The following is a 1,153,433-nucleotide window of genomic DNA, read 5'->3' on the forward strand; positions in this document are numbered from 1 at the left end:
TTGGATACTTTAATAAAGAAGTTTACAGGACAGCAATTATCAATTTCAGGAAAAACTTTTGTAACTGTTGCAATAATTTTCCATGATGGACCTACTGTTACTTCTGGACATTACACAGTTTATCTTAAATGTGAAAAAGGCTGGACACTGTGTAATGATTCCCAATTGATTTTCAAGCAACGTTTGCCTTTTTATTTAGCAAATTCCTATCTAATCTTCCTGAAACCTAAATTTTAGACAGATTTGGCAAGATCTCGACAAAATAATTTTACCATTTTACTGGATTACCATTGCAATTTTATAGAAAAAAGATTTTTTAAATTATCATTTGGCCTAATGGAAAGATAACCAATTGTAATGTGGACTTTTTTAATTTTAAATGAAACTTTGAAAAACCAATAATTTAGAGATAATCGGTAACATCTGCACAATTTAAATTTTGGAATGTTATTGGACTGCCATTGGAAATTTTTTCAAAAAAGATTTTAAAAATTACTATTTGGCCATGCGGAAAAGTAACCAATTCTATTGTGGACTTAATAAATTATTCAAAAAATGTTCGTGAACCAAAATGTTACAGAGAATCGGTGAGATCTGGACAAATTAAACTTTAGAATTTTATTGGATTACCGTTTGAAATTTATTCCCAAAAAAAATTTAAAATTACTATTTTGCCTAAAGGAAATGGAATCAGATGTATTTTGGAGTTATTTGAGATATAATATTGTGATTATACTTCTGAAACAAACATATCAGACGGTATTTTAAAGAAATAACTATTGGTATTAGATGATATTTTTTTAGAATATTATGCATTTCTATAATGTTAAGTTTAAGTAAAAAGAGATTCTGGGCTTTTTTATTACAATCTTTGTGATTGTTATTTTTTTTTGCCCGCTGTAAAATGATGAATGCAATTGCTTTCACAATTTATAGTGAAATGCAATATATTCTGAAAACAGCAAAAATAAGGCAAAAATATTTTTGGGAAAAAAATGTAAATATGTGTACTGTATTATAAATTGTTTTAAAAATATTAATACTTTTTTCTTTTTTTTCAGATTGATATAGAAAATTTTCGAAAACTAGAACCATTTTTAAAACTATTTTTAAAAAAAACAAATGAATAAATATTTTTTTGAGTGAGTATGGTAAGTCAATAATAATAATTGTAGTCTCTCAAGGACCTTGTAATGTGATAATTGATTTTTAGTGTTTTTTTTAAAAAATAAAAAAAAGTACGCGCACCGTACGCGTACGGTAAAAAAAAAAAAAATGTTTTTAAAAACATATGTAAAAAAAAGATGAAAGATAAGGTTGGCTCTTAAAAGAACCGTTGTGTTCATGCAGGGACAGAGGAAAGAAAGCATGGAAAAATTAGTCTCTGTGACAAGTGTGCTGATCTATTTTGTTGTTCACTAGGGAAACACTGGTCTCCCTATGACAAATTAGATCATGACAAGAGGCACATCGAATATCAACCCTCAGAAAACGAGGGTTAATTTCCAGAGGGCCAGCAGAAGGAGATGCTCCCCCCACAGATGAAGGGCTCACCTGACCTGCAGAAGAAGGAGTCAGCCCTGCAGATGACGGTCCAGGCTGAGCTGCTGTGGATGTACTTGCTTGTCTTTCTGAAGAGTTACCTCCAAAAAGATGATCATGTGTCCTTCTGTGTACATCCTGGAGGTGTCTCTTCATGGTGTGATTCCCAAAGGAATACTTCCTGTCAGGATTACCTCTAGAAAGTACACGCTGACACAGCCTGCAAGTTACTAAGGGTGCATTCACCTTTTGCTGGCCTTCAGGAAAAGTAAAATAATCCCATACATAAGAGGGCTTTTGTTTCCTCGATCTCTGCCTCAAGACAGTGCTGCTAGTGCTAGCCTCACTCTCAGAAGAGCTCTGCTGGTCTGCCATCGTATCCCAAAGACAAACCAGCTCCTTCTCCCAAGGGATCACAAGCAGAAATGAGGGGAATGGGTGTGGTGTAGGAGAGTTCTAGAACTGAAAGTAGTTTCAACCAATCAAAAGTTGTGTTTCATGATCACATGACCTACCGTACGCTTACGGTACGCTTACGGTACGCTTACGGCAAAAGTGCGCATGCGCGTAAAAAAGACACACGCTTGCGCGCATGCGCATAACAGTCACTACCCGACACTTCCGCGTAACGTGCGCGTGTAGCGTACACGCATACGCGTCCCACGCGGAGGACGCGCGGCTACGCAAATTGCGTAACTATACGCAAACAGCGTAGATAAATTACGGACGTTGCGTAAACCGTACGCTTACCGTAAGCTTACGGTACGCGTACTAAAAAAAAATTTAAAAAAAAGGGAAAAATGTATTGCTAATAAAATTTAACATGTTTATTTTATAAAATATATTAAAAAAAACATATTATAGAATTTTAAAAATTTAACCATAGTCTTTAAAAAAGGATAGAAAATTACAATAAAAATATGTTTAAAAAAATAGAAGAAAAAAAACAAAATTAGCATTTAAAAAACCTTGCAAATTCACTGAAAAAACCATGGGTTTCACACACGTTATAGTTAGGACTTAGCATTTAAAAAACCTTAGAAATTCAGTGAAAAAACCATAGGTTTCACACACGTTATAGTTAGGAATTAGCATTTAAAAAACCTTAGAAATTCAGTGAAAAAAACCATAGGTTTCACAGATGTTATAGTTAACTGGACATTTTACTCGTAAAAAACCATTGAAATTGCCCCGTTATAGTTAGTTCAGCTAACTATAACTCGCGCGCCCGCAATGCACTGCTGATGACGTCACATATTACATCACTCATGACATGGTCAGTGACATCACTCATGACATCACTGATGACATCTCAAATGACATCACTGATGACATCACTGATGACATCATCCAGTGAATGTGTGTTTTTCTGAAAATTAAATATGTTTTATATATGTATATCTCAAGGTCGATGGAAGAATAAATGGGTATATAAGTGTCTAAATGGATGAATTGTTTTTGAAAAATTGATTGTATTACTGACTGATTAAGTGTATCTTAGTGAATACATGGCTTAGTGAGTAATGTTTAAATATGTAAATATCTGTATCAGTCTCTCACTTTGTGTATAAGTGGCTGCATGGGTTGGTGTGTAGCTACATGAGTGTCTAAATAGGTTATTAGTTGGTTTTTTGAGTATCAGTATGAGTGTGAGTGTCTGGTTCGGTGAGGGGTATTACGTAGTGCATGGGTGCATGAATGAGTGACTCATTGTTTGTATGTGTTGAAGACAGCATGTGTGCAGGACTGTATGGGTGGATGAGTGTATGTATGGGTGTGTTAGTGAGTGAATGACTGTCTCAATAGTGTCTTTATGTGTAACTACATATGTTTTAAACTAGTATATGTGACTATTGGTGTATATATGTGAGTATATGTGAGAGTGAGAGATTGAAAGAGTTCCTGTATGAATAAGTATGTGTTTCTATAAGTGATTGTTTAAAAGACTAAGTGTGTGTAAGTTTCCGTAGAAGTAAGTGTGGTGGTGTGTGTATAACTGTATATGCAAGTAAATGTATGTTTGATTCTTTATTAGCATGACTAACTTTATGTGTGAGTACCTCTATGGATGAGTGGCATTGTGTAACAGGATGTATACGTGTATGAGTACATATGATGAGTGAGTACATGTATGAGTGACTGTATAGGACTGTTGGTGAATGAGTGGATGTGTATTTGGATCTTAGAATTACTGTATAGGTTGTTGTAACTGGTATTGGTATGTCCATTGTTTTTAAAATTTTAATTTCTATTTTTGATTGTGTGTATCAAAGGTTATATTAGGGGAAGAGGAGGTCTGCCACTCTATCACAAGGATGATGTCATCAGTGATGTCATCAGTGATGTCATTTGAGATGTCATCAGTGATGTCATGAGTGATGTCACTGACCATGTCATGAGTGATGTAATATGTGACGTCATCAGCAGTGCATTGCGGGCGCGCAAGTTATAGTTAGCTGAACTAACTATAACGGGGCAATTTCAATGGTTTTTTACGAGTAAAATGTCCAGTTAACTATAACATGTGTGAAACCTATGGTTTTTTTCACAGAATTTCTAAGGTTTTTTAAATGCTAATTCCTAACTATAACGTGTGTGAAACCTATGGTTTTTTCACTGAATATATATTTATATATACATATATATATATATATATATATATATATATATATATACTGAAAAAAACAGAGGTTACAGGGACGTTATAGTTTGTTGGACATTTCACTCATAAAAAAACTGAGAAATTCGGCCATTATAGTTAGTTCAGCTAACTATAACCCGCACCCCCGCAATGCACTGCTGATGATGTCACATATTACATCATTCATGACATTGTCAGTGACATCAGTGATGACATCACTGATGACATCTCAAATAACATCACCAATGACATCACTGATGACATCATCCAGTGACTGTGTTTTTCTGAAAAGTTTAAATATGTTTTAAGGTGTATTGAATAATGAGTGGGTGTATAAGTGTGTGAATGGATGATTTAGTAGGTGCGTCACTGACTGTATAAGTGAGTGATTAAATGTGTCTTACTGAATGCATGGGTTAGTGACTGATACAGACATTCACACAGTTTAGTTTCTCAGTTGGTGTGTAAGCAGTTGCATGGGTTGGTGAGTAGCTAAATGAGGGTCTATATGGGTTATTGATTGGTTGTCTGAGTAGCTGTACGGGTGCCTGAGTATCTGTGTGGGTGGGTGGGGGTGTGTGACTGTGCATAGATGTGTGAGTGGGTAATTCACTGGGTGTATGCGTTCAAGAGTGCATCTGTGAAGGGCTGTATGGGTGGGTGAGTATGTGTATGGGTGTGTTGGTAAGTGAATGGATGCCTCAGTGGTACATGTGTGAGTAACTGCATATGTGAAGGCAGTATATGTGAGTATTGGAGTATATAAATGACTATATGTGAGAGTGAGTGATTGTGAGAGTGGCAGTATGGATGAGTGTGTGTTTGTATTAGTTATTATATAGGAGTTTAAGAATGTGTTAGTATATGTTTGAACAAGTGAGGTGGTGTGTGTATAACTGTATAGGTGAGTAAATGGGAGTGTGATGGATTCTTTGCATGACTGACTAGGTGTGTGAGTAACTGTATGGATGAGTGCGGTATATAAGTGCATATGATAGTGCTGTATTGATGAGTGACTGCATGTATGAGTGACTGTATAGGTGAATAAGTGTATGTGTGTATGTGTAGACCTAGGAATCAGTGAGTGGGTATGTAGTAAGTGGTATTGGTGTGTGTATAGTTTCGAAAATGTTAGTCCTTATTTTAGAGCGGGTGTATTGAAGGTTATATTAGGTTGTAAGGAAGTGCTTCTGATTATCACAAGGATTATGTTATCAGTAATGTCATCAGTGATGTCATTTGAGATGTGATCAGTGATGTCATCAGTGATGTCACTGACCATGTCATGAATGATGTAATATGTGACATCATCAGCAGTGCATTGCGGGGGCACAAGTTATAGTTAGCTGAACTAACTATAACGGACGAATTTCTCTGGTTTTGTACAAGTGAAATGTCCAACTAACTATAACGTCCGTGAAACCTCAGTTTTTTCAGTGAATTTCTAAGGTTTTTTAAATGCCAATTTTTAACTATAACGTCCCTTAAACCTATGGTTTTTTCAGTGAATTTAAAATGTTTTTAAATGCCAATTTCTAACTATAACATCCCTGAAACCTATGTTTTTTTCTGTGATTTTCAAAGGATTTTTAAATGCTAATTTCTAACTATAACGTCCCTGAAACCTATGTTTTTTTCATTGAATTTCAAAGGTTTTTTAAATGCTAATTTCTAACTATAACGTCCCTGAAACCTACGGTTTTTTCAGTGAATTTCAAAAGTTTTTTAAATGCTTATTTCTAACTATGCCTACAGAGTTAGGACATGTACAGAAAGAGGAAGAAAGGTGCAGAAAGAAGCAAGAAATTTGCAGAAAGAGGCTACAGAAGTCCAGAAAGATGAAGAAAAGTACAGAAAGAAGCAAGAGATATGCAGAAAGAACCAAAAGCGGTGCAGAAAGAGACCTTGTTGCAAAGTCATCCTGTGCCCCCAAATTCTTGCTGACTGGTACTGGTGGTAACTGACACTGACTAACCATGCCCAGAGCCAGTGCTATGCAGAAAGACACTTAGAATACAGTGAAAACACCTACATACACTAGGTTACACTATGGGTTGGGGTACCCCTGTGATTGGCATGAGCTCTCCTGTAAGGCCCTAGTACATAACAGGGCAGGGGGATTAAAACTACCTCTAAGTCAGAGGTGCAGAAAGAGTAAACAGAAGTGCAGGAAGAAGAAACAGATGTACAGAAAGAGGCATGAGTGGTGCAAAAAGAGGGAAGAGAGGTGTAGAAAGAGGCAAGAGAGTTGCACAAAGAGGGAAGAGGGGTTAAGAAAGAAGAAGGAAAGGTACAGAAAGCAGCAACAGAGGTGCAGAAAGAGGCAAGAGATCTGAATAAAAAAGCAACAGAGGTGCTGAAAGAGGCTAGTGAGGTGCCGAAAGATGCAAGAGAGGTGCAGAAAGAAGGAAGAGAAGGTATTGGTTATCCATTCACCATTATGACTCCCCTGACCCCCTGGTTTTACTCGCATCCATCTGTCCTGCCTTTCCCTTGTTGGTATCCGCTCTCCATTTCACCCATCTGTCCCTACTCCCACACTGCCTCCTGCGGTTCTTTCAGAAGTCCGTCCCCTCTCCACTCACTGGTCCTCTGCTCACCTTTTCACCCATCTCTCCGCAGTAGTCCGGGCTCCTATTTTCATCCCTGCTGTCCTTCACATCTGCCGGTTACCCCTCCTTCAATAGTCCCTGCTCTCAATTTCATGCTCCTTCCACCACCTTCGGTCATTGCTCTCTTTTAATCAGGTGGTCCCTCCCGGGCACCACTCCAGGCTCTTCCTTTCATCCTTTTGCCTCTCTAGGCTCTATTTCTTTGTTAACTATCTGTCGCAGCCTCACAGATTTGCCTCTTCTTTCCTCTTCACCCGTCTCCTCTCCCTCATAGTAACTGCTCCCCATTTGACCCGTATTCTCACTCTCTTGTCTCCTCCTGTTGTCCTTTTTATCAGTCCAAAATGTATCTCTTGCTCATTAGTCTCTGATCTCCTTTTATCCATGTGCCCCTCCCTCTCTCTTATTAGTCCCTCGTCTCTTTCCATTATCTGCCCTACTAGTTCGTCCTCTCATTTCGCCAGTCAACCACTTTCCACTCACACATCCCTGCTCTGCCTCCCGCCTCCCGCCTGTTGCCTCTCCCTCATTAGGCCCTGCTCTCTTCAAACACGTCTCTCCCTAACCCCCTCGCTGGTTCGTGCCAGTCAGTCTTCTCTAGGGTGAGTGGTCCCTGCTTGCTCCCCTTTTCATCCACCTATCTACTCTCCCCTCACTAGTCCCTGCTCTCCTCTTCACCCCATCCTCTCCTGCTCACTAGCATCGGTGAACCACCCCCTGTCTGCCACTCTCTCCCCTCACCGGTATTTGTTATCCATTCACCATTCTGATGCTCCGACCCCCTTGTTTTACTCGCGTCCGTCTGTCCTGCCTCTTCCTCATTTGTATCCGCTCTCCATTTCACCTGTCTGTCCCCGCTCCCACCTGCCTCCTGCGCTTCTTTCAGACGTCCATTCCCTCTCCACTCACTGGTCCTCTGCTTACCTTTTCACCCGTCTCTCCCCAATAGTCTGGGCTCCTCTTTTCATCCCTGCTGTCCTTTACACCTGCCCGTTACCCCTCCCTCAATAGTCCCTGCTCTCAATTTCATGCTCCTTCCACCACCTTCGGTCATTGCTCTCTTTAAATCATCCAGTCCACTCCCGGGCACCACTCCCGGCTCTTCCTTTCATCCTTTTGCCTCTGTAGGCTCTATTTCTTCATTAACTATCAGTCGCAGCCTCACAGATTTGCCTCTTGTTTCCGCTTCACCCGTCCCCTCTCCCTCATTAGTATCTTCTCCCTCCACCCAAAGCCCACGCCCTGAAGGGGAAAATACCAGTCTTCGCATCTATCCAATGCCTTTGCTCAAGTATACTTTGCTTTGGAGCATCAGAACTGAACGTTGAACCCGCCATCGCCTGAGAAACACTTGAGACCCTTAAGTGCAGGTATGATGTAATTTGAGGCTCTCTTTAGTGAAGTCAGAAAACTTAAACTTGAATGCCAGCTTTTGCCCAATAAACCCAGTTGTGTGTTCTTCGACAAATTTCTTCCGCGCCCTCGAGCCCCTTATCTGCCATAGGAGCTTAATGGCGCCACTTTGAAGCATCATTGCCGGGCCCAATATATACAAAAATTATCCCTCAGTAAAGTTATCCCGCATCGTGGCTAACATTGAGTGCGCCTAATGAGACCTCCAGGTCCAATGCCTGCTCAACTCATGTCCAACAGGATGGAACAGGGAGGCAGGTGAGTGGGTGTGCGCAGTCCTAAACTCCCTCGGATGGGACAGCCAGCCAGCCAGCCAGCTCTTTGGAAATATACACTCTTGCCTTTCAGTGAGCTCACCACAGAAAATGGGTGCAATGGAAAAATCACTGTTGCCGGGGAGGGGGTACTGTACTCAGTTATGTCTGGACTCTACCCTCCCCTACCTAGTGCCTTGGTGCATTTTCATCCCTCTACCTTCAAGCGCCCTGAAGTAACCAAAGGATGTGTTGCACTTTATAAAGATTCTTAATGAATACATCAAATCTCCTCCAGGCGCTGCTTAACATTTCTGTGATCAATTGATCACTTATCACCAGGGGCCCTGTGTGTAACCATCCCTGGGACCACAGAAGCTGCTGCTTTGCTTCTATAAATCATAGGCATTTTTACTTGCTTTGTTAGTGCCTGGAGTTGAATCCCGCAGTGCGTGTGCTTTGAGGCCGAATTTAAACACTACAAGTGTAAACACACATGATACATGCCAGGGCAATAGGCCCAACATACAATGCACACAAAACACAGACCCATCCTGTGGGGGACGGGACGAAAAAAAGGATTTGTGTCCATTTAGATACGATTGTGATAATATGTTTTAAGGCAGAAGGCCTTTGCTCAGCTGCGCTGCCAATGTGGCGGAGTGGGTCTTGTCCGGCGAGCTTCCCTGCTCACTGCGGCGGCTCTGGAGTGGTGGGAAAGGCAGCCATAAGTTTCCCATTGTCCTTGGAGATCGCTGACGGCCGCGACAAAAGCACACTTTCTTCTCTGCCTCTACTCGGGGCTGCTGCTCCTCCTGCTCCCACCGCCCCAGCTTCACTGTGCTTAGTGCTGGCCAGAGTTGCAGTGCGGGTGGTGCAGGATAGCAGGCACCAGAGGAGGGGACCAGGGAAGAGCCTCAGAGGAAATCCCAGGCACCTGTCACCTGCTGTGATAAAAACACTTCAGGAAATAAGCCCCTCAGATGTATAAAAGTATCGGTTCCCACCCAGTTTGAAAAACCAAATGTGAACTTTCTCAGACTGGAATTTTTAATCCTTATTTGTTAGTCACTAGATGGCTGTCAACAGTTCCTGGGTGGAACTGTGGGCAGCCAATCAGATCTCATGATGAGATGTGTGGTTAGGCACCGTCCAGATATCGAAAGTTTTTTATTTTTGAATTTCTCAGCAACTGCTAAATGGATTTACATCATTTAAAAAAAGGGCTCTTTCTGAACCAAGACCTACCTTTTTGCCAAATTTAGTGTAATTCCGTTCAGCAGTTCGGGCTGTAGTTTGTCTAAAGTTTCCTATGGAAATTAACATGGGGAAAACGTGTTTTAGGACCCCCCTTTTTTCTCAGCCCTCGCTTGACGAATCACCCTGAAACTTTCACGACAGGAGCTGACTGGAGTGGGCCACTAGTTTTGAAAATTACATGAAGATTCGACAAACGACGCCAATATATATATATATATATATATATATATATATATATATATATATATATATATATATATATACACTGAAAAAAACATAGGTTTTCGGGAAAGTTATAGTTAGTTGGACATTTCACTCGTACAAAACCAGAGAAATTCCCCGTTATAGTTAGTTCAGCTAACTATAGCTCGCGCCCCCGCAATGCACTGCTGATGATGTCACATATTACAACATTACATCACTCTTGACATGGTCAATGACATCACTGATGACATCTCAAATGACATCACTGATGACATCATCCAGTGACTGTGTGTTTCTGTAAAGTTTAAATATGTTTAATATATATAGGGAAAGGCGTATTGAAGAATGAGTGTGTGTATAAGTGTCTGAATGGATGATTTAGTAGGAGCGTGACTGACTCTATAAGTGAGTGATTAAACGTATCTAACTGAATGCATGGGTTAGTGACTAAACTATGTGAATGTCTGTATCCATCTGTCTGTTGGTGTGTAAGCGGCTGCATGGGTTTGTGAATAGCTACATGAGTATCTATTTGGGTTAAAGATTGGTTGTCTGAGTATCTGTATGGGTACCTGAGTGTTTGTGTGGGTGGGGTGTGTGTGACTCTGTGCATAGATGTGCGAGTGGATGATTCACTGGATGCATGGTTTCAAGAGTGCATCTGTGATGGACTGTATGGTTAAGTGAGTGTGTGTATGGGTGTGTTAGTGAGTCAATGTATATCTCAGTGGTACATGTGTGAGTAACTACATATGTGAAAGGCAGTATATATGTGTGTTGGAGTATATAAATGGCTATAAGTGAGAGTGTGTAATTGTGAGAGTGACTTTATGGACGAGTGATTGCTTTTATCAGTGATTGTATAAGAATGTAAGAATGTGCTAGTATTTGTATGAGTAAGTGAGCTGCTGTACGCTTAACTGTATAGGTGAGTAAATGGCAGTGTGATTAATTATTTGCATGACTGACTAGGTGTGTGAGTACCTCTATGGATGTGTGGCGATGTGTGAGTATCTATATAGGTGTATGAGTGCATTTGATAGTCCTGTACTGAGTGGCCATAAGTATGAGTGAATGTACGGATGAGTGAGTAGATGTGTGTGTAAACCTAAGAATAAGTGAGTGGGTATGTAGTTATTGGTGTTGGAGTGTCTATGGTTTTGAGAATGACAGTCTGTAATTTAAAATGGGTGTATCTAAGGTTATATTAGGGTGTGAGAAGATGCATCAAATTATCACGTGGATGATGTCATCAGTGATGTCATTTGAGATGTCATCAGTGATGTCATCAGTGATGTCACTGACCATGTCAAGAGTGATGTAATATGTGACGTCATCAGCAGTGCATTGCGGGGGCGCAAGTTATAGTTAGCCGAACTAACTATAACTGGGGAATTTCTCTGGTTTTGTATGAGCGAAATGTCCACCTAACCATAACTTTCCCTAAAACCTATTGTTTTTTCAGTGAATTTCTAAGGATTTTTAAATGCTAATTTATAACTATAACGTGCCTGAAACCTATGGATTGTTCAGTGAATTTCAAAGGTTTTTTAAATGCTAATTTCTAACTATAACGTGCCTGAAACCTATGTTTTTTTCAGTGAATTTCAAAGGTTTTTCAAGTGCTAGTTTCTAACTATGCCTACAGAGGTAGGACATGTAAAGAAAGAAGAAAAACCGCAAAGAAAGAGGCAAAAGAAATGCAAAAAGAAGCAACAGAAGTCCACAAAGACGAAGAAAAGTGCAGGAAGAAGAAATGTGCAAGAAGAACCAACAGAGGAGCAGAAAGTCCTCCTGTGCCCACAACTTTTTCAGACGGGTACTGGTGGTAACTGACTCTGACTAACCAGGCCTAGAGCAAGTGCGATTGTAAAAGACACTTAGAATACAGTGAAAACACCTACATACACTAGGGAACAATATGCGTTGGGGTACCCTTGTGATTAACATGACCTTCTCTGTAAGACCCTAGTAAATAATAGGGCAGGGGGATTAGAACTACCTCTTAAAACACGCCACTGGGCACATTTGCACACTGGTGAAGGGGGGGCCTGAGATTACATGTGTGCAAACACGCCCTGTGGCCATTTTAAGTTAGGGGAAAAAGTCCCCTTGAATCCTGAGGGTCTCAGAGGTCCAACTAGCTCACCAGGTACCTCCAGTAAGTGCGACAGAGCTGCAGGGCAGAGAGGTGTAAAAAGGGGCATGGCTGGACCACCTCTCTGCAACGCAGCACAGTGGCGCTTACTGGAAGCACCTGGTGGGCTACTTGGCCCCCAGGGGCCCTCAGGATTTAAGGGGAATTAATTCCCCAATCTAAAACACGCCACAGGGCGTGTTTGCACACGTCCCCTCAGGCCCCATTCCCTCCCTTCACCACTGTGTAAACACGCCCTGTGGCAGTTTTAAGTTGGGTGATTAAGTCCCCTTGAATCCTGAGGGTCCCTGGGCTCCAACTAGCCCACTAGGTACCTCCAGTAAGCGCCACAGAGCTGCGCTGCACAGAGGTGTAAAAAGGGGCATGGCCTGGACCACCTCTCTGCAACGCAGGCCTGTGGCGCTTACTAGAGGTACCTGGTGGCCTAGTTGGCCCCCAGGGGTCCTCAGTATTAAAGGGGACTTAATTCCCCAATTTAAAATGCGCCACAGGACGTGTTTGCACACATGTCACCTCAGGCCCCGCCCCTCCCTTCACCATTGTGCAAAGGCGCCCCGTGGCACGTTTTCAGTTGGGGGATTAAGTCCCCTTGAATCCTGAAAGTCCCTGGGTCCAACTAGTCCACCATGTGCCTTCAGTAAGCACCACAGATCTGCGTTGCAGAGAGGTGGTCTGAGGCCATGCCCCATTTTACACCTCTCTGCAATGCACCTCTGTGGCACTTACTGGACATACCTGGTGGGTTAGTTGGCCCCCAGGGACCCTCAGGATTCAAGGGGACTTAATTCCCCAACTTAAAATGCGCAACAGGGCGCGTTTCCACACTTGTGACATCAGGCCATGACCCCTCCCTGCACCACTGCGCAAACGCACTCCCCTGGTGCATTGTAAATTGGGGGATTAAGTCCCCTTGAGTCCTGAGGGTCCCCGGGGGCCAACTAGTCCACCACTTACTGCCAGTAAGGGCAACAGAGCTGCGTTGCAGAGTGGTGTAAAAAAGGGGAATGGCCTGGGCCACCTCTCTGCAACGTAGTGCTGTGGCGCTTACTGGAGGTAAGTGATGGGCTAGTTGGCCCCCAGGGACCCTCAGGATTGAATAGGAATTAATTCCCCAACTTAAAACGCGCCACAGGGTGTGTTTGCACACGTCACCTCAGGCCCCGCCCCCTCCCTTCATCACTGTGCAAACACACCCTGTGGCGCGTTTTGAGTTGGGGGATAAAGTTCCCTTGAATCCTGAGGGTCCCTGGGGTCCAACTATCCCACAAGGTACCTCCATTAAGCACCACAGAGCTGCATTGCAGAGAGGTGTAAAAATGGGCGTGGCCTCTGAACACCTCTCTGCTACGCAGCTCCCTGACACATACAGTATCCAAGGGGAATTAATTCCTCAACTTACAACTCGCCAGGGGGCGCATTTGCACTGTGGTGAAGGGAGGGGGCGGGGCCTGAGGTGACATGTGTGCAAACACGCCCTGTGGCGCGTTTTAAGTTGGGGAATTAATTAGCCCACCAGGTACCTCCAAACACCACTCCTGTTGATGGCGGAGTGGTGTTTGCAGGCTCCTCCTTCCGAAAAATAACTTTTCCTCAAGGCGCATTATCGGCATGCGTCCCACTTGGGTTTTAATTTTTCGGACTACCTGTCCTATGATGCAGTAGGGTTCATTTCCTGTTCCACTGAAATAAAAGAGGGTATTTTGAGTAGACCATTTGTATGCCGTTTTGTTCCCTGAAAGATTCATGATGAAGGGTTAACACCCGAAACGTGTCGTATCAGCGGGTTGGTGGGGGCGCAGCTGGTGATCACCACAAGCCTTGCAAGGCATATGAACTTACCTACCTGAGAGTGCCGGCCATGAACTTTTTCTGTCTATATATATATATATATATATATATATTATCTACTGGCGGTCGCCAGTAGATAGTTATAGTTAGGACCCTGTTTCCATAGGAAATCCGCAACATTCTATTTTGAATAACTTTGGCGCCGGTCAACGAATCCTCGCGAAATTTTCAAAATAGGTGGGGCGTTGAGCTCCGCTCCTACCCTGAAAGTCTCGGGGGGATTCGTCAAGCGGGGGCTGAGATAAAAGGGGGGTCCCAAAACGCGTTTTTCCCATGCATTTTTCCATAGGACCTTTAGACAGAGCTACAGCCCGAACGGCTGAACAGAATTTAATGAAATTTGGCAGAGAGGTAGTCCTCAGGTCAAGGAAGTGCCTTTTGTAGGTTTGGTGTAAATCTGTTCAGTAGATTCTGAGAAAATAGCCTTTAAATCAATATATATATCTGAGCCAGCTTACGGTGCGCTTAAGGTGCGCTTACCGTACGCGAACGGTGACGTGCGCGAGCGCGATTCTGATTGGCCGTTAGATCTTAGTAAACATTCGAATCGGTCGAAACCAGGAAGCGGCGGCCGCCATTTTCTCTCTCGCACTCTGACAGGGGGTTGAAAAACAAAGTGCAAAAACATGTAAAGGGGCTGTTTAGACAGCTCCCAAGCACCTAGCCATGTCGAGGGAGTCCCCAACGATGCCCCAAGTGAAAAAAGGCAATTTTAATTTTTTCAAAAATTTCGCCGATTACGCTTTCCGTACGCGTATGGTAATAAATAATAAAAAAATATATATATATATCCACATTCTCCCCACCCCGTGTACAAATGGTGCCTGCAGGGCACCTTTTGTGCATGGCTTATTACAGCAGAACAAAACATATATTTTACCTGTCACAACGATGCTCATCATATGTCCTCCAAGTGCGCACGGTGCGCGAAGCGCATCGTGCGTTCATGGCCCATCTCGCGCACGGAACGAACTGCGTTAAGTGGGCGCACACGCCACAAATGGCGTAAAGTAACTTAGCATTTAAAAAACCGTACAAATTCACTGAAAAAACCATAGGTTTCACACACGTTATAGTTAGGAATTAGCATTTAAAAAACCTTGCAAATTCACTGAAAAAACCATAGGTTTCACACATGTTATAGTTAGCTGGACATTTTACTGATAAAAAACCAATGAAATTCCCCCGTTATAGTTACTGTAGGCAACTATAACTCCCGCGACCGTAATCCTCTGCTGATGACATATGTGTCTTTATGAAAAAAAAATATTTGTAATATATGTATAGCTAAAATGTAATGGAAGAAGACATGGGCAAATAAGTGTCTAAATACAGTATTAGCATCAGCAGAGGATTACGGTCGCGTGAGTTATAGTTGCCTACAGTAACTATAACGGGGGAATTTCATTGGTTTTTTATCAGTAAAATGTCCAGCTAACTATAACATGTGTGAAACCTATGGTTTTTTCAGTGAATTTGCAAGGTTTTTTAAATGCTAATTCCTAACTATAACGTGTGTGAAACCTATGGTTTTTTCAGTGAATATATATATATATATATAAAAAAGTTCAGGGAACAAGAAAAACGCACACTCGGAGGTTCTGCTCGTATTCTTTACTGAGCTATCGTTACGCGTTTCGACACAGCAGTGTCTTGGTCACACGATATCAACAAAGTTTTCAAACAAACATATAAGCACACAAAAATAGAAGAGGTACTACCATTTCCTGTGAATTACATATTACAACTGGTCGCCATTTTGGAATGGGTTCGAAGCTCGATCTGATAACGAGATACATGCGTGTTGGTGAGTTAATGAACCAACAGATCTATACAGAACATGATGTAAAACAAAATGTATCAAAGTATTTGTGCATACATGATTGCATATATCACAAGTAGTGTCCTAAGGTCTAAGTTGCTCAAAATACGATATAATTGAATTTGCCAATCTTTATCGATTCCAACACCCATGCTGCCAGACCAAAGCTGTAACAGCTGTACATTCTGGTACAGAAACAAATGCCAGTCGGACTAGTGCCATGAAACGTACGTGCACGTGGGTGTCGTGTGGGCATGATCAGAGATTCTGGAGCTATCCAGGCTCTATACCAATTAATGGTGAAATTACAGAATGACTAACCGACTAGTGCAGCGTCATTTACTCTGCATACTAGTGATGCAAAAGGGTGTCAAGTGAACTTCCCCAGTCGCGGTGCTTGATGATGTTTAAAGAGGACTAGTGCCTATTCTCAAGCAGCTCTATACCAGAATACAGCCTAATAACCAGGTCGAGGTTGGAGACAGTAGTACTCATATCCAAAAGCTATAAGGTGCTGCGAGTGAGGGAAACGGCAGTGTTGGCAGTCCCATAAGTCTATATGTGTAAGGATATTGTAATAGTATTGTGCAAACAAAAGATACAGAACAGTGGATAACGCAAGTGCAGTTCTTATCTTATTGGGCGTGTTGTGGCATCTGCGTGAAGAAAAGGGTAGGGAACCGGTGCAGTATCCATAAGACGTGAGTGGTCCCTTCCTTTCCTCCTAGGAAAATTGAAAGAACAAAAACAAAAAACAAATTACTGATAGCCCAATTTTGCATATATACATATTTACACAATTCGCGTTACACTCTCAACAGTCTAAAATTATTCTGGTCGCCAATATTTAACATGAAGAGTTACAGCACAGACACGGCAAACAAGGACAAGTAAAGATAGGCACACAAATTCAGTCAGCATGTAGGTGCGTTGCCAGTTCCTCATCAAGATTATGCCCTCCCGGGAACTTGGTCTCTAATTCCATAATCCATTTGGATTCCCTTTTCCTGAGGGCTAGCTCTCTGTTTCCCCCTCTTCTTGACATGTTGACCTGTTCTATGGCAAAATACTTGAGAAGAGACTGGTTGGATTGGTGCTTGTCTTGGAAATGTCGTGCAATCGGATAGTTGTGATCTAAGTTCGAGATGGCTCTAAGGTGTTCCAATATTCGCTTTTTAACCATGCATGTGGTACTCCCGACATACCGGAGTTTGCACGGACATTCCAAAATATACACAACAAAATTGGTGCTACACGTGAGGAACTGTGTTATGATTTTCTTCTGACCTAATTGTGTAGTCTCAAATTCTTTCATCATGTGACTGAATTTGCATGCCTTGCAATGGCCACATGGATAGAAACCTTTCAAATTGAATGGGTTCCTATTGGGGTTTTCCGTGATGTCTCCTCTAACTAGGGTATCCTTCAAGTTTCTCCCTCTCTTGTAGGTAATCAGGGGTCTGTCACTGATGTTATTGCCAATTATAGAATCTGCTTTCAAGATTCTCCAATTCTTGGTCAGGATTTTTTGTACATATTTAGATTCCTGATTAAATGTGGTTATAATCCTAACCGGTGTTTCCTCCTGGTCATCCGAGGCAGAGTACTCGAGGGCTTGAGATCTACTGATATGTCTGATCTTGTCCTTGGCCTTCGTGAGTACCCATTCAGGGTACCCGCGTTCTCGGAATCTACCTACCATGATGTTCTGTTCTTGCTGGAAATCGTCATCAGTGCTACAATTCCTCCTTGCTCTGAGTAGCTCCCCAAATGGAATACTCCATTTTAGTGGTTCAGGGTGGGCACTGTGGGCATGTAGCAGGCTATTGCCGGAAGTTTCCTTCCGGTGCAAGCTTGATACCATCCTGCCGTTCTGGATTGTGATAAGAGTATCAAGGAATTCAATTCTGTTGTCACTTATACTGGAAGTAAGCTGTATGTTGTAATTGTTGTTGTTCAACCTATCTATGAATTCCCTGGCTTCTTCTTCACTGCCCTTCCAAATGACGAACAAGTCGTCAATGTATCTCAACCATACTACAAGTATTTTGCCATAGAACAGGTCAACATGTCAAGAAGAGGGGGAAACAGAGAGCTAGCCCTCAGGAAAAGGGAATCCAAATGGATTATGGAATTAGAGACCAAGTTCCCGGGAGGGCATAATCTTGATGAGGAACTGGCAACGCACCTACATGCTGACTGAATTTGTGTGCCTATCTTTACTTGTCCTTGTTTGCCATGTCTGTGCTGTAACTCTTCATGTTAAATATTGGCGACCAGAATAATTTTAGACTGTTGAGAGTGTAACGCGAATTGTGTAAATATGTATATATGCAAAATTGGGCTATCAGTAATTTGTTTTTTGTTTTTGTTCTTTCAATTTTCCTAGGAGGAAAGGAAGGGACCACTCACGTCTTATGGATACTGCACCGGTTCCCTACCCTTTTCTTCACGCAGATGCCACAACACGCCCAATAAGATAAGAACTGCACTTGCGTTATCCACTGTTCTGTATCTTTTGTTTGCACAATACTATTACAATATCCTTACACATATAGACTTATGGGACTGCCAACACTGCCGTTTCCTTCACTCGCAGCACCTTATAGCTTTTGGATATGAGTACTACTGTCTCCAACCTCGACCTGGTTATTAGGCTGTATTCTGGTATAGAGCTGCTTGAGAATAGGCACTAGTCCTCTTTAAACATCATCAAGCACCGCGACTGGGGAAGTTCACTTGACACCCTTTTGCATCACTAGTATGCAGAGTAAATGACGCTGCACTAGTCGGTTAGTCATTCTGTAATTTCACCATTAATTGGTATAGAGCCTGGATAGCTCCAGAATCTCTGATCATGCCCACACGACACCCACGTGCACGTACGTTTCATGGCACTAGTCCGACTGGCATTTGTTTCTGTACCAGAATGTACAGCTGTTACAGCTTTGGTCTGGCAGCATGGGTGTTGGAATCGATAAAGATTGGCAAATTCAATTATATCGTATTTTGAGCAACTTAGACCTTAGGACACTACTTGTGATATATGCAATCATGTATGCACAAATACTTTGATACATTTTGTTTTACATCATGTTCTGTATAGATCTGTTGGTTCATTAACTCACCAACACGCATGTATCTCGTTATCAGATCGAGCTTCGAACCCATTCCAAAATGGCGACCAGTTGTAATATGTAATTCACAGGAAATGGTAGTACCTCTTCTATTTTTGTGTGCTTATATGTTTGTTTGAAAACTTTGTTGATATCGTGTGACCAAGACACTGCTGTGTCGAAACGCGTAACGATAGCTCAGTAAAGAATACGAGCAGAACCTCCGAGTGTGCGTTTTTCTTGTTCCCTGAACTTTGTTGGATTTTCCGGCCGTAGGTTCGCCGGACAACGCACCACCTGACAAGGGTTTTCATCCCGGAAGGACCTGACGGTGTTTGTTTATATATATATATATATATATATATATATGTATATATATATAGATATATATATATTACCTACTGGCGGTCGCCAGTAGGTAGTTATAGTTAGGACCCCTTTTCCATAGGAAATCCGCAACATTCTATTTTGAATAACTTTGGCGCCGGTTGATGAATCCTCGCGAATTTCTCAAAATAGGTGGGGCGCTACGCTCCGCTCTTACCCTGAAAGTCTCGGGGGGATACGTCAAGCGGGGGCCGAGATAAAAGGGGGGTCCCAAAACGCGTTTTTCCCATGCATTTTTCCATAGGACCTTTAGAACGAGCTACAGCCCGAACGGCTGAACAGAATTACTAGAAATTTGGCAGAGAGGTAGTCCCTATGTCAAGGAAGTGCCTTTTGTAGGTCTGGTGTAAATCTGTTCAGTAGTTCCTGAGAAAATAGCATTTAAATCAATATATATATGTGGGCGGAGCCTAACCACACATCTCATCCTGAGATCTGATTGGCTGTCAGCACTTCATCCAAGAAGTGTTGGCAGCCATCTTGGGACCAATATACATGATAGCACCTCATTAAAAAGCATTGCAGTTAATAGAAGATTTTAAGACTTTAGTTACATTATAAATCATTTGTTGATGGTACCATACTCATTTTAGGAATTGTGGTATGTTCTAAGGTGATTTCACCATGTGAAAAAGCCTTCTGCTGCGATATCATGATTGAGAGAAAAATATTTTCTCATGCTTTTACCACAGAGGTTTGGAAGGTGATCTATAAGCTAAACTGAGAGCTTATTTTCTGTAAATTCACATTATCTTTCTCAGTCATGTGAGAATGAAGTCTGACATTCTCAGTAAAACATGTACATCCAACAAGGGCAGAGACTGTCAGTTGATTCCTTTGTGTTCTACTGCAGCTTTCCAGAGTGTTCCAAAGAACTACTAGAGCGCTAACCGTCCTACTTATGATAAATGTATGGCACACCTGAAGCCATCTTGCTTGGATTAAAGTGGTAACTCTTAAAACATTTAATTTAAAAAGGAACAAAATGAGGGGGTTCATTTTTCCATAAAAAGTATGATTAGTGCTGCAGAAAGAAAAATTAGGGCACATTTTGAGTGACTTCTCAAATCCTGGCATGCAGACTGAAACATGCACTTTCAATACCAGCAGCAGTTTTCCCTGGTGAGCAGTAGCTTTACTACAGTGATCTAATGAGCAAAAAGAGTGCTAACATTCTGATTTTATGGCAAATGTGTGACACATTTGAATGCCTTCTTGATGGAATCAAAGTAAAAAACTGAAAGTATTTCCTACTGAGGAGACTGCAGTAAATGAGGAAATTAGGAAACTTCATAACAAATAAGTCTCCCAAGATGGCCACCAGAGACAAAAGAGCCCAAATGTAGCCCAAATATCACCCAGATGTAGCCCAAGTATAGCCCAATGATAGAATGTCCAAGAATGTTCTTAAAAACAACTAGAGCACTTACTGTCTTCATTATGACAAAAGTATGGCACACCTGAAGCCATCTTGATTGGAATAAACTGGTAACACTTAAAACATTTAATTTAAAAAGGAACACAATGAGGGGGTTCATTTTGCCATAGAAATTATGATTAATGCTGAAGAAAGAAAATGAGGGCACATTTTGAGTGACTTCTCAAATCCTCTTCTATTTCATTAAAAAATTCTGACATGCAGACTGAAACATGCACTTTTAATACCAGGAGCAGACTTCCATGGTGAACAGTAGTTTTACTACAGTGATCTAATGAGCAACTAGAGTGCTAACATTCAGAATTCATGGCTAATGTGTGACATATCTGAATACCTTCATGATGGAATCAAAGTAAAAAACTGAAAGCATTTCCGACTGAGGAGACTGCAGTACATGAGGAAATTAGGAAACTTCATAACAAATAAATCTCCCAAGATGGCCACCGGAGACAAAAGAGCCCAAATGTAGCCCAAAATCACCCAGATATAGCCCAAATATAGCCCAATGACAGAAGTGTGCAAAACACTTATTATTTTGTGTTTTTGCAGTGTTATATAGTGCAGACTTGTCAGGTATTGGAGTGCTTTACATGAGCATTGGTTACATCACACAAGAACAAATTAATTTTGGTTGTAAACATGGGGAGACTAAGTGATTTGACCAGAATCACAGAATGTCGAGCTGAAGCAGAAACTTCAACCTGGTTCCCCAGTTGCAAAGTCTGCAGTTCTGGAAGTAACACCACATCCTCTCCCCTAAGTGCAACATTTAATCAAGTTGTCAACTAGATAAAAAAACATAAAGATAACAAATAATTTAAAAGTGCTTTGTCGCTATTTGAAAACTCAGAAAATATGTCCTTATTTTAGTCTTTTAGAGCACTAACCATAATTTTGATGCCAATAAGACCCTCTCATATATGTAATTTCTAAAGGAATGCTCTAGGTATTACAGTTTTGATTACATCAAGATGATGTCAGGCGTTCCACACTTTTGTAATAAATATAGAATGTTAGCAATCTAGTTGTTCATTAGGATACTGTTGAGAGGCAGAGGCCAGGGGCACGGACTCTGAAAATTGAAGGCAGGTAGGAGGGTGCAAAGGCAACAATTTAACCACACTGAGCAGGCAGGAAGGGCCGTGGAAGCACAACAGACTATGGAGGGCAGTGGAAAGTGGGGCAGGGGCAACAAACCAACAATACAGGACTTGCAAGAGAGGCTGTTGGAGGGAAGATCTATTACGGGTCAAGGAAGCTAGGGGCGGTCCCCAGAGCCCCGGGAGCCACCACAGAACTGAGCAGGAGAGTGAGTCAGGGACAAAAGGGGCACCTTAATTTGAGCCGGGGTGCCTAGGAACGCTTGCTCCAAAAATGAAGAAAACAGACATATGAGACATGGAATTGGAGGCAGAATACAATGGCAGTTTAATGAGAAGATGCAACTTCAAAGAAACCGCAGAATAGAGACATAAAGTACAAAATACAGAATCCAGATAATCATACAGCTGTCATGATATTCTCTGTATCTCAATTAATGGACTGACAGAGAGAGAGAGAAAACACATCTATAAATGCATCATGAGAAACAAGTTACACCAAGGAAAATGTTACCTAGGGACACTCACATTTACTCTTAGAGCAAGCATTCCTGCAATTACAATACAACATCTTTTAAATGCAAAAGTAAAGAGAACAATGGTTAAACATAACATGACATTTCATATAGGTAAAATAGAATAAGATACTTCAAGCAAAGCAGAGCAAGACATTTTAAGCAAAGGAAGACAAGAGCTCCCAGTTCTTGGGGAAAACCTGCACAGCCTGTTAACCTACATACAGACGGCGAGGTTGTCCGTCGATATCTGTGGGTGCTCCCTTTTTATATCATTTTATGGGCTCCTTTGCACGCTACATCTACCTACGTATGCTACCCAAAAGCTTCGTCTGCAGATTTTACCAGACATTTCGTCATTTACCCACTTAATGCTGACAATGGACTGGGTGAAAAGGTCAGTCTCTCAGGCCAATCGCTTATCGTAAGTTCCATAGAGCAAGCAGAAAATAATGGGTATTGTACAGGAATTCAATATATTCATGTATAAAATCTCCTCAGTTCTCCTAACTTGACGCTCTGCGGTTGCCACTTCCTTAAAAGCGGGAAACCTGCCCAGGAAGCAAGTACCAGTCCAGGATGCAGCCTACTGTATGTCGACAGCTTCAGGGGGATGTTGAACTTTGATACCGAGCACGGAGCACTCGGGTAGGGTGGGGGCTACTAGTTTGGAGCAGAAGGCCTCGCAGACCTGCCTTCAGACTGCTATACACTAAAATTGCAGAGCTATGGTCAATTTAACAAAGAGGCCTACATATTGAATAGAAGGGCCTACACAGGGGTTTTATGCTGGCTGAGTGGTAAGGATGTCTCAGGATAATTATATAGCAACACAGGACCCGCTGGTCAATTTAATACGGCCTACAAATGCGGCTGGCAGGGCAAGGACAAGGGTCTCATACTTCAGGTGTGGACAGAACGGGCCAGGGGCCCCCTGTGATACAAAATCTACCCTCCTTCAAGGCTGTGGCAATGTAATAGACCATTGTGGGCAGAAGGAAGAGGCAATGGTAGTACAACCATACATGCCAACAGACCCGATTCAGCCAGGAAACGTCCAATGTTTTTAAGCTCAAATGGGCTTTATTTGATCTGTCTCCTGTCTACAATATCCTCTTTTTCAATGTAACTCAAAGGGGAAAATCAATACCCCAGTTTTTTTTCAAAATCTCCCTCTTACCAAGTTCAAAATGTTCGCAAGTATGGTACATTGGATCATGGAAGGAAATGGGATAGGGACATGGACTTGGATAACAGAGGACAGGAGAGACATGGAGAGGTGCACCAAACTGACCCTGCAGGGCAGGCATCAGGGTTTGCAGCAGCACAATACACCACACAGGGCATGCAGGACGGGAGTGCAGCACAACAATCCATAGAAAGCAAGAGGGAGGGGACAGGACCATGCACATGGACAACAGAGAACAGAGGGGCAAGAGGCAATGGTAGCTAGCTGACCATAATGGACAGACAGGAGAGAAGGCTGCAGCATAACAGACCATAAAGGGCAGGAGGGACGGATCAGGGGCATTACAATGGAACAGACAAGCCAGGAGGGAGGGAGTAGGGGTCTGCACATGTAAACAGAGGGCTGGGGGCAAGGGGGCAGGGCAGGAGCAGCAAGATGGCCATGGAGGTCAGGCAGGATGGGCACTAGAAGCAAGACACAACATGAAGAGCAACAGTGAGACTGTGATGGCATACACACAGACCATGGAGGGAAGGTGGGAGGGGGTCAGGGGCAGCTAACTGACCACACAGGGAAGGTGGGAGGGGCCATGGCAGCACAAAAGACCATGCATGGCAAGTGGGAGGGTTAGTGGCAGCACAATGGCTATGATGGGCAAGAAGGAGGGTGCAGGGGCATGCACAAAGGACGATGGAGGATAGAAGGGAGGGTCAGGACCTGTGCACAGACAAGAAAGTTCAGGGGAAGGGGCCTCACAACAGACCACACGGGGCAGGCAGGAGGAGCAGTTGCAGCACAACAGACCAGGGAGGGCAGAAGGGTGTGGCAGTACAATGGACCATGTAGGACAGGAGGAAGAGGATAGAGGCATGGCATGTGGACAGGCAGGGTGGAGGTGGCAGGGACAGGTTACAGTCATCTGACAATGCTAGGCAGGTGGGAGGGGAGTGGCAGCTCAACAGAACACTCAGAGTAGATAGGAGTGGCAGGTCCATGGGACATGGTGGGCAAAAAGGATGGAGCAGGGGCATGCACAAAGACATCGGAGGGCAGGGGGAAGGAGAATAGGGGCAGCAAGCTAAGCACAGAGTTTAAGCAGGAGGTCAATGATGGGGCATAGAATTGGGCAATGGAGGGCAGGAGGAGTGGACTGGTACATCATACTAAATTGAGGGCAGTGGCAGCACATCAGACCATGCATGGCAGGAGGGAGGAGGCTAGTCCATGGATTCACACAACAGAGGATAGGGAGGAGGGGGACGGGGCAGCAAGCTAACTGTTCAGAGAAGGCGGGTATTAGAAACTTTATTGTTTTTAAAACATTTTGTCTGTGCAAACTACTTAAAATATGAACAAGTATGCAGCATAATCTCACTTTTATTCAGGAAGAAGAAGACGTTAGTGACTGTGACTCCGGGCTCACTTGGCAAAAACACCCCCTGACCCTCCACCCCCTATCGCAAAATGTAATGCCCGTGAAAAGGGTAGGTGAACACAGTGTTATATAGAACATAGTCCTGAGAGCACGATTGAAAATGAAAACTAGATATAGTGTATGGTATAAACTATGCACCAAAAAGTGTGATATAAGATGAACCAGGCGTGAAATATAATATGCAATACATTGTGCGCAATGACAGATTCATTGGAGAGCGCGAGATAGCACAGGCACTAGCGCGTGCTATGCGATATGCGCCTTGGAGTGTAATATGCACAGGGCAGTGTTGTGTAACCTAACTAGTCTCTAAAGTTGTAATATAAAATATGTGCTGGGGAGTGTAACTTTGCATATGCACTGTGACAAAGATATGGATCCCAAATTGTAATATGTATGGCATAGCACTGTGCGTTATAACATAGGCATCGAGGAAGGCACGTTAGATGGGGCAATATAACCCGTGCGAAGACAAGTGTGGCATGACATTTTCACGGGGTGGTGTTACAGTGCACATGGGCTAGAGAGTGTCATAGCATATGCACTAGCTAGTGGAATACAATACAGAGGTGTGTGGCACTCGGCAGGCAATGGTGGGTGTAACACAGCATTGGGCTCTGTCAGGAGCGCGCTGTGACTCGCAAGTGATGTTCGTCCCCTTTCCAGAGAGTAAAATAAAAAGTATTACACATCCGGCAGTGGATGTGTGTTTTATTAACTGTGAGGGGGGTTTCTTGCATAGTTTTGGTCGAATTTTTGTCGAATCCCCTTTGAATGGCTTGGTGTGCATGTGTATTAAATGTGCCCGTCAAAAGCTACCCATGTTTGTATAAATAAACGACAAGGGTGTCTACCGGGATTAGGCACGGTAGAGCATCAGACATGTCAGAGCTTCACTAGTGGTGTAAATACATTCCACGTGGATTAATTGCATGCATAGTCGCCTTTTAATGAATATCACGCAAATCGTCATGGTGATAGGTACGTACGGTTTGTCCAGCATGTCCTAGGCGTGTCTATAAATATATATTTTTTTAAAATAATAAAAAACAGTGGCCGGCCCTGGGGATTGGGGTCAAAAAAATATAATTAGGAGACAGGCCCTGGGGGATGGGGTCATCAGGGCCAATAAATTAGAATAAGAAGGGGAACCACACAGCCCCCCTTCTTAAAAAAATAAAATAAATAAAAGACTGGCATCGTGCCGGAGGCCATGCCCCCTCCATGCAGCACTCTGCAAACGCGCCCCCAACAGGCATCTCCAGTATGCGCCAGGGAGCTGCGCTGCAGACAGGTGTTCTGAGGCCAAGCCCCTTTTTACACCTCTCTGCAACGCAGCTCTGTGGCGCTTACTGGAGGTACCTAGTGGTCTAGTGTGACCCTAGGGACCCTTAGGATTCAAGGGGACTTAATCTCTCAACTTAGAACAGCCACAGGGCGCGTTTACACAGTGGTGAAGGGAGGGGACGGGGCCTGAGGTGACGTGTGCAAACACGCACCATGGCACGTTTTAAATTGGGGATATAATTTCCCTTCAATACTGAGGGCCCCTGGGGGCTAACTAGCCCACCAAGTGCTTCCAGTAAGCGCCACTGAGCTGCATTGCAGAGAGGTGGTCCAGGCCGTGCCACTTTTTACACCTCTCTGCAACGCAGCTCTGTGGCACTTACTGGAGGTACCTAGTGGGCTAGTTGGACCCTAGGGACCCTCAGGACTCAAATGAACTTAATCTCCCAACTAAAAACGGACACAGGGCGTGTTTACACAATGGTGAAAGGAGGGGACGGGGCCTGAGTTAACGTGTGCAAAAACGCCCTGTGGCCTGTTTTAAGAGGTAGTTTTAATCCCCATGCCCTATTATATACTAGGGGCTTATAGAGGAGGTAAGGCTAATCACAGGGGGACCCCAACGCATAATGTTCCCTAGTGTATGTAGGTGTTTTCACTGTATTCTAAGTGTCTTTTAACATAGCACTGGCTCTAGGACTGGTTAGTCAGACTCAGTTACCACCAGTATCCGTCTGAAAAAGTTGAGGGTACAGGATGATTTTGCAACAAGGCTTCTTTCTGCTCTTCTTTTTGTTCTTTCTGCACGTTATCCTTCTTCCTGCACTTATCTTCGTATTTGAGGACTTCTGTTGCTTCTTTCTGCACTTCTTTTGTTTCTTTCTGTGCATTTTTTCTTCTTTCTTCACATGTCCTATCTCTGTAGGTATAGTTAGAAATTAGCATTTAAAAAACCTTTGAAATTAACAGAAAAAACCATAGGTTTCAGGCACGTTATAGTTAGGAATTAGCATTTAAAAAACCTCAGAAATTCACTGAAAAAACCATAGGTTTCAGGGGTGTTATAGTTAGCTGGACTTTTCACTTGTACAAAACCATTGAAATTCCCCCGTTATAGTTAGTTCAGCTAACTATAACTCGCGCGCCCGCAATGCACTGCTGATGACGTCACATATTACATCACTCAGGACATGGTCAGTGACATCACTCATGACATCACTGATGACATCTCAAATGACATCACTGATGACATCACTGATGACATCATCCTTGTGATAGAGTGGCAGACCTCCTCTCACCCTAATATAACCTTTGATACACACATTCAAAAATAGAGACTAAAATTTTCAAAACAATGGACATACCAATACCAGTTACAACAACCTCTTCAGTAATTCTAAGATCCACATACACATCCACTCATTCACCAACTGTCCAATACAGTCACTCATACATGTACTCACTCATCATAGGTACTCATACACCTATACATCCTGTTACACAATGCCACTCATCCATAGAGTTACTCACACACATAGTCACTCATGCTAATAAAGAATCAAACATACATTTACTTGCATATACAGTTATACACACACCACCACACTTACTTCTACGGAAACTTACACATACTTAGTCTTTTAAACAATCACTTATAGAAACACATACTTATTCATACAGGAACTCTTTCAATCTCTCACTCTCACATATACTCACATATATACACCAATAGTCACATATACTAGTTTAAAACATATGTAGTTACTCATAAAGACACTATTGAGACAGTCATTCACTCACTAACACACCCATATCCACCCATACAGTCCTGCACACATACTGTGTTCAACACATACCAACAGTGAGTCACTCATTCATGCACCTATGCACTACGTAATACCCCCACCGAACCATGCAGACACTCAGACTGATACTCAAAAAACCAACTAATAACCTATATAGACACCCATGTAGCTACTCACCAACCCATGCAGCCACTTATACACAAAGTGAGAGACTGATACAGATATTTACATATTTAAACATTACTCACTAAGCCATGTATTCACTATGATACACTTAATCAGTCAGTTACACAATCAATTTTTCAAAAACAAATCATCCATTTAGACACTTATATACCCATTTATTCTTCCATCGACCTTGAGATATACATATATAAAACATATTTAATTTTCAGAATAACACACATTCACTGGATGATGTCATCAGTGATGTCATCAGTGATGTCATTTGAGATGTCATCAGTGATGTCATGAGTGATGTCACTGACCATGTCATGAGTGATGTAATATGTGACGTCATCAGCAGTGCATTGCGGGCGCGCGAGTTATAGTTAGCTGAACTAACTATAACGGGGGAATTTCAATGGTTTTGTACAAGTGAAAAGTCCAGCTAACTATAACACCCCTGAAACCTATGGTTTTTTCAGTGAATATATACATGCAAGACATTTATAGAGGAGATGGTGTGCACTTCAATGATGAAGGGAACAGAGTCTTCCTCTTGAACCTTAGACTCTGCATCGGTACTTACTTGTAGGTACCACTAAAAAAATGACTTCATAAACACAACAGCTCTTTTTAGAGCTCCCTAATATCTAAACTCTTAAATCTGCTTTTCATTTATTTATTTTTATTTTTTTTACCGTACACTTACCGTAAGCTTACCGTACGCGTACCCCGCGATTTTTTTTAAAATCAATAAATGTTTTTTTTGTACTTTTCTGTCCTTCTTTGACCCCCTTACAAATGTTAGGGGGTCTGTAACTCTCCTCATTGCCCCCTTTCCTTGTTTTCACTCTTTTTTTTCAGAGTGAAATACACAAAATGGCGGCCGCCGCTTCCTGGTTTCGGCCGATTAGAATGTTTACTAAGATCTAAGAGCCAATCAGAATCGCGCTCGCGCACGCCACCGTACGCTTACCGTAAGCGTACGGTAAGCGTACCGTAAGCGGGCTCAGATATATATATTGATTTAAAGGCTATTTTCTCAGAATCTACTGAACAGATTTACACCAAACCTACAAAAGGCACTTCCTTGACCTAGGGACTACCTCTCTGCCAAATTTTGAGTAATTCTGTTCAGCCGTTCGGGCTGTAGCTCGTTCTAAAGGTCCTATGGAAAAATGCATGGGAAAAACGTGTTTTGGGACCCCCCTTTTATCTCAGCCCCCGCTTGACGGATCCCCCCGAGACTTTCAGGGTAGGAGCGGAGCGTAGCGCCCCACCTATTTTGAGAAATTCGCGAGGATTCGTCGACCGGCGCCAAAGTTATTCAAAATAGAATGTTGAGGTTTTCCTATGGAAACGTGGTCCTAACTATAACTACCTACTGGCGACCGCCAGTAGGTAATTATCTACTGGCGGTCGCCAGTAGATAGTTATAGTTAGGACCGTGTTTCCATAGGAAATCTCAAAATTCTATTTTGAATAACTTTAGCGCCGGTTGACGAATCCTCGCAAAATTTTCAAAACTAGTGGGGTGCTCCGCTCAGCTCCTACCCTGAAAGTCTCGGGGGGATTCGGCAAGCGGGGGCCAAGAAAAAAGGGGGGTCCCAAAACACGTTTTCCCCATGCATTTTCCCATAGGACCTTTAGTCGAAGGTACAGCCCGAACGGCTGAACAGAATTACTTGAAATTTGGCAAAGAGGTAGTCCTCAGGTCAGGGATGTGCCTTTTGCATATATGGAGTCAATCTGTTCAGTAGTTCCTGAGAAAATTGCAGTTAAAGTACATAAATATCTATAGCCGCGCACCGTGCGCGCACCCTAACGTGCGCGAGCGTAATTCTGATTGGTGGTTACATGTCAGTCAATGTTCGAATCGGTCAAAATCAGGAAGTGTCGGCCGCCATTTAGTTTGTTTTGAGTGTGAGAGTGAAAAAGGAAGGTGGCGAACGTGAAAAGGGGGTAGGGTAGAGAGTTCCTGACACCCTAGCCTTTGTCAGGGGGTCCCTGAAGGACCCCGAAGGCAGAAAAAAACATTTTAATGTGACCCCCAAAAACATTTTTAAGATGTAGTTTATTGTAAAATAAATATATAAAAAATATAATAATAAATACATAACTTAGCATTTAAAAAACCGTACAAATTCACTGAAAAAACCTTAGGTTTCACACACGTGATAGTTAGGAATTAGCATTTAAAAAACCTTGCAAATTCACTTAAAAAACCATAGGTTTCACACATGTTATAGTTAGGTGGACATTTCACTCGTAAAAAAACAATGAAATTCCCCCGTTATAGTTAGTTGAGATAACTATAACTCACGCGACCGCCACTCTATCCCAAGGATGATGTCATCAGTGATGTCATGAGTGATGCCACTGACCATGTCATGAGTGATGTAATATGTGAGGTCATGAGCAGAGGACTGCGGGCGCGCGAGTTATAGTTATCTCAACTAACTATAACGGGGAATTTCATTGGTTTTTTACGAGTGAAATGTCCACCTAACTATAACATGTGTGAAACCTATGGTTTTTTAAATGAATTTGCATATATATATATATATATATATATATATATATATATATATATATATATATATATATATATATATATATATCACAAAGAGCTGCTCCTCCCTTTTCTATTTGTTTTCAGCAAAGCAGACGCGGACCACCAAGTATGTGCTTTAAGCTGATGATTTATTGTCGGCCATAACGCGTTTCGGTCCTTAATCACATGACAACGCTGCTACGAATTTGTGGTAAATCATAGACATGGAAGATTCATTTGGTATGGTATTGTTTGAACATATTAAGGCATGTATTTCAGATCAAAAACAAATTCTTACTGTAATAATGTTGCTTTGTCATGTGGAATAAATACATTAAACAAAAATTGTTATATTGTTAAAAGGGTAAAGCTTATAAATACATTTCAAAAAATGAATTCAATAAATATATAAATATTTGCAGTATAAAAGGCATTTACGGTTGCATCATTCTGTCGATAAAAAACATAACTAAGGTCAATCCTTTGTATGTATTCCTGCAATCATATTATAGCTTAAATGCTTCCATAAGGTTCTTTCCATTTGATCTGTTCGTTCACCACAAGGTTTGTCAGGTCTATTTTTTATCTAAATAAAGTGCTCGTGCTTCTAACTATAGGGATTATAGTCTTCTATCTAATCACCCCCATCGCACCGCATTTTGTGTCTAAAATTGCTAAAACCTAAGTGCTTTAAATATAGTGCAAGTCTTTAAAAAACCAGGATGGTCTATGGTTAAGGTAAGCCAGCAGCCTCATTACATGTTATTAGCCATGATATATATGATCATGTTCCTTTTCATCTTTGTAACTGAGTTAATCCATATGCCTAAGAATGCTAAAGTGTATAAATATATAGATGTATGCTGATATGTTCGGTCTTAGGTCAAAACATGAATCTCTAAATGTATAAGTAGATCACAAGTCTAAAATCAAGGCATATAAAAGGTTCTAAAAACAATGCCGTGCGAATGAGAGTGGGTGGAATATACATTCTCTCATCATAAACAGGTATAAAGATTCTCTGTGCTGTTTAAGCCTCCAGGGGCCTTGCTATCCATGTTTAAAATGTATCTTGTCTCCAGTTTTCTAAGTCGGCCTTCCCTGTTACCTCCTCTTTTGGTGTTACTTATGGCATCAATGACATAGTAAGAGAAGTCTTTAAGATTGTTTTCATGTACTTCTCAAAAATGCATGGCAACATGATAGGTGGGATCACAATTATTTATCACTCAAATGTGTTGCAAAATCCTCTTGTTCACCGGTAATTTGGTGCTCTCTACATATTTAAGATTACAAGCACGTTCTAACACATAGATGGTGTATTCAGTTTTGGCAATGGAGCGGTTTGATCATTTTAACTTCTTTATCACTGAAGGTAGTAGAATACGTTTTCTTATTTCTGCCATACAGACATGCTTTACACGTCCTGCATTTGGTGAACCCATTGGGTTGCATCAGCCACTTGGCTGTGGCTGTTGATTCAGGACTACTGGAGACAAGACTATTGTACATGGAAGGAGCTCTCCTATATGTTATACTTCATTTCGGGGGTAGCTCCAATCCGATCACTGGGTCATTTTTGACCGTTGGCCAATTTCGCTGCATGATTTTCTTAATTGACTTTTCTTGTATGGTTTGTTAGAATACCCTCTGGATAATAATCTTTTTTTTTTCTTTCTTGTTGGGCTTTATTCAAGTCTCTGGGGTTGCTGCAAATTCTCTTAAGGCGCAGCATTTCCCCGTAAGGAATACTCTGAATTAGGTGTCTGGGGTGAAAGCTTGAAAAATGGAGAACTGAATTGCCAGCAGTTTCCTTTCTATATAAGCTAGTTTCTAATCTATTTTTATTGGGGTATATTTCAACATCAAGGACATTTATACTGGAGGTACTGATGGTAGCTGTGAAGCTAAGGTTGATGTTATTTTTGTTGATATCAGACACAAACTTCAAAGCTTCTCTTTGTGTACCCACCCACACAATGAACAAATCATGTATATATCTGTAAAATTCTTTTACATTTTTGTTCATGTATTGCTTCTGAGTGTCTATGAGGACCGGATCCTCCCACCAGCCCATGAATAAAAATGCATAGCTGGCACCCATCGCAAATCCTCGCATCTGTTGATAATAGGTCTTATCAAACATGAATATATTATTATACAGGCAAAAGCTTATCATGGTCACTAGCAACACATTGGGGCCGATTTATGAGATTTTGCCGTAGGAAAGCGCAGCAGGCCTTCCTGCTGCGCTTCCCTACGGCAAAAGAAAAGGGCAGGGATGCGCCGTATCTATAAAATGCGGCGCATTCCTGTCCTTTTCCCCAGCGCCGGCGCACAATGGGCTGCCTGCGCCAACGCAGGCACCTCTGCACCATGGTGCAAGGGTGCCTGCATTGCGGAGATGAATATTTTTGTACAGGAAGGGAAACCTTTCTGTACAAAAATAATCACAAGAGGTTTGTCCTCTTTGTATGGGTGCTGCAGAATGCAGCACACATGAACAAAGGAAAAACGAGGAGAAATAAAGATATTTCTCCCCGTTGCGCCTCCCTTACGCCTCCCCTGGGGAGGCGAATCTTTTGGCGCTGCCTCGGATTTACGATTTCTCGTAAATCTGGGGCAGTGTCGAAAGGCCATGGGTGTTGCTGGGAACGCCCCCAGCAACACCCATTGCACTGTGTTAAAGGGACTGATATTTATGAGGCAGCATTAAGCCAAAAAAAGTGGCTCAGTGCTGCCTGATAAATATCACGCAGGCTTCTGCGCCACGGAACGTCACATTAAGTGACGTTCCGATGGCGCAACGGGCCTCATAAATCTGCCCCATAGTATTGGGGCAAGGTCGCCTTTATTTTTTCCCAGAAAAAAATCAATTGCACGTATTCCATCTTTATGATTGATGCAAGTATATAAGGAAAACACATCCAAAGTTAAAAGCATATAGTTACTGTTCCATCTAAAGTCTTTCAATTTGGAGATAAAATCACTTGTGTTGAACCCAATCTTGTAAAGAATAGTCAATATATTTAGATGCATTTTCTAATAGGCTCAATTGTGCCAAAATGATTGGCCTTCCGGGAGGTTTCAGAGCATTCTTGTGGATTTTTGGGATAAAATAAATGTTGGGAACTGTTGTGTGATCTCTCCTAATGAACTGATATTCGTCCATAGTTAAAAGTCCCGCGCTTTTCCAAGCCACCAATTTTCCATAAAAGTCATTAGACATTTCCCTTAAGGCCAATGCATTGCTAATCCTGTAGCATGCTCTATCGTTCAACTGAGACATAGCCTCCCACAGCACCACGTTACCTCCTTTATCCAAGTTTCTAATGACAATGTTTTTGTCTTTTTGCAGTTTGTTTATAAGCGAGTAATATTGCTTATTTCTGTTATTTGTTTTCCGTTTGATGTTTAAAGTTTTGTGATTCATTTTTTTTATTTTATTGACAACACTGTCACTAAAAATATCTATGCCATCCTTTGGAGATATAGGGGTAAAGGTAGACTTTTTTTTTAACGGTGTCTTTTTCATGAAAGTTCTAAGAGTTTGAGATATTTCAGGGTTGAGTGTAGACGATGTTTCTTGACTGTTAGTGCATTCATGTTCTTGTTGCAACTCCCTTAGAGTCTCCAGGAGAGATAGTTCAGCCTTGGAGGCTAATTTCAAAGAGCTGTCTGAATCCATTTCAATCTGAGTGTTGGTGTCTGCTTTTGATTTCAGATTCTGTAATGCATGATATTTTTGAAGTTTCAATTTACGGACAAATTTATATATGTCCATTCTCGTGTTGGCATAGTCAAAATTAGATTCTGTACAGTAAGACAGTCCAAGGGCCAAGATTTGTTTTTCATCTTTATTCGGAACAGTTTCTGGAAAATTGATTACTGTTTTTTCTATTTCATCATCCTTGTTTATCTGCATCTTCCACAAACCCTCCCTCGTTTTTTGATGTTCATGGCTGGCCTGTCTTCTGGATTTTTGCCTCTGCCAGCGCCGGTATATACATATATCTATATATTACCTACTGGAGGTCACCAGTAGGTAATTAGAGTTAGGATCTAGTTTCCATAGGAAATTGTTTTTTTAATCTGCCAATATCTTTGGTGCTGTTTGATGAATCTTTGTGACATTTTCAAAAATAATGGCGCACTGGTGGTGGGGCAATGAGGTCTCCTTGTGTCCTGATGACCTCAGGACTTAAGTGGACTTCATCCCCCAAGCAGCAGTGCACCAGGAGGTGCGTTTGCAGAGTGGTGTAAAAAGGGGGCATGGCCGCTGACTATCTCTCAGCAAACCAGCTTTGTGGGGCTTTTTGGAGGTAACAGGAGGACTAGTTGGGCCCCCAGGAACACTCAAGAGGCAAGGGGACTTCATCCCCCAACCAAGAGCGTACCAGCAGGCGTGTTTGCAGAGTGGTGGAGAAAGAGGGCATGGCCTGCGGCCACCTCTTAGCAATCCCATGGTGTGGGGCTGACTGGAGGTAACAGGTAGGCTAGTTGGGCCCTTAGGACCCCCAGCAGCGAAGGGGACTTCATATCCCAACAAAGAGCACACCAGGAAACGTGTTTTCAGAGTGGTGCGCAAAGGGGGCATGCCTGCTATCAGAACTTAGCAATCCAGCTGTGTGGGACTTACTGGAGGTAATACGAGGGGTAGTTGGCCCTCAAGGACGTCCTTGGGGGACAAGAAGCCCTCCTTGTACCTCGAGAAAGTCCTACACAGCAGATTTCCTGAGTACAGCCCCCTTTTTCCACCACTCTGCAAACGTGACTGCTAGTTAAACAAGCATTTGCAGTGCAATAGGTCTCACATTTGCGGTGATTACAATTTTTTAGGGAGTGGAGTGGATGTATGTTGTGTGTATTGGATATATGTGGATAGAAAGTATGTGGTATTTAGTGTATAGGAATTATGTGGAGTGGGATTATGTGTTATGGAGAGTAATTATGTGGTATGGTGGTCTGTGTTGTGGAGTGGGCACCGCAGGTTTTGTCTTCCTCATTTCCATCGAAGCTAAACTATAAACTCAATGAGACAGAAAAAAGAAGCAACCACAGAGGAGCACTTCTGGACCTAGTTACAGGTCTGAGCAGGGCCACTGGAATTATGCAACTGTTCGGCTGGGCCGATTTTAGCATAATTGTACATTTCTAGCTCAAGCGGCTCAAACATTACCAAAAATGCAGCAGCACGTGTTACAGCATAGTGGAAGCCCTTCACATAGCTGGAATGGTCACCTGTTGCTAAATGTGGGTTTTAAATTGGTACTAATGGTGTGCAAACCTCTCTTGCTTCTTTCTGCGCCACTCTTGCCTCTTTCTGCATGTCTCTTGCTTCTTTCTGTACCTTTCTTCCTCTTTCAGCACCCCTTGCCTCTGTCTGCACCACTCTTGCCTCTTTTTGTAGCTCTCTTGTGTCTTTCTGTACCTCTCTTGCTTCTTTCTGCACCTCTCTTGCCTTTTTCAGCATTTCTTCCTCATTCTGTACTTCCCTTGCCTCTTTCTGCATTTCTCTTGCTTCACTCTGCATCTCTCTTGCCTCTTTCTGCACCTCTCCTGCCTCTTTCTGCTCCTTACTCTCTTCCTCTTTCTGAGCCTTTCTTCCTTTTTCTGTACCCTTCTTTCTCTTTCTGCACCTCTCTTGCTTCTTTCTGCATTTCTCTAGCTTCTTTCAGCACTTCTCTTGCTTCTTTCTGCACCTTTCTTCCTCATTCTGTACTTCCCTTGCCTCTTTCTGCATTTCTCTTGCTTCACTCTGCACCTCTCTTGCCTCTTTCTGCACCTCTCCTGCCTCTTTCTGCTCCTTACTCTCTTCCTCTTTCTGAGCCTTTCTTCCTTTTTCTGTACCCTTCTTTCTCTTTCTGCACCTCTCTTGCTTCTTTCTGCATTTCTCTAGCTTCTTTTCTGCACCTCTCTTGCCTTTTTCTGCACCTTTCTTGCCTGTTTCTGCATCTCTCTTCATTCTGCACTTCTCTTGCCTCTTTCTGAGTTTCCCTTGCTTCTTTCTGTACGTCTCTTGCCTCTTTCTGCACCCCTCTTGCCTCTTTCTGCATCTCTCTTGCTTCTTTCTGCACTTCTCTTGCCTTTTTCTGTACCTCTCTTCCTCTTTCTGCCCTTTTTGTTCTTCTTTCTGCACCTTTCTTCCTCTTTCCGCACTTTTCATGCCTCTTTACAGGAACGTTATAGTTAGGAATTAGCATTTAAAAGAACCTTAAAAGTTCACTGGAAAAAACAGAGGTTTCAGGGACGTTGTAGTAAGGCTGACATTTCACTCATACAAAACCAGAGAAATTCAGCCGTTATAGTTAGCTGAGCTTACTATAACTCACAGCCCCGGAATGCATTGCTGATGACGTCACATATTACATCACTCATGACATGATACAAATTACTATTTTCACTCCAGTGAGTGCAACAGTAGGGAAAGTGTTGATAGCATAGGGGTAAAAATTACTATTCCCACTCCAGTGAGTGTAACAGTATGGAAAGTGTTGGATAGCATAGGGGGAAAATTACTATTTCCCTTCCAGTGAGTGCAACAGTGGGGAAAGTGTTGGATAGTGTAGGGGTAAAAATTACTATTGCCAACTACCCCTAAACCCATACCCATCCTAAACTTAAAATTCTCCATTACTTACCTTATAATGCATTGTGATGACATGCATTGTAATGGTATGCATTGTAATGGTATGCGTTGTAATGACATACGTTGTAATGGCATGTGTTATAATGGCATGCAATGTAAAGGCACTTGCGTTGTGAAAGTTGCGTTGTAAAGGCATTGTGATGTAAAGACTGCCTCCTGTTCAAGCCCCACCAGCTGACTCCCATCAGCTGGTGAAGGCAGCACTTGGGGACAACATAAGGGAGGTGTCCACAAGGGAGACGTGCTTCGCGTTCTGTCACGGACCCCAGCCAACCTTCCCTTGCAACCTCCATTAGCTTGTGAGCCACTTGCAAACTATTCTATTTTCCTGTTGGCTGCTTGCATCAGGACGTCTGGTCGGTATTATGGTCCTGTTGGAGTGTGGGCCCACTGGTTGGCTCCTATTTCTTCTTGCGCAAAATGTGTTCTGGGACATCACCATGACTGTTGTTCCTCTTGGCTAAGCGCTTTGGGTCTCTTTCCCTCTACTTCCCTTAGGTCATACTTTAGTCCTGATTTGGCCAAGAGCATTGATGTGGTTCAGACTGAGATGTTGCTTTTCTTCCTATTTAAGGGTACCCTTTCTTCTTTGGGGTTAGGATTGCAGGATGCCGTAATCCGCTGTTCAATTTTTGCTATTTGGCCTGCCCAATGCTTCTACCTGATTTGGTCAATTTTGATTAGTTCAGTAGGACTTAAGTGTCATTTTCCTCACAATTATCGCTCAGTGCTCTGCTGTTCCTGACTATGGGCAGCCTGCCGTAGAGTTTTTTTCCTGTGGAAAGTTTGGTGTTTTCCTGGTCCTAAGTGCTTCCACTACTGGGTCTGTTCACAGTTGGTCAGCGGCTGCTTTGCTCAGTTCGTGTGGCCTCACATGGTTTACTTTGGCTTCTTGGGCTTTCTTTGTTCCTGGCATCCAGTTGATCTGGGCTTCACTAGTTTCTGTCAGTATTCTTGTAAGCCTTGTTGCTTGGCGTCTTGTTTGTAACTGTGTGTCTGCATCCTGAGCCCTTCTAGTTACTGTCTATGATTTCCTTTGAGTACCTGTGCATATAAAAGGTTGTCCAGCTGTTGACTGTGTTGTTGCTTTCTGCTGTTTGGCCTGCCCAATGCTTCTACCTGATTTGGTCAATGTTGCTTGGTTCAGTAGGACTTAAGTGTTATTTTCCTCACAATTATCGCTCAGTGCTCTGCTGTTCCTGACTATGGGCAGCCTGCCATCAAGTTTTTTTCCTGTGGAAAGTTTGGTGTTTTCCTGGTCCTAAGTGCTTCCACTACTGGGTCTGTTCACAGTTGGTCAGCAGCTGCTTTGCTCAGTCTGTGTGGCCTCACATGGTTTACTTTGGCTTCTTGGGCTTTCTCTGTTCCTGGCATCCAGTTGATCTGGGTTTCACTAGTGAGCCTTGTTGCTTGGCGTCTTGTTTGTAACTGTGTGTCTGCATCCTGAGCCCTTCTAGTTACTGTTTATGATTTCCTTTGAGTACCTGTGCCTATAGAAGGTTGTCCAGCTGTTGACTGTGTTGTTGCTTTCTGCTGTGCCTGCTGTGGGTGGCTCTTGTGTTGGTTCAGCTGCCCTCTTGTTTCTTGGACATTGTGAGGGGCCACTAGAATACCCTGATAAAAGCCCCACCGATTTACCTCATTTCTCGTCGTCTTTTCCAGATTCCGACAGCCCGGCAGGTCCTGGAAGAGACAAGGACCACAGTCAAAATACTAAAGAAGGACTACCCTTCTTTCGTACAGGTGGAGTGGAAGGACGACCTGACAAGGAGCCAAGGAACTCGACAGGAAGGAGGAGAAAAGGAAACCCTCAGAGACAGGACGGACATCAGAGAAAGGGGGAGAAACCAGGAAAACCCAGAAGATGCTGAAAAGAAGTAGTATCAAGGTGAGTCACTGGAGAACTCAGAAGACACCAGAGAAACCTACCTGTGCGAGTCCACAGAGGAAGAAGCTGAACTCGATGGGAGTCTGGAGGAGTGGAGCAAATAGTGGTGGTCACCCACGGCGGACACGCACAAGCTCCTGAGTTGCAGCAGAGGCAGTACATAACACAGAAGGGGGGTGGAATTGGTACACAGGAGGTCAGGGATGTGTTGGACATTTGTTTTTGTTCTATTCGGTTATTGTTTGTCGTTGTGCTTCATTAGCTCAGGCAAAAAAGTAGCCACCTCCCGATAAACCATAGATAGGCTCAGGCTCACTTAAAATGGAGGCCCAAGTCTCATCTTTAACATTGGCATGTACTTTTTGTTCACAGTGGGGGTTATGCCTATGAAAGAAAAGAGGGTGCGCCTCTCGCATAACCAAGTAGAGCATTATGATAAATGTTCCAGACATCCCTAGGAAGGGATAGAGGTATTTTCTCAAGTCTTGTACTAAAACACAGTCACCTCCTGGTGTGTTCTAATAAAGCAAAAAACAAAAAAAGGAGAAGAAAGCACAACTGCAGGGACCTTCTAATCAGGAAGAGTCCTGTCTTTTATTTTATCCTCTTTCTCTTGTGGCCCATTAATAATATTTTTTTCCCTTTTCTTATTATTCCCTCTTTCTCACCCGGGTTTAGTGAAGGTATGCGGTAAAGGTATCTATCCTTACACCTTTGTGGGAAGACATACAAACTTACCATCTCTTTTTTCTTCTTTTCACCTTCGAGCCGCCAAGGGTCCCCCCTCCGGGATAAAGCAGAAGATCTGGAAGAGACAAAGAAGAAGGAAGAAATTATAGATGACCTTACTGAATAAATATTCACCTATACTTGACCTGTGAATAAACTCACACCAATATTAGGAAACACATGCAGCCTCTTCGCTTCTTTTTCCGCCCGTCCCTCCCACAGTCGTGTTGTGTCCAATTCTAACCTTTGTGGCTTAGGTTTGTTGCCCATTTGTGCATGCACGCTTTGTGGGGGTTCATTTCTCCTGGCTATTTAGTTTGACTTCCCTGGTGGTCCACCTGGGTTATGAGACTTCAAAGGGCTCATTCTGTGCTTGCAGTGTTGCCTTCGTGCATCCCTGGTTTTCAGAGTTCTTTCCAAAGGTCCATCAATGTGTGATCCAGTTCTTCTGGCAGTTCTCTGCTCTTCTGAGAAGTTGAGGGGTTTGATAATAATGCAAGCACCCAAGAGTAAGGAATCTGATGAGGATGACAGATTTGTGGTAGTGCCCAGATTACTTACCTATGTTTCTCCTACTGTCATGCTTGGGATTGCACAGATAAAGTAAGTGTCGTTGTGCCCTTTTCATATCACATGGGGTAGAGATTACTTTTAAATAATAAAATAGGTAACATATTTAGATCTTAAAGGAAGTATTTATTTTTCTTTGGGAAGCTAATTATACCTGTCTCCCAATTAAGCCATTCAGCTATCAGGACAGATGTTGTGCTTTTGATACTGCAAAGACTTCTTCAGTAAAAATCTAAGCAGCTCCAATTACAAGTGGAAGACTGAACAGAACCACTATTCATGCTTATTAGGTCTGGATTGACAGTGCAGCTGTCTGCTAGACATAGTTGCCCAGAGGAATATTAGTGCATATTTTGAATGGTAATAACACTAAAGACGATTATTATTTGACCCTGATGTGTGAAAATCATATGCGGAAAAGGAGATGTAACACCCACCCAGACTTAACACACATGGCATTTAATTGTGTGCTAACTCCAAGTTCAGGAAGATCATTTTTTCTGTGTGTTGAAATATTGCATATGGAACAGTTCCTGCTGCCAGTTCACTACCCGTGGTAAAACCACACATGGTAAAACTGGGAACAAGATTCTATTTAATCTTGAAAACTAGTGCAACTACTACCGAAAAGTTCCACATGCTGAGAGCAGGTAGTAAACTAAATAACATGTAGAAATAAATGGTAACATGACAAATACTAAGGTTTCATCAATTTCTTATTGGTGACCTATCCACACGAAGGTAGGTGTATGCCCCTTTGGTGGGTTCAACCAACAATGTTTCTAAATCCGTTTTTATGGGATGAAGCATGCCACAATAAATTCCGGGCGGGCCAACCTCTCCAAATACATTTGGATAACTATTAAATAAAAAAAGGAAACACTAAAGGTTCCCCTTCATTAATTAAATGTAAGCATTTGCAGTGTAAATATCTAAATTGTAGAGAGAATATGCTTAGAATGATTTCCTCACTCCCAATTGGTGAATTCAAAGGATGAATGTTAAAGCATGTTTAAATTGTTTGAAATCAAGAAATAAATCGATAAAGCATATAAAAATGTATGATTCCAAGTTTGGAATAAAGATTTTACCTACACTATTTTTTAAACTCTAAATAGTATCCTCCCTCATGCGTATTGATATATAAATAGCCCTCTGAAACTTCCACACCTCACACTTCGAACTAACTCCATGTTGGCAGTTGTCATGCTAAACTGCTATGCATATCCAGGTTCTGCTGATGAGTCTTTATCGACAGGAGGAGGTAGCAGCTCAATCTCATGTCAGTGATAAAAACAAAATCACAGAAGGAGGCAGCCAGGACTAATCAGGATGTGATTAAATCCCTTCAATATGACCTCAGACTAAATTCTCACAACATGTAAGCTGGATATAAATTCGATACTGTACTTGTTGAATGTCATTGAAAATTCCCTGTGTTGGACTTGACCGTCTCTGCAGGGTCATCCACAAACATTTTTCCGCCTTCACTCTCCTGTTTTCTGATCCCTTGTTTGTTGGCTTTGAAGACTCTGTACACTTTGTGACTGCTAATCAGTGCTAAAAGAGCTTGTGCTCTCTCCTTTAAACATGGCAGAACTGTCTTACACCCAATTGGCATATTTAATTTACTAGTAAAGTGGTACTACATGTACCCAGGACCTGTAAATTAAATGCTACTAGTGATTACTCTACGGATTGCTGGGCTGAAGTCTTGATCTAGGCAATCAGATTCTGCCCTGAGAAGCTGGATTAATTCCCGTCATCTGCTCCCCTAAGGAATCCAACCGGACGGTGGATTTCACCTCTTTATATTCTAATAAGGACTCCAAGTGGTACCTCACACCACTTCTACTGTTATGCTGTCCATCCTTTGTCCTGAAGAAGACCCACTGTGACTCCATCACAATCACGCACATTCCTGGGTTGAAACATCAACGTATCCTGACAATCCATACCCTATGTACTCCAACCCACGCAAAATAACAGAATTTACAGGAGGCTGACTGGAGATTTATGTGTTTAGTGATGGATGTCTATTGATTCTAATATTTTATATACTGTTTTGTATAGCACTGTCTATATTACCTTCACTATAAACATCCTGTCACTTTTAGCTCACTTATTCACTTATAAGTCAACTTTTCTTCTTTCCAACTATGAATCTGTTCTCGTGACACCCTCACGTTTGTGTAAACAAACTTGGAAAAAACAGAAAAAGAAGAAGAGTACAATATGCTAATTTTGAGTTACTTCATCCTTGTGTGTTTCCTTTTTAAATTTCTGTACATTTAACGATGGAAGCGTAAGAAATTTTGCACCCGACGGAACCAGCTGTAGTATATGCACTAGTGGGCCTGGAGCACTTATTGTGCCATCCACTTAAGTCGATTTTTCAAACATATCTCAGGTCTGGCATTGTAGCCTTTGTATGCAGTATTAAACTGCAATTTCGACCTGTTTCACCAGGCCTAAATCTTACTTTTTAATACATAGAAGTCACCCCAAGGTTAAGCCCTGGACAACCAATAGGACAGGGTGTAGTGTATTTCAAAAGTGAGACGTACTTTTAAATTTTTCATGTCTTTGAAGTTTAAAACTTACAAATTTGTTTTTTTACTGCTGCAAGGACTGTCCCTCCCTTAGAATAACATTGGATTACCTTATTACCTATAATGAGTGATAACTTTCAATTTGGAGCAAGTAGGAATGTCGAGTCTGGTCTAAAGAATTGTAATTTAAAACCCTCTTTAATGGTAAAGTTGGATTTTAAGTCATGTTTGTGAAAATGCAACTTCCAGAAAGCTGGCATTTTCTTGTCCCAACAATTTGGTGCCTGCAGCCTGTATCCAGGGTCACATGACTAGGTGTAGCTGACAGTTGGTATTTGTGTATTACTCCCACACAGTGAGACAAAGGAGAAATAGGTGTTGGCAGGCTGTACTCTCTCTGTCTGGGTAGGGGTGGATCTGCCACATACCACACTTGTACATCACTTGGGGCCAAATGTACGACCCTAAATTGCATGTGCAAATGGGTTAGCGACCCATTTTTGCATGCAAAAACGAATAGGGCCTTGTACAGTTCCTATTTAGCAAGTCACAATCTTTTTGCGACTCGCTACATAGGAATTGCGTCTCTCTATTAGGAAGGGGCTTTTCAACGGTGTCCCTTACTAATAGAAACTCTCTACCCCATGTATGAATGTTTTGCAACCGCAATTGCGGTCGCAAAACCCTCACAATTTACCACCCTTTTCAAGAGGGTGATAATCCAATCGCAAATGGGAAGGGGTCCTCCTTTTCAAATGCAAGGTAAAATATATTTTAGGGTCAGGCAGTGGTCCCAGGGACAACTTCCTGCCCTTAATTGCATCCCACTTTCCTTTAAGGAAAATGGACTTCATTTTTTTTTTAAAACAGCTTTATTTAAAAGCAGTCCCAGACATTGAGGTCTGCTTAGCCCAGCAGGTCACCATCCCTGGGAGGGCCAGCCATTCCTAATGGGGTTGCAAATTGAGAGTGCCTCATCAATATTGATGAGGCATGCAATTTGCTACCCTATTGGGATTCGCAAACAGTGTCACAGACAATGTTGAACATGGCATTTTGCGACTCGCAAATTGAGACTCGCAATCTGCGAGTCGCAAATTGTCATGGTCGTACATCTGGCCCAAAGACTCTGACTCTGCACACTCACAAAGGATTTCACACTTGTCTTTTGTGTCTGCAGATAATCTGGGGCCAGGGCAAGGAGATTACAAATACCTTTGGGGATGCATCTTGAGCAAAGGACCACCAAAGTGGCTCCAAGGGTAGTTGATTGACCTCCTGATCAGAGCCTCGGGGACAGAAAAGGCTCCAACCATCTTGAACCCTGCACCTGCCTGCTGTGAGTCTTGCTCCCAAGGGGTGCCACCCTGCACCCTTGGAAGTAGGACTGCATGTGGTCTGTCAGCCAAGTTGTGGTCTCTTGGGCAGAGCTGATGCAACACGATGCATCTCTTTGCAGTTCCGCATTGACATCACAGCTGTACGGTGCATCCCAGACGCAGTACCTCACAGCTCCTCGGAACTGCTGCTGCATGATGCAGCCTCGATGCAGGGCCTCAATTCACAACCCCTCAGCTACTTGGAACTGGTGCTGTGCGATGCATCCTCAATGCAGAACCTCCCATCACAGACCCCAGCTCATCAGAACTGCCGCTGTGCGACACATTGTCAGCGAATTATCTCACAACACTCGACAACCAGGGTTTAAGGTACTTTGTTCAGCTGGCCTAATTTGTTCCCTGCATCTGGCCTGCACTCCATCGTGGTTGACCTAAAGTTGTGACTTTGTCCTGTCCTTTGACCAGTTAACTACAGTCGACGTTTTGCTCTTCATCGTACTGTTTTTACTTCCATTTTTAAAATAGCATACCTCCTGTTCTACTGATTGGATTATTGTCATTTTGGTGTTAAATAATGTATTTAATTTTACGCTGTTTCTCTAAATTGGTGTGTAATGTTTCTTGTGATGTATTTTCATGTTATTACTGTTTGTTCTGATAAATACTTTACACATTGCCTCTAAGTTAAGCCTGACTGCTTTTTTTGCCTAGCTAAGGATTAAGCACAGGTTAATTTGGGGGTAGCTTGTGTTTTACCCTGACAAGAACTGTGGTTGCTGCTTGAAATGGACTTCACCCCCCTCAACCTTTAACCCAATTTCCTACACCCTGGAACCTCATATAAGCATAAGGACTGCTATACCATCTCTGACAAATTACTGCTAGTACTGCAACAGCTAGTTTCCAGGCACCAGTGAGCACTTTGCATGCTATTTCACAGAACACATTTTCAAAGCTTTTGATGCAGGTATTACCAGCCTTACTAAACTTGGTGGCCCAATATATTACATTTCTACAGGATCCAGAGACAGCCACTGCTAAGAGTAAATGTTTTGCAATTAGAGAGTTTCTTAATGTAATTGGTGCATTGGACTGTGCCCACATAGCAATAATAGCCCCACAAGCCAATTAACTGATATTCTGTAATGGGAAACAACAGCACACAATAAGTATGCAAATGATGTGTGATGCAGAGCTCATCATCACACATTGCTGTGCCCATTACCCAGGATTAACACACGGTTCTGGTACTCAGAACTAGTATAATTCCTATAGCAATAGAGATGGCATCCTGAAGGAACATGGCTTTTTGGTATGGAAATATAATGCATTTTGGGAATTGAAGTTCTAATACTTTGATAAAATAACAATTATTTGGTTATTAATATTCATTTTTATCAATTGTATTTATATATACGTAGGTGACTCAGGGTATCCATTGAGAATTTGGTTAATAACACCCTTGCTTTAACCTTTAACAAATACAGAAGCAAAAAGGACAAGCACTGAAGAGCATACCTTTGGCCTTCTAAACTTATATTTCAGATGTTTTCATGGGACTAGTGGTTCGTTGAAATGTGCACCTGCAAAGGGTCATAAAATGACAATGGCCTGCTATCGTCTGCATAACATCTCCCAAAGCAGATTAATTCCTAGGCCTGAAGGACATGATGAAATTTCAGGTTCCCATAATAAGGAGAAAGATTATAAAAAACAATATGGACAATATCATTTAGACGTTAATGCAACTGGAATTATGGATGATACCATTTAGAATTACTTTTGTTAAGAATGAAAGACAAATTATTTTTAAACAAAATAGAAAATATTTTTTAAATCTTTCTTTTTGTCACCCTTTTTAAGGTTTTGTGAAACTATTATTTGAAAAGTTAATTTAACAGTATGTAAACATACACAATCTACAGTTATAAAATAAAACAATGTTATGAATAATAAAGTAAATGGAGAGTCTATGAAAAAATATACCTAAGTATATCGAATGTATTTTTTTTAAATCCTTTTTTTTGTCGTCATATTTTTTCCAGATGTGGTTCATTTCCTCTATGTATTTATGCACAATATGAAATTCTGCACCTGCGCCTGATTGGAGGAAACTGTTGGAGAAGATGGGAAGCAGCGGATGAAGCGATAGGTGGAGAAGGTGCATTGCTGCTTTGCTCTGTGTCCTTCGTTTGGTGAGGAAGCAGAGGCAGACAACAAGATTCCAGTCCTCCATTCACACTGCTGTTGGACTAGATGGCAGGGACCTTAGACAGCTGATTCAGGCCTAACTGCAGTCGCATATCCCTGAATGTGCTTGGCTCTTACACATTTACTGAGCACAGCTTCTCACTGCAGTAGCATTCTGTTAAAACCACACCTGCTTGCCTTGTTAGCCTACATTTACCCTTATATCACACTTCATTTGGATCCTGCAGAGCTCGATCATGCTCTTGTAGTTGAATGGCCATAGATTCTTGCAATGACTCCCTGGTAGCTGGCAAGACACCCAAAATTGGCAGAGGGACAACATCAGAGTTTGCAATAAGGCCTCTACCACTCTGCAAAGCCTGAAGCCTCTATCCTTTCAACTATGCCCGCCAACACCATCAGAGTGGTGGAACTCTGGTTTATCCTCATGACTAGTATTGTCTTCAACCCCATCCTCTGATTTCAATGGCTCCTGTTGTGGGGAATCATCCTCATGTTCAAACATTTGCCCAGCATCCTGGCTCTTAGTCATTGTTGCATTTGTTGATGCAGCTGGTGTTAAAATAGTGCCAGAAGAGGTGGTGACTGTAACTGTGACAGCAGTAGTTATTATAAAATAATGGACCCCTTCATCTGTTCTATGCATATCTGTGGATGTCGTTGCTGGTGTAGGAACTGCGATCACTCAAATTTCCTTTCTTTTTCCGATTGGCCTCTTTCCTGACTGTCTGACTTTGGTGGAAGGTGCATCTCTTACGTTTTCCTCCTGTGCAGTAGTTACTGCATAATTGTTGGAAAATGGCCCTCTCTGAACCTTGTTTTTGATGTCTTTAGGACTCTGGAGCATTTTACCACGACTGACCAGTGCTAAAGTGCATTTTCTCTCTATTCTAAACATGGTATAATTGGTTTACACCTGTTTGGCATATTTACTTTACTTGTAAGTCCCCTGTAAAGTGGTATTCCACATACCCAGGGACTGTACTGCAAATGCTGCTAGTGGACATGCAGCACTGATTGTGTCACCCACAGAAGAAGCCTTTCAAACCTGCCTCAGGCCTGTCACTGCAGTGCCTGTGTGTGTAGTTAACTGCCACTTCCACTTGTCATGTAAATCCACTTGCCAAGCCTTAAACTCCCCTTTTAATAAGTCGCTCCTAAGGTAGTTCCTAAGTAACCCTTAGTGCAGGGTGCTATGTAAGTAAACGGTAAGACATGTACCTTTATGTTTTGCATGTCCTGGTAGTGACAAACAACCTATTTCATTTTTCAATACTTTGAGGCCTACCCTCTTATAGGCCAGCATTGGGGATTCCTTAATATACTTTTAAGCTGTAATTCCTGAGCAGAGAGGAGGAGCTTTTTCTTGTTTGATGTGGTTGGAATGGTAAGGATAAAAACTCCTCACTGGTGATGTTGGATTTATCCTCACTGCTTTAGAAATGCCACTTTTAGAAAGTGGGCGTTTCTCTGTACTTACTGCTCTTTGTGCCTGACAGCCTGTCTCCAAACAGGTCTGGGGGTGGGTAACAGCTACACCTTGTGCATTCCCTCTAGACAGCCACAAACACAGGAAGGTGAGGCTCATCTGTATTATGAGCACTCATCTCCATTCATCTGCATTTTGATGGGTCTTTCTGGAGAGGTGGAATAAGAGGCACTTCAACAGGTAGTTTCCTGTCCACACACAAAGCACTGATTTACCCCTCAGGGTTAACCTTGCAAACAGGATTGGGTTCAAAGGACTCCTTGTGCACTTCAGAGAGTTCCTTTTAAGTCACCCCTACATCAAAGGCAGTTTTGGGTATAAGTACTGGGTCTCTGACCCCCTAAAATCAGACACTTATAGATCTTGAACTGAACCTCTGTAAGAACCTCTGTGCTGCTTAAGAGACTCAACTGAACTGCTCTTCCGGAAGGACTGCTTATCTGCTTGTTGCCTTACTGCCTGCTGCTCCCTGACTCTGCTGGAAGAACTCTGCCTTCCCTCCAAGTAATCACCAAGGGCTTGTTTGCTTGCCTCCTGTTTTCTGAAGTCTCAGTGACACAAAGAACTTCCTACAATCTGCTGGTGCTGCTGGACTCTGCCGTCTGTGAGTCCTACACTTTTTTGAGGTGCTCCCTCCTAGCTCTGGGACTCAGAAGTGGGTTCTGCAGCTGTTTTCATAAAAAAAGATGCATTGCATCGACTGTGTGAGAAATTCCGTTGCATTTCCCTTCACCACTGACGTTGCCGATCGACAGAGGTTCCACAACCTGTGCGGTTCTGCAATAACGATCTGCGCGGCTCGATGATGACGCATTACATTCACTTCAACGGAGCTCATAGACGACGCAGGACCCCCCTCTGAGATGGTCGGCGACAATGCAGTAGACTCACAATGTCGACCAAAGCTCCATCTGAGGTTTTCTTCAGCAGGACCTGTCTGGGTCCGGTAGCCGGCTTGCTGTCGATCGCGGTTCGCCTGGACTTTGGATTTGCACCAATCCATCGCAACCTCAAGTAACCATTTGAAATGTCATATCTCGACTTATAATGATTGGAATTTTGTTGTTTTGGTCTGATTTTGATCAGATAAATATTCTCTATTTTTCTAATCCTGTGTAGAGTATTTTTGTGGCGTATTAATTGTATTACTGTGTGTTGCATAAACACTTTACACATTGCCTTTTTAGAAATGCCTGACTGCCCCGCGCCAAGCTACCAGAGGGTGAGCACAGGTTATCGTTTAGTGCGAATCTAGTTTGCCCTGACTAGAGTGGTGGTTCCTGCCTGTCATGGGTGCATACCTCAGGCAACCAGGTATCCCATTTTTAACAATAATTATTTTATTTGTGTTAGAAATATCTAGTATTGTCATAGAAATTTTAAATATTCCAATTCTTGAATTGTCCTTTATTGTTTATCTTCAAACATTATTAAATAATTGCTTTGTTAGTCCATGCCTTAACCTATCTATCCCTTCCTTACCCTAATAATACCTAACATTTAAATTCGTTCAAACCACACATAAGTGAAAACATACTTGAAAGGTCATTTTTACATGTTTATAAAACACTGCCTGCCTTTATGACTTGGTAATTATATTACTAGAAACTTAAACAATTATGAGAGGGCAAGATGGCGTGTGATTGACTGCAGTGATCCTACCGTCTCCCCTGAATGGATCGATGCTGTGGTCAGCGGCTAGTTGGACTGCCGAACCAGAGGACGGACGCGGCGAGCTGGGTGGTGGACGCTCTGCTATTGCTGCTGCTAATTGATTAGTGTCTCAATGTGACGTGCTCCTGCCGCAGGGTAGCGAAAGGCAAGCCCTGCAAGTGGTGCCGTCGGGCACATTGAAAGCTTATGGCGGTGAGGGAAAGCAAAACGGTTAAGACCGAGCTGTGGGTTCCACAGGAGGTGGTCCCGTTCCACCGGTGACTTCCAACATGAGCGGAGCTAATGGGAGCTCCATAGAGACGAAACATGGGCAGAGGAAGGAGAGAGCCCGGGATTAAAAAGCCAGCAGGGAAACCGGAAAAGCAGGTGGAGGAGGACCCAGCACAGCCCTCACTAACGGCTATGTTCACCAATATTTCTGCAGCAGAGACCGCAAGTAAGATCCAAGTACTTTCCCAAACACTTACCTCACCCGGGGCAGAGGAGAGTTTGTCCTGCAAGGGGGTAGGGGTCAAAGAACCTGGGAAGTTCCTACAAAATCTAGTTCCCTCCCAGAAATGTTGCCACTCTGCACAGAGAGCCTAGAGGAAGGGATAAATGAAATAGGGGATCAAAAGCTGCTGGAGGCAGAGGCGGCCAAAGAGCCAACACCAAGTGAAACACGGACCAAAAGCAGGGAGAATTTAGAGCGCAAAAAATTTGAGAGCCTGGTAAAAGATGCCCCCCCCAAATGTGGTGCGGCAGGGTAGAGGGGAACTATAGCCTGATGGAATAGGGGAGCATTTTTTCTCCTTAACCGATGAGTCAGATCCCTCCGGGAAGGAAGGTACATCCACCATCAGTGAGGGGTTCTTGGAGTCAGACAGCTCCTCCTCAGGAGACCAGCTGTGAACAACCCAGAGGAAGAATAGCGCTGGGGTAAGTAAAAGGAAAGACAGACAGAAATGGCATGGCAAACAGTTGAAATGGGAGTATTCGGATACACAGCCTGTGCAGCAGGCGGAAGGGCCAAAAGAGGGCCCAAGCGAACTGGTAGGGATGGAAAGAACCGTCGCTGGCCACGATATTCCAATCAATTCAGCAAATGCAAGAAGAAGTGCGGGCAGATGGGCGTAAAGCTAGAGTGGCAAATAAAAAAGTGCAAGATGGAATTCGGAAGATAAATAGGAAATGCGAGGACATTGTGGAAAGATTATTGTTAGTTGAGAAGTGGACAGAGACTCTCGAGGTGGAAATTGAGACACTGAAGGAGCAGAATACCGCTCAAGGGAGAGCTCTATCAGATGTCATGCTCAAGCTTGAAGAACAGGAAAACAGACAGCGGAGAAATAACTTGTGCTTTTTAGGGGTACCGGAGGAGGTGGAAGGCAGCAATCCTAGATTATACATTGTCAACTTGCTGAAGAACACCTTCCCCGAACAAATGAAGCTGGATTGGGACAGCGAGATCCAACGTGCCCACCGGGTACCCCTAATGATAAAGAAACAACCCCAAGAACGACCAAGGGCTTTTTTGGTATTTTTGGGAAATTTCCTGTTGCGACAACTTGTGTATGACCAAGCCCGACCTAACTCTCCTAAATCACATGATGGGGTCTCTTTTTTTGTTAAGTCGGACTTTGCCCACTCAACTGTCGAACGGCGGTGGAGGTTAAGGCAGTTAATAATACCATTTCAAAAAGTAGGGGCAGAGCTTTTATTACAAAACCCGGCCCGACTGGAAGTTTAATATAAAGGAAATTCTCATGTGTTTGTTTCTGAGATTTTAGCACAGGGTTTTCTGAATGAAATAGCCAGAAAGGAAAAAGGAGGTGAAACCTTGAAGATATGAGGGGGAATAACTTGTGAGGCTAAACTGGAAAATAATGCGAAAAGTTGCTAAGAATATGGTTTTGTGATATCTAAGCGTGGTTTGCGAAGTTCGCGCTACTTCGCACTACGCAAACTGCACGTAGCACAGTGCGAACACGCGTAGCGTAGTGTTGCGTAGTGCTGCGGTCATTTTTTGCTTGCTCGCGGTCCTCAACGTCAAGTTGGCGACCGCAAGCAAGCAAAATGACATCCTGGCGAGACTTTTTCCTTGTTCGCGATCAGCAACATCAAGTTGGCGATGGCGAGCATGGAAAATAAACCTCCTGGCGAGATTCCCAACGCGAGGAGGTCAGGTTTCTCATTGCGAGTGGTCGCGTATGCTCGCGACCGCTCGCGATGAGAAACTACCAGTTCGCGTTGAGAAAGCTGCCGCTCGAGTAAAAATCTACTCGAGCAGCAGAAAACTACAGCTCGCACTGTGCAAGATGCCATTTTCAATGATTGCACATTGCCGGTTGCTTGTCCGCACTGTGCAATCATTGAAAACGACATCTGGCACAGTGCGAACAAGGTACTACGCAGTCCGCGAAGTGCTACGCGTAGCTCTCGTAGTGCGAACTGCACTTTGCGTAGCTTCGCGAAGTGCTACTTCGCGAACTACGCCCAGGGTTAGTGATATCACAGGTGGATGATGGGGCAGTTTATTAGACGCACATCATTCAGGCTATGCCTGATTGCCTAGGTATTTGGGGGGGTGGGGAGAGGGTAGAGGGGGCGAGGGGTGGAACTATTGAGGGGGGTAAACAGGGGTGGTTTGGAGTGGGTTCTGGATATGGGAAGCTACACTGGGACAGTATGGTGGACACAGATGAAACAAATCATTTCTCAATGTGGCGTAAAGCTAAAAAAAACACAAACATCAGTAAGTTAAGGATTGCAATGATTAATATATGTGGTCTGAATTACATAAAAAAGAGGCAAATAGTATCTCAAATATTTGGGATATAGTGTAATAGGAGCAACAACTCAAGGCACACGTACTCCGGGGGTAGCAATTTTGGCCCGCAACAAAGCTATCCATTTTTCCTCAGCTAAAGTCAACACATCTGGGCTCTGGGTTATCGTTAGCTGTAGTGCCCCTGGTTCTCCTAAGTTTACTCTATGTTCCCTCCACGGAAGCAACGTGGATGATCCCACCCTATTGGGATGGTTGTCGAATGAATTATCTCACTAGCAATTGCCTATAGTGGTGTGTGGGGATTTTAATATTAATCTAGTCAGCGCTGGGATCTAGGGGAACTATATATAGGCGAGAAACCTAAAGTTTATCAAGCTTTGTATAATATATGTCAAGAGCATGGATTATGTGATGTCTGGGCGACATTAAGGCCTAAGGATCAAAGTTTTACGTACTATACGGTGCCTGATCAGAAGCATGCGAGGCTAGATTATTTTTTGTCTCGCACGCGATTAGCCAGAAAAGTGCAATTGAAAAGGCCCCCAGATACCTTTCAGATTGACTATAACCCACTGATACTTGAGGTACATGTAGGGAGTGATCAGGGGAAATCCTTCTCTTTATGGACATTCGAAAGAGCACTATTGGTGGATGAAGTCTATGTGGAGTACAAGAAGAAATGGATTCCGGAATTTCTAGGTAGGAATCTTGGATCTGCCTCTCATGGCACAGTTTGGGATACACTAAAAACAGGGATCCGGGGGGAAACAATGCAATATGCAATAAGGAAAAATAAATATGAAAAGGTGGAACTTCACTCTCTGCAAATCAGTTTGGCTCAGGTGGAAGGCAATTTAATTAAGGCCATTCAACAGAAGGAAAGTATAGAGGATGCTTGCCTAGGGGTTGCAATAAACAAAGCTGCAATAGGGGAGAAATTATTGAAAAAAGCTGTTGGCAAAGCAACCGTGCATCGTGAGGAGATGTACTAGTGCAGCAAAAGGGTTGGTCATCTTTTTGCGGTTAGGACAAGGCAAGAAGTTACTAAAAATGAAATCAAGGCAATAAGAGATCCTATGGCAGGTTTGAGGTCAGATGTAAGTGAAATCCGAGCTGCTTTCTGTAATTTATACACAGACTTCTGACTTTATACACAGAAGATCGAGGGGGAGACAGAAGGAAGAATGGATAGAGAAGTATCTGGAACAGCCTGCTGAGGTGCTCTTGTCAAGAAAAGAGAGGGACCTCCTAGATCAACCATTAGTATGGAATGAGATTGCAACTGCCCTTGCTAGCTTTCCGAAAGAGAAAGCGACGAGAGCGGATTTGATGCCAACTGAATTTTATAAAGTCTTTCAAGAACAACTGAAAATAATTATGGAGATCTTGTTTTTACAAATTACAGACGGGATGAACCCACCAGCCTCTTGGGCTATGGCAAAGATTATTATCTTTCCAAAGAAAAACAAACCTAGCGAGGAGTTAGGATGTTATCGGCCAATAACTCTTATCAATGGGGATGTGAAGATTTATTCCAAAACTCTAGCCTCTCGCTTGTCACTAGTGATCCACAAAATTGTTTCCCAGAGCCAACATGTCTTTATCCCAGGGAGAGGTACCATAGAGCATATCAGGAAGATCATCACGCTGTTTGACGTGAAGCAAGTGGCAGGAGACCCTATGGCCCCAATTTTTTTAGACGCCGAAAGGCTTTTGATAGGGTCTCCTGGCAGTTTCTTTGGGCCTCTATGCAATGGAAAGAGATAGGGGTACAGTTTATTCATGCAGTGAAAGCCCTGTATAAAGATCCAGAGGCTAGAGTTTGGGTTAATGGGGGTTTGACTGAATCATTTAAAATAACAAGAGGTACGCGCCACGAGTGCCCTTGCTCCCGGTAATTGTTGGCTATTTATATAGACCCATTTTTGAAATACTTGGAGAATTCAGCAGATATCCCCTCACTATTTGAAACTGAGCATACAGAAAAGGTGTTGGCTTATGCTGACGATGTAACGCTAGTCACTTCACAATCCGAGATGGTGATGATAGCAATGGAAAAGGAAGCCCAAAGATTCGGCTCAGTGTCTGGATATGCCCTGAATAGGGATAAAACACAAATAGAAGTTAATGAATTTGACCAAGTATGGATAATAGAGTCATCAAAAAGACCACATATTTGGGGGTGGTGATAACTGCCGAAATCAACGAGTTAGTTAAAGAAAATTTGGAGCTGTGTGCTGGTGAAATGAAAAAGCGGTACAAAAGGGGGTGGTGATGGACGGAGCATCAGAACCAATCAAACACTCACACCCAGTCAACAGATCTGGGTTTGATCCATCACCGTTCTTAAGCCCACTCTGCCACCCCAGTTCAGATATGGCCATATGCAAATCAGTCTGACCCTGTGCCTCATGGGAACAGTCCAGCCCGAACTGCCAAGCCATGCCTTTTATTTATGTTTTAAAAACAAAAACAAAAATTAAAAAGGCATTGTCATTTGCAATGTCAATAGCTCAAACTCGCGTAAATGCGAGACCTATTGCATTGCAAATGCTTGTGTATAATTCTCTCTCTCTTCTTTGGATAAAGGTATGCTGAGGAAAAATAAGGTTTTCTCCTAAAAAATGAGTGCCGGTGAGTGCCACCAGCAACCACCGGTTCACATTTACCGGTGTGTGTGTGGTGTCAGTGTTATGCCGTTATGTGTGCTGCGAAATGCACGCATGCGTTGTGGTTGTGTTAACTATTGTGTTAGGATTATTTTGGATATAGAAATGCGTTTAAGCGTTGAGCGTGATTCCTTATGCCAACTAAGGTGCACTCATATGCAGAAATGTGTGATTGTTGAAGTTTGTGTGCGTTTCTTGTGCGTGCTTGTGAGGCTGTAAGAAAATAAAACTTTATTAAAGATAATAAAAACCCTAATGTGTATCCGTGCTTTGCGGCGAATTGCTATACCGGTTGTGTTTGTGTATTTAGAGCAGACGATTGTCACGCCATCATAAACACCTTTTAATAACTGTGTGTGTGTGTGTGTGTGTGTGTGTGTAGGTGGCTCTGTGGGTGGCTCTATTTGTGTGTGGGTTGCTCTATTTGAGTGGCTCTGTGTGATTGGCTCTGTGTGTGTGGGTGGCTTTGTGTGTGTGGCTCTGTGTGTGGGTGCAAATGCAATAGGTCTCGCATTTGAGAATGATTAAGCTATTGACATTGTAAATAACAATGCCGTTTCTTTATATGTTTTAAAAACAAAAACATAAACAAAAATAAGGTCATGAGCAATGCCAATAGCTCTAACTTTAACAATGCCGAGACCATTGCATTGTAAATGCTTGTTTTATAATATCGCAGTACCTTTTGGGAAGTTGAAAAGCACAAAGGTGTTGTCAGAATAGCTAGTTTCTAAGAGTCTGAGCTGCTAGATTGAGGTTACTCGGCAGAGAATGTCCCTTAAGTCAAAAAGTGCCTCAGCACTTTCTGTCCATTACTTCAATGCATTGTGTCCGTGTTATTAAGATGAGAAATAGCATTCATTTTTACGACAGTGCCATTAAGTCGCACAGCAGCAACCGGTATTGTCAAAAGCACAGCTTTTCAAACCTTTCTACAAAAGGCCTGGGGATGCATTCAATCTAGGCCTTTCTTTTGCACTGGGAGCAATCTAAAAACATTTCTTTGATCCATAAAATGGGCCCAAGAAATGGAACTCTTTGAAGGAGAGTGCACATGTGTCTGCAAAAGAGGCGTCTGCAAAGACTCTCTCTCAGGATTGCTCTAGTTTTGTAAATGTAGGCCCATTTTTATTCAGCTGAACGTACTGCAAGCACAGCGTGTAAACGTCTAAGAACAAATTCAACATTCAGCTGCCAACAAAAGTTAGACGAATATTAAGACGAAATTCAAGCCTAATGACGATGCAATTAAACATTTTTATTGTAAATTACCTACATAAGAATATTCAGGGGCGAGTGATTTGTATTTTAAAGAGTTCTTTTAGATAAATTGCACGATTTTTGCAGAATCAAACTCGAAATTATGACATGTATTATTGACTCAAAATCTGTGGGGCAGATATACAAGCCCCTTGCACCACTAGTGCGCCACTTGACGCACCGCGAGCGCATTTCTCTGCCCCATATGTACAAGGCCACGAAAAGCCACCCTTCGTGACTTTTCCTATCCTTGTAAAGACGCCCCCTTTCATACCCAACACTTTGCATGAAAGGGGCATTCCATGGGTGTTGCTGGGTTGGGTTGCCGCGCTGCAGCACTTTCTTGTAAATCTGCCCCTAACTGTTTACGCTTTTTAATTGTTTCCATGTCAATGTGATGATCATGAAATGAAGCCATTAAAAATAAATAACGTGGTTGCCATTATACAATTATCAGAACAATAATAATGAAAGAAAATTACTAGCAAGCAATATGACTTTGGATACTGCTTTCAGTTAATGATTTAAGTTCCATTTTTGTTTTCTAACCTCAGACCATGCATCCAAAACGTACTTTCTGTATCCTAGCGGATTACACGTGCTGTTGTTCGATTGTACCACACTACATGTGCTTGTTCTTAGCCAGTACATCAGAGTCGAGAGTGTGTCCCAATGCCCTAACCTCCAAGAGGAAGGATTGCTCCCGAATTGATTTGTTTTCAGACAAGTAAAATGTCAATATGATGAAATGTTATTGAATCCCCTCACCTCTTACTGAAAATCATACCAACTAGAAGACAAGAGGATGGAAGAAATTTCGAATGGAAGAAACTTGAAAAAGAAATTGATGCAGAGGAAATGGAATTGACCGCTCAAACTCAGACTGGGCTTGCTTATTCTTAAACTGAAGGATCTGGTAGGATTGAGTTTTGCCATGCATTGCCAACTCTGGGATATCTTTTTTAACCAGGCAATGCAAAGCTCTGGCACAAAAGGGAAGCCAGTGTAAAAGTCAACTGTCTATCGCGTTTGGAAACACACAAAAACAGGTATACACTAATTTTGCACCCGGAGGAGCAAATACTCATGTTACTGTCCTCAGGAGTCATGAGAAGTGCCCTCCTTCATCTCTTGAGCCTCATGCGTCTCGAAGATGGACGACGGAAGCTGGCGGGCTGTGGCATATGCCTCCCTCTCCAGTGGCTCACATCTGATATTTGGGTTTGTAGGGTCTGGTCAACCGTGTAAGAAGGATTTATTTATGTTCTGTGTCTTCCAAAATGAAGATCTTCTGTTTTTGCACACTCTCAGGCCAGTGCAGATTGGTAAAAGCCAGTGATGTTATCTCTGTTTGAGAAGACTGTTCTGCAAAATCTTCCAGAGACCCCGACTGGTACACACCCAAAAGTTCCATGTGAGCGCAGTCAGTCAAACGCTCCAGACTTGGGCCAGGCATTCCAGGTTCATCTTGTCTTTCCTTCTGTGCTGCCATACATTCTTTAGTCATCCTCTCAGGCTCACTAACAATGGTTGTCCAGAGGTTTGCAATCATAGATGCACTACAGAAACATCGTTGTGTATCTCAACATAGTCAACCTGAAAAGCTCCTTTAGTAATGGTTCTAAAATACCATGTTGGTATCCCAAATACTGTACTCCAAGAAGCAGAAATGCTCCAGGAAAGTACTGTGCAAAAGAACATGACCCTCAGAGTACTCTGCTATGGAACAATGTTCCTTTCAATACTGGGCTTACCTGATGCCCATATGTTACTTGGTAACAGAACCTGGCTACAGTATATTGTGTGATAGTTAAAAACTCTTTCCACTTGCCGATTCAAATAAAGACAATTTTGTATTTTGTTTGCTAGCACATATGTCAGCTGCCTTTGCTTGTTACCTGGTGGCATTAAATTAGCAGTGGCACATTCTGTGAAGTGCTATTAAGGTGTTGTTTAGATGCTGCTTATGTCTACAAAGGCTCTGATAAAAAGGAATGTTTTGCATTGTGAGCTAATTATGTGTGATTCTTTATTTTGGTATAAAAAAATGCAGCTTTAGTTTTATTAATACCCAGATTGACTAATACCTCTATTCTTGATAATACCAGGCTAACTCCAAAAGCTCCAAGTGTCTCAGAGCTATGCCCATTATGAGTCAAGTAAAAAAAATTGGGGATAATACATTGACCTTACTTAGTAACTCCAATGTTTGCTTTTGACAATACACAGACTCAACCAGGACTCATTAAAAATAGAGAAAGCTTCAGATAATAACGCATACTCACACGACTTTAGTTCAATAACGTATCCAAATTCATACACCCTGTCTTTAAGATAGTAAAATCCTTTCAAAGTGCTGATGTTCATTATACTTAAAGGCATCTAGAGACATTCTTATGTAATATCTAGAATTACTCAGACCTTGTAGTTTTTGTTACTGAGATTCTCTATCCTTAGAGCTCTGATCTTGATAAAAATAATCCACTTGGTGCTATGCTAGTACTATCACCCATACTTTCTTGGACGTTTTCTTTTCTTAGCATAAACTTATACCTAAAGAAACCTGGAATATCCCTAAATCTCCTTCCGCAAATAGGCAGCCACTAAGAGGTTTGATCTTGATTATATACAGAGGCTCAAAGAGCAAGTTTTGAGGTTATGGCCTGCTGTAACCAGTTGGTAGTGAGACCAGTGTCAACCCACTTCTATTGTATCACACAAATCTAATGGATAGCAATGTGGACATAAACTTTGCCATACATAGGTCTCAATGAGTAGAGTCTAAATGTATCAAAACCCCCACTAAGTTGTGGTTGCCAATTGTCTACAAAGGAAGAAATGAGCCTAGCCTGTCCTTTGCCAACTAAAGGAGTGTATGGTTTATGGTTTACAAGTATACTTATCCATATATGACTACCAAAATGCAGACTTCTAATTAGTACTTGATTACTACTCCTGCTGTTCAGGACTTTGAATATTCAAGAGTAAAATATCAATACCAAAGCTGAAAGTAATCAATCAATCAATCAATCATTTGTAGAGCGCACTACATACCAGAGAGGGTCTCAAGGGGTTGGGGGGGGGGCGCTACTGGTCAAACAGCCAGGTCTTGAGTAGCCTCCTGAAGGTCAGCAGGTCTTGGGTCTGTTGTAGGATCAGTGGGAGGGTGTTCCAGGTCTTGGTGGCGAGGTGGGAGAAGGATCTCCCGCCGGTGGTTGTTCTTCAGATGCGAGGGACGGTGGCAAGTGTGAGGTCGGCGGAGCGGAGCTGGCGGTTGGGAATGTAGAAGGAAAGTCGTCTGTTGAGGTAGGCTGGGCCGGTATTGTGGAGTGCCTTGTGTGCATGGATGAGGAGCTTGAAGGATATCCTCTGGTTGACGGGGAGCCAGTGCAGGTTTCTCAGGTGGGGGGTGATGTGGCTGTGGCGAGGTACGTCGAGGATCATTCGTGCAGATGCGTTTTGGATGCATTGCAGTTGTTTGATGAGCTTGGTTGGGGCTCGCGTGTGGAGGGCGTTTCCGTAGTCGAGTCTGCTGCTGACAAGGGCCTGGGTGACTGTTCTTCTTGTGTCTGTCGGGATCCACCTGTGCAGAGCATGCGGAGGGTATTGAAGCAGGAGGAGGAGACGGCGTTGACTTGCTTGGTCATGGAGAGCGTTGAGTCGAGGATGATTCCCAGGTTGCGTGCATGGTCGGTGGGTGTTGGGGCTGCCCCCAGTGCTGTTGGCCACCAGGAGTCATCCCAGGCTGAAGGGCTGGAGCCGAGGATGAGGACCTCCGTCTTGTCTGTGTTCAACTTCAGTCGGCTGATCTTCCAGTAGGCGACGGCCTTCATTCCTTCATGGAGGTTGGATTTGGTAGTGATGGGGTCCTTGGTGAGGGAGAGGATCAGTTGAGTGTCGTCGGCGTAGGAGATTATGTTGAGGTCGTGCTGTTGGGCGACGTGTGCGACCGGGGCCATGTAGATGTTGATCAGTGTCTGGCTGAGGGAAGATCCTGGGGTATGCCGCAGATGATCTTGGAGGCTTCGGATCGGAATGGGGGGAGGCGGACGCTCTGGGTTCTGCCAGAGAGGAAGGAGGTGGTCCATTCCAGAGCCTTGTCTCGGATACCTACGGCGTGGAGGCGTGCGCGTAGTGTGTGGTGGCAGACAGTGTCGAAGGCGGCCGAGAGGTCCAAGAGGATGAGGGCCACGGTCTCACCGTTGTCCAGCAGGGTCCTGATGTCGTCGGTGGCGGCGATGAGGGCAGTCTCGGTGCTGTGGTTGCTGCGGAACCCTGACTGGGAAGGGTCCAGGATTCTGTTTTCTTTGAGGTATCGGGTTAGCTGTCTGTTGATGATCTTCTCGATGACCTTGGCCGGGAACGGAAACAGAGGGATGAGTCGGAAGTTCTGGTAACAAAGCTTTAAATGTCTTGTATGTCATAAGATACACTGTCTTGTGAGTGTGAATGTGGGTAACTGTCAAATACTGTCAGGCCTCGAGCACCACAACCACATTTTTACCTGCTCTTAATTTCAGGCAGTGGAAGGACGTTCCAAGACTCCCTATTCAAGGAAATCCCTCACTGTTTTTAACAGCGCTGAGGGTTGATCCCGAATGTTTATATGAGATCAGTATTATGAATGGGTTACCCAGTGACGTAACATAAGCCCCTGCAGCCCCTGCAGTGCAGTGGGCCCGAGCTCCAGGGGCTTCTTTAGCCAAAGTGGTAGGTAGCGGGACGGAGAAGGGTTGGCCTCCATGTACTGTGCAGGTGGGCCCCCTCAAGTTTTGTAACCCCACTGGGTCACCCTTGCTGCCGATAAATTGACTCCACTCATAACAAGAATTGTAAATCAGCCAGTGCCTTGTTCTCTCCAAACCCAGTAGCCCTCAAATCATCACTACATGCAGCGACTGTTTTTGCATTGGAATTATGATTACATTACTAGGAGAACTAAATCAAACCTATAAAAGAGAAATCATAAAAGCCAAGGACAGCTATTATGCCAAGAAAGTTTCCAGTGCTCTGAATGTTTTGGCTACAGTTTTTTCAGTCATTAAGGGACTCGTGAACCTCACTTCGGTGTCACTTTACTGCTCAGAGGAGCTTTGTCATTTTATTGCACATTGATTTGAGGAAAAAACATAAGATAATTCCATCAGTCATTCATGAATCTAGCAGCCCTACCACTGGATGTATGCAAGCTCTTCAACAAGAACCTAAGGTCTTTCTAACACATTTCTGTGGTGAATGATTGTTGGTGAGTTAAGGGTACAGTTTTCCAGTAGTAAGGCCCCAGGTCCTCTGGCCGATACTTGGTACCCTTCAATTCAATACAAAACTGACCGTCCCCAGTCCAGAATGCGCTTGTGCAGTAGTAAACACTTCCCTACTGTCAAGGGCGATTACTGAAATGCACATGTTTACGACCTCTGAGAAGAAACCCTCCATTGACCCCGACAAGTTAGCAATTGTCGATCTATGTGGCACATTAACCAGGGAAGAGGTGTGGCGCAGTGGCCAGGGCGACTGACTCTGGAATCTGGGGATCACGGTTCGATCGCCGGTGGCAGATTAGCCCAGCACCATTTGACTCTGGGTAATAGCTTGCTTAATCTTCGTGATGGCCTCCAGTGCCTAGAGACCCTTAAGGGTGATTGTTCACGCTTTACAAATGTGAATTAATAACCTAACATCTTAATGCTGCTAGAAAAAGCAGGCTTTCAGCAAATTAACAGTATTTTTTAAGAGTAGCCAGATTTCACATCCTGCCCAGATAGGCTTTCAGGCAGGCCACACACAGCACAGAGTTAACTGCACTGCCTGCATTGGACGATGTTCACCACTCTGCTGGTTTGAAGAGATCAGCTGCGCTAATTCCTCTCGGTTTATCCGCAGTGTTTGACTCAGTGGAACATTACATTTTGATTACAAGATTAGGTGATCTAGTTATAAGCAGTGGCTAATTTGGGCTGGTGGTTGTTGGTGTCTGCCAACTGCATTTATTTTTGTGGACCAGCACTTTTTTTCAGGCATTTCCCGAGAGCAAGATATAGTGGCGGCTGGTGATATTTGAAAGTGGTGTGGTGTAAAATGAATGTTGTACTGCACCGCAACGAGCAAGCGTAGTGAGCAAGCTAGAACTACCCACAGCGGGTTCGGCAGGGGATTCTTCCCCGAGAATTTATTTTAAAAAGAGTGGACAAATTGTGGATTTTCAAGCAAATTTGAGAAAGCACCTCTCTCTCACCAGTCTATATTGTCCATTTGTCTATCCTTCCAAACTCTCTCAGTTGCCACTTTCTAGTCTGTCTTTCTATTATAGGTCTCTTTCTCTCTTCTGTCGCCCACACTCACTCTGAGCTGTCTCCCACCAGCCTGCAATTTTCATACACCTATCTCACTGGCCACCTTTAGTTCTCACCATCTTACTTGTTTTCTCCTTTTATTTTCCTGTCTCCTTCCTGCATGTCTCTTTTGCTACCCCTCTCACCTTTGTTATGCATATCTCTATCACAACTGTCTTCTGTCTCTCCCAGCTCTGTATTCTCTTTCTCTCTCATACACATGTGCACACGCACCTTCTCACATTTCTTTGTAGTGCACTCTTTCTCCCTTCCATTCTTTCAGCTTTCCCTGGTGCTCTCTTTCTCCTGCCTCTTTTAAGGGTGGGCGTAGTTCACAAAGTAGCACTTCGCGAAGCTACGCAAAGTGAAGTTCGCACTACGCGAGCTACGCGTAGCACTTCGCGAACTGCGTAGTAACATGTTCGCACTGTGCAAGATGTTGTTTTCAATGATTGCACAGTGCGGACAAGCAACCGGCACTGTGCAATCATTGAAAATGACATCTTGCACAGTGCGAGCTGTAGTTTTCTGCTGTTCGAGTAGATTTTTACTGGAGGGCAGCTTTCTCACCGCGAACTGGTAGTTTCTCATCGCGAGCGGTCGCGAGCATACGCGACCTCTCGCAATGAGAAACCTGACCTCCTCGCGTTGGGAATCTCGCCGGGAGGTTTATTTTCCATGCTCGCGATCGCCAACTTGATGTTGCTGATCGCGAACAAGGAAAAAGTCTCGCCGGGATGTCATTTTGCTTGCTCGCGGTCGCCAACTTGACGTTGAGGACCGCGAGCAAGCAAAAAATGACCGCAGCACTACGCAACACTACGCTACACATGTTCGCACTGTGCTACGTGCAGTTCGCGTAGTGCGAAGTAGCGCGAACTTCGCAAACTACGCGAGCGTAGCGTAGTGCTTCGCCCAGGCCTACTATATTTCCCTTTCCCTCCAGCTAGAAAAAAAAATTATGCCTTTTCCGAACGTGTTACTTTTTTTCTAATGTTTTTTTCATGCCTTCATGCACGATGAAATGTAATCTTAGGGGCACCTCTCAAAGGAGCCACAGGTTACAAACGGTTTGACATGGCTGCATTTGTTTAACTGAGTGTGGTTTATATAAGTACGTTCCCTGCAGGCGACAGAAAGCAAACAACGCTCAGCGAGCCCTGTTTAATTTCTTCTCCTTGCACTGCATTTGCTACCTGTGAGGCCAGGTATCACAAAGGCAGTGCCAGAGGTCGCCAGGTGCACTCCAGGGGTCGCAGTTGCGACCACTAAATGACGTCCATGTTCTTATGTTTCCAGTACTACTAAAACTAAGTCAAGCACGGGCCTTGCGAGGAATGCGGTTATAAACTTGTAGTGCATATGCTGGAGCAGAGTTTTCTGTTGAAAATTTATCGAGTTTTAAGCTCCAGTTTCGTCTATATGTTAAGATTTTAAAACACTAATTAGTAACAATTAATTAATAGTTTGTTTTGTCTGGACTAACCAATATCACTAACGAGAGAAACTACACGTGGGATGCATTTATGTTGCTTAATAATAGTGTGCGGTTGATTCACAAATGCTAGTTGTTTTGTGTTTTGTGCGTTTAAAATAACGTGTACTAATGCTTTATTGTGCTGCAGAGGGCTAGATAAGTACATACACATAAGGGTATTAGAGGGGTTTAACACTGTACAATCATTATGATGTGGTAACGTTGTTTTTGTCTCTTTTAATTAAGATGGTCCGTTTTGGCCTAGATAAAGATGGCTGCCTTTTACAGCCTGCGCTCGAGTGATCGAATTTTGATGAGAGGCCTTGCTGAACATGGTCGAGAGTCACCTGACCACAGCCTTTGCCTGGTTTAAAAGTTTTCCGTGAGGACAGCAGCTCCGGGAATGGGTCCAATTGCCCTTGGACAAGGATAAAGTCACAATGAACAATGACAATGCTGCGGTGGCTCTGCTAAGATATCAAGGAAGAGCGTTTTCGAAAGAAACATTTGCAAACTCGAGTTTCCTTCTTCCGTCTTTTTATTTTTGTGATTTTTCCTGAGCAGAGATTTTCTAAATGTATCTAAAGACTTCCTTTCCTGCTCGCTCTGCTAAGTGGCTCAACGGATATCTAACATTTGTTTGTTACTTCTGTTCGCAACATATACTATAAGTATGTTAGACTAGAGAGGGTCCATGTTCGTTCGCTGGTTCATTCTTTCATCGCGTTTGGACGTTTCCTATGCTGAGGACGGCGGCTCGAGAGACTTTACCGAGAGACCTGTCCTGTCCCATTTAGCTAGAATAGGTAACTATGAGAATAACGATTTTGCTAATGATTGACTTTACTTTTGAATTAATTTTAGATAAACAAGCTCTTGTTTGAATTACAGTGTCGGGTGTTTATTCTTTGTCATTTATTGAGTTTCAAATGTATTTTTCATGTTCAAAATCATACCTCAAGGCAATGTCATTATGGTCGCATTGACCTCATTGTAGATGCAGATTGGTCTAGATTTTCTCTCCTATATTCAGTGTGGATAGAGTAATAGCGTGAATTTAGTGATATGGGCCCTAGCGTATGATGTGTGACTGTGTGTGTGACTGTAGATTTACTCTGTCCGTGGAAGCAGGGAGAATTTATATGCGCCGGTCTGCAGCAGTTTCCTGGTAGCAGTATGATGGTTTGATCATTGTCTTGATCTGATTAGATTGCTTGTACATAGGCTTTTTGATTTATTGATTAATGATTGATGTTGGTATATGTACTAATACTATATGTTGAGGTCGTCGTGTTGAGTTCTATGTAGTGTGTGCGGCTTCTGGTACTTGGGAGCTGGTGACGGTTCCGTAGTAGGGCAGAGGGAAGTGAGTGCTGCTCTCGGGAAAAACGGGATTGTTGGCCCTGTACGTATGCGGGGAAAAACGTGTGACAATTGAAGTTGCGCGTCCCATTGTCTGGGTTCGGAATCAGTGACATCGTCGTGTGTTACTATTAGGGACATATTTCCGGTATAAAAGGAGTGCGTATGGTAGCGAAGGTTATCTGTGAAACTCTGGTTTTAAGTCCCAGGGATCCGTAAGGTTCGCCGTTAAAGCTTATCGCTGGAGTAGTAATAGGTATTCTCTAAGCTTGTTTGAAGGACTGGGCAGAGGTAAGCTGCTTGGTTAACGTGTGTTATAATTCTGTAGCGGGACAGACTGTTCGCTGTTCTCGGGAAAGGCAGGATTCTGTGTACATGTGCTACATTTTCTGGTGTGAAAGTGCGTGAATGTATGAGCATTTAGTTGATTGTAAGACTCTTTGGAGCAGTCCTAGAGGAAACAATTAATAAATGCATGTTAGAAGGGCAGAGTAGAGGGATGTGCTACTGTGTCAACGAAAGTAATAATTCCGTGGTAGAGCAGAGGTAAGCGCTGTTCTAGAAGAGAAGCGGGATTCTTGTGAGAAAGAATTTCCTTTACTATTCTGTGGTTAGCGAAGCAGACAATGGAGATGTTTATATGTTGTAACTAATAGATTTTGTAGAATCTGAAACGAAGTCTACTGAGAAGACTTTGTAAAGGAGGGGTAGACGAGTGACAAAAGTCAGGAGCAGAAGCGACTGCAGCGACTGCTGACGTCATTCAGACCGTGCTGTGATTGGATAGTGACTCAGAATAGTGCTCGCGCTAGGATTGGTGCGTTGGTGTGAGCCGCGCAGGGATTGGAAGGAGTACAGAGTGACGTGGACGCTCCAGGATTGGTGCGTTGGTGTGAGTCGCGCTGTTATTGGGTAGAGATTCGCAACTGTACGGAAAGGACTAGAGAATATTGGTAAACGTTAAGATGTATTACCAACCGGAGGAAAGGAAGAAAAAATCTTTGTTCGGTAAAATAAAAAGGTGGTTCGACAAAGATAAAAGTGTGATAACTAGAGAAGGTGAATTGCTACCTCCGACGAGAACTCCTGCATCCTTCATGGTTGCGAAATATGGGTATCATACCTGTATATGGTTGGATAATTGGGCTAAGTCTACTAAAGAAGATGGTGTCTTAGCATTCCCGGAACATGGTTCATTTAATCTGGCCGTGTTGGGAAATTTACGAGAGAAGATGATGTGTCTAGAGCCTAGACCAAGGCCGACACAGTTTGAGGCGTTGGTGGAATGGGAAGATGAGGTGCATGAGCGAGAAAAGCAGAGGAGTGGAGGCAATTATAGGTCCTTTTTTGGAAGAAAATATGATCGTGAAACTCATCATGATCGAATGTGGAGATGGCGAGATGCTAGTATGTCAGAGGGATTATATCCTATGAGGACTGTTGATGAAGTGGAAGGGAGGAAAGGTGTAGAAAAGGTGCCTGATACAGAAGTGAGAAGGTACGGAGTTACTGATTATGAGGACGAGGTTTTGGATGACATGATTTACAAGAGACCACCTCCGTATAGACCAGAACCAGAAGAGAGTACGCCAGTTTCTACTCCGATAAGAGATACTTTGAGAATTGTTAAAACTGAGGTTGTGACACCTGATCTGAAAAGTGGTAGCTCTTTCACGGAAAGGGAGAGAGAGAGAGAGCGAGAGAAAGAGAATTGAGTTAGTGACGAGAAAACAAGAGAATTAGCCAGAACGACATCTGAGCTGACTGAGAAAATTAGAGAGCTGACGAAAAATCTTGAAGCAGTTACAGTGCCTGTAACTATTGGTCTGGTTGTGCCCATTTTTGATAAACAAAGAATGGGTGAAAATAATTTGACAGTTCCTTATGTTGGAAATGATTTGGTTGGTACTTGTACTTTGGAGGAATCAAGAGTGAGAACAGGAGGAAATGATTCAAGGCAGTCGAGACATGACACATGTAGTGGAGGATTAGATGTGCAGCCTAATACAGGATTGAATACTGGTTGTTTGGGAGGAACAATTTTGGAACCACAGAGGATGACAGAACAAGTGGGTGCAGTGAAAAAGTCTACTGAAATAACAGCTGAAGATTTGAATGATTGGTTGAAAGTTCTTCAAAAGAAGGATAAAGATTCACAGGCAATTGATGTAGCCAGGTTGCGCATGGAATTGGAGGAGCTTATTGCAGGGACAATTTCTACAGACATACTAAAAAACCATCATGATGGAGAATTGTTATTTATGTGCAAGAGCATCACCTGGAGGGCTAAGAATACACATGAAAGGTTAAGAGCAATAGCGAGTGAACAGGGAGTTGACATGGATAAGGTAAAAGCTTTGCAGAAGCCTTACAGGGTGGATTTCTCTGATAAAGATATTGAAAATCTAAATGGTGCTGGCAGAACAGGGCAGATTAAGGAAATGATTGCATTGTTGCGAAAATGGGGTGATGTAGAAAAGTGGAAGGATAGGTGGTACAAGAAAAGGGAAGATTCAGTGGACAGGACTTACTCAGCTTTTCCTGTGAGAGAAAAGGAGAAAACAGTGGATGCCTATCCTATGAGAGAGATTCCTGGAGGAGGATATGTACATGTTCCATGGACTAGACAGGATATTTTATCATTTACGAATGATTTTCCTCGACTGAGAGAAAAGCCCGTCGAGTGGTATAGGCAGGTAGACAGGTTTGTGAAATTGTCAAAGGTGCTGTGGATTGACCTGAATAGTCTGTTTGATATAATTGTTCCAGCAGACTTGTGGGCTGAGTGTAAAATAGTTGTAGATTGGCCTGCTAAAGAGTATCCAAGAGATCCGAAAACAGGAGCACCAGATTCAGAGGTCATGAGGAAATATGATCAGGTAATTGTATTCCTGAAAAATAAAGTACCCCAAAAGAGACAGACTGGGTTAAGATAGATCGAACACATCAGGAAACAAAAGAATCAGTTCATGCTTTTTACGAAAGGCTGATACTGGCTTTTAAACAGTTCAGTGGAGATGAACACCTGGGTGATAAAGATTTGAGTCATTTTGTTTACAGGTTTGTATATGGCCTGAGACCTGAAATAAGTGAAAGGATACGTGAGCATACAGTTGACTGGCTGAGTAAAAAGATTGATGAAATCTTGAGACATGCAAAATACTTCAGTGATGAGATTGAGGCAAAACAGAGAAAGCTGAAAGAGAAAGCAATGTGGGCACAGGTGAAAGTTGCTGAAAGACAAGAAGCACAGTTGATGGAACAGGCGAATAATCCAGGAATTAGACCAAGATATGCGGGAAAAGGAAAGGGTAATTTAGAGGAGGCTAAAAAGAAATTCCCTTGTCACAACTGTGGACAATTGGGGCATTGGAGATCCGAGTGTACCAATCCACCATTAGTGAGTAATGAAAGTAAACCCTTAAATCAACAGGTGCAGAACGAGGGGTGTAATCAACAGCAGCAACAGCAGAAGGTTGTCAGACAGCAGAGTCAAGAGCCAAAACCGCCCTTGCCGCAGAATAGAGGGTCCCAAAAGTATAACCAGGACTAAGGATTCTACAATGATGAGCAGGTAAACAAACCGAGACGTTCTAACCTGGTACAGCAGTACTGGTTAAAGAATGAGGGGAGTGAGTCTGAAGGGGACTATTGACGGTGCCGAAGAGAGGAGGAAGAGTGCATACTTGGTGCAACTCTAGAAATAGACCAGGCAGGACCATTTGTAGATGGGAAAATAAATGGGGAGAGTGTTACTTTTTTTGTAGACACAGGAACGACGAGATCAACTGACAGGTCAGCAGATATTAGAAATCTTCCTCTCTCGGACGAAGCAATCCAAGTAGTTGGTGTAGCAAATACACAGATTAAGACTCGTCTTACCGAACCAGTAAGGGTAAGAATAGGGAAATTTTCAGATATGCACAGATTTGTTGTCTGTGACACCAGTCCAGTGAACTTGTTAGGTAGGGACCTATTGTGCAAAATGAACTGTACAATTTTTTGTACTCCGGATGGAATAGCTTTTGAGACACCAGATGAGGATGTTTTGTACCGGATGACTCTAGATAATAGAGAGAGTGAAATTGTTGGTACATATGCTGTGTTTAATCCGGACGATTTGCCTCAGGAGTTGAGACACACAGTGAAAACAGCTGTTTGGGATTTTACTGGAGAAGATGTGGGATTGATGAATAATGTAGATCCAGTGAAGATTTCAGTGAAAGTGGGAATCACTTACCCTAATATCCCACAGTACAGATTGACACCAGAAATAATTGAGGGAATAACTCCTATAATTGACAAGATGATTCAACAGGGTGTTTTGAGAGAGTTACTGAGTAGCCCGTGTAATTCACCGATAATGGGGTTGAAGAAACCTAATGGAAAGTTCAGGATTGTACAGGATTTGAGAAAAGTTAACAAAATTGTGGTGGCATGTTGTCCCATTGTGCCAAATCCTTCAGTGATTTTGTATCAGATTCCTCATGATGCTGAGTGGTACACAGTGATTGATTTGTGTCATGCTTTCTTTTCAATTCCATTGCATCATGACAGCCAGCCGATTTTTGCATTCCGGTTTGGCCAGCGTATTTTAGCATGGTGTCGTATCCCACAGGGGTATACAGAGAGTCCTTCGATATTCAATCAGTTGTTGAAAAGGTCATTGGAGAGTTTGATCATGCCTGAAAGCTCAGTGCTAGTGCAGTATATTGATGACTTACTTGTGGCATCAAAGACACGTGAAGCTTGTGAAGTAGATACCATAGCTTTACTGAATCATCTGGCAGATGGAGGGTTAAAGGTATCTCCAGCCAAATTGCAATTTTGCAAAAAAGAGGTGCATTATCTTGGACACAATATTGGAAAGGGTCTGAGAAAGGTGACCGATGACAGGATCAAAATTATCAGAGGAATGAGAGCCCCGATGACCCAGAGAGAAGTGAGGATGTTTCTGGGGATGGTGGGTTATTGTCGTCAGTGGATAAGTAATTTCTCTCTGATAGCAAAGCCACTGATTAAGTTGACCAAAAGTGAAGTGAGAGACCCATTGGAACTGGATGGGGAACAAATGGCAGCATTTGAAGAGTTGAAGAGCAGAATGTGTGAAGCCCCTGCTTTGGGAAAACGAGACTATGAGAAAGAGTTTGAGTTGTATTGCAGTGAGAGAAATGGGTGTTCACTTTCAGTGTTAATTCAGAAGCACGGACAACTGAGAAGGCCGATTGCGTACTTCTCATCGACACTTGACCCCGTAGCTGTGGGTTTGCCAGGGTGCCTGAAAGCAGTAGCTGCTACATGCAGAAGCTTGGAACAGAGTGAGGGTATTATAATGGGATATCCTGTAAGGGTGTTCGTACCTCATGATGTGGCAATTCTTTTGACAAGAAGCAGGACTCAGTACATGTCACATAGTCGGCTGACTAAATATGAGAAAATCATTCTGGGAGCATCAAATGTGACTCTCGAGAGATGTGTGAATGTGAATCCAGCAACGTTGTTAACAGATGCTGACAATGTGAATGTTGGAGATGATGTTGATCATGATTGTTTGGATGTGCTTGACTATTGCACGAAACCAAGACCGGACATAAGAGATTTACCGTTACCTGAGAGTGATCATGTGCTGTTTGTGGATGGATCGTGTCTGGGAACTGATGATGGTGTGCTGAGTGCAGCATATGCAGTGTGCAAGGTTTCAGAAGTTATGGAAGCTTCGCCTTTGAAAGGAGTGAGATCTGCACAAGTGGCTGAATTGGTGGCATTGACAAAAGCTTGCAAAATTGGGAAAAATCGAAGAGTGACTGTGATGACTGATAGTCAGTACGGATTTGGAGTCGTTCATGACTTTGGCCAGCTTTGGCTACAGAGAGGTTTCTTGACGTCGAGTGGGACTCCAATAAAGAATGCTGAAGTGATTGGGAAATTGCTGGAGGCGATACAGCTGCCTAAAGAGTTAGCAGTTGTGAAGTGTGCTGCTCATGGACAAGGAGATGATTTTGTTACTCTTGGTAATAGATTTGCCAATGACATAGCACAATATTGTGCCAAAAACAATCATTCGATTAATAGGGCATGAGAAAGGGAAATGTCTTTTTGTTCTGTGATGTTCACTAATGTCCTAGAAACGTGGGATGAAGTGAAACAGTTGCAGGATGAGGCAGGAGATGAAGAAATGAGAGATTGGATCAAGGCAGGTTGTGCCCCAAGAGAAACAGATCATGTTTGGATCTACAGAGATGATAGACCAGTCATGCCTAACTCAATGTTATCGACAATGGCGAGAATGTATCATGGCCAGGGACATTTGGGAAGGGATGCGATGATCAGGTCTTTTAAGCAGACTTGGTACAATGCAAAGTTCAGGTTGATTGCAGAGAGCATCTGTCAAAGATGTTTGATTTGTCTGCAGTTCAATACTGGGAAAAAGACAGTGGTGAGTCTAGGAACGATAGGCAGAGAAGGAGGTCCTTTCACAAGAATGCAAATAGATTTCATTGAAATGCCCCAAGTGAACAAATTGAGGTATGTTCTAGTGGTAGTCTGTTTGTTCTCAAGATGGGTGGAGGCCTATCCAACTAGGAGAAATGATGGAATAACAGTTGCAAAGTTACTGTTAAGGGAGTTGATTCCTAGGTACGGGTTCCCAGTGACAATTGAGTCTGATAGAGGTGGACACTTCTATAATGAGCTCATGGGTTTAATTTGTGAAGCATTGAGCATACAGCAGAAGCTACATTGTGCCTACAGACCAGAGGCTTCTGGTGTTGTGGAGCAGATGAATGGCACAGTAAAGAACCAAATTGGTAAGATGTGTTTAGCCACTGGAATGAAATGGCCTGATGTCTTGCCTCTAATGCTGATGACCATTAGGTCTATTCCAGATAGAACCACAGGTTTGAGTCCGCACGAAATCTTAATGGGACGTGCCATGAGACATGCATTTGTGCCTGTCAACAAGTTGATGACAATAACTGATGACATGATTTTGGATTACTGTAAAGGCCTGGCTGACGCAGTTCATTCTGTGTTTCACCAGGTTGGAGGAGACGCTACCACACTTGAGAAGAAGCAAGCCCATGATCTGAGTCCAGGGGACTGGGTGAGGATTAAGGTGCACAGGAGAAGAAATTGCTTGGTTCCAAGGTGGGGAAGGCCGAGACAAGTCATTCTCACTACGACAACTGCAGTAAAGTGTGCCGGTGTGAAAAACTGGGTGCATGCGAGTCATACTCTGAGAGTTCCAAATCCAAAGGATGGGACTGGTAAGGAGTATTTTGAAGAGTCAGATTCCAGTGATGATGCGGAAACTGAACCAGTGAGAAGGGGGAGAAATCTTGAAAGAGGTGAAGGTGAAAAAGAGTTGAATGATCCTTTCCCCTTTCCAAGAGAGGCTTCAAGAGAAACATTGAGAGTTTCAGAGGAGAGATCAGATTCTGTAAGAGTGCCTGAAGTTCCAACAAGCAGTAGAAGAGAAAGGAGCAATTCCACAGAGATTACACCTGAATCAGATGAAGAGGTTGAGAATCCACTTGAGATTACACCTGAAGAAGCAGGGTCAGTAGAAGATAGAGAGGGACAGATTGCGGAAGACCCCCGAGGAGGTGTAGGGAACATTCCTGATAAGCAAGGTGAAGGGACAAATAGACAGCAAGAAGATTGCGTGTCGGAGACCCGAGGAGGGACAGAATTAGGGAAATCTCAATCGGTGGTGGAAAAGACTGTGGAGCAAAAGAAAATTGTTGAAGAATGAGAGGCAAATGAGACAGAATCAGATGAGAGTGAAAGTGAGAAATCAGAGGGTCGAGTTCTGAGAAAGAGAACTTGGATCGGAGAAAGAAATAATAAAGAAGTGAGACCAAAAAGGGTTGTAAGAGGAGATCTTTGGCCCAACAGAATAAAGAGACTGAGGTACACACTGACACAAGCAAATTCATCGAAAGCTGAACAAGTGAACGAGGTGTCTAGCCAGAATCAAGCAAAGGGTGAAAAACAAAAGGTTTCAAAAGAACCAGAGGAGATCAAGAGAATCAGAAAACCTAACCAGAAGTATAGGTCACTGGAATGGACGTATGTGGCACTGTCTGAAGGTGAAGAGGCAGAGAGTCAAGGAAATCCAGAGGGGACCGTACGAAAAGTGGTTGAGGAGAAAACTGTTGGAATTCTAAAAGTTATCCTGACTGACATTGGAGAAGAATCAGATGCACTGGATGTTGTTGATGATCTAATACAGTTTGATGTTGCTGAAGAAGAAGTGAAAAGTGATGTTAATCCAAATTGAGTGAACTAAAGGAGTCACTTGGAGAAGAGTGAAAAGAGAAAATCTGAAATTAGCTGTGTGAAATAATCTAGAGTTCTAAAAACTCAGTAGTGGAGTAGAAGAGGCTAAGTCAAAAGACACTGCCAAAGTAGTAATATGGCTAACACAGAGAATAATCAAAGTAGATGTGCCTTTTTGAAAAGATGGTGTAAAATGTGCTGCTGCTATACTGGATTATTAATGCTATTATGGGGAGTCTTAGCTTTATTAGTTACTTTTAGAGTTACAATAGACGCTTTAGGAATACATACTGAAAATGTGACCAATGTAGAGAAGAGTTCACAAAAAGTAGTTCCAACTAGAATTAGTAACACTTATGTGCATAAGGATAGGTCAATTAATGATTTTTCTAGTAATGTTTTTTCAAAGTTTTTGTATGAATACGTAAAGACAATGGAAGTTAGGGATTGCTACGTCTGTATGCAATTACCTGCATCCGTTTCAGAGGGTGTTACTTATCACCATTTACCAGCTACATATGGAATTTCATGTAGTGTGCTAAGTAGTGTTTTTTATTTGTTAGGGAAAATAGATTATGAGATGTCTAACAAAGATAACATTTTTGGGCAATTGCCTATGGACAAAAAGCTGAATCCGGCTAAAGAAGCTAACATTTTTGGTGAGATTTTTATTGAGAAAGAAGAATTAACTTTAGATTACATTTTTAGAAACAATTAAACTTGCAGTCTGAAAGAGGAGGAGAAAGCTTTCCTAAACATGGTAGAGGAAAGGAGAAAGAGCATACATGAAAAGGCAGGGAAATATAAAGTGAGTGAGACAATTTGGGACATTGAGATGGGAAAGGAGTTGAGAAATGGAGCTAGTCCAACTTTGGCTTTAGATGCACCACAGAAGGGTAAGCTATGCATTACCAGGAAGAAATCCCAATATGATACATATTTTGTTGGGACTAGTGAGTGTCATGATACTTATTTTATTACAACAGGATGGGGTTTTAAAGGTGGTGAAGATCCAGTTTTCCCAGGAGTGTATTATGTTTGTGGGAACAAGGCTTATTACAAGTTGCCTGACCATTGGTATGGCACATGTTATGTGGGCCTTGTCTTTCCAAAGATTTTTCATATAGATAAAATAGAAGATGTAGAACACATTAATTTACTAACACGTTTTAAGAGAGAAACTTGGTTATGTTATGTTATGTTATGTTATGTTATTTATTCATTTCTATAGCGCACGGCTACTCAAAAAGAGTGTCCCGGCACTTTAATGGAGAAAGAGATAATACTGCAACATAAAAAACATAACACCAAATAGAACTAACAGAAGAATGGGCCAAAGATTCACGGAGAACCAGCTACTGAGAAAACAACCAGGTTTTAAGGCCTTTCCTAAAAGCTAATAGGCTGCTGGCTCCCCGCAGGGCCAGTGGTAAAGAGTTCCACAGCTGAGAAGCCAGCAATCCAAACGAGCGGCCTCCGAGGCGCGCTTTCTTGACCCGGGGGACGACAGCAAAATGCAGGGCTTCCGACCTCAGAGACCTGGTTGGATGGTAAAAAAACAGTCTCTTTTGGAGGTACTTGGCTCCCTCCTTGTGAAGAGCTTTATAGGCCAAGGTCAGCGCCTTAAAAGCGATCCTCTTACGAATAGGAAGCCAGTGTAAAGTTGCCAGCAGGCCCGAGGCCCTGGATCGCCTGCTAAGGCCAAAGATTGCCCTTGCAGCGGCATTCTGTACCACTTGAAGCCGCTGCAACAAGTACTCTGGAAGGCCCAGGTAGAGAGCGTTGGAATAATCCAACCTGGACCCAATCAGAGCCTGGACAGTCAGCGTCCTGTGTTCCATGGATAACAGAGGAAGAAACCTCCGCAGCATCCTGAGGACGCCAAAGCAAATGCCCGACACCCCCAGGATCTGGGATTTCAAGGTAAGCCTGTTATCCATCTTCACCCCCAGATTCTTAGCAACCTGAGAGGAACAGGACGGAGGGAACATATCCCGTGGCCACCAGGCCTGCCAGTCTGGTTCTGTATCACACCCAAAGAAAAGTACTTCGGACTTGTCGGAATTGCACTTAAGGCTGTTTAGATGGAACCAATGAAAAACAGCCCCAAGGCAATCCCGAATGCTCTCCCCATCAAAGTCGCCTCCTCTCTTACAAGAGAAGAGGAGCTGGGTGTCGTCCGCATAGGATACGATCTGGGCACCATGCGACTCCACCAACGCCGCCAATGGGGTCATAATGATGTTAAAGAGGGTCGGGCTTAAAATAGAGCCCTGAGGGACCCCGACTCCCAGAGGCGGCATCACGGCGGAATCCGGCGGGGCCCAGATCGACTGCCGGCGGCCGGCTAGAAAAGAAGAAAACCAGTCGAACACCGTCCCCCGCAGGCCTATCTCGAAAAGTCTAGCGAGAAGACCAACATGGGGAACGGTGTCGAATGCCGCCGACAGATCTAACATCACCAGCATGACTTTGCCCCCGGAGTCCAGAACCCCTTTAATGGTTTCCGAGACCTCCAGGAGCGCAGTCTCAGTACTGTGATGGGGACGAAAGCCCGATTGGGTGGCGTGCAGGATCCCATTAGATTCAACAAAGTTGGAAAGCACGCCATGGACGTGCTTTTCCAGCATCTTCGTAAGGGCCGGCAGCAAAGAGATGGGCCTATAATTAACCGGGGCCTTCGGATCCAAACCAGATTTTTTGAGCAATGGAATCACCATCGCCTGCTTCCAGGACTGCGGGACGACACCAAGCCTCAGTGAAAGATTTAAAAGCGGATTGGCCAACGGGTTGATCACCTCCGCCACTTTCGCCAAAAATTTAGCAGGGCATGGGTCAAGAGGAGAACCCGATTTTAAATTGCCCATAAGAGCCAGGGAGTCCGGAGCAGAGATGGAGGGAAACACACTCAACGTCGCCCCTGGCCCGGCCTGTGGCAGTATGGTGATGTCAAGTTCAGCCTGGCCGGCAGACACTGGTGCAAGGAATGACTCCTGAATGCGTAGGATCTTGCTCGTAAAAAAATCTGCAAGGTCCGTGGCCCAGGTACCAGATGGTTTTTGGTCCGAGGCGTTAGACCAAGAGGAGGTGAATTCTCTCACAATAGAGAAAATCTCTTTGCAAGAGTTTGAAGCCGCATCGATTCTCCTGGCTAAATAAGCTTTTTTTCCTAAACGGATGTCCCGGTGGTAAGCCTTAACCACCGTTTTGTATGCCAACTTGGCAACAGTGTCATAATGTGCCCGCCAGGCTCTTTCGGCTACCTTGCACTGCTGCCGCGTAGCCGACAGTGCAGCGGTAAACCAAGGCGCAGAGACCCGTTTTGGTGTCGAGCGTGATGTTACTTCCGGGGCAAGATCATTGAGCCTATCCAGTAGCCAATCATGCAAGGTCTGCGGATCCCTGTCTAGATCACCTGAAAGAAGACAGGGATGGGCCTCAGCTGCCTGGGCCAGCATCTCCAGGGTAACGCAATGGAGAGGCCTATAGACACGACCCTGATGATGTACCGGAATAGCCGCAGATTTAACTATGCCCTTGATCACAAATTTTGCAAGGAAGTGGTCAGACCATAAGACAGGAGTGATCTCAATACCCTCGAGAGGCACAGACGAAAAGACCTGATCGAGGGTATGCCCCTTCTCATGCGTAGGCTCCTGAAAATAGGGAATGAGCCCCAGCGGGGTCAGTGCCTCCGAAAGTTTGGCGGCCGCCGGGTCGGATGAATCATCCATCCGGAAGTTGAAATCGCCAGCCACGATGAAATGTTCGGCTTTCAGGGCCAGCTCCACCAGCACCATATCCAGATCTTCAAAAAAGGTGCCGGGGGAGCCAGGCGGTCTATAAACAAGCAATCCCTTAAAGGATTGGTGGGGGGACAGAGTGATAGAAAAGGCTAGGCTTTCCGAGCCACGAATGTCAATAGCTGGCAGGATCTCGCAAGGAGTTCCTTTCCGGACCACTAGCGCTACTCCGCCTCCCCTACCCATGGCTCTATCCTTTCTGAAGATGTTATATTCGGGCGGGATTGCCAGGACGACATCAGGGTTAGAGAAGTCGCCCCACCATGTCTCAGTGAGCATGAGACATAGTGGTTTATCTACATCCAGAAGCTCATAGATGTCCTGCGCATGTTTGCAGGCTGACCTGGTGTTCAGTAGCATACACCCGAAGCCCATACTAGAGCCATTGGTGCTCGGCCGTGAGAAGAGCGAGCGGGTCGGGCGCCAGCCACAAGCCGGGCAGCGGGTTTTCCCATGATAACGGCCCGGGAATACTGTACGACAACCATTGCCGAGAGGACGGAATGAGCGAAGATCGCCAGAGGAATAGCGCAGAAGAGACCCCGGGGAAATCATCCCTGATGGTAGAGTCCCACCCGCCGCTCCGCCCGCTTCCGGGACGCTGACGGGCAGGACTCTGGCTTGACTCCGGCGAGAGTCCGGCGCTCCCGCTGCGCGTCACCGCTGCGCGCAGGAGGCGAGCTTTAAGTAGGGCTCACCTGTGTTACAAAAGAGCGCTAGAGCGCTCCCACAAGTGGCACACTCGCTCCACACTACCCCCAAGATGGCGCCCAGCACCAGACACGAAGGCTAAAAAGAAAGTGACATAGCTCCGCGAAAAGCGCGGTGGGGGGCCCAATTTAGAGTGCAAGTGAGAAGGCACACAAAGAAGAATCTAAAAACAAGGTAAATACAATTTAAAAAGCAAAATGCAAAAGCAATTGTTTAAAAGTTACAGCAGCGCTGATAGTGTAAATTTCAGCAGAATAGCGCGCGTGCGTGCTACTCCCTCTCTCCAGGTCGAGCTACTACCTAGCTCGCCTTAAGTAGGGCTCACCTGTGTTACAAAAGAGCGCTAGAGCGCTCCCACAAGTGGCACACTCGCTCCACACTACCCCCAAGATGGCGCCCAGCACCAGACACGAAGGCTAAAAAGAAAGTGACATAGCTCCGCGAAAAGCGCGGTGGGGGGCCCAATTTAGAGTGCAAGTGAGAAGGCACACAAAGAAGAATCTAAAAACAAGGTAAATACAATTTAAAAAGCAAAATGCAAAGGCAATTGTTTAAAAGTTACAGCAGCGCTGATAGTGTAAATTTCAGCAGAATAGCGCGCGTGCGTGCTACTCCCTCTCTCCAGGTCGAGCTACTACCTAGCTCGCCTTAAGTAGGGCTCACCTGTGTTACAAAAGAGCGCTAGAGCGCTCCCACAAGTGGCACACTCGCTCCACACTACCCCCAAGATGGCGCCCAGCACCAGACACGAAGGCTAAAAAGAAAGTGACATAGCTCCGCGAAAAGCGCGGTGGGGGGCCCAATTTAGAGTGCAAGTGAGAAGGCACACAAAGAAGAATCTAAAAACAAGGTAAATACAATTTAAAAAGCAAAATGCAAAAGCAATTGTTTAAAAGTTACAGCAGCGCTGATAGTGTAAATTTCAGCAGAATAGCGCGCGTGCGTGCTACTCCCTCTCTCCAGGTCGAGCTACTACCTAGCTCGCCTTAAGTAGGGCTCACCTGTGTTACAAAAGAGCGCTAGAGCGCTCCCACAAGTGGCACACTCGCTCCACACTACCCCCAAGATGGCGCCCAGCACCAGACACGAAGGCTAAAAAGAAAGTGACATAGCTCCGCGAAAAGCGCGGTGGGGGGCCCAATTTAGAGTGCAAGTGAGAAGGCACACAAAGAAGAATCTAAAAACAAGGTAAATACAATTTAAAAAGCAAAATGCAAAAGCAATTGTTTAAAAGTTACAGCAGCGCTGATAGTGTAAATTTCAGCAGAATAGCGCGCGTGCGTGCTACTCCCTCTCTCCAGATAGTGGGTGACATTTTTGGTGCTTTAACCCCTTCAGCGCTGCGCGGATTCCCCCGCGGTGCTGAAGGGTTCGAGCGCGGGCGGGGCCATGACGGAACGGTTCCGTCATGAGCACAGCTCAACCGATGCTCATGACGGAATCGTTCCGTCATGAGCATGGAAGGGGTTAATTCCAGCAGTGGGAATTTCTTTGAATGCATATGGGATTCGGAAACTGTCAACAGTGGTGGATCGTTTATCGACAAGTACCGCTGGAGGGTTTCTCTTGGTGAATACGGAAATAATTGCCGTACGAGCCATGTCTATGCAAAATCGACTTGCCCTTGATATTCTTTTGGCTAACGAGGGTGGAGTTTGTGGAATGCTGAAAGTTCAACATTGTTGCACTTACATTCCTGACGAAAGCAGAGACCTAAAGGTCTATATTAAAAATATTACTGATTTACATGAAGAATTAATACCACTTGAAGCTGAAAGTGTTTGGACTAAAATAGCTAATAAGATAGTTGCTGTTAAGAGTTTTATTGCTAAAATAGGTAGTACCATTATTGGTAAAATATTGTTTCCTTTGACATGCATAATTGTTGCTTTTTTGATATTAAGATTGGGGTGTTTGTGTTGTAAAAACAGGGGAGGGAAAAAGAGAATAATTAGAAGTAATGCTGAAAAGAAACAAAAGAGGTCAAGGAGAGACCCACAAGAAGTATAATTAGAAGAGTTGAGGGAGAGTGTGTACTTGGAGTCAAGGAGGGATGATGTGAGAGAATCTGGTGTTTAATGTTGTGTCATAAAGACATTTTCAATTTCTCCTAAAAATTGGGACTAAATTTTTCTTTTTTGGGTGGTTTTTGTGGTGATAAGATATCACCAAAGGGGGGATTGCTGGAGCAGAGTTTTCTGTTGAAAATTTATCCAGTTTTAAGCTCCAGTTTCGTCTATATGTTAAGATTTTAAAACACTAATTAGTAACAATTAATTAATAGTTTGTTTTGTCTGGACTAACCAATATCACTAACGAGAGAAACTACACGTGGGATGCATTTATGTTGCATAATAATAGTGTGCGGTTTATTCACAAATGCTAGTTGTTTTGTGTTTTGTGCGTTTAAAATAACGTGTACTAATGCTTTATTGTGCTGCAGAGGGCTAGATAAGTACATACACATAAGGGTATTAGAGGGGTTTAACACTGTACAATCATTATGATGTGGTAACGTTGTTTTTGTCTCTTTTAATTAAGATGGTCCGTTTTGGCCTAGATAAAGATGGCTGCCTTTTACAGCCTGCGCTCGAGTGATCGAATTTTGATGAGAGGCCTTGCTGAACATGGTCGAGAGTCACCTGACCACAGCCTTTGCCTGGTTTAAAAGTTTTCCGTGAGGACAGCAGCTCCGGGAACGGGTCCAATTGCCCTTGGACAAGGATAAAGTCACAATGAACAATGACAATGCTGCGGTGGCTCTGCTAAGATATCAAGGAAGAGCGTTTTCGAAAGAAACATTTGCAAACTCGAGTTTCCTTCTTCCGTCTTTTTATTTTTGTGATTTTTCCTGAGCAGAGATTTTCTAAATGTATCTAAAGACTTCCTTTCCTGCTCGCTCTGCTCAGTGGCTCAACGGATATCTAACATTTGTTTGTTACTTCTGTTTGCAACATATACTATAAGTATGTTAGACTAGAGAGGGTCCATGTTCGTTCGCTGGTTCATTCTTTCATCGCGTTTGGACGTTTCCTATGCTGAGGACGGCGGCTCGAGAGACTTTACCGAGAGACCTGTCCTGTCCCATTTAGCTAGAATAGGTAACTATGAGAATAACGATTTTGCTAATGATTGACTTTACTTTTGAATTAATTTTAGATAAACAAGCTCTTGTTTGAATTACAGTGTCGGGTGTTTATTCTTTGTCATTTATTGAGTTTCAAATGTATTTTTCATGTTCAAAATCATAACTCAAGGCAATGTCATTATGGTCGCATTGACCTCATTGTAGATGCAGATTGGTCTAGATTTTCTCTCCTATATTCAGTGTCGATAGAGTAATAGCGTGAATTTAGTGATATGGGCCCTAGCGTATGATGTGTGACTGCGTGTGTGACTGTAGATTTTCTCTGTCCGTGGAAGCAGGGAGAATTTATATGCGCCGATCTGCAGCACATACACATTTGAAGGTTTCGTTACACAATGCAGCTTGATGTATATATCACTTTGCCGAGTAAGTAGATGTGATCAAACGAGAGCTTGAGGGGTTGTTTTTATCTGTGAAGCGCTAGCACAAAGAAAGACCGCCCACCTGCAGTCGATTTAGTTTCCAGCAAGACGGGACGGGGTTTCCGTGTTGTGTCGTAAAGTGGTATTACTGCTTTTCTATAAAAAGTTTAAAAAGGTACAACAGGGCCCGTGAGTGCTTTATTAAACGGTACATAGCTGTTTTAATTACAAGGGAACAAAGTGGTGCCCTTCATTTTTCATGTCCTCTACTGGTTATATGGGCTTTCATATCACTCCCGTTGCAGCTGTCACACAAGATTTACAATACTTATGAGGGAATTAAACAAACAAATTAGTGCAAATACAGCACCTGCAAAAGACGACTCTATCGGATCAAGTGCTGAGAAGGGCGAACATGAAGACAACCTTTTTCACAAATAGAGTTCCAGGGAGTCCCTCATAACTCTTCACTTGTGCACAGTCGCGGCTCTCATCGCAGTATTCATTGGGGGAGGGGTCGCACTGGGGTGGGGGCCCGGGTAATTAAAATACAAATTAAAAAAAGAAAGAAAACTTACCTGACCGACGGTCCGCGCCGCCTCTGCTGGGCCCTTGGCGCCTTCACTGGAGTGGCAACCCCTCAGCCAATACTGGCGCTGCTCCAGCAGCGCCAGGATTGGCTTAGAGCAGGGTTACTCGCTGCCCATTAGGAGACCGAGGGTTGAGCCTTTGATCAACCCTCGCTCTCCTAATGGGCATGCACCAGCCAGAGCAGACACTAGTGCGCATGACTGACTGGGCACGGCGGAAAAATTCACCGACCTTCACCAGTCATGCGCCCTTGTGGTGCTGCCTGCCCCTGGTCTGACAATGCATCATGCATGTCAGTCAACATGACGCCGGACCGCCCACCCCCTTCAGACTCTGAAGGGGTGGGCAGTCCGATGTCATGCTGACTGACATTATTGTCAGTTCTCCCTCGGCGTCTCTGAACTTAAGTAAACTGAGTCCGTTTACTTAAGTTCACAGACACCGAGGGAGCTGCGGGCGCGGGCAGCTTGTGGGACAACGCCCCAGCACCCTAATGGATGCACCGCCACTGACAAGAGATGGAAAACACACAAAACAGAAAGCCCGCTGTGTTGTGTTTCTTCTTTGTGATAAAAAGAGTTTTAAAAAAACAAATCAGATGGAGGAAGAGAAATGCAGGAAAAAAGGTGACAAAGGGAGAAATTCAGAACCTGCGAGAGCAAGAGATAGGGGTGCGGAATGTTTGGTAATGGATTAAAGGGGCATGATGTGTATCTAAAACTACCAGCATTGGTATTCAGGTGTGACTTTGAATTGCACTGGCCGTGGGCTTCTGGGTACAGAGCTTCGGGCACTGGCACTTTTTCTTTTACAAATTAAGCTCAGGTTAGAAGGGGTCAAGCACTCCACTAGCTCAGCAACTTTCTGACAAATCATACTTATAAGAATTATCTTCCCCTATTCTATTAGTCAACTAGAAAGTGCACAGTGTGGTCGCCCCAGAGCTCCATTCTTTCACCCCTGCAGTTAAAAATGTATATAACACCTCTTACTTCCTTGATTGGCTCCTGCTGTTTAGGAAAGTTCCTACATGCTGGCCATTCTCTGATTATGGTGCAGATCTCTTGATCTTCTACCCAGCTACAAGACTGTTAACCAAAAATATTCAATTGGATGGTGGTGAACCATTTGAAATTAAATGCAGGCAGAACAGACATAATATAACCCTTTATTCTTTCACCATTCTGGAATTTTCATTTATGGTCAGAAGAATGGGGCCAATGACCACCAGTAAAAAACTTCGGTCTAAAAACTCGGCAGTCAGCAATAATTTTGAAATGCTTTGTGTAGCTTCAGTTTTTTGTTCGTTGTATCTCGAAGATTACAGATTCTGAATGCTTTTGTATCATCAACGCTGGACTACTGCATCTCAATTTAACTTGGTCTTCCTTTTCATCAGCTAAATAGATTGCTGTCAGTTCACAAGTGGGCAGCCAGAATTGCTCTAGGTATTCATTCTAAAGGCCATATGTTAGCACTATTCTCTCTCCATTGACTTCTGTAAGAAAGGGGGTCATCTTTATAGTAGTGTACCTAGTCCTCCTTTACACTCCTCTTCCTTCTATCAAATCAATCAAATGATCTTTATTCGGATATATAAGAGACATCCATAAAAGTACATAAAAATTATTCCATATATTCTTATACAAAGTGCAAAGTCAAAATGTAAATGTGCAAAGGATACATCTAAGACTAACGGGCCAGGTTCGGTTTGTTCACGTCAGAAGCTCAATAAATACGTCTTTAAAATCCATAAAAAGAACATCCCAATGAATAATTTAAAAAGTTAAAATATATGTTCAACACATATTGTCGTACGCCTAAAATGCAAAAATGCAACATACAATAATATACAAGCCGTTATACAGAAATCTAAAATAATAGACAATATTCAAATCGTGTTCATTGAGGCACGGGAGCGGACAGCAGTTCGAAGAAAATGACTGACTCTATAAATAACATCTTCATTGCTTAGTGTCTGCAAGGTTCTAAAGGCCTCTTTAAAATCTGTCAGTGCATTGGTTTTAAAGTAAGGGATGAGAAAATTTTTGGTATATTTTTTATAGAAGCCACAAAATAATGTAAAATGCATCAAACTTTGCTTGCCACCTTGGTTGCATGGACAGGGTAAGTCTTTTAAGTTATGGGAATAACCCAGGGGGAAACAAAGTAGATTTACCACGCTCCCATCCCTAAATCTAAACAACAGGCTCCTGTCCCATCTGCCCAATACCTTACACAAATAACCTTGGGGTTTGATTGATGGCCTAATACAATGTTCTTGTATGTGTAGGTACCCAAGGATGGCTGGCTTTCTAAATTCGATATTTTCTCTATTTATTCGGTATAGGTCGAATAAGGCCCTTTTCACTATAAGCTTGTGTGATGAATTTATTGTGTCAGGTGCTGAAAAAAGATGCCCCATTTCAATGCTTTCTAGGCTCGCCTGTACCGCTTTGAGCCAAGGGATGCAATTTACCCGCTCACATTTTAAACAATCAGAGATTATATCGCGGGTCAATGAGGCGGCTTGGTTACGCCAAATTTTTAGCCAGAATGGAGCGGGTCTTGATTTTATAAAATCCTCTATATAGGGGAGGTTCAATTCTCTGTGGCATATGTATGACGGGGCCGAGAAGACTCCCCCCAGTACCTTCCTACAGAACTTATTTTCTTCTACCTGAAGATTGGTGCAGCTCGAGTAACCCCACACCTCGGCGCCATACGTGCCTGTAGGGACGCACTGGGTTTTATAGATTTGTAGTAAAGATAAAGTGACCTCAGCGTGCCTTGGTTGGCGTAAAGTGATTAAGGAATTAATAGCTTTACCCAATTTGTTCCTCCCTCTGGCAACATGTGGTTGCCAGGATCCAAAGTCAGAAAACAACAGGCCCAAATAAGGGAAAGTGCAAGTGCTGTCTAGGGTATTATTCCCTGCCATTATATGTCGGATTTTGTGTTTCTTTGGCCCGCAGGACATTATATAGGATTTTTTAAAATTTGTGCATAAGTCCAGGTCGGCCATAAAAGAAACAAAGCCTGAAATTAAAGTGCGAAGTGCATTAGGAGTACGGCCTATGAGTACCGCGTCGTCGGCATAAAGGAGTACAGGTAAAGGATTGCCGTTGACGAGCGGAACATCAGTGGTTAGTTTATTTATTAATGAACTTAATTCATTTATATATAAGATAAAAAGTAGGGGAGCCAGGACGCAACCCTGTCTGACACCCCTACCAATTAAAATCTCGTCCGAAACCTCACCATCATTATTGATGCGAACACGGGCCTTTAGGTCTCTGTGCAGATAAGCCAAGAATTGGACCAGAGATTCATCTAGACCATAGCTCAGCAAGGCAATCCATAGGCGAGATCGGTTGACAAAGTCGAAAGCAGAGCTTAAATCCATAAAACCTAGGTAAAGTGGGGATTTTTTAGCTCTGATGTATTTATCTAAGACTAGGTTTAGGTTCAAGCACTGCTCAACCGTCCCTACGTTATTTCTAAAGCCTAGCTGGCAAGGGTGTAAAATTTTGTTTTCCTCGGCCCAGGTGCTGATCTTATTAAAAATGACCCTGCCCAAAATCTTCAATGTATTGTCAATCAGTGATATTGGGCGATAACAGCCAGGGTCGAGTCTGTCACCTTTTTTAAAAATAGGGACGATTGTACTATTTGACCAGGTATCAGGCAATGAGGTAATGGACAAGTTATTAAAAACATTACACAGTAATGGGGACCATAGGTCGGGCTCTGATTTTATTAAATCGATGGATACTCCATCAGGCCCGGGCGCCTTATTTCCTGCGCTCTGAGAAATTGCATCCTCCACTTCTGTTATTAAAATATGTGGAAACTTAAAAGGTTGACGATTTTCGGTGGGAGGGGTCGATGACAGGTAAATATTAGTGAAGTGCTTCACCCATACGTCCCCTGTTATGCTACAATTTGTGGGGGTGATATTGGAACCAAACGTTTTTAGGTTTTTAACCTCTTTCCAAAACCCAGCAGCATCCCTAGTTGCTGCGGTGCGTACGAGTGATTCCCAGTGAGTTTTTAGTAGCTCTTCAGATCGCCTTTTTAAAGTACGTTTGTAACTGATCCTCAGGGACCTCACCAATATTTGATTGGGTGGATCGATTTTTAGGGCAGCTCTCAAATCTCTTTTTGCTCTAGAACAGGAGTTATCGAACCATCTAGGGGTAGTATCAAAGTTGATTTTAGCTGGCTTAGATATCTCCTTTTTTATGGTCCTGCACAGCTCCGTGAATGCTTCAATGATCGCATGATCTGGGCCTTCAAAAGATAAACAAGTAAGAACTAATCTTGGTTCAGATTTGATAACTCGGGCTAACACCCCCTTATTGTCAATCCCCTTCCAGACCACCCTAAGTTTGTCTGTGGATGCAACTAGGTTTTTTGCCCCAATTTCTATCCGGTTCACCCTCTTAAGGGGAAGTTTCAAAGTGGATAGGATTGGGTAATGGTCACTATGTACAGACCTAACTACTTTGGCCTCTAATAAAAGGTCCACAAGTGCGGAGGTCACAAATACATAATCAATTGTGGATGCACTCCCATGCCCGACGTAAGTGACCGCGGGACGTTTATTTTCCATAATGTTGGCTTTTTCCATGACATTAATTAGGTCCCTTGTGGCCAGATGGTTAGATAATTCTATGCCTCTTTTACAAGGAGGGTTTTGTCGGTGAATGTGTGCATTAAAATCTCCTCCTACACATATCCCGTCGAGTTTCCCAAATTTATGTCCCTCTAAAATATCGTCGATAAAATTAAACAGCCTTATAAAATTCATATTGGGATGTGTTTTAAAATCGTTGTTGTAAAAATGTATTAAACATATTCTAATGCTACTGATGTAGAGCAAAGCCTGGAAATTCCTGTCGTGTGTTGCCAATGGTTCGATTTTAATGTCTGCGCCTAGTTTAACCCATATGGATAGTCCCCCACTTGGTCTACCTAACGCAGGAATTAGTGCGGTTTGGTTAAAACAGTGGTATCCATCAAAAAACAAAGGAGTGGTACACCAGGTTTCCTGAAACATCAGGATATCAGTTTTAGAGACCCAGTCCACCCAATCCCCATTTGTTACTTTAGTACTTAAACCTGCTATATTCCAGCTCAGGATTGTCAAGTTATTGATAGATATTACCGAGGGGGAGACATAACACCTGTCCGTGGCCGCCTTAGGTGCATTAGCAGTCATTTTAATTGGGTCCAAGGACAGATCCCCTACTGGGTCAAGTATGTTAGATTGATTTCTACCCAGTGGGTCAAAGGGAATAGTTGATGGTCAGTCCAGAGTGTCCAAGTCAGACAGTGCACTGTATCTATTGTGTAAGGGAAGAGGTAATGAAGAAGGGCTAGGTAATCTATGATGCGGTCTGTAAAAATAGCCCAGTTGCAGAGAAGTTATGTCGCTCGGAAGGGGAAAGCGCATGTTAGTACAGCCAAGGATATATTTAACTGTAGAAGGATTTCTAAAGTTGATGACAATACAGTCCCCTTCAATATTCTTGGGTGATGGCCCGACCCAACTCACCCGTCTAGTGGTTATGATTTCTCTCATAATGTTGGGGCCTACTCCTTTGTGTTTACATAGCCAGTCTGTGCATTTGTTATTTAATTGCATCCATGACTCGCTCTGCCCCTCTCTTAGCTGTGGTACGCCTGCCAAAATTATCACATAGGGGCAGGCGTCGGGGGGCAGATGAAGAACAGGCCCAAAATGCGTTGTTGGCCTGATAGTGAGTGTATGGCCCTTATCTAATCCAGTGGGAGCAGAAGCCTTCCCCCCAGTGGATAGCAGGGTTGGGGCATCGTTTGGCATATTACTAGCCTGACTAATGTGGCGTGTTGGATTTACATTCCTCCCTGAAGATGACATAGTGGGAGCATCATTTGTCATATTACTGGCCTGACTGGTGTATAGTGTTGATTCTATAGCTTTGTTAACACCTCTGGGTATGATGATGCTAGGGGTGGTCGTTTTATTAGGAGCATTTTGTTTTTCAGTCAGAGTGCCCCTATTTGCAGCTTCTAGATCTTTAATGAAGCGCTCACCCCTTGTTAAGTCAAGGCTAATAGCCCCCTTCCTTTTTGCATCCTCGTTTTTGATCATAGTTTCAATATACGATCTAGTCTTTTAAAAACATTATTAAACTGTTTGATCATTTGAGATTCTAGCTGTTTAAAAATGGTGTCCACAATGGTTTCCATAAAATTAGCATTTGGCTTATTGAGTGTGGAACTTTCACTCACTGGGTCAGTCTGTGTGCAAATACAGTTTGTACCGTCTCTGGGGGGGGTAGTATTCAACAATCCTTCGGCCAAGTGTACGAGTTCAGTCCTGGCATTACTACCCTCTGTTGTTTTTTGTTTCCCTCTGGTCCACATGCTCTGTGGTGTGGGCTGATCCTTGTTGCATGTGGTTGGTTTCCTTCTATTAGTTGACTGTTTAATAGGCCCTTTTTTCCTTGTCCCACCAGTGGGTTTGGTTTTTGAAGGTGCCTGGGAAATAGGGACATATTCAGTGACGTCAAGCTGAGAATCAAGGATGATAGTGTCGCCCTCCTCCTCTGGGGTAGTAGTAGGTGGATGACACATGTTGGGCTTGGTAACTGTCACAGTTGGAGATAGGGGTAGGGTGTGTTCTGTACTAAAATCCCCGGGCTCCGAGTGTGTACGTAAAAGGCCCAATGACATCCGTCTCTCAGTGCTCGCGATTTCATTAGCGACCATATTAAATGCATTATCCAGCATGCTTTCTAACGATGAAGGAATGGTGGGGTGTGCCATTAATGATTTGCTGGTTTGATTTACAGGGCACTTCCCGCTAATTGGCATTTTTTCGTTTCTCTCACCTGATAATCCCTGTGTAGGCAGCTTAGATGGGTGGCCCGCCCGACCACTGTTGACCTCTGAGGGCCTCAGAGGGCCCGCCCTTTGCCCGGGCTTCTCCCGCGGGTGCGACTCGCGGGTGCGAGGGGCGTTCCGTGCCTTAAGGCGCCTCCTGGCGCTCGTGCGGCGTCACTTCCGCCGCCGGGGCACCTGGGTACTGTAGTTCCCCCGAGCGTCGGTGCGCGAGCGCTGGCCGTTTCCCTCACGGCTGGAGAGCTGGAGAGCTGGAGGGCTGGAGCACCACTGCTGGGCAAACTGGACACGCTGGCCGTTCCCCTCACGGCTTGAAAGTAAGTCCCCGAGGAGCTCAGGGCGCTCCGTGCCTTAAGGCGCCTCCTGGCGCTCGTGCGGCGTCACTTCCGCCGCCGGGGCACCTGGGTACTGTAGTTCCCCCGAGCGTCGGTGCGCGATCGCTGGCCGTTTCCCTCACGGCTGGAGAGCTGGAGAGCTGGAGGGCTGGAGCACCACTGCTGGGCAAACTGGACACGCTGGCCGTTCCCCTCACGGCTTGAAAGTAAGTCCCCGAGGAGCTCAGGGCGCTCCGTGCCTTAAGGCGCCTCCTGGCGCTCGTGCGGCGTCACTTCCGCCGCCGGGGCACCTGGGTACTGTAGTTCCCCCGAGCGTCGGTGCGCGAGCGCTGGCCGTTTCCCTCACGGCTGGAGAGCTGGAGAGCTGGAGGGCTGGAGCACCACTGCTGGGCAAACTGGACACGCTGGCCGTTCCCCTCACGGCTTGAAAGTAAGTCCCCGAGGAGCTCAGGGCGCTCCGTGCCTTAAGGCGCCTCCTGGCGCTCGTGCGGCGTCACTTCCGCCGCCGGGGCACCTGGGTACTGTAGTTCCCCCGAGCGTCGGTGCGCGAGCGCTGGCCGTTTCCCTCACGGCTGGAGAGCTGGAGAGCTGGAGGGCTGGAGCACCACTGCTGGGCAAACTGGACACGCTGGCCGTTCCCCTCACGGCTTGAAAGTAAGTCCTCTTCCTTCTAATTTTCTAATACTATTTTGTTTTTACTAAAAGTCTCCTCTATGTGAGTGCTTGAAACAAAGAGAAAAGCCTCCCCAGATCTTCTGTGCACCCAGCAGAGTCAACACACTCAAACTGAAATATATTTTGGGGTCTAGTTGTCTCTGGGAGGTTTAATATGGCTCCTTGGTGGCAAGAACTGATCTTTGGTATGATGCCCTTGTCTTCCTGCAGACATCACCAGAAATATATACAAATTTGGCAGCCCCAGTGCCTTCTGGGGGGTGCTGTTAACTTCTGGGTTGCTTTTTCTTAAGCATGCCTGTGCACTTCAAGTTTGTTTTCACATGGGTACCCAGGTCCTAAATGGAGCCCCCCCACCTCACTTACGTTGTGTGACACCAGAGAGTACCACAACCCCTATATTTCTACAGACTCCCTGCCGCCAAACAGAACTCATGTGGTGCCACATGAACTAGCTTTGTACTCCTCCAGCTCATGGTTAGGAATTGGGGTTGGTCTGTGACCCCCTCCTGTGGACAGGAGCAGGGAAGGCATACCCAGTGCTTCTGAGGCCCAGGCTCTCTGCGTGAGCTTAAGAGAGGTGACAGGGATAAAGAGCTTCATGCTCCTGAATTGTTTTTTCTTGGTATTCCCTCGGGTGAGAATAATGTTCTGTTCTGCTGAGTCCATACTCCCTTCCCCCACACCCCAAGGCCCCGGGATATCCCTCACTGACGGACTTGAAAGAAAGCTGTTTTGACCCAGGGACTGACTGGGCAACTACACCACAAGCGGACTGAACAAAGGTAGATTTCTTTGAACCTGTTGGGCTTTTTTTGAGGGATTTCTACATTTTGCTCCCAGTCACCAGGAGTATGCATTTAAGATTGCCTGGCCTCTACATGTTTATAACAGCCATGAGCTGATTTTTGACTGCTCCCCTTCTGATAAGGGGGAGCTCAGGGCCTGACCTCCTGCCTTTTGAGCTCCTTACAGTCTGTTTTCAGCCTCCTTCCAGCTTTGGGGAGCTGCAGAGAGACCAGGACTCATGCTTCTGTTCGAACTGCTGGTAATCTCCATGGCCTAGTGTCCTCGGCAGGTGTACCTTGTGGTCTTCAAGGTAGGTTACACTCCCTGGCTGCACTACCCAGGCTTCATGGTCTCTGGACCACTCGCAGAGCTCTGTGTCCAGCAGGAGCCAACGGGTACCGCTTCAAGGCTGACCCTCGCAAGTCCAGTCCAGAGAAGTTCCAGGGCAACCCTCTTCTCCAGAGTCACCAGCAAAACCAGCCGCTAATGTCCTCAATAGGTCAATAGGCCCTAGAGATAACTCCCAGTACCTGGATGGCAGCAGGTGAAAGAAATCCTCTAATGAACAGGAGTTTAACTTCTTCTAATCAGGCCTTCTTCTTCTGCCAGCCCCCCACTCCTCCCTCCATTTCCCATCCCAAATAGTTCCCAAAAGTCACTCACTTTTGAAGGGCTTCTTAAGTTTTTAAGTTGGGGTGGAAACTTCCATACAGTGGTGGGCACTTCTGTTCATTCCAAAGATGACACATCATCAGTCTACCACTATCCCATGCCTCCAGAAAAGCATCTTGCAACTTTCCAGTTTGGAAACTCCAATTGATCAATGATCACAGCTCTCTTGAGGGCTTTTAGTCTACTACCAAATGCCACGTTCAAACTGTTTTTTTCCACTAAAACGTCAATCTTTCCAGAGGGTCCCTAGGGAGAAGGAGGTCTGGCTGTTCCACTGTTGCTCCACCTGGAAAGGCATGTCCAGGCTCGTCAGGCAGTGTGAATGCAAATTCCTTATGAAGATTCTGGCCTTACCTTCTTCTTCTCCCAGGAACAGGCTTAACCACCGCTGGATGGCCCTATTGTCTGAAGAAGGCTTTCAACACCTTTTTGGCCAGAATTGCAATTAAATTGAACCAACGGGGTAGTTCAAAGACCAGATATAACTAAGGGCTGAGTTAGAAAATATGATCAAACTGATAATGAAATGCAAATATGGCCAAAATAATATTATATTTCTATTGGAGACCTGGTTTACCTGGAGAAACACCTTTTAATTTTCATGTCTAAGGCCTGTCATTGCAGCCTGTGTACAGTTTTAAGCTGCCAATTCAACCCATGTCTGTGTCTGCAAATTTTAAAATAAATAATATAAATCAAATGTCCTTATCTTGTGCTTTGTTGCATCATAGTTTTTAAAAATAATTAATTTGACAATGTGATGATCTCCAGTTGAGTGTTTCCTGAACTGCAGACAGCCGTTCTGCATTGCAAAACATTGATGACATTTATACTTTGCCTACTATATCTCTGAGTCTGCTACCTCTGGATTATTTATAATTTTCATTTTCCTACCCCTCTGGGAAGCCAGCATTATATGGTGATACTAACAGAGTGAAGGTATCTGTACATTGATGTACAAGATGTCCATGGGAAAAATGGTCTAGTGCTATGGCAGTGAGGAATGAATGCTTATTTATGAAAGAAGGCAAACACAGGTAGATAATGGCCTGTTCTGTATGTACCTATTAATTTCTGTTTTAGGTCTCACCTCAAACACCCAAACCCAATGGTGACTCCACTGTCTCCAAGACCACACTCTGGACAACTGCACTTACACGACGAACCACAACACCCAAACGTCACGACCACAGCAATTGATCTCAGTGAGGAAAGGGTGGGTGCAGACACTAGGGGGCAGATCTACAAGAAAGTGCAGCAGCGCGGCACTGCAAGCCCTTTGGCTGCACCACGCTGCAGCATTTAGAGCACAGGAATGCAACATATTTACAATGATATGTCGCATTCCTGTGCTCTCCCCTGCTCTGGCGCACAAACAGCTACCAGGCGCCGACGCAGGCACCCTTGCACCATAGTGCAAGGACGCCTGCGTCATGGGGAGATTCTTTTTGTACAGGAAGGGGCACCTTCCTGCATGAAAACAATCACTACAGGCATTTTCCTCTTTCAATGTGTGCTGTAAAATGCAGCATGCATTGAAAGAGGAAAAAAACAGGGAGAAATGAAAACATTTCTCCTCGTTGAGCCTGATTACAGAGTGGCGTAGCATACTGACGCATTTCCAGGTTTACGATTCCTCGTAAATCTGGAAATGTGGCTGGTTCCATGGGCGTTGCGTGGGAACACCCACAGCAACAACCATGGAACGCCCCTTTCACGCAAAGTGCTGCGTGTAAAGGGGCCATATTTACAAGGACAGGAAAAGCCACGCAGGCTGACTTTTCCTGTCCTTGTAAATATGGGACAGAGAAATGCGCTGCCAGTGTGTCACAAAAAGTGGCGTACTGGCAGCGCGAGGAGCTTGTAAATCTGCCCCTAGGCGTTCCAGTTAGAGAAGAACTAACAAATGCCAGAGATTACAGAGAGGTAATATAGTGTTCCCAATGGCCTATTTGGATTCATATCGCCCCTGCGGACCAAACAGTGTGGGCTCTCAGGTGAGCATCCATTGCTGATACCTTGACAACCATATACCCAGACAAGCAAGGGGAGATGACAGGACATTGAGATTACGTAGATATGAATCACATTACATAATAAACATTTTACACAGTCACACCCCTGCGAATGAATTCGGGATAGGTTCAACCCTGTTGAATGCACAGAGTAAGTTCAATCAGCTCTCGAAAACAAGAGGTTGTCCTAGCAATTAGGATTTAGATAGTCTCTGTGCTTCCTTGCCTTGGCCACCTTTCATTAGCCGTTCGGCTCGGTTCTGGTCACCTTGTCCTTACTTACATTTTCCCTTTGCTTGATTTCAGGAGGCCGAGCGGCGAGTGAAGGAACTCCGATGCGGGATTTCAGGAGGCCAAGCGGTGTCTGTGACAAGGAGTGACGGCGTCCGTGATGAAGAACTGCAGCGGTCGGAGAAGAGGAACCCCTGCTGGGAAGAGTCAGGCGCGGCGCGGCACAGCTGCAGGCCAGAACTTGGGCAGCGCGTGAGAGACGCGATGCCAACCAGGGAAGCTCTCAAGGTGAAGCGCCTTCTAGAAACAGGGCGTGTCTTAAATACCAGCGCCACGCCCTACAACACCCTTCGTCTGAGGTCTTGCAAGGTCTCGGCGAAGTGTGTGTATGGCAACAGGTGTTTCGTGAATGTGGGAGATTGCGATCATGGGTGCATATAGTAAAAAGCACAATAAACATAAAGGAGCTGAGATACTGCAATCATGGGTGCATTTCATAGAATCAAAAGTAGAAGTGCATGTAATCAAAAGTACAATAAATCCAAAAGATGCACACTGACAATCAACATGCAAAGAGTCAATGTGTGAACAGGAGCATAGTGAAACACACACAAGAAGATTTACAAGGTAGGCATTGGTGCACGGGTCAAGGGAGTATGTCCCTTAAGAGCCTGGGCTGCAAAAACCATGACAGTCCCCCCGCAAAATACACCCTGACACCGTGAGTATGGGTCTGGGTTTATCCAGGTATCGTACATGAAAAGAGCATAACAAACGGAGTGCATGTTGGAGATGTGTTAATGGTTCCCAATGTCGTTCAACCTTTCCAATCCACTAAATAATATAGCTTGCTACACATTATTTTAGAGTCAATGTGGGCACACAACTCATATTTCTGTTCTCCATCAATTTCTATGAGCTGTGGAGATGAAGTTCTGCGGGATGATAGGGTCTTACTAACTAAACTTTAAACACTGAGGGTCCGATTCCGATCTCGTTGGGAAAGTCCTCTGTCCTAATCGGATCTGGAGGGTTTTCAGACCGAGCCGTGCCCCTGGAGTCTGACCGAGCGAGTACGATGCAGCCGTCGCTCAAACTCCCATAGAAGTCAATGGGAGCCAGTCGTACAACTCGTACACGGACTGCCATTGACTGAATGGGTACGTTGCAAACCAGGGCGCCCCCTGAAGTGTGTACGCGTTGGTGCCATCTGCACCGTACATACATGTGTAGGAGGTCCTTTGGGTCTCCCCCTGTGACCGATTCGTAAGGCTACAGGTGAAGGGGGTCCACCGCTTCCTGGAGCGTTTATGAGTTGGAGGCTCCGAATCAATCCGGCTGTCCGAATCGTGCATCGTACTGGCTCGGTCGGGAATCGCCTCCATTGCACAGCACGGTTTGCTTATGGACGAGACGTACGGAGCCGTTCGGACCCAGAAACGAGTCGGTCGTCGATTTCGCGTTCCTCGCATCGTACTTGCTCGCTCGTACAGTTGTATGAGTCAGTCGGTAAACACACATACTGTACGGCTTGTACTTTTTCCTGCCGGATCGCGTTCGGAGCCCTTCCGAGCGAGATCGGAATCGGCCCCTGAGTGTATTCTGTGTGTGTCTGGAAGTGTTAACCGCACTGCGAGAGGATATATTACTGTGTTAATGTTGAAAGGGCCTATAACCCGGGGAAGGAAATAATTTTTTCCCTTGAGCCTTAGATGTGTGGTAGAGAGCCAAACCTGATCACCTACTGTGTATTGTGGTTCTACAGTATGCTGGCGGTTCACAAACCTTTCCTTCGTCTCTTTGGTTTGGGCCCAGTGAAACTGGGCTTGCTGCAAAGTTGTAAATGTGTGTGGAAGTCTTGGACGGTGTTAAACCTAGCCCTTTTGACAGGTTTATCCCCAAACGTTTTGCATTTTGCCTCCTATTTGTCTGACCCTGTTTTCGTTGGCTATAGGATTCTAAGCATTTTACCACTGCTGATCATTGCTAAAGTGCATATCCAACTGTGTAAATTGTGACAACGATTGGTTATCCATGATTGTCCTATTAAATTCACTGGTATGTCCCTAGTAAAGTGCACAGTGTGTGCTAGGTCCTGTCAATCAAATGCTACTAGTGGGCTGCAGCACTGGTTGTGCCACCCACATGAGTACCCCTGTAAATGTGTCTCAGACCTACCACTGTAGTGTCTGCGCGCACAGTTCTAAACTGCCATGTTTCCCTGGCAAGTACACTCACTTGTCGGGCCAAAATCTTCCCTTTCCTCACATGTAAGGCACCCCTAAGGTAGGCCCAAGGTAACCCCATGAGCAAGGTGTAGTGTATGTGAAAGGTAGGACATGTGCTGTGTGTGTGACATATCCTGGGAGTGGAATGCTGTGTATTTCGTTTTTCACTGTTGAAAGGCCCATAGGCTTATCATTGGGGTCACAGTGTAAAATGTTTACATGTGTAACTTGCAATAGGGACAGGATTGGAAAATGGAGTTTAGGCTCTCTGAACGCAGAATTTATTAATACACATTTTGGTGAAGGTGGTTTTTAAATACTGCGTTTGAAAATGGCACTTTTAGAAAGTGGTGAAGGAAACAGCTGGCGTGCACTCGAATTAAATCAAATTATCCATTACACATTGTAATCGTGAATAGATTAAAGCTTGGTGTGCTATTCCTGAGGTGGTTCCACCCTCCCACCGAATTCAAAGTGAAAAGAAAACTGGAGCAAACTGACCCAGACAGGAATTGCACTACCTTTAGTACTCAATAGTGAGTATAAAACATGTTATACATTACTGGTGAAAAGTTTAAGAAAGCTATACACAATATAGAAATGATGTTTATCAATGTTTGTTCAACTACTCATACATAAGGCGGGATAATCAAAAAGGGGAGCAAAACTTTCAACTGAAGTAATGTTTTAATCACAAAACTTCCAGGGGCTCAATAAATTCAAAACAATACAGAACAATCCATGGTGTGTATCAAAAGACTGTGCCGAAGCTTGAACTTGAGATGCGTTCCCAATGCATTTCGGGTGAATGTATCACCCTTCTTCAGGGGTATCTACAATCAAAAAAATGTCATTTATTTATTCTTTATACATGTCATTCTGATAGGAACATAGAGAGTTAGCGTGGAGATAAACTAAAGAAAGGAGGGGCTTAGTACCACAGGGGGATTAAGAATACTGTGATGTAGGTGAGTTAACAGGATACAAGCTAGTACACAGTGAAATAGAAATCTAGAGAAGGAAGTATAGCCTTACAGCTAGAAGCACAGGAAACTAAACAACTGAGAATCACCACGATGTGTAATTATCCCGACACCATAGAAATTGAAAAAACCTGTTCTACCTCAAAAACAATGAGAGGATGTCGATCTGAGCAGTCAGACGGTTTAAAATGATCAAACCTGCTGGTAGAGTGAACAAAAAAAGACGAGAAAAATGAATTTCTAATGTTTAACAAGTTTACCAAACAAGCTGTCAGTCTTATCTAACTGAAATGACTCACCAAACGTCGTAAGACGCTGTGAAACTCAAGTAGTGGAGAAGTCAAACGCACTTGGAAATTCTAATCGAGAATGCCGTGTTATGCCAAAGAAGTTAGAGGCTCAAACAATATAAGCCCGGGTGTTCGGCAAAATAACGACTATCAACTGTGGCTTTGCCTGAAAACGGAAATGAATATACCGACTAAGTAAATCTAAATCGGGTCACGAAACAAAGTGCTGGCAGTCTAATGGTCCAAGTATCAAAAGTGTTACCTTTGTTCGTCGATAGGTAATGGAAGCGTACATTCCAAGTGCTCATAAGGGCGCAAAGGACATCCCGCTATTTAAATAGTTGATCCACCGGAACGGGCTAACCCGAACTGGTGTTGTAAACAAAAAGGAAGGACCAGTGTTTAAGGCTAAACAAAAAATGCGGCCATCTTGTAACGGTAAACGCTACTTGTATCTACTGAAAAAATGACGAAATGACAGGATGATTCCCAGGTTGCGTGCGCGCTCCGTGGGGAAGGAGGGCTTCCGAGGGCGGGGGCCACCAGGTGTCGTTCCAGGCGTCAGGGTTTGGGCCCATGAAGAGTACTTCCATTTTGTTGGTGTTTAGTTGTAGGCAGCTGTTTTACATCCATTTGGTGACGGCTTCCATGCCTTCTCGAAAGTTGTGTCGGGCGGTGTTGGGTTCGTTGGATAGGAAAAGGATGATTTGGGTGTCGTCTGCGTATGACACAATGTTGAGTCCATAGGTTCTGACGATGGGGGCGAGCAGAGCCATGTAGACGTTGAAGAGCGTAGGGTTGAGGGAGGACCCCTAGGGGACTCCGCAGGTGGTAGGTGTAGGGTCCGAGAGGAAAGGGGGGAGTCTGACCCGCTGCGTTCTGCCGGAGAGGAAGGAGCGGATCCAGTCGAGGGCCTTGTCTTGGATCCCTGCGTCGTGGAGTCTGCGTATTAGGGTGCAGTGAGAGACTGTGTTGAACGCTGCTGAGTGGTTGAGGAGGATGGGGACTGCTGTTTCTCCTTTGTCCAGTAAGGTACGGATGTCGTCTGTTGCGGCGAGGAGGGCGGTTTCTGTACTGTGGTCTTTCTAAAGTCGGATTGGGAGGAGCCGAGGATGTTGTATCAGCATCTGATGTTTGAGTCACAGGAACTGGAATGTGCATTCACTCTAGACAGTCACTGGGGTGTTGAGGTGTGCCCTGTCTTGCCTGGGTGACTCATCACTGGCCTGAATAGACCTGGTTTGCATTTAGAGTGGTGGGAGGAGTTTTGCTTGCACCTGAATAGGCTGTATCTCCTTTATCACAATACTGTCTCCGCTCACTGTGGTCATGCAGCACTATGGAGGACAGGACTGGTTTGGACTGGGTTCAGAGACCCTTACAGAAAATAGAACAATGGCAATTTGGCGTATAAGTATTTCACCTAAAAACCCAGGACTTTAGATTATTTCCAGCAACAAGAGGGCCCTGCCAAAAAGAAGAGTGGAAGGACTGTGTGAGGAGCGCTGCTTTTTCTGAGTGAGGGGTGGGTTGGCTTGCAGTTGCTGCTTCTGTCTGTGGTGGAGGGAAAGGACTGACTTTTTGCCCTGCTGTGGTATCCCGCTTGGGAAGGAAATCTCCAAGGGCTTGTGTGTGCTTGTGTCTTTTTGGGTACCTCAGGGAGATAAAAGACTTCAACTGATCCTTGCTGCATCCCAAAGTAACCTGCCTGAAAGAGCAGCTTGAGGAGCGCTGCCCTTGCTGTCTAAGCGGTGGGATGGCCTACAGTTGCTGCTCCTGCAGGAGAAGGACTGGTCTGTTCTTCACCTTTTTGATCTATGGCGTAAAGGAAAAGTGCAGGCTGAGCCCTTTATGCTATTCTTATAGCGTTTGTGTAGAGCGCCGGACTTGTAGATCCCACCTGAGGATGTTTTTCGAGAATTAACAAGTGCGTGGTGAGCACTTTATTTCTCTGTGCTTCCACTTTAAGGAAGAATCTCCCTGCACGTTGCTCCTTGAGATCTAAGGGAGCATTCGTTATGCTGGACATTCTGGGCTGAGCCCCCACCCCTTTGTATGCAGCGCCCGAGGGAGATCTACATGTGCCAGTGCAGCCGCTAGTCAGCGAGACCTGTGCAATGGGAGCGAGCATTGCTTGGATACCGGCGCGGTCACCCAGCAACACTCCAGGAAGTCAAAGAGGACGCGAGTCCTCCATGGACAACCAGTTGCCAGCACTGCCGAAGGAGAGAGAAGGGAGTGTCGTGCCACCAGGAAATGCCGGACGTGGCCACACCAATGGACAGGGTCAGCCCGCTTGAGGCAGTGGGAGGGGTCAGCTGGCTACCAAGACGCGAAAGGAGTAGCTGCACCCAGTACTGCCATCGGCGGGGATGGCCCGATGGGGTCTCCCTGTGTGATATATGGTAAAGGAGGAAAAAAGGCTGTATTTAGCTCAACAGCTGCTCTGCTCAGTCGCAGGCAGCTGCCGTGGTAGTTACACACTTTGAGGGCATTCTTTTGGCATTCCATACACGCAGGAGATGGGCCCACCCCTCCTTACCAGTAAATGCCTTGGGGGCATTTCCGTGTATCTCCCTGCCTCCCCTGTGTCTGCAGCAGCTTCCCCGCACATTCGCGGGTAGCTGCACTTCACACAGTGTCCATATGGGGAGGACCGAGGGAGTTCTCCCATCCTCCTGAAGTGTGCGCACCCTCCCTTTGCGACATAGGGGAAGGGAGTGCCACAGGGTGGCAATTGCCTCCCCAGTCCAGAGGGGCCTTAGTTGAAACCTTCGGGAGTGCCAGATAATAGTGTTGTAGGAGTGCAGTGACACTGCACACTACCAGTCATGGGGATGTCTGGCAATTTAGGTATTCTGATCTGAACCTCAAAACTGCCGGATTTGCTTTAGTGCCCTAAATGTAATGCCAGTTGAAACGTGTTCCTATTCTTGGAACTACCTATTATGTATCATGATAATGTTTTCCTGAATGGTTCGTTTATGACAGATGCACTCTAGGCGTAGTTACATTGGTGGCTCTCACGGTGAGGTTGGGTATAATGTTTTCAAGTGATTTATGTGCAGTGCAACTTACATGTATTTTACTTCAGTGCACTACATGTGAAATTATGATGACCATTGCCTAGTGGCACAGTGATTATTGATTTATGAGATTGTGGTCTAATATGCTTTACATACTACAAAGTAATTTATGGACTATGTGTCATACATAATACAGTGATATTTTTAAATAACCTTGGGTGGAGTCTCTTTTTGGTGTGTGTCTAATGTGTCACGGGTGTGTGTGTGTGTGTTGTGCAAACGCTTTATACATTGCCTCTGGGATAAACCTGACTGCTCTGCCAAGATACCAAGTGGGTGAGCAGGGGCTATCTTGGGTGTGTAACTCCCTTACCCTGACTAGAATGGTGGGGTTTGCCTGGCGTAGGTGTAGACCCTAGCCAACCAGAAACCCCATTTCTAACACAGTGGAAACATTGGATAAAATAGGTTCGTCCCATGGAATAGCCTTCAGGTGATAACCTTGAACACGGTAAAAGAGAGACATTCCTAAGGATGCATGTTCACTGTTGTTGTATATAATTCTATTGCTCACTACATGTCAGGCCACTCCTTGTTGTAGTTTGTCAACAAGCAGCGTGGATATTGCTCCAATATTTGATTTGTCCTCTCTGTCAAACCATCAGCTTGATGGGGGTAACTTGAAGACAGGTCCACCTCCATGTCTAATAACTTACACAAGGCTCTCCTGTAATGGGAGACAAATTGGGTTCACAATCAGAAATGAGAGTGGAGGGTAGGCCATGGAGGTGTGCCACTTTAGTCAAGAAGACAGAGGTGAACTCAGGAGCCGTGGGCATCTTCTTGAGAGGTCCAGAGTTGGCCATTCTAGCACTGCCAGTATAGTTGTTGGTAATTCTACTATATCGTCAAGGGATGCAGTATGTCAGGGTTGTGGTGAGATTGGTACGGGATGCAGAAGCATGCTGGGTCCCTTGTGTGGAACTTCATTGTGGGTAAAAATCGCACAAGTCTCTACGTATGTTGGTATGCCATTGAGAATCGAGGGTCACTAAAAGTGATGTTAGGTTAGCTGATAGGTTTTCTGGATGCCTGGATGGGCAGCGAGTGGGGTGTCATGGCTAAGCTTCAAGGCTGCACGCTGGGCTAGGAATGAAAAACTGGATTTGCTAGGAATAAGGAAGTCCTTTGTGGAAAGTTAGAGCTGGGTACAAGTGTAACCATTGTTCTTGGGTTTTTGATTGTATTTCGGTTTTCACGTCATTTAGAAAAATGGTGGTACAAATGCTTGCTTCAAAGCATTCAGGTGGGAGAATTTGTTGAGACGTATCAGTTTAGACACTTGACTCTTCTTCACCAACGCGAGAGAGGGCATCTGCCTTGGAATTGTTTTTTACTTCTCGATAGGTCATAACAAAATTATAGTCATTGAAGAACATTGTCCACTGTAATTGTAGTGCAGATAGAGCTCTCACAGATTGTTGATATTGATGGTGAGTATAAATTGTAATAGGATGTCTGGCCCCTTGCAAGTAGTGTTGTCATTCTCCAAATACAGCATTGATAGCCAACAACTCCCTATCTGTAATTGGACAGTTTCTTTCTGCTGGTAATAATTAGCATGAACAATATGCAATGGGATGCATTTGGCCTGGTTCACTGTGTCTTTGGGAAAGTATACCTTCAATGGCAAATTGTGACACATCTGATTTTACTATGAATGGATGAGCTGGGTCTGGGTGTCTTAAAATCGGTGCTGTTGTGAATGCATATTTTAAGAGCCTGGGCTGCAAAAACCATGACAATGGTCAACGGCAAAAGACCTGAGCTTCGTCCAATCGCTAATGTGACATTCTTTAAAATGTTTGGCAGTATTATAATTCAAGTCCTGTTATTGATTGCCCTAATATGTTTCATGATCCTTTTCTTCACTGGGAACACTGCACTCCCCATGTATAACTTTGGACATGGACATTTGATACAATAGATAGTGAATTCTGTGTTACAGGTTGTGTATTTCTTTGCCTGAAGTTGTCTACCTGTATTAGGATTTAAGAATTCACTAGTCATTTTACTGTACTTGTATGCCCTACAGTGTTTACACTGGAAGAACCCCACCTTTGATGTTAACCAATTTGGTGAGCATGTAGGTGGTAAATTATTATGTACCAATAAATTCCTTAATGACAAATTAAATCTGTACGATATGTATGGGTTTATGTTGCATATTTTATTTAGCACAGGGTCCATCTTCAATATTGTCCACAGGTTGGAAAGGATCTTGTGCAGCTCCAGTGACTGAATGTAGTATTTGTTTATAAGTATCTTCCATACTACAATTACATTTAACTCTAAATATTTCCCCATAGGGGATAGCTGCTCCACATGAGTGGCGGCTCCTCCACAATGGTGGAGAACGTCACCCCACTACCTGACTCAGGGCCAGAAAATGTAAAATAAAACCATGCTCTTGCATCGTTTTATTTTACATTTGCCGGCTCTGCCAGCGGTGTTGGGAAGGAGGCTTAGGCATGGGAGGAGGGAGAAGGAGTGCTACATGCACTCCACTCCCTAAGTGCGCATACGTGTTTTGGCCGGCTGTCTCAGGCTGACCAAAACACACATGCACACTTAGGGTTTCTCCAGCCCAGCTGCATTGAGCAGCCGGGCTAGAGAAACCCCTCAGACTCCCCGGTCTGAGCAGAGCGTTTTCCCTGCCTGCTCAGACCAATCCCCACGCTGCTCTGAACGGGGATTGGCCGAAGTCGAGTCCCAGGGGCTGATAGGACCCAGGAAGAGGAGAGCTGGCAAGCCTGACGCCGGAGGTGGCAAACTTGACCCTGGAGGCGGCCGGCCGCAGCAGCAAAAGGGAAGTTTTATATATTTTTTAAATATGGTAATGCTGCCTCCCGTATGACGCCTCCTGTGCGATGACACCCACCCACTCTACCACCCTTTGTTTATTGTGGCCTTCGCTGTTATAAATGATGCTGTATGTTGAGGGGAAAATTAAGTTCCTTGGTGTCTCTTTCCTATAGAACATAGTCCGTATTTTGGTTGTCTCTGATGTACAATTTCATATCCAAAAATACTGATGTGGTGCAACTAGCTGTCATTGTGAATTTCAGTTTAGGATAATTAGTATTCATGTTATCAATAAAGATCCTTAAATCTGCATCCAGACCCTTCCAAATAAACAAAAGGTCAGATTCAACCATACAATAATGTCATCAGTATATCCAGACATGGCTTCAGCCCAGACTGACTGCTCCTCCCTCCAGCGCTTGAATAGATGTATGTAACTGGTGGTGAACCAGCTGCCTATCACCGTCCCCTGGATTTGTTTATAGGACTAGTTCTCAAATCTAAAGATGTTCTCAGTTAGATAAATCTCCAACATTTCTAACAACAGGAGTGTGTGTTGAAAACAAATGATACTTCTTGCTCTAAAATAATGCCTGCATGCCCATATACCATCATTGTGCCAAATACTGGTGTATAAGGCATTCAGATCCATTGTGACTAAGATGTACCTCTTATCCCAGGTGATATCCTGTAATCTCCTAATTAAATATTTAGTATCTCTAATACATGCATGTAAATCCATAACAAAGGGAAAGAGGGAGAAATCAAGATAGTCTGAAGTATGTCCTAAAAGACCAACCTTTGCTTATATTATGGTACTCAATAGGGTATTACTTATCCTTACGGACCTTAGATGAGAGGTATAATGTGGGAGTTGGTGTATCATCCCTCAAATAGCCATACTCACCCCATGAGAGTAAATACTTATCTCTCCACTCACTTAGTTTTTCATAAGATTTAACTCTCAAATCAATACAATATTGTTTAGACACCTTTCATTGCTCTCTCCAATTGTTAAGTTGTATCATTGTCTCTTCTACATATTTATTTCTAGACAACATGACTACATGTTCCCCTTATCTGAGGGATTAATGATGTTTTTGTCATTATGTCAACAGCCTTTCTCTGCTCTTCCATGAGGTTACATATTCTGTCGCACTGTTTACTCCTGAGAGTCTGCTATTCCTTGTTACCCAATTCACAAAATACATCAATGTTATCTGTAGCATATTGGGGAACACATTTAGATTTTGGTCTAAAAGGTGTTTCCAGTAAAGTATCTGTCCTAATCCCACAGTCCGCCACTGCCTGAACAGCGGCGACTGCTCCACTTGGGCAGAGGAGTGGGCACAGCAAAAGTGAAAAATAACATGGTAAGAAAGTGACTATATTACCATTTCATTTTCTTCTCTGCCAGCTGCTGGAGCTGAGTATTAGGGCATTGCAGGGCGGGAACATTGCGTCAGTGCAGACTGGGAGCAGGGAGAAGTGGTGCCTGACTACACAAGTTTAAACTGTGCATGTCACTTTAGCCGGATGTCTTGCGATGGCCAGCCTGACATGCACAGTTTAAACTTCTCCAGCCTGGGCTTTTATATAGTCGGTGGATAGACAGCTCAGGCCCCTAGTAACACAATGAGCAGTAATCCAGTCCACTCCAACCAATCCCAGTGCTGCTTTCATGCTGGGTAACAGCATGAAAGCAGCTTTGTTATTAGTTAGGGGTCTTGGCTCTGGGGAGGTCATGGGGCAATGCTCGGAGCCGAAGGAGTCCAGCCACAAAAACTGAAATGGAGGAGGCACTAAAAATGCAGTGACATCTAAGCACTCGCCCGATTAAATAAACAGAGCAGCTTCACTGATTGCCACTAACAGATCACAGCCTGCAGTGGCACAGCTCTGCATGCTCAAGGTGCTAGAATCTGGTGAGCATGGACATTTTGCTGGTGATCTGCCTAATTTCCCTGGTTATGTTCTTGAGGAGCTTTCTCCGGGGTCTCATCATACCTCTGGCCATCAAACTCTCTGAGGTAAGCCCATTCTTTCAACTTGCGCATATTTGTAAGTAGTTCTTACATAGCCCGAACCTGGCCAGAAGGTAGCTAAGTTCTGTAGAGGGCCTTAGCAAAGATACAATGTGACGTCACATTGAATTGTGATCTGTTCGTCTTCCTACCAACAGATGCATGAGTTTTCTCTTGCCTATTCAAGATGCTAAATGCTTGCAGTGTGAGGAAATTCTGCCGCTTTTGGCTCGATACTCATTTGCTAGAGCTAGCATTGGGGGGTAGCCGCAGGCAAGTGGCTGAATGAGAGCACTTCAATCCATCAACCTGCAATTTAGCTGAAGTGCTAATACATTTCTGGCCCATCAGAAAGGCTTGAAAGCAGTGCACGGCGCACTAATGTGCTTGAAGGGAGCATCCTTGTCTCTCCTTCAGCATCTCAATCTAGTCGGCCACATGTTGTGAAGACAGTTTCTCTTCTTGGAAACAGAAGAACAGATCTAAAAATAAAAAGATAAGATTCCACTGTGAATGACATCATTGTTTGTAGCAGTCATCAAAATGTATGTGTCGGGGAGAGTAAGCATATCGCTGTTTGTTCGCCTTACCACTTTAAAATGTCACCAGCCACCACTGTTCCTGAACATTCCCCAAAATTTTTAAGACATTCAAAGCCTCGGCATTTTTGTTATTATCATGTGCTAAGTAAAATAGTGTGTTCAGGGCATACACATCGGAGATCAGGAAATTAGATGTGCAAACTTGTTTCAGATCTCTATTGCAAGATGGATTTTTACTTTCTTTTAACTTGTGAAACTTGTATAACTTCAATGTCTTACGGAATTTAAAAGCATTCATCTGACTTTTACTGTGCAAAAAGTTAATTTCAAACTCAGTACCTGCATCTCTGGTTCTGTCAAAGTTCTTTCAGAAAGATTGATGATGGTATTCTTTGTATGTTTATGGTTCATTGTTTCTTTTTTCCCCTTCCCCATGTTTCCATGGGTCTTGGTTCTCTTCCTCCTGTGCCTGTGGCCTTTTTGGTTGTGATTTTATTTTGCCCTTTTCCTTATTTCTGTCCTTTGCTTTGGCCATTTTTAGGTCGAGCATTAGAGACCTCTTGTATATACTTTAGTATATACTTTAGTATATATATTTTAGTATAAAATTTAGTATATTCTTATATGTGTATGTAGTCAGTCAGTCAAACCACTTTATTCGGTTAATTAAAACCATACAAGTAAAATTCTAATAACCCAGTACACCATAAAAACATTTAAAAACCAAATCACGTCATGTGAGCAAAAAAAAAAAGAATCAAAATTACAAAATCAATTTCATGGGCACATAAAAATCCCGATAGCCAATAGCACATATATAGACAAAAGGACTACCACATTAGGGTTATTTTCAAGAAAGGCGTAAAAAAGGAAAACAATGATCATATGTATATAGTTTATTGCGTTTATCATAGGGTACCTTTTTTGTCTGAGACAAACGGCTGCTACTAAGAAACTTGCATTATTAAATGTCTTCCATGGATCAATCAACATTTGTGTATGTACTTTGCGGGCTCTGGAGATCAGCCCTTGGACTTGTCTGCTTCCGCATAGGGACTCTATTTTTCAGTTCAACTGCCTCTATTTACCTGTCTTGATAGAAAACGACCAGCAGAGGTCAGTAAAATACCAGAATTACTTTCTGCGGAGGGACTTTCTATTTTTTTATTATTCAGGCAACTGCCTCTATTTAACTTTCTTGATAGAAAACGACCAGCAGATGTCAGTAAAATACCAGAATCACTTTAGCATTTTCTAGATTGCAGTCCAACGAAATTGTCTTCCATAAGCACCCGTAGACAATAATATTTTTTCAAATCTTTTATTTTCAGTGATGTTACCACAGAAGGCCTTGCTTTTATATTAAAAACAGAGCTTTGAACTATTCCATTTCCCGCTGAAAGGCAATATTTCTCTCCATGTGTTCCCAAACCTGGCGTGTCACGCAGTAAGGTGGTTACTTTCCCTTTATGTTAAAGAACAGTAGATGTTTCAGCACACAGGCTAATGTGCTGCATAGCTTAATACATAAAAGGTCCCAAAGGCGAGACCGATTGCATTGGAAATGCTTGTTTCATTTGAATCTCCTGTTTTTTCTTCAGTAGTTCATATTTTTCTAGAAAAGTAAACCTTTTGCTTTGTTTCACAATCTCTTCCTTGTCTGCGGAGTCTAGCGCAGAGATTTTGATCCTTCATCATTTCATCTCTGCTGTTATCAAAAAGTTTTGTAAATGTCAAAATTCTTCCCATGTCATAATCCTTGTTCAAGGGACAGGGACTTGGCAGGGGCCCGTGCTCTGCTGGAGATGTTCGGCTCTATGTCAGGGCTCAAGGTGAGTTGGCAAAAGTCTAGACTTTTCCAGGTCAGGACACAGAGACCTAGCATGACTGCAATGGGAGCCTAATTGTCTGCCATATGTGGGAGCTCACATTTACCATACCTGGCCAGATTTATATGAGGGCAACATAGGGAGGGCCTTATGAGGACTGCGGGTGGCTATGGACTTTTGGCAGACCCTCCCACTCTCGGTGGCTAACACAATTGCGCTCCTTACAATGGCGGCGTTCTACCGCCTGCTGTCCTATTTTAACGCGCTCCCACTGTGGATCCCGTCGGCCTTTTTCAGGGATCTGGACTCCCAGATTCGGACCTTTAACTGGGGCTCAGGGCGACGCAGGGTAGCCCTCACAACAATGCAATGACCTACAGCTGCAAGTGGGTTGGTGGCCCCGGATTTTGAGACTTATTGCATAGCAGCTCAGCTGTGATGGCTAATACAAAAAATAGCGCTAGACCGACGACAGGCGGAGGCAGCTAGACAGACCAAATCACCGCTACATGATCTGCTGCAGGTGTTTCTCAGAGTGGGCAGACCAGCAGGAAAGGACCCCCAAGAACTTAAAGAACGGGGCAGATGCTGGGACTGGAGTCTGCAGAGAATGGGAGTGAGGGTTCCATACTCACCAGATATCCCCCTGGATATGGAAAGAGCACTCCCACATGGAAGTAACTGGCGAGGGCTTGGAGGCTTGGATAGAATGTGGGGCAACAAAAATGGGTGACCTCTAAAGGGATACTGAGCTATTACCGTTCGAGGAGTTTCGAGTGGAGGTGGCTACCCCTGGGACTTTTCTTATTGCTCAGAACTCTCACGGCAGCAATTCACAAGCACTGGCGGACAGGAACCACAGAACCCCCAACACTAACCCTGTGCAGGTAACTCCGCTTCACCAGCGGAGTTTGCGGAGATTTGCCTACTCCGCTCTCCATGGCGAATGCGGAGATGGGAAAAACACTGCCTCTGTGGCGGAGCGGAGTTAGCTGCTCTCTCCGCCCTTCCAAATACTTTAAAAATAATAAAAATAAGGCACTTACCTGTGTTTCGGCCGCTCTCCTTCCTGCTCCTCTCGCGTCCTTTTCCATAAAATAAACACCACGTTGTACATCTTGCAAGTGCACGTGCGCACGTGCAAAACATACAACATAGTGTTTTTTTATAAAAAAGAAGGACGCGAGGCGGCGAGGAGCAGGAAAGAGAGCGGCCAGGCTGGGGAGGCAGAAGAAACACAGGTAAGTGCCTTCTTTTTATTATTTTGAAAGCATTTGAGGGGGGGCGGGTGGGAGCGGAGCGAAGCTATGCATAGCTCCACAGAGTTTTTTTCAAACTCCGGGTGCTACGCGGAGAGGCACTACACCAGCTCCGCCCACCACTACCCAACACAACAAAGCTGTTATTATATGGCCTCACAGTGGGCACCATTAAAGCAGTGTCCTGCTTGGACAGTGCGCTTCACACAGACGGACTGCGCCCACTGGAGACACTGCAACTCCAATGGGAAGGGGACTTGGGCACACCAATCCTAGTGAAGGACTGGGACAATATATTAGCTGGAATACCAAAGGTATCTAGAAATGCACGCTTCAAATTGATAAATTACTATGTCCTTCATAGGGCCTACCTGACCCCCGAATGCATAAGCAGATATAGAAGAGGTAGCTTGCCCACGCTGTAGTGAAGGACGAGCACACATTTTGCACATGTTCTGAGACTGCCCCCACCTGCACGAGTTTTGGGAAGGAGTATTACAAACAACAGGCAAGGTAGTTGATAGGGAGCTCCCCTTTTCTCCTGCCCATTGCCAGCCGGGGTGGTTCCCCCACACAGCAAAAAACAAAGTCACTAGCAGATTCAAAGACCTAGCATTCGTACTAGCAAAGCGTGAAATAACCAGAAACTGTAAAGCAAGGGGAAGCCCCAGACTATGCATCTGGAAGAAAGAAAGAAAGAACTCCAGAAGTGGGTGGGTTGTGAGGGGCGAATACTGATGCAGGAAGCTAATTGGGGGTTGTGAAAAATAGAGTTAGCCAGAGCCTGGGAGAACCTTGTACATGATCTGATGCACCCGGAACTAAAGACCCCAGATGAGGAGAGGAAAGATTTGTTAGGAGGGCTCGACACAGATATGCTAGCAATAACCAGCCTATCCAAATGACTCCTATCTAGATGAGACCCAGAAAACTAATTAATTCAGCTTGCATCACACTGAACTGCAGAAATGTAATGATATGATGTAATAGAAAGACCAATAAAATCTGTTTTAAAAAAACAATCATAGTCCTTTTTGTCCCTGATATATTTCCTTTGTTTTTGTGCTTTAATTTCCATCTCATACTTTTGCATCCTGTCATTAATAATCTGTAACTGTTGTTTGAGCTGTGATGGATCGCCTTCATCCTTCAATTTTCCATTAGTTTCCTTATTTGTAATGTTAGTTTTGCATGTTCCTGCCATGTTTATTTTATTTATAAAGAGAACGTGCTTCTGGAACAAGAAACCAAGTTTTCGGCCCATTGTTCTAACATTTTAAGGTTAGGTCTCTTAAATGTTTGGATAGTAGAAATTCTAAGTCCTCTTCGAACCCGCCCACATCAAGATACACCATTTCATTTCTACAAGTCTTTCCCACAGGGACAGTTTTTCTTTAGTGTTCATACATGATGTGTTCACCTTGGCACTGTCCACAACTACATCTCCTCCATCATTTGTTTCATGGAGAATTCAGGCAGTTCACTCTGACCCTCGGAGTAATCTCCCTTCAAAATTGTGTGTATCCATGCTATCAGTATTTAAAAATCACGTGCCACTAAGCTTATCAATAAGATGGTGATCCTCTGCCGATTACGTGCAGTTCTAAAACAGGTCATATGACAGGAAACAGTCACTCAGCTTCAGTCTTCTGACTTCTGTATGTGATGCTCTAAATCACCTTCACTTGCCTTCTACCTCAACAAAAAATACTCAACTGGTGGTTATCATATAGGCTGTGATGTAATGTACGTTTTCAGTGATGTCATCAATGGATGTAATTTGAAATGTCATAACTAATGTAATACATTTTGTCATTTAACATGTGTTACACTGCGGGGTTGAATTTATAGTTAGCTCAGTAAACTATGACTGGTGAATTTCAGTGATTGTTTAAAAAATGAGATTTTATATTATGAAACTTAGGTGGATGAACGTTTTTATGAAAGCTTTGTGAAGATTTGTCAAACGATGTCAAAGGTATTAGCAAAGCAAACATAAGGAGATTATGGATGGAGCGCTGAATCCTTTCAGATGCTCACTCCCAGTCACATATCTGGGTTGAATCCATTATTGTTCTTTAGCTTACTTCGCCACCCCAGTTCAGATCAAGCCATATGGAAATCAGTCTTGACCCTGTTCCTTATGGGAACAGTCGAGTCCAAACTGCCAAGCAAGGTCTTCCCTGGACTGCAAACAAGCATCTTGGGACTGGTTTCAGGGTAACACCTCTCATCAGCCAGGCTAGCTTGAATCCAGTGACAAAGTGAGCAGTGGATTCAACCCAGATCTGTGACTGGGGGTGAATGTCTGAAAAGTTTCAGCGCTCCATCCATCATCTCATTGTGTTTGCAAAGGTGTTAGCAAAACAAAAAACGCTCTTCCTATGGAAATGCTGATCTTACCATTACTACATAGTGGCACTTAATAAGGTTTAGCACTGTGGAAAACAAAAAAAAGTAATGATTAAATAAAGTTAATTATAAGCAAATGCATCTTTATGTGTACATAAGTTAATGTGTACATGCCAATATATATTATACATTATGCTTTCCTTAGACTTTGAAAGTGTGGAGTGGGGTGTTGCTCGGTCCAAACAGAGCCTAGTGTGGCATGCCAGGGAGGGTGTCAGGAGCACTGGGAGTGGAATGGATGTCAAGTCAAACATATTAAAATAAACTATTCTACGTTGAGGGGATATCACCAAGGGTAGTAACAGGCAGCGTCAGGAACACTAATGAGCAGGTTTAGGTTGATTGGTAGGAAGTGGGGCAGACAGAAGGACGATCTCAATGGTGGTGAGGTTCCTCCATGGTGGTATTGTCTGTGTATCCCTTACATCACTTGAATTTCTCCTCTCTTTTAATTTCTCCTTGCTTTAATCATTGTTTACCTGACTTTTTCAAACTATTCTCCCATTAAAATTTTTATAGTGTTCAATCTGTGCCAATAATTGTCCTAACTTTATGCTCCTCACCAGATTAGCTCCATTAATGTTGCATGATATAGGCAATTTGTGTAAGACAAATTTAAAGAACTGCAGGCCACATGCATCAACATAAGGAATTGCGATTACTAAACAGTGATTTGTATGGAATCGCTATTTAGGAATCGCAATTCCTTATGCATGTAGGGTTTGCAAAATAAATTGCAATTCCTACACATTACCTGATATGCAAATCACTATTAGGTAATGCCACTCCATTATTGGCCCATAGGAATGAATTGGAATGCATTCGCAAATTGCAATTACCAAATTGGTAATCGCAAATTGCAAATTTAATTCCAAGGGTGCCAGGGGGCCTAAGGCCCCCCTGATGCACTTCCCCAAAGATAAGTGTGCACATGTGGTGCACACACATGCCCTAAGGGCATGTGTGTGCACCACATGTCACTTTGAAAAAAATTCACTTTTTTTGTGTGCAGTTTTTAAAGAATTAGCAAATTAACATCAACTTGAAGTTGATGGTAATTAGCGTTTCCTAAATGCAAAGTAGCATTTAGGAAAGGCTTGATGCACCTCAAATAGGGAATCGCAATTTGCGATTCCCTAAATGCATTCACAATTTGGTAATCGCAATAAATTGCAATTACCTATATTGCTAATGCAAAAAGGTACATGCATTGGAAAAGGCCTTTTTTCGGTTGCAAACGGGCCGATTCTGCTAATCGGCCCATTTGAGACCAGAAAAAAGCTTGATGTATCTGGCCCTACATTTATTTTATGGAATATATATACGTTTGCGGTCTAGTCATTGTTTTTAAACATGTTAAGTGTCTGTTAAAAGAAACTGTCACACAATGAAATCATTTTTTTCAACGTTTATATATTTTTACCTACCATTTAAGCTCAAAACATTTTTTAGGTTCTTGTGGTGAATTCTTTTTTCAAAGTACTACAAATAATGATTATGTCAATAATGTGCAAGTCACAGGACACAGACCGACATAAAAACAATTCCAGTGGCCCTAGAGGACCAGCAATGGCATTTGTCTGACTTATTATAAAAAAAGTCTTGTAATGGGGTTTGGGAGAATTTGTGTTACTGGTTGAGGAGGGTGAAACCCTACTCAAGCAACAACCACAATCCTTATCAGGGTGAGACAAGAGCAAAACTCAAATTAACCTGTGCTCATCCCTCTGGCAATGTGTGATGTATTTATGCAGCATTCCAAACAGTAATAAAGTGAAAACATAACACAAGAAAAACACCACACCAATTTAAAAAAACTAGCAAAATGTGTTATATAAATCAAGGCCAAAATGACAAAAATCCAATCAGTAGAACCAGATATATGCAATTTTAAAGATTTAAGTGAAAGTAGCTCCAAAAAGCCCAAAGCACCACATGCAGCTATCAAACATGAACTAGTAACCTGTTCCCATTTTGAAGTTACAGCTTATTAAACGTAATAAGGTAACTCCAATGTTATCCTATGGGAAAGGTAGGCCGTGCAGTAGTGAAAAAAGAGTTTTTTGCTACCAGGACATGTAAAACTTAAATGTACATGTCCACCTTTTAAATAAACTGCACCTTGCTTTCTGGGCTTTCCAGGGCACCCTTGGGTTGACTTATATGTATTAAAAAGGACATTTTGGGCTTAGCAAAAGGTTTATTTGCCAGGATGAAATGGCAGTTTAAAAGAGCACACATAGGTTGCGATGTACGATCTGGGACATGTTTTTAGGGCCACTCAAGTGGGTGGCACAATCAGTGCTGCAGTCCCACTAGACTGACTGGGGGTGAGTGTCTGAAAAGTTTCAGCGCACCGTCCATCATCTCCTTGTGTTTGATTTGTTCGCCCTAAGTTGGCAGGGTATGCCCAGACGTGGGTCCCTTGTTCACTTTGCCACTGGATTCAAGCTCGCCTGGCTGATGAGGGCTGTTAGCCCGAAACCGGTCCCAAGATGCTTGTTTCCAGTCCAGTGAAGACATGGCTTGGCAGTTTGGGCTGGACTGTTCCCGGCACAGGGTCAAGACTGATTTGCATATAGCTGTGTCAGAACTGGGGTGGCGAAGTGAGTTCAAGAACGATGATGGATTCATCCCAGATCTGTGACTGAGGGTGAGTGTCTGAAAAGTCCAGGGCTCCGTCCATCATCTCCTTGTGTTTGGCAATCCCTACTAGTAGCATGAAATTTCCAGGCCCTTGGCACAGGTAGTGCCACTTTACGAAGGGCTTACAAGTAAATTAAATATGCCAATTGGGTATAAGCCTATTCTAAGGAGAAGACGAAAGCCCTTTAGCACTGGTTAGCAATGATAAAGAGTGCAGAGTCCTAATGCCAACAAACTGGGTTCAGAAAACAGGAGGGTGGAGGCAAAACGTTTGCGGATGACCCTACAGTAAGGGCAAAGTCCAACAGGACTCTACAATTTAGTTTTTTTTCTTCTTTCCTCTAACAAGATCCTGCTGTTCCCATTGGGTGTAAAGCTCAGTGTTCCACCAGTACCCCCAAAAGGAGAATGGACATCAGCAGAGGATGTATGATGTTACAACGCATACTTTTACAACGCATGCACTTACAACGCAATTTTTACAACGGAACATCCACTACAATGCATTCCATTACATCGCATGACACTACAACGCATTTTAAAAAACTACCTTTACAACGCATTCCATTACATCGCATACTACCTTTACAACGCATACCATTACAACGCATAATGTTACATTGCATTTAAGGTAAGTATTGGATAGTATAGGGGTAAAAATTACTATTCTTACTCCAGGGGGTGCAACAGTAGGGTAAGTGTTGGATAGTATAGGGGTAAAAATGACTATTCTTACTCCAGGGGGTGCAACAGTAGGGTAAGTGTTGGATAGTATAGGGGTAAAAATGACTATTCTAACTCCAGGGGGTGCAACAGTAGGGTAAGTGTTGGATAGTATAGGGGTACAAATTACTATTCTAACTCCAGGGGGTGCAACAGTAGGGTAAGTGTTGGATAGTATAGGGGTAAAAATTACTATTCTAACTCCAGGGGGTGCAACAGTAGGGTAAGTGTTGGATAGTATAGGGGTAAAAATTACTATTCTAACTCCAGGGGGTGCAACAGTAGGGTAAGTGTTGGATAGTATAGGGGTAAAAATTACTATTCTAACTCCAGGGGGTGCAACAGTAGGGTAAGTGTTGGATAGTATAGGGGTAAAAATTAATATTCTAACTCCAATGGTATGCATTGTAATGGTATGCGTTGTAATGCCTGCGTTGTAGTGACATGCGATGTAGTGTCTGCGTTGTCATGGTATGCGTTGTAATGGTATGCGTTGTAGTGACATGTGTTGTAAAGGATGTTCCGTTGTAATGCCTGCGTTGTAAGTGTAGTGCGATGTAATAGTTGCGTTGTAAAGATTGTTTCCCTCAGCAGAAGGTAGCATCTCAGCTGTGTCTCTAGTAGAGATGATCACAGTGGCTGGTAATACTTTAGGAGGAAGGGGTATCAACATCAACTGCATTTCTGTCTTCCAGGGCCCAGCTGGTGCAAACGAGGGCAAGGAACCATTGCCCCAGATACCACGTGTGTCCAAGTGGTTTTTCTCACACTGCAGCCACCACCATTCTGTCCTTACCCATAGCTCCTCCACAGTAGAGACTTTAGCTTTTGGAGGGGTGTTTTCAGGAGGAGGTGGGGTGAGTTTGTTGTGGGTGGTGTGCATGGGAGCAGTTGGGCAATGGGTAGGTTAGTTTAGTATAGTTTAGGTTTTTTGATTTTTAAGGGAGTTAGGGATAAGGGTGGCTGTGTTGTAAGTGGGTATGTTTATAATTTTTTAAAATAAACACTTTTGTCCCTTTTTCTACTTATAGATTTCTATTTTAATTTATTAATATGGTTATTATTAGTTGTATCATTGGTTGCATTTTTACATCTTCCATAATCTAGGATGCTCCACCGACCTACCCTCAGAGGTAACACCGAGCCCACAATTTGGCCCATAACAAAGACATTTTCAACACTCATTATCCAGTAGTCTACTGTCTGCCTAGCTTGATTTCCCTTACCACCATACTAACCCCAATTCAGGCCTCTAGTCCATCCTCGTGCAAATGAAAAGATAGGTCTGACTTGAAACCTTCCATTTTGGAAACAATGCCTCCAGAAATCCCTCTCCTTCCTCTTAAAAAAAGACAAGATATCAATCACTAATATTGTGGCCAGCTTCCCATTGTAGAAAGTGACATTTTCATAGGTTCAGTGGTACAGCAGCTCCTTGCAGGACATAAACTCGATTGTGGGTTCCTGTGGCTGTTTTCTTTATGAGGCTACCTCCACAAGTGAACTACAAGTAACAGGTAAGCTTCCTGGACACTTTAGGGTGACTTGACCCTCTATTTCCTGTCCCATGCCTAGGTTGTGGCAGGTGATGACTGCACACTATGAGAAACAGCCACAGGGCTAATTCTCATAAAGGCATCAACTTTCTCACCATCACCTGATTCTATGTATCAGTTCAACAGCTTTTCCACTCTCATCAGCAGCTATCTAAGAAGCTTTTCCCACATGATTGTGTGTTTATTTCTTAGATGGGCCAGTTGGCCTACGGTACATTTATGTCCACCTAGTTAGCAGCAAAGTGAGCATTCTGGGAAGAGCTTCTCAGCAGCTGGTGTAAAGAAGTCCTAAATTGGCGAGTAGAGCTTTCTTATCAAGATAATTCCTAAAAACAGTGTTGGAGCCAGACATGTTTTCTTTATCTTTATCTACGGTGTGTTGTGAATGTGGTAGGGGCACTGGTAGTTGCTGCAGGCTTTTCTACGTTTGGAAAAGATAGAAATAGGTGATGTTGGTGGTACTGCATGACTCAGAGCATGCTGAATAAAGGTGATTTGTAATTAGTCTGTGACATTCTCGACACAAACAATCTCTGGTTCATCAGCTACCTCGTTTCCAAGGCTTTCAGGAAATTTCCATTTTCCATGTCTCTAATGGCAGGGTACCATCCATGCTAAGATCCTCAGAAAGGGGGTTTGAAGAAGATGGAGTGAGTGCTTTTGAATAAGATTATGAAGGTGATATTTCTAACTAGCTGCTCTCAGCCATTACTGCAGTCACTTTAGTGAGGAGAGATATCGGCATTGATTTGGGTCGGTTTGGTGCCATTGTTGATGCAGGGGTTAGCCTTCTCCCAGTCTCTTCCTGCTTAGAGGAAGGTGTACGAGGTAGACCATGTTGCTAGAAAAAGATGAGGTCTTGATGTCAGTTGTGACAACAGACCTCTTCTTCTCACTGGCCACTTTCTTGGCAGAAACCTCCTTCTTTGAAGCCTTCTTTATTTCTTGTATAGATCAGCAGCATGAGCAGAAGCACTTAGCAGAGAGGTCTCTGGACTCCATGTCACCTGATTCAGACTTTTCTGCAGTTAAGTCGGTGTTTGCTTGTGCACCTTCAGCTAATAAAAATTAGCCAGAAGAGAATGAGTCTTTTCATTTCTTGTGAATATAATACAAGTCATAAACATAACTATTATAAAAATTGATTAAAATAATAAAAACAATAATTGTTGTCCCTACAGGGCCCATCGGGCAACAGTAGAATGCAGGGGATGCAGGCATGAATCGATTAAATCCAAAACAACTGCGTATTACTAGCTCCTACAATCAACCAGATGCACAAATAAATATATCAGGAAAAATATATTAGGACAAAATAAAAAATGAAAAAAATGGTAAGGGATTTTATATCAATACGCCTAGGAAATGGCTTTTAAAAGTGGACTAAAAGGATTAACAGTCAAAAAATTGTGGTGGCCTATCAAATATCCAGAAAAGAAGATACGACGAATAAAGAAAAAATAGCCACTTAATTGTATAATGTCAAGCATTACACGTAATTTTCGCAACATGAAATTTCAGAAAATATGTCAAATTAGGGTGGTGTCATGAGAATTATTCCAGGGCCTAGTTGCCTCCCACGGAAGACACCCACTTCCCGTCAAAAATTTGGAGTGCCTCTTACACCCCAAAAAAAATCCCCCCAAAACTGCAGTAAAAGATCAAAACCTCTGTATCCAGCAGTGATCTCCAGCACCTCACTCTTCAGACTTTAAAGGAAAACCACTTATTCACAAATATACTTCTTGCCTTTGTGACCCACAACTTTCCAGTGTAGTGGATTATAGCATAAATGTCAAACAGTGTTAGCTCCTTCTTGATGACCCAAAGGGTCATCCTTGCACTCAGTGTCTTGGTGCTGGTCAGGAAATAATAACATTCGGGCAACCCCACATATTTCCTTTTTTTGTCAAACTGCTTCTCTTAGAAGTAAGTAGTAAAATACGTTTTTAAGACTATAGTCTATTAAGTAGTGAAATATTATTTCATTTACATTAAAAATGAAAATCACATAAAATATCTTATTACCCCAAACACCTGATGCATCAAAAACAGCATGTCGTTGGAGTACCTTATGGCATCCATCCTGACCTTTATCCCATCTTTAATAGGATCAGATTTTAAAAGTAGTCACCTTGACTGGGAAGAGGCTGTGGCTTAGCGGCTAGGGCGGCCGACTTTGAAACTGGGGAACCTAGGTTCAAGTCTGACCGGAGACTCAAACATCCTGTGATTCTGGGCAAATCGCCCTATCTCCCAGTGCCTAAAAGTGAATGTGTCGCTCTGTAATGCAACTGTTGCTCATGTAAAGCGCTCTGACACCCTCGGGTCGAGTTCACGCTATATAAAACTGAAAAACAAATATATATACAATCCATCAATGCATGTTCTTCACAACAGCATACCATAACTTCCATCTCCCTGTAGGACACCTTTCACTTCAGCTTGATAAGTATGAAGTGGGTTTAGCCCTATTTGAAATTTCAATAATACCATTCTCATTAAGAGGTTAGGTAACTCTGAAAGATATGGGTATACATTTATATCCTGCCAGGAGTCTTTTGGATAAAAGGTAGAGCTTTTTGAAGCCATGTAACTAAGATCTCTAAGTCTGGATTCCATAGAGTTTCTTTCATTTAATTCCTTTTTAGAAAATATTAGGGCTCTTCAATCTTAAAATAATTGATAATAAAAGATTTGGTTATCTGATGAAGGTCTTCTCTTATATGTCTTGCCCATCTTAATTCACTCTGGCATATTTCCTTGGTGCAAAGGTTCAACACTTTTAATTTAAGAGATATTACCTGTTTATTCCAGAACCGTATACTGAGGTCCCTCGTTGTTCTGTTCCACCATTTCAAGTTGACTTTTATTCTTATGGTTTGAAACATAGCACGTAAGAGAAGACCGAGGAGGTTTTTCCTGCTTCTCTCTAGATGTATTCTCTTAGATCTGCTGACTGCAAAACCAGCATTGCTGTCTCCTTTGTCTTTCATCAAAGGACAACTTCTCAATGTGTTCCTATCAAAACAAAGCAGCAGCAGCGCTCGGTATATTCTTACTCGCCCGCCAGAGTATGCCGAACACCCTCCATTTCATGAAGGTCACCTTCAGAGAGCACACGGAGGTGCCTGGGATTCTTATTTGGGCGCCTTTCTTCTTTAAAATGTCCACTTTGACGTCCAGCTGTATCACACTATGCACTGCACAGCCCTTGAACTCTAGTCTCTACCAATTATCTCTTGACAGAGTTCGGAGATGCTTTACCTCTGTCAAGTACGTCGACGTAGGTGCCTGCCCTCTTTGGCATCGGCTCAAATCTTGCCACTCTCCACCATCAAGCTCTACGTTTTAGTTTGAAGAAAATGAACTGTTTTTGACATTTCTATTTAGATAATCAGTTCTTTGTGGAGTTGATTGCATCAAACATGTCTCTCTTCCTTCAAAAACGTGCCTGGCCTGGTGCAGAATCCCGATGGCCCATGTGAGACATAGGGCCTGAGGCAGAAAAACATGCTCCTCCGGATCCACTGAACGGTGTCCCGCCATAGTCGCCATTTTTCGTGTTACTTAGAATTCCAAATAAGCAAAATAGAAAAGTAAAAAAGGCTGATCGAGTTCTTCCCACTTCACTTTCACTGCGGTTCACACTAATTTATCTTTAAGCTACAGACATCTGCACCAGAGCAGATTCCACTTCTTGAATTTGTAAGTATTTATGCAACTTGCCTTTAACAATTGTGGATGTTTTCAGTATGGTTCGTGGGTGCAGAGGGTGTGAAACCAAAACTTCTTTTAATGACTATCACATATATTTTGTTCTATGATTTGTTTTTTTTAGCGCAGATGCTTCTGAGCACTTTCTCAAAGCCCCCATAAGCGTTACACCATTGAATCGTACTGAAAAATGAGACAGTTTCGAGATTCCCAAAATAACAACTTGCTTGTTAAAATTAAACCAAGGGCCCGATTAGGATGGCGGGCGGAGGCACCATCGCGGTGCTGGCGGAAAATGCCATTTTCCGCATGCCAGCAGCAGTCCTCACGCGCGCCATATTAATATGGTCAAACATAGCCCATTTCCCGTCTGCCGCGGTGCGATGAGAACCGCCATAAAAGTGCGCCCGCCACTGCGGCGGTGGGAGCCAATATAGACCCACCACCATGCAGAATGCCACCCTGGTGGGGACAGGAACACATGCACAAGTGTACCCACCCATGTCCTACCTGTCACCAAATCACACCTCCGCATCCAGGTCACCCACCAACCGCGATATCAATCCAATGTCCCGATCACGTCACCGCAGCGGTGAAGACGTGGGAAAACATGCCCAAAATGTAGAAGGCAGGGCCAGTACCAGGCATCGGCAGTGCAAACAAATCATAGGGACACACTCCACCCTCCACACACTAGGCCCCCCACACCCATTAAGGGACATGCTATGTGCCCCTTCTGTGCTCCCCTATGCACAATAACCAGCCAGGTGAACCCACACCCTGCACCTAACACCAAACAACCAGGGAGACAGTCCCAGCAGGTGGGGCTGCAGTGGAACACACAGTACAGAAGCTCAGGGCCAGGGCAACCCTCCCACCGCACCTACACTACACTCATGTCAAGTAAACAGAGTCCAAGCACAAAATGAACACACACTGAATATGAAGAATCACTCAATTGGACACACAGCCTGTCAGTCACACAGACACACCCCACACTGACACACAGCCACATACACAGACCAGATGTCAGCAGCAATGTAGGACAACATATGGGCAAGACCAAAGTGAGGTGGACACTAATGGAAAGCCAAGGAGCTAGCCACAAAGCATGTGTATATCCCATGCAAGAAAAGGAACATATCACAACACCCTTAGGCCATCAAATCACACATGGCTGGCACAGTGAGTGAAATTAAACCACAGTTACCTCTGTGCAACAACTCAGGGAGTCAGCAAGGCAACCCATGCATAGGCACAGGGATGATAGGAAGTCTCTGAAGTCAAACAGTGATCAGCCACACATCTGTATCCAACAACTTGACAGGTGTATGTCATCAGCACAACACACACGGCCCATTGACACACTCCATGACTGTCATACACAAGTTGTATTCTTCACACATACCCCTCCCCCACCCACCTCACACCTGCAACACTTAACACCAGTGTCAAACTCACAGAATGGTGCCAATAATGTCCAGTGAATACACTGACAAACAATCACAATCCCTGGGGGGCCTCCACAAACATTCCACACACACACTCGGAGATGCCTGAACCAATGCTGGCACAAAAACAACAGCCAAACACAAAACTCACTAACAACACACACAGAAGTACAACAAGCATGTGCAGTAAAACAGTGGAAAGGCAATGGGAGCCCAGACAGAACAGGAGTACACAACATCATCACTCAGGAACAATGCACAGACAACATACCCCAACACAAGCAAGACGTACATCATCTCAAAACAATCATGGACACAAACTGGGAGCAGTTGGCCAATAAGAAAACACAGACATACATACCACCCCACCCATCAAGTCAACATGGTGTCAAAGTGTACCACATGCTTGCACATGCGCAATCCTGACAAGTGACAGGTCAAATATAAGAGGAGAAAACCCCAAGGATGCACCCAAAACAAGCCCAGGAACAAGAATAGCCCTAAGTGCATGTGACAGACACACAAGTAATGCACACTACACTTGCAACACACATCTGAATGTATCACAATGCGCAAACAACTCACACACAATGACATGCAAATAGAACATCACACATAGACCATCTGTCAGCTGCAAGAGACAACACAGGCCAAACACTGCACACATCCACATCAAACACAGAACAGATGCAAATGCCAATCCATCACATTGCAAACACAGCTGCACATCAGGGGGTGCACACCAGGCAAGGACAAGACAATATACACTCACAGCACTGCATGCACAACAAGCAGTGTAAGCACACCAAACATACCAGTTCCAAAATACATGAGTGCCACACCATGAACAGCCACAACACAAATCACCATAGCACAAAGACAACATCACACTCAGGAAGGGAAGAAGTACCTCAGCAAACACATATACAGCTCATCCATCACCCACAGATGCACAAGTCAGGGACACCCAGGTGAAAACAACATGACCAGAGGACTCTGCAGCACAAACAGTTGAACTGCATGAGCAACCATGATTGCAAAACAGTACAAGAAATTCACATATAACCAATTGGGAAACTGTCCTGAGTGCAACATTGGTCCTGTGCACAGATCAGCACCACAAAGCATAGTGTAACAAATAAAGTGGTGGGAAGGCACACACACTGGCAAACCCAAGAGGACAGCTGACATGAGAGTGAAGTGGTGTTTACGTCAGTAGTGGACATGTCTGGAGTGCACCATACACAAATAGATAGAGTGTTCACTCAAAATGGGCATCAGAAGCACAGATAGTGGATGTTATAACTCCACATCCCACATGCCATACTGGAGCAAAAAATGCCTCAAGTGACAGCAATGCATGAGAAAACACACGCACAATGTCAGTGTGGCTGATCAGGTCTGCACAGTGAGCACAAACAGTAACAAGACACATGGCTTATCAACAAAACACAACACTGACTTACCAGTCACACACTCTGCATACTCACGATTGGCACCAGCAACAAGTAGCTGTCCCCCAGAAGTGAAAGGACACACCAACACACCGCACAGTGCACAACCTACAACTCCCACATGTGCCCACAAACACAAGCACAGGGTTGACAATTCAAACAAAGAGGCACTCAGATCCTAGGTCATACATTTATGCAGTTGGCTTTGCAGGGGCACACACACATCAACACTACTGACAAAGTTACCCCTTCACACTTCATGACCACTCAAGTGCACACATTCAAATGTACCAATGTGACTAGGAAGACAGGCCATCACAAGATGACCATACATCAACACTGCTGTTCACACATCAAGAAAGATCACACAGACTTGATGGACCCTGGCCAGCCCGCATGTAATCATGTGGATAGAATTCTCCTCTGTGCTGGTAGTGCATCCTAACATGACATGTGTACAATTTAGCAAATCTGACCATAGAATGCTTAGGATAACAGTAGATCATCACAAACAACCATCATTGCACCCTCAAGCCTCAGAGTCAAAAAGAACTGAAGAGCCTGTCACCTCTGCAAAGCCCAGAAAAAGTCAAAACAGCCATTGGCAATGTTTAACCCCTTCAGTGCCCGCCCCTTTCCCCGCCCTGTGCCGGCCGTTGTATTAGCGGGCGGGGTCTATGACGAGCTGGACTCGTCATGGGCACAGCGCCACCGCGGCCCATGACGAGTCCAGCTCGTCATGGGCACTGAAGGGGTTAAGTGGCATACAGAGAATGTGTCACATTAAAGCATACCTACATGAAAACCCTTTATTTAGCAAGGACACTGACAAAGCAGACAACAGGAGTAACTGTCTTTATCCACATATTACATAGACATCAAAAGAGGACAAGAGCAAGACCAGTGGCCAGTGCAAAGTGCAGAGTAGGTACATGAGAGGCTGCACAGGGAACGGGCAAACACAGCAAGGAACATCAAGGCCAGTCCAAAGTGCAGAGTAGGTACATGAGAGACTACACAGGGAATGGGCAAACACAGCAAGGAACACCAAGGCCAGTAGCCAGTCCAAAGTGCAGAGTAGGTACATGAGAGGCTGCACAGGAAATGGGCAAACACAGCAAGGAACATCATGGCCAGTGGCCAGTCCAGAGTGCAGAGTAGGTACATGAGAGGCTGCACAGGGAATGGCAAACATAGCAAGGAATATCAAGGCCAGTGGCCAGTCCAGAGTGCAGAGTAGGTACATGAGAGGCTACAAAGGGAATGGGCAAACACAGCAAGGAACATCAAGGTCAGTGGCCAGTCCAGAGTGCAGAAGGTACATGAGAGGCTGCACAGGGACTGGGCAAACACAGCAAGGAACATCAAGGCCAGTGGCCAGTCCAGAGTAGGTACATGAGTGACTGCACAGGGAATGGGCAAACACAGCAAGCAACATCAAGGCCAGTGGCCAGTCCAGAGTGCAGAGTAGGTACATGAGGCTGCACAGGGAATGGGCAAATACAGCAAGGAATATCAAGGCCAGTGGCCAGTCCAGAGTGCAGAGTAGGTACATGTGTGCATTAGATCCTGCACAGGGAAAGAGTGAGACTGTACCCTGCTATGATCAGCAACACAGTTAGGGGGATGACAAAGGGCAGTCCAGGCACCCCTGTGGGAGAGACAGGTGTATGAGGGGGGACTTTGACTAAGACTTGGCTGTCAGTCGGACTGGGAGGTGGCTGAGTGTCGATTCATGGCCAGTTGGAGGACTGGACCGCTGAGAGAGGGGTGCCTTTCCACTTCTTGGAGAGTCTAAATGGAGGTTTGTTCTTGGAAGGAGTGGTAGGTGTTGCTGTCAGGCCCGGTTCCACAGGATTCAGTCGTGTAGATTAAAGTGTCCACCTCCTGATATTACCAAGTCCCCGAATATTTAACTAGACAGGGCCTTCGAATTATCAGGCGAGGGAAGGGAAAGGGAAGGGACAGCGGGGAAAGGGAAACCTGAAACGACAAAGACAACAGAGTCAATACAGGAACTTCTAACTACTCTACACCCTTCTTGCTATTGATGCAATGCCTCTACCTGTAAAAGGATGGCCGGAGTCCTGGGGTCTATTCCTGCACGCACCTGGAAGCATACACCTGGAAGGATAGAACACACAAGCATCACCACATGATTAACCTTCCTTCCATAACAAACGATATATCTTTCCTCTCCCTCTACAATACATCACTATTACCCTTCCCCGAGATGAGGCCGGGGTTGATGGGCATCCAAGGACCAGCAGTAGCCTCTTTCTCTGAATAAGGTTAACTCCACCTCTGCTCAGAGACTTCAAAGACCAGGGGAAACAATTCACCAGCAATCCATGGCAGTGTTCAATAGTTAGCACAATGTCGCTAAGTAAACAGGTTAATAATCCAGAGTTTCTAGGCACCTCACACAAGTTTCAGTCTTGAGGAGCGAAAGCAAAAACAACGAAGACAAGTAAAATAATGCGGGATCGCGAGGGCGCTTGGTAATACGCGGTTGTGACCACTGCTGTATTCCGCCCTATCCTAATATTCAAATATCAGTCTCCTGTTGTGAGCACAAGATCTGAGCGTGGCAGTGCTCGGAAGGAGATCGCTTCCGTGACCAGTTGCTAGCGCTGAGAGATTGGGCTGAGCAGCCCCTTAGGAATATAAGGCTGTACCTTACGTGGACACGGCCACCGAATGTCTCGCAGACTCGCCGTCTGCTCTAGGATACGGGACCCGCGGTTGAAATCACCGCCGAATCCCTCAAAGGAATCTTCTCCGTGCATCGGGGGTCGGGATAAGGAGCCTCCGAAGTCTCTCCCCAATCCGGCAACTTCGGATGTCGTATTCCTCTCGCAGCCGCGAGAGTTCCTGGAGTCGTTAATTACGCACAACGTCTCGCGCGCCTCTGGCGCTTAAATCCCTTTCCTCAGGACTCGGCCTTCTGGGACATGTAGTCTGCTAACATTTTGGAAGGCGCAACGGAGGTATGTCTGACAGTTGCAGCCACAACAGGCAAACTCTTCACCAAAGCTGCACCAGGTGCAGCGGGTGGCCCTCCCTCTGGGGACCTGATGGATCCGGAGGTACGCTTGGCCTGGCCTTGCCTTTTCTCCCCCATCACCTGTTGAACTGGAGAACCCCCTACACTGACCACCTTCCCCTGCTTCACTGGGCTCGGGATGGGAGTTGAGGTTGTGGGTGAATCTGCCTTAGCGGGCTTTTCTGTGGACCCTTAGCAGGCACCAGATTCACAGCAGGAACGGAAACTGACTGTTTTTCTTTGCGAGATGCTTTAGGGACAGGAGAGTCCTTGGCTAGGGATGCCTCTGAGGCATGTGAGCCTGGGGCCTGCTTCTTGGCTTTATGCCCCTGAGTGTCACCTGAAGGGCTTTTGACTTTGCACTCTGGGGTGGCTTTGGTTTTTTGGCGGGATGGTGTCTGCGCTCTGGCCCGCTTGGGCTGTTGCTGTTGTGTGCTGCGTGTGCTGTATCTTGACCCTGCAGTCTGTGGTGTTTGATCACTATCGTCAGATGTAGTAACTGGCAGGGGGGTGGCCAAAGGGACTGGATCTGGACTCTGAGACTGTGCCAGCGGAATGGCTGCCATCACTGCAGAGGACAAAGACTGGACAGTCCTGTGTAGCCCACCCACGTCTGAATGAATGCCCTCCGTGAAAGCAACTACCTGTGCCAACTTTTTGTCGTGGTCTAGGAAGGCATTGATGAGAGTTGTCTGGCCCACACACAGCTGCCGCAAAAGGTCCACAGACTCAACACTGATGGCAGCAGGGGAGACAGGGGCAGGGGCAGCGGTGCCTGGGGTGAAGGGCACTCTTCCCTTCTTAGTGGTGCGAACACGGGCAGCACTAGTGGAAGTAGCTGGGAGGGTGGGCACTGGACGCTGTGTGGTGGAAGAGGAGCCAGAGTTCCCGCTCCCTGTGCCTGCCAACATAGATGTGTCACAGCTGGCGTCAGATGACATTGAGGTTGGTGTCTCTGGCTGTGATTTCTCAGCCAAACTCCTGTCCCCCCTGCAAGGTGCTGGTCACATCAGTGTCACTGTGCTCGTGTGTAGCAATCGTGCTTGATGTCTCACCACTGGTGTCCGTCCACAGTCCTTCTTTTCCCACGGTAGATGCTGCAAGAGACAGAGACGTAGGGTCAGTTCAGAGGCATTAAGCCAAACATCATATACAAGCAAAGCACTGAACAAGATGATGACATCCCCATGTTGCACACGACCCTGTGCAGTAACATTGTGCGACCTCAATTCCAAATTCAAATTTTGCGTGTGATCATGCAAACTTGGCATAAGTGACCCATGTGATAACTACACAGCCAAATAGCCTGCCGGTGGCTCCGTGTAACCAGACACACAGATCCCTCTGAGCACACTTAGGGCCCTGAGGGGGGGAAATGTACCTCCCAGCATGTTGCCACTGTCACATCTGGAGGCTGCAGAAGTGGACAACACAGATGCAGACTCCAACATATCAGTCCACAATGGCCATGAGCTCATGCCATCCACTATGTCGTACTTTGGGTCACAACTACAGTTGCACATTGGTGTCAGATGTGTAGTCCTCACAATTCTGATGTCAGGCAATGCACACATTGATGAAAGCACACTCAGATGAGGTACACTGCCGTACCCTTCCATGGGATGTCCCTGACCACCACAATTTAGACGATATCAGAAGGCCACAACTCAGAATGCAATGTCAAAGGGCATTACTCCAATGACATGATAAAGTACAGGTAGGGAAAATTAATAGCAGCTGTACTCAACACAGAGGCCACTTACAAGCCATTGCATCACACTACCAACATCACAGAGCCTAGCACTGGCCCCGGCTTGGAACACATGCAGCCACTCACAACCAAAGTCACCCTTCCCAGAATACTCACCCCCAGCTTGCTGTTGATGCTCCTTCAAACGTGCGTCCAGCTCAGGCTTTGTCACTGCTAAGATGCGGGCCACTAGTGGTGTCATGCTCCTTCGTGCCAACCTGCCAGTTAGAGCGAGCAGCCCCAGCGCCGTCTCTGCCACGCTTTTGCTCACCTGGCAGATGTCATCCCACCTCTTGTGCCAGTGTGTGCTCTGTCGGTTGGAGACACCCAGAGCCCACACCTTGCATGCAATGGCCCTCCACATGGCCTTACGCTGGTGGACTTTGAGCTGCAGGCATGGGAGACAAGAGGGGGAAAAATCAGTGGCACAGTATTATGAACCACTATCTCTCAGTACAGAAGCATGATACTAACTCAGCACAACTTCACAGATATGTCTTGCAGAGACAATACAGCATCTCACATAGTACATAAGCATGGGAGAATCATATGAAAATGCATGCAGGTATAAGGCTGGACACAGTACCTGCCCATCTCATACACATGCAGGATGCCAGCACAAAAAGCTGTGTGTAGGCTGCCCACATCTACTATCCAGTTTGTGGGTGTGCAAGACATACATTACATAGGGAATTATGTTTCGGGGCAGACTCACTGTGTCCAGCACTGCGCAGCACTCAATGTCCTTGCCCTGTGAATCGAATGGCTCACTGAGTCATGGAGGTCACATTTATGGACCTTACAATCTCACACCCTTTTCACAAGGCCTGTTGTGTGCAATCTACAGGGATCAGATGGCTCTTTGATGGATAGTCTAGCAGACAACCCATATGTTTCACTCTGGACATTCAGTGATGTGTCCTTGTCAGATTGGGCAGTGACTGTGCAGGCCAGGTGGGCTCACACCGAGGTCTAACGTGGGGCATCAGAAATGTCACACGAAGTGACAAGTTGAGAGCGTAAACAGTGCCTACACATGCGAGTCAGTACACATGCTGGTGGAAATGGAAGGGGCTCTGTACAGAAGCACGACAATCTTCTGTGTCATAGGTGAATTACCACCAAGAGTGTCACCCTCTGACATGTAAGTCCTGAGCATAGTGCTGACCTATACATGATGTAAATTTTGAGACAGACACACTTCCATCAGTACCCTCTGGATGTAAACCCTTGGTAAAGCCCCAGATGAGCCTGTGATGAACATCCGGGACCCACACATCCATTCACACAGGCAATTTCTGTCCTCACTCCTGCATAACTGACTTGCTGCGTCACTGTATGGCTGACAAAACAATACATGTCCCTCCAATTTTGATGTGCAGGCAGAGAAACGTGTAAAATAGGCTTAAAAACCCTGTCCCTTGGGGACAGCATGCTAGGCAGTATATGACACCAACCCACACTCTCAGGAACATACTGAAGCAGATCAACATCATGTGTGCACTCCCTGCACTCTCCCTTCCACCGTGAAACACTTACCATGACATATGGAGCACCATACAGCCTCGCATACTGTGTGAGCACCTCGTCCTCCAGGACCTCCAGCTCCTCAGTGGTGAAGGGACAGGCCTGGATCTTCTCAGTCCTTGCCATCACTTGGCCCAGGAGACAGGAGCAGCAGCAGTTAGTGGTGAGAGGTGTCAGGCAGCAGGCTCTGGAGACAGGAGCAGCAGCAGTTGGTGGTGAGGGGTGTCAGGCAGCAGGCTTTGGAGACAGGAGTAGCAGCTGTTTGTGGTGAGGGGTATCAGGCAGCAGGCTCTGGAGACAGGAGCAGCAGCAATTGGTGGTGAGGTGTGTCAGGCAGCAGGCTCTGGAAGCAGTGGAAATGTGAGGCTCTCTCCCACACATATATAGTCCCCAGGGGTAGTTTCAGTGGTTCTCGGCTGCTGCAATTGATGTTCCAGGTCAGCTTTTTTCAAATGCATCCAATGACCGGCCCTGCGGTGGCGGAGCACGCCTATGCGATTTTCAAAATTGCATTAGGCTACCGCGATTGCGGTTCCCATTGGCTGTATTTGCTTTGACATTGGTGGTGATACACCACAGGGGCCAGGTGGTCGCTGCCGCGATTGTGCTTCTTCCAATTGCATCCAATGACTGGCCCGTGGTGGCAGAGCACGCCTACTGAGATTTTCAAAATTTCATTAGGCTACCGCGATTGCGGTTCCCATTGGCTGTAATGGCTTTGGCATTGGCGGTGACACACCGCTGGGGCCAGGCTGGGGCCAGGCAATCGCTACCGCGATATGGATGCCATACATTGGTGCCAGTGACCGTGATTTGTGTTGCAGATCACTTTGACAGCACCTATGGACACATCATGTTGTGTGAGTGGCCATTGGCCAGTTCTCAATAGTGCACAGCAGACACATGATTCATGGCACAAGATTGTGCACTCAATGCCAATGTAACATTTACCCCACTGCTGACTACACATGCCATGTTGTTGTATATGTTTGAAAAAATTGGCATGTACTACCTCACATGTCACTTGTGATATTGCTGAGCATGTACACAGAACAGTGTTGTGATGGACTCTCCAATGGGTACACATGTCAATGTGTGAAAGGGCCGAGCAACTCACAGTGATGAATGTCTTACTACATAATGTGCATATTTGACTGTCAACTTGTCTTGGCTCATGCACATACTTTTTACGCACAGACTGGGCTCATTGTGTGGTTGATGTGTGCCCTCTTCGACTTACGCATGAAGGTGTGGCAGGTACAACAGCTAGGAAGGAGACAGTATGTTGGACCCGGCCTCGTGGCGTGGTCTTAACCCTCTTGGATTGTGCTCGTCCCCCGCACCGGCCTACACGGGCCGCCCTCTCAGGCCGCCAGGGACCCCTCCTCCCTTCGAGGCACCCTTTGGATTGTACCCGTTTTCCTACACCCGCCTCAGCGGCCCCCTTTTCCAGGCCGCACAGGGACCCCTCATCCCTTCGGGGTCCCCCCCATGCTTGCTCCACACACCAGCCCACGCAGCCCAGCTCCCTCCGGCCTCGGCCCCAGCGAAGCCCCGACATCGAGGCACCAAGATCTGGCCAGGGGGCACCGCATGGCCACTTCACCACTCCCGGAGGAGGAGAGTTTCGATGGGACCCCCACCGTCCCTCAACACCTAGGTGCGATCGTCCTCCGGCCTCCCCGGGCCTGGCGCCTCTCCCGCTGGGCGTCTGGCCTCTCCCAGCCCGGCCTCTCCGCCCCCCAGTCGCAAGGGTCCGGACATCAATGGGCTCCAGACCTATATCTGGGGCAACCCCGCAATGGGACAGTAGTTGTATCCCGGAGTCAAGAGCCCTGCTGATGGAATCGCGGCTGACCCTACGGAGAAGAACTCTTGCTTGACACTATACCACGAGCCCTGCTGACTGCGTCGCGGCTCCACTTTATTGAGACAAGGAACCTCACGGAACATCGGGGCCCTGCTGACGCTGTCGCGGCCCAACCTCGCTGAAACCTCCCCCAGAGCCCTGGTGACGTCGTCGCGGCTCGAGCTGAACTGAAACACCTTAAGAGCCCTGCTGACCTAGTCGCGGCTCCAGCTCCACAAACTGATCGCCAGAGCCCTGCTGACGCCGTCGCGGCTCGACCCCTCCGAGACCCCGAGTCCCTCCAGCTTGAGGATCAAGAACTGGGCCTAAGGTACCCTCGTACCCAGCTGCTACTAAAGACTGTCCCGCTACCCCGTCCCTACCAAAGACTTTGAGACTCTTGCGGATCCCTCGATCCCCCCTTGTATATATCGATAACCGTAACTTCCTAAATGCTGATAAAGAATTGCTCGTCTTGATAAACATCCTCGAGTCCTGTGTGGTGGTGTTACTGTGCTAGTACGGCATAGGAGAAGGACCTCTCCTAGGAGGCTTCTCAGCAGCGCTCGGCTACTTCCTACTGTGTGGGGGCCCCCCTGGGTGGTCTCTCTGACTCCCCCGAGGTCCGCCTTCCAACATTTGGTGGCCAGCGACGGGATCCGAGCCGAACGCAGATCGTACAAGCAAGTAACCCACTCGCTATCCATCCAGACGAACAGAGACCATGAGCAACCAGGAAACCACCGCGACCATGGAGTTCCAACCAGAACGATTGGAAGAGTACACGCACAAAGAGTTAAAACAGTTCTGCAAGGACAAGGGCATTGCGACCACCGGCCTAGGTACCAAGGAAGAGATGCAGAAAGCCCTGAGAACCTGGATAGAGTCCGAGGCGGGTCCCTCCCAGAGTGAAGGTCCCCTGCCCCTGAATGCAGCCACGCCACCGGCACCGACCCCAGCGAACGGAACGGAGGGAGAAACAGCCTGGAAACCGGCCTCTCCGCGGAAGAAATATGAGAGCGGGAGAAGGTCCGGACCCATGAGCTAGAGCTCGCACGACTTCGGCTGGATGGCGAACTCCTGCTGGCCGAAAAGAAATTGGCCATGGAACAGCTACGGCTACAAGAGGAGATAGAGGAGAAGAAGCGGCATCGAGAGCTGGAGGAGAAAAGGCTGACCCTCGAACACGAGCGGGGCCTCAAAGAACTCGAGCTCAAGGCCCAGAAGGGGGAGACCGGCACCCCCAGCAATAGAGACGCTCTGCCGCCCACCGAAGCCAAGGTCCATATTCCCAAAGATGTCGTCAAGGAGTACTATAAAAATGACGACATCCAGCAGTGGTTTAAGGCGTACGAGGTGGCCATGACCTCCCATCGGGTACCCCGGAAGGATTGGAGTGCCGGCCTATGGGGTCGGTTCCTTAGCGAGGGCTGAGACACCCTACTCCAGCTCCTGGAAGAGGTGATGACCTCGTACGACCATATGAAGGAGGCCCTGCTCACCCGCTATGGACTAACCGCGGAAATGTACCGCCAGCGTTTCAGAGACTGCACGAAAATCCCCGGTACCACGTGGATAGAGTATGTTGACTTTTTCAGCAGGGCCCTAGAAGGTTGGATCAAGGGGAGCAAGGTCACCACCTACCGGCAGCTGGTCGACCTCATTATTTGGGAACACCTCTCCAACAACTGCTTCGTGGAGCTAAGACAACACCTCCTCGACAGCAAGCTGACCGAGCCGCGGAAGCTCGCCGCCGAGGCCGATCGATGGGTCAACACCCGAGTCCCCCGGAGCTCGATGGGGGAGTACCAGCGAAACCGCACCGGACCCTCCCGCCAGCGCGGCGGGGGAGGAGGGTCGAACAAGAATCGGGACATCCCAGCCGGGCCGCCCCGGAGTCCGCCTCGGGGGCCGCCTCAGCAACACACCTCCCCGAACCTAGCCCGAAGAGGGACGACGCCAGCCAAAACCGGACCCCGGCCCACGATAACCTGCTACGGCTGCCAACAAACAGGACACTATGCCAGCGACCCTGCCTGCCCCATGAACCGACGAAGTGGGACCAGCGGGCCCCCGCCCCGACAACTAGCGGCTGCCGCCCTGGGAGAAGGGGAGGAAGAACCCCTCGACGGAGGGTCCACTGAGTGGGAGCCGGCGGCCATGTCCCTGGTCTGCCTGGGCAGCCGAGAAATGGTGCCCCGAACACCCATCCCGAGCAACACCCAGAAGTACCAACAGTGGGTCACTATCAATGGACGACGGGCCGAAGCCCTCCGTGACACCGGAGCCAGTGTCACCGCTGTCCGCTGCCACCTGGTGGCCCCCCAACAGATCCTGCCGAATGTGCTATGCCCCGTCCGGACGGCCGACAACAGCGAGAGCATGTGCCAGATGGCCCAGATTCCCTTCGAATGGGGAGGGGTGACGGGCATGCTGAAGGTGACTGTCCGCGACGACGCTCCGGTGGACTGCCTCCTGGGGAACGACCTCGAGAGTACCCCCTGGGCTCAAGTGGAGCAGCGAGAGCATCTCCGAATGCTAGGACTACCCGAATGGGCCTACGCCACCACCCGGTCCATGGCCGCCGACACCGTCGAGCCCGAGGGGCCCGTGCCACCACCTGCCTCCAGCGAGGAAGTAGCGGACACCGATGCCAGATCCACGGTGCCCCCCCCCCCCCGGACGAGATCGCCTCTCTCGGCACACTCCCGGAGCCTGCCCAATGGCGCCACGACGGGGGCCCCACCAGAGAACAGTTCTTGCGGGAACAGAAGACCTGCCCCTCCCTTGAGGGAGTCCGGCAGCAAGCGGCCTCGCAGGTCAACGGTGACCAGACCGGAACCCACTGGGTCTATTGGGCTGAAGGACTACTGTACAGCGAGCAGAAGATTGAAGAACTGAGGGCCAGTCGAGTGCTGGTGGTCCCCCTCCGATTCCGGGAGTTCCTCCTTAACCTGGCACATGATGTGCCCCTCGCCGGGCACCTGGGGCAGGACAAAACATACAGCCGCCTGGTGACCCACTTCTACTGGCCCCGGATGCGGAGGGACGTGGACAACCACTGCCGGTCCTGCCAGACCTGCCAAGCCAGCGGCAAGACGGGGGGATGGGTCAAAGCCCCTCTCCAGCCCTTCCCAGCAGTCAACACCCCGTTCGAACGGATCGGAATAGACATCGTAGGGCCCCTGGACCCCTGGACCGCCCTGGGTCACCGCTTCATCCTGGTCCTCGTGGACCACGCAACCAGGTACCCTGAGGCCATCCCGCTTCGAACTGTGACAGCCCCCGTAGTGGGCCGGGCCTTAATGGGGATCTTCTCGAGAGTGGGGTTCCCCCGAGAAGTGGTGAGCAACCGAGGTACGAACTTCATCTCTAAATACATGCGGTCCCTGTGGCAGCAGTGCGGGGTCACGTACAAGTTCACCACCCCATACCCCCCTCAGGGGAACGGACTGGTCGAGCGGTTCAACAGAACCTTAAAAGGCATGATCAAGGGCCTGGAGGAACCCCTACGGCGGAGATGGGATGTCCTGCTGCCGTGCCTCCTGTTTGCCTATCGGTAGGTCCCGCAGAAGTCCCTGGGGTTCAGCCCTTTCGAATTGTTGTACTGGCATCCAGTCCGAGGACCCCTCAGCCTGGTCAAGGAGGGCTAGGAGACGAAGCCCCGAGATGCCCATCCTCTTCCCCGGGCCAACGAGCTCATCGACCGCTTAGGGGCAGCCCGCTACCTGAGCACTTTTGACCTCACCGCCGGGTACTGGCAGATCCAGCTCACCCCCGGTGCCCAAGAGAGATCCGCTTTCTCCACCCCTGATGGGCACTACCACTTTCGGGTGATGCCCTTCGGCACGAAGAACGCCCCGGCCACCTTCCAGGGACTAGTGAACAAGGTCCTGGCCGGGCTAGAGGCCTTCAGCGCGGCTTATTTAGATGACATTGCCGTATACAGCAGCCACTGGGCTGAGCACCTGGGGCACCTCAAAGCAGTCCCGGCCGCCCTCCAAGGGGCCGGGCTCACGATCAAGGCCAGCAAATGCCAGATAGGCCAAGGATCGGTGACCTATCTGGGCCATCAAGTAGGGAGCGGTCAGGTGGCTCCCCGCCAACCGGAAGTTGATGCCATCCAGGTGTGGGAACCCCCCACCACCCAGACAGCTGTCCGGGCCTTCCTGGGCCTCACCGGGTACTACCGGCGATTCATCAGAGACTATGGGAGCATTGTCGGCCCCCTCACAGAGCTCACGTCAAAAAAGCAGCCCAAGAAGGTACACTGGACCCCCCGCTGCCAGACAGCCTTCGAGACTCTCAAAACGGCGATGTGCACTGCCCCCATGCTACAGGCCCCTGACTACAGCAAGGAGTTCGTGGTGCAGACGGACGCCTCCGAATATGGAATTGGGGCCGTCCTGCCCCAGGTAGATTCGGAGGGACTAAACAGACCCGTGGCCTTCATCAGCCGACGGCTGCTGCCCCGGGAGCAGCGGTGGAGCACCCTCGAGCGGGAAGCCTTCGCTGTAGTGTGGGCCCTCAAAAAGCTCCGGCCCTATCTCTTCGGCACCCACTTCCGGGTCCAGACCGACCACCGGCCCTTGCGGTGGTTAATGCAAATGAGGGGCGAGAACCCCAAGCTGCTGCGATGGTCCATCTCGCTGCAAGGGATGGACTTCTCTGTTGAACACCGGCCCGGCAATGACCACGCCAACGCCGACGGCCTGTCCCGCTTCTTCCGCCTCGACGAGGAGAACCCCCAAGGAAATGGGGGACTCTCCCTGCCTTCGGCTGGGGGGGACGCCTGTTGGACCCGGCCTCGTGGCGTGGTCTTAACCCTCTTGGATTGTGTTCGTCCCCCGCACCGGCCTACACGGGCCACCCTCTCAGGCCGCCAGGGACCCCTCCTCCCTTCGAGGCCCCCTTTGGATAGTACCCGTTTTCCTACACCCGCCTCAGCGGCCCCCTTTTCCAGGCCGCACAGGGACCCCTCATCCCTTCGGGGTCCCCCCCATGCTTGCTCCACGCACCAGCCCACGCAGCCCGGCTCCCTCCGGCCTCGGCTCCAGCGAAGCCCCGACATCGAGGCACCAAGATCTGGCCAGGGGGCACCGCATGGCCACTTCACCACTCCCGGAGGAGGAGAGTTACGATGGGACCCCCACCGTCCCTCAACACCTAGGTGCGATCGTCCTCCGGCCTCCCCGGGCCTGGCGCCTCTCCCGCTGGGCGTCTGGCCTCTCCCAGCCCGGCCTCTCTGCCCCCCAGGCCCAAGGGTCCGGACATCAAAGGGCTCCAGACCTATATCTGGGGCAACCCCGCAATGGGACAGTAGTTGTATCCCGGAGTCAAGAGCCCTGCTGATGGAATCGCGGCTGACCCTACGGAGAAGAACTCTTGCTTGACACTATACCACGAGCCCTGCTGACTGCGTCGCGGCTCCACCTTATTGAGACAAGGAACCTCACGGAACATCGAGGCCCTGCTGACGCTGTCGCGGCCCAACCTCGCTGAAACCTCCCCCAGAGCCCTGCTGACGTCGTCGCGGCTCGAGCTGAACTGAAACACCTTAAGAGCCCTGCTGACCTAGTCGCGGCTCCAGCTCCACAAACTGATCGCCAGAGCCCTGCTGACGCCGTCGCGGCTTGACCCCTCCGAGACCCCGAGTCCCTCCAGCTTGAGGATCAAGAACTGGGCCTAAGGTACCCTCGTACCCAGCTGCTACTAAAGACTGTCCCGCTACCCCGTCCCTACCAAAGACTTTGAGACTCTTGCGGATCCCTCGATCCCCCCTTGTATATATCGATAACCGTAACTTCCTAAATGCTGATAAAGAATTGCTCGTCTTGATAAACATCCTCGAGTCCTGTGTGGTGGTGTTACTGTGCTAGTACGGCATAGGAGAAGGACCTCTCCTAGGAGGCTTCTCAGCAGCGCTTGGCTACTTCGTACTGTTTGGGGGCCCCCCTGGGTGGTCTCTCTGACTCCCCCGAGGTCCGCCTTCCAACACAGTAGTGTTGCTGTTTCACATATCTGCTGTATGAACTACACTCAGGGCTGCTCATGCTAGATGTGGCCATATCCCTTTGGGCATTCACATAGTCGGATATTGTTTTGGAGGTGCTAGCTGTGTGAAAAGTGGACAGGTGTGCGGATGGTGTAGCTGAAGGTGTCCCTACATGTAAGTTGTGCTGTAAGCTGAATTGTGATGCTAGTCATTGTAGGCGTTGTGTCTGTCAAAACATAAGATGTCGGACACATCTCCTGGTTGATTGCATTGACATGTGTCCGCTTTCATCTCACCTAGGAGGAGACCAAATGTGCATCGTCCCTTCACAGTGCTGGCAGACATGGAGGATGAGGAGGTCATACGGAAATTCCATCTGGATCGACCCACCCTACAAGACCTATGTGCTATGTTGGAGCCCCACATGCTGCCTCGCAGGACATATCCGAGTGCTTTCACACCAACGTCTAAGGTGATGGCGGTCCTGCATTTTTTCGCTTCTGGATCATTCCAATACACGGTGTCCAGCGCAAGTGGGATGTCGCAATCTGTGTTCAGCATGGTGCTATGTGATGTCCTGTCTGCTATGATGACCTACAAGGACAGATATATCCATTTCCCCAGGAGGCATGAATTGGCGGCTGTGAAGGGAGATTTTTATCTACTGGGGCACATCCCCAATGTTGTTGGTGCCATTGAGTGCACACATGTTGGCCTGGTTCCACCACAGGCACATGAGCACATCTACAGGAACAGGAAGCATTTCCATTCCATCAATGTGCAAGTGGTGTGCCAGGCGGATATGACCATCTCACATGTCTGTGCCAAATTCCCTGGCTCGGCCCATGACTCGTACATCATGCATAGCAGCATTGTGCCACAGCTGATGGATAATCTGATTCCTGAGCATGCATGGATTGTGGGTGAGTACGAAGAGTCAGGTAGCGTGCTGTGTGTGTGACATGCTGTCCTCTGCCACTGTTACATTACAAAGTTGCTTGGTGTATCTCCCACCTAGGTGATTCTGCATATCCCAACCGTCCTTGGTTGCTGAGCCCACTGTGGAATCCCAGGACCCCGGGTGAAGTCTGCTACAATCGTACCCATGGGAGGACATGTCGTGTGATGGAGCGCACTTTCGGTCTCCTGAAGTCAAGTTTCTGCCGCCTGGACAAGACCGGAGGTGCACTGATGTACTCGCCCAAAAAGGTGTGTCAGATTGTAGTTACATGCTGCATGCTCCACAACCTGGCCTTGCACAAGGAGATCCTCCTGCTCCTAGAAGCTGATGAGCAGCCAAGGCCCCTGCCTCCAAACCAACCAATGTCCAGTGACGTAGATAGTGGAGAGGAGGAAGGTGTCAACTTGCCTCAACAGGTCATCTACCGCTACTTCACTTGAAGGTGAGTGACAATGTACAACGGAGCCATTGTCTGCTGATGTCATTGTTGGTGATAAGGTGTATGTGAGCTTCGTGACTGCAGCCTGTTGTTGACTCAGTGCTGGGTGCCGATGTTCCTGGGTCAGGGTAGTTTTGCACAGATACAGGATGTTCAGGTCGGTACTGTTGCTCATCGTAATGTGTGCAGATCGGAGTACCCTGATGGCAAGTGTTGCGTGATGGCTGTGATGCCACCACCTGACTAGTGAATATTGTTCTGTTGTGTTTTCCTAGGTCCCTTCAGCCTCTCCTTGCCTACGAACAATCCGTACTCAAGGTACATTGTAATCATGGTGAAGACTGCACATCCTGTAATAAACACAGAGCAGACACAACGACATGTGTGTGTGTAAGGAGTGTTTATTTAAAATGAGTACATGTGACAGGGGAGTGAATATTTACGAAAAGGTGAATAGTGAAGCAATGAGTTGTCAGTGATGGTAGATGAGACAATCGAGTAGTCACCACATTGATGTGGTGACCCAGTCCAACAGACGGATGCCATTAACAAGGCAGTGTTGGGAAGGACAGTCAACAAAGTCAATGCAATAGTGAAGAGGGTTGCCATCATGGCTGGCTCCTTGACTGGCGTTTGACAGGTGCTTTGCCACGGGTATCTCCCTCGGATTTCTTTGGATGGCCCCTTGGTCGTTTTGTAGGCGGGGCCTCTGCTGCGGGCCAGTGGGGTCTGGGGAGTCCCTCCTCTCCGTGCCCGCAGGGGAGGACGTGGAACTGTCATCCTGCTGGACAACGGAGGGAGGTGGAGGTGTTAGTTGTGCCGCAGGCCTGTCCCTCAGAACCGCCACTAGATGGCCCAAGAGGTCCACAATTTGGCCAATGCGGATGTCGATGGACCTCAGCAACAGGCGGAGCTCACATGAATCTTCCTCAGCCTGGCCCATTTGTCCCTGGGACCGTTCATAGGCCCCAAGGACTCCGTTGATGTTGTCCAGGGCTTTGGTCCCTGTGTCCTGTTGGCTTCCACTCCCCCTTGCCCTCCCACCTGCCCTGCAGTCAGGGAACTGTTGCCTCACCTCTGTAGGCACCTGCCTCCTCTTCCTGCCCTCCTCAGTTGGTGGGGTGGGGTGGTCATCCTCTGGGGCAGGTAGAGTGTTGCAGGCAGCACTGGTGGTGGTGGTGGTGGAGGCCGCACAAGTCATTCCAGCAGGGGTAAGCGTAGTTATTGTTGGTGCTGCTGAGGTGGTGGGGGGACAGTGGGGTCCTGGGACCTGTTGCGCCCTGGCACACCAGATGAGCCGGCTTCGAGCTCTGTGTCCTCAAGATCCAGGGAGTCCTCATCCGAGAGTCCAGGGGGTGGAGATTGGGGCTGCAGGTTGATGTTGTCGTCCTCTGCAGTCAGTTGTTGGTCACCTGTGGGACAGAGGGGAAATGGTCATTGACGTACACCCCTCAAGCTTAGTGGTCGATGTATCTTATTTACTGGTTATGCAACACACATTTAACGATTTCACATATTGTATGTCTGCATAGTGATGTGCATCATGACATGATTTGGAGAAACATACATTAAATTTCCATGGTGTGACATGTCGATGGATACCATGCTTCACGTGTAGATTCTGTGATTATGAGGACATGTTGTCATCTGACAACTGGCGGCAATACAACTTGATGTGAGGCATCTTTGCTGATTACTCTGCCTGGCAGGCGTTACATATGCACATGTATTAGGCATTGTCATCTCATGCATACCTTTGTCATGTCCTGGGCTTATATTTATTGGTTCGACAGACCATGCTCGGTTTGTTTTCATATGATCCTTCAAGCTCAGCCCCCATGTAACTTACAGATAGCATTCAGTGCTGTGCATGTTTCTGCCCCGATTTGCTTTGAGATGGGATTTGTTGAGTCACACTTCTGTTTCTGTGACAGTTACATACGCTTAGCTGTCTGTACACTGTAAGTGGCAATTGTATCTGTGTACATTTTGGTGGGATGTGAGGGCTGGTGTTGTCATTTGTCTCCATGCTTTTTGAGAGGAATGGCAGGGTGCATGCACTATCTACTTACCTTTTCTGTTGTCACATTTGGGTGGATTTTGTGACACATCTCTCTGGGTGTGTGGTTGAGTGCTCCAGCCTGCACAGGGGTGGGACAAGAGAGCATAAGATGGCTACCTACCTGTTAGTTTGAAGTGAACAATGCAATGGCTGCCACATGCATCTGGGTGGGTGGGGAGTGCTCCATTCTGCTCAGGGGTGGAACAAGGGGGACTGTTTGGAGTTGTAGTGCTGGCCTCCCGCATATACACCCCCCTCCCTGTTAAGATGGGTACCTACCTGTTAGGTGAAGGTGAACAATGCAATGGCTGCCTCATGCTTCTGGGTGGGTGGGAGTGCTCCATCTTGCTAAGCTGGGGAACAAGGGTGCATGGTGGGAGTAGTAGTGCAGGCCTCCAAACCCCAAACAGCCCTCCCTGGGAAGATGGCTACCTACCTGTTAGATGAAGGTGAACAATGCAATGGCTGCCACATGCTGTTGGGTGGGTGGGACGTGCTCCATCGTGCTAAGCTGGGGAACAAGGGGGCATGGTGGGAGTAGTATTGCAGGTCTCCCACCCCCACGCAGCACAACCTGGGAAGATGGCTACCTACTTGTTAGATGAGGGTGAACAATGCAATGGCTGCCACATGCTTCTGGGTGGGAGGGAGTGTTCCATCCTGCTCAGGGGTGGGACAAGGGGGACTGTTGGGAGTTGTAGTAATGGCCTCCCACCACCCCTCCCTGTTAAGATGGCTGCCTACCAGTTAGGTGAAGGTGGACAATACAATGACTGCCACATGCTTCTGGGTGGGTGGGGAGTGTTCCATCTTTCTAAGCTGGGGATCAAGGGGGCATGGTGGGAGTAGGATTGCAGGCCTCCCACCCCCAAACAGCACAACCTGGGAAGATGGCTACCTACCTTTTAGATGAGGGTGAACAATGCAATGGCTGCCACATGCTTCTGGTTGGGAGGGAGTGCTCCATCTTGCTCAGGGGCAGGACAAGGAGGGCTGTTGGGAGTTGTAGTGCAGGCCTCCCACCCCCAGACAGCCCTCCCTGTGAAGATGGCTACCTACCTGTACGTTTGGTTGGTGTACTACAATGTCTGCCACATGCCTCTGGGTGGGGGGAGTGCCACATCCTGTTCAGGGGTGGGACAGGGGTGCCTGGTGGGAGTAGTAGTGTAAGCCTCCCACCCTCAGACAGCCCTCCCTGTGCAGATGGCTACCTACCTGTTAGTTTGATGAGGGCAATGTAATGGCTGGGTGGGAGGGAGTGCTCCATCCGGCTCAGGGGTGAGACAGGGGGCCTGGTGGGAGTTGTAGTGCTGGCTGCCTGTACACATACAACCCTAGGAATGTAGCTGACTACCTTTGGGAGAATCAGATACATCTGTGAGACCTGTGTTGGGTATGGTGGTGCAGATGAATGGGATTGGGCCTAGGAGGTGTACCTTTGGAGTTGTGTAAGACAGTACATGGCAGTGTAATGGTATACATTTGTTTGTACTTACCAGCCTGCACTCCCCCGGCTATTCCTGTGAGACTCTCTGGATGCAGTATGGCAAGCACCTTCTCCTCCCATTCAATGAATGTTTTTGGTGGGATGGGAGGGCCACCGCCAGTCCTCTGAGCCAGCTCACGGTTCTTGTTCTTCTTTTCTTTCACAACCCTGTTCAGGTCATGCCACCGCTTCATGATTTCATTTCTGGAGCACGGGGTGGTCCCTACTGCATTGACCTTGTCAATTATCCTTGCCCACATTTGTGCTCTTGTGGCTAATGGTGTCTGTTGGACCAGGGTACCAAACACTCGTGGTTCTACTCTGATGTTCTCATCTACCATGACTGACAACTCACTCTCTGTGAATTTGGGCATTTTCTGTGGTGCCATGGTGTGTGATGTGCTAATGTGTTAAGGTGCAGTTGTGAGGGTGGTGGGGGTGGTGTAGGTGGTGTGTGTGTGTGTGCTGTTGTGCAGGTGAGATGTGTGGTGTTTTGCCTATCCAATGTGCTGCAGGGTTTGGTTCCTTCAGTGCTGGAGTAGTGCAAAGGATTATGGTCAGGGAAGGGGCTGGTTTTATACTCAGCTATGTGGGTGTGTCAAAAGGAGTATTGCTGTCAGATGCGTTATGTGGGTTGTCCTGGGGTTTGTATTTTTGAAGTTGCCATGGGGGTGTGTCATTGGGATGGATTTCCACCTGCTCTGCCCGCTACAGGCGGTATTTGGCGGCCTTGTTCCACCACGGTCGGATTGTTTAGGCGGTTGATCCTAATCGGACCAATGGTTTTCCTGCGGGACCGGCGGACGGTTGATTTCAGCTACCATGGCGGTCGGGGAGATTTATCGACCGCCATCTTAATGGACCCCCAAGTGTTCAATCATTTTGACATAACTGTAATTTATGAAACTTGAATTTTGATACAGAGCACATTTAAATTAAATTGCATTTATGAAGTGCTTACTACCCCTGATGAGGCGCTGAAGCACTTTACAGCGAGTAGCACAGTACCTGGCAGCCCAAAGTTAGTGGTCAGTTCATTAGTGATTGGGGTTGGTTTTGCATGCTCATTCCATGCATTTACGCCAGTTTCTGTGTGGTAAGTTAAGGACACAGATGTGATCATTAAAAGGGACTATGTGAGAAGCAATTGGTTGCAGGAATTAATAAGATAGTATGGTTTACAAAAACAGTTTAAGGATAGGCATGAGATTTAGAGTAACTTGTATACAGAAGAGGCAGGCAGAGGGCACAAGTGAAAAAGTGGTGCACTTAAAAATATAAGGATTGGAAGCAAGTAAATGTTTGATTGAATGTCAATTTTTCATGCAGGATTTTATGCAATATAGTAACAAATAATGTTTGCATGCAATTAGTGGATGTAAACCTGTTGAAAAGAAACGCTTTAAAATTTGCTCCTAGGAAATGTAGGTTAAACAGTCTTTCTAGAGGCACTTAAGAAGATACACAGATACATACAACAGTGAAAAGGAAGGCCAGTGCTTGTTTAGGCCCCTTTACTGTCAAGTACTGCGACGAATATACACATTCCGTTACCTCTAGTTACAACGAGAAAACATTTCCCCGCTTCTGGGCTAGTAATTGTGTTTTTCTGCTGTCAAGTATAACTTCCGATAGTGGGTTTAGGTAACTCTCCAGAGAATATATACTAGGCTGGTTTACGATGTATATACATGTTTGTAGTTTCTGCTAAGTGCACTGTATTCCTCACAAATAAAAAATAGTTTTACATGTACTATTAGCATGTAATGAATGTATGATGAGTATTTAAGAGTTTTCAAAAGCATGGTTGCATTTTATTTTGAATTGTTCTATTGTATTTTACCTAGATTGTGCATTCTGTATTGTACTATATACACATCTCTACATTGTACATAGTTTATTATTTCTTTCAAGTACTATAACATATACTTTAATTGTACTGTGTGCAATTTTATTTGCCTATTTTGCATAAATGCTTATTGCCTTTCATAACTCTCTCTATCTACCATTGTGCATTTCTCTTCAGTGTGAATAGTACTATATCCGTGTTGGCATGTTTAAAACTGCTACCCCAGGAACTATTTTTGCATCAGTTTTGCAGATGGATTCCTTTGTTCTCATAACAGGAATTTAATCTTGTAGGATTATAAATCTAAAAAAAGATCAGTCTATCAAATGCTGCTTGACATGGGCCTACTAAGAGATATTTTCAAATTTACAAATGCCAGTTGGGATATGTACTAACAAGTGCACCATGCAAATTCGTATTCTACACACAAATCATAACACGCACGCAAAAAATTACTTCAAAAGAAAAATGGTTTATTCAATTCAATTCAATTCAATAAAAACTTTGTTTCGGTCAGTATGACCTTAAAAGTGCAAATGACAATACATACAGATTTTTTCAGAGCTTAAAAAAAAATAAAAGGACGTTGAAATAAAAAGACAGTTGATTAAACAGGAGTAGGCATAACTTGCCACACATATTTGTCGATAGAGATTGCCTAACACAGTTTTAGGATGTCCTCTAATCAGTTTACTTCACCAGAAAAAATTATCGCTTCGAGTATGGCAGTGGATTGGTCAGGACAGGAGGCAGTGCTCACATTTGAAAGTGCATAGCGCGAAATGAATAAATAATTTAAAAGATCAATTTATCCTAAAACAGGGTCTCAGATTCTACATAAAAAGGATTTAACTAAAACAGTTATGGGCATTATATGTGGCAAATGTTTGTAAAAAAAGTATTGCCTGCCATAATTCTGAGATGCCCTCATTTTGGGTTATTTCACCAAGAAATAATCACATCTAGTATGACAATAAATAAATCAGGGCGGAAAACAGTACTGGCATTTAAAAGTGCATAATGCATAGTAAATAAATAGTTAAAACTAATGATTAATTCAGAAGTCAGTTTCTCCAGAGGCGTGGTATCAAACACTGAATACGTAACTCAGGTACAGCTAGTCATTAGAGAATAGGGCCTAGGTGCAGAATGGGTCCATAGATGCGTACTTTTTACAGATGGCCGGTAGTATAGGGGGGTCCTAAGAAGAAACCTCATTTCCTTTGTGCAGAGCCATGGTCTGTACTATTTAAGATAATTTTAAAAGTGCTTTGCGGGTATACCACATGGAAAAAAGGAATCCTGCTACTGAGTATACTATTGGGATGCTACAGTCATGTTTCAGAATCCTGAAGGCCTCAGAGCAGCTGCTGGTTTCCAAGTTTCTGCAAATCTGTACCAACCAGCGCTTTCTTGCCTTATGATATATGGGGCAACTAAAAAACACGTGAAGGACTGTCTCCGCGGGGCAGTCGCATGCCAGGCATTTCAAAGCTTGCAGACCCCCCCATTTGTGTGTAAAAGAGCGAAGAGGCAGGGACCCATATCTAAATTGTAAAAAAAACTTTCTTGTAGCTGCCGGCTAGACATCATCCAAGGTCGGCTCAAAGCTATATCTATCTTTAATTTCTACAAAAGGTCAACTTGCCTATTAGGGGGTTACGGTGGAGCTGTGCTAGATTGAACTCCCTGTAGTGGACCTTTAATGATTTCCTTGAAAGTGAGGAGCAGGCGAGCTCCGGGTCGCCGCAGAGATCATCCCGCCCCAAACTAGGTGTCATGTGCTGTATGTACGCAAGCCACTGGAGCTTACCCGCCCCCCGTAGATTCATCACCTCTTTTAGTTCCTCCCTGTATACTGCAAGTTCTGGAGTGACCCACAGACCCCGCCAATATAAAAGAGGTCTGAGATTAGATTCTTCGGCGATTGCCCTTACACCCAGATCTAATCGGAGCGGGGTGAGAGGGGTGCTCTGTGGGAGGTTAAACAACTGTCTAAGAAAGTTGTTTTCTATCCAGGTGAGGCTCTCAGAGCTACAATGGCCCCATAATTCAGCACCATATAACGCCCCTCCCCTTGCTTGAACCGTATATATTTCAATCGCAGGGCTCACCGGTTTGTGGCTGGACTTGCGGAAAACCTTCATTAGGCCGCCTGACGATTGTGCCAATTTCAGAGTTGATTTTTTAATTTGCGCCCCCCAATCCATCGTCTCTGTAATGGTGATGCCGAGATAATCGAAAGAGGAAACTCTCTCGAGGGGTATACCGTTTAAAGTAGGATTTGCTCGGGTACTTTTAGTGATGTTAAATGCCATACATTTGGTTTTCTGTAGATTAATTTCTAGTCCTCTGTCATTACAGAACGCTTCAAATTTATTGAGTACCCTCTGGATCCCCATAGGTGATTTGGAGACTAATAAGGTATCGTCGGCAAACATCATTGCAGAGATTTTGCGTGATGCCAACTTAGGGGCATCAAGATCTTTCTCTGCAAGCAGAAAGTTTACTAGACCATCAATATAGACGCTAAAAAGAGTGGGGGCAAGCACACAACCCTGTCGAACGCCACGGTTTATCGGGATGGGAGCTGTTAGCTTTCCCTCCTTGCCAAACCTGATTTGGGCATAATTGTCCTTGTGGAGCCGCTTTATAACTTGGGATAGGTATGGTGGAACCTCCATCTCATGAAGAACTGCCCACAGCTTTTCTCTAGGGACCAAATCAAAAGCTGACTTCAGGTCTACAAATATTAAGTAGAGGCTGCCACCCTCCAAACATACGGTCTTCCAGTGTAATATTTGTAGCCTGAGGATTTGGGCCAGTGTGGACATTTGTTCTCGAAACCCTGCCTGTAGGGGGGTGAATATCTTTTGTTCCTCCATCCAGCTATGCAGCCTAAGCAGCAACACCCGCGCAAAAAGTTTTTGCTTAATGTTAATGAGGCTAATTGGCCTATAATTGGTTGGCAGCAACGGTGAGCCCTTTTTATGGATGGGGATTATTTCGGCCCCAGCCCAACTGGCAGGGATCTTCATGCCTTGGAGTATGGCGTTAAATAACACCCAGAGGTATGGTGCCCATATAGTCGGTTCGCTACAAAATAAATCCCCAGGGATCTCATCTAATCCAGGGGCTTTGCCTGGAGCTATTTTAGAAAGAGCACCGCTAATCTCATTTACAGTTATACAGGGGATTTCACCATCGTTATCATTGGAGAGCTCTGTTCGGGTCGAATGATCAGCCCCACAGAGCATCCCTTAGTTGCCCCTTCTTCCAGTGTCTCTCCCCTTGAGTAAAAGGCCTCAAAGTGATCCCGTCAGACCTCTGCATACAGATTCGGCTCTATTGGTGGTTTGGCACCAGAACTACCTATGTTAACAGTTTTCCAGAGGGTCCTCATGTCCCTAGAACCTAGGGAACTTCTCAAAGTGTCCCACTTATCAGATTCCCACCCTTTTTTTGGCCTCGGTAACTGCGGCCTTATAGGCCGTTCTTGATGATTTGATCAGGGGACGGTCATTGGCCTTAATAGACAGTACAAAGGTTCTTTTGGATTTGCGGCAATGCTTGTTATGCCACGTATGGGGATCTTCCGGTTTGGCCTGTTGATTTTTTAGGGGAAAAAAAAGTCTAATGTGACTTCTCCTAGTTTGACATGGTTTGTGGCGGCCATCTGGGGATTGATTCTATCCCCATTGAGGGAAATTGAGTTAGATGCAGTCAGAAGCACCGGAATCATAGCTTCATAAAGGGCGCTAAGTTTGGCTTGTGACTGACTGATATCCGACCAGCGTACTCTTCTCCTGCAGTTTGAGGGTGTCCGTCTATCATCGATGGGGTTATGAGTACTTGTGACACTCCTAGGGTTAAGCTCATTGAGTTCAAGTACTAGGGCATTGTGGTCACTATAGAACTGTGATATAACTTTAAAATTGATTATCCTGTGCCAGGATTTAGAGTCAATTAAAATATAATCCAATAAAGAACCTCAATCGTTTCTATGGAAGATATTATTGCAGGAAGTGTCAGACGGTGTTCTACCGTTGCAAGCTCTTAAGGAGTGATTCAGGACAAGTCAGTTCATCTGCATCACCGGAGGGTACCATTTTTTAATCGGCGGACACCTAGTCTCCGGGATAGCCCAATATTTGTCCTCATCGTAAAGGCTATCATAGTGCATTTCCTCAAGTGGCTCGAACTGACAATTATAATCCCCTCCTAGAATCACCATATGTTCATCTGCAATGGTGGCTAAAAAAATAGTTAGATCTTCCAATGTTTTTGACTCCTTACCCTGGCTGACTGGTCTAGAGTACACGTTTAGAAGCACCATAGAGATCTTTGAAGAGAAATACAGAATGACACACAAGATATCATTAGAAGATGTGTCAATCTGTTTGGCCATACAGCCTAGATGTACTCCCACCCATATACTAAGCCCTCCCGATGGTCTCCCTTTTCCCCCTGTTGTTGCAGGGATGCTAAAAGTGGCAAAGCCCAGTTTTGAAACATCCCCTCTGGCCCACGTCTCCTGAAACATGCAGATCTCATGTTGATCAATGAAAAGGCCCCAATTGGGGTCCCCTATCTTACTATTCAGACCCGCTATGTTCCAAGAAATGACCCTTGTCTTTGGGCAATTAGGGCAATAGGCTTTATTAGCCACTGTGGGGGTTAGTTGTGGTAGGTCCTTGTTTGGTCGATGTTTTCCTTCAAATCAGTCTCTCGGGTTAGTGGAGATTTTTGGTTGCCAGTCGGCACCATATCACAGCCGTCGGGGTTTGAGCCTGGGGAGCCGCTCATGCACCCGCAAGGTTCTCCTTCCTCACACGGCATGCAGGGTCCTGTTGAAAAAGCCCTTGCTCTAGTTATCAGTGGCGGGGGCCAGGGTTGGGTTTTGATATTTGGGGCCCCTGAACTTCAAGTCAATCTACGCCTTCCAGACTACTGTACCTATTTGCTAAAGGGATGTTAAAAGTAGGTTGCCTTGGCCAATACTGAACAGGGAGAGTTAGCTCGCAAATATTAGCATCACCTCTCCAGTCCCGCCCGTTGTACCTTGTATCTTGGTGGACCCTATTAGGGGAATACAAATGACCCAGTGGGAGAACTTGGATATTACCTAATTGTCTCCCATCGTCTCTATTTAAGACTTCTCGGACCTAAAAAGGGTTTCTAAAATTGATCACTATACAATCTCCATGTAAATCCTTAGGTAGCCTGCCTATCCAACCTACTCTGCGTGTGGTTAAAATCTCTCCCACCTGATCATACCTAAAGTGCCTGTAATTAGCAAGCCAGCGTACACATTTGTTCTTGAGTTCCTCATGAGTTTCATGTTGATCCCTTCTAAGTTCTGGTGTACCTGCAAGGATTAAAACATAAGGGGTTGATGCAGGTGGAAGGTTAATGACTGATGGAGGGAGGTTATCCTTTGTGGCTTCTATGGGTGTAAAGGCATCCGCCTCTGCCTGTTGTCTATTTGATTGCCACTGTCTTCGAGGTTGTTGAAATAATGATGGACAGTTGGCTTACTTATGTGTGGTAGCAGGTGGCCTCGTGTTGCTATATCTAGTAGAAACCGCAGGTTGCTGTCTCTCACTCAGTACTTGTAACAGGAGGTGCTCGCGGATTATAGGATCTGGGATAGTCACTGGAATATTTGTGGTAATCTGATCACCTGTTCTAACTTCAGGATCTACATTACTGAGTGTTGCCCCCCTAGTGTTTAACCAGTCATTAAAAAGTGAAGTCAACCTGTCAACCCTTTCTAGAAGTGGTGTAAGTTCAACCTTAACTATGTCCCTCATTTGGATCTGCAAGTCCACCACTAGCTTTGTGACCCACACAGGCTGTTCCTTTATTCCTTCTGTGCTATCAACTAAATCTCCCGACCCCGACTTCCCACTTTCTGGTGTCTCTCCTGTGGACTTCTTTTTTCTTGCTGCCAGTTTAGCTTTTGGCTTAGGTTTCCCTTTTTTACCTGGTTGAGTGGGTATATCTGGCCTAGTTTGGTCAGTGTTGGTTACATCAACTATTGGTGTTCGATCCCTAGGAGAATCAGTTATCGACACCCCTGAGATTTTTTAGATATTGGGGTCGATCGATGGGGTTTCTAAATTTGGGGTCAGGGACCGACGTCTCTCTGTCCTCTCAATTTCAGTAGCCACAGCTCCTAAAGCCTTTTCCAACATCCTATCAATGGAGGTCGGTTTGGTATTAGGTTTAGACATAGGTGGGGCCTGTTTCTTTTCAGCACAGATTCGTCTTCCCATTCTGAAGTATCACTAAGTTATTCTAAGTGGACATTGGCGTTGATAAAGGGCTCAAATTAAGAGTGGGTACTGGTGGTAGATGTTAATAATGCCTACTGCAAGACACCATAAAAATAAACAGCTAGCACACAAAACCACCGTGGAGTGTTACCTATAAAGGGGGAGCTCTATCTAGGACCTACACACTAGAGGAAGAAGGAAAGAAGGAATAATAATAAGACTCAGGAAGGAATCAAACATGCGCGTGCACAAAGTAGATACAAACTACCAAGTCCAGATTTGTTAGCAAGTGGTCATTTGGGATGTAAACTACGACTGAGATACAAACTTCAAGGTGGGGCAAGGTTCAAGGGATGCCTGCGGGTTAGCAGCGCTCAGAAAGCACAGAAACAGTACCTTGGTCGTTGTTCCCAATAATATCCCGGGACTTGGAAGATAAGGGGGTGGCCCAGCCCAGCCTCCTCTGGGATCTGACGGGCAAGGACGGGCATGCCCTGGCCCGGGCCTTGCCCGGGTGCCGCCCACGCACGTCCCGCGCTACGGGGGGCGCTCGACCTATTTGCAGTGCCTCCGGGCGCAAGCTGGTGCGTCAGAGGTGCGTCTCGGATTGCAGGGGGCTGCTGGGAATTGCAGTCTTCTTCCTTGCACTGGCCGTTTCCCTCACAGCGTGCAGGAGAGCACCCAGCTGTTCCCCTCACGGCGCCCAATGGCAGAGATGCTGGCCGTTCCCCTCACGGCACCCGATGGCAGTGAAGGAGGTAGGTTTCATGCGTCCCACGCTGCGGGGGGCGCTCAACCTATTTGTAGCGCCTCCGGGCAAAAGCTGGTGCATCAGAGGTGCGCCTCGGATTACAGGGGGCTTCTGGGAAATGCAGTCTTCTTCCTTGTGCTAGCCATTTCCCTCACAGCGTGCAGGAGAGCACCCAGCTGTTCCCCTCACGGCACTCGATGGCAGAGATGCTGGCCGTTTCCCTCACGGCACCCGATGGCAGTGAAGGAGGTAGGTTTTGTGCGTGCTTTATTAATAAAGGTAAGTTACACTTGTGACGAAGTTACACGTGCAACTTTACTCTTACCCTTTCAAATAAATATACTACTTTTAGTTATTAACATAATTCAAGCGTAATGTTACTTAAATGTGGAGACTTGTACATCTGCACTGCTTAAAACTGAATTTGGTGCCACATATATGAGTGTGAGTTATTTTTGCCAAAAGGAGACAGTAATAAGTCCAGCACCACACATGGCCAACTACTGATACTGCGACACTCTCCCATGGAAAATAATGGCGGTAGAGATTTAAATTAAAACACTGCAGGAAATAATGGTAAATTAAATGATTGAAACTCGTGTAAAATATAAACAAATACAATTGAATGTTAAAATATCTAATAATTATACATATTTATTTAAGTATAAAAAATGAATAAGTTTTAATAAAAAAATTAATGACATTCATTTTTTAAATAAAATATAACTAAATCACTTTAAATAAATGTTCTACATTCATTTAAATATTTATTACAGCATGATAAAAAAACAGAATAACTTTAGGTGATAATTTATTTCTTTATATAAATGTCAGAAAAATAATTGTCATTTAATTCAATATATTTAAATTAAATATTTTATTCAAAATTAGATTAATAGTAGATTAACAATATAGTAGCTTTTGTTTTCTTTCATTCTCTATTTAAAATAACTATACAAAATAACTTTACAAAAATATTTAACATAAAATGATGTGTACTAGCTGTTTCCAAGTGTAATAAACCTATCTATTTTTCTTCATATGTTACCATACTTCCCAATCCTTCCCGACTGTGGAGCCTCCCTATGGTAATGTGTAGGAAGAAGTAAAAAAAAGTAAAACAAAATTACCAAACAAAATAGAAAAAATATTTTATGTTAAATAGTAATGTCAATTTTTTTTTATATATGTATTTTAAATGTAGCTCAAAAGGGAAAACAATACTAGAGCACAATCAACTTAATTTGTAATTAAATCTTTAAATATATTACATTTAGTTATTTTTCAGAAGTTTACATTCAAAAAAGGTAATTTACATCTAAAGTAAAAACATGTATTTTTATTTTGCATTAATAATTATTGAAATGAATGTATAGAATTAATCAAAAGTATTTTAATGATATTTCAATAAAAATTAATTTGACAAATATTTGTACATTTAAAAAAGTTTTTAACATATGTTATAATCAAATAATATGTATAAGATTTTTCTTAACTTTAAATTATATTCATTTTTTTAAACTATTTTAAATAATGTTTTTTTGTATTTTTACCTACAGGGTTTTATTTTAACTCCCTAAATCTGCTATGTTCTAGTAGATTGTGTTGCAGTACCAGTTTTTGGCCATACATGTTGCTGACGTACTGTAGCTGTGAGCTGGAGTACTTACTATTGTCTTGGGTCCTTTTGTGGCTATAGTAACTTTGGAAGTGTAGTTTGAGAATAGCAACAGGTTACTCTTTTGTGGTTAGGTGCACATCCCACAATAAACCCCTACCTTTATCTCCCTAAATCCCTCTTTACTCCTTCATAATCCCCTTAACTTTAGTCAAATGCCGTCTTTATTTTCTAGCTACTCCCCTCTTTCTCTCCCTCATTTACTACTAAAAAGTATACTTACATATGCGGAGACTCATCGTTAGGGGCCTGGATCTCTGCACATAAAAAGGTAGTAGAGGTGGAACCTCCACACTTACGTTTGTGGATAGCATTTTGTAGCATGCTATCTTCATATAGCTAGCTGCTTGAATGACTCCTGACTTCAAGGGGAAGATTTGTAGGGTACGTCAAGTGTTGAAGTGCCATTGGTACATTGCCGCCTGTTGTTGAACTACCTCCGGAGCTTCCTCCAGTTACCTGCTTTACCTTTTGAGTGTGTCCTTACTGTTTTGTCTCTTTTCAATGATAGACAGGAATCTTGCAAGATGGCAGTTTAGCTGTACATCCTCGCCAGCAAAATACACTTTCACTGCCTGCCTGCATGTTTGCATTCCTTTGAAGTTAAAGAGGAGCTTTAACAGTATTCTGTGTTCACTCATCAGTTCCTTACATAAACATAGCAAATGGATGGATAATGTCTTCTCTTTCCTCCCCGGCAGCTGAATGTTGATGAGGGGCACTTCCATGATAGTAGATGGAACACTTATGGTAGAATGCCGAGTCGGTACCATAGGTACTTTTCCTTAGTGATTTTAGTGAAGCTGGTGCCTAGGTAATGCTGAGGAGCTGCCTTAGTGTAACTATGCAGGGTAAACCACCCTACCTGTGAGTATTGATATTTCCTCTACCAAGGAGACTCTTTTTAAGGTTTTATTAACAAGCTTTTTAAAGCTGTCATGTGACCCTGAGGTCTACCATAGTCCCCGTAGGCCTAATTGGTCTATTGAATCTTGCAATTGGGCCCTTGCTGCGCTTTTCTCCTTGGTCAACAGTTTGATCCATAAGTGAGCATTTAGTGACCATGGCTCTGCTCTCTTGATCTAATGCCAGCATTTGATTTAAGGTCCTCGGTGGGCCAGCCCTTGTCTCTGCATACTGAGTTCTAGTCTTATTTGAGTTGGCGACATGTACTTGGGAAGGTTGAAGATCGTTCATAGTTCACCTGTTATTATACTATCTAGTATAGCTGTGTCTTTCTCCCTCTTAGACTCGCTTCCATTGGTAACTATTGGGATACGTTTTGCCTGTATCACTTGGACCAATGGAGAGAGACTTGGTCCAACAATTTTATTCATTTTTTAGGGCCACTGCTATTGCTGTGCCTCTCCTCTTCAGTGCTCCCTTGTGGGCAGTGAATGAGCCTTTACTGCTCATTATGACGCCTAGATATTTATATTCCTGGATGGTTTTAAACTGTTGTTTTGCAAGGTACCAGTGATGTACTCCCCTTTTGCCTTTCGTTGGTTCAAGTGCAGTACTTTTGACTTGTCCAGATTTATGCACAGGCCGTTTTCAACTGAATAACTTTGAGTTGCATCTCATAAGTGATGAAGATATACTGTCGTTCGGCTAATAAGTACTATATCGTCGACATATCATACAAAGAGGGGAGCCCCTTAACATAGTTGGAGGAAGTGTGAAGAAGAAGGGACCCTGATGCATATCCTGTGGTCCTGTCCTAAGCCTAAACATTTCTGGAACTTGGTTCTGAGATTACAGGCTTGGATCTATCCATGTGCCCAAAAGTGGGACTGCTGGGCTAACCGTCCTCTGACAACTACCCTTTATATGACCAACAACGTTGACCATTCTACGTGTCAAAAAATACGACCCTTACCATTTTGGGAAAACGGACTCTCACATCGGAACATACATAGATCGAAAAACTTTGGTGGTCCTCGGCATGGAAACTCTCTCATAAACAGCGAGCAGTGAGAAAAAATATTTTGCAAAGCAATGGAAATACCTCCTTGCTTTCTTCTATAGGAAACTCTCATGCCCCGAAAGACTCAGGGTGCTCAGGATTCTTAACAAGACTCAACTTGATAAATACTAGCCTTCAGTGGTTACTAGAACACGGGGACACCCACTCACAGAGTCTGACAAATCTTAGTACATATTCAAGGCAACAAATGATTATGGTAGTCGGAGTCTGTGGTGGTAGTAGGGAGGGAGGGGAGTGAATAGACGGATGGGGTAATAGATAGTAGGGGGGAGAAAGGGGAGTTTTTGAAGTTTGGTAAGTTTTGTACTTCTTCAATTGTTATTGATCTAATGTGAAAATATTGTTAAATGGCAATACAAATGTAATCAAATGTATACAGGATTTTACTGATTTCAGTCTAGGAAATAAAACTTCTTGTGTACCACATTCAAGCTAGCAGAGCTCCAAACTTATGCCTTGGAGCCGCAATTTTCTTTTTCTATGTTTTTGAAGCTGCTGACCCTTGAATTGGTTCTCTTGGATTAAATATGAGAAGTATCAGAAAATGCTTGCTTGACCTCTAAATGCAGGTCCCACTTCAGGTTGACTATGTTCATTAACATGAGGTTTCGGGTATCAAGTGTCACAATAACAGTACCCGCCTACACACTTCTGGTTTACCTTGTTCTTTTTGATCACATTCTTCTTTTTCATGAGGACTGGGTTAACAAGTACTACAATAACAGTGCTCCCATACCCACCTGGAGCTTTTTTTCACCTGCTATCAGACAACAAGTATGCATCACAACATTCTTGTATTCTGTAAATTTCATACCTATAGCAATTTGCGGGGATTCCCAACAGAATATTTTTGCTACCCTCCTCCTTTACTTAAAGATCTCAATTTTGCCTTCCAGCAAGATCATCGCTCCAGTCACTCTTCATTTGAAGTTTAAAAATCTCCAGAACCCCTCATCAGTACTATCCTCTTGAATTGCCATCCTTTTTTCCACTGCTGAGGCAGCTTTTTCCATGTCCCCATCTGTATTGTAATATTCTAAAGCACCTCCTGCATCACCTTCTGTTTCTTGAGTAACTTATAGTTACTGTGTCCAAAGCCCCATAGTCATCAGCACCTCAATGCTTATGTAAAGGAGCAAAAATTAAAACATGTTTTTCAGCTTTGATTGCATTACCACCATTTATTCAGCTAACCTAAGTCTTGCATTCACTCAGTGGACACTTATTCAGATATGTGGCAGTGAAATCTGCTCCTTCTGGTAAGTTCAATGCTGTGGCTGGCTCCTCCTCCTCCTTCACCTTTCTCAATGGATCTCTGTTCCCTCAATAGAGACACAGCAGATGGTGTACGGTTTCCTTAGACAGAGCCAGGGGTGAGGGGGCAAAAACATGATGGTCTACCCAACATTAAAATAGAATCGTGAGCCATCACTTTGGCAGACAGGGTACTCATATATACAAAACAAATTGGAGAGAAAAGGGAATGATCCAAAAAAGGAGGGAGATACTCCTAATCCCCTTGAAGATAATTTAGAAAAACACAAAAAGGAGTAAATCCAGAAGACTGGTCAGAGTCTCCGAAATACTGGGAAACACACGCACAGTACGAAAAACATTCTTTTCTTTAAAAGACCCCTCACTCACCAACCTAGTTGGTGACATGCTTCATCATAGGGGTCCCACCCGAACAGCCGAATGCCGTCCAGGTGTGCTACAACACCTGATTACAGTGGAGCTGGTAGTTTTTCGTAGTGCAAGTGAGTGAATAGTGAATTTAAAAATGGGCCAGATGTCCTCACTAAAAAATTTTTATTCTGGAGCAACTGGTCAATGTTAAAAACGTTAATGAGATACCTTGATTGGTTAAATTGACCACTGGAATCTAAAAGTGAAATGAAGTGCTAAAAAGTGCAAAAAGACGGTCTACATGTTTCAACCTATGTGATGGTATTACTTAGGTTTTCGTCAGGACCAGGTTTAGTAACCCGGGCGGTGTACATACGCTAAGATGTACCCTACCCTTGATCACAGAGACCTAACCATTTACTCACGGTCAGGTCCTGTCATCCCATTTGAAGACATGAAGAAATCTGTAAAAGTTAAACACAAAATTACAAGCACACGCAATGCTACGTGTGTAATACAGTGTTTTCAATGTTGAAAATGCTCCTTGCGTTCCCAGTGGTATGCAACAAGAACATACATATCCAAAGGAATACCCCTTAATTGCAGCAGTAGAACCAATAGCCAAAATAACTACTGGAGATTTGATTATGACACATTCATAATCGTAGGATTCAATAAGCGTAAATACGCTATTGAAATGCAAATGCATTGAGTTAATTCACAGGGAATGATTAGTGCCAGTGAAAAACTCATGTCACCCGACTCTCATCCATCATTCAAAGTGGGTGAATAGCTCTCAAACATAATCATGAGTGCGTGCCTAATTAAGCATGCATGCTAATGATCTCAGCGTAAGAAAGTGCAAATGAACACGAGGGGGAAATAGGGAGAGCTTACAACAAGACGCGTAATAGCGTGCCTCATAGAAGTCAGGGTCGTGGTGGCAGCTCAGGAAACACGATCTGCAGAAAAATGTCATGGGACAGAACGAGGTGAGAGGGACCGCGCACATCGAGGAAACTACACGATGTTATCCATGTGGCCACACAGAAATAACACTGAAATAAGTACTTACTAAGTGGAGCTGGTCACCGGCATCTGCGCCTACCCTAAGCGACCCGCACCGACTCCCCGAGGAATGCCGAGTCCCTGCGTCTATGCGGGTAAAGTACTTCCTGGTGACGGGACGGCGGGGGCATGGTGACGCGGGTCACGTGATCGACGTGCCTCGATGGTAATCCGTGGTCGGCATGGTGATGTGGTGTCAACACCGATCGTGCTTTATTAACATGCAACACAGACGAGCGAGTAGCAATGGTGGATGACGCTCGTGCGGTCAGCTGGATATAGAAATGCCGGGGCAATGTAACTGGAAATCTAATCCTAAAAGAAAGGGAATACTGGAGCGCTGACAAGGGAAAGGCGCACCAAAGGGCGCACTGTATCAATACAGAGGTGAAAAAAGTGCCTGATCCCGAGAGTGTAAATACCTCTAAATATATTGTCATCCATACAGTGATTCACATGAAATCGAACCATGGTTCACATTAAATCAAACAGTAGCACATAGTCATCATAATATATCCTCAATCACGGAGAGAGTAGTTACTATGTCTCAAACCAGTAAGCGCTACCAACATAAAGAAAGAAACACCAGGCATGGAGTGGTACCTTAAGACTATACAAATAGATATGCCCAGATGACGGACAACCAATTCACCAAAAAACCTCTGAAGGAATAACATGCCTCTGGATAAATAGAAACATGATCAGGTTATTTAGGAAGGACTGTATTCCACGGGATATTATCATTCAACCCATTTTTATGGGTGGATAATCTGTAAATCCATCTTTGTTCCTTCTCAAACAGACGTTCTTGGATCTTTGCGCCTGTTTTGATCTGTTTGATAACAGTCCATTTCATATCATTGGTGGTATGATTACACTCAAGGAAATGTTCAGTTAATTTTGTTGTGATCCTTTTACACCTTATTGTACTGCGGTGTTCACAAATTCTTTGCTTCACCTTTCTACAGGTCATCCCTATATATTTCAAATTGCAAGGGCATTCTATCAAATAGACCACATTAGTACCGTTGCAATTCGTGTGGGTCCGCTGGTTCCACGTTTTGTCTGGTTCCAAAGCCAGCGTTTTTGTGTTTTGAGTCAGGTGGCACACGCTGCAGTTGCCGCATTGATAGTGTCCCACTCCGTTTGGTAAACCCCAAGCATTGGTTACCGTTGGAGTACCTACTTGTGGGCAGGTCTTTGGGCGTGTATTCACTAAGGCATCCTTCAAACTTCTTGCTTTCTTAAAGGAGAACAGGTGTTTCTCCCAATGTAAATTACCAGTATTGATGATGGACCAATGTTTGTTGATTGATTTTGTCTTAAGGTTAGACGCTGTGTTATAGGTGGTTACACATGTTAATGGTATTTCATCATCCCTCTGTATTTTAGCCTCAAGGAGGGCTTCTCTGGGTTGGTTGCATGCTCTCTTTTGGCACTTATCAAGTATTTTTTTCAGATAGCCTCTGTTGGAAAGTTTATTAGTCAAGGTCCTTGCTTGATCACGATAGTCTGTGATTTTACTGCAGTTACGGCGCAGTCTCAGGTACTGTCCATACAGAAGATTTTCCCTCAGGGGTCTAGGATGGAAACTCTCAAATCTAAGAAGATTGTTTCTCGCACTTGGTTTATGATGAGTGCTAGTCTCCAAACGGCCATTTTCTTTGGTGATCTCCAAATCCAAAAATACTAGGGTATTGGGATCCATCGTGTGAGTAAATCTCAGATTTTGATCACAAGTATTAATCCATGTGCAGAATTCAGTTAGAGTCTCATGGGATCCCTGCCAGATGACCAGGACGTCATCGATATATCTTCTCCAGAAAACGATGTTGGAAAAGTACGGGTTCAATGTGTCCAGTATAAATTGTTTTTCGAAATCAAAGACATAGAGCCCTGCCACACTAGGGGCGAAGGTGCTCCCCATCGAAGTACCTCCTATTTGGAGGAAGAGTGTTCCCTCGTACTCAAAATAGTTCCTCTTCAAGGCCAGTCTTGCACAATCCAGGATGAAAGCTTTTGTTGTACTATAGGTCCAGGAGGTTTCATCCAATGCTGTCTTCAGTACTCTCAGGGTGTCATCCTGTGGGATGTTTGTGTAAAGGCTTTCGATATCCAAGGACACTAGGATGGTATTTTCATCCACTGTGATGTCTTCAAGTAGTTTGATCAGACTTTTAGTATCCTGTAGATAGGTAGAGGTGTTTTGTACCAAAGTTTTGAAGAAGAAATCATAAAAACGTGATAAAGGTTCCAGTAGGGAGCCTATACCCGACACAATGGGTCTTCCAGGCGGTGGAGTCTTGTTCTTGTGCATTTTAGGTAGAATATAAAAATATGGGATCTTCCCCTCATTGGAACTAAGGAAGACAGCTTCTTGTTTGGAAATAGAGCCCCTAGTTTCTGCATTATCCACTAATGATTTTATTTCCTGTTTAAGATCATTAGTGGGGTCAGTTTGTAAGACTTGATAGCTTTTCTTGTCAGAAAGTAGTCTCTGGCATTCGGCATGGTAGGACACTTTATCCTGGATCACTATTCCCCCACCTTTATCCGCTTGTTTTATTACAATGGTATTACAAGTTTTCAGATTATCCAAGGCAGAGGTTTCCTCCTTGCTCAAATTTTGAAATGCTTGTTTAGGGACTATATTTTCAATGTCATTGAAAACAGCCTGTTCAAAAGTGGCAATCTCCACTGGGATCATATTTGGTGGTGGGGTAAAAGTGGATTTTAGGCGTAATCCGGTTTCGTTGGAATCCTCCGCCGCAGGTTCTCCTTGTTTATCAAAAAACGCCTTTAGTCGCAATTTTCTGAAGAAACCTGCCAATTCACAGTGTAGTTGGAACTTGTCCAGACGTGCAGTTGGGACGAAACCCAAACCTTTATTAAGGACCTTCTCCTCCATCGTTGACAACGGTCTAGTTGAGAGGTTAGTGACTAGACTCTGCTGTTGCTCGTTCCTGCTTGGGGTTCCTTTGTTTTGTTTCGTGTGTGGTTGCCCACTGCGTCCTCTTCTTCCCAGTGTACTTGATTGAAGGTCTTCCTTCTTCCCCTTCCCCTCCTGCCCCTGCCTAAAAAAGGCGGTCTGAAGGCGTTTGGGGAAAACATTGGTTGTGGGAATGGTGCTTGCGGAAATGGTGGTTGCCATCCATACATCGGATACGGTTGTTGTGGATTAAAAGGGCCTTGGAATCCAGAGGGTGGATGTGTGCCATATACCGGCCAACTATTCTGTATTACTGTAACCCCCATTTCTCTATGGGAGCTTGTGCTGCGGCCGGTTTCCGACCGCCACACAAACTCCCATAGAGAAATGGGAGTTTGCAACCGCACCAAGTGGGGCTGTATCGTAATTGCAGTTTCGGACCACCGACCTGAGGTCTGTCGTTTCCGAAACCGCAAAGATGCCAGTCGGAGGCAACTGGGACTGACATTATATAATCAGGCCCCATGTCTTGTTTTTTTATCACAAAATTTGATATCCTCTTTCCATTGTAAACCTGAAGTAACCTTGTTTGAGTTCTCTTTTGTAGCATTGCCCCAGCTTTACCAATCAGCACCAAGCTGGCCAAACGTGAAGTCTACAGAGAAAGCAGATGCATCTATGTAAGATAGTGGACTGAAGAAATTGAGTCATGATTGTATGCATTTCATTAAAACTGTTATTCTTTGCCCTAATGAGGTTTATTAGTGTTTTCCAATTGAGAGTCAGTTGGTTTTTTATGCAATCTCATTTTAAAGACTGAGGTCCTGATTCACTACGGTAAACTTACACTTTAGTGTACATTTACAATTGTTTACAAGTAGTATCTTTATGACTGCAAAGTCTCCACACATAAAACGATAGGACTGGACTATCTCTTTATGTGCGGCTACTCTGCAGGTTTAAAGATACTTCTCGTAAAATGCCTTTGCGAATAGCAGCAAAATATTGTAAACTTACACAAAAGTGTAAGTCGACCTTTGCACGCAGGCACCGATACAGTGTTTATTTAAATACGACCCACTCATAATGAGGGCCTAGATATATGACTTCAATTTCTACTCCTGAGATTTTGAAAACTGCTTCTTTCACTATTTTATTCAGACTAATATTTTCAAAATGATTGTCTTTGTTGTTAGTGATTTTTAAAAATAAAAAAATGCATACTTCTCTTTTAAATAATCAATTTCTAGCAATATTTGCAATATATACTTCATAGCTTAGGGGCTCATTATGTGTCTCACATGAAAACCAATGCAGTGATGCAACAGCCGTAAATACCAATAGTGTGGGGTATAGTACGGTATTACAGCACCATTCTGAGTTCCAGCTCTCAGAATAAGGATTAATCATGGAACTCACTGTTTAAGCACCCAGGGCCATGTGTACTAACTTTATGAAATGTGATTTCCTAGCTGCGATACTTACTGAATCACAATTAGGAAAGCGCAATTCTTAATGTATGCAACTTTTAATTTTAAAATAGCAATTTCTAGTGGGTCGTAAATCAACCTACCTTATGAATATTGATGAGGTAGGTCACAATTTGCATCCCTTCTAAGAAATGATGGCCTACTGAGTTCAGCAGACCAACATGTCTGCGATCAGTTTTGAATAAAGCAATCTTTATTTTTTTTCAAATACAGCGAAAAAGGAATACTTTAAAAAAAAATGAAAAGTTTAAGTTTCATTTTGTAAGACCAGCCTATCCGTAAAAAATATTTTGTGAATTGGGCCTTTTGCGACCTCAAAAATGCTTTGTATATTTGGTCCTTATTTATAAAAGTTTTTGCCAATTCGGAGCACTTTTCCCTAGATAAATTCTGTCTACTTTTTTTTTATTAATGGTCACCGGTAATCTAAAAAAACATAGGTCATAACGCAGGACCTATTCACGTGTGAAATGCTTCCTATAATTATCTGATCGTTAAAATTATACCATTTTATTGCCCTCATACTGGCTTCTCGATCTTTTCAATAAAGTGAAAAGTTCTAGTTAACTGTCCTAGAAATAAGACTTGTGTATTTACTGCTGTGTGCACATAATACAGACGTGTGAATATACGTTTAAAATGGGTAAATACATAAAAATGTGGAGCAGGCCATGTTCTTTCTCCCCACGCTGTCATTCTTCTCCTGATGGCCCGCCTAATACTTGGGCTGCCTGCTGAGTGCTACAATTTAAAAAGAAAGTGTCTTTTTAGACCCCAGGCTGCTTCCATTTCCTTTCTGCTGAACGTTTTAACGAGGCACATAGTACAAGCCAGAGTAAGCACTTCTTAATGAGTCACAAGTGTGTTGCCTGGCAATTGATAATGAAGGCGAGCTCTTATTCAGAAATTGCAACACTATAGGTATAACTAGACTTACATATCATATGCAGAGATATCTATTTGTTGAACTCGTATAAAATGAATAGAGGAAAGTGCCAGTTGCCTTGTCTTTCTAATCCCTGCAAATGAAGTAAGTACAGAAAAAAAGCAATAAAAAGTAAATATGGCTTCCGGCGTGGCTTGGCGCTGACAGCGATGGCTGCCTAACGCGACAGCTCCGCCGTAGCCGGGGCCCTAAACCCCCGTAAAATCCTTCAAGATCCGGCTGCGCGGGGCTAGAGCGGTGCTTCCAGCGTCGGACGGGGCACAGAAACGGGAAACCCCAGAAAAGGCCGCCGACTGCAAGCACGAAGCCCGGGAGAGCCGGGGAGGCGCGGAGTCGATGAGTGGCAGCGCCCAGGGAGATTACATGCGGGGAATCACGCGAGGGCCCGGCTGAGGATCGCGAGAGGCCGTGCAGAGTGCCGGTGTCGGGAGGCTCTCTCGGGCCTCCCCCACCCCCTCGATGCCTCAGGCGAGGTGGGCGCTTGATTGCACCACAACGGATGATCCTGTATAATACCCTGATGGCTGGCGGACTGTGAGTACGTAGTGAATATACTGTGCAGGGGTCCCGCTGTCGGCGTGTGGTGAAGCTGACCATCCAAGAGCTGTGTGGGGTGCCTGGAGCTGCCCTTGCGGTGCCGAGGAGGTGAGGGGACCGTGAGGAGGTCCGGAGAGGTGCGTGCCCGCGGTGTACCTGTCTTGGTGCCCCGGACTGGGCCTGCGTGGCTCAACTCATAACTGACGAGAACCCGACCAGAGGGCACCACGGCCAGGAGAGTTGGGGCCTTTTGAGGCAATCACTGCTAGATCTGGAGACGGCGCGAGAGCGGATACCGGGTGCCCGGGGACTGCACCCCTCCAGGGGGGGACCTGCGGGGCACAACGCACGGGCCTGGATGCACGCGTGCGGAAGGCGCAGACCTATGGAGCCAGGGAGACTCGAATAAACGGGCCAACGAGTCAAGACGCATAGCACCACTTCCATGGGTAACATTGATCACAACCGCGTCTAGGGTAGAAGTCGTGCCAAATAATGACACGCGTAGGGACACCTACATTCAGAGTGCTAAACACCCCTCGCGCCTGGACCTGCACCGGGGGAAGGCTGGTGCGGACCGCTGGAGGCGCAGAGACAGCGGACGCGCTGCAACTATGCGACCCAAAAATGGCGCCGTGGTGCAGTCCAACAAGCTCGACAAATACGCCATTCCCAAGTCGGCGACGCAGCCCGACGACGCGCAGGGAGAATCGCAGGGGGAGTCCGAGCCGTCTCTGCAGTCCATCATGGCGGCCATCAAGGGGCTGGGTACCACCCTTGAAACAAAAATGGACAAAATGTCAATTGAAATGAACCTAATGAGGGCCGACATGACCAAAACTACAGAGCGGGTCAAAGAGACCGAGATAAATGTTACTGACCTCCAGACAACCACGAAACGATTGGAGGAGAGAATAAACGCCTTGACTCACCAACACCGCCAGATGGCGATGAAGCTCGAGGACCAAGAAGGGAGGGCCCGGCACAGCAACGTTCGAGTGGTGGGTGTCCCGGAGGGAATGGAGGGACCGAGCGTTGACCTCTTCCTGGAGGACCTCATCCTCAATCACCTCAGGCCTGCCAGACTATCATCGTTCTTCACGGTGGAAAGGGCGCATAGAGCGCCGGTCCCCAAACCAAGGCCAGGAGCGCCTCCCAGAACTATCATCGCAAAGATCCTGAACTATAGAGACCGGGATGCCATTTTGCAGGCAGCAAGGACCCGGGGAGACGTTAAGTTAGAAAACGCGACTATACGGTTCTTCCCAGACTTCACGTTGAAGGTGCAACAGGAACGGCGTTCTTTCGAAGGGGTGAAAGCAGCCTTGCGACAGCACGGGATCAAATACATGATGTTCTTCCCAGCGAAATAAAAAATCCTTGCGGATGGGAAGTCACTTTTCTTCACCGACCCCCAGGAGGTCGATAACTGGCTGGAAGGGAAGTCGGACCAGAGGAAGGGATCCAAAGCCACTGTGAACCGCAAAGAACCAGAACATCGTGAGGAAGCGACTACGGGAGAACTTGTTGATCAGGAACAACGTGCTGGGCGCGCATGGAGATCGAGGTCCAGCAGCCCGGGCCGTGCGCCAAGATAACGGAACCGGGAGGAGCAGAACTTCTGTGACCCCGCCAGAGACAGCTGGCATAAAACCGTAATGTATAATCTGGGAGGCACTGGCTCAAAGGGTGGGGGAACCTTGGCCCGCCGGTTTATGTACAGAGCATATACCTTGGTGCTGCACTCTGGGGATGCTTGGGGGGGCTCGTGGTCACGCCTAGGACTCATTTAATCTGTCAGGGGGTGAGGTGCCTCACGTACTATTACAACCGATTGCACCCGGGAGCGGAGGAGCCGCTCTGGTACCCATGACTGGTATCTATGCTACTGCGAAATGGGGATGACGGCCTTGGGCGGCTGGGGTCGGCCATTAACCACTGCCCCAGGACACAGTTGTTCACCCTTTGGGGCGATAGGCACTCTGCTGGTTGGGTATGTGGGTAGTTTGGAACCTACTTGGCAGGGTAGCAGGGAGGGGGGGTTGGGTGTCGGATTTATTCTGTTTGCTGTTGGGAAAGGGTGGGCGGTAGGCGGTGGGCGGTGGGGGGAGTGGGAGGAGGGGGGAGTTCTTATTTGTCATGCAAATTCAGAGTGTTCGTACGACTGATGGTAGGCAGGATACATGAATGGCTCGGGATGAGCTCCTTTCAGAACAGTCATGCACTGGGATAAAAGTCTTAAACTTATAAGTTGGAATGTCAACGGGTTGGGGGACAAAATTAAAAGAAGTATTGTGCTGCAGCACCTTAAACAACACTCCCCAGACGTTGCACTACTGCAAGAAACACACCTAATAGGTAACACATGTAGAGCACTCGATAGGTGGGGCTACAAACTGGTCGCACATGCGGGGTTCACTACCGGGTCTCGGGGAGTAGGGGTCCTGGTATGCCGCAACTTCCCCTTCGAGATTCAGCGAACCTGGGCAGATCCACTTGGACGCTTTGTAGCGGTCGCGGGGAGATGGGAGGGACGTCCGCTTGTGCTGGTGGCGGTATACATCCCGCCTGGCTTACAAGTCCAATCATATAGAGACCTTGGCGCCTTTCTACTTGGGCTCCCAGAGGGACGCCTGGTGATTGGGAGCGACTTCAACGCCGTCCTTTCGGGAGCATTGGACAGGCACCCACCCAGGGACATAGTACCAGGGCAGCGGTGGCTCCCTACATTCCTTGACGCCTTCGGCTTTGTAGATCGCTGGAGAAAACGTCATCCGAATAGTAAAGAATACACATTCTTGTCTGGAGCCCATAATACGCTCTCGAGAATTGACTATATCCTATCCCCAGAACAGGCGGACATGCTCACAACAGACATCAGGCACTTGCCTAGAGGAATCTCTGATCATTCACCAATATAGGTCCACCTTACCATTGGGGACAAAAGTGTTGGGGGTATACAACCTATCAATCCATGGTATCTGAAAGGTCCAGAAACTAGAGCAGCACTGTGCAAGGTCATCGAACAATATTTCCTCGACAACGAGGGCACCGTGGATTCCCCGGCTACCTTGTGGGAGGCATTTAAGACAGTGCTCAGGGGTCAAGCTTTCTCAGTGGTCGCAGGTAGACGGAAAGAAAAAGAAATCAGCTGAGAGAGGTCGAATGTGAAATCGCTAGACTAGAAGAGAGAGGGGGGAGCGGACTAGATGACGACCTCACCCACCAATTGCAGTTGAGAGCGGCAGAGTACAAATCAATAGCCACAGACGCGGCCCAATCTTTGGCGCGTGACAGGGATGGCCGCATATATGATCAGGGTGATAAAGCGGGTAAGCTTATAGCCTGGCTAGATAAAAAAGAGAAGGCACAGAGGGTTGTCCCCGAGCTTAAGAGTGCATCGGGACACATCCTCACTGAACCACATGACATAGCTAGGGAATTGAATTCGCTATGCATTTTGAGAGGGTGTACCGGTGGGACTCCGAGTTCACGGAGAGCGACTCGTCTGCATTTTTGGCAGACATTAAGCTGCCCGCTCTCTCTGAACACGATCGCGAAATGATGGAGGAGGACCTCACTACAGAAGAACTGGCGAAGGCAATAGGGGATCTGAAAGCAGGCAAAGCACTAGGGCCCAACGGCCTCCCTATTGAACTGTATAAAATCAAGCCAGATAAAATAGTGCCCCATTTAAAAGCTATGTTCCATGATAGTAAGAAGATCGGTAAGCTGCCAAGGGATCAGCGTATAGCAACATTAGTCACCATTCCCAAGCCTGGGAGGCCTCGAGACGAATGTACCTCATATAGACCAATATCCCTTCTAAACGCAGAGCCTAAAATATTGGCTAAGTTACTAGCTAACAGGCTCCGACTTATCATAACTAAATTAGTGCACCCGGACCAATCGGGATTTATGCCCCATCGGAATACAGCCCTTAATCTACGGCGCCTTCACGGAGTTCTGGGGCGCTGCCCCGGAATTCAGGAGGATGCAGTGGTGGTCTCGTTAGACGCCACCATGGCATTTGACACCTTAGAATGGGCATACCTCTTTGCAGTGCTTCAGAAGATGGGCTTCGGGCCCGGCTTCATAGGGTGGATCCGCCTTCTATATGCAGACCCGTTGGCACAAGTAGCGGTCAATAATAAGAGGTCGGAGGTGTTCGCCCTGGGCAGGGGTACCAGACAGGGGTGTCCTCTTTCGCCGCTGTTATTTGCCCTCTCCCTGGAGCCGCTTGCGGCATGGATCCGGAGTGATGTCTCTATCCGCGGGCTGTGCTGGACTGAGGGGTGGGAGGATAGAATTTCGTTATACGCTGATGATATCCTTCTTTACCTATCTTCCCCTGCGCGTTCATTGAGGGTGGTGCTAGACATCTTTGCCAGTTTCGGACGAAACTCGGGTTTCCGAATTAACTGGAGCAAATCGACGGTTTATGTGCTCCATGGGGCCGACATTTCCCTTCCTAGGGACTGCACGATACAGGTTGCGGCTGATGGCTTTCGATATCTAGGCGTATATATAACCGCTGATGCCAGAGCGAGATACGAGAAGAATTTGATCCCTCCCCTGCAAAGGCTACGAAGGGATGTTGCAGTCTGGAAAAAGCTCCCCTTGTCCTTACTCGGGAGGGCAGCATTGTTAAAAATGATGGCATTGCCTAGATTCTTATATGCCCTCCAGAATTATCCGGATGAGGTACCCTGAGCATTCTTTCTGGAGGTCGAGTCCCTGCAGAGAGATTTGCTATGGAACGGTAGACCACAGATGGCACTCGGTAAACTCACGCTCGGCTGGTACGATGGGGGTATCGCCCTGCCTGACATCAAGAAGTACTACTGGGCGGCACATTTGGCTGTAATCAACCAATGCCAATACGGTAATGGGGATGACCCGGCATACGGTATGGATAGGTGGTTACTGCCTGGGGGTGATTTCACAAGAGCACTTTATTCCAAACCGACCAGGTTCACACTTACAGGACCCACGAAACACTCTGTGCTGCTGTGGTACGCAGTCACCAAAGCGTTGGGATGGGCTAATAGGCTGACTATGGCCACCCCCTATGGGATACTGAACAGCTGGGAACTTTGGGGCGCACAAAAGGTTTTGACAAATGGGACCTAATAGGTATCTCGCACATACGGGACCTCTGGGGGAGGGAGGGAGTGATACCCTTCCTGACATTACAACAGACATATGAAATGGCTGAATCAGAGCGCTTTCGATATTTCCAGATTAAACACTCCCTGCAGGCAAATATCCCAGTTGGTACGGAGCTGCCTGAGTCATCCCCACTAGAGGACCGGCTGCTTGATGGGCACCTACCGGAAAAATGTATATCCCTCACGTATAAAAAACTCATTCATCACACCCCTGATCCCCTCACTACACTTCGAGAGAAATGGGTAAGGGATGGCCTCGAAATGGATGATGAGGAATGGCAGGAGGCACTCTCATCACCAAAGCAAGTGGCCATATCGGCTAAACTCAAACTAGTCCAACTCAAGATCCTGCACAGGGCTTACCTCTCAGAGAAGCAATTAAGACTTATGGGCAGAAGCGTAGACGGGCAGTGTAGGAGACGGTGTGGGATGGAAGGCAGGTTCCTGCACATTCTCTGGGAATGCTCAAAAATTCAAGACTACTGGAAAAAAATCCTGCAATGTATGAGCACGATTTGGGGAATCCCTCTTATGCCCGAGGCCAAGAGATACCTGCTGAATATCTGGGAGCCCACGTATCTGGATGTAAAGGGAAGGATATGGGCCACCTTGGGGCAGATGATTGCTAAGCGTAATATAGCGCAGGCATGGGGAGCCACCGAAACTGAAGAAGTGGAAGGAGGACATGGACTGGTGTATGTTGAGGGAGAAGACAGTGTATGTGGCCCGGGGGTGCCCCAAAAAATGGATGGCTATATGGTCTAGATGGAATATGTATCGGGGAGGACTGTGCGAACCCCCAAATGTCCCAACGCCTGAAGAACACTGTATGATATAATTACCATTGTGTGCCGGTAATGTTGCATGACATAAAGAACAGCACTGTATTGCTGCCTTTACAAATTGATAACTAATATGATGTACGACACATGATAATGTAACACATGACTTTGTTGTTTACGTTTAATAAACAGAATATATAAAAAAAAAAGTAAATATGGATAAACACAGACAGAAATGTCAAAAAATGAATGCACAAAAACTGGAGTCCACACATTATCTGCTTTCATCACTAGTAGCATTTATGGCACTATTGAAAATTCAGCAAAAAATAATTCTTAATTAATAATCATACACTGTTGAAAGTGCTTACTTCTGCGTGGTCACCCCCACCTTTCTTTTTTGGACTGGGACAGCTGGTTTGTAGACTCTTTGCACTGGGACCATGTTAACCAGGCTCCAGTGCATGTTCTCCGACCCATAAAACATATCGAAATAAACTAACATCATAATTGCCCTTTTATCTTTCATATAAAGCTAAAGTATATAGTGTCTAACTTACATATATGCAAAAAAGAACAATTGATGGAGAAAACGCAGAACAATGTCATACATTCACCCCAATACAGAGATCTGGGCCTAAATCCATCTTTTTTTTGCTCACCATGCCATTCCAGTTTGAAGCCAGCCATATGCAAATCAGTCTTGACCCTGTGCCCAATGGGAACAGTCTAGCCCGAACTGCCAGGTCAGGTCCTCCCTGGACTGGAAACAAGCATCCTGGGACCTGTTTTGGGGTTTCACCCCTCATCAGCCAGGATAGCTTGACTCCAGTGGCATGAACAGCACAGGACCCAAGTCTGGGCATACCCGTCACTTTTCGCCCTAAGTGGGATGGGTATGGCCCAAGGGAAACAGCATTTACAATGCTGTTTCCACAACACATGGCCTTACAAAGTGGTCATTACAACAACTGCATTGTTACCACGGGTGCCATTACATCGCAAGTCGTAATAACGACTTGCTGTAGGGGGCGTGCAACACCAGGGAATGTGTTGGATATTGAATCCAACACCTTCCCTGCTGTTGCACGAACTGGAGTAGGAATAGTAATTAATACTATTCCTAAGTCCAGCATGCCCCCAACAGCAAGTCGTTGTTACGACTTGCGATGTAATGGCACGCATGGTTACAACGCGGTCGTTGTAACGACTGCGTTGTAAAGCCATGCATGGTGAATGTATGCGTAGTAACATCATACATTCAAAACCGGTCCCAGGATGCTTGTTTCCGGTCCAGGGAGGACCTGGCTTGGCAGTACAGTCTGGATTGTTCCCATGAGGCACAGGGTCAAGACTAATTTGTGTATGGCTGGGTCCAAACTGGGGTGGCATAGTGAGCAAAAGAACAATGAATTTAATCCAGATCTCCTGACTGGGGGAGAATGTTTGAATCATTCAGCATTCTGTCCATCATTTGTTGCAGTTACACAAACTTATATCTATTGCATGGAAAGTAGAATTTCGCCTATGGACTACAGCACTACTATGCCATCTACTAGTTTGACAAAAAAAACATGTTACCAGACTGCCACTGCAGCCTGGCTGCTGCAGTTGTATAACTGCAACCTAACCTGTCAAAATAAACACTTTTGACAGAAGAAAACCTTGCTTTTAAAAATTTGTGTCACCTCCAAATAGGGGCTTATTCCTGCTATTTCCAAGGAGAAAACAGTTGGATCAAAGTTTGTGAAAGTCCACAAACGTACAAGTTTGTGGGGGTTTACAATCCTACAGGGCTATCTAACCACAACTTGTTCTTCCTACTTTACACCCCTTGAACAGAATTTACTACAGCAAACCTTTGCCAGAGCTGCACACAGTAATGCTATTCTTTGCTGGTCCACTTGGCTGGTGTCTGGTTCAGCGCGCTCTTGGATAAAGCTCGTTGTCCTACTTTATATTCAGGGCTTCGCCTACAAGTAAATAATCTTCATTTTAACTCTGTACCATCTCACACAATTAAATGTTCCAATATATCAAATGCAAGCAGACATACTTTTAACAATGTTCAGAACTGCCAACTATTGCTCTTGCCAAGACCTTTTAAGCGCTCTGATTCATTGATTGCAGTAATTTGTTACTGTGAAAGCATTCAGCAATGCATTAATAATGTGTATTCAACAGGAGCAGATACAAATTATTATTCTATGCTGTAGATAATATCTGGGTGCTGCATGTTCAGTAAATAACCATATGACAACACTAGCTGAGGAGGATCAACATCTCTGGGGAGTTTTGGGTTGAAAGAGTATTCAGTTTCCATAAATGCAAACAATTTGAAAAATATAGTACAATAACATTAACAACAGATCCTGATGAAAAGTAAAATCGTTTATTTTCACAATAGAAAAATAAAAGTAGAATGTATGAAGAGCTGTACATACAGCTTGGCTCTGTCTTCAAGTTTCATCACCATGATTCTGCACTCAACCTGTATAGGACTTTGACAAAATGGAATCCTTTAGGAGAGGACATGGAGCAGACAGTAAAGCAGTAGAGGGATCTAGATGACTAAGGACACAGAACAAGCCGCAATGTGCTGTTGGTTTCTGTACTGACATGCCAGTTCGACTGAGGACCGGTTGCAATGGATACTCGACAGCCCATAGCATCGAGTTTGAAATGAATGGAACAAAAAGCTGATTCCAGCCCTCTTAATAAACTATTTGCTGCACCAGATAATATAACTGAAGTCAATTTCAATAGTGCTGCTGTAGAACAAGGCGGTTGACTTACAACCAGTGGATCCATGAACTTCGGAACAGGAAATGATAAGCATTTGAGCAGTGTGGGACACTGCATGATTTCCAACATCGTTCCCATCACGGAGACCTGAAAATGTCCTATGGGCCCCAGCGAATCCCACTTGCTCCTCTTAAAACTCAATAAGGCAAAGCATTGATTATTTTAAATTAAACCCTGTTGATACTGAAAAACCCCTTACATGGTTACGGATATGCAACCCTTCCCTGAGTGCGCACCTGCAGCAATATCTGCATCCCTGGTACTAATTTTGTCTCAGGGATTTTGGTCTTGCATAGATCATGAGAAGTGCCCCCAAAGAGTTACCCTTGGATAGTGAAGGACTACTGCCTTTTACCTGGGGTGAAGTAGCATGAACGCGGTGGCAGCAGCATACCCTTTTTAAGTTATAAAGATCAAAAGAGTAAACAGGCCTTCTTACATGTGCCACTCGAGTGAGGCCTACATGCCCACTCGTGTACAATTCCACTGCTGCGTTCTCAGCTCAGCCTAGGCCTACATCAGTTTAGATGTAGCACTGCAGTGTGTGCGTGTTTTACATGTGTGCACAGTGATGTTTGTGTACTGTGGGTGGTTCAATATAGGGAAGACTGTACATGTGTCTTGCATGTGCACACTGAGATGTATGTGTACAGTGAGTGGTGCAATACAAGGAAGTCAGCGAGCGTGTCTGCGTGTGTACACTGTTCTGTATGTGTGCCAGTAAGGGTTGTGATTCATGGGAGCCTGCGCACAGGAATGTATGTGTGCCTATGAGTAGCACAATACATGAAAACCTGTGGGTTCCATACTAGAAGCACAGGATCCTTTGTAGAGGCATGTGGAAGTGGAGGAGCTCCTCAGACAGATTTATGGATTGCTACATTGCTGATATTTGGGTGGGACATTCACTGGAGAGAGGAAGAGCCAGAATCTTTGGTACACTTCAAAAGAGCTCTTTGATTCTGAAAGAGGTCATTGGTCAGAGGGTCCTGGGCACATCTCAGGAAGGAAATGTGACTGGTAAGAGGATAATAGAGAGTATGGCTAGTACTAATTGGTAACCTTTTCTTAGGCGTATGTCAGTGAGGCTGATATTCACTTATGATCTTCAAGTCCCTTATAGGGCCTGTGTTTTGGGGCTACCTATAAAAGAGTCGATCTTACTGTGACAGACTACTTCCTAGGTGAGACGACTGGACAGAGTAATGGGCCCTTCAAAGGATGCAGCCACCTACCAGAACTTCAAAAAGTGAGACATTAAATCACATTTGTGTCGGAAATTAAACATATAAAGGGGAGCTTGGAACTGTACCTAGATGTGGAGAAGCTCAGCAAGAGTTCTGCTTTGTATTACCAGGACTAGGGACCATGGTCAGCCTGTCTCCCAGCTTGATGAGGAGCTATCACCCAGGGAGCTCAAGACCACCTACCCTGGACCCTGGACAACCAGTGTCTTCCTTCCTGCTGAGATCAGAGGAAACCTGTGAAGAGGAAGGAGTGCACCTGGAGAGAACAAGGTCACGTGGAGGATCATGGCAAGTGGATCCCAACCTGGAGGTGTGATGATTGCTGTTACACCGGTCAGGCCATCCACCTGTATGATTAGTCAGGGCGATTACCCCATATCCTAGAGGGGGCTGTCATGAATGCACTGATTAAGCTGTTGTTCATGTGCTGCCAAGAGGTGGTGGCCCTGTGTACCAAGGAGGGGGATCAGTGAAGGGCAAGGGTCATCACCCTGGTTGAAGGGAGAAGACTGTCACTGGGACCACTGTGGGATCACGACCATCTATGGGTGTTGATCATTTGCCCAGGAAAGAACTACCACTACCTGCCAGTGGAATTTGAAGAGCACTTCATTTGAGGATAACCGGCTGCTTTGACAGCTGTGTCAAGGCTGTAGCTTGACGCTGGCACTGGTTCCATCCACTGTGATACCAGAGTGTTGAATGCTCCCAGTGTCTTCTATCCAGAAACACCCATGGGAGTGGCAAAGACCAAAGCACCCTGGGGGACTTGCCCTCCATCATAGTGCTACGGGGCTGAAACACTTTGGCTTTTATAAAGCTATTGTTGGATTTCTAAGTCTCGGACTCATAGTAGGGCCTAATCTGAATATTGCCTATAGGGAATAACCGTGACTAGAAGACAGGAAAGTGGGAATGAGAACAGTGCCTGGACAATGCTGGAGTGCCGGCCTTAAGACTAGTATGTGCATCATTTGTGTAAGTCATATTTCACTTAATACTAATTTTACCATAAAAGCTAGTATCTGGTAGGGCATTGATGTGTTGGGGTTGCTGGGTGCATTTTGAGTCTTGTGCTTGTGTACACTTTGTGCCTACTCAACGCCTTCCCTCCCTGAGAAGTCTCGGATTGCTCAACAATTGAGAGTCAAGTGCTGAAGGGGTACTTCACTCAGTTGCTCAGGACCCATAATCGGTTTGGCCCTGTGACAGCAGGAGTAAAGGCCCTCAACCCCACGGTTGGACCCATTAACTCCTACTTGCCCCATGGCGCATTGAAAGGGCGTCTGATACACATGTTCTGGAATTTTAAAGGTAAAAGTGCTTCTTAGAAACAATGTATGTCACAGAGGTGGGAAAAAGACAGAGCTGTGGCAAAAAAGAACCTGGCATGGCCTAGGCTTTCCCAGGAATGTGTTAGTCAAATTCCAACCTGTTGACAATGTATTTTCTCATCTGGTCTGACTCTATGCACATCAAGTTTGACTTGTTGGTGGGTTGGTGTGCATTCTATTGTTCACAAATAAAAGTCAAGATAAGTCCTTATTAGAGATTGAGGAAAAATAGATAATGGCATTTTAGTCCCACCCCAGTAGATGACTACGCCACATGTCACTATTTACGGAATATGGATACTCCATGTAATACCTACTGTGATTGAATCAGTTCTCAATTAAACTCAGACATCTGCTCTGGATTTTTTTTAAACCTCATCTTTAGACCTAAGGTGACACTAAAGTTTTAAAAACAAGTTGGTTAATGAAAACGGATGATTGACTAGTTGAATGCTAGTGGAGAGAGTACTACTAATCTTATCTCAGGTTAACCTGTAAACAAGAAGGTGTCTGCTGGGGCACAAATGCATGTGATCAGAGTAATATTGAGGAAGTTAGCAATAGATGGAAAAATCTTTAGAGTAGCTCTGAGCCACTTAGTTGTTCCAAGGTCAGAGCTAGCTGCCTTTGTTTGATAAAACGTGCAGGTTACTTACACAGAGGTATTCTCGTTGGGTATTGTGGTAAACGGTGCCAGTACTGGTGACCCAAAATAATTATATACAATATATATTATTAAACTCAAAGGAGGGCCCAATTGTGGGGATCACAGTGTGCCTGCACTGTTGCTTATGTGGCATTTTCCAGGACTCTGGGGTCAAGACCTCGAGTCCTGTAATGGTAGCTGCAACATTTTCTTTAGTGTTGCTGCTAGCCAATCAGGTAATTCAGTACCAGCACCAATACCTGGATACTGAAATGAGTGATGGGAAATAAAGCTCACTCAGCCAACCAGAATGACCTACTATTTATATTTACTGAGGGATAACCCTTTCCAGCACAACCCAAGCTCCTCTTTAAGCTCTAAATTCTAACAAATGGTTTAACAAATTTACACTAAATCACAAAAATCATGCTTTAGCAGTGAAGTTCTAACTTTTTTACCAAATTTAGGGTAATTTTATTCCGCCATTTTTCCTATATCAAAGAGAAAATCTTCGTATGGAAATTAACATTGGAAATCACACTTTTGGGAGACCCCTTTTTCTTTGCCCCTACTTGACGGATTGGCACAAAACCTTCAATGAAAGAGCCGAAGTGGATGATCTTTTTTATGGAAAGTTTCATGCAGATTAATCTGTGCCATGCCCAGAAAAACTAATGAGGCCAAAAAACACATGCTATTTATAGCAATTTTACTAATAAGCATACATTCGTGCATGTGTTACAAAAGTGCAAAGGTCAAATTTCTGTGCAGTAATATAAATTTTAAAAAAAGTTTAAAATGTCACAATTGGCATGTAACAATTACTTTATGCATGAAAAAACTCTTCTAATACTTCTGTAATGAGAAAAAAAGATACAAATTATTAATACCCAATATAGAGAACTGGAGATATGGAATAAAAAGTAAAATTAAAGTGCACAGCACTAGTCACTGTTCGCTGTCAACTGAGCTCTAGGCATGAGTTCAGGCTGACTGAAATGGAGTGGAGGTCGGACGCACAAAGCAGGTCATTCCGTTCTGGTGAAAGATTTTACCTTCTTACTTACTGTCTGAAATGGAAATCCTCCAATGGGGTAAGGTTGCAAGTTGTGTCATATGAACCCTTTGGATGTGGTTCTACTAAAAACATTGCTTTTGGCAGGAAAATCTCTGAGCAGGGAAATCCAAATTTTACACCTGCTGACGTCCTCTCATCCTTCGGATACTTTTCATGCCTTCTTCCAGTCTAGATTTCTTCCTTCAGACTTAGGGGTTCATTAGGATGGCGGGAGGACTCCAGTCCGCCCGCCACCCTAGCGGTGCTGGGAACAGCCACCAGTGGTGCGGCAGTCCTGCACCGCCAATTAGGATGTGACCGCCACCCTGGTGGTCGCATCCCACATATATTGCATTGTGGCGGGCGATGCTGTAAGCAGCACCCGCCACAATGAAATATATGCATGTTGTGCATTGGCATGCACAACGTGACAGGCACCTTGTGTATGCCAATGTTGGGGGGTACCACGTGTATCCCCCAAGTGCATTCCCCCACCACCCCAACCCCCGGGGGCCCACAACGGGACCCCAAAGTAAACACAACATGCCTTTCCATGGCGGAGTCTCCGCCATGGAAAGGCATTAAACCGCCACCAGTGTAATATGGATGCAGGCAACGCCACCATATTGCAAGCCTTTTCCATCCAGTAGGCAATCGTGACGATTGCCTAACGGCGGACGGTCTTTCCGTCCATCGTGGTACCCCCCGCCATGCTAATGTGGCGGGGGTAAAGGGACGTCTGGCGGGGTGTTTTGGCGGGTGGATCGACACCGCCGGTAGGGCAGTGGTGATCCGCCCGCCATCCTAATAGACCCCGTAGTCTCTGTCTTGAAGCTTAAAATTCTTAAGTGTGTCAGTAATGTTTTATCCAATGAAGTCCTCTCAAAATTCAATACATTTGCCACTAGGACTTTCTGAAGCTCTAGAGGTCTTGTGTGTTCTCATATTTTTGAATTCCCATTTTTTCATACTTTCTGGAGCATGTCCTCTTGAGCTCTTCTAACGCTCCTAGACATCAGAGACACTCGTTCTAGTAGAGGCTAACAATAGGATCCAGTCCAGGCCAAGTTGCAACTTATCAGCTGTTCATTCCTTGCAGATTGTTGTGTCCCTGAACTCTCACAGGAGGTGATCCAGCTGACCCTTGAATACGATCTATGAGTCCTGGATAAAAGAAGAAGCAGGTCCAGTCCCTGAGGTCTCCCAACTGATCACAGACAGCAGTTGATACAGTCCTCTTCTCTTCTTTCACTAGTCCAAAGAGTGCTTTAATGAGCTAGAAGGGAGGTGCCACATTTGCAGAAATCACCAGCCCATGGCTTTGGGAAACTCCTGGGCACTCCCTAAACAATGGGTAAAAGTTTCACTGGGGTAACCCCTGCATCTTTTGCAGAACATCCTGTTTGGGTAACTTTGCAGTAAAGCAACAAAGTGCATTATTTTTGGGATAAATCCACCTGGTTGAAGCCTTTTCACCAGAGGAGTCTGGAGGTACCGTCAGCGGTGTGTAGGGAAATGAGCAGTCCCCTCCTACTCTTCAAAAACACCAAACTGGAGCTGTGACCACCCCCCCCCCAAGATAGTGCGTGGATGGCTACTCTGTGATCTGATATCAAAATGCCTCTCTTTCCCAGGTCTTGCTTTAAACTTACGTACTAATGGCTAGTTCTCACTCAGGTCCCTTCAGGTAATTACATCCCTGGACCATCCTGTTCTGCCCTTCCAGTGAGAGGATGAATCACATTCCTCACACCGAGACCTTCCTTCTAAAAGGACAAAGCCAATGTTTCTCTTCTGGGGGACCTCAGAATGGGGAAGGCACAGACAGGGGGCAGCTACTGGCATGCTAATTCTAATTGCCTGCCTGAAGCTCCAGTAGGCTAAAGTCTAACTTGGTAAAGGTTACTTTTCCCGTATAATTATTAATATTCTACCTTCGCCATGCAATTGGATTGTTCTATAACTTACCCAAAACCGAAGTTAGTAAAAATTGTATTTTAATTACTCTTGAATTTTTCTCTTGGCATCAACTACAGCAAGTCTAACTTGGTAAAGGTTACTTTTCCTGTATAATTAACAATATTCCAACTTCGTCATTCAATTGGATTTATCTATAACTTACCCAAAACTGAAGTTAGTAAAAATCGTATTTTAATTTCTCTTGAATTTTTCTCTTGGCATCAACTACAGCCCTTTTACAGTAAAAGTAGCTTTCCCAGACTACTCAGTCTGGGAGCATGTCAACATAAAATTCTTACATCTTTCACTTTTGAATACTAGACAAACATCCCAGTGGGCTACAAAGCCTGCTTAGGGGTTATTTATTTTATATTTAAAGGAGGGTTTTTTCCTGCCAAAAATGGTTATCCTGACAGGTTCAGCTGCAGGTTTAAAAGCTGTAGCACTCAGACTATACTTGTAGGCCTGAAGCCATTTTGTTCCTGGTTAGCCTAGTGGGTGGCAAAATTGGTACTGCAGTCCACAGGTAGCATTTATCTTTCCATTCGGTTGATGTATTTTTCTGCACCATATACTATGGCCTTACTGGAAAGATAAATATGCCAATTAGCAGTTAGCCAATTTCCATTTTTAGCAGTCAGAGCACATATACTGGAAACTGAAGAGAAATACCCCAGTATGCAGAGTAGTGATCATGCAAAAAGAGGGATTTTCTCAAGTGATCATTGCTGAGGGAGCAAAAAAGCATCATGACTCAACAGAGGCTCCGAATATTGTGTGTCAAGGCCCCTCCCGACACTCAACATAGTAACAAAAGGCATATGACAATGTGCACATCTGTGTATATTAATAAAAGCATAGTAGTATATAGTATAAATCATAGTATACATTATAGTAAAATCAAAAGTCTTGCCAGCCCTAAAATGGAACAAAAGCCGCCTTTTGGTATACGATGAAAAATAAATAGTTGAGTCGTGTAAAAAACATGTGTTGGCACATATAATCTGTCTCTTACCAGCTTAGGGATAAATTCTAGGGGGTCTTGGATATGTCCACAAAGAAAGCGGTATTTTCAAGTTTTTGTATAAGCATCCAATGTTTCTAAGGGAAGCATTTTTAACACAACAATGGTTGTAACAAAATATTACATCCACACTCTCTAATTTTCTGCATTAAACTCACAACTATGGAGTTTCCACCACGTCTTTAAATAATATTCACACCATCAAAATTAGTGAAACGTTTATTAATGAATAATAATGAAATGTTACCTTTAATACTGTTCAACATTACTCAGAAAACAAGAGTCAAATAGGTTTAACAAGCATTGGCAATGCCAATAGGTCAGGCTTTAAAGGAATGTTGTCTGGTGATGTAGATAGCATGGAAATGTATTTGTATTTGTGAGGAATCAAAGAACTGTAGAATAATATTGGTGTAGGTTAAAAGGATAGGTGAAAGTTGCACTGTCAAGCCAGACCTAAACATCCATGTAATGACTGCCCTGCTCCCATTTGTGCTGCTGCCAGAGAAAAAACACCATAAATTATCTAGTTATCTAAGACACTTCAATAGCATTACAATGCCATGTCATGTAAGTAAATAGTTTATTGTATGTAGTTAATTAAAACCATTACAAAAAGATCATCAAAATGTCAATAAAATCACTATCAGCAATTATGTTTAAAATAGGAAAATCAGATCAAACATTTTTGTCCATAAAATCACATCAGCAATTGTGTTTAAAAAGAGGGACAGGGAAAAGAAAAGGATTTGTCCAATTCCAGAGGTTCAGAATTCATCGTAATTAAACAGTGTTGATCGATAAACAGGTTGTTGCTCAAATATTGGCTGCTTTTGTCCCTTTTCTAAAGTCTTGTGTAAGTTGGTGTGTAGTGCCAGTTTTGCTGAACTGCCACATCGTGGCTGGAATAATAAGTTAAAATGCAATCCTACGATGCAGGGCGTCTCTCATTGCAGATCTCCTTGCGGCTGTTGTGTGCGAAAAGTACCAATATGCATGAATCCTTGACTATACTGCTGTAGTCATGAGCAAAAAATGCAGGTATAAACTGAATGTTACAAGACCTCAAATTCCTAAGCGATATCATGTGCGTTGTATGCTTTAAAGCCAGGTAATTTTTGCAATGATCGCGGTCTGCTATCTCATGTTTTTAAGATCATGCACAAATAACTAGTATTCATTTGCTTATGGTTCAGAAAGACACGTGCGTGCTGGCGCTATGTGTTTGATTTAGATAATAGTGCGCTAACTTTCTGCAGGAATTTGGCTGCCCTACATGAGGTCTGAAGAGATTTGCCGCTCAATAGATGCATGATGGCCGGTCGTCATGATCTAACTTGTGAAGTACAGAGTGCTTGAAGTATGTATTGCCGTCTCAGATTATTCACAGCTGAGCAGATGCACACTAGATGGATGAGCGACTCTTCTGCTTGGCCACAAAGTCTACAATGCCATGTCATGTGTGTGCCCTTGAATGTTTATGCCCTAGCAGCTGGACAAATAAACAAAATGATCACCGGTGTGTGGAGGGAAAGCAGTTTTTGTGGAAGCGCACAACTTCTGCCCAATCAAAACCTGTAGTCCTGGCTCCCAACTTGTGGGCGAAGCCATAGCCACTCATATAATTGTCTGGCGACAGCTGCACAGTCAAGCCAGACCATAAAAAGCATCTCACAGGCAAAAGGATATCTAATGCCGTCAGAAAAGAAATGACATCACACTGTCCATATCTATAGCATTCTGGTAGCGGTCCCTCCAAGGCACTGTCAATATCTCCACTTGCTCAAAAGCCTGGTGTTTTCTGCATTTTCAAGCAGTGCCTTTGTCACGAGAGGACTTGGGGGCATGTTAACAAGCCAGGCGATAAAATTATCGCCGCTTTAGCGGCAGAAAACTGTCGCTAAAACGGCGATAATGGGCTTGATAATATGCTCTATGGAATTCCAATTGAAACTCATATCGCCGTTTTAGCGGCAGTTTTCTGCCGCTAAAGCGGCGATAATTTTATCACCTGGCTTGTTAATATGCCCCTAAAAGAGTTAGAAGCGCTTGAATATCCATTTTTAGTTTGTACTATTGTATATGTTTAAAACTATTTTTATACTCTTGGGTTACAGTGTATGATGCAATATACATTAATGTTTTGCTATTTTATTAGCACAATCTTTTAAAATCTTGGCAAGCCCCAGAACATGAAATACAGCGTCTCGGTGTTAGCAACTTCATAAGTATCCAGTGGCTTAATCACAAGTGTTTTGTGGCATGTATATGTAGATTGCCCTCTTGAACGTTATGCCAATATACTAGCATCACAATTATTAACTCTGGTTCCGAAATTGAAGAACAGTGTATCTTTTTTTATTTTTATTTTTTGTTTTGTTTCCAGTGTCCGGACATCTCTGAAGGACAGTAGGCGTTTTACAAGAAACATGTAGTCTAACATAGAATGTGCCAATAATAGCCTTATAAAAAGGGAGGAACACCTAGAGGAATTAGTTAATGAGGTATTTATTCGAAGAGATGTGTTTTTAGTCCTTCATGAAAGGCCTGTTCAGTCTGAAGGGGTCAGGGAACAGAATGCTATGTTCTTTGTGCAAGGCTTGAAAATAATTGTTTTGATTTTTTGTCCTTTTTTGGATTCAGGGATTTCTATTTCTTATATTATGCTGAGTTGTAGTTTGTCCATCAAATAGGAAGATAGTCCATTTGTACTCTGTGGTGGGTTTTACCTGGAGTCTTGAAGTCGATCCTTGCTTCAAGGGGAAGACAGTGATATTGTTTTAGGATGGGAATTATATGGTCTGACTGTGACTCCTGTGACAAGCCAGGCAGAGATATGTGGCATATAGCTCTGAGCCAAGCAGTAGAGGGTGTAGGAAGGCCTGCTAGAACCACATTTCCTCCATCTAGATGTGTGAAAACAAGTACCTGCACAGTGTTTCTGAATCCCAAGTGTGGGATTGACTGTGTTAGTTTTTAACATTATCAAGATGTCTTGTGCCCAGGTGTCATATCTAGAAAAATTATTTGGAACCTTTGGCATCCTATTTGATCAATGGGTAATGGGAGGGCTCTAACAGCACTGCACGCATCTGAGGCTTTTGATACTAAGTCCCAGTATTGCGTTAGTGCCATTTTTGAAAAGTTTGGATGTTGGACCTCATTACCTGATTACTGTAAAATGGACCAATATCCCCACACAAAAAGTTACAGATACCGGGAGAGCTGTGATTCTGGCAGAGTGGAAGTTACTGTGTATACATGATGTAACGTGACCAAACCTAGAGAAACGTGGAACCAAAAAGACATCAGGAATATCACACATGGTTCCTGCATTAATTCCTATTTTACCCTAGAGTTACACTTGAAAGATTTTGGCTACCTTTGGCAGCCAGAACATACAAGTGAACATCCCTGCATTCATGGACTACTGCAGATCTCATAATCCCAACGGGGTCATGGCATTCATTACAAACCCCTTAGAATTAGCATGTGACTCCAAAAGATAAACGGTAAACAAATGTTTATTGTTTTAGTTAATTAAAACCATAAAAATGTGTCCCCTATATAAAAAGGATCGACCATAAAATTGTTTATTTTCCTTAAAACTATAAAAACTTAACATTCTCAGTCAATAATGTTCAAGTATATACAATAGTGTGTAATATACAATTAATGGGTTCTAAACATTCATTATTCCATGTTCCATTGTATAATCAAAAGGTTACATTCCAGATATAATTCTAAATTGACAAATGATCTCTCTCAAGTTCCGTTCAACCTTGAATTTTATGCATTTCAGGGCAATAGCTAGATGTTCAGTTTTTAATGCCCGCTCGTGTGAGTTAAGGAACTTTATCAATCGACAGTTCATTAGGGCATCAGTCGGATCCAGAACTGCTATTACAGCAGATCTACAGGTCCTTATTCTTCTGGTGTTCATTGCATTCCTCAAAAAAGTGACTTGTGCTTTTAGAAGTTTGGGACATACACAGACTAAGTGGATGAGGTCCTCTTTATGTGACTCCTAAAGAGAATGAGGATCTTAGTAGTAGGTAAAGTAGTTGCACCATAAAGTTATACTTGGAGCGGACGGTGAGCATTGCATTGATGTTCTGTAGGACTGGATCACATAAGAATATACCACTTGTGAGAGCTGCTATTCTTCCCCCAGGGTTTAGTATTTGTTTTGGAACAGCCGCCAAATTCTATCCACAGGCATCCACGCCTATCTGAGGGGAAACATCCATTACAACGCAGTCTTTACATCACACTGCTTTCACAACGCAACTGTTACAATGCAACTGCCTTTACATCGCATGCCATTACAACACATGCCAGCACAATGCATTATAAGGTAAGTAATGGAGATTTTTTAGTTTTCGGGTGGGTATGGGTTTTGTGGTATATGAGGATAGTACTTTTTACCCCTACACTAACCAACACTTTCACTACTGTTGCACTCACTGGAGTGGGTATAGAAATTTGTACCCCTACACTATCCAACACTTACCCTACTGTTGCACTCACTGGAGTGGGAATAGTAATTTTGACCCCTACACTATCCAACAGTTACCCTACTGTTGCCCTAAAAGTATTATGCATTGTCATTGTATGCGTTGTAATGGTATGTGTTGTAATGGAATGCGTTCTAACGGTAGTTTTTAAAAATGCGTTGTAATGGCATGCGTAGTAAAATCATGCGATGTAATGGTAGTTGTGATGTAAATACAGCATTGTAAAAGCATGCATTGTAAATGTTTGCTTTGTATTCTCATATATTCATCTGAGGTGAGAGTAGGGTTAAGGTATTCTTCCTACAAAGAGAGTACATTCTGTCTTCATGCGTGGTCAGTGATGGTCCAACAATAAAATATTCACCTTGCCTACGTGCACTAAAGTTTGCATGGGTGCTTGCTTGGTGCTGTGCAATTTCCCACTGCCCCAATGGACCTTTTTAATATTAATCAGTACATTGTAAGATTGCTTAGCATCCCTTCGTATTCCAGGAATTTACAATATGTATATGTGAGAATAAAGCAAAAACAACAATTGATGGACAGAATGCAGAACAATGTCATACATTCACCCCAGTACAGAGATCTGGGCCTAAATCCATCGTTTTTTTGCTCACCATGCCATTCCAGTTTGAACCCAGCCATATGCAAATCAGTCTTGACCCTGTGCCTCATGGGAACAGTCCAACCCGAACTGCCAAGCCAGGTCCTCCCTGGACTGGAAACAAGCATTCTAGGACCGGTTTCGGGGTTTCACCCCTCTTCAGCCAGGATAGCTTGATTCCAGTGGCATGGAGAGCACGGGACTCACGTCTGAGCATACCCGTCCCACTCGGGGTGACAAATGCAAAAACAACAATTGATGTACAGAATGCAGAACAATGTCATACATTCACCCCAGTACAGAGATCTGGGCCTAAATCCATCGTTTTTTTGCTCACCATGCCATTCCAGTTTGAACCCAGCCATATGCAAATCAGTCTTGACCCTGTGCCTCATGGGAACAGTCCAACCCGAACTGCCAAGCCAGGTCCTCCCTGGACTGGAAACAAGCATTCTAGGACCGGTTTCGGGGTTTCACCCCTCTTCAGCCAGGATAGCTTGATTCCAGTTGCATGGAGAGCACGGGACTCACGTCTGAGCATACCCGTCCCACTCGGGGTGACAAATGCAAAAACAACAATTGATGGACAGAATGCAGAACAATGTCATGCATTCACCCCAGTACAGAGATCTGGGCCTAAATCCATCGTTTTTTTGCTCACCATGCCATTCCAGTTTGAACCCAGCCATGTGCAAATCAGTCTTGACCCTGTGCCTCATGGGAACAGTCCAGCCCGAACTGCCAAGCCAGGTCCTCCCTGGACTGGAAACAAGCATTCTAGGACCGGTTTCGGGGTTTCACCCCTCTTCAGCCAGGATAGCTTGATTCCAGTGGCATGGAGAGCACGGGACTCACGTCTGAGCATACCCGTCCCACTCGGGGTGACAAATGCAAAAACAACAATTGATGGACAGAATGCAGAACTATGTCATACATTCACCCCAGTACAGAGATCTGGGCCTAAATCCATCGTTTTTTTGCTCACCATGCCATTCCAGTTTGAACCCAGCCATATGCAAATCAGTCTTGACCCTGTGCCTCATGGGAACAGACCAGCCCGAACTGCCAAGCCAGGTCCTCCCTGGACTGGAAACAAGCATTCTAGGACCGGTTTCGGGGTTTCACCCCTCTTCAGCCAGGATAACTTGATTCCAGTGGCATGGAGAGCACGGGACTCACGTCTGAGCATACCCGTCCCACTCGGGGTGACAAATGCAAAAACAACAATTGATGGACAGAATGCAGAACAATGTCATACATTCACCCCAGTACAGAGATCTGGGCCTAAATCCATCGTTTTTTTGCTCACCATGCCATTCCAGTTTGAACCCAGCCATATGCAAATCAGTCTTGACCCTGTGCCTCATGGGAACAGTCCAGCCCGAACTGCCTAGCCAGGTCCTCCCTGGACTGGAAACAAGCATTCTAGGACCGGTTTCGGGGTTTCACCCCTCTTCAGCCAGGATAGCTTGAGTCCAGTGGCATGGAGAGCACGGGACTCACGTCTGAGCATACCCGTCCCACTCGGGGTGACAAATGCAAAAACAACAATTGATGGACAGAATGCAGAACAATGTCATGCATTCACCCCAGTACAGAGATCTGGGCCTAAATCCATCGTTTTTTTGCTCACCATGCCATTCCAGTTTGAACCCAGCCATATGCAAATCAGTTTTGACCCTGTGCCTCATGGGAACAGTCCAGCCCGAACTGCCAAGCCAGGTCCTCCCTGGACTGGAAACAAGCATTCTAGGACCGGTTTCGGGGTTTCACCCCTCTTCAGCCAGGATAGCTTGATTCCAGTGGCATGGAGAGCACGGGACTCACGTCTGAGCATACCCGTCCCACTCGGGGTGACAAATGCAAAAACAACAATTGATGGACAGAATGCAGAACAATGTCATACATTCACCCCAGTACAGAGATCTGGGCCTAAATCCATCGTTTTTTTGCTCACCATGCCATTCCAGTTTGAACCCAGCCATATGCAAATCAGTCTTGACCCTGTGCCTCATGGGAACAGTCCAGCCCGAACTGCCAAGCCAGGTCCTCCCTGGACTGGAAACAAGCATTCTAGGACCGGTTTCGGGGTTTCACCCCTCTTCAGCCAGGATAGCTTGATTCCAGTGGCATGGAGAGCACGGGACTCACGTCTGAGCATACCCGTCCCACTCGGGGTGACAAATGCAAAAACAACAATTGATGGACAGAATGCAGAACAATGTCATACATTCACCCCAGTACAGAGATCTGGGCCTAAATCCATCGTTTTTTTGCTCACCATGCCATTCCAGTTTGAACCCAGCTATATGCAAATCAGTCTTGACCCTGTGCCTCATGGGAACAGTCCAGCCTGAACTGCCAAGCCAGGTCCTCCCTGGACTGGAAACAAGCATTCTAGGACCGGTTTCGGGGTTTCACCCCTCTTCAGCCAGGATAGCTTGATTCCAGTGGCATGGAGAGCACGGGACTCACGTCTGAGCATACCCGTCCCACTCGGGGTGACAAATGCAAAAACAACAATTGATGGACAGAATGCAGAACAATGTCATACATTCACCCCAGTACAGAGATCTGGGCCTAAATCCATCGTTTTTTTGCTCACCATGCCATTCCAGTTTGAACCCAGCCATATGCAAATCAGTCTTGACCCTGTGCCTCATGGGAACAGTCCAGCCCGAACTGCCAAGCCAGGTCCTCCCTGGACTGGAAACAAGCATTCTAGGACCGGTTTCGGGGTTTCACCCCTCTTCAGCCAGGATAGCTTGATTCCAGTGGCATGTAGAGCACGCATGCTAATACAGATTTAAAAAGGTAGTATGTGTATTGCTTTTACATTAAACACAAATATATAACTTAATGGCAACTTTTCAACACACCATTGTTTAGAACGGCATTACTTTCCAGAAGCTTAAGCTAGCAGAAGTGAAGCATCAGCAGGGCAGGAGGGGCACTCTGCTATATTGTGAAATATACCTGCCTTTGGAAAATGGGGGTAGAAGGCAGCCATGTGTAGCCTGAATGCCACTACGGCTGTACCTGGCCAGTGTGTACACTGCCACAGTATCTGCTGATCAATGAAGAAAACTCCCATTGAAAAAGGCGTGCCTCCCAGTTTTTCCAAAATGGCCTGAATCTGTAGCTGCTGATGCAAGAAGCTGACATGGGCTCATAGAAAATGAGAGTCGTGGATGACATTCTACTCAGTACTCAGTGGCGGTGCCATGCAATATACCCCTGAGAATAGCGGGAAAATGATAGGCACCCGTTCCATGCTGCACAATATAGCAATAAAAAAGGGACTACCCACAGTTCTTCAAGACTCAATCTGCTGACGCAGAACCCAATCCAACACCATATCAAGGGCATCAGGCAGAAGATCACGACATGCAAACATCATAAATTATTAATTTGAAGATACTTATGTGAGTAGAACGGACAAAGCAACTGGTCTTATGGGTTATCTTCTATTTTCATGCATTTATATAAATAATAATTGTGCCATATGACAATCATGTCATATTTGCAGTAACATAAAGAACATTGCTTACATATTTTATATAGTAATAAGTAAACCAATTCAACTCAGTAAAAAAGTTTTTCAGTACTTTCTTTCTTCTCAGCCTCTTCTGGCCATTTCCGATGTTGCACCGCCAGCAGCTCCCGACCCATTACCATCTGAACTATGGCTTCAAGAACGCCATTCTCTGACTACTTCACTCACAGACACACTGCTAAGGATTGAAGTATTTTCCTTTCTGGATCCCAGTTGGATCCTACTCACCGTTTGCCTGTTCGGCAGATTTTCTAAAACTGTATTTACCTGCACAAGGCCACAGGCAACATCTCCATTATTGGCTCTCATCTGTTATGTTATGTTATTTATATTTTTATAGCGCACAGCTGCCCCAGCAAAGGGGCGTCCTGGCGCTTTGACAGACACTATAACATAACACACAATAAAAGAAAAGGAAATTAAACAAACACGGGAAACAGGAAAGTTTTAATCGCCTGCCTGAAGGCGAGCAGGTCTTCAAGAGCTCGGATGTGTACCGGAAGCGAGTTCCATAAACCTGCCGCGAGCACCCTAAAGGAGCGGCCACCCATACTGCTCAATTTAAAGCGTGGACAGACAGCCAGATGAAGCCCCTCCGATCTCAAGGATCTCAAAGGAATATAGGGCGTGAGTAGGTTGGCAAGTGCCAGCGGCGAAGAAGATTTCAAAATTTTAAAGGTCAGGCACAGCGCTTTGAACTGGATTCGCTGTCTGACCGGGAGCCAATGTAAGGCCGTGATGGTACCAGACACTGAGCAATGTCTAGGGAGGCCCACTATGGCCCGTGCCGCGGCATTTTGTACCCTTTGGAGCCTAGAGGCCTCCGCTTGATTCACCCCTAACAGCAGTGAACTGCCGTAGTCCAGCCGAGATAGTATAGAGGCCTGGACCACAAGCTGTCTGGTAGGGGGATCAAAGTACTTTAAAACCGGCCTTATTCCCCGCAGAATGCCATAGCACGTGGCAGCCACCTTCTTGGTGTGGTCCCTGAAAGTGAGCGCAGAGTCCAACCAGATGCCTAAATTTCTCACTCCAGAAGCTGGAATGGGAGTGACACCCAACTCTGATGGCCACCACTGGTTACCCCATAGCTCAGCGTGCTTCCCTAGTACCAACACCTCTGTTTTGGTGGCATTCAACTGAAGGCAGTTGGTGCGAAGCCAGCTTGCTACTGCCATCAGACCCGCTCGGAATCTGGGGGCCTCCACCTCAGGGTCTCCACTAAGTGTCACCGCTAGCTGTGTGTCGTCCGCATATGAGGCCATCGTAAGACCCCACTGTTTGACAACACCAGCCAGCGGTTTCACATAGAGGTTGAACATAGTAGGGCTCAACGAGGATCCCTGTGGTACCCCCAGCTCCAGGGGATAAGTGGCGGATTGGCCAGGTGGTATAGCCACTTTAAAGGATCGATCCGATAAAAAAGACCGAAACCACTGGAGAGCGAGATCAGTCACTCCCGCCTCCTGTAAGCGTTGGATCAGTATATGGTGGGACACAGTATCGAAGGCAGCGCTTAGATCTAATAGTAAAAGCGCTGCAGTACGACCTGAGTCCAGTACCTGGCGAAGATGTTCCGTGATGTAGAGTAATGCCGTCTCGGTACTGTGTCCCGACCGGAAGCCGTTCTGACTGGGATCCAATATCTGGTTGCGAGCCAGATGCTCAGACAGAACAGAGTTGACGTGGGCTTCTGTTACTTTGGCAATCCAAGGCAACAGGGATATGGGTCGATAATTTTCTGGCAACCGGGGGTCAGAGTTGGCTTTTTTTAGTATAGGAGTAACCACTGCCTGTTTCCATGCCGTGGGTACCGTTCCGTTGGACAATGACATATTGATAAGATTCAATATGGGGTCACGGCACAGTGGGGAAAGTGTGTTGATAAAGGCTGGCTTTAACGGGTCCGAGGGAGAACCTGACTTGACCCTGAGGCTAAGCCTGTCAAAGGTCTCAATAGTCAGTTCAGGTAGCATAGCAAGGGTCTCATATCCCATCGTATCGGGGACAATAACCTCTCGGTTCTGGTGGAGTGTGTCAAAACCTTGGTAGATTTTTTTCACTTTCTCCACAAAAAAGGAGGCCAGCTTATCACAATGGGAGTCTGTGCAAATCACCTCTGAAGTGGATCTGTTTTTCATAAGGTCCTTCAGTACCTTAAAGATCAGTTTTGATGGGTTGGGGCTGGTAGCAAATTCTTGAGCGTAAAATGCGGCTCGTGTTCTGCAAATAGCTCTATGGTAGAACTTCAGCTCAGTAAAGTACCGAGTTTTCAGAGCAGGGTCATAGGATCTTCTCCATTCCCTCTCTGTTTTTCGGCAAGCTTTTTTCAGTTCTGCGAGTGACTCATTATACCAAGGACTAGGTGTTTTTGTCCGGCCTTTCGACCACCGTAGAGGTATGAGAGAGTCCAGGGCATCGGTGATCCAAGCGCAGAACTGTTGGTAACCTTGTTCCACATTAATAAAGGTGCTCAGAGGTTTCTGTTCCAGTATGCTATAAAACTCTTCAAGCCTAAGCTTGTGCCAAAGCCTTTTTAGAATAGGTCTGTCCACAGCTATAAAAGGCTTATCGTGGACCGGACAAAAGGCTTCTACCAGCAGATGATCAGTCCACCCCATCAGCCTCGGATCTGACAACCTCACCCCATCAAGTGTGGAAAAGAAGGGGTCCAAAATATGGCCCCCTGAGTGGGTTGGAAGGGTGACGAGCTGAGTGAGTTGAAGAGCTTCAAGGTTCGCCAGCAGAGTGCTCACAGTAGTGGATGACCCATTATCAAAATGGATGTTGAGGTCCTCCACGATGTTGAAATTGGCACAACCGAGTGCTATAGGACTGACCATATCGGCCAGTGCGGACCTGAAGACAGAATCATTGCCGGGAGGACGGTAAATGAGCATACCACTGAAAGTGAATTGATGGAAAAAAGCGACTTTGAAAATAGCACTTTCACATGCAGGTAGTCCCGACGGTTTCCATTCAGCTGGAAAACAGGATTTGACTGCCATAGCAATACCATCTCAACTTTCTGTTTCAGAGTGCACCTAGATAATGTAGTAGTGGTATAGGCAGGGTGCTTCACAGATCCCGCAAATGCTGTAGATGCCTTTCTGAAAGAGTTCTTGATTGAATCAAACTTGACGTTAGGGCAGTGGCTGCCGAAAGATCCCGTGGTGTGTCACCCGGTGATCTTAGGCCTTCTTCAATTGTATTCGTTATATTAAATTTTGATAACCTTCATGAATTGATTTTTCAGAGGCCCCAATTATTTACTAATGCTTTCATTACTTTATATTGTATGCACTGGATATTTAACACACACATATATAGTTTAAAAGTTTAAATAATTTTATTAGTTTTCCATCATTTTCTATAGGGTGTTATTTCAAGTCTGTGTCTCCATTATTTCCTTTGCTAATTTGTTGCAGTACCTGTAAGTGTCCATGCATGATGATGAGCTGGAATATATTTTAAACGTTTTGGGTCCTTTCCAGCTGTAGTTTGTGAATAACAATAGGCTTACTCTTTTGCCGTGGGTGTTTGTATTTGCATGTTCTACGGTAAGCCCCATCTTACCCCTCCCTGTCAGTTCTCACCAGGTGGGATTCCGCAAGCCCGTATGAACACTGATGATCTGGAGTTCTGGAGCCACCACTACCTTCATGCAGCAAGATCAGGCAGTCACGCGCATGTATGACGATGTTTTCTTTTTATTTCTTCTGCCATCCTGATAAGTTGGGTCTGGGTCATCAGACGCGGGCGATTATTCTTTGGCTGCAGGTGGACTTGCTGTGAATGGAGGCCTGGTCTTGTAAGGGTGCACATTGCACCACTCTGTTTTCTCTCGAGCTAGCGGCTCGTAAACTGTGTTGTAATCTGCGTGGTCATGGTTTACATAAGAGCTGGTTGGACGTCCCTCATTTTTCCTCTGTTGGCAAGTTTCTCCATAAACTCATGCGGAGGGCAAAGTTAGTGCAAGCTAAGTTCTGCATGAGCGTATTCACATCTTCCCTGATTGTGGTGCTTCCACGTTTGGAGTACATGCAGGGAAGAGGTGGCGAGGGTTGTTGTCTCTCGTCTTTAAAAAACACTGTCTGCACTGGTGAACGCTCCTTGGTCCTGGAGTGTTATGGACCGTGGGTCCAATTTGTTAAAGCCGGCTCATGATGGGCTGGGATTACAGTTTCAGGGAGTGCTTCAACTTCCTCTAAACACTGGTGACTGTTGTGAATCCTACTACAATCATTTCAATGCTTTGATCGAACTTTGGATGTTGTCCTCCTATCCTGTGTGCACTCCACATGTTGAAGGAATGTTCATCATTGTTTGGAAGTATATTGCCTACATAATGGAAATGCTATGAGTGGAATAGCATGTTTATTTTCATCTAGGAAAGTTAAAGGATAATACCTACAAAGCCAGCAACTTATTCATTCACATTTTTAAATATTAACAGCATTTAAGTATTCCTTTATTTAGGCGAGGTGAATATACCCAAGTTACAATAGCAAACAAAGAAGAATGTTGCACCCTGAAACAACATGTAAACAGAATATTGTGGAGAATCAATATAAAATAATATCAGTGATCAAAATATATGTATTTAATAAGCAAGATGCTAACATGGAATCAAGGATAGGGATCTAGACTCAAATCAGCACAAGAATACCACATGAATATTAACAAATGTGCCTTTCCCAAACCCAATTTTAGGAAGGGATTAACATAGATAAAGAAATAAATCTTACAATTAGTTGTGCTCCTCTCCTTCGGTATGTAGCCTTTACCCGATGGTCTTTACCATGCAAGTAAGAATATATAATCAGTGTTTACTTTTACCCCACTTCCTTCACCACGCTGTGCTTTACTTTGCAGGTAAGTGTACAAATATGTTCCAAATAACATTATTTTTTATGTTTATTAAGAAAAAATGGTAAAGGTGTGGGTCGAGGTAAAGGGTTTCTTAGGGTTCAAAGGTGGGGAGAGGTAATGGAAAGTAAGGGGTTTTTAGGCTCAGGTGTCACACCAAGGGACACTCACCTGAATTCCCAGGTCTTCTGTGGAAGGGAAGAACTTCCACCACTTCTCCCTGAGGTTAACATTTAGCATCGGAGGAGATGACTGCTACCAATGACTAACCCTGCGGGTAAAGGCGAATGGGTGGAGATAGAAATCGAAAGAGAGAGGGCAATGGTTCTGATGTACCTGGAACTCCAGTGGAAAGAATGACTGGTGTGTGTTGATCCATTTGAGCAGGACCGTTCAAGTGATAGTGGTAAGGTGCACTCCTTATACTCTGAGAGATACTCTGTGACAAAAGAACACACTCACTTTGAGCAATCATACATGAATGCTTTACAATCAGCTTAAACCTGTTTTTCTCAACCCTGGTCTTCAGTTATTTTTGCCTTACCTTCACAATCCCTATACCCACTTGCAGAGACCACTATCAGGTTTACCCTTCTACTCTCCATAACGTAACATTTGACTTGGGCGAAAAATAGCTTTTTTTTAAAAAAAGATTCCAATAGAGGGTTTTTAGGTGCAAATCCCTGAGAAAATATCAAACAATAATTACTAAAAGAAATCAGAGTTCATTTGGGGGTCCTTTGAACCCTTACTCCTGCCCTAAACCATAAACGTGTATTTTTTGTTTCTTCTGATGAGAACAATCCTGTTAACTGTTCTTTTATGTTGTGTTACTTCACAGAACTCACACAATTTGTCCTTTTTTGTTTTCTTCTGCCATTATAGCCCAATATACACATGGAGAGTGCTGCCTTCCAATCAGAAGACAGTTCCCGGCAGAGGCCCTTAAGTAGTCAGCAGTTGTTGTACAAACAAAAATAAATACCAGACACTTGAGAGCAGGAGCAAGAGGCCTTTATTTGATTACTCAGCAGTGCCTGTTGTTTTAACCAAAATCATCATCATTAAACAGATTTGTTTACAGTGCACAGAAACTAAAGTGCATGGCATACATTTTAAATTAAACACTCAACAGAGCACACAAAATAAAAAACACAGCAGAGTGCATGGCACCTGCCTAATGGGAAATTAGTGTTGACAATGGGGAACAAACAGCACAGGCAAACTGGGGTATGACATCAGATGTGGGTAGAGTTGAAGTAAAGTAAGGGTTTTTAAGGGTTCAGGGGTGGGTAGAGTAAGAGGGGGTTAGGAAAGATGTTTGGAGGTTGCCCCAAAACAGAAAACAGGGTGGTTTGGGGGGTCAGCCCCTTCAAAAACACACACACACTCTACATAAGCACATATTGGACATACAGACAGACAGACAGACAGCTAGACAGACAGACAGACAGACAGATAGATGATAGATAGATAGATAGATAGATAGATAGATAGATAGATAGATAGATAGATAGATAGATAGATAGAGATAGATAGATAGATAGATAGATAGATAGATAGATAGATAGATAGATAGATAGATAGATAGATAGATAGATAGATAGATAGATAGATAGATAGATAGATAGATAGATAGATAGATAGATAGATAGATAGATAGATAGATAGATAGATAGATAGATAGATAGATAGATAGATAGATAGATAGATAGATAGATAGATAGAGCAGACTTTACAATGGTGTTTAGAGGCATGAGTTGTAAAACCATGTTTGTTATTTCAACACACGGTGAAGGTCAACGTGTTGTAATGCCCACTCGCTAAAGGCATGCAAGATAAAGATCCAAGTTATAATGTCTGATATTCCTCTCTTTCAGATGTGATGTATGCCAGTGAATATGTTGTGACCGTGTGATATATTTAAAGGCAATATACCATTCTACAGAGTCGACATTACTGTATCAACTTCACAGGCTTTATTAAGAGCATCAACCGATAATTCTAGTAAATCCCACCAATTCCCTGCATATTCAAGAATCAGATGTCAGCAAATTCAGCAATTAATTGAAGGTGACTGCACCTCTGTAGGAAACCTGTAATGCAATGGTCACTGAACTGTGCCAAACTGATATCACTGCCACCACAAAATCATCAATCTTTCTTTCCAGCATGGGCTAGGCCCTCAGCCACTGAAATACACCATTATTATTTCACTTTTATAGAAGTCAGATGCAGACTTAGAAGTACTTGGAGAATTTACCAAGCCCAAATATTTTAAGCAAGATGTATGTGATATTTGTACAGTGCAAGTCTACCCAAAAGATGGCTGAGTGGTAGTCAATGCTAAAATCAGGCATACGGACAAGAAATGATTGGAGAAATAGCTGTCTTCTGAAAGAAGAGTTGAAATGTTACCTTGTTGCTCTTGAAAGAGGTATGTCTTCAGTTCTTTCCTAAATGTTACCAATATGTGGTTAAAGCACAACACCTCCATTAAAACACCACTACATCCTGGGTGACATTAGATGGGGGTTCCATTCAGGTCAAGAGACAGAGATTACAATCAACAATATGTAAGAAAAACCACGCCCTGCCGTGGATCATGGTCAGGCCTAGTCTCTTATCCTCCATGATCACTGCGTGGTACTTGATGCAGTTGAGCATAGTATAATTTTGGGCTGAGAATGACGATTCTCCAATTATTATGCAGAGAGAATCTTGATTTCATTAAAGACATACGGAGGCTAGCATTATGCAAATACTTTTATTTGCTGCCCAAACAAGCAGCTCTTTAAAGAATGTTATTACATCATAGAAGAAAGAACATTAGCAACATAACAAGTATGCAGTCCTGGTTACGATCATCCTCTTGGGCTGCGATGACACAGCAACATGAACTTGAGACTCCAGAAAATCCGGTTAGTCTTTGGTATCTAAGAGGAAGCAAAGAGATTGAATCGTAATAAAAGGAATAAATCCCTAGGTAAATCTTGTACAAAAAAGTAATATTCTTAATATCAAATGCATAAATATTAATCAACCCAAACCTCTCGGGGAGAGGTGGGTGGGATAATGCTAGCCTCCGTATGTCTTTAATGAAATCAAGATTCTCTCTGCATAATAATTGGAGAATCGTCATTCCATTACAAGACCGGAGGCTATCATTATGCATGTTTAAAGCCATGTAGAGCTACACTGCTAACATGCTCTATTTGTCTCAAGTAAAACTGAGAGAAAGTACTTGCGTTAGACCAATCTGCTGCTTTAAGTATTTCGGGTAGGGAACCTCCTCCGCAAAATACTTTGCTAGCCATAGCGCCTCTGGAAGAGTGAGCTCCGAATCTAGACAGATCTCCTCCAGCTTCCTGCATGATAGAGTGGATCCACCTAGATAGGGTAGCTGACGAGACAGCTTTAGAAGGTTTGACATATGATAAAAGAAGTTGTTCAGAACCAGCAGGTCTGAAAGTAGAAATTTTATTTTCATAGCATTTCATACAATTAACAACACATAGTTTTTCGCATTCCTGAAAGGTAGGATAGAAGATGGATTCAGACATAGTTTTCGTTCTTTTCCAAATATCAAAATGAACGCCTTCAGAGGAGTAAAATCTACCAGAAACCTCTAATGCTCTAATATCGGATACCCTTCTAAAGGAAATCAGACATAAAAGAGTAGCTAGTTTCATAGATAATCTCTTAAGGGATAGAGAATTATTGGTAGGCCATGAGATGAAAAGATTAAAAATAAGGTTAACATCCCAAAGGGATTGATTATGGGCCTTGGGAGGTCTCCTTAGACGCATGCCCTTCATAACTCTTTTGATAAGAGAGTTGCTACCAATTGCAAGGTTGTTAATAAGAGAATTACCAGATGAAATTGCTGATCTATAACAATTGATGGTTCTAAAGGAGAGACCTAGGTCGAAAAGATAAGCAAGGTAATTAGCTACATGTTGGAGAGAGCACTGAACGGGATCCAGATCCCTTTCCAGGCACCAACTAGACCATTTTCTCCAAATGCCTTTGTATCCTTTCCTGGTTCCTGGAGCCCATGAGTCTTCCAGTAAGCTTTTAGCTTCTCCCGAAAGGTCAGGATATCTTCCTGAATTCCTGATATCCTCCAAACAAGAAGGTTCATCTTCCCTTCCAGAACTAAAGGATGTTCTTCTCCGTCTGGGCCTAAGAGTAAGCTCAAGGATGAAGGAATTAGCCGAGGAAAGTCCACCGCCAATTCCATTACTCCGGGAAACCAAACCTGTGATTTCCAAAAAGGTGTTATCAGGATGATTGAGCAAGGTTCGAGTCTGACCTTCCACAAAAGTCTCTGAATCATTGAAAAGGGGGGAAAGGCGTAAGCTCTGATCCCACTCCAAACTTGGACAAAGGCATCTATTCCCGAAGCAAGTGGGTCTGGCCTCCAACTGAAGTACCTCTCCACTTGGTGGGTTAATCTGCTGGCAAACAGGTCTAATTGGATTGGGCCCCAAAGTTTCTGGATCATAGAGAATATCTCGGGACTCAATTTCCAATCGCTCGAATCATGGAGGAAGCGAGAATTCCAGTCTGCCCTCAAATGTTCTGATCCGGGAATAAATTCCGCTCTCAATGTTATTTTCTGATTCCAACAAAAATACCAAATTCGTTTGGCAATATCTGAGAGATTTTTCGATCTCTCTCCACCAAGGCGATTTATATAAGAGACAGCTGAGAAGTTGTCCAAGCGGATTAGGGTATTTGAGTTTTTTAGGTGTTGTTTGAAGCTCATAAGAGCATTCAGAGTTGCTAACATTTCTAGAGAGTTTATGTGGAGAGATTGTTCTTCTAAGGACCATCTCCCTTCAGTCTCTAGATTGTTTAGGCGAGAACCCCAACTGCGGTTGCTCGCATCCGATTCTAGAGTAAAATCTGGAACATTCCCAAAAATAGCTTTCCCGTTCCAGGATTGGAGATTTTTCAACCACCAATGAAGATCTTCCTTCGCGTCTTCCGAAAGAGGTAGGGAGTCCTCGTACCAAAGGCCTTTTTTAAGGCCCAGTGCTTTTAGTCTTTGTAGACCCCTGTAGTGAAGAGGACCCGGAGAGATAGCTTGGATGGAGGATGAGAGGAGTCCTAGAACTCTGGCTAGATCTTTTAAACGAATATGATCTTTGGAAAGGGTAAGGGAAACCTGTTTTTTTATTTTGGTAACCTTCTTGTGAGGAAGGATTAGGTTTAATTTGATAGTATTCACATTGAAACCTAGGAATTCTAATTCTTGTGATGGGGTCAGAATAGATTTTTCCAAATGTATAATGAATCCCAGATCTCAAAGCAGATCCATGGTCATTTTTAAATGTTTCGAAATTTCTAATTTCTCTTGGGACATGATGAGGATATCGTCTAGATAGATTACTAAACGGATTCCTCTCTCTCTGAGGTGGCTGACTACAGGGCGAAGCACCTTGGTGAAACACCAAGGGGCTGAAGAAAGTCCGAAGGGAAGACATTGGAATTCGAAGAGAGTTCCTTTCCAAGTAAATCGGAGGTATTTGCGAAAATCCTCGTGCATAGGGATGGTAAAATAAGCATCCTTCAGATCCAACTTTACCAGCCAATCCCTTGATTGTAAGATATCTCTCAGAAGGTGGATACCTTCCATTTTGAAATGTCTGTAAGTTAGAAATTGGTTTAAGCATTTTAAGTTTATGACGGGACGCCAACCCTTGCCCTTCTTTTTTACAAGGAAAATAGTACTTAGAAAACTGTTTGACATCTCTGAAAGAGGAATCTTTATAATTGCTCCTTTGTCTAACATTTGGCGAATCTCTGATTCTATTAAATTTGAATTCTCCTTGTCTAGAGTAATTTCTTTTGGAAACTTTTTTTGAAATGGTTCTACAAAAAAGTCTATTTTGAACCCGGTCACAGTTTCTAGAACCCATGGGTCTTTGGTGATTCGATATCAGTTTTGTACAAAATGTTTCAGTCTTCCTGCTATTTGGGAAGAGAAAGAGGGACTTTGACTTACCTTGGAAGGATTGGTTTGAGAAACTTGATCTTCCACCACGGCCTCTTGAACCCCTTCCTCTTTGGGGGTAGAAGTTGGTTCGTAAGCCTCTCTAGGGGCGAGTCTCTCTTGATTCATGAGGGTAGAATTGGGACCTGTAGTAGCCACGGCTGGCAGGTTGTCCCCTTCTGCTAGCCCTTCCAAAAAGTGGTCGTCCACCAAAGACTCTACGAATATTAGATTGTGCTCTGCTAAAGGCATTAAAGGTGGCTACATATTTTCCCAAGGATTTTACAAAATTGTCCCCGAATAGTAAGCCTTTTGCGTCACACATGTCTTCTTTATATGAGAGGTCAGCGAGTTTAGGATTCATTCTTAGAAGAACTGCTTTCCTACATTCGGTAATCAGGTTGGCGTTGGCGTTGCCAATAAGACATATAGCGCGTTGCGCCCAGCCTCGTAGAAGATCAGAATTAATGGAGGTGTTGTTAGATCTTGCTTGCTCAGTCATATCCAGTCATATCCAGAATTTTGGACATTGGACCCATAACGTCAAGAAGCTTGTCTTGAGCTTGTTTCAAGCATTTTTCAATTCCCTTTCTAGGGTCTCTTCCTGATTTAAAAAGGAAGGTGATCAAATCCGGGTCGAGATTAGGTGTGCTACAGATCTTATCCTCAGTGGAGGGTCTTGGACATTCATTTCGCAATAAATTGCGTGTATTTGTATCAAGAGGTTTTCTGACCCATTTTGATATTTTCCAACGTGGTCCATAGGCCACCATTCAGTGCTTCGAGGGTGAAGAATGGTAGTAGGATTGAACATCTCTTCCCCGCGGGGATATTTAACATTGAGGGAGGATGTTGAGGCTTGGTCTAAGTCCTCATCAAGGTTTTCAAATGTATCCTTGGGGTCGAAAACAAATTCGTCCAAGTCTTCGTAGTCTGTTATATGATTATAATAATCATTATAATAATCGTTTGTCCCGTAAAGGGTACCGCTTTCTATAATGCCGCTATGGGCACCCATTCTCTCTGCCCCAAGGAATTGGGGTCTATCTATTGTGTCGCTATGGGCACCATAATCTCTTGTAGCGTGAGAGCTACCACATCTCATTGCATTGTTAGATGCTTCTGAAGTATGTTTCCTTTTTTGGGAAACTTTGCCCTTCTTTAGAGTCCCAGAGGTGGAGGGCGATTCCCCATCTGAGAGGGAGAAGTATATCTCCTCAGGAGGGGAGGACCTTTTCCTTTTGTAAAGGGCAGCATCCACTGCTTCTTTTATTGAAGATTTTAACTCTTTATCAATAAACCTCTTAAGGTTGTCGTCTAGAGTTTCCTTAGGGGGGATTTGTGAGACGTTTAGGTCAGAATCCATAGAAAGTTAGTGAGTAAATGATTTAATTAAATGAAAATCCCCTAATTTCAATACCAAAAGGTATATGTATATATAAAACTGAGTGAATTAATTATATTCAAGTAAGTTTAGGGTAGCTTACCCAGACTATTGAGGATTAGCTTGATTTATGCGAAGAAAAGCAGTAAAGCGATTCTCTATTTCATTAAATGAACTTTTTGGCTTAATTTAGATAAAGGCTGAAATTCTAGAATGCCACTAGATGGCAGTATTGTTAAATCCTCACTATATGGCAGTATTGTTAAATCCTCCCCGTCCTGTAAACTCGTGATCGACGGCTCCGAAAAAGCTTCCGTTACACTCGACAGTTTGTGAGTGGAGTGTAACTATGGAAACCGGAAGCGGATGAGTCCAGAAGTAGCGAGAGGGAGACGCGCTGTGGGGAAGACGTGCTCCCGTGCGTATTAGCTTGAGGGAGAAGACGCGCTTCGTAGAAAAATCAGCGCGAGAGAAAGTCGCTGTGAGGAGGATGCGCTCTCGTGTCTCGTTGATGTTACGAGACGCGGGGAAGCGCATTGTTTGAAATTCAGAGAAGCCCCAACGAACGGTGAGAGGGCTTAAGGCATATTAAATATACAGTTCGTCATCATTTGAGTAAATTAGGCTAAGCGTGATGAAACTAGTCCCCGCTGCAGCGTTTAGGTAGGGGAGAGAGTTCACGACAGTTAGGGTGAACAATAAAGGATAAAAAATCAATAAGGGGTGAACCACCATAAATTGGCAGGTAATGTTGAAAAAAACAACGTTATTTAGTAAATCTGAGGTCTATATGACTATACATGTGGCATATCAATCCAACTATATAAAGGCATATCATCCAACTCTATGTATACAATCCAAACAATATATCAAAAGTTCAAATATTGTCAAGAGATAGACACATTACATATCATAAGGATAGGAAGAAAGATGTTACTTAGCTGTGTCAGGGCAGCGAACAAAAGAGGATGATCGTAACCACGACTGCATACTTGTTATGTTGCTAATGTTCTTTCTTCTATGATATAATAACATTCTTTAAAGGGGTGCATGTTTGGGCAGCAAATAAAAGTATTTGCATAATGCTAGCCTCCGGTCTTGTAATGAAATTATTTAACTTTGGTATTGACTAAGCTGTAATCAAGTGCTTTTCTTTATTCCTAGGCAAAGGTTTTCACTGGGCTAACCTGGCCTCCCTCCTACCACATTTGATCATCACCTGTAGTTTCCTGGAAGATTCTCCACTCTCTTGAATTCTTTTTAACATCTTCATGATCACAGTTCCAAATATGTATAAGAGCTGTAACATAGGATTCCACACATACAAGTGACGAACCCCAAATTCAAATCAAAGTCCTCAACAATCCTGGCAACTAGTCAAGTGACAGAATGTCTTCACAGACACCAAAATGTAATGTATTAATATTGGCTATGTAGCAATTCTTACAAACCCAACATTTGAATTCTTTGTCATTGTGATCCACATTCCCTTCCATTCAACTAGACTCTTTTTTTGGGCTCAAAAACAACTATCTATCAAAATGTTTGAAGACTGGGCATTGTGCTTGACTTCATTCTCTCAATGATCCCTCATTGAGAATTATCACTATCATCATCTTCATTTTTTTTTTTTATTAAAAGCATAAAAGTACAGATAGAATTTTTGACATATAAAATATCTTCATATCACCATAGTGCTGGACATAATCAAATCGTAGGAGTAGAATAAAAATAAAAACTTATCAAACTTCATTCGATACAATTGTGAGATCCTCAACAATATTACACCAAACAGTACACATTCACAACAATACATAGGTGTAAAATCAGTACTTGTTGCAAAGCTTTAAAGTGCTTAAAATATAGTTCCAAATGGCATATAAAATGTCTGGGGTACCCAAATGTCATTTTTTCTTTCTTTGTTTTGGCTCTGAAGAGCCATAAAAGTACACAATTTCAGAATACATTTAAAAAAGGAAATAAATAGAAATAATAGAATAAAAAACATGATAAGTACATATCATTCTCAGGAATAAAGAAACAAATCGTTAGCAGCCAACATTCCTGAGTGAAATGGAGAAACAAAAGTTATAAAAACCCTGTGTAAAAACATGGTTAAGATCACAAAGTTTGCACTCAATAAAAGGAAACACACAAAAATGCATTGTTATTCTACTAGTATCACAAATGGGCAACCGCTAACAAAAGCCAAAAATAAGCTCTCAGCGGGCCCTCTGTGCTATCCGGGAAATCTGAATTTGGATTTCCCTTGTATCACTAGGTTTTACTGGTGAATTCACAGTCCAAAGAGATAATAAGCGTTTAAACAAAATAGTTTTAGTACTGTACTGGTCACAGCTCTAAAAGGCACTTACCCCAACAACCTTTTGTCTAGTATACCAGATTGAGTGTAGAAATGAAGAAACTGAATTTGCAACACTGGGCCTAACATCTGTCTTACAAATTCTTAAAGCTAAAAGTTTGTTCTTTAAGTTGAGAAGACGGCAAAGAGGGATGATCCAATGTCTGAGCTGCTAAACATATTCTGTACAAAAGAATGAAATGTGTTCCTCGTTTTCAATTACCAGGCATCCCATAGGGCATAAATTGTTGTTGAGCATGGCAGAGTTTTTATTCCATGTACTAGTAAAGGCAGCCAGCTGGAGTGTTCCTCGTCTGAGTTTAGTAAACAGCGATCTCACCAATGGGACACTCACATAATCCAAAAAATCTTCAAAGCAGGTATCACACTTGGAAAATAAATAAAGTTCAGACAAACTACCCACTGGTACAAGGGAAATTCTATTGGAAACACAATGTTCCAGTAGCATGATTTAACTATTTCCCTGGCATTCTTGGGCACGGAGAAAGGATTCTGCCAATATTCAGAAAGGCCAAGTTTTAACAGCTAAGATTTAGTACCCAAATCATCAAGGTAGGCCAGAGACTGTTCATGAGAACTTGCTCCCAATGTTGAAAGCAAAGGGCGAAGAAACTGCCTTCTCTGTGTGATATAAAAATAACAAAATAAAATAACTTGCTTAGTGCATTACTGTGCAAGACCATCACAGGGACAAGGAGAAAGAGATGGGAACCAAGTACCTTGCTCTGGGACAGCTACCAAAAAATGCAAAGTTTAAAGGTGAAGCCTTGTCAATAAAAAGTGTTGCCTTTCATTGAGAATTATCTGTCAGTAAGGTTCCAGCCGAAGAGAGAAAGGGCGGGGGAGTTCTCTAGCTCTAATACTACTGTTCACCTTCCCAGACCTGATTTACATGGTTACAAAAAAATCTTTGAATTCGGCTAGATGAGACACCTTCAAGACATTCTGGGTTGGAGAAAAGTTCTGGAACACCCATTTTTGTGAAGCTAAATTTAATAAGTTTTAGCCAAGTAATTTCTAGAGAACTTTCCAGGACCAAGCAATTACTCTGAATTTGCCTACAGAGTGGGCTTCAAGAGTTTTCCAAATCTTAAGCCAAAGTAACAATGGTTACCGTTTTAAATGGTCTTCCAGATTACTCAAGCCCAGTTTTTCATGGCAAAATGAAGCAGGGGTAGATTGTGGGACAGCCAGAAGCCTTCTTAAAAATGCATTCTCGATTATTTGAAAGGGGTTCACTATTGGAATAACCCCAGACACCAACACCACATAAAACAATAGAAACTTGTGTTTTTAAACACACACAGCAATTCTCCTAATGGCTTACACTCCTATCTTTTTGAAAATCTTAAAAACAGCATCAATTGACCAGTAAAATTGAAGAGCTCTAATATTGAACAGAAATTTCCAGGTAAAATCAACATCCACAGGAACGCCTAAGTATCTGAAATGTGGAGTTTTAAAAATGTCAGTACCCCCTAATAAAAATGTCTTTGTTTTGGCTAACTCTGGGACGTATTTCATTCTGAATGATTTAGTGAGTCTTGTCTTAAGTCCCAAATTTCCAATAAAACTATTAGAGGCATTAAGTACAATTTGGAGTCAGTGGCAGTCCTGGCTATGAGCACCACATCATCTGTGTTGGTTAAGAGTCGAGGGACATATCAAGAAGCAACCTTCAGCAAGTCCCTCCGCACACCACACAGATGAGCCTCAAGACCATTTATATGGATTAAAAAGAGAAAGGGGGCCAAGACACAGCTTTGTCTTACCCCAGCTTGAGAGGGAAATTTATCTGTGAGCACTCCACCTCTACAAAATTTTACCTTGGCTGTGGTATTCACATGGAGCCTGCAGAGCAGGTTGATAATAGCACTATTAATCCTTAAACCAACTACAATGGGCCACAATTTAGTTCAGTCTACTGTGTCGAAATCATAGGTTAGGTCCATAAAAGCAAGATAGACACAGCCCTTTTTTTACCTTGGTATATTTTTGAACAATCAGGGACAGATTCAGGGATTTGTTCTAGATATCCCACGCTGGGCCGAAACCTGAATTGGACATCCAAGAGTGCTCGGGACTCCAGCGCCCAATCCTCTACATTGGCCAGAATCATCCTACCCAGAATCCTTACAGTACTGTCCAGCAGGGAAATCGGGTGAAAGCAGTGGGGTTGACTATTGCTCCCCTTTATGATAATAGGGACAATGACAGCAACCGGCCAGGTTTTCACTATGGGTCCCACAATGGTGCTTCTTATCTTGTACATGATCAGTGGTGCCCAAAATTTCAGTAATGATTTATAGGTATATAGATGAATTCTATCAGATCCTGGGTTTTATCCAAAGAGCCAAATTTAATGGCCAGGGTAATATCGAATACTTCAATTGTTTGGCTTAGAGCAATGGCAGCATTCAGATAGCAAGGTGCCACAATGTCTGCCTGAATACCAGTAGACTGGGCCCCTGAACCAAATATTTTTCAAAAAGATGCCACCCAATCATTAGCTGGTATCAATGACTCTAGTCTAGGCAATTCATCTCCCAATAAACGAGGTGAATTAACAACCTGCCAAAAGGCTCGAGAACCATTCAAGGAGGTAATAGAGGCCCATCTTCCTCTTGTAAGGCCCCTCAAGCCCCCTCTGGGCTGCTGGCAGAATCTGAACAGCACAGACACAGCCCAAATTGGCCTCCTTGCTGACCAGAAAAGAGACCAACAGCTGCAGCTCAGATACCGGCCCATCGCCAGGGTCGGATTGGTAAGGCGGGCACTCGGGCAATGGCCGATGAGCCGGTGTCGAAGTTCCAGCTGTAGGCTGCTTTTTTGGCAACCTGGTGGTACGATTTGGGCTGTCTGGTGTGTTCAGATATCACCAGCGGCCCAGTGGGGCCGAGTGGCCTTTCTGGAGGCAGATGGGAATCCATTACCTCCCTTTTATCAATGGGCAGAGGTGTCACTCCCTTTCTCTGGCTGTGCCGGCCCATTAGTGTATGCATATTGAGCGGGGGAAAGGGGCCTGAGCAGACGTGACCTCACTTGATTTCAGCTGTTTATAAAACTGTGCAGAAGCAGTGTTTGAGAAAAGGCAATATGCAAATGTGGGCCACTTTTTTTTAGCGTGCCCGGGCAGATTTCTAATACCAATCCAACCCTGCCCATCCCCAAGTGCCCTCCTTACCAACCCAAACCTGTATATAACTACTAATGCTTTTTTTTCAGACACACGAATGCAGACCCATCATGAAACAGGACACAAGACAGATGTGTACACGTTAGTCCAGCACCATGGCCGCCTCTTCATTTTAGGCTTTAATATTCCGCCAGGATGAGCGCGCCAGCATCAGTCACAGCCGTCTGAGTCTTCCGACAGAACAGTCAATCTGCTGTGATGACTTATTCTCTTTTGTTTCTAAAGATACACCTTACCCTTCACTTGAATCAGACGGTCTGTGTATTAACATATCCTCACAGTAATGTGCCCCTTGGGGTTACATCCCTGCTCGGTGTGATTTCCGAGCTGACATCTACCGTCATCTACTTTCATTCATAATTTTGAATTCGTTTTCTTTTGCCTCTAATTGCTCCTGTCAAGTTATCACGGATTTCACAAGGATTTTCAGCTTAATGTGAGTCAAGGCTGTGATACATTGTTATCCAGAGACGTTTAAATTGTCCCAATTTTCGCTAGACTCGCTCGATGAGAAACATTTTGTTATAATCAAAACGACTTACCGACCCCGAAAAATTCCTAATAAAGTGGTATACCAGAATGTATTCTATGTAATGTAGGTTTATCCCAATTGTAAAATGTAGCACTGGTAGTGAACTTTCTCCTCGGACTACACTTTAAAAATGTTAGTGCAAAACACTTCTTCTGTGAAGCCTCTTCTACAATTGTTATATTAAGTCTGGCCTAGAGAAAGCTTTATCAGACTTCCAAACCTCATGTAATTGCATAACCAATACCCCCAAAAAATATATACATGTATACATATATACACACATAGACACTTTGGGGGATTGTTGCCAACTTTTCACGTAGCGCACTGCAGCAGCCACAAATGCTGCGCTGCGCTGCATGAAAAGGAGCACGCCCTATTTACTACAATAAGGCACTCTCCTCCCCTCTCACTAGAGCCGGCGCTGAAATCAGCTGCAGTGCGCTACGGAGACACCTTTGTGCCATGGTGTAAGGGTGTCTCCGTGAGTCTAGCATAGGTTTTGTTCTGGAAGGGAACCCTTCCAGTACAATATACTATGCTGAGACTCACTTCAAACCTTTCCCCTCTTTGTATGCCTGCTGTACAGTGCACCACACATGCAAAGTCGGAGAAGGAAGGAGAAATTAAAGCATTTCTCCGTCCTTCCGCCTACTTTCAAAGGGTTCAGTTTTCTCATGCTAAACCCTGTTTACTTTGTTTAGTAAATTGGGTTTAGGTGAGAAACCTTGTATGGTTGCATGGGAATGCCCATGGCCACCCTTGGTATGCCCCCAAGGTGCGTAGAAATGCTAAGCAGCGCTATGTCCTGCTTTGAATTACTTCTCCGTTATTTCCAGCACTAAATAAGTTTAGGGCTGGAAAATAAATTGAGAAAAAAAGATTTTGCGCTGACGTAAACGGGGTGCAAAATCTTAGTAAAGCTCCCCCATTGTGTTATTCCTCTTTATCCAGTGGTCTGTTCAGATGCCATGCACCTTTTGCTTCCATCTACTTCATAATGTGTCAATTTCCACTTCAGCCATTTTCTCTTTTAGGCTGCGGATGCCGGTATTTTGCTTGATCACCTGCACAGTCACCAAAAAAGAACTGGACTGCAGTGCTAGGACTAGTGGTCCAGTTATTTTCTTTTTTTCTTTTTCTTTTTTCTTTCCATTGTGTTTAAACAATGTTTTCAGGTTGCAGTCATTCAAAACCAACTTGACATTCTCCCTGCAACATTCAACTTATTTTCAGATCTGTAATGAAACAAAAATGGGTTTCTATACATGTTCTAATTATTCCTGCAGCTTTGGAAGCAAAGGCGCTGTCCAATAACAATTGTATTTATTTTAATTTTAATTGTTTATTGTAAGCATATGGACTCTGTGTATAGGCGACAGAATGCTTTCCTTATTTTTTTCATAAGATTGCAATAATTTGCTTTCCAGTTACCATCTACTGACTTTTCCTACGCTTACTTTTAAAAAAATAAAATCAGACACGGCACTTTGCATACTAACATTTATCCCCGTCCTCGGATATTGGCATTAGCTTAGTCCTGTATTTTATTCCAATGCTTTTAACTGCACAAGAACTCACTAAATGCAAAATGTCCAGCACCACTAACTACAATGATGCCAGAGGGCTACACATATTTTTCCTTTTATCTGAACAAATATTTTGACATATCAGGGTAGCCATTTACTGTTGTTAAGTGATCCAGCTACAGCTCCAATGACATCCTGCTGTCGCAAGACCTCTGCGACTCCTTGGCCGCCTTCTTCCACTGCAAGATCACAGACATCCACAACAGCTTCAACACCCAGACACCGACGACAGACGCGGACACCTCCCCCACCGACTCAACGCCCACCAAACACACCGACCTCCTGCTCTCCTGGAACAAAGTCAACGATGAAGGCACCATCAAAATCATGAACACCATCCACTTCAGCTCACCTTCCTACCCCTGCCCCCACTGCATCTTCAACAAAGCAAACTCCATCATCGCACCCCACCTCCGGAAGATCATCAACAGCTCCTTCGAGACCGCTACCTTCCTGGAGAGCTAGAAACACACCGAGATCAACGTCCTACTCAGGAAACCCAAGGTGGACCCAGAGGACCTCAAGAACTTTCGACCCATCTCCCTGCTCCAGTTCCCGGTAAAAGTCATTGAGAAGACCGCCAACAGACAACTGACACACTTCCTTGAAGAGAACAACATCCTGGACTCTTACTAATCCGGTTTCTGAAGCAATCACAGCACCTAAACCACCCTCATCGCCGCTACCGACAACATAAGGGCCCTGCTGGACAACGGCGAAACCGCGGCCCTCATCCTCCTGGACCTCTCCGCCGCCTTCGACACCGTCTGCCACCACATCCTGCGCACACGCCTCCATGACGCAGGGATCCGCGACAAAACCCTGAACTGGCAGAACCCAGATAGTCCGCCTCCCCCCATTCCTATCTGAAGCCCCAACGATCACCTGCGGCGTACCCCAAGGATCCTCCCTCAGTCGGACCCTTTTCAACATCTACATGGCACCTCTCGCCAACATCGTCCGAGCGCACCTCCTCAACATCATCTCGTACGCCGACTACACCAAGCTGATCCTCTCCCACACCAAGGACCCGGCCACCGCCAAATCCAACCTCCTCAAGGAGATGAAGGCGGTCGCAGAGTGGATGAAGACCAGCCACCTGAAACTGAAAGATGGAGGCCCTCATCCTCGGCTCCACCCCCTCCACATGGGATGACTCCTGGTGGCCGGCCTTGCTGGGAACTGCCCCTACACCCATCAACCACGCTCGCAACCTGGGGTTCATCCTGGACTCAACGCTCTCTATGACCCAGCAAGTCAATGCTGTCTCCTCCTCCTGCTTTAACACCCTCTGTATGCTCTGCAAGATCTACAGATAGATCCCCAGCGAAACCAGAAGGATGGTTACCCAAGCCCTCTTCAGCAGCAGGCTGGACTACGGCAATGCCCTATATGCGGGAACCACGGCCAAACTCCAGAAAAGACTTCAACGCATACAAAACGTCTCCGCATGCCTCATCCTTGGAATCCCTCGCCACAGCCACATCACCGCCCACCTGACAGACCTGCACTGGCTTTCAGTCAACAAGAGGATCACCTTCAAACTCCTCACCCACGCTCACAAGGCACTCCACAACGCCGGACAAGCATACCTCAACGAACGACTCACCTTCTACACCCCAAACCGCCAGCTTCGCTCCACTGACCTCACCCTCGCCACCGTCCCACATATCCGCCGAATGACCTACGGCGGCAGATTATTCTTCCACCTCGCCGCCAAGACATGGAACACCCTCCCCACCCACCTGCGACAGACACAGGACCTGCTGACCTTCAGGAGACTTCTCGAGACCTGGCTTTTCGATCAGTAGCTGCTTCTTCTTCCCCCTCCCCTCTAGCGCCTTGAGACCCTCAGGGGTGAGTAGCACGCTCTACAAATGATTGATTGATTTATTGATTGATTAGCTTTGTTTGATCATCACAACTTGCTAGCCTTTATGCCACCAGGTTTCATCACTGTAGTTATTTTTGCATCCACATGTTTCAAAATCCTGTTAAGAATATAACACAATCAACCTCACTAACAGTAGGTGTAACTATGACGGGTGTCATATCTTTGAACTTTGTAAGTTTAACATGAAAAGCAGGTATGCTATCTACATCATAGCTGCTAGCCTATAATGACTATCATCAAAACCTCCTATTATGCTGAAGCCTTTCCTGATTTGCGAATATTATCAGAATTGAATGAAAAATTAAGTAAACTTCAGAGTAGATTTTGCTTCTTTAGTTAGCAAGAGGCATGGAGTCAATTTCTTTAAAAAAACTCTCACCAACCACTGACCATAATAAAACAGTGTGAGGTAACTGAAATGTGTCTAACCTTTATATAAATGGCTAATCCCACATCGATTTAATGTTATATTAAGCTGCTTACTGTTATGTAAAACCATGTGTTTCTGAGTCCTGCAACTTCAAAGCAGTATTAGATCACAATTACCTCCAAAGCATCAATTTCCATATAATTGACTATAGAGAATTTGTTGCTGTTGGTTTAGGGGAATATTCTTAAAAAAATAATCAACATCTTGAATGTGGTCCTTAATACACCACATGTATGTACAGTGCCAATTTTAACCTTTAATCAGATTTAATTAGATTCCATTTTACATCTAATTATACCTGCTGCCATAGAAATGACCAAAAGGTTCCTCTTCAAGGCAGATGTCCTGAATAAGGGATGCCGGCCAGGAACCCCACATACTAGGCATAAAGTTACAACCTTAAGGCCTTGTACACAGAATACCTTTGTTATTAGGAAATACATCACATTAACCCCCAGGAAGCGGGTATAATTACAGAACAGATAAAGCATAATTAATGCAAATTTGTGGAGGAAAATGTACAAAAATAAACATATTTTATTCTCATACATACAAATAACATTTATGTATGTCACATGGGAAAAAGAAGCCAACACATAAAACAATCACAAGATCCCATGTATATAATACATAGAACAATTGTGATACAAAGTCTGCTATCTAGACAATAGTATCCTACTCGAGGTAGACAGGAATGTTCGAGTAGAGGATGTTGTAGCGTTACGTGTTGGGCCCTATAAACTATTTTATTTAATTATTTTTCTCCTACCCCTAATTAACCTCAGCTACCATACCAAATCGCTTATATCCTCTGATGGATCTTGTTCTGTGCTGAAAGGGACTGTAATACTCTTTTTTTTTTTTTTTAATTTTTTTTTATTGATTTTCACAGCAGCAAGTAAAAGTTGATCAGACACATTATTGTCCCTTTAGTTATACGAAAACATAAATACAACATAACAGGAAAATCAATTTAAGTACAAATTATACTTTAGCATTGTAACCAATCATAAATAGGAGCCCAGAGTTTAGAGCCAAAGTTCCTCTTTTTTGTCCCCTTTAAACGATAAACAGCATTCTCCAGTTGATACATGTTTAGCAATTTAATTTGCCATTGAGAAAATGAAGGGGGATCTGCATCGAGCCAGTGCGAAGTGACACAGTATCTAAAAATAGACATTGATATGAACAGGAATCCCTCTTCAGCACGTGTGAAAGGCCGAGCTGTATTAAATTGAATGCCAAGTATTACAAGATCAGCAGATAATACTAGGGGAATATTCATTATTTTGTTTAAAAACAATTGAACTTCAGATTTAAATTGGGATAGTTTAGGACATAAAAAGAACATGTGAATAGAGTTTGCACCTATACATCCACAGCGATTACATTTATCTCCAGTATTCCCTTTCCATTTTAGTAACTTGGCAGGAGTATAATATAAGTCAAAGGTGCTCATAAAGCTCTGGCTCTTTAGCGATCCATTAATTAATACTTGATTGGACAGTACCAAGGTATCCAATACGTCTATATTTTCAATATCCATCTCTTTTTGCCATTTTATATTATAAGATACAAGATTATCTTCTAAGCCTTTAATCATTGCTTTATATATCACCCCAATTTTCTTTTGTTTCAGACAACATTCTAATACCTCATGTTTCTTAATTTTGTTAGAGTTCACTAAATTCTTTGAGTTTAGGAAACTACGTATTTGAAGGTATTTGAAAAAATCTGATTTGGGTAAATTATACAAATGTTGAAGATGAGAAAATGTTGCAAATTGTTCATTAGGAAAAAAATCCCCAATTTGACGAATATTACAATTTTTCCAACGCTGCATAACACAATCAGAAAAAAATGGTGGCAACGATGGATTATCAAATAAAGGTGTGTAAAAATTAAAGTTACTATCTAGATGAAGTCTACGTTTGCACATTTTCCATAATTGGAAGACTGTAACCATTACCTTGAACCTTGTTTTCTTATAGTAACTTGGTTCTAGAAAACGGACCAGACATCTTTGTGCTTGACTACCAAGAATCATTGTATAAATTGAGGGATATAAGAAATCATCCAAGATTATCTCCTCAAAAATTAAACTACTCATTAGTCTAAGTGATATCGCCATATAGTATAAGCGAAAATTAGGGATTCCCCAGCCACCTCGAAGCGAGGGTAAAGTACAGCTAAGTAAAGACTTCCTTGCCCTTTTATATCCCCATAGAAATCTAGAAATTATCCTATCTAATTTAATAAAAAAACTGGATGGAAAAAGTAATGGTATAGTCCGGAAAAAATAAAGAAATTTGGGAAGGAAAAGCATCTTAACAACATTAGCACGACCATACAAAGAGAGATGTAGATTATCTAGCCTCTCGAGGGACCTATTCGTAGCAGCAAGTACTGGATCAAGATTAAGCCCAACAATGTCTTCTACTTTAGGTGACAAAATCACACCCAAATACAAAGCCGTCTTCGATAATAGTAAACCAGTTGGCGCATCAGCGGTAGAGTGAATCATCTGTGTTTTTGAGATATTTAATTTATAACCAGAGTAAGATCCGAATTCACTAGCTATTTCAACAATCTTGGGAAAAGCTCGATTAATGTCTGAGGTCACTATAGCAACATCGTCGGCATATGCCAAGATTTTATACTCAATTTGGTGGATCGTCACCGGGGAAATATTGTCATCAGGCAGAATTTTTTGTAAATATGGTTCTATATATAATGCAAATAACAAGGGGGAACATGGGCATCCCTGCCTTGTCCCCCTCGTTATTGTAAATGTTGTTGAAATGTCCGAAGCAATTCGTATGCTCGCCTTAGGGTCAATATATAGGGCTTTCAAAACTGTTATATATCTGCTTGGAAATCGCTTCCAGGCTAGGACAGACCAGAGAAATCCCCAGTCGACCCTATCGAACGCTTTTTCAGCGTCCAATAGTGCCACACCGACTGGGGATCTCGAGGCCTGAGCCCAGTCTAGAAGGGTAATAATTCTTCTTACATGATCCGTTGTATCTCTATTTTTAATAAAACCATGTTGGGTTTTTACAACTAAATTAGGCATAAAATCTTTCAGTCGGTTTGCTAATATCTTAGAAAAGATCTTGCTGTCGCAGGTTAGTAGAGAAATTGGTCTATACGACCCCAAATCCAGAACGTCTTTACCTTTTTTTTTAAATACAACAATGGTTGCTAGTGACCATGAAGGAGGAGGTCTACCTGCCAAAGCTTCTTGAAAGACTTTTAATAATTCGAGTTTTAAAATGTTACGAAAGGTACGATAGAATTCTAAAGGGATATGATCCGGGCCCATCGCTTTACCGATAGCCAAACCCAATATCGATTCCTCTACCTCTTCCCATGTTATAGGGGCAGATAATGTTTTACCTTGTTCGCTAGTGAGGGAGGAGGGACTATCTAGATTTGAAAAGTAATTAAACACATCATTCCTTATACTGGTACCGTCATTTGATTTATTATATAAGGATTGGTAAAAATCCCGGAATGCCCCTAATATGCCTACAGTAGACTCCTGAATTACACCATCTTGGTCTTTTATTTTGAGAATTTCCGTGATGGCAACTTTTTGTTTCAGCCTTTGAGCTAAGGTCCTTCCCGTCTGCTCACTTAATTCATAGCAGTCTTTTTTAAATAGTTTGTATTTTATCGCTACTTGTTCAGCCAGGAAAGAATAAACAGTCGAACGCTCCACAGCTACAGATTTCTGAGCTTCTTGAATGCAAATACCATTTCTAATACAAGAAGCTAAGTTTACTTCTGCAGAAGTAATTTTATCCAAAGCAACCATAAATTCAGCTTGTTTTTTCTTTAAGCGATGTTGTGAGAAGCTCAGAGTCTCACCTCTAATGACCGATTTGAAGGTATCCCAAACTACCTGTATCGATGCAGATCCATTATTATTAACAAAAAAATCTTTGATAATCCCATCCATATGGGATAGGTAATCCTGATCTAACAATAGGTTTCTCTGAAAAGACCATTGTCTCTTATTATGATGTTCAGAAGAAGGAATTGAGAGCTTTAAAACAATAGGATTATGATCAGAAATCATTTGTGGTAAAACCTCTATGCTTAAGTCATCAAAAACCTTAGGAGAGATAAAGAAATAGTCTAAGCGGACAAATTTACGATGCGGTGCAGAATAATAAGTAAAGCCTGGTTCTGTTGGTCTAAGTTTGTTCCAAACATCAATCAAGCCGTTCCCCAAGACTAAATTCCTAAGGGCCCTATAAGATTGAACCTTCCGTCCTTGATGGCACCTAATATCTCTTATGTTACAGTTTGCTCCAATGTTGATATTAAAGTCACCACATATAATTAAGGGTTGATTCCAATTTGCTAGTTCACAATTAATAAGATTAAAGACTTCTTTATCATCTAGGTTAGGACCATATAATGAACAAACTGTCATTTCTACTTTATCTATAAAAATCTGTGCAATTCCCCATCTGCCCCATTTGTCACCTAGCGTTTTACTACACTTCCCAATCCCTTGTTTTATCAAAATAGCTGTTCCTCTTGTAGTTCCCATTTGTCTAGAACAAACTAAAAGCTCAAGACCTAGTCTTTTTAACAAATCCCTCTTGGCCCAAGAAATGTGTGTCTCTTGAAGACAAAGAACATCAATATTCAGTAGGTGAATCAAATAACGTAAGACCCCGATCTTCCTATAGTCATTCAAGCCGTTAATATTTAACGAGCAAATTTTTAACTTTCTCCCCATATTGTATTCTTACAAAATATTTATAAGAACATTTCTGCTCATGAAATTTATTTTTTTGTACATTTCTGACATCTAGGTCAACCTTTCTTGCTGCTTTACACCCCAAACCCCACCACCGAAGCCCCCCCCCACCCCCCGGTACAAGACCTTAGGCCCCCCCCCCTCCCCCCCCCCACCTTATGAGACCCAGGAACTCTCAGCTCCTGCTAGAAGAGGCACTGCGTTCACCGAGCTCCGCGTCAGTTAAACAAAGGAAAAAAAAAAACAAAAAAAAAAGAAAGGAAAAAGGAGAAACATCAAAAGTACTGTTCTCTAAGAGAATAAATGATCACATTAAGTCTTCATTAGGTGAAACAAATAAGCACTTATGCTAGAATAAGAGAGCTTTAGATTGGATTAGAGAGTATCTAAATATTCTTTCGCTTTGATCTCTGAAAAAAAAAATTTTGTTTGTCCTTTCCAGACAGTCTTTAGTTTGGCCGGGTTCTGCAGGTAGACAAGGGCTCCCTTTTTCTGGAACTCTGAGATTAACTGCCTTAAATGCCACCGCTGGGTCACAGTCGCCTGACAAAAGTCCGGTCGAACAAAAAAAGAACATCCTTTGGCAGTTACTTTTTTATCTGGTCTAGCTCGAGTTGAAATATCTTCTCTCGCCAGAAAATTATTAAAGCTGACCAGGATTGCACGAGGATACTCAGCTTCACCCTGCCGTGGCTTCCTAATAGAAAAAGGGAAACGATGAGCTCTTTGGATCTATTTTGACCAGTCCCACTCAGTTAGATCCGGAAAGGCCTCATTTAAAAGTCCAATCACAAACTGTCTGGCGTCGTTTCCCTCTTTCTTTTCTGGAATTCCAAGAAAACGCAGATTATTCCTACGGGCCTGATTTCCAAGATCTGACAGTTTATAGGAAAGGTCATCCTTAAGACATTTAACAAGTTCAAGTTCTTGCTTCTGAGATTTCATCTCTTCTTCTAATACTAAGATACGGGCCTCTGCTTCTGTCACTCTGTCCGCTGTTTCAGAAGAAAGTTTAATTGCACGGCGAACCGTATTTTTTAATTTTATACAGGAAGCCTGAGTGCGCAGGTTTTCTAATTTAGTCTCTGCGCGATGAGCCATCATAGTGTCATAAATGGTTGACAGTGTCATTTCAGGGGGTGTTTCCGTCAAAGAGTTCATATCTGTAGTAGAATCGGACCTCTCTGTGCAAATAGCCCCAGTCTGACCAGTTTCACCGAAAGAAGCAGGAGCAGGAACAGTATTCTCAGCTTTTTTTTGACTATTAGACGCGAGATTAAGAGTGCTCCTCTTCTTTCGTTTCTTCAGAGTAGCCATACTATCATTGGGTGAGATTAAGAAAGATTGGCCAGCATCTTCATCTTCATCATCATCTTCTCCTTCACCCGAGGGACTGTTTTCTTCCATGTTCCCCACCCAATCTCTTCTCCCACTTAAACTTTCATCGGATGAATGATCTGAGAGAGAGTAAAAATTTTCCAGTGCCTCTTGAGTCTTGGCGCTTTCCAAAACGTAGTTAGCTTTTGTGGCAGCAAGGGACTCACTGGACGTAATATCCTGCAATACATCCTGCAGTACATCGGCTTGTCTTCCATCTGTCATGAGACTCTGAACGTCCTGGCCCCTAGGATTCAAGCTTATCGCTATTGTGTCTGTAGCATCAGCAAAACTGCCACCTAAAGCAACATTGTCTCCATTCAAAACTTGAGCCTCTGTAGTAGCAATAGTTGAGGATGCTGTAGCAGTATGCTTTGGTACTTTTTTATCAAAAAAGCCATGAAATGATAAAGCATTTTGTTTTGAAGAACACTGAGGTACCAATATAGATGTGTTTATACTGGTAAGATCTACCGGAACATTAACCACGTCGTCATTACTGGCCATAAGTTCGTGTGTTTTCATAGGTGAGGGGTCGGTTGCAGCATTTTTAGCTAAGGGCAGTTTCTCATTCACAGACGGTTTTACCTTTACGCTGCGTGTCTGGACTTTCGTTTGCTGCTTCTGTGTTTTCTGCGGCATTCTCCCACCTCCTTGTAGAGCGTTGCTCCTGCTCTCTCTCACTCGGTACACCAGAAACCGGCTTCCCGCTACGAATCCTAAAAAACGCCACAGGATAAAGCGTTCGCGGGTCCGGAGCACCTCTAGAATGTCAAGCAGCATCCGTTGCAGCAGAGTCCGACACCAGCCGAGCAACCAACAAACTCCGTAATGGAGCGCCTGGACCGGACACGCCGCCGATATCCACAGCCTCTAGAACCGCTGAAAGTCACCACAGACTGAGAACTCGCCGATTGAAATTCCTTTGCTATGGTTGATAGTCGCGTAAGTACTCTCGTTCTCAGAGATGAAATTTTCGTCGAAAATCAGACCTCCGTCAGCATAATCTCTCCTTTTTCCTCAAAGACGCGGAGCTGGGGAAAGGAGCTGCTTACACAGCCCGCATCGCATCCGCCATCTTGTCTCCGTGGGACTGTAATACTCAGAGGATGAAAAATTATTATATGAAGACATGGAGTAAGATAATTGTAAACATTCAATCTTGGGTGTGACCTCCCAAGTAATCCCACCTCTAGTTCAGTTATCCACCAAATCAAATTGTGTAATGAAACAGAATCAGCAGAGTAATTTATCTTAAATTGTTTTTCTATTTAGATTCGAATAATTAGCGTACAATCTAGAATTTAAAATAGATCGGATTTAATAAGCATTTGCAAGCCCTGCGAAATCCAGATATGAAGCAACTATCTTCCTTATCAGAAGGATATTTTATCCTAAGGAAAGTGAATTAGTAGGGAAATCAGATGTGTCTCATACAAACCCTATTAGGAGAGTTCCATAAATTCCAAATGACCAGTTCCAGTTCATGGACAGAATCGTCTGCCTCTGTCCGCACTGCAGCATCAATGCCACCGCTGGTCTGACACTCACCTTTCAGCCAAAAAGGTTCCACTAGGCTAGCATACCAGCTGGCAGCAAATCACAGTATTTCATTATAGTTTGCCTTGTTTCTGGAAGTCCCATCTAGGCAAGATGGGTAGCCAAGTGCTGGCACCCCTTAGTTCAAAATGTAGCCAATTATACTCCATTGATTCTAGGTTTACACCCCTTGACATCAACAAATTTGGCAGACCACTCTGTCTCTTTGGTTGCTCACGATAGGATGAGATGATGTAGTAGGAAAAAGTATACATATCCAGAAGAATTAAGCAATCCATTGCTCACCATTTTCTTAGAGGCACTATAGTTTAGTCATTCAATTAGTTGTTGCATTTAGAAAGTAGGCGATGTCATGCTTTCATGCCTTGTCTGTCCATTCTCAAGCTTTTGCTCTAGGAAGTAACATTTTTGTTAAAACACAAGTGGTAACTTTATGAAAGGTTCCCATAAGCTTCAGACTATTCAGTTCATAAGTTCATACTAGGAAAGAAAGCAAAGTTTGTGGCCTTCATGAAATACAGCTCATACAGGATGAAATTGTGCTAAAATGTGAATCTTGCATTACATAGAATAGTGCATTATTTCTCCAACTCAGCGTATTAATATCACTTCGATATAAATTGCAATTAATTCATGTAAGTATAGGGTACTAACAAAATTATTAATATACCACCATCTTTTCCGATATAGTTTTGTAAGTCTCCTTTGCACTTAATATGTTATTACAGTATACAGTATTTAAAGACTGCTAAAATGTACGAAATGCAATCATAACATAACCTCGTATAGCACCTATTGTTTTTGTGAATATCGATGCTCATGTGTATACATTCTAATATTCTATCAGTTTTGTAACACATGAAGCATTTTATTCTCACACAGAAGTTTTCTCTGTTATTGTTCATTTATCACGTTTATCTAAGCATAAGAAAACATGCCTCTAAACTGTCAGATTTCCCATCTACTTATTGACTGTTATGTGTTATCAGAAAACTATTTCTAACATTCTACATGCTTTTATGGTGCAGTATCTAAATCAGAACTTCATTGAATGTAGTTTTGATGTGTAAACCTTAATACGCAGCATTTTGTCTTCATGTAAAAATTGTGTCACAAACCATTTCATTGTAAAATCATCAAAAATAGTTGGAAGGTCACATCTCCTCTCTATCAAGGAGTTTCATGTTTTGGTGATAGCAAAAACCATTGTAAACATTTTGGTATCACTGTGTAAATCAAGCACAAGACCCTCCTCACAAGATAAAGCTTTTCTTGATTCAGTATGGTCCCCACTGCTATAATCAGAGAAAATATAGAAATTATAACTTTACCAGGCAGCACAATTATAATTACTTATAGATAATATAGTTGTTATTAAGATATAAAATGTAATTCATGGAGGGCCTTGAAACATTTGCAAGGGAGTCAATCAGCTCATTGCGAGGCATCTCGCAGAAAAGAACATCAAACTAATAGAAAAAGGGTTCTCCACATGTATAAGAACTAATAAGATGAGGGAGGTACACCACTAACATTGACTAGACAGCCATCAATCAGAGTGATAGAAAGGAAACACTGATATGTGAACCCCCAAAGGAAAACATCATAAGAAAAAAGGAAATATATCTTTGCTTAACTTTCCATCCAATTATCATTCAGCATGCCTCAAAATGCTTATGTCTAATAAACGAACCAGCTTATGAACTGCCCCTGGAACAGCCAGTGTTTTTCTGATTGATCTCTATTTCACTCGAACAGGTAGTGCAGTTGTGCTGCTTGAAATTAGTGCTGAACATTGGGTACACGCAGGCCTCCCGCGTTCCTGGTTTGATATCTCAAGTCCCTTTGCATTCAGGGTCTATTACTCATCAAGACAAATTGATTCATTTCTTTTTGCAATGTGGACATCGTCCCTTTCTGAGGTGTCACTGGTAGCTTCTGGAATATATATAGGACTCTAGGTAAGGCAGTAATTTTAAGAAGAGCGACTCATCCAAGGTGGTGTTTCCAACAAGCTAAATCTGCCCTGATTCGGCAGAGGTAGTTCAGTGTAACGGTCTGGTGGACTGAGGTGGCAATTTGAATTCCTAGGTACGGGATAGACATGTGTGCCCCTTGCATTGGGTATCAAGCCTTAGGTTAGGCCATTATCGGCGGGTGAATCAATAGGTTGAGAGCCTAGAATTTACTGACATTGACTCAGAATCCTGCTTTAGAGCCAAAAGCAGTCAGTTCATCTAGAAAAGAGGGTGGGGCCGTACTAGGATTAGCTAATGAAACAAAAACGCAATTGGTGTATAAATTAATAGTGTGCTGTTCCTCACCAAAGGCAATTCTAGAGGTCTCAGGATTATCACGGACTCGCTGAACCATGACCTCCATGTAAAGAGTAAACAGAAGGAGTGGCAAAGGGCACCCCTGTCTTGTGCCTCTGCTAATGGGGAAGGGTGCAGACGTTAAGCCGTTGACACTTACTGTTGCCATAGGGGAGCTGTAGTAGCTTGAAAGCCACGCTCCAAAACAGTTGCTGAATCCAACGTGGGAGAGGGTAATTTCCAAATATGGCCAGTGTACTCCATCGAACGCCTTGTCGGCGTCGATCGTTAGCAACAGGATCTCCCTGTGCAAGTGAGTAGCTTTGTCTATTAGTTGTAGTATGCATTTTGTGTTGTCACAGCATTGCCTTTGGGGGATATACCTAGCTTGGTTTGGGCTAATGATGCCAGGCATCTGAGGGCCTGGTCTCATTGCTAGTAAGTATTTTGGTAAAAAACTTAATATACACATTTAAAAGAGATATTGGATGGTATGAGCTGCAGTGCTGTTTATCCTTCCCAGGTTTCAAGATAACCACAATGGCCACCGTCAACAGTGAGGAGGGGATGGATCCCGGTCTCAAGAATGAGTAAAGAACCTAGTGAGGATAGGGGCCAAAACTTGGCAGAAAGTTTTATAAAAGAATGCAGGGAATCCGTCAAGTCCTGAAGACTTTAAGGGTTTTTGACAAGCCACTGCAGAGATGACCTCTTCCAGCTTAATAGGGGAGTCATATGAAGCCACTTGTGCTGGGGAGAGTTGCTTAAAAAATAGACTAACTGTTAAAATCCAGAAAGGGATTTTTAAGGCATGATTCTTAATTCTTATAACCTACTCTAGTCAGATCTGTACGTGCCAAGGGCAGCGCCTAGACACCCTTGGGTATTTGTCGCGCTTTATAAATTCATCATCATCATCATCCTCATTGAGTTGTATTTACTCCATGCAAATATGAGGCGGGCATTGCGCATCAAGGTCTTGCCTCGTATAAAGCTCCTTATAAAATCTAGCTCTTCACTACAATTAGCTGCCCATAGGGAAGGAAAGCCTGTCAGCTGTTGTTTGGCCCTTTATTTATTAGCTAGTAAGCACCCGCACTTGTATCCCCCTGCATAGAAGGAATGTTTTAATTGGAGTGCTGCGTATTCATCCCTATCTAAGTTTATACCCGCAAGTTGAGTTTGTGCAGATTATAGGTTGCGCCATAACCTCGGGCCCACGTTCGGCAATGTACACGTTCTAGTTCCTTCACCTGGCTGACCTGCCAATTCCTTTTCTCTTTGCAGATCTTATTATCCGCCGTCAAAATAGCAATGAACTCTCTCTGTATAACAGCCTTCAGGGGTCCCTGAGTGTGGAGACGGTAGACTCAGGAGTGTTGTTGAATTCTAGGGAAGATTTGAATTGCTCATTCAACCTGTGATACAACCTCGGGGCACTGCAGTAGGTTCTCCAGCAGTCTCCAGTCTCCACGCTTTTATGGGGCACTCTATTGGGGGAATTCTAATATGAGCCTTACTGCATCATGGTCAGATAAGGCTGCTGGGTCTATGTCAGATGCTACTGTGAGAGTGTGTACATCTCTCGTCCCTAGAAAGTAGTCAAGTAGTGTGTATGTTTTGTGTGCATGTGATAAAAAGGTATATTTGAGTGCCTGTGGTTGAAATTCTCTCCAAAGGTCACGCAACCCCACCTCACACAACCATTCAACTCCTCCCTTGGACAGGGCCCCCTGTTGGACCACAGTGGTGGATAATCCTATCTTTATCGGTATATAATATGAAGTAAAGGTCCACACCAAGGAGCACTCGCCGTTCCAGAAAAGACATTAAGTCCGATACGGCGGTGTGCAGGAATTGTTCCTTTCCTTCATTGGGGGTGTAAATCGAGCCCACTATGAGGGGTTGGTGCCCAATAAACATGGTGTATGCAAGGAGTCTATCCTTTATTTCTGCCACCTTAGAACCCACCCTGCCCTTAAAAAATGTGAAAATTAGTATAGCCACTCCCACCATTTTAGTGGGTGTGGAGGAAAAGAACTGTTGAGGGAAAGTGCGGGATCAGAGTCGTTACCAGTCTCTAACCAGCAGATGGGTTTAATGGAGTAAGCATATGTCAGCCCCAGAATGTTCAAGTTATGACAATACTGCTCAGTGTTTGATCAGGTTTTTGAGGCCCTTCACATTCAACGTGAGGACTTTAATCTGTTGTTGAGTTATTTATGGGTGTCGGATAGTAGGACTAAGCGATATGAACATGGCCTTGTTACAACCCTCCCCCGGCCATCCCCTATCCCAAGGCCCCAGCTTGAGTATGTCTATTCCATCATCTGCCATTATCAAAGATGAGTACTTTTCCCCAAAAAACAAAACCAACAAAATACAAAAACATGGGAACAGCAAAATCTAGTCCGGAACTGTCAGAACAGGTGCACAGTTCTCCAGAAAATTATGGTAGAGGATTAGTATTGTGGTCCGCAGACCCCCCCCCAGATCAACCCCGCCAACCGCCCAGCCAAATTTTCAATAAGTAGTAGTTGCAATGCCCATTTAGTTCACGTGTTGTCAGTTTTTAGTCTGGCCCTGGTCAGTGATTCCAGCATGGCTTGTCATTCGATTGCGATCATGGCTGTCCCAGGTTTCAACTCCCCAGGGGCTGGCTTAAGTCTTTGCCATCGAGGACACCTGCAGGATTGTTGCTGTGATGATTCTACCTCGTGAGCTCCACTAGTAGAATCATCTATGCCAAGTATCTGGCAGGTCTCCCCTAGCGAATGAAGCTGATAGAGCTTGCTGTCGAGACGTATGATCAGTCAAAAAGGCTGGCCCAGGAGTAAGAGACTTCCATGTTCCATAGGTGAGAAGTCATTGGGCGTAATTCACACTGCTTCTGCAGAGTTTTCATAGCTAAGTCTTGATAAAGCATCGGCATGTGCCCCCTAAAGGTCACTGGGTGTTTTTCGTGTGCCTTTCGCAACATATTCTCTTTTAACTGGAAACCGTGAATACAGGTTAGAATGTCGACAAGTCTCCGCAGGCCAACCCTGTGTACTCGGTCCATTTTGATCCCTAGAACTGGCAGTGCTTCCAACATGGGGAGGAAGAGATCTCTGAGATAGAGGGCAAGATCCGTATCTTCTGCAGATGATGACGTTCCCTTGATGCATATGTTATTACGCCTAAACCTGTTTTCCAGGTCCTCCGCATGAGCCTGCAAATCAATCTGCTGTTGCCGTAGGCGGATTATCTCCTGCTGTAAATGTTCTACTTCTTAATCATGATTATGTTCCTGCTTTTCGATAGCTGAGACCCTCTCTCTGATTGTGTCCACATCACGTCTGATTTCTTTGATGTCTTGGAGAGATCTTGATTGACCACCTGAAGAGCCTCTTGCAAAGAAGAGAACAGGGCCTCCAGGAAGGAACGAGTGACAGGCTCTTCACCGCTGTCAATATTCTGTAGTTGACCGGTGATGACCGTCATCAGGCGGGACCCTAGCAGGGGTCCTAAGGGACCTGGTCAGCATCCCTTTTAGGTTCTGGTCCTTCTTCATCCATCGTCGGAGCCGATGTCATGGCCCCTGATGGCAAATTTAGATCCCTTCACCTCTTTTGACAGGGCCACTGTCTACAGCAAGGAAAGCGCGTATCACAGCAAACAATATGGGGGGAAACAGGAGGCATTCCAAGTGTGCTGGGGGTTCTTGGATAAGACCACTAGGGCCTGTGGTTGTACATTCTCCAGATCTTTCATGTGCCTAATATCTCTTTATATCTGGAAACAAAGCTGGTGTCTCCAATGTTGGGCCCTGCAGCCACCGTTGTGCCGAATTAGCTCACTAGTCCTGTTGTAGGAGAGACTGACGCCCTGTGGTCTCCAGTGGAAGAAAGGCCAGTTGGTCTATTTGCAAGATGAGGACAGCCAAGTTCTGGGCACCCAGAATGTAAAAGAGGGGGGCCCATTGCAGTCTCAGTCTGGGGCTCACCATTGTGCCCATCACAAGCCTCCTCTTTAAATCAGCAATAGGCTGCCCCCGCCATCCGGTGAGGTGAACAGCATCTCAACTCAGGGGGGACCGGTCCAACGCCGCCCTTCACCTGCATGGGTCTCAGTCCCCAGCCCCCAGCTCCTGGCTGGGTATCCTTTCTATGATGTTGAGTGCTCGCCGTGGGGGGGGGACGTTGTTCTAGGTGTACTGCCAGGGAATGCTGCAAAGGTATCCCCCCTACTCGGGGAGATGCCAGCTAGGGCCACTGTCCCTGCCATTGTGCTAGTAGCAAATGAGGGAGTTTCTCCGCTCTCGGGCGGCCATCAGTGGATAGTCCAGGTGTCAGCTGGTCCCCTCCGCTGCTCAGCAGTGCCAGCCTCCAACAACCACAGGCCCAAGGAGCACAATGAGGCAGCAATCGAAGACACCAAACCACACAGGTTGCTTGGGAGCTAAGCCCCCCACTACAGGTGTCTCCAACTCGTGTCTAGTTACTCACTGTGATCCCCTCATTCAGGACCGGGCCGCTCTGCTTCTCCAGCTGCAAGGTCCTCCTGAACTAGTGCATTCAGCTCCCAGCATGTGGTGCGGGCATCGGCAGTAGCTGCCACACTGCTCTGGAGCCCGCTGCGCCTGTGTAACCCAAAGCGGGCCCCAGCTGCAGAAGTCTCCTTCTCAGTCAGTTGTTATCAGCTCCTGGGCATGGGGCCAGCCTCTTGCTGCAAGCAGGACCACCATCGGAGCAGCACAGCTTTGGTCTCCCACGGTGATTCACAGGATGTAGGCCCGGTGGTACCACCTCACTGGCAGTGGGAACCACCCCGACCACAGTTGTAGCAGGGGCTGGTGCTCACAGTCTCTGTGTGTGTGCACAAGGGGTTGGGAGGGCCACCGCAGCCTCAGGTGACCCCCCAGGTCCACTGTGCTCTTTCAGCCAATGTGCACCGCCTCTCATGCACCTGGGTTCTCACCGCAGACCTCAGTTGCCGTTAGCAGGTATTCATGTCCAGTGCTAGGTGCCCCCCCATCTGCACCTCACAGGGGACTTAGCAGTGGTCTCAATGTGACATTTGGACCTTTGGAAATGTCTTAGGCCAGCGGCGGGGACGGAGAGACAGGGAGGCCAGTCCTACTTGTCCACCATCTTGGCCACGGCAGAGGAGATTCTTTATAAGCTATGACCAACTAGTCACATAAATAGCAAACTATATTAATTGCAAACATGAGTTTTTCAAGGCTGAGATCAACATTGTTTTTAAATGCCAAATTTTCAAAGCAAGTGTTTAACCTCATTTGACTCAGTGCCCAAAAGTGGCTACAAATACAAGTTTATTTAACGATTGCTTTTCCCTTACTTGAAGAAGAGAGATGTGAATGTTGTACTACCACAATTTCATTGTCTTTTAAGCCAATCTAAATGAGTAGGCAAATGACACTAGCTTCTGTGTGAGAATTGATGCTTCACAAAAATGATCCTCCTTTTTTGTGCAATCAAATTGTATGAGCAGAAATTGGCCAAAAATATTATCAAACAAAGTGTGCATATGATGCCTATTGTACTTTAAAAGAGTATTGCTATCTTAGAAACCCTAGACAGGGCACCCGGTAAGCCTGCTTAAAGTAATACCGCTTTAAAATGCTCCATGACTGGCACCGACAAAAATCTTTCCCCATGCAAACTGCTGGAGGTGTGCAGACGCCCGCTTCAATCTCCCTCACATACTCTGTGAGTGCTCCTCAATCAGCTCCTCCGGGACCTATGTTGGGGATACCTTGGGAGCGTCCATGCCACTACACCTCTCCCTCACTCCCAATGTAATCCTTCTTCATGGCACCGTAAATTCTCCAGACCTTTCCCGCCAGCAGCGATTTGTATACTTCATCATTGCAGGTCACAGATACCACCATCCCAAGAGGATTGGACAGTGGTAATGATCCAAACTGCGTCACATGAACGCGTTATTTACAATCTGCAGGACCAAGCAGAAATATCCATGCAGACATGGGCCCCTTCCCTCAGATATAATCCCTAAGAGCAGACCTCTGAAATTGGAGACACCATCCCCATTCCCCCATTGTATTCCTGCCTGAGCCCCGAGGTCAATATGCTATATGCTATATGTTTTATGTTTTTGAGCAGAGTGAACACTTCTCAACGTACCCCTGGGAGACACGGTGTGTTCCCCCCCAGCCTGCCAGTCGCATCTTGCCGCCCCCACGCACCTCACCCTTTTTCTCTTCTCTTTCTTTCTCTTTTTCCTCCCCATGACTATCTCCCCTTCCACTACCATCCACTCCTTTCCTTCTCCCTCCCACACCTCTCCCTGCACCCATGCAGCCTACCTCTTCCCCCATCCAGTCCCACTTCCCATACCAACTACTAGCCGCACTTGCCCCTCCCCCCCACCCTTTGGTCTTCACCCCTTCCCCCGACACGCAGGTATGTGGATCTCCTCAACATGGGGACCTACCGACGCAATTCCCGTCATCCTCGATGCATTCTAGTGGGGACTTCTTCCTTTCTCTCTCGGTGACGGAATACGAAATTCAATAGCCTGATACCAAGGGGTCCCCTCCCTTTCGCTACTGCGCGTTTCCCCTGGACCATGTTGTTCACCCCTTCCGTACCCTCCCCCACAGTGACAGGTTACCCGAATTCCCCCCCTCTGAGTGGGCTTTGAGGCCAAAGGCTCCTTAACACTCGGTGCATAGGGATATACGCAGCACTGGGATAACTGGCTATATTAGTTCTATATGTAATGTGCTTCCTCCCTGTTTCCTTACTCCCATCTTTCGTGACATTGTATTGCTTAATGTTTCCATATTTAGTCCAGAACTGTGCATAGGCTGTATGTTTCTGATTCAATAAAAAAAAATTGTGACACAAAAAAAAAGAGCATTGCTATCAGTGGGTTTTCTGGACAAGCCACTTTACAGGCACCTGTATCTGCTACAACCCACAAACCCAATACATCGATTCTAGTCTTGCATGTTGAAGGTTGAACTATAGATCTTTACTTTGAGAACACAGCCATATATGAAATTGACAGAGTGTTTTTAATAATCCATGCCAAATCAGATACATCATCAATATAACAAATCCATTTTGAATTATGGTGGCTATATACGGTTCTACCTTTAAGAGTTAAATCTGCAATAAATGGTACAGCTGTCTTGTTAATAGAAAAAATCTGAAGTAATTGTCATTGAATTGTTTGTGCATAGTTTATAATAAAAGATGTGGATGTGCTCTCATTTAAAGTATCATTTCAAGGACTACTAATGCCTCAGATTGTGGATCTTTCTATGTCTATTGTCGCTAGCCAGGTAGTGTATTCATTCAAAGCAACACCCTTGGCAGTTTTAATCACTTATGTGTTGTCACGAATAAAATAATTAGTGATTGTTAGAGAGATTTTAATGATAGAGTCAACATAATTTGCTAACAGTTCTAGTACAAAAGGTCCTCCAGCAAAAATTATTCTCCCGAGATGTTTTGCTTCCTGTTTATAGAACTTTGGTAGAAGATAAAATGCTGGTATTTTAAAATTGGGCTTGTTGGGGAAATAATATGTTTTTCACTTAACCACTCCTCATCTAAAGCATGCTAGGAGAGTGCCTGAGTACATATTCTGATTCCTCCAGTGAGGTCATATGACAACTTACAAAATAATTACCTCTTATTCAGTTGCCTCAAAGCCTCAGGTTTATAATATCTTATCTTATTTTAATTTCCCAGGGCACACTGATAACCACTGCTAAAGTGCATGTGCTCTCTGCTCAAAACATGGTAACATTGGTTTATCCACAATTGGCATATTTAATTTACTTATAAGTCCCTAGTAATGTACATTTTATAAGTGTAATTTGCGATGGGGAAGAGATTAGACACCCAATGTTGGTGTCTCTGGAATCACAATTTAAAATCCAAACTTTTGGTGAAGTTGTATTTTAAATTGCAATTCTGAATATGCCACTTTTATGAAGCTGGCAATTTCTTACTTTAGCCATTCGGTGCCTTCTGCCTCTCTCTGAATGGTGCCTGATTTTGTGGTGGGAGATGACATTGAATGAAGGTTTGAGGCTTACGAGATTGTCCTGCTGATGCACAAGACCTCTGAGGGGATTGGGGGCTAGTCTGTGGATGATATTCCTAGTGACGGGAGGGATACCCTACTGGACCTAGATGTGGGTGACAGGATGAAGTATCGCCCCATGAAAGAAACCCTGATAAGGAAGTTTCGTTTGACTCTAGATAAGTACAGGCAGACATTATGGGACAGTCAGAAGCTATCCCAACAGACCTGTGTGGATTGTGTTGATTCCTTTTGCAAGGCACTGGATGGTTGTGTGAAGGGCAGTGAGGTAAAGGATTAACAGGGGATGCATAAACTGATTGCAAAAGAGCACATGTTCAGTCTTTTGTTCCCAGTTCTGCCCCAACACCTTGGTGACAGTAAACTCTCTGACCTCAGTGAGCTTGCTAAGGAGGCAGACCGCTGGGTCAGCACCAGCGTCAACAGGAAGGTATCTGGGGGGATCACTACAAGGATGGGCAGGGTCATTACCAGAAGAACGTGGAGTGGGATAAAAACAAAAGCAAGGAGTTCTCTAAAGGGCCCCAAAAAAGTTCTTTCAGTCAGAACTCCCATCTCCCTACTGGAGAGAAAAATAAATGGAACCCTGACAGTAGGTCTGCAGGTGAGGCACCCCTAAAGTCTTTGAGGAATGACACTTCAAGGGAGATGCTAAGTGTCCCAAGTGGGCACGGCCACTACCAGTGGGCAGTCACTGGGGCTGACTATTGTCGTACTTGGGGAGCAGATTTTACCAGATAGTTTGGGGTATAGAGTAGAGGTTACCCTTCTGTCCCTGGGTGACGGAGAGATGGCTCAGAGAACCCACATGTCTAGCAATACTAGGAAGTACAGGCAGTGGATTGCAATTAATAGGCAGAGGGGGGAGGATCTGAGAGACACTGGAGCCAACATGACAAACATCCAGTGTTATCTGGTGTCTTCAGAGAGCGTAGTCTCTAATGTGTTCCATCAGGTTGTTGCAGCTGACAACCGTGAGTGCGACTACCCAGTTCTTAATGGTTGGCCCTCTATGTAGGTAGAAGATTTGCTGTGGAAGAAATGTCTTATACCATCCTGCCGCTTTGCACATTACAGAACATCCTTCCTGCTGAGTTACATAAACCTTATATCACCTATAATTAAGGATGTTGTAAAACCTGGTTCTGCTAAACTAGTACTATCAGTGTAAGAGTTTGTTTTAGCTCACATATGCCTACATCTGCATATTGGAGTGCAGTTGAATTGCTTTTGGGATTATATGATGTGGTGTGGCTGATTTTAAAATTTATTAAATATGATTATTTGCTGAAACTACCAAGGACTTCCCTATAAAATCTTCCCTCCATCTCTCCTGCTCTAAAACATCTGAACTAGCTTCTTCCATTTTACTCACATTTATATCATTATGAGAAAGCACAAAAAAGGGATACTGCTGTGAACAGTTGTTCAACCATTTTGCATTGCTTGCAACTATTATGCTTTTCTTGCCCTTGGTTTAATAAATCTTGCCTCCATCTCCCCTTTGAAGTGTGAGAAACTGTGTAAGTGTGCAGAGAACTTTTTCTATCTTTGGGCCACACCCGGTATGAGTTCAGATCAGAATACTTTATTCGACTCAAAAAGAGCAATTGAAGTTTGCATACATACATTATCATGAAAAACAAATAAGCATAAAAACAGTAAAATGCAAATTAATAGAAATACCTAGTATTTACTACAAATCTTGAAAACAGTAAAAAGGTCATTTAAAACTTCATATATGATATCTGTAGTTCCCTTGGAGAGCAAATAAACCATCGCCATTTCATAAGCTCTAATCCCTGATGCTAACAATAATGGCCAGATGAACTGCCTCTTCTGGGGAATATAAAATGTACAAAATAAAATAAAGTGATTAGTGCTTTGACATGAGAGACTATCACAAGGATAAACAGGAAGTGAAGAAAACCATGTGCTCTGGGTAATAAATGCAGCCAGAAAATATACAGTTTTTAGACAGAGCCTGGTCAGCAGAAACGCTTGCCTTTCATTCAAGTTTATTTGCAAATAAAGGGCAGGTTGTATTTGTGGCTGAGGAAAAAAAGCTCTGATTGTTCAGTGGTATTACACACTGCACTTGGCCGCTCAAGGCTTTGATAGAAAAGTAATTTGATTGTAGTAGGTGAGACATTTCTCAATGTATCAGGATTTGTGCAATACCTGAGACCCTCTTCTTAGCAAAACACGTTTTGATGCATCTTAGCCAGGGTATGTCTAAGCAGTTATCCAATTTCATACAGCCAGCTAATGTTGTTTTACAAAACTCAGCCTCTGGGTTACTCCAAATTCTTACCCAGAGCAATAGTGGCTGCAGTGTAATGTAATCTTTTAAAAAACTCAGTCCAACTTCCTCGTGACAGAAAGAGGCAGAGGAACTCTGGGGCACTGCAAGAAGTCTCCTTATGAACGTGTTTTCTGCTACTTGGAGTGAGTTACAATTTACATATGCCCGGTATGAGTTATCTGCACCTGTCAAGGGGAGAAGAACATTTTAACCACAGCCTTATGTGAATATAAGCTGGCACCAACTGCCTGGGTGCTGGCTATGCTTTCTGATATGTCAGGTATAAATAATGGGAAATTGTATAGCTTTAAATATTTAGCAAAAGACTTTAAATAACATGAGATGGCTGCGTCCAGCAAAGCTTGTTCAAAGTGCCTGGCTTCACATTTCTCAGTTCGAACTTGCAATAAACTGTCTCCACAACTGTGATTGTTTTGCTGTCTTTCATTTGCAGTACTAGATTTTGAGAATTCACAAACTGGGGCCTCGTCGGCGATCCATCAAGCCAATGCAGACGGACATGAGTGTCGCAGTCAAAGGGGTCAGTTGAGGAACCGACTGACCTCAAAGTATGTACCTGCATAGAGGATTGCTTTTCCAGCTGTCGCAGTCTGAGGAGATCACTGGCGCCCTGAGACACAAGGTTGACTTAGCTGGATCCTTCATAACCATGAGACACATATAATTGTCGAGACCTGGTGATATGTATGATTACCAATTGTATGATGAATGAAATTTGATAGATGTCTCCTAATGTAATATAATGATGTCTCACTAGCTAGAAGCGTGATAAGTAGTATTGTTGTTATTACAATAGATCCCTTGTACCGCAGTGATACAAAAGGTTCACTAATATTGTTTACATGGGTAATTGTGCAATTAAAGATATGGATGAGGCTTAGCCCTGCCCACTGGAGGGCATCCCTGTGTGGAAAATTATGGCAATACAAGGAATGAAAACTGATGATTTTGTGCAAATTGCATGAGTGTCCACATAAGGATGCAAAGTTAAAGTTGCTAGTAGATGGGACAATAAATTGGTCTATTTATAAGAGTGTATGTATGAATTGGGAAAGAAGAAAATATGACTTTTACAATTTTATGTTTTTAACAAATGGGAAAATATGCTAGACAGAAACATACTAAAGAAATATTAAAGACCGAAAGACCTAAGGATAGGGCATATGATGATGTTAAATGGAGGGGATGTTTGCAGTACAGAAAGTGACATCTACTGCTAATTTGTAGGAGGAGGACAAAATGGTCGAGGATTTATTAGAACGTGGAGGCTGGGGTAGACCACCTCCATATCAGCACAAAGAGAGTGACAAGCATATGCAGAAAGACAAGGAAAGTGATGAGGAGTATGATTCTGGGGATTTATCGGTGGAGGAGATATGGCAACTGACTGAGTTTACCATCAGGGTGCAGGACTGCACAACCAGAGAGGAAGATATTGTATTTCCAAATGACATTAGCCCCACCATGGTGCATCAGGCCGTGAGCATGTTGAACAATGTTTTGTGGAGGGAATGGAAAGCAATTAGAATCAAATTTCCAAATGAAGTCAAATACCCTCTCGCCCTGTCCCCAGATCATAAAGAATTAGGTGTGGGCATAGTTTTAACACCGGAATTGAAGAATTTACAGGCTGACAATGGTTTTTATATCTCATTTTTGTTTATCAAGATATTAATAACACAACAAGGGAAGGGGAGGGGACGATTCCACAAATGGCTGGCTTGAGAGAAGTACCGAGGTTTGATGCGACCAAAACTCTATAATAAGTCAGAATTACTGTTCTTTTCCAAAGATTACCCAGATATTAGTGAAAACCATGAGGAGTGGTATTCTAGGATGGAGAAGATATTGAGGACTGTAGAGTTGACATTCGATGATATTGAACACATGTTTTGTGAATTTTACCCCCAATATATGGTATAAGTGTAGATATGAGGAGAATACTGACCCTGAACTAAATTGGAAAGATATACAACATGAGAAGAATACTAGAGATCCAGAAATGGGCAAAGTACATCAAATCATATCAGGCTAACCCACAAACTTACTGATAAGGATCCAACAAATAGCACCCCAAAAAAGATTGAATTTGCTGAAATGTAATATTTACAAGCAGGGAAAAGACGAGAATGTCTCCACTTTCTTTTCTAGATTACAAACAATTTTTGCAGCTCATAGTGGCATGGAAGTATCAGATGTGGGAGTTCAGCAGGCATTATCAAGCTGGCTTGTAAATGGTTTGCAGGATGAGATCAACAAGTGAATCCATATGTATGAGCCCGCCTAGGGAGTTCAGCCCCTTACTGATTATTGAAGTTCTGATCATTGCACAATATTATGGAGATAAGCAGGCCCAGGAGGAAGCATCTAAAGATAAAAACTGAAAGAATTGAAGAGTGAGGTATTATTACAATTGCAAATGGGAGGAGGTGAACTCACCTCATATCATAGTTACAGGGTGGAGGATGAGGATATTCAGCGCCCCCGATAGGTGTCAAGGTTTCGCATCGATAGTGGATGCCCCCACTGCGAGTTTCCCAAGCATTTTGTATGAAAAGGCTTGCATTTACAGGGTAGTCAGAGGGGTAGGTCAGAAGAGAGGCGATGACCACAAATGGGAGCAGGAAATGGCACAAATAGACGCTTCTAATCATACCAGATTGCTCACATGACATCTTTGATGACACAGGTAATTATTTTGATAAGAAATAGATGGTCGATGTTCCATTACTATACAAGAACTTTGTTTAATAGAGGAGCCCGAGAGGGGATGGTGAAATGGTGACTATTCCAAAAGATACCAATGTGCCATACATTGAGGCTACCGTGTGAGGTGAAAGAGTACAATTCTTGGTAGATCCTGCAGCTACCAATTCCTCTATCTCAGATAGATTGATCCCACATGCACCCCTCATAGGAAAGTACAACACATCTGTGGGATTCTCAAATGTCACCATAAAGAGTCCTGTTTCTGCACCTTTAGCTTATACTATAGGGCCCATTACATACAAATAATGCTTTGTATTAACTGACAAATGCCCATTAACTTTATTAGGGATAGGTCTATTGAAGAAATTGCATGCTAACATTAAATGTACATGTAGGAAATTGCCCCTTTTTGGCATGCTTACCCCCACTTTTTGCCTGGTATTCAATGCAATTTTGAGATAAAGTGCACTGGCTTTCTGCTCTCCAGGTCCCTAGTACCAGATCTCTTTACCAAAAACTGGACAATTGTTCCCACAATCTGCAATACCATTGGCACCCCTTTAAGTCCCTAGTAAATGGTAACCCAGGTACCAGGGGCAAACGGTACTAAAGAGGGTCCCTAAGGGCTGTAACATGTACTATGCCAGCCCAAGGGACCCCTCACCTAACTCATGCAGACTGCAATTGCAGGCTGTGTGTCTTGGTGCAGACAAAAGTGAAAAACTGACATGGCACACATCCCTGTGTGCCATGCCTGCAGGCTCTGCATGCACTAAAAGCAAGTCACCTCTACAGCAGGCCTTACAGCCCTAAGGCAGGGAGCACTATGCTACATGTATGGACATATCTGCATGAGCAGATATGCCCCTGTGCTGGCCAGTTCAATTACTGTCAGTGCAAGAGACCAGGAAAGCCATTTTAATGCCATATGCTGGACACTGGTAAAATCGAGTTCCCCATCTACATGATTGCTTCATTGAAATCAAAGATGTTTGGTATCAAATATCTTGTATTAATAAACCCACACTGAAACCAGTGATAGATGTATTAATACATGCACCCAGAGGGCACCTTAGAGGTGCCTTCTGGAAACCTACCAACTACCAGTGTGCTGGCTGACTGGGTCTGAACAACCTATACCACATATGAGTTTCTAACCCCCACGTGTGAGGGCCCATGCTCTTAGGAGGTCAGGAACAAAGCCTGCTCCGGCGTTTTACACCCCCTATAGAAGGATGACCTGTAAATTAGTATTCCAAGTCAGAGAGCTTCAAAGAGCCCGCCGCCTTTGGTATACAAATCTGGCTACCCTCAGAGGTAATGCCATCACTCCCCCTGGCCAGAGTCCATTTGGCACCTGGACAGGTGGGAAAATTAGTACTCGGAGAGGCGTGTTCACCCTCAGGCAAGTTCCACCCCCTATGGTGGGCTACCTGATGTGGACACAAAATTGGAGTGTTCCATATTTATGATGGCATGATTAGGAACTCTGGGACAGGGTTATGTCAACTTCCCACAGGAAGTCATCATATAGTGTACGTAATGACCCCAGGTGTAAGTAGCCCATTGGCTCCTACCCTACACTCCCCTAAATCAAATTTTTAGCGGAGGCCTTGACACCAGGAAATCAGATCCTGCCAACCTGAAAAAAGAAGACGGACACTGAAGAGTCGCAAAGCAGGAACAGTAGACCAGAAACTGACTTGGCATCAACCCTGCCAACCTGCCTGCTGTCCTCGACAATTGCACCAAAGATGACTCTTCCTTCAGCAGCCTGTGCGTCCAAAAGCCTGGGAGGACTGCCAGCCTTCACCCAAGACCCAGGAATACCCGGGGAGTAGCAGAACTGCTCCCCCGCATCCTACAAGCACTCAATAAGAGCTGCGAGGACTGCCAAAAAACGACACACTGGAAACGACCACTGCACCCGTGCCCCCTAGCCTGAGCTGAAGTGGGCCAACGGTGCCAGCATTGTCCCTAGACCCTCCAGATCTGAAGCCCACCTTGGGTTTGCCTACGGTGGACTTCCCAACGTCATCTGCAGCCTCTTTGTGCCGGCCCCCTCTACTGCGAGTGTCTCTGGTGACAAAAACACGATGCCTCAGGACACCTCCCATCGGCCGCCCTGGCCTGAGGAGAAGAGGACCAAAGGTGTCTCCACGTTCCTGAGCATCGTCAGACCTGAGCCCCCTTGTTGGTTCCATTGGCCTGATCCCACAGTCCCAGCTTACAGCCTCTTTTTGACCAGACCTATCTCCATTGACTTCAACGGGGCACCTAACATTGTATTGCACCTCTGCACCCGGCTGCACCAGTGCTGCTGGAGGGGACTTGTTGGTCAAAGTAAAGTACCTGTATGCAGTATAAGTTTTTCCCCATAGGATAACATTACAGTTCCAGAAATTGCACTAAGGATCTAATTTAGTTTGTCACAAACGTGACAGAGATCCGGTCCTCCGTATTACGATCCAATTATATCCTATGGAGATGGTAATACGGCGAACAGGATATCCATCACGTTTGTGATTAAATATTCCATCCGCCCAAATTTAAATAAGGACCCTAATTGTCGACTTTTTAAAACTGTAAATATTTCTACTCAAAACGTACTTGTGATAATCTAGGTGCCTACATTTATATATAGATACATGACATGTTTATAAATTGGTGTTGATCTCTTTATTGGTCATGTGTATAATTTATTGGCTGTGTGCATGCAACAGATGTCTAACATTCCTCTCTGATAAGCCTAAGGTTGCCCGACCACACTACCCCCTAAGAGAGCACCTTGGTATTGATAGAGCAAGCCCATGTCCACTTAATAAGCGATACCTAGAGTCTTTGCACATTATACCTCTTTTAGGTACACTGTATTAAGAGCCACCTTCCAACAGTACCGCTGATGGTTCTAGTCAGAATGTTCAGTAAACACACTTCCCCAGCAGGCATATGTAACAAGAAAAAAGGCTGCGGTGTCGGATTGGTTGTACAACAGGGTGAAACAAAAGAGCATGATCGCCAGCACCTCTGAAGATGCATGTATTAAAGATACTGTGAATATATTGAAATTTCTACCATAAAATGGACATAAGGTTTCCACTGATGAATTACAATTTGTTCAACAGGAGATTGCCTTTTTGGTAAACCTCCTGTTGAAAGGGCCGAGATGTCAGGACCCTCAGAGAATACAAAGAATACTGCAACTAAAATGTCCATAAACACCACCACAGGTGTGTGCTTTTCTAGGAATAGCAGGATATTGCAGACAATATATTCCAATCGTTTCACTAATATCTAAGCCCTTGTTACAACTGACCACAAAAGATACTCCAATAGCATTGCCTTGGTCAGAAGTTCATCAGCACATTTTTGAGACAGTCAAACAGGCCCTTTGAAATGCCCTGGCATTAGGCATGCCTGATTATACAATGGACTTCCATTTATTTGAGCATGAACAGAATGGGTGTGCCTCGGGGGTCCTCACACAGTATCATTGAGACAAGAAGAGACTATCAGCATATTTTTCTATGACACTCGGTGCAGTCGCTAAGGAATTGCCATCCTGCCTGCGCTGTTGCAGTGACCGCCACAGCTTTAAAGCAAGCCATGATTTCGACATTGGGACATCCTGTCCATCTACATGTGCCACATTCTGTAGACCACCTATTAAATAGGACGTAGACACAACAACTGAGTAATGCAAGGCTAACGCATTATGAACTATGTTTATTTTGCCCACATGTCACAATACACAGTTGTAACACACTCAGTAACCCTACTGCCAATCTCTGCAGGAAAGGACACTAGCATGATTGTCTACTACTAACAGAGAAACACACCAAGGGCCATATAGATTTGCAGGATACTGCCATGGAACAAAGAAATGGAAATCTATGGGTGGATGGTTCATGTTCTAAGTTAAAAGAGGGCACCACAATTTCAGCATGTGCCATAACAACACTCCAGACAATGGTAAACGAAAATGAAGGTTGACAGAATTATCTGCCCAAACAGAAGAACTGATAGATCTCACAAGAACTTGTGAATTGAGTACGGGTCTGACTGTTAATATTCATACTGATAGCCAGTACTCTTTTTATGTGTCCCACAACTTTGGGAAATCGTGGGCCCAAAGAGGATTTCTCATGTCTCAAGGAACAAAAATTCAACATGGGTAATTAATTGTAGGCCTTTTTAATGCATTGTCTCTACCAGTTAAAGTTGCTATTGTGACATGCAATGCCCACTCGAAAATAGAGGATCATGTAGATAATAGAAACGCATTTGCAGACACAGTGCAAAGGAAACAGCACAGAATATTTAATCATTGACATATGTGATTAGGTCAAATGTGCAATTAGAAATTAAAGGACATTATAAAAATATGATTTTAGTGAGAGGGGTACAGCCAGTTTACAAAAACAAGCTATACCAGAAGAATTGCAGAGAAGGAAGGAAAAAGGTATATGGGTAAGTGGATGCTGGAAAGACAAAACAAGTACCAGACATATGTTACCAGGCAGGTTGTTATACCCTATGACTTTGGTGATGCATGAACCCTCACATATAGGGTGAGATGGCACAGTGAAAAGCATGAGACTGTTTTGGGAAAACAACAATATAAGGAAAATGGAGGACAGAATTTGTAAAAACTGCATGATATGTGCTCAACATATAGTGAGAAGGGGAATACCAACATCAGCAGGACATTTTGCACCAGCGGGAGCACCGTTTGAGCACTTCCAGATGGAATTTGTTGAACAACAACCAACTAATAGGTGCAGGTATATTTTAACTGTGGTGTGCCTTTTCAGCAAATGGATTGAGGGCTATCCAAAGAAAAATAATGATGCAGAGACTACGGAAAAATGTTTATTGAAAGAATATCAAAGAATCATGGGAGAATGGCATCCCAGAAGCAGCTTGGGTTGGACACGTAACAGAGTTATACACCGATAATCAGGCTGCTCTGCTGGTAATCAGCCAGCCCATGATAATGGGCTATACACAAATCCCCTCTATTTATGTTCCTATCGGGTAGCCAGCCACCTGGCTGCCGAACAGAGTAAATTTAGGGAATGAACTATCATCTCAATGAAACGAGGTCCAGTGTGTGGCAGCTGAAGAAATAAGAAGCGAGAAGGTTGAAAGCAGCATCAAGCATAAGAGAAATAATGGTTCTCTTGGTCCTAATGGTCTACCTGCGAGTTTGTTTAAATGTGCCCCTGATAACTGGACAGGGCTACTGACTCCACTTTTCTACTGTGTTTTCCTAATGTAAACAGTCCCCGAAGCCTCGAGAGGGTCCATGCTCTGCCCTACATACAAAAAGAGGTACCGGTTAGTGGCCTCAAATTATCAACTAATCGCGCTTCTTGATATGGAGGCCAAAGCATATGCCCATACCCTGTTGGAGCAGCTAGAGGTGGATCCAAGAGCAACAAATATTAAAGTTGTTTCAATCCGGCTTCAGGGCCGGTGCGTCAACCATGGATAACATCATCACATTATCCTTTCTGGGGAACCAAGTTGTGCAAAATAACAGATTACATCTCTTTTGTTGCTTTATTCATTACAGTGTGGCAACTGACAGGGTTGATAGGGCTACCCTATGGAAGAAGTTAGATGCATGGGGCATACCGCCTATCCTGCTAAGAGCTATAATCTCACTGTACCCAAGGACATGGGTCCAAGTCGAAACTGGGTCTTGTAGGTAAACCGAAATATAGGAACAAATTGCGGCCTAAAGCAGGGTTGTGTATTGGTGCCCTTGCTTTTTAATCTCTACACAACCAATGTAGGGAAAACATTGGAGTCCAGCTGTCTTAACCCTCCTAAGCTTGGAACCACCAAGCTGCAAAAATTTACTATGCGTATTACATAGTGATTATGGATCACACCAAAAGTGGCTTTCAGGAGGAATTTATTGCTCTGAATACATTCAACCTGGCCAGTCACCTCCAGGTAAACAAGAATAAAACAAAAATCCTAATATTTGGAAAATTTAGGAATAAAAATAACATCTCCTGGTGGCCGTGCTGCATATAATCAGCACAACAAGAAAGTATAACTATCTAGGCTTGCGATTCAGCAAAAATAGTACATCATTGGCCCAGAAAAATGCTATTTAAAAAAAGGTACTGCAATTACGTATAGGATCGGTCAACTGACTCAGAGGCCCCAATATTGATGATAATGAAGGCTAGATTTCTACCAGCCTTACAGTATGGCCATCATGCCTACGCAGGTGCCCTAGATTCTGCCTTGGAACAATCCCACTGGAGAGCATACAAGAAAATCTTTCAACAACTGTGATACGCTCACCACTCTTGGTTAAGGCTGGAACTGGGACTTCTGATATAAATACTAGATTGTCAAGCCTCCCTCCTTAAATATTATATCAGGATCAGGTAGGCCCAGACTACATCACTAAAAGGCCTTCAGAAAGTAATATTTGAGAGTCCAGGTAACCCTTGGTTCAATCAAGTAAGAAAAGTAGTTTGAGGAAACAGCCCAACTGGAAAAAAAGCAACCAACCAGCAATTATTGGTGACCTCAACGGTACAAGATCTGTTATCTTTAGGCAACTCACCACTGGCACAGTCTCTAAACAGCTCTTACCTTGTAGGGAAACTGCAACTGTATTTTCCAGGAAACCCACCGGCAGATATTGTATATGCGACTGCCAGCACTACCAGTAAGAGATTTTAATCTTGTTTGGGCTTGCCATGGACACAAAAGGGACTGTAGGTTATGTTTTTACTCATATGTATCATACTTCCATTTGCTTTGCTGTGGCCCTTCTCTAAAACATCAGAAGAGGGCATTAATTAGATCAGTCTGCCTGGTCCTTGGGGTCTGAACGTGCCAAGAAGCATCTACAATTTGTTTTAAAAACACCGCAACTTGATACTAGCGAGATGTGCAAAATACATCAATACACTCAGGCAGCGGATCTCCTCATACACTGTAAGTGATCACATGCATTTTGGAAAACGAGTCAACAAGGACCAATATAGTTGTGTACCCTTGACTAGGGGGTAGGTCTACAATTAGATCTAATGACACAGTGTGCCAAGGATAGGGGGCGTTGGGCATAGTTTGCAATAACCCCTGTGGAGCCTGTCTTTTTTGTTTCCCCTTTATGCATAATTCACAGGTCGAAACATACTGTCCCACACGAGCCGCCATGTCAGGCCACCAAAAATGTCTTTTCACCAAATTCAAGGTCTTTTTAATGCCCCTGTGACCCTCTAATTGATCGTCGTGACAAACTTTCAGAGCCTTTTCTTGCAAGTCTTCAGTGGGAAGATATAAAGTTCTGTCCCAGTACGGAAGACCATCCTTAATGGTCTTTCTGGCATCTTCACCAACCCATTTCTCTAGCTCCTTTACTGGACAATGTTCACGAATTTCCTTGGCGAAGTCTTCCAAATGGATAGCTCCAACGATTTTATCCAAAGGAATGATAGGCTCCTTAGGAGGAATTCTCACATCGTCAGATGTATTAATTCTTGATAGAGCATCGGCCTTCCCGTTTTTCATTCCTGGTTTGTACATAATCACAAAATCTAATTCTGAAAAATACAGAGACCACCTTAGTTGTCGAGGACTGAGGGTTTTTGCCGACTTTAAAAATTGTAGATTCCGATGGTCTGGAAACACGGTCACACAATGTTTTGCGCCCAACAAATAATGTCACCAATCCTGAAAATCCTCTCTCACTGCTAGTAGTTCTTTATCAGCTTTGGAATAATTGAACTCTGGTCCCGATAGTTTCCGGGATCGATAGGCCACTGGATGTAGTGGACCGGTTTGTTTGTTTCTCTGAGACAGAATTCCTCCAGTCGCAAAATCTGAGGCATCTGTTTCAACAAAAAAAGCCTGCTCAGGGTCTGGATGCATCAAAATTGGAGTGGGACAAAGGCTCTCTTTAGACACTGAAATGACTATTCTGCTTCTTCAGGCCACTCAAATTTCTTCCCTTTCTTTAACAGCTGAGTGATAGGGGCAAACTTAGCAGAAAAATCAGGGATGAATCTTCGATAAAAATTGGCAAAGCCAATAAAGCTTGGAATTTCTTTCACATTTATTGGGGAGGGCCACTCCTGGATAACTTGTACCTTCGATGGATTCATTGAGACACCTTCAGCTGATAAAATGAACCTAGTTGGTCAGCATGAAATGAGCATTAATCTTTGTAGAATGGCTCTCACATGTTTGACATGGTCTTCCATGCAGTTTGAAAAAATCAAAATGTCATCTATATAGACAACTGCTACCTGATCCAGGAACTCCCGAAGAACGTCATTAACCAGATGCTGGAAGGCTGCTGCTGCGTTGCTCAACCCACATGGCATCACCTGCTATTCAAAAAGGCCATACTTAGTCCGAAAGGCAGTTTTCCATTCATAGCCTTCGGCGACTCTCACCAGGTTATAGGCCCCTCTTAAGTCGAGCTTAGTAAACACCTTGGCACCTTTGACTTGATCCAAAAGCTGTGATATTAGTGGTAGAGGATACCTATTCTTAATAGTTACCAAATGTAATGCTCTGTAATCAATACAGGTGCGAAGACTGCCATCTTTCTTAGGTCTAAAGAATAGAGGCGACAACACCGGAGATTGGAGAGGGTCTGATAAACCCAATTTTCAGATATTCATCTATGTATTCTTTCAGATAAGCATTTTCAGCTTCCGTTAGGGCGTAAATGCGACTGCATGGTACCGTGGCCCCTGGTTCCAACTCAATTTTACAGTCGTATTCTTGATGTGGGGGAAGTTTTTCAGCTTTCCTTTTTCAAAAGCACTGGCCAGATCTTGATATTCCTTTGGGATTTCTTTTACCTCCATGACAAATATTCAATTGGTAAGTTGAGCCAATACTGTGGCAGGTGACTCTTCCATCTTTTGATTTGAATTAAAAAAAACAATTCTTCTTGCACTGTTCAGAGGTCATCTATACTGTTCTTCTCTCCCAGTCTATTTTTGAGTTGTGTTCGGACAACCAAGGTAACTCCAGAATTAGCTGAAATTGGGGGGCATCGATTAGATTGAATCTTAAGAACTCACGATGGCCCTGCAATCCAACCAGCTCCAGGGTTTCCGTCTCTTCTGTTATAGGACCGGAGGTGAGATTGATGCCGTCCACAGCTCTGACCACTTCACAATGTTTCTTCTTGATCGCTTGAATTCCCATTTCTTTTGCGTATTTCAAATCACAAAAATTGCCTGTGGCACCAGAGTCAATCATGACAGATACACCTTTAACTTCCTTGGACCCACACCTGGCAGTAAACAATATTATTAAATGCGGGGCAGCAGACTGCAAGGTGTTGACTAATTGTTGTGGATCCGGAGTTGCCTCACCAATTTCTCCCACCATGGCAACTCCCTCTACTGGTGGGATTTGTCTTTTAAGCCAAAGTTGGTCTTGGGTTTTTTGGGGCAATCTTTCACGAAGTGGCCATTAGAACCACAATACATACACAGATTGTTTGGTTGTCTTTTCTCACATTCTTCCTTTGAAAGAGGACCTTGGATAGATCCAATCTGCATTGGTTCCTCCCTGGTTCATCCGACTTATTACAGTCCGACTTAGTTCGATCTTACCGGGGCACAAAGGTACAAAATTCTTTCTTATTTTCAGATCTTCTTTCAAATAGACGATGATCTATATGAAGGACCAAATCTATAAGTTCAGAAATTTCCTGCGGTCTCTTAGGTATTTGGGCAAGGGCATCCTTTAACTCATCTTCAAGGCTACGGTAAAATATAGCAGAGTGTTTGCACTCAGGCCACTCCGTTTCTATGATTAGTTTGTTAAACTGAGCAATGTAGGATACAAGGTCTCGGTTTCCTTGTTTAAGGTTCAACAGTTCATTATCTGTGGCTTGATTCGCAGTCCTTCTATCACAAATCCTCAAAAACTCTTTTTTTAAAAGCTCTAAGTTGTACAAGGCAGGGTCATTGCGAGATATTAAGGGCATGGACCACGCCGCAGCATCACCACTCATATAGGACAGTACGAATGCAACCTTTGCCTGATCTTCCTTAAACACTACTGATCTGCATGGAAAGTGTAAGGAGCACCGGGTAAGAAATATCTTAGCCTTATGTGGATCCCCACTAAATCTGAGGCCACTGAATGTATTACCTGGGTAGCAACCTCAGCCGCTGAACTACGGTTTGTTTCTGATCCTGGCAACGGAGAAGATCCAGCCAAGAATTCCTCCATTCTTTGTCTAATTTGATGAGTCTCTTGTTGAGACCTCTTAACCTCCTCCCTTAAACGTCTATTCTCCTCTGCTGACTGTGTTAACTGATTTTGAAACCCATCTAAGACTCCCGCTAGGGCCTTAAGGTCTAGACCTTCTGCCATCTCGGCTCAGGTGGAAAATGGCGGTACTTCAATCTGTCAGATACCAAGACCAAATCCACAGGAGCCGATGATGGTCCCAACGCCCACCACCTCAACCGCCACCCGAAAAGACTTTCAGGGTTGCTGCTAAAGCAGGGGGGAAAGGGGAAGTGGAAAAAAGAGAGAGACAGCCTTTGTGGTGTGAACTAGAGTCCTCTCTAGTTTCAGGGCCAATGGATTTGATGTGTTCTAGAACTGCATCTGTAAAGGGAGGCAAAAATTATGAACATACAATTCCTTCCTGATTCTAACTCTTATGACCCAAACACTCTGATAATTACCCTCTGGGCCCTAGACTATTGCGCCTCTCTCGTATTAGTATAAGTTGTCATGAACTTACTTTCATTTCAGCATCTGTAACATATAAGGTCTTATTAACTACCTATAAACTCAACCTAACTGTTGTATTTGATTAATAATACACAACCTTTACCTTTCTATCTGACAACTCAATGCTCATTTACTTTGTAGACAGTATTGGACAATTAATGCTCACTTGTCATTTCGTTTATTCAATGGTAAATTCCAATTGTTATCTCGCTTCTTCTACCAGATTTTCACAAACGTTTCTTGCAGTCAAATTGGTTAATGGGTAAATTGCGCGGTACTTAATGTTTCTAAAATAAACTTCCTCAATACGGCTTACCGCTAGTCATGAACTCTTTGGAGCAGTTAATATTGACACTGAAAGTTGAGTCATGAAGGGAGAAGCCCAACGCTTTACCTCAATTGCGTTTTGCCTGAGACACTCGAACTCTAACTCAAACCTAAACTAAGACGCTACTTGCATCGGTGAAACTCGTTTCCTCACAGAATACACCATGCGCAGTGGAAAACGCTCCGTCTTCCACAGAATTTCAGTTGAAGTGTGCAGTTCCTTCTTGGAACATGCACATTGGCTCTCTCCCGGTCGCGTGTTAAAAAGACACTAGACCGCGAACCTGAGTTTGAACGCGTTTCGCCAGTGGCGGCCATTTTCATGTGAGAGTCTTTTAATGTTCTTATACACTGTCTTACAATGGGTTTTGTGACTAAGTGTCTTTTTTCCCATCGTGGGTACCAGGTTATGTTTCTCATATGTTGGTTCTTTTTCTTGGTCATACCTATTATTAATCGAGTTACTTCTACTGTAGTCTTGACACCCAGGTTGTTTTGTGATAGGTAATTTTGATGTCTCCATAATATGTTTTGGGCCCTTGCCTGTCGCGGGTACCTGGCCCTCCCACACAAGTGAGGTACCATTTTTATCAGGAGACCTAGAGTAATGCTGGGCGGTAGGATATTTGTGTCAGCCTTGTGATTCCACAACATTCCCACACAGAAGTTTGAGAGAAATTTGATTTTTTTCAGCTAAATTTAAGGTTTGCAGGGAATTCTGGGTAGGAAAAGTTTGGGGGAGCCACGCAAGTTTTGTCTCCCTGGACTCCCTATGGTGTCTAGTTTTCAGAAATATGGGGGCTTGGTAGGTTTTCTTAGATGGCCGCAGTGCCCAGGAATACAAAATTGTACCCCTCCGCTATCCAACACTTATCCTACAGTTGCATTATTTGGAGTGGGAATAGTAATTTTTACCACTCCGCTATCCAATACTTTCCCTAACATTGTACTCACTGCAGTGGGAATAGTAATTTTTGCCCCACTGCTATCCAACACTTTTCCTATAGTTGCACTCTTTGGAGTGGGAATAGTAATTTTGACCCTTTTGCTATCCAACATTTTCCCTACTGTTGCACCAACTGGAGTTGGAATAGTAAATGTACTTCCTCCGCTATCTAACACTTACCCTACTTTTGCACTCACTGGAGTGGGAATAGTATTTTTTATCCCTCTGCTATCCAATACTTTCCCTACTGTTGCACTCACTGGAGTTGGAATCGTAAATTTAATTCCTCCGCTATCCAAAACTGTTGCTACTGTTGCACTCTTTGGAGTGGGAATAGTAATTTTTTCCCCTCCACTATCCAACATTTTCCCTATTGTTGCTATCATTGAAGTCTGAATAGTAATTTTTACTACTCTGCTGTCCAACATTTTCCCTACTGTTGCACGCACTGGAGTTAGAATAGTAAATTTAATTCCTCCGCTATCCAACACTTACCCTACTTTTGCACTCACTAGAGTGGGAATAGTAATTTTTACCCCTCCCCTATCCAACACTTCCCTTCTGTTGCACTCTTTGAAATGGGAATAGTAATTTTTACCGCTCCGCTGTCCAACACTTTCCCTACTGCTGCACTCTTCGGAGTGGGAATAGTAATTTTTTCCCCTTCGCTATCCAACACTTACCCTACTTTTGCGCTCTTTGGAGTGGAAATAGTAATGTTTACCCCTCCGCTATCCAGCATTTTTCCTACTGTTGAACTCACTGGAGTTTGAATAGTAAATTTTATTCTTTTGCCATCCAACAATTTCCCTAATGTTGCACTTAATGTATAGGGAAATGTTAGTTTATTTTCTTTTAATAGTTTAATGTTTTAATTTATTATAGAATGATTTTTCTTTATTTTAAAATTTTTATATATATATATATATATATATATATATATATATATATATATATATATATATATATATATATATATATATATATATATATTAAAGCTTGTCAATTCTTTCTCAAACATCGCAGAGCAGAATACCTTGAACACACTCTAATGCTTATGGAGAGGATAGATATAGAGCTACTTGTATTTAGAGTAGAGGGCAATCATATTCCAGTATGGACAGGAGCGTTAGTATATCATCCACCGGGAGGCAGTAAGAAAGAGTTTTGCATATTTTAAGCGCTACCAAATTCCTCTTAGTCGGGGATTTTAATCATCATTTAGAAAATCTTTCCAATGCAGAGTCAGCCAGCCTAGTGGCAGCTATGGAGTCACTTGACCTATCATCTAGAGTTGATAGCCCTACTCATTGTGCTGGTCATATGCTTGATACCATATTTTCAAATATTCTTGAGCTAGTGGTCGAACCACCTCAAATCTTAGGTTGGACAGATCACTCGGCACTTAGTTTTACCTTGTTGTCCCCTAATTTAACTGCCTGCAGGCAAGGTCACATTGATCGCCGCAGGCCCTGGAAAAGGGTAACTGCTGCCGCCTTCAGCCAGGCATATAAGGCTCCTTTATTTAGCCTGGGTGAAGATTGCGACGCTCCTCTGGGAAGGTTGGAGGATGCAATTACAGGAGCTTTGGATGCTATAGCACCATTCAGAAGGGTAAGAGTGCAGGTTAGAGCAGCCCCTGGTACTCAGATTTCCTCAAGAGGGAAAAAGCTACATGTAGGGTCATGGAAAATAAATGAGCAGCATGAACAACTATATCGAAAGATGCATAGAGCCTACCTTAATAGCTGCAATATAGCCAGAAGAACATACTTGGGCTCCCGTATCATTGAGGCAAAGAACTTGTCGAAGGAGCTATTTAAGATTTTGAAGGAATTTACTAGTCCCTAGGCCAATAATCCACTGCCGCCGCCCACCCAGGAGCGTTGTGAAGATTTAGCCACCTATTTTACGCATAAAATTGATGTAATCTATTGCTCTTTTACAGGAGTGGAGCTATATCCTCCTGGAACTTCTTTACTGGAATCTCTAGATCTTCCCAGGCTAGAGCATTTCCCCCGTGTTACTAGTGAACAAGTGGGCTCGCTACTAAGGCTGGTGAAATCAGGATCTCCTTTAGATCCTGTACCACCGACCATCATGTCAGAGCTTAGCACGGTCCTAGCTGTTGCGTTGGCAGAGGTCTATAATATTTCATTAGACACTGCCACGTACCCAAGGAAGTGGAAAAGCGCACATATTAAACCATTGCTTAAAAAGGCGCTAGTGGATCCGACTGACCCTCAAAACTATAGGCCGATTTTGTTCCTCTCTTGCTGCTCGAAGGTAATTGAGTCATTGGTAAATCAGCATTTGTCTCGTTACCTGGAACATAATAACCTTGTGGATTCTTCCCAGTCCGGGTTCCGCACCTCGCATAGCACTGAAGCTGCTTTGCTGGAGGTTACGGATACAATAAGGATGACATTGGACAGGGGGACTCCAGTGATTTTGGTCCTTCTTGATCTGTCAGCAGCCTTTGACACCATCTCTCAAAGGATCCTGTTGGACAGACTGTGGGGGATTGGTGTCAGAGACCTGGCCTTTAAGTGGATACAAAGCTATCTTTCAGAGCGCACTCAGAGCGTTCAGTTGGGTACCTTTGTGTCACAAACCTCATTGGTGGACAGGGGAGTCCCACAGGGATCTATCCTGAGTCCTACCCTGTTTAATGTGTATGTGGTTCCTTTGGCAGAAATCATCAGAAGCTGTGGGTTTGAGACCATCTCGTATGCCGATGACACCCAGCTGATTGTCTCCATTGGGGATGACATTGTATCCACTCAATTAAAATTTAAAAGCTGCAGGTCTAGCATCGCAACTTGGATGAGGAAGAACTTCCTACAGCTTAACTCAGCTAAAACGGAGATACTGTTGTTTGGGAAGGCCGAGGAGATCTGGTCCTCCGATTGGTGGCCGCCTGAGCTGGGAGAGGCACCCGCCCCCAAAAAATGGGCCAAGAATCTTGGCATCAGGATCAATAACAAGTTATCCATGGAGGAACACGGGAAGACTTTGTCAGGGACCTGTTTTGGAATTATGAGGATGCTAAGGAAGATCTTTCCTAGGATCCCACTCTCGGCTAGAACCTCCCTTATCCAGTCACTCTTGGTTAGCCGACTGGATTATGGCAACGCCTTGCTTGTCGAATAAGGGAAGATTTATTATCCAGACTACAGGTGGTGCAGAATACGGCAGCTCATCTTGCCCTTAATAAGCCGGTCCTTACTCCCTCTGCTCCCCTCTTGAGCCAACTTCATTGGCTTCCCATTAGGAAACAAGCTACATTTAAGATGCTATGTGTGGTCTTCAAGGCCTTACAGGGGAAGGGCCCTGCCTACCTTAACAAGAAAATTACCTTATATAATCCTATGCGGCAACTAAGATCTAGTAATCGTAATTTTCTGTGCCTTCATAGAACTAAAATGGGGGGCCGTGCCTTTTCGTATCTGGCCCCCAGTCACTGGAATTCTCTACCAGAAAATATCCGATCTTGCACCAAGATATCTTGTTTTAAGAAACTTCTGAAGATGTGGCTGTTCTAAGAGACTTTGACTATGAGTGCTCATTTCTTTAAGAGCCGAGAGATCCCTGTGGGAATGATTCATTTGCGCTATATAAGTGAGTAAAATAAATAAAATAAAATAAATAAAGAGAAAGTTTTTCTGTTTGAGAGAGAACATTTCAAACAACTCCAAGGAACTTCCATGGGCACCTGCTTCGCCCCCAGCTATGCCAACCTTATGGTGGGCTGGTGGGAGAAGCAGGTGCTCTGGAACGACCAAACCGAACATTGGATATACAATGTTTCCACATGGCTAAGGTAAATAGACGACATTTTCTTTGTATGGAAGGGGTCTGAAATTGAACTCAACCAATTTATTGACTTTCTGAACATCAATAATGTGAATCTTAGATTTACTAGGCATTATAGTCAGAAATCCATTGACTTTTTGGACCTCAACCTCAGTGTGGATGAAGGCAGAATCAATACCGCACTGTTTAGAAAGGAAACAGCAGGGAATTCCATCCTCCACGCTGCCAGCTCCCATCCATCCAGCTTTAGGTGGGAGATTCCTTACAGCGAGTTTCTCAGGGCCAACCACCTCCTATGAAACCACGAAACAGGAAATGAAATCTAGATTTAAAGAGAGAGGATATTCCAGGAAAGCCATCTCCCAAGCAGAGAAGCGAGTACAAAAGAAGCCCAGAGATGAGATCCATAGCAAAACACCAGAGGAGAGGTCCCCTCAAGCTGAGAACAAGAGTCCAGTGAGGTTCATCACTAAATACTTCAATCAATCACACCAGATACACAGTATTCTTAGAAACAGGTGGGACATACTCAGACAGGATCCCATCCTCAGAAATGAAACCAATACGACCCCTAATCACATATATGAGATGCCCATCTCTGAAAGACATGCTCACACATAGTCACCTCCAACCTAAGGAAAACAGTTGGCTCAAGCAAGTAAAAGGATTCCACAAACGTGGGAAATGTAAGGCATGTAAGAATAGCAATAACATATCTGAGATTACCCTTAATAGAACTAAAACTCTCACATGTAGTATGGACTTTGTGGTCTACGCCATTGTATGCCCCTGTAATCTCTGGTATATAGGGTCTACCACATTCCCCATCAAAAAACGTATTTTAGAACTTTAGCGTGCCATCGCCAATCAAGACCATAGCTACAGCACAGCAAGGCATTTTTCCAGGGAGCACAGTTCAGATTGGACTAAAGCTCAATACTTCAGCCTTGACACAGTCACCCTCAATCCGAGGGGAGGCAATCATATTGCGGCTCTTCGGAGACTTGAGTCACGTCTGATCCTTCTAGCAGGCACCAAGTACCCTGATGGTTTGACTCCCCCCTTCAGATTGCTCACTTACCCTTAGTGTACATGTTCACGTTTACCCCGCAATCAGACGCAATATTTACGATTTTGAATTGTATATACTGTTATTGTCATAAGTTCTTTTATATCCTGTTAATATATTCCCCTTTGTTTCCTCACAAAGTACTGTTATTTGATTATGTCCGACTTGCAATAATTACATTGCTAATTCTCTGTATCTTGTTGACTTTACAGAATTATGCTGCTAAACCACCTTGATCTGCACCTTGATAATAATCATTATGAGCACTGGAGTATGACGGACCTCCGATCTAGCTTCTAAGTCACCTCTTGGGGTAGTACCCCCCATATTTTCATCACATCTGACCAAGGTTGAACATTAGCCACGAGGCATTTTCCTCTAGACAGAAGTGAGATTAGAAATTTGGGCACTGGTCCCGTGATTTTTTGCCTTCGAACCGACCTACAACGAGAGTGCACTACTTTCTCACTTAACAGTAATTCCTGGAGTTGACAATTTTTCCTTCCACAAAATCAAATATCAATGCTATTTCGCTGTCATTATTACTGCAAAGTGGTGGAATGAATTTGCAAATATACATTTTTTTCATTTTGAACCAAGACAGCTGCATCTGTTTTCTTAAAACTTTTTGATTATTCACTGTTGTCACAAGTATTTTGTTTATGTCTATGTGCACATAGCTTTAAAAACATTCAACATGGAGACGGTGGTCATGTGACCAAGACCACGGACGTGGTCGAAACGCGTTGTCCTTACCTGCTGTACCGTGAATAAAACTGCTACAGCTGACCGACTGGGCTTGTGTAATTTTTTCTCTGAAAATCACTTGCTTTTGGAATATATATTATATATATCGCCAGTAGGTAGATATAGTTAGGACCTATTTTCCATAGGAAATCCGCAACATTCTATTTGGAATAACTTTGGCGCCAATGGACGAATCTTCGCGAAATTTTCAAAACTTTTGGCCAGCTCCGGTCCGCCACTATCCTGAAAGTTTCACGGTGATTCATCAAGCGGGGGACGAGAAAAAAGGGGGTCCCAAAACGCGTTTTCCCCATGCAATTTCCAAAGGAACCTTTAGCCGCGGCTACAGCCCGAACTGCTGAACGGAATTACACCAAATTTGGCAAAGATGTAGTCCTTAGTTCAGACTCATGCCTTTTGCTTAAATGGTGTAAATCCGTTCAGTAGTTCCAGAGAAAATGACAGTTAAAAGTACATATATATCTATGGCCTCGGAGGATCCGCGCACCCTCCCGATCACGAGCTGAATTTTAATTGGCTGCCAACACTCTGAATCAGGAAGTGTTGGCAGCCATCTTGTGCATCGGTAGAACTGAGGCACAAGAAATCCACAAAAAAAGTAGCAAAACGGGAAAAGGGGGCAGGGTAGAAACACCCTGACCCCCTAGGACTGCTCAGGGGGTCCCGCAAGGACCCCTAAGGCCCCAAAAAATTATTATTATTTTTTTTAAACGGGAGGATGCGCATCCTGCCGATAGAAAAAAAAATCAGTGTAGGCTCCCGCACTAAATATGCTAATTTGCCCTCGGAGGGCCAAATCCAGGGGGCATAATGAAACAAGCATCGGCATACAAATAGAACATGGTGACCAGTACAGGGTTGTTTGCTCTCCCCCATGCCCCAGTGACACACTCAGGAGTGAGACCCTCAGTAATGACACACCCAGTAATGACACACCCTGTAGTGATACATCCAGGAGTGATAACCTCAGGAGAGACACACAGGACTGACAAACTTAAGAGTGACACGCCCAGGAGTGAAACGCTCTGGAGTTTAAGTACAGGGGACCCTTTCCCTGCAGGCTAGACTCAATAAGATGTGGCCTAACAGCTAGAGCGTACGAACTCGAAGCTTGGTAGCCAGGTTCGAGTCTCTACGGCTCAACCTCTTGTGATTCTGGGCAAATCACTTCATCTCCCCGCGCCTAAAAAAACAGGGATGAGCCCGTCTGGAACAGCTGGTGCTCGTGTAAAGCGCCATGATACCTCCGGGTCGAGTTCGAGCTGTATAAAACTGCAAGACAAAAAACACGGCTCTATGGATCTTACACGCCCTCACACATGCACTCACTGTCACGTGCCTCAGAGGTACTCTCGTGCTCATGGGGGATGCACTGTCTCCCCTCCATAAGTGCCTCTCTCCCCCAGAAGATTCACGCACTTCCTGCTGGTTGGTGAAGAGTGAGACACAAGCTCTCACGTGACAAGGTTGGGGTATAGCGCCCACCAAGCGCCTCTCGGGTTTAAACAAGCATCGGCACACAAATAGAACATGGTGACCAGTACGGGGTTGATTGCTCTCCCCCACGCCCCAGTGACACACACAGGAGTGACACCCTCAGTAATGACACACCCAGTAGTGATACATCCAGGAGTGATAGCCTCAGGAGAGACACACAGGACTGACAAACTTAAGAGTGACACGCCCAGGAGTGCAATGCAAAAAAAAAAAAAGAAACGGCCCGGGGGATGGGGTCCCCGGGGCCATAAGTGGCCACAGGAGGGGGGCAAGGCAGCCCCCCTCCAAAATACAATTTTTTTAAAAAGGGCCATGCCCCGGGGGATGGGGTCTCGGGGAAATTTATGGCCACGGGAGGGGGGCCATGCGGCCCCCTTCCTGATTTTTTTTTTAAACAAATTGGGGGCAGGACCTGGGGGATGGGGTCCCCAGGGCCAATAAATTAGAAAAAGAAGGGGGGCTACGCTTCTAAAAAAAAAAAAACGGGATCGGGCCAGAGGCCACACCCCCTCCTTGCACCACTCTGCAAACGCGCCCCCCTGGTGCGTTTGCAGAGGGGGAACTAATTCCCCTTGAATACTGGGGGTCCTTGGGTGCCAACTAGCCCACCAGAAACCTCCAGTATGCACCAGGGGGCTGCGTTGCAGAGAGGTGTAATGAGGCCACGCCCCTTTTTACACCTCTCTGCAACGCAGCTCCGTGGCGCGTTTTAAGTTGGGGAATTAACTCCTCTTCAATCCAGAGGTCCCCTTGGAGCCAACTAGCCCACCAGGTACCTTCAGTAAGCACAGCCATGGTAGCCCTTCAATCTAGAACAGATATAGTCATAAAACCAGCGGATAACGGTGGAGCTACGGTCATTCAAAGTACCAATGCATACAGAACGGCCTGTCTGAATCTCCTGGCAGATACAAGATATTATAGGAAGATCAACAGGGACCCGACACAACGGATCAAAACCACCATCATGGCACTCACAGCAGACGCACTCACCAGAGAGTGGATCACTAAAAAAGAGTATGCCTTCTTGAACCAGGAGGATCCTAGAACTCCGCTATTTTACACGATCCCAAAGATACATAAAGGAAAGATTCCTCCGCCGGGCAGACCAATTGTTTCAGGCATTGGGTCGGTTCTAGAACCACTATCTAAATACACAGATTAGTTTCTACGGCCCCTGGTGAAGAACATCAAGTCGTATGTCCAAGATACCAAACATCTCTTTAACCTTCTAACACAGGTGGAGTACAATCCAGAGGACAATCTCCTGGTATGTCTGGACGTGGAAGCACTATACACGAATATACCCCAGACAGAAAGTACCAGAGTGGTGGAAGAAATTCTAAAAGACCAGGAATGGCTGTGGGGAGCACCAATTGTGTGGGTGATTACTCTCATACATATGGCCCTCACGGAAAACTTCTTCATCTATGAAGACCAACTATATCTACAAGTACACGGTACTTCAATGGGCAGCACATTCGCCCCAAGTCTAGCATGTCTGTATGTGGGTTATTTTGAAGACCAACATATATGGACACAGAATCCTTTTAGTGAAAACATCTGTAAATGGTACAGATATATTGACGATGTTCTGATGATTTGGAAGGGAGACATGACGAGTCTTAACAATTTTGAGATTTGGATCAATTCTCTAAACCCACACCTTCATTTTACAATGAATGTACACAAAGAGAGTATCTCCTTTCTGGATGTCACACTTACAGCAAAAGAAGGTACACTGGAGAGTTCACTGTATACTAAACCTACAGATAGGAACAGCCTACTAAGATTTGATAGTGCTCACCCACGTTCCTTAAGAGAGAATCTCCCAGTAGGTCAGTTCCTGAGGATACGCAGAAACTGCTCCAATCTTCAGAGGTATAAAAGAGAGGCAGCCATTCTCACAAACAAACTTAAAGAAAAGAAGTACCCTATCAAAATCATAGAAAGAGCAAATAAAAGAGCACGTAATACTCCTCATGAGGCCCTTTTAGAGACACATATGAAAGAACAGCCGGACCAACTAATATGTGTCACTACATACAACTCTTCGTCTAATGACTTAAAGAAGATAATAAATAAAAAATGGCCCATACTAACATCTAATAGACTATCATTTGAAAAACCAATGTTCTCATTTAAGAAAAATTCAAGTCTAAGAGATGCTCTGGTACACACCAATACCTTTACACCGAGATCCACTAATCAGATGACATTATGGGGAATGCCGTCGGTTATGGGACACTACCCTTGCGGATCATGCGTGGCTTGCCCCTTCACAGAACATACTAAAACATTGGAACTAGGCCTGCAGTCACTGAGGGAACAAATATCACACACCAATTGCAATTCTGAGTCAGTAATTTATATGATCAAGTGCCCATGTAACATGATGTACATCGGGATGACTAGCCGCAAAGTGAAAGTTTGCATCAGCGAACATAGAAGTACCATACGTAGAGCAGTGACAGCTACTAGACTCACAGCACATTATCATGAAAAGAACCACAAAGACACAGAGATCAAATGGACTGCATTGGAAAAGATCAAGAATACGGGTAATCAACAGAAAAAACTTTTAGAGCGAGAGCAACGATGGGTGTATCGTTTAAAGACCCATGAGAAGGGCCTTAACGATTGTATACCATGGAACCAACTAAATAGGTAAATAGATTATTCACCCGTCATTACTCTATTTCAAGTACCCGTGTTGTGACTGTATACCAAGAAGACACATAATGAGAATCCTTAATAGCATTTGAGTACTATGTCTGGGCATGACCTTCCCTATTATAAAATTTATGCAAACATCTGCCAATGGGGCCCCATGGAATTTACACTCCGTGAACAACTCAATAGTTCCACCCAGTAAATCCTACATGACAGGTATTTTCGACGCGCAATCACTCGCTGTGATGTTTTCTTTACAATTACACACCATAAGCAGTTCAGAAATGGACTGCCTCACAATGCGCGCTATCAATGTTTTATTTGACATAAAAATTAATTTGTTATTTCACTCCAATAATCCGTCCCAGTTGGGACTAAATAGTTTAGTCAGTAGCCACATCAAGACTCTTTCTAAATGAAACTAACCTAAACACATTTGGTGTATTTTCTCCAATCGCGGCATTTCTGATGTAGAAGACCACATTTCCCATGGTTCTTCGAACCATTGGGACTACTTGTCGATGTCACCTACCACGGGTTATGTAGAACCTATCCCATGTGAGCCACACAAACACACAAACGAGTTTCCTTTTTTCACTCCAGTATTTCGTCTTAGTTGGGATCAAATATTTAATTCAATAGCCGCATTAAGACTCCCTCTAAATGAGATTGATTTAAGTTTTATTTGGTGTATTTTTTCCAATCGCGGCATTTCGAATGTTAAAACCACACTTCCCATGGATTTTCGTACCACTGGGACTACATTTTGACGTCACTGACCACGGGTCAGGTAGAACCAATCCCGTAACAGTCACACTAACACAGAAGTATAAGGTAACCGATCCACGATACAACGGCGCAAAAGGCCGGAGATCGGGACCGAATAGGTTGAGTGGCGGGGCAGGACTCTTGATGAAGTAAGTGGGGAGAGCATTGTGACCAACCTGAGATACGGGCATATTTAATCTTTACCGAGATGAAAACCAGCACACCCATGATTACTTTCTCGCCATGCTGCCACCCCCAATATTCCTCCTCTCCTTTTCTTTTCCTTTCTTTACGTTCGGGGTACCCCGCTGACAAGGTTTGACTATAGAGCTACCCCCATTAGCCCAATGATCTCCTGAGGAACGGATCTCATCCGAAGTCCGGGTAAGAGAGGATGCATGGATGCACTATGGAGAATAACGATGCACAAGTGCATTAAGGATGTTTTTAATAATCACGCATGGTTCCAGTTACTATGTTATTTCACAGAAACGGGATGAGTGTTGTGTGAAAGCGGGATATATGAGAGTTTTTTACATTGATAGTATTCCCTAACTGGCATGAAGAAGCAGTTAGGATGCGAGCAAAATCGCCACCGCACAATACATCTGTCACTTTGATTAATTGTGTACAGATACAGTTACGAGTGGCACATGTTTGGACACATTCGAGCACCACTATGTCATAGAATTACTTGGCACTTTTTGGTGTCGTTCTTTGTCCTTAGCACATTATGGGACACTTCACCTTGCAATATCCATGAGAAAAACCTACAAGTATAAGATGTTTGTTTGTTGTCCATGTTTTTCTCTTACAGATGGAACACTACGCGTGACGGATTAATCTATCAGTCATCTGCGCAAGGATCAGCTACTCTGCCCTTGCCCCAAAAACAGAATAGGGAATTTCCTTTCTGCTGTCCAGGGAGGCCACTCTTGCCCTGAAGAAAGTCCTGGACCTTCACGGCCGCATACGGACTGAAACATGTTGGCACTAGGGTCCTAGGACCATAATACTCCTATTAAGACCCCATTTTAACAATTTTATTAACCCAGACAAACCCAATAATAAAGGGAAACTGGGGATCTGCCTGACGTTTTTTATTATTTAGCCCCCCATGGCCTACAATATCTTCAAAGAGCTCCCAACATTGTGGTTGAGCCCACCCCGACTTTTAGGCGTCGGGGTGACCCGATGATGAAGCATGACACCACTAGGGTGTGTGAGGGTACCTGAATCAAAAGGAATTGCTTCCTTGCTCACCTATTGGTGAAGTTAAAATTTCCCTCACCAGATACTTCGCATCATTTCACTGACGTGTTTTGATACCGACCACTGGCTGGCCAGTTGGAGTAAAACTATTTGTGTATTTGATTATATAGGGAGGTGTTACTCTGACTCAGAATCCTCTCCACCCTCTAGGCAATGAAAAAAATTTTCAATAGCCTTTTGTATACTAACCTCCAGTAAGCGCCACGGAGCTGCATTTCAGAGTGTTGTAAAAAGGGGCGTGGCCTCTGAACACCTCACTGCAACGCACCACCCTGGCGCCTACTGGAGGTACCTGGTGGGCTAGTTGGCCCCGGGAGACCGCAGGATTGAAGAAGAATTAATTCCCCAACTTAAAACGCCACAGGGCGTGTTTACACACGTCACCTCAGGCCCCGCCCCCTTCCTTCACCATTGTACAAATATTCCTCTAAAATCAGCCGAACTACGAATTCCGATTTACTCACCTGTTATCACGAGGGAACCCAGTGCTGCATCTTTTAGCCCAGCACTGACCCTGAAAAGTAATTCTAAGTGTACTTACCAGCAACTTGTATTTCCTTCTATAGGAATCCATTGTGTGGTTTTCAACAGAAAATTTTCTAAGTGTTGATTTTTGAAACGTACAAATATTCCTCTAAAATCAGCCGAACTACGAATTCCGATTTACTCAACTGTTATCAGGAGAGAACCTAGTGCTGCATCATTTAGCCCAGCACTGACCCTGAAAAGTAATTCTAAGCGTACTTACCAGTAACTTGTATTTCCTTCCATAGGAATCCATTGTGTGGTTTTCAGCAGAAAAGTTTCCAAGTGTCTATTTTCACAAACTAAAAATATTCCTAAAAAATCATCTGTATGACTTAAACACATTCTTTCAACTGTTTACAGGAGATGCACCAGTGCTGGATCCAGGATCCACCACTGAGCAAGAAAAACTAACGATAACACTACTTACCTGCTAAGTGAATTTTCTGCCATAGGATAACATTGGTGATAGTATGTGAAAAAATTTGTCAACTTTTAAAATACAATAATATTCCCTAAAAATCACTACTGTAACCAAAATGCTTTTACTCAACTATTTACAGGAGATGTCCAAGGACTGAATCTAGGATCCAGTCCTGTGGTTAGAAAAGTAATCCATAAAGTAACTAATTGCATTTGACTAGAAATTCACATTGAGCTCAATGTTGCATTGTGTTTGAAATTGTGTTGACCATTGCAACAACTGTAATTACTGTACATAAAATTCTATTGCCTATTTGCAAAGTATTTAAACTAATGTAATTCATTCTGAGAAAGTATATTTTGTATTTTAATGTATAATGTAATTAAAAAAATAAAATATCTAAAAAAAAATAGTTTAAAAAATGTAGTAAATCAGTATCAAGAAAATCAGTATAAAAATTAATATATTAAAAATTGTCATTTACAAAACCTTTGAAATTCACTGAAAAAACCATAGGTTTCAGGCCTGATATAGTTAGGAACCAGAATTTAAAAAACCTTTCATATTCACTGAAAAAAACATAGGTTTCAGGCCTGATATAGTTAGCAATTAGCATTTAAAAAACCTTAGAAATTCACTGAAAAAAACATAGGTTTTAGGGGTGTTATAGTTAGCTGGACATTTCACTCGTACAAAACCATTGAAATTCCTCTGATATAATTAGTTGTACTAGCTACATCTCGCGCGCCTGCAATCCACTGCTGATGATGTCACATATTACATCATTCATGACATGGTCAGTGACATCACTGATGACATCTCAAATGACATCACTGATGTAAGTAAATATATGTACATGTATCAATTATTATGTTTGTGTATTTATATTTTTTAAATTATGTTTATTTGTTATATTTAGTTAAAATGTACATTAAATGTAATTTATTTAGTTGAAAATATTATTAGTATTTAATATATATTATTTTATTTTATATATATTTTTAAATCGATATTTTTTTCATATATATTGTTTACCTCGATATTTTGGAGTCAATAATTTTGTACTTACCTGTCGATATATTTTTCTCGATATTTAGAACATCGATGTTTGTGACATCGATATTCTATCAGTGAACCACCAGACATACAGGATTCACCTTTCACAGTTTTTTTTTGTAATAATCACTAAACTATTCCTGTATGAAAATAATGTGTTTTCTTTGATTAGAAAAAATAAACGTGAGACCCATGACCCTACTCCTCAGCCTCCAACTTTTTATGTCTAGTTTGACAGCTCAGCTGTCACCTGACCTTATGTTATCAACAGAAAAGAAGCATTCAGAAGCATGACAGAGAAAGGGGCTTTGACTTTTCCTATATGTTGATTTCCAAGAGTAAAGTGATTGGGCAGTCTTTTGCTTCCTTTGAAAAAGAGTGCCTCTGTTGCACTTTTTTGTTTTGTGGGGAAGCTTATGCTAAATACAGCAGAGCTGAGTTGGTTAGTGCCAAGTCAATTATCAAGGCTATGGGCATGATCTGTGTATGGATTTAAAGTTACAACAAAGGTAGTAGGCCTGGCATCATTATTGCAAAAAGCCTATGTTAAAGCCAATACGCTTTTAAGAGGGGATGGTTAGTGCACAGTGTGAAAGCTAGTAAAGTGTTTTTTGTTGGAGGAAATATCGCAGATTATGATAGTAGACAAGGATTTTGGTCTCTCTCAGACAAACCCTGAGGCTAAAAGATTTACACTGTGATAATATTTGTTAGGCATTTTTACCAGGTCTGTATTTTTTGCCAATATTTTTGTAATGTTGTATATATTTGTATTTTATGCCTCTTTGCCAGATGGTTGCAGTGTGGGAAAGTTTATGTTCAAAACAGAAGACCTGAGTTGCTTATGATGATAAACCAACAATAAAGGATATAGGCTTGATTGCTTCACTGTGAAAAGCTATTTGTGATGCCATAGAAATTATCCCAGTGAAGTTCATATGTTATAGGCCTGGTTTATTTAGTATAAAAATCATCTGTTAAGGCCCATAGGCCTTTAAGGGTGAATGGTTATTACACCGTACAATTATCTGTACACTGGCCTTTTGCTACATGGAATCTCACAGATTACCATAGTAGGCAAAGTTTTTAGTAGTTAGCAACCCTAACTGACAAAACCTGGGGTAGAAGATTTTCGATGTGATAATCCTTTTAACCCCTTCTGTGCCCATGACGAGATAGTCTCGTCATGGAGCGCGGTTGCGCTGTGCCCATGACGAGACTATCTCGTCATGGACCCCGCCCGCTAATGAAAGGGCCGGCACAGGAGGGGGAAAGGGCGGGGCACTCAAGGGGTTAACCTCTGGTAGAAGTGGTTGTGCCAGTTGTAGTTTAGTCATCATCATCATCATAAAAACGTTATTTCGGCAGTCATATGCCATAAAAACATCATAAGAAACATGACTAAAAGATACATAATTTCATCAAGTAATTACAGTTAATTAAAACAGAACTTTAAAAAAAACAAATAATACAATATAGTCAATAATGAAGCCGCACCCTTGCCCCCCAATTACAACCATACTAATACGTGAATTGACTGACTCATAGTGTTCATGGGCAGTCATTTTTTTGTATCAAAGCCTTGAGAATCGCCCTTCGAATGTGCCACATATTGAATAAAAAACGTGAGATGGAATAGACGATAGGCAGTTGCAAGTTTGTTTTGAATATCCTATATGCTTCGGAGCTGCGGCGAGTCCCCAGATTTCTACATAGTTGGAGTAGCCAATGGGCTCTAGCCTTTCTATACCCCTTGCAAAAACATAGCACATGGGTAGTTGCAGGCCGGGCAAACCCTATTTGTAGTCCCCTCCCAATTTTGTGTAAAGGTGCGTAGCGGCAAGGCTCCATGCCTAAACTGGACGTACAGTTTTTTTAGCAAGTAAAGGCTGAATATCATCCAGAACCAGTTCCAGGTTATACCTATTTTTTATGGCCAAGAATTCCACTGTTAGGCGGCTGGCAGTTGATTTTTGTTCAAGCTCGAGGAGCTTGCCCGCCCTATAGCTCTCCATCAGAAACTTCCTTGGTAATGATAAAGATGTGTCCTCTGCCTTATTCCATAGGTCACCCATCCCCAGACCCTCACAAGTATTCTTAGTATTGGTCAGCCAAGTTATCCTCCCCGCGCCACGCATGCCCATGACATCAATTAATTCTTCTCTGTAGGCGGCTAGCTCCGGGGTACTCCAAAGTCGACGCCAATAGAGAAGGGGCCTAAGGGCCACCTCTTCCGAAATCGGCCTAACCCCAAGATCTAAAGGCCCGAGGTCTTCCCATTTTTGGGCTTCCCAGTGGTTTTTAGCTTTAATTATAATACTTTTATAAGTGGCTCTAGCTAACTTAGTTTTAGCACTATCGCAATTTTTAATGGCAGATATTAGTTGAGTTTTGGCTGCACGGCAGCTAGCATTGAACCATTTGTATTTATGCATTTTGGAAGCTCTCTGGGTTTTATTTTGGAAAAAGAAGGTGGCCAAATTATCAACAAAAGCTGATGATTTTGTGAGATTTTATGGAGGGAATTTGATGTTCCCAAATCCTCTGTTATTCGAGAAAGGGTTAAAAGATGGGGAACTATTTGGTGGTAAAGTTTGGCCCTTTTATCTTGGGATTGAGAAAACTCAGCCCAACGAACTCTTCTCCCACCATTAGTTTGTATCAGGCTTTGCACTCGTAAATGGGAAACAACCTGGGGCACAGCAACACATGGTGATACCAATTCTAGTATAAGAGCGTCGTGGTCGCTGTCATGTCGCGGAATAATTTTAAAATCGAGCACCTTGTGCCAGGACCGCATATCCAGCAACATATAATCGATAATTGAGGTGTGGGCTGGTCTATTATAGGTGTGGTTTCCTGGGCTGTCTGATCTAGTGCGACCATTACATGCTCTTAGTGAAAAGTTCAAGGTAAGGGCCTGGATCTGAAGCACTAATGGGGTCCATGCCTTTGCTGGTGGGATATTAGGTTCGGGGATTGACCAATATTGGTCCTCCTCCTTGAATTGGTCCCCGTAAAAACCAGCAAGCGGTTCGAATTGTCAGTTAAAATCACTGCCAATAATTATACCCCATTGCGTTGGAAAGTTTACAGGTAGGGTATTAAGTTGTTCTAGAGTATTGGACTCCTGACCACGGGGAGTTGGAAGGGAATAAAGATTTATGAGCAGGATATTTTGTTTTAGGTGAGTTGATAAAAGTACACAGAGAATATCACAGGAAGAACTCTCTATAAGTTTAGCCTTACAACCTAGATGGACTCCTACCCATGTTGACAGTCCACCTGAGGGTCTACCTCTCCCACCGGATGTCGCTAGAGTGTTAAAAACTGCAAACCCCTCTCTATTCAAGTCCTCTCTGGACCATGTTTCCTGGAACATGCAGATATCGTGCTGGTTTATGAAGAGACCCCAATTGGGGTTCTCCAGTTTAGATGTTAATCCAGCTATGTTCCAGGAAAGTATTTTCAAGGATGGGGTATGCCCTGCGGCAGGATATGTAGGAGGTTTAGAGATTATGCTGTCTAGAGCGGGTTCGGCTATTATGTTGGAATGCATACCAGCAGAAGGATTCTCTTTATTCATTAAACCTTCATCCTCCTGAATCTATGTATCCTTGGGTCGATTTCTCAGCCCAGTCTCAATAGGTTGCGCTATTGCCTTAGGGGATGTTCGAGGGTCGCCCCAAGCGATGATCCCATTTGTCTTTGTGATACATATACAGGGTTGGACTTTAACTTGTGGAGGGGCTACCGGTTTCATTAGTTAATCAACTGCCTCAAGGGGACTGAACCTATTGTTCACCAGAATGTTGAATAATAATGGAGTTGTTTGTGCCTGTATGGGTATAAGAGGTTGGATGTTCTGAGTCAATACGTGCTTCAAGTAATAAGCTTCTCTACCCTTTTGTGGGGGTTGGTGCGAGGGGTAGAAATAACCCTGAGGCAATAATTTGACAGAGCTCCCAGATCTAACAAAGGGGTGGTCTAAGAGATAATTGACGATCCCCCTACTCCTGAAGTTAATGATAACACAGTTACCAGGAATGTCATTGGGTCTCCAACCTACCCATCCCACCCTGCGAGTCATAATAATATTGTTTGTATCTCTATTCAGGAACTGCTTCTTACTAGTTAGCCAATGAATACATTTGTTTTTCAGCTCGTAATGGGTTTCCCTTATACCCTGTTTTAGTTCCGGGACACCAGTCAGAATGACAACATAGGGAATTGAAGCTGGGGGTAGGTTTATACATGGGAGGTTTGACATAACCTGATGGTATCCCCCTCTTGCCAGCCTGTATGTCTGCCCCCAATACCAGTGGTTGGGCTTTCTAAAGGCCCTACCACCCCTTCTTCCTTCAGTACTCCTTGACCGGGGTCTAGATCCTGCATGGTGCAACCTTTATTTGCCCCGTCCAAATTACGCTGCAGCCTTCCCTCCTTCTCCTGATTAGATTGTATTGTTTCATTGGAGGTAGTAGTATTGGCTTCTCTTTGCGGGAGATGGGCTCTTAATTGTGGTGATACGTTGGATGGTACCTTTTCTTTAAGAATTACCTCAGCTCTATTGGCCCGGCATTCTACTAATTTTGCAAGACTGTCAAGTCGATCCCCTAGAATTTTCAATTAATCTTTTACAATAGTCCTGATTTGAACCTGCAAGTCTACAATCAAGTCCATGATCCACGCTGGCTGGTCTGGATCTCCAATCTTTGTAGGGCTATTACCCTTGCTACTTACAAGAGTCGGGGACACTAGAGCAGCAGTTTTTCTTTTTTTGGGCCCTCTTGATGTAATGGGTTTTGCTTTCCCCATTTTTGGGCGGGCCCCTCCTAGATGGATATCATCCGACCTGCATTCTACGGCATTTCCTATGTCGCTTAATACTGGTTCCTGAGCCATTGCGGGGGGTGAATCAGTTGCATCGAGGGGGCTTAATGGTACAGCAAGATTAGGTGTAAGTGAAAGTCGCCTTCCCGTTAATTCTATCTCATTTGCAACTACATCAATGACTCTCTGTAACATGAGGTCTATGGATGTCTGTTTAACTGAAGAGTCCGGCTGTGCGGGGGCAACATTCGACTTTCCCGCCCTCACTCACCTACCCATGATCTCAGTTTAATCACCAAATGGTGCTGAACTGAGGGCCTTAAATCACTGACCTTGTTAAGGATCACAGGAACAGTCCTAATCTTGATCCAGGAATTGGGGGGGTAGCCCAGCCCCCACCGGCCTCTGACGGGCGCGGACGGGCCCGCCGTTGGCCCGCACGTGTCCCGCGCCACGGGAGCCCCCGTGAATCTTTATGGGTGCCTCCTGGCGCTCGGATGATGTTGGCAGGAGCGCGACTGCGCTAAGGACCCTGGGAGCGGTAGTCTCCCTCACGGCAAAGCACTGTGTCCGGTCCAGTCTTGTCCTTGCCCCCAAGCAGCGACTCAGCGGGAAACGGGAAAATTATAAAATGGGCATCCCGCGCCGCGGGAGCCCCCGTGAATCTTTATGGGTGCCCCCTGGCGCTCGGATGACGTTGGCAGGAGCGTGACGGCGCTAAGGTCCCTGGGAGCGGTAGTCTCCCTCAAGGCAAAGCACTGTGTCTGGTCCGGTCTTGTCCTTGCCCCCAAGCAGCGACTCAGCGGAAAACGGGCAAATTATAAAATGTAGTTTAGTATACATTTATGACTGTATGCCTGGTAGTTGCCTTGTGGGAAAGCTAATCTTCAAAGTGGAACTGGGTTGGGTATGGTGATTAGCCAATAATAAAGGGGATAGGCCTGCGCTGGTTCTCTTGGAAAAGTTGTTTTAGATGTCATAGGACTAAACTATTTATTATCAGAAAGACAGTAAGCCTGATCTATTTACTGTGAAAAACAAATATTAAAGCAATGCATTTTTGATGGTGGGGTGTTATCACACTGTGTTAAAGAAGGTGGACACATATTTTGCTACATAGAATCTCACAGCTTACCACACGAGACAAGAGGTTTGGTGTTAGTCACCTCCCTCTGGCAAACCATTGGGGTTGACAATGTGCAATGTGATAATCATTGTTGGGTTCTTTTGAAAAGGACAGCATATTGTTTCATCAGCAGTAACATTGTGCATATCTGTTATTTTCTAACTGTTTTGCTGATGGTTGCTAGTTGATGCACAATACAGTAGGCCAAAGTAGCTATGGTGACAACCCATTGAGAGCGGTTAAAGGCTGTACTGGTTAGTTGGGGAAAGAATCTGGTCTTTTATGGAGAGTTAAGATTAAAGGTAGCAGGCTTGGCTTGTTTACTATGAAATGCATATGTTAATGCCAATACGTCTTAGTTGAGGATTGGTACTGCAGAGTATAAAAGCTAGCAGAAAGATATATATTTTGTTAGATGGAATCTCACTTATCTCCAAGTACTCAAGGGCTTTCGGGTTGATTATCCCATTTGGCAAAACGTGGTCAAAAATATTTGCACTGTGATAATTCTTAATAAATTCTCTTAGGAGGACCTTAAACGTTTAGTTTTCTGCTGGGATCTTGGAATAAAAGCAAACCAATTAAAGATCTTTGAATAATTGCATACCTATGCATGGAGGTGCTGTGGACCAGCATTCTTCATCTTGTTTGTTCAAGCGTCCTTTTCGCTCAGATTCTATCATGATAGCATGCCCCATGAGGGCAATGGGCCCACCAATTACTCCATTGCCCTATGAGTGATGTCATTTTTGCTGATAACTTGTACACTTCTGCCTGGAAATCAGTGCCACAGCTGGTGGTTTAATTTTCCATGTTCTCTTTTCTATATGTCGGTATTCATCTGTTCCCTTTTCCTCTGTAATAGCAGTTCCCCAGACAATGACACCACAGGGGCACTCACTTTTAGTTTATTTCCTCTGCTCTCATCACTACTTTTCAATCTGTATATAGAACCCCTGGCAGAGGCAATCAGATGATACCAATCCATGCTACCTTTTAAACATAATGGCTCCGATATCAAGGTTGGCCTGTATGCAGATTATTTAATATTATATATAACCAATCCAGAGAACGCAATCCTCAAATTTGGACAAAATACAGCAAGATTTGGGGAGGTATCCGGCTAATAAATAAGGAGAAAACAGAGGAGATGGCCTGGCCAAAAGTGATCCCCGTTTTCCAACTTAAACATCTGAATAGAAATCTAGTGGTTCAAATTATGCATAGCTTAGAAGAGCTCCATGGTAAAGACTTTGCTAAAGTGTGTAAGGAGATAGATGGTCTACTGAGAAGGTGGGGAAGCTTGCCACTTGGTATTTATGGAAGGGTCAATATCATCACGATGATGGTACTGCAGAAAGTGACCACCACCTTAATACCATTCCTTTGATATTCTCAACTAAGCAGATTGGAAGGTTACAGAGCAAGATATTGATCTTTATATTGGCATATAGGGGGCGCTAGGATTGCTTGGAAAAAGCTAAGGGGTCTGTTAAAACAGGGAGGGCTTGCTCTACCAGACTTTCAGAAATACTGCTATACTTTCCAAGTAAAAAATGTATGCTCCCTGGCAAACTCCCCAGATAGTACCCAATGGTGATTGTTTTACACTGCTATGCTCATGGATTTAGGAGCAGAAATGTTTCTATATAAATATGGCAACCCCAGGTTCTTCAAGCAAGTTTGCCTGAAGATCCTTCAAACTGCACTTAAAATCTGTGTCTCTGTCAGGAAGCTGAGGGGCTACAATACTACTCAAATCTGGCCCCAATTTGGGACTCACCAGGTAACCTGGAATGCCTAAAAGATGGTCTCAGCCATCCACTGCAGAGGGCAGGATTCAAAACATGATGGTGAGCCCTTGATTTCCTGGCTAGAGCTCTCTGTGCAAACAGGATGGGAGGTAACAAAGTTTAAGTTCTTCCAGCTGTGCTCCAGGTTGTTAGCACAGGGCATGACCAAGGGGGAAAGTGAGAGCCCAAAGTCCTCCTTCAGAAGAACAAAGAGATCAAAATAGAAGTATCTCTATGGTATTGGGATATGGTTGCAGCCGAGGACATGGCAAAAATTAAGCCTCGCCAGATCTGAAAGAAGGACTTGCCAGAGTTTGCATTTTAAGACTTATGGCAAGTATCTTTTATCCTTCTTTTCAAAACAGCAAAGCCGGCATCTGTAAAGCAAAACCAGCTCTTCAAGCTCCATAGGGCCTACTGGAACCCCCCCCCCCTCAGGGTGGCTAGAATTACAAGAGGATTGTCAAGATGTAAGAGATGCAACACGCTGGGAGCATATGGCAAACATATGTTTATGAAGTGGCAAGAGTTAGCTCTCTTTTGGAGTGAGGTCAGTGTGGCTCCGAGTGAAATTCTGGGCGCACAAGTGAAGCTCAGCCACTCTCTAATTTTCTTGGGGATAGACCCAGCCCCAAACACATGGAATAAATGGCAAAAGGGACTCCTCTTTCTCCTAATATTAATAGCAAGAAGAGACATTTGTAAAAAAAATTATCTTGTCTGAACCACCACTAAGCAGAGATTACGTTAACATGGCTAGGTATATTAGTGAGTCCAACATAGCATGTGACAAGGGGGATGCTGAGAGAAGGTGGCATCCATTTACTGCATGTCAAAATAGAGACTCATTGGTCCAATGATTACCGCACAGCTCTGCTGAGTGAACCATATGATTCGCTAGACGAAATCTAATCAGCCAAATAATGCAGCCAGTATCCACGCACTGGAAACAGCATTTGGAATCTCCTTCTCCTTTACAGTTGCATGGATATTCTGATGGAGGAATGTGGACCAAAAAAAACCAACTACTCAGTACATACATAAACATGCACATTTTTCACATTGGTGTTATACATTCACTTTGTTTTATTACTGTGTGTTGGGCTCGCACATGTATTCCCATCGTTTGATATATGACAAAATATGCCAATACTTTATAATGTGTTCCTGCCTGTTGTCTGACAACATTATATGCATAGTATAATGTGAAAGTTTAAAGGGTTTTGTGCAATTATTTTTTAATAAACAGTTAATTCAATTGCATTGGTTTTCACAGCATAAGAGGGAGGATCACCGTCTTTGTGTACGAATCTCTAGTGCCCCTGGCCCTTTTTCCCACTAAACAAGGGCCCAACCCCACTCTTGCTGTGATGCAGCAGTGGACACAAACATTTATATAGGGCTGGATCATCCGAGCAGGCATCTAGGCATTTTCTGGGGCTGGGATCTAGGATTTGCTGTAAGGCTAGATGGCATGTTCATCAAAATCTGAAAGTACCGTAGAGGATCACCTGCCCAGTAGTCACAGGTTGCTACACAGCAGCTAGCCACACACATTCTCTGTCCATACATAAAGTTGTCCGGGCAGTGATGCAAAGGTCACCAGCACATTGACACATTATGCACTTCCAATGGAGAGGTTATATTTTTAGGCAGATGTGGTATGGGGGCTGCTTGCTTCTGCTTGCCAATACCTGTAGAAAAAGCTTGAATAAACAGAACACGAGACACATATGAGACTTGCTGTCTACCCACACATCTTGGGCTGTCTTTGTTTCTGGTTCCCAGCACGACCTTTCCCTTTGTTGCAGTCACTTCCCCAGCACAGACCAGCACAGTAGCCTGATTACTTGCCATTGTTTGTAGACAGGATGGCAATGGTACTTTAAGGAGTGTAAGGGCTTTGATATGAGTTTTGACTGTCTCTAGTGAGATATGAGACGAGTGGGGGCATGCTGAATAAGGGTAACTTCACCGGAGGACATGTATAAAATAGCTTAGTAGTGGTTCTTCACATGCTGAAGCAACACCATTGAATGCAGCAGTTTCCACATGTTCCTGTATATGTAAAGCACCATTGTTTAGCTATTGAGATGATATTCTGGGCCATATTATCAAGAACGGCGATAACATTTTCTCTGGTTTAGCGGCAGGAAACTGCCGCTAAAGCGGCGATAAGGGGCTTGATTATATGCCCTTGTGAATTCCAATAGAAGTCCAGGTTTGATGTCCTTCACACCAGAACCTGGGCTTCTGTTGGAATTCACAAGGGCCTATTATCAAGCCGCTTTTCGCCGCTTTAGCGTCAGTTTCCTGCCGGTAAACCGGCGATAATGTTATCGCCGTTCTTGATAATATGGCCCTCTATCGTTTGATTACTGGCTCCCAGTCTGAAGCTTCCCTCCTCTTTGTGTTGCCACCATAGTAGTAGTTCCATTGTGCTTCGAAACTTCTTCTTTGACTCTTGTCAGACTGATGCTTTCTTTAATCTGATGGTGAGATTAAACCTGCAGTTATGTTACCCCTTTGCTAGCTTTCACGGAGGCATCATAATTTAGGCAATACTTGGAGGAGGAACTTATCCTTATCAGGTTGAGTCACACAATGCATTACTGGAACAAGGCTTTTTACCTCCAGTTTTAGCAACAATGGGTGAAATGGGGAAAAACATGGTCAATTCTCTGGTGCAATTACAGTAAACATTTTAATAGTGGTTCTAGGACACAATCTTTGGATTGGTCTAAGGACATTGTACTGCATTGTGTTGTGGTTAAATTGCCTCAACATAGGAGTTTTCTTTATAAGATTGAAATAAATGCCAATTATATTTCTGTTTACAGAAAATTGGATGTTCACATAAAACCGCTATTTGTGCTCATTCCTAGTGATGCCCAGAGAGGTGCACTAAGCAGGCGATTGGTGCTCAAAACAACATCACAGTGACCGGGGACTGTAAAAGAAGATCCTAATTGAGGATAAGGAAATAGAAGTTAGAAATATTTAGAACCATCTTACACTTTCAGGAAGGGCGGTGTAAGTCGCTCACCAGCCTCACAATGGTATTCAATAACCAACATTCGCTTTGTTTTGTTGTTTCGCCAATACCAGTCATGCATTACAGTTTAAAGTTCTAACACAGACTGTGAGAAACCTATATAAGTCTATTTTATGGCTGAAGTCCCTACAAAGTTAGAGCAAGCATGTTCACTTTTTAAAAATGAGACATCATTTTTTAAGAAATATTTATTTTTTTACACATAAAATTTCTGTCAATTGTCAATAAATCAATAAAGATCACAGTCTAGGAAATGATATTGTGTTTGCACCTCTGATAGAAGATCCAAAGTTTCATCTCATACATTCAACAATATAACTTCCCCAACAGAGTCATTTATTATCAGAAGAAGAACGATGAATTAGTTTATGGGATTCAGGTCTCCTCGAGGTCTGAGAGCAGGAATTGTCCCTTTCTGAAGAGAACCCATTGACAAATGGAGGTTAGATATGGAGCCTGCTGATGAGTTGCTCCTCGAGATCCTCTCGTGGGTGGTTTTTACTGGGAAAAAAAGAGAAGGAGAGGAATTAATTTGAGCAGATGCTAAAGAACATATATGTTTAGCAACAAAAGCAACAAAAGTAAGGCAAGTGTCTCAAGGTATTGGGCACAGCAATTGGTCAGACTATTGTCATTGCTCGACAGAAATGCAGAAATTATTGATTTTTAATGTATTTTATAGGTGATTCAAAGAAGAAAACTACACCAAAATTATATATTTCTGCGCATCAAAAACATATAAAGAGTTAATCCAGAATTATAAAGGAGATCATGTCATTTTTCGAATTTGTGGCTTGTTTAGAATCTTTAGAATAAATAAAGACACATCTCTGCAACAATCACATCTGCAAACTTTGGATTAAATTTGACGTTTCAGAAATCAGTCTTATTCTGGCAGTCCTCGTCTATAAATAAAAAATTGCTTCATTGCTCACTAAATACTTAAAGAACAATTGTTCCAATCTAAACTAGTGCAGACCAAAGAGGAAAAGGTATTTTGCACATGATTTTACTTTTAAAGAGAATTTGCGTATGTGAAAATTACTTTGAATGTGTATTTATTAACTTGCAAACATGCATGTTTCATTTACTGGCCAAAGAGGTATGCCAGGCACAGATTCCTCATCCAAATAAATGTGTTCTAATGTCTGCATGAGGCCCTACCACGATCCGATGATCTCTGAAAATCTACAAGTTATTTTATGAACTGCACATAGCAAAGCTTGGAAACACAGGCAACTACTCCTCTGTGTTTCTGACCTTTGTAGATAGGTGACAGTGTGCTTTATAAATTGTTAAAATAAATAAATGTATGCGCAAAATCGTAAAAAATAAAAGTGTGCACGCGGTCGGCATCTGCAAAACGCAAAAAAATTGCATTAAGGATACACCTATTTCACCTCGCTAACGCAGATATGATCAGGAAAAGGCCTTCTGCATGGCAAGTTGCAAATCTTTGTTGGTGTTGCATAGCCGCACTCATGAAATGCTTGCGCGGTTTAGTGCAGTTTTCGATTGTTACGTTGCTGTGTATTTGTATTGACCAGTGTTCGCGACATGTACAGACCCTTTCAGCAAAAAGTGACCATCCATTGGAGGAGGTAGAAATTGGTTCTCTAGTTGGCAGAGATATGCCCCCTATCCAAGTAGGGATCAAAATCTTAGTCAGGATAAGTCAGATACACAACCTAAATTAATTTGTGCTTACTCTCTGGTAGCTCGGTACAGAGCAGTCAGGCTTAACTTAAGAGGCAATGTGTAAAGTATTTGTGCAACACTTTGAATACAGAAACATAGTGAAAACACTACAAAAAGACTCGACTTTGGTTCAGACAAATAGAGAATATGTATCTGAGTAAAGCAAGACAAAAACAACAAAAATCAAATAAGTAGAACCTGACATAGGAATTTTGAAAAGATAAACTGCAGTATAGTGTTTAAAACCCATTATCGCTTAAGGGTTACTTGAGGTCGTGCTAGACCGAGGTAAATCCAAAGTTTCAGGGTAAATGGCAATGGAGGACAGGCCAGCTACAGAACCCACACAGGGTCCGCTTGGATGGAACAAGCGTCATTGTCTAAGACTCAATGCATCGGTTCCAATTCACGCAATTGAGTTGATGTGTCAGTCTACACAGAATGCACAAAGCAGAGCTGTCACTCAACCCAGACGTGTATTCAGAGACAGGCAGAGGCACAGAATGGTTAAAGTAAGAAAATGCCAACTTTCTAAAAGTGGCATTTTCAGACTTATAATTTAAAATCCAACTTCACCATAATTTGTGATTTTATATTGTGAATTCAGAGACACCAAAATCCAAATTTCTATCTTGTCCCAATTGGAAATTACTCTTAAAATATGTTTTAAAGCAATCCCAATGTTAACCTATGGAATAGATAGGTCTAGCAGTAGTGGCAAAGAAATTTGGCAGTTTTCACTACCAGGACATGGTAAACTTACAAGTACATGTCTTACCTTTTAAAAACACTGCACCCTTCCCAAAGGGCTGCCTAGGGCCAACCTTAGGGGTGACATATAGAATAATAGGGAAGGTTCGGGTGTGGCAAGTTAACTTGCCAGGTCGAAATGGCAGTTTAAAACTGCAGTGACAGGCCTGAGACATGTGTAAAGGGCAACTGAAGTGGGTGGCACAATCAGTGATGCGGGTCCACCAGTAGCATTTAATTTGCATGCCCGGGACACATATAGTGCACTTAACTAGGGACGTATAAGTAAATTAAATATGCCAGTTGTGGATATGCCAATCTTACCATGTGTTGAGTACAGAGCACATGCACTTTAGCACTGTTTAGCAGTGGTAAAGTGCCAGTAATCATAAAGCCAGTAAAAATGAAGTCAGCAAAATAGGAGGTCAGAAGGTAAAATGTCAGGGGAACCACACCAAGGATGCCAGGTCTAATACCGTTCAACACCTTCAGGACTCTCATGGACCACAATGCATGATAGAGTCATGGCTCTGTTAATTTGCACAGAAAACCAAGCTGAAACTGCGAGGACACCACATGCTCCCAATCTCTGACTGCTGAACCATCAACTTGTCTGTGGGTCTTACTCATGGATTGGGGACCTATGGGTTCTGAAACAGAGGCCCTATATTTGTGAAGTGTATTTTGTTCCTCACAAACAGAGGGCCACAGTTTTAGAACTAGAACCCTAAATATTGTGCACTAATGTTTTGTTAAACCTGAATTCACATGTACAAACCAACTATGAACTTGTCATTATGTAGTAGGATAATGTTTACAGGCAGAACGGAAATAGAGGCTTTGGCATTTTAAATCAATCTACATGTAAGCACACTTTAGCTGTTTTATTTAAATAGTACTTCAAATATGATAAAGTTGACAGCTGAAAATCTGCAAAAGCCCCCTTACTGCAAACAGACCTTTACATAGATAGCTACCTCAGCAGTCACCCTTTATAGAAACTCTTACCACTCCTTTTCACACATGCACTCATAACCATAAGGGCATCCCCATATGTCAGCCTCCTTTATGTGAGTACATTGACATGGCAGTTACCCCTGCTCATAAAGACAGAGCCCCCACACAAGCAGTACCTCATGCAAACAGCCTTCTTGCAACACCACCAAGCCTCAAAGTAACATCCCTACTCATAGACGCATTCTACTACAGAAGTGACATTTCCCTGAAGGCAGCCCCTCATATGGAAAGCCTCCTCACATAGGACCATATGTACAAAGGTTTTGCAACTCTGTAAGTACTCACAAACTGGTTACCGGTTGCAAATATCCTGGTTTTGTATGTAAGAAAATCATTTGCATGCGTTTTATTTAGCGATGTAAATGATTACCATTCTGTATTCTCCCGTCCCGCAACAGAGATTCATTAATAAGAAATCTATAATAGCAAATCACTATTCTTATGTTTAGCACATCTGCAAACATTGAATAGTCACAAAACCACCATTTGGCACATACAAATTATCACCAACTCGACTGGTGGTAACTGTGTGGAAAGAAAAGCTGTCCCAGAATGCATCTGCAATTTCCAAAATGGTTCCTCTGTAGGTGACGGCAAGTAAAAGCCTATTCTGGCTGGTATGCAAAGAAGGAGAAGAGGACAGGATTTTCAGGCTGAGGATTACACTATTTGACCAAACTGAAGTAGAGATATATGTAAAGTACAGGCTAATTAGCACTGTTATCCTCGAGCTCATAGCTGATTTAAAGCCTCAGCTTGAGACAAAGACCTTCTGCAGTAATTCCATTCCCACCTATTTGCAGGCATTATGTAGTTTGCATCTCTTCGACTCTTGTAGCTAGTTTTATTGTTGCAGCTGGTGGTTTGTCAATCAATTAATCAATCAGAACTTGTAGAGTGTGCTATTCACCCCGAGGAGTATCCAGGCACTTACGTGAGGTTGAGTTACTCAAACAGCCAAGTGTTGAGTCTACTCCTCAGAGTGTTTTATTCACACATTTCTAGATGTTAATGCACATTCAATCCTATATATATTTAGCCAGAAATGCACAGAACCTGCACAGAACCAAAATAAACTTTTATAGGATTTTCAATTTTTCTCATGCTATTGGCTGCACGGATGGTACACATGCTCCTATATGCCCATCATCTGGCCTTGAGTATTTATTCTGTAATCACACAACATTCCCTTAACATCCAAGTGCTGTGTGATGCCAAAAATGTAATTACAGATGTTGTTGCCAGATTTCCAGGTAGTACCCATGAGTCTTTTATCTTCAGGCTCGTGGCATATATGAAAGGCTACAAAGAGGAGATTTTGATGGTGGATATTTATTGGGTAAATACACATTGATATTTTTCACATATACCTTAAATGTGACTTTAGTCTCATAGATAAATATGTTTTGTTTCTTTGTAGGTGATAGTGTGTACGCTTTATGCCTCTGGATAATGTCACCATATCTGTCCCCCACTTCTGCAAATGAACATAGTTACAATGGACATAAGCATCATTGAACGTATTTTTGGACTACTAAAAAGTTGCCTCAGATCTTTGCATAAGAGTGGTGGTGCCCTACAATATTCACCTAAGACAAGTTGCTAAATTGTAACAACAAGTACTATTATGCACAATATAGCTACAAAAAAAGGTTTGCTTATAAGTGTCAGATTCTGACTCTGATGAGGCAGAAGAAAACATTCTACTACATCCTACACATGACAAAAACCGAGCAGGAGAAGGGCGATTGAGACGTGCACATATAGCTAATCATTATTTTTCATAGGACGCAGTAAAAATATTTAATATGACATTAATAATTTCCAAGCAGCATTGTTGGTTGTACAATTAAATATACCTTTATTTTTAGGTGAGATAATGTATATCTGAAATAATGCTTTTCTTTTCAGACAGTTGTTTATAAAAGTAGAAAGATGTAATTGTTTTGTAACGAAAGTAAAACATTCTATTTAAGATTTTCTTTTGTTGTGAGTAGATGTCTTTGGTTCTGCATTTACCCCAGCACCACTACGACTCCTGCTTCGATGCAGATTTTGATTGTCTGTGGCTGAGATGCTGTTCACACTGGATTGGTCCTAACATTCTCCCACTTCAATTTGTGTGCCTCAAGCAACATGTGTTTTTGCATGGTTTTCTTAGCATTAGTGACTTGTATGAGTCCTCTTGTGACATTTGCACTGGAGTGCCCCATGTCCACTTGTAAACTCACTGTGCAGCACGATAAGATGGTTGTGACTTGTGCTAGTCAATTGATTTCACGTGTTAAGCTATCAATACAGGATGAGATATGGTGCTCCTTACGTCTGTGCTTTATGTTTTCCTGATGTAATTCCATACATAATGTTGTGATTGCATCAGTCACTTTTGGGGGAAATTGTCATTCACCAATAGCTGAATGCTGGCTAGGGTATTAGATACAGTGTGTAACCCAGTAGGCATGTTTCTATCCAGTGTTATTTGATTTTTGTTCATTAATTTGATTTACTTCTGTTGCAGGCACTAAACATTTAGCATTGACGTTTCTCACCCTCCAAAGATTTTGTGTATTTTCTGCACTTATCACATTTGCACCAGGGGACTGTGATTGACTGTTTAAAGGACGATAAGTGCCAATACGATTTCTTTCTCACAGTTGTCAAAGCCTCACTACAGGCTCTTGTGTAATCGATGGTGCAATGTCCTCTCTCCCTTCTTCTGGTGTGTCTCTATGCTCTGTGGCTGCAGGACTCGCATGTGCATCATGTGTTGGACTGCCTAGCTTCCACTATCATTGGGGTCATCTACATGGATATGTAAATCTTCTGGAATATCCCCTTCTGAATGGTCACTTTCTTGAGGATGTTTTTCTATTTAAAAATGAATTGGGAATACTTTAGTGCTTTATAATTGGTTGTACTTTCACTCTGTTTCTTACTTGTTTCCTCATTTTCTTTTGGCATTCTATTTGTAACTGTTAACACTAAATCTCCCATAATGCACTTTGGAAGTTCATGGACACCTATTTTTGTAAATACCATAGGCCCGGTTCACAAAGGTAAAGTGAGACGAAAGTCTAACTTTATGACTTTTGGTATTCACTAAGGGCGTTCACTACTCGTAAATGCCCGTAATGCCCTTTATGAATACCGAAAGTCGCCCTTTATGACTTTCAGTATTTACAAAGGGCATTTACGAGTAGTAAATGCCCTTTGTGAATACCGAAAGTCGTGAAGTACACTTTTGACTCATTTTACCTTTGTGAATCGAGCTCTATATTGTGAACTTTAGGCTTCGGAATTGACTACATTGGTATTGGTTCTCAATATGTCTAATTGTCTAACTTACATCTGTAATATATCATGTTTTGTATTACAATTCAATATTTAACATACCCTTTGAGGTTCCTTGAAGGTCAGAGATGTAAATTGATTCAAATCCACTGACAGATTCTGGCTCCAGTGTGGTTGGCACTAACTCCTCAGTGGCAGTTGATTGGAGGGCAATGGGGTGACTCCCCTGTTCCTCTTACCTCACATAGATGGCTTGCCACCTTGCCCTTGGTACTCGAGCTGAGATCATAACAACTCCTTCATATGTCCTCTGTGATCTCTTGGTCAATCCTACTGCATTGTTTTTTTCCTGCATTCCCTTTCAGAACTTCTTTTTCTGGGATTGAAGCACTCTTATGGATGGCTTCCTAAAAAGTTGGCCATGGTGCCCAACACACTCTTCTATAAGGTTTTCCAGTTCTTTCTCTGAGAACTTAATTTTCTTTTTCTGCTCCCAGCATCCTTGTCATTTTCTGTTCGTGATATTTTGCAGTCCAAAGAGGGTGGATCGCAAACACACTGTCTGATTAGTACTGGATTTTCCTATGGTACTTCTGCACCAAAATTCTCCAGTTTTTAACACAGGGCTTCGTCCTGGTTCTGATGTCATCACTGTATGATATTTGCAACTCCATTCACTATTTAGGAAATCACTAATTGTGATTTGATAAACACCGACTAAGTAAAGAAATGCTATTTTTTAGCAATTTAATTCTTACATACCGATTAGCGATTGCCACACTGAGATTGGCAATGCTGTTCTGTAAATTGATACATATGCCCCACAGACACTTATTCTCATGAATATAATGTGCTCACAGACGTTTTGGCACGAAACAATTTATATGGTCTGTCCCTTCAGACATCCCTCCTCATACAGATATGTCTCCTCAAAAAAATAAGTTCTTTACACATGAACATGCCTCTTTACTCAGAAACCATTCCTCATAAAGACAATGCCTTCTCACAGACAATCGCCTTATGTAAAAATGTATCCTCCTACAAACATCATTTAGCACATAGGTACTCTCCCCTGTATACATTCACCCCTATCCAAACAAACTTATCTTATCACATAAAAGACCCGGCTCATATCCTACTTGGAAAACAAATCCCATTCCCACGGCTAACAGCTCATAATATACACTTGTGACAAAGATCACACCCACACACTCAGCCAGAGAAAAGATACTCCAATGAAATGAAGACCTCTGGTAGTCACACCAATCAGTTCCTGCAGGATCACCACTGAGTAGTAACAATTTATTGTGGGGGGGCACTATGCTATGCACAAAGCAGCCTTTATGGACTCCCTCTCCCTCCAACAAGATATTCAACGAATAAAGTGCAGGCCAATTAATTAAGTAATTTGATTTGTATAATTTTTCCTATTTCCTATTTCTATGTGATTTATTGGCATGCTACTTTAGTGCCTATGTGGCAAGTAAATATTAGTGTGCTTTGGTAACGTAGTAACTGACCTAATCTTTCATTAATGATGTTGGTATGTTTTTTGAACTGTCATGCAACAGAAATATACATAAATAAGATTACAATTACACAAAGTGAAAAATAAAAAAAATATATATATTTTGATGACTAATATCAATGCAGTTTGATAATTCCTCAATATTTTTAATTTCTTATATCATTTAGAAGAAATAACATTTACAATGAAAAGCTAAACATTCTGAAAAATAGAAGCTATCAGAAAACTCATATAAAACATCCTATAAATACATGCAATATCTAAAAATATAAGGATTAAAAAATTGAAATCCAGCTAAATGTTCAAAAGAAAGGTATAGAGAAGTTCAGAATGCCTATTATGTAAAGAAAAGTAAAGCAAAATGAGTGAAAGAAAGTGGATGCACAGAATATTTGTGCAAATAGTTGAACAAAATTCCTAACATATCAACAGTCATTCGATAACTATAAAGAAAGAATTCATTGTAGTGAGTCAATGCTGTAAAATAAAAAAGGAACAAAAATGATGTAAAGGAATTTATCTATAAGAAGTACAATATGATTAAAAAGCTAAATTATCTAGGAGGTTCAGGCATCCCTTCAATGGACAGCCTATGCAAACTGTAAAATATAGTAGTAGTATTTAGATAAACAGTCACAGAAGAACAAATATGCTTCTCTCCTAATGGCGAATGAGATAGGTGACACATATGCACTAATAAGACTGTGGTTATGACACATTTCATGCCACCATGCCAGAAAATATATATTTTCAGAAGTATTCTAATCTTTTCTGATTTGATGTAAGATTTTTTAACCACATCCTATTCCAAACATGGATTGACCATTTAACACATAGGGGCTGATTACAATGTCGCTCGTAAAGCCTCGGGCCGCAGGTCGGCGGTTTTAATTCCGACTGACTGATTATAATACAGCTGGTCAGAATTGAAACTGGACAGTCATTCCAGCTGGATTTCGATGGGCTCATGGAGTCTGTTGGCCCGTTGGAAGCCGGATCGTAATCCGTATGGGTGGCGTTTTAGGCCATCCTGATTACGATGCACGATTTCTGACAGGGTTTCCATGCTGGGCTTTCCGACATGGGAAACTTGTAGGAAAGCTTGTTTGGGGCCCCTATCAGGACCCCTTCTGTTTGCGGCCACTGGTTAGAGGCTGAGGGGGCACCTATGGTGCCCCCGTGTTGATCCCTGCATATTTTGGTAGGCACCTCAGGGGTGCAGGGATTAACACAATTTCCCATTTCCCTATGGGAGCTTGTGTTACGGCTTGTTTACGGGCATAACACAAGCTCCCATAGGGAAATGTGAGTGTGCAAACACATCATGTGTGGTCGCATCGTAATTAGGCGGTCAGGACTGCTGCCCGGAGGTCGTTCGGTTCCGATTCCACGGTGGAGTCGATCGGAGGCAACTCTGATCGATATTATAATGAGCCCCATAGACCCTTTTGCCATTGCAATTCTGCATTTGCTTTTTGCTAGGCATTGTTAGAGATGTATTAGGTTTATATAGAATAGAAGCTTTTGGGTGAAAAAGTAAGGTTTGAAAGAACTTATTATTAGACATGCTATCTAGAGTTTCAAACAATTGTGTGGCTGGGTGGATAACTTGAGACAAGAATTAATCAAATTAGGGACCATGCGAATATTGATTTGAACTCATATGGTCACAGTTTTCATCCATTCCTGTTGCAGCTGATATGCCCAGTCAAATTGGTGGGAGCACTGGGTGGTAGGATTTTTGTGGATTCCCCCAGATTTCAGAACTTGCCCTCACAGAAATCTGAGGAATATTAGTTATTTTAGCCAAGGATCCTGAGATCCACACACGTCACACCACCTCACCTCACCTCACCTGGGTGTCTAGCTTTCAGGAATGTCTAGGTTTAGAAGTTTTCCCTGGATGACAGTCGAATCCAGGCCTAAGTACCACAGCTACCCACATCGCCAATATGAGTCAATTTTCATGGCAAATATTTGATTTCTCCACATTTTGCTTTGGATCCTATATTTTTATGAGCTAAAATCCCAGCCACACAAATGAGGTAATCATTTTAGCCAAAGAAGTCTTGGAATGCTGAGTGGTAGGAATTTTGTGGGTCCTTGCTGATTCAAGAACCTTCCCTCAAGGTCTTGAAAAGAAAATGCATTGATGTACCCATGGGTTGAGGTTTACAGGGCACTCTGGGTAAGAGAGCCTCATGGGATCCATGCAAGTCATACTACCCTGGACTCTCTCAGGTGTCTAGTTTTCAGGAATGCCTAGGTTTAGCAGGTATCCTTGGTTGCCAGGCACGCCCAGGCCCAAATGTTCCAAATATCCACATCACTAAAATTTGTCAATATTAATGAAGACAGTTTGATGTCTCCTTTTTGAGTTTTGGGACCTTTTCTGTTGAGACTGATAGACCTAGCAATGCAAGTCAGGTACCATTTTTATCATGAGAGGTGTGGGAATACAGAGCTTCGTAATTACCAATTACATTTTCTCCTCATAGTTGGCTTCTAAATATAAACCAGTGTGCATGATTAATTACAATTATTCAAATTGCCCTCAGAATAACATGATAATTCACATAAAAAAAAATGTTTCCTTCACACCCATTGTTCATTCATTAGATTTAGCAGTATAAATTGCAGCATAGTCAGTACACCTTGAAATGTAATTATTAACTGCAGCTAAGTTGTTGGCTCTGGGTATCCCTTGGTTTTAGACAGCCAATAAACACAATACATCCCTGCAAGCAGAAGAGTGTGACAGACGTAATGGTATATTACTTTTGTAAATAGCCCATCAGGACAAAAAATTATGGATGAAAACGTCATAAATTGCTATTTTCTAGAAGGGTGAGCAAAATTCACATAATTTGTTTTTGAGCAATTATGTGAAATTTCAACAAAATTACGTGTGATTACTTGAGAAATGCAAACCAGCCATTGGGTGCTAAATTTTAATTTTAGCATAGAATCTACCCTTTCACTGAAAGAAGTGGATACAACAAATGCACAGTGAACAAAAGCTGCTCACATTCTTTTGCTCCTGTGCCTTCATAGGTAATTTATTTTTACTATGAAAAGAGAGTTCAGAGTAAATGTTTACAGTGAATGGTGTGTAACTACACAAAGTGGTGTAATGGCATAATTTTGGGAATTTTGTGTAACAAGCGTAATGCTAGATAACCACAATTATGCAAATTAGAGCAGCATAATTAAAACAATTCTCATGACTCTTTGTTTTCTCCCTAGTATTTATTATTTTTAATCATAACAAGTAGATTTCTTTAGAAAACCACGAGCGATCTATAACACTGACCTATTGGTGAATGCAAAATGTTGTCTGCTTTCTGGAAATGTATAGCTTTTTGGGATTATCAATGGGTTTCACACCTAATTCCACTACAAACTGTAACTGCATAGAACCCTGAATAAAATTGGAAAAATCGACTACCACTCACAAAAACACAAAAACTCATTAAAAAAATGTTTTTACACAATTCTGCATGTTTCTGGAAAGCTGGGAAGATAGTGATCTTAGCACAGAAAACTATTTGTTGATACCATTTATAGAAAAAAAAACACTTTCTTGCAGAGCAGTTTTTACTAATTTTTCCCCAAAAACAACAACCCAATTTTGCTATATTTGAGCTATTTTCTAGACTTCGTCCATAGGAATCCACACACAAAAGGGTGTCTTGAGAATCCCCGACATGCAAGAGAAAAGATCTAGATACCTTTTCAGAAAAACAGGGGCTATAAAAGCTTAAGCGTGAAGTGCCCCAGCTATCAAAAAAAGGGCAAAGCACTGGAAGCGGAAGTCTCAGCAGGCGTTGAAAAATGACTACTATAGAGGATGGGAGACATCTCAATTTAAAAAGACATACAGTGGCAGTATCATTTAGTTTTTTGCACAACTAACAACCACTAGTTTCTGTGACGCCCATTGCCTGCAATGGTGCATGTTTTCAGAACAGTGAAGAAAAGTCACTTTTCTGTGCCACAAGAATCTAACTTTTTCACCCCATGCTGTGTCTTATCTACAAAATCATTTACAAACCTGAATAATGTAAATCATAGCATTTTCCAATTTTTACTATGTTGTAACAAACATAAAAAGTAAGTAAAACATTACCTTAGCATAAAATGTTGTAAGGAGTTTCTCTTTCAAGAATGTGGTTTCAGTACTCTCAAAGTAAAAGTGGAAGTTCTATCGCCAGGAACTCTGTGTAGTATGATGTTCTCTCTGTCTTTTCTAAGGTAAACAAAGAGAAAGTACTACAACTCCCAGCATGTCTCTTAATATCACTCTTCCATAAACAACATTTTATCCTCAATGGTTTATATATAAAGTGCAGAATATGAACAAGAAACTTATCTGCAAAATTGTGTTCATTTTTTAAACATTTCAATCACAGTGAAATTTCAAAGTTACAAATGCTCACATATGGTGTTGTTAAGACGCAAACCTAAAGCGAAACCATTTCTTTATCATTAACAGACTAAACTGGACTCCACAAAAAATTGCTGAGTTTGCTTTGCCACCCACCCCCAGGTGTAGAGAGAGTGGACTTTTAAAAGCTAATGATAGACATATCTTCTTTTTGTCCTCAGGATTAAAGCGATCTGAACTGATATCGAGACCATTTTAAACGATATTTTAAGGGTAAGAATAGCTTTAAATTCTTTATTAGTGCTATTAGAAGTGGACAAGACCTCATGTAGCCTATTGAGTAGGGAGCGAAGAGGCCTCATGTTATACTTGATACTTATAGCGAGGAAGGAAATCTGTAAACGGTGGATCAACCCATCACCTCCAAATGTTGCAGAATGGATCAAAGTGGTTAATTGGACTTGGCGTACCGACATGGGGGCATATTATCAAGGATGGCTTAAAAATAATCGCCGGTTTAGTGGCAGAAAACTGCCGCTAAAGCGGTGATAATGGGCTTGATAATATGCCCTTGATAATTCCAATAGAAGTCCATGTTCTGATGTGAACATGGGCTTCTATTGGAAATCTCCAAGGCATATTAACATTTAGCTTTAGCGGCAGTTTTCTGCCTATAAACCGGCGATAATTTTAACGCCGTCCTTGATAATATGCCCCTCGGAATGTAAGATAGGATGGCCTCCTGGGATATGGGCGGATTTTTCTAGGTGGTGTGGAATTTAGGAAAGAACCTCAGATAGAACAATGAGCTCCTTCGATTACACCGAGGCACCGCTCCAGGTGACGCTTGGGTCTCTCAGAGCAGTGGAGCCAAGTGCGAATGCAACAGACCGTGAGGTGCACGGATACAGTGGTCCAAAATTCGTAGACGCTATGGTGATATGATGACAAAAAAGAAAAATTATGCTCACATATAGTACTGCAAACTTCAAAAAATAAATTGATGCAAAAACTATATTTAAGTGAAGAAAACTAAAGTTTCAACTGTTTAACTGTGAAAAATGATCTGCGTGTGATAACTTGTGTGATAGCAATTCTTAATGGTTGTGATATATGAAAAATGACAACGATACTACAATACTAAGGGCCATATTCTCAAGGAAGTTGCGGAGAGAAGCATTATAGGAGCATTACAAAGAATACAATTGAGTAATCAAAAGAAAACACACACCCATACCAGGGTAGCCATTCAGCACAACCTCCACCCACCTTTAAGAAAAGTCCTCTCTTGTTTCCCTTACACCAAGCTTTGAAGCGTTTGACATCTACCAACCAGACTCAACCGGAGCCCCATCTTTAAACAGGTATGTATGGTTCCCACAAATTTGAACCCCACAAAAATGTACCCTTTATCTGAGTATGCCACACCCTAATTTGCACATAAACTGAGCACCTGGGAATCCATCTTTAACATTTCACCCACAATCCTGCACCCACCACCTTAAACCATACCCAGAGAGAGTAATCTTGTGGCAGGGAATGACCAAAGTATGTGGCAAAGTTGACTAAATTATGCACTAAGAAGAGTAAAATTAAGTGGCATAATGTGGGACATTTTGACAGTTCGTGCCAGTAATATTTATTAATTTGCCTTTTTACAAGTTATGCACTTTGGGCAGAGGTTTCTCCTCAATTACTATCAGTTTAAAGATAAAATACAGCAATCAGCAACTGAAAAGTGATCAGTTAACCATTGCAAACAGAATACCACAGCATGCAGAACATGTGGCAGAGTTTTTTGTAATTTTTAATCTACAAATCTTGCAAGAAAGTGATGGATTATGCAGCAAGTGCGGAAAAGACAATGGCCGCAGAGTCACACAATTCCAGTGGACCTGACCATGCCCTGTTTTAGGGTGCGCCTTTCGAAAGTATACCCACATGCAAAGCTCCCTGTCACCATCACTGGCGTTACAAAGCTTAAAAAATGACATCCGCATTATTACCACCCAAACAGAACATACAGAAAGTTCATACATCTGCTTCCTTAAATGAGTCTGTGTTACTCCTATGCGAACAATCTCCTCACAGAAGTCTTTGACCTCATCTCGACACGAGATAAACCTTCTGTACCTCATATAAAAAATAGTTAACACTTTCCTCCCAGTAGAAACCCTCTATGCAATCAAACTCTTAATTGTGACAAAAGAACTACTATACAGGAGGAATTTATTAACTTAAAATTATTTATTGTTAAGCTCTGTTCGGTTTCTCGATTTCAGAAAGAACTTTTTGTAACCACAATTTTGGAATGCATGAAACAAACAACATATAAACATCTCCTAAAAACTTACACAAGGTGAGTATGGCTATCAGTGGCATAGAGAATTCCCACTACTTCAGCAGCTACAGTGAGGGATGCCTCTGAGTCCAAAGGCCCAGCAGGGTCATACTAAAATTCAAATTTCTTCTTTATGGACATCCTTCTGTCTGCACACATACGCTCAACAGTATCACCTCATGGAAATGCCATGATGGAGCAGAAAGGTAAGGGCTAATGGCTTGATCGGGGGCTAAGAACGCACGACTATAGTGGCAGGAAAACAGACATTATGATTATTAGGGAGGAAGGAGTGAAAGAGGCTAGTAGACAGAGCAAAGGTGTGATGGAAATAAAAAGCAGAAAAGATAATAAGGGAAAAAGAGAGAAACAGAGAAAGATAGAAAGGGGAAATGGAGGGTGAAAGGTATAGGGGGAATAAGGAAAGGCACAACGAAAGAACAAAAGAAAGAGGCAACAAAGTAAAGAAAAAAAAGAAAACATAAAAAAGGGGGACGGAAGGAGGTAATAAGTATAGAATAAAAGGTAGGATATGGGTAGAGAATCCCCTAACTGTTCTACTATGTTTTTAAAAAAAATATTTCATGAGTGCGCTTTCAAAAACACATGACATACCTATTACTTTGCGGAAAAGCCTTTAAAATGTGTGATGTAAAATGCACATATCACCAATTATTTAAATCTACTCGCTCTCAACAGTCCGCACCTCAACACTTCAAAGGACGATAAACCTTGCTCCTTCTCCGAATCAGTTTTTTTGAGATATGGATTGAAGTGAGGGGGCATAGGGGACCCCGAATTAAAAATACATAGAGGAACTTGAAAACAATCAAACTTACGTTCCTGCGAAGTGCTTCTGAAAGTAATACCATTCAAAAAGTAATTCTTGGGTTTCGAATTAGAAGTTTACGAAGCATGCCACCAAGGTCGGTGGCTTAGGGCTAGCTTTCTGTTTTTTAGGGGACACCGCGTGACTCAGATTCCAAGGCTAGCCACGATTTGAAAATAGTAAAATACTTTACCTTTCTTGTCTGTTACACTCATTATAAATACCATAGTATCCCTCAATATAAATACATCCTCTCAGTGTCCTGGACATTCAGTCTAATCACGGCAATGCCCGCTAGTAACAACGACAGCTGGTATATATTTTCACCACTACATCTTTTGTTTACTCACCTGTGACCAGGTAGCGATGGAACAAGGTGGCCCGCTCACCTGCCTTACTTTACCCATCATTTTTTGATTATTTATGAACCTTTGACATTGATAGTTTTTGATTGGCAAACATATTTGGTTGTAGTGAGACAACGTAAGAATAGTGAGAAATGAGAGGTTAATAAAAGGTAGGTTTGACATGGAAATTAAGGTGTAGAAAGAAGAACAACCTGCAATAATGTAATATAGCCAGTAGCGGCTGCTAACAGATGGGGTGGTAGGGCAGGGGGGAGATAAATTAAATTGAAAAAAAGGACTTACCTGAAATGGACAGAGGGTCGCCGCCTCTCTTCCGTCCTCATCCTCTTCATTCTTCCTCTCCAAGCTAGCAGCAGGAAGCACCCGGGCACACAGGCTCCCCTGAGCCAATCACAATGCTGCAATATAGCATTGCGATTGGTCTGAGTGTTGTGGTTTGGCGCTCAGACGGGACCAGGGGGCCTGTGTATGTTACCCACCAGTCTGTGTAATGCAGCCTGGTGGGAAACATGCAAAGTGTGCATTAACTGTTTGGTCTGCCCAAGAGTGCCAATCAAACAGTTCATACACCTTTAGGGAGTGCACACCACTCCTCCCCCTGCTCTGGCCAGCCCAACCCTGCCACTGGCTCCAATAGGTAAAATAAAATGATAATAATACTTTTTTATTTTTCCTTTTGAGCAGTGGGCGACGCTCCTCCGCCTTAGCGGAGGAGCTGCGACTGAATGTAGCTATGGGGCTGGGGAGTCCTCATATACATTGAGCATAATAAATAACTGCTAGACCTGTCAGCCTTAGAGTGGTCTTCCCTTAAACTTTTTGCCTCCCTCCTCCATTTTAGCTGATTTTGTTTTCACTGGACTTAGGATTCTGCTCCCTTTGCCACTGCTAACCAGTGCTAAAGTGTGTGTGCTCACTTCTTAAAACATGGTAACATTGGCTTATACCCGATTGGTATATTTAATTCACTTATCCGTCCCTAGTAAAGTGGTATTACTTGTACCCAGGGCCTGTAAATGAAATGCCCTGGTAGTAAAAATCTCTTAAATTCGTTTTTCACTACTACAAGGCCTTTCTCTCCCATAGGATACCATGGATGAACCTTATTAAATTCAATAAGCTGTTATTTCCAAATGGGAGCAGGCAACCAGTTCATGTTTGGTGTCTTTGGAATTGTAATGAATAATCCTCTCTCATGGGAAAGTTAGATTTTAGATTACATTTTTGACAATGCCGCTTTTAGAAAGTTAGAAGGTAGAGGTGCCTACAAGGTATTTATTATAATTTAACAATTATTATACAAAGAAACTATATCTTAGTCAAGGTGACATCTAATGGCAACCACTGAAAACAATTTTCTCAAACTAAATTCACAGAAAGGTTTAAGTAAAACAATTACAACAACCGGGTGTATCAAAAAAAGGTAATTCAAATGATTTGATTTTTATCGTTTTAGTCTGGTTTTATTTATTAAAAATTACTCTACTTTTCCAAAACTGCTGTTGAATCCTTTTATGATAAGGTTTCACTGTGTTACTGTTTAAGGTGTTGCACGAATACTTTACACATTGCATCTGAGTTAGGCCTGACTTGTCAGGGTTGGCCAATTGGTGACGCAATCTCCTCCTAACCATCTACTTATTAGGATTAGATCAAAGAGAAGGCCTCATTACCCAAATGGAAAGTGCCATCACTCCATCTCTGTGAAACTCCTGTTGGTGCTTTTCAAGATGATTCACAGCCCTCAGTTTTCGAGATCCAAGATGGTAGCTGCCGCTAATGGTCCTGATGGCTGTCGGTCTGGTGTTTTCCCACCCAGATGAGTGGTGCTGCCTTTGCGCTCGCGCTCTACACACTAAGCGCACTTCAAATGCATTTTTTTGTGGCGATTCTTGTTTCACCCATGTCTTTTGACTGAAATCCTTCTGGAGATTAGTGTTTTCTGGCAATATCTTGTCAGTCACTCGAGTCCCTTCATGCACTTGCGCTTTTGGTGCATTTCCTTGTGTTTCCAGTAGTGGCAGTGAGTTATACTTTCTGTCACAGTTATTTTTGTGAGTACTTCTGGAAAACTCATTTTCATACTTGTGAAGCTCCAGTGTGACTGAGAAGATGTTCAAGTAAGTCTCCTCGCTTTCTAATACTTCAGAGACTGCAAGTAATTTAATTCCTTCCTGTTAGCTGACTACCTGTGAGGAGTTTAATGGTAACCCTTTTGAAAAGAGACTTATGAACTGCCTGTAGTTTGTGTCCTACGAAATTCTGGAGATACGTGCTTATCAATCCTTTCAGCTTCTGACTGCGACCAAGGATACATATCTACTAAACTTTGTGAAAATTCTCTGTAGATATAAATATATATACTTATTTGTACTTACCACCAAAAGACTTCACGTTCTTGCATCAGATTAAAGAGAAAGAATTCTAACTGTCAATTTTGAGAACTTCATTCTAATTCTATTCATTTCATTAATTAACTAAGAGAGCAGCTAGACCACTGAGAATAACAGGTAATTAGGTAGCCTTTTGAAGGTTCAGAGAAATGTAATATTTTGTGATGTAAAAGTAGTTTAGCAGTTTCTTGTGTTGCAGGTGTCCTAGAAGACGTTCGCTTGGAACCATTGAGGAAGAGGCACATCAGTGGCAGTCTCTCTTGTCTTCCCAATCCCCTTTCCCCCTCTTTACTGTTAGCAAGCTGTTATTAGGTCGCTGGCAGCGGAGTTGGGGATTGTGGAAACATTCTGCTGCTCCTGTGGAAACTAGAGTTCAGGTGCGTGGTACTGGCATGATGAGTCTGTTCAAAGCTACTCAATGGTTGAGCACTGGTTAATTCAGAGATTTCTTGTTTCTTTACGATGAGAAGAATTGTAGTTGCTGCTTGAGTAGGGTTCCATCCCCTCAACCAGTAATCCAATTCCTTACAATAACTAACACATAATTGATTTAGTTCTACACTGCCTAAAGCCATTATACAATAGTATGCATCATCATTTATTACATTATTGCCCCTACATATAGTCCTCACTAGCAGCGGAATCTTTTGACTTTCTCAGGAACTTTTTCAGCAGAGATATTTCAGCAGCATGAATAAGGCAAGTTTGTGGTCCTTAATCATTTCTACCACAGTCAGTGAATGTAGCAATTGTAACATTGAATATGCCAGCTATCAGGCTGTTTGCTCCATGGCAGGAGATTGATGGTTTAAACTGCAATATTTATAACAGTTGGCCTCATGCCATTTATATTCCCAGGACTGAAATTAGGCACTTTTTCTCTATTTTTCCGTGCTATCCTACCCTCCCCAAAAGTATAGGGTGGCTATTTTGAGGGGAATTATCTTTATATTTTATATTTAGAAGCTACATTTTGGACAAAACAGCCATTCTGGCTGTTCTCTTTCTAAAGCAAGAGTTTCTTGGGTTACGCTACTTTAAGAAATTGGGGTATTAGTTGAAGGGGGCGAGAGAACCAGCCTCAAATAATAACAACAATCCTTGTCAGGGTAAACCACAAACAGTCACTAAATAAACCTGTGCTTAAAACCACGGTAGCTTGACGCAAAGCAGTAAGGCTTAAAAGAGAGGCAATGTGTAAACTTTTAATGCAATACTCAAACAGTAATAACGTGAAAACACAAAACAATAAAATTCACAAACCAATTTAGAATAATAGAGTTAGAGGAAATTTTTATAAATAAAATTACACCAAAATAACAAAAGTCCAGTAAGTAGAACTGGAGATATGAATTTGTAAAGTTTGAATTAAAAATAGCCCGAAAAAGGACAAAGCACCAACCGCGGTTACATTGTCGTCCCTCACTGGGTCAAAGTTAAGAGTTAAGGCTGACTGCAATGGAGTGTTTATAAGGCATAGGGTGAGTCAGTTCATCTCATTGCAAAGTTTACCTCAGGACTTAGATATTTTTCTGGAGGAAACTGATTGTCGATGAGTCGTCGGTGGGACAGGCTGGAAGTTCCATCCAAAGCAGGACTCGAAGACTGTGGGTAGCTGAAGAATATGGTCCTGGTGTGGTCATTAACGAAGGTGGTAAAGCTTCAAGTGTGCAAAGTACACAGTCTGTGCACAGGAAGGCCGTAACATTGGCTAGTTGCTGCTAGAGTCATTCTCGATAAAACTATTCTGGAAGTCAGGTCCCTTGCAGTTGAATCCAACCGGTGATTTGATGTCGGTGGGTTTAGCTCGACGGCAGTCCCTGTCTCTCACCATTTCTCTGGATGAAGAGTTTGTAAGTCGCAGCTTTTGCAGTGTAAATAGGAATAGAACACTCTCACACCAGCCAGGGGTCCAGGACCTGAGGGGGACCAAATAGGAGTTCGGAACAACTCCAGCAGAAACGAGCAGAATGGTTTAGGGCAGGTCCAGTTGGAACTGGTCAACTGAACAGTCGCGGAGGGAGAAGCCTCTGGAATCTTGTTGTATCCCTGTACCACAAACAGGTAGTCAGCTAACTGACTGTTCGAGTCAATTCAGGAGTCCTGGGTTCACGCCAAGCAGGTTTAGTCTCATACAGCAGGGCAGTCCTTCTTCTGATCCGCACAGGTCCAGAAGTGTTCTGAGGGGAGGTCTGTTTGGTCCACTTTTAAGCCCAGTGCCAGTCTATGGGTGGAGGACCAGAGCGCCTGTGCAGGTAAGAGCGTTGTGGTGGGAGCCGATAGTTGACAAGGGAAAATTACATATATATTTAATTTTTCCTCGTCGTTTTCTGTCGACTCCCTCCCCATGCCTCCCTAACGCTTCTACCTGCATGGGCCACTCCTGATGGAGGACAAGCCATTGTCTACCCTTAAACCGCGTATAGTCAATCCCGCTTCCCACACTGGGTTTGGTGGCCGCCTGACTAGAGGGCCAAAAGGCAGGCAGGCCCAGGCGTGAGTTGCCCCTGCCAGCGACAGTGTAGGCTTACTTTGAAGTCAGGAAGGGGATGGGAAAGCCCCTAGGCTATCTGTGGAAGATCAGGAAGTGGCTGAGTAAATGCCTCAGGCCACCCTGGTTAGGGGAGGAGCACCTCTCCCCACACCAAGGCTCTTTGTCCACTGCCTCAGAGCAATACACATATCACTCCATGGGAGCCATCAGGAGTCAGATGACACTGGACACTAGCAAAAAGGCACATTTGGCTTAGACAGGAATTATTTCAAAAATAGTTATATAGGGATGATGCATCAAAAAAATGTTTTGCGATTCCCTACTTGCGAATCTTTGCGATTCACAATTAGGGAATCGCAAAACAGTATGTATGAAAGTGTGCAGTACACTTTCTGCGATTCCTTAGGGGTCGCACATGGCCTTCATCATGAATATTAATGAGGTAGGTTGCAATTTGCGACCCCCTAGGAATCGCAAAAATCACAGGCCTGCTGAGATCTGAGGTCTGTGATTGCTTTTAAATAAAGCAATCATTTTTTTTTGTAAATCAGCCCGTTTTCCTTAAAGGAAAACGAGATGCTTTACAAAAATAAAAATGAAAAGTTTTCTTTTGTTTTTTAAGAGCAGGCAATGGTCTGTGGGACCACTGCCTTCTCTTTAAAATGTTTTTACAAACATTCACAGGGGACCCCTTCCCATTTCCAAATGTCTTACCACCTACTTGAAGTAGGTGGTAATATGCGAATGTTTTGCAACTGTATTCACGGTGACAAAACATTCATGCATACAGTTAGTATTCGCTATTTGGAAGGGACGCCCTAAACACGCCTCTTCCAAATAGCAAATCGCAACCCCATTTTGCGGTTTGGTAACAGGTTACCGAATCGCAAAATTGGGTTTGAAAGCATTTTTTGCGACCGCAAACGAGCCGATTCTGCGAATCGCCCCATTTACGAGGAGAAAAATGTTTGATGCATCTGGCCCATAAAATCCAATTTTAACAATAAGTTGGATTTTAAATTACTATACAAATGAGCCCTTGGATAATTTTTCTAGTTATCCTTAAACTGAAGTTAAGCATTAAAAGGTGTTATAATGTAACCCAGTGCTTTTCTATCGGAGTGCCAGGTTTGTCACAGTGAAATATGACTTTGGAGGGTTTTCACTGTCAAGACATGTAAAACTGTAATTATGCAGGTTCTGCTTTTTAAACACCATGCACTCTGTCCTACCTTAGGGGTGACATAGAAAATGGAAGACATGTTTTACAATGCTACTTTAGTGGGTGGAAAATTGAGTGGATCAGCCCACTTGCAGTATTTAATAGTCCCTACATACATGTGCCATACACTTATAAGTACAATAAATGTGTCAATTAGATAAATTCCAATAATTTGATCATCTTTAAAAGGGACAGCATAAGCACTTTAACCCTTCTAACCAATGCTAAAGTGCAGAGTCCAATGGAGAAAAAAAAACTGGTTCAGCAACAGAAGGCAAAAATCTGGTGCGACCCTTCAAAAAGTGCACATTTCCAGTACCTATCTATGGGTAATCTCTGGCACAGATCATCATTTCTCTGCTTCCCAGTGCCTGTCCATGGTCTTCAATATTTCTCTAGCCAGTAGATTGGGGCTGTATCTTCCTGAGTTCTAAATCAGCATCCACGCCAAACATGACTCTTGAATTGCTGTAGAAAAATGCAAGCATGAACTATTAGCTAACATTGGCGCTAAGCCACTCCTAATGATTTGTGGTATTTAACCTGGAGCAATAACTCTGGGTGAAATGAAAACTTTCACAAGTCTGAGTCTCTGGGCCTGGAATTATCTGAGCTGCGAAATCCAGAACCTATATGTCTGGGCCCAAAAACACCAAACCAATCTGTTGTAATGCAGGGGCTGCGAGCAGTATACCAGTCCTGCCCCACCTGACCCCTGCTGCGGTATGGAGGGAACGAAGAGTGTTCTTCCTGGAGAGAAACTAACTTGCCCTACACCCCTGCCCCCACCCACCCGATCACCCCAGTTCCCAAAATGCCCTCTGAATGACTTTCCACCTGCTCAGAGCAGGTAGATGGCAGTTTCCTTCCCCTAGCATCAGGGAAAACTGGCTGCAAAAGTACCTGATAGTGCCGGGTCAGAGCAGTTATTCCCAATCTCCTTATTGTCACAGAAACTGACTTTTACGTTTCCACTAAACATGCTGACTTATAAAAGATTTGGGGGCATATTATCAAGCACGACGTTAAAATTATCGTAGCTTTAGCGGCAGAAAACTGCCGCTAAAGCGGCGATAATGGGCTTGATAATATGCCGCAGAGAATTCCAATAGAAGCCCATGTTGACACCAGAACATGGGCTTCTATGGGAATTCTCAAGGGCATATTATCAGGCCCATTATCGCCGCTTTAGCAGCACATTTTTGCAGCTAAAGTGGCAATAATTTTAACGCCGTTTCTTGATAATATGCCCCTATATAGCTGAGGACCCTATGAGAAACTTTTTGCCTGTTGTGACACTCTGTCTTACTTCTGTGACTGCGAAAAGTATTAATAGCTGGGAATTCAAGATCTATTTTGATAATGTACAAATTGCCTCCATTTAAAATTCATCTATCCGCTTTTTGCTTTATCTCAATAGAATATAACTCAAAAGCACTTTTGTTTTGTAAAATACCATTATTATTATCATCTATATCCACAATTTCAATGTTTTACAAAATAGTGGACTTTGAATCGCTAAATTACATATAGCTACAATTAAAATTAATAAGATGTTTAAAAATAATTCAGTGAGGACAACGCCATATGTAGCAAACTTAAATAACCTGGTAGTCGATTACAAAGCAAACTCAATGCAGTTTTATTGGTAGCCAAGCAAACATTGGCAAAGCCAACTGATTGCTGCTCTTATAAAAATGTAACTATCAGCGTTACCAATATTTTTTTAGCAGGTGCTTACGAAAAGTGTGCCTCAAGACACATGTGCAGACAATGTTGCAATGGGCTTTTCAATTAAACCCATTCTAAAGCAGCCATTGATCTCCACATATGCCTCAGGACAAATGTAGAAACTTGCATTATAATGTGTTCGTATGCATGCGTCATCAAAAATGGTGGCCATTTTTAATTTACTGTTTTAAATTGGTGGATGTTCATGTTACAATGGTAAATTGAAATGTAAAAAAAAAAAGAGAAAAAGGTATACGCTAGCGGAAAAACGTATATGAGCCCCTCAGCACATTGCAATTAAACATTTTAAATAAAATATTTTAAACTGAGATCATGGGTGATGAGAAAGAGAACATGTCTGTTAAGGAAGGTGAATTAAGAATCAGGAGAGAGAGATACATCAAATGCTCACTGTAATATAGGCGCCCCTTAAGTCTGCAATGAAAACATACAACTTATCCAAAACTAATACTAAGACTTAAATGCTCCAGGGCGACACAAGCAAGAGCAACCAGGAAAGCCATTGAATCAAGAGCAGACAATTGAAATAGACAACAAAGCCATCCAAAGAGGAGCAAGATGCTTATCCAGAGCAGGCTCCAAGCATGTTATGTTTTGAAAACAACAGGTCTGTCAGTAGCCAAGGCCTAAAAACAACAAGTAATACACCTGAGGACCATATCAATGCAAAGATACCATCACAAACATATCTGTTTGTGAGTGGGCAGAGAAATCTAACAAAAACTGCACTCCATCTGCTGGCTGGCATGGTTGAATGGGCCATTGTGTCTGTTCCATATTCAGGCAACATAGTTCCAACACCAGCGGCGCATGTAGTGATAGGGCAACTGTGGCCCATCTGTAGACGAGAATCTTAGACACCCTCCTCTGTGAATGAGGTTCCTACAAACACCCCCCTGACTGAAACCGGCATGATGCTTACCATAGTGAGAATGGTGAGAAACATGTCTCCTCTGGCGAAGTAATTCCAGGAGGAATTATACTGCTACCAGAAATATGGGCAATTCTTATTAGATGGGGCCTGCTCCATACGAATGAAATCCTCTGGCATGGAGTGCCCTCTGTGAAGTGCTTTGTTGCATCATATATACTCGATGAGGTATAATTTACCACCCAGTGAGTAGTGAGCGTCAAGAAGGATTAGGATGGATTTGGACAATACATCAGAGCGAGTTGTATATTTTAAAAGGCAGCATATTCTGTCATAAGACTGAACATGTTAAACCCATGATATGTGTGTTTTTCTTGTGCTTTACCTCATCAGTGGTTCAGTATCGATATGTTTCGGAACACCTGCCTTCTGTTCAATGGCTGAGCCATTTTCCCAATCCTGGGATTGCTATGTAACTTTGAGGCGCCGTAACCTTTTTTTGAATCCTAAAAACATCTGGATTTCTAAAAAAGTTGAACCCTTGCTGGAACTAAACATAGAAGAAGTGAGTTGCTTTAACCAGAATGTCAAATAAGTACGTTTAGATGAATAAATCAATGGCTTCTACGATCATTGTGCCTGGTCACCAATTTGAAAACCTGCCTTGTCTGTGTAGTTTGAGCATATCCAGTCTGGATTCACAAAATGGCGTAGCCATAACTGATATTCTTACAACTCGTTTTAGCAAACTGGCAAGTTGTGTTCATGTGGAAATCCACTAAAGAACTGCGTGACGTTATTTGGAAAACGTGAAAAGTGATTTTATTAAATACAAGTCCTGTAAGAGGTCATGGGAACAAACATCCCATGATGCAGGGAAGTTGAAATGTACCTTATGATGAAAAGTTTAGCACTGTGCGGAAAAATTCATGAAATTAATGACCATTCTTTATTGGTTCCAAAGTACACGATGTGAAACTCTTCGAAATAAACGAACTTCCTAAACCCTCAATAGAGAAGGTCAACAGATCCCATAAGGAATATCGGGGCATATCATCAACGAGGCGATAAAAAATTATCGCCGCATTTGCGTCCGTTTTCGGACGAAAAGCGGCGATAATTTTATCGCCTAATCAGCAAGGTCACGCTATCGCGTGAAACCTTGCATTAGCGCCTGTTTACTGAACGCCCAGTTCTAATGAGATGCAAAGTGGGTGTTCCTGCCCTGACAAAACTGGAGAAATGTCGCTAAGCGACATTTCTCCAATTATCAATGGGCACGCTAGCCTGCAGAGCGACAAGCAAAGTAGCGATAACCTTTGTTATCGCTACTTTCCTTACGCCTGCTTCAAGACTGACTTAGCCATGATATCCTATGTAAGGTGGATATCATGGCTAAGTATGCCTTGCCCTATCATCAAGCTATCCCCAAACTTTGTGAGATTATCGCTGGATTTCCAGCGATAATCTCACATTTGGCAGTTAGCGCTTGGAATTTTATCACTTTTGAGATAAGCGTTGCTAATAGCACGCTATCTCAGCGATAAAATTCCACGTTACCCGGCGATAATTATCCTAGCCCTAAATGCGATTAGCGATAATTATCACCGGTCCTTGATGATATGCCCCATTATCCTTGTTTGAGAAATTCCTGGGCTCATTTGCTGCCTTGACAATAGCACTTGCAAAGCTTTTTGGGACATTGCATTGCATGCATTTGCCCTTCCTGCTTAGGAAGCAGAACTTGCTGTGTGTTGAGAATAATGCAGAGTGCAAAGTAACCTATCCGCTCTTTGAGGCCGGATCCTAGAATAATTGTGCCTGATGCGAGAATGCCCTCTTAACAAAGTGTACTTTCTGCACATTCCTAGGTCCGAAGAACATTCGAAAAACAAAGGCTTGACTGAGTAGATGGAATTGAAAATTTTGGTGGCCGAAGTTCTTCGGATAATCCGATATAAATCTATTACAGAGGCATTATCTACTTAAAAGACGTACATTTAAAAGAATTGCAGTATTTATTTTTGAAACCAGATTAAAACTCTCCAGACTAATCAATTTTTCATAATAAATTGTAACAGACGCAGCTCCATAGATGCAGCCTTGAAACAATATTAAAAGGAAAGTTTGGTTGTGGGAGAGGAGATTAAACAATTGTTAGAAATGGGGGTCTCTATTTGACAGAGGTAGATACCTTTGTCGAAATAGGGACCCTTGCTTCTAGTCAGGGTATGGGGGATACACACTTTAGATAACCCCTGCTCACCCCCTAGGCAGCTTGGCATGAGCAGATAGGCTTATTCCAAAGGCAATGTGTAAAGTATTTGTACTCAAAACACAAAGTAAGACAGTGTTCACACCACAAATGGACACCACACCTGTTTAGGAAAAATAAAGTATCTTTATCTAAACTCAACAAGATTAAAATGCCAAAACTTCAACATACATGTAATAAGAATATGACTTTTCAAAGGTTTCAAGTAACTGGGTCAATAGAAAACTATGGATGCGTGATTCTAGACAAAGTACATGTAGATGCACCAAAATTCATAAGGCCTAACAGCCGCAGAGATGGGAAGCACCAAGAAACAAAGAGATGCATCAGTTCCTGAGTCCTTGGGGAAGCAATGCAACAGTTCAGCTGCACGCAGGAGAAGTGATGCGTCAAATCTGGACTGTAGAGGGAAGTGATGCGTCTACTCCAAGGCGGTTCTGGTCCGTAGGTTATGCGTCGGGAAAACTTTCCTCACAGGTGCGATGCATGGATATCTAGAATGCGTTGGCGATCAATGCGTGGCGGCAAGCAGCAATTTCTTCAGCCGTGCTCCCTTGATGCATCAGTTCTTACAGCCGCATCAAGGTCTGCATTGGCTCGGCAGCGGCGCGCGAAGCGGGGAGATTCTTCACACATGCAGTGCTGCGTCAGGAAAAACAGCCGTAAGAAGAGCGATTTGTCAATTTCTTCAGTTCTTTGGGTTTTTCCCAGCACCTAACAGCAGGAACAACCTCCAGAGGCCCACAACTGGAATAGGCATACCCTGGCACATCAGAACTCTCAGCAGCAGGTTCAGGGGAGCTGGGGGTGAAGTCTTTGTGTCCCTGAGACTTTAGAACAGGAGGCCAGCACACACAGGCCCTTGGAGATCTTTTTCAAGCAGGTTTAAAGGAAAGTTCCAATCTGTGTCCTCTCCTTGGCAGAAACAGCAACTGTAGGCCGACCCCACACAGCACACGGCCAAGGGGCAGTACTCCTCACGATTCTTCATCTCTTTTCCTTGGCAAAGGTTCCTTGTGAGTCCAGAAGTGATCTAAATTTCTGGGGTTTAAAGTCCACTACTTCTACCCCATTTTTTCTTTGTTCTCTTTGTACAAGGGTCTCCGAGCCCAGTACAAACCAGTTTTGTCCTCACTGGTGCAGTATGACCACAGAGGGTGGAGGCAGGATTGTGCAAGGGAGACAGGCCCTATTCAGGTGAAAGGAAATCTCCTCTTACTACTCTAAATGCAGCCAAGTTCCATTAAGCTCAGCTCTGAGTCATCCAGGAAGGGCCAGGCACACCTCAACCCCCCCAGTGGCTGTCTATAGTGAATGAACATCCCCAGCCACTGTCACTCCAAAACCAAAGAGTCAATCCACAAACAGGCAGAGGTACACAGAATGGTTAAACAAGAAAATTTCTACTTTCTACAAGTGGCATTTTCAAACACACAATTTAAAAACCATCTTTACTAAAATATGTGTTATTAAATTCTGATTTAAGAGAGCCTAAACTTTACTTCTCTATCTTGACCCAATGGGAAGTTATACTTGTAAGATGTTACAAAGTATCTCCCATTCTATCCTATGGGGTAGATAGCCTTTCAATAGTGAAACACGAAATAGCCAGTATTTCACTATCAGGGCATGTCACACACACCAGTACAAGTCATACCTTTCACATACACTGCACCCTGCCCATGGGGGTACCCTGGGGCCTACCACAGGGTTGTTTTCAAAGTAAGAAAAGGGAAGGTTAGGGCCTGGCAAGTGGGTGCACTCGCTCAGCCGACATGGCAGTTTAAAACTGCATGCAGACACTGCAGTGGCAGGTCTGAGATATATTTTCAGGGCTACTCATGTGGATGGAGCAATCAGTGTTGAATGCCCACTAGTAGGATTTGATATACAGGCCCTGGCACACTCAGTGCTCTTTACTAGGGACTTACCAGTAAATCAAATTTGCCAATCATGGGGTACCAATTGTGATAACAATTTAAACAGAGGGCATACGCACTTTATCACTGATTGGCAGCTATAAAGTGCCCAGAGTCCTATGGCCAACAACAAAAGGTCAGGAAAAAATAGGAGGAAGAAGCAAAAAGTTTGGGGATAACCCAGCAGAAAGGACCAAGTCCAACAACAATCCTATAGATATGTTTAATTGTGTACTGCACAGTGGATCCTAACACCTCAAAAGTAGTAGGTTATATTGTATCCAGGCATGCGTTGCCAGTTGCATCTTCATATGTTGGGCCAGATATGCTCTTCTTTATATTTACGCTTTACAGAGTGAAATATTGGTGTTATTTCTTGCCCTAACTCCACTGCGCCAAATGTACCTATGGTCTTGTGTAAATGACTTCTGTAGTAGGAATACAGCCAACAGTGTCTAGTGAGAGATATGTGCTTGATGTACACCTGCCAGCACAAATTATGAATTGCAGATGCCAATACAGAAGTAAGCTAATTGTGCCAGGAAACCTCAGATATGCCCTCTTTGCATTAATTAGTGAGAAGTTGGCATACATTTTAATGAGGTACAAGAATCAACTTACTTTGATAAAAGCAACAGGGCTGCACAATGCTGCAATTTGCACCACTTCTTGCCTTGTATGGTTCCATGCAAACCTTTAGTAAATATGTGCTGTAGGATAGCAGAATGCACATGTCAGTGTTTGCTAATTAGATAAGAGCAAATGGGATCCTGCCAGTATTTACACAGAATCTTTGCTAAGATCAAAAATAGGATTCAGAAAAAGAGACGTACCATGCTGCATGGAAAAACCTGATATTCCTGCACTGAGGCAGTGGCGGCTCCTCACTTAAGGCAGAGGAGCGTCACCCCACTGCTTTCAGCAGTGCAAAACAGGAAAAATAAAATGATAATACCACAATGTTATTATCCTTTTATTTTTTTCCCGCTGAGGCTGTTTTTTGGGGCCAGGCGGGGCTAGGCTGCTCATTGAGCAGGGAAAGGAGTGGTTGGGGTACTTTGTAAGTGCGCATGACGGTTTGACCGGCCGTCTTGGCCCAGCAAAACACTAATGCACGCTTTGCATGTTCTCCACCAGCCTGGGTGGAAAAAATGCATAGGCTGAGTCACCATCTCAGTGCCCAAGAGTACCCATCCAAGCATATTTTAAAGACTGTAACCCCCTATTCCAATTTCATGCTAAATATAGATTATTTTATACTTTTGATGTATGAAAACCGACAAAGGTCAGACAAGTCTCTTAAGAGTGATCCAAATAATTATATATTTTCATCAGAAACTGGCAGCTGCAGGTGATCTTAGTGATAACTGGTCTGCCCTGACAAAGAGTGATGTTAAGAAAGGTATAGAGCAAGAAAGACTTGGGCACTGAGATAAAAAAAGGGAAGAGAATATAAAAGACATTGATGGAAGAAAGAGGCACTGAAAGTAAGAATAAACAGCCAGAGGAAGAAGGGCACTGAAGGAAACAAGCATTTTCAATGCACTAGGTCTCGCCAATTGCTATTAGCATTGTAAATGATAATGCTTTTATTTATGTGTTTTTTAAAGCAACACATATGAAAGACATTGTCATTTCTAATGCTAATAGCTAAAACTCTTGCAAATGCGAGACTACTTTAATGGTGGCTGCGCCCCTTTCTTTAGACGCTGCTCACTGTATTCAGGTTACAGTGAGCAGCGTGTAAAAACATTAAAGTTAAAGGGCCAATGGGGCGATTTTACACTAAGTGTAACAATAAATAAATAAACAAAGCTCTTGTAGCGCGGTTGCAAAAGTGAAAGAGATTGCGCAGTAAATTAAATAATGAAATAAGGGCAGCCGCTATAGTTAAAGCGGGCCACGCTGGAAATTAAAAAATACATGGCTAATAATGTAAAAGGTGGCGGTATGCTGCGAAGTCGTGGGTGGAATAGGGAAGATCATTTAAGAAAATAGTGCTCACCGACTAGATAAAGCACACCGTGTAACACCTGATCAGAAGTATGGGGACAGTCCACGGTCAGTATGAGTGAGAGGCTATTGATCAGTAGTAAAGAGATGTCCCTCGATAAACAGGAATAGAAAAACTCTGCTAAAAGCCTCCCATATTTGGTATGATAGGCATTTGCTCACTCCTACTGGGTGGCAGTCTTGATGTAGCTAGAGGACGACAGCACTATGGAAGAAGCAGTGCAACATGCATGGTGGCACAAGACACTTGTGCTGTTCTCTCAACAGATGTAAGCCTGTCCTGGGGCAACGGAGTACCTCTTAATAATGTCAGCCCGCTTCAATTTGATGGCCCAGGCACCGCAGGAACTTTTGACATGTTTGCATGCAGGACCATGCAATCTCTGCAATTGCGCTGCATTTTCTACTTAACTGTGTAGTTGCTGCCTTTGCCACATTCCTAAATCAAATTGGCACTAGGAGTAAAACGCAAGTCCTGGCTGCCTGCTTTAGCTAACAGCTTACCTCTCACCTCTTAACTATTGGCTGTATTGAGGTCAAGTTCATGCCCTGATGATATTGATAATATAACCGCTGGACTGGAAGTATCAGGTATTGTATGCACCAGAAGCCAAGCCTCCGCATATTTAAATATATTTCAAACAGCGCACAAAGAATGATTCTGTGTTTCTCACAAACACGGTTTGTTCATGGTCTTCTCGGTCTTAGTTTCTTCATGGCAGGACTTCTGAAGAGTTCCAAATGTTTTATGTCTATTTTGAGGTTTGATGCCCTGAAATTTAAAGTTCTACTTCCTTAGTAGAGTCCAATACTAATATTTTGGGTTGTCTCTTGTTGCAAAAAGTAACACGCAGGAATGCCGTTAACATGCCCACAAAGTAGACCCAAAAGAAATAAGTTTTAAACAAAAAAGGATGAGATGTGCCTTTTCATTGTACGAAGTGCTTAGAGGTAGACTTCCTTTCTGCATCCTGCAATGCAGTTTATGTTTTAAACAATCTTTTACTGGAGAAGGTAAATAGGCCAGTTCTTCAAATGGTCTTCCAGTGCTCAAGTGAAAGTCAAAATCAGCTGCGGGTGAACAACATTCTGATAAGGATTTACGGAAAGTGCGTAGTTTTCTTCCTTATAAACCTATGTATTTCATACAGCATCTGAATTCCTTTTGTATTAAAGTTTCAAAATAGCGGATTGGATCATATAATATATCTAATTTTTTTTCCTAAACATTTCAAGCATGGGGGCCATAGTCCTCGTCTGTGTGCCTTACCTCTCGTGCACCGGTTTGTAAAGGAGACAGTAAGCAGTACTAACAAGGTACGCAACTGTCACTCATGTACCATCATGGCTCTGGTTCCGACAGGAAAACCCAGCCACCAGCCCTAGTCAAAAGTCAATATTGGCTTTTGGAGCTTTCTGGATGGACAGATCATGGTAGTGATAGTGGACTCGCACACAAAGTTCCCAGTGGTAGAGGTGGTATCGTCTATAGCATTTTTCCACATCAGGCTAGTCCTGAAGAAAATGTTTGCAATGATGGGCCTTCCTGACAAAGTGAAGTCGGACAACAGGCCACCCTTCCAGGGACATGACATTAAAGAATAATTAGAGTCTCTGGTGATTCACCACTGGAAAATCACCCTGCAGTGGCCTCAGGCTAAAGGGGAGGCAGAGAGATTAATGAGAACACTCAACCAGGCTCTGAAGATTTGGCTGGAACTCGGCGAGGATGCTGAATGCTGCCTGCACAAGTTCCTATGGGCGTACCGGCAAACCCCTCACAGCACGATCAACTGGGATTCTGCAAATCTACTGTTTAGGAAGCCAACACAGGATAGCATCCTGGCTGACACTGAGTGGCAACTGGCAGATATAGATGTTGAAGCTACACAATCACTGAGAAGAGCCACCAATGACAAGGCCAGTCAGTGTCGCCGGGCTCTACAAATCAGAGCATCGGTTCTCATGAAGGACAGACATCCTGGGTGGAAGTTTTGAACCCCTTACAAGGCTGAATCATGGGAAGTGATTAAGATCAACCGAACCATGGTCACAGTGCAAGGAGGTGATCACCAGAAACATCTCATGGTTAAAACAGGTGGCAGCTTCCATAGACCGCTCGGAAAATGCTGCTGAAGAGAATGCTGAAGCCGAGGAAGAGTATCCCCTGACCCCCACCTTCCAGCGGAGGTGGAAAACTCAACAAGCATCTGAAAGGGCAAGCACTAGAAATACCCCCACGCCACCCTCACATGGACACATGCAACTAAAAAGGTCCCTGGCTTGCTGGGCATGGGGCTGATAACATCTCCCGGAGCCTGAAGTATGGTCTTCAGCCACACCTGATCCCCAGTCAGAGATTGAAAGACTTTATGAGTCTGGCTCAATTGTCCAGATTTTCTTTCATGCAAGAACATTTGAAAAGATGGGAGAGATGTAGAGTGCCACCTTGCCTCTGCACTACAAAGTATGAATTTCCTCACGCAGAGGGCCGGGCTCGGTCTGAGATGATAATAAATGGTCCCTCTGGGCCATTGCCAATAATACAACCACAATGTGTGTGTATATTCTGTTGGGGTTCCTGTGTGGTGAGGCCAAACCACATGCCCAACACCTAACCGGCCTGATACAGATGGAATCCGGCGCTGCTCCGCAAAACATACATAAACAAACACTAAGCTCCTGTACCGGCATCATGTGGATTTGTAGCCTATTGTTTTCCTGGCACCGGTTGCAGTTCTTTGGCCCCAGCAGTATCTCCAAAAAGGTACATTTCACAGAAAATGATATCTTGTTAAAGTGATTTCCATTTATGAGCATATTTGCTAGAGGTTGAATGTGGTTTAGGAGTAAAGCAACCTCCTATCAGACAAGTACTGTTATTTTAAAACTGCTTTTCCTCTATTATGTTCTCTCATTAAAGGATACGGATAACAGCATCAAATTCTAAAACAAAAGTCAAACTTTGTGCAACGCTTTTCTTTGACTTTAATGTTGTAGACACTTGACATTTGGGTCCCACTGATATTATGTCTAGTGGCACTATCTAAGCCTTTGGGGTTTAGTGAAGCGTTCAATGTAAGAAGGGCTGGCCCTAGATCAGATTAACCGGGACAGTGTCCTGGGCGGATAGAAAATTTGGTGTTTGTTGTGGGGGCAGGGTGTCATTGCAGTGTGACGGTCGGAGGTGTGAGGAAGATGTGAGGAGGGCATGGGGTTGGTTGTTGGGGTGCTAACAATTATGCTTAGGTACATTAAGGGGCGATTACAAAATCTTCAACGGGGCCAGATTGGGACCAAGTGGACTGGACGAGCTGCTTCTTGCATGACATTAAGTCACACAACTCCCTGCTGCGCCCAGATCACCCATGCCCAAGGCCGGCCCTAAATCTAAAATGAGTGTGTTAAATAGACCGGGACCCATAGTTACTGAGTCGCAGCACTTCTGATTCGACTCCTCAACTCCTCTCACCATAAACTGACAGATCAACACCATTTCATCCACATGCTTCAACACCCTTGGCATACTCTGCAAGACCTTCAAATGGTTGAAAGCTAAGGGGGATGAATGGGGTAATCAGGCGCACAATCATACGTAGTGCTCGAAGGGTAAGGATGTAAACCCAGCATCCTCAAACCATTCAAACGTTAACCTGTGCCCCAAGCACATACACCAATAGTGTCCCAAAAGAAGTAAAGTAATAGTCGTCAGATCGTTGTCCTCTTTTCACCAAGTCTTCACTTTATTTTGGGATATAAATCAGCCTCACACCAGCCAACACATGTTTCGTCTTCAGGTGAAGTCACCCTATGGCTTCTTCATAAACAGACAGAGCCAGACGGGAGGCAGATCCTTCTTCTCCATCGCAGTCCAAACCTAGAACGAACTCCCCCTCAGCATCAGACAAATCCCTACTCTGCAAACCTTCAGAAAAGACCTCAAGACCCGACTCTTCAGATGACCTCGGAGATGCTCGAAACCCCCCTCACACCAGCGCTTTGAGACCCTCACGGGTGAGTAGTAAGCTCTACAAACCCCTGATTGATTCTCCCCTCCCCCTCACTCCCCAGTAACATCTTCCACTTGGTCAACGTGAGGACCGGTGCACTGAGGTGCAGGTGCCACCCTCATGCTAATACCTAATATTGCAGGAAAGGTGCTGATCCGCTGCTGGTGGACTACCAATAAAATGTACATGCCTACTACTGACAACGAGAGTTAACGTGTGAGTGCAACCAAAGAGAAACAGAACTGAATCCTTGCACAGTGAGGAATAGTTACTTGTATACTGATATTGCTACGATGTCCTAGCCTACGGCTGAGAAAACACTGCGACTATTAAAGTCATTTTAAAATTGCATTACAAACAGTATGTGTCATTCAAATTGTCTCCATTTTGCTGTACAGTGTCACTCATAAGTACACTAAACACATGTAAATGTCACATGAACTATCTGAAAACTTGGCAGCTATACTATGAGTTGTCAACCTCGCCAGAAAAGTCAAGGATTTCTGCTGTGGGCAATTTCCGCATTACAAACTCAATATGCACCAGGACTGTGTGTTCGAGGCGCCTACTGTTCCGCTTATACCTGAGGTAGTACTGTTCCTGGTAAAGTCTAGAACAGGCCGGCGCTGCTGTCCCGGAAGACGGGCCGGCACTCTCTGCCACCGTCCTTAATCTCCAAATGTTTCTTTGAAGCGGCGGTCTGAGAAACAAACTCACGTGACAGGGGAGAATGGGCGGGGACCATCTTATCACGTGACGGGGGAGAATCGGAAGGAACCTCATTGTTGTGAGCCACGGTGGTAGAGAAAGGGGAGGGGAAAGAAAGTGACAGAGATGACATTTAAGAGGCGGTGTCAATGACGTCAATCGTAATGACATACATTACTGACGACGTGGATAATAGGCTTGGGCTGAGAAATACCAATTTATCTCGTAGCGCCCATGTTGGAATGGGAAGGGTGTCCAATTCCTACTTAGAGGTTGTTTCATCGATTTACAAAATGCAGAAAGCCACACTAATAATTTCCGTAAAATATGTTAAGCTAAACTTTTAAGGCGTGTATTGTGTAATTTATCGGATACCGTTTTTTTCAAAGACACAATCTGCTGTACATGAAAAGCCAGGACTCTAGTAGCCTGGCAGCGCTAAAGGGTAAGAGCACTAGGCCAGCTCTCGTTCTATCAGTAGAACTACACGATTTGACACGCAGCTGCTGGAGTGTGCCATCCACGGCGTGCTGAGGCACCCAGAGATGACGTCACAAGCCCTGCTTCTGCTTGGGCATTTGCAGGCTGCGTGTATAGAAAGCCGTCTGTTTCAACATCATCTGCCTGCGACACGGTGTGTACTGGCACACCGGTTCTTTCTGAGGCTCTGAGAGTGTGTGAAAGGGGCTCAGGAGGCTGTTACTACCATGAGCCGCAGCTACAATGATGAGCTCCAGTATCTGGACAAGATCCACAAGAACTGCTGGAGGATCAAAAAGGGCTTTGTGCCTAACATGAAGGTACCAGGATAGCCTAAAATCGCATTCGCTCCCACACACAGCCCAACAAGAACATATTGGGCACGCTGTTACAAGGCATTATTTTTGCTACGCATGCCAATGTAGGTTGCGGTACCAGGGTAGTGTAAGCCTAATCACACTCTGCTGTGGGTTTCCTGACAGTTAAATTTGGCAGTCCTCCACACATATTGCCTCCTACTTGCCGGTTATCATTTTGTATATTGTGTGGCGTCCATGTTTTCGGCGTACCTGTGTGTGTCGTATAAAAGTCCGATTTGTGCCATTTAATCGCTGGTTGAACAAAACATTAAGGATATAGTAATTGTACTGAAAAAGCTTTAAAACATCTGCACTGCACTGGTCCAGGTGCCTATGCCTACTCACTTTTCTATGTAGATTTTTAATTAATTACTATCATTGCTGGACAGTAATAGTCACTCGCAGAAACAAGAAGTGGCCGCCATTGCTGATCGGCAGTGTCCCCCGAGTGGTGTGTGGGGCTGTATATAACATAAGTGGCTGCCACTGCTGAAGCGGTGCCGGGCTGCTTAATAAAACAAGTGTTTGGTGTGCACATCACCAGGAACTGTAAACGAGGTGTGTGCGCCCGCATTAGGCAGCCGGGGATGAGGTGAGGGGGTCGCCAGCGGCGGAGTGTGTGCGCACGCGTGTGTCTGTGCGTGTGCGTCTGCGCGTCTCAGAAGCGCGTCCACAGACCCCGATCGCTGCGCGTGCCCTGGTCTATCTCCCTTGGGAGCAAACACAGCAACAATAAGTCTCGTTGGCGGCAGCGCTTCGCGCTTCAACGCCAGCGAGACCTAAAAATGGGCATAGAAAAAAGGAACCAAAAACCTGAAAGCACCACTTTTGACTGAGGGCCACTCCCACAGAGATTTTGCTTTCTTTGCCCTTTCAAATTTGTGTAAAGGAAGCCTAGAATGTATGAAATGACTTAGAAAGACAAAATAAGCACTGAGAGACAAAGAAGGAGAAGGTCTGCAAAAATGAAGAGATGCAGACACAGCATAGATAACCCCTCCACACGGACCACTCTCAATCAATGAGAAACATATGTTTCTGTTGGTTGGAAGTATTGGCCGCAGTTTGTTAAGCATTTGATACAAAGCATGAGCCCCCAACGTGTTATATTGGCATAAACCATTTTGTGGCAAGCATTTCATAAATCACTTCTGACAGTTGGCAACAGCTGGTAATTTTTATCATTCATAATGAGGCCTTAAATCATTTAATGTATCATATTGTGTCATAGCCAGTCAGTCATAAATCATCATGCCTTAGATCATTCTGACGGTTTGGGAGGAAATGAAGTCTCTGAGCTGGTGTTATCACTTTGTGTGGTGGGGTACTCCTCTTACCCTTTGTATTCTTACCTCGCTACGTTAGACCGTTTGATGTGTCCTGCCCTCTGGTGGACGTAGGCTGCAAGTGCTGCTTCGCATACCCCCTCACTGACTCTCTTTACCTGCCATAAGGCATCTCAAGGAAAGCAGCATGATCTGCCACTCTGCTGTGTTCAGAGAGACCTATACATCATCCTTATGTTCATCTCCTTTGACCGCCTTGCCTTCACTACCACATTAGCTGCTTTCTTGCTAGCCCATTAGCTGTGGGTGAGTGGGAGGGTATTCACTCGATGTGCTGCCCAGCCTCCCTGCTGCATAGATGGCGACTTGGCTACGGCAGCCTCATTTTAAACCCTCAAAACCCCCTCAGTGGTAATTAAAGAAAACCCTGGCTGCCCATTGGCCGTTTGGTGCTCATGCCATTTGTTTCTGGTGCCCTTGCAACCCCCACCTTCCCCCCTCACCTGGGGGTGCAACATCCAGTCAACTGTACATTCGCGCCCTTCCAGGTCAGCGATCCTTTGGCAGAGCCTTGTCAGGGTTTCCGCTCTGGCCCCTTCATGCCCCCTGCGGGAGTGGGCCTTCACCTTATACCCCACACATGCGCCACTCCCAATCAATGAAACACATACATTTGTGTAGTTTGAAATTATCGGCCACAGTTTATTAAGAATTTGATTTAAAGCATGAGCCTCCAACACACTTTATTGGTTGCCATAAACCATTTGTGACAGGTATATCATAAAGCACGTCTGATAGTTTACGGCATTTGGACATTTATAACACTGATAAACAAGCCATAAATCATTTAATATATCATATTGTTTCATAGCTTGTCAGTCATACATCATCATGCTATAAATCATACGGACAGTTTGGGAGGAAATGGAGCCTTTCATCTGGTGGTATTGTTTTGTGTGTTGGGTACTCATTTCACCCTTTGTAAACTTAACTCGCTAACTTTGACCATTTGCTGTGTCCTGCCCTCCGGCAGTCCTTGGCTGTGAGTGACGTTTAGGGTAGCCCCCTCACTGACTGTCTTACCCTGCCATAAGACATCCACGGATAAGCAGCCTGTTCTACCACCCCACCATGTTAGTTGTGGCGTATCCATCCTTTCATGCTCATATCTATTGACCGCCACGCTGTCCGTGGGCTTAAATCTGAGGGCCACTTCCACCAAAAAATTTGGTCACTTCACCTGCAGCCTGCTGACCTTATAGCTGCCATAAGTTGGCCCAAAACACCTCTGCCCCTTCTTCAGAGAGGTGCACCCTATCACCACTAAAGTATTCTGGCCGTCTTAGATTGATCAGGCCTTGACTACGCATTCACGGCAGGCCAAGCCATTTGATATCCATCTGGCGTGGGTGCACACACTTTGACACCCCTCCCCAACTCCATCAGTCCTGGATCCTGCTGATGAAAAGGTGGCTGACCAGTCATACCTTCCTGCGCTCAGTACCTGCTTGAGGTAAACGCAGATTCAGGCACCGCACCTCGCCCCCTCCAGTGCGTATTGCTTCAGTGTAGTGGTTGTGACCTGGGGGACATGCTTTACTTTGGGGCAGAGTAGTGTATCCTCATGTAGCCTTTGTATGTATTTGAGAACCATCTGCCTACCACCTTGATACCTCCAGCCGAGACCCCGGGTAGCAGAAGTCGCCTCCCCTCTGCGGAATGAATGTGTTCCCGAAATGGGCTGCTGGGAGGCCTGCCTTGGTCAGTGCCTTCTTCAGTCCCACCCTGAACTGGAATTTGCTCAAGCATTCCCTGTTGCTATGCTTAAAAAGACCCCCCTCTCCCCCTAGCCACAGTGCCCAGTACATCCTGAGAAAACACACTGGGCATAGGTAGGGGTAGGAAAGGCAGAGCAGTCACACTTTCACCCCTTTTGCCACCTGGTCGGTTTTGGACCTCCTCAGCAGCACCTCCACCTGCCCTGTGCCTTGCTGTATGGGCCTGCCCTGCAAGCAGGCTTCACCCACTTCTTACCTTGATGGGGTCACTAATTCACCGACCCTGAAAGCCCCAAAGAATGCCAAGGCGAATGCTGACTTAAGCAGTGTGGCCCCCAAGCTGTCAGTACATACCAAATCAAGTTCCCCCACCAGCTGTGCCTGCGTGTAGAACTCATTGGGGGCTTTGTATCCTGTGCAGGCTCCTTCAACCTATGCCACCCTTTCATCGCTGCCTTAATGTAGTGTAAGCTGGTGGGGTCCTCTCCGGTGGCAAGCTTCCTGAAGGGCGCAATTGCTGCCCAGGATTTTGACTTCCCCTACTCAAATGGCCATTTTATGAATTGTTCAGCTTCCCGCACTGCTGTTTTATGATTTTGAAATGTGGGCAGTCCTGTCACCCTTCCAACTGTCTCTGTGCATGTCTGGCTAATTTAGCAATAACTGCCTTAGATATGGTTCTATGTAAAGAGCAAATAGTAGGAGGGAGAGTGGACACCCCTGGTGTGTACCTCTGTGTATTTTGAATAAAGGAGAGGAATGTCCTCCCAATAAATCTTTGACCATAGGATTTTTATTTAAAGTCTGCACTAGAGATATGAACCGACTCCCTAGCCCAAAAACTCCCATAGTCACCCATAATCAATCCCAGACAACACGGTCAAAGGCCTCCTCGGCATCTAACATGATCATAAAGATCCAGTCTTTGGCTTTTCCTGCTACATGAAGCACAGCTTTTGCAGTATTGGTATAGCTAGTTGTATCTCTGCCGGGGACAAACCCATGCTGTTGATCTTAAACCAGGATATGCAGAAAGAGAGCCAATCACGTTGCCAGAATTTTAGAAAAAAACCTTGGCATCTGCATTTATTAGTGGAATAGGATGGCAAGAGCCCCTTTCCTTTGGTGGCTTACCTTTTTTGAGAAAACTATGATATTAGTTAGCCCCCAGGAAACAGGAGTGTCACCTCCATCACCCAAACACACAAACAAATCAAGAAATTCTGGCCTTAAGATGTCAATAAATACTTTATAAAATATGAGCTGGATTGCGTCCTCCCCTGCAGCTTTCCCTGACGGCAAAGCCCAGATTGCCAATTCGATTTCCCCTATATTAATGTCCCAATTTTATACAATTTCATGCTGGGGATCAAGCCGAGGTAAGCAACATCTCTGTAGGCGATCTAAGGTATTAGTGCAGTCATAACTATCCGACTTACTATAAATTCCTTGATAGAAAGATATAAACTGATCGGCTAAAATCTGAGGTTGAGTATATACCACCCCATCATCGCCCTTAATTGGACTAATACCACCTCTGGGCCGCTTATCTGTAATCTGATGTGCAAGAATGCGTCCAACTTTCTCGCTATTATTCCTATTGAAGCATTTTATTCTTATGATAACTAGCAGCCACATTTTCCCTTAAGCCAAGATTGGGCATAAGCCGCTCTCAATCAACCTATGAAAAATAAGCTGCTCGTATGGATCTTTAGTGAGTATTGATTGTGCGTGTTTCAATTCTAGTTTCAAACACTCCTGCCGGCTTCAGCTAATGTCCTCCTGCATAGGTCTATTTTTCTTTAAAACAAACTGAAGCATCACTCCACTAATGTGAGCTTTCATTCTGTCCCAGATAACTGCAGCTGGGGTGGAGTCTTTATTAATTCATAAAAATTCTCCAAGTAAGCCTCTAAGATGTACTCAGTATTCTAAATCAGTGAGAAAATGGCAAGGTAATGTAAATGGGCACCGACTGTGGGGCCTGTATTGATAGAATTACAGGGTTATGGTCTGATGTAACCTTAGGACATACCTCGATGTCTGCACCACCAGTATCTGCTCCTTAATAAAAATAATGTTGATACATGAATACTGCTCATGCGGAGAAGAGTAGTAAGTATTGCCTGGTATCAAAGGGAAAAGTGTTCTCCACACAGCAAATAAGCCGTGCAACCGCATTATTCCAGAATAGAGGCATGTGTCTTAGACATCCGTGTATGTGCCCAATGACTAGTGGAGTCTATACCATAATCAATTACAAAATTGATATCTCCCATAATAATTTAAAACAGCTGAACAGTCCAGCAGCTCCATTTTAATAAGTCAAACATATCTGCCTCGTTTGAGTTCGGACCACAAACAATACAGATAGTGTATATCTTCCTTTGAATTACTAACTGCCTTATGGCCCTTCTCCTCCTATAATCAACTAGAGTTCTAAGTCTCCAAATTCCTAGATTTCATTATGGCCACCTCACGTAGTGAAGCTCTCTGGGAAGTGCAAATGAGAATTGCATAGCCAAGCTGTCTAAGCGACAGACGACATTCATATGCAAGATGTGTTTCAGTTATTTCTAATATGTGCGGTTTGTAAACCATTAGTTCTACCCAAATATACTGCCGCTTTCTAGGTCGATTTAGTCCAGCAATATTCCAGTACATACATTTCATTTTAAACATTGTAGTAATATGAATTTTACGAGGCCGTCCTTGTTCTATTTCCACCCTATCTCCCTTTCTGAATTGTTGCCACATATTTGTAAACTGAACCGAAAATATTCTGACTCCTGTATCCCACCCTGGGCCTACACCCCAAAAAACATTCTAAGTTGTTAAAAACAAAACCCTCACCAGAAACCCTAGACCTCCTGACACCAACCCTTCCCACCCCATCTCTGAGAAAAAGGATCATCCAGCCCCCTTTGCTGTAATTAGAATGACAGCCCTATGGGACTACATCCCCCATACGGCCCCCAGCCCGACAACCGCCCGCTCGATCAGGCACTAAGGGCCTCCTACGATGTGGGTCATAAAGCATTCCGACCGACTGCTTGTTGGAATCAGTTCCGACCAACTCGGGTTCGGAGAGTCCGACCCGCTGATTACAATGTTTACGAACACCGTTCAGTCGGACTCCCATTGACTTCAATGGGAGCCTGTGTTCCGACCGACAACATAGGCTCTCAGTAAAAAATGGGGTGGTTGCAGAAAACCTTGCACCCTGTTGCAGGCACCCCATGGTACATGCCACACTGTGCATGGTTGTAAAGAGGGGTTCCATGGGTACCCTCACGGGCCCCAACCGGATGCCTCTGGGTGAAAGGGGGCCTGCTACCAGCCTCCAAATTCAGTTTGTGGCAGCTGTTACATGTCAGATAGCCTGATTCGGAAAGGCTGTCTGAATCCAATATTGTAATACGTCAGTCGTAAACGCAGTCCATAGACCTGTACGATTCGGCTCAGACCGACTCGGAGTCTCCGAATGCTGGTCCGAACCGATTACCTTCTATCTCAATCGGTCGGTCAGACTCAGGTTAGGAAAATCTGGATGCCGGTCGGAGTGTTTCCGACCAACATCTTAATGAGGCCCTAAGTGTTGCACCCCCTCTCAGGTCCTCTTACCCCAAATATAAGTGGCTGTGAATGAAGAAAAGAAAAAAAGGGGGAGAAGAGATATGACTTTTAGTAATCATTCAGCTGTAGAGCAATTTAAATTAGCCATCAGGATCGAGCCAATTCAGGAATGCAAAGATGCTCCTAGCCATTGGCTAAGAGCCTGCAATGCCTCAAGTTCTGAGTGAAAAAACTGTGAGTGGCCATCCTTAATAACCTTAAAGCGCTGGTTCCTGTGGGAAGACCTGTGCACAAGTCCGATGAAACAAATATAGAAACAGAGTCAACTGATTTAGACATTGTGGTGCGGGCTTTAAAAAAATTGCCTGCCTAAAAAGAAAATTGCCAACAAAGATGAGCATTGGGCGAGGGTGCAAAGACTTTGATTGTTGTGCAGGAAAGTTGGGCAGATGTGAAGTAATGTTGTGGCACCCTACATTTGGAGCAAATGTGGCTACATTTGACTTTTTTCCATTCCCACTCAAAAATCTTTTTATAAAGGCGAGACAGTTGAGATCTTGCTCGACCTGAGAGTGATGACACCAGAGGAATGTCCAGCTGGAAGGAGAAGCTACCTGACTCCACTGCAAGGATTGACCAAAGGACTTTGACTCCAGCTGGCACCCCGGGAGCAGGCAGTGTTTCTCTGAGGCCAGTGGTTTAGACCTCTTCTTTCTTTAGAGGGACAGTATAGGATTGGACCTGCATGGGGTGACCTTGGAAGGCTCCCCAGGATGTTTTTTGGACTGGTCCTGCAGCTGATTGACCTCCATCAGGAGTCGGGGCTACTAACTTCACTTCCAACACACAGGTATCCTGCAAATGCTCACACCCATTGGGCCTGGAGAGTGTGGCAGAGATGGTATTCAGTTGATGGGCTCTGGGGAGGCTGTTGAGGAAGCTCCAGGTGAAGGTAGAGGCTAGGAGTTCAGGCAGAGGACAGATCGAGTCTTAGGAGCAGGAAACCAAGCTCCAAGAGGCAAAGTAAAGTTTGGAGGCTGGAAAGCCTGAAGAGAATGCTCCTGTGAAAACAGTTGGCTACCAGGAGCAAAACAGCACAAAGGATGTTATAATTGGCCAAACAGGTCAGCAGGAAACAGCTTGTGGATCCTGGTCAACTGGGAAGACTGGTCTGGAAAGTGAACAAATCCCCCTGCGGAGGGCCAAGCCCCGGTGGTTGGCACAACCTTCATTATTATTTTTAATGTGTAGGGGGCGTTCATGGGGCCCCCTTCCCAGAACCAGCCTTTGCCATGGGCACCCATTCAAAACACTGTGCTGGGGATCCCCATCACCCAAGGACAGAAAAGGGCTTTGCAGTCAATATGGTGTTTCACCCACCCTCTAGCATGTGTCTGTGGAAGTGGCTGCACCTCACACTAAGCCTCCTGTCTGCAACCAGCATAGGAGAGTAGCACTCTGGATCTTGCTTCCACCCATGCTGATACCAGCAAGTGAGAGAACAGAAGATGGAGTCGGCACCCGTCGCACCCACTGAAAGAGAGTTGCATGCACATGGGGAGCTGGCAGGAGCTGTAGAAGCCTATGGACTTATTTGCAGCCCCAACGGAATGTGTACCATGGTGCCCCAGCAGGCACAGTTACCAGGAAGGGGAGCACCCCATAAGCTCCTGTGGCGTGACCAGCTGCAAGAAGTCGTAGCATAAAGGGCCTGGGGAGGGCTAAACAATGTGCTTATTGTTCCTTATGGTGCCTCAGAAGAGGCAGTGGCACCACCAACAGCTAAAGATTTCCTGGAGCCTTGCAGAAAAGCAGCAACCCCCTCAAGAACCTCCCATAGTTTTACCCAGACTTTTGCCCTACGCCTCTCAGGTTTATTGATGTCCCCGGCAGGCTTTTTGTATTGATTCAAGTACTCCTGCAGCTAGTGCTGTTGCACATAGGCTCCGGAAGAGCATAGAAAAACATCAATAGAACGCCACGCCACGCACTAGTAGAAAGCTAGTATGATAAACTTGCCTTCATTATTTTTTCCTTGTCTTCTCTCTATTATATTATGTAAAAAAGACAAGTTGACTGGACTGTTTGTTGAAACATCTTTCCCAATCATTCCCTCTGGTTAGTTAATTTGATTTGATCTATAGTTAGTAGATGACCTCTCAAACAATTAGCTAGCTTTGCTGCTGTTTGCTAAATGCCCCATATGCCTGTTATTTTCTGATGATCCCATGGTCTCTCACCACCAGGCACACCCTAGTTGTTTCAAAAAGAAGGCAGTCATAATGCAGTATTCTTATTCCAGTTAGCTAAACACTAAAGACTGACAATAATTCTGAAATTAGTGTGAGGAATACACCTAGGTTGAAGGGCTACCTGAAGTCCACCGCTCTCGCAACCGACCTTTCTTATAGATTTGATGAATCTTTTACACATGTCGATCTTTCTGATTTCTGAGATTCACAGGCTAAATCTTCACTTTAGTCATCCAATTAACTTAATGCAAGAACAATGACCAGCACTCCATGTTATAAGCATGGCAGGGTAAATTGTTCTTCCATCTGGTCAGCAGCACTGATCATGGAAATGGATTTCTGTGCAAAAACCCACCAGAATCAGGCTGACCACAGAAAGCCAAATGGCAAAAGCAGTCAATCTAAAGGTATTAGAAATATTGATGGTGACAAAGTGCACCAGTAATCGCCACTGAACTCTGGCTGCATGGTTTACAAATGTAAAAGCTATTTTCTGATTAGAACTGTATGTGCTTATTGATAGGAGTCATTTGCAATTGGAACGAAAAAGCTGCAATATGTACAACTATTTTTATGGCCTAGACCTCAACTTCATTAAAAAAAAGCGATTGCTGTCTCATATTGTGTTTTTATCTTTTTTAATGTCATCGCACACAGCAAAACGTGTACTGTTTATTTTCTATGGACATGTTGTTCTCAAACTCTTTGCCAGAAGTTCTTCATGGCTCTTCAAGCTCGCACACTGTTCTGCTTTTCTTTATGATTTTTGTCATTGTTTGTGTAACCAATTTGTTCTGACACCTCTAATGTCATTAGATCAGAGGTGTTATAATAATTATTCATGTTAGGGGATTGTGCTAGGATGGTGGTATTATATGAAATATGATTGGTTGTTAAATAGATACTTTTGCTCAGACAATGCTGGCTGCAGTTTCATTACTTCCTATGAGGAAATAGGCTATAAAAAACGCTCAGTTTGAGGGTGACCCAGGTCTTTTGGGGTCTCGACTAGTGATGTTGTCCAATTCTCTGTTGATTTGCTACTTAATTGGGCTTAATCTATTTTCCAGAATTTTCTCATTGCTGCAACCTATTTAAACTCTGACAGCCTTCATGGCAATTGATTTCTATGTCCTTTGACTTGACTGATTTATTGACATTGCTATATTTTTCCTTTCTGTACTACACTTCAAAATTTTCATAACACTTCACAGTTTTTCTAAACTACTGATTTCAAACTCCCTTTTTGAGTCCATTCTTTCGTATTGATTGTACTTTTAAATGCTGTTTGAATCTTATCACTACAGACATATTGGTGCTATGTAAAGCGCTCCGATACCCAGTTCGGGTCAAGTTCGCGCTATATAAAACTCTGTAAAATAAAATAATAAAAATCTGTTCTAGAGAACAGCATCGTTCCTGACCCCGCATATGGGCTCTATGTGGGCGCTACATTTATCATACAGATTATCTAAGTTATAGCGCCAACACAAATAAGAGCGCTCATGCTTCGAGACAATGCCGCCAGCTGCATTTATCAGCTGCAATGAGGGGACGCGCTGCATGCAGCAATAAAATGCTTAAAAAGGGTAAAATAAGCAAAGTTTACTCAGTGAGTGGTTTCTGGCAACCTGGGTGTTCACCTGTTCTCATTACTTTGTTCTCTCATGTGTGTAGATCACTAACAATGCACACTCTTTGTTTCTACAGCAATGTGTGTTTTCTAATTGGTCCCACGGTGAGGGCTCTTTAACTCTGCTTCCAATTGTTTTGAATTTGAATGTTCTCATTTAGAGTATTCAGGATCCTTTGTTCTTTCCCAAAGAAACGTGTGTTTGGCAAATGTGTGTAGGCCACTTAATTGTTCAATATTTGCAGTTAAGCAGGTCTCCTAAATTGGTGATCAGGTGCATAAGCATTGGTGTCCACAGAATGAAGAGCATGCCTGTTTTTTTGCAGGGTCTTTAAACTTAAGCTATGACTAAAAACTGTGGCATAACGAAACTTGAGGGGACCCCCCCTGCAAGCTACATGGAGGGGCCTCCCTCCGGACTCAATCAGGAGCTCTCAGGCCAGGGTACTGTGCTGAGGGGGCCCCCTGCACCGCTGGGGCTGCAGGGGCCTATGTTACACTACTGTCTTGAGAGTGACTTTCAACGTATTCCCCAGCAGCATTAATGAAGATGGGACTTGAAGGCTAGGACATACACTTGATAGAAAAAGTCACAGAAAAGTTGCAGTATGCTTAGCATATGTAGCTGAAAAATGTGGACTGTCTGAAGTCAAGCTCATACAACAATCCTGATTGCAGTGAATATAAACCATCATTCTGTCTCACTTTGCGCCAATATATTTTTACCTTTCCTTCTCTTAATCCTGCTTTTTCCTGGGTCGAACTGGAAACCAAAAGCAGCACTGGCAAATTTTGTCAGACCAGCCCCTATAATGCACAAAGCAAGGAAGTCCTACTGATGCAAGAGGGATTGGTGGTTTCTCACCCAAGAGATGGCAAAATGTTGTATTTTAAAATGTAGTTTTCATGATATATTCAAATAGCTTAACTTTTAAGTCATAGTAAATGGTGACAGCAGTGCTGATTCTCATCATTAAGATCTGTTTAATCAGAAGATCTGCTATTCTGACTGACACCTGTATGAGCTGAGTCACCTGAAGGATATCACCTGTCTAAAATCTGCACCTGTAAGTTGCATAACTTGAGGGCTAGGTGTATTGTCTCAACATTTTAAGTCAGCATGACCCAAGAGATAACTCTGCTTTCTAAGCACAAACTTTTAGCACTTGTTTTACTTAAAGGCCTCTGCTTCATAAGGCCTCTGCAACTTCTACAGGTCTGAGCAAAAACCCATTCCTGATGCAGTTCTGCACAGTTAGAAGTATCTGGTTCATTCAAGAACCTCTGTACATTACCCAGTAAACACCTGGGGCTATGTAAATGTATCACACCTACACAACAGAAGACTTGTAAAGACTACTAGTCCTACAAAGTTCTGCACATACATTTCAGAACAAAACAGACTTCAGAATAGACAGCATAAACGTTACTAGCATCAGGGTTAAGCAAATAGGGTCAGGTTGCTTGGATAATGAATGCAAACATGCCTGTTACCTGTCATGGTGGGATATAGGTGCCCTAATGAAAATATCACCCTCTTGCTGAGCCTTATCAAGTCTGCACTCTTTGAGAGACAAAGAAAGGGTTTGCTTTGTATATAATAAAGACAAAGACACCAGCCACGTGCAGAATAACATAGGCACACATTTTTAACAAACTTCAAGATAAAACAGATGTCAACAGTCTCTCTCAGAGGGTGGAGTCTCAGATATTTGAGGAAAACCTTACTTTTAATTAGACTCCATTACCTCATTGACTTAGTTTAAGGGTCACCCTTGGGAATGGTCCCTCTCAAATTTGAGCTCTTTGTCTAGTGCTTTCTGCAAAATAAAATGTCTGCAAGTGCTTAACGATTTTTAAAGTAAATTAAACATCCTGAAATCGTCCTAGATCGCCCTAGATAAACCCACAACACCCCCTAACTCAGAGAACTCCACTCGTTCCCTGTACAGAAAAGATGCCAGTTTAAGCTTCTCACCCATGCATACAAAACTTGAACTACCACCTGAATTTCCACCAGACACCTCCACTCCTTGTCCCTTTCTCTAACCCTCACCCTCTGCATCTGATGTTGCAGATGTGGAGTTCGCTCCTTCTCCTATATAGCAGGTAAAACATAGAATGAGCTGCCCTTTCATCTATTGACCTCCCCATTCCATCTAGAGTTTCGAAAGTCCCTGAAGACCTGGCTATTCGGCTAATCAACTAGACCCTGCCAGCACCTGGATGCCCTCACGGATGCCAAGTAGTGCTTTAGAATTCTACTGATTGACTGACTAAGAAAAAAAAATAGACTGAGATCTTGAGACAGTGCACACGCAGTTAGCTAAGCAGTTTCACACTAAACCATAGAAGTACCTTAGACATTCAAGGCCCGATTCACAAAGTTAGACTAACTTTCTTTTTTGTGAAAGTTTGCAATTGTTTACTATTCACAAACGTATGCTACGAGAAGTATCTCTACGAGTGCAGAGTCTCATCACATAATTAGATTAGATTCTCCTTTGTGAACCAGACCCTGGATTCAAGCTAGCCTGGCTAAAGATGGCTGTTAGCCCAAAACCGTTCCCAGGATGCTTGTTTCCGGTCCAGGGAATATATGGCTTGGCAGTTCGGGCTGGACTGTTCCCATGAGGCACCGGGTCAAGACTGATTTGCATATAGCTGTGTCTGAACTGGGGTGGCAAAGTGGGCTAAAAAATAATGATGGATTCAACCCAGATCTGTGACTGGGGATGAGTGTTTGAAAAGTTTCAGCACTCTGTCCAGTATCTCCTTGCGTTTGCTTTGTTCGCCCTAAGTTGGCAGGGTAGCCCAGACATGGGTCCCTTGCTCACTTTGCCACTGGATTCAAGCTAGCCTGACTGAAGAGGGCTGTTAGCCCAAAACAGGTCCCAGGATGCTTGTTTCCGGTCCAGGGAAGACATGGCTTGGCAGTTTGGGCTGGACTGTTCCATGAGGCACAGGGTCCAGACTGATTTGCATATCACTGTGTCTGAACTGGGGTGGCAAAGTGAGATAAAGAATGATGATGGATTCAACCCAGATCTGTGACTGGGGGTGAGTGTTTGAACAGTTTCAGCACTCAGCCCATTAACTCCTTGTGTTTGAATAATGCAAGGTAGGCAAACATCCTCAATAACCAGCTCCTGAAGAGTCAAAACAAACAGCAAGCCACTGTGTGTTTATGCTGTTCCAGCTCCAGACAGTGCTCAAGAAGTCAGAGTGGCATATCAAGTGACTCATTGACACTAAAGCAAACTAGGAAAATGGACCCATTCACTCAGTTTCAGAACTAAAAACAGCCTGGGCTGCAGTGTGCCCCTCCCATTTCTGGACCCCGGGTGCTACTATACTATTGATAGGTGAGCCCTTTATAAGCTGTCAGGTGGTCAAACAGCAAATGAAGACCTAAGAAGTCCCCATCCAGAGATTTGAATGGCACAGAGGTCCTCCAAGGTTGTAGGAGTGCTATTGTATTTAAGGCCCTGTGGGAGAAGGTGCATCCCTTCCCTACAAGGTCGGCATGCAGTATACAGGGATTCAACAGCACCCCACCCATTTCAGCCCAGCCCCCAGACCAAGACTGTGGCCCCCTAATCCTGATAGCAGCCATCCCTGCCAATGTGCAAACACAGGGGCACACCGACAACCAACTGGAGATGGAAAAAGAGTGGAGGCTTGCTGCTGGTAGTCACAGTAGTGGTCTGCCCAGTACTAACACCACGCCACGCTTCCTGCCTTCTGAGGACATGCTTGGCGCCCAATAGGGCCAATCCTACTCCATTTTCTTCTGAATCCCTTATGTAGGCCCTACATCAATTTATCTCACCGTCAAACCCTGATTCTGTACCATACTCTGCTGCATTGTAACTAGCTTTTGGCTCCATTTGTCCCTTTCGTATTTAGTGACCTGGGGATAGCTAACAGCTGCAGAAATGGTTAGCTTCAGAGACTAAGGGGCCTATCCACAAAGGTAGACTTACATGTAAGTAAATCTGTATTTGTAAATTTACTCTTACACTTTTGAGTAATTTTACTAATTTGGGCTATTCACCATTTTCATGGATAAAGTTGCTAAAAAGTGTACACTTACATTGCCCCCCTTTTGAAACTGGAGTGGAGTTAGTAAAAACATCAAATACAAATGAAAAGTTACTAGCCCTATAAGCGACTTGGCTGAGACATCTGCAAACGGGGTGATGATCTTCATATTGCAAAGGATAGGGAAGAGTTAAAAAGTGTAAATATTTTTTTAGGTTAAATATTAAAGTTAATTTCTTGTATATATTTATTTTATGTTTTGGATAATGTAATAAAATGTTACAGCATTAGGAACTTATTTTAAATTAACAATTGTTTTTGAATGCAGCAACTTAAAATAAAGTTATTTTTCTGAAGTTCAATTAAAAAAATTCACAACTAAAGTAAGAAATAATATTTGTATGTATTTCAAATTAATAACAAGCAAGTATAGAATTTACAGTATTATTTTATTTTAAATTAATATTAATAGTACATACATTTTTTAATTTTTAAATGGTTAGTAATATATTTTAACATTTTATAATACTTGTGTTTGATTTTTGACACAATAATAAATACTAAATAAAATCAATCTATATTGCTTAATGTATTTTTGCATTAGTTCCTACAAGGTTTTATTTTAAGTCCCTACTTCTATTATTTTCAATGAGAGGTAGTTGCAGTAACTGTGAGTGGCCGTGGGTAGTGCCGGACATACTCAAGCTCTCCTGCGGAAGTACATTTACAAATGTTTTTGAGCCTCTTGGCTCTAGAAATTATAAAAGGGCACGTTGGCAATAGGAAGGGATTTACTCTTTTGTGGGTGGGTACATGTCCCTCCTTAATAACCTCCCTTACGCCCTCCTTGCACATTCCTTAACCCCTCCTCTTTTATAGTGAGTATTCCACATTTTCCATCCACTCCTCCCTGTCCCTCCTGCATTTACTACTAAAACGTATATTGATGTGTGTGGAGATTTTCGCACAAAAAAGACCGTAGCGGTGGAGGTGTAGGTGTAAGTAACCATGTGATTGCATTTTGTCATATGTTAGTAGGACTAATGTAGTGCTATTACACTTACTACAAAATGCAGTTACAGAATAGGCCCCTAAATAGTTAAAAATCCCATTTGATTATTTTGGCATCTACTTATGGCAAATATATTGGTGGAAAATAATTTATTGAAATATACTAAATGGTAGCTCGTCATAAAACAGTGGAGATCACAGTGTATCATAAGGTTTTTTTACCTGTTACCCTGCCCATTAAATGCAGTATTTGTTGCCCTTTCCATACTGTAATGGTTTGAAAGGATGCAATTTGAATGCTCAAAAAGGCCTGTATATTTGTTATATTAGTTTAAAGGAAGTGTTTGTCCTACTCCGTATCTGTTGCTTGAGATTTTGACCTTTGTGAGTAGCAACTGATCATGCTCGATCAAGGAAGATGATGGTGATCTACTGAGCTGCTCCAAATGCCTGTTATAGCCCTTACATGCAGACAATTTATTGCATCATAAGGAACAAAAGTGAAGGGTGTAACAGTAAAAGAAAGAGCAGAATATCTACTAAATGTGTATGATTTCACTGATATGCTTTATGTTCTGCATGCTGCGAAAGGTTACACCCTTTAGCACTACAGTGGTCATAGAACATTTGTAATAAATGTACCTCACTGAATACCTTCCAGTATGAAAAGTGTATAGCAAACTGTCACATTCATTGAATTATGCCACTACAGAGCATCTGCAGATTGAAGCCTGAGCAACACTGGTAGGGATTTGCCTGGACCGATGGTTGTCAAAGTACTGTGTTACTTTGTCTGGGTTACCTGTTGCATTGTGCAGAAATGGCTGACAAGGGTCACAACTGGAGGTGGTGTGGAATATGTACATAGTGGAGAATGTAGGGAGGAGCATTGGATTGACTTTGACAGGCTGAAAGCACACCCACTAGCTCTGAAGGTGAGCTGGCGGTCCCAGGGGAGTGCTTAATTCCTTACAGCCAGGGTCACGAAATTGGGAGGAGGCCTGGCATTGGAAGCTGTAGAGATGATGAGGCTGACCTCACCATATTGGAATGGCTTCTCCATCAAGTCTTCCAAAATGCATATTTCATATTGCCTGAATTTGAATCTGAGGGTTGGAAATGGGATTCTCGGTGTGTCAGGGAAGGATTAGAAGGGAAACAAGCTATGTCAAGTGGCAGTGAGACTAACTGAATTGACTAGCCTATGTTGCCCATATTTTCTGATTTGGACTGTGATGAGTGCCATGTGACTCTATGGCATGCCAGGTTTCTATCCTCAATGGTGGTGGTTGCCAAGGTAAGTCCCTTATTGTCTCCTTCCATTCTTCTACAGAGAATTCATGGCTTACCTCAAGAGAAGATGAAGGGTCAGCAACTCAAATCCTTTCGCAAGAATTCTTGCAGAGAGGTACCAGGAGCTCTGAAAACTGTAGGGCAAGATTCCCCTGCTGCATTATTTGAAAGTAAAGTGATATCAGAATGATGGGTGGCTTTAAAATTACTGACCTTTTCTTGGATATAATAACCTAGTATTGCAGTGAGGCCCAGCTATTCAGTTTCATGTCTATGATCTGGGGTCAAGTATTAGGATTAACTCTTTCAAAGACTGTATCAAAAAAGAAATTGAAGGGGGGAGGGAGTCCTCACATCAACAGTAGCATCATGTTGGATTTGTTGTGCTTTTGTAATTTTCTCTTAATGCATTTTTGTCATTTTGGGGTCATTGAATTTATCCAAATGTACTCCTTATTCTAAATTGGTTTGAGATATTTCTTGTGTTGTGTTTTCAGTTTATTACTGTTTGTGTGCTGCATAAATACCTTTCACATTGCTCCAAATTAAGCCTGTCTGCTCTATGCCATAGGTACCAAGTGGTAGAGCTAAGGTTTATTTAGTGACTTTAGTGAATAATCCTGACAAGGTTTGTGGTTATTATTTGAGGTGGGTACTCACCCTCCTCAACTAATACCACCATTTTTTTACAAATACCATACACAAATGAATATACATACAATCTCAGTTCCTGTAACGTTGTGCAACTAAGCGTTAGCTCTGACAATTTTGGCAGAAGTTATTTTACACCATGTTTTCTTACAAGATTTTACACAGCTTGGCAAATTAGAGAGAATTTTGTGCAAACATTTTTTGCCAGTTCCAAATCAAGATAAAGAGAACAATTTGTAGAGTTTGTCAGTTTTGTTTAAGAAAACAAAAAGACAGAATTTGAAAGGGGTCAGCAGACTCCAAGGTCTACCTCAAGGTGGAACCAGGTTGGTCACATCTGCATGCACGATGCAAGACAGAAATATGATTAAACTTTTTCTCTTAACAGAATTATTGAAGGACACTGGGGAGATATTTACAAAAAATGCCAGGGCGCGGTGTTACGTCAAATTGGCAGTGCGGTGTCACACCAAATTGGCGCTGCCAATTTGGAATAACACCGCTCTCTGACATGTTCTTGTAAATATCCCACCTGGTGTCAGAATGCAGCACACTTAGGAAGAGCAAAACACAAGTAGAAATTATTAATGTGTCCTCCTATTGGCATTCTAAGACCGGGTATTTCCTTGCCTTAGTTTTTGGCACTGTCCCAGCCTTTTAAATATGAGGCAGCATCAAAAAGCAATGGGTGTTGCAGTGGATCGCTCACTGCAACACCCATTGCCCGTCCCTTTGTCGCAGCAGACTGCGGCGAAAAAGGGCATATTTACATGGTGGTTTTAAGCCACGTTAAGTGACTTAGCGCCACTTTGTAAGTATGGGGAATGGTGCAACGCTACCAGACAGTCAGAAAAAGTGATTCTCCAGTGGCATTAAGGGCATTTAAATATGCCCCAATGTGTTTGAAGTAACGGCTGTACACACTATATAATGCCTTTTGCCATGAAATGGTGACTCAGGCGAGTTCAGTATTTAAACGCTTCCAAGATTGAGGGGATATAATTTCAACATTTGATACTACTTTAAAAACTGCAGTGTACAAGCACTCGAACGAGGCACATGGACAACACCAGTACTGAATGAAAATAATTGCTAAAACAGAAAAAAATTCCTTTGCTCTTGAAATTTCTTTGGTTAACATTTTATGATAAATAACATACCTCGGCTGTGTTTTATGCTTCCAAAGAAACGAAACGCTTTTAGCTACTTCATCATCATCATCATCAATCCACTTTAATCGATTACTTAAAATCATAAAAGTACAAGACAACATCTACATTCATATACAAATACAAATACAATAAATAACACTGTTAAGCTCATCATAAAAACATTCATAAAAATTATTTCATTGCTCGCAAAGCTAAAGTGCATTAAAAAGCATGGACACAGAAGGAGTACCGAGCCATAAAAATCATATAGTATCTACTCAAACGAAAAGTTTCTATTGGCTATGATTCTACCCCTCAACCTAACTGCGGCCACTAGAAAAGACGCTATACAAAAAGTTTCCCAGGTATTGGTTAACATTTGTAAATAGAGTAAGGCAGGTTTGGCCTGAAGAAAGCCCTACTTACATAATAAGGGAACCAAAAACTTCTTCCGGATCGTAGAGTAGTGTTTACAAAACAGTAAAAAATGTAGAGTATCTTGAATAGAGCGGTTGTCACAGGAACATAATCCTGCATCCTCAGGTTTAGACCAAATCGGATAGTCCCCCAGGATAAAATGTATTAGATTAAATCGGAATCTAGTCAGGAGCCAACGATGAAATGGTTTAGTAACTATAAGCAGGTAGGGTTCTATTATCAAGGTTGTTTTTATTAGAGAATGAGCCCTTACTAATCGTTTTTGTAGCTCATTCCCTTCCCTTTCCATCATCATCATTTTTGTAAAATTACTTTTCACCCATTTCAGGTCATCCTTCCTAATGTTTTCTGGGAGATCATATAGCTCCTGGCGAACCAGTTTAGAGAACATAGATTTGACATAAACCAACCACTTGATATTACTCACTCTATCCAATTTAACACAATCCCGAAGTATCTCTTGATTGAGAGTTAAATCTGGATTAGGCCACACTCTGAGCCAGCAAAGTAACGGCGCCAAGCTCAGAGTATCAGATAAAAATCCCAATCCTAATTCCTGGTGCAGAGAAAAATTAGGGGTAGAATGCGGTAGTGAAAGGAGTTTCCGCAGAAAACTTTGATTTTGTAGCTCTACGGCCTGTTGACAGAACATGCGATTTACCAATGTTAACAATCAGGTCCAGGGACAACATAAACTCTCCAAATGCATCTAGTAGACGCTGTAAACCTACCGCCGTTCTAGCCAGTAGTACAGCGTCGTCTGCATATAGGAGAACTGGAACTAAAGTGTCGCCTGCCCGCGGAATGTCCAAGCTCGCTTTAACCAAAGTTTTGTCCAGGGCATTAATGTATAAGGTAAAAAGCAGGGGTGCCATAATGCACCCCTGTTGAACCCCTCTACTGGATTTCAAGGGTTTGGAACACCTACCATCCTGGGACAACCTAATTGAAGCGGTAAGATCACGATGAAGATCTACTAAAAAATAGACCAACGGCGGATCCAGACCCATATCTAACAAAATAGACCACAGCTTCGACCTGTTAACCAGGTCGAAAGCTGAGGTCAGGTCCATAAATGCCAACTTCAGCGTACCCTCCTTAGCCATAGTATATTTTCCTATTAGCATAAAAAGGTTCAGGCATTGATCCATGGTACCTCGGCCTTTACGAAATCCATATTGTAGGTTACTTATAATATTATTATCGTCAGCCCAAACTGTGATCTTGCCTGATATAACTTTGCCTAATACTTTAACAACCGAATCAATCAAGGATATGGGTCTGTAGCACCTTGGTTCACTCCGTTGACCCTTTTTAAAGACCGGAATAATTGTTGAGTGACACCAAGATGGAGGAGGCCCAATCAAAGCCACAGCATTAAAAACATTAACCAAAATCTTTGCCCAGAAACTGGGGCTATGCTTATAAATATCCACTGGGACATGATCTGGTCCTGGTGCTTTGTTACTTGATGTATCTTTTATGGCCTTTTCTATATCCTCGACATCAAAAGTAAGCGGAGGTAAACCTTGTTGCGAAAAGTTATTAGACACTAGATCACAGGGATCATAAGAACCGTAGATCCCTTCAAAATGGTTCAACCATTGGGCTTCCGTAACATTATTGTCCTGGCTGATGTTATCCAAACCTGTAAAAAGGGGAGTATTGACAATGGACCAAAACTTGGCACTATCTTTTAAAACATTGACAGATAGGAGGGCATCCCAGGCTTCTGCTTTAATTTCTGATTTTCGCCTATGGATCGCAAGCTTATAAAGTTTCCTTCGACTCGCTATCAAGGGCCTGTCTTGCGGAGAAGTTTTTAAAGCTAAGATTAAAGCACGATGTGCTTGCGAGCAATTTTCGTCAAACCATTTTTCTTTCAATTGCACATACCCTTTGGATTTGGTAATCAAATCTGTAGCAATCTGAGAACAGATACCCACAAAAGCTTCCAATGTAACGACCTCTGAAATTGAGGGGTCGCTACATACTGTTATAAGGTCCCTAGTGTTCATACATAAATCATTAAAAAATAGAGTAGGCAACACTTTGGACCACTTAAGTCTCCTGTCTTGATCGCGAGTTACCAAGTTATTAGGACCAAGTGTTGCCTCTCCCAATTCTAAGAACCCACAATTACAAGCCAATTCCAAAAAAACAGGATTATGATCGCTAAAAGGTGAGGATATGGCATTGTAATAGATAACCTTATCAAGCAAATTATGAGACAAGTAGATATAATCAATAATTTTCTCGCTTTTTTTAAATGTATAATAACGATCAGTGGAATTAGCAAAAGAGGGTTCAAAAATATCTATTTCAGTCAAAAAGCTCTCCAAGGCAACACCTCGAGGGGAATGCTCGAAGTGCGGGGTCACTGAATTAATATAAACCAAATTATCAGATATATGACAAAAATGGTCACATAAATGAGTGTTAAAATCCCCTAAAAGTAATATATAACAGATAGTCGATTGATCTCTCCTGTATTCAACTAAAAAATCATTCAGTTTATTCAAGTGCTGATTAGTTACTATACTGTCACTTGAATTATAAAAATTAATCAGTAACAATTTAAAATTATTTGGGCGACTTACGACTAAAACCAGTAAATTGGCCGAATCAACCTCTAATCTTGATAGTGAGCCTTTAAGGTTATGGGACAAAAGGAACATCAAACCTCCCTTCGCTCTACCAGCCTTAGATGGACATGCCGGTAGGGAGAAAGAACTATACCCATCTATACAAAAACCGTCCCCCTTATCCCATGTTTCCTGTAGGGCGATTATTAGGGGTGGGCGGAATTTGCGAAATTAACTTTCGCAAATTATCGCGAAAATGTTTAAAATTATCGCAAACAAGCGGAAATATCGCGAAGATGCGGAAGTTTTTTTCCGGCATGTTCGTGAGATTTTCTGCATGGTTGCGGGTCGCCAACTTACCCATGTGGTTGCTTGCGGGCGCGGCCATCTTGTTTTGAGTTGTCTCGCGGTGCATGATCGCGAGAAGAAAGACGTGATTGCGCGACGCATGACGTCACTGCGGGCGCGAACTGTCACAAGACAGCGCAAATGGCTAAAAACAATACAACATCTCATGGAGAACGCGACCGGATCAAGAAAACTTGTCGGCGAACACAGGGATTCAGGTAAGGCGATCGCGCGCGCGCGAGAATGTATTATTTTACAGCGCGAGCAAGAAACAAATTATCGCCAAGCTGCGGAAACCGGAATTTTTGACATTTTTACGCTCTCCGCGGAACGCGAAAATGTCAAATTATCGCAATTTCCGCGAACGGAATGGAATTTTCGCCCAGGCCTAGCGATTATATCATATTGTTTTATGGTATTCAGCCATAGAGTATCGGTTTTCTTTGAATTGAGGCCGGCAATATTCCAGGTAATTATTTTGCAGTTTCGGGTGAAATCTTCACTACTCTCAACTAGGTCTTGGACCACAGGGATCAAATCTGCTCTAGGCACCCCTGACCCCGGTGGTCAATCATTCTGATCCATCTGGGTTAGTGGAAAAAAACTATTAGATGTCAACAGCCCTTTATCCATGGGAGTGGGCAATAAAGATGGATATTGTACTGGTAATGTTACGGCCTTATTCTCCCTTCCATTAAATGACCTACTGACTCGATCATGGGAGATAAACCTACCCGCTTGGGGAGGGTTGATAAGGTCATACATTCTCCTAGGGGGGGGGATAAAAGAACCCCAACGGCACAGCTCTGATATCCCCACCAAAATGGTCCGTTACATTCCAAAGCATTCTACCAGGTGTTTTGTGATCATTAAAATTAACTATAATACAATCCCCAGGAACACATTTGGGACCATTACCCACCCAACCGACTTGCCTAGCCATAATAATATTAGCAGAAATCCCAACAGGGCCAGAAGAATGACGCTCGCACCAATGCTTGGTCTTTCTCAATAGGGCAGCTGTGGGTTCGACATCGTCAGCTGTTAGAGGAGGAACCCCTACTAAAACTACAACCAGAGGAGTGGCTTCTGGTGGTAGATTAATTGTGCATGTGTTAGGAGACAGTGTTTTCCCTGGCGGCACTACATTCTTGTTCCATAAAACGTTCTTGCTGCCCAGAGTACAATCAATACCGTTCTTGTCACCAGCCAAAAGAAGTCCATCACCAGCTTCTCGTGGATTAGAATCTAAATGACTGGCTACCGCCTCTAAATTTGGATTAACCCTAGATAAAGAAAGATTCATTTGTGAGGGCATATCAGCAGGATCAACCTTAGAACCGGGATTCAACACTGGATTTAACCGTCCACTATTCAATAAAAGACATTTTGCATCGGATTTAAAAGAGTCAATCATAGAATCCAAGCGATCACATTTTCTCCTCAGGTCCGCCACACACGTATTCATAGTGTCAATGACATCCTTAGCAACGTTAGTCAGTATGGCATCAAACCGCGACGAGAAAATCTCTTCCACCAGGTTCCGTAGCGCCAATTGTATATTATCATCCAACCCAGAAACAGGCTTTGGTATACTTGCTTTGGGCCCCCTTTGTTTTTTACTGTTTTTTTTTACTGCAGCCCGTGACCCCTGTGACTTATAATCCTGACATTTAGACATATTTACCGCCTCAATAACAGGAACTTCCAATAATAAGTCCCGTTCCCCCATGGCAGTTCCAGCAATCTCCGGGAGTACAGTGGCAATGTTTGGGCCATTAGTCACGATCACCTCAGGATCCAGGGGTATAGATGACATTTGAACAGGTAACAGGTCTTCAGACTCTCTCGAGGTTATGCCCAGTTCCCTTTCGGCAACCTCAATTTCATTATTCAAAACCCCCACAGCTGTAGTCAAATAGGAGATGATAGAAGTGGATTTGCGGGGTACTTTAGCATTAGAAACCCCCTGTACCTGATTTCCAGCCAGCTTCCTCTTACCCATTTTACTGGTGATAGGGACGTGGCCCAGCCCAGCCTCCTTCTGGCTCCGATGGGCCTGCCCTTGGCCCGGGCTTCGCCCGGGCACCGCCCGGGCACGCCCGTGTGCGTCCCGCGCTGCGGTATGCCCTCGCTGCTTTTGAGGGCTCCAGGCGCCGTTTCTGTGACGCGGATGCTGTGCGCGATGTTGCGGCGTCTGGGAAATGAAGTTCTTAATGTGCAGGTATGCCATTCACATCACGGCTCAGTAAGGGACAGAACAGCCGTTCCCCTCACGGCAACGTTGTATCAGGGATCTGCCTGACCACCAATACTGCCACTATCAAGTTTGTAAGCTACTTCTGAAGCCCTCCTATAGAATGACCAGAACATGCAAGAAGTGTGCATTTAAGTATCAAATTGAACCAGATAATAGTGATCTGTTGCTATCACATTTGTAAAACACTATGACTGCATTATAAAAATAACAATGCATAATATAGTGGAAACTGTAGGCCATATTTTCGAACCCTGTGTCATATTTGTGTTACTTTTGTAACTCAAACCCAACGCAAATTGTCAAGATGGAATTTAATATCCAACGTAAAGTTAGATTTGTGCTGGATAATATCTCAAAGTAACATGAAGTTGCTCAGAGCGCTGCCATGCATTAGTTTGCATCAAGGGAGCATAACATGGGTGGTGCATGGACATTTCCATTTGATGCAAATCCCTGTCTACAAAAAATTGTTACTTGTGCCAAAATCCTTCTTCTTGAGGCTGGTGCAGCGAGGAGAAATGTTTTAGTTTTTCCTCTTTATTCCTACTTTGCATGTGTGCTACATTGTATAGCAAACTTACAAAGTGAGAAAAGCCTTAAAGCATAGTTTTTGTACCGGAAGCAACCCCTTTCAATTATAAATCTATTCTTTAGGAAACTCAAGACACCCTACCACTATGGAGCAACTGGTCTGCGTTGGCGTATGGCATCCAAAAGTATACCAGCGGAGGGAGAGAAGGGAACAGTGCCACATCTTAATTGATATGGCTTTGTTCTGCTCTCTTCCTCTTATACCACGCAATGTAGTTGTATTCCCTTGTGTGACTTCCTAGTAAATCTGGCCTTCAGTACGTGTTTACTACCCGCATGGAGCTTGTGGTAACTCCTCCCAAATAACTGAATAAAAACTGAGGGATCTAAATTTTACCAAGTCATCCCTTGTGTTGCGCATACACTGACACAGAGCATATTGCAACATGTGGTAAAATAATTATCCCCAATTAGTGATATTACTGCTTATTTATCATGCCACTCTAAAGGAGGAGGGTAGTGTTAGAATGCTGCAATACCTTGCTGTTACCGCACCTCGTTAGACAACAACCTTGCAAAAGGTCCACACCCACTGCTGGTTTTTGAAGGTGGTGGGCACAGGCACACATTTCATGTGTCCTGGACTTATTTTTCCTTATTAAACTTTGACCCAGGAAGAGAAAAACAGAAAAGACAAAAAAACAGCAACACAGGTAGAAGGCAGGAATGAAAAAGTACCTGTAAGCGCTAGATAAGGACATAGGAAGTGTAGGGTGGTGGAAGACAGAGGAATGAGGTGGAATCCAGATTAGGCAACCTTGAAATGGGGTGACCTTAGCAGCACAGGTGACGAGGTTCTAAGAAAAACATTGCCCCCTGCAATTACTTTCTTACTAATTAAGCACCTGTCGACATCACACTTGTTGTCACCAGCCAGGTCTTACACAAGTGTACCACGAACTTGGTCAATGAATTTTCAAGGTTCTACATTGTGGCAATGTTTCACATACATTTTGTTTGTTTCCCCGAAAATCCCCTTTCAAGTAAAAAAAAAACATTGATAACTGTACAACTTGTACTTGATGAACCTAATCATGCAATAGTGTGGAATGGATATAGTATAATAGAAGGGAAGTAACCTTACAGAATGTACTCTGGCCTCTCTGCAAGCTTCAGTGCCTCGTGCATCCCAGCAGCCGATAATTTCCGGTTGATATTCCTGTATCTACATTGTAACAGATTACGGTAGGTCGTCCTCAGGTCCCGGTTGAAGAAGGCGTATATAAAAGGGTTTATAAGAGAGTTGGCGTATCCCAACCATAAAAAAGTTCTCTCCATCCACAAGGGAATACAGCTACATTCAGTGCCACAGATAAATGGTCTTGCAGTTGAAAGTATGAAAAACGGAAGCCAGCACACTGTAAAGGCACCAACAACAATACCAAGAGTCGTGGCAGCTTTTTGTTCCCTTTTGAAGATGGAAATGTTTTTCCTATCATTTCTTAGGAGCTTTGAGAGATTTGTGCATTCTTCTGATTCTTTGTGTAGTTTTACCACTCCGTTCACCGACTCCATTCCTTCGTTTTCTTCGTGCTTTGGGAATCCAGCAAATTTGTGTTTGGCTGCACTCCTCTTGGCTGCCTTGTAAATTCTATAGTACATGAAGAGCATCACAGACATTGGGATGTAAAATGCAACAGCTGTAGAATAAATGGTGTAGCCAAAATCTTGACTAATGAGGCAAACTTTGTCATCGTTGACATTTTGGGCCCATCCAAAGAGAGGTGGCAAAGTGATGGAAGCAGAGAGAAGCCAAACACAGAGGATCATTTTGGCCATACACTTCCCATTCTGCCTCACAGGATATGTCAGGGGTCTTGTAATCCCAAGGTATCTATAAAAGGAAAGGAAAATTAGCACTGTTCAGATGTGTTTATTTGACACAATTAATGCAAATAAATTAGAGAATTAAAAGTCTAGTGCAAATTATGGCTTCATGACATATCCTCTATATTCAAAATGTTACATTATGAACTTAAACAACTTTAGTTCTCTAAATACAGAGAGCCTTGCCAAATCTATGAAACCAGCTGACATAAACAGAGGATGTTACACACTAAATATGCTTACTAGAGGCAGTTGTGTAAATGCCAATGAATAGCTGTATGGAAATTGTTCAGCAGGTGTTATCGTCTATTTCCCCTCCTTTTGCCCCATGCCCCACAATTGCCTACCAAATGAACCAGTGGTGGCCCTTAACATGTAGAGCGAGTTGGGCAGGCAAATACACATACACAAACACACATGCACACCCTCTTTCACACATACACACAAATACATTCAGCACATATACACGCACACACCCATTCACGTCATGCATGCACAAATACATATAAATTCATAAATACACACATGCAGACATCAAACATTGAGCAAAAATCTCACCAGGTAGCCGCAGTAATCTTGGGTGGCGAGAGGGAAGCCTTGATGGTTCCTGGAGGATTGGGACTGCTGCCATCTGTCATTGACTGACCTTCTTATGGGTTGGCCAATGAGAGGAGGCAGCAGTACCTTACTGATCACAGAGTGGGATGTGGTTAGTGAGACTACTGACCTCATCCCAGTCTGTGGCGAGCATCACTGATGCGCACTCAGCCATGGACATTTCAGGGCTTAAAACTGAAGCGCAGAGGTCCGGGTCTATCAGTGAGGCTCCCCCTCGTCATGAGGAGGAGGCTCATAGAAGACTTTGCCTGGCTGAGGTGGTCACGCCCACCGGGTTAAAAAATCTTCAGCTCAGCAAATTTCAGTTCAGGCAGCCAGGTTTCTGCGCATTTAGCACATGTGCAGTGCCTGGCTGCCTGACTCCCACAAGAAGAGTGTCTTTCAGGCTGAACTTTGTTCAGTCTGACAGACACTCTTTACGCATCAGAAAGAGTTGGACGCACAGGGCCCCTCCACCCTTAACAACAGGCTGCTCCCAAAATCAACAATTTATGCATTAATATGTGTGTAAATATTCTCATTGCCTCACAGTCCACATTCACATCCCTGCTTCTTCCAGTGTCAAGGCACAATTGGGTGTAGGTATGTACTTAAAATTAATTGTAACAGAATATGCATAGATGTATAGAGTGAATCAGTATTTTACATATGTCAGGAATATCCCCCAGGCATGCAATTGCTCACGGAAGTGAGGAGCTCCTCTGTTATTTTTTTACGGTGCGTGCCTAACCCGATACAGAGTAATACTCGGCTATCAAGCAATCACGTCCGCCTAGTGAGTGGTAAAGTCAATCCACAGTGGCTCACTGCAATGAGCCACCATGGCAATTGAGCAGCAGCAACAAGGAGGTAATGTACTATTTCCATGAGAACCTAGGATTGGGCATTTTTCCACTCTTCAAGCAACAGTGAGTAGCTGGGGCTCACTGTACTACAGCCAAACAGTGGATAACTGATTTTTCTTTTTTAAGCAAATTTTATTGGGTTTTTAGAAGTTAACACAGTACATATGCTTACTTCATCAGTTGCTTATTGCACATAAACATACATTACATTGTACCGTGTTTGCATCCTATACTGGTATTATGCTTAGTTCAATAATAGGTGCAGTAACATTGATGGCATATATCATTCAGGTCTGGAAAGAGAATACGCCTTGCTCTGGCAGCAAATTAATCTATTATCCATTGTACATAATTACCCATGCTATCACATTATGGGGAGTCGGCTCATGTGGTAGAATTCTCGGAGCATTACTGGTTTTATACACCCGTGTGTAATACATGCTTTTTGTCATTCCCAACTTGTGAACATAAAGCAAGACCTCAAAAGTAGTTACCATTCCTCAAGCCATCTATCATCAATGAAACATTGGGCAGGTCCAGAGCTTTGAAGGACTCTGGTATTGGGTCAGTGGATCTGCAGCAAAATATATTCTTTTTAAAATATGTGCAGTTTTCCGTACTTGTTTTTCTTGCCCCCGGGTGGGCTATGTCCTGTGGGGATTAATAAATATTAATATGAGGGAGGTGGGTACACAGGGACCCTCTCCCCAGTACTATTTCGACCCAGGGGACACCGTCCCCCAGCCGATATTGAGAAGGGGTGGTGCGGCTGCGTGCCCTGCTCCCCAGGATGATTCTGACCTCAGGCCCTCTTACCCCAGGCCCATCCTTATTATGATTGTGAGGGGGCACGTGGCCCTCTCCCTGACCGATTTTGGTTCCGGAAACCCTATCTCCCATGGCCTGGCCTGAGTACCAAAGAGGAGGGGGCCACACGGCCCCACCTCCTGGAGCCAATAAAGTCCCTGGGAACCCTATCCCCCAGGGCTGGCTCCTGCTATATTCCAGGGTGCCCACCTTCAGGATATAGCAGTTTCCCTGCCAGGGAAACCTGTGTTTTCTCTCACTTGGTGGTAGCAATTTAAAATCTCCTTCCAAGTGACAGCAACACAAAGTCCGCTCCCAGCTGGCGGGAATTTTAAAAATGCTCCTGCCAGCTGTGAGTGGGCTTCAGATCTGATTCCCTGCCCGCAGTGATTTAGGCACGGAAACAGATCTGAATATTTCTCCCACCAGCAGGGAGTAGCATTTTTAGCTGCTCCCTGCAGGCTAGTGTAATGCAGGCTCTCACTGGATGCAGTGAACTGGCTGGGGTGGCAGGGACATTTTGAGTCCCCCATGGCCCCAAGGAGGATATGGTGGGTGCCCTGAATGGGCAGCATGGCACCCACCCTTTGATGGCCGTGCCAGGGGGAATGGGGTCACCAGGGCCAAAATTGGCCCAGAAAAGGGTGCACATGGCCCCCTCCCCCTTTATTAATTGGCCTGTCCCTGGATGAAAGTGGCCAAGGGAGGGGGCTAGGTGCCCCTGTTCCTATTAACAATATGGCTGGGCCCTGGGAGATGGGGAACCCTGGGCCGAAATCCACCGGGAGATGGGTTTTGTTTTCCACATAATTACAGTGGTGGGCCCAGGGGGATGGGGTCCTGGGGACCAAAAAACAGCCCAGGGGCACATGTAACCCCCTCCACTAAACAAAATGCACAGTATCCTGGGGGATGGGGTTTACAGGGCCAAAATCAGCCATGGGAGGGAGACCCTTGCACCCCCCCCCCCACAAAATGTTCCAGGTTCCCTGGTAGGCAGGTTAGTGTTTAAAATCTGAACAGAACTATAATGTCCCTGTAACCTTTGTTTTTTTTTGTGAATACACACACTTATATCTATTCATATATCTCTATATATTTCTCTTTCTCTATATATATTTCCAGTTCCCGCACCCATTTCCAGTTCTTCCCAGCAGATTTCAATGTGAATCCTTTTCTCCAGGTCCCCCCTGCACAGGAGCTTCTTGACCCTGACGAATATGACCCCGTCTTCTGCGAAAGGCAGGTAAGTGCTTTGGTAAAATATACCCATTACTGGGATGGCCCACATATGGGTCAGACACCGGCAATGGCTGGAATTTCTCCACATATATTGTGCATATATGTGTACACACAGGCATCAATATAAGTGGAAATACATTGCCCACTGCCGAAAAACCACCGCCGGCCCCTAAAGTTAATAAGACGGTCAGAAGTCCACCGGCACAGTGGTCTCCTAGCAGTCGTGGACACGGTCCTTTGGCAGTCGGACCACCAAATTCCGAATAAGGCCAAAAGTTGGAGATTTGCCAAGGTAGAGGTGCTCTTTAGGAGTGCCTGTAGAAGACATATTGACTTTCGTAGGAACATCCTTCATCATAGATCTCTATTGAACACACTGATAATGCACTCTTTATCTGTTATTGGGTTAGACATCGCAATAACATTGGAGATAGCAGTATATTTAAACAGGCATTGGCAAAGTCAATAGGTCTCATCTATTGTGACCTATTGCCTTGACCAATGGTTTCTAGCCATGTTGCCAAGCATCTGGGATGCTGCACAGTTTTGCTAAAGTCAAATGCAAAAATCCTTTGATGAGGCCAAGCTCTTCATTTTGTTGTTGCTCGCACCAACAAAATAACACATGCAGTTTTTGATCTTTTTTCCAAGTTTGATCGTTAACTAAAAGGAAATTAAAACAAGCAAAAACTTTTCTTTTTTTACAGCAGATGAAGTTACAGAAACCACTCAGGAGGGTGAGGATCAAACAGCAAAGCAATAAAGGAGGTGACACAAAAGTAACAGGGAGGGCGAAAGGGGATGCGAAAGCAACAGTGGGGTGGGTGGGAGCAAACCTTCATGGGGTTTGGGGTGAAGCATCACAGAGAGCGCAGGTAGGGAAAGCACTTGAAAGAAGCACACAGGTGAGTGCAAGGGGGAGTGGGGGAAGCAGTAGGGCAACAGAGAGCAACACAGAGTGCAGGGGGAGAGACGTACATGAAGGAGATGCTCAAAAACATGTGCACCCTAATTGAATGCTTCACACAAATGAAAAAAGTAGTGCTTAAAAGGCAAGCTGTGGAAGCAGCGATACCATCCAATCAAAGAGATTGTAAGGTGGCAATGCTCCATGGGAGGGACAAACACGGGATTGACAAGCTGGGACAGCAGCAGGCAAATGAGTGACAAAGAAAGCCAACCAATGATAAGCAATGGGCTGGCTTCAAGGACTTGATGTTCTTGGTAAGCCACAATATGCCTCACAATAAAAAGCGTATGCGCTCTCTAGTGGGCTAGACATATAAAGAAACTGACATTTATATGTTTGGTACCACAAAATGCACCATTTTGAAAATTAAAAACGTTTCAGTACAGCTAACATATGAAGTACAAGATTCCTTTATAGTTTGCCTTAATGTTTGAAATAAAGGGGTAGATATCATTTAGAAGATTCCATCGACACACTTCACCGGGTTCACACTTACACCCACAGTGAGGCACATTCACCAAGGGCCAAAAGCAGTTTAATAATTGCATTACTGATACACTGCTTTAAGTCACGAATGCTTCATGGGGAAGGGAAGTGGTGAAAACTAGTCATCCAACGCTTAAGTTAATGCGCAACGGCACTGAGATATGATTACGATAGTCTTTCATAAGGAAGTAATTAAAATGTCCGTGTTTATTATAGTGTAATTATGGCATGCTTCATTTAGAGCTTAGAGCAATTCAAATGTAATCGTCCATCTAATAAAAAGATTTAGCACAAATAATTTAACATAGATTCTTTACAAAACAAATGTTCATGCTAGAGGTGTGAAGCAACTCCCTAATCTATTTACTTCTCTTTTAAGAGTCACCGCCGCATTTATGAAAGGGTTTTTTTTATTTGTTGCTTGACGTTTTGCTTATTTCTGCATATCAAGTATTTGCCAATTTTGCTATTAAGCACATAAATATATGCGCCATTGCCCTTCGCGCTCTGTGCCTGGCAATGATTCACATGCTTAATCACCTGTTCATTTGTGGTTCATTTCAGCTTCACTTCCACAGCTGCTGCTTTTACATGCAATAAATTGCAGTTGAAGATTTTGTCACGTGCTGGTTTCTAACTTCATCTTATTTTTCTTAAAAAGCATGCTGTTTAATTGTTTTCATTAACCTGTGAATTGGATATGGTTGCATTCACATCCAAAGGCGAATTAAAGGGTTGTTCTTCCTTGCAGAATACCTGAAGTTAGTGAAGCCTGACTTCTATATGGTCTGTTCTATAGCAGTTGGCAATAATTACTTCTTCTCCCAAAGAATGTGGGAATCTTTTCTTTGATCAAATTACTAAAAACATTGTGAAGTATTTTTCGAAATGTCAATGCTGATTCCATAAGCAACGCCCTTTTTGTCTCTTTGCAAATCTCAAATAGGCCTTTCTTTTTGTGTTTTGTGCTATTGATGGTCAAGAGCCCCACTGCCCTTCTCTAATCAAGCCACTGGATGAGTAGTTATGTTATGTTATGTTAGGAAAACTTATACAGCGCACGGTTACCCTGAGGTGTCCTGGCGCTTGCTGCAGTCCTCCCGCCTTTCATAGGTTGCTACCAGTAGTAACGGCATACCCACCGATGCCAAAGACAGCTTGTGTCACTTGAAGAGGCGGTGGTGATCACATATATTTGGGGAACCCCAAAGCTCAGTTGTCCCCAATGGGACTTAAAAGGACCATAACACCCTGACCAGCCTTCTAATCTCCACAACAGCCTATACAGCAAAATTTGATTGTCTATAGTATTGTGAGCAGCTGCAGCCGACAGGTTTAATGATACCAAGAATGAAGGCTGCCTTCAGGATCTTGCATAAAGAAGATATTCCCCAATGTCATACTGTTCCACACCTGTCTCTGGCCAAACAAATGCTGAAACCTTCACATTGAGAAATTCCTGGGAGAACGGTATGATTGTGCTGTTTTTTAACAGTGTGTGTTGGTTGTGCCTTATAGCCATCATCTCTATGATGGTGCCTCAATAAAAAAGAAAAAATGGCTTCCATACTTCAGTAGTGCGGCAATTTTTTGCTGGTGAAGATGCTTTGAACGAGACAGCTCTTTATGTGGTAATTGCATCAAATACAACTTCACGAGTCAACAATCGTTCATGTTTTGTGGTTGCGGAATTGAAAGGTATCAACATAAGAGTAATTTGGCTGATGTACCCTGAAACTTATCTCAAATGTCTCCTTCCAAGATTTTTGAGACAACAGGCAGGTACAAAATTGACCTTCCACATGCAGATGCCACCCCTTTCAAATAGGAGGATAACAACAGATGTTTTATGTAGCACTCGCATAAACAGGAATTGTTCAAAATGCCACAGTCCTGTGATGCCAATGATGGAGGACTTTCGTTGGAAAGAGAAAGGCGTAACAAGATTGTACTCACAATGACTACTGAAGAGAGATAAACATAAAACCAATCTTGTTTCCATCTGGTGCATTTTGATTTTTGTGCTCTGCCCCGCATCTGAGTTTGGTTCAATCCTACTGCTGACATCCACAATTTTCTCTTTGGAAAAACTGGCTCAGCATGCCTCCGCGTTTTATGACAAGGAGACAATTGTGTTGTCAAAGTTAAGTGAGCAAGTTTTTCAAAGGCCTAAACAATTCAGATGTGCTCTGCTTAGTTTGATGTATTTCACTGGAGTAGCACTTATTTCCTTTTTCTTCTTAATTACGTTCAGAAGCATGAATACATTTCCTTTAATGTTTGTCACAGAGATCCTCTTGAAGAAACTCATAATATCTGACACGACTCTTAAAACTTTAAACATTACCAAGGAACATGCTGGACATGAAAGAGCAAATACATGCGCTTTCTAAACACAGACAATAGGATAAAAAGAAATGTTGTCTCATAAATTCGGTTACTGGTTGACTGGGTGTGAGCCCTGGTCAAGCAGCAACCACAAACCTAGTCAGGGTAAGGCACAAGCAAATCCCAGATTAACCCGTGCTCAACCCTCAGTAGCTCAGCACAGTGCAGTCAGGCTTAATTTAGAGCCCATGTGTAAAGTATTTGTGCATAACTTCAAAGTGAAAAACAGTGAAAACACAACACAAAAAGGATCCCACACCAGGTGAGAAAGATAGAGCCTAATGTAATAAACAAAAAGACCACACCAAAAAAACTCCAATCAGTAGATCCGTAGTTATGAACTTTTAAAGAATTAACGACAATATAGTGCCTAAAAACATAAAACGCCAACCGCAGCTATCTGGTTGCTCTGGGCTGTGTCAAAGTAAAAAATTCAGGCCAACTGTGATTGAAGGCGAGTGGAACTACAGTCCCCGGTTAGTTCTGCTGAAGGTTTACCTTCTCAAGATTTGTGCCATGGGTCCCATTCGCATTGGAGAGGGAGCAAGAAGACCATTGCTGGTTGATGTGGCATTCGGCACAGGTTGTACATCGCGGAAGTGCGGATGGGCTGCAGCCTCGCGCTGGCAGTCCTCCATGATGATCGATGCTTGCTGTGTGAAGAGATGAGCTGGATGTGGCTCGTGCCAAGTTTCAGTGCGAGCAGCACAGTTCCGGTGCAAATGTGCCCGTTCGTTGTCCCAAAGAACCCAAAAGTTTTATTTAAGACTCAGATGAGCCACTCAAAAGGCTAGATCCTGATGGGCATCCCTTGGTGGTCAGGAACACGCTGTAGACAGGCCCAGGAGCTGTAGGGGAGCCTGAGGCTCAGGTTAGGAGGCAAGCAGATTAGTCCTTTAAGTCACTCTGGGGTCCTGTGTTCAAGATGTGTTGCTGGTCCAGTCCTTTCTCCCCAGGCAAGAGGGCAACATGCAGTAGGTATGCAGTCCAGCAAATTGACAGTCCATTCAGTAGCACAGCAGTCTTACTTCCTGGCAGAGGATCCACAGGTCCAGAAGTGTACTGAAGAGGTGGTGTCTGAGGTTCTTCATTTATACACAGGTGTGCCTTTGAAGTGGGGAGAAGCTTTTAGAGGCACACCTTTGAAGTGCAAAGATGCCCTGCTTTCACAGCCCTGTCTATAGACTAACTACAGGGTGTATGCAACCCTTTTTGTGTGGAGACCGGACAAAGTCCATTCAGTGATGGCCCTAACAGTCACACCTAAGCTCCCATTGTGTGAGGCTGTCCAGGACCTATACACAAAGCCCCCCTCCAACTGCACCCAGTCATGTGACCAGAGACAGGCTGCAGGCAGCAAATGGTTGAGTCAAGAAAATGGTAACCTTGTGAAAGTGTCATTTTCAGAATTGTAATTTAAATTCTGACTTTTTCCAAAGTTAGAATTTTAAATTAGGATTCCAGAGACACAAATCTTGAAGGGGTTATCTCTTCCTGTTTGGAAATTGCACCTATAAAATGTAATAAGGCAACTCCAATGTTATCCTATGGGTGATATAGGCCTTGTAATAGTGAAAAACTAATTTAAGAGTGTTTTATTACCACAACATGTAAAACCTAAAAGCACCTGTCCAACCTTTGAAATACCCTACACCCTAACCTTGGGGCTGTCTAGGGCCTACCTTAGGGGTGACTTATATGTATTAAAAGTAAGGTTTGGGTCAGGTAAAATATTTATTTTGCCAGGTAGAAAATGCAGTGTAAACTGCACACACAGGCTCAGCAATTGCAGGTCTGAAACATGTTTAAAGGCTAGTTAAGTGGGTGGCAAAATCAGTGCTGTGGCCCACTAGTAGCATTTAATTTACATGCCCAGGGCTCATTTAGTGCACTCTACTAGCAATTTATAAGTGAATTAAATGTACCAATTGGGTGTAAGCCAAGTCTACCATGTTTTAAGGAGAGAGCACAAGCACTTTAGTACTGGTTAGCAGTAGTAAATTAGACATATATCCTAAAGCCAACAAATACTTATTCAGCAAAAAAGGGAGGAGGAAGGCAAAATGTTGGGGAAGACTGCAGAAAGGGCCATTTCCAACATCATCAAATTCAAAACAAAATTATTTAGGATCAGTATTTAATTCAAGATGCAAATCTACCTACAGGATAATAGACGGAAGTAAGTAATATGATTTAAAGTAATGTGTATATGAAGATACATTAGCTCTTTTCTTGGCATCCACTGTATCAACAAAAGCAGTAATTTATCAAATATTTATTGGGTAACAATGTTGCTATGAATACCATTATGTTGTCCTCGTTGCTTTTAATAAATCTTGGTTAAGATGCCTCTAGAGCTTAGATCATCAAGTTATGTTTTGATCTGAGATTTATTTTCATTGTAAATTCCTCTATCTCAGAATGTCTATAGGATGCAGCTTTTAGCATTCCAAAACTTATGAAAGGACGTACGCCTGTTAAGCGCTGGGAACATTGTTAGCACAACAAATGCTTATTGCCCCTGGATTTATGGTACGCTAAAAAAGAGCAAATGCAATAATATGTCTATAAAAATGCAAAAATTTTAGAGACCTTAAAATGTGCTTCATGCAGCGAAAACATTTTGTGATTAGTCTCTGCAAAGGATGAGCAACCAATCATGTACACTCAAGAATTACTTTAATTTAAGTTTCATTGGAGCTGTAAAATTAAGTTGGCCTTTGGGAACACATATGTATGTGTTCTTGCCTGAAATGTAGAATTTCTGGGCAGAGATGACAGAACACACCTCGTGCTTCAGAAACATATTATATGGATACCTATTTGTTCACAGTATATCCCTTTTTGCCATTAGCAAATATTCTGGTCTGCCCTTCAAAATGCCACCTGATTAGAGTCTGGTGTAATGTTTACTCCATAAATTCAGAAGTAATTGACAGCCAATGGAGTCTTGTGAAGTTGTGCTTTGTTTGACAAATAAAGGGCGGAACATTCTTTCTCTACAGGACGAAGTGTTAAATAAAGGATCCATCAAACTCAGTTGCAATCTTTGATAAGAACAGCAGCTTCATTTATTATACTGAACCCTTTTTGAGCTATTTCTACACTGACTTTTTTAAAGGGCCAATTTCTACAAGCGACCCCACATTTCAAGAAACTTGACCATTATGATGCTAGGTTCTTGTACATTGTACTACCTGTGATTTGCAAAACATAAACTCTTGATATAAATATTGCCGATTTGAAGCATTCATTCACCAGAATGGTATCTTGGCTCCTGAACAAAATGAATGATAAATTATTGAGTTTGGTAAAAAGCCCCAGGTAGGGTTTACCAGCATGCATTTCGAGAACATTGATTCAATTTTGGATTCCTACTATATTATTCTTCTACTTTTTCCCGAATTTATGTAGGTTTATGCCCAATTAGAAAAGTTTAAAAGTGGAGATGGGATATTGCAAATCCTCTGCGCATCAAACCCTGACCTGAAATTGCGTACTGATTTCCTTGCAATAAACATTTGGATGCTGTGTTATTTCTAAAGGTGAATTGGACTGCCACATTTGCAACACCCCATGGAATCTTGGTACAGTGCACTAGCAAGCACTGATTTAATGTTTTTTCTTACTGGAGTGACCTATTATCTCCCATACAATAAGCTCATTAGATTCCTCCTGCTCATCTAAATTTATACCATGAACTTTATTAAACACTGACCAAAGTGCTTCAGGTCAAGTTTGAGGCGCTCTGCAAAAGGTGCAGAAGTACAGAGTACATTGCCATATGGAAGGATAATAAATGTCTGCAAGCGCAACACCGAACTCAGATCTACAATATAGTTTCTCTCTACAGCAATCTAACGCTTTCCGTGGGGATAAATACACAGTCACCAGAGATGAGTGGGCAATCAGTACAATCATATCAGATAAGCTGTTGGAGCCGGGTATTAAAGTCATTGCATCAACCTTTGGGATTCCCCAGTGACTCCTTTGTGCAGCTATAACTATTGATATGCCTTCTCACACATAGTCAGTAGTGCTGGAACAATTTTCAGGGTGGGTGGTTGCTGCTATCAGTATTACATCACTGAAGTCATTAGGAATAGTGAAAAATCCAAGCGTCATACAAAGAATAAGAGTAGCAAATGTATTCAGCAGGAGAGTGGTAAGGTGTAATATGTAGCTGGTGGTGCTTTTAGGAGAATATTGTTGCAAATATATTACTAAAGCATTGTAGTGCAGTGTAATTTCCAGTCAGCACTTTTTCCATTGAAATGAACACTAAATTTGCTCAGACATACAGTTTTGATCTGATAAAAGAGCACAACTGATAATGTGTGGAAATCGAGTTTCAGGAAATGAGTATGGGGCTGATTACAATAGCGGGCAGTAGGACCACCGCCAGCTATCACGGTGGTCAGGAGACCGCCTGAAAGGCTTGGGGAAGTCAAACCACCGTATTACGATGCGACTGCCGGGCTGGTGGTCGCAAAGTGCTCCTTTACATGGTGGCTTGTACTGCGGCCCAGGAAAAGAACTGCAGCACAAGCAGCAGTGTAAAGGAGCACTTCATGCACATCCATGCATCTTGTACCATGCACCATGTGGTGCATGGCACACAGTGCATGGAGGTGAGTAGGGGCACTAAAAGTGCCCCCTAGACCCCTTTATACGGGCTCATGATGGACAGGCCCTGTTTGGAGCCACCAAAATCCATTTCTGACAGCCTTTTCATGGGAGTCTTTCCAACATGAAAAGGCTGTTGGAAAGGGATATTGTATTCCCGATGGTGGTGCCTGACTCAGCACAGCCCCCATTCATGATTGTGATTCCGACCACCACCCTGTCAGGATCTGATGATCATGTTGTAGCTGGCGGTCTTCCCTACGATGGCTTGGGATCTGATGGCCTGCATCGAATTTTGGCAGTTGGACCGAAGGCCTGTTGACAGTCAGACCACCACAGATGGCCTGTCAGTGTGTGGTCTGACTGGCATCATAGTCAGGGCCTATGTCTTGATTTATTTTGATCCTATTAAAATCTTTGTTTCCAACACACTTCAGAATTACACTAAAAATGTGTTTCATTTGAGCATTCCGAAGTTGCTGATATAGTATACAGTTCATTTACAGACAGTTCAATTCTATTATGAATTAGAAGAATTAAATTTACTATAACCATGCCCGATAATTTAGTTTACAAAATCATCTTGCTTTACAGTTAGAAAAAAGTGAACACCAATCTTAATTTCAAAAGAATAAACAGGCATTTGCCACAAATCATTGCTTGACATTTGACTTCTGTATTTGAAGCACAGGAAATGTTACCAGATAGAAACAAAATGTAAAGGCATCTTTATTTATCATTCACACTCCGAACACCATGATTAATTTGGGGTGATGCCACCCCTTCGGTACCCCTCCTTCCAGGGCCTATGCACCTAGTTCGTGATCATTAGAACACATTAACACAAACAATAGTTTATTCTTTTATTGACATGCTAAAATTGCACTGAACTAAAGCCTGATTTCTGACCTGAGGTACAAACACTTCCGAAGTAAGATGATAATGGATCTCTTGCCTACAACTGAACCCTACTAATGGGGATAACGGTAAACATATAGATTTGGTGCTCCCTTTTTTAAAGTGGCCCTATGTGCCCTTGTCTTAGTGTCTCTTTTTTCTCATTCAACCATCGCACTCTGCAGTAACTACAGGTAGCATTTACAAAACGTTGAAATAAATAAATATAAATAAATAACATACATATATAAAACTGGCATTCGATAAAAAATTAAATAATCCTAGACATTAAGAAATATAATTTGGGTAAAAATATTTACATAGGGAAAACAAATTTGAGCACATCTATTTAAAAGCTCTGCACTAAAAAGAACAGTTAACTGCCTTGGATCAGGATATTCTCAGTAAACCATTCATAATAATGAGAAGTACACTGAACGTGGATCACATTTTATGGGGAAACCTCTCGGAGGTAAAATGTGCTTGAGGCAAACTATTGAAAGAAATGTATTAAACAGCATGTAGAGAAATTAAAAACATAACAAGTAGCAATTCCCGGGCCAAAATATTAGCCTACCCTATTGTGAAACCGGTCTAGAGCAATTAGTTGATTTATTTAAATTAAACAAAATATAATTGATTAAACACGTATGAGCAGTTACATAATTGAAACATAGTTTGATCGAAGTAGTTTACAAAGCAGCTGTAAAAACATACTTTGGCATACTTATTGACATTATGACATTATGATCATAATGGTGAAACAGATCCTGGAGGTGTGACACAGTATACAATAAACAAAGAGCAAGAAAATAGGTTAGTTCAGTGATACTCAAAGAACGGCCCAGGGGCCGCACGAGGCCCTCCTGACCTTTACATGTGGCCCTCTCGGCGCACTCGACTCAGCACTAACACTTATTTAAAGGTTAATTGCAGTTAGGGAAAGGAAGTAACTAGGGCCTTAACATTAGGAATACCTTCATTTTAAAGACAACCACTAGATATACATGCTTTGCCTACTCTACACCCACTTTACACCCCCTGCTGACATCAGTGCGGCCCTTGGTCACACCATAGACCAAACTTTGTGTCCCCCAGGAAAATGTTTGTGAGTACCCATGGGTTAGGTTAAAAGTTACAACAAGTATAAAAAACCTTTGGGCGCAGACTTATTTAGAAATCAATGGAAAGAAACAGAAGAAAATGAGGGTTTCAGGGTCAAACTGTTTTTTTCACCTCTTCATGGAACTTACGGCCACCTATACCCTGTATGGTTCCATCCATATCAGTGGGTGATCATCAAATAACACAGTCATAGAAATTGCCATTTAATCAATATAAAATATTTTGTGTGGTGTTTTTTGGGTAACCATCTAATAACAAAAATGAATTACACAATCTAGAAAATTGTGGTAAACTGAGACATTTCTTTGTTCTGCCCATCTATCAATTTTCAACTATTGCAATGTCATTGGCACTGTCCATAAAAGTAGACTTCATCTGAATTATGAAAACTGTACCAGTGCATTATATCAGTTTCAGCAACAATCTCTAAGAGTCTTATGGGTGTTAAAATAATACAACCTCACTAATGAGGCCTAATAAACCTGAAACCTCACACGGTTTGCTCGTGGTCTCATCTCAAGGGGACCTGGCAGTTTGAGACTGCCTCTTTCCATGAGGTGCAGTGTTTGTACTGGTTTGCATTAGGTGGGCCTCTGTCTCGAGTGGCAGAGTGGGCAAAAAGCATGATTTGAAATGCTAACCAGGGGGATTGAAAATGATTTAGGACCTGATTATGACTACACCACGGTGGGGGTGCAGGCACCGCCGCACCAGTGGTCCGACAGCACTATTATGAGTTGGGTGGTCGGACTGCCATGGGACTGCTGCTACCGCTAGGGATCCGTAGTCCCTGGCAGTCTTGCAGCAGACTGAGGCCCAGAATATACTGGCGGTGCAGCTGCAGCACCACCAAGCATATTACAAGTTTACTCACTGCCACAGTTTTCATGGCGGTGAGACCACCAGTAAAAAAGGTGGCAGTGAGGAAACTGAGGGGGCCCTACAGGGCCCCCGCTGCCTCAGGGCCATGGGGTGCATGCAGGGGGGCACATGGTGTGTCCCCTGACTGCGTGCACACCCAGTTCCTGCACAGCATGGATTTTACAGTCCATGCAGTGCAGGAACTTGCTTTGGCATTCCTGTTGTGGTGCCTTTCTAAGTCTCACCACCTTGGACCGCTAAAGCGCCACTTGCCAGACCAGGACAAAATTTCAAATCTGGCGGGCAGTGTCAGTGCAGCTTCGGCAGTGGTGCAGCGGGGTGCTGACATGACAGCCAGCTGCCACACTGCCAAAGTAGTAATCAGGCCCTTAGACTATTTCCAAGCAGTCATCCCTTTACCGTTTGAGGTATAGTCTAGAAGGCTTTTGAGATCAAATCAATAAGCATAGCATAAATTTATAGCTTTTCATTACTAATGTCTTACAACTTATCAAAGATCAATTAGCATTTTATGAGAATAAGAATACAGTGGTTTCTGCTCTGACGGAAGATTTTAGATAGTTCTCTTCCAAACGTAGAACCAGCGTTGACATATGTACTGAATTCACAGTTATTTAATCATTGTTACAACAATCTTAACCACATATAAGGATATACAACCAGGTGCTCCATAGAGTGCCCCAGTGATAGTGCTTAGTGACAAAGGTGACAAGAAATGCACTACATGGTAGTTGTATTGGCAGAATTCAGAATATCATTCGAGCTCAGGTTTGACAACTAAATACTATGTTAATACAGTTAACATATGGGTACGTCGAAGTTTCGACCCCCTGTAATGTGATTCACAAGAGGCTTCTTCGTCAAAACGCAATGAGGCACTATCTCTCAAACAATTAGTTTGAGCACAGGTCTAAATCCATCCGAATCTGATTTGCATGTGCAACACAATAATTACTTTGGGCCTCTTTAGAAGATTTTAACGCAGGGCAGCAAAGTAAGTCACTTCGCTGCGTTGCCCTGCATCAAAAGAGAAGGGCAGAAACGCTCCATATCGCACATTCCTTTCCTATTTCATGCGCTGGCACACAAATGGCTGCCTTGTGCCAACGCAGGCACCCTTGCACCATGGTGCAAAGGTGTCCACATTGTTGGAATTATTGTTTTTGTGCAGGAAGGGACAACTTCCTGCACAAAAACAATAAATAGAGGCGTTTTCCCCATTGCATGTACAAATAGGAAAAAACAAGGAGAAAAAAAGTTATTTCTCCTCCTTACACCACCTTTGCGGAGGAACACGTTTTTGACGCATTCCCTGATTTACGTGATGTTGTAAATCTGGGAATGTGTTAAAATCCATTGCTGTTGTGTGGGAACACCAACCGCAAAGTCCATTGCTCGCCTTACTGATGCAGGTTGAGGCAACGCAGCAACTTGCGCTGCAATGCCTTACACCATATCTACGAGGCCATGAAAAGTCATGCAGGGTGGCTTTGCATGGCCTCGTAAGTATGATTGAGAGGCCTGCGCCACCTGAGTATCATTAAAAGTGACGTTCCGGAGGTGCAGGCGTTTTGTAAATGAGGCCCTTTGTGTTTAAACGTTGGAGCACCATTCCAGATGCCAATAACTCTGAACTTAGTACAATTGCGACAGTCTAGAAAATAAATCCAAATCCAACTTCTACCAGGAAGTCATATAACAATTTTTAAATGTAGAGAAAGTCTTAATTATTTAGCTAAAAACAAAATTAACAAGGAGACAATCTACTTGGTACTGTGAAATGCATTATTGTGCAGTGTGATGATTTAAACTTAAGTATCCAGATGGCTAATCTTGCAGATTGTGAGTGTGTTCCATTCGTGAGGAGGAAGAACAAGTCCAGATCTGCAAGAAGAACAAGTCCAGACCTTCCATCAACACCGACCAGCTCTCAACCTATTTCAAAAGCAACACAAATATTTAATCTGAAATCCTGAAAAAATTATTGGCCATATTTGTTGGAGGGTACGAAGGTAGAAAGGTAGGCACCATGCCTTTGTCCAAGTCAATTGGAAGGAGTAGTAAGTGGAAGAACAATAGCTGACACAGTGCATTATCATTAATTCAACTTCCAGTGCAGTGAAATGGGTGGAAAAAAATGATTTAACCTAGTTTCAGCGCAGGCACTAAAAAGTACATTTTAATAAAGTTACTTTTACACTACTGTTACTAAAAATCTGATTTCACCATTAAACTCAATTTTTAATACTAAGTGGAAAATACATTTGGTAGGGAAAATCCTAGCAAAATGAATCAAAGATATAATCTAAAGATTTAAATAATACCTAGGAATAGGTGTGTATCATTTAGCTAACCTACACAGTTAAATCCAATTGTGGTCTTTTAGAAACTGTGAGGGCACACTATTCCTAATATGATTTGGGTCATGTTTTAAATATATTAAGTACCATGCTCTGTGGGATTACAGGGCACACATTAGCGAGTCTTATGAAATGTATAAATATAGGTTTCCCTACATGGCAAAGCTGTTCTTTTTCACAATATGTCAACGCAGTGCTTTTAAACTGTGCTCTGGCAGAGCACAGTGGTACTCCTGGAAGCCCTGTATTTTTGTCTCATATGGATAGTGTAATTACATGGTGCAGACACATGACAGTTAATTTCCATTTCATTGGTGCATTATATTTGACATTTAGAATGACCTTACAGGAAAGTGAAATAAACTAATTAGGTAAATGTAAAGCAACATAATTCTTTAGGTGGGAAAGTGCAGGTACTACATTACTGTGTAGCAGGGTTATGGCATGCAGTCCTAAAGCTATGCAAGGCAGGAGACATTGGGTGGAGGGGGCATGACAATAATGACATCCTTTTTACAAGTACCTATTAACAAATCTACCCTTTGAACCACTAGATCTCATGGATTTTTCTGTTTCATTAGAGGGTCTGTGATGAGTTTGATTCAGACTTTTTTTTTCATGTTTTGTTTCTTTGAAATATTGCTGTTAGAAATGGGGGTCTCTAGTTGGTAATGGTAATGGTAATGGTTTGCACCTTTGTCCAAATAGCAGCCCTTCCGTCTAGTCAGGATAAGGGTGATACACTCCTAACATAACCCCTGCTCACCCCCTTGGTAGCTTGGCACAAGCAGTCAGGCTTATCTCAGAGGCAGTGTGTGAAGCATTTGAACATAAGTTAACCAAAAGTAATACAGTGAAAACACTACAAAAGGACACCACACCAGTTTTAGAAAGATAACCAATATTTATCTGTGCAAACAAGACCAAAACGATACAAGACCAACATTCAGTAAAAAAAATAGCCACTTTGCAAGTATGACTTAAAAATGCAGTTCCTTGAAGTCTGCATCTCCGTCCAGTGCTACCATGGTGGTGAAAACAAAAGAATCCAACAGTTCCAGCCAACCGCATCAGTGCAGACCAGTGTTAGTGTAAACAGACTCGTAAACAGTAACTTTGGTTCCGTCCGAGCACGTCAGTGCGGGCTGGTCGTGGCAACCGTCGGGGTTGAGATGTGAAGCGTAGCAGTGCGGCATGCAGTGCCCTCAAGTTGCGGTTCAGGCAGTGGCTCGGTGATGGTCATCCTTCGGTGTCTGGGAGACCAGGACTGCGGTGCGGAGTGAGGTGGTGCTCGTGGCAGTGCTGACAGGTCGTGGTGCAAGTGACAGTGCCAGTTGATGGGAGCTGGTGTCAATTGGCCCAGACTGCGGTATGAGACGGGGTGGTGCATCGTGTGACTTACGAACGGTGCCCCCAAACCGTGGTCCGTCATGGGTGTTGAGGTCAGTGGGCAGCAACCTCATCGGTAAGACCAGGAGACAGAGTGAAGCAAGGCATTGCCCACAGGTTGCTGTTTTAAGCAGCGGTTCGGTGGTGGCAGCAGCCGTCGTCATTGGTGAGACCAGGGTTGCGGTGCAAGGTGTGGCGGTGCCTTCAGCAGTGCCTTCAGGACATGGAGCCCACAGCAGTGTCGGTGACAGTGTTGGCTGCTTTCCCCCTCTGTGGCAACTGAAACTCATGGTTCCAGAGGTGGTACCCAGAGATAAGTGAAGTCTTTGCTGTCCCTGAAAACTTTGTGAACAGGAGGCAAGCTCTATTTCAAGCCCTTGGAGATACTGAGCACAAGTAAAGAAAGTTCAATCCAGTGCTTCAGTAAAAGCACTGCCCAAGACAGAAGCAGCAACTGCAGGCCACCCCAACATAGCAACAACACTACAGCATAGCAGTACTTCTCCTAGCAGTTCTCCCAGCTCTTCTTCTTCGCAGGTTCCTTGATTACAGCAAGTTCTAACATTCTGGGCTCTGGGCCCCAATATTTATACTGCATTTCTCTTTGTTCTCTGGCCCAGAGAGTGCCTGTGTTTAGTCCAAACCAGTTTGGTCCTTTCTGACCCAGCTTCCCTGGCAGGAGGTGGAGACAGCATTGTCCAAGGCAGACAAGGCCCATTCAGGTGCAAAGAAATCTTCTCCCGCTACTCTAAATGCAGCCAAGGTCTATTCAGCCCAGTCTTACTCATCCAGGAAAGGCAGTACACTCCTTGACCCCCAAGTGGCTGTCTGAGAGAATTTTCACACAGAGAATAAAAAAATCATCTTTACTAAAAGATGCATTTCTACATTCTGACTTCAGGCATACTAAACTCCATTTTGCTATCTTGTCCCAATGGGAAGATATACTTGTAAGATGTTTCAAAGTATTCCCCATTCTATCCTATGGGACGGATAGCCTTTAAATAGTGAAAAACGAATTACACTGTATTTCACTATCAGGACATGTAACACATATGTCCTACCTTTCAATTACACTGCACCCTGCCCATAGGGGTATCTAAGGCCTACCTTAGGGGTGACTCACATTTAATAAAAGGGAAGGTTAGGGCTTGGCAAGTGGGTGCACTTACCATGTCAACATGGTAGTATAAACTGCATGCAGACACTGCAGTGGCTGGTCTGACAACCCTTTGAAAGACTGCTTGTGTGGGTGGCACAATCAGTGCTGCAAGCCCACTAGCAGCATTTGATTTACACGCCCTAGCAGTCTCAGTGCACTTTACTAGGGAGTTACCAGTAAATCAAATATGCCAATTATGGAAACACCAATCCATAATATAATTTATAATAGGAGCACTTGCACTTTAACACTGAACAGCAGTGCGCAGAGACACTAAACTAGCAAAAATAGAGTCAAAACCAGGATGTCAGAAACCAAAAAGAAAGGGGAAACACATCAAAAGATGCCAGGTCTAAAAATTGCCTAAAAGTGGCCAAGTGTATGTGTCTCCAAAGGTAATACAACCTGGCTTTGCAAACTGACTGAAATATCCTATGTTCTCATGGCATATTAAGGGCCACTGTTGCCTGTTTGCACAAAATTACAAGAAAATAAAAATATGTTAACCCATTTAAACTAATTTATTAGTTGCAGAATTGGCATCGCACACTCTGCTCCCATGCCCCCTTCTTGCCTGCTAGGTCTGCTACATAGGTTTGTTGACCTGGTTTTCATTCTCTTTAAACATCGACTGGTGCCTGCTCCACCTGACATTCAGTGCCGGCTTAGTGACCTGTTAACATGGACTCGCGCCAAAGCACAGGTTCCTCACTGGCTCCGCATGAGGGAGTTGTCTTGTACTGAGGTGAGTGCCGGGAGACCTTGCTCCTTAACGTTGAGGCCAAAAATGGCATGCGTTCTACTTGAGTCCGCCCTCTAGAGCACTCCATTTGAATTACACATATATTTGCTGAGACGCACATTTTCTGTTCATTGCTCAGACACTGAGGCCTTCAGGGCGCTGCACTCTGGGTATTCTTTGTTTTTCCACCTCCTCACGCCACCTTTATCATGCCAGCTGATCAACCTACCCCTCCCTTTCTTACCATTGACACTTGCCTTAACCTCCAAGCAGATCGAAATGACTCATGAGCATGTTTTCTTTGTTCTCTTCCTTTCACTTAATGTACTTCGGTCTATTTTTTCTCCTAACTGTTTTGGGTGCGTGAATGCAATCAAGCATGTTGTTTGACGAGTACATATCACTTATGCTGAAAATCTCTGCACTGTTGAGGATTTAATGATGATGTTGCAACTGTACTGATTTTTCACTTGTTCTCCAAAACTCAATAAGCACTTTTACAAAAAAATTATTATATTAACATGCATAAATATACAACAGAGATCTCATCATAAAAATCTACCTGGTGTGATCTGAATTGTAGGAACAACATTTTGCATTTAATGATTGTGTTTATCTTCAGGCTTTCCTGTCACATCTTAATTTGCTTTTGAATTCTCAGAAACATACATTTCCACTCCATAATTAAAGCATCCTCTTAAATTTCGCAGGCAAAATAAAATAGGGCATTTGCTCTGAAATAATTAAATCTCTATATAAATAAGAAACGTTCATCATGTCTGCCCATATTTGCTGTACCAGTACTCAAAGAGCCCATGAAATCGTTTTTGAGCATGACACTGTAATTACATTTGTGACATATATTCATGTACAAGACCTTTGCATAACCACCCTACTGAATAAATCATGCTGAAAAGAAACCTTTTCATCTAAAGTAGTTCGTTTTTATGTATAGAGTATACAATCTCAGAAAAAGAAGCAAACTGGAAGCCTATAGAAAAGTCAGACACCGAAGAGGTGTATGCCTGTGAGTGGACTTATCCAGTGTCAATCTAGAAATAAAACAATGGAATGCTGAACAGTAGTTTGATTTTGAAGTGAATGTTACCATTAAAATTAACAAATTGCTTCTAGGCACAAGTTGGGGGATACATTTCCTTGCTCTAAATATGTGTAAGTTGCATACGGTGTGGACCACCATTACCCAGCTCATTCATTTATCAAATTTCATAAAGAAATCGAAATGCCTCCTTTAAAAAAAAAAAAATCTCTCTTAAGGCACTACAAACTATCAATGGATGGATAGACAGACAGACAGACAGACAGACAGACAGACAGACAGACAGACAGACAGACAGATAGATAGATAGATAGATAGATAGATAGATAGATAGATAGATAGATAGATAGATAGATAGATAGATAGATAGATAGATAGATAGATAGATAGATAGATAGATAGATAGATAGATAGATAGATAGATACTCAAGAGAGAGCAAATATTGAAAAAGGAGGTACATAGATGTTATGTTATTGGGAATTTGTAGAGCGGGCGGCTACTCCAGGGAGTGTCTCGGCGCTGTCTCAACCCCTTGACAGAGCAGTGTGAACACTTAAGGAGGGGGACCCCAACGAGGCAATAGAGGGCCGGACCAACGGGGTAAGGAAGTCAAAATGAATCAAAAACAGAATCAGAATCAGGCCCTCGTAAGAATAAAAAGGGCCTAAGGTTTAGGTCCCAGATTCAAACAACACTAATAGGGAGCTGAAACCACACTAGGAGATACATCAAACATGAAACGAACAACAAAGAGTTCAACATGTTGGCTTGATACAAAAAATAAATTTTAAGTTTATTTAGTTATTTTTTTTGTTTGTAAATACACATAGTATAAATAAACTGTTTTTATATATTTTGTTTGGTAAAAAACATTTTTTTTAGTTCAATTGGGTGATATGAAAAGCGACAATACATAGTATTGGTGTATAAAACAGTGACATGTCCCACTCAGCATTCAACACATACATACCCACAATCATTCATCACAACTCAAGAACAATAGAACAAAACAGGTAATGAAATTCGAACAAGAACAAATGTATCGTACAAATGAATAACAAAAAGGAAACATATCAGGGGTGCGAACGCCAGATGAAATGAGGACAGATGGACGTTACAGGTGTCAAGAGTGTAAGCGCCAACGCGCGTTTCGGTGAATGACCCGAGCAGGGGTCACACCTTCATCAGGGCGCCAAGAGATAAGTGGAGGGGGACATGTAGAATACCTAAATTTAATCAAAGAAAAAAATTAAAATAAAGCTAACATGTATAAAATCAACTAATGACATCTTTTTGAATTGACATTCTAGTTATCAGATACAGTTTATACCTAGTGGGGATCAGCTCCAACATAGTGTACATGGATGAACATAATACTTTCTTTTCTATAGTAAATCAGGGGTCCAAAAGGTACCCAAATCAAGAGCAGTGCACAGGCAGTACCTCTAATCAAACATACAACAATCCTTTCACACGTACAAAAGTAAATATCTAGTAACAACAAAGTAGAAATAAAGTGAGAACCTCAAGAGAGAGCACAACTAAACCAGGCTGGTTCCAAAATGCAAAATTAAATGATATCAGTAGAAGCAATACATAAGATAGGACGGAGACTGCCTTACGTAATTCGGAGGGGACGTGCCCTTAGTAGTTTATTTTAAGGGGTACATCAATCAATTCACCCTTTGCCCATCCCGGCGCCCTCACATCCGGTCAATCTTACTCCGTCTTGTCCTCTACCACATATTTCCCCCTCCAACATGGCCGCGCCGCTTCCTCGTATCACTGTACCTTCTTGAGTTAGTCCCTTTTCATTCTCTACTCGCATTCGCAGCTTCTGTCCCCCTATTGGTGCACAACCCTCGCGTCACTGCTTAAAGCTGACCAGTTTCACCCTTTGAAACTGATCCCGGACGTACGCCGTACCGGACCATGTCTAATGGATGGACTCGTGCAGAACGCACCTGTAAGTACCTTGCATCCTACTTTTGCCGCATTTACCGGTACCGCTTACTTTTCGATCTCCCCACCCGATAGTATCTTGGACTGTGTATTTCCCTTGCTAAACCCCCTCCTTGCACTTATAGTTATCCCAAAGTATCGCTCTCACCCTACGCACACCCAGTCTCTCCTTCCAGCAGGACGCCCTAAGCTTTGCTTGTCAATTAGTTGCCTTACTCTGTTTCCCTGCCTCACGCTCACCCTGCTTCCTCCTCTTCCCCCAGCAGGACGCCCTAAGCTCTGCTCGTCTATCTGTTGCCTTACTCTGTTCCCCTGCCTTACGCTCACCCTGCTTCCTCCCCAGCACGTAAACCTTTTGGATACTAGCAGTCCGTACTGCGTTCATCCCGCATTACCTATTTTCGATTCATTGACCGCTGCGGGGCTTCGTAGAAGACGCTGATTTTCAACACCTGTCTCCTCGACGCGTATCTGCCACAGGTTGGTAGTAACTTATGTTTTCCCTGGTTGTTCATTAGAAAGTCCCCTTTCTCCTTTTTTGATTATCCTTACCCAGTTCCTGTACATTCCTTCCTCAGACTTTTTAGTCCCATTTAGCAATTTTACATTCATTTTTTGCAGGCCAGCAATTATTTCCTCTGGAAGCTTTAGCCCAAGGCTGCCATCTCTACATTTTTGAAATTATCGCTTGTATGGCCATACAAACTCCCTATTCTCCAAGCACTTCCTACGGTAGGTCAGCTGCTCTGTATTTCCCGCTCAATCTGTCTATCCCTCTGTACTACCTTGTAACACCGAGTTTTTCCCTTTAAACATTCCTGACTTGTTTTCTGTCCCTCCCAGACTACCTGGTCCTGCGAAAAGCGATTTAATGGTGGAACTAGTTCCAATGATTGATGTACCCCTTAAAATAAACTACTAAGGGCACGTCCCCTCCGAATTACGTAAGGCAGTCTCCGTCCTATCTTATGTATTGCTTCTACTGATATCATTTAATTTTGCATTTTGGAACCAGCCTGGTTTAGTTGTGCTCTCTCTTGAGGTTCTCACTTTATTTCTACTTTGTTGTTACTAGATATTTACTTTTGTACGTGTGAAAGGATTGTTGTATGTTTGATTAGAGGTACTGCCTGTGCACTGCTCTTGATTTGGGTACCTTTTGGACCCCTGATTTACTATAGAAAAGAAAGTATTATGTTCATCCATGTACACTATGTTGGAGCTGATCCCCACTAGGTATAAACTGTATCTGATAACTAGAATGTCAATTCAAAAAGATGTCATTAGTTGATTTTATACATGTTAGCTTTATTTTAATTTTTTTCTTTGATTAAATTTAGGTATTCTACATGTCCCCCTCCACTTATCTCTTGGCGCCCTGATGAAGGTGTGACCCCTGCTCGGGTCATTCACCGAAACGCGCGTTGGCGCTTACACTCTTGACACCTGTAACGTCCATCTGTCCTCATTTCATCTGGCGTTCGCACCCCTGATATGTTTCCTTTTTGTTATTTATTTGTACGATACATTTGTTCTTGTTCGAATTTCATTACCTGTTTTGTTCTATTGTTCTTGAGTTGTGATGAATGATTGTGGGTATGTATGTGTTGAATGCTGAGTGGGACATGTCACTGTTTTATACACCAATACTATGTATTGTCGCTTTTCATATCACCCAATTGCACTAAAAAAAATGTTTTTTACCAAACAAAATATATAAAAACAGTTTATTTATACTATGTGTATTTACAAACAAAAAAAATAACTAAATAAACTTAAAATTTATTTTTTGTATCAAGCCAACATGTTGAACTCTTTGTTGTTCGTTTCATGTTTGATGTATCTCCTAGTGTGGTTTCAGCTCCCTATTAGTGTTGTTTGAATCTGGGACCTAAACCTTAGGCCCTTTTTATTCTTACGAGGGCCTGATTCTGTTTTTGATTCATTTAGAGCAGTGTGAACACAACAGCAGGCGCCTCCTCTACTGTTGGAAGACCCAGGTTTTCAAAAGTCGCCTAAAACTAAGGAGATCCTGCACCTGTCTCAGGGAAGGAGGCATGCTGTTCCATAGCTTTGTGGCTGCTACTGTAAAGGAGCAACCCCCCTTACGTGCCCGAAAGAACTTCGGCATGACCGTCAGGTGCTGGGTCGAAGACCGCAGAGTTCTGGAAGGAATATAGGGCTGAATTTTATTCCTGATGTAGGGAGCTCCAATGTTGTTAAAAGCCTTGAAGGCTAGCACCATGGCTTTAAAGATAACCCTTTTTTCACTGAGAGCCAATGCAGGGACTTTAGGCATACACACACACACACACACACAACCACACACCCACACACACACACACACACACACACACACACATATTATATATATATATATATACATACATACACACACACCTCTATAAATATACATATATGTATAGTATGTACAGTTTGTGTATATATATGTATTCAATGAAAAAACCAAAGGTTTCACACATGTTATAGTTAGCTGGACATTTCACTCGTAAAAAACCAATGAAATTCCCCCGTTATAGTTAGTTCAGCTAACTATAACTCGCGCGCCCGCAATGCACTGCTGATGACGTCACATATTACATCACTCATGACATGGTCAGTGACATCACTCATGACATCACTGATGACATCTCAAATGACATCACTGATGACATCACTGATGACATCATCCAGTGAATGTGTGTGTTTCTGAAAATTAAATATGTTTTATATATGTATATCTCAAGGTCGATGGAAGAATAAATGGGTATATAAGTGTCTAAATGGATGATTTGTTTTTGAAAAATTGATTGTGTAACTGACTGATTAAGTGTATCATAGTGAATACATGGCTTAGTGAGTAATGTTTAAATATGTAAATATCTGTATCAGTCTCTCACTTTGTGTATAAGTGGCTGCATGGGTTGGTGAGTAGCTACATGGGTGTCTATATAGGTTATTAGTTGGTTTTATGAGTATCAGTCTGAGTGTCTGCATGGTTCGGTGGGGGTATTACGTAGTGCATAGGTGCATGAATGAATGACTCACTCTTTGTATGTGTTGAAGACAGCATGTGTGCAGGACTCTATGGGTGGATGAGTGAGTGTATGGGTGTGTTAGTGAGTGAATGACTGTCTCAATAGTGTCTTTATGAGTAACTACATATGTTTTAAACTAGTATATGTGACTATTGGTGTATATAAGCGAGTATATGTGAGAGTGAGAGATTGAAAGAGTTCCTGTATGAATAAGTATGTGTTTCTATAAGTGATTGTTTAAAAGACTAAGTATGTGTAAGTTTCCGTAGAAGTAAGTGTGGTGGTGTGTGCATAACTGTATATGCAAGTAAATGTATGTTTGATTCTTTTTTAGCATGAGTGACTATGTGTGTGAGTACCTCTATGGATGAGTGGCATTGTGTAACAGGATGTATAGGTGTATGAGTACATATGATGAGTGAGTACATGTATGAGTGACTGTATAGGACTGTTGGTGAATGAGTGGATGTGTATGTGGATCTTAGAATTACTGTATAGGTTGTTGTAACTGGTATTGGTATGTCCATTGTTTTTAAAATTTTAATTTCTATTTTTGAATGTGTGTATCAAAGGTTATATTAGGGGAAGAGGAGGTCTGCCACTCTATCACAAGGATGATGTCATCAGTGATGTCATTTGAGATGTCATCAGTGATGTCATGAGTGATGTCACTGACCATGTCATGAGTGATGTAATATGTGACGTCATCAGCAGTGCATTGCGGGCGCGCGAGTTATAGTTAGCTGAACTAACTATAACGGGGGAATTTCATTGGTTTTTTACGAGTGAAATGTCCAGCTAACTATAACATGTGTGAAACCTTTGGTTTTTTCATTGAATTTCTAAGGTTTTTTAAATGCTAATTCCTAACTATAACGTGTGTGAAACCCATGGTTTTTTCAGTGAATTTGCAAGGTTTTTTAAATGCTAATTCCTAACTATAACGTGTGTGAAACCCATGGTTTTTTCAGTGAATTTGCAAGGTTTTTTAAATGCTAATTTTTTTTTTTTTCTTCTATTTTTTTAAACATACTTTTATTTTAATTTTCTATCCTTTTTTAAAGACTATGGTTAAATTTTTAAAATTCTATAATATGTTTTTTTTAATATATTTTATAAAATAAACATGTAAAATTTATTTGCAATACATTTTTTGTTTCTTTTTTTTTTTTTTTTTTTAGTACGCTTACCGTAAGCTCACGGTAAGCGTACGGTTTACGCAACGTCCGTAATTTATCTACGCTGTTTGCGTATATTTACGCAATTTGCGTAGCCGCGCGTACTCTGCGTGGGACGTGTACGCGTGTACGCTACACGCGCACGTTACGCGAAAGTGTCGGGGAGTGACTGTTAAGCGCATGCGCGCAAGCGTGTGTCTTTTTTACGCGCATGCGTACTTTTTCCGTAAGCGTACCGTAAGCGTACCGTAAGCGTACGGTAGGTCATGTGATCATGAAACACAACTTTTGATTGGTTGAAACTACTTTCAGTTCTAGAACTCTCCTACACCACACCCATTCCCCTCATTTCTGCTTGTGATCCCTTAGGAGAAGGAGCTGGGTTGTCTTTGTGATACGATGGCAGAACAGCAGAGCCCTTCTGAGAGTGAGGCTAGCACTAGCAGCACTACCTTGAGGCAGAGAGCGAGGAAACAAAAGACCTCTTATGTATGGGATTATTTTACTTTTCCTGAAGGCCAGCAAAAGGTAAATGCACCCTTAGTAACTTGTAAGCTGTGTAAGCGTGTACTTTCAAGAGGTAATCCTGACAGGAAGTATTCCTTTGGGAATCATACCATGATGAGACACCTCAAGGATGTACACAGAAGGACACATGCTCGACTTACTGGAGGTAACCCTTCAGTAAGTCAACCAAGCACATCCACAGCAGCTCAGCCTGGACCATCATCTGCAGGGCCGAGTCCTTCTTCTGCAGGTCAGGTGAGCCCTTCATCTGTGGGGGAGCATCTCCTTTTGCTGGCCCTCTGGAAATTAACCCTCGATTTCTGAGGGTTGATATTCGATGCGCCTCTTGTCATGATCTAATTTGTCATAGGGAGACCAGTGTTTCCCTAGTGAACAACAAAATAGATCAGCACACTTGTCGCAGAGACTAATTTTCCCAATCTTTCTTTCCTCTGTCCCTGCATGAACACAACGGCTCTTTTAAGAGCCAACCTAATCTTTCATCTTTTTTTTATATATGTTTTTAAAAACGTTTTTTTTTTTTTTTTTACCGTACGCGTACGGTGCGCGTAATTATTATTTTTTTTTTAAAAAAAAAACACTAAAAATCAATTATCACATTACAAGGTCCTTGAGAGACTACAATTAAAAACTGAAAATGTGATTGTAGAGAAGTAGAAAAAAAGGAACCATGATACTATTGACTTACCATACCCGCTCAAAAAAATATTTATTCATTTGTTTTTTTTAAAAATTGCTTTAAAAATGGTTCTAGGTTTTGAAAATTTTCTATATCAATCTGAAAAAAAAGAAAAAAGTATTAATATTTTTTAAAACATTTTATAATACAGTACACATATTTACATATTTATCAAAAAATAATTTTTGCCTTATTTTTGCTGTTTTCAGAATATATTGCATTTCACTATAAATTGTGAAAGCAATTGCATTCATCATTTAACAGCGGGCAAAAAAAAAATAACAATCTCAAAGATTGTATTAAAAAAGCCCAGAATCTCTTTTTACTTAAACTTAACAATATAGAAATGCATAATATTCTAAAAAATATCATCTAATATCAATACTTATTTCTTTAAAATACCGTCTGATATTTTTGTTTCAGAAGTATAATCACAATATTATATCTCAAATAACTCCACAATACATCTGGTTCCATTTTCTTTAGGCCAAATAGTAATTTTAAAATTCTTTTTTGATTAAATTTCCAATGGTAATCCAATAAAATTCTAAAGTTTAATTTGTACAGATCTCACCGATTCTCTGTAACATATTGGTTCCCGAAAGATTTATTAATAATTTATTAAGTCCACAATAGAATTGGTTACCTTTCCGCATGGCCAAATAGTAATTTAAAAAATTTTTTTGAAAAAATTTCCAATGGCACTCCAATAACATTCCAAAATTTAAATTGTGCAGATGTTACCGATTTTCTCTAAATTTTTGGTTTTCGAAAGTTTCATTAAAAATTAAAAAAGTCCACATTACAATTGGTTATCTTTCCATTAGGCCAAATGATAATTTAAAAAATCTTTATTTTTGAAAATTCCAATGGTAATCCAATAAAATGGTAAAATTGTTTTGTCCAGATCTTGCCAAGTCTCTCTAAAATTTAGGTTTCAGGAAGATTAGATAGGAATTTGCTAAATCAAAAGGCAAACGTTGCTTAAAAACCAATTGGGAATCATTACACAGTGTCCAGCCTTTTTCACATTTAAGATAAACTGTGTAATGTCCAGAAGTAACAGTAGGTCCTTCATGGAAAATTATTGCAACAGTTACAAAAGTTTTTCCTGAAATTGATAATTGCTGTCCTGTAAACTTCTTTATTAAAGTATCCAATTTTGAACCATCAGCTCTACATCGTTGCATCATTAAAATTACATACTGTCCGTATTCCTTTAAAATTAACGTTGAAAACATGTCAGATTGACACTCACCGCATTGCATGCTATGATTAGCATCTTTAACTAATTTAGCAAAAGTGACTGTTTTACTCTCTGGCAATGTCAAATAAATAAACCTTTCATTATCAACATTAGAGCCACATATATTCTAACAGTTTTCACAACTATGTTCCCATTTATAAGAGAGACCAAATAAATTATCAATTGCAACTTCTTCTTCTTCCAGTACCTGAAGAAAAAACATCAAAAATTTGTGTGCTTCTTGCTGTTCATTTTGAGAAAACTGTGTTCGTCCTGAACATACATCTAAAAGTTTTCTAATTTCAGTAGCACTTTCTATTTTAGTTTTATCAATACTCAGCTTTTCAAAAAGGAGACTCAGCTCAGAACAGAATCTTTTTCCCTGATTTACTATTATCTGCTCTTGCAAACTTTCCAGATAAAATGCAACATTCAGCACTACATTAGCGTAGCAGTTGACATCAGAGCTATTTTCAAAATGACATCCTACAACCTGTTCTTCTTTTTCCTTACTCTTTTTGCTTGCAATTACATCACTCCTCTTTTTTTTCCTCCTCTCTACATCTTCATTACAGATATTCTCATTTCTCCTTTTACGAGAAACTACACGTTTCTCCAACACAGGATACTGACCTAAATGAGGAGCATAGCTTCTTCTTAATCTATTAAACTCCTTTACACAATTTGTATCAGCACTAACTTTTGAGTCATCAAAGTCTATCATGAATAAACCTGATGATGTTTTCACTCGTGACAAAGCAACATATGCCATACCTTCTTTGAACACAGTTGAACCAATGTTCACAAATGCACAATCTACAGTCAATCCTTGAGACTTGTGAATAGTTACAGCATATGCTAGCGAAAACGGAAACTGCTTCCTACGTACATATAAGTCTTTCACAAGCATGAAACGAACTGTACAACGACAAATGTCTTTAACTTCTTCTATCTGATCAAATTTTATTTTTAAACATTCAATTCCATCTTTTTTCTGATAATTAATAAAACCCACAACTCTTCCCATAGCTCCATTAACTAAACCTTTTTCAACATCCAAATTTCTCCTTAAAAATACTCTACAGTTCATGCAAACATATAGATTTTTTTCTAATCCAGCTGTTTTGGAAATGTTCTTCTCTAGTGAATCCAATTTATTTTTCAGTGTGCCTGTTAATGTGACAGTAATTCTTCCATCCTCAATTTTGTCCACTGCTTCCAATTTCCTGATCTCTTCCTTTTCCAATTTCAAAAGCTCCTCATTGAATATTGAGCATTCACGTAGAGTTGGCATTAAGCAGATGACACTTTTGTTTTCTGCAATGTTCTTGTATATCTTCTCTGCAACTATTTCTTCCTTTGGAAATAAATTATGTAGCAGCCGACTCTGTAATGCTTTTTTGCCAACTTCAGTGAGTAGTCCAATTCTGATATCTTTCAGAATACTTCCATATTCTTCATCGCTTGCTTGCCTCATATTAGTAGTAAGTTCCTTGTACTCAAAGAAGGACCAAATATTTGTATTTCCGATGCTTCCCAATGACTTCTTCGTGTCTTCATGTGTGACAGTATTAAACACTGGTTGTCCTTTAACTGGAGTAAGTTGCAAAAGATCTCCAAAAACTATGACGTGTTTTCCACCAAATAACATGTCATAGTCTGTCTTCAGAATTTGCTGCATTCTTAAATGCACAAAGGCAAGCATTAAGTTTGAAACCATGCTCACCTCATCAATAATGAGAACTTGCATCTTCTTCAATACTCTTGAAACTTCCAAGGATGCTTCTCCAGTTAGCTTGTTGTATTGTATTTTGTTCTCATGCTCCACTGGTAACATTAGCAAACGATGTAAAGTGATTCCTTTTATGTTATATGCTGCTAACCCAGTTGGAGCAGTAACCACACAAGACAAAGTAGAATCCGTTTTTTGCTGTAGGTAGCTTCTGATGACTTTAATTAGGAAACTTTTTCCAGTTCCAGCTTGTCCGCTTACATACATCCTGATTGGATGAAATGATGTGCATGAGCACTCTTTTTTTTCATGTAGAAATCCGTGATCAATTTTGTTTCTGATCTCTTCATAAATTTGTTGCTGCTCTTCATTCAGTTGTCTTTCCAAATTTTGTAAGTCTATAAATTCTTCTTGAGCTTGATTCATAGCCGTTTCCACTTCATTCATGGCTATTGATGCTTCATTTTCAACGATTGGTTGTCCTAGGGGATCTTGACTGAGTGTTCCTGAACTTTGGCTGTCCTGAGAACTGTCTCTAGCTATTTCTGCTGCAATTGTAGTTTCCTGTTCAATTTCTTCATTTAACATTTGCAGATAACTTGAGAATGTACTGCATTGTATGCTGTCTTTGCAAGCATTAAAAGAATCTTCATAGCTTTGAAATTCTCCCAGTAGTTCATCCTCTGTACGCCATGGTTTAAACAACTGTAAAAGAGCCAAGTAGTAAAATTCCTTCTTGTCAGTAGTGTCGCAACTCAGCTTCCTGTGATTTATCAAACTTCCTTTTGTTTGCTTCACCAAACATCCTTCCTCACCAATGACTTTATATTTTCCATTGTTGATGTCTTCTGCGGCTTTCCGTGAATAAATGTAGTTCTGCAGCACTTCATAGAGACACATGTTCTCCAGATGTTGACTTCTCTTGGGATAATATGTGTCCAACATGTTTGATTTCAAAATATCTGTACTTTCTGGGTCATTCTCGGCCAAATATTCAATTTCTCCAACAGATTTCAGTACCCGATTTCTCATTGCTGCAAGGCCTAAACTTGCCCAAATTATTCTTCTTGATTTCGAGTAGAGACTTGCAGAAGATAACCTATCTGAACATTCGTAGGATCCAATTTCTCGATGCGATAACATCTTCAAACTGAAACTGTACAGCTTCTTACTGACAGTCTTCTCGTGAGAAATCTCTTCCCACATTTCCTTCAATTCTGTTTTTTCTGATTTCGTAATGTAAGACATTACATATCGAGCAACAGCAATGGAATTGTCAGCTACATACTGTATATCCATGTTAGCGTTCCACATGGATAAAATGACTGGGTTGTTGTTAGGTGATTTTCTTGTGATAGTATGTCTCACAGCTGACATAAAACTGTTGACTCTTCCTTTTGAAAGAACAGGTCTAGGAAATCCAAATCGACATTTAGTGTAGTATTTATCTTTGCTCTTGTATTTCCGTCGACAGTATTTTCCACACCGATGACTTTGGAAACGTAAAACTTGCTCCTTTAACTTTTTCTCTTCTGTGCTTTTTGGTATAGCACATGTTGCATATTCTTCAATGTAAGATAACACTGCTTCATCAGTATCTGTTCCAAACTTTGGGGCATCCTTGATCCACAACAGCATATGAATATGAGGAGCACCTCTTGCCTGGTACTCTTTTCTCCAAAAGAAATCTACTACTTCTCCAAGAGGTGGATTTTTTTTATTGCAGATGAAGGACATCATAGCCTCAAATCTATGATTGAAATATCTGCAAACATTAACCGGATCCAATGAGCACAGTTCTCCTGCTGTCTTGTATTCGAGGTTTTTAATGTTTGAATTTGCCTCTCGTAGAAAATCCAGTAAATCATCCCAATCGTACTCAGCACAGCTTAGGGTAACGAACCATGTTGGTGTTCCTAAATTCCGTAACATGCATTTTAATTCACCATGGCGTCGGTACCAATATTCATTTGTCCCACGCTGACAAGCCATCAGATTGATCAGTTGTGTTTCCAAATGATCATCTCGGTGCTGCACTTTCTCCATAAAATCCTTAGCAGACACATTTTGTAAATGTACTCCACTTTTTAAAATGTGATTTACTGCATAAGACAGTGCAGACAAATCACTTTCAAATAAAAGATGGAACAAATAAGGAATACTTTGTCGAAATCTGGGATCTTCAGCATATAGTCTTGTAGTCCGATACTCAGAAGCTGGAATCTGTTCCGGACGTTCATCGTATCGTCCTCCTTTTCCTTTAGGAAACAGCTGGGGAAAACATCGAGCTTCCAAGCTCTCCTCCCATACACTCACGGGAGTTCCTTTTGCTTTCTTCATCTGAAAGAGATCAATATTGTCTCCCATAACTTCTTTTGAATGAAGAGGATGTATGCTAAAATTTTCATAAATTTCTTCTTCCTTTGACTTGTCCACTTTTTCAATTTGTCCAGTTGGTGTTTCTGTGTCTTCTTGTAAATCTTCTTCTTCTTCTTCTTCTATATAAATTGATTCATACCATTTGTTATTCCTTTTCAAATACAAATTTGCTCTTTGTACTTTCCGCACATCTACCAGCTCCTGCCAAATCTTCTTATTCTTTGTAGGTACACCATTAACCAGAATAATTAATGGTTCAGTTTCCAAAGTATCCGCATCAATAGTTTCCATATTTTTTTTCAAATCCAAGGGCAAATACACCACTCTACCTTTTAAACCTCTCAGTAAATCTGAAGGAGGTAATTTACCAGTTTTGGGCTCCATACGTACTATGGTCTGGAACGGATGAACACATTGAATGAGTATAGACTCATATGTATTTAATTCAGAAAGTTCAGCAGGAATAGCATCCAATTCTAAATTATTATGTACAGCTCTGGGCGGCATTCTATTTTCCTCTAACTTGTTGTAACAGTATTTACAAATACGCTGATCTTCACCCAAATCAAAACAATTTTCAAGAAATATATATGTGGCAAAATCCTTCCACTTATAATTATCTTCATTTTCACTCTTTCTGTAGAGATCAACATTCCTAGTTTGTTTTCTATAATGAGTTCTGCGGCAACAAATACAAGTAAAATTTGGTCTTTCATTAGAGATTATTGCAAATTTTGTTATGTGATCATTAAATGTGTTACTTACAGAGGGTTCTACATTCTCTTCCACTTCTTCCTCATTTACTGTGTCCTTCTCTGCACTGTTTTGTTCAGGACCAAAGTAACAAAACTGAATTTCATCAACAACCTTCTCTACATCTGATACCGTTCCTCGGAACAGAGCCCTATTCAATTCATTTAACTTTATTGCTGGACTTTTAGCAAAATACAACCGTCTCACAAACTTTCTCATTTCAGTATGATGAACAGCCAGCATCCTAAAATGATGGAAAACACTATTACACACTTTTCTAGATAGACAAGCCAGAGAATGACCCTGCAAACCAGTATTCTCTCTCACTCTGCATGGATCCAGACTTTGAAGCACCTTAATCTTCTGTTTTATACTTTTTTTACTATATTCTCTTAGAAACTCACGAAATTTGTCAATAGATTCCTGACGCACAGTGCAAATACTACTACAATTCCAAGTGTACACTGGGGCTTTAGGACGTCTCCCCATAGCCTCATCCGCCATCACTTGTACCTCATCTCTTGGAACCATTATCTCCTTCTCCATTATGCAACCATTTTTCACTTCGTAAGCACGACCTCTGGTGTCAACTGCATGCAGCAAACTATTACTTTGAAAATAGCTCTCTTCATTAAAAAAAGGTTCACTACTTGAACTATGCATCCACTTTCCTAAAAACACTTTACAAAAGTTTGTTCTGTTCACTATTCTTTTCCTTTTGCTATGTGATTTCAGTACATTAACCATTTTGTCTAATGTACGCATCCTATTCAAAATTAAAATGAATAGTTTCCTTTTAAAATTCTAATGCCTTTGCTGCAATGGCTTCAATTTCTTTTTTTCTTTTATAAAACTTAGCCTTTTGCTTATATTTCTTCACATCCTTTATCAAATTGGACATAACTCTTCTCTGAAACATTTTTCTACGTATCTCTTTAAACGCTGTTTTTCTGTTTATGTAAATCTTTTCAGTTGCAGAAGGTATATTTGCATTAACTAAATTCTCAATTTTTTCCTGTCCTTTTCTTTTCAAAACATTCTTTCCAGTACAGACATTTTGTACATTTTTCCTTTTTTTGAATATGTTTTTTAGAAATTGTTTTGTCTGCTTACCAGAAGATTTTTTCTTTTTCCCAACATGAGCATCTTCTACTAACTTTGGTCCTCCAGTTGTCTTCAAATATAGGTTTTTTTTGTGGGTTTTTTTAACTCTGGATTTTGTAGGCATCTTACATTTTGTTCACTGCTCTTCAGCAATACCTGAAAAAAACTAAAAAAAAAATCCTTTATTTTATTTAAATATATTACTACATTTCTTTTCACAATAGTCACAAAACGAAATTTCTTTGCCAATTTGAAAGCACACTTACTGCTCTTTTTTTTTGGCAAGTGATAATCACTTTTACAGACTGACACATTATGAATCCACTTTTCAGATTTTTTAAAAAGCCCATGTCCAGACTGCTTTTTCAGACCACCACCATGTGTATCCTGGGTGACTGCCTACACTCCAGCAAGGGCAACCAGCCTTAGTGATGCTGAATGTATTTGCATTACAGACTGAAACCTCAAACCCCACTCGCTTGTAAATACTGTGCATGATTCTACATGGAAAGCAGCTGGGTGTGTGCTAAGAGTCTGCTTCTGCACCAAAAAATGGCTCCCCCTTTTTCCTACTAATGCAACTGTGAAATCACCAGAGCAAAACGCAATAAATCTCTGCCTGTAATTCCTATTTGCACACAGAGTCATGTTTTCACATTAGTCACAAAACGAAATTTCTTTGCCAATTTGAAAGCACACTTACTGCTCTTTTTTTTTGGCAAGTGATAATCACTTTTACAGACTGACACATTATGAATCCACTTTTCAGATTTTTTAAAAAGCCCATGTCCAGACTGCTTTTTCAGACCACCACCATGTGTAACCTGGGTGACTGCCTACATACCAGCAAGGGCAACCAGCCTTAGTGATGCTGAATGTATTTGCATTACAGACTGAAACCTCAAACCCCACTCGCTTGTAAATACTGTGCATGATTCTACATGGAAAGCAGCTGGGTGTGTGCTAAGAGTCTGCTTCTGCACCAAAAAATGGCTCCCCCTTTTTCCTACTAATGCAACTGTGAAATCATCAGAGCAAAACGCAATAAATCTCTGCCTGTAATTCCTATTTGCACACAGAGTCATGTTTTCACATTAGTCACAAAACGAAATTTCTTTGCCAATTTGAAAGCACACTTACTGCTCTTTTTTTTTGGCAAGTGATAATCACTTTTACAGACTGACACATTATGAATCCACTTTTCAGATTTTTTAAAAAGCCCATGTCCAGACTGCTTTTTCAGACCACCACCATGTGTATCCTGGGTGACTGCCTACACTCCAGCAAGGGCAACCAGCCTTAGTGATGCTGAATGTATTTGCATTACAGACTGAAACCTCAAACTCCACTCGCTTGTAAATACTGTGCATGATTCTACATTGAAAGCAGCTGGGTGTGTGCTAAGAGTCTGCTTCTGCACCAAAAAATCGCTCCCCCTTTTTCCTACTAATGCAACTGTGAAATCACCAGAGCAAAACGCAATAAATCTCTGCCTGTAATTCCTATTTGCACACAGAGTCATGTTTTCACATTAGTCACAAAACGAAATTTCTTTGCCAATTTGAAAGCACACTTACTGCTCTTTTTTTTTGGCAAGTGATAATCACTTTTACAGACTGACACATTATGAATCCACTTTTCAGATTTTTTAAAAAGCCCATGTCCAGACTGCTTTTTCAGACCACCACCATGTGTATCCTGGGTGACTGCCTACACTCCAGCAAGGGCAACCAGCCTTAGTGATGCTGAATGTATTTGCATTACAGACTGAAACCTCAAACCCCACTCGCTTGTAAATACTGTGCATGATTCTACATGGAAAGCAGCTGGGTGTGTGCTAAGAGTCTGCTTCTGCACCAAAAAATGGCTCCCCCTTTTTCCTACTAATGCAACTGTGAAATCACCAGAGCAAAACGCAATAAATCTCTGCCTGTAATTCCTATTTGCACACAGAGTCATGTTTTCACATTAGTCACAAAACGAAATTTCTTTGCCAATTTGAAAGCACACTTACTGCTCTTTTTTTTTGGCAAGTGATAATCACTTTTACAGACTGACACATTATGAATCCACTTTTCAGATTTTTTAAAAAGCCCATGTCCAGACTGCTTTTTCAGACCACCACCATGTGTATCCTGGGTGACTGCCTACATACCAGCAAGGGCAACCAGCCTTAGTGATGCTGAATGTATTTGCATTACAGACTGAAACCTCAAACCCCACTCGCTTGTAAATACTGTGCATGATTCTACATGGAAAGCAGCTGGGTGTGTGCTAAGAGTCTGCTTCTGCACCAAAAAATCGCTCCCCCTTTTTCCTACTAATGCAAATATAAAATTACCAGAGTTGTACACAATAAATCTCTGCCTATATTTCCCAACATGTGTAACCTGGGTGACTGCCTACATTCCAGCAAGGGCAACCAGCCTTAGTGATGCTGAATGTATTTGCATTACTGAGTCCAACCTCAAACCCTTAAACTATTCTTTTTTTATACCAATACACCTTAATTTATCGTGAAAACATAGTCCATATTATTTTACATGTTCCTCACATTTAAATTTCTCCCAAAACAGAAAATAATAAACACAACTTCAACAAAAAGAATTACATTTCTATTATTCATTTCTTAATTTACCATATACATCTCCTCTCAAACTCTAAACTCACCTTTAAAATTAGTTAGTTGTGAACGAAATGTGGCACTCAAACAGCAGATTATCAGAGCCAGGATCTCTGTTCTCCACACCTCTCTCCTCTCAGCAGAACCAGATAATGGCAAAGTTTCCCTCTATTTTTCCACACATATACATGTAAGTTTCAAATCTCAGTGCTTCCCCCTTTTTTTCAAATGTAATCACACATTTCTATTGGTTGAAAACCAACCCTTTTCCAAAAGTACCCTTCCCCCAACTTGACTTCTGCCTAGTACCCTTCCCCCAACTTGACTTCTGCCTGCTACCATAGCAACAGCTCATGGAACTCTGCTGTGTGGAGTTAGGTCAGAAGTTCGCCAAACAATGTTTCAATTCCACAGAGCAAGAGTGCTTGACTTTTCAAACCTTACAGCAAATCCATAGTACTGTTCTTTGGTAACACATTTTTCTGTACCAATACAAAACATGCTTCTATAAATTTACACATACAGCCTAGTTTTTAGTGTAGAATGGTATGAAACAGCCAATCAGTTCTTTTTTTTTTATAAAAAAACATGTATGCCTCCATTTCCAAACTGTCTTTCATTTCTTTTTACCATTCTACTGAATTACACCTCCTGAGTGCATCCAGATCTCCTTTGAAGATGTTCACAGTGTGGATTGTAGGACACAGCTATGTCTTCTGGAGTGAAAAGTTTGCAGAGAAAACAGGTATTGTGAGAGACCTTGCTTTGCCAAATGTAGACATTAAATGGATTGGTCAGAGAGGGTTAAAGTGGCACCAATTGATGCCATTGGTGAAATCCTTCATGCAAATCCAACACCCTGACCTCATAATAGTGCACTGTGGTGGCAATGACCTAGGCACTTTGACTGGGGTAGGTCTGGAAATGCTTATGAAGGACACCTTTGCACAACTGTTTTCACTTTTCCCTAAAACTGCCTTTGTGTTTTCCAACATATGCCAAAGGCAAAAATGGAACTGGTCCAATCATTTCTGTCCGCAGATTGACAAAGCAAGAAAGCACGTCAACAAATCTGTTTCTGCTTTCCTCCGTGATTATGGTATGGGTTCCATTTACCACAACAACTTGCGTTACGACATGCAAGACATTTATAGAGGAGATGGTGTGCACTTCAATGATGAAGGGAACAGAGTCTTCCTCTTGAACCTTAGACTCTGCATCGGTACTTACTTGTAGGTACCACTAAAAAATAACTTCATAAACACAACGGCTCTTTTTAGAGCCCCCTAATATCTAAACTCTTAAATCTGCATTTCATTTATTTTTTTTTATTTTTTTGTTACCGTACGCTTACCGTACGTGTACCCCGTGATTTTTTTAAAATCAATAAATGTTTTCTTTGTACTTTTCTGTCCTTCTTTGACCCCCTCACAAATGTAAGGGGGTCTGTAACTCTCCTCCTTGCCCCCTTTTCTTGCTATCACTCTTTTTTTTCTGAGTGAAACACACGAAATGGCGGCCGCCGCTTCCTGGTTTCGGCCGATTCTAATGTTTACTAAGATCTAAGAGCCAATCAGAATCGCGCTCGCGCACGCCACCGTACGCGTACGGTAAGTGTACCGTAAGCGTACCGTAAGCTGGCTCAGATATATATATTGATTTAAAGGCTATTTTCTCAGAATCTACTGAACAGATTTACACCAAACCTACAAAAGGCACTTCCTTGACCTGAGGACTACCTCTCTGCCAAATTTCTAGTAATTCTGTTCAGCCGTTCGGGCTGTAGCCCTGTCTAAAGGTCCTATGGAAAAATGCATGGGAAAAACGCGTTTTGGGACCCCCCTTTTATCTCAGCCCCCGCTTGACGAATCCCCCTGAGACTTTCTTGGTAGGAGCGGAGCGTAGCGCCCCACCTATTTTGAGAAATTCGCGAGGATTCGTCGACCGGCACCAAAGTTATTCAAAATAGAATGTTGCGGATTTCCTATGGAAACGTGGTCCTAACTATAACTACCTACTGGCGACCGCCAGTAGGTAATATATAAATATATATATATATATATATATATATGCAATATATATACATACAATATATATATATATACATAGACGTCATAGAACATGTCATGAGTGATGTCATATATGAGATCGCAAGCAGTGCATGGTGGGTCACAAGTTATAGTGAGTGCTGCTAACTATAAAGTGAATTTCGCTGGTGTTTTTATATATATATATGCCAAGGTGTATTGAAGAATGAGTGGGTGTATAAGTGTGTGGATGGAGGATTTTGTAGGTGCGTGACTGATTGTATAAGTGAGTGATTAAACATGTCTTGACTGAATGCATGGGTTAGTGACTAAACTGTGTGAATGTCTGGATCAGTCTGTCTGATGTTGTGTAAGCTGCTTCATGGGTTGGTCAGTAGCTACATTAGTGTCTATATGGGCTATTGATTGGTTGCCTGAGTATTTGCATGGGTGCCTGAGCGTGTGTGTGGGTGGGTGGGAGTAGTGTGCATAGATGTGGGAGTGGTTGAGTCACTGGGTGTATGGGTTCAAGAGTGCATGTGAAAACAGCTGTATGGGTGGGTGAGTGTGTGTATGGGTGTGTTGGTGAGAGAATGGATGTCTCAGTGGTACATGTCCAAGTAACTACATATGTAAAAGACAGTGTATGTGAGAGTTGGAGTATATAAATGACTAAATGTGAGAGTCAGTGATTGTGAGAGTGGCTGTATGGATGAGTGTGTACTTGTATCAGTGATTGTATAAGAGAGTAAGTATGCATTTGTTTCTGTTTGAATAAGTGTTGTGGTGTGTGTATAACTGTATAGGTCAGTAAATGGAAGTGTGATTCTTTGCATGACAGACTAGCTGTGTGAGTAACTCCATGGCTGAGTGGTGGTGTGTGAGTGTCTGTATAGGTGTGTCAGTGCTTATGATAGCGTTGTATTGATGAGTGACTGCATATATGAGTGACTTTATGGGTGAATGAGTGAATGAGTGTGTAGACCTAGAAATCAGTGAGTGTGTATGTAGTAACTTGTATTGGTGTGTCGATGGTTTTGAAAATGGTAGTCTGTATTTTACAGTGGGTGTATCAAAGGTTATATTAGACTGTTAGGAGGTGCATCAGATATTCACGAGGATGATGTCATCAGTGATGTCATTTGAGATATCATCAGTGATGTCATCACTGATGTCATCGACCATGTCATGAATGATGTAATATGTGACTTCATCAGAAGTGCATTGCGGGTGCGCGAGTTATAGTTAGCTGAACTAACTATAATGGGGAAATTTCTATGGTTTTGTACGGGAGAAATGTCCAACTAACTATAATCTCCCAGAAACCTATGGTTTTTCAGTGAATTTCTAAGGTTTTTTAAATGCTAATTTCTAACTATAACGTGCCTGAAACCTATGTTTTTTTAGTGAATTTCAATGGTTTTTTAAATGCTAATTTCTAACTATAACGTCCCTGAAACCTGTGGTTTTTTCAGTGAATTTCAAAGGTTTTTTAAATGCTAATTTCTAACTATAACATACCAGTTGTGTTTCCAGAGTTGTGGATAAAGGTGAGCGTGAACTCAGAAACACCTCTTAGCAATCCCACTGTGTGGTATTTACTGGAGGTAACAGGAGGAGTAGTTAGCCACCAATGTCAACCTTGGGGGCCAACTATCCCTTTTATTACCATCAGTAAGTACCACACAGCAAGATCGCTAACTTCTTACATCAGACCCCGCCCCCTCCCTGCACCACTGTGCAAATGTGCCCCCTAGCACATTGTAAGTTGGGTATTACGTCCCCTTGAATCCTCAGGGTCCCTGGGGTCCAACTAGCCCACCAGGTATCTCCAGTAAGTGCCACAGAGCTGCGTTGCAAAGAGGTGTTAAAAGGGGCATGGCATCAGACCACCTCTCTGTAATGCAGCTCTGTGGTGCTTACTGGAGGTACCTGGTGGGCTAGTTGGCCCCCAGGGACCCTCAGGATTGAAGGGGACTTAATCCCCAATTTACAATGTGCCAGGGGGTGCATTTGCACACTTGCTATATCAGGCCCTGACCCCTCCCTGCACCTCTGTGCAAACCGCCCCCTGGCGCGTTGTAAATTGGGGGATTAATTCCCCTTGAGTCCTGAGGGTCCCTGGGGGCCAACTAGCCCACCAGGTACCTCCAGTAAGCGCCACAGAGCTGCGTTGCCGAGAGGTGTAAAAATGGGCATGGCCTCTGAACACCTCTCTGCAACAGAGCTCTGTGGCGCATACTGGAGGTACCTGGTGGCTAGTTGGCCCCCAGGGACCCTCAGTGTTCAAGGGAAATTAATTCCCCAACTTACAACGCGCCAGGGGGCGCATTTGCTGAGTGCTGTAGTGAGGGGGAGGGGCCTCCACCACAATGCTGGCTTTTTTATTTTGTATATTATTTTACAAGGGGGGCTGTGTGGCCCCCCTTCTTTTACATTAATTGAGTCCCTGTGGACCCCATCCTCCAGGACCGGCTCTTTTGAAAAAAAAAAAATTAAACGGAAAAGGGGCTGCGTGGCCCCCCTTCTGAGGCCAATTTCGGCCCCGGGGACCTCATCCCCTGGGGCGTGGCCACATTTGTATTTATTTTTTAAAGGACGGGTAATGCGTGGCCCCCCTCCTTAGGCCTCTAGTGGCCCCGGGGACACCATCCCCCGGGGCTGTGCCTCTTTATTTCTGTATTTTTTATATTTTTCAGTTTTGAAGGGGGGCCGCGTGGCCCCCCTCATGTGCAACTTCTGGCCCCTGGGACGCCATCCCCCGGGGCCAGCTCTTTCCATTGGGGACCATTGGGGGAGCTCCAATGCCTCCACCGTCCCGCCGGCTCCCCGCCTCCTGCTGAGCCGGCATTGGTTTTCCACAAGGGGAGCTGCTAACATGCAGCTCTCCCTGTGGAAAAGCAATCTGCTTTGGATTTTGGAAGCGAGAGCAGGAAACCTGCACTCGCTGCCAAAATCCAAACCAGTGTTTGCTAAGACAGGGCGGGAGCCGCACGGCTCCTGCCCTGTCATAGCAAACAGCAGTGTCCCGGGGGTGGGCACCCCGGGACACTGCAGGAGCCGGCCCTGGGGGGTGGCGGTCCCCAGGGCCTTCGAGGGCTCCAGGAGGGGGGCTGCACAGCCCCCTCCCAACGTGTTTGAAGTCCCGGGGAGGTGGTGGTCCCTGGGGTTTGGGGGTCCATAACTGACCCCCAAATTTAAATATACAGTGCCCTGGGGAGGTGGTGGTCCCCGGGGCGTGTGGGGGTTTGTGCCCTTCCCACACATTTTATTTTATTTTTAAACTGAGCCCAGGGGAAGTGGTTGTCCCTGGGGCTGTGTGGCCCACTTGCCCCCCTCGTTAAATTTGAAAAGCCCCAGGGACATGGTGGTCCCCGGGGTGGGTGTGGGGGATCGATTCCGCCCACACATTTTTTTTAATTAAATAAAGAGCCCAGGGGAGGTGGTGGTCCCCAGGGCTGCGAGGGGTGGCTGCGTACTCCCCGCAACTCATAAATGAAGCCCCGGGGAGGTGGCAGTCCCCGGGGCAGTGTGTGCGGGATTGGGACCCCGCATGCATTTTTTTCAGTGCCCCCGGGACCTGGCCCACCCGGGGGATTAAATACAAGAAGCGCGGGAGTCTGTGCTTCATTTTTTTTTATTTTCTCAGCCGGATTCATGACCCCAGCACGAATTCTGCCAATTGTTTTAAAAAAATAAAAATTTTGGCCCTGGGGGTCCTTGTGGGACCCCCTGGGCATGCCTAGGGGGTCAGGGTGTTTCTACCCTGCCCATTTCTCTTGTTTTTTCATTGTGTTTCACTGTTTTCTTGTGACTCAGTTCTACCGAGTCACAAAATGGCTGCCAACACTTCCTGGTTTGGAGTGTTGGCAGCCAATCACAGTGAAGCTCGTGCTCGGGAGGGTTCGCGAACCCATCGCGGCCATAGATATCGAAACTTTTACTTTTTCTAATTTCTCAGGAACTACGGAATGGATTTAGACCATTTAACAAAAAGGACTTTTTCTGAACCAAGGGCTACCTTTTTGCCAAATTTTGTGGAATTCTGTTCAGCAGTTCGGGCTGTAGCTTTATCTAAAATTTCCTATGGAAAATAACATGGGGAAAACGCGTTTTGGGACCCCCTTTTTTCTCGGCCCTCACTTGGCGAATCACCCCGAAACTTTCAAGACAGGAGCTGAACGGAGCAGGCCATTAGTTTCGAAAATTTTGTGAACATTCATCAACAGGCGCCAAAGTTATTAGGAAAACAAAAAACGCTTTTCCTATGGAAACTAGTTCCAAACTTTAACTACCTACTGGCGACCGCCAGTAGGTTATAAATATATATATATATATATATATATATATATATATATATATATATATATATATATATATATATATATTAACATCCTGATCATCTCTTCAACAAACAGGCACCAACTCCGTGAGTAATTTTGACACAGAAGACGATTTATTCCAAAACTCGGTCAGACACATTTCGGCGGCAAAACCGCCTTGTTCACTGCATAATCAATTCTGTCAGTGTCAACCATAAAAGTACCGCCACCATTTACCCTTGGTTGCCATGGTAATCAAACATTTTCATAGACATTGAAGTTTCACCGTGGTTATAGTGCATAAACTTAGATACAGCATGGAAAAGGTATATACATACACAGATAGCCTGAACATAATCAGCTGACATTTGTGATCCATTGCTGAAAATAATATGAGTTAAGCTGGTCACTCAACTAATAAAAAAGGGATACCGAAAAAAAGAACATAAACAGACATATGTCTGCACTAGTGTTTCCTAGCTGCCAAGGTGAACGTGACATCATATGGAGGGTAGGTCTGATATCAACCACAGAAGTAAACATAATATCGGTCGTGTGTGTGTAATGTCCCTTCCTCTAGTCACAAAATTAAGGAACTATCCTACATGCCTCCTGCACCCATATTAGGAGACCCATAAAATGGCAAATGCTGCATGTATATATATATACATACATATTATCTACTGGCGGTCGCCAGTAGATAGTTATAGTTAGGATCGTGTTTCCATAGGAAATCCGCAACATTCTATTTGGAATAACTTTGGCGCCGATTGACGAATCCTCGCGAAATTTTCAAAATAGGTGGGGTGCTCCGCTCCTTCCCTGAAAGTCTCGGGGGGATTCGTCAAGCGGGGGCTGAGAAAAAGGGGGGGTCCCAAAACGTGTTTTCCCCATGCATTTTTCCATAGGACCTTTAGTCCAAGCTACAGCCCGAACGGCTGAACAGAATTACTTGAAATTTGGCAGAGAGGTAGTCCTCAGTTCAGGGATGTGCGTTTTGCAGGTCTGGTGTAAATCTGTTCATTAGTTCCTGAGAAAATTGCAGTTAAAAGCATATATATATCTATAAGCGTGCACCGTGCGCGTACGGTAAGCATACGTACGCGCACGGTAAGCATACCGTACGCGCACGGTGACGTGCGCGAGCGCAATTCTGATTGGTTGTTAGATGTCAGTAAACATTCGAATCGGTCGAAATCAGGAAGTGTCGGCCGCCATTTTGTCTCTCGCAGTCTGAGGCAATGAAAAACAAAGGGGGAAAACGTGAGAAGGGGGCAGGATGGACAGGTCCTGACCCCCTAGCCTTTGTCAGGGGGTCACTGAAGGACCCCCAAGGGTAAAAAAAAAATATTTTTTTTTGCGAAAAATCGAGGGGTGCGCGCACCGTACGCGCACGGCACGAACAACGCATCGTGGGCGCACGGTGAAAAACCTGAAAAAATGAAAATATTAATAAATACACAGCATTTAAAAAAACGTACAAATTCACTTAAAAAACCATAGGTTTCACACACGTTATAGTTAGGAATTAGCATTTAAAAAACCTTGCAAATTCACTTAAAAAACCATAGGTTTCACACATGTTATAGTTAGCTGGACATTTCACTCGTGAAAAACCATTGAAATTCCCCAGTTATAGTTAGTGCAGGCAACTATAACTCACGCGACCGCAATCCTCTGCTGATGACGTCAGATATTACATCACTGTATTTAGACACTTATTTACCCATGTCTTCTTCCATTAATTTTTAGCTATACATATATTACAAATATTTTTTTTTCAGAAAGACACATATGTCATCAGTGATGTAATATCTGACGTCATCAGCAGAGGATGCGGTCGCGTGAGTTATAGTTGCCTGCACTAACTATAACGGGGGAATTTCAATGGTTTTTCACAAGTGAAATGTCCAGCTAACTATAACATGTGTGAAACCTCTGGTTTTTTAAGTGAATTTGCAAGGTTTTTTAAATGCTAATTCCTAACTATAACATGTGGGAAACCTATGGTTTTTTAAGTGAATTATATATATATATATATATATATATATATATATATATATATATATATATATATATATATATATATATATATATATATTCACTTAAAAAACCATAGGTTTCACACAGGTTATAGTTAGGTGGACATTTCACTCGTAAAAAACCAATGAAATTCCCCCGTTATAGTTGGGTCAGATAACTATAACTCGCGCGCCCGCAATCCAGTGCTCATGACATGGTCAGTGGCATCACTCCTGACATCACTGATGACATCATCCTTGTGATAGAGTGGCGGTCGAGCGAGTTATAGTTATCTGACCTAACTATAACGGGGGAATTTCATTGGTTTTTTACGAGTGAAATGTCCACCTAACTATAACCTGTGTGAAACCTATGGTTTTTTAAGTGAATTTGCAAGGTTTTTTAAATGCTAATTCCTAACTATAACGTGTGTGAAACCTATGGTTTTTTAAGTGAATTTGTACGGTTTTTTAAATGCTAAGTTACGTATATATTTTTTTTTTTAAGGTTTTTCACTGTGCGTGCACCGTGCGCGCACCCCGCGATTTAAAAAAAAAAAAATTAAATGATTTTTCACCCTTCAGGGTCCTTTAGGGACCCCCTGACAAAGGCTAGGGGGTCAGGAACTCTCTACCCTGCCCCCTTTTCACGTTCGCCACCACTCTTTTTCACTCTCGCACCCACAACAAACAAAATGGCGTCCGACACTTCCTGATTTCGACTGATTCGAACGTTGACTGACATGTAACCACCAATCAGAATTACGCTCGCGCACGTTAGGGTGCGCGCACCGTGCGCGCACGGTGTGCGACTATAGATATTTATGTGGTTTAACTGCAATTTTCTCAGGAAATACTGAACAGATTTACTCCATACATCCTGAGGACTACCTCTCTGCCAAATTTCAAGTAATTCTGTTCAGCCGTTCGGGCTGTACCTTCGACTAAAGGTCCTATGGGAAAATGCATGGGGAAAACGCATTTTGGGACCCCCTTTTTTCTCGGCCCCCGCTTGACGAATCACCCCATTATTTTTGAAAATTTCGCGAGGATTCGTCAACCGGCGCCAAAGTTATTCAAAATAGAATTTTCAGATTTCCTATGGAAACACGGTCCTAAATATAACTATCTACTGGCGACCGCCAGTAGATAATCTGGCGACCGCCAGTAGGTAGTTATAGTTAGAACCTAGTTTCCATAGGAAAAGCATTTTTTGATTTGCTAATAACTTTTGCGTCGTTTGACAATCTTCCCGAAATTAAAAAAAAAAAAGTCTATCCAGGTCAGCTCCTATCCTCAAAGTTTTGGGGTGATTCGTGAAGCAGGGGGTGTGAAAAAAGGGGGTCCCAAAACACGTTTTCCCCATGTTAATTTCCACAGGAAATTTTGGAACGAGCTACAGCCCGAACTGCTGAATGGAATTACACCAAATTTAACAAAAAGGTAGAGCTTGGTTCAGAAAGCGACCTTTTATTCAAATGGTGTAAATCTGTTCAGTAGTTGCTGAGCAATTAAAAAAAAAGAGTCAAAAAATCAATTTCCCATAGGAAACTTTGGGCAAGGCTACAGCTGAAACTACTGAACAGAATTACCCCAAATTTGGCAAAAAGGTACGGCTTGGCTCAGAAAGTGGCCTTTTTAAAAATGCTGTAAATCCGTTCAGTAGTTCCTGAGAAATTCAAAAATTAAAAATATCGATATCTAGAGGCGCAGTGGATCTGCGCACCCTCCCGACCATGAGCTTTATTCTAATTGGCTGTCAACATTCCAAACCAGGAAGTGTTGGCAGCCATCTTGTGACTTGGTAGAAGTGAGTCAGAAGAAAACAGAATAACAAACACGCAAAAAAAGAAAAGGGGGCAGGGTAGAAACACCCTGACCCCCTATGCCTGCTTAGGGGGGTCCCACAAGGACCTCCAGGGCCAAAAAAAGCATTTTTTATGTTTTTTTTAAACGGCAAAAGTCACAGAGGATCCACGGATCCTGCCCTGTAAATAAAAAAAATGAAGCGCGGACTCCTGCGCTTTGTTATTATTTAGCCCCCGGGTGGGCCAAGCCCCGGGGGCATGCCATATTGTAATTGCGGGGGCCCAGAGGGGCCCCTGCAGCCCTGGGAACCGCCACCCCCGGGGCTTTCCTTAAATATTTGTGGGGGCACGCGGCCCCCCGCAGCCCCAGGGACCGCCACCCCCGGGGCTTGTTTTTTTAATGTGTGGGGCCTCCAAGGCACCCCCCAGCCCCGGGGACCGCCACCCCCGGGGCTTTTCTTAAATATTTGCGGTTGCACATTGCCCCCCCACAGCCCCGGGGACCGCCACCCCCCGGGGCTTGTTTTTTCTTAAAAAAATAACCTGTGTGGGGGGCTTGAGCCCCCCACATGCCCCGGGGACCGCCACCTCCCCGGGGCACTAAGTATGTAAATGTGGGGGTCCGTAATGGACCCCTGAGCCCCAGGGACCACCACCTCCCCAGGGCTATGCAAATGTTTGGAGGGGGGCCGCACAGTCCCCTCCTGGAGCCCTTGATGGTCCTGGGGACCGCCACCCCCCAGGGCCGGCTCCTGCAGTGTCCCGGGGTGCCCACCCCCGGGACACTGCTGTTTGCAATGAAAGGGCAGGAGCCGTGCGGCTCCTCCCCTATAATTGCAAACTGCTTTGCTTCATTGAAGCGAGAGCAGGGAAACCTACTCTCGCTTCAATGAAGCAAAGCAGAATTGCTTTTCCACACGGGGAGCTGCATGTCAGCAGCTCCCCATGTGGAAAAGCAATGCCGGCTCCTGCAGGACGCGGGGAGCTGGCTGGACCGTGGGGGCATTGGGGCTCCTTCCACGGTCCCCAACTGATAGGGCCTGCCCCAGGGGACGGTGTCCCTGAGGCTAGAAATGGCCTGGGAGGGGGGCCACGTGGCCCCCCCTCCCCAAAATGACACCAAAAAATAAATAAAAAATAAAGGCTGGCCCCGGGGGATGGGGTCCCCGGGGCTAATAGAGGCCTCAGGAGGGGTGGAACGCAGCCCCCTCCATAAAAAAACAAAAATATATGTGACCATGCCCCGAGGGATGGGGTCGCCGGGGCCGTAATTGGCCACGGGAGGGGGCCCACGCGGCCCCCTTCCCATTCATATATATATATTTTTTTTAAAAGGGGTCAGGCCCTGGGGGATGGGGTCCCCTGGGCCCAAAAAAGGAAAAATAAGTCTTTTTTTAAAAGACCGCGATCTTGCCGGAGGCCCCGCCCCCTCCCAGCAACACTCTGCAAATGCACCCTGTGACGTGTTTTAAATTGGGGAATTAATTCCCCTTTAATACTGGGGGTCCCTGGGGGCCAACTAGCCCACCAGGTACCTCCAGTAAGCACCACAGGGCTGTGTTGCAGAGAGGTGGTCCAGGCCACGCCCCTTTTCACACCTCTCTGCAATGCAGCTCTGTGGCGCTTACTGGAGGTACCTGGTGGGCTAGTTGGACCCCAGGGACCTTAATCCCCCAACTTAAAACGTGTCACGGGGCGCGTTTGCACAGTAGTGAAGGGAGGGGGCGGGGCCTGAGGTGACATGTGTGCAAACACGCCCTGTGGCGCGTTTTAAGTTGGGGAATTAATTCCTTTTCAAACCTGAGGGTCCCTGGGGGCCGACTAGCCTACCAGGTACCTCCAGTAAGCGCCACTGCGCTGCATTGCAGAGAGGTGGTCCAGGCCACGCCCCTTTTTACACCTCTCTGCAATGCAGCTCTGTGGCGCTTACTGGAGGTACCTGGTGGGCTAGTTGGACCCCAGGGTCCCTCAGGATTGAAAAGGAATTAATTTGGATAAATCCCTAGTCCATACCATACACTACAGGTACAATTACGGACCACGAAATAATGTCAGCAGTGACCTTGTGTGCATGATTTTTTTTTATCTGCTTGACCTTCTTGAAATTTTCATGATTTGTAAAAAAAATTTCACATTTTTTGATATTCATGAATCCTTCTTGAACTGTTCCGATACGTACTTTATGGGACAGCGGCAACTTCACAAAACCAGCTTGATTTTTTCAAACTCTTAAAATATGCAGACATATTAAAATGTAGATTTGAAGAAAATAGTTTACTAATAATATGTATTAACTTATGTAGTAATAAGAAATTTAATGCTATACATATATTTTAATATATATTTTGGTTTTCACTGTGGAAATAGTCAGACGAATTATGCCCATGGATAGACAAACAGTATCAGACTATAGGAGGTAGCCCATAAACCACAGGGAGACTGGGGCAATAATTGGTAACATACAACAGTATCTCGAAGTATCATTCAACGTACAAGTACATGTGGCACAGTTAATTGCATTGGATTGAATCCGAAGGAGGAGAAAGCCAGGGAGACATTTTTCTTATGAAGGTGATTTGTATTTCAATCAAAGAACATGCTGGACATCTTGATATTCATATGTACAGGCACATGAGGCAATAGCACTGTGTTACATTAAATGACATGTAACCATAAAGATACTGTGCACAAGTGCTTGTGAGGTTTGAGTGACGGCGCAAGTGACACATGATGTGGTATATACAGAGATTTGCAGTGGGCGCAACAAGGCATGTGAAGTTAAAACAATTTCTTTACATTTGGAATACCCAAACAGTAATTGTTACAAAGTTGTACTGATTTGAATAGGGTATTCGTTTGGTGAAAGCTCCAAGATTTTCCCTGCGGGAGTCGACGGCGTTTCGGCAGGTAGATGTGTTAGGCCATCATCAGGACCAGGTAACGTGATATTTGATATGCAGTGCTGGGGATAAAAGGATACATGTATTCCTTTATACGCAGAGGTTAGTGGACCAAGACGGACAGAAACAGTAGTGAGGGGAAGGTTTAAATTTCAAGCCCACAATGACGGAGAGAAAACATATAAGGAGCGCTAAAACAATTAAACAATTACCGCATGCCTAGGCTCATAGAAAGGGAGGAAAAAGGGTGATCAAAGGGTGCCTGGATACAAGCAGTATATGAGCAGTGGTAGACTTACTAAACATTCGTGGTTGGGCTCGATATGGTGGGGCACTCGATGTCCCAAGCAAACGGCTGAACGAGTCAGGTGAGCAGTGACAAATCAATCAGTAGCAAGAGAGCTCCAAAGTGTTGCCTAAAGATAGGAATATGGAAAGTATCAAGAGACTGTACAGGGCCTGTTCAGGTACGGTATGAGGCGTGAGGGGGTCAGAACCCGTGTCTCACAAAGTAACTGAGGTGTGAAGGGTTGCGGTGGGTGGGAGCCTGGTGCTGGCTGGAGTCTGTGGGGCTGAAGAGTATGATGGTGTGAGGCGTGGTGGCCGGATTACAGGGAGGCAGCGTGTGTGGGTAACTCATTGCCTTATTTCGAAGGTCATTTGCGAATTACTCACACAGGCTGCCCCACATTACTGCTCTCCCCATTGGTTTGCACAACAGCTGTACAGACCACACGGCTCGGTACACACCGCGTCCCAGCTCCTCCCTGCATACATTTCAGTTTGGCTCCCACTCTGACCCCACAGACTCCAGCCAGCACCAGGGTAGAGGGTGAGAAGTTCAATTATTATAATTATTAGTTATTTATTATTATTTGATTAATTTGTCAATAATTATGTGTCACGATACCCCCGCCATCATAAAATCGCTGGGGTATTTTACTTTAATATGGCATAACAGTCGGTGGTGGTGATAGTTACGCCATCATAATGAGCCCCATAGTATGGTATTTTAATAATATTCATAATATTTGTTTTGATTGATAATATTTATTTTAAAATGTAATATTTATGTTATTTTTCATTTTTTGTTAACATTTAGACATTACATTTTTATATTTAGAATTTTATATTTTTGCGTATTTAAAAGAGTTGTCAAAATATGCTATTTGTTTGAAGGGAAGTACCCTCTCTGTACTGTAGCACTGAATGGAGTTCAATTCTTTCCCTAATGCTGCAAAGACTGGAGTGGAAATAGTAATATAACCCTTCCTGAGTCCAATGCTTTCCCTAATGTTGCACACACTGGAGTGGAACTAGTAAATGTAACCCCTCCTGAATCCAACGCTTTACCTACTGTTGCACTGACTGGAATGGGAACAGTACATTTTACCCTCCTGTGTCCAATGCTTTCCCTACCGTTTCACCTATTGAAGTGGGAATAGTAAATTAAACCCCTCCCAAATCCACCGCTTCCCTACTGTTGCACAAACTGGAGTGGCAATAGTAAATTTTACCCCTCCTGAGTCCAATGCTTTCCTTACTGTTGCACAGACTGGAGTCGGATTAGTGAATTTTAACCCTCCTGAGTCCGGTGCTTTCCTTACTGTTGCACAGACTGGAGTCGGAATAGTGAATTTTACCCCTCCTGAGTCCAGTGCTTTCCCTACTGTTGCACAGACTGGAGTGGGGATAGTAAATTATATCCCTCCTGAATCCAATGCTTTCCTTACTGTTGCACCAACTGGAGTGGGAATAGTATATTTATAATTATGATAGTTTAATCGTTTTTTAGTATTATTTAAATCTGTATGATTATGTGCTTTTGTATTTAATTTCATATATATATATTTTTGTTGTTGTAAAAACTGATTTTTATTTATTGTTTACTTTTTTATGTATCATTACATTTGGAATATTTTGAATTGTTTTGCAGTTTATTTGTTACATTCATTATTTATTTGTATGTGTATTTAAATATATATATATATATATTTACATTTATAGTTGCTTTATTGGTATATTTAAAACACATTAGAGAGTTAAAATATAGATTATAATGAATATGTTTTTAATATTTTATACACATTCACATATATGTGCATTTCTTTAATTATGTATGTATTTATATATATATCTTTAAATATTATTTAAACATATTTAATTTACATTATATTAATGTTATATGTTGCAATATTTAATATATACTGTTTTTAACTCAATATCTGAAAAAACTATTTTTGCATATATTTTTTAAGTATTAGTGTAAAATGATATTTGTTTTGATATTTTAGTACTTACCATTATGGGGCTCATTACGATATCGGACACCGACTCGGAATCAGGACCAACCAAAATGTGGTCAGCAGTTCCAACAGCCAGATTACGATGCAACCGAACACTGTTCAGTCAGAGTCCCGTTGTTCCCCATGGGAGCTCGAGTTCTGCCGACAACCGGCCTTAATACAGGCTCCTATGGGGAAATGGGGTGTGTGTTGAAAACCCTGCCCCCTGTTGCAGGCACCCTACGGTGCTTGCCACACAGTGCAGGGTTTTACAGGGGAGTCCCTAAGGCACCCCCTCGGCCATCCACCCTTGGCCTCGGGGCCAAGGGGACCCTGCCAGGGCCCCCCAAAGTCACTTTCCGACAGCATTTCTGTGTCTGACAGGCTGACGCGGAAAGGCTGTTGGAAATCGACATCGTAACCCCGAGGGTGGAAACGCTGTCCGTTGGGGTGTTTGATGCAATTCCGACCAACACAAATTTTCCGCGAGTCCCTCGGAACTGATTCGTAAAGACCGCACGCCTTACCATTTGACAGGGAACATCGTAATCGGGCAGTTTAAATGTAAACCGACTGATTCGAGGAGATTCTGACTGTCGGGAGGAGGTTTTCCACCCGAAATCGTAATGAGCCCTTATATGTATAGAAAAACAATATTTTTGGATTTGATATTTTTGACACGATATTTCTGTACCATAATATTTTTGGTTTCGTTGTTGTGTCAGAGAAACAGAGTTTCATCACAGGAAAAGATTGACACCCCATCTCATCCTTGGTTAAGGCCAGGGTAGATTATATACAGGAAGAGAAAGCTTATTTATGAGCCCTTGCATCACTTTTGCACCATTGGTGCGTCACTTTTTGTGACGCACCAGTGGCGTAAAAAATGTGCCTTGTTGCACCATATTTACAAAGTGACACATCTAGGTAGATGCGTCACTTTGTAAACCCCTGCGCCACATTATACCTGCGCCAGGTATAATCTATGCAGGAGGGGCGTTCCGAAGCAAGAAAGGGTCATAGAAGTGACGCATTGAAATCTATAAGATTTCACTGCGCTACATCTAGGATGCAAATTCGTCAATATTTAACGCCTGCCTCATGGCAGGCATAAGACTGACGCAGGCACATTTTACATGGGACGTGCCCATGTGTAATGACCCATTGCTAGAGTTGCATCACTTTTGTGACACACTCCAGCAATGCGTCATTTTTGCGCCACAGATACGTCAGAAATACTGTATCTGTACTCCTTCAGACATGATGCGTCATACTGTAATTATGTCGCATCATTGGTGTCGCAAGGAGGGCGCAATGAAAAGTGATGCATCGCTGCTTTCTCGCAGTGATGCATCACATTTCATAAATGAGGGCCACAGTCTTTAGGCAAGGCTGGATAGAGCATAAAACTGAGGGCTTGCAACCCTCTGTGGTCCCTGTGCAAGCATGGTGGATAAATGCTGAGAGAATAGAGCCTACCCGAGCCCTTGGGAAAGGCAGGAGCAGATTTAACCTGGGGGGCAAGGGGAATGAACATAATCCTCACCAAAAACAACATTTACTCATGCATCAATCACAACACTATATCTAAACCAACACAACTAAGTACCACAAAAGTTTGAAAAACACACATACAGCTTTATTAGCCTTCTATAAACATTAATGCATTTAAAATTTCATATACATAAAACACGATTGCACAAACATAACATGTGCAAAACAAGATGAAGAACTTCCAAGACCTACCAATTTGTCTTTTACAATTGGAGCTTTCCAACTTTTCATGTCACTGGATCTCTATGAGTACATTCAATAAGATATAGATATCGTCTGTGCACTGTAGGTCATGCTTTCAAATTCTGTTGATGTGTTTCAGTGGCACCAACGTATACACACCATATAAACACCTTTAATACTTTAATAAAAAAAAGCTTTTTTATTGGTATAGATATATTGTAAAGGACAAAATGTGATATTTTGATCAGGATATGTTCAGGTATTTTATGTGATATGTTGTTCATACCTTTATGTTTTTCAGACTGTATTGCCCCAGCTTCATGAAACAATTATCATTCCAGTTAACTGGCAGTATTATTAAACTAGTAGCTTGAAAAGCATTCCCTTGACTTATTTCTGCTTAGACAATAAAACATCAGCAATGATGCCCTCTCCTAACTTCAAGATTGCCTTAAGAAAGAGAAGGTCAGTCAGATATATTTGGTCTGAATTATCTTAATGTACGTCCCAAATTGACGATCTAGGGGACACTAGAAAAGCACATTGTTGAGGGTGCCTATCTCTGAGGCACCTAATGGGCAGAAGCTGAAAGCTTGAACACAGTTCTATTGGTCACCTGCCAGTACATGGCTTACTCTCCCAATCCATGTAATTTCTGCAGCAAGCATCGCTTTAAACAGATGCTCATGTTATAAATGAGAAATCGATGGAAGGCCCTGGACGACTTTTAGCATGCGTGACTATTAGTGAATTTAATGAATGGTACATGGGTCAGACTTCTCTCTTTTTGCAAAAACACAATTTCACTTTCAAGAAGGGTTGATAATCACTTGGGTTAAAAGAGGTACTCTTCGAAGGTAGGAGCTTACTGACACCCCAATCCCAGACGCACAGCTAAATCCTTGATACATAAACAGCGATGCCATAGGTTTGTCCGTATTTCTCCAATTTATTGACCCATGTAATCCAACACTTTCACAATTTCTAAAAGGCCCGAAATGCATTGGGTTAGAAAGAGCAACTATTGTGGATAATTAACGTACACTTCTAGCTTCAGATTAGGGCCTGGATTGGCATGTCTGCTGCTTTTAGAAATACAGTGAAAGCGGTAACGTCTCTCATGTGATAAGAGAACAAGAAATGAAATTGTGAACGTGTTGGACTACATGGATCAATAAATTGGAGAAATACGGACAAACCTATGGCATCGCTGTTTATGTATTAAGGATTTAGCTGTGCGTCTGGGATTGGGGTGTCAGTACTCTCCTACCTTCGAAGTGTTGCACAAGCGCGTAACCCTGGACAGACTACGCACCCAGACGTGCACGCGATAAAAGAAAAACGGTGAAATACTCCTCAGAAATAAGTCGGAAAAAGTAAGACAAGGTGTGCACTCTGTTACTTCTTTGTTTAAAAGAGTTACTTCCCAATTCAGCCTTCTCACTCAAGACAATTTCAAAGGGAATCTATTGTTAGTGCACGTTTGAGCTTTTTTCACAATATATTAAGTTTATTAAATTACCTGTGTCATGTTATATTAGTGCAGAGTGAACGTTGTGCTTGTGTGGGTGAGTGTTGAGCGTGCTTGGGTGCAGAGTGAGGGATGTGCCTATGTGAGTGCAGTATGAGGAGTATGTAGGAGTGCAGGGTGGGAGATGAGCCTATGTGAGTATAATGTGCATGCTAAGCGGTCTATCTGTGCAACTGCAGGAGAATGCTTTTATGAGTGTAGGGAGAGTTATACCTGTGTGAATCATTGTTATGTTTGTATCAGTTCAGGGTGAAAGGTGAGCCTATGGGTGTAGGATGCCAAAGTAAAAAATGTATTTATTGCTTCTTATTACTTAAAATCATTGCAATTAAATAATTTGCGAGGAACGCACTAGAGCCCAATCATATAGAAATAGAAATCATGTTAGTCACAGGGTGCCTCATGACTGATATATAGAAGTGCATAATACATTAAAGACCTGAAAAACCCTAAGAATAAAACAGATCTAATATCTTCTACAATGGCCTGCAGTGCCATTTTCTTTAAAGGTCAACACTACTTACAATAGGTAGGTGTGTTCCTAAATTACTAGTTCCGTAATCAAAGCAAAAAACTATTGACTAAGCAGGATTTTTTGGTCATTCACTGCATGTTTTACCCAATGTCCATAAACCTAATGACTGCTCAAGTAATTGCATGACCTTCCACCTAAACGGAGCCAGTGCCTTTTTTTAAAAACGTGTTCCAACTATAGTCTTTTAAAATGTGTAGGAAAATTCCCTTTTTTCATGATCGCATCCATTTTTTTGTGAACTGATGTTGCAGTTTTTTTTATTCTGTGCACTGGGACTCTGCTAACCAGGCCCCAATGCACGCACTCTGAACCCTAAAACATATCAAAATTGGCTACTCTTGTAATTGGCATATTAACCTTATCACTTAGTCCCCAGTATATTGTACAGAGTATAACTAGAACCTGTAAGTTAAATGTCACTAGCGGACTGCAGCTCCTATTGTGCCATCCAATACAGTGACACGCATGTCCTTACAGTGAAAATCCCCAAAAGCAATTTTCACTGCAGCGAGGCAGTCTGTTCCACAGAAAAACACTAGGATGCAATATTACATTTAATTTTGCTGTCTATGCTTAAGAAACACCTAGAAATTTCATTCTTGGACTCTATGTAATATTTATTCAAAAAACTATTCACTGATAAAGTTGTATTTTAAAAAAATGTCAGGAAAAGGTGTTTTTAGAAAGTCAACCTTTCCCTACCTAAACACTCTGGGGGTTAATTTACATTAGCCACAAGCAGCAGACCTATGTGAGATTAGCCCTGAGTGAGATGTGAAAACTGCTCCTGGAGCAGGAAACAAAGGTTTGGGTGTGGGGAGGCAAGTCTGTTCCTCTGGCAGGATGGCCATTTGGGCAGTACCTAGGAACTTAATTATCTACAACGAGACAGCCCATGCCACAGGCAAATGTTATCTGACACCTGGATCAGGCCTTTCTTTTTTCTGGTTGTCAAAAAAGGGGGGAAATAGACGTTTAGAAGTTAGGTTCACCCTCCATCTTGTACATAGATCATAAACAACCTGAACGTTCAGGTAAAAAGAACTTAACCTGGGGGTGTCAGAAAAACAATTGGATTCCGAAAATCACCCAAAACAAGGAAGAAAGGGGCAAAACTTTTCCTTTCTTGAGTCCCCTCACTCACCAGGGTTTCCCCACGGTGACATGCTTCATCATTGGGGTCCTCTCAGTCCTCTACGGGCTGAGGCGTGCTGCAACTTGCGGATTACGTAGGAGCACTCAAAACAAATTATGTGTAGTGCAAGTGTAGAGATATGGAGTGGGACAAGATAAATTAAAATAATCAACTAGTGGGCCAAATATATTTTATTCTTGCTCCTAGCTAATTGGTTAAAAACGAGGTGATATGCTAAAAGCCCTAACTATAATGGATAGGTGTGCTTAGCATATGGTCAACTAGTTTCGAGCTTCCCCAGCTCTTCTTCAGGACTACACTGGGACCAGCCCAGTGCAAAAACCACTCCTAGTAGACCTAATTACGGTGAAACAAGTGAAAATGCTGCGACTAATAAGCATGCGCTACAAATAATACATACGTAAGTATACGTCTGGCAATGTCTGTAGGGTATAAAAACACATATATTAAAGGAACAAAAAGATAATATGCAATGTAAATAGAATCAATAGTGATCACACTATACACCAGTGTTGGTACACTCTTTTTTTCTTTTTTCTATTGTGCCGCTATGTGGTTATCCAACAAAATACATTCTTCATGCAGGCGCTGTGCTACAAGGTGAGTAAAAAAGTCTATGAATGCACACAATGCACATAAAACAAACATGCGTCTGACACAACATAAAACACATAAGAGACTGACATATGTATGACATTACATACATCTTAGGAAGCAACACTGTGCCTCATGGTCAACGGAGGGGGTGTGGAGATCTCGTACACCAAAAGAGATGGTACAAGTAGTCGTTAATAGAGTGGAGCTCCGTATTCTTAGCAGACCTTAAGCGGGAAAGAAAACGGAAAAAAGTACGATCTCCGTGGTTAAGGAGGACATGCTGGACTTCCCCGAGGGGGCTACCCACTTACTTGTACGTTGAAAACCACACTCTGGTACACCTACTAGAGCCCAAGCCTCACGGACCGCATAGTGTGTGGTTCCGGGCGAGGTGCTTGTTATCTACGAGCATTTCCGCATGAAAAGCAAGAAAGGTCTTCCCGGTGGAGGTCCTTTCCGTGGTGGCCATGTTGGGAAAGCGAAAAATTATGAGTTGGTAAAGTAACTAAATGTTCATTTGAACATTGATAGTTATAACGAATCGTTAATAGTTCAATAGATAACGGGAGGGCTGATAATAAAGAATAAAGTATAAAAGTTTGCCAAACATACTGGATGACAAAACGTTGACTCGAAGAATGTGGCCATGATGGAACAGGGTGAATAGGACTGATGTTCCTGCTTACACTGGGAGTGTAAAATATCTAGGGAGATAATCATGAAATACGCCTCCCGTGTAGAAGTTGATAGGGAAAAAATGAGTTAATGTATGTAACCATGATATTATTACAGGCCGGTTTGGTAAAATATTCCAGGGAGATGGACAAACAACCGAGAAAAAACCTTTCAATAAAGTTACATGATTCAGGGAATGAAAAAAAGGCGGTGGCTGCAAAAAATGGTATACATTAAAATTTTGTATATATCAGCCCTAGTTTGAAGTAAAATGTCCCCATGGTATGTCATCGTTGAGACCATTGATGTCTGACCGTAGCTTGAAAACCCAACGTTGCTCTTTTTCATGCAGTTTTGTTTCAATGTTGGGGTGGTTGTCAACATGTTCAAGAATGACCCAGCTGAAGTCATTGGGTTTGTGTTGTTGTTCCAGGAAGTGCGTGGTCATTTTTGTGTTATTACGTTTACACCTAAAATTGCTTCGGTGTTCTGTCATTCTTGTGTTCACCTTTCTTGTGGTCATCCCCACATAATGGAGGTTGCACACGCAGGTGATAAGGTATATCACCCCTGTCGTATTGCAATTGGTGAACGATCGAAGGTTCCATGTTATGCCATTGTTATAGGTGACAGTTTTGGTTGCACTTGTTAGGTGACACACGCTACCGCATGGGTAATGGCCTTCAGGTAATGGGTGTAGCAAGCGTACAGGTCCTACAGTCTTCGTAGGGTTAGGCCTGGTGTGTACCAGATAGTTTCTCAAGTTTTTTGCTTTTCTGTGACTGAACATAGGTTTTTGTAAATCCAGACCTCCACTATTCAGGATACGCCAATGTTTTTTTATTATTAGGAAGTACTCTTTCAAAACGATTGGGCATACCACACGCCCAGACATGTGGTCCTTGAATGCTGTCGCCTAGCTCTGACCGAAAATTTCTTCCAATTCAACGACTCTCTGTATAAACAAACGCACGGTACCATCATGGGAAGCACCTTTGCGCCGAGCGTAGCTGGGCTCTATGTACATCACCTAGAACGACACAAGATCCTCCACAATAACAATCCGCACATCGACAAGATCAAATTATGGAAAAGATACATCGATGGTGTGTTTTTGATTTGGGAACGTGACGAGGCTGGTTTTGAGTTTTTCCTACTTTGGCTCAATCAACAAGACCCATCTTTGAAATTTACCTTCACCATGAGTAGGTCAAATCTGGTTTTTCTTGACCTCAACATAACAGCGCACGAAGGTCATCTGATTACCACTACACACTTCAAACCTACGGCAAGAAACTGCCTCTTAGTATATGACAGTTTCCATCCAAGAAGTCTGAAAGACAATCTCCCCTTCGGACAATTTTTGCGCCTAAGACGCAATTGTACCACACGACATGATTACAACATCCAAGCAAAGGATCTATCAGAGAAACTTGTGCGACGACAATACCCTCAACATCTAGTGTCTAAGGCACAAAAAAGAGCTTCCAACAATAACCGAGAAGCCCTCTTAGAACACAAACCTGAGGATACAGAAAAGAATCAGAAAAGACAAATCTGTATCACTACCTTCAACATTGCATCAGACCAAGTAACAAAAATAATAAAAAAACATTGGCGTATCCTGAATAGTGGAGGTCTGGATTTACAAAAACCTATGTTCAGTCACAGAAAAGCAAAAAACTTGAGAAACTATCTGGTACACACCAGGCCTAACCCTACGAAGACTGTAGGACCTGTATGCTTGCTACACCCATTACCTGAAGGCCATTACCCATGCGGTAACTGTAGCGTGTGTCACCTAACAAGTGCAACCAAAATTGTCACCTATAACAATGGCATAACATGGAACCTTCGATCGTTCACCAATTGCAATACGACCGGGGTGATATACCTTATCACCTGCGTGTGCAACCTCCATTATGTGGGGATGACCACAAGAAAGGTGAACACAAGAATGACAGAACACCGAAGCAATTTTAGGTGTAAACGTAATAACACAAAAATGACCACGCACTTCCTGGAACAACAACACACACCCAATGACTTCAGCTGGGTCATTCTTGAACATGTTGACAACCACCCCAACACTGAAACAAAACTGCATGAAAAAGAGCAACGCTGGGTTTTCAAGCTACGGTCAGACATCAATGGTCTCAACAATGACATACCATGGGGACATTTTACTTCAAACTAGGGCTGATATATACAAAATTTTAATGTATACCATTTTTTGCAGCCACCGCCTTTTTTTCATTCCCTGAATCATGTAACTTTATTGAAAGGTTTTTTCTCGGTTGTTTGTCCATCTCCCTGGAATATTTTACCAAACCGGCCTGTAATAATATCATGGTTACATACATTAACTCATTTTTTCCCTATCAACTTCTACACGGGAGGCGTATTTCATGATTATCTCCCTAGATATTTTACACTCCCAGTGTAAGCAGGAACATCAGTCCTATTCACCCTGTTCCATCATGGCCACATTGTTCGAGTCAACGTTTTGTCATCCAGTATGTTTGGCAAACTTTTATACTTTATTCTTTATCATCAGCCCTCCCGTTATCTATTGAACTATTAACGATTCGTTATAACTATCAATGTTTAAATGAACATTTAGTTACTTTACCAAGTCATAATTTTTTCCTTTCCCAACATGGCCACCACGGAAAGGACCTCCACCGGAAAGTCCTTTCTTGCTTTCCATGCGGAAATGCTCGTAGATAACAAGCACCTCGCCCGGAACCACACAGTATGCTGTCAGTGAGGCTTGGCCTCTAGTAGGTGTACCAGAGTGTGGTTTTCAACGAACAAGTAAGTGGTTAGCCCCCTCGGGGAAGTCCAGCACGTCCTCCTTAACCACGGAGCTCGTACTTTTTTCCGTTTTCTTTCCCGCTTAAGGTCTGCTAAGAATACGGAGCTCCACTCTATTAACGACTACTTGTACCATCTCTTTAGGTGTACGAGATCTCCACACCCCCTCCGTTGACCATGAGGCACAGTGTTGCTTCCTAAGATGTATGTAATGTCATACATATGTCAGTCTCTTATGTGTTTTATGTTGTGTCAGACGCATGTTTGTTTTATGTGCATTGTGTGCATTCATAGACTTTTTTACTCACCTTGTAGCACAGCGCCTGCATGAAGAATGTATTTTCTTGGATAACCACATAGCGGCACAATAGAAAAAAGAGAAAAAGTGTGTACCAACACTGGTGTATAGTGTGATCACTATTGATTCTATTTACATTGCATATTATCTTTTTGTTCCTTTAATATATGTGTTTTTATACCCTACAGACATTGCCAGACGTATACTTACGTATGTATTATTTGTAACGCATGCTTATTAGTCGCAGCGTTTTCACTTGTTTCACCGTAATTAGGTCTACTAGGAGTGGTTTTTGCACTGGGCTGGTCCCAGTGTAGTCCTGAAGAAGAGCTGGGGAAGCTCGAAACTAGTTGACCATATGCTAAGCACACCTATCCATTATAGTTAGGGCTTTTAGCATATCACCCCGTTTTTAACCAATTAGCTAGGAGCAAGAATAAAATATATTTGGCCCACTAGTTGATTATTTTAATTTATCTTGTCCCACTCCATATCACTACACTTGCACTACACATAATTTGTTTTGAGTGCTCCTACGTAATCCGCAAGTTGCAGCACGCCTCAGCCCGTAGAGGACTGAGAGGACCCCAATGATGAAGCATGTCACCGTGGGGAAACCCTGGTGAGTGAGGGGACCCAAGAAAGGAAAAGTTTTGCCCCTTTCTTCCTTGTTTTGGGTGATTTTCGGAATCCAATTGTTTTTCTGACACCCCCAGGTTAGGTTCTTTTTACCTGAACGTTCAGGTTGTTTATGACCTTTCTTTTTTTCTCCCAGGCAGGTTCCAATCACTGTGGGAAGGAAGCTGCCCCAGAACTGGTTTGAAGTGACCAAAGAGGAGTTGCTCGTTTCCCTGGCCATACCACTGCAGTGGACATACGGACTTTGCACAAGGGGAGAAGGGTTTCACTATCATGGATTGAGGCATAAGGGCACTGTAGGGTTGTTTGCAGTAGGGAACGCAGTAACTGCTGCAAAAGTGCATGGGATTACTCTGGGAAAATGGTCCCTATTGGTTAGCAAGGGGTCTTGACCCACCCCAACCCTGGGGCTCCTGCCATACATAAACGCGTCAACCCTGGTCACTCTGTCAAGGACACTCTAGAACTGTGGAACAAGAGAAGAAGGACTGCACCCGCTATTTGAGACCTGCGAGGAGACCTGAAGGGCTGGACCTGCTCCAGCTTGTACCTAGAACAAAGAAGTGGACCCCAATGGTCAGTTGGCTGGCCTCCTGGTAATCTACATGGACAGAAAAAGCTGCAAGAAACCCCTTTTCTTGAAGAGGCAAATAAGGGTGTTGCAGTATGTGTCATAATGTGCATTATGTACAACTGCACCCTAGTGGAAATATGTCAATACAGTTGTTTGGCAGACAGATGAATGGAGTTCTGTGGAAACCTATGCGTTTAACCATGGGACCTTACAACTCCACCCATTTCACTCTAGGGACGGGGCACATGGCCAGCTCCAAAACACTTGGGAGCATCAGGATACTTCGATGCATATCCTTTAACAACATGTAAGATTAGGATATCTAGGGAAACATTGCATTCTTTACCTTCATTTCCGGGTTGGAATTATCACCAGTACTAAGGTATGTGCTTCTAATCTCAGTGATTACCGGTACCACGTATTGAGACCCATTGTGTCACATTATACTTACTCATATCCCTCTCCACTTGTAGGGATTCTAATATTGACGGAACAGGTATCGTATTTCTTCCTGATACCTATATGGCTGTTTTTTCACCGGGTAGCACGGTTTTATGTATATATTTTTAAGGCCACAGAGTTTGGCAGCATGGGGGACACAATGTCTTTTGACATAAACAAGCAGCCAGGATCATATCGAAATTCTAAACTACTGATATGAGCATGAGGCAATATAAAAGTATGCCAACTATGAATTACAACTACCTGCATTCACCCTGCTCTTATTTGTATATTCTCTTCACCATGCAACGTACCGAATTCCCTCATTCTGCTATAGTTCTCTCTTGTATATATTGATGTTTGTAACCTTCTGCAACATGCACGCAAGTGTTTCCACAGAACTCCATTTATCTGTCTGTCAAACAACTGTATAGACATATTTCAACTAGGGTGCCCTTGTACATAATGCACAATATGACACATACTACAGCGCCCTTATTTGTATATTCTCATAGCCCTGAAGAAGTTGCGGATTCATCCTTGTGAGCGATGAACCTCATCTTGGCTAGGATTGAAAGACTGAGATACTTAACTACACCATGCCAGAGAACTAAGAAAATAAAGTGATATGAAACACAGAAGAAGACGATCTGTTGTATTTTACACTGTATTTTTGTTTATGGTTTCAGTGTGTGCATGGGTTTACAGGTTTAATTTGTTCATGGTAATCTGACCACATTTTAGGGAATTGGGTGGGCTTTACCTGCCCCAGTACACCGCACCTGTTTTCATTTGACCGCAAAAAATACATGCGGACCTCCTTGAGTGCCACTCACCTATAACTCACCACCTAACATACAGTAAACCCTTTTCTTGGAGAGCCAAGCCAGTTCCAACAGGTCCCGCCCTGGATCCTGCTGGTGGCTTCTGCTGGGGTGAGTTTTGAACTCCTACTCTAAGAGCCTGAATTTGAGTTTGGCAGATGGGTTACTCCATCACCACCGTGTTGGTTATCTTATCTGCCTTATTAAAAATATTATATTCTATGGCATTTGTAATACAGCAGACGGAATATCCGTCATATTTGTAATTGAGTAACGCAACCATCAAACTCTAAATCAGGCCCTAGGTCCACATCGACTGGGTCTAACCTGGGTGGTGTAGCTGACCCACACTCGCAGAGCCAGCTTTAGTGCTGGTGGCACCTGTTGTGACAATCTTATTTGGTCCCCCTCATGTTCCCCCTTCTCCATGGATTCCCTCACTGCCATCCTCTAAGAGCACCCTTCGTCTCTCCATAACCTCTCCCTCTCATACATTTCATTTCATAGTACTACTCATACCAGTGTAGGGTGTCAGAGCACTTTACATCACACACATATTACTCAGAGACAATGAATAATATGTGTGTAAGTCAAGCTATAGGAAATGTTACATAAAACAATGAGGATTACAAGGTGTAGGAATCACATCATCCATACTAGTAGGCAGTACATTTTTAGAGTGTTTGGTCTGAAGAAGCACAAACCCAGGATTTAAAATGTGCAACAGTGGTTGGGATTGGTTTTATAAATGTATTTCTACCCAAATAAACACTTTTTACCTACATTACGATAATGAAACACTGAGGAAAAAACATAATATTCTAACTTATACCATGCAGTTTGCACGCAGCTCTTTGATAACAGTTCATGGGTCACAGTGCTCTATTATCATAGTGACTTATGAACTGCAAGTAACAAAAGGATCTATGTGACAAAACTGAGCTATCCACATAAAATACAGTTTTGTGTTATGCATGGTACATGTTCTTTGCAGCAGGCCTATTAACCCTGCGCTACTTTATGATAAGTCAAAACTGCCACTAAACAAACTCTGAATTCTATTCAGCAGGATAATTAATCACCAGAGTTATCTTGACAATTATATTGTTGACTGAAAGCTGCTGGGCACAAAAGTAACTCTGCAACAGGTGCTTTAAACATACGAGTTATTTCTAAACACAGCGTCTCCAACCCCACCCCAAGCTCAAAGCCAGGTGCGACTTCACTGATCACACCACACTAAAGCTAGCCCCGCCTTCTCCATCATGGATAGCCTCAAAATCCCACCTAGATCCTGGTCTTCTGAGACAAGTTGACCTCGGTTGGTGCTTAACGCTTTTTGACGCTATTTTTATATAAATTGTTAAGAATGAATATCCCCTTGTTGGATTTGTGCAATTTTTGTTCTGTTTTGTTAATTACATTACTCTCTATTTTTCTAAATTGCAATTGGGTCTTTATTTTGTTGTGTTTTCAGCTTTTTAAGAATTTTAGTACTGCTTAATGCTTTATACATTTCCTTAAGTTAAGCCTATCTGGACTGTGCCATAGCTATCAGTGGTTGAGCTCAGGTTTAACCTACTGAAACTTTGACTGGATTTAACAAGGTAGTGACTTTATTATTTATGGTGGAATCCCATTCATCCCATCTAATAATCCAATTTCTCATGAAATACACATAATGTGACTTAAGGATTCCTTTCTGTATTTACACAACTTACACTTCCTTTGTCCTCTCAGTGCTGGGTCGCATATTCTCCATAGGCCAGCTATTAGTGAGACGAAAAAAAACAGACTTAGGAATTTATAAGGGTGTGCAAAATTCTCATAATTTGCTTCCATGAAATTATGTGAAATTTCTGCAAAAGTGTGAGTAATTGCACGAAATGTAAATCCATGGCCAAGAAAAATGCCCTAAGCAACTCCAAACAGAATATAATTGTGCATTGTGTTCACCAGATTTCTTTTTACTCAAATCTGAATGATCCATATCAAAGCTTTCAAAGCGAGACCTGCAGGGTAGTTTTAAAGCCTGCAAATGGGAATACAACATCCTACAACGCAGCTGCACCCAGGCTGGCCAATGTCTTCTGGAATTAGTTGAACGAGGGTTTCAAACATTAGTGGCTGAAGGTTGTAGCCAGTTCATACAACACCAACAAGCGAGATCTGAACTACTCTACTGCTAAAGCCTTTCAAAAACTGACTTCCTGAGGGAATTATTGACAAGTCAAATTGAACTTAAGGCGCAACTGAGTGCAGGATGAAGCATGGTAAAGCCAGACTTAGTGGCATTGGTGATGCTCGTTTAATTTTATTGGACATTCATCTGCCCTGTAAGTGGGCTCACAGAGAACGCGAATACAAGTGTTTTTCTTAAATAAGTTAAGAAAAAAATAAACTGTGACAAGTAAGGGACGTGTTTCCTCTGAAGTGAAATATGCAGTTCCACAATATTTGTACCATGTGATCCATGGAAAACGATGTTTGACTGATGGAAAAACATGTTCAATACGATGCAGCATCAGTCCACTAATTAAAATAGTTAATCCTACCCGGTTAAATGCCATCCAAGGCTACTACATCCCCAGCATTCTTTGCCATTTTGTCCATCTCCTTAATGCCATATAGAAGCAATATCTACCCAATAATTCTGGATAACAGGCACTCCAATGTATTGAATAGTATTTCAAAACACTTTGCACTTGTTATTTTAGGAGAAATTCATGTAGAAAAAAAAAAAAAAATAAGGGTGTCTTTTTCCAGGTTGGTGAGTTAAATTAGTGTGGTTTTCAGGAACAGCAGCACTAAGCCTGGATTTGTCAATGCAAAAGCCGAATACCCTAATAATTAGTTTAAAGCATACGTGAGAAATATTGTAAACAAATAATTGATAGAACTGTCTATATGCAGGTCTACCTACATTCATGTTTTATAAATCCACAGGCCTGACATTTTATTAGACAAAGGGACTGATGTACGAAATTTCCATTTGCAACATGTGATCGTAAATTGAGCACTGAGATAGTTCATACATTGCGACTCCCTATTATTGAATGCCATCACTGGAATTGTGGTCTACTGAGATCAACATACCACAATGTCTTAGATCTCATTTTAAAGAAAGTCACTGTTTTTTTAAAAATGCAGCCTGTTTTCCTTAAAGGAAACTGGTCTGCATTCAAAAAGAAAAGAACTTTGTTTGTTTGTTTGAGAACTGGCAGTGGTTTTGTGGACAAACAGTTTTTTCACAATCACAGTGGAAAGGGAAAGGGAAAGGATACCAAGGGAGCACCATCCCATTTGCGAATGGATTAACACCTTATTTGAGATGTCGGTAAAATGACAATGTTTAGTGAGTGGATTTCAGAAGCAAAATATTGATACATCCCAAAACGAATTTCTAAACATGCCCTTTCCAATTAGAGATTCGGTATGGGTTTATAAAGCCATTTTGCAATTTAGTAACTCTTACAGAATAGCAAAATGGCTTTTGCACATAGCAAATAGCCATTTTTTGCCCACAGACACTATGGGCCCGATTCACAAAGGTAACGTAAGATGAAAGTCTAATTTTACGACTTTCAGTATTCACAAAGGGCATTTACAAGTAGAAATTTTAGGTCCTGAAGAAAGCCCTACGACCCGCTAGGGGCACCTAGAGGGGCTGAAACATATCGACCAATTAAATTCGACTACGAAAGTGCAGTGGACTCATAAATAGTCTACCCTGCACACACCTCACTCCTTTTAGATAGTCTTCGCATACACCTATAGAATAAAATTGTATTTTAGGAAGTATGACGATCACCTTTTAACCAAGCACCTCACTTCACCCATCATTTATCACTGATCACTACTGCGAAAACCAGTGGTTCCCTCCAGGTGGAGGAAGCATACAAAAAAGAGACCCGATGATGATGCTGTCACGTAAGCGGAGAATCAAGATAAACCTCTACACGACCTGCTTACGTGAACGAGGTTTTTTTAAGTACTTTCATTAGTACTGACGGATAATACACAGCGGACCCTGGCTGCAGGTACAAGTGATTCATTCCCCCTTTATTGTAACTGAACTAAAGGAAGCTGAAGGGATCATAGCTCCTTCTACCTGTCCCCCCTCCTTGATTAAAATAGCCTTACAGGAGCTTCCAGTGCTGTGCTTTTGAACAGTGAGTGCGTTAACCTGCCCCTTTTCCCATCCTCTCTATGAGCTTCCAGGGGTGGGTAACGGAACATTTAATGCCATCGAGTGTCCTCGTAGAAAAGGCACAGGATGCCATCAGGGGGTGGTGGGAGTTCGGTTACGCACCTTGTCTCCATTCCCTCATTAATAAACAAATACATGGCCACAATGTACTGTGTCCTGGATTCACATTACTACTCTGTGGCTGGGCCTTGGCCAGTCAGACTCTGAACACTCGTTTAGCTTGTCTGGATTTCCATATGGCTAGTTGAATTTAAGTGGTGCTAGTCTGGCTAGAGTTTCCATTATACAACTGGAGGTTGTCTTTGTACTTTTATAATTTATTGCTGCTTTACTAGTAAGCAAGGACAAAGTAGCAGCAGGTTTTACTTCCAAAAGCGCTAAATAAAACAATTGTGCATTAGTCACCAAATACCATGGATAAGATGAATCAAGATGTGGAAACAGCCATCTCAAAGTAAGGAGCCATCCATACTTTGATTAATAATGTTCAGACTAAGATTGAGCTATCCCTAATATCATTATCCACCCCGTGAGAATAACAAATATGGACATTACACACCAGAGGATCTATCAGATTCTGAATGAGTGCCTCAAAAATCATTGGTGCTGCTGCCTGTGGTTTTTATGGACAAAAAAGAGCATAACAAGTACATTTATGTTCACGTCTAAATAGATTTTACATAGCAATAAGTGATTATTGCAGTGAATGAAACAGCCGCATATAGGAATGAGTTAACATCCATATTTACAAAGTGTACCACAATTTTTCATCTCATTCCTTCAAAATAATATCAAAAACAAACCCTCAACTTAGCAACACCCAAAAGGCCTAATGGTCTTCTGACTGGTCATGTCCTCTTCAGCCAACAGCCAATGACAGTCAATGGTCTTTCCTCATGGCCTTCTACAGTAGAATACATGTGGTGAACAAAAAAGCACAACGCTAACTTCATGTTCTGTTCTGTTGACAGGAAAAGGGAGGAGGGTAGACCCATTTGCGGACCGTAATTTTAACTCTGAAATCATATCTTCTTTGGAAACTTCTCACCATTGCATTCTTTTCTCCATTGCAAATATCTACAAGCAGCATCTAGGCCGAGAAATCCCAATAATCTCACATACATCTGTCTTGCCGATACCAAACCGTAATAAATTGAACATGACCATTCTGCAGTGCTCCAACGATTGACCTTGAAACATGTAGTCTATGTTCATGCTTTCTCACAGAGACATGGCTGGACCACGCTTCCACAGCCAGAAACCCCCCCACAACTTATCAGTCAATCAAGCATAATAAGAAGTGGCATTGAATTCATCCGTAAATTGATGAAGCTGTGCACTAAGAAGCAAAAAAGATAACTTCTGCACTTTCATATTGCAAACCTACTCCTTTTTCAATCAGAAAAGGAGAATAGCACATTCCACCTCATATGTATCCCTGCAGGAGCACGCTCCAACTTCAGCTGCTAAACTCTCTGACCTCATCTGACTGATGCACCCACCAACTACTCCAACATCTTTCTCACAGCTTGAGTCTTCCAAGAGATCCTTCCAACAAGATCATTGAGAAACTTTTCATGTAAACCATACCATTCCATCCACAAGTGCCATTGGACAGCATCAACTATGAAAACATTTTTCTATACCCTTTGGCTCATTCCTTCACAAAGGCCTTCTGATTGACTCAACCAACTATTCCAGTGCTTCAAACCCTTCTCCATCAATTCTCTATAATACCTGAGAGACTGCAACACTGTCTATTACACTTGACTTCTGATGTTACAATACCTACTGCCAGAGCCAGCAGCTAGGATACGAAGCATAATCACACCTGCAGTTTAAACAAGGAAAATTGAACTCGCTTTTCCTCCTTCTGATATCTCTTTCTGTAAAGAAAAAGTGATTAGCAGAAGGGAGATAAGATATGAACGGCAATTTGATTATTTTTTCCACGCTTTAGGTCATAACAGGAAAGATAGAATTTCTGCAGGTTTCCATACATTCTGAGAGACAGAATGAGGCCAATGTAAGTTAATATTTTAAGAAAATGCTAATATCTTTCTAAAAACACTAATTGTTTTGTTATGTTTAATTTCACACTAAAGATTCTGCTTTCATTCTTCTTGTTTGCTATGAACATGAAAGAGCAAGAAACCAAGGATTTAAGGGGCTGATTAGGATGGCGGGCGGATTTTCGTCCTCCCGCCACCCGATCGGAAAAAGGACCGCCTGACAGGATGTCGGCAGTCCCGGCAGGCATTACGATGCTACTGCCACCACGGCGGTCGTAATGCCCATACTTTGCATTGTGGAAGGTACTGCTGGCTGCAGCACTCTCCACAATCCAAAATAGGGACAAGTGACATATCCCTGCACTATGTGTCAGGCACCATGCGGAGCCTGACACATGGTGCAGGGATATGTAGGGGACACCGTAGATGCCCCCCAGTACCCCTATCGGAGTGCCAAGGGGGAAGGGGGTCCTCTTACAAATCCCCAATATCCCTTTCCTCCTACCTTTTTATGGTGGTTCACCTTCATGAAAGGTTCGGCGGAAAGGAACATCGTAATGCCTATGGCACCGCTGCCATTGTAGGCATTACTCGGCCTCTGCCACACCAGCGGGCTAAAGGAGTCCATTGGATGCGTGGCGCTCAGTCTTGCTGATTTAAGCTATCCTGGCTGATGAGGGGTGAAACCCTGAAACCGGTCCTAGGATGCTTGTTTCCGGTCCAGAGAGCACCTGGCTTGGCAGTTCGGGCTGGACTGTTCCCATGAGGCACAGGGTCAAGACTGATTTGCATATGGCCAGGTCTATACTAGGTTGGCATGGTGAGCAAAAGAATTATGAATTTAAACCAGATCTCTTGACTGGGGGTGAATGTTTTGATTTGTTCTGCATTCCATCAATTGTGTGTCTTTTGCTTCCTCGCCCTATGTGCGCCCAGTATGTCCAGACATGAGTCCTGGGCTCACTGTGCCACTGGATGCAAGCTATCCTGGCTGATGAGGGGTGAAACCCCGAAACCGGTCCTAGGAGGCTTGTTTCTGGTCCAGGGAGGACCTGGCTTTGCATTTTGGGCTGGACTGTTCCCATGAGGCACAGGGTCAAGACTGATTTGCATATGGCCAGGTCTAAACTGGGGTGGCATGGTGAGCAAAAGAATGATGGATTTAACCCAGATCTCTTGACTGGGGTACATGTTTTAATTTGTTCTGCATTCCATCCACCAATTGTGTGTCTTTTGCTTCCTCACCCTAAGTGCGCCGGGTATGCCCAGACGTGGGTCCCGGGCTCACTGTGCCACAGGATTTAAGCTATCCTGGCTGATAAGGGGTAAAACCCTGAAACCGTGAGTAAAAGAATGATGGATTTAACCCAGTTCTCTTGACTGGGGGTGAATGTTTTGATTTGTTCTGCATTCCGTCCATCAATTTTGTGTCTTTTGCAATACTTTGCATTGCGGCAGGTGCTGCTGGCTGCAGCACTCACCACAATCCAAAATAGGGACACCCGATATATCCCTGCACTACATGGCAGGCACAATGTGCTGCCTGCCACATGGTGCAGGGATATGTAGGGGGTACCATAGGTGCCCCCCAGTGCCCATATCTGAGTGCCAATGGGGAAGGGGGTCCCGCTATGGGTCCCCAATTTCCTTTTCCGTCTGCCTTTTCATGGCGGTTCACCTCCATGAAAGGTTCGGCGGAAAGGAACATCGTAATGCCAATGGTACCACCGCCATTGTAGGCATTAACCCGCCTCCGCCGCACTAGCGGGCTCAAGGAGCCCGTCAGATGCGTGGCGCTCGGTCTTGCTGACCGCCAACAAACCGCCCTCCATCCTATTGTGGCGGGCGGGAAACTTCCTTTGGATGGAGGTGAGACTGCCTCCGAAGGGCTGTCGTTGGTGGTCTCACTGCCATCCTACTCAGCCCCCAAGTGATTTGGGGGAAGGTTGATTGTGTGGCCATGTATTATAAGCAATAACATACAATCTTCCATATATCAAAAGATATTGCAAGTCACCTCTGAGTTTTATGACCTTATGAAGGAACTCTGCCTTCGGCCTCGTTCCTCTATATGGTCATGGAGCTCCTTGGCAACTTGAAATTTCCCTATAAGTTATGGTAGGTGATACTTTGCCTTCTATGTGTCATGATCTGAAATTCCCCACAACCATCTCAGACCCCACTAATGCTGTAAAAGCCTAGTTTGATTTAATCAGTTACACACTACAAACCGAACCAAAGTAAATAAAAATGCTCTCTAGCGGACACGAGACATTATTCTGGGAAAGAGGAGGCTATTTTTGTAGTTTGTCATAGTGTGAACCTAGCTCAAGGGCATTAAGGTGCTTTATAAAACAACCAGACCATGTTATAATTTTTTTGCACAGGGAGCTTCAGTGATTTGCCAGAATCACTGAACATTGAGACGAGGCCTGGATTCCAACCTGGCTCACTATGTCCATAGGTCGGAACCTTAAATGTTATACCCTCACGTTAAGTTATTAAAGGTATATTACAATGCCAGGAGTTTAAACACTAATATCATGATCTTAATAGTTATTGTACGTCAATTTGTTATTCACTCACAGCTTATCAGTCTTATTGTATTCATTGCCTATCTACTATTCTCAAGGTGTATCTCGCTCCTCTTCAAGATCTTACACCATCTCCGCCCTTTCACAGAGTACTGCTACCGCCAAACATTATAAAAGGCATATTCTGTAGGTTGACGTGTCGCTCTATTGTTTAGTGGTTCATCTGCTGTACATGCAGCCTGGTACAACTCTGACCTTTCAGTTACACAGTTATCATTCGCTACAGTTAGTGTGCCCGTACATAACCCATACAAAATCACCAAGTCAATCCCAGAAATATTTGAATAAGACTTTCTTGTATTACTACACAATCAAACTAAAGAACAAAAGTGTGCAGAAAGTGTAATCAAGATAGTACCTCGAATGTAATTCAGCCGGTAACCGGTAATCTTTTCTTTCTATAATGGTGGACCTTCTTACCCATCCACATGGAAAGCCCTTTGAGTTTCTCCGTGGATCCTTTGCCATGATTCTAACAACACTCAAGTACCCACTCAAGTGATTTTAGTTGCATTGCCGCAGCCAAAAGTCTTGCATTAGGTTTTGATGTATACATGACTGCGGATATACAGCCAAAAGCATGGCATAATAACACAAGAATTTCATTAACACAAGTGTACATCTAATTTATCAAAGCTCTCTGCTTTATCTTTAACCCTGGACAAGGAAAACAATAACCAAAAGATGGACGGGAGATCTATAAAGGAAAGTGTGGTATTGGGGATCCACCCTGTGATACTAAGACATGGAAGCAACCAATCACAAACACTGAGACATGAAGACATTCACCGTCAAGTGGTAAGGACACAAGCACTGTGTGGCAGGAAGACATATACACTGCCTCAAAGAGAGCGAACTTCTAACACTATGGGGCACTGATAAACGTACACTGACACTGAGACGGTAAGTCCCTGGTAGTGGAAAGAGCAACAATAGTCGATAATAGAACGTAAAGACTATACAGCCCTATTTGACTCTGGGAGACACCCCAAACCACGAGGATCATTCCATCAGATATTCCACAGCACATAACAGGGACTGAGGGGGACAAGGAGGAATGGTACTGTAAGATACCAGAGTCAATTCACATGAAAAGCATAGGCAAGGGGACACAAAGTCATTGTACCCACAGACCTGACTCAGATCTGAAAACATTCCCTCCTCTGAGAGGAAACATGCTCTCCAGAAGCCCCACGACAATACGACGCTGCAGCAGTGGTAGAAGAAAGCTCCATAAAAACAAAGGAACATAAGGATCAATTATTCTGTTTTTTAACGCTGATTTTTAAACTGATAACATGATACTCGGCGAGAGAACCAATATTCTGGAACTTTACTGGTTGTAGGTCATATACCTGGGCTGTATCAGAGCTAATTTAAATGAGAACATACCACAAGTCGTCTATTAGGGGCTCTTTAAAGACTCAACTGACAATGAGGAAATGCATAATTTGTCTCTTTTTGGGATGCACAGGCAATATGAAACATCTATTGCATCATGCAAGAGTATGCTGAACTATGCTGATTCTAAACATTGCAGCCATTATATACAAGGTGGCAGCACTAGAAAGGGGAGCTCAAGAACGTTTCAGGTGCATCCATTAGAAGCCATTTTCAAATTGGGTCAGTTTGAAAATCACTGCCTGCTTTCCTTGAATACTAAATGGAGTTTAGAAATGCATGCTAATGTTAAAGCAAAATTGAAGCTAGAAAATATACATTGCTTCGAATTAAAATGCATAGATCTCAAATTTCCACATCATGCTTTTAATGCAAAACTATTTATGCGCTTTGAAATGTTTTCATATACACGCACCAGAAACTGCCTTTCTATTTTTTTTGTAATTTGCGTTTACTAAAAAAAAAATACTGGCGAAAATGAAACAGGTAGGAACCAGGCAACCATGAAACCTGTCCCAGAAATATAAATGAGGTCACCCGTAAAGAAATATAGAGCTCACCTCTAATATGGTAATTTTCACTTGTTGAATAACTAAACGAACATATTGGTAAGTGTCATAAATGTCATAATTGCACTGTCAGCAACGATAGTAAGCAAATATAAGAAATATTATCATTGAAAGATTGAAACAGGATGTGTTATGGAAATCGTATCATTGAAGCACTCTTTTATTCCATTAACAGAGTGCCCCCCCCCCCTTTTCTTGTTTTATATTTTTTGGCCTTCTGGAATTTGTCTGTCTGGATTTTTTAAGCCGCAGGTGCCCTGTTTAAGCTGCATGCCCTTGTTGACCAAGTGTGCTCAAAGTCTGCAGGAGTGACCTAATGACCAACAGATCCTCTTTGATTAACTATGGTTAATGAAAAAATACTATTGACTCAGCCCATTATAAAGCTATAGTAAAAGCACAGGACACTCTGGCCAAGATTGATCATAGTACTGTGTTGCCTTTGCATTACTTTGTCCTTAGAAGGTGTTCCATGGGTGTTCCCATGCATCCACCCATGGGTTTTGGTGCATTTTCAGGTTTAAATAGACTAGTAAACCTGGGAATGTGTCAAAATCCTACGCCTTCCAAGGAGAGTATGACGAGAAACATATTTATTCGTCCCAATTGTTTCTTCTTTCTAAGACTGCTGCATTCTGGAGCACACATAGAAAGAGGACAACGTCTCAGAGGATTGTTTTTGTGCAGAAAGTTGTCCCTTTCTGCACAAAAGCAATCCTGCCTGCAATACAGGCACCCTTGCATCATTGCGCAAGGGTGCCGGCGTCGGCGCTAGGCAGCAGACTGTTCGCCTATTCAGGCAGAGAGCTGGATGCATCATGGATTGGTAAACATGGGGAATTCCTGCCCTCTCCCTTTCACGCAGTGCAGCAAGTTAGCCTTCTGTGTGGCATGAAAGATCAATCAATCTGGCCCTTCGTCATTGTCCAATTGTGGAGCGGAACTATTTTTCCTACAGTTCAAAGTAAATGTCACAGAGTCTGGAAGAAGGACTGGCGTGAAATTTGTGCTGAAAAACTTACATCTCATAAGGATATTAAAATTAATGAACTCTTACATTGTATGTCAGGAACGGATGTAGCAATTGATATCACAGACTAATCCTTATTATTTTTCGGTCCAAATAAATCATATATGCAATCCAGTATGAGCGATCTATTCCATACGACATGACGTACTGTCTGTCTGGTCCAACCTATGTAATTTAATGAGGTATTAACTTTTGTGACTCGAAGGTTCACACCTCTTACCACAACATGGCAAGCCTTCCCAAGCCAACTGCATGCTTGAATCTTCAATTGGACAATCAATCAATCAATATGAACTTTATTCGGATAAAAACAACATATCCATAAAAGTGCAGTTAAAAAACATTATTTACAATTGGACATAGAAGAAATTAGTCCAAAATCATAGAATTACGAAAACGTACAGCCATTTTTAAAAAGGATCCAACTCGGAAACATAATTCATCATTATCAATTGCAAGCATCAACTCATAGGCTATTTTATAATCAGTTACGCATCGGGATTTAAAGTACGGAATCAGAAATTTTTTCGTGAGCGGTAAATAAAAGGAACAAAAGAATGAGAAATGTAACATTGATTGTTTCAGATTGTGGGTACATGGACAGGGGGTGTGATCAAGGTTCAAAGAATAGCCAGTTGGAAAAGACAGTAAGTATTTCACGGTGTCGGTCCTTAGCCTGAAAAATAGACCCCGTTCCCAACAGCCAACAGGTTTTAAGAGATATGTAGGCATTACTGTGGATACATGCTCTATTCGCATATATCTAGCAACGGAGGTTTTATTACGTTCAGCTGCTAGCCTAGTTTCTTTATACGATGCATAGAGTAGTTTTTCCACAGTTTTAATGCTTGGAGGGTTGTGGGCTAAAGGGTTTATAAAAAGGTGTTCCAAATTCAGGCTAATTAAGCTTTTGTGGACTCCGGCCAACCATGATATGACCAGCCCTCTGTCACATTTTAAACAATCCAGGATAATTTCCCTAGTCAGTTGTGCCGCCGGGTTTTTCCAAATCCTAAACCAGAATAATGTCGGGCGTGCCTTAATAAAATCCTCTATATAGGATAAGTGAAGCTCGCCGTGGCAAGCATATGTAGATGAGGAAAATGGGGCACCCAATATTTTGTGACAAAACCTGTTCTCTTCTCGTTGGATAGGTGAGCTGGCAGTGTTCCCCCATACCTCTGCGCCGTACGTAACGGTTGGAATGCATTGTTGTCTGTAAATTTTGACAATAGCAGGCACTACCTCTATGTTTTTGGGTTTGGGTAGCCTGAGAATTGTATTAATGGAATTAATAAATTGCCTATTACAATGGGCAATGTGATCATTCCACAAACCGTTAGATGCAAAAACCTGGCCCAGATACGGAAAAGTGCTGGTGCTAGACAATCTGGTAGAGTTAGATACAATAGAAAGGTTAAAATACTTCTTAGTCCCACATGACATTAAAAATGATTTCTTAAAATTAGTACACAGATCTAATGTTGCCATAAATTCCACAAAACCGTTGACCAAAGCTCTCAGGGCATTAGGGGTACGCCCTATTAGCACAGCATCATCTGCATAAAGCAGCGCGGGGATTTTATTCCCGTCGATGCTAGGGACGTCCTCAGTTAGGGGCAGTAGAGATTTAGATAGGTCATTGATGTATAAAATGAATAGGAGGGGGGCCAAGACACAGCCCTGTCTGACCCCCCTACCAATTTCAATTGGCTTAGAGACCTCACCGTTCCTTCCAATGCGAACCCTGGCTTTCAGGTCTCTGTGTATATATGCTAAAAAGGAGACTAATGAGTCGTCAAGGCCGAGAATTAAAAGGGTTTTCCACAGCTGGGATCTGTTTACAAAATCAAAGGCTGAGGTAAGGTCCATGAATGCCAGATACATTGGTGTTTTCTTAGCTACGGTGTATTTACTGACAATCAGGTGAAGATTCAGGCATTGTTCAACAGTGCCGACCCTACTCCTAAAACCCAATTGAGACCGATGCAGGACCTTGTTATCCTCAGCCCATGAATTAATTCTGTTAAATAACACCCGTCCCAGGATTTTTAGGGTGTTATCAATCAATGAGATTGGCCTATAACAGCTCGGTTTGGATCGGTCTCCTTTCTTAAAAATTGGGACAATAGTGCTAACTGACCAAGTGTCTGGGATAGATGAGTTGGTGAGATTGTTAAAAACATTCGTAAGAAGTGGCGCCCAAAAATCAGGTTTACTTTTAATAAGGTCGATAGGGAGACCGTCTGGTCCGGGGGCTTTGCCCCCCAGGCTTTGAGTTATTGCTTCTTCGACCTCATATAGTTCAATCGATATCCCACCAGTGTATATGTATTCTTTTTTGGGATTATTTGAAATTGGGGCAGCATAAATCTTACTAAAATGATCTTCCCAAGATTCACTCATAATGTTACATGCAATTGGTGTGGGGATATTACCCATAGATTTCATATCCTTAACTGCCTTCCAAAAATTCTTGCTGTTTTTTAACACATTAGCCTGCACAAGATTTGCCCAGTTGTTATTAGTAAGCTCTTCCTTTCTGCGTTTTATAACTTTTTTATAGTTTGCCCTGAGTGATGATATAGCGGACGCCACTCTGGGTTTGCTTACAAGGGCCTTTCTTAATGCTCTATTAGCCGCAGAGCATTCAGCATTAAACCAACCAAGCTCATAATTCGGCTCCCTTATTGGTTTAGACAGTATATTTTTAATGCCAGAGCATAGCCCTGAAAAGGCGTTAACTACCTTTATATTATAAAGGCAGGGCGTTAAACAAATGTCCACCAGATTTGAGTGGTGTTTAATCATTTTTTCAAATAAAGTGTTGTTGTCAATATTGCGCCAAACTACTCTGAGTTTGTCATTTGATGCCACCAGATCACGTGCACCGAGCGCAAAATCATGCGCAGGGCGACGTGAAAAGCTTAGAGTAGTACTAATCGGATTATGGTCGCTTTGCATAGTTTGAATCACCTCTGCCTTTAACACATAACTTTCTAAAGAGGCGGTTACAAATATATAGTCAATAATAGAAGTGGAGCCTCTGCTTCTATAGGTAGGAATTGCGCTACTGTCAGGGGAGGAGGGATCGGCAATCTGCATAACATTCCGGAAATTATGGGAACTTAAAAGATTCACTAGTTGTTCCCCTCGTTGACTCAGAGGAACTTGTGTGTCAAGTCGAATAGCAGAAAAAATGTCTTTGTGAATCTTAACATTAAAATCACCGCCCAAACATATACCCATAATTTGGTCATCGCACGTACTAGATTGTAATTGTAAAACAAAATTAAACAGAGATGAAAAGTTCATATTGGGCACAGTTTTAAAATCATCATTGTAAAAATTTATCAAATAAATTGAAACTCCCCTAGTATAAAGAACTGCATGAAATTTGTCGCTGTTCGTAGGTATAATTCTGAAACGACCACCTGCCTTAATATTAATCCAAATTGACAGACCTCCAGCAGGTCTGCCTGATGTGGGGATGGGGGACAAGATATTAAAACATTCAAACCCCTCCATATACAAATCCTGGGTTGCCCAAGTCTCCTGGAACATAACAACATCCTGCTGATTAATTAATGCTTGCCAATCCACTAAATTTAGCTTGGATGACAAACCAGCTATATTCCAACTTAAGATTTTAAGTGTCTGATTATTTTCCCTGGTGTCTAATATATCCAATATGGGAGCATGGGGACTATCTTGGGTTGGTACTAGGATTGTAGCGTTAGTTCTTGGAGCATTCACTGACTGAGTACGCAGTCAATCTTGACAGTCCAAGCCCGACAACGGGGTAAATCTGTTATTAGTTGTAGTGTAATCATGTATATTACGGGGTGGCACTTCAAATACAGGTTTATAGAAATAACCTAGAGGTAGGGCCCAGATATTAGTATCTTGACCCATCTGTTCCATCTGGGGTGTCAAAATAGTTTTAGCCACTGATTGTCGTCGAAAATTGATGATAATGCAGTCACCATCGATATCTTTGGGTGAAGTCCCCAACCAGCCTACTCGTCGTACCATAATTATGTTCCCGATCAATGAGGGCCTGAATCTCTTATGTTTGGTAAGCCAATCCACGCACTTGCAGCGTAGTTGCTCCCAGGACTCAAACTGATCTTCTCTTAAGGGGGGAACACCTGCTAAAATTACGACGTATGGGCATGCCTCAGGGGGCAGGTTTAACACCTCCTTGTTGCCCACAAGATTAGTTGTTGGCTTTGGGTTAGTATCGGCCTCTTGTATGGTTTTATTTATTTGGTTTATGGGTACATTTATGGTGTGTGACTTGTTATTTGATACATTACCATCTGAAATTTCAATAACACGGTCCAAAGGGCTATTGGCATCCCTAATATTTCTCACATCAAGACAGGTGCGAATCTTATTACAAGTCACGCAATTACTAGGTCCCGGAATTGGATTGGGTGTCGCTTCAGTATTTGGCTGGGGAATACATTTACTATATGAGAGAATATTAGCATTTCGCCCGCCAATTTCGGCACGGTCACATGTATAGGCAACTGCTTGAGGTACCACGTTCGGAGGCTGTGATACCGGATTAGGAAATTGAACAAGCAGCAGGCCGTTAATACGGTCTTGTAAAGAGGAGAGGAAATTATCGAGAACTGGCTTAATATGATCTGTAATAACAGTTACTAGATAACTAGTATCAATTACTCTGTTTTCAAAATCATTGTCAGTAGTGGAAAAAGGGCGACTATTGTCTGTTTGTGTTCCAACCGTACGGGAGATCATATCAACCAGAGAAATGTCCTCAGATATTTGTTTAGTGGATGGGTGAAACCATGAGGTTAGGGTCGAGCGTGTAGAGCAGGGTCGGCTAGGTTGTTTTCTCTTCACGCTTGCAATCTCTCCGACTTTCCTTTTGCGTTTGGCCCCCGTAGTAGATGTCGGTACGTTTCTAGCATCTGGGTTTGCAGGAGTGACCTAATGACCAACAGATCCTCTTTGATTAACTATGGTTAATGAAAAAATACTATTGACTCAGCCCATTATAAAGCTATAGTAAAAGCACAGGACACTCTGGCCAAGATTGATCATAGTACTGTGTTGCCTTTGCATTACTTTGTCCTTAGAAGGTGTTCCATGGGTGTTCCCATGCATCCACCCATGGGTTTTGGTGCATTTTCAGGTTTAAATAGACTAGTAAACCTGGGAATGTGTCAAAATCCTACGTCTTCCAAGGAGAGTATGACGAGAAACATATTTATTCGTCCCAATTGTTTCTTCTTTCTAAGACTGCTGCATTCTGGAGCACACATAGAAAGAGGACAACGTCTCAGAGGATTGTTTTTGTGCAGAAAGTTGTCCCTTTCTGCACAAAAACAATCCTGCCTGCAATACAGGCACCCTTGCATCATTGCGCAAGGGTGCCGGCGTCTGCGCTAGGCAGCAGACTGTTCGCCTATTCAGGCAGAGAGCTGGAATGCATCATGGATTGGTAAACATGGGGAATTCCTGCCCTCTCCCTTTCACGCAGTGCAGCAAGTTAGCCTTCTGTGTTGCATGAAAGATCAATCAATCTGGCCCTTCGTCATTGTCCAATTGTGGAGCGGAACTATTTTTCCTACAGTTCAAAGTAAATGTCACAGAGTCTGGAAGAAGGACTGGCGTGAAATTTGTGCTGAAAAACTTACATCTCATAAGGATATTAAAATTAATGAACTCTTACATTGTATGTCAGGAACGGATGTAGCAATTGATATCACAGACTAATCCTTATTATTTTTCGGTCCAAATAAATCATATATGCAATCCAGTATGAGCGATCTATTCCATACGACATGACGTACTGTCTGTCTGGTCCAACCTATGTAATTTAATGAGGTATTAACTTTTGTGACTCGAAGGTTCACACCTCTTACCACAACATGGCAAGCCTTCCCAAGCCAACTGCATGCTTGAATCTTCAATTGGACAAGAGATGGTTTTATTTGCTGGAAGGTGGGAGGTAGGAGTACACATGTGGCTCCTTAGCTACAAGTCCATTCTTCAATGTTTGTTTCTCACCTGTAGAGGTCTCTGTGTAAATTAAAATGCTCCAAACACACTCCAGGAGCAGGACCTACATTAAAGTGTAGAAAGATGTGCATAGTTGACATAATGTTTCCAAAAAATTGCATGTTACTGCTCCTTTTAAACTACACCCTAAAAGCAGCATGGAAGAAAATGGAGGAGAAATGCTTTCCTGCCTGATGTGCTCAAATAATTCCTCAATGCCTCCCAAAGTATTACTGAATCACCTGACTCTATCCCGCTTGAATCATTTCCATTTAGGGCCTCACTTAAAGAACTGGGATAGGAAGTCTCTGGACTAGGACCAGAGAGATATCTGGATCACGTCTTTTGGGGACAACTGTTTATCTGAAGGATGAACTTGCGTCTAGGTGTGACTAGGTTGCGGGACCTAGTTAAATGGGGTCTGCTGGGGACACCATAAGGCAAAACTAATTTAGAGGACCTTCAACCTTGTGACCAGTCTAAATGACAGCAGACTGCACAAAATTAAAATATTACATATTTGTTTTGTAGGACATTTGAATGAGTTTTGGAACAAAAACTCTGTATACAGGTAAAAGAAGATTAGAATGGTGCAGAAGCATGCAACTGGCCAGCCATAAACATTTCATATATCCACTGGTTGAGCTCACAGATTTTCTTTTCTTGCAGCCTGTACCTCTGTCCAGTTGCACTGCTTCGAGCTCCAAACAACCACTCCATCTGAATAAATGGCTATATCTGATCCAAATAAGAGGGCCTGCTGTTCAATTCCGCTTGGCCTCCTTGTCCAACTTGGAGCTTTTACCAATCAACAACGATTGTTCACCGGGTTCTGAGGTCAATATTTCTGACCTGCTTTCTACAATTGCCTGCATGTAGTTGCCAGGTTGGTCCTACTTGACCTTTCTTATTCCAAGAACTGCCAAGGGGAAAATCTTGACCAGGTAAAACTCCAACTTCATTTCAAGTTCTTTAAGTCGCGGGTCAGCCAATTGAAATGCAAATGTCCTACTTGAACATAGTTTGCTGTTCTCCATTGACTTTCAACACAAACCAACACCTTTTTTACTTGATTTCAAACTGACATTTATCTTGTTTGCATGACCTTTGAACTTAGTCTCTTCATTTTTGTTGATCTTTCCTTAGCGCTTATTTCTGCTTTTAATTAAACTTGACATTGCCTTTTAGTGCTCAGACCACACTATCAAAGTAAGCCAAGTGTATTCTCACGGAGACTGCTGTCATTGAGGCAGTTGTGGACCTCAGACCCTGCTTATCAAGGATGGTACCTCTCTTTCCTAAGATCTGCCAATGGATTGCCCTTCAGGCAGCTTTTCCCTGTGCTCACTTTACTAAATATTGTTTTTACCAAAATGCTTGTGTGCCCTACTGGCCTAAAGTTTGCTCTGTAGCACATCTACGTAAAGTATGTGCGCGTGCACAGATAGCACTCTGCATGTTCAAGGTATAAAGGGGAAAGTGTTCTATTTTTAACATACTTGAACAGTGTTTTGTTGTTTTTGTCACTCAGACAAACATAAATCCTAGCATTCCAGCCAAGGTAATGTTGTTTTGAATCCCGTGTGTTTTGAAATACAAATACCTAGCCTTTTGTAGGGACAGTACTAATATAATATTCACACATAATAACATATGCCAAAACCTCTGGTTTTATTGCAGTTTCCTTTTGCTGATAGATATCAACATCAGGGCGAATAGGGAAAATAGAAAATCACATATGCTCTCTTTTTGTGAACCCAAAAATCTATTGGCCAGCCAGAAGACCTTGCAGTATGAGTTTTTTTTTGCTTCCTATATATGTAATTTCCGAAGGGTTATTTTTACTCTCCTGTCCTGTTGATACAATAAGATCCCTATTCTTATTCCATATGTCTGACATGTCTTAGGATGTCAGACACTTACAGGTTTTCAAAAGGTTTAGGACCTCCACATGGATTTACATTGACATCAGGGGTGAGACACAGTGGACAAATATCTCAGAAAGACTGTATTTCTACCAGGCGGCAATACTTTTTAGGAACCTCCCATGTGGCTCCTGGGCTCTGGCACCCCCTATGGTGCCGTGCAGAGGTACCCTTCCTTCGGTACCCATTTGCTTCTAGATCGCCCTGTAACTCTGCCTGCAACGAAAAAAGAACAACATTACAACATTCTATGCCTCCCCCGCTGCTTCCATGCCGGGTAAGCGGTAGGGTGGGAGACGGCGTGTCCAGGGCGCGAAAAGAGGAAGGTAAGAGGGTGGGGGAGGCCTATATACCCCCCCCGTTCCTCGCACCCCGGACGTGACGCGCCCTGCGCGCCACAGCCACTGGCTGCAGAGAGGGGGGACTCCTTCCCGAAGGGCCCCCTAGTAGAAGGGGGGTGGGCTTGTGCCTTGCTGGCACTAGAGGCCCACCCTTCTAGGGCACCCTGCAAGTGTCAGGGCAGCCGCATAACGCCAGCAGGAGGCAACAGTCCCCACCCCCCCACAGTAGCATGCATGTTTGTGCGCATAAATAAAACACACCACACAAATTTTTGTTTGAGTAAGAAACTGCTGCAGGTTTATTACATACACCGTTATGTAAAATGGTGGGTTATCTTATGGGCGATCCAAAGGCAGGCAACAAACTGGACCGCCTGCCCGCCTGATGAGCCAAGCAGCACTGGGGCGAACCCCGTCTGTGCTGCCCCTTCGGTGATCCTCTTCCCGGATCATGGTCCCTTATTACTCATGCCCCTTTCAGGGCGGAGCGTAGCAAGGCAAGCCTCGGTTGTTCAGGTCCACAACTGCCCGAAGGACTAACGGGGCACCAACATGGTTTTCCAGGAACCTCCCATGAGGCTCCTGGGCTCTGGCACCCCCTATGGTGCCGCACGGAGGTACCCTTCTTTCGGTACCCATTTGCTTCCAGATCGCCCTGTAACTCCGCCACAGCTCTGGAGGTGGCCGCCGTCGCCGCCAGGGCTCCCCACCAAAATAGCTATAGTCTTGCCCGCTAGATCGTCTGTCTAGAGCCTCCTGCAAATCTAGATGAAAGGACATCCCACTGGATATCGATGCCCCATCTATCTCCCAATGGCCCTAGACGTTAGCTTGGGTCAGCTAGTGTCTGATGAAACAAACGCCCTATGCCTGTGAAGTTGTGCCAAGCACTAAACACCTCACGCCGCCAGGGTCCACTGTGTCACCTGACTCAGCCCCGTCCAGCACAGGGTGGGACAGTTTCAGGCACCTTGGCACACGATGCCCACCTATTTGCAGATCACACTGGATGCCGCCCTTCAGGCACCGTGTGTGACTGGACACATGTGTCTCCGATCTCTGGGACAGCACTCGCTTGTTAGGGGACTGTTCCTACCGCAGTAGTCAACTAGGCTATTAGGGCTGGAAGGATTATACTTAACCTAGGCACCGCCCCTTTACTCGCTAAATCAATGCGCCCATGGAGGTCCCTAACGGCATATGAACCTTGCGCACGGCTGCACCCAGCGCAGCCCTGCATCCCCTATTCTTTATAGGAATTTCGACCGCTCAGTTCCCTCTAGGAAGTTCCCGAGGCATACCCGCTTAGAGAATCTGCTGATTCGAAACAGGGCACAATGTCTGTAATCTAGTGCCTAACCTTAGATGTGGGAGATGCCACACACCGCCTAGGTCATGGGGATCTAGGAATTTCGACCGCTCAGCTCCCTCTGGGAAGTTCCCCAGGCATACCCGCTTAGAGGATCTGCAGATTCGATATGGAGCGCACTGTCTGAAATCTAGTGCCTAACCTTAGATGTGGGAGATGCCACACACCGCCTAGGTCATAGGGATCTAAAGGAGCACATCATATCATCCGGGCGTACCTCTAAGTGGGACTGGCTCCACCCAGCTGTAACGCCAGAGACACACCTCTTAAACTTCTTACTCGTTATGCCACTTGGCGCCCTTCTGGTTGCAGCTTTGTGTATTTGTAGAGCGCGCCTGCCCCCGGGGCACGGTGGCGCTGCTAGCCAGTGTGTGCTATCCCCTCGCCGATACTTATCTCTCCTAACTGCCTTTACTTGGAGTGAGGCGTTGCTAGATGCTACCCCAGGACTGAAGACTTAATGCTCCAACCCACTTGGACCACAGACCTGGGGGCAACCCCAGTGCTGACCCTGCCTTACATGTTACATCTACCCCAGCGCTTGACTATCCATGTGTTAGGGACCCCAATCCCCAAAGATGCCCCATCTATTGTCTTGTTCTAGCCCGCAGAAGGATAACCCGGGGGGGGCAGACTAGTCTGCGGAACCAGGGGGGAAAGTTGTGTGCAAATATCTGCCCTTTCCTGAATTTTGGGACGCCAAAAAGTCGATAGTACCCTGTCGCCGATTGGCACTACGCAGAGTTTGCCAAACTTTTCCGCGCCACAGCACACTCGTGCTGACACCAACCACCACCCGCCTGCTGCCCAGGTTGACGCGCGGGTGAATAATGCAGCCCTTGGCTGCAGGGGACTGCCCACCCAGTGTACATGGGACCTGATTCTATATGGTGCCCGCAGGTGTTCCCCATGAAGGCCCTCGTAGCCAAATGTATGATGCAGTCCCAGTATTTCCCAGTGCCTCTCTATGCGTTGAAATTATTGAGTAAGTGTAAAATTATACTTTCCCACCATTGGGCTGTTAACCGGTGGCAAAGGCAGGCTGTTGTTTTGTGGCTTCTGGCCTTGCCTCCGGATAAATACTACAAACCCCAGTACCTTATTACATGCCAGTACCCTTGGCTTTAACAATGCTAGTTAATGTAAAAGATAACTTGAAGCCAACATTTTTGGCTTCCCTGCGTAGCATATTGAGAATGTTTCCATGCTGAACTGGTGGGACTGTCACCCTAACGTGTTGAACATTCATTAAATGTCTCCCTCCGATGAACAGCAAGCTCAACCGCAAATGGGACCATTACACTCATCAACTTCCGCAACAGCCAGACAGGTCACCTGCACGTAAGCCAGGTGCCGAAAGCAGAAAGCGCGAGTCCTTTGGGAACGGAATAGTGGCGCACAATCCCCACGTTGGAGACAAAATTTACCTAGTTGTACTGCGAGAGAGTCACATGCGAGACCACATAACTATTCTTTGCCAAAACAGGGCCTGTCCGTAACTTTTGTCTATATTGGGACAGAGAATGAACCAAGATAATATCCCTGATCAGGTCAGTGCTGTCATAAACGCTACCTCTGGCATATTCATCATACTTCCCATATGTGGCTGGCACCGCACTCTCCCCCTGTGCCATGTGATCTTGGCCCACCTTGGTGTGAGCAGAGCCCCGTGAAGTATACTTGGGTGCTAGGCCGGTAATAACAAGTGTTAGGAGAGAAAGATGAAACCCTGCTTGCCGAGCCCCGGCCAAAACCGACAACCATTTTACCCGTTGTCAACAGTAGCACATACATCAATAAGACATTGACAAGGGCCACATGCCTAACTCCTGGTGGCCAAAGGACCTTGTTGGCCAAGCAGCGAAATCTTCGCTCAATGCAATAATACAAAACAGACTTCTCACGGCGCATGCCACCCAGGCGCCAGATAGGACACAGAGGTTTACACCGAACATCCCGACTCCAAAGGAAAGGCACCACAAACCCAACCCTCTGCGCAAGTCACCATGAAAGCTAATTAACTGAAGACCAGTGACCGGGGTAACTCCTCAGGAATTAATACTCGCAGCTGGAGTCATGGGACATTACACGTTTAGGATACCAGAGCCTGTCCAAGTGATCCCTTAATATCCTTCTAGGATGCTTTAAACCTATAAAGCATAAGGCTGCATAACCACCTTTGCAATTGCCCACATTAGTAACAAGTCCCTAGGTTGTAGGTTAGCCACCCACCGGTCAGCCAACTCCATGTGTTTTGCAAAGAACACAGTCCCTGCACAAGTTGGTGCCCACCAAAAACTAGTTTCTTTTTGATCCTCTCAACCTGTGGGAGCAAAACTAGCATCAATGGTCACACTACCGACCCACAATGCTCTAATTACCGACCCCTGTATGCCACCTGCAAAGCTTCACCATGCGCTGCCTGGGCCAAGTGTTCCACACTTCAACGTCACTAAAAGGGGTTTCTTATGATCAGAGCCGGACCTCCTGTATGCTAAGTGGAGGAGTGGCCTATTATTTCCGAATAATAGTGAGCTGCTGCTGTGTGACCGTGTTGTAAACACGTCACCATCCCTGAATATTGGATGGAAACTCATTAGAAATTGGAAGAGTGTGTCCGTGCACTGTCAGTAACGTACCCAGGTGGGCGTAAAAGCTGGACTGTATCAAGTACAACGCTGCTCCAAACAGGGGCCCCCAGAGTTTTCTACCAGAGGCGGCTGCTACTATGACCGCATGTGCTGTGGTGCACGAGTAGGCACTCCTGACCTAAAACCTACAAATTGCCGTGTTAGCGCGCCAGAGCCCCCCACGCATCCTGAAGAAGACAGTGCATTGCCAGCAGGGAGAAGGTGGTAATCAATCAATGTGCCCCCCGGCAGCCTCAGGTACGTCTGTGTTTCCCCAGCCGCCCAAAACATTTGCTGTGATACGATAACTAGACATCAAAAGCCCCTCAGAAGCAGTTACCGCAAAACTTTCTCTCCTCCATACGAGGGTAAGGGTATGGCTAACCCGTGCAAGCAAAATTCTGTGCAGTGCAGTGGTGTCGCACGCCAGGTGTGCTGCTGTTTCTGCCCTTGCATTCCAATTATATTGATAAAGCCAGAAAGGCAACCTGCACATGTCAGGCTTCTTGGCTTTGTCACAGGTTGTTGGTCGCCTGAGGTAGATACTCAGCACTGGGCTTGTGTCTGATATTGAAAGCCTTTTTTTATTTATTTTTATATATATATTGCCCAAGTGACTGCCTTATGTCGATTGGCCAGTGCAAAGCTGCAGCAACAAACGGTCCCTGGCTGGAACCATAAAATTCCTGCATGTTATTGGTAGCATGTATCCACTGTGTGGTAGCTCAGCCTTTCAGGTGGGCAGCTGGGTCATTGGATCTCTGCATGCCCTCTGGGCTGGACTAAGAATATTTGTTTATTTGATTTCTTTATAGAGTTTATATAGCACGAACTACAACCAGAGACGTCGGGTAACCGAGCGCTTGCATGAGCACCAGTTCCGTAACCTGAGGACCCTACATATAGTAAGGCACGGGGAGGTAAAGTGATTTGCCATGGTTCCAAGATGTTGCGCATCGTTGCCGAGACTACAAATTGGGTGCTAGATTTTCACCCCAAACAGTGTGAGTATTCTATCCTGTCATCCTAGGCACATCCCCTTGGCCTCAGGTGACAGAGACCCTCCCGGGAACTTCCCTAGACCCTTGTCGGCCCGCTGCAGCTCGATGTGCAACTATATGCCTGCACACACCACCATCGGCCAAACCTAGCTCCAACCGTGCCAGGCACAAGACGCTGTGAGCGTGGCTTGTGCAGCAGGCAGTCAGAATTCAATGCATAGTGAGTTGATCGATGCCTGTTGGTGTTGACATCTCTAAAATGGATAGCGCCCTTGTGGCAGGCAGTCCGGGTGCCAGTGGTGGGAAACCGAGGCGGTGCCGCGCACCCGGACCCCCGTTAAGTTGTAACCAGGTGAACTTGCTGCTGGGTATAACATTAGTGGGCCGTGAATGAATCTTTGTTTTGGCCCCACACGCCTATGATCCCCAGTGATGGCAGGCCCTGCCAATGCACCACCAGGTGCAGGACCCTGCACCAACACCTAAACGCTTGGCTTTAACTGCCCTTATCTGACACGATGATTGCAAGGACTGGACCTGCACACATATCCTCCCAACGCATGACATAGCACCTGGGCACGGGACAATGTGATTTGCCCGGGAGCACCGATGGTATTGTCGTGCTAACGTGCAAGCCACGTTACACTGCACAATCGGGCACCGGAGTCAGTATGCCCAACAGCACCGTACGGCCTAGGAGCGCTATCAGTGCCCTGCTTCCAATTCACAGGAGGACGGGGAGATAAGTGAATTACCCGGAAGCGCAGGACAGCATGGGAGCGCTATCATGCGCCCAGCTTACACTGCCTGAACCGGCACAGGAGATAGGTGCCTTGCCCCGGAGCACGGCACGGTATTGGAGCGCTGGCCTGCGCAGCGCTTGCATACTACATTCAGGCATGGTGATAAGTAATTGCCCAGCGATGCGCCTCTATCTCTACCAAGGACACGCTCGTAGAGCCTCGCCTACAGCTCCTCGCAACCCACAAGCAGTTGCGTCGCCCGCATCCATCCCGACAGCGAGGAACTAATTGAATCACTGCCCTCACTGGATGGGGGTGCACCCGCCGCTCGCCACACTCAACTATTCTGAGTTAGGCGGCAGGCAAAATCCAGCACACGGGCAATATACGCTGATTTCTGAAAGTATTAACTCTATTTATTTATTTATTATGTTAACCCTTTAAGGGCAAAGGTTTTACCCTCATTGGTACCAGTCTGACACCAATACAGCAATAAGCAACAGGAATATGACCGGTCAACTTTAAGGAGGGTTTTTCACTGTGCAGCAACACGAGTTGCTGTGTTTCAATAACTTTAGATCCGTTTCAGCTAAAACAGCATGTTTGTTTAAATCTACTGGTTATGCAGAAGATGATGGTCGCAGAGTCAGGCCCGGAATCTGCCCAGGGGGGTTATCACCCTTTCTGGGGAACTACACTCAACTGCTATAGAAAGTTTGGCGTTAAGTTATTATTTTACTCCCAGATCCATGAGTCTGCCTGTAGACACACAGGGCATGCCCTCTTCAGGATTCTTTCACAACCTTACTGAAGGAAATACCATCGCATACACTTTAGACCGAGAAACAGTGCCATTGAACGACCAGGGAATGGACACCCGATCCTCGCAGTAAGAGTCAAAGACCTTCACCATTAGGCCATGGTGACTCTTTGTACCAGAGGAGTACTATAATCCATATAGTCTGGTTGGAACAGCCTAGGAAAAGGGCCCCGTGTCCAATGACTAGTTGGTATTGGTCTCGGAGACTCAGCCAGCTGTGGCTGAGCTGCAAGCTTGAGCGCTGTTCACGGGCACCGTATTAGCATAACATATTCCGCGCAAGGTGGGGGTGATTAGCCCAGACTCACAGGTGAGGACGCGACCCGTGCCGCGGACCCAGGTGTCAGCACCATTGGCTAGGTGACGGTGAGGCTGCAGAGGCCTGCCGTTGGCCCAGGGGGGCACAGGAGTGGGCGGGGAGCCCCGCGCGATACCCGGCCCGAGCGCATGCTCAGCGCGAGGGTGCACCCAGCAGCGCCAGGGAGTGCGAGGCCGGGCGAGACCCTGCCTTCTGCCCGGCACGGCAGACCCGGCATGACCAGCTTCCCCTTCCCCGTATTGTTGTTGGGGGGGGAGGGCAGGCACGGAAGGAGCAACCTGTGCTATCCGAGCCCGTAACTGCATGGTGGGGCGTCCGTTTAATGGGCCGCAGACCAATACACCACACAGTGCCCGAGGCGGATCCCGCAGTGCATTGCCCAAGCCCCACCCCACAACGCCCCCACAGCTCCTGCTTTGAGGCCGGCCGCCAGCGCCAGACTGCGATCCACGCAACTCCAGGACCACTGCCAGGCACCGTGGGGCCCCGAGGAAAGCAGGAGACCGAGAGCATGAGGGCAGAGCCGCAGCTCGCAGGCAGTGCCCCTCCATGCTCTCGGAAGCACCCAATGCCGCCCAGGAACGGCAGGCCGGGGAGTCTCGCTGGTAAGTTTCCGCAAGCCTGGACCGGAGCGCTCGGCCCGGACTCCCCGCCTCAGTGAAGGCTGGCTAAACCACCATGCCACAGCAGCACTACCAACGAGCAGCTACGCGGCCGTGAGGGTTGGGGGCGCGGCACACGGGCAAAATACTATTTTACCACCCTGTAAAGATGGAGGACTGATTTGACTAGATTCGAACTTGTGTCAACCGTGGGCATCAATTCCTTGAGCTTGCCTCCCAGCTCCTGATTATTTGAATCATTCAAAAACAGACTGCTGTGCACGACATGAGGTTCGAACTCACGACCTAGTGATGAAGAGTTTCACGCTCTACCCACTGAACTATCACAAGTACTAGCGTGACCGAGCCCCCGAGGTCTCCCACGTGCCCACTACCCACAGGCCCAACCGCGACCCCCGGGGCAGTCCGAGGGCAGACAGGGGCGCTGCGCACCAGGGCAGAGCAAGGCTGCGGATGGCACCGCATCCCCGCATGCAGGCTGGCCCGAAGCAGGACCGGCTGTGTGCCCTGACTGGAGCTGCACCCTGCTACCTCCCCCTTCTCAGCAGGCTCCAGCTGAGGCTGGACCGCCCGCCAAATCACCCGAAAGGGGAGATACGGCTTGGGGGGAGGGGGGGCAAGGCCTGCCCTCACCGCCACAACGGGTCAGCTCTGGAGCGAGGTGTAGAGACGGCGTGTCCAGGGTGCGAAAAGAGGAAGGTAAGAGGGTGGGGGAGACCTATATACCCCCCGTTCCTCGCGCCCCGGACGTGACGCACCCTGCGTGACGCAGCCACTGACTGCAGAGAGGGGGGACTCCTCCCCGAGGGGTCCCCTAGTAGAAGGGGGGTGGGTTGGTGCCTTGCTGGCACTAGAGGCCTGCCCTTCTAGGGCACTCTGCGGGTGCCAGGGCAGGCGCAGGCCACTCAGGCCCCCACTGGGCAGATGGCGGGATACAAACAACGCAAAAACCACATAAATCAGCCCCCCAGACTGCTCAAAAAATCAGCCCACAGTTGAAACTGGACACCAGCCCCTTGGGCATTGCCCGAGTGCCCGCGTTACTAATCCGAGCCTGTGTACCACATAGAAAGTTTTCAGAAGGCAATAGACCTCCATAAACCTGAGGGGATGGAGGGAGCATCTGCTGCAAAATGGAATTCCTACATTTGTTCTAACCATTTGTTTTAGGATTACAGTTCTTTTCAATCATATTTACTCAGCAACATATAAGGCGGAAAGGCGGTGCACTCTTGAGTGCTGGCATACCGCACATGGTTTACATAATATGTGGTGCTAAACAGACACAGCAAAAATGAGTGATTTTTAAATAACATTCTCTGGAATAATCCGTTTAGAGTCAGACAGTTTTTGTGACACGTGACACAATGCCATTTTTGTCAACGTGGCATTGCTCTGTTTCTCTTTAATCTGATTTTTCACATGCCATTTTCAGAAAAATGAGCTCCAGCTCATGTTATGTTTTGTTATGTTAAGTTAGTTCAACTTGTTAAGCGCATCGATGGTCTTTTCACGCGATTGGGTATATATCAAACGAAAACTAGATGGCACAATTAAAAACACAGGTCAGTAAATCTTTCCTAAATGAAGCAAAGTTAGTATGTGATCGTAAAGACAATGGAAGGGAGTTACAAAGCGAAAAGAACTTGAGATGAAAAGCTGTGACTGCCCATCCTTTTTTTTTCTTCAGAGTTTTTTGATAGCGTGAACTAGACACGAGGCATCGGGCATCAGAGCGCTTTACATGAGCACCAGTTTCGTTCCAAATGACCACATTCATTTTTGGAAGGCACGGGGAGATTAAGTGATTTGCCCAGAATCACAGGATGTTGAGCGTGGTTGCCGAGACTCGTACGCGGTTCCCCAGGCCCGAGGTTGACCGCTCTAGCCATAAGGCCAACTCCTCTCCCCAATCCCTATCTTCCTGAATCTAGGAACACTCCGAAAAAGAGATGAAGAGGAGCGAAGCTGACCAGCAGGAGTGCACTTGGTAATCCTTTTTGCTGAGAATTGAGAGCCCTCACCCAGGGCCGGCTTTAGTGCTGGTGGCGCCCTGTGCGACACTGTTTGTTGGCGCCCCCCCCAATGACCACCTCCACCACGGATTCTCTCACTAGCACCCTTTAACAGTGACCAAGTCACCATAACCACACTCTCTCAGATGCATTGAATTAGTTATATAGCGCCACTCATACCAGTGTAGGGTGTCCGAGCACTTTACATCGCACACACATTACACAGAGACAATCAATCATAGGTGTGTAAATCCGTGTATAGGAAATAATACATAAGCCAAAGGACTGAAAGTGTAGGAGTCACATGTCATCCATACTGGTAGGCAGTATAGTTTAAGAGTGCTTGGTGTGGAGAAGCACAAACACAGAGTCGAAAAAGAAACAGCATAGTTGGGAGTTTTCTTTAATAATAAGAATCGATTTCTAGCCAAATTAACCCTTTTTGCAACATAATCAATGTTCTAATAATGTATATTTTGCGTTGTGTATGCAGTTCTGGGATGAAAGTTAATAGCTCACTATTCTATATTAGGACTTTAAGTTATAAATTGCAAGTAACAAAAGGATGTCTCTTTTGAAAGCAGTAATCTGCTGATCTGTTTACATCATATGCAGTCTGTTATCTACTTGGTACACGTTCTTTGCAGCAGGCATATTAACCCCCTGCACTAACTTCACCTAAGTCAAAACCTCAACTTTACAAAACACTGATCTCTCTCCAGGAAGATAATTAATCACACAAGTTTTCTTGACATTTATGTGAGGCCTGGTAATTGCCAGTGGAGGGAAACGCTGCAGCAGGTGCTTCAAAAGCTTAATAAACTTTCAAACATGGCGCCCCCAGTAAGCCAGCACCCGGTGCGGTGGCACCGGTCGCACCGCCCTAAAGCCGGCCCTGCCCTCACCCGAGAGAGCTTTAAAAGTAAGAAAACAGATTTTGAATGTAATTCTCTGTTCCAAAGGCAACTAGTGAAGGTCCCTTAAGGGAGGGGAGTGTGTGAGTACCCCGGTAATCTACAGGCCAGTCTCACTGCTTGCTTCTGATTAGATTGGAATCGGTGGAGCATCATGCATGGGAGGCCAATGTATTTTGAATTTGCATAGTTCAGCCTGCATATGACTAATGCTAAAATTACTGACTTTAGAGTGTACTTAGTAAGAAATATGGCAATTTTTCAATCTTTCTCAACATAAAAAAACACATGAAGAAATGACTGCTCTGATTTGTGGTTTTAGGGATAATTCGCTGTCAGTAATGACTCTAAGGCTTTTAGCTTGCCTCTTGGAAGTGGGAACCAAGGGGCATATCCTCAAGAGCCGGCGATAATTATCGCTAAGCGCATTTAGCACTTAGATAATTATCGCCGGCTAACGTGGATTTTTATCTCTGAGATAGCGTATTATTAGCAACGCTTATCTCAAAAGCGATAAATATCCTAGCGCTAACTGCCAAACGTGAGATTATCTCTGGAAATCCAGCGATAATCTCACAAAGTTTGGCGTTAGCTTGATGATAGGGCAAGACAAACTTAGCCATTATATCCACCTTCCATAGGATATCATGGCTAAGTCAGTCTTGAAGCAGCGTAAGGAAAGTAGCGATCGCTACTTTTCTTGCCGCTATGCTTCATAGCGTGGGGCTTGATGATAGCAGAAATATCGCTTAGCGACATTTCTCTAGTCATGTCAGGGCAGGAACGCCCACTTTGCATCTCATTAGAGATGCAAAGATGGGAGTTCAGATTTAAGGCGCTAATGCAAAGCTGGGCGTTCAGATTTCAGGCTCTAATGCAAGGTTTCATGCGATAGCGTGACCTTGCTGATTAGGCGATAAAATTATCGCCGCTTTTTGCCCGAAAACGGACGCAAAAGCGGCGATAATTTTTTATCGCCTCGATGATGATATGCCCCATAGTGCTTCTCGGTAGGCCCATGTAGCTGATTCCAGAGACAGGTTTTATTGTTTATAATCCCAGTTTCTTTCTTGTCTGCTTTACATTTCAATTGATTATTGGCCATCCATGCCCAGATAAAAACAGTATTTTTAAAGTTTTCCTGGGAAACGGTATAACCCTCCAACCAGAAATAGGATTTGGGAGTATTCGGTATAATTGTATCATCTACATTCTAGTCTTTATTCCCTAATTCTAGGCCTAATGTAGAAGTTGCCTACTCTGCAGTTGCCTTGAACAGGGCCAAAATCTTAGCTGGAGTATGATTATCCAAAAAGGATTTAATCTACTGAAGGGATGAGCCCTGTAGGATAGTGGTTTCCACATGCTCCACGAATAAATTATCGTTAATCATGTCGAAATTTACTGAAAGGTCCAGCAGTGCCAAGGCTGACAAGATGTTTGTCTTAAATTCCCCACACAGCACAATTCAAGTACAGAGAAGACGGCTGATTCAGTACGGCGGGCTGGCCAAAAGCCAGCCTGTGTTCTGCATCCACTGTGCACAAATATGTCAATAGGAAAGATGGGCAATATTTTTTCCACTTGGAAATTGTAGCATGGAGATGCCAAGCAAGTGTATACTTTAAATAGTTGTGTCTGTAACCACAGAAACATGAAATGTAAAGCCGTGCACAACCATGCAACCATAGCAAAACCATGCTTCCTTTCTTCTACCCAGGATCATAAATAATAAAGGGTGTGTGCAGAAGATCCCCTAACATTTAAGCAGCTGAGCTAGAGACTATTTAAGTTGTGTTGATCTTTTGCATTTGCGTCTAATTTTTGCCTCAAATAAAACGACTTTCATTTTCAATATGTGGACATTTGCTTGACCAGTGGCCCACTGTGGCCCTCACTACAAGTAATGTGGTTTTCGGTGTGGGAACAACAGCGACTCAAAATCTACTGCATTGTAAAACTGCACCAAAACCTGGAAATTATGATATAATTAGCCCAGAGTGGAGAATAATCTTCGGACCCAGTTTTACCCAGTACTTTTTTCAGATATTCCCAATTGTGGGCCAATTAGGTTATCCCTTTCCACTGCAGTTTACCACCTGCTAGGAGAATTGCAGAAGTGGTACTTGTTAGAAATTATGGTCTCTCATTGGCAATGGTGTGCACCTTTGTCCAAGGAGGGACCCTTGCTTCTAGTCAGGGTAAGGGAGTTGTGCCCTTGGTAGCTAGGCATGAGCAGACAGGCTTAACTCAGAGGCAGTGTATATAGCATTTTGGCACACATACAGTAATACAGTGAAAACACTGCAAATGGACACCACACTGGTTTAGAAAAATATGTAATCTTTATCTACACCAAACTAGACCAACACAACAAAAATCCAACATACAGTTATCAAGCTATGACTTTTAAAAGGTAAAACAGTTCTGTCCATAGCAAACTATAGATGCGACACTTTCAACACAAAGTACCTTGGATGCATCAAAATCATAAGCAAAAACAGCCACAGGGAAGGTGATGCGTTGGTTCCTTGATCCACGAGAGGTGATGCGCCGCTTCCTTACTGCCACGGAGGGGAGGTGATGCGTCAGTTCCTTACTGAAGAGGAGTTGATATGCCAGTTTCTTACTGTGTGGGGAGGTGATGCATCGGTTTCTTACTGCGACCCTGGCATTGCTGTAGACTTGACGCCCCGGCACTATACATGAGGATTTGGGAGGCGGTGTCTCTCGATGCAGCAATGGCGCAGCATTGAACTCTCCAGCCACAGTCCCCCAATGTGCCAGTTCTTGCAGTCGCACAGCAGGGCCTGCGTCGGAGTTGGTGTAGTGATCTGAACTTCGGAGATTGGTGCATAAGACTCAGCGTGCGGCGATTCCTCCAGCCGTGGGCAGGGGCTGTGTCGGTTTCTTCAGTGGCACGGGGGTGATGTATGGAAATTCTTCCCACACGGCAGTGTTGTATCGGAAACAGGTGCGGATGCATCACGCTTCTTCACTTGCTTCAAGTTCTCTCAGCTGCCAGCAGTAGGAACAACCTCCAGAGGCCCAACACAGGAACAGGCACCCCTTGGCAGGTCAGAACTCCCAGCAGTGGAGTTCAGGGGAGCTGGTGGTGAAGTATATGTGACCCTGAGACTTCTGAACAGGAGGCAAGCTCTACTTCAAACCTTCAAGCAAGATACACAGCACACAGCAAAGGCGTTGTCCTCTCCTTGGCAGAAACAGCAACTGCAGGCCAACCCCAGACAGCACACAGCAAAGGGGCAGTACTTCTTACTCAGCTTTCCCAGCTCTTCTCCTTCACAGAGGTTTTTCTTGAGTCCAGAAGTATTCTAAAGTCCTGGGGTCTAGGCTCCAATATTTTTACAGCATTTCCCTTTTTTCTCTGGTGGTAGGGAGTCCCTGTGCTTAGTCCAATCCAGTTCTGTCCCCTCTGGTCCAGCTTCCCAGTAGGAGGTGGAGACAGTACTGTGTAAGGTAGACCAGGCCCATTCTGGTGCAAGAAAATCTCCTCCCCCTACTCATAACCAGTTCTATTCAGCCCAGCCTTGACTCATCTCAGAAATGCAGCACATACCTCATCCTCCCAAGTGGCTGTCTACAGTGAATGCACATCCCCTGTCACTCCAAATCCAGACAGTCAAACCACAAACCAGCAGAGGCACACAGGATGGCTAAGCAAGAAAATAGTAACTTTTTAAAAGTGGTATTTTCAAGCACACAGTATAAAAAATATCTTTAATAAAAGATGCATTTTTATCCAGGCATACTAAACTCCTTCTTTCTATCTTGTCCCAATAGGAAGTTATACTTATAAGATGTTAATACACTCCCGTGTTATCCTTTGGGACAGATAGCCCTTCAATAGGGAAAACCAAAATATACTGTATTTCACTATTAAGACATGTCACACACACCAGTACATGTCCTACCTTTCACATGCACTGCACCCTGCCCACAGGGGTACCTTGGGCCTACCTTAGGGGTGACTCACATGTAATTCAAGGGAAGGATAGGACCTGGCAAGTGGGTGCACTTTCCAGGTCGACATGGCAGTAGAGACTTCACGCAGACACTGCAGTGGCAGGTCTGAGACCCCTTTGAAAGGCTGCTTGTGTGGATGGCACATTCAGTGCTGCAGGCCGACTAGCAGCATTTGGCTTACAGGCTCTGGGCACACAGGGCCTGTACCAGGGACTTAGTAGTAAGTCAAACAAGCCAATAATGTAAACACCAATCTATATTCACAATTTACCTAGGGAGCACTTGCACTTTGGCATTGATCAGCAGTGGCAAAGGGCCCAAAGCATCAAGATCAGCAAAATGGAAATCCCGCACATAGCAAAAATACAGGAGTCAGAGGCAAAAAGACCAGCGAAAACTATAGCAAGGATGCCAAGTCTAATAGTACTGCTGGGTGGCAGAGGAAGGTGGACATGGGAGAGCGGGGTTGTGCAGGAGGAGGGAAGACCAAGGTACAGATCTGGGTCCACTCTACTCAGAATAGCCAGAAACGTTATCACGCCATGGGATACTCTTGTAGGTCACTTGTGATAAAGCCCTATCTATTTCCCTGGATCACTTTATGCAGGCATACCAGATAATATTGAGTGCATATGACTTGTGGCTTCTTCCACCAGCAGCAACGAATTTCACTATTAAACAGTACTCTGTATATTATGTAGTCCTCTGGCTGTTTAACTGGAGAACAAGTTCAGACATAATCAAATGCAGCAAAACTGCCTGTTTTATTAACCTAATCCACTGTAGGGAGAATATCTGTAAAACGGTTATCTAGTTGTTCCGAATTACTCACCCAGGAATACAGACAGACACTTTTTATGGAATTTTCTATGAATTGACATTTCTAGTACACCTCCTTCATTCAAGAGTGGGTCTATTGAATATTTGGGGCTAGAAAACATTTTTCATGATGGTTCTTGAGTACAGGAATACTCATGTCATGGTTCTATGACCAGCTGCACAAAATCCATTCCTCCGTCTGTTAAATATTTATAAACTATGTAGCCACCAGCTTTGTTTCAACTTGGGATACACCATATAGTTTCATATTATGACCACAGTATTTGGGTCAAATGATGGGTTGCCGACCTCACTGTTTCTGATTGATTGATGGAAAGACTGCAGATTTTAAATTATTTATTGTACTGTTGCATCGCATTTCTCAAAATAAGAAATAGACATTCTTTTTCTCATACAAAAGAAATTTCAGTCAGGAAGCTGTACTTGGAGAAGCATTCCATTTTGAACTTCACAGTGTAATGCATAGCAGACATGCAAAGGTGTGCCAACTCTATGTGTGGCAACACCTTTTGCTAAATGGTTGAAATATAATGCATCACCAATTGTATAAATGATAAGGGCTCCAATTTTGTGCACATACAAACAAAATCAGACCCTTTAATCATATATTTGACGGGGCTGTCAGTGGTGTGTATGTGTGTGTCAGGTTCTACCTCTCTCTGTTTAGCTTTGAATATGGGTGAATTCATTGTATGTGGGTGTGTGCATTTCTACAAATTTGTTATCTGGCTATGACCGTTCTACAGAGCCACGAGAAAGTAATACCCGGTAGAGTGTGCAGCCATCAGAATATCATTGATAAAATACCAGCAGGGTATTTTTTGCATGCCACATTAGGGCATGAAGTGCGTGCACTAAAGAATATTAGGCACATGTACATTGTGAATTATAGAATTGGAGTAGGGACCGCTCTTGGTCCTGAAGAAGAAAGCCAGGGGGATGGCTTTTGAAACATGTTGACCCCGTAGAAGGCTACTCATTACAGTACACCCTCTACACCTCCCCATTTTTAATGTTTCCAGCTAGGGAAGGCAATCAATTATATTTTTTCCACTAGCCAGAGAACTTTTAAATCTTGCACCACTTTCTTTCTCGACCCTACCACCTTATGCATGACACATAACTTTTCTCACAAATTTAAGTGCTCCCGCGTCTACGTAGGTCGTAGCCCGCCCGCCCCGTAGAGGGACGGGAAGACCCCAATGATGAAGCATGACACTGAATTAATTTTCAGAGTGTGAGGGGTATTTTTAAAAACTCAAAGTGTTTCCCCCTTCTTTGAACAACTGGAGGGGTCTGTAATACACTTCTTCTACACCATCATTCTAATTGTAATCTTTCAGATAATGAAGGACATAATGTAATATAGCGGTAGGATCTTTTTGTTGAAGAATGGTAATAAGAGGAGGACGATTCTACCCTCATCCCTCTTCACTCCCCCCTTTGTTTTTGATTTATAGATAGGTACATTCTGGGTGTGGGGCTGCATTTGAAAGCATAAATCCCTCTATATGGTAATAGGAAGGAATGTGAGTCTGTGTGTGCGTATATTAGCTTGAGTTTGGATATTTCTGGGAGTATTTAACCTCTGGTTATGTGGACTTATTGATATGGATATACACACCTGATTTCAGGCAGAAATGAGATGCTGTCTGCCAATGGCGCCTTCAGATCAATGCACTCAACAAGGTGTAAGGTACAATTTCAGAAGTAGCAGTAGCTGAGATACTGTAGAAGGTGCTACCAACCTTAGAACATCATCTCCCCTCCTAGGGACCCCTTTGTCTTTCTGCACCCCAGGTGGATTTTGAAAAGTAGCTAAATGCCTTCAGATTTGACTGCTACAACCATCACAAAATGGCTGTTCTGGGGCTGGTCAACAATGTCAATGACACCCTTAACAAGCAATGGCTGAACGTAACTGACTCAAAGCGAATACCTAATTTGTAAAAGACAAGTGTCTGGCTCAACATTTTGCTCAGAAGACAGTGGTCAGTGCTATTGAATGTTGACGTGCTGAATACCAAGGCTGTGATTCTTGATTCTACCTCACACCTCTTTAATCGGCCACCTGACACTCCCAGCCTCTTTATCTCAATATTCCAGGTTCCTGCTTTCTCCCTTTGACTCAGATCACAAGAGGATAAATCACACACAAGGGAGAAAGAATGAGGAAGAAAGAGATGGAAGTCCATGACTAAGTCTGATGAGAAGAAACAAGTGTCGGTCCCCAAAAATGAGTTTGGGAGTCACATTTGCAACCACTGTCTCATATTAAGCATTGCCCAAAGCCCCTCTCTGGGTGGCTAATCCATAAACAAATGCCTCACCACCTACCTCAATTACCACCTCCTCGACACCACTCAATCCAGATTACGGCCAAACTACAGTACAGAGACTGCTCCCTTTGCCACCATGGATGTCATCCACATGAAAATGAACAGAGGTGACACTGCAGCCTTCATTCGACTGGACCTTTCCACAGCTTTCTAAGCCCTCTCCCATCCCATCCTTATCCAATGATTACACAAAGTCGGGCATCCAAAGACCCTCACTTCACTGAATTTGCTCCTTCCTGACAGTCTCAAACAGTCAGTCAACATAGCCCCCTTTCCCTCAGATGCCATCAACCTCATCTGCGGGGTTCTGCAAGGATCCTCACTCTGTTCTATGCCTACATGACCACACTTGCCAGCATCATCTGTGCCCATGGAATCAACATCATATGCCTCTCTACACTCTCCCTCTCTGACAAGGCCATAAACATCCAGAAAATATGTTTACTTTTATGACTGAAGTCGACAGATGGACGAAAACTATCTGCTCAAGCTCAACACAGACAAGACAAAAGTAATAATCTTCAGCAAATACACCTCACTGTTGAACCCACCCAGTGGCATGCTGAACTCACACCCACAACCCTTCCAGCAACCCACATAAACCCGGAACTGCAATCGATGACAAATTCAGCATAACTGGCCAAGGCTCTTTCTCTTTCTTGCACAAACTCAGGATGCTCAAGAAGATCTTCAAATGACTCCCTACTCACGCTTGCAGAACCATCACCCAAGCACTCATTACCAGCAAGCTTGACTACAGCAACACACTATACTGGAGTCAATTTCCAACTGACCAGAAGATTCCAGGCCATAGAAAACTCAGCTGCCAGTCTCCCCTTCAATCTCCCACCACAAGCTGACATCAGTGCGCACCTCCAAGAGCTCCACTGGCTCTCAATCCACAATCCAGCACTCTTCAAACTCATTACACACACAAACACAATGCCTTGAAATATATTGGCCCTACATACCTCAACAACCACATAAACATCCAAAAACCTCCCAGATACAGCCGTTCAGCCTGACGTCTACTCACACACACACCTGCATATGCAGATTCAGATCCGGTGATCGTGCCTCCTCCAACCTTGCTCCCAAAACCTGGAATGTCCTACCCCTCCATATCAGAGCGACCTCAACAGTTCTTGAATTCTGTAAGAAACTGAAGACCTGGTTCTTCACCTAGCCCAGACACTGGCTCAGCCCATACAGCTCCTGATGATTCATTGCCAGGAATCCCTCCCAGGTGAGTTGTGCGCTTTACAAATACACATAACACAACATTTATTTTATTATTTTTTATTCATTATATGAGCTCTAGCTAAAGCTTTCTTTATGTGATCCTGAAAAAAAATGCAATGGTAGAGCCTTTTCCCAACATTGAAAAAATACTACCACAGTCCAATAGAAGTCAGTACCTAGCCAGTAACACCATGGAACACATTTGGATGTGGAGTTATATAATCACATAAAGAATGTCTTGGCTTAAGCCCATTTTCCCCCCACTTGTGCTAAACAAATGGGTGCTATTTTGCAGATTTTCTGTCTGTGCTGAATGTGTTATGGTCCTTTGGGCTAATGCTGGTGTCATCTCACTGTGTGGAAATCAAGGAAAAACCTGTGGATTGTGGATAAATTGTCTTAACTGACTGTAGCTCATAGGCACATAAATACATTCAATTGCGATGCTGTGGATTGTGGATAAATTGTCTTAACTGACTGTAGCTCATAGGCACATAAATACATTCAGTTGCGATGCTGTGGATTGTGGATAAATTGTCTTAACTGACTGTAGCTCATAGGCACATAAATACATTCAATGCAATAGCGATGCATGAATTATAATACATACATATATGCATAACCTATTTATACAAAGTGATGGCAAAAAGGGGGAGGAAGTATATTCAGCAATTTCCTACCCATTTTAGTACCTGCAAACTCTCGCTTTTACTTCATTTTAACAACTGTAAATTCTTCTGGAGTGACCGTGCACATTAGGGCTATTCTCAGACTTCCATCCAAATTTTAATCCTCTTCAGAAGACCAGGAAAATAAAGTTAGCAATTTGCTCTCAAACTAGTGTTCCTAACTTTAAAACAACTATACTAATTTTATGAGATTGTCATGCGATCCCAGACGTACTCCAGGATATCCGGCAGTCATAGTCTTCCAGAAAAACTCATACGCGAAACCTATGCAAATGTAGAAATATGATGCAAATGTGCAATTCCATTTTAACCTTTTTTGTGTTATCAGAGACATTTTCTTATTTCCTTGGAACAACCCTTACCCTGCACCCCTCTTGAATATCGATCTATTTTCTTCAGACTTCCAAGGTGCGAGAAACATGCAAGGATTCATTTCCACCTAATTGGACCATGCAGACACACCCAAATCCCACCAAAACTCACATTTCTTGCCACTGCAAATCTGTTGCTTGATCACCCAATGTTGTTGTTCCATTGCCATTGGAGATAACATTCTGCCATTCCAGAGTTTGAGAATTAGGATGAGGGAGTTGCCCTTGCACATTGATGTTTCGATGATTATAACTTCAGGGATCGCCATGTTCCATAACTATAACTTCAGTGAGGCCATTCAAATGGAAATCCTGTACTAAAAATACTTCAGTTAGTAGGCGTTATTTTGAAAGCAATAAGTGATCCTGTGGTCTTGGGAGAGCTGCAACGGAACGACAAACTCACTTTATTCAGGCAGTTACAGCACTCCTAAATCAGACTTTCAGGAAGTGACTCCGTCCCAGTCACCCATTCCAGAACTTCACTGAACCATCCATTCTTTGGCAGGGCCTGAGGTTCCCTTTCTTCTTGCTGTGGTCTCTGTCAGTGTTGCTCCTCATTTGTCACAGGTAGTTGGTTAAGAAAACCGTACAGCTCGGAGATCCCACGCCTTTTTATGCCCCCTTCCTTCCTGTCATTGGCAGCCCCCCACCTCAGGACATAGGTTTTCAGTGTTTCCTTCTAATGGAAAACACCAAAAGCCGCCTTGATGGCGGATGCCCTTCATTATCTCCAGGTGTGCGATGGCCAATAGCTCTGTGGAAAGAGATGACAGCAAAGTCCAATTCATAACCTTTTCCCAGGACTTGGGTGTGTTGTGGTGCTACTGTATGTGTGGCTTGCAGTGCAGGGGCCCACAGAGTTGCTTGTCAGATCCTAAAGGTTGCAATTAGACATGCGGGACCCTAGGGGATCACAGGGCAGCTTGATCATATGATTAAAATGTTGTTTAAGATAATGTTGTAAAGAGAAAATCGATGGCTAGGGTCTGCTAGCATCTGGATAGTACCAGAATGGGAAGTAACAAACCAACAGGTGTATAATTTTGAGATTTTGATGGTAAATCTAAACATATTCCATAATGTCTTGACAAATAGGATTGCAGCAAGAATACTTCTTTTCCAGATCTAATGTCTGTCTGATTCCAGAGCGCCGTGCTGTGCTGTGTCAAGGCACCATGCTATCATCTGACCAAATAAAGTGATCATTGAGCAAGCCCCTCTGTAGATCCATAAGGGTGAAATCCACCTTTGTTTAAGTTTAAGGGTTTAAGTTTGACACACAACTGTCGAGCAAAGTGCAAATTGCCCATGTCTCAGGGCAGTTTTTTTGGAAGATGAAGGCTCTTCAGAGCTTTCTTCACTATCTTCCCATGGATTGCAGGAAGACTGTGGTGCACGCATTGGTCACCTCTCAACTTGATTACGCGAACAGTCTGTATATGGGACTTCCGGAGTACCTACTAGGAAGACTCTAGACTGTCCAGACCGCACCAGCTAGGCTTGTGCGTAACGGGCCAATGTGCCACCACATAACCCCCCACTTGACCAGTCTTCACTGGTTACCAGTGAAAAGAAGAGCAGAGCACAAAGCCCTTAATTTGGCTCATAGAGCAATGAACAACATTGGTCCCCAATATCTGAGGCGAAGACTGGTACAATACGGCAACAAGAGAGTACTCAGATCCAATGACAGGAACTTTCTGGTCATCCCACGGTTTGCAAAGGCCAGGAATGGAGGCCGATCCTTTGTGGTTAAAACGGTCAATCTGTGGAACTCTATGCCGGATTACCTAAGGAAGATTGATTCTGAACAAATTTTCAGGAGAGCATTAAAAACATCGCTCTTTACTCTTCCCTAATTCCTTAAACATCTGCCACATAGTTAGATCAACAGCACTATCAGGAGGTAGCCGTGCGCTTTATAAGCTCTTTATTATTATTATAATTTGTGTTTACCTAATTATACACCAGGTGCTTTCTTCACTGAAAATTGAATATTCCATATTCTACTGATTGGGTTTTTGTCGTTTTGGTATGAGTTGTTTATTAAAATGTATTCTATTTTTCTAAATTAGTCTGGGATTTTTCTCGTTTTGGATTTTACTTCGTTACTGTTTGTGTGCCGCATAAATACTGTATACATTGCCTCAAAGTTAAGCCTGACTGCTTTTGTGCCAAGCTACCAAAGGGTTAAGCACAGGCTAATTAAATGAGTTTTGTGCTTCACCCCAATGAAGATTGTGATTTTTGCCTGAGTGGGGCTTTCACCCCCCTCAACCAATAATCCATTTTGTACTGTTATTAAAATGAACGTCCTCCGTAAAGTGACATCCAATCAACTGCAGAAGTGCTACCCACATATTAATTTATAACTTCACTATTGTTTTCAGTAAAGTGTATGGAGCTGATTAGCCCTTTCACACGGAGTTTTATGCACTTCCAGATAAGGCATATAATAAATACAAGAACTGAATTATGAATTTTTGTATGAGCCATTATAACAGCATGAATAGTGTACAATTGAATAATGTGGAAGCTGCATTTTAGCTGCAAGATTTTGTTCGTTTTTATTCCTGGGACTAGACTAAGATAAAATGCTCACCACTTTCCTAAATTAGTGTGCATTGCTCTACTGACAACTGCTTTGTGCTGATGACAAAACTGTTTTGATATGCAATAAATCTTTTTCTTTATGGGACAAAGGAATTTTTAAAGACCACAATTAATTTTTTAATTAAGCATGTTTTTGGAAAATTGCTCTTTCCTACCAACAGAACATTCGCTTTTATGACGGATGATTTCTTTGTGCGCAAAAAAAGCACCACTTAAATTGGAGCATTTCACATTGTTTAACAGCAAATGGGGCAATGTCTTTAGTAGAGTCTGAGTTTTAGTTAAAATAATGCACGCAGCCACAGCAATTCAGGCATCAGCTGTTCCGCGCAGTGTTTGGCACAGATGCGGATGCTTCTAAAGGGCTCGCTGCTCATCTGTTCTCACTGCATCAAAACCCAATGCAAGGAAACAAACAATAACATATACTGAAACATTCTCCCGGGAGCATCTGTTTGCAGCAGACCGTCCACCGATGTGATTCTATAAAAAGCATACAGCGATAAGGGGTGTTGGTCACTATGGTTCAGCAGGGTTGACATTAGAATCAGATAAGATTTGCACTCTTTATTAAAAGAAAATAAGAGGCATATCAGCAACGAGGTGATAAAAAATTATCGCCGCTTTTGCATCCGTTTTCGGGCAAAAAGCGGCGATAATTTAATCGCCTAATCAGCAAGGTCATGCTATCACGTGAAACCTTGCATTAGAGCCTGAATTCTGAACGCCCAGCTTTGCATCTCTAATGAGATGCAAAGTGGGCGATCCTGCCCTGACATGACTGGAGAAATGTCGCTAAGCGACATTTCTCCTATCATCAAGCCCCACGCTATGAACCATAGTGGCAAGAAAAGTAGGGATAACCCCTGTTATCGCTGCTTTCCTTACGCTTGCTTCAGGACTGACTTAGCCATGAAATCCTATGAAAGATGGATATCATGGCTAAGTTTACCTTGCCCTATTATCAAGCTAATGCCAAACTTCGTGAGATTATCGCTGGGTTTCCAGATATAATCTCACGTTTGGCAGTTAGCGCTAGGATTTTTATCGCTTTTGAGAAAAGTGTTGCTAATAGCACGCTATCTCAGCGATAAAAATCCACGTTAGCCGGCGATAATTATCCTAGCGCTAAATGCGCTTAGCGATAATTATCGGCAGTCCTTGATGATATGCCCCTTAATTCTGCTTCTTTAGGAGAAAGCTGAGGGGTTCTGCGCGAGGTTTGTATGGTGAATGAATGGGAAATGGGTTACGGCCTTCCAGTGCTGATGCCAAAGCCCGAAAAGGATTACACCACCAAAGAAAGGTTGGGGTAATATTTCAGGCCTGATGTGGACTCTGAAATGGAAACGAGGCTGGCTAAGAACTAGGAAATGGATCTGTGACTCACTCTGACTCACCCAACCTGTCTTTCACATACACTACAAGATGTGGCTGACTTTGTTCGTACCGACGTCTCAGAGATTATATGCGACTCACTCTGTCATAGCCATACGGACTTTCAGGCGTTAGCCTGTCATATAAGCAACTCCCCTGGAGCCAAACTAGTCATGCAGAGATGAGTGGGAAAGGCCTGCTCTTGACAGCAGGGTTAAAGAATGGCCCATTCAGAAAACGTATTTTTTGTACTATATAAAAACAGTGAATTTTGTTCTTCGTTTTCTTAGCTTTTTGAACATTTATCAACTGACAATTGTTCACATGAAATTAAACAATTCGAAAATATGTGTGTATACATAATCTGTTTTATTCTGAATATATACCGAATTTCCCGAAGAAGGTGAGCGAAAAACGGAGGGTAGAAAAGGGTGGCTGGCACTTTAAGATTTGTGGGGCAGAGCACCACCATGTTTGGCGGCTGCACTATCACAGTTACTCCCTGTCTCCCACATGCACATAGCTGCACATTGTTCATGTGAATAAAATACAATTACACATGTGTTAATGCATGGCGTTCTGAGCTACGGCAAATAAAACTGTTCTCTGCAATGCGAATGTTGAATGCCAATGTCCTTAGCAGAGGCTATTACAGAATCCCACTCCCTACCATCATTTGATGTCTGAACTTGACAGAATTTATTTAGTGGGGGTAGGTTGATGCGATTAGGTCGGAACAAAAAGGAGAATGTAAGCCAGCAGCCATCTTTCCCTGCCGTCCTCACCCGAGATGCCAACGTCCACATCACTGCACACATGCAGCTCTTAGGGGTCTATGCTTCAGCAAAGCATGGCTGGAGTCTTTGAGTCCCATATAGCAGCCCCATGGAAACCCTGTGCTGGATCTATATAGAGGCTCAGATTCTCTGGATCGAACACTCAAGTCTGTCATTGCACCTGCACAATAGGTTAGGAAGCATCTATTCCCTGAGCCTCCATGCTGTCACAAAGCCACATCCACCCACTTATGGTTCCATGACACTCGACCACTAGAGACTTCACTTCAGGAGGAGCAGATGCCCACTGTTGAGGTAATTAACAACAATAGGGTAGGACAGCTGCTTCAAAGAATGCATGGAGGTTTGCATGTTCTCATGAGCAAGTGTCGGTGTGTTTGTGCACTTAGTAGTATATGTATCTGTGTGGACACAAATGCATTTATACATATATGTGTAAGATTGTGTGTCTGTGTATACGAGAGAGAATGTTTGCACAATGAGCTTTTCCTATTGAGTAATATCATAGTAAAATAGGTGATTTTGGAGCATAACATTACATTGACTAGCATTCGGTGAGTGTCTGTGGAACATCATGTCATTGACCAGCATATGGAGGTATGGCTCAGACCCATCATCACATTACCTGGCTTGTGGTGTGACACATAAAGCACATCATGCCATTGACTGCAATAATTGAGGGGCATATCAGCAACGAGGCGATAAAAAATTATCGCCGCTTTTGGCGTCCATTTTTGGGCGAAAAGCAGCGATAATTTTATCGCCTAATCAGCAAGGTCCCGCTATCGCGAAAAACCTTGCATTATCGCCTGAATTGTGAACGCCCAGCTTTGCATCTCTAATGAGATGCAAAGTGGGCGTTCCTGCCCTGACATGACTGGAGAAATGTCGCTAAGCGACATTTCTCCTATCATCGAGCCCCACGCTATGAAGCATAGCGCAAGAAAAGTAGCGATAACCCCTGCTATCGCTACTTTCCTTACGCCTGCTTCAGGACTGACTTAGCCATGAAATCCTATGAAAGATGGATATCATGGCTATGTTTGCCTTGCCCTATCAAGCTAACGCCAAACTTCGGGAGATTATCACTGGGTTTCCAGTGATAATCTCATGTTTGGCAGTTAGTGCTAGGATTTTTATCGCTTTTGAGATAAGCGTTGCTAATAGCACGCTATCTCAGCGATAAAAATCAACGTTAGCTGGCGATAATTATCCTAGCGCTAACTGCGCTTAGCGATAATTATCGCCGGTCCTTGATGATATGCCCCTGAATGTCTTGCTGTGCATAATGGCTTTGTTTAACATACACTGGCATGCACGAGGCAAATAATGACCTTGTATGGCATATGGAGGAATGCCGCAGTTCAGAGCTTGTTCAGTGGACCATGCACTAAGCCGGTGCTATTGTGCCACCGCTGTGGGGGCTGCAGTCATTTGCCTCAGATGTCTTGCCCTTCCCAACCCTTTCATCACAGCTGTCAGTGGTAGCTATGGCAAGAAGTTGCAGGCTTCCTATGGAGATTTGTGTGGGGGTAGAACAGGCTCAGCACTCAACACGCAGCATTCAGAACACAACAGACACCCAGCATTGTAATAATGTAATTATCCAGCCCATTGCTTATCTTTGTAAAAGGAAAAGTTATTTAATATCCAGTAAAAAAAACTACTATGCTCAAAAGTTCTAGGTACTCAGAGTATCTGATGGAGGACTATTGCCTCCTAGCGAAGACACACCCTTCCACACGCCTTAGTCTAAGATACCACTGAGTAGGTTTCAGCACCACCAGCAAGCACACCGTCTCTCAATGTTTTTCTCACTTGCAATTCAGGTATAAGGCTACGCTTGCCCCTGTCTTTTGAGTCTCTATGTCCTGGTCCTCCCACTCTTCAGGAAGATCTACAGGGTACAGGTGCATCATGCAAGTGTTCCATCCTTTTTGAGCAGAAGTGGGCCATACAACAGTGTACGGGGGCAGGGGCAGGTGTGCAGCTGTCTTCAGTTAGCAACACTTTTCTGGGCTCCTGGCATTACTGGCAAATGGGCCTGCAGGTTTCAGCAAGACCTCCTTCCTATTCATGAGTTGTTTATTTAGTAACTTGGAACTCTCTGGTCGAGATATTGATGCCGTCCACCTTTGGTCACAAGTCACTTTAGTGCAGCAGTGGCCGATGGGTAGGATCAGGGACACTTCTAGTCAGTGCCTCAAAAGCTGCACAGTCACCTGGGGCGCAGAGTGGCAAGCACTTGAGAAAGCATACATATATACACACACACTCAGGGCAGGCCTAAGGCTTCTGGCACACACTAGATAAGTGTGAGGATGTAGGCATAAAATCAAAAACTATGACACTAAATACTCACAGTTGGGGGCTTAGGGGAGAGGACATGACTATACACCATACAGAGACAATTTCTGTCCCAAAATAGAGGTAAAAATATTAGTGACTGGGATATGGGGGATGGCCAAGGGAATTAATAGCATTGAATTAGACACCAGGGCACATGATGTCATTTGCTAATATATAGCTGGAGATACCTTAACTTGTGTTGGTAAAATCTGCCCTAAAATACAGTAACTCACCACAGATTAACATGTATTGCCAAATGATGGGGTTCTCTGGAAATATGGTGATAATGGCTGATGGATATGTGTTTATTAAAAGTTAAAGAATAATCTTTGTAGAGTATTTCTTCTGCTTTTACTCAAAATGAAAAGCTGGTTTTGAGTACAAGAGGCATTATACTTAAATGAAATGAAAGCAAGTCTCTAGAAGTGTACATTATGAATGTGACCAGAAAATAGCACGCCAGTATTTAAGACTGGATCAGCACTTGCTTGCTGAAAATGACTAGCTGCTATTTTGAGTCACCATTTTCATTTGTTTTTTTTAATTTTATTTAAAATGAGCACATTTACAAAATGTTTCAAGGTGCTTCTGGAGTGGTAATTCCTGCTTATCTGTAGACATACATGGCTTATTTCATGGCATCACTTCTTTCTTCAAACTTATTTTTTTCTTGCTAATCTGATAGATAAACCCATTCACAGCTGGCCAATAGATTGATGTAATCGGATACACCACCTGCAAAGCAGACCTAATATGTCTCCAACAGGTACCCGACCAACAAAGCATTAAAAAATGTGAGGACATTCTTAAAAATGCTATGAAACAATTACTAGATAGCCTCTCTATAGACAAACTATCAAGCATTAAAACATGGTTTACTGTCTCTGATTCCATTTTACTTCCACCCCTGATCTGAAAAACTGGTCAGTTAAGTTTAAAAAAAAAAGGTCATCACCTCCAAGAATCTAAATATCCAACAGGACTGAAAGCTGGCCATATCAGGTAATCCAATCCTTTCAAAAGGCACACAATCAATTGTCATGTGACAGTAGGAACACCCAAACTTTCAAGGAAGTCTTTCAAGTTCTAGTCAGTATTAAAGAGGCCATCAAAACTTTAAATGGCTCACTACCCCGAGTGCCCACAACACCAACCCTACCAGGACCAACAATAATCACTAATGACAGAATAAAAGAGCTTCATAATGCCTCCTTTGCCTCCGCACATAAGGCCTAATACATTACAGAGGACATCCACCCAATTAAGCCTCTCCCACCATCAGAGACTATACAAAGCTCAGCCCATCACCCTAAAAAAATAGTTGAAAGTGGAAATGAACATGTACGTTTTTGTTCTGGTAGCAACCCCTTTTGGCTGGCCTCTATCACTACCTCAGTTGATGTTATGACAAGTACTTCACCTTCTAGCCTTCCAAAGCTCAAAACAGACTTTAACTCTATTATATGATTAGGACTCATCCACACTCAGTCATCCAAGAAGTATACTGTAGAAATTTGAGAACTTTATGCCATACTTTGAGTCTCTGACACATGCTTCATTGACCACTCAATTACCATTTATTTTTGATGGTGTTGACCCTTCCAGAATTCACAAAAGTAGAGAAACAAAGAGAGGGGGAGAGATAACCTTCATATCCTAATATGCTTGGACCTCTACAGAAATGTTTATCTTATACTGTTCTTCCTTTGAGTGTCTTGTCACACACTGGGTGAGAAATTTAAACGTTTCATTCGTAATGGAAGTCATCTATTGACCTTGACACTCTAATCCATCATTTCTAGAGGACTTTCTTGACACAGTCTTGCAGCTTCAATCAAATGTCCAGAATGTCACCATTATATGAGGTTTCAATCTTTGGGTTGGCAACACTGAAGTACTGAAGTCGAACCAGACGTGAGGCAGCTGATGTACAAAAAAAACATGAACAAGGCATCCTAAATCAAATTTACCATTTGATAGAGTACAAAACAGAAAATTAAAAGTATCAATCCCATTAAAAGATTGCTGCCAACATTACCTCCACCTCTAAAGGATAGCAGGATCTGCCTACCCTGCTACAATTGGTACTTGTGACCGGTATGTTACACACAGATGTCTGCTGTAGGCAATCAATCCACTGAGCTGAACTGAATAGAAATATCCTGGCCAACAATGACCAAAATGCAGAGATCATTGCATGCTTAGATTCAAATTTAGGAATCCTTCATTAAATCTATTCCCCCTTCCTACCCCATGGTATTTTTTGGGTCACTGTCATGTCTATCTGGTTTGAAATAAACATGGTCTAGCCTGACCGCCTCTCCCTTCTATTAAGTGGATTGGATTTACAATGACCCCCTAGATGTCAGGGCTAATGAAAGAAAGTGGTAAGCCATCTCATTAGGTTGAAGCAGCCACTGTATTGTTATCATTGGTTCACATGGTTGGATCAGGCCAGGCTAACTTGGCTTTTAGACCCTCCGAGGTTGATAAAATGGGTCCGGTTAATTTGTATATTGGTAACCTACCTTTGCAGCACTTAGATATGTCAGCCTTAATGTGCTATGTAAAAGCATTGTAGTATTTTTACCACTGTTGTTATGGTCTGCACAGTGCTTTAAGACTGCCCATGCAAAGTGTCTCTTTGAGACCCCTGGTAGGTCGCAGTCTAAAAATCTGAGTAATTTGAATTTATAGTGTTACTGGCAGCAACATTTAGAAAACCTATTCTCAAAGTTGGGGTGAAGTCTGTGAAAGTACTTTTGTTTGTTTTGTCTGGCAATAAGCCATTCACTGATTACTAGCTTTTTATCTTGGAATTCTGCAACATAACAAACCATTTGCTTGTTTGGACTGTGCTGCGATCTAAACCACAACATGCTTACTGTCCAGACACTGGTTGACCCTGTATATTTTGAAACATTGAAGCACCAACAGTAGGATTGAACAGCACCTGGTACATGTGCGTTTTGTATGAAGATGTTGACACTTGTATGCCTACTTAGAAGATAGTTACTTGGGCTATGGCTGGGCAGCTCCAAATAACATTAACCTACATGAGAACGGCTACTCTCAATATGCAATACACCAAAGAATCATCCCAAACAGCAGATCTCCAAGTGACAGCAGCAGAACTTTCAGGGTCCGGATGTATTACATCACCTAAGTTTCGATCAGCAAGCCCAACATAGTGGTTACCACTAGAGTACGCAAGAAGAGATGGAGAGGCAGAGCTTTCTCGTTGTTGCGGGCAAGCTCTGGAATACCCCCCCCTTTCCCGCCCCCCCCCCCATTCATCTGACCAGTACGAAACTTTATAGGCCATTCAGGAAGGCTTTGTAAACCTGGCTATTTTCTGTGTGGCTGAATATTCTCCCCTTCTGATCTGGAGATGGGCAGGTATACTCTTGAGATTGGCAATCAGCATTTTGACGCCCTTGGGCAGTTGGTTGGGGCAAATAAATGTTTATCATATCATAAGTGTCAGTCCAATCATCCATCTAAACAAACCTCTTATTGAGTTACACATCCACTCCAGAGATCTTTCTATAACCTAAATGCCACTCCTTACTTAACTGTACATGTTTTATGAGGAATGAAAGCTTGTACTAGTCTGTCCTGTTAAATCTTTTCTGTGGGGAATGAAGGTTTGCTCCTGCAGCCTTTTGTGAGACAGCGAAGCATGGTTTTCTACAGCCATGCTGTACCTGTTGTGTGAAAAGGCAAAGCTTGTATTGCTGTTGCAGGGGTTTTTCATGTCCTGGGATTGGGAAAGCTTGCACTGCTGCTGCTCTAGAGTACCTGTCCTCTGAAGGAGGTAAGCTTACACTGTTTGTGCTCCATAAAGAAGGGTCTGTGTCCCCTGCTGTTGCTCCATCTTATGAAAAAGCAAAGGACGTATGGAATATGCTTGAATAACATGCCCCATGAGCCAGGGACTGTCTGTTGAAGAGGTGGAAGAGGTGTGGCGCCGCGGCCAGGGCGACTGACTCCGGAATCTGGGGATCACGGTTCGATCCCCGGCGACAGATTAGCCCAGCACCATGTGACTCTGGGCATTAGCTTGCTTAATCTTCCCGACGGCCCCCAGCGCCTAGAGACCCTTACGGGTGATTGTTCTCGCTTTATAAATGTGGATTATTTATTATGTTGAGGTGAGATACCTGAGGTCCTGCGGGAGATGCCTGACCTCATTGGGGTAATATTTGAGCTCTATAACATGTCAACAGAGAAGAGAAACAAGGTTTGTTGCTTGACCCTCCTGTTTTTATGTCTGTCATTAGCCATGATCTTTAGATTTTTCTAAAATTTTATGTAAAATATACCTACTTATAGAACATTTTGGGAAGCCCTCTTCATTCATTGATCTGTCACTGTGTCATTCATATTTTTCCCGTTGAATACAGCATATGTCATGGGCAGTAGTTCAGCCCCCATCAGCCACTGACTGTGATTGTGATTGACTGCAATACATTATGCCCTTTGACACTGAAAGCATTCAGACACAGAATAGTGCCAGGGACGACTATGCATTGTGTGCTTTTTGAGACCAAAATATGTTCACAATTGGCCCATGTTTATTTTTTTTAATTGGTGAGGATCCATCAGCTTTCCAATCAAAGATATATGAAAACCGCAACAAAACAAGCACTGATGCATCCAAAAGGCTGGTGGACAATGCAGCTCTATTGGCTTTGCCACTGCTTGTTAATCTTGTGGGAAGGAGACATCAATAAAAAATATATTTAGCTAGCTCAAACACAATTATAATATAGATCTGACAGTTTGGGAGAGGGGCCTAAATGTGGATGTAAGGATAATGAACTTAGCATAAGTAGGAGACTGTGGAACGAGTGAACAGCAGTGCTCTTGGATGTTTCCCAGGGCTGGATGTGAAACTTGGTGATAAATCATAACACACCAGGTAGCTCAGGGGCCATCATTCTATATGAGTACATGAATTGATGACAATTTCATATTAGGTTTGGCTGTGTCTTCCAGGAATGTTGTACGTCTTGTATGGACTAATAAACAGAAAGTCCCTATGTCATAACGTATGAGTGGAAAGCTACCTCTCTCTGGGCCAAATAATTTGTACAGATGGTAAGTGATTCTGAAGAAAATCTTTTCTTCCAGTAAGTGCCTCTATCTAAAAGACCTTTCTCTAACTATTGTCAACAATAACACAGTACAGCATACAATTTCACAAATATACTATTCAATTCAATCACGAATATTAAAAAGACAGTTTATTGCAGAAAAAACAATGTCATATTACATATTCAATCACATATCGTTTGTGACCTTCCTCCCACTATAGGTTACAATCTAATCATATAAAAAACATCAAAAACATTAAAACAGTCGACGCAGCATTTCGGTGTTTGGTTCAATATTTTCACCTTCTTCAGGACAGAAAAGTTTTTATAAAATCTTGATTATAGGATGGATTATGTCTTTTCAATTACATAATCGGTGGGGATAAAATATCTCACCGCCGTTAGGGCCTCAATGAAGGAGCCTCTATTCATGTGTTGATCTTTTTCTTATATCCGTTACAGCCACCGTATTATATTTTAAGGTGGAGGGTTTTATTAATATAGGTTCCTTTATATAAGAAATTCTATTAGTATGAAATAACTGTCAAGGCGGGCATTCTAAATTTTACCACCATTACTTTTGGTTTTAGAGATTCTAATCAGATTATGTACTGATTATGGTGCAAGGTTTAAAATCTGTATAATCAACACCGGCCTCCCTGCTCTAACGGATATCCGGGATGTAGTCAAGGGATGTAGTCTTGTATGTTCATGTCTGTTATGGAGAGCCTGCTTAAGTCCCATATAGCGTCCCACTCCCTCTTTAGTGTGTTAGTTACCTGTGTTGTATTTGACCTGTGTGTGCAAAAACATTTTGTGTTATTCCTTCTGCTACTGCCACCAGTCATACTTGTTATTAGTATTAGGAGCCCTGATTGAAAAAAAGTGAACTCTCGTACAATATGTGAGTAGTTTACATTTCGCTTTACATGTAAAATAAGCAGTTACAAAAAAAAAATGGACAACTTAATTTGTCAAATTTGTAAATATAACTGACAAGTGGTTTCATGTTTTGTCCACAATGTTTGGTCAATTCTGGCATTTTAGTCAACAGCACTTTGCATGCTGGGGTTTAGAGCCCATCATGCTAGTGATTCAAAGCATAACTACAAACCCCACAATGCAACATGGAGTTGGCTAAAAAACGCTCCTCTGCCTTAGCGGACGAGCCGCCACTGATAATGGTGTCAGATATCATGGGCTAGAGTATGACTAAAAACCCGGTCATATCGCATGCAGGCATCAGATTTGGTTCCAGAGTTGGTCTTCCTTCCTGGCAAATTGTTTGGAAAAAAAAATTTTGTGCACCGACCGCAGTTCTAGGAAATGGAGTGGCGGCTGCTACTGAAACCAGCTGCAAACATGCACTAATACAGAACAACTTTCTATTCTTTATTTAAAAAGGTGGGCAACAGAGGCGCACAGACGTTATGCCATTTTCAGTAGGCTTTTAAAACCAGGAAATAACCCCTTGACCAGGAAAATGATTCCAAATTAGTACCTGTATATTTGTAAAAAGATTTGAACACTGTAATGTCAGTATAGAAAACATGATACAATGTGTACTTTCTGCTAGTAATTATTTTCCCAAAACTTGCACCTGCCAGCTACTGCATTGTATCATTTACTGCAGTCTCAACATCTTGCCATGTGCCTCTCTCCTAATTGATTCACATCTCTCTATCCTAATCGTTAAAATCTATAGCACTGTCAGCACACCCACTCGGTCGTTCATACCTTCAAGAAGGATCTAAAAGGTTTATTTATTGTGAAAGGAAATAAACTTCTCAGCCCTATTGCGTCAAACAAAGGCAGATGTCTTCGTTAGCCTTTTTAACAGCAAATCCCCACGCCATGTTCACTAACATTATGGCCTAATTGTTTAAAAGGATGCATACACGGCGTTCTAAACAAATACGTAATGATTCTGAGAAAGTGCACTGACGCTGATTGTGTGCATTATTTAATTTAATAATATAATGAATCAATATGTCAGGATGTTCCTGCTTTTGTTCATGACCTGCGAAGCCTTTGAACAGGGGCGTAGCAAAATGGCGAAAGCTGCCAGGGCATGCACTGCACCAACCAGCATGTAGTTAAGTGTTTTGCAACAAACAAATGGTGGTGAAATGAGCCGTTTCTCCCCTTAGTAGATGGAGAGAGGAGAGTGGTGGTCTGATATGTGAGAGCTAACTGAGCGAGAGCAGAGAAGCAAAATTTAACAAGAGGCTAAAAGAATAGGAACTTTGCGTTTGGCTGCAAAATACTTCGAGATGGTCTGGTTGCTTCCTGAGAAATCGTGTAATGGTTGTTGTGCATACAGACTGGAGTCTTGATCGAAAGAAAAGAATATCTCATGGTATTTTGATCTGACAAACCCATCCATCCATCCAATCGCCATCTTTTTATTAATTTATAGATACATCCACCCAAAATTCACCATTATATTGATTAAAAGTATATCGATTCCCCCACAAGCCCAAATCCATCCATTCAGTGGCCTAGCGATCCACTCACTCCCCAATCAACCCATCCGACCGTGATCGATCAGATGCAATAAATGGCAATCTTACAATTTGGCAGATCTCGCTTTAAATTTCAGCTTCACCATTGCACCATTTATGAGATCTTGGCAAGTCACTTGATGTTCTTGTGCTTTAATAACATTGTTGTGCCAATTATTGAGAGCACCTAGATGCAATTTAGTTTGCATTTGGCGCTATACATGAACTTGCATGCATCCATCTGCTTCTTTACCTATCTACCAACCTACAAAACTATTCATCCATCTATCCTTTTTGGGTGCTGTATAATCATCAATTAAAATAACTAAGACATCACTGTCAGCAATGTCAAATCCTTATTACCATGGAATTATATTCACAGCTACCACTGGTAGAAGATGCGAAACATAACCGCCTCCATCTCCTTCTTTGAGCTCAATTATCAGTTCACCACAGACACCTAACAATCACTGAAACTTATTTACCACCTCACTTTTATGCTCTTAAATGACAGATAAATGAATAAGAACCATTTGAACATCCACAATCCCATATCAGAATCTGGTCAGGACTTAGATTTCAGATTAGGTGGTTAGTGTCTAAATGATGATGCACCACCTTTCTCTACAAAGCCATGCCAGCAGGATATGAAATAATCGCTTTTCCACAGAGATTAACAGAGGTCATACAATTTCTCGCAAAATGACCTTTCAGATTAAATAGAAAGAGGACTAGACTGCTTTCGAATGCAACACAACTGATTCAATGCTCTTCATCATCAACATAAGCATGCACATTTCTCCTGATCAACATACCCTCACCAAGCAACCTGACATTCTCTGAACCCTTCCTGGACTTTATTGTGGAGACTACCTTAATACATCCAATGTATGCAAACCTGGAAATGTCAATATATTGGTTGATAAGCCTGACTGAATTAAAGCAAATGCCTACTCTCTTGTCAAGAATCTATCTATTTTCTGTAACTGGTCTCCATGCCTCAGTGCAGATGGATATACACCTGAGGTCATATTTGCCACACTACGTCAGTGACTGGATATGATCACATTTCCTGGAATGGCTGTCGCAGGAGCGGCCCATGCAGGTAAGAGCGGGGGAGCAGGGTTGGGGGGACATGACAGAAGATGACGAGGGCCCTGGTCATCATCTGTCGAGTCCACCCCCCCACCCCGCCCCACCGCTCTTACCTGCCCAGGCCGCTCCTGTGCTGTCATGTGACCCTATTCAACCTCTCCTTTTCATCAGCACTGAAAAATCTAGTTCCACAAAACATCCAATCAGAGTGAGACCATCAACTTAATTGGCCAACAGTCATTTTGCCCTCCGCTATCTACTGAAGAAGCAAGGATAGCCAAAAGGAATGCTATAAAAACTACACTGGAGTAAATTTACTCCTCCTATTTGATCCCTCACTAGTCTTTGATATGGTTCATCACTTTAAGCTGCTGCAAAGACTTGATGTAGCAGTTCAGGGATATGTTCTGAGTTGTATTTACTTACTTATTAAGCTGATTCAGCTCAACTTTAAAAGCTACCCGGAGCTAAACAGAGAGATACTCAGTAAACACATGGTAAAAAAATGGGAAAGGTTTCAGAGCCTTGTAAAGCCTATATAGTTGTCAATTTCTTTTGAGGTGAATAGCAAATTATACCATCTTTTAGGCATCAAATACTAAAATGAGTGCCCACCAGTGAGCCCATTTGCTTTTCATAGCACACAGGTCACAGTGCCCATTTACTACGGCAGGGAAAGTTCAGATTTGTTTTACTCATAAAGCACACTATGACCATAATTAGGCACATAAACCATATACACTGTTCCATTGAACTGAGTGCAGAATGCTTCAGAAACATAATTGAACTTACAAAACCTTCACAAGATCCTCACTGCAAAGTTTGTGATCCTTTTCAGCATTGCTAGGGATTTAGCCCGCAGCTCCAAGTTTAATCAATGTCAGTGGTCAATTTTGCAAAGTACGCAGGCAGCGACCATCAAAGTATACGTTTCTCTAAGGAGGAAGGGGAGAAACTTCCTTCAGAATATGGATGATGAAACCACCACCTTAATCTATAGGTCTTCTGATTTATTGTGTCTCCAAAATAATATATCTCTACCACAGGGGTAGGAGGTGTGTCTAGACTTCCATGTAATAGAGAAATGTTCGATCAAGTGATGTTTTTGCCTAATAATAAAAGCTCGCTTTTGCTTGTGTTCAGTTTTAGGTCGACTCATCCACTGCCGAATAGTTGAGACACTGTTTCAAATTAATCACTGATAATACACTTTTGGCAAGTTGGAGAATCAATTGTTTATTATTGGCATACCAAAGGATCTTATTATAGAACAAAGGGAAGGTACACAGATGTTAAATAAAACAGGTGACAATATCAAACTGAGCAATATGCCACAGGTCACATCTATCTTCACAGGCTTATGAGGGAAGTGAGAGAATCTGGTAATAGGTGGTCCAAAATTATTTGGCCCAAATAAGCACAATACTTCATATCCCAATGCTTTGAAAACTCTGAAGTAAGTAACTATGATCTACTTTATCAAATGTAATGAAAGGATCCCTCTCACTGCATCCTCCATATCGAGAGTGGCCTTGACATCATGCAAGGTGGGCCACCAGGGTGAACTCAAGGCCCGGCCTCTTGCCTCACCAGCAGATTGCTCACCATCTCACTTCTTCCATTCTCCTTGAAGCCTTTCAATTCAAAGCTGGTGTACCACAACGTTTGACCATTGCTCCTCTCTTGTTCGATTTCTACTTTGTTCCTCTATATTTACTTATCTCCTCATTTAATTTGAACTGCTATAATTATACTAATGACATGCACACCATCCTAAAGTTCCAATCCAATCCATTTCAGTTCGTTTTCCTCAGTATCAAAAGCATTTGATTTCTAAAAACAAGTCTAGATGAATACCGTTTGATGAAGCAATTGAATTTAAGATTTATGATTAAGATGTTAATTGGCTGCTGGCTATATTTGTAATTTGTGATGGGAGCGAGGGGAGATGGAGGCTTTTTTTTCTGGGCGGAGTCTAAGGTGCCATTCCTGGGCACCCACTAAGTCCAAGTGGGGGCGGGGTTGAAGGCGGCAGGAAGGTTTGGATGGGGGATTCCTTCCAGCTGGGTTTTGTGGCTGGGGGGGGGGGGGTTACAGGAATGTGAGGGACAGGGAGAGAGTGATGGTGTGGGTCAGTATGCACATGGTGAGTTTGTAGGTAAAAATTGTGGTGCTATTGAGTCAGTATGTTCCTATTATACAGACGCACAATGTGAATTTTGTTTATGCATATGGCGACAGAAAGAAGTTTGTTATATATGATGGCAGGGTCAGTTAAGGTTAATACATGCAACATAAATGGTCTGGGTAATCAACAGAAGTATTTGCCAACAGCAAGCTGGTTAGGATCACTTAATCAAAGCATGTTTTTTTGATATTTGAAGACAAACACTCCTAGAGTAACTATCCCCCTTTTTCTCTCATGATATATTTTGACCCACTAGAGCAGCATGTTGGGCAGTAGCTTTTTTTCTTAAAATCTCCTAATTGGAGCATATTGTGAGCATTAAGGGGCATATCATCAAGGGCTGGTGACATAATTATCGCCGCTTTAACGTCCGTTTTCGGGCGTAAAGCGGCGATAATTATATTGCATTATTTGCAAGGACACGCTGGCTCGTGTTTCCTTGATTCAGCTCCCGTTTTGTTCACGCCTCGCTTTGCATCTCTAAGGGGATGCTAAGGTGGCGTGCCTGACAAAACACCATGGGAAAATACCATTACCCCAGCTTCGTGATATCATCAACGATGCATAGCGATATTTTAAATCCCGTTAATTATGCCTTATCGCAGGAATTTAACGTCTGTTAAATTCCTGACTAAGCCATAGCTAACATGGGAGGTGGATTATGGTGATATGACCACAGGGTCGTATCACCAAGGCTACTCCATTTTGGGTGCAACATCTCTGGTTTTCCAGCGATGTTGGCCCATTTCCCTGGATGTCGCTTGAATATTATCGCCCTGGAGTAACGCGTTGTTGATAACGCGCTAACCGGGCGATTAATTCCAGCGATAGACGGCGATAAATATGAAAGCGCTAAGCACGCTGTGAGATATTTATTGCCGTCTGTTGCTGATACGCCCCTTATAGAGATAATCAGGGGCGATGGATTTGGATAATCCCATGATTGGATTCACATATTTTTCATTTTATTAGTTATTACAGTCAAAAAGAGGCCAATACTTAATCTTTATAACATATATATATATTTACATTATTGATTGGGGCAGGAGGTTTGATTAGTAAGAGTGGAGATTTTAATTTACTCCAGGATCTGGATATAGATGCTTCCCACAAAGATAAAAGGCAGTTAAGTTCTAAATCAGTGCCTTCGGTAGAGAGGCTTAAGAAAGATTATGGTCTGCAGAAAGATTATGGTCTGCTGGATCCCTGGCATTCTGCAAATTCTAATTCTAGACCGTTTACCTGCTTTTAGAAGCGCTTTAGTTCAGTTTTGCAGATCATTTTTTATTTTTAATCTCCTCTTCTCTTGTTAGGTTAGGCGCAGATATTCTTGGAAATGGGTTTGTAGATCATTTCCGTTCAGTATGGGATTAGCCTGATTAAAGGTAGAGACAATAGATGGAATTTCAATGCATCCCTTTTATTGGATGAGATTTGGGAAAGTGATGTTAGGCTACTTATTGAAGAGTTTTTCATCTGTCCCTACGCTACCTATATTGGAAGCTTTTAAGGCCTGCTTTAGGGGTCAGGTTATCACTTTTAAAGCAAGACAAGCTTACTCTCGTAGCTTACTGATCAAGAGACTAAACCAGAATGACAAGGAGGAAATTAGTTTGAGCCTAGTATATTGCTCTACCTTCCCTAGTAAACCATTAATGCAGGGTAAACAAATGCTTTTTGACTTCTTATTAAGAGAAGAAGTAGTTAATGAAAGGACTGTATTCCAGAGAGTGAACATGTGGGTCGGGTCATTGCATGGGCTGTTAAAACTAGAGCAAATGCTATTAGAATAATGGAGGTGATGGAGCCAGCTAGGAATTCTATTCCCACTTGTAGCGTAGCTATTCAAAGGATCTTTTTTAAGCATTATTCCGCACTTTATCAGGCTCCTGTGGAGGCTTCAGGGTATGCCATCTCAACGTTTCTTGCTTTGATTCCACTTTCAGTGGAACAACAAAACAGCATTATCAAACCATTTTCTTTGGCAGCATTTATTGAGCCACAAGCTATTTTGTTGCAGAATGTTGATCTGATTTTACCTCAGGTTTTAGGAATGTCTAAATAAAAAAAAATGCTGATATTATTTTGTATCTGGATGTAACTCTATCAAATATCCAAAGAGCTCTTGATAGGTTTCATGAATTTATTCTAATCAGCAGCTATAAGATTAACCATAACAAGTCACAAATCCTTTTTAAAGGGAGGATCTTCCTTTTGCAATTAGGGGAGAGTGTTCGCCTTTCTGCCCTATTAGATATCTTGGTGTGCTTGTAACTTCCAATATTTTAGACCTTTATGAGTTAAATTATCAGGCAACGCTAGTCAAAGCTAAGAAATTATTAGAGAAGCAGCATCTACCTTTACCCATCATAGGTCGAGTTACTTTAATTGAAATGTCGATTCAACCACTTTTTCTATTTTCTTCTTGTATGTTGGGATTAAGCTTAGTAAAAGCAACTTTAATGATATCAATAGCTTAATTAGGATATTTATATGGAACATCAGCGTTCACATATTCAATTGATTAGTATTCAACTAAGCAAAGAGCAGGTGGGGCTTGGCTGTAACCAATTTTTATTTATATAACCAGGCTGCCTATATTGATTCTCATTCTCTTTTGTGTGTTGATGTATTCTAACCCAATATGTTTTTCCTAAAGGCAGTGCTTAAAGAGTTAGGTCTTCAGTTTTCATTCTTTTTAAAAACTTGGACATGTCCAAAAAATACTAGAGATAAAATGTTAAAAGAAATGATTTTGCAAATAAAAATATAATTGGTTTAAAATATAAGATATTTGACTACAATCCATTTTTTTTGTTGCACAATTGCAGTAGTTTGGGGTTAAAAGTCTAGGAATGGTTATTTATGCTTTGGAATAGACATGGGTTTTCTATATTATTAGATTTTATAATACTTAAAAGATGGAAGACTGGCAACAGTTAGCTCTGCGGGATTATGAGAGTGCTTCTGTCCTATGGCTTAGTTTTGCACACATTTCTATCTTTTTAAGGGGCTTTGCCTCTGATATAGGCAATTTAAATATATATATATATATATATATATTTTTTTTTAATAATTTCTCAAAAATAACTTATTAGGGCTTGGTAGTTGGTATAAGGTGTCACATCAGAAGATTCCGGAGGAAACAATCCCAAACCTTCTTTGTGAAATTATCATTGGCAACAGGGTGTGCTATTTCCACGAATAAGTGGGCATATATTTCTTCTTTTGGCCATAAGCTTTTACAGCTGCACATTTGAGAAGAAAGGAGGTTTTTTTTAGATGGATGATCTATTATACCCCTCAATTCATGCAAACATGTTCTCCCAGTGTCCTTGATAAATGTGTTAGGTGTACTACACTGGCAGAAGGAGACTGGTCCCATTTTTTATTTATCTGCCAGGAAAAATGCCATAGTGCTCCCACTTCTCAAGAAACCCTCAGTAGACCCAAAGAAACTTGTCAACTACTGGCCTGTCTCTCTGCTTGGCAACCCAGCAAAAGCCATGCTAAAAATGATAAACAAACGACTAGTCAAGGCACCTTAACAACAGCCGGCTCATCAATGCCACTCAATCCAGATACAGACCCAAGGGTCCTCCCTCAGCCCTACGCTCTTCAACGTCTACATGGCTACGCTCGCCCCCATCGTCAGAACCTATGGACTCAACATTGGGTCATAAGCAGACAACACTCAACTCATTCTTCCCCTATCCAACGAACCCAACACCGCCAGACACAACTTTCGAGAAGGCATCGAAGCCGTCGCCAAATGGATGAAAAACAGCTGCCTACAACTAAACACCAACAAAATGGAAGTACTCATCATTGGCCCAAACCCTGATGCCTGGAACAACACCTGGTGGCCCCCTGTCCTCGGAAGCCCGCCCACCCCCACGGACCATGCACGCAACCTGGGAATCATCCTGGACTCAGAGCTCAAAATGGACCGCCAGATCAACTCCGTCTCGTCCTCCTGCTTCCACACCCTCCACCTCCTACGCAAGACCTTCAAATGGATCCCTCTTGAACACAGAAAGACCGTCACTCATGCCCTGGTCACCAGCAGGCTTGACTACAGTAACACACTCTATGCCGGAATAAACCAAAACCTCACCCGCAAGCTACAGAACATCCAAAACGCCACCGCAAGACTGGTCCTCCACAAGCCAAGACACTGCCACATCTCCTAGCACCTGCGCACACTCCACTGGCTCCCCATCGCAGCTAGAGTCACCTTCAAGATGCTAACCCACGCTCACAAGGCCCTCCACGACACCGGACCAGCATACCTGAACAGCCAACTCAAATTCCATGCACCCCAAAGGACCCTACGATCAGCCCAGCTCTCCTACGATGTGGTCCCCCGCACCAGAAAGACCAGATCGGGAGGCCGCTCCTTACGCATGGCCAGAGCTTAGAACGACCTTCCGCTCCACCACAGACAGACAACATCGCTCCCCATCTTCGCAAGAAACCTCAAAACCTGGCTCTTCAACAGACCCCCTCCTTGATGGAATGCAACCTGCGACCCCCCCACCCCCCAGCAGCTTGAGACCCATACAGGTGAGTAGTTGCACTTAACAAACAAACACCTAAGTACACAGACTGCCCTCAACTTCGCCACGGATGATATCCAGAAGATCGTGGACTGAGGTGACACTGCAGCCCTCATCCCATTGGGCGTTTCTGCAGCTTTTGACACTGTCTTCCACCCCATCCTTATCCACTGATTTTACAAAGCCAGCATCGAAGGACCCACATTTTGCTGGATTTGCTCCTCCCTGACAGGCCACACACAGTAGGTCAGCCTGGCAGCCTTCACCTTGAAAGCGATCAACCTCATCTGTGCAGTTTCATAATGATCCTCACTCAGCTCCACCCTATTTATTGCCTACATGATCTCACTTGCCAGCATCATGCACACTCAGCAAATCAACATCATATCCTAAGCTGTCCACACTTATCTCACATTCTCTCTCTACAAGACGTCAAATACCTGAACCTATTCCTCCATGTGCATGACTGAAGTCACCAGATGGATGAGAAAAACAACTGCCTCAAGCTCATCATGGACAAAATGGAAGTATTAATCTTTGACAAAGACACCTATCTCTGGGACTTCACCTGATGACCTACCAAACTCTGACCCACACAACCAGCTCACCATGACGGGCCAAGTGAACGCACTCTCCATCTCCTGCTTCCATACACTCAAGATGTTGCATAAGATCTTCAAATGGCTGCCCACCAACACTCACAGAACTATCACACAAGGCCACATCACCATCAAGCTAGACTATGACAACACACACTATGCCATAGTTAAAGGTCCACTCAACAGAAGACACCAGACCATTCAAGACTCACAGGCCAGGTTCTCCTTGAACCTCCCACTCCGCACTCCCATCACCCTGCAACGTAAAGATCTTCACAGTCCACAAATGAGCACTCTTCAAACTCCACACACACACACAAAGCCCCTGCACATAAACGCTGCCTCCTCAGTTCTTGAATTTCACCAGAAACTGAAGACCTGGCTCTTCACCTAGCCCCAGCCCTGGTTCGGCCATGGTATATAAATACACGGAATGCCCAAGCAACCCTCTAGATAATGGGCTATAAAGTCAAACAAAGAAAGAAAACTCTTGGGGGACTGATCCATCTATGGTGTCAAGTCATCAATTATTATTGGACATTACACAATTGTTTTCTATACAATATTTAAAATGCTTACATATTGATGCCTCTTTTCCGTGTCCCTGGGACACTTAAACACATCTATCAACCAGAACATGACATTTGTATTTATGCATATTCATTGACAATTCATAGAATATACTCAACAATTCAAACAACAACAAATCCACAACATCCTTGTCTCGATTGTATTATATTAGACAATGAGACAATCGATTCTGAATTTAGAGCAAGGTCTCTCTGGTGATAGTCCACTATTAAACAAACCATCCGGTCCTGTAAATGTAGTGAATCCTATTGCGATTGCAGTGATGGTTGACAACTACATTTTTGATTTATCCTTGTAAAGTGGACTTGCCCTGAAATGTGGCCAACCCGTTTCGCTCTCATAATTCGTGGCTTCCTCAGGATGAAAACAAGGGAGTGTGTGCCCGCAAAGGTTACACAAACACAAGCAAATCACAGCCACAGCACCAAGAGGCTATGACAGGTCTCTGTAAATGTTTATTGGTATGAAAACATTTCATAAAGGAGGCAAACGGATGGCAATTACTAATGGAAACCAATCCGCCTATGTTGAAAATTCAGGCGCTATGCATGTGTCCTGCTGGCAGCACACACTCCCTTGTTTTCATCCTGAAGAGGCCACAAATTATGAGGGCAAAACACGTTGACCACATTTCAGGGGAAGCCCACTTTAGAAGGATAGTAAGAAAAAACCCTTGTTAACCTTCTCTTTTGTTTTTTTTACAAAGCTTATACAATGAAATAAGTACATCTTTGACCTTCAACATGACTGACATTCTGCCCAAATCTACAGCACACTCGTTGTCCTTCCCACAAAGCATGGAGCATATAAAAAGTCCGCCCTCATGTAGATGAATGTACAGATCAATGCTTTACCAGCTGAACAGTGTGGCATTCCCATACAGATCTCTAAACAGTTAAATCCCCCTAATACTGGAAGCGGTCCTCCAGAAATTGTGCTCCCATATTCCTGGGACCACTTGTGAGTACAAGTCCTTGGGTGTTATCACAGGGCTGTCTCCTTTTTGCACCGGAGAGTGGGGAATATTTAACCTGTTTGGGCCACCAAACATGGACATACAGACATTGTTAGCCACCACCACTAAAGCTCACTAATACTTTGCTGCATGTTTGTCAGAAATTATGTTTGTTCCTATCACTCAAGCACAAGCCAATGTACATGTACAGGTGCTACTATCTGAGAAAGAATTCTATATGAAAATCGGAACTAACATATAGGCTGTCCACAAGTTGGATTATGCACTAAGAGACCAATAAAACAAGTTGGACACATTCTAAGCTACACAAGACAACATGAGTGTCTTTACTGACAGAGGACCATTGCAGCTGGAGGAACATGATGCAGATTAGTTACCTTGACTAGGGCACTAGTAGATAGAACACAACACTACCCATCCACGATCAATGAGGCCCAGATAAATTAGGTACACACAAGTTCCCTGTTCTTGCACTCAAAGGGCTCTGTAATGCTTCTTTGGGTCCCTCTTGATTGCTTTGATGTTTTGTAACCTTCCTTTTCATCAAATGAGGAGAGTATTCTCCGGAGTACTCTCCCCCAAAATACTCACAGTCATTAGCAAATTGGTCCCTAAGGTGTATTTATAAGTTTGGAAAGGGATACAACTACTACCTGATTAGAATGAACTATATGTGATATGGCAATAAGTGGGCAGAGGACACCCCCTCTATTATTCTGCTAGGGTCCTATTTTGAAATATGGTATGAGTGCATGTCTGTGGCCAGGAAAGCTTAGGATTGGCTTGGTCCTTACTATATTCTTTGAGGCCCCTCCTCCTTCTCCCTCTTATAATTAGACATGACCTTTCATCCTAACAATGGCGCTTTTGGAGTTCAGCTCTTTACAACTTTCTCTTAGATTACTATTCTTCATTACCGCGAAAGGAGTATTTTGCAGTGTGCATTCTACTGTGTCCATGTTCTGCTAATTTCCTCTTATGATCGTTTTCAGTTTGTTGGTGTGCCTTTTGAATGTGGCAACATATAATAATGGGTTGTTGTCAGCTTTAAGGTGATTTAATCTTGCTGCAGACCATGTGTGGGAGTGTGCATTGTGAATCACCAAGCCTCTTCTTACAATTATCCATCACATAAAAAAGGTTCACGGTGTTGGATACAACAAAGAATCGTGTTTCAATAGTTCCATGCAATTATGTTTTAAAATGTATATAAGTGGTGTAATTAAAATATTGTGATGTACCACGAAAATTGAAAAATGTTGATCACTGGTTGGTAGGGGTGGGCGGAATTTGCGGAATTAACCTTCGCAAATTATCGCGAGAATGTTTAAAATTATCGCAAACAAGCAGAAATATCGCGAAGATGCGGAAGTTTTTTTCCGGCATGTTCGCGAGATTTTCTGCATGGTTGCGGGTCGCCAACTTACCCATGTGGTTGCTTGCGGGCGCGGCCATCTTGTTTTGAGTTGTTCTCGCGGTGCATGATCGCGAGAAGAAAGACGTGATCGCGCGACGCATGACGTCACTGCGGGCGCGAACTGTCGCGAGACAGCGCAAATGGCTAAAAACAATACAACATCTCATGGAGAACGCGACCGGATCAAGAAAACTTGTCGGCGAACGCAGGGATTCAGGTAAGGCGATCGCGCGCGCGCGAGAATGTATCATTTTACAGCGCGAGCAAGAAACAAATTATCGCCAAGCTGCGGAAACCGGAATTTTTGACATTTTCGCGCTCTCCGCGGAACGCAAAAATGTCAAATTATCGCAATTTCCGCGAACGGAACGAAATTTTTGCCCAGGCCTACTGGTTGGTGCATTGATCACTGGTTGGTAAAACACATCTCCAGTAAACCATTGCATTTGAAAAAAAATGTTTTTTTATGTCCTTCTGAATTCTGCGCAAATTCTTAAAGCATGCTTCAGTGAGAGGCACTAATGAAGTATAAACAATTTTCCACAATACATCGTTTTCACTTACATGATGAAGCCAGATTAGGGTGCCAAAGCGCCTAAAAGCTGAGATGCTCTACAATCCAGTGGAATAAGAGAGGGTCAGAGCAGCTCAAATTTTGACAGGCACTATCGAGTGCCGTGCCATGCAATTTGTGTCCCTGCTAAATTTCATGTTAGCCCTGATGATGGATCTTTTAGTTTTTACTTTATGAAATTAGTTATCAAACATAGTCAAATTTTACCACCAATCTTGGAGCAAGTATACCACTTGCAACATCATGTTTCCTCGTTAACTCAAGTTAGCAGTCTATAGAAGGCGTTAGTCCATTTTAGTGAAAGCATTGCCATACAAATAGAGGATAATAATATTAAACATTAATATAACTATATAATTCCATACCCACAATGGAGCTAATCCTGGGAATTAGCGATTAGCAATTTTGCGCAGATGGATTCTGTGAGTATTTAGCGAATTCGCAATCTGCGACACCACAATAGCGAAAATCGCGAATGAGGAATTCTCAAATTGCAAATTCGCTAAACGGAATGCATGAAAAATTTGCAAATTGAGAATTCTCGAAATTCACAAATTTGCTAATCGTAATTACCACCAAGTCTGATCAGGTGGTAACCAGGTGAAACCTATTTAAAGAGGGCCACTGTGCCACAGTACTTTTCCACAATGGCTGGGCTGTATGTGATAGTCAGGAGACCGCGACTCAGAGCTGCTGCACAGAGAAGGAGACGCCAGGAAAGGATCTTCAGAGCGCGCATTACCCTGTTCCAGCAGACTGCGGAGGAGATCCATATTAACTACAGGCTGGATGAGGAGAGCATCCTGGACTTAACAGCGGAGCTCAAGCCCACACGCAGGACACATACCATCCCCATCCATATACAGGTCCTGTGCTCACTGCACCTACTGGCATCAGGGAGCTTCCAAGTCGTGATAGCCACAGCAGGAGGGGCCTCTCAGAGTGCACTGCCCCGCTTTTTCCACGCGTTCCTTGATGCAGTGGTACAGAGGCTGCATCACCACATCCACTTCCCCAGCACACCACAGGCACTAGATCACACCAAGCAGGAGTTCTATCAGATTGCACAATTTCCCCACATCATTGGCTGCATAGATGGGACCCATGTCGCAATATCCTCCCCCTTCCAGAATGAGTATGTGTTCAGGAATCGCAAGTCCTACCATTCACTGAAAATACAGGTAGTGTACAATGCCAAGCATATTATCACTGACATCGTAGCAAAATACCCAGACAGCACCCACGACTCATTCATCTTCCACCACAGTGGGATCCACCGCCGACTCACAAATGGGGAGTTTGGTGAGGGCTACCTACTAGGTAAGTGCATTGGTAACAAGGACACACTAGTAAAGCACAGCAGTGTTTCACCTTATTCTTCTCACCCTACAGGTGACAGTGCGTATGCTGTCCGTAACTACATACTTACTCCGTTCCTGAATCCTGCCACCGTTGGGGAGCGGAGGTACAACAGTGCCCACACAGTCACCCGCTGTACCATTGAGCGGACCTTTGGAATGCTCAAGAGTCGTTTCCGCTGCCTACATAAGAGTGGAGGGGCACTACAGTACAGCCCCGAGACTTGCTGCAAGATTGTGGTTGCGTGTGCCATGCTGCACAACATCGCCACCAGGAAAGGAACACCAGTGGAGCTCACAGATTCTGATTCATCAGATGAGGAGGGGCGAGCACCAGGACGCATGCCAGCCAGTGTTATTGGCGCGGCTGCCGGGCACCAGAGGCGAGATGAGATCACACAGAACTATTTCTAGGTGAGAAATGATGACACAATGCTCCTGATTTGTGCAAGACTGTGTTTTAATTCCTTACAATCAGGATACCTTCCATCACACAGACTGTGTAGCACACTATTGAGTTATAAATGTCCCACACATGTTCTACTCACAGTGCAAAGTAATAACAATAGACACAGGTCTGTGTGCCATGGGTTAATACACCCATTGCCATTTGGTAGTCTGGGCACCTCAACGTCGGCGCGGACAACTCGTAGCCCTTAGCTCTGAGTGAACAGTGCCCTCTCCGGAAGCCTCGGCAGCCCTACCACAAAGCCCACTACGGCGCCTGTCCTGTGGGAGGGGAGGAGTGATGCTGCGCCTGCTTGATTGTGCGTCCTCCTCCAGTGAGCTGAGGACTCCTGTTCCTGCAGTGGCTGCTGCCCGCAGCTGGTCCACAGCACATGTAACCTGTACTAGTCCCCTGGCCACGTCCTGGCTGCAGTGTGCCAACTCATGCTGCATGCTGAGGCAGCGCCGTGACAGCACTGAGGTGGCAGGGGACAGACGGTTGACAGCCCTCGTGTATAGGTCCAGGTGTGTGTTGAGGCGCTGTCTCTCCCTGCACCTAGCTGCACGGTCCTCTTGCATCTCTGCGCATAGCGCCTCCAGGGCACCCGTCAGGCCCCTGAAGCCTAACCTCATTTGCCGTTGAATGGATCTAATTGTTTTTTCCTGCAGGCGCTGCACTTCAAGCATGTTGCACTCAAGCCAGCTGAAGACTGTCTCCTCTCCTGTGGGAGATGCGCTTGTGGACGTACGTGCCCTGCGTCTTGTCAGAATGTGATGTGCCTGTGACTGTGCTCTGTGTGGTTGCTCAGACTGGCCCTGGACTTGATGCCCATCCTCATCTGTGTCCTGTATCTCCTCCTCCAGTGGTGGCAATGGTGGTACTACTATGCGCCGGGGGCGTTGTGCTGGGACCACTGGGCTGCCCGCCTCCACCTCCTCTTGCCCTGTCACCTCGGCGCTGTCGGATTCATCCTCCCCTCCTGTCCTCGGTCCCTGTGTTTCTGGTTGTGCTGTGGATGTAAATGCACACATTAATTTGGTGTCCTGCCTTGCATATGGAATGCAATAAATTGCACAGTTTGGAGTTACATGGGTCCTTACTGTCTGTATTTTACCTTTCCTCATACACACATACTGGTTGACCCTTGCTGGGTTTCACTGCTCCACTGTTTGGTGCATGTGACTACATTTCCCATAATGCATTGTTGCGTGTGCCTGTATGCGTGCACTGGACTTGCATTAGTGTTGGGTGCCTGGGTCTCTCCAGGGTGTGTGGGTGAAGTAGGGAGGTATCAGGGGTGTGTAGGCATTCTTCTTACCTTGTCATGGATCTTGGGGGTTCGGATCTGTCAAGGTCTGCCACGCCCACCACAATCTCCGGCAGCAGAGTCCCCTTGACCAATTGGCGTGGAAGCAGTGGCAGTGGAGGTGCCACCTCCAGTCTTTTTTGCCTCCTCCAGCCTAGCTGCAACCTTTTCCTTCGAGCGCTGGCTCATGTCATACCATCCTTTGCGCAGCTTCTCGACGCTGCGGTGGGTGACACCAATGGAGTTCACTTTTTGCTGGATGTCAGCCCAGATTCTTCTTTTGCGGGTCTCTGGCACACGCAGGGTTTTTTTGCCGAAGAGGAGCTCATGGCTCACCACCATCTCCTGTATTAAAACCTCCTGCTCCCTTGCAGAGAACTTGTGTTTTCTCTTCCTGGTTTTTTCCACCTGCTGATTGTCCTGGCTGGCCATTGTCTCCTCTCACAGTAGCAGTGCACTGGTGCCTGTACTCTCCTAACATCCTCTCACTCTGCGTCTGAAACTCAGGTGCAGCATGGGTAGTCACACTTCCTGGCTGTGATGTCATCAAGCTGCATTAGAGTTTCCAATCTGCAGATTTGCGATTCCTTATAGGCAAATTCGCTAACTTTGTGAATTCGCAAATAAGGAATCGCTATTTAGGTATTCGTATTTGGATTCTGCGAATTTTAGGGATTCGCTATTTGTTTGCAAACCTTTATTTACATACCGATTTGCGATTCTCAAATTGCGATTCGCAGAAAATCGCAATTTGAGAATCGCAAATTCGGAGATTGATACATATGGCCCAATATTCCTTTACTAAAAATTCTCACGGATGTTTAGCCAACAGACTGCTATGTTTGTCATTATTTCTCATTCACATTTCCCCCAATACAATATAGAGAACACAGAGGAGGGCCCTGATTTCCTAACATTTTACATCCTGGTTGCACCACTTGGTGCAGCCACGGCACAAAATGCTAGTCGAGATTTACAAAGCCACATAAGGTCGATTTGCATTGTCTTGCGGCCTTGTGTGGCTTAGTAAAAAAAAAAAAAAATTGAATGAAAAAAAATGCACAAAAACAATCCTGACCGTAATGCAAGCACACTTGTGCCATAGCAGTAGCACAAGGGTTCCTGAGTTGGCACTAGGCAGCCAGAAGAGCTGAACTGTGATTATGACACAGTTCAGCTCTCTCCCCTTCATACTTCACAAAACAGCAATTTCTCTTACTGCTTTACGTTGCATGCAATGTTAGTAAATTGCACCATAATCTTATCAAATATTTTTCCTTTTTGTGACTGATTCGGCTTTCCTTACAGGGAGCAGCCCAGATAGCCGTTTGTCATCTCGGTCCTTCAGAAAAAGCTGAGGGAGCACTTTAGCAGAGCTGCCAGCACACAGGATGGAAGGTGGGAGCGGGTAGAACAGAATATTCCTATTGCAAGCCTATAACTGTAGCTATATGAATACACACACATACACACACATAGTCACTGTTTCCATTGAAAGAGTGTTTTTTTGTTCTGCTAATAAATTTGGCACAGCTTGAAAAATCATCAAAAAAACTTCCAAAAAGGTTCCTTCACCTCAGCTCCTTAGTACAAAGTTTTGGAGCGATCCATCAAGTGGGGACCAAGAAAAAGGGTAGGTCCCAAAACATAATTTTCCCACGTTGTTTTCCAGAGGAAACTTTGAGAGATGATACAAAATGGTGGAGGGATGTTTAGGGGGGCACAGGCCCCATTGCAGAGAGCCAGGGGAGAAGGGATCCCTGCTAGGGGTCCCCAGTGTCACTTTCTGACACCAACAGGCTCCTTGAGCCCGTCCAAACCACGTCGGAGTCCCCCCACAGATTTAACTCCAACTGCTGTCATCCTAATACAGCAGTGGAACTGTAAACCTACCATGTCGGGCATAACGCCTTCAACCGTTGGTCGGTGACTTTCTGCCCGACATCATAATGAGGCCCAAAGTTTTGAAACATACGATACATACACGGTCCGAAATATATGCAATTAAGCAGCAGCTTCACAAAGAGTGTCTGCCCAAAACGATGACAGTCATCCTTCCCACCATCACTTTTTAGTAAATAGACTATCTTGGGACAGTCAGAAATACTGCATGTTTGATGCGAAGAAGCCTGTGATGTAGAAACCCTAAAGCACAAGCAGCGCTAATCCATTGACTCTCCTGCAAGTGTAGGCTTTGGCTTTCTTGTGAACTAAATCTTTTACTGGATTAGTAACTGCACAGAAGTGAACACTGGGATGTAAGCTACTGGATTACAGAAACATAGATACTTTATAGAAAAGCCCAGAATAATTACAAATAAACGATTTTCAAAAATATATATCCATGTCATAACATACAGTACACAAAACACCTTTCGAACACTCATTCAAACATGACTTCTTCCAATGTAGCAAGATAAACCTCTGTCCAAAGTGAATCACTAATGTGTCCTCCGTAGCCCAAGGAAGCAACTCAGATTCCAACAGGTGTGTGCACCCACTTTGAGAACCCCCGGGGCACAATAGTATTACAGAAAGGGCCGCAGATGCTTGTGCGTCCCCTTCTGTAATACAGATAGCGCTGGTGCACATGTTCTGCCAGGGCTGTCAGGAGAGGGTGGTCCGTCACTTGCATCGAGGTGTGGCTTCATGCAAATGAGGGAATCACTTTGCCTCTGCGCCAGCACCATATTACAGACCAGGGTGCAGAGCCAAACATGGCTTTAAAAGGCGCACTAAAGGTGCACCACAAAAAGGTAAAGGCAGCCTTCTGGGAGGGAAACAGGTTTCCATGGACCCCTCACGCATCCCGCTGCACGCGGGTGCAGTTACTAACTGCACCTGCCTTCAAGGGGATCTCTAGTCCCCCTTAAAAGTGCAGTCAGGGGGCCGCCTGCACTGTGATAGATGGAACAGCTTTTAAACAGCTGCTTCACATTTCACTTGAATGCGCGCCCCCAGGGACTTTGTTTGCACAGTGGGCATCTTTTGAAAGGGGGCCTTTGCCCAAACAAGGAAGTTACGCCGCTTTCATAATACTGCCCCAGGTGGACTTTTCTGGAAATTGGCTTTTATCTCTACCTGATACGGTATACATTGTGGACAAGGGTAACGTCTGGTAAATCAGCCAAGAGTTTATTGACAGCAGGTTCTCCAAAGAGACCATTACAGCTCTTGAGCTGGAGGTCTCCTGTTCACAATACAGTGCATACACGCCTTTGGAATACCACCATTTTGGGGGTCATAGCAAGGAATTCCTCTGTTTTGTGGTGGAGCCAAAGAAGTAGGACAGGCTCTCATAGGGCAAAATCATGTCGAGCTAAGATCTGGTTTTGCTCTGATACACCCCATCCCATGCAAGAGTAAACTGTGCTGTTTGCAATCTCTTTTTCATTTCACATAAACTTGACATGTTTCTGAGCAGACATCCAAACTCCAGCACATGCATGACTACTTCAAAGTGACCCTTTATGCCCCTTTAATGCAATATATTACTTTTTTCAAGGAAAATATTAGGGACCTCAGTACCTAGGCCCTGGTGCTGCTCGAATAATGCACATTCCCAGTGCTATCCTGTTCATCCTTGTAATGTTGGGTGAATCACATTAGGTTTTTACCTTACACTCACTCAGTGAGAGATGGGAAGAATCACAAGAAGATCCTAAGGGAAAAAAGCGGGACAGCTAGGACAGGAGGAAATAGGGCCACCACCAATGAAAAATGGTCACTAATGTGCCCTGGTTTCCAGAGCCAGTGTTTTCAATTTCAAAGTAAAACAGAGAAGACATTTTCTGATATTTCACCAGTCAATCACTATCAGTTTGTAGAGCTGCCATTGTAATTCACAAAAAATGCAACACATGAGCTTAGTTACCATAATGGCCAAAGTCTGCATGCCACACACTGTGACATTACATATCGTGGGGGTGAAGTATTCATTTTAAATTCAACAAAAACATCGGATTTTTAGAGACCTTAAAATGTATTATTTTTTCATTGTTTGGGAGGGGGAGGGGAGTTGGGGGTCTTGTTATTTTTGCCGGGGAGTTGTTTTGGTATGACACTAGTACGCCTTTTAAGACACCTTCAGGTTGGAGAGATTTGATAGCACACCACAACAGGAAAACGATGAGACGTCCAATTACATTGTTAAGTTTTATATGATGACCACGGGGGACTGCCCATACTCCTCCTGTATTAGCCGCTGTATCCTTCATTTTAGCATTCACTTCGGATTTGGGGCCCGGGCATTTTCTAAGTATAGTGTTTTTATCAGCCTTTTACGTCTTGTTGATATTCCAACGCTCACTGCGTTGAGCGACATGAAAGTGCAAACTTACGATGTACTTGAAAAAACTTTAACAAACGCATGTTTGACAAAAATGTGTTATTATTTTCTTAGACAATGTAGTATTACGAAAGTAAAACTGAAATGCTGAATTTCATATGTGAGTGATTTTACTATGACCCTCATCTGTTGTGGATAGCTCAACAATAAGAGGCTGCATAGGAATATTAGACATCCCATCCACTCTCTAAATGTCAAATCGAACTAAAATGGTCATGAGAACTGTTGTAATACAGAGCTCAGTGGGTACTCACATTCATCCATTTATCTTTTGGCACTCAAATTCATCCATTTCTCTTCTCAGAGAGGCCAAACATATGAATGGGTAGTTTGCTGATATCTAATTTTAATGTCACCCGCCTGTTCCTGCTTCTTAATGAGCTGACCCAACAACCCATTCCTATCCAGCTGCAATTTATCCTGTATCAGGGTGGTGATTTGCGTTTCATCCTCCACAGCCAGTCAGGAAAGATTTCAGTGATGCAAATTCAATGGCCAATGTGCATTTAAAAGGAAATCCCATTGGACAAAATGCCACAGCTTAATTTTGAAGTATTTTTTTCGTGTAGTATATTTAACTCCTGCACCGAGAAGGATCAGCTGACCCCCACTCCCCAGTGCCTTTAGACCCTTAGGGTGAGTAACCGCGCTATATAAACCCCAGATTAATTTATTGATTAAACCGTCCTCCTTTTCTCAGTGGTATTTGAGCATGGCAGCTGTACTTCATTTGCATTAGAAATGTTCTAGAATTCATCAGGTAGCATTCAATGAACCTAATGGGAAAAAAGTTTAAATAAAAAAGTGGTATCATCCCTGGAAGATCTGAGGCCCTAAATGTGACTTTTGTGGGGCTTCAGCTACACAGCACCACCAAGCAACGCAAGGACCGCCAGCCTGATTACGAGTTTTTCTCGTACAGGTGTATGGTCCTTTTGCCATTCCCATGGTGATGCCCTGAAAAAGGGCACTGCCACGGGAAATGACATCCATGCTGTGCTGGGACTGGGGGGAAATACAGCTGGGGGGCACGGATGTATCCCCATGGCGGGGGAGGCATTACGGCCCCGTATGGCCCCATTTGTTCCTCCACCACCAGCCTTTCCATTGCGGGTCTACCGCCATGAACTGGCTGGGGGTGGCGGAACGCCTAATATGCTGAGCGGGACTGCGCCAGTCTTGCTCAGCGTAGCGCATTAAGCCTCTGATGCACGACCCCCAGGGATCGGCGGTTCCCTGGTGCAGCTGGTCATTCTCTGCCGCTACGACTACATATAATACGGTGGATGGGCCACCGCGAGTGCAGCAGTCTTACAACCGCCGCACTTGTAATCAGGCCCTTAGTGTTTGCCCTTAAATCTCCACTTTAGAAATAGAAATCAAATACATATCCACAGAGAATTCAATGTTGTTTCCAGTTACAGGTCTCAAATGGGGGTGGGAGGACAGTGGCTTTCAAGGCAACTAACAGACGAGGTGTTCTCCATATGGTAATGTAAAATAAAGCAATCCAAATTATTATGCGAGAAGCACTCGTAATGAAGTGTTTGTATGCTTTTTACACACCAATTGTGCTCATGTGCTTAATGATTTGATAGAATCAACAGGCGCAGCTTTCAAAAGCTGCAATTAAGGACATTGACTTGGTAATTAATTTGAAGATAACCCTACTAGGATATGTGTAGGACGCAACATAGACACTCATGTGGAGTTTGGTGGGATGGAAAGACCCAAAAAGTACCTGAACTCACAAAAAGAACCTGGGCATGCCTGACACTTAATTATGGACTCTTGTGTGTTCTGCACGTTTTCCTTTTGTATTTCAACAACAACCTCCTACTTTTTTTAATTCAATTAATTTTTATTTTCATATAAAGAAAAAGGTAAGGTAAGTAACAACGTTATATCATACACTCCTCTTGTAATACATCTGGAAGAGGCAACAGTATTGGTTAGTAGACTTAAACAAGTATGACAATGAGATACAACAGGATGTGCATGCAGAGTGCAGTAAAAAGTACTGCAATGTTATACTGCGAGGTGTACTCCTACTTTCACAGAATGCCTCGCACGACGAATAAACAACGCAGGCCGCCCCCCATTCACCTGTGATGAAAGTGCATCTACCGCACAGGCAGATGCACATTTGCAACAGAGGTCCAAACGAGGTTTGGCGGGTTCTCTGGATATTACAGGCGGACCTCCGTTGGGCGAGCTGCCTATCTTTAATTGAATCCATGAGCCACCCTATCGACATGCCTACAGATAAGCAAAAATAACCTTTGCCAAGGAAAGAGGAAAATGATTATCCTCCAGGCAGCAAATATGTCATTAGGTGATATGGTTTCATCAATATTCCCTTTTCTATTTCAAGGGCCTGAATAAGAGGTTCTCTTGCAGTCTTGCCACAATGTTTATATTTACAATAGTGCCCTGCTGTGAAGATCCTTCCTTTACATTAATCAGACCTGTCATTATCTCCTTCAGAAGGTTTCTACTCGTTGAGATGCTAAAGTATAGCAGGCAGCATGTGAAATTGGGAATTGGACACAGATATGCAGGAAGATCCTTGAGCCTGACAGGGCTCTTCCCGTACATACTGTGGGGCATCTTTAGAACGAAGTTAGGCAAAGTTATGTGCAGAAGCTCAAAGTCTTGATAAGATATATATTTTCTGGCGCAAATCTTTTTTGTGCTGGAAAGTTGCATTTAAAGTAGCACCTAGAGAGCTTTTCATGGGGGGGGGCACTGGTACTTAGGTGTTACAATGCTTCCATCCATGGTTTTAGAAGCAAAGCCTGATCTACAAGGATTGTCAGATCGGGCTTTGCTTCAAAATACAACGCCTCCTTGAGGCAAGTGCAAAGTCGCAAAAAGGTGTTAATTTCCCCTAGAATTTTACTAATTGCATGTGTGCTACAATGTACAACACAAAACCAGTGTTAAAAATGGTCTAACCAAAGGGTTTTATACTGGAAATCTACCATTCCAGTGCAAAACCTATGATAGACATCAATCATAAACCTTTCACTAAGGTACAAAGGTGTGTGTGTGTTGTGCTAGGCAGTTTAAAAAAAATCTAGATATTCATTAGTTCTGGTTCACAAATGTACATATTACTGGTAGTTACATTATTCTATGTTTTTAACATGTATACTAGTGACTGCATAAATAAGTAAATCTTTTATCATAACTATTTATCAACAATTGCTTCAATATTGAATCACAAAAAAAAAATTATTAAAAGTACAACACTTGAAAGCCTGAGTTTATTAAATGCATCTTTAATCTACATATACTACCTTCCTTATGCATCTATATTCCTTCCATGTACTTGTGAATCTAATATATATTTATAACTTTTCTTCGAATACAGCATATCCAATTCACTCCCCAATTTCTCACCAAATACTGCTCTCAATATATCCTCTACGTCAACTCTCTGACTCATCTCAAACATATTTCTACTCCTCTTTCCAATGCACTGCCCTATTTATCACTCTATAACTCCATCAATATATCCTCTACCTCCACTGTCTCATTCATCCCAATCCGCATACCACTACTATGATCCCCAAAATAGCCCTTTCTAGACTCTTCCCTACACTACCCCTCCTTGTATCATCTCATACCTCTTTTACTATTCTGATCTCCCAAAACAGCCTTTCTAAACAATTCCCTCTGAATCCTTCGCCTCCACCGTGCTTTTACTCATCACAAGCCTCCTCCTACTGCTATGAGCTCCCAAAAAAAAATAGATTTCTAAACCCTCTACTCTCCTTTTCAATCCAAATAGCAGACTAATATGTCCTCAACTCAAATTAATTTCATATTTCACTATACTAATTCACCACTAATTCTTTATGGGTTCCAGAGTAGCATGCTACTTGCCGAAAAAGCACTTCAACAGGGGTAGCAAGCGCTATATAAATGCAAACCTTTTTCCCTCTTCTATCCCTCCACTATCCTTCTCAATCCAAATAACTGACTAACATATTCCACTCATTACTATATTAATTCACCACTAATCCTTCGTGGGTTCTGGAGTAGCGTGCTACTCGCCACGTCAGGGGTAGTCAGCGCTATATAAATGCAATTACAATAAAATATTAGACTCATCCTTGGACAACTTTTTCTCTTCAGCTACTAAAAATGTCAGCTAGAGATTGGCATCTGTGTTCATTTTCTGAGTGACTTTGCAATATTGTTCAGGAATATGCACGTTCAGGTGAGGTTATTTGCATCTTTGGTCTGATGAGAACTGCTGTCATTTTATTTAATGTGCAGGCTTGTGCACAATGCACATTTCTGTGCTATTCTTTGACTTGGAAGTACCAATAATTATGCTAGGACACCTGCTCATGTAATTAAGACTAACTTGAGGAAATTAGCAAAGAAACAATAAATTTTGCTTGTGTGAGTGGCTGTTTAGTAAATTGGGGGAAATCGTATCGCAAGAGCCCATTGAGAGCCCAAGAGCGGCTGCTCGTTATGCTATTTGTTTTCATTTGCATATAGAGCTATTTCTTAGTGCAAAATGCATCCTCACGTCCATTTTGGATGCAAGGGGCCCTACTTACACTAAGAAAACAGTGATAAATTCAGACTTACTCTTCTTGTGTAATTCTGTGTAATCTTGTGAAATTTGTAGGTAATTCTGAGTGATTATGCTACATGGAATTATGCAAATTACACCTATCCCTAATTACTTCGCTGAGACATGAGGCTGTTATTGCACTTCGCCAGCGCAGATGAGATCTGTGCACTGCTTTTTGCTGTCTTCAGCACACACATTAACTCGAAATATTTCTGAGTTATTGCATGTTTTGCACACAGCAGAACTCAGAAATACCTGGCAATAATTGCCTCGGTGTTTACAAACTCTTGTCAGAAAAGCATAAATTAACTTGGAGATATTTCGAGTTAATGTCTGCACCCAAGATGGCAAAAAGAAGCGCACATATCCCTTCTGGGATACAACCTCTGGTTCCATTATTACCCATTGGCAAGTTGAAAAGGAGATCCTTTTTGATAGTATCTGTTTCCCTAGAGAAGAGTACCACTTCCATAGTAACATGCACAGAAATGAAAGTGGACATCTGTTAGGGCTGGATTTATTGAATAAAAAAATTGAATGTATGACAAAATTTGAATAGTATGCTTAGTATGAATTTCAATAAAGACTATTTGCATTTTTTTTTTTCGTTGTATTGAAAATTGAAATAGATTATGCAATTCAGTTGCTCAACATATCATGCTATAGCTCGTAAGTCTTCTTTTGTAAAAAAATAAAAAAAGATTTAAGGGAGCATGAACCGAGAAGCTCACCTAAAGATGGTGATGATTCTTCAGAACATTCACTTTTGAATCAGGTTTATGGTTCCTCATTTTGTTTAAATTTCTTTTTTAATTCGTTTTTTGTAGGTTAACAAAGGACATATCATATGTAGTTACAGTTTTCATATGCAATCTGTGTTACATTACTGCTTCAATAGTATTGCTGTCTGTAATTAATGTACATCTATAGTTGTGACATTTCCCGCTTAGGTGTGATTATAGCATCACGGACATTGTTTAGGATCTCAGTGCATACAATGGCTGAGTGTGATTGTATGTAATGCCGATCTTAGTATTCATTTACTGCGCATGTGGGACTGCTGGGATTAAGCTGGTGGGCGAGAGGGGTGGGCACGGGGTAGAATCAAGGCGGGGCTAACTGGGTGCTAACTGTGTGAACTTGCCCAACAATAGACCCTGCGATTCAATCCCTGCTATCTACCCATTGCCTCAACACTGCAGGTAGGTGTCTTACCCATGTGGGCAGTACACTTGGTTCTATGCGAGGGGAGTTGAGTTTTGGGGGCACAAGTTTGCGTGTTGGTCACTGAATCTGATAAGCGCATCTATTTTGTATCATCACCGGCTGCCTCTGGCACCCTTTCAGTCTTTAAATGCGGGGACTGGAGTCCTTGCCAGGGGGTTTTGCATAGCCCTAGGGCGTCTTCTCGCCTCACCACCACACTCCCCGCTTGTGCCCAGTTTGTGAGTGAGTGATGCCACGCTTCCCACAGCGGGGGTTTGGGGCTTTTCCATTGTTTGGTGATCAGATGTTTAGTGGTGATTAGGCCTAGATCTATGAACGGGGACATCACTTTATACTTTTTAGATCTGCAAAATAGGCCCAGGATACATATCTCCCATGTGTTTTCCACTGTGTGTTTGGTGCAGCCTGTGACCGCCAGTGGTGACCGCCAGTCAGTGAGTGGTTAGGGCGGTGCAGAGCACTTTGATTCCTCCTGAGCAATTTTTTGATCAACAAATCTACAGGATATTCGCCTTCAAATTACATTTCTCCAAGGCCATCATAAACATGTGTTTCAGTTCTAATGGCATTGTTTTAAAATTCCAACGTTGCATTTTGGGAAACCATGCACAAGGTTGTTCGCTAAGTTCTGGGGCCTTTGATTAGCTTGTCTCACAATAGAAGTCTTAGATCATCTAATGCATCACGGCCATGTTTCCTTCCCGGCCACTCCAAACACTCTATGCTCCCATCTAGAAGACCATTGCTGCCTGTTCATTTAGGATAAGTTGACTCTTCGCCCTTCTCATGCCTTGGGCTTTCTGGGTGGAGCTGGGTCTTGTCTCTCTTCTCATAACAGCAGAAGTCATTCCAGTGTTATTTCTGTCCTATTAATTACATTTTCAGGACATCACAGCGAGAGAATGGCTTTGAGTTCAAATGATAGTAAGTATTTTGATATTTATCGATTAAGATTCACCAGGAGAATGTTTTAAGAGATAACTAAGGATGCTCTTTCCATTGAGAGCTACCTATCATACAAAAATGCATGTCATTCCCCAAATAAAAGATAATTAGTCAAATCTTTTAGAGATTATGCAGATAGATACCACAGAGTCACACAGGCAATACCCTGGCCAAGACTATGTTGAAGATGAAAGATGTTCACCTACAGGCTGACATCAACAAGACTTAAATGGACTTAATTCTGATGTCCTCTTCTTTAAGACACTGCATCCTCAGTGCCCAGATACCCGTTGGAGTGACAGCGCTGCACTCTACAAATACTGATTGATTGATTAAGAAAGATGAAGTTCCCCTTTGGAATCCCCTTCTCGTAGTAGGTAGAATGATGTTATATGCTTCCACATATGAGGTTTAAAAAGCCCAGATATACCAAAAATAGCAAAGGGTAAGGTGAATTGTGAACCATATATTTGATTCCCTTTGATGAGCACCACAATTGGATTCACAGCAGTGAAAGCTTTACCTGCTTCTCACTGATATCTAATTATATTGGCAGAAACAGACTGCACTATGACTGTTGTGGAGCTCTCTTGTTAAATGAACACAATGTTGTTTGCAGCAGAGTGTGCATTGGCTCGATTACGGTTTTTGGAAAGACCTTGTCTTGCCCTATTGCACAAACCCATCAAAAGATCACACTAAAAGAAGCAGAGAATGTAATTCTTCCCTAATCTACTTTTCTGGTTATGAAAAGTTAATTAATGAAAAGAATGAATGAAAAGATATTTATAGAGCGTGTAGCTACCCTAAGGCATTCCCGCGCTAATAGCAGCAGCAGACAGATCCACTCTGATTCAAAGAAGAACAATGTACTTTAGAAAGGTGACAGAGAACTGACAATAGAGTATTTAAATTATATTTAATTTTAGGTGTTTTTAGATTTAATAAGTTTCAAGGCAACAATGGATTCCGTTTCCAATAAGGACAGATGGTGAAGTATGGAGGTCTATGTTTGCTTCAAGAAGAGATTTGAGGTAACATTTTTTTTACTGATTTACTGAACCTCTTCTCTCAGGTGTAAAATAATTCTGTTCAGATAGAAGCAGACATCACCTCGGCCTATGCTGGACATTTATACTGGCCTCTGAGGTGCCTAAGATTGCATTTTGGGGAAATTAGTATTTGGTTTCTCTTCGATTGTCCTTGCACCTGGGATTTGCAGTTTGCATCTGGTTTCCTTTTCTGCAGCCATGCAGTGGAATAATTCTTTACTGCTGCAGTTAATAACAGTAGCCTCAGGGTTTCCTCTTCTGATAGATCTCACTCCCTGAGTTCTCACTCTCTGCCAGGTGAAGCTGTTGACTTTTGTTTTACATCATTGGTCTTTATTGAGGTCAGTTGTGTAGGACAGGGGTTTGCTACTGCTTAATATGACATGGGTGAGAGTCTCCAAATTAGGTCTTCCCAAAGTGGTTGGCCATTTCCGCTCCATGAGCACAATGGTCGCTTTTGTGAGCACTCAACGAACCCAGTGGTGGGGTCTTACCCAGAATGAGAAGGTGGATCGACATTTTTTTAAACAGGTTCGCTTTTGAAAAACCCACTCTGGAATCTAACTAAACCTCCAAGACTGTAACTACAGTATTGCCATCCCTACAAACTTATCCTTTTGAGTTTTGAAGATTACTTCTCTATCAGGTGGAGTTCTTTGAATGATAGGTGAGATAAGCAACATTTTCAGTATCTCACCATAAATGAGGGTCTTTCCGGATGGTCTTCTCTATAGAGCAGATCCAAATTTGTGGTCCTCTCATACTGCGGCCATCCACGTCCTTCCAAGAAACAGAACAGCATTGGCTATGGCGGGAGCTGTGTTGATCTATTTGGATGACTCATTCTTTTTAAAAGTCAAATTTCAGTTTGGTTCTTGGGAACCCTGTGGAACAGTACAAGCCTTTGTTCTACAGCGAACCCTTGGACAATGTCCATAGCATGCCTAACATAGTCACATGCACACGTGGATCTTCCTTTGGTGGTTCACTGCCAATCCACAGAGGTCTGTTTGAAGCTTGGGCTGAGAAAGACAAAAATGATGCATGGAAATTCTGTAATTAAACTTGATGCCAATTGATATGGCAGATTTGAATCCATTCTTTTTTCAACTGTGATATTTGGGGGATGGGCTCATATCTGTAATTTGCTCCCCCAGCAATCTGTGTCTCCAATGACTGTGATGAGATGAAGTCAACAAATGAATTACTTCCCTCTGGTATGTTTAGGTTTTTTATGTCACACTCATCGTAAGATTTGTGCAAGAGTGGGGATTGGATGTGAGCCTTCTCTGCATGTGCAGTCAGCACAGGAACTGGAGAAGGAAATGGTCCTACGAATACATTGTATAAAAAGCGCTTCTCCAGGATGCTGACACAATTCACGGAGTAAAGATTTCGATGGAGCACAGTCAGACATGAGGTGATCAATTCTGAAGGTAAATACATTTCTGTTCACCTTTTTTGAAAACATCTACATTTTTTAAAATGTGTCCTTATTGATTCGACTTTCTTTTGGCATTAGTTTAGACATCTTCCAGAGTCAAATACACAGAAGCACAGCTTCACTTTCAATCACTCTCTAACTTCACTGATAACTATAATTGCTTTTTTCACTTTTCAATGGCTTAGTCTGTTGTCACCTTGTCCTTGAAAACCCATGTTATGAATCATCTAATGATTCATTAATGTTTGTCATATATTTTTTCTATTCAGTTCTCTCTCGTCTCAACTACTTTTATTACTTAATTGCTATAGCGCAACATTCTTCACAAGAAAACGCCCTACAAGGAAAAACATGATACAATAAAGATACAATAAAGAAATAACGTTTAGAAAATGGTAAGCACTGGTAATGTTATTGTTTCATTTTAATGCAACATTGTTCGTATTTTAAGTCTGCTTCGGAATGGACCGTTCAGCTCATTCTATGTCGTGTGTTTCCAAATTATCTTGATTGTAAATAGTATATAATAAACACGAAAAACAAAGCAAAGGCGATAATAAGCAATTGAAAAAAAAGGTGCTGTAAATCTATTATTGAACATCAGAGACAAATAGATAGTCATAACGGAATGGGAACATAAAAAAAGTGCAAAATCTTTCCACTGCAAAACGGGCAGCTTGTTTCTGCCTCTGGGCATGTTTTATCCGTGTAACGATGAAACTGAAACTGACAGTGCTGCCAGTGTCTCTGTGTACTTTTCCTTTCTCCGAGGAGTGGTGTGGCGCAGCAGGCAGAGCGGCTCACTCAGGAGCAGGTGTCTCATGGTTCTTATCCCCGACGGCAGCACGGCTCAGCAACATGTGACCCTGCGCACTAGCTCATTTAATCTCCCTGACGGACCCCCAGCGCCTGGATACCTTAGGGGTGCTAGGTTAGCGCTTTACAAATGTGGAATTATTCTCTTTTCTCTTAAAATGCGCCTGTCCTGAAATATTGTCTGATCCACGTGGCTTTATTTGTTCAAGCTTGACTTACATCCCTTTAATGTATGTTTGCGCTTCTGACACCCAACTACCAGTGCTTAATTGAGCCGCTGGTTGCTGGTGGGTGGAGAAGGACACCGGCACTTATTTTTGGGGACCAGCACTTATTTTTTCTCTCAGATATCCACCGAGAGTATGAGTGTAAAAACACACAGGGGCATATCAGCAAGCTGGCGATGAAAAATTATCGCCGCTTTAGCGTCTATTTTCGGACGAAAAGCGGCGATAATTTTATCGCTTAATCATCAAGGTCACGCTAACGCGTGATTCCTTGCTTTAGCGCCCTTTCCCATAACGTCCACTTTTGCATCTCTAATGAGATGCAAAGTGGGCGTTCCGTCCCAAAATAACTGGAGAAATGTCGCTAAGCGACGTTTCTACAATTATCAAGGGAATTGCTAACAGGCATTGCGATAAGAAAAGTAGCACTAACTACAGTTAACGCTACTTTCCTTACGCCTGCTTTCACCCTGACTTAGCCATTATATCCAATGTAAGGTGGATATAATGGTTAAGTATGCCCTGCCTTATCAGCAAACTAATGCCAAAATGTGTGAGATTATCACTGGATTTGCAGCGATAATCTCACTTTTGTCTGTTAGCGTGAGGAATTTTATCGCTTTTGAGATAAGCGTTGCTGATAGCACGCTATCTCAGCGATAAAATTCCACGATAGCCGGCGATAATTATCCTAGCGCTAAGTGCGTTTAGCGATAATTATCGCCGACCCTTGCTGATATGCCCCACAGATCGTTAAGATGGAGGAACAAAAAGACAACAAAACCATCATAAACAAAGTGGGAACCTGCAGGAGCGAAAAAAGGGGCAGTGGATTAAACAGTACCAGAGATGGTATTTGGTGCACTTACGTTTACTTTCACCAGCTGCTGGCTTCTGAGTAGAGCTTTAGCACAGGCACTCTTTCTTCCACAAACTAAGCACTGCCAGCTACAAACATGTACTCACAAATAGTTGGCTTTATCCTCCCCCAACACATAGTTCTCCATTTACTTCGTCAGTTTCTTCCTGTCATCCATTCGAATGTAACTTGAAACTAATGTGTTTAACTAATAGAGATGAATGAATGTCCAAGTCAGGCACACCAACCAGCTTTATAGAAAAGGTTTGAACATGCACACAGTTTATGCCATGCGTCAGCCATCCCAGAATGGAGTGGAAAGTGGGCAGTGAGTTCTTAATGGGGACAAGCAGCAGAAAAGTCAGTGGACAGCAGAAGGCCCAGATGCAGAGCTCGACAAGGAGATTATTAGCATTGATCCTATGCTTCTCTCAATAAAAACATATCTCTGCTTGGGTGGCTGTACAAACTATCTAACACTAGAATGGACCAAACCATGGACATGCAAAGTCCACAGTGACTTCATTTGCTCCCAGTTTTCAGCTGTTCCTGTCACTAGAGAATCACCCAGCCATACAACTGGGGTACAATTTTTATCATGAGAGGTATAGGAAGGCAGGGTGGTAAAAATTTTGTGGATCCACACTGATTCTAGAACTTTTCTTCACAGAAATGTAAGGAAAATGTCTGATTTTAGCCCGTGTGTTCTGTTGGCAGGGCTTTCTGGATAAGAAATCATCATGGCATCCATGCAAGACATCACCTTATTCTCTAATTTTCCTAAATGTCCCGGTTTAGTAGGTTTCATTAGGTGGCAGCCGAGCATGGGCCTAAGTACGGTAATACCTCACATCACAAAAATGGGTCCATTTTAATAGCAAACATCTGACGTCTCCTCTTAGTTATTTGGAGTTTATCGTGTTGTGGGTGATAGGCCAAGCTACATAATTTAGCTACTGGTTTTATCAGAAGTGTGAGAATGTTGGGTGGTGGGTATTTTGCAGATATTCACAGATTCCAGAACTTTACCTCACAGAAATATTAGTAATATGCGTAATTTTAGCCAACATTTGATGTTTGCAGTCATTCTGGCTGAGACAACACCGAAATGCCTGGGTTTGGTGGCAGCCCAGCCTGGGTACAAATACCTCAGCTACCCTTATCACCAAAATGGGTGAGTTGGCAATTCACAGATATTTGTGTCTTGTGTTATGTGCCCTTTTCTGTTATGTGTGATAGGCCCAGCGATCCAAGTCTGGTGCCATTTCTATCTGGAGAAGTATGCAGAAAATAAGAATATTTGTTATTATAACTTGAATTTCTCTTCATAGTTAGGTTTTAAATGTAAGCCAGTTTTCTAGAAAGAACACATTTGCAAAGTGCTTTCTGAATCACATTATATTATAGCTAACCCCAAATTCATAGTGGTACAAAGAACCACTATTCCTAAACTCTGTATCCCGGTAAAAAAACGCATAGGTTTACTTCATACCTATTTTTGATTCATCATATTTTGCCATATGTATTGCGACATGGTTAATACACAAAAATAATATAGCATTAGTACTGTTAGTATTGGATAATCGACGGATAGCAAAAGGGATTTCAGCCACTGAGATTCAGTTATGGACCAGAAAGCATGCACCCAAAATAAAAGGCTGGCTTAAAGATGCTGCTCTATGTAACGACAATTGTGAAAGATTTGTTAAACTTCAACCTATATTAGTCAGACCGAAAAACATATGGGGGCCATGAAACGACCTTTACAATGCTGGCTGAGCCACGTGTGTCATTTCCCTGCGAGCGGAACCACGCTTGCCTTAACCACGCATATGACTTAACTATGCACATTCGCGGTTCAGGCAATGCGTGGTCTAGATCCATGGATGTGGGGGCACAGAAAGAGGAAGGATCGGGAGACATGGAAAAGGTCTGGTAAGTTATTTATTTTGGTTTTGGGTTTTGGGTGGTGGGGGTTTAGTTTTGAGGGGTCAGGGGTTGGTGGTTGTTTTTAGGGTTCGGAGTAGGGCGTTGTTTTTAGGACTCGGGGGGGGGGGTTCGGGTTGTTTTTAGGGCTCCGAGCAGGTGGGCTGCAGTTTGATCTTTAGCACACATATCCCTTCACCAGTCATGCCTTTACCACGAAATCGTGGAATAAAGGCATGCATGGTAAAGGCATGCGTTATAAAGGAATTCGTTGTTAAGATGCATTTGTTGTTTGGCGGTGTTGTGGAGGCACTCGCTGTTTTGCTATGCATGTCTCTGTCATGCAACCAGGGCCATTCAAGGATTTCTTACTTTATGTTTATGCTTCACCTAATGAGTCGCATGGAGCACGCATGCAACCCACCAGTACTGAAGTGCACTATACCTTAACACATACAAGGAGGTAGTGGTACATAAACTGTTAAAGCATGCTGCTGTGGTCTATCAAGTTATGGATGTTATCCATGGCACTCTAAATAAACTTTTTATCGACTGCAATGTGATCATACATATAGCTCTCCCTTTATATTGCAGGTAAAATTAAGTTAAATGAACTTACCAGTCTGATTGCTGTGATATGTACGAATGACACTAAAACCTAGTTACATTACCTGACATTTTCACCTAACTTTAACATCCCTTTAATATTTGTTTTTTCGGTAAATTTCTTTCTTTAAAAAAAGTAAGATATGAATACAATTCCTAACCATAACGTCACGTAACCTTTGGTTTTTTCAGTGAGCGTTTTATGTATTTTTTTTAGATGTCTGTTGCCGTCTGTGACATGGGGTTCAGCGCAGGGCATGGCTTACTACATCATGTTACAATATGAAGAGTGTCATTTTAAGTAATGCAGACCTGCAGACTTTGTCAAAGGATCAGACAACAACCAAAATTTAAAAAACAGCAGGCCAATATATATAAAGCATACCAATTGGCTTTGAAAAAAAGCACCAATAACAATAATCAAATGAATATTTTAAAAATTCACACATAGTAATATTTATGAATAATGATTGTGACAAAATGTTTCATTAAAGCATTTAAAAAAAAACATTAACATATTTTTGTGACCCGAAAAGTGTTAATAAAGGATTCAAAGTGCAGCTATAGAACCAACCATGATGGGTCCCTGCACTCCAGCTGAAGAGCATAGAGATCCAATTGAAAGTGCTTTAAAAAAATATTGTAAGTTCTCCCAGGTTCATGGATCCAATGACCCAGAAGGCCGCTGCACTACTTACAGTCCTCTAAAACATGTTTTAAAAAGATTTACAGTGCCCCTGCCCCTTGTATGGGCACCCCCAAAAACAAAAAAGTCGAATTGAAAAGCCCTTGCAGGTCATTATGGATTGATCCATACCTGGAGCAGTGAATGAATGAGTGGTTCCTGCTGCTCATTTTATTTTTGTTTTAATTATTTTTAATGGGTGACCCAGTGTCCCAAGGCCCTCTTGGCCCCTGCCGGTTCCCCAGCCAGAACCCATTCTGGCTGCAGCGGGATCCCGCTTACTTTCTTTGCTCCCACATGTGCGGGGCAGCTTATTTCTGTGTTCCAGCTGGGTGGATGCAAAGTTGCGTTTCCTACTCACACTCTACCAGGGGGGTAACATCAGTGCTGATGAATCGGGACTCCAGGACATTGTATCAGTCATCTGGCCCTAGATGTGGGGTCCCAGGGACCAATCTACAGCTTGAGAAGGGGGGGCCACATGCCCACTCCACAAAATTTGCAACTTTGCCCAGGAAATGGGGTCCCAGGCTTTCTTAAGGCTCAGGGAGGGAGGCTGCATGCCCCCTCCTCTAAAAAGAAATCTAATCAGCCCTGGGGAATGTGGTTCCTGGGGGCTCAATGAGTCTCAGAGAAGGGGCATCTTTGTTGATGTATTGGCAGCAAATCAGACCTTATCTTTACAGTTCTAAGGTCCACGTATCCATGGAGAAGTAAAATGCATGCATTTGTTTTGAACCTTAATTTCTCGAAAACTACTGAATGTATTTACACCAGATCACAAAAAGTGCTCCTTCTGGACCGAGATCTAGTGTCTGCCAAATTTAGTATAATTCTGTTAAGGTGTTTTGGCTGTAGCTGTGTCTAATTTAGATAGAAAATTACATGGGGAAACACATGTTGAAACCCCACCTCCCTTTTTCTCAGCTCCCACTTGATGGATCACCAAAACTTTCCAGGAAAGGGCTGAGGTGGATGAGACCTTTTTTGAAAGGTTTTGTGAAGATTAGTCAAGCTGCGCCAGCGTTATTAGTAAACCATAAGTTCCAATTCCTATTGTAATATGATCCTAACTACCCATTGGCAAACACCAATATCATTCCTCCTGCAGTTCAATTGTTGGCTCTGTCAAGGGCATATTTTTAGACAACTAACAAACACTATATGACCCTGTAAACTGAAGGGCCTGACTAAGATAATGATATATTTCTTTTGCAAAACTATGATCAGGGTAAGACAGTACAGATTATATCATTGTCACTTATTTCTATTTTTTCCTACTTATTTTCATTTTTTTAAACACAACATTTGGTTTCTTTAGCCAAACCAAGGGCAATATACACAAATAACCTCTTGCTTCTTCCTGGAAGTTGGGAAGATGATGCTAGCACAGCAAACCCTTTGTTGATGCTATTTTAAGGAAAAACCTGACATTCTCATTGTTAGACCTGGCACCTTGGCGTGAGTTTCCCTTCCACTTTTTGATGGTGTGCCTCGACTGTTTTGCTGGTGTTGTCCGCTCAGGGCACTGCGCCACGGCTAATCCGTGCCGCAGTGCAAGTGCTCCCTAAGTAAAGTGTACCTGTAATTGATGTTCATGATTGGTTTATTGGATTCACTGTCAGTCCCCAGTAAAGTGCACCCGGGGTGCCAGGGCTTGTGAATGCCAATGCTGCTGGTGGGCTTGCAGCGCTGGTTGCGCCACCCACGGAAGCGGCCTTGTAAAGTGTGTCTAGGGTCTGCCACCGCAGACCCTGTGCGCGGTCCGGGACCGTCGCGCTGACTGCGCAAGTGCCCCCACTTGCCAGTCCCTAAACCTTCCCTTACCTACATATTAGCCACCCCTCTGGTAGGCCCAAGGGCAGGGTGCATTGTAGGCATAAGGTAGGACATGCCCTGATGTGTGTGGCATGTCTTAGTAGTGAATTACAGCCATTTTCGTTCTTCACTATTGAAGGCTACCTGCTCTCCATAGGCCAGAATGGGCTGCCGGGATCACGCCAACGCTGTGACCCCAGTGGACTCAGAGAGCATGGTAGAAGTGTCAAGTTTAGTATGCCTGAACTCAGAATAATAAAATACTTCTTGTAGTCAAGTTTATTTTAATATCCTGGGTTTGTAAATGCTACTTTTAGAAAGTTAGTATTTACTGACCTGACCATCTCAGTCCGCCTCTGCTGTGTGTGTGTGTTCTGCCTGGCAACAGTACGGAGCAGGGTGGGGGGGATCCCCCAGAGACAGGTTGGCTGCCAGGTGGTGGGTAGAGAGGTGACACCTGGATGGGTGGGAAGAGTACACCTTGACTCTTGAATGGCCCTGTGCTCTGCCACCACAAAGCCGGCGCCGCCCCCTGTGGGGCGGCTGATGTCTCTGCCCTGCTGCTGAAAGGAAAGAGCAGAGTCACCATAACAAAGTGCTCCAGAACTGGACTGAGCCAGGCCCAGGCCCCCTGGCGCTAAAGAACAAAAGAATCATGGTATAAAAGTAGGAGCCTGGCTCCTAAGAAATCAGAATCCTGTTTATCACAAAGAACCTCTGCCCGACTAGAAGGAGAAGAAGACGCCGGAGGAGCTGGCCTGCTGCTTGCCTTGCTGAGAAAGGAGAGGAAGAGACTTACTGAAAAGACTTTGCTACTTTGTGCTTGAACATTCTCCAAGGGCTTGATCTGAGCTTGCCCCCTGAACTGAACCCCAGGACCAGTGGGTTCTCTGTGCTTCTTGCTCATCCTCCAATTCGAGCCGTGTGGGCATCCCGCTGGAAAAGAGACTGCGCCCCTCATCGCCCCTCCTAGGGCCGTGACACTCAGAAGCTCGCCTGCCTCCAACCCGTGAGAGCCCCGCTCCGTCCCGAGCCGCTCTCTGTTCCCGGGCCAGGCCGCCTGCATCCCTGTCACCGCCTGCTACTGGAGCGCGCTGACCGCGCTTTCACCCCTCCCGCCGGAAGCCGTCCGACGACTGTGATCTACGCCGGGTCATCCAGCTGCACTGACCGTGCCCTGCGACCCCGCTTCGCTATCCCCGGACATCTCAGGCCGCGCCGCCCCCGCTGTGGAGACCCCTCCTGCACCGCCGTGCTAAAGGGTCGCGGGCCGCGCCTGCCTACTTGCCCACACCTGCTGATTGAGGACCCAAGAGCACTTCCCAAGCCGAGAGTCGCACCGACCTGTGCCGACTCTCCACATCACGAAAGAAGTTCCAGCATCGGGCTCGGGGCCCGCAACGCCTTATTTCCCCGTTCGCAGGAGTCGATCTCTGTGAGTACTAGAACCACAAGTAACATTTGCAAGAGACTACAAAGTATCCATTTGAAGCTACGAACAACGAACATTTGCCCGCTTTACAACCTGGTGGCATAGCGAAAACGTTATTGGTCTTGTGATAAGTCTGCTGAGATATATATACCTATGTTTACATAAAGAATCGTATTTTTATATATATTCAAGTCTGGTGTCCGTTTCTGGGGGGATTGATGTATTTACTGTGTGTATGATTGTAAGTGCTTAACCAACAACGCCTGAGGAATCGCCTTGGCTGCTCACGCCACGCACCTAGAGGGTGAGCAAGGGTCATTCGCGAGGGGTTATCCTGCGCCCTGACGTGGAGGAGAGGGTTCCTGCTTGACACAAGGGCAACCTTGCGCCAACCAGAGATCCCCGACTCTAACATTGGTGGCAGCGGTTGGGATTTCGGATTTGCACTTGTAATTTGCATACAGTGAATTATTAATCACCAGATAGTGAGAGCAGACCAAATAACGCAGCCACAGGTTTTTAATTGTTGAACTTTGTTGAGACATCTGCCATTACTGCAACCATGCCTGGCTCACTCTCTGCTGGAAGAGCGCTCTCCGTGATTTCTGGAATAGATGAGGTGGATTGGGAGAGACTGGAAGGCTACACGATAGAGCAATTGAAAGGCTACAGTGTAAAATTCCGAGTTCCCCATGCTGGATTCAAGAGGAGAACCCAGTACGCCAAGGCGCTAAGAGCCTGGAGGGAGTCACGAGACCCACGGAATGCGGGGGACATCGTTCCACCCGACAACCTGGAGGAGCCCAGCAGAGTCCGGTCGCCAGAGGAGCTGGCAGACAGTGCAGCCGACAGGGCGCATGCAATGGAGATGGCAAAGTTGGCAGGACAAATGGAAATGGAAAAGCAGAAGTTGGCCCTGGAGGCACAACAACGCCAAATGGATCATGATATAAGATTGAAGGAGTTGGAGCTGAAGGCGAAAAGTTTGGACACCGCTCCTTCTGGTGGCAGCACTCCACCAGCGCAGGTAGAGTCCAAGGTGTACATCCCCAAAGATGTAGTAAAGGAGTATTTTAGAAAGGATGACATAGGGCAGTGGTTTAGAGCCTACGAGGTGGCCATGTCCTCACACCGGGTCCCTGAGAAAGACTGGGGAGCGGGGTTGTGGGGAAGGTTCCTTGCGGAAGGGCGGGACACCCTGTTAGATTTGCCCTTAGAAGTCCAGACCTCATACCCCCATATGAAGGAAGCTTTAATGACCAGGTATGGGTTAACTCCTGAGCTATATAGACAGAGGTTCAGGAAGACCAAGAAGATCCCTGAGAGTACGTATGTGGAGTATGTGACCTTTTTCTGCAGAGCGCTGGATGGTTGGGTGAAGGGTAGCAAAGTGAATGATTATCAAGGGCTGCTTGATTTAATTGCATGGGAGCACTTGTCCAGTCAATGTTTTCCTGAGCTACGCCAGCACCTGATAGATAGCAAGCTGTCCAACCCGAGGAGGCTTGCTGCGGAGGCGGACCGCTGACTCAGCACCAGGGTCAACAAGGGTCAAGTGGGAGACTCCGCCAAAGGTGGGCAGGGTCCCCAGCAGAAGAGTGGGGGGGACAAGGGTAAACAGAAGGGGTTCCAAAAAGGCCCCCAAAGTAATTCCCAAGGGAACCAGCAGAAGGGTTCTCAGCCTCCCCCAACCCCACAGCAGAGCGGGGCCCCGACAGGTAGACCTGTTCCGAAGGGGCCCTTCAATTGTTATAGGTGTGGTGACCCGGGTCACATTGCCTCTGATCCTAAGTGTCGCCTGTTTGGTAAGACCGCACCCACTGGTGCTCCACCCCGGCAAGTAGCTAGTGTTAACTTTGGGGAGGAGGTAGCAGTCCAGGAGGGTGGGGGTCCCGGGCAGATGACCCTAGTCTCGCTAGGAGACAGTGAGATGGTCCCTGTAACCTACCTGCCCTCTAACACTAAGAAATATGGGCAGGTGGTGACCATCAATGGAAAGAAGGTTGAGGCTCTTAGAGATACAGGAGCCAGCGTGACCTCGGTGAGGCAACACCTGGTGTCTCAAGAGCAAATTGTACCCAATGCCTACTGTAGGGTTGTCAATGCTGACAACGTAGAGAGTCGTTGTCCAATGGCTCAAGTTCCCTTTGAGTGGGGGGAGGTCTCTGGTACTCTACAAGTCGCTGTGAGAACTGACATGCCTGTAGACTGTCTGCTAGGGAACGACCTGGAGAGTTCCCCTTGGGAAAAGGTGGAGAAGACCACGCATCTGAGGATGGTGGGTCTACCCGACTGGGCGTGCGTGACCACCCGGTCCATGGCAGCCAGTAAGGGTGTTGAGAGGGTCCTGGAGCCTGAGGGAGAGGTCCAGGAACCGGCCTTAGGGAGAAGGCGCAGGAGGCGCGGGAAACCGGCCCCCGAAGTTCCCACGGCCCAGGAGGAAGTAGACCCTGAGGGGGATGCTCTGGAGCCTACCGGGGAACAGATTGCCGAACTGGGAGATCTGCCTGAGCTGACCCATTGGCAGCAAGAAGGAGGTCCCTCCAGGGAGGAATTCTGTAGGGAGCAGAAAGAATGCCCTTCTCTCGTAGGTATGCGGCAGCAGGCTGCAGACCAGGCCAACGGTGTTCAGGCCAAAACACACTACGTGTACTGGGAGAGTGACCTCCTGTATTCCGAGCCTAAGGCTGCTGAACCTGGGTCAGCCCGTGTGCTGGTGGTACCCCAGAAGTTCAGAACCTTCCTACTGGGGCTGGCTCACGATGTGCCGTTAGCAGGATATTTGGGGATGGACAAGACCTATGACAGGCTTGTCACCCACTTTTACTGGCCCCAAGTGCATAAGAATTCAGATTCCTACTGCAGAACCTGTCAGACTTGCCAGGCAAGTGGTAAGAGCGGAGGGAAGCACAAGGCTCCTCTGCAACCTTTCCCTGTGGTCGGTACGCCATTCCAACGAGTGGGTATTGATATTGTGGGGCCTCTGGACCCCAAGACAGCCCTGGGCAACAGGTTCATCCTGGTCTTGGTGGACCATGCCACCCGGTACCCTGAAGCCATCCCTCTGAGGACAGTGACGGCCCCCGTGGTGGGACGGGCACTGATGGGAATTTTCTCCCGAGTGGGATTCCCTCTAGAGGTGGTGAGCGACAGGGGGACCAATTTCATATCCACCTATATGAGATCCCTGTGGAAGGAGTGTGGGGTAACTTACAAGTTCACCACTCCTTACCATCCCCAAGGAAATGGGTTGGTTGAGAGATTCAACCGAACCCTCAAAGGCATGATCATGGGCCTGGACGGTCCAATGAGGCGTAAGTGGGACGTCCTCTTGCCATGCCTGCTCTTCGCTTACCGAGAGGTGCCGCAGAAGTCTCTAGGGTTCAGCCCCTTTGAGCTTCTGTATGGTCACCCGGTGAGGGGACCTCTGAGTTTGGTAAGGGAAGGCTGGGAGCAATCTCCCAGGAAACCTCCCCAGAATGTATATAGTTACATGCTGGCCTTCCGAAACCAGACTCGGCATTTCAGGCAACTTGCTGAGGCAAATCTGGAAGCCAGCCAGGAGGAGATGAAGCGGTGGTACGACCGGAATGCCACTCTGGTAGAGCTTCAACCTGGACAAAAGGTGTGGGTCTTGGCCCCAGTGGAGCCTTGTGCACTTCAGGATAAGTGGACAGGTCCATTTGAGGTTGTGGAGCGCAAAAGTCCTATCACCTACTTGGTGGACATGCAGACTCCCAGGAACCCTTTGAGGGTCCTACATGTTAACCGCCTTAAGCCCCACTTAGAGAGGACCGAAGTGGGCATGCTGCTGGCCACTGATGATGGAATGGAAGAGGAGACCGAGCCTCTTCCTGACCTCTTAGTGGCCTCTGAGAAAGATGGGTCAGTGGATGGAGTTAACCTCTCACCCACCCTGACGCCCGAACAGCAGGAAGATTGCCGCCACTTGCTGGGACAGTTTTCCGACCGATTCTCCCTGGTTCCTGGTGTCACAGATTGGTGCGTCCATGATGTGGATACAGGAGACAGCTTACCTGTGAAGCACAAGGCTTACAGGGTAACTGACAGGGTCAGAGCTTGCATTAAGGAGGAGGTCTCCAAAATGCTTGCGCTAGGGGTGGTTGAGTCCTCCAGCAGTCCTTGGTCCAGCCCCGTGGTCTTGGTCCCCAAAGCTGCTGCGCCGGGAGCCACACCTGAACTCCGGTTCTGTGTGGACTAAAGAGGACTCAATTCAGTAACGAAGACTGACGCGCACCCCATCCCCAGAGCTGAGGAGCTCATTGATCGGCTGGGGGCTGCCCGGTTCCTCAGCACGTTTGATTTAACGTCTGGGTACTGGCAGATCGCCTTGACCGATGGGGCCAAAGAGAGGTCCGCATTCTCCACACCAGATGGGCACTTCCAGTTCCGAGTCATGCCATTTGGGATGAAGAATGCCCCTGCCACCTTTCAGAGGTTGGTCAACCAGGTACTGGTTGGGCTGGATGCGTTCAGTGCCGCCTACCTGGATGACATCGCAGTGTTCAGTGCCACCTGGCCCGAACACCTGCGCCACCTTTGGGAAGTGTTGATGGCTCTGCGCCGAGCAGGCCTCACGATCAAGGCAAGCAAGTGCCAGATCGGGCAGGGTTCCGTGGTGTACTTGGGACACCAAGTGGGGAGTGGCAAGGTGGCACCCTTGCAACCCAAAATCGAGACCATCCTGGCTTGGGAACCCCCCAAGACGCAGACCGCAGTGAGGGCCTTCCTGGGGCTCACTGGGTACTACAGGAGGTTTGTCAAGGGCTATGGAACGATTGTTGCCCCCTTGACAGAGCTGACTTCCAAGAAGCAGCCCAGGAACGTGATTTGGACTGACACCTGTCAGAAAGCTTTCGACACCCTGAAGACTGCCATGTGCACGGCGCCCGTGCTCTTGGCCCCTGACTTCTCCAAGGAATTCCTAGTACAGACAGACGCTTCAGAGCATGGTATAGGGGCTGTTCTCTCACAGATGACTGAGGAGGGCTGGGACCAACCCGTAGCCTTCATCAGTAGGAGGTTACTTCCACGGGAAAGTAGGTGGAGTGCAATTGAGCGAGAAGCATTTGCTGTGGTCTGGGCGCTGAAGAAGCTAAGACCCTACTTGTTTGGGTCTCACTTCCGGGTTCAGACGGACCACAGGCCCCTCAGATGGTTGATGCAAATGAGGGGTGAAAACCCGAAGCTGTTGAGGTGGTCCATCTCCCTACAGGGTATGGACTTTACGGTGGAACACCGTCCTGGTACAGATCACGCCAACGCTGACGGTCTGTCCAGGTATTTCCGCCTTAGTGACGAGGAACCCCCTGGGCAAGGGTAGTTCTCCCCACATTTCAGCTGGAGGGGACACGTGTTAGACCTGGCACCTTGGCGTGAGTTTCCCTTCCACTTTTTGATGGTGTGCCTCGACTGTTTTGCTGGTGTTGTCCGCTCAGGGCACTGCGCCACGGCTAATCCGTGCCGCAGTGCAAGTGCTCCCTAAGTAAAGTGTACCTGTAATTGATGTTCATGATTGGTTTATTGGATTCACTGTCAGTCCCCAGTAAAGTGCACCCGGGGTGCCAGGGCTTGTGAATGCCAATGCTGCTGGTGGGCTTGCAGCGCTGGTTGCGCCACCCACGGAAGCGGCCTTGTAAAGTGTGTCTAGGGTCTGCCACCGCAGACCCTGTGCGCGGTCTGGGACCGTCGCGCTGACTGCGCAAGTGCCCCCACTTGCCAGTCCCTAAACCTTCCCTTACCTACATATTAGCCACCCCTCTGGTAGGCCCAAGGGCAGGGTGCATTGTAGGCATAAGGTAGGACATGCCCTGATGTGTGTGGCATGTCTTAGTAGTGAATTACAGCCATTTTCGTTCTTCACTATTGAAGGCTACCTGCTCTCCATAGGCCAGAATGGGCTGCCGGGATCACGCCAACGCTGTGACCCCAGTGGACTCAGAGAGCATGGTAGAAGTGTCAAGTTTAGTATGCCTGAACTCAGAATAATAAAATACTTCTTGTAGTCAAGTTTATTTTAATATCCTGGGTTTGTAAATGCTACTTTTAGAAAGTTAGTATTTACTGACCTGACCATCTCAGTCCGCCTCTGCTGTGTGTGTGTGTTCTGCCTGGCAACAGTACGGAGCAGGGTGGGGGGGATCCCCCAGAGACAGGTTGGCTGCCAGGTGGTGGGTAGAGAGGTGACACCTGGATGGGTGGGAGGAGTACACCTTGACTCTTGAATAGCCCTGTGCTCTGCCACCACAAAGCCGGCGCCGCCCCCTGTGGGGCGGCTGATGTCTCTGCCCTGCTGCTGAAAGGAAAGAGCAGAGTCACCATAACAAAGTGCTCCAGAACTGGACTGAGCCAGGCCCAGGCCCCCTGGCGCTAAAGAACAAAAGAATCATGGTATAAAAGTAGGAGCCTGGTTCCTAAGAAATCAGAATCCTGTTTACCACAAAGAACCTCTGCCCGACTAGAAGGAGAAGAAGACGCCGGAGGAGCTGGCCTGCTGCTTGCCTTGCTGAGAAAGGAGAGGAAGAGACTTACTGAAAAGACTTTGCTACTTTGTGCTTGAACATTCTCCAAGGGCTTGATCTGAGCTTGCCCCCTGAACTGAACCCCAGGACCAGTGGGTTCTCTGTGCTTCTTGCTCATCCTCCAATTCGAGCCGTGTGGGCATCCCGCTGGAAAAGAGACTGCGCCCCTCATCGCCCCTCCTAGGGCCGTGACACTCAGAAGCTCGCCTGCCTCCAACCCGTGAGAGCCCCGCTCCGTCCCGAGCCGCTCTCTGTTCCCGGGCCAGGCCGCCTGCATCCCTGTCACCGCCTGCTACTGGAGCGCGCTGACCGCGCTATCACCCCTCCCGCCGGAAGCCGTCCGACGACTGTGATCTACGCCGGGTCATCCAGCTGCACTGACCGTGCCCTGCGACCCCGCTTCGCTATCCCCGGACATCTCAGGCCGCGCCGCCCCCGCTGTGGAGACCCCTCCTGCACCGCCGTGCTAAAGGGTCGCGGGCCGCGCCTGCCTACTTGCCCACACCTGCTGATTGAGGACCCAAGAGCACTTCCCAAGCCGAGAGTCGCACCGACCTGTGCCGACTCTCCACATCACGAAAGAAGTTCCAGCATCGGGCTCGGGGCCCGCAACGCCTTATTTCCCCGTTCGCAGGAGTCGATCTCTGTGAGTACTAGAACCACAAGTAACATTTGCAAGAGACTACAAAGTATCCATTTGAAGCTACGAACAACGAACATTTGCCCGCTTTACAACCTGGTGGCATAGCGAAAACGTTATTGGTCTTGTGATAAGTCTGCTGAGATATATATACCTATGTTTACATAAAGAATCGTATTTTTATATATATTCAAGTCTGGTGTCCGTTTCTGGGGGGATTGATGTATTTACTGTGTGTATGATTGTAAGTGCTTAACCAACAACGCCTGAGGAATCGCCTTGGCTGCTCACGCCACGCACCTAGAGGGTGAGCAAGGGTCATTCGCGAGGAGTTATCCTGCGCCCTGACGTGGAGGAGAGGGTTCCTGCTTGACACAAGGGCAACCTTGCGCCAACCAGAGATCCCCGACTCTAACACTCATAAATTCTGAAGACCAAAGTCTATTTTCCCCATTCTTTATAAAAATGCTATATTTTGGGTAATTTCTCAGTTCCATCCAGGGTAATCTACAACCCCTCGGTATCTTTCGAATTCCCAACAGGAGAAGAAAAGGTTACATATTTGGCCTGGATACCAATTGTGGAAACATTCATCAATACTCAAGTTCGGAGTGCCCCAAATATAAAAACATGGATAATAAGATCCTGGTGAGGGTTTTGGCTAACAGGCTTACCCAGTTGACCCAAACCGGTGCTGTCTGGTCAGTCTGGCTTCATTCCCGGGATAGCCACCTCTAAAAAATAGTGAACCCTAATGGCTATGATACAGCGCAATAGGCTGGAGCTACAAGCTGTGCCACTATATTTAGATGCTGAGAAGGCATTTGACTCCATGGACTTGTCAGACCTCTTCATTGTCTTGTGTAGAATGGACTTGGGACACTACTTTATGAGCACTACCAGGCTGCTGCATATTGGTCCTACAACTAGGGTCCCAGTAAATGGCTATTTGTCTGCCCCATCCAGGGAGAACAGGGGAAGCGCAAAGCAGAATATCCTGTCAATGTTATTGTTGGTGTACACACTATAGAAGCTACCCAAAGTTGTAGTCACTTACATTGCGTTACTGTGTCTCTACGAGCACTATATGATAGGAGTGCGGGCATGTCAAAAATTGTAGAGGGGGTGTCATGCTTCATCATAAGCAGTCCTAGTTCTCTAAAAACCAGGTTTGATAGAGAGCAGGCCTATATCTGAAGACAGGGAGGCACTTCTAATCATTTAAGGGAGGGCCTGCGGAAATATTGAATTAAAAACAAAGGTAGTACCCCAAATCACATTTAATCGTAAGTTGTATTACTTGGTATTAAGAGACTGGAATGTGGGTATTAGGGGAGCTATTACCACATCACCACTGTTACCATTTTCAACATGTTTCTGCCTATGGCTGTAATGAGTCCGTGGCATTCTTCAGCCCACAACCTTACCCCGAAGTAGGGTCTTTAATGCCCCATTGGAGGAGGAGACAGGGACTCCTGTAGTCACACTCTAGGGAAAGTAAAACATTTTTTTCTAGAAGGGTTCTTATTAGAAAGGTTTTAAATCTTTAGGTAAACAGCATAACTGCGTACGTACATGCAAAAAATGAACCGCTCTATTCCCTCATGCATACTCTCATGCACAGTTTTACTGCCTCAAGGTGCGTCCCTTGCTGTACAACGAAGTACGTCCACTCCTTCTCCCCAACGGTGTCGGAATGGAGGCTTGCAGGCATATATATATATCGGTGTCCTGTTTTCCCTGGATGGACCTAATGAGTAGCACCTGTAGCCAGTTTGGACTATGTGGTAATTTATTTTCCTGATTCTGGTGTCCCGTGAGCCACCCGCCTGGAGGCCACGTAATGACGTGGCAGCTAACTGGGGCATAGCGCGCTGGTTCCTGAACCATCTGTATGTGGCCGGTATGCGCAACACATACACTGGTATGTTACACTGATACTAGCCATTGTGGGCTTGTGAAGGTGTGGCGCTCTCCAGGAGAAATTGATAATTAATACGTGTAAGTACAGTGGGAGTATATCACTGTACTGTTGAATAAAGATCGCATTTAGTACGCTTATTATTGCTTCATCTTTACGCAGCTCGTAATCTAGTGCCATTATTATTCATAATAAGGCACTTTCCAGGGGAGAACAAAAGTGACTGCTGGTAAATATAGACACATAAGGGGATCGCCACTGCACCGCTAGGAGCGGATAGTGGTGTGTCTCCTCCCATTGGGTGCTCATTTTTATGCAGGTAGTATTGTGAGACAATCTTATTGTTGGTAGTCTTATGGTTACATACTGATATTCTATCGCCGTTTCACTCCATATGGCATCCTTTCTCATATATTCACAGGAGTGGGAATTGTTCGGGTGTATTAGGGGATCATGGTTCCTTTGTGTGTAGGGAGGGATTAGGGCCTCATTCCCTAGTCTATTTATAGGCTGTCAAAAGATGCAGTCTACACCTTACATTATTTCCCGATAGTTCTTTATATCATATGACTATGTTTCAATATACACATTATTCTAGTGGCTACTTGAGGAAACCTATTACTGGGTGTGGAAATGTCACAGTATGTTTGCACATGGCTCTTTATCCAGTTTGTAGCCAAGGGATTTCATCGTTCAGTCCTGTTTCACAAGTTTTTAAACAATATACCTATTGTTGTTCACGGGTTAGAAGTCTCTTCTGGATGTCTTGACAATTTGTGGTAATTTGCTCCAAAATCACCCACTCCATGTCCACGTCCCGGTGGCGTCTTTCTAGGTAATGATGCATGAGTTTTGTGTTATTCTTCTTGCACCTGATCATGCTCCTGTGCTCACTGATACGTATCTTTACTTTTTGTGTGGTCATTCCAACATAGAGTAGGCAACATGGGCAAGTTATTAGGTATATTACATTTTCAAAGTTGCAGTTAGTTTGATCTTTCAGGATCGATGGTCAGTCTGTCTCAATGTCCACTTCTTTAGCGGTTTTAGTAAATTGACATGATACACAGTTACCACACACATAGTGGCCCTCCGGCCGGTGGGTGTCCCATAATGTTGTTTGGGTCTGATTGATTGATTGATTGGGTTTGTAATAGTTCTGTTTTTTTTGTGGACCAATTAATCAAGTATACTTGTATTTCTTTTAAAAGCCGAGGGAGGTGTGTGGCCAAGATGGTGACTAGGTGTGTGGCCAAGATGGTGACTTGCTAAGACGTGTCCTCCTGTCTCTCCGCTCTCGCTCGGCTTCGACACCTGGCAGCAGAGAGGAGGCTATTGGGGATCGTCATCCCCAGCAAAATGCTTCCGAAGAGCTTCCTGGATCGCACAGGGGCCCACTTTGCGGTGCCAGAGTGGGAGCGTGGTGAGAGGCTGCCGCAAGGAGGTGCTTGCAATGGAGGCAGCCCACTGAAGTCACAGAGAAGACAGTGAGGCATAGGTGGGCAAAGCGCTGGGGGTCGCTGGGCATCCCAGGGAGTGTGGTTTCCGGCGGACCCGAGATTCGAAGTCACCCATGTGAGCCAACCTGGAGTGGTGCCCTGGCAATGAAAAGTCCAGAAGGTGAAGGAAGGCGAGGCAGGTGGGCCTACCGGACAAAACCCAGCTGGTGAATATCCCATGGCTGTGCGGTGGTGAGGTGCGGGCCCTCCTCTGCTGGGAGGGGCATGGAACCCTGGGCGTACTCAATGCGGGCCTGAACAAGAGCCAGGAGACAGGCCCTGTAGCCCCATCTGGAACGACCAAGCCCCATATAGAGTTTAGGCGCAGGGGCATGCTAACAGCACCGCGGTCGGTGGCGGCTGGGGGCCCCCCAACAGTGATTCGACTGGGGGAGCAACAGAGCATCTGAGACCACAGCAGTCACTGGGGAGGCTGGGAGGCTCTCCGCGCCATCTTTGTGAAACCCGGAGGAGCTAGCGTTGCAAGGCCAGAGAGGTGAGGGGCGGCGGCAGCCGGGGGGGGTGAAACAGGGTGCAAGGTGACGGCGGCAACCTGCGGGTTGGGATCTCAATGGTGGTGGCCCCCCTGTCATGCTTGTTCCCCTCAATTCAATTCAAAGTGAAGCCCATCACGGGGGCGAGCCACATTGGAGCAACTTGCGGGGCCTTGGATCCCCAGACATAACTAAAGGAGCCTACGACACTGCAACAGACTGTGAGCAGAGAGTGTGAGAGGCCACAGAGGAGGACAGGGGCAGTGGAGGGAGGTAAAATGTGGTCCTGGATTCCACTGTAACCAACCACTACCCCCTCTTAAGGGCTCCCCTCCGGCCACTTTCGAACTCAATTTCGGAGACAGGGGGGACAATAGCGGCTGAAAGAAGCAGTGTCATCACAGAACTGAGGCAGCTCCTGGTGCAGGATCGGCCCCACAGCGCAGGGATCAAGCTCTTGGTGATGGCCTCCAGCAAAGGGAAAAAGGATAGATCCATAAAAGACATCTTCGCCAAGCCCACCTTCTCAACAGAGCACAGAGGCGGTGGAAGGAGCGGACGGGGTGGAGGGTATGGTCAGCCGCTCCTTCCTAGAGTCACTTTTCTCTTCCCTCAGAGAGGATCTGATAAAGTACGATATATCAGCCAATCTTCGCGAGGTTCGCTGGGACCTGGACTCCCTCGGGGAGAGGATCAATACACTGGAGGAGCACGAGACTAACAGGGACGAGGAGATTGAAGGCCTTCAACAAGAGGTCATTAGACTTTGTAAGCAGAACCTCGATCTTCAGGCACACACAGAAGACATGAAAAATATGTCCCGGCACAATAACATTCGTATCCGAGGCATAGCGACCTGGAGGGAGGATTCAAACATTGAGGCCCTGGTAGCTGATCTTTTTGCTCACTCCTAGGTGAAGCGCCACACTTCCTTATCAAACTCGACTATACACACCGAGTGGGACCACGGAGGTCTGCCCCGGCCCCACCGGCAGATATATTGGCTTGTGTACATGACTTTCAGCTCAAGGAGAGCATACTCAGGGCTGCCAGCGATGTCCCCACTTTCCAATTCAACGGGCCAGAAACCTATGCTTTATCAGGATTTGGCAGCTTCTACGCTGTTGAAGCGCAAAGCATTCTGGCCCTTCACCATGTCTCTGCAGGCAGCTGGCATCCCATACTCATAGGGCCACCCCTTTCGATTGATCTTTCCCCAGAATGGGGGATTTCGGTAAATTCGCTCCGTGACTGAGGCCTGCAAGTTACTAAATATCAAAACACCCGTGGAGACGGAACCGCCATGAGACAAGTCAAACAGGAATCGATGGAGCGCTCATGGGTGGACCACAATTAAGTCCCCAGCTCATACACTGCGTCCGGATCCAGACACCAAAGAGAGGCAGGCGGTCCTGGCGACTCTGGCTGGGAACACTACTGGATCACTGACATCATGAGCTATGAGAGCTGCGGCGGCCACGCTGCTGGTCCCCTTCTCTTGCTATTTGATTTGCTTCAATGAACGCATGAATCTGGGCTCGGGCAGAAGGGGGAAGACACTGGCCTATGGATTCCCTTTATCGACTTCCTAGGACTGTGATGCTCCGGACATTCGTCAGTCATACAATGACACTTCTTGGGTTTGTAGTTTACAACATTGGGGTTTTCTTTTTCACAGCTGTTGTTTACCCTCCTGGGGTCTTACATAACTGGCTCCATGCTTTGACGACTGACTTTCGCCCATTCTCATTCCTGGGCACACGGGGGTTCTTGAGAGGAAGGGATCCATGGTATATTCTGGGCCATCGTGTAGCTCCTGGTCATGGTCCAAACCCCCATGGTAGCAAACACTAAAATCCTTATATTAAATGTGAAAAGGTTGAATAACCCGATCAAGAGATAAGCTATTTTATCCTACCTCAAGCAATCAGGTGCACACATATGTCTGCTGCAGGAAACCCATCTCCTCTCTCAAGATACGCACAGGCTCCGCTCAAAGGCTTTTTCGGCACCAATACTTCTCCTCAGATACGACCAAGACGACCGGAGTAGCCAACCTTATCGGGAGGAGAACGCCATACCATAAGCTTATATGCGGATGACGTTATCGCTAAACTTGAGGATCCTCAGACCTTCATCATGGCTTTCTATGCTGGGCTCGGAAGACTTGTAGAAGCTTCGGGCTTTTGCGTCAACATTTCCAAATCACAAGCCCTCGGCATCTCCCTCCAGCCCCCCACTGTGGAGGCCCTTAGACAACTATGCCCAATTCAGTGGGAAACAGTCGATTCCATACCTCAGCATTAGATTAGCATCATCCACCCAAGCCACTATCGCCCTGAACTATGCCCACCTCCTCTCCCAAACGCTGCAGGATCTGCGCTGCTGGAGGTCATTTGGCCTCTCATGGCTGGGTCGGGTTGCGGCGATTAAATGAACATACTCCCAAAAATATTGTACCTCTTCTAGACGCTCCCTGCCAAACCTCCCCCAGAAGCCCTGAAAATGTTCCAACAAGAATTCCTCTCATTTGTCTGGGCAGACAAGAAACTTAGGTTGAACGGGGAACTGAGCTACAGGCCTCTGGGGGAGGGTGGACTGGGAATCCCTAATATAAGCCGCAACTACCAGGCTTCCTAGAAACGAGTCCTACTAGAGTGGTCCAGTAGTAAATCTGAAAAGCGTTGGCTTTTTATGGAAAGAGCCATGGCTGGCAAGTCGTTGTGGAAGAATCCTTTTCTTCAGTAGACTCAAAGCCCTGCAGGACTCTACAAATCACCGGTCACACACGCAACATTAAAGGCCTGGGACGCAGTAGCTGTCTGATGCGCCCTCACTTCTTTCCCATCACCCCTGGACCAGGTGGCCTTCAACCATTGGGACAAGGAGGGGTGTATATCTATAGGCCATCTTGTGGATAAGGAGGGCCCTTTGACCTTTGAAAAACTCCGCTCTGATTTTGCGCTGTCAGAGACGGATCGTTATCACTTTCAGCAAGTATGCCACTGGGTCTTGCACCACTCGATCCACCCAGGAGGTCAGAGACCGCTTACTCTGTATGAAAAATGTCTGCACACTAAACTAACAAGCAGACGCATTATCACTGAACTATATCACCTCTTGCACCCTCCGTAACAGACAGTTAAATCCGCAGGACAGAGGTGCTGGGAGACAGAGCTGGGGTGCACACTATTGCAGAAGGAATGGAGCGAGATCTTTTACCGAGTACGCCATACCACACAAAACGTTTCTAGCATAGAAACAGCGACCAAAATCGCCACATACTGGTATCTCACACCTCCTAGACTGCATAGATGCAACCCCACTTGCACATCAGAATGCTGGAGAAACTGTGGGTCAAGAGGTAGGCTGACACACTTGCTGTGGGATTTCTCCATGCTCACCTCATACTGGGAACAAATCCTAGACGTGGTAGATAAACATTTAGATATACAAATACCGCACTTCTCGGCATATGTTGTCTTGGGTCTACCCAATGCATTTACATTCCCTCTCCGATCACGCAAAGACAGGCAAATGGGGTTAGCTCTAGGCGCGGCTCTGCAAAACATAATATCTCACTGGGACACTGATTGAATCCCTACCTTTCAGGGTTGGTTACATAGACTATGGCACATCCTGAGTATGGAGCGTATATCTCTTTCGCTCCAAGGGGACTGCTCCACCTTCACTGACTTGTGTTACCCGTTTCTTGCCCTGCTGACCTCAAAAAAGCAGGAGCTCACCTGCCCCAAGTACCTGCACCTCTTGAGTCTCACGATGCCCCCACAAGATGCGGCCTAATTTACACTGTCATATAACACATACCAGGGGCTCTGACTTTATCCTACTGACCTTGCATCATGCAAGCCCGGGGGGGGGGGAGGGGTCAGGAGGGGGGCTGGGTTGGGGGTTTGGAGGGGATTTGGCTTTTTCCCTCATTCAACTTTCTTTGTTCTCAATATGTGCCTTGCTGAATATGCATGTTATACTTGGCTTATGTCTGTTGGCACTGTTTACATGCCCTAAATTTACCAATAAAAAGATTTAAACCAGAAAAGCAAAGAGGGGTTGGGACCATTGTTTTATACCCGCATTCAGGATGCTGAAGTTCTTTCGCATTATATTCTGGACTTTATTTGAAATTGCCGAATATGTAGTGACGCAGACGACCCCGTAGTTCTCAGGTTCTTTTGTAGTTTTGTAGTAGGGTCTCACGGTTGTTATTCCTCGCTCATTTTCTTTGGGTAATGGTGTGTGACCAGTTTCTCTTCTAATGTATTTGCCTGTGTTTCAAAGGCCTCCAGAATGGAGCAATTCCGTCTCACCCGTAGGAACTGCCTAACAGAGAGGTGCTGTTGGAGTGCTCTTAGGTGAAAGCTTTGGTACAATAGTAGGCTGTTCCTTTCAATTGCTTTGTTGTTCCTTTCTGGTCCATTGTGATTACCAGTTCCAGGAATACTGCTTCCTCCTTGCTTATGGTATTTGTGAATTTTAAATGTATGCCCTTTGTGTTGACCCACTCTGCGAATTCCGTTGCCTGGTTCTTGCTACCATGCCATATTATTGTCACATTGTCGATGTACATACGCCAGAGTTTAATCTGTTCTGGGGGGTTTCTGAGCTGAAGATGTAGTCAGTCTCAAATATTTGTTGTTGGACCTGACATCCTTGGCATGGTTTTCTCCCAAATTTTGCTTTCAATTCTCCTGTTTTTGCTGACTTGTTTTCCTTTATTCCTACTGATGTTCGTAAATATCATGAGGTTTATTTTTGGAGAGGGATGTTTTACCCTAATGAATAGACCATGCTACAACATGTGCATACCTCCTGACTGGTGTCACAAATTTTCTTAAAATAACTTTATCTTATGTTTTCTCTGTTTAGACATGAGACTATCTTGATATTGAAATTCATGTATGGGGGAGACAAGATAACCGCTGAAGATTTTTCAAAGGGATTTCAGCCAAGTAGATTCAGTTATGCTTGTGAACCATAGGACTATTCAGTTAATCAGAACATGTTGCTGCCTTTTTAAACGGTATTGATGTTTTCCAACATATAATGGATATATTTATTGTTGGACTTGGCCCTTTCTACAGGGTCATCCCCACACTTGTTGCTTTCTCTCCCCTACTTTTGCTGAATTTGTGTTTGGTGGCCTTGGGACTCTGTGCAACTTACCACTGCTAACCAGTGCTAAAGTGTTGTCTCCCTGAAACATGGTAACACTGGCTTACACCCAATTGGAACATTTAATTTATTTGTAAGTCCTAGGTAAAGTGGTACAACATGTGCCCAGGGCCTGTAAATTGAGAGGCACTAGTGGACCTGCAGCACTGATTGTGTCACCCTTATAAGTAGCTCTTTAAAAATGGTACAACCTATACGAAAAGGAGTGCACAGTTCATGATCCTTCACAAGTAAGATGCTTATTGATAGTCCATTTTACATTCCCATTCAAAGAAAGTCCAATTGGAGTCTTTTTCGTATTTCCAGTTCTTTGTTTATTTTTTCAATCCATTATCTCATCCAGAAAACATCAATACAATCAATCCAGCCTTCGGACTTTCTTTGAATGGGAATGTAAAATGGACTATCATTAAGCATCTTGCTTGTGAAGGATCATGAACTGTGCGATCCTTTTTGTATAGGTTGTAGCTTGGTTTATAAGTGGCCCAGTGGCGGTGGGACCACAGAAAGTAGAGCGCGGTTGGAGCTAAGTAACAAATTGCCTGGATTAGACACTTGTGGCCACATGTTTTAGCCCTCACTGCCAGTGAGTTGTAAAGCTCTTTAAACATGCCTCAGGCTTGCCATTCCAGACTGTGTGTGCAGTTTTAAACTGCTATTTTGGCCTGGGAGAATAAACCCATTGCCAGGCTCAAACCTTCCTTTTTAATACATATAAGTCATCCATACAGTATGCTCTAAACAGTCCTTAGAGCAGGCTGTAGTGTACAAAAAAAGTTGGGCATGTACTTTTAACTTTTTCATGTCCTGGTTGTAAAAAAACAATAAGTTTGTTTTTCTCTATGGCAAGGCCTACCTCTCCCATTGGATGACATTAGGTTACCGTATAACATTTAATAAGGGATAACTGTCAATTGGGAGTAAGAAAGAATGTCAAGTTGGATGTCTAAAGAATTGTAATTTAAAACCCTCTTTAATGGTAAAGTTGGATTTTAAGTCACAATCATTAAAATGTCACTTTTAAAAAGTTGGTTGTTTCTTGTATTAACCATTTGGTGCCTTTAGCCTATATGCAGGCTCACATGACTAAGTGTAGCTGGCAGTTGGTCTTTTTGTGTTGCTCCCAGATAGTAAGTGAAAGGGGAAATAAGTGCTGGCAGGTTGGGCCATTCCTGACTTGGTAGGGTGTGCAGCTGTCACCTAACACACTTGCACATCACAAAGGTTCTGCAGTTATCACACTATCTTTTGTGCCCACGGACAAGCAAGGGGTCTAGGGCAGGGAGGTATGATATTCCAAACAGGTCTGGGTGTGGAAGGCTCCAGAACCTTCTCCTAATTCAAAGTTGGTATCAGGTATACATATTTGACCTTCAGACCAAACTCTTCAGTACACCCCTGGACTTGAGGTAGACTCAGAAGGACTGCTGTGCTGCAAGAAGGACTACTATTCTGCTGCACTGCTACTCTGATGTCATGATCCCTGAGTGAAAATGACTGGACCTGCCTCTCAAACCCACGACCACCAGAGTGACTCAAAGGGCTAGTTGGCTGGCCTCCTGATCAGAGCCTCAGGGACAGAGAAGTATCCAACCACCTTGAACCCAGCACCTGGACTGCATCTGCTGTGTGCCTCCCCAGTCCTGGACTCTTGGCAAGAAGCCCTGAAGGTGTCATGTCAGCCTAGCTGTGGTCCAAGCATAATCTATGCAGTGTGACACATCGCCGCACAGCCCCACATTGAAATCTCCACTGTGTGAACAATCCCCAGTGCTGGACCTTGCAGCTCCTCGGAACTGACACTGAGTGAAGCATCTTTGATGCAGGACCTAGCTTCCCTGCCCTGCAGCTCCTCAGAACCGCCACTGCGTGACATATCCTTGACGCAGGATCTCACAATGCTCCGCAAACAGAATTTAAGGCACTTTGTTCAGCGGGTCTAAGTTGGTTCTTGTATATGGCCCACACTTCATCGCAGTCAGCCTGAGCTTGTTGCTTTGTCCTGGTCCAGCATGGATAGATAACTACAGTTGGCACTTTGGGCTTTTAAGCATTACTTCTACTTAAATCTTTAAAATTGCATATCTCCAGGGCTGCTGATTGCATTTTTTTCATTTTGGTCTCATATAATGTATTACATTCTACTCTGTTTTCTGAAATAGTGTGAAATGTTTCTTGTGTTGTGTTTTCACTTTATTACTGTTTGAAGTGTTGCTTCAATACTTTACACATTGCCTCTAAGCTAAGCCTGACTGCTTTTGTGCCAATCTACCAGACGGTTCAGCACAGGTTAATTTGGGGTTGCCTGTGACTTACAGAAATGATGGTTGCCAATTGAGAAGGGTTCCCCCCTCAACAAATAGTTCAATATCCTACAGTTACAATTTGTACTATCCATCGAGCCCCATGCTTTACTGCTGTGGGAGAGACACATTGAGTACGGCATTGTGTTCCCTACCTGTAACTACCTGGACTCTATGTACGTGTATGACATTCAGCTTATTAATAAGAAATCTGTGGACAACTTAGACCCCATCATATGACATGTCATCCAATCAGTAGGATACTGGGCAAGATCAGTAAAATTCCTGCTGATGGATGGGACTTGTAAACTTGTTTCTAGATTCCCGGTTGCATGGCAAGGGCATTCAGTCATATGTCTGGGTATCTTAGTGAACAGAGTAAGGGAAATATGAAACTAAGGGATGGTATTTGGCATATTCTCCACAAATATTTCATGTGGCAGGCTGAGAAGCATTATTTATGATGCTGGTCCTCCTGCAGCTGATCTAACTTTTCATACATATCCCCATGCCTCCAGCTAAACACTTTCTCATGAAGGTATGCTCCCTACCTACTAGATTAGTGTGGGGGTTGGGTTAACACACAATTATCCTTATCTTTCTATTGAACATGACGAGGTAGAAATGTGAGCTCTAAACACAATGCTTCCAGCTGCACTCCCCAGAACACACACTTCTGCAGAAACAGTTCATTGCAGACATTGGGAATTTACTACTCTTACGAAATGTGTAAGCTGTGCTGTTGTGCATTCTGCTGAGATGCCACTGATAAGTAATCTTGCACTGAACTCCACCATGGATATGTCAGTGCTGGTCACGTTGCCGGGACTTTCTACTGTTGTTTGCTGGGAGTATTTCCCCCATGCACCGCTAACACAAATAATATACCTGCCCACCAGTAGGAGAGGGTTGTTAACTGTAAGAAATTGGGTTACTGATTGAAGGGGGTGAAACTCTACTCAGGCAACAACCACAATCCTTGTCAGGGTGAGGCACAATCAAACCCCAAACTAACCTGTGCTTAACCCTCTGGTAGCTTGGCATAGAGCAGTGAGGCTTAACTTAGAGGCAATGTCTAAAGTATATATGCAGCACTGCAAACAGTCTAGCGCAGAGTCCCACTCGCTATGGAGGGGGCCATGAGGAGCAGAGAAACATCTTCGACGGTCATCGGAGTAGCACAGAGAGAAGGCATGGCACAGCAGACAGGTGTCTCTGAAGTGCGGAGATCTCTGTTGTCCTCGTGAATGGTCAGAATTGAGCTTCACAGTGGTGGTGTCTGTGAGTGGTTGATACTTTGTGCAGCGGGAAGAGTTGATAACATTTTGTGCTAGCAGGCAGTGCGAGTGACTAGGTTTCGGCACCAACATTTTCTGTCACGAACAGCACAAAAACTTCAATTCAGTTCCACTGAGGCCACACCCAGGGTCCAGGAACCTAAGGGGCACCACATGGAGGTCAGGGGCCAGCTCCAGCTTGATCTGGGTGCTGGCATAGGTGGTTGTGAGACAGTTATGTCACTGTGACTCTGAACAGGAGGCCAGCAGACTAGTTGTTGTTGTCACTCTGGGAGTCCTGTGTTTAGGTGCAGAACAATCCCTCTGACTCAGGTAGGAGGGCAGCAGGACACCAATCCAGCAAGGTGGCAGTACAGGAAGGCTGTAGTCCAACAGGGCAACAGTCCAACAGAGTGACAGCCCTTTCAGCAGGACTGCAGTCCTTCTTCCTTGCAGTCTCCACATGTCCAGAAGTATGAGGAAAAGTTGATGTCTGAGGTCCAATATTTATACCAGGTGCCTCCTTTGAAGTGGAATAAGCTTCTAGAGGTTTCACTTTGAAGTGCACAGATGTTCTGCCTCTCCTGTCCTGGCTCCAGACTAACTACAGGGGGTGTGCAGCATTTTTTTTAAGCAGGACACAGCCTATTCAAGTGTAAGTAGGACTAGACCCAGCTCTGCTCTCCCATCTTGCCAATGATGGCCCATCAAGGCACACCTATGCTCTCTATTGTGTGTGGCTGTGTTGGGGGGATACACAAAACCTAACTGTCAGCTACACGCAGTCATGTTACCCAGAGACAGGCTCCAGGCACTAAATTGGGAAGGTAGGAAAATGCCAACTTCTTAAATGTGGCATTTTCAAAAATTTTATTTAAAATCTGACTTTACCTCATGTGAGGATTCTTCACTACAATTTCACAGCACCAAACATGAACAGGTTACCTGTTCCCATTTGGAAGTTACAGCATACTAAATGTAATAAGGTCACTCCAATGTTAATCTACGTGAGAGGTAGGCTTTGCTGTAGTGAACAACGAATGTAAGCGTTTATCACTAGTGGTACATGGAATACTTAAAAGCACATGTCCATCTTTTTAAAAATACTGCGTCCTGCCTTCTGGGCTGTCTAGAGCCTACCCTAGTGGTGACCTAAATATATTAAAAGGGAAGGTTTGGGCGTGACATAAGGTTTATTTTGCCAGGTCAACATGGCAATTAAAATTACACACACAGGCTGCAATTGCATATCTCAGACGTGCTTAAAGGACCACTTAAGTGGGTTTCACAATCAGTGCTACAGGCACACTAGTAGTATTTCATTTACAGGCCCTAAGCAAATGTAGTATCACATTAGTAGGGACTTACAAGGCAATCAAATATGGCAATTGCGTATAAGCCAATTCTACCAAATGTTAAGAAGAGAGCGCAAACACTTTAGCACTGATTAGCAGTGGTAAAGTGCACAGAGTCCAAATGCCATGAGATACAAAGTGAGCAAAACAGGAGGGTTGAAGCCAAACGGTTAGGGGGAAAACTCCACCAAGGATGCCAGGTCTGACATTACAATATAACTATACAATTACCTTCCTTAATTGAGTTTACTACATTACTAAGCAGTTACACCTTATGGGGAACATATGGACCTCTGAGTGCAATTAGTGTTCCACTGACCCTGCATTCTCTATGCACCTAGCTTGGCATTGACACTGATTCAGGAATTCTTGGTCGATTTAGAGCTGGTTTTTAATGACATCACTGACACCTTTTTGGCCTGCACACCACTCACTTTACTGCTGGGCTTTGTTGCTGTCAAAGTCTTGATTTGAGGACACACCCCAAGGGTTCCAAATTGTCTATGTGATGTTGTATTCTGTGCTGAACATATACTGCCTTGCAGGCCCCAAGACCGAAAGATATTTGTAGTCCTTTTTGAGATTACATTGCAGGTAAAAAATAAAAGAAACTATTGTTTTCCCAGTATCTGACACACTAGGTCTAAAGGCTGATGTAATAACTGAACAAACTATGAAGCTCAATCCACTGTATTGCTAGAAATGATGGAACCCTTTTGTCCCATGATGGGCTCCCTAGAAATGTGTAAGCCGGGGCAAAGCACTATGCTACGCTCGCGTAGTTTGCGAAGTTTGCGCTACTTCGCACTACGCGAATTGCACGTAGCACAGTGCAAACACGCCTAGCGTAACGTAGTGCAGCGGTCATTTTTTGTATGTTTGCGGTCCTCAACGTCAAGTTGGTGACTGCGAGCAAGCAAAATGACATCCCGGCGAGACTTTTTCCTTGTTCGCGATCAGCAACATCAAGTTGCCGATCGCAAGCGTGGAAAATAAACCTCCCGGCGAGCTTCTCAACACGGGGAGGTCAGGTTTCTCATTGCGACCGCTCGTGATGAGAAACTATCAGTCCGCGTTGAGAAAGCTGCCGCTCGAGTTGAAATCTACTCGAGCGGCAGAAAACGACCGCTTGCACTGTGCAAGATGCAGTTTGCACTGATTGCACAGTGCGGACAAGCATCTGGCACTGTGCAATCAGTGCGAACAGCATCTTGCACAGTGCACTTTGCAGTTTGCGAAGCTACGCGTAGCTGCGCATAGCGCTACTTCGCAAACTACGTCCAGGGTTAGAAATGTGACATAAGTGTTGAAGTGGAATGCAATGATAGCTGGTTTAGAATGTAGAGTTCACAGTTACATGCAGATGAAAAAAGACATGTAATACTAAGCTCTGTATGGGGCATAGTCATTGGCAGGTACCCTGGCTGGGGAGGAAGCTACAACTGGAGATGAGTTAGGGGATAAGTAACCCGAAGATCGACAGTGCGCTCCAAAAGATTTTGCTGTGGTCCAAGCAAAATGCTTGTGCATGCCAAGTGTGTTGCAGTCGAAGTAGGGAACCGACGCTTAGCGCATGTGAAGGCAAAGCACAACTCCAGCCGCTGTAGAGGAGTTGGAAACAACAAAAGCATTGCAAAGAAATCTGCATATATCGGTGACCGAGAACCTGCTGTTCAGACCTTACATAAAGGTACTGCGCTGCTACACAATATACAGTCATAGGTAATCCAGAGTGCTAAAGCTGATGGCAGATTCAACCAGGTTTTCAATAACCAGCTATTGATATTCATAAATTGTAAGATAGCGTTACAATTAGAAAGTGGTTATAGACAAAGTGCGTGCGAAGAAACACCGAAGAATAAAACTGTTATTTACTCATCAGAACCTGAGTAAAGTAAGCTGGTACCAACTCAGCATCAGGTGCCGCAACCCAGGCAAAGCACAGGGGTTGTGTTTGACAAGCTGGTGACAAGCTGAGGTGACTGAAATTATATTTGGAGCTGTGGAAGGCTGAGAGAATTGAGGCAAAGACTGAGGGAGTTGTTCCAAAAGTAATCAAGGATGATTCAGGGGCAAGCACATCTCAAGGCCTTAGAGATGGCTCACATGAACAGGTTTAAGATGAACAGCCAACGGAGCCGGAGAGAGCTCCACCCTCAACGTCGGTCTCTTCTGTAAATGGCTATAATGCTGCCGCTTTTCTGAACCCACCACCACCGTTCGATACCGCCAAAAAGCTGAACATTGCTGTTGATGGACTGCTTGGATGGAGAAATTTCATGATTTCATTGATGCACTTGAAGAGACTGACACAAAAAGATTATCAAGTATCTGAAAAATCTTGCTGGGGATGGTGTAAAAGAAGTCATAAAGAAAATGCTGTAAACTGATGAAGCCACTTATCGTCAGATTAAAGAAGTGTTGATTCTCATATTTAATCCAATGCTAATTGTGATTAAGAAAGATACATCTTCAACCAAGAATGCTAGAAAGTTGGTGAAACCATTGATTAGTTTGTGGAGAGATGTGACACTCTCATCAGACATTATAAATTCAATGAATTTAATGATGAAGAATCTGTGTGTCTGAGAGCTATTGACAGATGTGTGTCAGATTCATTCATACGACAAATGCTAAAAAAAACACTTAGTTTGGGGTGAGTGTTAATGGCTACCAGAGCTGAAGAGCATGCTGATAGACAAGCTGCTGACATGGAGGCTGAACGTGCCCAGAACTAATTCGCCATGCGTGTGAAAAGTAAGCCAAAGCAAAAGACTGAAAGACACCCACACGTAAAAAGAAGTTGTGTTTTAGATGTGGATTTCCATTTACACACATAGGCAAATGTCCTGTTCTTGGACAGAGATGTAAAGGCATGGGAAGGAGAACCATTTTTTGATGGTGTGCAAAGTGAAGGAAAAAGTAAGTATGCCACTGCGCAAAGACAAAATGGCCACCAAAACATTTCCAGAGCAATGTTTAACGCACACCCACCGGGCCAAGCAGCGACATTGGTTTAGACAAATCGACACTCAGCGAAGTCGATCATCATCTAAATCTCCGTCAAACTGTTCTTCTGTAGCAGTATCAATTGAAAGCAATAAAAATGATTGCGCCATGTCAATGTTTACTACAGAAATGCATGTTGGTTTTGCCGATTGTGAAGAAAAATGTCAGTCAAAGAAAAATCAACATACCAAAGTCATTTGAAAGTAAATGGTTGTTAAATACTTTTCATTATCGAAAGTAGTGCTTTGATAAACAATATGCCGGAAGAGTAATACAATGAATTATCTCCATTGCTGTAACTTACGCAATTGAAAACCAAAGTGTATACATGGGCTGCACCAACACCCTTAAAAATTAAACGTTCACTTGTAGCGACAATGAAAAAGAAGAAAACAAGAAGGTACAAGCATCCATCCATGTACTTCAAGTCATGGTGTCAAGGGCCGGTATACTCAGTTTCACCACAGCTGCTAATATGGGATTGATTTCCATGCATTACAACACGAATGCACACCACAATATAATGAGTCAAATCCCTTTGTTATTTCTTGGTTTGGGAAAGCTTAAGACTATGAAAGTAAGGCTACATATTAATGAGGCAATCTGGCCTGTTGCTCAGAGATGTAGACATATTGCTTTTCAATTGCAAGATGCTGTTGAAAAAAGAACTTGAAGCGTTATTTAAGCATGACATCATTGAGCGTTCAACTGGTCAAATGCCACAGGTTTCAACCATAGTAGTAAAAAAGACAGTGATGGATTTGTATGCAGATGCGTTGACATGCATCAGGCAAACAACGCAATTGAACGAGAATGACATCCAGGTCCACAGATTGCTGACATGATAGCACAATTAAATGGTGCACAGGGCTTCTCTCACCTTGATTTAAATAAAGGCTATCATCAGTTAGAACTTGAAGGAGATGTTAGGTACATTACAAACCTTTCTCCGCATGTTGGTCTGTTTCTATCAAAAGACCATGTTTTGGTGTGTCATCCGCTGCCAAACTGTTTCAAGTCATCACTCAATGTATCATGCAGCCTGTCATTAATTCAATTACAGCGATTACATATTGGTTTTCTGAGCTACATAATATGAACATGATAGCTCTCTTAGACAAGTATGTCATTTACTTGCTGAAGCAGGTTTGACTTTGAATGCAGACAAGTGTGAGTTCCATAAGACAAAGCTAAAATACTTTGGCCATATCTTTTCTGATGGAGTTATGACACCACATCTTGCTAAAGCACAGGTGTTGTCTAATGCTGATTCCCCACAAGATGTTTCTATGGTGCATTCTTTTCTTGGCATTGCCAGTTACTGTTACAGATACATACAATACTTTGCCACTATAAGTGCTCGTTGAGAGTCTTGACAAAAAAGAATATTAGATTTCATTGGTCACATGAATGTGAGAAAAGCTTTAAAAGAATTACACAAGCCATTGCGAGTGCTACTGAAATGGCATACTTCAATCTGAAGCTTTATACAGAAGTTGTTGTTGATGCTAGCGCAGTCGGGTAAAGAGCTATCTTTGCACAGCACAGTGGACTTCCGAACGCTAGAAAACACATTGTATCATAGGCAAGTAGAACTTTGTCCCAAACAGAACATGTTTACTCACAACCAGAAGAAGAAAATTTAGCCATGATGTGGGCTTGTAAACATTTTCATATATTCCGGTATGGAAAACCTGTTACGCTGGTAACGGATCATCAAACTTTTACTGACTATATTTGGTAATCCAAGGACTAAAATGTCTCCTCGCATTGAACAAGGGAGACTACAGTTACAAGATTATAATTATACCATTATGCATCATCTAGGGAAGGATCAGAGCCTGAATGGCTACTTTTCCAGAGTGCCTATACAAGGTCACGGTGCTCCATCCAAGACAGTTGAGGACTATATTAACATCATTGTAAAATCAAACACCCAAGTTGCTATTTTGTTAGCTCAGATTATCACCGCCACAAGCCATGAGAGTATATAAGAAATATAAACATTTTAATGACAAACTGTCCATAATTTAGGAAGGAGTTATTCTACAAGGGTCGAGAATGCTGATTCCAGAGAGACTGTGATATAAAATAATTGAAATTGCCCATGAAGGACATTGTGGAATCGTTGCCACAAAATGCGTTCTCCGGGACATAGTCTGGTTTCTTTGGACCATATGTATGAACACATTTCCCCATAGACACAGAATGGGTAAAACCCTTTGATACATCTGGCCCTTTATCTTTATGACAGGATTGAAAAGGAATTAAAGGCCTGTCATCTATGCAACTGCCTTTCTACAAAAACTACTCAACACACCATGTAAGTCAGAACTTCCAATGTGTGCCTGGGAGAAAATAGCCACTGACTTTTTGGGTTTACTTGACAATGGACATCACCCGCTTGAAGATCTTTCATCTACTTCTCAAGAACGCGTATTTGAAAGACTTGATGGCATCTTTGCAATATGGGGTGTTCTTGCCATAGTAAAGTCTGACAATGGGCCACTTTTCAGCAGCAGTTGAGAGTTTAAAGATTTCTTGAAGCATTTGAATATATAAGGCATGAGAAAAGCACAACTGTGTGGCCGCAGGCCAACGGACTTGTTGAGCGTTTTATGAATCCGCTAAAGAAAGCAGTGCAACATGCTACTCTTGAGAAACGTGATTCAAAAACTGTGTTGAATTCTACCTTGAGAGCTTATGTTTCAACAAACCACTTGAAAAACAAACAAGATCCAGAAAAGAAGAATCTGCTGGGCCTGAAGGGTTGAGAGGGCCCTTCAAATATGAAGGGGGTGAGGGGGATACGTCCTCCCGATATAACTAGAGACAATAAAACAGTATCCCACCAAGGCTCATGGAGATTTTAATATACAACGTAAGGAAAATGGACTGGAGGGGTGGATCACCCCACATGGGTATGCTAGCTCTGCATGTCTTGTGTGAGGAGGGAAACAATTCCTTTTTTATACATAACCCTCACACATTCTAGTAGTATCATGCTTCATCATTACTCCTGAAGGTGAGGGCGGGCTCAACCATGTTTCAGGGAGCACTTCGGAAGAGAGGTTGACCAGGGGGCTTAACTAGAGATTAGAAACTTCTCATCTTCTCCTAGGTATCCCTTCATTTGTGGAGATGGTGGAGAAAGCTAAAATAAGGCTGGTGGGTAATGTGAAATGTTATGGTAGTAACAATAACCTTATACCGCTCTGTAGCTGAGCTATACTGACATTTAAGTCCCGATCCCTTGTTAAAGGCCCTAACGCTGGAGCAGGCCTTTAAAGGCCACTGTAGTCCGCTACCGCAGGCTATACGGCTATAGTAACTGCCCCAGTAAAGCAGTGAAATCGTTTTCCATGTGGTTGATCGTGAGATACACATTCTTTTCACTGTTTATTTAACTGATATTACTTCAAACATTGCCCTCAGCAAACAAAAATGCATGCAGTCTCCCACACCATGCCAAATACCCATACAGTTTGTCTTTATAAGTTGAAAACTGGCCTAATGTACAAATGTGGGCCACTTTTTTTTTTTATATCTGTGACCATGTGTACAAAACATTTTAGAAGTCGCAAACAGGCCGATTCGCAGAATTGGCCAATTTTCGACCATGAAACAGCATTTTGGTATGTACAAATGCAAAATTACGATTTGGTAATTTGATACTGAAAACGGGCTGCATTTAAAAAAATATATATATTGTGTTATTAAAAAGCAATCACAAACATGATGGTCTGTTGACCCCAGCAGGCCATCCTCCCTGTGATGACTACAACTCCAAATGATTCTCAAACTGAGATCTACCTCATTAATATTCATGAAGTACGTTGATTTGTGACCTATTAGTAATCGCTATTTAAGAGGTGTAAGTTTTTGTAAATGAGGAATTGCGATTTACTAATTGTGATTCTTACAAAATCACTATTAGGAGTTGCAATGCCTAAATTATCTACATATGGCCCCTGGTTCGCTAATTGTGCGCAACCTATATTTTGGTGCCTGGCCTTTTTTGTGTCCCAGCTCGAGCCTGTTCCTCAATAGTTGGAATATTTTATGTTAGGACTAAGTATGTATTTGTTTGTATTTTTTATACCGCTTGGAAATGGTTATAATTCTTAATGTACTATTTTAGAGTGTCATGGGATTTTAATGAGTGTGAATTGTGAATACATAGTTGTAATGCATGTACGTTTTTGTAACATCAGGAGGTAAACATTTATGCTGAGTGCAGTTGCTGCAAAAAGCAAAACCTTTTTGTATTCAATAAAACATCTACTAAATATGATTTCACATGTAGCACTAATTCTAGCTTTCATAAACTGCAGCTTGAATGGAGCGTGGCAATTGTACACAAAATGCAAATGTCCAAATTCATTTAAATTGGATATCCATCTCAGATTTCATAATAATTCCTCCATATGATATATTTCTAATAACTGAAGAGACAGTGTGATTGCAGTAAATGTGATTCTTATTGCGATTGAAAAGTATCCCATTTAAATTGAACCAGAGAGTAGCCACTGCTGTGCCCAGTTTGATGTCCATTACCGAAAGAAGACTTACAAGCAGCATGATGTTGAGCACATTTCTAATTGCGTGGTGTTCAGCTAGTGGGATTTCAAAGGCCTTTTAAAGTTTTTTGATACTCTACTTATGAGTATATTAGAAAACTGGAATGTTGTGAGCTCCATTGAAAACAATGGAGTGCTTTGGGTTTTTATGACCGGTAGAAGCCTGTGGCTCCAACATGACAATGCTGTAGTTCACAGCTGTTGCTGTGAACAAAGGTCTCACGAACCCGAGGGGATTTCAATGCCCTCAGGCTCTGTGAGGTCTTTATTTTATTTGTTAGTGTAGTGGAGGTGGAGTTTTAGATGACACACATTGCTATGTTAGCATAAGCGTCTTAGATGTTAGAAACGCCATCTTGCCACTTTTGCTGCTTTTGCACATGACACTGCAGGTAGATGTTATTATTTGAAAACTGCTTGTTTGCCTTTTCTTCTCATGAGAACTGTCTGTTGTTCACATCTCTAGACGTGCACTGCGACCTTGGTCTGAACATTGTGTGCAGAAACAGTCTGAGCCACCAAACAATGTATGTTTTTGAGTTCAGGTTGATCGGCCCACGCTCTAGCCATAACACGCACACAGCTGCAAATATCTGAAAGTCAAGCGCCTTTAATATTACAGTTTGCATGCACTAGACACACATTCTGGAGAAGAACTTTTCCAGGCGCAGAGCAAACCTAGAGACCTTCTATTAGTATAATAATACTAGTTTACTAGCGAAGGGAGGGTGGTTGTATTCCACTGTCATTTGTAATATGATTTCTCCCTTCATTTTCTATGGTATTGTAACAATGCTGATGCTTTTAATTTTAATCATTTGTCTGCTTATGTTAGCCAAAGTACTGCATCTTCGGACACGTAATTTATAAAATAAACATTTTAAACTTTACTGTGTCTCTGAATACTCTTGTTGTGGACTGATATGAGAATAATAACGAACAGGTATTTTTGATTCCCACCATTTCTGAGAGTACTCTAAGTCGCATGTTCTAGGTTGTCTGATCATTGGTAGCTTCTATATGGTATGAAGAGCGAATGAGACACTGATGCTGGTCGGATAGGGGTTCTGGGAACTGAGGTGAGTTTTTGGTACACCGCAATTCACTGAGGTCCTGGTTTCCTGTGCATAGTTCTGTGCATGAGCAGAATCCCTGCAACATGGCGCACCTAACGTTTGATCTTCTGATTTGAGACGCCTTAGTAGTGCTTCTATTGGTCCACGACACCCTCACTCTTGTTTCCGCATAGCGGGAGTGACGGTTTTAACCTACCTATTAGTCCGATAGGTTCAATCAAGCTTGTTAATTAAAAAGGTTTTATATTTTTGAACCCTTGTGCTACTACACATAGTTGTTCTTCTCTGTGTCCCTATGGTGGTCGATATTGCAGCACATAGCCGAGCACCTATGCGATGTCATTTGACGCAGTTTGGGGTGCCGGACGATGGGATGGCTGTTATTTATGTGGTGAGTGCTGTGGTAAATAAAATAAATATTACCGGACTGAATTTCATGCGGAATCTTAACTTAAAGTAAAATAGCTCAAAATAACGAGAGGCAGAATCCGTGGTATAAGAGGTTTCTAATGGGCTTTATTCCATTCAAAATGGCCGACTCGAGTCGCGGCCCTCAGGTTCCGTCACCACGAAGGTTCAGGAAGTGAAGTACAATAATTCATTAACAGACATGTATTTTTATAATAAGTACATTACAATGAAACGAATGTAGAAGGCGTAACATTTGATAAGAAAAAGTGACGTGACAGTGACATAATCGAAACTAGGCGTAATAAGGAATAAAAGAAACATGATTGGTTAGAATTATCAGACATAGGTGGATCTATAAGATAATACTTGGCATAGATGCGCGCGCGGCAGCATGACGTGTAATTGACGTGCAACTAGGGGGTGAAGGGGACTTGACATTTAGCTCTACATGTGGAGACGAGAAGTCTGGGGTCAAGTCATCCTAATCCCAAATCATATCTAACATCCTATGTTTAAAGAACTATGTTATCCACAAGGAAGAAACTCTCGGACAGAATCTATTCTATACTGACTGTGTGCGTGTACAAGCGTCTAAGTGTCTATATGAGATGCGAGGGGCAGAAAACTTTCCATGGCAACAGGGCTATGAATCACTTGCAGGAGGACGGAAAGGCTGAGTCCTTTGCTTGTGAGCTAAAGGAAATGTTTACCTAAATCACTGGACAGGAATGCATCGGCTGAAGAGCAAAATAGATAATTCGAAGGTGAAATACAACTTCTTGGCAGACAGGCGAAAACTAGCCGAGGCAGGCACCGTTAGCTGCACAGGGAGTAGGACAAAGTTCATGGATACAGATGCGAGCTCAAGCTGAAGCTGTCAGAGACAGAGAGCAGGGAAAGGCTTTGAGGACAGAATCGGGCCTACTCGCCTGAACTGTAAAAATGGAGTAACTTAGCCATATAAAGTCGGTGGCCTTTCATACTTAGGAATCGGATATCCAGCCCATTGATGGCGGATCTGACAGAGAACATGTTGACAGTAGACACACATATGTTTGCGTCTTAGAAACTGGAACTGGAGGGAACATACATGTACTTGTAACATGCATATAGAACCGTTGGGGTCCAAGATAGGGGACATAACTGATCAGGAAAATCCACATTTCCACATTCCCTCCTTGTCCCCTTCTTGCCCTTCACGAGACATCAATCTTCATTAATCCATCGATTTGCTCATGGAGCATCATTTCTTCTTCTTTCTTCTTCCGGGATCTTGAACGAAAACCTTGATGTGGAATACACGATGTGGCACACAGACCACAAATCGCTGGTCCACATTGCAGGCATAGACAACAACTGAAGAGCATAAGAAGGCCAATACCTAGGAAGGATAGAACTCTCCATCCCCAGGCTGATATCACACTCCAAAACCACCCGGACCACGTCCAAGTGCCTGGATTCTCGTGTATCTGGCTTACAATCTTATGAAGGCGTGTTATAGCTTTATATACAGATGGCGAATTTTCTGGTATGAATATACAGCAGCTGGATCCGATGACCCTACAAGCTCCGCCCCTATCGGCCAGGATGACGTCAAGGACAAGACGATTCTGGAGAACAACAATTCTCATCACTGATTGTTCCTCTGTCATATTGCCTAGGGCGGCTATAGTCTCATTCACTACAGCTTCAAGAGTCTTGGTGAGTCTGCGTATCAGCTTACTATTTGATATTGTACCTATATAGGGAAAGATACCTTTATTGAAATCTACATACTTGTCCCATGCCGTCTCAGTATAATCGACAACTGGGAGATCTCTTCGCTCTCTATTGTGTACTAAATGAACATTTCGATAATAATCAGGAGGAGCTAGGAAAACAGGTGGCAAAAGGAATGCGATGTAACAGGTACCATCCCAATCTAGAGGCAGACGCATATATGCAGTCTGACCACATATGAAGTAGGAATGGCGAGAAGCTCTAAATGAAGATTTACCTTGATCACTATATTCTACTGTAGTAACGCATTGGCTATGGCCCATGTGTTTGGAACCAACTTTTCTTACACATAATTCACCCTTAACTGGAAATACTGACATAGTGGGCAGAATTAGTTCAACTTCGGATTTGACATTCAGAATCATAAGATTAGGCGTAAAATTACCTAATTTATACACTTCATTTTCTAGATCAGTTCCTGTTCTACTGAGGTGACCCTCCTTATTAGGGTAACAGACTTTGAATAAAACTAGATTCAGATTTCCCCATATCCAATGTTGTTGATAAACTGCTGTGTCTGGGTCTATGGAATTTAATAAACTAAACCATGCTCCACAGGAGCCATTGTGTGTGAATGGATGTGGAAAGATAGGCAGAACTCCTTTGTTATTCTGATAGGGAGGGAGTCGGCCACACACCCAACAATTGGTCGCATTACTAGTCTGATGGGAATGATGTAACATACTAATGAATGTGTTATTGCGCAGCGCAAGTCTATAAGATAATTCATGTGGCGGTAGGTCACTAAAAGAATGTTCATCAGTTATATTGAAAACACGTTTAGAAACAGGATAATACATATGCAACAATATACTTGCAGTAACTATTAAAAAACTCAATAAAAACAAAATTAATAAAGTCACAATACAGTGGTTACGCAGTAATTTACAATAAGCATGTCGTTTCATTATGATTCTGGACTCTACATGATTCAGACCTAAGGGGTACATGTCGGGACAGATTCAACCGCTTCACCTTGGAGAGGACTTAAACAATCAAATCGTCCGACAGTTTAGATCTGGACCTGAGTTTCTGTTTATAGCACTGAGAGTCATTTTGTTCAACAAAAGGAAGTTTTGAGTCAGTCTGTGAGGGAGTGCAGGGCACAGTGTCTATATCTGAAGGTAGTCCATGAAATTTTTTTACGTGACTGGAATGAATCCACCCCTTTCGTCCCTCGATCTTCACGGCTGTTCTTGTGGTCAACAGGACCAACTTGGGTGCTTTCCACCTGGGCTCCAATTGACTCTTCCTGTCGAAATTTCTCACAAAGACAAGATTACCCGGAACAACGTCATGGGGTTTCGCCTCAGTGTTGTCGGGAAAGGCTGCAGCTACCTGTGAACGAGAAGATTGTAGTGCAGACATCAAGGAAGCCAGGTAATCTGTCAGCATATTACAGTCGACATCAGTTATTTTACGTGGTATAGGCGTCCCCCACATATTCGGTGGTCTACCAAAGATCACCTCATACGGGGATAGCCCTGTTCTAGAGTGTGCTACCATTCTCATGTAAAAGAGTGCAACTGGTAATGCTACTATCCAGTCGACACCTTTCTCTCTACATATTTTGGACAGTCTGATTTTCAGTGTCTGGTTATGTCTTTCTACGAGACCTGCTGCCTCGGGGTGTCGGACACAGTGGAATTTCCACTGATATCCCAACAAGAGTGAGACATGTTTCATTAATTCGGATGAGAAAGGCTGACCGTTATCTGAATATACAACACGTGGTAAACCGTACCGTGGGAAGAATTCTCGAACTAGCTGTTTGGCAGTAGTCGGGGCAGTGTAATCTGATACGGGATACGCCTCTGTCCAACGGGAGAGAGCGCAGACAACTACGAGGACATATTTGAATCCTCGACAACGTTCCATCTGAATATAATCCATCTGGAGGACTTCAAAAGGATGGTCAGGAGGCTGAAATCCACCCTGCTCTACGGAAACACTCTTTCCTGGATTAAACTGGCAACATATCATACAGGTACGAACTTTTTGTTTAGCTGCTGCTCGTAAATGTTTGTTGAACCAAATGTGTTGAATGCTGTCTAGCATAGCCTTCTCTCCTAAATGTGCTGGACTGTGAACTGTAGCTATAATGGCTTGGACCATGGAATCAGGGAGAAACCATACAGATTTCTCCTTCGTCATCCATCCTTGATCTGTCTGGATCCCTCCTAGTTCAGTCCACTTCTTTATTTCTTCTGCTGTGGCATGTGTCTGTATGTCAATTACGTCAAGTGTGGGATCCTTAATTGTCATACACTGTGTTGGTGTCTGAACTATTGGCTTTGTCATGTCTAATGTGCGATTCTGAGCAGTCTGTTTAGCTGTTCTGTCAGCTAAATCATTGCCTTGAGAAATGGTATCAGTAACCTTCGTGTGTGCTTTACATTTCATAATCGATATAGCAGTGGGTAGATGTATTGCGTCTAACAAGGCATGAATGAGGGGTCCGTGCTGAATGTGGGCACCATGGGACGTTAAATAACCTCTCTCTCGCCATAGCACGCCGAAGTCGTGTACAACTCCGAATGCATAACGTGAGTCAGTGTATACATTAACTTTCTTATTTGTGGCTTGAATACAGGCTTGCGTTAGAGCAATAAGTTCTGCTGCTTGGGCTGACAGAATATCTATACAATGTGTCTCAATAACTTCAGTGTCTGTTGTGACTGCATACGCGGCCACTAAATCTCCTGTACTTGCTCTCATGCATGATCCGTCTACATACAACGTCAGGTCTGGATCTAACAATGGAACGTCTGTCAAGTCTTGTCTAGGTTTCGTCTTTATTTCAATGATTTCAATACAATCGTGAGCTAGTGGGTCTGTTCCAATTACAGGTAATAGTGTAGCAGGATTCAATGTATTACACCGTCGGATCTCTATGTGTGGTTGAAACAATGTCAGTTCATAACCGGTAAGTCTTGCTATGGTCAAGTGTTGCGTTTGTGTTCGGTTCACAAGAACCTCTACTGCATGTGGTACTTGAACTGTCAATGGGTGTCCTAATACTATGGCATCGCTTTGTCTGATTGCTAAAGCTGTCGCTGCCACTGATTTCAGGCATGCAGGCAAAGCCTGAGCTACGGGATCTAATGTACTGGAAAAATAAGCACATGGCTTGCGTGATCCTGCTTGATCCTGAGTGAGTACTGACAAGGCAGTACCTTCGCGTTCTGTAACAAAGAGTGTAAAAGGTTTGCTATAACATGGTGTTGCTAAAACAGGTGCTTGACATAAAGCTTCCTTTAGGCTTTCAAAAGCTTGTGTATGTTCCTGAGTCCAAGGGAGAACAGTCGATGTGGCTGCCTCCTGTGTGGTTAACTGAATGAGTGGTTTTGCTAGAAATGCGTACTGAGGGATCCACTGCCTACAATATGAAGTGAGGCCTATGAAAGCCCGCACCTCCTTTTGTGTCTGGGGTATTGACATGTTAGCAATTAACTGGATGCGATCTGGTGTAAGCTGCCTTCCCTCCTTGGACAGCGAGTGACCAAGATAAATAACTCGCTGAACACAGAATTGCAGCTTAGAAGGGGACACCTTGTGCCCCTTGTCGGCTAGGAAATGTAAAACTGTCAGAGAAGCTTTTTCACATTCTGGCTCGCTTCTCGCGGTGATCAGCAGATCATCGACATATTGAAGCAGTGCAGTATTGACTGGCATGTGGATACTGTCAAGTTCTCGTTTCAGTGCTTGGCTGTAGATGCTGGGGCTTTCCGTAAATCCTTGGGGAGCGCGTGAGAATTTAAAGCTGCGCCCATTTAAACTGAATCCGAACAAGTATTGGCTTTCCGGATCTATTGGGACGCTGAAAAAGGCATTCTTGAGATCAATTACAGTAAAAAATGTTGCTTCGGAATCAATTGCTGTCAACAATGATGATATATCAGGGACCACAGGGAATTGTGGTACAATACACTTGTTTAGTTCACGCAAATCAATAACCAATCGGTACACTGGTGGAGCAGTAGGATCAGTTCGTTTAAGAATCGGAATTATCGGTGAATTACATACATTGGAGTCTGTTTCTACAACTACTCCCTGGGCAATTAGCTCATCAATGATTTTCAACAAAGCCACTACAGCATCATGCGGTAACTTGTATTGTCGCATTCGTGGTAGTACCACTCCTGCTTTCAATGTAACTCGATAGGGTGTAATGTTCATGCAGCCAACATCCGTAGGGCCTTGTGCCCATAGATGTACTGGTAAAATCTGTAGTCGGGGATCCATGTCTCTAGACACATAGTGACCTTTAAAATCACGCAAAAACAACCTTACTCCTTCCGGAGAACAACATATTATGGCTCCTAGTGCTTTCAGAGTTTTAATTCCTAACAAATTTTCTGGGCATGATTTAGTAAGCAATAAATCTGTAGTTCGTGTCAAAGGTCCTATCGTAAGTGGTAGAGGCTGTGATACTTCATTAACAATAGGTTTTCCTGAAAAACCAAGGGAAACATTTTGAGAGCCTGAGAGGGGTGCCCCTGGAACTTCACTACGTTTTATGGTTGTTCGACTTGCCCCTGTATCGAGTAAGAATTTTCTATCTTGACCTAATAATTCACTATGTACATAAGGTCCTTCTTGATCTACCGGAATCTCGATAAGCGGTAAGTCAACTTCCCTCTCTAGGCTGGTTCATGCGTAACGCTGATACTCAGGGTATTCATACTGTGCAGTCTGATACATTTGTTGTGTTGTGGTTTGTGTGGCAGTAGCAGGCAACGGTGGTGCAGCTGGCACAAACTGTATGGGTTGCTGTAAGGCTGGCATAGACTGTTGCTGAACTGGCACGGACTGTCCATGCTGCATAGCTCCTTGTTCATTCTGATCTTGTCTAACTAATCGTGGTCTCTCTTTTGCAATACCTGTAGCTATATTTCGTTTCAGGACTTGACAATCATGTACATAATGGCCTAGTTGTTTACAGTAATTGCAGGTTCCTTTTACAGGAACTGCAGAATCACCAGAATGTGTCACACCCTTTTTGTGACCATCTGCTGGTACTGTCTGAGAAACTAGCATTTTCATTTTTGTATCCTTCATGCGTTTATGCTCGTGTTCTTGTTCATCCCTAATTCTATTGTGATGATACTGTAACATTTGTAGCATTTGCGACGGAGTGTTACTTTGCCAGGTACTCTCGAATTTTAGTATTCTATTCTTCACTGGAGGCAATGCATTTTCCACTAATTTTGTCACAAATAAATGTGGATATGAGTCACTACTTGCTTTTATACCACTATTTATACCAAAACATTTTTCAAATCGAGCATAATAATCACTTGTGTCTTCATCTTGCTTTTGTTTACAGGCTGTGATTGCACCCCAATCTTCCTTCTTTGTAGTTAATAAACGTGGCAGTACCTGTACTAGTAAACCTGGTAATAGTTTAACTTTATCCCCGAGCCCTGAACCTGCGGCTCGGCCCCTTTCTTCCTCTGCTAATGCTGTCCAGTCTATCTTTTGGTCTCCCACTTCCCACTCTTTTTCTTTCAGTTTTTCATAAATGCCAGCAGGCAAAAGCACCTTTAATATCGTCATAATATCAGGAAAGGTGTACTCTCCCATCAGTAACATGTCTTTAATTTCTCGGTGGAAACCCGCTGGGTCTTTGTCATGACTAGGTACTACTTTTTTTCATTTCTAATAATTCCATTTTTGATATGGGTGTGTAAACAAATACACGGTGAAACTCATTGTCTTCGCCTTTTATTGGGTGCACTTCCCGTAAAGGATTTTGTCTATCCATGTAGTACGGTGCTCTTTCTCTGGGGGGCAGGGAGAGAGAATCTGGATTTACAAAAAGGACGTACTGCTTACGTGACACTAATATCTCTTTAATTAGCTTGTTACTAGAACCTCTCCATCTGTACGTAAGTAGTTCCGTTAATATATCAGGTAAAAGACCAGGGTCAGCATGTTGGCTCTTATATAATATGAGGAGTTGCTGAATCATATAGATTCCAGCTAAACGTTGTTCATCTGTACTGAGGTTGAGAAACGTGTGTGCTACGGTCTCATCACCGTATTTTTCAGGACTAACAATCCAATGAACGGCTGATCTGGCTAATTCTTGCTCATCCATGGAATCGAGGAGGTGGTAACCTCTTCGTTCTCGTAGTATTTTATCTGCGGCTTGAAACGAATGTTCAGGAGACTTCAGATTTATTACAGGCGTCGGATACGTTCTGCTATTATTTGGACATACAGGGTGTATTGGATCAGAAAAACATCTAGTATTTTCACAAGATCTTCCTCTGCCTACATAGGCTATGGTCTCTGACTGTCTTGCGGAATTCCCTGATTCGGACACTTCATCTTGCTCAAACTCGTCTGTTCCCAATCTCTCTTCACGAATACGCTCTATTTCTTTACGTATTTTTCGGCACATGGCTATTATACAATTTTGCTTATCGTGTCTCCCTTCTGATATATTCTGACTCCATCTTGTAAGAATAAGCATTGCATTCGGGTCTACCCCCGGACGATCTTGATTTCTGATCACACAGTTTATGAGGAAACGTAACAGTTCCCCTTGTATTTCTACTTTTTGGAATTCCATAGCTCTGTTAATACATCCTGGATCTCGTCCTGTTTGAACAAAATGATATATGTTATCTAGATGCGTAGTCATCCCTGGTAACCTTGCTAAATACTCTGCGGCTCGTCTGATACGTAATGATGCCAGGACCATTTCGTCCTCTTTACCAACCACTGGGTCATATCTACAATTTACAAGAAGTTCCTTAAGCGTACGTTCATTTACGAACTTAGGTGTACGTGAATGCGCTGACTCTTGAAAAACAAGTTTATTTATTCTAGGTGGTGTGAAAGTACTGCTAGCACCTCCCGTGGCCCCATCTGGGGCGTCGGGTGTGAAAGGATTCGTTGAACGTGACACAGCAACTATGGGTGTCGATACCCCTGTAGAGTCGACTGCGGAGACAGATGCGGAAACAGATGTGCTTGCCGAAGCTTGCGTCGGGACTTGCTGTTGCACGGGTGCAGATACCTGATCCTGACGTTGAACCCCTCCGCCAGACGGTCTATGTGGTGTGGCGTTAGCATACTCGGGAGCTGCGTCATCTAGATATGAGGAAAGAAAAACATCTTCTGCGGTTCTGGGATGCCCCTTTGGATGTACCTTAATTGGAAATAATGGGGGTGGCAAGTCTTTTGGCACCTCCGTAACAGCCTTAGGTAGTCCTTCGGCTAGAAGGGGATACATACCATTCATAAGAGCATTTCTTTGTCTATTTACTTGTTCTGATTTCACTCGGATACCTTCCTCAATTAATAGATTTTCTTGAACTTTATTTGAACTTTCTTTACTCCTCTCTTCTTGTCTACGTGCTTTTTCTGTTCGTCTATGAGATTCTTTACGCCATAACTCAACAGCGTCTTTCTGTGACTGTCTGACCTTTCTTTTCCATAACTCTTCCTCCACTTTCATGATGCACTCTGCATCCCAGGTTCCCGCTATGGGCCACCTTTGACTTTCCGGTAATCCTTTGGTATAATCTACCCATAGATCAAGAAACAATATGGCATCTAAGCCATGTTTATGGTACATGAAATGTCCTGGAGTGTCTCTAGGAGGAATAGGAACTGCTTCTTCAAGCACCCCTTTTCTGGTAGTAATCTGTCTTAACTTCGAGAAGAGCGGCATATTGACAACTGACCTGATACTTACTCTTGAACTTACTTAATACGAGAAACACAATAATGAACAGTGAACAATGAACAGTCATTCATACCACAATATGCAAGACATTTTCTGAATACTTTAAACATTAAACATTAAACATTATAACAATGATCGACAATGATGACAGTCTGCTTAACTAATCACCACGCTGAATTCTTGACAATAACTGAATACTTCGGAATACTTGATATACTGCTAAACAGTACATATACACTGCTAAACAGTGCAGACCGGATTTGTGTACCCAAATCCGTCTTGACCGGCACAACCTATGTGCGCGTCAACACGCCTCCTCGGCGATGGTACTCACCGAGTAGCTCCTTGAAACGGAAGGCCTCAGAGAATGGACAGGACTCGATAACTGCGGACATCGGACCCTCTGGACGTCGGAATTTCGGAAAACCTGGTGGGCCTCTGTATACCTCGGATCTTGCTCTCTCAGCTAGGCTCTGGTCGGGATACTTCGCACTTCTCACCGCCTCGTCTGGGTTGATCGCAGCCTCAGTCGCCCCCGCTTGACCGGAGGGAGCTTACAGGAAATCCTGCTGGTACGCGTTTATGGTCCGTCCAGCTGTGGCAGGAGACCGGGCCTGCAACGCACCGCCGGCGCGTGAGATGAGAAAGTGTCCCTGTTCGGGCGCCATTATGTGGTAAATAAAATAAATATTACCGGACTGAATTTCATGCGGAATCTTAACTTAAAGTAAAATAGCTCAAAATAACGAGAGGCAGAATCCGTGGTATAAGAGGTTTCTAATGGGCTTTATTCCATTCAAAATGGCCGACTCGAGTCGCGGCCCTCAGGTTCCGTCACCACGAAGGTTCAGGAAGTGAAGTACAATAATTCATTAACAGACATGTATTTTTATAATAAGTACATTACAATGAAACGAATGTAGAAGGCGTAACATTTGATAAGAAAAAGTGACGTGACAGTGACATAATCGAAACTAGGCGTAATAAGGAATAAAAGAAACATGATTGGTTAGAATTATCAGACATAGGTGGATCTATAAGATAATACTTGGCATAGATGCGCGCGCGGCAGCATGACGTGTAATTGACGTGCAACTAGGGGGTGAAGGGGACTTGACATTTAGCTCTACATGTGGAGACGAGAAGTCTGGGGTCAAGTCATCCTAATCCCAAATCATATCTAACATCCTATGTTTAAAGAACTATGTTATCCACAAGGAAGAAACTCTCGGACAGAATCTATTCTATACTGACTGTGTGCGTGTACAAGCGTCTAAGTGTCTATATGAGATGCGAGGGGCAGAAAACTTTCCATGGCAACAGGGCTATGAATCACTTGCAGGAGGACGGAAAGGCTGAGTCCTTTGCTTGTGAGCTAAAGGAAATGTTTACCTAAATCACTGGACAGGAATGCATCGGCTGAAGAGCAAAATAGATAATTCGAAGGTGAAATACAACTTCTTGGCAGACAGGCGAAAACTAGCCGAGGCAGGCACCGTTAGCTGCACAGGGAGTAGGACAAAGTTCATGGATACAGATGCGAGCTCAAGCTGAAGCTGTCAGAGACAGAGAGCAGGGAAAGGCTTTGAGGACAGAATCGGGCCTACTCGCCTGAACTGTAAAAATGGAGTAACTTAGCCATATAAAGTCGGTGGCCTTTCATACTTAGGAATCGGATATCCAGCCCATTGATGGCGGATCTGACAGAGAACATGTTGACAGTAGACACACATATGTTTGCGTCTTAGAAACTGGAACTGGAGGGAACATACATGTACTTGTAACATGCATATAGAACCGTTGGGGTCCAAGATAGGGGACATAACTGATCAGGAAAATCCACATTTCCACAGTGCCGATGCATCATACCCCTACGAGTTGTTTTACTCTTGGGTGACTATGCCGGCGGTGAATGCGGATGATAATACGTTTCACACCTATACTCCCATGCGGATCCCAGCAAATTATACGCCATATAGGACACAAGAGATTCCTATTTCGGCTTGGCAGCATCGCATTTGGTTTAATGACGCCGTTCCCCATATGGTTACACCGGTTCGAATGGGCCCTTTATCAATTCCAGGGGCCACTTGGCCGGTACTAGCCGGATTTACACCTCATCCTCATTATTTGAATGTTGCGGTGGATGAGTTGCGTGTTCTCTATACAGCCCTGATTACTGTATATCAGGCTTTAGTGCAATACGTCTCACGCAACGTGCTGTTGTTGCGGGACAGCCAGCTGGCACGGCCGGGATTGTCATTAGTCCCGTCATGGTTAATTCGGTAATGGGCAAGCACCCCCAGAATAAGGACAATTTACCTTATTGGCTTGCTGAGAAATTTGACCAGCTGGAAGCAGTATTTCCGCACTCTAGTCCTGTGGAGAAACACAGGATCCTCACTATTAGTTTGTAGGACTTAGTCCCAGAGGTGTCAGACTGTGACAACTGGGGTAAGGTTTTTGCAGCGGTCTACTCGAAGTGCTTCGGCACCCCATCTATCGCAGTGCTTCCCTCCGTCATCAAGCGTGTTAAAAATCAACACGGACCGGAGGCGGTCGAGTTGGGGATGCGGCTTGTCGGTGTGTTCGACGTTGTGGCCTCTCTCATCCTTGGTAATCTCAAGGGAGATGCAGTACACTTTCAAGTGGCGAATGGTTTAGCCCTCATCAACGAACTCGATAAGCCCAGAGAGTTGCCTAATATTATTGCGGAGACTTATAGAACTATTGGCCGCAGTTGTTTGGGGATTAAGCCTACTATTGTCATTCCAGACATACGACAGCAAACTAAGGTGAGTTCGCCTGTGAAAGACGATCGTCCAAGTTTTCCTAAACAAAATTGGGGAACAAAGAAACAGGGAAAGCAGCAACAGAAACAGGGGTCTCATCCTGCGTCACCGGTACAGGCGACTGGTGAACGCACATATGATTTGCGCGATCGCACTAGTATTAGGTCACCTGATAGATTTCAGGTTACTGAACAACGTTCTCCTCGTTCTTCACAGGAAACATCGGCCTCACAGTCCGGTGGCGGAGAACGTGGCAAAGGTCGGGGTGTCCAACAAGGACGTGAGCAACCCCGTCAGTCTGACGGTAAAGGCAAGCTGGACGAGTTTGCTCGTCAACGTCCCCCGCTTCAGAAGAAGAAAGTTGCTGCACTAACAGCGAGGTATGCCAGAGATAGTGAGAATGCAGCTTCGGAACCTGACATGGGCACTAACGCTGCTCGACAGCATAGCGGAGGTTACAGTAGTGCGGCAAGCATTGCGTCCATATCTGGAGGCGACAGCAACTGAGACGTTCATAACTGTAGAAACTGCTGATACTAGAGTGGCTCCCCCTGACACACTATATGACATAGTCCTCTTAATTGAAGGTGACATACAACGTACAATACAAGGGATTTTTTGGGATAATCTGACCTCTTCCTATGATATTCTCTTAGTGGAGGCGGACTGGCCCCCGGCTTTCATTTTGGATGCTCCGACAGGGGAGGAGGTAATCCTCCCGTCCTTTGCGCACACAGTGCCAAAGGAGCACGCTGAAAGGTTTGCCGAAGAGTGGGCTCAGGTGCTTGCTCCGGCGTTGTACCGTACTCAGGTTGGGTGGGATAAATTGTCTCCAAGCCATGAGATTCCTTTACTGTCTTATGCCCATGCCACAGCCCCAATATCCCATGCGCCGCGAAGCTAGATCTCACGTCGCGGAAATCCTTGAGCAATTGGAATATCAGGGTGTTATTGAAACATGTGTGTCACCAATGAATAATCCTTTATTCACTGTAACGAAACCTGATGGGTCGTACCGCCTAGTTTTGGATTACCGGCATTTGAACTCTCATTGTCGGACATGTGCTGTACAGAATATCCACAGTTCTGCCCTCGTTGATAGTCTCGTGAGGAAAAGGTTTAAAACCACACTTGACATATCCAATGGCTTTTACAGCCATAACCTGTCCTCTTATAGTAGTCAGTGTACAGCGTTTACTTCTGGCGGCAAACAAAAACAGTTTAAGAGATTAGCCATGGGCTACAAAAACAGCCCTGGCGTCTTTGCCACACGTGTTGTCTCTCTATTGGAGAGCATTGACCCTGATGCGTACTCGTATGTTGATGATATATATCTCACAGACGACGAATTATGGCCGCATTTGTGTGGCGTTGATCGAATCATTGTTATGTTTGCGGACTTCGGTTACAAATTCAACTTTGCGAAGTCCCATATTGCAGAGTATACAGTGTTGTTTTTGGGCTACGAGCTCAGCAATGAAGGTCGAGGATTAGCTGCTCACTTCCTGGAGCAGTGCACGTTTGCGTGCTCCAACAACACTGAAAAAATTACAATCTTTGCTGGGTTTTCAGAATTTTGGGCATACTTACATCCCCGATTATGCCTAGCGTATCAAGCCGCTATACGCCTTGGTACAACCTACTTTTTCCAAATCGAGCTGGCTGCCAGAGCATTCAGCTATCTTGAAATCTTTGCAGGCTGATCTTCTTGCTTCGAAATACTTACTGACACGTGATAACCACACTAACCTGGTGATAAGAATTGTGCCAGGCGCTGTGGGTTTCACATACTTAACGATCAATGAGGGCGATACGGTCCCCATTGCCTATAAATCACACCTGTACACTTCGGCTGAACTGCGCTTTTCCACGGTTGAAAAAGTTTTGACTGCGGTGCAGATGGCGATTCCTAAAGAACGAGCGCTGTCGCAAGGAAAGCGCATGTTGGTGGTGACGCCATATCCTGCTCTGGAGGCAGTGACGAAAGCCAATGTACCTAATTCTAAAGCTTTGCATCCTCGTTGGATACAATGGGCCACTTCGTTGACATCGCCAAATGTCACTTATATCTTTGATGCGTCATTGCAGACTCAGGAGTACTTGCAATATGAATTCGGTCATCCAGCTCCTCTGTCTTTGCGCCCGCTTGAAGATTACCATTGTGTCATTTACACTGACGGTTCGACGCAACCGGCAACGGAATCGAAGCATGCCTATTCAGCGGCCTGCGCAATTGTAACAGGTACTTTTGTGAATGGAGAATTCAAGTCTGATGTCGTACATACGCAGTCATTTGGTGATTGTACCGCACAATTGGCAGAGCTTCGTGCTCTGGTACTTGCACTGGAGTTTGCTGATCCTAGGGTTACTACTCTTATAGGGAGTGACTCATTTTACCGTGTTCAGTCTTTTAACGACAATCTATTCTTTCGGTCTCAGAATGAATATCGCGATTCCAAAGGTAGCACAATTAAGCATAAAATGCTTTGGGTTCGGGTGGCAGAACTTAAACAGAATCTGCCTCTCGTGAATGTAATTCACACTCTTGGTCACCAACGATTTGGTGTCCACGCTTTCTGCAACAGCTTAGCTGATGAAGCAGCGAAAACAGCAGTGGCAACATATCTAGTGGCAGCAGTTACAAGATCCAAAAGTAAGATTGATGATGACATCTTGGCAGCTATTGCTGCAACAGAGAAGGAAAGTAATTACCCGAGAGGTTTCCCTTCTCGGTACTCTTATCATTTAAGTCCTGATAAAGTCCCATATGTGAGAATTAACGACGTTGGTGACAGATTGATTCCCAACGCGGACTGCAGACCTTCTTTGATAAAAGCGGCTCACCAAGGTATGGCCTCTGCCCATGCCGGCGTTTCAGCTACTGTTACTCTGTTACAACAACGTTACTGGTGGTGCGGGTTGTATAAACAGACTCGCACTTATGTTCTTGATTGTGACATTTGCCAGCAGATTAAACCTTCAGCTGCTGCGCGCCCACCACAAACTCAGTTGTACATATCTAATAAACCACATGGGGGTGTGTTTATTTAGATCACTGCGGTCCTTCCTCCTCTGATACTGCATACAAGTATATCTTAGTTGGAGTGGATTCGTGCACACATTTTCTATGGGTATGGACACAAAGGAGTGCTGATGCTCGAACTGTCATAAGGGATTTGCGTGTCTTTGTGGGAATTTTTGCATGTGGTAACCATTCATTCTAACCAGGGCCCTGCGTTCGCCTCTAAGGCGTACAAAGAAGCCATGAGATCTTTGGGGGTCCAAGTCAAATTTTCGTCTCCACACCCACCTGAGGGTAAAAGTGTTGTGGAGCGAATGAACCGTGACTTAAAACAGTCCCTGAGAACTAGGGTTTTAGGCACTGGACGGAACTGGTTAGCCCATCTGTATAACGTACAAAGTGCACTTAATAATCTCCCTAGAAGGTCTCTGGGTGGGCGGACCCCATACATGATGCTCTTTGGCATAAAAATGTTTGTCCCGGACCTTGATGGTCTAGACATGGTGGCGTCAGCTGCACCCTTTGACGTAGATGATCACTGTGCTGTATTACAGAATCTACAAGAGACCAGAGACAGACTTGCAAAAGAACACTTGCCCTCCACATCTGATGCTGCGCTTCAGATTCCGGTAGTCAGCTGGCTCCCTCGAGTTGGTGACCTGGTCCGTGAGAAGGTGGAGAACAAGAAGAAGTTCGGCCCCTCTTATCGTACACCGGTTCCAGTGCTTGGCGTGCAGGGTACAAGAACAGTCATTTTACCTCCACTTCCTAACAGGTACATCTCCATTGACAATGTCAAACTACAGCGAGTGGCCGATTCTTCTTAGTCTGACTCCAGCAGTCTCTTGCCCTGCGATGCTGAGAAATTCTGTTTTGGCTCCGGCTTCTACCACCAAGCCTGATATTGCCATCGAGATGCATACAGTTACTGATCCTTTGTTGACACCACTGGCTGGTGGTCTGCTTGAAAATACTGAGTACGCTTATCCCACAGATGTGTCATTGCCTATTTTTCAATCAACAGCAGTTCCCCAGTCACGTTTCTCCTTTGACACTAATTCTATGACTTCCAGTGCACCATCAAAGATTTCTATTTTTTCTGTCTGGTTTAAAAGAAATTTTTTAATTCCCCCTTGGACTTACATTTGGCTGGTGCTCATATGTATTTTTTTGTTTATCTCCATTGGCTTTGTGGTAGTATTTTTTCGTCTTGTAAATGGACATTACCTGAAGGAAAGACCTACGATTAGACTAACTGATGGTACTTTGGCCCGCCACTCCTCATCACACATCATGAAGAGGGACCAGACTTTTATGAATATTACTGCCTGGCCTGTGTTAGATGGGATTGTGTGGGATGCTGTTAAATTTCAGATTCATGAACCCACTGAGGTTATTAATGTTCCGAATGTTCTTCGTGTTTCTATGGGTGATGTTGTAAAACAAAACATCCGTTCTGATGATTGTGACGTTCAGGCCATAGAGGCACTGTTTTCTGATTTGAAATATTATGCTGCCTTTGATGCTGAAGATTTGTATTTAGACACTGCTAATTATGGGGAACTGTTTTGCTACCAACATTATGGCAATCATTTCCTACATAAAGCCAATACATTTCAGAATTTTGTAAATTATACACAATGGGAACATTGTCCGACACCCCTGCTAGGCAGCTCCAAAACATTGGTGAACAAATTTGCATATTTTACTGATTTTAGTGTCCTAAAACCTGCCGCCTTTTATTTTAAAATGGCAGCTGAGTCTGGCTCGAAGGTTCGGCTGATACACAATAAATTATTGTATTCCAAATCCTTTATGGATGAATTGGCTATCGGGGGTTATGACCTGTGGAAAGCTACTGTGGATCTTAAGTCTGTTTGGGGTTCTAAGGCATGGCAGGTACGGGGAACAGAAGCTTTGAATCGTGCCTGCCTCAGCCCAAACCACATGCTGTTTTTGAATTATTCTATTTTTCAAACCACCTGCTTTGGATTGGCTACTGCTAAAAAGTTGAATTCCCCCTCTATTCCTGATCTGGGTGCTTATCCTAAATGGGATAATCATACAGATCTGTCCCTTGCAGAGTTGCAGTCGTACATTACTAATACATCCTTCAACATTTCTGATTTGGATCGTGAAGGATGGTTACTATGGCAGAGGAGCTCCGATTCCTGTCACCATCGTTTTCTAGGTCTACACCCTGGATATACCCAGGTTCGAGTGGACCCCCGCTTTGAATCTTCCCATTCAGTTACTACCTACTCTGTAGGGAAGTTATGTCAGAACTGGCTGCAACATTCCACCTTGGCATCTGTTAAACTTCATTTAGCAAAATTAAATGACAAAATAGATTTGAATGATTTTGTTAAGGGTCCTGTCGGTGGCAGGTCCAAAAGATGGGTGTATGCTGTTTATAACGTAGTTTGGAAAGTATCGCAGATTGAAGCAGCTTCCAGATTGAGGGCCATTGATCAAGCCAATTTGAAAAAAGTATTAGCTGTTATCGATAATAGCATTCACACCCTATCTTCTAGAATTTACACATTAGATAATATTGTTTCATCTGTTGTTGATATTGTGCAGGATAATATGTCTGTTTTATATCATGGTCAAAATCAATTGCGTTCCATAAGGCAGTTTGCATGGACTTTGCAAACGTTGAAGGCTGGGAAAGTGCCCTGGGACTACATGAATGCGTCATCTTTATTTCTTCCGTTTAACCTGACTGCGAAGCAATAATTCATGTCCATGAAAGATGCAACGTACTCCTTACTACATATTGAAAAGTTATAACCTTTGCCTTTCTCAGTGGCCGAGTTGAATTCAGCTGTGTGGCTTATCCACGGGTTAATCACATTGCCATTCCCTTTGTTTAAATTCGGTTCATGCATTAAACATTATGCCCTAGGCAGATATGAACCATTAGGCACAGCTTTCTTGCATGAAGTTTGGTCACTCCCATTTACATACAGGTGCATGAGAGAAGGAAAGGAAGTTTATTTGAAAGGTGAGGAATGCAATTCAACACCTGATCACTCCGTAGTCTGTAGACTCATCCAATTGCATGGTGCGTGCAATGTTCAGGCACCAAATTTAGCATGTGTCCTGAAAGGGATTCCAGTGCCAGCTATTACACCCTCTTTCACGTTGTTAGCTAACGGTAGTTATTTTCTTTTAAATAACGAAGCTTGCTTTGGGATACTAGTGGGAATTCCCTACATTGTGACTGTACGACAAAGAGTAGTCTGCTGTAAAAATGTCCTTTTCCCGCCCCCGCATGGGCGGCTGGATGTATCCATCTGGCCTTACATACCAACTTTGAAAGCAGAGTTCAACAAGATGAGCAGAATAAGGGCTCTATTGTCTCAAAAGGAAGTCGCTCGGACTTCATCCCGTGAAACCTTTGTCCTTCACGTGGCAAACACCCGCACCGAGGTGCATGCGCTTTTAAATACTGATCGCCCACTTCATTTCGGTGCCCTGATTCAGACTATATTTAATGCCTCGTCAACATCTGGCTTGGCACATTTTTTCAAAATTGTGGGCTCCGGCCTTGTGACATCTTTCCAAACTATCTTTGGTGTGATACCGACATTTTTTCATTCTATTTTTTCCAGCGTCTTTGGCGGGCTCCCGTTAATTCTCGCCCTCACGGCTGGTGTGCTGTTGTTGGTCTGCTTACTGCGGAATGGCTGCTCAATTTGTGTTACAAGACAGCCTGTCCCGGCTGCTCCATCTTCGTAAGCGGATGCTTGAATATTATGGAACTTTGCCGCTGGCCACCTTAAGCATTGCCTATGGATTGTCCTTCCGGTTTCATATTTTACTTACGTACAACCTGTTTTTCACTGCCTAGATTGTCCTTTCGAATGGGCTCTGGATTTGTGCTTGTCAAACTCGGTGTCTCCTGCCCCGAATTATGATCGACTGATGTGTCCCTTAGTGGCTCTTGAGTTGGACTGTTCTGGTGTTAGGATTATGGCCTGTGGAGCGGCACATGGAGTCCTGGGGAATTGGGACATTGGTACGGCAGCATATGACTTCTTGGCAAGAAGTTTTCTTGAAGAACACACCAGTTGTCCTCTGATCGTGCTAGAGGCTCCAGTTGTCGAGGAACATGTATGTTCGTTTACCTTATTAGACTGGATTGTGGAATCTTTTGCAGAACATTCTAATGACTTCCTCTTGGAAGCTGTCGCTACTTACTGTGCTTACACGTTGATGGATTAACTTGGATGTTATCCAACTTTCCTTATACGAATTACACTTTTTTTTTTCCTTTTCCATTTCATACGCGTTTTTTTTTTCTTTTTTCTCTCTTCTCTTTTTTCTTTGAACATTCACTCCCCTTTATATGGATTTCCAATACACGCACTTGGTTCCGCTCTGTCGAACTTGAACTCTGCGTTCCTTAATTGTATCCCTAATAGTTCATGGTCCGATCAAGGGAGGATGTAGTGGAGGCGGAGTTTTAGATGACACACATTGCTATGTTAGCATAAGCGTCTTAGATGTTAGAAACGCCATCTTGCCACTTTTGCTGCTTTTGCACACGACACTGCCCTTCAGTGGCGGAATGTTTTAATAGCCTTATAGCCCTCCGTAGCTAGGCTATACCGTCATTAAAGTCCCGTTCCCTTGTTAAAGGCCTTCGCCTTCGTCCTTTAACGCTGGAGCGGTCTTTTAATGGCGGTGTAGCCCACTGCAGCGGGCTAAAAGGCTATACTAGCTGCCCCAGTGAAGCAGTGAAAAAAGACATTCAATAATATCACAAACATTTTTTTTCCCTGGGGTTGATCATGAGATACACATTATTTTTACTGTTTATTTTACTGATATTACTTCAAATATCGTCCTCAGCAAACACAAATGTATGCAGTATCCCATACCATGCAAAATATCCATACAGTTTGTCTTTACAAGTTCAAATCTGGCCAAATTTGCAAATGTGGACCACTATTTTAGGTATCTGTGACCATATCTACAAAACATTTTAAGAGTCGCAACCGGGTCGATTTGCAGAATTGGCCCGTCTGCAACCACGCAAAAGCATTTTGGTGTGCACAAATGTCAAATTACAATTTGGTAACTTGATACTGAATTGCAATTTGGTTTAGTGAGTCAGAATTTAGAAGGGACGTGTTTAGGGAGTCCCTTTCAATTACCGAATTGCAGTGGTAAATATGAATGTTTTGCAATAGAATTACGGTTGCAAAATATTCATATTTTCACAACACCGCATAGTAGGTGGTGAACATTCTCAAATGGTAAGGGGTCTCCATGGGAACCCCTCCCCATTGTGAATGCTGAAACAAATATTTTTTAAGAGCAGGCAGTGGTACCATGGACCACTGCATAATCTTAAAAAATGAAGCTTAAACGTTTCATTCTATTTTTTTAAAAGCATCCCGTTTTCCTTTAAGGAGAATAGGCTGCATTAAGGAAAATATATATATTGCTTTATTAAAAAGCAATCACAGACATGGTGGTCTGTTGACCCCAGCACACCACCATTTCTGTGATGATTACAACTCCTAATGGATCTAAAACTGAGATCTACCTCATTAATATTTATGAAGTAGGTCGATTTGTAACCCACTATTATTTTATATTTAAGAGGTAAACATTTTTGTAAATTAGGAATTGTGATTTCCTAATTGTGATTCTTGCAGAATCACAGTTAGGAAATTGCAATCCCAAAATTCTCTACATTTGGCCCCTGGTTCACTAATTGAGGCAGCCAGTATTTTGGTACCTGGGCTTCTTTTGTGTCCCAGCCCGAGCCTGTGTTGCTGTTTCTCAATAGTTGGGGTATTTTATGTTAGTATTAAGTATGTGTTTTTTTTATATAATGTTTAGAAATGGTTATAATTCTCAATGTACTATTTTAGAGAGTCATGGAATTTTAATGAGATGTTGAATTCTGAATACCTATTTGCAATGCATGTTCTTTTTTGTATTCACATGAGGTAAACATTTATGCTGATTGTAGTTCATGCAAAAAGCAGAACCTTTCTGTATTCAATAAATATCTACTAAATCTGATTACACATGTAGCACCAATTCTAGGTTTCATAAACTGCAGCCTGAATGGAGCGTGGCAATTGTACACAAAATACAAATGTCCTCATTCATTTAAATCGGATATTCATCTTAGATTTCATAAGAATTTCTCCATATTATGAAGAGACTGTTTGGTTGCAGTAAATGCGAATCGTATTGCAGCTGAAAAATATCCCATTTAAATTGAACCAGAGAGTAGCCACTGCTGTGCCCAGTTTGATGTCCATTACTGAAAGAAGACTCACAAGCAGCATGGTGTTGAGTACATTTCTTATCATGTGGTGAGCAGTTAGTGGGATATCAATGGTCTTTTAAAGTTTTTTGAAACTCCACTTATGAGTATATTAGAACATTGGAATTTTGGGAGCTCATTTAAAACAATGGAGTGCTCTAGGCTTCTAACGGCCAGTAGAAGCTTGGAGCTCCAACATGCCAATGTTGTCATCACAGCTGTTGCTGTGAACAAAGGTCTCACAGAGCCTGAGGGGATTTCAATCCCCTTCGCTCTAAGAGGCCTTTGTTTTTTGTTTTTTTTACAAAATTCTGCTCTCTAATGGTGGAATGTTCGAATAGCCCTATAGCCCATCGTAGCTGCGCTATATCGGCATTAAAGTCCCACTCCCTTGTTAAATGCCTTCAGTCGGGCCTTTAATGCTGGAGCGGGCCTTTAATGGCCAGTATTGCCTGCTAGGGCGGGCTTTCAGGCTAAATTAGTTTGCAAACAACAACGTTCATTGTTTGAATGTCATCCTGATATCAGTTGTATGTATACCTAAGTTTTTTACTGTATCTTAATCCCATGTTAAAATTTAGGATAACATTATTAAATATCAATGGTTACTTAATTTGTTGAACCCAGAGGAAAGCTTAAATAAGGATACTATTAAAGGCTTCCTGCAATAAGACAAAGGTTTTGCTATCTCTTGGTTCGCCTATGTCAAATCTCTTTCTATAGAGATTGGTTGCCCTTAGTTCTTTTAGTTACCATCATCCTCTGAAAGGAGGATAAAGGTGTTGTACAACGCCTTTTTCTTAAAAATAAATTAGTGTACATGGAGAGGACTAGGTTCAATAAAATCACTGTGTATATTTATGTAAACCTAAAAAATAATTCTATTATGGAGCCTCATCTTACTTGGAAAGTGGGCAGGTGGGAAAGGTCACTTCTGTTTAATTTCAAGACAGGAACAGTCCACTGCCTGCTCCTTTTTCCTTTGGGTTTTGCTAAAGTGAGTCGCTGGCAGGCTTGTCCCTGTGACCATTCCTCACAGCAAACTTTGCTACATTTCATTCTTTACTGTAAGTTTTATCAACCTATTCAAGACCTATTTTTCTGCCATTTGTTAAGAAGTGCCACTTCGTTCAATGCAGGTTTGCCCTTAGATTTCTGTAAATGTTATGCACAGAGGAAGTATGTTTCTGAATGCCACCTTCTTGAAACTCATTGTTCATTCTAGAAAAATAATTGACCCTTCTTAGAAGTGAACTTTTGTATAGTTTTATAGTCACCTAGCTGTTGGTTTTGTTTATGATCAATTAATACCCTTAGAAGCAATTTGTGGTACTGTTTACTGGTCTGCCTGTTTGATCTATCTTCCCTTATGGATAATGGTTTATAGTGTACTCACCATTTTATTTCAATGCTGTTTATGTCTTGTTATTACATATCCTAATTATATTTTTATGGGAAATGTTGTACTCATCATCTTACTGTAAATTTTGTTTCTCTTTTTACTATGTGGGAAAATGTAATTCAATACACCACCATACAATATTGGGATAATCAATAGGCCTACTCCCAACTGCATTTTTGAGTAGATAAAGCGATACTCCTGTTGTACCCTTTTACGTACTCTTACATGCCTTTGTACATTGGCTCCAAAACATCTAAAATAGGAATAAAATGTTTTTTTCTTTCAAGGAATATTCATATACAATCAGTTCAAATATAAAGGAAAATGTCCTCTTTCAACTTTTACTAATAAGGAGTTGGAAGATTATGGGCCGATTCAACAAGACATGTTAGAGTACATGAAAGAGTAGTCCTACTTCCTGTACTCATAAATGTTATTGTGATTGGCACTATATGACATACCACCCTAAATCTACCACTAACACCTATATAGTTAAGAGAACCTTGATATCTACTTTTGTGGGAAATGCATAGTTATGCTTGTGAATACCCACAAAGTTCCAGTTTTATGGTGTTCACTACTTTATCAATCAACTCTCCAAGGTGAAATACATTTCTCCTCCTACAAGGTTTAAGAAAAACTGGCATTGTGGTGAATTATCCACAGTACTGCATGCCATCTGCACACATAATCGAAGATCGAAGGTCCTAACTCTGTTAACTGGGATTTGTCACTGAGAGATGCAGGTCACACTTTGTGCACACCTAACTACACTTAGTTGCATAAAGCTTTTGTGAATTGGGCCTAACCTTTCAACCTTTTCCGCTGGCCATAAATCTACTGCATGAGGTTTATGTGATTCATAATTTTAAGTTGTAATATAGATTACACAACCATTTTTGAAACATCAAAGACTGTAAAATTCATTGAGAAAATGCAAGAGCTATTCTTTACTATAATTGTGAATACTGAACTTTTCATAGCTTCAAGGATAAAGGTTTAAAATGTGCTATCAATTTAAGCAATTATAGTAATTATTTTTCTTAGACCTCAAATATGATAATGAAAGATGACTTTAGAGACAGGAACATGAACAGGACAAACATACATGTATGGCAAGACCACCTCCAGATCCACCAAGAAGGTATGCAAAGTAGGAATTATATTTGATACAGACATTTGCTTTGAACATCTCATGAATTCCACCCCAAATTATTCAACGTTTAGCAGGTGCCTTTCCTGCTGCTGCTACTCACTCATTAATTGCATTGACACGTTTTCATGATGTTGGGCCTGGCCACTGCAAATTAACCTCCCTTGGCATCCCTTCACACAATTCTGAAAAACTAGTGAAATCTGCCTGCTTTTCAGCATAATATTATTTAAGAACTTAGCCATCACATTAAAGGCCTTAGATCCATAGGCTTACCAAATCACCATTTTAAAGGTTATGTTAATGTTAATTTTTATAATGACTTGTAAAGTGCACGTACACCGGGTGGTTTCATGCCTAGTACACAATACCATTGATAAGTCGACCCATGGCTCCCAATCCAAATTGTTTGGCAACTAAAAGCCCAGCAGATGTCTATGGAAAAAGCCCACAGAAATATGTCCGTATGATCTGGAAAGTATCAATGCTTTGCAAAAGATACCTTCACTTCAGTTCTTAAAAGGAACTCCCAATACACCAGTAAACTGACTTCCTTAGATACCAAAGCAGATGTCAAAGATCTTAAAAAAATTAATCATAGCCATAACTCATATTTAAAGAGCCACTTCTCACCAATTAATTTGTGTGTCAGAGTGAGGAAAAGTGCATGTATACACCCCTTTAGAAACCACTTTCCTTGGTAGTATTTGCTAAACTGTATCCTCTCATTAGCTTGAGTACATCAAATTAACCTATTACCAAATGTATTATTAACAAGGCACGGATTTCAAATGAGGCAGTTTGGCCCCTAAACTGTCTTTCAAAGAAGAAGCGAGCAAGAAGACTCATTTCCATCATCCATCTGTCCAGGAAGTGACATCACTGGTGCACTAAAGGCAAGTCCGTCTGCACACATCCATTGCTGGACCGCACCCGTCGGTAGGAACTCTGGTGCATCCCACTCCCGCTGCTTCCAGCTGCAATGCACTGTGCACTCAACACACGCCACCAGTCTACATACTGCACTGCCTTGATGCACCACACAAGTTTTCATGCATTTAACCCTACCTAACACTCACGGCACATGCACTGACAGCACCCAACCTCCCAGGCTCTCACACTCGCACAATCCTGCAACAACACAACACTCTGCACTCAATGCCTGTTCACACACAAAAAATGCCACAGAGATATGGGACCTGCTCCATGACAATGCCCCTAACTTACTTTTCCTCCTGGAAACCTGGCAGAACCCACATCCTTCCTCACCTGACATCACCACAGACATCTCCCTGGCTACAAGTTTGCAAGGCAAGACAGACTTCAAAAGCCCACAGGCAGAATCACCATCATCCACAAGAACACCATCAGCTGCACCACCTCTATGGACACATCAACCTCCAACATGGAACATCTTTCGGCCAAGCTCTATGTCACAGCCAACTTCACGGGTCCATGCACCAACTTCACCAACACCATCACAGACTTTGTCTCACGACTCACTCTTGATGCTAGCAATTAGATCCTACTCTGAGACTTGAACTTCCACCTGGACACCATGCCATTCCCAACTCAAAAGCACCCATCGGAGACAGTAGAAACCTAGGCCACGTGCAATAACTGAAAGGGCCTACCGACATTACCACACACCTTCTAGACTCTATTTTCCACACTTTCAACAACATCTGAGTCAACAAACTCACACCAGTCACCTGGACATATCACACCCTCATAAAGCTCAGCATCCCCATCAAAATCACATGCACAACCACCACACCAGACCTCCGAAACTGGAACAACATCTTCCAGCACCCACCAACCTGATCACAGCAACAGCCTCCCCAAAGCCATCAATAAGTCAACAGTTGGACCACCTCCTGCACCCACTCCCTGCCACACTCAAATACAGCAATACAACAAAATGTAGAACTCAGGCCAGTTGGTACAAGGAGGAGCTCAGACTGATGAAGCACCACTGCAAACAACTGGTTTGCAAATAGGGAACGAGAGAGGACAATGCAGACATGAGAACATTCTACTCAGCTCTGAAACGCTACCATCAAATGATCTAGAACATCAAATGTGCCATTCAGGTGGACCACATCGGTGCCAGCACCAAAAAAAGCATTGTAAAGGAGTTCACCTTATCAGTAGCTACCTTTAGCCCAATCACCGGGTCTCTGGACCCCTGTCACAATCTCTCAGGTTTGTGGCCTTGGTGTTGGGGCTCTCTGATTAAAACTGTCAAGAGGGTGTCATTGTGAGTAATCCTTGCTCCCACTTTGCTTGACTTTACATCTATGTAGAGCTGACATACTGGTGTCTCTCTTAGTGCATCTCAGACATTGTGAAGCGATAACTATGTTGATAGGAGTGCATAACGGACTCTTTTGAGGTTTTCATTCTCCTTCCCTTTTTGTGTATAGAATCTGACTATGTACTACATGTATTGGAAGCTAAGGGATACCCCTTTTATATGAACTGTCTTTTTATGCACTGTTATAGATTCTTGCTGATATTAACTGCTTTTTAACATAGTCCTTTGTTTTTTGTTTTTTATTTTATGCTCTATTTATTTAGATCTAATAAAGTTAATTCTGATTCTCTCTCAATTCTTCAGCAACAAAATCTTCGCTATTTTCAGCCACGTCAGCCTAAAACGCAACCTGATAGAACTCACTACAGGCCTCTTGATCTTATTTATTTTTATTTAAAGAGCTTGTAGAGCATGCAGCTCCCCAAAGGGTGTCCCAGCGCTATTGGTGGACAGTAGAAAGAAAGCAGGATCTAAGGAGGCAGGATTTAATCAGGGCTGCTAAAAAGTACAGTTTTTAGGTTTTACGGAACTGAAGCAGAGAGTTACAGGATCTAAGAGAGAGGGGCAGAGCATTCCAGAGTTTCGAGCTCAACACAAAAAAGGAGAAACCCTAAGGACGACCTCTGAGGAACCTAGGCAACGAAAACAGAGCAAGGTTGGCTGATCTCAGCTCACGGGTAGGGACGTAGGGAGATCCCAGTGCTTGGATGTAGGAAGGAGCGAGACCGTGTCTAGTGTGAGACATGTAGCATAGGGCCTTGAACTTGATCTGTTTGTCAACTCCCAGCCAGTGCAGTCTCAGCAACAGGGGAGAGATGTACGAAAATCTTGGCAGAAGAAATAGAAGGCAGGAAGACGCATTTTGGATGATCTGCAGGTGACGGTTAACTGGGGTGGACAAAGTTTTTTAGTAGGAGCAGCCAAAGCTTGGAACACTCTCCCATTACACCTTAGAAGCACAACTAAACACTTGGATTTTAGGAAGGCCCTGAAAACATGGCTATTCACACTTTAAAGACCAGTTGCACCTACCCAACTCAGGCCAATGATGGACATCACACAATAGAGCCAGGACACCTTCGGGTAACAGTCGCGCTCTACAAGTGCTAATAACATTAACATTAACGAATCACGGCTTTGTCAGCACCCAGAGAGAGGACATTCCCATAATCCAATCTGGATTTGACCAAAGCTTGCAGCACAGTTCTCCGAGCATCTGGGGGGGAACAGCCAGAGTATTTTCTTTTCATTCCAAAATGGAAAAACAGGAAGCAGTGAGCTTAGAGGGCTGTGGTGCCAAGGGGAGATTTTTGTCAATAATGAAACTGAGATTCTTCACTTTTTTCCACTGGCACGGGCAGAGGCCCTAGTATGACAGGCCAGTGGCTGACTCCCCAGAGACAAGGGTGATTTCTCAGGATCAGAACTTTGGTTTTATCGCTGTTGAGTTTAAGGGCATTTATGTTCATCCAGAGTGCGACATTAGCCAAACCTTACCTGAGGGGGGAGGGGTCTTTGCTACGACCATCGCACAGTGAAAAGATAATCTGAGAGTCATCCACATATGAGAAGACGGTGAGACCAGACTCTTCGATCACATCCATCAAGGGGCGTATGTAAATGTTAAACAACAGGGGGCTCATAATGGACCCCTGCGGAACCCTGAGGGTCATGTTAGAGTAGTAGAGTTGTTGTTTGCTGAAAAGACAAGAAAGGTTCGCTCCTTCAAGAAGGAGGACAGCTATTTCAAAGCAGTGTCAGCAATGCGTCGAGCCTCCAAACTATCCAAGAGAATACAGTGTGAGATCGTATTAAAGGCCGCACTTAGATTTAGGAGGATAAGGGTGGCTGTTCCACCAGAAGTCAAGTTCTTGCCTCAGAAACTCAGGGGCATATTAGCAAGACCGGCGATAAAATTATCGCTGTTTTAGCAGCAGGAAACTGCCGCTAAACGGCGATAATGGGCTTGCTGATATGCGTTATAGAATTCCAATAGAAGCCCAGGTTAGATGTCAAGGACATCTAACCTGGGATTCTATTGGAATTCTATAACGCATATTAGCAAGCCCATTATTGCCGTTTTAGCTGCAGTTTCCTCCGCTAAAATGGTGATAATTTTATCGCCGGTCTTGCTAATATGCCCCTCAGTGACTCCAAGTAGAGCAGATTCGGTGCTAAAGCCCACCCTAAACCCAGACTGGGAAGGGTGCATCAGGCAGGAGGTGGTCACAGATGAGGAGAGGTGGGTATTAACATGCTTTTCCAGAATTTTGGAAAAAAACGAGAAAAGTAAATTGGCCTAAAGTTGGACCGTCACTATGGGGTCAAGGTCCTTCTTCTTAAGCAAAGGGAGAATCAAGGAATGCTTCCAGTTCTGGGGTACCTCTCCTGTGACCAAGGAGGAATCTCATCAAAAGAACCAATGCAAATCATGTGGCCAGCCATCACCCAGAAGAAATCGCTGCCACCATGAAGTGGAGCCACTTCAGGCCCTATCAAATCCCTATGCCCACCAGGCCTACCTAATGCCATGCTCATGCCCCTTGTGAACTCCTTCACCTCTTCTAAAACCTTCCCAGATGCTTGGAAACATGCAACTGTCCTTCCATTGCTGAAGAAACTCTACATGGACCCTTCAACACTTACCAACTATAGACTGCCATCCAGGCCTAGGTCTCCCAGAAAATCATCAACAGACATCTCACCAAATACATCAATGACCACCTCGATGCCTCTCAGTGTGGTTTCAGACCCAACCACAGCACAGAAACTGCACTCACCATCATCATGTATGACATCCAAATTTCTCTGGATGGAAGAGGCAAGGCGACCTTTAAATCTCCTATGTCTTAACACAGCATTTGAAACTGTCTCCCACCCCATCTTCATCCAACGCAACAAAACATCAGAATCAAAAGCCATGCACTATGATGATTCTGCTCCTTCCTTATTGGAAGGACCCAGTTAGTCAGCATGGCACTGTACACTTTGGACACATGTGACCTTCTCTGTGGAGTTGCACAAAGTTCTTCCCTGAGCCTGACCCTCTTTAATGCACACATGATCCCTCTAGCCAGTATCATCTGCTTTCATGACATCAATGCCCTCTCCTATGCCCTCAACACAGAACTCATTATTTCCATCACGGATAAGATGGACAGTACCCATGACGGAAATCACCTACTGGATGAAGACCGACTTCCTGAATAATGACCACTGACATGACCGAAATCAGGATCTTGGGGAAGAGCACTTCGCTATAGGACTACAACTGGTAGCCAACAGAGCTAGGACAGCCCCTGAACCCTACCACCCATGCTAACAACCTCAGGATTGTCATCCACTGCATACTCAACATGATGGCCCAACTCAGTGCGGTCACCACCTCATTCTTCCGTACAGTGAAGATAGTGAGGAAGATTTCAAAATGTTTCCAATCAGCACCGGGATAACCATTGCGCACATCCTCTTCTTAAACAGTCTGGCTCTCGAATTCCCTAGGAGAAGGACACTCATGCCAAGATTATCACGGCCGCTGATGAGAACCATACATACTGCACTTGTTTACTTTCATGTCAACACCAGTGTCTGGGTTCTGTGTTACTCATGCCAACAGATTGGATTTCTACTTTCTGTGATTGGATAAGCACATGGTAGCTAGGCTTTATAAGCCATAGGAAGAGTTCAAACTTATTGCGACTAACTGATGGCGATGGGCTTTTCCCATGCACGGCTCATCACTTTGAGAGGGCCACTTGAGTTGCATGTGGGATCAGGGCCGTAGCTACGGTGGGGGGGCGAGCGGGGCAGGGCCAGCCCATATGTCTGTGTGGCCCCCCTAAAAAGTACAAGCTTTGCCTTCGCTTTTCATTTTTGCCACATTATTATTGAAATTTGGGCCTGCTCTTACAACACTCTGCATAGTGGGTTGCACTGTCAGGCTTTACTAAAGGAGTCGAGGCTGGGCGGGGATTCGTCCACAAAGAAAGTGGAGGGTCGGTGCAGTCACACACGTGACATTTACCTCTGAAATCGAAAATAAACTCACAACGAAAGCAGAGGAGGGCCCAGGGCTATGGGGCGTGCCCTCCCTGACCCTTGCTTGACTCTTCCAGCAGTTCCTGGGTGTCTTTGCACGTGTGCTGCACAGCTCAGGGAACAGCGTTAGTTACTTTCACACATAGCATAGTTCCCAGTTGTGTTGCTGCTTGCAATGCACCTGCTGCTTGGCCAACATTTGCAGCACGCACCAGCCTGCCATTGCCAGAGCTGGCTCTCCATGTAGTATGTGCCATCACAGGATTGCATTTTGCTGGCACAGGCAGAGCTTCAGAGCTGCGGATCTCGGGGCCTGAGGCTCCTTATTGCTACAGCAGCTGGCATCATAATATTGGCAAGACGCTGCTCTCCACCTGCAAGATACTGTTTGCAGCACCAGTGACCAGGATAGCTGCGGGTTCTCCAGCCGGACAAAGAATCAGGAGCCCTCAGTACTGGACGGATGAGTGGCCTTTCTCATAAGAGGTAGGTGAGACCATAAATTACTAGGGAGCACCTGCCAGAGCAGAGCAGGGGGTCAGGCTTGGCTCGAACGAGCCCGTTCACGAGCGAAGGGTCATGAAAATATCTGCCATGTAAACTTTGCAGCAATGTAAAAAAAAATATGACAACATTTCTTCAAGATTCAAAAGAATCTTCAAAAAGCGTTTCACCGTAAACTATCAGATTATATCACTGCATTGGGAGACATTTAGTACAATTTATGGTTTTAAACCGACCCAAAAGACACTTGCATTAAAGAACACTAAGCATTAAGTCAGTTGCCATTTGTACCCTATATACGCCTTAGATTTTTTTATACGTGGAGCAGCATCACAGCCTATTAAATCAAACACAAGATTTTTGCACAAGAGGCTGTGCACATCCTAAACTCACATATTTGATGGTGTTCTGATATGGGAAGATGAATAAAAACTGGGCATGGAGAAATAAAATATTTGCCTAGGGTCAACAATTTGTCATGCAGGGAAGCTGTGATTGGTCTCATGTTTTATATTTTCCTATTGTGCAATTTTAATTAGCGACCAGATGGGAATCTCTTTCTCTTATGTTTTACATCAAAGATAAATGGCCTGACTTAAAGTCTTATTAATTCTGGAAGCGGAAATATTTCCATTGTACCCTAAAATATCAGATTTAAATCACTGCAATGAGAAGCACTTATTAAAACTGATAGTTTTTAAACTTTAACTTAAAAAAAATACTGACCCATCCACCAAGAAGACAATGCCATTGGTGAACACTAAGAGGCTAGTCAGTTATCATGTGTGCCCGATATTATTATAGGTGGAGCAACATTATGGCTTATAAAATTAAACACAAGAGGTTTTTGTACAATGCATATCCTAAACACACATTTGAAGGTGTTCTCATATGCGATAATGAAGAAAAGGCGTCACGGGGAAATAAAATATATGCCTAGAATCACACAATTTGCCCAAACGGGGAATGCTAGATAGGAATCTCTTCCGCCTATCTGTTTGTTTTACATCAATGGTTAATGCTTTGATGTTAAATCCTAATTCTGGAAAGCAGAAGTGTTTCCCCTTGAAATATCAGATGATATACCTGCATTGAGAGGCATTTATTAACCCCTTGTGTGCCACGACCTTTGCCCGCTAATGTAACGGCCGGCACAGGGGTTTATGACGAGCTGGACTCGTCATGGGCACAGCGCAACCGCGGCCCATGACGAGTCCAGCTCGTCATGGGCACACAAGGGGTTAAAACTGAAAGTTTTTAAAATTCAGCTTAGAAACATTCCTATCCCTCTTTGCCATTAGTTAAAAATAAGATGCAAGTCCGTTAAGATATGTGCCTTTGTTCTTATTACATTTGGAGCAATATTGTCGCGCATTAAATCAAACACAATAGGTTTTTGTACAGCGCACATCCTGAGCTCATCTATTTTAAGGTGTTCCCATACGTAATGATAAAAATAAAGGTGGCACATTGAAACAAATCTTTTCTTAGGATCACACAGTTTGGTCAAGAAAGGAAGCTGGGACTTAACCTTAATTTGTAGTTTCACATTGTGCAATTTATTCTCTAGCTAGGAATTTTTTTATCTCCTGTTTTAAACCAAAGCTTAATACATTGACTTTAATCCTTGGTGCCCGAGCTTAGATCATGGGAGGCAGGCAGCCACATTAAAAGTCATTTTGTTTTGATCTCAAGGGTCCAAGAGGAACTCCAGCTGAGCTACAGCACACATCTGGCTTGAACTTTCAGTGGCTCGCTCACACCTATTTTCTCACTACTAGAACCTACAGCGGCAGGTAGTGTCACTGAGCTGGTTAGCAAAGTTCAGTCCCACCATGGCTTACTCTGCTGTTTGTTAAATTAGCACCTCTTCACAACATGCTCAGAAGCTATTACGTATTTGTAGAGCTATACAAGTGTAGCAATTCAAATCTGAGATATTTGCTGGATTTGGTGGTTAATTTGGAAAGGAATAAGTGCTGGTGCTGGAAAGTTTGCTCAGAAGCCCACAAGTATGCAGAGTTCACCTGTCGTACTCCTATTGTAGACTCTCTCAGTGGGACTTAGGCCACATTTTATTTCTGGTGATTGTTGGGTGGCCAGGCTTTCAAAACCAAAAACCAGGACAGTCAGTAAGTGTTAGCATAGTAATAAAAAGATGAGTCACTGCTATAGCACTATGGTATCACATAGCTTCAAAGATATTGCTATTGCTGTTGTTTTTGTGGTGATTAAACACTAAAAAAGAAATCAAAATGTTGGGCTGCACTTTAAAATTGCTAATTTCAGCGCAGACATTTGGGTTGTAAGTGGATCTAGGCTATGGGGACCTGCTGAGCCTGGAATAGTATGGTACCTGATCTGGCTTGGTGTGTGTTCACATTCTACCATTTTCACCAGAAATCTCTCACTTGGTAAGCATAGCATGAAACTAAAACATTGCAATTGGATTGCCTAAAAAGACAAAATGTTTGACATGCTCGACTTTTACCCCTTCTTTTGCAGCAATGGTAAGAAAAGGCAGCAGCTTTGCTTGTAGCCTAGCTGCTATATTTACCGGGTCAATGCATGACTAGATGGTCCACATAAGTGTTTTTCTTTTCATTGTGGGACTTGTATTCCTTATTTTATCTTTGGGATAAGCAAGGCTAAAAGCTACCAAATTCAAAGGAAAAAACCTAGACGGAAGTACCTAGTCACACATAGACCTGGGAAACGTGGAAGGGCTGTGTTAGAGGGATACCCATCTTTGTATCATACTGAAAATGCAGTTCGGTTCGATGCAAGGCATGGCATGCTTGTGCTCATTCAACCTAACAAAAACATGTCAGGATGCTAGGACAGATGTAATAAAAAAGGCACTATTCAAGCAAATCACAAACATCTGGTCACCTTAAATGGCATCTCCGTTTGCCATAGTATACGATGAGGGCTGCTTTAAACAGTCCTCTGATCCTTCACGGGGTAATCATTTCTCCTTGATAATTTTTTTACATAGCTCTAACATGTCACCTTGCAGTCATTTCAGAGCGCTAAGGTATGCAGCAAGCTAACAGAAATTCCAAACCAATTTGGTGTCCACACAGTTACAGTGAGCAGAGGTAGCCTCGTGCATCCAGAAGTGTGCCCTGAAAGGCAAAGCTATCTCACTAGTGTCCCAAAGTCCATTCCAGGTGGCTTCCAGAATCCATCCAATCACGACCTACAATTAAGGAGCCATCCATTTAACTTTCATTCACCATACACAATGAATTCCCAGTTGTTTGTATTCACCATCCATGCATTCATCGCTCCAGACACCATCTCAGGGCCTTGAAACAATAATTCAGATGATCCCCAGAAAAAGTACAGTAGAGAGTTCCAGAAATTTACAAAACCTCCATATGTGCCCCCATAATTTGAAACAACAGTACAGATGAGTATTGCAAAAACAAAAAGATGGTCTGATCTCCATACTGAATATGGCAGAGTTGGCCCTTAAACACTGGCGAAATACCCTCCTGATTGGGCTTTAAGCACTGAGTACTTAATTCAGGCTGCAGTCCATGCATTGGATGAAGCTGGAAGGAAATTATTTAAAAAATCTCTCTCCGTATCTTTTGTCCCTAGTTATATCAATAGACCAAGACTGCTGTTCCTGCAGGTCTCGGGGCAGAGGGCAATTTATACCCAGCACACAGATGCTGGGGCAGTTGGTGATTTATGTATACGTTGGGCTAAATGTGTTTGTACTTATATAGCGCACAGCTATCCCATTTCAGGGTTTCCCGGTGCTGTACTCATACCACTAGGGAACTCTTCTTGGTTTTTCCCTGTGAAATGTCCACTCCTGGGCATCCCCAGGGTGAAGCCAGGCATCCCAGCACTGTTGGGGCCGTTGTGGAGATTAAGCAAGCTATTGCCCAGAGTTGCATCGTGGGAGCCATGATTAGAATAGGCACCGAGGCGAGAAATCAGGTCCGAGGAATTATGAGCCCAAGACCCACCGAGGCAGGAATTGAACCCTGGTCCCAGGCCAGACCTCTGCATCAGTGTCTGCTGCTCTAACCATTGAGCCACACTTCTCCACATTTACATTTCTCTACACTTACTAAACTTTCACACAACGCAGGGCAACAAGCAAAGTTCCTACGTTGCTTTGCATGAAAAGAGGAGAGCAGAAATGTCCATATTTTCAAAGATATGGAGCATTGCTGCTCTTTTCTTTCAACAGAACCCTGCAATGGCAATAAAGGACTATATTGCACATGTAACCTTTTATGTATTTTGAGTAGCTAGTATGAGAAATATATTTGATTCAAAATTCGTCTAACAACAAACACAGACTGGAATTACAATGTTTGAGTTTACAGTTCATGAACAAAGTATTAAGAAAACAATGGGGAATGGAAAGGGCCTGTTGAATTTTGCAACTATATAGCAGCGGCCTTTACCACATAATTATAGATTTACCATGTTTGCCACATAATTTTGCATGATTTGAAGATTCCACAAAAATTGTTTATAGCTCAATGTATAAAAATAATACTACCAAAATGTGCAGCATTATTCGCCTTTTTAGCTACTCAATTCAGATAGCATTGCCTTGTAATTCTAGTGGCCCTGACAGTGGTAAATCTGTAGAGAGTTGTTTTTGGTGTTTGTCATTATGACTATGAAACCTACATTTCACAAGGAACTGTGAAATATTTCTCATATGTCATGGTTCCCTGTGTGAAATATGGGTTTTCATACCACAGCAGTGTATGCAATAAAATCACCCAAGCATGTAGTATCTATGTATGTATGTATAGATAGAAAGGTAGCTAAATGAAGACAGGTTGATATGCAGAGATAGTTAGTGGCGGATAGACCGACAGATCGCTCAATATAGATACAGGCCCGAACATAGAAACATATATATACAAAAATAGAGATGCAGACATATAGTAACAGTTAGAGATAGGTTAGCCAGATAGAACAAGAAATAGATATTTCTTCGTGTTTCGTCCTTGCCCTCTCTCACTTGTTAGCTCTTCCTGACCATTCTTTATATCTATATCTTTCTCTCTCCCTCGCTAAGTTTTTGTCGCTGCTTCTATAACATTCTTTGCCAACCTTTCTCACATTCGGTCTCTCAGTGTGCCTCTCTCCTTTGTCTTTCCCTGCATCCCTTTCTGTTCTTGTCCCTTTTCTCTCTCTGTCTTTCTTTCTCTTGCCATCTCTGTCTAACCCCGTCTCTGTGTTTCTATGTCTCTCCCTGTCTTTCTGACCTTTAGGTCGCACATATTTCTCTATCCCCCTGTTCTTTCTGCTCTTTGTCTGTCTTTCCCTATTTTCATCTCAGTTTACTTGCCTTTCTCTGCCTCTTCCTTGAACTCTTTTACTGTCTTTCTCTCATTTCATTTTTGTCTATATGCTGTTCCATGTCTCTCCTGGTTTATCTTTCCACCTCATCTTCTTTCTGCCTTTCCATGCATTCTCTCTGTCCCTTGTCTTTCTTTACTTCTTCTTCTTCCTGCCTCCTTCTGTCTATATATCCTTGTTTTCTTGTCCTCCCATGTCTCTCTCTTTTCTCATATCTTCTTGACTTTATCTGATTTCTTCAATCCCTACCTTTCTCTTTCTTGTCTTGGTTTATGTCCCAGTCCATCTCTCTTCCTCTCTCTCCCTATCTCTCTTTTTTCCTCTCTATCCCCATGTTTTCTTGTTTTTATCTGTCTCCTTGTCCTCGAACATTCATAATGTCATTGGTTGGCTGTGTTTTGCAGTCTCTTCTCTGTCTCCTTGGTCATTCTTAATGACATTGGATGGGTGTTTTTGCAGTCCCTTCTCTGTCTCCTGGTCATTGTCCAGTCTTAATGTCATTGGATGGGTGTCTTTTGCAGTCTCGTAACCAACTGGACCACATGGGAGTGTATGTCTATTAGGGTTCCAAGAGGGCCCTATTAAATGTAATTCCTGGCTCCTTGGCAGTTCTACCAAAGCTAGGATATGCACAACAGATAAGTAATATGTGTTTTAGGTACAGCATTGTCAAAGTTTTATTTTTTTTAAACTTGTCTTTGGAATTTGTGCTTTATTATATATTATTGAGAAAGAAAGTAAAATTTAAAGAAGAACACTAGTTACATGATTGTGCTCTATCCTGTAAATGTTTCATGGGTTTAGAAAATTCATACCTTCCTACATATTCGTGGTCTTTTGAATGCCTTATATTTCCAGGCACTGCTTTGTATTCAGCAGCATTTTAGACATTTCATTACGATGTAGATGAATTCCTTCTTTCAGTTTTCAGGTCATCTCTATTTGCTTGCCTCGATTCACTTTATGTATTCAATTATAGCCATATTTTTGTCCTTTCTGTTAATAAAAACAAGACCTTAGTCGCTGGATGAACCTGCAGGCCTTCACTCAGTATTGTTCATCTTGAAGGTGTATTATTCATCTAGAAGGTTGTGAGCCACGGATGTAGAGCCTCAGCCATGTGAGGGGTGGCGTAATACAGTGGTGCTAAGGCTTGGACATTAATGGTTACCATAACATAATATATTCAGCAAGATGGGAACACATCTGTATTACCCTAATTTCCCTAATACAAGTTTAGGAGTGAAATGTAAGGATTCATCTGTGTTGTGCTGTACAGGTCCAACGTCATCATCAAAAACATACATAACACACAGTCTATATCTGGACTGTTTAATCAGTCATAGTATATGGTGGAAGAACATTCCCCTAATGCAGCCAGTCTCATGTCTTTAGTCTCCTTTCTGTAAACATGTATTTATTGAGATCCCTTGAGTCTGCTCAAAAATATAGGTCATTTGTTAGAGTCCCTGAAAAAGCCAACTCAGTCTTTCATCCTTCTGAGGAAGATAATTCAAGTATGGTTAAACTGGGTAATAGCAATATCAGATATTTACAATGCTTTGGATTTGGAACTGCAATATGGATGCATTCCTGCAAATATGCCAACAGAAGGAAACATCTACAGACATCCAGGCAGACAAAAAACAAAACATGCATTTTTACCAAAAATCCTCAGAGAAGTGTTTAGTATAATCATAAAATTCAAATGAAAATACACTGCTTTCTGTTTTTAAATCACATCAATACAGCAGATTTGGCTCAAATATTTTAGGGCAGTACAACCCGGCCGTCCGGAACACCTCTAGATGTTGTCATTACAGGGGCCATGCCCCCCCAACCAAATATTCCTTGCTATGGGCCTGTGTGAGATGCAATTGAGCCATCCTTATCCTTCAAGGACTTGTCACATGGACGGGTGACCTCATTTACACAGATTTAGCTCCAATAATTTTTGTAGCACTTTTTCTTTGAAGCATATTTCTTACCACACAATATCAGCACTGAAAAAGTCAAAGTGACGAAACACGTCTCGGTTGCCTTTTCTATTCATTTGCACTTCGAAGGATTAATGACGATTGAAAGAAACTTGGAAATAAATTAAGTTCTAATTACTTCAACACCTTGAAATTGTTTTCTTGGACACACAGGGCCCGATTCACAGAATTAATTTAAGACTAAATCCTAAACTTACTACTTTGTGGTATTCACAGAATGCACTTACTACTTTTGGTATTCACAGACTGCACTTACTACTTTTGGTATTCACAGAATGGATTTACGACTACTAACTTTACGTCCGCACTCGGGCCGGAATCTCCGGCCCGGAGGTGGAGCTTCCGGCCCGGAGGCAGGGTTTCCGGCCCGGAGGCGGAGCTTCTGGCCCGGAGGTGGGGATTCCGGCCAGTGGCGGAGATTTAGCCATGGGCAAAATCTCCACCTCCGGGCCGGAAGCTCCGCCTCCGGGCCGGAAGCCCCGCCTCTGGGCCGGAAGCTCCGCCTCCAGGCCGGAATTTCCGGCCCGAGTGCGGACGTAAAGTTAGTAGTCATAAATCCATTCTGTGAATACCAAAAGTAGTAAGTGCAGTCTGTGAATACCAAAAGTAGTAAGTGCATTCTGTGAATACCACAAAGTAGTAAGTGTAGGATTTAGTCTTAAGTTAATTCTGTGAATCGGGCCCACAGACTATCTGGACTTAACCTTTTTGTGTGCTTCAGTATTAGTGTTTTGTAGTTTTCTACTCTGGAGCCTCTGTTCCAGGTCAGGCTTTTCACCCTTGTTGGCAGAGTGATCATAACATGTGAGCACCAATTCATGGCCAGCCTTCGAAATATAATCAACGTCATTTCCCTCTTACTTTGCTCTTTGTTCAGATGTGCGAATGGATAGCATAAATACCACTGTATTTGTTGTTCATTTTTATAATTGTTTCTAAGGCTGCTGTTGGATCAGCTGCTGCTGGAGAGATTTTTAATTATTCTTTTGAGATTATGTCCATTTGACATTGATTTATTATGTGATGCTGTCATTACTCTTTATGAATTTAACTTTTTATGTTTTGCCTAAACTTCTCTAATTGGGGCTACGTTTTATGACTGTATTTCTGTGTTTGAGCCTTCATGGGAATGCATCCATTTTTCTTTGTACTGCATATATTAACAATTATCTAATAGGTCAATTGTTGACTTATTTTTGATCTGGAATTCAGTTATCAATGCTTCCACATTTATTTTGTTTTGTTCAACTCAATGTACATTTTTTATGTGCCTCTAACCTCAAGATCTATTACAAATTTTGGAGCTAAATTGATTTGGTAGAAAATGGGATATTCGAAAGATTAAGATTGGGGTTCAGAGGATTATTGAGGTTCGGCTATCTCGACTGGTTGATTCTCCTCTTTGAGTACACTTACTTGAAAGAGAAGAACAAAACAATTGAATTAAATAAATGGAGTTGAGGAAAATGCATTTCAATATCAGGGAAAAGTGAAATATGTAAAAAGAAACTGGAAAAAACTGGTAACATTTTCCACCAAACGAATAGCAAGTAGAAAGAGGAATATCTGACAGAACCAAAGAACACCTAAGAAAATAATATTGAAATGTAAAAGTAATAAAACATAAATCCAAAGTGTGAGGAAAATGTTGTCAGGAAATGACCTACCAATATAACGCAATTGCAAAGATTTGTTTAGTCATAACAGCATAGCTTTGCGAAGATTTGTATTTGAATTATGCACAGCAGACAAGCTATTTTCTCTGAACGTCTAAGATTTATTTGCATCCCATGTTCTTTAGACATAATTAATACTTAGAGAGCACACAGCTGGAGTGATTTGTAGGCAGACCTATGAGAAATCCAATCTGGTCAGCATGAAAGAATATAAAAATTTCAATCAATCAAAGACTCTTTATTCGGCCAATCATGGCTAAAAAAGAAATAAATCAACACATTAAAAGAATATCCATAAAACAAGAATTAAAACAACATCATTGTCCACTGCATTATTGCATGACATTAAAAATAACACATTAGCCCTAATTTTGTACAAGCAACACACTCTACAGTAGATTAACAGCAGCTTATAAATCAGACTATTAGCAGTGTACATATAAAGTGCAAAGTGCATATAAAATATAAATACAACATAGTCAAAAACATTAAATATCTAAAATTAGGAAGCTATAATATCATTAAAATGAATATTATTATCCTTCCATTGTTTCCTGGCTCCGATTGATGCTTTAAGAATAGCACTCACCCTAAAACAGATATTTGGCATATTCAATAATAGCAGATTGCACAAGGCCTGTACACATCTATGATGTCCTAATTTGTTTAATAGGGGTTTAAGGAAAAGTCTTTATGAATAACTTAAATAATTACAAAAGAACTCAGTGGCGTCTCCTCAGGTATAGCGGAGAAGCTGCACCCTCCCTCTGCCAGCACTTTTAAAAGTGTGAAAAATACAACGATAATAAAACGGGTTTAAAACCCGATTTATTATTGTTTTATTTTTCCTTTTGTCAAGGCTTGGGGGCGGGGGTGACAGGCTGGGGGGAGTGCTGGGCACTGCCTTCACTGCGCATGTGGGTTTGGCCGGCCATCACAGGCCGGCCAAACCCTCATGCGCAGTGACGCTGTCTCCAACCCCAGCTGCATTGCTTGGGTTGAAGAGAGCAGGAACCAACTCTCAGTCTGTCGTGGAGTTCAAATCACCAGCACTAAGGCCAATCCTGAAGCTGCTCTTATGATGAGAGCAGCTGCAGGATTGGCCGCAGGACATGTTGGAAGCCTGTGCTGGCCTGGCAGTGGAAAGGAGAGGTCAGCAGAAGAGCGCGACGCGATCATGGAAGGCGCAGGTAAGTTCTTTTAAAACATTCTTTCATTTGTCTCCATTGTCCCCCATTTTCCCTTCTCCAACCTCCTCTCCCACACGCCTCTTTGCCCTGAGACAAGCTACTCCTGAAAGAACATAGGGCCATATCAGCAACGGCCAGCGATAATTATCGCTGGTCGTGCGAGGCAATAATTTTCTTATCGCTGGCTATCTCTGCTTTTTATCGCCCTGGTAGCGCGTTATCATCAACGTGCTGCTCCAGGGCGATAAAAATTCCAGAGATAGCGGTGTTATCGCCGTTTTACAGGGAACATCGCTGGTTTTCCAGCGATGTTCCCTGCAAAAGGACGATAACATTGCTGATACAACCCTGTGGTCGTATCAGCATAATCCACCCCCAATGTTAGGGGTGGCTTAGTCAGAATTTTAGCAGACGTTAGTTTTTGGAGAAAACAGCAGTTTTCTCCAAAAACTAACGTCTACTAAAATGCAAGGGCATCCTTGCTGATAGCGCAAAGACGCATTATTGCTCTCCTGACATGTAGTGTATGTCAGGAACGCCCACTTTGCATCTCATTAGAGATACAAAGGTAGGCGTAGTGTAAAAGGGTGCTAACATGCGAATACGCATGTTAGCATCCTCTTGCTGATAGGGCGTTGGTTTTATCTCCGCTTTTCTAGCTTTTAAGGCCAGAAAAGCAGAGATAAAGCCCTTGATGATATGCCCCATATAGTGCAGTACTGATTGCATAGAGTACAAGGAGAAGCCCGAGTAGTACTCGTTCATGGGCTGCCACACTGAGCCGGATCTAAATCGAAAAAGGAAAGACCTTTCCCATTGCGCTAATTCTAATGAGAGACAAAACAAACTGGCTCCGGGCTAGCGACAGTCCGAAGATAACTCATCACAGTACTTTCCACCAACTCCTTTTGCAACCCTTTTTCTGCACAACGTTCTAGAAATAGGCTCTCTACCTGTGATTTGTCTACTTTCTTTAAATGCATAGGAGACAAGGAAGACAACCACAGCACCTGAAGATGTAGAAATATATTAAAGCCAGGAATAAAACCCTAATGATCCAAACAAACAATCTAAGATTACATCTCTACAGAACTTTGCTTGAGGATTCGTCCATGTATTGACAACAAGGGGTCCAGTTGGACACCATCCTCGATATGGCACTGGTTTAGCTCTGCATGTAAAGTAAAGCTAGACGTATCAGGGGAAGGCTGTAAAAATCTTCTGCATATGCGATTTTCCTCTAGCCGAAGAGGGGCGCACCTATAAAACATTTTATTATTCTTAGATAGTTAAGGTAGAAGTAAATAAAGAGAGCCTGGGTGAATTTTTTTTTCCTTTTCTATTATTGTTGTTCCCCAGTGCAGCACATAATGCTTTAAAATGAGCACCATTTCACTGCGAGTAATTTTGTGTTTTACTACAGTTGTTCTACTATTTCTCTTTCTCTACATTCTTTCGTTATTCCTATTTCTGTTGCTGTTGCTGTTTTTCCTTCTATCTTCATCATCTTCATGCTTACGCTTTAGTCTTGTAGCAGCATGTCTGCTGTGCTGAAACATTCAAACAGGAAGCGACTTGAAAGAGTCAGAGTTTTATCATCTACTGATGATTGACAGAAATATGCATAGTGCAGTACTAATACAAATCCACACAGTTGCAAAGAAAATGCAATGACACCCTCATATGGATTTTCAATAAACCATCTCAAAATTAGATTTTCACATGTATTGAAAGTTCTTGAACAAAATACGAAAATACTATATAATACATATATATATATATATATATATTCACTGAAAAAACCATAGGTTTCACACACGTTATAGTTAGGAATTAGCATTTAAAAAACCTTGCAAATTCACTTAAAAGGCCATAGGTTTCACACAAGTTATAGTTAGCTGTACATTTCACTCGTAAAAAACCAATGAAATTCCACGTTATAGTTAGATCAGGTAACTATAACTTGCGCGACCGCAATGCACAATGTGTCATTTCAGATGTCATCATTGATGTCATGAGTGAAGTCACGGACCATGTCATAAGTGATGTAATATGTGACGTCATCAGCAGTTTATTGTGGGCGCGCAAGTTATAGTTACCTGATCTAACTATAACGTGGAATTTCATTGGTTTTTTACGAGTGAAATGTACAGCTAACTATAACTTGTGTGAAACCTATGGTTTTTTAAGTGAATATATATACATACACATATATATATTCACTGAAAAAACCATAGGTTTCACACATGTTATAGTTAGCGGAAATTTTACTGATAAAAAACCAATGAAATTGCCCCGTTATAGTTAGTGCTGGCAACTATAACTCACGCGACCGCAATCCTCTGCTGATGCTAATACTGTATTTAGACACTTATTTGCCCATGTCTTCTTCCATACATTTTTAGCTATACATATATTACAAATATTTTTTTTTATAAAGACACATATGTCATCAGCAGAAGATTGCGGTCGCGTGAGTTATAGTTGCCAGCACTAACTATAACGGGGCAATTTCATTGGTTTTTTATCAGTAAAATTTCCGCTAACTATAACATGTGTGAAACCTATGGTTTTTTCAGTGAATTTGCAAGGTTTTTTAAATGCTAATTCCTAACTATAACGTGTGTGAAACCTATGGTTTTTTTCAGTGAATTTGTACGTTTTTTTAAATGCTAAGTTACTTTACGCCATTCGAGGCGTGCGCGCCCACTTAACGCAGTGCGTTCCGTGCACGGTTTTTATCAACTTTAATAAGCCCTGTACATTTGGTGGCCTTCGGCCACCAAAAGCACAGGGGGTGGGGTCAATGTGGATAGTGTTTTTTTTATTTCGATTTTATAATTTCATGTTGCCAAAATATAGTTTTTTTACTGATGTAATAAGCCCTGTACATTTGGTGGCCTACGGACACCAAAAGCACAGGGGGTGGGGTAAGTGTGGATAGTGTTTTTTTTATTTCTATTTTTTACCGTACGCTTACGGTAAGCGTACGGTAAGCGTACTCGGCGAAATTGCCGAAAAAAAAATAAAACCGTTTTTGCTCTTGGGGGATGTTTGGGGACTCCATCAACATGACTATGTGGGAGGGAGTTGTCAAAACAGCCCCGTAACATGTTTTTGGGCATCATGTTTGATAAATAACACTCAGTGCGAGAGACAAAATGGCGGACGCCGCTTCCTGGTTTCGGCCGATTCGAATGTTTACTAAGATCTAAGAGCCAATCAGAATCGCGCTCGCGCACGCCACCGTACGCGTACGGTAAGCGTACGGTAAGCGTACCGTAAGCGGGCTCAGATATATATATTGATTTAAAGGCTATTTTTTCAGAATCTACTGAACAGATTTACACCAAACCTACAAAAGGCACTTCCTTGACATAGGGACTACCTCTCTGCCAAATTTCTAGTAATTCTGTTCAGCCGTTCGGGCTGTAGCTCTGTCTAAAGGTCCTATGGAAAAATGCATGGGAAAAACGCGTTTTGGGACCCCCCTTTTATCTCAGCCCCCGCTTGACGAATCCCCCCGAGACTTTCAGGGTAGGAGCGGAGCGTAGCGCCCCACCTATTTTGAGAAATTCGCGAGGATTCATCGACCGGCGCCAAAGTTATTCAAAATAGAATGTTGCGGATTTCCTATGGAAAAGGGGTCCTAACTATAACTACCTACTGGCGACCGCCAGTAGGTAATAATTAATTTAATATATATTATATAACATAGTTATCTATTTTTTTTATAACAGATAAAGAATAAGCCATTATGGGCCTTATGTAGGTGGGCTGGCATTTACCACTTCATAAATACCGAATCATACCGATTCGGTATTTATGAAGTGGTAAATGTAATGTAGGTAATGAGTCGGTAAATATTACCGAATCGGAGAAATTCGGTAATTACCGAATCGGTATTTACCGATTCGGTAATGAGGCATACCTTCCCATTGATGGGAAGGTATGCCTCATTACCGAATCGGTAAATCCCGATTCGGTAATGGGGGAGCACATGCAAGGGTGGCAGGGTGTCACATTGACACCCTGTTGCACCCCTGATTCGGCCATGTGTGCACATGTGGCGCACATACATGCCCTAAGGGCATGTATGTCTGCCACATTGCACACTTAAACGTGCAAAAAAATGCTTTTTTTCACCTATTCGTCATTTACCACCAACCTTTAGTTGGTGGTAAATAACGAATCCCCACACCCACCACACACTCCCCCTACATCTCATTTCATGATTCGGTATTTACCGAATCGGTAAATTTACAGAATCGGTAATATTACCGATTCGGTAATTTTACCGATTCGGTAAATACCGAATCATGAAATTCTCCCCCTACATCTCAAAAGCCAAAATACCGGTCGGTAACGGTATAATTACCGAAAATCGGCCGTTACCGACCGGTATTTGGCTTCCTACATGAGGCCCTATATGTGTTGTGGATACTTTTGATTGTGTATATATTACCAGAAGAAAGACACGTCAACCTGTAAAAACAAGCTGAAACGGAATGCTGAATTATATGAATACTTTCATAAATGGACTTCATCTATGCTAGCAGTTACATCCTGCTTTAATTTGGTTGTAAGTGCAAATACAAATAAGGAAACGTAGAAATAGCTCAGCTGAACATTGACACATTGCTTACAATGTTCTTAAGCATGTGCAGTTTTTTTTAAAACAGGGCATTAACCCATGCACTTGAGTTACTCCTTCCTCTTTTGAGTTATTCCTAATTATTCAGAGGCGATTTTTGGGGTTCAAGGGGCATATTCATAAGCCTGTATTGCCACCACAATGTCACTTCTCTCGACGTTATGGTGGCGAAAGGGGCTTCGCCGTATTAGCCAGGCGGCGTTAAGCCACTTAACGTGGCTTAATGTCACCTTGTGAATAAGGCACTCTTTCACGCTGTACATGGTGAGAAAGGGGCGAGCAATGGGTGTTGTGGTGGGCGTTCCACCACAACACCCATTGATTTTGACTGTGGCCGATATTTAAAAGGGTGGCGTAAATAAGGGGCAGAACAAAAATTAATACCAGGGAAAACATGGTCTTACCCTGGCACAACGAGGAGAAATTTTTAATTTCTCCTTATTTTTGCTGTTTCCATGTGTGCTGTGTTGTGCAGCACACATAGAAACTGCAAAATGCCATTGATTGTTTATGTGCATTAAGGTATCCCTTACTGCACACAAACAATCATAAAAAAAAAGATTTTTTGCAACTTCTATGTGTGCTGTATTAAGAAAGAAGATAGGGACACCCTCCTGCACATAAACAATCATTCCCCTCAATGCAGGCACCCTTGCACTTTGGTGCAAGGGTGCCTGCAAAGGTGCTAGCTAGGCAGCTAAATTAGCACCAGCATAGGGGGAAACGCAAGGCTGCACCGTATTCTTGTAAATACGGTGCAGTCCTGCGCTTTAGAAGTAAGCCAAGGAGGCTAACACCGCGCTCCGCCACTTCCTTGTAAATATGCCCATAAGTTTATTATATTTTTCACACCACCCACAGGTGGGACATTATCGTTCGGCATGCAAATTTAATTACTAGAACAGAAAAACAGAGGGAAGTGATCATCTGCGGTGTTTAGGTTTAATTTGTTTTCAGGGCAATTGTTCTTCTGCCTGTGTCAGCCCTGCTTGCGCCAACAGTGATGAGTCTGCGCTTTGGCTCCAATGTTAGGTTCCTGGTTTCTCCCTGTGGCAATGCCATTTGGCATTCCAAAGAGAATGGAAAAGGGAGAACAGCATCATTTATTAGTTCTTGCAGACTGCCATTGTTACTTTGCCGATTCCCCCACCATGGCATGTGCAACAAATGCCCTCCCCCTGGACCTTTCAATGGCCAGGGTAGGTCAAATCTTTGCGGTGGAGAACTGCCGCGGTGTCCTACTGGTGATCCTTTAGTGCCACATTCCCACAGGTTCTTTCAACAGCTGCTAGGGACTCTCAGTTGCTACATGCTCATGCCATTCTCTCCTCTCAAGGAAATGTACGCAATTGGCTGACAAAGTCACATTGAGAGAGACTACCTTAAGGTTAGGGTGCTATGGTAAGGTACTGCCTAATATAATTACAGATAAAAATTCAACACTGTTCAATGAAAATAGAAATATAAGCTACTTCTATTTGAGCTTCCTTGTGGGATGACAAAAACTAAATAAATGGCTTCTTTCGGGCTCCATGGTTTGTAGATGAAGGAAATGCATTTTGTGCCTAAAAAGCATTGAAAGCTCTTGCTTTGATTTTCAAATCAACTTCTTTCATTCTAACAATACCCTCACATTTACAATTGTAACACAGCCATCTATGTTTACTGGCCAGAACTTAGTTACGTCCTTCCCAAGTAGTTCATGTAACCTGCTATTATTCCAAAGAGTCCCAAGGATATGCCTAGTTGGTTATGGAAAATGCCACACTAAAGACTCAGCAACAGATTACCCTCGCACTAAAGTCATATTGCCTGAGTCATCTTTACTATTAATAAATGGGAATTTGTAGAAGTCATTTCAGTTATTCACAGGTTTGATTTCATTCTCACAAACAATGCTAAATGTCCTTGTCTTTTGCAGACTGCCTACCTTGAAGGTAGCTGTGCAGACCCACCAGACATAGGTATCCAATTTCATTACTTCATGATCAATTTACTATAGCTCCCATAACATATTCACTACAAACACGCCTAAACACTCCAGAAATACAATAAATATCTAAAGCAATTTAATATAGAATGATTGTCTGCAAAACAACTGATTAACTGTGTATTTGTGCCTGCAGGACCTCTGCTATAATGGGGTTATGTAGATATATTAGCTATTAAATGCATACATTAGTTAGCTAAGGTGTGTGTTGTGGTTCTGAGAGTGAGTGTACATTTGAACTGGACTTCTCCAGAACTTTAAAAAATGTATTTGTATTGATGCTTTCCCATTGCACCTCTGTCTCAATATAGAAAATCAGCACTATAAGAAGCCAAATTGTCCAACTACGGGGAAGCGGCCTCCCATTTGATATGAGCTCCTACACACTCAAAAGTAGTACACAAAACTAAAAGCAGGTTTCTGTCAGAAAAAGCATTCTTAAAGTTTGCGGTTTGGTCCAAGAATCAAGGGCTTCCTCAGAGAAAAGACTGTGCATATACAGCAAGATCACCTTTAGGAACTAAGGGCCTGAATTGGAGCTTGGCAGAAAGGTTACTGAGTCACAAAAGTAACGGATTGCCTGCCCGTCTTATTACAAGTGTATTGTATCCTATGGCACTTTTTGGATGGGCTAATTGTCACATTTTGAATGTAGTACCCATCTGCCAAAGTCTAAATCAGGCCCTAAATATGTTAAAATCTCAAAAACAATTTGATTTGGTTGAGTATAAAGTAATCGTTAAAAAGATTCCAAAAAAGGTGTTCAATAAGCTGTAGGGACTGGGGGTTATCAGATATTTAAAAAGTGTCCATAGAAAAAAAGAAAACTCCTATGGGGTGGCACTGACCAGATCCAAGGCATCCATCATATCCGACAGGTATTGGAGTGAGGTCTTGCATTTCACCCAAGTAAAGAGTTGTATCTCTCCTATAAGTCTCTATTATGTCAAAATCTGACAATGATAGGAGGCAGGGTGACACAAGGGTAGGTTGTTGACTTCACAGCTTTTTACAGCACTGTTTTGAGTGATGTTGTAAATAGCTCTGAACAGGAAAAGCTTGGAAATTGCAGATAGTGCCTAACAATCATTTACAGTTTGAAAATATTCCAATTCAGTGTTTTACGAGTACCAACAACTGATGACACAGTGAGTCAGTAAGCTTCGGAGTTCCGAGAAAATGCACTTCAAGCCGAAACCGGCTAGCATAGTGCACCCATTACCGACAACAAAGGAAGAGAATAGAGAAATTTATCATGAAATGGAAATCCTTGATGGAAAAGTGAGATGCTAACCTGAAAGGCTCCTTGGTAACCATCAATAACAAGATTAACTCCACTAAAAGGCAAATATGGTTGCAGATCCAGGCATGAGTGAATGCTTTGGGATACACACATCTCAACATATTGGACATCAAGAAAAGGAGATATGACTTGTATTCCTGTGCCAATTTATAGAGTGCTGAGTATCTACGTGCTTTATTTACAAAGAAATAGAGGTCCCTTATGGAAAGAATGTCAGACAATCAAATATACGTAGTAATTCAATGAGGCCTATGTATGTGATCAATATGGAACAATCATATATTTTTAAAAAATGTTAATAGAAAACAATTATGTGGGAGAACGAAAACAGGGAAGTCACATAAGACTTATAAACTCAGGCATCTAAGTGTGACAAAATAGAAAACAATGGTTTAGTCCCAATCCGTTGGTACCAGTGCTCATGTATACAATAATAAAAAATTATAACAATTGAGTCAAGGTACCATAGTCAATGATGCTTTGATCCTTAATGAAATATTAGGATCATCATCAGGACGTACAAAGTTATGCCTGCGATAAGAATAGGGTTACGACATATGCAACCCAGTGCCAAGAGGCAAATGAGGAAGAACTCACATCCACATATTGAATCAAAAGCAGGTTGAAAAAAATAATTGTCATTTTAGAAGGAAAAGCAGGAAACAGTGTAGTCCGTAGGGCTGAATATGGCTAGCCAGTGGTGAAGTGGGATCACTCCAAGATTAGAGGGGTCCACAGCTATACGGGAGGAGCCCCTGGGAACAAATGTGGTAGAACCCAGAAGAGGAGGATAAATAAAGGTGCTGGCTGGATTGGGAGCACTATGAAATGGATAACAGGAGAGTGATCAAACACACACATATACGAGCAAAATGGAACAACTACGATGAGCCAGGACAGTGCCTTGGTTAATCGTAGCCCACTCCAGGTAGCTGTAGAGCCCTCTAACCTTGGAAATGTCCCACTCAATGACTGGCTAGCCATGTTCAGCCCTACCTTGTCCAGACCTTGCCGCCTCACCAATTCAATAACACCTGATACAGGAAGCCCTGTTTTAAGGACAATGAGATTTTGCCTGAGTTTGTGAAGTATTACCAAACTCTCTACACTCCTGAGTATCCGGTCCATCCATCTCAGATTGATGACTATTTAAAAGATGCTAGAATCCCTAACTGTGTGCTTGTAGATTTTTCTCCTCTAGAAACTGATATATCTATGTCAGAAATTCTTCGAGCTCTTCAATCCCTTAAGATGGGTAAGACCTCAAGACTAGATAGATTCAAAATTGAATTCTTCCTTCACTTCTTTAACAATTTCCTTCCCCGATAATTGCATCTTTTTAAGTTCTTCTCAAGCTCTGTATCCGACGGTGGTACCTTTCAAGAGGCCACTATATGTCTCATTCATAAAGAAGGCAAAGACCCAACTTTCTGTGAGAATTGCAGACCAATTTCTCTGGTTAATGTGGACTATAAATTATTCGCAAATTGTTAGCTTTACGCCTTGATCCCTTCTTGCCTTTGATAATAGGTAGGAAACAATCTGGGTTTGTCAAAGGCAGACTTGCATCTGATAACTCTAGACTATTCTTTAATGTATTGAACAAAGCCTCCTCTCTCTTGTATCCTTTCTACAATCACAGAGAAATCATTTGATCGTATAGATTGATAGCTTTTACCTAAATCCCTGTCTTGGCATGGGCTGGGTCCCCACTTCATCTCCCTTATCTCTATACTCTATCAATCCCCATGGCGTCTATTATTGTCAATGGGCCAGTTCCAGCTACTTTCCTTTGAAGCATGGCATTTGTCAAGGCTGTCCATTATCTCCCCTTTTGTTTATACTAGCTTTTGAACCCTTCCTGTCCCGTATTAGGAATAATACAGAAGTTGATGGATTCTGTTACGGAGATAAACACTTGAAACTTTCTGCCTACACTGACAATATACTTCTCTTCCTTTCCAGTCCCAAGCATTCTGTACCTGCCTTGCTCCAGGTAATTGCTTGGTTTTCCTCGATTTCAGGTTATAATATAATCTCAGATAAAACTGAAATTGTTCCCCTTACTACATTTTGTTTTAAACAACCTTTTGTAGCCACGGGTTTTCGTTGGATTATGACCAAGATTGAATACTTGAGTATCTGGTTTACTTCTTCCATTTAGGACTCTGTTAATGTGAATAGTAAGGATTGTTTGGATAGGGTTGATAAACTCCTTTTGACATGGAATCCTCCATTTCTTTCCTGGAAGGGTCGCCTTGACTCCATCAAAATGATGATTTCACCCATTATTTTATATATTTTATCTGTGATTCCAATATACATGTCTGTTGCATTTATGAAAGAATTGGATTTGAAATTATCTAAATTTCTTAGAAGTAATAAAAAATCAAGAATGTGTTATACTCATCTTTAGAAGTCTAAGCAGGAGGGAGGAATGTTCCAGATTTCCAGTTATACCATAAAGCTTTCTGCTTAAGACACACTTTTAGATGGCTTTCTTCACTATGATCTCCATTTATTCCCTTATGGTTGTACATTGAATGCCATTTTCTTGTTCTATTTTCACCCAGCAAAGTTTTGTCCTTCTCCTCTAACACTTCTATCACAGTTTCCCCGCTTCCTAAACATACTTGCACCCTATGAAAACCTTCCTATCAGCCACAAATCGCAACCCGTAATTCTTTGCTACACTATCCTCTTTGGTATAACAGGCTCATCACTATAAATATGTAGTTACATTGGAAATCCTAGAGACAACAGGGTATAATATGGGTCAACGATTTATTTTCTAACGATGCTCCTCTTTCTTTCTCACAATCTCAACAAATGTTTGATTGACCTCGCTATTTTTTACCTAAATATCTTCTCCTTGTAAATATTCTTCTGGATGTTCTTTATTTGTTACCAATTACTTCATCTTCATCTGCATCACAATCCTCTCTTTGCTCTATTCTTACTTCTATTCCTAAGGCGTCGCCTATCTACAAACTTCTTCATTCTCTAACTATGACAAGACCTAAAACTAATGTAAAGACTCAATGGGAACTGGAATTGGGATGTATCTAGACTGTCCCTTTCTGGATTATGATATGGGTTAGGATGCACAAGATTTCCAGAGCAGCCTCTACTTCCCAATCATTGTTCTTTTTATATCACAGGCTTTATCTTACCCCATCCACCACTGCTACATTTTCCACGAACACAACTACAAAATGTTGGTCATTTGATCATCATAATGGGGTTCTCATGCATCTTTTATTCCATTGCCCTCCCTCCTACAGCTTCTTTTTGGGAAAGGGTTTGGTCCCAACTCACCTTAATTTTTCAAGTTAGATCTCATGTTGGCTGTAGCATTTCAACAAATTACACTTAATTGGAAATGTTCATCCAATATTTCTTACAGAGCTTGGTGGTATAATGTTTGTCATTACCATAGGTTAGATACTGCTTTGGCTTCATTGTACCGCCCTTCTGTTAATAGAGAATTTTACTGGTTACCATTAACTTCGTTTTTAGATACTGCTGCTCATAATTATACTATTTGTATTTCATTTCAAACTTTAAACCATCATAGCGTTTATTTTGCTGCAATTGTTTCTTAATATTGATTTCAGTTTTTGACTTTTATACTATAATTCTAATTCCTCATTCTAAATTGCATGTTATTGTTAGGAACTGGTCTTCTTTTTGATGTCCTTCCTTTCCCCTACTCTCCTCTCTTGTATTACCTAATAATATCAGAAAACATTACACAGCTTCAAATCAAATCAAATCAATTTTAGAAAGCGCATGGCTGCACCAGCTAGTGCGTCCCAGCGCTGCGACAAGGACCCGATACAGACAGAGAAAAAAGAACAGCACAGAGGGAGAAAGGTCAGACAATTGAGTAGTCAGATGGGAAAAAGCCACGTCTTCTCTTCTTATTCACAATTTTGTGGGCTTAAGTTTATTATTGACTCATATCTTTAGCTGTTGTTTCTCTATTTTGTTGGCTATTGCTATGTCTCAATAAAGTTACTTTACCCTAAAAAATATACTGTTTGTATTTCGTTCTTGTTTTGGGACAGGATTTACAATGAAAGAATTTTGGGCCATATGCACTCTGTCAACCTGATTGCACTCCTTTCCTCATTTTGATATGTTGAGTATTTTTGTGATGATTCTTTTCAATTTCCTTTGTTTTCACTTTTTGAGGTCATATCTGAGTAATAGGTTGCAAGCTCATGGACTTGTTGGACCAGTAATATGAATTTTAAGGATAGGATAATTTCATTTTTAATAGGGCTTGATGAATGCATCACTCATATCTGACCACTGTTTTGGCCTTCTGGGTGAGCATTACTTGTGAGGAGAGAAGAGAGAAGTGGGTGGATGTGGAAGTGGGTGACCTGTCAATGGAAATTGGCATTTTCGTCCCATACATCCATTCGTTTCATTATGATGATGCTGTCTGCAATGGAACTTACTGAATGAGTGAAAGTTAAGCGGAATTAAATGAGGTTATTATTCCACAGGAACAGGGAAAGCTTGCAATACAGTAGACTCCCATGTATCTGCACAATGTAAATTAATGTCTCACGGAGGTCTACGTTTCCTTCAATAATTCAACAAATTGTTCCTCAACGGTGATGTTATCTCTTGGTGGGCTGAAGATGATACACCGGGAAGTGAGGGTTATGTTTTTTATTTCCAACAATAGACATTGAAATACCAAGAAGTGGATATGTCATAGGAACTTCCACTTGATATCCTTTTTGTGGATGGCAGCTGGCACCCTTTCCACTCTCTGTATCCGATCAATGCAGATCGAATGAGTTCTCTGACAGTACAAAGAGGTCTAACATTAGTTGGGAGGATTAATTCAGCCATGTCTTGGTAAGAAAAAGTAGACCAGGTTTAAATGTCATGATAAGATCCGTGATCTCAAGGCTATGTTTCACAATTGACCTGCAGTTATGTAGAAGACACTTGAAGAATGACTGTGTAGTGTTGCTCACAATGGTTGTTGTCATTGTAATTCCTATCACATTAATTTAGGTATGTGCTTTTATTTGCATAATTTGAGTAGTTTTTTCTGGTTGTTCTGACAGTGGGAATGACAGAAAAACGTACTGGTAGACGGTAGGCTGTTTCCTCATCAGAGCCCTGCGACAGATCCTTAATGACATTGTGATGGTTCGGGGTTCTGTCTGAGCATGGTTCTATATATCTCCTCGGTCTTAAATTTTTTTTTAAAGAAAAGGCTAGTGTGTCATTGCAAAGAGATCTTACCTCTTTGATGTGGATGTCTATTTTTGATGCAACAGTGTATAGGGCAGAGAGAAGGTGAGTAATTTCAGACTACTTTTCTGAATCGAGCCAAGAGAAGTTAGGACTACTTCGTTGAGATATAGCATAATAATATTCATTTGGGTCTTGGGAATAACCAAAACATGTGAATAATCTCCACTGAAGTTCATTGTAAGCACTTTATTCTTATAAATGTTCTTTGTGTATATGTTATGTTAGTGCTATTTGTATTGCGCACGGCATGAAAAGCAGGCTGTATAAGGGGATTATTACGAGTCTGGTGGTCCACGGACCGCCAGATTCGCGAGGCGCAGCAGTGGTGGTTTCCCATCCTCTCTATTAGGACCAGCGTGGCCGGATTGCCCTGGGACCACTGCAACCACCAGGGATCAGAGATCTCAGGCGGTAGTGCAGCAGTCTTGAGGCCGCAATATGCTTGGCAGGGCTGCTGAGGCCCTGCCAACCATATTACAAGTTTCCTCACTGCCACACTTTCCATGGCGATGAGACTGCTATGAAAAGTGTGGTGGTAATGAAACAAAGGGGCCCTACAGGTCCCCCTGGACCCTCATGTCATGTGGATGCACACAGGGTGGGCACATGTGCCCCCCTGTGTGTATGCACACCAGTACCTGGATGGCATGGACTGAAGTCCATGCCGACCAGGTACTGATGTTCCCATTGCGGTGCCTATTTCGTAGGCACTGCCCTGGGACCGCCCAAAAAACACCTGCCAGAACAGGAGAAATCTCCTGATCCTGGCAGCCGGTTCCTACACTAGTTTGGCCCCGCTCCTACATGGGTTTGGCCCCGCTTCTGCATCGCCAAATTCAAAATAAGACCCTTAGATTGTTCAGTTAATCATCGAGCCCAGCCCTGTCAAGAAACATTTTCTCTATCACCTGAAGATCACATATGTATCACCATTCTAAAGAACCCTATATTTGAACTACTTAATATAAAAATTATTGAATCTACGTGAATTGATTTGATGAGCCTGAGTATGCATGGGATGTGCCTTTCCCTCCACCCTTACCTTCGGCTCTGATCATACCACAACTTTGTCTGAGCAAGCACCCTCTTGATTAGCAATGCTGCACTAATTAGGTAAGCGTGCACTATACAAATTGCTAAACTCAAATCCTAACTCATGCTGCCCTATAAAAATAATACACAAAGAACATTGTCTTGCCTTCCAAATTTTAATAAACCAAACAAAGAAAAGTGAGGTAAATATACTAAATGTCTGAGAACTCCAGTACCAGGAAGATGAACCACCACTCCAAGCAAATGCAAACCTGTCTTCTAGACAAACAGGAATTGGAGCCAGAGAAACAGAAACAACCAGATCTGTAAATAGAAAATGACGATCAAATTATAGCAAGGAAAAAATGTGTAAAAAAAAACAAACTGGACTGAAGTTAGATATGTGTATATGTATGTGGCATCAAAGGAGACCAGGGGGCAGATTTACAACACCCCTGCGCCGCCAGTACGTCACTTTTTGTGATGTACTGGAGGCGCATTTCACTTCTCCACATTTACAAGGAGAGGAAAAGTCACCCTGCGTGAATTTTCCTCTCCTTGTAAATATGGCTACTTCACACGCAGCACTTTGCGTGGAAGGGGCGTTCCATGGGTGTTGTGGGTGTTCCCACGCAACACCCATGGAACGAGACACATTTCCAGATTTACAAGCAATCGTAAATCTGGAAATGCGTGTCAATGCTACACCTCCCCAGGGGAGGCGTAGCGAGGCCCAACGAGGAGAAATGTTTTCATTTCTCCTTGTTTTTTCCTCTTTCAAAGCATGCTGCATTCTACAGCACGCATTGAAAGTGGAAAATGCCTGTAGTGACTGTTTTTGTGCAGGAAGGGGCACCTTCCTGCACAAAAACAATCTCCCCATGACGCAGGCATCCTTGCACCTTGGTGCAAGGGTGCCTGCGCCAGCGCATGTCTGCAGTTTGTGCGCCAGCACAGGGGAGAGCACAGGAATGTGACATTAATTGTAAATATGTCACATTCCTGTGCTTTGGAAGTGCCTCAGCGTGGTACAACCAAAGGGCTTGCGTTGCCGCGCTGCAGCACTTCCTTGTAGATCTGCCCTCAGGTCTTTAGAAAGCTTCCATATAGAGATGCTACAATGCCACAGTGAGAAAATTAATGTCACAGTCAGAAGATGTACATTTCACTATTCTTAAACTCTAGAATACCCAAAATATGTTCATATAAAAGTGCCGGAAAGACTGGCACTGTGCATGTTGCCCAGCCTATGCTGCACAAAGTGGTTAAGTATTTACATGTGTGTGCTACACACACAATTCTGCAGAGCGCAAAGGAGCCACTCACTAATATTTTATTGTTAGACGTGTCAGGGTTAGGGTGGTCATGCCCCCAACTTTTTGCCTTCCTCCTCCATTTTTTCTGATCTTGTTTTTGCTGCCTTTGAACCAGTGCTAAAGTGCATGTGCTCTCTCCTCTCAACATGGTTATATTGGCTTATACCCAATTGGTATATTTATTTTACTTAAGTCTCTAGTAAACTGCACTACATGTGCCCAGTGGCTGTACATCAAATGCTACTAGAGTGGGCTTGCAGCACGCCAACCACTTAAGTAGCCCTTTAAACATGTCTCTGGCCTGCCACTACAGAGCCTGTGTGTGCCATTCTACACTGCCATTTCGACCTGGCAAAATAAACCTATTACCTGGCCCAAACCTTCCTTTTCAACACATATAAGCCATCCCTAACGTAGACCCTAGACAGTCTCAAAGCCAGGGTGCAGTGTATTTAAAAAGTTGGACACATACTTTTAAATTTTACATGCTGTTATAGTGAAACACTCTTAAATTAGTTTTAAACTAGTGCAAGACCTATCTCTCATAAAAGTTAAAATTGGAGTTGCCTTATTACATTTTATATGTGTAATTTCCAAATGGGAACAGAAAACTTAGTTCATGTTTGGTATCTCTTGAATCACAATTTAAAATCCTAACATGGTAAATTGCAGTTCTGAAAATACCACTTTTGGAAAGTTGGGATTTTCCTGCTTCATCCATTTAGTGCCTGTAGCCTGTTTGTAGTCACATGACTGAGTGTAGCTGACAGTTTGGGCTTTGTATAGCCCTCCAAGACATCCACACAAAATAGAGCGTAGGTGTGCGTGGATGGGCAATCGCTGACAGGATGGGAGTGAGAAGCTGGGTACAGCCCCACTTACATCTGAAAAGGCGGTCTTCTGCCTCCATACAAAGGACTGCGTACCAGTGGCGGCTGGTAGGGAACGGGGTGTCAGAGGATGGGGGCCCGGGGGTTGAAAAACATAGTTTAAAAAAACACTTACCTCCGGTCGCCCACCGCATATCTTCTCCACAATCCTGGAACCAGGAAGCACACATGCTCCGCTAAGCCAATCACAACGCTGCAATGCCGCATTTTGATTGGTGCGAGCGTTGTGGATCGGCACTCAGATGGGGACAGGTAGCCTGTGCATATCCCTACATGGCTGTCCATTACGACCTGGTGGGGAATATGCAAATTACGCATGACTGTTTGACCGGGCCAAGAAGGCAAGCCAAGCAGGCATGCGCACTTAGTGTGCACAGTCCACTCCACTTCACTGAGCCACTAGCCCCGTCCCGCCCTAATCCGGCCCCGCGGCAACGAAAAATAAAATGATAGCAGCCTTGTTATTATCATTTCTTTTTTCCTTTTTCACTGCTCTAAGAGCAGTGGGGCGACGCTCACCCGCCTTAGCAGAGAAGCAGCCACTGCTGCATACCCTCTGTGGTTAATCTGGAGCCAAGGCAGGAAAGGCAGAATGACTGGGGACTTCAAAGGGAAACCTCTAGACGCTTCTCCCCCACATCAGAGGCACAACTAGGTGTAAATACAGGACCTCAGACATCAACTCTTCAGTACAATTCTGGATCTATGGCTACTCTGCTAGAAAGAAAGACTTGCTGCCCTGTTGTGCATACCTGCTGCCCTCTTGCCTGGGGAGGAAGAACTGGACCTGCAACTTCATCTTGAAACCATGACCTAAGAGTGACTCAAAAAGCTAGTCTGCTGGCCTTCTGATCTCCCCCTTAAGGGCATTAAAGGCTCCCTAGCAGCTCATGGACTCGTCTTCAGTGAGTTCCTGACCCCTAAGTGGTGCCTGTCAGGTCCTGGACCCTTGGTGTAGCTCACAAGCTCTTGAAAGCAAACCTTTGGGCTCTTTACGACTGCACTGCTCGCACTGAAATTTAATGCAGGCCGTTGCCTGCCCATCTCTTCGCACAGCTAGTATTAATCGAATGCAGAGGACTGCCAACACAAAGCACCAGCCTTCCCATCCACGAAGCCCAGCCTGCTCTTTGCAACCACTGCCCACGATGCTTGCTGCAACCCTCTCCAACTTGAACGGGACTCTTGGCACAAAACCTGAGAAGGTAAAACTTCAGCTGAAATAATCTAGGACTGTATCCAACCCGGGCTCCGCCGTGGTTGGACTGAAATTTTATCTTAGCCCCTGCCCAGCGCAACCAAATAGCCATGGTTTTCGCTTTAAGCTTTTAGGCGCTACATTCCAGTTTATTTTTAAAAACTCATAAGTCGCATTCAACTGATTTAATTTTTGTTGTTTTGGTTGTTTTATTATTCATAATTTGCTCTATTTTCTAACTTGGTGTAGGATCATTGAGTGTGGTGTTTTCACTGTCATATTGTTTAAAGTGTTGCTCAAATACTTTACACATTGCCTCTAATTTAAGCCTGACTGCTTTGTGCCAAACTACCAGGGGGTTGAGCACAGGTTAACTAGAGGTTTGCTTGTGCCTTACCATGACAAAGATTGTGGTTGCTGCTTGACCAGGGCTCACACACCAATCAACCAGGAACCACATTTCTTACAGAAATGCAGAGCCTCTTTACTAAATTCCATCCTTTAAGAAGACAAAGGGCCTGATTAAGAATTTGGTGGATGCCATACTCGGTCACAAACATGACAGAGAGCTTGTCTGCCGTATTACGTGTGCATTTTATAATATGGCACTATTATTATTCACAAGACAGAATTTATTCAGTGAACCTGGTGACTAGCTGCATATGCAAAGTTTAGGGATGCAAGGACAGCTGATCTCTGTCTCTGCATTCAGTTCTAATGTGCCAGCATTCCAACTCCTTTCACTTCAAGGGTTTGCAATGCGAAAAGGGCTGTATCATTTTTGGGACAAAACTGGCAGCAATCAGTGGTCCATGGTGCCGCTCTTTATCTCCCGCATACATCCATTGTGAGTCACAATGACAATGTAATTGAGCACCTTGACCCACGCTGACAGTCACAAAGTTTTGATGCATATCCAGTGGTGGCTGGCTAATGGGCATCGGGGCTCTGCATATTTTTGAAAAAGTTCCCTTCACAGCTTATTTGCCATGCAATTGGCAAGGACTCACTGTGTGTGACTCGCGCCAACTTACTTTGATGCATCACATTTTTCTTTTCCTCTATTCCATATGCTACCATTTTGTGCTGCACAGGCTATTCCAAGCGACCAAGGATTAAAAGGTTTGGGGCACTGTTAACAGTTATTTGGCACACCATATGCCTCCCATGAATCTCAGCAGGTAAGTAAGATGGAAGTTAAACCTGTTCTGCTACATAAAAGTAATGCAGGTAAGTCAAGACGTGATTTCCATTCAGATCACGTATAATTAGCATATGTTGCTGAGGGTGGTTTATACTAATTGAGATTGAGGGGATGCCCATTTTCCTTCTGCTTCCCTCCATCTGTGGGGTCCGTGACTGGGGGCAAGGACCACAGGACCACGAGTCCCAGTCTCCTTTGCGGCTTGCTGCCGCCAACGCAATTCCATTGCGCCAGGAGGTGCTTCAAAATCAGCTGCAGGCTCTAGCAGCATGGGAAGTGCGCAGGCGTACCCGGGTCGCACCTGGGAGAAGCCCGGGCCAAGGGCGGGCCCGTCTGTGCCTGTCAGAGCCTGGAAGAGGCTGGACTGGGCCACCCCCTTTATCTACACATCGGCCACCAAAATGGGTATGCGCAAACAACCCTGCAGTCTTGACCCGGGAAAATTAAAAGCGAAAGTGGCCAGGAAATCTGCCTCCATAATTTCATATTTAACTTCTGCAGTGGGTGCCTTAACTCAAGAAATTAAAATTGCCGAGGATCAGCTGGGTTTGAGAGCTGATCAACCAGGGCTGAGTGGCCCCTTAGTTACTCCTGCTCGGCCTGTAACCACCAATGAGTCTCTAGCCACCTCCAGCACACATGAAGTTCCACAGGAGGGCTATTTGGTTTCTGGCAGGGGGATCCAGCCTGAGGAGGGAGAGGCCACAGGAATGGTTGCACCCCTGCAGATGGAACTGCCTTTACCCTTAGCAAACAAAAAGGGGAAAATAAGAGTCACTAAACCAGCCTGGCTCCAGCTGAACCTACCATAAGGTACGATGGCAGATCGAAGCCTTGACTCATTCATTTGTACAGGTGTTAAACAAGCTATGGAGGACCTCTTTAATTCTCGCTTGGAGCAACTTCTCTCTACTGCCATCAAAGACATTTCCAACCTTTTAAAATTTTGGTTAACAGGGTAATGGGGAAACTAGAGTATCAAGAGACCCAACTAAGGGAATTGAATGATAAATGTGTGGTGAATGATAGACGTGTTTTGGTGGCTCCGCAAACTCAGAATGCTGTTGAAAAGGAAGGGGGGGGGGGCTACCAGGGGTTCAAATGGGAGGCTGCCACAGACTAGCCATGGTCCCCTAGTTGGAGATAAGCTAGCTCAGACCTTGGGATGTTGCGAAACAGGTAAGCAATGCAATCATGTTCCTGTTGCCAATAATAAATCTGTAGATCAGGGCAAGATTCCCGTAAATAGAAAGGATAACAAGGTCACAAATAGCTCCAGGCTCAACCTACCACCAGAGGCTACTCCCTTAGTTGCAATTCTCATAGGTGTCCACTCAGGAACTTTAACATCAAACTAAGTTCTGGTGAAAACAGCACTCGATCAATGGGGCGCAGGCTTCCTCCCACATTGTAATGGCTAGATGTGTTGGTTGGGTTGGACAGAGGCCAAAACAGTAGAGGGAGATTGCATCGTTATTACTTTTGACCAAGCAGGAATAGCGGGAAAGCTGTTTTAGGAGGGACCCAATGAGGGCCCCGGGGGGCATAAGGGCCCTACCCCTGGGGTTCTTTTATACACCCTCAGAGGGGAGTCAGTTACCTAGTAGGAGTATGTGGGGAAATTTGTACCAGCAAATAGGAAGGTGCGCTTACCGTCAAGATTAAGTCTTAGGGATGACCAGTGTTGTAACATTATTCCACATAGCGCCCGACTCCACCCACACTGTCATTTAAACCTCCAGGGGAGGAAGAAAGGGAGAGTAGTTTAGTGCGTACAAATAGATTTCTCCCATTAAGCCAGCTAGACAAAAATGATTAACTGGAGTCTACCCTTCTACATCGGAGTCATAGTACTGTTAGAACTAGGGGCCACGGGACTAGTGAGGGAAACAACCTAGACTGGAAGATCCGCAGTTCGAACATAGCTGGGCTAAGAAGGAAAAATGAGGATCCCAGGTGGCTTGATTTTTTCAGAGAATACAATATTGTGGGTTTACACTTTACAAGAGACATAGGACAGGGAAAACATTTTTTGGGTGGATGGGTATAAGTCATATTGTGAGCCTGCATGGCCCTCTATACCAGGAAGAGTGAAGGGGGTCTTTTAACTTTAATTTCACTCAAATTATTAGGAACCCATAGTATTGTGGACGCTGGATCTTGTAATGGTTTAGCAATAGAAATCACCCCTTCCAATACAACTAAATTGTTGATTGTTAATTTGTTCGAGAGTAATTTTTTCAATGAACATTTGTGTAAGCTGAAATGTTTTTACAGGATTATAGAATGAAGCAAACAACTTCTTATTCCACTATAATTTTGGGCGATATTAATGTTCATTTATGTAGCAAGAACTGTCATGTTGCAGACTTTTTAGGACCAGCTAATTCTTTTAATTCCCACTTCGAGCATACACAGCAAGGAGATTGTCTGGAGGATCTTTTGGTCGTAGTAGACCTCATCCAACCTCGCATAAATGCTAGTGAGGTGAGAAATCCTACTCTTAAGGCAACAGGACTGGATTCTATAATAGATTATATATTCATCTCCCCTGTATTGTCATCTCAGGTGGTTTATTATAATGCACAGTGGTCTCACTATAGTGACCACAATGCTTTTCAACTAGAGTTAGGTGGGGGTATTGGCTTAAAGGGTAAACAAGGGAAAGCCTCCATTGACACTTGCCTAAAGCTTTCTGAACAGGGACGTAGGCTCAAATGAACCAAAGTAAATCCGAACCTTATCCTCCAGGACCTTTGGCAAAGTGCCAAAAAGAAATTTCGGCATCTGGAGCCAACAAACCTGGAGGCCGAGGCTCTTTCAGCATTTTAAGGTATCTGTGTCCAGGTAGCGACAAGCCTCGCCCTGCCCAGTAGAAGACATATTGAAACAGGCGAGAGATGGTTTGATAGTAACTTTTCAGAAGCACATCAAAAGCTTATTTCGGCCCTAAATCAGGTCCCACGATATAATACTGATGTAGCCTTGTTAAGAAAGTCCTATAAATGTGCTATGAATACCTGCAAAAATGAAATCAAAGAGGAAGCTTGGAATGACTTATGAACAGTAGAGATCCTTAAGGATAGCTCCAGATTCTGGTCTATAGTAAATAAACCCTTTTTTTCTGAACCCAATAATTCTCCCCTAGAATGTATTATAAGAGAGGATCAGTGCTACTCCCATTTTAAATCCATATATAATCGCCCGGCTGGGTTTGGATCTCCTGCAAACCTAGATAATAAATTGAACTCCCCTGTACTGGTTTTTAACAAAGGAGATGTTGAGCAAGCAATCTAACAAATTACCAGTAATAAGGCCCCCGGACGGGATGGTGTGCCGGCCGATTTGTATAAACAGAATCCAATTTTTTGGGCAAAAGTTTTAACCAAAGTATTTAATGTGGCTAGTCAGCAGGAATTTCCTTCATCCTGGTCCAACTCCACCATTATTCTGGTCTTTAAAAAAGGACAGAGAGGTGACCCTAGCTGATATAGGCCTATATCCCTGATTGACTCAGCGGTAAAAGTTTTGGGTAGAGTGAATTTAAGTTAACTTTCAGATTGGTTAAATGATATTGCTGTATTAACAGATCTACAATTTGGTTTTAGAAAAGGTAGGAGCACACTAGACCAGTGTTTAAATTTGCACTTACTAGCCGGGTAATATACAGTGGCCAAGTCAAGTACCTTACAGTTGGCCTTTATGGATGTATCCTCTGCATTTGATCTAGTAAACAGATCAAAGTTATGGGCAATATTGATTGATATGGGAATGGTCCACTGCTTAGTTTATTTTTTGGCGGGACTTCATAGGGATCTCTTTGCAAGGGTGAGAGTTAGTCAAGACGGCAAATGCACAAAGCACTTGGCATAGGTAGAGGTGTCCGACAAGGCTGCATTTTAGCTCCCCTGCTTTTTACCCTTTATATAAATAATCTAGGCACCTCCCTATGCTCTGCTAGGCCAGATATTCCACGTTTAGGGGACGGGATAATCCCTGCCCTCCAATACTCAGACAACGCTGTTTTGTTGGCTCGTACAGCAGTAGGGCTCCAGAGGCTATTGGATTCTTTTGTGTCCTTTATGCAATCTTTAAATCTAATTGTCAACAAAACCAAATCGCATACGATGATTATGGGCAAGAGACCAAAAAAGCTTGAAACTTTTTACTGCAAAGGTACAGAGCTGTCAAGGGTGACCTCCTTTACTTATTTGGGGGTCTTGTTCGATGACAAGGGCTTGTGGGTTCCCCAGCAGAAAGCAAACAAATGTGCCATGGCAAGATCCACAGCAGCCGTCCATGGTTTTGCACAATGATTTGGGGCCAAACCAATTGAAGCCATGCTTTATATCTATAGGTCTAAATGCATTGCTATTGCGAGGTATGGGCCTGCAATTTGGGGATACAAATCGGCCGAGGGGCTTCAGATCATCGAAAATAAGTTCTTAAGGCTTCTCTTGTAAGTCTCGCAATCTAACCCCACCTATACTATACAACAAGAACTGGGCATTGGCTATGTTTCTGACCTGATAGTCCTATGTTGGTTAATGATTTGGACTAATCCAGAACTAGCGTTGAATCAAGAGATTGCCAGGGATTGTGTCTCCATGGAGAGACCAAGCAGAATTCCGTGGATACAACATGTTAAGTTATTTTTAAATAGACTTGGGTGCCCCTGACTCTTCGACTCCCTGGAAAAAACACAGAAAGAGGACTTGGTGTTGGTTAAAACACCATTTTTAACCCTGTTGTCTGCAGAGAGAGAGGCGATTGAGATAATGAAACCTACAGTGAAAGCATATCTCCTGTTAAAAACCGCCCCACAGATAGAATCTTATTTGACATTTGTTACTAAGTCTTTCCATCGCTTTCTTTTAACTAGATTTATTTTTAATCGTATTCACTGTCTATTAGCTGACTCGCAGGGATGGAGTAGGATGAACGATCTAGGCCCTTGCACATGTGATAATTTACCATGCACTTCATAATGTTTTGTAAACATTTTAGCGATATGCGTAGAATGTTTTTAATCCCTATTTTAAAGGGAAAAGGTTTTATGCAGGTTAGACCTGCTTTATTATATTTGCAGATGCTGATTGACCCTTGTGAGACTTTTAATATTGCGAGGTTCTTAGTGCCGGCTGTGAGGCACAAGAAAAAACGGTATTCTATGACATGGAATCCGGTCGTTCCTATATGATCACATGATTTTGTTTTAACATATGTCCTACCTTTTGAGACAATTCTGCTGAATATGACATATGATGTATCCCGGTTCGCCTGCTGCTATGTAGGAATTAATGGTAATCTGTTTTATTTGTATATTTATGCACATTGCTGCTGAAATGTTTTATCTCGCCCAATGTTTATTTATGAATTGTATTTTATATTTGATTATTGTTACGATAATTGTTGTATGTTGTGTACTTTTATGGTTTTTATTAACCAAATAAAGTGGATTTGACTGACTGACTAATTGAGATTATGCAGAATGTGTGTTTCTGCCAAGCACCCTGTATGGAAAATGCAGTCAGAGTGGAATGATTTTCACGTGACTGAGCACAAAACATAGTAGGTATAGTCAAATTGCAATAAGCTTATATATCAGCAGTTTTTTTTTACTAGTATTAATCATCTTCATGTTGCTATTTTCTATATTTACATGGGTGCTTATCTAAATAAAAGAAAACATTGCCTGGAAGAGGATATCTGGCTACTGCACTAAATCTACTTGGAAAATGTGTTGGCACCAAAGTCTTCCCAAAGTTCAGGGACACAGCTTTGTGTTTTTTTTTACCTCTGATGGTAGGACAGGTTGTTCCAATATTTAGAGTCTACTGCAGTGAAGTACTTTCCATCACGCCAGTCTTTGGAAGCTCTCTTATCTCACAAGGCACTATGTCCTCATATTTTCCTGACAATAGCAGGGGGTCTGTTTCTTCATAATGGCAGTCCTCATGGGGTAACACCCATTTAGGACCGGGCGTACCAAACTCTAGTCCAGGGAGGAGCTCCACAAGAGAGGTGTCTCTTCAGTCACTTTCAGCTACTGTGACTTTGCATTGTTATGGTAAACTACTACTTTTTAGCATGCAAGTTTTTCTCAAGGACTGTTAATGTTAACCCATTAGTGGCGTGCTGCTCCTAGCTACATGTGAAAGGTTATCTCTATCCTCTCATCCACTGGGCTGCTTAACCTTGATTGTCTACAAGATAAAGGGCAGAAGATTAGGAGCTTCAGCCCCAGAATGCAAAATGTTGTGAAAAAGCACTACATTGTAACCACACAATCATCCCCTAGAGGGCGTAAGGGCAAGAACAGTGCATTTAAACAGCTGTAGGCCAACCACCAATGGTTATGTCAGTCAGGACTTCTGAAGTGTTTCCATACACAAGGCCCTTAGACGCAAATCACTCGGGCTGCAGGCCAAAACCTCTAGCCGTTGGAGAGCTTGGAAATGCATTGAATAGCAGGAAAGGTGATCATTTTTTTAAACTGTCAGACCTATATTAAATTTGTGAGTTTGTGAGCTTAAAATGTTTTGTGGGATTGAGGCACAGACAACACTAAATGATTAAAAGTTGGAAGGTTGACCAATGGACCATCCTTCTGTTTTTGATCGATGTGTTTTGACACTCCACTATTACACCAACAGTGTCTGGCACCTTCCTTAGGAATATAGGTATGTCATCAAATAAAGCTGCCCCTGGGTATGTTCTCTAAGTACATTCATTAAGTGGTTTCCTGTCACATGAAATGGGGCAACAGTGGTAGCAACACTCTTTCTTCATACAACTGGCAGACTATCGGCAGAAACAATGGAACATTGCCTCCTTCCGATGACAGCAAGGCATGGGCAGCAGAAGCTAGATTTCCCCATCACAGAACTAGGCAGCAGCAGTGCAAGCTTTCCTTCCACACAAACAGGTACAGCATTGCATTAGCAAAGCAAGATTCCCACAGAAAGGAGCAAATGAAGTCTTCCATTCCCTGCAGAGCAGGTCCAACAGAGCAGACGTACACAAGCTTTCATTTCTTGCACAACATGAACTGTTAATGCTTAAGTGACATGTACCTTACAGACAGGTCTCTGGAAATGGTCCTTAACTCACTGAGAGAAATATGGGGCATATTATCAAGCAAGGTGTTACAATTAATAGAATCCCATGTTGACACCAGAACATGAGCTTCTATTGGAATTCTCTGCGGCATATTATCAAGCCCATTATCACCGATTTAGCGGCAGTTTTCTGCCGCTAAAGCGGCGTTAATTGTAACGCCGTTTCTTGATAATATGTCCCTTTATGTGTTGATGTGCGAGTGAATATGCACGTTCTGACACCATTGTCACTTAAGTGATATTCTACGTCGGCCTCCTGAAAGTCCTGTTTCTCTCACTCAGTGGCAAGTGGTTTGTGTTGACCTGTTGTTTGGTTTTCTGCCTATTGAAGCGAGCTGTTACCTAGTAGGTCAGGCCTACCTGGGGCAGTCCAGCCTCAGCCGTTATGCTCTAGGGAGGCACACAGGTGTCAACCTCTCCGAAAAGGTTTTTGAATGTCCTGGCTCCAGGCGCTATGCAACCCAATCGTTGAACCTGTTCAAAATGTGGAAAGGCACCACTGATTCATGCGCTCATAAAGTAAAAAGAAAATTTGTTTATTTTGACCCCCCTGAGACGGTATTAACACGAAGTATAACGATAATAAAAATAGTAATACGTTTCTGGTGAATTGTCTTTACTGAAACGAAGGGCAGCAGCATGTTTAAAAATAATGAATCTGCTCGAGTATGTATGCACTCCTTGAATATGTAATGTTATTAACAATGCTTTCCTCCAAACTCGCAGCGCCACGTTTCTGTTTTCTTTATACCAATTCTTTTCTCTCTCCACAGAGTAATTACCAGTTTGAATACCTAGGAATATTTTCATTTATTTTTACAAACCTTATTACAGTGGTACAGTTTGACATAATAGTTTACTGTAATGAAATTTGATTACGAGTCAGGATGAAATCGTTGGAGAGCACGAAATGTTAAAATAAAATATAGACGTGATGGATTCTGAGGACAGAATGACACCTCAGAGTACATAAAACTTTAAAAGGGCGACAATTTCACATAACTAAAGGGATACAGGAAATTAAACGAACAACGGGGCATATCAGCAACAACAGGCGATAATTATCGCTAAGCACACTTAGCGCTAGAATAATTATTGCCGACTATCGCTGAATTTTATCGCTGAGATAGCGTGCTATCAGAAACGCTTATCTCAAAAGCGATAAAATTCCTGGCGCAAGCTGCCAAATGTGCGATTATCGCTGGAAATCCAGTGATAATCGCACCAGGTTTGGCGATAGCTTGTTGATAGGGCAGGGCATACTTAACCATGATATCCACCTTCCATTGGATATCATGGCTAAGACAAACTAAAAGCAGGCGTAAGGAAAGTAGCGTAACCAAGGTTAGCGCTACTTTTCTTATCGCTATGCTTGTAAGCGTGCCCATTGATAATTGGAGAAATGACGGTTAGCAACATTTCTCCAGTTATTTTGGAAAGGAACGCCCACTTTGCATCTCATTAGAGATGCAAAGGTGGGCATTACGGGAAAGGTGCGCTAAGGCAAGGATTCACGCAATAGCGTGACCTTGCTAATAAAGCGCTAAAATTATCGACGCTTTTCGGCCGAAAACGGTCGCAAAAGCGGTGATAATTTTATAGCGCCGCCTTGTTAATATGCCCCTACAGTATTTTATCAATCAATTATTTATCATTAAATTGGTAACAGTGACTACAGATTGTTTGTTACACGTCCTCATACATTTTATTGCAATATGGCTTGACAATAAGTATTATGGAAACAAGTCCAAAGCTGTAGAACTCTAACAATCCCCATTACCCTACCTCCTAAGATGTAAAGCGTGGGACTGACCTGGGGGCATATTAGCAAGGGCTTGCGATAATATTATCGCTGCTTCAGCGTCCGTTTTCGATAATATTATCGCTCTATCTACAAGGACACGCTAGCGTGTGTTTCCTTGCATTAGAGCCCGGTTTCATGCCGCCTCGCCTCGCATCCCTAATGAGAAGCAAGGTGGGCGTGCCTCGTGAAACTTCATAGTGGAATATCGCTAACGGGGCTTCGCGATATTTACAACGAAGCCCCGTCCGGCATAGCGATATTCATTTCATCGATAACTTGCCCTTAACGCTGCTTCCAGACGTCTGCAAAAAAAACGGTGTTGTGTATGTTTTACATTGGTGGTGGATTATGCTGATACGACCACATGGTCGTATCAGCAAGATTATCGCCGTATTCATGAGTTCAACGCTTGTTTTCAGGCGATGTTGTTGCCATTTCCCCCCCCCCCCCATCGCTGGAAATGTATCGCCCTGGAGAAACGCGTTGTAAATAACGTGCTAACCGGGTGATACATTTCAGTGATAGACGTCGATAAATACAAAAGCGCTAAGCACGCTTTGTGATATTTATCGCCGTCTATTATTGATGTGTCCCCAAGATTGGTGACGCACTATGACTTTATCAAAAGAGATTGGAGCATCCACTAGAATTGCGTACAAGAATTTGTCAAAAACCAGTAAAAAGCCAATTTTGATTCTAAGCTTGTGCTTATCCACCTTCTGTGATAAGGGATACTAGAAAGAGGATTTGTAGACCTAGTGGGCAAACTTTGTTCATTGAAAAGTCCTGCAATGACCGCCTGTATTAATAATCCAATACAACGCACAAATTAATAAAATATATAACATTTTAATGAAACACTGGCATCTACTAACTGCTGATTTAACCTTAAACAATTACCTACCGAAAAAAACACAGATGGTACACACAAGGTCTACACATTTTAGGATAGGGCAGGGGCTCACCAAGCACATTTCTACAAGGTGCAAATCCACACTGAGTTAATACACACGTCGATCTGGGTGCAGGATAAAGGCATCAGCATAATGTGTGTCATTCCTCAGCATTTATCAACATCTTACACATTCCTCGGAACTTGAGCACATCTTAACTTTTCCTATTAAGTACAATAAACTTTGTCAACAAATGCACATCTGAAATCAATGGGTTTTCAAATGTAGTCCAAGACAATATAAGCTAATGTGCAATGTTCCAGGGAGACATTATCCAGTGCTACATTCAAGGGCGTAGCTTCGGTGGGGTGGGGGGGGGGGCAGAGGAGGGGTGGAGGGTCTTGAGGTGTTACACCCCCTCCACCTTTAAATTTATTTTCTGATAAATAGCTGGGTACAGGTGCTCTAATTAGGGTATGTTGAGGTGCCAGTCGGATTTCACCTCGGATTTTTGCATGAGCAATGTCAAAAACATACACTCTCTAATCTTTGTTTTGAAAGTCCTAAAAAAAAAAAATTACTTAATATTGTTTCTCTCACTTAATTCTACCAGTATTCAAACAATATATGCCAACGTGATTGTCGGGAAGTCTGATGCTCAACCACTCCCCACAATCTTAATGACCAAGAATGTTTCTGGCTATATTTTGAAATGATGCTGACTCTACCATGTAAGCATGCTAGATGGTATTTTCTCTGTTTGGCAGTGCTCCCATTACTTCATTAATCTCAACTTCAAATTGCCCTACTCCTTAACTTGTCATCATGAAATAGAGTTCAAAATTGATGCAAATGAATCTATATCACTCATCAGAATTTTGCTTTCCTGATGCAGGGAGAAGGGTCTCAGTATACAATAATCCAAGATTTCATGCAGCTCTCAACAGTGGCGTAACGAAACTTGAGGGGACCCCTGCAAAGTACATGGAGGGATCCCCCACGCTCCGGACCCTGTCAGGGACTTTCAGGGCAGGGGCCCGCCTCCCCATTCACAGTGCCAGAGGGACCCCTGGTGCTCGCCCTCGTCCTCACCACGGGGTGTGCGGGGGCTTTTGTTAAGCCACTGGCTCTCAAATAAAACAAGACTAGTGAAATGTTTTCAGAGAGACTTAAATTAAATCTGAGATGGTCTGACTGACTTAAGCAACTTGGTATTTTGTGTGGTTTAGTATATTTGTGAATATTTTCATGTCAAAGTGGGCTGAAATAAAAATGTAATTGAGCAGAGGTGGTAGATATTGTCCAAGATTTAGAAAACGCAGCTCCCACCATAAAAAAGACAAATATGGGGAACTGGGAAGAGGCGCTCCCCCCATAATAATGAAATAGGAGATCAAGGAGATCCTGCAGAGATCAAATAGGCTTTTCAACATGATAGGTTATGCCTGAATTAATTTCAACGTACTAGGGATGCAGGAACTATGAGAAACACTTCAGGAACCACCTTCATCCGAAAGTTTGTAAAGAAAAGATTTCCTAAAGTACATTATTCCAGGAAGGTATAGAAGTGATCAAATGTCTACAGAGAGGCTGCATTATTTTAAGTATTACATGAATTTTGTTATGTTTGACTCATGGGCATAAGGAGCAGGTGCTACTTTAGGTGGCTTTGAGAAGTCTAGTCTGTTAGACAAAAAGGGCATGCAATTCCAACAGTGATCTCTGGAAAGGGATGGTCTTATGCTTCTGGATCAACAACTACTTTATCTCAGGTTTGATGATGACATTTTGCATTTGGCGATGTCAGACATATTGTCTGCTGCTATACATCTAACTCTCATGGAGTTTATCGGTACAGTAATTGGGTGGTTTACTGCTTAGGGATCTGGTGTCACTCTTAGTGCTCTCTGTGGCTGATATGGGTGCCTACAGCTCCATTGCCTGCCCAATGCATAGGTGCAGCCAAGCACTACAATTTTGGATTTGATATATTGCTCCTTTATGGGTGATGCTCCAGATGTACTGCAATAGTCCGATTGTGCTGGGCTGCAGGCAATTGGGGAACTAGCTCTGTCTGACAGGTCGGAATGGTTCAAGGATTTTCAGTGCACCAGACAAAATGCTAAATACACTTTGTATGGGGCGTGAGAGAGTCGAAGACCTTTTTCTGTAATTTTACTGCACTTCACCAAACTCATGGAAATACCAATGGCATTTACACTATTAGATGTATTTCATCCAGGATGGGTGTGGAATGACTGCAGGTAAAGTACCTTTTTAGGAGGAGTGCTGTTGTTATGAAATCATGACTCACAGATGTTGGTGGTTGCTGAACCAGCTTTATTTGATGTTAAACTGATGGTGTTGTTGGCATTAGATTCAGATGTGATATTCATGGTGTCTAATGGGTGAATGCTCTTCAGGCACAGCTGTGCTCTATTGTACGGAGATTGATAAGTCAATTGATTGAGCACTATAGATTGGTTACTGCAATGCTGGCAGATTTCTTTGGCCATGTGTGCAAGTCCAGGGTTGGAAGAGATTGGCTTGCATGAAGGTTCAATTCATGCCAGTGTTTAAAGCGCATTGATGCTGGTGCCCCCTTTGCAAAACCAGGCTGTTTTGTGATAGATAATTTTTATGTCTCCAAAATATGTTTTGGGCCCTTCTCTGTTGCTGGTACTGGGACTTGGCCCACCCACACAAGTGAGGTACCATTTTTATAGGGAGATCTAAGGGAACACTGGGTGGTAGGAAATTTGTGTCGGCCCGGTGATCCCACAACATTCCCACACCAAAATGTGAGGAAAGTGTGATCTTCTTTAGCTAAATTTGAGGTTTCCAGCAGATTCTGAGTAAGAAAACATTGGGAGATCCACGCAAGCCACACATCCCTGAACTTCCCTGGGTGTCAATCTTTCAGTAATGTCTGGGTTTAGTAGATTTCCCAAGATGGTGGCCGAGCCTGGTACCAAAATGCAGGAGCCCCCTTTGCAAAAATAAGTTGTTTTGTGATAGTTAGGGGGTACCTGGGTTTTTGTTCCCAGGCTTGGCGGTCATCTAGGGAATCCTACCAAACCCTAACATTTCTGAAAACAAGATACCTGGGGGAGTCCAGGGAAGTGTGGCTTGCAAGCTTACCCTGATGTTTTCTTACCCAGAATAACCTGCAAACCTCAGATTCAGCTAAAAAAAATCATATTTTCCTCACATTTCTGTGTGGGATCAGCATGCCGGCACAAACTTTCTACCACCCAGCTTTCCCTTCTGTCTCCCAATAAAAATAATCCCTCGTTTGTGTGGGTGCCCAAAGTCAGCCTAAAAATGTAGAAAATGAAAAACTGAGGGGGAAACAAAGAGTGTCCATAAGGCAGGTTTTTAAATATTTTGTTATAGTGACTCTGCTGTAATTTTTATCAGAAGATTTAGGGGAACGCTGGGTGGTAGGAAATTTATGCAGACGTTGTGATTCTTTAACTTTCCCACACAGACATGTAAGGGAAAAGTGACTTTTTAGCTAGATTTGAGGTTTGCAGAGGATTCTGGGTAAAAGAATGCTGTGGAATCCAAGCAAACCACACTGCCCGCTAAGGGACGGTTCACACACAGTGCCAGCCATGTGCCAGTCCACACACACCACCAGGCAAGTGCCAATCTACACATACTGCTAACAAGCATTAGTCCAAACACACCACCAGCTAAGCACAAGACAACGCACACCGCCAGCAGAATGCCAGAACACACACAGCCAGCCAAAGGTCAGTACATGCAGCAGACTGTCAGACGAACTCCAGTTCACACACACACACAAACCTTCCCTGGTATCTAGTGGTTTTCTGCCACCCTTGGGGGCATATGAGCCTTAAAATCTTACTCGGGTCAAAAATGGCTACAATGTGTGCCTAAGAAAAAGAGGGAGCAACCCATGACTATGGGGACACCCCCTAACATGCTCATGAACAAATCCTTGGTGCCTAGTGGGCTTTCTGCCCACTACCCAGTGGGATAGAGAGGGTGTCATAGCCACAATCTGCCCCCAGGGGAGACAGAAATACTGTGCCCATTTTGTTATAAGGGGTGGGGCCATCAACACGCCATTCTGTCCAGTCCCACCCCTACACAATGTAAAAATAGTCCCTGGTGTCTAGTGGGCTTTCTGTCTCCCCTGGGGGGGGGAGAAAGACTGTGGCCATTTTTTTGTGGGAGTGAAAGCATCGGCATGCCCTTTCAGGGCAACCCCTACCCCTGCATATAGAAATTAAATAGTCCATATTGCCTAGTGGGCTTTCTTCCCACTGGGCAGATCAGAGTTTATTGCTGCAATATGCCCCCGGGGGCAGAAAGTATGTGCCCATTTTTTATGGGGGGTGGGGGCATTGGCATTCCCATTCTGAGCTGCCCCCACCCAGGCACAAAGAAAGAAAAGTTGTTCCTGTTGCCTAGTGGGCTTTCTGCCCCTTCCAGGGGACACATTAGGGACTATTGACTCCAAATGCCCCTGAGGGGGGCAGAAAGACTTTGCCAATCGTGGGCATTGGTATGCCCATTATGGGCATACCCACCCCCTCTTTAATATAAAAAATATCCCTGGTGTCTAGTGAGCTTTCTACCCCCCCGGGTAGATCAGGGGTAATAACCCCCACCTGCCCACTGGGGGCTACAAAACTGTCCCTTTTGTGCTGGGGGGTACAGGCATTGACATAACCATTGTGGACAGCTCCACACCTCTTTTATGATAAAAAAAACATATTCCCTGGTGCCTAGTGGGTTGTCTGCCCCCCAGGGGCAGATCGGGGGTAATAACCCCATCTGCCACCCCAAGGCAGAATGACCGTCCCTTTTGTTTTTGGAGTTGGTGGGGGCATTGGCATGGCCATTTTGGGCAGCCCCCACCCCTATGTTTTTAAAAAGAAATCTCTGGAGCCTAGTGTGCTTTCTACCCTCCCCTGGGGGGGGGGCAGATCGGGGGCTAATGCCAATGACTCAATATGCTAATGCAAATTTGGTGGGAACAAAGGCCCTTGCCCAAGGGGCTGCTCCCCCCTCCCTGGCGTCTAGCAATGGACCCTGCTTCGGGATCTCCCTCCTGTAGCGATCACCACGCAGGGACCACTAGGGAAGGATACCATTTGAAAGGGGAGATTCTCCCTTCTCCAATGATACCTCTTCCATGTGTTACAGTACTCTGGAGGTTTGAGATAGCCCCACGGGCACTGAAGCAGTTGTAATGACATCAGTGTGCAATTGTCATTGCCTTGGAAAAAAAATACCTCAGGAGGTTGCGGAAGCTCCCGAGGCTCATAAACCAGAAAGGAAATTCCCCTCATCTGTTTACAGCAGAGGGATTTAGTGGTCATGTGCAGAGGACGGAATGGTTCCGTCCTCGGCACAATAGCACCATTCATCCTGCGCACACAAAAGGTTAACTCTCATGAACTTTTATAAAACATTTACACTCACTGGATGATATCATCAGCGATGTCATGAGTGATATCATGAGTGATGTCACTGACCATGTCATGAGTGATGTAATATGTGAGGTCATAAGCAATGCATTGCAGGGGCAAAAGTTATAGTTAGCTCGGGTAACTATAACTGTTGAATTTCACTTGGTGAAATCTGAGCCTAACTATAATATCCCTGTAACCTTTGCCTTATTCATTGAATATATATATATATATATATATATATATATATATATATATATATATATATATATATATATATATATATATATATATATATTTACTGGTTGTCTGCTAATAAGCACAACGCACTCTCAGTCGCTTACAGGTAACTTTAATTCGCACTGTAACGCGTTTCGGGAGACACGCTCCCTTGGTCACACAGTGTGGAATCGGATCGCACGCTACCATTAGTACAAGGTGAAATCAACATAGTCAAGGGACTGCCAGTAAACAGTTGCAAATCACTACGTAATCATGGCGGCCATCTTAAAGAGGTGTCGTAATATACAGCCTGATAGGCATTAATAAACCATATACAGAACAGAATGTCACTATGACGATGAGTATTGAATTGGGTGCAACACATAACTGTCAAAATGAATATCAGGCCATTCTGTTCTGTATATTTCTGTATATGGTTTATTAATGCCTATCAGGCTGTATATTACGACACCTCTTTAAGATGGCCGCCATGATTATGTAGTGATTTGCAACTGTTTACTGGCAGTCCCTTGACTATGTTGATTTCACCTTGTACTAATGGTAGCGTGCGATCCGATTCCACACTGTGTGACCAAGGGAGCGTGTCTCCCGAAACGCGTTACAGTGCGAATTAAAGTTACCTGTAAGCGACTGAGAGTGCGTTGTGCTTATTAGCAGACAACCAGTAAACATTTTTGCCGGCAGTGGCTCTACCGGCGTTGCGCACCACCCAACAACGGGCGAAATCCCAGGAGGAGCTGACAGCGTCTTTTCTGAATATATATATATATATATATATATATATATATATATATATTACCTTCTGGTGGTCGCCAGTAGGTAGTTATAGTTAGGACCTATTTTCCATAGGAAATCTGCAACATTCTATTTGGAATAACTTTGGCGCCCGTTGACGAATCTTCGCCAAATGTTCAAAACTTTTGTCCAGCTCCGGTCTGCTCATATCCTGAAAGTCTCGGGATGATTCGTGTAGCGGGGGCTGGGAAAAAAGGGGGTCCCAAAACGTGTTTTCCCTATGCAATTTCCCATAGGACCTTAAGCCGCAGCTACAGCCCGAACTGCTGAACGGAATTACACCAAATTTGGCAGAAAGGTAGACCTAGGTTCAGAGTCATGCCTTTTGCTTAAATGGTGTAAATCCGTTCAGTAGTTCCTGAGAAAATCAAAATCAAAATCACATATATATCTGGGCGGAGCCTAACCACACATCTCATCGGGAGATCTGATTGGCTGTCAGTATTTCATCCAAGAAGTGTTGGCAGCCATCTTGGGACCAATATACATGATAGCACCTCATTAAAAAGCATTGCAGTTAATAGAAGGTTTTAAGACTTTAGTTACATTATAAATCATTTGTTGATGGTACCATACTCATTTTAGGAACTGTGGTGTGTTCTAAGGTGATTTTACCATGTGAAAAAGCCTTCTGCTGTGATATCATGAATCATGTTTGAGAGAAAACTATTTTCTCATGCTTTTCCAAAAGAGGTTTGGAAGGTGATCTATAAGCTAAACTGAGAGCATGTTTTCTGTAAATTCACATTATCTGTCTCAGTCATGTGAGAATGAAGTCTGACATTCTCAGTAAAACATGTACATCCAACAAGGGCAGAGACTGGCAGTTAATTCCTTTGTGTTCTACTGCAGCTTCCCAGAGTGTTCTAAAGAACAACTAGATTGCTAACAGTTCTACTTATGACAAACGTATTGCACACCTGAAGCCATCTTGATTGGAATAAAGTGATAACTCTTAAAACATTTAATTTAAAAGGAACAAAATGAGGGGCTTCATTTTGCCATAGAAAGTATGATTAGTGCTGCAGAAAGAAAAATTAGGGCACATTTTGACTTCTCAAATCCTCTTCTATTTCATAAAAGAATTCTGACATGCAGACAGAAACATGCACTTTGAATACTAGCAGCAGACTTCCCTGGTGAGCAGTAGCTTTACTACAGTGATCTAATGAGCAACTAGAGTGCTAACATTCTGAATTTATGGCAAATGTGTGACACATCTGAATGCCTTCTTGATGGAACCAAAGTAAAAAAATGAAAGTCTTTCCTACTGAGGAGACTGCAGTAAATGAGGAAATTAGGAAACTTCATAACAAATAAGTCTCCCAAGATGGCCACCAGAGACAAAAGAGCACAAATGTAGCCCAAATATCACCCAGATGTAGCCCACATGTAGCCCAATGACAGAAGTGTGCAAAACGCTTATTTTTTGTGTTTTTGCAATTTTATATAGTGCAGACTTATCAGGTATTGGAGTGCTTTACATGAGCATTGGTTACATCACACAAGATCAAATTCATTTTGGTTGTAGACATGGGGAGATTAAGTGATTTGACCAGAATCACAGAATGTTGAGCTGAAGCAGAAACTCCAACCTGGTTCCCCAGTTGCAAAGTCTGCAGCTCTGGAAGTAACACCACATCCTCTGCCCTAAGTGCAACTTTTAATCAAGTGGTCAACTGGATAAAAAAACATTAAAAAAACAAATAATTTAAAAGTGCTTTGTCGCTATTTGAAAACTCAGAAAATATGTCCTCATTTTAGTTTTTCAGAGCATTAACCATAATTTTGATTACATCAAGATGATGTCAGGCGTTCCACACTTTTGTAATAAATATAGAATGTTAGCAATCTAGTTGTTCATTAGGATACTGTTGAGAGGCAGAGGCCAGGGACACAGACTCTGAAAATTGAAGGCAGGTAGGAGTGTGCAGAGGCAACAATTTGACCACACTGGGCAAGCAGGAAGGGCAGTGGCAGCACAACGGACTATGGAGGGCAGTGGAAAGGGGGGCAGGGGCAACAAACCAACAATACAGGACTGGCAAGAGAGGCTGTGGCAATATAATAGACCATTGTGGGCAGAAGGAAGAGGCAGTGGTAGTACAACCATACATGCCAACAGATCCGATTCAGCCAGGAAACGTCCTATGTTTTTAAGCTCAAATGGGCTTTATTTGATCTGTCTCCTGTCTACAATCTACTCTTTTTCAATGTAACTTAAAGGGGAAAATCAATACCCCATTTTTTTTCAAAATCTCCCTCTTACCAAGTTCAAAATGTTCGCAAGTATCATGGAAGGCAGGAGGAATTGGGGTAGGGACATGGACTCGGATAACAGAGGACAGGAGGGACATGGAGAAGTGCACCAAACTGACCCTACAGGGCAGGCATCAGGGTTTGCAGCAGCACAATACACCACACAGGTCATGCGGGATGGGAGTGCAGCACAACAATCCATAGAAAGCAATAGGGAGGGGACAGGACCATGCACATGGACAACAGACAACAGAGGGGAAAGAGGCAATGGTAGCTAGCTGACCATAATGGACAGACAGGAGAGAAAGCTGCAGCATAACAGAGCATAAAGGGCAGGAGGGATGGATCAGGGGCATTACAATGGAGCAGAAAAGCCAGGAGGGAGGGAATAGGGGTCTGCACATGGAAACAGAGGGCTGGGGGCAAGGGGGCAGGGCAGGAGCAGCAAGATGACCATGGAGGTCAGGCAGGATGGGCACTAGAAACAAGACACACCATGGAGAGCAACAGTGAGACTATGATAGCATACACACAGACCATGGAGGGAAGGTGGGAGGGGGTCAGGGGCAGCTAGCTGATGACTCAGGGAAGGTGGGAGGGGCCGTGGCAGCACAGAAGACCATGCATGGCAAGCGGGAGGGTTAGTGGCAGCACAATGGCTATGATGGGCAAGAAGGAGGGTGTAGGGGCATGTACAAAGGACCATGGAGGATAGAAGGGAGGGTCAGGACCTGGGCACAGACAAGAGATTTCAGGGGAAGGGGCATCACAACAGACCGCGCGGGGCAGGCAGGAGGAGCAGTTGCAGCACAACAGACCAGGGAGGGCAGAAGGGTGTGGCAGTAAAATGGACCCGGGAGGACAGGAGGAAGGGGATAGGGACATGGCATGTGCACAGGCAGGGTGGAGGTGGCAGGGACAGGTTACAATCATCTGACAATGCTAGGCAGGTGGGAGGGGAGTGGCAGCTCAACAGAACACTCAGATTAGATAGGAGTGGCAAGTCCATGGAACATGGTGGGGAAAAAGGATGGAGCAGGGGCATGCACAAAGACATCGGAGGGCAGGGGGAAGGAGAATAGGGACAGCAAGCTAAGCACAGAGGCTAAGGAGGAGGTCAATGATGGGGCATAGAATTTGGCAATGGAGGGCAGGAGGAGTGGACTGGTACATCATGCTAAATGGAGGGCAGTGGCAGAACATCAGACCATGCATGGCAGGAGGGAGGAGGCTAGTCCATGGATTCAGTCAACAGAGGATAGGGAGGAGGTGGATGGGGCAGCAAGCTAACTGTTCAGAGAAGGTGGGTATTAGGAACTTTATTGTTTTTAAAATGTGTGTCTGTGCAAACTACTTAAAATATGAACAAGTATGCAGCATAATCTCACTTTTATTGAGGAAGAAGAGGACGTTTGTGACTGTGACTCCGGGCTCACATGGCAGAAACACCCCCTGACCGTCCACCCCCATCGCAAAATGCAATGCCCGTGAAAAGGGTAGGTGAACGCAGTGTTATATAGAACATAGTCCTGAGAGCACGATTGAAAATTGTGCGCAATGACAGATTCATTGGAGAGCGCGAGATAGCACAGGCACTAGCGCGTGCTATGCGATATGCGCCTTGGAGTGTAATATGCACAGGGCAGTGTTGTGTAACCTAGCTAGTCTCTAAAGTTGTAATATAATATATGTGCTGGGGAGTGTAACGTTGCATATGCACTGTGACAAAGATATGGATCCCAGATTGTAATATGTATGGCATAGCGCTGTGCGTTATAACATAGGCATCGAGGAAGGCACGTTAGATGGGGCAATATAACCCGTGCAAAGGCAAGTATGGCATGACATATTCACGCGGTGGTGTTACAGTGCACATGGGCTAGAGAGTGTCATAGCATACGCACTAGCTGGTGGAATACAACACAGTGGTGTGTGGCACTCGGCGGGCACTGGTGGGTGTAACACTGCATTGGGTTCAGCCAGGAGCGCGCTGTGACTCTCAAGTGAGGTTTGTCTCCTTTCCAGAGAGTAAAATAAAAAGTATTACACATCCGGCGGTGGATGTGTGTTTTATTAACCGTGAGGAGGGTTTCTTGCATAGTTTTGGTAGAATTTTTGTCGAATCCCCTTTGAATGGCTTGGTGTGCGTATGTATTAAATGTGCCCGTCAATAGCTACCCATGTTTGTATGAATAAGCGACAAGGGTGTCTACTTGGAGAGTACCCACCGGCGGGGGAGCCGGGATTAGGCACGGTAGGGCGTCATACACGTCAGAGCTTCACTAGCGGTGTAAATACATTCCACGTGGATTCATTGTATGCATAGTCGCCTTTTAATGAATATCATGCAAATCGTCATGGTGATAGGTGCATACGGTTTGTCTAGCATGTCCTAGGTGTTTCTATAAATATATATTTTTTAAAATATTAAAAAACAAAGGCCGGCCCCGGGGATGGGGTCCCCGGGGCCATAAGTGGCCTGAGGAGGGGGGCAATACAGCCCCCCTCCTAAAGAATAAAAAAAAAAACAAGGCCATGCCCCGGGGGTTGGGGTCCCCGGGGCCGATTAAGGTCTTGGGACGGGGGCCACGTGGCCCCCTTCCAAAACTTTAGGGGGCAGGCCCTGGGGGATGGGGTCCCCAGGGACAATAAATTAGAAAAAGAAGGGGGGCCACACAGCCCCCTTCTTAAAAAAATAAAATAAATAAAAGACTGGCATCGTGCCACGCCCCCACCTTGCAGCACTCTGCAAATGCAACCCCTGGACAGTTGTAAGTTGGGGAATGAATTCCCCTTCAATACTGAGGGTCCCTGAGGGCCAACTAGCCCAACAGGTGTCTCCAGTATGCGCCAGGGTGCTGCGTTGCAGACAGGTGTTCTGAGGCCATGCGCCTTTTTACACCTCTCTGCAATGCAGCTCTTTGGCGCTTACTGGAGGTACCTAGTGGGCTAGTTTGACCCTAGGGACCCTTAGGATTCAAGGGGACTTAATCTCTCAACTTAGAACGGCCACAGGGCGTGTTTACACTAACCCTGGGCGTAGTGGGCGTAGTGGGGCTACGTGGAGCAGCGTGTAGTGTGGCAAAATCTACGCACACTCGCACGCTCCGCGTAGCCCCACTACACGCCACCCGCCCTCATTTAAAAATACTTACAAGAATATAAAAAGTACATTAAAGGACCTTACCTGAAGTACGGCGTCCCGGGGCTCCCTCTTCTTGCTTGCCGGTAACTTCTTCATAGAAAAGCGCATGCGCGGACGCCCGCGCATGCGCATTTCTCACGAAAAATGCGCATGCGCGGGCTTCCGCGAATGCGCATTTCTATGAAGAAGTTACTGGCATGCAAGAAGAGGGAGCCCCGGGACGCCGTACTTCAGGTAAGGTCCTTTGATGTACTTTTTATATTCTTTTAGGTTTTTAAATGAGGGCGGGCGGGCGGCGGGTGGCGGGCAGCTTCGCTTCACAGCGGCGTGGGGGTAGCGCTGCCTGCTACGCCTACTTCGTAAATGGCGAAGTAGGCAGCGCTACGTGCACTCCGTGGGTGAAGCGGAGCATGCCGCCCACCCTTAGTTTACACAGTGGTGAAGGGAGGGGACGGGGCCTGAGGTGACGTCTGCAAACACGCCCTGTGGCACGTTTTCAGTTGGGGAAATAATTCCCTTTCAATCCTGAGGGACCCTGGGGGCCAACTAGCCCACCAGGTGCTTCCAGTAAGCGCCACTGCTCTGTGTTGCAGAGAGGTGGTGCAGGCCGTGCCCCTTTGTACATCTCTCTGCAATGGCGCTTACTGGACGTACCTAGTGGGCTATTTTGCCCCTAGGGACCCTTAGGATTCAAGGGGACTTAATCTCCCAACTTAAAACGGCCACAGGGCGTGTTTACACAGTGGGGAAGAGAGGGGACGGGGCCTGAGGTGACGTGTGCAAACACGCCCTATGGTGCGTTTTAAGTTGGGGAAATAATTCCCCTTCAATCCTGAGGGCCCCTGGGGGCTAACTAGCCCACCAGGTGCTTCCAGTAAGCACCACTGAGCTGCGTTGCAGAGAGGTGGTCCAGGCCATGCCACTTTTTACACCTCTCTGCAACGCAGCTCAGCGGTGCTTACTGGAGGTACCTAGTGGGCTAGTTGGACCCTAGGGACCCTCAGGATTCAAATGAACTTAATCTCCCAACTAAAAACTGCCACAGGGTGTGTTTACACAGTGGTGAAGGGAGGGGACGGGGCCTGAGTTAGCGTGTGCAAACACGCCCTGTGGTGCGTTTTAAGTTGGGGAAATAATTCACCTTCAATCCTGAGGGACCCTGGGGGCCAACTAGCCCACCAGATGCTTCCAGTAAGCGCCACTGCGCTGCGTTGCAGAGGTGGTCTAGGCCATGCCCCTTTTTACATCTCTCTGCAACGCAGCTATGTGGCGCATACTGGAGGTACCCAGTGGTCTAGTTGGACCCTAGGGACCCTCAGGATTCAAGGGGACTTAATCTCCCAATTTAAAACGGTCACAGGGCGTGTTTACACAGTGGGGAAGGGAGGAGACGGGGCCTGAGGTGACGTGTGCAAACACGCCCTGTGGTGCGTTTTAAGAGGTAGTTTTAATCCCCTGCCCCATTATATACTAGAGGCTTACAGAGGAGGTCATGTTAATCACAGGGGGACCCCAACGCATAGTATTCCCTAGTGTATGTAGGTGTTTTCACTGTATTCTGAGTGTCTTTTAACATAGCACTGGCTCTAGGACTGGTTCGTCAGACTCAGTTACCACCAGTATCCGTCTGAAAAAGTTGAGGGTACAGGATGATTTTGCAACAAGGCTTCTTTCTGCTCTTCTGTTTGTTCTTTCTACACGTTATCCTTCTTCCTGCACTTTTCTTCGTCTTTGAGGACTTCTGTTGCTTCTTTCTGCATTTCTTTTTTTTCTTTCTGTGCGTTTTTTCTTCTTTCTTCACATGTCCTATCTCTGTTGGCATAGTTAGAAATTAGCATTTACAAAACCTTTGAAATTCACTGAAAAAAACAGAGGTTTCAGGCACGTTATAGTCAGGAATTAGCATTTGCAAAACCTTAGAAATTCACTGAAAAACCATAGGTTTCAGGGGCGTTCTAGTTATCTGGACCTTTCACTCGTACAAAACCATTGAAATTCCCCCGTTATAGTTAGCTCAGCTAACTATAACTCGCGCGCCCGCAATGCACTGCTGATGACGTCACATATTACATCTCTCATGACATGGTCAGTGACATCACTCATGACATTACTGATGACATCTCAAATGACAGTGTGAGTTAGTGTGTATTTGGGATCAGTGTGAGAGAAGCATTTGGTGATATCATGTATTTGCTTCCAGATAACTTTTTTAAAACCTGTCATGTTGTGAAGTTTTAGTAGCATTAGAATCCAGTCTTTGCTTATGCGTTGATTAAATGAGTCATGCTTTGACACTGATGTGCTGTACTTAAATATGTAGATTGTGTTCAGTACCATTAACTCTTCCAGATTAGTGAATGAGTTTTGGTAAACTCCTAGGATAGTGTTGATTGTCTAAAATCACACTGTGAGTCTGTGTGCATTTGGGTAAGGATTGTGAGAGAAGCATTTGGTAACATCGTGTATTTGCTGACAGATAACTGTTTTAAAACCAGTCAGGTTGTCAAGTTTTAGTAGCATTAGAAGACAGTTATGGCTTATGCTTTCATTAAATGAGTCAGGCATTGACAGTAAATTGCAGTCGTGAAATATGTAGATTGTGTGCAGTTCCCTTACCACTGGCACTGTAGTGAATGAGTTTTGGTAAACTCATAGGGATAGTGGTGCTTATCTAGAATCACACTGTGAGTTAGTGTGTATTTGGGATCACTGTGAGAGAAGCATTTGGTAACATCATGTATTTGCTGACAGATAACTGTTTTAAAACCTGTCATGTTGTGAAGTTTTAGTAGGATTAGAATCCAGTCTTTGCTTATGCGTTGATTAAATGAGTCATGCTTTGACACTGATGTGGTGTACTTAAATATGTAGATTGTGTGCAGTAACATTAACTCTTCCAGAGTAGTGAGAAAGTTTTGGTAAACTCCTAGGATAGTGTTGCTTGTCTAAAATCACACTGTGAGTCTGTGTGCATTTGGGTAAGGATTGTGAGAGAAGCATTTGGTAACATCGTGTATTTGCTGACATATACCTGTTTTAAAACCGGTCATGTTGTGAAGTTTTAGTAGCATAAGAGGCCAGTCTTTGCTTATGCTTTGAATATATGAGTCAGGCTTTGACATAAAAGTGCAGTCCTGAAATATGAAAATTGTGTGCTGTTCGCTTACCACTTCCACAGTAGTGAATGATTTTTGGTAAACTCCTAGGTATAGTGGTTGTTGTCTAGAATCACACTGTGAGTCTGTGTGCATTTGAGAACCACTGTGAGAGAAGCATTTGGTAACATCGTGTATTTGCTGACAGATAACTAAATTAAAACCTCTTATGTTGTCAAGTTTTAGTAGCATTAGAAGCTAGTCTTTGCTTATGCATTGATAAAATGAGTCAGGGTTTGACACTAAGGTGCAGTACCATGTACTATTCTGTTCACTGTGGCAGAACTGAAAATTTAAAAGTTTTACCTAAGCACTGTCCTAGAAGTAGTCTGATTATTTAGTCAATATTTAGTATATATTTGCTTCAAATGTCTATGCAGTATGCATGTAGTGTTCTAACATACTATACACTTGTCTTTTACACCTTCAATTCCCTAGTCAGTATCCATACACTTCCAGGAAACATCCTGTCACTTCCTTTGCAGTCCTCTAGAGACCCATTTAACAGCATGTACTAATCCATTCACTGTGCCAAAACCCAAACACTTATAAATTCACCAAGACACTCTCTTTCCAGTACTCTAATGATTCAGTCACTGCCTAAGTATTCATGCACTGAGCCAGGTCTTAGCACATGGACTTCTTCAAACCCCTATCCACTATGCATGCAGTCCTCTAAGCACCTACACACTTGTCCTTCACACCTTCAATTCCCCAGTCAGTATCCGTTCACTTCCAGCAAACACCCTGTCACTCCATTTGCACTCCTCTAGTGACCCATTCAGCATCATGTACTAATCCATTCACTGCTCCAAACCCTAATAAATTCACCCAGGCACTCTCCTTGCAGTACTCTAATCATTCAGTCAGTACCCAAGTACTCATCCAGTGACCCAGGCCTTAGTATATGGACTGCTTCAAACCCTTATCCACTCTGCATGCAGTCCTCTAACCACCTACACAATTGTCTTTCTCACCTTCAATTCCCTAGTCAGTATCCATACACTTCCAGGAAATACCCTGTCACTCCCTTTGCAGTCCTCTAGTGACCCATTCAGCACCATGTACTAATCCATTCACTGTGCTAAAACCCAAACACTTATAAATTCACCAAGATACTATCTTTGCAGTACTCTAATCATTGCCTAAGTCAGTGCCTAAGTAGTAATACACTGAGCCAGGCCTTAGCACATGGACTGCTTCAAACCCCTATGCACTATGCATGCAGTCTTCTAACCACCTAGACACTTGTCTTTCACACTTTCAATTTCCTAGTCAGTATCCATACAGTCCAGCACTTGTGACTGCCTTTGCACTCCTCTAGTGACCCATTCAGTACCAAGTACTAATCCATTCCCTGTGCGAAAAGCCTAGCACTTATAAATTCACCTAGGCACTCTCCTTGCTGTACTCTAATATTTCAGTCAGTACCCAAGTAGTCATGCAGTGAGCCAGGCCTTAGCACATGGACTGCTTTAAATGTCTATGCAGTATGGATGCAGTCCTCTAATCACCTACACAGTTGTGTTTCACACCTTCAATTCCCTATTTAGTATTCATACTCTTCTAGCAAACACCCTGTCACTCACCCAGTGTGTCTCCTATAGTACTGTAATCATTTAGTCAGTTAGCATGTAGTCTTTTAGTGAGGTAGGCTTTAGGGCATGAACTGCTTCAAAGTAGTATGCACTATGCATGTAGTGTTTTAAGGATCGTCACACTTGTGGTTCAGGGCTATAGTTTCTTAGTCAGTTTTTATATAAAATGTGTTTGTACAGTAATTGAATAGTATAAATTTGAAAGTTATCAATATACATTTATTTGTGATTCTTTTTTACAGATACAGAACAGGAGTGTTTCTCATCTGTTTGCACTCTTCTCGTGCAAGATTGTTTGGATGAAGGGTCCTTAGGTGTTTCATCATACTTGCTGTGCCACACGAGTATTTTTTGTTAGGATCCCCTCGTAACAGAACTCTTTGGCAAATCTTGTGAATGAAGAAGGTGGCATTGGTCTTTGTTTGCCCCTAGGAAAAAGTAAAAAATTTCTTCACCACTGAAGGAAAACGTTGTGGGCGTGGTGCCTTCTGCAAAAAAATGTCCTCAAATTCGGTAAATATTTTAAAGCGGCAACATTTACAATTTTTGTAAGTTAAACTTATAAAATTTTGTTAGCTGTATGCATTTTATATATCTGTGATTTGTTTCTCGTGGTATTTTGTTGAGAATACCATGTTGGTTTTTTTTTAACAATCTTTCTGATTTTCCAGGTCTGTCCTCGACATCCGTGGTTCCCACAGGAGTGTTCCTTGCCTTGTTGTTTTGTATTATTGTTGTTACATTTTGTTTATTAGTTTATTGTTTATATTTATGTTAATAAAAAAATAAAGTTTGAAAATAGTTTATCGTTTATATATTTATTATTATAAAAAATAAAGATTGAAAAAAAAATTAATAATGTTTTTGGTTGTTCTCTTAACTGCTGTGTGACTCTTTCTTGTTCTTATTACTGTTATTTGATGGAGTCTACCATGGTGTTCAATTTTGGGGCACTTATCGCTGGAATACTGGTGATATCTGCAGTTTGCACCAACTTCTGAATAGTGTGTTAGATTTATCTCAACTTTACTTCCGTTAAAGTGCTGATAATGAAATGGAGAGTAGCCGTTCCCATGCAAAAAGACACGAGGTGCACCTTTGCGATTTATTCTAAATACTAAAATCCTGTATTGTATTGCACTGAGGTATTGGCTGCACTTACAGTGTACACACAAAATCTATTAAGAAATCTCATTGTATTTATATTGATTGGGAATAGTGTGTCAGGTGCTGGATCTTGACAAGATACACTGCTCAGTTCGTATATTGTTGTGCACACGAAAAAAATCACATCACAACTTTCACACCAATTGCAAAGCGAAACAAATTCCGGCGATAAGACACGTTAGCACCAGGGATTTTACACCTGCTTTCTGCTGGTGTTAAGCAGGACAACTACCTGCACCATGAAAGGGAACACAGCCAAGAGCCACACCAGAACACCCACAGGTGCCATAGAGTCAATGAGCATGATACAGGGATACCCATGAGGGCCAGAAGACTCATCTCAACAACTCCAGGACCGCCAATGACCCCCAAACCCACATCTTAGTAAGTGTGTCCCTGTGGTCATTGTCTTAGCATGATAGGCACGAGCCCTGCAACATCACAGTGTGCTGTCACCTCAGCGTTGGCAGTGAGCCTGGATGTGTAGCTACGTACGCATCCTCCTGCATGCACAACTGGCGTGTGCTGGTCTGTCGTTCACAGGTCAGTGCAGGGGTGTGCCTATCCGGCAAGGGGAACGGGGTGTCTCGGACATGTCCGTGTTCAGGAAGTGCGGTAAGTGTGTCTCTGTGTTCTGGTGTGCCCTGTTACAAGAGCCGCAGCAGTTGATGTTGTAAAGTAGCATGCACCACCTCCAAACGGCACTGTGATGTTGTAGTTGGAATGTAGCAGGACATGCGCAAATAGGCATTACAATGGCGTGCCGTACGAGTGCACGAGATACAACAGCTCACCGTACAAAAGTGTGGGGGCTCGTGGGAGGGAGGAGCAGCCGTTTGGCAACATAACACACATGTGCCACATGCTGGGCATCTCATCCATGATGACCACGGTCGCAGACATCCCACAACACCAACGACTGGCCTTTGTACACATCCTGTATGAATGCAGCATGGTTTTCACTACTATGCTCATTCAGTGGTGTGATGTTGGCAGGTTGTGTGACTTGTGCTCCTTGTTGGTGTGTTTCATTTTGGCCATTGTTAGTCTATATGTGTGTTGTACTTAATTGTGCATGTGTGCCATTCTGCCCATCTCCCCCCACTCCCTGCTTCTTCCTCTTCCTAGTGCTGTTGTGTCTATAATTTTGTTGCTGCACACATAAATACATGTAAAGAATACATTCAAATAGTTCCTTGATTCTTTTAGGTTTCAAAACTTCTCTATTGGTTTCTTTTTAATTTTCCATATGAACCGTTTTTTTAAATATTCAACAACACATAGAAGTCAGAAGTGCAACGTATTCTATCAACACACTTTCTAGAACATTCTACAATACGTGCAGGTTAAAAGTTCATACATTTTTTAAAACTTTACGATATTTTTTTGTAACATTTAACGACACGTGCAGGTTAAAAGTTGACGATTGTTTTAAGTTCGAACAGTGCCTTCCAAATGCAAGTAGCAGGTGTGGTTGAGCTGAGCAAATTTTATCCTATGATATGTACTCCACGTTGAAACTGCTTTTTCTTAACCAATCACAAAGATGCTTTTCCACAAAACTAATGTGCACCCTACTTTTAAAAAAGAATGCTTTTCATGATATCTTCAGAGATAAGTTATAGATAGGAATTAGCATTTAAAAAACCTTTGAAATTCACTGAAACAACCATAGGTTTCATGCACATTATAGTTAGGAATTGGCATTTAAAAAACCTTTGAAATTCACTGAAAAAACCAAAGGTTTCAGGGGCGTTATAGTTAGGAATTGGCATTTAAAAAACCTTAGAAATTCACTGAAAAAACCATAGGTTTCAGGGGTGTTATAGTTAGCTGGACATTTCCCTCGTACAAAACCCTAGAAATTCCCCTGTTATAGTTAGTTCAGCTAACTATAACTCGCGCCTCTGCAATGCACTGCTGATGACGTCACATATTACATCACTCACGGAAAAATATAAATTACTGTATGGAAATCATGTTGTTTTTTTGCCGTTTGGGCCAAAATTAAGATTCTTTGATTGAAATTACTGTACGGATAGGAACAACTTAAAAGCCAATAGAAATGGGAGAAGGAAGCACATCAATTCTTCAAATTAGTAAGATGATTTAGAGTACGATGGTCAAACTAATGTGAAGAAAAATCTATTGGGTGAAGTGTGTGTCTTCTTACACAGTTAACCAGAGGTATAACAAAACATGTTAACTTGAAAGTGCAATATGGAGCTTTGCTTGTCACGTCGCCAGTTAGTAAGATCCAGCTGTTCGCTCTCTTTTCACATACAAGGGATCTCAGTAACATTCTGACAGAGAGGGAGCACAGTAAAACCCTTACTCAAAGAACCCCCAGGCCTCACCCGAAACAGGATTATTAGTAGCCAATACAGATATAAATAAATCAAATGTTTGCTAATGCGTGCACACGAGAAGGTAATGTAAAATAGAAATTGCATGTTGCAATTCAGATTACGCAGTTGAGTCACTATAGCGAAGGAAAAACACAATGAAACCAAGAGAAATTTGAGGAACACTTAGGGGTTGATTACGATGTCGTTTGGAAAGCATTCCTACCGAATAAGTTACGTAATGGTTTTCGAACGATTCTGATGGTTCCAAACACCATTCGGTTGGACTCCCATTGACTTCAAGGGAGCCTCTTTTCCGACCAAATACACAGGCTACAATTGAAGAAAGAGGTGGTTGGGGAAAATGGTGCGCCCTGTAGCGGGCACCCAAAGGTGCCTGACACACTGTGCATGGTTAGAAAGGTGGACCCATGGGTACCCCCATGGGGCCGATTTAGAGGGCCCCAGGTGAAGGGGGCCTGATACGGGTCCCCAAAGTCAGATTCCAACAGCCAATCCAATTTGGATCAACAGAGTCGAATAGCTGTCCAAATCCGACATCCTTATCGCTCAGTCGAAAACGCAGTCCGTAGACCTGTATGAGTCAGCTCCGAACGACTCGGTTACTCTGAATGCCCTTCTGAACCGGGAATATGTTTAAGTTGGGTTTTGTAGCTGGGGGCTTGCTCTAGACACTGGTTTGGTCTCTGGGTAGGATTAGCTATCCAATGGAGCAGCTGTCAGGTTCGAGGTCCTTTTCTGAGTCAACTGAAGCCTCGGCAGAGATTGGATGAAGTTTACCATTGATTAGTCCACTTTTTTCAGTAAGTGCTGATTGCTTGATGGTGCGGTTTATGAACAATTCCTAAAGCACTAGTTAGGATTTGTAGTGAAATGCTGAGCCATGGGATTCAAGTTGTGGACATGTGTTGAAAGGTGCCCTAGGATGAAACGGTGTTGTTTACAAGGCTTAACCACGTCACCCACTCTTGATAATTCATAAGCATGGCATATTGCTTATCTGGAACATAGTAGGTGACAATGGAGTTAATAACATTTAGGGAATGTTTAAAATAGCAGGAAAAATTGGTTGCATCTGGCTCTCTTGCAAGATAGTTGCACCGCTGGGGAAAAATACGTGCTCGGAAACTGGTAAGCTGTATAGTACATACTTCTTTTTCTGATGTAATGAAGGCATCCTGTGGTTAAGCTATGATTTCCCCTGCAAACGTGTAACTTATTTTATGCTACTAATGGGGTTTATGCCAGGGGACATTTTGACAACACATGTTACACCTATGGTGTTCATATGTTTATGTGCCCAACATATATCCTGCTCTGATCCGCCTCCCTCACTACTGCAGGTTGCAGCATCACTCTGTTGTCAAAGCTGGTGACGTCAGCTGTATTTCTGCAGATTCATTGATTGAAGGGAGGAATGGTGAACGCTGAGTAATGTTGCATGTGTCCTCTGTGCAGGGCAAGGCCCCTGCTGCTCCCATGAGAGAACAAAGCAGCAGAAGATTATGTACTCTCTAATTAGTATCTTTTTCTACTTTTCGCATATATAAGGCAAGGATGCCTTATAAATGTGACTCTGTAGTGGGCTGATCTGCACATATGTTTATCGACATGTACATTTAATATCTCGAACAGTGATGGTTCTGCCTGCTTCACCTGCCACCTCCTATCATGACAACAAGTACAAAAGTAAAACAGAAATCAGACCTGTAGCGGTATCCCTAGGGGCCGCGCTCTCCTCTCCTCCATGGTCGCAAAAAAAAAAAGATACAGCGGTATCAGAGAAAGACTTGCGCCACATACAGGTGTTTAAATGTCTAAACAGTGGGCAATACCACTGCTTTCAGCAGCCTAGGACATATTGCATGTGGGTATCTAGTTAATGCATTTTTATGGATAGCACAATGTGGATCCAAGTGAGACACACTGTGCTAAAAATTGCTGGAAAAATTACAATAAAAATATTAAACTTTTTATTCTTATTTTACAGCGCATCTATTTTGTTTCTAAGCACTGTGAAATCAGTTGTTTCTGTAAGGTAATTTAATTGTATTCATTTTATTAATCTCAGAAGGATGAGTTTGCATTGCCAGAATTTGAACTCATGACCTGTAGTGTTTCACCAGCAAGCATGAAACTCACTGAGCCACCTCGCTTAAGAGAGTCCCAGGTGAATATGTAACTACCAACAGGCAGACCTTAAGTTGAGCCAGTACAAATCACCCTGAAGTTGGCGGGAATAGTGATTGCCAGCACAATAAGACAACATGAGCTTCACAACTGGTTACCTGTTTTCAAGGAGAGAGAAAAAATCCTGGTCATCTAATATCACCCTAAAGGGGTGGGTGGAACCATGCTTTTAAACATTTTCTACAGGGTATTCAGTATCAGAATAGTTAGAAATGGAATGATTATGGGTGTAAAGCACAGATGCTGTTTTTGTGACCTCCATGTTACCATGACCTGCAAACACATAGGCTTAAGAGGGTTAGCTGAACTAAATATCTTTATAATTACTAAAATAGCCCAACTTGAGTTGAAATTTAGAATACGCGTCTCATTTTTTTATCAGCTCTTCAATCGCGGTTTTCTATCCTTGTCATCCAGGACATTCTGGTGCGTGTATATGTAAACAATTAAGTTTACACTGAAGTTCAACATTATTGCCCTTCTAGTATCCAGTGCACCACCCTGTTCTCTTGTTCCCAAATGGCCTCAGCCAGGATCAAGATTACAGTCACACTCCATCGAATGTATTTTCCACATTTGTTATTTAAACCTGAATATGTTAGAATTCAGCTGCCACTTACAACCTGATTTATGAGTATTTCATGAAATTTCATGAATAATGTTTATTTAGTCTTGAACTATGGCCAACAATGCAAATATGACTTGATCTAAATGTACCTAACGACTGTGTGTTCAAGATGTCTTCCTCACATCTTGTTAACATTATGGCCGATGAGGGTTACTTTTGTCACTAACGTCTTTTGTGATGTGCAGGTCGCGATTCAGAATCCTTCGAAAGCCAAATCCGCTTTCTATTCTAATCAATTAAGAAAATTGAGTACCATTAGCTTGAGTAATAGTAACACACATCAACTATTTACAATGTTTAAAAACAGCAGAACTGTGATAGGATAAGGCAGGGGCGCAACTAGACACAAACTTAGTGGGGGCTAACACTAACAACCAGGGCTGGCCCTAGCACTGGTCGCACACGGTGCAACAGTTTTTTTTGGCACCCCCATCTCCCATTTCCTCCTTCTCCATGAATTCCCTCACAACCACTCACCAACAATGCACCTCGTCTCTCTATAGCACCTTTCTGACAAACATTTCCTTTTTTTATAGTGCTACTCATAGTTTACTCACACTCAGTTCTGTGATCTGCATGGTACATGTTCCTTGTAGTAGGCACATTAACCCTCTATGCTGTGTGGGTGGCAGGAGTACCCATGTGAGTGCATGGTGAGTGATGCAATGGTGTGAGAGTAGGGTAAGAGGAGTGACTGCAGGGTGAGTGAGGTGACCATATGAATTTGGGTGCGGATGTAAGTGCAGGGTGGGACAAATGAATGCATGGTAAGTGATGGGCTTGCTTGAGTGAGATTGCCGATTGAGCAGTGAGGGGGACAGGTTAGTGAAGTGTCACATGAGTGCAGGGTGAGTAGTGTGCTTGTGTGACTGCAGAGTGAGGTAAGGGTGAACAACGCAAGTGCATTGTGTGTGCAGAGTGATCACTGTGAGTGCAGGGTGAAGAGCGGGTAAATGGTGTGAGTGCATGGTGATCAGTGTGAATGCATTGTGATCACTGTGAGTGCAGGGTGAGCCTGAAAGTGAAGGGCGAGAATGTGGAGTGAGTTGTCTGAAGGCTGGGTGCATTCCCAGACACTTGAAGTAACACAGCATGTTATTGACGGCGGTGTAGGGTTTCAGATATAAGTTAAACTATTGCTATTCTGGCAATAATCAGGGATCGAGGGTGGAGGAAATAAATAATGTGCTGATACTGCAACAAACTTCCAGTCTTATGATAAGGGTTGCCAGCTCATTATTTTGATGTCCTAGACGGTGCAAAAATAAGCAGTCACCTAAAGCCATAGTTTCAGCACTTATCTGTGCATACTTCGAACAGGAAATATAAATAGAAAGCACTTTTAACTGTTGTAGGGCTGTCTGAATGATCCATGACTGATAATTAAAGGGAACAAAGACAGAAAAGTCACATTACAAATGCAGACATACTTTTTTATTTATAACCCTATTTAGTGTCAAGACGAGGTCTTTGCAGGCTCTTTAAACAACACATGGCTGGCATGTTTCATTGGCAACCCTACTTTATATTCCTTTTCATGAAATGCATTCTCACACCACGACAGTAAATGTAAAATACAAATGCAAGGAATAGGCAGAGTGAGGGCCCAGGGGGTAGTGGAATCGGAAAAAAAGCTAAGCCTCGGTAACAAGTTTACAAAGGTTTGTAAATATGCAAAAGGTCTTTAAAGACCTGTGAAAAACTTGGGCGTGCTGGAGATAAGGCTCCAGACACTGCCCAGCCGAGCCCACAGCAGCTCGAACTGCCGCAGCCCGGGCTGAAACACATGACGGGGGGGGGCGGAAGCCCGTTTAGCCCTATGGGATAAAGTCCTATTTAGCATTGAAATATTCTCTTCCACGTTTTGGTAAATTACTCCAATGCAAGATAATTTGTCACAGACTTTTACTAAAGCTCATCAAAAATCATCTCAGGAACCATTATGCTTACATTAAAGCAATTTTTTGTTACTCAGTGAGCAATGTTCTACTAATTTAGACACTGAAAATTTGAATTTGTATCTCCTTTTGCCCTTCTTGGTACTCTTCTGCTGCAAATCAGTAGTGTGAAGCTCAAAATAGACTTTTGCTTCATGGTAAACTTGTCTGTCTACTGCAGATAAAGTCATAACATCTCCCTGTTGCTTTTTGCCCTAAGGTTATGATTATCACAGGAGATATTATTGGTATGGCTGGAGTGTGTTTGGGAGGGATCACAAAACATGCTTGACTAGCAATATTTCAAGTCCTTGGTATTAAGTAAAGGCAGTGCTTGCTCCCAACACCCTGTACCAATGTATTATTAAAAAACAAAGGGGTTGATTGCGACTTTGTCCGCCTGCCACCGCAACGGCTGAAAGGACTGCCGCGCGGTGCCTGCCACGTTGTACATGCAAATGCAGGGGGGCACCATAGGTACCCCACAGTGCACCCCCCAACACCCTGGGGGCCGGTACAGGCCCCCAACAGCAAGGACCGCTAGCCTTTCCATGGCGGCAATGCCGCCATGGAAAGTCTAAAGACCGCCTGCATCATGATATGGACGGTGGTGTCTTGTAGACACCGCCTCCATGTCATGCCCTTATTCCGCCCGGTTCATGAATCTACCGGCGGAAAACCGGCGGACGGTCTTTCCAGCCACCGGGGTCCCCCCCGCCATCGTAACATGGTAGGGGGGCGGATAGGAGGCGGGCGGTGGATTATGGCGGGCGGATCACCACCACCATGCGGGTGGTGGCGATCCGCCCGCCATTATAATCGACCCCAAAGTATTTAGAAGGTGGCAATTTGTGACAAGACTTTTGTGCACATTTGCTGTATGTCATTTAGGTTTGGTTGTGATGTGTTTTGCTGGTATTTATGCTCCTGTGTTTTGTGCTAAATTATTTTAATGTAATAGTGTTGTGGTTTACTGCAATTGTAGTGTTGTTGTCTGTTGTGATATACCATATTCTTTTTTTAATTGTGTTCCAACGTGTGCTTTGTGGATGTTATTTTGTTATGTAAAGTTGTTTACTTTAGACATGCTGTTTTATTTCCAACCAAAAGCAGTACATGCCTTGGAAGTTCTTGTGATAAGCAAACATTTACGACTGTCTAGGGTAGTAAAATAGCACTGCTCCAGCTCTTCAATTACTTAAGACACCAGTCAGCCCAAAACTGAGGCAGAGACTTGTGCTCTAAGTGTTCCCAGTGCTCACTTTATGTGATATGGCCACTTGTCCTTAATGGAAACAAAGAGAATGATCCCTACAGCTCAACAAATGTGAGACTGATATACTATACGTGTACCTGCTCCTGCGTGTTGTCCCTTCTCCTTCGGCAATATGTTTTTGCCTAGAATTACTGAAAATGCCACAAATACCACACATATTGTTAAATGCAGGTGACAGTCAAGAAATTATGGTTTTTGAAGTATGAAAAATTGCTGTTTATGCCTATTTTTGCAAAGATAAGGCACTGTTAAAGAAACAAAATGTGTGTTTTGCTCTACACACATAAGTAACGATGTTATGGAGAGTCAATGCAGAGCTTCAAGTAGATGGATTCTTAGCCAGCCACCATTTCCTCTCTGAACTCATCTCAAGGCAAATTTTCTTTTAGTAGCATAGATGTGAATATGTATACAAACACCTAAGATCTCCTCTGATATTATTGTGGCTTAGCACATCTCTGCATTCTGTTTCGGAAAGTCATACAAGAACAAGTCTTTTAACCTTTATGCTCTTTTTCCTGGGTCCCCAATAATTAAGGTCAAATTGAGGGTAGAGCCCACCGTGCAACCTCACAAAATGTACACCTAACTACCTTCCTATGTAATGCTTCACGCGTGATTGCACATAGAGTCATAGATCATACTTTGACATCAAATATGGGTATTTTGATAGAGGACGCGCAAAAATAAATTCATTTGTTGGTTGAAAAATCACCATTGTTCAAAGTTATAAATTGTAGCAAATAATAATTATGCCTTCATTCCACATTTTGTTCACATTTTAATCGTCCAGGTACCTATAACTGGAGCATCTTCTGTGCCAAAAAGTTGACTGCCAGGAAAAATAAAAGTGTTGAAGGAGGCACTTCTGTACTTTCCCAACTGTGATGAAAAATACTTTGGAGAAACCACCAGTTGTCCACAGCTGTTGAGCTTAACTTTGTGTTCTTAAATTGTGCTCTGCCAAACATCGATGATCCTACTCCTGCTCTAACTAGCCATAAAATTGAACCACAAACATGCATTGCTCCTCCTTAGAGCTACTGTATTAGTGTTGAAACACATTAAACTATTGGTATTACTTAGGATATGTGGGCACCGAGGCTGCCACTCTAAAAGATGCACACAGTTCGCCTTTAATGTCAATCTTATACATGCCAGAACTCAAAACTGCAGTCGTTTTTTTATCTTGAGAATATCATTAGAAACATCATGAAGATAAACTGAGAAAAAACACATTGAATGTATCTTTAGGTTTCCCACACAGAGCTCCATGATGGTTGTATTTGTAATTATATTTATGACGATGAAGTACTAGTTTAAGCGCATCAATGGCTTTTGCGATAATTAAAGAGACTCTTCCCCATCTTTCAAATTAATGAACATAGGATCTTTAAACTGGAGGTATGTTAGTAGTGTCCCAGGTTGTTCTTGCAAGAACTTTTGCTCCCGGCTTGCCAAATTAAGATTAGTATATTGAGGTGCAATTCTAGTGCCTGTGACTAGTTCCATTGTTTGTGTGCATGTGTGAATCTCATGAAGGCTGTGACCATCCTTACCGAGATGTATATTAATGTAGCAACCTCTGGAAGGCAGCCAACCTCATCCTCAAGTGGGACATTGGCATATAATGAGGAGACAACTAGGTTGGCTAGCAGGGTGTTAGAAGGAATAGGCCACGTTACAACGCATGCGATACATCGCATGCCATTACAACGCGGTCATTGCAACGACCACATTGTTAATTGGCATACCATTACAGCGCAAGTTGTCACAAAGACTTGCTGTAGGGGGTACTGGATGTTGGAATAGTATAATTTACTATTCCAGCTCCAGTCTGTGCAACAGTAGGGAAGGTGTTGAATTTTAAATCCAGCACCTTCTGCCCCCTACAGCAAGTTGTTGTAACGACTTACGTTGTAATGGTTTGCGATGTAACAACGCGGTCGTTGTAACTGCCACGTTGTAATGGCATGCGATGTATTGCATGCAATGTAAACAATGTTTCCCTTTAGATGCAACCCTTCTTTATAAAGGATATTCTGCATCTACTGCATTGCTCTTGTGACTGTCTCTTTCCCTCTGCTATGGTACGCCTCCAAAATGTTTCTGTTAAAATCTTGTGTCAGCAGAATATTAGAGGAAATATGTGTAACTATGTTCCTCTCCAGTAGCAAAAACGGATTTTAAAGCCCATCATTTACCATCCAAATGTGGCAGAAGATATACATTAATAGTATTAAGCCGGTCAAGTGCTGATACCATTTATAAAACACATTATCCGAGTATTGGGAAAATATCTCCTTAGCTCTGATACTACCTCATTTGACTTATTAATGGGCTTTGAAGTGGGAGTGTGTAAGAAGATTCCTTTTTTCGCCCACCGACCTGTTTATTTTTTCAAATTATTAACACAGAAATAATTAAAGTAATAACTCAGCTCTGCCAATTATCAAACTAAATCTGGGTATAGCAATTAAGCCTACTTATTTTCTGCAATGACTGCTGCCAAGATACCAACAAATGCATTCTGCTAAATAGCCAGCCAGCTTTTAGACCCTAAAAAACTCTCCTAAATCTTCATCCTCATTAGTAAATTGTCAGTGGAATCTGGGTCGTAGTATTATGATTTCCCTATTGTGACCTTTATGAATTTTGTATCCCCTTTGTCCCCACCCTCACCCACCACAACCACCTCGTTTGAGTAAACACATATGGGTTATCCATCCTGACAAATAATTAACTCATTGTGTCCAATCACCACAAGGCTATGAGTCATTCTTATTTACATCTATAATTACACTTTTCAGAATGCATCACGTTTTGTGGTACTTTGGAAAGAAATAATTTTAACTTTAATCGTAATCACCTTACATTCAGGTATCTGTCCAGGAACCAGCCTGGTTGTCAAAGGTAACCTTAAGGTAACGTTTGTTAGATGTGTCCCGTGGTTCCTTGAGTGACATTTCCTTTTGTCCTTATCTTTTGAGGTCAACCTCTGCGAAGAACTACGTTCATTTCTATAAAACGTATTCCCGTCCATTTCGAATATTGTGAAATCATTCTCGATAATTAAATGCAGTGCACAGGTTTCTAAGGTGACAAAGAATGGGGATCAAAGCAGACTGTAATTTGTAAATGTATTCAACACGTTAGATGCTTCATTTGTAACTTTTATGTTAAAATCAGAGATGTGTCTTGCTTTTGCCTAAGAATAGTATTTGACTCTGGCCAATATTTATATTGCTGTATTCACAAAGCTCATTTCCTGATTCACTCCCCTTTTTTAAACTTAGTGGTGTGCCTTCTAACATCCTCTTCATTTTGGAAAAGATCATCACTTGAGTTGCAAAGAAACAGTAAAGTGAAAGGTAATGCTCTGTGCTCAACTAAGAGTTGGTCATTACTGAAGGTCTTTTTCTCTTGCAACCATGGTCCAATCTTCTTCCTTCTTGCTTGTGTCTCATGACTCAAACCAGGCTCTGTTAAAATTACTCTAACTACATTTCAACTATATACGCATTGTAGCACAATCCTATGGTCAAGAATATCCTGGAATTATGTGGTGGTGGTAATGCAAGTCATGAAGCGGGGATGAACGCATTTTGCGAGAACAAAATGCAAATTATGAAGCAGTTAAGTAAAAAAAAAAATCAATAAATGTAGCTCAGGAGAATTGTATAGTACATTTTGGGGGATATTTACTAAATTTCCACGCAAAGCAGTGCAGCGTCCCACGAGGCTGTGCAGCGTTGCGCGACAGGGAAGGTAGGAGAACGCCATACTTTCAAAGATATGTCTCTCTCCTCCCCTTCCCCTTGCGCCGGCGCTAATTACAGCTTCTGTGCGCCATGCACACCTTAGGGCCATAGCTTTAGGGTGTGTGTGTGAATCTAGCGTAGGTTTTGTACAATAAGGGTACCCTTCCTGTACAAAATACTATACCTAGACACGAGGGAAAGCTTTTCCCACTTTGGTGGTCTCTTCTCAGCTCAGTCTCGCACTGGTTGCTTCTCGGCCCTCCTTTGGCACTGACATAGAAGTCAATGTCACTCAATTCAATGAGTGGATCTCATGTGCTGTGGCGTCGGGGTCGATAGCGGGGCTGGTCAAGCTGAGAAGAGAGGCTCCTTCTAAGCCATGGTTCACTCCATTGTTGAGGAGTCTTAAGCATACCTGCAAAGTAGCAGAGAGGTCTTGGCGTATCGGTGGATATCTTCACCATGACAAAATGCTTCTTAGATCCAAACAAAAACTCTATTACAGAGCGATTAGGGAGGCCAAGGGCCTGTACTATGCTGCACGTATTGAACGTGCAAATAACAATACTAAAGAGATCTTTTCTATAATGCAGAGCTTCTTGGCTCCTAAGGCCCAGGTAGCTGTGGCCCCGGTTTCGGAGGCCTGGTGTAACACTCTGGCATCTTTTTTCAAGGATAAAATTATTAGCATTCAGGAGACATTTCGACCTTCAATGAAGTCGACGAGTTCTGAACAAGTCTCCACCCTGCCCAGGGCTTCTTCGACCAGTAGTTTCTCAGAGTTCTGTCCGATTGACCTGTCCAACTCCCTCAAAATTCTCAGAGCCCTTAAGTCTGGCTCGCCGAATGATCCGTGCGCGGCCAGATTACTCTCGGACGTGGCAGGTACCGTCAACTCTGAGGTTAATTTCTTGGTCAACCAATCACCTAGGGAAGCACATGTACCCAGGGCATGGAAACATGCTTTAATTTTGCCACTGCTTAAAAAGCCATCCCTTGATCCGCTGCTCCCTGAAAATTATCAACCTATCTCGCTTTTGCCTAGTCTGGCTAAAGTCTGCGAGAAGGCGGTCACGTTCCAACTGACCAATTTTGTCGAGGAGGCAGGTGTCCTCCATCTGGCGCAGTCTGGCTTCCGTGCCTCCTACAGTACCGAATCCGCGCTGCTGGAGGTTTCGGAATCCATTCGAGAGTGTCTGGACGCCGGTGGGAGAGCAGCATTGATACTGCTTGATCTCTCGGCGGCGTTCGACACGGTGCCTCATGCCATGCTCCTCGACCGCCTCTCTGACATCGGAGTTTCTGGGAAAGCTCTGCTTTGGATCAGCTCTTTTTTGGAGGGTAGGATGCAGCAGGCTTGGATTCCTCCTTGTGCTTCGGTCCCTTTGAGGGTTACCACGGGGGTACCGCAGGGGTCATCACTTAGCCCTCTGCTGTTTAACATCTATATGACTCCGCTCGTTTTTCTGGCGGAGTCTTTGGGGGCTAAAGTGATGGCCTACGCGGATGATACCCAATTACTGTTCACTTGGAATAATGTGGACGATTCTGTGGTTAGACCTCATCTATATTTATCTTCCGTCTTTTAGTGGCTGGCCAATGCACAGTTGAAATGTAACGAGGCAAAATCAGAAGTCCTGCTTTTTGGCTCTTTTCCTTCTGAGTTCAGAGCAAGACTCTGGCCTCCCGGCTTTCCTTGCCCTCCGACGATTAATGGAGCTGTCAAAAATCTTGGCGTATGGTTCGATGAAAATGTGAACTTTGCCTCGCACATAAAAAAACTTGCTGGCACCTGCTTTGGGCTTCTGAAGAGCCTTAGGAAGTTTTTACCCTTGCTCCCAGTGAGGGACAGAGAGACGGTGGTTCGTGCTCTGCTTCTCTCCCGCCTCGATTATGCTAATGCCCTCCTGGTAGGTTGCCCGGGCTACCTGGTATCGAAACTGCAGGTGGTCCAAAATTCGGCAGCCAGACTCCTGGGCGGTTTGTCCCCCTGGCAAAGTGCTCGGGCTCAACTTCGGACACTTCACTGGCTCCCCGTGGAATCTCGTCTTAAATTCAAAATGCTCTCCATTGTTCAACAGGCCCTTTATGGTTTGGGCCCCAAGTATCTGCAGGACAGATTCTCCTTCTACATTCCTAGGAGAAAGTTGAGGTCATCTGCTTTGCTGCTTATGGAGACCGCTAAATTTAAGCGTATACGTATGGGGGGCAATTCGTTTGCCCGCAGAGCCTGCCTCGCGTGGAACTCTCTTCCCTTGGCTTTGAGGGCTATCTGTGATCCGTACTTGTTTCGAAAATCCCTGAAGACATTGCTATTTTAATGGACATCTGCTGCTTGGCCGCCTTGTTTGTTGTTAGCGCCGGGACACTTCCGAGTAGCTGTGCGCTCAATAAATTAAAAATAACATAACATAACTTTGTATCCGTGCTGCACAGTGCAGCACGCATGCAAAGTAGGAAAAGGAAGGAGAAATGAAAGCATTTGCGCCTAGTTTAAAACGGAGCAGTTTTCTCATGCTAAACCCAATCTACTGTATTTAGTAAATTAGGTTTAGCATGAGAAACCTTGGGTGGTTGCATGGGAATGCCCATGCACCACCCTTGGCACGCCCCCATGGCACAAAGTAATGCGAAGCAGCACTTTGCTCTGCTTCGCATTACTTTTATGTTATTTCCAGCTCTGAACAAGTTTAGCTCTGGAAATTAAAGGAGGAAAAAAAAGATTTAGCACTGTTTTGCGGCACTTTTGTGACGCAAACACGGCGCAAAATCTTAGTAAATCTCCCCCTTTATATTTAGATATGTGCCTCACTAGGTAATACTTTAGGATTTATGATATTGGACTTTAAAAAGAGATGACACATGTTTGTGATTCTGCTACAGCCCGAGTGCCCTCTTGAAAAAACGCAACTTCAACAACAGCATCTGGCATTTGAACGGAAATGTCTGATTTGTTCTAATAATAATCCAAAAAAATGACAGTACATCTCTTGCAAAAATTTACAGTGTGTGTATAAATCGTGCTTTAGATTTATATATCATGCAACAGACACAAAACGTTTGAGTGAAAGCAGCACACCAGTGTTGTGGTTTGTTTAAAGTTACAGTGGAAGACAGGGGCGTTTTAGGGTGAAGAAGAAACTGATAAAATTCAGAGGTACTTAAAGAAATGAAAAAGAATTTGCTGGACATTGATGCTGATAGTTGCTTTTATTTCGTACTTTTATAAAATTGACCAGAAAAATTAATCATAATTGTACCTTAAAGCTGTACAATATTTTGGGAGATAACATTGATGCAGCATGATTTTAGAAATCATAATACAGGACACGTTTATTCACAGAAGACATGAAAAGTTTAAAGTACATTAAAAGTTGGTGTAAAATTGTGTAGAAATTAAAAGCTTGAAATGCCATACAGTGATATGAAATTATGAAAACGATGTTTGAAAAATGATTTAAGAAGAAAATGTACTTATATGAATATTGTGCACATTTGTGGTAGTAGGGATTTTGTAATGTTAACTATTTTCAAATAATAATGATTTATGAAACTTCTATATAATCTTTAATTGAATCGATTTCATTTTGCTATATTTGATGATGGGTTAGAGCTCATTTCATTTAAACATGTGATGCTAACTTAAAGGCTCTCTCGAAATGCTTTTTCTCTTGGGCTGACCTTTCCCCTAATTTAATACAATGGGTCCTTTTCTACACGTTATTTGTCCTGTATATGTCTACACCCTGACATTCCGGAATGTTTCTTCAAAGTGCACAGTGAGATAGTCCCAGGGAGATATTCCTGTGAGAATAGAATGTCATCTATTGCTATGGACAAACTACTTTGTCACTTTTTTCTGTTGATACTAGGCTTATGAGGACTTGAGAATCTTTTGTTTCTCATGAATAGCACGGGAAACCATCTCGATGTTGCAACTGTCTATGTGAATATGGAAATGTGATAGTCTTTCGATGGTATTGTGATGCCATCTCACTGGGACAATCTTATAAAAGAATAAACCCAAAGGAGGGGCGATCAAATGCTGTTGATTTTTGCTTCTTGACGAGGCGCCATTCTGATTTTTCCTACTCGATACTTGGATGCTGAGCTGACTAATATTTTATAAACTTTCATTTTACTCTTGGACTGCTTGGTTGGTGCTACAGTTGGTAGTTGATGGACTGAGTTTTCTTTGCCGTACCATTTCCGTTTTTTCCCATTTTCCCTATTTTCTTAGACATGCTAATGGACTCCCCTTAATGAATTTAATTTTGAACCCTTTCCCCATCTTCGTAGGATTTGAGCTGTTAGACAACAAACTATCCTTCTGCCTTAATGGTGGTAGGACTGTAACTCTGTAGCTGTTTTTAAATTCGAGAAACCTGCTTAAATGTTTGGCACTGTTATAAAAGCTATGATATTCTTAACTGAACTTCTCCAAAAAATACTTGTGACAATGAATTTTGAATCTCTAATACAATAACCACATTGATTATCTATCTGAGTCTATTATTGGGTCCTGTTGATGCTTCCATTCAAACTGTGCCAGTGCCTAATGTCTTAATGTGTTGTAGGGAGAATCATTGAGCTTTGACAGAACATCTGGTTTCAATTATTTAGTTTTGTGCTGCTGTGTCGGGGCTTTTGGTCTGCATGATCCTCACTCCAGGGACATCTTATGGATTTTGGGGGCTTGACTCAAATTTATTTTGGGGGCCCCTGTTCACAACATCTTTGAATTCATGATGCAGTTTTAGCTTTTTAATGCCCTGTTTGGCCAGGTCACTGACAGTGCCCAGGTACACTCCTCCAAATTATAAATGTGTTTAGATCTAATATTTAGGGATAGTGACCTATGTGTTCAATAGTATAACACAGCAGCAGGTCACTCATAATCCTGCAGATAATCTCTGTGACATGTATATGTGTGTGGTCCTGTTTTGATATACAAGATACTTTTTTATGGATGTTGCATGAAACAGAAACACAAACCTTCTCTGCAAAATGTCAGTCATAGACTCTACCACATTACCCATATTCAAAATTAAAAGAAAAACAATATTTGGAGCAATCTGTTTAAGAATTATTTAAAGTCATCAGGGCAAGAGCAGAGCTGGCTCTATCAAGGACCCCCTTAAAGCCCTTGCCTTAAAACATCTCTGCCTCGCTTGACATAACTGAGTTTTCCTGTTGCTATCCTTTATTTCTACAGCATGGTCTTAAGAGTGGTGTACCTAAATTTGATCCCTATTTTGTGAGTTAATGGTCCTCATTGGGCAGCTAACGTGGAGTTTGCTCACCCTATATTCCACCCCTCCTATTAGCAGAGAAAGATTCTTCAGAGATCATTGCCTCTGTGGTAGATGAAAGTGCTGCAGAATGTCTAATCACAAAGGGCTCAGTAACGTTAGAGGAATAAATGAAAATAAGCATATAATAAATATTCTGACCACGCTTTATGCTGCAACAACAGTTCGGCAATTGTCCCATTCATGTCGATCTAAAACGTGTTTCATGGTCCTAAGGATGTACGTTTTTAATGGGTTGTGTTTGTAAGTGAAATAAAAGGCCATTGAGCCAGTCTTGATACTGTATTTAAAAAAACAAGTTATTTGTCGTTCTGAAGTCAATATATGATAAGTCAGTTCAAGTGCTACAACCTCTCTTTCTATTAAGGCGTAAGTGCTGAACTGATCCATCTTACATAATTGCATAGGTGAGATTACATAAACTCTGTACATTAGGGTATCGCGTGACCTGCACCATAAAAAAACATCTTCTTATAGTGAACTGAAACTTTAACACAGCTCTGCGCCTGCCCTTTTTGTCTAAAATAAACTGTATCTTCACCCTGCAAGTGACTACCCCACATGGCGAGCGCATCATGAGAAAAAAATTACTTATTAGTTTTGAAGCTATTTGCAACCCCTGTTTATACCTCCTTATGTTTCAGTTTCTGTACGCTTCGAGCTTATTTCACGCAGTGAGCGCAATATTTAAAACTGCTGAGGACAGACTGAGGTATTATTGAAATTTACGTTTGCAGCATTGAGCACAAAATCACATCAGCTACACCCATAACTGAATAAAGGTATTTTAATGCATAACCTAATATAAATGTTATGTTTTCTCATTGCTTTATTTCAAACTCGAAATAGGATCTAGTGATAAAATATTCTCCTTTATCTATGTGCTGTAAAAGAAAATGTAGCATGAAAATAGCGTCCAGCTCCGAGTTCTGAAGGAGAGGGACTTTTAGAGCCCTGGACCACTGCCGCTGGCTTCATGAATTAGGGCCCACACAAAGAAAATATCCAGACTTTACCTCTAGCAAGAGCAGCAAAAAAGGAGACAGCTGGTCTTGGCGATAACTGGGACACAAGCCTCAAAGTACCTTAAAAATAGTCACATATATCTGAAATAATCCTTTAATAATATCATGTGCAGCAGAAATAGAATAATGCGCATGACCTACTGATATGCCAACCAAATCCGCAGGTGGATTTCAAATTGGTTATTCCATTTCACGTAATTCTAGGTTTTTCAATTAGATGTCTGTTCAGTACATATGGGGAATATGGTTAAAAACGGAATAGCATTTGCAAAATTATTCTTTTCTTTTCTTTTTCAAAGAAACACTATTAATGATACTCAGTTTACTACTTTCCTTGATCTCTCGTCATGCTGATAGGCCATGGCTTGTTGTGCAAGCACACACAAAACACCAATATGGGTGTGTTGGGCTGCCTCAGAAATTATTTTATGCACTTGACACTGTATGCAATAAATAAGCTAAAATATTTTCAAATCTTTGCTGCCCATTTATGCCGAATGAGCTGAGGTTAGCAGGGTTATAGATGTATGACTGTCACACTTTTCAAGCACTGGTTGTGTCTGAGATGCACAGATGTCACAGACAAGTCTTTTATATTGCAAGAGATACCTCCTAGACACTTTTACCTTTGTAAGATTGAATAAAATACATCTATTGAAAGGCAGCTTCTTTAAGGCACTAAAAGCTTTGAAAAGCATCATATGCTAATAATCCAGCCAATGCCGAGACAAGCAAAATGGAAAACTACAGTGTGTCCAACGTTGCATAATATTTACCACTCAGTAGATAAACAAATCTCTCTCTTCCGAGGCTACAGGCAAAACCAACTTTTTGTCATTTGTAATACCGTTCGCTGTCACCTAAACATCCATACCATTGGCTGGATGGTCTTTTTCTCTTAAATGTAAGCAGCAAATTGCATTTAATCAATGACAATCAATGAGGACAGTCTCAATACAATCAATCTGTTCTCACATATATTTTTCTAACCAAACTTATCTCTCAATGCCAGTGTTGAGCACCAGGGGATTAGGGATACCACCAACTTGTAAAGAATTGCCAAATCAGGTATCCATCACGTTTGCTTACTGAGGACCTCTTTTACAAAAGAATGGCGTTGCATGGTGCCACAAGCAATTTGGCAGCACCACGCTGCGTCATTCTAAAGGTGCAGGAATACACTGTATTTACAAGAATGCAGTACATTCCTATACTGACCCCTGCTCTGGCGCTAAAAATGCAGCCTAGCGCGAACACAGGAGCCCATGATCCATGTTGCAAGGGTGCCTGCAGTGTGGTAATGATCCATTTTGTGCAGGAAGGGACAACTTTCTGTGCAAAATGAATCAATGGAGGCAATTTCCTCCTTCTATGTGTGCTGCAGAATGCAGCACACATAGAAAGAGGAAAAGAAAAGGAGAAATAATTATATTTCTCCTCGTTGTGCCTCCCTAACCCCACCCCTGGTGTGGCGTTAGAGTCTGACACATTCCCAGGTTTGCGATTCCTTGTAAATCTGGGAATGCTTCAGATTCCCTGGGCGTTGCCTGGGCACCCACAGCATCACCCATGGAACACTCCTTTCATGCAGTATTTGGTGTGAAAGGGTCACATATTTATAAGGCTATGAAAAGGACTTTGCATGGCCTTGTAAATATGCTGCGGCATACATGGTGCCACCGGAGCATCAAAAAAGTGACGCTCCGGGGGGCGTGGCTAGCCGAGCTGCGGAATAGCCGCTGCCTAAGCGAGCTCCGCCGGCCGGACTCAGATCCTGCAATGAATCCTGCACATTTGGGCGACTTGTGACCGCCGAGGTCTGCTGGACAACGAGCGCGTGGTGTAAGGCGCCCGCCTGAGACAGTTGGTGAGCCGGTAGGCTGTAATGACGGAGATACGGAGCTCGGTGCGCTGCGGCGGTGTGAGGGGCTGCGGTGGCCGGAGCCTGGAGTCGGCACCGCGAAACTCGAGGCCGAGGTGTCAACGTGGGCGAGGGCCCGGCGTCGCCGATTGCCTAGACCACTGGCACGGAGCGCAACAGCGGGGGCGCCCTGGTGGCCACTGCAGATCCTGAGGTGCTGTGCGGAGATAGTGCGGAGGAGGAGGCTGGGCACTCTCGCTGCGGGACATATCGAGTGGAGGCGGCGGAGGACTGCCTAGCTGCTCATCTGGCGCCATAAGGTGAGGTGCCGACCTCCGCGTGGTCCTGTGCCCAAGTGGTTGGATGTTGTGAGCGGCGGTGCCCGCTGCGGTCGACCATCTGGCGGACGAGGGCACTAGCTGTGGTCACGAGCAGACTGTCAATGACTGGAGGGAGTGAGGCTATGCGAAGCTGTACCCTGGGCCTCTGAAGACGCGCTTGTTGGGCCTGGAGGAGGTGGTGGCGATTCGGACGTGGGAGAGTGCCTTGTGACCTGTGTGACTCTGCCTGGGGACGAGACTGCTGGCGCTGCGCTGGGCTGGTGGAGCTGCGGAGAGGAGCGACCGACAGTGTAGGAGTGGGAGGTGTTGCTTGCACCATAGGCCGAGACCGGGCGCTGCTCTCGCCCGCTGTGACATCGGCCCCGGACGGTCCCTGCCTGGAGAATCTGAGGAGCTGCGTTGTGAGATCGACCTGGGCGGCTCGCCCTGTGTCCTCGCGGAGCCGGTGGGATATCCGAGGAGGTGGACATGGGGAAGCACGACACGAAGCAGTCGAAGTTGACCTTCGACAGTAAGCGAGCGACTCGGCAGGCCGACACGGGACCGGAGATGCGGGCCGAAGGTGGATCTGACCTGGGGGTGGAAGATCACGGAGAAGACCTGAGGACCTTGATGCTGGAGATGAGGTCCAGCCTCCGGAACATAGACACGAAACTGGACACCCTGACCTCTCAGCTCGAGACGGTGAAGACGCAGGTGACTGCGCATGAGGCGCGCCTGGATACGCTGGACGGACGAGCTGCGGACTTCCATGAATTTCAGGTCGAGACGAAGGAGCAACTCCTGCACATGGATAGACTGTTGAGTGTTATTAGGGCCAAGAATGACGATTTGGAGGCCAGGTCGCGCCGCAGCAACCTCCGCGTCACCGGTATTCCGGAGACGACCGCCATTTCCAAAATGGAAACTTACATAACCGATCTGCTGCACGAGCTGTTTGACCCGCATCTCTCCGCGGTCTTTGTGGTGGAAAGGGCGCATAGGTCGCTTGGCCAGAAACCGCCAGTTGGGGCACCTCCGAGGCCCATCCTAGCTAAACTCCTCAACTGTCAGGACAGAGATGTGATCCTTCGGCTGGCTAGAGAGAAAGGCAAGATCACACATCAAGGGAATGCGATCTCCTTTTATCCGGACTTTACTCCGGCGGTGCAGGCGGCGCGAAGGGAGTTCGCGCTGGCTAAGAGACTCCTCCTTCAGGCGCAGATCCCATATTCGCTGCTGTACCCGGCGAGGCTCAAGGTATCGTTTGAGGGTACCACACATTTTTTTGCGACCGCTAAGGAAGCGATGAAATTCGCAAAACATGTAGGCGGCAAGAAGCTCCAACGACTGTCGAGGGTGGCGGAGAAGCAGATGGCGCCCTGAGTGACAATGACTGAGGGGTATTGTATAACTGGCGGACACTTTCGCCGCCTGTGCAGCAGAGCCTCTGTTTGTTGGGGGGGTGTGGTGTCAGCTTCCTCTTCTGTAAGATTCTGCCGAGACACCTTGCAACTTTATTTTGTATACTTCGACCTAGTGCGGGCCGTGTAGCCTGCAGACCTTCTGGCCGCCCTGTTTTTAGTCAGGGTACGACGCAGGCTCCGGCACGTCCCCTTGGGAAGACTCCCGACTATGTTGGAGGTTTTTGATTCCGGGGTGGGTACTACACGACCTAATTGGGGGGGTTAGTGTGGGTGGGGGGTGGTTGGTAAAGTTAGTTCTTGGTTGGTTTGTTGTCCACTGCACGTCTTTATTGCTGGCTGTCTGTATGGGTTCTGGAGCGTTTGCACTGCTAACTGTCAACATGTCATACTGTAATTTGCTGAATAGGTATGTGGAATGCCAGGAGTAGATAAAACTTTAAACTGCCTCACATGGAATGTTCGGGGGCTCAACGACCATCGGAAGGCTCGGTTGGTGCATGCATACCTGGTGCGTCATGGGGTGGATGTCTGCATGTTGCAGGAAACGCACCTGAACACCGCCCCCGCCCGCGGCCTACGTCACGCTAGATGGGGACACGTATATTCAGCCATATATTCCAACTATGCCCGTGGGGTGGCTATCCTAATACGTCGTGGGTTGGACTGGCGGGAGGGTTCGGTTCAGTGTGATCCGGAGGGTAGGTTTGTGGTGGTCCAGGGCATTGTATGCGGTGTGTCAGTGGTGTTTGTGGCGGTGTATGGACCGAATGTCGACTCCCCGGGCTTCTACCATAAGCTGTGGGGGCAAGTGAAGGCCACAGGTTGTGGGACGATTATATGGGGAGGTGATTTCAATGCCGTACTGGACGACAAAGTAGATAGAAGGGGGGTAGCTCGCACTTTGAATCCGCTGGCAGGTGCCGCGCTGGGGGACATCTTGACTGATGGGGCGTTAGTTGATGTCTGGCGAGGGAGACATGCGGACCTGCGGGAGGGTACCTATATATCGGCACATAGTGGAGCGTGGTCCCGTCTAGACTTCTGGTTGGTGTCGCGGGACGTCGCGCTGTGGACGGCACAGGTGGAGCACATGCCCCGCTCGCTATCTGACCATGCCCCCTGCATATTGCGACTGCTAATCCCGGGCGATCCCTTTCCGGCGTTTTCGTGGCGGCTCCCGCCTCACGCTTTGCTTGATGAGACGTTCAAAGAAGAGATACGGACTGATATTACTGACTATTTTTAGCGGAACGTAGGTTCGGTGGCTGAGGTGTCGACCTTGTGGGAAGCCTTTAAGGCCGTTATTAGGGGCCAATGTATTGCCCGGCAGGTAGGTGTGCTGAAGGCGATATGGGGCACCCTGGCGGCGCTGGAGGTGGACATCAAAGGGCTTGAATGCGCCTTTTTCGAGGATGGTGGGTCGGCGGTGGCGGGGCAGCTAAAAACTAAACTACTGGAATATGATGAAGAGGCGATGAGGGAGGTCAAATTCTTAGGGAAATATGCGGAGGCTAGGCGCTATGGTGAGGGAGGGCGACCCGGGAAGGCCTTGGCCAATATGCTTAGACTGCCTCGGTCCACGACATATATTCACGAGCTGCCCACGTCGGACGGAGGGCGACTCCATGATAAAGGGGATGCGTTCTCGGAGTTTTATACTCGACTATACACCAACACCTAGAATGCGTGCCCTGAAGGGCTCGCATCCTTCCTTGACTCCATCGCACTGGTGTGGTTCAACAACAAACACAGGGAATATATGGACCTCCCTATCGATGCCACTGACGTGGCGCAAGTTATAAGAAGCTTGCCGCCTGATAGGGCGCCGGGACCAGATGGCCTGACAACAGCCTTCTACAAGACGTACGCGGAAGAGCTGGCGCCTCGGCTGTTGGCAGTGTATGAGGAGGCCTTAGAAAAGGGGGTGTTGCCGGCTACCATGCGGGAGGCGCTGATAATCACATTGTTGAAGCCGGACAAACCGGTGGACGATCTCAATTCCTATCGGCCCTTATCACTGATTAATGTTGACATGAAGATCCTAGCCAAACTGCTCGCGAACCGGGTGCAGCCCATGTTGCCGCTGATCGCCCTTCCAGACCAATCCGGCTTTATACCGGGAAGGGCAACCTCCCATAACCTGCGAACCGTCTTTGCCGCGTTGCATTACCTACACCCTGAGGTCAGGGCTGCAGTGGTATTTTTAGATGCTACCAAGGCCTTTGACACTCTAGAATGGCCTTATCTATTCCTTATATTAGAGCGAATGGGGTTCAGCGCGCTACTGCTTAAGAAAATCCGTCTGCTTTATACCATGCCCAGGGCTAGGGTGCGAGTCAATGGACAGGTGTCGGCGTCGTTCCCTATCCTACGTGGTACTCGGCAGGGCTGTCCTCTATCTCCGCTGCTGTTTGCCATAGCTATGGAGCCGCTGGCGGCCCGGATCAGACAACACCACACAGCAAGAGGTATAGGGTTTAGCTCTAGAAATCTTCTCATCTCACTTTACGCAGACGATGTGACCCTTTATCTTATCAATCCTGCTGATAATTTGGATCCTGTCTTGCGGGAATTTGTTCGCTTTGAGGGCCTCGCGGGCATTTCCATCAATTGGTCCAAATCGGTTATCTTCTCCCTAACGGACGGTACTAGTGAGGTGCCCTCTGACTACCTTCTGCGTTGGGAAGCGGAGAAGGTTAAATATTTGGGGATCTGGATTAGCCGGGATCTTCAGGAAATTTGGAACCTTAACTTTGGCAGAGCAATGATGTGGCTGGGTGAGAAAGTGAAATCCTGGGCTTCCCTGCCCCTGCCCCTGTCGCTCGCTGGGCGGATTGCATTGACAAAAATGGTAGTATTACCCAAATTTCTTTACTTATTCGTCAATATACCTATCCCGCTTACTTCGCACTTTTTTGCTACTTTGCGGTCCCATCTGGTGGCGCTGGTATGGTCGGGCGGACAGGCCAGGGTGGCGTGGGATACGCTAGTGCTGCCGTTGAGACAGGGGGGCCTGGGCGCTCCTGACATGAAGTTGTATGCCCTCTGTGCGCAGGCTCAGTTCGTACATTTTTGGGCCCACCCTACCCCCTATCAACCCCACGTTGCGGTGGAACGGGACGCGGTTGCGCCCCTCCCGCTGAGCATAGCGGTTTGCGCCAAGGCACGGCGCCCAAGAACAGACGTGGACACAGCTGGGATGCTGCAGTGGGTGTGGGAGGAGTTGCGCAGGAGGGCCGGGGTTCCATTGTTGTATGCACCCCCGCTTCCTTTGAGGCATAATCCGATACTGCCCTGTGTGGCTGATGGAATTGCTGGCCACCTCGCTGACAAGCTGCGTCTCCGCACTTTTGCGGACTTATTTCCTGAGGGCCAGTTCATGCCTCCTCCGGTGCCGGAGGAGGGGGGTGCGGTGCCTTTTTCCGAATTGTTTCTGTACCACAAACTGAAAGCGGCATGCCGGGCGCTGTCTGGAGAATTCCCTGACGCGCCTCCAGTCTTTACGGCCCTGGAGGCTGTGGTAAGCTCCCCGTCTCCCCGGAAATTGGTAACTCGTATTTATCGCCACATGCAGCACACGGACCTGGTGGGGACGCCTAAGTCTATGCAGTGTTGGAATGGTGAGCTCCAGCCTGAGATAACTGAAGGTCAGTGGGAGTTTTGTTGTGGGCAGCTCACAGAGCTTTCGCCAAACTACAAGTTGCGTCTCATACATTTTAAATACCTGCATCGCGTGTATAGAACCCCCATCAGCCTAAAAAGGATGGGGTTGAGGGAAACGGACGACTGCTGGCGTTGTGGCTCCGCCTTGGCCTCATTTTTGCACATAGCATGGTTATTCCCGAAGCTGGTGGGGTACTGGGCTCAGGTTTTTTTCTTAATCAACCAGATTGTGGGCCGTTCTGACGCCCCCTCCCCCCTGCTCGGGCTTCTGGGTTATGTTCGAGACACTCCGCCACAGTCGCGCAAGTTGCACGCGTTGCTTCTGCTGTTTGCCAAGAGGCGGGTGGCGGTCCACTGGGGGAGAAGTGTGATACCCACAGTGAAGGGCTGGCTGGCTGACGTCACGTACGGGCATACGCAGCTAACCACGTTTGGTGAGTTGTTGCCGGCTGCGTCCAGGCCCCGTGACATCTGGGAACCGTTTGTGAGCTGGGCTCGGGTACATCAGGCGGGGGAAGTGGAAGGAGGGGTTGTGAGTGAATGATTGCGGTGCGCTGGGGAGCGGAGAGGGTACTTTGAGGCCCCGGTGTTTCCCATCATGCTGACAGAACATGCCGGGCTGGAACATCCCTATGTGCGTCCTATGCCTTTTTTTTTTTTTCTTTGCCCACGTTGCCCTGTGTTGTGCGGTAGGGTGGTGGGACCCCCGGGCTCTTGAATCCAACTCCATGGACTTGTGATAGCTACAGATGTTGACATGTTGACCATTGAAATATGTCTTTTTTTGTATAACACCCGACAGCTCCCTGTGTTCCAATGCCATGCTAATGTGGACTGACATGTTTGTTGGTTGTATTGGCTGTTTTGGAAAATGTTCAATAAAAAAAAAAAAAAAAAAGTGACGCTCCGGCGGCACAAACGTTTTCCTAGGGCCTCATTAATGATGCGCTTAGTGTTTCGATCTATAATTGATTGACCTTCAAAATGTGTGTGCTGCATCACGCAGGCTCACAAGTACGCACCACTACCATGACTTGGAATTGATTTATTATTTTGAATTCATTTTTTACATGAATGAATTTCTTTTTAAACGTCTTCTGTAATTACTATTAAAAAGATTATTTCCAACAAAATAGCATCTCTTTGTTATTAGTTCCATATAACCGGCGAAGAATACTGGCATCTCTTTAGATTCAGAAAAAATTGTACAACCGGTTAGAAGGGCCACTCCAAGCAGGGCCCAGGCACTGCTAATGATGAGATTTTTCAGTCAGTTTTAGAGCAGTTCTAACCAATCTCCCAACCTGAAGGACCCTTACTGAAAAGATGGTCCTCTTCCAGAGTGTTATGGAGATGGATTGTACAATGTTGACCTCTAGCCTCCTCACCTCACTTGCAACTGATTCCTCCTCTACATACTACTGTAACCTTCCTTCCCAATCACACTTTCTAAAACTATTACAAAATTATAAATCCAGACCTCTCCTATTTTAACAAATTGTTTCTAGTTACAAAGATAACCTGAACTATGTACAAACAAATATGCTGTTTATGGGAACATATTGAGATGTTCAACGTTCCCGTAATACAACTGATAATCTTGTACTGCTACTTGTAATCTTATTGTTGCTACTTGTGTTCTCTTATGTTCCCTCTGCTCCTGGCGTAACTTCTCGCTCTCACTCCCTATGTCTACACACAGGTACCTCTCATTGCACACCAATATTCTCTCCTTACATTCCACCTATTGCTGCCATCAAGAACTATGGAGGTGTTGCAAGTCTTCACAACCCTACGAGGTTGTGTCAGCTTTGACACCCCCTTTATGGATATCCTTGCCACACAAGCACGAACCCAGTCAACCTGCTTGAATTTCCTCTCCACACATCCAGTTCTATTCTTATGGGGAGCATAGAATGTCACTTAAGTCAAAATTGCTTTCTTGCTCACAGCTTCCGCTTCTGGCGTTCTCACTCATCTTGGAGTTCAGCTGACTTCCACATAGCAAATAAAAGTGATTCAGTTTTAACCATAGTTGAATGAGGTGTTGTTCTAGATTTCTCAAACCATTTTAGTAAACTCTTCTTTAATATTCAACCCACTTTGTGACATCTATTGCGCTTTACATAGTTCATTCTACAAACATTGGGGCAGTTTCACTCTTGACATTCAGTGGTGTAAAATATCTCGATCCATTTTCTATTCTGTTGTTATACGTATGGCTTTGTTCAAACTTGGTTTCTTAACACTTACAAGTTTTTCATGTATTCTGATCTCATTGGTCTGATTTATGAATTGGTCTCTTGATAGTCTCCTCTTTTAAATACTTTGAATGTGACTATACGCATTCTTGGCCCCAACACATATTGCTCTACTGATTCACCATGTAACTGAGATGTCAAAGAATTTGTGTGTTGTCACTACAGAATGATCCGCAGCCATGACATTGTTTTCTGAAGCTGCCATATCTTTGAAAAAGTGCACTTTTTCAGGGTTAACCCTTACATCATTGGTGTGATATTTCCCCAAACATTTTACTTCACCCCTCCTGTTTTGCTGAATTTATTTTTCTTGGCTTTAGTACTCTGTACACTTTACCACTGCTAACCTGTGCTAAAGTTCTTGTGTTTTCTCCTTCAAACATGAAAATTGGCCCACATCTAATTGCACCTTTAATTTACTCATAGGTCCCTTAGTAAATGGAACTACATGTACCCAGGGCCTCTAAATTGAAAGCTGAAATAAAACTAGTGGGCCTGCAGCACTTATTGTGCTACCCATTTAAATAGTCCTTGAAACATGTTTCAGGCCTGCCATTTCAGCCAGTTGTGCAGTTTTAAAATGCCATTTCGGCCTTGCAAAATAAACCTTTTGCCAGGCTGAAATCTTCCTTTTAAATACATATTAGTCACCCTGAACGTAGGCCATAAAGGCTCATAGACCAAGGTGCATTCTATGTAAAAAGTAGGACATGTGTACTTCAGTTTTATATGTCCTAGAAGTAAAATCTCCCAAAGTTGGTTTTCACTGCTGTAAAGTATCCCATCCCAGCCATCACTTTTTGAATGCTACTGTTTGTCACCTTGGGAAGGGTATTCCCAGATGTGCGTCCCAAGCACACTGTGTCACTGGAACCAAGTTGTACCTGGCTGATGAGCCCATAAATAGTGCAAAACCAGTCCTGGTTGCTTGTATTCCGGTTCAGGAACGAGTTGGCTTGGCTGTTCGGGCTGGATTTTTCCAATAGGAGCAGGGTCGAGACTGTTTTGCATATAGCAGGGTCTAAACTGAGGTGACATGGTGTGCAAAATAACAATGGACTGGTATGCAGCCCAGAGTCTTTACCAGTCGCTGAGATTAATTCAAGCATTCCAACCATCACTTTTTGTATACCACTGTTGGACTTGCAACTTGACCTGTCTGAGCCCTGCTGGCCTCTGCTCGAGTGAATCCTTGATCCCCAAGAGGTGCCTTCCCAGGTCCTGGCCGATTGGCTGGCATCAAAGTGTACTACTCCCAACGAAAAGGTGAAAACACTGAAATTTGAGCTCCTTGTGACCATGAACAGGCTCACTCGTGCCAAGACTCTGCTATTCACATCGACAATAACCGCTAGAGGCGACCGGCAATGCAATACAACAGCCTGCGATGACCACCCATGCAAATCTACATCAATGACTGTCCACGGTTCACTGCAAGCTACAGCAACAGCCATCCACAGCACTTGGCCTGCTCTTTGCGCTACAGTGACGACCATCCATGACACCCAGCCTGCTTCTAGCAGCCTCCTCCAATGCGAATGGGACTCTTCACACAGGACTTTGAAGGTTATTCTACAATGGTACTAACCAGGTCCCTGTATCCGACCCATGCTCCCTTATGGTTAGCTTGAAATTGTGACTTGCCTCCAATCTAGGGTGACCAGATGACTGTGAGCGACACTTTATGCTTTTAGGGGCTATTGTAACTAACAACTTTGAAATTTGTCATTCTGGTATCATTTTGTTTATTCAAATTTACTTTATTTTCTTAATTTTGGGATTGTTCTTGTTTTGTGTTTTCACTTTATTGCTGTTTGTGTGCTGCATAAATACTTTACACATTGTCTCTAAGTTAAACCTGGCTGCTTTGTGTAAAGCTAGCAGACGGTTAAACACAGATTCAGTTCATGATTTTTTTAAGTATACCCTGACAAGGATTGTGGTTGTTGCGTGAATGGGGCTTCCACCACCTTCAACCAATTATCCAATTTCCTACAATCCACTTCTAAATCAATGCCTATCTCCTCCTCCATGGTGTATAAAAGTAATTGCTTTAACACTTTCCACCCACTCATTAGGGTGCCGGAGCTCTGACCCACCAATCATAAACAAGCCTGGAGGGATTCTGGAAGTAGGAGACTACAGGCATTACCACTTTGGGATACCTGATGAAGGGCACAACACTTTAATGCTATTATACCTTACAGAGGGCATATGAATTAGCCATAGCTAGTTCTACCTCTATTTAAATTCAGACATACCTTAAAACCTTATATAGCAGAGCTGGAGGAAATCCAGGAATTTAGCTGCTTAGAGGAAAAATTGCTTGTGGGAGAACTAAGAGACCACAAGGTGACACTGGTTTATCGATCATTAAATCACCACATGGGTGATTCTTTTGCTGTACTCCACTCAGCCCGTGAGAGGGAGTTGGGAACCTTTACGAACGAGGAATGGGTAGACATCAGGGCATTTCTGTCCCATTGGCTGATAGGTTCTCTCTCATCCAGTTGAAATACATCCGCAGGGTTACCTTACAAGGCGCAGATTTTGGAAATATTTGGGGTCCCCTCCCCCTCATTTCTAATATACTCAGTGCTCAATGGCCTAAACTAAAAATACCTCAAAATGCACAGGTATTGCTTTTTAATAATTGGTGTTTTAAATATAGACAAAAACAGATTATTCGGTGACACCGGGCAATTATGACCCTGCATCTAACACCTAGTTGACATGTTTCAGCCCTCGGCAGTAAATGGCCAAATAGGGTCTGTGGACTTTCATCAGGACCAAGAAAGTTCCCTGGCACCAATGCTGGCAAATAGCATGAGGTGCTATTGGCTCCGAATTTGTCCCATGCCCAAGCCTATTTGATGGGAAAGACAAACACACAAAACCACTGCACATGCAATGAGCCTACTTGCTCTGTCGTTTGGAGAATTGCTTCAGGTTCCCAATTTGGGAACTGCTTATAAGTGTCTTTGTAAAATCGCCCTGGGTCACCCAAGAATCTGTTTTTATCTATACCAAAACACCAATTAGTCAAAAGGGATACTTAAGGTATTTTTAATATAGACCCCGATAGACAGTAATCTTATAAGTGCTCCCTGGGATTTGGTTGAGCCCATCCTGCTTTTTAGGGACCAGGATGAGACCTGATGATGAAGCATGCCAGTACTAGACTGGGTGAGGGTAACAAATAAACACAACTAGAATTATTGATTTAATACTAAAAGGATGTGCTGTGCACAATTTTTTGAACTCGTATTTCTGGCCAGTTATTTCAAGGTAGTAGGATACTTGTTGAGATTAATCTATGCTGGAAGTAAACAGTTGTTCTCTCTCACCCCTTCCTGAATAGCTCCATCTGGTTCTTTCAGATATCTGTTAGATTACTTTATTTAATATTGCCATATTGTCATTTGCTTGTTGTGAAGAAAGTTTTCATTTCACAATCAATAAAAAGTGTTTAATAAAATCGTGGGAAAACACTTCTAACTGCCTTTCCATCCTTACACAGCACACACACTGCTGGTAATGCTTTTTATGTGGTTAGGAGACAATGTCCTGCTCATGGACTAACTAAATATTTAACTCACATCACATTTAATCAAGGGACTTACTTTTTCCCCTTTGCTTAAGTGTGCCTTCAGTCACAATTGTTTAAGGTGCTGCCATGCTGTTGCCTTGAAATACGTAAGCTGGCAGAAAATACACTGGAGGAGGGTGAATTGAAGTGCAGCTTTAATTAAAGAGACCCAGTGTTTCATCACAAATCCGCATGAGATGCTTAGATTTACTATTCTGCAAGCAAAGGAATTGTGGGCCCAACAAGAAATGACAATGCTTAGCTGTGTGAACAGTGAAAATTTGCACAGATCCGGATTTACATAAGGGTTCATGTTAATGACAATGGCAACAGACATGCAAAACCTGCCTGTTTTGTGTTACACTCTGCCTTGCGCTGTTGTACAAAGGTGAACCAGTGGTGTTTAGCATGTGATTCGTATTCAAGAGAGCCCTCAAATAGAAATTTCCACACGCTGGCAACCAGACAAGCTGTAGGATATGTGATTTTCCATGTATCACACATTACACTGAGGTCTAGTACAGGATATAGTACTTGTTTGCAATTGATTTAACTTGATGTAAAACACTAAGCCAGGTCAGGACATTTTAGCTTGCCTTGAATCAAGTCTAAGGGGTGTTTGCTCTGGTCTACCTCAGACCTGCATCCTTCACAAAATTAATGCGTGGTTGCTACTTTGCAAAGCAAACCAATTTTGATGCTGCCTGAGGGTAAATAGTAGGCACTAAGGTCCTTATGTAGAGTTTGGAGGACAGGATACTCCATCACAAACGTGGCGGATGTCCCGTCCACCATACTACAAGTGGTACCCTGATTAAAAAAAATATAGTTAACAAAAATATAGATGAAAAGATATCGAATACAAAAATAAAGACTCTCTATACTTAAACACGTAAGTACAATAATATTGAATCAAAAATATTGAGGTAAAAAATATACATGTAAAAAATATTGACTTAAAAAATATATATAACTTAAATCAAATATATTAACTAATATTAATATTTTTAACAAAATAAAATGCATTAAATATATATTTTAGCTAAATATAACAAATAAACTTAATTAAACAAATATAAACACAGAAAAATGTGTATATATACATATATTTACTTAAATATATTTTTTAACTATTATCTTTATTTAATTTATAAACTTTTTAAATTATATAAAAATAAAATAAATACATATATCAATAATTTAAAATAAAATGAAACATTCTATAATTAATTAACACATTTAAACTATTAAAAGAAAAATAAATCATACATTTCGCAACACAATAAATACAACAGTAGGGAAAATGTTGGATAGCGGAGGGGTAAAAATTCCTATTCCCACTCCAGTGAGTGCAAAAGCAGGGAAAGCACTGGATAGCGGAGGGGTAAAAATTACTATTCCCACTCCAGTGAGTGCAAAAGCAGGGAAAGAGTTGGATAGCGGAGGAGCAAAAATTACTATTCCCACTCCAGTGAGTGAAACAGTAGGGAAAGTGTGGATAGCGGAGTGGTAAAATTTACTATTCCCACTCCAGTGCATGCAAAAGCAGGGAAAGTGTTGGATAGCGGAGGGGTAACAATTACTATTCCCACTCCAGTGAGAGCAACAGTAGGTAAAGTGTTGGATAGCAGAGGGGTAAAAATGACTATTTCCGCTCCAGTGAGTGCAACAGTAGGGAAAGTGTTGGATAGCGGAGGAGTAAAAATTACTGTTCCCACTCCAGTGAGTGCAAAAGCAGGGAAAGTGACGGATAGCGGAGGGGTAAACATTACTATTCCCGCTCCAGTGAGTGCAACAGTAGGGAAAGTGCTGGATACCACACCAATAAAATAAAATCAACATTTTAATTACATTTTATTTCCATTATTAACATAATTGATATTAAAATTTAAATATATCATTATTAAAAAAGATAATAAAAATTCATTAATTACACATTGTTTAAAACTATAATATCCACAACACACACCTGAAATTAATTACAAAATTACAATTACTAATTACTAATTAATTAATGCAAATTAATTAACAAATAATTAATAATTCATCAATAAAAAATAAATTAATTCCCACACTTTTCACCATTTACACCTATAAACACCACAAAACACACCTAAAATTAATTAAACAATTACCATAAATAAGTAATAATTAATTAATTTAAATTAATTAACAACTAATTATCAAACAATTATAAATAAATAATTTACATATTTAATGCTATAACATCCCAATTATCCAATTATGAATAAATATAAATCATTGAATACATTTCATATAATTAAATTACTTCCCACCCTATTCCCTATAAACCCACAACCCGCTACGGAACTAAAAACGCAAAATGTAATTTACATTTTTTTTATTAACTACTATAAATAATAAATAAAATCTATATAATTAAATTACTTCCCACCCTATTCCCCTATAAACCCACAACCCACGACGGAACTAAAAACGCAAAATTCTATTTAAAAAATATATATATATATATATTAACTACTAAAATTTTAACACATATAATAAAAATGCAAACAATTCTCATACAAAATACTAAAATATATAACATTAATAATAAATCGATATTTTAACAACTATATTTTTGTAAACGATATTTAACACTTCGATATTTTTTCAATCAATATTACTTACCTAACAATCGATATTCTTTACCACAATACTTTTTCTATCAATGTTTCTGACCCTCGATATTTCTGTATATCGATATTTCTACATCAATATTCTAGCTCTGCACCCTACAAGTGCATTAAATCCTGTGGCACTTGTAATGCAATGGGCTGGACATCTGTCATATTTGGACTTACTATCTCCCCAAAAAACTTGAAATAAGGCTTTAAAATCTGTAGCCCAGGACACATAATCAACACTGTCTTTCAGTCATGAAACTCTACTTTGTGTCGTATAAACTTTTAGTATATCTAGGCCAAGAGTGTCAAACTTCATTCCTGGCACTCACTAGGAACAGTGTGATGAAGCACAAAACCACGCAAAGAACTGTGCCTGGCTAATCTAGGCTTCACTTATTTTGCAATGCTCAGGGTCTGTTCCTGGTGCACAGTCTCCGAGCTCTTGGATCAGAGCTGGCATGGAGGGATCCTCTCTGTGCCCAGAATCAATCTAATGTCCAAAAAGAGAGGGGCTGTAGTTTGAGAACCTTCTTCACTGAACTGGTTGCGAAATGCTAATACTTCTCACTGCAAATACTCGACTAAGCATTTTCTGAGATTTATCAAATGCAAGATATTGATCATTTTGTTTTTTATTGCATCTGTGCTACAATCAAAGAAATTAACGTTTAGAATGCCCTATTGACTTTCACTTTAGTCTAGAGGAAATGGTCCACACAGCACCTTTTTTGATGTGACCAGTAATAAAGCTAAAAAGTCAGAGGCAAAGTGGTAGAAGTAGATCATGAAAAGGCAATAAGTGGTAATAAAACACCAGCTCACAATGGATAATGGATACATTCCCACAAGAGGAACAGGCAGGCTTTCTTTCACTGAGAATCAGTAATCACACAGTTTCACTCTGAAAGTCTCCCACTGCACTCCTGTTACTTTTCCCCTCTGCCTGTAAGTGGTTTTCTATTTGTTATTTTCTTATTCTCCTAGTAAAAGAATGGATTCAAGGGTTGCAGAGGCAGATTGAGAGGTGATGAACAGCACACCTGCATCATGCTTCTAGACAGCATGATGTCAGAGGAGTCGTTGATCGCACACTGGCATCATTCAAATTTCTTTAAAAAAAAAATGTATTGCCATTTTATTTATACATCCTATGTTACACAGTTGTCTTGCACTTAGGCATTCCATCTCTATAAAGCATGTAATACAGAAATTAAGGAAAAGCACATAACATTATGAACCATTGCATAGCTATTGGGGAGGGAGTGCAGTATATCTGTTACATGACTACTATATCCATTCCCCACCGCCCATTGTATTTATTGGTAATTCAGACTCTACTTGTATACTTGTATATAAGTCCCTCCAGCAATATGATGTGCTTCCCCTTTACTCTGGGATAACTGCGTTTGGACTGGACGTAGGATAGGAAACGAGAAGGAAACTATCTAAACTACATGGCTTAACTAGTGCAGGAGTGAGCTGTAAGTAAGTGTTGGAGGAGCTTGTGGTGTTGGGGGGGTCGTCCATCCTCTGATCCCCGCCATGACAGGCCTGATCTATAAGCGGGCCTTTCCAGTCTACATGGCACCAGGTAGCCTGTGGAAGTCTTACTGTCTTCATTCGCACTACTGGGATGACTCGGGTGCTCCCAGGTATGTAATATATCCCTCCATTGCTCCGCAATTGGGCGTTGTCACAGCCCTCTCAACTCCTCTCTGTACAGCGCTCTCCCCTAAGACCAAGCCCAGTTGGTCACCTCTTGGCTCCAAACATTTAGCTGTGGCCCAGGGGTTGATTTCCACGTCATCGCTAATTGCCTTTTGGTGAGCGCCAGGGCCAGGTCCACAAACCTATTCCCCACCTTGCGCTCAGGTGGGCACTGGAAGAGTACAAATGGGCAGGCCCCCACAGTGGAACTGAGTGTACACCCCAGGGCAGCGTTAATCCTGGACAGCACTTCATGCCAAAAAGTGCATATGTTTTTGCAGTGCCAGGTCATATGCAGAAAGTCTGCATCCTCCTGATGTATCTCGGGCAGATTCTCGAATCCCCCCCAAAGGCAGCGAAAATATGATGTGGTGTCAGGTAAGTCATATGTATATAATTAAATTGGACATATTTCAACCTAGTATTGCAGGATATTTTCTTAGGAGACTCCAGCACTCTACTCCACTCCTTGTCAGTAAGTACCCTGTCCAAAATCCTCTACTATTTCCCCCACAGCTTCTGTAGCGGGGCCATGGAGACCTCAAGTAGCGATGCGTAAAACCATTTAACTTGGTGTCCAGCTGTCCCCAAGGTGATCTGCGAGTGCGACACTGCATGTGTTTCCATTTTTTCTCTACCCAGGCCCCACAACTGCCTAAACGCCCACACCAATATCTCATATGTGAGGAACTGCTCCAGTGGCAGACCATTCCTGTCCACCAATTCCGCAAAGGAGAGTACAGCTTTCTCCTGGTAGCAGTCCAATACTGTCTCAATTCCTGCCTCCATCAAAGGTATCATTTGTTCAGCTGCAATAATCAACTGCGGCTCTCCGTGTGGGAGCCCCACCAGGGGTAGCACCGGTGAGGACTTCGGGATATCTGGCAATTTTGCCATGCAGCGTTTCCAGCATTGTAGCGCTGTAACCTGATCTGGTGGTCTGGGCAGGGGTCCGGCCACAGGAAACAAGTACGTTGTGCGTTTATTGACCCGCAGACCCAACAGCATCCCAAAAAGTATCCAGTAGCCGTAGGGGAGTGTCTGCACCGCTTACGGTGTCACACAAGTAAACCAATAGGGCATCTGCAGAAAGAGAGATGATATGTGTTCTTTCCCCTATTGTCAGCCCCATACCCTCCCTGACGAAATAGCTCAGCCAAGGGCTCTATCGCCAAAGCAAATAAAAGCGGTGACAGAGGGCAATCTTGGCGAGTGACTCACGCTATCTTATATTGTGAGGAAACATTGTTACCTGTCTTGACCCTTGCCATGGGATATGTGTACAATAATCGCACCCACTTCACCCAGTCCGTCCCCAGACCAAGGCGTCTCATGACCTCAAGTAGGCAATCCCAGCTCACCGTGTCAAAGGCCTTTTCCAGGTCAATTGATAAAATAGCAGCCTGCCGAAGGTTCCGTGCCTCGGAGTGGTACAGCACTGAATATAAACTACATAGGTTATATGAGGTGTTGCGAGAGGGGATAAATCTTGTTTTGGTCAGCATGGATTAAATTCTTCATGTGTGGAAGTAGTCTGAGTGCCAGTATTTTGCTAAGTATTTTAAAGTCGGTGTTGAGCATGGAAAGGAGTCTGTAGTCCTTTACCCTGGCGTCAGGATATGTCGTTTTGGGGGGTAGTCACACTAATGCATCTTGCTTGGTTTCCGGCAAGTGGCCTAGTTGTGGAGACTGCGTACATAGTCACCAATTGCGGGGCTAACTCCGACACATATTTTATTTAATACTCCGCTGGGAGTCTGTCCGGACCCGGGGTTTTCCCGTTAGCCATTGAAGCAATGGCACCTTGGACTTCCTGTATGGTCACAGGTCCACCGAGGTCTTCCTTAGCTTGGTCATCCAAAGTACAGAGTCCCAACGGGGTTAGAAAAGGGTTAGGCTCTGCATGAGGGGCACATAGTGGAGCGGCATATAGAGTTTCATAATAGCTCTGTAATACTCCATTCATTTCTCCTAGGTCATGCACAGCTAAGCCAGTTGCAGTCTGTATATGTGTGATTGGGGACCCATAGGTTTCTGGCCTAATTAACCACGCCAGCAGATGACCAGACCTCCCCTCCCCCCCTACACCTTGTCCATATGTGTCCTGTAATCATAAGATCTTAATCTCTTTAGGGCTTCGTTTATTTGCGTACGCATGTCTTGGAGGCGTGTGCCCACCTGTGTGCCCCTCCTGTATGTTATCCAGCGCATGCAACTCCCCCTCTATAGCCAACAAGTCACGGTGAAGTTCACTCTGTGCACCTATAGTTTGCCCCATGCAGTGACCCCACACCACCAACTTTAATGCCTCCCATTCAATCAAAGCTGAGGAGGCAGAGTGCACATTATTAACAAAGAACTCTCCAACAAGGTAATACAGGGATTTACTGAACTATATGTCTTCTAGGGACAAGGACTGAGTCTCCACATAGGAATTGGGGGTCTGTCCCTGTGAGGTCACTATGACAGTAATAGGAGGCTGTGATCGTAAAAGGTCTGCCGTAGATATTCTGTATAGGTAATGGAGCTGCTAAGGTAGGGGTAGCTCCAGAAAGCATCTAGTCCTGTGTGGAGCTGCTGCATTGGGGAGTAAATGAAGTACTCTCAGTCTCCCACATGTTGGACCCACTAGATATCTTTCAGTGCCCCATGAGTCATCCATTCCCTTAGTCCAGCAGCTATGCAGTGAGCCTAGCCCCTGGTAGGGGAGGGTGGGAGTGATCAAATGTCACATCTGCCACGCAATTAAAATCTCCACCCAATATCACCTTTCCCACCATCATATCTGCCATGCAGGTGGAAAGGTCAGACATAAAGGCCATTTGGTCTAGGTTGGGCGCATATATGCAGGCCAGTGTGACGTCCTCTTGTAGTAGTCTCCCCATAAGGAAGCACATAACTGCCTTCCTTATCTATTACAGTCCGTATTGGCTAGAAGGGCACCCCTGATCTGATCCAAATCAACGCCCCTCGGGGGTATGCCGAGAAGGCGTTAGAGAAGATATGCCCTCTCCAGTGCCTACATAGTCTCTCCACCTCCTCTTGGATCAAGTGTGTCTCTTGTAAAAGAGCTATTTGTACCCCTGTCTCTTCAGGTAGTTATGTACATTATGACACTTAGACATGGACCCCATCCCTTTAATGTTCCGTATGAGGAGCTTCAGTGCCTGGCAGTGAGTCAACATCCTAATTTAATCAATTTACCCCCTCCCCCCAGTCCTCCACCACACCGCCATCTCCATATATAAGTAAGGACATTCCCCCTCCTGCACTGTGAACACGCCAAATGGTACAGAACCAAGCGTCTAGAATGATACACAAACAGCCCAGGTGGCAACACGCCTCCCCCTTCTTAGGAAGCTGCACTGAGTCCCCAACCCCCAGCGCTGCGCCTTCAAAGTTGGATGCCTGGTTTTTAAATCTCTGAATGGCCGGAACCCTAAATTCATAGATAATTGCATTTCCCGCTACACTCCTTCACGAAACCTCCGCTTGGCCCAGCTCCAACTTTTGATTGTCCCTACCTTCAAGCTGAAGCGCCAAGGGGGATGCAGGTTTGCAACTTTGGCCCCCCCATCTCTGGAACTCCATCCCCTTGGAAATCAGGTCAAGCGTTGACCTACTGAGTTTCAGAAAGTCCCTCAAAACCTGGTTATTCATCCAAGCATACAAATCAACTGTTCTCTGGGTCGGCATCCCCCCTAGTACTCAGCGCCAAGAAACCAACTGGTGTACGAGCGCTTTACAAATCTTTTTTAACATAACACAACATAACAGAAAGAAACTAACAAAGATACCAACATGGACCAACTCCCCAATCCCAGAGCAGTATGGCAACGGCTGACCGCCCAAACCCTTCATACATCTTCAAGGGCTAATCAAGGCCCAAACCAGGTACGGTGAGGTCCTTTAGGGGGTCGTGGCCTCGCTTATTAGCGCTCAAGTGCGCGTGCGGTGCAAGAGAGCGTGTTATGCACCAGCCTTAATATTAATCCAAACCGATCAAGTTTATACATTGAGTCTGTGCAGTGTTACCATCCCCAGAGAGGGTCAGGACTCAGGGCCAAGTCTATTCTCTGCCATAGTCATGGCTATATTATCTCATATGCAGTCTTCGGAGTTACCTGTGGCATGTTGAGGCTATATCCTCTAAATGAATCTGAGTCCGAACCTTCTATACCCCTCGCAGAGCGTGATCCTGCCGTTGATTGAGTCCCTCCCTCAAGTACTATCTCAGCCACCGCCTGTAGTACCGCCGCTCTCTCTTGTTCCGTTTGGGAGGGACTTGGTTTCTTCAATAAGCTACACGTAGACCGCCCTTTCGGCTGCTTCCTGGATCGTCGGCCCTGGAGGGCCGGGGCCTGACTCTGCACTGCCTGGGGGTCTCAGTCCTGTATGCCTCCAACCATTCCCATGCTGCTGGAGGGTCTTCACAGCAATGAGCTTTGCCATCCATTAATATGCGGAGCTGGGCAGGAAAGATTAGGTAGTATTGGAGGCCTTCTTCCCTCAGAGCTTTATTCATTTCTAGAAAGGGGCATGCTTCAGCTGGACAGTTCACCTCAAAGGGACCATTCGACAGGGCCCTGTGTAAAAGAATGTCTTTGTCCCTGGAATGCTGGAGCCGGACTACCACAGGTCTATTGGTCAGCCCGGAGCCGCCGGGCACACCAGGACACGGTGTGCTCGTTCAAGGGTGTAAAACTGCATTAGGCAGTCCGGCGCAACAACCATGCGGAGCCAGTGCTGCAGGTAAGCAATCATGTCCCCATTTTCGACCCCCTCCGGCAGTCCAAGAATTTGTATATTATTCCTTTGACTGCATCCTTCTCCATCTTCTGCCCTCCGTTCCTGTGTCCAAACGCTATCTGTGAGTTCTGCTACCTGCCTGGCCAATACCTTCTGTGCTGAGGACAGTTTCTCAAGGCCAGACTCCACTACTTTCACCCTTTCATTGAGCTTCTGGTGTTCTGCTCGCAAGAGTCCCAGCCCCACCGATACCGTACGTATGTCTTGGTGCAGTGTCACTTTGGTATCTGAGATTGTATCCAGGATCTTAGGTAGCTGTTGTTTTATGGGGTCATTCAGTTGTTGCCTCCTCGGATTCCCTTGGGTATGCTCTTGCAATTCCTCTTATGGTTCTGGGGCAGTCCCTGCTTGCTTCATTCTGGCCTTGCCAATCTTTGCGACTCAAATGGAGATCGGGCGTAGGTGCGATCAGGGCCTCTCAAAACTCCTCCCAACCAGGGGGATCCCTGTACGCCGTAAGGCTCCCTACTTCTCATGGCTGTCAACACAGGGGGGACCCAATAGGGATCTAAACATGTATGTTGTCCTTAGGTTTGGTAGAGTGGCAGGCTTAACTCCTTTGGAGGAAGATATTAGTCATTAACAGTTGGGGTTTGCTTATCTTCCCCCAGCTTTAACTTGTAATGGGCAATCCTGTTATTACGGAGTAGGATCACTTCCATACCCTGTAAGGGCCCGAAGGTCAGGCCACCCCTGGTTCACAGCCAAGCCCACTCAGCATCCTGGGCAGCCCAGCAGCCACCAGCATAGTCACTCCAGGGGGCCCAAACCCAGCATCGAACTGACGCTCCGCAGCAGGGCCAGCAGACATTCCCCAAGGGCACTTGTTAATTGCCCAACCTATAATCTCAGCAAGATCCTCCCATTGGGGGGCTCAGTCTCTCCTCCCCTTCGTTCCGCCAATCTCCAAGCCCCGACCTGGGTCCAGGCCATCCACTGTCCACACTCACCAGCTGTCAAGGCCACTCCGCCTCAAGACCAGCAGTGTTTCCGGTCTTACTCAGGCTACGTGTGGTCACTAAACTCCATTCCAGCAATGCAGCCACCAGCGCCCGTCAGCCAAGGCAGCTGCTGCCAGAGGTCCTGTCTCACAGCCTGGGACTCCACCCTGCAGCGGGATGGGGGAGTACAGGGGAGGGCCCCTCTGCTTCACTGACTGCCATAGTACCCCCACTCCGGGAGTCTCAGTAGAGCCCAGCAAGGTCTTATGGGTACAAGGCCCAATCGCCGCTCAGTTCCCTCAGGAACTATAACCATGTCTCTTGGCGAGCCTCAGCAGCCTCTCTGCTCAATCCCACCACCACTCTACTGCGACAATCCCCGCCAGGGCCCAACTGCCTCCACACGCCACAGGGACCGCAGAACTGCCAGTCCCACCCAGACCGTACGGCTGGGTCCTACTGCACTGTGGCCAGGAGTTGCCACAGGCCCTCAGCAGGCACGGCAACACACGTCCCCGGCAGGCACGGCCAGCCCCCGCCAGGAGCAGCTCTCCAACACACCTCGCCGCAGCTCCGGGCACCACACTCCCCCGATGGGAGCAGTCACAAGCGCGGACCAGGCAGGACAGCCCTCCGCTCCAATCCCCCGCAACACATCCACAACATCAGGTCTCCCAGGCCCCGTTCGGCGTCTGGAGGCTCTGTTGTGATTCAGCCTTTTCTCTGCATCGGAACCCCGCAGTCACTCTGGCAACCACCCTCCGGGAGCAACACCCACCGCTCCAGCGTGTCAGGCTTGGGATTGCTTCAGGAAGGGCCGGATAAATGCCGGGCCAGTGCAGAGCCTCCAGCTCACACGTCTGCCATCGTTGGCTGTCAAGCCACGCCCCCACACTGGCATCATTCATTGTGCAGATTTGTGGTGGTTGGTGATCAAAGGGGGACAGAAGGATTAACCTCCCTGCCCGTTCACCTTTGCTTTTTCCATATTTTTTAACTAATCCTTTTGTGGTGAAGGATGAAGTCTCCTGAAAAGCACAGATCAGGGATAGCCCTCTTCATTTGTCTCCGCCTCAACCCTCATACTGGATTTGTGATGACACCAAAAGTCCTTCTGCTCTGGATCTCCCACTTCTTAATGTGATTTTCATGAAATCTAGTCCTCTGGTCAATTCAAACGGGTTGGTAAACCCTGTATCCAGGGCTGGCTCTAGGGCGGTGCGACCGGTGTCACCGCGCCGGGTGCTGACTCTTCCAGGGGGCACTGCGTTTGGAAGTATTGTATGGCTTTAAAAGCATCTGCTGCTGCATTACTGGCCTCGACAATGTTCATACAAAAATAAAAAGTCAAGATAACACAGTGATTAATGTTCTACCTGGAGAGAGAAGGAGTTTTGCCAAGTGGAAGTTTTAACTAATTTTATGGTAGCACTGAGAGCTAATGTGCCTGCTGCAAAGAATGTTTACTATGCAGATCACAAAATGAATATAGTTTAAATAGGTAAGTGCTTTTGTCAGAGAGATACTTTTCTTACTAGCAGTTTAGATGTTAAAATCCTAACATGGAACAGTGAACTAATAACTGTCATCAAAGAGCTGCATTCAAACTGTAAGGTATAGATTGGAGCATTATGATGTTTTTCTCCGTCTTTCATTATTCTAATGTTTCAAAAAGGGTTCATTTCGGTAAAAAAAAATATATCCTTGTTATTAAATGTCACCCCCAACCATGGGGTTATGATTTAAATTCTGAGTCTGTGCTTCTCCAGACTAAGCTCTCTTAAACTATACTGTCTACCAGTATGGATGACATGTGACTCACCTTGTAGTCTTCTGGTTTATGTAACATTTGCCACACACTAATTTACACACAAATGATTGATTGTCTCTGTGTAATGTGTGTGTGATGTAAAGTGCTTTGACACCCTACACTGGTATAGGTGGCACTATATAACTAATTAAATTCATCTGAGTGGGAGTGGTTATGGAGACTTTAGGGGGCACTGTTAAAGGGTGGCAGTGAGGGAGTCTGTGGGGGGCGCCCGTGGGGGGCCCAACAAACATAGTTGCACAGGGCGCCATCAGCGCTAAAGCCGGCTTTGCCTGTATATTAATTCTCTGATGGATCTTGCAGCAGGTAGGTAGCTGAAGTCTCAGAGCTTCTGAGCAGAGAGCAGGGTTGGAACAATGCCCTAATTTGGAATTGGGGCAGCCCAAATTTGGACATAGATTACTGTGGAGCCTTAAGTGGTGAGAGAGAGCCAGAGTCAAGGTGTTCGTAACAAACCATATAAAGGTATGTGGTTGTTGTTTACATGAGTGTGTTTTTCAAATAGTTTATACTGTGTAATTGGTGCTGAATATGTATGTGGAATGTCAGATCTAAAAAGACATATATGAGTATATACATTCTTTTTTTTAAGTTATGCAATTGGGCCTTTGTGAAGTATACAAGATATGTTACTAAGGAGAATCCTATAAATGTAAGTATTCCTGAGGAATTTGCAAAGAAGATGCAGTGAAACATGACATCTGTTATCTGGCTTCTGCATTTCTTGATGTTTTTAATTTTTGTGATGCAGAGTGACAGTCATGGTTGTGAATATGTATATTTTCCCCCATGTATTGGGAGTACAAATTTCGATTCTTGGTTGCACCTTTCTACAAGTGTGGATGAGCCCAGATTAGGGACCTTTATAATCAGACAGCAACACCACTGTACTGTTGATGCAGGAACAGAAATAAGAATCAGCCATAGGGCTAGTATGAAAACATGAATAGGTCTTCCTTGGGTGATGTACCTCTGTCTACTGAGTTTTTCACTAATGGTGAGAAACCCAAGAGACTATGGACCATATTATCAAGATCAGCGTTGAAATGATCGCCGCTTTAGTGGCAGGAGACTGCCGCTAAAGCGGCGATGATGGGCTTGATAATATGCCCTTGTGAATTCCCATAGAAGCCCAGGTTCTGGTGTCAACATGGGCTTCGATGGGAATTCACAAGGGCATATTATCAAGCCCATTATCGCAGTTTCCTGCCACTAAAGCAGCGATAATTTTAACGCTGATCTTGATAATATGGCCCTATATTATTTACCAGTTCTACTACGTGTTTTATCAGTTCTATGTCTGTACTACTCCCTTACATACCCCTACGTCCTCTAGAGAGTAGGAGCAACAAGTCAACATGAGTAATCAGTAAATACATTCTGATTATTTATCCCAGCTTCAAATAGTTAGCAGTTTGATATGTGTTAACACTGTTTCCTACTGTTGTTGTGGTTTGTGTAAAGAATGATTAGTGCCTCAGTTTCTAGGTAGGAGAGGAGACTGCGTATTATTTAGCGCCTTTCTCCATTTGTTGTGACAAGTAGGACCTAAGAGTATCTAATAGGGTCATCATTTTAGTTAGCTGTGCCTCAGTATAAGTAGGTGTCTTTTTTGGGTTTATTCAATTGGGCTTCAGAATAAATTCATTAGGCCTTAATTCTGTAGGGATTTGTTAAAAATATGTAATGAAAACAAGTTAGGACATAAGAGCTTGAGAGCATTTAAGTATCAATGCATATTAATAATGTATAATTCCCTGGATCGGTGAACGCTTCTAGAGCAAAAACTAAACCCATTAAAATGGTCACAAGGACATTAACAATAAACAAAATAAATAGCAGTTAAAGTTCGAGCCCTAGTCGTAGCTTCAATGTGTGCAAATGGAATCCACTGAGGCAGGAAAAGTAATAAAAAAACAAAACTGTTGAATGAAGGAAGATCTGAGGAACTTAGGGGGTAATTACGATGGTGGAGGGTCCGCCACCGCCTGCCTTGGGTTGGCGGGCCCTCCGCCATCGGACAGCAATTTCCCCCCGCCATATTGTGATGGCGGGGGTAATCGTCCTAGTACCACGCGGTGCCTGCCACCTTGTGTACGCCAATATAGGGGGGTACCATAGGTACCCCCCGAGTGCAGCCCCCCAGCCTCCCATCCCCCTGGGGGCCCGCAACAAGCCCCCAAAGTGTTCACCGCATGCCTTTCCATGGCAGAGTCTCCGCCATGGAAAGGCATCCCACCGCAGGCATAGTAATATGGATGGCAGTGCCTGCAAGGCACCGCCAACATACTGTATGCTTTTCCGCCCGGCCGGCAATCCGACCGGCGGAAAAGTGGTGGACGGTCTGTCCGTCCACCGCGGTACCCCTTGCCATACTAATATGGCGGGGGGTGCAACAGGGACATTTGGTGGGCAGATCGTCACCGCCGGGCTGGCAGTAGTGATCCACTCGTTATCTTAATGGGCCCCTTAGATTGCTTATATATAGAAAGGACCATTTGATATTGTTTTACGAGCACCAGGTTTTCATGCTACTATTTTGTATTGCAGCAACAGAGCTGCTTGTTTATCTAATATTGTCTGTCTAAACTTTTCCAGGAGGCTTGGTCTCCCTGTTGTTATCATTGTTGTGATTCACCTCAACTTGACTACTAATTTGTAGTAAACACCCTTAAACCCGGCTACCGATTCCTGGTCCTCATCACGTAGCCAAATTGGTTGCACTGTCAATTCTATTGTGGTTCATTGAATACATTCTAACTCTCTTTCCCCTAAGCGCAACTAATAAAGATCTACTGGAGGACCAAGTTAGAAAGCAAGTGAGAGTTTATGATCCAGTAAATGAAATAAACCCTAACCAGAACCAATCGTGGGCCCAGAAATGCTGGATCAAATCCATGAAATAAACATTTGTTGCTACTGATTGCCAGATAAAGTTTGTGATATGAAACTAACACAACAGCTAGATTTGCAAAGACTGTTTTAGAATTGCACTTTCAATTAAAGAATGAAATAATTTCCATAAAACACAGCACAAATATACTATGGAGTGCAGCTGTTTTTAATCTGCTCCATTTTACCTATTTTAGTGGTGCAGATTTCAGACCTAGCCAGTGGGCCATATTTGTGCCTCATGGGATTGCTCATTTGCGTGAGGCAAACCCATGCAAATGTAAGCTTCTTCTCAGTTTGCCCTACGGTGCATTAAATATTACATGAAATAGTAAATAAAATGGCCTAGTGCATATAGCCAGGGCATAGCTGCCACAACTGATATTTGTAACATATATAATATATATTTACTGTTATTAGATCAACATTTACAGAACAGACCTGAATAATTTGCTTGTCATGATACACAGTATTCACAGTACAAATTAAATGCCAGATCCTTTGTTGACCTTTCTGTTGTATATGTGTTAATCTTAAAAACATTAACTATAAACCTTTAGTAGTTTAACTCCTCACCTTAGATACTTACACCCATATCTGCATGCTTAGTTTTGCATTTCTCTTAATTGGTTTCTGTTCTCTTCCTGTCATTGTGGCAGGTATGCATCCCTTTCTTGTTAACCTCTTCTACGTGAGTGTTAGAAATTGCGGTTTCTGGTTGGCAGATTATTCTGAACAAGCAGGAGCCACAATCCTAGTCAGGGTAAGGCAGATACACAACCTAAATTAACATGTGCTCACCCTATGGCAGCTTGGCACAGAGCAGTCAGGCTACTAAAGTATTTGTGCACACTAGAATTGCAGGAACAAAGTAAAAACACCACAAAAAGACTCCGCATCAGATTAGAAGATTAGAAAACATTTATCTTGGTAAAACACGGCAAAAATGATAAAAATCCAATAGGATGAACTTGCGATATGAATTTTTAAAGACTAAATGAAAAACAGTGGTTAGAAGTCATTAGTGGTCAAAAGGCTACTTGAGGTTGGCAGGGGCCGATACAAATCCAAAATTCAGACCGACCGCGATGGAGCGCATTCCAACTACAGAACCCCCGCAGGGCCAGCTCAGAAAATGACTTGTATGGAGCAAAGCATCAATGTCGAGCACACGATGTGTCGGAATTTCCCAGCGGACAGGTTGAAGATTCACCACTGCATCATCATCAAGCCTCGCACATGGTGGTGAAGAATCAGCTTTGTGTCATCGAGCCTTGCAATCGGGACCGTGTCATTGTTGTTTCGGCACTGCGTTCGCACTGGGGAGTGATGCGCCGATTTTTCTCATGCAGTCAGGTAGATGCACCACAGAAAAACAGCCACCTAACCCACTTCTGAGGCCTAGGACTGGAGGGGGGCACCTCAGGCAAGGGTAGGTCTCACAGATGGCAGAGTACAGAAGCACCAGCAGAGTTGCAAGAAGTCTTTTGCGGACCTGAGACTTCAGAAAACGTAAGGCAAGCCAGCAAGCCCTTGGAGAATCTTGGGTTCAAGGATGTAGAGAGCATGTCCAGTCCCTCTCACTCCCAGGCAAGAAGCAGCAGACAGCAGGTCTACACAGTAGAGTAAGTTGCAAAGTGGCAGTCTCTCCTGTAGTAGAGCAATAACCAGCTAGTAGGCCAACACAACAATGCAGGTAGCAAAGTGGCAGTCCCTCCTACAGCACAGCAGCTCTTCTTTCAGGCAGAATGTCTTTGGTTCCAGCAAAACTCCATGTATTTTCAGAGAAAGGCAGAGGCACTGAATGGTTAAAGTAAGAAAATGCCAACTTTCTAAAAGTTGCATTTTCAGACTTACAATGTAAAATCCAACTTTACCATAGGGTGTGATTTTAAATTGTGAGTCCAGAGACACCAGACTCCAAATCTCTTTATTTTACTGATTAGAATAATGCTTAAAAGATGTTTTAAGGCAATCCTAATGCTAAACTATGGAAGGGATAGGCCTTGCAGTAGTGAAAAATGAATTTAGCCCTTTTTCACTACCAGAACACGTAAAATTCAAAAGTACATGTCGTTCCTTTTAAATAAACTGCACCCTGCCCATAGGGCTGCCTGGGGTCTACCTTAGGGGTGTATAATAAAAGGGAAGGTCTGGACCTGGCAAGTAGGTTAACTTGCTAGGTCCAAATGGCAGTTTAAACTGCACACATAGGCTCTGCAGTGGCCGGGCTGAGACATGTTTAACGGCCTACTGAAGTGGGTGGCACAATCATTGTCAAGCCCACAAGTAGTTTTGGGTAGTCCATCATCTTCAACCATGGTTTGTAAGTACCTAAGCACGCTGTTAGTCCTGTCATCCTTATGGTGGTCTTCCCCAAAATGTTTGCCTTCTTACCTCCATTTTGTGTTGCATTTTGTTGTTGGCCTTAGGGCTCTGAGCTCTTTAACTCTGTTAACCAGTGCTGAAGTGCATGTGCTTCTCCTCTAAACATGGTGACATTGGTGTATACCTGATTGGCATATTTAGTTTATCTGTAAGTACCTTGTAAAGTGGTATACTGTTAGAAATGGGGTCTCTAGTTAGCAGTGGTTTGCACCCTGTCCAAGCAGGTATCCTCACTCTTTTCAGGTTAAGTGTTACACCCTCAGCATAACCAGCGCTCACCCCCTTGGTAGCTTGGCAAGAGCAGTCAGGTTTATTCCCAGAAGCAATGTATAACGGATCTGTATACACACACACACACACCAACACAGTGAAAATACTACAAAAGGACTCCACATTAGTTTAGAAAAATAGCCGATATTTTTCTGATGAAAACAAGACAAAAATCCAAAATAAACAAGTAAAGATATGAATTTTCAAAGATGAAATAAAGTTAGAGCTCTTAGAGTTTAGTTCTAAGGGCACACAGTGAGTCATTCCCTGTGAATAATTAATTTGCTGTTTTTGAAAGATAAAGAATTACAGGCTTCGACACTGTTAAGTTGGCTCTGGGTCCTCAGAGCAAAGTACCTGAGATGCGTTAAAGTTCAATGCATAGCGCAGGAGAGGTGAGGTGATGGAAAAGCATTTAGTGCATTGGTTCCTTACTGCTATGCAGGTCGTTGGCACAGTGATGCTCGGGGACAGTATGTTGCGCAGGGAAGGTGATGGGCCAGTTGTAGCATGGGATGCGTCCGTTCCTTTAGGGGGTGCAGAGTCGTTGAGCAGTCCATGTCTGGGGATGATGCATGGGACAGGGGAGGTGATGCGTTGTTTGCAGGCATGATCCCTCCGTTTCTTACTGTGGGGCAGTGGCGTAGCTAGAGCTTGTGGCGCCCGGGGCTATCCCTCAGATTGCCGCCCCGGTGGGGGGGGGGAGAAAGGACAGCACGCTCTTGAAAGAGGTCCGAGAGACACGTAGTATCACCGCTAATAGTTACCTCGATCATGCAAGTTACATGCACATACATCACACGGTCCAAGGCTACACAGTTGAATACACCAGTGACCGTCAGTACAAAGGAGGACACACAGACTGCATGATCTATCTGGGGACTCAGAAAAACCACATGCGACATCTATCAGAAAGCTGCGTGAACGATTACCTGGTAATCACCTCAGCACAATGTAAACATGCACATACATGACACTGTTCGGGGATCCGTCATTTACAGCTGACAATAAATGACCAAACATCATGGTCCCCCCCATTAAAGCAGTGGGGATGTGCACAAACGTGATGTGCTCTGAGGACCCAGAGCCAACTTAACAGTGTCGAAGCCTGTAATTCTTTATCTTTCAAAAACAGCAAATTAATTATTCACAGGGAATGACTCACTGTGTGCCCTTAGAACTAAACTCAGCACAAAGGGGTCAGTCAGCTCCACAACCTTGCCAACACAGACCAGATACAAAGCCCGCTCTGGTGGCCCAATGGCAACAACCAGGGATCACGCCCTGTCATTACTTCTAAGCAGCAGCAACCAACTCCCTGGGACCCAAAGCCAGCTTGTAATAGTGCATCTCTCCTTCAGAGCAGCCTCAGCACACACATGGTGCACAGCCTACCCAGGGGGCCCAAAGCTAAAAGACAGGGAGTGGAGACACATTGTCATCACAATCCTTAAACACAGCTGTAGGGGCCATGGGAATATGTTCAACCCTATCTAGGGACACCGTGAATAATCAGAAGAAACAAGAAACATTACATTTTTCTGCAATTTTGTTTTCACATTACTTTTATGGTAACCAAGTGTTAAAAGTCCGCAAAAACAGTAAAATCATAATAACGTGTCTAGTATGGAACGCCAAGGCTGTGTAACACACGTCCCTGTAACACACGTCTTCAGCTGCCTCCCAGACCCGAATGTAGGCATGGCAGAACCAAGGTCTGGAGAAAAATAACCACTTAAAAGAAGTCCGGATATGAAGTAAGTTATGTGTGCTTTTACGCATGTGTGTTTCAAAATGTCCACGGCTCAATCATTGGACAGTGGTAGCTTGCTACTACTGGTATCGCTCTACTCACAGACATCCGGGAATAAAGCCCTTCATCAAATCCCTTACGCATTTCAAAAGGTTCATAACCTTAGTGGACACAGACCTGGATGCGCCTAGACAACTGCTGACTAACTGGAGCAATCACACTGGCAACCTGCGATCACAACTGGAGCTCTCGTAACCTAGGCCCTGGTGCCCTGGGATCAGAGAATACCAGGTTCTTCTCTTGTATCTTGTATCTCAATCTTTTGTGTTCCTTTCCTCTCACAAGCCAAAATGCTTAAGGTAAATAGCTCACACAACATTCAACTCTCCCTAGAACTCTAGGCTCTACAGATGAATGCATTATTTAGGAAGAGAGAGATGAAAGGCTTGCCTGTGCTCGCAGGTAATTGTATCAATGAGAGAATGGAAGCAGAGAGGTCAGTTTATCCCTGCAGTTTCCTGAGGAGAATTACAAGAAGACATCAACATAAGGGCAGGGTACAGACTGACATTTACCCAGAAACAGGTGCAATAGCCCACATGTCTAACTGGCGCTAACAGCACAGCCACCACTTGCTCAGATGAAGACTTATTCCACACTCAGCGCTTATAGTACAAGTATCACTCATATGTCACTGATAGAAAAAGTACTACTTACGTGCCACAGTGACCACAGCTATCATCACATGTCAAAGGCAGCTGATTAGTACCATTCATCTGATCATTCCCTTGCTCTTCGGGTTAATTTCTTACTCAGTACAAACAGCAAATCTATCCTTTAAGGTTTTTGTCAGCAGAGCTACTCTCACCAGACAACAGAGCATTCCCAAACAAGTTACAGGGAGCAAAGCTATGCCTTAATAGCAGCTGAGCTATCCCTGGATATGTGATTGTCCTTCTGACAATCTGTCTGCACGGTGTCTAAGCAACTAGGGAACAGGGAACCAGTGAACAAGAGGGGTTCGGGAACTAATGCTTTCAGGATGGCGTTTGGAGAAAGAGAGCCTCTCATACTTTAGTGGGACAGGTAAAACAAAGGAACCGGGAGACGCAATAGATAGGCCTTGGAGGAAGAGAGACCTCAATATTGAGCAGCTTTAGGCTGGGAAACATCAGGCAGTGTAGAAATGGAAGGCTAGAACAAGACAACAGAGACAATGAAAGCAAGAGACAGGCCAGTTCCAACTACAAGGATACAGGCAAATAAGAACCTAGGGTGGAATGTTTGAATTTGAACCTAGATGAGGAACAATGCATACAAAGGAGAAACATAAAATCCACAAATATTGCACTAGAATGACTCTTACATCAACCACCTGTGTCATTTAGAAGGGCACATGGCATTACGTTCAAACAACACTACCATAGCTGACACTAATTAGGGGGAAGGATTCAAGGCCCTAACCTCCACTGTGAACCACCCTGCAGAACCCCCAAACACACTCAACATTAACACAGGTTAGGCTGGAAAGTGTCAAGAGTCTCTCCTCCCCCCCAACTCCCTTTATAGAACAGCTCTATGAGGATAACCAATGTCTTCCAAGCCAGCCACCCACATTAATGTGATTCAGTTCCTCTACTGGAAAACCTCTGACGGATGAATCACAAACGCAGACTGATGTCTGCATAAAGTGCCGAGGTCAAGTAATTGGCTAACTCTGAACCATATCTGGCAGGTCAACATAACAGAACTGCTGCTACACATGCTAAACCTCTTCTCTGTGTGTTTGGAAACGTTGCATACCAGCTGTCCATACTGTCCCTATGCTGTGTGTGAATTAGCGAAGCTTTAAGAGACCGTTCCACTTAAAAAAAAAATAAGAAATCAAAATGACTGTCCTTGTCAATTTTGTTTTATATTTAGCTGCTTACAATTGTGTTTCCATTATTTTTTTATAAAATTTCCCAAATTAAGCTTGAATATTGACGTTCAAAGAGTTTGAATCAAACTTCTATGTAGGTACACCAGGAATACACTGTTGTATGTATCAAGTCTGCATCATCTAGTGCTGTAAGGGCACAGCCTGTCACCATTTCACATAATTATATTAAAAAGTAACGAAGAAAGCCTTTGTGTGCAAGGATAAACGTTTCCTGTCTCTGTCCCCATTTCTCTCACAAGAGGAACCTAATAGACAAGAACTGCGCCGGGGCTTACCTGTTTGAATGAAGCTCCCCTCACGCTACATTCCACAAACAGTGCTCCAGGTTTAAATGTCCCGTCCTCGCAAGCACCAGGAGACCCCAAGCCAAGGCACCCCAAGCTCCGCTGCACAGCGCCGTCCACAGGAAGCGCAAGCACTATTTTGTGTCACGACCCGGACCAGACCCCAGGCGGCGCGCACAATGAACTCGGACGACTCCGCCCAGCGTGCAGTCAACCTTGCAGAAGCTCGTGCGACGTCACGGGCCTATGCTAGGTGGTGGTGGCGGCGTGCGTACGCTGCAGGCAGCAGTTGCAAGCAGCAGGTGGCGGTGCGCATGCGCTCGTACTTCAAACAGGGCCGCGCGCGTGGCACTGGTGGCCCATTGCAGTGGCCTTTATCATTTATTTGGGGGCACTGACACTACTGTAACAGTAGTGTCAGATTCCTCAAATAAATTATAAAGGCCGCCGCAACGGGCCACCAGTGCTGCCCGACCGCCACCCCAAAAATAGTGCCGCCTGGGGCGGACCGCCCCCCTCTTAGCTATGCCCCTGGAATCAGGTGAGTGAGATGGGGCGTGAGAAGATGGGATGAAATGGGAAAAGGGAGGGTGGGGAAGGGAGATGCAATGGTGACTGAAGTGTAATGGATGGAATGTAAGTGGATGGAAAGAGATGGGAGAATGGTGGGATGGAATGCAATGGGATAGGGGATGGGAAAGTAAAAGGGAAGGGGTGGTCTTTGGGATGGGCTATGATGCGAGGTGATGTGATGAGATGAGGAGAGGGTAGGTGGGTTGGGGTTTGATCTTGTAGCCTTCGGATGGGATGGATTGAGAAGATGGTGAGGTGGGATTTGATGCAAATGGGATGGGGTGGGGTGAGATGTGAGGGAAGAAATGAGATATGAGGGTAAGGGATGAGATGGGCATGGTGGGGGTTTGGTTTGATGGGACAGGGTAGGGTTGTGGTATAGGGTGGGACAGGAAGGAGTGGGCCAGGGTGGAATGAGGTGTGATTAGAAGGCAGGGTACAGTTCTGCATGGTAATTGTTACTTCAATGCTGCACACTGGAGAACTGAATGTCAGCCTTGGATACATGGAGAATGGGAGAAAGGACAATTGTAAGAGCACTTTTCAAAAACTTCAAATAAATAAGAGTTATTGGCACCTGAGGCATTCCTACAATAACAGTAAATTGGATTTTTTTTCAAATTAAATAACATATTCTATAATTACTTACAGAGTGCTCTGGTTTTCAACCTTGAAAGGATGAAAGGCTAAGATCCACTTTACTGTGATTCAAACTTCTGACCTGCAGGTAAAACTAGAGGTCTTAACTTGCTGGGCCTTCTTGCTGGCTGCTGACGTATTACCACTCCTCCACCCACTCCTTCCGCATCGTAGTGCAGTGTGTGCACATTTTGAAACATAACTAATCAGTCCAGAAAGAAGTGCGGAGGAGCTATTCAGTTTCACAGTCCCGCAGGTTTTATATTACTAAAGAGAGAGAACGCACATATTAGCCCCACCTTCAGGGGCTGGAGCCTACTTCTGCTGCTAAATTAGCTGGGGTAAGGCTGGTTTTGAATATACGTGCTGAAGAGGAGAGAAAGAGTTGCTTTGCTGCAGAAGACGCAGGGCCTGCGCCACTAAAACATTTTAGCAATGCAGTGATCCAACCTCACGAGTGGGCGGTGGGGAGGGCAAAAGTTTAAGCATTATCAAAATTTCACAGGCACTTTTGTAAAATGCGAGGCATTTTTACAAAAGTGTTGATATTGTGATTTTTTTTGCAATCATGACATCCTGAAGGGTTTGATTTACACCTTAAACAATAAGCATGCTAAATCTATTCATCGGTTTCTATGAAATGGTAAATGCAATTCATCCCGAAAGTTTCCAACAGTCAGTTTATGTGGCATTTAGCCGTTTTCCTATGAAATCACATACAACCCTGTGGAGCAGGTAGGCACAGACTATGGCTGGTGCTTTGAAGAGACAGCCATTGTCACTTGGTGCTGTGTATCTGTGAAAGCATGCAGAACTTCCACAGATCTGACCCAGTGATGGCTCTCTGTGATCTCACTTCCAAGCAATCACCTGCTCGCACACAATCACCTGCTCACTCGCACGCAATCACCAGGCCTCGGGTCATCTACTGCATGCATTAGCTAGGCTGTGAAACAGTGGCGGTCTGTAGCCAATCAGTTCATGGACTGTCCAGTGCATCACACGTGAAAAACTATTTCAAGATGTTATGCACCTACCACATGTTTACTGCAGAATGTGTAACGTCATGCATATGGTTGCTAGATATCACAGCTCAACACTGACACACAGGTTCACCATAAACCCATGGCAAGTTTAATTCAAGAAACTAAAGAAGCTATAAACATATCACAAACACACCCTCCTTCACCCCCACTCTGTGGAGTGTGAACACGGAAGCACATTGGAGCAACTGTGCTTATAGCAGAACTCACAAAACTTGTGTACTTTGACATTTATTTTTTTTTGCATATTTATATAGCGCAAACTCGACCCGAAGGTATTAGAGCCAGGGCCGGCTTAAGTGCTGGTGGCGCCCTGTGCGACAATGTTTGTTGGCGCCCCCCCAATGACCACCTCCACCACCACAGGTATCTCTAGCTAGCACCCTTTAACAGTGACCAAGTCTCCATAACCACACTCTCTCAGATGCACTGAATTAGTTATAGCGCCACTCATACCAGTGTAGGGTGTCCGAGCACTTTGCATCAAAAACACATTATACAGAGACAATCAATCATACACGTGTAAATCAGTGTAGGAAATGTTACATAAGCCAAAGGACTAAAAGTGTAGGAGTCACATGTCATCCATACTGATAGGCAGTATAGTTTAAGAGTGCTTGGTGTGGAGAAGCACAAACTCCGAGGCGAAAATGAAACCGCATAGTTGGGAGTTTTCTTTAATAATAAGAATCGATTTCAAGCCAAATTAACCCTTTTTGCAACATTAATTAATGTTCTAATAATGTATACTTTGCAGTCTGTATGCAGTTCCAGGATGAAAGTTAATAGCTCACTGTTCTATATTAGGACTTTAAGTTATAAATTGCAAGTAACAAAAGGATGTCTCTTTTGAAAGCGGTCACCTGCTGATCTGTTTACATCATACGCCCTCTGTAATCTACTTGGTACATGTTCTTTGCAGCAGGAATATTAACCCTCTGCACTAACTTCACCTAAATCAAAACCTCAACTATACAAAATGCTGATCTCTCGCCAGGAAGGTAATTAATCACACGAGTTATCTTGACATTTATGTGAGGCCTGGTAATTGGGGGGGGGGGGAGAAACGCTGCAGCAGGTGCTTCAAAAGCATAATAAACTTTCAAACACGGCACCCCCAGGAAGCCAGCACCTGGTGTGGTGACCTCGAGACTCGAACTCTGGTTTCCAGCACCAAAGGCGGCAGTTTAGGCCGGCCGACGGACCACATCCTCTCCCCTTCATCTAACATCACTTACTTGCGCCCGGTGTTCTCAGAAAGTGCCGTGGAGGGTCCTCTGGTCTCTGCCCTGCCTGTAGTCCACGTCCCGTCGTCCCAGAACAATTAACTGCTTCGAGCCTAGGGCGGTACATCGCTTTACCTAGACTCGCAGATTTGTATTGTATCTCCTCTCTGCCTGCAGCTCCATCTGCCTGCCACCACCTCCGCCCGGATCGCTGTCAACCTTGCAGAAGCGCTTGTGTCCTGCGATGTCACGGGCCTATGCTAGGTGGTGGCGGTGCACATGCGCTTGCATTTCAAAGAGGGCCGCGCGCGCAGCACTGGTGGCCCATTGCGGCGGCATTTATAATTTATTTGGGGACACTGACTGACACTACTGTAACAGTAGTGTCAGTGTCCCCAAATAAATTATAAAGGCCGCCGCAACGGGCCACCAGTGCCGCGCGGCTGCCGCCCCAAAAATAGTGCCGCCTGGGGCAGACCGCCCCCACCGCCCCCCCTAGCTACGCGCCTGCTGTGGGGCGATGTCGGTGAAGAATTCGGCACCCAACATTGATGTGTCGATGCTGCGTCTAAAGTCAAGGGGCGCTGCATCAATTCCACAGTGTAGCAGACCCTGTGGCCAAGTCGGAGCTGTGAGTCACGGACTTCGGTAATGCCGTGCTCAAGACTCACAGAGCGGCAATTCTTCAGAGGAGCTGCAGCAAAAAGACATGGCCTGCATTGTTAGCTGCGGTCGTTATGTCTAGCGGGGACCACACTTTGGTGCAGACAGCATCAATGAGTTGAGTTGTGGCGTTGATGTGCCGGTTCTTAATGATGCTTGGAGTCGATGCATTCATCTTTCTTCTTGTTGCACAGTACTCATTTCCGAAGGCCCAGAAACTGTATTTGGTAGCACTAGGCAGAGCAGAGATCTCGGCAAATGAGCCCAGGTGCTGGCAGATGAAGTATTTGATGGCTCTGAGACTTCCAACAGAAGGCAAGCTCAACTCAAGCTCTTGGAGAACCTTAGAAAGCAGGATGTAGAGAGCAAAGTCTAGTTCTTTCACTCCTAGGACAGAAGCAGCGAGCAACAGACCAGCACAGCAAAGCAAAGAGAAAAGTGGCAGTCCCTCCTGACAGCAACATAACTCTTCGTACCGGCAGAAAGTCCTTAATCCAGAAGTGGCCTGAGTATATGGTGTCAGAGGTCCAGGACTTGTACCCATTTGAGCCTTTGAAGTAGGCAAACTTCAAAGGCAGGTTTTTGTAGTGCACAAGACCCTGCTTTTCCCTGCCCTGGCTCCAGACACACTCCAGGCGGTGGAGAATACTTTATGTAGCAGCCCTATTCAGATGTCAGTGTACACTGCTCCCACCACTCTAACTCAGCCTGGTAATGGGCCATCAGGATATGCAGGCTAAGTTGCCTTTGTGTGACTGTCTAGACTAGAGTGAATTCGCAAAAGCCTGAGCCAGACCTGCATTCAGAGACCGGCAGAGGCACAGAATAGTTAAAGTAAGTAAATGCTCTCTTTCTAAACGTGGCATTTTTTAGACCTGCAATGTAAAAAACACCTTTTCTAAAAGATGTATTTTTAAATTGTGAGTCCAGAGACACCAAACTCCAATTTTCTATCAGATCCCAATTGGATGATGTACTTGTAAGATGTTACAAGGAAGCTCCAATGCTAACCTATGGGAGCGATAAGCGTTGCTGGAGTGAAAAACGAAATTATCAGTATTTCACTACCAGGACATGTAAAACACAATAGTGCATGTCCTACCTTTTACATACACTGCACCCTGCCGATGGGGCTGCATGGAGCCTACCTTAGGCGTGTCTCAAATGTAATAATAGGGAAGGTTTGGTTATTCCTGCCAGGTCCACATGGCAATTTAAAACTGCACACACAGGCTCTGCAGTGGCAGGCCTGAGACATGTTTGCAGGGCTTCTCAGGTGGGTGGCACAATCCGTGCTGCAGGCCTACTAGTAATATTTGACTTACAGGCCCTGGTCACCGGTGCACTGTACTAGGGTCTTATTAGTAAGTCAAATAGGTCAATCATGGAGAAACCAATCACCATTATATTTTAGGGAGACAGCATATACACTTTAGCACTGGTTAGCAGTGGTAAAGTGCCCAGAGTCCTAAAGCCAACAAAAAGAAGGTCAGAGGAAGAAGGCAAAATGTTTGGGGAGAACCCTGCAAAAAGGGCCAGGTCCAACACAACCCCGTTCCAGCCTGAAGCCAGGGTAAACTAATCAATACCTTGATGAGCTTCCCTGCTCAGGGCAATAGAATATGGACCCTGACCTGCAACTGCAGGTGCACATTCAATGTTTTTGCTCTCTCAACCCCGTTGGATCCCTCTGTCTAAACTCTAGAGGCCCACTAAGCTAACCCATGGGGACTCCTTCACCTCCCCAGTGGACCCCATCTGTGCAGTATCTAACCTTAATTTGCTCACAGATGTATCCTAGTAGGCAGACAGTAACAACATGGACAACACAGTGGTGGGTCCATTCCACCCCCTGGGTTTGACCTCTATCCCCAACCCAACGGTACCTCTCCACCAGGACAGCAATCCACAGTGACAACTTACAGCTGTCAGCCAGGCCTTCCAAGGCTCAATAACGTCTGTGGTTTCTCAGAGTGGGGGGCTTCTGACACTATAGGGCCCCCCCTCAGGGGATGATATCCCGGTACAAACTAGCGTCCTTTCTTGCCCTCCCCAGGTACTGGCCAGGCTCTGGTACTGGGTATTGGGCACCTTGGATTTCTGCCCACCCCCACCTCTCCCTCCACTTTGAGAAGGGGCGTAGGACCTTCTACCCATCCGACTAAACTTGGACCTGTCTGGGCTACTATGAACCTTCCCCACCCTCTGTTGGAGGGATCCTGAGCCACTCCCTTTAGGTTTACTCCACAGTAGCACTCACCCAGATGCTTGTCTCCAGTGCAAGCTCCCTAGGGTCAGAGAACTCATAGTCCACCAGGTTTTGGCATAGTTCTGGAAAACTCGTCTGCATTCATCTATGTGCTAATAGCTCTTCCTGGGCAGGAAAAGGGAGGGGGAGCTGACACTTACAACTGAATAGGCAGTGTGCTGTGTCCCACAGTGCAGTAACAGAATATTGAGTACAAAATATCGAGTTGCACAATATCTAGTCATTAATATTGTGGGTCAGAAATATCGACAGCAAGAATACCGTGGTCAAGAATATCAACGTAAGGTAAGAAATATTGTTTTTAAAAATATCGAAGTGCTTCATATCGTTTGCAAAAATATAGTTTTTAAAAACTATCCTTTTTTTTTCTATTGCTATGTATTTTAGTATATATTTTATACGTATGTTATTTATGTTTTTTTGTAAAAGATTTGTTTGTACTTTTAATATATGTGTTACATTTTTAGTAGTAATCATTTTTTGGGGGGGGGGGGAATTTTGCGCTTTTAGTCCTGTAGCAGGTTGTGGGTTTATACAGGAATAGTGTGGGAAGTAATTTAATTATATTACATTTATTACATTTTGTTTGGTTTGAATTTTTCGTTTTTAGTTCCATAGTGGCTTGTGGGTTTAGTATAGGGGAAACAACCTTTACAACGCAACTATTACATTGCACTACACTTACAACGCAGGCATTACAACGGAACACCATTGGAGTTAGAATAGTAATTTTTAACCCCTACACTATCCAACACTAACCCTACTGTTGCACCCCCTGGAGTTAGAATAGTAATTTTTACCCCTATACTATCCAACACTTACCCTACTGTTGCACCCCCTGGAGTTAGAATAGTAATTTTTACCCCTATACTATCCAACACTTACCCTACTGTTGCACCCCCTGGAGTTAGAATAGTAATTTTTACCCCTATACTATCCAACACTTAACCTACTGTTGCACCCCCTGGAGTTAGAATAGTAATTTGTACCCCTATACTATCCAACACTTACCCTACTGTTGCACCCCCTGGAGTTAGAATAGTAATTTTTACCCCTATACTATCCAACACTACCCTACTGTTGCACCCCCTGGAGTAAGAATAGTAATTTTTACCCCTATACTATCCAATACTTACCTTAAATGCAATGTAACATTATGCGTTGTAATGGTATGCGTTGTAAAGGTAGTATGCGATGTAATGGAATGCGTTGTAAAGGTAGTTTTTTAAAATGCGTTGTAGTGTCATGCGTGTAATGGAATGCGTTGTAGTGGATGTTGCGTTCTAAAAATTGCGTTGTAAGTGCATGCGTTGTAAAAGTATGCGTTGTAACATCATACATCCCGGGTGGGAAGTAATTTAATTATATAAAACATTTCTTTCTTTTGTTTTTTCCTTTTTTAGTTCCATAGCGGGTTGTGGGTTTAAAGGGGAATAGGGTGAGAAGTAATTTAACTATATTTCATTTATTGTTTAATTTTTATTTATTAATATTTGTTTAATTGAGATGTTATAGTAATATATAATAATTTATTTGATATATTATTTGTAGGTTTTTGTTATATGCAATTAATATTATATGTGTTCTTTTTATATGTTTAATTTATTAACATTCATATTTTTAAAATATAGTTTTTTTATTTTTATGATTTTTGAAATGTAATCTTTTTTTTCAACTGTTTAAGTGTGATTATTAATTTCTGTTTCTCTGCTATCCAACACTTACCCTACTGTTGCATTCATTGGAGTGGAAATAGTAATTTTTACCCCTCCGTTATCCAGCACTTTCCCTAATGTTGCACTCACTGGAGAGGGAATAGTAATTCTTACCCTTCCGCTATCCAATACTTTCCCTAGTATTGCAGTCACTGGAGTGGAAATACTAATATTTGCCCCTCCGCTATCCAACACCTTTCCTACTGTTGCATTTACAGGAGTGGGAATAGTAATGTTTACCCCCTTGCTAGCCAACCCTTTCCCTACTGTTGAACTTACTGGAGTTGGAATATTAATTTTTAGCCCTCTGCTATCCAACATTTTCCCTACTGTTGCACTCACTGGAGTTGAAATAGTAAATTTAATTCCTCCGTTATCCAACACTTACTTTACTTTTGCACTCACTGGAGTGGAAATAGTAATTTTTACCCCTCCGATATCCAACACTTTCCCTACTGTTGCACTCTTTGGAGTGGGAATTGTAATTCTTACCCCTCCGCTATCCAACACTTTCCCTACTGTTGCACTCTTTTGAGTGGGAATAATAATTTTTACCCCTCCGCTGTCCAACACTTTCCCTACTGTTGCTATCACTGAAGTGGGAATAGTAATGTGTACACTTCCGCTATCCAACACTTTCCCTACTGTTGCAGCCACCGGAGTTGGAATAGTAAATTTAATTGCTCCGCTATCCAACACTTTCCCTACTGTTTCACCTATTGTATTGGGAAATGTAAGTTTAAGTTTTTTTTAATAGTTTGTTTTAGTTTATTATAGAATGTTATTTTAAATTATTGATATATATATATATTATTTGTATATAATTTTATAGTTAAAAAATTAAATAAAAATACTAGTTAATACATTATTTATAAGTAATTATATGTATATGTATAAATTATTATGTTTGTGTGTTTATATTTTTTAAATGAAGTTAATTTGTTATATTTAGTTAAAATGTATAATACATTTAATTTATTTTGTTAAAAATTATATTATTATTTAAAACATTTATTATATATTATTTTATTTTATATACCTTTTTAAATCAATATTTTTTACATCTATATTTTTTACCTCGATATTTTGGAGTCAATATTTTTCTACTTACCTGTTAAGGTATGGGTGTCAATATTTTTGCAGTCGATATTTAGAACATCGATGTTTGTGACATCGATATTCTATCAGTGAACCGTGTCCCACACAGTAAAAAAGTGCCTCTTTTGACATGGCTAGCCCCCACAATTTTGCCTGGAAAATGATGTGGTTTTGATTGAAAGTGCACAGGGCAACCTGCCAACCAGGTCCCCTGTGCAGGAGCTCCTTCCCTAAAAGCTGTACCATGATTGGAAACTTCAGACCCCCTGTAAGTCCCTAGTAAATGGTCCCTTAGTACTTCGGACTTTGAGACTGATAAGGGTCCCCTTGGGTCCCTGTAGCAAACTTCCATATTTGAATCAGGAAAGAAAGGAATACGTGCGAGGATTGTAGATATAGCTTCAGTGTTTAATCCAAGGAACTGAGTACAATAGGGACCAGCAGCTCACACAGCACAATGGATACAGAGTGCAGAACATCCCTTCAACCCATAACATTCTAATTACATGTGTAGGTTCTAGTCCTACTCCACGAACCTACTTAAAGCGATACACCATCGCTACACATCTCCCTTCTCAATTATATTTTGTTCACAGATACATTTTCAACGAAACTCACATGCAACATTGTTAAAAATAAAACCAAATGAACTTGCATAATACATTACTTAAAAACCACAAAAACTTCAAGTTTCCTGGGAGCCGTAATACTCCTACCAAACCTGCTTACCCTGCTCCCAGTGGTACATTCATTGATTGGCTCTTTATTCTGTGTTTCAACTTCAACACTCTTACCCTGAACCTGACCATCCTTTAACTCCACACCTTCAGGGGTTTTTAGATATTATTGTTGGATAAAAAGACAGTCTTTTCCTTATCTCGTTTGAATAACTCTTCTTTTCTTTGAATAGTGAGCCATACCTAGAAGTAGCATTGATGACATTAAAACACTTGCTCTACAGTTTGTCTAAAATTATATGACAACTACAATGGATACATGAATCAAATGCTCACTGTGGGAACAGGTCCTTTATTGTATACAGACTTCTGAGTGGGGGATGACCTGTTCTCTGCCCCTTCAGCTCCTTTTTGTGATTTGGTCTTGAGAACGGCAGCTTAGCCGTGAGAGATTTTTTAGATTTTCATTCACTACGAGATACAGCACATATCCTCTTCATTGGCACCCCTAAGACTCCCCATCATACACTGCCTCACAGGTTAGGATTCATATTCTTTAACTCTCTGATACCAGTCACAAGCACAGGGCACCTACACCACTGCGGGTCCGAGCTAGTGCTAGTAGAAAAATGGACAAATTTTGCTTAGCCTTCACTGATGAACATATAGCATCAATACTATCAGGCCCCTCCCTTTTACCAAGTGCTCCTTTAAACGGGGGACCTTCAGCCCGTGATGAGTGGGATAAACTATCTAACACCAAGAAACGACAGATAAGGATAGCACTCCATGGAGCGCTCATGACTGAGTATTTAAGGGCAGGCGCAGCGCCAGCGAGTCTCTTGGTACGCATTGAACCGAAGATCTTTCTAGAAGACAAGAAATTCCGGGTGGACTGGAGCTATATAGCGAACAAGTGCACCCGGGATTGGCTTGTCTTGATAATCAGTACGGCCAAGAGGCTCAGTGATGAGCTCCTTAAAGAAATTCTGGAGCTAGAAGAAACACTAAAATCAGATACCACCATAACTGATACGAAAGAACAATTAGCCAGAATTCAAGATGACCTTAGCGAATACCAAACGTACATGGTCAATCAAAAAATAAAAGGACTCAGACGCAACTTAGATAGATTCAGCCATGAATGGGCCTTCCCTTATGTTGAGGACCAATACTACCAACAAACTCAGCCACAACCCATGCCCACAACTGGAGGGAGAGGTGGTCGTAGACAGGGTAGAAGAACACCTAATAATTGGACATTCGAAAATACAAGCAGTGAAGATGAAGAACCCATTGCCCAACCGTCGACCTCCAACCAACAGATCAGATTTAATCCCCAGGAACAAACTAATGAGGACCTGGGAGCCCTGTTTAGGGTTTTTTTAGGACAGCAAACTCACAACCCCGGAAATCAAAGAGGGTCCAATTACAGAGGCCGGGGAAGGGGTCGGGCCCGTCAGAATCCGAACTCCACCTGGCAGCCCTTCTCCCCGAGGATCACACGCAGCAGGGGCAGAACACCTCTATAACTGCGATTGAGAACAACATAGTGGTCAACCTCTCCACATACCAACTCACGGACATGGAACTGGAAGTATTGAATAAAGGCCTAGGGTTTGTACCCACTCCCCGTCACGACGGGTTCCAACTTCGGGCAGACCTTTATGGTCTGATGAGGAAGATCAAGTTAAAAAAGTTTTTTGAAGGGAAGGAGCAGGAACAGGCTTCAATTTTTTCAACCAACTTACGATGTCCATCACATTTTTGTCCTCCGACGAGCTCAGTAGGCCCGGAAATAGTGGTGTTTGAGCAGAAGGTCCTTCAAGACATCAGCCAGGCAGAACAAAATGTTCATACTGTGGCCCACAGCAACATGAGCATCAGAGATTGGCAAGCTTTAAAAAGTTTACAAAGTAATCAAACCATCACCATCAAGCCAGCCGATAAAGGCGGGGCAGTGGTGGTAATGGACACCCAGGATTACGACATCGAGGTGGCCAGGCTTTTGGGGAACCGCTGCAATTATCAACCTTTGGCGCGGGACCCCACTAATGATCTTCAGGCCACTATCATCAAACTAGTGACAGAGGCCAAAGAAAAGAAATGGGTAACATATAAAGAAGCGGAATTTCTGATCAATTTAAAACCAAGGATGCCGGCTTTTTATATTGTACCCAAAATTCACAAGCCACAACGACCCCCACCTGGACGCCCAATAGTATCGGGCATCCAATCCCTTTTAGAACCATTGTCACAATTTGCGGACTTTTTTCTCAGGGAATGTGTCATTACCCAACCCTCGTACGTCCAAGATACCACAGATGTCTTGAGAATCCTGGAGGACTTAACATACGACCCTGTGAATCAATTCCTTGTCACCATAGACATAGAATCATTATATACGAGTATCCCTCAGGAAGCCACGCTGGTGGCAGCAGCCCGCGCCCTGAGGGACTCTGAATGGTTTTATGACACTCCTCAAACCTTTGTACTCCAATGCATTGAGATCGCACTGACTAAAAACTTCTTTTCGTGCAAAGAACAGGTGTACCTCCAGGTGTCGGGCACCTCGATGGGGGCTACCTTTGCTCCCAGTCTGGCCTGCATCTATGTGGGCCAGTTCGAGGCGTACCATATCCATTCCCACACGAATCTCTTCCAGAAGAACATCATTCTCTGGAAGAGATATATAGATGATGTGCTGTGTATATGGGCGGGCTCGGAGGAGAGACTCACTGAATTTCTTAACTGGCTGAATGGTCTTGATGTCTGCTTAAAATTCACTTGGGCGGTGAACAGAACATCTGCAGTGTACCTTGACCTGGACATACAGGCCGAGCACGACAAGCTCATTACTAAGGTGCACCATAAAACAACTGACAAAAACTCCCTGCTGCACTACAGGTCATATCATCCCAGAGCACTTCGAGATAACTTACCTGTGGGCCAGTTTTTAAGATATCGCCGGAATTGTTCCAACCTTCGCCAATACTCTGAACAGTCCAGTGTATTGGCTACCAAGCTGGAGAACCGAGCATATCCCAAGAAAGTAATCAGGCAGGCGAAAAAACGAGCATACAACACGCCACGTGCGGCTCTCCTGGAAAGAACTTCTAAGCAAAAGGGCGAATGTATTCCTGTGGTGGCCACTTTTGGCCCCCTATCCACCAAAATCAGGCAGATCATCCGTAGACACTGGTATCTGTTAAGCACTGCCAACATGCAAATGCCTCCACCATGCTTTGCATTTAAACGATCGGCAAACCTACGTGATCAGCTGGTACACACCAGACCCAAATCTGACCCACGGGAAAATAACATTCCGCAAGGACATTATCCATGTGGAGGCTGTTCTGTATGTAGGCTTACAACAGCCACTAAAAGTGTCACTCTTGTAAACAACCGTATGTGGCATTTGAATAAATTCAGCAATTGTAATACATCCAACGTTATTTATAGATTGACCTGTCCTTGCGAGCTACATTATATCGGCCTTACCACTAGGAAGGTCAAAGTTAGGATTCAAGAACATCTGAGCACGTTACGTGCAGGAAAATTGAGTACAAAACTAGTCCAACACTTTCAACATCACAAACATGATCCCAAAGATGTACGTTGGGTAGTACTAGAAAGAGTGATGGGGGACCAGTTTAATATGGAATCCAGACTGAGCAGCAAGGAAGCTCGTTGGATTTACCAGGAGGGTGTGGACCAGACTGGACTGAATGACTCCATCGAGTGGAATAAGGTTTATACATAATCCATTTACCATTCATTCATTGCTCTTCTTTCCTTCCCCCTGTTGGTCAGTATGAGTCCAGCTATAAGGGTCAATGTATGAATATTGCAAAAGGAGGGTGCGACATGGGAGTGCTCCATCTTATGAGAAACTAGGACCACAAAGTGAGAAACCTAAGGGTACCCGGCATTATTGACACCGTTCACTGTAGTATTGTAAGATATAGTCATTATTCATACTACACTTTATCTATGAATTAAGCCAATAGTTACAAACGGAACTCCTAGGTGATGATACGCTTGTATACTTCATCTATGAGTTAAACCAATAGTTACAAACGGGACCCCCAGGTGTAGGGACGCTCGTATACTGAGATGTTGATTGCCTGTAGATGTATACATTACCATTCTAAGATGGCGCGTTCCGTCGGCCCAGCCAACAAGAACGACCTGAAATGGGCGGGACCGACATAGCGTTGCCACGTGATCCGTGAGATCACGCTTTTAGTCACGGCTGACAGCGGCTGCGTTGTTGCAGTGCTGAGTGAATGCCGGACACGGACACAATATCGGTGAGTCCGACCATTTGTTTTTCCTTTTAAACAAAGGGGGTTTCTTAAAAAGCAGTACAGACCACAGGCTAAGGGATACCTGCATTAGTAAACTTGGCTCGGCCGTGTTTTTTAAAAAGGGCACGCACTGACCCGTCACGTAAAGCAATTGTTTAGCAATTTTTTATTAAGAGCTTGGCTCCACCAAATACCAGCAGATACACTCAGCATGAGCCACGCATTAGGTACTAAAGAGCGTACCATGAGTGAGACATAGGAGGGATAACACCCCACACAGCGGGCAGAACTTAAAATGAGCACCTCCTTTGATACAAGTTCAACCCCCGCTAACCCCCGCTAAGCAGGAGTTATACATGAAGAGTCACACAACAGCAATATAGGGATGGATCTAGATTAAGAGAAACAGCTATCTATGTCACAGGGAATGGTGGGAAATCGATATCTGTTTCCACCAGAAAACTTTTAATTTGATTTTTCTGATTCATGTCTTTCACTGTGTGTTTACAGACTCATGGTAGGAGTCGAGGGGATGAGCCCTGAACAAGCGACCGCTGTTATACACACACAAGCTCGAGGGTAAAGGTATGCCCACGATGGGCAACATCCCGGTAAACATTTTGGGGGATACTCAGTTGGGAATGGTGTACATACAGTAATGGGCGCCTTTGAACCAGAAGCCAAATATTTTGGATATGTGTTGTTTGTCTGTCTTTTTTCCAACAGAACTGCTTTTAACTGATCAAGCAAGGCTAAAGGGTGAAATGACAATACCCCACGCCCTGAAGAAGTTGCCGTGAGTTTTTCCAAATGGCAATGAAACATGTCGGCATTTTATATATGAGTGGTCACACAGCATAGAATAAAAAGTAGAAAGCTAGTGTGAACCAACTCAAATCTGTGTACATACACTGTGGGGTATATTACGGTGCACGGTTCTCTGCACAACTTTCCTTCTCTTTGTTATACACACCCTAGTAGTTTTTGCGTTTTGGGTCACTACCCAGTCTCTTGTCTACACTCTCCCACACACATTTCCTTTCTACGGAGTGGTGGCAGCTGATGATGAGATCTTGAGGTAGCAGGCGAGTACCTTCCTGCTTTATCCTCTGTGGTGTTGCTACCGTGAGGCGCCATCACTCCTTTCCTACACCTTTTTCCACATGGGGGTGTTTTTAGATATTATTGTTGGATAAAAAGACAGTCTTTTCCTTATCTCGTTTGAATAACTCTTCTTTTCTTTGAATAGTGAGCCATACCTAGAAGTAGCATTGATGACATTAAAACACTTGCTCTACAGTTTGTCTAAAATTATATGACAACTACAATGGATACATGAATCAAATGCTCACTGTGGGAACAGGTCCTTTATTGTATACAGTTTGCTCACAGATGTCATCATGATCACCAGAGACAACTTCACCTGCTCCGCTCTGCACAGTCTAAGAACCAAAGGGGGCTGTAGACTGTGCACTCATGCCAAGATCCATATCCCCTAATCTCTCATTACGTTTTCCCAACGACGGGAAAACATCCATCCACCAATAGTCTCTTCTCCCCTCTGAAACACAATTTTTTGCTAAACCACGATCATTTGAAAGAGCAATGCGACTCATGTGATGGATACTGCCATCATCGAGCTGCACCGTGTTCTTCATGACCTTTTTAATGGTTTTAGGATCCGAAAATCTGGGTTGTAACTTGCTTGATTTTTTTGCATGCTTAACCCTTACACTTTGTCCAACGCGGACACATGGTTCTTTCGTACCATGTTTTTGTCAAAATAAACTTTATTCTTCCCTTGTGAAATCTTCATAGCCTCTCTTATAAGATCAGCATCCCAGTCATATTTCCTGCTTCTGCCAATCCACCCAGGATTAATTTTACAATGTGGAAATCTTCCACGCATTAAACCAAATGGTTCTCCCCAATTTTGTCATGGGGCGTAATTCTATATGACCAAATCAACTTGTCCAGTTCATCATCCCAATTTTTATTACCTGTCTTTGCTAACTGCAAAATGCCTTTCAGAACTCTATTAACCCTTTCCACTACTGAATTACCTCTTGGGTGATACAACGCTGTGAACTTCTGCTCAATCCCCGTGTTCTCCATAAATTTTCTCATCAAGTCAGACTTGAATTGAACACCATTGTCAGTAAGGATACACGCTGGAAAACCCTCTCTCAGAAAGCATTTCTGCAAAAAACAAATAACTGTCTATGTGTTCACTTTCGTAACCACTTCAACCTCAATCCATCTTGAAAACAGGTCCACAAGAACCACCAAGTACTTGGTAACACCATCCTGCCATTCTAAAGGACCTATAATGTCTAAAGCGACTTCTTCCCAAGGTAAATTTGGACAAGGCAGTGATGACATCGGGGGATTAAGTGTTTTCTGTGCTTTATCAGAAGATTCACAATTAATACACTCCCTTACAAATCGTTCAATTTCCAAGTCAATTCTTGGCCACCAATATAGTGCTTTAATGTTCGAGAAACTCCCGGGTGTCCTTCGTGACCAACCACTATAATTTTATTTCTCATACCAAGTAGAGGTATAACTTTCCCACCTCTACAAACAAATTCCCCATCAAGGCTCAACTCATCACGCACTTCCCAAAAAGCTCTCAGTGCCACATCCCGTTTGCAGTCATTTGACCAACCTTGGATGTATCTATTTCTAACGGTCTCCAAAATGTTGTCCTTGCTACACTCCAGGTGCCAATCATCTTTACGCAGACCTGTTGTGTCGTCGAATACACCTGCTACAGAGAATTCACACCAAGTATCTAGGTCAATTTCCTTCATGGGTAAAGGAAGTCTACTCAGGAAATCCGCTATGATATTCTTTGCGCCAGGTACATACTTCACCTCATACACAAAATCTTGGAGTCGCATAGACATCCTTGCAATTCTCGCTGAAGCTCTAGACAAACCCTCAGTCGTCAATAGTTTCATCAGCGGTTTATGGTCTGAACGTGACAAAAATTTCTTTCCCCATATGAACTTCCTAAAGTGTTCCATTGCCCAAACACAGGCTAAAGCTTCACGTTCTATTACTGAATACTTCTCTTCTGTTGGAGAAAGAGAACGAGACGCGAATGCTATGATTACTTCTTTACCATGATCCGATAATTGAGACAATACTCCCCCTAGACCTGTGCCGCTGGCATCAGTCGCGACAATAGAGAACGCCTGTGGATCAAAACCCTGTAATGTGGGAGCATGAGCAATTGCCTCTCTTATGCTAACGAATGCGCTCTGACATGCAGGCGTCCAGTCAAACACAACTTTATTTTTCAATAAGGTTCGCATTTCATATGTTTTTTTTGCAAAATTATAGACAAACTTGGAATGAAAATTCCGCCAATCCAAGAAAAGAACGGAGTTCATCCTTTGATTTAGGTGGAGGCGCATTAAGAATGGCTTCAACCAAACTGCATTTGGGTTTTATACCAGAACAACTAATCTCATGGCCCAAATATGTGACTGACCTTTCAGCAAACCTACATTTGCTGCCTTCAGCCACTAAACCATTTTCACTGAGAATGGACAATACCTCTCTTAAGATCATGTCATGGTGTGTTCTATCCTTCCCCATGATTAAAATGTCATCCTGGAAGACTGCAACTTCTTGGATGTGGTTAAAAAGGTTTGTCATGAGCCTCTGAAATACTGCAGCGGCTGATGCCAATCCAAAAGGCATGCGTTTAACTCTGTAGCACCCAACTGGGGTGCAGAAAGTGGTAAGATGCCTACTACTCTTCTCTAAGACAACTTGATGATAAGCTGCTGATAGGTCCAAAGTGGAGAACCACTTTGCATTCCTAGTTACAGACAGCATTTCATCAATCCTCGGAAGAGGAAACTGGTCCACCAGTATGTTATCGTTGAGGTATCTCAAATCCACGCATAAACGGGCTTTGCCATTCGATTTGCGTGCTACGACTAATGGAGAAACCCATTCAGCAGCTTCCACCGTTTCGATGACATTATTTTTTAACATTTTCTGCAACTCTGCTTTCACTTCATCTCTTACAATGAAAGGGATGTTCCTTGCCTTGTGAATTTTGAGAATAGCCCCTTCTCTTAAGTGAATACGATGTGTAAACCCCTTTAATTTGCCCATGCTATTTGTGAAAACTTCTGGAAATTCTTGTAAAACCCACTTCTTGGTGTCTTCCCCATCACAAGGTACTAGAACTTGTTCTTTGCTATTCGGGTTCAGGATAATGTCTAAAGACTTCTGATCCTTCCACCCCAGCACTGATGAGCCTTCTCTGGCTACATATAGTTTACCTACTGCTTCTCTTTCTTTAAACCTGAAGATTAATGTTCTAAAACCTAACATGTCTATTTTGTCCCCTGTAAAGCTTTCAGCAGAGACATCATTAGGTTCCAACCACTCACCAATTTTACCAATGAACAGGTTGTTCCATATCTCTTGTGAAACTATGGTGAATGGAGATCCCGAATCAGCAGCAATTTGGACCAAAATGCCACCTAACGAGACCATGCATAACGGTTTAGAAGATGAACTACCAGTTATATTCAGTACCACTTTCTTTCTTTGGATGCAATTCACCTGTATTTCTGCATCGCTGGCAGTTGAGGAACTATCATCATCCTCTTCTTGAACACACTTCACTTTACTTTTAGCATTAATTTTTTTCTTTCGTCTGCAAACTCTAGATAAGTGTCCAATAAGCCCGCATTCTAAGCACTTAACCGACTTCGCAGGACACTTCTCGTAACCCGCAGAGTGTGAGTAGCTCCCACATCTATAACAAATCATATTTTCAAACTTTCTATCATCTACATTGTCCATTTTTTTTTTGTAGTGAAATCTGATTTGCCTTTATCGAACCTTGTGTTTGCGTTATTTTTGTACACCCTTTTCTTTTCACTTCCTTTGCCTACTACCTCACCAGTGCTCGTTTTGTCATTCGAGAGCGTGGCTTTCGCACACCGCTCTGAAAGTTCACCTTTCTTAACAATTGCAATTATGTCTTTAAGACAACTTTCCCCTTCAATCCACAATTTATCCTGTAATGTCTTATTCTTAGTATACATGACAACCTGGTCACGGATAAACTCGTCATGCAGTTGAGCAAACCTGCACTTGCTCGCTAAGTTCCTTAGCACAGACACATATTCCTCTATGGTTTCCTGTTTATCGTGTTTCCTGTGGAAGAAAGCATGTCTAGTAACAGCAATACATACAGAAGGAGAAAAATAATCATCCTGATCTAATATGGCCGATTTAAAAACGTCTATGTCCCCCTCTGATCTTTCAACCTTGACCATTTCATTAAAAATACGTAAACCTTCGGGGCCTAAAGAATACAGCAACATCCTCTTCTTCCTTTCAGGTGAGAATGCTCCACTGATGTCCTCTAAATTAGCAATATAGTTGAAGAGGTACTCCTTCCAGACTAACCATGCTACCACTGGTTCGCCAGGCGTGGATAAAAATTATTTTGGCGAATTAATGTGTGGATTTGCAAAAGTTCCATCGCCTGAAGCGGCATTCCTCGTGTCAGTGGATGAGGTGTTGGCCGGCATGTTGGTGAAGAATAAGGCAAAGACAAAAAAAATAATGAATCAGAACTACCCTGTAAACTTGTGACTTGAACACAACTTCCAGTCTGTTCCTCTGGTACTCTCAAGAAAAATCACCACATAAGGTTCCCAATGCTGTGCAATAGTAAATTACCACTTCTAGAAAAAATATGTCCGTTTCGCTTCCTCTGTGGATTCTTGGTGAAGATGATCTGTCCGTCGATCAATATAGGGATAAGGTTGCTTTTACCACTTTCTTCGTCTTTTTCTTCTTCCTGCTCTAAGTTGTTTTTTTTTTTTAAAAGATGATCCCATCCTCGTCGCCAAAATTGTGTAGCAAACTTCCATATTTGAATCAGGAAAGAAAGGAATACGTGCGAGGATTGTAGATATAGCTTCAGTGTTTAATCCAAGGAACTGAGTACAACATGGACCAGCAGCTCACACAGCACATCGGATACAGAGTGCAGAACATCCCTTCAACCCAAAACATTCTAATTACATGTGTAGGTTCTAGTCCTACTCCACGAACCTACTTAAAGCGATACACCATCGCTACAGTCCCCTCATAAAGGCCATGCAAACTGCCACTGCATCCTGCATGCATTGGTGCAGAGAAAAACAACAAAGTCAATATGGCACTGCTTAAGGTATAGGTAAGTCATACCTCTATTGTAAGGGCCAGTGAATCTATAGAGAGTACATGGGCTGGGAACTCGACAACTAGAGTTCCCCAGCACCATGACTGCTTTACTGAACACAGGAGTGTTTGGTACTAAACTCCTCCTCTCAACAAACCCACATTGATGCCAGTGTGGGATTTATTGAAACATGTACCCAAAGGGCACCACAGAGGTGCCCAATGAAAACCTACCAACCCCGGTGTGGTTTCTGACTGGCTTTAGGCAGCCTGCCACCTCCAGACATGTTTCTGGACCCCTGGGTCGAGAGCCCCTGCTTTCTAAGGCCAGAAACAAAGCCCATCCTGGGCGGAGGTGTAACACCTCCTCCCCAGGATGAGCACAGTGCTCAAGAGGGAAGCTTCAAAAGCATTGCTGCCTTTAAAATGTGACCCCAGCCCCTGCTGCTAGCACCAGATGGCAGCCACTGATGCAAACCCCCACCTTTGGTGGGAGAAACAGCTGGAAAACTTAGTGAGGTAAGAAGGTGTGCCCCTCCTTTGCCAACTCCACCCCTCAGGTGCTGGAGCCAAAGTGAAGCCACTTTTTCAGTGCCCACCATCTTGAAGATGGTGGGACGTGTTTAATCAGGGCTAGGGCTATGCCCCCTCACACAGGAGGGTGGCATAATAAAGGGTGTAGACACCTCTGGTAAGGAGCCCATCGGTCCCTACCTGTCACTCCCCTGTAGTACCCCTAAATTTAGTATTTAGGTGGCACCTCAAGACGTTAAAATCAGAATCCTGATGACCTAAGAAGAGCTGGACACTACAGCATTGCACCAGCAGAGGAGACTGCAGACACCAACTGACTTGTCACTAGCCCTACCAGCTTGTCTACAGCTCTCAACAAACCTGTGCTGATTGATGACCCGTCTTGCAGCACAGTGACCTCCAAAGCCTTGAGAGGACTGCCTGCCTTCTACACAGATCAAGCTCTCCCGTGGACAGACGACCTGTCCAGGAGAAACCAACTTTAAAGAACAAAGATCTCTGCCCTGAGGAACTGCAAAACCACGGCAAGACCCACCTCTACACCCGCCGTCGGCAGCCTGGGTCCAAGTGGCTCACCCATCCAGTGAAGGTGCCCCAGCGCTTCTAAGCAAGAGCCCACCGTGGGCTGACTCCCTCTCAACGCCTGCAGCCTCAACTCGAAGTCTCCCCCTGAGCGTGACCTGCCCGTTAAGACTTTTTTAATGCCTAAGGACACCCCTGCACCTGAAGCCCCTGGGCCTTGAGGCATGTGACCAATGGTGTCCCCACGTCCCCTAGCATTTCTAGTTACCTGGGCAGCTGTGGGTTTTCTCTGTCGGGCCTCCTAGCCTGAGCCTGCAGCTGTTCTGCAAAACCGATCTCCCCCATTGACTTACTTTCGGTGCTCAATTCTGTGTTGGCAGTCTGCACCTGGCTGCCCCTGTGCTGCTGAGGGTAAGCGATTGGTGCTGCCTTCTGGCACCCCTTACTCACTTTAATCCCTGGAGACTGGAATACCAAAGGGCTTTACTCACCTGTGAGCAGCATCTCTTTGATTACAGCCTTTCTCCATTGGATAACATTGGCACCAGAACCTGAGTTTGAACCCTGCACCCAGCCACCCCTGTGCCACTGGAGGTGCCGATTTGCTACTTACCTGAACCTCGTCAGGTGATGATTCTTCACCCTAAAAACAAAACTGTAAGTTGTATACTTACCTGCATAACCGCATTCTTGTTTTTCTCCCTTAGATTAGCATTGCTGAGCTGAAAATTGCACTGTGTCTACTTTTTAGCGTGAAAAGTATTTCTTATGAATAACATACTTACCTTTTTACGTATTTTGTGGTCTTATAATGAATCTTGAAAGAAGCTTATTTTTATAAAGTTGGTGTGGATCTCCTTTTTGAGGCGTGTGTCATTTATTAATCACATTGTGCAAAACAAATGTCTTACACTCCTCTGTGTTAGGCCTAAGGCTGCTCGACCGCATTACCACAAATAGAGAACTGTGGGTTTACATTGAGCTCTGTACATTTTGGGGGAATTTCTGGACCCTTATCACGCTATACCTAGTCATTGACCACCACATAAAGAGCTAGCATCGTACACAAACGAGACGCGAATGCTATGATTACTTCTTTACCATGATCCGATAATTGAGACAATACTCCCCCTAGACCTGTGCCGCTGGCATCAGTCACGACAATAGAGAACGCCTGTGGATCAAAACCCTGTAATGTGGGAGCATGAGCAATTGCCTCTCTTATGCTAACGAATGCGCTCTGACATGCAGGCGTCCAGTCAAACACAACTTTATTTTTCAATAAGGTTCGCATTTCATATGTTTTTTTTGCAAAATTATAGACAAACTTGGAATGAAAATTCCGCCAATCCAAGAAAAGAACGGAGTTCATCCTTTGATTTAGGTGGAGGCGCATTAAGAATGGCTTCAACCAAACTGCATTTGGGTTTTATACCAGAACAACTAATCTCATGGCCCAAATATGTGACTGACCTTTCAGCAAACCTACATTTGCTGCCTTCAGCCACTAAACCATTTTCACTGAGAATGGACAATACCTCTCTTAAGATCATGTCATGGTGTGTTCTATCCTTCCCCATGATTAAAATGTCATCCTGGAAGACTGCAACTTCTTGGATGTGGTTAAAAAGGTTTGTCATGAGCCTCTGAAATACTGCAGCGGCTGATGCCAATCCAAAAGGCATGCGTTTAACTCTGTAGCACCCAACTGGGGTGCAGAAAGTGGTAAGATGCCTACTACTCTTCTCTAAGACAACTTGATGATAAGCTGCTGATAGGTCCAAAGTGGAGAACCACTTTGCATTCCTAGTTACAGACAGCATTTCATCAATCCTCGGAAGAGGAAACTGGTCCACCAGTATGTTATCGTTGAGGTATCTCAAATCCACGCATAAACGGGCTTTGCCATTCGATTTGCGTGCTACGACTAATGGAGAAACCCATTCAGCAGCTTCCACCGTTTCGATGACATTATTTTTTAACATTTTCTGCAACTCTGCTTTCACTTCATCTCTTACAATGAAAGGGATGTTCCTTGCCTTGTGAATTTTTAGAATAGCCCCTTCTCTTAAGTGAATACGATGTGTAAACCCCTTTAATTTGCCCATGCTATTTGTGAAAACTTCTGGAAATTCTTGTAAAACCCACTTCTTGGTGTCTTCCCCATCACAAGGGACTAGAACTTGTTCTTTGCTATTCGGGTTCAGGATAATGTCTAAAGACTTCTGATCCTTCCACCCCAGCACTGATGAGCCTTCTCTGGCTACATATAGTTTACCTACTGCTTCTCTTTCTTTAAACCTGAAGATTAATGTTCTAAAACCTAACATGTCTATTTTGTCCCCTGTAAAGCTTTCAGCAGAGACATCATTAGGTTCCAACCACTCACCAATTTTACCAATGAACAGGTTGTTCCATATCTCTTGTGAAACTATGGTGAATGGAGATCCCGAATCAGCAGCAATTTGGACCAAAATGCCACCTAACGAGACCATGCATAACGGTTTAGAAGATGAACTACCAGTTATATTCAGTACCACTTTCTTTCTTTGGATGCAATTCACCTGTATTTCTGCATCGCTGGCAGTTGAGGAACTATCATCATCCTCTTCTTGAACACACTTCACTTTACTTTTAGCATTAATTTTTTTCTTTCGTCTGCAAACTCTAGATAAGTGTCCAATAAGCCCGCATTCTAAGCACTTAACCGACTTCGCAGGACACTTCTCGTAACCCGCAGAGTGTGAGTAGCTCCCACATCTATAACAAATCATATTTTCAAACTTTCTATCATCTACATTATCCATTTTTTTTTTGTAGTGAAATCTGATTTGCCTTTATCGAACCTTGTGTTTGCGTTATTTTTGTACACCCTTTTCTTTTCACTTACTTTGCCTACTACCTCACCAGTGCTCGTTTTGTCATTCGAGAGCGTGGCTTTCGCACACCGCTCTGAAAGTTCACCTTTCTTAACAATTGCAATTATGTCTTTAAGACAACTTTCCCCTTCAATCCACAATTTATCCTGTAATGTCTTATTCTTAGTATACATGACAACCTGGTCACGGATAAACTCGTCATGCAGTTGAGCAAACCTGCACTTGCTCGCTAAGTTCCTTAGCACAGACACATATTCCTCTATGGTTTCCTGTTTATCGTGTTTCCTGTGGAAGAAAGCATGTCTAGTAACAGCAATACATACAGAAGGAGAAAAATAATCATCCAGATCTAATATGGCCGATTTAAAAACGTCTATGTCCCCCTCTGATCTTTCAACCTTGACCATTTCATTAAAAATACGTAAACCTTCGGGGCCTAAAGAATACAGCAACATCCTCTTCTTCCTTTCAGGTGAGAATGCTCCACTGATGTCCTCTAAATTAGCAATAAAGTTGAAGAGGTACTCCTTCCAGACTAACCATGCTACCACTGGTTCGCCAGGCGTGGATAAAAATTATTTTGGCAAATTAATGTGTGGATTTGCAAAAGTTCCATCGCCTGAAGCGGCATTCCTCGTGTCAGTGGATGAGGTGTTGGCCGGCATGTTGGTGAAGAATAAGGCAAAGACAAAAAAAATAATGAATCAGAACTACCCTGTAAACTTGTGACTTGAACACAACTTCCAGTCTGTTCCTCTGGTACTCTCAAGAAAAATCACCACATAAGGTTCCCAATGCTGTGCAATAGTAAATTACCACTTCTAGAAAAAATATGTCCGTTTCGCTTCCTCTGTGGATTCTTGGTGAAGATGATCTGTCCGTCGATCAATATAGGGATAAGGTTGCTTTTACCACTTTCTTCGTCTTTTTCTTCTTCCTGCTCTAAGTTGTTTTTTTTTTTTAAAAGATGATCCCATCCTCGTCGCCAAAATTGTGTAGCAAACTTCCATATTTGAATCAGGAAAGAAAGGAATACGTGCGAGGATTGTAGATATAGCTTCAGTGTTTAATCCAAGGAACTGAGTACAACATGGACCAGCAGCTCACACAGCACATCGGATACAGAGTGCAGAACATCCCTTCAACCCAAAACATTCTAATTACATGTGTAGGTTCTAGTCCTACTCCACGAACCTACTTAAAGCGATACACCATCGCTACAGTCCCCTCATAAAGGCCATGCAAACTGCCACTGCATCCTGCATGCATTGGTGCAGAGAAAAACAACAAAGTCAATATGGCACTGCTTAAGGTATAGGTAAGTCATACCTCTATTGTAAGGGCCAGTGAATCTATAGAGAGTACATGGTCTGGGAACTCGACAACTAGAGTTCCCCAGCACCATGACTGCTTTACTGAACACAGGAGTGTTTGGTACTAAACTCCTCCTCTCAACAAACCCACATTGATGCCAGTGTGGGATTTATTGAAACATGTACCCAAAGGGCACCACAGAGGTGCCCAATGAAAACCTACCAACCCCGGTGTGGTTTCTGACTGGCTTTAGGCAGCCTGCCACCTCCAGACATGTTTCTGGACCCCTGGGTCGAGAGCCCCTGCTTTCTAAGGCCAGAAACAAAGCCCATCCTGGGCGGAGGTGTAACACCTCCTCCCCAGGATGAGCACAGTGCTCAAGAGGGAAGCTTCAAAAGCATTGCTGCCTTTAAAATGTGACCCCAGCCCCTGCTGCTAGCACCAGATGGCAGCCACTGATGCAAACCCCCACCTTTGGTGGGAGAAACAGCTGGAAAACTTAGTGAGGTAAGAAGGTGTGCCCCTCCTTTGCCAACTCCACCCCTCAGGTGCTGGAGCCAAAGTGAAGCCACTTTTTCAGTGCCCACCATCTTGAAGATGGTGGGACGTGTTTAATCAGGGCTAAGGCTATGCCCCCTCACACAGGAGGGTGGCATAATAAAGGGTGTAGACACCTCTGGTAAGGAGCCCATCGGTCCCTACCTGTCACTCCCCTGTAGTACCCCTAAATTTAGTATTTAGGTGGCACCTCAAGACGTTAAAATCAGAATCCTGATGACCTAAGAAGAGCTGGACACTACAGCATTGCACCAGCAGAGGAGACTGCAGACACCAACTGACTTGTCCCTAGCCCTACCAGCTTGTCTACAGCTCTCAACAAACCTGTGCTGATTGATGACCCGTCTTGCAGCACAGTGACCTCCAAAGCCTTGAGAGGACTGCCTGCCTTCTACACAGATCAAGCTCTCCCGTGGACAGACGACCTGTCCAGGAGAAACCAACTTTAAAGAACAAAGATCTCTGCCCTGAGGAACTGCAAAACCACGGCAAGACCCACCTCTACACCCGCCGTCGGCAGCCTGGGTCCAAGTGGCTCACCCATCCAGTGAAGGTGCCCCAGCGCTTCTAAGCAAGAGCCCACCGTGGGCTGACTCCCTCTCAACGCCTGCAGCCTCAACTCGAAGTCTCCCCCTGAGCGTGACCTGCCCGTTAAGACTTTTTTAATGCCTAAGGACACCCCTGCACCTGAAGCCCCTGGGCCTTGAGGCATGTGACCAATGGTGTCCCCACGTCCCCTAGCATTTCTAGTTACCTGGGCAGCTGTGGGTTTTCTCTGTCGGGCCTCCTAGCCTGAGCCTGCAGCTGTTCTGCAAAACCGATCTCCCCCATTGACTTACTTTCGGTGCTCAATTCTGTGTTGGCAGTCTGCACCTGGCTGCCCCTGTGCTGCTGAGGGTAAGCGATTGGTGCTGCCTTCTGGCACCCCTTACTCACTTTAATCCCTGGAGACTGGAATACCAAAGGGCTTTACTCACCTGTGAGCAGCATCTCTTTGATTACAGCCTTTCTCCATTGGATAACATTGGCACCAGAACCTGAGTTTGAACCCTGCACCCAGCCACCCCTGTGCCACTGGAGGTGCCGATTTGCTACTTACCTGAACCTCGTCAGGTGATGATTCTTCACCCTAAAAACAAAACTGTAAGTTGTATACTTACCTGCATAACCGCATTCTTGTTTTTCTCCCTTAGATTAGCATTGCTGAGCTGAAAATTGCACTGTGTCTACTTTTTAGCGTGAAAAGTATTTCTTATGAATAACATACTTACCTTTTTACGTATTTTGTGGTCTTATAATGAATCTTGAAAGAAGCTTATTTTTATAAAGTTGGTGTGGATCTCCTTTTTGAGGCGTGTGTCATTTATTAATCACATTGTGCAAAACAAATGTCTTACACTCCTCTGTGTTAGGCCTAAGGCTGCTCGACCGCATTACCACAAATAGAGAACTGTGGGTTTACATTGAGCTCTGTACATTTTGGGGGAATTTCTGGACCCTTATCACGCTATACCTAGTCATTGGTATACCACATAAAGAGCTAGCTTCGTACACACACGAGACGCGAATGCTATGATTACTTCTTTACCATGATCCGATAATTGAGACAATACTCCCCCTAGACCTGTGCCGCTGGCATCAGTCACGACAATAGAGAACGCCTGTGGATCAAAACCCTGTAATGTGGGAGCATGAGCAATTGCCTCTCTTATGCTAACGAATGCGCTCTGACATGCAGGCGTCCAGTCAAACACAACTTTATTTTTCAATAAGGTTCGCATTTCATATGTTTTTTTTGCAAAATTATAGACAAACTTGGAATGAAAATTCCGCCAATCCAAGAAAAGAACGGAGTTCATCCTTTGATTTAGGTGGAGGCGCATTAAGAATGGCTTCAACCAAACTGCATTTGGGTTTTATACCAGAACAACTAATCTCATGGCCCAAATATGTGACTGACCTTTCAGCAAACCTACATTTGCTGCCTTCAGCCACTAAACCATTTTCACTGAGAATGGACAATACCTCTCTTAAGATCATGTCATGGTGTGTTCTATCCTTCCCCATGATTAAAATGTCATCCTGGAAGACTGCAACTTCTTGGATGTGGTTAAAAAGGTTTGTCATGAGCCTCTGAAATACTGCAGCGGCTGATGCCAATCCAAAAGGCATGCGTTTAACTCTGTAGCACCCAACTGGGGTGCAGAAAGTGGTAAGATGCCTACTACTCTTCTCTAAGACAACTTGATGATAAGCTGCTGATAGGTCCAAAGTGGAGAACCACTTTGCATTCCTAGTTACAGACAGCATTTCATCAATCCTCGGAAGAGGAAACTGGTCCACCAGTATGTTATCGTTGAGGTATCTCAAATCCACGCATAAACGGGCTTTGCCATTCGATTTGCGTGCTACGACTAATGGAGAAACCCATTCAGCAGCTTCCACCGTTTCGATGACATTATTTTTTAACATTTTCTGCAACTCTGCTTTCACTTCATCTCTTACAATGAAAGGGATGTTCCTTGCCTTGTGAATTTTGAGAATAGCCCCTTCTCTTAAGTGAATACGATGTGTAAACCCCTTTAATTTGCCCATGCTATTTGTGAAAACTTCTGGAAATTCTTGTAAAACCCACTTCTTGGTGTCTTCCCCATCACAAGGGACTAGAACTTGTTCTTTGCTATTCGGGTTCAGGATAATGTCTAAAGACTTCTGATCCTTCCACCCCAGCACTGATGAGCCTTCTCTGGCTACATATAGTTTACCTACTGCTTCTCTTTCTTTAAACCTGAAGATTAATGTTCTAAAACCTAACATGTCTATTTTGTCCCCTGTAAAGCTTTCAGCAGAGACATCATTAGGTTCCAACCACTCACCAATTTTACCAATGAACAGGTTGTTCCATATCTCTTGTGAAACTATGGTGAATGGAGATCCCGAATCAGCAGCAATTTGGACCAAAATGCCACCTAACGAGACCATGCATAACGGTTTAGAAGATGAACTACCAGTTATATTCAGTACCACTTTCTTTCTTTGGATGCAATTCACCTGTATTTCTGCATCGCTGGCAGTTGAGGAACTATCATCATCCTCTTCTTGAACACACTTCACTTTACTTTTAGCATTAATTTTTTTCTTTCGTCTGCAAACTCTAGATAAGTGTCCAATAAGCCCGCATTCTAAGCACTTAACCGACTTCGCAGGACACTTCTCGTAACCCGCAGAGTGTGAGTAGCTCCCACATCTATAACAAATCATATTTTCAAACTTTCTATCATCTACATTATCCATTTTTTTTTTGTAGTGAAATCTGATTTGCCTTTATCGAACCTTGTGTTTGCGTTATTTTTGTACACCCTTTTCTTTTCACTTACTTTGCCTACTACCTCACCAGTGCTCGTTTTGTCATTCGAGAGCGTGGCTTTCGCACACCGCTCTGAAAGTTCACCTTTCTTAACAATTGCAATTATGTCTTTAAGACAACTTTCCCCTTCAATCCACAATTTATCCTGTAATGTCTTATTCTTAGTATACATGACAACCTGGTCACGGATAAACTCGTCATGCAGTTGAGCAAACCTGCACTTGCTCGCTAAGTTCCTTAGCACAGACACATATTCCTCTATGGTTTCCTGTTTATCGTGTTTCCTGTGGAAGAAAGCATGTCTAGTAACAGCAATACATACAGAAGGAGAAAAATAATCATCCAGATCTAATATGGCCGATTTAAAAACGTCTATGTCCCCCTCTGATCTTTCAACCTTGACCATTTCATTAAAAATACGTAAACCTTCGGGGCCTAAAGAATACAGCAACATCCTCTTCTTCCTTTCAGGTGAGAATGCTCCACTGATGTCCTCTAAATTAGCAATATAGTTGAAGAGGTACTCCTTCCAGACTAACCATGCTACCACTGGTTCGCCAGGCGTGGATAAAAATTATTTTGGCAAATTAATGTGTGGATTTGCAAAAGTTCCATCGCCTGAAGCGGCATTCCTCGTGTCAGTGGATGAGGTGTTGGCCGGCATGTTGGTGAAGAATAAGGCAAAGACAAAAAAAATAATGAATCAGAACTACCCTGTAAACTTGTGACTTGAACACAACTTCCAGTCTGTTCCTCTGGTACTCTCAAGAAAAATCACCACATAAGGTTCCCAATGCTGTGCAATAGTAAATTACCACTTCTAGAAAAAATATGTCCGTTTCGCTTCCTCTGTGGATTCTTGGTGAAGATGATCTGTCCGTCGATCAATATAGGGATAAGGTTGCTTTTACCACTTTCTTCGTCTTTTTCTTCTTCCTGCTCTAAGTTGTTTTTTTTTTTTAAAAGATGATCCCATCCTCGTCGCCAAAATTGTGTAGCAAACTTCCATATTTGAATCAGGAAAGAAAGGAATACGTGCGAGGATTGTAGATATAGCTTCAGTGTTTAATCCAAGGAACTGAGTACAACATGGACCAGCAGCTCACACAGCACATCGGATACAGAGTGCAGAACATCCCTTCAACCCAAAACATTCTAATTACATGTGTAGGTTCTAGTCCTACTCCACGAACCTACTTAAAGCGATACACCATCGCTACAGTCCCCTCATAAAGGCCATGCAAACTGCCACTGCATCCTGCATGCATTGGTGCAGAGAAAAACAACAAAGTCAATATGGCACTGCTTAAGGTATAGGTAAGTCATACCTCTATTGTAAGGGCCAGTGAATCTATAGAGAGTACATGGTCTGGGAACTCGACAACTAGAGTTCCCCAGCACCATGACTGCTTTACTGAACACAGGAGTGTTTGGTACTAAACTCCTCCTCTCAACAAACCCACATTGATGCCAGTGTGGGATTTATTGAAACATGTACCCAAAGGGCACCACAGAGGTGCCCAATGAAAACCTACCAACCCCGGTGTGGTTTCTGACTGGCTTTAGGCAGCCTGCCACCTCCAGACATGTTTCTGGACCCCTGGGTCGAGAGCCCCTGCTTTCTAAGGCCAGAAACAAAGCCCATCCTGGGCGGAGGTGTAACACCTCCTCCCCAGGATGAGCACAGTGCTCAAGAGGGAAGCTTCAAAAGCATTGCTGCCTTTAAAATGTGACCCCAGCCCCTGCTGCTAGCACCAGATGGCAGCCACTGATGCAAACCCCCACCTTTGGTGGGAGAAACAGCTGGAAAACTTAGTGAGGTAAGAAGGTGTGCCCCTCCTTTGCCAACTCCACCCCTCAGGTGCTGGAGCCAAAGTGAAGCCACTTTTTCAGTGCCCACCATCTTGAAGATGGTGGGACGTGTTTAATCAGGGCTAAGGCTATGCCCCCTCACACAGGAGGGTGGCATAATAAAGGGTGTAGACACCTCTGGTAAGGAGCCCATCGGTCCCTACCTGTCACTCCCCTGTAGTACCCCTAAATTTAGTATTTAGGTGGCACCTCAAGACGTTAAAATCAGAATCCTGATGACCTAAGAAGAGCTGGACACTACAGCATTGCACCAGCAGAGGAGACTGCAGACACCAACTGACTTGTCCCTAGCCCTACCAGCTTGTCTACAGCTCTCAACAAACCTGTGCTGATTGATGACCCGTCTTGCAGCACAGTGACCTCCAAAGCCTTGAGAGGACTGCCTGCCTTCTACACAGATCAAGCTCTCCCGTGGACAGACGACCTGTCCAGGAGAAACCAACTTTAAAGAACAAAGATCTCTGCCCTGAGGAACTGCAAAACCACGGCAAGACCCACCTCTACACCCGCCGTCGGCAGCCTGGGTCCAAGTGGCTCACCCATCCAGTGAAGGTGCCCCAGCGCTTCTAAGCAAGAGCCCACCGTGGGCTGACTCCCTCTCAACGCCTGCAGCCTCAACTCGAAGTCTCCCCCTGAGCGTGACCTGCCCGTTAAGACTTTTTTAATGCCTAAGGACACCCCTGCACCTGAAGCCCCTGGGCCTTGAGGCATGTGACCAATGGTGTCCCCACGTCCCCTAGCATTTCTAGTTACCTGGGCAGCTGTGGGTTTTCTCTGTCGGGCCTCCTAGCCTGAGCCTGCAGCTGTTCTGCAAAACCGATCTCCCCCATTGACTTACTTTCGGTGCTCAATTCTGTGTTGGCAGTCTGCACCTGGCTGCCCCTGTGCTGCTGAGGGTAAGCGATTGGTGCTGCCTTCTGGCACCCCTTACTCACTTTAATCCCTGGAGACTGGAATACCAAAGGGCTTTACTCACCTGTGAGCAGCATCTCTTTGATTACAGCCTTTCTCCATTGGATAACATTGGCACCAGAACCTGAGTTTGAACCCTGCACCCAGCCACCCCTGTGCCACTGGAGGTGCCGATTTGCTACTTACCTGAACCTCGTCAGGTGATGATTCTTCACCCTAAAAACAAAACTGTAAGTTGTATACTTACCTGCATAACCGCATTCTTGTTTTTCTCCCTTAGATTAGCATTGCTGAGCTGAAAATTGCACTGTGTCTACTTTTTAGCGTGAAAAGTATTTCTTATGAATAACATACTTACCTTTTTACGTATTTTGTGGTCTTATAATGAATCTTGAAAGAAGCTTATTTTTATAAAGTTGGTGTGGATCTCCTTTTTGAGGCGTGTGTCATTTATTAATCACATTGTGCAAAACAAATGTCTTACACTCCTCTGTGTTAGGCCTAAGGCTGCTCGACCGCATTACCACAAATAGAGAACTGTGGGTTTACATTGAGCTCTGTACATTTTGGGGGAATTTCTGGACCCTTATCACGCTATACCTAGTCATTGGTATACCACATAAAGAGCTAGCTTCGTACACACACGAGACGCGAATGCTATGATTACTTCTTTACCATGATCCGATAATTGAGACAATACTCCCCCTAGACCTGTGCCGCTGGCATCAGTCACGACAATAGAGAACGCCTGTGGATCAAAACCCTGTAATGTGGGAGCATGAGCAATTGCCTCTCTTATGCTAACGAATGCGCTCTGACATGCAGGCGTCCAGTCAAACACAACTTTATTTTTCAATAAGGTTCGCATTTCATATGTTTTTTTTGCAAAATTAAGGACAAACTTGGAATGAAAATTCCGCCAATCCAAGAAAAGAACGGAGTTCATCCTTTGATTTAGGTGGAGGCGCATTAAGAATGGCTTCAACCAAACTGCATTTGGGTTTTATACCAGAACAACTAATCTCATGGCCCAAATATGTGACTGACCTTTCAGCAAACCTACATTTGCTGCCTTCAGCCACTAAACCATTTTCACTGAGAATGGACAATACCTCTCTTAAGATCATGTCATGGTGTGTTCTATCCTTCCCCATGATTAAAATGTCATCCTGGAAGACTGCAACTTCTTGGATGTGGTTAAAAAGGTTTGTCATGAGCCTCTGAAATACTGCAGCGGCTGATGCCAATCCAAAAGGCATGCGTTTAACTCTGTAGCACCCAACTGGGGTGCAGAAAGTGGTAAGATGCCTACTACTCTTCTCTAAGACAACTTGATGATAAGCTGCTGATAGGTCCAAAGTGGAGAACCACTTTGCATTCCTAGTTACAGACAGCATTTCATCAATCCTCGGAAGAGGAAACTGGTCCACCAGTATGTTATCGTTGAGGTATCTCAAATCCACGCATAAACGGGCTTTGCCATTCGATTTGCGTGCTACGACTAATGGAGAAACCCATTCAGCAGCTTCCACCGTTTCTATGACATTATTTTTTAACATTTTCTGCAACTCTGCTTTCACTTCATCTCTTACAATGAAAGGGATGTTCCTTGCCTTGTGAATTTTGAGAATAGCCCCTTCTCTTAAGTGAATACGATGTGTAAACCCCTTTAATTTGCCCATGCTATTTGTGAAAACTTCTGGAAATTCTTGTAAAACCCACTTCTTGGTGTCTTCCCCATCACAAGGGACTAGAACTTGTTCTTTGCTATTCGGGTTCAGGATAATGTCTAAAGACTTCTGATCCTTCCACCCCAGCACTGATGAGCCTTCTCTGGCTACATATAGTTTACCTACTGCTTCTCTTTCTTTAAACCTGAAGATTAATGTTCTAAAACCTAACATGTCTATTTTGTCCCCTGTAAAGCTTTCAGCAGAGACATCATTAGGTTCCAACCACTCACCAATTTTACCAATGAACAGGTTGTTCCATATCTCTTGTGAAACTATGGTGAATGGAGATCCCGAATCAGCAGCAATTTGGACCAAAATGCCACCTAACGAGACCATGCATAACGGTTTAGAAGATGAACTACCAGTTATATTCAGTACCACTTTCTTTCTTTGGATGCAATTCACCTGTATTTCTGCATCGCTGGCAGTTGAGGAACTATCATCATCCTCTTCTTGAACACACTTCACTTTACTTTTAGCATTAATTTTTTTCTTTCGTCTGCAAACTCTAGATAAGTGTCCAATAAGCCCGCATTCTAAGCACTTAACCGACTTCGCAGGACACTTCTCGTAACCCGCAGAGTGTGAGTAGCTCCCACATCTATAACAAATCATATTTTCAAACTTTCTATCATCTACATTATCCATTTTTTTTTTGTAGTGAAATCTGATTTGCCTTTATCGAACCTTGTGTTTGCGTTATTTTTGTACACCCTTTTCTTTTCACTTACTTTGCCTACTACCTCACCAGTGCTCGTTTTGTCATTCGAGAGCGTGGCTTTCGCACACCGCTCTGAAAGTTCACCTTTCTTAACAATTGCAATTATGTCTTTAAGACAACTTTCCCCTTCAATCCACAATTTATCCTGTAATGTCTTATTCTTAGTATACATGACAACCTGGTCACGGATAAACTCGTCATGCAGTTGAGCAAACCTGCACTTGCTCGCTAAGTTCCTTAGCACAGACACATATTCCTCTATGGTTTCCTGTTTATCGTGTTTCCTGTGGAAGAAAGCATGTCTAGTAACAGCAATACATACAGAAGGAGAAAAATAATCATCCAGATCTAATATGGCCGATTTAAAAACGTCTATGTCCCCCTCTGATCTTTCAACCTTGACCATTTCATTAAAAATACGTAAACCTTCGGGGCCTAAAGAATACAGCAACATCCTCTTCTTCCTTTCAGGTGAGAATGCTCCACTGATGTCCTCTAAATTAGCAATATAGTTGATGAGGTACTCCTTCCAGACTAACCATGCTACCACTGGTTCGCCAGGCGTGGATAAAAATTATTTTGGCAAATTAATGTGTGGATTTGCAAAAGTTCCATCGCCTGAAGCGGCATTCCTCGTGTCAGTGGATGAGGTGTTGGCCGGCATGTTGGTGAAGAATAAGGCAAAGACTAAAAAAATAATGAATCAGAACTACCCTGTAAACTTGTGACTTGAACACAACTTCCAGTCTGTTCCTCTGGTACTCTCAAGAAAAATCACCACATAAGGTTCCCAATGCTGTGCAATAGTAAATTACCACTTCTAGAAAAAATATGTCCGTTTCGCTTCCTCTGTGGATTCTTGGTGAAGATGATCTGTCCGTCGATCAATATAGGGATAAGGTTGCTTTTACCACTTTCTTCGTCTTTTTCTTCTTCCTGCTCTAAGTTGTTTTTTTTTTTAAAAGATGATCCCATCCTCGTCGCCAAAATTGTGTAGCAAACTTCCCTATTTGAATCAGGAAAGAAAGGAATACGTGCGAGGATTGTAGATATAGCTTCAGTGTTTAATCCAAGGAACTGAGTACAACATGGACCAGCAGCTCACACAGCACATCGGATACAGAGTGCAGAACATCCCTTCAACCCAAAACATTCTAATTACATGTGTAGGTTCTAGTCCTACTCCACGAACCTACTTAAAGCGATACACCATCGCTACAGTCCCCTCATAAAGGCCATGCAAACTGCCACTGCATCCTGCATGCATTGGTGCAGAGAAAAACAACAAAGTCAATATGGCACTGCTTAAGGTATAGGTAAGTCATACCTCTATTGTAAGGGCCAGTGAATCTATAGAGAGTACATGGGCTGGGAACTCGACAACTAGAGTTCCCCAGCACCATGACTGCTTTACTGAACACAGGAGTGTTTGGTACTAAACTCCTCCTCTCAACAAACCCACATTGATGTCAGTGTGGGATTTATTGAAACATGTACCCAAAGGGCACCACAGAGGTGCCCAATGAAAACCTACCAACCCCGGTGTGGTTTCTGACTGGCTTTAGGCAGCCTGCCACCTCCAGACATGTTTCTGGACCCCTGGGTCGAGAGCCCCTGCTTTCTAAGGCCAGAAACAAAGCCCATCCTGGGCGGAGGTGTAACACCTCCTCCCCAGGATGAGCACAGTGCTCAAGAGGGAAGCTTCAAAAGCATTGCTGCCTTTAAAATGTGACCCCAGCCCCTGCTGCTAGCACCAGATGGCAGCCACTGATGCAAACCCCCACCTTTGGTGGGAGAAACAGCTGGAAAACTTAGTGAGGTAAGAAGGTGTGCCCCTCCTTTGCCAACTCCACCCCTCAGGTGCTGGAGCCAAAGTGAAGCCACTTTTTCAGTGCCCACCATCTTGAAGATGGTGGGACGTGTTTAATCAGGGCTAGGGCTATGCCCCCTCACACAGGAGGGTGGCATAATAAAGGGTGTAGACACCTCTGGTAAGGAGCCCATCGGTCCCTACCTGTCACTCCCCTGTAGTACCCCTAAATTTAGTATTTAGGTGGCACCTCAAGACGTTAAAATCAGAATCCTGATGACCTAAGAAGAGCTGGACACTACAGCATTGCACCAGCAGAGGAGACTGCAGACACCAACTGACTTGTCCCTAGCCCTACCAGCTTGTCTACAGCTCTCAACAAACCTGTGCTGATTGATGACCCGTCTTGCAGCACAGTGACCTCCAAAGCCTTGAGAGGACTGCCTGCCTTCTACACAGATCAAGCTCTCCCGTGGACAGACGACCTGTCCAGGAGAAACCAACTTTAAAGAACAAAGATCTCTGCCCTGAGGAACTGCAAAACCACGGCAAGACCCACCTCTACACCCGCCGTCGGCAGCCTGGGTCCAAGTGGCTCACCCATCCAGTGAAGGTGCCCCAGCGCTTCTAAGCAAGAGCCCACCGTGGGCTGACTCCCTCTCAACGCCTGCAGCCTCAACTCGAAGTCTCCCCCTGAGCGTGACCTGCCCGTTAAGACTTTTTTAATGCCTAAGGACACCCCTGCACCTGAAGCCCCTGGGCCTTGAGGCATGTGACCAATGGTGTCCCCACGTCCCCTAGCATTTCTAGTTACCTGGGCAGCTGTGGGTTTTCTCTGTCGGGCCTCCTAGCCTGAGCCTGCAGCTGTTCTGCAAAACCGATCTCCCCCATTGACTTACTTTCGGTGCTCAATTCTGTGTTGGCAGTCTGCACCTGGCTGCCCCTGTGCTGCTGAGGGTAAGCGATTGGTGCTGCCTTCTGGCACCCCTTACTCACTTTAATCCCTGGAGACTGGAATACCAAAGGGCTTTACTCACCTGTGAGCAGCATCTCTTTGATTACAGCCTTTCTCCATTGGATAACATTGGCACCAGAACCTGAGTTTGAACCCTGCACCCAGCCACCCCTGTGCCACTGGAGGTGCCGATTTGCTACTTACCTGAACCTCGTCAGGTGATGATTCTTCACCCTAAAAACAAAACTGTAAGTTGTATACTTACCTGCATAACCGCATTCTTGTTTTTCTCCCTTAGATTAGCATTGCTGAGCTGAAAATTGCACTGTGTCTACTTTTTAGCGTGAAAAGTATTTCTTATGAATAACATACTTACCTTTTTACGTATTTTGTGGTCTTATAATGAATCTTGAAAGAAGCTTATTTTTATAAAGTTGGTGTGGATCTCCTTTTTGAGGCGTGTGTCATTTATTAATCACATTGTGCAAAACAAATGTCTTACACTCCTCTGTGTTAGGCCTAAGGCTGCTCGACCGCATTACCACAAATAGAGAACTGTGGGTTTACATTGAGCTCTGTACATTTTGGGGGAATTTCTGCACCCTTATCACGCTATACCTAGTCATTGGTATACCACATAAAGAGCTAGCTTCGTACACACACAAAGGGCTGATTATTCCCCACAGATAGCCTGGCAGACAGAGCTGGGATGAAAGAGGACCTGTGCACTTCAAGTGTCTGCTTTGAAGTCACCCCCACATCAAAGGCACGTTTGGGTTAAGTACTGGGGCTCTGACCCTTCCAAGACAGTACACTACTGGAACTGTGAAGACCATTACCAGGAGTGAAGATTGCTGTGATACAAGGATTACCACTGTGCTTGACTGACTGTACTGAAGGAACAGCTTCTCTACTTTGCTGAGCTGCCCTGCTGCCTACTGATCTCTACCCTGCTGAGATTAACGACTGGACCCATCTCACTTGAACCCAGAGTGTGTCCAAGGGTTTGCTGGCTTGCCTCCTGTACTGAAGTCTTAGGGTCATCAAAGACTTCCTACAACCCTGCTGCTGATGCTGGATTTTGACATATTTGAGCCCTCCCTTGTCTGAGGTGCCAATCCAGTCTTGGGCCTCAGAAGTGGTTTCTGCAGCTGCTCTCGTCTATAATAGATGCAGTGACAACTTAACACTGATCGGAACTGTTAAAATGACTCCACCAAGGCAACTTGAGGTAAGGAGTTTATTAGAACGAGATCCTCGCGCATCTGACCGTTCATGTGGCTCACAGCAACATTCTAACGTTAGCTTCACCTGAAGGTTCTATGAAATGGGCAAACCAATAAGAGGAAGAGGGGGAATAAGGTGGAAAGGGAAGGACGAGGAATATACCATTTACCTAGATTACAACGAGAACCAATCCATTGCTCTCTGGCACCGACTCACGAGTAGACCAATGACATCGCCTCAACGGACAGCACGGCTTGATGCACACTGACAGCGCTGCTGCCTGATAGTGCGGCTCGACGCTGACTGACGGGCAGCTCAACAAAAATCGTAAACAGGTTTGACGTCAAAGCCTTCATCAACTTCGTAGATCGATGCCAATGTTTTGCCTCCATTCACAGGATCGACAATGACACAGTGCCTCCTTGACTCCTCGCAGCGAGTCTTTAACGTAGACGCTTGCTCCACCCAGGGTACTTTGTCAGCTGGACCTGTCTGAGTCCTGTAGCCGGTCTGCACTACATCGCGGTTGGCCTGAACTTTGGATTCACCTCGGTCTAGTGCGACCTCAAGTAACCTTTTGTACCGCTCAAGTAACCTTTAAGCACTATTGACTTCTAAGCACTATTTTTGATTTAGACTTAAAAAAATTCATAACTCTGATGCTATAACTGCATTTTTATTGTTTTGTTCTTAATTTTCCCATTAAAATTCTCTGTGTTTCTAAACCTGTGGGTATATTTGTATTATGTTTTCATTGTGTTAGTGTGTGTTGCACAAATACTTTACACATTTGCCTCTTTAGATAAGCCTCACTGCTCTGTGCCAAGCTACCAGAGGGTGAGCACAGGTTATCTTTTAGTGTGTATCTAGCTAACCCTGACTAGGATTGTGGTCTCCACTTGAACAGGGTGCATACCTCTGCCAACTAGAGACCCAATTTCTAACACGCCCCTTCAGCATACCAGTCCTCATTCAATAGACCTGCTGCGCTCCACACAAATCTGTGTGAAAATTCCCCACCTTGGAATGGGTAAGCCTATCAATGGGAGGACAGCCGCGTACAGTGGGACACCTGTCATTCTTTTAGCTGCTGCCTTCCTACTGTGCAGCACTACTGACAACAGTCTCGTCTGCTTCAGCTGGCGAAACAGATACTCCATCATTGTGCTATCAGTGCACCTTCATGTCTCAGTGACCCAGCGTCCCCCATCCCTTCCATATTTATAGCCACAATACCCTGTATGCCACCTAGTGTGGACTTATAGATGAAAATTATTGACCAGTTGCAGAATAAGAAATATATGACAAACTTTCTCATTGCCATGATAGGAGGGCATTCTCTGTTCGTATGCCACCTGCAGAGGGTGGTACTTTTGTAACATACCTATTGAATAGCACACTTGCTCATTTCAGCAAGACTGTGTGCTGGTGCACCACTGGGCTACCACACTTAATGATATGTTATTTTACGGTGGTTATGATTTTCCATTGGAACAACCTACCTATGGCTGTGCTTAGCATGGTGTATATGATATTGTGTTTAAATCAAATGAATGGTTTGCCAGAAAAGACATTTAGAAAAAAAAAAAATGAACGGCCTTGTTAGTAACAGTGCATTGATTCAAACAATTAGTGTAGCGCATGTCACTATTTACATCTTACCCTGTTAAGTTGAAATCTCCCTAGAATGGCCCTCTTATGCCTTATCTTTGAGAGTTCATTTTCAAATCAAAATCGATTCTCTCTCTATTTTAAGCGATATTTTTTATTTTGCATCAAATTAGGTGCAACTCTCTCATGAAGAAGGCTAAGATGTGTTTACACATACAAAACAATTATGAATTAGACCCATGTGGAATAAGTCACACCTAGGTGTGGGCTAAAACACATCTACTCATAAAAGTGGCTTGGTGAATCGGGGCAAATATATATTTTTATCAGGTTTTCTGTTCTTATTTTTCTAATCGACATCAGATCTGTTTCTCTTCCTCTTTAAGGCTGCATTTATCCCTGCCCAGTTTGAACAGTTACTTTTACGAAATATTATATTCCCTCTTTTTGAAGACACAGGTGTGTAAACAAATTCTTTTTCAATCAAGGGCTTCTCTTCCACTAAGGTGTAGGAACGTCTACAAAAGGATAATAACAACATTATTATCATTTTATTTTCTCTAGCTACGGGGCAAGGTTAGAACAGGCTGGGGCTAGGGCCACAGGGGAAGGAGTGCTGGGCACACTCTAAGTGCGCATTACGGGTTTGTCAGCCATCTTGGGCTGGCCAAACAGTCATGCACACTTTGCATATTCTCCACCTGGCTGTAATGCACAGCCTGGAAGGGAACAGGCATAGGCTCATAGTCCCCATCTGAGCGCTGAACCACGGCACTCAGACCAATCATCACGTTGCTGTCATGGCAGAAGAGAAGCGAATAGATGGCGGTGGAGGGATGGCGGAAGAGATGAGTGGTTTTAAAAATATATTTTTTTTGGTTGGTTTCAACCCCCGCCCCACCACACCATCCCCGTTTCCTACCAGCCACCGCTGTTTGCAATATGGCAGCAACTTACTACCCAGGTTTTAGAAACATGGACTCAAAAACGAAAAATTCTGATGACCCTCTTATATCATGATAAAGTAACCCTGTGGAGTATTGGCTTTCTCGCTATGGGAGAAGCTTTCCAATAGACCTGGTCACGAAAAAATTGTTTTACATATGAATAGTGAAATCTGGAGTTATTCTTTCTCTTCTCTGACTCTTCCTTGTGCTAGGAGGCTGCAAATCTGATTGACATTCAACACTTTCTGCAAATAGCAGAAGTAGAATCAAAAATCACAGTCAACACAAGAAAGAAAATGATACAGCGGCCTCTTCACTCTGTCACTCAAAAATATCCTGATGATAGGTGGTGTTCCAAAGAGATCCTCAGAGCCTTCTGCGAGTACAAATTAGCAGAGAAACTACGATGGAAGAGTGACTCATAGCCAAGAATGACATATCATCATTAAATATATATTGTCAGAAATGACAACAGGTACTGGATGACAAACGAAAGCAAGCTTGCTTCTGTACATCATTCAAAAACAGATCTCAAAAGAGGAGAAAAGGGAAATAAGTGGTGATCAGCAGCAAGATAAACAGGAGGCTAAGTACAAACATTTAGCAATGAAGGCGAAGCCTCCAAGGTTTGTGACAGGTGTCTGGGGCATTTATTGTAGCAAGCTTGTTATGATGAAAATTGTCCGCCATTTTATAACAACTTAAAACAACAGCGAGGGGACAAATGAACAACTTTAAAAAAAACAAAAATGGTAAAAAAAATGTTGTAGGTTTTGAGTTAAACTGTCAGACAAATTTAATTGTGAACACATTTTTTCTAGACTAGGGTTCTCTAATGTCAGTCCTGGAGAGCCAGATCCATGCCAGATTTTTAAGAATACTACATTTATCTAAATGTTGATATGCTAAAAACCTGGCATGGGTCCGACCCTCCAGGACCTGCATTGGAGAACCCTGTTCTAGACTACTTAAAATGAGGGCATGTCTACCAGGAAAACTTTCAATAACAACAGTGAAGGGGCTCTGTCAACCTTTCTTTTTCTGATAAATACATTATTTCCAATGATGTTGATGCTAAATTGACGCAAACATCTCATCCAAAGGAAACAATCCTAGAGCTTTCATTAAGCAATCGAGATCAGTCAAGCTTTGTCCTAGGGGCCTATTAGGATGACGGGCGGATAGCCGCCGTTGGTCCGGCAGTGGCAACCGCCGTACCAGCGGCAGCCATCCGTCTGCGGTCAAAACCCTGAAAACCGCCGGTCCGATTAGCATCGTGGTCGTGACCGCGGCGGTGTGATTTTCCACCCGCCACTTTTCTGCTGGTTGCAGTCCGCTCGCTTGTCTGGCAGTCGGAGCTGGACCGCTACAATTGTGGCGGATCAGGGCCAAGCACTGCTGGCACGATTATGATGCCGCCGGTAGGCAGCCTTTCCACGGAGGTGGAGCCGCCATAGAAAGGCATGCGGAGACATGTTCCGGGGGCCCATTGCGGGCCCCCAATGTGTTGGGGGGGTGTGGGTGCACTAGGGGGGTACCCATGGTACCCCCCTACATTTCCCTGTGCCAGGTGGCAGGCACTATGCAGTGACTTTTCACATCGCGGCGGTGTTGCTGGCAGCAGCGACCACCTCTATGTTAATGGCAAGAATCCGACCGCCGTGGTCGGATTTCGACTGCGGAGCATCCTAATTGGACCGGCGGTTATGCCACGGTCCTTGTGGGTGGTCTTTTACTGCTACCATGGTGGTCGGGGAGGTTTTCTGACCGCCATCCTAATAGACCCCCTAGAGTCAAGACTTCCTATATCAGAGATACAGGGCTCTGCTCGCACTGGATGCCAAGCTCAATGAACTGAATTTCTAGGATGCTGGGATTCAGGATTCTGTTTATCAAAGAACACCTTGCTGACGACGGACGATGGATAGGTTTGGGACAATTTAGGATTTTGAAGCAGGTATGATAGAATGCTGTAATCTTTGCATCTACTTTCGGCATTTTGGTGTAGTGTTGCATTTGTAGTACTGGGGCAAACTGTCGTCTATGTGATTTAAAAAGTGACCTTGTCGGTTTCAACAACAAGATACACTACATTTTGTGCTTACATATAAACAGTGCATCACATTAATTTGCCATTGGATGAGAAGTGGGAACTCTGATACTTGTTTACGCACATTGTTATTACCTCCTTCTTATTGACTGTTTGCCACCATTACTGAAATAAATACTTTGAAAGATAGCTTATTTTTAAAAGAAGAAATCTTTTTTGTAGTAAAGCATCAAGCACTTTTTACTAACAAAAGTCCCATTTTGTACTTCCATTACTCCAGTTGTACGTATATTGTTTCACTTTTTGTACAACTTCATTACAACAAGCAAACAAAAGTATTGGAACATGCTGAGTTCCTTTACTTTTAGAAAAGCCAGAAATATCAAACCTTCTAAATATTTGATAGGAGTGGCGGACGGTAGTTTTACCAAGGAGAGAGCAGGGGGTCATGCACGCACACATGCACTGTCACCCATACCAATGCTTTCACACACACACAGACATACGCTTGTTCACAACACTCACTAAGAAATACACATACATTCATTTATACATGCACCAAACATAAAAAAATGCATAAAACTTACCTTCACTGAAGAGAGGGAAGCTAGGAAGGTCCCAGGAGAGTTGGAACTGCTGCCTTCCCTCAGTGGTTCATCCAAGGTCAGCCAATGAGAGAAGGCAGCAGTCCCTCACTCGTCACAGAGTGAAATCGGGTCAGGGAAACTGCTGACCCTACCCCACTCAGTTACGGGGTCTTACTGATTCACCCTCAGACCTCGGCACTTTACGGCTTAAAACTGAAGCCTCCAGGTCTGAGGCAATCAGTGGTGCGACCCCTTATCACGAGGAGAAGGGTCTTTAGGCATTTTTGCTAGGCTGAGAAGGTCACACCCACAGGGCTGTAAAAGCAGGGCCAGCTTCAGTGTTGTTGGTGCCCGGTGTTTGGCGCCCCCATATGACCTCCTTCGTGGATTCCCTCACTGCTACCCTCCAAAAGTGCCCCTCATCTCTCTATAGCCCTTCTCTGATATGCATTCCGCTTGTTTTAAAGTGCTGATAATGGCTGGTTTTACTAATCCCCTCAGCTATTCACATGAAATACAGATCTGTTGTTTGCTGCAATATATTAACCTCAAAACTGCCACTAGACAAAACTCTGATCTCTCTCTCTAGCAGTAACGATAATCAATAGAGTTATCGTGACATTTGACTTGCTGTCTGAAAGCTGTACACACAAGGAAATTTGCAGCCGGTGCTTCTAAATCATACGTAATTGCTAAACACAGCACCCCTCCATGAGGTCAGTGCCCCCTACAGGTCAGCGCCCAATGCAACTGCACCAGTTGCACAGCCCTGTGTGAAGGCCTCAGCCTGGCAAAGTTCAGCTCAGGCAGAGAGGAGCCTACACCTTTAGCACATGTCTCGCACCTGGCTGCCTGACCTGCACAAGAAGAGTGTCTATCAGGCTGACCTTTGTTTAGCCTGACAGACACTCTTCTTCTCAGAAACAAGGTGGGGGCCGTGGCCCCTCAGCCCATATGGACCAGCAGTGGCTGTTTGATAGAAACAATTTTACTCTGAAGCTTTCAACATTGCTCACTGTGCTAATAATAATGAGTGAGTTGTGAATAGCATGCTCGGTAGAGAGACATTGTTAATCAGAATGTGTGGCGAGTGAGAGAAAAGACACTAGTCTCCATGTGGCTACCACTTCCTGCTGATTGAGCTGTATTGCAAAGTGATCTGACTTTATCATGGGTAGTTCAGGATCAGTAACACATGTCTAGTATGCACTGGGTCACGAGTAAAAAAGAACCCCTGGATTAGTGCCTCAACTGTTAATATTTTATACATCTTCATTAAAGCATGCACCTTTGTTTCTCTGTTGATGCAACAAAGCTCCCACAAGGGCATATTAAGTATAATATAAACTGTGACCCCTTTGTATGAGTTCTGTCTCTCTCCATGTTCTGTAGATTAGTGTCCGGCATTTTGGATGTGTGCATCGCTGACAATGCCATGGTTGTTCTTTCCAGACTAACTTACTGTAATCAAACTAAAAACTGGGAGCAGGGATTAATTTGTAAAAAAAAAAAAAAGGGTTTCTGGGCTCTTGTCAGGAGGTAGCTTGAAGCTTGCACCAGCCAATTTCTCCTGTTAGCACCACCTAAAACAGAACCAACTACTAACCATGAAAGTGGGGATAGGGTGTGGTGTAATGGCCAGAGCTGCCGACTTCGGAGCTGGGGAACCAAGTTCCAGTCTTGGCATCAGCTCAACATTTTCGGATTCTGGGCAAGTTACTTAATCTCCCAATGCCTACCATAAATGAATGTGTCCTTAACTGGTGCTTATGAAAAGCGCCAGAGTTGATGATTAAGTGCTGGAGCTGAGCACCTGAAACCACCTACTCAAATTAGGCACTGACTGGGAGGCATGTATCTTAAATAGTTTCTCGAATACAGCATTAACCACTGAATTTTTTAAATCAAAGCTGGCCTGTGCAGTTAACACAAGAGACTCATCTCAAAATAAGTAATGTACTTTACAATCACAAAACAGTTTATTTACTTTTCCTTAATCTGCCTAAGCCTTAACCAATGCATTTTTCGCATCTTGTATATCTCATCCTCAGGGGAGAGTTTGCAGCTCAATTTCTGCAGTTACATACAGATTAACATAATTATTTTATTATTTTCACTTATAAAGCATCACAATGTTTCAAATTGAAACGTTTCAATTCGTAAATACATTATCCAGTAGCAGTCCGTGGAGGGAGTTCCGTGGGGCGGTGAGGCGGGGTGGGGGAGGGGCAGGGTGGGGAAATGTAAACACCGGAATATGGATGAACGGAGGTAAGTACACATTTAAATAAATAAAACGAATTTCGTTGCACGCTCTGCATCGCATTTTGCCTCACTGCCCCACGAAACTCCATCCACCGACCGCTACTGACATTATCTCTATTTATCTTTAATTTTGAAAAGTTTTGAGGTTTACTTTACTTCTCACAACAGTTTCCGAAGAGCATGAAACATTGTTCTATTAATATCATATTGATATCTTAAAAATGCCTGAAATTTTTTTAAACATTATAATTTCTTGCACTATTCTTACAGAGGTTTTCATTGTGCTCAATTTAATTTTAGCATTATACTTAGCTTTTATTCTTAAAATGAAAATAATAAAATTATACATCATATTGGTAGCTTCTTGGTGGTCTATCTATTTAATTGCTTATCTTTAAATATAGATTCATCTATTTAACAATGCAAAGTTAAGTAATACCGTAAATAGCACTTTCTCATGGATGACAGATACCCCAGTCTTCAACTTCTTATGAACTCAAGGTTAGCTATTAAGCAATAATGTAGGCTTATTAAATCATTCAGAATGTAATCTGCTGAGATGCAGTAAATAGAATTATTCTTCCTCCTATAGATAATAACCCTTTTCATATAAAATATTAAAGAACTGTTTTTATTTGAAAAAGGCATGATAGCCCTTACATACATAGTAACATTCAAAAAGTGTGTAGAAAATGATGACTTTTATATGGTGTAATGCCAAAATTATTTGACTTTCTGTAGTATCTTCTGTTTTTCACTTTCAATCTGTTAATGATGTTAAATACACTACATCTATTTAGATATGAACATTAAGGGCCTCATTTATATTTTGGTTGACGACCCACCGTTCCACCATGAAAATGGAGTAAACTACTCCATCCCTATGATGGAGGGACCCCCCATCAAATCTAGATATGTCTGCTAAGCAGACAGTCATTTATAAAGCATTAGCAGGAATTACCGTCATGAAGATTGCAGTCAATGCAACTCGCTATATTGTGTAGGGATGCGTCAGAATGATGCAACCCTGCACCACACAGGATTCTTCTTTTATTTTCAAAAAAATCACAAAACTGGATTTACTTTTTGAAAATAAAACAAGTAATCCTCCCCTCACATAGGAGTCATCTCCCATGGTGAGGGAAGCATTCTTTTTTCATCATGGATTGCCTGCTGGTGCCAGACAGTAAAAAAAATTGCCCATCCTGATTGGGTGGGTGAACATGTAGCCTATTCTCATATGCACTTACTCCATCTGGCCATTGGAGAGGTTTGGCTACGGCAGTGACTGAGTAGTCACCACCATAGTCAAAACTCTGGTCTGCCTAAAATTAATTCGGGCAGGTCGACCATCATGTTGGTGGTATGCATACGCCATTGCGACGGAGACTACACACTGCCAACATATAAATCGGGCCCTAAGTGTTTATAAATCACATCAGTTATATGAATAGGCTGTTCAGACATATTTACAAGTAAGTTAGTATCAATTATTCAAAAGACACTTAATTGATGGACGGAATGCAGAACAAGTCAAAATATTCACCCCTAGTCAAGAGATCTGGGTTAAATCCACCATTCTTTTGCTCACCATGCCACCCCAATTTAGACCTGGCCATATGCAAATCAGTCTTGACCCTGTGCCTCCTGGGAACAGTCCAGCCCGAATTGCCAAGCCAGGTCGTCCTGGACCGGAAACAAGCATCCTAGGACCAGTTTTGGCGTTTCACCCCTCTTCAGCCAGGATAGCTTGATTCCAATGGCACAGTAAGCCCAGAACCCATGTCTGGGCATACCTGGGCACTTAGGGCGAGAAAGCAAAAGACACACAATTGATGGACGTAATGCAGAACAAATAAAAAAATGTACCCCCAGTCAAGAGATCTGGGTTAAATCCATCTTTTTTTGCTCGCCATGCCACCCCAATTTAGACCTGGCCATATGCAAATCAGTTGTTTTTGCAGTAGCCATTATTCCCCAAAGTAAAATCTGCCTCCTATTAATATATTTCTCATAGTATTTTATCTGTTTTTAGTCAACCCTATGAATGTATCAGAAATGTTTTACTACTTAGTCCTGGAAATGTTCAAGTGAATCGCTTAAGATGCTTCATAATTATTTCCCCTCAATACTATTAGATAACAAATTGTTTTTGAAAAAAGAACATAAAATAGTATTAGTCATTATGCTGTGTTGAGTACTTACTTATCATCTATTAAACAATTGTGTTTCAATTGAATTTGCAGCCTAAACGGATTCAGTGAATTTAAGTTTGAAAGCCTCTCTGAGCTGTAGGCTCTTACTCTCCAACTCCTATCATATTTTTAGATAACATACAGTTACCATCTCTCTTCACAAGGGGACAAATAATAGCGTTACTAATGTTGTCTAAAAATGTTTTAGACAAATGCAGATAATACATTACGCCAATGGGGGTTTTGATGGGTGGAGACCGAGACTATGACATCTTTCCCTGTATTGTGATTTTCATTATGAAATGCATGAAGTCATAGATAGAAATATAACACTAGACATAGCCAATTTGTTGTATCCCGTTGTGGAACTTCACCTCCTCAATATGCTCAAACAGCATCTCATGCATCCTACTAGGCTGGAGTATACATACCTATTGAGGTCTATAAAATCATTGTGGCCAAAATAGCTTTATAATTCTTAGAATTAGTTGGGGAGATGGGAAAAATGGTATGCTGCCAAGACTTCTAATAAGGACTGTTCAGATGACATTGATCATTTTGATGTTATTATGTTCCAAGAAACCTGGACTAGGAAAGATATTGTGTGGTAGAGTTTTTATGTGTCAGCGGTTCTCTCTCAGTCATGCAGGGAGGATTGGCTATTTAACTGTTCTCCACTTTATTTCCCAAGGTTTTTCCAATGAAATTAATATTTTCTGGTATCCAGGTAGTCTGGGTTGTGCACTGCAATATTTTCAACAATGTTTTGATACATTTGTATAGTGCTGTTAATGAAGTGGAGAAGGCAGGCAGTGCTGTCACCTTGTTTAAAGTTATTGATATTCTCAGCCACAGATGTTCCATAGTACATAATTGTTTTGGAATAATTTTCGGAGGTGACTGTAATTCCAACATCGGTGCAAGCCTTACTTGTATAATTCTGTCTCATTTAAGGATAAGTCTAAGCATCAGTGGAGTATGGATGCTAGGGGGAGGGTCTTTATAGGATGCTACTTGATTATTAATTAATCAATTATACTGAAGTTATTGGCAGTCAAATCCCTAACTTTATTGCCTGGGGCAGGGGTAGTACGATTGATTATATCTTTATCTCTTCCTCCTTGATCCATCAATTGTGTCTGGGGGTATGATGGTCATCTGTGCTAATGATTACAACCCTAATAGTCTGACCTATAGGACACCAAATCATGTTTCACATCTATAGACCTTGTAGATTTTAGGACTGTGGAGAGGGGGCTCCATCGTAAGTGGCATGCTGTTGACATCGACCTTTTATTTATATGATTGGTCAGTTCTAATTGTACTTTGTACACGGGGGAGCGGCTGATTGAACTGCGACTTTGTGGATGCATTTATTAATTTGGGGGAAATTGTCAGAAAACTCCTGATAATACCTGTTGTCTGTGAATTTCAATTGGAACTGAGCTGGTTTAACAGTACTTGTAGAGCCAGAAACAAGTGTTTCAGGGATGCTCTTAGAAAAATCTCTAGAGATAGTGCTGTCATTTCTTCACTGCAGGCCAACTATAAACTAGTCTTTAAAGCATAGAAGTAGGAATTTAAAAAAGACAAACTAAATTTGTCAGTGTCTGTACAATGAAGGCTATAGGACGTTTCTGGAAAAAAGTTACCTCTTGTGACCCCCTTACAAGACAGAAGATGTTTTAGGTACAACTATCCCTGCCAACACATCAGTGTCACATTTTAAATCTGACTATGGGCGTAATACAGTAGATCCCATGTACAATTATAACTGTCCTAACAGAAATCCTCCTACCATCTCATTTAACTTAGAAGAAGTCTATTCAGCCATTGTCCTATGTACTGGTAATAAGACGCCGGGCATGGACGGTGTACCAAATGACCTTTAAAAGGCTAGACCAGAGTTCTGGGCCCCTATTATTGCAGATGCCCTTAAATGTGCAACTTGCTCTAAGTTACCTGGTTGATGGCATTCCGCAATTATGGTACCAGTTGTAAAGAAGAGCAGTATGCAAAATCGGGGGTGCTTTCGACTTAGTTCCCTGTGTGACTGTTAAAATAGTGGGTTGAATAGTACTGAAGAAAATTATGACTTGGTCTGCGATTCATGGTATTATTAACCCCGACCAGTATGGATTCAGAGAAGGCATAGGCACCAATAAGCAAAGCCTGAATCTTATGCTGTTGATTCAGAAAAATACCATGCCAAGGGATGGGGTTTTATACTTGGCATGTATGGACCCTAGCTCAGCTTTTGATCAGGTCACCCAATCATTGCTTTGGGCTATTCTAAGGAACATAGGTATGGATCATGAACTGATTGATCTTGTAGAGTGCTCCATTGGCAAATATTGCTAATGTCCATTATAGCCCTGAGGAAGAGTGCATCGAGTTCTTCGGTCTGGATCGAGGTGTAAAGCAGGACTGTGTGTTTGTCCCAACTTTGTTTTTCAATATACATCGTATAAGTTACAGTACCATCTTATTTTGTATGGTAATGATCTTCCAAAAATCATGAATTCTCCCGTGCTGCTTTTCTGTATCTCTATGATGCTGTTTTAATTGCATTGACTCCTGCTGGCCTTAAAAACAGATTGATAATTTGGTGTTCTACATGGACAGTCTAAATCTGGAGACAAACTATAATAAAATACATTATATGGTTGTGGGAAAGCGACCTTCTAGGATCAGAACTATTTTTGTTAAGGGAAGGCACCTGGGGAGGGTTTATCGCTTCCCTTATTTGGTCATCACATTTGACTCTCAATGTAATTAGGAATCCTGCCCGTCAAACAGGGTCAGCAGAACTTCCCTTGTAACAGTGCTGTCTTACAATTTGTTAAGATAATAGGCTCTAAGCCAGGTCTTGAGATGTTAGAAATTTACTAGTGCAAGTGTTTACCTGTTTTGACCTACAGTGCACCTATTTGGGCCTTTGGCTCAATCGAAAGGCTTCAGGTTGAAGAAAGTAGGTTTTGTAGGAGACTTCTAGGGCAACATCATTGCAGTTCTCATGTTGTGATTCATAAACAAGTTATGGCTTGGTTGTGTAATGGATGACATCAGGTTGGCACCACTAAGGCTTTTGATATCGGTTTAGACTAATGATATAAGCCACTGTTAATAGGGACATTATCGGGGACTGACTGAGCTATGCCTATGTCAATAAGATAACTTGGCTAAATTATATTAAGTGACTGATCGCTGAATGTGGTGACCAGATTTGTTTTTTGTACCTGGGAGCACCACCAACAGGCATACAAACTGGGTGACGGAAAACAAGTATTGGGGGAGGAGGGAGAGTGAAAGAGAGTTTGCTGAAACCTTTGTCCAGGACTTTACAGTTCTCCACTCTCCCCCTCGTATGGGTTTTACCTACAGTGGGTCAACAATGTTTGGGAGAGAACCCTTCTGATGAAGTTTTGGACTGGTAACCTCAGGTCACTCTTATCCTTTCCCCTGGATCAATATGATCCCTCCACTATATTAACGTGTACTTGTGATGAATTCACAACCCAAACTTTGATGCACTATCTTTTTCTTTTTTTTTTTTTGCAGACATTATAAGCAATTTACCAAGCAATACCTAAGGACAATTTAAAACTACGAAGGCTTCAACCAGTGTAGACCAGGTCTATATTTTTTGCTGTTTCTCCCGAATGCTGGATGCAGTTTCTTAAAGTCAGCTGTATGCCACCGAAAACGTATGAAGTTTTGATCTTATGATGCTTGCATGATAGCTCTTCTTCATAGGTTTTTACTGTTCTCCTGGTTTAATAGAAACGGGCAGCAGTTTTTTAATTCATAATGTTGTAATGTATTCTTTTTTATATGGAACTTATATTGGCATCTTTTCATCTATTTGTATTATTTATTGCGCTTTTATGGCAGTTTTTTATTAGGCGAATAAAGCTTGATCCAATCTGACCTGAGTTAAACCTCTTAAAGATCTTTATTCTGATTTGTCTTCTGAGTCTCGATTATTTAAGTGTCTTTTGTATAACTTCTCTTAGAGATCTGGCAGAGATCAAAAGCTCCCTTATTTTCTCACAAAATTTGCAAGGGTCAGCACGAGACTCTTCAGACAGTTCATTATATATGTCCAAAGTGTGTGCTTCAACAGTATCTCATGTTTCTATGTTCCATGAGGAAGTTACACTTGCAACACTCTTGAAATTATAGGCTGTATACTTAAAGTGAGCACCAGGAGAGCTAACTTAAGACACAGCCTCTACCACAGTTTTCAGCTGATTGTGGTCCTAAATAATGAAAGAGTTGGGGTGCTGCTATTTACCCCCTTAGACAGTGGTAAAAGGTTGATTGCCACAGGAAGCTTAAAGGCTTCTGCTGCTGTTAACTGCAATGTTTCAGCATTTCTTGGCATACTTAAAGTAAACAACAGAACATAATACAGTAACATACACAGAGCAATACAAAATAATTAAAAGATAAAAGGGCACAACACATACACCATGGTATGGTACCCAGTCCAAGGCCAGTGACATTGTTACAGAATCATCAAGGCAGGGGCAGCAGGTCCAAGCGAGGATATGCACCGAGCAGGACCCAAGACACCACTCATTGGATCTGTGCTAGCAGAGCTCTGAGCACAACTGTCAGCAGACTACGGCCTCCTTTCTTAAATATGCCCTCCTTATTAAGGGGAAGGGACCACTTCCCACCTCACTCATTCAACAGTACGATCCCCACCAGCAGTATACAAACTACTGCAGTTGGAATCCAGCAGACTCTAGAAACAAGCCCCGATCACTCCAATCACTCCATCACCGCTACTTACCTCCTACATAGCTACAAGCCAAGACAACCGCCCCGTGGGACAGTGTGATGTCATCCAAGCAGAATGTTGCAAGTGTAAATTATATCCTGGTAGACGAACCCCTTTCAGAGGGCCACTGGGCATGCAGGGGCTTCTTGGCTCAACCATGGTGGTTGAGGCCTTTTACTCCTAATGTTCCAGGACCTGACCTATTATGGATCCCCCTCACCTGGGCCAAGTACCCCTTCTTCACTTTGCTCGCAGTGGTAGATGTGATCGCGTAGTCAAGGCTTCTTCGGCGGGTAATGTAGTTAGAGGTCAGCGGACATGGCTCATAACTCAAAATTCAAACAGTGTGAACAATAAGTCAAAATGCAGCCAAATCCTTGCTTTTATAAGAAAAAATTGTATTTTAGTTCTAACAATACACATGCACCAAATTACAACATTCAGAAGCAGTAACCAAATCCCCATTGAGGTTGGGCCTCTGGTAGTTGTCAGGCAAATCCCTGTCCCGCCTTCCTTCGTGTAACGTGTCCAGGATTATTCCCCATTTTCTGGTGGCCACATCAGGGAATGCAAACTATTAGGCTGGACTCAAAAGTTTCCTTTTGACTGCTCCAGATTTCTGGCAAAAGAGTCTAAGGTGCTGCCGCACCATTAGCAGAGAATCCCAGGGCCCCAAAAGAGTTACAGCAGGTGCCCTCAGCACGGACACTTGTGAGATCCAATCCTGCTCAGAGAAGACAGACTGCTCGCAGCACACCCGGAAGCATTTGGCGGGTTCATGCTCACTCTCTGGAGTGGTGCCGCCTCTCTGACCAGAGATTGGAGTAGCTTCTAGCTCACAGTGATTCATTAAATTAAGTTCTCCCCTCTAGGGTAATTCAGTCCTTCAGCTCCTGGCTGGAGTCAAAGTGAGGGCACGTAGTCCTCCTCAGCATCCTCCTAGTCCATGGGAATCAATTAGACAGATAGTTTGGTGCAGTTAGTCCCAACGGTCACAGCCTCACTTCAGTCCCTGGCAACGGCCCAAAGTCTTTGATGATTTGGTCCCGTTAGCCTCTCCCTTGGTATACAGGGTTGCTGAGGTACCTTTAGACGCAATGTGGACTTTCAGGTGCAATCGCCCATACCACTGTGGCACCTACTGGCATATGGGGTTGCTGCATAGGCATGCATGAGACTTGGAAGGTTTGTCATGCAGCTTTTTCTCCGGTAGCCTCCTCTGTCATGCAGGGTCACTGAAACGAGGCCATGAGGGCTTGACACCCTCGACACAGTGCTCAATACTTCACACAGTTGATGGCGGCCCTCTCCTGGCATATGGGGGATGTCAAAAATAATCTTGTACATGAGCTATGGCCCAATTTTTGCACAGCCAAATCCTTTCACCTCCCACAGGGAGCCCTCAAGGTAGGACTCCCTACTGGGCCTCACTCCCTCCAATGGTTTCCTCTTCCTCACAGGGCACACTAGTCTTGTCAAGCAAACAGGAGCTGGTGCCCCAAGCTCCAGGGTAGGTGGTCTTAGTTTTCCTAGGTGATGTCCCCTCACCCAACAGGGAAACTAGCAGACCTCAGCCACCAGCCCTGGTCACAGGCAGATGTCTTTCAAACTTCTCCTTCTCACACAGCCCGTCTGGCTGCTTAGCAGATGACTCATTTTTGGGGACTCAATCCCCCTTCTTGTAGTCCTTTTCCAGACACCAAATGTGAGTTGGGGGCTGAGTCTTTCAACCGCTGTGTTTTGCTGTGCGAATACAGTGTGTTGAATAAGAGTTGATCCTTGGATCTGAGATTTCTGCTGGATAGATAGGGGAGGAGTATATATGGAGGTACTCTGGGCCTTTACCTGGTCTGTGTACCAGGCATAGTACCTTGAGAATGGCTTGTTTCCTAATGGGAAGCCAATGCAATGATCTTAGAGTGGGTGTCGAAGGAGTGCTGGGAGAAATTTTGAGGATGAGGAGCGATGCAGTGTTCTGAAACACCTGTAATTTTGATAAGAGATTCATTGGCTGCTACCATTAGCGAGTTTCCATAGTCTAGGCGACTGACCACAAGAGCCTGCGTAACAGTTTTTCTTGTGTGGAGAGGCCACTGAAATGCTCTTTGTAATAGTATAATGATATTCTTCATCCTCTGGAGTGCAGAGGACCTAGTGATCTAAACAAGGAAACAGTGAAAGAAATGAGTTGATGATGATAAAAGTGGATTCTTTTCTCACACTTAGTTAATGAAACGATATTTTAAATTGAACATGTCCACACTTCAGCAGTGATCAGACACCTGGCTCTCTTCCACACACCCCATGGTTTGGTTGCAATTTAAATACCCTCAGAGACCATGCTATTGATAGGCAGAAGTCAGCTAATGGGTTATGTTTTAAATAGTTTATATATCGCTCATGTCATGTCGGGCACAATATCAGCCTTCATAGTAAAACCATGTATTAAACTATCGTTTTTCTTAAATTAACAACACTGGGATTTGGAATGAACAAGCAAGCCAACACTGACACAGAACAAACAATTAATGACCTGACTGCACAACGTTCACCATATATTAAATAGAAGGTTTAAAAATAGATTTTCTATTAGTCACAGCCTGGTATCTGCATATTAGAGCCTGCACTTCTCTTGAATTGTAAGAAATAATCTTCGACCTATCCTTGCGCTGTCTTTGATGTGTGTTCTTCTTCGAAAATAATTCCTTCAGAAGCCATTAAGCCATATAAATGAAACCTTGAATTAAAAGGCTTTCAATCAATAAGGAACTCAAGTCATGGGTGCATTAGTTTCAACACACGACAGAGAACTGAGGAGAGAGAGATGAGGATATGGATTAAAAGCCAGTGAAAAAGCCTTCTAATGTCTTAGGTTTTACAGACAAGAGAAAACATGGTTGCACCTGTCAGTATGACCCCCCTCAATTTAAGAACGATAAACGCAACCTAAAACACAAGATAATTCCCTATATAAATTGTGCAAGAAAACTCCGAAAGAGCATCTTAGTCCCTTCCCACACTCCTATATATAGAGAGCAGCAGTAGCTGTAGAAAACGTGTTTATAACTAAGTACAAAGATTAATGTAGAATCATAAAGGTAGGCTGTTGTGAAGGTTAGGTGAACAACCATGGACTCATTCCGAGTCTAGCTGTAAACCTGGGGCTTTTCCCTGTACAATATTCTGGAGGAATTTGCACTGGGAAAAAGGTAGGAAAAGAGGAAGATGTAGGGGCATATTACCAAGAACGGCGTTAAAATTATCGCCGTTTTAGCGGCAGGAAACTTCCGCTAAAGTGGCGATAATGGGCTTGATAATATGCCCTTGAGAATTCCAATAGAATCCCAGGTTCACACCAGAACATGGGCTTCTATTGGAATTCTCAAGGGCATATTATCAAGTCCATTATCGCCGCTTTAGCAGCAGTTTTCTGCCGCTAAAGTGGCGATAATTTTAACTCCGTTCTTGATAATATGCCCCGCAGTTTTACTGATTGATAAAACCAAAAGTGCATGATTAACCTTCCTTCCTTCCTTCCTTCCTTCCTTCCTTCCTTCCTCTTTCTTTCTTTCTTTCTTTCTTTCTTTCTTTCTTTCTTTCTTTCTTTCTTTCTTTCTTTCTTTCTTTCTTTCTTTCTTTCTTTCTTCCTTTCTTTCTTCCTTTCCTTTCTTTCTCTCTCAAAGTTTCATGGTGCTGGTGATTACTACAACTAATTCAGCAGAGGCCTTCAATGATAATCCATTTAGAATTCGAACATCCAAGTGTTTAAATTCTTTCAAAACTTAAATAGGTCTGATTTCACATGCAGGTCAAGAGGGGGAGATTCCAAAGAATAGAGCCTTGAACGCGAAGGGACTTTCCTACCCATTTCGAACGTTTAGCCTTTGGAACAGAAAAAGTAGTCTTTGTAGAAGAAATTTGTGGACAAGAACGAAAATGTTGTACTAAAGAACACTGGTCCATATACAGCTTTCTTCAGTACACAGGTTACCTTAAACTCTATGCTTTTGTACATTGGGAATCAAAGCAATTGATTGTTGTTGACTGATGTTCTGAAACATGGTCAAATTCTGTGATTACAGGCAAAATTAAAGCAGCATTTTGTACACAGCCCAGGCTTCTTTGGGTTGTTTGAGCTAGGTAGAATTCCTATTATGGAATCTAGATTGACAAATGAGCTGGTCACAATTACTCTATGGGTACATGATAAAAATACGCCTAAGTTGTTACTAATGAAAAAAACGAAATCTGAGGTTCCAATGACAAATTGGAATCCAAAATCATGCCACGATTCCAATTGCTTTCCACAGGGATAGAACATTGGTCCATAGACCTCAAATGGAACACAGAACAGAATCGCATGGAATTATCTTTTTATTGAATTCCATTGTCTTGGTTTTACTGGGATTATGTTTTAAGAAACAGTCTGATCCATTTATGAGCTTGGTTTAACACAAAGGTAAGCTTGGACCTACTTTCAACTGAAATTGTTGATAGACAACAAATACATTGTGTGGCATCAACATAAAATGTCTTAATTCAATGTTCTGGTAACAGAAATACTAGTGAGATTATGTATGGACTAAAAAAGTAAATAGGAGAAGGAAGAATTTTGCAGCATGCCCCATTGCTGAGGTTTTGCGGTTTAGCTATAATCTAGTTGGATTAACTGTGGTCTGTTTGATTGAAAAGATGCAATCTTAGAAAAAGCAGTAGTATCCATTCCATGATCTGAGTGATTGATGGTGTCAAAATTTATGGAGTGGCCAAAAGAATTAGAGCCCCCACAAACCAGATCCACCATGGTTCTTTTGTCATCAATCACATAGGTGGTCATTAAATTGGTGCAACATCCCTGTCGAAAGCCCACCTCATTGTCATGTTGAAGGTGATTTTCTATGATATAGTTAAGCAGTTGCTGAGTGGCAGCCATCTTGTTGAGTCTTGAAAGTAAAAATAATAGAGATAAAGGCTAAAATTCTGTGGCTCAGTTGTGTTGAACGAAGGTTTTTAGAGTAAAGGACTCATAATCTTTCTTTTAAATTGCTCTGCCAAAATTCAAGTCAAGAGGACTACTGTCTTCTTTAAGCTTTCGTAAACCACATCTGGAATTAGATCATCAGGCAAGTTAGAAGTCCTCCTACCGGTACTGAGCGAAGAGCCCTCGTTAACAGTAATGGCGGCTGCTATAGGGCTGTGGTGGCAGGGCGGGCATGGGGGCGGTAGGAGGGGGGTTAAAGAAAAGAAAGAAAATGCCACTTTTCTGTCTGCCTCCTCTACTCCGTTCTTCTTCCATCGAGGACACCGCAACAGGAAAAACACAGGCTCCCAGTTTCTCCCAGCATATCACAACACTGCTGATAGTAGCATCATGGTGGGTCTGAGTGCCTTGGTTTGGCGCTGAGAGAGGGAATGGTAGCCTGGGCATTTTCTCCACCCAGTCGGTAATGCACACTGGGTGGACAGCGTGCAAAGTGCACATAACAGTATGGCCGGCCTAAAACAGGCAGCCAAATCGTCATGCGCACTTAAGTGCACATACCACTCTTTCCCCTGCTGGCTGACAACGCAGCCCCACCCCTAAATAAATATTGGACCAGTACTGTAAAAATAAAATGATAATAACAGTATGTTATTATAATTTTATTTTTCATATGGGGCGACGGTCCTCCACGTTAGTTCAACTGTGGTGGCACTGAAATATAGAAGATTTTTGCGAGCCTGTGCCTGTACTGGCCTCTCTACTGTCAGTTGCAATTTTGATGCTGCTGGTTTACATCAAAGGAAGACTGGGCTGAGCAGCTGTGTACAAAGGAGGGAGTCATCCTCCTCCATCTCTGCCAATGATAAATTAGGTTGTTCCACATATTCTTGACAAATCAAACTTATATTTGATTACAAACTAATCAGCTAGAGAGTCTACTAAAGTTAAATTTTTTGACATTATTTACTCATTAGTGTTAGGATTCTGAGCCTGCTCACCCCACCAACTAAACTCTCCAAGACAGGTTACCTGATCATAATGTGATTGAAGTTCCACAGTCAGATCTTCTAACCATATGAAAATGTCTATGGTTAGCACCAGTGGGTGGTAGATCTCGATGCTATCCACATTTTTATGTAATTATACACAGAGAGTATCCACCACCAGGAATTGATTTAATGCAAAGTGACACAGGTTTATTTTGCTCTTAAACCTCCCTGATACAGGAAGAAGAAAGAGTTTTGAATGGAATAATTGCATTGCTAGGGAGAAGTAATTGAGGGACATTAAACAAATCCTTGTTCACCCGATTGTGCCAAAATAACGCCTTTGCATTTTTCAAGGGTCATTTATTATACCATATAGAGCAGTGAATAATGTGTTCATGTAAGGAAAGATGAGCTACTAAATACGGTTTGTAAAGAGAACAGTGGAGTGATAAAACTAAGGGTATCCAATATTTAAGGGAATGGAATATATGAAGGATGTGTATGTGAGAGAAAGGAGAGATCAAGGCATGCTCCAATTGGTGTCACAGTTTGGAATGAGGATCTGGGACTGAGGTCTAAAAAACAGCCTTGATTTTGCTCAATACCAATAGTCTTATGATAAGGAGAAAAATCAGGGAAATTGACCCTCCTTCTCAGTTTTTAGAACCTTTGTTTGTTGCCCCACTTGTCTCCCTTCCAACCTCTTCCATTCAGGGACATGGTCTGCAATTCCCAGCAACACCATTACTAATCCTTCCAAAGTAGCATTTATACATAAATCATTGATAACACTCCCAACAGAGATTCCTAAACATGAACTCGAAAACCTATAGGAATCTGATTTACTTTCCAGTTGGCCTACACCCTCATGGGAGAAAAATGGGAGAAGATTCATTCCACTGCACATCCAGACAACCTCACTCAAATGTTATATTATTTTTATAACAGACTTTATCACACCCCAGCACATCTTTTCAAATTAAAATTGCTCACACAAGATACCAATCCTGGTACTTATGTTCATATGTTTTTCCTATGTCCTAAGTAATATCAATTTTGGAAACTTGCATTAACAGGACATTACTGGTGTTCACCTTCCATTCTTCATAACTATCTTGTGTCTATGTGGTTTGAGTAATTTGAGGCTCCATAATGAATTGACTTGCAAGTTTGTAGACCTATTAATTATGGTTGGTTTTCAGGTGATTACCTCCAATTGGAACGCTACAGTTAATATCACACTCCAACAGTGGTTGAACTTGGTATGTAACAATCGTCGCTTGGATAGGTATAACCTTCACTGTACCACTTTATTGGCCTAATGCGAAGAACTGTGGGACCCAATGATGCAATTTCTGTCTTCACTTGTAAGTAATACAGCTTAACTACCTATTTAAGTTACAGTACTTTGTCTGTAATTGATTGTTTTTGCTCATTAATCAGGTTTTCTTCATGACTCCCTTTTTTGTTTTAGCCTGTTTCATCCTTGCACTATGTAAGGTTTCCTTTTGCTTTCTCTCCCTTCGCTTTCTTCTCACTTTACTATCCTCTTTACCTTTTTTAGTATTACTTCTGAAGAATACCAACCATTCTGTTGTCTTAACTTCAGTTTTATTATCTCTTCATTTGACTTTGAATTATTTACTTTCTCAGTTGTATGAAATATCACTATCTGTTCACTTTTATGTCTTCAATAAACATGTTAAACCAAAAAAACAAACAAATCAATGATACACCCTGCCACACTTTACTGCCTAATCTTGATATGGAATTTTACAGTTAGAATGGACCAGCTCCTCCACAGCAGGTTTACAATCTTTGGAAAACCACTTTAAACTTTCAAACCCAGAATTGGGTGCAAAAAACCCCCATGCAGACCAAAAACAAGCATTAATCATACTTCAAATGGGTGATTTCGCTATCTCAAAATATTCCAGGACTTGTGATGCCCTTGAGACACAATGTGGTAGAGAAAATAGGAATTCTTTAGGGAACAGAAATAAATACAGCTAGCATTAGAAGATTTTATGGCTAGTTAAACTGTGCAGATAAATATGGAGATGAAGGAGAATCAAGTTCTATGCCATGAAAGTAATCAACATAAAGAGCAAATAGTGATAAGGTTGAATGGATGAAGGCAAGAATCACAGGAGAGGACAGATTGGTGAAGGACATTTTTTGATGACAAGGAGTGGTGTGCACATGACTTATCTGCCTTGGAAAAAAGGAACCGGTAAGCCAATATTTAAAGTCACAAATTTCCAAAGTAGAGGTGGGAGGCATTCACTATGAAAATAGTTTGTTTCTCAATTTTCACCAAGTTTTTAAAAAGCAGGGGGAATACTGTTTTTCCAATATGGATACAGATACAGACAAACAACCAATAGTATTAGGTGGAAGATGCCTGAGCTGAGATGTGATGTCCTGAGGGCAAGGGCTGGAATGTTTCTCAAGTTAAAAACACTGACTTTTAATAAACATTTCTCAAATAATGTGCTAAGGTGAAACACTTCTGTGTGCTAAATTAATAAATGCTTTGATTTTGTAGACACCTTATCATATTCTAACATAATCTTTATTTCATGATTTACATACCAAATATTTTCATGTCTCGGCTCATGCATTGGCTCTTAGAGCCAGAGCCGACACTTGACTCAGCTCTGGTTTGCATCTCCCTGTTAATTTGTTGGCTTGCCCACCTATACCTCTTAGGTCTTGTGCCTTTAGAAAGGGAGTGCAATTCAAAGGCAAGGAGCTCCCCGACAATAGATAGTTGCTGGTAAAGCCATGTGCAAGTGAGGTCTGTGTGAGAGTACCTGAGCTACCTTTGCCCTCTCTCGGTCAATCAGTAGCTTCCAATGAAAAAGTCTGATATATCACTTTTCATGTCCCCTAGTGCTTTACTTTTTATGCTCTTGTTCTTTTCCTTTCCTTATGACCAACATATTCAAAGAACTCTATTTTATATTTATTATAGTACAAACCTCAGAACGTCTTTCAAAAGCTACACTTGTCCAAGCAATGCTGAGTCCTATTAGCAGCATTCTCATCACTGTTGCTCCTTTCAAACAAATCATTAGACACTGTGAAGTGCATTCAAGAAGCACAAGATGAAGACAACGGAAAGAACATGAGAAAATGGATGACTTCAGTACTGAACATAGAACAACACCCATTCTTTTTGACCATCAAATTGTACCCTTTAAGAGTTTGCTGCTCAAAAGCAAAAGAGAATGCATAGCATGCCGAAAAAGCCTGGCAGCTTGCCCTGCTTTCACCAGTCATGAAATGGTATCTACCACCCTGGCAGATACACTTTCAACACAAAGATCCCAATCAGGCTGACAGGAATGTCTATATATCGTTGGAGGCCTTATGCTAAGGGTCAGAAGTGAAGCTTCCACCAACCCCCTGGGTTGTCCATAAAAACTTCAAATAAGCCTGTTTGTTTTTCCACCACTGATGACTTGTTACAGACCAGAGAATTACTTCAAATTTGCAATGACAAATAAAACCCAAAACATTGTTTAGTCAGCTTGATCAATAGTCATAAACCTGATCCACAAAGAACATTTGCCATAAAAAAAGCAAACCACAAGTATTCTATTTCTTATAAAACAGAGAAAACTATTTCTCTGTAAACAATGCTTCACCTTTCACAATTAGAAAGTAAAACAACCTTGCACACTTGATTTCTTTTTAGAGAAATGCAGCAAAAACTAAGTAAATGTGACTTGCTCCTCAGTTTAATGTCACATTTGCTCACTTTTTGCTGTGTTTATCCAAAACATAATATTACACTGTGGCAGTCACCACTCTGTAGTAAAACATGAGTCAGAGTTTCCATAGGAAGAGCGTTTTTGTTTTCCTCATAACTTTGGATCCATTTAACAAATCTTCACAAACATTCCAAAACAAAGTTCATCCGCCTCAGCCCTTTCCAGGGATATTTCTGGGTGATCTCTCAAGTGGGATGGAGGTAGAAAAAAGGATGGTCCAAGACATTTTTCCCCATGTATTTTCCATTAGGAAAATTAGACGATACAGCCAATACAGCTGAACAAAATGACACCAAATTTGGCAGAAAGCTAAAACTTTTGAGAAATGAAGGTTAAAAATGTATAGATATATATTGGCAGTTGACCCTGTCGGATCACAAATTAAAACAGTGAAGCATTCTGATGCAAATGCTTTAATTTTATCGGCCAACTCATGCCTAATGGTCGCAGAGTGATCCGTCAAGCAGGGGCCCAGAAAAAGGGAGGGGATCCCAAAATATGCTTTCCACATGCAATTTCCCCTTGGAAAATTGTACAGCAATACATCAAAAAAAGTATGAAAACAATCACAACAAATTTGCTGGAAAGCTAGATCTTGGTGCAAAAAGCATGCTTTTTGTGATCAGGTGCAAATCCATTCAGTAGTTTTAGAGAAATTAAAGTGCAAAATGTATTTCTGTATAGCAGGTAGGTACTTCACAGCATTCCTGCAGATCAGCGAGGACAAAATAAGCAATTTCATTCATTGGCTGTCCACAACTTTAAGAAAATGCTGCAGCCATCATCTTGGGACTTGGGGCCTTGGTCTCCGTGTCCTAGAATTAATTTAAAAACAACATATAAGGGGGCAGGGTAGGGGCACCCTGACCCCGTAGGCATGTGGTGCGGGCTAAAATATTTGTCTTTTGCCATTTTTGAGGATCTGTGGATCCTCAGGGGGTTCAAGTGCAGACCCCCATGTGGATCTTTGTGGATCTGCAGATCCCATGAACCACAAAAAAATGATTTTTGCTGCCCATGAGAGATTAGGCAGCGATACACTGCACCTGTCCGCATGCCTCGGCCGAGCACGGTGGTCGGTTGGGTGCCTGTGGGGCATTGGGCATAGGACCTGTGCACAGGCCAGGCCATGCACCCCACCTCAGCTTATGCATGCCCTTCACCCTTGTGAGGTGGCAGTTAGGTGCCCATGGGAGTTTGCGGGCCAAGCCCAGTGGGCAATCTCACAACATGCATCATGGGGGGGTTGGGTGCCCGTAGGGTTTGAGGACCTGGTGGGGTTGTACCACCTCAGGATTGAGGGTGAAGGGACTGCTACAGGCCACAGGCCAAGCCCTGGGGCAAACCCCCTGTCATGCATGGTGTGGGAATGGTAGCCCGCTGGAGATTGGGTGCACCCAACCACAGCCTTTAGCCTTGCATGAGGGGTGGATACCCATGGGAAGAGTGCACCCAACCCCACACTGAGTGCATAAATTCAACAGAGTACGGTATGGTAATAAATAGTAATTTATGTTAAGAAACTAGAGAAGGTCACTGAAAAAAACAAAGGTGAAAGTGATGGTATAATTAGGTATGGTAATAATAGGTTTCTTTATATTAAGATAATTTCAATTTAAATTAAAAAAAGCACTGAAATCCACAAATTATAATTATCTGTAGTAATTACAACTCGTGCCACAACATGACTATAATTCATGCCCTTGACATACACTGCTTATACCTTCTCATAATACATCGCTCATGACCAGTTCAATGACTGTGTTGAAAGCATCCCTAATGCCATCTGAAATGATATTATTTATAACTACACTGAGCATGGATGGGTTAAGAGTTATAGTTACTTCAGATAACTATAACAATTGAATATCAGTGGTGGAGTTTAAACCAGGATTTTTTAACTTACATTTTTAACCTAACTAGAGCATCAATTTAACCTTTGTTTTTTCAGTGAATTTGTAAGGTTTTTTCAACAACAAATTCAGATCTTATTATCACACTTAACTATAAATGTTACTTTAACCAATGTTTTTTCAGTGAATTTCTACAGTCTTTTTAAAGTAAAGTAATTTTTTATTACCATACCTTAAACCAACACCTGCCACGCCCAAACTGTGGCCGTGTGTGGCATGAAAACACGTGCAGGGCATGACCTCAAATAGCATACCAGTGTAAAATGCTTTGATAAATGTCTATAACTAGACGCACACAAAAATATGAGTTATATTTGTCAACTGTTATTAAATAGAATCTATTCATTTGTAGTCTATATTGGGGCACAGTGGTAACAAAAAACTATAAAGGAGAGTTTTTTTGGGGCGGGTTCCGTCTTTTTATTATCTCCGGTTGAAGACCGATTAAGTACTCCTAATTCTTCTACAAGATTCACAATTCTGACTATAACTAGAGAGAACGGGCCTTTGCGATTTCTGTATACATATAAATGTATGCAAATATATCTATACAGGCACCCAAACACCCACTGACTCACCAATACACCTTGGTGTATATATTTAACACTCATAAACTCTTTAAAAACACTCACAGTCACCACATGATGTAATCAGCTATGTCATTTAGGATGTCATCAGTGATGTAGTATGTGAGGTCATAAGCAGTGCATTGCGGGGGGGTGAGTTATAGTTAGCTCAGCTAACTATAACTGCCGAATTTCACTGGTTTTGTACTAGTGAAATCTGAGCTTAACTATAGCGTCACTGTAACCTTAGTTTTTTTCACTGAATTTTAAGGTTTTTTAAATGCTAATTCCTAACTATAGCATCCTTGTAGCCTTTGTTTTTTTCTGTGAATTTCTAAAGTTTTTCAAATGCTAATTCCTAACTATAACATCCCTGTATCCTTTGAGGCACCAGGAGGGCTTCTTATCTCCCAAGGTCCCTCAGGAGTAAAGTGTACTTCATCACCCAACTAGTAAAGCACCAGGAGGCGGGTTTGCAGAGTGGTAGAGAAAGGGAGCAGGGCCTCCGATGAGATGGCAGGTTTTTCCCCATTTTTTAAGAAGGGGACCAAGCTCCCCCTCCCCTTCAGGGCCAATTTTGTGCCCCCGGGACCTCCTCCCCCAGGGCTTGACTACAACTAGGGCACCCAGTTATGTTCTTTGGGGACTGCTGGGGAGACTGAAGGCCCCCTCAATCCCTGTCTGAGGTGGCGTCCCCGTGGTAGCAAGTAGGGCCTCCCCCATATCACTTAAAAAAAATAAACAGTGTGCCCTGGGGAGGTGGTGGTCCTGGGACAAAGGGGGGCAAGGGTGCCCCCACACTTTAATATTGAATCTAGACCTATAAAAGTGGTAGTCCCTGGGGCTGTGGGGCTCCTGCATCATTAAACTTGCCCTCAGGACCTGGCCAACCCGGGGGCTAAATGAAAAGAAGCAGAGGAGTCTGTGCTTCATTTTTGGGGGGGCAGGAGTCGCGTATCCAGCAAGACTCCCAGTAAAATTGTTTTTTTGGGTTTTTTTCAATGCTTTTTTGGCACTGGGGTCCCCCTCAGAGAACTAGGGAGTCAGGGTGTTTCTACCCTGCCCCCTTTTCATTTTTTTAAACTGAGTCAGAAGATTGCAGCCAACACTTCCTGGTTTGAAGTGTGGGCAACCAATCAGATCTCAGGTATGAGATTGGGAGGGGTAGAGGATTCACCACTGCCTCAGTTGTATATCTTAGAAATCTTTACATTTCTCAGCAACTACTAAACAGATTTACACCAAATCAAACAGGCACTTCCTTGAATTAACATCTACCTTCCTGCAACATTTGGTGAAATTTCATTAAGCAGGTCGTACTGTAGCCTAGTCTGAAGGTCCTATAGGGATTAACATGGGGAAAACACGCTTTTAAGCACGCCCTGGTTGTCAGCCCCCTGCTTGACGGATCACCCCAAAACTTTCAAGATACCTGCTGAAGTAAGCATTGTAATAAGTTGGAGCATTTTGTGAAGGTTTGTCAAGTGGCCCCAAAGTTATTGCCAAAACAGAAAATGCTTTTCCTATGGAAACTAATACCTAACTATAACTACCTACTGTTGAGCGTTCAACCATTGCTATGTGTCTGATCAGTGTTCTGATAGAGAGCGAAATTGTGTACTTCATAAACCTCACAACAAGTCTATAATACTTTTCCTTCCACCCTGGTCATTGTATTCATCATTTGTGCCACAATATTATCTCACTTGCAACAGAATTGTCACTGCACTCTACCGACAACAACTAAGGTGTCTCGCCACCAACTGTTCTGTACACTATAAATCTTGTATCCTTGTGTACAAAGCCACACACGACATGTCCTCTGAAAGTGTATCTGCCCATTTAGTGTGGCACTGTCCTCATTAGAAGCTTAGCGCTGATAACTACCAGCTTCTACTTACACCTCAAACCATTATGTTCCCCACCTTGTCTCAGATCCTTTCATATGCTAGTACCACTATTCTGGATTGCCTTCCTATCAAAAAGGGAAATTCACTTGCCGTCACTAAATTTAAATGACACTGAAAGATAAACTTCCAGAATCTACAATTTAATTCACTGATCACCCCAAACTTTCAGGTGTCCCGAAATTGACCCATAGAACTTAACCATGTGCTTGCTCACATCTTAATGCAACTATGAATATAAAAGTAACATGAAAATGTGTTTTTTTGTGCTTAATTTTAATTATCTTTGTAACACAGCTTGTTTGGCAGAGTACAACAAATGATTTACACAAAGATGGCTGAGAAAGGATTTGTTGCACTTATCACACCAGTGGACAGACAATTAAATGGAAAACAGAAATTGGTGCACGAGTCTGGAAGACCAACCACCATATACTCCCATATGAGACAAAGCCCTCTACATTTATAACACAATAAACTCAGCACTCAAATTATATGAAATGTGAAATCATAAATGTAATTCCTATCAAATCAATCAGACATTGGTATACACATTATCACATAATTCCATGGCCCATCTAAATGGTTTAAAGTTATTTCTTTATTCATGTTCTTCTTAAAAGCTTCATCCAACTGTAGCAATGCATTTCATCCACAAGGAACTTCTTCAGGACTACGAAATTTAAAATTATGATATGTTTACAGACAAAATAAATCACAACTTTAAAAAAGGACATAAAAGAACACTTCAGGGAACAATCTTGTCCTATTCACACATGCTTAAGAACATTTAATTTGGAATTATGTGATAGAGAATCTAAACAACCATTCCATGTGCCAATCCCAAATAACACAAACATAACCCATTTCACACATTTATTTTTTTACACACCTTTACACCATATGTAATGAGATATATTCATCTCTTGCCCAAGAAAAGATAAACCTAGAAAAATCGGACTCCACATTAAAACCTGATTGTCAAAGCATATATATACACCAGATGCTGATATCTTTTTGGTTCATAGTACCCTGTTGTCCTTGAAATTAGGCATCCAATGAGTTTCATTCATGTGTAAATCCCATCTTTTATGGGGGGTAGACCATTTATGGTCCTAAAACAAGGAATAAATATAGGGTCACCTTCCCATTCTCCCTTCTATTACCATCCCATAATCTTTCTAAAAAACCAACCTAATTTCTTGACTATCCTAAATATAAATGTTACGGTATACATGTTATGAACTAAAGGCATGTGCTCACATGGATGAACTTGACTTTGTAGAAATAGGTATGCAGGACAGCATCTGTGGCAGACCAACTTGTGGCACCTGGAGCCTTGACACAAAGGAAAGTGTGTGATTCGGCACCCAAATCAAGGAGTGGGTCTTCAAGCTCAATGTAGGGCAGACAAGTATTTTGGTCCAGGAATTGCATCTTTTGGCACCAAGCAACACTTCGCCTTTGTGGCTTGTCCACTTTCATGCTGTACATTTTTGTTTTCCTCCTTGGTATTTCTTCTGGTTGCTCTGCTTGTTCTTGTCATCACCATTTAGTTTCTGTTCTTTGTGAGTCCTCTGTTGTATTTGCCAGCTTTCCAACTTCCACACCCCTCTTTTTACCATCCAGCCTCGCTTCATGGTGCCCTGCTGAACATAAGCCACTGAGTACAAACACCAAAAGCGGAAAGACATATTTACTAAAAGATCACGCAATGCAACAAGGCAAATTGCTGCATTGTGTGAACAGGAGAAAACTGAACAGCACTATATTTACAAAGATATGGCACTGTTCAGCTCTTTCCCTGCTCTAGCACACTTGTGGCTCTCTAGAGACAATTCAGACACCCTTGTGTCCTATCACAAGGGTGTCTGTGTTGTGGTCAGAGTTGGTTTTGTGCAGAAAGTGACAACTTTCTGCACAAAAACAATCCTCAGAGGCATGCATACCACTCTTTCTATTTGTGCTGCGGAATACAGCACACATGGAAAGAGGAAGTAAAAAGGAGAAAATGCGTTATTTCTCCTTGTTATGTCTCTATAAGGTAGAAGAGACATTTTGGTGCACAATCAGTTTTACTGCCTTTAGTAAATATGGGTTTGCGACAAAATACATGAGTGGATATATGGGAACGCCTATATTCCAACCATGTGACACCTACCGGACTCAGTGTACGAGTACACAGTGCCAGGCACTGTGGTTTTTTTTTTTACAGTGTCATGCAAGCCAATTTAAATTGAGCCTTACTTGGTTTTTATAAATTTAGACTAGTATTTTGGATCGAGGCTGCGCCAAAAAAGTGGAGAAATCATGTTGTGATATGTTACTAAATATGGGCTCTACATTGCATGATTTTAAGTACTATAACTCAACCTTACCTGAGATAATTATATCTGTTAACAGTGAGCGACAAGTACCTGATACTATGTGAAACTACTAAACACCCAGAAGAGCTCTGCATACGAGAACATCTATGTGAAAGAGTGGGCGGAATGTATAGCTTTCTCTAATTCATTGCCCTTCCTCCCAGGAATCACCTCAAATGCTGGCTTACATTAATTGTAGGTTTAATTGTTTTGTTACCAGATTCTAAGATTCAACATGAGAGGATTTACCCATAACCATGAATGAGGATGAAATCCTTAAGAAATATGTGAAAGAAAAAGAAAATCTGATTGAAGGCTTGCCTACCAACGTTTTCATCACATTATGCAAGTAACTTTTCAGGGAATGTTAAAGACCCTGGTTATGAACAATACACAAAATGCTAAGCTAATAGGATTTATATAGGATAGTGAAGATCCCAATTCCTACACACACCAGGGGACGACATAGCCCTGAAGAAAGTCCCTGCACCATAATATCTGGGCACACGAAGACTGAAACATGTGGACCCTAGGGTCCTAGGACCATAATAGTCTATGCAACCCTTCTGTCTGTAATTTTAACGTTCCTGTTGTACCCAAGAATAAAGGGAAACTGGAGTCCTACAGCGAATTTTTAATCTCTATCCCCTGGCCTATTATATGATTTAAGTGCTCCCTGGAACATTGGTCGAGCCCACAGCGACTTATAGGGGTCGCGGTGTCCCGATGATGAAGCATGACACCACTAGGGTGTGTGAGGGAAATAAATAAAAACATAGGTTTTTCCCGTGTTATTTTCCACTAATAACAGCTTCGCATCTGAGCGTTGTAATATCTATCTCCAAAATCATGAGGTGAAGTACTTTAATTGTTAATTTATTTTTGTCAGAGGTACAGCCCTTGGGTAGAGAAGAGCCACTCCTTTAAACACATTGAATGTTGCCATGTCCCTGCCGGGAGTGGTAGAGGTTCAGAAGAGATCGATTTGAAGGAGTCAGAGCATTTACTGCCAGGTTGTGTCTTGGTAAGGAACATTCATGGGTTCAAATCCATCATGGAAATGGAAAATTACAGAGAGATTCTGACTCATTACCTAGTATTGTTCCTCCGGGAAACCTGGTTGTTGGAGTGCCCAGTCGTTGAGAGTTTTTTTGCTATAGTACAAAGCACCAAGGCCTCGACAAGAGGAAGAACAGTGGGTGGATTGCTCATACTGATATCTGTATGCTATGGGAGGAAGGTTATAAGGCCTCAAAATACCTGTGTATGGGTCCTTGCTTTTTTAATTGATGTCGAGTCAAAGCAAATAATCTGTCTTAACATATAAGTTCCTCCATCCTACCTCCTATCTGAGTGTGGATTGCTTAATTGGGTCAGCGATGTGCAAAAAATTGTCATAGGATTATCCCAATGCTCTGCTTGTTGCAGGGGGAGATTTTAATGAAAAATCAGCATTCAAAGAGTTGGATGACTCAACGAAAGAGTTACTGTTCACATCAAACATTCCTGACTGTATTTTCTCGGAAAATTCCGGGGCAGGAGATGCAAAGGTACTGCCCTGTTTGAGCTAATAGAATTTGATTAATGTTGACGGTCTGTGCAATGATGACACACCTGCCACTAGAACTTTAAAACATGGCAACAGCAAAATGCCCATTGATTATGTATCGTCCCAATTTATCTCTTTTATCATGTGAAAAGCCTTAGATCTCTTGATTTAGTGCCTAGTGATCACTTTATATTTAGCTTGGAGTTTGAAGATCCTTTTTTGGCTTCTGTGAATGCCACCCTGTCCCTTGAAGTAGTTTACCATAAGGGAATCTGAGTTATGATTTCTTAAGACGCTCTGCAGTCTCGCTCCTCAATTGATTTTGAGCACTTGGAAGCAGGCCAGGATATGTTCGGCTTGTCCCATAGTTTGACTAAGCAATTATTAACCCCACTTTAAGCTGGCAAAGGGGGCGCATATCTAACCAGAGGGAGAAGAGAAGAGTGGAATAGCTGGTTTTATGATGATTGTACGAAGGGTAGAAGAGTGGTGAACAGGAGTCGCAGACTCTTTAAATTAAATCCAAGTAAAGCCAGTTCAAGAGCAGCCATGGAGGCTTGGAAGATTGAATATTGCAAGTTATGTGCTCACAAAAAAAAGGAGTTTTGTAAGTCAAAATGGGAGCAGATGTTGGCTGTCATTGTGGATAGGAATTGTAAGAACTTCTGGTGGCTAGTGGACTCTGTAACCCTCACCTCACCATCTTCCCTTGAAGCACAGATAAGTGACAAAGATAGTATACCTTTATTTATTAACTCTCTATAGTGGTAGAAATTCTGGGAATCTGGTGGCAACTCTGGCTAGCTCCAAGTTGATATACAGGTGATCGCAAATACCCTGAAGTCAGCAATGGTATCTGAAATAATCTGCAGTGTGAAATCCTCTAGGGGAGCTGCCCTGATGGTGTCCCATCTGTGATTTTTAAGAAGGATCCTAGGGAGTGGGGTCTCATTTTGAGTCGGTTCTTCAAATGGATAACATATTCAGGCATCCTCCCAGACCCATGGAAAGAAGCCAGGGTGAAGCCCATTCATAAAAAAGGCAAAACAAACCAGCCAGCTAATTATCGTCTAATCTCGCGGCTTGATATTCTTTCCAACTCTTTCCTCAAACCCTATTAAAGCATCTGGCTGCCTGGGCTTTTGACACTGGACTGATTCCTGTGGAGCAAGGAGGTTTCAGACCGAAGCATTCAAATATGGACCACTGTTTCACACTGTGAGAAGTCGCAAGGAGGTCAATGGAGCTGGTAGGTGGCATTTGCTGCTGCTTCGTTGACCTTCAAGAGGGATTCGACAAGGTGGACAGAGGTGCGCTTTAGCGACAGTTACAACAGTGGAATATATCTGGGGCCCTTTTAAGTCTCCAGAAGAAGCTTCACCGTGATAATTGGGCTCAGGTTGACCAGGACAGGTTAGGTAGTTTGTCGAGGAAAATCCTGGTGGAGAATTGCTTTATCAGGGGTGTGTTTTAGCTCCCCTTCTGTTTATTTAATCTGTTTAATGGTGGACCTCCCCCAGACGTTAAGTGCAACTCATAGATTTTCTCCTAGGATTGGGGGTAGGCATTTTAGTTGCTTTATGTAAGCAGATGATTTGGTGGTGATGGATCTCATGCCTATTGGGCTCCCACGAAAATTAAATACACTTAACTCTTTTTCTCTGGAAAATAACCTAATGATAAACGTTGACAAGATAAAAAAAAAATTCTAGCAAGAAGGAAAAGGAGATTTACTTGGTTTCTAGGTAATGCACGGTGGAGCAGGTCTGAGCATAGAAGTATCTCGTTATGATTTTCTCAGATGATCTAAATAAGGATAAAAACCTGGCTTCCTAGAGGCTTATATTGTCAACTGAAGTGAATGACTTGAAAACGTTTGATCGTAGATAAGACAGTCATACCTTTGAGCCATTAAGTAAAGTCATACAGGGTAAGCTAATCCCCCAGGCTCTATATGGAGCGAAGGTTCCGGCAATGAATAGACAGGTCTCATGGGAATGCTTAGAAGGTAGCACCTTGAAACTGCTCAAACCCAAAAATGCAATGGTCCAAGCTATAAGGAGGGATCTGAGAAAAGTAGCCCGGAGTGCCCTGACAGACGCAAGAGCCCTAAGCTTTTACTTTTTAAGAAAAAATATAGTCCCAGTTGATAAATTATCAGTGCTTATTCCACCTGAGGTAATATCAATCTTCCCTGGTAAGAGGAGTCCTGTGACAGTAATGTTGAAGCACCTATTAGTCCCTGGCATGTGCCTTGAAGTAGACGAAACAATACAAATTAGCAAAAAAAGAGTAGCCTCGGGCGATGTGCTGTGGAAACTTGCTGGAAGGAGGACCTTCAATACCTGAAGAACAAGAGCTCAGTTACTCCCTTTATAAATTCTTAGGAGAGCATGGATCTCATTTTGTACTTATATAAAATCCCAGATAAGCTTCTGCAAAATGAAATTATGCAGCTGAGGACTGGAATTGACCCTGGATAGTGGATGCCAGGGCTAAAAGCAAAAATAGTTGGGAACTATGATCAGTGTCTATGTAAGTGGGGTAGAAAGTACTTAGTGATACACCTATTGATGGATTATGTATTCTTCCTTGAGGAAAGAAAAAAGATTCTCAAGTGAAATGTGCCTAAACTTGATATGTGACCTGACCTTAGATTTCAGGATGTAGCCATTTCCATTCGTTAACATCTGCACAAAATGATAACATCTTATCTAAGGGGTCTTCTGCCCCTTAGTGTCTTAGACCCATGGTAGTACCCGTCTCAGGTCAGCAGGGATGTGTCTTGAACTGGTTTGTTGAAATAGATTTGGAGGATGCCCTAATTAGGACATTTGTCTTGATATGGGAAAATTGATTTTGTTATTGAGGTTAGACCGCTGAGACCCTTGTTGAGTGCGATAATTTGGTTCTGCACATTGCACTTTATAATGCTTTCCAGTTGGCAAAATGAGTTGCATGCTGCTGGTTAAGCTGTTACCCTTTCATATATTTTAATTCTATTGTGATAATGGGCTGCTGATCATTTAATGAGTTTTAGTGAGAAGTTATTTTAACTTTTATACTGTTTTGTATTTATATTCGGCTGATGGTATGGGTTGGTAGAATTGATTCGATAAAGTGCTATGTACTGCTGATATTAAGAGAGTTGTAATTGAATATGCCAATGAAATGTGTGCAATTTGTTTCTTAGAGATAAAGAATTGTGAATTTAATTCAATTGAACATTTGTATGGCCCACACCAGCGTTCACATTAATAAGTAACTAGGGAAATTAACTCTTTGGATCCTGATGAAGGCTGATTTACCAGATGGACAAATGACGGCGGAACATATAGACCATATGTAATGATGGTAGACCTATTAGTCATCTCCAAGCATCAAATTGCGATTTCTGTACATTTGTAACTAACCAGGGGGCCCTATAAAAAAAATAATGGTTGCAGGGTAAACTACTAACTAATTTTAACCTTTTTTTACAGTAGGTCCCTGAGGCCAAAGGATCAAGAGCTCCCTCACATGAGGTTGAGCTCATTCAGAGATACTATTCCTCTTAGATGAGGACTCTATGATGAAGCATGCACAGACACTTTGTGAGTGAGAGTCAGTTTTACCAATCAAATGGAAACTTGCGAGTAGGTTATGAGATGGACTAAGAAAAGAGAAAACAAATGAGAATTTCAGTCCTTAAAATACAATCACAGGAAGCCTTTTCTTTATTGAGCACTATGTACTTTGGGAAGAAATCTGGCCTTCGTAAACTCTTCCAACTCCCCTTTCAGTAAGATAAAAACTGAATTCATACACAGTCAATTATATTGATCAAATCTTTTTAAAACACCAAAAATATATTTACAATCTACTAAGATGAGTCAGAAGCAATCACTTTACTTTCAAAACAGAGCAGTGAGGGTTCACACTACGTGAAGTTTCTTTTTTTGGATTTATGTTGTCATGTAATGGCCCCTCTATGGATACCAACAGAGTGCAACAGTTTTTGATTGGCTAATAGCTATCCCCCTACCTCAATTAAAGGAATACAATGTTGTCATGGATTTGTACATTTTTACAGGCAGCTCTTCAAAGATGGTTCTGCGTATGCTGTGAAATCATAAGAATAGTACAAAGAAGACTATGGGGGATATTCTCAAGAACGTGTGATATTCATTGCAAAATTAGCTTAACGCAACTCTTCACATCGCAGTCTATCACGGGAAATTAGCACTGTGGTAACGTGGTATTCACAAGCTGGTTGTTACCATGCGATAGGCTCACGATAATGCAAAACGTCATCGCAAATAAATTTGCGATGCCCCAAATAGTGATATAAAAATCACCGACAACCAGCCACAGGCCTGCAATCCCCAAGCATCATGCGGTAAAATGCATTATAAAAGCAACAAAAAAAAACACCAATACCAAATCCAACTGCGTAGAAACATGGATGCACCAGGACCGAGTTCAGAGGACAACCCGAACCCCACAAGCCCCACGGAGGACCAGCCAGGAACCCTGGAGTTGGGGAAGGGCAAGGAGAAGAGGAAGAGGAAGACAAGGTTCATGCCGCAGGAAGATGGATCATCGTCACGGAGGTGATAGAACACTACCAACAACTGTTCATCACCTCCACTGTGTCATTGGCAACACAAACAGAAATATGGCAGTCCATCGTCACCAACGTGAATGCAGTCGGAGTATCGAGGAGGTCAATGGAGGAGGTCAAGAGGCGCTGGCATGAAGTGCACAGCCAAACCAAGGAGAAACTCGCTGCCAACAGGAAGGCAGCAAAGGCGACTGGAGGTGGGAGTCCAACGCCACAGGAGGAGCTGGATGAGCTGGAGGAAATGGTGGCCACAGTCATCAGTGTGGAGACGGTGGCAGGAGTTGGGGGTCTTGATACAGCTCAATATGACCTGATGCAGCAGGGTGAGTAACAACAAGGGACTGGGGGGACGGGGGGAGATGGCCACAATGGCACAAATGCACAATAATGAGCAGCACACTGTACACCCACAATGAGTGTGCAACATGTCCCTGATACCCTTGGCACACTGTAGCACACATAGAAACACCAAGTAGGTCCCCATCCACAATGTGCACAAATGGGCCCCCCTCCATATCACCAATGCCACAACCTACCCATGCACATGTGCAGAATCCCGAAAAGCAGCGGCTCTGTGAGCCACACGGACAATGCAAGTGACACTGCATGACAGATAGCATGGCTGCTGTCACAATACATGACATGGTGCACAAGACGACTCTGAGGTTGCTGAGTGTGGTCCACATCCGTAAAGGAGCAGATCACACTCTGACACATCCACGTGCACCTACAACCCATAACGTCAAATACACATCTGCAGACAAACAATGCACAAGAGTTCAAAAACCGTCCAAGAGCACAAATGACCCAAGACGCAAACATCCCAGCACCCGAAAAGCACATAAGTCAAATGCACACCGACTCAAAGGGATAAGGGCCCGCCAAATCAGACCTGCAGGGGAGACTCGCCAACAATGCAGCACACACACATAGCAATCACAGTACATCAACATTGAGGACAATGTCGTACAAAGTGCAACCCTCACACCACAGGACAGAGGACACAACTGGTGCTGCTCATGCATAGTAACTGGCCAATCACATCTGGCATTCCATGACACTTTGAGATGATAATGTACAAGTACAACCTCACATCCGTCATTTAGTCAAAATGTCCACTGTCTCCCATCAAATAGCCAGCTTCACCAAAACAGCCAAAATGTACACTGTCATGCAGTCTGAATGTAAACATCTCCAATGCGTGAACATACATGGAACACATTGTTAACCTGCATCTCCCCGTTACATTGCAGAGGGACAATCAACAACTCCTGCAGAGCAGACCACACATCTCTACGGTGAGGATGAAGAGGACATCCTGCACATTTGCCCAGACACCCTCCAACAGCTCGTGAACAGCATCTGCACACCACCGCAGGAGCAGGGCAGCCCAGCTGCATCACGGTGACCCCACCCCCTGCACAGACCACACAGCAGGAAGCACACACCACCACGGCTGGCTCAAAGGACCCCCACGACCAACACATGGAATTCCAACGCCGTGTGCTAGGATGCCAGGAGAAGATGGACACCCACTGTTCACACCGTGCTAACCAACAATCCTCGGATACAAGAACTGTCTAGTCAGACAGGCTCCATCGAGTTGGCACAGATGTGGAGGACAATGGAAATCCTGGAGCCGATGCAGCCTGGAAGTAGGGCTGTCACGGCTGAACACCAACGTATTGTAGCTGGGATCTTCCATGCCTCACAGATCCTCATCTTGCCATTGCTGCCACAGAGCATGTCACAGATAACTGCTGCTGGAGCTTCGACACACACATCTCCACCCCCTGATGTATCATTGGCACACAGTGATGCAGTCCTACCACCTCCACCCCCTGTTGTGTCAGTGTCACACAGTGATGCAGCCATAACACCACCACACACACCTGACACACCGTACACAGAAAACGTCTCAGAGGAGTAAGATATGGAGGGTAATGACTGTGTGAGGAAGGAGGCAGTAGCATCCGTAGCTGCCACATGACCTGTCCCTGCCTGGTGCAGCCCTATGCATCATGCCCTGGAACAACACCTCCCACTGTCCACCGGAACACTCTGCGACATTCACCTGGACCCCGACATGGACTGTCATATCTGCTCGTGCACCGATGACACAGCAATCCGGCTGAAGACTGAACTCTTCCACTCCAAAATAACTTTGCAAACCCCCAAGGACTCTGGTTGGCCCACCACTGGGCAACCACGTAATGTGTGCTTGAACTGGCCATGCACCCCTCCAGCTCCGACACTCCCCAAAATGCATATAAAACATTCCAAATCACACATATGTGTCCTGTCTATGTTCACTCACGTGTACAAGAATGGATGAATGTAGGGACATTGATTGCACAAAAAAGTCACACCCTTGTAAATGTCATCAATGCGCATGTCTGACACTGACTCACATGGACCTTTAGATGAATGTGAAGGTGTGAACTAGCTGTGGCCTCATTGCACATGAACAACAATCTTGCATCCCCCTACAAAGCCCCACGTCCATGTATCATATGGGGCTGTGTGTGTAAATGTCAGAATCAGTAGCCCGCATGCAATAGTGTCACCCATCGCATGTGGCAACAGAACATCTCTTCGCATAACCTACTCACACACATCAGTGTGGACACAGTCTGTTTTCATGGATCATATTGATCCACATGGCAAGAAGTTGGACACCATACTCACATTGCTGAAGACACGTAAGAGCACAGGTCTACCAGCACCTAACCCAAACACAATGTCTGGCTCACAGAGGTGGAGCTACCAATAGGGATTCACCATCTATGTACTAGGGGCACTCTGTCCCTCCCTGTGTACGGACAAAGCTCATTAAGGCACAGGATTTATCATACAAATCAACATTCATCACAATTGTACACTGTTGCATAGACTTTATTAGCAAGTGCGTGTCAGTAGAGGCATGTGGTGGGCCACGACAGGCCGACAAATGCTTAAGACACTTACAGGCAGAATGGGAACCTGTCGAGGTGCAAGAACTGGGGAGGCAAAAGTTAACACATATCCTTATGTTTGGCAATGGTCTCAGCCCACCTTGCCTTGCTGGTCGAGTCCTGTGATGTAAGGCATCTGCTCTTAGCCCCGTGTCAGGGGACACCACTCACAGCCCATGGGATCTGCATGGAGCTGTACCACCGGACTGCGCCGCCTGTGTGCTATGTTGACAGTGAGCAGGTGTCAGGGACCAAGAAAGTCACATGTCGTGCTACATTGCCATGTGTGTAGTCTCCCTCTAGCAGTATGTCAGATTTAGGAACGTTGCCAAACAATGCTGAGCAGTTCCGCCCATGAGACTGCCTTACCTTGCACAGGTGTGTGACAACAGGCATTGGTGCACGCACATGCATTCTGAGTCCGAGCAAATGCACACATGCCCACTGTTGTTCAGGCTCATGGGAACATTCCTCCATGATGCAACACGGTGTTGTGACCTGTGCTCTGGGTGTCATTCAGTTGTGGCTGCAGGAACGTAGTTACTCGGCCATGAATGTGAGCGCAGCTTCATAGGCAATCAGTTCCAGAAGTACATTGTTGTCGAATTCAAGGAACACGAGGGAGAGCCAATCCATTAACTGGTCCAGACAGATGTGCTCCGACCACGCAGTTTCACCGATCTGCAACATAGCCCAATAGGGGAGTGCCTTGATGTGGTCACTGCACACGATGACTTGTGCAATCTTCCATCCACTGCTGCCAGCACATATGCCACAGATCAGGGCATCCCATGCATGGGTATCCCGGCTGCACTCCTGTTTGTGGGCCAACACGGAGCGCACACACAAGTCATAATCCAGTTTGGCTACCGTTGTGTTGGATAAGAAGACCTCCATGGGCCACTCGAAAGTGTATGATCGACTGTGGAACCATGGCTGGACGCATATGACGTACGCAAGCTGGAAACTCAGACGGTAACTGATTCGCAGAACTGCCATTGGCAGAGCTCCCAACAGATGCAGCATTCGTGCATGGTACAGTTCCACGTGACAGGGGTTGTGCATGTGCCCGGGATTGCCTGCCTTTGCGTTTTTTGGTCTTGTACCAGCGGCACTTCTCAGACCGGTGACAGTTCTGTGGACGATATGCCACAGCTCGGAGAAATGAGTTGCATGTGTGTTCCACGTTTGGATGTCTGGGTTGTTTTTTGGCAATGTGTTGAGGGCATGCCATGCAGGTGTACCTCGAGCAGGGACAAGTGTGTGTGGGGTGTGGACACGTTGCTCTTTCTTTAGCGCAGTTCGTGGTGTGGGAGTCGTAGGAGTCTGGTATGGTATCTCACTCAGGGGGTGCCGGGCGCAATGAAGACCAAGGTCGGAGGGTCGGATGTCCTTCCGCCTTGTGTATTGAGACAAAGAAGCTTGCCTAATTTTAGTCTGACTAATGCTTGCAGTTCTGAAATGTGACGCGGCCTTTGCGCTGAAATCATTGCCAGGCCTTAGATTTGGGGTGCACCAATTGCGAAACACACGCAACAGTTGGCATGCATGAGCCAAGGGCCCGATTGTCCTTGCGCTCCTTGTTAATTCTCTCTCTCCCTGTCCTTTGATGGGAGCCTAACACACCTTCTTATCTTGGAGATTGCCTTACAGGCTATCCCTTACAGATTGTCCAGGGATGACCCGCTATGACTCTTCCAAATGGTTTTTTTGGAGAGAAATTTGATTGTGATATTTTGTTTGAACTTTCATTGGTGAATGATTCATTCTGCTTTTTCTGTACTCACATGACTGTCAGTTTCTTGTGATTCTGCTGCATCAGGCAGATGATTTTGTTCCTGTTTTGTGCCGTTGATGTGCAGTCTCTTGGTCCAAGGGAGGTGGAGGGTGCCCGAGGTGGAGCCCCGGTGGGAGGGCAGGGATGGGAGGCGGCGGGTGTTGTGGCCCTCTTGAGGCTCCGAGCTGCATGATCGTTGGCTCCATTGCATCTGTTGTTCTTCAGGTGTGGCTCTGGGCTGTGCTGCCTTGGCTGCTGCCGGTTGTCGTCGGACTTTACACCAGGTAACAGCAGGTGTTACTTTCCTGCTGCTAACATGCCTTATTGCATGTTTTGTGTTCTTATCGCAGATCTGGCTGGTCGTTGGGAATGTTGAGGTGTGATGTTGTCGCGGTTTTCTGCTCGGCAATGCCTACTCTGCATCTCATTAGCGATAGTTGCCTGGGTCATCCGTGGCGATGTGTTTTTCAGGATGCTATCACCGGAAAACTGGTGATATTGGCTGTTAGCACCAGCTTGTGAATGGTGCGATACATTTATCATGACTTTGTCTGCGATAAGATGCCGATAACTCGGCGATAACTCCTTCAGAATATGCCCCTATATTTTAAATGGTTTCTTCTGGGACCAGCTAAAAGAAACTTATTTTCAATCTAAAAAAAAGCGTTTACTTGAGCACTAAACCTCTAATATCTGGATTATATGAATACATTCATTGTATTAATGGATGCCTAAAATGGTCAAAATATAAAAGATATTAATCCACAAGAAGATAGTACATGATAACATTATTTTAATAACGTTGTCCTGTGTGGAGCAATGCCATTTGGTGATTGAATGTGAACTTTTGGTGAATAAAGATGATCGTACCCATGTGATACACGTGTTGTTTTGAGCCAGAGAAGCCTTGCCAATGTGCATCAACTAACGAAACCTACAGGTATTGCACAAATAGTTGTGAAGGAAGTTGGGTTTATTTTATCACAATACGATTACTGAATTTACTTATTTATCTTGAATAAAAAAACTTTTCTGCTAGAGCCATATCCCCTCACTATCTACAACCCAGTGACCCTGAGAAAAGAAAGAATATCACACCAGTTTGTGTGTTTTCTTCGTTAATTGAAATAAGATGAACCCAGCAACTAATACGATCAGAAGAAATACAGGAACAGCTCAAGGGAAATGCTTTGCATACAAAGAATATGCTTTATTTTTACTAACCTCATCCTTAAAGGGAATTGTACGAGCCTGCGTCATGATTCTGTCCCTCCGTTTCATGGAAACATACTATGTGGCAATTGAATCTATGTTGTTCATGGTGACCTACGGTAAAAATGGATGTTGAGCTTTCTGTGAATTCCTGTAGTGTTTCTCCTCAACACAAATCTCTCCATATGAAAACATTTGAGATAATGCAACTCCCTCCTCTAACACCTACACCTTGGGAAGCAAATCTATACAAATGGTATTGTAGATCGTCCATCTCCTAATGTATTTACTACCAAAAAGATAAATGTGGATACAATTTTAAAGACAGATATTTTCTACGTTTTTCAAATCTAAGACATACACCAGAAATCTGACACAGTTTCATGGTATGTCAAAAACCTGTAGTTTGCTCATCTCTTGGAATTATGAATGCCTTGGTGTGTATCCTCAAACCAATGACTTAGTGGAAACAACAAACCAACTCTTGGAGAGATATATACACTGCTTTTATTACACAACTCATGACAATTAGTTCTTGATACAAATAACTCCAAAAATTACATAAATCAATCATGTGCAGCTGCCATCACGATTAGTCCTTTTTTGTATGCTAAAACGGTCACCCACAAATCGCCCAAAATGCTCTTCCTTCTACACTATTGGTACTAGCAGCCTCGGTGTTTTAACACAATTCCACATTTGCCAAAGGCCTATGGACAATACACTTGAAGTTGAGGCTATAATGAAACAATATGCAGAACATATACCTAAAGAGGACCTATTTTCAACAAAGATATAGGTTTTTTGTGTGTATAGCAGTTTTTGAGAGCAACAATAACACACACTTTATTAGGTCCTCATTAGGGAACCTTGTGATATTCTATTGTATGTGAATCTGGCAACTTTCTGATTATGCCTATCGGCCACATGGAAAGAGTGTACTGTTTGCCATGTGTGCAACTTACACCATTTATACCTGACAAGTTTTCCTCTACTCCTCCTGTTCTTATACATGGGCACATGGGTGTCAGATATAAGAGATGCGCACTTTTTCATGGTTGACTAAAGATCGTGATTGACTGTAAGTGTACGCCTGTTACCGACTAATCCTTGGAACCAACTTCCTATGTTCATATTCCAGGTTTGATTCATAGCTATTTTCACTCTCATCTTGACAAATTGGTTGCTGCAGTTGAGGGTTATGCAGGTGGATGCTCAGAAAACCTTCCACTGTTTACTTTTTTTCTTTCCTGGTAGAGCGTGAAGTGTGGTTGCTGTCCTCTCAATGTTGGTTCTTCTTGAGCCTGCAGTGCAGGGTGGCTCACACCAGACACTCCGAGTAGGCAGCAGAAGAAGAAGTGGAGAAGGAAGGAGGGGATGGGTGGGTACTCTAAGCATGGGTAACATGGGTCTCTTCCTTTGGGGGAGGGCATGGTGCTCCTGTGGCCAGCACTGCTAGTATGGTGAAGCTGTGGTAGATGTCATGGAGCAAATGCAGGAAACAGGTCATACTGTTTACACACCTTCTGGTGGTAGGAGGGGCTGAAAAGTAAACACCAAAATCCATAATGATGGCTACTATTCATTTTGTTTAGATTCACACCCCTGTCTAAGACGATGGGTAAGTATCATCTAGTCCTTGTTTTCTGTTTCCTAATCCTCTTCCCTATTTTAAGCTTTATGTTTTTCAACGCACTGCATCATGAAAATTTCGGTGAGTCCTTCACCCCTTTGCCTCATTTTCAAGTCCCATCTGCATGAGGGTGCACTAGCGCATGAGCTCTCAGTTTCGAGACTACAATGGGATTGGAATCCACCCATTGGTTACCATTCATTTGTAGCGTTGTTACTCTTCTTTGCTGCCTTCTAATTGTGAAGCACTTGCCATGCGTCACTTCCTATTTTTTCGATGAAGCATTGACCAAGCACAGATTAATTTTAATTATTGTCTCACAGCTGGCCATCCACTGTTTGCGCTGCGATTCAGGTATCCAAGTACTATTTTTTTTTAAAGCGCGACGAGGTGGTCAAAGCTGGCTGCAACATATTGCTGTTTTTTTACCTTCCCCACCTGTTCCTTTTTCCACTGATCCACTCGTCCTCCGGTACCTCTGTATTGGCTGCTTTGACCCCACACAAATTGCATTTACTGATGGTTTTTTTTTAAAACAAGTATTTATTGTTGTGCATACTGTTTCCACGCTTCAGTTTCCTAGAGCACACTGCAAAGCGAGAATTACTGAAGTGGGCAACATTCGACTACGCAAAAGTAGTCCACTTTCTTATTTCACTACAGTTGCTGATGACACATGAAGCCTCTGATATCCAGCGGCGCACATCTGGTTGTTTACCCGTCATAACCCATGGTTACTGAAAGAGAGCTAAAGTCAGATCAACATTTACTCTGTGTCCAAGACGGTATCTTCTTCCCACTATCACTCTCCCATCCATCTGCGTTTCTTTTCCCCCTCCCACTGACCGAAGTAAAAAAAAATCCCATGAAGCAGCTAGCATTCACTAGAACAATTATATCTAAATACCAGGCAATTAATGATCTTAGAATTCTTATATGCACTGCCCGCTGTTGTTTTCACATTCCAGAAACAAACACATTGTTGAATGTTTTGCTAAACTACAATAAAATGTTTGATTTGTTTGTGTTCATCGCTGACATCATGATTTTCACAGGGGATATCGCAAGTATATCTTTTTTTCTGGTCTTTATTATTTTTCCAGATATGACTGTTATTTTGATGCTTACAAGACTTTTTATGTGCTGGAAATATAGTTCTGATTAAGGGCAGGAAAGGATATTTGTATACTTCAATAGGTAAATCCCAATCGCTGTGCCCATAATGTCTTTTCGTTGTCACATCATAAAAGAGTGGCATCCCCTGGTGCCCTTACAGCCATTGTTGATAAGGAGTGGACATGCACAAAGGAGGAAGAGTAACTAGAGTCAGAAAGGGAGTTGGTGAAAATGCTGCAGCTTGGAGTATTGGTAGAACTTTGTACTAGTCTGAGAATCCTGTGTTGTGGAGGCCAAGTTGTTCCGCTATACATAAACTGGGTTATTATACCAGCCCTGGAAAAACAACAGACTATACGTACTACAGAAACCATACAAAGGGGCGGATGAACAACCTTTTGGGATGATACTTGCTTGATACTGCCTTAAAGCTGCTCTTGATATTGGACTCTTGCATTTTCATTTCATTATATCTGCAGGACTGTGAGACCATCACCACGTCCATGCGCCTACTCAATTTCAGTGTACTGATGATGATGATGAAATAAGCTTTATTTCGATAAAAAGCACATACAAATATGACATAAACAGACATGCGGGACCAAAGGACAAGTTATATGAGTATGTCGTCATATTCCCAAGATATATAAAGGATTTTAAAAAAGTACATATAGACATTATAAATAGGACAATATAAAACAGAAGTGCAAGCAAAGAATAAAAACAATCAGGCTACTTGGTTGAGGGCTACAAGGGCTTTAGCTCTTAAAAGCCAGGACCATCTCAGAAATTTCGATAGAGCGCAAACGTACAGAGATCGCGTGTCTGATTTAAGGATGCGCAATGCTGTGAGGAGGTCGCGTGTGCCCAAGACTCTGCATAAAGGTTTGAGCCAATAAGATCTTGGGATTTTATATTCCGGGCATGCAAATAGGACATGTGCAATAGATTCAACTTTGGTCTCACAGAAAGGACAGAGTGGCGAAGTTTGGAAAGGTGGTTTCCAGCGAGCGGTCAGCTCGCGCACCGGAAGAGTGCCGACCCTAAACTTGAAGTAAAGGGCTCGGTCAAATGGCTTCTGGATAGTGTCAAGATAAGGCTCAAAACTGGCTTGGTCTTTAAGCATAAGGAACTCGATGGTGCATCTGCCAAATTGGGAACTGGAGTTCCTTTTTGCAATGACCCAACTCCAATATAGTTTCTTCAGCTCTGCTTTTGGGGGCGAGGTTCTATTTACCCAAGCATCTTTAAGGCCAAGGTCGAAAAGCAGGGTCTTTACGTCTTTCAGCCATTTGATTTTAATCCAACAGGGCATAGACAGTATTTCTGATAAGCCTTCCGCATACTTGGCTAGCTCGGGGGTCCGCCAAAGCCGGGCCCAGAGGAGCAAGGGGCGTACTATTGCAGGTCTTTCATCGCGTGGCACCCTAGATCGATTAGTAAGGGCACTATAGGAGTGCTCTGCGGGAGTGCCATCAGTTCCTTGTAGAAACTGGAATCCGATTTAGCAAGCTCATCAATATTATTTGAGCCCCATAGTTCGGCACCGTAAAGTGCCGAGCTCACGCCCCTTGCTTTGTATATATCCAGAGCTGGGGCTATTGGCCTAGATGTGGAGGAACGATGTTCTCTAAGTGGGTTAAAAGCATCTTTTGTAGATGAGATGACCAGCGCATAGTGTCTGTGATGCGGATACCTAGATAATCAAACTCTTTTACCCTTTCAAGGGAAACTGCATTTAAGACTGGAGGCCGCCCTAGTTTTTTAGGCGGATTCAAAATTAGATATTTTGTTTTGGTGGTGTTTATAATAAGACCTCTGTCATTACAAAAGGATTGAAAACTATTGAGAAGAGTTTGCAGGCCCATAGGTGTTTTGGACAACAGGAGAGTATCATCAGCAAACAGGAGAGTTGGAACACGTTCACCCGCCAGGGATGGTGCATCGGCAGGGACTTTCAACAAATGATCCACTACACCGTTCACTTAAAGTGAAAAAAGGATGGGAGCAAGAACACATCCCTGGCGGACGCCCCTGTTTACTGGAATTCTCTCTGTTTTCTGGCCCTGTGGGCCCCAACGTACTTGGGCATAATTGCCATCATGGAGTTTTATTAACAAAGCCAACAAGTAAGGAGGGATATTCATATTGGCCAAAACACGCCAAAGAGAGTCACGAGGGACAAGGTCAAATGTTGTTTTTAGGTCTATGAAGGCAAGATAGAGAGTGCCTTTTCCGAGAAGGACAACCTTCCAATAGATAAGGAACAATCTAAAGACCTGTTCTATGGTGCCTGTCCCGACTCTAAATCCTGCTTGATAGTCTGAGAGGATATTGTTGTCATTCGCCCAAGTTAAAATCCTCTCCAGAATCTCTTTCCCGGTGACCTTCTGAGATGAGTCGATCAGGCTAATTGGGCGATAGTTAGCTGGATCGTCTCTAGCACCCTTTTTGAAAATGGGGACAACCTCGGCCCCCTTCCAAGATTCGGGGACCGGAGCGCCATTGGTGATGGCATTGATTAGGGTAGAAAGAAGCTTCCCCCATCTAGATGGATCGAGTTTAAGGACATCACCAGGAATACCATCCGGACCCGCTGCCTTCTGCAGGACAATGGACTGAATAGCGCAGAGCACTTCCTCATCAGAGAAGGGGTCAGTGTTCGAAACGTCCACAGAAGTGAGCGTCCCGTCAAAAAAAGACTTCTCCACATTCTCGGAACGAGAGGAATATAATTTGAAAAAGTGCTCGTACCATGCTATGCTAGTGATGTTGCATGTCAGGAGTTCGTGGGCTGGTCTGTTCTTAGATCTAATTGTATCCCAGAAGGCACCAGGATTGCGCTTAAGGGAGGCCTCCCTTAAATTCTGCAAAAACTGTTCCTCCCAAGACTTTTTGGCATCAGTGACAGAGAACTTGTAGTCCTTCCTAGGGCAGATTTCTTAATCCTACAACTGTGCGTGTACCAGCCGACCTTAGGGATGGGCTTTGGCCCACCGCTCGGTGGGCCACCTTTATTGCGTGCTCGGAATAAGTTTCCCAATTTACAGATGGTATCTTGGAAAACAATTGGAACCCTATCGCAAGCAGACTCATAGATGTTTGGTGATGCCAACTCAATTTGTGTGGCATGTAAGATTGACCTTATTGATTCCATTTTTCCATCGTCCAGCATTAGTTTGCGCCATTTAAGGCGCCTCTCACAATTGGCAGGACCTACCTCAGAGGTTTGCAGAGAACTAACTACTGGTGTGGACAAGGACCCATGTGTTTCCTCCCATAATGATTTAATAGAGAGAGATAGCTGGTTATGATCGCTATCATAGGAGGGAATTATTTCCATGTCCACCATGTACACCCAAAGCTTAAGATCGAGAAGTATGTAATCGATCCTTGAGGTGTGAGTTGGCCTATTGTAGGTATGTGCGCCATGAGGATCAGAAGATGTTCTGCCATTTGCCGCCCTCATCCCAAATTCCAGAGTCATGGTGTTCAGGAATACAACTGATTTGGTCCATCTCTTGATAGGAGGCAACGATAATGTCGGGATGCCTCATTTAGCGTCGTCCTCAAATAGATCAGGAAGATCTGCTGAGGCAAGGGGCTCGAAGGAGCAATTAAAGTCTCCTGCTACCACTACGTGGGATGCATGATGGCACTTGCGTAGTTCGTCCTCAAGAAGTACGAGTGCAGGTGATAAGGCTCCTCCACTAAGGCCCCTAGCATAGACGTTAAATATATCAAGAGACTTCCTTCCCTGGGCTCCCTTAAGGGTAAGTCTTAAAATGTCAGGGGAGACAATAAAGGCCTGTCTGATAGCGCACCCAAGAGAAATGTTAACCCAGATCAGTAGGCCACCCGAGGGGCGTCCTCTTCCTGTCAAATATGGGATGGCCGGTATGAAAAAGGTAGTATAACCTACCATATGGAACGGCTCTGTAGCCCAGGTCTCCTGGAAGATGCAGATACTATAGGACATTATTAGGGAGTTCCAATAAGGGAGATCTAATTTGCTGGCAAGGCCAGCTACATTCCAGTTTAAGATCCTGAGAGAAGGGATATCGGTAGCTGCATCTTGTATTATAGGAGGATTAAAGAAATTGGGAGTAACCTGGGACAAGTTGTGTGAGGAAGGCAGTGGAAAAGAGTTGGTATCCTGGGTGATTGAAGGAAGCTGTGGACTGTGCTGCTGAGCATGGGAACTCAGGGTGATTTGGAGGGGATCTCTAACTGGAGCAATAGTTACTTCGAGATCTTTTTTATTAGATTGGTCTCCAGCAAAAGAAGTAATAGCAGCCCCTGCAGGAGTTCCAGGTCAATAATGCTCATATCGCCCGTAAGGTTCATAGTATCTGCTGGGGGCAGGTATGGGGGAAACTTTTTCACTGATGTTCCAAACTCCCTTATAATACCCATCATGAGGCGAGTGAAAGGAAGAGTATAGGTAGTGGGAGTAGACAGATTCTGAATAGAATTGGCTTAGGTCTAGGCATCCTATGCCATTCATATTGGGTTGCTGATGATTGCAGATTAGCCTGGTGACCCGGGGATCCCTGAAATTTACGATAACACAATCACCAGGCACGTTTTTCGATCTGCTACCCACCCAAGAAAGCCTTCTAACATGAAGAACATGACCATCCAAATAGTTCGGGAGCGGCCTGTTAATATTCAGCCAGTGTGTTGTTTTGTTACGTAGCTCAATATATGATTCAGACTTGCCAGCTTTGGGGTGTGGGACTCCAGTTAGAATGGCAACAAAGGGTAGGCACTCCGGTGGAAGATTGATATGGGGTAAGGTCTGTGTTGGGCAGATGGGAAGGTCTTTTGGTTGGACTTGCACAACTTCGTTAGTGGATGATATAGGGGGATTCTGCGCAGGATCTACGCCATATCCCGATACTTCGGGGATTATGTGGCTATCAATTGGACCGGAGGCTGACTTTTTATTTGTGGAAAGACTGCCAAGGGGGCTTGTAAGTATTGGAGGCTTTAAGCCTGGTGGAATGATTCCATTCTTTGGGCCTAAACTTAAGGCGACATTTGGGTGTGCCAAGGCAGCTTGGGGCGTAGGCTCATTAAGGGTAAGTGAAAGGGGATCAACAATAGTGCCCTGATCGCGACCCATCTTTGAGTGCAACTTAATTAGGGATTTTAGAGAAAAGAAATTGTCCAGAGAGGCCTGCTCAAATCTCTCGAGCCTCTCGGACAATATTCTTACTCTTTCCATCATAGGAAGAAGCAGGGATTTGATAAGTAGCTCAAGTTGACCGACAAGAGAAAGTTGGGGCTCGGGGTCTTTTTGTGATCCAGAATGTAGAGGGGGCTGCTCTACAGGAGTTTGAGAGACCAAAATAGTCGAGTGTACAGAGGATGATCTTATCCTCTGTTGACGGGATGTAGGAAATACTACTCGACCTACTTTCTTATCCAAGTTAATGCGTGATTTATTTTTACGTTTCTTGGGTGCTTTTATATGGTCCTCCTTGTTACCACTACTCGCTCTTTTCCTTTTACTTGGAGCGGATTTTGGGCCTGCTACGGTGGGTGGCTCAGGGGAAACAGAGGTTACAGAAGGTGAGGTGACATTGATGGTAGATTCGGGAATAGCTTGGGAAGCATCCAACAGGGGAGAGTATGAAAGTGTTACAGAGGCAGGATCACCAGAACTAACATGATTAATATTCGTACTGGCTGGCATACGCTGCATATTCCCTGTTGTGATACCATCCAATTGGGTGTTGACTTGGACGGGTGAGACAGCTAGTGCGAAAGTACCCATTGAGGAGCGTTTGTCTTTCAGTGCATCGAGGGAGAGTCTGCGTTCTGTAATGGCAATTTCCTTCTCAAGCACAGAGCAAGCGCGAATTATAAAATGGTCTAGTGTGCCGCTAACAGAAGCCCCACCCAGTATGCCTCCCCTACCCGAGCGCGTGGACATTGCCATAGACGGTAAATAAACACACTAATCGCAGCGTGTACTATAGCAATCAGTGTGTGACAAATACAATACGCCAAGTCTATCAAAAGGTACTGTCACTTTACCAAGACGTGATATGATGCAGGAACAAAGGGGGGTGGCCCAGCCCGGCCGCCTTTGGCCCCTGACGGCCACAGACGGTCCCGCCCTTGTCCCGGGCTTCTCCCGGCGCCGCCCGCGCGCGTCCCGCGACGCGGGAGTCGGAGCAATCTCTTATGCGCCTCCTGGCGCGAAAGACGGCGTCGGCTTCCTGCCGCTAGGGACTCTGGGGGATGAAGTCCGGTGTCCGCTCCGCGGCCGCAGTAGGTGTAGAAGCGGCGGCGGGAGACCGGACAAGCAAGGAGCCAAGCACTGCACCAGAAACAAGAACGGACAGTCACCACCACGGTCCAAGGGTAGGATATGAATGCCCACTCTGCCGGAGTCGGAGCAATCTCTTATGCACCTCCTGGCGCGAAAGACGGCGTCGGCAGAGGCTTCCTGCCGCTAGGGACTCTGGGGGATGAAGTCCGGTGTCCGCTCCGCGGCCGCAGTAGGTGTAGAAGCGGCGGCGAGAGACCGGCCAAGCAAGGAGCCAAGCACTGCACCAGAAACAAGAACGGACAGTCACCACCACGGTCCAAGGGTAGGATATGAATGCCCACTCTGCCGGAGTCGGAGCAATCTCTTATGCGCCTCCTGGCGCGAAAGACGGCGTCGGCGGCGGCTTCCTGCCGCTAGGGACTCTGGGGGATGAAGTCCGGTGTCCGCTCCGCGGCCGCAGTAGGTGTAGAAGCGGCGGCGAGAGACCGGACAAGCAAGGAGCCAAGCACTGCACCAGAAACAAGAACGGACAGTCACCACCACGGTCCAAGGGTAGGATATGAATGCCCAGTGTACTGGAATGGAATGGAATGGAAAGACATTTGTAGAGCGCATGGCTACCCGGAAGCGGCCCAGAGTTATGAACTGACACGGAGGAGACAGGAAGCTAAGGAAACAGCGCGGTCTTTAATTGCTTACAAAAAGCCAGATGATTGGAGACTGTGCGAAGGTGTAAAGGCAGAGAGTTCCAGAGTTTGGAGGCGTTATGAGAAAACAGCCGGCCGCCACTTCTGGACCGCTTGATCCTAGGGATCGCCGCTAGATACAGGTCGTCTAACTGGAGATTCATATTTGCTTTATAAGGGCATCTCATAGTTGAGTTAATGGGCGGACCGATCCCCTGCATTGACTTATGTGCCAGACATAAGGCCTTGAATCTAACGCGTTCCTGCACTGGAAGCCAATGGAGGGAGCGAAGAGCTGGTTTTGCAGATTGTCTGTTGGCGGTTCCAGTCAGAAGTCTGGCGGCGCTGTTTTGAACCGATTGGAGTTTAACGACTACTGATGTGGGGGCGCCCAAATACAAAACATTCCCATAGGCCAATCTAGAGAGTGATTGGACCAGTACTTTTTTTGCCTGGAAGGGGAGGAGGGGTAGAAATTTTCAGGCCAGTCTAAGTAGGTCATAGCAGAGGGCTGCCGTCTTCCTAGCCTGCGTCCTAAAGCTCAGGTCCTGGTCCAACCATATACCCAGGCTCTTAATTTTTTCTTCGGGACCGGGGCTGGACCCATGCTGGAAGGCCACATGGAACTGGACTTAAAACTAAGTTTATTGCCCAGTATCATAATCTCGGTTTTTCCTCCGTTAAGCTTGAGCTGGGATGGGTCCATCCAGTTTGAAATGTCCTCTAGGCAGGTATAGAGGGTATGAGTTTTTTGGTCTGCTTGGTTTAATCCCAACAATACTATTGACCTGCTTAGTACTGCCAAACCCCTTTCTCTTAGGACTACAGGCAAGGAGTAGCCCTTTAGCATTGCAACGCCTGTGGTTTTCAGCTGCCATACTAAAGTGTAGTGATCACGCCACGCTGGTATGACGTAAATCAAGTAGGTTTATTCACAGGTAGGTTAACAGGTAGTAAGAGTCTTCATAACAGTAGTATATAAATCCTGTAGGTGGCAAATCACAGCCCTACCAGGAGCAACCTGCTAGCTGCTCAGCCCCTCTCACCAACTGTCACTCCGCATCCACTCACACAGGCATTCAACTCAAGGTCCACTCACCAACATTCCATACAGAAGACACACACACGGGCTGAGCAGCTAGAGAAGAGAAACATAGGGAATAAAATATCATGTAAGAATACTACATATCTCTTCCCTTTTGAACAGAAGAATGAACAAAACAAATGCATCAACTATAAACATAAAAATACAGCAAAAATACATAGTCCACAACCCAAAGATGAAGGAAAACACACCCACACCATAAAATGGAAATGAACTATATAAAACAGAGTCAAAAGCCCAGACCCAGGGATGAAGGGAACACCACACCACAAGAGGGAAAGGAACCAAAGACAAGAAGGAAAGATGGATACAGAATACAATACCCATCCCCCTCCTCAAATACGGAAGATAAATAAAAGATGTGAGATAAAAGACTGTCCCTACACTACTGGAATCAATTCATCCCACCAGTTCTGAGAGTCTCCTCTTCAAACGACCACTGCAAGTTCAATGTTAGATGCCCCTTCAGGCGGCAGACTCAAGGGTAGCAATTATTAAGATGTTACAAACAAGAAAATGATTTAGGTGTCGTCAATGTAACAATAAAAGTCATAGGGTCTGATAAAATGGATCCTGGATACCCAAAATGTATAGATTATTAGCATTTCTGACAAGCCAATGAATACATATTAGACAAATGTACATTTAGTAGGCTACAACAAATGTTGTCCACGCCTTGGAGAAAAGGGGAGTAATAGCAAATTGATTGTACAGGTTAGGAAATACCACCTTTGGAAAAAATAAGTGTTAATTTTTAACTGCTATAAATCTCTCTTGTATTAAACATCTTAGATTGGTCTTTTTAGGATAACTAAAAGTGAAGAGGAGAAAAGAAGAAAAGCATAAATTATCATATTTGTGAGGGTCAAGTCACTGGTATAGCTGGCAAAATATCAGCTATCAGGAAGGTTTTGGATGTGTTGAACATTACAAAAATACCAGTCTTCCATTCTGAATGCAAGAGGGGGAAAAACAAAAAAAGGACTGATGTGTGAAAAGAAATTAAGGTATACCTACTCCAAAGTAGGTAATGCTTGAGTCAAGTCCGTCTTTTAGGAACCTCTAATATGTGTGAAGTATTCCCATATATATATATATTTTTTTTTTGTAACTTAGTTTTATATGGCGTGAACGTGACCCGGTATTGGGTATCAGAGCGCTTTACATAGCACTAGTCGCGTTACATGAGGACACATTCAGTTTTTGTTAGGCACGGGGAGATTAAGTTATTTGCCCAGAATCACAGGATGTTCAACGTCATTGCAGACACTCCAACCTGGTTCCCCTTATTCGAGGTCGACCGCCTATCCGTTAGGCCAACTCCTCTCCCCCATATATCAGTCCTACGTTTAATCCAAACCACAGTCCTACGTGAAATTACATGGACTTCAAGAGGTTTTGCTTGTAAGAGTGGATAGCCGTCTTCGAAAGTTTAGCACGTGGTCTTCAATGGAATCTACAGCTAAAAATCCAGGCATTTTAACAGCGCCATCTTTCATAAAAATTGCCACTGCTCGACAATGTTAAAAGAAACAACAACATGAATACCAAGTGCCGATCCGTAACCCTCGTCGCTTTCTCCATTATCAAAATCAAGATTGACTTTTGAAATTGGCAGGTGCTAAATTAGGTGGCATGAGGTGAGCATGAACGTTAATGAGGTGCCATTTCTGAGTAAACACCATTTTGTAAAGCAGATTTTTGCGGCAGTCTTAGCATCACCTATCTTAAGGCTGTTGTTGATTTTAGGAAACCATGTTGCTTTTTACTATATTTATAGAGAAAATAGCAGGTTGCAAAGTAAACCAGGATGTTTTTGTCTGCAATAATCTCCTCATTAACACCATCTGGTATAATTCATTTAAATGCCTTCACATTGAAAAAAGCCCTTTCACCCTCATTTGTATAGTAATCACAGCCAGTGAAGCATTGTAATTACATATGGCTTAATGGTTTAGCTGTGACTCTATTATTAAGGAAGAAAGAAAATGTCATTGTCTTCATTCTAGAAACGTACCATGCGAAGTTGCTCAAAGGCGTTCAAAGAAAATGTGCGACGGCCTTTGTAAATTGCGATTGCCACCTGAGTGCCCAAGTTCTGTTCCTGCCAGCCACTCAGAATCCACCTCTGATGTCTAAGGGAAAATGTTGCTAACAACTTATTTTATTCGTGTAAAACTATGGTTTTAAAACACACGCTTTTTGTTAACATTGAGCTATCAAGTTTGTTTCTGTAAACTGCTGAAATAACTCCATCTGAACTAAAACCGGATATCCTGTTCACAGGAGAAGATAATAGCCAACACATTATCACTAGTTGCCAAGGTAAGCTACCTTTCTTTAAAAAGCATTTGCAATGCAATAGGTCTCGCATTTACACGAGTTTGAGCTATTGGCATTGTAAATGACAATGCCTTTTATGTATGTTTTGGGTTTTAAAACATAAATAAAAGGCATTGTTATTGCCTATTACCTATTGCATTGCAATAAAGGGCTTTCTTGACAGCTTGTTAGGTTGTAAATATCAGAGGAAGACACCGGCCTACGATGTCTTCAAAGAAGTGATAAATAGTGCAGTGAAGAAGATGTGTAAGTGTTGTAAATTACACAGGTACAAACTTTGAAGTGAGAGTTACATATGATCCAAGCTATGACCCGAGCTATAAACACTAACAAAGCGCTCCAACACTTTTCGCTCTGTGACTACACTGTCGCGGCTCAGGAGGAAGAGCGGAGGGGGCACTATTTCCTACCCTCTCCATGATTGTATTGCACAGTGTGGTATTGCGTAATATCATTGCTATCTTTGGCCTAATAAAAAACATTCCAGCTGTATTAGGACCCGGGCTTCATGTCCTGGTGTAGGGCGGGCTGTGGTTTATGGCAGGCATGGAGGAAGGGAGGGATGGTCGTGACTGCAGCTCTGGCCTCGTACAGTGGCCCTGCTATTACTAGTGAGCGAGAGGCGCGGAGGTGGTGGTATTGGTGGTGGTGGTATTGGTATTAGTGGTGGTGGTATTGTTGGTATTGGTGGTGGTATTGGTGGTATTGGTGGTAGTGGTATTGGTGGTGCTGGTATTGGTGGTGGTGGTATTGGTGGTGGCATTGGTGGTGGTGGTATTGGTGGAGGTAGTGGTATTTGTGGTGGCAGTATTGGTGGTGGTGGTATTGGTATTAATGGTGGTGGTATTGGTATTGGTGGTGGTATTGATATTGGTGGTGGTGGTACTGGTATTGGTGGTGATACTGGTATTGGTGGTGTTGGTATTGGTATTGGTGGTGCTAGTATTGGTATTGGTGGGGGTGGTATTGGTGGTGGTGGTACTGGTATTGGAGGTGGTGTTGGTATTGGTTGCATTGGTGGTGGTGGAGGTATTGGTGGTGGTGGTATTGGTGGTGGTGGGGTATTGGTGGTGGTATTGGTGGTATTGGTGGTGATTGTATTGGTGTTGGTGGTGGTGGTGGTGCTAATGGTGGTGGTGATATTGGTATTGGTGGTGGTATTAGTATTGGTACTGGTGGTGGTGGTGGTATTAGTGGTGATGGTGGTATTAGTGGTGGTATTGGTGGTGGTATAGGTGGTGGTGGTATTGGTATTGGTGGTGGTGGTATTGGCAGTGGAGTGGCATTGGTGGTGGTGGTATTGGTATTGGCAGTGGAGGTGTTGGTAGTGGTGGTATTGGCGGTGTTGATATCGGTGGTGGTATTGGTATTGGATTGGTGATATATGATTGGTGGTAGTGGTAATGGTGGTGGTGATATGGTATTGGTGGTGATATTGGTGGTGGTGGTATTGGCGGTGTTGCCATTGGTGGTGGTATTGGTGGTGGTGGTATTGGTGGTGGTATTGGTGGTCATGGTATTGGTGGTGGTGGTATTGGTGGTGGTGGTGTTATTGGTGGTAATGGTATTGTGGTGATGGTATTGGTATTGGTGGTGGTAGCACAGGTGGTGGTATAGGAATTGGTGGTGGTATTGGTATTGGTGGTGGGACTGGTGGTGGTTGTATTGGTGGTGTGGTATTGGTGGTGGTGGTATTGGTGGTGGTGGTATTGGTATTGGTGATGGTGGCATTGGCATTGGTGGTGGTGGTACTGGTATTGGTGGTATAGGTTGTGATATTTCATATTGGTACCCTAATATAGGTCTAGGGAACATCACATACTTTCCCTACATCATCTCCTCTTCATTTCATATGAACGAGCCTTATAAGGACATAACTCCAAATAAGGACAGAATGCCTTATAGGGACATAGAGCCTTATAAGGACTGATGCCTTTTAAGGACTAAACCTTTCAACTAGTTCCATGCCGAGGGTGGGTTTTTCCCAATCGATATTGCTAAGACGTCATCCTTAGCACATATGAATAATTTATGAGAAGACTCTCCAGGGGTCATCTCTCCTATCTACGCACAAGGTTTAATCCCCAATGTCATCCTCATACTGAACAATGGCTAACACACGCAAATGGACTGTATAAATACAGCACCTCTTGCTATCAGTAGGCAGGAGGGAACCGAGACTTCAAGGCCGACACACTGACCAGAGACGCTGCGGCCCCGACATGCAATCTTTCCAGCTGACAGTGGTCTGACTATCCCTTGCGGGGTGTCCAACTCAAGTCCAGGTAATGGGGTTCGACTAAATCCTAGCGGGATTCTTGGCTCTTAGACTCTTAGACTCTTAGGCTCTTAGGCTTATTAGCTCTTTCGCACCTACTCACATGCTAGGTACACTTAGGTATATCTAGACAGGCATCTTAAGAGTATGCGCTTTATTTTATAAATGCATTTTATATTTGTGTATATGTTCATGACTATTGCAAAATGGTAGAACTGTACTATTCCTTTTTATTCACTTTACTGCTGATCTTATATCTCTGCTACTGTGTAACAGTTGTAGCCGCGCATATATCTTACATGAGAAGAACAACGGTACAACAAATACTTATTGTAAACTTGCCTGACTGTTTCTTTTGTGTATCTCTCTGAGAGAAAATGAGCAAGCACGAGTGGCTGGGTGAAAAGTAGTATATTGTTTCCAGGAGTCTGAGGAATCAGGGTTTGTTGTGCTCTGAGGTTGCCAAAAATGAATCTCTCTGATAAAAGGAGATTCTAGTGGCAATGTGAGCTAGCTAATGCAAAAATAGGCTAACATACTCAGTGGGGGTGTATAGAGTCAGTCTGACACCAAACCCACAGTATATGTTATCCAAAAACAGCACAGGTCCTGCATGAAGGGTACTATAGGAACTACACTACAAGTGGTGGTATTGCTATTGGTGGTGGTGGTGTTATTGGTGGTGGCATTGGTGGAGGTGTTGGTATTGGTAGTGGGGTATTGGTGGTGGGGTATTGGTGGTGGTGGTGGTGGTATTATGGGTGGTATTGGTGGTGTATTGGTGGTGATATTGGTATTGGTGGTGATAGTGGTATTGGTGGTGGTATTAGTATTGGTACTGGTGGTGGTGATATTGGTGGAGGTGGTGGTATTGCTGGTGGAGGTGGCATTGGTGGTGATATTGGTGGTGGGTTACTGGTGGTGGTATTGGGGGTGGTTGGGTATTGGTGGTGATGGTATTGGTGGTGGTATTGTTATTGGTATTGGTGGTGGTGGCTTTGGTGGTGATATTGGTATTGGTATTAGTAGTGGCATTGGTGATGGTATTAATATTGGTACTGGTGGTGGTGGTTTTGGTGGTATTAGTGGTGGAGCTAGCTATAGGTGGTGGTATTGGTTGTGGTGGTGGTATTGGTGGTGGTGGTATTGGTGGTGGTATTGGCGGTGGTGGTATTGGTGGTGATGGTTGTATTGGTGGTGGTATTGGTAGTGGTGATGGTATAGGTGGTGGTGGTATTTGTGGTGGTGGTATTGGTATTGGTGGTGGTGGTTTTAGTGGTATTGGTGTTGGTATTAGTGGCATTGGTGGTGGTATAGGTATTGGGAGTGGTGGTATTGGCTGTAGTGGTAGTGGTGGTGGTATTGGTATTGGCAGTGTTATTGATATTGGTGGTATTGAATTGGTGATATTGGATTGGTGGTGGTGGTATTGGAGATGGTGGTATTGGTGGTGGTGATATTGGTGGTGGTGTGTGGTATTGGTGGTGCTGGTATTGGTGATGGTATTGGTGGTGTGGGTATTGGTGGTGGCATTGGTGGTATTGGTGGTGGTGGTGGTATTGGTGGTGGTGGAGGTAATGGCATTGATGGTGGTGGTGGTACCAGTGGTGGCGGTATTGGTGGTGGTGGAGGTATTGGTGGTGGCGGTATTGGTATTGGTTTTGGTGGTATTAGCATTGTTGGAGGTGGCACTGGTATTGGTGGTGGTGGTATTGGTATTGGTGGTGGTGGTATTGGTGGTGGTATTGGTGGTGGTGGTGGTATTAGTGGTGGCATTGGTGGTGGTGGTTATGGTATTGATGCTGGTGGTATTGGTGATGGTGGTAGTGGTATTGGTATTGGTGGTGGTATTGGTGGTGTTGTGGTGGTGGTGGTATTGGTGGTGGTGGTATTGGTGGTGGTATTGGCGGTGGTGGTGGTATTATTGGTGGTTTTGGCAGTGAGTTGGTATTGGTGGTGGTGGTATTGGTGGATTGATGGTGGTGGTATTGGTGGTGGTGGTATTGGTAGTGGTAGTGGTATTGGTGGTGGTGGTGGAGGTAGTGGTATTGATGGTGGTGGTGGTGGTATTGGTTGTGGTATTGGCAGTGGTATTGGTATTGGTGGTATTGGTAGTAGTATTGGTGGTGGTGGTATTGATGTTGGCGGTGGTATTGCTGGTGGTGGTGGTGGTAGTGGTATTGGTAGTGGTATTGGTGTTGTTGATGGTGGTTGTATTGGTGGTGGTGGTATTGATGGTGGTAGCATTGGCATTGTTGGCGGTGGTACTGGTATTGGTTGTGGTGGTATTGGTGTTGGTATTGGTGGTGGTATTGGTGGTGTTGTGATGGTGGTGGTATTGGTGGTGGTGGTATTGGTGGTGGTATTATTGGTGGTATTGGCGGTGAGTTGGTAATGGTGGTGGTGGTGGTATTGGTGGAGGTGGTGGATTGATGATGGTGGTATTAGTGGTGGTGCTATTGGTAGTGGTATTGGTGGTGGTATTGATGGTGGTGGAGGTAGTGGTATTGATGGTGGTGGTGGTATTGGTTGTGGTATTGGCAGTGGTATTGGTATTGGCAGTATTGGTAGTGGTATTGGTGGTGGTGGTATTGGTGGTGGTGGTATAGGTGGTATTGGTGGTGGTGGTGGCGGTGGTGGTATTGGCGTTGGAGGTGGTATTGGTGGTGTTAGTGGTAGTGGTACTGGTGGTGGTATTGGTGTTGTTGATCGTGGTGGTGGTATTGGTGGTGGTGGTATTGGTGGTGGTAGTATTGGCGGTGGTGATGGTATTGGTGGTTATATTGGCAGTGGTGGTGGGATTGGTGGTGGTATAGTTGGTGGTGGTATTGGTGGTGGTGATATTGGTGGAGGTGGTGGTATTGATTGTGGTGGTGGTATTGTTGTTAATAAAACAGCTTTTGAAAAGAACACGTCAGGTGGCTTTAGCACAGGTGACATGTTACACAGATGTGCTGTTGTCAGCTTCAGCCCATTAGCACAGGATTATGTGCTACCTGGAATTCACATGACTTAATTCACTAATCATTTCTAAATCTATATTACTTGGGGGGGGTTTGAAACAGACTTAAGATAATGCTGGGTTAATTTGATTGAAAGCAGTTGCCCGTGTTACGGGGGCAGCAGTGTTGCTTCAAAAACCCACAACCGGTTTCAGCTGAAGCAGTGTATGTACGGCCTGCAGTAAGAGAAACTCAATAAAGTAAATAGTGCTTACAGACTAGACAACAGGTCCCGTGTTGCAACCGAAGTAAAAAGGCCAGTCACCATGGGAGGGTACAAACGAATACAAGACCATTCTAAGGAGGGACTACCAAGCCTATTAACGAATCCGAAGTCAGCATTTACGAAAGACAATGACACAAGCCAATGAAAAATATGGGAGGAGAGTGGGTGCAGCTTCTCTTCCATACTCTACTATAGCAGTCTTGCAGAGCGAGCAGAGCATGTGCGCTGCCGCTAGACTCGGCCTAAAAAACAGACTTTGGAAAAGACAGTGAATAGATGTCATTGAGTTTACTGTTCTTTAAACATAAAGTTGCTAGTATCTCATTCGAACACTTTGCACTGAGTATTACTTTTTCACATGATATATTAAAAGACAAGTTGATAAGAAGAAAATACTTGCAAAGTACACCACACCCATGCAACACTGATTTCAGAATGGCACCATATCTAACAAGCATTTATAAATGCATTTGGTTTCACCCATATGATTAATAATAAGCCTTTTTTTGTTGTTAGTTGGAGCTTGCTGAGCAGTTGTGCAATATAAGTTACAGAAAGCCTTATAAAGTAGTTATGACTTGTTTATGCACAAAAAGGCAATTGGTTGTGCTATTACTAGTGGCATAGTGGGGGTAAGTAATAGCAACATTTTGAAGAATTAAATGAAAGAGGGAAGTAATAGAATTGATGTAATAGCAATAATAGGCCTTTAGAGGAGTTCTTTTGGGCCCGGTGCCACTGCACCTGCTGCATCATTTGAATCATGCCCCTAGAGCGTGCAAGATAACTTCATTTGTGACTGCCTGTTTAGTAGTAAAATACAGCAATATTTGGTGTATTAAAGGGGTTATGACAACCTTTGGCCCTGGTGCCATAGCATCTGCTGCACCATTGAAATCATGACCCTGTTGCCTGTAGGGTAACTACAGGCAACTTGTGGCTGCCTGTTTCGTAGTAAAATATTGCAATAAGTGGTGTTTAGAAAGGTTCCTAGAGCTTTGGGCCCCGGTGTCACTGCACCTGCAGCACCATTGAAACATGCCACCAGAGCCTGCAAGATAACTGCATTTGTGACTACCTGTTTAGTAGTAAAATATAGCAATATTTAAGGTTTAGAGGAGTTAGGACAACGTTTGGTCCAGGTGCCAGTGCACCTGCTGCACCGTTTAAATCATGACACTAACTAGTGCCTGAAAGATAACCGCAATTGTGACTGCCTATTTAGTTGTAAAATGAAGCAATAATTGGTGTTTAGTGGGGTGCCTGAAGCTTTTGGTCCAGGTGACACTGCACCTGATGAACTATTGGAATCATGACCCTAATGCTTGCTAGATATCTGCAATGATGTCTGCCTCTTTAGTTGTAAAATATAGCAATATTAGGTGGCTAGAGGAGTTCTGACATAAGTTGGGCCTGGTGCCACTGCACCTGCTTCACCATTCAAATATTGACCTTATTGCCTGCAAAATAACTGCACTTACGGCTCCCTGTTTAGTTTTAAAATACAGTAATATGTTGTGTTTAATGGAGTAATGACAACTTTTGGAGCTGGTGTCATTGCACCTGCTGCACAATTCAAATCATAAACCTGTTGACTTCATAGTAACTGCACTTGTGTCTGCCTGTTTAGTTGTAGAATAGAGCAATATTAATTGTTTAGTGGGGTGGCTAGAGCTTTTGGTCCTGGTGTAAGTGCACCTGGTACACCATTGAAATTATGACCCTATTGCCTGCTGGATTCCTGCACTTGTGACTGCTACCACTCGTCCCCCCACCAATCACTGCATAGTGCATGCAGGCAATCCAGACTTGTACCCAAAAACATTCATAGATATTCACCACATAGAAGCCCAGTTTCAATTTGATCAAGTAGTGTACATATCATTTAGCTTTCATACTGGTCAAGTGCCTTACTAATAAAAGCCTGAAGTGTAAAAAAAAAGTGATGGATGGTAATGATAATGATAGGTGACTTATAATGTGCAACAACTACTTCCAGGAGTGTCCCGGCGCAGAGCATAAAGAGGTCGGACAAGTGAAAGATGAGCAATGCACAAATAGCCACGTTTCTTCCACATCAGCAAAGGATTGTCGACTAAACGAAGCTCCAACGGGAGCTGGTTCCAAGTCGAGGCACCCAAACAAACTAATGATCTGCCTCCGGACCTTTGGAGCAGGTACTTAGGTATTACTGCTTGCTTTTTACTAGAAGAGCGTAGCAGTCTAGTAGGGTTATAGAAACTGAATCTGGCTCTGAGATAATCGGGGCCTGTTTGGTATAAAACATCATGTACCAGTGTCAGGGCCTTAAGTTTGATCCTCTTCCTAATGGGCAGCCAGTGAAGCCCCTACAAATGGCCACTAATGTGCTGTCATTTTGGAATATTAAGCAGAAGACCAGCTGCCACATTCTGGATCAAGCGCAATTTGTCTAGGAGATATTCCAGTATGCCCAAATACAGGGCATTGCCATAGTCCAGTCTGGATGTAATCAGAGCCAGTATGCCCGTTTTCTTGGTTGGGAAAGAGAGTGGAGGCAGACACTTCTTTAATGACCTCAAAAGCCCAAAGCAAAGTCTCACTAGCTGTTTGACCTGCAGACCAAAGGACAGTTTATTGTCAAAGGCGATCCCCAAGTTTTTGACTGATTCCTTTGTGTGACCAGGCAGGGAGACGTCATCTGGCCAGAAGGTTGACACAAAATCAGGTGGAAACATCCCAAAATAAGAGAATTTTCATCTTCTTTTTGTTGCATTTGAGTTACGCTTTGGCTAGCCAGTAGAAGACAGCCGTAAGTAATATCTTATTAGGGAACCATTGGGCTTGGTTGCCTTGCTCCAGGAAAAAAGCAATTGGGTATCATCTGCATAGGACAGCACTTGCGCACCCAGTTCTTCTGCCACAAAAACTAAGAGAATGAGGTATATATTAAAGAGAGTTGGGCTCAACACAGAGCCTTGCGGGACACCTGTGCCCGCTTGCCTAGGGCTGGCTAAGCAAGAAGGCATCCAGACTTGTTGACTTCTATCTGCCAGAAGTGTAGCCAGCCAGTCCAGGGCAAGCAATGTCACTCCTACATCCTACATTTGAATGGGGAACCGTATCAAAAGCCGCTAACAGATGGGCATGACCCGTACCGCCTCTCCTCCGCCATCTAGGGTTCCTTTGATGTATTCTGGTACCCCAACCTGATTCTGTACTATAGCGAGCTCTAAAGCTCTGTCTGACTAGAATGAAGTAGTTTATTGATTTCTAGGAAATTAGACAACTGTTGATTAACTTACTTCTCTACTATTTTAGAGAGGGCAGGGAGCAAGAATATTGGTCTGTAATTGGCCCGCAGTTGTTGTTTTTTAGAAGTGGGAGGATCTTAGCCTGTTTCCAACCTAGGCAGACCATGGCTGAGCTTATTGAGATATTAACAAACTCATTTACTACAGAATTGATGCAATCTGCCACCTGCGCAAGCAATTTTGGCTGTCAGGGATTGTCTGCAGAGCCAGATTTAATGGTCTGGAGCGCCCTCAGTTTTCACTCTGCCTGGATGCACTCAAAACCATTAAGGGTGGTTTTTGCAGTTGGAATCATCTTTACCAACCGTGTAATTTCATCATTGATCTTCTGAGACGTTCCCTTAGCTTGCGAGGTTTGATTTTTTTTTACTTTATTTGTGAAAAAACATCCCAAGGCTTCACACCAATCTGTCGAAGATATCTTCGTATGTATACATGCTACTGGGAACATAAAGCTTTGAACAATCAAGAAGATCTCCTTTGACCCATTTCCTGCCTTTCCTTTGAGCTCAAGTAGATATGCTGTGCTTTGCTTTGGTCATTTCCACATAGTAGGTTTGTTGTGCCTGCTTAAAAATGTCTGTGTCTGATAAATTGTAGTCCCTTCTCCATTTCCGCTCTAGAGACTTACAGTGTTTTTTCTTTGCTGCTGTAAGCCAAGGGCAAGAAGGAGTGCTTCAATATTTCTTATTAAGGACTGGAGCAAGCTCTTCAGCAGCACTTCTAATACAACTATCAGTCAGTTAAAAAAACTTTATTTGGTTTATCACAACCATAAAGCACACAATAAATAACTGAGACAGTCAAAATTTAAAAGCATAGTATTTCCAAAAATGTAATGCATTGTTTAAAATGTTTACTATTTTTATGAAATTTCCATTCCTGTCCCAGCCCCAATTATTTATTCCAAGTCCACTTTTAGTAGAAGGTTATCGACCAGTGTCAAGAACTTTATCCCACGGCAAATTAAAATGTTTGATGAGCCTCCCATCCAGCTTGTTACGGCCTGCCTGCAGGTGCGGATATTTAATTCATTTAAAATTACTTTTAGAAACTTCCTTCTTTCGTCTTTTACTGTAGGGCAAGCGCACATCGGGTGTACGGAAGCCACATAAACGACAATTTTCGACATGGTGTTTACTTTTCCAGGTAGAAACTAAGTCCTTCGAGTTATGATCACCTAGTCGGTACAGCATAAACCTCTTTTTTAATGTTAATCCAACTCTCATACTTAGCCAGGTCCTCATTCAAACTGCCTGATAATACCGGTGGGTGTTACTTTAACTACCTTAAAAATTCTTCTGAATTTATTTTGTTGAAAACTCTCCCGCTGTGGGTCTGATCGAACTGGGTTAGGTCCTGTGTTACTAGCTGTTGCCAAGAAAACCTGATTAAAAAGTGATGCCACCATAACAGGAGTAGAGGATCCTGCATTTGCTGTGTCATGTTGGAGTATATTTAGTCTAATGTATGGACACCTAAATGAGTCAGCTTTAACAAATACATGCCGAGATTCAACATAGTTAGTGTTTCTTTAAAGGCTATTGCTTCTGCACAGTCGTTTTTAACCAAGTGTATGGTAAAATCACCTAAAAGCATAAAGTGTGCATAATTAAGGGGCTGAGTGGGCAATGGCGTGATCCAATGATTTCAATAGGGCTCTGACCGGACCTGGTGGCCTGTAAACTACCACTCCGGCTACCGATTGTTGGTGAGAAATCAAAATTGAAAAGTTCAAGGCCTCTGCACCCTCCAAGCCCAGCGCCCCTGTGTCCTTAATGGACCAATCTTCTCTGAAAATAATTGCTAAACCGTACACCGACCTTCAGAAATTTTGAAACCCTTTGGAATAGCAATCCTGACAGTAGGATTAGAACTTTCAGATAACCAGGTTTCCAAAAGAAAAACAGAATATCCAGGCTGCCTTCCTCGGGGAGTTCAAAGATGCTATATCCATGTTTATGCATTGAGCTTGCATTTATTAATGCAGCCGGTACCAAAACGCACCTTTCCTCCAGGGCTTGGGAGATTTTAGCGAGTGCGGCAGCTTGTAATTCAATATTTCTGAACCTTCCGTGAAGCAGAAGTGGCAGTCAGGTCAATGTGCCCTGTCCTCAAGGAGCAACATAGGACCTGATGAGCACTTGATTGGCTGCACCAGGTTGAGCAGAATCTCCTTGCTGTATTTAATAGGCATCCTGCCATCTACCTACTCTCGGGTAGCGTGGCTGACTGCTTCCTGGACGCAGGTGGGCTAGCCTTTGGCGCAAAACCGGCGCGTCCGTGCAGAGTGACTGCCTTCAAGTATTGAGCCCCGGAGACACTAGTGCGCGCACAACCAAAAAAATGGTGGTTCTAGATGTCAAACCAGAAGGCTCCCACTACCTCCCTTCTTGTCCTGCCGAACTCTCCCTCCCGGGGCCCCAAACAGGAAACCAGGTAAGCAGCACATATTTTAAAATCAAGAATGTTTAAAAATGAGCAATGTTAAAAGGTGAAAAAGCTCCAACAATTGAAATGAAATAGCACACTAAAAGTAAAATGCAGCGCTTTGCTAAAATGCTGGGTGGCCTCCTATGGAAAGCTAGATGGAAAGCTTGGCTCAATCTCACCCACTGGTAATTGCTCAGGCCCGCATCCCAGTACACCAATATTTTGTACACCATGCCACCTCAGTTTAGACCCAGCCATATGCAAAGTAGATTTGACCATGCTCCAGTAGGAACAGTCCAGTCCCAACTGCCAGCCCAGGTCCTCTCTGAAGCACAATATAAGCAACTCTAGACTGGTTTTGTCCTTATTGGGACTCATCAGTTGAGCATAGCTTGTGCACCGGACCCACGTTGGGGCATACTTGTGTCACCTACAGTATTGCACTGAATGATAGAAAAAAGCAATGAATTAAATTATTTAGTCAAACTTAGCCACTGTTTACTCGGGCAGCAATCTACTCCTTCGTTTTCTTGCACACCATGCAAAATCTCAATTTAGACTCAGCTGTAAGCAAACCAAGTCTTGACTTGTTGAAGGTGTTCTGAGGTTGCTTGTGGTCCCTTCTGGAGGGTTCCTTGCCTGGCAGTTCCTGATAGACTGTTTCCATAAGGAGCTGGGTCAGTCCTGGCTGGCGTAGGGTGGGCCTTTGTCCAGAGTGGCATGGTGGGAGAAATCGGCGGACTGGAATTTGGCCACAAGCACCTGATAGTGGCAAGATTAATTGAAGCATTCCATCCATCACCTTGTTGTAGTTGCAGCTCACACCCTAAGTGCAATGGGTACGTCTAGATATGGGTCCCGTGCTCACTGTTCCAGAGGACTCAAGCTATACTTCACTGATAAGACTTAAGTAGGTCAAAACCAGTACGGGGTTGCTTGTGACCCCTTCTGGAGGGGGCCTTGCCTGGCAGATCGGAACAGATGAAGAGCAGGGTCAGTACTGATTTGTATAAGGTGGGCCTTTGTCTAGAATGGCATGGTGGGTGAAAAACAATGGACTGGAATGCGGGCCGAGCAACTGCCAGTGACTGGGATTAATTCAATCAAGTAAAGGAATCATCCAGGTTTATCGTCAGCCATGTGATTGAGATTACAACTCCAAGCAAAAGCACAACCAGTGTGCTACAAAGAGTGATAAAATACCAGGCCAAGAAAATGAGGGACCTTGAAATAAATAAGCATTGACAAAGCCAATAGGTTTCATGTTTGCAAATAAACATTTTACGTTATATTTAAGTGGAGGAATCAGCTTGTCACCCACTGGGCTACTGCAGAAAATGTCATCAATTGGCATAGATGTTCCAAATCACACATTCATACATTAGCAAAGGTAGAAGCAACTAAAAATTGTTTAGAGAAACACCGTTCACACAGTGGTTTATGGCTCAATACATCTACATTGCCATTTTGGTTCGTGCATGCTTTAATCTATATTACCTATAATAAAAGATGGGAAAAGTAAGTGATCAAATGCAATGCAAGACTCCTGGCTAAGGGACAGGGCACGAGTACTACACCGCTAGAGACAAGTCTTTCCCACTTGTTGCATTTTCGAGGAAAAGAAAAGGCACAACTTAAGAAGATCTGCTTTCCCACTTCCAGTTTTTTTTTCTTATCTTACATTCAGTAATTCAGCTTTATTTTGCACTTTGTATGTAGTTTTTATTGTCTCAAATATGCAAGCCAGTTACTTTCTGCAAGGGTATTTAATTACATGACGAAATATTTTGATAGTCAGATGAGAAATGAGCGCAGCCAGTGTGCCATTCGCCGTCGAGCAAGGAAGGAAATGCCTCTTGGCTGCTACTTGAATTGCAAGATACAGCAATATTCAGGGTTCGATAGGCCTCTCAGGCCTCCGTGCCGTGGTGCCACTGCACCTGCTGCACGCATGACCTTGAACAGCGCTCCCTTGCCTTTCGGTACCACATTCATAGATACAATATGCACGGTGCATCATATATTATTGTAGAGTTAATCGTTCGAAACAACCTAACTATTGCATTTTCGCATTGAAATCCTATAGAAGGCATTCCTATATTTTTTCTGGATGATTTTTAAGCTGGCTCCCAGAGCATCGGAAATGGACTTGGTAATGCAGTCAATAATGATGCTGAGTGACACATTAGCGAAGTGTCTTCAGACAATTTACGCTGTTGATTTGTTTCATGTCTCTCCTTGGAACGGTTTTTAAAAGGACACAGTAGAAACAGAGTAAGTATCAAGCCATAAAATGCTAGGGGTTGCTGGCTGTTCATAAAGAATTAAGGGAGAGACTCCTCAAACAGTTTTATGTGAAGCAAGAGGTCAAGTGCAGTGGGCTACTAGAATAATAAAAAATAAACTTTTTTGTGCTCTTTCCATACATTTTGTATTCTTTTCTTGCTTTTGTGTCTGTGAACTGCGTTATTTAAAAGGTTTCATCTGTACACGTCTCGATAAGGTTGTTGGGGATTCCTGTGCAGGTTTCACCATTCTAGACATCATATCCTTTCTAATTCATCTGAGAGAAATCACTGCAGGAAGGTCAACATGTCATGGTCTAGACAATGTTCAGTATTCAAAATGACCGAGTTTTTGCAGAAATGAGAAGGTTAAAAAATTCAGGAAACATGAGTAGGCCATTTAATTAACTGGACTACACCATGAAATCGACAGTACAAATGAGAGGACAACGCAAAAAAATAAAAGAGGAACAGTTTGTGTTTACAAATGAAATCTCAATCCATTTCAAGTTTGTGGGATGAATCCCTGGGTCTTTGAAAATGTGAGCAAACGTTATATGAAATATCAATGTTTCGAAAATATATTTAGTCATGTGTATTGGAGGTGCTCTAAAAATTATTTAATTTTCTTAACATACACAATTGAATATTTCAAGTACTAAGAAGTTGCACCTGGAGATTCTGAATAATATTTAATATTAAAAGATCTTAACATTAAGCAGATGGTTTAGCACTTCAGATTTATGAAGGTTATATAGTGCAGTACTTAGCATAAGCAGGCCTCATAAATGCAGCTGTCCTAGATACAACACACATTGCCCTCTAGCTTCCTGCAGAGGTGCTAAAACGCGTTAAGTCCCTTCATAAAACTGAAGCATGCTTTTATCATTTCATTGAGGTGAAAGCTATCCTGTGATTCCAGACTTTATCACACAGGCATCAAAATATCAAATGATGGCTCCATTTACAAATTCTACCTTTTCAAAGTCGTAAAAGTCCTTCCTGGGTTTTGTAATATGTAATATGGTTGAAGTATATTTCTGAATTTTATGTGTGTCACAAAGATTTGAGGATACATTTCTACGAATATATGTGAGGCCTAGGCTTCCTGGAGTACTGGAAGGAAAGTCTGCTGGAGTAAAAGATGAGCAAATGTTCCCGGGCATATATTATTTGTTTTGTTTCTCCATAAAAAATCTTTCCATGTGGAGAAACCACTTTGGCTACATGGCATTACCTATGAGAATTGTAAGAAATTGCGTTGTCGGCTGACTGGGACGTGAGCCCTGGTCAATCAGCAATCACAATCCTTGTCTGGGGGAGGAACAAGCTAACCATAAATTAACCTGAGCTCAACCCCGGTAGCTTGGCACACAGCAGTCAGGCTTAACTTAGGGGCCATGTTTAAAGCATTTGTTCCACACTTCAAACAGTAATAAAGTGAAAACACCACACCAAACAAATCCCACACGAAGTTAGAAAAATAGAGTGAATCTTAATAAATAAAACAAGAGCAAAATGACAGATCTCCAATCTGTAGAACTGGAGATATGCAAGTTGAAAGATTTAAGTGGAAATAGCACCAAAAAGCACAATCACCAACTGGGTATAGCTGGTCACACGAGACTTGTACAAAGTCACAAGTTTGTGGCAATTACAATGGAGCGTTAGCCGGTTACAGGGACCCAATTAGTCCCGCTGAACAAACTACCTCAAATCCTGGTTTGCAAAGCATTGCAAGGATCAGTGTCAAAGCTGTGCGGCACAGCCAAAGTGATGCGTCGGTTCTGAGGTGCGGTGAGACTGCGAGGCGAGGTCCTGCATTGCCGTTGAGGATTCAGTCAACGAGAGCCTTCTATGTGAAGTCCGGTGTTGAGGATGAGTCAAGCAGTCGGGACGATGCGTCGGGTCTGAGTAGCTGCGAGGCGAGTCCTCGTCGAGGCTGTCATTGATGAGGGATGGGAAGCCCTACGCCGAGCATGCGTTGCATAGCGGCGGTACCAAAGAGGCTATGCAGGTGATGCAAGTGTTTGCGACAAGTCTAATCCACGCAGCAGCCGCAATGCATCTGCTCTGCTCTTGGTTGCGCTGCATGTAATCTTTGCTGCCGCACATCCCAATCCCAGGTGTGCAGCGCAATCAATATGTAATCTGGAGCAGAGCAGAAAAGCATAGAAGATGTGTCCTAGTCTTTTGAAGCCCCCGCACGGCCCCACCCACTGCGATCATGCTGGACGCATTGAGGGCTCTCAAACGCAGCATTGAGAAGCGTGATAGAGAGCCTGTGCTTTGCCTGAAATTCTTGGAAGTAGCCAGCGGTCCACCCTACATACAGGGTACTGGTCAGACCGCCGCATTACATTGCGGGCGGTCAAAGCAATTTCGGGGGAAAGAACGCCACCTTCAGCAAGATCCAAGATCTCGTCAGTGGTGGTCAGACTCCTATCCCTACAATCGAGGCAGTGCGTGCACAGGCACTGCTGTAGGTATTATGATGTCCCTTTCTGACTGACTTTTCATGGCGGTCCCACTGTCATGAAAAGGCAGACGGAAATGGACTCTGGCTGCCCCAAGCAGGGCCCCCTGTCAACTGTTAAGGGGCCTGGGGAGCACATGTAGTGCCCCACTACACATCCATGCACCATGTGCCAGGCACCACATGGTGCCTGGCACACGGTGCATGGATGTTTACAAAGTGCCTTTCTCTACTGCATCTTGTTCTGCAGCACTTTTCGTGGGCTGTAGCACAAGCTGCAGTAGCAAAAAGTATTTTATGACTGCCTGCACAGTGGTCATATCCAATAGGGCGGGTGGGACCGCCGACTCATTGTTGGACGGTTCCTGTCCGAAATGATGCCAGTCTGACTGACTGCCATTGTAATAAGGCCCTATTACCATGGCAGTAATAGGGCAATCTGGGATTTTGTTTTTTGTTTAATTTTCCTTCGGACTATTCAGAGAACTGTTTATTGTTTAAATCAGTTTTTATTCTTGTTCCGTCTGTATAGTAATGATGTAATTCTTGGTGCGACAGGACAACAAGGTTTTATGTTTAACAAGAGGTGTGGTTTGAAGAAAGGTACAGAGTACATTAAGGCATAATCAGACAGCACTTTTTGTTCTTTTAGGACAATTATTACTGAGTGTGTTTTTGAATAGACCATTATTTGAGTTCTAGGTTGCAGTGGGGAAAGAGGGAAATTTTTGCAAGCGTTTTCCTGGAAGTATTGTGAGCCTGTAGTAATCCTGTCAGAGAGAGGGCTGGAAGAAGTGATAGTGTTGTTCATATTTTTTAGACAACCGGTGGCTGGGAGGCTGCAGAGGCATTCAAGTCCAAGCAAAGTTTTATGTGGACCCCAAATTCCTCTGTTGTGTATTTTTTCTTCATTTGTTACCTCCAATTCCCTTTTCAACCTAAGGACTATTGTGAGAGGGAGAGTTATTTAGCCCTCCAGTGATAGCAGGGCTTGGAAATGTGGGCTTCTGGATACTCTTCTTGCTCCCAAAAGATTATATGTTACCACTGGTTGTGGTGGCGTAGTCGTGACACCTCACAGCAAAAGAAATGCATTGGCTCTGGTTGATCCACAGAGACTGGCAGAATACCTTAAACCAACTCCCAAGAGTCCAAGACAGGGGTGACACCACTTGGCAGTTTAGAGTCACAGATGGCAGAGTCCAGGTGCTGGAGTGAAGTTTGTGTAAGCCTTCTGCTGCTGAGGCTCAAGTCAGGAGCCCTGCCAACTAAACCTTGGAGTCGCTCTGGTGGTCCTGGCTTCAACAAATGCAGGTCCAGTCCTTCTCATCCATGCAACAGAGCAGCAGGCAGCAGGTCAGCACAGCAAGGCAGCATTCCTTCAGCGCAGCATTTAAGCAGAGAGGCAGTCCTTTCAGCAGCACAGCAGTCCTTCTTCCTGGCAGAGTATCCACAGGCCCAGAAGTGTGCTGAAGAGTTGGTGTTTGAGGTCCAATATTTGTACCCAGGGCCTCCTTTGAAGTGGGAGAAGCTTCTGGAAGTTTCACCAATCTGAGGTTTCAGGCATCCCCTTCCTCCCTGTCCTGGCCACAGCTTGTCTAGGGTAACAATAGACTAGTGACAGGCCCTTTGTGAGAGTGCTCATGCAGGGCCTTTGTGATGTGTAAATGTGGGAGACAGCTCCCCTCCCCTCGTTAACCCAGAGTGGCCAATCCTGCCAACACCTACCTTCCCTTTGTCTCACTGTCAGGGAGCAATACACAGAGACCAACTGCCAGCTACACTTAGTCGTGTGACCCAGGTTCAGGCTGCAGGCACTAAAAGGTTAGGACAAGAAAATGCCAACTTCCTAAAAGTGGCAAAATCAGTCTTGTGATTAAAAATCCGACTTCACTGTTAAGGAGGGATTTGAATTACAATTCTTTAGACACCAAGCTCGACCTGTCTACCTGGTCCCAATTGGAAGTTGCCTTGTTTTAAATGTAGTGAGGTAACTCATATGTTATCCTATGGAAGAGGTAGGACTTGCAGTAGTGCAAACCCAATGTAAGAATGTTTCACTACCCGGACATATAAAACGTAAACGTACATGTCCAACTTTTCAAAAACACTACACCCTGCCTGGTGGGCTTTGTAAGGCCTTCTCTAGGGGTAATTTATATGTATTAAAAAGGAAAGTTACAGCCTGGCAAAAGGTTTATTTGGCAGTTTGAAACTCTACACACAGAATGCAATGGCAGGTCTGTGACATGTTTAAAGTGTTACTTAAGTGTGTGGCACAACCAATGCTGCAGGCCCACTAGTAGAATTGAATTTACCGACCCTGGACACAGGTATTGACACCTTACTAGGGCCTTACAACTAAATTAAAAATGCCAATTGGGTGTAAGCCAATCCTACCATACCATTGTTTAAGGAGAGAGCACAAGCATTTTAGCAATGGTTAGCAGTGGTAAAGTTTGCAGAGTCCTAAAGGCCAACAAAAACGGGTTCAGGAAAAGGAAGATGAAGGATATATATTGGGGGTTGACCCTTCTGAAAGGGTCCAGTCCAACAAGAATGTTGCCTCTGCTTTTCCATCTTGGAATAACACTTTCTAATGCCTTTCACATGAGAAATTTTTCATTTTTCATAGTCTGAATCTATCTGCAAGCAGTTCATAAAAAACTCTCATACTTATCAGTTTGTGAGTGTTCTCTAAAACATACAGCCTCCCATCCCCACACAAACAGAAAATGCACCCTAGCAGTAGAATAATGTACCCTTACATGCTATTTAGGAGAGGTAAATTCCACTATTTCTGGCTGAGTAAATATTGATATAACATTCACACTAGCAAATTAAAGAGACTTTGCACGAAGTAGAACTTAGGTGACCAAGCTTTTTGTGAAATGGGCCTTCCTGGATTTGTGACAAATTTAGCACAGTGTCACGCATCACGTCAATAAAGAGGTGCTTCTCTAATTCCATGTCCAGTATCACAGCCGGCCAATTCACATGAAGAAGGCAGCATTAGTGAATAAAATCACAGAAATGCGCTGAGCAACCCATTGCCTACCTACCCCAAATTAAAATCCTATGGAGGATCCACACAAAGGCCTAGAGACATTTTGCACTGGGTTTGCATCACAAAAGTGATGGAAATTTTGGCAATATGTATTTTTATTTACTTTCCACCACAGAACTTGTTTTTTGCTGGAAAGTTGCCTGAAAGTAATGCAAAGCAGTACAAAGCACTGCTTTGCAGTACAATGTGTAAAGGGAGCGCTCCATGGGTGGTATATGGGCATTGCCAGGAAACCTCCAATGGTTTTTGATGCAAACTGCTATCTACTAACAACAGTTTAAAGGGTTATGCACCAACAAATAACTCCACTTGAAAGAAGGCGTTAAAAAGGAGAAACAATTTTATTTCTCAAAACGTTTCCCACTCTGCATGTTTGCTGCGCTCTACAGTACACCTTCCAAATAGGAAAAGTTTGTTTTAAAGTTTGTCTAGGCATAGTATTTTGTACTGGACCGGTATCCTTCCAGTATAAAACCTGCACTACACTCACGCAGAAACATTGCACTATGGTGCAAGGTGTCTGCGTCGTGCATGGCAGCCAAATTCTGTGCCGATGCTAGGAAGACAACAGAATAATGGCATATCTCTGTAGAAAAGGCGTGTTCCTGCTCTCTCTCTGTAATGCAATGTAGCGAAGCAACTTTAAGTGCTGTGCTGCATTGGGTGACAGTTTAATTAATCTGGGCCTACATGTCCTCACATGCACAAAGACTCCTAAGTGTAGTAATAATGAAAAGCTGCCGTTTTATCAGCAGTGCCATACTAATGGCCAACTGTGCACTAAATAAGTGGCAAATGAGAATATGAGTTCAGTTGGAATCCATTTATACAACTGGCACTAAGTTTCAGACCTTTGTAAATTTGTCCATTCCTCACAGCACATGCACCACAAATTTACTGAATTAAGATTCATGCATAGCAAAGAAAGAGGAGATGGTAGCATTTATGTTAGTCTGTTGCATATCCTCCCAGATTAGTAGAAACGACCAGCATGTATGAAGTTCCTTAGAACCTATATAACGATTTCCTTTCCTTAGGTAACTTATTAACAGTAACTGATTCACAGATTGGCTATCAAGAATCTCCTCATACCTGGCACCTCGGAACACATTGCCCTTACTGTAATGGAGTGTGCAACATTGGCCCTTCAAATCATTTTTTTTTTCATTTGAGCAAGGGCCGTATAATCAAATTCAGGGAACTTAAATGGGCAGTACTTTTGCCTCGAGCTTTGCCCGTCTTTCCCCCACATCTTTGCGATGAAATCAATTTATTTCAGAAGACAACCCCTATAAAACATAAATAAGGTTTTGGCAAAGGTTCATAGAAGGCATTCTAATCAATTGGAAAGGTGATATTCATCTAGCTGACAATTTCACAAAATGTATTACTTAGCAATGCCATTTTGCGAGCATTGCTTCAATCTATTCCCATACAGAACTGTCCTTCCTGGATTTTAAGATTATAACCAGTGATGGAAGATTGATTACAGAAACACACGCACACTCAAACCCAGTGATCAGAACAACCTCCTGAGGTTTAATGGTTTTCAGCCAAAAGTACTATGAAAAAACTTACCATGTGGACAGTTTCTTCGTCTATGGAGACACTGCGGTGATTCCAGAGAAACAGTAGTGAAATTACTACTATCGAGACTTAGGTAGAGCAACTTTCACAAAGATTAGAAGAGAAAAGTTATTTCACAAGGTGATCAACAGAGCTAGAAAAGGTCCCAGGAATAATCATCATGAGACACTATTAGTAAGTAAGATGCAATCTAAAAATGAGAGATTTAACTCCATTTTCATCCAACTCGAATGATTTGCAAACTGTAATCAAAATGAATTGGCATAGCGCAACAATATAAGTAACATCTTTATACACAAAGGCCCAAAAAAAAAAAGATTATCTTCACTACACCCATACCGTGGGACATCCCACTCACTGTCAGTCATTTTTATTGTGTTCACTGCAACATTTGTGCATTAGCCATTTCCAAAAGAAAACTAGACCTTGGTTCAAGGAAATAAAGAAGAATAAAAAAAACATAAAAATAGTAACATTATCAATGCAATCTACATGATTACATGTCCCTGCCTGATGAAGTATATCAAAATGTCCATGCAAAGGTCCATGTAAATGAGCACCAAAGCACCATTTGCTATCAATGTCGAAAGACGGAAATCACTACCCACTTAATGAAGAAGGCCAGAATGAGAACAACCTTGCTTGGCTCATTCTAGCAGCAGTAGAAAATCACCAAAACAGCAATATTATACTTTCAAAAAAAGACCAAAGATGGGTATTCAGGTTAAAAACACCCCAAAATGGCCTGAATGATGACATACCATGGTCACTACTGGTTAGGAAATTATTGTTTACAACACAAAACATGAATGAGTGACACAATGTATTCGCAATCTGCATTTGTATCATCTAAAAATACAAATTATTGACCATTTATGAAATACTTTAGCACCCTGAATCAAAGTTCTGTGTTCTGTTTACACAATGCATTTGCATCTAGTATAAATCCCCTTCTTGTTACCAATATATCTGCGGCTAAGTATATACATACAACGTCATTTTTACTATATATATCCATTGTATAAAACTATAAAAAATGAACCTCCTTCTAATGTATCTCAGGTGTATTCAAAACATTCCCAAATAGGTTTTGAAGATGATTACCACTTATATGATACGCATACAATATAGCACCTATGACTGAGCCCTGCATGTAATATTTAGGCCTGCCGCAACTAGCAGCAGCCTTTGAAATGCCCTTGAATGCCCATGCGTGATGTAATCAGATACATGCATGTGATGTCATGACACCACACGCATGCATTCAGGAACAAGCATAGCTGTCTAAAGACTAAAAACTCCGTTTTAAGGACAACAAAGCATCTACCAGGATAAATCCTACACAAGTGTCAAAATAATAGGCAAAATGCGATGGCTTTGTTCTGATGTAGTAAGTTGATTCTATCAAGGGGGCTTTTAAATGTTTATGGAAAACTCTTGAGTGTAATGACAGGTCTTCGAGCATTAATTGTTCCTTGTGCAGACAATGACTTTGAGAACACCAGGGCCTTGATCTCCATAGGGTTCTAAAAACTCCATGGTCAGAGTATGCAGCCCTCCATGCTCATATGCTTGCTTTTCTATCTTACAATTGTAAGTTTGCCTATATGGGTTTAATTTGTCCTTTTTAGAAATTCACGAGTGTGAATTTGATGCATATGTTTGCTCTGCTCACATGTAGTGATATTAATAAGTTTTCACAATGCAAGTGAAAAGAATTTTCTGTCTACATTTGAGAAGGTGTGTCTTAAAAGGATTTCACATCCTATTATATTTCTAAAGGTCAAAGAGACTCTAGGATACCAAGTTCAGTGTGACCATACTTATACATGTCATTTATGTTTTTGCACGCATGTTGATATATGTTTTGCTCTACTTACAAAACTCACTATATCATTTGAGAAAGCCAGATATTGATTAGGGCATATTCTCGAACACGTCCTAAGTAATTATAACCAGCAATACAGCCCTGTCTAAAAAGGTCTGAAGACAAAGCAGTAGCAGGGTTTTTTTGATCTAAAGGAAATCTCCAAAAAACAACCCCTTTATGGAGTCCTTTGGGTATTGCACACACACCACCCAACTTGGAGCACCACCGATGGTGGAGCAAGTAACATAGGTGGGTGAGGGTCTGTGTATCCTGAGTATAAGATCCCCAGGCTCAAGATATAAAGTGCCTTCTACACAGTACTTCAAACTCACAGCCTAGATTACTTTTAACCTAAAAAGACCCTCCATGGTAAACTAATGATGTCTTTGTCGAGTCACACTGTTGTTCTTCTTGGGGACTTTCAAGCACCTGGTCTCAAACCAAGGCAGCACAAATTATCCATAGCAAAGCAAAATAATTCCTCTTTTCTTGAGGATTCATCAGCGGGACTAGCAGAGCGGACTTGGAAACAATCTTCAGTCCAGCAGCGTGTCAGTGGCATTGCCGGCGGATAACTGGAAAGGCGCTCATTTGCAGAGGAAACTCTGGCACATGTTCCTTGAAATAACTTAAGTGGATACAAGTCATCATTTGTAATTGCTTTGTCATGAAAGGAAAAGACAAGAAGGAAAAGACAAAAAAGAATTAATGGAAAATGGAAAGTCTTGGCAATGACCAACTTTAACATGGTATTCCCCAGATGTTAGTGTTCTTTAGCTGAACCCATTTTTGTTTGCCATAGGACTCTGCACACTTTACCCCTCCTAACCATTCGTAAAGTGCTTGTGCTCTCCCTTTTAAACATAAGATAAATGAATGTGCCAATAAGGTGTATGACAATTGTATCATTAGTAACTAGTTTATGGAACTACACATTCCTAAGACCTATTAATTAAATGCTACAAGTGGACTGCAGTACTCACTGTGCCACCTACTAAACTTGTCTATACAACAAAGAGAAGGGGGGGACCGGGAGCTTGTTATGGTCCAGTGTCTGTGCTCCGTGTGTCGTCTATAATACTCAAATGGAGACACTGTTCCTTAAGAGGGAAAGGAAAAAAGAGACAAATTCGAAAAGAAATAGGGAAGAGTAAAGTCCTAGGCTAGTATTAGGCCCAAAAATAGATCAAGGGGGGGGCATACCTTAGTTTCTCTTGTTGCCCTCACACACCCCGAAGGATGTCATGCTTCATCATTGGGCGTTTTGCTCCTCGTCGGGCCGGCGCTGCAATGCCCTACGGGTCCCCCGAAGGGTCACTTTAGCGGAGATCTTTTAGAGAAAACGCCGTTGGGTGCATGCGGGTGTGTGGTTTGGGTCCTAATAAAAAGACACGTGGTGATGTGGGTGTGTCGGTGACGTGATAGCCTAAAAATGTCTAAGGGTTACTAAGGCAATAGGATTTAATATAAGTAGCACCCTTGACATACTAAAAAACCCGTAGGTTAGGTGTTACCTTATTGGAAATAATGTGCCATTAGGTAACTAATGTGTGGTCATGTGGTCGACATGTTTCGCGCCCCACTGGTCCAAAAAGGATCCTCGGCGCTTCCTCAGGACCAAAAAAATAAAGTAGTAGTGAATGTGGACTGAGGGATACTACCCACAGTTAATATCCGGGCGTACAGGTCAAGATAGCCCTGCTCTCTGTGTAAGAGTCAAGTCGCTCCAGGATAAAAGCCTAGGTAAACATAAAAGAAAGAGAAAGGAGAACATCCTGCGTATTAAAGTATGTTCACCTGTACAAGGGATTCCAAAAAGAGTACATAATAAAATCATTCAATAGGGATATCACCTCCACTCACGGGTGGTGGCGTGATGGGGTCTCAACGATAAGCTACCGGGCGCCTAGACCAGGGAAAGTGACCTGGGATAAAGACTGCCCTTCGCCGATCGGAGTCACCCATTAGTCCAGACACCAGCCGTGGAAGAGATCATGACAGATGTATAAGTCCTCATACGGTATACAGTGAGTAAGCCCATAGCATTTGGGCCAATACAACAGTATGTTACAACACTCACCTAAAAACGGGGAGAATAATGCTCCATAGATTAGGGGACGAGCGTACACACCTTCAAGTACTGTGAAGAAGGAATAAATAACAGGCAACTACTAGTAAAGCCTTACTAGTAATGATTCCAAATCTGGTCTGAGCTCTCGTATAAACTTTTTTAAGCAAACAACCACTCTCCTCGGCACCTTTACATACGTTTACTTACAGTTTAGCTCCGGCGTGGCCTCTTAACCACCTACCCCAATCGTCCTCCTATCTGGAATGGAAACGAGGACTTCTCCGGGTCTCATTTGTAGTTCCCGCGTGGACTAATTGGGGCGATACCCGTGTCCGGTCATCTTCGAGGAGCAGGTGTGTTTACAGCGTTGTGTGTAACGGTGCGCATGTGCAGGAGATAGACAAGCGGTCTCCGCGCCTGCGTGTGTCGGATATTGACTACGGCTAGCGTTCTGCTGTTGTCATGGTAATGTGCCTGCGCAGTCAATAGTTCTTACGTATCGCTAAGGAACAGTTATGTGATCAGTGTATCTTAACAGTTCGAAGTGGCTAATCTCCCATGGTAAATACGGCGCTCTATTATAGGAAGACTGTATATTTTTTGAATTAAGGTGGTGCCCGTATATGTTCAATCAATCACAGACTCATATAAATCCACGTGCTTAGTGCTGGGTGAGTCTCGGGGGCAACGGGGAGAGGGGGGAGAGAATCATACCCAAATGCCCAACCCCTAATGTTTTCAAAGGTAGCAGCCTGCCCGATTGACCAGAACGTCGGAAGAGACGGTGGAGTTACGTGTGTTAAGTGCTCCTAGCTGTGAAAGACACCCACAGAGATGGACGGATGGTGCCTCAGTGTCAATGTAACTGTCCGAAAGATGACTCAGGAAAGCAGTTACTACAGCAATGTGCCTTGTTCAATCAGAATTACTAAAGTAGAGATCCTACAGAGACAAAAGGGGCCTTAGGCATGTAGTGGCTCGGTATGTGCTTGCTATAATGCTGGTGAGGGTGTGTGCTGATCGTTTAACTCTCATCCCAGCAGGCTGGGTTATAATTCAGTCCATGGTATTTCATCATTGAGGCCCACTTAATTGGTCCGGAGACGATGTACCCAGCGTTGTTCTCTGCGCAGTAGGGTGTTGTTATTCCAGTGCTGGTTGTTTTCCAATACTGTCCACTTGATATCATCACATGTATGCCCTTTCTCAATGTAATGATTGGTTAGTCTGGTTGCTGTTCTGCCCCGTCGGATCGTACTCCTATGTTCACTGATCCTCAGTTTAACCTGTCTCGTGGTCATCCCCACGTAGCAAAGTGCACAGGGGCAGGTAATGAGGTACACACAGTTTTTTGTGTTGCAGTTCGTGTGGCTCCGTTGGTCCCACGTGATCTTGTCCAGCACCAAGTGTGTAGTGTGTTTGGTAAAGGGACATGCACTGCAGCTGCCACATGGGTAATGGCCTTTCACAGCGGGGAGGGACCATAGCGTGGACTCCTGACGATTGGTCTTAGCGCGGGGTCTCGTGTTGATCAGTTGGTCCCGTAAGTTGGTGGTCCTCTTGAACGCAAACCTGGGGCGCTCCATCATGAGGTTCCCCGTGTTTAGAATTTTCCAGGTCCGGTTCACAATGTTTTTGATTTGGTTTGACAGAGGGGTAAAGGTTGTGACACATGTGATGATATTACCGGTTTCCTTAGTTCTGTCTTCCAGTAACGCCTGGCGGTTGTTGTTCCTGGCCCGTTTGCATGCTCGTTGTACAATCCTCTCTGGGTAGTGTCTTTGTTTTAGATTTGTCGTGAGGGAATTCGCTTGAATGTCATATTCATGAGTGTCACTACAATTCCTGCGAATCCGCAGGAATTGTCCGAAGGGCAAATTTTCCCTCAGTGCTTTGGGGTGATGGCTGTGAAAATCCAGAAGACTGTTGCGATCAGTCGTTTTTCTGTAGATGGTAGTGTTGAGTTTTCCCTCCTCAAGGGTGATCAATAAATCCAGGAAAGGGATTTCTTTTTCACTCTCTGTTTTGGTAAAGCGTAGATGGGGGTTCAAGTTGTTTATCCATTGGTAGAATTCCTGGCAGGTCTCCACACTACCCTTCCATAGGATGAGCACATCATCGATGTATCATTTCCAAGTTACCATATTCTCTCTATAGGGGTTATTCTCAGTAAAGATGTTGTTGGCCTCAAAGTGCGCCATGTACAGCCCTGCCAGACTCGGCGCGAATGTACTCCCCATGCTGGTCCCTTGTATCTGATGGTAGATGGTAGTCTTGTACATAAAAAAGTTGTTCTTAAGGGCCAGCATGATAAGTTCCGTGATGAAGATCGCAGGTGTATTGGTGGGGAGGTCTGTCTCGAGTAGAAGTTGTTCTACTACTTCAATCGTAGCATCTTGGGGGATATTCGTATACAATGCCTCTACATCTAAAGTTAAGAGGAGGTTGATGGTCTCGGTATTGTTGTCGTTGATCTCTTGTATCAGATTCAAGACGTCCCTGGTGTCTTTTAAGTAGGCCGGAGTAGCTTGGACCAAAGGGCGGAGGAAGAAGTCACTGAACTTGCTCAGGGGTTCCAATAGTGAGCCTATCCCAGAGACGATAGGTCGTCCTGGAGGTGGAATGATGCCCTTGTGAATTTTGGGTAATAGGTAAAAGTACGGCATTCTAGGGTTCTCGTTGATAAGGAATGCCGCCTCATGAGATGTGATCCAGCCCTCGTTGGTAGCTTCATTGACTAGGATGCGTATACGCGATAGAAGTCTCTCGGTGGGATCAGTCTCCAACTTCTTGTAGTACTCAGTTTTCCCGAGTTGTTTCACGCATTCTCTGTCTTAGTCATCTACTGACAGTATGACGGTAGCTCCACCCTTATCCGCCGGTTTTATAATGATGGTTTCGTCATTAGTGAGTGACAGTACTGCCTGACGGAGTTTCTTGGGTAAGTTATCAAAGACATGCTGACTTCTCAGGTTGTTAGCCTCCTTAAGGACTGCTTTTTCAAATGTCAGTACTTCACTCGGGACCATGCCCGCCGATGGAGTAAATTTGGAAGGTGGTCTAAGTCCGGTATCCTGGCGGTCAGGAGTAGGGTTGTTGTTGAAGAAGGATTTGATGCGGATCTTTCGGAATAGTTGTTGTAGCTCCTCGTTCAAGCGGAAGTTATCCTCCTTGGGGGTAGGTACAAATCCTAAGCCCAGTTCCAAGACGGTCGTTTCATCTGTGTTCAGGTGTCTATCTGTGAGGTTCACTATTAGGGTCTTGGAAGTGTCGAGCTCCTCGTTGTTCTCTGTTGTGTCTCTTGATCCTGCCATTGAACTTGTTTTTGCCCTCTTCTTCTGCCTCTGCCTCGTCCCCTGCCTCTGTTCTGAAAAGGAGGAGGTGCATTGGGGAAGAATGGTTGTTGGAAACCTGGATGTTGACCCGGAAAGGCTGGAAACCACATCGGGCCTTGTTGAGGAAAAGGTTGGTGTGCATAGCCGTACATAGGTGGCATCGGAGGTGGAGGGAGTAGGCCTGGTTTGTTAACGTTCCTGCCCCAGCTGCTATTGCTGGAGTTGCTGTACATGGATCGTCCTGAGTTCGTAGATGATGTGGAGCCTTCATTAGAACCAGCATCACTGTCTGATGGTCTGTATTCCTCTTTGATATAAGGGTATATCTTCTCTCTGTCGAATCTTTTAATGTCTTTTTGTAGTTTCGACACTTTTTGCTGTAATAAATAATCTCGATGGTCTGTCATCTCCGCGTTTATTTCTGCTAGGCGGGTTTTGTAGGCTGAAATACTGATCCCAGTTTTCAGTCCATTCTCTGCGATATTGATCTTAATGATTAATGCCTCGGAGAGACGTTTGGCGGTGCCAATAATAAGGATGAGCCAGTCGCGGGTGCACTTCCATGCGATCTGGCTCCATTCTTTGCGGAAAATAAGATCTTCCAGGAAGATTCTTGGTGCCGTGCGAACAATCAGACCATTGGGTGCAGCATTTGCTCTCAGATATTCAGTCATGATTGTGCCATGCATGGCAACTTTTACTTGTAATTTCTTAAGTGATGCCAGGGAGTTCCAGTCACCTTGTGATGATGTGCTGGCCATATTCCCCTCACTATCCAGTAGTGAGGGGGTTCTCAGGATTTCCGCCACAATGTCATCATCAAACCCGAGTCCCAGATTATCCCCCATGTTAGAGGTTGACATTTTTACGTACTCAATTGAAAAATGGAGTGGGAAAGAAAAGTGAGGTTGGGTCCCTCGGCTAAGCCGCCGTGCTAATTATCTATACAACAAAGAGAAGGGGGGGACCGGGAGCTTGTTATGGTCCAGTGTCTGTGCTCCGTGTGTCGTCTATAATACTCAAATGGAGACACTGTTCCTTAAGAGGGAAAGGAAAAAAGAGACAAATTCGAAAAGAAATAGGGAAGAGTAAAGTCCTAGGCTAGTATTAGGCCCAAAAATAGATCAAGGGGGGGGCATACCTTAGTTTCTCTTGTTGCCCTCACACACCCCGAAGGATGTCATGCTTCATCATTGGGCGTTTTGCTCCTCGTCGGGCCGGCGCTGCAATGCCCTACGGGTCCCCCGAAGGGTCACTTTAGCGGAGATCTTTTAGAGAAAACGCCGTTGGGTGCATGCGGGTGTGTGGTTTGGGTCCTAATAAAAAGACACGTGGTGATGTGGGTGTGTCGGTGACATGATAGCCTAAAAATGTCTAAGGGTTACTAAGGCAATAGGATTTAATATAAGTAGCACCCTTGACATGCTAAAAAACCCGTAGGTTAGGTGTTACCTTATTGGAAATAATGTGCCATTAGGTAACTAATGTGTGGTCATGTGGTCGACATGTTTCGCGCCCCACTGGTCCAAAAAGGATCCTTGGCGCTTCCTCAGGACCAAAAAAATAAAGTAGTAGTGAATGTGGACTGAGGGATACTACCCACAGTTAATATCCGGGCGTACAGGTCAAGATAGCCCTGCTCTCTGTGTAAGAGTCAAGTCGCTCCAGGATAAAAGCCTAGGTAAACATAAAAGAAAGAGAAAGGAGAACATCCTGCGTATTAAAGTATGTTCACCTGTCCAAGGGATTCCAAAAAGAGTACATAATAAAATCATTCAATAGGGATATCACCTCCACTCACGGGTGGTGGCGTGATGGGGTCTCAACGATAAGCTACCGGGCGCCTAGACCAGGGAAAGTGACCTGGGATAAAGACTGCCCGTCGCCGATCGGAGTCACCCATTAGTCCAGACACCAGCCGTGGAAGAGATCATGACAGATGTATAAGTCCTCATACGGTATACAGTGAGTAAGCCCATAGCATTTGGGCCAATACAACAGTATGTTACAACACTCACCTAAAAACGGGGAGAATAATGCTCCATAGATTAGGGGACGAGCGTACACACCTTCAAGTACTGTGAAGAAGGAATAAATAACAGGCAACTACTAGTAAAGCCTTACTAGTAATGATTCCAAATCTGGTCTGAGCTCTCGTATAAACTTTTTTAAGCAAACAACCACTCTCCTCGGCACCTTTACATACGTTTACTTACAGTTTAGCTCCGGCGTGGCCTCTTAACCACCTACCCCAATCGTCCTCCTATCTGGAATGGAAACGAGGACTTCTCCGGGTCTCATTTGTAGTTCCCGCGTGGACTAATTGGGGCGATACCCGTACTAAACTTGACCTGTAAAACATGTCTACAGGTCTGCCCTTAACACCTGTGCATGCAGTGTTAAGCTGCCATTTCGACCTGGTGGAATAAACCTTTTGCTAAGCCCACATCTTAATTTATAATACGTATAAGTCACCTCTGGGTATGTCTCAGAAGCCCATATGGCAGGGTGCATGGTATCAGAAAAAGTAGGACATGTATTAAAAGTCCTGGCAGTGTAAAAACTACAAAGGCATTGTTCACTGCACTAAGACTGACTCTGCCATAGAAAAGTACTGGTTCGCAATACATAACTTCAGTTTAAGACTAGCTGGAAAAATGGGTCAAGGACTCATTCTAATAGGAATCTAATCTCCAAGCTAGTAGTCAAGGCGCATTTTAAATTACTATTTGGAAAATGCACCTCTAGAAAGTTGGCATTTTATTGCCTAAACCTAAAGTTGTATTTTTGCTAGTGTCCATTTGTTACCTGAGCACTGCTGGCTATCTGGAGTAAAATGTGTATTCCTGCCAGGCAGTGGACAAAGGGCCTGGGTGTGGGGAGGTGAGGGCTTTCCTTACAGGATGGCTGTGGAGGAGCTGTGCCCCTGCCCTTTTTACAGTTTAAAGGGGCTTGCCTTGGTCCACACAGACAAACCTGATCCCAGGCTTGCCCCTGTCTTGCTTTTACTAGCCAGTCTGGAGGAAAACCCACAGGAAAGGGAGGAGCTGACCAAACCCAGTTTTAGAGTTAGACAAAGGGATGTCCAGCACCCACAGACTGGCACTGGGCATAAAAGTGCCATCATCAGAACCTGAAATCAAAACACTACCAGACCTGTGAAGACTCAAAAGGAGGACTAGCCTGCTGTCTGAAGGAAGACTGGACATCCTTGCCTTGAACTCATGATCCCACAAGTGACTCCAAGGGTCCGATGCAGAGCCCCGCAGCTCTTCACCAAAGGCTTCAGTAGATCCAATGCAGCTCTGCAGAGGTCCACAGCTCCAGACTAGAAGCCTCACAGGATCCAATGCAGAGTCCCGCAGACTTGCACCATGCAGTGCCTCACCAAAGGCTTCACTGGATCCAATAAAGAGTGATTTAGAGCCCTGGAGCACCAGAGCTCCCGACTGAAAGCCTCACTGGATCCGACTCTGAGCAACACAGAGCCCTGCAGATCAGTGCTGCGCAGATTATGCACCAAAGTCAGAAGTTAAAACTTTCAGAGGGCCAAACTTGGCCCTAGGCTTGGCCTGCACTCCATTGCGGTGTGTAAAAGCAGATACCCGCAGTTGGCGCTTCTCACCTCTTAACGCTATATTTACTTAAAACATTTTAAAATCATATCTCGGGTTCCACTTATTGGATTTCTGTAATTTAGGGGTCAGTTTATTTGTTAAAAAGTTCTCTATTGTTCTAACTACATTAGAGATTTTTTTTGCGTTGTGTTTTCATTTCATTACCATTTGAGTTCAGCAAAAATACATTATGCATTGCCTCTCAGTTCTTTTATTAATAATGTTTATTGATTTGTATTTTAAAGTTTGTGGACAATAGAGCCGGTGAGGATTATTTATTATTAAACTGCTGTACAACTGTTGATCAACGCAAACATTACAAATTTAAAATAACTTTGCCTATTAACAGTGTATGCCCTATAACTTTGTTAAACGGACCCTTTGTGTGAGTTACCCATACATGCATTGCCTCTAAGTTAAGGCTGACTTTTAATAATTAGAAAAGGACTTTTGTAATTCACAAAAGTCAGTTTTGCATTTTTACAATATTTTACGCACAGAAAGGTTTCTGTGTAAGGAAGTCTTCTCCAGTAGGTGTTGAGTAGGTGTTGAGTAGGCATTACAAGAAAGGAATGTCTTGAGCATTTGAGAACAATCTTCCATGTTTGTGGGCATTTCCAAGCCCTTTGCTAATCAGGATAAAGTAGATTTACTCCTGTCAGGGGCAGAATCTAAAGAGACAGTACACATAATGGATTTGGTGGCACTGTGAAATCAAATCTGAAAAATGTGCTGAGCAACCCATGGTCCACCATGGATCTGAGCAAAGTGTTGTTACATGCACAATATGTCTTGTATAGTATTATTAGAAAGCTGGCCATCCTAGCTGTAATTTTGTGCCAATGGCCAACTTGGTCCTTGCAACTGAAGCACAAGAAGATTGAGTAAATATATATAGGTATCAAACATCAGGTAAAGTCCAAAAAGAGAGCATATATATATTGTTGCATGGTCGTCCCCAATACATTCGCCTTTTTCCTTCACTTTTTGCTGAAGTTGTTTTTGTTGGCCTTATGACTCTGTGCACCGTACTACCGCTAACTAGTGCTAAAGGGCTTGTGCTCCCTTTTTAATGCATAGCTTATACCCAATTGGCATATATAATTTACTTATAACTCCTGAGTAATGGGGCACTACATGTTTCCAGGGCCTGTAAATTAAATGATTTTAGTAGGCCTGCAGCGCTGACTGTGCCACACACCTAAGTAGCACTTTAAACATGTCTTAGGCCTGCCATTGCGGCCTGTGTGTGTGCAGTTTTAAAACCGCCATTTCAACCTGGCAAAATAAACCTTTTGCCAAGCCCAAACCTTCCTTTTAATACATATAAGTCACACCTAGTGTAGGACCTGGACAGCCCCAAGAGCAGGGTGCAGTGTAAAAATTCTTAAATTCATATTCAACAATTGCAAGGCCCACCTCTCCCGTAGGATAAAATTTGAGTTGCCTGCTTACATCTTATAAGTGTAATTTCCAAATAGGAACAGGTCACTCCATCATGTTTGGTGTCTCTAGAATCACAATTTAAAATCCTAACCTATGGTGAAGTTGGATTTAAAATTGCAATTCTAAAAATGCCACTTTTAGAATGGTGACATTTTCTTGTCTTCACCATTTGGTGCCTGCAGCCTGTCTTTGGGTCACATGAATGGGTGTAGCTGACAGCTGGGCTTTGTGTATTCCTCCTAGACAGTCCCACACAATGGGGAGCTTGAGTGTGACTGGATGGGCCATCATCGGCAGGTTGGAAGGTTAAAGATGGCCATTGCTTGCATAGTCTGTGTCCTGCCTCCACACACAGTGCTGCATACCACCTGTACTTAGTCTGGAGCCAGGGCCAGGAAGGCAGGGCATCTGTGCACTACAAAGGCCTAACCGCTAGGAGTTTCTCCTCACTTCAAAGGCACAACTGTGAATAAATACTTGACCTCAGACACCACCGCTCAGTACACTTCTGGACCTGTGGATACTCTGCCAGGAGGAAGGACTGCTGTGCTGCTACAAGTACTGCCCCTCTGTTAGACTGCTGCTCTGAAGGAACTGATTCCCTGCTGTGCTGACCTGCTGTCTGCAGCCCTTTTGCCTGGGGAAGAAGACCCAGACCTGCAACTTCAACTTGAACCCAGGATCCCAGAGTGACTCTAAGGGCAAGTCTGCTGGCCTTCTGATCTGAGCCTCAGGGACATAAAAGGCTTCCCAACCAGGCCCTGGACCCAGATCAGAGGGTTCCTGACCCCCAAGTGGAGCCCCTCAGGTCCAGGACCCTTGGCTTAGGGCAGTGAACTCAAATCAAGCTTTTGGGCTCTTTGAGACCAAGACCACACCACTAGCACTAAAAATCAGCACAAGCTTCCATCAGCCCGGCTTTTTACACCGCAGCATAGTCCGCTCGTGAAGGAGACTCCAATGGAAACTGGACTCCAGGCACAAAACTTGAGAGGGTAAAACTTCAGCAGGGCTAATCTGGAACTGTATCTGACCTGCACTCCATCATGGTTGGCCTTAACTTTTGACTGTGACCCCGTCCAGCGTGACAAGATAACTGCTGTTGGTGCTTTGTGTTTTTAGCCGCTATTTTCACACATTTTATTCCACTGACTGGATTTTTGTCGTTCTGATCCTGTTTTATTTAGTAATTTTTGCTTTTAGTTTCTAACTTGGTGTGATATCTTTTTGTGTGTTTTTTTCACTGTTATACTGTTTGAACTGTTGCACAAATACTTTACACATTGCCTTTAAGTTAAGCCTGACTGCTCTGTGCCAAGTTATTAAGGGACTAAGCACAAGTTAATTTAGGGTTTACTTGTGCCTTACCCTGACAAGGATTGTGGTTGGTGCTCGACCAGGGCTCACACCCCAGTCAACCAGTAACCAAATTCTAGATATGTAGCCACTCTGTTGTTATAGTTAGGATGCTCACGCTACATTAACTAGAACTTGCTACAGTACCATGCACTGTGTTCTGCCAAATAATATATGTCATAAGGGTATTAATTACTGCAATGATTTCACATGCTATGACTTAGGAAATATCGAAGGGTAAACCTAGTGCATGGAGAAGAGGCAAGTTATAGTTAATGTAGTGTGTCATGTGAGGTGACAAGACTGTGTACAGAGAGAAAATCTCCAAAAAATAACATTTTGGCTTGCATAACAAATTAAAATGACAATCTGCCTTGGACTTTTAAAAATGACACATAGACATTTGGTGCAGAAAATGAAAACAGTGGTCTCTAACGATATGCTTTCTCCTATAATAAATCATGTTTTTTTTAATGTTAACACATGTGTGAATTAATTCATAGTTAATGCGACTAGTTTAGATTTTATTTTAATTATACAATGTGTTTTCTTAACTTACAATAATTATTGCTCATGTATAAAAATAAATTGCACAGAGCAGTGACAGCTAAATAGAATTAATGGTTTGCAGCTTGCTCATGAGAAGCTTCAATTGACCATGCAGATAACAGTAAAAATGTGCAGTGAAATAGAGAAGCTCAGAATATAACCTCAGAGCCTTCCTGATATTGTGTTAGTTGCTGGTAGAATGTTTTCTTAAACAGACCTCTATTCATAAACTGCCTTAAAGCCTCATTTATTTGCTGTAGAGAGACAGAAAGCACACATATTTTAAAATGCATTGCCATATTATGTTTCCAGTGATTTTCCTGCTTAAATAATGTGTTTTTCTTTCAGCTAATGTAATTTGTTTGGTTAGAATAACATGTATCTCTAACAGAAGGTTAGGAAATGAGTTCATTTTAAATAAGATTCATAATGTGCTGTGAGAACAAAGCGATAGCCAGTGTCTGATGAATGATGTGTGGGCAGAAGGAAAGGGGAAGATGCGCCTTTTGGAGAGTGCTGGATTTCCAATGGAGGAGATGAAGAAACATGCCACACTCTCCGCAACATTTACAGATTTATAGACATGTTCCTAGATTAGGGGCTTTTGAGAAGAAGAAGAAAAACTAGAGGGGACTGGTAAACTGAATTGCAGAACTGATGAGAGGAGATGCAGTGCAGTGCAGACTTTTATTCAGATGAGAGTAGGGAAGAAGAGAGATTCCTTTAGACGGAGAACAGATTCAGCTGGAGAGGGGGTAAAGCTCCAGAGCAAAATGAATGGCTTTGTGTCCCTGTGACATTTATTAAAACCCCAAGTTTTATGTTTTGACTAATTGTCTTTACCCAGACTTATTTGCTCTATTTTCTCTTTACGGGAAACTCTGCAATTATTAATAACTGGTTTATTAGCTTCATGCTAATCTCAGTCTTGCCTTTATTTTTGAATGCTTCATGGGTTCTGACTGATATTGTTTGTGCCCAATTCTTACCATTTGGATTCTTTCCTTAATGGAACACGATGTATGTTTGTTAGAATATGGTCTGCACTAATCATATTTTTCTATTATCAATTCTGTAACCTGATTGATATTTGACTAATGAATAAAGACTTAGAGAAACCTCTATCTTTAATTATAAAATACATCTCTTTCAAGCTACTCACAAACTATCATCATTGACTCAATATAAAGTATCTAATAGTTGATGATGCATAACCTGTGAGCTCTATTGCAGTTATTGCTCCTTCAGATAACAGTGGCAAAAGTCCATTGGCCTGATGGGAAACTATTAGGATTTCCAAAGGACAAACTATGTCAGCTCGGTGTTTAGTCTTAAATATTAATTTGGTCAAAACCTCATAGACTTTCCCGCAGATTCTGGTAGTAACATTGATGGTTAAACCATCAGAAAAGAGCTTAAACTTATTACTCATAAAATATTTGCATAATTCCTGATTCCAGTTTCCAGTGCCCAAATCTTGGTGGAGTGATGAGCAGTTACAGTCTTGGAAGTTGTGGCTTGAAGTTGTGGGTATCAATAGGGAGAATAGTTTTGTGGTTGTGAGAATAGAGTGAATGTGATTTCTTTGTAGATAAATTAAATATTACCAGAAAATAATTAAAGATTGTTGTAATGAAGAGGTTGATTTCAGGCTCCAAGAAGTCGAAAGATCCCACGATATTAATCTTGTTTTGCAAAGAGGTCAGTAGATGTGGAGTGTGATGTACCATCACTTCATTCGGAAACTATAGGGACAAACGTTGGTGATTTATTAACTTTGTTAATGTTGGTGAAACCTTATTGCACACTAGGGTGAAGCTGCATTAATTAGTGTGGATTTACGCTTGTCGAGCAGTCACTTGCGATTGTGGAATACTCTTCAGTGAATCTAGATCGAATGTTTCCTTAGAAAAAAAGAAGTGTTAAGCAAACAAGAATGGCCAGAAAAGAGTTAAAAAAAATCGAAGAAGTAAATTGTAAAGGAGAGTGGATGCAGCGAGGTGTGAGAAGTTGGCATCATAGGGCCCGATCTCGCTCTGATCTCGCTAGGAAAGCCCTCGTATGACTCGGATCTGGAGGGCTCTCCGAGCGAATTGTGCTCCGGGAGCCAGAACGAGCGAGTACGATGCAGCCGTATGCTTACGGACTCAGTTCGCTCGGACTCCCATTGAACTCTATGGGCGCCTGTGTACAGACGCGTACACAGTCTCCCATAGCAAAAAGGAGTGGGTAGGGAAAAGAGTACACCCTGTGGCGGGCACCCCATGGTGACCGCCACACTGTGCATGCCTTGATCGGGAGACCCATGGGTACACCCACTTGACAGATCCAGAAGGCCCTGGGGGAAGGAGAGCCTGCTACGGCCCCCCGAAGTAATCTTCCGACAGCCGTTTCATCTCGCTGAGATCGAGGCAAAGCGGGTGTCCGAATCTTGCATCGTACTTGCTCGGTCGGAATTTGGCTCCCTAGCATGGCTCGATTTGGCTACGAACGAGTCATACAGACAGGTTCGGGTACCGGAAAAGATTCAGTCGGCGGTTGCACGATCTTTGCATCGTACTTGGTTGTTCGGACCTGTGTACATTTCGGTCATAAACAAGGGCTATGAATCGGATACGGAAAAGCCTTCAGAATGACATCGGAATCAGGCCCATAGTGTTTCACACTGGGATCGGCTGTTTGGTGTGTTCCGTACTGTCACTGGTCGGTTGGTAATCTCTGCCGCACTGCGTAATGAACGTTGCCAATTTGAGCTCTGTTCACAGATTGGACAAAGGGGTCATTAAAATTACAGCTATTGGATTGGAAATTGAAAATTCTGAAGAATATGAAACAAAATCAAAACATTTGGTTTCGCAAAACTTATCAAAAAATCTGGGTTGTTAAAATGAAATATTTTAAGGATTTTAAGAAACTGGTGCAGGAGGATGTTACTATTCCTGTTTGGAAAGGTGAGGAAACGCCTCCAGAGGGTACTCCAACAAAAAGTGGTTTTGTCGGGTTATCGGTTACCTTTGTCAGCACACTAAGTGTCGTAACTGGTATTATTTCAATGATTTCAAATATTTTAGTCTGATCTCCCGGAAGAATTTTCGCATCTCCAGTTTGATGGAGAAGGTATCAGGTGCAGTGGTGGGTACGAACGACAACCCCTTGCAGAGTTCTTTCCTTTCTGCCAGTGACATGTTGTAGTTAGAAAGGTTGATTATGGCGTCCATAGTCAAAGTATTTGGGGGATTGCCAGTAGCCAGTGTCTCACAAATAGTTATCACAGTGGCAGGCAATCCCATGTTCAGCTCATGCCTGACCAGTGCGGTACTTGGAGCATCTCTGTCAATGGCCATGTTCGATGTCTTTGGTGTAATGGTAGGGTCCCCCTCTGTTTGTTGTTGAGCGACAGAGTCCTCTGTTGTGTGGACATCACATTCATTTGTACGGTCTGCCTGACCCGACAGGATATCAGAAAGGGGTGTAGGATTGTGTGCAGCGGGTGTTCTTACCATCTGTAAGTTTGCCTGCATGTAGAGATTTCCCCGTGTGTTTCTGAAGGGAAAAACCTCACCCGTGGGTTGCCCCGCTGCGTGTTCTTGCCCCTGTTCCATCCCCTTGGACAGCCCCAGCTCTGTTCTGTGCCACCACCTCGTTGGACTGGCGGTAACCTTCCCCTAAAAGATATGGGCCTTGGTTCCCCTGGCGACTTGTAGAGGGTCTTTCTGAATCTGAATCGGAACCTCTGCCAAAGGAGGAGTCAGAGAAAGTATTAAACCTCCGTGGGCCCTGCTTCTGTTCGATTAGAAGCCCTTGGTATCTTGCTAATAGTACTCGTCTGCCAGGTAAGGGTAAGTGCACTTATCTTATCGTAATTTCTTACGTCTTTGGCCAGTTTCCTGTGTAAAAGTCGGCTAATGTTTTTTCGGTCCTCTCCAATGCTTCTCTTGCGTTAGACAGGGTACTATCCTCAAGTATTTCCTTTTTCAATTTGGCTATTTCTTGGGTTAATTTCTTTACATATTCAATTGCATTCTCCACCCCAAGCACTATCCAGTGCCTGGAACAATTGTTGGTGACGTAACAGAAGCACTCACGACAGGCACCAAGCGTTGCTATGCACTCCCCTTGGCTATGCTCGAGGGGTAGCACTGGAGCTGTCTAGCGGCACAGCAGCACTAAGGCCGAAAAACAGTCCCCTGACGATGGCACAGTGGTCCCATTTGCCTTCACTCCCCAGCAGCGAAGCAACATGCTAGTCAGGGTCGTGGAATACCTTCCGCTATGTTGCAACGCGCTCCCGTTCGCCGTGTTCCATCCTTGGCACACAAACAGGCAAGCGGGTCATATACACGCTATCTAGAGATGTGTAATACCTTCCAGCTTTTCAAAGCTTCACATTGACTCTCCGCGCCTAGCGCACCCCGCTCGCTATCTTTGAATGGACAAACGGCACTCACCCTTTTGTACAGGTTCATACATGCGCGCGCGGGATGGGCACTAATCCTTCGAGTTACTGGGACACCGGCAACGTCATGCTCTCCCCTTGACACAAGAGCAGCAAAACAGGCCACAACCCGCCAGTTAGAGATGTGCCTCTCTTTTCAATTTCACTTTTAGGGAAGGCACGTTGTACCTTCTTTTCACATCCATCCCCAGGGTGGGCTCATTCGGGTTGACTTGTAATTTATGTGACGCTTGCCCATCTAATGTACAAATCACACTCCTTTCTACTTTTTAGATAATTACCGCCTGGGCCCACATTGATTCTACCACAAGGTTGCATTCCAGGATTCACTCTGGTTCTTTTAGGGTGAGTCCCTTCACCCTATACTCTCAATTCGTATCTCTGCCAGGCGAGACACACCTAACACCCCTTTCTTAAAATTTAGGCTGTCCAATACTCCCCCCCCCGTTCTGTCCTGATGAAGACCCGCTTTGACTACCGAACGGAGCATAGTTTGGGTTGAAACGTCAACGACCACACAAGGCCCAGATTGACCAAGGCTCTGCACAACACAAGAATAATCATCAGCCAACAGAGTCATTGTATTTCCCTAAATGTCTGGCCGATCACCCACATGTACATAATTTTCACCACCATTTATATATTGCACACCACTGAGCACTGAGCACTCATGTCACTTGACCACCTCTTACTTGCAATATTTCACCTGTGTAAACAGCCGTGATTATATCTGTAAAATATATGAATTATATAATTCTGAAAAAACATATGCAGTAGACAGCAATTTGAGTCATGTGCCTTATTGTTTGTGAAAATGTTTTCTGTGTCTAGGCACTTGAGATACGATTGTTATATTTGAAGGAATAACATTTGCGACACTTAGGGGTCGATTACAATGGCGGGTAGATCGCCACTGCCCACATGGTGATGGCGATCCTCCCGACATAATCCACTACCCGTGACCCATTTCCCCCCGCCGTATTACTATGGTGGTGGGGACCCTGGCGGACGGAAAGACCATCCGCCAGTTTTCCGCTGGTCGACTCATCGACCGGGCGGCAAAAGCCCCTAACATGGAGGCAGTGTCTGGAAGACACCGCTGTCCATATTATGTAGCAAGCAGTCTTTCGCCTTTCCATGGCGGCATTGCCGCCATGGAAAGGCAAGCGATTCTTGCTGTTGGGGGCCTGTAGCAGGCCCCCAGGGTGTTGAGGGGGTGGGGGTGCACATGCATGAACAACGTGGTAGGCACTGTGCGGTGCCTGTCACGTTGTGCATTCAAATGCACAACTTGCATTTCTAACCTTGCGGCGGGTGCTGCTGGCAGCACCGCCCGCCGCAATGTTAGAAATGTGGGATGCGCCCGCCTGTGTGGCGGGCGCATCCAAATTGCACATGCAGGACCGCCGCATGCATAGCGGGCGGTTCCATTTTCCAGGGCTATGGCGGGTGGACAAAGTCTGCCCGCCATGCTAATCAGCCCCTTAGTGCGCTGACAGAGGTAACCGATAGACCGATAGAACCACTTTTTGTTGATTACGATATACCCAGGTTCTGAGGGACACAGGGTCACCCCATTTTTTGTTAGACTTCCAGAGGGTACTCCAGCTTACATAATGACTACTGATCGTGGATTAAATACATGTTTATGGATAAAACAATGGATGAGAATTACGGAGGATGAGGGTGCATTACTTTTCCTAGATTTGGAACCTTTAACACCCGTATTCCAGATCCTTTGAGGGGGAAATTGTATGAAATGAAGCCACCACCTCAACCCATGCAATATGAAGCTTTACAGATCTGGGAAAAGTTTGTTAAAGGGAAGGAAAAGAGAAGATATCAGATGAGAGAAGGTAGAGTGATGAAAAATGATGCTAATACATAATAGGACAAAGAACAGAGTAGGTGGAGGAAAGGAATCATTGAAGGAACAAGACTGTACCCCGTTATTACATCAGGGATTATGGAGAAGGATAAGGGTGCAGCAAAGAGCCAAGGGGAGGGTTCAGATACTGATTCAGGAGATGAGATATTGGAGGAAATGCTGTCATCCCGACCACCAACTCTAAGCTATACAGATCCAGGAGAGATAAGTGTTAGTGCTAGTCAAACTGTGGCTACTGTTCCATTACTTCCAGATCCACATTCCACTGAATAACCTTTACAGGTTCTACAAATTGCTCCAACCATAGTAAGACGACCAATAACTGTGGTTTCAATTGACACTGATCCAGTTGTGTCACCTACTGCACCACCCCAAATTGAGAGAAGTCCAAAGGTCACAACAACTTTAGTTGTTGATGTGCCGACAATTCAGAATACACAATTAGTACTGTGCAGGTCTCAAAAGAATTTACAAGCCCTAATAGACAGAGGAGGGACTCTGATCTTTATAACTCTTTTGGGTTCCAGTGAATTACCCAGAAGTAGAGATGGACGGTTACCAGCTTGGATTGAGGAATTGACTAGGGAAAGAAGGGCAGAGGCTACAGAACCTCCGAAGGATGCAGAAGTCCAAAAGGAAAAACCTCTAGATATTCCTAAATTAAAAATGGATCTGGAGGAATTTGTTGGAGGATGCTTAGATTTTGATCATTTGGATCAATATGAAGGACCTGAACTTATCTATCTGTGTAAAGAGATTACTCGAAGAGCAGCCACCACACACAATCATTTGGCAGGAGTGGCAAGGAAATATGATGTGGATCATACTGATAATGTGAACCTGCATCAAAATTACTGGGTTGAATTAGATGACCAAGCAATTGAAAATTTGAAGGTTGCAGGGGTACACATTATGGAACTGATTAAATGTATTCACAGATGGAAAGTTGTGGGGAAGTTAGAAGTCAGATGGGCAAGAAAACATGGAAAGAAAAAGAAGGAAACCTAGGGGAAGCAAAATGAAGCAAGAGAAGTGATAAAATCGATTTAGGGAAGTAGTTGGAGGTGCTTATGTACTACTTCATGGAATAGACGGGACTTGACTGTATTTAGGAAAAATTTCCCAAAGCTGAGAGACAAGCCAGTGAAGGGGTATGATCAGGTGGAAAGGTTTATTAAGATTTTGAAGGTGTTGTGGAAAGAAATTGATACATTCGTTGGCATTGTGGTTCCAGCAGATATTTTGCCCGAGTGTAAGATATCTATACAATGGCCGAAGATCTGAGCCTCAGAGAGGAAAGGGAACGGGAGCTCTGTCACCGATAGGGATGGAAAAGTATGAAGCAGTAGTACATTTTCTGAAAAGGCACATTCCTCTAAAAGATATTGATTTGCTGAAAATTAAAAGAACGACCCAGGAGCCAAAGGAAATGGTTCATGAGTATTATCAAAGGTTATTGCAGGTTTTTAAACAGCACAGTGGAAGCAAATCTCCTGAAGAGACAGCCGCGGCCCATGCAGGTAAGAGTGGTGGGTAGTGGGGCCGGGTGGGGGGATTTCGACAGACGACGACAATGGAAAATTAAATATTTATTTATTTTCCTTTGTGGTCGTCTGTCGAATACCCCCCAACTTGGCCCCACCACCCCAGCGCTCTCACCTGCATGGGCCACGGCTGTGAAGCGAAGGATATGGGGATTTTTGTGTCACAATTTGTTCTAGGTTTGGAACCTATGATTAGTTTGTACATTACGCATAATATGGTCTGCTGGCAAACAAAATCGCTTCATGAGATTCTGCGTTATGCAAAATATTGCAGTGATGGATTGGACATGAAAGAGAGGAAAATAAAGGAGAAATTCATGCTGGTTCAATCAAAGTTAACTCAGAAAGGGTTTCAAAATCCGTGGTTGGCTGAAAGCCAGGGAATACCCAGGCTTATTATGCAGGGTGTTGTTGCACCACAAGCTGGGTTTGCAGCAAATCTAAACAACTTGCGAATGTCCCATGGAAGAAGTAGAGGTGATCCCCCAGGTATGCCATCTGGAACAGCTTTTGCTGCCTTAAGGAAAGTTACTGCCTGTCACATTTCCAATAGGATGTGGCATTGGAAGTGATGATTTCAATTTAATCCCAACAATATTTCAGGCCTTGAACAGAATTCGCAGTGAATGATAGGTCAGAGAATGCATGTACGACAAATGTAAAACCCAATGTAGAATCGAAACCAAACAATATCTGTTATACTAGGTCAAATAGTAAATCCCAGAAAGAACATTAACTAATTGCAGAAAGTAAACCCAAATCAAGGTCAAAATGCAATGTCACAAGTTCAAAGGATGTGTTAAGGCAATTTTCTTCATTTGAATTTGATGAGTTCAGCTCTGATAATTCACAATGACGGTGCCTTAGAGAGGAAAAGGATTGTGTACTTCGCGCAGTCCTAGAGGTAGACCAAAGTGGCCCATATGTAGAAGCTAATGTCTATGGTCATGATGCGTAATATTTGATTGACACAGGAGCTACCCGATCCACAGTTAGAACCTTGAAAGTCTCAGACTTACCTCTCTTGGGAAGAACAATGCAAGTAGTTGAGGTTACCAATAAACAGATGTCAAATCTGATTTCAGGAGAAGTTCCAGTCAGAATAGGGACATTTCAAGAAAAACATCATTTTGTGTTTGTGATTGAAGCCCAGTGAGTTTATTAGGAAAGGACTTATTATGTAAACTAAATTGCACAGTTTATTGCACACCGGATGGTGACATGAAAGACTCTTGATGACGATGTCGATTTCAAGTTTATTAAACAAAATGCTGACACAGCAATGCTTACTTTGCTAACTGTTGCTGAATTGCCAGAAGATCTCAGAGCTACTGTAAATGCTTTAGTCTGGGATTTTACAGGAAATTATATTGGACTCATAAAAGGTACAGAACCAGTACCGGTCCAAATAAAGCCAAATGCAATTTTTCATACAAGGTCATCTTACCCATTGTCAGCTGAGACAAATGCTGGGATACAACCCTTAATTGAAGTCATGCTTCAGAAAGGCAGTCTGAGAGAACTAATTGCCAATCCCTGTAATTCACCTATAATGGGTATTCAAAAGCACAATGGAAAATATAGAATAGTGCAGGATTTGGGGAAATAATTTGTCATGTTGGTGCCTTGTTGTCCCATTGTGCCAAACCCTGCTACTGTGCTTTTCCAAATTCCCTGTACTGCAGAATGGTTTACGGTCATTGATTTGTGTCAGGCTTTCTTCTCAGTGCCTCTGCATAAAGATAGCAAGTTCTTATTTTCATTGGTGTTCCAACAGAAAACAATCATTTTATGACGTGTCCCTCAAGGGTATACATAAAGTCCTTTAATTTTCAATCAGATTCTAAAGATAAATCTTGAGTCCCTGCAAATGCCATGCGACTCAGCTTCTCAGCTTTAATCCAGTATATTGACAAGCTGCTGGTAGCTTCAGATAAACAAGAAGCTTGCAAAAATTACACCATTCCATTATTGAATCACCTGGCAGAAAATGGACACTACTTGTCTCCAGGTACGCTGCAGTACTGACAAAAGAAGTTCATTATCTGGGACACATTATCATGAAAGTAGAAAGGACGGTGTCTATAGTAAGAGAGGAAACCATTTTACAAACGAATCCACCATTAACTCAGAGAGAGCTCAGGATGTTTTTGGAATGGTTGGCTATTGTCGACAATGGATACCAAATTTTTCATTAACAGTGAAGCCCCTACTGAGGCTGGCATACCGAGATGTGGCTGATCCAATCCCTTGGGACAATGAATGCACCAAAGCATTCCTAGAGCTGAAAGATAACTTGTGTTGCGTCTCAGCTCTAAGAATACCAGCCAGCCAGTACAAACTAATGGAATTTATTTTACAGTTAAAGAGATGGGTGCTCACTCTCAGTGTTACCACAGATGCATAGGGGACCCAGATGACCTGTGTCTTATTTCTCTACTACCCTTGATCCTGTAGCGTCAGGACTTCCCAGCTGCTTGAAGGCAGTGGCTGCGTTGAGTGTGAGACTGAAAAAAAGCTAAAATATACCACGAAACGACGTCCAGACATTAAGGATGAACATCTAATTGAGCCCGACTATGTTCTATTTGTTGATAGTTTATGCCTGTGAAGTAATGATGGCATACTGAGAGCAGCATATGCTCTGTGTACTATACATGATGTGATTGAAGCCTCCTGGCTCCAATTAGTTTTCTCCTCACAAGTTGCTGAATTAATTGCCCTCACCTGAGCCTGCAGTTTAACTGTTCAATTGAGAGTCACCATCTTTTCAGACAGCCAATATAGTATGGGTGTACTTCATGATTTTGGGCAATTATGGCTGCAGAGAGGGCTTTCAACTTCCACAGGATTGCCAATCAGAAATAGACAGAGTGTGAAGGATCAACTTGAAGTATTGCAGTTGCCTAAAGAAAAAACTGTAGTGAATTGCACAGGTCATCAACCAGGCAGTGGATACGTTGCCATAGACAATAGATATGCTGACTCGATAGCGAGGTTTTGCGCCTTGTTCGCATATACAATAAATGAAGGTTTTTCAGTAAATTATGGTTTTACTTGCAGAGCCGATGAAGAAAGTGCTTTTGCAATGATGATGGAAATAACTGATACTTAGGAAGAATTAAAGGGAGTACAAGAAATGGGTGGAACAGAGCAGGTTGTACAAAAAATGCAAATTACATTTGGATGTCAGGAGATGGGGGACCAGTGATACCAGACAGCTTGTTGTTTCCAATGGCTAGGCATTTCCACTGGTACACACATTTAGGGAGAGATGCGATAGTTAGGCTTTTCAGACAGAGTTGGTTTAATCCAAGAATTTGAATAATTGCTGATGAAAACTGTAGAAAATGTTTTACATGTCAACAACTGAATGTAGGGGAAAAAGACACCAGTCAGAACCACACACCTAGGACGATCAGGTGGTTCTTTCAACCGACAACAAATGGATTCTATTAAGATGCCTATTTAAAATGTGATGAGATATATCCTTTTGATTATCTGTGTATTCTCTCAATGAGTGGAAGCCTACCCAAGAAGTAGAAATGATAGTCTCATTGTAGCAAAACCGTTATTGCAAGAAATCATACCTAGGTCCGGAATGCACTACTGCAAGGCCCTCGCTGATGTGCTTTGTTTTGACTCTCATAAGGTGTCAGTTGCCCCACTATATCGTCATCACAAACAGTGCCAGGACCTCAACCCCGGGGATTAAGTCGTTGTCAAGAAGCACGTGCGGAACACATTTCTTGATCCCCGATGAAAAGGCCCCCACCAAATCTTTCTCATGACAAACACTGCTGCTACACGCACCAGAGTTCCAAACTGGATTCATACGCCACACACACCAGAAAAGTGAGCAATCCAGAGGAATTGTTATTGGTCAATGTTCCTGAAAGCAGAGCACTAGTGGTTGCACCACCGGCAGAAAGACCAATCTGACTTGTAGCACCTGCAGGAGAGCAAGCAGAAGCACAAAGAGAAGTATGGGATGAAGATGAAAGACAATGTCAAGTACCTGAAATAAAGCAAAGTGGGATCGAAGTTTCCAGTGGGGAAGTAGGAAAGACTGAATTAACAGAAAAAGGAGAAGAAAAAAGACCAACTTAGGGACCAAGTTCCAAATCGAAAAGATAATGTCGACAAACTGAGTGGCAAAAAAGTTCCAGCAAAGAAAGGCCAAAGAGGAGTCTGTACATAGCACAAATTCCAGACATAGTGCCTGAAGAAATTGGGATAGAGGAAGAAAACTCACTTGACCCTAATTATCAAGTCCTGAGAAGATCAAAAAGGACTCAGACGAAGATATTTTGCACCTGAATGGTCTCATTACGTGAATCCAGCATTGAATATGATTTTGGAAGATCTGTGCAAGCTGAGTGCTGAACTGTTAGAACCTCCCTGAAAACAAAATAATTCATTGCAGTTTACAGTTTACATTCAAAATCAAGGTGAGATCCAACGATTAAGAAGAACAGTTATTAGCTGTGACTATTAGTTGGTTGTTATTTTAGTGTTTTGTTTTACAGAAGACTAACCTAGGCCCAAGAAGAAAGTTACAAAAGAAATTGGGATTACCTTTTAGAAGAAAACAGAGTAGGATTAAGGATTGTATATTAGGGACATTTCAAGAAAAGAAAGAAAACAAACATGCAAACGATTTCCTCTAAGGCTAACTACTGACTCAGAAAGATGTGTTGCATTAAAAGGCATTGTAAATGTATTATGTGTGTGCTTTTTGCAATAACAGTCATCATGATTTCTATAGTGTTGATAGGATTTTATCTAACACCCAATAAAGAAACTCCTGGAATAAATGTTACAAATTTAGATGCCCAGAATATTAGAGATGACACATTTACTAAAGCTCTTACAAATTTCAAGAAGGAGGATTATTCTACCAATGTGTACTCTAGATTAGTGCAAGAATACACAAATTCTTTAAATGTTAAGTATTGCTATGTTTGTACACATTTGCCACTTCCATTTCAGAAGAAGTTACCTACTATCACCTTCCTATGTTTTAAGCAGTCTCTTGAGGCATTTTGCTTTCACTAGTTTATAGGTGAGGACATTTTGAATATTCTTATTCAAATTATGATTTAGTATTGTCACATGTGCTCTTAAAGGAAAGCATGAATTTGCAACTGCAGAGGAAAACAATGGACACAGCTTGATATTATTTCTTCGTGCATTAGCAGAAGCTTATAAAAATAATTTGACCTGCTTAATACATCACAAAGAAATAGCTTAAATTATGGTCCTAGAGGAAAGGTATATGAACATAACAAAGATTGTAGCTCAAAAGGGAGATGTGTTAAAAAAATGCCTGGCGGAAGGAGGAGAATGAATTTAGGAAGAAATTGATAGATCCAAAAGTTCCATTGGCCAGTTGACATAAAGGGAAACTTTTTTTTTTAAAGACAAACACAAAAATGAACAAGACACGTAGAGACTAGTAGTTGCGAACACATGCTCTAATTATTAGTTGGAACTTTGCAAATTTTACAAGGAGAAGAAAATGTTATTCCTGAGATATATTATATATGTGGTCAAAACGCTTACTTTCTGCTATCTGCTGACTGGGAAGGAACATGTGATCTAGGTATATTAATTCCAGAAATGTATCATGTTACTAGCATAGATGCTTTAACTCTAGCACTGTCACACAGAAATAAATGTAATACAGAAGACGGAACTTCCTTACTGGGAGATATATTCAAAGCAGTGATACCACCAGTAGGAGTAATACTAAATGATTAAAACATCAGAGAGCTAGATACGGTAGTGAATAAAATAGCAACTACCACATTTGGAGATTTACTTTTAATTTACACAGAATTCATTGCTATACGGTCTATGGTTTTACAAGATTGTCTGGTTTTAGACATCCTTCTTTCTGAGAAAGAAGGGGTCTGCCACATGCTTAAACTAACTCACTGCTTTTTGTACATATAGAATGAGCGTAGAAAGATTGAAGAGTTTGCAGGAAACATATCAAACCTGAGACCCGAATTGCAGGAATTGGAAACATCAAGTCTGTATGAGAATTTTGGGAAGGAATTAAATACAATTGGTAAATAGTTCTCGGCGGCTGGAAAAAGGAATACGAAAAGCTGTTTTAATGCCTATACTAATATTAGGACTATGTTTAATGTTCCTGTATGTCTTAAATCTGAGCTATAAATATTTCTTGCGCAAAAGACAAGATACTTATCAACTAAAGTGTTTCAAAAAGGATATGGGTTGAATGGGGATAATGAATGACTATTATATGAAGACATTGCAACATACAAGGGGGTTGAAAAGGAAAAGATGAGATACACTTTAGGATGAAACCCCCTCTTAGATTCGAACTGGAAAGTGAAACCAAATTATGATGATGATTTACATAATCAAGAGGAAGGGAGTTTGGGAGAAATGAGCAGGTATTTACAAATCCAACTTACTCACTGTGTTGAAATTACACTTTAGAATGCTTTAAAATGCTGCCAAAATGTTAGAAAATGGCTGGTAGGCAAAATGTGTAAACGCATAGGGGCAGATATACGTTTCCTGGCGCATCCCTGAAAATCAGTTGTGATGCGCCAAGAAAGTGTGACACACAATGCCATCATTGCGCCACCACGGATGCACCGCATTTACAATGCGGCATGCCATGGCGCAAGGATAGGCAGATGCGTGTCGGATTTGCCGGCGTAAGGTTGGCGGGCGCCACGCAACTCAAGCACTGTGCCAACCCAGCCTATCTTCCACATGGTGCGTCACACCTTACGCCTGCTTCAAGCAAACGCAACGTTTTGACGCAGCAGGGTTGGAAAAGTGACTGAGTGAAATCTTGTAGATTTCACTCAGGCACTTTTCTGAGGCGTTCCTGTGCTGGTACGCCCACCCTGCGTCGGTATGCCCACATGAAACCTGATGCAGGTTTCATGTGGCGCAGGGCTTTACAACGTGACGCATCTCCCTAAAAGCGTCACGTTGTAAATCCCCCGCAGCATGGCGCTAGCTTTATGCCGCCGCTGCATCACAGAAGTGATACAACGGAGGCGCAAAAGTGGCGCACGGGTCTTGTAAATCTGCCCCATAATGTTTTGAATCCTAGTAACAAACTGTGAAATATGTTAGTTAAATTACATGTAGGATTGAGAATGCTCTTAGAATATTTGTAAAGTAATGTGTGTTTAAACATTTTTGCACCAGGCAACCATTTATTAACGTGTATAATAACGAGGCCCAAAAGTCTTTTCATTCTACTCTTTCTCACAGTTACATGAATATGACATTTAGTAAAACTGCTTAGCATTAGTAACATCTTTTAGAAATAAGCTGACTATAACATCGTGTTCATGCAGCTCCTCACCCCATGTTAGATCATATGTTAGAATACAAGAGCTTATTGGAACTGCTGATATTAAATGATGAATTAAAGGGTTATGAATGCTGCTTCTGAATCACATTGATAGTTTCTTTCATATTACTGACTAGCCATTGTTCACACATCCAGCTTATAGTGCATCCTTTAGCTTAGGTCAGAGGGTTATCATGAGAACCTCCCCTCATGTGAAAAGTGCTGTAATAATATATATCGATCATGGTGACATAAGAACAGACTGTGGGAATTGGAAGAAGAAGCATCGTATGACTGACAACACCACCTCGTGAATTATATCTTCATTGGATATCGAAAGAAGATGCCTACAAAATTGTTACGAAAGTATGAACCTATATTAATGAGTGTTCCTAGCTAGTTAGCACACTTTTTCCACATCTTCATTCTCTTGCACTTTCTACCCATACCCAACTTTTTTATTTCTTTGATTTTCCCAGTGGCCATGCTGCTGGGTCTTTCCTGCCCGAGACTCTTTTTTTATGGAGAGTTAATTTCCTTGTGAGCAGTCAAAATATCCATTTTTTTATATCGGCCTACAGTAATATCGAGTTTTTAATATCGTAGGGACAGAATATCGATGTCAAGAATATCGGTGACCAGAATATCGACCTTAAAGTAAGTAACATCGTTTTTTTAAATATCGAAGTAAGTAATATCGAAGTTTGTAATATCGAAGTAAGTAATATCGTTAGCAAAAATATTGTTGTTAATAATATCGATATTTATATTAGTGTTATGTATTTTAGTGTGGATTTTATAAGTATATTTAACATTTTTTTAAATGTATTTTTATTATTTTTAAATATATGTATTAAATGTTTAGAAATAAGTAATTTCTTTAAGTAAATTTTGCGTTTTAGTATCAGAGCAGGTTGTGGGTTTATAGAGGAATAGGGTGGAAAGTAATTTATTATAATTAATTAATTAATATGTTTTTATTTATTGTTATTGATTATTAATGTATTGTTAATTAATTATTAATTGGGAATGCATTTGTATTAATTGATTAATGTATCATTATATTAATTATAATTAATGTATTATTGTTTTTATTTATTGTTATTGTTAATTAATGTATTGTTATTTAATTATTAATTGGTAATTAATTTTTATTAATTGATTAATTGATAATTAAATTTATTATGTTAATTTTTATGTGTAGCGGGTTGTGGGTCGATAGGGGAATTGGGTGGGAAGTAATTTAATTTTAATTAATTAATTAATATTTTTTATTTATTGTTATTGATTATTAATGTATTGTTAATTAATTATTAATTGGTCATTATTTTTTATTAATTGATTAATGTATAATTGTATTAATTATAATTCAATCAATCAATCAATCAGTGGTTTGTATAGAGCACTACTCACCCGTGAGGGTCTCAAAGCGCTGGGGGGGCGGCTCCAGATCAGTCAATGAGCTAGGTCTTGAGGTCCTTCCTGAACGCGTGCACGGTTGGGGATCTTCTGATGTTCACAGGGAGTTTGTTCCAGGTTTTGGCTGTGATGTAGGAGAAAGCTCTCCCACCGGTTCTATTTCTGCGGATGCGGGGGGTTTCTGCCAGGGCGAGGTCGGTGGAGCGGAGGTTCCTCTTGGGTACGTGGAAGGAAACTCTCTCGTTGAGGTATTTGGGTCCGGTGTTGTGGAGGGATTTGTAGGCGTGGGTGAGGAGCTTGAAGGTGACCCTCTTCTCGACAGGGAGCCAGTGGAGGCCTCGTAGGTGTTGGGTCATGTGCACATGGCGCGGAGTCCAAAGAATGAGTCTAGCTGTGGCATTCTGAATGGTCTGGAGTCTGTGCAGAAGAGTTTTGTTGATTCTGGCGAAGAGGGCATTGCCGTAGTCCAGTCTGCTGGTAATGAGTGCATGGGTGATGGTCCTTCTGCAGTCGGGGGGATCCACTTGAACATCTTGCGGAGGATGCGAAGGCAGTTGAAACTAGTGGAGGTGACGGCGTTGATCTGGCAGTTCATGGAGAGGGAGGAGTCAAGAATGATGCTGAGGTTGCGAGCGTGGTCTGTAGGGGGTGGGTGGGCAGAGGGCCACCAGGTGTAGACCCAGGCAGAGGTGCAGGGACCGAGGATGAGGACCTCGGTCTTCTCTGAGTTTGGCTTTAGGCAGCTGTCCTTCATCCAGGCTGCCAAATACTTCATGCCTTCCTGGAAACAGATTCTGGTGTCTTCGGGATTCTTCATGAGCGAGAGGATGAGCTGGGTGTCGTCTGTGTAGGATACGATGCTGAGCCCATGCTGTCTGACGATGGCGGGGAGGAGGGCCATGTAAATGTTGAAGAGTGTGGGGCTGAGTGATGATTTCTGGGGTACTCCGCAGTTGATTTCCGTGGGTTTGGAGAGGAAGGGAAGGAGTCGGATCCTCTGGGTTGCCGGAGAGGAAGGATTGAATCCAGTCGAGGGCAGCTCCTTGTATTCCCGCGTTGTGCAGTCTGGCTGCGAGAGTGCGATGTGAGATGTGTCGAAGGCTGAGATCCAGAAGGATTAGGGCCGCGGTGTGTCCCTGGTCGAGTAGCATGCAGATGTCGTCAGTGGCAGCGAAGAGGGCGGTCTCGGTGCTGTGGTTGCTGCGGAATCCAGACTGGGAGGCGTCCAGGATGGAGTTGTCCTCTATGAAGGCGGTCAGCTGGGTGTTTACGAGTCTCTTGGTGACTTTGGCCGCAAAAAGGGAGGAGAGAGATGGGCCGGTAGTTTTTCCGGTCCATTGAGACAGCCGATGGTTTCTTGAGAAGGGGTTTTACATCCGCTCGTTTTCAGTCATCTGGGCAGATGCCTGATCTGAGGGACGCGTTTGTTTTTATTGTTAATTAATGTATTGTTAATTTATTATTAATTGGTAATTAATGTTTATCAATTGAATAAATGACAATTAAATTGATTGGGTTTTTTTTATGTGTAGCGGATTGTGTGTTTATGGGGGAATAGGGTGGGAAGTAATTTAATGTTATTTAAGTAATTATGAATTACATTTTATTGGTATTTATTATTAATTGTTTAGTTAATTAATTTTGTATATGTTATTTATTTTACAAAAATGATTTCATTAATAAGTATGTTAATTTAACCCCTACGCTATCCTACATTTTCCACACTGTTACATTCACTGGTGTTGGAATAGTAATTTTAACCCCTACGCTATCCAACACTTTCACTACTGTTGCACTCACTGTAGTGGGAATAGTAATTTTTACCCCTACGCTATCCAACACTTTCCCTACTGTTGCATTCCCTGGAGTGGGAATAGTAATTTTAACCCCTACACTATCCAACACGTTCCCTACTGTTGCACTCACTGGAGTGGGAATAGTAATTTGTACCCCTACGCTATCCAACACTTTCCCTACTGTTGCACTCTCTGGAGTGGGAATAGTAATTTTAACCCCTATGCTATCTAACACTTCCCCTACTGTTGCACTCATTGGAGTAGGAATAGTAATTTTTACCCCTACGCTATCCGACACTTTCCCTACTGTTTCACTTACTGGGGTGGGAATGGTAATTTTTACCCCTACGCCATCCAACATTTTCCCTACTGTTGCGCTGTTTGGAGTTGGAATAGTAATTTTATTACCTCCGCTAGCTAATATTTTTTGTATTATTTTAGTTAATGTAGTATATATTTAATATTATAAAGATTACAAATAATTGTAATTGTTTTAATTTGTTATATATATAATAATATATATAATAATATTTATTAAATTTTATTTGTATTTATATTCTTGTTTTATGTCGGATCCGGGGCATTACAATGGAACAGACAAGGCAGGAGGGAGGGAATAGGGGTCTGCACATGGAAACAGGGCTAGGGGCAAGGGGGCAGGGCAGGAGCAGCAAGATGACCATGGAGGTCAGGCAGGATGGGCACTAGAAACAAGACACACCATGGAGAGCAACAGTGAGACTATGATGGCATACACACAGACCATGGAGGGAAGGTGGGAGGGGGTCAGGGGCAGCTAGCTGACCACACAGGGAAGGTGGGAGGGGCCGTGGCAGCTCAGAAGACCATCAATGGCAAGCGGGAAGGTTAGTGGCAGCACAATGGCTATGATAGGCAAAAAGGAGGGTGCAGGGGTATGCACAAAGGAACATGGAGGATAGAAGGGAGGGTCAGGACCTGGGCACAGACAAGAGAGTTCAGGGGAAGGGGCCTCACAACAGACCACGCGGGGCAGGCAGGAGGAGCAGTTGCAACACAACAGACCAGGGAGGGCAGAAGGGTGTGGCGGTAAAATGGACCATGGAGGACATGAGGAAGGGGATAGGGGCATGGCATGTCGACAGGCAGGGTCGAGGTGGCAGGGACAGGTTACAGTCATCTGACAATGCTAGGCAGGTGGGAGGGGAGTGGCAGCTCAACAGAATACTCAGAGTAGATAGGAGCGGCAGGTCCATGGAACATGGTGGGCAAAAAGGATGGAGCAGGGGCATGCACAATGACATCGGAGGGCAGGGGAAGGAGAATAGGGGCAGCAAGCTAAGCACAGAGGCTGAGCAGGAGGTCAATGATGGGACATAGAATTGGGCAATGGAGGGCAGGAGGAGTGGACTGGTACATCATGCTAAATGGAGGGCAGTGGCAGCACATCAGACCATGCATGGCAGGAGGGAGGAGGCTAGTCCATGGATTCAGACAACAGAGGATAGGGAGGAGGTGGATGGAGCCGCAAGCTAACTGTTCAAAGAAGGTGGGTATTAGGAACTTTATTGTTTTTAAAATGTGTGTCTGTGCGAACTACTTAATATATGAACAAGTATGCAGCATAATCTCCCTTTTATTCAGGAAGAAGAAGACGTTTGTGACTGTGACTCCGGGCTCACTTGGCAGAAACATCCCCTGACCCTCCACCCCCATCGCAAAATCTAATGCCTGTGAAAAGGGAAGGTGAACGCAGTGTTATATAGAACATAGTCCTGAGAGCACGATTGAAAATGAAAACTAGATATAGTGTATGGTATAAACTATGCACCAAAAAGTGTGATATAAGATGAACCGGGGCGTGAAATATAATATGCAATGCATTGTGCACAAAGACAGATTCATTGGAGAGCGCGAGATAGCACAGGCACTAGCGCGTGCTATGCAATATGCGCCTTGGAGTGTAATATGCACAGGGCAGTGTTGTGTAACCTAACTAGTCTCTAAAGTTGTAATATAAAATATGTGCTGGGGAGTGTAACGTTGCATATGCACTGTGACAAAGAAATGGATCCCAGATTGTAATATGTATGGCATAGCGCTGTGAGTTATAACATAGGCATCGAGGAAGGCACGTTAGATGGGGCAATATAACCCGTGCGAAGGCAAGTGTGGCATGACATATTCACGGGGTGGTGTTACAGTGCACATGGGCTAGAGAGTGTCATAGCATATGCACTAGCTGGTGGAATACAACACAGAGGTGTGTGGCACTCGGCGGGCACTGGTGGGTGTAACACAGCATTGGGCTCAGCCAGGAGCACGCTGTGACTCTCAAGTGAGGTTCGTCTCCTTTCCAGAGAGTAAAATAAAAAGTATTACACATCCGGCGGTGGATGTGTGTTTTATTAACCGTGAGGGGGGTTTCTTGCATAGTTTTTGACGAATTTTTGACGAATCCCCTTTGAATGGCTTGGTGTGCGTGTGTATCAAATGTGCCCGTCAATAGCTACCCATGTTGGTATAAATAAACAACAAGGGTGTCTACTTGGAGAGTACCCACCGGCGGGGGCGCCGGGATTAGGCACGGTAGGGCGTCAGACACGTCAGAGCTTCACTAGTGGTGTAAATACATTCCACGTGGATTCATTATAATCATAGTTGCCTTTTAATGAATATCACGCAAATCGTCATGGTGATAGGTACATACGGTTTGTCCAGCATGTCCTAGGTGTTTCTCTAAATATATATATTTTTTTAAATAATAAAAAACAAAGGCCGGCCCCGGGGGGATGGGGTCCCCGGGGCCATAAGTGGCCTGAGGAGATTTTTTTTAAAAAGGCCATGCCCCAGGGGTTGGGGTCCCCGGGGCCGATTAAGGCCTTGAGAGGGGGGCCACGCAGCCCCCTTCCAAATTTAAATTAGGGGGCAGGCCCTGGGGCATGGGGTCCCCAGGGCCAATAAATTAGAAAAAGAAGGGGGGCCACACAGCCCCGTTCTTAAAAAAATAAAATAAATCAAAGACCGTCACCGTGCCGGAGGCCACGCCCCCTCCTTGCAGCACTCTGCAAATGCGCCCCCTGGCCAGTTGTAAGTTGGGGAATTAATTCCCCTTCAATACTGAGGGTCCCTGAGGGCCAACTAGCCCAACAGGTATCTCCAGTATGCACCAGGGAGCTGCGTTGCAGACAGGTGTTCTGAGGCCACGCCCCTTTTTGCAACTGTCTGCAACGCAGCTCTGTGGTGCTTACTGGAGGTACCTAGTGGGCTAGTTTGACCCTAGGGACCCTTAGGATTCAAGGGGACTTAATCTCTCAACTTAGAACGGCCACAGAGCGCATTTACACAGTGGTGAAGGGAGGGGACGGGACCTGAGGTGACGTGTGAAAACACACCCTGTGGTGCATTTTAAGTTGGGGAAATAATTCCCTTTCAATCCTGAAGGACCCTAAGGGCCAATTAGCCCACCAGGTGCTTCCAGTAAGCGCCACTGCTCTGCGTTGCAGAGAGGTGGTGCAGGCCGTGCCCCTTTTTATACCTCTCTGCAATGGCGCTTACTGGATGTACCTAGTGGGCTATTTTGCCTCTAGGGACCCTCAGGATTCAAATGAACCTAATCTCCCAACTAAAAATGGCCACAGGGCGTGTTTACACAGTGGTGAAGGGAGGGGACGGGGTCTGAGTTAACTTGTGCAAACACGCCCTGTGGCTCGTTTTAAGTTGGGGAAATAATTCACCTTCAATCCTGAGGGACCTTGGGGGCCAACTAGCCCACCAGGTGCTTCCAGTAAGCGCCACTGCGCTGCGTTGCAGAGAGGTGGTCTAGGCCGTGCCCCTTTTTACATCTCTATGCAACGCAGCTCTGTGGCGCTTACTGGAGATACCTACTGGTCTAGTTGGACCCTAGGGACCCTCAGGATTCAAGGGGCCTTAATCTCCCAACTTAAAACAGCCACAGGGCGTGTTTACACAGTGGGGAAGGAAGGGGACGGGGCCTGAGGTGACGTGTGCAAACACGCCCTGTGGCTCATTTTAAGAAGTAGTTTTAATCCCCCTGCCCTATTTTATACTAGGGGCTTACAGAGGAGATCATGCTAATCACAGAGGGACCCCAACGCATAGTGTTCCCTAGTGTATGTAGGTGTTTTCACTGTATTCTGAGTGTCTTTTAACATAGCACTGGCTCTAGGACTGGTTAGTCAGACTCAGTTACCACCAGTATCCGTCTGAAAAAGTTGAGAGTACCGGATGATTTTGCAACAAGGCTTCTTTCTGCTCTTCTGTTTGTTCTTTCTGCACGTTATCCTTCTTCCTGCACTTTTCTTCATCTTTGAGGACTTCTGTTGCTTCTTTCTGCATTTCTTTATTTTTTCTTTCTGTGTGTTTTTTCTTCTTTCTTCACATGTCCTATCTCTGTAGGCATAGTTAGAAATTAGCATTAAAAAACCTTTGAAATTCACAGAAAAAAACATAGGTTTCAGGCACGTTATAGTTAGGAATTAGCATTTAAAAAACCTTAGAAATTCACTGAAAAAACCATAGGTTTCAGGGGGCGTTATAGTTAGCTGGACTTTTCACCATTGAAATTCCCCCATTATAGTTAGTTCAGCTAACTATAACTTGCGCGCCCGCAATGCACTGCTGATGACGTCACATATTACATCACTCATGACATGGTCAGTGACATCACTGATGACATCACTGATGACATCTCAAATGACATCACTGATGATATCACTGATGACATCATCCTTGTGATAGAGTGGCAGACCTCATCTCACCCTAATATAACCTTTGATACACACATTCAAAAATAGAAACTAACATTTTCAAAACAGTGGACATACCAATATCAGTTACAACAACCTATTCAATAATTCTAAGATCCACATACACATCCACTCATTCACCAACAGTCCTATACAGTCACTCATACATGTACTCACTCATCATATGTACTCATACACCTATACATCATGTTACACAACGCCACTCATCCATAGAGTTACTCACACACATAGCCAATCATGCTAATAAAGAGTCAAACATCCATTTACTTGCATATACAGTTATAAACACACCACCACACTTACTTCTACAGAAACTTACACATACTTAGTCTTTTAAACTTATAGAAACACATACTTATTCATACAGGAACTCTTCCATATACTCACTTATATAAACCAATAGTCACATATACTAGTTTAAAACATATGTAGTTACTCATAAAGACACTATTGAGACAGTCATTCACTCACTAACACACCCATGCACACACTAATCCACCCATACAGTCCTGCACACATGCTGTCTTCAACACATACAAACAGTGAGTCACTCATTCATGCACCTATGCACTTCGTAATACCCCCACCGAACCATACAGACACTCAGACACTCATACTGATACTCAAAAAAACAACTAATAACGTATATAGACACTCATGTAGCTACTCACCAACCCATGCAGCCACTTATACACAAAGTGAGAGACTAATACAGATATTTACATATTTAAACATTACTCACTAAGCCATGTATTCACTAAGATACACTTAATCAGTCAGTTATACAATCAATTTTTCAAAAACAAATCATCCATTTAGACACTTATATACCCATTTATTCGTCCATCGACCTTGAGATATACATATATAAAACATATTTATTTTCAGAAAAACACACATTCACTGGATGATGTAATCAGTGATGTCATTTGAGATGTCATCAGTGATGTCATCAGTGATGTCACTGACCATGTCATGAGTGATGTAATATGTGATGTCATCAGCAGTGTATTGCGGGCGCGCGAGTTATAGTTAGCTGAACTAAATATAACGGGGGAATTTCAATGGGTTTGTACGAGTGAAAAGTCCAGCTAACTATAACTCCCCTGAAACCTATGTTTTTTTTCAGTGAAAATATATATATATATACAAGCTCCAAGTTGCCCCCTAGGCATAGACTCACTCCACACCAGTTGGCTGTAAACCTTTATTTGGTACAGAACAGCAGCGGCATACCGATACACAAGACAGCTTATTGTCGAATTGGCCTGACGCGTTTCAGTGATGATATCACCTTCCTCAGAGGCTCGACAATGAAAAGGCTTATCCGGACCACACCCCTTAAATACACAGTTCAAGCCCTCCAATGGGCTGCTAATATGAGCAACGTGGCCTTATGGGTCTTGTAGTCCACTTAGTATAGATCCCGAATGGGTGCCTTAATAAAGTGCTGTTGAAAACAGTTCTAAGCCCATGGATGAGCCCCAGCACGCCGGGCTGCTCCTCAATCCACGTCTGATGCTCCACAATCAGCTTTGCATAATTCAAAGCTTGCGGCCCCCATTCATTGCAGGGTGGTGCGTCTACCATGGCTGGGCTGCCGCTCAGTAATACAAGCTCCAAGTTGCCCCCCTAGGCATAGACGCACTCCACACCAGTTGGCTGTAAACCCTTTATTTGGTACGGAACAGCAGCGGCATCCCGGTACACATGACAGCTTCTTGTCGAATTGGCCTGACGCGTTTCAGTGACGATAGCACCTTCCTCAGAGGTTCGACAAAGAAAAGGCTTATCTGGACCACACCCCTTAAATACACAGTTCAAGCCCTCCAATGGGCTTCTCAAATGAGCAACGTGGCCTTATGGGTCTTGTAGTCCGCTTATTACCATAGGTTTCAGGGGTGTTATAGTTAGCTGGACATTTCACTCGTACAAAACCATTGAAATTCCGCTGTTAGAGTTAGTTCTGCTAACTAAAACTCACGCGCCCGCAATCCACTTCTGGTGACGTCACATAGTACATCATTCATGACAAGGTCAGTGACATCTCAAATGACATCACTGATTACATCACTGATGACATCATCCAGAGAATGTGGTTTGGTTCGTTATTTAAATATGTATTATATATATAGCAATCTGCATTGAAGAATGAGTGGATATATAAATATCTGGATGGAGAATTTAGTAGCAGTGTGATAGACTGTTTACTTGACTAATTTATAGTGTCTCACTAAATATATTGGCTAGTGATTAAACTGTGTGAATTTCTGTATCACGTTGTCAGTTGTGTAAACTGCTGCACCAGTTGGTTACTAGCTACGTTAAGGTCTATATTAGTTATTGATTAGTTAACTTAGTATTTGTATGGGAGAGTGAATGTGTGTGTGGTTCAGTGGGGGGGTGACCGCCCAAAGATGTGTGAATAGTTGATTCAGTAGGTATATGAGGTTAAGACTGCATGTTATAACAGTTGTTTGGGTGAGTGAATATCTTTATGGGTGTGGTGATGAGCAAATATATCTCTCAATGGTACATGTCCAACAAACTAGAAAAATAAAACGCAGTGTATGTGACAGTTGTTGTATATAAATAACTATACATAAGACTCAGTGATTGTATGAGTGACTGTAGGGATAACTGTATACTTGTAATAGTGATTTTTTTATAACACACTAGGTATGAGTTACTATCTATATGAATAAATGAAGTGATGTTTGTATAAGTGTGCAGCTGACTAAATGTAAGTATGATCCATTGTTTGGATAAGTGAGTAGGATGACTGCATAAGTGAATAGGATGTGTGCTGGTGTGAAATGTAGATATAGGTGTACAAGTATATTTGATAGTGTTCTATTGAGCATTGACAGCATGTATGAGTGAATATATAGGTAAGTGATTAGATGTGTGTGTGTAAATCTAGACCCTGTGGCGCATTTTAAGTTGGGGAATTAATTCCTCTTCAATCCTGAGGGTCCCTGGGAACCAACTAGCCCACCAGGTACCTCCAGTATGCGCCAGGAAACTGCGTTGCAGAGAGGTGTTCAGAGGCCACGCCCCTTTTTACAACACTCAGCAACGCAGCTCCTTGGCACTTACTGGAGGTATCTGATGGGCTAGTTGGCCCCCAGGGACCCTAACGATTGAAGAGGAATTATTTCCTCAACTTAAAACGTGCCACAGGGCGTATTTGCACACGTCACCTCTGGCCCCGCCCCCTCCCTTCACCACTGTGCAAACACGCCCCGTGGCGCGTTTTAAGTGACCCCCCTTCCTTTTACTTTTACTTATTGGGGGCCCTGGGGACCCCATCCCCCAGGGCCTGACCCCCTCCTGTGGCCAATTACAGGCCCCGGGGACCCCATCCCCCGGGGCATGGCCAATTATTTTTTATATTCTTATGGAGGGGGATGCGTAGCCCCCCTCCTCAGGCCATTTATGACCCCGGGGACCCCATCACCCGGGGCCGGCCTGCCTCTTTTTTCTTTTTTCTTTTGGGGAGGGGGGCCGCATGGCCCCCTTCCCGTGCCACTAATAGCCCCGGGGACCCATCCCCTGGGGATGGCCACCTCGATGGGGACCGTGGGGGGTCCCTGATCCCCCCACAGTCCCAGCCGGCTCCCCGCCTCCTGCGGGAGCCGGCATTGCTTTTCCACATGGGGAGCAGCTAACATGCTGCTCCCCATGTGGAAAAACAATCTGCTTTGCTTCATTGAAGCAAGAGCAGGTTTCCCTGCTCTCGCTTCAATGAAGCAAAGCAGTTTGCAATGACAGGGTGGGAGCCGTGAGGCTCCCGCCCTGTCATTGCAAACTACAGTGTCCCGGGGGTGGGCACCCCGAGACACTGCAGGAGCTGGCCCTGGGGGGTGGCGGTCCCCAGGGCCACGACAAGGCTCCAGGAGGGGGGCCACGTGGCCCCCTCCCACTTAATTTAAAGTGCCGGGGGCTGGTGGTCCCTGGGGCTTGGGGGTCCGTAACGGACCCCCTATGTTAAATATTTAGTGCCCCAGGGAGGTGGCAGTCCCCGGGTCTGGGGGGGCCGTGAGCCCCCGCATATATTATCACAAAGCCCCGGGGTGGCGGTCCCCCAGGCTTTGGGGGGCCTTTGAGCCCCCCACCTATGTATATTAAAGCCCCGTGGGTGGCTCTCCCCGGGTAGCTGTGAGCCCCACCATAATTCAGTAAACCCCAGGGGGTGGTGGTCCCTGGGGCTGGGGGGTTCCTCTGGCCCCCCATTCAAATATGCATATTGCCCCCAGGACTTGGCCCCCCCGCGCTTGTTTCTTTTTTTACTGCGGGATGCACAGATCCTAAGCGCATCCTGCGATTTTTATTTAAAAAAAAAAAAATGTGGGGGCCTTGGGGATCCTTGTGGGACCCCCTGAGCAGGCCTAGGCAGTCAGGGTATTTCTACCCTGCCCCCTTTTTGCGTTTTTTGCGTTTTTTTCACTGCTTTCTTGTGCCTCGGTTACCGAGGCAGAAGATGGCTGCCAACACTTCCTGAAGTGTTGACAGCCAATTAGCATAAAGCTCGTGCTCAGGAGGATCCGTGGCCCTAGATATATCTATCTTTTTACTTTTGAATATCTCAGGAACTACTGAACAGATTTACACCATTTAACTAAAACGCACGAGTGTGAACCAAGGGCTACCTCTATACCAAATTTGGTGTAATTCCGTTCAGCAGTAGCTGCGACTAACGGTCCCTATGGAAAATTGCATGGGGAAAACGCGTTTTGGGACCCTCCTTTTTTCTCGGCCCCTGCTTGACGAATCACCCCGATACTTTCAGTATAGGAGCAGACCAGAGCGGGCCACGAGTTTTGAAACTTTCGCGAAGATTCGTCAACCAGCACCAAAGTTATTCCAAATAGAATGCTGCTGATTTCCTATGGATAATAGGTCCTAACTATAACTACCTACTGGCGACCGCCAGTAGGTAATATTTATTTATATATATATATATTTATTTTTTTTCACTGAAAAAAACATAGGTTTCAGGGGTGTTATAGTTAGCTGGACATTTCACTTGTACAAAACCATTGAAATTCCTCCGTTATAGTTAGTTCTACTAACTATAACTCGCGCGCCCACAATCCACTGCTGATGATGTCACATATTACATCATTCATGACATGGTCAGTGACATCAGTGATGGCATCTCAAATGACATCAGTGATGACATCAGTGATGACATCATCCAGTGAATGTGGTTTGGTTTGATATTTAAATATGTATTATATATATGCAATCTGCATTGAAGAATGAGTGGAAGTATAAGTTTCTGGATGGAGGATTTGCTAGCAGTGTGATTGACTGTTTAAGTGACTAATTTAAAGTGTCTCACTAAATATAAGGGATAGTGATTAAACTGTGAATTTCTGTATCACTCTGTCTCTTGTTGTCTAAACTACTGCATAAGTTGGTTACTAGCAATGTGAAAGTCTATATTAGTTGTTGATTAGTTAAGTGAGTATTTGTATGGGAGAGTGGTTGGATGGGAGGTGTGTGACTGTCCAAAGATGTGTAAATAGTTGATTTAGTAGGTATATGAGGTTAAGACTGCATGTGGAAACAGTTGTTTGGGTGAGTGAATGTATTTATGGGTGTAGTGATGAGTAAATATATTTCTCAATGATACATGTCCAACAAAGTAGAAATATAAAAGGCAGTGTATGTGACAGTTGTTGCATATAAATAAGTATACATAAGACTCAGTGATTCTATGAGTGACTGTATGGATAACTGTATACTTGTAATAGTGATTTTATAGCACACTAAGTATGAGTTCATTTAATTTCATAAAACTTTATTCGGTTTTACAGTGTGAAAACCATAAAAGTCACAATGTATTTACACATCCCATAAAAGAAGTACATTAAAATGATTTACAGTTCATAGCCATAAAAAGGTTACAAATAAAATAGGGCAGGTACAATAAGTACATTTCTGTGCTAAAAATAGAGAACACACAAGAGACATACCTTAAAACTATGAGTACCTCCTCCCCCTAAAATAACTAATATTCCAGGCAGGCCCCGGTTCTCACCAAAGATTTTAAATAGCCTACAATAAAGATTATACAGTCTGGTTTCAGCAGCTGCAAATACAAAAGTGCTTGGCGAACCTGGTTAAAATTAAGCCTCTTTAAAAGGGGGAGTAAAAAATGTCTCTGAGGTACTTCGTAGAATTTACAGAGGAACATAAAGTGTAGCAGGTCCTGTGGAGACAGGTTGTCGCAGCCACAGGGTGCTAACACCTGTCCTCTGCTACACCCTTTCGGAATGGCAATTAAAAGATGGAAAAAATCGAGACGAAACCTGGACAGTAAAAACCGCTCATAGGTGGTCAATGTTCCCAGAAGGTATGGCTCAGCCAATGGATGGGTTTTTAGGGTCAGAAATTTCATGACGCTTGGTTTGCATAATTCCAGTTCATCTCTTTCTAGCTTCCTGATGCAAATAAATGCTTTTTTAACCAGTTCCACATCCTTTTTTGTTATAGTTGACGGTTTTAAAAAAAGTTCCGGGAGCCCCAACTCCGTACAGCGACCTCTAACATACTGCAACCATGGAATTCTGAACATATGTTCCAGGGTCATACAGTCTGTTAGGATCTGCTGGGTGAGCTTTAGCTCTTTGTTTGGCCAGCACTTAAGCCAAAACACTAGGGGACGCAAGGCAAGAGTATCACATAAAAATGGGGCCCCCAGTTCTTCATAAGCGATTAGGTTAGATAAATAGGTTTGCATTCCCAGTAGGCGCTTTAAAAAGTTATTCTCTGCCACCCGCAGCACATCTGCTGTGGTATACCCCCAGACTTCACTACCGTAACATGCAGTTGACACACCCTTAGCCTGATAGATTTTCAGCATGGCTGCAATTGGGCGCTTGCCCATCTTAGCAGCAAAGTTGAAAATGGCGGCAGTTATTCGATTAAGCTCCCCCTTTTTCCTTAGAATAAGGGGCCCCCACTTCAGGCGATCATCCAACAGGACCCCCAGGTATGAAAAAACTGATGTCGTGTGGACCTTCGCAGAACCTACGGAAAAAGAATACTTTTTCGTGGAACGAGCCACTACCTGCAAGACATAGGATTTTGCATTATTGATTGCTAAGTCACAGGACCCCATAAAGTTCAGGAAAGCATCTAGTAAAGATTGGAGTCCTCTAGCGGTTCTCGCTATCAGGACGGCGTCATCCGCATATAGGAGGACGGGGAGACCCCGGCGACCCACATGCGGAAAATCCACCCCCATAGCTACCAGGGCTCCTTTAAGATCATTGATGTATAGGTTAAACAGGAAGGGGGCAAGAATACAGCCCTGCCTCACCCCTCTTTCAATATTGAATTCCTTGGAAACCCGAAGATCCTATACATATCTAATATTTGCCTTAGTATCCCTATGCAGATCCATTAGAAAGTCCACAATAGGGGCCTCCACCCCCATGGCCCTCATGGACTGCCACAATTTGACCCGGTTTACACAGTCAAACACGGAAGATAGGTCCACGAAGGCCATGTAGATCATACCTGGGCGGGCCATCGTGTACTTGCCAAGGATCAGGTAAAGGTTTAAACATTGGGCCACCGCCGACCTCCCCGCACAAAACCCATATTGGGTGTCGGCGAGGATATTATGCTCCTCTGCCCATAAAGATAATCTTTGCAATAGTATCCCTCCCACCACCTTAGCTACAGAGTCAATGAGAGAGATAGGTCGGTAGCAGTGCGTACTGTTTGGATCCCCCTTTTTAAACACTGGCACGATGGTAGAGATGGGCCAGGATTCGGGGCTACTGTCCCTGGCCACTGCATTCAATACAGCCACCAGGATCGGGGCCCAGAAAGATGGATCCTCCTTTAACTTACATGCTGCCTGGGAGCAAGAGGAATCGAACCATCTTGGGTTTGAATTAGATACCTTACAGGCTGGAGCCCTCAAACGTTCCCCTGCTTTGCGTGAAATGGCGCTGAAAGCACTAAGAACATCCCTTGGTAGACTCTCCAGTTGAACACAAAGAGCAAATTCAGCTACACATGAGTCTCTCACCTTCCTGTGGAAAGCATCTGGGTCGATCTGGGACCATTTAAGGCCACGCCCACCGTCTATAGGTCTCGTGATTCACAGTACCCTTCCCCTAGATTTGCTGGATATAAATACACCACAGAGGTATACACAAAGGGGGTTGTGATCACTATAGCCACTGTCCTTGATGGTAAACCTCTAAGTATGAGGTACTATCTATATGAATAAATGAAGTTGTGTTTGTATAAGTGTGTAGCTGAGTAAATGTAAGTATGATCAATTGTTTGCATAAGTGGGTATGCTGGTGTGTAATGTTGATGTAGGTGTATAAGTATATTTGATAGTTTTCTATTTATCTTTGTCAGCATGTATGAGTGAATCTATAGGTAAGTGTTTAGATGTGTGTGTAGATCTAGGAATCACTGAGTGGGTTTTTAGAAACTTATATTGGTGTGTCAATGGTTGCAAATATGGTACTCCATATTTTATAATGAGTGATGAAAGGTTATACTAGTGTATGATGAGGTGTATCAGATTGTCACGTGGATGATGTCATCAGTGATGTAATCAGTGGTGTCATTTGAGATGTCATCAGTGATGTCACTGACCATGTCATGAGTGATGTAATATGTGACATTATCAGCAGTGGAATGTAGGTGCACGAGTTATAGTTAGTAGAACTAACTATAACGGAGGAATTTCAATGGTTTTGTATGAGTGAAATGTCCAGCTAACTATAACACCTCTGAAACCTATGATTTTTTAAGTGAATTTCAAAGGTTTTTTAAATGCTAATTCCTAACTATAACATGTCTGAAACCTATGGTTTTTCAGTGAATTTCAAAGGTTTTTTAAATGCTAACTGCTAACTATAACATGTCTGAAACCTATGGTTTTTTCAGTGAATTTCAAAGATTTCTTAAATGATAATTTTTAAATGTAGTTACATTTATTTTTTTGGTACTGATTTTCTACATGTTTTTTAACTATTTATTTCTACATATCTTATTTTTTAAATTACATTATATATTTTTAATATAAATGGGGAAAAAAATGTAATATTGAAACTAATATTTTTTTTGTTTTATATATGTTTTTTTAATATATTTATATTATTTTCTTTATTGTTTTTTTTCAAGTTTTTTGGGGAGTCGCGCACCTAAAGCGTACCTTTCTCGATCACTGCGCGAAACCTAGCTGCCATTTTAGGATTGTTGTGTAGGATCCGCGTAGGATGTGCGATGGGTGCGTATTTTCGTGCACGATTGCAATGCGACCGGTACGCGAATCCAGGCACATACGCGACACATACGTATTACTTTACACGATGCTCATGCGCTTGCGTGTGAAAACCCCCGGGGGTGGTGGTCCCTGGGACTGTGGGGGGCCATGAGCCCCCTGCATATATTCTAAAGAAGCCCCGGGGGTGGTGGTCCCCGGGGCTTGGGGGCCTTTGAGCCCCCACCCATGAATATTGAAGTCCCGGGAGTGGCGGTCCCTGGGGCTGGGGGGGCTGTGAGCCCCCCGTACATAATTTTATAAAGCCCAGGGCGGTCCCCAGGGCTGGGGGGCCATTCAGGGCCCCCCATTCACATAATAATATTGCCCCGGGCCATGGCCCCCCGGGGGCTTATTACCAACGAAACGCGGGAGCCAGCGCTTCATTTTTATTTTTTTAATCGGCAGGATCCGCGCACCCTACGTGCATCTTCCTGTTTAGAAAAAAATAAAAAAGACATTTTTGGGTCCTTGTGGGACCCCCTAAGCAGGCCTAGGGTGTCAGGGTGTTTCCACCCTGCCCCCTTTTTGCGTTTTGCCCACTTTTTTCAAGGATTTCTTGTGCCTCGGCTGTCAACACTTCCTGGTTTGGACTGTTGACAGCAAGTTGACAGCCAATTAACATGCAGCTTGTGATCGGGAGGGTGCGCGCAAGGGTGCGCTCAGGGTGCACAGATCCACCGCACCCATAGATATATATGTGATTTTACTTTTGATTTTCTCAGGAACTACTGAACGGATTTACACCATTTAACCAAAAGGCACGACTCTGAACCAAGGGCTACCTTTTTGCCAAATTTGGTGTAATTCTGTTCAGCAGTTCGGGCTGTAGCTGCGACTAAAGGTTCCTATGGAAACTTGCATGGAGAAAACATGTTTTAGGACCCCCGTTTTTTCTCGGCCCCGCTTGACGAATCACCCCGAGACTTTCAGGATAGGAGCGGACCGGAGCTGGCCAAAAGTATTGAAAATTTTGTGAACATTCTTCAACCGGCGCCAAAGTTATTGGGAATACAATGTTGCGGATTGCCTATGGAAAATAGGTCCTAACTAAGCCTGGGCAAAGCACTACGCTACGTTCGCGTAGTTAGTGAAGTTTGCGCTACTTTGCACTATGCTTGCTCGCGGTCCTCAACGTCAAGTTTGCGACCGCGAGCAAGCAAAATGACATCCCCGCGAGACTTTTTCCGCGTTCGCGATCAGTAACATCAAGTTGCCGATCGCAAGCGTTGAAAATAAACCTCCTGGTGAGATTCTCATTGCGGGGAGGTCAGGTTTCTCATTGCGAGTGGTCGTGTATGCTCGTCACCGCTCGCGATGAGAAACTACCAGTCCGCGTTGAGAAAGCTGCCGCTCGAGTACAAATCTACTCGAGTGGCAGAAAACGACAGCTCGCACTGTGCGAGATGCCGTTTTCAATGATTTCACAGTGCGGACAAGCATCCGGCACTGTGCAATCATCCCCGAACAGGCTACAATACAGTTCGCGTAGTGCTACGTGTAGCTCGCGCAGTGCAAAGTGCACTTCGCATTAAACGCGTAGTGCTACTTCGCGAACTACGCCTAGGGTTAGTCCTAACTATAACTACCTACTGGCAACTGCCAGTAGGCAATATCTGTCTACACATGGCTATTTTAAGAAGAGGGGGGTCAGCATACTAGATTGTATAAAATATCTCACAAATGGAGATATAATTGCTAATCGGAATTTAGTCCATTTGGAATTTTACTGTTCAAGACAATTATATACTGTGACTTCAGTCTCCTTAATTGTAGTTCTCTGTTGTCCTCTCAAATAATTTTGGGCACTAAGTATATAAGAAAATAGACCAGTTCTGCCACATTGCCATTATGTGTCTCGAGCATATGGTGGGCAACAGGGTACGTCTTATCTTCATTGGCTGTGGCTCTCATATATTGTAACACTCTTTCATGTACCATTTGTATTGTGCTCCCGACATATACTTAAGGGCAAAAGCACTCCAGGACATAAATTACATATTCTCTCCTGCAGTTATACACACCGCAGATCTGAAGTGGAGTGTTTAGTAGTGGTGAAGTGAATTCCTTGATGTTCTGGCCATGTTTACATACGTTGCATCTGTTACACCATTGGAACCCAAGACTACCCCTCAAACATGTTACTGGTTTGGTTATTTCTGGACTGCTGCCTACCAATTCTTGGTGCATAGATTTCACACTTCTGAAGGTGTGTAGGTCTTTCCAAGGAACATTATGGCCTAATAATGGATCACTTCTAATGGGATTCCAATGTCTTGTTAAGATTCCCCTCATTTTCTGATGGTATATGTTGTAACCTGTCATCATCCTCAGTTCACCAGAACTGGCTGACTTCTTGTCCACTTCGGTGAACAACAGTGTGTCTCTCTTCTTCAGATTGGCATCCCTATTGGCTTTGTCTAATACACCATGGCAGTAACCTCTTGCTAAAAATCTGTTTTGCAATTCTGACTGCACCTACCCCAGTGTTGTTTCATTGCTGCAGTACCGCCTCATACGGAGGTTTTCTGCATAGGGGATGCTGCTCTTGAGATTTTTGGTGTGGAAGCTACCGGCATGGAGAATGGAATTTCCTGCAGTTGGCTTCCTGTATGTTTTTGTGTGAATTTTCTTTTCTTTTACAAAAGTGACCAAATCTGAGAAGTATACTTCGTTGATGCTGATGGTGGTGAAAGCAAGGTTTAAGTTGTTTAACTTTTCTGTAAACAACCTTGCTGTCGCTGGTGTGCCTCTCCGCAGAATGAAAAGACTGTATATAAAACGTATCCATAGGACCACGTTTTCAGACCATTCGAAGGCAAAGTCCACCGCGAGCACCTGCTCCTCCCACCAGCCCAGATGCAAGTTAGCATTGCTGGGGCGAAACAGGTACCCATGGCATGTATCTGACTTGCCTGAAACTGTCTTTGACAAACAAGAAAAAGTTGTTCTGCAGGCACCATTATGCCATATGCAAAAGCATTTTTGTTTGTTGATGCAAGTGGATGAACCTTGTGTCTAAAAAATATTTTGTCGCTCTTATCCGTCCTGATGGAAATACTTGTGCAGAGCGGAGTGACATCCATAGTGACCAAAAAAATAGGAGTCATCCCATGTGATATCATACATTCTTCACAGAAAGTCACCTGTGTCCTGTATAAAGGAGGGAAAATTACAGACATGGACCTGTAGAAAATGATTAATATACTGGGATGTGTTTTCAAATAATCTCGCAATGGCAGGGTTCTGTAGGTTTTTGTGCACCTTGGGAATGAGCTACAGTATTGGAATCACTGGACAATCAACTCTCAGGAATAGATGCTCCTCTTGGGAAATGAAACCCATCCAATTCCACCTGGATAGCTCTCTACAGAAGTTATAAAAAAAATTTTAACAGAGTTTTATATAGCGCGAACTTGACCGAAGGGTATCTTGTATCAGAGCACCAGTTGCCTTACATGAGGACACATTCATTATTGTTAGGCACGGGGAGATTAAGTGATTTGGCCAGAATCACAGGATGTTCAGCGACATTGCCGAGACTTGAAACCGATTCCCCAGATTCCAGGTCGACCGCCCTAGCCATTAGGCCAACTCCTCTATTATTTCCTGTATGTTTGCGATGAAGCAAGATTTTTGCAAAATAAATCCTGCTTGATCATATCTGCTCATATTTGTGTTACTAATGAAAACAATGACTAATGGTGTGAAAATCAGTAACATGGGTGCCCATTTTGTACGGTTTCAAAAAGTGCAAAAAAAAAGCACAACACGTGTAGAAAATGAAAGTAGCATTAAACATGCGGAGAGCATGAATAAATAACGTTTTCTTCTATGTGAACTAAAACAATGGCAGAAAGAGAAATTGAAATAATAATTAGAATGTTTATGAAAAATATTACGTGAAAAATGCTTTTTTTCTTCACTTATAATGTAAAAGAAACATATTTAATAATGATCCTAATTAGAATATGTTTTTGGATTTAATTGAAAATAATGAATAATTTGCCATAACGTTCTTTTATGAATTTTTGTTGCGAACATTTTACTGAAATGTGTTTTATTCTCCTAGAGAAAGATGCTTTACAAAATCCTATGAAGGCCTCAAAACCTTGCTTGAATGATTTTCTTTTCTTAAAAATGTAGGCCTTGGAAGAAATTTATTTTGTCCTTCACTTGTTCTAAAATGCTGTGTTAGTTTGTTTAGCTGTGCATAAATTAATCTCTAGGAATTTCCTTCTTGTTGTTCTTTTGTGAATGAACTGGTCGACAAAAAGTTACAAGCCAGCGTGAAATGTGCATGAGGGTGTGGATAATGTTGCAAGATGTTCCTGCGCTTCCGCGGAAGGATGACTTAATTAGAATTAACAAGGAATTGTCTAAAGGAACTTTGTTGAGGTGGAATGGTCAAACGATCACCCTATTCAAAAAGCCAATAAAATCATGAAGAAGCTGTGAATGATACTTTAGGAGATTGGACATTTAACATTTAGGGTGTAAATATTTGTGAAAAAGAGAATTAGGTAGTAACTGTTTCTATGAGAGAAGAGCCTTGCTGTTGTTTTCTCTATGCTACTCTGGCTGGCTTCTGTCTTTGCTAAACCTGACTGAGACTGATTACCTTTGCACTTCATTGGCTGATGATGATGCCTTTAGCTATACCCTTTAGGACAAGAGGTTAGCTTCCCTTCTCAGTGCACGTTGGTCAATAATTCTCTAGGTTTGTATGAAATCAAATTGAAATCAAATTGCATATTGATAATTGCAATTATTTATTTTTCCTTTTGTCTCTCCACTCATTGCCTGTTATTCATATTGTGATGAATATTATTATAAACTGTTTTCTCTTATTTGTGATTTATCTGTAACATTGTTCTAATGAAGGTTGTTATAATGTTTGTTATTGTGTTCATGTACTGACCATTCGTGTTCTGAAGACTTAGATAAAAGTAGCTTTATAAGTATTCAATGTTTGTCGTTTATTTATGAAATATTGACAGTTTTGATTAATATTATGACAGATGTTGTTAAGTTAGACATTTCCTTCATTTAGGGTCCTCATGGAGGGAATGTATCCATCTTTTCATTGCCAAATCCCTATTAACTCTACAAAAAGATTAATCGGAGGACCTGGTGTAGTAAGTGGGTATTCAGTATTTATGGGCCCGAACTGCTGATAATAAAAAGAAGCTTGTGAAAATTAGTATTGCCATATATGAAGTATAAAAATTTACCCCGCTTCCCCTGCAACATTTGCTTGGGAGACCTTGCAATAGCAATTCCTATCGCTGAGCTGTTGTTTCACCTCTGCTGTATACACATCATGGGGACTTTGTCTGATTGACGTATCACTGCATCTGTCCTAGCTTTCACTTTATTTATCACTTGGTGATATTTGCTCATCTGTGATGTATTCTCACACCTGAATCTCTGACGCAACTCTATAGATAGCCCATGAGGTCCGCAATTACCAGCTCAGAAAAAATGTCCAAGGAGTCTCTTGGCAACATGGGCAAAAATACACATTTCGGTTCAAAAGATGTGGATATACTTCCATAAATGTCCACATCTATACAATAAGGTGTGATCAAGGCATTCTGCAGAAACGCGTTGCAACTGAGAAATAAATCTCTTTTTGTACAGGCAGAAGACGTTTGAGTGTGCACTTTATCAAGTAGCTTTTGGATTATTACTGCCCGGCTGTGGTTCCGCCGGCACCGTGCAAAACCTGACTACGGGCTCAATTCCAAGAGGAACCCTATCCCCTTTGGCTATATATATACGTTATTAAATGCCATATTACCCATGAATGTTTTTGATGCGTGACAATAGTAGGTATTTTACCGATAATTTTAGGTTTTAATCAATACAGACCTTTTGCACTATTATTAAAACTTTTATGAATGTTACCATGTGAAAAATATATATGGTTAAAGATTTGTAACAATGGCATAGATGTGAACGAAATTGAATCTTTCTTTCATGTTCATTGCAACTAACGACATGTGATACAGGTTGAATGTGGCACTGTCACTTTAAATATTGTACTTCCTTTACTTGCCACTGTCATGTGATCAAGGCTCAAGCAAGCCAAAACGCGTAATGGCGACTGGTGAGGAATAAACAACTGGTTTTGCACCATTTTTGGGTCCGTGTACATTACTGAAGGCATTCTGTAACCTACGGAAGAAAACTATGATATAATTGGCCGATCCGTCTCACACGGTCATACACGGACCCCCTCCTCGAGCAGGTCGATGCTAACAGTGGGATACCACTTCCGGGGCAAGTTGGAAGCATTTTTGATCCAACGAGGATACAGAGCGTCTGACCCCTGCTACCCCGGAGAAGCCGCAAGAAGCCTGTGGGAGCCTGCAGACGTCGGGTCGGAGGACTCGGGGAAAACGGAACCCAGCAGGTAGGAGTAAGCTGGGAAATACGGGGTGAGGAGGTGTGCAGTACGTTGCTCAGCATTTAAGGACTGTATAACGCGGTGAGCAACAAGAATCCATTAAAATGTTTCCTCATGTCAGCTGACGTGGTGAGAGCACGGGAGGCAGCGGCAATGGAGATGTTCTCCAACGCGCTCCCAAAAAACCAAAGAACCAAATAAAGAAAACCCACATATTAATACCACATGTTAGAATCTGGGTTCTCTGGTTGGCACAGGTAGGTACTTGTGACAAGCAGGGAACCTTTCCTCTAGTCAGGGTAAGGGGTTACACTCCTAAAATAACCCCTGCTCACCCTCTAGGTAGCTTGGCGCGAGCAGACAAGGCTTATCTCAGAGCGTTATAGGTTAAGCATTTGTGAACACATACAGTAACCAAGTGACAACACTACAAATGGACACCACACAGGTATTTATATTAAAAATAAGGATTCTTTATATAGGATTATCACAAGACCATTAAACGATAAAAAATACACAATACGGTTGCTTAGTTGGTAGAAGATTGCTTAGTTTCTCTTAAGTTCTTAAATGCGACACTTTAAGTCAATGTACCTTAGATGGGTCACGCAGGGTGACGAAAGTTTTGCAGCGATGCAGATGCGTTGAAGTTCTTGGTGCAAAAGAAATAAAGACGGAATCTTCCAGATGCGTTACGCTTCTCCGATGTTGCGAGAAGGCTCGACTCGATGCGTCAGCTACAGCGGCGTCACCTTTGGCGAGATGCGACGACAGCAGCCTTGGCAGCTGCACTCTTCTCCGACGTTGCGAGACGCTTCCGCTCGATGCGATGCTAAAGCGGCGACACCCCTTTCTGCAAGATGCGACGACAGCGGCTCCGATGGCGGCACGCTTCTCCATGGACGCGAGGCACTTTTCTGGATGCGGTGCAATGCGACAAATACGATGGCTGCGATGGCGACGCGCTTCCTCCTTGATGCGAGACTCTCCTCTCGATGCGGTGCAATGTGACAGCTACGATGGCTGCGATGGCGACACACTTCTTCGGCGTTGCGAGAAACTTCCGGAATGATGCGAGACGCTTCCGCTCGATGCGATGCTGCAGCGGCGACACTCTCTGCGAGATGCGACGGCAACAGCTCCAACAGCGGCACGCTTCTCTCCCTTGCGTCGCGCTTCCAGCTCCTTGCGACACACAGTCCTTCAGAAGGCCCAACAACAGCAGCAGGCACTTCCAAAAGACTCTGGGGAGCTGGGGGTGAAGTCCACTGGTCCTGGGACTTCGTTCAGGGGGCAAGCTCAGTTCAAGCCCTTGGAGATCTTTTTAAAGCACAAGTTGAAGCAAAGTCTTTAGTAGTCTTTCTCCTCTCCTTCAGCAGCAAGGCAACCACTGCAGGCCAATCCCCCAGGTCAGGGACAGTACTCCTCCTACAGCTTTCCCAGTTCCTTCTCCTCTGGCAGAGGTTCTTCTTGTTTCAGCAGGATCTCATTTCTTGGGAGCAGGGTCCCAATACTTATACCCCTAATTCCTTTGTTCCTCTGGGGTAGAGGGGCCTTTGCCCAGTCCAAACCAGTTCTTGAGCACTCTGTTGACATGACTCTGCCTTTCTATTCAGGGTGCAGGGCAGAGACATCAGTCGCTCCGCAGGAGGTGGAGCCAGCATTGTGGTAGCAGAGCACAACCCTGCCAATCTTCCTATTGACCACCTGGCTACCTAGCCCTGCCCCTCTGGGTTTCCCCAGCCCTGTCACTCACACAACCAGACAGGCAGATACACATCATAGCAGAGGCGGGCTGAAATGGTCAGGCAAGCAAATACCAACTTTCTAAAAGTGGTATTTGCAAACACAGAATATTAAAATAAACTGTACTAAAAGATGTATTTTATTATTCTGAGTTCAGGCATACTAAACTCGAATTTCTACCATGTTCTCTGGGTCTGTTAGGATCATAGAATGCAACAATTCTAACAGCCCATTCTGGCCTATGGAGAACAGGTAGCCTTACAATAGTGAAAAACGAAAATGGCTGTAATTCACTATTAGGACATGCCACACACATCAGGGCTTGTCCTACCTTATGCTTACAATGCACCCTGCCCTTGGGCCTACCATAGGGGTGACTAATATGAAGTTAAGGGAAGGTTTAGGGACTGGGAAGTGGGTGCACTTGCCCAGTCAGCATGACAGTACCAGACTGCACGCAGGTTCTGCAGTGGCAGACCCTAGACACATTTTTCTAGCCCGCTTCTGTGGGTGGCACAACCAGTGCTGCAAGCCCACCAGCAGCATTTGTATTTACAAGCCCTGGGCACTCCTGGTGCACTTTACTGGGGTCTGACAGTAAACCAAATAAGCCAATCATGGAATCCAACCAACATGTACATTTTACAGTAGGGAGAGCATATGCACTTTAGCACTGAACAGCAGTGGTAAAGTGCCCAGAGTCATAAAACAGCCAACAACAGGTCAGAGAAAATACAGGAGGAAGGCAAATATTTCAGGGATGACCCTGCGAAAAGGGCCAAGTCCAACACCACAGTTAAAGATTTATTAAAAAAACTAGAGAAGCAAATGAGATCGGAACAAAATAAATGGTGGGAGTCCAGGTCATTGCAGCGATATATTCATGTTGAAAGAATACCCAGAGGTCTGCGAATTTTGACTGCACCTAGCTATGACGAGCCCAACCCAGAGCTAATGAGAGAGTGGGCGGAATGTAATTTAGAATCTTCCCGAAGGTTAACACTCATCCTAATAAAATACGTGGACATTGATAGAGCGAAATTACTGAAAGAAATAGATGAAATTGAGGAAGAATTGGAAAAACTTAATCAGAAGGATGAGCAAACTAAATTACGAAGTGAAATGATAATTCGACTAAAGAAGGAAGAGGACAAAATGAAAGCTAGGAAGGTATTCAAGTTATAGAGGGACAAAAATGATTATGATCTGGGTCAGATATTCACTTTTGCGAAACGGTATGATGCAATAAGAAAAACTTAATTTCATGTTGGGGAGGGATTGATAACAACACCCACAATAGCCGCAAGCACATCTAGTCAGTCATCCAATACCTCCCAATCTGGAGCCAGCACAGGAGGAGGGAGTGATTCCGACTCAGATATGCGCAACGTAGCAACAATGGGATAAAAGCCCATACCGTCACCAGGGGAGGAATAGTATTTTTTATGCTACGAGAGACGCCAAACACTATGCCCAAGGCCCCCAGGAACCCAGAAGTACAAACATCAAGCGGCGGCAAAGGCATAAAGCAAGTACAAGGCGAGCAAAGTCAAACCAGAAAAAGAGGACGTGCCTATTGGAAGAACAAAGCATAAATGAAGACGGAAACAGCAACACAATCGTCATTTTAGCCAACATTAAATTGACCAAACAGGAAGAAAATATTTTAAGATTGAGATTATCATATGCCCCACAAACAGATTTTGATTATGCAACTACGAGATTGGATTTATACAAAGGAGTGCACAAATTAAAATTAAAAAAGCATTTCCTAGTTAACAAAACTACAACAGAACAAACAACAAATCAAATATTAACATCTACTGGGGCAGTAATCTTGTCACAATCAGATGAACCACTGTAACAGGCAATGCAGGATTTATATGAGGAAAACATGGTGGCATCAAATCAAAGCAATGTAACATCCACCAAATATGGACTAGAAGAAAATGAAATGCTCAGGCAAGAAAGTCAGTTCAAACTTAAGTCCTCATTTACATCGCTTTACGGGACTCTATAGATATCTTCCATGAGACTGTAACCGCACAAATGAAAAATTGAAATAGATCAGTGCAACAAAAAACAAAGAATTGGAATAAAAGCAACCAACAATACAGAAATTTAATCACGAAATTGCAAAAGAATAAAAACATCGTAATTCGCAACAGTGAAAAGGGAGGCAATATAGTGATTTGGCCCCTAATCAACTATAACAAAGAAGTCTTCCTCCAATTGAATGACCAATCTTGCTATATTCGCACAAATGCAGTCAATCTCAAATAAGCCTAGGCAAAGCACTACGCTACGCTCGCGTAGTGTGCGAAGTTTGCGCTACTTCGCACTACGCGAATTGCACGTAGCACAGTGCAAACACGCGTAGCGTAGTGCAGTGGTCATTTTTTGCTTGCTCGCGGTCCTCAACGTCAAGTTTGCGACCGTGAGCAAGCAAAATGACATCCCAACAAGACTTTTTCCTCATTCGCGATCAGCAACATCAAGTTTCTTTTTGGTACACAGTTTTTTAAGATTTTACCAATGGGAATTTTTGTATTGATTTTTAACATTTACATTAGGAGATTATGAATGTATTTATAGTAATAAGATAATGAATTTTATATCGATCTACAGATATTTATGGGTTTTAACAAACCTTTTATCTTGGTGGAGAGATATTTATTTATTTATTCATACATTTATTTTGTCTATTTATACTATGATATCCATTGCATTTTTTGCACATTTTCTCCTTATCCTGGTCAAACCAAAATATGCCAGGGTAGTTACCATTGGTCCTAATAAGACAAAAGGGGTGGAAAAATCAGATTTGACCAACATAACAGAGAGATGAATATGAAGTAAATGGTGACCCAATAATTGGAAATTATAGAAAGAGATAAAAAGAAAACATATCACCGTCCAATTTTTGAGACAATAGAAAAGATCAATCTTTGAACTGTATTTTTTGTAATAATTGACAAACGCACATAAGCACTTTCATTTTAATATGCACTTTGGGTTACGAATTCACAATATCGTTAAGTCAGCAATATGAATTCATCATGTGTCTACAATACATCAGGGATAGAACCCGTTATTAAATTCCATATTGCCCATAAATGTTTTTGATGCGTGACAACAGTAGGTATTTTACTAATAATTTTAGAAGGTTTTAATCAATACAGACCTTTTTCACTATTATTAAAACTTTTATGAATTTTACCATGTGAAAAATATATATGGTTAAAGATTTGTAACAATGGCATAGATGCAAACGAAATAGAATCTTTCTTTCATATTCATTACAACTAACGACATGTGATGCAGGTTGAATATGTCACTGTCACTTTAAATATTGCACTTCCTTTACTTGCCACTGTCATGTGATCAAGGCTCAAGTGAGCTGAAATGCGTAATGACGACTGGTGAGGAATAAACAACTGTTTTAGCACCATTTTTGGATCAGTGTCCTTTACTGGAGGCATTGTGTAACCTACGGAAGAAAACTGTGATATATATTGCCTACACATAAATATATATACCCTGAGGGTGAAACGCATCACGTTGGGTTTATGATGTCAATAAACCCCCTTTGAAGAATCCTTGGTATTTGGTGAAGTCTTTTCTGTGATCTGAGCGCAAGAGTGGAACTCCGTTTGTTGTAAAGATTAATTACCGGCATACTCCACCGGCTTCGTGCCACCCCTCAACGGGCTACGATCTCCGACAGAGTACGTCTTCACTTGGATATATATACATATATATATATCACCATTCCTCACCACACCCGGAGAAATTACCCATACGGTAAACTCCGAATTAAGTTCCTCGGGTGACTGCTAGCAGCATGCAACAAAGTGTTGCCTGCCGTTTCCTTGCGATAGAGTCTTGAAGTCAATTTGTTATCGACTACTCTAATTTGTAAGTCCAAAAACTCAACACTGGAGTTAATCATCTTGCTCACAAATTGTAAATTAACATCATTTTCATTCAAGATAGAAATGAACTAAATAGTTTGCTCTACAGAAATCTCAAGTAACATTTGTTTATAATAACTAGAATAATGTTGATGAAAGGTAGAATATGCCCACTTGGGCAATAATTGGATTATCCCAGTGCTTCTGGTGCTGTTATTGAAGTATTTACCCACTTGGGCAGTATATTTGTATGACGGATATTGGTATTTACATATATGAATACGAAGTGGTTTCAGTAACGGATTTAAAAGAAAATTTAAAAGAAAGTATGTGAAATATAGCATTTTGAAGGGAAAATCCTAGTTTATGATTGAAATGCGAATGAGATTTTCAAAACAACGAGAATTGAATGTTACATTGGAAGACACATTATTTTGTTCACATGAACTTGAATGTTTTGTGGTGTTGAAAAGGTTAAACTGTGCTCTCTAATGGGGTTGCTAAGGAATTGTGAGGAGCAAACTTCTTTTTTCGGATGTATTTCATATTATGCACGAACGAACGTCTTTTTATGGTAATTGATTTAAAGGATGTGACGCTCTATAGTTTTACAAGGCATTGATTTGAAGATTGGTTTTAAAACTATATATATATGTTGAAAAGAGTGATTGAATGATCATGATTATAACCATCTTTAGCCATCGTGCATATATTTTGAAGGAAGTTTGGATTAGGAGCAATGAAGTTGATACTCCTTTTGACCATGGCAAAATGGCCGACAGTTTTTATGTATTCGTCTACTTTCTATGTTATTTACTTTGTACGCTGTGCGTAACGATAAAGTTTTGTTTAAATGTCAAAATGTCGGCATAAACTTTACCCGTGACCAAGGCGGTATGCCGCCGAAACGCGTTGGGTTATTGTTGGCTTGATGCTTTGAATACATTTCTTGAAAGCTTACTCTGAAATCGTGCGAATTCTTGGAAGGAGTGCACACGTACTTGGATGTGCGGTGAGGAATGGTTATTGAACAGGGTGACCCCGGACCCTGAGGTGCACCGCCGCAACAGAGTCCGGGCAATCGAGGAAGTGGCAAGAGGATATATATATATATATATATATATATATATATATATATATATATATATATATATATATATATATATATATATATATAATATATATATATATATATATATATATCCAAGTCACAAAAAGCACCCCATTTTAAAGAGCCAACTTGCAGGTAGAAAATCTTCGTATTTATTATGCAGAAAACAGCACAATGCCATGAAACAAAGTCCAAAATAAATTCTGTGCCTGACGCGTTTCATGCTCCACGAGCATTTCTTCAGAGGCTTCATTACACACTGCATGGAGCACCGACTTCTTTTAAATCAATAACACCTGCCCCAGTGGGCGTTGGCTCACCAAGAGCCTGCTGGTATTAGTAGTGCCAAATAACGCTGAGTGCGCAGCTCCTGTGCAATGTCAGTTTAAAAAAATAAAATACCACAGTGGGTCTGGAAACTGTCACAAAGCCTTTGCGCTGCATGATTCAAACCTGCATTACGATCTTCCTGCCCATTTTGCTGCTTCTCCAGTGACAACAGCTCGGTCCACTTTTCTGTGGCAGGGCTCTTCAACGACCGGGATTCAGCCGTTTTAATTTCCAAGTCACAAAAAGCACCCCATTTTAAAGAGCCAACTTGCAGGTAGAAAATCTTCGTATTTATTATGCAGAAAACAGCACAATGCCATGAAACAAAGTCCAAAATAAATTCTGTGCCTGACGCGTTTCATGCTCCACGAGCATTTCTTCAGAGGCTTCATTACACACTGCATGGAGCACCGACTTCTTTTAAATCAATAACACCTGCCCCAGTGGGCGTTGGCTCACCAAGAGCCTGCTGGTATTAGTAGTGCCAAATAACGCTGAGTGCGCAGCTCCTGTGCAATGTCAGTTTAGAAAAATAAAATACCACAGTGGGTCTGGAAACTGTCACAAAGCCTTTGCGCTGCATGATTCAAACCTGCATTACGATCTTCCTGCCCATTTTGCTGCTTCTCCAGTGACAACAGCTCGGTCCACTTTTCTGTGGCAGGGCTCTTCAACGACCGGGATTCAGCCGTTTTAATTTCCAAGTCACAAAAAGCACCCCATTTTAAAGAGCCAACTTGCAGGTAGAAAATCTTCGTATTTATTATGCAGAAAACAGCACAATGCCATGAAACAAAGTCCAAAATAAATTCTGTGCCTGACGCGTTTCATGCTCCACGAGCATTTCTTCAGAGGCTTCATTACACACTGCATGGAGCACCGACTTCTTTTAAATCAATAACACCTGCCCCAGTGGGCGTTGGCTCACCAAGAGCCTGCTGGTATTAGTAGTGCCAAATAACGCTGAGTGCGCAGCTCCTGTGCAATGTCAGTTTAGAAAAATAAAATACCACAGTGGGTCTGGAAACTGTCACAAAGCCTTTGCGCTGCATGATTCAAACCTGCATTACGATCTTCCTGCCCATTTTGCTGCTTCTCCAGTGACAACAGCTCGGTCCACTTTTCTGTGGCAGGGCTCTTCAACGACCGGGATTCAGCCGTTTTAATTTCCAAGTCACAAAAAGCACCCCATTTTAAAGAGCCAACTTGCAGGTAGAAAATCTTCGTATTTATTATGCAGAAAACAGCACAATGCCATGAAAAAAAGTCCAAAATAAATTCTGTGCCTGACGCGTTTCATGCTCCACGAGCATTTCTTCAGAGGCTTCATTACACACTGCATGGAGCACCGACTTCTTTTAAATCAATAACACCTGCCCCAGTGGGCGTTGGCTCACCAAGAGCCTGCTGGTATTAGTAGTTGGCTCTTTAAAATGGGGTGCTTTTTGTGACTTGGATATATATATATATATATATATATATATATATATATATATATATATATATATATATATATATATATATATATATATATATATATATATATATATATATATATTATCTACTGGCGGTCGCCAGTAGATAGTTATAGTTAGGACCTATTTTCCATAGGGAATCCGCAACATTCTATTCCCAATAAGTCTGGTGCCGGTTGATGAATCCTCGCGAAATTTTCCAAACTTTTGGCCAGCTCCGCTCCGCTCCTACCCTGAAAGTTTTGTGGTGATTCGTCAAGCGGGGGCCGAGAAAAAAGGGGGGTCCCAAAACACGTTTTCCCCATGCAATTTCCTATAGGATCTGTTGTTGCAGCTACAGCCCGAACTGCTGAACGGAATGACACCAAATTTGGCAAAGAGGTAGTCCTCAGTTCAGACTCGTGCCTTTTGTATAAATGGTGTGAATCTGTTGAGTAGTTCCTGAGAAAATCAGGGTAAAAAGGTTAGTGATATCTATGGCCAGGGAGGATCCGCGCACCCTACCCGCACTGTAAGCGCACCCTCCCCGAACCGAGCGTGCACCCTGACGATCACGCACTGAATACTAATTGGCTGTCGAGTGTCTGTCTACATTCGAAACTAGGTACTGTTGGCGGCCATTTTCTGCCTCGGTAGAAGTGAGGCTGAAGAAGCAAGGGGAATAAGTGTGTAAAACATATAAAGGGGGCAGAGTGGAAATACTCTGACTCTCTAGATCTGCTTAGGGGGTCCCAGGAGGACCCCCTGGGGCCCCCATTTATTTATTTTTTCAAACGGCAAAATGCGCGCAGGGTGCGCGCATCCTATCGCATTGGGTGCACGGATTCTCTCGCGTTGGGTGCGCGGATCCAAGGAAAAAAAAAATGAAATTTTTGGGAGATAAATATCAAGCTTAAGTGTTTTGTTCTTGAGTGGCTCTAAAAAGAGCCGTTGTGTTCATTGAGAGTTTTTGGTACTTATAAGTAAATACCTATACAGAGTATAAAGTTGTTGAGGAAGACTCTGTTTCCTTCATCAGTAAAGTGTTCTCTATCTCTCCTATACATCTCTTGCATATGAAAGCGCTGATTTTTATTGTAAATGGACCCCATTCTATAGTCTCAGAGAAAAGCAGAAACAGATGTATTCACATGTTTCCTAGCTTTCAATTTGTGGACAAAAATGATCGGACCAGTTCCATTTCTGCCTTTGGCATATGTTAGAATACACAAAGGCAGTTTTGGGGAACAGTGAAATCAGTTCTGCAAAAGTGTCCTTCATAAGTATTTCCAGACCTACCCCAGTCAAAGTGCCTAGGTCATTGCCACCACAGTGCACTATTATGAGGTCAGGGTGTTGGATATGCATGAAGGATTTCACCAATGGCATCAATTAGTGCCACTTTAACCCTCTCTGGCCAATCCGTTTAATGTCTACATTTTGCAAACCTAGGTCTTTGTGAAAGCCTTTGTTTTCTGCATACCTTTGGCTCCAGAAAATATAACTGTGTCCCACAATCCACACTCTAAGCATCTTGAAAGGAGGTCTGGATGCACTCAGATGGTCTCTGTAAATGAAATGGCAGTTTGGAAAGTAAGATGTTTCTAAATGGTGGCTAAGATGCAGTTTTGAAAAAAGACAAGAAATCATTGGTTGTTTCACAACCTTCTACACTGAAAGGTAGGGTGTATATTTCTGTTTTTCAAACGCATGATTCTTATTGGTTAACAAAAACTGATTGTAAGGAACATTATATATGATAAGCTGATATGTTGAAAAGTCAAGCACACTTGCTGTCTTGATTAGCAACATTGTGTGCTGAACTTGTGACCTGTGTGCTCAGTACAGTGTTCCATGACCTGTTTCTATGGTAACGGGCAGAAGGCAGATTGGGGGAAGGGTTGAAATTTATGTCATTTGGAAAGGGTTGAAATGTTTAACCAATAGAAATGTGTGTTTGCTTTTGAATTTATGTGGGAAGGAATGTGTTTTGATGTTTACAATCTGGTGTGTGACTGATATCTGGTGTGTGACTGATATACTTCTTAATGTACAAAACAACTTGAAAGGTGAGTTATTTAATTGTGAGGGGATGTATGTAGCCTATTTTGATTTTAATCAGACTAATGTATTTCTCCTGCTAAAGTGTAGGGAGTACTTTTTTTGTCTACAATCTTATTGACAGTGTGTGTGCATGTAGAAACAATTCTGGGATAAGCATTTGTGTTTTTCATGTGTTTGCAGACAGATAACTGTGCTGTTTTTATATTTTGGTAGAATTAGAAACCAGTCATTGTTTATGAATTTGTGAAATGAATTATGTTGCTACACTAAAATGTAGTACTCCTTCTAGATGAAGAAATGTGTTTTGGTATAGTGCAAGGGATAGTGTTGTTTGTCTAGAATCACACAGTGAGCTTGTGTGCATTTGGGAACCACTGTGAGAGACGCATTTGGTAACATCGTGTATTTGCTGACAGATAACTGTTTTAAAACCTGTCTTGTTGTGAAGTTTTAGTAGCATTAGAAGGCTATTTTTGCTTATGCTTTGATTCTTTGATTAAATGTGTCAGGCTTTGACTCTAAAGTGCAGTTCTGAAATATGTAGTTTGTGTGTAGTCCCCTTACCTCTTCCACTGTAGTGAATGATTTTGGTAAACTCCTAGGGATAGTGGTGCTTGTCTAGAATTACACTGTGAGTGTGTGTGCTTTTGGGAACCACTGTGAGAGAAGCATTTGGTAACATCATGTATTTTCTGACAGATAACTCTTTTAGAACCTGTCATGTTGTCAAGTTTTAGAAGCATTAGAAGCCAGTCTTTTCTTATGCATTGATAAAATGAGTCATGCTTTGACACTAATGTGCTGTACTTTAATATGTAGATTGTGTGTAGTCCCCTTACCCCTTGCACAGTAGTGAATGAGATTTGGTAAGCTGCTGTGGATAGTGTTGCTTGTCTAGAATCACACTGTGGGTCTGTGTACATTTGGGAACCACTGTGAGAGAAGCATTTGGTAACATTGTGTATTTGCTGACAGATAACTGTTTTAAAATCTGTCTTGTTGTCAAGTTTTAGTAGCATTAGAAGGCAGTTTTTGCTTATGCTTTGATTAAATGAGTCAGGCTTTGACACAAAAGTGCCGTCCTGAAATATGTAGATTGTGTGCAGTTCCCTTACCACTTCCACAGTAGTGAATGAGTTTTGGTAAACTCCTAGGGATAGTGGTTGTTGTCTAGAATCACACTGTGAGTCTGTGTGCATTTGGGAACCACTGTGAGAGAAGCATTTGGTAACATTGTGTATCTGCTGACAGATAACTGTTTTAAAACCTCTCTTGTTGTCAAGTTTCAGTAGCATTAGAAGGCAGTTTTTGCTTATCCTTTGATTAAATGAGTCAGGCTTTGACTCTAAAGTGCAGTTCTGAAATATGTAGTTTCTGTACAGTCCCCTTACCTCTTCCACTGTAGTGAATGAGTTTTGGTAAACTCCTAGGGATAGTGGTGCTTGTCTAGAATTACACTGTGAGTGTGTGTGCTTTTGGGAACACTGTGAGAGAAACATTTGGTAACATCATGTATTTTCTGACAGATAACTCTTTTAAAACCTGTCATGTTGTCAAGTTTTAGTAGCATTGGAAGCCAGTCTTTGCTTATGCGTTGATTAAATAAGTCAGTCTTTGACACAAAAGTGCAGTCCTGAAATATGTAGATTGTGTGCAGTTCCCTTACAACTTCCACAGTAGTGAATGAGTTTTGGTAAACTCCTAGGGATAGTGGTTGTTGACTAGAATCACATTGTGAGTCTGTGTGCATTTGGGAACCACTGTGAGAGAAGCATTTGGTAACATTGTGTATTTGCTGACAGATAACTGTTTTAAAACCTGTCTTGTTGTCAAGTTTCAGTAGCATTAGAAGGCAGTTTTTGCTTATCCTTTGATTAAATGAGTCAGGCTTTGACTCTAAAGTACAGTTCTGAAATATGTAGTTTGTGTACAGTCCCCTTACCTCTTCCACTGTAGTGAATGAGTTTTGGTAAACTCCTAGGGATAGTGGTGCTTGTCTAGAAATACACTGTGAGTGTGAGTGCTTTTGGGAACCACTGTGAGAGAAGCATTTGGTAACATCATGTATTTTCTGACAGATAACTCTTTTAAAACCTGTCATGTTGTCAAGTTTTAGTAGCATTGGAAGCAAGTCTTTGCTTATGCGTTGATTAAATGAGTCAGGCTTTGACACAAAAGTGTAGTCCTGAAATATGTGGATTGTGTGCAGTTCCCTTACTACTTCCACAGTAGTGAATGAGTTTTGGTAAACTCCTAGGGATAGTGGTTGTTGTCTAGAATCACACTGTGAGTCTGTGTGCATTTGTGTAACCACTGTGAGAGAAGCATTTGAGTAGTTCATTTCTTTGAATATGCATAACTGCTTAAAAAAATTCCAGTTTTCAAGTTTAGGTAGAATTAAAAGGTAGTCATTCCTTATGTATTCACCGAGGAACTGTCCTTGCAACACTGTAAACATTCAGTTAATATTCAAGTAGTAATGGAGTGAGGCAGGCCTTTGCACATGCATTGATGCAAATGCTTATCTACTATGCATGCAGTTCTCTAACCATCTACATATTTCTCTTTCATATCTTTAATTCCACAGTCAGTATCCATACAATTCAAGTAAACACCCTGTCACTCCCCATGTACTCCTCTAGTGACCCATTCAGCACCATGTACTAATCCATTCACTGCGTAAAAACCCAAACACTTATAAATTCACCCATGCACTCTCCTTGCAGTACTGTAATCATTCAGTCAGTACCCAAGTACTCATTCGGCGACCCAGTTCTTAGCACATGGACTGCTTCAAACCCCTATCCACTATGCATGCAGTCCTCTAACCACTTACACACTTTTCTTTCACACCTTCAATTTCCTAGTCAGTATCCATATAGTCCAGCAAACATCCTGTGACTCCCTTTGCACTCCTCTAGTGACCCGTTCAGTACCAAGTACTAATCCATTCATTGTGCCAAAAGCCAACCACTTATAAATTCACCCAGGCACTCTCCTTGCTGTACTCTAATCATTCAGTCAGTAACCAAGTACTCATTCAGCGACACAGGCCTCAGCACATAGACTGCTTCAAACGCCTATTCACTATGCATGCTATCCTCTAACTACCTACACGGTTGTTTTTCACATCTTCAATTCCCCAGTCAGTATTCATTCACTTCCAGCAAACACCCTGTCACTCCTTTTGTTCTCCTCTAGTGACCCATTCAGCACCATGTACTAATCCATTCACTGTGCCAAACCCCAAACACTTATAAATTCAGCAAGGCACTCTCCTTGCAGTACTCTAATCATTCAGTCAGTGCCCAAGTATTCATGCACTGAGCCAGGCTTTAGCACATGGACTGCTTCAAACGCCTATCTACTATGCATGCAGTCCTCTAACCACCTACATACATGTTTTTCATACCTTCAATTCCCCAGTCAGTATATATACACTCCAGCAAACACCCTGTCACTCCCCTTGCACTTCTCTAGTGACCCATTCAGTACCATGTACTAATCCATTCACTGCGCCAAAACCCAAACACTTATAAATTCACCCATGCACTCTCCTTGCAGTACTGTAATCATTCAGTCAGTACCCAAGTACTCATTCAGCGACCCAGGCCTTAGCACATGGACTGCTTCAAACCCCTATCCACTATGCATGCAGTCTTCTAACCACCTACACACTTGTCTTTCACACCTTCAATTCCCTAGTCAGTATCCATACAGTCCAGCAAACATCCTGTCACTCCCTTTACACTCCTCTAGTGACCCATTCAGTACCAAGTACTAATCCATTCACTGCGCCAAAAGCCAAACACTTATAAATTCACCCAGGCACTCTCCTTGCTGTACTCTAATCATTCAGTCAGTACCCAAGTACTCATGCAGTGAGCCAGGCCTTAGCACATGGACTGCTTCAAATGCCTATCCAGTATGCATGCAGTCCTCTAACCACCTACAGAGTTGTCTTTCACACCTTCAATTTCCCAGTCAGTATTCATACACTTCTAGCAAACACCCTGTTACTCACCCAGTGTGTCTCCTTATAGTACTGTAAGCATTCAATCAGTTAGAATGTAGTCTTTAGGGCATGAACTGCTTCAAAGTAGTATGCACTATGCATGTAGTGTTTTTAACCATCGTTACACTTGTGTTTCAGGGCTATAGTTTCTTAGTCGGTTTTTATATAAAATGTGTTTGTACAGTAATGGAATAGTATACATTTGAAAGTTATTAATATACATTTATTTGTGATTCTTTTTTATAGATACTGTTTTTCAACGTTAAAATAGAGAAATCATGCCAGAAAAAAAAAAGAAAAAGAAAAGAACAGAGACAGGAGGATTATTTGAAGAAACATCAACCACAAGTATTGAATGTACAAGATAATGTGGCTAAAAGGAAAAAATCTTCTGGTAAGATCACAAAGCAATTTATTAAAAATGTTTGTAGGAGCAAATAGAATGTACATAATGCTGGAACTACTGAGTATTCTTCAAGTAAGAAAAAAATTCAAAATAAGAGTAAAAGTAAAAAAGCAAATGGTCAGTCAAAGGAGGTAAAGTATGGTAAAAGAAGGCAAAATCAGTATAAGGAATTACGCAAAAACAATATTTTACAAGAGAGTAGTGCATAATGTGCTGAAAGATGTGAAGAAATATAAAAAGAGAGCTTTATTTTATAAAAAGAAGAAGCATATTGAAAACATTGTGGAAAAGGCTTTTGAAGTAAAAAGGAAACTATTTATTTTAGTATTAAACAGAATTCGATCACTAGATAAACCAATCCATGTAATGAAGGCCAAAAGTAGGAGGAAAAGAGTTATTAATAAAAAAAAAATGTGTGATGTTTTTTTGGGAGAATGGAAACACAGTTCCAGTTCAGAGCCTTTTTTAACGAAGACAGTTATTCACTGATCGAAAAATTATTGTATGCAGTTGACACCAGTGGTAGAGGTTATGAGGTTAGCGACGGTTGTCCAACTGAGAAAGAGAAAATGGTTGAAAGAAATGCAGAAGAAGTGATAGCTGATGAAGTTTTATGGAGACATGCTAAAAACCCTGTGTACACTTGAGATTGCAGTAGTATTTGCAGTGTACGACAGGAATCTATTAAGCTGTTGCAAGGACTAGAACCTTGCAGAGTGAGAAAACATACTGGTTTGCAAGGTCATTCTCTGGTTTGTCTTTCTAGGAACGTTTGTCAAAGTGTTTTTCACCATTTCAGAATGGTGGCAGTACATCATACTCAAATGTGGAAGTTAGTGAGAAGGTTGTATTATGTAAAAAGTCCAGCACTAAAGTTAAGTGAGTTGAACAGTGCTCTTTTGCGAGGGTCAGTATCAGATGTGAAGCAGGTATGTGATGATATTGAGTTTTGGTCCTCAGCAAGAGAGTGAAGAAACTGACACATTAGTAGAACAAAATGTTGAAGACAATGTACAACCCGTAATTACAGAAAAATTTGAGGATGAAATCATAAAGTTTAAGGTAATTTCAGGTGAAAGACCAAATGTTTCTTGTATTTGTTGTCGGCGAAGTCACTATAAAAATCAGACTAGGGGTGTCAAACTGTATTTAAAAAGTGAAATAGAAGATAATGATAAGTGGATGGAATTTGCAACTTATTTGTTGGTAGAGGATTGTTTTGATTTGGGATCTGAGCAGCGTATTTGCAAATATTGTTATAACAAATTAGATGAGAATAAAATGCCTGCCAGAGCTGTTCATAATAATCTAGAGTTGGTTGCTATTCCTCCAGAGCTGATAGATTTAAATACGTATGAGTCTATTCTCATACAATGTGTTCACCCGTTTCAGGCTATTGTTCGTATGGAGCCCAAAACAGGTAAATTACCTCCATCAGAGTTGCAAAGAGGATTGAAAGGAAGAGTTGTGTATTTACTGTTAGATTTAAGGAAAAATATTGAAACTATTGGTGTAGACCATGCAGAAAATGAGCCACTAGTCATTCTAGTTAATGGTGTTCCTACTAAGAATAAGAAAATTTGGCAAGAGTTAGTGGATGTTAGAAAAGTGCAAAAGGCATCATTGTATCTGTTAATAATGAGTAACCCTGGGCGCGACACTACGCTTCGCCCACGTAGTGTACGTAGCGCTGCCTGCTTCGCAGTTTTCGAAGTAGGCGAAGCAGGCAGCGTCTACGCACACGCGAGGGCGAAGCGTAGCTGCCTGCCGCCCACCACCAGCCTCCCGCCCGCCCTACTTTTAAAAGATAACATAAATGTATAATAAATCAAATTAAAAGGCACTTACCTGAAGCGCGGCGTCTCCGGGACTCCCTCTTCCAGGTTTTCAACTTTTCTGACAAATGCACATGCGCGGACGACGGCGCATGCGCATTTCTCGCAAGAGATGCGCATGCGTGGGCGTCCGCGCATGCGCATTTGTCAGAAAAGTTGAAAACCAGGAAGAGGGAGCCCCGGAGACGTCGCGCTTCAGGTAAGTGACTTTTAATTTGATTTATTATACATTTATGTTATCTTTTAAAAGGAGGGTGGGCGGGAGGCGGGTGGCGCGTAGTGGGGCTACGCGAAGCGCGTAGTGTGCGTAGATTCTGGCACACTAGGTGCTGCTTCACATAGCCCCACTACGCCCACTACGCCCACCCTTAATAATGAGTACTATAGAAATGTGTTTGTAGGAGAAGAAGAAATAGATTTAGCAGAAGATACTGAAACATTAAGTGGACAAATAGAAAAAGTGGACATGTCCTGATGTGAAGAAATCTATGAACATTACAGTGTACATCCACTTCATTCCAAAGAGGTGATGGGGAATACAATTGAGTTGTTTCAAATGAAAAAAGCAACAGAAAGTCCCATGAGTGTATGGGAAGAGAGCTTGGAAGCTCGTTGTTTCCCGCAGTTGTTTCCAACAGGAAAAGGTGGACAATATGATGAACGTCCTGTGCAGATTCCTGCATCTGAATATCGGACAACAAGATTATATGGAGAAGATCCAAGATTTCGACAATGTATCCCTTATATGTTTCATCTTTTGTTTGAAAGTGACTTGTCTGGACTTTCATATGCAGTAAATCACATTTTAAAAACTGGAATGCATCTTCAAAATGTAACTGTAAAGGATTTTAAGGATAAAGTGCATCAGAGAGATGATCATTTAGAATCTCAGTTGATTAATCTGATGGCATGTCAGAGTGGGACTAATGAATATTGGTACCGTCGACATGGAGAACTGAAATGTATGCTACGGAACTTGGGAACTCCTACATGGTTTGTTACACTAAGCTGTGCTGAGTATGCTTGGGATGATTTACTTGAATTTCTTCGAGAGTCAAATTCCAATATAAAAAATATTGAATACAAGACACCTGGAGAATTGTGCTCTTTGGATCCTGTCAATGTATGCAGATATTTCAATCATAGATTTGAAGCTATGATGTCTTTCATCTGCAATAAAAAGAATCCTCCTCTTGGAGAAGTTTTGGATTTCTTTTGGAGAAAGGAGTATCAAGCAAGAGGTGCTCCTCACATACATATGTTGTTATGGATCAAGGACGCCCCCAAATTTGGAACAGATTCATATGAAACAGTTTTGTCTTTCATTGAAGATTATGCTACATGTGCTCTTCCCAATAGCAGAGAAGATAAAAACTTAAAACAACAAGTCTTACGATTTCAAAGCCACAGGTGTGGAAAATGCTGTCGACGAAAGTACAAGTCAAAGGATAAGTTTTATACCAAATGTCGTTTTGGATTTCCACGTCCTGTATTATCCAAAGGAAGAGTGAACAGTTTTATGTCAGCTATGCGACATACCATCACAAGAAATTCTCCGAAAAACACCTACAACTTAAGAAGAAGCGAAGAATCGAAATACATAAATGACTACAATCCAGTTATTTTATCCATGTGGAACGCTAACATGGATATTCAGTATGTTGCGGACAATTCCATTGCTGTTGCTCGATATAAAACGTCTTACATTACTAAATCAGAAAAGACTGAATTGAAAGAAATTTGGGAAGAGATTTCTCACGAGAAGACTCTAAGTAAGAAATTATACAGTTTCAGTTTGAAGATGTATCACATCGTGAAATTGGAGCATATGAATGTTCAGATCGGTTATCATCTGCAAGTCTATATTCCAAAAGTAGAAGAATCATTTGGGTGAGTCTAGGTCTTGCAAGAATGCGAAATCGGGTACTGAAATCTGTTCAAGAAATTGAATATTTAGCAGAAAATGAACCAGAAAGTACAGATATTTTGAAAACGAATATGTTGGACACATACTACCTAAATAGAAGTCATCATCTTGAGAACATGTGTCTCTATGAAGTGCTGCAAAACTACACTTTTAAACGGAATACTACAGAGAACGGCACGCAGGAGGGTCGCTGGGTTGTTTAAATCAGGAGTTTCGTCGCCGTGAGGGGAACGGCCCATGTAGACTCCAACTCCCGGCTTTCCCTGCAACAGCGCTTGATGATGACGATGCTAACTAGCGCCGGAACAGCATAAAATCCATCAGGCACTCACGCAGCGCGGGACGCTTGTGCAGAACGCTGAGCCTTACAGACACAATCACCTACCTGCCGTGAGGGGAACGGCACGCAGGAGGGTCGCTGGGCTGTTTAAATCAGGAGTTTCGTCTCCGTGAGGGGAACGGCCCGTGTAGACTCCAACTCCCGGCTTTCCCTGCAACAGCGCTTGATGATGACGACGCTAACTAGCGCCGGAACAGCATAAAATCCATCAGGCACTCACGCAGCGCGGGACGCGCGCGGGCAGTGCCCGAGCGAAGCCCGGGCCAAGGGCGGGCCCGTCCTTGCCCGTCTGTGCCCGTGTGGGACCGGACCGGGCCCTCCCTCGAGGCCTTTTTGTATCCCCACATCAGCCCATTTAATCCTCCCTTTACGGAGTGAAGTAATTTTGCAGGTAATCTCTGTTATAGTAGAAACTGTGCCCGATTTGGAACTTAATGATTGTAGTAATGTAAATATTTATATAGAATATAAAAAAGTTGTTATTTTTATTTACTGTCACGTTTTAAAAAGATATTTTTCATTATGGGTAAAAGGAAAGCACTGAGTTGCGATCCACCAGAGGGAATGGACACTAAGAAACCCAAAAAGCAAACACTTCTTACATATTTGACCGGGGCTATGGGGGCAATAGAAAAACAAATTTCCACAGTAGAACAAACCCTAGCAGCTGGATCATTGATGACTGGAGAAGTTAGAGCAGAGGATGACCAAGTCACTCTTAACCAAACCCCTACTCCTATTGTGATTCCTGTCACTGGAACATCAGTTAACGGATGTATTCAACAATCTACTTGTGACATCGTAGTGCACAACAATCACGGTGACACAATCCCCTCACAACTAAATAAGGGAAAAAAATCGGCTAGGAAACAGCCGGGAAAGCTAGGAAGGGGCATAAGGGAGATTAGTAAACCAAGGGTGCACAGAGATAAGGAGAATACAGTAAGGAAAAATGACCAAGACAAGGTTCTTAGTACTCCAGAAACCCCCTTTACATCCTTAATAGCAGCAAACACTACAAAACAACATATTACGGGGATTGATATGGATAGTATCCTCTCTTCTATAAAAAGTTTAGATTCTTATGTGAGAGGAGCAGGCGAGTCCATCGGCGTAAGACTGGATCGGATCGAGATCCTTGTGGCTAAACTCCCTCCCTGTAATGACCATAAGATCACTCCATCCCCCAGCCTCAAGCCTATGAGCAGTGATGGGAATGATATTAGGAAACCACGACAATTCTTGCCCCATACTGATTTTTCAGGCGATACCCCCACAACCGAATTTAGTAATCATTCCAGGATAACTAGGACACAACAAAATCCCGTCACTGTATCCCATCCACCCTTTGAGAAACATTCTAAATCTGCCCCTAAAGCAACATCTATAGAGTTATCACCCCCTTTACATTTGGACCTTCCTCCAGCCTGCACCCCCTACACAGTGATTCTGGGAAACATTCCACACTTAGGACAAGATGTTCAGGAGACCTGTGAATCACTAAGGAACAAAGCTCTACACTGGCTGGGAGATAGAGTAGGTGATACTAGAACTCTGTTTGAAGAGTTTAAGATGATACGCAGAATAGGATGGATCGGAAGAACTAAGAAATTATTCACTGGCGATTGCTTGGTATTGACCTTCCGCTCTCCTTGGTTAGTCGAAAAAATCTTGGGGTTAGCGGCCAAAAGAACATTCGAACCAGGAATTAACATACTTCCCTTAGGTTTCTTTTATCGCCCTCCCTTTGATTTAATGAAATCGGTCCAGCACCAGTTCACGTCTAACCAAAATTATAGCGTCCCTGTATATAATCGCTTTAGTGCACTCACCTCATTAGAGGACCCAGATTGACTACCTCCAAAGTTAATAAAAAGACCAATGATTCTAGTTGGAAATTTAGATATTAGCTCGCTCACCCCATCTCAAAGGGGCTTACCTGAGCCTGAGATTCAACTAGTGGCCCGAGATCATATTATTTATGGGCAGCTACAGAACGAGTCTATACAGGAGGAAATCCCTGCTTCTTTCTATATCAGAGAGGAATCCATGAATTCTATCTCATCTAACTTAGATGAACCAGGATTAGTTCCCCAGTCACTTAAAATACCCTGGAAAGATGAAGGACATATCAACATTACATATTGGAATATATGGGGCTTATACTCCAAACTTCATAACGACCTCTTTCTTGACTTTGTTAAGAATATGGATATTTTCTGTCTCCAAGAGACATGGTCGCAAAATGAAATCAATATTAATGGCTTCAAAACATTCCATACACCGGCCTCTCCTTCCTCCCATGGAAGATCAAAGGGAGGCCTATGTATATATGTCTCTAATCTGGTGATAGCAAAAAAAATCACATTTGAGACCTCAAACTCCTATTATCAAATTCTTACTCTCTTAACGGATAGGAATGACACATTAATACTTGTGAATTTTTATAATAATATCCCTAAAGAGAACGAATTTGAAGTTATAGACCAATTTAGACAAGTTGTTTATAAAATTCAGATGGTCAGCTCAGGAAATGCCCAGATTATCTGGGGAGGGGATTTTAATGCTAACTTGTGCCCCAATAACAACAACCAGATATGTGGCTTGAACGATGAGGAAAGTCGCAATCTAACTCATTTCCCTCATAACATTCTTGGGAGCGCTCTGAATGAGACCATATTTATATTGAATCTGAGTTTTGCAAACGAAATAGCAATCCCTCCAACTGCATTCTCACCAACATATAATGGGAGAGGGGCTGGTTCGGTAATAGATTACATTTTGGTATCAAATAATCTTGGGAATAGGGTAAAGCAATTTATTACACATAAGATCGCCATTAGCGATCACTTTCCACAAACATTAATAATTAAGAGAAAGAGCCCCATCTCCCACAATAAAAGCAAAACGAATAAATTATACCATACTTGTCCTAACCTGGCTATTGATAGTATGAATGGCTACTCTCTGAAATGGGAACTTGTAGAGCCCGATATCATCACATCTTCTGTAGTGGTCAAGGCTTTAACTTATATTTTGACTTCCTTGAACGAGAATTCCTCTCCCTCGCTGGTCCTAGAAAGCTTTAACCACATCACGGCTATAAAAAAAAGCTGCCTGTCTGTAGAGAGAAAAAAGGGTGACTCTAAGAAATTAAGATGGTTTGATACTAACTGCACGAACGCTTATCGCACATTGAAAAAAGCGATTCATAATAGGGATAGAGATAGACAAGCCATCCAGCAAGCAAGAAAACTATATAATCAGGCCATTTCGACCAGGAAAAAGACAATGAATAATTCCTTGTGGGAAGATCTACACAGGGCCAGTATCCAGAATGACAGTAAAGGATTCTGGAAAGTAATTAGGTCTCCGTTTCTTCTATCTGATAATTCTCCCTCTATAGAGGCAACGATAGATGAGGCCCAATGGGTGAATCACTTTTCAAAATTTTTTGCCTCCCCGGAGTTGATAGATACCACGGATATATTATCATTATCTTCACCTGAACACATTACGGCCCTCCCAATTGAGATATCTTTTTCTCTTGATGAAGTCTTAGTAGCATTAAATAAAAGCAAAGGATCTAAGGCCCCTGGACCCGATGGGGTTCCTGTAGATATCTATAAACACAATTCAGACCTCTGGGCTCCAATTCTTACACGCGTTCTTAATGCAACTTCTTCGCAGGGCCTTATTAACAGCTGGACGGAATCCATCATGGTCCCTATATATAAAAAAGGCAATAGACAGGATCCTTCCTGCTACAGACCAATTTCACTCCTAGACTCACTGGGAAAAGTAGCAGGTAGGATCCTCCTCACGAGATTGCAAACTTGGGCCACAGAAAAGAGCATATTGTCGGATCTACAGTTTGGTTTTAGGGAAGGCCTGGGGACAATAGACCAGGGCCTTAATCTTGCTATTTTGCTGGGTAAATACACGCGGGCGAAAAGAGGAAAACTTTACCTAGCGTTTGTCGATCTCTCCTCGGCCTTCGATTGCGTTTCTCATGGGAAACTATGGCACATCCTAAAAGAAATGCAAGTAGAGGAACCCCTTATAGACTTCCTGAAAGCTCTCTATAGTAATGCTTTAGCACGAGTCCGATTTGGTAGAGCGGGAGAATGTACCTCATCATTTAGGGTGCTTAGAGAAGTAAGACAGGGGTGCGTACTGGCCCCATTCCTTTTTACACTATATACCAATGGTCTTGAGAAGGCCTTATTGGAAGGAAGTCAGGACGTACCCCAAGTACAACAAAACTCGACTCCCAGACGTATACCAGCACTGCTTTATGCGGATGACGCTGTTATTTTAGCTAGAACACCTTTAGCTCTCCAGCAGGCATTGGAATCATACAACAACTACATGCAAGGCATTGACTTGAGGATAAATGTCTCAAAAACTTCTGTGATGAACTGTGGCAAAGGTAACAAAAAGGGAAAAGACATCTATTTAAATGGGAGCAAATTGGCTATTACCTCTACCTATTCATATTTGGGGATTCTTGTAGATGATAAGGGCCCTTGGAGCCAAGCAATTACATCAAGAAAACTCCTTTTTATGAGAGCCACCACTGCCCTCGTTAATTTCTCTCAAAAATTAGGAAAAAGACCTCCTCTGGAATTGATCAAAATATATAATGCAAAATGTATGAGTGTAGCAACATATGGGGCAGGGATTTGGGGACATTGTAAATGTTTCCGAACTGCAGAAAGTGGAAAATGCATTTTTTAGATATTTATTGGCAGTTCCGGCTTCTACGTCTACCTATGTCTGCCATGCTGAGTTGGGAGTCCCCTACATAACGGATATTATAAAAATACAACCCGTAATCCTGTGGCATCGTATTTGGAAGTCAGAGATAAACTGCTTTAACCAGCTAGTGCTTCAGGATGCTCTTAAATTGGACTATTGCCTCAACATAAAATGGATCAAATATGTGAGGGACTTTATGACAGACATTGGTAATCCTGAATATTTTAACAATCCTTTGTCCATGTCAGCTATCGCAAGAAAAGACTTTAAGAAATGTTGTATGAACCATATGGAGAGACTGAGATTCACGAGTGAAGTTACAAAACCGTCTGTGAGCCACAATCTTATGATATCAACTTCATTTGGCATGCAATTGTACCTACAAAAAACTGACAATAGATATGACAGATTTGTTCTCACTCGTTTTCGACTGAATATTTTCCATAGGCTGGTGATATTTCCAACTCCTAATAATTGGTCAAAAAAATTATCTGATTGCCCATGTGATTCTGTTTCCGAACAATCAACTATTCATGTCATTTTATTTTGCAAATTTTATGAAGAATTAAGAAGGAAATGGATAATACCAATTCTTAAAATTTGGGGCATTCGCCAATGTCGCCCAGCATTCTTGGCTCTCCAATGTCTTGATAATGATTCCACAAATTATAATGTCATTGCTTTCCTAAAAAAACTGATCAAATGCCGTAACAGTATCGACCTAGATTATGGTGAATAGAGTATAAATAGAGCTATTGGAATGAAGAAGTGTCATTACTAGATACCAAACGTTGTTTTGGATATATCCCCCAATGCATCCCAGTTGGGGGCTAATGTTCCTTCTTTCTTGCTCTAAAGATGCAATTATTTCTATTACTCTTGATTCACTAACAAAACGATAGTTCAATTTGGAAACAATGCCTTGTATGCTTACTAGCTCTATTACTGTCACCGCCCTACATCATTTTTAACTGTTTTTTAACATGATACCGACTTAAATTGAAAGCCAACTTTATGAATTTGTTAAAATGAAATGCTATTTTCCCACGTCCACATGCTGCTATTTTTCCACAAATATTAATTGGTACAATTTATATGAGATTTTCTTGCTACATATTTTGTATACATATTTAAAAAAAAAAAAAAAAACTCATTTGTTTTAACTGCATAAGATGATTTTAAAATTGTATATGCTTTTATGGATTGAAATTAACTTTCCGAATAAAGCTTATTTTTGATTTGATTTTATTTACTACAGAGAACATCAACGATGGAAAAGATGCAGTGATTGGTTCTGAAGGATGTCTGGTGAAACAAAGGAAAGGAAATGTAATTAATCACAGGAAACTGAGTTGCGACACTTCTGACAAAAGGGAATTTTACTATTTAGCCCTTTTGCAAATGTTCAAACCATGGCGTTCAGAACTGGAATTACTTGGAGATTTTCCCAGCTATGAAGATTCATTTAATGCTTCTAAAGATAGCATAAAATGCAGTGCTTTTGCAAATTATGTCAAAATGTTGAATGATGAAATTGATCAAGAAGCTACAATTGCAGCTGAGATTGCTAGAGACAGTTCTCAAGACAGTCAAAGTTCTGCTGCACTGAGTCAAGATCCACTAGGACAACCAATTGTTGAAAATGAAGCAGCGATTGCAATGAATGAGGTGGAAACAGCAATGTATCAATCTCAAGAAGATGCAATACAGTTAGGAAACTTGGAAGAACAACTAAATGTTGAACAGAAACAAATATATCAGCAAGTGAAAGAGCAGATTGACCATGGATTACTTCATGAAAAGAGAGGGTGCTCATGTGAATGAATGAAGATGTTCTTATAAAGCGCATGGCTACCCGGAGGCATCCCAGCGCTGCGGAGAGGGTCAAGGAGGAGGTGGAATTAAGGAAATAGCCAGGTCTTAAGTTGTTTCCTAAATGACAGATGGTTAGCTTCCTTGCGGATGGAGAGGGGAAGGGTGTTCCAGAGTCTCGGGGCATTGTAGGACAACAGGCGACCTCCTGATCGGGCCTTTCTGATTCTGGGGACTGTCGCCTAATGAAGTTGATCTGAACGGAGATTTCTTGTGGGTTTGTAGGGTTTAAGAAGGTTTTTGATGGCGGGAGGGCCTTTGTTATGAAGTATTTTTTGTGCAATACAGAGGGTCTTGAAATGGATTCTTTCCTGTATTGGTAGCCAATGGAGTGTGTACAGGGCGGGCTTGGCTGAGCTGCGACTGTTAGTTTCAGTGAGAAGCCTAGCGGCTGAGTTCTGGACAATCTGAAGTTTAGAAATCACTGCTCTCGGTGCACCTAGATAAAGGGCATTGCCATAGTCCAGCCTGGAAAGAACAAGTGCCTGAACCACAAGTTTTCTTGAGTGGGTGGGCAGGAGGGGAAGTACTTTCCGTAAAGTGCGGAGTATACCATAACAGGTGGCCGCCGTTTTCCTTGCTTGTGTTCTAAGAGTAAGATCATGGTCAAGCCATATGCCCAAACTTTTTATTTCTTGTTTGGGTAATGGTGCAGGTCCCATGCATGTTGGCCATGATATGCTAGGATTGAAGCCAGCTTGATTACCCAGCAGCATGAGCTCTGTTTTGTCGCCATTGAGCTTGAGATGGGAGAGGCTCATCCAGCTGTTAATTTCTTTGAGGCATGAACAAAGATTGATAGAAGACCGTTCTTCCTGATTCAGAGCCACAATGAGCTGGGTATCATCTGCGTAAGTGACCAGTTGGATTCCAAACGGGGAGACTATCTGTGCTAATGGGGACATATACACATTAAAAAGGGTAGGGCTCAAAGAGGAGCCCTGCGGTACTCCGCATTGGAGGGGAACAGGTTGGGACTGAGTGTTCCCATCAAATACCTGGAAGGATCTGTCTTCCAGAAATGATTCCAACCAGGATAGAGCTTTACCCGTCACTCCCACGTTTCTGAGACGGTGAATTAGAATGTGGTGATTCACCGTGTCGAAGGCGGCGCTCAAGTCTAGGAGGATGAGGGCTGAGGAGCCTCCCGCATCCAGAATCTTTCGTGATTCTTCAACCACTGCAATTAGCGCCGTCTCGGTGCCCTGACCCGGGCGAAAGCCTGTCTGTGAGGAGTGAAGCAGGTTAAAGGTTTCCAGGTGGGCCGAGAGTATTTGATTGAGATATTTTTCTGCAGCCTTGCTAATGCCTGGAAGCAGCAAAATGGGTCGATAGTTGGCCAAATCCGAAGGATCAAGGTGGGGTTTCTTTAGAAGTGCCCTCACCATAGCCTTTTTCCAGTCCTGGGGGACTGTGCCTGCGGCTAAGGAGGCGTTGATTAAGTTGGCAATGGGAGGAATAATGGTAGGCAATGCCTGTTTAAGGATTTTGAAGGGAGCCGGGTCGTTAGGGGAGCCACTTTGTATTTCCTCTATGATTTGGCAGAGATGTTCCTCAGAGAGAGGGGCAAAAGAATCGAGACATCTATTGTTTTCCAGGGGTTCTGGGTTCAAAGCATGGTTCGTCATGATGGGTGGAAGAATATTGAGGATTTTTTTAATTTTTGTGGAGAAGAAACCTGCCAGGTCTTCACAGTGACGACCAGTGGGGTCTGTCGCCTGTGGGGGGTCAGGGGTACGTGTGAGTTTTTTTACAATTCGAAAGATTTCTTTGGAAGAGTTGGTAGAGGCTTGGATTTTTTCCTCGAAGTAGGTGGCCTGTGTTGCTCTAATTTCGGTTTTATAGGAAGCAATAGATGCTCTATAAGCAGCTTTTTTCTCGCTTGAATAGTCTTTCCTCCAGGCTCGTTCTAATCTTTTACATTGTTGTTTTTGATTGCGGAGGCTAGGAGTGAACCAGGGACATTTATTAGGACCACTTTTTTGCAAACTGTTTTTACGGGGGAGTACTGTGTTAAGTGAGTTTTCAATCCATGATTGAAATTTTCTATCTGCAACTACTGGATTAGGGTCGGGACTAGGAATAGTCCGTTCAAGTTCGTGGGTCCAGTTCTTGATGCTAAGTCTGGGCCAGTGTCGAGCCCAGATTCGTGATGACACCAAGGGGGTGTGTATCTGGGGGGGTGCCATATAAAAGGGATCAGAAAGTGATCTGACCAAGGAAGGGGGATGGAATCCAGTCCCTCTAACTCTTTAATATTGGAGAAAATAGGGTCAAGGAGGTGGCCCTTCGAGTGTGTGGCAAGATGGTTTTTCAAATGAAGCTGATATGCTGCGAGGTCATGCATAAGGTCAGTTGACACTTTATTAGAGAGCTCATCAAGATGTAAGTTAAAGTCTCCAAGCACAGTAAAGTTAGACGAAGTGCTAGCTAGATTTAGTGTGGTTTCAAGTAGCGAGCTGCAAAATTTTCCAGGAGTTCCTGGAGGACGATATATAAGGATCCCGGAAAAAGTGACTGAAGGGGTCAGTTGGATGGAGAATTGAATATTTTCACAGTCCAGCAGAGGGCTATCTAGGAGACGACAAAGTAGCTGGTCTTTATAGATAATGGCAATTCCTCCACCTCTGCTGCCTATTCTGTCTAGGCGTTGGATCATGTAACCCGAGGGGAGTGCTTGAATCACATCGGGGTCTGAGTTGAATGAGAGCCAGGTCTCTGTGAGGAAAAGGATATCTATTTCTGACTCGTGTAGTAATATAGAGATTTCTGTAGCGTGCTTTGGCAAGGATCTGCAATTCAGCAGGGCCATGTTCAGTTGCTTGCTTGCGGGAGGCAAGGTATTGGGTTTGGGGGCAAGGTTGAATCCACAGTGGGGGCACTTGTCTTTGGAAGCGTCCAAGGACATAGGGTGGACACAGCAACTATTAGAATGTCCCCTGATAGCAAACAAGTTTTCTTTGGAGTATGTAACAGGATTTGGGGCATCTAACCCAGAGTTCCTGGGCCCTGAGCCCGGTCGGCCGCGGACAGGCGCAGACGGGCTTGCCTTTGGCGCACCTTTGGCGCGCCACCGGCGCGCCCGCTGCGCACGTCCACTGCGCGCTTCGCCCTGCATCAGGTTTTATGGAGTGAGGGAAGGAGAAACTAGAGCGCTGACCCTGTACCGGAAGTAGGCTCCCTCCACTCAATCGGGACAAGAACCCGTGGTGGACCGGGGAGTAACCGGAAGGGCTACGCGCTATCGTGCAGAAGATCAGGTAATAGTTCCTCGTGGGTAAATATACAGTTTTCAGCTGCTAAAAATACTTTAGTGCTCGGCAAATCAAGTGACAGTCAAATTTTAAAAATGTAAAACTTTCTTAGAGGAGCAAGTGCAATCAATCAGCTAGCGCCAGGTAGACTGACGACATACAACAGTGTGGCTACCTTGACGCGTCCGCTGCACGCTTCGCCCTGCATCAGGTTTTATGGAGTGAGGGAAGGAGAAACTAGAGCGCTGACCCTGTACCGGAAGTAGGCTCCCTCCACTCAATCGGGACAAGTACCCGTGGTGGACCGGGGAGTAACCGGAAGGGCTACGCGCTATCGTGCAGAAGATCAGGTAATAGTTCCTCGTGGGTAAATATACAGTTTTCAGCTGCTAAAATACTTTAGTACTCGGCAAATCAAGTAACAGTCAAATTTTAAAAATGTAAAACTTTCTTAGAGGAGCGAGTGCTATCAATCAGCTAGCACCAGGTAGACTGACGACATACAACAGTGTGGCTACCTTGACGCGTCCGCTGCGCTCTTCGCCCTGCATCAGGTTTTATGGAGTGAGGGAAGGAGAAACTAGAGCGCTGACCCTGTACCGGAAGTAGGCTCCCTCCACTCAACCGGGACAAGAACCCGTGGTGGACCGGGGAGTAACCGGAAGGGCTACGTGCTATTGTGCAGAAGATCAGGTAATAGTTCCTCGTGGGTAAATATACAGTTTTCAGCTGCTAAAAATACTTTAGTGCTTGGCAAATCAAGTGACAGTCAAATTTTAAAAATGTAAAACTTTCTTAGAGGAGCGAGTGCAATCAATCAGCTAGCGCCAGGTAGACTGACGACATACAACAGTGTGGCTACCTTGACGCGTACATCATTTCAACCTATCCAAATGTATGTGAGTGGTCAAGCTGGAACAGGAAAAAGCTTCTTACTTAAAGTAATTACAAGTTATCTGCAGAAAACAACTGATTCGCATTTGTCTTGTGTTGTCACTGCTCCAACTGGCTTGGCAGCACATAACATTAAAGGAATTACTTTTCATTGTTTACTAATGCTGCCAGTAGAGCATGAGAACAAATTGGAATACCACAAGCTATCTGGAGAAGCTTGTTGTGAAGTTTCAAGAATCCTGAAGAAAATTAAACTTCTCATTATTGATGAGGTGAGCATGGTCTCAAACTTGATGCTTGCCTTTGTGCATTTAAGAATGCAGCAAATTCTTAAAACAGAGTATGACGTGTTATTTGGAGGAAAACACGTCATAGTTTTTGGAGATCTACTGCAACTGACTCCGGTAAAAGGACAACCGGTATTTAAAACACTAGCCCATGAAGATACCAGAAAGTCTCTTGGCAGTGTTGGTGATGTGAACATTTGGACTCATTTTAAATACAAAGAACTGACAACAAATATGCGACAGGCAGATGATGCTGAATATGGAAGTATTCTTCAAGATATAAGAATTGGAATTCTTTTAAAACAAGGCAAACAAGTTTTGGAGAGTCGATTACTTTGCAATGGCTTTCCAAATTAAAATGCAGTTCCTGAAAAAGTGTACGTGGAAATTGCTAAAAATCATTCAGTGATTTGCTTAATGCCAACACTGCGCGAGTGTTCCATATTCAACGAAGAACTATTGAAACTGGAAAATGAGGAAATTGTAAAAATGGAAGCCATCGATAAAATACAGCATGAAGGAATCACTATTATTTTGACGGGAAAGTTGAGATCAGAACTGGATTGTTTAGAAAAACAAATATCTAAAACTGCTGGTTTAGAAAAGACACTATATGCGTGTGTAAACTGTCGGGTAAATTTAAGGCGTTATTTGGATGTAGAGAAAGGTTTAGTTAATGTTGCAATGGGTAAAGTGGTGGATTTTGTGAATTATCAGAAAAAAGAAGGAATTGAATTTTTAAAAATTAAATTTGATCAGATTGATGAAGTTAAAGAAATTGGTCGTTGTTCAGTTCATTTTTTGCTTGTTAGAGATTTATATGCCCGTAGGAAACAATTTCCATTTTCTTTGGCATACGCAGTGACTATTCATAAATCTCAAGGATTAAGTGTAGACAGTGCATTGGTGAACATTGGATCTACCGTATTTAAAGAGGGTATTGCATATGTTGCTTTGTCATGAGTCAGAACATTATCTGGTTTGTTTTTGATTGATTTTGATGAGACGAAGGTTACTGCAGATGTAAACTGTGTAATAGAGTATAATAGGTTAAGAAGGGTGTATGCTCCCAATTTAGGTCAATATCCTGTATTTGAAAAGCGTGTGGTTGGTCGAAAAAGAAGGTTTGAGAATATCTGTACTGAAGATGTCAAGAAGGGAAAAGAACAAGATAATGTTGTGATTGCAGGTAAAAAGAAATTGGACACTGTTGAAGACATTGTTGGTTATCAGTTAGAAAATAGTTCAGGTGTCAACTGCTATGCTAATGTAGTGGTCAATGTTGTTTTTCATCTGGAAGGTTTGCGAGAACAAATTATGCAGAATCGGCAAAAAAGATTTTGTTCTCTGTTGCATTCTGTTTATGAAAAACTGACAACTGATACAAGTGAAATACAATCTGTTTCAGATGTTCGTAGTGTTTTGGATGTGTGTTCTGGTTCTACACAATTTTCAGAAAATATCCAACAAGATGCTCAGGGATTTTTAATGTATATGCTTACCATTTTTGAAAATGAAGGTGTAGAAATAGAAAATATTTTTGGCCTTTCTTACAAATGGGAAAATGATTGTGAAAATTGCATGTATACATGTAGCACCAATGTAGACACTGAGAGATTTCTGTATTTAACATTACCAGACTGTAAATCAGTGTCTTTCAATAAATTAGTTAAAGGTGCAAATCAAAACATAGAGTGTAGCCAATGTAAATCAGAAATTTTATCCACATTATTCTTAACAAAATACGGAAATTACATAATTTTAATGATACAACGTTATACAGCTGACGGAAGAAAATTGGATACTTTAATAAAGCAATTTGTAGCAGCACAACTGTCACTATCAGGAAGGACTTTTGTAGCAATTGCTATAATTTTCCATGATGGTCCTTCCACCACATCTGGACATTACACTGCCTATCTAAAATGTGACAAAGGCTGGACACTTTGTAATGATTCCCAGTTGGTTTTTAAACAATGGTTGCCTAGGGAATTACAAAATTCCTACCTAATATTTTTAAAGTCAAAGTTTTAGGAAGATAATTAATTCTCTGAGGAATTTATTATTATAATTTAATAGGACTACCATTGGACAATTTACATAAAGAAGGAGTGCAAAAATACCATTTGGCCTCAAGGAAATGTATATTTTTGAATTTTTGACTTTTTGGTGGTCATTGATTTGGTGAATATTTTAAAGCAGAAATATTTACAGTTTTTATAAGTTAAAGTTATAAAATGTTGTAAGCCGTAAGCATTGCATATATGTGTGATTTGTATTTTCTGGTATTTTACTGAGAATAGCATGTTGGTTTTTTTAAACAATCTTTCTGATTGTTTTTTTTTTGCCCGCTGTTAAGTGATGAGTACGATTGAAATCACTATTTCTAGTGAAATTCACTATATTCTGAGAACAGCAAAAAAGGCAAACAAATTACTTTGTGGAAATTATGCTGTGTTGTAAAAAATTTATTATTACATGTTATATTTTTTTTTTCTTTTCTTTCACAGATCCAAATTTAAAAATAAGCAGTTTATATCAATTTAGATTGCAATGAAAATCTGGAAAAAATGTATACCATTTTTTATTCCTATTACTGTGAAGGTAAGTTTAACTAAGTCTCAATATGCAGAATGAAGAAGCCTGCAAGAAGCTACAAAGTTGAAACATGTTTCTAAAAACACTCTGTTTATGTAGTTTTGAAATCTGACCATAATCAGATATCATGTGACCTGCAAAAAAAGAGGTTTGAGGGGTTCATAATATTCCCCATTGTACCTATTGAAGGACCGCAATCATTTCAATCATTCTTCTTTGAACATCTTTGCAGACAAAACTCTGTGCTTACCTTCTATCATTCGCAAGCAATTTTAAAAACAGAAATATGTCACTTTTTGTAACATAGTTATTGCGCAAGACAGTCTTTCATATTTACAAAGAGAGGAAAAGGCACTCTGTGCACTTTTTCTATTCCATGTAAATACAACGTCATCATACACACCACTTTGCGTTGAAAGGGTATTCTATAAGTGTTGTTGTGCATGATTGTACTGAATACTCATAGAACAAGACACATCTCTAGATTTATGAGAAATCATAAATCTCAATATGTGAGTGAATGCTGCACCATTCTAAAATTGGTATAGGAAAGCACAACAAGGAGAATTATTTTCATTTCTCCACATTTTTACATCTTCAATGCATGCTAAAATGTTCAGCATACATTGAAGGAGAAAAATGCATTTTCCCATTGTTTTTGTGCAGGAAGGTGTGTCTTCCTGCAGAAAAACAAACAGCACATGACACAGATATCCTTGCACTATGGTGCAAGGGTGCCTGTGTCACCACATGGCTGCAGTTTAAGCAGCCGTGCAGAGAGAAGCATAGATTTGCAACATATTTATGTACATATGTTGCATCCCTGTGCTTCGGAAGTACTACAGCACACTGCAGTTAAAGAGGCTACTGTGTGATGCTGCAGCACTTCCTCATAGTTCTGCACTTATACATTCACCATACGCTACTAATGCATTCATTCAGTCAATTACGTACTACACATACATTCATCTAAACTTTCACACACTAACAAAGAAATTTAGCTCTTTTTTTAAACCAGGAAAGTTAGTTCTTAGAAGAACTTTTTTTTTCTTCTTTCTTCTTTTATATATTTTTTGGGGGTTTTCCAACAATTTTGTGATTTTTTTGGTTTTTCTGGAAAAAAAAACAAAAAACAAAACAGGAGGAACCAAACAATGAACTTCAGGGAACAAAAAAAATTAGAAAAATAAAAACTAGCAATTGTGACTTTCTTGCCGGCGGCAGATCAGATCGATCGACTGCTCACAGTAGCACAAAGTCGCATTGCACTTAGTGTAGAGTACTTTTAAAAATTGAAATTGAGGACGGATGTCCAAATTTTGGGCTGATGGATGCACTCTTGAAGTGCTCGGCTGTGATGAGGTGGAAGGCGCAGGAGCAGGAGTGTCTCTCATCCATAGGCATTCTTCTCGTGCAAGATTGTTAGGATGAAGAGTCCTTAGATGCTTCATAATACTAGTCATCCTGCAAGAGTATTTTTTGTTAGGATCCCCTCGAGACAGCACTCTTTTGCAAATCTTGCACGTGACCAAGGTGGCATTGGTCTTCGTTTGCCCCTCGGGAAAAGTAAAAAATGTCCACACCACTGAAGAAAAACATGGTGTGCGTGGTGTCTCCTCCAAAAATTCATCCTCAGATGTATGAGGAGATGCAGGTGATGCCTGCTGTCCTGAAGCCATTTTTGGTTAAAAAAAAGTTAGATCTAAGTGTAAACTTAGTCTAAAAAATCTCCTTCTCTGCAAAGAGATGATCCTCCAAAGAAGGTCAAAGAAGAATGATTGAATTGGGTGGGGTCTTTCAATAGTTAGAACAGTAAGTGTAATGAACCAATCAAACTCTTTTTTTGCAGGTCACATGGGATCCGCACACCCTGCGTTTACTCAGCACGCACCCAGCGCGCATCCGTGAAATTGAATTATAAAGAAATATAGGATTAGATGTAAAAATATATTACTTTTAAGACTAGTTCAGAGTTTGTCTTCAATTAATATTCACATGAAATACATATATATGTTTTTTTAAATGTTAAATATTTTGCGGGATCCGCGCACCTACCGCGTCATAGATGCAGATGACGCATCGCTGAAGCACGTAAACGTCACGTTACGTACATCGAACGTGTCGCGTATAGGCTGGGAGTCGCGTACCGGTCGCATTGCGATCGCGCACTAAACACGTACCCAACGCATACCATACGCGGATGCTATCGCGTAGGGATCGAGAACGGTGCGCATAGGGTGCGCGGATCCAAAAAACATGGAAAAATATATATAAAATAAAGTTTTGAACATTTAGTTAAAAAAATATTTTAAAAAATATGTTTGAAAAACCCAATAAAAACTAATAATATTTTTTAATTTTGAAAAGATTTAAATGAAAAAATAGGATAAAAAAATAGTGTTAAAAAAGAATTTCAAAAAAACATAATTAATGAAATTGACACACTAAAATTGAAAAATATAGAAATCCAATGAAAATCATTAAACATGATATCGTTAGAGATAAGTTATAGATAGGAATTAGCATTTAAAAAACTGAAAAAAACATAGGTTTCATGCACGTTATAGTTAGGAATTGACATTTAAAAAACCTTTGAAATTCACTGAAAAAACCAAAGGTTTCAGGGGCGTTATAGTTAGGAATTGGCATTTAAAAAACCTTAGAAATTCACTGAAAAAACCATAGGTTTCAGGGGCGTTATAGTTAGCTGGACATTTCCCTCATACAAAACCCTAGAAATTCCCCCGTTATAGTTAGTTCAGCTAACTATAACTCGCGCCCCCGCATTCAACTGCTGATGATGTCACATATTACATCACTCATGACATGGTCAGTGACATCACTGATGACATCACTGATGACATCTGAAATGACATCGCCAGTAGGTAGTTATAGTTAGGACCTATTATCCATAGGAAATCCGCAACATTCTATTTGGAATAACTTCGCAAAATTTTCAAAACTCGTGGCCGGCTCCGGTCCGCTCCTATCCTGAAAGTCAAGCGGGGCGAGAAAAAAGGGGATCCCAAAATGTGATTTCTCCATGCATTTTCCATAGGGACCGTTAGTCGCAGCTACAGCCTCAACTGCTGAACGGAATAACACCAAATTTGGCAAAGAGGTAGCCCTTGGTTCACACTCGTGCCTTTTGGTTAAATGGTGTAAATCCGTTCAGTAGTTCCTGAGATATTCAAAAGTAAAAAGATAGATATATCTAGGGCCGCGGATTCTCCCAACCACAAGCTTTATGCTAATTGGCTGTCAACACTTCAAACCAGAAAGCAGTGAAAAAAATCCAAAAAACGCAAAAAGGGGGCAGGGTAGAAACACCCTGACACCCTAGGCCTGCTCAGGGGGTCCCACAAGGACCCACAAGTCCCCCCAAAAAATTATTTTATTTTTTTAAATCGCAGGATGCGCTTAGGATCCACGCATCCCACAGTGAAAAAAGAAACGAAGCACGGGCTTCCGCACTTCATTTTTAATTAGCCCCCGGGGGCCAAGTCCCGGGGGCAATATGCATATTTGAATTGGGGGCCCAGAGGGGCCCCCCAGCCCCAGGGACCGCCACCCCCCGGGGCTTTAGTGGATTATGGGGGGGCTCTCAGCTCCCCCAAAGCCTGGGGGACCGCCACCCCCGGGGCTTTGTGATAATATATGCAGGGGGCTCACTGCCCCCCCGCAGCCCCGGGGACCGCCACCCCCGGGGCTTCTTTTAAAAAAAATAAACCTGTGTGGGGGGCTTGAGCCCCCCACATGCCCCAGGGATCGCCACCTCCCTGGGGCACTAAATGTTTAACATAGGCCCCGGGGACCACAACCCCAGGGCTTTAAATTAAGTGGGAAGGGGGCCACGCGGGCTCCCTCCTGGAGCCTTGTTGTGGCCCTGGAGACCGCCATCACTCCAGGGCCGACTCCTGCAGTGTCCCGGGGAGGCCCACTGTAGTTTGCAATGACAATCAGGTACCTCCAGTTAGCACCATGGAGCTGCGTTGCTGAGTGTTGTAAAAAGGGGCGTGGCCTATGAACACCTCTCTGCAACTTAGCTCCCTGGCGCATACTGGAGGTACCTGGTGGGCTAGTTTGACACCAGGGACCCTCCGGATTGAAGAGGAATGAATTCCCCAACTTAAAATGCGCCACAGGGTGTGTTTGCACACATGTCACATCAGGCCCCGCCACCTTCCTTCACCATTGTGCAAACATGCCCCCTGGTGAGTTGTAAGTTGGGGAATTAATTCCCCTTCAATACTGAGGGTCCCAGAGGGCCAACTAGCCCACCAGGTATCTCCAGTATGCGCCAGGGAGCTGCATTGCAGACAGGTGTTCAGAGACCGCGCCCCTTTTTACACCTCTCTGCAACGCAGCTCTGTGGTGCTAACTGGAGTTACCTAGTGGGCTAGTTTGACCCTAGGGACCCTTAGGATTCAAGGGGACTTAATTTCCCAACTTAGAACGGACACAGGGCGCGTTTACACAGTGGTGAAGGAAGGGAACGGGGCCTGAGGTGACGTGTGCAAACACGTCCTGTGGCGTGTTTTAAGTTGGGGAATTAATTCCCCTTCAATCCTGAGGGCCCTTGGGGGCCAACTAGCCCACCAGATGCTTCCAGTAAGTGCCACTGTGCTGCGTTGGAGACAGGTGGTCCAGGCCATGCCACTTTTTACACCTCTCTGCAACGCAGCTCTGTGGCGCTAACTGGAGATATCTGGTGAGCTAGTTGGACCCAAGGGACACTCAGGATTCAAGGGGACTTTATCCCCCAAATTAAAACGGCCACAGGGCTTGTTTGCACATGTCAGCTCAGCCCCCCCTCCCTTCACCAGTGTGCAAACGCACCCTGTGGCGCATTTTAAGAGGTAGTTTTACTCCCCCTGCCCTATTATGTACTAATGTCATGAGTGATGTCACTGACCATGTCACGAATGATGTAATATGTAACATCATCAGCAATGGATTGCGGGCGCGCGAGTTATAGTTAGCAGAACTAACTAGAACGGAGGAATTTCAATGGTTTTGTGCGAGTGAAATGTCCAGCTAACTATAGCACCCCTGAAACCTATGGTTTTTTCAGTGAATATCTAAGGTTTTTTAAATGCTAATTCATAACTGTAACGTGCCTGAAACCTATGGTTTTTTCAGTGAATATATATATATATATATATATATATATATATATATATATTACCTACTGGCGGTCGCCAGTAGGTAGTTATAGTTAGGACCCCTTTTCCATAGGAAATCCGCAACATTCTATTTTGAATAACTTTGGCGCCGGTTGACGAATCCTCGCGAATTTCTCAAAATAGGTGGGGCGCTACGCTCCGCTCCTACCCTGAAAGTCTCGGGGGGATCCGTCAAGCGGGGGCTGAGATAAAAGGGGGGTCCCAAAACGCGTTTTTCCCATGCATTTTTCCATAGGACCTTTAGAACGAGCTACAGCCCGAACGGCTGAACAGAATTACTCGAAATTTGGCAGAGAGGTAGTCCCTAGGTCAAGGAAGTGCCTTTTGTAGGTTTGGTGTAAATCTGTTCAGTAGATTCTGAGAAAATAGCCTTTAAATCAATATATATATCTGAGCCCGCTTACGGTACGCTTACCGTACGCTTACCGTAAGCGTACGGTGGTGTGCGCGAGCGCGATTCTGATTGGCTCTTAGATCTTAGTAAACATTCGAATCGGCCGAAACCAGGAAGCGGCGGCCGCCATTTTGTGTATTTCACTCTGAAAAAAAAGAGTGAAAACAAGAAAAGGGGGCAATGAGGAGAGTTACAGACCCCCTAACATTTGTAAGGGGGTCAAAGAAGGACAGAAAAGTACAAAAAAAACATTTATTGATTTTTAAAAAAATCACGGGGTACGCGTACGGTAAGCTTACGGTAAGCGTACGGTAAAAAAAATAAAAATAAATAAATGAAAAGCAGATTTAAGAGTTTAGATATTAGGGAGCTCTAAAAAGAGCTGTTGTGTTTATGAAGTCATTTTTTTAGTGGTACCTACAAGTAAGTACCGATGCAGAGTCTAAGGTTCAAAAGGAAGACTCTGTTCCCTTCATCATTGAAGTGCACACCATCTCCTCTATAAATGTCTTGCATGTCATAACGCAAGTTGTTGTGGTAAATGGCACCCATACCATAGTCACGGAGGAAAGCAGAAACAGATTTGTTGACGTGCTTTCTTGCTTTGTCAATCTGTGGACAGAAATGATTGGACCAGTTCCATTTTTGCCTTTGGCATATGTTGGAAAACACAAAGGCAGTTTTAGGGAAAAGAGAAAACAGTTGTGCAAAGGTGTCCTTCATAAGCATTTCCAGACCTACCCCAGTCAAAGTGCCTAGGTCATTGCCACCACAGTGCACTATTATGAGGTCAGGGTGTTGGATTTGCATGAAGGATTTCACCAATGGCATCAATTGGTGCCACTTTAACCCTCTCTGACCAATCCATTTAATGTCTACATTTGGCAAAGCAAGGTCTCTCACCATATCTGTTTTCTCTGCAAACTTTTCACTCCAGAAGACATAGCTGTGCCCTACAATCCACACTGTGAACATCTTCAAAGGAGATCTGGATGCACTCAGGAGGTGTCTTTCAGTAGAATGGCAATATGAAAAGAAAGACAGTTTGGAAATGGAGGCATACATATTTTTTTCAAAACAAAAAGAACTGATTGGCTGTTTCATACCATTCTAGAATACAAACTAGGCTGTATGTGTAAATTAATAGAAGCATGTTTTGTATTGGTACAAAAAAATGTGTAACCAAAGAACAGTACTATGGATTTGCTGTTAGGTTTGAAAAGTCAAGCACTCTTGCTCTGTGGAATTGAAACATTGTTTGGCGAACTTCTGACCTAACTCAACACAGCAGTGTTCCATGAGCTGTTGCTATGGTAGCAGGCAGAAGTCAAGTTGGGGGAAGGGTACTAGGCAGAAGTCAAGTTGGGGGAAGGGTACTTTTGGAAAAGGGTTGGTTTTCAACCAATAGAAATGTGTGATTACATTTGAAAAAAAGGGGGAAGCACTGAGATTTGAAACTTACATGTATATGTGTGGAAAAATAGAGGGAAAGTTTGCCATTATCTGGTTCTGCTGAGAGGAGAGAGGTGAACACAACAGAGATCCTGGCTCTGATAATCTGCTGTTTGAGTGTCACATTTCTTTCACAACTAACTAATTTTAAAGGTGAGTTTACAGTTTGAGAGGGGATGTATGTGGTAACTTAAGAAATGAATAATAGAAATGGAAATTGTTTTTGTTGTAGTTGCGTTTATCATTTTCTGTTTTGGGAGAAATTTAAATGTGAGGAACATGTAAAATAATATGGAGTATGTTTTCACAATAAATTAAGGTGTACTGGAAAAAAAAAGAATAGTTTAAGGGTTTGAGGTTGGACTCAGTAATGCAAATACATTCAGCATCACTAAGGCTGGTTGCCCTTGCTGGAGTGTAGGCAGTCACCGAGAATACACATGGTGGTGGTCTGAAAAAACAGTTTGGACATGTGCATTTAAATAAATCAAAAAAAGTGGTTTCATAATGTGTCAGTCTGTAAAAGTGATTTTCACTTGCCCCGAAAAAAAAAGAGCAGTAAGTGTGCTTTCAAATTGGCAAAGAAATTTCGTTTTGGGACTAATGTGAAAACATGACTCTGTGTGCAGAGAGGAATTATAGGCAGAGATTTATTGCGTATTGCTCTGGTGATTTCACAGTTGCATTAGATGGAAAGGGGGAGCGAATTTTTGGGGGAAGAAGCAGACTCTTAGCACACACCCATGTGCTTGCCATGTATAATCATGCACAGTATTTACAAGCGAGTGGGGTTTTCAGGTTTCAGTCTGTAATGCAAATACATTCAGCATCACTAAGGCTGGTTGCCCTTGCTGGAGTGTAGGCAGTCACCGAGAATACACATGGTGGTGGTCTGAAAAAACAGTTTGGACATGTGCATTTAAATAAATCAAAAAAAGTGGTTTCATAATGTGTCAGTCTGTAAAAGTGATTTTCACTTGCCCCGAAAAAAAAAAGAGCAGTAAGTGTGCTTTCAAATTGGCAAAGAAATTTCGTTTTGGGACTAATGTGAAATCATGACTCTGTGTGCAGAGAGGAATTATAGGCAGAGATTTATTGCGTATTGCTCTGGTGATTTCACAGTTGCATTAGATGGAAAGGGGGAGCGAATTTTTGGGGGAAGAAGCAGACTCTTAGCACACACCCATGTGCTTGCCATGTATAATCATGCACAGTATTTACAAGCGAGTGGGGTTTTCAGGTTTCAGTCTGTAATGCAAATACATTCAGCATCACTAAGGCTGGTTGCCCTTGCTGGAGTGTAGGCAGTCACCGAGAATACACATGGTGGTGGTCTGAAAAAACAGTTTGGACATGTGCATTTAAATAAATCAAAAAAAGTGGTTTCATAATGTGTCAGTCTGTAAAAGTGATTTTCACTTGCCCCGAAAAAAAAAAGAGCAGTAAGTGTGCTTTCAAATTGGCAAAGAAATTTCGTTTTGGGACTAATGTGAAAACATGACTCTGTGTGCAGAGAGGATTTATAGGCAGAGATTTATTGCATATTGCTCTGGTGATTTCACAGTTGCATTAGATGGAAAGGGGGAGCGAATTTTTGGGGGAAGAAGCAGACTCTTAGCACACACCCATGTGCTTGCCATGTATAATCATGCACAGTATTTACAAGCGAGTGGGGTTTTCAGGTTTCAGTCTGTAATGCAAATACATTCAAAATGTTTTAAAAATATTAATACTTTTTTCTTTTTTTCCAGATAGATATAGAAAAATTTCGAAAACTAGAACCATTTTTAAAACTATTTTTTTTAAAAACAAATGAATAAATAATTTTTTGAGTGAGTATGGTAAGTCAATAATAATAATTGTAGTCTCTCAAGGACCTTGTAATGTGATAATTGATTTTTAGTGTTTTTTTAAAAAAAAAAAAAAAAGTACGCGCACCGTACGCGTACGGTAAAAAAAAAAAAAAAAAGTTTTTAAAAACATATGTAAAAAAAAGATGAAAGATAAGGTTGGCTCTTAAAAGAACCGTTGTGTTCATGCAGGGACAGAGGAAAGGAAGCATGGGAAAATTATTCAAAGCGACAAATGTGCTGATCTATTTTGTTGTTCACTAGGGAAACACTGGTCTCCCTATAGCAAATTAGATCTTGACAAAATGTGCATCGAATATCAACCTTCCGAAATCGAGGGTTGATTTCCAGAGGGCCAGCAAAAGGAGATTCTCCCCCCACAGATGAAGGGCTCACCTGACCTGCAGAAGAAGGAGTCAGCCCTGCAGATGATGGTCCAGGCTGAGCTGCTGTGGATGTACTGGCTTGTCTTTCTGAAGAGTTACCTCCAAAAAGATGACCATGTGTCCTTCTGTGTACATCCTGGAGGTGTCTCTTCATGGTGTGATTCCCAAAGGAATACTTCCTGTTAGGATTACCTCTAGAAAGTACACGCTTACACAGCTTACAAGTCACTAAGGGTGCATTTACCTTTTGCTGGCCTTCAGGAAAAGTAAAATAATCCCATACATAAGAGGGCTTTTGTTTCCTCGATCTCTGCCTCAAGACAGTGCTGCTAGTGCTAGCCTCACTCTCAGAAGAGCTCTGCTGTTCTGCCATCGTATCCCAAAGACAAACCAGCTCCTTCTCCCAAGGGATCACAAGCAGAAATGAGGGGAATGGGTGTGGTGTAGGAGAGTTCTAGAACTGAAAGTAGTTTCAACCAATCAAAAGTTGTGTTTCATGATCACATGACCTACCGTACGCTTACGGTACGCTTACGGTACGCTTACGGCAAAAGTGCGCATGCGCGTAAAAAAGACACGCGCTTGCGCGCATGCGCATAACAGTCACTACCCGGCACTTCCGCGTAACGTGCGCGTGTAGCGTACACGCGTACGCGTCCCACGCGGAGGACGCGCGGCTACGCAAATTGCGTAACTATACGCAAACAGCGTAGATAAATTACGAACGTTGCGTAAACCGTACGCTTACCGTAAGCTTACGGTACGCGTACTAAAAAAAAATTTTAAAAAAAGGAAAAAATGTATTGCTAATAAATTTTACATGTTTATTTTATAAAATATATTAAAAAAAACATATTATAGAATTTTAAAAATTTAACCATAGTCTTTAAAAAAGGATAGAAAATTAAAATAAAAATATGTTTAAAAAAATAGAAGAAAAAAAACAAAATTAGCATTTAAAAAACCTTGCAAATTCACTGAAAAAACCATGGGTTTCACACACGTTATAGTTAGGACTTAGCATTTAAAAAACCTTGCAAATTCACTGAAAAAACCATGGGTTTCACACACGTTATAGTTAGGAATTAGCATTTAAAAAACCTTAGAAATTCAGTGAAAAAACCATAGGTTTCACACACGTTATAGTTAGGAATTAGCATTTAAAAAACCTTGTAAATTCACTTAAAAAACCATAGGTTTCACACATGTTATAGTTAGGTGGACATTTCACTCGTAAAAAACCAATGAAATTCCACCGTTATAGTTAGTTCAGATAACTATAACTCGCGCGACCGCCACTCTATCACAAGGATGATGTCATCAGTGATGTCATGCGATGACGCCACTGACCATGTCATGAGTGATGAAATATGTGACGTCATGAGCACTGGAATGTGGGCGCGTGAGTTATAGTTATCTGAACTAACTATAACGGTGGAATTTCATTGTTTTTTTATGAGTGAAATGTCCACCTAACTATAACATGTGTAAAACCTATGGTTTTTTAGGTGAATATATATATATATATATATATATATATATATATATATATATATATATATATATATATATATATATATATATTTATGCACAGCTGTTTCCTGGCCTATCCCTCTTAACCTATCCACCGCCTACACTCCACCTCACTCGCTTTCCTCTGCGTTTCTTCACTCTCCATTTATTCACTTTCCAGTTATCTTCAGTTTACTCTCACTTCTTGTCTCACTACTGGAATAGCCTTCCTCTTTCATTCCTCACATTCACATCTAAATTTAACACAATTATTGACAGCACACAATACATATCTTGGACTGGCTGGCTTCTCTCACAAGCTACCCAGAAGTCACCACAATATGTATGTAAAGGCCGACTGCTTCAGTCTTTGTGCCCAGTTCATGCGTCCTTGATTTCATATTAGCACTGTTCTTGATTGATGTTGCGTCCAAAGCATCGCCTTTAAAATACCCACAATAATGTCATCTTTATCAAATCCCTACATATATTTATCTATATAATAGAGGCGCGTTAAGAGGCCCCGTTTTGCAAGCTGGCAGGTGTCCACACTGGCTTCTGCATCTGCAGGTTTCGTCGTTTTCCAAGGGATTGGATTGACACCAGCACACCTCGCAGTGTTTGTTCAGCATGGCTTGCTGCCGGTTGGCAGCTCGTGACTTCACGCAGTTTATTTGACTTATTACAGTCAACTTACAGCCGGACTGACTTTCACTTGCTTGGTTGAAATGTATGCGGGGACCCAGGGAGGCTTCAGGACTTACAACAACCAGGTTCACCACGCCTTGCCCTGCAGTACACCAGCCACATTGGTTTCAACTTTGTTTCCCCACGCAACACCTGCCCGAAAATAAAGCATCTTGGGAGTTGCAGCTCTTACAGCGCTGCACTTGGTGGGCGAGCACATGACTGGGGATGGAGGGTGCTCCCACCAATGGGAGACTGCAGTACCATTTAAAGGAGAAGGCGTGGCTATGTTCTTGGTGAGCAGCGGCATCTGAGGAAGGCCACATGGCCGAAATGCATCACGCTTTTTCTGCTGTCCAATAAAGCCCTTACCTGGATTCCTTGTGCGGCCTCTTCCTTTCGGAATGCTGGATGGGCTCTGGGATATATATATATATATATGTTTTTGTGTGCACGTGCAAAATGAATTGCAAATACAAATGTTGTTTGTTAAAGCTTACTACAAACAAAAGATTAGTAAAGGAAATTGCAAGTCAAAGCTTTTAGCAATATTTCTCAAGGTTGTGCATATTAGGAGTGGCGAGTGTTCCATATCATGGTTATTATCGTTGAAAAAAAATAGCGAAAGGGAAACATCCTGCCGAATGTAGAGTGCCATTATAATCATTTCTGATTTGTGGCAGACATTATCCAAACATAGATTCCAAAGAAAAAGTCAGTGTCTACTCATATATCTCTATATTCCACTTCTAGTGAAAGGTCAGAAAAAAAATATTTTTTTTCACATTGCTGGAGAAAGGAATTTATTTCTACTGCTTCTGGGTATTTTTTTCTTAAAGGTGACAAACTAGCAAGGGAGCAACCATAAAAAATTCCCTCCCTTCCCCGGCTTGAAGAGCATGTTGAAAGACTTTAAAAAAACAAAACAAAAAGAGAGTCCTAACCTCCCTGGGAGTGCTCAGTGTTGTGTCCAGGGGTTCATCTTTATAAGGCCTCTAGTGGCCCTCTGCAGACTCCCTAGAAGTATTACGTAATCCGGTAGGTGTAGTTAATAAAGTTTGTGACGCAGTGCGTTCAGTTAACGGTTGCGCGACGAAGTATAAAGACGTGCAAACCAGAGCTCCGTGTCTGGTGTGGTCTGTTACCTGCTCCCGGGCTGCCAAGAATGCTACAACTGTCGACGAAGGGGGGATATGTGCCCCAAAAGATACAAGATAGCTCTCTCTGAAATTTTACCATGGTCCAGCAAACTGCTTGTGTATGCCACGTGCACCTCAAGAAGCGGTCTACAGTTGGTGTAAGCGGAGTCAAAGTGCAACTTCAGCTGTAAAAGCCCCACGAAGAAGAGGAAGGCCATACGGAGGAGCATAGTCAGTACGCCTGCCAAAAAATCTACTGGTTAGGTCATAAACATTGATACAGCACCACAGCATAACAAAGAGCCAGCACAGATACAAAGCAGAAACGCTAAAGACAGTGACAACCAGGTACGAAGAAAACGCTAAAGGCCGTGAAAACCAGGTGCAAGACAGCAATAGAGGCAAAGACAACCAGGCACAGACTTGATGAAAAGGAGAAGCATCTGGGGAGAGAGAAATTAGGTGCAGTTGAAACACATTTAAAGTTAGGCATATTGTACATTTTGCCACTGGTACTACTTTGCAGATAAATGCCAGAAGCCTCTCTAATCCGAAATGGGAGAGATATACTGGCTCATGTTGTTTCCTCGCTCAGTGCAATTCATGATGCATGTGTTCGCCCGACCCCTTAGAAATTTTACCAGCTGCAACTTGTCCAAACTTTTATTTTCCCATAGAAGACCTTTCCATATGCTGTTAACAAGTGACAAACAGACAGGGTGAACGGAATTATGCAATTCTGTGGCAGCAACGTTTTCCTCACAATTCTTGATTTTTTACATTGCCACAAAATGTATCATCTGCTGCACAATATGCAAATTTTAAAAAATTGTTTATCGTTCGAACAGATCAAACTTGGTAACACAGGTCACTGTGCAATTGAAAGCCCTTTACAAAGGGTGACTGGTCATCTTTCACTTGCTATATACTGTCTTTGGGCATTAACCTGGCACTAATAAGATGAAACATTTGCCCAGACAGTGTCAGCATGTGTAAAAATTACAAAATAACTATGTAATACTATCACAAACTGTGCCTCATATCACAACATAATTTGAATTTTATTGCCATATATTTTAGTCATACCCTGCCACAAAATGTGGTATTCCCTGCTGCATTATCCCAGTGGTCCTGCTTACAGCTCAGTGCTGCGATATCTGTTGCAAATAAATTAACTGCCTGGGCTGTTCTTAGCCATACATGCTCCATCCATTTTTGTTGTCTTTGATCACAAATTACATGGTACTATACCATCCACCTTCCTTCTCTCCAGAAGTTGTGACACCTTCCTGGGGGAAAGGAGTTCAACATAGCTCCAGAAGAATGCCAGAGTGTTAAGATAACCACTGAATATATATAAAGTTCTTAACCTTCAACTTATTGTGAATAACCTGACAATCTCTCATAGAGCCAGCCCTCCTGGACCCACTTTAGATATTCCTGGCCTACTAGAATGGGGCTGTATTAGTTGTAGCTTGTTTATTACATGCTCTGCTCCTAGAACAGAACTGTATATGACTTCCTATAATGTCAACTTTGGGAAACGATCTTTGAAAGTATTTTCTGGAACTGGAATGCAATCATTTTGTTAATTTTGATTGATCTTGTAAAAAAATTCGACCTCTTTTTGTTCACAGAATGTGACATGTATGCATCCAGAGGCAGCTCCTCCCCTAAGGCGGAGGAGCATCACCCCACTGCTCTGGGAGCAGTTTAAAAAGGAAAACTAAAATGATAATACCTAACATTATCATAATTTTACTTTTCCTTCCTGCTTAGGTGCGGGCAGGGAGGTTGGGCCTGGGCTGGCCAGAGCAGGGTCCAGGAAGAGGAGTGTTAGGCACACTCTAAATTGCGCAGGATGGTTAGAGGGCCGGCCAAACAGTCCTGCACACTTTGCATGTTCCCCACCAAGCTACATTACACAGCCTGGTAGGTAACATGCACAGCCTCCCTGTCCCCATCTGAGTGCGAACCACGGGGCTCAGACAAATCACAATGCTGCATTGCAGCATTGTGATTGGCCAGTGGATTCTGGGAGGCTGTGTGCTTCCTGTTGCTGTGCGGAGGAAGACGTCGGAGGAGAGGCGGCATCCGGCAGCACCCAGGTAAGTCTTTTTATTTAATTTTGTATTCCCCCACTCCGCTCCCCCCACATACTCCGTCTCACCACCCTCATTCAGTGGCAACCACTACTATTGAATGCATCAGGTATGTAAGGACAGTGATGCATTTGAAAAGTTATCTATATAAAGCCAGTGCCTTATTTATGGCATTTTGGCCTAGAGCAGTACAGCAAGGCACGTTGCTGTGCTGCCCTACTCCAAAGGGAAAGGACAGTAATGCACCGTATTTTAGCAATACGGCGTATTCCTGTCCTTTCGCCAGCCTAGCACCAACACAAGTAACCTCGCACCATTGTGCAAGGGTGCCCCCACTTGTTTTTGCGCAGGAAGGGGCACCTTCCTCCATAAAAACAATCCTAAGAGGTGTTTTCCTCTTTCTAGCTGTGCTGCGGAATGCAGCACACACAGAAAGAGGAAAAAACGACTGTACACCTCACCTCAGGAGGCATACGGATTTGGCGCTTCCCCAGTTTACATGTTTTTGTAAATCTGAGGCAGCATTAAATTCCATGAATGTTGCGTGGGAAACCACACTTCAGCGCCCATGGAATGCCTCCAGGGTGCAGAGTAAAGCAATGCACTGATTGGTGCTGCGTTGCCTTACTCATGAGTTTTGAGGCCACTCAATGCCAGGCAGGGTGGTTTTGTGTGACTTGATAAATCTTTATGAGAGCCCTGAATCAGGCATGTACCACTTTAGGTGGAGCAAATGTGTTGCAGGGCTTTCATAAATAAACTCCCTTGTGTTATACTAGCCTTTAGCCACCTAATCCAGACATGAAGTGCTCTAGCAGAGTTTTGCATAGGAGTCTCAAATGCTAATAAATTCAGCAACTAGGTCGAAATCCATTAGACAGTATTTACTTTTCTTCGCTAAGTTCTCTTTTCACCTTAGCTATATCCTCTTCATACAAACATTTTAGCTTGTATTAACCAGATTTACTCTAGGATAGTTAACATGTCTATTTAAAGCGGGCAAAGGTTGGGAATGCTCCAAATTTAGTTAAGCCAATAATCTCTACAGCGCTCGTACACAGTCAGGCTTCCAGCAACACATGTACACTTTTGCACCTTAGTGCAAGGGTGTGAGTCTGTGTGATGTCTAGCACAGGTTGGGTACCCTCCCAGTATACAATTCTATGCTCAAACTAGCTTTTAAACTTTTCCTACTTTTTATATGTTAAGCAAAGGGTTGACCAGCACTCAAGCATGTAAATTCTGTATTAAAATATTTTGATTTTGAACCAGACGACGCCTTGGACGCACGGAGATACATATCCGATATTACTACTATTATAGAAATGTAAGCAAAGCACGATCTCCTCCAATCAAGAGGAGTGAGCTTGGCACACATATTTGTGTGATTCGTTTCATATTGACTTGGTTTGCTATTTGATCTGATCGCACTTGAGAAATTTCATATCAAGAAAAGCTTTTTTGACTACAGCAAAGTCCTGAAGAAGCCCGTATGAGGATGAAATGCGTCGGCAATCTTGAATTTTAAGAATTTGTCAATGGAAAAAGAATAAAGAATTTACTCACCAACAATCAAAATCTATCAGTGTCTTATTGGGAAGATCTTGACATATTGTTTTTCTGTTTTATTGTACTTGTGGATAATAAGTAAGCTCCACCCATACATAATTTACATGCTTGGGTGCTGGGCCACCCTTTGCTTAATTTGTTCAAGTGGCATCTGTGCCATTTTTCTGGGACATATGGAGGTCATGTCCCAGGCCCCTTGCACCAATCTATGAAGCAATAGACATTGCCTCCTTCTTTTTGATTTTCTTTTACTTTTTATATGTGTTGTACAGTGCAGTACACATGCAAACCCCGAAAAGATTGAAGGAATAAAAGCGTTATTTTTTTATGCAAAACCCTGACCTCTTAGTAGAGAAACTGTGGGGCAGATTTATAAGGAACTGGTGCATCTGCATAGATGCGTCAGTTTCCTTGCACCAGTGCCGAATGTCCTTACGCCACTATGGATGCGCTGTATTTACAATACAGTGCTCTATGACACAAGGTGTATGGAGATGGTGGTATAATTAATAGGGTACAGGCGCCAAAAGGGTAATTCCACAGAGCATATATGATCCGTATCAGCTGTATTAACGGTGCTGTAGGGTTGAGAGAACCACCTGCCTCTCTAAAAATTGTGGCCTAAGCAACAAGAGAACATTATATGAATTCCCCAGCACACGTGATATCACAGCAACAACAATTTCAGATGTTATTCACATGTAATTAAGAACAAAACAATGGATCAAAATTATTTCTTTGTCCTTTTATTCCTTCTTCAGGCTTTAAATAGTGAACTGTTCCCAAGCCCACCATGCATACATTGTATCTGGCGCAGGTATGTTGTGACGCAGGGCTTCACAACGTGATGCATCTCCCTAGATGCGTCACACTGTAAGTTGGCCACATTTTTTACGCCACCGCTGCGTCACAAAAGTGACACAATGGCAGCGCAAAAGTGTTGCAAGGGGCTTGTAAATCTGCCCCTCAGTTGTTGCATGGGAACGCCCATGGAACACACCCATGCTAAGCAAGGCAAAGCAGTACTAGGCACTGCTTTGAGTTACTATTGGGTGAGTTTGCATGCAAAATGAATATCAAATCAAATAAACTACATTTTGTGACATAAACCAATGCAAAATGTTAGTCTTGCTCACAGAGCTCCCCAAATACTTGCAATATCAGCTTTGTATAAATGGCTGGGTATGCAGTATGCTTTACCTCAAGCAAAGCTGGTGCATAATCCTATGAATATCTAAATGTTTGCCATACAAAGATTTAAAAACACTATTAAGTGTTAGCCTAAGAATGTTAAAATGGATATGTTTATCAATTACACTATTTTCTATGTGACCTACATTTTCAATTAACCCCCCTTCTCAATACATAGAGCCATAGCCTTGAAGGGGGAGCTTGTTCCCACGGGTAAAGGTGTTGTTGCTAACTAGGTCACCTAATTTATGTTATTTGCAAAAACCTGTGTCAAGCTGCTGTTCTAGCATAAGCGTAAAAAAACAGAAGCCTGGCCAGCAAACGATGAACTCGTGCATTACACACCACAACAGGCAAAGTCAAATCAGGGCTATGCACCTTTGGTGCCATTTTTAGGTCTCGCTCACAGACAGCTTTTGCTATCTGTTTGCAAAAATATCTATTGAATCTGATATAGACTTAGTCCATCAATACTAGTGATCCATTCATTCTGTTGGCACAGTAATATATGTTACCAGGCCCTTCGGAATTATAAGTCCAGAGGGAATACTGATGCTCAGTTGTATTCCACTTGGAGATTTAACATCCTTAGGCAGGCAAAATGTTTGCTTTTTATACCAGGGAAAAACATGCAGAAATCAAGAGAATCCTAGAGTGGGATTTGTGGCATGACATAACTACAAGTAGCACTCCCCACCATGCAGTGTTGTCATGAATGATGTCATTTCAGAGGTCATCAGTGAAGTTATTAATGCTGTCATGTTACATCACTCATCACATGTTCAATGTCAGGGTATAACAGCTCATGGCACGGGTGCGAGTTATAGTTACTTCCTGGCGTGAGTTATAATTACTTCAGTTATCTATAACTAGGGAATATCAGTGTTTTTTTAGTTTAAAAAGTTATGTTGTAAGGGACATATTCACCTAACTATAACATCACTTTAACCTTTATTGTTAGTGAATTTCTAGGGTTATATTAAAATAAAGTAATACGTTGCCATACCTAACTATAACATTACTTTAATGTTTGTTTTTGCAGTGAATTTCTAGGGCTTTAGAACCAAAACATAATAAATTATTACCTTACTTTTCAAACCCTACACCATGCGCCGCTTTCGACCCTGTACAGTGTCACGTTGGGTACAGAACCTGGTCTGCAGCTACACCCTGCTCCCCACCCCCCAATGGCCAGCCAACCCCCATGGTTGAGCAAAACCCCAGGCCTCACTTTTTTCGCAATGGTGTGGATCTTTGGTTGCCCCTGAATTTTTATGGGAGGGTCCCATCATGTAATGATTCGGTGGAACTACAGATCCGCCAGTGATGATCAGAGTAGTCCACACTGGGCATCACAGGCGAATGTGGAGTTTTACCGAATCATGAAAAGAAATGTTAATTTGAGATCAGGAATGGTCCCTATGGGGGCCCCTCCCACACAATTACCAGGGCTTCAGGATACCCTCCCCTGATCCCTTATTTTTATATTTTTCATTTCCTAGGACACGGGAACTGAGTCCCCAATCCTAAAATGGTGGCATCAACATTTCTTTAGGTTGTGACCAGCCAATCAGATTGTGATGTTTGAGTGCACAGTGTTGGGAATCCTCACGGAAGGTACAGCGGTATAATATATATAAAGTTTGAGCTCTAATTTCTCCAAAACTAGTAAACAGATTTATGCCATATTAAAAAACGCACAACTTCCAGGTATAGATCTTAATTTCTGCCAAATTTGGTATAATTCCATTCCATCGTTTTTGCTGAATCGCTGTTCAATTTTCCTATGGGGAAATGCTTTTTGGACCCCTGCTTGAAAGATCACCCTGAAGCTTTTCATGAAGGAGCAAAGGTGGATGTTTTGTTTAATTTGTCAAATGTGGCCAAAATAAAAATGAAACTGAAAAATCAATTTTCCATGGAAACATGGTTCTAACTATAACTACCCAGTGGCGATTAAACAGAGCTCATTACCAATGTGATTATTGGGGAGTTTCTTTATTGCATATTCAGTCTTTGGCTATCAAACTGATTTTTGGTTTATTAAGCAGTCTAGAATTGTTGTTCAGGTACAAGTGATTGCATATTTCATTGTACATTGATTAGCCATATTCTCTTCTGGTGATGCTCAGTCAAAGTGTTTCACTCAGGCCAACATGCCATTTAATTTTTTCACGGTTCAATACAGATTATGTGATAAAAGTGAATTATCTTCTCAAGTCTCTGAGTATGTTGGTTGTTGTGTTACAACGGGATAGGGTTATGTTGGCCACCGAATACTTGTGTTTGAGTCAGGCTGGAGTTTCTAGCTGGCATGCAGCACCTTTCTCAAAGTGACATGGGTGTCATCTTTGTGTGTTCTCATACGTCAACATGCATGTGTAATTAGTGTGCAAGGCACCTGTCATGTTTGAAGTATACAAACTGAGTTAAAGAGTGTCAAATACTAGCAAATCTTGATTGCAATATTATTTACAAGTAGTGAGCTAATTTGGATAAAATATACAGTAGGATGGGGGCAACAATTCTTTTTGACAGTTAAAGTGACAAACGAAGTCACAAAGACAATACACCAATGGTAGCACAGTTAAAAAAGGGAGTTTCAACTCGGGCAACAAGTAATGATTCTTGATCAAAGGCACTGCATTGCATTGATCTAAGGCAGTGTATAGTTTCACTGATAATTACACTTATTGAAGTGTCATAAAGCACATTGTAATGTACAATTTGAAATACTACATGGAAGCAAACACAAACAGGCATAGTGAGGTCAGGGTGCTGAAGAGTGCCACATACAGCAAATAAAAATGTAGTCAGAGAGAATGTGAAACAGTATATGCTAGTCACAGAACCCTCAATCTAATAGGAGAGTGTAAAACATTTTATGTGTCAGTTTTTTACATGTATGTATTGGAAATGTGTGGTCAGTGTCTCAATCTCCATCATTACAATACACCACAGTTTCAATTCTTTAGCAGGAAATGTGAACATATATGATTCACAAGTAAGATTACATTTATTCCTCATCATGTTTGAGAAAACAAGAATAGACACAATTGTTGAGGATTGTGGATAACATAAGAGGAGAAAAGTGATTCATTAAACTAAAGGACTTATATATTATTATTCATTCTTAATTGGGTCAAAATTAATCAATGTGTTCCTTTGGCTTATACATACATTCAGTCCAAAGCTAATCAAATGAATATTACAGTATACAGGTACAATACATAAATAGTAAAATGTGGATACAAACAATCTCATAGAAATATGTAAAATAATTTCCATGAAGGATCTCAATAGTAAGAACAGTGCAGAATAAAAGGCACAATCTGAAATAGTCTATGACTCAAATGTGCAGCAAAATCAGTAAGAATTAGGGTAGCATTCCTAATAAAGACAAAAAGGATTCTGGCTCGCCCTCAACTTAAAGGGTTTAGATGGCAATTTTCTCTATACAAAAGTATTAGAATTGCAAACTCATCATGGTGTGAGAAAAGAATTACATTTTCAACAAATCAAATCCCTGAAATGTAAATCGTCATGTAACGCTATCACTTTAGCACTAAACCATAAATATTGATTCAGCCTTTCTGACCTAATGTCATCTGGAGGTGTCAGAACAAACTAGATACATATACAACATTGAACCATTGTGAATGAATGCAATACCTCGTGCAAGATCTTTCGAAATGTTTTACAGTAGGAACTCTAACAAGCTTTCTTCAACAACAGTGTCACTCAGAAAAAAACAAATACACATCTTGCTCATCTACATACAGCAGAATATTTATAAACAGAGAATGAACATGATGATGGGAAATCCATTTTGGACAAGATGGCATTATGGTCTAATTGAGGCCTAGTTAGCATAAGCCAAGAAAACACAGTTTAGAAAGTTTTGGCAAATTTCTTACAACTGCATTAGCTTCATGTCAGTATACACAAGTGTAGATTAATTGCTCTGCATACTATTATTAATGCACATTTTGATTTAAAAGCACAACTCTCTATTATTTAATAATCACATGATTTTCACTACTTGTTTTCCAGGTTTGACTGTTAATGTGTTGGTGGCATCCTATACTGTGAAGTGACCAATTCATAAAGATAAATAAAAAGCAATGTCAAAGAACACACAAATTTCATAAATGCATCATTTAGTTGCTGTACCATTGATAATAGGAATTGGATAGAGGTTATTGGTGTCTTCTGTACTTCACACTAGCCACAGCAATAATAAGGTAGTTGCATCATAGATAAAAGCTAGTATCCTTCTTTCCCTAAGTAAACCTGTGAGCCTAAACTCAGGAACTCGTCAAAGGGAATACTTACAGGGTTAGTTAAGTGTGTCATAACAAAAGTCAGGGTATGGGTGAGAGATAGCTACTCGCAGACACAGGAGAATTCACATGATTAACAATCTTCATTTGTTTGTCATCTGTTCATTGTTCATCAAGATTTCAAACTATAGAGATATGTAATACCAGCCATAAAAGGGTGATTGATTCACCCATATTAAGCAGGCTTTGGTAGCACTAACTGACACACAACTTTTCTTGAATAGTTCGAAGGAACATAAAGAGATTATTCAGGGCATACTGCCCATTTGGGCTTATATACGGTTTTGTGGATAAAGGACATCCACAAAAAGGGGTGAATGGCATGTCCATTATAATAAGGGTGCATTTATGCCAATGGCACTATAAAGGCCAGTATTAGAGTTTGTCAGATTGGGCACTCTCTCCCCTGTCCTCCAAACCTTACAGCTGCCCGCCTCATTTAGAGATCAATGGACCTTAACTTTTGAATCGATGGAGCCCACATAGGCTCCATTGAGGAAAAACTTTCTCCTACAGCCCCATGAAGTAGGGTCCATCAGAGGAAGGACATTACACCACCCAGTTTAGAGGGGACGGTGTTATGTATTTTTTTTCCTCTCTATTACCGCCAGGTTTTAGGGACAGGAAAAATACAATAATGACCCCACACCCTGGAAAAAACTCCCAGAGTGCTGGGGTCATTCACTTTTTTTTCCTGAAAGAAAATCACATGTTTTGGATTTTGTTTCCGAAAAACAAAAACTTTGTAAAAGTTTGGTGGACGCTCATCAAAACCAACAGCAGCCATCCACTAAACTTTCTGTACTTTGAAAGGAACCACTTTGATGGCTGATTCTTTCAGGATACAAAGAAGGAAAGTGAGCCAGCAGTCATATTACCTAGAATAGAAGGAATAAAAATGTTGACATATATGTATCACATCCTTTAAAGAAGCTTGCCTGTATTCAAAAACACATATTTTAATACTGCATCTGGTAACACCAAAAATCCCTCTAACTTTTCAATCCAATCAATCTATTAGACTTTCTGTGTGCTAGAAATCGGGGTCTGTAGTTGGCAGAGGTAGGTACCTTTGTCCAAATAGGGACCCTTGCTTCTAGACAGAGTAAGGGGGATACACACTTCAGATAACTCCTGCTCGCCCGCACGGGCAGACAGGCTCATCCCAAAGGCAATGTATAAAGTATTTGTACTCAAGACACACAGTAATACAGTGATAACACCACAAATGGATACCACACCAGTTTAGAAAAACAAAGTATCTTTATCTAAACTCAAGAAGACCAAATCGACAAAAATCCAACATACAAGTATTAAGAATATGCCTTTTCAAGGTTTCAAACAACTTAGTGGCCGATTCCGATCTGGGTCGGAAAGCACTCCGACCGAGTCGGATCCGGAGTGTTTTCTGACCGAGCCAGACCCCTACAGTCCATCCGAGCGAGTACGATGCGCACGTATGCTGTCAGACTCGGTTTGGTCAGACTCCCATAGAAGTCAATGGGAGCCAGTTGTACGACGCGTACATGCGCTCCCATTGACTGAATGGGCACGTCTTGAACAAGTGCGCCCCCTACAGTGGGTACGCGTCGATGCCATCCGCATCATACATGCATGTGTTGGGGAGACCCATAGGTCTCCCCCTGTGTGCGAGTCATACGGCTGCGTGTTTCAGGGGGTCCGACGCGGACCCCCGAAGTCCAACTCCGGGAGCTTTTGCGAGCCGGACAATCCGGCTCGCACAGGCTGTTCGGCGCATGCATCGTACTGGCTCGGTCGTGAATCGCATCCATTGCACGCCACGGTTAGCTTATGACCGAGACGTAGGGAGCGGTTCAGACCCAGAAACTACTCGGTCGGTGAATTTCATGTAGCTCGCATCGTACTGGCTCACTCGCACAGCTCTACGAGTCGGCCGGAAAACACGCGTACGGCTTGTAGTTTTCCGGCCGGATCGTGTTCGGTGTCCTTCCGACCCGGATCGGAATCGGCCCCTTAGTCTATATAAAACTATGGATGCGTGATTTCTCTCAAAGTACCTGTAGTTGCGACAAAATTTACAAGGCCAAACAGCCACAGAGATGGGAAGAGTCAAAAAACAGAGAAATGCACCAGTTCCGGAGACCCTTTGAGCCGATGCGACAGTTCTGCTTCACGCAGGAGAAGTGATGCGTCGAATCCGGTCTGCAGGGGGAAGTGATGCGTCAAGTCCGAGATGATTCTGGTCCACGAGTGATGCATCAGGAAAACTTGCCCCACGGGTACGATGTGTGGAAATCCGAGTTGAGTCGGCAATCGATGCAGCGGCAGTGAGCAGCACTGCGTCGGTTTCTTCAGCCACAATCCATCGATGTGTCGGTTCTTGCAGCAGCAACAGGCGCTGCGTTGATTTCGGAAGCGGCGTGGCGATGAGTGGTGCGTCTTCTCGCACTACGGTTCTGCGTCAGGAAAAGTGCTGCAAGAAGAACGATGCATTGATTTTCTTGTAGTTGCATTGCTTTTCCAGCTTCCAACTGCAGGAACAACCTCCAGAGGCCCAACACAGTCACAGGCACCTCTTAGCAGGTCAGAACTCCCAGCAAGGATGTTCAAGGGAGCTGGGGGTGAAGTCTTTGTGTATCTGAGACTTCGGAACAGGAGGAAAGTTCTACTCAAGCCCTTGGAGATCTTCCTCAAACAGGGGGACATAGCAAACAGCAAAGTCCTTGTCCTTTCCTTGGCAGAAACAGATACTGCAGGCCAACCCCAGACAGCACACAGCAAAGGGGAAGTACTCCTCCTCCAGTTTCACCTGGTCTTCTCCTTGGAAAAGGTTCTTTTTGATTCCAGAAGCAGTCTAAAGTTCAGGGGTTTTATGTCTAATACTTATATCCCAAAATGTCTTTGTTCTCTTTGTGCAAGGGTCTCTGAGCCCAGTACAAACCAGTTCTGTGCTCACTGGTGCAGCATGACCACAGGGAGTGGAGACAGCATTGTGCAAGGGAGACAGGCCCCATTCAGGTACAAAAAAATCTCCTCCCACTGCTCTAAATTCAGCCAGGGTCTATTCAGCCTAGCTCCGAGTCATCCAGGAAGGGTCAGGCACACCCCAACACCCCCCTCCAGTGGCTGTCTACAGTGAATGCACATCCTCAGCCCCTGTCACTCCAAAACTAGACAGTCAATACACAAACAGGCAGAGGCACACAGAATTGTTAAACAAGAAAATGCCTACATTCTAAAAGTGACAGGTAAAGAATGCCTACAAGAGATTTTGTTTAAAAAAAGATTAATGATTAGATGTTCTAAAATTCCTTTAGGAGTGAGTCTAATTAGAACATACACCCAATTTGTCATCTGACAACATCAATCAATGAGCATGAAAAGCACAGAAAAAAACAGAAAACACAGGAATATTTTTTTGTTGCAAATACAAAATTATGTATATAGGTAAATCAAGTTAAAAGGAGTACAAATGAACAATCAATTCAGCAATAGATCATGATAAAGGTAAAAGGAAAATAATCCCACAATTCATGAAAAAAAACATCTATTCCAATGAAATCAGCAATGACATATCTCTTGATGAGAATAATGACCACTTGAATGCAATGAATATTTCGGAAATAGATGGAAAAGTCGATGTTTCGGTCTTTATAGGCGTCAGTCCATCAGACTATCTTCAGGACAATGGATATTGCAAATAACGAAAGACCCCTATGCAAATATAATACAATAAGTCACAAAAATGTAAACATCATTGCACTAAAAACTTATACTGCGAAAATATAACAAGATACCCGTGTGAAACCAAAATTATTACTATAGTGACAACCCAATTGTACCAGCTTTTGATACAGTGTTATAGTTTGTACACTTTCCAGGTGAAAACAGCATGCTACAAACCTATCACCACCTTAAGTTAAAAAAGATATTTACTCTATAAAGTAGTTATGCTTACTTTTATAATCAAGTTCAACACGATTAATTTTGCTCGTGGAGATATAGTTAGCGCCGTTTATATACATTGAGGGGCTGTCGCTATAGAATCAAAACATATAAAGAAGCGATTAGACTAAAAAATGTTAACTTCATATATAAATAGTCTTATAGCAATGGTTTATGACACGACACTACATATTATAACACAGGAGAATTGTGTTATTTATTTGAGTTGGTAGACACACTAATATCAACACGATTTACCTAAGATGTTGTTCTACTTTTTGTAGATACTATTGACAATTTGCTATTGGATGAATGTTCATCTCTTTTCAAAACTGACGTGAGTGATTTGGACCGACTTTCAAATTATTGCCATCAATCTGCCGTGATCCATTGATCAGGTATGTCGTGTCATAAACCATTGCTATAAGACTATTTATATATGAAGTTAACATGTTTTAGTCTAATCGCTTCTTTATATGTTTTGATTCTATAGCGACAGCCCCGCAATTTATATAAACGGCGCTAACTATATCTCCACGAACAAAATTAATCATGTTGAACTTGATTATAAAAGTAAGCATAGCTACTTTATAGAGTAACTCTCTTTTTTAACTTAAGGTGGTGATAGGTTTGTAGCATGCTGTTTTCACCTGGAAAGTGTACAAACTATAACACTGTATCAAAAACTGGTACAATTGGGTTGTCACTATAGTAATAATCTTGGTTTCACACGGGTATCTTGTTATATTTTCGCAGTATACGTTTTTAGTGCAATGATGTTTACATTTTTGTGACTTATAGTATTATATTTGCATAGGGGTCTTTCGTTATTTGCAATATCCATTGTCCTGAAGATGGTCTGATGGACTGACGCCTATAAAGACAGAAACGTCGACTTTTCCATCTATTTCCGAAATATTCATTGCATTCAAGTGATCATTATTCTCATCAAGAGATATGTCATTGCTGATTTCATTGGAATAGATGTTTTTTTCATGAATTGTAGGATTATTTAGCTTTTACCTTTTTCATGATCTATTGCTGAATTGATTGTTCATTTGTACTCCTTTTAACTGGAACTATCTATATAAATAATTTTATATTTTCAACAATAAGATATTCCCGTGTTTTCTGTTTTTGTCTGTGCTTTTCATGCTCATTGATGGATGTTGTCAGATGACAAATTAGGTGAATGTTCTAATTAGACTCACTCCTAAAGGAATTTTAGAACAACTAATCATTAATCTTTTTTTAAACAAAATCCCTTGTAGGCATCCTTTACCTGTCACTATTTGTTTTGTCCAAGCCTCCAAGGGTTTATTGGGTTCACCCTATTTCTATACTACTTTCTAACAGTGGCATTTTCAAACACAATTTAAAAACCATCTTTACTAAAAGATGGGATATTAAATTTGGAGTTCTGCAAGCCTAAACTTTATTTTTCTATCTTGTCCCAATGGGAACTTATACTTGTAAGATGTTACAAAACATTTCCCATTCTATCCAATGGGGCAAGATAGCCTTTCAATAGTGGAAAACTAAATTGCCAGCATTTCACTATCAGGACATGTCACCAACACCAGCACATGTCCTACCTTTAACATACACTGCACCTAGCCCAGGGGCTTAACTTGGGCCTACCATAGGGGTGCCTTACATGTAAGAAAAGGAAAGGTTAGGACCTGGCAAAGGGGTGCACTTGCCAAGTCGACATGGCAGTTAGCAACTGCGCACCTACACTGCAGTGGCAGGTCTGAGATACCTTTTCGGGGCTTCTCATGTAGGTGGCACAATCAGTGCTACCGGCCCACTGGTAGCATTTGATCTACAGGCCCTGGCGAACTTCAGTGCACTTTACTAGGGACTTACCAGTAAATCAAATATGCCAATCAGGGACAACCAATTGCAACAACAATTTACACAGGGAGCACTTGCACTTTGACACTGATCAGCAGTGGAAAGTTCCCAAAGCACCTAAGCCAGAAAAACGAAACCCAGCATAGCATATAAAAAGCAGGGGGTAGAGGCAAAACATCACGGGAAACCACACCAAAGATGTCAAATCTAACACGGTGCAATTGAGGATCTAATTCATCTCTGCCTCATTGTCAAAAGGTTCATCCCAGTCTTTTTGCAACTATTTTGCAATTGCTTATTGATTTCCTGTCAAACAACAGCACAGGACGTGACATCACTGGATCTCCCATTATCTACCTGCACAGGAAGTTACATAACTGGTTTTCCTGCCAAAACCGTCTTTAAAAGAAGAAGCCAAGCCAGAGAACTTCCTTTTCCATCACCTATCAGCACAGGAAATGATATCACAGCACCCTGCACTCCTCCCTCCTCCCAGGACCTACTTAATGGCAGCGGCAACACATACATGCAGCAGGCATCCCCAGCGGGTATGCAGCTCGCTCACAGATGACACAACAAAGGCAAGCCATTCTGCGCCCGTCTGACCATTTGCAGCTCCCAGTGCCAGGAACCTTAGTCCAATCACCACCCAGAGATACTTCACAGCACTACTTCAGTCGCTAGGCTCTGGATGTCATTCCCCCAACTGCTGCCATTCCTCACACCACAGTAGGAGCTTTCATTTGCGCCCAGTGCCCATTCTCCAGCAGCCAGCCAGCCACCCAAAATCCCCCATGCATATATTAACAAAGCCTTCAGCACCACATTGCAACACACACACCACACAAGCACCAACAATGCCTACACCCTCACCCTATTCCACATGCTACAACAAACCCACATGTCAGCACCCACTCACATGCATGCTTCTCAAAACACCATTAGTCAGAAAACACACAACCAAAATATGTGAGCTGAGGAATAGTAATGCACTCGACATCCTCTTCATCACAGAGACCTAGCTCAACCCCTCATTGGCTCCCATCATTGCCATGGCACTCCCAGCAGGCTACAAGATCACTCAGCAGAACTGCCTTTACAAGCCAGGCAGAGAACTCACTATCATCTGCAAGGAATTCATCAAATGCACAACAGCCACAAAGAATTCCACCCCATTCCTGGAAAACCTGCACTTCAAGCTGCACATCTCCGAAAACTTCCCCCTCGATTGTACCCTCGTCTACCAATCACCCGGACCATGAGCCACATTTACCAATCTCATCGCTGACTTGGTTACTGCTCTCACCATCAACTCTGGAGCCTACATTCTCCTCGGTAATCTCAAGTTTCACATAGAACACCGAAAAGACCCCTGCTATATAGAACTCCTCAAAAGCTTGAGCAACATTAGAAACACCCAGCTTATCTTAGAACCAGCACACATGGGAGGACACACACTGGACGCCATCTTCACCACAAGCGACAGCATTAAATACAAGTACACCACACCGCTCACATGGAACAACCACTCCATCACCCACTTCCAAATAGCACGGACCTAAACTATTTGGTCCTCATCTTCTTCCGGTCCACTTGTAGGCCGACGATACAGAAGCCACACGGCATATTCCCGTAAATCCCAAATACCTTGCCAAGGCAATTTCTGTTAAATCAGGCATGCACCTATCAATGTCCTGAAGATGATCCTACTATGCCCGTGAAAGGATCGAAACGTCGTCGACCCAAACAAAACAGCGTGCACATCAATCCATTGTGTTAAAAAAGTGTACTGACTGTTTTTTCCAAGCTTGACACAACTGATATCTAACAAGCTCAAACTGTCTTGCCTGAAATGCCCTTGTGTGTTTTGTAATGCTTTTGTTCCCTACGGGATACAGGACTGTGTCCCACGAGGATTTTGTTTCTATATGTTTACATTGATTTATTATAATATTAAATTGTTTGTCCGGCTGGACATTCTGAATATAGCATTGATTCTAATCTATATTTATCTGACTGTCATCAACATTGTTTAAGGACCACTGTTTCTGTACATCACTATGTAATGCTGACACAATACTCCTAAAATGGTCCTTGGTTCACAATCCAAGCCCCGTCCTGGCTTAGTACTGTGGCAAAGAGTAGTCAGGCTTTACTAGAGGAACATGTATTAAATATTTCAGAGCACAAACATTGGTGATTATTAATTGACATGATTCAACAAAAAAAAAAAATAACTGGATGCATAGAGCCAGAGTTATGGATTTTAGAACAAATCATAAAGGAATTCAATTCAGTGCTGTAAACTTTACCATTGCGGTCCATGGGAAAAAGGTACTAGTGACAATCGGTCACTTGCAGGTCGAGTTAAGTGGAACCCACGGAGAGGTAAGGTGCTGCAGGTCCCAGGACCAAGCCACAACAGTCAGTTCAATTTTACCAGGCCTGAGAGGCCCAGGTGCAGATTTGTCTTGGCAGGCCTTGGTGCTGAAGTGGGAGCCATGGGAGAGCTGGGTTTAATGTTTACACAGTGCTGGGGAGAAAATGGATGCAAAAGGTCGACAACGGGGTCACTGCTGTGGTCGGTTCAAAGTGATACGTGGTTCCCTTTTGATGCAGCATCGAGTAAAGCTGGTGGTAACCAGACTGGTCACCAACAAGCTGTGGTAGTGGTAAGGTCAGCGAATCGGTATTTTGATGTCTGGAGGTCACGTGGAAAACGGTAGCCACCTGAAAATTGCTGGAGGTGAGGACTATGTTTCCTACAATGCACTGGAATATCTACTATTGGGTAGTTCCTCGGAAGGCCTCTATGCCAGTGATTCTTTGTTTTTGGGTCATTCTTTTGGCCTGCGGTGTGCAGGGAACTAGAGCCACTAGTCCAAGGGGGTCCGGAGTTGCCTTTGACTCTCAAAGGGTTCTCTCTGTCTGATACAGCCGGTCTTTGGTCCAGGATAAGTTGAAGTCATGCAGTTCCAGGAGCGTTGCTACAAGTGCAGAGTATCCCGACTTTGGTTTGTGCAGCTCCTGTAGTTGCAGACACAGGTCTCTTCTTTGTCCTTTGTCGCAGTCTTCACAGATTTGAAGTTCTGGTACCAGGGGTGTCCTTTAGAAACTAGATTTAGGGCAGTTAGGCTTGTGGGTGCAAGTGGCCAATAGGCTACTTGCCCCCGTGACTAATCTGCACCTGAGGTGACTACATCCGGCTGGGAGTCTCCTTTACTACCCAGAATCCTCTAGTCTACCACATCTACAAGTGGCAGAAATCTTCCTTTGCTGTACAGACCAGGTAGCCCACCCTAGGGTGTGGCTAGCCTTCTGGGCTGGCTGCCATCTGATTGGGTGAAAATGTGCTGGGGGAAGGGGGAGGCTGTCTTCCTACTTTAGGAGTCAGCCTGCATGCATATTAGAGGCGGTGAATGCTTTGAAGCACACAACCTTGATGTGCCACTTCACTAGCCATCCTGTCAGGGAGGAAGGTGTCACCTCCTTCCTGACCAGGTCTTTGTTTCTGACTCCTGGGAATGCTCACACCACCTTGCAGGAGGTCTGGGTGGTGGCAGCTGCAAGCTGACAGCCAGATCATAGGAACAGCTGGGGCAATCAGATGGACAACCTCTTAGGTAGCCACCTGGGTGCATGCCACATCAACCCCGACATGGGAATCATGTTAGGGGTGAAGAGGCACGTTGTTTGATAGCAAACATGACCCTATTCAGCAGTACCCTAATGAAGCTGGTGACATTGAGTGTGCCTGGGTGCCAGCCCATGTTATCCTATGGACCACTGAACATTTATCATAGTTCTTAATGGAAAGGTCCACTATAGGGACATATAAGCTTGTATTAATGGCTCTCCACCTTCTATATAATGCACCCTGCCACCTGGGTTTAGGAGAGCTATCTTAGGGATGACTGACATATATTTTAAAGATAGTGCTTTGACCTTCCCACACATGGTGAGCACAAAGTTGAGTTGGAGCAGTTTGTACTCTTCCTGCAGTCTCCAATGGCAGGCCTGCTATCAACTGTTTACCTGGGTCACTCAGAATTGCACAAACAGTGCTTCAGGTCGTGGTGACCATTTAACACCCGTGCCCTGGGTACACTTGGGACCACGTTACTAGGGACTTATAAGGGGGTTAAAGTCCATGCCAATTGGGAGTACCAATTTGCTATATTTTGTTTAGGGAAAGAGCACTGGTATTGGGGCCTGGTCAGCAGACTCTGGTGCACTTTCAGAGTCATAACCATCAGCAAGAAGTGTGGGGGTGGCCATACCAAAAGTGCATTTTTTTTACACGATCCAACTTATTCCAGAACAAAATTGAAAACATCTACAGCAACTTTGTTGACCAAATCAACCTCAGAGACCTCATCGCTAAGCTACCCTCCACCAACCAAGACAGCCAACTTACAGAAAAGATAGCCCTCACCAGAAACGAGACAGCAGTAGTCATGTGGACCATCCACTTAGGGGCCCCATTGGACACATGCCCCCACTACATCTACAACCTGGAAACATTGCCAATCAGCACCGCCCTGTCCCACATCATCAATACCTCCATCATAACTGTCACTTTCCCAGATGAATGGAAACTTGTAGAAGTCCTTAAGAAGCCCACAGTCAACCAAAATCAATTGAGCAAATTCCGACCCATCTCCCTGCTCCCTTACCCAGCCAAAGTGATTGAGAAGACCATTAACAAACAACTCACAACCCACCTCAAACTTCACCTTCTTTTAAACAATAATCACTCAGTATCCAGAAAGAGCCACAGCACCAAAACAGCCCTCATCTGTTTCACTGACGACATTCAAATCATCCTTGGACAAGGAGAAACAGCAGTTCCCATCCTATTCGACCTCTCTGCGACCTTCGACACTATCGCCCATAACACCTGCATCGTAAGACTCCACAAGAATGGCATAGAAGGATCCGCTTTCAAAAGGATCTGTTCCTTCCTTATGGGAAGAACCAAAAGCGTCAGGCTGCAGCCCTTCACATCAGAGACCAAAAAACTGACACGGGGAGTCCCACAGGGATTGTCCCTCAGCCTCACCTATTTCAACATATACATGACACCGCTCACCAACATCATCTGATCACAAGATATCATCATCATCTCCTATGCCGATCACACCAAATCATCTTCTCCCTGACGGACAAGACAACCACCACCAGGACCACCTTCAGCAACTGAATGACCATGATGGTAGCAGACTGGATGCACACCAACTGTTGGAAGCTTAACTCTGACAAGATAAAAGTACTGGTCTTCAGCAACAGGACCTACCCGTATGACTCCACCTGGTGGCCTTCAGAGAAACGACCAACACTCACACCCACAGACCATGCAAGAAATCTAGGGATCATCCTAGACGACAAGCGCAACATGACAGCTCAAGACAATGCAAGTGTGCAGCTCCTGCTTATGCCACAAAGGATCTTCAAATGGTTGCCTCAGAACACCAGACAGTCATGCAAGCACTCATCACCTGCAGGCTGGACTACGGCAACACTCTTTATGCCGGAATATCAAAACAACACCTACACAGACTCTGAGACCATCCAGAAATGACCGCAAGACTCATACTTTACCTTCCACACCACACCCACATCACACCGCACCTCATCAAGCTTCACTGGCTCCCACTTTACAAGCACAGCCAATCCAAACTTCTCATGCACACATACAAAGCCATACACAACACAGGACCAGAATACCTGAACAGCCACATACACTTGCCCCAACTCACCAGACACCTACGCTCTGCCTCACTCTCACTCGCACACATTCCTCGCATCCGCAAAAGCAAAACTGGAGGTTGCTCATTGTACTACATCACACTTAAGACATTGAATGACCTCCCTTCCTCACTTCTCGAGTTCTGCAAGAAGCTGAAGACCAGGCTGTTCATATTAGCACCTTGAAGACCACACACCCAGTGGTTAATTTGTAAAAAAAGAAGTTCCGGGACTCTCGTCTCTCATTCATTCTCATTTCTCCTGTTAGCGCTGCCTAACACAGAACCAATAAACCCTACAAGTGGGGAGGGGATGTGGCATAATGGCCAGAACTGCTGACTTTGTTTCTGTGGAACCAGGTTCGAATCTCAGTATTGGCTCAATATCCTGGGATTATGCAAGAATCACTTAATCTCCCTGTGTCCACCAAAAATGAATATGTCCCTAACTGGTGTTCAAGCGCCAGTATTTATGATTAAGTGCCGGTGCTAAGCACCGGAAACCACTGGCTCAAATTAAGCACTGCGCACACCTACACACCTGCCCAAGCTCCTGGATACCATCTTGGTTGATTAGTGCGCTATACAAATCAATATAACATAACATAATCCCTTCCAGGAGTTTATTCTTTTAATCTGTTTCAAGGGACGTTTGGTAACATCTCCTAAAAAAAGATCTTCCAAAGTTTTTGCTCAGTGATGTTTTTTGTTCTATCAGTAACTTGTCAGTCATGCAAAAAATTATTGAAAAGGTTTTTTCTAAATGACTGCAGTCATTGCTTGAATACTTGTTTTCCCTGTCTCCTACGCAGTCTAGGTCTCTCTGGGGCACTCTGATACCATTTACATCACTCCAGGTTTAGTATGATATCTTATACTATGTTGATGATGCCCAAGCAATCAATTTATCTGGTCCTACTTGACCTGTATGTGACCTTGATGATGGAAGTCTGTGTCACCATGCTGGACTTGCTGGCCTAGGACCATAGTTTTGGGGGCTCTGTGTTGTCAGTGATTCAAGACTGACATGCCTTAAACACGCAGTAATTCAGTCACAGACTGATGACGCAAATCTATTTCTTTACACATATGCTACTCAGAATTATTTCGAGCTTTCTTTGAGGACCTGGAGCTCATCAAGGATTGGATACCTGACTGTTGCAACCAGGAAAATGCAAAAGAACTAAGAGGCTCATTAATGAGAGGCTTATGCTGCCAGAGCATCACTTTTTTGACGCTCCGGCAGCGCAAGCCTCTCAATCATATCTATGAGGACACGCAAAGCCACCCTGCATCGCTTTGCATGGCCTCATAGATACGAAGTAAGATGAAGCTGTGCAAATTCCTGCCGTGCCTTACTCTGCATCAAGTAGGCATTCCATGGGTGCTGCGGTGGGTGTTTCCACGCAACACCCATGGATTTTGACACTGCCCCAGATTTTCTTAATCACGTAAACCTGGGGCAAAACCAAAACCTTGTACCTCCCCAGAGCAGGCGAAACAAGGAGAAATATTTGTATTTCTCCTTCTTTTTTCCTCCCTCCATATGTGCTGCATTCTGCAGCACACATGGAAAGAGGAAAACGCCTCTCGGGACTGTTTTGTGCAGGAAGGTGCCCTTTTCTGCACAAAAACAATCCTGCCTGCAACAGAAGCACCCTTGCACCTAAGTTGGCGCTATGCAGCAAATTGTGCGCCGGTGCGGGGACAGGAATTTCATAAATACGGTGCATTCCTGCTCTTTCAAATTGGCCTAGGGCAGGCAGCAAGAAGACTTGCGACGCTGCCCTATGGCAATTCTTCATAAGTAAGGCCCTCAGTGTGTTCTATTCAGCTTTAAATGGAGATCAAGAGCCTGTTTTATAATTTGGAGGATGCGTTACTCGTCACAAATGTGATGGATTTCCTGTCCGCTGTACTACGGGTTTATTGTATCCAATGGCACTTGTAATAAGGCAGACAGGATATCCCTCACGTTTGGGACAGTGTAACCAGTCTGCCAAACTGTAAACCAGGCCCCAAAGTTTGGTTCCAATTCAAATGTATTAATCTTTGCCCTCCCATTCCTTTCCCATGCTTTCTCCCAGATTGTGTCCCTACATTCTATTACACAACGAACTACCTCTTTCTTTGTTTTAGCCAATATGCTTATTTTGGCAGCTGGTGTAAGAGAGGGAATTTGGGAAATCTTGGGTGCTCCTATAAAATGCCAGGCCCCAAAGTAGATTTAAAAACAGCAGTGTTACCAGATTGGATTCAAGGGCATCAGATAAAGCACCTTGTTTCAGGGACGTATATACAACACTCGGCCAAGTTAAATAGAGAGAGAGCAAGACAAATAGAGAACTGTTGTGCCCCAGTAGCTAAATCTAGCTAATTCCTGCAATCTACCTGAAGGTCCTCATTACCTTCTGTGCTCCTACCTCTATGGCGTTGCATTTGCCTTGTAAAGTTGCCTTCGATCTTTAATGCTGTGAAATTACACGTAATTTGGTTTTGCCTCTAGATATTGCTCTGCCTGCATGTCCCGCACACGCCCTTCCTTGCTTCATGCATTGAGTGTGCCAAATGTTGTCAATGGTTGTTGTAAATCTATTCTAGTAAATCTGCTTCGGTCTTTAAAGCGCCCTGAGGCCGTTCAGGGAGTAGAGTTGGCGCTGTGTGAAATTCCAATAAAATGCGAATAGATATCCCTAGCATTAGAAGTGGGAGGCATTCTGTTACACAGCCTCGAATGCACCTCCGGATCCCAAGAGAGAAACTCATTTTAGGAAACCTTGCTTTTCCGTGAAACAGATCTCATGGGATGCTGGAGTTGCTATGACACAATGCTTAATAGTATGACTCGTCAAAATAAAAACATGTTGAACACTGCTAAACACGTTGGTGGGCCTTGGTAGTTTTGGACTACACGTTTTTCTTTAATATCAAAAAGATGTTTTGATCTAGCATTTTTGCTTCGACTGTTGATTGGGAAAAAACAGCAGTAGTATTTTGAAAATAGCATGTTGTAGGTTTTGTGCTTTAATTTTTTTTAATGTTTAAAGAATTTTTTTTAAGAAAACCACGTTCCACCGTGGAACACAAAAAGGCTCAATGTCATGGTAGTAAATGATTTCTAATTAGCGGGTTTATTACATTAACTGTCTGAACGCACGAGCAGGCCAACCTAAGTTTTAGCATAGACTGCATAAAAAAGGTACTATTCGGGCAAACCTGATCACTGTGCAAGAAAACCTGCTCTTCACCCAACTCCGCAGGTATATTTATGTCAAAGACACTGCGAATTGAGCATGCGTAATTTACGCTAACGTTATGGGGTACTGATGGAGCTTTTAAAACATGTTATTTAAAGGAGATTTTGAACTATGTTTTGCACCAATTTAAGATCATTAATAACAGTCTTGCATAAGACCATGAAAAATCAACCCAAGTGGCGAGACTTGTGTGCTCATCTCAAAATATTCGGTGACAGCAAAGATTGTGTCCTTTTTATGTAATATTACATTTATGAAGATGTGAGATACTTACCCACTGCATAATTCAAAGAATAAGAGAAAAATATGAGACTTTGGCTTTCGTGAATGGTTAACTAAACGAAAAAGGCAGCAAGTGAAACATCAGGCAATTTATAGACATCAATATGGGACTTCTGAAGCTCAAAGAAAGTCAGGTTGAGAAGGTTGAATGGCCCTCATACCGCCCCTCCCAACACCCCAAGGCACAGCTGACCATTCATATACGGCACGTGCAGGGGCCCGGACCTTCAATACACCTGGCAGTGGCATGCTATAATGTGTGCATGCAGCATGGTGGCTGTGCGAGTAAAACATCAACGAGTGAACATGTCAATCTGCAACTGATATGTAAATAGTATTTAAAAATGGCACTAGCAAAGCCAATAGGTCTGCGTTGGCCGTAAGTGTTTTGGCGTTGACAATCTTTGTGAATAGTTTTTCACAACTGTATAAGGGGAGTATTTTTTTTTTGTATAAGTGTATATTGTGCATGAACAGAATGCTTCCACTCAAATAGAGGTGACCCAGTGACTGAAGTGGGCTGACCCTGTGTCTCCTGCTGTACCTGTGGAGGGTGAACTAAAATGTGAATGCCACACTGGCAGACCAATGGATGAAGAGAGCTCACTGAAAGTCCCTATAACTATTTATAATATACATATATTATAATTTAAATAAAAAGGTCTTGGTTAATGCCATCCCTTAAAAATTGGTTAAGAATGCAAGTGTGATATTGTGGTATACAAGCTAAAGCAAAACCTTTAAAATGTGTCGTGCCACAATGCTTGCTGAATTTTTAAATATGTTAGTGCCTACAAGTCGAAAGGCACTAGGACACCCATGGAAGCACAGGGTCACCATGTGCACAAGTGGACAGCTTCCATTACAGAAATGGGTATGACCCCATTCCGTAATCCTATATATTCCTCACAGGATGTGTGGCATTGTGTGAAGCATATTATCATGGGAAGGGGTCAGACTGGCCATAAACCGAGTACAGCTGATGCCTGGGATATTCCATCTGTTTCAGCTACCATCAGCCCATATGCCACAGTCTGTGGTGCTCATGTGAAGGTACCTCGCGCATTCACACTGGAAGGGCTGTCTTTTTACTCTTCCCTTCTGCCAATAGTTCTGCAAGGATAATCGCAAACGCTTTTTTCAAATATTCGAAGACCTGAAGAAGAGCAGTATATCATCGCCTTCTCTAATATTTGTGGGATTGTTTCTTTAAGAGTCGGGGGAGGCACTGAGGTATGGCACTTCCGGAAGGTAAGGACATATGGCCAGCTTGGACAGTTAGAGCACCAGAGCTCCTCCCTCTCAGTCCCCATGACAACTAATGCTGCCCACTCATGAGTACTTTTCCACAGCTCATGTTGACAATGTGCAAGGATGCACAAGGAGACATTGCACCCAAGCTACAAGAACCACACCACCCAGGCCGCTTGAGGCACTCCAGCTCGCTCCTGGCAGATCAGGCTCTTCACCTTCCAGTGATGTATAATAAAATCCATTTGGGATGTGACAGGAGCACTGTTGGAGGGCCTATCTGCCAATTTCCAGAACAATCTCAAAGTGTGAGAAGGGGGCGAGGCCTTGAAAGGGGTGGGGCCTCGTACGGAGAAGTACCTGAGAAGCACTTTTGAACCCCATCCCAAGCCCCCTCTTCCCACAAAACAAATGCTTGCTTAGGCTGGTGCCAATGTCTTGGGGGGTTCGCAAAGTCCAAAGCCTCGGAAAATGAGCTGGAAAACTACGATTTACAGTGCTTTTCAGCTCGTTTTCCCTGCCACCCTGTGATATCAGCTCCTCACCGGGAGACCGAGTGATGGGAGCCGATGTCGTGTGTCACACGGTGGCACCGGTGTGAGTTGGGAGGCATGGGAAGGTTTCAGAGATGTGAGGATCTGCAGGTGGGGAGTGCATGCCCCTTACCCTTTTCTACATATGTTTGAAATGAAGAACAAAGGCATTGTTAATCATCACGTGGACTGCAGGTCGCCACAACTTTATAGAATGTGTGCTCTGCACTTAAGTACTTGGCTGCCCTGTGCTTGGGTCATTTAGTTGGTCAGTGGTAGTGTGCAGGCACTAGTTTCCTGCCTGTCTCACAATCCATTGGATGTGCCTGATAATGTACTGGTGCCGTCTCATAACATGAGACATGAATATTTAGTTGCAGGGCGTTAAAAACTGTGTGTTATGCACTTGGAGCATGAATGTTCATTGAAGTCTATACATAATATGGCCACAGTGGTCCAATTTGTACTTGGATATTTCTGTTGCTCTGTGGATTCTCTTTTGTCGAGGGTACTAGCCTAGCAGCCAAGCAGTTTCACAATAATTCAGTGCAGCTGTTGCAACTGTGTTTCGGTGCCTTGGGCATCCACTACACACTGGGCCAGAACGCAAACCCTTTTGACTGGCACTCTTTGCACCAAGCATTGCCTTGCTTAACACTGAACGCCTTTTACCACTGTGCCATGAAAACAGACCTGGGAAAGTGGTAATGTGTGGCGAGAATATCTATGCATGTTTATTATATTGCATTTAGTTGGGGTGCGATGTTTTGTATTGTTTTGTGTGCTGTTGAGTTTGTGTGTTGCTTTATTATGTTATGGTGTACTATGGCGCTTGGGTGGCATTTAGTTTTTGCTGTTATTTTGTGCCCAGTTATGTTTTGGTTAAGGTTTTTTTTTTTGCGTTATGTTATTCTGTTTTGTTTTGTTGTGCTCTGTTATTTACTTTGGAGATGCCAACAAATACTGCTACATTCCAACTAAAATCAGCACGTTCCTTTAAAGTTCCAGTGACAAACATCTGTTTACTCCCGTCTAAAGTGGTAAAATAGCGCTACTCCATTGCTTCAAATATTTAAGAGACCAGTTAGCCCAAAACTGTGGCAGACACCTGTGGCTGATGAGCTCTGCAGAGCTAACTGGGCATCATAGCATTAGTTTACATCACAAAGATGAGATGCAAAGCAGAGTATTTTAGGCAACCAAAATCTGCAGTCCCTAATCCGCATGACAGTTCTGGATTTTGTTAACCATATCATCAACCTCAACATGTCTTCATCATTCCGGTGCTTTAGTTAGATTTATCACCATAAACACAACATGTCCTTCTGTAAACCTCTGCCGAAAGCTGTCAGCTCAGGATGGCTCCTTCCGAGCAGATGCAACAGACACCTCCTATGCAAGTTTATAAGTTAGAGAAGAAAACTAATGTTTATGGTTCGACTTTAACTGCACGAGAATTAGCAGATGGACCAAACCTCAAAAGCTGTTGGTGCTTTGTGAAAACAGTCAGAAGGCTCTAAAACATGTTTCCTTCAGTGGAATATGAATTTGCTGTCATATTGTGAAACGGAGCATGCATATAAACACCGGATGTGCTAACTGCAAAACAGACAAAGATAATTGTTCTGGCATGCAATGATCCTCTCACTAGGAATGTGATGCTTTTACTCACCGGTCAATACTTATCACACATAGAGTCATAATTGAAGCCGTGCAGCACATCACGTCCATAGCAATGAATATGTTGCAGAAGAAACTTCCAAAGATCCACTCTCCGCCAATGAGATCAGTGACACTGACGAATGGCATGACGGCCACGGCCACTGAGAGGTCAGCCAAGGCCAGGGAGACGATCAGGTAGTTGGAGGGCTGCCGCAACTTCTTAACGAAGCAGACCGAGATGACCACCAAGCTGTTGCCGGAGATGGTCAGTAAGGTGATCAGGGAGAGGATAGCTCCAATGACAAGCTTCTCGAAGTGCCCATAGCTGAGGATCTGCTCCCCGCACTGGGTGTCGTTGTCGGTGGAGAAGCTAGTAGTGGGCATGGGGCTCGAGGTGGCATCTTGGAGGACCTTCAGGAATCCGGGGTTCAAGGAGCCCTCAATCATCCTCCCAGAGCTGCCCAGGTCCTCGCGGTCCTCCACAAGTGGAGGGCGCAGGTGGCTGTAGATGCAGCTGCTGTTGATGTCAATGACCATGGTGGAGTGTCCTGTCCATGGAGAAGACCCAGGGCACCGAGTCCCTGGTGGTCACTTCGGCCTTAGAGCTGCCCTGCAGGCGCCTCCAGATGGCGGCACTAGTGGCTGCAGATGTGGATGCGGCTGAGGTCAGAAACCATGGTGCAGGGCAGTGCCCTTGAAGCGACCCCGGGGCACTGGGTCCTGGGGGTCACTTGGGCACTGTGTCTCCCACTTGCTCATGAAGTCCTTCTTCTACTCTCTACTGACTTCTGACACACACTCCACATTTAAAAGGCAAAGTCCAGTTAGAGCCAAGACATTCCCTTCTAATAAAATAACAACAGCCATTCAGTTGAATGAGGTGATTTGCGGTTGGTTGAAGTGTGTGCATTTACAGCTCTCTATGCACTGCAGGGGCTTTGGGTCCGGTGAAGTGGGGTAGTAACACTACACTGTTGTCCAGGTTCTTTTTTAGTTACTGTCCAGGGCACACTTGCCGTCCTGAACTTTGGAGGCAAGGGTTATCAAAGACACGTGCAAGGCAAAATATAAACAGATGGAGCATTGTGCACAAAGCCTCACAATTCCGCTGGAAGGAAGCTGTAAAAACCCAAGCCGAGTTCTCGTCTTTACATTCTGGTGCGACGTTGAAATGCCGATGTTAAATTACCGCTGGGGTTAGATGCCGCTGCCTTGCGGTCCTCTCGGCGCTGTCAACTCCCGTTGCTGCACCTCCTGCCGCCGCCTGCGGCTCTCCCAGCGCACTGCGAGTCCGCCTCTGCCTTCCTCACAGTTTGAGGAAGGAGTGTGTGTCTGCCTACTCCTCGCAGGGGAGGCGTGGGGGGGGGGGGGGGGGGCTGAAGCGACGGAGGCTTCCTGAGGTACTTGCCTCTCCGGGCTGAGGGGAGCACTTCGGAAGCTGCCTGCCGCTTTAGACGGAGTTTTAGTATCTCTGCCTCAAAGCGAACGAGCCGCCCTTCCCGCGCAGGCAGGGTTTCTGCGTAGCTCCTTTCACTCACCGTCTTCAGCGAGAGAAACCGGCGACCAGGAATATGTGACCGGGGTGGGTGCCAGTGGGAGGGGTGTACGTACTAGTGACTGACATGAGGTAAAAAAAAAATCACGGACTCTGCTTCTGCTGCTCATTCAAGTTTGTTTGAAAACGTGCTGGGGCTGTCGTCTGAGATGCGCTGGAGACGTGTCTTTTCGAAGCATCTTTTCTGTTCGGAGAGATTGCGAGGTTATTCTGTGCTCGCAGCAAACTCGAGGACAATTCACCCTTAAAATATACTCAGAGCTCACCAAAGCCTGTGCCTTACGCCTTTCCATAAAAGAAGCACACTCACGAGGCAAGCACCTGTCCACATCATCTAAATTAATCTGAGGAGAGGATGATATCCCCCCTCCCAAGTGCTTAATTTGAGCCGGAGGTTGCAGGTGGGGGCCCACCGGCACTCATTTTTGGGGCACTTATGTTTTTTTTTTTCTCATCAGACTTTGACTCAAAGCGAGAGAGCGAAAAACGCAAAAGGTAGAAAGGAGCAGGAAAAGGAAGTAGAAAAACAGTGAAAATGGAGGGATGAAAAGGAACCTGCAGATGAAAATGCAGAGAGTGTCTAGTGGTGAACGAAAGAGGCGTGAGGTAGGAATTGGAATCGAGGCTGCGCAGCCTTGATATCGGGCACCCCGACGTTCTATAGAGTCGCGTGCGGTCCTCTGCAGTACCCCCCTCCCTTCCACCCCACAACACACATAAACACAACCCAACCCCACAACACAGGCACACTCCGTTACATTTGGGAAATTAGCAAAGGAGTTGACCAGCAAAAGTAAATGCTAAATTGATATTTGCCGCTCAGTTTGTTGCATATTGGCTATTGCCACTTGGTGAAGTGCCATTTGCTCTGCAGACGCCGGGGAACCAACCAGTTAAACAGCCTGGATAATGTGACAGACTGCGAGAGACAAGGTGAGAGAAAAAGGCAGCGGCTAAGAGAGACAGCAAAGGAGGGCGTCGGGTGGAAAGGATCTGCGTGACCAAGAACGAGGAAGAGCAAGAATTAGAGTGTGCGACAAAGACAGCGAGAGCAACTGAAGAAAGAGCGCGACATGCAGGAGTGTGAAGAGAAAGAGCGAAAGGATGAGACAGGGAGAAAAGCGACAGGGAGAGAGGGCAATGGTACTTGCATAGCGCTTCATATGCCTGGAGAGACACTGAAGCGCATTATTGCGCAGTTTATGTTAATCAGATGCTGCGACTTATTCCGGAATGTGAGACGGAAATAAATAAATAAAGGGAGCGATTTAGGGGCATATTATCAAGCACGGCGTTGAGAATTCCCATAGGAGCCCATGTTCTGGTGTGAACATGGGCTTCAATTGGAATTCTCTACGGCATATTATCAAGCCCATTATCGCTGCTTTAGCGGCAGTTTTCTGCCGCTAAAGCGGCGATAATCTTAACGCCGTGCTTGATAATATGCCCCTAAAGGAGACAGAGAGGGTGAGAAATAACCCCACCCCTTGCACTGATGTTACGCGTCCCCTTAATGCTACTGTGCATTGACTCACTTTTACTCTCCCAGCTCGCACGGAGGCGAAGAGAGCAAGCACTGTTTCCGGTGCAGCCCTGGCCTGCTGCCGGCCGCAGTGTTCGAAGGAAAAGGGGACTTGACTTTACCGAAGCTCTCTTAGAGGAGGATGGCGGGTTTTCCCTTCCCCGAGAAACGCCGAGCAAGCAGAGGGAGGGAGGGGGTTGGGCTGCCCTCCTGCGTAGGACACACCTAAAGAAGCAGCATTTTAGTAGGGACCCAGGGTGATGGGTTTTCCTCCGACCAGCTGCCATGCTGTCAATGAGAGATACAGGGGCAGATTTACAAGCCACTTGCGCCACTTTTGCATCACTTTTAACACGGGAGAAGTGACGCAAAAGTGGCGCAAGGTGCTTGTAAATAAGCCCCACAGAGTATGCAGGGGCGGCTGTCCACTGGAAGTCACAGCTCCCTCAGCGGAAGAGAGGTCATGAGCCTGACGTCATTAGTCAGTCAAAGCTTTTATTTCGGTAGAATACCATCAAAAGACATAAATAATTATGTACAATAAAACATGATTAACCCCTTCAGTGCCCATGACGAGCTGGACTCGTCATGGGCTGCGGTGGCGCTGTGCCCATGACGAGTCCAGCTCGTCATGAACTCCGCCCGCTAATGGAAGGCGCGGCACTGGGCGGGGAAAGGGGCGGGCATGCAAGGGGTTAAATAGACATTGCATAGAGTATAATCCATCAAAACATTAATAGTTTTTATAATAAGAAATTACACGGACAATTAAAAAAAAGATTTTTTCACGTAAAAGCATATTGTTAAAACTATATCCAAGGCCCAAAGTAGTCTCAGTACGCCACAAGCTTCTATAGTAACAATAATGACAATACTAGAAGCAGGAAAGTTATGTGGCAGATAATTTTTTTTTGGACCTGGTGAACCACATAGAAAGAAGGAATTTGGCCATCGCAAACACTATCAATGGGGTAGTGTCGTACTTCAGGATTCTAAACACCTCCTGATAGTCCCTGAGACCCCTGGACTTGCAGACTTGAATGATCCACTTCTTCCTTGCCTTAGTGTATAAAGGACAGAAAAGAACAGCATGCAACTCTGTTTCACAGATGTCAATACATTCAGGACACAAGCTTAAGGGGTCAGATGCATTAGACCATCTATGTGTGAAGGCCCTCAGTGGTAACGAGCCGTTTCTAAACTGAATGTAAAGTTTCTTTGCCATAGGGGGTTGGATAACATCCAAGAAAACTTCAAACTGGGGACTAATCTTAATATCCAGAAAGGTGTCAGTAAGCCTTCCCAGAGAGGAATGCAATAAAATTTCCTTCCGGTACAGCTGTAAAGCCTCACGCAGTGATTTCTTACTTAACGAGCGGCTTCTCTCTTCCGGTGCGGACCATAGGTCCCCCATCCCTATGAGATAACAAAGGTTCTTTACATATGTTAACCAAGGAATTTTTCCCAATTTCCCCCTTGACAGTATATCGCCGAGATCATGCCTATAGCTTGCAAGCTCGGGCGTTGACCAGAGTCGTCTCCAGAACAGGAGAGGGCGATTCAGGGCGATCTCTTCGATAGGAACTAAACCTAGATCCCATCTCAAGGGAATTAAGGGGGTACTCATGGGAAGTTTCAGCAGTCACCTAATAAAAGAATTCTCAATCGACGATAAGGAAGCAGAAGTACAATATCCCCAGAGTTCAGCGCCATAAAGCGCACCCCCTCTTGCTTGGGATTTGTAGATTTCCATGGGGGGGCCCAGAGGTTTAGAAGAAGTGTTATTAAAAACCTTCAGGATACCCCCCACTGATTGCGTTAGCTTCAAATTTGCCTTCGCCATGTGAGACCCCCATTTCATTTTGTCATTAAGGGTTACCCCCAAATAATCGAATGTAGAAACCCTATCCAGCTCTTCATCTCCCATCTTGGGGTGAGGACAATTGGTTGAATTGGAGCTGAAAACCATGAATTTTGTTTTAGGTAGGTTCAATTCCAGATCCCTTTTTTTACAGAAGGAGCAGAAAGCCTCTAATGTACGCTGGATGCCCATGTAAGATTTAGACAACAGGAGCGTATCATCCGCGAACATTAGGGCCGGTATCTTACGCCCCGCTAGGACTGGGGAATCCAGATTAGCGGCGCACAAGAGATGCTCAATCAACCCATTAATAAAAAGGGAGAAGAGTGTGGGGGCCAGGACACAACCCTGCCTCACACCCTTTTCAACCGGAAATGGGCCTGAAATTACCCCACATCTCCCAAATCTCACCCTTGCATAAGTGCCTTCATGCAGACGTTTAAATAGATGGCAAAGGTAGGGGGGAGCACCCATCTCTAATAATAAAGCCCATAGTTTTTCCCTTTGGACCATATCAAATGCGGACCGAAGATCCACAAAAATCAAGTAAAGATTACCAGCACCCATACAAACTGTCTTCCAATGAATTAACTGTAGCCTAAACAATTGATCGAAACCCCGCTTGGAGGGAGGTTAAGATTTGATGGTCCTCCATCCAGGTCTGCAGTCTTGTTAAAAGGACTCGGGCAAACAGCTTCTGTAAGACATCGATCAAACTTATGGGGCGATATTAGCTGGATCCAAAGGGGAAGATTTTTTATGAATGGGTATGATTTCTGCTCCCAACCAGGTATCCGGGATCTCAAGGCCCTGCAGAATAGCATTAAAATAAACCCGAATATAGGGGGCCCAAATATTTGTTTCACTTCTATACAGATCACCAGGGATCCTATCGAGCCCCGGAGCTTTCCCTACTGATAAGGTGCCAAGGGCCAACTCTATTTCTGGAAGGGAAAAGGATCGACTCACTGAATCTTCATGGTCCATTTGATTCGTTACAGTGGCTTTAGGCTGGATTACCGGGTCAAATCCACCACTAGGGTTACTGAGAGAATAAAGGGGTTTAAAATACGCAAGCCAAACCTCCTCACTGAGATTGGGAATAATAGCAGGGCAGCTTGCTGCCGTACCTGTTCGAACAATGTTCCAGAAAGCCCTCGAATCACGATCTACTAATGCTTGCTTCATATTTTGCCACCTTAGATCCTCTCACTCAGATTTTGCCTCCTTAGTCAGGTTTTTGTAGAAGGCCCTCGCAGCTTTGATACTAGACTGTGTACCCTCTTTTACTTCTTTAATCAGGGCAGTCTTGGCCAACCTGCAAGATCTATTGTACCAATGCTCAGGCCTTGAAATCCTTGGCCTTGGCACACTAGAACTGTAGAAAAAGCCAACCAGGCCACCGAGGAGTTCCTTATGAGTATTCTGGAAATCTGGGAAACGATTCTGCAGAATATCACCATTGGGGCTCAAAAGGTGGGAAACCACCTCCAGAGAGCGAGTGACACTGCTATATAATGCTGCAAGCTTTGTCTCATCGGTCACGACCCTTGCCCACCTAATGCGTCTACCTCCTGCAGCTAGCACCAGGTTCTCACTATTTGATGGTGCTGGGCCCTGAGGGACTAAGCTACCGCCAATATTGTTTGCCAGTTCCAATGACAATAGGTTGTGGTCACTATCGACCCTAGGTATAACAGAAAAAGCTGCTAAAAAACCCCAAAATTCCACATTCACCAGGATGTAGTCGATTGTCGAACAATTCCCGGGTCTATTAAAGGTGTATGAACCCGGGACCTCGGGAAAAAGTCTGCCATTACAAGCCCTCAAGGAATGCGCGATGGCAAGCTTGTTAATCTCGAGGGCTAATGGGAGAAGACGTTTGGCAGGGTAGATGGTAGGGTCTGGAATTTTATAATTTTCGTCCTCATCACAGGTAGGAGAGGGAATCCCAAGGAGGGGTTCAAAGTGGCAGTTAAAATCAGCACCTATTAATTTATGAGACGCAGGGGGAAGGGAATGTAAAATATCATCTAGAGCACCCAGAATCGACAAACCCAGCTGTACCGGATAGGGACGCAGGTAGACATTTAGTACTACCAGCGAGTATCCGGCAGGAAAAGTAAGTGACAAACACGAGATATCAGGGGACTTTGAATCTACGGGCTTTACAGAGCAACCTAAGTGTGTTGCAACCCAAACAACTAACCCCCCTGAAGGTCTGCCCCTGGCACCTTGGACCGCAGGAACAGAAAAAGATGCATAGCCCGCCCTCACTGGAATGTGCCGTAGCCATGTTTCTTGGAATAGGCAAATATCATAATTGTCCATTAACTCTCCCCACTCTGGGTCAGAGAGTTTGGACTCCAATCCAGCCACATTCCAGGACCCTACTAGAGGTCTACGTGTAGGTGTATGTTGGGGACTGGCCACTAAGGGGACAGAGATGATAGAGCAGTGAGAAACAGTTTGGTCAAGAGGACCCAACTCAGAGCGCCCTTCCGTGGAGCTATTGTTCAGAAGCGAAAAAGAGGTGGAAGTAAGTCCTGTCCCGGTACCAAGTACAGCCATGGAGAAATCCATCTCCACACCATGGCCATCCCTGCCCAAACTCCCCCTCATATGCATATGCCTTCCCTTATTATGCCTCAGAGATGATGGTCAATCCACGGAACTAAGCACATCAAAACGGTTGGCAACCGGGAAATTAAAGTAGGAATTATGAGTGGCTTGGTGGAAGTAGGGTAGTTCCACAGGGTTCAGAACATTGAAATGAGTGTAGAAATACCCCAAATGGCAAGTATCAATGGAACCTAGTTTGAACTTCCCGCCCAGATCCAATATATGGGTGACTACTCTAGGGTCCCTAAAATTAATTAGGACACAATCCCCACCGATGTCCTTTGGTCGAGTCCCCAGCCAGCAAACCCTGCGAACAAAAAGGATCTCCCCCCGACCTACTCCATTCAATGGTCTATTTTTAGACAACCAGTGAATGACTTTATTTTTTAGTTCATAGTATGTTTCCCCCTTAGCATTTGTTAGTGGGGGAACTCCTGTAAGCACGATCACATAGGGTGCTGCCTCGGGGGGGAGCTGTACAAGGGGAGAGGAATTAGCCAGGCTCAGTGAAACTGAATTCCCACCCAGATTAGAAAGAAGCCTACCCCCACCAGGGGTCCGTGAAATACGATCCTTGTTACTGTGGAACTGATCACATGCTGGTGAAGCAATAGAAGCGCGGGGGATGATCGAGGGCATAGGAGGACCACCAGAAAGAGGAGGGGGAGCTGGCAGCGCCGAGGATGGCTGAACTAAAACAGAAGGAGTAGGGTGCGAGGGGGAAATAAAATGACCCTGTGGAGTGGGATCGCTAATCGTGGCTTGAGTACCAACACCCTCCACGCTACCAGAGTTATGCAGTAGATGATGATTTGGCTGCTTCTTCCCAACACCTTTGGTATTGATTAAAGATACCAACCTGTCGATCTTAGACGACAGGGTTTTTAAAAAAAGGTTTAGGGAGTGGTCTATATGCGACTGTAGGTCTATTAGTAAATCAGTAGCCCAGACCGGTGGGTTTGAAATGGGAGGGTGTTGGGCCAGATCTGGAAGGGCAGGCCTAGCTGCAGAGGGGGCAGGATGTATGCTCCTTTTTTTTGTTTTCTGTTTTTTTTCCTTGACTTTTCCTGCTTCTTGGGCGCCACTATGGATACCAAGGAGGATGATAATGGACCGACTTACACTTGCTCAGACTCATCTAATGTCACCTGAGCACAAGGTAGGTGGGTAAAGGAGGGCAACATAGAGGACATAGCTTCCATGTCCACCTGATTTAAAGACGAATCAGCCAACCCGTCATAAGGGGGTGCCATAGTAAATGCAGGGGTAATGGACAGCCGTCTTTCCGTGTTTTCAATGGCTGTAGCAACCACCCCAATTGTTTTCTGCAGCATTTTATCTATAGCTGTGAGGCTTGGAAGCGGCGGATTTGAATGAGCTAATTGTCTAGTCATAGGGCGACTCGTTGAAGGTTTAGAGTGTTTCCCCATAGTTCACGCACAGTGCTAACAAGCAGGTGTAGTACAGGAAGGATCCCCCTATGCAGAAAAATAGCTAGTATCTAAACAATATTTGTTAAAAATAGAACACTCAATGCACAGCTTATGGCTGAATGCTACATATAATAACAAAAGTTTGTAATCAAATAACCAACGAGGAATGGAAGTCCAAACTAACCCAGTGTCAGCGACCAAGAGTTGTGGCCCAGCCCGGCCTCCTTCGGCCTTTGACGGGCAACGCCCGGGCACGCCCGCGCGCGTCCCGCGCTGCGGTATGCCTTCGCCGCTTTTGAGGGCTCCAGGCGCCTCTGCTGTGACGCGGGTGCTGTGCGTGATAGGGCGTCTGGGTAATGTAGTCCTCGGTGTACCTCACGGCTCAGCGTGGGTCAGACCAGCCGTTCCCCTCACGGCAACGTCGTGTCCGGAGCCTGCCCGACCACAGATTCGGCCACTAGCAGGTTGGAATGCCTTTGTCAGAATTGTGAGCGCGTCCCGCGCTGCGGTATGCCTTCGCCGCTTTTGAGGGCTCCAGACGCCTCTGCTGTGACGCGGGTGCTGTGCGTGATAGGGCGTCTGGGTAATGTAGTCTTCGGTGTACCTCGCGGCTCAGCGTGGGTCAGACCAGCCGTTCCCCTCACGGCAACGTCGTGTCCGGAGCCTGCCCGACCACAGATTCGGCCACTAGCAGGTTGGAATGCCTTTGTCAGAATTGTGAGCGCGTCCATTAGTCAGAATGCCCCCATTCCACACCTCCTGGCAAGAATCCATAGCCAGGAGCCGGGGCTCTGGTATGTAAAAGAGTCTGTGGTCCTAAACATCGAGGGGGCTCTACTTGTCAGCATAGGGTCATTTGTACTGACACCACCCTTTGCCTAAGAAAACACGCAGCGGTGCGTGCAAGCGTGAGCACTGGCACCTCATCGGGTAGACGTTTGGTGCGCGGGGTGTTATGTGAAGGATAGCTTCAGCTAGTCATACCTGTTAGCTCATGCCACAGACAGGGTATCGTGGATATTACCGATAATCTGGCGACACTTATTTATTTATTTATTTATGAAGCTTGTAAAGCGCACAGCTACCTCCGGCGGAGGTGTCCCGGCGCTAAGATTACATAATTGTCCCCAAAAAGAGTAACCAGAGTCATATCCCACAGAGGGACTAAGAGAATGCGAGAATCTGACAATGCCAGGCCCTAACGCTTAGTGAACAACCAGGTCTTAAGTTTGCGTCGAAAAGCTTGCTCAGATTCGCAAAACCTGAGATCAAGGGGAAGGCTGTTCCAGAGCTTTGCGGCAGTGACGGTGAAAGATCTGCCGCCACTCCGAGAAAGCCTGAATCTTGGTACCATCAGAAGACGAAGGTTGTTGGATCTTAGATGCCTAACTGAAACAGAGATTATGAGACGCTTTCTCAAATAAAGCGGGCCAATTCCATGAATAGCCCGAAATGTCAGGGTCAGGATTTTAAAGTCGATGCGACGTGAAATGGGAAGCCAGTGAAGGTCTTCTCGGTAGGCTCTGACTGAAGTACGGGCAGGGATATTACCAATGAGCCGGGCTGCCACGTTTTGAACTATTTGCAGGCGGTCGATAAGGTATAGAGGGGCACCTGCATATAGACTGTTAGCATAGTCCAGATGGGTGGTGATAAGAGCCTGGACCACAGTTTTGCGTGACGATTGAGGGAGGAAGGGGAAGATTTTCCTGATCATGCGTAATTTGGAGAAACAGGCCCCTACCACTTTGTTGACTTGAACACTTCCAGACAAAGAATTGTCAAAAGTGAAGCCAAGGTTACGGGCTGCCTGAACGGGGGTGGGAGGAGGATTCAAGATGGTAGGCCACCAAAGGATAGCAGGGGGGGGGGATTTCTTGCTGAAAAAAAGAACCTCCGTTTTGTCGGTGTTAAGGGCAAGATGATTGGCTGACATCCAGGTGCAAATGTTGCCAAGGCAGTTTCTAAAGTTGGAGAAGAGGGAGTCAGAATGGTCTCGAAAGGAGAAAATAAGCTGAGTATCGTCAGCATAGGAGACCACCCTGACACCCCAGGACTCAACTACCTTGGCCAGAGGAGCCACATACGCATTGAAGAGTAGAGGGCTCAAAGCAGAGCCCTGGGGCACTCCGCACAAGAGGGGTTTGTCCTCGGATTCAAAAGGGTGCATCGTAACCCTTTGGGAACGAGTAGACAAAAAAGAAGTGATCCAGGCCAGCACTGTCCCACCCACCCCTAGCTGTTGTAAGCGGGTGGTAAGTATTTTATGGGAAACAGTATCAAAAGCAGCGGATAGGTCGAGGAGGACCAACATGGCCTCCTCGCCCCTATCCACTGATTCTCTGATGATTTCTGAGACTTCAATCAGCGCTGTCTCAGTGCTATAGCCGGTTCTAAAGCCGGACTGGGAGTCGTGTAGTAGCTGGTTTGACTCAAGGTACAGTGCCAACTGTTTCTGTACCACCTTCTCCAGAATCTTGGCAGGTTTAGGCAGAAGCGAAATAGGTCGATAGTTGCTAAAGAGAAAAGGATCGGCACCGGGTTTTTTCAGTATGGGGACAAGCCTGGCCTGTTTCCAAACTGAGGGAAATTGGCCACGCGACAAAGAGGCATTCCAGATGGAAAGAAACGGGTTCACTAGAATGGGGGCGAGAATGCTCATAACTTTGGCCGGGACTGGATCTAGGGGGGAACCAGACTTGACGTTGTGTAGCAAGACTAACGCAGGGTCTGGAGTTAGCTCGCAAAAAGAATTAAAAGAACAGGAGAGGGGGCAAGAGCGATCTTCAGGGTGGTCAGGAGTCGTCGCTGCAAAGGAGGAAGAAAGTTTAACTATCTTCTCTTGAAAGAAATCAGACAATCCATTGCAGAGATCTTGAGTGGGGGTACAGAGGGATTTTGAAGCAGGGGGGTTTACGAAGTCTTTCACAATGGAGAAAAGGGTTTTAGAGGAATTCTGCGCCTGTTGAATAAGATTGGAAAAGTAAGCTCTCATAGAAGAGCGTTTAAGTTTGTGGAATTGATTTAGGGCAGATTTGTAGGCCGATTTGGCTAAAGGATCATAGTTTACTCTCCATTTGCGTTCCAGCTGCTTACACTTGCTCTTTTCCTCACGCAGCAGAGGGGAAAACCAAGGGGCAGAAGGGCGAGATCTGAAGGAAGTAAGAGGAGCAAGAGGGGAAACAGAGTCAAGCGCATCGGAGAGAGACGAATTAAATCTCAAAGTTTCAGAATTGAGGTCTTTTTGCTGGTTAAAATGAAAATGAAGATGAGCTTCCACGGAGTCACAAGTAACTTTGGCCCATTTACGTCCTTTAACTCGATTCAGGGGGATAGGGGGAGGAGGGGTGGGGGCTGAGAACGAAAAAGGAATGAGAAAGTGATCGGTCCAAATCAAAGGAGTGGGGGGGAGGGTGGAGAGGGTAGGATGATTCGAAAAAATGAGGTCAAGTGTATGGCCAGCTATATGAGTCGGGTCTGTCACAAATTGGGACAGGGTGAGTCCTTGTAAAGTTTCTAACAAAGAGGAGGCTAGAGTACAGGAAGGATTATCAATATGTAAATTAAAATCTCCTAAAACAGTGAAATGGGGGTGTTTAAGAGAAAAATCAGCGATAGAATGCATCAAGGTAGTAAGAGAGGAAGAGGTAACGGCAGGGGGGTTATAGACCAATATGCCAGCACAGATGGTCCTGGCAGTGTCCAAGATTGTAAAGTAAGCGGCTTCAATGAGACCTAAATTGGGAATTTTTGTAAGGTTTAATTTGAGATGGGATTTAGCAATAATCGCAAGACCCCCTCCGGTCTTAGAATTGTCTCGGTTAATGCCAGTGAAACAATAACCAGGGGGAGTAGCTAGAGTGATATCCGGTTTGGAAGAGTCCTTTATCCACGTTTCAGTAAGAAACAATAAATCCCATTTGTGGGTGTCAAGAGATAACCAGATATCATGGGCGTGGGCTGGAAGAGATCTGCAATTAACTAATGCGGCCTTTATGGTGGTGGGAGGCTGAACATTGACAATTGGGGAAAGTAGCGGAGCTTTAGATACCACAGGAAGAGAGAAGTTGCAGTGAGGGCAGGAATATGCAGTAAATTCCAGGCTAAAAGTATTACAGCCGCTAGCGGGGGCGCAAGTGGCAGGACGGAGGTGAAGCAATTGATCTGAGGACCATCGGATTTTAGGGGCGAGTGGAGCAGGGGTGCTGGCGCTGGGCGCGAGTCCGGCGCGGACGGGCGCAGACGGGCTTGCCTTAGGCGCGCCCGCTGCGCCCGCCCGCTGCGCGGACGGGAAAGCCCTTTCCTTTTATCCATAACTTGCTGTGGGGTGGGAGGAGGGTGGGAGGCGTCCAGGAGCTGGAGCGCTACCCTGCCTCCCCCCAAGATGGCGGTTCCGTTTTACCCAGCCGGCGAGAGCGCTGTGCTCGGCTGCACCGGAAGAGGAAAGAAGCTCGGGACCCCTGTGACGACTAGATCGCGTCAAAACATGCAGGCGGTCAGTGTCCGATAATTAAAATACAGCTATTTAAAATATGTACAATTGTTAAAAATGCCGGTTAGCGTGACTGTACGAGGTCGTCAAATCACCACACAAAAGTATAGGCTTTCACTTCACACACTCTCACAATAGATTAGGTTACTAACAAATTAGCAAAGAGAAATGCCCCCGGCTTCCGCCTCAGGGGAAAACAAGTAATCTGAATGAGAATGTCACCGGTATTCCTTATGTAGTGAGGGAGGGCGGGAGGCGTCCAGGAGCTGGAGCGCTACCCTGCCTCCCCCCAAGATGGCGGTTCCGTTTTACCCAGCCGGCGAGAGCGCTGTGCTCGGCTGCACCGGAAGAGGAAAGAAGCTCGAGACCCCTGTGACGACTAGATCGCGTCAAAACATGCAGGCGGTCAGTGTCCGATAATTAAAATACAGCTATTTAAAATATGTACAATTGTTAAAAATGCCGGTTAGCGTGACTGTACGAGGTCGTCAAATCACCACACTGTCATATAAAAGTACCCGTTTTTGGCGCATGGTCTGACGGCCATTAACACTCGGCTACCTTGCCATTAGCCTCCTGGCAGTCTTTTTTTTAAATAATGTTAGGAACTTCGTAACATGTACCTGGCACGCATCGAATGTTACCTGGCAAGATAATTGCATATATGTCTATGTCCATAAAAGGAAGAGGGGACACATTAAAAGTTAAACAAAGCATTTGTAGGAGGAGACAGGAGTCCGATGGACCACTGCCTACTCCTAAAATGTTTTTGTTCATTTTATCAAAGAGGGAAGGGTCCCCTGGGGACAGATCCCTTTCGCATTGCAAATGGCTAACAATCAGTCTTGAATTGGTGGCAAAATATTAATGTTGTGCGACCCGATTTCGATTTCGGTCGCAAAACATTAATTCATCCCTTAAAAAATCGCTATTTAGAAGGGGTGCCCTTCACACGCCCCTTTCAAATAAAGACCCCTTAATGTTTACTTAATTCATTTAACAATTCGGGAAACCTTTTCTAAAACGTTAATGGGTTTAGTAAATAAAATGTGTTTTAGTTGTCACAAACCCTCAGTTTTGCAACTGTTAAACCAGTTTGTTAAATTAGGCCCAAAATTCGGTCACTGTGAAAATACCCACTGCTAGGCTATGAGAGCAAGAGAACTCACAGTTTTGATGCCAGCTGTCACTGAGCTTCCACACTGTTCAAAAGGAAGGTTTTGCAGAGGTCGCCAGCAGGGCCGGATTGGCCGTAGCGGGCACCGGGCATTTCCGGGTGGGCCGGAGCGGTGGAGGCCGGTTTTCTTACAGGGGCCTGGTTTTGCAGCAGTGCTGCAGTACTGTCCCCCTATAAGAAAAGTGGAGGCCGTGCGTCGCACCTACCACCACCGCTCCCAGAGCCGGTTGAGCAGCAACCTGCCAAGGCTGGTTGCTGTTCCTAGCCTGGCTCTGGTGGCCAGCTTTTAATAAATACAAACAGGGCTCGCCTTTGATAGCTTGGGCTGAGCAGCAAGGGAGTCCTCGAGGAGAGGTGGATCCATGTGTGAGTTTCAAGCAATCAAGCAATACAGTTGATAAATAAAGAACTGAAATGTGTAGACCACGTTTAATAAAAAGGTAACACACTTAGGGGCCAATTCCAATCTCGCTCGGAAGGGCTCCGAATGCGATCCGGCTGTAAAAAGTACGAGCCGTACGCGTGTTTACTGGCCGACTCGTACAGTTGTACAAGCGAGCAAGTACGATGCGAGCAACGCGAAATTCGCCGACGACTCATTTATGGGTCCGAACTGCTCCGTACGCCTCATCCGTAAGCGAACCGTGCCGTGCAATGGAGGCGAATTCCAACCGAGCCAGTACGATGCACACGTTGGACAGCCAGATCGAGCCGAAGTTTCCGGCTCTCAAAACGTCCGGGAACCTGCCTTTGGTGGTCCGCGTCAGACCCAGTGGTCGAAGTGGGGAAAAAAAGTAGGGGAACTGTGGGCGGAGAATCAGAGGGCGGGATTAACCTGAGGATTGGATCAGTGGGCGGAGTTAGAGGTGTGGCCAGGATTGGCAAAACATCCCAATCTTTAGTATTTATTTGGCTTTTCACTGACCAGTTACAGCTTATTATGTAATGTAATTCAACCAATGGATACACATGATTATTTAACGATTAATATGAGTTATTGACATTAAAATAAATTCACAAAGTGGGATATGTTTCTAATCACAGAATGTCCCAAATATGCTTAAAAGTGGAAGCACAAGCCATTTGTTTCTGAGCCATGGATTTTCTTTCGTCAGCAATATACACAGAGACAATCAATTTTACGTCTGTAAATCACTGTATGGGAAATGTTACATAAGACAAAGGACTACAAGGTGTAGGAGTCACATGACAACCATATTAGTAGGCAGTATAGTTTAATAGTGATTGATCTGGAGAAATACAAACTCAGAATTTAAAACTTAATACCATGTTTGGGGGTTCACTTTAATAATAATTATTGATTTCTATCCAAATGAACACTTTTTGCAACATTGGGATAATCAAAGGCTTAGGGAAAAAACCCATAAAGCTCTAGTTTATACCTTGCAGTTTGTATGCAGCTCTAAGATGAAAGTTAATAGCTCACTGTTCTTTGTTAGGATTTTAACTTCTAAACTGCAAATAGCAAAAGGATCTCACTGACAAAAGCAATAACCCACTGACCTATTTACAATATGTGCACTTTGTGATGGGCATGGTACATGTTCTTAGCAGCAGGCACATTAACCCTATCTTTCCATGAGTCAAACCATCCACTAGACAAAACTCCGATCTCGCTCTAGGAAGACATTTATTCACCGGAGTTATCATAAAGGCTGAACCTGGTTCCCCAGTTCTAAATTCGGCAGCTCTGCCCGCAGTGCTACATCCGCTCCCTCAGTGAACACCATACCACCCCACTGAGAGAAATTCACACTGCCTTCAACTACAATCCAATTTGACCTGCTATAAACAACTGGATGCGACTCAATTCAAATTACGCACTAGGCAAGAGAAATATGCTACCTAAAGGAAAAAGTAACAACATCCTAGAAAAGGCAAACAGTCATAGGGAATGAAAGATTACATAAAGCATGTGAAATGTAAGCAGAAACAACATGGTGAACTTAACGCTTTTACACTCACTATTCAGAAATCAGTGAGTGCTTCTGCCTGAAACTACAGGGCCCAGAAAGGACCCATTTCAATGTCCACTGCTTATATGCTTACAAAACGTAAGCAGTATGGTTTAAAAACACCACAATTGTGAACACAAAGCCGCCCTACACATTTTGTTTTCCAATCCACCCATCAACCAGGTATTGCAGTACCGGCAGGTTTGGCGCACTTCCCCACCGGGGAAAAACAGCGCTTCACTGGCAAACTCAGTAAAGTGACGCTAATGTTTTTGGGGTTTGAATAAATCCAATCTAGCCACTTTAAGAACACTCCGTCTTGCTTTATTTAGTTATTGATTTTTCATATTTTTAACCTTTTATTTCCGTGGCTGCACTTTGGAATAGAAAAATGGCAAAATGGCATTTCCAGCAAAAGTGGTTTTCTTACTTGCATCCATTTCACAGGGGAACAAATGAACGACAGGAAGAAAGAGAGGGTGAGAACCATTTCTTGAGTCACGGTTTTTGGTAAGTGAGGAGGAGCTAGACAGAGAGAGGGAATAAGAGTAAGAAAGAGGGTGGGGGGGGAGCTGCCAGCGGTAGAGCAGAAGCGGACACCTATATATAAGACAAAAAATCCTATACTATATTAAAACAGTAAACTATATTACAAAATATTTAAACTTACATTTCCCAATATAGTCAGTACAACAGTAGGGAAAGTGTTAGATAGCAAAGAGGTAAAAATTATTATTCCTACTCCTTTAAGTACAACAGTAGGGAAAGTGCAGGATAGCGAAAGGTTAAAAATTACTATTCCCACTCCAATGAGTACAACAATAGAGAAAGAGTTGGATAGTGAAGGGGTAAAAATTGCTATTCCCACTTCAGTGAGTGCAACAGTAGGGAAAGTGTTGGCTAGTTGAGGTATTTAATTTACTATTTCCACTCCAGTGAGTGCAACAGTAGGGAAAGTGTTGGATAGTGGAGGGGTAAAAATTACTATTCCCACTCCAGTGAGAGCAAATATTATATAAAATCAAATGAAAAAAATGTAAACAAATAAATATTTATACTAGAAAATATTTACAAACAAAAACATTAATACATAAATGTATTTATTTTATTTCCTACCCCATAACACCACACATATCACAACATGCTTTTAAATAAAAAAAAAAAACAACTTCCATAGTTAACATAATTCATTTTCAATTAAAAAAAATATTTTTCATAAAAAAAATAAAACTAATAAAATGTAATGAACTACCCATACTTTAACACTATAATACCCACAACACACACACACACCTAAATCAAACTGTAAAATAAGAAATTACACAATTAAAACTTATTTTAAAATTAAAAACTATTACTATAAGGAAAATGTATTTTATTTCCACCCTTTACCCCTTTAAAAGTTAAAACAGCACAGCAAATAATAAACAATTACACAAAATAAATATAAAATTGTTAACATTAATTAACAACTATGTATAATTAATTTAACACAAATTACTTCCCGCACTTTACCCCTATAAAGACCATAACAAACACCTTAAATTAATTACATAATTACTATAATTAATTTGTAATTACATTAATTAAAATCAATTAACAAATAATTAATAATAATAAAGAATGCTTACCACTCTTTACCCCTATAAACCCTAAAATATACTCCTAAAATAATTACACAATTACGATAATTAATGACCAATTAATTCATTTTTATTAATCAACAATCAATTATTAATTACTCCCCACCCTTTACACCGATAAATTCCAAAATGCACACCTAAAATTAATTGCACAATGATCATAATTAATTACCAATTAATTAATTAATATTATTCCAAAACTAATTATTCATTAATTAAACAATAATGCATAATTGTACACATTTAACACTATAACATCTCAATTAAATAAATATTTAGAAATACAAAATAATAATTAATTTAGTATAATTAAATTACTTCCCGCCCTATTCCCCTATAAACCCACAATCCACTACGGAACTAAAATACACAAAATTCAAATACATTTTTGTTGTAACTACAAAAAAATGTAACACATATATTAAAAAATATAAACAATTCTTATACAAAAAAATACATCACATACATTTAAAACATATACTAAAATACATAACATTCATTAAAAATTCGATATTTTTGCAACAATGGGGGTCATTACGATGGCAGATGGACTGCCACGCCAGCCGTGTGGTGGCAGGCCTACTGCCATCGGACCTTGATTTTCCCCCTGCCACATTAGGATGGCAGGGGGGTCCAGACTGCGACTGCGTGGCGGATGCAAAGACTGTCCGCCACGGAACCGCCACAGGCAATCATTACGATTGCCTGGCGGATGGTCCAGATAGGCTAAAATGGTGGCAGTGCCTAGCAGGCACCATCTGCCAAATTAGGATGCTGTCTTCATTCAGCCTTTCCATGGTGGCGAAACCTCCATGGAAAGGTTGGTGGGGATTGGTTTTGGGGGCCCATTGTGGGCCCCCCTTGTGTTGGGGGAGGTGTGGGTGCCACATTTCAGTGCACCAAGTGGCAGGCACCGTGTGGTGCCTGCCAGGTAGTGCAGTGAAATGCACAACATGCATTTTGAACATCGCTGCAGGTGCTGCAGTCAGCATCATCCACCGTAATTTTAAAGTGCAAAATGCGACCGCCATGGTGGCGGTCGCATCCTAATTGGGTGTGCAGGACCGCCGCATGTATTGCCGACAGTCCCGACGCGCGCAATGGAGACGATTCTCAACCAAACAAGTATGATGCTCAAATCGGACAGCTCGACCGAGATGGAGCGTCCGGCTCGCAAAAGCTCCCAGAGTCAGACTTTGGGGGTCTGCGTTGGACCCCCCGACACCCGCAGCCGTACGAATTGCACCCCACACAGGCATGTACGGCGTGGATGGCACCGACGCGTACCCACTGTAGGGGGTGCACTTGTTCGAGACGTACCCATTCAGTCAATGGGAGCGCATGTACGTGTCGTACAACTGTCTCCCATTGATTTCAATGGAAGTCCGACCGAACCGAGTCCGACAGCATACGTGCGCATCGTACTCGCTCGGTCGGACTGTAGGGGTCCGGCTCGGTCGGAAAACACTCCGGGTCCGACTCGGTCGGAGTGCTTTCCGACCCGGATTGGAATCGGCACCTGAGTGTGTGAGATTTTGTATTCAACAAATTTTTTAAATAGGTGAGTTACATATTTTTGAGGTTTATTTAAAAAAGATTTGACAATTTTATGAAACTGTGTTGTTTGAAATATATTATTAAATGCAGAGATGTATATTGGAATTATTTTTATTGTAGTTGAAGTTTGTTTAAAAAACAGTTTGTACAGTAATATATATATTTTTAAGTGTGTTGAAAGGTATAGTTGAATGAAGGCTCTTATTTACTATTAATTGGTTAAATATGTACTAAGAAGGTGTATTTTATAAAATATTCATATATGGTGTAGTTTATTACGCATGATTATTTCTTCTGTGTAAAAAGGTATAGTTTAAAAATATTGTATTATTATAGATAGTTTGGAAAAAGGAGGTGCAATTGTGCTGTTTGAAAGATGATCATATAAGGTGTTAATAATTATGATTCTGTTATTAGTTTGTACAGATTGTGCAGTTTAAAAATCAAAAACACAATGTGAATAAGGGTCACAGGGTAATTAATTAAGGACTGAAACAACTCCAATCCCCAATCAGTACCTAACATCTAACAGGAGATGCTCAGTCCGTTCTAGGAGAACAGACAGCCGCTGAACGCTGTGAAAAATACTAAGAGACCTCTTCAGATAGTTTGCTCATCACCTGGCCAGAGTTCAGAGTCCATCAGCCCACCCTTACTGGCGGAGCTTCGTCATCTGGGACTCTAGGAGATCTAGATCTAGGGCCACAGTCTTGAGCCACCAGGCCCTGCTGGGTACCTGACCTGATGCTCCTGAGAAAGACTCTTGCCAAGGTGTATGTTCAAACTATACGAACTCTAGTGACATGCAGTGCTCCAGTGTAAGTGAAAGTTAAAAATGGCTACCTGGGCAAAAAATGTGTTTATTAAAAATTGTCCAAGTGTCATACTAAAAGAACCTAATAGTCTTGAAAAAATTGACTATTTCCTGGCTAAGTCTAATGCGGTCGACATGTTTCAGCCGAAATGGTCAATTGACCCGGCTTTCTTCAGGACCTAGATGTAATAAAGTAAAGGCTACTGCAGGATAATCACAATTCGTGCATAAAATCGTGTAAAACAATACTCATATAGGAAGTATAATAGTCAGGTAAGTCCGTGGCAATTGCCACCCTACCGGTACAAGCGAAACTCGTGCTTGAAGTTAAGAGCTACCCCTTCTTTCCTAGAGAGAAATCAAAGAGTCAAACCATCAAAAAAGCGTATCTATATAGATCACAGCATCAGCGACTACTATTCAACAGTGCCCATTATGCCCTGCTTAAATCGCGGAAAAACCCCAAACAGTGGTTCCATACAAAAAAAGTTTGAAAAAAACTGTACTTGACTTACCCAGCTTTATGTGGGAGAAAAACCTCACCTCACCCGGCTGACTGCTCGGAGATGGAGGCACCGCTCTATTTGTATGTGAAGTAAAACAGAAAAGTTGCATACTCATACTGGTCTGTCTGTACACTTCACATGTAAATCAAACACTATGATTAACCTAATAAATCGAAGACCAAAAAAACACTCAGCCCCTAATAGATACAATGATGCAGGTGGATAAAAAAAGATGTCCTTTTTGAAACCTCAGTCTTCAAAAGACTCAATTATCATGCAATTTGAAATAATAATAAAAAAATAATAAAAAAATAAAAAACCTCAGTCTGTATAGTCCCTCCTGGCTCATTCAAAAGCTAAATGCAACAGAGTCCAGGGAGAACAACATAGTATACGAGGTTCAGGCAGGAAGGTATTGCCATCTCACTGCTAAATTAAGTCAAGAAATAGACCTAAGTAACACGAACAACAGCAGGATCTCCTCTCCTTACCTGTCCGTCGGTACTTCAGACCTGACTGCGAGCTATCTGGGAGGTGACGGCAGGGGGAGGGAGAGCTCCTTATATACCCACCTTGATTACTCGAAATTGCCTTATTTACACCAGCTGCCGGTATTCCATTACCCAATCCGCATGCGCCTAAGAAGCGAATGCGCGAACTCCGAGACACTCACTCCTGCGCATGCGCACAGCGTTATAACAACTAGCTGCATGGCGCGACATCATTTATTATCATGCTCAAAGTAAAGACACTCCGCTTTGCACATGCGCGGTGTCAGGGACCAGTAGTGTGCCCTGGCTCCGCACCCGCGCATGCGCATTTGAATCAAGACGGGCTCGATTGAATAGTCTTTCGAGATGGCAGAGTCAGCACACGTTGTATACTCAACTCATTACGATGGCAAGATGTCATTGCGATAAACTTGCTCTGTATCTTATTTAATAACATCCTGCAAGGACTCGCCTCTTTAATTAAAGGCCCATCTCATAGTGTATGTGTGTACCCTCAATTCTTGATCATATATCAGCTTAATCAGAAAAACAATATAGCGGCAGCCAAACTCTGCTCCGGGACGTTTTTTATCGTTGCGAGTGGCACATATTCAAGCGCAACACGAAAACAAGCCACAACTAGCGAGCCTAATCCACATACAAATTTCATCATAGCAAAGTTCGACTCATACACAATAATGACAAGCAGTAGCGGCCACCTACCGCATTTGGGTAGATAATTAAGGTGATTGACCCAAAATCTGTTAGACCAGCGGTCGATGGAGGATGGCAAATACCTGAATGTACATGTGTCTGTGTAGGATGATATCTAGGCTTACTCTGCACAATTGCGCGGGTACCTATTTGTATCAAATGTACTGATGATGACTCTTAATGTCGTCATGTGATAGAATGTCGTCAAGTGATAGAATATTTACACACTGGCCAATTGGAAGGGAGTCTAAAACGGTCAGAAATGGTTTCAGATAGAGGCCCATGGTATACTGTAATTAAGGCCATGAATGTCAGTTTTCATTCTAAAAATCCACCTCTGCTCTTTTGAAAACAGAAATCTTGAGATATCTGCTACATGCTGGGGAATAAAGGGACGTTCCAGTACAAGCCATTTCAAATTGTCGGCCTTGTGTTGTTTGGAAAGGAAATGGTCAGTCAAGCAGGTGGACTGTTTCCTACACCAAATAGTGCTCTTATGCTCACTTATACAAAGCTTCACTTTACGTGTAGTGTGACCAATGTATTGCAGGGCACAAGGGCATGTGATCATATAGATCACACACTCAGAATTGCAATTTGTGTGATTCTGCAATATCCAGGGACGGCTGGTACCTATGTCCACTGATGTCGTTTTGGTTGTCTGGGGACATACGCTGCATGAGCCACAAGGATAGTGGCCTCGTACAGGGCGTAGCGACCACAGGGTGTTGACGTCACATGTGGGCTGTGACAGTGGTCGTGTGTGAACCAGACTGTTCCGTAAACTTGGGCCTTTCTTAAACGCAAAAAGAGGAGGCGGGATGTTTTCAGATGCCACATTAAGGATCCGCCAGTGCTTTCGTACTGTTTTCTGTAATCTATTAGAAAGGGTACAGAAGGTAGTCACAAAGGTCAACCTGTCATTGGGGATTTTCGCAGTGCTGTCATTCAGCAGCGCATCCCGATTATTGTTCGACGCTCTCTTCCAGGCCTGACGTACCAGTCGTTTAGGATACTGACGTGACCGAAGTTGGAGTGCCAATTCACTGGCATGCTTGTCAAAAAGGTCCCTGGTGGAACAATTCCTTCGCACGCGTAGGAACTGTCCCACCGGAAGATTCTCCCTGAGAGCCCTCGGGTGATAGCTATCGAAGGATAGAAGAGAATTCCTCGACATGGGCTTTTTGAATAGTTCGCACTGCAATGTGTCTACATGAGAAAAGATGGAAATGTCAAGGAAAGATAGCCGTTGCTGACTAAACTCGATGGTGAATTTCAAGAAGGCATTTTGTTGGTTCAGCCAAGTGTGAAAGGCCAAGATCGCTTGGCTAGTACCCCGCCAAACCACCAATATGTCGTCTATGTACCTCTTCCACAGCACCAGATGTTGACAATAAGGGTTGCTGTGGTTTAGTACATAGTTTTGCTCGAAAAGATGGACATAGAGGTTGGCGAGGCTGGGCGCAAAAACGCTGCCCATAGAGGTGCCAGAGACCTGGAGAAAGATCTGATCTTCGAACCTAAGAAAGTTCTCCATCATTGCCATTCTGGCACACTCCATGATGAAAGTGACCGGAGTTATGCTGTTCAGTTCACGTGCCTCCAGAAGACCCCTAATGGAGTCTAAAGTTTCTTGTTGGGGGATGCACGTATAAAGAGACTCCACGTCAAAACTGGCCAGAATATTGGTACTGGTGTTGAACTCGATCTCAGGCAAAATCCGTAATACATCAAAAGTATCTTTGAGGTAGGTGGGCATCTCAGTGACCATCGGCCGTAGGAAGAAATCCACAAACTTGGACAAGGGCTCAAGTAGTGAGCCAATCCCGGATATAATGGGTCGTCCAGGAGGTGGTCCTTGACTTTTGTGGATTTTGGGGAGGCAATAAAAATATGGCATCACAGGGTTGTTGGTTACCAAAAATTTAGCTTCATGTGGCGTGATCCACCCTTCTACCTCACCTTCCTCGACTAGATGTTTAATCTCCAAAGTTAACCTAGGTGTGGGATTTGTATCCAAAATCTGGTAGGATTTGGTGTCGTTAAGCTGTCTTAAGCATTCGGTCCGGTATACTACAGTATCTTGAAGGACAGTGGCACCCCCTTTGTTCGCTGGCTTGATAGTGACGGACGCATCTCTTGTCAAATTCTGGAGGGCCAATCTGTCCTTCTTAGTAAAATTACTATAGTTGGTCAACCGTGTGTCGCATAATGCCATCACATCATGAGTTACTGCCTTCTCAAAGGTGGTAACCTGGGAAGGAACCTGATGTGACAAAGGTGTAAAATTGGATTTAGGACGTAGACCGGTGTTCGTGTTCTTACTAGGGGACACAGTGTTATCCGACTCCCTGTCTTTAAAGAAAAAGTGGAGCCGAATCTTTCTGAAGAAATTCTCCAGCTCACACCTCAAAGCAAAAGGATCACCTAAATGGGTGGGCACAAAACCTAACCCTCTGTTCAGGACACTCTGTTCATCTTCTGTGAGTGTCCTCGAACTCAGGTTGACTATCAGATCATTCATTCCCCGGTCGAGTTGGGGGTCTGCTGCTGGTTGCCCCTCCTGCTCCGAGTGTTCGGGAATGTCAGGTCTGGTTGCCAATGAACAGTGGGAGTGCCTCTCCGTTTGCCCCTGGCGTGACCTTGACCCTGGTCTAAAAAAAAAACTGGTTTGTATAGAATTATTGTTGCATGGAAAGGGTTGCATGTGTGGTGGAAACGGGCAGTTGATACCCCCAAGGGGCCGGTGGCCACCATTGGCCTTGATTTGGTTCTTTTAGTATGACACTTGGACAATTTTTAATAAACACATTTTTTGCCCAGGAAGCCATTTTTAACTTTCGCTTACACTGGAGCACTGCACGTCACTAGAGTTCGTATAGTTTGAACATACACCTTGACAAGAGTCTTTCTCAGGAGCATCAGGTCAGGTACCCAGCAGGGCCTGGTGGCTCAAGACTGTGGCCCTAGATCTAGATCTCCTAGAGTCCCAGATGACGAAGCTCCGCCAGTAAGGGTGGGCTGATGGACTCTGAACTCTGGCCAGGTGATGAGCAAACTATCTGAAGAGGTCTCTTGGTATTTTTCACAGCGTTCAGCGGCTGTCTGTTCTCCTTGAACGGACTGAGCAGTTTAAAAATCCTCATAAAAAGTGTTCTTTATTACTCTTCTTCATTAAGTCTGTTGAGAGGTACAGTTTGATGATGTTGCATATTTCTACATTTAATGGACAATATGTAGCTCAAAAGAAAGTCAGTACATTACATTCTTTCTGGTATGTAGTAGTTATCTCCTTAAGTAGATAGTATGTCATGAGTCCTGTCTTTGTTTAAATTGTATTCATATACTTGTATGTATATTTATTAAATTAATGAGCGGTACCTGACACATTAGAGAACTGCAAAGGTAGTGAAAATGTGATTTTATAAGTGCATGTGAAGTGATTTTGTGGTTCTAGAATGTCTAATTTTGTAGTTAGTATGTAAGTAAATGTGCACAATCTATGCGGTCCCCTAACCCCTTACACACTATTGATTCACTCCTGCAAAAATCCATGCAGTAGCCATGAAGATAAGCAATCACACTGTCACTCCCTGTCCACTCCTGCAATCATCCTGACAGAACCATGTACGTATCTACTCTCTGTGCCAAACCACAAGCACTTAAAAACTCACCCTCCTGTCAACTACTAGAACTCTCACTATTCAGTCTCTGTCCATACAGCTGTACAATGCCTCAGGCATTAAGACACGCAGTGCTACACTCAAATGTGCACAATCTATGCAGGCCTCTAACCCCAAACAGACTACTGATTCACCCTTGCAATAAGCCAGGTAGTTTTCATGTAGTGCCCAATCAGACTGCCACTCTCTGTCCACTCCTGAAATCATCCTGATAGAAGCATGTCCTTACCTAATCTCTGTACCAACACACAAGCACTTATAAACTCTCCCTGCTATCAACTACCACCACTCTAAATATCCACTCACTATCAATGCACTTGTAGAATGACTCAGGCATTAAGAAACGCAGTGCTACAGTCAAATGTGTGCAATGTATGCAGGCCCCTAACCCCCAGCAGAGAACTGCTTCACCCTTGCAATAAGCCAGGTAGTATTCATTTGGTGCCCCAATCAGACTGTGACTCTCTGTTCACTACTGAAATCATCCTGACAGAAGCATGTCCTTATCTAATCTCTGTGCCAACACACAAGCACTTATAAACTCTCACTGCTGTCAACTACCACCACTCTAACTATCCACTCAGTATCCATGCACTTGTAGAATGACTAAGGCATTAAGACACACAGTGCTACAGTCAAATGTGAGCAATGTATACAGGTCCCTAACACACAGCAGAGTACTGATTCACCCTTGCAATAAGCCAGGTAGTATTCATTTGGTGCCCCAATCATACTGTGACTCTCTGCTCACTCCTGCACGCATCCTGACAGAAGCATGTCCTTATCTAAACTCTGTGCCAACACACAAGCACTTATATACTCTCCCTGCTGTCAACTTCCACCACTCAAACTATCCACTCAGTATTCATGCACTTGTAGAATGACTCAAGCATTAAGACATGCAGTGTTACAGTCAAATGTGCGCAATGTATGCCGGCCCCTAACCCCCAGCAGTGTACTGATTCACCCTTGCAATAAACAAGGTAGTATTTATGTAGTGCCCCAATCAGACTGTCAGTCTCTGTCCACTCCTGCAATCATCCTGACAGAACTATGTCCTTACCTAATCTCTGTATCAAAACACAAAAGCACTGATAAACTCTCCCTGCTGTCAACTACCAGCACTCTAACTCTCCACTCAGTATCCATGCACTTGTAGAATGACTCAGGCATTAAGACACGCAGTGCTACAGTGAAATGAGCGCAATTTATGCAGGCCCCTAGACCCCAGTAGAGTACTGATTCACCCTTGCAATAAGCCAAGTAGTATTCATTTGGTGCCCCAATCAAACTGTGACTCTGTTCACTCCTGCAATCATCCTCACAGAAGCATGTCCTTATCTACTCTCTGCGCCAACACATAAGCACTTATAAACTCTCCCTCCTGTCAACTACCAGCACTCTAACTATCCACTCAGTATCCATGCACTTGTAGAATGACTCAGGCATTAAGACACGCAATGCTACAGTCAAATGTGCACAATCTATGCAGGCCCCTAAACCCCTGAAAACTACTGATTCACTCTTGTAGTAATAAGATTCACAAAAACACCACCCCGGTCCCGGGACGCCCCATTGTCTCAGGGATCGGATCCATTCTGGAACCACTGTCTAAATTTGTAGAACACTTTATACAACCACTGGTCAGGGCAACACCATCCTTCATCAGGGACACCACGGATATGCTCCGTCTACTGGAGGGCACCCAACATCCAGAATCGATTGACCTTTTGGTCACACTGGATGTTGAGGCATTATATACCAATATCCCACAGAGAGCCACTCTTGATGTGATTGAAGATGCCTTGTCCAACAGCGAATGGAGTTCGCAGACACCAGTAGCCTTTATACTAGAGTGTGCTACTCTAGCATTGATAGAAAACTACTTTGAGTTCAACTCCCAACTTTACCACCAAACACAAGGTACATCAATGGGCAGCACATTTGCGCCGAGCCTGGCATGTATGTACATGTCGGCGTTTGAAGACAGGGAGATTTTTCACACTAGAAATCCATACCTGCAAAACATTGGCATGTGGAAAAGGTTCATTGATGATATCTTCATCCTCTGGAAAGGGGATAGAGCAAAATGTGTCGAATTTTGTTCGTGGATCAACACCTTGAACCCTTATTTGAGATTCACCAACACATCTCTTCCTCAGCAATCCCCTTCCTTGACCTCACGATCAGATTAGAGGGTGATAACATTTCTACAACCCTCTATCGCAAACCAACCGATAGGAACAGTCTCCTACTTTTCAGTAGTCACCATCCGAAGACCCTGAGACAGAACTTACCTTTCGGACAGTTCCTTCGTATCCGAAGAAACTGCAGTAATCTTTCTGATTACAAAAAAGAATCACACACATTGAAGAAAGACTTTCTATTGCGTGAATATCCTAAAAAGATTGTTGATACCGCTTGCAAAAGAGCCTTAAACAACAACCGTGTTAACCTGTTGGAAGACAGGGTCAAAGTACCAGATCCAGCGATGACTTGTGTCACTACATTTACCCCTGACTCACACCGAATAAGAAAAATTATTCGCAAACACTGGAATATCCTGAATATAGGTACACTTAATTTACCTACTCCTCGTTTTGCTTTCAAACGAACAAGCAACATTAAAGATATCCTCATCCACACTAGGCCAAAAAAACAAACTATCATTCACCAAAGCACTTTGTGGGGCCTTCCCCCGGTCACAGGTCACTATCCCTGCGGTTCATGTTCCGTCTGTCACCTCACCAAGGCGACAAAAAATCTGGATTTTCCCAATGGGGTTTCGTGGACCATCAATGCACATACCAACTGTAACTCCTCCAATTGCATCTATTTGTTGCGATGTAAATGTAACTTGCTCTACATCGGCATGACCACAAGTCAGGTAAAAACACGCAAAATGGAGCATAGGAACAATTTCAGATGCTTGAAGAGCAACACCAAAATGACCACACACTTCAAAGACACACAACATTCACCAGACTCTTTTGAATGGGGTGTATTAGAAACTCATCCTGGAATAACAAAAAATGCTTTATTCCGCATTGAGCAACGATGGGTCCTACGACTAGCCACTGACAAAACTGGGTTAAATGAGAATATACCTTGGAGCCTGCTGACCTAGATCAATCAAGATATGATCATTTAGATAACTTGTCATAAGTTGCTCTGATCTGACATGAACCACCTCTGTTAACAAATAATGACCACATGATATTTAAGACAGCCATACGACCTAACCCTTGCCATATGTCATCTTCTGATGACTTATAGTACATAAGAGTACTCACTTATGTATCATCACGTTTCGGTCTTTATGGCCACTGGGGTCTTCGTCCGTGCTGTGGCTGACGATGGATTTACTCCACGAGATGCCTTTGCTTTGTGTTGGTTTTTAACCCTACTCTGCATCTGCCCTTTACAATCAACATATGGGGGTTCAATACATTCTGACTCCTTCGTTATGTTTTTCTTTAATTTTTATCACACAACTTTAGCAGAATCCACGGTGTCGGTAATTCACTCGTACCACAGGGTGTTCTTACTAGCAGCACACCCCAGGCATTCCAAGTTCTAAATTACAAATTTTACAATTTTAATTTGCCTCTTAGACTCCCTCTCACCTGTCCCAGCATATGTTGCAGCGACTTGACTGGTTTCTTGGGGGCGTGCGGCGAGTCCGGGGCTTTGGCTCGTACGGTCGTGGAGGAAACTCAGTGTTTCCCCTTCCAACATGGCGCCTACACTAATGCTACATTCTAGCCTTACTCGCTGTTCCGGTGAGGTACCCGGAAGTCCTTCAACCATTGTACGCCATGTACGGGTATATTACACGCTCAATGCCGGCATACACTTGTAATTCCCGGACCGGCAACGTGGGGGTAGGTCTACCGCCACCTCCGTTTTTGGAAACCGTGAGTACTACCAACCCTTGACTAACTTTAGTCGTTGATTAATCGTGCCTTGGCCCCCCACATACTTGGCACCCCACTGTTTAGGATCGTTGATTGCACGGCTTCGCGGCACTGACTCCGCGGCGGTTAACACCAGTAATGTCCCGTAATCATGTTCTCCGCGGTACTGGTGACTGCGCCCGTCTCTGCTCGCATTGTCTCAATGCTTTCATCGTTATCATACGGTGTTATTTTAATTTACAGACCTGGTTTAACACTATCGCGCGGGACCCTGACAGGCCTTGTTTACACTCCTGACCTCACCGCGGTGAGGTTGTGGGTGGTATTCATGCCTGCCGGGGCACCACGCGGCGTCTCCCTGTGTTACTGTATATTTTTTCCTTACTTTGTGCGCCCGAATTTGGAGGCGTGGCACTATTTCGGTTCACTCTGAACCTTTGGTTTACTGATTAGACACGCAGATTCTCTGTGTGCCCTCTGTGACCCCGGGCATTTTTGCCCTGGACTCTCTGTACATTTCTCATGTATCAATTATGTCTCTCTTCGTTTCATTTCCCGTTTACTATTAGGACACTACACCTTAGTGTCTCCACTAGCCGGATCTGAAACACCATTTCCATGACCCTAATGGGTGAGTTAACTTCCTTTGTGTGCTCCTCTTGCTGCATTCATTTCAATTTGTTTACATCTCACTGTTCTAATCTGTATGACAGACACGCCATTATGCATGTCACGAGCTATCTTAAATAGCATGAGGTTTGCATCAAAACGCTGCATGTCCTGTCGTGTACAATTGAATAATATATTGACTTGATTTTCTAATATTGTTAATCCGTTTTTACTTTGCAGGCTATGTTTTTTGAGTTACAGGTACCACACTTTCTTTGGGTGCTGTAAGGGTGGTCACTTGTATATTATACTTTAGACCACCACCACTTAAGTGTAGGTAGTTCTTTCTGGTCCTGACGAATTGCCGTCAAATTGACTCAAGGGCAAGAAACATGTTGACCACTTGACAGACGCAATTAACCGGCATCCTTATAGTTGGTTATAGCGTTGGTTTGTCTTATCATTTTTAATTAGGGTTGGGGCCACGTTCATTAAAAATTTTTGGAGTGGACCTCCTCCCCTATTTTAGATTTCCCTACACACCACTATCACCTACACTATTTTAGGGCCCTCACACGCACTTCACCCATCGGCTTCTGGAAAAAAGATCTCCGCCAGGAAGGCCCCATCTTGGGTGCCGATCGGGGATTGCAGCGCCGCCCCGATAAGGAGCAGACCCGATGATGAAGCACGACACCTAGCTGGCTGGGTGTGTGAGGGTCTTTTTCCAACAAGGAGAAGTTCCTTCTCCCCTCCTTCATTCTAGTATTCACTAGAGCTCACTCTTTATACATATCGCCTGCTTGCACATTAGGAACTGCATACTAACTTTGTTATCACTCTTGTAGTAAGCCAGGTAGTATTCATGCAGTGTCCCAATCAGACTGTCACTCTCTGTTCACTCCTGAAATCATCCTGACAAACACATGTCCTTATCTAATCTCTGTGCCAACACACAAGCACTTACTCTCCCTGCTGTCAACTACCACCACTCTAACTATCCACTCAGTATCCATGCACTTGTACAATGACTCAGGCATTAAGACACGCAGTGCTACAGTGAAATGTGTGCAATGTATGGAGGCCCCTAGCCCCCAGCATAGTACTGATTCACCCTTGCAATAAGCGAAGTAGTATTCATTTGGTGCCCCAATCAGACTGTGACTCTCTGTTGACTCCTGCAATCATCCTCACAGAAGCATGTCCTTATCTAGTCTCTGTGCCAACACACAAGCACTTATAAACTCTCCCCGCTGTCAACTACCACCACTCTAGCCCCTAACCCCCACCAGAGTACTGATTCACCCTTGCAATAAGCCAGGTAGTATTCATATAGTGCCCCAATCAGGCTGTCAGTCTCTGTCCACTCCTGCATTCATCCTGACAGAAGAATGTCGTTACCTAATCTCTGTATCAAAACACAAGCACTTATAAACTCTCTCTCCTGTCAACTACCAGCACTCTAACTATCCAGTCACTATCCATTCACTTGTACAATAACTGAGGCACTAAGACACACAGTACTACAGTCATATGTGCACAATCTGTGTAGTCCGCTACCCCCCTGCAGACTACTGATTCACCCTTGTAATAAGCCAAGTAGTAGTCATTTGGTGCCCCAATCAGACTGTGACTCTCTTTTGACTCCTTCAATCATCTTCACAGAAGCATGTCCTTATCTAGTCTCTGTGCCAAAACACAAGCACTTATAAACTCTCCCTGCTGTCAACTACCAGCACTCTAACTATCCACTCAGTATCCATGCACTTGTAGAATGACTAAGGTAGTAAGAGACGCAGTGCTACAGTCAAATGTGCGCAATCCCAGCCTAGTCCCCAGCAGAGTATTGATTCACCCTTGCAATAAGCCAAGTACTATTCATTTGGTGCCCCAATCTAACTATCCAGTCACTACCTACAGCCGCAGCCCGTGGAGGGAGTTCTGTGGGGCGGTAAGGCGGGGCGGGGGAGGGGCAGGGTGGGGGGGTTCTAAAAACCAGAATATGGATAATTGCAGGTAAGTAAACAATTAAATTAATAAAACAAATTTCGTAGCGCACGCTGCATCGCAAAATGTGATGCAGCGCACACTACCAAATTTGTTTTATTTATTTAATTGTTTACTCACCTGTAATTATCCATATTCTGGTTTTTAGAACCCCCCACCCTGCCCCTCCCCCGCCCCACCTTACCGCCCCATGGAACTCCCTCCACGGGCCGCGGCTGACTACCTATGCACTTGTACAATGACTCAGGCATTAAGGGACGCAGTACTACATTCCAATGTTCACAATGTATGGAGTCCCCTAACCCCATGCAGACTACTCATTCAGTCTTGCAATAACCCTGGTAGTATTTATGCAGTGCACCAACTATACTGTCACTCTCTGTCCACTCCTGCAATCATCTTGACAGAACCATGTCTTTATGTAATCACTGTACCAAAACCTAGGGATTTATAAATTCACCATTCTCTTTTGTTGCAGTACTCTAATCATTCAGTCAGTATTTATGTACTCATGCAATGACCCTGGTACTAATACATCACTATTACAATCATCTATCCAGTATTCATGCAGTCCTCTAAACACATAAACACTACTTATTTAGTCCTTCATTTTTCAAATTACTACCTCTGTATTGCAGTAAATGGGTTGTGATTTCTAAACAAAGCATATAAATATTGTTTATGTAGAAGATATTTTTTTAATAATACAATAAATTATTTTATAGATTTATTTTAATAATTTTATATTTATTTTTTTCAAAACAGACAGTGTTCTTCATCATTACAAAAAAACTCACCATGACAAAAAAGACAGAAAGAAGGAAACAACAAAAAAAGGAGTATTATTTGAAGAAAACACAACAGCAACATTTAGATAAAGAACAACATGTGGGAAGAAAAACAAAATCTTGCGGTAAGAGAACAAAATAATTTATTAAAGAACTTTCAAAGGCTAGAAACAGTGCGCACAATATGGAAAGTAGAAAGAATGCCTCAAGAAGAAAGAACATTACCAAGAAAAAAGGAGAAATTAATGGGAAATTATGTTTTCAAGAAAAAATATATGGTAAAAGGAGACAGAATCAATTTACTGAAATAAGGAAAAGAATGTTCTATAATAGAGTTGTCTGTAATTTGTTGAAAGATGTGAGGAAATATAAAAAAAGATCAGCATTTTATAAAAATAAAAAACAGATTGAAACTATTGTTGAAAAGGCTTTTGAATTAAAAAGGAAATTATTCATTTTAGTATTAAACAGAATTTGATCATTAGATAAGCCAATATGTTTTATGAAGGCCAAAAGTAAAAGGAAGAGAGTAATTAGCAGAACTAACTTTTGTGATTTTTTTTGCGTGAATGGAAACACAGTTCAAGTTCAGAGCCTTTTTTTAATGAAGAGAGCTATTTTCAAACCAATTCATTATTGTATGCAGTTGATACCACTGGTCGTGCTTATGAGGTTAAAAACGGTTGTCCAATTGAAAAAGAAAAAATGGTTCCTAGAAATGTAGAAGAAGTGGTAGCTGATGAAGTTCTAGGAAGACGTACTAAAGCCCCAGTGTAAACTTGGGATTGTAGTAGTATAAGCAGTATACGTCAGGAATCTATTGATATTTTACGGAATTTCTTACGAGAGTATAGTAAAAAAAGTCTTAAACAAAATATTAAGATGTTGCAAGGGCTAGATCCTTGCAGAGTGAGAACTAGTTTGCAAGGTCATTCTCTGGCTTGTCTGTCTAGAAAAGTATGTCAAAGTGTTTTTCATCATTTTAGAATGTTAGCAGTACATCATTCTCAAATTCGGAAGTTAGTCAGAAGATTGTATTACGCAAAAAGTCCAGCAATATTTATAAATGAATTAAACAGTGCTCTTGTGCATGGCTCAGTATCAGATGTTAAAAAAGTTTATGATGAAATAGAGTTTTGTTACTTTGGTCCTGAAGATGAGAGTAGACAAAGTGAGACATTGATAGAAGTAGGCATCGAAGAAAACGTGGAAAAGATTAGTACAGAGAAATTTGAAGAAGAAATTACAAAGTTTAAGGTAATTTCGTGTGATAGGCCAAATTATACTTGTATTTGTTGTCGACGAACTCACTATAAGAATCAGACTAGGACTGTTGATTTGTATTTAAAAAGTGAAAAAGCAAATAATGATAAGTGGAAGGAAATTGCAACTTATTTGTTGGTAGAGGATTGCTTTGATTTAGGTACTAATCAACGTATATGTAAATATTGTTATAACAAATTGGACGATAATAAAATGCCAGGAACAGCTGTCCATAATGATCTGGAGTTGGTAGATATTCCTCAAGAACTAATGGATTTAAACACGTATGAGTGTATTCTAATTCAATCTGTGCACCCGTTTCGGGGTATTGTTCGTATGGAGCCTAAAACAGGTAAATTGCCTCCCACAGATTTACAGAGAGGATTAAAAGGAAGAGTTGTATATTTCCCTCTAGATTTAAAGAAAAATATTGAAACTATTGGTGTAGAGAAAGAAGAAAGAGAACCATTAAATACTCTAGTGAATGGTGTTCCTACTAAGAGTAAGAAAATCTGGCTGGAATTAGTGGATGTCAGAAAAGTGCAAAAGGCACCATTGTATCTTATAAAAAACAATGATTACTACAAGAATGTGTATGTGGAAGAAGAAAAAATACTTTTAGGAGATGTTAGTGAAATGTCAAGTGGTCAAATTGAGAAAGTGGACATGTCCAAAAGTGAAGAAATATATTAACATTATAGTGTACATCCTTTACATTCTAAAGAAGTGTTGGAGAATACTATTGAATTATTCCAAATGAAGAAAGCGAAGGAGAATCCCTTGAGTGTTTGGGAAAAAAGTTTGGAAGCTCATTGTTTTCCCCAGCTGTTCCCAACTGGAAAAGGTGGAGGATATGACGAACGATCAATACAGATTCCTGCATCAGAATATCAGACAACAAGATTGTATGCAGAAGATCCTAGATTTCGACAATGTATCCCATACATATTTCATCTTTGTTTGAGAGTGACTTGTCTGGACTTTCATATGCAGTCAACCACATATTAAAAACAGGAGTACATCTTCGAAATGTTTCTGCAAAGGAATTTATGGAAAAAATACATCAGAGAGATGATCATTTAGAATCTCAACTGATTAATTTGATGGCATGTCAGCATGGTACTAATGAGTATTGGTATCGTCGTCATGGAGAACTTAAATGCATGCTAAGGAATTTAGGAACTCCAACGTGGTTTGTTACCATAAGCTGTGCTGAATACGCATGGGATGATTTACTTCAATTTCTTTGAGAAGCAAATTCAAATATTAAAAACATTGAATTCAAGACTTCTGGAGAATTGTGTTCTTTGGATCCTGTAAATGTATGCAGATATTTCAATCATAGGTTTGAAGCTATGATGTATTTTATCTGCAACAAAAAGAATACTCCTCCTGGAGAAGTTTTTGATTTTTTGGGAGAAAGGAGTATCAAGCTAGAGGTGCTCCTCATATACATGTGCTTTTATGGATCAAGGATGCACCCAAATTTGGAACTGATTCAGATGACACTGTTTTATCTTTTATTGAAGATTATGTTACATGTGCTATAACTAAAAGAACAGAAGAAAACACCTTAAGTCAACAAGTGTTACGATTCCAAAGTCATCGATGTGGGAAATACTGTCGACGGAAATACAAGTCGAAGGAAAAGTTTTATACCAAATGTCGTTTTGGATTTCCACGTCCAGTAATATCCTACGGAAGAGTGAACAGTTTCATGTCAGCAGTGAGACATACCATCACTAGAAAATCACCCAAAAATACTTACAATTTGAAAAGAAGTGAAGAATCAAAGTATATCAATGATTATAATCCAGTTATACTGTCAATGTGGAATGCTAAAATGGATATCCAGTATGTTGCGGATAATTCCAGTGGTGTGGCTCGGTATGGCTATCATACATAACAAAATCAGAAAAGACGGAGTTGAAAGAAATGTGGAAAGAAATCTCCCACGAGAAGAGTGTTAGTAAGAAATTGTATAGTGTTTTTTGTAGATGTTATCCCATCGAGAGATTGGAGCGTACGAATGCTCGGATTGGTTGTCGTCTGCAAGTTTATATTCAAAGTCAAGAAGCATCATTTGGGTGAGTCTAGGTCTTGATGCAACGCGAAATCGAGTACTTAAACCTATACAAGAAATCGAATATTCAGCAATAAATGAACCAGGACGTACAGATATTCTCAAACTAAACATGTTGGATACATACTATCCAAATAGAAGTCGTCATCTTGAGAACATATGTCTCTATGAAGTGCTGCAATTTTACAGTTTTAAGAAAAATACTACAAAAAACATAAATGAAGGAAAATATGCAGTGATTGGTTCAGAAGGATGTTTGGTGCAACATTGTAAAGGAAATCTGATTAATCACAGGAAACTGAGTTGTGATACTCCTGATAAAAGAGAATTTTACTATTTAGCACTTTTGCAACTTTTCAAGCCTTGGCGTGCAGAAGGAGAATTACTTGGAGATTTTGAGTGCTATGAAGATTCTTTCAATGCATGTAAAGATAGCATTGAATGCAAAGTTTTTGCAAATTATCTGAAAATGTTAAATGAAGAGATCGATCAAGAAGCTACTATTGCAGCTGAGATTGATAGAAATAGTTCTCAAGATAGTCAAAGTTCTGCTCCACTGAGTCAGGATCCACTAGGACCACCGATTCTTGAAAATGAAGCAGCCATCGCCATGAGTGAAGTGGAAAGAGTAATGCATCAAGCTCAAGAAAATATGATGGACTTGGGAATCTTGGATGAACAACTAAATAATGAACAGAAAGAAATATATCAGCAAGTGAAACATCAGATCGACCATGGTTTTCTTCATGAAAAGAAAGAGTGTACATGCACATCATTTCAACCTATCCGAATGTATGTCAGTGGTCAAGCTGGTACAGGAAAACGTTTCTTAATTAAAGTTTTGACCAGTTATCTACAGAAAATAACAGACTCAGATTTGTCTTGTGTTGTAACTGCTCCAACTGGATTAGCAGCACACAACATTAAAGGAATTACATTACATCATTTGCTAATGCTACCTGTGGAACATGAAAATAAATTGGAAAATCACAATCTATCTGGAGAAGCTTGTTATGAAGTTTCAAGAGTGCTAAAGAAAATGAAACTTCTGATTATTGATGAGGTGAACATGGTCTCAAACTTAATGCTTGCCTTTGTGCATTTAAGAATGCAGCAAATTTTAAAAACAGAAAACGATGTCTTATTTGGAGGAAAACATGATAGTTTTTGGTGATCTACTACAACTTACTCCTGTAAAAGGGCAACCAATATTTAAAGCGCTTGTGCACGAAGACACCAGAAAGTCTTTGGGAAGTGTTGGAAACGTTAACATTTGGTCATATTTTGAGTACAAAGAACTCATTAAAAATATGCGACAAGCAAGTGATGAAGATTATGGAACCATTCTTCAAGGTATAAGAATTGAAGTATTGACAGAACATGGCAAACAAACTTTGCAAAGTCGGCTACTTACCAACTTGTTTCCAAATGAAAATATAGTTCCTGCAAAAATATACAAAAAACTTGCAGAAAATAAATCTATAATCTGCCTCATGCCAACACTGCGAGAGTGTTCTACATTCAATGAAGAACTTTTAAAGCTGGAAAATGAACAAATAATAAAAATGGAAGCCATTGATAAAATAGAGCATGAAGGAGTTACTATTATTTCAACAGAAAACTTACAAACAAAATTGGATTCTTTAGAAAAATCTATATCTAAAACTGCTGGTTTAGAAAACAATGTATATGTATGTGTAAACTGTCAGGTCATTTTACGGCATAATTTGAATGTGGAAAAAGGTTTAGTAAATGGCACAATGGGAAAAGTGGTTGAATTTGTCAATTATCAAAAAAGAGAGGGGATTGAATCTTTGAAAATCAAATTTGATCAGATTGAAGAAGTAAAGCAAATTGCTTGTTGTTCTGCTCATTTTTTGCTAGTTAAAGATTTGTATGTTCGTAGGAAACAGTTTCCTCTTTCTTTGGCATATGCAGTGACTGTTCATAAATCTAAAGGTTTCAGTGTAGACAGTGCTTTGGTAAACATTGGATGTACTGTATTTAAAGAGGGTATGGCATATGTTGCTTTGTCCCGAGTCAGAACTTTATGTGGATTGTACTTGATTGATTTTGATGAGAGAAAGATTAGTGCAGATTCAAATTGTGTAAGAGAGTATAATCGGTTAAGAAGACTATGGGGCATATCAACAAGGGCTTTATCTCTGCTTTTTTGGCTTTAAAAGCCAAAAAAGGAGAGATAAAACTAGCGCCCTATCAACAACAGGGTGCTAACATGCAAATTTGCATGTTAGCACCCTTTTACTCTACGCTTCCCCTTGCATCTCTAAAGGGGGCGTTCCAGAGTAAAATAAAAGGAGAAATGTCGCTAAACGACATTTCTCCTATTATCAAGAATGTCGCTAACCCTGTAAGAGACAAAAAAAGCAGCGCTAACCACGTTTAACGCTGCTTTTTTACGTCTGGTATTTTTCTGACTTAGCCATGATATCCTATGGAAGGAGGATATCATGGCTAAGTTTGCCTGTCCCTATCAACAAGGTAAGGTGAGATTATCGCTGGGTTTCCAGCGATAATCTCACGTTAGCCTGTTAACGTGAGGATTTTTATCGCTATTGAGATAAGCGTTGCTAATAGCACGCTATCTCAGCGATAAAAATTCACGCTAGCCGGCGATAATTATCCTAGCGCTAAGTGCGCTTAGAGATAATTATCGCCGGTAGTTGTTGATATGCCCCTTAATGCTCCCAATTTAGGTGAATATCATGTTTATGAAAAGCATGTAGTTGGTCAAAAACGGAGATATGAGAATATCTGTAGTGAAGTTAAAGAGAAGAAAAAAAAACAAGATAATGTTGAGATTCCAAGCAAAAAGAACAAGGAGAGTATTGAAGAGATTGTTGGATATCAGTTAGAAAATAGTTCAGGTATCAACTTCTATGCTAATGTAGTGGTAAATATTGTATTTTTTCTAGAATATCTGCAACAGTAAATTATGGAGCATCGAGAAAAAGCGTTTTATTTTTTGTTGCATTCTATTTTCGTAAAATTGAAAACTGATAAAAGTAAAATCCAAAGTGTTTCTGATTTCGGAATCTTCTGTAGTGGTTCTACGCAATTTACACAGAATGTGCAACAAGATGCTCAGGAATTTCTAATGTATATGCTTGCAGTATTGGAAGATGAAGGAATACAAATTGAACATCTATTTGGACTTTGTTATAAATGGGATCATGAATGTGAAAATTGTAGATTTACTTCTACCACTGACATAGACACTGAGATATTAATATATTTGACAATACCAGACTGTAAAACAGTGTCTTTCAACAAATTAGTTAAAGCAGCAAATCAAAACATGGAGTGTAGCCAATGCAAATCAGAAATGTTATCAACATTATTCATAGAAAGATTTGGAGAATATATCATTTCAATGATACAACGTTGTACAGGTGATGGAAGAAAATTGGAAACTTTAATTAAAAAAATTGTAGCAAGTCAACTATCAATATCAGGAAGAACTTTTTTTTTAGCAGTAGCAATTATTTTCCACGATGGACCTTCTACACCATCTGGACATTACACAGTCTATTTAAAATGCAATAAAGGATGGACATATTGTAATGATGCTCATTTGGGTTTTAAATATCGTTTGCCTAAGAAATTACCAATTTCATACTTAATATTTTCAAAGCCAAAGTTCTAAGAACATAATTCGGCCTCTTGGGAATATGTTAATATGTATTAATGGACAATTTCAGTATGAAGGATTTCAGGAATATCATTTGGCCCACAGGAAAGATATTAATATAAATTAAGCAGTTTTTCTGAGATATTCTGATAGCAAATATTTTAAAGAACATCAGTTAGAGTATATGGAAATTACAGAGAATTGTTGATTGAATTATTGTTTATCTTCTTTGATATCATACTGACAAAATTTTCTGAGAAAGAAGCATTTTATATATGCGAGACTTGTGTTATATGCTATGTTATTGAGGATGTTATTTTTATGCAATGTGCAAAGATAGTTGACTATGTTGAAAATATATTTGACACAGATTTGTTTTTTTTTAAACAATCTTATTGATTGTTGTTTTTTTTGCCCGCTGTTATGTGATGAGTAACATTGAAATCACTATTAATAGTGAAATTCAATATATTCTGAGAACAGCAAAAAAGCCAAAATAAATTATTTATATAATGGTAAAATTAAGTTGTGTTGTAAAGATTATAATATTATATATTATAACTGTTTTTTTTTCTTCTCTTTTACAGATCCTAATTCTAAAGTTCAAATGTTTTTTAACTTTACAATATAACAAACAACTGCAAAAAATGTTTACAATATTTTGATCTACTACTGTAAAGGTAAGGTTAAGTAATCCAAACACTATCCATCCACTACTACATTCATCCAGGCACTATTCATACACACCTTTAAACACCTACTCACTGCTTATTCATGTATAAAATACCTCAGGTATTAACCATTCAGTCCATCAATCACCATGTTACCGATAATGCAGTTTTTAAGTCATTTTCTACTAGCATATACTAATTCAACTCCTCTGTCAATACCCAAGCAGTTATGCATTTCCTCAGGCGATCTCCTTGCAATACTGTAATCATTCAGCAGAACTATGTCCTTATCTAATCACTACACCAAAACACAAGCACTTATAAACTCTCCCTGCTGTCAACTACCAGCACCTCTAACTATCCAGTCACTGTCCATGCATTTGCACAATAACTCAGGTATTAAGACATGGAGTGCTCCAGTCAAATGCGCGCAATACATGCAGGCCCCTAACCCCCAGCAGACTACTGATTCACTCTTTCAATAAGCCAGGAAGTATTTATGCAGTGCTCCAATCAGACTGTCACTCTCTGTCCACTCCTGCATTCATCCTGACAGAAGCATGTCCTTATCTAATCTCTGTGCCAACACACAAACAAGTATAAAGTCTCTCTGCTGTCAACTACCACCACTCTAACTATCCACTCAGTATCCATGCACTTATAGAACGACTCTGGCATTAAGACAAGCAGTGCTACAGTCAAATCTGAATAATCTATGCAGGCCTCTAACCCCCAACAGAGAAGTGATTCACCCTTGCAATAAGCCAGGTAGTATTTAAGTAGTGCCCCAATCAGACTGTCTCTCTCTGTCCACTCCTGCAATCATCCTGACAGAAGGATGTCCTTATCTAATCTCTGTCCCAAAACACAGGCACATATAAACTCTCCCTGCTGTCAACTACCAGCACTGTAACAATCCAGTCACTATCCATGCACTCGTACAATAACTCAGTCATTAAGACACGCAGTGCTACAGTCAAATGTGCACAATCTATGAAGGACCGTAACCCCCTCCAGACTACTGATTTACTCTAGCAATAACCCAGGTAGTATTCATGCAGTGCCCCAAACAGACTGTCACTCTCTGCCCACTCCTGCAATCATCCTGAAAGAACCATATCCTTATCTAAAGTCTGTGTCAAAACACAAGCACTTATAAACTCTCCCTGCTGTCAACTACTCGGGTATTAATTCACAAGAACTGCTACAACAACATGTGCACTATCCATTCAGTCCTCTAACCATCTACACGCTACTCATTCATACCTTTATTTACACAGGTACTAACCATGCAGTCCAGCAAACACACTATCACTCCCCATGCACACCTCCAGTCGCTCAGGCAGTACCCTATACTTATCCAATCACTCCGCCAAAACCCAAGCACTTGCAAATTCACCCAGTCAATACACATGTACTCATGTAATGCCTCATGCCCTAACACATGCACTGCTACAATACAATGTGTACTTTCAATGCAGTCCTCTAACCATGTACACGCTACTCAATCATACCTTCATTTACCCATGTACTACCCATGCAGTCCAGCAAAAACACTGTCACTCCCCATGCACACGTCCGGTCACCAAGCCAGTACCCTATATTTATTCAATCACTCCGCCAAAATACAAGTTCCTGCAAGATCACCATATACTCTCCTTGCAGTACTCTATTCATCCAGTCACTACCCATACACTCATGCAATGCCTCACCCCCTAACACAAGCACTACTACAACAACATGTGCACTATCCATTCAGTCCTCTAACTATCTACATGCTACTCATTCACACCTTCAGTTACCCTGGTATTACCCATACAGTTCAGTAAACACACTGTCACTCCCCATGCACACGTCCAGTCACCCAGCCAGTACCCTATACTTATCCAATCACTCTGCCAAAACCCAAGCACTTGCAAATTAACCGTACACTCTCCTTGCAGTACTCTCATCATCCAGTAACTACCATGTACTCATGCAATGCCTAACGCCCTAACACATGCACTGCTACAATAACATGTGCACTATCCATGCAGTCCTCTAACCATCTACACGCTACTCAGTCACACATTCATTTACCCAGGTACTACCATACAGTTCAGAAAACACACTGTCACTCCCCATGCACACATCCACTCACCCAGCCAGTACCCTATACTTATCCAATCACTCCGCTAAAACCCAAGCACTTGTAAATTCACTTTATACTCTCCTTGCAGTACTCTAATCACCCAGTCACTACCCATGTACTCATGCAATGCCTCACGCCCTAATACATACACTACTACAATAACATATGCAATATCCATGCAGTCCTCTAACCATCTACACGCTACTCATTCACACATTCATTTACCCAGGTACTACCCATGCAGTCCAGCAAACACACTGTCACTACCCATGCACACGTCCACTCACCCAGCCAGTACCCTATACTTATCCAATCACTCCGCTAAAACCCAAGCACTTGTAAATTCACTGTATACTCTCCTTGCAGTACTCTAATCATCCAGTCACTACCCATGTACTCATGCAATGCCTCACGCCCTAATACATACACTGCTACAATAACATGTGCACTATCCATGCAGACCTCTAACCATCTACACGCTACTCATTCACAGCTTCATCTACCCAGGTACTACCCATGCATTCCAGAAAACACACTGTCACTTCCCATGCACACCTCCAGTCCCCCAGTCAGTATGCTATACTTATCCATTCACTCCGCCAAAACCCAGGCACTTGCAAATTCAACATACACTCTCCTTGCAGTACTCTAATCATCCAGTCACTACCCATTTACTCATGCAATGCCTCACACCCTAACAAATGCACTGCTACAATAACATGTGCACTATCCATGCAGTCCTCTAACCATCTACACGCTACTCATTCACACATTCATTTACCCAGGTACTACCCATACAGTTCAGCAAACACACTGTCCCTCCCCATGCACACATCCAGTCACCCAGCCAGTACCCTATACTTATCCAATCACTCCACTAAAACCCAAGCAGTTGTAAATTCACCGAATACTCTCCTTGCAGTACTCTAATCATCCAGTCACTACCCATGTACTCATACAATACCTCACACCCTAATACATACACTGCTACAATAACATGTGAACTATCCATGCAGTCCTCTAACCATCTACACGCTACTCATTCACACATTCCTTTACCCAGGTACTACCCATACAGTTCAGCAAACACACTATCACTCCCCATGCACATCTCCAGTCACTCAGGCAGTACCCTATACTAATCCAATCACTCCGCCAAAACCCAAGCACTTGCAAATTTACTGTACATTCTCCTTGCAGTACTCTATTCATAAAGTCACTACACATGTACTACATGCAATGCCTCATGAACTAACACATGCATTGCTACAATAACATGTGCACTATCCATGCAGTCCTCTAACTATCTACATGCTACTCATTCACACCTTCATTTACCCAGGTACTACCCATACCGCTCAGCAAACACACTGTCACTCCCCATGCACACATCCAGTCACCCAGCCAGTCCCTATACGTATCCAATCACTCCGCTAAAACCCAAGCACTTGTAATTTCATCGTATACTCTCCTTGCAGTACTCTAATCATCCAGTCACTACCCATGTACTCATGCAATACCTTACGCCCTAATACATACACTGCTACAATACCATGTGCACAATCCATGCAGTCCTCTAACCATCTATACGCTACTCATTCACACTTTCATTTTCCCGGGTACCACCCATGCAATCCAGCAAACACACTGTCACTCCCCATGCACACATCCACTCACCCAGCCAGTACTCTATACTTATCCAATTACTCAGCCAAAAACCAAGCACTTGCAAATTCACCATATACTCTCCTTGCAGTACTCTATTCATCCAGTCACTACCCATGCACTCATGCATGCCTCATGCCCTAACACAAGCACTGCTACAACAACATGTGCACTATCCATGCAGTCCTCTAATTATCTACACGCTACCCATTCACACCTTCATTTACCCAGGTACTACCCATACAGTTCAGAAAACACACTGTCACTCCCCATGCACACGTCCACTCATCCAACCACTACCCTATACTTATCCAAACACTCCGCTAAAACCCAAGCACTTGTAAATTCACCATATACTCTCCTTGCAGTACTCTAATCATCCAGTCACTACCCATGTACTCATGCAAAGCCTTACGCCCTAATACATACACTGCTACAATAACATGTGCACTATCCATGCAGACCTCTAACCATCTACACGCTACTCATTCACACCTTCATTTACCCAGGTACTACCCATTCAGTCCAGCAAACAAACTGTCACTCCCCATGCACACCTCCAGTCCCCCAGCCAGTATGCTATACTCATGCATTCACTCCGCCAAAACCCAAGCACTTGCAAATTCAACATACACTCTCCTTGCAGTACTCTAATCATCCAGTCACTACCCATGTACTCATGCAATGCCTCACGCCCTAACACATGCACTGCTACAATAACATGTGCACTATCCATGCAGTCCTCTATCCATCTTCACGCTACTCATTCACACATTCATTTACCCAGGTGCTACCCATACAGTTCAGCAAACACACTGTCACTCCCCATGTACATGCCCAGTCACCCAGCCAGTACCCTATACTTATCCAGTCACTCAGCCAAAAACCAAGCATTTGCAAATTCACCATATACTCTCCTTGCAGTACTCTATTCATGCAGTCACTAGCCATGCACTCATGCATGCCTCACGCCCTAACATAATACCTGCTACAACAACATGTGCATTATCCATGCAGTCCTCAAATTATCTACAGGCTACTCATTCACACTTTCGTTTACCCAGGTACTACCCGTACAGTTCAGCAAACACACTGTCACTCCCCATGCACACGTCCACTCACCCAGTCAGTACCATATACTTATCTCATCACTCCGCTAAAACCCAAGCACTTGTAATTTCATGGTATACTCTCCTTGCAGTACTCTAATCATCCAGTCACTACCCATGTACTCATGCAAGGCCTCACACCCTAATACATAAACTGCTAAAATAACATGTGCACTATCCATGCAGACATCTAACCATCTACATGCTACTCATTCACACCTTCATTTACCCAGGTACTACCCATGCAGTCCAGCAAACACACTATCACTCCCCATGCACATGTCTAGTCACCAAGCCAGTACCCTATACTTATCCAATCATTCCGCCAAAACCCAAGCACTTGCAAATTCACTGTACATTCTCCTTGCAGTACTCTATTCATCCAGTCACTACACATGTACTACATGCAATGCCTCATGAACTAACACATGCATTGCTAAAATAACATGTGCATTATCAATGCAGTCCTCTAACCATCTACACGCTACTCAGTCACACCTTCATTTACCCATGTACTACCCATGCAGTCCAGCAAACACACTATCACTCCCCATGCACATGTCCAGTCACCAAGCCAGTACCCTATACTTATCCAATCAATCCGCCAAAACCCAAGCACTTGCAAATTCACCACATACTCTCCTTGCAGTACTCTAATCATCCAGTCACTACATATACACTCATGCAATGCCTCACACCCTAACACAAGCGCTACTACAACAACATGTGCACTATCCATGCAGTCCTCTAACTATCTACATGCTACTCATTCACACCTTCATTTACCCAGGTACTACGCATACAGTTCAGCAAATACAATGTCACTCCCCATGCACACGTCCAGTCACCCAGCCTGTACCCTATACTTATCCAATCATTCCGCTAAAACCCAAGCACTTGTAAATTCAACGTATATTCTCCTTGCAGTACTCTAATCATCCAGTCACTACGCATGTACTCATGCAATACCTCACGCCCTAATACATAAACTGCTAGAATACCATGTGCACTATCCATCCAGTCCTCTAACCATCTACATGCTACTCATTCACACCTTCAGTTACCCAGTACTACCCATGCAGTCCAGTAAACACAATGGCACTCCCCATGCACACCTCCACTCACCCAGACAGTACCCTATACCTATCCAATCACTCAGCCAAAAACCAAGCACTTTCAAATTCACCATATACTCTCCTTGCAGTACTCTATTCATCCAGTCACTACCCATGCACTCATGCATGCCTCACGCCTTAACACAAGCACTGCTACAACAACATGTGCACTATCCATGCAGTCCTCTAATTATCTACACGCTACTCATTCACACCTTCGTTTACCCAGGTACTACCCATACCGTTCAGAAAATACACTGTCACTCCCCATGCACACGTCCACTCACCCAGCGAGTACCCTATACTTATCCAATCACTCCGCTAAAACCCAAGCACTTGTAAATTCACTGTATACTCTCCTTGCAGTACTCTGATCATCCAGTCACTATCCATGTACTCATGCAATGCCTCACGCCCTAATAAATACACTGCTACAGTAACATGTGCACTATCCATGCAGACCTCTAACCATCTACACGCTACTCATTCACACCTTCATTTACCCAGGTAGTACCCATGCAGTCCAGCAAACACACTGTCACTCCCCATGCACACCTCCAGTCCCCCAGCCAGTATGCTATACTTATCCATTCACTCCGCCAAAACCCAAGCACTTGCAAATTCAACATACACTCTCCTTGCAGTACTCTATTCATCCAGTCACTACCCATGTACTCATGCAATGCCTCACGCCCTAACAAATGCACTGCTACCATATCATGTGCACTATCCATGCAGTCCTCTAACCATCTACACGCTACTCATTCACACATTCATTTACCCAGGTACTACCCATACAGTTCAGCAAACACACTGTCACCCCCCCATGCACACTTCCAGTCACCCAGCCAGTACCCTATACTTATCCAATCACTCTGCTAAAACCCAAGCACTTGTAAATTCACCATATACTCTCCTTGCAGTACTCTAATCAACCAGTCACTACCCATGCACGCATGCAATACCTCACGCCCTAATACAGACACTGCTACAATAACATGTGCACTATCCATGCAGTTCTCTAACCATCTACACGCTACTCATTCACACATTCATTTACCCAGGTACTACCCATACAGTTCAGTAAACACACTATCACTCCCCATGCACACCTCCAGTCACTCAGGCAGTACCCTGTACTTATCCAATCACTCCGCCAAAACCCAAGCACTTGCAAATTCACTGTATATTCTCCTTGCAGTACTCTAGTCATCCAGTCACTAAACATGTACTCATGCAATGCCTCATGCCCCAACACATGCATTGCTACAATAACATGTGCGCTATCAATGCAGTCCTCTAACCATCTACACGCTACTCAGTCACACCTTCATTTACCCATGTAATACCTATGCAGTCCAGCAAACACACTGTCACTCCCCATGCACACGTCCAGTCACCAAGCCAGTACCCTATACTTATCCAATCACTCCGCCAAAACCCAAGCACTTGCAAATTCACCATATACTCTCCTTGCAGTACTCTAATGATCCAGTCACTTCCAATACACTCATGCAATGCCTCACACCCTAACACAAGCACTACTACAACAACATGTGCACTATCCATGCAGTCCTCTAACTATCTACATGCTACTCATTTACACCTTCATTTACCCAGGTACTACCCATACAGTTCAACAAAAACACTGTCACTCCCCATGCACACGTCCAGTCACCCAGCCAGTACCCTTTACTTATCCAATCACTCCGCCAAAACCCAAGCACTTGCTAATTCACCGTACACTCTCCTTGCAGTACTCTAATCATCCAGTCACTACGCATGTACTCATGCAATGCCTAACGCACTAACACATGCACTGCTACAATAACATGTGCACTATCCATGCAGTCCTCTAACCATCTACACGCTACTCATTCACACATTCATTTACCCAGGTACTACCCATACAGTTCAGTAAACACACTATCACTCCCCATGCACATCTCCAGTCACTCAGGCAGTACCCTATACTTATCCAATCACTCCGCCAAAACCCAAGCACTTGCAAATTCACTGTACATTCTCCTTGCAGTACTCTATTCATCTAGTCACTACACATGTACTAAATGCAATGTCTCATTAACTAACACATGCATTGCTACAATAACATGTGCACTATCAATGCAGTCCTCTAACCATCTAGACGCTACTCAGGCACACCTTCATTTACCCAGGTACTACCCATACAGTTCAGAAAACACACTGTCACTCCCCATGCATACATCCACTCATCCAACCAGTACCCTATACTTATCCAGTCACTCCGCTAAAACCCAAGCACTTGTAAATTCACCGTATACTCTCCTTGCAGTACTCTAATTATCAAGTCACTACCCATGTACTCATGCAAAGCCTTACGCCCTAATACATACACTGCTACAATAACATGTGCACTATCCATGCATTCCTCTAACCATCTACACGCTACTCATTCACACATTCATTTACCCAGGTGCTACCCATACAGTTCAGCAAACACACTGTCACTCCCCATGCACACGTCTAGTCACCCAGCCTGTACCCTATACTTATCCAATCATTCCGCTAAAACCCAAGCACTTGTACATTTAACGTATACTCTCCTTGCAGTACTCTAATCATCCACTCACTACCCATGTACTCATGCAATACCTCAAGCCCTAATACATACACTACTACAATAACATGTGCACTATCCATGCATTTCTCTAACCATCTACATGCTACTCATTCACACCTTCAGTTACCCAGTAACTACCCATGCAGTCCAGCAAACACACTGTCACTCCCCAGGTACATCTTCACTCACTCAGCCAGTACCCTATACTTATCCAGTCACTCAGCCAAAAACCAAGCACTTGCAAATTCACCATATACTCTCCTTGCAGTACTCTATTCATGCAGTAACTAGCCATGCACTCATGAATGCCTCACGCCCTAACATAAACACTGCTACAACAACATGTGCATTATCCATGCAGTCCTCAAATTATCTACACGCTACTCATTCACACCTTCGTTTACCCAGGTACTACCCATACAGTTCAGCAAACACACTGTCACTCCCCATGCACACATCCACTCACCCAGCAAGTACCCTAAACTTATCCAATCACTCCGCTAAAACCCAAGCACTTGTAAATTCACTGTATACTCTCCTTGCAGTACTCTAGTCATCCAGTCACTACCCATGTACTCATGCAATGCCTCACGCCCTAATACATACACTGCTACAATAACATGTGCACATTCCATGCAGACCTCTAACCATCTACATGCTACTCATTCACACCTTCATATACCCAGGTACTACCCATGCATTCCAGAAAACACACTGTCACTTCCCATGCACACCTCCAGTCCCCAGTCAGTATGCTATACTTATCCATTCACTCAGCCAAAACCCAGGCACTTGCAAATTCAACATACACTCTCCTTGCAGTACTCTAATCATCCAGTCACTACCCATGTACTCATGCAATGCCTCACACCCTAACAAATGCACTGCTACAATAACATGTGCACTATCCATGCAGTCCTCTAACCATCTACACGCTACTCATTCACACATTCATTTACCCAGGTACTACCCATACAGATCAGCAAACACACTGTCACTCCCCATGCACACTTCCAGTCACCCAGCCAGTACCCTATACTTATCCAATCACTCCACTAAAACCCAAGCACTTGTAAATTCACCATATACTCTCCATGCAGTACTCTAATCATCCAGTCACTACCCATGTACTCATACAATACCTCACGCCCTAATACATACACTGCTACAATAACATGTGCACTATCTATGCAGTCCTCTAACCATCTACACGCTACTCATTCACACAGTCATTTACCCAGGTACTACCCATACAGTTCAGCAAACACACTATCACTCCCCATGCACACCTCCAGTCACTCAGGCAGTACCCTATACTTATCCAATCACTCCGCCAAAACCCAAGCACTTGCAAATTCACTGTACATTCTCCTTGCAGTACTCTAATGATCCAGTCACTATCCATACACTCACGCAATGCCTCACACCCTAACACAAGCACTACTACAACAACATGTGCACTATCCATGCAGTCCTCTAACTATCTACATGCTACTCATTTACACCTTCATTTACCCAGGTACTACCCATACAGTTCAGCAAAAACACTGTCACTCCCCATGCACACGTCCAGTCACCCTGCCAGTACCCTGTACTTATCCAATCACTCCGCCAAAACCCAAGCACTTGCTAATTCACCGTACACTCTCCTTGCAGTACTCTAATCATCCAGTCACTACCCATGTACTCATGCAATGCCTAATGCACTAACACATGCACTGCTACAATAACATGTGCACTATCCATGCAGTCCTCTAATTATCTACAAGCTACTCATTCACACCTCCGTTTACCCAGGTACTACCCATACAGTTCAGAAAACACACTGTCACTCCCCATGCACGCTTCCACTCACCCAGCCAGTACCCTATACTTATCCAATCACTCCGCTAAAACCCAAGCAATTGTAAATTCACTGTATACTCTCCTTGCAGTACTCTAATCATCCAGTCACTACCCATGTACTCAAGCAATGCCTCACGCCCTAATACATACACTGCTACAATAACATGTGCACCATCCATGCAGACCTCTAACCATCTACACGCTACTCATTCACAGCTTCATCTACCCAGGTACTACCCATGCATTCCAGAAAACACACTGTCACTTCCCATGCACACCTCCAGTCCCCCAGTCAGTATGCTATACTTATCCATTCACTCCGCCAAAAACCCAGACACTTGCAAATTCAACATACACTCTCCTTGCAGTGTTCTAATCATCCAGTCACTACCCATTTACTCATGCAATGCCTCACACCCTAACAAATGCACTGCTACAATAACATGTGCACTATCCATGCAGCCCTCTAACCATCTACACGCTACTCATTCACACATTCATTTACCCAGGTACTACCCATACAGTTCAGCAAACACACTGTCTCTCCCCATGCACACATCCAGTCACCCAGCCAGTACCCTATACTTATCCAATCACTCCACTACAACCCAAGCACTTGCAAATTCACTGTACATTCTCCTTGCAGTACTCTATTCATCCAGTCACTACACATGTACTACATGCAATGTCTCATGAACTAACACATGCATTGCTACAATAACATGTGCACTATCAATGCAGTCCTCTAACCATCTACACGCTACTCAGGCACACCTTCATTTACCCATGTACTACCCATGCAGTCCAGCAAACACACTGTCGCTCCCCATCCACACGTCCAGTCACCAAGCCAGTACCCTATACTTATCCAATCACTCTGCCAAAACCCAAGCACTTGCAAATTAACCATATACTCTCCTTGCAGTACTCTATTCATCCGGTCACTACCCATGCACTCATGCATGCCTCACGTCCTAACACAAGCACTGCTACAACAGCATGTGCACTATCCATGCAGTCCTTTAATTATCTACGCGCTACTCATTCACACATTCATTTACCCAGGTTCTACCCGTGCAGTCCAGTAAACACAATGTCACTCCCCATGCACACCTCCACTCACCCAGCCAGTACCCTATACTTATCCAATCACTCAGCCAAAAACCAAGCACTTGCAAATTCACCATATACTCTCCTTGCAATACTCTATTAATCTAGTTACTACCCATGAACTCATGCATGCCTCACGCACTAACACAGGCACTGCTACAACAACATGTGCACTATCCATGCAGTCCTCTAATTATCTACAAGCTACTCATTCACACCTTCGTTTACCCAGGTACTACCCATACAGTTCAGAAAACACACTGTCACTCCCCATGCACACGTCCACTCACCCAGCCAGTACCCTATACTTATCCAATCACTCCGCTAAAACCCAAGCACTTGTAAATTCACTGTATACTCTCCTTGCAGTACTCTAATCATCCAGTCACTACCCATGTACTCATGCATGCCTCACGTCCTAACACAAGCACTGCTACAACAACATATGCACTATCCATGCAGTCCTTTAATTATCTACACGCTACCCATTCACACCTTCATTTACCCAGGTACCACCCATACAGTTCAGAAAACACACTGTCACTCCCCATGCACACATCCACTCATCCAACCAGTACCCTATACTTATCCAATCACTCCGCTAAAACCCAAGCACTTGTAAATTCACCGTATACTCTCCTTCCAGTACTCTAATCATCCAGTCACTACCCATGTACTCATGCAAAGCCTTACGCCCTAATGCATACACTGCTACAATAACATGTGCACTATCCATGCATTCCTCTAACCATCTACACGCTACTCATTCATACATTCATTTACCCAGGAGCTACCCATACAGTTCAGCAAACACACTGTCACTCCCCATGCACACGTCCAGTCACCCAGCCTGTACCCTATACTTATCCAATCATTCCGCTAAAACCCAAGCACTTGTAAATTCAACGTATACTCTCCTTGCAGTACTCTAATCATCCAGTCACTACCCATGTACTCATGCAATACCTCACGTCCTAATACATACACTACTACAATAACATGTGCACTATCCATGCAGTCCTCTAACCATCTACATGCTACTCATTCACACCTTCAGTTACCCAGTTACTACCCATGCAGTCCAGCAAACACACTGTCACGCCCCAGGTACATCTTCACTCACCCAGCCAGTACTCTATACTTATCCAGTCACTAAGCCAAAAACCAAGCACTTGTAAATTTACCATATACTCTCCTTGCAGTACTCTATTCATGCAGTCACTAGCCATGCACTCATGCATGCCTCACGCCCTAACATAATCACTGCTACAACAACATGTGCATTATCCATGCAGTCCTCAAATTATCTACACGCTACTCATTCACACCTTCGTTTACCCAGGTACTACCCATACAGTTTAGCAAACACACTGTCACTCCCCATGCACATGTCCACTCACCCAGCCAGTACCCTATACTTATCCAATCACTCCGCTAAAACCCAAGCACTTGTAAATTCACTGTATACTCTCCTTGCAGTACTCTAGTCATCCAGTCACTACCCATGTATTCATGCAATGCCTCACGCCCTAATACATACACTGCTACAATAACATGTGCACTATCCATGCAGACCTCTAACCATCTACATGCTACTCATTCACACCTTCATTTACCCAGGTACTACCCATGCATTCCAGAAAACACACTGTCACTTCCCATGCACACCTCCAGTCCCCCAGTCAGTATGCTATACTTATCCATTCACTCAGCCAAAACCCAGGCACTTGCAAATTCAACATACACTCTCCTTGCAGTACTCTAAACATCCAGTCACTACCCATGTACTCATGCAATGCCTCACACCCTAACAAATGCACTGTTACAATAACATGTGCACTATCCATGCAGTCTTCTAACCATCTACACACTACTCATTCACACATTCATTTACCCAGGTACTACCCATACAGTTCAGCAAACACACTGTCATTCCCCATGCACACTTCCAGTCACCCAGCCAGTACCCTATACTTATCCAATCAATCCACTAAAACCCAAGCACTTGTAAATTCACCGTATACTCTCCTTGCAGTACTCTAATCATCCAGTCACTACCCATGTACTCATACAATACGTCACGCCCTAATACATACACTGCTACAATAACATGTGCACTATCCATGCAGTCCTCTAACCATCTACACGCTACTCATTCACACATTCATTTACCCAGGTACTACCCATACAGTTCAGCAAACACACTATCACTTCCCATGCACATCTCCAGTCACTCAGGCAGAACCCTATACTTATCCAATCACTCCGCCAAAACCCAAGCACTTGCAAATTCACTGTACATTCTCCTTGCAGTACTCTATTCATCCAGTCACTACACATGTACTACATGCAATGCCTCATGAACTAACACATGCATTGCTACAATAACATGTGCACTATCAATGCAGTCCTCTAACCATCTACACGCTACTCAGTCACACCTTCATTTACCCATGGACTACCCATGCAGTCCAGCAAACACACTGTCACTCCCCATGCACACGTCCAGTCACCAAGCCAGTACCCTATACTTATCCAATCACTCCGCCAAAACCCAAGCACTTGCAAATTAACCATATACTCTCCTTGCAGTACTCTAATCATCCAGTCACTACCCATACACTCATGCAATGCCTCATACCATAACACAAGCGCTACTACAACAACATGTGCACTATCAATGCAGTCCTCTATCTACATGCTACTCATTCACACCTTCATATACCCAGGTACTACCCATGCAATCCAGCAAACACACTGTCACTCCCCATGCACACGTCCAGTCACCAAGCCAGTACCCTATACTCATCCAATCACTCCGCCAAAACCCAAGCACTTGCAAATTAACCATATACTCTCATTGTAGTACTCTAATCATCCAGTCACTACCCATACACTCATGCATGCCTCACGCCCTAACACAAGCACTGCTACAACAACATGTGCACTATCCATGCAGTCCTCTAATTATCTACACGCTACCCATTCACACCTTCATTTACCCAGGTACTACCCATGCAGTTCAGAAAACACACTGTCACTCCCCATGCACACGTCCACTCATCCAACCAGTACCCTATACTTATCCAATCACTCCGCTAAAACCCAAGCACTTGCAAATTCACCGTATACTCTCCTTGCAGTACTCTAATCATCCAGTCACTACCCATGTACTCATGCAAAGCCTTACGCCCTAATACATACACTGCTACAATAACATGTGCACTATCCATGCAGACCTCTAACCATCTACACGCTACTCATTCACACCTTCATTTACCCAGGTACTAGCCATTCAGTCCAGCAAAGACACTGTCACTCCCCATGCACACCTCCAGTCCGCCAGCCAGTATGCTATACTTATCCATTCACTCTGCCAAAACCCAAGCACTTGCAAATTCAACATACACTCTCCTTGCAGTACTCTAATCATCCAGTCACTACCCATGTACTCATGCAATGCCTCACGCCCTAACACATGCACTGCTACAATAACATGTGCACTATCCATGCAGTCCTCTAACCATCGACACGCTACTCATTCACACATTCATTTACCCAGGTGTTACCCATACAGTTCAGCAAACACACTGTCACTCCCCATGCACACACCCAGTCACCCAGCCAGTACCCTATACTTATCCAATCACTCCGCTAAAACCCAAGCACTTGTAAATTCAACATATACTCTCCTTGCAGTACTCTAATCATCCAGTCACTACCCATACTCATGCAATACCTCACGCCCTAATACATACACTACTACAATACCATGTGCACTATCCATGTAGTCCTCTAACCATCTACACACTACTCATTCACACCTTAATTTACCCACTTACTACCCATGCAGTCCAGCAAACACACTGTCACTCCCCAGGTACATCTTCACTCGCCCAGCCAGTACCCTATACTTATCCAGTCACTCAGCCAAAAACGAAAGCACTTGCAAATTCACCATATACTCTCCTTGCATTACTCTATTCATGCAGTAACTAGCCATGCACTCATGCATGCCTCACGCCCTAACATAAACACTGCTACAACAACATGTGCATTATCCATGCAGTCCTCAAATTATCTACACGCTACTCATTCACACCTTCGTTTACCCAGGTACTACCCGTACAGTTCAGCAAACACACTGTCACTCTCCATGCACACGTCCACCCACCGAGCCAGTACCATATACTTATTTAATCACTCCGCTAAAACCCAAGCACTTGTAAGTTCATCGTATACTCTCCTTGCAGTACTCTAATCATCCAGTCACTACCCATGTACTCATGCAATGCCTCACGCCCTAATACATACACTGCTAAAATAACATGTGCACTATCCATGCAGACCTCTAACCATCTACATGCTACTCATTCACACCTTCATTTACCCAGGTACTACCCATGCAGTCCAGCAAACACACTGTCACTCCCCATGCACACTTCCAGTCACCCAGCCAGTACCCTATACTTATCCAATCACTCCACTAAAACCCAAGCACTTGTAAATTCACCATATACTCTCCATGCAGTACTCTAATCATCCAGTCACTACCCATGTACTCATGCAATGCCTCACACCCTAACAAATGCACTGTTACAATAACATGTGCACTATCCATGCAGTCTTCTAACCATCTACACGCTACTCATTCACACATTCATTTACCCAGGTACTACCCATACAGTTCAGCAAACACAGTCACTTCCCATGCACACCTGCAGTCACCCAGCCAGCACCCTATACCTATCCAATCACTCCACTAAAATTGAAGCACTGGAAAATTCACCGTACACTCTTCTTGCAGTACTCTAATCATCCAGTCACAACACATGTACTCATACAATGCCTCATGCCCTAACACATGCACTGCTACAATAACATGTGCACTATCCATGCAGTCCATACTCTCATGCAATCACTCTGATAATTTTTCTTTTTTTAATCAGTAGATGTGGTTCCGTAAGAACCGTTTTTTTTTTTAGAACAATTTAAAATTTTTGGGGTATTTTTCTAACCTTTTAAACTTTTTTTGTGTGCTTTTTTTAAAAAACAACTATGAAAAACGAACAACAAAAAATGGTTTCTTAAAGAAACAAAACAGCGTGTCATAAAAATAAAATTAACATTTGTGCGCTTTCAGAGCAGCAGAGATCACGTCTATACATTGTTCACCAAAGCAGCGCTCAGTGGCGCACTGAATGCAGCTGACAGATGCATTTAAAAACTCTGGCATAGTATGAGGCCTTGCTGCAGGTGGAGTCGCAGAAGTTTAAGGTGTACTGGGGTCCTGAGGCCTTGCTGCAGGTGGAGTTGCAGAAGTTGTACCAGGGTCCTGTTGACTATCAGCATCCAACTTTCTCCTCATTACCTCTCTTGCGAGGTGCACTGGATGGATGGTTTCCATGTGTTTTTTCATGCTACTTGTTCCACAAGAGTACTTTTTATCAGACCCTCTGTCTCTTTGGCAAATTATGCATGTTACTTTAGTAGCATTGACTTTCTTCTGTCCCTCCGGAACACTAAAAAACGCCCAAACGATACTCTCTCTTCTCTTCCTCTTCTGCTGCAGTCTCTCTTCCTCCTCCTGCACTGCAAGTGCATCCACTTCTACAAAATTTGAAGCCATAGTGCATTCAAAATAAAGAAACACACAACACAACTATTATTATATAGAGAATAAACAAACAGGTCTTCTCTCTATGAAGTTCAAAGAATAAGGAAAATATCAGAAGGATGGATCCTCCCTCTCTCATAATTGAATTGATTTAAAACAATCAGATTCCTTTCTTCTTTTGCTGACATGACGCCGCGTACAGTGCGTGCACCCTTCACGCACCCATCACACACCCGTCGCGGACCCGCGAAACATAAATATCGTTATATACTATACATAGAAATTTCTATAAAACTTTAATAAGTATATTAGCAAAACTGTTCAGTATATTATCATATTCTAACTTTCTATAGTCATTTTTTCAACTTTAAAATTACGCCGAATTCGCGACCTCGGCGCAATGTCGGCACGATCGTGGCATGACCCCGGAAACACATGCGAGGAGAGTTTGCGCACAGTATGCGCCTACACTGCGATTTTCGTATTTTTACTTTCGCCAAAATTATATTACAAATAATACTTTAAAAACAATTTATAATTAATTTTAGACAAACACTCAAACGAAAAGTTTTATTGATATTTAACAAATTCTGGCAAAGTCGCAAATTTTCAAAATGGCTACCCCAATGCACGTAGCCATCGTGCAAGATGTGCGAAGGATGCGCGACTATTGTGTAATATAAAAAAAATTAATATAGTTTTCCAAATTAAAAATGACTCACAATTTTTTTAATATATATATATTCACTGAAAAAATATAGGTTTGAGGCCCGTTAGTTAGGAATTAGCATTTAAAAAACCTAGGAAATTCACTGAAAAAAACCATGGGTGTCAGGCCCATTAAAGTTATAAATTAGCATTTAAAAAACTTTTGAAATGCACTGAATTCAGGGCTGTTATAGTTAGAAATTAGCGTTTGAAAAACCTTATAAATTCACTGAAAAAACCATAGGTTTCAGGGGGGTTATAGTTAGTTGGATATTTCACTCGTACAAAACCATAGAAATTCCCCAGTTATAGTAAGTTCAGCTAACTATAACTCGAGCCCTCTCAATGCACTGCTGATGACATCACATATTACATCACTCATGACATAGTCAGTGACATCACCGATGACATCACTGATGAAATCTCAAATGACATCACTGATGATTTCATCCAGTGACTGTGTGTTTCTGTAAAGTTTAAATATGTGTAATATATATAGGGAAAGGCGTATTGAAGAACGAGTGGGTGTATAAGTGTCTGAATGGATGATTTAGTAGGTACGTGACTGACTCTATAAGTGAGTGATTAAACGTATCTTACTGAATGCATGGGATAGTGACTAAACTGTGTGAATGTCTGTATCCATCTGTCTGTTGGTGTGTAAGCGGCTATATGGGTTTGTGAATAGCTACATGAGTGTCTATATGGGTTATCAATTGGTTGTTTGAGTATCTGTATGGGTGCCTGAATGTTTGTGTGGGTGGAGTGTCTGTGACTCTGTCCATAGATGTGTGAGTGGGTGATTCACTGGGTGCATGGTTTCAAGAGTGCATCTGTGATGGACTGTATGGGTGGGTGAGTGTGTGTATGGGTGTGTAAGTGAGTGAATGTATATCTCAGTGGTACATGTGTGAGCAACATCATATGTGAAAGGCAGTATATATGTGTATTGGAGTATATAAATGGCTATAAGTGAGAGTGTGTGATTGTGAGAGTGGCTCTATGGATGTGGGTGTGCTTGTATAAGTGATTGTATAAGAGCATAAGAATGTGCTAGTATTTGTATGAGTAAGTGAGCTGGTGTGTATATAACTGTATAGGTGAGTAAATGGCAGAGTGATTAATTAGTTGCATGACTGACTAGGTGTGTGAGCACCTCTATGGATGAGTGGCGGAGTGTGAGTGTCTATATAGGTGTATGAGTGCATATGATAGTCCTGTACTGAGTCACCGTAAATATGAGTGACTGAACGGCTGAGTGAGTGGATGTGTATGTAGACCTAAGAATCAGTGAGTAGGTATGTAGTAATTGGTGTTGGAGTGTCTATGGTTTTGAGAATGGCAGTCTGTAATTTAGAGTCAGTGTATCAAAAGTTATATTAGGGTGTGAGAAGATGCATGAAATTATCACTGGATAATGTCATGAGTGATGTCATTTGAGATGCCATCAGTGATGTCACTGACCATGTCATGAGTGATGTAATATGTGATGTAATCAGCAGTGCATTGCGGGGGCGCGAGTTATAGTTAGCTGAACTAACTATAACGGGAGAATTTCTATGGTTTTGTACGAGTGAAATGTCCAACTAACTATAACGCCCCTGAAACCTATGGTTTTTTCAGTGAATATATATATATATTATCTACTGGCGGTCGCCAGTAGATAGTTATAGTTAGGACCGAGTTCCCATAGGAAATCTGAAAATTCTATTTTGAATAACTTTGGCGCCGGTTGACTTATCTTCGTGAAATTTTCAAAACGAATGGGGCGCTCCGCTCAGCTCCTACCCTGAATGTCTCGGGGTGATTCGTCAAGCGGGGGCTGAGAAAAAAGGGGGGTCCCAAAACGCGATTTCCCCATGCATTTTCCCATAGGACCTTTAGTCGAAGGTACAGCCCGAACGGCTGAACAGAATTATTTGAAATTTGGCAAAGAGGTAGTCCTCAGGTCAGGCATGTGCCTTTTGCTTAAATGGTGTAAATCCGTTCAGTAGTTCCTGAGAAAATCAAAAGTAAAATCACATATATATCTGGGCGGAGCCTAACCACACATCTCATCGTGAGATCTGATTGGCTGTCAGCACTTCATCCAAGAAGTGTTGGCAGCCATCTTGGAACCAATATACATGATAGCACCTCATTAAAAAGCATTGCAGTTAATAGAAGGTTTTAAGACTTTAGTTACATTATAAATCATATGTTGATGGTACCATACTCATTTTAGGAATTGTGGTGTGTTCTAAGGTGATTTTACCATGTGAAAAGCCTTCTGCTGTAATATCATAAATCATGTTTGAGAGAAAACTATTTTCTCATGCTTTTCCCACAGAGGTTTGGAAGGTGATCTATAAGCTAAACTTATTTTCTGTAAATTCACATTATCTTTCTCAGTCATGTGAGAATGAAGTCTGACATTCTCAGTAAAACATGTACATCCAACAAGGGCAGAGACTGTCAGTTGATTCCTTTGTGTTCTACTGCAGCTTCCCAAAGGGTTCTAAAGAACAACTAGAGCGCTAACAGTCCTACTTATGACAAACGTATGGCACACCTGAAGCCATCTTGGTTGGAATAAAGTGGTAACTCTTAAAACATTTAATTTAAAAAGGAACAAAATGAGGGGGTTCATTTTGCCATAGAAAGTATGATTAATGCTGCAGAAAGAAAAATTAGGGCACATTTTGAGTGACTTCTCAAATCCTCTTCTATTTCATTAAAAAATTCTGACATGCAGACTGAAACATGCACTTTCAATACCAGCAGCAGACTTCCCTGGTGAGCAGTAGCTTTACTACAGTGATCTAATAAGCAACTAGAGTGCTAACATTCTGAATTTATGGCAAATGTGTGACACATCTGAATGCCTTCTTGATGGAATCAAAGTAAAAAACTGAAAGTATTTCCTACTGAGGAGACTGTAGTAAATGAGGAAATTAGGAAACATCATAACAAATAAGTCTCCCAAAATGGCCACCAGAGACAAAAGAGCCCAAATGTAGCCCAAATATCACCCAGATGTAGCCCAAGTATAGCCCAATGACAGAATGTCCCAGAGTGTTCTAACAAACAACTATAGCGCTAACAGTCTTACTTATGACAAAAGTATGGCAGACCTGAAGCCATCTTGATTGGAATAAAGTGGTAACACTTAAAACATTTAATTTACAAAGGAACAACATGAAGGGGTTCATTTTGCCATAGAAATTATGATTAGTGCTGCAGAAAGAAAAATTAGGGCACATTTTGACTTCTCAAATCCTCTTCTATTTCATAAAAAAATTCTGACATGCAGACTGAAACATGCGCTTTGAATAGCAGCAGCAGACTTCCCTGGTGAGCAGTAGTTTTACTACAGTGATCTAATGAGCAACTAGAGTGCTAACATTCAGAATTTATGGCAAATGTGTGACACATCTGAATGCCTTCTTGATGGAACCAAAGTAAAAAACTGAAAGTATTTCCTACTGAGGAGACTGCAGTAAATTATGGAAATTAGGAAACTTCATAACAAATAAATCTCCCAAGATGGCCACCAGATACAAAAGAGCCCAAATGTAGCCCAAATATCACCCAGATGTAGCCCAAGTATAGCTCAATGACAGAATGTCCCAGAGTGTTCTAACGAACAACTAGAGCGCTAACAGTCTTACTTATGACAAAAGTATGGCACACCTGAAGCCATCTTGATTGGAATAAAGTGGTAACACTTAAAGCATTTAATTTACAAAGGAACAAAATGAGGGGTTTCATTTTGCCATAGAAATTATGATTAGTTCTGCAGAAAGAAAAATTAGGGCACATTTTGACTTCTCAAATCCTCTTCTATTTCATAAACAAATTCTGACATGCAGACTGAAACATGCACTTTGAATAGCAGCAGCAGACTTCCCTGGTGAGCAGTAGTTTTACTACAGTGATCTAATGAGCAACTAGAGTGCTAACATTCAGAATTTATGGCAAATGTGTGACACATCTGAATGCCTTCTTGATGGAACCAAAATAAAAAACTGAAAGTATTCCCAGGAGACTGCAGTAAATGAGGAAATTAGGAAACTTCATAATAAATAAATATCCCAAGATGGCCACCAGAGACAAAAGAGCCCAAATGCAGCACAAATATCACCCAGATGTAGCCCACATGTAGCCCAATGACAGAAGTGTGCAAAACACTTACTTTTTGTGTATTTGCAGTTTTATATAGTGCAGACTTGTCAGGTATCGGAGTGCTTTACATGAGCATTGGTTACATCACACAAGATCAAATTCATTTTGGTTGTAGACATGGGGAGATTAAGTGATTTGACCAGAATCACAGAATGTTGAGCTGAAGCAGAAACTCCAACCTGGTTCCCCAGTTGCAAAGTCTGCAGCTCTGGAAGTAACACACATCCTCTCCCCTAGGTGCAACATTTAATCAAGTGGTCAACTGGATAAAAAAACATAAAGATTACAAATAATTTAAAAGTTCTTTGTCGCTATTTGAAAACTCAGAAAATATGTCCTCATTTTAGTTTTTTAGAGCACTTACCATAATTTTGATGCAAATAAGACCCTCTCATATATGTAATTTCTAAAGGAAATACTCTAGGTATTACAGTTTTGATTACATCGAGATGACTTCAGGCGTTCCACACTTTTGTAATAAATATAGAATGTTAGCAATCTAGTTGTTCATTGGGTTACTGTTGAGAGGCAGAGGCCAGGGGCACGGACTCTGAAAATTGAAGGCAGGTAGGAGAGTGCAGATGCAACAATTTGACCACACTGGGCAGGCAGGAATGGCAGTGGCAGCACAACAGACTATGGAGGACAGTGGAAAGGGGGGAAGGGGCAACAAACCAACAATACAGGACTGGCAAGAGAGGCTGTGGCAATATAATAGACCATTGTGGGCAGAAGGAAGAGGCAGTGGTAGTACAACCATACATGCCAACAGACCCGTTTCAGCCAGGAAACGTCCAATGTTTTTAAGCTCAAATGGTCTTTATTTGATCTGTCTCCTGTCTACAATCTCCTCTTTTTCAATGTAACTCAAAGGGGAAAATCAATACCCCAGTTTTTTTTTCAAAATCTCCCTCTTACCAAGTTCAAAATGTTCGCAAGTATGGTACATTGGATCATGGTAGGCAGGAGGAATTGGGATAGGGACATGGACTTGGATAACAGAGGACAGGAGGGACATGGAGAGGTGCACCAAACTGACCCTACAGGGCAGGCATCAGGGTTTGCAGCAGCACAATACACCACACAGCGTATGCGGGACGGGAGTGCAGCACAACAATCCATAGAAAGCAATAGGGAGGGGACAGGACCATGCACATGGACAACAGAGAACAGAGGGGAAAGAGGCAATGGTACCTAGCTGACCATAATGGACAGACATGAGAGAAAGCTGCAGCATAACAGACCATAAGGGGCAGGAGGGATGGATCAGCGGCATTACAATGGAACAGACAAGCCAGGAGGGAGGGAATAGGGGTCTGCACATGGAAACAGAGAGCTGGGGGCAAGGGGCAGGACAGGAGCAGCATGATGACCATGGAGGTCAGGCAGGATGGGCACTAGAACCAAGACACACCATGGAGAGCAACAATGAGACTATGATGGCATACACACAGACCATGGAGGGAAGGTGGGAGGGGGTCAGGGGCAGCTAGCTGACCACACAGGGAAGGTGGGAGGGGCCATGGCAGCACAGAAGACCATGCATGGCAAGAGGGAGGGTTAGTGGCAGCACAATGGCTATGATGGGCAAGAAGGAGGGTGGAGGGGCATGCACAAAGGACCATGGAGGATAGAAGGGAGGGTCAGGACCTGGGCAGAGACAAGAGAGTTCAGGGGAAGGGGCCTCACAACAGACCGCGTGGGGCAGGCAGGAGGAGCAGTTGCAGCACAACAGACCAGGGAGGGCAGAAGGGTGTGGCAGTAAAATGGACCATGGGGGACAGGAGGAAGGGGATAGGGGCATGGCATGTGGACAGGCAGGGTGGAGGTGACAGGGACAGGTTACAGTCATCTGACAATGCTAGGCAGGTGGGAGGGGAGTGGCAGCTCAACAGAACACTCAGAGTAGATAGGAGTGGCAGGTCCATGGAACATGGTGGGCAAAAAGGATGGAGCAGGGGCATGCACAAAGACATCGGAGGGCAGGGTGAAGGAGAATAGGGGCAGCAAGCTAAGCACAGAGGCTAAGCAGGAGGTCAATGATGGGCCATATAATTGGGAAATGGAGGGCAGGAGGAGTGGACTGGTACATCATGCTAAATGGAGGGCAGTGGCAGCACATCAGACCATGCATGGCAGGAGGGAGGAGGCTAGTCCATGGATTTAGACAACAGAGGATAGGGAGGAGGTGGATGGGGCAGCAAGCTAACTGTTCAGAGAAGGTGGGTATTAGGAACTTTATTGTTTTTAAAATGTGTGTCTGTGCGAACTAGTTAAAATATGAACAAGTATGCAGCATAATCTCACTTTTATTCAGGAAGAAGAGGACGTTTGTGACTGTGACTCCGGGCTCACTTGGCAGAAACACCCCCTGACCCTCCACCCCCCATTGCAAAATGTAAAGCCCGTGAAAAGGGTAGGTGGACGCAGTGTTATATAGAACATAGTCCTGAGAGCACGATTTAAAATGAAAACTAGGTATAGAATATGGTATAAACTATGCACCAAAAAGTGTGATATAAGATGAACCGGGTGTGAAATATAATATGCAATACATTGTGCGCAATGACAGATTCATTGGAAAGCGCGAGATAGCACAGGCACTAGCGCGTGCTATGCGATGTGCGCCTTGGAGTGTAATATGCACAGGGCAGTGTTGTGTAACCTAACTAGCCTCTAAAGTTGTAATATAAAATATGTGCAGGGGAGTGTAACGTTGCATATGCACTGTGACAAAGATATAGATCCCAGATTGTAATATGTATGGCATAGCACTGTGCGTTATAACATAGGCATCGAGGAAGGCACGTTAGATGGGGCAATATAACCCGTGCGAAGGCAAGTGTGGCATGACATATTCACGGGGGTGTTACAGTGCACATTGCACATGGGCTAGAGAGTGTCATAGCATACGCACTAGCTGGTGGAATACAACACAGAGGTGTGAGGCACTCGGCGGGCACAGGTGGGTGTAACACAGCATTGGGCTCAGCCAGGAGCACGCTGTGACTCTCAAGTGAGGTTTGTCTCCTTTCCAGAGAGTAAAATAAAAAGTATTACACATCCGGCGGTGGATGTGCATTTTATTAACCGTGATTTTTTGTCGAATCCCCTTTGAATGGCTTGGTGTGAGTGTATATTAAATGTGCCCGTCAATAGCTACCCATATTTGTATAAATAAACGGCAAGGGTGTCTACTTGGAGAGAGTACCCACAGGCGGGGGCGCCGGGATGAGGCACGGTAGGGCGTCAGACACGTCAGAGATTCACTAGCGGTGTAAATACATTCCATGTGGATTCATTCTATGCATAGTCGCCTTTTAATGAATATCACACAAATCGTCATGGTGATAGGTACGTACTGTTTGTCCAGCATGTCCTAGGTGTTTCTATAAATATATATTTTTTTAAAATATTAAAAAACAAAGGCCGGCCCCGGGGGATGGGGTCCCCGGGGCCATAAGTGGCCTGAGGAGGGGGGCAACGCAGCCCCCTCCTAAAGAATTTTTTTTAAAAAAGGCCATGGCCCGGGGGTTGGGGTCCCCGGGGCTGATTTAGGCCTTGGGAGGGCCAAATTTATTTTTTTCAACAAAAAAAATTAGGGTGCAGGCCCTGGGGGATGGGGTCCCCAGGGCCACTAAATTAGAAAAAGAAGGGGGGGCCACACAGCCCTCCTTCTTAAACAAATAAAATAAATAAAAGACCGGCATCGTGCCGGAGGCCACGCCCCCTCCTTGCAGCACAAACGCGCCCCCTGGCCAGTTGTAAGTTGGGGAATCAATTCCCCTTCAATACTGAGGGTCCCTGAGGGCCAACTAGCCCAACAGGTATCTCCAATATTGCCCAGGGAGCTGCGTTGCAGACAGGTGTTCTGAAGCCACGCCCCTTTTTACACCTCTATGCAACGCAGCTCTCTGGTGCTTACTGATGGTACCTAGTGGGCTAGTTTGACCCTTGGGACCCTTAGGATTCAAGTGGACTTAATCTCTCAATTTAGAACAGTCACAGGGCGCGTTAACACAGTAGTGAAGGGAGGAGATGGGGTCTGAGGTAACATGTGCAAACACACCCTGTGGCGCGTTTTAAGTTGGGGAAATAATTCCCTTTCAATCCTGAGGGACCTTGGGGGCCAACTAGCCCACCAGGTGCTTCCAGTAAGTGCCCTTGCGCTGCGTTGCAGAGAGGTGGTCTAGGCCGTGCCACTTTTTACACCTCCCTGCAACGCAGCTTTGTGGCGCTTACTGGAGGTACCTAGTGGGCTAGTTGGACCCTAGGGACCCTCAGGATTCAAATGAACTTAATCACCCAACTAAAAACGGCCACAGGGCATGTTTATACAGTGGGGAAGGGAGGGGACGGGGCCTGAGTTAACGTGTGCAAACAAGCTCTGTGGCGCGTTTTAAGTTGGGGAAATATTTCCCCTTCAATCCTGAGGGACCCTGGGGCCCAACTAGCCCACCAGGTGCTTCCAGTAAGCGCCACTGCGCTGCGTTGCAGAGAGGTGGTCTAGGCCGTGCCCCTTTTTACATCTCTCTACAACGCAGCTCTGTGGCGCTTACTGGAGGTGCCTAGTAGTCTAGTTGGACCCTAGGGACCCTCAGGATTCAAGGGGACTTAATCTCCCAACTTAAAACGGCCACAGGGCCTGTTTATACAGTGGGGAAGTGAGGGGACGGGGCCTGAGGTGACGTGTGCAAACACGCCCTGTGGCGCGTTTTAAGAGGTAGTTTTAATCCCCTGCCCTATTATATACTAGGGGCTTACAGAGGAGGTCATGCTGATCACAGGGGGACCCCAACGCATAGTGTTCCCTAGTTTGTAGGTGTTTTCACTGTATTCTGAGTGTCTTTTAACATAGCACTGGCTCTAGGACTGGTTAGTCAGACTCAGTTACCACCAGTATCCGTTTGAAAAAAATGAGGGTACAGGATGGTTTTGCAACAAGGCTTCTTTCTGCTCTTCTGTTTGTTCTTTCTGCACGTTATCCTTCTTCCTGCACTTTTCTTCGTCTTTGAGGACTTCTGTTGCTTCTTTCTGCATTTCTTTTTTTTCTTTCTGTGCGTTTTTTCTTCTTTCTTTACATGTCCTATCTCTGTAGGCATAGTTAGAAATTAGCATTTAAAAAACCTTTGAAATTCACTGAAAAAACCATAGGTTTCAGGGGCGTTATAGTTAGCTGGACATTTCACTCGTACAAAACCATTGAAATTCCCCCGTTATAGTTAGTTCAGCTAACTATAACTCGCGTGCCCGCAATGCACTGCTGATGACGTCACATCTTACATCACTCATGACATGGTCAATGACATCACTCATGACATCACTGATGACATCTCAAATGACATCACTGATGATATCATCCTTGTGATAGAGTGGGAGACCTCCTCTCCCCCTAATATAACCTTTGATAGACACATTCAAAAATAGAAACTAAAATTTTCAATACAATGGTCATACCAATATCAGTTACAACAACCTATTCAGTAATACTAAGATCCACATACACATCTACTCATTCACCAACAATCCTATACAGTCACTCATACATGTACTCACTCATCATATGTACTCATACACCTATACATCCTGTTACACAACGCCACTCATCCATAGAGTTACTCACACACATAGTCACTCATCCATTTACTTGCATATACAGTTATACACACACCACCACACTTACTTGTACAGAAACTTACACATACTTAGTCTTTCAAACAATCACTGATAGAAACACATACTTATTCATACTCATAAAGACACTATTGAGACAGTCATTCACTCACTAACACACCCATGCACACACTCATCCACCCATACAGTCCTGCACACATGCTGTCTTCAACACATACAAACAGTGAGTCACTCATTCATGCACCTATGCACTATGTAATACCCCCCACCGAACCATACAGTAACTCAGACACTCATACTGATACTCAAAAAACCAACTAATAACCTATATAGACACTCATGTAGCTACTCACCAACCCATGCAGCCACTTATACACAAAGTGAGAGACTGATACAAATATTTACATATTTAAACATTACTCACTAAGCCATGTATTCACTAAGATACACTTACTCAGTCAGTTATACAATCAATTTTTCAAAAACAAATCATCCATTTAAACACTTATATACCCATTTATTCTTCCATCGACCTTGAGATATACATAGATAAAACATATGTAATTTTCAGAAAAACACACATTCACTGGATGATGTCATCAGTGATGTCATTTGAGATGTCATCAGTGATGTCATGAGTGATGTACCTGACCATGTCATGAGTGATGTAATATGTGACGTCATCAGCAGTGCATTGCGGGCGCGCGAGTTATAGTTAGCTGAACTAACTATAACGGGGGAATTTCAATGGTTTTGTACGAGTGAAAAGTCCAGCTAACTATAACGCCCCTGAAACGTATGGTTTTATCAGTGAATATATATATATAAATATATATTCACTGAAAAAACCATAGGTTTCAGGGGCGTTATAGTTAACTGGACATTTCACTCATACAAAACCATTGAAATTCCCCTGTTATAGTTAGTTCAGCTAACTATAACTCGCACACCTGCAATGCACTGCTGATGACATTACATCACTCATGACATGGTCAGTGACATCACTCATGACATCTCAAATGACATCACTGATGACATCACTTGGTGTATTCTTTTTTGGACGGCAGCATCGAGCAATCGGGAGGTCAGGACTTTGTTTGTATATAAATTCTTCCAGAAGCTGGCTGAGCTCTGGATTTTTCGGACCCTCTCCCAGCGAAGTGGCGTGATCGTGTTTGGCCGGATATCATTCTTTGTGATAGTACTTGACTCGGAAGGAGTAAATTGGCCACGCCCCCGTCTCTCCGAACAGCGTTGGAACACTTCTCCGTACACCGGACGAGGAAGCTTGAGCCCTTCGGAGTCGGCGGACTCCCGGTGCCTACCTTCATTCGCCGGTAAGGAGTTACACGTTGTTTCAAGGAGGTTACTTAACGGGTTGGGAGATTTCTGTTGTTGCTTGAATTCACGTCCATGACCATCAGTGCAGCGGTTTCACTAACTGACTTAGATTAAGCTTGTTAGCTTACAATGTCAGCCCAGGACGCGCTTCGTGACCGGGAGGCTGCAGCAGAAGCATTAGTTGATGATTTACCGACTGCCAGTGTCGAAGTTGAACTGCAAACCCATGAAGGAAACACTAATGATGTCAGGGGAATGTTGAAAAAATTGGAGAAACTACAAAAAACTGAGCTTTCTAAGTGGTGGGAGAGCAAATCGCTTGAGAAATACCGAGATGCAGGCAGGGTGCCACGGGGACTGCGAGTCATGATTGCACCCTCATATGAAAATCCGCACCCTGAAATGCTCTCGGAATGGGCCACCAACAACCTTCAAGCCTCTATGAACATGGTTCATATTTTAATTAAGTATGCCGTGGTTGATAGAGAAAGGATCTTAAAGGAGATCGATGAACTGAATAAAATTCTTGATGCCCATGACCAAAAGGATATCATTGCCAAGGGGAGAATTTCGATAGCAAATAAGTTGAAACAATACGAAGATACCATCAAAACTCGTAAAGCTTTCAAATTTGTCAGGGATCGGGATGATTACTTGGCGGGAAGGGTTTTTACATTTTCCCGCAAGTTTGATAATATGAAAAGAAAAGCTCTTACCAATCAGGTTCCACTTAACCGTGACAATGATGGCAATGAAAATATCATCACTCAAGCTGAATCTGATACCAACTCTCTTACCAGCGGGGATTCGGATGAAGGCCCCAGCACATTAGCAACATCCAGCTCATTGGCAATCAAACACACTTTAGGGGAAGAGCTTAATTTTTTAACTATGGACAGGCGAGCAACCCTCCGCCCCAGAAATCCCCAGAGCCAAACAAACGCAGCACTAGCTAGCGTCGGAGAGAGAGGCGCAGGCAACGCCTCAAGACCATCAAACAGGGGCAGAGGAGGACGGAGATGGAAACGTTAGACTCCATGACAATACTATCATCAACCTAACAGACACTGTATTGACCGAAGCTGAAAAACAACTGTTAATGCTGGGTCTGTCCTTCTGTCCTGAGTCTAATTTTTCATACAAACAGTCTCGCATTGACATCTATAAATTTATTCGAAAAATTAAACTAAAGAAATTTTTCCAATTGAACAAATCGACAAAAGGGGCCACTACCTCTGACACTATGTTGGATACGTTACAAGTCCAGGACTTAGACATGCTTCAAACGATACAATCTTTGGCCAAAGAAAACTCGGACCATCCAGTATCCGACAATGACTTTGAACACATTGAAGGAATTAACACAGGAATGGCGGCTGCCAGTCCATTTCGTCCCCCTTCCTGTTTCTACCCGGTTATGCCTAAAGACTCTGTAGATGTTTTTAGTGACATGGTAATCGATGATTTGAAGATCTGTCTACTTACTCTAAGTGTGGTAAAATAAATTTGAAATTGAGAAACTATTGGGCGTTGATCAAAAAAATTCGTGAGAATGGTCAAATTGTGGTTATGGGTGCTGATAAGGGCGGTAATATAGTTCTATGGCCTAAAAGTGATTATCTTCAGGAGGCTCAACGCCACCTATCTGATACCAATTGCTACTGTAAAGTAGGCCGAGATTATCTTACACAAATCAAAAAATCTCTATCCTCCCTTTTGGCACAATGGAAAAGAATGGGACTCCTTTCCAAAAATGAGTATTTGTTTCTTAAAAATGATTTTCCAACAACAGCCACCCTGTACTTTATTCCTAAAGTTCACAAGGGTACTCACCCTATACCTGGCAGACCCATCATCTCTGCCAGGAATAATCTTTTGGAAGCCATGTCCAAATATGTTGATTACTTTCTTCAACCCCACATGACTGCTTTGCCATCCTTCATTAAGGACACAGGCGACTTCTTGAAGAAAATACAAGCAATACACTGGCAATCTAACTTCACACTTATCACGCTTGACATAGCTTCCTTGTATACCAGCATACTACACTCACAAGGGTTGATAGCTGTAAAACATTTTTTGGACTCTCGCTCTATCAACTTCAAAGACCACAATGCCATGCTCCTCCAAATGATTGATCTCTGCCTTAACAACAATGTGTTTCTCTGCGATAAAGTTTTGTACAAACAACTGAGGGGGGTGGCAATGGGGGCATGTTTCTCTCCAACCTATGCCTGCCTTTTGGTGGGTTGGTGGGAGGAACATGTCCTCAGGGTCACCCATAAGACCATGTGGGATTCCGCTATTACGGCAGATACATTGACGACATTTTTATCGTCTGGGAAGGATCCAAAGAGGAGGCTTCTTTTTTTGTAACATCTATCAATACTAACATCATGAATTTACAATTCACGGCTACCATTAGTACTGAGACGGTGGAATTTCTGGATGTGGAGGTCTTTATTTCAGACAACCACATAGAAACCAAATTACACAGAAAAACCACTGCTGGGAATTCCATCTTACATGCCAGCAGTGCCCACCCACCCCATCTCATACACAGTATACCCTATGGGGAATTCCTCCGCTTACGGTGAATATGTAGCCGTCAATCTGACTTAGAACAATGTCAGAAAGAAGCATCTGATCGGTTTCTTGCTCAGGGTTATACACAACCTAACCTCAAAAAAGCCCTTGACAAAGCTAATCTCTGTTCTCGGGAACTCTGCCTTCCCACTAAGCAACTTCAGGTCACATCCAACAGTTGTGAAGTAACAAATGAGGCCATGCAACCCATCAGACTAATTACCACATTCTGTAAACAAAACAAGACTTTTCGCAGAATAATTTACAAACACTGGCCAATTGTTCTGACTGACATGACTCTCAAATTTTTGCTGCCCAATATACCCAACATTACTTTCAGGAGAGCGCCCTCAATGAGGGATGCTTTGGTTAAATCCAATCCTGAATCTACGGAAAAGACCACCTGGCTGTCACGTTCTGGTTTTTTTAAATGTTCATCATGTCGTGCTTGCAAATTCGGAATCAATGTTTCCGAGTATTACACAGCATTCAGCAACATTCCGATATAAATAAAACATCACTTCACATGTCGTACTGATTTTGCAGTCTATGTGCTTGAATGCACCTGTCACCTTAAGTATGTGGGCAGTACTAAATTACCGTTTTTTAATCGCATTCTGCAACACCTTCGTGCGATTGTCAACTCGGATTCCACATACCCTGTTGCTCGACATTTTAAAGCCATTCATTCTAATAAAATCTGTGACTTGAAATACTATGTCATTGGGGCAGTACCCCCCTCAATTTGCGGGGGCAACAGAGAGAGACAACTGCGTCAGTTAGAGTCCTCCTTCATTCTATTACTTGACACCAAAATGCCTAATGGGATGAATACGAGTGAAGATCTGCATAACTTTTTGTAAATATCTGTATTTGATAATTTGGTCTTTTTTTGTTGAATTGCAGCCTGTCAACCAGTCACTTCAACACCTATATGTTTTATCCTTCACTGGCAGTTATAATATCAGTTTTATTCTCAAAGGATTAGTACTTTTTGTCTTCTGTTTCACCTCTATCTTTCTTCCTTTTTTATATTCTTTTAATCCTTTTTTATACTTTCATCTCTCCTCTTTATTTGATTCAATGATATTATACCGGTTTTTTTGTTTAAACTTTAATAACTTGTTATTCTGAGAACATGAGTGTGCATTTCTATTATAACCAATGAATGAACTTTAGATCTTTTTAGTACATTCAATCATGGCTGTTATCAACTATCAGCATTATAGCATTATGGGGCACTTGCCAGATATTCATTTGCTGTCATATGCTTATTTTCGTGATCTGTACCAATTATTGTTACTTTAGTCGGGTTATTAATCGTTCTGAATTGAATCCATAATACTCTTACGATGATACACTCCCACTACTTTAGTATTTTGTTTATGTTTACTGTGAACAAGTGATTTGATTGGGTGAAACAATCTTTTTAATGGAAGGTCCGGCATCAGCGCGTCAGGTGATCAAGATCGCGGAGGCGATCGAAATGCGTAATTCCTAACTATAACGTGTGTGAAACCTATGGTTTTTTCAGTGAATTTGTACGGTTTTTTAAATGCTAAGTTATGTATTTTATTTTATTTTTTTTAAGGTTTTTAACCGTGCGCGTACCGTACGCGCACAGTGCGCTTCGTGCACCGTGTGCGCGCTGTGGGCGCTTGGTGCGCTTCGCGCACCAAAAGCCCACGATCCGTTGTTCAAGCCGTGTGCGTGCGGTGCGCGCACCCCGCGATTTTACGCAACAAAATATATTTTTTTTTTACCCTTGGGGGTCCTTCAGTGACCCCCTGACAAAGGCTAGGGGGTCAGGACCTGTCCATCCTGCCCCCTTCTCACGTTTTCCCCCTTTGTTTTTCATTGCCTCAGACTGCGAGAGACAAAATGGCGGCTGACACTTCCTGATTTCGACCGATTCGAATGTTTACCGACATCTAACAACCAATCAGAATTGCGCTCGCGCACATCACCGTGCGCGTACGGTATGCTTACCGTACGCGCACGGTGCGCGCTTATAGATATATATATGCTTTTAACTGCAATTTTCTCAGGAACTAATGAACAGATTTACACCAGACCTGCAAAAGACACATCCCTGAACTGAGGACTACCTCTCTGCCAAATTTCAAGTAATTCTGTTCAGCCGTTCGGGCTGTAGCTTGGACTAAAGGTCCTATGGAAAAACGCGTTTTGGGACCACCCCTTTTTCTCAGCCCCCGCTTGACGAATACTCCGAGACTTTCAGGGAAGGAGCGGAGCGGAGCGCCCCACCTATTTTGAAAATTTCACGAGGATTCGTCAATCGGCGCCAAAGTTATTCCAAATAGAATGTTGCGGATTTCCTATGGAAACACGGTCCTAACTATAACTATCTACTGGCGACCGCCAGTAGATTATATATATATATATATATATATATATATATATATATATATATATCACGCTCCCAGTAACACCCAGCTGCTGAACTCTTATTCGACGGGTGCTATTCTCCGCCAACGTGAGGGTGAAATCACGTAAAATACCACAGCTTCCAAAATGCGGAGCACTCACGGGTGGTGTTCAAAGTTCTTTATTCAAGCATTATTCACAGAGCAGATGCATTTCGGCGTTTAGCCTTCCTCAGTGCTCATCAACGCAGTTCTAAACACAAGGCACGTTTAAGTAAAACCACAAATGATTTCATTGGGGAAACACTTTGTCATGGTCAGTGACGAAGGACTGTTCGAATTTCATGATGTAATGCTAAACTTCATGGCTGCCATGTCTGCGTGTAATTTGCAGTCTGGTGGTAGATACCGAATGATGTTTAAATGGCTGCATTTCATTTTAGATAAAAGGAAAGTCATGTTTGGCAAATGTCACTTACACGCAGCATGATTGATGCCGTCCTTCCTGAAGTCAGCCTCTGTGCCTCCTTTTCAATTGTTTTACTTAAACGTGCCTTGTGTTTAGAACTGCGTTGATGAGCACTGAGGAAGGCTAAACGCCGAAATGCATCTGCTCTGTGAATAATGCTTGAATAAAGAACTTTGAACACCACCCGTGAGTGCTCCGCATTTTGGAAGCTGTGATATATATATATATATATATATATATATATATATATATATATATATATATATTCTTTTTGATTTTCACAGTAACTCTATACTAGAGAGAGTCACCACTATACACAAAGGAATCGCACACATATTTTGTCTGTTCCCTTTTTTGAGATCCCCCTATTTCTGGTAGGGCATATTAAAGGGACTATGGGAAGGACACTCTGTTTGGTAAAAGTATATAAAAGAGGGCGGACGTGTCCTTTCTATCCTCGTAACCGAGGACTTCTCTACCCGTCCTGGACATGCGTGGTCCTGAGAATTTGTGAAACAGAGGAAGGCAAATACCCACAGCAATGGAGAGTCAATGTGGGTTGGGCAAATACCCACAGCAATGTAGAGTCAATATGGGGGGTGGCAAATACCCACAGCAATGTAGTCAGTGTGGGTTGGGCAAATACCCACAGCAATGTAATGTCAATATGGGGGGGGGGGGGTGGCAAATACCTGTAGCAATGTAGAGTCAATATGGTGGGTGGCAAATACCCACAGCAATGTAGAGTCAATGAGGGGTTGCAAAAACAGCAATGTAAAGTCAATGTGGGTTGGGCCAATACCCACAGCAATGTAGAGTTAATATGGGGTGTGGCAAATGCCCATAGCAATGTAGAGTCAATATGGGTTGGTCAAATAATGACAGCAATGTAGAGTCAATATGGAGGGTGGCAAATACCCACAGCAATGTAGAGTCAATGTGGGTTGGGCAAAAACACACAGCAATGTAGAGTTGTTAGAATCCGGGATCTCTGGTTGGCACAGGTAGGTACTTGTGACAAGCAGGGAACCTTTCCTCTAGTCACACTCCTAAAATAACTCCTGCTCACCAATCAGTGATACCGGGAACCAGGGAAAACAGATCAGAAAATTGTCCCAGCAGCTGGCGACAATCATTCTGTTGCTCAGGGGTCAGGGTGGGAGAGAGGATGACACCATCCACTGACCCATTATGCTCCTGGGCCGACAGGAGGTCAGGAAGAGGCTCGGTCTCCTCTTCCATCCCAGCATCTGTTGCCAAGAGCATGCCCACTTGGGACCTCTCCAAGTGGGGCTTGAGGCGGTTGACATGAAGGACCCTTAAGGGGTTCCTTGGAGACCGCAAGTCCACCAAATAGGTAAATGGACTCTTGCGCTCCACCACCTCAAAGGGACCGGTCCACTTATCCTGGAGCGCACAAGGCTCCACGGGGGCCAAGACCCACACCTTTTGTCCAGGCTGAAGCTCTACCAGAGTGGCATTCTGGTCATACCACCTCTTCATCTCCTCCTGACTGGCTTCCAGATTTGCCTCAGCAAGTTGCCTGAATCGCCTAGTCTGATTTCTGAAGGCCAGCATGTAGCGATATATACTCTGGGGAGGTTTCCTGGGAGATTGCTCCCAGCCTTCCTTGACCAGACTTAGAGGTCCTCTCACAGGGTGGCCATACAGGAGCTCAAAGGGGCTGAGCCCTAGAGACTTCTGTGGCACCTCACTGTACGCAATGAGAAGGCATGGCAAAAGGATGTCCCACTTACGCCTCATGGGTTCTTCCAGACCCATTATCATGCCCTTGAGGGTACGGTTGAATCTCTCAACCAACCCGTTTCCTTGGGGGTGGTAAGGTGTGGTGAACTTGTAGGTTACACCACACTCTTGCCAAAGGGATTTCATATACTTGGATATGAAATTGGCACCTCAGTCAGATACCACCTCTAGAGGGAATCCCACTCGGGAGAAAATTCCCATCAGTGCACGTCCCAAAACGGGGGCCGTCACTGTCCTCAGAGGGATGGCTTCTGGGTACCGGGTGGCATGGTCCACCAGGACCAGGATAAACCTGTTGCCCATGGCTGTCCTGGGGTCCAGTGGCCCCACAATGTCAATCCCCACTCGCTGGAATGGGGTACTGACCACAGGGAATGGTTGGAGTGGAGCCTTCTGCTTCCTTCCACTCTTTCCACTTGCCTGGCAAGTCTGACAGGTCCTGCAGTGAGTGCATGAACTCCTGCGCATTTGAGGCCAATAAAAGTGGGTGACAAGCCTTTCAAAGGTCTTGTCCTGCCCCAAATGTCCTGCCAATGGCACATCATGAGCCAGCCCCAGTAGGAAGGCTCTGAAGTCCTGGGGTCCCACCAGCGCACGGGCTGACCCAGGCTCAGCAACCTTAGGCTCTGTATATAGGAGGTCGTTCTTCTAGTAAATGAAATGTGACCCAGACTGATCACCTGCGGCCTGGTCTGCAGCCAGCTGCCGCATACCCACGAGAGAAGGGCATTATTTCTGTGCCTTACAAAAGTCCTCCCTGGAGGGACCTCCTTCCTGCTGCCAATGGGTCAGCTCAGGCAGGTCCCCCAGTTCAGCTATCTGTTCCCCGGTAGGCTCCAGGGCATCCCCCTAAAGGTCTGCTCCCTCCTGGGCTGTGGGAACTTCAGGGGCCGGTTTCCCGCGCCCCCTGCCTCTTCTCTCTAAGGCCGGTCCCTGGGCCTCCCTCTCAGGCTCCAGGACCTCTTGAGCACCTCTACTTGCTGCCATGGATCGTGTGGTGACGCCCAATCCGGCATACCCAACATCTCCAGGTGAGCACTCCGCTCCACCTTAGCCCAAGGTGAGCTCTCCAAGTCGTTTCCTAACAGACAGTCTACAGGCATGGCGGGCCTCACAGCTACCTGAAGAGTACCAGAGACCCCCCCCACTCAAAGGGAACCTGAGCCACCTTGCAGTGACTCTCTGTGTTGTCAGCGGCAACAACTGGATAGAATGCTCCTGGGACAACCTGCTCCTGAGACACCAGGTGACACTTGACAGCTGTCACACTGGCTCCTGTATCTCTGAGAGCTTCCACCCTATGGCCATTGATGGTCACCCACTGCCTGTATTTCTTAGTGTTATCAGGCAGCTGGGTTTGGGGGACCACCTCACAGTCTCCTAATGAGACAAGGGACATCTCTGCGGGACCCCGCCCACCTTGGACTGTCATCTCCTCCCCCAAGGCTACACTAGCCACATGCCGGGGCGGAGCACCAGTGGGTGCTGGTTTCCCATACAAAGGACACTTTAAATCAGAGGCAAAATGCCCCATGTTACCACACTTGTAACATTTTATGGGCCCCTTTTGAACAGGTGTACCTGTCGGAGCCCTGGTCGGTTTCTGGGGTGGGGGAGGCTGAAAACCTTTCCCTTGGTTCCCTTGGGGATTACTTTGGGGCCTTCTTGGGAACTCCCTCTGTTTACCCTTGTCCCCCCCACTCTTCTGCTGGGGACCCTGCCCACCTTTAGCGGAGTCTCCCACTGAACCCTTGTGGACCCTGGTACTGATCCAGCGGTCTGCCTCCTCAGCAAGCTTCCTAGGGTTAGTCAGCCTACTATCAATCAGGTGCTGGTGTAGCTCAGGAAAACAATTACTGGACAAGTGCTCCCATGCCATTAAATCAAGAAGCCCTTGAAAATCATTAACCTTACTACCCTTCACCCAACCATCCAGTGCTCTGCAAAAAAAAGTCACATACTCAACATACGTACTGTTTGGAATCTTGGTGCACCCCCTGAACCTTTGCCTATACAACTCAAGGGTCAACCCATACCTAGCCATCAAAGCTGCCTTCATATGGAGATAAGAATTATAATCATCTGAAGGCAAGTCTAGCAGTGTGTCCCGCCCCTCACTAAGGAACCGTCCCCACAACCCGCTCCCCAATCCTTCTCAGGGACCCGGTGGGAAGACATGGCTACTTCATAGGCTGTGAACCACTGCCCTATGTCATCTTTTAAAAAAAAATCTTTTACCACATCTTTGGGTATGTACACCCTTGATTCTACTTGCACTGACGGTGTGCTGCCACCAGAGGGAGCAATTTCTAAACTCTGGGCCTTCAGCTCCAACTCCCTCAAAACCTTCTCATGTTCATACTGTAGCTTTTTTTCTTCTAGGGCTAACTTTCTACTTTGCATTTCAAATTCTAACGGCCCACTTAACTTGAGTTTGGTCAGCTCCAATTAATGCATCCTACACTCTTTTCTATCTGCCAGCTCCTCTGGAGATAGATTTTTACTGGAAACACTGCTACCGGCAGGGGAAGGGGTTCTCCTTCCTCTTGGACTCACTGGCCCATCCAGCTGTTCCTCTGCATTACCATTATCAGTGGCATTCCTTGCTTCTACCCAGACCCTCAGCGCCTTGTAGAACTCTGCCTTATGTTTGCATCCAGTTGTAGAAACATTAAATTTCTTGCAGAAGAATTTTAGCTGCTTGGCAGTGTAGCTATCCAGTTTCTTCTTCCCATTCAAATTCAGTATTCACAGAGACTATGGATACTGCTTTCTCTACCATGGTTAAGCTTGGCAGTACTCAAATATAGAAAGTCCCAAAAAGAATCTACCAACAAGTATTGGTTGCGTTAAGGTCTGCACTCACTAAGTAGTGTTCACCAATCACTGTACATGAGTCACAAATGCAAGTCCAGCATCCTTACCGCTGACCACCAATGTTAGAATCCGGGTTCTCTGGTTGGCACAGGTAGGTACTTGTGACAAGCAGGGAACCTTTCCTCTAGTCAGGGTAAGGGGTTACACTCCTAAAATAACCCCTGCTCACCCTCTAGGTAGCTTGGCGCGAGCAGACAAGGCTTATCTCAGAGCGTTATAGGTTAAGCATTTGTGAACACATACAGTAACCAAGTGACAACACTACAAATGGACACCACACAGGTTTTATATTAAAAATAAGGATTCTTTATATAGAGTTACCACAAGACTATTAAACAACAAAAATACGCAATACTGTTACTTTAGATGGTAGAAGTTTGCTTAGTTCTCTTAAGTTCTTAAATGCGACACTTTAAGTCAATGTACCTTAGATGCGACACGCAGGGCAACAAAAGTGTTGCAACGATGCTGATGCGATGAAGTTTTTGGTGCAAAGAAATAAAGACGTGAAGATCTTCCAGATGCATTACGCTTCTCCGATGTTGCGAGAAGACTCGACGCGTCAGCTGCAGCGGCGTCACCCTTTATGCGATGCGACGACAGCGGCCTTGGCAGCGGCACTCTTCTCCGACGTTTGAGAGACGCTTCTGCTCGATGCGATGTTGCAGCCGCGACACCCCTTTACGCGATGCGACGACAGCAGCTCCGACGGCGGCACGCTTCTACGTGGATGCGAGGCGCTTTTCTTGATGCGGTGCAATGCGACAGCTATGATGGCTGCGATGGCGACACGCTTCTTTCTCCATGCAAGACTCTTCTCTTGATGCGGTGTGATGCATCAGCTACGATGGCTGCGATGGCGACACGCTTCTTCGGCATTGCGAGACACTTCTTGGATGATGCGAGACGCTTCCGCTCGATGCGATGCTGCAGCAGCGACACCCTTTACGTGATGCGACAACAGCAGTTCCGACGGCGGCACGCTTCTCCTTCTTGAGTCGCGCTTCCAGCTCCTTGCGACACGCAGTCTCCCAGAAGGCCCAGCAACAGCAGCAGGCACTTCCAAAGAACTTTGGGGAGCTGGGGGGTGAAGTCTGTTGTTCCTGAGACTTCAGCAGGAGGCAAGCTCTATTCCAAGCCCTTGGAGATCTTTTGAATCACAAGTTGAAATAAAGTCTTTGTAGTCTTTCTCCTCTCCTTTCAGCAGCAAGGCAACCACTGCAGGCCAATCCCCCAGGTCAGGGACAGTACTCCTCCTTACAGCTTTCCCAGTTCCTTCTCCTCAGTCAGAGGTTCTTCTTGTCAAGCAGGATCTAATTTCTTGGGAGCAGGGTCCCAATACTTATACCCCTAATTCCTTTGTTCCTCTGGGGTAGAGGGGTCTTTGCCCAGTCCAAGCCAGTTCTTGAGCACTTTGTTGACATGACTTTCTATTCTGGGTGCAGGGCAGAGACATCAGCCGCTCCACGGGAGGTGGAGCCAGCATTGTGGTGGCAGAGCACCGCCCTATTCAGAGTCCAGGTGCACTCCTCCCACCCATCTGGATGTCAATCTCTCTATTCACCACCAGGCTACCTAGCCCTGCCCCTCTTGGTTTCCCCAGCCCTGTCACTCACACAAACCAGACAGGCAGATACACATCATAGCAGAGGCGGGCTGAAATGGTTAGGCAAGGAAATGCCAACTTTCTAAAAGTGGCATTTGCAAACACAGAAAATTAAAATAAACTTTACTAAAGGATGTATTTTATTATTCTGAGTTCAGGCATACTAAACTCGAATTTCTACCATGTTCCCAGGGTCTGGTAGGATCATAGGATGTAACAATTCTAACAGCCCATTCTGGCCTATGGGAACAGGTGGCCTTGCAATAGTGAAAAACGAAAATGGCTGTAATTCACTATTAGGACATGCCACACACATCAGGGCTTGTCCTACCTTATGCTTACAATGCACCCTGCCCTTGGGCCTACCATAGGGGTGAAATACCCCCATTTGTGTAGATTCATATCTGGGGTTAGGTGGTAATATCCCCATTTGTGTAAATGAGTATCAGGGGTTAGGGGGAATACCCCCATTTGTGTAGATGAGTATCTGGGTTAGGGGAATTACCCCCATTTGTGTAGATGCATATCTGGGGTTGGGGAAATTCCCCCATTCGTGGAAATGCATATCTGGGGTTGTTGGGGAAATTACCCCTAGCAATGTGTACATAAACAATGTAATTTCTGATTAAGCAAAGTCACTAAATTCCTACTGGTCGAGTACATGCTGCAGGAATGTCCACACAATCACAATGCTCTTTTTCAATTAAATGTATTCCCATACTGTTGCAGCAAAAGTAATTGGCAATGTTGAGGAATGGGTAGGGTGGAGATGCAAGCGCTCCAGGGACCCTTAATAAACAAACAAAGACTCATCATCTACTAAATGGTCTCCTACAAACCTATGAAATACAGGGGGCTGATATGCAAACAACACAGACCAGCCACCTACCGCAGCTCAAGGACTGTATGTGTGTGTGGGGAAGCTCTCTTAGCCTGGGATGACACACACAATGGGGGACTGAAGCCCATAGACCCCTATGGGTGTTGAGATCCAAACAGAAAGTGTGCAGCATACCGTTGGATTCGCTATGATGGCAATTGCGCATTGGTCGATGGGCGATCAGGGTCCTGTCGAGGCAGAGGGCCGGAAGACTGAGAATAGTGCTCACCTTACACTCACCATGGGCTCAGGTAATGCACCAGATGTGTGCACAGCCATGAAGTCTTTTTGCCCACAGTGGCATGACATCTGATGCAAGGTTGACCTTGCCACTATTCTACAAGATCTGAAGAAGACGCAAACATGGATTCACCACTTTAAAGTCACATACAAGTATTGTGAAATCAATTTGTGCACATGGGTGTGTACAAAGTCACTGCCATGCAGTCAACATACATATGTATCCAGGTGAATAGATGAGACAGGTGCCTTTCTGAACATCACAAACATATGCAGCATGCTTCACATAAACTGTTGCACTTTGAGACACTTGCACTATGTAAACAAATATAAGCATGACCTATGTGTGTGTTTTAGACAAAACCAATGTTTACATTGACATCTAGCCAAATTAGCCATAATAATCTAGTATACAAACTGACCAAGTACTTGTACCCCATGGACCATATGCAAAACACACCATACCAACATCATTGGATATTTACACCACATATTACACATGAGTAACAGTTATCCAGAGATCCATTTTGAGAGCTCAGAAATTTGGAAAAATAAATAGTAAATGCTTTATTCAGCCAAACAATAACTGTAACGGTGATACAAAAAAGGCCAATAGCCAGTCTAGTATTAGTCTAGTATGAGTCAATGGCTTTGAGGGAACATAAATATTTTGGCCTTCACTGCTTGCCTGCACTTCTCCAACAAAAGGACACCTCCCCTTGGAGGGGCATCTAAGGGGTATTCCAGGCACAAAAGGGGACACACTAATAGGGACTGGGTTTGGTTTTGGAAGGGATGGGATCAGGAGGGGTTGTCAGGGTCTACTGCAGTGGTAGATTCTGATGGCATGGGTTGGGACTCCACTGCAGTGGTTGGCTTTAATTGTGAGTGGGCAGCAGTAGTGGGATGGGCAGATGGAGCTGGGGATGTGGTGACCTGAATAATTTTGGGATTTTAAATGTTGTTAGGAGTGTGTCAGAAATGGGGATGGGAGAGGTCTTTTCTGTGGTTGGTTTTCTGGATTTGGAGGTACTGGGGATGTCTGGGGAGCTAAGGATTGTAGGGGTGGATGTTTTAGCCTGGGGATTTGATTTTCAGACAGGATTTTTAGTTTTCTGTAGTTTCGGGGGGAGAGATGCTGATACAGGGTCAGGTGGAAGGTACTTTTTCTTCTTGGGGGCGGATGTCTGTTTGGGGAGGGAAGAATTAATTGGGAACAAGGGTGTGTGCCTGGGTTGATGGGGGAACAGGAGAGGAAAGCATAGGGGTTGTGCAAGCAGAGGGTTGTGAGGTATGTGGAGTGTCTCTGGATGCATGTGTGTTGTGTGATGTTACATCCCTGGTGGAGAGTGTGCTGTCCCCTGAGTGTACGTGTGTGTGGTTTGCGACTTCTGTCTGTGTGTTTGGGTGCGGATGTTGAGGTTTGTGCCTGTGTATGTTTGCATGTAGTTGGGTCAGGGAGGGTAGTTGGAACAGTGGATGAAGAAGAGGTAGGAGGGGGAGGTACTGCTGGATAAAAATCAGTGCTGCCGTCAGTGTAGAGGGCATAGCCTGATTTGATTTCTGTAGGGCAGAACGATGACATTTCTGTCAAAAGAGTGGTGTGTGCATGGAGGTCACTCAGCACGGATGTCTGACCCACAGAGATCTGCCTCATAAATTGTCTCCACACTGAGGGAAGCAGGCTAGACAGGTGCAGGGTGTGAGGTGCCTGGCCCAAAGAAGAGTTTGCGCCTGCCACAGGAGTGGCCATGGGCACTGGTACTGGGAGCAGCTGGAAGGGTAGAGATGGTAGCGGTGGTGGTGGTTGACTCTGAGGTTGTTGATGCAGTCACTGTGTCCCTCACCACCACACCACCACATGGGAATCATCACCGGAGCTGTAATCTGATTCAGACCCTGCAGATGGCATTGCAGATCTGCTCCCAATGAGCCTCACCCTCGCCCTCTCCATCACTGGGTATCCCCCTCGGACGACTCTTCACTGGACCCAGTATGACATTCTGCTCCCACCACATCCATGGCACTGTCTCCTTCTGTGGCCGCTGATGATGCTGTGACCAAGAATACAAAAGAATTTCATGAGTCATCCATATGTACTTGACACATAGTTAACATCACAGATGTACACAGATCCAATAAAATACATAACATTGAGTTGTGCTATTAGCTCTTGCTACATTGACATACATGGCACTTGTAAGTCTGCCAGTTAACCATTGCTCAATCACACATGTGATCAGCAACACTGGGTGTATCAACATCAAAGTACATAACCACAAGATTGACTAATGGAGTTTGTAGCAGGGGATGTTTTGTCTTATGCTCATGACTGTCTTGTGTCCTGACATTTCTGTCTCTTCTCCTGCAAGTGAGTATAGCCATCATAACGGGAATAGGAATCTCAGATTTGCATTGAGACATGGTATACATTCTGTTATCCTTAGTCAGGAAATGTGGAACCATTGGCTCATATGTCACAGCTCAAATGTATACCTTGTCAAACATGCACAATGCATAGTCACTGCATGAGTCATGTTACACAGTTCACAGTGATTGATAACACGTGTCCAGTAGCTTTGCTTCTCTACTGTCTGTTCACACATATGAGTGTTATTGTGGAGACACCAAGCAGTATTCATAGCTCGGCAGACAGGCATGTGGCATACTGCCCTGTGTCATCTATGATTGGTGTCATGTAGCAAAATCCGAATGATTTACAAATTAAAAACAGCTCAATTTTCATAGATGTTATAAATGGTCTATAAACTTCCAAGTCTGATAACTGCAGCTTCAGAATGCCTCAAGCGGAACACCATTGCACTTGCACATCTGAGTGCAATGACTGTAGAGACTCTTGTTACTGAACCAATATCCATCATGAGTACAGTCAACACTGTGGAACAATCTTGGCTAGACTGCACAAGTCCACATTTGTATGGACCAGGTCTGAATATCCCTCACTTCGATTAAACAGTATGCACACTTTGTACTGCTGATTTTGCTCCTGTCCAATCAGACAGTGAGGCATCAAACACATTGTTTAGTAAGCCATAAAGTTGGAGTAGTCAAGATCATTAACACACGTCAACAGTTGTGACTGTGTACCTCACATCATACCTCAAAAATCCTGCCATGTTGCCATCAGTGACAACCTGTGTTTGACACTGAATGGCTTGTGTTTTCACCCTTACAAAGTCCTACACAAGGACTCACTCTTTAAAATGTTATGTATGGACTTTTCTACAATATTATGGTTAAGGTCAGTGTGACATGTGTCATCATAGCTTTGACTGTCCCATGGGATATATGTGATCACACTTAGCAGCACGTTTGGGACAAAACATTGGCCGTGACCAAGCCAAACTAATCTAGGCCTTAACATAGACAATACATTCTACAAAAATGTTTAGCATGGGCTTTCCATAATTGAGTTCTCCTATCACAACATACTTCAATGATTTGTTCAAGCCACTCTGAGAACAGGCTCACCCATCAATGAATGTGCAGACACATGTCAATCTAGGGGACTCATGATGAAGCTCATGCACGTGTGTTCCTACCCTGAACATAACTCACTCACATGTCCCTGATGAATGGGGAATTACCTGCCATCTATTGATCCTTCGGCATTTGCATCTTGTGAAAATAACTGCATGTTTGGCAGACTTACAACCTGTAAAAGTGCCATCAGGCTCAGATATTACAACATGCATGATTAAGATAGAAGTGCAACGAGGCACATACTCACCCTCTCCTTGCTGCTGTTTGGCCTTTAACTGTCCATCCAGGTCAGGGAAGACCACTGCTAGGATGCGGAGCATGTGGGAGGTCAAGGTTCGTCACCCACCTCTCTTGCCAGGTTGTGACAGGCCCAGCTGGACCTCAGCTATCCTCTTGATCCAGCCAAGAAGGTCCTGCCACCTCTTGCGACAATGACAGACACGACGATTAGTGACCCCCATGTCACTCACCTTCTTGGCGCTGGTCAGACACATTCTTGCCTTCTCATGGGAGTTGACCTGTAAGGATGAAATGGTGATAGTTTGCATGCATCATGTTTCTGAGTCATACACTACTATACATAGGTAATGATCAGTTTGGCAAAAATAACTAAGGGGAATGCATGTGGCATCACGTGCATCAGTCCTGTGTTCAATGAGAACTCTGTTGCATGAGAACAGTGATAATATGCTTGTCCCAGTACACACACTTCTACAGCAGTGTCCCTGCCCAAAACAGTTCCCTACACACATTTAAACTTGCAAAAACACTAAAGGAATATTTACAAATGAGATTCTTAATGCCAGTGATGCACGGGTATTAAACATGTCCAAGGCCAATGCACTGTTATCCTCACTCATCTGCTCCTCTGGTTTGCCATACATCTGGCTGTGTAGTGGCAGGAGTGTGTTCAGCAAGGGCCTGGTTCTCCTCAGAGAAAGCTGGGGACCTGGGCTGTGTCCTTGCCATAGTGGCTATCAGAGGATGTGGTTGCAGCAGCAGAGAGCAGCAGAGAGATGGGGAGGTGCAGTAATGAAGCAGGTAGTGCAGGCTATTGCAGTCTCTAGGGATCAGACAGACTTATATCTCTACAGCAGAGGCAGTATCAAATCTATGCATCAAAAGTGATAGGTTTGCGTCGGTTGTATTGTCCGAATCAGTCCAATGCATAACATTGCTTTCATGACGTTCCAAAACTCTTCATCTAACCGCGATTGACTTTGATACATTAGTGATGGGAGGTAAACGAATCGGTTTCCAAGCACTGAAGACATGAACCCAAGCGAGCATCGCTCACCAATGGCTGTGCCAAATCGTTTCGGATGAGGCTACCACATCCTTTGAATATTTACACACTTTCACCATAACAACAAATGGCTGTGACTGAATTGTTTTGGATGCAGCTACCACATCCTTTGAATAATCGTTCATCAGAGCACACACTGCTGTGATTGATGTATTTTTGTACATTACGTGTGTGGATGCACTTTTTAAATGACAAAAGTGGCCTTTACATGGACAAGACGCAGTCCCATGAGGAGCTAACCTTGAGGGGCACATGATGCACTGTTTTATGGGCAAATACAAGCATGTCAGGAGAGAAATCCAGTTATCCGCATAGTATTGGCCACAGTGCCCATTATTTTTGTGTGAATGTACATGTGCATTCTTGCCTTGTCGCTGCATTTGTGCACTGTATTACCCATTTTGCAATTGTTGTCATTCCAGACTGTAGATGTCTGTTGTGTAAGTAATGGCTAAAGCTTTTACCATTGGATGAGTAGACAGTGAAATTATTCAGCATCTTCAGCTTGTTTGTGAAATGTGAATTACTACTGTGTGCCCAAAACTGCAGTGTATGGTGTTGTTACAATTTTTAGCATCATCAACATTGAACATAGTCTGTGTATGGGATTGTATGTGTAATGTAGACATAACTACATGACAGTGTCCATCCTGTGATGGTGGTGGGCATGATTGACTATGTGAGACGGTGTGTGTATCAGGTGTAACACATCTCTTGCATTACATGTTCCTATTCTGTCTACCTATTACACATGCAATTGTTCACAGAAACATAGAATTACCATATTATTTTTGTGTAACATTTGAGTATGTAATGCTTGCTCACAATGATGATGTCAGACACTAGTGACTTGTACGCTATGCCACTCTAATTGCTGTGTCACCATTCCTTGGTAAGATGTCTGGGTGGAGTACTGATGCTGTGAGATGTATGTAAGGTCATCCTTTTCAATAGAAATCTGTATTTTAAATGATCTGTAGCTTCAGTTGTGTTCATATTTCTTGTTCTGTTTGTCTCTTAGCATGTTTCTTTGTACATTGTGACCTGACACAAACTGTCTTTACACTCTACACATAGGTATCGCAGATGTCCTGCAGTCTACAGGCCCTTTCCAGAGTTAGAGACTATGGAAGAACGTGACACCATCAGAAATTTCCGATTCACCAGGCCAATAATTGAACAGTTGTCTGCGCAGTTGTCACCTCATCTGCAGCCTGGTTGCCCATATCCAACTGCACTGACGCCCAAAGTAAAGGTTATGGCAGCTTTACATTTTTTTGCCACTGGTTCATTTCAATACACAGTGGCAACATCCGATGGAATGTCACAAACCATGATCAGCCATGTTTTTCGTGATGTGTTAGTAGCATTGCTGCATTACTTGTGCCAATACATCAAGTTCGCAACACCTGGAGAATTGGCAGACATCAAGGGGGAATTCTATGCATTGGGATGGATACCCCATATCATTGGCTCGATTGATGGCACCTATGTTGCATTGGTCCCACCACAGGAAAATGAGGTTGTGTATCGCAACAGCAAACATTACCCCTCCATCAATGTCCAGGTGGTATGTTTGGCTGACATGTCCATCTCCCACGTCTGTGCTCATTTTCCTGGATCTGCACATGATGCATATATCATAAGGAACAGCGTCATCCCCCGTTTGATGTCTCAGCTACAACCTGACCATGCCTGGCTTGTTCGTAGGTGATGTGGCAAGTGTGTGTTGTGTTGTTTGTAGATAATATGTCAGATAATGCTCTGTTAACCAGCAACTGATTCTATTTTCTGTTTTCACTGTAGGAGACTCTGGGAACCCCAACTAACCTTGGTTACTGACACCACTCTGTAACCTAGTCACCCGAGAAGAAGTGCGGCATAATGAGGCACATGGTAGGAGCCGGCGAGTCATTGAGCGGGCTTTTGGCCTCCTGAAGTCAAGATTTCACTGTCTTGATAGGATTGGAGGAGCCCTACAATATGCACCATTAAAGGTGTGCCAGATGATCACCGCTTGCTGCATGCTCCACAACCTGGCCATACGTAGGGAAATACCACTCATACAGGACGACGGAGACCAGTAGCCACCAGTGAGGAAGGATCCTGGACTGGGACATGATGACAGTGGGGGTGATGATGGAATTGATTTAAGACAAGCGTTCATCCAGAACCTCTTCACATGAGTGTTGGTATGCAATTAAAGTAGGGGACTACCTCCCAAGTGTTTGTTGTGCTGCTAGTGGACAATGTGTGTGTATGCTTGTGTAAATTGCCATGATGGTTAGTTGTATGATAAGTTTGTATGAGATGGAAAAGTTGACATGTACAATGTTACCGTGAATCCTAGATAGTGTCCACACTGTAAATCTTGTGCTTCAGATGACATTGTTTGCTACATTGAACAGGCTTAGTTCTGTGTGCCTTAGTCTGTTCTCTGTTTCTCCTTACCAGGGTGTGTTGCTGTGTCAACCTGCAAGTTGTGACCTCACCAGAAACCTGATGCTGTGCTCTAGTCCAACATTGGACTCTTTTGTAAATCCATGGCACGCACTTCCTTTTGGACTGATGGACATTTATCTTTACTTGAGAGCATTTTGTTACTGTGTGATGTCCTTTGAAATTGGGTTAAGGCACCAGGTTGTATCAGGAAAATAAACCTAAGTGACACAATGATTTGTGCGTTGTCTGTTTTCACACATCCAAATGATATTTTTAAACTAAACATGCTCCATGATGCACTGTTTTAATAAAAATGATTGTTTAGTGTTCTTGCAAATGGTGCTAGTATTTTAAGCAATAGACTTGCATTGCATCTGTAACATGTCCTGGTTGTGTCTATCTATCATGCTGTGACAAGGTACATATAGTCACAAGCCAGTAATGTACTTCTTCAAAGTGATGTGTTACCAATGTTGTAGACGCTTTCTTCTTTGAGTTTTTCAATATCATTACAATTATTACATTTGGCATTCAAAGTCACAACATGGCAACTTTTTGGGTGCAGAGTGATTTATTTTAGTGCATATGTGATTAAATCAGTCCACATCGTTGTGGTTTACTCAACCAAAAACATTTTGAAAAGTGCAAATAGAAGGTGGTAGTGTTTGTAGATGAGGTATTCCAAAGTAGATCCACAGTTATTTGAGTCCATAGTCGCACATGGACCCTCCAGCCAATGTGAGAAAGTTCAGTGACAGTCAACAAAGTGAATGCTTGGCACACAATGGTGGATATCAGGAGCAGGTAGTCACTTCCTAGGGGTGATGCGCAGCCATCTGTCTCTGACGTTTTCTTCTTTGGACGAACAACTCTACGTTTTACCGGGGGACTCTCAGGTGCAGGCAGCGACGGTGCAGGGTGCTTGCCACCAGAGTCCACATCACTCCCTGTTGCTGGTACAGATGTTGTTGCACTGGATGTGGTAGGCACACAGGGAGGTGTGGACATGTTGTTGGCAATCTGGCAGAGGCAGGTGACAATGTCGCTGTACATAACAGTCTGTTCATCCATTTTTGTCCATAAACCTATCCATTTTTTCATTTTGAGCTGCCTGCTGCTGTTGCATGGTCCTGAGGATTCCTGTGACCTGGCCCATATCTCCTTGTGAATCCTCATATGCATGGAGGATTCTGGAGAGGTTTTGGGTCTCCTCATCATCAGCACCAACAGCATGCCCATGCGAGCAGGACCAGTTGGTGTTGGCACAGTAGACAGGGAGCCTCCTTCATCGTTGGCAATGGTGTTGTTGTTGGGAACTCAAAAGTGCCCCATCTTGCTGTGCTGTTGATGTTGTCCTGGGCTGCTGTGTCTGTGTGGGTTGGGGTCATCTGGGTGTTGGCAGCTGAGGCGGGAGCGTTTGCAGAGGATTTGGATGTTTCCTCCACTGGTGCTGTGGGGTGACCCATACCAGAAGCGTCAGGTCTGTCGTCATCGTCTGAAGAATGATGAGAGTCCTCAACGCCGGAGGGCTCCTGGTCGACCAGAGTCTGGGCCTGGCTGTTTTGGATAGTTCCAGTGGTGTCCTCAGCTAGCCCTGTAGGTACAAACATTACACAATGGCTGCTGTGAATGTCCACTGCCCCTTAAATCATACACATTACATAGGCTACTGAAGCTCATGATGAGTTACTGTAGATAGATTAGACTCCTTCATCCATGATGCAGGCCTTTTTTGTTGGATGGTGTTTGTGGGACCAGAGGGGGATTGCTGGACATGTCCAGGTATGTGCATTAATGGGCCTGTTGTGTTTTGATTACATTACATGTCCAAAGACATTGAGTGGTTACTGACACCCTGTGAATAACACAGGTGTGTTTAGGTTGTCCACATCTGTACTTTCAGTGAGATGCATACACTTTCTCTTCCTATGTGGGTACTTTTTTGTGCCTGTCTACTGGTCTTTGTGCAAGTCTCTACCAGTCACATTGGTGTGGCTGCCTACACAGTTACATTCTGTTAACTTAGCCAGAAAGCTGTGTTAATTAAGTGAGTGAGGTGCTTCTTGTTATCATCTCATTCTACACATGTGAATGGCTGTGAGTAGCAAAATTGTGTGACTATTTAACTTTGTGGCTACACAAATCATGTACTTTGTATATTGACACCATGGTCAATTGTTTTCAAAAACTCAGCTTTCTGTCATTTTGTGGCAAAAACTATGATAAACTGATGTTTGAGTGCTTGTTCTATATTTGTGAAACTTACACCCCTCCTCCCACCCGGCCCCAGCAGGAAGATTGTTGTCCAGACCATGTTTGTAAGTGTATTTGAAAGATATTTTTCCATGTTGGCTGGTGTTTGTAGCACATAGGCATATGTGGCAGTTGTGATAGGTTCAGACAGCAGTCCCCACTGTCCGCCATCTTGCTAGTACACATGAACACACTGTGAGATAGACATGACCCACAATGAAGTGGTTGTGCTGTGTGTGTAGGAGTGTTTGCTGTTCTTCCAAGTCCCAGCAGGGCCAGTCCTACATACACATTCCTGCCCAGTGCTAACAGGCCAACAGGACATAAGCTCACCTCACAGTATGTCAGAATGTCACTGCCTGCTGTCTGGCACTGGGAACTAGTGTTTGTCTTGGAGACAACTTACCTCATTGCCTTGTTCACCACACAGCAGGCCCCAGTCTCTGCCATTTTATAGATGGATGTCCACTCACTGTCAGGTAATCACGGTTCTTAATGGTCTTGTATGGCTGTTTGTGCAAATGAGTGTTTACAATGGCCAGACAACCCATAAGGCTCTGTACTATGCACAATCTTTCCTGCATGCAAATACAGCACCCCAGGAACTATGCTTTCATGCAAGTGAGTGGATATGTACTGACACGGCTGGCTGACACTGGTGCCTGGTATTTTGATCACAAGTCCCCCTGGTATTTGTCGAAAAGTCAGACACCATTGCCCAGTGTCATGCATCCTGCTAGTAAATTCAAAATCACTGTGTGTACGCTTAGTTCCTGTTTGTCTGTTTGTGATGGTAGTGAAGGTGTATATTGTCCAGTGCCTGATGTGAGTTGTAGGATTTTGAAATACTCCTGCTCCCACCAGCCCAGCTATGTCCTCTGAGACTATGGCTAACTGGCAGTGATGGTAAGTGTGCTGGCAAGGATGCTGACACTGGTTCATGGTGTTAAACCTGAATCCAAATCCCATCACAGGCCTTCTGCCCAAAACACGATGCACCAGTGTCAGTCATCTTGCTGTTGCACTTCCATTCACTGTCAAGTAGGCATCAGCCCAGTGGAAGTGGTTGTTCATGGTGGGTGTAGAAGTGTTTACCATTACTCTGACTCACACCAGGCTCTGTCCTTCACACACTCTACCCACCCACAGAAAACAGACCACGTGGTAAAAAGTTTTTCTGACAGTAATTGGGAGTGGATTATCAAGATGTGTGACACTTGTTCCTGGTGTCTGATATTTCAACAAATCCCAACAGGGCCATGTGGTCCAAACATAAGCCCACATTGTCAAACATCTTGTCAGTACATTTCCACTCACTGTCGAGTAAGTAGAGTTTCTGGTAGGCTAGCTGGGCTGGGTGGGAAGTGTGTGTGTATGACAAGGCCTGATGTGAGTTGTAGCCATTGCTAATGCAACTCCTCCCACCCAAAACTGCTGACTCCTCTGTGCCTATATTTATCTCACAGTGCGGGTAAGTGTACTAGCAAAATGGCTGGTACTAGACAATGCTGTTGAACTTGAATGCAACTCCCATCAGGGACCTGTGCTCCAAACACCATGCACCAGCATCAGACATCTTACTAGTCCACTTCCCCTCACTGTAAGTGTGGCTTAGGCCAAGAGGAGTTACCTAGTCTGGATGGCAGGAGGAGGCTACAAGTTGCATATGGCCCTGTCCTATGTACACCTTCGCACCCAACTCAAACAGTCCAGCATGTACTATGTTTACCTCACTGCGGTGCAAAATGTCCCAGCTGGATACCTGACAGTTGTGCCTGTTATTTGACATGACTGCAACACCCATCAAAGCCTTTCTGCTCCAGACACCATGTAGCAGTATCTGCCATCTTGGTAGCACATTGCCACTCACTGTCAGGTAAGCAGACTCCCAGGTAAGCTATTTGGCCTAAGTAGCAAGATTAGTGGAGGCCAGTGCATGATGGTAGATGTAGTCAAGTAAAAAAACTCCTGCTCCAAACCAGCTCATCTATGGCAATGTCTACCTGACAGTGAATGGAAAGGTACTAACAAGATGGCTGACACAGTTACAGATGTTTTGTGCACAGGGCCTTTAATGGGAGTTGGTTTCTAGAGTAACACCATGCAGCAGTGTCAGCCACCTTACCAGTACACTTTCCCTCACTGTGAGGTAATTAAGCATAGGGCCAGAGGAGTTGGCATGGCTGGGTGTGAGGATGAGTATTTGCAATGGCTGCTAGTCACATCAGACATTGTTACATACACACCTTCCCGGACAACATCAACAGCCTACCTGTAACTCAGCTTCCCTGACAATGAGTGTGAATATCCATGCAAGTTGACTGACACTGATGGCTGGTGCATAATTGTCCATCACTCCCGGCAGGCCATCATTGTCCATACACAAGTCCACAGTGTCAGCCTATTTTACAGCAGATTTCCACTCACTATCAGGTAAGTATGGTGCATGGTTGTCTGTTTGTGCCGTTTGGGAGGAGGAGTATTTGCCCTGACTCTATCTCCCACCTGGCTCTGTCCTCCACACAACTTCCTACCCATCCTAAATATCTAACCTATCACTCTACTTTCCTGGCAGTGAGTGGCAATGTGCTTCCATGATGTCTAACACTGGTGACTGGTGTCTGATGTGTCCTAAACTCAACAACGGAGCCTTGAGCTCCAAACATCATTGCACATGGCCTATAATCTTGCCAGTACATTCTCAGTGACTGTCAGGGAAGTTAGATTCTATGTGGGCTTGTTGGTCTGTGTATGATGATGAGTGTTTGCACTGACTTCAACTCCCATCATGCCCTGTGCTATACACACCTTACCAGCCAGCACAGCCAGCAGGCCTGGGACTAGGATATCCCTGATGATGAACTGAAATGTACTATCAAGATGGCTGACACTGGGGACTGTTGTGAGGAGCACAGGGCCATGTTGGGAGTTGTTGTCAAGATGACACCATGCAGCAGTGTCAGCCATCTTGCTAGTACATTTCCACTGATTGAGGCTCACATAGTTCCAGTGGGTGTGTTTGGGCTGTGTGTGTGGAGGAGTGTTTGCTGCTACTACAACCCCCTTGATGCCTGTGGCAAGACCCACCTTTCCAGCCATCCCAAACAGCCTACATGTGACTGTGCTTTCCTATGAGTCGGTAAAAAAGTACCGGGCCAAGATGTCTGACGCTGGTGCAAGTTGTTTGACTTGACTACAACTCCCCTCAGGCCTTGTGCTCCTGACACCATGCAGCAGCGTCAGCTATCTTGCTAGTACATTTCCATTGACTGAGGCTCGCATAGTTCCAGTGGGTGTGTTTGGGCTGTGTGTGTGGAGGAGTGTTTGCTGCAGCTTCAACTCCTATGGTGCCTGTGGCCAGACCCACCTTCTCAGCCATCCCAAACAGCTGACATGTGACTGTACTTTCCTATGAATGAGTGGAAAAGTACCGGGCCAAGATGTCTGATGCTGGTGCAAGTTGTTTGGAGCACAAGGCCTTGGTGTGACTTTGTGAAAAGTATGTACATGGTTATAGTTTAGTGCATTTACAATTTAATTTGTGGTATTTTTGTTAACAATCTGACATACATATCGCATGCTCTTAGAATCAACTTCATTTTATATATTTATACTCTCCTTTGTTTAACTCTATCCTTTACAGTGATGTCTCTAGGGGTGTGATTAATAACTTTATTTGAATGTGGATTGTGTACTCACCAGACTCTGTTGCTCCTGGTATTCTATAAACGCCCTCCGGCAGAAGGATGTCACACACCTTCTCCTCCACGGAGGTAAAGTGGACAGGTTGTACAAGAGGGCCACCGCCAGTCTTCTGGCTTTGGAAGTGTTCCCTGGCCATCAGATTTTTGACCCTCCTTTGCACATCATATTACCTGCTCCTGATAGTATCCATTTTGCGCAGGCAAGGTTCTTGAGCATTCACCTTGTTAACTATCCTCTCCCACATCCTATTTCTCTCGGGAAAGGGGGGTTTGTTGGACTAGGTTCCCAAACAACTGTGGCTCTACTCTGACATTCTCATCTACAAGCACTTCCAACTCCTTATCTGTAAAACGTGGCTGCTTCCTTTTGGCCATGGTGAGGGTGAATGTGAAGGTGAGGATGAATGTAAGTGTGAAGCTGAGTGTGAATATGAAAAATAGTATGTGTTTGTGTGGTTTGGTATGAAATTAAATCTGTGAAAGGTGCATGTGTGTAATGTGTGAGTGTGTGAGGCAGAGAGCAGCGAATGTGTGGTGGTAGCTCCTTGGACTTATTAGCAGTTGTGGCAAAGGATCATGGTTATGGTGCTGGCCCTTATATAGGTGGATTTGTGGGTGTGGTTTTAATTTAAATTTTTTGACATTTGATACACAGACTGACACGGTTGCGAAACCGAGTCTCATGCAACGTCATCTGCTCGATTGTTGATACTAGTCAGATTCGTGACCGGCATGCTATTCTTGAGCGTTTGCAAACAAGTCGGTCGGATGGGTGCTGTTTCCAGAGGGTTTGTTCGGAATGATAGTGTTCCGTGCGACTCGGTTGAGTTTAACATGGGATGCATCGTACTCCGTCGCTCAGAGGGCTAGCGGTCGAGTCGTTCTGAAAGCATTCTGGAACCAAATCAGTTGAAATGCTTTCCGAATGAGATCGGAATCGGGCCCTAGGTCTTAACTTTAACTACCTACTGGCGACTGGCAGTAGGTAATATATATATATAGCTATGCTAAAGAAAAAAAGTGCCAATCGTGCTCTCAGACCCTTGCAAAAACCACCCACAGGTGGTTTTTGCAAGGATCTGAGAGCGCGATTGGAACTTCGTTTCTTTAGCATATTGAATACCGGCTTACTCCGCCAGCATCACGCCACATCTCGATGGGCTAAGATCTCCAAAAGGAGTAACTTTAGTGTGGATATATATATATATATACTTAATAACAATACATATATGTTTATTTATTAAATTAATACATTTTAAATAATTTTAACATAAAAATATTAATTTAAAATATTAGTTTAATAATATGTTTAATTATATCTATATTCACTGAAAAAACCATAGGTTTCACACACGTTATAGTTAGGAATTATCATTTACAAAACCTTGCAAATTCACTTAAAAAACCATAGGTTTCACACATGTTATAGTTAGCTGTACATTTCACTCGTAAAAAACCAATGAAATTCCACGTTATAGTTAGATCAGGTAACTATAACTTGCGCGCCCACAATAAACTGCTGATGACGTCACATAGTACATCACTCATGACATGGTCAGTGACATCACTCATGACATCAATGATGACATCTGAAATTACACATTGTGGATTGCGGTCGCGCAAGTTATAGTTACCTGATCTAACTATAACGTGGAATTTCATTGGTTTTTTACGAGTGAAATGTACAGCTAACTATAACATGTGTGAAACCTATGGTTTTTTAAGTGAATTTGCAAGGTTTTGTAAATGATAATTCCTAACTATAACGTGTGTGAAACCTATGGTTTTTTCAGTGAATATAGATATAATTAAACATATTAAAGGGCTACTTACGTGGGTGGAACTATCAGTGCTGCAGTAGCATTTAATGTACTGGCCCTGGGCACACACAGTACCACTTTACTAGGGATGTATAATTAAATTAAATATGACAATTGTTTAAAAGCCAATTCTACCATGTTTAGAGGAGAGAACACATGCACTTTAGTACTGGTTAGCTAAATAGTCCTAATGCTAGGACACACAAGGTCAGAAAAATGGAGAAGGAAGGCAAAAGGTTGACGGGAAGACCACCCTAAGGCTGACAGGTCCAACATGTGTCTCTATGTGTTTCTCTAAAATTAAATTGGTGGACTTGGAGACTAGCACACTCTTCCAATATAAACTTTACCTTTTATTCAAACATGCATTCTACTTTTTCAAGGATTGACTATGTTATAGCTTCTAGACATTTATGTAATACAATAACTAACTCATCAATGGATCCTATGACGATTTCTGGCCATGCATTAATCTCGTTTTCTCTCTTATTGGATGGGATCTGTTCTCCTAAGAAGAGATGAAGAACAAATTTCACTAAACTATTAACAGCAATCAAGGAATAATTTGTATATAATAATCCTGATGACACATCTAAAATTATTATTTGGGAGCATTCAAAGCATATATAAGAGGAGTCACTATATCCTTCATGGCCCGTGAAAATAAATCATTCTATTGTACCCTTGTATATTAGAAAAACAATTGGTTGGTTTAGAAAAACATTTTATATCCACACATGATGATCAATAAAAAACTCAACTTAAAAAACTAAGGAGTCTATTAGGATGGTGGGCGGATGGCCGCCGCCAGTCTGGCAGTGCAACCGCCGGACCGGCGGCGGCCCTCCGCCCACCATAGAAACCCGGAAAACCGCCGGTCCGATTAACATCACGGTCGTGACCGCCGTGGTGTGATTTTCCGCCTACCACTTTACCACCAGTTGCAGTCCGCCCACTTGCCTGGCGGGTGGAGCTGGACCACTACAATTGTTACGGATCAGAGCCAAGCACCGCCGGCACGATTATGATGTGAAAACAAAGGAATGCCAATGCTGATAAATCATTCAAAGAGTCAATACATCATGGAGGACATCATGAAACGACCACGATGAAACTGATTAGTAGTGTTTATTTGACTTTATCTTCATTTAATAGAATTTATAATTTTTCTTGTGTAGAAATTATTTTAGAAACAAGAATGGGAGAAACATGAACAGTTTTATATACAAGAACATATAAAAGGATTTTAGAAAAATAAGATTTTCAAAAGATTATTCTGCCTTTGGGGACAGACCTTGAACCAACTTTCATACACCGCTCCTCAATCAACCACACAAACATTCACACAGAACTGCCTAAGGTAACCTGTTTGCATTTTTTAGAAGTTACCAGAGGGAAAAATAACAAAACCTGGTGAGAATTGAACACAACCATTTGTAGGTGCAAAACTATAATCGTTCATCACGTTTTGTGAGCAATTTGAAACCAATTTTTTTGCAAGCACCAACTAAGTAAGTTAACACCAGTGTTTGTTCACACAACCAAAGAATAGGTCAAAAAACAGTTCGACGCGTTTCGAACCCCTAAACGTTAGCACAAAGGGGTTCTCCTCAGGACCGAGACACTGTAACAAGAAAAAAGAGGAGAAAGGGGTGTAACTAAACCTGTGCTATGTACAATGGCCTCAGAAAACACAAAATGCCTACATTTAATCGTAGTAACATGAATCTTACCGGCAGCGTGAATCAAGCCTTTTCTTGGATAGAGCCAACTATGAAGGCATAGGATGGACTGAGTTACGACATGCAGCCAAACACACAAAACAAAAAAATGTCGTGGTCGAAATAATCCTACAGAGCTAATCATTTACTCACATTAATGGCGCGAAGCCTCACGCAGAAGTAGAGTAAGTTGTTTGTTTTGGCAGGGGGTCCACCGCTAGGGTGTGGGGCGGGAAGCTCTAAGTTGAGGAAATGAAAAAGCTCAGTGTAAATATGAGCCCCAGATGGCCAATTGCGGAATGCTCACTAGTTGCAAGAAAACGTACCTGATAGGTACTTCCGTGAGCAGGCACTAGACTTGCTTGACGCGGGAGCGGGAAAGCCACGTCTATGGACGAAAGAGACCTTGGTAAGTGTCCTATATCCAGTAGGGACCTCTAACGCAACAGAAGAATCCAACGTTGTAAGAAGTTTACCTTATTCATAGCCGGGAGCACTGAAGATCCATCGGAGTACGAGGCTGTTGTTTGTGAGCTCTTACTTCCGTGTGGCTACTAAATAGAATTCTGGGAATGCCCGGAATTCTGGGAATTGTAGTTTCCCGCTACTCGGAGAAAAACCCTTATGATGACGGCGGTAGCCAGCCTTTCCGCAGCGGTGGACCCTCCATGGAAAGGCACGCGGGGAATGTCTCCGGGGGCCCATTGCAGCCCCCCAATGTGTTGGGGGTGTGGGTGCACTGGGGGTTATGTCCCTGTACCAGGTGGCAGGCACTGTGCAGTGCCTGCCACGCAGTGCAGGGATATGCAGGACATGCCCTTTTTGACATTGCGGTGGTGCTGTTGGCAGCAGCGACCGCCGCAATGTTAATCGCCAGAATCCGACCGCCGTGGTCAGATATCGACTGCGGAGCATCCTAATTGGACCGGCGGTTATGCCGCGGTCCTTGCAGGCGGTCTTTTCCCACTACCATGGCAGTTGGGAAGATTTTCCGACCGCCATCCTAATGGGCCCCTAAGATACCAATATAATGCTCTACTTACTAAAAGAGCCGGTTTGCTTGTATCTAAAGACAAATCAAATTACCATTGTAACACTAATAAATCTGGACGGCCCTTAGCTCATTGCTTGGTCAATACTCAGTACTATGTACCCATAAGACCCCCAGTGTTTTAAAAGGGGACAGCGTTTGCAAGAAATTAGAGTATTAGTTTATGGGAATGACAACAAATCTCAAATAATAATCACCATCCTTTTCAGGGTGAACCACAAAAGTCACTAAATAAACCTATGCTTGACTCTCTTGTTGCTTGGCACAAAGCAGTCAGGCTTAAATGTGAGGCAATCTGTAAAGTATTTATGCAGTACTCAAACAGTATTAAAGAAAACACAGCACAAGAAAAGTCCCAAACCAATTTAGAAAAATAGAGTAAGTTTGTATAAATAAAACGATACCAAAACACCAAAAATCTAATAAGAAGAGCTGGAGATATGAATTTTTAAAGTCTGAATTCAAATGGTGCCAAAAAGCACAAAGTACCAACCGTGATCATATGGTTATGCTAGAGCAGGTCAAAGTGAAAAGTTACGGTCAAATGAGATAGATCACCAGACAGATACAGGGACCAGGTTCATCATGGTGTAAAGTTTACCTTTGGACTATGGAGAAAAAGTGGTTGTCGGCGAGCTCAATGCTAGATACAAAGCGGGGCTTGACGACAATAGGTTGCTGAAGGGCGAGTCCCATGCAGTAGTTGACTAAGGTGGGAAAGCTCTAAATTGGCAACGTCTGAGGTCTGTGCCAAGGAAGGCATCAATATCAATGGGTTGCTGCTTAGCGTCGGACCCAATGAAGTCCATTATATTCAAACTTTAAAAAAATTATGGACGTCAGATGTCCTTCAGCAAGCTGAGGCCAACCGGTAATTTAATGTCAGTGGTTGTGGCTTTGACAGTGATCCTGTTCTCTGCCAGTTCTCCAGGCAGAAAGCTGGCAAAAGTTTCCAAGTCCCAACTTTTGCAGCGTGGACAGGAGGAGAACACTCTAAAACCAGCCATGGGTCCAGGACCTGAGGGACACCACTTGGGGGTTATGACTCACTCCAACAGAGGCCAGCAGCAGAGTCCAGGGAAGGTCCAGTTGGAATGGGTCAGCTGGGCAGTTGCAGAGTGAGAGGCCTCTGGAAGCTTGTTGTTTCCTTCTATCTCAATCAGGACGCTAGCCAACTTACTCTTGGAGTCACTTCTGTGGTCCTGGGTTCAATTCAAGCAGGTGCAGTCTTCCTTCATGTTCTTCACAGCAGGGTAGTCCTTCTTCTGATTCTTGACAGGTCCAGGAGTATTCTGAGGAGGGTACTGTTGGTCCCACATTTATGCCCAGTGCCAGGCTGTGGTGGTGGGGGGGGACTTCTTGCCACTCCTTAACATATAAGGCAGTAGTTTTAAGGGGTGACCCTACTCAAGTTTGCAGCACTTCCTGCATGTTTTACTGTAAACTGCCTCACAGTGTCTCTCTCTACCTAATTCCAACATGGCTGAACCTTTCTGGTCAGAGCTCCCTGTTTCCACCTGGAGGTGTGGCTATGAAATGGGCAAACCCTCCCTTGTGGAAAGCTGGCAAGTCAGATTCTAACTTGGGCCTGATTTGTATAAATATATTCCACTAAATCAGAGAACTTAGTACAGTTGTACTTAAAATTATGAATCTTTCCTTACAATAAGGAATTGCCTCTAATGACGTGAAGTGGGGCAAAGTCAGGCCATTATTAAAAAGATCTAATTTTGACCTTGTGGTCCCATTACACTGATTCCAGCTGTTGCCAAAATTCTAGAGAGCATAGTGGCCAAGCAACTGTGCACCTACCTGCTAACTAGTTCTCTTCTGAGTGACTCCCAGATTAGGTTCCATCCACAGAAAAGCACAGAGTCTAGATTAATTGCTGTCTGAGCGATCTTCTGATAGCTGCAGAAGCTAATTCTGCCAGTGTCCTAATTCTTATTAGACCTGTCTGCACTGTGAATCACTGTATTTTGCTACCTAGACTGTCAAAATGTGGAATAAAAGGAATCAGCACAACTTAGTTTGAATCCTTTTTAAATATCCATATTCATACTGTTCTACTGGCAGTCACCAGTAGATAGTTATAGTTAGGATATAGCTTCCATAGAAAGAGCTTTTTTAGCCAATAACTTTGGCATCATTTGACAAATTTTCAAAACTAGTTTGCCGCTCACTTCAGCTGCTGTCTTGAAAATTTCCGGGTGTTCTGATGTAATGTTGGTACATCAGTCCCACATTTGTTTAATTATCTTCTCTCATTATACGCATAGATAAACATGTTGTAATTCAATATGGCCCAGCCGTTCAAGTTCCTTCTCCATGGTGATTAAGGTTGGACTTAGGCAGTTGAATGTACAGCCAGCGGAGAAGGATCTCTCGGATGGGGGCTACTTTGTATTCCGGGATAAAGAAGAAATTTACAAGGAGTAAACCTTCGTGCAGACTCGGTTATTTACTCCTCTTTATGAATGATTTGAAATAATCTTCTTTTCTACATTTTGGTGATGGGCAGGGGCTGAGAAAAAGGGGAGGTCCCAAAGCCCATTTTCCCCTTGTTAATTTCCAAAGGAAGTTTAGACACGGCTACAGCCAGAACTGCTGAATAGAATCACACCAAATTTGGCATGGATGTAGATATTGGTTCAGGGAAGTGCCTGTTTGTGAATTGTTGTAAATTCATTCAGTAGCTTTGGAGTTAGTTAAAGGTTTTTCAGATGTACAATCGGGGATGCGAAGGGATTGCAACTCCAATGCGTTGCTACCCGAAGAGGAGAGCTGTAATTGGCTGGAGAGTAGCTTTAGAAAAAGTTGTGCCTGCCATTTCATGAGGTGAGCTGGTCCTGAGGGATTGTTTTAAGGTTATAAAAACATAGGGCCTCATTCGTGAGAAGTGACGCATCGCTGAGCGAAAGCAGCAATGCGTCACTTCTCAGTGTGCCTCCTTGCGACATGATGGATGCGTCATAGTTACTATATGGCTGCAAAGAGTTCCAGATATGTCACTATTTCTGACATATCTGTATGCGCAAAAGGGACGCATTGCTGGAGTGTGTCACAAAAGTGACGAAACTCCAGCAATGTGTCCTTTCACATGGTGCAAGCCCCATGCAAAAGTGCCTGCGTCAGTCTTATGCCTTCTGAGAGGCAGGTGTAAGATATTGATGCATTTGCATCCTAGAAGTGGTGCAGTGAAATCTCATAGATTTCACTGTGTCACTTCTACAAGGCTTACTTCCGTGGGAACACCCACCCTGCATACATTATACCTGATGCAGGTATAATGTAGCGCATGGGTTTACAAAGTGACACATCTGATAGATGCATCACTTTGTAAATAGGGCGCAACAGGGAGCATGTTTTACGCCGCCGATGTGTCACAAAATTTGACGCAACGGAAGCGCAAAACTGTCGCAAGGCCTCATAAATAAGGCCCATAGAAGGGGTCAGGGTAGGAGTTCCTTGATCCCATGGTTGTATTGTAAGGGTGTTATGGAGATCTATTTTGTGTTTTAGAAAAGTGAGATTATTTTTTGTACGTCGGTGGGACTGCAACTCCAGTGCAGCTCTCAGAGCGGGCCCCATTTAACATCGCAGTGGAGTTGCTGCACACTCCAACAAAATGGCTGCCATTGCATGCAGCGGTTCCGGTCCCGGGGCGTTTATGTGAGTGGTAAAAGGTTTATAAGGGGTCAGAATAGGGGTACTCTGACTCCAATATTACATTGGAGAGGTTTTTAAGGCATCCCTTATGAGTTGTGAAATGTGAAAATTTGTTTTTTTCCCACATGCATGAAGTTGCGACCCCATCGTGGTGCAGAATGCGGCACTCCTGTTTAACTTAGAGGCGGGTTTGTGAATACATTTCAACACTCAGAGACCCACACACTCACTTAGAGGAGCACCAAAGCAGTCACTCACTCAATCAGAGACTCATTCACAGTGTCATGGACCCACTGATAGACCCACGCAGAAACTCACACAATCACTCACAGAACCACTCAGAGACTGAAGCACCCAGTCACTGGCCCACTCAGAGACTCACGCACCCGCTCACAGTCTCACTCGGAGACTCGAAAAAACCAAGGTTTATTGGGACATTATAGTTAGGAAATAGATTTTTTAAAACTTTAGAAATTCACTGAAAAAAACAAAGGTTACAGGGACGGTAAAGTTAGGCTCAGATTTCCCTTGTACAAAACCACTGAAATTCAGCAGCTAAAGTTACCTGAGCTAACTGAAACTTATGGCCCCGCAATGCACTGCTTATGTCCGCACATATTGCATCACTCATTACATGGTCAGTGACACCACTGATGACATCTCAAATGACATCTCTAATAACATCACTGATGACCATCATCCACAAAACCACTCACTCACACTCACACCCCCATACAACCTCTCGTATGCCCACTCACACACCCATACAACCACTCACATACCCATTCACAGACCCATACCACTACACACATACCCACTCACTCCTCCACAGATGCACTTGCATACCTACTCACTCACTCATACAGCCACTCACACAACCATTCACTCACCCATAGATCCACTCATACAACCAGTCACTCACCCATATATCCACTCACATAGCAACACACTCATACATAGAGCCTTTCAACACAGCTACTCACTCACCCGTATAAGCACTCACACACTCCCATACCCACACAACCAGTTACATACCCATTCACATATCCATGCAAGCACTCATATATCCACTCACCCATACAGCCATTCACACACCAACTCACTAAAGCAAACACCCATTCAAACAGCCACTCACTCGCCCATACAGCTGTTAACACACTCATACAACCATTCAGACACCCACTCATTCACCCATACAGCCACTGACACATGCATTTACTCACCAATACAGACACTCACACAGCATCTAATTCACCCACACAGCTGCTCACACTCCCACTTTTACACCCATACAGCCACTTACACACCCATACACACAAGGATACAGACAGTTACACAGCCACTCACATAATATATGTTAGAAGCAGTATTACTCAGTAGTAGTGCACCTAGTATAGTAATTTAACTTTTGTAGTAGGTTAGTATATATGTTTAACAATCATAAACTCTTAGAAAATACTTACTGGATGATTTATTCAGTGATGTCATTTGAGATGCCCTCAGTGATGTCATGAGTGATGTCACTGACCATGTCATGAGTGATGTAATATGTACGGTCATAAGCAGTGCATCACAAGGGCGTAAGTTATAGTTAGCTCAGGTAGCTATAACTGCTGAATTTAACCGGTTTTGTATGTGGGAAATCTGAGTATACCAATGACGTCCCTGTAACGTTTGTTTTCTTTCAGTGAATTTCTAAAGTTGTTTTAATTCTATTGCCTAACTATAACATCCCTGTAACCTTTGGTTTTTTGAGTGAATATATATATATATATATATCTATACCCGTCGACCGTCCTTTCATGTTTTGCACTGATGGTGTTGAAAGAATAAAAATACCTTAAAGGAACTACTGTGGACTCCCTCTGTGCCGTGGATACTCTGGTGGTGATCGCGCCAAGTTCGTTTTGAAAATATATATATACATATGCACGTCCTCAAACAGGCGGATGGTGGCATGCTACCAAATCAGTGGTGGTGCTGCATGGGGAGGATTCCGCCAACTCCTCGCAAAAATCAAAGAAAATCTCATTTTCAGAGTAGAGGAAAATAAGCACGGCACGCCGAACATGGATCCCAAAGTTGTTTATTCAGGGTGAGCGCTAGTCAATGCATTTTGGTTGCCTCCTGCAACCGTGATCACAACAGGAATACGCCATTGCACATCCGTTTTTAACATGAGATCGAAAAATCATAAAAACTGACAAGGGTACTGCTTGTGCATTACAATAATCACTTTGGGAGCCATCTTAAAACACGAGGAAAAACAATATACATATTCATTGTTTTAATTCTTTGTAAAGTAAATAAAGCATCACCGTGGTGGAACATTCATCCAAGTGGATACGTCAAAATATTGAGTAATTTTAAAGTGCAAGTGCTACAATTTAAGCCATATAAGTCATTTAAACTGCTATGTTTCGCTAGTCATACAAATACTAGCAAAATATAAAAGCAAACAAATTCTTACGTGATCGTTTGGATTACCAAAGAGGCCAAATCTATACTTTTTCCAAAAGAATTTAGGCAACCAGCAGACAGAAAATACAAGATATTAATAAAACACAGCAAGACCGCACTTGTGGTGACCTCAGTTCTGATACAGGTTCTGAAGTCGAACAAGAAGATCTCCTGATAGATGCAACTGGAATGAGACATTTCTCTGTAACTGATGAGCTTCGTTTTTTACAGAGGGAGAAAAACAGAATGCAAACCCCAAAGGGGAAAAGGCAAAGCATGCGGCGGAGGAAACAAAGGAGAGGAGGAGAGAATAGAAAAAAGACAGCAAGACGACTCCTCCATGTATCAACTCGATCCAAACACAAATGAAAATGAACCAGCCAAAAGGGGAAACAAATACTATTGTTAACCTCACCAACATCCCCCTAACCGCAGCGGACAAACAAACACTAGGACTAGGATTCTCTTATTGTTCTAAGGGCCAATTCAACTATTCACAAACTCGCGTAGACCTATATAAATTTGAACATAAATTAAAGTTAACTAAGGTTCATGCTCTTAAAGATAAGAATATACCTGCAACTCACAGGAACACCTTAATAAGGAATACCACAGAAACAACTAACCTTGCTGTGGCTGACATGGATGTTATGCAAAACTTAGAACTACAAAGGGAAAGTGATACAACTTCGCAACAGGAATCAGTTCAAACCCAGTTAAGAGAATTGGATATGACAGACCATGTAATGGAATGTATGACACCGTTTCACCTGAAATCAAATTTCATACCACAGATGCCCAGAGACAACATTGCCATCTTTTCAGATAATGTCATCAAAAATCTGAGAAGCTTGAATTTAACCTTAAGAAAGAAAATGAACTTCAGAAAGAAAACAGAGCAACCAGTATTTGAGACTTTGAATAAAATCAAGAAATTTAAAAATTTTATAGTCAAACCTTCGGACAAAGGAGGCAATGTGGTCATCTGGGAAAAAGAGAAATATCTGAAAGAAGCATACTCTCAACTCAACGATGAAGAGACCTATGAATGTATTAAAATGGGAGCATACACCAAGATGAAAGAACATTTTCATAATAGACTGCAAACCTGGAAGGATGAAGAATTGTTAAGCTAGGATGAATATAAATTTCTAAAAGAAGAATACCCTAAACTCCGGGTCTTCTATTTGTTACCTAAGATCCACAAAGACCCCTCTAAACCATCAGGCCATTCCATCATTGCAGCACAAGAAAGTAATTTTGATAATGTATCCAAATACATAGACTACAACTTTAAATCCTGTAGTATCTACTTTACCATCGTATATTTGTGACACTACTGATTTCTTACGTAGAATCTTTAATGTAAAATGGGAAAAGGATATGCTTCTTATGACTTTGGATGTATGGAGGTTATATACCAGCATCAACCATTACGATGGACTATGGGCAACACAATACTATTTAAGAATGAGACCTATAAAATATATAGAACACAATAAGATGTTGGTGCAGATGATGGAATGGTGTCTAAAGAACAATATATTTCTGTTCTATGATGAATTGTTTAAGCAGTTCAGAGGGACTGCCATGGGCACCTGCTTCACACCCAGTTATGCTAATTTGCATATGGGCTAGTGGGAGGAGCAGGTGCTCGGAGGCAATACTTTGACATATTGGACTGAACATGTTGCGCTATGGCTGCGATATATAGATGATTTATTTGTTCTGTGGAGAGGCACAGAGGAAGAGGCAAATCAATTCCTCACTGATATAAATGAGAATCAACTCAATTTGAAGTTTACAGGTAAAACTAGCAAACAATCCATAGAATTTCTGAATCTAATGGTGCGGTGGGGAACGATAAATTGGAAGTCCACAGAGGGAAATGCCATCTTACATGCCAAAAGCTCTCACCTGACCCCCCTGATTAACTCTATTCCATTTGGAGAATTCTACAGAGCTAGAAGACTTTGTAGTACAGATTTAGATTATGACATCACCGAAAAACAGATGGTAGAGTGGTTTCGGTAAAGAGAATTTTACATGGAAAAGGTTTTGAAAGTTGCTTCCATTCGAGCTAGAACTCACACAAGGGACTCAGCCCTATTTGATGCACCTCACACCAAATGTAAAAAACTAAAAAATACGATAGGAAAACAACCTCACAGGTTTATTACTACCTATATTATGGAACACAATAGAGTACGCACAACCCTACAAAAACATTGACACCTAATAAAGAATGATTCAACTATTGGCCCTATGGTAGGTACTGGACCGTGGATAACTTTTAGAAAATCTAAATCCTTAAGAAACCACTTAGATAACAGTGATTTGAGGAAAGAACAACCAATACCTACATGCCTTTCACTCAAAGAAGGCTTTACAAAATGTACCAAATGTAAAGCCTGTAAAAATGAAATAATAGAACTAAAACCTCGACTCCTTTCAAGAAAACCAAGGGCCATTTAATGTGCAAAACCAGTTTTGATGTTTATTTATTGGAGTGCACATGTGGAAAACAATATGTAGGGAGCACCACCATCCCGGTGCACAAACATATATTGCAAATTCTAAGAACAATTATGAACAAGGACAGCACCTACCCTGCTGCTCATCACTTCGAGAAAATTCACAGAAGTGACCTAAAAGACCTGACATATAGCTGCTTAACATATGTCCCAGAGGGAAAATGAGGGGTAAACAGAGAATTACGCAAACTTGAAACCTACTATATATAAGAATTGGATAGTAAAAAACCCAGAGGGTTCAATATGGATGAAGAAATGTATACTTTTTTAGATTAGGCCTACTCACCTTCCACACTGGCCAAGGGTATCTGAGTATTATTTTTTTTTCACTTTTCACACTATTTCAGGGTACTACATTGAAAATTAATTTAGCACACTCTTAAGACATTGACAATATCCTTATATTAGGGAAGTAGTCTCCCTCCCTTTTAAGAAATAGTGGTTTCTGACTTAAGATTGAATACTAAAAATAGGCGATTGCCGTTAATATGGTTTACTTTGAAATACAAAAATCAACTTGATGGTAATAAATTTATTATGCAGTTATATTTGAAATTTGTCGGATGTTTTGTCTTGTGTAAGATGTTCATCACCTATATGTTTACATTATGATAAATCTAGTTGCGCCATATAATTAATGTCCAGTAAAGCCCTGTGGAGTTAAGGCACATATCACTTTAGTTCCTTCCTGGAAAGTTTCAGAGTGATCCATCTTTTCCTTGCCTGTTTTAAGATAACAGCACCAAAAGACCTTTGAGTGAAGAAATGTAGGCTTAATAAATTACCATAACATAACAAATCACATTTGTGTGGTCCGCCTTAATCTACAAGTTTGGTTACTCATGAACTGCGAACATATTACTTCTCTTTTCCAGGGCTCAGTTGTAAATTAGTCAAGTCACAAAATACATAGCAAGATATCAGTTTAAAAAAACTTAGGGGCATAGTTATGAGAGGTTTGCATCATGCTGGCACCACGCAACATAGTACATGCATGACATAAACTTCTAAGTCAGATTTATGAAGCCACGCAAAGCCACTGTGATTGTCTTTGAATGGCTTCATAAATCTGGAGTAATGTAACGCAGCGCAATTCATTGTGTTGCATTACTCTGCACAAGGGAGGCGATCCATGGATGTTTCAATGCAACTCCCATGTTTTTTGATGCATTTCCAGATTTACAAAACCTGGTAAACCTGGGAATGTGCCAAAAAGATATGCTTCCCCAGGAGAAGGGTAACAAGGAGAAATATCTTTATTTCTCATCATTACTTCCTCTTTCTATGTGTGCTGCATTTTGCAGTACACACAGATAAAGGAATACGCCTCTGACAATAGTTTTTTTGCAGGAAGGTGCCCCTTCCGGCACAAAAACAATCCTGCATGGAATGCAGGTACCCTTGTAAATGGTGCATTGGTACTGAGCTGTCAAAAGTGCGCAGCACAGGGGGAAAGGACAGGAATGGACCAAATGCATTAAATATTGAGCATTCCTGCTCCTTAACTGTGTGGCAGGGGGCCTCGCAGCAAGGTGACTTGCTGCGCTGCCCTGTGCCACAATCTTCATATATATTCTTCTTAGTGCCATCGAAAGTGCTTTCACACTCCTGTTTTAGATTTTATAGTGGACATTCTCCACCCTGACTAAAATGTCTTTATCTTCTAATCACATCAAATTAACGAGTTGAACGATATACAGACAATGTAGATCATATTTTTATATTTAGTTTCAGAACAGAAGAAAAGGGGGATGAATTTTGAAAAATGCACTCATGTTTATTTGTTAATGAAAGCTAGTAAAAACTTGATAAACAAGAAAAAAACAGTTTTTAAAAGAAACCATTAATAGATCTAAACATGCAGAAACAATCAAATCAGCTAAAGTGAATAATGTATTCTTGTGAAAAAAAGAGAATAATTATTTACAAACAATTGAAATGTTTGGCACAATAGACTGCACAGCACAATACAATACTGCACAACAGACTGCACAACACAATTCGTCCTCCTTAGTCCATATACATGTTGCCCAACTCCAAGGGTCAACTGCCACAAACACAAAATCAAATCTAACTCCAAATAATAGATAGGCATCAACACATTTGATATGATTAGAGACCTTGAGTGAAGGAAAGATTATCTAAAATGGATATGGTCAATATTTAAGTTCCAGCTATTTATTTGTTTGTTTAAAATGTTAGGGCATTCACGAGTGCTCTTGAAATTATTGGATAACAATGGGTTTATGTTGCCACCCATTAATTATGGATGTGGAATATGTTTATCTGTATATACACCCCCAGGTGCTATGAAATGTAGAGTTATGAAATTTAGTTTATTAATTGTTTTTAATCTAAGGTATTTACGCCAGGTAGTATTGTACAGTGTCAGTAATCATGTTGGACATGACTTAGGTAAATAATGATTAAATGACTTAAATTAGATGTATGTAGCAGGATAAGAATGCTTTCCTTCTCTATGTGTTCTGTTTGGTCAATATTTGTTCACTCTTGGTATCAATGGTGTATTAAGATATTAATTGAATTTCTATTATGTAAAATTATTTTTAATATTGTGTTGTAAATAAAGTATGGTTGTAAATATTGTTAAAAACCCTTTTGTAGTTTAGAACCCTGATGAAGCTTGTGTTTGTTTAGAGCGAAATGCGTTGACTATTCTGCTGTCTTTTTAAGTTAACCATCAGAAGAAAAATAAAGAAACTCCCTGTTATCACAAAAATTCAAATCTCTCGAGTACTGTTTGAATTAAAATACTGAATTGTGAATGCAAACTACTTAGCTGCTGCCTCTCCATAACGTCAAAGCAAATAAATATAACGTGAGAAAAAGGACCACAAGTTGTGGAAAGGGATTTTTGATCTATAACATAAAAGAACACCAAATTCAAGCCCCACTCAACTTCCAATTCACTATGAGGCTGGACAAAATATTCTGCATCTATAGAGCAGTATGGTGGTCACACCACACAGCCAGTGTTCACCAGAGACTTCCACTAAGGGATATAATATGCCCTTGTTTAAGCAAGCGATAAAAGTAGAGCTGTGTGTCGGTATGCAAATAACACAGGAAATAACACACACAATACACAATTCTGATTGGTGAGTAAGAACGCAATAAAAATAAAAAAAAGGTAGAGTCATCAGCACTGGGGCAGTGGGAAATGAAGGTATTGATAGTGTCATATGCTGTGGTTAAAGGTCTCAACTTGTGCATACTGTCTGCTAAGCATAGCTAAAGTGGTTCTGACGAATTTTGAAGAATTTTTCTTTATTAGTGTTTGTTTTTCAATTTGAGGAAACCAAGCTGGATATTTTTTTTTTTTAAAGAAATATTTGATTCTTAATTTTTTGTTTGTTTACACTTCCCTCAACCACCCCCTTTTATAAGTTGGTGTCCTCTTATCTTATCTTCTCTTTCTTTAATATCCATACATCTTGCACTGACTTCTTTTTTTTATTTCAATTACTTCCCTTTAACCCATCTATACTTTCCTCTATTCTACACACCCTCCCCCTTTCACCTTTCCTCATTGACTTGCTTCTATTATTTTACCTCCCCTTTCCGTTCTTTAATACTCATACAGGCCTTGAAAAATCTACTCACTACAGTGAGTCAGAGTTTTATCGGCGTGAGCTGTTTTTAGGGTCAACTTGCCCGTTCATTCTTGCAAGAGAACTAGAGCTGTCAAAAAAACAGGTGCATTGTTCTTTTATGAAAATGAAGGGAAAATAAAGATGCCTTTAAATGTATTTTGTCACAAATGTCATTTTATGTCTTCTTACAAATTGCTGCTGGTTTTACCCTGGAAATTGCTGTTTACTTTTCTTTCTCTTACTGCAAAAGTTAGAGTATTTTGTAAAGTGAACTGTCTGACAATTATGCTGGGGAACAGAAAGGGTAAAATGATAGGCTGCAAGTTGTCCATTCTTTTCTAACACGCATTTAAATATCTTGCAAATGAACATTACAAATATTTTAAAATATATCAACAGTTAGGAAAGCACTTTTTTGTAATTCAGAAGTGTGAAGGAGACAAACATTTTAAAGGGATCAAAACACATCAGAACACTTTACTTGGTGAAGTTCAAAAGATATGCTGAAACCCATTTTCCATATAGTATTATTTTTACGCCATATAGTTTATCAATAAAACTGTATGACCATTTCAAAGGAAAATCTGCTGTCTGTAAATGACAATGCACTAGCATGTCATGTTTTAGTAATATATTTATTAAAAGTGAGACTTTTTAAATGAACTGAGAAACATTCCTACCCACTGCCTGATAATGAGGCTGTTAGTGACATAAAAGGCAAGTCAGAGGTCATGTGATCCCTATAAGTAGGCTAGAATCTTATATATGGAGCAAAAGTTTAGTCTAAAAAAAAACAAAAAATGTTGGTACTGCAGACATGCTGGACTCACATATTTGAAGGTGCTCTCATAAGTAATAATGAAGAAAAAAGGTCTTGGTGAAATAAAGTATTTGCCCAGAATCAGACCAGTTTATGTGTCAAGTGCATTACAATTAGGTCAAGTAGATTATTCAAATAACTAGACCTACAGGCTTGGTAACCTTTTTATGATTTTCTGAGGCCTGCCTTAGATCTTCAACCCATCCAAATGTACTCTTCTTTTAATTTTAAATTTACTACTTCCCCCACTCCATCTACAATCTCCTGCCCCATACTTTCTCTACCTGCTTCCTTCCCCGTTTTACTCCCCTTCCCTTTTTTAATACCCATACATTTTTTACCATACTGCTTTACTCCTTTCAAGAAGATCAAGAGAGCATAGAAGCAACCCCTCCCGTGGCACCGACAATCATACTGTGCCTCATGGCTGGGCGAATCAAGGACCCTCAGCTTGCAAAACTTTATGCCATTGATAAGTTTGGAGTGTATCACTTGGGGGTGATGGGAGTAATACACAAATGCCATTGCTCAAACAACCTTAAAGTCAAAAGGGCTGCATAGGTCATATCAGAGCGTTTGTGGTGGTGGGCAAGGAAGAGTTTGGGCCATCAGGGACTCTGACAAAGTTGCTGCCCATAGGGCTGAGGTTAAAATCTGCATGCCTGAGCTCAATACAGGCACAGTCTAAAAGTCCAGACTTATCACATACGGATCTGCATGCTGCATATAGTGTTGAAGTTAGATCAGATGCAGCATGAATGGCCCAATTATAAGCATTTGACGGTTTCAAACCTTAGAATAGAATACCGCAACCAATATGACTGAGATCAGCACAGGTCTTGACCAATCTTCCAAGTAAGACTGTAATCTAAGCCCATGAGTTTTTCAGAACATGTGCGCTTTACATAGTCCCTACCTGCCAACATGAACAAAACTCTCACTGTGTGAGGAGGGGGCAGGGCCTCAGAGGGGGCAGGGTCTCGTACCTAAGAGGCACCTTTGAACTCCACCCTGCTCACAAGCCCCCACCTCCCCCAATATGTTTTTGCTGAGGCTGTTGCTGATGTCCTGGGATGTTTTTAAACCCTTTAATGGACATCAGCAGTTCAAAGCCTGGGCAAATGAGCTGTAAAACCACTATTTACAGTGGTTTTCAGCTCGTTTTCCCTGCCAACATGTGATATTAGCTCCTCACCGTTGACCATGCGATGGGAGCTGATATCGTGTGTCATACGGTGGCACCGTGTGAGTTGGCAGGTATGACAGTCTGTGAATACAACTGGCACACAATACACACATACAACCGGTACAGATGCTGTTATGAACATTTGCATTCAAGTACAGGTTACCCCATAGTGAGTAACACATTCAAATGGCAGAATCACAAAAGTATTAAAAAAAACACTATGAAATCAATAAATATTAAATCGCAAGGGTCGTCGATCCTATGTCTGATCTTAATTGCCTCTTTTATAAAATGTATTGTTAGACTTCTCAGCTTTAAGGGTGCTCTTCCCAAGACTTTTTGCCTTACTCCTCCATATTTTTCTGATCTCATTTTTGTTGGCATTAGGACTCTGTGCACTTTACCACTGCTAACCAGTGCTAAAGTGTTATGTTATGTTAAATTTCTTATATAGGGCACATACACCGATTGGTTTCTTGGCGCTAACCTATGATATTGCCGGAGCCCCATGTGTTTGATCATCTACTGGGTTTAAGGTATAAGCTTGATATATAACCAAGTCTTGAGAAGCCTTCTGAATCTAGAGAATTCAGTGCAGGTTCTGATGTCCAAGGGAAGAGTATTCCAGAAGCTGGGTGTGAATACTGCAAACCTCCAACCACCTAGTCGTTTCCATTTGTATGAAGGAATGATTAGGAGGTTCTTATGAGCGGAAGGTATGTATTTTTGGATAAACCGGGATATGCATTTTGGGCTAGCACCATGCAGTGACTTAAAGATGAGGCAGCCAACTTTAAACGCACATCTTTGTGGGATAGGAAGCCAATGTAATTTTTCGATAATGGTTGAAACATGTTCCTATCTGGGTTGCGGAAAATCAGCCTGGCTGCTTGATTCTGCACCGGCCGCAATATTTTAGTAAGATATAAAGGGATGCCGAAATACAAAGAGTTGGCATAGTTCAGGTGTGTAATCACCATGGCTAGGACCACCTGGATCAGAGCTTCACAAGTAAGTAATCTTCTGATCTTTCTTATCTTTCTGAGCTGAAAGAAACAGGTAGCGGTTACTGCTCCTATCTGGGATTTCATAGTGAGGTCACTATTGATGATCACCCCTAGACTCTTGGTTGAGGAGGAAGGAGTGGGGGAGAACCCAATTCACTTGGCCAAAAATTTACGTTCCAAGGGTTCAGGGGACCCCCTATCAGAATCACTTTGGTTTTGTCTGGATTAAGTTTTAACTGGTTAATATTCATCCAGTCGCGGATGTGCAGCATTGTTGCCTTGCCGTGTTGCATTGTTGCCTGGAATTCCGATACTGAATCAGGTGAATTATCGATAGTGAACACCAGTTGCAAATCAACTGGATAGTTATACGTGCACACCTTCCTGTTTTTCATGGACCGAAGTAGGTGGACAAGGTAGAGGTTGAACAAATGAGGGGACTATGAGGAGCCCTGAGGTACTCCACATGTCGTTTCCATTTTTGGTGCAGAGACCTGGGAAAGACGCAAGAAATGACTCAATCCAGCTGGACGCTGCTCCCTTAAGGCCAACAGCCCTGACACGGGCGATCAGGATACCATGATCGACCATGTCAAATGTCGCAGACAGATCCAGCAACACCAAGGCTTGGGGGAGCCCTCATCAGCTTTCTCTTGAAGTGTGTCCAGTACAGTAAGTATTACTGCCTCAGTTGAATGGGCTGGACGAAATCCTGCTTGGTTGGGATCGAGGTAGTAAGACTGCTCAATGAAAGCACAAAGGCATTTGGCCACATGAGATTCCAATATCTTGGCCAAATAAGGGAGCAGGTAGATAGGCCGGTAATTGGTCAGAATCCTAGGATCCGCACCTGTTTTTTTTAGTCGAGGAACAACAGTTGCTTCTTTGAAAGCTCTCGGGACACAGCCCTGCGATAGTGAATCATGAAGTGCCAAGACGGGTCTGGGAAAGATAGTGAAAATTTCTTTTAAAATGTGAGGCGGGCATCTGTCAGTAGGTGAACTCGACTTTACTTTAGACAGGAGATCTAGAAAAGTCTGATTGTCTATTACTGAGAACTCGTCAAGATAACAAGGGATTTCCAGCATTGAAGATGATACCTCAAGGGAAGGGCAGAGAGGGATACTAGCTTTTGCAATTTTGTCAATGAAAAACGAATTAAGGGATTTACAAAATGCCTGAGAGGGTGTAGACTTCATTGTAATTCTGTCAGATTAGATAATTTGTTCACAATAGAGAATATCTCTTTAGATTTATGGGTAGAGCTCAGAATTTTTGAAGAGAAGAAAGTAGCCTTAGCAGTGGAGATTGACTTTTTATACTCTTTAAGGGGCATATTATCAAGATCCGGCGTTAAGATTATTGCTGCTTTAGCGGCAGAAAACTGCAGCTAAAGCGGCAATAATGGGCTTGATAATATGCACTTGAGAATTCCAATAGAAGCCCATGTTCTGGTGTCAACATGGGCTTCTATTGGAATTCTCTGCGGCATATTATCAAGCCCATTATCGCCACTTTAGCAATAGTTTTCTGCAGCTAATGCGGCGATAATTGTAACGCCGGATCTTGATAATATGCCCCCTAGTTGGGTTAAATAGCTCGCTTTTTTATCAAGGGAATAACTAATTCTCCATTTTCTTTCAGATTTGGCGAAGTGCTAATTTTTGCATTTTTGAATCAGGAGAGAACCATCTTTGTGTGCCTCATGGCGCCTTGCCGATCTTATTGTTCTAAGTGGGGCATGTTCATTGCTTGCCGCTGTGAGCCCTGCATGTAAGGTTTTCCTCACTTGAGTTAATTGACGCCTGATTAGTTGGAACCGTGTTTGCAAATGTGGTAAAAAAATGAGTTCTATTACTATTATTCCTATTCCTAGCCACTGATCTTTTGATACTTGGAGGTTTTACCATAGTAATGTTCTTAATAGTGAACTGAATTAAGAAGTGGTCTGACCATCTACAAGGAGAGACAGTAGGTGCGGATACTATAATGTTAGCTGTCCACACCTGATCCAGTGTGTGTCCCTTGTTGTGTGTGGCCGTAGTTATCTGCTGAGTAAGGTTTAGCCCACTACGTAGATCAGTAAATTCTGTGGCATGGGGTCCACCCTGTGTATCATTGGCCCAATAGTTAAAATCACCAATCAGCAACATTTTTGCATTATTGGTAATAAGATGAGCCAACTGTTCACCCAAAAAGTAGGGGAACATAGGCATAGTCTGGGGTGGTCTGTATAATAGCACACAGATCAAAGGGGTCGAAGCTGACTCCAATTTAAGAACTAGATTGTCTACCAGGGGTAGGTCTAGTGGAGTTAGACTTGTGAATTTTAGTTCTTGGCGTACAATGGCCGCTACTCCACCACCTATTTTTCCTGACGAGCGGTTTGCCTGCAAGATGTAGTAATTATTAGGGAGAGCTGCTAAGATGTTTGGGGCTGAATGCTGTGACAGCCAAGTTTCTGTCAGAAATAGGATGTCAGGATGGCTTCAATCCAATAAATTAAATATGTCAAGCTGGTGTTTCACTAAGGAGCGAGTGTTAAGGTAAGAGATGGTTGGTTTGGAGTCAGTATGTCTGATCTGTTTTTGAGTAATACCACTAGCATGAGGAGAGATTGTAATTTCAAGAAAAGAGGTCCTTACTTCCATAATCCCCTGTTTAATTAGTTTGATGTCAATAGGGGGATTAAGAGGATATTTGCTGGAGTGCAGGAGTTTTAATTCCTGTTGAGAGTAAGAAATAATTTGGGTATAATGGCTGGCCCCTGGACCCGTCCGGGCACGTACGGGCGAAGACGGGCTTGCCTTTGGCGTGCCAGCTGCGCACGTCCGCTGCGCTCCCGCGCTGCGGCCGGCATGAAATAGCCAAGGTCCGCTTTAGCTCCGCCTCCCGCCCTCCGTGATAGGACACTCCTAGTGGGTGTCAATCAGGAAGTGAATAGATCGGTACTACAACAAGGCGATCGATGCCTGGAGAAAGGTGAAGTTTTAAAACAATTCAAATTCTAGTGACTTTTTTAAAAATACATCAGATTCAATGTGACATCAATTTTAAAAACACAGTTTAGTCAAAAGCAATGGGCAGCAGCGCTATCTTAATGCGCATACTCCCGTGCTACGGCCTGCATGAAATAGCCGAGGTCCGCCTCAGCTCCGCCTTCCGCCCTCTGTGATAGGACACTCCTAGTGGGTGTCAATCAGGAAGTGAATAGATCGGTACTACAATAAGGCGACCGATGCCTGGAGAAAGGTGAAGTTTTAAAACAATTCAAATTCTAGTGACTTTTAAAAAAATACATCAGATTCAATGTGGCATCAATTTTTAAAACACAGTTTAGTCAAAAGCAACGGACAGCAGCGCTATCCTAAAGTGTGTGTGCTCATTCCTTGAAATATGACAACTTTGGCTTGTCCCCAATTGGCATAAATATTTTATGTATAAGTCCCTAGTAAAGTGGTACTACATGTACCCAGGGCCTGTAAATTAAATGCTACTACTGGGCCTGCAGCACGTGTTGCATCACCCACTTAAGTAACCCTGCAAACCTGTCTGAGGCCTGCGATTGCAGCCTCTGTGTACAGTTTTAAACTGCCATTTCGACCTGACAAAATAATCCTTTTGCCAGACTCAAACCTGCCTTTTTAATATATGTAAGTCACCCCTAGGGTAAGTCCTAAACAGCCCATAGGGCAGAGTGCAATCTATTTAAAAAGTAAGAGATGTAATTTTTTTACGTATCTCTTAAATTCGATTTTCTCTACTGCCAATCCTGCTTCTCCCATAGGCTAACACTGTAGTTACCTTAATACATTTAATAAGCTTGAACTTCAAGCATGAACAGTTCACCTGGTCCGATTTGGGTGTCTTTTGAAATGCAATGAAAAATCCATGTTATGTGGTCAAGTCTGATTTTGAATTACAATTTTGAAAATGCCAGCTTTGGAAAGTTGTTTTTGTTCCTGCCTTATCACTTTAGTGCTTGTAGCCTGTCTCTGGGTAAAATGACTGGGTGTAGTTTGCAGTTGGTCTTTGTGTATTCCTCTTATACAGCCTCACACAGTAGAGAGCTTAGGTGTGCCTGGATAGGCCCTTATTGGTAGGATGGGAGGACAGAGTTAGGCAGAGTCCCACTTGCTCCAGAATAGGCTGTGTCCTACCTCCACACAAATGACTGCATACCCCCTATAGTTAGGCTAGAGCCAGGGCAAGGGAGGCAGGAAACCTGACCCCTTTAAACAGAATCCTCTAGAGGTTTCTCCGACTTCAAAGAAGGTACCAGGTATAAATATTGGCCCTCAGACACCAACTCCTCAGTACACTTCAGGACCTGTGGAAGACTCTGTCAGGAAAAAGGACTGCTGTGCTTCTGAAACGACTGCCACTCTGCTGGACTGCTGCCCTGAAGGACTGCTGTATGCTGTGCTGACCTGCTGCCTCCTGCCCTCTTGCCTCAGTGAGAAGGACTGGACCTGCAACCTGTATCTAGGACCACAAGAGTAACTCCAAGGCCTAGTCTCTTGTAACCAACATCTGGAAACTGCAACTGTGAGTTTTACCCTGGTCAATGGTGCCACATTGACGGCACAGTCAAGCATGCTTCCCTCTTCAACGACCTCCTTGATGATGACACAGAACCTCACATCACAGCCTCACAGCTCCCTGGAACTGATGCTGTGCAACGCTTTTCCAACCTGGACCCCATATTGCTTTGGCTGCATGACACGTCCTCAACAAGGGACCTCGCAACGGCCCGCAAACCAAGATTTAAGGTGCTTTGTTCAGCCGGCCTAACTGGGTCCCTGTAGTAAGCCTGCGCTCCATAACGATCAGCCTGAACTTGTGGCTATGTCTCGGTCCGGTGCAACCAGATTGTCTTGTGTTGTATTTTCAATGTATTATTCTTTGAAAATGATGCATAAGTACTTGACACATAGCCTCTAAAGTTAAGCCTGCTGCTTTGAGCCAAGCTACCAGAGGGTTAGGAATAGGCTAATTAGGGGTTGCTTGGGAATTCACCATGACAGAAATTGTGGCTGCTGCTTGAGTAGGGTTTCACTCCCCTTAACCAGTAACCCCATTTCCTATACAGGGCCTGCTCTATGTTAACTTCGCTAATGTTCGTACATTGCATGCAATGAAGTGGCTTAGGGCATAGAGGACAAGCCTATTGAATACTAGCATGGGCCTATAACTTTTAGGAAGTTTTATATGTGCTCAGTTGACACATCTGTTTCTGTTGTTCATGGTAATTAGGAGTAGGGACTTTTCCATCTGCACCAATTTGCATATCGCAGTAGCTAGGGATATGCCCTGAAAGTATACATTAACTTGCATTATTCTGTATCAGAAGAACTATAGAGATAGAATTGTAGCAGCTTCAGTGTGCTTCCTGAAATCTGAACAAAGGCCTTGTATTCTGTTCAGTGCAACAAATACAGGTGCCGAACATGACCAACTCTCTTATCACTCCATTGATAACCATGTATGAAAAAGGTATAAAAATATCTGCTGAGGCAAGGCAGATGGAGTGGTTGCTAGAGGGATCCTAAGAGACATGTTAACAATTTCAGATATAATGGCATAAAGGTATGCAGAGCCTTTACATGATTCATCATATTAAAATCCGCTAACTATGGACCAGATGTATTACCATTGGGAACAGCGATTTCCAAATTGTGATTTTCTCCGAATTGCAATTAGGAAATCACTATTCCTGTGTAGTAAAAGTTGAAAATTAAGCTACCTCATGGACATCAATGAGATAGGTTGCAGTTTGCGACCCACTAGGAATGAAAGCAATTACAGGGATGGTTTAAAACAGAGCCCGTTTTCATTATAGTAAAATAGGATGTGTTTCAATAACAAAAATGAAATGTTTAACTTTAAGTTTTTAAGAGCCTGCAATGGTCCGTGGAACCACTGCCTGCTCTGAATTTCTTTTTTTTTTTTAACATTCTTAAAAGGAAGAGGTCTTCTGGGGACCCCTTCTCCTTTGCGAATGGCTTACCACCTCCTTTGAGGAGTTGGTAAAATACTAATGTTTTTCAACTAGAATTTGGTTGCAAAACATTAATATACACCACTGGAATTTTGTATTGGAAGGGACACTGTAAGCACGCACCTTCCTAATACTGTATCGCTATTTGGGTTCGATACATCAGATACAGCCTTTTTGCGATGGTAAACGGCCCAATATGATGAATGAGTCTATTTGTGCCAACAAAAAGGCTTTGTACATTTGGCCCTATATTACTTTGTTGTAAAAAAGCAAAATGTGCATGTGTTCCTGTGTGTGTGTGTGTGTGTGTGTGTGTGTGTGTGTGTGTGTGTGTGTGGGTTTGTGTTACTATCCTTGTGGGGACTTGGGTGTGATAACACACTCACGCTGTGGGGACTTGATTGCACTGTGGGGACCTGAACCCAGGTCCCCACAAGGAAGTGCCTTCTAAATGTTAAAAAATGACTTCAGGAACATCTGTGTCAATTTTCACAACTTTTTAAAAAATTGCTTTGTGGGGACCTGTGTTTCATCAAGTGTGTTTATATTTTTGCTCAGCTCTGCCCCTGTAGACAGGAGGCGGTACTGCAGTCTTAAACACACTTTGCATTTAAACACACTTTGCTCACTGGAAACACATACCAGCAGCAGAAAGGACAGACTTTTAAAGGAAAAGCTGCATACCTGTGTACTTATAAAAATATTTTTCATATAAATTAACCATTTCTCTATTTATTCTAATACATATTTATTTTAGATGAAGCTATTGAATTTAGATTTTTTGTGTCTGAAAATTGTAAGTGGTTTTATAAACTTTTCTAAAAGCAATTTGCATCAGATTTGAGTACCAGAATACTTCACTATTGCCATTTGATCCTTATCTGCATTTAAAGAATGATGGTGCGCTACACTGTAATAGAAAATAAACTGATTTGAAAGAATAAATAAATATAACTTTATTGCGTGATTTAAAAGTAAACCATTGCAAATACAAACATTTAAAATTCGAGGTTAATTTAAGACGATAATTCCATAAAAAGTTGATATGTATGGATAATAAGATAAAACTTCAGTTTAAAAAGTCATATTCAAAGGAGACAGAAGCAGCAAGTGAGGATTTAGCAGCATTATTCCAATGGGGGGTCGCAGACTCTGGACAGCTCAGTATGTTTTTTGCAGCGCATCCATAGATCTTACTAGGGCACAATTTAATTTAGTGTTCCTAGGATCGAAACACGCCAAAACTGCTGCTCTACAGCTTCTAATCATCTTTCTATTCCAGTGATGCTTGAGTAAAGCCCGTCGCTCTGTCAATAGTAGAGGACACAGGCATATGATGTGTATAATGTCTTCTTTGGGAGACCCACAAAGTCGGCACTGTACTTTTCCATGTTCTCTTTTCCATTTTGGCCGATGTGTCAACAGATTGATGACTCCCAGTCTCAGTTTTAAAAAACTTAGTTTCGTCCGAGCACTAAACAATGTGGTAAGGTACGGCTGTGGGATTAGTAAGGCATAGGATTGAAGAGTCATCCACCCATGACTTCTTTTTGCGAGGCTGGCTTTGTCTTCCACTCTTGATAATTGTTTAGTGCTGATTTTCGCTAGCCTTTTGAATTCCTTCTGACTTGAAAGATATTTGGAAATAACCTAAAGGCAATCAATTCCTAATGTTACTTTGCAAAGCTTGTACCAAGAATTCTGAGTCTTTATGTTGTTTGCCTTTGTTTACATATTAATATGCACAATGGAATATGTAAATGTTTTCTCTCCATCAGTGCTAGTGCATGTTTGACTGCCACGTTCCAACACACATACCCTTGCGCTATAGAGCAAAACGGTGTGTGCCTTTTCTAAAGCACAACTTTTGTACCGAAAGGCAACCCTTTCAGTACAAAAACTATGCATTGAGACTTTTCCCATTTTGCATGTGTGCTATACAATGCAGCATTCATGCAAAGTTGAGAAAATAAGGAGAAATTAAGGCATTTCTTCTCATTATACCAGCCTCGTGGAAGCATTAGGTTTTGGCAAAAATCCATGTCTACCAATGTAAGTAGATAGGGATTTGCATCAAAACCCATGGAACATTCATTGACGCAAATTACATTTGAAACAGGGAGGAGAGGCCATGTTATGTATGATTAACCTATTACTCCTTTGTCCATGTGGGAAAATTGATAGCAAGGATAGATGATTTTGGAAGTCATACATAACATAAAATTAGAGATGGGTAAAAGTGAACAACAGGGATGTTTTCACCTTGTAGTTTTGAGCTTCACTCTTGTTGTCTACTGGATATCACTCTGGCACCCATGGTGAATTTATCCGTGTTATCCATCTATAAATGTATAATTCCCATTCTTCTACTTTGTAGCCACCTTACCTGGTGTTTTAGAGAGAGCCTTATACAGCTGAACTATTTTTAGTCCATTCCTTAAAACACACATTGAGTTTCTTGGTGGATTTGTATGTTGCTGTAAGGGGAGCTGATAATTTAGAAATATCTCAACTTCTATGGTTAAGATTGCTATTTTTATTTGTCACCTTATCTTAAAGAAGAGCTGCTGAAAAATAAATGAGAGCTGAAGGTGTCACTCTTTCTTTTCCTTCTTGCCTGTGCTGATGATCTTTAGGTGGTGTGGATATCACAATAATCCTATTTTGATGTGTTCAGACTGTTGCAGTAACTATGACGGAGTACATTTCTATTCCTCCCAAGGTTCATTTTTTGCACTACCTTTACCACGTCACAGCTCAACCAACACACATGACCATTCTTTAACAAACTATTGGCTTTATCATTCAATATTTTTGCCTGTTTAACGATGATAATGCAAAGCAATTCTGTTTCTAGACCTGCAACTTTTCTGAGTCCATTAACTTATGCCACACACCCATCCTGACTACTTCAGCAAGAATGACCATGTTTGGGGCATGGCCAGAGATGCATGAAGATGACAGTATGATTGTGATTGCCAAGCTCCGGTGCCTGAGGCCCATGATGGACAGCATCCTGTGGACCTGAAGGCCCACACAACCATGAGTGTAATGGCAAACTCTAGGGGGGCAAAGAACTTGGCGGAGTAGCTGTGGCTTCTGCATATGGGGAGCAAACAGCCCTGTGATCAGCACCGGGAAAGCGACATGGCAGGCAAGATGGCAATGGGCGCTTAGGAAATACTGCAATTCACCAGTTCGGGGCCCGGAGATGGGCTTTCAGCGACCTGAGGTGACCGGCAGAGGACTACACCCTGAACCCTATCCCCGATGGAGGGGGACTGCACAGCACCAGCAGGGCTCCCTGTGGAGACGACAGTATAGTGTGAAGGTCACACGGCGGGTCAGCCAGCTAAAGAACTGGACCCACCTACAGCATCTCCGAGGGTGAGCAATAGGAGATCCCCTTCGCACACACCACCCCAGGAGAGAACACATGGGATCAGTTGCCCACTGGCATCAATGGAGGCTGCAGCACCTGGTGAGGAGCACTTCATGGGCAGGAAAAGTAAACTGAAGTGGAGAGGTGAGGTGAAACCTGGTAGATTGGCGGGAGTGAGGAGGGGGAAAGCAGCAACAGTGTGCTCATGCCCAGGGTGTAGAGGGTGAGATGGTCCCGTAAGGGTGAAACACCCATCTATGTGGCATGCCGGGAGGGGAGACGAGAATCCAAGAGACTGCCGCAAGCGTAAGCGGAGCCTAGACCGGGACACCTGCCAAAGGCGACACCACTGCCAGACCATCCCCGACCACTCCAGGTGACTACTTGCAATCGTCTGGTAGGCCCTGACCTCAACTACGGAGGCCCCCATCAATGTGAAACTTGCAACCCCCTTAGACACCGTTCAAAGAAGAAACTGCGCTCAGTCTCTCCTAAAATGATGTCCCTCGAGCATTCTTTTTAGATGGGTAGTGTTCAATGTCTCCAATATACCATGTATTCCAGTGGAAACTGTAAAGTGGCTGTGAGTGCAGGGCATCCTGTAGCAGGCACATTGTGAGCTGCAGAAATATGAGTCACAAGAGTGCTCCCTCATCCCCCTGTTTACAATTGATGCACCAAAAAACTGATACATCCATTTACTCAGTAATTCAGTCATGCACTCACGTCAATCCATGTGCCCACTTGCCCAGTCATTCATCCATTCACTCATTTATCCAGCAATTTATCGTAATACTCACTTATTCATTTATCAGTCTATGTACTTAATCACTCAACTATCTATGTGCTCAACCAGGGAAAACAAGTTGACAAACATGTTTCTCTGTTGTCCATTCAGTGTTGAACAAAGAGAGCAGGAAGAGGCGAATAGCCCTCAAAGTAATTTATTTTTCTTTGTTGGCTGCTTTCATCCACAGCTATTTTCATTATTTTAGAAAATATGAAGACAGAATGAGGAGAATAACAAATTGTTATTCTTTAGGAGTTTCAATAGTCTTGGTCTGGGCACCGATTTTAGTTATAGACACAATTGCAGTGCACCTGATAATTGTGTTGATTTTGGGTTTACACATATTTTCTAAGCTCAAAACGTATGAGCAGGTGTGCCACAATTGTGCATCTCATGGCACCACTCCTCCTGCTATAGCAACAAAGCAACAGGTACTCTAAACAGATTCCCAGCACTCTGTTCTACACTTAATTATCAAGGGCCACGCAACGGGGTGCTAAATCAACGCAACGCTTGAGATGCAATTTATCAAGCCAAGCAAGGCCACCTTCTGTAGCCCTAAGTGGTGTGATAAATCAAGAGTAACTCTGCCCAAGGGAGGCATTCCATGGGTGGTGCATGGTTGTTCCCATGCAAAACCCATGGATTTTGATGCATTCCCAGATTTACCATAAGTGGTATATCGGGGAATGCGCCAAAATGGCTTTGCCTCCCCAGGTGACACATAACGAGGAGAAATATGTTTATTTCCCCTCTTTATTTCCTGCATTCTGCCGCACATATGTAAAGGGGAAAATGCCTCAGGAGATTGTTTTTGCTAAGGAAGGGTCCCCTTTCTGCACAAAAACAATCATGCTAGCAATGCAGGAACCCTTGCACCATGGTGCAAGAGTGCCTGCATTGGCGCTAGGCAGCACAGTGTGCACCTGCACAGGGAAAAGCAGAAGTGTGCCGCACAATGTTAAATACCACGCTTTGCTGCACTTTCCCTATCACACAGTGCAGCAAAGTCACTTGCTGCGCTGCATGATATGATGATAAATATGTCCCTGACTTAGGTGCTGGGCCTTTTAATGATATTTTTCTGGATAGGTGCTTTAGTTTCAGACAGCACAGCTCAGAAACAAATATAGGCAACCTTTGACTACTGTTTCTGCGCTGTACTATCTAAAAATAAAGCAGGAACTGAAAGAAATCTGGCGTAAATGAGTTTTCTTTACTCAGTACAGGACCTCAGAAACAGGTGCTTGGCTCAGTGCACCAGAAAAGCTTGTGCAAGCCCTATGTTAAACTCAACAGAAAAAATATATATATATCCACACTTGATCTAACAAAACATACGGCTGTTTATTTTGCACATCCCAATTGTGTCTACATTATTGTGCATATTGGAGTAGCTCTTTCCATTAGGAAACAGGCCTGACAAACCATAAAGTACAATATTTGTTATTGATGTTTCTGATTTGGCAGCATTATGGCTTTTTTTTTTTGCAGTTTATATAGGCGAACCCGAACCAAATGATTTTGGTGCGCTTTACATAAGCACTAGTTACTTTACACAAGTTTTAGGCACGTGGAGATTAACTGCTTAAACTCATCAGACCCTAAAAGAGAGATGTGCGTGGATAGCTTCATTCTAAACTCTGGGAGGCCTTTTGAAAAAGGTATCGAATTTTCTGCTGTTTTCGTGAATCCTTCCTGCTTTGAGAGGAAACTCGAGGCAGGATTTCAGGATGCCCGACCAGAGATGCAAATGCATCTCTACACACAACACAGGGGACATTAGCATCGCAAAAGACCCGTCCTCTCTTATCCCAGACTGGGGGATGGGTCCTGCTTCTAACGACGCACCTTTCTAAAGAGAAGCAACACTAAAGGAATGAGGTGTACAAACCCAGGCTGTCTCTGCACAGCCACAATATACTACCAGTTAAACAATTGCAACCCTTAAGCGATGTAGGATTTTGAAGGCGCTGCAAATTTTATCTGACTTTGCACGTTAGATTTAATTATAACATCGACTGATACTGGTTTAGTTAAAGTAACTGAATAAACGCACTATGTACAAAAACAGTTTTATAATCAAATGCCGCTTTTTCCCCAATATGAAAGAGTGGTATTTTATTTCCTCTCTCATATGTTTAACCCAAATAAAGAACAAATGCACATTCTGTCACCATTTGACAAAAAATGAGCACCTGTTTGAGCAGACTGGAATTGAGAGGAAAAGTATTCGCCCCTGTGAAACAGACAGTTAATGGCTCTGAGCTGCGCCCATCCGACCCTTCCCATACACTCAGTGTGGAAGCCTTGGGGGGCTAAAAAGCACCCCATGAGGCTGCGTTAGAGGCGTAGTGGTCGAAGCCGTAGCACTGAATGGAACACATTAACAGCTCCGTGGGGGAGGTGCTGAAGGTGAGAGCAGCTTCAAGTCCTGGTGGGCACCTCTCTCTTTCATGTAATATTTTTTAATTTTAAAAAAACAACTAGCACCCTGATAAAGGACAGGTTACGCATAAATCACTTGAGTAATTAGTTTTTGTCTTGCAACATCGACATTTCACATTCAGAACAGGCGCTCTTTTGAGATATACCCCATGTGAGCCTACAGTATTCTGATCAAATGGAATTGTAAATTTGTCCTACTGTCTCTGTAGAGGTGTGGGGCTTCATTTTATTTTTCATTGTTATGGCATGGCGTGGCCTCTGACATTACCATTTGTGCTTTCATGTCCATAACAGCACTGAGGCATTTCAACAAATTTAGTTTGATGCAATTTCTTTTAATTAATTTTGCTAACTTTTTTATTCCTCCTGCAACTTTTGTGAGTTATTCTCACAATTCACTGTTATATTGTGTGTAATTCCATCACATGGTAGTGAAAGTAAATATGGAACAGTGCAAAGGTAAAATCTAAGGTTATTAGCATAGTCAGAGCCAAATTATGCAGAAAGTTGAGTAAATTATGGGGCAAGAAAAGGCAAGTTATGCGGCTAATGCATGATATTTTGTGATAGTATTGCTTAATTATTTTTTCATTTTTACACTTGTTAACATAGGTCTGGGCATTGGTTGCACTTCATTCGTAACAGTTTAACACCTATATTTAGCAAAGATGCAAAAGAAAGATAATCTGTCAGACTTTGCACAGGGCCTTTTACTGCGAGGCAACATGTGTCGCTGCATTCTTAGCACCTTTTGAACATATTTGACGTAGAATATTTTTGTTGTTGAAATCCACAGGTTATGGAGCAGATGAAGAATTACATGGAAAATACAGCTAGTCTATAATTGTGCAAATTATGCAACAGCTGCACAATCACATAATTACAGTGACACTAAGTATAGGAAAAGAGACCTGAACAAAACAGTTTTACTGCCTCGCAATTGATAATATGCTATCTATTTAACTCTAAACATGAACCCCTGGGTAGTGTGCTATTTGCCTCAAAACGCATCAACGCCTCATCAAGGGTAGTAAGCAATATATACATACAATTTACAATTACACGAAAAAATATGTTGCCATAATCTAAATATGCAGATGTAAAAAGTAAATTATGCTATTTTATGTCATACTTAAGGGAAGGGAGACCAAAGGATAACGTTGACAGGTTTGTACCCTGTCCAAACAGGGACCGTTCCTTCTAGTCAGGGTAAGGGGGCTTACACTTCTAAAATAACCTTTGTCAATCCCCTTGGTAGCTTGGTATGAGCAGACAGGCTTATCTCAGAGGCAATGTGTAAAGCATTTGTACATAACACACATAGTAACACAGTGAAAACACTATAAATGAACACCACACCAGGTTAGGAAAATAAAATACCTTTATCTAAACCAAACAAAAATCCAGCACACATTTATCAAGATATAACTTTTAGAATGATTATTGCAAAAATAACACTTGTAACAACATATAGCTCTAACTGGGGCTATTACGACATCGTGACAGGCAGAAATCCCAAGTATGCCTCTGATTGCAAGGTGTACAGGCCAGCCACGGAGTCATATTGATCCCTAAGTAACAGTACTTTGGAAATCGAAGTCAACGGACGGTGCACAGCATCACAAAGGTGAAGCATTTATGGGCCAAGGCGAGGGCCGGCTCCTTACTGCCACAGGGGAGGGGAGGCGAGGCGTTGAGTCCACAAGGCATCAAGTTCGGGCTGGCAGGGGAGGTGAGGTGACAGTGAGGCGTCGATTCTGTTAAGAGGTCGGTGTCGATGAGTTTGGGAAGTCACCCACATGTATAATTGACTCCGTGATGACGAGATGCAGACGCTGGCAACGACAGGCATCCGTGCAAGTGCTGGCGTTGGGAAGAATGATAACTTGCAGGTGTCGGCGGGTGTCAGAGCTGCGGTGCAGTCAGGGCAGTGCGTCGTACAATTCACGAACTGTGTCCACAACCTCGGTGCATATCGCCGCATCACTGGTAGCATCGCTGACCCAGGAACTGGAATTGGCACCATTTGGCAACCAGGAGGCCAGCAGAGGAAGCCAGGTGCTTTCTATCAAGTTTCAGGTAAGATCTTTGTGCCCATGAAACTTAACAGGAGGCAAGATCTACCTTAAGCCTTTGGAGAATCTTCTTCATTAGGATACCAGAGCAAGGCAAAAGTCCATCATTTCCACTGCCCACAGACAGAAGCAGCAACTGCAGGCCAAACCAACAAAACAACACTTGTTCCCATGACTCTGTGTGCTGCACAGAGGCCAAGCATTGGATCACCATGTATAATGCACACATTTATGAACCAATGCCATGCGATGTGAGAAACTCTCACTGCCTTCATCTTCCACTACGAAGCCCTCAACTGTGCCCCATTATGAACTGCCATCCCCAACCAAAATTTACCCAGACACCTGTGGGCGACTCAGTTCACAGTATGCACTAGACAAGAATTTTATGTTGCATGAAAAAACCTACAGAAAAATAACATCTGGCAAAACTAAACGTGAAATGTAAACAGGGACTGCATCGCTAACATGCATTACTGTTGGTCCGTTGCCAAGGCTTAAATCTGGTTACCCAGTTGCACAGTCTACAGCTCTGGCCATAACACCACATCTTGGGAAGAGGGAGGAAGGCAGGCAAAAGCAACATTAAAGATCGGCTTGTTTTTGGATCAAGGTTCTAACAGAACCTCAAGCTGAGCTAGAGCCAAGATTCAGGCTCAAGCCTGACTCAAAATTTCAGTGTCCTGACCCACCTCTAGTTTATTTGATTGAAGAATCAGATCTGCAGCTTCTTGCAGAATTCAAGAAGAGAAGAAAGAAGGAGGCTCCAATGTGGAGTGGGAGGTTGTTCCGTACTTTAGGAGTGATGTAATAAAACGCCCATCATCCTAGTTCTGCGTATGCATGGAATGGATTCAGATTGGAGTCTTGCGGAACTGTGGTGTCTAGTCTGATTGGTGGAAGGAGATGCAACTATTCAGATATGTGGTCTTTAAGTTGTCTAGTGACTTCAGTGACTGTTTGAGGTGTTTCAAATGAGTGCATTTGTGTAACAGGAGTCAGTGGACCTCCCTGAGGTGTGGTGTGATGGGAGCACTATGTGGGATGTTGTGGATGAGTAAGACTCCTGAGATCTGAATGGTTCCTAGTCTTCTAGTGGGTTGCTTTGTGATCTCAGAGTAGAGGCTGTTCCGGTAGCCTAACTTGCTAGTGACCGGTTTTCTAGTGTTGATTAGGAGCCATTTTGAAGATCCTCCTCAGCATTTCCAGAGTGTGGTGATGGTGCTGACTTGTGCATTTATGTCCAGTTTGCTGTTGATGATTTTGAGGTTCCTGATATAGGTGCTGGGTGTGGTGTGGGACTGAGCTTGGCTGGTCACCAGTTGGAATCCTATGGCGAGGTGTTCTTGATGAAAATCTCTAGTACGATCTTATCAATGTTAAGCTTGAGACAGTTGACTCTCATCCATTTAGCAACTTTGGACATGCAGGAGATGAACTTGACTCTTCTGTTGGGCCTCTTGTCCGAGAGGGAGAGTATGAGTTGTGTGTACTCGGCCAGTGGCGGTTGGTAACTTTTAAAAGTAGCATTTTGTAAACGTTGGTTAAGATTTTTATGTAGGGAGCGAAGTGAGAAAGCTTAATGAACAAACATGAAGTTTGGGAGATCCTCCTTCCGAGAGTAAAAAAAAAAAAAAAAAATTGGCAAATGGTGCAAACAAATCTGGTGAGAAAGCAAGGTTTATAAAGCAGTGGAAACATATAGTTTTAAAATATTAAACACATAAAAAATGTCCCCATATCTTACTGCATTAACATGCTCAACAGTGCTTGTAATGTGAAAATTGTATAGCGCTACAACTTCAGGCCAAGCGGCTAGCTCTACATGCAGCATCGTCTTGCAAGAAAATGTTCTAACCAGGTTTTGGGAAGCACCCACACCTGCTGGCTGCAATCAGTCAATTAAAACAAAATTCAATTGCTACCTAAACTCATACCCACACTAAACCCTAAAATATCCCTTACCATTCAAAAACCCATACTCAGCCTACACCCTAAAAATGTCCTTGCCCCTCAAAAACCCATACTGCCCCTAAAAAATTCCCTGCCACCCAAAAACCCACACAAACACTAAACCCTAAAAGATTATTACCACCCAAAGACCCATACCCACACTAAACCCTAAAAGTTTCCTTGCCACCCAAAACCTATGCCTACCCTAAGCTCTAAAAAAATCCCTTACCACCCAAATACCCATACACACCATAAACCCTAAAAAATCCTTCACCACCCAAAAACCTATATTCACCCTAAACCCTAAAAATTCCCTTGCCACCTAAAAACCCATACCCATCCAAATCCTTAAGAATTCCCTTGCCACCCAGAAACCCATACCAACCCTAAACCCTAAAAAAATCCCTTACCACCCTAAAACCCATACCCATCCGAAACCCTATAAAATTCTCTTGCCATACAAATGCTAAACCCTAATAAAGTCATTATCGCTAAAAACCCATACCCGCCTTAAACCGTAAAGGCTCCCTTCCCACCCAAAACCCATACCCACCCTAAAACCTATAAAATTCCATACCACCAAAAAACCCATACCCACCCTAAGATATAGCTCACCACCCAAAAACCGATTACCACTCTAAACACAAAAAATTCCTTATCACCCAAAAACCCACACCCACCCTAGACCTTAAAAATTCTCTTGCCACCCAATAACCCAAACACACTGTAAACACCACAAAATTCCTTCCCACTACAAATCTCACACCCACCCTAAACCCTAGAAATTCCCTTGCCACCCAAAAACCCATACGTGCCCTAAAACGTAAAAATGTCCATATCACGTAAAAACCCATACCTACCCTAAAACCTAAAAAATCCCTTACCACCCAAAAACCATACCCACCCTAAACCCTAAAAATTCCCTTGCCACCCAAAAACCCACCGTAAACCCTAAGAAATCCCATATAACCTAAAAACCCATACCCACGGTAAAACATAAAAAATCCCCTACCACACAAAAACCAATACCCACCTTCAACCCTAAAAATGCCCATGCCACCCAAAAACCCATACCCACCTTTAACCCTAAAAAATACCTTACAACTAAACACCCATACCCACCCTAAACCCTAGGTGTACCTTCCTGCACAAAAGCAATCCTGCTTTCAACGCAGGCACCCTTGCACCATGACGCAAAGGTGACTGCGTTTGTGTTAGGCAGCACATTTTGCGCCAGCACAAGGAAAAGACAGGAATGCACCATATAATGTTAAATACAGCGCATTCCTGCCCTTTCCCTATTGCGCAGAGCAGCAAGGTGGCATGCTGCGCTACTTGATTTCTTGATAAATGTGCACCCAAGAACTTGTGTGTCTAATGCCTTCTTGTTTAGCTGTTCAGTATTGGGAACAGATTGAAAGCAAAGTAGATCTAGATTTACTAAACTTTAATGAGCGAGCACATGCGAATCAATTATAGCAGTAATAAAGTTCCTCTTTAAAAAGGAATTTTTATGTGAAAGTTGATGCAAGCACAGTGACAAATGCAATGCTTTGTATAGCAGGGCAATATCCCTGTGCAAAGAGAGGAGGTGGTAACAGTGAAAACACCTCTCAGATTCCATGGAAAGCAAGATCAGCCAAAGTCTGGATAAGTAACGTAATGAAATCAGGTGCAAACAATGGACAAAGGAAATTGTACAAAAACGGAAAATAATTTATGCTGACAAAAAAAAATGCGTTCCTTAGCTGCTCCATTTTATGTAAATTAGGTCATGAATTTTAGTGTTCCAGTTTCATGCAGCATGAAGAGTTGCACACTCACAATATTTTATGAAGTTTATACGCCAGGATGAAAACTGATTTAAATGTAATGCATACTCCTTAGTTTCTCGCCGGAGTATCCCGCCATTATTTGTATTTTCTTCTACTTGTTTAAAATAAAGAGCCAGGACAAAAACATGTAGGAATGAGAATAGTTTACAGAAAACAAGCCCTGACCAATGCAACTGTTCCTATTGACAGTGAGAACCCCAAGCAGCGCTTAATTTAGCCCAGCCAGCGACGTGCAAATGCACGATCGCGCATAACAAAAGACTGATTAGCATGACCAGAGGCCAAGGCTCTGAAAGTCCCTGAACTTGCTGAAAACCGGCTGGGGGAGGGATCCCGCTGCCACAGAGCACACCTTTACAAAGCTGGCAGACAGGGCAGCAGCATGATTGTCTGGTAAATCTGACAACAGCAATGATGGGGTCGAGTCAATGTATAATAGGCTCTCCCAAATCGCCGCTCGGACCTTTTTATGCTCTCACGAAGAAGAGAAAGTAAAAATGTCAAGTGGCCTGCCAAACTTTACATTCACCTGGTCACTTAATTGTTGTTTCAATGCTACCTGGTAAGTAAACAAAGCTTTTCTCTTGCGCAAGCAGCAGCTGTGTTTGTGGTAAGGCTCAGTGACAGGAAAACGTCTTGGTAATAGTTTATTGGAGATATGTGATTATTTGTTTTGAAATGGGTACATTTTGGATGATTTTCTAATAACTAGATCGAGCAGTAGCTGTTGCTTTTCTATATTGGCTTTACTAAATCCCCCTGGAGAGAGCGCCTAGCCTTTCCCACCTCCTTTTCTCTTCAAGGGACGAAGAGCGACTGTGAATGATTATACATCAAAATACCCGCGTGGGGTGCTGGCATTGGGGGTGGGGGGGATGACATAAATACAATAGATTTCCTTGGCATTTTTTCAATTTAAACAAGAGTATAGATGGAGTGAAATGGGTTACAGAGAAAGGTATGTAGGGAAGAAGGAGAAGTCGGAAAAGTCGAAGTGGAAAATAGAATATGAAAATTAAGATCCATATAGAGGGGAAAGACGAAGAAGGAGGAATTGTAAAGACCTCGAAAACTTACCTCCTAAGAAGAGACGTGATAGTGAGGCATGGACAAAGTGTATATTACACTTTGGACAAAGTGTATATTACACTTGATTAATCGACATAATTTTGGGAATTTCGCATTACACTTTTTATGTAAAATTCCTTAAATTACTCTGTTATGCCACTTTGCATATTCACGCACCATTTGTGGGAAAAAGTTACCATAAACGCACAGTAAAAACAGGACATGGGTAACTGCTCTTCATGGTGCTATAGTTGTTTTGCACTATTTTTTGCACGAAATGCACTTCACATCAAAAATTGATGTGAGGACACATTTTGAGAAAAAAAAATATAGCATCAGATGACTAATTTGCACTTAATGTAATTTTGTGAAATTTCACAGAAAATTCACATAGTTAAATGATAGCAAATTTCACACACCCCTATTGATGGCACAGATAGTAAAAAACAGAACCCGGTGAGTAAAGAGGTAGGTGCAAATTAAATGTAAGGGAAGGAGCAACTTCAGGGAGAAAGAAGGGTGGTCAGGAAACAATTCATGTGTGTGAGCCAACAAACTAACAGGGAGATCCGAGCCAGAACCGAGCCAAGGGTCAGCTCTGGCTCCAAGTGCCCATGCATGAGTTGAGCCATGAAAAAAGTTGGCATGCAAATCATGTAACAACAATATAATGCAGTCTCTCCAAAATGCACTTTTTAACATACTGAAGGGTTTCATTTTACATTTAGATTATTTCACTAAACAGAGAGGCATTTATTAAAAATGATAATTATTGAACTTGAAATTTTAAACATTCCTGCCCTCTCTTGACCAGTCCCTTCGGGTAGCCCCTTTGTACAAGTCGGTCGCTCAGCTCCTCAGATTCCTGCATGAAGTCTTCTTTCTTGGAGCAGTTCCAATGGATGCTCAGGAACTGCCTGAAGGGCAAATTGTCCCGTAGGCCCCTCAGGTGGTGGCTATTGTAGTGAAGTAATGAATTGCGTTCCGATGGCTTCCGATATGATGTAGTGTATAATAAATTTTTCTCATTCCTGATGGTGATATCAAGGAAGTCAATCTTGTCTGAGTCACAGTGTATGGTGAACTGAATATCCTCGCTCCTCTGATTCAGCCATGAATGAAAATTGCCGAGCTCAACTGAATCAGCGGTCCAGATCATCAAGATGTCGCCTATGTAATGCCTCCACAAAGTAATCCAAGTGTGATAAGGGTTACTTGTGCAGAATACGTGTGAATGTTCAAAATGGTCCATAAAAATATCGCTAGGTCTGCAGCAAAGGCCGCCCCCATCACTACACCTTTAGTCTGAAGGTAAAAATAGCCTTGGAAAAAGAAGATATTCTGCATCATTGCGATACAGAGTAGTTTGATAATAAACTTAGTAGGTACAGCCACGGGTGCTGTTCTCCGTTCCAGGGCTATCTTCATCACTTCAAGGGCCTATTCTTGGGGTATACTGATGTAGAGTGACCTGATGTCTAGGGTCACTAGAAGTTGTTGGACCAGGTCGAATGGTTGCTGGTCCATTAGGTTGATCGTCTCCATCGTATCCCTTACGTATGCCTTAGTTGTTTCTGCAATGGGCTTAAGAAAGAAGTCCACGTATCTACACAGAGGCTCGAGTAGAGATCCGCAACCTGAAACGATGGGTCATCCAGGCGGGCAGGTATCCTTGTAGATCTTAGGTAATGAGTAAATGGTTCGGTGGCGAGGCTGCTGTTAATTTAGAAACAGAAATTCCAAGTTGGAGAGGAATCCTTGCTCTACACCCTCCTTTGTGATTTCCAAGATCGCTTTCTCTAGTTCTTTTGTGGGGTCTGACTCTGACCTCAGTCTCCTATAGCTGATTCCATCTTGCAATTGGTTGAAGATCTCAGTTGTGTATTTGGTAACATCCTGCACTACAATAGCACCGTCCTTGTCAGCTGGCTTAATCACGATTTCCTTATTCTGCCTCAAGGACACTATGGCTTCTCATTAGGCCTGGGCGGTAAAATCCGTTCCGTTCGCGGAATTTGCGGAATTTGCGGAATTTCGCGTTCCGCGGAGAACGCGAAATTACCCAAAAATCTGCGTTCCGCGACTTCGCGAAATTTTTTGCTTGTTCGCGTTCTCAATATGCGTGTTCGCGAGATATTTCACCCCGAGCACACAAACAGTGATCGCGAACAGGAAAAAAGTATCGCGAACAAGCAATTCCGCGTGTTCGCGGAATTTCTGCGTGTTCGCGGAGATTTTTTACCGTTTCGCGGAGATTTGCGTAACGCGATTACGCAAATTCCGCCCACCCCTACTTCTCATTCCGTTTTGGTGACGTCGTAGTTAACGGTTTTCTTTGTCTTTAAGAACCTTGGAAACATCTCCCAATACCACGCTCTCATATGCAAGAATTTTGCTGGTCATGGCATGGGACGGTGGGACAAAAGTAGATGGCATCCTCAATCCTGTCTGGGAAGTCACCCCCGGTGCAGGAGATTGTCTGAAGAAATAGCGTAAGCAAATCTTCCTCAAAAAACGGTGGAGCTCTGTCTTTATGGTGAATTGATTCGGATGGGCAGTGGGCACAAAGGAAAGACCTTTGCTCAACACCTTAGTATCTTCTTCTTTGAGAGTGTAAGAGCCGATGTTCACTATTGGGTTCTCCGGTTGTTTTACCACCTGTAGACCCTGCGGCGGGTTTGAATCTCTCCATGGCTCTCTGGTTGGAACCGGACCTGTTTCTGTGCTCTCAAGCAGCATACTTTAATTTGGGGTCGAAACGTCAACAGTGTTTCCCTTGTGTGCCAGTTTGGTCAACAGTGATTTTTTGCTGTGCATGTACAAACAATGGCTATGTATTCGCTATCTGCTAACAGTGAGGCTGAAGAAAGCCGTTTCTACTGTAAATAATGGTGTGCTGCATTTATTGTCACTACTTCTTCTATTCCCTCCTCCAACCCTCACTTGATGCGCACTACCTTTCCCCTTTCTACCCCCTTTTTACGTGGTGCACCTGTTTGGTACAAAACTATATTTTGTGTTGATATATGAGCATCAGTTCAATGCGATTAAATAACATTGGACTATGAATTATGGAATACTAGCTCTTGAGACTTGAATATCCCTTTAATCCACACTATCTCTGTGGGGACTTGGTCATCTTTATATTCACACACTATGTCTGGGGAGACCTGGGCATCTCTGTAATTACAGTCTATCTCCATGATGCTTGAACATGACTATAATCACACACTATCTTTGTTGAGATGTGGTCACCACTATCTCTGTGGGAACTTGAACATCATGATATTCGCACACTATCTGTGTGGAGACTTGAACATTGTCTTTAAACATTGTTCACTGGGGACTTGTACAAAATTGCATTTACATCCTACCTCAGTGGGACTTGAACACAATCCTCTTCCCTGTTCACTATCCTTGTAGGGACTTGAGCATCACATTCCTCACATGCTATCAGTGTGGGGACTTGAACATGATAACCTACACAGACAGTCTCTCCCTGGGTACTTGAACACTCCTATACTCACACACTACCTCTGTTTGAATATGAACATCCTTATCTTCTGTGTGGTGACTTGAACATTGTCTATTCACACTAGTTCAGTGAGGTTGAACAATATTAACTTTACGAAATTTGCTGGGACTTGAATATCAAACTAACTACTCACTATCTCTGTGGGGTTTTGAACATTACTATAATCACACACTATCGCTGTGGGGACTTATACATCACCATAATCACACACTGTCTCTCTAGGGCTTCGAACACCACTATAATCACACTCTATGTGGAGACTAGAACATGCCAATATATTTACACTATCTCTTGATATGAACATCATTATCCTCACACACTATCTGTGTGTGGAATTGAACCCGGTCTTTACACACAATTACATTGAAGATGTTAACCCAATTTTCTTCACACACTATCTCTGTGGGTGCTTACAAATCACTATAATCACACACTATCGTTTTGGTGGATTAAACATCACTATGATCACATACTATCTCTGTGGGGTCTTGGTCATCACCATATTTACACATTCTCTTTGTAGGTACTTGTACATCACTCTGGTCACAAATTATCTCAGGGGACTTGAACATCACTATAATCACTCACTCTCTTTGTAGGAAATTGAACACCCTATAATCGCTCTCTGTCTTTGTTGGAACTTGATCATAATTTCCTGCACGCACTATCTCTGTGGGGGCTTGAATATTCCTATGGTCACACACAATCTACGTTTAAACATGAACATCATAATGTGGATTGAACATTGTCTTTATAGACTATTTCAGAGGGGACGTGAAAACAATTGTCTTCACACACTAACTCCATTTGGAGTTGAAAATCACAATAAGCAAACACTATCTTTGTGAGGACTTGAACATCAGTATAATCACACACTGTCTCTCTGGTCACTTGAACATCACTATTAGCACACACTATCTTTGTGAGAACTAACACTAACATCGTTCTCTAAGCCTGTGAGGAAATTACACTGGCTACCCATCAGAGAATCACCTTCAAAGCTTTTTGTATCACTTACAAAGCCTTATATGATGATGGAACTATGTTCATGCAAAACAGTTTCAACTGGTAGACTCCCAACAGGCTACTAAGATCCTCTAGTGTCAAATCTGTGATCCTGCTCAAATTCAAATGCACGGCCTGGGGTGGCCGCAGCTTCATGTTGGATGCCTCTACTGCCTGGAATAAACTTCCTCATAATATTAATACTTCCCTGAATCACCTTGTCTTTAGAAAATATTTGAAGACCGGTTATTCAACTCTGGATAGTCTCTTCCCCAGTCTTTGACAGTCAAAATACCTTTGGGTATTTATGCGCTCAACAAATTCAACTAACAATAATCACACACTATCTCTGTGGGGACTTGAACATCACTATAATCACACACTATCTTTGTGGGGACCTGAACTTTCCTATAATCACATACAATTTATGTGTGGGTTTAAACATCCCTATCCTCACATTCTACCTGTTTGGAGACTTGAAGATTTTCTTTATACACTATTTCACTGGTGACCTGAACAATATTATCTTTACGCACTATCTCTGTGGGCACTTGAGCATCACATAATCACACAGTATCTCTGTGGGGTCTTGAATATGCTTATAGTCACATACAATCTATGTTTGGACATAAACATGATAATCCTCACATACCTATTATATGGATTGAACATTGTCTTTACATACTATTTCAGAGGGAATGTGAACACAATTGCCTTCACATACTATCTCTATTGGGAGTTAAAATCTCAATAATCACATGCCATCTTTGTGAGGGCTTGAACATCACTATAACTGTACACTATCTCTGTGGGGATATGAACTTCACTCACAATATTTTTGTGGAGACTTGAAAATCATGATAATCACACACTTTCTCTGTGGGGATTTGAACATCACTATAATCACACACTGTCTCTTTGGGACTTGAGTATTACTATAATCACACACTATCTCTGTGGAGACTTGAACATCACTATAATCACACACTATCTCTGTGGGGACTTGAACATCACTATAACCACACATTATCTTTATGGGGACCTGAAAATTCCTATAATCAAACACAATTTATGTGTGGGCTTAAATATCCCTATCCTCACATTCTACCTGTTTGGAGACTTGAAAATTTTCTTTATACACTATTTCAGTGGTGACTTGAACAATATTCTCGTTACACACTATCTCTGTGGGGACTTGAGCATCACAATGATCACACGCTATCTCTGTGGGGACTTGGCTATGCCTGTAATCACACGCTATCTATGTTTGGAGATGAACTTCATAATCCTCACACACTTCTTGTGTGGCTTGAACATAGTCTTTACACACTATTTCAGTGGGGATGTAAACACAATTGTCTTCACACACTATCTCTGCTGGGACTTGAACATCACTAGAACCACAAACTATCTGTATGGGGACCTGAACATTCCTATAATCAAATACAATTTATGTGTGGGCTTGAATACGCAACTCCCATGGTTTTTTACGCATTCCTAGATTTACCACAATTGGTAAACCTGGGAATGCATCAAAAAAGATGCACCTCCCCAGGGAAGGCATAAGAAGGAGAAATATTTTTATTTCTCTTTGTTTTTTCCCTCTTTCTATATGTGCTGCGTTCTGCAGCACACATAGAAAAGGGAAAAAGCTCAGAGGATTGATTTTGTGCAGGATGGTGTCCCTCCCTGCACAAAAACAATCCTGCTCCCAATGCAGACACCCTTGGGCTAAGGGTCAAGGTTGGCTGCATTGGCACTAGGCAGTCAAAAGGGCTCTGTATTGTTTTATATAGGGCACATTCTTGCTCTTTCCCTACCACGCAGCGCAGCAAGGTGACTTGCTGTGCTGACCTGCGTGACTTTGGCATAAATATGCCCCTTCGTTTTTTTCCTGAGTGACTCAGTCAACACAAAGAAAACACCCATAAAAGTTATCAGGAAGCTTTTGATATTCGCTTGGAATATCCCTGTATTGAGTTAGAGGTAGTTTGGGTAGTTTTTCTATTTTTATGTGTATCACCTGTATTTCACCAAGGGAAAAACCATTGTAAAGTTTCACACCCTGCTTTTATCCAGATATTCCTCTAAAATACAACCAATCTTCAAACACTATCATAAATGATGACAGCACTACATAACTTGGTGCTAATTTTATAGATCTCAGAAGCATTAAAGGTGGAGTCAGGGGAGCATTTTCAGTGAACGTGGCCAACAGAAAATAACCATGGCCTTGCTGCATCCTGGTCAGAAATGGGGGTGCCTTGAATATGAGAGTGCCTGAAATGCAAAAACAAAAACGCTACAACATAATTCTGCCAAAATGCATGATTTTGGTCCTGCAGCTGCAGTGTAGAGGAAGGCTTCAATGAAAATAACATGGTTCTGAATCCCCCACCAGGGCCTTTGCCTACCTGCGCCGTCCAACAGCTTTGACAGATTAAAGCTGGGGCTCATTGCTGCTGAGGAAGAAATCACTTTATCCAATGCAAAATTAAGTTATCTTCTAGTCCCATACATATAGCGCTGGACTACATAGAGGATTTTTCAAAATAATGCTCTTTTGAACTCCATAATTGAACTCCATATTTTAAGTCACTGCTGCTAAACGAGTGATAGAGTTTTGAAGCTAAGAGAGGGTCAAGATTAGCCTTTTTCTAAAGAAGAAATAAAATACCTTCTTAAGAGGTTATGTAATGTTATGTTTTGAAAACAGTTCTTGCCAACTTGATGGTCAGGAGTGTGCATGGCTTCATGTGGGTGGGATGGAGGGTACTGATGCATAGTGAGATCTATTGCTTGTACTGCATAACATGATGAGTTCCCTTGTGTTGCACAGGTGCTTTCTATCTTAGATGTCTCAGCATGAATGTACACCCTGGTTGTTCCTCCCTTTCTACAATCTGTGCACCTGATGCCTGAGGGAGGTTACCAACCCCTTTTTTACGTCACAGGGTGAAATTCACCCTTTTCCAATTGTGTGGCCAGGGATCTCACTTCCGAACTAGTATCCCGATATATAGTGGATACAGTTTTGTTAAATCAGATAATGGGAATGGGGAAGATCTGCGGACTTTGCAACTGTCCCTTCCACCTCTCCTCTCTCGACCTTGAGGCGATCCGGAGGATGAGGCGGACGGCATTTACCAGCAACACCATGACTGGTGCCCTTGATGGAACTTAAACGATGCCCCCTTGGCGGAAACCAAAATCTGTTCTTACTGCGGTGCCCGAGCAACTTTGGCTGGTGCCCGGTGGAGCTGTCACATGCAGCTATAGAGGAGTTTGCCTCTGGTTCACCCCTCGGCCGGCACCTACCCAGCCGGACATGAGACATTGTTTTCCTCGCCTCTCCGATGTGTTTTCCTACCTGCATTCCCTACCCCTGTTTACCATTCCCCCTCTACCTCTTCGCTCCCCATAAGATGTGTGTTCGCGCTAATAATCTTGCATTATTGTGTAATCTCATGTTTTTTTCTTTTTGCCTATGTCTATACTTGTCTATGTAATTATGGAACCTGTAACTCACTGATCCTCACGTAAAGCGCTCTGATACCTCCGGGTCTAGCCAGCGCTATATAAAACTTTGCAAATACAAATAAATAAATAAATAAAGATAGATAGCTAGATAGACGACAGACAGACGGGTACATAGATTGATTGGATGGATGGATGGATGGTTGGTGGATGGATGGACGGACAGACGGATGGATGAATGGATGGATGAATGGATGGATGGATGGATGGATAGCCAGATGTACATACAGATAGAGGGATGCATAGATGGACAGGTGCACAGATGGACTACGATGGATAGATTGAAGGAGAAACAAAGATAGACAAATATCAATCTATTTTATTTAAAGATGGCTAAGTTACATGAAGAGGGATCGAAACAGGTCAGGATAGAGGTAAATAGAGAGACAGATTGCTCTAGATAGAAATGCATTTAAATTCAATTCAGAGTATCTATCCTTTCTTTCTTTCTTCTTTACTCCTTCCTGTCTTTCTAGTATGTCTCTTCAACCTGTCCCGCAGCTTGTCTTACACTTTTCCTGTCTTTTCCTGTCTCTCCCCATTTCTATTTTATATTTCTCCCTGTTTTTCTCTTTGTCTTTCTTCCTGTCTTTCCATCTATTTCTGTCTTTTGCCCGCTGTTTTTGTCCCCCTTCCTGTCTCTCCCTCCTTATGACTGTCTATGAAGGTTACAGTGTAGCTAGACAAGATAGAGCCTCGGGGCGAGGCGGAGGCTTAGCCATTATTCATAGGGACACTTATCGCGCTAAATTTGAGCCCATTCTAAGTACCAATTGCGAAGCTCTCGCATTTACTATTAATCTTACACACAAACAGGCGTTTAAAGGAACCCTGGTGTACAGGCCACCTGGAGCTCGAACCAAATTTCTAGCTGCACTCATTGAAATTATGGAATCAGCAATAGAATCCCCGACTTATACAATTCTTGGGGATTTTAATTTTCCTTTGGAAAACTTGGAAAACAAAGATACACTCCAACTTATTACTGATATGCAGGCAATAGGACTGCAGCAGCTGGTGAAGGGCCCCACGCATGAAGCCGGACACACGCTGGATGGCCTGTTTACGAATGACCATGGCATTGAGTTGGTAGCAACACTACCTTTGATCTGGTCTGACCACCAAGCCATTATTTTTAGGATCCGGATGCTACCACTCAAACCCCCTCAGACCAAAGATAGGGCACCAGTGGGGGCGCGGATGTGGAAAAACGCAGACATACCACATCTCTCAAATCTCTTGCTGTCATCTGCTCCAGAAAGCGGAGACAATATTGAAACTATGTCCATTAAATTTCAGGAATGGATCTTAAAAGCAGCGAACGAAGTTGCTCCTGAAAAAACTTATCGCCCCAATAGAACCACTCCATCTGCCCAGTGGTATACAGAAGAGCTGCGACTTCAGCGTCAGTTCTGTAGAAATTTAGAAAAGCGCTGGAGAAAGCACTATAGTCCATTGGCTAAGCAAGAATACAAAAGTGCTCTGGCTATATATAAGAAAGCTATCACCACACAAAAGAATCTTTTCTTCACTGGTCGTATTGAGCACGCCCAGAACTCAGCTAGGATGTTATTTCAGGTGGTGAACTCTCTGTCTAGTCCTCCAGCTGGCTCCACATTAGAGAACTCGCAGGAATTCTGTACCGCCCTAGCCACATTTTTTACTACTAAAGTAATGGATATTTACTCCACTTTTTCTAAAGAGCCGGTAGGAAGAACCACTGATTTAACTATTCAACCAGCACTGAAGCACCCTTCCTTTACCCAGTTTCAGTCAGCTACCGAAGAACAGGTCAACGCACTTGTTGGCAAAATTAAATCAGGCTCTCCGTTGGACCCATGTCCTCCGACCATAATGAACCAACTACACAATGTGGTTACCCAGCCGCTGACCAACATATGCAACTCCATCTTTAGGATAGGTGTCTATCCACAGACCTGGAAGAAGGCTATTGTTAAACCCCTGATTAAGAAGCCATCTTTAGACCCTACCATCACTTCCAACTACAGGCCAATTGCCTGCCTTCCATTTCCTGCCAAAATAGTGGAGGCAATAATGAATAAACAGCTCTGAGTTTATTGAACAACATAAGCTCTTAGATGACACTCAGTTCGGGTTCCGGAAGGGACACGGAACTGAGACAGCATTGATAAAGGCCTCGGATGAAATTCGAGAGATCATGGATTCGGGAGGTGCTGTAGTGCTCATCTTATTGGACCTGTCAGCTGCTTTTGACACGGTCGACCACGTCATCTTGGTCGACCGTGTCGCAGCCCTTGGAATTAGTCATCTGGCTAAAGACCTTATAGCCTCCTTCCTTGTTAATCGCAAACAGGCAGTCAATCTGGGCAACTACTACTCGCCCACTTCTGAACTGCCCTGTGGAGTCCCTCAAGGATCCTCGCTAAGTCCCACGCTTTTTAATATCTATGTTGCGGACTTGGCGAGGGTTATTAAATCACATGGGATGCGATTAACTACCTACGCGGATGACACCCAGCTTGTGCTGGCGGTGCATAAGAACGGTCCAGTGGTAGCAGCTAAGTTTCAGGAGGGGTTACTGGATGTACAATCATGGATGCACAGTAACTGCCTGAAACTTAATGCAGAGAAAACCGAAGTTATGACTTTCGGTAAGATCTCCCCCGAATGGTCTCCAACTTGGTGGCCCAGTCAGATGGGCTCCCCCCCGATTCCAGCTGTCAAGGTTAGGAATTTGGGAGTGATTTTTGATAACAGGCTATCTTTTGGTTATCATGTCAACAAGGTGGTCTCTGCTGCATTCTTCGTGCTGAAGAAAATAAAAAAACTCATGCCATACCTACCCGCTTCGGCAGGGAAAACACTGATTACCACCTTAGTGTTTTCGAAGCTGGACTATGGAAACGCCCTCTTCCTTAGCACTCACAAATACATCCTGAACAAATTGCAGTCCGTGCAAAATGTGGCAGCACGAATTCTGCTTAATATTCCTTGGCGACACTCTACTTCAGCAGCCATACGCCATCTACATTGGCTAAGAGTGGAGAGCAGAATTAAATTCAAGGCTCTCTGCATCGCCTACAAGGCCATTCATCAGACTGGACCAAAGTTCTTAAAGGAAGCTTTTCAGGTGTACATACCTGGAAAGAATCTAAGATCAGCAGCAAGCCACCTATTGCATGTTCCCCGAACAAGAACGGCCACATGGGGAGATAGACGCTTCCTGGTAGCGACCCCCATACTGTGGAACACACTCCCCTTGTATATTAAAACAGCACCAACACTCATTGCCTTCCGTAAGGCTCTGAAAACTTGGCTATTTAATCAATAAGTTCCTGTCCTCAATTTTGTGTATCCTAGAGAATCTCATTGCGCCTAGACACCCTAGGGTATTAGTTGCGCATTAAAAATCCCATAAATAAATAAATAAATAACTTTATTTCTCTCTCCTCAATTCTAACTCTGTATTTCCTTGACTCTCTCACCCATATGTCTCATATCTCCCAATCTATCCCTATTTTCCCTCTTTCCTTGTCTCTGTGTTTCTGTCTTACATTTTCCCTGTCTATTGCTGTATATCTATCTTTCGATGTCTCTCACTATATTTAATTTATCTGCCTCTCCTGTCATTCTTGCGTCCTCCCCTGTCTCCCCTTATATCTCCAACTTTCTCTCCCCTGTCTATCTCTCTCACTGGTTTTGTCTGACTTTCATTATGTCTAATTCTCTCTCTCCTGTTTATGCCTATCTTTTTATTTGTCTCTCTTACTTTTACCTCATCCTTCTCTCCCCTAAGCTGACTCACCTTGGTTCTCTCCCCGTCTCTCTTTGTTTTCTCTGATGTTGTCCATTTCTCCCTATGTTCCTCTTACTTTATGAGGCTGTTTTCCTCCCTCTTCATTCTTTCCACATATTCCTTTACCTGAGCCTTTCTTATTGTCTTGGGCGAAATGCACATTAGAGGCGCAATGCTTTATTTGCAGGTACTCAGTCATTTATACTAACTGGAAGGAGATGAAGAGGATGTGGCATTACAGCCAGAGCTGCCGATTGCAGAAATGGGAAGCCAGGTTCGACTCTCGGCGTCCGCTCAATATCCTGTAATTATTGGCAAGTCACCTAACCTCCCAGTGCCTACCAAAAATGAACGTGTCTTTGTGTAACGTAACTGATGGTCATTTAAAGCACTCCAATACCTCACGGGTGAGTTGGTGCTATATAAACCTGCAAAGGTTTCAGACCTGAAAGGTTAGAACTGCAAAGCTTTGGGTTTAGTTGCTTTCTATCTGTATTATACATGAACTGAAACAAAGTGAATAGCACGACTGTTCGCAAGGGTACCAGATTTATTTGTTTGTCACTTTGTTTCCGAGACTTGGTCCAGAGTTGCCGGGAGCAGGGGATAGTGGACAAGTTGCAAATAAATACATGCTTACATTGAAAGATGAATAGCTAGAGTCTTGAATTGTCAGCATGTAGTGCACCAAAGTCTTCCCTCTCGTTTGCTTCACTAACAAAAATTACAAAAAAAACAATTTTTCAAAAACTATTGACTTTAGTTTGTGCGTTGTCAATCTGGGCATTGTAGTGCATAACCATATGGTTATTGGTAGACTGCAAAGAAATAAACAAATTGCAGTTTCTTCTTTTCGGGCAGCCCTTGTCAAATACCTATTAATTGTGCAAACTGTCACTTGCAAAATATTTTTTTTTTCAAAAGCGTTCTTCCGTGGTTCGTTGTTAAATTCAGTGTCCGCACTATTTACAAACCCCTTGCGACACCGATGCATCACTTTTACTTTGGAAAAATGTGAGTACCGGCGGCAGAGGGGGCTTGTAAATAAGCCCGCATGTTTTCAAGACTGTTTCTCATTGCTGCAATCAACCTGTGTTTGGATGTTGGGGGAGGGGAGGTGTTCCTTTCATTCCTAACTTAAATGCTCACCTCTGTGATCAGCCGAAACACAAAGGCTGCGATCTGCATACATTAACACTTTGACGGCTGCCCAGGAAAGTGCTCTACCTAGAAGGAACTGCGAACCACCTGCTTTACTTTATGAAAAAGGTATGCTATGCAAATGGTACACTTCTCTCAAGGCATAGATTAGGGAAAATAATTTGCAAAGATGTAGACTTATTTGGGACTGAGTGCTTTTGAAAAACAGCACTGTGAGTTGTGTAGCTTAGATGCGTTGCAAGTGATTGTTTTGCACTGCCTAAATGGTAGGCTGGTAAGATAGTTCAGAGGGCTGAGCGTCTCTCCCCGGAAACATACGGGTCACTGCTGGTTTAAGTCCTGACATGGAAAAGGATGATGTCTATACAAATATCTAGGGTTATGGTGGCTTCTTGTACGTAATTGGCTAGTTTTTTTTTATTGCACACTACATGAATAAGAAATATTGGTTACCGTTCCAATATTAAAACAGTGGTTGCACCAACAACAAAGGAATGATGGATTGACTAAGGCAACAGTATATGCTTTTATATAGTAATATTGTGCCTCGAGCTTATCTCATGCACACAAACCCTGATTAATTTAATCTCACAAATTGCAGGTTCAAACTGCCCAAATAGCGAAGCCACAAATGTGTGCTTCCCTAGGGCATAGTACTTATTGGTGCACAATTTGCATCTATTTCTCATGTGCATCACCCAGAATGGGAAACTATACAAAACATGCATATAATTCATCAATTCCCAGGTTCAAAAACTGGGATTTCAATTATATACACACCTTGAAACCGCAATTTGTGTCAGGTTGTACCTAACACAAATCACAGGTGCAAAGTCCAATGTGCTTATGCAGAAATAATGTATGGCGTTTGAAAAAATCGACTACGTAAAGAGTATACCTATAATTGGCCTTTACAAACAAAATCTTAAAACTACACCTTTATATGCACTCCGAGATATGGACATATGTGTTTTTTTCTAATTCACAGAAAATTCCATTGTTCATTTGGCAAGCTGCCCAAGGTGCAGGTTTCAAGCATACATCTGTACATGTCATGCAACCTTTTTTTGTAGGCCTTTCACCTGTGCAGAAGTTTACACTCAATCTGTATTGGAAACACATTTTTTTAAAATCTGTATTGTGGAAATATTTCTCTGTGTGGCAAAACCTGCTCTGAACTAAAATGACCACCATGAATCTGCTCCAGTGTGTATAGTCCTATATTTGAATTAAATAGATATCTTTTTTTCTTTCAGTAATTTATTCGTATTTAGGATGGAATATATTATACAGGCTATTTCAAGAAGAAAAGTACATGGCATCCATGCTCATTAAGGCATTTTGAGACGACTGTTATCTTTATTGTGATATTATCAGATAAATCACTTAACTTATGTAAGTGTGTGAGAGAGAAAGAGAGAGAGGGAGAGAGAGAAAGAAAGAATAGTTCTAGAGGGAGAGGAGATTAAGGGGTACAGATGTTTAATACATGGGATTCTGCAATTCCTGTGTATAAACTCATCTGTATAAACTCATCTCTAATTTCTTTATAATAGGCAACTTGTCACGCACCCAGACATCTATTATAAAGAAATGATGTCAGAGCTCAACTGTACTAACTACGTGTCTAATTAAGTGCACCAGTCTTTTCTCCCCCGTTGTGCCTTACTTACCTGGTGATATCGAGACTTTGAGACAGTAATTGTTAAACATCACGAGGATTACACGGAAAGTATGCTGTCTCACAAATTGCATCTTGGGAGTTAGAGTGTGGCCAACAATGGGGCGTGTGATTAAGTATAAACTGGGACATTGCACGTAAGAGGACACACCTCAGAAGAAGGCAATATGCTGAAATGCGTCAGGTGCCTCTGACACGTGATTACCTGCACTAATTGAAATAAAGCACCTTTGTCCAGGAACCGGGTTTTAGCGCATTTCTTGTTTGGATGTTATTTGCGGGAATTGCTGTCTCCCGTATTTGCCATGACCGCCCTGCAGGGTTGGGGGTCCCCGTCGATCTAGATATATATATACATATATATATATATATATATATATATATATATATATACATATATATATATATATATATACATATACATATACATATATATATATATATATATATATATATATTTTCCCTAATGCATGTGTAGAGATTGCAGGATTTTTAAGTATTTTTGAAATAAGACATTTTTCCTAATTATATATTTATTTTACCTAAAAGTCACTTACTGGTGCTAGGCAAATTCTAGACCAAATTTGAAAGTCAGCATAAGTGGGTGAGAAATGCCCTTTATCATAGGTGTAAGAAAAATGTCCTCTGTTGTCACTGCTAGCATGAGCAACAAGTAGGGAATTTGATTCTGACAGCTCGTTCTTTTCAAGTATCATTGCAGAAAGTTTTCTTCTTCTAAAGAGATGAGCTCTCCCCATTTCCTCCATCATGTGCCTCCACTATATATATAGTTGTTTAGCTGCACTGAAGATGGTGCCTCAGTGACAGCCTCATACTAAGGGGCATATTTACAAGCCCCTTTGCTTCACTCATGCAAGAGCGATGCAAATTAAAAATGAGATTCATAAAGTCAAGCCAGGCCATCTTGTGTGGTCCTAAGTGGCTTCTTAAATCTTGAGTAATGCAATACAGCGCATATCGCGGCACTGTATTACTATGCGCCATGGAGCCATTTCCATGCGAGTTGCATGAGTGTTCCCACGCAACATGCATTGATTTTGATGTATTTCCAGATTTACCAGAAGTGGTAGAGCCGGCAATTAACCAAAAACCTACACCTTCCCAGGTGAGGCGTAACAGTTATCGCCTCTTTCTACGTGTGCTGCATTCTGTAGTATACATAGAAAGAGGAAAAAGCCTCAGGGAATTGTTTTAGTGATGGAAGATGCCTGCACAAAAACAATCCTCAATGCAACGCAGGCAAGGGTGCCGGCGTTGGCACTAGGCAGCCAAAAGAGTGCCAGTGCAGGGCAAAAGGCAGGAATGCATATTAATATATACACGGTGCCCTTATTAGACCTGGTGTCATCTCTTGACATCGAGACTGTGTCTTACGCTGAAGATACACAGCTTATTTTAACCCTGGATAAAGAATCCACAGCAGGAGAAGAACATTTCCAACAATGTCTCTCTGCTGTTTTTGAATGGATGACGGCCAATCCCCTCAAGTGCAACAGCCAAAAGAGATTATGCTGCTGGGAAAATGTAACATCTTCACGCCCAAACTGTGGTGGCCAACAGATACAGCACCCCACCTAAGACAGTGGCTACTGTTAAGAACCTAGGGGTTAGATTTAATACCTCCCTCTCCATTCACCAGCAGGCACTGTCGGTGGCAGGAGCCTGCTTCTATTGGATAAAAACTCTTTAAAAAATTCTTTGACCTCCTTCAAGCTACAGCTCATAAGACCGTGGCAGTAGCTTTGATCTTATCACGCCTAGACTATTGTAACAGTCTCTACGCAGGAGTAAAGAAGAGTACTCTGAAAAAGCTGCAGACTTTTCAAAATGCAGCATTCCGAATGGTACTGAAACTACCAAGGGGGTCATCTGCCTCTGAGGCCCTCCAAATCCTACACTGGTTGCCAATACACAAGAGGATTCTCTTTAAGATCCTGCTAATAACCTTCAGAGCTGTAAAACAAAGTGGCCCCAAATACCTCAGGACTAGAATAAAAGCTTTTGTACCTGCACGCAATCTGAGATCCTCCATGGAAAATCTGTTAGTACTCCCCCATTTCCTGGATCTTCGCAGTACCAGATAGTCTGGCCTTATCTCTCATCTGATAACGGCACCATCAGAGACCACACTCCTTGACACTCAGCTTACCCGCTTTCAGCGCCAAGATGCTCCATCGGAGTGAAAGCCAATGCTTTACAAATGCTTTACAAATGACTTCATTCATTCATTAATATAAAGAAAGGTGCATTCCTACCCATTCCTTGTCACGCAGTGCAGCACAGCAAGGTGACTTACTGCGCTGCAGTGTATGACTTGGTCATAAATACGGCCCTAATATATTGCAGTTCATTGACAGGCTAAAGTGCATACAAAAATATAGGAACTTTATTAAAGTGATTGTTGGGAACAACTGTCTTATGTTATGAAAGTTCAGTTCGCTAATGCAGATTTCTGTTTGTGTAACTACCCACAGAAAAGACTTCTGGTTGGTGCACTGGTGAATAGTGACATTTATAGTGCTCGGAGGTCCCATCTTGTAACTGAAAACACTGAGAATATGCCAGTCATAATTTAAAAATAGTTTTACAGTATAAGGTAGGCGGTCTCAAAATGTGATTTAGACCCAAAGTGATGCAAACCCAGTGCAAACTATTGTAGTGGGGTTTACTTTTCAACGCAAATCATGATTTGCATTGAAAAGCTCCCTAAAGTAACAGAAATTAGTGTTGTGACAAAATATTGAGTTGGAAATATTGGATGCAGAAATATCAAGAAAAAATATTGAAACACTACAATATTGTGATGCAGAAATATAGTTGTCAATATCGATTTTTTTTTTAGATTAGTATTATAGTTTTCAAGAATATCATTGTAAATATTGTTTTCAATAATATAGTTGTAAAAATATTGTTTTTTAAATATCGTTTTGTTATAAATATAATGTTTTTAAATATAGATTGTAAAGTTAAGTTTATTTCTAATTTTTAATTTAATTATAAGAGTAATTTAAACTTTTGTAGTGAGTTGCTAGGTTTGTAGGTAGGAAGTTATTCAAGTATAATTAAGTAATTAATAATAATAATAATTTTTATTATCGATATTTAATTGATTAATAATTATCTAAATCATTTACCAAGTTATTTATCAGGTGTAGGTTGCTAGGTTTGTAGGGGTGCAGGGTGGGAAGTTAATTACGTAATGATGAATTAACAACTTATGAACACTTTATTATTATACAATTGATTATTATTTTGTAATTATATTTTGTAAGTTATTTGTGCGTGTTGGTGAGTTTGTAGGGATATAGGGTGGAAAGTTAATTGGTAATTAACAAAGTAATGCATAAATAATTAAGAACAGATTGATTAAGGATTACATATTAATGTATCAATTAATATTTAATTCACAATTGATTATGGCATGAAGTGTGGTTTGCTAGGTTTGTGGGGTATAGTGTGGTATTTTACTTAAGTAATAAATAATGGCCAATTTGTTTTTATTGATAATTGATTATTAATTTGGTTGATAATTATGCTAATTGTTTTTTTATATATTTTTTGGGTTAGATAATAAAGTTTATATTACGCTCTTTATTATATTATTAGTGTTTTGTTTCATGTATGTTATGTGTTTGAAGTGAACTACTAACCCTACTGTTGCACAGACTGGAGTGGGAGTAGTGGATTTTACCTCTCCGAAGTGCAGTGATTTCCCTGCTGTTGCACAGACTGGATTGGGATTAGTCAATTTTACCCCTTGAGAGCCCAACACTTTTTCTACTGTTGCAAAGACTGGAGTGGGAATAGTAAATGTTACCCCTCTGACATCCAATGCTTTCCATACTGTAGCACAGATATTCAATGAAAAAATGATATAATGATTTAAAAATTAAATATTTAAATAACAACAATTAATAAAGAAAACTAAATAATTTCTCACCCTATTCCCCCTACAAACTGAACATGTTGCTAAATTAGCAATAACTAATTATACTATGCAAAATATAAATTACAAATCAGAAACTAAACCCAAATAAATGAAAGAACAACTAATCAATTAAAACATTACATAATAACCATTTCAAAGTCCAGGTTCAAGATGGTTGTCATTGGGTCGTTTGAGTGCGTGGTCAGTAGGAGGGTGTTCTTGTGGATGATTAATGTGATGCCTCCTCCTGGTCGGTCCGTGCAGTCCTTGTAGGTGATTTTGTAGCTGTCAGGGATGGTGATGGCGATGTCCGGCCCGGATCAGGGGTTGATCAAGGTTTCCGTGAAGAAGGTGATATCGGGAGAGGAGGTCCCAGATTTCTGTGGCGTGTTTGTGGAGGGATCGCACATTGAAGAGGATGTAGTTGAGTCGGTCGAGTGTGCTGCTGGTCGGTTGGACGGCAGGAGGATCTGGCATGCTGGCATGGGTGAGGATGTGGCTGCAGTTCTGGCAGGAGAATGGTCCTTGGGTCTTCTTCGGTGACGTGAGGTGACGGGCAGTATGGTGTCCTGAGTTGTGAGTGAGGAGGGTGCTGGCATCATAGGTGTGGAAGGTCTGAGAACCAGGTTACCAGGCGCTGGGCATGGTCCAGGCACAGACCGGTGCAGACAGGCCTATCTTTGGTGCGCCAGCGGCTGCCATTCAGTTGTGCTGGGGAGCTGGACAGTTGGGTGGCAGGAAATGAGGGAGCGGGAAGGATCACTGGAGGGGGCGGGCCCTGCGGGTCACGGCAACATGGACGAGGGTGGCAAACAAACGGAAGAAAAAGGTAAAAAAAAGGCAGAAATCAGAAAAGAGAGGCAGAGGGACAGCCCAGCAGCAGAGCAGTGATGCTCTACCATTAGACCACCATATATGAGGCGCAGGCAGGGGCCTGCGGGTGGACGTGGGCCTCGACCAAGGGTCAGAAGCAGCAACAGGGGCAGCAGCAGCTACCAGGCAGAGCTTGGCTGTGAAGGGAGTAAGTCCTCTAGAAAGTCGATGTTTGCTACTTCCACTCCAATCTAAGTAAAAGTAGGGAAAGTGTTGAATTTCGGAGAGGTTAGATTTAATATTCCCACTGCAATGTAAGCAACAGCTGGAAAAGTGTTGCACTTCAGAGGGATTAAATTTACTATTCCCACCCCAATATATACGAAACCGAAAGAAAAGTACTGGACTTAAAAGGGGTTATATTTACTATTCTCACTCCATCCTAAGCAACAGTAGGGAAAGTGTTGGACTTTGAAGGGGGTATATTAGCTATCCTCACCTCAATTAAGCAATAATAAGGAAAGCATAGGAATTGGATGGACTAGATTTACTCTTCCCACTCCAATTTAAGCAACAGTATAATGAAGAAAATTGTTGTAATTAATAGTGTACTTTAGTATTCTTGTAATAAACATTGTTTTTTATTAAATATATATGTATACTTATAATATTAGTAAAATGTTCTTTTTTTATATATAGTTTGCAATTTTAAATGTGTAATTGAATTTTTAAAAGACAATTAGATGGGTCTGGTGGCTCAGTGGACTAAAGTGTCCATGTCAGGGCCCTGTGTTCAATCTCATGGTCATAGGTTCAAATCCCGGCGGGTCCACTCAGCCTTTCAACCATCTGAGGTCGACAAAATGAGTACTGTTGGGTAGCAATCAACATCTGTTAGTGCTAAGATGTCTAAGAGTTAATGTGCGATCTACAAACACCTATTTTAAGTAGTTTATAATTTAGTAGTGGGATTTTGGGTTTTTGGGGGAATATGATGGGAGGTAAATTACATTTTAACTAATTGTTTTTCAATTTTAAGTAATGTAAGGTAAAATCAATATATAAATTATTAGTATGTAATGTTTTAATTGTTTAATTATTCTTTCATTTATTTGGGTTTAATATCCAATTTTTAATTTATATTTTGTATTGCATAATTAGTTATACCTAATTTAGCAGCTTGTTCAGTTTGTAGGGGAATAGGGTGAGAAAATATTTAAATGAAAATAGTTTTCTTTTTTAATTTTTTGTTATTTAAATATTTAATTTATAAATCATATTTTGTCATTGAATATTTAAAATGAAAAAATAGTTTTATTTAGACTGCAAGAAATAATTAGTAATATATATCAGCAAGTGTATATTATATGTATTATTTGTATATGTTTCATTTATTTAAATTGTATTTATATTTTAATTTATCTTCTTGGTGTTTGTGGTTTTTTCAGTAGTAGCGAGAGAAGTGAATTTTGCTTATGTTAATTTAAATATTTCATTTAATGATACGTTTATTTAGTAGATTTATAATAAATTGTGCATTTTATTTAAATGTATACAATATGTATTTTCTAGTTTATCAATGGTTAATCATTTTATGTATTTAGGTATTTAAATATATTTTTTTAAATGACTGTATTGGAATGGTATATGTAACCTTTCTGAAGTCCAACACTTTCTCTTACCATATTGTATACAATAAAACTTACATTCTTAATTTTGATATTCTGTTCCACTATATTTTTGCAGCGGTGATATTTTTGACAACATATTTATGTCACATGATATTTTGGAATCAATATTTATTTAATTCACCATATTTAACATGTGCCTATTTTGAAAATGTTTCTTTTCTCATGTAAAGTGTAGTTACAGAACTATTAGTCATTTTCTCTACTCCGGCACAAAGGGACCATAAACCTAATTGCAAAATGAGGAGCTTATTTATGAGCCCCTTGTTACACTTTTGCCCTGCTGTTGCGTCACTTTTTGTGAGGGTGTAGCTGCATAAAATATGTGCCATATTGCACCATATTTACAAAGTGATGCATTTAAGCAGATGCGTCACTTTATAAAGCCCTGCGCCACATTATACCTGCGTCGGGTATAATGTATGTAGGGTGGGTGTTCCCCCGCAAAAGCCTAGTAGAAGTGGCACAGTGAAATCTATCAGATTTCACTGTGCCACTTCTAGGACGCTACTGTGTCACAACCTTATGCCTGCCTCACAGCAGGCATAAGGGTGACGCAGTACAATGGGAATAGGCTTCCCCCATTCATTGCTTCATGCTTACGACACAACTCCAGCACTGTTTGGGTTTCACGCCGACAGAAAAGTCAGGATTCCTGATGTATCTATCATTCCATGCAACATGGTGCGTTGTACAATAAATGCAGCACATCTATCATGTCGCAAGGAGGGCACACTGAATAGTTTAGCATTGCTGCTTTCACGCAGCGATGCAACACTTTTCATAAATGAGGCCCTTAGTGTTTAAGACTGTATGTATAAAATTCCCACTGCCAAAAACAAGTTATTCATCTTTGTGGAGGACTCCTATCTTTAACATTGGCACATTTTAAGGTTTCTTTACTCACAAAAGCAGCTAGTGCATGACTATTAAATTGTCCTTCCTGAACAAAGGATTAAACGGCTCCTTTTAGGAAGCCTAGTTTTATACCCCACACACACGAAGTACAACATTTGGGCTCACTCCTAAAAAAAACTTTAACAGTGTGAAAGATTCCTGTAATTAAAGCAGGCACATTCTGAGGTTTTTATTTCCATGAAAAAGACAGCTGTATGTTAGCCAAAGTGACTTTCTCTACTCTTATGAACATACCAGCTCAGTTCAGGAATACAATTTGTAAGACTCTTGTATATGATTTGCCCTTCAAATAATACAATCATCAAAGCTGAGAAAGTCTCTTCTAGCTGACATCGGCACTTCTGAGAATGTTCAAGCCTTGTTTAAGAATTTCTATTTTACACTCCAAATATAAAAGGCTGAACAAATAGATGTTTCAACTTTGTGAAAGTGTCTCATGTTTCACCTGGGCACATTGTGAGAATGTGTCTTCCCATAAAAAGGCGGATGTACCACTGCCAACTTGATTTTTTCTACTCTTGCACAAAGGACTGCTAGATCCATTCTGGAAATCCACTTGCAGAATTTGTGTTTCTAAACACAGTAAATGTTTGAAGTTTGTTAAACAAGGTATATGTGCATATATATATATATATATGTATATATATCTTGCAGCTAGGTTTTGTGGATTCCGGAGTGCTACCCAATCGCCACTGGTGCTGGTTTGAGGCGATGCCACCTCACGCCTCTAACAATCGAAAAATCCCACTTCTCACATGAAGAATATACTTTGAGAGAAAGAAGAGCTTTGTAAGGAGAGGATCATTTCATTCTTGAATTATAGAGACAAAATGTATAAAGACGTGCCAGTTCTTAAATCGATTTCTCTATTGTAATAATCCTAAAGTGTCAGAACGAATCAGTATGGGGAGTTTATTGCCATCAAAAATACAGTTTTATCTTTTTAATGGAGACTGGAGTTGATGAGATGGGGCTAGAAAACAAAATGAAAACACAGATACTTGGAATTTTAAGGAAGTGTGAGCCCTCCTGGATGAACACAGTTTAAATCAGTTAATGCTGCATTTGAAGTGGGATTCATAGATATGGATAATTCCAGTCTATCATAGTGGTGGCTTGAGTACCACTATTATCACATCATATCATCTCATGTGCATATATAAAGTGCACAATAACACCTGAGGGTATCTTGTTGCTGAATACCATATGTGTTTTGTTATCCAAGTAAATAGTACTTATTCTACAGACCTTGGAAAGAATAAAGGCTGAGTGGTAGCACCAGGATTCAAACATGTGAGAGAGTTGTCAACACATATCCCTCAAGTGGATTCATTAATTTAATAAGCCACCTGACTAATACGATCTGTAGGGGTTCTTCAACATACCTATCATTATACATATCACTTTGGAGTCTTGAATATGACTGTAATCACACATTATCACTGTGGGGACTTAAACATCACTGTAATTGCACAATAGCTCTGTGAGGACTTGTACATGACTATAATTATGCACTATCTCTGTGTGCTATCCCTGTGCATCCTATTTATCACAGACTAACTCTGTGGGACCTGGGCATGTGTATAATCACACACATTATCTTTGGCAACCATGGTAATACTATAGTCGCACACCATCTCTGTGGGGACCTCGACATCTCTATAGTCACACACTACCTGTGTGGGGACCTCGACATCTCTACAGTCACACACTACCTCTGTGGGGACCTGGGCATGTCTATAATCACACACTATCTCTGTGGGGACCTGGGCATGTCTATAATCACACACTATCTCTGTGGGGACCCGGACATCTCTACAATCACACTCTATCTCTGGGGACCTGGGTATGTCTATAATCACACACTATTTCTGTTGGGAGCTTGATATCTCTATAATCACACACTATCTCTGTGGGGACCTGGGCACGTCTATAATCACACACATTCTCTTTGGCGACTGTGGTAATACTATAGTAACACACCATCTCTGTGGGGACTTGAGCATTCCTGTAATTACACGCAAGCTCTTTTTCGACTTGAACCACCAGGGGTGCCATGAGGCACAGGGTCAAGACTGATTTGCATATAGCTGGGTCTGAACTGGGGTGGCGAAGTGAGCTAAAGAACGATGATGGATTCAACCCAGATCTGTGACGGGGGGTGAGTGTCTGAAAAGCTTCAGCGCTCCGTCCATCATCTCCTTGTGTTTGCTTTGACTTGAACATCATCAGCTTTACATTCTCGGTATGTGGCTTTGTGAATATTAATAAGTAGTAAAGTTAGACTTTTTATCTAAGTTTACCTTTGTGAATCAGGTCCTATTTCAATGAGGACTTAAACACAATCACCTTCATGTACTATTTCTGTGGGGACTTAAACATCACTATAATAACACACTATCTTTGTGGGGACTCGAAAAACACTGTAATAACACACTATCTTTGTGGGGACTTGAACATCACTATAATAAAACACTATCTTTGTGGGGACTTGAAAAACACCATAATAAAACACTATCATTGTGGGGACTTGAACAACACTGTAATAACACACTATCTTTGTGGGGACTTGAACATCACTATAATAACACACCATCTCTGTGGGGACATGAACATCATTAGCTTCACAGTCTTTATAATGGGATTTAAGCTTTGAATGTACACACTATTTCTATGGAGACTTAAACACAATGATCTTCACCCAGTATCTTTGTGGGGACTTGAACATCTATGTTGGCAAAAATGTAAGCAGCTAATCAAGCTCCGGGTTCCACTTGACCATATTCCTTGGTTCCATATGTTAATTTCTTTGTGTTAGTTCCCTTATCTCCTAAGATGATTTTATCCACTAATACATAGGTTAAATACAGCTTTAAGTGTCTTTCTTTAAGCATGATATGACATTTTCTGCCACATTAACATAATCTGTTTGTAATGTACGCACCTAGTATATATGCAGTAATTCATATATGAATAAATTATAATGTTGTTTGTGTATATTGATAAAATAAACATTTAGCCATGTGCCTTCGACTGTATTCAATCACAAATAGTGTTACGGACAAGGTCCCCACAAGGATGGTAGCACGTGTTCAAGTCCCCACAAGGATAGTGCTGTGCGCACGATTAAATAACAATATATTTGCACATTTCAAGCAGGATCCTGTATCATGAATTTTTTCTTAACATTTTTCTGTTATTAGTGTGTTTTAAAAACATTGGGAAAGGTTAGTCCCCACAAGGCAGGTATTCACACATAGTCCCCACAAGGATGGTAACACGTGTATGTGTGTGTGTGTGTGTGTGTGTGTGTGTGTGTGTGTGTTTACACAGTGATGTGATGTCATGGCAGGGTTCAATATTTTCACCTGCAGATGAGAGATGCTTTGAGAGGTTGTCTGCCTCCAAGCAGCCTTATCCAGATAGCATAATTCAGTGGGAGAGGTGAGAAAGGTCCTCCAGTGTTCTTTTTCTCCGAATAGGCAGGGCCAGACTGGGAACCCAAAGCAGCCCTAGCAATTTTCTCGGAACAGTCCCCCATCGGGTCCAACCCTTGGCACCAACAGAAGCTCAACATGGCTATACATTATATACTTTTCTAAGCATTCATTTATGGTACACTAACACATCTAACTCTCTCAGTATTACATATAGTAACAATCCTGAGGAAGTTAACTTAAACACTTCAAACCCACATACACAAATTCACACAATAGGGCAAAATGTCAACCCACACCCAAAGCTGAGCAATTGACAACCATGCACTTCAGCAGATCAAAATAAAGTGTATTGTCCTTCGACAAACACATCCATTCACGTTGATGCAACACCGAACACGGTATGGCTTTCCACTACCAGTACACACATCATCAAATGATGCATTAGTCTAAGCCAACCATGTCGACCACAACCCAATGTGATTAACCCCTTAGAAATACAAAACACAATCAAAAACAATATCAACGGGTGAACTTGACTCCAGTCAATACGAGTTCCATAATCATCCATTCCAATCTACTTTATTTCGGTCACAAAGACCATAAAAGCACATATCAAAATACACAATAAAATATATACAATTTCTCCATATATATTGCACAACCAAGAACATGATTCCGCATTGCAGTGTAGGGGACCCTACAGCCCATGGTTTAATGAAACAGTGAATTATCTAGGGGCCAAATCCTAGTGCAATTCTGCAATGCTTTACAGGAGTCTCTAAAAGTATCAGTCTTCAAAATTCATTACAGTGCAATTGTTTGTAATAAATAGTTAAAACCGCTAAAATGACTGAAGATGAGAATGGAAGGGGTAGACTATTACCTTGTTAAAACCTCGCTAATTTAAAATACTCCTCCGCACGTGCCACATAGTATTAAGAAAACAGGAAACGGCAAAAACAATTGGTCCGTGGAACTCGTATTTTAGTACTCTATGGGGCATATCAACAAGGGCTTTATCTCTGCTTTTTTGGCTTTAAAAGCCAAAAAAGCAGAGATAAAACTAGCGCCCTATCAACAACAGGGTGCTAACACGCAAATTTGCATGTTAGCACCCTTTTACTCTACGCTTCCACTTGCATCTCTAATGAGATGCAAAGGGGGCGTTCCAGAGTAAAATAATAGGAGAAATGTCGCTAAGCGACATTTCTCCTATTATCAAGAATGTCGCTAACCCTGTTAGAGACAAAAAAAGCAGCGCTAACCACGGTTAACGCTGCTTTTTTACGTCTGCTAATTTTCAGACTTAGCCATGATATCCTATGGAAGGAGGATATCATGGCTAAGTTTACCTGTCCCTATCAACAAGGTAACGTGTGATTATCGCTGGGTTTCCAGCGATAATCTCACGTTAGCCTGTTAGCGTGTAGATTTTTATCGCTAGTGAGATAAGCGTTGCTAATAGCACGCTATCTCAGCGATAAAAATTCACGCTAGCCGGCGATAATTATCCTCACGCTAAGAGCGCTGAGCGATAATTATCGCCGGTTGTTGTTGATATGCCCCCAAATGCTTCGGCACAATGCACAAAGCCCAGGTTCTTGCAAAGTTGAATGAGCCAACGCCAGCGAGATCCTTGTAGTTGCAGGTGGGGCATTCACCAGGATGAGTCTTGGACCATTTGTTTTTTTTTCATGGAGAGACAAGGTCCCTAATCTGATCTGCATGTACAATTTCCTAGCCAAGGTTGGTTGGATATCATCCAGAAAAGATTCCAGTTTATATTCATCCTTTATCAATAAAAATTCTGTTGTTAGTCAGCCACAATGTGGATTTTCCTGGATGGCAGAGAGCCTATGAGATCTATAAGCTCTTATCAATTCCCGCCTTGGGACTAGGAGACAAGACTCCTCAGGTGATCTCCATAGGTCCGCTTTCCCCAGCTGAGTACAGAGATCCCTAATGTGCTTAAACCAGGGTATTTTGGTAGAGCCAGGGATGCTCAAGAGCTCTTTGAGCTCGGAACGATAAGTGGCCAATTCTGGGGTCACCCAAAGACGGCGCCAAAAAGTCAGAGGTCTGAGAGCCAGCTCTTCGTTGATGGGCCTAATACCCAGGTCCAGTCGCAAAGGAGTGAGAGGTGTGCTGGGTGGAAGACCTACTAGCTGTCTCCTGAAATTATTCTCCATTTTGTTCAGACTAGTGCTAGGGCGATGCCCCCACAGTTCTGCCCCATACATTGTGGCACCCTGCACTTGAGTTTTGTAAATTTCAACTATTGGCCCCACTGGTTTGAATGGTGAGGATCTATACTGTTTCATAAGCCCTCCCAGTGTCTGTGCTAGATTAAGGCTGGCCTTAGCCATCTGCGGACCCCACTCTAGATGCTCAGTCAGAGTGAAGCCTAGATAGTCGAACACCGTCACTCTGTCAAGGGGGAAGCCATTCAAATGTGGATTTGGGCAAGATGTGTTAACAGGATTAAACACCTTATTCTTGGTTTTGGAAGTGTTTATCTCCAGCCCCTGGGACTTACAGAAGGTATCAAAGCATTCTAGAATGCGCTGGATTCCCATTGGTGTCTTTGACAGTAGGAGGGTGTCATCAGCAAACATCAGCGCTGGAACCTTGCCCGATGCTAGCCTGGGTGCATCATTATCCTGAACTTTTCTGAGTTGCTCAATGAGACCATTACCAAATAGGAAGAACAGGGTAGGTGCTAGCACGCAACCCTGGCGTACCACCTTGTTAACAGGAAAGCCGGGAGTAAGTTCGCCATGCTTCCCAAATTTCACTTGCGCAAAGTTTTCTTCATGGAGCCTCACCAGAATGTTAAGGAGGTAAGATGGAATCCCCAAGTCTCTGAGTACCTCCCAAAGTTTCTCTGTGTGTACTAGATCGAAGGCCGACTTCAGGTCTACGAATATTGAATAGAGGCTGCCACCCTCTATTACCACCGTTTTCCAGAAAAGAAGTTGGAGTCTGACTATCTGGTTGATGGTTGAGGTGTTTTTCCTGAAGCTGGCTTAATAGGGGCTCAATATCTCCTCTTCTTCCATCCATGCCTGGAGGCAATCAAGGAGGACCCGCGCAAATAGTTTTTGGGATACATCGATCAAACTGATCGGCCTATAGTTGGTGGGAAGAAGGGGGCAACCTTTTTTGTAAATTGGGACGATTTCTGCCTCACGTCAAGTATCGGGGGGGTCCATGTCATTCACGATGGCATTAAATAGGGTTCACAGATATGGCCCCAGATTGTTGGTTCCTCTCAAAATAAGTCTCCTTGTAAGTTATCTAGGCGGGGAGCTTTGTTGCTGTGGAGCTTGTGTATAGCATTCGTCACTTCAGATAAGGTAATCTCCCCCACCGCCCCCTGGCATGACTCGGGGGTTACTTTTTGAGGTACAGGAGCTTCAATTTCATTTTCATAACTGGAGTAGAGGGAAAGAAAGGGTTTCTCCCACAGTTCAGAGGCAATATTTGGCTCAATTGCTGGCTTCTCTTGGGTGTCTCTGTGCTCACAATGGCCCAAAAGGACTTCATGTCCTTATTCGATAGTGCAATTTTGAGATTGTCCCATCTGTTCAGTTCCCACATTTTCCTCTCCTGGTGAGTGATCTCTTTGTACAGAGCCTGGGGTAGTTTAATGCGTGGCCTGTCCTTTGCCTTCACAGTGTCCAAAAAGGCCTGCTTGGCTTTGCGGCATTTGGTATTAAACCAGGTACATTTGGGCTGCATAGTACTGTTGGGAAGAATATGTCTTCAGTTTTGATGCTAGCTCTTGATGAATTATGGCAACTTTCCCAGCATCCAACATCGGACCCTCTGCAGATGTCACCTCTCACATTTTTATCATAGATGGAATTATTAGTTGGTAGACTGTTGCCAGTTTGTAGGGTGACTGTTGGAATTTCTTCCACCTGACTTTCCTTCTGTTATTTGTTAAATTTAGCATACTATTCACAGGTGTGGAAGTACTTGGGGAGTTGGAGAGTCCCAAATTCAGTGACTTCAGAACCAAAATCAGGGCATTATGGTCGCTGTCCTGCCTCGTAGTAACGTGGAAATCACTGACATTTTGCCATAATCTGGTTTCCACCAGAATGTAGTCCAGCAGAGAAGCTTGGCCTATTCTGTTGAACGTTGTCTGCCCTGGTGTATCTGATCTTGTTCGCCCATTGCATGCTCTTAACGAGTGTACTAGAGTGAGTGAATTGAGCTGCAATGCCGGAAGGGTCCATGCTTTGATAGGTTGACTTTGTGGATCTGGGATTAGCCATTGTTGGTCTTCTTCACTGAGGAAGGTATTGCTCGAATCAGAATTGGCAATTAAAATCACCCCAATCATCAACCAAATGGCTGGTTCAATAGTAGGTAGAAAAAGGCCCAGTTGGTCTATGGCAGCAGATTCTTGGCCAGTGGGAACGGGTCGAGAGTAAACATTAATAAGGGCAATTTGTATCTTGGAAGGGAAGGTGAGTAAGACACACTGTACGTCACTCGAGGGGGTTGGGAGTTGCTCGGTTCTACAGCCCAAGTGTGTTCTCACCCAGAAAGATAGACCCCCTGACGGTCTGCCTCTGCCTCTTGAGATGGCTAAGATATTGAAGGTTGCAAAACCCAACCTCTGGAAGTTTTCATAGCCCAGGTTTCCTGGAAAATACAGATATCCTGCTCATCCATAAAGAGCCCCCAATCAGTGCAAGGTAGTTTATTTTTAAGTCCCGCTTGATTCCAGGATAGAATCCTCAAACCATTGCCTTGCCCTTTGTTGCCCATAAGTGCCTTAGGAACGCTGGTGCTACGATTTTCAATGTCCCTTGCTATAATCAAAGTTTGGTAGTCTAGAGGCCCTGTAGATTGCCCATCTCTGGATAATTGATCCACCGAGGCAAGTAGTAGGGTAGCAAGAGGCATAATATTTTGGGACCTACTACCTTCAGGCTAGACCATCTGTGTTGTATCTATAATATTAGCTATTGTAGCTGACGTTGACCTACTGCTCTTTACCCATCTAGAATCATGCCCCAGTGTTCCAGGAATCCCATCCATTGTTTGGCCCTCCTCTTGTCAATCTACCTCCTCCAGGATTCCGTACCTGTTGTGGACTGGGATGTTAAATAGTAAGGGCCTGGGGGGAACATTCCAACCACCCTCCCTTTGTGGTTTTGTTTGTCATCTTGGGGTTATGGAGGGGATGTAACCGTTTAATGGCGTTTGGTGCTGGATGTAGAAGAACTCCATAGGGTAAAGTGTCATTCTTGTCAATGGATCCTGAGGATATGTAATCTAGTTGAGTAGGTTGGTCACAGTGTTGGTATTTTTAAAATTATTGACTACACAGTCCCCATGAACTTGTTTTTGTCGGTTTCCCACCACATAATCATCAGTAGCCGCTGGTATCAGGGAAAAGTGATGCGGCATTTGCCAGCGTAGTGGGACAATAATAAAAACAAAGACAAAAATAACTTACCTGCCACTCGCCACTCTTCTGCACCTCTGCACCTCTAGCTAAACTGCTAGTGCACAGGCTGAAGTTCTGAGACTCCCCTATGACCAATCCCGATGTTGCTCTAATTTTGCCAATACTATTATCCAGCATGACAAAAGTGGCGGGATTGGCCTAAGCGGGCTGATTTTGCACTCCCACAGGTATTGGGAGCCTGTGCCGGCTGTTCTCCACCCAGCATCGTAGTTCGGGTTGGAGAGATCTCAGAGCGCATGTTGGTTTGGCTGTCCTACGATGGCCGGCTAGACCATCATGTGCACTTGCAGAAGTGCCCACCACTCCTCATTCACTTTCTGCAGTCCCATCATCAGGATGATGCTGCCTCCAAGACTTGGCTCTGTGAAGAAAAATAAAATAATGATAAAACTGTTTTATGATCATTTTAGTTTTCATGTTTGCATCTGCTGGCAGGGGGGACACGCTCCTCAGACATAACAGAGGAGCTGCCGCTGCAAACTATAGAGGTGTCCAGATTCTGAAACTACTTAGGGACGATAAAGTGGTCTGTATAGTCCATGCAAATGTATGTAACATAACAACAAATCAGTAAAATACTCTTGAAAATATGATTTGAAGGACTATTATGATTCAAAACCTGAAACCGGGGAATTCCTCAGTTATGTTTAGATGGACAACAATAAAGCCCCTCTGAGTGCACAACTTCTGACTTTACAAATGAGATCATTGGAGACATCAAATATGAAATCACCAATGCCATCATCTATGATATTACAGAAGATGTAAATTATTGCATTTATTTTTAATATGATTGACTGTACTAGTTCATATAATGTCCATCGTCCATTGCAATCTGTATTTATGCAGTACATGTTCAAGTTAAGCATTTAAATTAATTAATTTTAATGTTTAATTATTTAATTAAGTAATTAAACAAAACAAAAAACAATATATTCTTATTATTGTTTATGATTTCTAGGTAGAAATCTAGATGGGAAGAGGACTGCACCTTTACAACTGCATTTTATGAGTGTGAGACAGGATTATTGAAGACAGAATATCTAATGATCACAATATCTTAACCAGAGCACCTAGGGATTAAATATCGAAAGGTAAGTTTGTATAGGTCTTGTATACCTAACTCCACATACTTTGGTGAAATTACCTGCTGGCAGCAGTCACCAGTACATAAAGGTTTGGATCCAAGTTTCCATAGGAAAAGTGTTTTTTGTTTTGCCAATATCTTTGACGTCCCTGGAAGAATCTCCATGACATTTTCACAAAACGTCCCCTTTTTGGTTCAGGTGCTGTGTTTCGAGGTGATCCGTCAAGCGGGGGCCGAGAAAAAATGGGGGCCCAAAACGCGTTTTCCCCATGTTAAAACTATGGGGATTTGTAATTTTTTTAACACAACTACAGCTCTAACTGCTGAAAGGATTTACACCAAATTTGGCAGAAAGCTAGATGTTGGTCCAGAAAGCGTGCTTTTTTTTATTTGGTGTAAATTCATTCAGTAGTTTTTGAGAAATCTATCTTTAAATGTATAGATATCTGGGGACGCGAGTCCTTGAAGTGGACTTGTGAATCCTACTAAAATTTGATTGTCTGTCAAAACTTCAACCAGGAAGTGTTGGCAGTCATCTTGGGACTCGGCTTGCAGCCAAGTCCCAGAAAAAAAGTCAAATAAAGAAAAGGGGACAGGGTAGGAATACCCTGATCCCCCAGATATGGTGGGGGGGGGGTAAAAATGATTTTTTACTTTTGACGTGGACTCGCGGGTGGATCCGCGAATCTGCAGCAAAAGTTTTTTTAAAAGCAAGTGTGAGCTCCTGTGCTTGCTTTGGAAAATTCTCCAAGTGGAGTAGGTGCTGTGGGCATATGTTAAATATAGCAGGGGCTGCACTGGACCCCCCCTCCTAGGGTTTATCAAATCCCCGGGGACCACCAACTCCCCAGGGCCCGCAGCCCTGGGGACTGCCACTTCCCGGGGCTATTTCTATATAGTCTGAGTGGGACCTCGTTGACCGACCCTGGCCAGGGGACAGCCCCCTCCCCATGGCACTTTTGCTTCCTGAAAGCAGAGCAGTGTGTGTTTCTTGGCCCGATGTGAAGCGAGCAGGGTAAGAGACACTACTTTGGGATCCAGAGACCTGCATGTCAGTAGCTCCCTCGGTTTTAAAGCAATGCTGGCTCCGATAGGAGACAGGAAGCCGGCAGGATCCGAAGGGGCCTTAAGGCTTCCCCTGCGGTCCCCAATGGAGAGGACAGGCCCCGGGGAATGGGGTCCCAGGGCCGAAGTTGGCCCAGGAGAGGGGCTGTGTGGCCCCCTCCCTTGTTTTTCAAAAATAGAAAATTTTAAAACAGAGGGGCAGGCCCAGGACCGAAAATGGCCTGTGAGGCCTGCCTGAAAAAGAGAAAAATGGAAATTAAAGTCGGCAACTCGCAGGAGGCCCCGTCCCCTTTCTCCACCACTCTGCAAACATGACTCATGGCATGTTGCTGTTTGGGGGATGAAGTCCCCTTGGGTGCTGAGAGTCCTTAGGGGCCAACAAGAAACAATACCCCCTGTTACCTCTAGTAAGCGCCAAACAGTGGGATTTCTGAGATGTGGACGCCCCCTTTCTCCACCAAATTGCAAACACGCCTCTCGGTCCATTGCTGGTGGGAAAATGAGGTCTCCTTGCCTCCTGAGGCTCTCCGTACTAAAGTGGACTTCTTGCCCAACCAGCAGTGCAGCAAGAGGCGCATTTGCAGAATGGTGGAGAAAGGGTGCATGGCCTCTGACTACCTCTCAGCAATCTAGATGTGCGGGCCATTTATACATTCACTCACTCACATATACCCCATTACTCATCTATACTGCCTTTTACATACCTAGTTACTCACCCATATAGAACTGACACTTCTACTCACCCACACAGCCATACACACACTCATTTACCCACCCACACAGCCCCTCACACACTTATTAACCCATACAGACATTGACTCACCCACTCACTCATCCATACAGGCAGTAACACCCCCTGACCCACCCAGAGAGACACTCAGACACCCATACAGGTACTCAGACAACCAATCAATCACCCATACAGCCACTCACATCCCCACTCTCACATTCATACAGCCACTTAGACACCAACTGACAGACTGATTCAAACATTCACCAGCCGTGGCCCATGCAGAAAAGAGCAGTGGGGTGGTGGGGCTGGGTTGGGAGGGAATTCGACAGCTGACCACAAGGGAAAATTAAATAATCAATTTTCCCTAATTGCCTTCGGTTAAAATCTGCCCCACCACTCTTACCTGCATGGACCATGGCTGACATTCACACAACCAATCACTCACCCATACATTCACTGAGACACCTAATTGCTCACCTATACAGTCAGTCACACACCCACTGAATCATCTTCGCGAAATTCTCTAAACTAATGGCCTGCTCTGGTCTGCTCCTATCTTGGAAGTATTGGGGTGATTCGTCAAGCGGGAGCCATTTCCCCATGTTAATTTCCATAGGAAAAATTGGAACAGGCTACAGCCCGAACTGCTGAAGGGAATTACACCAAATTTGGCAAAAATGTAGCCCTTGGTTCAGAAAGAGCCCTTTTTTGGTGTGAATCCATTTAGAAATTCCTGAGAAATAAGAAAATAAAAAAATATCGATATCTGAGCACCGAGGAGGGTTTGCGAATCCTTCCGAGCATGAGCTTCACTCTGATGGGCTTCCAACACTCTAATCAATTCAATCAGCTTTATTCGGCAATTAAGACATAAAAGCACAATACAAACATTTATTTACAATTATATAAATTACCTAAAAAGAGGGTAAAATTCCAATTAAATTTTCCAATGTCCGTCAAGCTAATTCATGCTTTAAGAAAAAACAGTTAAAAAAGAGCACCACAATCATAAAATTCGAACCAGCTCATATCAGCTTAAATTGCACAGGGAATAACATAATATAACATTGTGGACACCCTGAATCCTACTTATGATAATAACAGCAGCGGGTAGTGTTAACAGGATGTTAGGTTATTTATGGGTCAGAAATTAACATTAAGTTTCAAAGCTTTTAACCTTATGCCCTCTAATCCAGAATGTGTAGGCAGCCATTTTGTGACTCAGTAACCGAGTCACAAGAAATCAGAAGAAAAAAGGTTGAAAAAGAAGAAAAGGGGGCAGGGTAGAAACACCCTGAACCCCTAGGCCTGCTCAGGGGTGTCCCACAAGGACCCCCAGGGCCCAAACAAATATTGATTTTTTTTTTAAACGGCAGAAGTTGCGTTAGGGTCACGAATAGGGTCACAAATCCTGCCGAGAAAAATAAAAAGAAAGAAACGCAGGCTTCACGCTTCATTTAAATGAACTCGGGTGAGAGGGAGAGACTAAAGCGTGAAATGTCACCTAATTCATTTATTCGAGCATTAGCGCTCACTAAAGTGTCTACAGGATAAAGCAAATCTAGTCTGAGCTATCAGAAAGGCAAAGCAGATGTTCCTGCTCGCAGCGTAGAGCCGCTCAGTCGAGAACTTGAGACCAAGCCGTCCGTCCGATCATAAGAGAGAGGGGGCACCCTGTACAGAGCCTGGAAGGACACAGAGAGCGCTGGGGAGCGAGTGCGACGTCTGGAGGGGCGCAGGCAGGAGTGGGTCACGGCCAGGAGGGGCCCTGAGGTAACCGTGACACAGTATTAGGGAGCACCGCGTCAAGAGTACAGGCGAGGGATCAATCACAAATACTGCTCCAAGGGGGATACGCCTGCTAGACGTGTCTGATTCTATTTACTGTAAAATATCAGAAGTATTTCCAAAATGCTGCGCTGTAAAAGTGGGCACAGACTGCTGCAGTCAGTGTCTGGATCCAGCTGTCCGTACATCAGTGTACTACCTTTGACGTGGTGACACCAACTCTGTGCATAGCATCACAACCACATGTGTCTGTTGGCCTTTGTGGACTATTGCCCTCAGCCTAAGCTGAGCATGAGTAGGTCACAGAACTGGAACTGAACATCGATTGTTCAACGGCAGATTACATATGAACGCATGAAAGGAGAGGTGTGATAGGATGACGCGTTGCAGCCCGGAGGGAATAGGATCATCGTCACGGAGGTGATAGAACACTACTGACAACTGCCCTGTTGCCACTAACTCTGTGCATCGTGAGCCAACGACAGCTGGCTGTGGGCCCTTGCTGACCGCTGTCCCTGGCCTACACTGCGGTCGAATACGTCACACACACCTTCGAATTCAGCCTCGATTTGTTTATGGAAGACTTAATGTCATTGTACTGACCTCATTGCGGACTGCATCCCCTTTCAGCCCCGGTGCCAAGATGTCTATTCCCCGAGACCCATGGTCACTTTCTGGTTGGACTTTGGGGGCGACTAAGTCCATGGACTTGGGGTTGTCGTAGCCATCATGGTGGTGATACTGACTTTGTGGCGAAAATGAGGCCGTGGCCTTCCAGCCCACCATTTGCTGCTTCCGGATAACATCAGACCTTTCGCCTCGTGCCCTGGAGGACACCTTCCACTGTCCTCCACAACGCTCCGCAACATACACCTCGGACATTGATGAGGACCCGCTCAGGTCGCATGGCCCATCTAACTGCAACGCAAGTCACCGTCCCGTGGCAGGGTGCCTGTGCCTGTGCCGGCCACTGTGCATCCAGGGCCACTAATTCTGTGCAGCTCACATCAGGGACCCTGTTTGAATGAATATTGGATGACCTCTGTGACGGTGGTCCTGGGGTCATCGATGCCTTGTGCATGTGGCCCTGCGCTGTCCGCTGCCTTCGGCCTCAACTGCGGAACACCAGGGCTCACACATCAAATCGAGTCCTGAGTGGCCCGGACGTCACATCACCGCAGGAGGCACACACCACCTCCGCCAGGACAACCTCCAACCTCCATCTGCCAGAGTCAAAACGGTGGTCCTGACAAACCTATGGAGGTGAAAAACACCTGTAGTGGATGCCATCATCAGATTGATATCCTGCTCAGCACTCCAGGTGCCACTGACTCAGTGCCCCGCAAGCCATTGTCCGTTACTGATTGTGTTTTGTGCTGTGGAGAGGTTGCACAGCAATCTCATCTCAAGCAGTGTGGGAGACCTGGGACGTTGTTGAGGAAGCTGATGCAGGTCTCACACACCACACTGCATCTGCATCAGGAATATCTCGAAGGGACACAATCCGAGACTTTTTCTTCACATGAGCGCGCTCATCTCTGGTGCCCCAACCACAGTGCACTGCAACTCATGGACACTTCTGTTTGCATGTTGTGTGTCCTCTGGACTTTCTCCGTCTCCCTCCATGTTGCTCAGCAGTTTACTCTGTTATGCAGGTGTTTTCAGTTCCTGTTGCACTGGTGTCCACTGTTCAAGTGGTTGCCAGCATCAAGCACTCCGTGCGGGCTGGCTTACTCTCACCCGACACACATCCAGCACAGGCATCACTGTACATGTGGCCCTGCCAATAAAGGGGCCGGGCACAGGTGTCTGTAGCCAGTTCAACATGATATCTGTGTGTGTCCCTGTGGTCTTGTTTTATGCATGAGGGCCCTGGGCCCTACGACATTACATTGTGCTGTGTACAGCGGATGCAGATATGTGCCCGCAGGCAGTAGGTTGGAGCTTGGCCATGTAGTTTTGTCATCACCCACTCAATTTGTAAGGGGAGTGGGCTGGGCCATCGTAGGCAGAGCCGACGGGGGTATGTGACTGCTATTTGCATGCCCCTGGGCATGGTTCTGTACTGTGAATGTGCATCTGCATGTGTCTCTATGGCTGTGTGGGTCTCCTTAGTGGGGTGTGGATGGTCCCTGAAGTGTAATGAACACCAACGTATGTGATCTAGTTCACCATCAATGGGATCAGACCCTAACCACACTTGTTCGGCCACCTCCTTTTGGCGTGCTGACACATGGCAACGGGGTGCCATGTGTGGGTGGATGAAGTGTCATGAGCCAGCTGTGCTTGCGGGTGCTCCCTGAGGTGGTCTGTTGAAGGCTCTGTGTCCTCCTCTGAGTAGCTTGTCTGCCCGGGTCCTGGTGGTGGGTTGCATGGGATGTCCATGGGCTGTTGTAGGGTGTCGATGTCAAAAGTGTGTGGTGGTCCTCTCCGGCATCACAGATGTGTTGTCTTGTGTGCTCTGCTGGCGGTGTTGTGTGCCCCTCTGCAATGTGAAGGGGAGATGCATGTTGACATTGTGTTGACATATGTGTTGGCGCATTGTTCTGGTTTACATGCAGACTGTATGGCAATGTACATTGTGACTGTTTGTGAGGTGCTGGATTCTTCTGCGGGACAGTGTACGTTTGGACTACATGATGGATGTGAGGTCGTACGCGTACATTTCCATTTCACAGTTTCCAGCTCTGTCAGATGCAGTAGGCATGTTTCTGTGCATGTGCGGAGCCAGTTGTGTCCTCTGTTCTGCAGTGTCGGCTATGCGCATTGTACCATGTTGTTGTCAATGTGGGTGTGCTATTCTTTCTATGTGTGTGTGCTGCAGTGCATCAAGGTGATGAGGGACATGATCCTGGGTAAATGTGGGTGTGCAGTGTGCTACACCTCGTTGTGCCTGTGTGCCATTGTGCCCATCTCCCCCATCCCCCAGTCCCTGTTCGTTACTCGCCCTGTTGATGGTGTCATGTCCTCTCGAGCTGTGTCCGTACTCCCTACTCCTTGCACTGTCTCCACACTGATGATTGTGGTCCATATTTAAAGTTCACAGAAACAAACAGTGACTGGATGATGTCATCAGTGATGTCATTTGAGATGTCATCAGTGATGTCATCAGTGATGTCACTGACCATGTCATGAATGATGTAATATGTGACGTAATCAGCAGTGCATTGCGGGGGCGCGAGTTATAGTTAGCTGAACTAACTAAAACGGCAGAATTTCTCTGGTTCTGTATGTGTGAAATGTCCAACTAACTATAACATCCCTGTAACCTACGGTATTTTCAGTGAATTTCTAGGGTTTTTTAAATGCTAAATTCTAACTATAACGGCCTGAGGCGACGAGATGGCGGTCGCACTCTAAGAGTGCTCCTGGACCCCTCTGTCACCCGCCTCTAATCCAACGTTCATCGGCTCTAATCTGGATTCCTTACCTGATCGCTGAGCCTCCCCTGACTGGTGGTGTCTCTCCTCCGGCGTTTTCCGTGGCTTTGTCTGGCCTGGGCCTATCGCGGCCTGCTGTCCCTGCAGGCGTGGCCCCCAACCATCCTGGCCTGGGCCTGTTGCGGCCTGCTGTCCCCGCGGGCGCAGCCCCCAACCATCCGGGCCGTGGTACCTGGTGACCGGCAGTGCTGGAAGACTGTCCCGTCCTGGTGGCGGCCTATCACCGGATCGGCTGTCGGTCGGGCAGCAGTGTGAGGGGTGGATATCACCCCCTCCCCCACTCTGCTTCAATTTTTGGTGCTGTGCGGGCCCCTCTGCCTGTCTGTAATCTGCGGGGGGCGATTGATAGATCTGACCGCGGTGCCCTGAGCTGCATTAACGCTGTCCGGTGGTGGTGTTCCGCGCTCCTGATGGTTGGGGCGAGGGCCAGCTGCGGTGCCTGGTCCACCCCCCCTATCCTCTTGCCTTTTCCTCTTCGCTTGGTACAGACTTGGGCGGGGTCCTCTTCTCCTGGCTGTGGAGCGCCTGGTTTCCTGCGGTCTGGCCGGCGCTCGGCGGAACAGTTGAGGCCTGGGACCATCCGTGAACGGGTTCAGCCACCTCTTCGGGTGGAGGAGGGTGCCCTCTGCCCACAGACCCTGGAAGGAAGGCTCGTCCAACGGATAGCCACTTGTGTGGAACCACTCGACCTCGGTGGCACGACGTACCCCCCGACCATGGGGAGGGATAAGGTGCCCAGGCCTGCACCGACCCCTACACAGACTAAAATCTACAGGTTCACCACTTCCGAGCCGGAGCCGTCCTGCGGGGCCACGGGGGGATCACCACTCCCCCCAGATAAAGATCTGGACACCATCCTTCAGGCTATAGCATTCAGTCCTTAGCACACATCCTTTTTTGTATCACAAACAAATTGTTAGGTGTTTTCACAATAACAGTACAGAACTTTTGTTGAACAGAATAAATTGGTCTTCTTTTGTAAGTAGTTCTTTATTCATTGGGTGTCTTCCGTGCGATACACAACATCCAGCCGACACGTGTTTCGTCGCTACATGGGAAAGTAAATCCCGCGACTTTTTCAAGGCTGTGTTTCTAAAAGAAAATTAAAAACCTGTATAGTACATAACTTGAATACATGTACTCAGTGGCAATGCCAACCGAAATAGGTGGTGAAACTCAAGAACCGGCTACCAGTGGGTGAACAGGTCGTCCATGATATACAATATACAAAATATCTCTAACCTTTAATGTGTACAATAATGATATTTGAGATAAGCTAATTATGATTTTAATAAAGAATGGAGAGAACTGTATATATGTGCTAAAGTGGGGAAATACGCTAAAAGAATCAGGGCTAGTCGTGATTTGTAGTGGTAAAAGTGAACAGATTCGTGGTGTGATGTGACTGAGTTCATTATGGTGTGTTTAATACCGAAAGTGGTGCGTCTATGTGTGCGGTCATGCAGCGATATTTATCGTGCCATGTGTCATAAGATTCAGATCATGACAGTGAATTCGTCTTTTCGTGCAATCATAGCTACCTATTTTTCGTTCGTTTTGGTATTTCTAAAAACGAAAATACAAATAATCATATTTAGTATTATTGAGAACGGCTCCACACGTTCAAAGGCCAAAGTAAACTGGGCATTGTTAATTAAAGAAAGCACCTACTTATTAAGTGGTGATAATTCCAAACCACCTAGGTTTCAGTAGTGGTAACGTCAGTATTCCTCTGAGGTTGTTCACCTTTTCAGGTACTATTAAGATCTATTTCCAGTGCTGTAGAAAGTGAATTAAGAACAAGGGTAAATAGGTTTTGTTCGTATATTGTATCCTAAAATTGGCGTCAAAAAAAATTGCTACGTTTACTTCAACTATATGTTCTACTTGTGTCAGGAAATTAAAAATGATGACACACGAGAAAACGCTGGCCTAATATTAATCAGAGCGTTTGTTGTCGAGGAGAACGTTGAGTAAGTATTACGCGCTGTTAATTGTGCTAGCCCAAACAGAAAGGAGCATGAAGAGTAAATACATGCCCTGGTCAAAGTCTGTCCCCATATTATGTTTATCAGCTCTTAATTTAAGAAAACGGTGACTTCCCAATATATGCTAAGTACGGCACAGTACAGACAGCCTGATAACAGTCATGTTGTTACTCGATATTCAAACGAAGAATGCCGGGTGAGGTTATAGCAATTGTCTCACCGCGCTCGCAAGCAAAGAAAACGGTGACTTCCCAATAAATGCTAAGTACGGCACAATTCAGACAGCCTGATAACAGTCATGTTGTTACTCGATAATTTAAATGAAGAATGCCGGGTGAGGTTAAAGCAATTATCTCACCGCGCTCGCAAGCAAAATTACTCTCTTTTCAATAAAGCCGCCTGTGTGGCAAGAGCTGCGCTTACCATATTCGTCTGAAAATCGGGCCGGAAAACTGCCTGTATCTGGTTTCCCTTTTGGAAGTGTTTCAACGCGAGTTAGATTCCCTAGTGTTTATATTTCCGGTTATGTGCGTCAAAAACGTGATCACGTGACTTGGCATTGGGTACCTTCTTGTCATGCAGTGGGTGGAAGAAGGACTTAACGTGAAGTGGCTATGGATTCGGCCATCTTGGAAGTATATAAAGTAATAAGTATTAATGCTTATATTCTGTGAATAGGTCTCTCCAGCTTATAAAACCAGTACATGATTAAGAACTCCAGTAATTATATGGATAAATCAAAAGGTAATAAAACATATCATAAGAAACTTGTGATCAGAAAAAAGTCGCAACATGGAAAAACATAATTTTAAATATGATGTATACAGTAACACATCTTTAGATAGATACAACATATGATATTGGTCATAGTGGTTATTTGAGCTACTCTAATCAGTGTGTGGTAGAATAACCCAATTATTTATACTGTAATAAGTCAAGGTAAACAAGAAACTGTGAATTAGGACTATGTGCATGCTAACTCGAACAAAAGTGCTGAGGTTCTCATCTGCCTAGGAAGTAGTGTAATTCATGGTCAATATTAAGACCATGTTCCACACTACGCATTTTTAAGATCCATTGGGCCTCTCGTTGTCTTAGTTTCAGTTCTCTGTTGCCTCCTCTTGGACTAATTGGGACATGTTCTATTCTAAAGATGTGTTACTGTATACATCATATTTAAAATTATGTTTTTCCATGTTGCGACTTTTTTCTGATCACAAGTTTCTTATGATATGTTTTATTACCTTTTGATTTATCCATATAATTACTGGAGTTCTTAATCATGTACTGGTTTTATAAGCTGGAGAGACCTATTCACAGAATATAAGCATTAATACTTATTACTTTATATACTTCCAAGATGGCCGAATCCATAGCCACTTCACGTTAAGTCCTTCTTCCACCCACTGCATGACAAGAAGGTACCCAATGCCAAGTCACGTGATCACGTTTTTGACGCACATAACCGGAAATATAAACACTAGGGAATCTAACTCGCGTTGAAACACTTCCAAAAGGGAAACCAGATACAGGCAGTTTTCCGGCCCGATTTTCAGACGAATATGGTAAGCGCAGCTCTTGCCACACAGGCGGCTTTATTGAAAAGAGAGTAATTTTGCTTGCGAGCGCGGTGAGATAATTGCTTTAACCTCACCCGGCATTCTTCATTTAAATTATCGAGTAACAACATGACTGTTATCAGGCTGTCTGAATTGTGCCGTACTTAGCATTTATTGGGAAGTCACCGTTTTCTTTGCTTGCGAGCGCGGTGAGACAATTGCTATAACCTCACCCGGCATTCTTCGTTTGAATATCGAGTAACAACATGACTGTTATCAGGCTGTCTGTACTGTGCCGTACTTAGCATATATTGGGAAGTCACCGTTTTCTTAAATTAAGAGCTGATAAACATAATATGGGGACAGACTTTGACCAGGGCATGTATTTACTCTTCATGCTCCTTTCTGTTTGGGCTAGCACAATTAACAGCGCGTAATACTTACTCAACGTTCTCCTCGACAACAAACGCTCTGATTAATATTAGGCCAGCGTTTTCTCGTGTGTCATCATTTTTAATTTCCTGACACAAGTAGAACATATAGTTGAAGTAAACGTAGCAATTTTTTTTGACGCCAATTTTAGGATACAATATACGAACAAAACCTATTTACCCTTGTTCTTAATTCACTTTCTACAGCACTGGAAATAGATCTTAATAGTACCTGAAAAGGTGAACAACCTCAGAGGAATACTGACGTTACCACTACTGAAACCTAGGTGGTTTGGAATTATCACCACTTAATAAGTAGGTGCTTTCTTTAATTAACAATGCCCAGTTTACTTTGGCCTTTGAACGTGTGGAGCCGTTCTCAATAATACTAAATATGATTATTTGTATTTTCGTTTTTAGAAATACCAAAACGAACGAAAAATAGGTAGCTATGATTGCACGAAAAGACGAATTCACTGTCATGATCTGAATCTTATGACACATGGCACGATAAATATCGCTGCATGACCGCACACATAGACGCACCACTTTCGGTATTAAACACACCATAATGAACTCAGTCACATCACACCACGAATCTGTTCACTTTTACCACTACAAATCACGACTAGCCCTGATTCTTTTAGCGTATTTCCCCACTTTAGCACATATATACAGTTCTCTCCATTCTTTATTAAAATCATAATTAGCTTATCTCAAATATCATTATTGTACACATTAAAGGTTAGAGATATTTTGTATATTGTATATCATGGACGACCTGTTCACCCACTGGTAGCCGGTTCTTGAGTTTCACCACCTATTTCGGTTGGCATTGCCACTGAGTACATGTATTCAAGTTATGTACTATACAGGTTTTTAATTTTCTTTTAAAACACAGCCTTGAAAAAGTCGCGGGATTTACTTTCCCATGTAGCGACGAAACACGTGTCGGCTGGATGTTGTGTATCGCACGGAAGACACCCAATGAATAAAGAACTACTTACAAAAGAAGACCAATTTATTCTGTTCAACAAAAGTTCTGTACTGTTATTGTGAAAACACCTAACAATTTGTTTGTGATACAAAAAAGGATGTGTGCTAAGGACTGAATGCTATATTCTGTAGAGCCTTGGCTCTTTTTTCTGGGGAGTTGGGCGGTACTTCCCACCTTCTAGCACCGTCAAAATACTTCAGACAAATAGATATTTTATGCTTAATTTCCCTGTGGCGCCGTTACCTAAACCTAAAACCCCAGCTCTAGTATTTTAGCTTACTCATCTAGGAGGCAGCCGGGAGGGCATCATGAATACGTTTGCGAGTGATAAAGAGAAAAGGGACAAAGAGGCAGATGATCTGTTCAATAACGTGACCAATCAAGGGTCTAATACCACTCCACAAACAAGTGGACAATCCTCTAAAAAAGAGGGCATGAAGGATAAGTTCTTGAGACTTGAAAAGATGAGACTCAGTGAAATGTCCAGGTGGTGGGATGCAGCAACCTTGAGACAATACATAAAAGTAAAAAGAGTACCTAGGGGATTAAGATCCCAAATAATACCCACGTATGAGGATCTGGAACCAGATCTATTAGCGGACTGGGAAAAGGAACTAAATAATAATTCGAATAGACTAATGGAGATCCTAATTGAAAACTGTGACAGAAAGGTTGCAAAATTGCAGAAAGACATTGAAACGATAGAAACGGAAATAAAAGACCTTAATTTACCAGATGTAACGACAAAGAACTATGTAATTCTAAATGAGATCATCGAACGACATGTCGCTGATATCAAACAGCGGAAAATGAGGAAAATCAAAAGAGACGAAAGGGACTATGCTAGCGGTAGAATTTTTACTTTCGCCAAAAAGTATGATCACCTGATTCCGAAAACAGTACCCACCAAAACGGGGGAAGGCACATCAGCTCACTCTAGTACTACCTCACTAGATACAGACTTAACTAGTGATAGTGATCCGGAGAGGACAGATACTACGGGTAATGTCTCCAACGAGTCGAGTTTTTTGTTAGAGGTCAGACGGATAAAGAAAGGCAACAGAGAAAATCGCAGACCAAATCAGGGAGAAAAACAAGGAGGGGAAAACGAGGGGGCAAGAGATACGGAACGTCCCGGGGTAAGGACAAGGTCCTGGAATGTGAAGAAATGAATGATTTAACGGTTATGAATTTATCTGATTTGGAACTTACGAATGATATGGTGTCAGTACTCTCTAAAGGGATGAGCTTTTGCCCTAGTAGCATTGGTGATATTTGTACAACTAAAATTGATTTGTTTAAGTTTACCAGACGCCTAAAACTGAAAAAGCATTTTGAACTGAACAAAGTGGCCAATAAAGACATGCAGCAAAATCTTGGTTTATTATTACCTAATGAACAAACGATACAGGACTTACTAGACACCAGATTGTTGTTATCTTTAACTGATTGTGAAGACGAACTAGTGTCGACTGACATAATAATGAGAGACCTAAATATTGACCCAGATTATAGTATCACTAGCAAATTAAAAGAAAAATCGAAATGGACACCCACACTCACAGCAGGTAATAACATAGACCTATTTTATAAATTGGTCACGTCTGAACTAGACAAACATGACATCAAAAACACGGCCTCCCGTATGAAGAAGGATAATCTCACACAACAGGAAAGATTGGCACTCAGAACACTCAGCAACAACAGGGACATTACCATAAGGGAAGCAGACAAAGGGGGAAACATGGTGGTCATGCGTAGCACAGACTATGAACAAGAAATACAGACCCAATTAAGTGACCCTAATTGCTATGAAGCCCTAATAGGTAATCCTATGTGGATGCTAACCAAGTATATCAATACACAAGTAAGAAAATGGCAAGAACAGGGACTGCTCGACGAAAATGAATACACCTATCTCAAAGTAGATCGACCGAGATACCCATGCATATATACTGTACCTAAGGTACATAAGAACCTTCCTTTCCCACCAGGTAGACCCATAATATCCGGGATAGGTGGTCCTACAGAGAGAATATCTGAATATGTAGACATTTTTCTAAAGCCTCTAGTAACCAACCTAGCCTCATACATAAGGGACACTAAACATATTCTGAGTGTTCTAGCGGATCTGAACTGGGAAGATAACATGACTATGGTAACACTAGATGTAACCGCTTTGTACACCAGTATAAAAAGGGACATTGGCATTAGAGCTGTCAAAAGGATGTTGAACAGAAGGGCAGCGAGCTCCTGGAACCATACAGAAATGCTCATTGAGATGATAGAACTCATATTGGACAACAATGTGTTTCTCTTCAAACAACAATGGTTTAGACAGACACAGGGAGTAGCGATGGGCTCCAGATTTTCTCCCTCATATGCCAACCTGTTTATGGGTTGGTTTGAGGAGACGAGAATTTGGGGCCCACTAGGTGCTGAATTTAACGATTCTATTTTATTCTGGGGTCGTTATATCGACGATTGCATCATGATCTGGACAGGGACAAATACCAAACTCTTAAGTTTTTTTGAATTTCTGAACAGCAATGAGTGTAATATTAGATTCACCATGGAACACAGTAACACACACATATCATTCCTAGACGTGGAACTATATATTTACAATAACAAAATTGAGAGTAGACTGTACCGCAAGGCAACAGCATGTAATTCTCTGTTGCACGCTAGCAGTGCACACCCCTACCACCAGATACGTTCCATTCCTTTTGGAGAATTAACAAGAACCAGACGAAATTGTAGTAGGGATGAAGAATTCCACACACACAAGAAAGGAATAATATCAAGGTTCAAAAGGAGAGGCTACAGCAAACCCTTACTCAAAAAAGCTGAAGAAAGAATAGACAAAATGACCCAACAGGAAACATTAAAAGACAAACCCAAACAGGATGACAAAGATCAAAGGATCAGATTGATCACAGGGTATAACAACTGGTCGGCAGTTCTGAAAAAGATCCTTAATAGACACTGGCACTTACTAAAGGCAGACAATACCCTCAGTGAGTACGTCACGGACAAACCAGCCATAACATACAGGAGAGGGGCTTCATTGAGGAACTTACTGAGCCCAAGCTATCCTAAAACGGTTGGGAGGACTAATTGGCTTAGCCAATATTCATGTGGTTTCTACTCATGCGGTCACTGTAGCTCATGCAAATGGGCTGATGATCGCAAGACTGAATTCTTAGGACCAGAGGGAAGAAAATACAAAATCAATTCTAACATCAATTGTTTAACTAAATTTGTTGTATATATAATACAATGCAAATGTGACAAACACTACATTGGTAGTACTATCAGACCCTTGCGGGACCGCATAGGGGAACATACAAGAGCGATCAGACAGGTAGACATGAGATACCCACTTGCAGCACACATGTCTACTTGCAATGCGCAAACAGGCAACCGCACATTCAAATTCTATGGAATAGAACATGTCCCAATTAGTCCAAGAGGAGGCAACAGAGAACTGATACTAAGACAACGAGAGGCCCAATGGATCTTAAAAATGCGTAGTGTGGAACATGGTCTTAATATTGACCATGAATTACACTACTTCCTAGGCAGATGAGAACCTCAGCACTTTTGTTCGAGTTAGCATGCACATAGTCCTAATTCACAGTTTCTTGTTTACCTTGACTTATTACAGTATAAATAATTGGGTTATTCTACCACACACTGATTAGAGTAGCTCAAATAACCACTATGACCAATATCATATGTTGTATCTATCTAAAGATGTGTTACTGTATACATCATATTTAAAATTATGTTTTTCCATGTTGCGACTTTTTTCTGATCACAAGTTTCTTATGATATGTTTTATTACCTTTTGATTTATCCATATAATTACTGGAGTTCTTAATCATGTACTGGTTTTATAAGCTGGAGAGACCTATTCACAGAATATAAGCATTAATACTTATTACTTTATATACTTCCAAGATGGCCGAATCCATAGCCACTTCACGTTAAGTCCTTCTTCCACCCACTGCATGACAAGAAGGTACCCAATGCCAAGTCACGTGATCACGTTTTTGACGCACATAACCGGAAATATAAACACTAGGGAATCTAACTCGCGTTGAAACACTTCCAAAAGGGAAACCAGATACAGGCAGTTTTCCGGCCCGATTTTCAGACGAATATGGTAAGCGCAGCTCTTGCCACACAGGCGGCTTTATTGAAAAGAGAGTAATTTTGCTTGCGAGCGCGGTGAGATAATTGCTTTAACCTCACCCGGCATTCTTCATTTAAATTATCGAGTAACAACATGACTGTTATCAGGCTGTCTGAATTGTGCCGTACTTAGCATTTATTGGGAAGTCACCGTTTTCTTTGCTTGCGAGCGCGGTGAGACAATTGCTATAACCTCACCCGGCATTCTTCGTTTGAATATCGAGTAACAACATGACTGTTATCAGGCTGTCTGTACTGTGCCGTACTTAGCATATATTGGGAAGTCACCGTTTTCTTAAATTAAGAGCTGATAAACATAATATGGGGACAGACTTTGACCAGGGCATGTATTTACTCTTCATGCTCCTTTCTGTTTGGGCTAGCACAATTAACAGCGCGTAATACTTACTCAACGTTCTCCTCGACAACAAACGCTCTGATTAATATTAGGCCAGCGTTTTCTCGTGTGTCATCATTTTTAATTTCCTGACACAAGTAGAACATATAGTTGAAGTAAACGTAGCAATTTTTTTTGACGCCAATTTTAGGATACAATATACGAACAAAACCTATTTACCCTTGTTCTTAATTCACTTTCTACAGCACTGGAAATAGATCTTAATAGTACCTGAAAAGGTGAACAACCTCAGAGGAATACTGACGTTACCACTACTGAAACCTAGGTGGTTTGGAATTATCACCACTTAATAAGTAGGTGCTTTCTTTAATTAACAATGCCCAGTTTACTTTGGCCTTTGAACGTGTGGAGCCGTTCTCAATAATACTAAATATGATTATTTGTATTTTCGTTTTTAGAAATACCAAAACGAACGAAAAATAGGTAGCTATGATTGCACGAAAAGACGAATTCACTGTCATGATCTGAATCTTATGACACATGGCACGATAAATATCGCTGCATGACCGCACACATAGACGCACCACTTTCGGTATTAAACACACCATAATGAACTCAGTCACATCACACCACGAATCTGTTCACTTTTACCACTACAAATCACGACTAGCCCTGATTCTTTTAGCGTATTTCCCCACTTTAGCACATATATACAGTTCTCTCCATTCTTTATTAAAATCATAATTAGCTTATCTCAAATATCATTATTGTACACATTAAAGGTTAGAGATATTTTGTATATTGTATATCATGGACGACCTGTTCACCCACTGGTAGCCGGTTCTTGAGTTTCACCACCTATTTCGGTTGGCATTGCCACTGAGTACATGTATTCAAGTTATGTACTATACAGGTTTTTAATTTTCTTTTAAAACACAGCCTTGAAAAAGTCGCGGGATTTACTTTCCCATGTAGCGACGAAACACGTGTCGGCTGGATGTTGTGTATCGCACGGAAGACACCCAATGAATAAAGAACTACTTACAAAAGAAGACCAATTTATTCTGTTCAACAAAAGTTCTGTACTGTTATTGTGAAAACACCTAACAATTTGTTTGTGATACAAAAAAGGATGTGTGCTAAGGACTGAATGCTATATTCTGTAGAGCCTTGGCTCTTTTTTCTGGGGAGTTGGGCGGTACTTCCCACCTTCTAGCACCGTCAAAATACTTCAGACAAATAGATATTTTATGCTTAATTTCCCTGTGGCGCCGTTACCTAAACCTAAAACCCCAGCTCTAGTATTTTAGCTTACTCATCTAGGAGGCAGCCGGGAGGGCATCATGAATACGTTTGCGAGTGATAAAGAGAAAAGGGACAAAGAGGCAGATGATCTGTTCAATAACGTGACCAATCAAGGGTCTAATACCACTCCACAAACAAGTGGACAATCCTCTAAAAAAGAGGGCATGAAGGATAAGTTCTTGAGACTTGAAAAGATGAGACTCAGTGAAATGTCCAGGTGGTGGGATGCAGCAACCTTGAGACAATACATAAAAGTAAAAAGAGTACCTAGGGGATTAAGATCCCAAATAATACCCACGTATGAGGATCTGGAACCAGATCTATTAGCGGACTGGGAAAAGGAACTAAATAATAATTCGAATAGACTAATGGAGATCCTAATTGAAAACTGTGACAGAAAGGTTGCAAAATTGCAGAAAGACATTGAAACGATAGAAACGGAAATAAAAGACCTTAATTTACCAGATGTAACGACAAAGAACTATGTAATTCTAAATGAGATCATCGAACGACATGTCGCTGATATCAAACAGCGGAAAATGAGGAAAATCAAAAGAGACGAAAGGGACTATGCTAGCGGTAGAATTTTTACTTTCGCCAAAAAGTATGATCACCTGATTCCGAAAACAGTACCCACCAAAACGGGGGAAGGCACATCAGCTCACTCTAGTACTACCTCACTAGATACAGACTTAACTAGTGATAGTGATCCGGAGAGGACAGATACTACGGGTAATGTCTCCAACGAGTCGAGTTTTTTGTTAGAGGTCAGACGGATAAAGAAAGGCAACAGAGAAAATCGCAGACCAAATCAGGGAGAAAAACAAGGAGGGGAAAACGAGGGGGCAAGAGATACGGAACGTCCCGGGGTAAGGACAAGGTCCTGGAATGTGAAGAAATGAATGATTTAACGGTTATGAATTTATCTGATTTGGAACTTACGAATGATATGGTGTCAGTACTCTCTAAAGGGATGAGCTTTTGCCCTAGTAGCATTGGTGATATTTGTACAACTAAAATTGATTTGTTTAAGTTTACCAGACGCCTAAAACTGAAAAAGCATTTTGAACTGAACAAAGTGGCCAATAAAGACATGCAGCAAAATCTTGGTTTATTATTACCTAATGAACAAACGATACAGGACTTACTAGACACCAGATTGTTGTTATCTTTAACTGATTGTGAAGACGAACTAGTGTCGACTGACATAATAATGAGAGACCTAAATATTGACCCAGATTATAGTATCACTAGCAAATTAAAAGAAAAATCGAAATGGACACCCACACTCACAGCAGGTAATAACATAGACCTATTTTATAAATTGGTCACGTCTGAACTAGACAAACATGACATCAAAAACACGGCCTCCCGTATGAAGAAGGATAATCTCACACAACAGGAAAGATTGGCACTCAGAACACTCAGCAACAACAGGGACATTACCATAAGGGAAGCAGACAAAGGGGGAAACATGGTGGTCATGCGTAGCACAGACTATGAACAAGAAATACAGACCCAATTAAGTGACCCTAATTGCTATGAAGCCCTAATAGGTAATCCTATGTGGATGCTAACCAAGTATATCAATACACAAGTAAGAAAATGGCAAGAACAGGGACTGCTCGACGAAAATGAATACACCTATCTCAAAGTAGATCGACCGAGATACCCATGCATATATACTGTACCTAAGGTACATAAGAACCTTCCTTTCCCACCAGGTAGACCCATAATATCCGGGATAGGTGGTCCTACAGAGAGAATATCTGAATATGTAGACATTTTTCTAAAGCCTCTAGTAACCAACCTAGCCTCATACATAAGGGACACTAAACATATTCTGAGTGTTCTAGCGGATCTGAACTGGGAAGATAACATGACTATGGTAACACTAGATGTAACCGCTTTGTACACCAGTATAAAAAGGGACATTGGCATTAGAGCTGTCAAAAGGATGTTGAACAGAAGGGCAGCGAGCTCCTGGAACCATACAGAAATGCTCATTGAGATGATAGAACTCATATTGGACAACAATGTGTTTCTCTTCAAACAACAATGGTTTAGACAGACACAGGGAGTAGCGATGGGCTCCAGATTTTCTCCCTCATATGCCAACCTGTTTATGGGTTGGTTTGAGGAGACGAGAATTTGGGGCCCACTAGGTGCTGAATTTAACGATTCTATTTTATTCTGGGGTCGTTATATCGACGATTGCATCATGATCTGGACAGGGACAAATACCAAACTCTTAAGTTTTTTTGAATTTCTGAACAGCAATGAGTGTAATATTAGATTCACCATGGAACACAGTAACACACACATATCATTCCTAGACGTGGAACTATATATTTACAATAACAAAATTGAGAGTAGACTGTACCGCAAGGCAACAGCATGTAATTCTCTGTTGCACGCTAGCAGTGCACACCCCTACCACCAGATACGTTCCATTCCTTTTGGAGAATTAACAAGAACCAGACGAAATTGTAGTAGGGATGAAGAATTCCACACACACAAGAAAGGAATAATATCAAGGTTCAAAAGGAGAGGCTACAGCAAACCCTTACTCAAAAAAGCTGAAGAAAGAATAGACAAAATGACCCAACAGGAAACATTAAAAGACAAACCCAAACAGGATGACAAAGATCAAAGGATCAGATTGATCACAGGGTATAACAACTGGTCGGCAGTTCTGAAAAAGATCCTTAATAGACACTGGCACTTACTAAAGGCAGACAATACCCTCAGTGAGTACGTCACGGACAAACCAGCCATAACATACAGGAGAGGGGCTTCATTGAGGAACTTACTGAGCCCAAGCTATCCTAAAACGGTTGGGAGGACTAATTGGCTTAGCCAATATTCATGTGGTTTCTACTCATGCGGTCACTGTAGCTCATGCAAATGGGCTGATGATCGCAAGACTGAATTCTTAGGACCAGAGGGAAGAAAATACAAAATCAATTCTAACATCAATTGTTTAACTAAATTTGTTGTATATATAATACAATGCAAATGTGACAAACACTACATTGGTAGTACTATCAGACCCTTGCGGGACCGCATAGGGGAACATACAAGAGCGATCAGACAGGTAGACATGAGATACCCACTTGCAGCACACATGTCTACTTGCAATGCGCAAACAGGCAACCGCACATTCAAATTCTATGGAATAGAACATGTCCCAATTAGTCCAAGAGGAGGCAACAGAGAACTGATACTAAGACAACGAGAGGCCCAATGGATCTTAAAAATGCGTAGTGTGGAACATGGTCTTAATATTGACCATGAATTACACTACTTCCTAGGCAGATGAGAACCTCAGCACTTTTGTTCGAGTTAGCATGCACATAGTCCTAATTCACAGTTTCTTGTTTACCTTGACTTATTACAGTATAAATAATTGGGTTATTCTACCACACACTGATTAGAGTAGCTCAAATAACCACTATGACCAATATCATATGTTGTATCTATCTAAAGATGTGTTACTGTATACATCATATTTAAAATTATGTTTTTCCATGTTGCGACTTTTTTCTGATCACAAGTTTCTTATGATATGTTTTATTACCTTTTGATTTATCCATATAATTACTGGAGTTCTTAATCATGTACTGGTTTTATAAGCTGGAGAGACCTATTCACAGAATATAAGCATTAATACTTATTACTTTATATACTTCCAAGATGGCCGAATCCATAGCCACTTCACGTTAAGTCCTTCTTCCACCCACTGCATGACAAGAAGGTACCCAATGCCAAGTCACGTGATCACGTTTTTGACGCACATAACCGGAAATATAAACACTAGGGAATCTAACTCGCGTTGAAACACTTCCAAAAGGGAAACCAGATACAGGCAGTTTTCCGGCCCGATTTTCAGACGAATATGGTAAGCGCAGCTCTTGCCACACAGGCGGCTTTATTGAAAAGAGAGTAATTTTGCTTGCGAGCGCGGTGAGATAATTGCTTTAACCTCACCCGGCATTCTTCATTTAAATTATCGAGTAACAACATGACTGTTATCAGGCTGTCTGAATTGTGCCGTACTTAGCATTTATTGGGAAGTCACCGTTTTCTTTGCTTGCGAGCGCGGTGAGACAATTGCTATAACCTCACCCGGCATTCTTCGTTTGAATATCGAGTAACAACATGACTGTTATCAGGCTGTCTGTACTGTGCCGTACTTAGCATATATTGGGAAGTCACCGTTTTCTTAAATTAAGAGCTGATAAACATAATATGGGGACAGACTTTGACCAGGGCATGTATTTACTCTTCATGCTCCTTTCTGTTTGGGCTAGCACAATTAACAGCGCGTAATACTTACTCAACGTTCTCCTCGACAACAAACGCTCTGATTAATATTAGGCCAGCGTTTTCTCGTGTGTCATCATTTTTAATTTCCTGACACAAGTAGAACATATAGTTGAAGTAAACGTAGCAATTTTTTTTGACGCCAATTTTAGGATACAATATACGAACAAAACCTATTTACCCTTGTTCTTAATTCACTTTCTACAGCACTGGAAATAGATCTTAATAGTACCTGAAAAGGTGAACAACCTCAGAGGAATACTGACGTTACCACTACTGAAACCTAGGTGGTTTGGAATTATCACCACTTAATAAGTAGGTGCTTTCTTTAATTAACAATGCCCAGTTTACTTTGGCCTTTGAACGTGTGGAGCCGTTCTCAATAATACTAAATATGATTATTTGTATTTTCGTTTTTAGAAATACCAAAACGAACGAAAAATAGGTAGCTATGATTGCACGAAAAGACGAATTCACTGTCATGATCTGAATCTTATGACACATGGCACGATAAATATCGCTGCATGACCGCACACATAGACGCACCACTTTCGGTATTAAACACACCATAATGAACTCAGTCACATCACACCACGAATCTGTTCACTTTTACCACTACAAATCACGACTAGCCCTGATTCTTTTAGCGTATTTCCCCACTTTAGCACATATATACAGTTCTCTCCATTCTTTATTAAAATCATAATTAGCTTATCTCAAATATCATTATTGTACACATTAAAGGTTAGAGATATTTTGTATATTGTATATCATGGACGACCTGTTCACCCACTGGTAGCCGGTTCTTGAGTTTCACCACCTATTTCGGTTGGCATTGCCACTGAGTACATGTATTCAAGTTATGTACTATACAGGTTTTTAATTTTCTTTTAAAACACAGCCTTGAAAAAGTCGCGGGATTTACTTTCCCATGTAGCGACGAAACACGTGTCGGCTGGATGTTGTGTATCGCACGGAAGACACCCAATGAATAAAGAACTACTTACAAAAGAAGACCAATTTATTCTGTTCAACAAAAGTTCTGTACTGTTATTGTGAAAACACCTAACAATTTGTTTGTGATACAAAAAAGGATGTGTGCTAAGGACTGAATGCTATATTCTGTAGAGCCTTGGCTCTTTTTTCTGGGGAGTTGGGCGGTACTTCCCACCTTCTAGCACCGTCAAAATACTTCAGACAAATAGATATTTTATGCTTAATTTCCCTGTGGCGCCGTTACCTAAACCTAAAACCCCAGCTCTAGTATTTTAACCATCCTTCAGGCTATCAGGCCCTCACAGGCATCGGTGGAGGGGAAAATTGGAGAAATCAAAGTGGATGTCTCCCTCCTTTAGCAGGACCTTCGCAACGCCACCACGCAGCTGTCCGAAGCCGAGTCCCGCATATCCACGGCCGGGGACGATATTGCACAGCTCAAGGAACAGGTGGCCCACCTTCGCTCTCACACCAAGGAGCTCCAAAGAAGGGCTGAGGACGTGGAAAATCGGGCACGTCGTAACAATCTCCGCTTGGTGGGGTTTTCCCCAAGGGGGTGGAGGCAGGGCAAGCTGCCACCTTTGTTGAAAACTAGTTTAAGGCGTGGATGCCGGGAGGGGCCCTCTCAACTTGGTTTGTAGTGGAAAGGGCGCACAGTTCCCTGGCACCTAAGCCCCTTCCCGGCGCCGCACCCCGCCCTATCATCCTCAAAGTTCTCAACTTCAAGGACAGGGACGCCATCTTGCGGGAGGCTCGGCGGCTGGGCCCTTCATGTTTCAAAACCATGTCATCATGATATTCCCGGATTACACCAGGGAGGTCCAGGATCTTCGGTGCTCTTACACGGACGTCAAGAAAAAGTTGCGCACCCTGGGCTTGCAATACCAACTTCAGTTCCCGCCGCGCCTTCGAGTCATCTTCCAAGGCAAGACACACTTCTTTGACTCACCTCAGGCGGCCTGGACATGGCTGACTGAAGAACGCCCTCTCCGCCAACAACGTGCCTCCCCCCCGGGACGCGGGGAGTTGTGGCCCGCAGGACAGAGATCGCCGGACCGCCAGTGCCGGCGCTGGACGCAATCACGAAGGGGGCGCCAGTCAAGATCAGCGGGGCTCCGGTCTGCGAGTGCGGCGGCTCAGGACCCCAGAGACTCCTCCAGCCGGTCGGGCTCTCCACCCTGCAACAGGCATCGCTCCTCCGAGCCCTCCACCGGCAGGTCTCTACTGATGGCCCAGGCAGACTCAGACCTTTCCCATACGCCTAAACTTTAAGGGCACCACAGTCCGAACGTAATGTATCCCCACCGGGAGGGGGGGGTAGCAGTCGTTAGATCCTTGACTTGTCCCTACGGGTGTCTACAGTGTTAACGCTGATGTACTGTTTATCCGTTCTGTAAGCGGGGTCATCCACGCAACCAATACCAACTTTTGTTCCAAAGGGGCAGACAGATGCTTCCTTTCCCGAAGTATAGGGTGGGGGCGAGATTCTTTGTTGTGGGGAGACAGAAATGTGCGCACTCACGGTTTAATTTTGTTTTATGTTGTTTTGCTGCACCACCGCTCACTCGACACCTGGACTCCCTGGCATATGTGTCTACTGCACAGGGTCCCTCCCACCAGCGCGCTCTTATGTCTGCTCTCGGCCTCACCCTTGCCACTGGCACTCCAAGGCCCAATGAGCTTTTGCAACGATCTTCGCCCTCCATAAGTGATATATCTCTCCCGAAAGCAGCCCTTCATATCCTATCCTGAAAAGTAAATGGCCTTTTAGATCGTCATAAGCGAACGGCTGTATTTCATTATGCACAGCGCCTTAACATAGACACGCTTTTGCTTCAAGAGACTCATCTCATGGGTAATCACTGCCCCTTTCTGGTGCGTTATGGTTATGATAGTGTGTGGCACTCGGGCTTCGCTCGAGGTTTGCAAGGCGTGGACATCATTTTGAAGCGTACCCTTCCATTAGTGCTGACACAAGTTATTCATGACCCGCAAGGCAGGTTTGTGATTGTTTGCGGCACTCGTGAGGGCACCCCCCTTAATCTTGTATCCTTGTGCTCACCCCCTCGATGCTTGCCGCGACTCTAAAACAATCCTCCACCCTGATACCCACCCTCCCCCTGGAGCCCACCGTCATTGGGGGGATTTTAACGCGTCTCCTCCCCACTTGTCGATATGACGGAGACCCCGTCCGCTTCCAGGGTGGCCCAGGTGAGACAACTAACAAGCTCGGCTGAAACCCTTGGCCTCTGCGACGCATGGTGGATCTGGCATCCACGCGCTAAACAGTTCACGCACACCTCCGCTGCCCATCACACGCAAGCGCGCATAGACTCCATCTTTATCCCGTCTACGGACTGCTCCAAGATTCAAGATGTCCGCATATTTCCGAGAGGTTTTTCTGACCACTCCCCGCTGCTGCTCCATACAGGGACTCCTCCCCCCCACTCCCGTCCCATGTGGCGGTTGAATGCCTGGTTTCTTCAAGACAGGGAATTCCAAAAGGCGGTGGGAGTGGAGCTGAAGGACTACTTCATCACTAACGCAGGTTCGGTTTCATCCCTGGGTACTTTGTGGGAGGTGGGCAAGACCACTATTCAGGGCTTCGCCAAGGGTCATGTCCAGCGGCAGCGTCGGGCCCAATTGTTGCAGATCACTTGACTGGAGGCCCAGGCCCTGCGCCTCGAGGGCTCCTCCTCCATGAAAGGTGATGCGACTGTGGAGCGGCGCCTCGCGAGTATTCAGAGCGAAATCAAGCAACTCTCGCTGGAAGCAGCTATGCTCCTGTGGAGGTCTTCCGTAGCCAGTGGTATGGATGGGGTGACAAAAACGGCACAATCCTACACAGGCTGGCCACATACTCCAGAGCGTACCGTATTATCCCAGAGATATTGGATCAAGGGGGATCGATGCAGCAGTCCCCGGTGGCTATGGCTGGTGCATTCGCCGCCTTCTACCGCCAACTCCACGCCAAAAGGACCCTGACTTTGACGCTCCGTGAGTTCTTGTGCCTGACGGGTGCCCGCCTCCCTCTGCTAGGCTCTAACGCCCAAGCTGACCTTGATCGCTCTATCTCGCATTACGAGATCAGCAAAGCCATCACGGCCACATCGTCGGGCAAGGCCCCTGTGCGGACTACCGTCCCATCTCCCTTATTAACATGGACGTCAAAGTGTATGCGGCGATTCTCACCCAACGGCTGAAGCCCTACCTTCCCAAGTTGGTCCACCCGGACCAGTGTGGTTTTATGCCCCAACGAGGCACCAGACACTGCCTCCGACAGCTGGACCTGGCCCTAGCTCACCGACATGTCCTTTCTCCTTATTTGGCACTCCTTCTTATCGATTTTGAGAAGGCGTTTGATTCAGTAGACTGGACGTACTTGGACGACGTGTTGGAGGCGATGGGCTTTGGCCTGCGCTTCCGTCAGCTAGTTGGGGTGCTGTATGTCCGGCATCAGGCATCAGGCACGCATCCTGGTCAATGGGGTTCTCTCTGGCACCTTCCCCATCCAGCGGGGAACGAGACAGGGATGCCCCCTCTCGCCCCTTCTCTTTGCCTTGGCGATGGAACCCCTAGCGGCCCTGATTCGGTCCGAGAGTCTTGTTCGGGGGTGCGAGGGGCCCAACTCTGAAGTGAACAAGATTGCCCTTTATGCAGATGATGTCTTGCTTTTCTTAACTGACCCTGCGCACTCAGGTCCCCACTGTCTTCCGATTCTGCATTCCTTTGGGCAAACTTCTGGCCTCCACATGAATGTCAACAAGCCGATCATTGTCCCGCTCCATCTCTCTAGAGAATTCTTCGACTGGCAGTCTAGGATACCGCTCCGACGTCAGTCCTTTAAATATCTCGGGATATGGGTCACACTCCTCCCGGAACTGGGATGGTCTCTTAACGTCACCCCGATTGTGAAGAAGACTAGGGCAGATCTCCGCAAATGGCAGACACTGCCGTTGAACCCTTTGGGGAGGGTCGCCTTGTTTAAAATGCTGATTCTTCCCAGATTTCTCTATGTCCTTCAAAATACCCCCTTTTGCTTTCCACAGGTATGGTTTTGGGAGATTGACACCATGGCTACTAAATTCCTGTGGGGGGGAGGAAGGGCCCGGATGGCGTTGCGTACCTGCCAGATTCCAACATTCGATGGGGGCATGGGGATGACGCATTTATACCTCTACTATCTGGTGACTTGGCTGTTGTGTATTCATGACTGGTTCAATGGGGGGTGGTCTGACCCAGCCTATAGGCTTGAGCTAAGTGAACTTGGCCTGCCCCGAATTCATTCCTTCATGTACAGAGAATCCCTCCCGTCCTCCTTGCCTGAGGTCACACACTCAGTGTTCTTGACCTGGCAGGCTGCTTTACGGCATACTAAATGCACGCGCAAACTCACTCAACACACACCTTCATGGCATGGTACCTGACTCCGAGAGGTCAGTGGACTGCAGGGGTTCTGTCAGTGGGATCTTATCGGGATCTCCCAGCTTGGTGATGTGTCGGCGAACTGCCATGCGCGCTCCTTCAAGAACCTCCAATCCAAGTATTCCCTCCAAACATCACAATTTTATAAATACTTATAATTATGGCATTCCCTCCACGTACAGCTGCCCGAGGACATTAGGATCCCTGAGTATAGTCCCCATGAAGCACAGACCATGTTGGGTGATCTGGGGAGGGGGGTAACTCCCGTATTTACAAGATGCTAGTTAACAACACCTCGACCTCGCTCGACCGACTTAGGGTCCAATGGGTGGAGTGGGTGGGTCCCCTGGATGAGGTGGACTGGCGGGACGTTCTCATGTCACCCAGGACAGTCACTGCATCTGCTAAACTCTGCCTGATTCAATTATACTACATACACACTGTCTATCTCACCCCGCAGCGCCTGCATCGAGTCGGCCTTTCCCCATCCGCCTCATGCACGCGATGCGACCAAGACCCGGCCAATTTCTTCCACATGGTATGGGCATGCCCCCGATTGGCGCAGTTTTGGGGAGAGAATGAATCTGAGCTGTCCGAGGTCCTGGGGTGGGAGGTTCCGCACAATCCACGCCACTCCATTTTAGGGATTATGGACGGACTTGGCGGGTCCAGGAACGAGAAATTACTCTATAATACAGCCATGGTTTTGGCAAAATGGGACATAGCCGCATGGAAACGTCCTACACCTCTAAATTTTGAGGGATGGAGAAGGGGGTGGATTGGTGTGCGCTACAAGAGAAACCCATGTATGAGGCACGGGGGTGTCCTAAGAAATACCGGAGGGTGTGTGGCAAATGGCTGGGTGCCGTCGAGTAGCTTGTTCCATCCACGTATTATACTATACTCACCGCAGGAGGAAGGGGCCTGATTGCAATGTATGTGTTCTTCCTGACGTACTGTGTCAACATCGGTATTACGTAATGTCAGAGCATTGGTGGTTATATTCTCTTGAAACAATAACATTTGTTTATCAAAAAAAATATTCTAACTATAACGTGCCATAAACTTATGTTTTTTTCAGTGAATATGTATATATAAATATATATATATATATATATATATATTATCTACTGGCGGTCGCCAGTAGATAGTTATAGTTACAACCTAGTTTCCATAGGAAATCTCAAAATTCTATTTTGAATAACTTTGGCGCCGGTTGACGAATCCTTGCGAAATTTTTAAAACTAATAGGGCGCTCCGCTCAGCTCCTACCCTGAAAGTCTTGGGGTGATTCGTCAAGCGGGGACCGAGAAAGAGGGGGGTCCCAAAACGCGTTTTCCCCATGCATTTTTCCCCATGCATTTTTCCATAGGACCTTTAGTCGCAGCTACAGCCCGAACGGCTGAACAGAATTACGTGAAATTTGGCAGAGAGGTAGCCAGAAGGTCAAGGAAGTGCCTTTTGCAGGTCTGGTGTAAATCTGTTCAGTATTTCCTGAGAAAATAGCATTTAAAAGCATATCAATATCTATACGCGCGCACCGTGCGCACACTGTGCGCGCACCCTGCCGTGCGGGAGCGCAATTCTGATTGGTTGTTAGATGTCGGTAAACATTCAAATCTGTCGAAACCAGGAAGTGTCGGCCGCCATTTTGTCTCTCGCAGTCTGAGGGGGTGAAAAAAAAAGGTGGAGAACGTGAAAAGGGGGCAGAGTGGACAGTTCCTGACCCCCTAGCATTGGTCAGTGGGTCACAGAAGGTCCCCCAAGAGTGAAAAAAACTATATTTGTTTTTTTTTTAAATCACGAGGTGCGCGCACCGCACGCACTGCGAACCGTGGATGCTCGGTGTGCGAAGCGCACCGAGCGCCCACAGCGCGCGCACGGTGCACGCACCTCGCGTAATATCTGACGTCATCAGCAGAGGATTGCGGTCGCGTGAGTTATAGTTGCCTGCACTAACTATAAGGGGGAATTTTATAGGTTTTTTACGAGTGAAATGTCCAGCTAACTATAACATGTGTGAAACCTATGTTTTTTTAAGTGAATATATATATATATATGAATGTAAATTCGTCTCTAATGCTGCTGCCTTGGTTAGACGAAAGAACGGACCCAAAACTTCGGTGCCAATCACTGAGTCTTTATTTCATATCACTCTGTACCAGTCCGCCATGACGCGTTTCAGCCCCCACTCGGGCCTTGATCACATGACACGTTGTGGTGGGGAATAGCAGTATTTAAAGGGGAAACATCACCGGAAATGACCTTATCATGGACATAAAAGAGTTACTACATATCAATGGTTTCAATCGTATTAGTAAAATACAGGCATAATCGTGCGCAAGTGTGGATGATTCACAATTCATACTCATATTTACAAATAAATAATTATATGAATATACTATGTACATATATACAACATAAGAAAATATTTATATACAATTTCATATCAAAAATAAATTAATGACATAAATACTATATGCATAAAAAAGTTATTTTCTAATACATCCACTGCTACTGTTTAAATGTCCTAGTAGCATGAAAGAAATCTGTGCTTTCAACAAGGTGTAATTAAATAATTGCTTGCGCACTACGATAGTTTGTAATCTCTTAACATGATTGCGCCCCAGTGGGCCAATTAGTCTTAGATTTAATTTCTTTCTTGGTGACCTCCTCTCAGTCTATCCCCTAAAAACCTGCTGGCAATTCAAACGGATGTTGATGTATAAATACTTGTATTTCATTTTGTCACTGAAGGACAGGTAATCTCTACCCTATCCAATCATTTGCCCCCCACTTTACACTTCTGTAGAGACTGTCAGTTAATACCTTAACATTTTAAGATTGGGAATTTTTTGTTACATAATTTTATAGTTTTTTCTGCATACTATGTTAGTACGCCTACTTAAAAGGATATATCTCTAATTATTTTCTATATTTACATCATGTTAATTTCATTGATTTCTCCTTTTCCCCTATTGGGAATATACCTCTATCTAGTGTTCTCCAACTCCACCTGGGAATGGAAAAACAAAAGGGAAAAGCGAGAAAATAACAAAAAAACTCCTGTTAAAAACATGTTATCGCAAGCTTCCTGCGGGTACACCCTGTGAACCCATACTGTGTCCCATCATAAAGTACAAAATAGGAGAGATTCAAAGTGGAAAATCAATAGTCTGAAGGCTGTAGATGGTGTCGATACATACATTAATTTTTGTGGAGACTAAAGGCATGTAAAAAAGTCCTCACTAGAGTTAAGACCGTTCGGATTCTTCGTATCTAACTCTAAAATGTATCTAGTTTCGAGTAGCCTTAGCTTGGCCTCCCGGTTGCCACCTCGTTTCAGTGGTAAAACTGTATCAATAACATAGTATTGGAGGAGGCCTGGGTTACTGTTGTGCTTCCCTTCAAAATGCCTCGCCACGGGATAGGCCTGATCTTTGTTGGAAATCGCCCTGATATGCTGTAAATCCTTTTGTGGACTGGTAGCTTTGTGCTGCCAACATATTTAAGTCCACAGGGGCATTCCAGAATATAGATTGCAAATTCTGTTTTGCATGAAAGTCTTTTGCCAATCTCCATGGGTATAGTTTTAAAAGGACTTAAAAAATGCGTTTTGCTGCATCCAAATTTACATGCTTTGCAGTTTGCACATTTCTTAAAACCTTTCACCTGTGACAACCACGTATTTGTTGGGGCCAATTCTGGACTGCTACTTACCAAGCCATCCTTTAAGGAAAATGCTTTCCTAAAAGTTATGGCCGGTTTGGGGTTGATGGTGCTACCAATAACTGGATCGCCCTGTATTAAATTCCAGTTACGGCTAAAGATTCTCCTTAATTCCTGATGTTGTCTATTGTAAGTAAGGATAATTCTCGACTGAAATGTGGGTGATTCCTCCACTAATTTCTCATTTCTCGATTTAGGTAGCAGTGCATTTAATCTAGGTATGGCTCGTGTTTTCTGAATGGTCTCCTTAATTAGTTTGAGGGGGTAGCCTCTGGCTAGAAATCTCTGTTTACTAGCCTCCTGTGCACTTTCACAATCAGAGTCAGAGCTGCATATGCGCCTAATGCGAAGCATCTCCCCATAGGGGATGCTCCGAATAAGGTGTAAAGGATGGTGGCTTGAGGCATGCAGAATGGTGTTGCCTGCAGTCAACTTTCTAAATAGTTTAGTGGAAAGTATATTGTTGTTGTTGTTAATTTCCACATCTAAAAAGCAGACTGTCTTATCACTAATTGATAATGTGAATTCAAGGTTAAGACAATTAACATTTAGTGTCTCCACAAAATCCTTTGCGCTTTGCTCAGTTCCCCTCCAAACAAAAAATAAATCATCAATATACCTTAGATACAATACAACATGCTCTTTTGTGATAGCCATGTGTTCACCATAGAGGACCTGCTCCTCCCACAAGCCCATATGCAAACATGCATAGCTAGGAGAGAAGCAGGCCCCCATTGCGACACCCCTGATCTGTTGATATATTTGGTTGTCAAACAAGAAGAAATTTTGCTCCAAACATACAGAAATCATCATCTTGAGCATTTTGTTGTGCGCTGCAAACGTCATAGGCCTTAAATTCAAATAATGCTCTATTGCCTTAAGACCATCGCAATGCCTTATCGAGGTGTATAAGGACTTCACGTCCATAGTCATCAATAACATATCCTCACCCCAAGATACAGTCTCAATTTTGCGTAGAAAGTCTGAGGTGTCCTGTACATATGATGGCAGACTGCGGACCCACTCCTGTAGAAAAAAATCTATGTATTGGGAGGTGTTTTCCATAAGGCTATTAATTGCGGAAATTATCGGTCTCCCTGGTGGAGTCGTTGTACTTTTGTGCACCTTTGGGATTAAATAAAAAGTTGGAATAACAGGAAATTCCTTCTTCATAAACCGATATTCTGCCTCAGTAATTAAACCCCCACTCTTCCATGCCAACAGTTTCAGATAATGCTCTTGCCAGGATGATTTCACCACGTTGATATTACTTTTACGGTAACACGCTATATCATCCAGTTGGGATTTTGCCTCATCCATATATAATTGACGCGGCCATAGGACTATATTGCCCCCCTTGTCTGCCTGTCTCACAACAATATTCTTATCAGCTCCTAATTTCTTAATGAGGTTCCAGTAGACAAGGTTCTGTTTGTTCCTGTTGCGGAATGTCCTATTAGTTATGGTGTATAGCTTTTTTAAGTCTTGGGTTACCAACTCGTGGTATACATCCAGATTGTCGTGTAAGAAAATTGGCTGGAAGTTTGATTTCGGTTTGAATGGAGTTTCACAGGTTCCTCTGCCATCAATATATATATATATACATATATATATATATATATATATATATATATATATATATATATATATATATATATATATATATATATATATATATATATATAGTGTGTGTGTGTGTGTGTATGTGTGTACCTTCACAGTATGTAGATGTGGTGTTAACAGGAAATCTACACCTTTCTCTCTGCACTTTCCTCTTCGACATTTCCCCCTTGCTATTCTGATAATGATATTGTGACCCTTTGATATTCTGCCTTCGATATTCCCTACCACAATCCCTATAATGGGTTTAAATATATTTATACTTCTCGTTAGTGTAACTAAGTACCATTTCTGCACAGACATCCAGACGCTGACAATGACAGTCGTACCATAGCGTTACATGTGCATTCAATGCCTGTGAAGATACATACGAATAGGTTCTTTCTTCAGGTCCCATAGGTATAATCTTTCTAATTTGTCACAGTGTCACACATTCACCATACGAATGCATTGCCTTAGACGAGAAGCCCTGAAATTGCCCATTAGCATCATAAAGCACTCAATAGGAGCATTATTTATTGCAAATAATTATGCTTCCATCTATTTTCTTGTCTGAAAATTGTTACTGAGTGGCAAGCACAGCAATATGCAAACCAAGGTTGCTGGTCACAAATCACGGCCTGCACATATAGTATTAACGCAGTGACGCAAATTCAGCTTTATCTGCTGTGCTTTCACTCTAAGCAATTTTAGAAATCTGGCAATGGCCGAATTAACTTTTGGATCTGCACTTGTTAGGAGTCAGATTATTGCTGCATTACATGCTCTACTTTCAGAACAAAAGTAAGGGCTTAGGTATTTTAATCTGGCTCTGTTCTAAGCAGGGAAGAGTGGTATAAAATGTTTCCTGTAGTTTATGTTGCACTTTGCATCCAGTGCCTATTTAATGAATGCCAATGAGTGCACTGCATTTCCTTGACCCAACAGCAAATGAGAAATGGCCAGTAGACCCATATAGTCCCATTTTGCAAATAAAAAGAAAACATAATTTAAAAGTGAGTAAGAATTACAGTCGTAACTACTCAGGGCCACTGGAATTGCGCACAATAAAGAAACAACATTCAGTGGCATAATTGATAAAATGTATGTGGCGAGAAAAGGCAAATAATGCGACATAATGCAGCACAATATGCAGCAGAATTATTTTGGAATTTTGTCATTTTAAAAACTATGCATACTGCCAAAGAAAAGTTGCATGTCCCAAGTATCAGTTTAGCACCTGAACACAGCAATCATCGGCTGAAAGGTGTTTTACTTTTCCAAGGGATCCCCCTCAGCCCCGGCCTATGTGCGGTGTTTTTTGTAACTTAACATCTGTTTCAGCTACAAACACATTTTCGGGTTTAAATCGGGAAATTATGCAGCAGATCCTGGATTATGTGGAAAATGTGGCAAAGCCATGATCATGCAGAAAACGCCACCAACACAGAATTCCATAATTTCAGTGATCCTGGATATGTTGTATCAACATGAGACAGAGACATACAACACAGCTATCTACACTGTCAACTAAGATTAAAAGATAGGCAAATAACATGGCAAAATAATGATTACAAAGGTTCTCAAATGAAAAAAACACATTTTTTTAATTTTCTAAAATACAACAATTGCATTATTTTTACAACAGTTTAATACGTTTTCTGGTGTTTTAATTTTTAAAAAATCTGTCTTCCCGTGACTTTTATCTGCAAGGAATGGACCACACCAGATAATAAATATCCTCTCTGAATCTATTAGGAGAAGCATTAGCCCCTTTGTAAGTGGTATGCACTGCATTAAAATGAGTGCGTGCTTTCAAAGGCAGGTAGTGAATTAACTTGAGCAGGCGAGACATGTGGTCAAATTAATCATGCCATAAGTCAACTGGCCTGCAGCCACCACTTCAGAGCAGTCATAAAGGATTTGTAGAGAACCGTGAAAATGGCGCCCTGAACAAGACAAGACTGAACAATTGTGACAAGGTTGTTAGAAGAGAGGTGTTTGTTTCATGGCATCTGGTGTGATTAATGAAGAGAAGAGTTTGCAGCCATTTTGATGTGAATGTCAAGAGATAATTCGGAATCCATTATTATCCCAAAATGTGTGCCTACACAGAAGCAGAAGGCACCACACCATCGGTGGCAAGAATTTAAAAGCCAGCTTTGAGGTAGCTGACAGTCCTGCTCAGGCAGCGGAATATTCAGTGGTGTTCGAGTTGTGATTCAGAAGGCGACAGGACTAGGGGTAATGATGGCCAATGGAGTTTGGTCATTATCCATGAAGATGTATTATTGCACTGAACAGTGCTGAGCTACCAATCTCCAGAATAGCAGAGCATACCACTGTCAGAGTGACAGCACAAAATGTACACAATAAAAGGGGCGTACGCCTGAGAGGGCTTTGAGGAATTCCACTTTTTGCTGATAACATCCTTGTCAGTGTGATGTGACAATTACTTGACAGCACCACCGCTCTCCTCTCAGCTACTCAGATACACATGGGATGCATGTGTGTGGGTGGATGACAGGTATGAGTTTTTAAATTGCTGTACTAACTAAATATACCCGCCATTGACCAGTTGCATTGATGCTTGATTAATTTACACGGATAGTTTAATTGATATTTCAATTACAGAAAACAGCACTTAAGATACAGTGCCTTGATTTTATCTCACAGGAAATGGATGGCTGCTTGTTTCTAAGGTACCCCTCACTTTGTGGCAGCCCTTGGCTCACTCGAAGTCAAGTTTCCAATATAAACAATGCATAGACCACAACATAGAATTAATATTCATTATATGTCATTCATATCCTCTCACTATTAATGGGGATATCGTAAATAGAATAGAGCATTTGATCCTTAGGTGCCGTCAGTGAGCAAACAAAAAGATTTATTGATCCTTATTCACAATGGTCGCACTAACAAAACTGACAAATGCAAAAGAAAGGAGACGAGACAGAAGAAAGCAGACTTTATAGATAAACTGAAGAGAAGGATTTCAAGCATGGAAAACAAGCCATTGAGAATCTGGGTTGCGAAAGATGTGTGGCTTACTGGGATCGGGAGTGGAAAGCGTGTCAGTGATAGGAAAAGCAAGCGTGAGCACAGCAATGGGGTTCACCCTCACACCGATAAGCACACTTCTTAAGCAAGTAGAAGGGGCACTTAGGGAGAGTGGCAAATAGAACAATGAGGCAGTACAATGGTGGTTGGTGTGGACATAGGGTATATGGAGAAAGATCAGGCAGCAAGATGGAGAAAACAAGAAGAGTCTAATGGAGAAGGGGTAGAGAAAGGGAAGGCAGGGATTATAGAGAAAGAGGAAGGAGAAGGTTGTGTTTTGCTTTGTGCTCCTGGAATACCCAGCGGCGTAACACCAGCCCCTGCAGCCCCTGCGGTGCTCCTCCAACCACAGCCCTCCACCCTCAGAGGGATCTGATCTGTTCTGCCCAGAGGCCGACGAATATCTGTGAGATATGGGAGACTCAGGGACCACTCTTTACATTCTACATAAGGCCCCGCTATTTAACGTTACACCACTGTGGGGAACCACCTTGTATCTGTGAGGTTTTATCCTGTGTGTGATCTGTTCTTCTGGATTGGAACACTGACAGGGTTAAACCGATAATGAGAACTTTCCAATGTGATGGGGAGAGGGGTGGCAATAAGAAAAAAGTAGACAGGAGCAGAGATGGCAGTCAAAAACGAAGCGTAATTGAAAAGTGAATATGAAACAGGAACCATGGAAAAGTTAAGCGCCGGTATCACAGGACATGGGTAAAAAGTAGGGAAATGATTTTCAATCTAAATGAAATGGTTCCTCAAACCAGTGGTTCCATCTGATCCATACGGAAGGATATTTAGATATACTTGTGTGTAACAATGTTTCTTAAAATTCAAAAACAAGTACGGAATCCGGACAAAAATACGATGAGATATGGATATGATAAAAATCATTCTGACATACACAAAGCTGTATGCCCGATTGAAGTCTATTCTCTGTGATTGCGTCTTGACGGCGATGTGGCAAAGGGGAGAGTGCCAATAGTGAAAAGCTGTACAGGTGCCGTGTAGCTGGTGCACTTCTGACTCTTCACACAGTCCTTAATGATGTCATCTGTCACTCCTCTCCTGAATTTTTCTTGCAATAGGCATGAGTCCTAGAAGTGCGAGCACGTCTGGAGAATGCATAGAGTAGAAGGCAAATGAGACATAGAGAATGGGGGGAAACCTGCTACCCACCTCCCCGAGACAGCACTGCTGTGTGCTGCCACTCACCTCTGCAGGTCGTCTGTAAAGCCATGGGCTGCACGAGAAAAGCATGCAAGCAAAGCAGAGCTTGTTAAAAAATCAAAAAACACGGTTACCAGGGGAATATATCAACATTGCGATCATTGTGCACCCACGTGTCACGGGGTGGGCATTCTGCGCGAGGTTTTACAAATAATAGATGAGTTTTCGAGTAGATATTTTTGCTGGGTGGCTTTCTGTGACACTGCGAAAACAAATAGTTCATTTTCTTAACGCCAGAAAAAAAGACCTCGGAGCGTAGTCTTGGTTCTGCCTTCATTTCTACTTCTGGATATATTTTCAGAAATGTTATTGTGTTTCACTTCCAGCCAGCAGTACCGCAGTTCCAATTTTCTTTAGTGCCGTTTCTTGACTTCAGGTGGAAATGAATCATCCTCACTCGAGTTCACAAAATAGAAAGAGGAACCCGCATTTCCTTGGGGTTGCTCATTCCAGCCATAATAAATTGCAGCTTTTTTTTTCAATTTACAAAAAAGAAACTCTGTTATCATATCTCATGACCTCCATTTGGGAATAATCCAAATATGCCAATAACACAACCAGAGTTTCCTTTAAAGGGAAGGGCTGTTCCTTTAAAGATGGTGTGTCCATCCCCTGTAAATAGGCTCTTGCGGCTTGATTTTTCCTGATTAAGGCGTTAATCATTTCTTTTTATCTGGTAAAAGCACATCATCCGTGTTCCTTATGTTCACTTCTCACCTCGGAGACCGCAATAATAACCTTCTCTAAACAACCAGACCAGACGCTTCCCGTGCAGATAAGAACAGTAGGGGAGTGAGGCGGGTTTGGGGGGGGGGGGGGGGGGGGATTCGACAGACAACCAAGAGGGGAAATTATGTAAATAATAAATGTTTCCTCCTCCTCGTCTGTCGAAATACACCCCCCCCCCCCCCCACCACCACCACTGCTCTTACCTGCACGGGCCGCCGCTGTAGGTGAGATTTTGACTTACTATGAACAGACATGGCGGGTAAGTGTTGAATAGTAGATGAAAGAGAATTGATTACCTCGCCTATGTAATTCGCAGGACAGAAACAAACACTGACATGATAAATATTTCAATAAATATAGGGGTCTCAGACCTTTATTTTTGCCCCATGGTATAGCTAAATATGCCACCAGCAAAAGGCACAGATAGAAACACGACATGGTTACACCAGCCTTGGTGAGCAAATCTACTACAATCACAACATCAGCTCCTTGAATATGAGTAAATGGAAGTTGCAGTTGAAGTTGAACTTCCAGAGACCTGACAGAGTAAGCCAATAGGATTTGTAGAGCCCCAAAGATTCTGATAGGGGTGTCCTCATTGGGGAGACCGTCTGACCATTATAGCAAGTAGTGAGCATGGCAGAAAAGAAGAATACCGGGCAGGTGTTAAGAAGAAACCCCAGAAGGGAGATGTTGATGAAGTCTTACATTTTCAGGAATTTGAAGAGCTTACAAAACCACATAGCACTGCACTTTTTGTCCCAACATTGAAGGAATGAAAGATGTGGATATCGAAGCAGACACAGAAGCATGCACCGGGTTCTACGCAATGGGGCTTGCAGGTCACCTATCATGCTCTTAAGCATCTTGTTGAACCACTCCATCAATCTGATAGTCTAGAGGTGGTAAGAGGTGGAGAAAATGTCATTCACTCCACACCAGACTTCATGTGTGTGACATAAAATTGGTTCCTCAGTGCAAACAAACTTAATTTGGGAAGCCTCTAGAGGGATACATTCCTAACAGGGCACACTCCAATATAGGAATGGTCAGTAGTCAAGCAAAAGAAGTATACATGTATTCCTCATTGATGCAGACTCCAAGGGCCGAGCAATGTATATCTCCCAACACTTGCAATGGTACCACAGAAGCCATGTTCTGAACACAGCATGTACCAGATGTCGAGTAAGTGGGGCATGTACCCCACATTCACATCAATACAGACCCAGTAGGAATGGGGGACAACCTCTATTTGGAAGGGTGTTCTTGGCACAAAAGAGTCCTGCAGTTGGGACCAAGTCTTACGGGCTGATTACGATGGCGTAACGATGGCGGTGGCGACCGTCACGCCATCTTAAAGTGAATTCCCATCCGCCATATTACGATGGTGGTGGGTATCGCGGCAGATGGAAAGTCCGTTTGCCGCTTTTCCGCTGGTCGGCAATCGTTACAATTGCCGGCCGGACAGAGCTGGGGCTCAAATATGGTGGCGGTGCCTAGCAGGCACAGCCATCCATATTAGGATGTAGAGATTCTAAGGCCTTTCCATAGTGGCGATGTCGCCATGGAAAGGCTGGTGGATATTTGCTTTGGGGGCCTGTTGCGGGCCGCCGGGGGGGTGGGGGAAGGCACATGTTCATGCACAAGGTAGCAGGCACCACACGGTGCCTGCCACATTGTGCATGGAAATGCACAACATGGCATTTTACCATTGCGGCGGGTGCTGCTGCCTTAAAATGCCAGATGCGACCGCCGCGGTGGCTGTCGCATCATGTTCAGGGGTGCAGGACCGCCCGCCATCCTAATAGGCCCCTTAGTGTCATCAAGATCTTCCAAAGATGCACTGCCCCCACCAGCTCTGGTTCACCTTGGATTCTGGGTGAGAGTATTTAGGCCTGGCAAGGATGGGGAAGCACAGTATAAATTCCAATGCATCACAATGCAATGTGGAGGTTCACTATGAAGCGTTCCAAAAGGCCCTGGAGAGGCTATCCGCTTCTCCTTTAGTCTATTCCTGGGCTTGAATGCACAAACCAACAAGTTTGAGGCACATTTGCTATGCCTACACAGAGTCCGCTCTATTAGGGCATCCTGCCTGGAGTAATTCTTGCAATACAGGAAGGTCATTTATGGCAGACATATGGGCTTCCTCAGAAATTGCACTTGGTGGACCTAAGGCAACTGAGTACAATTCAGAAGTCTCTGCAGTGCATGGCTAGGCTGTGGTTCATCCTGGCTTTTCCAGAACTGATGGGCAAGGCCTAGGTGTATTGGAAGACTCTAGGCACGGTGGCTCAGCCTCCATAGTTTTTCCATCAGCCTATAAGATGATGAGAGCCAGCAGGATTGTTTGGAACCTTCACTTCTTCTCAAAGGCAATGCATCAGTACCTATACTGCCCTTCCAACATTTCGTAAGAATAATGTATGTATTGCCAACCATGGCAAGGTTGGCTACAGAGTCCCAGAGTTTTTGGGACCTAGGATTTGGTCATGGGGTCTTCTGCCCATACCTCCATGGCGACCATGACAACCTCAGTTAGCATGACTTGATGTATGCAGTGGGGTGTCCTTAAAATACTTGTAGAACTGTAAAAATCACCACTACTGAGGGTCTTGTCAACTTAGTCCTAGCAGCTATCAACTCTCATCTCTCACGTGCAACGTAGATCCACAATGCATTGGGGCCTCTGCTCAGGGATTTCTCTGGTTCTTTTTCAGGGGCCTTTTTCCCAGTGTGGGATCTGAGACATAAGAAAAGACATCGGCAATGCATATATTTTGTTAGAATATTTCATATAGACAGACTTGCACAGTTTAGCCTCAACTAAGTCTCCTCAATTTTTACAATTGGATCCATTTTAGTGTGATCGATATAAAATGCTGCCCTTTTAATTGTGCTACAGTAACATGTTGCCCCGTTTTCAGACTTAGTTTAGTCCATGGCCTATCAGTTTCAGGCTTTTTCTCAGATACACATGGTTGAGGTGTTACTAAGCACTATAAAAGTGAGTGTGCTAGGGACCCCTACTAAGTAGGCATTGGATATTCAGTATGTGGTTGATCGTTGACTTCACTAAGCCTCCTTATTCTCCAGGTAGATGTGGATAAGCAGGCAAAGCTTTGCTTGAAGTGGGAGGAGGTGTAGCGTGGGTCCCGGTACAGTAAAGCACAATTATCTCAGTTGCAATAAACATAAATATGTGAATAATAATTCAGAGTTGTGTGTAACCGGCACTCTAGTAACTTGATATGAATATATGTACAGTATAAACGGGAATTGAAATGACAGAAAGTACATAAAACACAATGCGCAATAAAATGGTGCGCATGTATGAGTGTGTGTATACAGAAAGAGGGTGAGTGGGTGTAATATGCTATTTATTGTGGGTGGGGAGGGGTTATGACTCATAAGAGAAGAGTGTGTTGTGATGCAAACCATAGTCAGACATTGTTTCCTCCTTCCGGAGTCTAGACGAATGAGGACTTGTAACACAGGAACAAGTTACAGGAAAAATACTCTTTAAGCCTGAATAGTGCCAGGAAAGAATGATTTGGCTTTGGAGGTTTGTAAAGGTTTAGAACAAAAATAACCTCCTCAATCTCGACAGTGATATCCAGGAAGAAGGATCGCCTTAAGTTAATATACAATTCTCGAGAGTGCAAGAGAAGTTGTAGGACGATCTCAGTCCTTAAAATGAATAGGAATAAAGTAACCAACATACTAGCAGATAAGGTTCACTAAAGAAGTTAGAGCTGTGGTACATAATAGACGAGCAAGTTGTCCTATAAGCCACTCCTCAAAACTGACTCAATATCTGAGGCACGTGGTTTGTCCTTGATGGGTAAGCAAAGCGAATGCATTCGGTGCTCCATGTACACTTCAATGAGGGCACAATAAAACTAGAGGAAAGACTCGGTCACATTTAGGGTTTGGCAAAGTGGGAGCATCGCTGTCAATTGGCTGTGCTCCAGCCATGCCAAACTCGTGTTTCCTCCGAGTTGTTGCTACACGTCTAAAATGTTGCTAATAGTTTTAAAAGTTCCTGGCAGCCCACGAACAGTCTATTTGAACTATATCTTTCTTAAATCCCCCTGACCTTCAGTAGGAAACGTTAGAAAGGAGATAAACAATACTGAAATTCTCTATCAGGGACGAGAAAATGGAAGACTGGGACTGAGGAACCTTCAACATAGGTCGATTGGAAAAACAGGAGTGGACCATCGGCGTCGAGTCATCAAAATTCCAGGTATAGCAAAAGTGAAATCATCAAAAGGTTTAGTCGCTGGTGAAATCACAGGAAGTGACAGCACAAGACCTTTTGACCCAGATGATGGTACAGAGAGTGCTGTTGCACGACCTTTTACATAATGGCATTAACACAGTGACACCTCAGAATTCACAACATCCATAATAAATGAAACTATAAACATTAAGTGAAAGATTAGAAAAATAACGCAACATGTTTTTTAAGAATTTCCAAATTAATTTTTGTAACACCCACACATATTAATTGAGGTAGGGCCATAATATGGGATCAGTGAGGCCATTACATTCCAGGAATGCCTTGATAGGTCAGGTTGGCAGCTGCCATCTTCGTCAGATACAGCCAGCATGGGCACATCCCCACATGCCAAGGCACAGCTCAAGAAGCCAAGGGCCGAACACATCACCCAGTGCCCACCAGCCATAATCTTCAGTTCTTCCAAGCAACGTCAAATGAAAAGTACCATCATTGTTTCAAAGTATAACCCATCAGGTCATCCCTAGGTTGTGTTTTTCTTTCCTGAAAGCAGAGGCCCGGAAAAGGCACGTGCAATGTTCAGTAGCAGCGACAATGAAAGGAACTCTGCTACTAATGGCTAGGCCTGGGCAGTAAATTCCGTTCCGCTCGCGGAATTTGGGTAATTTTGCGTGCCGCGGAGAACGCGGAATTGCCAAAAATTCTGCAATCCGTGGCTTCGCTGAATTTTTAGCTTGTTTGCACTTGCAAAATGCGTGTTTGCGAGATATTTCTCCCTGAGCACACAAACAGCATTCCCGAACAAGAAAAAGCTTCGCGAGCGGGCGGAACAAGCAATTCCGCATGTTCGCCGAACTTTTGCGTGCTCACGGAGCTTTGCATAGTGCGATTACGCAAATTCCACAAACCCCTACTAATGGCACCCCGGAAATGAAATTGGGATTTTGTAATAAGCCTATATTAAAGCCAGCGCACTGGTAGCAGGGGCGTGGAGGTGCAGCAGCACCCCCACGTATCCTTGATGGACATCTAATGGGGAATTTACTGTTTCACGGCCTTAGTCTTGAAGAATTTACTGCTCATTGATTTTCAAACTGCATCATGACAGGCAACTTCCTGAAACAAAGCGCTGTTCTTTTAAAATGGAGATCTCAGTGCCCTATTCCTTTGTCTGATTCTATAGTAGATGAATGTTGTCTTTTTAACTAGTCACAGTCTTACTGGGCTAGAGGAAAATGAAGAACGCCATGTTATTCTAGCGATTTTATAACACATTTGTTTAGAAAGACATAAGCTTGATTTACAAAGTAAAGCATAAACATCTCAGAATGTACATCACCAGCATAGAAAGTACAATTAAGGCTCTTAAGTGAGGTGATGCAGATGGCCAGCACCCCCACTCTGAAAATTATTCTAGCACCAGTGTAGAACCGGTATGGAAAGCAACAATTTCTACATTTGCGTTGGTGCTTCAGATTGCTATTTGCAATATAAAAACATTCTGAAGTGGACACACACTCTAATGAATTAAAACGTCCAGTTCTTGTCAGCTACAGAAATTAAACAGGGCTCATCCCAGCCCCATTTTCCTTCTATTCCTGCCACACTACCTTTGTGATCTCGGAGGCCAGGGGTTGCAAAGGAAGTAACAGAGGTCACAAGGAGCAAGCTAGGGGTCGCAGCTGTGACCCTTAAATTGCGTCCATGGAGGGGACAGAACAGAACGGCCCACATGGGTTGAAAAAGAAAGGTTCTGACACCTTTCAACACATAGAAGAGGCTCAGACAGAGCCTGGAGGTAGCACACGGGTCAAATTTCTATACTCTATGCCTCCAAACATATAGACTTTGGAGTATGAAGGATCAACATGCTGACAATTCCACAATCTGTCAGACTCTGGAGAGAAAACAGGATGCTCTGTATCCCTCAGGCACTGCACAGCCACAACCAGAGCATAAAGCCGAAATATGTACAGGAAACTGGTCTGTTCCTATCCTCATCAAAATAACACGCATAATCCTGACAATTCTAGGGATAGTGAATAGCCAGGTACCTGAGGTCTACAAATACACTGACAAACCTTCTGGCATGACTGAATATTTTGTCTCTAAACGTACAAAAAAGTAATCTTGAAGAGGGTATAGGGAAAAATGAATGCCTAGGAAACACAATTCGAGGTATTGATGATTTTCAGAACAATTTCAATGACTCAAGAGGGTGGAATAAAGAAGCCGCTTGCCCAGTGTGAGTGTAATGGAATGGCCACCATGGGGAGATCACTACAGCAAGCTTCATTGACACTATCAAAGGGAAAGTTGGAGAGCATCTTACTCAAACACGAGGTGCATATGCCCCTACATTCACCAGTTGCAGAAGGTAAGTGTAAACTTACCTAGATCATGTACAACAACCCACGTCTACACCAAAATCTATATAAATTGGGCTAACTGATGAAAACACGTGTACATATGTTCGTTATATACAAAATATGAGGGACTAGAACTTGTGTTTAATGCAGCATGAATATTTTTAACAATCTGAATCTTGCAACATATGACGTCTTTTAACATTTCATACAACTTTGGAGATGAAAATGATATGGTAGATGGCGAGGCAAAGCTGTCTAAGGCCTACTCAGGGGAGGAGGTGGTGTGGGCTTGTACCCCAGTCCACTGACCTAAAACAAACTACATCCAATAAATTATTTTCCACGCAGTGCTTTTACTTTTAAAAGAAAAAGTACTTTACTATGCAAACACTATACAATGCTATGCATTACTTACAAATAAATGCAAGACGACAGGAGGATACACCTTCAGTGGTACCCTATTAAGAGTTCACACCCCTATCAAGTCTCGAATCCTATAACCACAATAACCCCTAGAAAATACTAAAACAATAAAATGGAATGCAGTTATAAATGGTCATGTCTACTGGCTTTGTCAAGGTGTCACCACATTACTACCAGTAGAAAACTGGTGTAATAAACCACTGCAATATTATTAAAATCACTAAGGATGGAAACATCTCACTATGACATTTATTAGGGCCAGTAATGACTCACTGTTAACTTTGGGATTGTTAATAAAGTATTTCCATTACATTCACTAACACATGTAATGATTCACTGTTAACTTTGTCATTGTTAATTATGTGTTTTAATATTCACTAAACTGTGTTCATGAATCCTCCTACTTTTATACACTGAAATAAATTAAGTGATTATTTGAGAGGGGTGTGACCCATTCTCAAACAATAAACACAGTCCTTGTGAGGGTAAACCACAAAGTCACTAAATAAACCTGTGCTTAACCCTCTGGCAGTTTGGCACAAAAGAGGTTTGGCTTAACTTAGAGGCAATGTGTAAAGTATATATGCAGTACTTAAACAGTAATAAAGTGAACATGCAACACAAGAAAAATCCCAAACCAATTTAAAGAAATGGACTACAATTTAATAAATAAAATGACATACAAATGACAAATATCCAATAAGTAGATCCTGAGTTATACATTTTTACAGTTTCAGAAGAAAATAGTGCCAAAAAGCACAAAGCACCACTCGCGGGTGCCTAGTCACCCTGGACCGGATCAAAGACACACTTTTAGGCTGACCTTGATGAGGCAGAGGTCAGATAAAGGAACGAGGTTCATCCCGGTGACAAATTTACCTCCTCAAAGACTGAGTCCACATGAGGAAAGTCAGCCACAGCTTTACACTGGCAAGAGTCACAAGGAGATCATTGTTGGCGTGAAGCACAGGCCACCGCTGGAGCTTCGCGTAGTCAAGTTATGTGGGGGAGTGCTGTTTGGTGTGAAGAACTGGTCACAGATAGAACTCTTCATTGGCGGGAGACGCAGTGGTCATTGCTGACGTGATTTTATGTATGTAAGATGTTTTTATGCACATATGGTGATGTTAGAGGCAAAACAAAATGTTGTGACTCACTCCATTATTACTAATATTAGTGTGGGTCAAAGTTGTTTTGCACTGCCTCTGCTTTTAAACAACTTGAGTCTCATCAATCACGTTTCTCTTTTGATTAATTATTTTATTGATGTGTTTATTTGAGAGCAAGAAAAAACAAATTGAAGAAAAAACAACAAATTGGTATATTAAGGAGAATAGCAAATTACTTGATAGGCTCCTTCTATGTTCCAGGTATAGACTAAATGCTGAAACAAGAATATAATTACACATCACTGTTGGAAATTGGGTTATTAAGTTGAGAGGGGTGGAAGCCCCACTCAAATAATAAACACAATCCTTGACAGGGTGATCCACAAAAAGTCAGCAAATTAACCTGAGAATAACCCTCCGGTAGCTTGGTTCAAAAGCTATCAGGCTTAACACAGAGGCAATGATTAAAGTATTTATGCAGCATTCAAGCAGTAATAAACTGACTAAACAACATAAGGAAAGTCCCAAACCAATTTAGAAAACAAGAGTAAATTTTATTAAATTAAAAAACACCAAAATGAAGAAAGTCTAATTAGCAGAACGGGAATTAAGGATATTGAACGAATTTAGTGAAAAATTGCAAAGAAAAGAACAAAGCACTAACAGTGGTTATATTGCTCATATATCTCCAATGGCCGAACTCTTTTAAGGTCTTAGCAGTTTAGTACGTATCAACCAGGCACACCCCAAAAATGTGGCTACCCCGCAGACCACCACCAGGGAAGAGGCATCGGTTAAAAGGAAACGTAGTGCCACCCTATAATTCACAAAGCCCAGATTTCTACAAATAGGGCTAAGCCACTTCCTCCTTGCCGCCCTATAAACCGGGCATGCAAAGAGGAAGTGGGGAATAGATTCACTAGGGGCAGAACACCCAGGACAGTTGGCAGATATTGAAGTCTGGCAATTCCAGCCTGCTACCAAAGTGTTAAGCGGGAGGGTCCCAAACCTAAGTTTCATATAGAGCGTTCTGTCTCGTGGACATTGTATGTAATCCAGATATTGCTCGGATTTAGCCACAAGTAATAGCTTTGCCTGATCTAAGAGTTACCTTCTGACTTAGAAACGTTCTTGAAAAGTTCTTGGAGAAGAGATAAGTCTTCAGCAGTGTCAGGAAGCAGATTGTAGGCAAAGAGGAGGTTGTCGATGTCAGGTAGACGCTGGAAGAAGCCTCAGTGAAGCTGTCAATGAAATCAAGAAAAGCAATGAGATGGAAAAGATGAATTTTCAGGCGGAGGATGTCATCTTCGTCAATAGGGTGCCAGTTGTCATCAAACACGGTGAAGATTTCTACATTTGGACTTAGATGATTTTCAGGCACTCGGATTACCCCAGTGGGGCGAGGTTGGAGGCTGCAGCTGAAGGGGGCAACACGAGGCTAGATACTGACATCAAGAGGTCATGCTGAGGAGGATTTTCTCCTATGGAGAAAAACCTAGTGGGAGCAGAGGCAAAATTCAGTCCCACCAGCGACGTGTCTTCGTTGGATTGGCTTGCAGGTAGGTCCTGGTTCCCAGCCGGTTCTCTAAGCAAACATTCACAGAAAAGTTTCTAAGTTCCAGCTTTTAGGGTTAGGTAGGAGAGATACACTTTTCTGCCACACCAAGGGTCCAGGGCTTTGGGGGAAACCACTTGGGGGCTAGGACTCACTCCACCAGTGCCAGCAGCAGTTAGCAGGTCCAGCTGGTACTGGTCAGCTGGTAGATGCAGGGCCTCCGAAGCTTGTTGTTCTCTTTAGCTGAAATAGGAGGCCAGCAGCCAGCCCTTGGAGTCACTCTGGTAGTCCTGGGTAAAAGGGAGAAGGCCCAATTTCCCTTCCTCAGGCAGTAGGGCAGAAAGCCAGTCCTTCTAACACCAAGTCAGCAGGGCAGTCCTTCTTCTGAGCCTTCCACAGGTCCAGGATTGAACTGATTTGGGGTCTGAGAGAGCCAACATTTATTCTTAGTGCCAACCGTTGCGTGGGGGGCAACCCCTAACTCTCTCCCAAACTAGTTCTGTCAGTTCACCTGTCCTTTTTGGGTCTGGCTCCTAACTGTCTAGGGTGACAAACAAGGATGAAACGGGTGTCATGGTCCTTTGTGTGTGCTGCAGTATAATCAGGGCTGAGTAAAACTCCTAACCGTGCCATCCTGCCAGAATGGCAGACCTGTCCACACCTAAACCCCTTTGTCCCCATGTCTAGAAGGAATCAACACCCCATCACAGTTAGGACTGTCACAGTCATGTGCCCCTGGCTACTGGCAGAAGGGCACTGTGAGAAGTTGGCCTGGTATATGATGCTCACTAGTTAAAGTGATCACCTTGTACCATGCCAAGCAACCCTTATGGTGTGGTTGTAAGTCGACCTTTTCGGACTAGCTGCCCTAGTGGTAGCGTAGGCTAAGCAGTCTTTGAGGCTAAACTCGTGAAGCGTGTTAAGCCAGCTGTTTTACCAAATGCAACCCTCTTTTATACCAATGAAAGGACACCACACAGATATATATTCAAAATATATATGTATTTATTTCTCAAAGTAACCCCTAGTCTCTTTATGAGCACAGGAGCACAAATCGTCAAACAAGATTACAGTAGAATACACAGAAGTTGCACTTTATATGGATAGGCCCTGGTGGCCGCTCGAACCATATACTAAAATAGTGGTATAAGTACCACGAACAGAAAAGGGAAAAGGCCTAGGGCCTCTAGAATCGCTGGGCCTACAAGGAGCTAACTTCAGTTAGTGACCAGGAGGTCCACGGGTGGCGTGTGCAGAGCAAATAGTCACACGCGTGCTCCCATAGGTTTCAATGGGTGCGTAAAAAGTACAAAGTTACTGCAAAAAGGATCTTCCGGATGGACTAGGAACTCAAGATTTGGAACACAGGCACTAGAGATGTAATACTACACTTGGGCACAGGAGTGCCAGCTTTACCTCACCCACAGGAAGCGGGTGCATAGGCCTCGAAGTGTGTCGGGTTTCTTCTATCTGTTCCGTGGAGCCTGTGGACAAAGATGCTGCAGGCGGTCGGTCCGGGAGAGATGCGGTGGATCCAAGAGTGGATCGGAGATGTTGAAGACCTGTAAGCAGAGGGGACAGTGTTCACAGTCACTAGCCAGTGACCAGCGTGGCACCAGGTGGGTACCAGGCAATGTCGGGTGCAAACTGGAAGAAAGGTGTAGCTTGTCTCTGTAGCCACGTGGTCCCTGGAGGTCGACGACGTCCAGGAGTCGGTTCACGAGCTGTCCCACGCAGGCTCTCGCTGTCGGCGGTGTCGGCGGTGTCGGCGACTTGATCAAAGCAAACAAGCCTTGGCAAAAGCAATTGTTGTAGGAGATGAAATAAGCTGATGGTTCTGACCAGCAAGGTCAGAAGGACTGCTCCTTTGGAGGGGAGCAAGGGCCAGTCTGGCGCAACCAGACCAGCGGTGTATTTCTTGAAGTTCGTCGCCAAGATGGCTACTAGCCAGCGGGCCAGCAACCGGTTAGGCGCGTCGAGTGGCAAAATGCAGAAGGGCCCCACGCAGATTGTGGAGATGCTGGAGGGCTCACTTTTGGTGCAGATGCTGCTCGAGGGTTGGGCTTCTCATATCCCAAAGCACAACTTGGAGGGAGCCTCGGTTGTTGCGCTTGCAGCTTGTCGTCGTCGTTCCAAGATGGCTGGCTCCACGTGTCTCGGTGCCTCCACGGGTCTCCTCTTTTCAGGGACTGTGGATCGGGTGGTGAGAGGTCTGGAGGTCCAGGTCTTGTCAGTCTCTGGGCTCGGGCTCCGGCGGGAGGCGGCGGCAAAGCAGACGTTGATTCGCTGGATGGTGCTTGCGTTAGCAAGGTGGTCACTCCCTGACCACAGGGGAGATTTCCTTCAGTCTTCTGTGCAGCAGAATGTCGAAGTTCCCGTCTTCTTCTTAGTTTCAAGTTGATTCCAGGATGTCTGAAGTCTTAGGACACAGCTCCTACCTTTAAGCGGATTCTAGGGGCCGGACTACCTGCTAGGTCCCTCCCTATGGGTGGGACCAGGAAGGGGGGTGGTTACACCCCCAATCCTTTGTCCAGCTCGCCCCAGGCCCGGGACTGGTGTGCCCCAGGACCGGTTTGAACTGGCATATGCACCGAGGCTCCTTGTGAGCCACAGGCATGTCTGGTTTCTTTCAAGCCCTACCTGACCAATAAACACAATCCTGTCTGGGGTGGTGCATGCACCTCCCCTGGCAGGAAACCCTTTGTCCACACCTCCCAAGCTGGAAGGACTCCCAGCAGCAGGAGGGCAGACTTGTGTCTGTGGTGGCACCATCCATTTTGTGGAGCTGAGGCTATGTCTGATTTTACCCGGGTTTCAGGTACTGTACATGTCATGTCCCTCTAGAAGGGTGGAATGCTAACCCCGTCGCCAGAATTGCCGAGGGGTTAGTATTCCAATTCATATGACACCTTACTCGACATGTTTTGATAAAGCCAAACCAAAGATAGCATTTAACCGCGAGGTTCATAATGCACTTAAGAGTATATGGTATGACGATATCTGGAAACAGTAGAAGGAAGTTGTTCCGACCACTGCAGACAGGCTCAGCTCATGCCAGAGCACCATCTCACATGGAACCAAGCACTCTGCCCTCAGGATTGTTAAGGCCTGCCATAGGAGTGACTTATAGGTTAACATGTGTCCCATTTAAGGTTAGGTATAGGTATACTACACCTAAGTAAGAGGTGATTACACCAACTTACCCCAGCTGAGTGATCAGCAAGTTGTGTCAGATTGTTAGGCCAAGCCTGGGGTGGCATAATACATGCTTCAGCCCCTGGCAGACCTTGGGTACACCAATGCCCTGGGTACCTAGTGTACACTGGTACAGGGGCTGACAGGGTGATCCACTTCCAATTGGTTATGCACCTAGGGTGCATAGTGTAAATTTAGCAGAGAGAACAGCAGGCTGGGGGTCTGATTGGTAGGCCCACAGCCTCAATATGTCAAAAACCAGTGAAGCAAAAAGCAAAAATTTGGGGTGACCATAGGATAGCAGACCCTACTCTCCTACACAACCCCCCCCCCCAAACGCTGGGACATTAAACTAGCCTTGACCAGTCTCGTCTTCATGTCCTAAGTGGAAGTACCTGGAGAGACCATCTGCATTCCCATGGTCAGTACCTGGCCGGTGCTCCACTGTAAAGTCCATCCCCTGTAGGGAAATGGACCACCTAAGCAGTTTGGGGTTTTCACCCTTCATCTGATTTAGCCACAAGAGGGGCTTATGGTCGGTCTGAATCTTGAAGTGAGTGCCAAACAAGTATGGCCTCAGCTTCTTCAGGGCCCACACCACAGCAAAGCCCTCCCTCTCAATAGCTGACCAATTCTTCTCTCTGGGGGTCAACCTTCTGCTAATAAAAGCAATGGGTTGGTCTTGACCATCTACATTAAGTTGTGACAGCACAGCTCCCACACCCAACTCAGAAGCATCTGTTTGGACAATAAACTCTTTGGAGTAGTCAGGACTTTTCAGGATAGGTGCAGAGCACATGGCCTCCTTCAGGTCATCAAATGCCTTTTGACAGCTTACTGTCCACTGAACCTTTTTGGGCATCTTCTTGCATGTCAGATCATTAAGAGGAGTCACAATGGACCCATAGTTCTTAACAAACTTCCTGTAGTACTCAGTCAAGCCCAAGAAAGCTCGAACTTGAGTCTGGGTGGTTGGAGGAGACCAGTCCTTGATGGATTGTATCTTACTCTCCAGTGGTTGAACTTGGCCTCCACCTACAAGGTGGCCCAAATATACAACCTTACTCTGCCCTATCTGGCACTTAGTAGCCTTGATAGTGAGGCCTGCCCTTTGCAGAGCCTCAAGAGCCTTCTTCAGGTGGATCAGGTGATCCTCCCAGGTGGAGCTAAAGACAGCAATGTCATGAAGATATGCTGCGCAAAAGTCATCCAACCCAGTAAGGACTTGGTTCACCAGCCTTTGGAAGGTGGCAGGTGCATTCTTCAGACCAAAGGGCATCACCACAAATTGGTAGTGCCCACCTGGGGTTGAGAATGCTGTTTTGGCCTTAGACTCCTCAGCTAATCTGATTTGCCAATAGCCAGCTGTCAAGTCAAAGGTGCTCAAAAACTTTGCAGAAGCTAGTTTGTCTATGAGCTTATCTGCCCTTGGAATAGGGTGTGCATCTGTCCTGGTGACAGCATTGAGACCCCTGTAGTCCACACAGAACCTCATCTCTCTCTTGCCATCTTTGGTGTGAGGTTTGGGGACCAGAACCACTGGGCTAGCCCAGGGGCTTTCTGAGGGTTCAATGACACCTAATTCCAGCATTTTATGTACCTCAGCCTTTATACAGTCCCTGACGTGGTCAGGTTGTCTGTAAAGCTTGTTCTTTACAGGCAGACTGTCACCAGTGTCCCCCACATGGGTACACCAGTCAGTTTGACTAGGTATCAAAGAAAACATATGTGAAAATGATTGTAGAACCTGTCTACATTCAGTCTGCTGATGGGCAGTGAGGTTGCCTCCAAGGGTCACTCCTTCAACTGAGCCATCTTCAGGGTTCTGAGACAACAGGTCTGGGAGAGGGTCACTCTCTTCCTCCTGTCCCTCATCTGTAGCCATGAGCAAGCCCATGTCTGCCCTGTCAACATATGCTTTAAGCCTGTTAACATGGAGTACCCTGTGGGGACTCCTGGGAGTTCCTAGGTCTACCAAGTAGGTGACCTCTCCCTTCTTTTCCAGGATTGTATGGGGTCCAGACCATTTTTCTTGGAGTGCTGCTGGGGCCACTGGCTCCAACACCCATACCTTCTGTCCTGGCTGAAACTCAACCAAGACAGCCTTTTGGTCATGCCAAGCTTTCTGTAAGGCCTGGCTTGCCTCAAGGTTTTTGGATGCCTTCTCCATATACTCAGCCATCCTGGAGCGGAGACCAAGTACATAGTCCACTATGTCTTGCTTAGGCTTTTTGAGAGGTAACTCCCATCCTTCCTTCACCAAACACAGTGGGCCTCTTACAGGGTGCCCAAACAACAATTCAAAGGGGCTGTAGCCAACTCCTTTTTGTGGGACCTCTCTGTAAGCAAACAGAAGGCAGGGTAGAAGGATGTCCCATCTTCGCCTGAGCTTTTCAGGTAATCCTTTGATCATACCCTTTAGGGTCTTGTTGAATCTCTCAACAAGCCCATTGCATTGTGGGTGATAAGGGGTGGTGAACTTGTAGTTGACACCACATTCCTTCCACATAGCTGTCAAGTATCCTGACATGAAGTTGGTACCTCTGTCAGAAACCACCTCCTTAGGAAACCCCACTCTGGAGAATACTCCCAGCAGGGCCCTGGCCACAACAGGAGCTGTAGTGGTCCTAAGGGGAATTGCCTCTGGATACCTGGTGGCATGATCCACTACCACCAGTATAAATCTGTGCCCAGATGCAGTGGGAGGATCCATGGGACCCACTATGTCTATTCCCACTCTTTCAAAGGGGACCCCCACCACAGGTAGTGGTATTAGGGGGGCCTTTGTTGTGCCACCTGATTTGCCACTGGCTTGGCAGGTCACACAGGAGCGACAAAACTCCTTTGTATCTTCATTCATATGAGGCCAGTGAAAGTGAGGGACAAGCCTGTCCCAAGTCTTGTTCTGGCCTAAGTGTCCTGCTAAAGGAATATCATGGGCCAAGGTAAGAAGGAAGCCCCTAAATTGCAGAGGTATAACCAACCTCCTGGTAGCACCAGGCTTGGGGTCTCTAGCCTCTGAATAAAGGAGCCCTTCATCCCAATACACTTTATGGGTACCTTGAGCATTCCCAGCAGCCTCAGCAGCAGCCAGCTGTCTGAGGGGTTCAAGAGAGGGACAGGATAACTGAGCCTGCCTCAAGTCAGCCCTTGAAGGTCCCCCTGTCCCCAGAAACTCAACCTGATCAGGTTCAAGCTCTTCAGGGACAGTTCCTTCAGGGTCCTCTAGATCAGCTTCCTGGGAAGGCTGATCATCACTCTGAGGCAGGGGGGAAGGCACAGCCTTGACCCTCCTGTTCTTCTTCTTGGTAGGTGCTTGGTCCATTGTTCCAGGATCCAAGACCTGAGGTTCAGTGAGGCACTTGTTGGCCTGTGACCTGGTCACAGCAAGGACATGTGATGATATACCTTACATCTCTGCATGAGTCCTGTACTCCACTTCTGACCATAGAGAACTCTCTAGGTCATTGCCCAACAAACATTCTACTGGGAGGTCTGCACTAACCACAACCCTTTTGAGGCCAGTTACCCCTCCCCATGAGAAGTTAACAACTGCCACACTATGTGAAGTAGTGGCATTGCTGGCATTGGTCACCAGGTAGTTCTCACCTGGTATGTACTGTCCAGGGTCCACAAAGCCTGGTGTCACCATAGTGACACTGGCACATGTGTCCCTGTAGGCTTGAGCCACTTTTTCGTTAATTAAAGGAGTCTGTCTGTACTTGCCCAGGTTACTGGGGCTCACAGTCAGGGACAAATCAATGTCCCCATCACAGATCAAGACTGCCTGTGTCAGGGTTCTGTCTAAGTCAGAATCTCCTTCAGTTCCCATAGTGATTCCCACTACACCCTTTGTCTGGGGACCAACACTGCTAACAGTAGTACTGGGAGCAGGTGCCTTAGGGGCAACAGTGTTGGGGGCTCCACCCTTCTTACAATCACTAGTCCAGTGAGTTGTATTCTTGCAATGATTGCACCAGGGTTTCTTTTGACCTTCTTTCTTCTTTCCCTTGGATTGTTGTTGGGACCCACCCTCCTTAGCAGTAGTTTGGGGCCCTGTTGAAGACTTCTGGTCTTTAGATTTCTGATCTCCACCCTTTTGGTCTGTTTTCTTCTGATCACCCCCTTGGCCCTGGTTCTGGTTCTTTTGCTTAACCCTGGTTCTGACCCATTTGTCTGCCTTCTTTCCCAATTCTTGGGGAGAGGTCAGATCAGAGTCAACCAAGTGTTGATGCAGTTGCTGGTTTTGACAGTTATTTAAAATCTGTTCTCTCATCATCAAATTATACAATCTTGTAAAATTAGATACCTTACTTCCCTGCAACCAACCCTCCAAAGCCTTAGTGGCACATTCAATGTATTCAGACCAGTCCTGAGTCTGTGTCTTTTGGGTGTCTCTGAACATTAACCTGTACTGTTCAGTGGTTAAGCCTAACCCATCAACTAGAACACTCTTCAGGACTCTGTAGTTTCTGACATCCTCCTCCCTAACAGTGAGGAGTCTGTCTCTGCCTCTTCCTTCAAAGGAGAGCCAGAGGATTGCTGCCCACTGGTCTTCAGGAACCTGCTGTACTTTGCAGGCTCTCTCAAGAGCAGTTATCCATTTGTGGATGTCATCCCCACTTTTGTAGGGGGCACAACCTTAGACAGGTTCCTATTATCAAAGACCCTATCTTTGTCCTTAGGGACAATGCTGCCACCAGTGGGTATAGACCCACTCTCTCTAGGTTGCCTAGCCTTACTCAGTTTTTCTTCCATCAGGGCTACTTCTAGCTCCTGCTTCCTGATCCTCAGCTGGGCTTCCTGCATTCTGGCCTCATGTTCCCTCCTCTGAGGGGTGGTCATCCTTTTCCTGGAGTGACCTTGAGAGCCTCTAGAGGCATGAGAAGCAATAGAGTCACCTGAGCGATTCCTTTGCCTCCCAAGCCCCTGGTTAAGTCCACTGGGGAGATCCAATGGGATGATCCCATTGTCAGTCCCCAATAGCCTTAGTTTAGCTGGGCCAAGTATAACACTTGGCACTGGGCTAGTTCTCCCTTCATCATCACTACTCTCTGTATCCTCCCCACTTTCCTCCTCTGTAGTATGGTTCTCATCTAAGGGATGGCTATTGGAAAGGGGTACTTCTGTAGCATCTTCAGAAGGGGGGCCTCCTGTTCCTGACCCTAAGGGGGCTAACTGGGAAGCTTTCTTGAGCTCTCTCTGATTTTCATCATTTTGCAAGAGTTCTCTGAGTTCAGCAGAGGTAGGGTTCTTGGGCTGTTTAAGGCCTCTAAGAGTTGCCAAATGCCCGAGCTCATTCTGGTTAAGGGTAGCAAAGATGGATGGTGCCCTCTGGGGGTCACTCTCAACAGAGATAGGTACATTGGACCCCTCTGCCCCAGCCATTGCTCTTAAGTGTGGGTGGATGTGTTGCAATCTACCTACACTTGGGTTTACCTACTAAACCTATCTAGTAGTTGTAGTCAGGGTGTGCTACTCCCTTTGCTCTACAACAACTAAGTTCAGTAGAACTTATGTATATCTAATCTTGTTTTATATGTACCTACAGGTACCTATGTGATCTTTCAATTGGTAACCAAGAGATTACAATGGTAAAACACAGCAAGCTCAAATCCAACCGCTGCTCACCAATGTGAGAAGTTGGCCTGGTATATGATGCTCACTAGTTAAAGTGATCACCTTGTACCATGCCAAGCAACCCTTATGGTGTGGTTGTAAGTCAACCTTTTCGGACTAGCTGCCCTAGTGGTAGCGTAGGCTAAGCAGTCTTTGAGGCTAAACTCGTGAAGCGTGTTAAGCCAACTGTTTTACCAAATGCAACCCCGTTTTATACCAATGAAAGGACACCACACAGATATATATTCAAAATATATATGTATTTATTTCTCAAAGTAACCCCTAGTCTCTTTATGAGCACAGGAGCACAAATCGTCAAACAAGATTACAGTAGAATACACAGAAGTTGCACTTTATATGGATAGGCCCTGGTGGCCGCTCGAACCATATACTAAAATAGTGGTATAAGTACCACGAACAGAAAAGGGAAAAGGCCTAGGGCCTCTAGAATCGCTGGGCCTACAAGGAGCTAACTTCAGTTAGTGACCAGGAGGTCCACGGGTGGCGTGTGCAGAGCAAATAGTCACACGCGTGCTCCCATAGGTTTCAATGGGTGCGTAAAAAGTACAAAGTTACTGCAAAAAGGATCTTCCGGATGGACTAGGAACTCAAGATTTGGAACACAGGCACTAGAGATGTAATACTACACTTGGGCACAGGAGTGCCAGCTTTACCTCACCCACAGGAAGCGGGTGCATAGGCCTCGAAGTGCGTCGGGTTTCTTCTATCTGTTCCGTGGAGCCTGTGGACAAAGATGCTGCAGGCGGTCGGTCCGGGAGAGATGCGGTGGATCCAAGAGTGGATCGGAGATGTTGAAGACCTGTAAGCAGAGGGGACAGTGTTCACAGTCACTAGCCAGTGACCAGCGTGGCACCAGGTGGGTACCAGGCAATGTCGGGTGCAAACAGGAAGAAAGGTGTAGTTTGTCTCTGCAGCCACGTAGTCCCTGGAGGTCGACGACATCCAGGAGTCGGTTCACGAGCTGTCCCATGCAGGCTCTCGCTGTCGGCGGTGTCGGCGACTTGATCGAAGCAAACAAGCCTTGGCAAAAGCAATTGTTGTAGGAGATGAAATAAGCTGATGGTTCTGACCAGCAAGGTTAGAAGGACTGCTCCTTTGGAGGGGAGCAAGGGCCAGTCTGGAGCAACCAGACCAGCAGTGTATTTCTTGAAGTTCGTTGCCAAGATGCCTACTAGCCAGCGGGCCAGCAACCGGTTAGGCGCGTCGAGTGGCAAAATGCAGAAGGGCCCCACGCAGATCGTGGAGATGCTGGAGGGCTCACCTTTGGTGCAGATGCTGCTCGAGGGTTGGGCTTCTCAGATCCCAAAGCACAACTTGGAAGGAGCCTCGGTTGTTGCGCTTGCAGCTTGTCGTCGTCGTTCCAAGATGGCTGGCTCCACGTGTCTCGGTGCCTCCACGGGTCTCCTCTTTTCAGGGACTGTGGATCGGGCGGTGAGAGGTCTGGAGGTCCAGGTCTTGTCAGTCTCTGGGCTCGGGCTCCGGCGGGAGGTGGCGGCAAAGCAGACGTTGATTCGCTGGATGGTGCTTGCGTTAGCAAGGTGGTCACTCCCTGACCACAGGGGAGATTTCCTTCAGTCTTCTGTGCAGCAGAATGTCGAAGTTCCCGTCTTCTTCTTAGTTTCAAGTTGATTCCAGGATGTCTGAAGTCTTAGGACACAGCTCCTACCTTTAAGCGGATTCTAGGGGCCGGACTACCTGCTAGGTCCCTCCCTATGGGTGGGACCAGGAAGGGGGGTGGTTACACCCCCAATCCTTTGTCCAGCTCGCCCCAGGCCCGGGACTGGTGTGCCCCAGGACCGGTTTGAACTGGCATATGCACCGAGGCTCCTTGTGAGCCACAGGCATGTCTGGTTTCTTTCAAGCCCTACCTGACCAATACACAAAATCCTGTCTGGGGTGGTGCATGCACCTCCCCTGGCAGGAAACCCTTTGTCCACACCTCCCAAGCTGGAAGGACTCCCAGCAGCAGGAGGGCAGACTTGTGTCTGTGGTGGCAGCATCCATTTTGTGGAGCTGAGGCTATGTCTGATTTTACCCGGGTTTCAGGTACTGTACATGTCGTGTCCCTCTAGAAGGGTGGAATGCTAACCCCGTCGCCAGAATTGGCGAGGGGTTAGTATTCCAATTCGTATGACACCTTACTCGACATGTTTTGATAAAGCCAAACCACAGATAGCATTTAACCGCGAGGTTCATAATGCACTTAAGAGTATATGGTATGACGATATCTGGAAACAGTAGAAGGAAGTTGTTCCGACCACTGCAGACAGGCTCAGCTCATGCCAGAGCACCATCTCACATGGAACCAAGCACTCTGCCCTCAGGATTGTTAAGGCCTGCCATAGGAGTGACTTATAGGTTAACATGTGTCCCATTTAAGGTTAGGTATGGGTATACTACACCTAAGTAAGAGGTGATTACACCAACTTACCCCAGCTGAGTGATCAGCCAGTTGTGTCAGATTGTTAGGCCAAGCCTGGGGTGGCATAATACATGCTTCAGCCCCTGGCAGACCTTGGGTACACCAATGCCCTGGGTACCTAGTGTACACTGGTACAGGGGCTGACAGGGTGATCCACTTCCAATTGGTTATGCACCTAGGGTGCATAGTGTAAATTTAGTAGAGAGAACAGCAGGCTGTGGGTCTGATTGGCAGGCCCACAGCCTCAATATGTCAAAAACCAGTGAAGCAAAAGCAAAAATTTGGGGTGACCATAGGATAGCAGACCCTACTCTCCTACAGGCACTGTTTATTTGGGCACAGAAATTACAATTTTCTAAAAGTGGCATTTCTAGAAGTGCGACTTAAAAGCCGGCTTTACCATTAAAGAGGATTTTAAATTACAATTCAAAAGTGTTCAATAAGTATTTCTCTATATGCTTCCAAACTGAAGTTAGCACTTTGTTAAAAGTAATAAGGTATTCCAGTGTTAGTCTATGGGACATGTAAAACTTAAACCCATATTTCCCACATTTTAAATACATGCGCCTTGTGCTAGGAGCTTTTAGGGGCTACCTTAGGGGTGAATTATAAGTATTAAAAAAGGAGGTATGGGCCTGGTAAAATGTTTATTTTGGCAGGTCTAATTGGCAGTTTAAAAGTACCCAACAGGTTGCAGTGGTAAGCTTAAGACATTGTTTAAAGTGCTACTGTTTTGAGAGGCACAATTAGCACTGTATGCCCGCTGGTAGCATTTAATTTACAGGGCCTGGGTACATGTAGTATCATCTACTATGTACTTACAAGTACATTGAATGTGGTAAGTTGGTGTACGCCAAATTTCTTATGTTTTAGGGACAAGCACTAACCAACAAAACAAATTCAGCAAATAGGAAGAATGAAGGTAAATATGTTGGGGACTACTGCCCTAGGGTGTCAAGTCTAACACTCACCAAAAGATCTGTGAAAATACAAACAATTCCTGGATGAAAAGAGAAAATATCATACAAAACATAACTTCTTTCATCTAACTGACTTATTTACCAACCTTTTCTAAAATGTAACACAATTTTCTATAATGTAACCAAATGCTCCAAATGTTATAGCTACCACAATCACAGTTTGCCACAAACAATATCATACGCCAACCCACTCACACATCCTATGCCAATATTTCCACTGTTAACTCTACTATCATTATGAACACCCCTACAATCACAATCATTACCCACACCATGGCTAGTACCATTACACAAACTCCCATTATCACCCTTCACATTACCACCACCAGCCATATTACCACCATAGCCACTTTACTGCAGCAACAGACGCACCATTATATGTCCAGACTACTGACATCATACTATCACACAACCAACATCACAGGCCCCCAAGCTCACCATCGTATGCAAACGCAACCCAAACCAAACATTGAAACAAACAATATGGTATATCAACCCCCTCACCATCATATTCAAATACACTCATTATGCGTCCACCCATTCAGTATCATACACCCACACAAACACCATACTTCAACACATCCACCCATCTACCATCAGACACAAACGGGTCCATAATCAAATCTCCTCCCAGCCAACACCATGAGCCAAAACACCCAACATCATAGCTTCAGATAACCAAAATCATGCTCCAGCACACCCAACATAATATGTCCACTGAACAAACACACAAAAGCAATAAAAACAATGAAACTCCTTAAAATATTAAGTTCAAAAGCTGTTTAGGATGAGTAATATGTTAAGAGTTTCTCAAAAAGAAATAAGAAGTCAACAAACTCACATGCTAAGATGCTGGCTTCACATAATGTCCTAACCCCTTTGTAATGTTCTTTAGAGACTAAGGGCCATATTATCATGGTATTAAGTTGCCCTTGTGTCATGTGTCGCGCAGGCAACGCAATACTAAAATCAGATTTACCAAGCTATGCAAGGCCACCTTACGTAGCCCTTCGTGGCTTGGTAAATCTAGAGTAACACAATGTTTAACAAGTTGCTGCCTTGCATTACTCTGCCCTGGGAAGGCATTGGGTGTTCCCAAGCATCCACACATGGATTTTGGTGCATTCCCAGATTTACTAAGAATGGTAAATTTGGGTCAAAATGCTATGCTTTCCCATGAGAGGTGCAACATGGAGAAATATCTTTATTTCTCCTCATTGTTTCCTCTTTCTAATCGTACTGCATTCTGCCGCACACTTAGAAAGAGGAAAAATCCGCAGAGGATTGTTTTTCTTCAGGAAGGTATCCCTTCCTCCACAAAACCAATCCTGCCTGCATTGCAGGCTCCCTTGCACCATGGTGCACGGGTGCCTGTGTTGGGGATAAGCAGCAGATTACACACCAGCGCAGGCAGAGTGCTGAAATGTGCCATATGTTGGTAAATATGGCACATTCCTGCCCTCTCCCTTTAACGCAGTGCAGTGCAGTGCAGCAAGTTGACTTGCAGCATTGTGTGGAAGATTGATAAATCTAGACTAATTGTTCATGTTTTACACACTTGCAAAGTATGATGGCATTACTAGGTTTTTGGGCTGACAATGTACAACAGTGGTAAAAGGCGGCTGCTTTGGTACATGATGGTGTGTTGGCGTATAATGCTGCATATGTGGCGCTATGATCGTAGGCCTGTGCATTTATAATGGGTCAGTTTAAATATTTGATAGTCAGTGTAGTGGCATGTAATAGTGACTTTGTGGGTGTATTGTTTGGCTGAGTGTGACTTCGTATTACGTGAGAAAGAATGGAATGAAATGTGCTTGAATGAATCATTGACTATGTTTCTAAGTGTATAAAAGGTTGTATGATGGTGTGACTAGGTTTGATTGGTGCATGATCTTTAATGTGCTGCCATATGAAGCTTATATGTGGGTGCATAATGGTGGGTGCTTCTACGTATGATATTAAGTGTGTTGGCATATGATGGTGACTGTGTGTGTGCGTGTATGATACTGGATGTGTTTGTAATGATGTGATGATAAATTTGCTGACACTGTGATGTCACCTGAAATGGTAAGGGCAGAGGTTCTATTACAGAAGGGTGGAAGGTTTTCAAAGGATATAGTTCAGTAAGACTAGGGGTTAGGAGTTACATGTATCAGGGTCGCTAGGCTCCAATAAAGACAACATATTCAAATATTCATGTGAGTCCATTCTTCACAATGGCGACGAGCGGAAGAAACACGCAACAAAAACTTACTAGATGCTGATCTGGAAGGAGCGTAGGAGACTTTTTCTGGCTGGTTGTACAGAAAGGCTGCAGGGAGCTGTTCGAGCGGTGAGCGCTCGCAAAAGTTGAGGTGTGGCTATCGGGAGACAGATCGCAACAAAAAGACTTAAACAAGAGGCAGTGATCGGTGAGTGGCATATGGCAGCGATCGGTGAGTGGCAGATGGACAGGGCCTGTGTCCAATAAATACAGCTGCTTAGTGCGCAAGCGCTCGCAAAAACAAATACGAGCGCCATCTTAGAGTTAGGCCACAAGCGCATAGCGCATTAAAGAAGTTGCAAAGCAAAATAATACAATTATAATGAATAGATGAAAAATGAACAAAGAATAAAGGATAAGAGGAGGATTTAAAAAGCTATAATAATACAAAAATGTTGAAAAATCATTTGTGAACAAATGGTGGCAGCCATTTTGAGTCAGGCACAGTACAGTTAAAAAAAAAGAAAATTCATGTTAAAGAAGAAAAAGCATCAAGGAGAGTAATAAAGAAAGATCAAAATAGTCAGATAAGTAGAAAAAGAGAGAATATATACATATACATATAGAGTAGTAATGACTGTGGAAGGCACAAGTAGTGAAGTTACTGTACACATGAGTTCAGAAATGTTTAATTTAGAGGATGTTAGTGGAAATGTTTCAAGCACAATTTTTAGAAGGCCACTACCTTTTAACTTATCTGAACAAGAAAATGTTGCTCAGAGATCGGAGAAGTGGAGAACGAGATTTGAAAATTTTTTAAAAGCAACATGTAAAACATATACTGATGAACAGGTAAAAGACTATCTACTCAATCTTGTAGGAGATGATGTTGAAGATCTAATAATTACATTCCAGAACAGGAAAGAAACACATATGAAGGACTCGTGAAATGTTTAAATCCTAAGTGTGATCCTCAAAGAAACTTAGATTTTGAAAGGTAACATTTCAATATGGCCTGTCAACAAGAAAATTAAGCAATGGATGACTATGTCACCAGACTGAAACAGTTGGTGACATTCTGTGAATTCAATAATTTTTAATAATGAGGAGGCAAGAAGGCTAAGAGGAACACAATGTTGTAACTCAATAAAGTTTAGAACAAAACGTCTTGAAAAAACCTATGACCTACAAGAGGTTTTACGCATGGCAAAAAAAGAAATGCAAGTTCAGAAGCATGACACAAATATGGAAGAAGGGAAAATCAAAGCAATAGAGCAAGTTGGGTAAATGTCAAAGAAAATGAATATAGGAGAAAAGGTGCATACACAGACCAGAGAAAAAAGAGTGTGTTACAGGTGGGTATTTCAGTTACCACATCAGCGAACATGTCCAGCAATAGGACAACAATGTAAAGAATGTGAAAGATACAATCATTTTGCAAGTGTATTCAGGTTTAAAAAAGAAAAAATGAGGTCTGGATAAAAAAGGAAAACTGGAAGCAAGCCAGTCTGGACACAAAAAAAAAATGGAAACACAAGATATGTAAGACGAATGGAAGAAGTTGGAGAATACTTTGAGGGAGAAGTTGAGCAGTCAGAAAGACTTTACATGATGCAAGAGGACAGTGAATTTCAAAAACATAACATGATCAAGAGAGAAATTATTTTTAAAAAACACATCTGTGGATTTAATGGATGGTCTTCAAAAGGTCTTGTTTATTTTAGATAGTGGAGCAACATGCAACATAATGTGCATAACTGAATACATGAAGATGAAGGAACAACCCACATTGAGCCCATCGAATGTTAGTGTTTTTCAATGGGGGGGGCTAAGCATTCTGTTTTGTGCTTAGGAAAATTTGAAGAAACACTGCAGTACAGAGATGTAATAGGCAGAGAAGACATGCATGTGTAAAAAGGGGAAGCTCTAGAACCATGTCTGTTGAGCAATGTTACTGCTCAACTCATGGGTCTAATAGCAATGAATTGTAATATCTCAACAGATCACCTAAGTCTAAGGTAATATCCTGAAATATTTGCTGGACTATGTAATTTTAAAGACAAAGCAACTACCTTACATATAAATGAAATAGTAAAACCAGTGGCGCAAATCCATAGAAGAGTCCCAGTTCACATGCAAGCAAAGGTAGAGAAACAGATTAAATCATTACTTGAACAAGACATAATTGAAGAAGTAACAGGGCCAACTCCTTGGGTATCACCCATTGTAATTGTTCCAAAAAAGGACACTGATGACATCAGAATCTGTGTGTCTATGAGAATTCCCAATACAGCTATTGAAAGAGAACGGTATCCAGTTCCTAATTTAAATGATGTGATTAGTACTATAAATGGGGCTTCAGTTTTCTCAAAACTTGATTTATGCAAAGGATATCATCAATTGGAAATTGACAACCAGTCAAGGTATATCACGACGTTTTCTAAGCTCTTGGGACTATTTAGATACAAACAATTCCATTTTGGCATATGTTCAACTGCTGAGATCTTTCAAGAGATCATAAAGAATGTCATAAGGCCAGCGCAAAACAGTATGAGCTACAGTGATGATATTTTAGTCTTCGGAAAAACACAGAGGAACATGATCAGGCATTAGATGGAGTGTGTCAACCACTTCAAAAAGCTGGGTTTGAACTAAATCCTTAAAAACTTGAAATAAATAAAAGTGAGTTAATGTTTTTTTGACATATGTTTTCGGCTAAAGGAATGAGACCAGATCCAATTAAGATACGAGCTCTGAATGTAATACAAAGGACAAAAGGTATAACTGAACTATGGTTCTTTCTAGGAATGGCTAGTTATTGTGCTCAATATGTGAAATATTTTGCAACTGTAAGCTCGCGCTTAACAAGGAAAGGATGAAGATTTCATTGGAGTAATGAATGCAAACAAGCATTCAATGAAATAAAGTTTGAAATATCAAACGCAGCAAACTTAAAATATTTTGATCCACATTTATGTACAGAGCTTGTAGTAGATGCCAGGCCTGTAGGGCTCGGTGCCACTTTGGTGCAACATAAACCCGGGAGGGAACCTCCTAGATACGTGGTCTCTCATGCTAGCAAAAGCCTAGCTGAAGTAGAACAAAGATACTCTCAACCTAAGAAAGAAAGTTTGGCAGTTGTTTGGGCATGCGAACATTTGATGACTTTATATATGGCAAATCATTTGTAATCATCACCGAACATCGAGCTCTAATATCCATTTTTGGAAACCCAAAAACAAAGATGCCACCAAGAATTGAAAGATGGGGAATGAGGCTGATGGAATATGACTTTTGAGTCATCCATAAACCAGGAAAAGAGTACAATCAAGCCGATTACCTATCTAGACACCCATCTAAAACAGGGATTGAGCAACAATTAGAAGCAGAGGAATACATATGCTTCATAGTCAGACCAGCAGTTCCAGGAATTGTCAAAGAGAATGAATTAATTGAAGAAACACAAAAAGATGACACTATTCAAGAAGTGAAAAGAATTATACATGAAAATAGGTAGAGATTAATAAATAATGGAAGCCGATTTCAATCAAATTAAAAAAAAACATGATATTCTAGCATTTAAGAATATAAATTCTGAATTATCTGTGACCTCTTCTGGACTACTACTCAGGGGAAACAAAATAATAATTCCAACAAGTCTGCAACGACTTGTGGTTGATTTGACACAAGAAAGTCATCGGAGCATCTCTGCCATAAATACATTTTGAGAGAGAAGTTGTGGTTTCCAAGGCTAGACAAACAAGTGAAAGAGGTTGTTCAGTCTTGTTACATATGTCAATGCACCTCTAAGGAAAGAGGGATGGAAGAATTGCACATGTCTGAATTACCGGATGCTGTATGGTCCAGTGTAGCAGCAGACTTTTATAGACCATTGGACTCTGGGCATTACTTGCTAGCAATACTAGATGAATATACTTGATTCCATAATGTGGAATTTAAATCAGCAACATCTACGTCAGCAGTACTTCCAATATCAGATTAAATAATCTCAATTTGGGGAATACCTAACATTTTAAAAACAGACATTGGGCCACCATTCAATGGAGATGAATTTCAAACGTTTATGAACTATCTAGGTATAGTGCATACCACTCCAATGTGACCTGCAGCTAATGGAATGGTGGGAAGATTGATGGCTACCATTAAAAAAGCTGTGCAAAGAGCAAAACTTTCACAAATATCGATAAATCAAACATTATGTCAAGTTTTGTGAGATTACAGAAATACTCCGCAATATGAACTGGTAAATACCCTTCAGATTTAATGTTTGGTCAGTCAAGGCAAACTAGTATACCGCACCTTCCAACAATTCCACCAAAAGATGATAAGAAAATAATGGAAAAAGATAAAGGCACAATTAAAAATGAAACTCTATGCAGAAAACAGAAAAAAATGTCAAAACCAGGAATAACAAATTGGTGATCTGGTGCTAGTTTGTCAACAACGAGTGAGGAAGTCACAAAGTAGATTACATCCTGCACCTTTGGAAGTGACAAAAGTTCAAGGAACTGCAGTAGCTGAAGGAAATGACAGCAGAATGATAACAAGAAATAAAACATTTTTTTCGAAAAAGCAGACCAAGCATTTAGCTAGAAGATGTACAATTGAATAGTCAACAAAATCAGTGGATGCATAGAAACTCTGAAAGAGATTCGAAAAGACCTGAGTGACTATTTGAACATTGTTGAATTGTGTTTTTTTTATCCTCTTTCTTTTGTCTTTTTTCTTTCCTTTCTCTTTCTTTTCTCTTGTTCAAAAGGGGGAGGGGGAGAATGTAATGAAGTGATAATAAATGTGGTTACACTGTGATGTCACCTGGAATGGTAAGGGCAGAGGTTCTATTAGAGAAGGGTGGAAGGTTTTCAAAGGACATAGTTCAGTTAGGACTAGGGGTTAGGAGTTACATGTATCAAGGTCGCTAAGCTCTAATAAAGACAACATATTCAAATATTCATGTGAGTCCATTCTTCACAGTGTAGGCATTTGATATTTGGTATACAAACACAGGTTGTTGGTGTGGGTGGATGAACGTGACTGTGTGATTGTCATGGGGTTTGTGAGTGTACCTACCAATGGCTGTGCAAAACTTCTATGGTGAGTATGCAGTTAAGTATGATGGTGGGTGTTTATATGATGGTTTGTGATTTGTTATACAGTAGTAAGTGAACTCATGTAAGAAAAATAGTGTGTTGACATATAATTGTGGGTTTCTTGGTGTATGATGTTGACTGTATACTTAACGATGTGCTATGTTGTGTAGTGTGTTACTCTGTGTTTGAAAATATGTCTGACATTGTGAAGAGTGTAAGTTCTGGTAGGAATTACGTGCAGTACAATTGGAAAACAAGTTAAAGCAACACTTTAATTCATAAATTTCATGAATTTTTAATTTAATGGGAAAATCACTGTTAACATGTTAGTCAATCTTAACTTCCTTCCAAATGTAGTTATTTTAGGGAAAACATAGCAATGCTGTGATAGCAATGTTTATAGTTAAGTCTGAGTTTCCACTGAAAAGCTGTTTTTGTTTTGACAATAAGTTTGGTGCAGTTTTATTAAGTGCTACAAAACTTTAGAAAAAATATATGTATCTGATTTTCGCTCATCATAGAAAGTTCTGTGCAGACCCAACTGGAGTGGGAACTAAATGCAGGGACATTTCCCATTTTAACTCCTATAGGAGCCTATACTCCACACTAAAGGGAAAACATTGTACAAAAATACTAGAAAATCTAGAACTATTAAGTATCTTAGCTTGGTTTCAGCAGTTTTCAAGATCTCAGCATAACAAAAAAAGAGTCGGTAGGCTCAAAGAGTTAAATATTAGCCGGATTATTTATTTGAGAATCCTCTACAGATTTGTGAATCCATTTAGAAAAAATAATTCTGAAAATTACCAATCCTGTTCAGTGAATTCTGAGAAGTGGAGGCACCCTTATTAGCTGAGTTTGATCCCATAACAAAAACTGAAGTTAGGGAATGCCTGGGACGGATCAAGTCGGGCTCCCCAGCTGACCCCTTCCCCCCCCGCCCCTGTGCTAAAATTTTACCCTTATTTGTGGATATCTTAACTATTGTTTTTAATTTGTCTCTGAACCAAGCCACATTTCCGCACAGGTGGAAATTAGCACAGGTTAAGCCTATCCTTAAAAAACCCCTTACCAACCCCAGTGCACCCGCAAACTATCGTCCTATTTCTTTGCTCCCTTATTTTGGAAAGGTACTGGAGTTTTTAGTTAATAAACGTCTCACCGCCTATCTTGAAACTCATAAGCTTCTTGATTCCTCTCAATCTGGCTTTCGTGCGGCCCATAGCACGGAGACCGCCGTTATTGAGGTAGTGGACAACATCAGACTGGCCTTGGACCGTCGAGAATCTGCAATCCTGGTCCTCCTGGATCTATCTGCAGCATTCGACACCATCTCCCACAGTATTCTTAAACATCGTCTGTGGGAGATTGGTGTCAGAGGGAGGGCCCTTGACTGGTTCGACAGTTATCTTGCTGACCGATCCACTGCGGTTTCCGTGGATGGGTTTGTCTCCAGCTCATATCCTGTAACAGTGGGGGTCCCGCAGGGTTCTATTCTCAGCCCTATGCTGTTCAATGTTTACTTAACACCTTTGGCTGATATCATCAGGTCTTATGGTTTTGACACACTATCCTATGCCGATGATACCCAGCTGCTAGTGACCTGTGACCCCGACCATCCTGATGTCCAAACCCGTTTTAAGAGCTGTTTGATCCGTGTAAACGAATGGATGAGTCTAAACAAGCTCCAATTGAACGGTGGGAAGACTGAAGTTATTCTATTTGGGAAAGCTGAACAGCTCTGGACCAACGCCTGGTGGCCATCAGAACTGGGCACCTGTCCCTCCCCTAAGTCCGCAGTCCGCAACCTAGGCATTACGATTGACAATTCTTTATCTTTGAAGACCCATATAAATCAAGTGCTTGGGACCTGTTTTGGGATGATGCGTATGTTACGCAAGATCTTTAAATGGCTACCAATTGAAGCAAGAAAACCTCTGGTCCAGGGTCTCATCGTTAGCCGCTTGGACTATGGTAACTCCCTTTTCACCGCACTCAATCAGGATCTAATTTCCAAACTTCAAGTCCTTCAAAACACGGCCGCCAGACTTGTTCTGAATCTTCCTTCCCGCACCCCCTCTGCCCCCACATTAAAAACTTTGCACTGGCTTTCGATCCGCCAAAGAGGGCATTTTAAACTTTTAAGTCTTACGCATAAAATAATGTATGGCACTGGTCCACTTTATCTGGCAAAAAAACTTCAATGGTATGTCCCTCGACGCCCTCTGCGGTCCAGTTCCAGACTTTTTCTTGTCCAACCCCGCATTCGGACAGTTCGTAACGGAGGTCGGTCCTTCTCATACCTGGCCCCTCTGCTCTGGAACAAGCTTCCTCCGGACCTGCTTTCTATATCTGACCATTTACTTTTCCGAAAAAAGTTGAAAACTTGGCTGTTTTCCCAATAAATGTTGTTACATGATCACTTTCAGTCATTCTGGTTCTTTTGTCTTGGTTGCTAGCGCCATGAGACCTTTGGTGATTTGCGCGCTATACAAAAATCTTTGACATTTGACATTTGACATTTGACAATTGCCATGGTTCCACAATAAAAATTTCCTTTGACTAATTAACCTACTTTGTGCAAACAGACTGCAATCATTTTCAGGTGATCATCTTCCAGATTAAACTGTAAAACACACCTATGCATCAGATCCTCAACCATAGATTACACCTTCAAAAGTAAATCATAATCATCTTTATTCGATTCAGAGTGATGAATCATAAAAGTGTGAATGACAATACATTTAAAAGATTAGAGTACAGATAAAAAGCATGTACAATTTAGCATACATTAGTTAGTGACTTTCAAGTAAATGAATATATTCAAGTTGAACAATGTTTTGAATAATACTTTGCTCAGAAAGTGGTAACTATCCATTGTCCTCTTACTTTGATCTCTATACCAAAAGAGGTGAAGAGATCCCAGCTGTTTGCCAGTCTTGTTTAAGCAGTAATTTTAAAAAACAGAAAAATTGAAATGGAGCCTACCCTACCATGAAACATTAAAGGACTAGGAGAATCAAAGTACAACTAAGGATTTGTTGGTCGAATTAGAAGACCTCATCAAAAACCTCTACATCTAGCTTCATGTACTCTGCTCCCTATCCACTTTTTGGCATGCCAAACATCAAGGTTCATCCTGTGATGAAGTCAAATATTCCTGACACACAAGTTAATTAAAATACTGCAATCTGAACTTCCCTTTCTCAAAAGAAACAACATGAGAACAGAATTGACCAACCAGGTCACCACCATCATCAATACAGTAAAGCTCTCCACAGCTCATACCAATGTTCATTCTATCCCAGTTGTATACATAAAGTGCAACAAGAAACAATTAGCACCAAATCTCTAGTTAAACAAGCATTAAGGTCTTGTAAGCCCACAGAGCTCTGAGACTGAATGGAATCCAAGATTCAGTTTAGAATTTGGATGTTGACAGTTGGTCCAACAAATTAAACTCACTCTTTACTTGCTCATTTCAAATGACACATGTACTAAAATCATGAAATGTTCCATCCTGTTCTCCATTTAGAAAAAGGGTGACAGTTCAAGACCCGACAACTACTGTCTCACAGGCGTTTTATATAAAGGCAAATGTCAATGCCAGAATCCTTCTAGAAGAACTCGAAAGGTGGGCTACTAAAAACAACAAATTATGCCCTTCTATCAAACTGGTTTCTGGGCTAATTGCAGCACTATGGATAATATATTTGCCCTGCTCCACATGGCACATGCATCCATCATCTATTCAGGCACTACCCTCTTTGTGTGAGTTATAGATTATACAGCTGCTTTTGATAAGGTTGACCAGAGAATAATCTGGGAGAAAGGTCCCTGTTGTTTCATTACAGAACACACTGCAACAAACACTGGACTGAAGCAGGGCTGCATGCTTGCCCGTTTGGTATTTTTACTCTGTATGGCAGATATTACACCACCTCTATCTAGAGAAAGAACCTCTCCTTCCAGCATCAGAACTCAAAACATTAAATTCATGCAATATTCCAACGACTTAGTCATCCTGAACTAAACTAAAGTAGGGCTACAGGGGTTATTAGACCAACTTTAAATATATAATCAATAGAATAATCTAACACTAAGCAAGCCCATGACTAAAATAATGGCCTTCTGTAAAATATTTTTTAAGATACAGAAAGTTAGAATATAATAGCCTAAATCTACCCAGGAATATGGCTTTCCGACAATTCACCTGTATAAAAAACATGGCTTCTTCCCTGACCTTTGCCATCTGTAGGATCAACACAAAAATCATGAGCCCATTTACTGACACAATCCTTAAAGTAATCAAAGACAAGTTTCTACCAACACTCTCATATCAGCAACACTTCTTTCCAGCCCAAATAGGACCACTCTGTAGGCTCCAAAGCAAAATCTACAGGAAAGTCTTTCACCTCCCAAATTCCACCAAAACTTAAGATGCGACTGGATTTCAGCCTACACAACCAAAAACTGGTACACAATGCTGCTTTCTTAAAGTACTGTTATAGCATTAGACACGTATCACCTGAAATTTTGAGACAAAATTTAAAGGTTGCTGTTGAAGATAACAACCCCAGCAAAAACTCATGCTTTAAAGTCTGCCTTAAAAACTTAACTTACTTTAATTTCATGAGAAAGGATCTATTGCACATTTAATCAGCACAGTCCTTCTGGTTTCCATTTGCGATCATATGCCAAACTCACAGCACAAATGTACTTAAAAAGCTCAATGAAGAGCGTAAACCTGAACAATATTATGCAGGTGTGATTCCAGTTGTTTACAGGCAAAGAATACAGAAGATACTGTTCCAGCTACGCACATGAATCATATCAATGCAGACTTTGCGCATACCGCCAGTAGACAATCTTGCACCTCCTTTGAGAGTCAAAGACAAGAGACAGAAGCTCCCAAAGCCGATCTTATTAAAGAAGGGCATCTCGACATGCAAGGAATTCCCTGAGATACGCCTAGACACAAAAGGCATTTCTGACTTTTGTCGTTTTGCGATGTTTTTAAGCATAATTTTATGAAGCTGAAGGCAAATACTGGCTTTTAAATGTTGGTCCCCTTCACAAAATAATTTTATGTTTTAAGCTTTTTCTTTGTGTTTTTCTCTGAAATTATGCTATATTGTAATATAGTTAAAATAATTGAACGATAAATTCATTCATTAACACCATTACATGAAATAATCTGCAAGAGCATATAAACATTAAAAAAAAACTATTGAATCTCCAGAATGCAAAAATACACAATTAAAAAAATCAAGATATATTCTTAAAGGCATAAATTAAAACTTCAAGCAAGCACATTCTTTTTACACAATGCTACTTAAATTTCATAGAGTTCAAACCAAAGCCACAAATATTTGTCTCAAACTCACAAAAACATATTAATCAAATAGCCATGCTACCCCACAGCATCACAGTGAGGCCAGTGCTGTTGTATGCTGAATTTACACAAACTGGTTCAGGTGGTACCCAAGCCAGGCAGAACCTACCACTCCTGTCAGGATTAAATGATCACACTCACTTCATAACCAACGCTCACCCTTGGGTAGTTTGGCACTGAGCAGTCAGGCATATCACAGAGGCAAAGTGTAAAGCATTGGCACAACAACTCTCACACAATAAAAACACTGAGCGTCACAAAGGAAACTTCACACTAGGTATATGTAAATAAAGAGTGCGTTCAACACACATTAATTAACACAACATGAACATCATGTATTTCTGGGCATAAATCACACTTGGAAATATTACTAGCAGCATTAGGCACAACAAATATCCTATTTCACCCCAGCAACCTTATGCGGTGCGATAAGTTGTCAGATCTGGGCCCACCCTTGCAAATAAGACAAATCAAATCCACACATTTCTAGGGTGCACCCCAGGTCACCATATCAGGAATGTAGAGACACAGGAATTTATAACACTTTTCAGCAGCACCGTGGGTCAAGGCCGCACAGGTAAAACCAATGGCAAAACTGAGTATTTGTTAGGTAATGAAACAAAAAAATAAAACAACACTGCTGCACAGTGCAATTATTAGCAGGCTGTTCTCATGTCGCACACTCTCCCACACTCACACAGCACTGTAATGCAATGCAAAGGATATTGGCAAATCCATATGAAGCACACTCACGCACACATGCACTCGGCACCACAACACAGTGCAAATAATATGCAGCAGGTCAGTTGATAATATGAATGCTGAACCTGTGGAACAATCCCTCCTACACCTCTCAGTTACCCCCCATTACTCTGCCCGCAGGTTAGAGTAAAAAATCACCACCCCTTACTATACCGATTTAAGGCCGGAGTCACACTTAGTCAGGGGCCCAGTGGAGAAGGCTGGAATAACTATCAGGGTAACCAGGCAACATTCTACAAATGTGGGGTTGGCCACCACTTGGGAAGTTTACCCACTTTAAGTGGAGCACAAATGGCCACGAGGCTGTCCCAGTTCAATGAAGAGGTCCTTCAGTTCACCTTCCAGCACCAGCCCAGTTCTATGTAGTAGACAGCGGTCACATGGTTTCTCGACCTGCTTCAGATCGCTCTCTGAAGTGTTACTCAGCCCAGTCACTTACTCTTACCTCCCAGGCCCGATCTGGGCGATAATACCTAGCAACAGGAAGTCATTGGCCGAGATGAGGAGAGGGTAGTTGATTTGCCACACTCAGAGCAAGACGGAACACTCAATGAATAGGGGGAGCAGATGTCCCTGCACCTCATGGGAAGTGACATGTTATGTTATTTTTATTTGTACCGCGCACAGCTGCCCCAGCAAAGGGGTGTCCTGGCGCTTTGAGAAAGTGAACACAACACAGCACTAAAAGCGGACAAAAGGAGACGAGACACAACAGATAAGCTAAACAAATAAAAAGGTCTTGATAGCCCGTCTAAACTGAAGGAGCTCATCGATGGCCCGGATTTGTGGAGGAAGAGAATTCCACCAGCTCGCTGCCAGGACTCGAAAGGAGCGGCCACCAATTCTGCTCAACTTAAAACGCGGGACCACTGCTAAGTTCTGGCCTAGCGATCTAAGAGTGCGAGAGGGGACATAGGGGATCAGCAATTTCTCCAAGATTTGTGGGGGAGTACCCTTTAGGATTTTAAATGCAAAGCAGAGAACCTTAAATCTAATCCTCTGCTGCACAGGGAGCCAGTGGAGAGAGCGCAGAGTATTGGACACCGAGCATCGCCTAGGCAGACCTGTCACCAGTCGGGACGCAGCGTTTTGAACCCGCTGGAGCCGCAGAAATTCTGACTGGTTTATCCCCGCCAGTAGAGAGCTGGCATAGTCCAGCCTGGACAGCACTAATGCTTGGACCACCAGCTGTCTTGTGGGTGCATCAAAGAATTTGAGGATGGGTCGAAGTCCTCTGATGATGCCATAGCAAGAAGCCGCCACCTTCTTGGTATGACAGATGAAACTCAGAGAAGGATCAAGCCACACCCCCAAGTTTTTTATCTCTGCCGCTGGGAGGGGAGTCACACCCAACTCCGAAGGCCAACATTTGTCATCCCACAAAGCCACCTGTTTACCAACCACCATAATCTCCATCTTCTTGGTGTTTAACTGGAGACAGTTGGAATTCATCCAGTTAGCCACTTCCTGCAGACCATCACAGAACCTGGGAGCCTCCAGGTCTGAGTCCCCACTCAGTGTGACCGGCAGCTGCGTGTCATCTGCGTAAGAGACCATGGTCAGGCCCCACCGCTTGACGACCGCAGCCAACGGTCTCACATACAGATTGAAAAGGGTGGGACTCAGTGAAGACCCCTGTGGGACTCCCTGGTCTAGCGGGTAGGATGACGACTTACCGGGCGGGATCGCCACCTGGAATGACCTATCCGTAAGGAAGGAACGAAACCAGTGCAAGGCGGAGCCAGAAATGCCCACCTCCTCAAGACGCCGAATCAGAATCCCGTGCGAGACCGTGTCGAAGGCGGCACTAAGATCTAATAACAGTAGTGCCGCCGTCCGACCGGAACGGAATCCAGCACGGAACGCAGATGCTCGACCATCGAGAGAAGGGCCGTCTCCGTGCTGTGACCTGCACGGAACCCGTTCTGGGTCGGGTCGAGAATGTTAAGCCTACCAAGATGGTCTGCAAGAGTGGCATTCACATGGGCCTCCGCTATTTTTGTGGCCCAAAGGAGAAGGGAGATAGGGCGGTAGCTTTCAGGTTTAAGGGGGTTAAGGGTCGCCTTCTTCAGAATTGGCGTGACTACTGCCTGCTTCCATCTAACGGGAACCACTCCAGAAGAGAGAGACAGGTTGATCAAGGACAGCACCGGGGTACGGCAAACCGGTGCCAGGGTCTTGAGTTGGGCCAGTTTCAGCGGGTCTGCCGGAGATCCAGACTTGATTTTGGCGCTGAGAAAGTCAAACACCTCCAGAGATAAGGGGGTAAGATGGAAAGACATTCCCCCTCACCTAAGGTGCGACCAACCTGCTCTAGCATCAGGGAACCCGTTGGGAAAGTGCGATAGATGGCTTGCACTTTTTCATGGAAGAAAGAGGCCAAACCCTCACAATGTGAGTCCGAGCATATTTCCACTGCAGTTGCTCTCTTCGCCATCAAGTCCTTTAATACTTTAACACTGCCTGGTGTGCGTTGATCCGAGATGCACAAGACAATCCGGTCACAATTAACCCCGAGTTGGGTTCCCTCTACATTCCTGGAAATGAGGCACAGTGTCTGGTGTGTAATGATATGAGTAGCACCAGACAATCCGGTCACAATGAACCAAAAGTTGGGTTTGCCATGCTTCCCTGGAAAAGAGATACAATGTCTGGTGCGCGATGATCCAAGTTGCACCAGACAAATCCAGTCCCAATTAACCCACGGTCGGGTTCGCTGTACCTCCCTGGAATGAGGAACAACGTCTGGTGTGCAATGATCTGAATCACACCAGAAAATCCAGTCCCACATACGCAGTCGCAAGTTCAGTCTTACCGCACGAGGTAGAATGAGGCATTACTATGGATGCGCCCTCCCTCCGTGGGTCACAGCCTGTGAGTCAGACAATGCAAGCAATGAGCATGCAGTCAGCGTGTCGCACAAGAAAAATGCGCATGGAGGACGAAGTGGGCCATGCTGAGTCCTGCAACCAGTGAATCAGCTCAACACAAGCAAGACTTGTGTGTGTTGAGGCCCCATGATGCACGGGCCACACTCCTTGGATGTGGACACGGTTTGGGGGCTCCACACAAGGCAATCCAGTTTGCAGACACAATACTTAGTTCCATGCTCACACAGCGCTGCAGTCATGATCCATCAGATGAAGCACATGCTTGAGAGGACAACGCACTGCAGGTGAAACACGTACATATTGTAGGTCCCTCACAGGAGATCTTTGATGTCCCTGAGACCTCCACAAAGACCAGGGGGCAAGCCAACAAGCTCTTGAAGAGCACACTTCTGGGCACCACATAGCAGCAGGTAGTCAGCCCAGGCCAGCCACTATTCAGGCAGAGTGCAAGGTCCCTTCTAATGGTAGTCTTCTCCATGTGCACAAGAGATTCCTCTGGCAGTGTGCACCACACAGTCCAGGAGGTTTGGCCCCACATCCTCCCAAGTGTGTCTCTGCCCTGCTGAAGTATGGCAGCAGTAGTTGTACAGAGGTGTGCCTTTAAAGTTGGGGGTGGTTCAGATGGTTCCTCTTTTGAACTGCAGATGTCTCCCCTAAACTAACTTCAGTCCAGTCTGCCATGAGGCCTTGGAATGCAGATCTTGATCTTTAGTGGGGCCACGATCTGGCTTCCCAGAGGCCAAGAATCAATATCTCTTCACATAATCTATCCAAACAGGTCATCAAATGGCAGAGGTCTGTCATTACAGTTGCATGCCCAGTGTTTACGGCTGTCACTGGGGAATGCACAGATGTGCCTACCCGCCTCCAATCTGGACTGGAGTCAAACTAAAAGGCACACAAAAGAGTTTAGAGCAGAGAAATGCTCACTTTCTAGTTCAGAGTTCAGAGAGGAGAACACTGGTTGAGAGGCTTGTACTTTACAGGTAAAAAGTGGGAACGATCAGGGAAGGGTTCATTTTACTTGGGATGGTGTGAGGGATAATTGTGGGCTGGCAACTGTTGGTTGATTGTTGTAGGGGTGAGCATGATTTTATATTTTACGTTTTCATTAGGACATCACGAGGGGATTAGGAGCATAGAGGGTTTTACTTTGCTTCCCTTTTTGTCTTTTTGTTTATGTTTAAATTATAGATTCATTTGGTGCAGTTGTTATAGCTGATTGTGTTGTATTTTGCAGAAACCCCTGACGAAGAGCCTTCGGCTCGAAATGCATTGGGTTACAGATACAGGGCTGACATTGGTGTTTATTAAATTACACGTGCCGCTGTGTAGAAGCCTGGAATGGAAAGCAGCTGCATTTGAAAATGTTCAATAAACATTTAAATGGAATTTCGTTGTCTCCGTGATATTTACAAGCAAGAAATGGATTAAAATGGTGATTAAATGGTCAAGCTTTGGACGAAACATGAGTTAACGTAATGGATTGGAAAGGGAAAAGGTCCCATTCACAGCAGTGCGCCAATCTTGTGCATCAATTACGCGCTTTTTGCACCTTCACTTTCTAGAAGTGGCATTTCTAAGCTCTTAATGACAAATCCACCTTTACCACAATGGAGGATTTTTCATTGTGAATCCAATGATAGTAAACAACATGAGGCTGCTCCACTGTAATTGCATCTTAAAGTAATCTCAGCCATTTCCCTATGTTAACCTATGAGGAAAGCAAACCTCATAGGTAGTGAAAACTAGGCCTGGGCGAAAATTTCGTTCCGTTCGCGGAAATTGCGATAATTTGACATTTTTGCGTTCCGCGGAGAGCGCGAAAATGTCAAAAATTCCGGTTTCCGCAGCTTGGCGATAATTTGTTTCTTGCTCGCGCTGTAAAATAATACATTCTCGCGCGCGCGCGATCGCCTTACCTGAATCCCTGCGTTCGCCGACAAGTTTTCTTGATCCGGTCGCGTTCTCCATGAGATGTTGTATTGTTTTTAGCCATTTGCGCTGTCTCGCGACAGTTCGCGCCCGCAGTGACGTCATGCGTCGCGCGATCACGTCTTTCTTCTCGCGATCATGCACCGCGAGAACAACTCAAAACAAGATGGCCGCGCCCGCAAGCAACCACATGGGTAAGTTGGCGACCCGCAACCATGCAGAAAATCTCGCGAACATGCCGGAAAAAAACTTCCGCATCTTCGCGATATTTCCGCTTGTTTGCGATAATTTTAAACATTTTCGCGATAATTTGCGAAGGTTAATTCCGCAAATTCCGCCCACCCCTAGTGAAAACACACATGGGGGCTCTTCACTACCTGGGCAGGGAACTCACACGTGTGCCTTTCACTTATCACTTGCACATCCCCCAGGGCTCACCCTAGGGGTGCTCTAGTGTTAGTGAAAGGCACCGCATTGGCCAAAGATTTAGAAAGGCCAACCTGAGCATAATGCAAATGCGCACACACATACCTGCAATGGCAGGTTTGAGACATGTTTAAAACATCAGGTAAGCACCTCTTCCTAACATGTGTAGGCAGGACGCGTGCACTTTCACACTGCATTACAGTGGGAAAGCACCCTGAGTCATAAGGCCCAAAAAGGGTATCAGCAAAACCCATGAGGAAAAAGCTAAATGTTTAGGGAAACACTACCACAAAAGTATCAGGTCTAACACTTCCCCTGTTACATGTTCTCTTTCTCTTATTTATGATACTTTGTGAGCACTCTTTTTTTGTTTGCCTGCCTCTGTTCATGTTTTTAGATTGTAGTGATAAGTTTTCATTTTTGGTTTACTTTGTGTGCCGCCTTCATGAAAGGTATGTAGCTGCTTCATTTGCCCTGCTTGATCTTTCTTCACAGCAGCCGTGCTCTCTTTTTACTTTGGTTTTTGGGAGCAGTTTTGATAATTGTTTGTGTTTTGTTTTTGGTTTACTTTAGGAGCTGTGTTAATAAAAGAAAGGCGCATGGCCGCTTCATTTGTCTTACTTCATCTTTGTTTACTTTGAGCACCATGTTCATAAAAGAAAGGCGTGCTACCGCTTCATTTGCCATGCCCCTACCGGGTTTGTTTTTTATTGTCATTCACATTGCACAAAGAATCGACTGGAACCGACAATTACCTAAATAGAGCAAATGGAGTTTCTCTTCTCACTCTCTTGGCGTAGGCTGGGAGGAACCATCTGAACTTGCATGGGGTGTTTCGGTTTCATTTCTCATCCTGAGAAAAATAAAGAGAAACAGGAAGAGAAGTCAGAACAGACCTTACATGCACCTAAAAATGGAAGAGGAAACATACTTTTGCGGTAACTGCTAAGGCTATGGAGTAGCTTTGTTTTGTAATTAGATTCCAAGAAATTGTGTCAGCAATTCATTAGCAAACATAAGACCCCACAGGGCCCTGTGCTGCCAGAGACTGACCCTTGTGTGCGCATGGCCCCAGACGAACTCTGCTGCTTCTTCCTACAGAGAGCACTGATTACATCCACAGCAGTATGGGGCAGCACTTTCTTTTCCACTTGTTTGTCTTGCACCACAGCGAGATCATTGGCTACAGCGGCCACCTCAGCTGCCAATATTTTACTAGTTTTCGTTTTCTGGCCATTTTCTTCATCCCCACCATCCTTCTCTCAGTTGCTTTTAAACCCACCCCGCCCCATCTCTGTTATATTAAAAGTTTCTTTTTTGGGCCGCTTTATTATTCCCCGCTCTCATTCCATTATCAGTTGTTTTGAAACACCCCCTCTACCCCTGGCCCCCATCTCAATTATTTTTAAAACCCCCCTGCTCACTTATAAAAACTATTTTCCAAAAGTCCTCACTGGGACTCTTACAGATTGTTCTTGCTGCAATGCTTGTTTTTTATTATTTCAATTAAAGGTGGTCGGGGCAAAGCACAGCACCCAGTTCTTGAGACCCACCGTGCTGGATTTGGTACTGTCCCTACACAGTGGGGGTGGGAAGTTGATAAACTCTGGGAGTCTGAGCTGTCAACAGCTCAATGCTGATTGCAGAGTGTATAATATTGTTTCAGGTGGTCTTCGCTGTCTAATAAAAAAGGAAAAAACCTTTAACAAAAAACGCCACAAGCTTCTGTTTTAATCTGATATACTAAGCAAACACAAGGAGAGGATGGACGGAGTGCTGAAACTTTTCAGACACTCACCCCCAGTCACAGATCTGGGTTGAATCTATCAACGTTCTTTAGCTCACTTCGCCACCCCAGTTTGGACCCAGCCATGTACAAACCAGTCTTGACCCTGTGCCTCATGGGAACATTCCAGCCCGAACTGCCAGGCCAGGTCCTCCCTGGACCAGAAACAAGCATCCTGGAACCGGTTTCGGGGTAACACCCCTCATCAGCCAGGCTAGCTTGAATCCAGTGGCAAAGTGAGCAAGGGGCCCACGTCTAGGCATACCCTGCCAGCTTAGGGCAAACAAAGCAAACACAAGGAGATGATAGATGGAGCGCTGAAGCTTTTCAGACACTCACCCCCAGTCACAGATCTGGGTTGATCTGATTGATCTGATATACTGACTGTGCCCCTTCACCATTATGCCTCTTCTGTGCTTACAGGCTGTTATAGGGCACCTTCTGTGCTCATTGCCCAAGTATGACTAGCTGCCCTTCTTAAGGCAGAGACACACATTTCACCTCCTGATAATTGCCTGGCTGCCTCTTATTACTTGTGGTTCTTATGTCGTAAATCTTACATCATTTCACTACTTGCAACTCATATGCTACAGCAAGGGTCCTAGACTGTTCCACCTGAAAACCTGAAACGCTCCTCTTACACTGCGATCTTTCGTCCCACATATGTCGCTGATGTTCCCTTCTCTAACAGCCAACAACAAGAAGCCCATTCCTAACACATG

At 43.4% G+C, this 1,153,433-nt stretch overlaps 1 protein-coding gene across 2 annotated transcripts; it reads right to left on the reverse strand.

Annotated features, from left to right (window-relative positions):
* Positions 1-270,475: 270,475 nt before the first annotated feature.
* Positions 270,476-906,243, reverse strand: HTR7 (5-hydroxytryptamine receptor 7). 2 transcript variants are annotated; one of them, XM_085614962.1, is made up of 4 exons: positions 904,701-905,972; positions 332,989-333,738; positions 282,716-282,835; positions 270,482-270,803 (listed from the first exon to the last, which is right to left on the reverse strand). In XM_085614962.1, exons 1-3 carry the CDS (start codon positions 905,225-905,227, stop codon positions 282,748-282,750), a joined length of 1,365 nt encoding a protein of 454 aa, XP_085471088.1. In that variant the 5' UTR covers positions 905,228-905,972; the 3' UTR covers positions 270,482-270,803; positions 282,716-282,747. The 2 variants fall into 2 exon arrangements, with proteins under 2 accessions (XP_085471089.1, XP_085471088.1); XM_085614963.1 differs by lacking the exon at positions 282,716-282,835 and having other exon boundaries at positions 270,476-270,803; positions 904,701-906,243.
* Positions 906,244-1,153,433: the final 247,190 nt, after the last annotated feature.

The sequence above is a fragment of the Triturus cristatus genome, chromosome 1_2 (assembly GCF_964204655.1).
Source record: "Triturus cristatus chromosome 1_2, aTriCri1.1, whole genome shotgun sequence".
NCBI lineage: Eukaryota > Metazoa > Chordata > Amphibia > Caudata > Salamandridae > Triturus > Triturus cristatus.

What these genes read in the sequence shown, in the direction of transcription:
- HTR7 (XM_085614962.1), bottom strand. Translation starts at nt 905,227, where the DNA reads ATGGTCATTGACATCAACAGCAGCTGCATCTACAGCCACCTGCGCCCT. An exon ending in TGTGTGATAAGTATTGACCG is followed by an intron (nt 333,739 to 904,700) that starts GTGAGTAAAAGC and finishes TTCCTTTTATAG; the next exon opens with ATACCTTGGGATTACAAGAC. An exon ending in GAGAGGCCAGAGTACATTCT is followed by an intron (nt 282,836 to 332,988) that starts GTAAGGTTACTT and finishes TGTTTACCTTAG; the next exon opens with AAAAGACAGAGAGAACATCA.